General features: G+C 42.6%; 14 protein-coding genes, 17 long non-coding RNA genes and 3 pseudogenes across 49 annotated transcripts in view; 10 read left to right on the top strand and 24 right to left on the bottom strand.

Moving 5' to 3' along the window:
* Positions 1-1296: 1296 nt before the first annotated feature.
* Positions 1297-3665, bottom strand: LOC145425173 (uncharacterized). 2 transcript variants are annotated; one of them, XM_080298169.1, is made up of 4 exons: positions 3303-3665; positions 2426-2557; positions 2249-2341; positions 1297-1484 (listed from the first exon to the last, which is right to left on the bottom strand). In XM_080298169.1, exons 2-4 carry the CDS (start codon positions 2512-2514, stop codon positions 1334-1336), a joined length of 333 nt encoding a protein of 110 aa, XP_080154295.1. In that variant the 5' UTR covers positions 2515-2557; positions 3303-3665; the 3' UTR covers positions 1297-1333. The 2 variants fall into 2 exon arrangements, with proteins under 2 accessions (XP_080154295.1, XP_080154296.1); XM_080298170.1 differs by lacking the exon at positions 3303-3665 and having other exon boundaries at positions 2426-3094.
* Positions 3666-50190: 46525 nt separating this feature from the next.
* On the bottom strand, positions 50191-60644 carry LOC145425149 (uncharacterized). 4 transcript variants are annotated; one of them, XM_080298106.1, is made up of 4 exons: positions 60377-60644; positions 56978-57083; positions 51650-53338; positions 50191-51324 (listed from the first exon to the last, which is right to left on the bottom strand). In XM_080298106.1, the coding sequence occupies exons 2-4, from the start codon at positions 56993-56995 to the stop codon at positions 50632-50634; spliced, it is 2400 nt and encodes a 799-aa protein (XP_080154232.1). In that variant the 5' UTR covers positions 56996-57083; positions 60377-60644; the 3' UTR covers positions 50191-50631. The 4 variants fall into 4 exon arrangements, with proteins under 4 accessions (XP_080154232.1, XP_080154233.1, XP_080154231.1 ...); XM_080298107.1 differs by lacking the exon at positions 60377-60644 and adding an exon at positions 57236-57378; XM_080298105.1 differs by lacking the exons at positions 56978-57083; positions 60377-60644 and adding an exon at positions 56413-56926 and having other exon boundaries at positions 50191-51321.
* A 49712-nt stretch (positions 60645-110356) lies between these two features.
* LOC113033027 (protein NLRC3-like) lies at positions 110357-112405 on the bottom strand. Its single transcript, XM_080294889.1, has 2 exons — positions 112273-112405; positions 110357-112131 (listed from the first exon to the last, which is right to left on the bottom strand). Exons 1-2 carry the CDS (start codon positions 112403-112405, stop codon positions 110357-110359), a joined length of 1908 nt encoding a protein of 635 aa, XP_080151015.1.
* A 4696-nt stretch (positions 112406-117101) lies between these two features.
* LOC145425212 (uncharacterized) lies at positions 117102-118814 on the top strand. The gene is made up of 3 exons (XR_013905879.1): positions 117102-117195; positions 117435-117608; positions 118665-118814. It is a non-coding gene; the product is annotated as an uncharacterized LOC145425212 (long non-coding RNA).
* Positions 118815-166138: 47324 nt separating this feature from the next.
* Positions 166139-177757, bottom strand: LOC145422908 (protein NLRC3-like). Its single transcript, XM_080294887.1, has 6 exons — positions 177715-177757; positions 172346-174125; positions 170658-170834; positions 168741-168914; positions 167423-167596; positions 166139-166747 (listed from the first exon to the last, which is right to left on the bottom strand). The coding sequence occupies exons 1-6, from the start codon at positions 177755-177757 to the stop codon at positions 166735-166737; spliced, it is 2361 nt and encodes a 786-aa protein (XP_080151013.1). The 3' UTR covers positions 166139-166734.
* Positions 177758-217743: 39986 nt separating this feature from the next.
* LOC145425144 (NACHT, LRR and PYD domains-containing protein 12-like) lies at positions 217744-814330 on the bottom strand. Its single transcript, XM_080298036.1, has 18 exons — positions 814268-814330; positions 805117-805209; positions 804855-805004; positions 804635-804748; positions 804415-804528; positions 801243-801319; positions 799260-801126; positions 719476-719652; positions 687211-687387; positions 578114-578290; positions 546535-546711; positions 539209-539385; positions 493889-494083; positions 325278-325454; positions 259763-259939; positions 221571-221747; positions 219028-219201; positions 217744-218352 (listed from the first exon to the last, which is right to left on the bottom strand). Exons 1-18 carry the CDS (start codon positions 814303-814305, stop codon positions 218340-218342), a joined length of 4251 nt encoding a protein of 1416 aa, XP_080154162.1. The 5' UTR covers positions 814306-814330; the 3' UTR covers positions 217744-218339.
* LOC145426148 (protein NLRC3-like) lies at positions 260396-262793 on the bottom strand (annotated as a pseudogene). Its single transcript, XR_013906888.1, has 2 exons — positions 262661-262793; positions 260396-262519 (listed from the first exon to the last, which is right to left on the bottom strand). The product of XR_013906888.1 is annotated as a protein NLRC3-like (transcript).
* Positions 260567-319523, top strand: LOC145425215 (uncharacterized). The gene is made up of 2 exons (XR_013905883.1): positions 260567-260616; positions 317927-319523. It is a non-coding gene; the product is annotated as an uncharacterized LOC145425215 (long non-coding RNA).
* On the top strand, positions 270596-271943 carry LOC145425187 (uncharacterized). The gene is made up of 2 exons (XR_013905848.1): positions 270596-270784; positions 271167-271943. It is a non-coding gene; the product is annotated as an uncharacterized LOC145425187 (long non-coding RNA).
* LOC145425188 (uncharacterized) lies at positions 279655-281406 on the bottom strand. Its single transcript, XR_013905849.1, has 2 exons — positions 280811-281406; positions 279655-280428 (listed from the first exon to the last, which is right to left on the bottom strand). It is a non-coding gene; the product is annotated as an uncharacterized LOC145425188 (long non-coding RNA).
* On the bottom strand, positions 282646-284294 carry LOC145425205 (uncharacterized). The gene is made up of 4 exons (XR_013905870.1): positions 283914-284294; positions 283699-283820; positions 282823-282954; positions 282646-282738 (listed from the first exon to the last, which is right to left on the bottom strand). It is a non-coding gene; the product is annotated as an uncharacterized LOC145425205 (long non-coding RNA).
* On the bottom strand, positions 290441-294269 carry LOC145425172 (stonustoxin subunit alpha-like). The gene is made up of 4 exons (XM_080298168.1): positions 294064-294269; positions 293745-293900; positions 291435-291481; positions 290441-291280 (listed from the first exon to the last, which is right to left on the bottom strand). Exons 2-4 carry the CDS (start codon positions 293774-293776, stop codon positions 290739-290741), a joined length of 621 nt encoding a protein of 206 aa, XP_080154294.1. The 5' UTR covers positions 293777-293900; positions 294064-294269; the 3' UTR covers positions 290441-290738.
* Positions 332892-333350, bottom strand: LOC145425220 (uncharacterized). The gene is made up of 2 exons (XR_013905888.1): positions 333219-333350; positions 332892-333106 (listed from the first exon to the last, which is right to left on the bottom strand). It is a non-coding gene; the product is annotated as an uncharacterized LOC145425220 (long non-coding RNA).
* LOC145425218 (uncharacterized) lies at positions 363889-364819 on the bottom strand. The gene is made up of 3 exons (XR_013905886.1): positions 364658-364819; positions 364461-364572; positions 363889-364380 (listed from the first exon to the last, which is right to left on the bottom strand). It is a non-coding gene; the product is annotated as an uncharacterized LOC145425218 (long non-coding RNA).
* Positions 384239-385505, top strand: LOC145425184 (uncharacterized). The gene is made up of 2 exons (XR_013905844.1): positions 384239-384948; positions 385027-385505. It is a non-coding gene; the product is annotated as an uncharacterized LOC145425184 (long non-coding RNA).
* Positions 388462-409917, bottom strand: LOC145425176 (NACHT, LRR and PYD domains-containing protein 12-like). Its single transcript, XM_080298175.1, has 7 exons — positions 409232-409917; positions 407324-409115; positions 403663-403836; positions 400506-400682; positions 398537-398713; positions 389683-389856; positions 388462-389007 (listed from the first exon to the last, which is right to left on the bottom strand). The coding sequence occupies exons 1-7, from the start codon at positions 409491-409493 to the stop codon at positions 388995-388997; spliced, it is 2769 nt and encodes a 922-aa protein (XP_080154301.1). The 5' UTR covers positions 409494-409917; the 3' UTR covers positions 388462-388994.
* On the bottom strand, positions 431832-434004 carry LOC145425224 (uncharacterized). Its single transcript, XR_013905892.1, has 2 exons — positions 433273-434004; positions 431832-432589 (listed from the first exon to the last, which is right to left on the bottom strand). It is a non-coding gene; the product is annotated as an uncharacterized LOC145425224 (long non-coding RNA).
* LOC113017661 (uncharacterized) lies at positions 462760-463251 on the top strand. Its single transcript, XR_003271540.2, has 2 exons — positions 462760-462918; positions 463001-463251. It is a non-coding gene; the product is annotated as an uncharacterized LOC113017661 (long non-coding RNA).
* LOC145425179 (uncharacterized) lies at positions 527334-530410 on the bottom strand. Of its 4 annotated transcripts, none has more exons than XR_013905837.1 (5): positions 530364-530410; positions 529643-530242; positions 529132-529284; positions 528675-528765; positions 527334-528080 (listed from the first exon to the last, which is right to left on the bottom strand). It is a non-coding gene; the product is annotated as an uncharacterized LOC145425179 (long non-coding RNA). The 4 variants fall into 4 exon arrangements; XR_013905838.1 differs by having other exon boundaries at positions 529643-529706; positions 530111-530406; XR_013905839.1 differs by having other exon boundaries at positions 529643-529678; positions 530111-530406.
* LOC145425170 (ribonuclease inhibitor-like) lies at positions 547948-839156 on the bottom strand. The gene is made up of 3 exons (XM_080298163.1): positions 839091-839156; positions 574145-574321; positions 547948-549045 (listed from the first exon to the last, which is right to left on the bottom strand). The coding sequence occupies exons 2-3, from the start codon at positions 574315-574317 to the stop codon at positions 548850-548852; spliced, it is 369 nt and encodes a 122-aa protein (XP_080154289.1). The 5' UTR covers positions 574318-574321; positions 839091-839156; the 3' UTR covers positions 547948-548849.
* Positions 551438-554321, bottom strand: LOC145426147 (protein NLRC3-like; annotated as a pseudogene). Its single transcript, XR_013906887.1, has 4 exons — positions 554294-554321; positions 553856-553935; positions 553375-553603; positions 551438-553233 (listed from the first exon to the last, which is right to left on the bottom strand). The product of XR_013906887.1 is annotated as a protein NLRC3-like (transcript).
* On the bottom strand, positions 592350-593969 carry LOC145425186 (uncharacterized). Its single transcript, XR_013905847.1, has 2 exons — positions 593122-593969; positions 592350-593036 (listed from the first exon to the last, which is right to left on the bottom strand). It is a non-coding gene; the product is annotated as an uncharacterized LOC145425186 (long non-coding RNA).
* LOC145425194 (uncharacterized) lies at positions 595384-596969 on the bottom strand. The gene is made up of 2 exons (XR_013905856.1): positions 596098-596969; positions 595384-596012 (listed from the first exon to the last, which is right to left on the bottom strand). It is a non-coding gene; the product is annotated as an uncharacterized LOC145425194 (long non-coding RNA).
* On the top strand, positions 603730-604206 carry LOC145425210 (uncharacterized). Its single transcript, XR_013905877.1, has 2 exons — positions 603730-603896; positions 603980-604206. It is a non-coding gene; the product is annotated as an uncharacterized LOC145425210 (long non-coding RNA).
* On the bottom strand, positions 642399-643951 carry LOC145425211 (uncharacterized). The gene is made up of 2 exons (XR_013905878.1): positions 643113-643951; positions 642399-643027 (listed from the first exon to the last, which is right to left on the bottom strand). It is a non-coding gene; the product is annotated as an uncharacterized LOC145425211 (long non-coding RNA).
* Positions 689817-691961, bottom strand: LOC113011578 (protein NLRC3-like; annotated as a pseudogene). The gene is made up of 2 exons (XR_013906886.1): positions 691754-691961; positions 689817-691612 (listed from the first exon to the last, which is right to left on the bottom strand). The product of XR_013906886.1 is annotated as a protein NLRC3-like (transcript).
* Positions 720449-723309, bottom strand: LOC145426146 (protein NLRC3-like). Its single transcript, XM_080299679.1, has 3 exons — positions 723124-723309; positions 721698-723007; positions 720449-720466 (listed from the first exon to the last, which is right to left on the bottom strand). The coding sequence occupies exons 2-3, from the start codon at positions 722805-722807 to the stop codon at positions 720449-720451; spliced, it is 1128 nt and encodes a 375-aa protein (XP_080155805.1). The 5' UTR covers positions 722808-723007; positions 723124-723309.
* Positions 755277-756233, top strand: LOC113027504 (uncharacterized). The gene is made up of 2 exons (XR_013905860.1): positions 755277-755817; positions 756198-756233. It is a non-coding gene; the product is annotated as an uncharacterized LOC113027504 (long non-coding RNA).
* LOC145425164 (uncharacterized) lies at positions 761344-763891 on the top strand. Its single transcript, XM_080298146.1, has 2 exons — positions 761344-763475; positions 763856-763891. Exon 1 carries the CDS (start codon positions 761404-761406, stop codon positions 762577-762579), a length of 1176 nt encoding a protein of 391 aa, XP_080154272.1. The 5' UTR covers positions 761344-761403; the 3' UTR covers positions 762580-763475; positions 763856-763891.
* Positions 773434-773902, top strand: LOC145426051 (uncharacterized). The gene is made up of 2 exons (XR_013906825.1): positions 773434-773569; positions 773652-773902. It is a non-coding gene; the product is annotated as an uncharacterized LOC145426051 (long non-coding RNA).
* Positions 839157-854500: 15344 nt separating the features above from the next.
* On the bottom strand, positions 854501-863383 carry LOC145425148 (uncharacterized). 2 transcript variants are annotated; one of them, XM_080298103.1, is made up of 4 exons: positions 863228-863383; positions 860726-860831; positions 855960-857732; positions 854501-855634 (listed from the first exon to the last, which is right to left on the bottom strand). In XM_080298103.1, exons 2-4 carry the CDS (start codon positions 860741-860743, stop codon positions 854942-854944), a joined length of 2484 nt encoding a protein of 827 aa, XP_080154229.1. In that variant the 5' UTR covers positions 860744-860831; positions 863228-863383; the 3' UTR covers positions 854501-854941. The 2 variants fall into 2 exon arrangements, with proteins under 2 accessions (XP_080154229.1, XP_080154228.1); XM_080298102.1 differs by lacking the exons at positions 860726-860831; positions 863228-863383 and adding an exon at positions 860161-860719.
* A 20013-nt stretch (positions 863384-883396) lies between these two features.
* LOC113017664 (E3 ubiquitin-protein ligase TRIM11-like) lies at positions 883397-886681 on the bottom strand. The gene is made up of 4 exons (XM_080294878.1): positions 886663-886681; positions 885387-885582; positions 884061-884107; positions 883397-883906 (listed from the first exon to the last, which is right to left on the bottom strand). Exons 1-4 carry the CDS (start codon positions 886679-886681, stop codon positions 883704-883706), a joined length of 465 nt encoding a protein of 154 aa, XP_080151004.1. The 3' UTR covers positions 883397-883703.
* Positions 886682-901182: 14501 nt separating this feature from the next.
* LOC145419296 (protein NLRC3-like) overlaps positions 901183-925000 on the bottom strand; it is a 79764-nt gene continuing 55946 nt past the window's right edge. For all 4 annotated transcript variants that reach the window (XM_080298063.1, XM_080298064.1, XM_080298061.1 and 1 more), the window contains one exon: positions 901183-902107. In XM_080298063.1, coding sequence (XP_080154189.1) covers positions 901912-902107 — 196 coding nt within the window. In that variant the 3' untranslated portion in view covers positions 901183-901911. The remainder of the gene's footprint in view (positions 902108-925000) is intronic.
* Positions 906374-925000, top strand: part of LOC145419250 (uncharacterized) — an 18884-nt gene continuing 257 nt past the window's right edge. The window contains exons 1-21 of one of the 5 annotated variants that reach the window (XM_080298045.1): positions 906386-907124; positions 908090-908198; positions 908488-908650; positions 910386-910578; positions 911324-911420; positions 912484-912545; positions 912811-912925; positions 913162-913223; positions 913900-913996; positions 915078-915139; positions 915405-915519; positions 915754-915815; positions 916523-916586; positions 916675-916736; positions 916870-916972; positions 918588-918652; positions 919715-921704; positions 921786-921845; positions 923718-923798; positions 924386-924451; positions 924767-925000. The exon at positions 924767-925000 is cut by the window's right edge and continues 257 nt beyond it. In XM_080298045.1, the coding sequence (XP_080154171.1) occupies positions 908096-908198; positions 908488-908650; positions 910386-910578; positions 911324-911420; positions 912484-912545; positions 912811-912925; positions 913162-913223; positions 913900-913996; positions 915078-915139; positions 915405-915519; positions 915754-915815; positions 916523-916586; positions 916675-916736; positions 916870-916972; positions 918588-918652; positions 919715-921704; positions 921786-921845; positions 923718-923798; positions 924386-924451; positions 924767-924993 (3849 nt within the window). In that variant the 5' untranslated portion in view covers positions 906386-907124; positions 908090-908095 and the 3' untranslated portion in view covers positions 924994-925000. Of the gene's footprint in view, positions 907125-908089; positions 908199-908487; positions 908651-910055; positions 910150-910385; positions 910579-911323; positions 911421-912483; positions 912546-912810; positions 912926-913161; positions 913224-913899; positions 913997-915077; positions 915140-915404; positions 915520-915753; positions 915816-916489; positions 916587-916674; positions 916737-916869; positions 916973-918587; positions 918653-919714; positions 921705-921785; positions 921846-923717; positions 923799-924385; positions 924452-924766 lie in introns of those variants that run through there. The other 4 variants (XM_080298044.1, XM_080298046.1, XM_080298047.1 and 1 more) reach the window with 4 other exon arrangements.

Genomic DNA, 925000 nt, shown 5'->3' with positions numbered 1-925000 from the left:
GGCTTTCTAACAATTACCTTGTTAGAACAAGACAGAGACCATGATCATAGCTCCTCCTGATCTATATTCTAAAATCAGTCAAGTTGTTGCCCCTTTCTGTTCTTCTGCTGAGCCAAATATTCGAAATCTTGGAATAATATTTGACTCTTCTTTGGGCCTTGACTCACATGTAAAGTCTCTGTCTCGTTCCTGTTTCTTTCATTTAAGGAATATTTCTAAACTGCGACATATGGTCTCCTTAGCTGAACTGGAAAAAATTGTCCATGCATTTGTGTCATCGCGTTTAGATTATTGTAATTCCCTGTTTACCAGCTTGGATAAATCATCTCTTTCTCGCCTCCAAGCTGTACAAAACACAGCAGCCAGACTACTAACTCGCTCTACCCAGCGAGCTCACATCACTCCTATTTTATGTTCTTTACATTGGCTCCCAATAGATTTTAGAATTCGTTTTAAATGATTGTTTTAACGTACAGAGCACTAAATGGCCCCAGATTATTTATCCAAGCTTCTCACTAAATACACTGCTGCTCGCTGTCTCCGCTCACAGACTCAGGGTTTGTTGGTTGCTCCCAGAACACGTCTGAAGACGAAAGGGGGCGGAGCCTTTCAGTCTGTGGCACCAAGGCTGTGGAACAGTCTACCTCTACAACTACGTTTGGTTGACTCTGTGGGATCCTTTAAAAAACAGTTAAAAACTTTACTGTTTAAACAAGCTTTCTGTTGACCAATGCTGTTTACATTTTTATATTTTTCATTTACATTTAAACTCTATATTGTGTATATTGTGCATTTTGCTATTTATCGTACTGTTTATTTTAATCTGTGTGTGCAGCACTTTGTGACTACCTGTCTATGAAAAGCGCTTAATAAATAAACTTTACTTACTTACTTACTAAAATAACAAACAGGGCTGTGAGAGCAACTGAAGTGATACAAATACTGTTTAAAGATAAAAAACACTTTGATGTTCTCTCGTCACCTAACAGAGTCCAAACCCTGTGAACTATTTTAGCTTTAATAACTGTGGATTCAGGTATCCTGAACCCATCTTTGGATATTTGTAATTAAATATTTTAAAACTCCATCAAAGACTCCTGATGTGGCTGTTTGGAGAAGGAAAAGAGGGACAAAGTGGAGCGTCGAGCTGAGGCTTCATTCACTGCAAACCTACAGTTATGTTTCCTTATTTCTGCTGTTTGCATGTTCACAGCTGAAATAAAGCTGCCTCTTTGACTTCATCCTGTTGTGTTTGGGTCCAATCCTGCCTGCCACACAGCGCTACAGGACAAAGTCTAAGATTTTTATCTTTTTAATGAATCTTTGGTCATATTTATCCAGGAAAACACAAACATGTAAAGGAGTCATCACAGGTCTCTGACCTCGTTGGTTCAGGTTCACCACAGAAGTGTGGAGGGTAATGTTTGGACCGGTCACTCCTCACAGACGGACAGCTGGATCCTGCAGACTGTGACCTCTGACCTCTGCAGACACAAACATGTTTTATTCAATGATCAATTCTCTGATAAAGTGATTGAAGCAGCTGTGGTCACACAGACTGCAGATAATGCAGCTGTTTGCTGTCAGTAACAGTCCTCTTAGATTAGAGTTCAGCTTTTTACAGGAAAACAAATGTCCCTGAATGCAACAGTGAGACACAGTCTGCCTGTGTGGCTGTGATAGCTGCCGTTAGGAGCGCTCATGTGTTTGCAGTTAGACGAGGAGATGTTACCATCATGGACACGTTAACAAATCCTGCAGCATCACGTGGCACAAACACTTTGTGTTCCTGTCATCTGTAAGCAACAGGAAGTTCATTAATAAAGGCGGGATGGAGACGTGACTGTGATGGTTCTCCTTCATCCAGCTGTTACACACATCTGGGCTCACACGACAAGCCTTTGTCTAATACAGCAGCTGCTCTCTGAACACTTTTCTGAAGAGGAGCTGCACAAACCTTTGTTTGCTTTCTAGAGCAGCGTATCAAAGTCAAACTACCCACTGCTAGCAGCTGTTTCTATCATAGTTTAGGATCCAGATGTGTGAGGTCTAGATTTACACCTCTGATTAAAATACATAGTTAAAAACAGCCAATTGTGTCCAAATGTGTCTTAAAACCAGATAAACTGACAGTTACAGCTGAGCCTGTGTGTCCTTGGAGACACTGCTCTGCTACAGAGATGCATTTTAGAAACCAGGAAACATCAAAATCATTTAAATCAGAGAGTTCTTGTTACTAACAGCTCACCTCTCTGCAGCAGAGACTTTAAACTCAATGATGACATCTTTAGATGTGTCACTCTGTAAGGACACAGAGCTGGGTGGAGGTCCAGGTTGGTTCCTGTGAATAATGATGGAGCAGTGATGTGAGTGCTGAGCTGTGACATGGAGAAGAGTCATGGACAGTTAGAGATGGTCATCTCACCTCTGAGCTTTGGTCTGGCTCTCATGTTCCCCACACAGAGTGCTTTTAGAGGGAGGGACTCCCTCCTCTCTGTCCTCACACTGATCCATGCTGCTCAATTCACATCAGCTCACACACACTTTCTACCTTCACCTGCAGAGGAAACACAAATCATTCATGTGCACATAAACCAAAATCCTCCTTTCCATCATGTGTGCTGTCCAAATATCAGCTGAATGCAGTCAGACAGCAGTGTGAGGCACAGGAAGCTGCCATCAGCTGCTCTACTTCTACTATCAGTCCACTAGATGGAGCCATGAAGCACACATGATGCATTCACTGACACACACTGATTCACTGTGACTGGAAGTTTAAGTACATTAAGCCTCCACTCATCTACATTGTGCTTACAACCCACTGCCCCCCATCTCCCACCCCCATCAACCTCCTGGGGCCAGGAATGACTGGAACTGAATTGGAAACGGGCGTAATCAAACATAAATCTGTTATTCTTATCCAACCTGTCTGCCTGGACACAGTCTGCTGACCAATCATGGAGCCTATGATTCGCTTGGACAACAACTTCATGAATGTGGAAATGAAACTGAGTGTCAGCTGAGTGTCGAGCAGAAGAGGAGTCAGAGAAAAGTGACAGAGCTGCTGACTTTACAAAGAAAACTAAAACCATGTTGAAGAGATTAAACAGATAATACAAGCTAACAACAACAACACAGCTGCTGCAGACAAAACACATGTATGAGTGTGTGACAGGAAAAGCACTGAACAGAAGTTTACTATTAAAAATGCAGCATGTTGTAAAAAGTTTGGTCAGTGAGAATGAAAAATGGCTGCATAAGTTACTATTGTGAACAAACCCCTATAAGAACCCTGATATTACCTGAATAAGATCACATCCTGATACGTAGTGCAGACCTTGGTAAGAGATACAGTCCAACTGGAATATAAACCTTTGGTGTGTTTAATCCAGTCAGTCTCTGAGTAACTCCACTCCTCTGCTTTCTGTTGGAAGAGAAACGAAAGTTTGTAGCACGATCCTTTTCCTCAGAGGCCTGTGTTGGATTTATATTACATCTAAGATAAAAAATAATTCACAAAGTCTGCTCTGTCCTCCTGTCCTCCCTGCAGTCTCTGTGAGCTCCGCAGAGTGATTATAAAGACGCGGAGCTCAGAGTTTCTCCAACACCGTGGTCAAGTGTGAGCCACGCCTGCCACCCGTTATCTGCCAAACTTGAGCTTCAACGCTAAGTTTTACGGTAGTGCTGCTTCTTATCCCTTTTTGCTGATCACACACATAACAACACAGATGATTTTCAGGAAGTTAACAGAAATAAAGCCACAGTGTCATTTGTTTTTCACTCAAGTTGTCTTTTCTTCTTAATTTTTCTGGTAATGCTTCTTCATTCATGATTCATTCAAATCTAAAATAACTTCAAAAAATGTAAAATATTTCTGAAAATCATCTTTTGTAGTTGAAATTCAGTTCTCATTTGGCTCAGCTGCTCTTTCATGCATCCATAGTTTCACCTCAAACTGCTGCTTGAGACACGAGAAATTAAAGAACAACTCTGTTCAAACGGAGAAACTTTGAAGGAACTCAATGTCATTTAAATGGTTTCAGGTAGGTGTATGAAGGTTCTGTATTAAATCATATATGATAGTTGACATGAAATTCTGAATTCATCTTCTTGGACACCCACACTGCATAATTCTGTAGAAATGAAATTAGTCATTTCTAATCAATTTCAACATCAAATATCATAACATTGCATCAAAATGGGTAAAAATGATTCTTGATAGCTGACCTTAAAGTCTCTGTGCATTCTTCCTCTGGGTTACCTTCTCTATATATTTGCAGTTTAACCACCAAAAGCTGCAAGGTTTCAGAGAAATAACAGGAACGTTCTACTCAAATTTAATAAGATTAATTTAATAAACAATAGAAAAAAACTTTGACAGTTAAATTCTTAACAAACTCCTCTTCTGTCTGTAGCTCAGGAGTTAGAGCAGGTCACGAAGTAACTGGAAGGTTGGTTGTTTGATACGAGATACTAACCCCAAGATAGAAAACTCTTCTGCACAGGAAAAGTCCTTGAATGAGTCATTTGTATGAAGCACTTTGAATGCTCAGAGTAGAAAAGCACCATATCAGAACCAGCCTCACCCACTTGTGATGGGTGGGTGGCTGTGGCTCAGGTGGTAGAGCAGATCAGCTGCTGATTGGAAGGTTGGTGGCTCGAACCTTGGCTTCCCCAGCCTGCATGCCAAATATCCTTGGGCAAGATACTAACCCCAAGTTGCCCTCTGATGATTAGTTTGCACTTGTGTTTAGAAGTGCTTGTGTGAATGAGGCCTGTTGTATAGAGCACTTTGAAAACTCCAGGAGAGTAGAAAAGCACTATATAGGAATCAGTCCATTTACTACATGTCCGCAAAGTTTCATCTCCAACCACTGCAATATTATTTGTTAGGATCGCTGTTCTCTCCGGGTACTCCGGCTTCCTCCCACCGTCCAAAGACATGCAGCTTGTGGGGATATTTAGTTGGATAATCCAAATTGCCACTAGGTGTGAATGTGCGAGTGAATGTGAGTGCGAATCATTGTGTATCCCTGTGTGTTGGCCCTGCGACAGACTGGCGACCTGTCCAGGTTGTACCCCGCCTCTCGCCCTATGACAGCTGGGATAGGCTCCAGCGCCCCCGCGACCCTGAAAAGGATAAGCGGAAGCTGATGGAGGATCGCTGTTTTTTTCCTCAGGGTTTTGTGATGCCTTTTTGTTTTTGAGAGTCTTTTGTGTTTTAGTTTGGCTCTTTGTATATAAGGATGGTTAATAGTTTGCTTTAGGATTTACTATATCCCATGTACCCTGTTTTCATATTGTAGTTTGTCTTCTTGGTTTTGTAACACTAAAGATCTGCTTTTGTGATCCCTTTCTGTACTTCAGTTATGTCCCTTTGTCTGTCTTGTCTCTCTGTTTGTCTGTCATTGTCTGATTTCCCCATCTGTCATGTTTCCCATTCACTTATATTTTCCTTTCTGTTTTCTACATGTCTGCGTATGTCTCTGTGTATCATTTCCTCTTTTTTTTATCTTCTCATGTCTTGTGAACTTAGCTTTGAGTTTTACTTCCCCCATTTGGTTAATGATTTGTTCCCATCAGTGTCTCAGTCTCGTCTGCATTTATCCATCTCATGTTGAGTAGAACTGTTTTTTAATTTGGCAGAAACACGGCAGCAGTTTGAAATGAAACTATCCAGGCTGTAGAGCAGACGAGCAAAATCAAGAATCCACTGAGATTTTCATGACAACAACTAAGAAGGATTTCTTAAATGAATTGTTGATACGCTGTTATAATAATCCTCTGAGCTTATTGAATTTGGGGAGAAATGTCCTTTAATGTGCAATCACACAGTGGGCTGAGATGAAACTGCACACAGTGTGGGTGTCCCAGAAGAGAAATCAGTTAGAAATTTAGTGTCAGCTAGTAAGCAAGAATTTAAAAAATATTTTTACAGATATCAAATTTGTTCTGTTATATAAAACTGTAATTTATACAAGTCAGGTGGATCATCAACGATCATCAATCAGTGCAGTACCAGCAAAATTCAGACAGACACACAAACACACACATGCAGAATTTTAATGTCTTAACACAGTATCATAAATCTAATTAGAATATGCTATAGTCCTTTAAATACCAATTTAATATATTTCATAAATATATAACAGCTTTTTTCAGTCTATTGAACAAAAATCCCCAAAGAAGAAGAAGCACTACCATAAAACTTTGTGTAAAAGTGCAAGAAAGTTTAAGAGGCTTACAAATGACGGCTCACATAACTGCGGTGTTACAAGTCAACCTCGTTCATATCTGTCATCATGAACAATGCTATGGTTTGTGCTGGAGCGAAGCTGCACACAGCTGATATTATCAGAAACAATACATACTGATTCGATTACCTTCACACGCAGATTCACACAAAGACGACCAGCTGCATCAGCGTTTAGAAGACAGACAGTGAAACTTAAAAAAGGAAACAGACAGATTTGTGGGAATGCTGGGGCTGGGGAACATTAGTAATTAGAAACACAAAATGTTTCTAAGCATTTGTAAATGTTTGTTGGAGGGTTTAGAGGAGCTGAATCATTTTGAGTGAAAGTTAAAGTCAAACACACTCTTAGTAGAGAGAGACTGTGTCTGCAGATCAAACAGGTCTCACTGTGATGTCCCTTTAGTCAGACTCTGTCTCTGCTACATTAATGACTGAAAGTTGTCACGTTCTTATTTAGTTAATACTCTTTAAACCAGGTGTACACTTTTAGTTTAATACATTATAGATTCTCTGATGAAGAAATACGGTATATATATGTAATCCGATGAAGCGGTATCTAAAATGTTTTTATGTTTGACATACCAAGACTGTTTCACACTGCAGGAGTTGCAGATGATAAAACAAAGACTGTAAAGCTAAGCAGTTTGTTTGCTGTTTATCACTGCCTGTCCATTAGTCAAATTAATATTACTTTTATCAAAAATAATTTCCCGTCTGTATTTGGTCTTCCTCCATAGTCGCCATAGTCACATCATTGTGTTTTGTTGATGTTTCCCCTCCTTGTGATTCATTCAGTGTTCCCATGTCTGTTTCACCCCCGGTCCCTGTGTGTCGAGCCGTGTCTCTTAGTTTGTATCCTGTTTTATTTGGACAGTCTCGCGTCCTGTGTTCAATCTGTTCAGTTTTGCTTTCTCCTGTCTCATCACATCTAATTTGTCCCTGCTGTGTCCTCATGTGTTTCCATTTCCCTTATCATCCCTCTGTGTATATATTGTGTGACTTTCCTTTTGTTCATTGTCAGGTTGTCTGTTTATTATGTGTCGGGGGCTGGATCTGTGACCCAGTATTTTGAGTTCACTGTGTGTGTTTTTGGAGGTCTTATATTATATTGAATATATGCTTAGTTCTTGTGTTGCCATTATTAGTTAGGACTTAGTTGGGTGTTATTCTAGCTTAGCTTTCCATCTATGTCCAAACACAGCACACAGGTGGGATGTGCAGCACGAGTGCTCTCTGCTCCTCACAGAGAGGTGATGGAGACGATTCCTGAGGTCCAAAAAACATCTGTTGGTGGTGAGAAACTCTTTCTGTATACCACAGACTAGACTAGAGACGGATGATACTTGGGTAAATTTGACTGGGATCTAATAACAATGACTTCAGTACTTCATGAGTGATGTATTATTGTTGGTCAGCGTCACGTTTTTCTGTTTTTTTCACAGATTTTCCCTCAATCACTGTAATAGCTGCAGCAGTGCTGGTGTTGGGGTTTGTCTTTTTCTGTTGCTCCACTATGCTGCTTGAAGAAAAGTTACCTTTTCACTTTCTAGTATGTCGTTTTGTAATGTGTCTTATCTTATTAACATGATAGTGATTTATTGATTCTAACCCTAAATCTATCCAGTAATGTCTGCACATATTTTCAGTACTGATTTTAAAGTGTTTTAATCCTTCTGTCACTCAGGGAACCCAATAAGGATTCAAATACTTCAAAAGTCAACCAATGACATTGATGTGTAAGACTATTTAATAATTATTTATTGTTTATATTTCATTTATTTATTCATTCTTTGCACTGTGATTTAACCCATCTTTGTGTAAAGCAGGGGTGTCAAACTCCAGGCCTTGAGAGCCGGCGTCCTGAAGCTTTTAAATGTATCTCTGCTGCAACACACCTGAATAAAATTATTAGGTCATTAGCATGACTCTACCCTACTCAAGTAAATTTAAATAAATGTAAGTACATACCACCAGGTAGCTCCACTCGTACCCAGTGTAACAGGAAGTGAGAGGGTTAGGTTTTGGCGCTTTGAATGTTCAGTTGTGTGATGCAGCGATTAACGTTTGAGTAAAATATTGGGCTCCCTCGTGTCTTCCCTACATTCCTCCACAATGTACGTTTTTGCAAAAATGTACTTCTAGAAGTACTTTTATTGCACGATGTTCATTCACTCATGAGCTGCTGCAACATGAATCAAATGGCTGAGCTGCCACCTTGGCGTGCAGTCAAGTTCTACAGTCTGCTAATGATCTAATAATAAGTATTAATATTCCTCACTCACCTTACTAAATGTTTGTGAACACAGCCAGAAACATTTGCATCACAAACACAGACTAGTGTTTATTAGCAGAAGCTTTTGGGTGGTTGCTCTCAAACCTGTGTAGTTTAAGCATTAATGGTCCCTTCACTGATTTCCAGGTATCCAATGTCAGGGCTAACAGATGGATTCAGACGCAGGCAGCGTTCTGGCAAGCAAAGGGTTGACAATTTATTAACACAGAAGGGAAACCACAGTGATGTGTATATACAGTGCATGGGGCAGGGCTTCAGGGCTCCAGGGGAAGGAATCCACACTCGCTCTCCACTCGGCCCAAATTCCGCCACTCCTCTTCTTACGCACACTCGCTTCTCCACAGCCACTCTCTCTCCAATTTCCACTTATGTTGACACACACAGGGATCACAGGTCAGGGTCCGCCACCAGTTCCGGGGAGATCTAAACACAAAGAGTCCAATTAGATCAATACGCCACACAACACTGAGAGAGTTTGTCTTAGGAGAGCTGAGAGCACGAACATGGGAGGTTCAACATTCCAGTGCCGAATACTCCGTGCCGCAGCGTTAAATAGGCAAGGGGGACGCCGCCTGATCAGCAACAGGTGTAGAAATCACAATGAGCTCCACCCAGGGAAGCAGGAGAGAAAACAAAACAAACCTGTGGCCAACATGAGCGAGCCGGAGAGGCACAGGGACCATGATAGCCAATACCAAGTGCACAAGTTCACCCCAGATGGTTCCTCTTCTCTGTAACTTGGAGGATGTGGAGTAGGCTGTATTTTAATCAAAGACATATCAATCAATCAATCAATCAATCAATCAATCAATCAATCAATCAATCAATCAATCAATCAATCAATCAATCAATCAATCAATCAATCAATCAACCAATCAATCAATCAATAACCATGTCTAAAAACAACACAGGGTGACCAAAGTGCTGTACACAGTAAAAGAAAAAGTAAAAAGTAGAAACAAATACACACAATGAACAAAACAAAAAATAATCCCAAATTTCGTTTTTTTCCTGAAGGGGTCAAACACTTTTATGCAAGAATGACAGCGAGGTGAAAAACCTTCACCCGCAAGAAAACTCGAGCTGTGACTCATAGTACGAACACACACCTCACAGTAACACACTTTAATTATTTAATGTGAACTTTTTGCCAAGCCAGCTAATCCTGACCAACACACCAGACACAGAAGATAAAGGAACGATGTTCTACTGTTAGAGACAGAAAGGTTAAAACATTTTGGCAGAGGGCTAAAAGGGGCTAAAATTGCCCAAAAAGAAATTCCATTTGACCAAAAACACTTAATTTTTAAAAAATTAAGTATATAGTTATGAATAATGAACAAATAATTAACAAACTGGGGTTTATAAATCGTGTAACACATCCTTATGGTAAGAAATTTTACCTTAATGCATTACATGTGTTAGAAGTCAATGTATCTTTAACAATATACTCCTTATTTTATATCTCCTGACCCTTCACAGAGCTGCATGAACCTGTTGTTGATGTCAGAGAGTCAAACTCTGCTGAAGAGTGGGTTGTTTCCTGTTCAGCCACTGGTCGACCTGCTCCCACTGTAACACTCTCACAACAACACCTCAGCTTCTCACAGTGCAACATTGTCAGTGTGTCCAACACCAACGCTACATTCACTGTCACCACTACAGCTGTGCTCTCAGGTTCACGTAAACACAGCACACAGGTGGGATGTGCAGCACGAGTGCTCTCTGCTCCTCACAGAGAGGTGATGGAGACGATTCCTGAGGTCCAGCAGACGTCAGATTATCAGTGATGGTGAGAAACTGAGATGCAATAACAATGCATTGTGGTAGTGTGCATTTTCTCTTTGATCAATAATTGATGTATTCATTTTGATCAGTGTCACATTTTTCCTGCTTTTTCAAGTTTCCTCCTGGATCATTGTATCAGCTGCAGTATTGGTGATGATGGTCTTTGTCAGTGTTGCTGCTCTGCAGCTACTCTTTAAAGAAAAAGACCAGATAACTTTCATTTTTCATTTCTTGTCATTTTTTTCTACACCAAAATCTATCCAATAATATCTGCATAACATTTTCTACTTGTGATTTAGTTATTAATTCTTTGCTTCATGATTCAATCGGTCTTTGTCTAGTATTAAATTTTATGTTTCCCATTTAATCCCACTGGCTTTAAAGTGTTTCACCAGATTTTTACGAAGTATTTCCAGTCTTTTGTTGTCTCTGTCCCAAATGTTCTGAAATGTGTTGCATGTATTAAAAGAAGTTGGACTTTACCAAAAAATGTACTATGTACTTATAAACTTACATTTATGAAAGCTGAACAAACATTGATATACTTGACTTTTGTAACAGTGAAAAGGCGATCTGTTTTTATTGATAAATATATATGTTTGCATTACTGTTATTTAGATTGCCATGTTAGAACGTAGCAAACAACATTGTTTGTTCCTCTATGGTTTCTTTATTTTTACAAATCTAAATGTTTTTTGTCAAAAGATTAATAATTTCATATTGAGGTCAGATGGTCAGCAGTTTTGATGTTTTTGCAGAGATTTTATTTTTTGCAAAATAGCACAAGTAAACATTAAAAGTAGTTCCTAAATCAAGGCATTTATTATTAAGGCGGCCATTATTATGGCCCTGTGTGGAAACAGTGATTGCCCCCTAAACCTAATAACTGGTTGGGCCACCCTGAGTAGAAACATCTGCAATAAAGCGTTTGGGATAACTGGCAATGAGTCCTTTACGAGGTGCTGGAAGAATTTCTGCCCACTCATCTTTGCAAAATTGTTGTAATTCAGCCACACTGGAGGGTTTTTGAGTATGAACCACCTTTCCAAGGTCACACCTCAATCAGATTCACGTATGAACTTTGGCTAAGCCATTCCAAAGTCTTTATTTTGTTTTACTTAAGCTGCTTAGAGGTGGACTTGTTGGTGTGCTTTGGATCAAGTGCACTTCAGCTTGTGGTCGTGAACAGATGGCCAGACATTCTCCTTCAGGATCCCAGAAACTGGATTCTGTTCATCTTGACGTTGCATCTCCAGACTGAGAGATCTCAATTACTTTGTTTCTTATTTGCTTCTGAATTTCCTTGGATTGCGCCATGATGTGTAGTTTTTGAGGATCTTTTGGTCTACTCTACTTTGTCAGACAGGTCCTGTTTAAGTGATTGATTCAGCACAGGTTTGGCAGTAATCGGGCCTGGCTATGACTATGGAAAAATTGTATATTCTCTATTGATAAATGCAAATATTTTATGTCTGTTATGTGCATTGCCTTGTGGAGAATATAAGGAAAACAATTGTGTGGTTTACATTGTTTCTTCCTCTTAGATTTCTTGATTTTTTTTTAAATTGCAATAACTTTATTTTAATTTCAGTGCACTTTCACATTTCTTTAAATTCAAACTACAGTCCTGTGAATAACTAGAAACACTTCTAGCAGCACAAATGTGAGGTAATTGTTTTCTGCTTGACTTTATCAGTCTCTCATATTGTTGTGGAGGAATGTTGGCCCACTCTTCATTACAACGTTGCTTCAGTTCTTTGGGCTTTGTTGGCATTTATTTAAGCACAGCTCTCTGAATGTCCCAGGTTGAGGTCTGGACTTTGCTTTTCAGCTATTCTGCTGTAGATTTGCTGCTGTGTTTGGGATCATTGTTCGACTGCAAGACCTAAACTTTACCTATTAAACAGTTAACTCTGTATTTTACACTTTATGTGAATATTGTTGCAGATTTCAATTATTAATGTTTTTATAACTTTGTTCTTTCTTATATTTAATATTATACAATATTTATACTTCATGTCTCTGTCTTCTTTTGAACACTCCAGCACAGCATCACTATAACTTTGTCCTCACTGACAATAAAGCTGTTTTATATATTTCATTGTGTAGAATAAAAAGGGGATGTTTTTTCCTCTTCTAGTTTCATTATTTTAATATGGCACTATTAGTTCATTAGAATCATATAACCAGCTTTGCATTAAATATATACTGAAGTTTTTGATCTTACATTAGCCTTTGTATTACAGTGATTGTTATAACTCTAGTTTGATTTTTTACTTACAGGTACCAGTATAATAATATGATCTTTCATTGCAGATGTGACCATGATCAACTTATACACATTGCAGTTTGTTGCTTATTATAGAGTTGTGCTCAAGTTAATTAAGGGTTAAAAGCTACAGTCAGCGTGAATGTCTGACTGATCTATTGAGGGGAAAGGCTTCGAGCATAGAGGGCCTCACGCGCTTACATACCACTGATATCATATTATTCTTTGTGGTCTTCTATTCAATTATGTTTTGCTAAGTTTAAAGTGGTAGCAATTAAATGACATTGATTAAAATATTAAATGCCTGAGTCAGTTTCTGGGCTTTTTTAGAGAATCAGTGAAAAGCATAAATCATCACTTTCATGTTTAATAATTAATGATTGAAATGAACCGAATAACGTTTAGAAGATTTGTTAATTTGTTTGTCTTTTGTTAAAAAGAGTGGTTTCAATAATTTCAGACACACCTTGCAATTGTGCTTATGATGAGTTGGCACTTGGTCTTTTGAAGGTCATAAGCTTCGTTCGGCGTGATGGTCCGGACTGATATATGGCAGGTTTTGACTTTGAGTGCAGAGGGCTAAATGCAAACATGCTTACACAGCACTTATACGATGTTATTCTTGGTGATCTTGTGCTCAGTTATGTTTTTGTTATGTTTTAAGTAGTGGTAGCTGACCAAGCATTATTCATTTAGTATTATACACTTATTTTCGAGCAATACACACTGATTGTCTTAATCAATGTGGAGGTCCTTGTAGTTGCAATGTTGTGTCTCTGCGCAGGGGACGGATGGCTCCAGGAGACGGGGGGGGGGGGGGGGGGGGGCAGTTAGCGTCTGCCCTCGGGAAGGAGACAATGTTATTTTTCTGTGTTAAATAAAACTGTCAACATTGATTGTATAACACCTGTCATTACGCATGAAGGGGTGTTCTAATACCCTGATTTTTACAAAACTATGGAGATGTGTTTTTTGTGATGAGATCTGAGGCTGTCTGCATACAGTTTCCATCTCCCACGTGTGTGACCATTAAAATCATCGTTTGACTTGACCCGGCCGGACCAGTGTTGTTATTGTGGTGTTTCTCTTGTCTCCATTCCCAATATTTTGAACCATAGCAATTGCAAATGTTTCAAGCAATTTGTAGCTGTATCTTAAGATATTTTGTTAATTATATAGTATTTTATATTGTTTTTTTCCCCATATTTGAGAAATATTTAACATGTAAAAGTCTGTTTATGTACAATTTGGTGATATTAGCCCTGATTATTGGAGGAACTTGTACATGAAGCAGATTTCTGAGACTTCAGATTTGAAGGTTGTTGTCATATAATCTAAATGATGGCAGATTAACGTTCCCTACCTCTGTCCTACAACCACAGGACTCCTTTGCATTCGACTGATAGAAATTTCAAGCTCAGTGTTAATGAAGATTTCAAAGGCCTTAGTGCAGGGGTAGGGAACGTCTAAAACCTGCAGGTGTGTGAAAGGAATGAAGCTGTAGCGCCTCCCAGTGGTTGAAAAGAGGTACACAAGAGGTTTTTGCAACCTGCTGTTTAATGAAGGTAATCAGCTGGGACAAAGGTACATTATGAGAATAATATCTCTGACAAACCTCTACCTCAATTAAAAGATGCATTTTGATTTACATGAATGCATGGCACTGATGGCATGAAAACAATCTGTGAGGTAACATTTTTACTGTCATTCATTCCTGTTGAAAACTTGTCACGTGTTTGCTTAGGTTCTTCTCAATAATCCTCCCGTATCCTGTGTAAAAACTACCCGAGCTTAAAGTATACAGACTGCCGGGAGGGGCGAGACGGGAATTTTCATTGCATATATATATATATATATATATATATATATATATATATATATATATATATATATATATATATATATATATATATATATATATTAAAATACAGATAGCAGCAGTCACGAAAACATAGGCAAGTGAGAGCATAGCAGTGTCGTAGATGTAGCCAAATAAGACAGATAAATTAAGATGGAAAATCCCCGAAACAAAACCTAATCTTTAGTGTGGGAGCATTTCCATGTCATTCCCAAAGGTGCAATTATTTTCAGCGACTGCAAACTGAACACAAACTTTTCATAACTGAGTTTGTTTCTTCAGTTGTATTTTGGTAATGCTGTTGTACAGCAGGGAAGCAAACACAAGTGCTAACGCTAACAACATCCAATCAGGATTTATTGGTTAGATCAAAGCTAACATCTGCATTACATGTGAGCACTACACATGTTATTTAACATATATAACGTATAAGATTTTTACATCTTTCTCTTTCCCTCGAGAAGAACTGCTAAAACTGTAGAAATAACATTACAGAAAAGCAGGACATGCTCAAGCAAAACATTATAGAAAATCTGTCACGGTTCTGGGTCAGTTTGACCCAGTATTTTGAGTTGTCATGTGTTGCCGGTTTAGTTTAGTTCCATGTGTCATTTTCTGTCTCTCTCTCTATGTCGAGTCTGCGTCTTAGTGTGATGGTTTCTTGTTCCTGTTTTATTGTGAAGGTCTGCGTCTCATGTGAGTGTGTTCAGTTTTACCTCTGTCTCGTCTTGGTGATTATTCCCAGCTGTGTCCACCACCTGTGTGTAATTCCCCTGTGTTTCTCTGTGTATTTAAGTCGTGTCCTCTGTCATTGTAGTTGCTGGTCCGTCTGTGTATCCACCATGTCTCACCAACACGTTCTCACTCCCAACTCGTCAAACGTGTGACGCATGGTCAGGCTCCCTCTGCTTCACTTATGGACACGCAGGGTACCCCCCTCGCGTCGGGAATTGACGTGAAGGGTCCTCCGATTGAAGAGATTGCCGCGGAAGTGCCTGTTGTCGGTATATTTAGACATTTTCCAAATCACATTGTAGTGATGTATACAGAACACAATAAATTATATAATGTAAACAACTACCTGAAAAACAGGTAGAACCATACTTTTGTAACGTTTATTGCATTTATGGAGGGAGTGATGTATGCTGGGTAATGGCACAGCTAGCTACTGGGTGACTTTATTCACCTGCTTCGGCTGTTATCAGTCCATACAATGGGCGTTATTAGCACAAATCAGTCCCATAGATATGGGCCATCTCCTGCTAGATTGTTCAGAAGGTTGTTCTCATCCATCCAGATGGAGGATCACTAACAGGAGCGTGGAAGACTCCAGAATCCACTCTGGCTGGAATCCGGTGGATATGCAGTGTGTACAGGTAAGACCATTTAAACGGACAGCATTTATAGAATGACTATTAAAAGTCAGCGAGTGTCAGTAATGTTAATGTGGTTATGTTAGTAATACACAGAGTGCTAATATAACAGCTTTAAGATGCATTTGTAGATGTTATTACGTGTTTTACCGTCTTTATGGTGCTAGCTTAAAGTTCCGGTGTAAACGTTAGCTTATATTGGAGTAAAGCTGTTACTGGTTAAACGATGTTAGCACAGAAATATTAGCTTCTGTCATGACTGATGAAGTTACTAGTTAATAAAGTTTCCAGTAAAATGTTTAATCGCAGCCGCAGACTGACAGCAAATATCTCGATTAGCTTCAGTGCATCTGTAATAAATATGTGCAAGTTTCAGTTTTCGTTTAAACTGTATGATACTTATACTGACCCAGGGTCAGTTTAAAATGCAATCCTAGCTGTGTGAACGAAGCCTGGCTCCTTTAATCCTGCATGACAAACCTCAGGATGCAGGTTATTATTACTCTTTCCTGCTGGCACACCTGTCACACCTGAGAGTCAGCTAGAAACTTACAGTGACGTGGACATCATGCAAAGACTGCCAGACTCTGTAATACTGCAAATGATCAGTGACTCAGGTTATCACTAAACTTTAAACAGCACCTCTGTGTCTCTGTGTGCTGAACATTTAGGATTGAGTCAGGCTGCATCAGCTGAAGCTGTTATTTGTATATATCAGTATTTTTTATTCAGGTGTGGGGAAAATACGTAAGACTGCAGTGAAGCGATGCACCAGATTAATCCCTGGCCAAAGGTATCGTACTTAAATCAGACTACTGATCCAGCCACATCAGCCTTTTGTGAGGTCTGTTTAAAGTTGACTAAAAGTGAACTGCAGGTTCCTGAGAGGTGGACTGTGAGCACAGAAACACATGTTCATACATACAGCTGCAGCAAACTTACATTAATTTTAAATAGATTTGTTACTCTTATGTCTGTCTCTGTGTTAGTCCTCTGACAGACTGGTGACCTGTCCTGGTGTGCTCTACCTATGACTACTGGGACAGGCTCTAGCCTCTGTAATAGAAATGTTCTGTTATTCTCATTTAAAGTATTTAAGTGCTTATGCATATGCTTAGTTGTGACACTGTTACTGTTCAGTGAAAGTTTCTAAAACTAGATGAACTTACTTCAGCGTCAGCAGTTTGAGAAAACAACTCCCTTTACAGGTGCTGATAAGGCCACAAAACAGCATAACCATTGATGCGTTAGGTTTCATAGCGAGACACGTGAAGTGTGGTAGGATCAGTTTGTAACTTCCTGCCTCTTCCTTGGAATGCATAAAGGAGGAGGAGCACCACTTCTGTGGCAGCGCTGACATGACTGAACTGTGATGTTTGATGTGTGTTGGCGCAGTAATAAAAAGCTTGATCACAGCTCTTTCTGTGTTGCAGACTTTATTTAAAAAATTCCACGACACCCCCCACCCTCCCACTGTGAACCTGAATTGAATATTCAGAAGGCATTTGTTTAAATAGTTCTACAAATCTGAGCTGTGGGTGTGTCCTTGGATTGTGTGGTAATAATGTTAGAGCCTGCAATCTTTCTTACTGAATCTCTACTATGAGTCATGTTACCTGAGATTAATTCTATGTTTACCTGTCAGCCTGGACGAATGTGCTGTGTGAAGGAAATTGAATTAAATCAGATTTGAACTCCGTACATTTAAGGAACCTGTTCATATTTAATATGAACCAGTAATTTTATATTTAATATGAACCAGTAACCAGTAATTGTCAGCGCAGAGCAGGCAAAGTGTGCCTGCTCTGCGCTGACACAGGAGCGGTGAGTCCAGCGACCGGGTTGTTTCATTTTTGCCGAAAGCACAGCATAGCAAACAAGCAGAACTCAAAGTAAAGAATCGATTTCACCAGGCTAGTATCGATCCGTTAGTATCGATCCCAAGTCGGCATCGGTACTATCGATATTTGGATCGATCCGCCCACCACTAATGCATACCTGCACTGTGTTATTGAGAGACAAAAGGTAAATAAGAAATGTCATTGGCCTACTAATTTTGAAATTTAAAAAAAAAGGTATTTAGGGTTCTCTAACATTTTTGTATACTTATACAGAATGCTGCACACCTGCTCTGTTCAGTAGTTGCAAGCTCGTTGTTTTCTGGGCAGTTCAGATGCCTCAACAAGGTATGTTGAAAGTTCAGAAGTGGTCCAAACAGTTGACTCCTTTCTGTTGCTGAGGAAAGAGTTCGGTTCCTTTAAAGAAGACTATATTTGAAAACACCCTAAGTGTCACGGTCTGGCTGGCAGACCGTGGTGATGAGGAAAGTAGGACCCAAAAAGCAGGACTCTGCGATGCCACAGTGCACTTTATTTACAGTGAATAGACAGGTAAGTCCAACAATTAACTCAGAGATGTAATTTGCCAATGGTGCTCATCCCTTGCTCCCAGTGCGTCCCGTGCTGTAGCTCCCTTAGTTTGTGTGCTCCCCAACTCGCTTCTTCGCTCGACTTTCCTGGAGGAAGAAGGAAAAACCACAATTAGCCACACACGCTAGCCGACTACCAAGACCACACGCCTAGCACAGACTATACCGGTCAGGAGTAATAATCCTACGTCGACTGTCGCCGCGACTCCAGGTTAAATACCTCTTCCTAGCCGGGAGGGATGATTACCACCAGCTGGTCAGGTAATCAGCTGCAGGTGGGCCGGCAACAGCGAAGAGGGACTCCCGATGACGACAGTCGCCCGGACACACCTGTCCCACGACGCACGCTTCCGTCAACAGCCCCGAGGACCGGGGGGAGAGAGAGAGAAGCAGAGACTCGCACAAACCCTCTACATACAAACGTAGGAGGCAGGTAAGTGACGGAAGTGACGGACAAGGTAAGCGACCCATGTTGTAGGTGACGTCAGACGCCGGAGATTTTGGCGGAGAAAAAAAAAAAAGCAAATGGTAGCAGAGAGTTTAACAAAGGTTTTTCAAGCTTCAGTATTACCAAATATACTAATCAATTGTCATATAACTAACATCATCTGTCCTATCACCTTTAACACCCTGGATGACAACGGGGAGAGTTTAGACGCTCTCCAAGATTACATCGACCGCTGTTTTCAAGATTTAGTAATGAAGAAAGCTCAGGGTGCATCTTCCCCGGCCAAAACTGAGACGCCGTCGTCGAAGAGATGTCGCCCGGCAGACTCCCCCGGTACAACATCGCCTGCCGGCAAAGACATCGCAGACATCCTGGAGTCAATCGACAAGTGATTGTCCAGTTTCGATGCGAGGCTGGCCCTGGTGGAGATTTTACACCGGGAATTTAAATCTCTGAGAGAATCCCTGGAATTCAGCCAGCAGCAGGTTGAAACGCTTGCCGCTGAAAATGCCACGCTACGGGAGTCTGTTAAATCTCTCACCGATAACGTGACCCAGCTAAACATTGAAAATAAAAGAATCCGTTATCGATCTACAAGCCCGTAGCATGAGAGATAATGTTGTGTTTTGTGGTATTCCAGAATCTGCCGGAGAGGACGCAGAGGCAACGGTGAAAAGCTTCATTAAAATCCACCTGAAGCTGCCGGAGGACACCGTAAAGAACATCGACTTCGATAGAGTACATCGCTTGGGGGGCGTGCGGTCGCGGACCGGGAGACCATGGCCTATTGTGGCCAAATTCGGTCAATTCAAACAGAAGGAACAGGTGAAGAGTCGCGGCAGAGAGCTGAAAGGAACGGACTTCAGCGTGAACGACCAGTTCCCCAAAGAGATCCTGGAACGACGCAAGGTCCTGTTCCCAGTTCGACGTAGCTTTATCCAGAAAGGCTCCCGTGCTGTTATCGCCGTGGACCGGCTCTATGTGGACGGACAGCTTTACCGCGACCTCGGCACCACACCGTGGTTATATTAACTGCACTCCAGATAAGAACCCGCTACACTCTTTTCTTATTCATTCACACTCTCTCCTTTAACATGAGTTTAAGCTAGTAATATCAATATGATGTCATAGCAGATATAACACCGTCACCCTCCGTCATTGCTTTAATTGGAATGTTTCCGTTTCGTTTCTTTTTTTTTTGGTGTTGCTCACAGTTCATGTGGTTTCTTTCTTTCTCTTGTCTTTCACTGCTGTGATCACCTACTTCCCCACTCACCTACAAACAACACCCTCTATTTCTCCATATTTTCACACCACGATCACGCAAACACATCAGCTCAACGGCAGCACATTCACAACAGCCTCACAGCACGCACAGACGTGCAGGACACATAAGCAAACCACGCTTGTTCATATTAGTGAATATTCACACACATAGTCAGACTTATGGAGCCTCTCACCTCACTTCTTTTTCTCTTTCTATTTACAAACAAGTGATGTTCCCACATCCTCTCCACCTGTCTAAACGAAACACCCAGCGTACATCATTAGACATACACACACAATTATGGGCATGCTGAGGTTTGTCACATGGAATGTAAATGGAGCTGGCTCCAGAGGAAAGAGGTTAAAGATATTTAACCAGCTTAAAAAACTACAGGCAGATGTTGTTTTATTACAAGAAACTCACAACCTGTCACAGGTTTAAACGAACTTAAAACACCTGAGTTTCCTAACGTGTTTGCAGCCTGTTATAATTCTAGACAACGGGGAGTAGCAATTTTAATACGTAAAAATGTTAATTTTACAGTACTCGATACAGTTATAGATCCAGAGGGTAGATTTCTAATTATTAAACTATCAATATTGAACAAAAAACTATGTATTGTAAGTATATATGGTCCAAATGTTGATGAACCCTCATTCTTCCACGGATTGTTTTAGTGCACTCTCTGAACACCTTGATTGCACACTCATTCTTGGCGGTGACCTCAACCTTGGACTAAATGAAGAAATGGATAGGCTCAACACAACAGGAACTCAGCGCAATTGGCAGTCCACAAATATAATCAATCAGTATATAAGCGACTTTGGTCTTTGCGATGCATGGCGCTCTCTTCACCCCACCAGTAAGGAATATACTTTTTTCTCGCATGTTCATCACTCTTACTCTCGTCTGGATTATTTTTTGGTCAGCAGCTCACTGCTGTGTGACATTTCAGACACTGAGATTCATCCTATAGCGGTCAGCGATCATGCTCCTGTATCTTTAACACTAATGCACAAGAATAACACTACGCCAAGAAAAAACTGGAGATTTAATATATCACTACTTAAAGATGAAGACTTTATTAAATATTTTAAAAAGGAATGGACTTCATATTTAGACTTTAATGACACTCCCGGAATATCTGCTTCTGTTCTATGGGAAGCAGGGAAAGCTGTGATGAGAGGTAAAATAATTTCTTTCTCATCACACAAAAAGAAAGAAGAAAACAAAAATATTCAGGAATTAGAAAAAACCATCAAATCACTAGAAGAAGCCTACGCGTGCGACCAAGATCAGGAAACATTGAACAAAATATGCAAAACAAAACTAGAATTAAATGAAATTATTAATAAAAAAACACAATTCCTTATACAAAGACTACGCTTGCAGAATTTTGAACACAGTAACAAATCAGGTCGATTTCTAGCTAACCAGCTAAAAATAAATAAAGAAAAAACAACTATATGTGCTGCTAAAGATTTATCGGGGAACACAATATATGATCCTGGAAGAATAAACAACATTTTTAGGGATTTCTATGAAACTTTATACTCACCACAAATAAACCCATCTAAAAATGAAATTGATCTGTTTCTTGACAACGTAACTCTTCCAAAATGACTAGATAGTCAAGCAATGGAACTGGATTCGCCACTGACGCCAAGTGAACTCCAGGAAGCCCTGATAAGTATGCCCAATAATCAGGCTCCAGGTCCAGATGGCTTCCCTGCAGAATTCTACAAAGAATTCTGGACAATTTTGGCACCAGTATCCCACGGAATGTTGCAGGAAATCAAGGAAAATGGCAGACTACCACCAAATATGAATTCTGCCAACATTAGTCTCCTGCTAAAACCAGGCAAAGACCCTTTATTTCCCTCAAGCTATTGTCCAATTTCTCTTTTAAATGTAGACCTTAAAATAATCTGCAAAGCTCTCTCAAAGAGATTAGAGAAAATGACCCCCCTCTTAATTCATCCTGACCAAACTGGTTTCATAAAAGGTTGGCACTCCTCAACAAACACTCGTAGATTACTTAATTTAATAGACTATTCATACGATAAAAACATCGAAACCATAATATTATCTCTAGATGCAGAAAAAGCATTTGACAGAGTTAACTGGAAATCTTTATTTGCAACTTTACACAAATTTGGTTTTGGAAACTCTTTCATAAACTGGATAAGAATATTATACAATTCCCCAACAGCTCGTATCAGAACAAATGACCAGACATCCTCCAGCTTCTGTCTCCTGAGGGGCACCAGACAGGGATGCCCACTCTCCCCTTCACTTTTTGCAATTTTTATCGAACCTCTAGCAGCAGCATTTAGACAGGCTACAACAATTAAGGGCATAAAATGTAAGAACATAGAACATAAAATCAGTCTCTATGCGGATGATGTGTTGCTTTTTCTGCAAAACACACAAACCAACCTCTCTGAGGTAATTACTTTAATAAACTGGTTTTCAAGAGTTTCAGATTATTCAATTAACTGGCCAAAATCTACAGTTCTCCCCATTAACTGCTCCTTCCATAATTCTTCCTCTGCCCCACTGCAATCCGGAAATATTAAATATTTAGGTATTAATGTCTCTCCTAAGCTTTCAGACTTAACTAAATTAAACCACATCCCACTTCTAAAGAAAGTAGAAGGCGATCTGACTAGATGGAAATCTTTACCCATATCACTCATGATGATCATGATAAAAATGATGATCTTGCCAAAAATAAATTACTTATTTTTGATGCTCCCTAACAAACCATCACAAGATTGGTTCAGATCTCTGGATTCATATATTTCCAAATTCCTTTGGAAAGATAAACCCCCGCGTATCAGCTTAAAAACGCTACAAAGAACCATGGATAGAGGAGGAGGAGGATTAGATCTGCCTAATTTTTACCAATACTTCTTAGCCAACAGGCTTCAGTTCATCTCAGAATGGTTAAAACATACCTTCTTAGTTGAGCCCTGGCTAGATGTTGAACAGGCACTATGCAAGGATCTAGAGATTTCAGACCATTTACCATTTATTAGCTCAAACATCAAAAGACATGAATGCTTTAAAAGTATCAACATCAGCTTTTCTCTGACAGCATGGTGGGAGTTTCTAAAAATAACAGTCTTCATTAATCCCATGCAAACGTACACCTATCTGGAATAACCCTGACATATTAAAAAACAATAATATGATTAATTTCCCAGAATGGAGTTGTAAAGGAATTAAATACTTAGAACATATATTAGAGGGAACAGAATTTATTCCATTTGACAGACTAGTTGCACAATATGGGATCATCAAGACAAGATTTGTAGAATATCAACAAATTAAATCCATAGTAAAAAAGAAATTTAACCTCAGTCAAGTTGAATTACAAACACCACTATGTGCGGCACATTTTCTTACTCTTAAATCCCCCAAATTATTATCTAAAATATACAGAACACTTTCTAAATTAGAAGAATCAATATCCCTTCCTATTGCAAAGTGGGAAGCAGATTTATCAGTCAGCTTAGACCAAAACTTCTGGTCTCAGATTTGCTTAAAAACCTTTAAATTAATTAAAAATCCCAGTCTGCAATTAATACAATACAAAATACTACATAGAGTGCACTATACAGGTCATCGGATGTTCAAGATGGGCTTTGCATCTTCCAACAACTGCTCACACTGTCAAGGCAATACACCAGACAATTACACTCAACAAAAATATAAACGCAACACCTTTGTTACTGCTCCCATTCCCCATGGGATGGACGTAGAGACCTAAAATTCATTCCAGATACACAATATAACCATCCCTCCCAAACAGTGGTCACAAATCAGTCCAAATGTGTGGTAGTGGGCACATCTGCTATATTGAGATAATCCATCCCACCTCACAGGTGTGCCACATCAGGATGCTGATCTGACATCATGAATAGTGCACAGATGTACCTCAGACTGCCCACAACAAAAGGCCACCCTGGAATGTGCAGTTTTTTGCGCTATTGGGGGTCTGGGGACCCAGAACCGGTCAGTATCTGGTGTGACCACCATTTGCCTCATGCAGTGCAACACATCGTCGCATGGAGTCTATCAGATTGTCAATTGTGGCCTGTGGAATGTTGGTCCACTCCACTTCAATGGCTGTGCGAGGTTGTTGGATATTCGTGGGAACTGGTACACGCTGTCGTATACGCCGGTCAAGCACATCCTGAACATGCTCAATGGGTGACATGTCCGGTGAGTATGCTGGCCATGCAAGAACTGGGACATTCTCAGCTGCCATCTGCCCTGAACAATGTGAACCATGATTCATCCGTGAAGCGCACACCTCTCCAACGTGCCAGACGCCATCGGATGTGATCATTTGCCCACACAATTCTGTTAAGGCAACGAGCTGGAGTCAGGTCAAGACCCCGATGAGGACGACGGGCATGCAGTTGAGCGTCCCTGAGACGGTTTCTGACAGTTTGTGCAGAAATTGTTTGGTTGTGCAAACCAATTGTTCCAGCAGCGGTCTGGGTGGCTGGTCTCAGACTATCTTGGAGGTGAACCTGCTGGATGTGGAGGTCCTGGGCTGGTGTGGTTACACGAGGTCTGCGATTGTGTGGCCGGTTGGATGTGCTGCCATATTCTCTGAAACGCCTGTGGAGACGGCTTATGGTTGAGAAATGAACATTCAATGCACGGGCGACAGATCTGGTTGACATTCCTGCTGTCAGCATGCCAATTGCACACTCCCTCATTGCTTGTGGCATCTGTGGCATTTTGCTGTGAAACAAAACTGCACATTCCAGGGTGGCCTTTTGTTGTGGGCAGTCTGAGGTACACCTGTGCACTACTCATGATGTCAGATCAGCATCCTGATGTGGCACACCTGTGAGGTGGGATGGATTATCTCAATATAGCAGATGTGCCCACTACCACACATTTGGACTGATTTGTGACCACTGTTTGGGAGGGATGGTTATATTGTGTATCTGGAATGAATTTTAGGTCTCTACATCCATCCCATGGGGAATGGGAGCAGTAACAAAGGTGTTGCGTTTATATTTTTGTTGACTGTACATCCACGCTCTTTGGTTCTGTCCACCAGTGCAAAAGTTTTGGCGCGAGATATGTGAAGACTTATCAAAGTGTCTGAAATGTAACATTCCAACTTCCCCCTTAGTGTGTTTACTGGGCAGCTTAGATAATGTCACTTCAGAAAAGAATATAGCCCATATGATTTTCACTGCCCTATGCATAGCCAAGAAAACTGTCCTCATGAACTGGAAAAATAAAAATAATCTTAATTCTAACCAATATAGAAATTATCTATTAGATTACATTAGTCTTGATACAGCCTCTGCCACCACATCAGATCAATTGCTCTGGGCTCCTTTTATCAGCTCCATCACCTAGTGGGGGTGGAGGATCATAGTTTGGTTCCACCTTCACTGTTGTGATTGGTGTGGGGGTAGGGACAGGCTTAGGGCGTCGGGGGGTTCCCCGGAGGCATCTTCCTTGGGGGGCTCAACCCTGGGTAGCGGTCATGTCCGGTTGGGGGCTCTGTTGGCTCTCAGGTGACTGTTTCCTCGTGGCCGCGTGCAGCGGGGCTAGGGGAGGGTCTGTGCTGATGGACGTGGGTTACTGACCTGGTAGCCTGGCTGCCCCTGGGTGGGTCCGGGATGGGCGTGAGGTTCTGGGGGCGCTCCGTCTCTGGGCTGGGGCCCGAGCCGGGCCTCGGGGGCTTGGGTCCTGATTGGTGTGTTGCCGGGGTTGTGGGCGGGTGGGTGCATGGGGGCCCAGCCCTGGAGCAGGGTGCCGCCGGTGCGTTGAGCCACCTGGGGGGCTCTTCAACTGGTGGGGGAGATGGTCACATCTTGCAGGAGCTTTCCTCTCTTTAGGGACTCTCTCTGCAGGAGGGGGAGATACAGGAGAGGTGGAGGAAGATCTCAGCCTGGGCGTTTACTGTCTTATGTAGTCTGGAAGATGAGTGGATGGTGGGGTGGGTGCAGTTTTCTCTGTGGTGGTGTTGGGTGAACTGTCCTGGGCTCTGTGGGGCCGGGAGACGCTGCTGCACTGGGCCCCCTTTCCCTGGCGGGTCGCGGAGTGTGGGAGTGCCTACTGGGGTCAGCGGGGGAGCTGGCCCCAGGGAGGGGTTACCTGCCCCTCCCTTCCTTCCCTCCCCATCTCCAGCTGCCTCCCTCTTCCCACTCCACCACAACCACCCACACATGCATGGCCTTGGAGTAGGGGTATGTCACCAGGGTGCAGAGGAGGCTACCCCCCCCCCCCCCTCTGTCCCCTTCCGGCTGCCTCTGCCTCAATTTTATCCCACAACTTAGACATTCACATTATTCACACTCTCATTACACATACATATAGGATCTTGGGGGTGGGCACAATCACGGAGTCCAAATTACCATCAGGGTGTACACCTCACCCCTGGCGTCGTTGCCCACCTCTCAATTTTAAATACACTTAGACATTGAGGGCTAGTAGGAGGGCCTATGCGCTTACCTGCTGCTCTCTGGCAGGTAGCTCCATGCCCTCCTAGGTTTTAATTGCACCTTAGAACACACATGCATCAACACTACAATGAGCGGGTGGAGGGCGGTTTGGAGTCTTCTCCCACCCCCATTCTCTGCGGCCTGCTGGAGCGGGAGGGCTAGGAGGAGTTGGCCGTCCGACTGCGGTCTGGAGTGTGGTGCCTCCCTGCTGCTACGGAGTAGGGGTGGTCTGCCTCTCCCCACCGCAGGGAAAAGGGTAACACCACCTGGGTCTGGGTGCAGCTCCCCCCTCCAGGGGCAAGGGTACCTAGACCCGGTTTGTAGTGTACGCTTGGGGAGTGTGATCGTGTGTACAGCGTCTCTTTATGTCTGTCTCCACGTTGGTTGAGTGTGGAGTGAGTGCATATGAGAGCATGAGGGTGGGAATGGATGTTTGTGTCTGTGTGTGCCTGTATGTCTGTGTCTATATGTCAGGTTGGGTATCAGACACCACCTCTCTGGGGACACCTCAGGCCCTCCAAGGTTTGGAGGCCTATCTCCACCCACCACTTCCCCTGCCAGTGGCGGACTCCCTCAGGCGTCGGTGCGTTGGTGGTTCTTTGTATCTGGGGGTGGGCGTCCGGGTACACACCGGCTCACTCCTTGGCGGCCGCTTATTGGGGCTCGCTCGGGCCACTTCGGGGGTGAGGTACCCCCGGCCTCTCGGCCTGGGGCTCGGTCACTCAGGCACAGCTGGCTGCCGGCGGAGCTCAGGGGCGCGTCACTGCAACTCCCCCTGGCTTCTGCTCCGCGGCTGCTGAGTGAACCCTCATCTGGGACTCTCCTCAGCTCTTACTGGAACAGTGGCGCGGCTGCCCCTCTGTGGGTCTTCCATGGTCTCTTGTGTTCTGGGGGCCTCTGGATGTCTGGAGTTTTGATCTCCTCCATACCTGCTTCATACCCTGGAGGACGGGGCTGTGGCCCCCCCACACTCCCTAGCAGATCGTTACATGGAGAAACCTTTGGAATACAAGCGCGCTGATCCACACAGGTATGCACATGGGTGTTCACTGCTCGTAGACTTAAATTACACCTTTCTTGGCTGCTACTTCGAAGCACATCTGTCTTGCGTGCTGCACAACAACATTGAATATTTAGTATTTACTGCTGTTTACACTTAGCTAGATTAATGCGATGGTGTTGTGTTTATTATGTTGCTTTGTTTTTTTTTTGTTTTTTTGCTTGTTTTCTATTCTTCTCTCAACAGGTGATCCAGGGGATTTTTATTTTTTTTCTCCCCCCCTTTCTCACTGTCCCTCTCCCCTTCTGTTTTTCCTTTCCTTCCTTTTTCTTTCTCCCTTTCCTATCCCTCACTCATGTACAGTGGGGCAAAAAAGTATTTAGTCACCCACCGATTGTGCAAGTTCCCCCACTTAAAATGATGACAGAGGTCAGTAATTTGCACCAGAGGTACACTTCAACTGTGAGAGACAGAATGTGAAAAAAAAAATCCATGAATCCACATGGTAGGATTTGTAAAGAATTTATTCGTAAATCAGGGTGGAAAATAAGTATTTGGTCACCTCAAACAAGGAAAATCTCTGGCTCTTGTTAAGGTTCAAAATATTGGGGATGGAGACAAGAGAAAAATCACAATAACAACACTGGTCCGGTCGGGTTGAGTCAAACGAAGATTTAATGATCACACACGTGGGAGATGGACACTGTATGCAGACAGTCTCAGATCTCAAAATGGTGGAGCATTGCTCAAACTCTTATAGCCTCTGGTTCTCCCATCTTATCATAAAAGCCAAAACATTCACATTCTTTCTCTCACACGGCGCCTAAGCTACGACCTTGGCTCCCCATTTATCTGCTCGTGCTGTGATGCGGCAGAAAACTCCAGCATGTTCTATTCTCTTCTAATCAGACAAATAAGGCGATGACTTTCTGCGAACAGTATTCCTTATAACTCAACAGTATAATGCATCATAAACAATATCATTCATTCACAATAAATCAGCAGTCCAATGCAATGCAAATCAGTTTAAATACTGCAATAATTATCACCTTCTTCTAATTCAGGAGAATAATGCCAACTTAAACTACATAATAATTCACAATCTTTATTTCGGGGTCTAACATGGCATAAAATAATATCATAATTTTACGATTCCCCCTGATGAGCTCATTATTCTAATGAGCTCACAAACACCCTGTAGCCCAGTGTGGCCGGGTTCATCTCTTCTCACTCCTGAGGTCCTTTGTCCCCCTGACGGGCAAACCATATGTAAGATGACCTCTGTGTTTGCGCAAGTCAGGTGCAAGACAAACTATTACTACAAGGATATCAGGTACAGATGACACTCCCCTGTTCTCCCACAGCTTTATTTCGTGTTCCCTTATACCATTCAGACGTAGACTAGAACCTCTGTCCGAAGAGCTCTTAACCTTAATTTTATTGCTACCAGTGTCGTCCAGTTGCGTGATCCTCTGTTCTTCTTACTTCAACCTCAGTGGTTAGACAACCCTTCAGTCGTGACACAGATCAGGGGATTATTCTGCCCCGATTTCAAACAACGATCTGTGTATCCTCGGGTCCTGTGTCTCCCGTGTATCCTCCAGAAAAGAACAGGAAGGCTTTTGCCCAAGAGCCTCTCGAACCTCGTTGGTCTGGTTTTTCCGGATTTCCGCCAACCCCTTCATGGTTATTGCTGTATTTATGGGATCCATCCTTTTGAAGTGACTAGCTGGAGCCCAAACGCCATGACCCTTGGACCCAGTTGGTGTCTTGGCAGTCACTGTATCTGTCTCTGCTGCGAAGGACCCTCGTATCTCTGTGGCCTCGTCTGGTGTCTGTTCCTTTCTCTGTAAGAGACAGAAAACCAAAACACCCCTCTTCCTAGCCCTAATAATCTAATGTTATTATCTACTGACCTTCTAGTGGATGGAAATAATGATAAATAAATAATGATTTATGCTTCTCACTGATTCTCTACAAAAGACCGGAAACTTCTCGGGCCACCATTAGCTTAAGCTTTACCATTCCTAAGTTATTAAAGACACAAATCAAGTTATAAAAATGTTCAAACAATCCTTGTTTGATGTTGAAACCCAACTTCCCCCCCTTTTTTGACACATTCCAATGTGTCAAATCAACAGAACTAGAACATTAAAAGAAAAGGTGAGGCAGGCACCACGTTACCCAGAATATTAAGTTGATCTGCGTGCAATGTTCTGACTCAAGTATTTTTAATATTTTAATGAATATCGTCTAATTAACTGCCACTACTTATATCTAGCAAAAGACATAATTGAATAAAAATCACAAAGAATAACATGATCTTAGTGTTATGTAAGCGCGTGCGGCCCTCTATGCTCGAAGTCACTCCACACCATAGATCAGTCAGACCTCGCGCTGACTGTAGCTTTTGACCCTTATTAACTTGAGCGCAACTCTATAATGAGCAACAAACTGCAATATGTATAAAAATTATCATGATTACCCCTGCAAAGAAAAATTAAATCAATATCCTAACACCTGTAAATAAAAGACTAATCAGAGGTTATAACAATCACAGGGACACAAATGTTAGAATACGGTCAAAAGCTTCTATAAATGCTCGTTGCATAAGTCTCATACAACAATAAAATGCTGATATTAAAACAACAGTAAAACACCCCCTTTTGTCCCATTCAACCTGACACATAAATGTTTATAGATGGCTCTCTTAAATTTGACATTCTCCTGATTTTTCTTCACTGACCACAGCAGGGGAAACTCTGCCATGATACAGCCATAAATGCAGCTCACCTGATTCATCACTGAGCTCCATCGTCACTGGGGTCTGACAGGGTGGCGCTGCATACTCTTCTCATCTAATGTGTCTATTTTCAACCTGTTTAGTCAGAGTGCTCAAACATGAGGTAGACTACGTCCACAACAAGTCAACACAGCTGTAAATGTGGCCAATTATCAATCTATTACCAATCAATAACAACAGATAGCTTTTATTTTATGAATGTTTTCAATCAACCACTCACCCAGAGGATCTTCAATCCCAGGAAATTCCTTCTTCTCATTTAATGAGTCTGTCCTCCTTCCATGACCTGGTAACTGGTCTATCCAGAGCCACCTGATCTCAAAATATACTTACAACAAGCCAAACCACCCGTTGGTCACGCCAACCCTTTTCCGCCCTAAAGATGTTCAACGGCTAAAGATGTTCAATGCCATCGTAGACTGGACTGCCGAAAGAGACTTTAACGCCAACTGTTCCAACAATCCATTTTATATTGCTTCCTGGTTAGAGTTGCAAAACTCCACACCAGGGTTCAAATCGCTTTACTATTTTCATTAGTTCTTATTTTTTATTTTAGTTTCGACTCCAGATTTACAATAGTCATCAGTCCTGATGTTTGTACCAGGTGTAATCAGTGTTTACCAAGTCTTTGCTAGTTTAGTCTAATTTATATTGTCCGAAAATCCTCAGTTTCAGGTTAATGTTGATTAGTGCCAGTTATAATTTTAGTTGTATTTTGCCAAAACTAAGTGTCACAAAATTCCAGTTTCAACACATCAGCCATGCTCCCCTGCTTATCCCTGGGTATTAAGACTATTAACTCCTGCTGCACTGCGTGTTCATAATTTTAGTCAATCGACAAACCTTTTGAAGGTGCTTGCACAATTATTTAGATGTTCCAATCCTGTTGTCTCGGGCTGCACCACGCTGCCTTATCTGGTGTTAGCTGTTTTCCGGTGATGTGGGTTGAATGGGGGAGCTCTTCAAGGAGGGGGAGTATGCTCCCCCTGATCAGCTCTTCAAGGTCAGCTAAGCTAACCTTCGTATGTGAGCTTTTCAAGTGCATTTCAAGATTTGTGGGATTTTTGCTTTATAAAGCTTTATAAAGCTTTATAAAGCTCTCATACTCTACTTACCACTCTTCTAAGTCCTGATGTTTCTTAAAGAGGACAACCGTACCTTTAAATAATATCACATGTGTGGGGTGGTGGTCTTACCAATTGTTTTTTCCCACCCTTTTTACATTTTATGAAAGAAAGGGAGATAGACCTGATATTTTCATTTGAAACATTTTGTTAAACTCAGAGTTTTATTTTATTATTTTTATTTATTTATTTTAAGCTTATTTAATTTCATGGAGAACATGCCTAACCTATTAATTTAGTGGGAAGTGCCAAATGTTCCTTTGTGTCTCCAAATTAAATCACAATACTTCCTCAGATATCATAAATGAGTTGACTTTTGTGTAATAGAAAGCCCAGTGCAATCACTTATTCCTAAACCAATGGTTTACAGCTAGTCAAGTGTCAGTGACTTCTAAGTTGGTCCCTGATCTACATTTTTGATATTGTTATATAAATAAGTTTTAATATCCTGCTTATAAAAATTTCAGTGGAACCTGTAAGTTTCTTACATAGCTCCTAAATCGTATTAGTTTCACAGTAGTGATCAATGAACTCCCCTTGTGCACTATGTAAAGTTTAAATGACTTGACTATCGTAGGGCATACACACAACAATGGTACTACACACATTTTGCTATAAATCCAATTAATTTTAATTAGTTTTGTAAACACTCATTAGAATTTTAGTCAATTTTCCTTTTTTCTTATTTTGATTTTATTTCGGTTAGCACAAATGTTTTTCCACTTCTAGTTTTTGCTATTTCATTTGTATTCTTTAGTAATAATAATCCTGCTCTGCTTACTAGAATAAACATAATCAACGTGATCGACAGCTTACTGCGTATCGATTCACCATCTTATCAATTCATTTGCTTCATCCTTTTGTGGTTTATAACCTTATATTTTATTTCAACCTACTTTGTCTCTAAATATTTGAAGAATTTTTCAAGTTCGGGGTCAAATTTTAAGAATTTGACCATAAGTGAAAGTTATGGTGTTATCACCCCCTTTGGGGCTTACCTTTCCCAGTTTTGGTGATTTTCCTCCCCATTCTCTATTCTCTACAAGTACTCCTTTTCGGTGGCGAAAAACTGTTGGTGTGGTCAAGCGGGTGCTGTAAAAACAAAAGCTCAGGACAGAACAGTCACCAGTCATGTACTTCACTCAAAATTAGCATATATTGAACTTCATATTGATCCTCTGAGTGTAATGGTACATTTTAATTTAAACTTCTCAAAGCTAAACACAATATTTTACTTTATCTTACTCTCATTCTTGTGCAGCACCACCCCTGTCGGTTCTATCTTACTTTTAAATTGCTGACTATTTCAAGAAGGCACCCAAAAGGCAGGGACCAGTATTTATCATTACATTATCTCTATTTTGCGTGTGGCAAGTCTATCATTCCCTGTTATTTATAGGCCTCGGTAGAGGGTTTCTTTCTTTTCTTTTTTTTTCCTCTATAAAAGTTACTTGACTCTTTACAGTGACCCACTATGATTAATACTAATAACATGTTCAGTCATAAGTGAATTTCAAACCTTTTCTTCATTTTAGCATTTAACATTCCCAACCATTTTATAATGGTACCTTAATCGAAACACAGCTACTAAAACACAATTTTTTTATGTAAGCATCAGTAGCTCCAACTTGGCAACCCAAGGGTTAAATCCGCAGTTCACACTTCTGTGAAGCTACAGCCTCCCCCCTCAGTCTCTGTCAACCTTCTGCTCTTGCAAAAACAAAACAAAGCAAGACAAAACACCCACCCTTCTTTTACAGGCTGGGTGAACTTTCTGTGGACATTTACTAATCCTAAAGTCGGTACCGTCTTTGTCTCAGTACCAAGTCAGTTAAAGCTTTTAGTCGTCAGTCCATCACAGTCCAGTCACATGCACACATCCACACACATTCATACCAGATATTGCTGATAATGGAGTCTCACGCGCAACCTATTCGAGGCTCCTTCACCAGCAAGATGACGTCATCATTTTAAAGGAAACAGTTCCTTGTTTGTTTTTCCTTCTTTGGACTGGATTGACTCGCTGCAATCCTTTTAGGATCAGGACTTTTCATTCGACCAGTGTCCCATACAAGTGAATTTCTCCTCAGCCCATTATAATCATGGAGAAAAATACTTCGCGACTGTTTTCAGTAAGAATATTTTATAGCGCTTTAAAATTCACTCTCTCAGGCCTGGATTAAGGAGCCCATTTGTTAAATCAGGAGCTCACAAAATACCAAAATATCACCACCGGTGGATCACACCTCTCAGATGTTCTTATCTCAGTGCACTGTAACGAAAGCAAACACAGACGTAACCAATTAAACACTCATATAATAACAGATACTGGGGCCCATTACAAACATGCCTAAGCATAAAACCATCCTTTTCTCTCTCAGAGAAAGAAAACAATCCAAACCTCACTGATAGAATCAACCTATAGGTTGATTCTATCAGTGAGTATCAAACAAAACCCAAAGATCAACCAAAACTCCTTTTTGCACCAACAAAAACATGTTGGATTTACTTGACTCAATAGTGGACACTAGTTACACACCAACTCTTTACTTTGGCAAAAACGTAAACAACTAAGTTGAATCAACCCAACCTTTTCATAATCTCTTCGAAATAAAACTCACACCATTCATTCATCATTTTCGCTCTGTACCACTGCTCCTTGTTAGACTGTGTGAAGCACAGTAAACAATTCAGTGGAGGCCTTGAGCCATAAACAGACATCACGCACAGACATTGTTTTCATTATCAAAGTGCTTCAGACCATGTCCTCTAAATCTACACAAATGCCCTCTGCGTGGCATGAAATACATTTAAGCAATAAATAATCAATCAGTTCTTGCTGTTGTAACCAACTCCGTATTTGGATGTTTGTGTGCAGCATTTGTTAGTAAAGCATTCTTCATTGCATCAGCGTGTGTGTGTATCACTTCTCAGTGCATTGAATCAACATTTTAATTTGTGTGTGTGTGTGTGTCATTTCTCCCTCAATCAACGAGTGCATATGTTCATATGTATGTTTCTTTTCACTCTGAGTCGGTGCATGTAGATGTGTGTGTTTGTGTGGGTGTTTGTGTTCATCACTTTCCTGTTGTAGTGTTCTGGGTAAACCACGGCCTGAAGCGTGCCCTGGGTCCTGCCCTCCTCCTTTTCAGTCTGTTTGCATCCATTGGTGCTGCTGCTCAGAGTTCTGTCCATACTGGTTCTGGCCCCAATTGAGGCAGTGCTTTTCTCCAGTGCCCAGCATCTTCTCCTTATTTCGCTCCTCCTTAACTTGACCCTTTTGCTTCGGTCTTCCTTCAGGGTTTTGATACGCAGCTCAATTGTCTGGATGTCCGTTTGTTGCTTGCAGAAGTGCGACTGCTGTCCGTTTGTTTGCAGGTGGAACGGCTGACATCCAGAAGGTGTATAGGAGAGTCTGCAGCTTCCACCTCCCCAGTGGAAGACCTCAGTGTTTGTTCTGTTAGTTTAACACAGGCCTCAGGGCTCTCTGGGATCCCTACATCTTACAAGCCTGAGGCAGGGCACTGAAGGAAGTCTCCCTCCTCACTCTGGTGGTCTCTGGGATCCCCGCTTGCACTTTCAAGCCCACGGCTCAGGTCGTAGTCGTGGTCCCATTCCAGGGGAATGGAGTCCATGGTTTTTTGGGTGTCTCGGCCCGAGCGTTCAGTCCGGAGCTGGGCAGCCCAGGACGCTGAGCGACCGGAGGACGGCAGAGGCGACAGGAAGCCATCCCCCTAACGTTCGCTCCATAGCAGACCGGACAAATCACACTGCTCATCTAGCTCCAGGATGCTCCGGCCTGATTTCAAGTCCGGTGTCTTGGACTCCAAGCCTGATGGGTTCGATTTTCAGCTAGCTCCTCCTGGGCCATGCTCAGTTTCTGCTCTGATGCCTTGAGGTCTTATTGAGGGCAGAAACCTCAGAGTCTTTTCCGTAGAAATCAGATTAAAGTCCATTGATGTTTCCCTTGGACCTTCTGTGGTTCTGCTGTTCGGCTCTTCCCAGAGGTCAGCTCCTGTCTGAGCCCCGACCCCTGTGCCTTCAGCTTATTTTCTCCTGGTATTTTTCTCCATTCTGAGGTGCCTCCTGTCCTCAGTTTTCCTTTGTCTGTGGCACGCCCTGTTTTGCTGCCCGATCATCAGTGTTGGTCCGTCACTGTCCTGCACAGTTTTAATGCAGAGTTGTTAAGGTCAGCATTGTTTTGCTCGGCCTCACTTTTCCTCCGGGCTTAATGGGCGTGTCGTCACAGCTCTCTCCGCTGAAGCTGTCTTTTTCCATATGGCAAGAATGTGAAGAGTGTGTGAGAGGGGTGTGTCCGATCAGGCACTGCCTGCTGTGGATTGAGTGCAGGTCAAGGTGGTCGGAGCGGATGGTGTGCTCAGCTGCTCGCATAACCCTCTGTAGAGCTCGTCTGTCCGGCATGTTGCTGTTCCCGAACCAGACAGTGATACAGATGCTCAGTATGCTCTCGATAGTTCCTCTATAGCAGGTGGTCAAAGTCATTGGTGGGAGCCGGACCTTTCTCAATCTTCTCAGAAAGAAGAGACACTAACGGAAATCTCCCCGTGTAGTGAAACGGGCCTTGGATTTAACACTCTCCGTCTCCGCAGCATGATATCGTTTTCCTGCAGCACTGTTGACATTTTCAAGCTGTTGTTATAGGTCCTGCAGCTGCAGCATTTGGTCAGGGTCACTTCAAAGATTGTGGAGGAGTGAGCAACGATGGTGGAGGGGAGAGCAGGCGTCCAGGTCAGCCTCGGCTTCCCTAGCTGTAATCAAACATAAAGAGAAAAAAACAAAACAAAAACAAAACAAAACTAATGATGTTGTATTGGCTATATCAGTCAGAGAGGGGAGAAACACCGGGGCCAGGCCCTGTGTCAGCCTTCACTCCCCCTTTTTTTTCTTTCTCTCCATATAATCCTCTCATAACCCACCAAGCTGACAGGACGACACAGGTACATTTTAAAATTCTTAAGATTGTATTTAAAGTTCAAAATGGAATTTTCTTTCATTCAGCAATCACCTATATTTATCAATCGGCAGAAAACTTGTCACAATTTGACTTTTCTAACCACAAAATTTGTCATATCTTCACTGGTTTGTCAGACCAGTGTTTTTTTTTTTTTTTTTTTGAAGTTAAGATGTTGTCCTGCAACCCAGAGAGTTTATTCGTTAGTAGTGGATAAACTTTATTGTGTAACGGCGGGTGTATGTTAAGCTTCACTGCTTTAAACTTGCTGGAAAATCTTCACATGTTCATGGGTGTAAGCTGTTTCTTCATTGCGTGTATGTGCGTTTGTAGGTGGGTTAACTTAACTTTTTGTTTGCTCATGGGGCCGGGTGGTCCAGGCCCGTAGCCACCTGTATCAACACACTAAGAGATTTATTTAATATCATTTTCATCACAATCACACTCTGCCAACTGAAGTGCCGGTCTTACTCAAACAGAATTTATCTCTTCTATATTAAAATCCAGCCGAACATCAAACATTCAGCGTAGTCATTCAAATCCTTATTTATAGTATTATAATCAACAAAATCAGCGTTTTTATTACAAGCTTGTATCATTATTTGCAAATCCCACAAAACACACTAAACAGGAAGCAAAAGTCCTCTGTGTAGTTCACAGCTCATTTGCATGTTCACACACAGTCTAAAAATAGCCCTCAGCACCGCAGCTGCACGTCACACACAGTCTCACACAAAGCTCAGGCAAAACTCTATTATTTTATATTACAAAAGACGTCTTATATTTACAATCACTGACAGGCCTGACAGATTGAGCACCTAACAAATTTCGACAAATTTAAAATAACGAGTAATCAATTAACCAGTATCTGTTTCCTCCAGAACAGCCTATGGCCTGATTTCTAAAGAACCTAAACAATTTCGACAAATTTAACCATAACGGGTCCAACCGAAGATAGTTAACTTTTTTGTAATCAATTAAACAGTATCTGTTACTTCTGGAACAGTTTCTGACCTAATTTCTAAAATCCCTAACTCAATTTAACAGTATCCAAACAAGCACATGACACCGTTTAAAACGGTGAGGAGACTCGGTAACTCCTAGCTTATTTCAGGATGCCCTGTACCCCACAGTTAAGCCAAACTGAACTAACCCTGTTCGCCGACAGGTCAAAGCCGCGCGTCCACGACCAGGAGGGGGCGTAACCCCCGGGCTATGTGCTTCTTAGCAACTTCTGGTGCCGTCCTATACTAATTTTCACCTAGCCGATTTTGAAAAATTTTACCATAACGGGTCCAACCGAAGAAAGATAACTTTTTTACGACCAATTAAACAGTCTCTGTTACTTCTGGAACAGTTTCTGTCCTAATTTCCCTACTAAACTACCTGAGCCTTCAGCTCACTATCCAGGGACTCAAACCCAACATTCTCTGTTACTTCTGGAACAGTTTCATATTTCTTCAACTTCATTAAACATTCTTAAGCAACTTTAACTGCATAACACACGGTGATTCTCATCAAAATCAAAACAGACACTCTACCAGTAATTTCAGTGAGTACACTTTAATTTAGTCGTATCCAATTTGGCACATTTTGGAAATAATTCAACAGGTAGTGCCTTACCTTTAGATAAGCCGGCTTATGACCACTCACATCAGACCACTGGCTTGTGCCTGTCCGTTCAACGACCTCGGACCGTCCAAGCCTTTAAATTCCACCCCAATACCACCGGACGAGCCCCCAAAACGTTAAGGTTCAAAATATTGGGGATAGAGACAAGAGAAAAACCCACAATAACAACACTGGTCCGGTCGGGTTGAGTCAAACGATGATTTAATGATCACACACGTGGGAGATGGACACTGTATGCAGACAGTCTCAGATCTCAAAATGGTGGAGCATTGCTCAAACTCTTATAGCCTCTGGTTCTCCCACCTTATCATAAAAGCCAAAAGATTCACATTCTTTCTCTCACACGGCGCCTAAGCAACGACCTTGGCTCCCCGTTTATCTGCTCCTGCTGTGATGCGGCAGAAAACTCCAGCATGTTCTATTCTCTTCTAATCAGACAAATAAGGCGATGACTTTCTGCGAACAGTATTCCTTATAACTCAACAGTATAATGCATCATAAACAATATCATTCATTCACAATAAATCAGCAGTCTAATGCAATGCAAATCAGTTTAAATACTGCAATAATTATCACCTTCTTCTAATTCAGGAGAATAATGCCAACTTAAACTACATAATAATTCACAATCTTTATTTCGGGGTCTAACATGGCTTTGGTGGCGCTGTCACTTGGTGTTTGCTCGCTCTGCGGTAGAGTATCACTTCCTGTTCCTGCTCAAACACAGTGGTGTTTCTGAGTAGCTTATTTGCTTAGCAATTTAATTAACAACTTTTAAATACATTCTTCTTTCATAGTATAATTTTCACGTGCTTCATCCGAAGCACACTTTCTGTGTACTCACTACCTAATTTATAGCCAAAGTATTCACTCACAGTCTCTGTACTGTTTCGCTAGCTTAGCTTAGCTCGTAGCCGACTCGTTAGCACCATGGCTACTTCACCTGTCCCTCCTGCACTTTCTTGCTCATTGTGTCAGATGTTTAGTTACTCCTCGGCCTCCTTTAGCAGTAATGATATCTGTAACAAATGTAGCATATTTGCAGCTCTGGAGGCCAGGATTACTGAATTGGAGACTCGGCGTCGCACCCTTCATTCACCTGTAGCTAGCCAGGCCCCTGTAGCTGGTGCAGCCGAAGATAGCATAGGCCCCGCTAGCTGTTCCCCGGCAGACCCCAAGCAGCTGGGGAAAGAGGGCGGCTGGGTCACGGTGAGGAGGAAGCATAGTCCTAAACAGAAGCCCCAGGTACACCACCAACCCGTTCATGTGTCTAACCGTTTTTCCCCACTCGGTGACACACCCGCCGGGGGTCAAACTCTGGTAATTGGTGATTCTGTTCTCAGACATGTGAAGCTAGAGACACCGGCAACCATAGTCAATTGTCTTCCAGGGGCCAGAGCAGGCGACATTGAAGGAAATTTAAAACTGCTGGCTAAGGGTAAACATAAATTCAGTAAAATCATAATTCACGTCGGCAGTAATGACACCCGGTTACGCCACTCGGAGGTCACTAAAATCAATATTGAATCGGTGTGCAAATTTGCTAAAACAATGTCCGACTCTGTAGTTTTCTCTGGTCCCCTCCCCAACCAGACCAGGAGTGACATGTTTAGCTGCATGTTCTCCTTAAATTGCTGGCTGTCTGAGTGGTGTCCCAGAAACGATGTGGGCTTCATAGATAATTGGCAAACCTTCTGGAGGAAACCTGGTCTTGTTAGGAGAGACGGCATCCATCCCACTTTGGATGGAGCAGCTCTCATTTCTAGAAATATGGACAAATTTATTAAACCCCCCAAAATATGACTATCCAGAGTTGGGACCAGGAAGCAGAGTTGCAGTCTTACACGCCTCTCTGCAGCTTCTCTCCTCCTGCTACCCCCCCAAAAACCCATCTCCATAGAGACTGTGTCAGCTCCCAAACAGACAAAAAACAAACTAAAAACCAGCAACAAACAACTTAAACATAAACAATTACAAAGAAAGAACAATAAAGTATCCACATCTGAACCAAAGAGTAAAACAGTGAAATGTGGATTATTAAATATTAGGTCTCTCTCCTCCAAGTCTCTGTTAGTACATGCCTTAATAATTGATCAACAAATTGATTTACTCTGCCTTACAGAAACCTGGTTGCAGCAGGATGATTATGTTAGTTTAAATGAATCAACACCCCGAGTCATTCTAACTACCAGAAACCTCGAAGCACAGGCCGAGGGGGCGGTGTGGCAGCAATTTTTCACACCAGCCTGTTAATTAATGAAAGACCAAGACAGACTTTTAATTCATTTGAAAGCCTGATGCTTAACATTCTCCACCCCAGCTGTGAAACTCAGAAACCAGTCTTACTTATTATCATCTATCGTCCACCTGGGCCTTACACAGAGTTTCTGTCTGATTTCTCAGACTTTATATCTAATTTAGTTCTGAGCTCAGATAAAATAATTATTGTGGGTGATTTTAACATCCATGTAGATGCTAAAAATGACAGCCTCAACATGGCATTTAATCTGTTATTAGACTCAATTGGCTTCTCTCAAAATATAAAAGAACCCACCCACCACTTTAATCACACTCTAGATCTTGTTTTAACATATGGCATAGAAACTGAACATTTAACAGTGTTTCCTAAAAACCCTCTCCTGTCTGATCATTTCCTGATAACATTTACATTTACAATAATTGATTACACAGCGGTGGAGAGTAGACTTTATCAAAGTAGATGTCTTTCTGAAAGCGCTGTAACTAAGTTTAAGAATATAATCCACCCACTGTTATCATCTTCAATGCCCTGTACCAACACAGAGCAGGGCAGCTATCTGAACGCTACCCCAACAGAGGTCGATTATCTTGTTAATAATTTCACCTCCTCACTACGTACGACTCTGGATACTGTAGCTCCTGTGAAAACTAAGGTCTCTAATCAGAAGTACCTGACTCCGTGGTATAATTCTCAAACACGTAGCCTAAAGCAGATGACTCGTAATCTGGAGAGGAAATGGCGTGTCACAAATTTAGAGGATCATCATTTAGCCTGGAGAAAAGGTTTGCTGCTTTATAAGAAAGCCCTCCGCAAAGCCAGAACATCTTACTATTCATCACTGATTGAAGAAAATAAGAACAACCCCAGGTTTCTCTTCAGCACTGTAGCCAGGCTGACAAAAAGTCAGAGCTCTTTTGAGCCAACCATCCCTTTAACGTTAACTAGTAATGACTTCATGAACTTCTTCACAAATAAAATTTTTATCATTAGAGAAAAAATTACCAGTAATCATCCCACAGATGTAATATTATCTACAGCTACTCTTAGTACCATTGATGTTAAGTTAGACTCTTTTTCTCCAATTGATCTTTCTGAGTTAACTTCAATAATTACTTCCTCCAAACCTTCAACGTGTCTTTTAGACCCCATTCCTACAAAACTGCTCAAAGAAGTCCTGCCATTAATTAATTCTTCGATCTTAAATATGATCAACCTATCTCTAATAATCGGCTATGTACCACAGGCCTTCAAGCTGGCTGTAGTTAAACCTTTACTCAAAAAGCCATCTCTAGACCCAGCAGTCTTAGCTAATTATAGGCCAATCTCCAACCTTCCTTTCATATCAAAAATCCTTGAAAGAGTAGTTGTCAAACAGCTAACAGATCATCTGCAGAGGAATGGTTTATTTGAAGAGTTTCAGTCAGGTTTCAGAGCTCAGCACAGCACAGAAACAGCTTTAGTGAAGGTTACAAATGATCTTCTTATGGCCTCTGACAGTGGACTCATCTCTGTGCTTGTCCTGCTAGACCTCAGTGCAGCGTTCGATACTGTCGACCATAATATCCTATTAGAGCGATTAGAACACGCTGTAGGTATTACAGGTACTGCACTGCAGTGGTTTGTATCATATCTATCTAATAGACTCCAATTTGTGCATGTAAATGGAGAGTCCTCTTCACACACTGAGGTTAATTATGGAGTTCCACAGGGTTCAGTGCTAGGACCAATTCTGTTTACATTATACATGCTTCCCTTAGGCAGTATCATTAGAAGACATAGCATACATTTACACTGTTATGCCGATGACACCCAGCTCTATCTGTCCATGAAGCCTGATAACACACACCAATTAGTTAGACTGCAGGAATGTGTTAAAGACATAAAGACCTGGATGGCCGCTAACTTTCTGCTTCTTAATTCAGATAAAACTGAGGTTATTGTACTCGGCCCTGAAAATCTTAGAAATATGGTATCTAACCAGATTCTTACTCTGGATGGCATTACCTTGGCCTCCAGTAACACTGTGAGGAACCTTGGAGTCATTTTTGACCAGGACATGTCCTTCAACGCACATATTAAACAAATATGTAAGACTGCTTTCTTCCATTTGCGCAACATCTCTAAAATTAGAAATATCCTGTCTCAGAGTGACGCTGAAAAACTAGTTCATGCATTTATTACTTCCAGGCTGGACTACTGTAATTCATTATTATCAGGATGTCCAAAAAACTCACTGAAAAGCCTTCAACTAATCCAAAATGCTGCAGCAAGAGTCCTGACAGGGACTAGAAAGAGAGAGCATATTTCTCCTGTTTTGGCTTCCCTTCATTGGCTTCCTGTTAAATCCAGAATTGAATTCAAAATCCTGCTCCTCACATACAAGGTCTTAAATAATCAGGCCCCATCTTATCTTAATGACCTTGTAGTACCATATCACCCTATTAGAGCACTTCGCTCTCGCTCTGCAGGCCTACTTGTTGTTCCTAGAGTATTTAAAAGTAGAATGGGAGGGAGAGCCTTCAGTTTTCAGGCCCCTCTTCTGTGGAACCAGCTTCCAGTTTGGATTCGGGAGACAGACACTATCTCTACTTTCAAGATTAGGCTTAAAACTTTCCTTTTTGCTAAAGCATATAGTTAGGGCTGGACCAGGTGATCCTGAATCCTCCCTTAGTTATGCTGCAATAGACTTAGGCTGCCGGGGGATTCCCATGATGCATTGAGTTTTTCCTTTCCAGTCACCTTTCTCACTCACTATGTGTTAATAGACCTCTCTGCATTGAATCATATCTGTTATTAACCTCTGTCTCTCTTCCACAGCATGTCTTTTATCCTGTCTTCCTTCTCTCACCCCAACCGGTCGCAGCAGATGGCCGCCCCTCCCTGAGCCTGGTTCTGCCGGAGGTTTCTTCCTGTTAAAAGGGAGTTTTTCCTTCCCACTGTCGCCAAAGTGCTTGCTCATAGGGGGTCATATGATTGTTGGGTTTTCCTCTGTATCTATGAAGGGCCTTGAGGTGACTTTTGTTGTGATTTGGCGCTATATAAATAAAATTGAATTGAATTGAATAAAATAATATCATAATTTTACACTCTCACAGACCTGTAATGTCTTCTGTAAGAAGCTTTTCTGTCCCCCACTCGTTACCTGTATGAATGGCACCTGTTTGAACTCATCATCTGTATAAAAGACACCTGTCCACAGCCTCAAACAGTCAGACTCCAAACTCCGCCATGGCCAAGACCAAAGAGCTTTCGAAGGACACCAGGAAAAGTATTGTAGACCTGCACCAGACTGGGAAGAGTGAATCTACAATAGGCAAGCAGCTTGGTGTGAAAAAATCAACTGTGGGAGCAATCATCAGAAAATGGAAGACATACAAGACCACTGATAATCTCCCTCGATCTGGGGCTCCACGCAAGATCTCATCCCGTGGGGTCAAAATGATCATGAGAACGGTGAGCAAAGATCCCAGAACCACACGGGGGGACCTGGTGAATGACCTGCAGAGAGCTGGGACCAAAGTAACAAAGGTCACCATCAGTAACACACTACAACGGCAGGGAATCAAATCCCGCAGTGCCAGACGTGTTCCGCTGCTGAAGCCAGTGCATGTCCAGGCCCGTCTGAAGTTTGCCAGAGAGCACATGGATGATACAGCAGAGGATTGGGAGAATGTCATGTGGTCAGATGAAACCAAAGTAGAACTTTTTGGTATAAACTCAACTCGTCGTGTTTGGAGGAAGAAGCATACTGAGTTGCATCCCAAGTACACCATACCTACTGTGAAGCATGGAGGTGGAAACATCATGCTATGGGGCTGTTTTTCTGCCAAGGAGACAGGACGACTGATCCGTGTTAAGGACAGAATGAATGGGGCCATGTATCGTGAGATTTTGAGCCAAAACCTCCTTCCATCAGTGAGAACTTTGAAGATGAAACGAGGCTGGGTCTGCCAACATGACAATGATCCAAAACACACCGCCCGGGCAACAAAGGAGTGGCTCCGTAAGAAGCATTTGAAAGTCCTGGAGTGGCCTAGCCAGTCTCCAGACCTCAACCCCATAGAAAATCTGTGGCGGGAGTTGAAAGTCCGTGTTGCTCGGCGACAGCCCCAAAACATCACTGCTCTCGAGAAGATCTGCATGGAGGAATGGGCCAAAATACCAGCTACTGTGCAAACCTGGTAAAGACCTATAGTAAACGTTTGACCTCTGTTATTGCCAACAAAGGTTATGTTACAAAGTATTGAGTTGTATTTTTGTTATTGACCAAATACTTATTTTCCACCCTGATTTACGAATAAATTCTTTACAAATCCTACCATGTGGATTCATGGATTTTTTTTTTTCACATTCTGTCTCTCACAGTTGAAGTGTACCTCCTCCCCCTCTATCTGAACCGGCAGTGGACCTGCTCTAGACCTCCCGAAGTCCACAACCAGTTCCTTAGTCTTTGAGGTGTTGAGTTGCAGGTGGTTTGTGTGACTCCATGTGACAAAGTTCCTCACCAGACTTCTGTACTCCTCTTCCTGATCATCCCAGATACACCCCATGATGGCTGTGTCGTCTGCAAACTTCTGAATGTGGCATAATTCAGAGTTGTAGCAGAAGTCAGAGGTGTACAGGGTGAAGAGAAGAGCGGACAGCACAGTTCCCTGTGGTGCTCCTGTGCTGCTGACCACAGTGTCAGACGTGATGTCCTTCAGCCTGACGTACTGTGGTCTGTCGGTGAGGTAGTCGGAGATCCAAGCGACCAGGCAGGGGTCCACCTCCATCCTGTTCAGTTTTTCCTGAAGCATACAGGGCCGGATGGTATTAAAGGCACTGGAAAAGTCAAGAAACAGGATCCTGACCGTGCCTTTTCCCCCATCCAGGTGTGAGTGGGCTCTGTGTAGGAGGTACAGGATGGCATCCTCCACTCCGACACCCACCTTGTATGCAAACTGTAGTGGGTCGTGAGCATGTTGTACCTGTGGTCGGAGGAGGTTGAGGAAGAGCCGCTCTAGAGTCTTCATAAGATGTGATGTCAGTGCCACCGGTCGGAATTACTGACCTCTGTCATCATTTTAGGTGGGGGAACTTGCACAATCGGTGGCTGACTAAATACTTTTTTGCCCCACTGTATGTCCCATCTGTAACATCTGAAAATAAAATATAATAAATAATAAAAACAAAGATCGACCAAATGGACCAATACGGCAATGCCACGATGATCCATTTGGCAAAGTAAATCCATTGGGTATCCTTGTTGGTCTTCAGACAACAATTCTGATGGCTAAAGAACCAAATGGGACAGGCAAAAAAACAAAAAAACAAAAAAAAAACAAACGTGGACAGGACAATAGACGACAGACCCCAAATAATAGTCGTAACAATAATAACAACAACCACTGCTCACGGACCACTGAGTCCTCCGGAGCCGGGTCCGTGACAGTAAGACCCATGGTAAATCCAAATTACTCTACACTTCCAGTCCCACAGATGACGTTCCCAGTTAAAGACATGTGGCTGTGCCCTGTGAACTTTGGTACACACTGGATTCTTGTGGTATGCGTTCATTTTGTTATTAATTTGCGTAATTTGTTGTGAAGCAGTTTCTTGCACAAAGTGTTATGGCACAAACTATTGTAATTTTTAATTTATTAACTTTTTCTTTAGATTGTCAACATTTCTGCACAGAAAATACTGCTCATCGACCCCATGGGGAATGAAGGTGTTTATGACAGGGAAATTCTGCTCAACTGGAGGTATGCATTATTACTGAGGTATTATTCTTAGATAAAAAAAATTTCTTGTTTCATTACGAAGCTTTTTGTTCAACTAGGAATTTTCTGAGGATGAGAAGGCATGAAGGCACCATGGAGTGGCAGTTACAGACTATGCAACACAAACAACAGGATTCCAGCAGTTGCGGAGTTTTACTGTTAAAGGTAACCCTTATTCAAATGATCCCATTTCTTGTTAGCTAGAATTAAGACTTTAAGTGAAGTGAAATTTATTTTGGACAACAACACAGATTATCATTTTACATAGAAGTACTCAATCATTTGAGAAAAGAAAAAAAAAAAAAAGAAGTACTCAATCATACAGTAACTGAAAAAGGAATAGGCTGAAGCCTTGTGGCTTATAATTATCCTATCCTTTACCTAATTAAGACTTTACATTCTAATTATGATCAATCTCAGTTTGCAGAATACTACCTTGATTTTGGAGAGGTCAGTGAGGTGTAAACCACTACAGAGGCAGTTTTGCTGGAGCGAATGCAGATAGCTTGCACCCTACTTGAAAATCGAGGTAAGTCCAGTAAAGTCCTTATCACGTTAGAGTGCGTACGTCCAATTTAAATAGTGCTTTTCAAACAGCACAGTACAAATAGTGCTCTTCAAACACTTTCAGATAAGACCCTTCTCCAAGTCTAATTTAAAAAATTCAGGAGACTAATTTTCCATGAAGTATATTTGGGAAACATGTACAATTACTTTTTAATTATTCAATAAATAATGTTTGATTAAAACCTAACTATGAATGTGTTTCAGGGAACGCTGAGGATAACTGCATTGTTTGCTCCATGTTAGACGCTAATGCTGACCGCAGCATGATTGAAATGGTAAAACAAAACAAAAGAAAAGAAACACAAGTCTTAGTATCATTACTTGCCAATCATGATAAAAATGTTGACTAATAGTATTCACCAAACAGAATATGAGTGTTTTATTTTTCCTTTCCAGGTGCAGTGTGAATCTTGCCAAAGATGGGCACATTTTTAATGTGAAAATTATATAGAGAGCAACGAAGAATATAAATGCAAAAAATGTAAGGAAAACACAGAACAACTTCAAATAAAAACAGCTGTCTTTTCCCCTCCATGTGTGTTTGTATTCTTTGTCAACATTAGATGATTGTGTGCAGGAAGCATGTTTTAATAGTGTGATTTGGCCATCTGAACATGTTACCTAAATAAATCCAAGCAGGAAGCATGTTATTAACGTCCTAGCGAAATAACTCAAAGTTTTGAAGTGATTTGGCTATCTGAACGTCCTACCTATACGACGGAGCCATTAACCACGTAAGGTAGCATATTCTGATAAGGTAGCACGGATTGATAGACAAGACCATAAATTTACGCTACGGTAGGATGTTTTGACAGAACACCGGGACAAACTGTGTTCCTTCTCAGCTCAACACGAAATGCGTAATATTTTCTCTGAATACAGAACAATTCAGTTTTTTACGGGACGGTTGGAAACTCTACTAAAATAAAGTTCACTATCAGTAACATCACAGCACCACCCAGCTGTATAAAAACTCCGTCATGCTAGCTAGTAGCAGTACGAGTTATTGTAACCGACTGTAAAAAGTCAGCACAAGGAAAATAAACTCCACCTAAACTTGGTTTATATCTGACCCAGATAGACTGCAGGGCCCTATTTCAAGAAGCCGGTTTAGTGCAAACTCTGAGTAAGTATACCCTGAGTTAACGAAAACTCTGGGTATACCCAAATTCTCCGCAGAGCTCTCCGCCGGGAGAGAGTGATTAGAGCGCGTTTGGACATTTTACCATTTCCTGATGATTTTCTGTGTGAACGTTACCGTTTTTCAGCACAATCTATAATTTATTTGAATAACATCCTCAGGCCTAATATTGCTCATGTGACACATCGTGGACATTCTCTCAGTTCTGTATATATTATTTGTATTGCATTTTTTGCAAACGGGAGCTTTCTGTATAATATTGATGACGCTGAGCACGTTTCCAAGGCTACCGTCTGTCGGGCAGTCAGGAATGTTACAGTTGCACTGAAACGTCTCCTGTACTCGTTTGTGGTGTTCCCCGGTCACAGACCCACAAGATTTATCAAAGAGAGATTCCACAAAATTGCAGGTATTAGGATGAACAAAACTCAATTCATGATGTGGTGATACTTGAACTACTACTTAAATTTTACATTTATTCTCACGGTTCCCAGGCGTGATTGGCTGTATAGATGGCACTCACATTCCAATCATTGCTCCTTCAGTAAATGAAGGAGACTATGTGAACAGGAAGTCTTTCCACAGCATTAATGTGCAGGTACATGGTTCCCTGTAGCATTTCAAACTAACAAATTATTTCATTATAGTAATGGATGCTAATTTGTGTTCTCTGCACTGTGAAGATCATATGTGACGCTGCCAACATTATCACAAATGTGGAAGCCAACTGCTCAGCCTCTGTGAGTGGTGGTGGTGGAGGACCCCCACCTGTTTTTCGGGCCTATGCTTTTTTTCTGTTGGCTATAATGGGCCACATTTGAGCATACAGAGTAAGCAAATATGTACTTGTAATGTGCTCAGATAATTTCAATAAGTGCTCACAGAAAGAAAATCAATGTAGCCTCTAACTGCAATTGGGACTCTCTAACATGGGACAAACAGACCAAGCACTATGGCTCATGATACAATTACACCTTACCTGTTTGGACTATATTTTTATATTTCATTTTTACTTGCTGCCAGGAACGTTTGGGGCCTGTTGGGTTGCACCTGCGCTCACATCACATCACAAAATAAAATGTATAAAATAAAAAATAAAATAAAATATAATAAAATAAAATAACGTGTTAAATGGGTGGAAATCCCTGGATCAATGTTTAAATTAACACTCACGCATTGACTCTGTCGGCTATGTTTTGCAATGCATGCTCTCTTTCTTTTGCAGCTGAGGCTGTGTTACTTTTTTCTGCAAAATTTGCATGTTATCGGCAAATGCTGCCATCAGAATTTCGGCCGTCAAGCGCTGTAAAATACATTGACCGCGCCTTTTTTCCCTCCGTCTCCATGGTGACTCGCTTAATCTGTGCTCCACTAATCAGGGCTTTAGAAAGACGAAAGTGTACTTTATTGGTCCCCGTGGGGAAAATCGCTCTCTGCATTTAACCCATTCACTCAGTGAAGCAGTGGGCAGCCATTGGGCGCCCGGGGAGCAGTGTGTAGGGACGGTACCTTGCTCAGGGGTACCTCAGGGTAGCTGTTCAGGGGAATCGAACCCCCGACCTTCCTATCATGGGGCCACCACTCTACCTACTGAGCTATCCCTGCCCCTATGTATCCCCTATGTATCCTTTATGTATCCTCGTGCGCGCGCTTAACTTGGGGTTAAAGCAACTCCGCGTTGACTGAACTAATTGTTATCAGCCTTTCTGAAACCGAATATTCCGAGTTGGACAGTTCGGGGTTACTCAACCCTGAGTATCGTTTTTCACTCTGGGTTTTCTAAACCGGCTTCTTGAAATAGGGCCCAGCAGTAGAAATCAGTCCAATAACAAGGTGTGTAACATCTAGCAGGGTGACAGAAAAACCCAGGGTAACTTCTAAGGACCTCAACGTCTCTCTCACATTGTGTTTTTTAAACATGCTTCCATTTGTCACTTCAGTCTTTACTCTGAAATACAGGAAGAGAAATCATGGCTGAAACAATTTCTCATGAAACCAGGGGTGTCGTCCAACAGTCAGTTTGGTGAGGAAGGTTCCTAACTGAGAGAAGTGACCCAGAAGTATCTGTGTAGCAGCCACAATGAATCCAGATCATGAGCTTTATTAACTGATCAAAGTCTCTTCTTTCATCTTCTGTATCATTCAGTTTGCATTGGTAATGCCCATTATTGTAATGCTTTTTTAAGACCAGCAAAACTTTATTTCACTTTGGGTTAGCTGGGATAAGTGATGGATGGAGGGAATTTTACTTCAGCCACAGAAATCCTAAACAGGAAGGAGGAGCAGAGTTACAGTGGATCACTATCCAGCAGGGAAACAAGGTTTATTTCAATTTCTTGGCCATGAGTGAGATTTACTGAGTGGGCAAATTAAGGAGACGACACCATCAGATCCCGAGCCCTCCATGTGTTAATCAAGAGACGGCTGCTGTGCTACATCCATAAATAATGAATAAATTAGGAGCTAAAGCTGAAAGGACAGTTTATTTGTACCATCTTCACGTGAACACATTCAAGAACATCACAGATGAAGAAACATTAAAAACTTCCACACTACATAAAGCAAGAAAAATAGTTTTTCTTTCAGGTGGTTTCAGAAAAACAGAAACATCAAACATCTCCAAGACTCTCTTTGAAAGAACTAAAAACCTTTGTTGTCATGGTCCAATCATGAGTGAACTCCCCGATGAAGCCTTGTGTGCTAAAACATGTCAGAGTTTTAAAGGTTAAACATGAGTTTCCAAAACGTTTTGCTGGAGAACAATGAACTATTTGACTGAGTTTCAATCATTTACAGACGAGCAAAACCAGGACAGAGAAAAAAGGACAAAACTGACTCAGTAAAAAACAGAAAAGAAGATCCCATGTAGATCTGTATTATGTAGAAGTTCAGCCCAGCAACCAGTTCAGTTCAACACAAGTTTAAATGATTCTATCTGAACTCTGTGGAGTCTGATCTCAAGCTTTTTGAGTCTGACACAGAAACCAGAGGATCTTTCTGTGTCTTCAGATTCACTGTGATCCAGTGATGGGAGTGATTTCAGCCCTGAGTGATCGCGCTGATGTTTGCACAGAGCAGACAATGAGGTGAATGTTTGGGCACATTGGTAACAGTGAAACAGTTTATTAGTAACGTGGGATCGTTTGTGTGCAGAGTATGATCTGAGATTCCTGAAGCTCTTGTCACACTGGTCACAGCTGTAGTTTCCTTCCATGTGTGCACGTTCATGCCTGTTACGATGACCTGAATGTGAGAAGCTTCTCTCACAGTGTCTGCACTTGTGTGGTTTCTCTCCTGTGTGGACTCGTTTGTGTGATTTAAGCTGACCTGCAGTGGCGAAGGATGACCCACACTGATCACAGAGGTGCTTTTTAACCCCACTGTGAATCAGTTCATGTCGTTTTAAGTGATGTGATGTGGTGAAGCTCCTCCCACATTCTTTGCAGTATTTCAGTTTGTCTCCAGTGTGTCTACGTTGATGTCTTTTAAGGGTCTTTTGCTGACTGAAAGTTTTTCCACAGAGGTCACAATGAAAGTCTTTCCCACCACCACAGTGATGACAGGGTTGAGAACTGGATCCATCTGTGTCGCTCTGCTTCTAAACAAAGACACAAAGACAGTGTAAGTCAGTCCTTCAACATTTGCATCCTGAACGTCGCCTGAAATAAAGAGCATCTCTGCAGACGTCCAACTACATTTGACTGTTTCAGTTAACACACTCAGTTTACTGGGCTGCAATAACTACAATACTACCACCATAATACTACAGTAATACTAAAATCATAACTGAAAGGAAAATCTGAATAATCACTCAGAGCTGCTTTTCCATGCAGTAGAATTGCTAACATGCTAACACAGTTTAATGAGCAGAGTTGTTCCAAACAGTCAGGCTAAAATGACAAGATAACAATATAAATACATACCTCACAGTAGCTGCACTTGTAGAGTCTCTTTCTGGTGTGGATCTGTTGGTGTCGTCTCAGGTGACGTGGAGATTTAAAAGTCTTCTCACACAGGTCACATTGATAAGGTCTCTCCTCAGTGTGGGTAAACATGTGTCGTTGTAAGTCTGTGTGAGTTATAAACTGTTTGCCACACTGTTCACAGGAGTACACATCATGTCTGGTGTGAATGCGTAGGTGTGTATTTCGGCTCCCTCTCTGGCTGAAAGTTTTTCCACAGATGTCACAGCTGTATGGCTTAATTCCAGAGTGGGTAACTAGATGACTCTGTAAGTGGCTACTGCGAGTAAAAGCTCTGCCACACTGATCACAGCTGTACGCTTTAACTCCACTGTGGATGAGTTGGTGTCTTTGTAGGGAACCCTTCAAGGAAAAAGACTTTCCACACATGTCACAGCTGAACGGTCTCTCTCCAGTGTGGATGACCTGATGCTGTTTTAGTGAAGCTTTCAGAGTAAACCCCATCCCACACTCGTCACAGCTGTATGGCTTAATTCCAGAGTGGGTAACTAGATGCTTCTGTAAGCTGCTACTGCGAGTAAAAGCTCTGCCACACTGATCACAGCTGTACGCTTTAACTCCACTGTGGATGAGTTGGTGTCTTTGTAGGGAACCCTTCAAGGAAAAAGACTTTCCACACATGTCACAGCTGTACGCTTTAACTCCACTGTGGATGAGTTGGTGTTTTTTTAGGGAACGCATCCAGGAAAAAGACTTTCCACACAAGTCACAGCTGAACGGTCTCTCTCCAGTGTGGATGACCTGATGCTGTTTTAGTTTAGCCTTTTCAGTAAACTCCTTCCCACACTGATCACAGCTGTATGGCTTAATTCCAGAGTGGGTAACTAGATGACTCTGTAAGTGGCTCATGCAAGTAAAAGCTCTGCCACACTGATCACAGCTGTATGGCTTAATTCCAGAGTGGGTAACTAGATGACTCTGTAAGTGGCTCATGCGAGTAAAAGCTCTGCCACACTGATCACAGCTGTATGGCTTAATTCCAGAGTGGGTAACTAGATGACTCTGTAAGTTGCTACTGCGAGTAAAAGCTCTGCCACACTGATCACAGCTGTACGCTTTAACTCCACTGTGGATGAGTTGGTGTGTTTTTAGGGAACCCTTCCAGGAAAAAGACTTTCCACACAAGTCACAGCTGAACGGTCTCTCTCCAGTGTGGATGACCTGATGCTGTTTTAGTGAAGCCTTCAGAGTAAACTCCATCCCACACTCGTCACAGCTGTATGGCTTAATTCTAGAGTGGGTAACTAGATGACTCTGTAAGTGGCTACTGTGAGTAAAAGCTCTGCCACACTGATCACAGCTGTATGCCTTAATTCCAGAGTGGGTAACTAGATGCTTCTGTAAGCTGCTACTGTGAGTAAAAGCTCTGCCACACTGATTACAGCTGTACGCTTTAACTCCACTGTGGATGAGTTGGTGTGTTTTTAGGGAACCCTTCCAGGAAAAAGACTTTCCACACAAGTCACAGCTGAACGGTCTCTCTCCAGTGTGGATGACCTGATGCCGTTTTAGTTTAGCCCTCACAGTAAAGCCCTTCCCACACTCGTCACAGGTGTGTTTTTTCTCTCCCTTTCTTCTGTGAGGTTTGTCGGCCTCCTGAGAGCGCTGACTTCTGGCTCCATGTTGGTCCTGCAGTGACAGAGATACAAACAGAGGCAGTGAGTGAAATGCAGTCGTGGAACAAACACAACCTTCAAACTCCATTAACACTAGTTGTTGGGTGCGGCTGTGTGCAGACAGGAAAAGGACCCAAGGTGCAGACTCCGGAGACAGACGTGAACTCAAAAAGGCTTTAATGCTGAACACGACATGACATAACTAGAAAAATGTCAAAAATAAACACCGGTGGACAGGCAAAACACACAGCAAAATAAACGGTAGATCGCGACACAGACACAGAGAAACACAGGGCTTAAATACACAGAGGGAGCAATCAGGGAATGGGTAACAGGAGGGAAACACAGCTGGGGCAAATCAGCCCTAACGAGACAAGAGGAAGCAAAACCAGACACATTAACATCAGACATGGACTTTCAAAGTAAAACAGGAAACACATAACACAGACTGAACAAAGACACAGACTCATATGCAGGCACTACAAAGGGAACAGAGACGTGGGAACAGGGCAGACACAAACACTGACTGAACACGGGGATATAGGAACTTAGGATACACATAGACGCGAACTAGACAAGGGGATACAGCTGATAGGGGAGACAGAGCAACTAAAGAAGACAGAGACCTAAGCCACAAGACAGAACTCAAAGAAACCAAAAACTAGACAGTATAAATAATATAAACTCAAAAACCCTGGGTCGACGACCCAGGCATCCTAACACTAGTTTTAAACCTGAAGGTGGAGCGTGGCACCAAACACCTTAAAGGTCTCTTATCCCCACCTGCTGGTAGTTCTAACACATTACATCCAACCTGCTGTTAAAGATAATTCATGACTGTTCAAACACTAAAATCATGCCCATCCCTCCTGATTGTACACACACACACACACACACACACACACGCACACGCACACACACACTATTTTATAATTTAGATCATTTTGTTGTTTCCTATTACATATTTCTATAATTTGTATAGATTTATACAGAATTATTCAGTGATAATAAATCCTATGTTTGTTTATTCTAAAGGAACCCCGTTAGCTTCCACAACAGATGTTGCTTGTCTTCCGTCAAATACTCACATAAAATATTACACAATAAAGTGGATTCAAGATATCCACATAATTTCACTCTTACATCCACAGTGAGGTTTCACAATTGTTCAAATATAAGCAATCAATAATAATAATAATAATATCAATAACATTGAGGCACATTACACAAATTTCAAAAATCATGTCTTACAATATTTACAACAACTAAAAGCTCTGTAAATCGGCTTTTAAGTCTTCATTGAAGTTTTTAATAATTCTCTAATTTTTTAAGGCAACTTATTCCACTTAAAAGTTGCTCTAAATGTAACAGTTTTACAAAACGTTACTTTTAACTCGAGCATTTACTAAATTGCAGCTTGTTGAAAACTGTGTAATATGATGATGTATTTCATCTGGATACTGCAGCTGAGCAGAATAAATGTGGTGTGTTTAACAGAATTGCTTTCTTTAGAACTACAAGTAAGCCATAGAATATTTTAGCCTGTACAGGAAGCCAAGAAAGGTTATTATGCATTTTATCAATATTAGTATAGTATGAACATCTTCACACTAATCTGGACGCCTTATTCTGGACTAACTGAAGTCTGTTAAGATCTGTCTTATTAGCTGCTGACCAAATGATTGAACAATACTCCAGATGAGACATTACTAGTGCATTAATGACATCTTTCATAATGAAGAAGTGATACACAAAGAGCATTTCATAGCCATAGCTATGCCTTGTCGGCAGAGTTATGTGACATTAGTGATGTTTGTACTTTCAGCGTTTACTTGGTTTTAAAGCCTTTAAAATATACGCCGTTCAATAGTCGACCTTAATCTTACAGAGAATGTGATGATTTTGTGGATAATTAAAGTCAGTCGTATATCCACAAACACAACAAGCTGAAAGTCAGTGATGCTGCTCGGTTTGCAGTCCTGAACATCACGGCACAAGCAGGATCCACTGCACTGTTAATGTTAGCTGTGTTATATTGCTGCTTCTGTTCGGTGGTGTCGAGCCAAACGGACTTTAACGTGTGTTTGAACGAGCTGACGGTTCACTCGTTAAGCTGAAAGAAAGATGCTTTAATCACAGCAGTCACACATGTGTCCACTGCACCATCTGGAACTCTTCTTGTTTACACTCGTAATAACACAAACACTAAATCCTGCTTCTCTGGTGCTGTTGTGTAGCAGTGTGTACACCTGAGACTGTCACCTGTCTGTCTGTCCTGCACTCTCTCTCTGTTTCTTTCTCTCTGATTGTGGAATAAAAGTATGAACATGTGTTTATAAGTTACACTTGTGTTTGAATCCTGCAGCTTATCACACATTTGATTTCCATGTGTGACGACTGCAAGTGTCCAGAGTGAGGACAGACTGAGGGACCCACTGCTGCACATCATCTGTGAGGCTTTGCAGCCCTGATGATCCACCAGGACAAACTCAGCAGTGTGTGAGGAAGAGGAGGAGGAAGAGCCAGCAGCAGCTGACAGATGGAGAGAATAGACAGACTGTTCCCTGTTTGTGAAGGACTGCTAGGAAAGTTTAACATAACTGTCTGTCCTGAATCAGTCTTATTAGGTAATGTTCAAATAATGTGATCATCCCAGTGTTTCCAGTGTGGGAGAAAGTACTCAGGGCCTTCAAGTTACACACTATGAAAGGCAGCAACAAGTTTAATGTTCAGAAACCTAAAGTCTGTATCAGCAGCAGAATGGAGCTAAAAATAAATGTTGGTTTCAGTTCTATGAAGCTTTGAGTATTTTGGATCAGTAGCTGCTGTGTTTGTTGCATCATATTGCTGTAATTGTTTATATGCTTTATATATTCTGAGCTAAGTTGATCTATAGTGTTACATCATATTCTATAAGGATGTTATGCGTTTGTAGACTTTCTGCCCAGTTTGACCCATTTAGCAGAAGTCAGCACTTCGGCCTTAGCGGTCTTTGAGTACGCGGCCCTTGAGGACTTTAAAGCTGCAGAATCTGAATCGGGATACAGCCATGATGATCTCCAGCCTCGTGCTCGCCAACATTCTCACCTGAGTTAAGAAGACGATCACTGAAATGGTCTCAGCAGGTCCTTTGATGACAGCAATGAAATGCAGTGGTAAGGCTTTTTGGGGATTAAGTTCGTTTTCATGGCAAAGAAGGACGATGCAGTTCATCTGATCACTCCTCATAACATTCTGGAGTGCAGGCAAAATGCTATTATAAAAACTTAAGCAGCAACTTCTCCAGGTTCCAATATTTATGCAATTCTCAAACCTTTTGGCCACGACTGTATAACCTCTTCTGAAGTTTAGTGGATATTATACATGGTTATGCTCAGGATGTGTCGGCCAGTTTCCACTGGAAACGCCTTTTGGTTAAACTGTCAGTGAGGAATTTGCATTTGCACTGTTACATTTTTATATAACTTTAATGCACATAAACAACAGCTGCTTGTTTCAGTGAAAATACATTGATGGGTTTTTAATAAAGTTGTGCAGCTGTAAAGTATTTTGTCTGGTGTCAATTCTATCATCAGCTACATCGTTATGGCAAATGTTCAGATGTATATGGTGATAAATATCTTTGGTCATATGGTCCTGCTCTGTCTGTCACCTTCTGTGTTGAGCTCATTGTTTCCTCTGTAGTGGCTGAGCTGAATCCAAGTAGCTGAAAATGTTCCTCTGCTGCTCCGTCAGACTCTCCTCCTCCTGCTGATCAGCTGGGACACAAAACAGATCTTTGTTAGGCTCCACACTGCACTGAAGAGTCAAAGTGGCTCATATGTTCATCTGACAAGTAAAAGAACACATTTTTGTTTCCCGAGGTGGGCAACTTGTTGTAAACAAACACAAAAGGTTTGAGCACCGATACCTGCCATTGCTGCCATTGAAAGATGCAACGCCAGCAATGTGGATTGTCAAGACTCAAACCAATCATCAAGCAAAGACAACAGGGATCATTTGTTTCTGTTTATTTAGCATTCACAGCATTTGCCTTCTGTGCAGGGAAAGTCCACGCACACTGTGTGGTACCGCCATCCGCAGAAGGTGCATTCAACCTCTGTAAGAGAAACGAGATTGTCTGAGACTGAAATGATATTCACTAAAGAAGTGGTGATTTGTAAAACTTCAAGTGTATGATAAGGTGAAAACAAATACACAACTGCATGTCATGTAGTTGAAGCGTTTTCTTCTTTTGGAAGACCGGAAAACACTGAAAGTTACGAATTAGTCCTTTATTTATCCAGGTAAAAAAAAAAAATCTCATTGAGATTAAAAATCTCATTTCCAAGAGAGACCTGGCGTCATGGCAACACAAGTCACATACCACATAGGGATATAACATTTAAAACAAATACAATATCCCAACATGTGTAACAAATGTATTGTGCTTGAAACAAATTCAGAATAGTGGCCCTCTGACCACCACCACTGGTGGTGGTGGTCAGAGGGCCCGGTGGCGCCAGTGTCCGGCAGCCTCGCCTCTGTCAGTGCGCCCCAGGGTGGCTGTGGCTACAATGTAGCTTGCCATCACCAGTGTGTGAATGGGTGTGTGAATGGGTGGATGACTGGATATGTAAAGCGCTTTGGGGTCCTTAGGGACTAGTAAAAGCGCTATATAAATACAGGCCATTTACCATTTACCATAAAGCAGCTGCACATGTGTGTCACGAGTAAATCTGGCTGTATAACAAACAGAAACAAGTGATCCCTGCTGTCTTTGCTCAATGGTTGGTTTGAGTCTTGACAATCCACATCGCTGGCATCTTTCAATATGTTTGAATGCACCAGTGTAAGTGCAGCCACTCAGACTCTGCTCAATGTGTTCATAGAAACAGGTGCGGATGTGTCACGAGTTCATCCAGCACTAGCTATGGCACTTGGCCACAGGTGGCAGCAGTGGACTGACCTGCATTTGAGACTGCTCCAGCTGCTCTGTGACAGTCAGCAGATCTGCTACAAATTGCAGATCATATGCAAGTTTTGGAAATGACATTATAAATATTCCTAACTTAGCCACGGCAGCCATGTTGATGTATTACCTATATTGGCTGAAAATGTTCATTTTCAGAGAAAAGACACAGGCAGACTGTGCTTACAGGATGTTACATGTTATTATGTGATGTTATTGAAATCATCATGAATAACAGGAGTGGTGATTTGTAAAACTTCACATTTTGATCCGGGACGTACTCTGCATAAAAACAAGCGCTCACTCTTCCTGCTCAACAAATGACAAGGGCGGAGCCTTATACCACGTGATACCGAAGCTGTGCCGTGTGATGCTAAAATTAGCAGGGAAACAACAACGGAGAGCACGTCAGGGATGACGAGAAAGTGACAGGAGAAAATCCGTCCCGGTCAACCACCCAAACATCAATAACGGGAACCTTATACAGCGCTTCCCTATACACGTCGAACTCCCGCAGGCACAAAGACATCACGGAGGCTATCACTTATCACCTGACCAAAGATATGGCTCCATCAACACTGTGCAAAACGAGGGATTTAGGAAAACGATCAACACCCTAGACAAACGCTACACAGTGCCGTCCCGCAACTATTTTTCTATTGTTGCACTACCTGCTCTGTACACGCAGCGTCGAGCAACGGTGGAGACGGAATTTCAAGCAGGACAACATTTTGCTGCAACAACAAAATGTGAGACGTTTGTTGTTTTTATGTTTATTTATTGTTATGAGAGAATCATGATCTCAATTCTAAGCCAAAAAATCGTGATTCTCATTTTATGCAAAATCGTGCAGCCCTAACATTAACACAAAACTATTGTTTCACCAGAGAAACACACATGAAGAGAGAGACAATAACAGCTACCAAACAGTCGTCATAATTCGTCACACAATGAGAAAAGGACAAATCAACAAGTAACAATGACTAATTAATATTAAAATCTGTAACATAATGTATTGTTTGGAGTTTAGTCTGATTGGTTCAGGATGAGCTGCCATTATCCAATCACACGTCTGCTTACCTGCATCTTTTCTCTTTTTTCTAACCTGAGCACCTGATGGCTTTGAACTTTTGTTGTCCATTGGTTTGAATTTTGCGCTCCAGTACAAACACAAATCCCCCAACCCGAGGATCAGCACAATTAACCTAACAGACCTTAGTTCACAGATTCACTTTGTCTAAGGTTGATTTCTGGGATTTCACACAACCCAGGATTCAGATCGTGAATCCATGATGGGCTTGGATTTACATCATTATAAATGAAATGTGCTCTACTTGGAAGCAGCCGGCCCCGCCCCTTTTGACGGGTTGTGTGAGACTTTAAATCATCAAACTGTAAATTATAAATTTAAATTGTTATTGATCCTTTACCCCGAGTCCTAAAGTGTAGATTTATTTTCTTACTCTTCTTATATTTATTGTTTGTTTACTTGCACCGCTGTAACTGTAGCCTCGTCGTCTCGTCTCTCTATATGCTGGACTGTCTGTAGCGGAGATGACAATAAAGTTTATTTTGACTTCAGCAGCGCGCAGGCGCACCGAGGGCTCTCGCGCTCACTTTATAGAATTTAGAAAAAACATCGGTGCAGATTATAAGTCTGTATCATAATAGCTGTTTGTTGTGTTGTTTTTATTTTGTTTTGCGAGTTGGTTATTAGATGCCGCTCCAGCCAGCCAGAGACTCCCCGCCGCCCCGCCCTCTCCTCCCTGTGCCGCCAGCAGCAGGCGCACCTCGCAAACGGAGGGCGCCCTTACTCCCAGCAAATGGCTGATAGAAAACCGATCGGTGCCTACGAATTTCCCAATATGCGCTGGCATGACGTCGGGGAAGCATGGGTACGACCGATTATTTTATTTTTTTCTTGCCCGTGATGCCCCCCCACCACGATGCATTCTATTGGTTTGCACACTTACACACACCCAGCTGTGGTTTCCGGTTTTGCTGGACTCTGGAGAGCCCCGCCTTTAACGCTCTTCTCTCACAGAGAGCAACAGAAAACTTGGAAAAACTCCAGATTGACTGAACTCAGTTCAAAGTTACCTTGACACCTTTAGATGTGAGACGTAGTGATGGTCCGCTTGAAGCTGACGCTCCGGTGCGTGTGTCAGAAAGATCAACGCGCTGCTTCAGAAGCACCGTGTCGAGGCTTGATTCGTTTGGCCAGAGTCACGTGATCAGTGACGTCTGAAGCTTCGTTTAGAACGTACCTTTTTTTAAATCGAACTTTATTGAAACACAATGAGTATACAACATACAAACAGATGAAGTTTACAAAAGAACAGAACATGAACATACAGAACCAGGAGTAAAAAAATTATGATATGAGTAGGCGAAAAAAATCAACATATAAATATTGTTCTGAGAGGCTTTTTGTTGGTTGAGTCTGAAATTGATTGTATGTACAATTCATATCCTTATAAAAAGGCAGAAATATGGTGTTTTATTAATAAACTTACATTCATGGATATAAAATAGCTAAAAGTATTAACAATTTTTTTTATAAAAAACATTTATCATTCTTCCTGGGGAACTTAAAGAAAAAGAATAAAACATTTTCCCATCGTAAAGAAAACTCCCTTAAACTATAGACAATAACAAAACTGCTAAATTCTTCCAGAATCTCTGTGTAGAGGAACCAAAAGAGATGTGCCACAGTTTCTGGATGATCCCCACAGAAAGTTCAATTAGTATTTATGTCTCTTTTAAATGTTACCATATAGTGACTGGCTGGGTCACATTTATGAAGAATTTTATATGAGATTTCCTTCACCTTGTTCACAATTAGATATTTATGGGATCATCCAGACTGTCTTCCAGGTGATATCTGGAACATGTCGGTTCCAGTAAGATATTCTATATATGGGAGAGACATGATATCTTCTTGGAATAAACTACGTATATAGATATAAGATGGCGCCGGTGAGGTCGGCTGCCGTCACGACTGCTCCGACCACTTTTTCTTTGTCTTTGTTTTTTAAGTTAGTTTTCAGCGTTTCTAAATCGGCAAAACCATCACCATTGGGTACATTAGGTATGACAGTGACACTCTTGTTTCTATTGGTATACAATGTACTCACAATTCGAAGTTTTTAACTCCGGACCCGAGCTGGCCGAGTGAGATCTCGAGGGAGAACAAAGAGAAGCGGCGGCGGCCTAGAGGGAAGCGAGCCGGCGTCAGGAACAGGCTGAGAGCTCGTGCACACCGCACACCTCTGCCTAGCATCCTGCTCGCCAACGTCCAGTCACTGGAGAACAAGCTTGACGACCTCAGGGCCAGGATAAAGTTCCAGAGAGACATTCGGGACTGCAATCTCCTCTGCTTCACCGAGACATGGCTGAACCCAGCGGTGCCGGACCACGCCATCCAGCCGGCCGAGTTCTTCTCGGTTCACCGCATGGACAGGACACGGGACTCGGGGAAGTCAAGGGGAGGCGGCGTGTGTTTAATGGTGAACAACAACTGGTGCAACAGTGCGAACGTTGTTCCTCTCACACGCTCCTGCACACCAAATCTGGAACTACTGTCCATCATGTGTCGTCCTTTTTATCTACCTCGGGAATTTACATCGGTCATTATAAGTGCCGTTTATATTCCACCACAAGCGGACACAGTCACCGCCTTATGCGAGCTGCATGAGGCACTCACACAGCACCAGACACAACACCGGGACGCTGCGCTTATTGTGACGGGGGACTTTAATAGCGCCAACCTCAAACGCGCAGCGCCGAACTTTTATCAACACATCACCTGCCCCACCAGAGGTGAAAGGACACTGGACCACTGCTACACTACGGTCAAGGACGGCTACAAGGCACAATCCCGCCCCCCGTTTGGCAAATCTGATCACGCCGCCATTTTCCTCATGCCAAAATACAAACAAAGGCTGAAACAGGAAGTTCCGGTTCAGAGGAAGGTCGCGCGCTGGACGGACCAATCGGTGGCCGCGTTACAGGACGCACTCGATGACGCAGACTGGGGCATGTTCAGGAACAGCTCCGACGATGATGTCAACGTGTTTACGGAAGCGGTTGTGGGATTCATCGGGAAACTAGCGGATGATACCGTGGAGACAAAGACTATCACAACGTTTCCCAACCAGAAGCCGTGGGTGGATAAAACCATCCGCGACGCTCTGAGATCCCGCACCGCTGCCTACAACACGGGACTCATGACGGGGGACATGGACCCGTACAAAGCCGCGTCATATAACGTGCGGAGGGCGGTGAAAGAGGCGAAGCAGCGCTACGGGAGGAAACTAGAGTCACAACTCCAACAGAGTGACTCTAGGAGCCTGTGGCGGGGACTAAGGACAATAACGGACTATAAAGCACCAACAACCGGTATGACGAACGCGGCCGTGACTCTGGCAGACGAGCTGAACTCTTTCTATGCTCGCTTCGAGGCTGCAGCTAAGGTCTCCAACAATGCTAGTGTTAGCGGCGCTAACGGCTGCAGACAGGAAGATGCTGCCAGCACCGGAAACGTGCTCGTCATCTCCGAGCATGAAGTAAGGAGAGCCTTCAAGAGAGTGAACACCAGGAAAGCAGCAGGACCAGACGGCATCCCAGGTCGTATCCTAAGAGACTGCGCATACCAGCTAGCTCCTGTGTTCACTGAGATATTCAACATCTCTCTATCTCAGTCGGTGATCCCCACATGCTTCAAAGAGTCCATCATTGTTCCTGTCCCGAAGAAACCCCACCCTGCTTCTCTCAATGACTATCGCCCTGTAGCCCTCACCTCAGTAGTGATGAAGTGCTTTGAACGCCTGGTCAGAGACTTCATCATTTCTTCACTACCAGACACACTGGACCCACTACAGTTCGCTTACCGTCCAAATCGTTCCACAGACGATGCCATCTCTCATCTCCTCCACACATCACTCACTCACTTGGACACTAGAAGGGGGAATTATGTTAAAATGCTCTTCATAGACTACAGCTCTGCATTTAACACCATAATTCCCTCCACACTCACCACCAAGCTGGAGCATCTGGGACTCAGCTCATCTATGTGTCAGTGGATCTCCAACTTCCTAACTGGCAGACCACAGGCAGTAAGGATGGGCGGACATGTCTCAGCCTCCACCACTCTCAGCACTGGAGCCCCCCAGGGGTGTGTTCTGAGCCCCCTGCTGTACTCTTTGTACACATATGACTGTGTGGCCACTACCAGCTCCACCACCATCATCAAGTTTGCTGACGACACCGTCGTGGTGGGCCTGATCTCTGATAACAACGAGACGGCCTACCTGAAGGAGATTAGGAATCTGGAGAACTGGTGCCAGAGGAACAACCTCCTTCTAAACGTCAGTAAGACAAAGGAGCTGATAGTGGACTTCAGCACAAAGCAGGAGAGGAACTACCAGACCCCCGTCATCAACGAGTGCCCAGTGGAGAGAGTGGGCAGCTTCAAATACCTCGGAGTTCACATCACGCAGGACCTGTCATGGTCCTGTCACATCAACACCGTGGTGAAAAAGGCCCGACAGCGTCTCTACCACCTCAGACGCTTGAGAGACTTCCAACTGCCCTCCAAGGTGCTCAGGAACTTTTACTCGTGCACCATAGAGAGCATCCTGGCAGGAAACATCTTAACCTGGTTCGGGAACAGCACCATGCAGGACAGACGAGCTCTACAGAGGGTTGTGCGGTCAGCTGAGCGCACCATCCGCTCCGAGCTCCCTGACCTGCACTCAATCTACAGCAGGCGGTGCTGGACCAAGGCCAGGAAGATCGTGAAGGACCTCAGCCATCCCAACAACGGACTGTTCTCTCTGTTGAGGTCAGGAAAGCGATTCCGCTCCCTGAAGACCAACACAGAGAGACTGAGGAGGAGCTTCTTCCCGCAGGCGATACGGTCTCTCAATCACACCACCACACAGTACTGACCCACACATACAGTTCTTACACACACACTGGACTTTCTGGACTTTGTTTTTGCACAACACTGGTCACTATATTCTTCATTTCCGGTTAATACTTGTACAGCTGCTGTTATTGTGTATATATAATTTATATTTAGATTTCTTCATACATTCTTATATAGTTCTATATTGTGTATTTTGTTGTACAGTTATTTTATTTTCAACTTTAATTTATATATTTTATCTTATTCTTCCCAGTTAAATTTACCCTTCATTCTAATTTGTGTTGTACAGTTATTTCTTTTTTAACCTTAATTTATATTTTATTCCTTCCTAGTTAAATTTACCCTTTTTAATTTTTCATATTTATTTCCTATCTTATTCATAGCCTTTCCTTTTTTTTTGTTTTCTTTAGGTCACGAGCAGTTGTCCAAGCATTTCACTACATATCGTACTGTGTATGACTGTGTACGTGACAAATAAAATTTGAATTTGAATTTGAATTTGAATTTGTATTCTCTTATTGCTGTTACCAAGTTCCTGTGAAAAGCAGATTTTTCCCACTGCTGACTCAGCTGGATCAGGGAGAGTGACTGAGGCAGATATTGAGCTGTCAGTGTTTTTATATAACATTAAAGTCCCTGAGGGTATGGCACCAAGCACCGTTGAGAATTCCCCAACACTGACGGGAAAATTATATAGTGTAAGGAATTCATTGTAAGTAAGTAGTACTCCCTCGTTAAATTTTAAAACTTAGTAGCAGCCGCCATTGTTGGCAGCTGAAATTTGGCTGGGCCGCGCTATGAATTCTGGGATATGGTGGGCCACGAAGGACACACTCGACCCATCCTTCAAATTCGGGGGAATGAAGGACGCATTTGAAGGAGTCGAGGAATCAGGACAGCCTTCGTCGCCTGGCTGTGACGTCATCGGCCTTCAAATGCGGCCTCCGGAGGATGCAGCCGACGTTTTGGGACACAGCTTGTGTGTCTTTGTTGGTCATGTGACCTCCCAGGGACTACACATGGAAACGAGCAGTTTAGCTCAAATCTGGCAGGTTTCCATCGTCTGTTTTTGTCCTGATGTCCATGAACATGAACACTGTCCCTGTCAAACACATCCAGATAATCTGATCCAGTGTTGTTCTTCTTCTGTGGTGTTTGTGATGGAGCAGCAGCTGCTGATCCTGATGTCCTCCACCAAGGGGGCAGCAAATTCAGCTGACTGTCATCATTTATTAAAAAGATGTAACAATGTGACATAATGCAATATAATAGTGTCAGTTACACATTGTGGGTTGCACTGTGGCCAGAATGGACATTACCTCCTGCCTAATGGAAGCTGTCAGCCATCCTGCAACCATGAATTAGATAAGCAGAAGTGAAGGGATTGTTAACAACAATTTAATAATAAAATGTAATGTGATAGTTGCACTTTATTAGCTACCCACAATCGTATGAATAATAACCATGGATGCACTGCATGCTCATAGCAAGTTCTTTAGGTTTAAAGTGAGATCCTGCTTTAAAGGGCGCTTCATCTGCTGGGAATGACATGTTTCTTCTAGTATGTAAGGCTCAGCCCATCTTACTGGGACTTACTTTTGTAGATCCACATGCTCTAAACCTGCTGCTCCATGATTGGTGCAGAAGCTTTAAGCTACTATTAACAAATAATGACCATGGACTTAGTTGTTACTACAATAACTTATCATTGAGCAACTTGTATATTTAATTTTACTTGTAAAACTATGCAAGTAGAATTGAATGGGGCACAGTGAGCTGAGCACAGGCCCACTCTGTGACACTCAGAGGTTTGTGGATATCATACTGAGAGTATTGGACACAGTGCAGCCAGCTTGCAGCCACTTTCCCACCACTTTAGCACAATGTTTACATGAGACTCAGCCACACTAATGTTCCTGGGCAGACATGTGGTGCAGCATGGCTGATGGCACTGTACCTGCAGCTGTCATGGACAAGAACCACTCAATACCTCACCCAAGCCAAGCCTGTGCTGATGTTGTGATCTGAGACCGAGACACTAACCCAGGATCAGGATATGATGTTGTGAGAGTTTCACTAAGAATTAGCTCTGATTACAAGATTTCAATCTATCGTAACTCGAATTTGTATTTACTTCAGTTTGTTCATCTTGGAGCTGTGTGCAGCTGAGGACAGTCTTATTATTACCAGGTGAGGATATGTAACAGCCACAGTCTGTAGAGATGATGTCACCATGGAGTGGTGATGTCACTGGAGCTGCCAATATGTGCTCCAGCCAAAGCTACACCAGAGGGTTGTGCTGTGTAACAGGTTGGTGCAGGTGGTGTTATCTACATTTGAACATTAGGCAACAGTCTCATGAAGACACTTTATATTGTTCACTAAAGACCAACAATAACAGAGACAAAGGGAGAGCAGCAGAACTAGTGCTAACAATTAGCACTGCTAGCCTGCCCACCAACACCAGCTAATGTTGTAAAAATGATGATCATTGATTTTGCTGTAACGGCTCCAGCTGTCTGTGTCAGGGACACGTTGGAGATGAAGTGAGTGATCCAGTGACAAAGGTTTGGAAACCTGCAGTCAGCTGAGACTAAAGGAGTCACCTGACCGAGAGACGAAATGTTTCACTGAGAACGTCCAGATGAACAGAATCAACCTTTGGGATAATCTGTTCCACACATCCATGTTTCACTTACTGCATTATATTTCCTCATTGCTGTGCACACAGGCCTGTGGCTTATAACCAACTCCAAGTTCAGACTCAGAGGCTGCTGAAGCTGTTTTCTGGAACAGAGACGTGTTGGATATAAAACAAACTCTTCTTTATGTGTCAGCACTGAGGAAAGGAGCAGCTTCGTTTCTAAGTGTATGAAGGACTGTAGCAGTGTGTGTGTGAGCTTTATTTCACAGACAGAACCATGTCAAAAACACAACTTCAGGTAAAAACAATACAAAATCAAAGAGTCTGATCAGAAGGATTAAATAGAGGAGTGTGGGACTGTTTTTAACAGACAGCAGGTTAAGCCAGGCTGGAGGAGTAAACTGAGCCTCGGTGTGAGCAGCAGTGTGTTTGACAGGAAGCTGAGATAAACAGTCTGGAGCCCATTTAGTGCTTCATATGAAAGTGTGAGGATTTGAAAGCAAATCTAAAATCAAGCAGGAGTCAGTGTGAGAATGATTTGTGCTTTTCCTCAGTCAGATGCTGGGAGTTTCAGTTCATCCATGTTCAGCGTGCTGTGCTTTGTGTAACAGGAGAATATGACAGTATAAATCAAGTCTTCATGTCACTGAAAGCCTCCACAGTCTGCTATGGAGGTGCATCAGTTTGGATTTACAAGAATAACATTTCTTAAACCTGCCACAAGATGGCGCTCCAACAGAAGGGATGTCCACAGTGTAACACAGACACACACATACTGTGTGAATGTGTGAGTGAATGGGCTTTCAACACAAGGCTTCTGCTGCTACCTTTAATTACATAATTAGCTAACAAGAACAAACTGTTAATTACCACCAAAGAACGGCTCCAGATTTTAGCTGCTGACCATTTTGTGAAACGTTGATTACATCAGCTTATTGTTGATTCTTCAACCTTAATATCAGCTGCTTTAAAGGAGCCTCGTTCTCTCGCAGTAACAGTTTTCTTCACTAGATGCAGTGCAGGCACAGTCTGTGTTTCTAAACTACACACTAATGTTCATTGTTGTGCAGCTAAATCCTCCCTCTGGATGGGAAGAATCCCTGTCAGGCTTCAAACACCTGGCTTGGTGTTCTGGAGCTAATGTGTCACCTGTGAGGACTCTGAGATGAACACACAGCAGACACTTCAGTTCTCCGTCTGTGTGTCCTCAGTTTCCCAGCATGCCTTGGCTGTGCTGGTGGAGGTGAATGAGGGGGAACATCTGTCCTGCTGCTCTGTCAGCACTCAGGTTTCATACCTGGTGATCTCAGAGGACAAAGCGGCGTTACAGCAGCGCGCGTTGATGAGACCTGATGCTCTGAACAGTTCAGACTTCAGCCTCACTCTGAGAAAACAAACGACTGACTGTCAGCAGCAACTACACCTGCTCCATCAGTGACGGAGAGAAGAACTGAGACTGAGAGACATACAGCTGCAGGACAAAGGTCAGAAACGCCCGCTCTTTGTACGGGTCAGGAGTTAGTACTGCAGAGGTCAGAGGTCAGCTTGCTGACAAACCATTTGAAACAGTTTGGAGCTAAAAGCACAACAGCAGAGGAAAGAAGAGACACTGCAGAGATGATGCAAAATATTGTGTTTTGTTCTCAGCTGTCAAAAAGTGTAACACATGTTACGACTGGTTCGGTTTGGTTAAGAAGGAAAAACAAGCCGAGTCCGTGTAAGGTGTCAAAAATAGTGATTTTATTACACACTTTTGCGCAGAAGTGCGGGGAAAACAGTCTTGCATCAACAATCTCCGCCGGGCGGAGGCTTTTCATCCTTATATTACCGTGATGACGTCACACAGTTAGACCTTACTGGAAATGATAACAGTTTGGGCCTGTTCAGAGAGTTTACCTAATATGGACATCAACTGCTAGTTTTTAGAGAAAAACAAGTGTGTATTACATTTGTGCCTTTTGTGAAAGTATATCTATCAGAAAACTGTCCTCAGACGACCCTCCTATTCTTACTAAGTGTGTGTGTAAACGTGCATGTGTTATATAAGAGCGTGCATGTTCTTTAAGGGCCTGTGTACGTGCAGAACTGAACATAGAACTAAGGCAGGGTCCAGCAGGACCCACAGGCTTCTGAGTGGTCACAGAACTGTGAAACAGCTTTAAGCAAATAACAAGATGTTAGGGAAAATATTCTAAAACACTTCTTCAGTAAAGACTCAGAGAAGAGAAACACACAGAGTTCTTGCTAGCAAGGGCAGTCTCAGAGACTCGCACTAAGAAACTGCCCTGGTCTTTATTTATACTTCAGTGTGTGTGTGTGTGTGTGTGTGTGTGTGTGTGTGTGTGTGTGTGTTGATCAAAGGGTCATATAACATGAAAGCACAAAAGGTACATCCTTGGTCATAAAGAGGGTAGTCTCCCCCACCCTAGATGGCACGGTGAGGAAGTCCAGCAGTTAAAGCACTTAGACTAAAACAGACATAGCTACGTTAATCCTGCCGTAAAACAATAAGAGAAGGTATGACCTCTCTCGTGCTCCCAGGATGTGGGTGTGCATTCTAGTGTGGAATACACACCAAGCCTTTGCAGCCAGTTAGAGATCACACACAATTAATTATATGCCTCTAAGTATACATGGTTGAATATTTCCTAATACAAATGACTACAAACAGCATCCTACCATAAGCAAACTTATATCACTAAAAGATTATACTGACTACTAAATACAATTTCCTCTTGACATTCCCTCCTGTTGTCAGAAAAACTTTAAGTGAGATACCAGTTTGTAACATCTTGTTGTACATTTTCAGTCACATCGTCATTAATCACACAAAGTCTTCATGTTCCAACAGGTCGGGGTCATTATCATCATCACCTGTCATGGCTATTTATGCAGCAACAGTAGAAAATATTATGCGGTTAATCATGAGTCTTAGGCATGGCAATATACACGTTACAAAAACACAAAATAAAAGTAAAAATATCCCAACTCCGATGAGTAGTCTTTTTAGCACCTGTAACCAGGAGCCAGTGTAAAGCCAAGAAAACCAGTCACTTGTATCACTTACATAGTCCTGATTTTTGGCCTGCTGGATCTGTCTCCAAACATTCAGGGCGTCAGTCATGTTTGATGAATGTGCGTCTTCTTTATGTAAATGCAGAATGTGTTGTTGAAGAGGACACAAAGTCCCCTTTCTCTGCTAGTATCATAGAGTAATTCTTCCCTGAGAGTTAGTCCAGGAACATATATAGTGTGGGGTATGTTGCCGTGCTGGGTAGATGGGAACAGACATAATAGTCTGTATTTGCCGATTCTGCTTTTGTTCTGTCGTGGATATAACGGTACCAGGCATTATTCATCCACGGAGGGATGTGGTCTTGCGTCATATCCCTTAGGTGAGAGTTGTCGTGTGTCCATCTTCTCTGCCTTCCTCCTGGTTCAGCTGTTTCCGGCACCAGCTGGGGTCCTGTAAAAGTGAGCGTCGTAGTCAAGGTAACCAAGAGGGTCTACCTTCCCATGGTTGCACACAGGTCCGTCACGCCTCGCACTTGGTTGCCCTAGAGTTGATCAGAGGCTGGAGGTTGAAGTGCGAGCTTACCCTACGGGGGCTCAATCAGCACTCCCCCCTCACCACTGAAACAACCAAGTGTGAGATTTCTCTATTGTGCTGTCTTGAGGGTGCCGGGGTTTCCTGGGACCTCGACCTCTTTCCAGTGGTTCTGATAAATCCAGGAGGGTCTCTCCGGTATTTTGCAGGCAGTTGAAATGGTCAGAAACACTTGAATTGGCCTCTATCAACCCCCATCACCTCACTTCAGGCCTTCATCCTGCGGTAGGAATACTTATGACTCTTCTACTGTCCATCCTCTGCAGAAAAACCTCTTTGTAGAAAGGGTGCTGGGTCCAGTTATCTTACTGGCGTTATGATCCCAGCAGTCTTCAATGTGCCAGCGTATGCACAGTATAGTGACACAGCATTAGGTGATGTTCATAGGAAGCTGCTGTCATCACCACCATAGCTTCTGGTTCCTGTGCTTTCACAGAATCATGATGTCATCCTTAGATTCCTTCTGCGCTGTCGATGGAGCTTGGCACGCTCCCCTCATCCTTCAGGTGCCCATCTGTTGTCCACAATCTCCTCTGTTGGCCTCTGGAAATCTCCCTTGGCACAGCTCTCATTCCAACGCAGTTTCATGGTCCTTGCTGTGGCTCCAAAGTCTGATCTCATGATGGGCCCCAACCAGCTTGACCTTTGACCTCAACCACTGCCTGGGCTGTCAGTTATGCCTGGAATGGTTCTCGCTTCTCACTGGGCCTCTGAAGATTTCTCAGGAGATTACTGCTGCACCTGTATTTCCTTGCTAGGAAGACAAACTATTTGGAGAGTATGTCAACAATCATCAAACCACATTCTTTAGTGCAGTGAACTTCACTTATAGGCCATCAAAGCCTCATCTGAACATGGATGCATCACTTGCATAGGTTTAATACCTGTAAATAAACGGTTAATCACACAAATCGCTGCAAAAATTATATAAAACAAAATTTAATGTTAATTCATTGTTTCATATTAATCCTGGATCCCTTCTCTTGACACATGGACACTCCCATGAGTCAACTCATCAAAATCAGATTCCTGTCTCAAAGAAAAAGATTAGCTAGATCATAACCCAGGTAACATCAGGGCATCTCCTCCTCTGGAGCAGCACCACCCTGGACCTATAATCCTGCAATAAAAATGTTAGTGTGTTTTGCATAACACCTGGCTCTGCCAGGAGCCTGCATACACACCATCATGGCCTGGAAAGCAAAATCTGGAAGTGAAATCAAACTTCACACTTACAAACAATTATATCACAAAAGTAATAAGCATTCAGCACTAGCAAGACAAGTGTCATGTGCAGGTTTTCTCAGATCAGTAAACTACAATTATTACCATAATTTGCCTCAGACATGGATCATCCCATGTGCTCAGTCAACAGTAATGTAATCAGTGACTTCTCGTAAGCAAAGTCACTCCACTCATATATTATTTATGGGCTCAAGAGTGGCCAGCAAATGAGCCCATATTAACTATTCCATAACACCGCATCTCTTATTTGTTTGTCTCATGTCACTTGTCCGCTTCTGCTGAATCTTGTACATGCAGTCTCAAAAAACAAACATTAGCAACACACATTGATTATCCTGGTGGGCAGGTGTAGGCCATCCACATTCCAGAGGTGCCATAAAAACACCATAAAGTTAGCCATCCCTAGCTGTAGAAAGAATGTCATTCACATATAAACCCAGAAATCCTATAGTAAAAAAACATTAACTAATCCTCTTATAAATCACATGATCAAACACATGAAAAACTGCAATGCTGTAGAAAAGAAAATGCAAATGTTAGCGCTTGCGCAGGCGTATTGCATACTTTGTCACCGTTACCTCTGTAAGCAACACAAGGTAGTGAATAACACCCCTGGTAGATGCACAGACACAGAAAATGGCATTTCAAAGGTTAAACCATTATGCAACCTCGAATGTTGCTGTCATCTTTCTGCTCCTGTAACAAAAAAAACCACATAAATTCATCCACCCTTTTGTCCTGTCTAGGTGGAGGTTAACCTTGAGTCGTGGTCAAGTCCTGTCAGCTTTTACCAGTCAGTCAGTTTTTTTTTTTTAATTTCCATTCATTCATTCATTCATTCTTTGCTGATAGTGGAACCTGTCGTCGCATTTAGTTTCCACTTTCAGCAAAATGGTGTCATTTCAAAAGAAAAAGAAGAACTTTAGTTTGGATTACATCGCTGAATCCTTTTTGACCCAAATAAGTGGCTTTCTCCTGAGCCCATTTTAATTTCGGAGAAGCTCACCTTTCAACAGTTTCCTCGACGACGAGTCGTATAGCGCTTTTAATTCCCCACGTGCAGATCTGCTTAAAGAAAAGAAATTGACAAACAAAATCAGTGCCTGTTCAAAAATTAAAAATGAAAAATAACAGAGATTATCAAACCAAACTTTCAGTGCACTGTGAAAGTATCAAAATAAAAAGGCCTTGTTAAGTCATGACACAAACTCCTCATCAACTTCACAACAGGAGAAGAATCATCAGCTAGATTCACTCCAAACCAACCATCAGCTGCACAACACACAACATAAGCCTAATGTCTTCTTTAACTTATGAGTTTAATCACCAGGTCTTTGCTCTTCACTCATTTAAGCCACAGATCTATTTTATTAAATTTTCCTTTTTCCCTTCATCATAAAACATGTGACATGCTGTCATGCACTTCACAAAAGAAGTTTGTTCTGACGCACTCAGAGTTGTGTATCTAAATACAGGATTCACTCACACATCAAAGCAGGAAATTCAGTGTTTTAGAGTCTCCACTCAACACACAACTCCAACACATCCCAATTCACTCGTGCTAGAATTCAGTCACCTTTCATTAATCTAAAACCGATCAACTAATTTGCATATCAGCTAAGTTGACAGGACGACAGAAATGGATGTTCAAAATAGTATCACAAAAGACAATTTCCCTCATACAGTAAATTACTTGCTGCATCAATCAAGCAGGAAGCTTCTCCCAATTTACCATATCAACAACTAAATTTATTGTCTGATCACTGGTTGGTCAAACCAGAATCTTTTTTCCCACAAAAGGTTAAACTGTTGTCCTGCAACCTAGAGAGTCAATTTTTTGCATTGGATAAATTCAGTATTTGATAACAAGTGTCTGCTAAATTGACACTATTTTAACACTGATGAAAGATAACAAGCTGATCTTCATTGTATGTGTGTTTATGTTATTAGGCAGGTTTAATCAATGTCTGTGGAGCTGCATCTCCAGCAGAGCATGTTCTTAAAAGCTGCCTTTCCTATACACTTCTCTGCTATTATTTGATCATTTCTTAACTAATGTGCTATGAGTCCACTGGTCTTTGCATCACACTAAGTGACTTGGACAAGATGATAAACAGACTCACATACTGAAGATGTTGTCTAATCTTCATGAGCTCTCTTGTGTTTGTGTTAGTAGGGTTAATGCATGTTCTGCTTGTGTGTGTGATTTTGTATATGTTTCTATTTTTGCAGTGTTTCAGACCCCTTCACAATTTTCCAACTTAAGCAGTCAGTTTTCTTTTCCCCAAGTTTGCTAACCCAAATTTTGATTTCCCACATTTAAATAACAGCATTCTTCTGTGTTCTCACCTAGTCTTCTCACTCTGTGTTCCTCTCCCACTTTCAACAGTCCAACAGCCGGCAGTTCTTCAGCTTTGTCCTGTGTCCCACTGTCTCTTCTTGCCATTTTACTCCACAGGTGGCAAATGTCAAACTCCAACAGTCTCCTCAGTTCTCCTCAAAAGTTTTCTTCACATGCATAGTGAAGTTGCAGCTTGTTGGAAACACAGTGCCATTCATCCGATCAGTCAGGATGATGGGTTTGCTCTTCTCTGATGCTGTTTGTCCACATTGCTGCTGCTTTGCTGGGACTTTTTGTGCTCAGGACTTGCTGCTGTCTCTTTATCATGTTATTGCTTTGGAGCTGCATTCCTTATCTTCAGGGAGGAGTGAGCTTGCTTGTGAGGTTGAGAAACACATGGCACTGTAAATAAGTCAGCCAGAAACTTGGCCTGAATGTTTACAATGATGTTAAACTATGACTTTCTTCCGACCGCTGCATGTGGAAAATTGATTCAGGTCTGCTTTTCACCTGAAAGTGACAAACTAAGACATGTTCATTATTATCACCACTGCTTAATCAACACACATCTCTCTCTCTCTCTCTCTCTCTGTTTTTGTGAACAGTCCTTTCTTAAAAGCAGAAAATGAAATTGTAGTTGTTTTTGGCTGATCAACAAAACCTTTTTCCTATGATTTTTTTCATCTACAATGTAAATTTTGTCTCTTTTTCACTCTTTTTTTCCCCTTCTTTACAATAGCTGGTGACCTGCAGAATCACCGCTCTCACAATTGGAGGCAATTACTTTTACACAGTGCACACAAACACTGTGACGTCAAACACATTCACACTCACTTTGTCATCTGCAAAAATAAATCACATGGCTGATGATATGTGTCATGGTGATCCGTAAATATGATCACCAGTTTATTTAACTATTTTTCAACCCAACAAAACAAATAAACAAAAACATAATGCTGATGCTATGAACACTCTACACACACGTCAAAATGCAGGAAAACTGCTCACGGAAACGCTGCACACTCCAGTTATCACAGTTCTGTTTGTGTGAATTATCTGCTTTCATTATTAATACCAGTTTATAGGTTGTTATCCTTTTTATTATTAGTTTGAATGCGTTAAAATTAAGTTGTAATTTAGCTTTTTGTTTATTTTACTTTACTCCTTTTGCATTTATATCTATTCAGTCGGGTCTGTTTCCAACCCTTTTTTAAACTACTTCAAACTACTGTGATCTCTAATTTTCACTGGGTGAGGGATTATTATGTTCTTCCTAGTCTGAACTGCTCTCTTCACGTGAGCTGCTATCCTATTCTGAGTTACTGTCTACTTTGTTTCTTCTACCTCTTGCTCTTCCACGATGCATCCCTCTCTCTTTCTTTTGGATTAGTCCTGCTCCGGCTTGCTGTTTTTCTAGACATTTCTTATCAGGTGTTAATTTTACTTGTTTATCACCCATTTTCAAAGATTTTGCTGGGCCGTCGCTGGCACGCTTGACTTCAGAGTGGTTTACTGATACGGCCTTCGACTTCACCCTAACAGTAAAGCGGTATCAGTTTTATGAGATGAAACTCAACCGTTCTCCTGTCACCAGCACATGAGCCTCAGCAAAGAAAACAAAAATGGAAGTAGTTCAGCAGCGTATTGTGCTGTAAAATCAACTTACTTCCAGACACATACACACACATAGACATTTGCGCGCTAATTTGTCACGAGATAATTTCAGCTACCTCTAAAACTCAAGTCTAATTCAGCTCTTTCCGGTGAACCCAACCTATTTTAATTCCTCTGTCTCAACGTGTTTTCATTTGAATTTGTCACGAAGTAATTTCGGCTACCTCTAAAACCTAAGTCTAATTCAGCTCCTTTCGGCGAACCCAACCTAATTTATCACGTTTCTTTAAACCTTTGCAGCCGTCTTATATACCAAAATAGTGTTTCTCACCCCTGACGTCCCACTGGTGGTTCAGATCATTGGACTGAATCCCACCGCCGTGGACCAGATTATAACACCGGCCCAGACCCGAATTTAACGTCCTGGGGCTCTCTCCTCATCCAAGAGGGCTGTGCACAGGCTTCGGTGCTGGCTCCCCACGGCGTCAGGAATCAGTGCTGGATCTTGGAACAGAGTCACAGATAACAATTCTGATATTTTCTGATCCGGCTACGAAGGACCAAATAATGTTAGGGAAAATATTCTAAAACACTTCTTCAGTAAAGACTCAGAGAAGAGAAACACACAGAGTTCTTGCTAGCAAGGGCAGTCTCAGAGACTCGCACTAAGAAACTGCCCTGGTCTTTATTTATACTTCAGTGTGTGTGTGTGTGTGTGTGTGTGTGTTGATCAAAGGGTCATATAACATGAAAGCACAAAAGGTACATCCTTGGTCATAAAGAGGGTAGTCTCCCCCACCCTAGATGGCACGGTGAGGAAGTCCAGCAGTTAAAGCACTTAGACTAAAACAGACATAGCTACGTTAATCCTGCCGTAAAACAATAAGAGAAGGTATGACCTCTCTCGTGCTCCCAGGATGTGGGTGTGCATTCTAGTGTGGAATACACACCAAGCCTTTGCAGCCAGTTAGAGATCACACACAATTAATTATATGCCTCTAAGTATACATGGTTGAATATTTCCTAATACAAATGACTACAAACAGCATCCTACCATAAGCAAACTTATATCACTAAAAGATTATACTGACTACTAAATACAATTTTCCATTGACAGAAGAATAATGCAGAACAACACTAGACTGATTAAAGTACTGATAATCTGTGTAGATTAATATTAACATAGATGTGGTTCAAAGATTATTCTGTCAACTGGTTCAACAATGGTAAATGATTAATGATTGATACTTCTGATTATAACTGTGATCATAAGAATACAAAATAAAATATCTCCTGGTCACACACACGTGTTCCAGCACAGCCTTTGTGTACTTTCACTTCTCCATACTGTCCATTGTAAATCCTGTTTGTTAGTTTTTTATTTCAGTCCATGTGTCCAAAGCAAACTTCTGTCCCACACTTTCTCTGCTGACTCTTCACCGATGCTCAGATGATCTCAGATGATTTCACCAGAACTCATCAAAATTCGGGCTCCACAGAAACCCAGACGTCACTAAACAAGCGTAACAAGCAAAGTGAAAACTGGTCGTTCAGCTTTATTGACCAAAGATAAGCTCACATGTCACCTCATGACACAGACACTTATTTCCACAGCATGCACGAGGACTGACAATAAGTGTCTATATTTTTATTTTTATTTTTTTGTGTCCCGTTTGGATCTTTAGCCATCAGAATTGTTGTCTTAAGGCTGTTAAGGTTCAAAATATTGGGGATGGACACCAGAGGAAAAAACCCACAATAACAACACTGGTCTGGTCGGGTTGAGTCAAACGATGATTTAATGATCACACACGTGGGAGATGGACACTGTATGCAGACAGTCTCAGATCTCATCTCAAAAAACACATCATCATAGTTTTATGAAATCAGGGTATTAGAACGCCCCTTCATGCGTAGTGACAGGTGTAATACAATCAATGTTGACAATTTTATTTAACACAAAGAATAACATTGTCTCCTTCCCAAGGGCAGATGCTGACTGCCCCCGTCTCCTGGAACCGTCTGTACCCTGCTAAGACACAACATGGCAGCTACAAGGACTCTTTCATTCGTTAAGACCATCAGTGTGTATTGCTCTAAATCAAGTATATAATATTAAATGAATATTGCTGGATCAGCTACTTCTACTTAAAACATATTAGAACATGACTAAGCACAAAATCACCAAGAATAACATCTTATAAGTGCTGTGTAAGCGTGTGCGGCCTTCCAAGCTCAAAGCCTTTGCCCTCCATAGATCAGCCAGACATCACGCTGGCTGTAGCTTTTAACCTTTAATTACCTTGAGCACAACTCTAGAATAAGCAACAAACTGCAATGTGTATGGAATGATCATGGTTACATCTGCAATGGAAAATCATGTTATTATTCTGGTACCTGTAAGAGAAGCTCAAACTAAAGTTATAACAATCACTGTAATGCAAAGAATAATGTAAGGTCAAAAACTTCAATTTATGTTTAATGCAAAGCTGGTTATATACTTCTAATGAACTAATAATGCCATATTAAAATATTAAATGAAAATGAGAAAAACATCCCCTCCTTATTCTACAATTCCCTCTGTTGACCTCTGGAGAATCCAGAGGTCACAAACAGTTGTTTCCCTCCTTGGCCTACACATTCAGTTCCACATGCATCATTGGCATCATGGACATTGGAGTAATGACTCCAGGGTCCACTGCCCTCACAGACATACTTTTGAACATTCTTCTGGCACAAGGGATGAGACAACAACAAATAACCATAATACCCACCACAATAGATAAAGAAAACATGACCGAAGCGATAACCCCCTTCCACCGTCCGAACACTGAGGTCAACCAGCCTTCTAACGGATTATCAACACCGGAGTGATCATGCATACTTTCAGACAGATCCCTTAGGCCCTCCAGAGCCTTGGTCACTGAGCCATCTGGAGCAGTATTGTTTGGAATAAAGGTGCAACACTGATCGGCAAACATAGAACAAACGCCCCCTTTTTCCGCTAACAACATATCAAGGGCCATTCTATTCTGCACTCCCATTAACGAGGTCGGACCCACCTGCTCCGCCAACCCCTCCATGCCGTCTCTGGTGAGGTTAGAGAGTCTCAGTACATTATAGTGAACATAATTGATCCTATCTACGTTCTTGTTTGGGGTCACTGGAAAGAAAGCAGAAATTATTGGAATATTTTCAAACCCGGCTGCTATTTGATCAACAAGTTTAAATTCATTGGGAACCCCCCTGGGCAGTCCAATGGAGTCGATCCAGGTGGGGGAATTCATCCTAGGGTCATAGGCGTGTGTGTCATGAATTCCTCTCTTCCTCAAAATGTGTCTTTTGCGCCTGGCTGCCAATGTGCGCGTATTGTGTGGGGGAATTGATTTTACCTTATTTCCGATTAGCATAAGTGGCGCTCCTAGTCTCACCATCGCGCATGTCCCCACACTCCCAAGAGGAACACGATTTACCATCTCCTCTCTACCGGACAGTATGCGATTAGTTTTCTCTAGGAAATTAACCTTAATTAACCCTTTTGGATCAACCCCCGCTGTTTCCACCCCCAGGACCAAATACATAGATTGTTTGCGATGCCAATTCCCCAATGATAAGGTTAACGCGTTTCCAGAGGGGCTAAAATCCCTCTGTAGTTTAAGCTCGTTTTCTGATCCTAGTTCTAACGGTTCCCAATTTTGCCCAGTGTAACCCCTTACCTGGTCCCAATTACGGCACCAGCTGTCATAAGGACGATTTCCCCTCTCGCAGTGCGTACTCACTGAATAATCCCAACAGACCCACACATTATATCCCCTCCAAGCACTGCCGACGTCCCTGCAATTAACAACATCACACAGATCAAACATAAAAGAAGTTGTGGAGCCAATGACATAATCTAATTCTAAACCACCATATGTGCTGAGACACTCATCCTTTTTACCAGAGACCTCGCGCTTCACTCTTGCCCGCAGCTTTAAATCACTATGGATCACGCGTGATGTAATTGGTGTATCAAACAACGCCGGACTGGCATGGCCTCCGTGCTCAGACTGGTTTCCCGGGTCGGTCTGCAACAAACAAATCAAAAAACAAATAGCCATGATTAGCAACATAATTCACATCAAACTCATAATAATTTTTAACATTGTGATGGCTTTTGAAACTCTTCTTTCATCACCAGTGTCTGATTGTTGTGATGGCATGGTGGTATGTGAATATTATGATGTAGTAAAAAGTTCAAAGCCCTTTATCAGAGCCTTTCTCTTGTTCTAAGTGTTCAGTGTGGTACCGCTCCTTTTCGTTGGCGCGGCGATCTCCTCCTAGGCTGCTCTTCGTTCTTCGACCTCCCGGGTAGACCACCGGTCGGCCCGTTGCACAGGTGTGAGGGTTTATTCTGCCTCTGAATTTCACCTGTGTTGGGTGGAGATTGATCCTTCCCCACCTTTCCCCTTCAGTTGGACCGCTGTCGCCGTCCGAGCCGACACCTCATATGGACCAGTCCAGCGGGGCTCCTTCCACTTGCGTTTGATGACTCTCAGCCACACTGTTTTCGCGTCCGGGACCTCTCCTTCTCCTGTGGGCCCTTCACCAGCCGCCTGTTTTGTGAAACTGGACACAAGCGCCTTTAACTCGTTCCAGTAGTCTGCGTGGGACCGGTTCCCCTTTTTGTCCCGTTCAACCGAGCCCACCGTCCAAGGTGCTGGAAACTGTCTCCCGGTTTGCAGCTCGTATGGTGTAAAACCTGTGGATTGATTAACAGAACATCTTATGGTCATCAACGCAACCGGCAGGGCTGCGACCCAATTTAGCCCTGTTTGCGCGCAGATTTTTGCCAATTTGTTTTTCAAATTTAGGTTCATTCTTTCTACTTTCCCCTGAGACTGAGGATGATAGACTGTTCCAAATTTATGCTGGACGCCCAACATTTTTTCTACTTTTGCCAAATCTTGATTTTTAAAATGGGTTCCATTATCTGATCTAATTCTTTTCGGGAACCCATGACGGGGAATGTAATGATTGATTAAACACTTAATGACAGTCTTAGCATCCTCCTTTTTTGTAGCCCAGGCCTCTGGCCAACCGGTCAGAGCATCAACACACACTAACAAATATCTTACACCGCCAGGCCCGGAATCAATCATATCAGTGAAATCAATCACAATCTCCTCTCCCGGCCTCTCAGGGGGCCGAAACTTACCCACTTCCGGTTTTACTGCTGGCTTAGGATTGTGTGCCCCACAGATTAAGCACATCCTGGCCTTCTCCCTTATCATTCCTCGCAGCTCAGGATGCCACCAATGACACAAGTTTCTTTCCATCTGGGCTATCCCCACGTGGGCGAGTCCGTGGGCTTCATCCACCTTCTGTTCTGCCATTTTGGCTGTCAGCACGGGGCGCCCGTCTGGCCCCCTCCACAAATGTCCATCCTGCCAGGCTCCTTTGTTTTTCCACACCCCCTTTTCCTCTGGAGATGCCTCCTCCTGAGCCTGTTTGACTTCCTCAATCAGGTCAACAGATATCTCCTCTTCTGGAGTTACCTGTATCATTTGTCTCCGTCCTTTGTAGCCTGCGGCCTCCTTCGCGGCTTCGTCTGCTCTCTGGTTTCCTTTTTCCACCATGCTGGTTCCTTGGGAGTGAGCTTTGCATTTTATAATACTCACCTCCTCTGGGTCAGCCAAGGCCTTTTCCAGTTCCTCCATTTCATGTTTGTGGGAAATAGGTGCATTGGTTGCTGTTCTGAATCCTGCTCTTTTCCACTGAGGCAGCTCCACATGCGCTGCTCCAAATGCATATGCCGAATCGGTGTAGATGTTCACTCTCCTGTTCTTGGCTAGTCTCAAAGCTCGAGCTAAGGCTATCACTTCAGCTCTCTGGGCCGACTGCTTTCCCTCAATCCTTCCTGACTCTCTGACCTGATAATCTCCTTCTACTCTGCAAACCACCGCATACCCTGCTTTCAGTCCTCCTTCGTCTCGGTGGCAACATCCATCGGTGAACCAGTCCTCAGCTCCCGGTATGGGTTCGGCCTTCAGGTCCTCTCTAATCTTTTCCTCAATCTGTGCTCTTTTGGCGCAGTCATGTGGTTCCCCTACACCCATTAAATCTGCCATGTTAATTCCTTCATGTGTAAATGTCAAATTTGGGGCCTCTAAGACTTTGCTCAGTCTCTGTTGTGCCCGTGGTGACATACAAAATGCTTGTGAATTGACGTATGCCACTATACTATGTGTAGTGAGTATTTTTAGTGGGTGTTCTCTCACTACATGTGCTGTTTTTTGGATAATTCTAGCGACCCCTGCTGCATGTTGTGTGCATGTAGGATGCTTTGCTTCTGTTGGATGTAGTTTTACACTAACATACATGAGCACATCTCTACCCCCCCCCTTTTTTCTGAAACAACACTCCATTTACAACTGAGTTTGTTTCAGAAACATCCAAATAGAATGGCTCATCATAATTGGGTGTGGCTAAATCTGAGGCCCTTGACAAATCCTGTTTCACCTTAATAAATGCGGCTTCGGCTTCAGGCGTCCAAGGCAACTCAGCCTTAAGGTTTCGAACGCCAACCTGCTTCATTAGGCCCCTTAAAGGGGCAGTTTTGCCTGCATAATCCAGAATGAACTGCCTGCTGTAACCTGTCAAACCAAGAAAAGAAAGCATTTCTCTCACAGTCCGCGGTTTTGGGTGTGTCAGAATTTGGTCTCAATGTGTGTTCATCAAACCCACTGATTTGTGTGCGATTACCTGGCCCAAAAAGGTCACTTCAGGGCGAACTAACTGCAGCTTTTCCTTACTTACTTTAAAGCCGCATTCCGCCAACCTATTCAACACAACGAGCGACGCCGCTGTACAATCCGCTGCTGACGGGGCTGTAATGAAAAGATCATCAACATATTATATTAATGTACAATCATTAGGCAAATTACATGACGACAGGGCTTCTTTAAGCACCTGATTGAAAATACCTGGAGAAAGTGCAAAGCCTTGTGGCAAACGTGTGTATCTGAGTTGTTGGCCTCTGTATGTGAATGAAAAAATGTCTCTGAGTGACTCATGCAGAGGAAGACAAAAGAATGCATTTGCCAAGTCAATGCACGTGAACCACTTTTGGTCGCACGTGATAGCTGATAAAGCTGTGTACGGATTTGGTACTGGTGCTGTGGTAGAGAGCAATATTTCATTAATGGCTCTCAAGTCATGTGCCATGCGGTACTTCCCTGTTCCATGTTTCTCCACTGGTAGAATTGGTGTGTTCCACAGTGAGTGAGAGGGCTCTAACACCCCGGCCCTTAACAGGCCTTCTATTGTTTCTGTAATTCCTTCCTCTGCTTCAGGTTTGTGTTTATACTGTGGTCTATTGATTGGTATGTTTGACTTCAGCTGGAACACGACAGGAGGACACTTAGCTAGGCCAACATCCGTGGGCCCTTTTGACCATAGACTGTCGGGCAGATTTGACAATCTAGCAACTGCATCAGAATGGTCTACTCTCTCCTCACCATGTGTTTTTGAAATTTCTTTATGTTCCAAGATCACTGTATCCTCACAGGCACAAGTTATGCGATAGGTTTTACAATTTGGAGCATAAGATAAGTTAGGAATTTGGGTTCTTTGCCACCCTGTGTCGTCCAGTGCTCGCCTGACCATTGGACCTAGATCACCTGCACCATGACCTTGGTGGACCGCCAATGTAATGTGAGGGGTTGAATTTTCTTCCACATTGTACCAAAGCAGTTGTTCATCAGTTAATTTCACAGCCGCGGCTACACCTTCTGGTCCGATGTAGATGTCATGTGTTTGCACATTCCACGTCTGACCCTCGAGATCAGACTGAAATAATTCACGATAGGTGTCGTCACTATCTTTATCATAAAACAAAGCCACGTGGTAAGGTTCGTGCGGAGGGAAGTAAACTGCCAAGCTCATTATCCAGGGTCTCCACAGCTGAAATTGCCTCAGAACATCCTCTTTCACTAGTCTCCCCCAGTAGATGTCGGCTTTTGCTCTTTCACAATCTTGAAGCAGATATTGAGTCTTTGAATTTGTTCCCAAGCACGGGAAATGCTGTCCCCCTGGCAGAGTCACAGATAATCCATCTGCTGAACATGTGATTGTGGCGCCCAACTTCACGAGCAGGTCCCTGCCCATGAGATTTACTGGCGCTTGCGATGACACCACATAGTTATGTTTCAAAGTCTGCTTGCCCAGCTTTGTCAAAGCTGGGTCAGTCACTGGCAGAGTGATTGGGATCCCGGAAAAACCCACCACATTCCCTGTGTGGCAGGACAACTTTGCACTGTCTGGTGCTGCTTTCAAGGTTGAATAGGTTGCTCCAGTGTCCACTAAGAAGGGCAATTCTGTCCCTTCTACAGTCATTGACAGCATGGGATCTGCCATACCCATGCTGTTTGGTCCCTCCGGGTCCCTTCAGTACTGGTCCTCCCTCCAGTCAGCCACTGGATACTGCGCGGCTGGTGCTGCACTCGGGTTTGGGGCCTGATATGCTCCCCTAGAGCCATCTCTTGCTCTCAGAGCTCCGCGTGCCTGGGATTGGTAGGCTCTTCTTTGATAGTTCTGACGACGTTCTGGGCAATTTCTGCTCCAATGACCCTCTGCTCCACACCTCCAACAGACATTCCAAGGCACACTGCTGAGATTCCCCGTGTTACGAGCTCTTTGTACTCCCCCCGCTGAACCACCACGCCCTCTGTACGATCCACCGGTTCCCCAATTCCCTGTGGGTTGGTTCTGCCTTGGTGCATTGGCGGGCCATCCGTCATTAGTGCAGGGACCCGGGCCACTATCTGGCCATTCAGGCCCAGGACCAGGCTGGGTCGCAACTATCATCATTTTTTCTGTTTTTTCTTTTTCCTCTTTTTTCTTTTCGCAGGCTTTGTTTCTGGCCTCCGCCAACTGTAGTTTGAGTAGAGACGCTTGTGCCTCCTCCAACTCTTTTTTCTGCTTGTTCGCCCTGTCCTGCTCCAGCTGCAAACGATGTGAGACGTGTCTTTCCCACTGCACCGAATCTGCTACGGCAAAATCTGGGTTTTTCTCTAGATCTTCTATGACCTGATTTGGCAGCCCTGCCAGCACCGCTGAGCAAAACCACGCTCGATGTTCACCTTCTCTACCCGGATGAATACCTGTTTCTAACAACCACTGATCTCTGGCTTTTTCTAAAAACTCTCTAGGTGTGTTTTGGGGGTCCCAAGTTATTTTAGGTATGGCACCTGTGTTAGGGGTTGGGTACTTCTCACGGACTGCGTCAGACAAAGCACATTGCACCTCATGATAAGGCAAATCATTTGCATAGCGAGTTGTGCGAGCTATGGCCTCTACATCTGCTAGCCCACCACCGAGCATACACCGCGCAGAAATGGCGCAAAAATCACCAATAGCAAGCTCTTCTCCTTCTGTTAGCCTACCTAATTCTCGCAACCACCTTGCTCCTCCTCCAGTTATAGGTGGAAGCTGTTTAACCAATGCCTCCAAATCTCTTACTTTGTACGCACGGTACACTGGTTCGTTTTTTGCACCAGCCACTAAAGGCAAATTATAATGAGGGCCCGCAGCTTTTTCTGTTTTGGTCACAGTTTTACACTGTCCCAATTTTCCCTTGCCTTTTGAACTCTTAAAAATAGGCCTCCTCTGTCCCTGTTCTTTTTTAGATTGTGTCGACCTAAGATTCCTGACAGTACTTGGCTCTGACGTGACTCCTCCTCTGTCTTTGTCTTCGTCATCATCTTCCTCCTCTGTGGTAGATGAATCATTGTCGCTCTCCTCTTCTGCCGTACCTTTGGTCATTTTGTCCTTTACGGTCTTCAGCGTATTTAATACTTTCAATAGGCCTTGCGGGGCTTCAAGCATTCGTCCGAATACTTCTCCTGCCCATGTGTCTGACTTGGCCATTGCTTTGGAGTGTTTTGACCTGCTGGTCTGGGCCTGCTCTTCTCTTGCTGGTGTTGGCAGCTCAATAAAAGCCGGTTGTGCCATCCTTTCCACCGGTGAAATCATTTCTTCGTTTTTTGGGGTCCGATCCGCTTCTCCAGTCTGGTCTGGCAGGCTTTCTTTTGATGTTTCGGGTTCTGGCCTGTCTCCTCTCTCATGTGAACTAGAAGATGAAGTCAAGCCTTCATCTGCGGCTGCTGCTATCTCTTTCCCTCCCCCACTTAGGGACTGACATTTAACTGTCATAGGCCCTTCATTACGAAACACCAGTGGTACCCTGGTGTATTCAACATCAGCTACTCCTCCTACAACCACTGCAGACTGTCCATCTGGGCCATGAACTTGTCCTCCTCTAAGGGTCATTACAGGCATGACATGTTGTCGTCCTACAGCATTAGATGTTAATGTGGCCCAAGGAAGTATCTCTGCTGTGTGATACTTGTTAGCATCTCCTGGTTTTGGAATCCAGTTCTTCATTTGATCTTCCAGCTTCTTATTTTGCTTTTTCAGTTGTTTCAAAGCCTCCACTATGCTTTCCATATCTTCTGTTTAAGCTGTGTCATCCTCCTCCATCCAGGAAGATGCTCCGTTCCACAAGAACATCCACTTGCAACACTTTGCATGAGTTTGCTGTAGTTTCTTGATTTGTTGGTTAATTCTCCAGTTAATTGAACGTTTCTCTGCCTCGGTTTGCAGTTGTTCCAGTTGCTGTTCACATCTCTCTCCTTCTATTTTGAGCACAAGACTTAGGGCTATTTTGTCATCCAGCCCTCTCTGTTGGGAAGCAATAAGCTTGCTTAGCTCAGCCTCCATTGCTTTGCATTCCTTCTCAGCTAATTTTGATGATCCAGAAGAAGCCAGGCGAATGGCTCTTTTTAGCTGTTCCTGCTGCTCCTTCAGAGGCTTATAGCCTCTGTGCCCAGTAGGTGTCATGCTCGGGCCGTCAGCCATTATCCTAGAACACAGGCTTACCTCCCTTTTTGTGACGTTCTACGGCTCCTCCTCTTGAGTCGCCCCACAGCGTCTGCCTGTTAACTTTCAGAATTACTTTCACTCCTCCAAGGGTCACTGTCTCCTTGTAATCTGCTTGGTAAGACACACAGCCAACGCAGTGTGTCAAAACTTAACCAAGCCTCTTTCATTATTCACTTATAATGACCACTTTTCACTCTGTAATATAAATGTTATAAACTCATACACACTGCATGTTAACTTTGGGGCACAAAACAATAACACAGCTCAAATTCATTCATACAGCCTTAAATTTTTACAGAAAATTGCCCCAAAGCAATATCATGTTTGCTCACAAACTGACAAATACACCCTGTTATTTACCGAGCGAGGGAGCAATGGACCAATTAAATCCAAACTCCTCAATAATTAGCTGTATAGCTCGCTCTGCTTCAATGTCAAACCATAATACTGTGATTAGCTTTCTTCAAATCAAACCAATGTTTCAAAACCTTCCAAACACACACCCAAACACACAATTTCAACCACACACTTTCGAGCCCACATTTGTCTCCTTTAAGTCTACCAATCACTTGGGGACATCTCCACAAATGATTACATTATTTCCCAAGCAAGCATATCAAAATCAAAACCGTCTACTACAGACTCTACCATAGCCTGAGCAAAGTGGGCCGCCTCTGTGGGCTCCCAATTTGGATCATTTTCATTCTCAGTTATCTCCTTTAAGCCTCGAAATAGAAATAGGCAACGTTGTATATAGGCATTTAGCTCATACAGCTCAATCTCAGACCACACTGTCATCTCATAAGGTGAAACACCTTCCTCAGTCACTATGTGACATTTACAGGTCACCTCCAGCCGACCCTCTTCCTCTGCAATTTGTATGTTACAGGTTGCAAAATACAGCACAGGCATGTTTGCTTGTATTCTATTTAAACAACGATTTAACAGTATTAAATGGGACTGTTTAGTGCATGGGACACCATATAATCATTTATTGTTGAAGGGACAAATGTCAAAGGGGGTTCTAACAGGTACACTTTATTGCGTGCTCATAAATTATTATCTGGGTCACTCACCCAATGTGCTTTATTTTGATATTATTAATTTTTTATTTATTTACGGCCTATGTTTGAACTTGACAACAAAGGCAGAGCATCATTTCATCCTTTCAGGGTGAAACACTCCACTTTCTCTGTATCATGGCAGCTCAGAAAACTTCATGAACTTTACTTACTCAAGGTATGGCTTAAAATCAGTTGTGTTATCAGTATAAAATATTTAAGATTTAATTAAATTGTTTTCAATTGACTTACAGCAGCTTACTCTGATCTAGGAACGCTCTCTTATCCTCCTCAAAAACTGAAGTTACTCAGTCTTAAATGCTTTTTACATTACTTAAATCAACTGTGATTAACTAATAACCTTCTAGTGATTCAGACTTAGTTTAAAACATTCAAAAGCCTTCTATGGACCTATTCTAATCATAACCTATGTGTGTGTAAGCTTGTTTGCATTAGCCCTCTGCACTCAAGGCATTTACTACACTTTATCAATCCGGACAGTCACGCCGAATGAAGCTTCTGACCTTCAAAGGCCGAGCGCCAACTCATTATAAGCACAGTTGCAAGGTATGTCTGAAAATTATTGAAACCACTCTTTTTCAATTAGAAGCCATTTATATTGTTATAACATCAAAACCAGCAGCTTATTTACAGGGTTTCAGCAATAAAAAGCCTTCTGCTTATAAGGCTCACACACTCTGGGCAGGAAGTGAAAAGCTCCGTTCTCCTCCCAGCCACGGGCTCATTTGCATGTTCACACACCGTCTAAAAATAGCTCGCAGCGCTGCAGCTGCGCTCTCGTCACACACAGGGTCACACACAAAGCTCAGTCGAAACTTTATTATTTTATATTACAAAGACGTCTTATATTTACAATCACTGACAGGCCTGACAGATTGAGCACCTAACAAATTTCGACAAATTTAATATAACGGGTCTCACCGAAGAAAGTCTCACTTTTTTGTAATCAATCAAACAGTATCTGTTACTTCTGGAACAGTTTCTGACCTAATTTCTAAAGAGCACCTACACAATTTCCACAAATTTAACCATAACGGGTCCAACCGAAGAAAGGTAACTTTTTTGTAATCAATTAAACAGTATCTGTTACTTCTGGAACAGTTTCTGACCTAATTTCTAAAGTCCCTAACTCAATTTAACTTTGCCCAAAAAAGCACATGACACCGTTTAAACGGTGAGGAGACTCTAACTCCTAGCTTGATTCCGGGATGCCCTGTACCCCACAGTTAAGCCAAACTGAACTAACCCTGTTCGCCGACAGGTCAAGACCGCGCGTCCACGGCCAGGAGGGAGCGTAACCTCCGGGCTATGCGCTTCTTAGCAACTTCTGGTGCCGTCCTATAATAATTTGTAACAATTTGAAACAACAGTCAACACCCTAAAACAAGAGTCTGACTAAGGCAAGTGCCACCTAGAGGTCAATGGAGCCAACCCTCACTTATAATCACACAGGACCACACTTATAACCAATTTGGACTTTAACCAACAACATGACCAATTCCCTACCAAACTACCTGAGCCTTTAACTCAATATCCAGGGACTCAAACCCAACATTATTACTTTCATATTTCTTCAACTTCATTAAATACTCTTAAACAACTTTAACTGCATAACACACGGTGATTCTCATCAAAATCAAAACAGACACCCACCAGCAACGTCAGTGAGTGGACTTTTAATTTAATGCAGCCCAATTTGGCACAATTTGGGAATCAACTCAACAGGCAGTGCCTTACCTTTAGATGCACCCGCGGAGCCCACTCACATCAGATCCCTGGTCCGTGCCTGTCCGCTCGACCACCTCGGACCGGCCACACCTCACACTTCCACCCCAATACCACAGGACGAGCCCCCAAGCTGTTACGAGTTCAAAATATTGGGGATGGACACCATAGGAAAAACCCACAATAACAACACTGGTCCGGTCGGGTTGAGTCAAACGATGATTTAATGGTCACATGTGGGAGATGGACACTGTATGCAGACAGTCTCAGATCTCATCTCAAAAAACACATCACCATAGTTTTATGAAATCAGGGTATTAGAACGCCCCTTCATGCATAGTGACAGGTGTAATACAATCAATGTTGACAATTTTATTTAACACAAAGAATAACATTGTCTCCTTCCCGAGGGCAGACGCTGACTGCCCCCCGTCTCCTGGAACCTGTCATGGTTCGAATTTGAGGAAAAGACAAACGACTGCATGGTCTAAGTGGGTGTCAGAATAGGTGATTTTTATTATACATATGTACATATGGGGAAGATGAGCATCACAAGCCTTTTTGAGCCAATCTCCCCCGAACAGTTTCTTCACAAGGGTTTTATTACAATGATGACGTCAAGTCACATGATCAGTATCAGTCAGTTCTCAGCACTCAGGAAGTTCCCCCTATATGGCCTCCAGATGTTTCCACTCAATCCAGCACTTAGAGAAACCCAGTGTGTGTGGTGTGTATCTCTATTCGTGTCTATTGTGTGTGTATATCGAACAGAGAGCATGTCCTGAGCCGACCTCACAGTTAGATATTACTGGAACTGATAACAGTTTGGGCCTGTTCAGAGAGTTTACCTAATATGGACATCAACTCCTAGTTTTTAGAGAAAAACAAGTGTGTACTACATTTGTGCCTTTTGTAAAAGTATATCTATCAGAAAATAGTTCCTTATGTTTTTGACTGGATTGAATCGCGACAATCCTTTAGACAGGGACTTGCGACCTAATCAGATCCCCACCGGTAGCTGAATAATTTGTGCTGTTATTCACTGTTGCAGGCCTGCTTAGAACAAAAATGAGAAAAAGAGAGCTGATTATTAGCTCCTGAAAACACAAAAACAAAACAAAATCACCTGACAGGTTTTCTTTGAGTGCACTGTTACAAAAATAATGGGCCCCTTTCGGACATGTCCGTGTTTCCTAAAACTCCCTCTATTTAAAACAAAAACAACAGCCACCCAAACCTAACTGACAGAATCAGTCAGTCATCACCACATAATTCCACCTCCTCAATACACCGAAAATCTAAATAAAACCACCCAATTTGCACTTTATGCACTTTAACATGCCTAGATTCAACATACTCAAATGTTTTTTATTAACCATTCACACCATTCTATCACTCATACAAACAGCAAGCTGTTTTTCTTTTTTTCTTTGTGTTCTAAGCCCGGTTTAATCAATGTCTATGCATTAATCATCGTGGGCTTGTCTTGTCTTTGTAGGGTTAATGCGTTTTCTGCTTGTGTATGTGAATTTGCATATGTTGCTTTTGCAGCGTGTCAGACTCCTTCATAATTCTCCACTTAAGCCGTCAGTTTTCTTCCCCCAATTTACTAACCCAAATTTATAAACTCCCACCTTATTAACAGCATTCCTGGTCCTCTGCCAGAAGTTAGGGCCCCACTTTGTCAGGTTTGTGGAGACATGGCGCTGTGAACAATTCAACCAGAAACTTGCCTTATCAGATCCAGTCAAATTAACCCATAGGTTTTTCCTTCCGACTGCTGTACGTGGAGAATTGATCCAGTTCTGTTTATTTTCCTCCTGTAGAAACACAACTGAGACATTTTATTACTGTCATGAGCACTCAAACTACCAGGTTCCCTTCTCTGGTCAACAATACCAGCTGATGTCATGTATATACGTGTAAGCAGGTCTTCATTGCTGTTCCTATGTATTTTTGTTAATGTTCAGTGCGTGTAAGCTGCTTTCTTCATTGCCTCCATATGTTACAGTCAGAATTAATTCATGCATCGTGTCACTGATTTCTTAATTTAAAACTGTCTCACTTCTGATTCTCTATAAGAACATAATTGCACATGTAACACTTTGTATATGTGTGTTTTCCATTCACTCATGTAATTGCCAGTTATTGTCTTTCTTTATTTTATCTTCTTTTATTTACCTCTTTTAGTTTTCTGGTGGACATCTCTAAACACCATCATGAGTTCAGACTTTCGTTTCAATCTAATTATACCCTGTATTCTTACAGTCAAGCTTCACCTCTCACTGGCTCCGTCCTCTTCTCTCAGTGTCCATCTGTGGTCCTGAATTCACCAACAAACACAGTTCGTTTCCTCTCTGTTTCTCTTCAGTATCTTCCTTCTGGCTTAAGTCCCAGCCTGGCAAAATATCACAATCAGTGTCATGTCACACTGTCCTTACCAGCCTGCAGTCCACCGTGCATTTTCCATCACGTGGTTTCTTCTTTTCTGTCTCTTCAAGATTACTCCAAGTATGGCAAATCTGACAATCAGTGTCCAGTGCTTCCCACCGTTCGACTGTCCAGCCTGTAACTCAGAGTGCATGTCAATTTTTGGTTTCAGGGTCAACAGTTCAGTTGCACTGTCTTTTGACTGCTTGTAAATTCTTCTCAAGTGGCCACGATGTTCTATTGGTCTTCATCAGAAGATTAACTGTCCTTTGAGCTTCTTCTCAGGATGGGGACAAGTGCCAGGTCAAGCTGTAAAATTTTAAACCAAACTTTGGCTTGTTTCTTTCCAATACTGCTACTCTACTGGTTTTGGTGCCGTACTCAAAATTCCAGGTTGAGAGAAGTCCACCTTTATTCATCTGTAGCCTGTATTGGCACACTAAAGCATAGCATTAATATGATTTCCATTTCTCTTCTTAAAAGCTGCATTCACTTCATGCTCACTCATCACCAAAGAAACAGAGGAAAAAATTTGCACCTTTCCTCTAATATCAAATGGACACACACGCTGCCCCCCTCACTGTCCCTCTCTGCTCATACACACACTGCGGGGTTAGACACCCCCCCTCCTTGCTGCTGCCTGAGACAGAGAAAGAGAGAGAGACACTTTTCCTTTTTTCCTACGCTCTGTCTGGCCAGAGTTTACCTCATCTCTCTTATATGGGCATGCACACTTCCTGTCTCACACACACACACACAGCCCCTCTCTCAGAGAGAGCAGAAAAGAGTTTTTCCTTTTTTCAAAACACTCAAAAACCTGCAACCACAGGACAACTTAACAGACAGTTTTATACAAGTAATTTACACTTTATATAGACTCACACCTAATTTATATTGTATTTACACACGGGCCCGCATAGACGTCTTATGCCAGAAGAAGTTACACCTAAGTTTTTGACTAATTAAAAAGCCTCTAAGCCCAGGCCTCGCCTTGCTGATCAATTACACGCTTCGGGAACGCCCTCCCGAGAGCGCTCGAATTCCTAAGAAAACACCTTATGCCAGAACAATCTCTCTGTTTCTCTGCTGGTGTTGCTAAAATTTTCGAACAATTTAAAAGCGTCTTTCAGCCCAGAGCCCCGCTCTTGCTCACCAATTACCGTTTCAAGGACGCCGCCTTGAAAACGGCCTCATTACTAAGTTCTAGTTAATTTATAGCCGCGTCCCGCAGCTGGCAGGAAGTTCCACGTCCGACGCTGGCATCAATCACCTACGCCTTCAGCTATACTTAAAACTCACAAGGCAGCCACGTTAAAGGACAACGGTCGGTCCCCGACCTGTCGATCAAAAATGCAGTAAAAGACAGTCAACCATTGATTGTCTAGCCTGTTAACCTAGGGTCCCAAGTCCTTGGCGGAAGGCCAACTCCGGGCTAAAAACTACTCACGCGTCCGCGGGTAGGGGTCAGTGCCACCTGCTGAACAAACTGCATCCTAGAAGACCCCGTCTTCCGTTCTAAAAGTAAATTTAATTAATTTATAAGCCTCACGGGAGCCCTCGGCCCCGTCTAATTATCTGAAGCCCGAGACCCCGTCTCTCAACTCAATTAAACCGAAAACCCTACACTAACGAGGTGGCCGCTGGCATCCGACCACCTACAACAGTTTATACCTTTTAAAACGTGTTTAACCTTACACCGTATTCTTTTCACCTTAACCGTATTATTTTAACCTCAGATAACCTCTTAAACCTCTTAAAATTTGCTGCCACCATAAACAGCTATACCCTTTATCAATAAAATATTCCCCAAACATCTAACACTAATTACCCCAAAATCACCACGGACAGAACAGAAGCTCCACTGAGTGAACCTTTAATTTAGCACCTAATTTTCCAATTCGGCACCTTTGGAGATCCATCAACAGGCGGTGCTTACCTCTCTTATTTCGGGGCCCATCACTCAGTGTAACTCCTTTGTGTCCGTCCGACACCACTAGGCCGTCAGCCAGGCTCCATTAGTCTCCCCCAAAACCGGGTTTCGGCACCAAGATTGTCATGGTTCGAATTTGAGGAAAAGACAAACGACTGCATGGTCTAAGTGGATGTCAGAATAGGTGATTTTATTATACATATGTACATATGGGGAAGATGAGCATCACAAGCCTTTTTGAGCCGATCTCCCCCGAACAGTTTCTTCACAAGGGTTTTATTACAATGATGACGTCAAGTCACATGATCAGTATCAGTCAGTTCTCAGCACTCAGGAAGTTCCCCCTATATGGCCTCCAGATGTTTCCACTCAATCCAGCACTTAGAGAAACCCAGTGTGTGTGGTGTGTATCTCTATTCGTGTCTATTGTGTGTGTATATCGAACAGAGAGCATGTCCTGAGCCGACCTCACAGTTAGATATTACTGGAACTGATAACAGTTTGGGCCTGTTCAGAGAGTTTACCTAATATGGACATCAACTCCTAGTTTTTAGAGAAAAACAAGTGTGTACTACATTTGTGCCTTTTGTAAAAGTATATCTATCAGAAAACTGTCCTCAGACGACCCTCCTATGATTACTAAATGTGTATGTGAACGTGCGTGTGTTATATAAGTGCGTGCATGTGGTTACAGGCCGGCGTACGTGCAGAACTGAGGCAGGGTCCAGCAGGACCACAGGCTTCTGAGTAGTTCCAGAACTGTAAAACAGCTTTAAGCAAATAACAAGAATAGTACAGAACAACCATAGACTGATTAAAGTACTGATAATCTGTGTAGATTAATATTAACATAGATGTAGTTCAAAGATTATTCTGTCAACTGGTTCAACAATGGTAAATGATTAATGATTGATACTTCTGCTTATAACTGTGATCATAAGAATACAAAATAAAATATCTCCTGGTCACAAACCGTCTGTACCCTGCTAAGACACAACATGGCAGCTACAAGGACTCTTTCATTTATTAAGACCATCAGTGTGTATTGCTCTAAATCAAGTATATAATATTAAATGAATATTGCTGGATCAGCTACTTCTACTTAAAACATATTAAAACATGACTAAGCACAAAATCACCAAGAATAACATCTTATAAGTGCTGTGTAAGCGCGTGCGGCCTTCCAAGCTCAAAGCCTTTGCCCTCCATAGATCAGCCAGACTCGCGCTGGCTGTAGCTTTTAACCTTTAATTACCTTGAGCACAACTCTAGAATAAGCAACAAACTGCAATGTGTATGGAATGATCATGGTTACATCTGCAATGGAAAATCATGTTATTATTCTGGTACCTGTAAGGAAAAGATCAAACTAAAGTTATCACCATCACTGTAATGCAAAGAATAATGTAAGGTCAAAAACTTCAATTTATGTTTAATGCAAAGCTGGTTATATACTTCTGATGAACTAATAATGCCATATTAAAATATTAAATGATAATGAGAAAAACATCCCCTCCTTATTCTACAACATTCAGCCAGAGGCCCAGGGTTAGGTTGGATACCAGACAATAATAAAAGCATCGTTATTAGACTCTAGAGCTCGTTTATAGCTGACACCACATGTAGAGTTTAAGTTCACACAGAGACGATGACATTTTTCTAAAACCAGCAAACAATAAACAAGAAATGTAACAAGAGTTTCAGAAGAAGCTGTTTTACAGAGAAATGATTCCCTGAAGACAAAATTATTATTATCATCCTTTATTTCTCCAGGTGAAAATTTAATTGAGATTAAAAATGTTGTTTTCAAGAGAGACCTGGCATCATGGCAGAAAGAGTCAGAAATACATCATAATTCAAACAAATACAAAATAGGAAAAACATCCTACATAAACTTCATAAAGTTTCATTAACAGACTTTGAACAATGGACTTCAAACTTCCCCCCAAAACAACAGAAACACATTTGAAGATAATGAATGACATTTATCCCTCTAAAGAAGGACTTAGACTACGATTTAATATGAATGAGAACATGTTCATAAATGGATGCAACCAAAGATTTCATCAATCCCTGATTTAGAGACAACAGAACATTTGGTTTGATTTCACAAGATAAGAATGACGACTGAGTTGGAAGATTGTTTTATGTTTAGTCAAATCTTTCCTACATAAAGTCGGATTACAAAATCATCCCCTAAGTTTGTTGTTTTATTCAAGGAATTGAAATTATAGAGAAAATCTGTGAAATGACTTAAAGAAAACAAACCACAAAAACTCTATGATGCTCTAAACCCCCTGGTTTAGGTCGGCAAAACTTTGCTAGACCCGCCCCTGCACAGATACCAGCTGTCAGCTACTTAGAAAAGGATCCTGGTGTTATTTGTCTCTCAGAAACAGCTCATAACTTCCCATCAACTCATTCATGTCACCTGAAAGGTAAACCTGTTTCTCCATCACCTGTTCAGCTCTGATGATTCAGTAAGGACATCTCCTGGTTTCATCTTCATGTTTCCCTCTCACCACATATCCAAACCAACATCATGACCAGCAGCTTTACAGCTGTGGCTCCAGCAAACATCAGCTGATACTAGAAATTAATGTTAAATAAATTCTAACAACAGCTGATCAAGCTTAAACGTGCTGCTGTTGTTTAGCGCGACATTCCTCTTTCTGGCGCAAAGTGGATGATAAAAAAACAAGAGAGAAAAGCCGATCAGCTGATCATTGATCAGTTTCATGATTGAAGTAGCAACAGGAGAGGGAGGGGAGATAATGACAGTGTAAAGACACAGAATAAATCCAGCTTTGTGTCTTTTCCATTGTAGCTGAAGTCCGGGACAAACTGTGTTCCTTCTCAGCTCAACACGAAACGCGTAATATTTTCTGTGAATACAAGACGATTCTGTTTTTTACAGGATGGTTGGAAACTCTACTAAAATAAAGTTCACTATCAGTAACATCATAGCACCACCCAGCTGTATAGAAACTCCGTCATGCTAGCTAGTACGCAGTACGAGTTATTGTAACTGACTGTAAAAAGTCAGCACAAGGAAAATAAACTCCACCTAAACTTGGTTTATATCTGACCCAGACAGACTGCAGGTCATAACTTCTTACCTGAAGTTATGACCTGCAGTCTATCCTCCTCTGTTATCTAAATGAAGACGTGCAGCACAGCAACCACAGCAGCGCTCAGATCACACGTGTCCTGTTATTATGTATAAAAGCATGAAACAGGTGAGACAGGTGGGATCAATATTAATGTTGTGGAAATATATGAAAAAGCAACAGAAGAGTGAAAACATTTCGTGTTTCTAGAAAGATCTTTCAGCTCACAGCTGCTCACAGACTGTATTTACAAGTGACAAACTGCAACTCTACAGTACATCTACAGTATATATCAAATATATTCTGTATTCAAATCTATTGAGTGATGTTTGAAAGTCTTTCCAGGTGAGTTTGATCCAGGAGGGTCTGAAGCCAGAGTCAGACAGAGACTGTGCAGAGACTGTAGAAGGACAGAGCAGCAGCAGAGCAGTCCAGATACACTGATGATCCTCTGTCAGATCCAGAGGGACACACAGGGATGATGCTGGACTCTACATTGTGTCTGACAGTGGAGCTGTTCTCAGAGCAGTTCACTCTGCAGCACTGACAGTCATCTGCACTTCTTCTCATTCCTCTGTCAGTCACTGCTGGATGAAGCTCTCCTCTCCACCTCCCAGTAACATGGCCCAGTCAGAGCGTCTCTACACACAAGCTGCTGCTGCTTCAACCTCTCTGAATCATCAGGACACAGCTCCTCCTCTCTCAGCAGACACACCGTCCTGTTTACCATCACCACCTCCACCTGCAGAGAGAAGAAGGAAGAGCAGAGGAGATAAATGACTGTTTCCAGAGACTCTTCATCAGCTGTTAGTCAGTGATGCAACACATCCAGTATAAAGAGCAGCAGGGACTTCAGTGCTGGGACTGTACTAGGACTCATTGCTGCTTCACTTTTTCTAATCTTTGGATTTTTATTGAAGTTGATGAAAATGTTTTTCCCTCCTAGTTTGAGTTTGGACTTTCATTCATTAGAAGAACCTTGGTGTGTCCACTCTGAGCTCTGTAGGAACCCCAACAACAAGCCCAACAATCCAGATGGACGGTTCCAGCTGTTAACTGGAGGAATTCCATCCAAACATCTGCTCTCACTAAATTCTTCCTCACCTACAGACTGTGTTCTTCACTGCTTTAAACTTGGAAATGAATGCAGTCATTGGTCTGCGTGCTGCTTTGTTCAGAGAGCTGATTGGCTGTTGACAGTGTTTGATCAGAGCGTGTCAGCTGTTACCATGGTGACCATAAAGGTCAGAAACAGGAAGTGTTTGTGTCCAATCCTGAAGCCTGTCACCATTCTCCTCTCACAGCTTCACTGAGAAGCTGCAGCTTTACAGGAAACACTGGATCTTTGTTTCATACTGACTGTGTTTAGTACAATACTGCTGACAGCACCACCCACTCACTCCATCACTCTACTTACTCCAGAGTCTCCAGTCTGTAGTCTGGACTCTGCTGAAGATCAGACAGCTGCTTCACATCTGGATCCATCAGGTTGTTTCCTCTCAGGTCCAGCTCTCTCAGATGGGAGGGGTTGGACTTCAGTGCTGCTGCCAGATAATCACAGCTGATCTCTGACAAACCACAGTCCCTCAATCTGTATAAAGAATGAAAGATGTAAGTTTATTAGACAAAGTGTGAGCTTGAAATCATTCAGTGTTTCATCATCTGTTCAGAGCTGAAGAAGGTTCAGAATGTAGAAGTTTAGAAAATGGAAACTCCAAACAGCTGAAGCCAACAGGAAGCAGCTTCAAACAGGAAACTGTGCAGAGTTTCAGACTATATGTCCTGATGCAGCCAGTTGGATTTTGAAGATTTGAATCTCTGTTCTGTGACTAAGTCCTTGAATCATTTCTTCCAGTTGGTCCAACAAGACAGACTAAGTGTTGGACATGTGTTGTGGCTCCATTAGGGGAGCTTCTAAATGTGATGTGATGGCCCCTCTGGGTCTGTCAGGTCACAGCACTGAAGAGAGCTCAAACTGGGCACACAGTTGTTCCAGTCTGGACCAAAGACTCTATACTGGGACTGAGGGACTGCTTTGACTGCACCCACTGGGACTTTTTAAAGGCTCATGTTCTCACTTAGATCATCGATTTCTACTTACATTTCTTTCTGGGAAAAATGGGGATTACTTTGGAAACAGGAAGTATTTTCCCCAATAAGCAGCCCTGGATTAGTAAATCACTCCAACATTTTCTCAGGCAGAAGAAGCTGTCTTGTTATGAGGGAGAGAAGAAAAAGATTGAGACACAGAAACTTGTTGAAAGAGAGATAAAGCAGCTAAAATCAGGTGTAAAAGTAAAGCAGAGGATGAGCTGAATAAAGGACACTCAAGGCTGGCTTGGAAAGGAATGAAGTCCATGGTGGGGATGCAGAACAAGGAGCAAAGATGAATGTGATGCTGAATCAGCAGAAGACTTGGACTCATTTGATTCCAGCTTTGATATCATTGATTTCAATGAAGAGCTTTGTGATTGTAGCAAAGGGCTGGTAGCTCTGAGAGTCCCACTGATGAGGTGTTTGCGTGGAAATCTCTTAGTGGGAGCAAAGAGAGAAAAAGCCCTGGTCCTGATGCTGTGGGAGGGAAATGATTGAAGTGTGCTGTGAGGAACTGACTGGGAGAATTTCACACATTTTCCAGTCCTCCTTGGAACAACAGGAAGTTCCCAGCATATGGAAACAAAGGTTAAGTGTCCTATGGCACTCAGTGATGATGGTGCTGTGGCCCCACCACCTCCACCTCTTTGTAAAGGAACTAACTGTAATCTGAAGCTTCAAATGGAACTAAGACTTCCTCCACTAGGTGGCAGTGTCTGATGAGAAAGTGTTAGTGGAGCTGGCCTGGAGTCAGAAACAGGAAGATGCAGGATTTGGGCTGAAATGGGGAAAAGTGGTTCGCACTAGTGCCTTAAAGCAAGAAGGTTGTAGGTTGAAGCTTGTTGGCCTTTCTGTGGAGGTTCGATGTTCTCCCACAGTCCAGTGAAATGCTGCTTAGGTTCATTGGTGCATCTAAATTGGCTGTAGGTGTGGATGTGAGAGAGTGCTTCTCTGTCTCTCTCTGTTGGCCCTGTGATGGACTGCTCACCTGTGCAGGTGGACCACGCCTCTTGCCCTATGACAGCTAGGGCACAGGCTGCAGCCCTGTGAGCCTAAGCTGAATAAACAGTTAGCAAAAATGATCCATAGATGGCCTGAAATCCCCCAGTTAGCAGTTTTTTAGATAGCTATGACATGCAAATCCCAACCAGCAGCTGTATTCTACCTGTAAGCTGATCCCTGCTGAGCCAAAGCACTTTTTCATATACAAATTACAACCTTTAATAGAAACCTATTGGTCAGCATCTTATTAGCCTGCTGTTAGCTTCATTCCACAGAAAACTGAGAGAAACTAACAGAGTTGATAAAGAATAAAGAGAAATGTGCTGATTTAAAGCCTTTGAAGTTCTTCAGATGATCTCTGTCCACTTCTGTCCACTCATTCATTCATGTAAGCTTTCTAATGCAGCTTTGATCTTCACAGTCTGCTTCATGAAACTCATTCTAACCCTGAATGTCAGAGTGTTCCTCCTTCTCTTTCCCATCATTCATGCTGGCAGTGGAGGAGATTTGGATGTTGGACTGTGTTTTGGATGATGTGTGTATGTTTGTGTTGGACTGCTGTCTGTAAAGCAAACGCACATTTTGCTTTGGATTTCAGTGTCAGACAGACTTTAAGGTGGAATGAAGAGTTTGAGAGTTTCACAGTGAATTATCCAGTGGAGGATTTTTCTTATTCTTTGAAGGTTTGAAATGTGAACATTGTTCTGCTGCAGTCAATGGACTAAACCAGAGAAGAAGAAAACAGACTTTACCATGAAGATCCTCAGTGTGGATCAGTATAATATCAGCCTGATGTCTGCAGTTTAGTGTCAGCACAACTTTCACATCATATTCATCTCAGCACAACTAAAACATGCTGACTGACCTCAGAGTTTCAAGTCCACATCCTGGACTCTCCAGGAAACCACACAGATGCTTCACTCCTGAATCCTGCAGCTTGTAGTTGAAGTTCAGGTCCAGCTCTCTCAGATGGGAGGGGTTGGACTTCAGTGCTGCTGCCAGATAATCACAGCTGATCTTTGACAAACCACAGCCCTTCAATCTGTATAAAGAATGAAAGATGTAAGTTTATTAGACAAAGTGTGAGCTTGAAATCATTCAGTGTTTCATCATCTGTTCAGAGCTGAAGAAGGTTCAGATTGTAGAAGTTTAGAAAATGGAAACTCCAAACAGCTGAAGCCAACAGGAAGCCGCTTCAAACAAACACAACAAGAGAAAAAACTCTGAATGTTTCACATTAAAGTCGTACATTTATCATAAAAACAGGACAAAGACTTGAAAAAGTCGTGTTTTTCCTTCCAGGAACCACAAAGCTTCACTTTTAAAGGTGAAGTGTGAAAGAAATGGACATATTTGAAGTCCAACACCTTTTTCCAGTCACATTATTAAAGCAGACAAACTACAAGCTCATTTTCATTCCAACAAGTCATCTTCTGACCTGGACTAACAACACTGGTCTCTATGTGCAGCTGGCTGTGAGACCAGTGCTCAGGGAGCGTCTACAAAGTGCAACACTGAAAGAACATCACACACCCATTTGCTTCCAGCACTTTCACACAAACATCTACTGTCATTATTGTCACCAAACTCTGTGGATCCTTTATTGCAAATTCAAATGGGATCAAATGGTCAGACAAAAGAGGGTTATGAGGAAATATGATGAAATGTTGTGTATTAGCAGCAAGTTATTGAATCATTTTCCTCAGAAACCAAACAAAATGATTGACAAACATGTTTTTACAAACTCAGTGTTGGACTTGGATCAGCAGGATAAGCTGATGTTTAAAGGCATTTGAGTCTCGCTGTATGAGAGTCCAGTTATTCCTCAATATTTATGGATGATGTTCTTTCAGTGTTGCACTTTGTAGACGCTCCCTGAGCCTCACAGCCAGCTGCACATGGACCAGCTGACATTACCCAGCATTAGAGGCGGGTGTAAAAAAATGGATTTTCCTATTTAAATGGTTTTAATTTGAATAAAGCGATGTTGATTCATTCAATCCTGAATCGATTTTTAATATAAATGTATTTTGCCAGAATCTCAGGTTAAAGCTCCCAAAAGTATTTCAACAACAAGCAAACAGATAAAACAGTAAATGAGAGCAGCTAAACACACAAAGATGGAAACACAGAGCGTGGATCGTTCACTCGACGGCACGTACACGGACACGCCGTCGGGGCTGAAAGTGGACAGCTCACAGATCCTGAAGCTGCAGGTTTCATCTGTCTCCAACCAAAACTGAGTGAACCAGCAGCAGAAGAAGATCCAAAGTACGCTTTACGTTTGATGAACATCGTCATCAATTCTCTCTGACTTTGACCTTTACTTCCTGCACAGCTCTCTCTCTCAGTGTACTTCAAGAACAGTTTACCTTCAAAAATCTGTTTCCTGCATTATTCACTGCTTATTACGCACCAGTCTGCTGTTGTGTTCACTGCTGTCGGCCTCCGAAAACAAAGCCTCATTTCTGCTGTTCAATACTGAAGAAATGTAAACCTTTTAAAATGATGACAGATTACAAACTCTCAGCTGTGTCTGTAATCAAACCTCTGTAACTTTGCTTCACTTCAGCAGCATCAGCTCATGTTCACATGTTGATTCATGGTTTGCTTCAGTTTTTGATGGACTGCAGAATATTTTGAAGGTTATCTGCTATAAAAAGCTTTCAAGATGGCGCCAGTGTGTGTGGCTCACCGTCTGGCTCTTCCTCTGTTGTGTTTGCTTATGTTGTTTTTTATTGCTAGAGTCAACTCTCTTTTAATGTACAATCGCCAAAAACTGTTGGACCTCCGACTAGTTGCCCGTGATCTTACCAATGCAACTTATAATGGACATAAGGCGTTACCTCCATTCCTGTCTGGGATACCAGCTAACCTTTGTCGGACCCTGGCCCCAGCCTCACGGCGAAAGCGTTTCAGACGCCGGGGCAAACGTAGCGCTCTACTCGTGAAACTTAAGGCGTACTTGGCGCGCTCTTCCCCGGCTCCTTGGAACGAACGTGGATCTGTACCTTGTCATGCCTTTTCTCCGTGCTCTCTGGAGCCCATCGATGCCTGGCTGGTGCCCGTTGTTGGCTCGGATCAGATGTCCCAGCCACGAAAGATTTCCCCTCATCTTCGTCGGCGCGGTGCGAACCTACAGAACTTGCTGCCGCTGCGTCGGGTCTCGCTGTCAGCCACAAACACGCTGACCTCCACCAGGTTTGGATTGGTGAACACTAGATCGCTGAGTAATAAAACTTTTATTTTAAGGGATTTATTTATGACCCAAGGACTGGATTTCCTCTGTATAACTGAGACATGGTTGAGGGCCGGTGAGTCCGGCGCTTTCACAGATCTCTTACCTGATGACTGCTGCTTCTTAAACTCTCCTCGAATATCAGGCAGAGGAGGAGGACTAGTGGTTGTTTTTAAGAAGCAGTATAAATGTAAACCACTGCCATTATCAACCTCACCCAGTAGCTTTGAACTGAGCATGTTTGAGCTAGGTCGCTCTCACACAGTGCTCTGTGCTGTGGTTTACAGACCCCCCAAATACAATAAGAACTTCTTAAATGACTTTTCTGATCTGTTGGCTGAAATTATGCCAAAATATGATCATGTCCTTATTATTGGGGACTTCAATATTCATGTGTGCTGCCCTGACAAGCCAATGGCAAAGGACTTTTTAAATCTTATTGACTCTTTTGATCTTGTGCAACCTGTGTCTGTGCCTACACAAAAATATGGGCACACGTTGGATCTTGTTTTAACTCAAAATTTACCTGTCTCTAACTTAGAGGTTTGTGATGTTGTATGGTCAGACCATAGGCCTGTCCTGTTTGAGGTTTTCCTTCCTTGTACTAAAGTTAATCTTCCTCCTGTTGCTGCTAGGAGCTGTCGTATTTTTAACCCTTCCTCTGCTGGACAGTTCTCTATTGTTTTTAATCAGAACGGCGGCCTTCCTGATTTCATATGCAATGATACAGAAGAGCTGAGTACGTGGTTTTACTCTGTCTGCCAAACTGCTTTAGAATCAGTGGCCCCCTTTAAGCTTAGGCAAGTAAAAGCCAAATCTGAACCCTGGCTGAATGAAGACACCCGGGCTGCCAGAAGAAAGTGTAGGAGAGCTGAACGTAAATGGAAGAAGGATCAACTTCAGGTGTCATATCAAATGTTACAAGATTACTGGAATTCTTACCAGAAAACTGTAAAAGATGCTAAGAGGAAACATTTTGCTGCTATTATTCAGGCAAATTGTCGTAAGCCTCATGTCTTATTCAAGACTATTGACATGGTCCTTCACGCTCCACAGACTGCTGGTGTCGAGTCTTCTCAGGAAATTTGTGAAAACTTCCTACACTTTTTTATTGATAAAGTGCTATCTGTCAAAGCGCAGACTTCCCAGTCCGTTCTCAACCCTTCTACCCCTGTCCCTGTTCTGCTGTCTTTGACAGGTTCGAGCCAGTTTCCTTGCTCTGCCTGCAGGAGTTGGTTGCTCACATGAAGCCCTCAGGTTCCCCTTATGATGCTCTCCCTCCTCGATTTTTCAAAGAGGTTTTTCTCACTATAGCATCAGCTGTACAATCCATTGTAAATAGTAGTCTGTACTCTGGTGTTGTACCTGTTAATCTCAAACATGCAGTGATTCAGCCTCTACTCAAAAAACCTGCTCTTGATCCTGATATTATTGCGAATTACAGACCTATTTCCAAACTACCTTTTATCTCAAAGAGTCTTGAAAAGGTAGTTTACAAGCAATTAATGTCCTTCCTAGAAGAACACGGTATTTTAGAAGTTTTCCAATCTGGTTTTAAAGATTTACATAGTACCGAATCTGCCCTTTTAAGAGTTTTTAATGATGTGTTTTTGGCAAATGACTCAGGTGACTGTGTTATTATCGTGCTGTTAGATTTAACTGCTGCTTTTGATACAGTGGATCATAATATTTTAATTTCCCGTTTAGAGCAGTTGGTGGGTATGCGGAGTACCGCACTGCAGTGGCTCAGATCCTATTTGGCAGAGCGAACTTTCTCTGTGAAACTAGGGGAGTTTGTATCCTCTGCTGCTTCTCTTCAATGTGGGGTCCCACAGGGTTCAGTTTTAGGCCCGCTTCTTTTCTCTCTATATCTCCTACCCCTTGGGTTTATTTTCAGGAAACATGGGATTTCTTTCCACTGCTACGCCGATGACTCCCAGATTTATTTCCCACTTAAAAAGATAAATGGCTTCTCAATAGACCCGGTGCTCAGATGCCTTGATGAAATAAGGGCCTGGATGGCTTTGAACTTTTTACATTTTCAACATTATGCACTCCATACTGTATATAAATGCCACTTGTTTTGCACATATTCAACTCTGTATATTTTATATATTTTATTATTATTATTATTATTATTATTATTATTATTATTTACTATTTAATTTGTAAAAATGTGTATACACACACACACACACACACACACACACACACACGTAGGAAAATATTTAGTATACACATCCAGAAATGCATATACTATTATATATTGTACATATATTTATTAGTTTCAGATGTAGCCATTCTTGTATTTTGCTCGTTTGTGTTGTTGTGTTTGCACATCTCTGTTGCTTGTGGGGCTCGCACACAAGAATTTCACTCGCATGTGCTGTGCCAGTGTGCCTGCACATGTGATGTGACAATAAAAGTGATTTGATTTGATTTGATTTGATTTGATTTGATTTTAATGAACAGAAAACAGAAGTGATGGTTTTTGGTGACGCTTCTGAGGCCACTATTATAGATCTTGGTTCACTGGCACAGTATGTTAAACCAGTCATCACTAATCTGGGAGTTAAAATAGAGGCAAATCTTAAACTTGAAAGCCAGGTCAGAGCTGTTGTAAGATCTAGCTTTTTTCATTTGAGGGAATTAGCCAAAATAAAGCCTTTCTTATCTAAACAGCATTTTGAGACAGTAATCCATGCCTTTGTTACTTCTAGGCTGGATTATTGTAACGCACTTTATTGTGGGGTTAGTGATGCGTCCATTAGGCGCCTGCAGGTTGTGCAAAATGCTGCAGCACGTCTTTTAACTGCAACAAAAATGTTTGAGCACATTACCCCAAATTTAATTTCACTCCACTGGCTACCTGTACATTTTAGGATTGTTTTTAAAATTCTCCCCCCCCACCTCTCGGAGCTACTACGACCATACACACCTGCCCGTTCCCTTAGGCCCGCCAATCAGCAGCTCCTTAAGGTACCGAAAACTAAGTATAAATTAAAAAGGTGATCGTGCTTTTGCTATAGTTGCTCCAAAGTTGTGGAATGATCTACCCTTGCATGTTAGGCAGGCCTCTTCTCTCTCTGAATTTAAAAGTCTTCTTAAAACATATTTATTCGCTGAAGCCTTTGGCATTAATTAGAGGGGTTGACTCAATTTGTTTTAACATCTTTCAATTTATTTTAGTTTTTTAGTTATTTATTTTATCTTATCTCATTTTAATTTTCTTTACTTATGCTATTAGCATGTACAGCACTTTGTGAACTCTGGTTTTATGTTAAAGTGCTTTATAAATAAAGGTGGTATGGTATGGTATAAAAAGCCAGAACAGGAAAATCTGCTTCATGTGTTTCTGTTTGATCCTCAGTGACTTTGACACAAAGGCCTCTGCTGTGATGATCACACCTCTGATCAAGTCTCACAGTGTCAGCTTTGTTTTTATACATATGGATATGTGCTGATAAATGATCAGAATTATAATATTTCCCACTGTCTGCTGTGTGCCGTGACCTTTGACCTGCTAAAGACAGTCAGCTGTGGATTATTCATTGTTGTGTCTGATACTTAGAACTGTGAGGAAGAACACTACACAGTTAATCAGGGTCCCCTCTCTCTGAATCAGGAAAGGTGGGCAGGCCGCGTGTGGGCTGCGGGCCATACGTTGAGTCTCACTGTTTGAAATGTGAACATTGTTCTGCTGCAGTCAATGGACTAAACCAGAGAAGAAGAAAACAGACTTTACCATGAAGATCCTCAGTGTGGATCAGTATAATATCAGCCTGATGTCTGCAGTTTAGTGTCAGCACTACTTTCACATCATATTCATCTCAGCACAACTAAAACATGCTGACTGACCTCAGAGTTTCAAGTCCACATCCTGGACTCTCCAGGAAACCACACAGATGCTTCACTCCTGAATCCTGCAGCTTGTTGTTGGAGCTCAGGTCCAGCTCTCTCAGATGGGAGGGGTTGGACTTCAGCGCTGCTGCCAGATAATCACAGCTGATCTCTGACAAATCACAGTTCATCAATCTGTATAAAGAATGAAAGATATAAGTTTATTAGACAAAGTGTGAGCTTGAAATCATTCAGTGTTTCATCATCTGTTCAGAGCTGAAGAAGGTTCAGATTGTAGAAGTTTAGAAAATGGAAACTCCAAACAGCTGAAGCCAACAGGAAGCAGCTTCAAACAAACACAACAAGAGAAAAAACTCTGAATGTTTCACATTAAAGTCGTACATTTATCATAAAAACAGGACAAAGACTTGAAAAAGTCGTGTTTTTCCTTCCAGGAACCACAAGGCTTCACTTTTAAAGGTGAAGTGTGAAAGAAATGGACATATTTGAAGTCCAACACCTTTTTCCAGTCACATTATTAAAGCAGACAAACTACAAGCTCATTTTCATTCCAACAAGTCATCTTCTGACCTGGACTAACAACACTGGTCTCTATGTGCAGCTGGCTGTGAGACCAGTGCTCAGGGAGCGTCTACAAAGTGCAACACTGAAAGAACATCACACACTCATTTGCTTCCAGCACTTTCACACAAACATCTACTGTCATTATTGTCACCAAACTCTGTGGATCCTTTATTGCAAATTCAAATGGGATCAAATGGTCAGACAAAAGAGGGTTATGAGGAAATATGATGAAATGTTGTGTATTAGCAGCAAGTTATTGAATCATTTTCCTCAGAAACCAAACAAAATGATTGACAAACATGTTTTTACAAACTCAGTGTTGGACTTGGATCAGCAGGATAAGCTGATGTTTAAAGGCATTTGAGTCTCGCTGTATGAGAGTCCAGTTATTACTCAATATTTATGGATGATGTTCTTTCAGTGTTGCACTTTGTAGACGCTCCCTGAGCCTCACAGCCAGCTGCACATGGACCAGCTGACATTACCCAGCATTAGAGGCGGGTGTAAAAAAATGGATTTTCCTATTTAAATGGTTTTAATTTGAATAAAGCGATGTTGATTCATTCAATCCTGAATCGATTTTTAATATAAATGTATTTTGCCAGAATCTCAGGTTAAAGCTCCCAAATGTATTTCAACAACAAGCAAACAGATAAAACAGTAAATGAGAGCAGCTAAACACACAAAGATGGAAACACAGAGCGTGGATCGTTCACTCGACTAACAACACTGGTCTCTATGTGCAGCTGGCTGTGAGACCAGGGCTCAGGGAGCGTTTACAAAGTGCAACACTGAAAGAACATCACACACTCATTTGCTTCCATCATCCAACCTGAAGAGGAAACAGAGACGCCTCCCCTTCAAAGTAAAAGCTGCTCCTTTTGGACACAGTATCAAAGAAAGTCTACAGTATAACATAGAAAAGACAGAACGAAGTTTTGGTTGTTTTTAAATTGTGCAGAAATGAAACTACACTAAGCTCAATTATGTGACAGACATTTCATCCCATGTCAGTTTGGCCTCATCCTGGGCCGGATTATCCAGCACACACTCTGACCACAGGCCCAGGGGCCACGCACAGCTGGGCTCCATCCAAGAGACAGGAAACAAACCAACACAATAATAAAAGCACCATGTGATCTTCTTACATCTTCAAGACAAACATAGTAAAAACAAGAGCATATTTGTTTCCTGATAAAATGATGTGACAGGTAGAACAGAGTAAAGTGGTGGTGTTACAGCCTTTCTCCCCTCTGCTGCCGAGGCTGTTAGTCTCTCCCAAACTCAGCTACAGGACTTCCAAATGAATGAAAGCAGCAGAAGTGGCTTTACAAATAAAAGAGGAGAAGAAGAGGAGAGGGAGGCCACCCTGACCATCACTCCAGCTGAAAACATCACACTTCCATTAAAGTTGGTGAGGAAATGTTGAGCAGGATGAGCTGCTGGCTAATCTGGAGGCTGTAGCAGCAGCTCACAGTCACAGTGGATTTCCACTCATGAAAAAGCTCTGGCTGCTTCATTTCTCATCTCATATCAGAGACTTTAATGCTTCACTGAAGCTGTACTGTGATGCTTCCATATCCCAGTGAGGCCTCCATAATGATTTCAGCTGTTCTGTACACACACTGTGTGCCCTGTATGGCTCAAAGTCTCTGTAGCCTGTTTTTATCTGCTATCATCAGATCTTCATCATCCTCATTCACATCCCTCACACACTCTACAGCCTCATCAGCACTGACTTCATCTTCACTGACTGATGGAGCACAACATGAACCTGTGGAGGCTGAAACACTGTCCTGTCAAACATCTCCCCGTCACCACTCCACTTCTGTCAGCCTTTAAATGAACCCTGCTCAAGTCAGTCACTTCTGTTTGGAGCCAAAAGAGGTTAAAGATTATGCCACTACATTCTTGTCTAGAAAATATTAAAAGTGTATTTGGTGACACACAAAAAAGGGTAAAAGTATAGTTTGGGTCCACACATGTCCAAACCCTGGTGTGTAGGCCGACTTAGTATTGAGAAAAGCCCACTAAAAGAACGCCCACCAGACCAAATCAATGGTTTTGACTTGATCAGCATTAACCCTGCCCCCTGACTTTGATGGGTGAAGCTGACAAATAAAATGTATTTATGAACAGCGATGCAGGGCCAGGAGTAGCAACGTGAATTAAATAAATACATCATTAAATAATTCATTAAATGTGTCAGTAAAATAATTAAAATAGAAAACAAACCAATAATTGATTAAATTTGTAATTAACTAATTAGAATTGTACATAAATAAATAATGAATTATTTTAAATGAAATTAACCGATAATTCATTATCAATATATTTTTTTAATTAATTACTGAAATAAATGATTCATTAATGATGTATTTATTTAATACAACCATAAAATTATTGCTAGTTTACTCAAAATAAATTTAAGACATCAATATTAAAGGTTAAATTATGATAATGAACACATGCAACTATAACTGATGACATAAGAATTTCGATTTTTTAAGCTAAAGCGAAGCTGCTGACTCACTTGGCATGTTACTCTCAAATCCTCCCTAATAACAAGAACATAATTACACTTTAGCCACAAGAGGGCAGCAGCATTAATACAAGTCACGTGTATATAAAGGTACAGTGATTATATTACAGTGATTTTGACAAAAACAAAACAGAAGTTGATGGCAGTGTGTTTTTCATAACATACCAACCAAATTAAATAATAAAAACTTCATAACTTACAGAACTTTTTTAGAGGCTTTGACCACTGGCAGCAGCCTCAGAAGAGCCTCCTCTGAAGCAAAGTAATTCTTCAGGTCAAACTCATCCAGATCTTTTTCTGATGACAGTAAGATGAAGACCAGAGCTGACCACTGAGCAGGAGACAGTTTATCTGTGGAGAGACGTCCTGATCTCAGGGACTGTTGGATCTCCTCCAGTAGAGAACGATCATTCAGTTCATTCAGACAGTGAAACAGATTGATGCTTTTCTCTGCAGACAGATTCTCACTGAGCTTCTCTTTGATGTACTGAACTGCTTCTTGATTGGTCTGTGAGCTACTTCCTGTCTGTGTCATCAGGCCTTGCAAACGAGTTTGATTAGTCTTCAGACCCAAGAGAAAACGAAGGAACAAGTCCAGGTGTCCATTGGGGCTCTGTAAGGCCTTGTCCACAGCACACTGGTAGAAGTATTTCTCTGTCTGAGAGCTTGTTTGTTGTTCTTCCAGCAGATTGAGTCCAGAGTTGATGAAGGTCAGGTGGACATGAAGAGCAGCCAGAAACTCCTGAACACTGAGATGAACAAAGCAGAACACCTTGTTCTGGTACAGTTGTTTCTCCTCTTTAAAGATCTGTGTGAACACTCCTGAGTACACTGAGGCTGCTCTGATATCGATGCCACACTCTGTCAGGTCTGGTTCATAGAAGATCAGGTTTCCTTTCTGCAGCTGATCAAAAGCCAGTTTTCCCAGTGACTCAATCATCTTCCTGCTCTCTGGACTCCAGTGTGGATCTGTCTCAGCTCCTCCATCATATTTGATCCTCTTGACTTTGGCCTGAACCACCAGGAAGTGGATGTACATCTCAGTCAGGGTCTTGGGCAGCTCTCCTCCCTCTCTGGTTTCCAGCACATCCTCCAGAACTGTAGCAGTGATCCAGCAGAAGACTGGGATGTGACACATGATGTGGAGGCTTCGAGCTTTCTTGATGTGGGAGATGATCCTGCTGGCCTGCTTCTTATCTCTGAATCTCTTCCTGAAGTACTCCTCCTTCTGTGGGTCAGTGAACCCTCTGACCTCTGTCACCATGTCGACACACTGAGGAGGGATCTGATTGGCTGCTGCAGGTCGTGTTGTTATCCAAAGGCGAGCAGAAGGGAGCAGGTTCCCTCTGATGAGGTTTGTCAGCAGCTCATCCAATGAGGTGGACTTTCTTGTTTCAGTCAGGATTTTAGTTTTGTTGAAGTCCAAATTAAGTCGACACTCATCCAGACCATCAAGTATGAACACAACCTGGAAGTCTTCAAGCCTGCAGATTCCTGATTCATTAGTTTGATTAAAGAAGTGATGAACAAGTTCCACCAAGCTGAACTTTTCCTCTTTCAGCACATTCAGCTCTCTGAAAGTGAATGGAAATATGAACTGGATGTCCTGGTTGGCTTTGTCTTCAGCCCAGTCCAGGCTGTATTTCTGTGTTAAGACTGTTTTCCCAATGCCAGCCACTCCCTTTGTCAGCACTGTTCTGATTGGTTCGTCTCTTCCAGGTGAGGCTTTAAAGATGTCTTCTTGTCTGATTGTTGTTTCTGGTCTGTCTGGTTTCCTGGATGCTGTTTCAATCTGTCTGACCTCATGTTCCTCATTGACCTCTGCAGTCCCTCCCTCTGTGATGTAGAGCTCTGTGTAGATCTGATTCAGGAGGGTTGGGCTTCCTGCTTTAGCGATGCCCTCAAACACACACTGGAACTTCTTCTTCAGTTGGGCTTTAAGTTCACGTTTACAGAGTGGAGCAAATATTTCTGAAAATAAGAAATTCAGAAACAAATATTATATAATAAATATCATAGCCTTTCAGTACCCTGAAAGGGTGAATGTCTATTGGTCCATTTCTTGAGCTATTAGGAAAGATCAATATTCAGTCTTTAGAGAAATTCTCTTACTGCTCTGCAGATGGTCAGCCATCTCATGCTGCTTAAGTCTCCTCAAGAAGTGGAGTGTGATCTTCAGAAATGCTTCTCTGCAGCTCTTTCTTTCATCTTCATCCTCACCTTCAAACATCTCCTCATCCTCCATCTGGCTCTTTAAAGTTTCTGGGTGATCTGGACTCAGAAGCTTCTGGATCTTCTTCAGCTCGTTCTTCACAAACATGGTGATGTTGTCCTCCAGCCGCTGGAAAAGAAGACTATATGAATTACCCAGTGGTAAATGGACTGGTTCTTATATAGCTCTCTTTGATACTCTGTGCACACAAAGCATTTTATACAACATGCCTCATTCAACCAAGCACATTGTTCTATGCTTAAATACTTTCTTTCACACTCTGATGGATGCATCAGAGGGCAGCTTGGGTTTAGTACGTTACCCAGTACATTTGCCAGCCAGGGTTTGATTCACAAACCTTCTGACTAGTAGCTGATCTGCTCACCTCCTGAGCTACAGTCACCCCAATCTGACTGAAATCATGGAGCCCAAACTCTGATTTATGTTGGACACACTGACAATCCTCTGGTCCACAAAGTGCAGCATAGAGGTGACTGAAAAGAACAAATGTAAACGTAGTACTACAAACCATAACCACAGAGTCCAGGTGTGTTTGATGTTGCTGTGCAGACTGACCAGTGGAAACCTCTGCTCTCTGCTGGTCCACTCTGTGGAGGAGTAATGTATAATTAGCTCATGTTATGTCTGTCCACACACAGACACAAGCTAAAGGTCCATGAAGTGATGTTTGGATGGGTTCAGTCAATCAGATGACTGTCATGGTGAAGCTTTGCTAGTCCTGCTGATCCCACTGAGAATTAACAACTCAATTTCCAGATGTCTGTAGTTTTCTGCTCAGTTTCTTTAGTCCCAACAGCTCTTACCATCTCCTGCATAAAGCTTTCCCTCCATGCTCAGATGCCCTGGAATAAGGTGCTCTCTTTATATCAGTGACTGGTTTAAAGTGACAACTTGCAGTGCTCGCCAAACTTTGTGTCAGCAAAAGTAGTTCTAATGTTTCTTACATTTATTATATTTTTTACATTTTTACACACACAAACCAATGGACGCAAAAACATAAACTTTTCAGATATTTTGTTTTACAATGTTACAAAACTCAGTTCACAACTACACAGTCTGATTTACAAGTACAAACTATTTATGACCACAGTTTGAGCCGATGTATGTCCCGAGTCTGTGGACTCAGTGGTTTTGTTTTAATTGTTATTGTCTTTTGTTACAATTTCTTTCTGATTAAGATTTTCTAGTTCTGAGGTTTTGGTTTCTGTGTTCCCTCTGTACTGTGTTAGTATTGTGTCTCTGTGTTCACTTCCTGTTTTATTTTGACAGTGCCATGTCCTATGTTAGTGTGTCTACTTTTTCTTCCCCTTGTCTGGTTATGTCCAATGAATCCTGCTGTGTCTCCCTTTTCTCATTCCCTGATGGCTCTTTTGTGTATATGAGCCCTTTGTTTTCTCCTGCTTGTTGCTGGTTCGTCTGTGTTGTCTCCCCGTGTCTCCGTTTAAGGTTTCAGGTTAGTTTTTTAGTTTTTCAGTAGAGGTTATCTTAGCTTCTGCACAGGCCATCTCCACTGCACTTCATTATTTCAATAAAGCTCACTCACTTCACAGCAGTGTCGGCATCTTGGGTCCTTTATTAAATTCAACATGGCTCGCCCCGCTAGCCGTGACATAAGATGTGAAAACAATATCCAAAAAACATGAGGGACAAACAGGGAATAGTTTTAAGGTGCAGGGCCAACAAACTGAGTCTAGCCATGAACTCAGAGTTGATTGAATTAGCATTTTGAATTGGCTGATCTGAGTTACTTCAATCAAGTCTATGTTCACTTTGAGTTAAGATTATACGTGATTAATGTAAAAGTAAAAAGCCATCATCAGCAACTGATTGTGATTTAGCAGGTTTTCAAATCTAAACAGTACCCATCCCTAGCTGGCTGTAGTTAAACCTTTACTTAAAAAGCATCCCTAGACCCAGCTGTCTTAGCTAATTATAGGCCGATCTCCAACCTGACAATCCTTGAAAGAGTAGTTGGGGAGACAGTCAGAGGGGCAGTGTGATGATCTTAGGTTACAAACTACCGCAGTCAAGTCATTAAGGGAAACAGGATCAAACTGCTCTAAGACAGCTGAGCACACAGGAGAAAGACTCGGATCTGAGGCAGCAGTCGGCGAGACAAGAGCCCTAATAGATAGAAGCTTGTTGTTAAAAATGCTAAAAAATCATCACAAATACTTGGTGAAGAAATGACTCCGACATTATCACGTGAACGAAGAAAGCGATTGAGGACATTAAAAAGTACCTGAGGCCTGTGACTGTTTACTGACACTAAGTTTAAGACAAACTGTGTCTGCAGGTTTTACAGCTTCTTGGTGAGCAGAAAGACAGAAAGTCCTTAAAATCTGTAGAGAAACATACAATCTGTCCTTTTTCCATCTCCTTTCAGCGCGTCTACAGTCACGTCTAAGGGAGCGCATATGTTCATTCAACCACAGCTATGATAAATGCTGAGCGCACAGAGTCCAAAATATCAGTGCAGGTAGAATGAAGAATGTCCGAAAGGTCCTCAACACTTTAACAGCTGGAGTTCATTATTCCAGAGTCCATAAAGGCAGCAGAAAAAGCGGCGCTGTTAGAGCATTAAGCGCTCGCTTTTTACGCGCTGAGGCGCATGGCTTATCTACCGAGCAGCGCAGCGTTAGAGTGAAAAACACAGGAAGATGATGGGAGATGCCCAACTCAGATATTTCTGTAATGCATACATCCAGCCCGTGGGAAAGCTCCAAGTCTAGTGTGTGACCTTTTTCATGAGTGGGACCAGTAACCCACTGGGTCAAATTAAAAGAGTCAATAATATTTAAAAAGTCCTTGACCAGAAGTTTAGAGTCACAGCAGACATGGATGTTAAAATCACCAAGGCAGCATCATCAGAAGACATAGCACACCCAGCTCTATCTGTCCATGAAGCCAGATAACACACACCTATGAGTTAAACTGCAGGAATGTCTTAAAGACATAAACACCTGGATGGCCGCTAACTTTCTGCTTCTTAATTCGGATCAAACTGAGGTTATTGTACTCAGCCCTGAAAATCTTAGAAATATGGTATCTAAGCAGATTCTTACTCTGGATGGCATTACCTTGGCCTCCAGTAACGCTGTGAGGAACCTTGGAGTCATTTTTGACCAGGACATGTCCTCCAATGCACATATTAAACAAATATGTAAGACTGCGTTCTTCCATTTGTGCAACATCTCTAAAGTTAGAAATATCCTGTCTCAGAGTGACGCTGAAAAACTAGTTCATGCATTTATTACTTCCAGGCTGGACGACTGTAATTGATGTCCAAAAAACTCACTGAAAAGCCTTCAGCTGATCCAAAATGCTGCAGCAAGAGTCCTGACAGGGACTAGAAAGAGAGAGCAGATTTCTCCTTTATTCCCTTCATTGGCTTCCTGTTAAATCCAGAATTCAAAATCCTGCTCCTCACATTTAAGGTCTTAAATAATCAGGCCCCATCTTATCTTAATGACCTTGTAGTACCATATCTCCCTATTAGAGCACTTTGCTCTCGCTCTGCAGGCCTACTTGTTGTTCCTAGAGTATTTAAAAGTAGAATGGGAGGGAGAGCCTTCGGTTTTCTGGCCCCTCTTCTGTGGAACCAGCTTCCACTTTGGATTCAGGAGACAGACACTATCTCTATTTTCAAGATTAGGCTTCAAACTTTCTTCTTACTTAACGATTAAGTCCCTGTATTCCACCGTTATATGGAAATCAGCCATTATAACTTGTGTCAAATCTACTTGTTGCTCACAGTTTTCTAAGCACACAGAGAGCAGTAAACCTCAGAGCAGCAGCACATCAGACTGTGCAAAAAATCTAGAAGAGAAAATATTTCGACCCATTTCTAAATGATTCTTGTGACCATGCTGCACCACAACACCTGATCTCTGGTTTCCTCACCTCTTCAATCCCACTTTAATACTTGACTAAACTCATTTTCCTGTTTAGGTGTTGAGTCAAAGCCGCCCATCTACAATGCAGGCAACAGCAAATTGAGCTATTTTTTATTCCCTTTGAGTTTTTTCTACTTTTATGCTACAAAATGTTCAAGCTGATTAAATTTATTAGAATAAAAGTTCAGATAATTTTCTCATATTAATGTTGGAGGTAGAAATTCAGGTAACTTCGCACAAAAACTGGCAGAAATTTCCTTCAAAGATGGAGTTTTTACTTTAATACTGTGAGTACATTTCAGAGCCTGTACTCTTTTACCTTTACTTGAGTAAAGAAGTTGAATCAGTATTTCAGCTTTAAGAGGGTATTTTAACACAAACATCAGTCCTTCTACTTAAGTATGTTTGACACTTTGTTTACGCCTAAATTAACTTTACTGTTAACGAGTTTTCATGTTTCTGTAATCCACCAGTGTGCTCATGCTTTTTTAAGTGAAAACATATTTTTAAAGATCAAATATAATTATTTTTGTTATTTGTGGATTTTAAATGTCCTTGACAGAGACAGATGATGATCATTATCCTGCACTGTGGTCTCAGGTTTGGTCAAGCTAGCACAATGTGATGCCTCAAAGGCATTTATTTCATTTATCTTTAATGTTTGCTTAAAGTAATTCTTTTGTATGTACTTAAGTTAAAAAGAACAGTAAAACGAGTTAAAAATGTTAAGAAGCTTTAATTTTGAAGGTGAACTTGCTAATAACCTCACTTCCTGGTGGGCTACCTGTATTGCTTCATTTCCTGTTTAATTCCTCTTCCTGGTTCTCTAAGAGGGAGAGTGACATGCGGTCTTGCTCTGAGACTTATCCGGAGCCATCCACTTGGGAACATTGTTCAGGCAACGCCGTAAGTGTATATATTTCATGATGGTGTTAAAAAGGCATAAATAGCGGTATTTGTTAAAAATTATATTTTATTTGTGATTCATGGAGGTTGATTTGTACATTTTAAAAAATGCAGTTTTGATGATCATTACTGTTGTTAAAGCTAACACGATGGTGTAAGGTCACATTTTGAGTTATTTCGTGATGCAATATTTATGTAAACGATCATTTTTTCTATTCTGTATTTCTTTTCAACTACAGTTTTCACCGCTTGTCAAATGAAGATTCTGAGTAAAAAGTCAACTCTACTCGGACTCGTGTATTCATTGACAGAGGTTTAGCTTGGTGTTTGATCAGAGTTGCTACACTCTGCAACAGAACACTACACACAAAGAATGGCTATGTTGAACTTCCTCCTGGGATCTACACTAAGAAGTGAGTCCAACATTAGCAGGGTCTCTTTCCTTTATCTGGATTCACTTTAGCATTCACAGTCACGTGAAGCTTGTTATTAACTCGATAAGTCAACCCAGGGTTTCAGCTGAGCGCTCACATGAAACACATGGTGTTGGCAGCATCTGATCAATCATATTCATGGAGACGTGTATCAGCAACAGAGCAGCTGAGTTTGCAGAAGGAAGTCAAACTAAACCACAGGAACAATATGAGGAGATTACACACATAATAAAATACTAGCAGTAACACAGCTGCTGCAGACAAATCAGTCGTGTGATCGCGTGTGAGAGGAGAAGGACTGTAAAGGAGTTTGGTGTTAAAAGCTCTGTATGAATGTGGGAGACTTTGAAGGGCTTTAAAAAGGCCAATATAAAATAAAAGGCAGCAAAATTGCTGACTGTGAAAGTCACCAGACTTATCAGACCTCTGTGATTAAGACCTGTAAGAACACCTATTTGTACTTGTTGGCATTATATCAAATACACACATATATTAAGCCTTGTGGACAGTCATAGCCTGCTGCTAGCATGAATGCTAAATGTACTGCTGTGGATGATCAGCAGAACAAGATGTTGTCAGTTTGACTGTTTGCTGTGTTTAAAGTGTTTTTCTCAGTTCATCTGTATTCAAAGTGCATTCGGGGCTTTAACTGACAGCTCTTTGTGCTAACAAACTAAACTCTCTTAGTTTAAGCCAGCAGACTTTACCAAACACAAAGCCTGCTGCTGCCTCCATGGGTTAGCTTGTGTGACTGGTGTTTACACCAATGAAATCTAAATCACACTAATGTGTCCTCCAAGGTGTTTGGTGGGAGCACTGAGTGAAACATAAGAGCTCTGGTAAAATAAAAAACAGGGCTGTGAGAGCAACTGAAGTGATAAAAATACTGTTTAAAGCTAAAAAACACTTTGATGTTCTCTCGTCACCTAACAAAGTCCAAACCCTGTGAACTATTTTAGCTTTAATAACTGTGGATTCAGGTATCCTGAACCCATCTTTGGACATTTGTAATTAAATATTTTAAAACTCCATCAGAGACTCCTGATGTGGCTGTTTGGAGAAGGAAAAGAGGGACAAAGTGGAGCGTCGAGCTGAGGCTTCATTCACTGCAAACCTACAGTTATGTTTCCTTATTTCTGCTGTTTGCATGTTCACAGCTGAAATAAAGCGGCCTCTTTGACTTCATCCTGTTGTGTTTGGGTCCAATCCTGTCTGCCACACAGCGCTACAGGACAAAGTCTAATATTTTTATATTTTTAATGAATCTTTGGTCATATTTATCCAGGAAAACACAAACATGTAAAGGAGTCATCACAGTTCTCTGACCTCGTTGGTCCAGGTTCACCACTGAAGACTGGAGGTTTATCTTTGGACCAGTCACTCCTCACAGATGGACAGCTGGATCCTGCAGACTGTGACCTCTGACCTCTGCAGACACAAACATGTTTTATTCAATGATCAATTCTCTGATAAGGGTGGCTGTAGCTCAGGTGGCAGAGCAGGTCAGCCACTAATCAGAAGGTCGGTGGTTCGATCCCAGGCTGCACCCTGGCTGCATGCCAAATATCCTTGGGCAAGATACTAACCCCGTGTTTGCCTACTGGTGGTGGTCAGAGGGCCCGGTGGCGCCTGTGTCCGGCAGCCTCGCCTCTGTCAGTGCGCCCCAGGGCAGCTGTGGCTACAATGTAGCTTGCTATCGCCAGTGTGTGAATGGGTGAATGACTGAATGTAGTGTAAAGCGCTTTGGGGTCCTATGGACTAGAAAAGCGCTATACAAATGAAGGCCATTTACCATAAAGTGATTGAAGCAGCTGTGATCACACAGACTGCAGATAATGCAGCTGTTTCCTGTCAGTAACAGTCCTCTTAGATTAGAGTTCAGCTTTTTACAGGAAAACAAATGTCCCTGAATGCAACAGTGAGACACAGTCTGCCTGTGTGGCTGTGATAGCTGCCGTTAGGAGCGCTCATGTGTTTGCAGTTAGACGAGGAGATGTTACCATCATGGACACGTTAACAAATCCTGCAGCATCACGTGGCACAAACACTTTGTGTTCCTGTCATCTGCAAGCAACAGGAAGTTCATTAATAAAGGCGGGATGGAGACGCGACTGTGATGGTTCTCCTTCATCCAGCTGTTACACACATCTGGGCTCACACGACGAGCCTTTGTCTAATACAGCAGCTGCTCTCTGAACACTTTTCTGAAGAGGAGCTGCACAAACCTTTGTTCGCTTTCTAGAGCAGCGTATCAAAGTCAAACTACCCACTGCTAGCAGCTGTTTCTATCATAGTTTAGGATCCAGATGTGTGAGGTCTAAATTTACACCTCTGATTAAAATACATAGTTAAAAACAGCCAATTGAGTCCAAATGTGTCTTAAAACCAGATAAACTGACAGTTACAGCTGAGCCTGTGTGTCCTTGGAGACACTGCTCTGCTACAGAGATGCATTTTAGAAACCAGGAAACACCAAAATCATTTAAATCAGAGAGTTCTTGTTACTAACAGCTCACCTCTCTGCAGCAGAGACTTTGAAATGAATGATGACATTTTTAGACGCGTCACTCTGTAAGGACACAGAGCTGGGTGGAGGTCCAGGCTGGTTCCTGTGAATAATGATGGAGCAGTGATGTGAGTGCTGAGCTGTGACATGGAGAAGAGTCATGGACAGTTAGAGATGGTCATCTCACCTCTGAGCTTTGGTCTGGCTCTCATGTTCCCCACACAGAGTGCTTTTAGAGGGAGGGACTCCCTCCTCTCTGTCCTCACACTGATCCATGCTGCTCAATTCACATCAGCTCACACACACTTTCTACCTTCACCTGCAGAGGAAACACAAATCATTCATGTGCACATCAACTGAGAGCTGCAGAGGTCGTGTCTGATGTGTTGGACTAACATCCATCTGAGACGCAGCTTTCATCAGTTCACTACAAAAAGTGTCACAGAGCCCAGTTCAGCCTCCAAATCCTCCATTACTGTAGTCCTACAAAGCAGCAGGTCAAACATGGCTGCAGAGAGCAGCTTTATGTCAGTAACCATGTCCAGGACCGAGCTGACTGCTTACAGAGTTCATACTCTAACTGCTAGCTGCTCTGCTAGCTAAGCTAACTCAGTAACAGTGACTCTGACAGCAGTTACTGTGGAACAGCGGCCGAGCTCAGGACACATTCAGTGTGTTTAGTCTGAGTCCTGGACTCTGATTCAATGGATTCAATCCAGCTCAGAGTTTCATGTGTTCATCAGAATAAAATACATGTACTAATATAACAGAAGTAATGCTCTGAATGCAGGACTGTAATGGAGGATAAATAAGGTTTTTACAGCCTGAAAGAAACATTCAGTTCATATATTTGTAGACAGTGAAGCAGTTTTTAATACTGCAGCTGTTTCCTTCACCTGTGTGTGTGTGAGCCACACCTTCATGTGCTGCTTTAGAAATATGTGATCTGACTGCTCAGACTGAGTCTAGGAGGAGCTAGGAGGAAGGTTCACACGCTGGAGAAAGTTTTGTTCCTAACTTTGTCAGAGTTCGGCTCCAAAGACAAAGAAGACGGAGCTCACAGTCTGTAGATGGTCCTCAGTGTGTGTGTGAAGCCAAGAAAGCACACAGGAGTGTGTTTATGTCAGCAAATCAGTGTGTGTGAAGAGTCTGAGGGAGTGTGTGAATGAGACTCAACACTGAAACCAACATTCCAAGAAAAGCGTCTGGATTTCTTTAAGTTTAACTTAAAGAAATCCAGACGCTTTTCTTTTTGTCTCCATAATGTCTCCATAATGCTGCAATGTTATCTGCCCCAGAAACACTGTGCAGAAGCTCTGATGGTGACACAGAAAAGTCAAAGTGGAGATACTTCTGTCCACCTTTGATTAGGCTCATTATAAAAAGGAAAAAACGTTTGAACACAGTCATGTTTCCAGTTCACTGACTTACATTTATTCCATGGACACTCACTCTAACCTGAACCACAGCTACAACCCAACATTGTTGAGGCCTCATCTCCTCCTTTCCTGACTGTAGAGGTTAAATATGCAACAACCAACAAATAAAAGAATTTGGTTCATTTCAAAGAAACTCACACGGTGACCAAGTAAAGTAACCGTAGTAAAGGAGACAACATCCCGTTGATGGTGGGATTATTTGAAAGATTTGCTTTAGTCACGTCACCAAATGCAGTTGAACCACCCGTGGATCCATGTTTGACCATTCTACCACTCTGAGCTCTGCTTTTTAATCATTTTATTATTATCATCATTCATTTATTCATTCTTTGGAGGGGGGCTATTTCCTAATGCCGCCCTAATAAGCTGATGTTCAAGGGGAAATATAACAGAAACTCTTTCAGTGTTATTCATTAATAAATTAACAGATAAACTGTGAAGAAGAAAAAACTGAGATTTAAAGGAGAGAGTGAGAAACTTGATCATCCATCCTCATAATACATGTTTATCAGTATCTGCTGCGACCATATTTGTAATAACTACAAGTCTACAACCCAAACATCAGATGTTAATTGAAATTTTTTGCTCTCTCTCCTCCTTAAATGTGTTTTTAATGTTACTTATAATTCAGAATTGGCGACTGGAACACGTATGACACATACGAACATCAGGAAATAAAAACTCGATAAATATAACCTCAGTAAATGAAGTCAGTGTACAGCGGGGGTTATTACAGCTGTGTACTGGGGCCTGCGCTTTGTCGGTAATAACAGCTCGATTGCCTGCGAGGCGAGCGGGTCTGTCCCACACTTTGCCGTGAGACTGGGCTGGGCAGACATCTCCAAAGTCATCGAAGCACTTTTGCAAAGAAGCTGTATCTTGACAATGCAACCAGACATTTGAAGATTAAACCGCTACATTTTCGGCTAAAAAAATATTAAAACGGTATTTGGTGAGACACAAACAGGGTTTTTCAAAGTTCAGTTCTGTTAGCTTCCACATGGCAGTTGTTGGTGTGCAGTAACGCCTTCTAAAAACAATGGCCACCAGGCCAAAGCAATGGTTCTGACTCGATCAGCGTTAACCCCGCCCCCTGAGTTTGATGGGTGAGGTTGACAGATAAAATAAATTTATGGTGAAACCTGAAGGAGTCAACAGTGCCAAAATGAATTAATTAAATACACCATTAAATAATTATTTAAATGTGGCAATAATTAATTAAAACATGAAATAATCCCATTTTAATTAATTATTTCTAATTTATTAGAAGACATAGCATAAATTTTCACTGCTATGCTGATGACACCCAGCTCTATCTGTCCATGAAGCCAGATAACACACACCAATGAGTTAAACTGCAGGAATGTCTTAAAGACATAAAGACCTGGATGGCCGCTAACTTTCTGCTTCTTAATTCAGATCAAACTGAGGTTATTGTACTCGGCCCTGAAAAGCTTAGAAATATGGTATCTAACCAGATTCTTACTCTGGATGGCATTACCTTGGCCTCCAGTAACACTGTGAGGAACCTTGGAGTCATTTTTGACCAGGACATGTCCTTCAATGCACATATTAAACAAATATGTAAGACTGCTTTCTTCCATTTGCGCAACTTCTCTAAAATTAGAAGTATCCTGTCTCAGAGTGACGCTGAAAAACTAGTTCATGCATTTATTACTTCCAGGCTGGACGACTGTAATTCATTATTATCAGGATGTCCAAAAAACTCACTGAAAAGCCTTCAGTTAATCCAAAATGCTGCAGCAAGAGTCCTGACAGGGACTAGAAAGAGAGAGCAGATTTCTCCTGTTTTGGCTTCCCTTCATTGGCTTCCTGTTAAATCCAGAATTCAAAACCCTGCTCCTCACATACAAGGTCTTAAATAATCAGGCCCCATCTTATCTTAATGACCTTGTAGTACCATATCACCCTATTAGAGCAGTTCGCTCTCCCTCTGCAGGCCTACTTGTTGTTCCTAGAGTATTTAAAAGTAGAATGGGAGGCAGAACCTTCAGTTTTCAGGCCCCTCTTCTGTGGAACCAGCTTCCAGTTTGGATTCAGGAGACAGACACTATCTCTACTTTCAAGATTAGGCTTCAAACTTTCCTTTTTGATAAAGCATATAGTTAGGGCTGGACCAGGTGACCCTGAATCCTCCCTTAGTTATGCTGCAATAGACATAGGCTGCCGGGGGATTCCCATGATGCATTGAGTTTTTCCTTTTCAGTCACCTTTCTTACTCACTATGTGTTAACAGACCTCTCTGCATCGAATCATATCTGTTATTAATCTCTGTCTCTCTTCCACAGCATGTCTTTATCCTGTCTTCCTTTTCTCACCCCAACTGGTCGCAGCAGATGGCCCCGCGCCTCCCTGAGCCTGGTTTTTCCTTCCCACTGTCGCCAAAGTGCTTGCTCATAGGGGGTCATATGATTGTTGGGTTTTTCACAAATGCTCTAAAACTGTAGAAGAAGGTTGCGTGTGATGAAAAAATATTTTACTATGACTTCACCAGTCTCTATCCCACAGTGCAATCTAAAAAAGATTATCCTGTAGGACACCCTCAAATTATTTACAGAAACTTTGACAGCCTAGAAAACTATTTCGGCTTTGTTAAATGCTCAGAACTGCCGCCAAGAGGTCTTTTTCACCCCGTCCTTCCCTACAGGTGCCACGGCAAACTGATGTTTCCGCTCTGCAGCTTGTGCGCTGAAGACCAGAAGCAGCACACAGCATGTGGGCACAGTGACAGTGAGCGGGTGTTGAATGGCACATGGGTCTCATTTGAGCTTGAAAAAGCTGTTGAGAAAGGATACAGGATTGTTTCTATTGATGAGGTGTGGCACTTCCCCAACAAGACTGACACATTTTTTAAAGACTATGTGAAAGCCTTTCTAAAACTTAAACAGGAGGCCTCGGCGTATCCAGAACATGTGAAAACACCTGACGAGCAGCAGAAGTACATACCTGTATGATTTGTTAGACAACTTGCAGCAGTGCGTGCTGTATTGTGATACAGACAGCATCATTTTCACGGCACGCCCTGGCGACTGGATGCCTCCTCTAGGCCCATTTCTGGGGGAGCTCACCAGCGAATTAGATTCTGGAGAGGGAGGTGTGGAGGATCACATAGTAGAATTTGTTTCCGGTGGGCCAAAATGCTACACATATCACACATCGCTGGGCAAGACCCAGGTCAAATGTAAAGGCGTAACACTGAACGCACTAAACTCAAAAGTTGTCACCCACGAATCCTTGAAAGGCTTAGTCCACAAGTTTGTAGCCAATCAGACATCAGACGCACACCTAGTCGCCATCTCTCATAATATCAGACGTGATAAAAAGAAGCTTCATTTGAAGAATGAAACCATTGTGAAGAAGCTTAAGGTTGTCTACAATAAGCGCCGTGTGCTCCAGACTATACAACCCTACCTTATGGATTTTAAATTAGATCAAGGGTTTGACGCCAGGTTACAGCACCCGTTCAGCATGGTGGCCAGCGGTTCCAGTAACTGTGGCAAGACGTTTTTTGTTAAAAGCGTCATTGAAAATTCTTCCAGAATTATATCACACAGCACTGATAACATTGTGTATATATACGCATGCTGGCAGCCACTATATGACCAGCTTGAGAGACATAAACTTTGTTAACGGTATACCCGAATCTCTTGCTGATGACACCCTTCTTCCTGCAGACAAGAACAATTTGTTAACCCTTTAAGACCGACCATAGAACCAAGTCCGCCAGAGCTTATATTATATTTTTTCATGTTTTAGTGACATTTTTGGGAGCATTTCAAGTTGATATGCATCAATTCAACCATTATAGCCCAAGTTTTATTAATATGTATGCATTAAGTGCATAGTAATTACATAAATTGCAAAAAAGTGCAATAAACTACCAAAAAACTGAAAATCTTTTTTGTTTTTTTAATATATATTTCTAGTTAGAGAAATTTAAGAGGCTTATCCCTCAAAACTGTAAATACAAAAAAGTTGCACAAAATAGTTTCCCACCACAGGAAATTTATTTTGAGTGTCTTCATATTTTTATTTTTGAAATGCACCAACTAATATTGTTTAAAAATCCAAGAGATAAATATCAAGTCATGCTTTTAGGTAGGCAAATCTTTCCTGGTAATACTAAATATATTATAGAAGCGTTTAATGATGCCACATCCACAACACACGGGTATGTTTTAATAGACTATAAAGCTAAGACCCCGGACTATTTAAGACCCCGAAGAAATTTACTGTCAGACCGGTTGTTTATATCCCAAAACAAAAAACAGTGAAGAGGTGAAAGGATGTCATCACGCATGCGGAGGAATCTGTCTCTGTTAGAGTTGATATACAAGTCTCCCCCGGCTCTACGCAGAGTTATTATTAGCAATGCAAACTTCATCAATGCATTGTGTGAGATAGCCTTTAACGTATTGCAAGGTAACATTCCACTGACAAATCAGAAGTACAAACAGCTAAAAAAAGAAAAAATCTCTAATCAGACTGATTGCCGAAGAAAAGATCAAAACTTTGAAAAAGAGAAAGACAATCAACCAATCTGGTGGGTTTTTACTACCCTTATTAGGGGCTCCCTTTCATAACCAGTCTGATAGCAAACAGGTGAAAATGGAACATGTGCAAAAGATGTTTTTGGTGCCCCAACATCAGCTGGACTTATTGAAGCAACCGCAGCAGTACACAGGCAACATCAGACAACAGGCTCAGAAAGACTTGGACAAGGAGATGCTTCAAGTGTTACAAGAATCAGACATAGATGTGTCTGAGAAAGCTAAAAAAATATGGTGATATTCTCCAAAGATACCTCACACTTGTGAGACAAGGTGCCCGTGAAAAGAATATATTGTCTTCATCCCTACCGGAACAACTTAACATGGATGTGCAAACCCAGCCTGCGGACACCCAACCTGTTTATGGTGATGCTGGGGTGAAGGATTTTATTGCAGAGAATGTTTTGACACACATACCTAAAAGGAGAAGGAGGAATGCAGAACTCATTCTCTCGTTGGCCAGACTTGATTTCTTACAATGACAAAGGTGAAATTGTTGTTGATAAACACACCATCCCGGGTTCACACATTTACGACCTGATTAAAGCCGTCACAACCACACACACACACCGTCAGACCTATTGGCTGGACAGAGTTTTTAAAGGCTGTTTCAGATTTTAACATACCGTTATCAGCCATATCCAACACCGGCATACGTAAGACCATTGCCATGTATAAAACTGATCACACACTGACTGAAGACCCTGAAGCATTTGAGTATAACTTTCATTCAAATTAAACTTTATACACAATTACAAAATGGAAAAATTACCAAATATCAAAACACTACAACCACTGAAGAAACAAATAAAACCAATCACAATCAACATCAAAATGATAATAGAAACATAGAAGAGACATATCATTCAATTCATATACGTTCATGTGATCTCTACGTTCAAAAACCCAATAACCTTGAATCCTTCATTTATATTACATTTAAATTCCAGCTGGCAGCTGTTGGAGTCAAATTGTTAAATGTTGTCATTGTGTTACTTAAATGTGTAAGTCTTAGTTCAAGCAGCAGGATCAAAGACATTCCTTTGTCTCTGACCACCTCTCCAACCAGTCTGTTGGTGGGGGAGGCTGTAGTGTTTTATTACAGGGACATCCTATCTGAAGGTTCTGTTTTCTTGGTTAATAAGCTTCCTACTTTTATGACCCTTTTGGTGAGCAGGAGGTCACACAAACGGACCCCCAAACACACACACACACACACACACACACACACACACACACACACACACACACACACACACACACACACACACACACACACACACACACACACACACACACACATTCAAGCACATGCATATACACACACATATACATAAGGAGGTCTGGTTTTCCCGCCAGTTTCAAGGAGGGTTAAGGATGGTTTCTCCACTGAAAGGAGGTTTTTCCTCTGCCGCTGAGGGCGTTGAGTGTTTGGTTTCTCCACCAATATGTAAGGAGGATAGAGCTCTCATTGGTGCCTATTTTGTGTGTGAAAGTGTGTGTGAGTGAGTGCAGGCCAGACATGGTCTGTGCGAGTGTGACTGATTGTTGTCTTGTAATGGGGAATAAACTCAGTAATTCTGCCTTGAAAGGGGATGAAATTCATTGCAAACTATTCACTGGGCAGCACGTAGTATGTAGATCATTGAAGGAAGAAAGTAATGAATTTGTGCACAAAACAGATGGAACAGTGAGTGTGAATATGTCTGACGTCACTGTGTGTGTGAGCCACAGAGAGGTGTGAAAGACAAACATCCAAACTCAGCCTGGAGTTCTGTTCTGTGATTCTACATTTGACTATCCGTTGAGTTTGGTGTGCACTTCTGCTTTGTTCAGATGCATTTAGATACATCACCTCCATTCTCCTGTCTTTCCTTCTCTACCATTGCCTCCTAACTAGGGATAGGTACCGGTATCCGGAGCCATAATGGCACCGGTTCTGACATAAACGTAAGTAACCAGACTGAAAAGCAGCGCACATTTTGGTGCTTTTTTCCCTGAGATGTCATACACTTTGGATTCTAGCCAATCATTTTACCTTTCCAAGGATAGAAGGCGGGCCCAGGTATGTATGTTCTTTTAGAGCAGAGCTACAGATTAAAAATGCCCAAGGCGAAGCGGTCAAAAGTCTGGCTGTACTTCACAGCAAAAGATGCAAACTCAGCAGCCTGCAACAAGTGCTTTAAGGTGATACTGTCAAAGGAGGTAACTGATGAAACAGGGAGGCTGTAGCTCAGGGGGTAGAGCTGGTCACCAACTGATCAAAAGGTTGATGGTTCAATCACAGGCTCCTCCAGTCTGTGTGTCACATATCTTTGGGCAAACTAACCCTAACTTGTTCTCCGATGCATCCATCGGAGTGTGAATAAGATAAGATAACCTTTATTAGTCCCACACGTGGGAAATTTGTTAATGTGAATGTACTTAGAAAACACTGAGTACAGATAAAGTTCTTGTGAGAATGGGTGTGATTGGGTGAATGTGACATGTTTTATAGAACGCTTTGAGTACTCCGGGAGAGTAGAAAAGCGCTATATAAGAATCAGTCCATTTACCATGAAACACCCGGCGACACATAGCGTTTTTTTAAAAGCCGAGAAATGCACCGTATCTGATAGCTTGCTGCGAGACCTCACACCGAGCACATCTATTGCTGGTGTGGTGCCTGTTATCAGACCCGGAGTTAGCAACATCCCCCAAGAACCCGAAGAGGAGAGTCCTGGCCCCTAGCCCTGCCAGTGTAGCAGAAATGATGACGGATGATGATGCAGCAGCAGCCGTTCTTCTCTGGGTGTGTAGCTTAATGTTGTTCGTGTGTAATTTACGCTGAGTAGGCTAACCATGTTATTACATTAATGCATGTAAGGTGAACTAGCAAACACTGTCGTAGTTACATGATTCTGTCTTCTTGTTTGATAGAGTGATACCATATATGCCCTATAGCTGCAGAAAAGGCTAACATTGTTATCTTTTTCCAAAAAAATCAACTAAACATGAGAGGTTTTAGGACAAAGTTTGTGTTCTCCATTCTTTAAGCACTGATTCGAGCACCGATTAAGCACAGGCACCGTTTCAAAAGTACCGGTTGGGCACCGGTATCGGATAAAACCTAAACGATACCCATCCCTACTCCTAACATGCCTCCTTCCTCCTCTTCCTTTTCTTTCAGCCATCAATAGCATGACAGTCTTATTCATTAGGATCCACGCATTTTATTTGGTAAAGCTTTAGTTCAGAAGGCCCTTACTAATGCAACACTCCCCATTTACCCAGGCTGGCACTTGGAGTACACTGGCTTGTGGCCCCTTGTGCCAGCATTAGTGCTTTCATCCTTTCTGCTGCTCACAATTCACCGATCACACTTTGACTATTACCATTAAAACAAGAGTCAGATAATTTAGCAACAGAGCTACGATCCTTTAAATGTTAAAGTTTCATGATTCACGTGTGGATGTTGCATAAGAAAAGCATGATGTATAAAGTATAAGTGTTTCTGACCAGTTGTTCATGTTCCTTCATTTTTCCCTGAAATCTATCAAATACTGTCCAACAGACTGATGGCACAGCAGTGCAGAGGCTGCAGAGGCTGCAGAACCTGCGTCTGCATCGGAGAGCAACATGGGGTTAGTATCTTACCCAAGGACATCATGCAGACTGGCATTAAACCACCAACCTTCTGGTTAGCAGGTGACCTGCTTGATCACCTGAGTTCCAGCCACGTTATCAAAGTGACCAATCACATTAGAATCCTGTCCTGCTTTGGGCTCCGCCTCCAAACCATCCAAAGCGGGTTTATTTGCACCATGTATGCAGGTAAACTCAAACATCCATTCAGCTGCTTCAGAAGGAAAATGTCAGCTTGTGGTTCCAGTCACAGGAAACTCACAGGTTAGAGTCCAGCCAGAGGGCTGCTGTTGTTTATCTGTAAAGTCTTTACATTTACAGAAATAAATAATTATGTGGACACATCTGGATCATCAGCAAACCTGAAACCAGGTGACCACCAGGACCAAGCTGACTGCTGACACAGAGTTCATACTCTAACTGCTAGCTGCTCTGCTAGCTAAGTGAACTGATGTTAAAGGTCAGAGTAAAGAAATGATGTGATGCTGCTGGACTAGCAGCATTTAGTTACTCAGCATATAATGCAGTTAATCTGAAATCTCTTTTTCTCTCTGAAACAAAGTGACAGCAGGCTGAGTCAAAGACAGAAACCTTATTTAAACACCAAATATTCACCGGCTTCACTTCCTGATCCAGGATTCAAAGAGGACGTTGCACTTACTCAGCTTCTTCACATGAACGTCTTCCCTCTGCAGCTCTGCTGTCTGGACCAGGTCTGTGTAGAAACAGAGACAATCTTCTGCTTCATCAGTCCTCTGTGTCTGCAGGCTGAAGTCACATTAAACACTTCACACCAGCAAAGAGTCTGAAGCTCAAAGGTCAAAGGTCAGCTGCTGCACCTTGTGTGATATTGTTTGATCAATAATTAACCTGCAGCAGGTTTCTGCTCCAACTCCAACACACTGAACAACCCTGAGAACAAATCAGAGGATGTGGGTGTGTCTGCAAGCTTCAATAGTATTAAACACCTCACACCAGCAATGAGTCTGAAGCTCGCAGGTCAAAGGTCAAAGGTCAGCTGCCACACTGTATATAATATTTCAATATGTATACAACCTGACTGCGGGCGTGTGTGCAGCCATAAACAGTTTAAACATTAAACACTGAACCATAAAAGAAGCTTAAGCTGCAGCTCACAGGTCAAAGCTCAGCTGCTGCAGCCAGTTATGACTTTACATAAATCATCATGTTTTCCCTCTCAGCACTTGGGCTGTTTTGACTCAGCTACACTATGGCAAATGGCCAATGGTTCCACAGCTGTTCTTGTTCACAGCATCATCCAGTTAGAGAGGAAACTGTATAATGCAATGATGATGTTCCAGCGTCATGCTGCAGTTGTTGCTCCTCCTCCACATGCTTACCTGCCACAGTTTAACTCCGCCTCTCAGACAGTCATGTCACCTGATCTGCATGTTTTGTTGTACGATGACGTCATCTTGACGTTGACGAGGAGGGCGAGAAAAACTAGTTTTGTCCTGCAGATGGCGATCTTGCACCGTGTTCAGAGAGCCGACACTTTGATGATGCTGATCTACTCAACTTACTTTTATCCTGGGTTGGACTCTATATGAGCAGCTTCCACTCTGGTTTCACTCTTAAATACACTTGTTTGATTTCACGTGTAAAAGTTGGAAAATAAAGATTAAATTATTTGTTGGTACATTTTTTGCTTCATTTGAGGAATGAACTGTTAAGGTGGAGAAATGAATCAGGTTAAAATAGTGGTGCTTTAAACCACTGCAGATGTATAATGTAATTTAACATGTTGATAATGGTTGTAGTGGGCTTGTAATGTAAATGTGGTCTGATTAAATGTGACATTAATGGTGATGCTGCATAAACCTGATAAAACAGTTCTATTAGTGGGTCTGTGTGATCAGCATCAGTGGGTGAAGGTGAGGCCTTGACTAGTAGAACGTCATGTTGGTGTATGACAACACATGAGCCAACATCAGACTCCGAGCGCTACGATGCTCAAGATCAGAAGATCCAGTGTGACATCATCGTTACCTGGCAACAGCAGCCCTCAGCCCATCTGACTTTATTGGAGGATATTTACACCAGCAACACTGTTTAGTTTGATATGACGGATTAACAACATGCTGTGATGTCCAGTTCATCTGTAATAGATACTGGATCTAATCAGTCAGCAGATATTTGATCACCTTATTTATAACTACACTAGAAACAAACACAACTGTGTTGGTGATTCATGCAAACTTGCATATCAGCCTTTTAAGGTTTTGTAGTATTGAGAACAAAGAGGTTGTGTTAGGGCTGAAGAGCCCGACTTGTTCTCCTCTGCAGGTCATCAAATGCACCACAGAAGTTTGTATTTGCAGAAGCCTGTATATGTTTGATGGCTTTATTATTCTCTGTTCAAAGACAATAAATGTGGAAAATGTCTCATGTAGTATCAGCGTCATTTAAAAATGACTGCAAACATTTAGAGAACATGTGCTGCTGTTTGTCCTACATTTCCAACACTGAACTAACCCTGAAAACGTGATGGCAGGTGGCAGATTGGAGTTCACATGAAATATCGGCTGCATGAAGACTGGAAAATATAGATGATAAAAATATGCAGCCAAACATTTGTGGACATGGATAAACTATCTGATCCAAAAAGCAGGAAGTGACACAGCTAGAAAATGAAAGTGTGTAACAGCTGAAGTCAAATGTAATGCAGAGTTGAATCTGCACTTGGATCCATCTGTGAAAGGTCCACATGTAGGGATCACATGAGTCATGATGTTTGTCAGTGCAGCTTGAAAACTCCATCTACTGTGGGCTACATATACTGGGCTGGTAGCTCCATAGTGCTGGAAAGAAACTATTCAATGTGCATATTTTAAAATCAGAGGCTCTTCTAACACAGGAGCCATGTTGAGTTTAGATCACAGCCGACCACCGGCAGTCTGAAATGGAATGAAGCCCATTGACAGCGAGCAGGTCTAAACAGGAATGGAACGCATCCATGGATAATACACCACTTTATTTGAAGACATCTGTAGCACTGCCTCAGTTCTGGATGTTTCCACAGACTCCTCTGGCCTCTGTGCACCTAAAGAAAAGGTCAAAGGTCAGCAGCACATGTAGTTGGGATAAGTTTTCATTTACAAACAACAGTCGCACTGTGACAAAGTGGAGGAGCAGTTGCAATGCTCTCCATTTGTCCCATATGTGTTTACCTTTTCTTGCACATTGTACACATTATTCTGTTTCTATGTATTTGCTATGATTTGGTATTTGTCAAGTAACATTGCTTCACTCACTATCCCGGGTTTGTTTGTGTAAGCGTTCTGTTGCCGGCAAATCAAACATTCTGCAAATTAAGACAAATACTAAGTTATGTTTCTTTATATTTTATTATGTTACAGATTAAGTTGTTCATACTTAGTTTGTTTGTCTTTTCAGTCGTCCTAAGGGTCAGGTGTGGGGAAACGCCCGCCTGGGATTTCCTCATTTTAAAGTCCTGATGATGTCACATATGACATCAGCAGGTCAAACAAAGTGGAGGGGTTTCTTTTTCCATAGAGATGCTTCCTTTTGTTTGTGTTAAGGTTTAAAGGGATTTGTTGAATGTTTTTCCTTTCGTTAATACTGCCATTTAGTTGTGTAAATGTGCATGTTAGAAGTGTGTAGAGGTTTTGTGTTTTTTGGATAATCTGTGTAGCGTTTTAGATCCCTCAGTTGAGTGAGTGGTACTGGCTGGGCAATTGGAGGGAAATTGGTGGCCCTATTTAAAGCCAGTCTCTATCAGATGCAGGAGAGAGGAGAGGTGAGCTGTGTCACCAGATCCATGTTTTGTTGAGTTTTGTTAATAGAGTTTATTTGGGGAGGAAGTTTTGTTAAGTTACATTAAATTAACTTCACTGTAAATAAGTTGCTCACCTTGGAAATCTGAAATGTCTGCTTCCCTACCACCTTCCTTGACGTTCGAGTCTGACTACTTCACACGCACAAACTATACAATTATTTTCCTCCAATTTTCACTTGCAGAAATGGTCCTGTGTGATTTCTAGGCTGTGATATGAAAAACTAGTTCCTAATGGCAGCGATTCACTCAGTAAACATGTGTTTCCTTCACCAACCTCACACACAGATCCAATAAGATCAGGAAGTGGGCAGTATAGTACAATATGTGTTATTTTGTGCTGTACTGCCCAAACTAAAGATCTGCTGAAGTGTTGGAAATGATTCAGATGTTTATTTTGGACGATACAGCAGAAGATCAGACATGAAAGTGGAGATAACACAGAAGACATGCAGCAAAGGGTCAGAGGTCAGACTGGGCCACTGGATTCAACAATGAGCCAATGATCATCAAGTAGTGACTAAAGCAGAGCCCTGACGTTCTGACATTCATCACACAGTTAGAACAAATGTCTGCTGATGACTTCATCTCATGAAACGACTGATAGATGTCAGTTCATTGATCAGCTGAGCTGCTGCTGCTGATCTTCTTCATCGTGCACAGAAACATTCAGCTTGTTTCAATCAGTAAATAACTTTGAACTGTTCCCACTCAAAATGCTGTCAGAACAATGATCATTGTTACTCCCCTCGAGTCTTAATAAAGCTCAACTTGTTCTTTGTGTTTAAACTGACATTTATTTCGGACAGGAGGATTCTTCCACATCTTAACATGTAATGATGTCCAACCACAGCCGATACAATGCCGTCAGAACTAAAAGGAAATACAAACTTAAATGAATATTCTTACTAAAGTCCTTAAGCATTATATACAACGAAACATTCCAACAAAATGATCAATAAAGTACACATTACACCTCACACTGCGGCTATTGCGCTTGAATACCACGCAACAGTCGCGCATTTACATACAACGATAATATATAAAACATTTACCTCATTGGCCTCACTCAAAGGGAATAAACTTTTATTTTTATGTGGTGGGGAGGTCCAAAAAAAGGCACTCTTTATTTATCTTTCTGCACACGTGCAAACCTCGTGGCTCGTCTCTTAATTAGCTTGCTGAGTGTGACAGCCAAAAAATGCCCTGTTAGCCACAACACAACTTTAGAAAAGGTTCCTATCTAATTGCACAATTAGCACAAATAACACATTTAAACATATAAATCTAATCAACAAACATGAATTACTATTTATTTCTTAATATTTCAACTCAGGGGCGATTTTAGCCCATTTTTGGGGGTGCTTCAGCACAACACAAAATGAATCAAAGCACCCCCAAAGATTTCTTACTTTTTTGACAATATTTGCTGTTTGTGTGACACACTACTAAAAATATAAAAAGCATACAGCGGCGGAGCGGAGGTGTAAGTGCCTGGCCTAAAACAGGACATATTAGCTACATTTAACTTTCAGTTACTCTTTATATAGTTAGGTAGGAGTCAGACCATGTTTCTTTTTAGCTGAAAAACATTACACCAGGTAACCTGCAGTGTTGAAAATGTGTTTTCCGATGATGTTTGCTACCCTACAATCCGTCCTGCTCTGTAGTAAAATCAGCGAGATTTGACCGTCCTGTTGCTCCCATTGAAATGCATACAGCCTATTTAAAATCTAAAACTTGAAATTGTCCGTAGCCTGCTGTTGTTACCACTGTCCTGTTTGAAATGGATACTTACTAGCTAACTGACTGGATCAGAATCAGAAAGGGTTTTATTGCCAAATGTTGAGCAGGTTTACAACATTAGGAAATTGCTGCGGTGCTTCAGTGCAAACATACTGTCATAAATTACGCTTAAATAGACATGAAAAAATAAAAATAAGAATAAGAATTAAAAGTGCTACGTAGAAAGATATATACATGAGTGCAGGTGGTGATCAGTGCCAAACATGGAATGATGCAGTGAACACAGCGTAGGGTCATGTGTTAGTGGCGGGGACAGTCATGTGGTTATTGTTCATGTGTCCAACAGCAGAGGGGAAGAAACTGTTCTTATGGCGAGAGGTTCTGGTGCGAATGGACCGGAGCCTCCTGCCTGAGGGGAGCAGGTCAAACAGACCGTGTCCAGGGTGAGAAGGGTCAGCTGTGACTGAGCTGCACGCCCCAGTGTCCTGGAGGTGTACAGGTCCTGCAGAGATGGGAGTCTGCAACCAATCACCTTCTCAGCAGAGCGCACAACACGCTGCAGTCTCTGTTTGTCCCTGACAGTGGCTCCAGCGTACCACACGGTGATGGAGGAGGTGAGGATGGACTCGATGATTGCAGTGTAGAATTGCATCATCGTCCGTGTTGGCAGGTTGAATTTCTTCAGCTGCCTCAGGAAGTACATCCTCTGCTGGGCTTTCTTAATGACGGAGGTGATGGTGGGCTCCCACTTCAGGTCCTGGGTGATGGTGGTACCCAGGAAGCGGAATGAGTCCACAGAGGTGATGGGGGTTTCAGTCAGGATGATGGGGGGGAGTGGGGCTGTGTGCTTCCTGAAGTCCACAATAATCTCCACTGTCTTCTAGGCATTCAGCACCAGGTTGTTGTGGCTGCACCAGGACACCAGACGTTCAACCTCCCTCCTGTAGGCAGACTCATCCCCGTCAGAAATGAGTCCAATAACGGTGGTGTCATCTGCAAACTTGATTAGCTTGACAGACTGGTGGGTGGAGGTGCAGCAGTTGGTGTACAGGGAGAAGAGCAGAGGAGAAAGAACACAGCCCTGAGGGGAGCCGGTGCTGATGGTCCGGGAGTCCGAGACATTCTTTCCCAGCTCACATGCTGCTTCCTGTCCGACAGGAAGTCAGTGATCCACCGGCAGATGGGATCAGGCACATTCATCTGGGAAAGCTTGCCTCGGAGATGGTCTGGAAGGATGGTGTTGAAGGCAGAGCTGAAGTCCACAAACAGGATCCTGGCGTAGGTTCCTGGGGAGTCCAGATGCTGCAGGATGAAGTGTAGGGCCATGTTGATGGCGTCATCTACAGACCTGTTGGCTCTGTATGCAAACTGCAGGGGTCCAGGAGGGGGGCCGTGAGGGTCTTGAGATAGGAGAGCACCAGGCGCTCAAATGACTTCATGACCACAGATGTCAGAGCCACGGGTCTGTAGTCATTTAGTCCAGTGATCCTAGGTTTCTTGGGGACAGGGATTATGGCAGAGGACTTGAAGCAGGCAGGCACATGACATGCCTGCAGTGAGGAGTTAAAAATGCCAGAAAACACTGGGGCCAGCTCGTTTGCACAGTGTCTGAGGGTGGCAGGAGACACACCGTCTGGGCCGGGAGCTTTTCGAGCATTCAGACTCTTAAACTGCTTCCTCACACCTGCTTCATGAATATGAAGAGTTGTGGTGGGAGGAGGTGTGAAATCCTCTTTTGTGTGGGGTGAGGAGGGGGGTGTTGTAGGTGAAGTCTTTGAAGGGGGTGATGGCTCTATGGAGGGGGGAGAGGTGGGGGAATGAGTGTCCAAAGTGCCTCTATTGTTGGGGCCGTTGGAGGTGTGAAGGCTGCCTGATGGCTCGTCAAAACGGCAGTAAAAGTCGTTGAGGGTGTTGGCCAAGAGCAAGTCATCAGTGGAGTGGGGGGTTTTAGGCTTGTAGTTGGTGATATTCCTAAAACCTTTCCACACAGAGGCCGAGTCATTCTCTGAGATCTGCTGCTGCATCTTCTCAGAGTGCTGATGTTTAGCAATGTCCACTTCTTTAGTGAACCTGTACTTGGCCTCTCTGTAGCAGTCCCCGCCTTTCTCTTTTCCAGCCACAGCTTTTTGAGTTTAGGAGTAAACCAGGGTTTGTCATTGTTATAATTCACCTTGGTGCGTGATGGCACAATGCTGTCCTCACAGAAGTGGATATAGGAGGTGACAGTGTCCGTAAACTCGTCCAAGCTGTTAGAAGCAGCCTTCATTGTGTCCCAGTCTGTAGACTCCAAACACGTGTGAAGCTCCTCCACAGCCTCGTTGCTCCACAGTTTTTTGGTCCTCACGACAGGTTTGGAGAGCTTCAGCCTCTGTCTGTACGCGGGGATCATGTGGATCATGACGTGATCAGAAAGTCCGAGTGAAGCGCGGGGCACCGCACGATAGGCCCCGCTGATCGTGCTGTAACAGTGGTCTAATGTCCTCTCCTCTCTGGTCGGGCATTTAATATACTGCTTGTATTTGGGAAGCTCATGGCTCAGATTGGCTTTGTTAAAGTCCCCAAGAGCAATAATGAGAGAGTCCGGGAATGTCCGCTCCATGTGCAGTATCTGCTCCGCGAGTGCGCACTGAGCTGCCTGCGCATCCGCATCTGGCGGGATGTAAACAGCGGCCAAGATGAATGAAGCAAACTCTCGCGGAGAATAAAACGGTATTCCAGAGAGGAAGAGCAGTGCTCAGCAATCACTGTTACATCTGTGCACCAGCCACTATTAATGTAGAAGCAGACACCTCCACCTTTGGTCTTACCAGAGAGAGAGGCCTGCCGGTCCGCGCGCAGCAGATGAAAGCCCTCCAGCTTGAGCGCGCAGTCCGGGATGTCCTCACAGAGCCACGACTCCGTAAAACATAAGACACAGGAGGAGGCAAAGTCTCTGTTCATGCTTCTCATCAGGGCCAGCTCGTCTATCTTATTCCTGAGTGAGCGTACATTGGAAAGGAAGATCCCAGGAAGAGCAGTTCGCAGTCCGTGTCTCCTCAGACGCACGAGTGCGCTGGCTCGCTTTCCTCTCTTTCGGCGTCTCACTTTCCTGATCAGAGTCTGCAGTAAATCTGCCGCAGATGCGACAAATATTGGAAGTAAATCCACAGGTGTTGTAGTCCTGTAGTTAAGAAGCTCTTCTCTGGTGTAAGAATATCCAGAGGAGTGCCCAGACACAGAAGTTATGCACAAAAACAAAACAGAAGTAACGCACTGAAGCACCAGGGCATCCATACGCGGCGCCATCTTGGATTTGGATGCCCATTAACCTTATAACTCCTGGTGTGTGTGTGTGTGTCTGTGTGTGTTTGTGTAGAGAGAGACAGCCAGGTTCATAATGGATATAAGGAAGTTTTTTCCAAAAAAAGGAGCCACATTCAGGTAAAAGTGTAAAATCAAATGATCCGTCAATCAAGAATAATGTTGGATCAGTGTTTCAGTATTTATATCTTTTATGTGGTTGGGTTATTTGCCTTTTGGTTGAAAGTACACTGAGAGAGGACTTTTTGTTAGTGATCTTAATAGGGTTTTGGAGTTGACGTCACGCCGCAATGCATTGTGGGAGCGCAGCGCCATTTTCGGGGTCTACGAATCAAAACAAACACACTGTGTTGGAACGACGACTACAAGAAAGATGCTTAAGAGCCTCTCAAAAGAGAATGAACTGTATAGAGACCGATTGCGTCCAGAGGCGAAGCAGCGGTACTTGCAGAAAATAGCGTGCACTGGAAATGTGGACCCGTATGAAACACGGCCGTGGAGTAGAAACCCTGAAGACCAAGCGCTACTGACGTAGCCTGACATATTTTCGTACCTTGTCTGTGGAGTCAGCGCGTACAAGTCGTCATTCAAACAAAGGTAAGTCAGCTCGAGTACTGCGTGTGAAATGCGTTTGATTTCCCTGCAAACATTCACATTAGTGCAGCATAAATTCATCCATGAGGGGAAATTACAGTGAGAACATGTGGAGGCTGTTAGAGGGATAACATAGTGAGTTCAGTGCATTGATGTGACATTGTCCTGAAGGATTTAGTTATTCTTTATGGTTAAAGAAATTGCACTAATTAATTCACATTTATTATAAATAATTCTAATTATACATCTTGCTTCCATGTTTGTATCCTGTGTCACTAAAAATACATTTTATTTTAATTTTATACATTGATTAATGACCTGCAGAATCTCCTTATCATATTAAGTGATTCATAATTGTCACTTTATGCTTTCTCCATCTTGAAAGTGATGACATCCTTGCATTACATGCTTTAGGTTCATTTTCTGCAGGCAGGTTTCTGACAGAGAACAGGCAGATTTACACTATAACATGCAGCGTTCTATAGATGGACACATAAAGAAATGCATAATCACATGTATGTGCTAACTTTCTAAACACTTTGTTACATTTATGATAAAGTAGATAAAACATATTTACGTCGGCCTTGGCTCATAGTTCTTGTCTTTAAATGAACTTTGTCTGTGTGTGTTTCAGGTGCTGCACTCTAAGACTGAATGAACAAGCATTGCAGCCATGGGTCACTGTGAGCATCACAGGGAAGGTTGAAGCCGCCCACTGCAGCTGTATGGCCGGAGTCGCAGAGACCTGCAGCCATGTCGCTGCTCTTCTGTTTAATGTAGAAGCAACAGTGTTGATCTGTGGCACAAGGACTGTTACAGATGAACCTGCATACTGGGTTTTGCTGGGTAATATGACCAAGATACAGCCAGAGGTTGGCCATAAGATAGACGACTTCTCTTCAGCTGCCCAAAAAAAGGCTCTGGATCAAAACATAAACAGACCATCTGTAGTGACAGGTAAAAGGAGCCGTCCTCAAAACAGAAAAATCCCACCTGCTACTGTGGAGGAGTTGTCACTGCTATTGGATACTTTGCTGGAACACAGTAAAGCTGTGGGTTGTGGGAATGACCCATAATGTTTTATCTAGGGGTCTAGATTTATGCCTGTAGTGCACTGCCGTGTAAATAATTTGCATTTACTGAATATCTACTGACTGAGTCCCACTGTTCAAAAGTTGAATAAAGAAACAAACTAATTTTTTCCTCTTTTTTTTAAAATTAAAACCACCTTATAGAACATCACATCAGTTCCAATGTAGAATCCATGTCATTTATAGTTTACAAATGACAAAATGTTTACACAAAATCACGAGTGTTTACATGATATCACCCACTACTAACATTACTTTATTTACTGTATCTTTTGAAAAATTACAGCAATTTTAACAGCACAAGACTTAAGAATATTTAACAGGAGCAGGTTTCATTCTTCCTGGTTTTATTATCACACTGTTCACCAAAACGCAGCAAACCTTCACCATCTTATCCAGAAGGGTCACCTCTTCACCCTCACATGGAAGTAGTAATCTGATTGGCATGGTGGTATGTTTGAAGCAGGTCCCTTGTGTAGCGCTGGAACTCAGTCACGATGTGTTTCATCCATTTCATCGGCTGGTTTGCTGCAATAATGCCAAATAATTAGCAACTCTATAAATAGAAGGTAGTTCTGCAAAATCACTCAGTAGGATGTTTGTTCTAATTTGCTATGAGCTCAGAGCGCATAGAAAATAAAACTAATAGGCTATAAAGAGTGATATGAACATATTTAGAACTTACCGGAATGAAAATGTCTGGAGCACCAACAGATATTTGGAGATGGAAGAGAACTGCACGTCAGCTCATCTCACAGCTGCTATCCAGGCTGGACGCCTTCGTTTGGTAACATCGATACACGAGCTGCCTCATGTTGCTTCCAGGTTGGGAAAGAATGAAAAGATAAACCCTTTTCAAGCTTATTCTCTTGCCGGTCCTGTGATCGAACATTGCAGCTGACCACACAGCAAATACGAACCATGGCTGTTGTGTGTGCCTTCGCTCCCTTTTCACTTGCGCTAGACCCCCAAAATGGCAGATCGGGCCAAAATCCTTTCCACGCCCACCCCCGTGACATCACGCTCCAAAGCCCTATAGTATTTTTTTCATATTAATGTAATTTTTCATCTAATTGAATACAATCTATTTGTGTATGATTGTCAGTCCAAAGAGGGAGAGAGGAAAGAGAGGAACGTGAGGAGAAGCACAAGGTCAGGAAGAAGCAGGTAAGCAAACAGACAGGGAGCAGTGACAGGCACAACAGAAACTGTTAAACTGACAAAGAAGAAAAAACCTGATTTTACTCACAATCTGGAAGTTGTGTCCTCCCTATATTAAAGCTGCTGTACAGAATCTGCAAAAAAACTGGGTTGAAACATTTTTGACCCTCTTTAACAACATTCCAACATAACATGATCATTGATTGGGGAGATTAAAATTAATTATATATTTTTATGTGGTTCAGCCACAACTCTACTAAAACCTCAGCCAGTAATAGGTAGGCTAACTTTTGGACCGTCCAGTTGTCTGTATGACTGCCGCAGTACGTGCACCACATTTGCACACTATCAGAAAGCACCAAACAGCCCTGGTGGAGTGAGGAGCTGTAAAGAGAAGCAGAAGCTCTGTTTCTAAAAATGTTTTAAGCTTGTTTCAAAGATTCTGTACTGCAGCTTTAAATGTTTTCCAAAAGCACACAGACACTTATCAGTGTTTCTCACACTTTTTACAGTGTGGACCACCTGATAAAAAATGTCAAGCTCTCCTAAGGACCACTATGAAAGCATGAAACTCATAAATCTTACAACACAAAATTAGTATTATTAAATTAGTAAAATTAGCATCTGCAGTAAAGATTTTTTCATACATTGTATACATTCTACCACAGGCAAAGTTGCCTCCATTTTTATATATATTTTTTAAATATTTTGTAATAATTTATTTGTAATAATTTATTCTGTTTCGGGAGTGTTTTTTATGCATCTGTATTATATTATACACACACATTAAAAGTGAATCTCTGTCCAAAAAATGCACTCAGTTTACTTTTTACTCACTGTGAGCATCATTCATTATTCTCCCGCAGTAATTAAGGTTAGGATATGTATTTCTTTTATTCTAATCCATTCTTCTTTTGCAGCATTTAAATAACCTTTATCAGATTTGATGGTTTTGTTACAGACTTTTCAAAAATAGTGTTTTGCTTTTCTTTCACAAATGTTGGGATTAAATTGTGTTAAAATGTACAAAACAGTGATGTCATGTTTTGTGACGAGGACCCAGGCACAGAGAGACTTGATGAATTTAAGAATCTTATGATTTAATAAAGAAATTTGCAGACTTGCACAGAGATGGTAAAATTATGATGACTGATAACGGAGACGAAGACAACAGACGATGAGGACAGGGAGGAACAGGAGTTTAAATGCACCAAGGAGACAGTCAGAGAGAACTCGGGACAACTGGAGGCATTTAGGGATGCAGGGACTGACAGAGATGGGGAAGAAGTCTCATTGTGACAAGTAAAGTTTATCTTGCCTGGCTGGGCAGCTCTCCTGGTGCTCAGCACCCCCAAAGCTCTGATCCCAGAATCGCCCCTGTTTCAACTACTTATTGTTTCAAACTTAACTATCTAATAAAATGAACTTAAATGCGAGAGTTGCCTATGACGGCAGATGCAATCATTGTAGAACTCCACAAACATCACGTGTTGTTTTCCACATGTAAGATCAGCAAACACACAGAAACTTCCTGTTGCCACACACGGCCTCTAAAATCTCTTCCACGCTTTCTGTCTGAAGTCCACTCTCTGTGTCGGATCCACAGGAAACAACAAGATCTTATTAACATGGTTTGCAATGTGTCTCCTTACAAAAAGTCCAACCAATGAACAAATGTGTGTATTTGTGAAGGCCGAACAAAAGCATGACACATTTCTCTGTTTCTATAAACTGGAGTCAAACACAAACATGAAGAGTTTCACTGACAGACTCCAAAATGCCCCCACAGTGGATCAAAGGGAAATCCTACAGTGTGGCCAGAGACTCTTAATGGCTCCAACATCAACACATCCACAATGTTGGATCCAGTTCTGCCTCACAGAGTTACTAAGACACACCCTCTGCCAGCATCACAACAGCTCCACCTGCTTCACCTGCCTCCTCAGCATCTGTACACCTGAAGAGGAAAGAAAGGCTCCAACAGCTCAAATCTACAAAGGATTCATGAAGTTTCATCCAACAATAACATGTTTGCCTTCCACAGTGTGCTGTTAGACACCACTGTACCTCTGCCATTTCAAAAAGAGCAGCTTGGGAACATTTTGGCTCCAAACACTTTGTGTTTAAGTTCTTTGATTTCTTTGTGAAGCCGACAACATCTGGAGCTTTTTGACTCATAGAAACATCATTTTGTTCTTTAGATGACAGCAGATTGGGACTGAATAATCAATCACTACCAAACCAATAAAGACAAACATGCTGATTTTACAGGAACTTTGTTGGAGAAGCTGTAAAGACATGAAACTGGTGGAGATCCCAAACCAGTTGATAGTGCTGGTTATTCCAAATAAAGCTGTTTCCATTTGAGATGAAATGACTTAATGACTTTCTGTCCTGATATATAATGAAGATGTTGTTGTTTTTGAGCCCCTGTATTAAAAGTAGTTTAAAGTCAGCTTGAGTTTGATGTCTTTATGTCAAAGCTGCTCATGATGTTGAGCTGCTGATGGAATAAAAACAGTGAAAAATCTCCTCAATATAAAAGCATGTAGTCCAGACTTAAATGTAGCCTGTTGTTAGCTGAGGTCCACACACAGTGTTTGACAGTGTAAAGTGTGTGAAAGGGCTGCTGGTGGAGCTCATCCATCACAGCAGATGCCTTTGTGTCTACATAGCTGAGGCCAAAACAGAAAAACGATTTTATAAAAATATTCAGCAGTAGATCAAAACCGAAAGAAAACCATTAATCAACAAATGAACATTACCTGATGCTGCTGAATTGAAGCAGAGCAAATAGAGGTTTTATTAGAGACACACCTTAGCGTTTTGCAATTTTGCATAATGTTAAAAAGTTTAAATTATTTTAGTAGCCTATTGAACGGCAGAAATTAGGTTTTCTTTTCGGAAGTATTTAAATGGGAAAAAAACAGCGGCTGACAAACAACGGAGGTCTTATGCGTAACAAACAAGCGAATAATGCAGAAAACAGATTTTTAGACGGGAAACTGTTCTTGAAGTATAGTGTGTGTGTGTGTGTGTGTGTGTGTGTGTGTGTGTGTGTGTGTGTGTGTGTGTGTGTGTGTGAGAGAGAGAGAGAGAGAGAGAGAGAGAGAGCGAGAGAGAGAGTGTGTGTGAGAGAGAGAGAGCTGTGCATGAAGTGTGATTTTATCCTGGTGAAAGCAAAACAGCAAAAGTCAGAGGAAATCCATGACGATGTTTATGTGAAGCGTAGTTTGGATCTCCTTTTTCTGCTGGTTCGGTCAATATTGTTTGAAGAGAAATAAAACCTGCAGCTTCAGAATCAGCGCAAAAAAGGCGTAAACACGAAGCACGGACCCGCCGACGGATCAGAATCAGTGAACTGTCGGCTTTCAGCCCCGACCGTGTCCGTGCTGTCTGGTGAGAAAGGTGACATCTCACTGATTCTGATCCGTCAGCGGTCCGTGCCTTGTGTTTACGTTTTTGTGCAGAATCTGTGTACCTGCTCTCATTTACTGTTTTAGCTGTTTGGTGGTGGTTGAAATGTAGTAATATTTCTATTAAAAATCGATTCAGGATTTTAATGAACCAAGTGGAGGAGTTCAAGTATCTCGGGGTCTTGTTCGCGAGTGATGGGAGAAGGGAGCCGGAGATCGACAGACGGATTGGGGCTGCAGCTGCAGTAATGCGGACGCTGCACCGGTCTGTCGTGGTGAAGAGGGAGCTGAGTGTAAAAGCGAAGCTCTCAATTTACCGGTCGATCTACGTCCCTACCCTCACCTATGGCCACGAGTTGTGGGTAGTGACCGAAAGAACGAGATCGCGGATACAAGCGGCAGAAATGAGCTTCCTCCGAAGGGTGGCTGGCCTCTCCCTTAGAGATAGGGTGAGAAGTTCGGCCATCCGGGAGGGGCTCAGAGTAGAGCAGCTGCTGCTCCACATCGAAAGGAGCCAGCTGAGGTGGTTCGGGCATCTGACAAGGATGCCCCCTGGGCGCCTCCTGGGTGAGGTGTTCCAGGCATGTCCCACCGGGAGGAGGCCCCGGGGCAGACCCAGGACACGCTGGAGAGATTATATCTCTCAGCTGGCCTGGGAACGCCTTGGTGTTCCCCTGGACAAGCTGGAGGAGGTGGCTGGGGAGAGGGAGGTCTGGGCCTCTTTGCTTAGGCTGCTGCCCCCGCGACCCGGCCTCGGATAAAGCGGATGAAGATGGATGGATGGATGGATATCACGTTATCCAAGCTAGAATCGATTTTAATCGATAATCAAAACCCGCTCCTAGTACCTGTGTAATCATGCTTATGTACATCTGGATAATGACACAAACTAGTGTTTGGTGCTTCACTTTTTAATAAACTAAAAGACAGAAATCAGATTATAGGATGTGTAGTGTTGTTTATTTATATTATGGTGTTTATCATTTGTGATACTTTATTAGGAGAGACAAAATTAAAAAAAAAACAAAGTCCTTGCTGGTTCCATCGAAGAAGAAATGCACAAGTAACTATGTAGCACGTACGTAATCCAATTCCACAACACAGTGTGATGGGGAATCAGCTGTTTTTCTGCCCATTTTATTTCGAATCTGGCGCGAAACAGTGAACCAGTCCCTGAATCAGTCACGTGGTACGGACTGCCCGCGAGGCCACGAACGTCACAGCATACGTAATCAAAGCGAGCCTCGATACACCCCCGAGATTACCCGACACACGATTCGACGCTTCGACACACAGGACACATCACTAGTCTGCTGCATTGTGGTGTTGCTCACGGCTGCCTCTTTGTTATTCCCCAGGAGGAGTGTGGAGACGAGAGGGCAGCGAACACGGGGTGCTCAGACACTGAGGAGCGGAGACAAAGAACACTAACACTGGCAAGAGGACATGTCAGAGTCGGGAACGCACTGGGGATTTATTGTTGTTTGGATTATTTTGCATCACTGTAAATAAACGCACTGACCTCATCAAAGAGTCCAGCATTTGGGTCCTCCTTCCCCTCATCATAGTCTGCCACGCAGGCCGTGACAGAAAAGCCCACTAAAAGAATGCCCACCAGACCAAAGCAATGGTTTTGACTTGATCTGCATTAACCCCGCCCCCCTGAAGCTGACAAATAAAATGTATTTATGAACAGCGATGCAGGGCCAGGAGTAGCAACATGAATTAAATAAATACATCATTAAATAATTCATTAAATGTGTCAGTAAAATAATTAAAATAGAAAACAAACCAATAATTGATTAAATATGTAATTAACTAATTAGAATTGTACATAAATAAATAATGAATTATTTTAAATGAAATTAATGGATAATTCATTATTAATATATTTCTTTAATTAATTATGTACATTTTTAAATGAATTACTGAAATAATTACTTCATTAGTGATGTCATTATTTAATACAACCATAAAATTGCTAATTTACTCAAAATAAATGTAAGACATCAATATTAAAGGTTAAATTATAATAATGAATACATGCAACTATAACTAATGACATAAAAATGAGGATTTCTTAAGCTAAAACCAAAGTGCTGACTCATTTGACATGTTACTCTCAAATGTTTTCCCTAATAACAATAACATAATTACACTTTAGCCACAAGAGGGCAGCAGCATTAATACAAGTCACGTGTATATAAAGGTACAGTGATTATATTACAGTGATTTTGACAAAAACAAAACAGAAGTTGATGGCAGTGTGTTTTTCCATGACAGAATAATTACGCTCACCCCACTTTGCAGTTATTTATATAACTTTATATAACTTCATCAAAGACTCATGCATCCTTCTTATCACTGAATCCTGGCTACATCAATCCATTCCAGACTCTGCTATTGAGCTATACCACACAGCGACATGACCGAACAGTGGACTCCGGTACCATCACAAAGAATATTACCATATGGCCAGAGGGTGCCTCTCAGCAGCTGCAGGACTGTTTTGACAGGACTAACTGGGATATCTTTGAACATCAGGACTTGGAAATGTTCACTGACAGTGTTCTCTGCTATATAAAACACTGCATAGACACTGTTACAGCAGTCAAATGGATCCGGGCTTATCCCAACCAAAAGCCCTGGATGACCCGGGAGGTCAGGCAGCTGCTGAAGGAGAGGAACATTGCGTTCAGGTCTGGCAACAGGGATTACTACACCACAGCCCGATCCAACCTGAAGAGAGGCATCAGAGAGGCAAAGGGGGACTATAGGAGGAGGATTGAGGACCATCTGAAGAGTAATACCAGCTGGCAGGTGTGGCAAGGCATCCAGCACCTAACCAACTATAAGATGAATCTCGGAGCTGCGGATGGTGACCTGGAGCTGGCAGAGGAGATGAATATCTTCTTCGCCCGCTTTGAGACCAGGGTACCGGAGGTATTGGAGCCACAGCAGCAACACGCCACCCATAGCAGCACCACCCTCACCCTGGAAGAGCACGAGGTGAGGCGCATGCTGCAGGCTGTTAACCCGAGGAAGGCGGCGGGTCCTGATGGTGTGCCAGGTCGAATATTGAGGGATTGTGCAGAACAGCTGGCTGGGATCTTCACCAGGATCTTCAACAAATCCCTCGCACAGGCGACTGTCCCACTCTGCCTGAAGTCCTCCACCATAGTCCCCTTGCCTAAGAAGCCCCACATCACCGGCCTGAATGACTACAGACCGGTGGCACTCACCCCAGTGGTAATGAAATGCTTTGAGAAGCTGGTCCGCAGACACATCACAGCAGCCCTGCCCCGCAGCCTGGATCCACACCAGTTTGCCTACAGAGCAAACCGGTCCACGGAAGACGCTGTAGCCACAGCACTCCATGCTGCATTAACACACCTGGAGAAGCATGGTAGCTATCTGCGGATGCTCTTCGTGGATTACTGCTCAGCTTTTAACACCATCCTTCCACACAAACTGGTGGCCAAGCTACAAGACCTGGGGCTTCCATACAGCACCTGCATGTGCATCAATAGCTTCCTCTCGGGCCGTAGACAGAGAGTCAGAGTTGGCCATCACACATCCTCAGCCCTGAGTCTCAGCACTGGCTCACCCCAGGGCTGTGTGCTCAGTCCACTGCTCTACTCTCTCTACACACACGACTGCACTCCTCGCCACCAGAGCAACATCTTTGTGAAATTTGCAGACGACACCACAGTGGTGGGGCTCATTTCCAAGGGAGACGAGTCTACGTAAAGAGACGAGGTGGAGCAGCTGACGTCATGGTGTAAGGCCAATAACCTCCTCCTCAACACTTCAAAAACCAAAGAACTCATAATAGACTTCAGAAGGAAAAAGGCAGAGATCCAACCACTATTCATAAATGGGGACTGTGTAGAAAGGGTGGCAAGCTTCCGCTTCCTGGGAGTCAATATAGAGGAGAACCTTTCCTGGAGTGTGAACACCTCCGAGCTGCTGAAAAAGGGAGACTGTACTTCCTGAGAATTCTCAGGAGGAATAACATCACACAGAGACTGCTGGTGTCCTTCTACAGAGCCACCATTGAGAGTGTTCTAACTTACTGCATATGTATGTGGTGCACTAGCTGCACAGGGGCTCAGAGGAAAGCACTCCAAGGGATCATTAACACCGCCCAAAAGATCACTGGCTGCCCTGTCCCCACACTGGAAGTTCTATACAACGCCCACTATTTTAAAAAGGCCCAAAACATCATAAAAGACACCTCACATCCTGGCCACTCCCTGTTCGAACTGTTGCCCTCAGGCAGACGGTACAGGGCAATCAGAGCAAGGACTAATAGACTCAAACACAGTTGTTATCCAACTGCAATAACACATCTGAATACTACAAAAAAATGTCCATCTTGCCACTCTTGTGTTAATCTATGCACGGTCTGAAGCATGTGTGTGGGAATGTATGTGAATGTTTTACTGTTACATCTTATTAGTATTCTATCTATTTATTTATTGAATTTTATTGTTTATTTATATTTTGATATTGCTAGGGATGATGCAATGATCGGGGACCATTCTTCATTTCGTTGTTGTCGTGACAATGACAATAAAGTTTCTGATTCTGATTTATTTGTAAAAAATGTTTGGAATCATGTCTGATCTTCGTTCCACTTCTCACGTGTTCACCACTTTGTGTTGGTCTTTCCAATAAAATTGATTCATGTTTGTGGCTGTAATGTGACAAAATGTGGGAAAGTTCAAGGGGCCGAATACTTTTGCAAGCCACTGTAAAGTTCACTATCAGTAACATCATAGCACCCACCCAGCTGTATAGAAACTCCGTCATGCTAGCTAGTAGCAGTACGAGTTATTGTAACTGTTGTGATATTTTGATACCATGGTAGCATTTACAGGATATTGTTTTATAGTGATATTATACAGGAAAACTATTACTCAATAAGGCCCATTTACTAGTTGTTTTTCTCTTTCTCTCTGACCCATGTATTGATGTGTAAGAATCACAGGCTGGTACCCCAAGGTCGAAAATACCACAGAGACGAGACCACTTCCTTACTCCCATCCTCCCTTCCTTATCTTTTAGGAAAGAGCTTGTTAAAAGCCAGGTGGTTTGTTTCAGAATTCACTAATGAAAGAACTCTGTATTCTATGTCTAGGAGTGTATTTTGCTGGGATGATCATAAATTGTAGCTGAACTGATAAACTACACAAAGGATACTTCTTTGCTCACAAGGCAGGAAGACGTTTCCTTATTTGGTCTGTACCGGTTTGAACTGAGAACCTGCTGACACACGAACCTTTTCCTCTATATAAGCTGTTGTATACTTAATAAACCTTTGAGTTGATTGTGGGAGATCAATCTGAACAGTCTCTGTATCACTTTGTTCTCCTAACTGCTCCCGACGTCGTAACTAACCCAGCTGAACGGCATACCTGAGTGTTACTTTGAATAATTAGGAGTCTTATAAGGAAAGGACAAAACTCTGCTTATCGCTCACGCCACGGAGGAAACCCGGGACGGAAATTTCCTTCAATTTGGTGTCAGAAGTGGGATCGCTGACGAAGGTAAATATGCGTCTTTCATATTTATATAAGACCATATTATACCTCTCTCAGTGATCGACCTATAAAAACGGGATATGCTGACGAAGTTTCACTTAGTGATCCAGAGAGATACACTGACGACTTCCTTAGTCCCAGAATAAAGTAAATTAAAAGCAGAAAGACACAGGAAGTTGCCTGTTGTATTGCGAGAAGTTGCTCGTTAAGTGAGAAGTTGCTCACCCAAACAAAAATTGCTAGCAATAAATTTAAAGTAACCTCAGCTGTGCCACAGCAAAATACTAACATAAATTCTTCAAAGCGTGTAAACCCCTCTGGAAATCACTGAACATGGGTCAGAATAATTCAAAAAACTCAGACAGGTCCGAGAAAAAAAAAATCGAAATTAACTGTAAAACCAAAAAAAATAAAATATAAAGTCTCAAATAACGGCTCAGTGCGCCTCCCACTTCCAGTCACGTGCAACCCACGTCCGCGAGTCGGTGAAGACTTCCATGATTACGTATCCAGAACGTGTGGAAGTGCTTATGTGACTGATTTTGTCTACAACTTAAGAACTGTAAGTACAATGCATTCTAATTTCTTTTCGGAGCCCTATCCCGAACGATTATCGCCAGAAACCAGGTCAGTAGAAATGTTGAATACCATTTGCAATAAGAAAAGTAGTCTGCTTAAAAAGTCCTGTAGAAAATACATGATAGAATGCCGCGACGTGATACATCAAATGTTACCACTATGGAAAAAGGGACCGGAACCAGGTGTAGATGCTTTAACATCAAATAAAACTAGTGCAGGCTCTAGCATAGAAAATAAATCTACCGCAGGAAAAGCTAGTCTTGCATGTTCAGCCGTTCAGCCTACAGCCCCACCCCCTTACGATGAGACCGAATTAATAGTCGCTGTAGCAGCTGCATGTAAACAATGTCAGCATTCTGATCCAACCAGCTCAAAAGAAAGCGACGAAAAACCTGAATCATATGCAACGGATCTTAGCCATCTCTTTAAACAGGATCAGGAAAAACAATATATACCCCGCGAGGAAGAATTAGCAGAACATAGAAAAAGAGAAAAACTTTTGAAAGAAGAATGTGAGGAACTTATGAAAAAAAATTTAGACGACTATGAAGAAAAACTTTTGCATCAGGCAGTGTCCACGATAGACACCCACATGAAACGCCACGATATCGTAGCTAGAGGTTTAGAGGTAGCTAAAGAAATACCTGTTACCCGAACTTTAATAAAGACTTATCTAAAAGAAAAAAAGGAAAAACAAAGCCAGGATGACAAAGGTCCTTACGCCAACACTCGCGGTTGTAAACAAACAGGACCAAAATCTAGTGACGTCAATGACGCTTACCCCTTTATTGTCACGGTCCGGGGCAGCGGCCGTGTGGAGAGTGGAAGGAGGACTCAAAGTGCAGCACTTATTCAGGTGTGAGGGTGATTTATTGATAATAACAAACATAAAGAGGAGATGGCAAAACAGAACTACGGATGAACTAAACTGGGTGAAACTACACAAAGGAGTGGCAAACCTGAACACGAAGGGAGAACAGCAGGGAGAGCACGCAGAGGATTTCACAGGGTAGATGCAGAGTACGCAGGATAACACAGGGTATGTACACAGACGACGCGACCAGGAGCAGAGGAAATCACACACAGGTGGGAGACACAGCTGGACCTGTTAACCTGACGAGACAGGGGAACACTGACACCAGGGACCAATAGAGGGAGCACAAACCCAAAACCCAGTATCTAAAATCCCAAAACACAAACCATCCCAAAACAGCCATGAATAATAATGAAAGTAATAACAATAAAGAACACAAACACAAAGTCACTCAGTCATGGCCGCAGGACCATGACAGTACCCCCCCCTCAAGGGCTGGCCCCTGACAGCCACAGAAGCACACCACCAGACCCGGGCGGGCGGCAGGGGGCCCAGGACGGAGGGACCGGGCCACGACCAAAACGAAGGCCCCAGAGTCCCAAACAAATGTTCACAAAAAAAACTCACAGGGGAGCAGAGTCCGAAGCACAGTTCAGGAGGCCGTCCACGAAGAAGGTCGTGGCGGCGCGTAAAGAGTTCAGGAGGCCGGCCGTGCGGAAGGCAGCGGCGGCGCGTAAAGAGTTCAGGAGGCCGGCCGTGCGGAAGGCAGCGGCGGCGCGTAAAGAGTTCAGGAGGCCGGCCGTGCGGAAGGCAACGGCGGCCACTCAGGCGATGGCGGTCCGGGGGTCGGCCGTGCGGAAGGCAACGGCGGCCACACAGGCGATGGCGGTCCGGGGGTCGGCCGTGCGGAAGGCAACGGCGGCCACACAGGCGATGGCGGTCCGGGGCCCCAGAAAACGGCCGTTTAGCTCCAGGCCCGGAAACCAGGGCTCCAGCAGGCGAAGATGACGAAGCCGCAGCAGACACGGAGGCTGGGCCAGACGAGGATGCAGACACGGAGGCTGGGCCAGACGAAGCAGCTGATGATGCTGGGCCAGACGAAGCAGCTGATGATGCTGGGCCAGACGAAGCAGCTGATGATGCTGGGCCAGACGAAGCAGCTGATGATGCTGGGCCAGACGAAGCAGCTGATGATGCTGGGCCAGACGAAGCAGCTGATGATGCTGGGCCAGACGAAGCAGCTGATGATGCTGGGCCAGACGAAGCAGCTGGTGATGCTGGACCAGACGAAGCAGCTGGTGATGCTGGACCAGACGAAGCAGCTGGTGATGCTGGACCAGACGAAGCAGCTGGTGATGCTGGACCAGACGAAGCAGCTGGTGATGCTGGACCAGACGAAGCAGCTGGTGATGCTGGACCAGACGAAGCAGCTGGTGATGCTGGACCAGACGAAGCAGCTGGTGATGCTGGACCAGACGAAGCAGCTGGTGATGCTGGACCAGACGAAGCAGCTGGTGATGCTGGACCAGACGAAGCAGCTGGTGATGCTGGACCAGACGAAGCAGCTGATAATGCTGATGCTGGACCAGACGAAGCAGCTGATAATGCTGATGCTGGACCAGACGAAGCAGCTGATGATGCTGGACCAGACGAAGCAGCTGATGATGCTGGACCAGACGAAGCAGCTGATGATGCTGGACCAGACGAAGCTGCTGATGATGCTGGACCAGACGATGCTGATGATGCTGGACCAGACGATGCTGATGATGCTGGACCAGACGATGCTGATGATGCTGATGCTGGACCCGAAGATGAAGATGAAACCGGGCCAGGCGAAGATGAAGATGAAACCGGGCCAGGCGAAGATGAAACCGGGCCAGGCGATGAAGAAGCTGCAGCTGAAGCTGGGCTAGGTGAGGATGAAGCCGGACCAGAGTCAGGCGAGGATGAAGCTTCAGGCTGAGGCGTGGCAGTAGCAGGTGGTAGCGCTGCAGGTGATGATACTGCAGGAGGCGGCGCTGCAGCCACAGGTGGAGAAGCAGCCACAGGTGGCCGGACGGGCTCCTCGGGCCCCCCAGCCGACGTGGCAGCCGGTGTGGCATGAGGCCGGACGGGCTCCTCGGGCCCCCCAGCAGGCGAAACAGGAGGCCGGACGGGCTCCTTGGGCCCCCCAGCAGGCGAAACAGGAGGCCGGACGGGCTCCTCGGGCCCCCCAGCAAAAACAGCCGCAGAACCAGCGGGCACCGGGGCCCCCGGCACACGCAAAACAAAACTAGGAGGCATGTGGGCCTCTGGCACACACGAAACAAAACCAGTAGGCACGTGGGCCTCTGGCACATTTGAAACAAAACCAGTAGGCATGTGGGCCTCTGGCACATTTGAAACAAAACCAGTAGGCATGTGGGCCTCTGGCACACATAAGGAGGACTGCAGCTGCGCAGAGCACTGACCCTGCTCCGGCAGTGACAGCCCGGTGCCGTTCACAGCTGGCATCATGGCCACCAGGGGTCCAGAGTAAGCTGAGGGTAGTAACCCCGCCTCTGGGGAAGCCCCGGAGTGAGTAACAGTCACTAGTGTTGCCAGCTTTTGAGGAACAGGTCCGTAATGAAACAGTTTGTCTCCCTGCTCAGAAACAGCGGTGGAAAAACAGTGTGAAAATTGTGGCTTAAGGGAGGCTAACGGTTGAGCTGCAGACTGGGAAGCTTGTGGCTGGACACCGAACTGAGCCGGAGAATGGCAATAAAGTTCTGGCTCAGAAGGAGCGGCAGAGAAACAGTCTCTCGGTGTTACAGAGGGTTTGTACAGGCCCACTTGCGAAGGATCTGTTACCACGAAGGTGGGTAAGCGACCCGTACAGTCTCCCATCCCGCTCTGAATAGCCCCAGAAAATAAAGTCCCGGAAACTGGGGAAGCCAATGCATCCCGCTCACTCACCGCCTCGGGCTGCTCGAACGTGAATGCAGACGGGGGGTGTAGTCCGAGGTCCAAAAGAAGAAGCTCCTGCTCCCACGAACAAAGCGAGCCCAGAAGCCATGGAAGACCGGTCACCAGACGCTGTAGCCGCCTCTCTATAGCGCGCTGGGACGTGCCACCCGGGCTTTCCAGCCACAGGTCGATCAGCTCCTGTGTGGCGTCGATGAGCGTCTCCCGTAGCTCCATGGATGGATTAAGCGCTGCTGGGTCCATCTTGTGGTCGCGTCGTACTGTCACGGTCCGGGGCAGCGGCCGTGTGGAGAGTGGAAGGAGGACTCAAAGTGCAGCACTTATTCAGGTGTGAGGGTGATTTATTGATAATAACAAACATAAAGAGGAGATGGCAAAACAGAACTACGGATGAACTAAACTGGGTGAAACTACACAAAGGAGTGGCAAACCTGAACACGAAGGGAGAACAGCAGGGAGAGCACGCAGGGGATTTCACAGGGTAGATGCAGAGTACGCAGGATAACACAGGGTATGTACACAGACGACGCGACCAGGAGCAGAGGAAATCACACACTATAAATACACAAAGAGACACTGGGAAATCACACACAGGTGGGAGACACAGCTGGACCTGGTTAACCTGACGAGACAGGGGAACACTGACACCAGGGACCAATAGAGGGAGCACAAACCCAAAACCCAGTATCTAAAATCCCAAAACACAAACCATCCCAAAACAGCCATGAATAATAATGAAAGTAATAACAATAAAGAACACAAACACAAAGTCACTCAGTCATGGCCGCAGGACCATGACATTTATGATAATAGGAGATCAGTGTTGTATTCAGCCCCCTAAAATCTCAGAATTAGTGACAACTATTAAAGAGCTTCCCGATCCTCTTAAAAATCCTACAGCCTTTGTCTCTGCACTACAGAGAAGTACCAGATATCACCATTTGGGTGGTCCGGATTACAGGTACATATTGTGTCAATGCATTCCTGGAGTAACCGAGTCACAACTCATAAGAGAGATAGGTGAATTAGATCCAAAGCATGATAAAGCATCCACAACTGCAGAGTTTTTGTGGGTAAATAATGACAAAATCACCGATTTCTTTAAGAATCTAAAGAAATTCCTGCTAACAATGTCCAGAGACAAAATTGAGTTAAATGCAGTAACTATGTGTAAACAGAAGCCTGATGAATCTATCCTGGCATTCATAAAACGCTTTATGCACTGTTGGACTAACGAGGCATGCATGCCAGAGGATGGTAATGATCAGATTTTCATTACTACCTTTTTGAACAACATCCACCCTGAATGCTCTCAGTTGCTAAAAGTGACAGCTACTGATAATCTCTACGAACTGAGTAAAGATGCTTTCTTAAAGCTTGTACAACTGAAGGCCAGTGCAGATCTCTTCCCTACTACCACAAAAGCTAAAACTGTTAAGATGATGTTGAATTTTGATGTTGAAGGCTCAGAGGAAAGTGAGAAATTAATGTATGCAGGATCATCTGCACCAGCACAGCAAGGAAGTTTCAGAGGACGGAAAGATAAGAATAGAGATGTGTGTTTTCGCTGTGGAAAGGTAGGACATTGGTCTCGTGAGTGTCAATTTGCAGTCTCCAACAGAGCACACGCGCCTCGACCACAGAACGCAGTACAAGTTCCTGCCACTAGGCGTCAGCAGAGCTCTTCCAGTCAAGGTAACTGGCAACCACAAGAAACATGCAATAATGGCCCCACATCTAGGCAGCAGCCTTACAACCCACAAGCTAGACAAGCTAGAGGTGCAAATTTAGCTCAGTTTTCCAGTAGCCGCAGAAACCCAGAGCATGACTCAGAATGGGAAAGGGTGCGTTACAATTCTCACCATGATCTTTTCCCATCATCTGATAATACCCGGCTGGACCGCCAATAGAGAGGCCCAGGTGATGATGAGGGACAGCAGTGTGAAGCACTACACACGATGTTGCATTTGCAACTGTCCTCTAACACAGAACATTTGCCCATGCTAGAAGTCGAAATAGATGGTAAGAAATACCCATTTTTAGTGGATAGTGGAGCCACTAAAAGTTCACTGTCTGGAAAATTCTATAATGGGCCTGTCTCCTCTGTGTGCATCAACACTATGGGAATTAATGGAACTGTAGTGCAATGCCCTAAAACTCATTCTCTAAAGACACGTTGGGGCCCAAAACCAGATGAAATCACATATCATCCATTTGTAATTATTCCAAATTCGCCTGTGAATTTATTAGGCAGGGATTTAATGGCAAAAATGAATCTGTGTATTTCATTTAACACAAAGGGTGAAATGTTTGCTGATACTGATAACAGCTATGTTTTCTCTGCCTTATGCACCATGGAGAAGGAACAGCCTCTGTGTCAGCTGGACGCCTCAGCAGAGGACGAACTCAACACCTTTTTGTCTGGTATTCCACGACACACAATGTGCCAAAGACGTGTTCAAAAACCACTGCCAGGTAATCCCATATCTGGGAGCCACACTTTTGTTTCTCTCACACTGTTCAACAACATGATAACTGCTCACACCAGTGAAGGTCAAACAGTGGTTTTGTCACATAACTCAGACATAGGTTATGACATAACTACACCATGTCGACACATAGATCTAACCTACCCTATCCACTGTACTATTTCTGCAGTTACGTTGCCAGCTGAATACCAGAATATGACATTATGGTCTAAAGGTGAGAATGATGTAGGATTTATTGACTGTACACCTTATCACGCACAGCTGAAAAACAACAAGCCAGTATATGTCAAGCAATATCCCATTTCTGCCGAAAAAGCCTCAGCCCTAGATGTCATCATAGGAGATTTATTGACTACAGGAGTAATAAAGCCCACAGTATCTCCATATAATACTCCTGTCAATCCTGTGCCAAAGCCTAACAAACCTGGCGTATGGCGTTTTACACAAGACTTAAGGCAAATTAATGCAGTCATTATACCTCTGCCTCCTATCGTTCCAGATGTCCCCAGTATATTGACATCTATTCCATCAATAGCCACACATTTTACTGTGGTGGATTTATGCTCCGCCTTTTTCTCAGTACCTGTGCATGAAGACACACAGCCGTTATTTGCATTCACACATAGAAATAAGCAGTACACTTGGACCCGTTTGCCCCAAGGCATGGTAGACAGTCCTGCTGCTTCCTCAATGGTGGTCCGTGCTACCCTGGACAGCTTCACTCCTCCTGAGGGCTGCACCCTGATCCAGTATGTGGATGACCTCCTCCTCTGTGCTCCGAGTGAGGAACTATGTCAAACTGCTACACACATGCTTCTCCAGCACCTCCAACAGACTGGCCACAAAGCATCTGCAAAGAAAATGCAGTACTGTCAGACTTCTGTTCAATATTTGGGATTCACACTGTCTCACGGAAAATGTTCCATGACTGCAGACAGGGTCAAAGCTGTGACCTCCGTCCCTCGGCCCACTACACAGAAGGAAATGCTGTCCTTCTTAGGCATGGTGAACTATTGCAGACAGTGGATACCAGACTGTTCTTTTCATGACCACATTCTGCGTGAATGCTGCAAAAAAGACAAGCCTCCTCGAATACTGTGGTCCACAGAAATGACTGCCTCTTTCAATGCATTAAAGGGAGCGCTGACCTCCGCCCCTTGTTTGGGTCTGCCTGACTACCACTTACCGTTCCACCTGTACGTCACAGAGAACGGCACAACCTGCACAGGTGTACTGGCCCAAGAGCATGGCTGTGGCTACCGTCCAGTAGCCTTCTATTCGAAGGTACTGCCTGTGGTTGTTCAGGGAATGCCGGCCTGCCTGAGGGCGGTAGCAGCTTGCTCTATCATGATAAGGGACTGCGAGAAGCTCACACTCTCACATGACACTATTCTACACACCAATCACCAGGTCACAACCATTCTAGCAAACACAACTACACAACATATGACTGCACAACGTCGCTCAGGTTATGAAGCTACACTGACCTCCACAGCAAACCTCACCATAAAAGCGAGCAGCACACCTGATTCGCCAGCATATTTATTGATTCGTATGCTGTGTTCTTCTGACCGACAGGTTGGCTCAGACAGGCTTGACGATCATGACTGCATGACGCGTATACAGGAATCCACAGCACCACGTCCAGATTTAGAGCAAAGACCTATCCCAGACTCAGCCACGGTTTATGTGGACGGGTCCTGTTCAAGGCCGAATGACAACTCATTTCTTTGTGGCTATTCGGTGGTGACATTGCCTGACATCATACTAGAGGCTCACTCATTACCATTTCACTCAGCACAAAAAGCAGAGCTCATGGCTTTAATACGCGCCTGTGAGCTCCATGTGGATAGGCGTGTGACAATTTACACAGACAGCCGCTATGCGTTTGGCGTTGTGCATGACTTTGGCACATTGTGGAGACAAAGAGGATTTAGATCTGCTGATGGAAAACCGATTGCTAATTCTGATCTTGTGTAAAGACTTTTGCAGGCTATACAGCTGCCATCGGCCGTTGCAGTTGTAAAAACGAAAGGACACAGTACAGCTGACACAGACGAAGCAACAGGTAATGCCCTAGCAGACGTGACAGCCAAGGCTGCAGCTGCATCGCAGCTCCCACCTCCACAGGAAGTATTATCTGTGCCCCTACAGCTGCCACTTGTTACACTCCCAGACTATTTAGACACAAATGTTGATTTAAAATTCATACAAGAGCAAGCCTCTGCATGTGATTACGCCTATTGGGAGAATAATGACTGTACCTTAGATGACAGAGATGGCTTATACAAAAATCTTGAGGGTTTGATTACCCTCCCATCTTGCCCGCTGCCAGTCCTTGTCCGACATTTTCACGGCGTGAGTCATGTCGGACAAAGAGGGGTTATTGCAGCAATAAAATCAAGATTTGTAATTGAAAAAACATTGCATGCAGTAAAAAGCATATTAGCAACCTGTCTAACATGTGCACGAACTAATATAGGGAGACCAAAAGCAAAACATCAGCATTTACCACAACCAGATTTTCCATTTCATACATTACAAATTGATTTTACACATATGCCAGCACAAGGAAGCATCAAGTACTTACTGGTAATAGTGGATCAATTTAGTAAATGGGTAGAAGCTTATCCAACCTCAAAAGAAACTGCAGAAGTAGTCTGTCAAAAGTTGTGCAATGAAATAATACCCAGATTTGGAATACCTCACCAGATTAACAGTGATAGAGGACCTTCATTCACATCAGAAGTAATTCAAAAGTGTGCTAAAACTTTAGGAATAGACTGGAAATATCATGTGCCATACCACCCTCAGAGTTCAGGAGTTGTAGAAAGAATGAATAGGACCATAAAAAATCGCCTGACTAAAGCAATGATAGAAACAGGAATGACCTGGATCAAATTACTTCCTCAAGTCCTCTGCGAGATTAGAATGACTCCATCCGCAGCAACCAAATTATCTCCATTTGAAATAATCATGGGAAGACCATTTCCAACACCATGGTCAGCTTCCAGAGGGGCACCGCTATTAGAAGGTGATGTAGATACTGCATTGTCCGACTATGTTCACAATCTGGTAGAAACACTGAATAATAACTATCAGAAAGTTTGTCTCTCCCAGCCTCTCCCCCCCACAGCTCCAACGCACCAGTGGAGACCAGGAGATGCGGTGTTGGTGAAGTTGCTAAAACCAAGGACACTCGGGGAGGCCGCGTTTTCCAGCCCCCAGACTGTACTGGCAGTGACGAGAACCAGCATCCTTACGGACGGACAACCTCAGTGGATACACGCCAGCAGGGTTAAGACCAGCCCAATCAGACCACCTCAGGCGTCGGATCAAGCAGACGACATCTCAGGCGGGCCAGCGCCGGGAACCAGAACAAATAAATACACACGGGTAGATGACATCTCAGGCGAGCCAGCCCCCGGATCCAATCCACCTACACACACGCAATCACTGATTAACACACAAAGCCTGAGAGAGCCAAGACTCAGAGAGCTCTTTGATGCTTCACCTGAACAAAAACAAGGTACTCGAGCATCCAGCAGGAATAGAAAGCCAAGAGTACCACATGATGTCTAATCTGATAAAGCCAGACTCATTTCATCCTGGTAATGGAGAAAATGAAATGCCCATTGTCATGACACGGCGCTTATTCAATGTCTCTCGAACCTGGGACCAGGCCAGGAGACGACTGAAGAACTGTGTTTTTTCTTATATATTTTCTTATATATTTATCATATCTATCGCATTAACCTTAGGATTTTTCTTTGCTATTTTGTATTGTAAACTGCAACCATGTTCACATTTCTGCAGGTCATATTTTGCTGACGATACCTCATGCTCTATTTTGCAAGACACCTACTTAATACACTCCTCACGCTCCCTAAAATCAGTAAATGACAACATAGACGCCACTAATAAACCATTTTTTGCACCCCCTAGAGCAGGAGCTAATGCCTGGTATGAACATGCCAGAATAGCCGCTCGTGACTTAAGAAACAGTAACTGTTATGTCTGTTCAAAGGGTAACCCAGAACAGGTTGTAGTGGGATACCCAATTTCAGGTTTTCCCTTAACAAAGATGCTATTCAAAAATGATAAAAAGGGGCCCTTAACAGCAACTCTGATTGGAGCGGTGCGAGTAGAACTAAGTCCTTTAGATTGTTTATTCATATACACAGGACAAGTCTCTAGTGAGGATGTTAGCATGATTGACAACATTACCCACCCCTGCAACCCAAAGCAGCGCCCCGAAGACCGCACTGAACCTCTTTCACCCCCAAAACAGATGCGCCATCACCCAAATATCTCGATGACATGCATATACCGACCAAAGCTTAAAAACATAAATTATGACGCGCAAAACTATACATTTTTTTCTGACTCTCCAGGAGCACGCTGTAACGAAACATGGCTAGCAGCGAGTGTTGACAGGACACAATATAGACATATGCCTTTTTATATATATGCATATATAAATACGCATTCAGATAACTCAACAATCCTGCATTCGCCCAACACACTGAACGACTCGTACTGGGGAGGCATATTAAAAGGCTTTACAGCTTTGCGCCTGACCAGACCAATCCCACATGCTTATTGGATGTGCAATAATACCCTTAGATTAGCTTTACCTGTTAATTGGACCGGTACCTGCGGTCTAGTAACTTTAGCTCAAGAACTACTAATACAACAAACCTCGGATCTGCCTGTATCCAGCAGACGCACAAAACGCTCCGCTTACTCACATAACGTTTACATAGATGCTATAGGAGTCCCACGCGGGATACCAAGGGAATTAAAGGCACGAGGAGAAATATCCGCAGGGTTTGTCTCAATACTACCGTATATACAGATAAACAAAAATGTCGCCTGGATCAATTATGTTTATTACCATCAGCAAAGACATACTAATTTGACCAATACGGCCCTTAAGGCCCTAGGAGAACAGATGTCTGCTACCTCTTTAATGACCATGCAAAATAGGATGGCCTTAGACATGTTGTTAGCTGAGAAGGGAGGTGTTTGTGCGATGTTTGGAGATGTTTGTTGTACTTTCATTCCCAATAACACCGCCCCTAACGGTTCATTCACACAAGCTATGAATAGACTTGAAGCATTGCAGATAGAACTAAGAGCCAATGCAGGTCACGGTCAGTGGCTAGACAAGTGGCTGCAGGACACGTTTGGAAAATGGAAGGAACTAATTGTAGCTTTTGTAACCATTGTAGCATGCATTATTTTGTTTTTGATGATTATTGTCTGTTGTGTGATACCCTGTGTACGTTCAATGATAACCCGTATAGCTACTAGTACAACTGCCTCAATGTATTTGCAATTGGCACAAATTGACCCAGATTATGTGTCAGATGTCATCAATGATGATCCTGATGTATGTATTGAGCATTAGATTGAGAATTACTCGATTATCCAAGAAGAGACCAGTCACATGTATGATTTACTTCACATTTATGATTTGTCTTTAGATTATGTTATTACATTCTGCCTTTATACTATGTTATCATTTTATGATAAAAGGAGAGAACTGTTGTGATATTTTGATACCATGGTAGCATTTACAGGATATTGTTTTATAGTGATATTATACAGGAAAACTATTACTCAATAAGGCCCATTTACTAGTTGTTTTTCTCTTTCTCTCTGACCCATGTATTGATGTGTAAGAATCACAGGCTGGTACCCCAAGGTCGAAAATACCACAGAGACGAGACCACTTCCTTACTCCCATCCTCCCTTCCTTATCTTTTAGGAAAGAGCTTGTTAAAAGCCAGGTGGTTTGTTTCAGAATTCACTAATGAAAGAACTCTGTATTCTATGTCTAGGAGTGTATTTTGCTGGGATGATCATAAATTGTAGCTGAACTGATAAACTACACAAAGGATACTTCTTTGCTCACAAGGCAGGAAGACGTTTCCTTATTTGGTCTGTACCGGTTTGAACTGAGAACCTGCTGACACACGAACCTTTTTCCTCTATATAAGCTGTTGCAGTTCTACACTGCAATCATTGAGTCCATCCTCACCTCCTCCATCACCGTGTGGTACGCTGGAGCCACTATCAGGGACAAACAGAGACTGCAGCGTGTTGTGCGCTCTGCTGAGAAGGTGATTGGCTGCAGACTCCCATCTTTGCAGGACCTGTACACCTCCAGGACACTGCGGCGTGCAGCTCAGATCTCAGCTGACCCTTCTCACCCTGGACACAGTCTGTTTGACCTGCTCCCCTCAGGCAGGAGGCTCCGGTCCATCCGCACCAGAACCTCTCGCCATAAGAACAGTTTCTTCCCCTCTGCTGTTGGACACATGAACAATAACCATATGACTGTCCCCGCCACTAACACATGACCCTACGCTGTGTTCACTGTATCATTCCATGTTTGGCACTGATCACCACCTGCACTCATGTATATATCTTTCAACGTAGCACTCTTAATTCTTACTCTCATGTATATATCTCATGTATATCTCATGCACATATCTTTCCACGTAGCACTTTTAATTCTTATCCCTACTTTTATTTTTTCCATGTCTATTTAAGTGTTATTTATGACACCATGTTTGCACTGAAGCACCGCAGCAATTTCCTAATGTTGTAAACCTGCTCAACATTTGGCAATAAACCCCTTTCTGATTCTGATTCTGATTCTGTTGTATACTTAATAAACCTTTGAGTTGATTGTGGGAGATCAATCTGAACAGTCTCTGTATCACTTTGTTCTCCTAAATGCTCCCGACGTCGTAACTAGCCCAGCTGAACGGCATACCTGAGTGTTACTTTGAATAATTAGGAGTCTTATAAGGAAAGGACAAAACTCTGCTTATCGCTCACGCCACGGAGGAAACCCGGGACGGAAATTTCCTTCAGTAACTGACTGTAAAAACTCAGCACAATGAAAATAAACTCCACCTAAACTTGGTTTATATCTGACCCAGATAGACTGCAGGTCATAACTTCTTACCTGAAGATCAGTTCACCTGACACTCGGACCGGCGGCTGCCTCGGGTCTCTGCTCCTCCTGCCTCCCCTTTCCCTCATCCACCTGCTGCCTCTGTGGAAGCTCCGCCATAGCCACCACCAAACAACTGACTAATTTTTAAACATCGACCAGCATCCGGCCAATCCACCACCTTTCATTGTTTATACCGGTACAAAAAAATAAAAAAACATCATTGGCCCATAAAAATGAAAAGTCACCATCAGTATGCCCGATGGCCAGTCCAGCTATGGTCGTGCCATCAGTTAACCCTTCACGTGGCAGCTGTGACACGCGTGCCCAGGGTTGGCGACCCCTGCTCTAAAGCATCTGATTTGGATTCCTGAGATCAAATATATTTTCCTTTGGCTTTGTTTTCTTCCCATTTGTGGGTTTAATGTAACCAAAATTGGATTTTATCATCTAAAGAATATAGCCAGAGTCCGCCCTATTCTCTCTCGGGCCAACACGGAGATGCTGATGCATGCTTTTATTACCAGTCGCATTGATTACTGTAATGCCCTGCTCTCTGGTCTTCCTAAGAAGAATATTTCAACTTTACAACTCTTGCAAAACTCGGCAGCTCGTGTGCTGACGAAGACCAGAGGGCGGGCCCACATTACACCGGTTTTAGAATCGCTGCACTGGCTCCCCGTGTGTTTCAGGATCGATTTTAAAGTTCTTTTATTGGTTTTTAAATGTCTTAATGGTCTTGGGCCTTCTTATCTCTCAGATCTGCTTTTAACATACGAACCCTCGCGGACCCTGAGGTCCTCTGGTGCTGGCCTTTTGATTGTCCCTAAAGTCAGGACACATACTCACGGAGAGGCAGCTTTTCAGTGGTATGGTCCTAATCTGTGGAACAGCCTGCCGGAGGAGCTCAGGGCCGCAGAGAACGTACATGTTTTTAAGAACAGGCTCAAGACCCACCTTTTTAATTTAGCTTTTACTTAGCGTTTATTTATTTTATGCTTATTTATTCTATCCTGTTATTGTATTATTAATTTAGGTTTTACCTAATATTTTTTGATTTTATTCTTATTCATTTTTTAATCTTCTTACTCTATTTATATTTATATTGTATCCTGTTCTTATTTATTTTATCATTTTACCCTGTATATATCGTATTGTGTCATATCTCCAGTGTTTCCTCGGAGGGCGCTCTCTGCACCGGGGCTGTGATTGACCGTGGCTGCTGGGTCTCTGGGGTCCTCTCAGCCTGGCTGGGGGGCTCCTTGGCCTCCCTCCTGCTGTGTGCCCAGCCTGGAGGCTGCGGTCTGTGACCGGCTCCCGGTGCAGACGGCTCCCTGTTATAGTGTTTCCTCACTTGGCTCATGCGAGCCCAGCCCAATTTTTACTCTTTCAGTGTGCGCGTGTGTGTATGTGTGTGTGTGTGTGTGTGGGGGGGGGGATATATGTGTATTGAGAGTGTGGGGAGTGAGTTGGAGGGTGGGGTGGGCTGCTTTTAACTATGTAAAGCACTTTGTGCTACATTTCTTTTGTATGAAAAGTGCTTTATAAATAAAGATTGATTGATTGATTGATTAATGTAGTGTTACATCCTGTTTGTTTGCTTCCATCTGTATACATGTCCAGAGTCACTGTTATGTTTCTATTCTTACATTGCTGTGTGATCACTGTTCCCTCTGCTGACTGATGTGACCTTTTGTATCTCACACTGATACTTGTCATATTTGTATCTGCGTCTAAAAGATAAAAAGTTTTCCATGCTAAAACACAGCTCCACCTCCTGCAGTTCTCCCTCTGAACCACTAGATGTCTCTGTTATCTAAATGAAGACGTGCAGCACAGCAACCACAGCAGGGCTCAGATCACACGTGTCCTGTTATTATGTATAAAAGCATGAAACAGGTGAGACAGGTGGGATCAATATTAATGTTGTGGAAATATATGAAAAAGCAACAGAAGAGTGAAAACATTTCGTGTTTCTAGAAAGATCTTTCAGCTCACAGCTGCTCACAGACTGTATTTACAAGTGACAAACTGCAACTCTACAGTACATCTACAGTATATATCAAATATATTCTGTATTCAAATCTATTGAGTGATGTTTGAAAGTCTTTCCAGGTGAGTTTGATCCAGGAGGGTCTGAAGCCAGAGTCAGACAGAGACTGTGCAGAGACTGTAGAAGGACAGAGCAGCAGCAGAGCAGTCCAGATACACTGATGATCCTCTGTCAGATCCAGAGGGACACACAGGGATGATGCTGGACTCTACATTGTGTCTGACAGTGGAGCTGTTCTCAGAGCAGTTCACTCTGCAGCACTGACAGTCATCTGCACTTCTTCTCATTCCTCTGTCAGTCACTGCTGGATGAAGCTCTCCTCTCCACCTCCCAGTAACATGGCCCAGTCAGAGCGTCTCTACACACAAGCTGCTGCTGCTTCAACCTCTCTGGATCATCAGGACACAGCTCCTCCTCTCTCAGCACACACACCGTCCTGTTTACCATCACCAGCTCCACCTGCAGAGAGAAGAAGGAAGAGAAGAGGAGATAAACGAGTGTTTCCAGAGACTCTTCATCAGCTGTCAGTCAGTGATGCAGCACATCCAGTATAAAGAGCAGCAGGGACTTCAGTGCTGGGACTGTACTAGGACTCATTGTTGCTTCACTTTTACTAATCATTGGATTTTTATTGAAGTTGATGAAGATGTTTTTCCCTCCTAGTTTGAGTTTGGACTTTCATTCATTAGTAGAACCTTGGTGTGTCCACTCTGAGCTCTGTAGGAACCCCAACAACAAGCCCAACAATCCAGATGGACGGTTCCAGCTGTTAACTGGAGGAATTCCATCCAAACATCTGCTCTCACTAAATTCTTCCTCACCTACAGACTGTGTTCTTCACTGCTTTAAACTTGGAAATGAATGCAGTCGTTGGTCTGCGTGCTGCTTTGTTCAGAGAGCTGATTGGCTGTTGACAGTGTTTGATCAGAGCGTGTCAGCCGTTACTATGGTGACCATAAAGGTCAGAAACAGGAAGTGTTTGTGTCCAATCCTGAAGCCTGTCACCATTCTCCTCTCACAGCTTCACTGAGAAGATGCAGCTTTACAGGAAACACTGGATCTTTGTTTCATACTGACTGTGTTTAGTACAATACTGCTGACAGCACCACCCACTCACTCCATCACTCTACTAACCACAGAGTCTCCAGTCTGTAGTCTGGACTCTGCTGAAGATCAGACAGCTGCTTCACATCTGGATCCTTCAGGTTGTTTCTCCACAGGATCAGCTCTCTCAGATGGGAGGGGTTGGACTTCAGTGCTGCTGCCAGATAATCACAGCTGATCTTTGACAAACCACAGTATCTCAATCTGTGTAAAGAATGAAAGATGTAAGTTTATTAGACAAAGTGTGAGCTTGAAATCATTCAGTGTTTCATCATCTGTTCAGAGCTGAAGAAGGTTCAGAATGTAGAAGTTTAGAAAATGGAAACTCCAAACAGCTGAAGCCAACAGGAAGCAGCTTCAAACAGGAAACTGTGCAGAGTTTCAGACTATATGTCCTGATGCAGCCAGTTGGATTTTGGAGATTTGAATCTCTGTTCTGTGACTAAGTCCTTGAATCATTTCTTCCAGTTGGTCCAACAAGACAGACTAAGTATTGGACATGTGTTGTGGCTCCATTAGGGGAGCTTCTAAATGTGATGTGATGGCCCCTCTGGGTCTGTCAGGTCACAGGACTGAAGAGAGCTCAAACTGGGCACACAGTTGTTCCAGTCTGGACCAAAGACTCTATACTGGGACTGAGGGACTGCTTTGACTGCACCAACTGGGACTTTTTAAAGGCTCATGTTCTCACTTAGATCATTGATTTCTACTGAGATTTCTTTCTGGGAAAAATGGGGATTACTTTGAAAACAGGAAGTATTTTCCCCAATAAGCAGCCCTGGATTAGTAAATCACTCCAACATGTTCTCAGGCAGAAGAAGCTGTCTTGTTATGAGGGAGAGAAGAAAAAGATTGAGGCACAGAAACTTGTTGAAAGAGAGCTAAAGCAGCTAAAATAAGGTGTAAAAGTGAATCAGAGGATGAGCTGAATGAAGGACACTCAAGGCTGGCTTGGAAAGGAATGAAGTCCATGTTGGGGATGATGGAGATTTGGATGTTGGACTGTGTTTTGGATGATGTGTGTATGTTTGTGTTGGACTGCTGTCTGTAAAGCAAACGCACATTTTGCTTTGGATTTCCGTCTCAGACAGACTTTAAGGTGGAATGAAGAGTTGGAGAGTTTCACAGTGAATTATCCAGTGGAGGATTTTTATTCTTCTTTGAAGGTTTGAAATGTGAACATTGTTCTGCTGCAGTCAATGGACTAAACCAGAGAAGAAGAAAACAGACTTTACCATGAAGATCCTCAGTGTGGATCAGTATAATATCAGCCTGATGTCTGCAGTTTAGTATCAGCACAACTTTCACATCATATTCATCTCAGCACAACTAAAACATGCTGACTGACCTCAGAGTTTCAAGTCCACATCCCGGACTCTCCAGGAAACCACACAGATGCTTCACTCCTGAATCCTGCAGCTTGTTGTAGCTCAGGTCCAGCTCTCTCAGATGGGAGGGGTTGGACTTCAGTGCTGCTGCCAGATAATCACAGCTGATCTCTGACAAACCACAGTCGATCAATCTGTATAAAGAATGAAAGATGTAAGTTTATTAGACAAAGTGTGAGCTTGAAATCATTCAGTGTTTCATCATCTGTTCAGAGCTGAAGAAGGTTCAGAATGTAGAAGTTTAGAAAATGGAAACTCCAAACAGCTGAAGCCAACAGGAAGCAGCTTCAAACAAACACAACAAGAGAAAAAACTCTGAATGTTTCACATTAAAGTCGTACATTTATCATAAAAACAGGACAAAGACTTGAAAAAGTCGTGTTTTTCCTTCCAGGAACCACAAGGCTTCACTTTTAAAGGTGAAGTGTGAAAGAAATGGACATATTTGAAGTCCAACACCTTTTTCCAGTCACATTATTAAAGCAGACAAACTACAAGCTCATTTTCATTCCAACAAGTCATCTTCTGACCTGGACTAACAACACTGGTCTCTATGTGCAGCTGGCTGTGAGACCAGTGCTCAGGGAGCGTCTACAAAGTGCAACACTGAAAGAACATCACACACTCATTTGCTTCCATCATCCAACCTGAAGAGGAAACAGAGACGCCTCCCCTTCAAAGTAAAAGCTGCTCCTTTTGGACACAGTATCAAAGAAAGTCTACAGTACAACATAGAAAAGACAGAACAAAGTTTTGCTTGTTTTTAAATTGTGCAGAAATGAAACTACACTAAGCTCAATTATGTGACAGACATTTCATCCCATGTCAGTTTGGCCTCATCCTGGGCCGGATTATCCAGCACACACTCTGACCACAGGCCCAGGGGCCACGCACAGCTGGCTCCATCCAAGAGACAGGAAACAAACCAACACAATAATAAAAAGCACCATGTGATCTTCTTACATCTTCAAGACAAACATAGTAAAAACATGAGCATATTTGTTTCCTGATAAAATGATGTGACAGGTAGAACAGAGTAAAGTGGTGGTGTTACAGCCTTTCTCCCCTCTGCTGCCGAGGCTGTTAGTCTCTCCCACACTCAGCTACAGGACTTCCAAATGAATGAAAGCAGCAGAAGTGGCTTTACAAATGAAAGAGGAAGAGGAGAAGAAGAGGAGAGGGAGGCCACCCTGACCATCACTCCAGCTGAAAACATCACACTTCCATTAAAGTTGGTGAGAAAATGTTGAGCAGGATGAGCTGCTGGCTAATCTGGAGGCTGTAGCAGCAGCTCACAGTCACAGTGGATTTCCACTCATGAAAAAGCTCTGGCTGCTTCATTTCTCATCTCATATCAGAGACTTTAATGCTTCACTGAAGCTGTACTGTGATGCTTCCATATCCCAGTGAGGCCTCCATAATGATTTCAGCTGTTCTGTACACACACTGTGTGCCCTGTATGGCTCAAAGTCTCTGCAGCCTGTTTTTATCTGCTATCATCAGATCTTCATCATCCTCATTCACATCCCTCACACACTCTACAGCCTCATCAGCACTGATTTCATCTTCACTGACTGATGGAGCACAACATGAACCTGTGGAGGCTGAAACACTGTCCTGTCAAACATCTCCCCGTCACCACTCCACTTCTGTCAGCCTTTAAATGAACCCTGCTCAAGTCTGTCACTTCTGTTTGGAGCCAAAAGGAAAAACTGTTGTTCAGTCATTTGGAAAGACAACATTTCTGAAAGCACTCAAACTTCTTCACATTTGTCTTCAGACACATCCTGAACATTTAGGAACTAAAGGAAGTTTCAAACATCAATCAAAGACCTGAAATATAGAAAAACTACAACAGCCGCAGTCAGTGAACTCACCTCAGAGTCTCCAGTCGACAGTTTGGACTCTCCAGTCCAGCACACAGAAGCTTCACACCTGAATCCTGCAGGTTGAGATTGTAACTCATGTCCAGCTCTGTCAGATGGGAGGGGTTGGACTTCAGAGCTGAGGCCACAACTTCACAGTGAGACTCTGAGAGTCCACACCGAGTCAGACTGTGATGATAGAAAATATAAAATGTGTTATTATAAAAGGAGAAAATCTGCATTATAAACACAGACTGAATGTATATGAAGACAAAACAGAGTGAGGTCATAATCTGATGAATCTGCTCTTCACATCTGTGCTTCAGCTCCTCTTACTGTATTTGACATGACACAACGATTGAGTCTCTCTCAGACCTGCAGAATTTTAATGAGAATCTTTGTTTGGCTTTAATCTGCAGATGAAGGAGGAAGATGGTGTCACATTTAGGCTTCCATAATGTCCACAGTCTGTCACTGAGATCTGATCCAGAGTCAGAGTGAAGACACACATTTGGACTGTTTCCTGTTTTGACTCCAGAACATTTTGAATGAGTTCAGCTCAGTGAAGAGTTCCAGCTGGAAAGATGATCTCTGTTTGCTACCTGCTGTCAGGTACGACTGTTCACGTCCACACGCAGGAAAAACCTGCTGACTGTTACCAAACGGAGCAGAAATCTCATCACTGGACAATAATGATGAATGAACTCAGAGCTGCTGATATCAGATCTGATTTCAGGGGAACTAAACACAGAAATGATTGGCTCATTTGAGCTTTCTGAGCCATTATCTCCTGGTGTGTCGCTAGTTGGCAGAAAATGATTTGTATTCCTGTTCAGGGCTTCAGTGTTTATGAGTCCAGATCCAGGTGACAGCAAGTCAAAATGATGTTACCTGTCTGTGTCCAGCAGCAGCCTGTATTCACTTTGAATATTGTTATAACCTGACATGGATCAGTTTGTCTTTGATTGGTTTGTAAATGTCACTGTTTCCATTGGACCTGAGTGACGGTACAAAGACAGAGAGGGAGAGAAAGGAGAGAGAGGATGGAGACAGCAAAGAGAGAGCAAACACAAACAGGTGAGAGTGGACAGGTGACCAAGGTCAGCAACCAATCAGAGAGCTTCTGTTTGACCCACAGTCACTGATGATGACTGCACATAACCAAGCAATGTGTTACTCTGATATCAAATATGGATCCTGCTCTTATAATAATGATCATCAGATGATGTCATTGTGTTATTTTGTAGCTGAATACGATGTTTGTGTGATTATCAGTGAAAGAAGCAGTGAGGAGGATGGAGAGAGAGAGAGGACAGAGGGTGAAGTTAGAAACACTAAAAGGATTTTTCATGGATTTCATGGATGATTTGAGTGATTTCCAGCAGGACACTTAAACATGTCAGTGGACGTCCTAAAGAACATATTCACTGATATGAAACGTGTCATTGAACAGGATTAATATCAGTGGAAACATGGTGGAAACAGCTGTGACTGCATGGATGTGACACACTTCAAATCTGTTCTCCCATCTTGGATTTGGGATCCATGGAGCTGCTGCTGAGTCTGTACAATAAAGGAATGGTGTGGAAGGTTGCAGCGTATGGACACAAACACTTTGTGGTTACAATCTGATTTTATTTTCAACATTAAACTACTAACCTACACTGATCAATGATGTTAATGATCACATCTGGACTCACCCAGCCGTTCTGCAGGTCCTCACAGCTGGAATCAGTCTCTGTCGTCCCCGCTCTGATGTGTTGTACTTCTGCAGTTCCAACTCATCCAGAACCTCCTCTGACATCTGCAGCATGAAGGCCAGAGCTGAGCACTGGATCTCAGAGAGTTTCTTCTCTGACTTCAGGAACTCTTGGATCTCCTGAAATAATGAGAGGTGGTTCATCTCCATCAGACAGTGGAAGATGTTGATGCTTCTGTCAGGAGAGATTTCATCACTGTTGATCTTCTTCAGGTTGTTGATGACTCTCTGGATGGTTCCTGGACTGATCTCTGTCTGACCCAGCAGACCTACTAAGAGTCTCTGGTTGGACTCCAGACAGAGGCCATGAAGGAAGCGAACAAACAGGTCCAGGTGGCCATTTTTACTCTGGAGAGATTTCTCCATGGCTCGTTTAAGGAAATCATCCAGAGAGGACTCGTTGTATTTTTGTCCCAAGAAGTTCTTCAGCACCTTTGTCTTCCTGTTGGTGTGACAGTGGAACATGTAGACAGCAGCCAGAAACTCCTGAATGCTCAGATGAACAAAGCAGTAGACTGGTTTCTGGAAGATCACACACTCTCTTTTGAAGATCTCTGTACAAACTCCTGAGTACACCGAGGCCTCTGTCACATCCAGACCACACTGCTGCAGGTCTTCTTGGTAGAACATGATGTTTCCTTTCTCCAGATGTTCAAACGCCAGCCTCCCCAGCTTCAGAAGAACTTTCCTGTCAGCCTCCGTCAGCTCCTGTGAACTCGTCTCGTGTCCCTCATGGTACTTGTTCTTCTTCCTCTTTGTCTGAACCAGCAGGAAGTGTGAGTACATGTCAGTCAGGGTCTTGGGCAGCTCTCCTCTCTGCTCTGTAGTCAACATGTGCTCCAGAACTGTAGCAGTGATCCAGCAGAAGACTGGGATACTACACATGATGTGGAGGCTCCTGGATGTCTTCATGTGGGAGATGATTCTGCTGAACAGCTCTTCATCACTGAATCTCCTCCTGAAGTACTCCTCCTTCTGGGTGTCAGTGAAGCCTCGTACTTCTGTTAGCCTGTCAACACATGTAGGAGGGATCTGATTGGCTGCTGTGGGTCGGGAAGTTATCCAGACGAGAGCCGAGGGAAGCAGATTCCCCTGGATGAGGTTTGTCAGCAGCTGGCTGACTGATGACTTCTGTGTGACATCAGACAGCAGCTTCCTGTTGGTGAAATCCAATGAAAGTCTGCTTTCATCCAGGCCGTCAAAGATGAACAAAAGCTGAGAGACAGCCAGTTTCTCTGCTGTGACCTTCTGTAATGTTGGATGGAAAACATGGAGCAGCTGCAGAAGACTGTACTGCTCATCTCTGATCAGGTTCAGCTCCCTGAATGAAAGCAGAACCACCACACTGACATGTTGGTTCTCCAAGCCCTCTGCCCAGTCCAGAGTGAACTTCTGCACTGAGAAGGTTTTTCCAACACCAGCCACGCCGTTGGTCAGAACCACTCTGATGGGTCTCTGTTGGTCAGGTAAGGCTTTAAAGATGTCCTGGCACCTGATTGGAGCGTCATGGAGGGCGTCCATCTTGGAAGCTGTCTCCAGCTGCCTCACCTCATGTTGGGTATGAACCTCTTCACTCTGTCCCTCTGTGATGTAGAGCTCAGTGTAGATCCTGTTGAGGAGGGTTCTACTTCCTGTTTCATCACTTCCTTCAGTCACACGTTCACATCTCCTCCTCAGACTGATCTTATGTTCATCTAAAACCTCCTGCAGATCAACATCTGCTGAAAGAAAGAAAAACAATGAGACTAAAGAGAAAGAAAACTCTTCAATGTCTGAACAACACAAGAAGTCCAGTTTTCAGAAATGAGTCCATCAGCAGACAGATGTTCAGTCTTACTTTGTACACAGCTGCTCTGACTGGCTGTCTGCAGTCCAGCTCTGCTTCTGGATCTTTCTCCACACTGTGCAGAAGCTCTGATGGTGACACAGAAAAGTCAAAGTGGAGATACTTCTGTCCACCTTTGATTAGACTCATTATACAAAGGAAAACAAAGTTTGAACACAGTCATGTTTCCAGTTCACTGACTTGCATTTATTCCATGGACACTCACTCTAACCTGAAGCACAGCTGATGTTCAAGGGGAAATATAACAGAAACTCTTTCAGTGTTATTCATTAATAAATTAACAGATAAACTGTGAAGAAGAAAACAACTGAGATTTAAAGGAGAGAGTGAGAAACTTGATCATCCATCCTCATAATACATGTTTATCAGTATCTGCTGTGACCATACTGCAGTAATAACTACAAGTCTACATTTCTGTGACTGTTGATCAATCACAGCAGGAATCTGAGCTCATCTCTGCACACAGAGCAGCTTCAGCTCTGGGATAAACTGCTCGCTTCACGTCCTTCTCAGCTCACAGACACTCATCCTGATATTTTCCTTTAACATTTGATGGTATAATTCATCTGAGTTTACACTTTATCTGCATGAATACAGAAAAACAGACCCAAACACCAGAAACCATCAGTTTCACCATGTAGAATATATTGTTGTTTCCTTGCTTTTAATTCAGAGAAAAACTCTGATTTGGATTTTCTCTGTTCTCTTTGCCACAGCCCATCCCAGCAGCAGCTGAAGCAGCTGACTGTCACAACACTGAATAACACTTTAAGAGGAATTTCAGAGGTCAGTAAAGCTCCAGTTTCAACATCAGTTAATTAATCATAGTTCATCATAAATGTGAACCTGGCTGTCACACATGTTAATGTTAGCCATTTAAATATTAGCAGTTAGCTGAGGCCACAAGAAGAAGAGGCCCTAGAAGAACAATGGATGATAAGATTAGATTTTCAAGACTAGGCAGAGACGTGTTTTCCTTTACTCTCTCTTACAGAGGAGGGAGCAGATACCAGACGAGGTCACGGAGGTACGGGGAGGATTCGCAGCAGACAGCAAGACTGCCACGTCCATGCGAGAGAGCGATGGCTACGATAATCTCTGTTTTTGTCTCCCTATATAATGTTGTACAGCCCATGTGAGGGTTAACACAAACATCAGTCCTTCTACTTCAGTATGTTTGACACTTTGTTTATGTCTAAATTAACTTTACTGTTAACGAGTTTTCATGTTTCTGTAATCCACCAGTGTGCTCATGCTTTTTTAAGTGAAAACATATTTTTAATGATCAAATATAATTATGTTTGTTATTTGTGGATTTTAAATGTCCTTGACAGAGACAGATGATGATCATTATCCTGCACTGTGCTCTCAGGTTTGGTCGAGCTAGCACAAAGAATGGCTATGTTGAACTTCCTCCTGGGATCTACACTAAGAAGTGAGTCCAACATTAGCAGGGTCTCTTTCCTTTATCTGGATTCACTTTAGCATTCACAGTCACGTGAAGCTTGTTATTAACTCGATAAGTCAACCCAGGGTTTCAGCTGAGCGCTCACATGAAACACATGGTGTTGGCAGCATCTGATCAATCATATTCATGGAGACGTGTATCAGCAACAGAGCAGCTGAGTTTGCAGAAGGAAGTCAAACTAAACCACTGGAACAATATGAGGAGATTACACACATAATAAAATACTAGCAGTAACACAGCTGCTGCAGACAAATCAGTCGTGTGATCGTGTGTGAGAGGAGAAGGACTGTGTTGGGGGAAACCTCTGTAAAAAACCCAGGAGAAATAAAGACACAATGAGACAAAGTTACTTTCTTTATCAAACGTGTACACGGGTGAGCTGCTGAGAACAACTCACGTCGTGAACAGAGGCTTGGCACTTTTTATAGGAAAGACAGTGAGAACAGGATAAGAAAATAATAAACAGATAAAATAAACAACTCCATATGTGGCGCTAGTCTCGTCAGCAGAGAGCTGGGAGAAAGCTGTGAGAGATAAAACAATCTAAAACAATATGTCCTTGCTGGGAAAATCTGAAAGACACTTCTAAACTACTTATCTTGAACACAGCTTGTACATTTAAAAGAAGGTAAAGTTACATAGAATCATTTTTCCTTTTAACACCAAAGGAGTTTGGTGTTAAAAGCTCTGTATGAATGTGGGAGACTTTGAAGGGCTTTAAAAAGGCCAATATAAAATAAAAGGCAGCAAAATTGCTGACTGTGAAAGTCACCAGACTTATCAGACCTCTGTGATTAAGACCTGTAAGAACACCTATTTGTACTTGTTGGCATTATATCAAACACACACGTATATTAAGCCTTTGTTTGAACTCTGGTTGAATTTGTTACTTTCAGACTGTGAAACATCACAGAGGCTGCAGCTGCAGATCTTTTATTCACCTGGAAATTTACTTTAAATGTTAGATGGAAAATGTATTGCTCAGTTTAACCAAAGTAAGAACAAGAATCCATAAACCTTCATAAAGACAAACATCTCCCAGAACATTGAGCTGCTGAAGTGTCACTGAAGGGAAAAACTATTTGTCCTCCTCCATCCAGCAACACCTGAAACACCTGAGTGGAAGCTCCTCCCTACACTGTGTTTGAAGCAAAGCACAAAGGAGACACCTGCTGGAGCAGCTGGAGTCCTACAGACACTCAGCCTCTTCACTACACAAACACCTCCTACAACATCCACTCTTTCCACTCTGACTGCTGTGTTTGTGGAAACACTCCAACACACACCGCTTCACATACCAACATAGAAATGTGTGAAAAAGAGCTGAGCTGATATTAAACATGATGATTTATTCAGAAATACAGAGTCAGGAACAACATCTAGACACACATTACCTCTCAGCAGCAGAAGAACAGCCTTTAAAGTAAACACCAGCATCCTTCGACACGTTGCTCTTTAAGGAAACACAGCTGGGTTCAGGTCCAGGAGATTCTGGCCTCTTATTGATCCTAAAAGAAAAACAATAAATGTAACAGCTTCATGAGACAGGAAGGAAAAACTGGAAATATTAAATTAAAGACATGATGAACAATCTCATAAAAATAATGTACTTACTCTTTGTCACATAACAGTCTTTTGTTAAAGTTTACAATAACACCCTTGCTTAGTCTTTGCTCTGTACTGCAGTACTTGCATTGGTTTCACTGGACAAGTCTGCATGTGAATCTACAACTGATCTGACATTGTGGCACAAACACAGTAAACAAACTCTACGAGCACCTTGTTTCATGTGCAGTGGCTTTCTTCTCATTCTGTTACTGAACACTGTATGAAAAGCCTCTCACTGCCAGCATCCTTCCAGCCCCACGACAACAAGACCAACTCACATCTTCACAACACCAAGAATTTTTCCCCTTTTCTTTGGAGAAACTGAGAAGCCAATAGGATTGTAGCTCAAACTTGCCCACAGTCCTGCTTCATCACTGCTCACTCCTACCTGTGTTGGCGCTCAGTGGACAGTCATAGCCTGCTGCTAGCATGAATGCTAAACGTACTGCTGTGGATGATCAGCAGAAAAAGATGTTGTCAGTTTGACTGTTTGCTGTATTTAAAGTGTTTTTCTCAGTTCGTCTGTATTCAAAGTGCATTCGGGGCTTTAGCTGACAGCTCTTTGTGCTAACAAACTAAACTCTCTTAGTTTAAGCCAGCAGACTTTACCAAACACAAAGCCTGCTGCTGCCTCCATGGGTTAGCTTGTGTGACTGGTGTTTACACCAATGAAATCTAAATCACACTAATGTGTCCTCCAAGGTGTTTGGTGGGAGCACTGAGTGAAACATAAGAGCTCTGGTAAAATAACAAACAGGGCTGTGAGAGCAACTGAAGTGATAAAAATACTGTTTAAAGATAAAAAACACTTTGATGTTCTCTCCTCACCTAACAAAGTCCAAACCCTGTGAACTATTTTAGCTTTAATAACTGTGGATTCAGGTATCCTGAACCCATCTTTGGACATTTGTAATTAAATATTTTAAAACTCCATCAAAGACTCCTGATGTGGCTGTTTGGAGAAGGAAAAGAGGGACAAAGTGGAGCGTCGAGCTGAGGCTTCATTCACTGCAAACCTACAGTTATGTTTTCTTATTTCTGCTGTTTGCATGTTCACAGCTGAAATAAAGCTGCCTCTTTGACTTCATCCTGTTGTGTTTGGGTCCAATCCTGCCTGCCACACAGCGCTACAGGACAAAGTCTAAGATTTTTATCTTTTTATTGAATCTTTGGTCATATTTATCCAGGAAAACACAAACATGTAAAGGAGTCATCACAGTTCTCTGACCTCGTTGGTTCAGCACTGAAATCTGGAGTGTAAGGTTTGGACCGGTCACTCCTCATAGACGGACAGCTGGATCCTGCAGACTGTGACCTCTGACCTCTGCAGACACAAAAATGTTTTATTCAATGATCAATTCTCTGATAAAGTGATTGAAGCAGCTGTGATCACACAGACTGCAGATAATGCAGCTGTTTCCTGTCAGTAACAGTCCTCTTAGATTAGAGTTCAGCTTTTTACAGGAAAACAAATGTCCCTGAATGCAACAGTGAGACACAGTCTGCCTGTGTGGCTGTGATAGCTGCCGTTAGGAGCGCTCATGTGTTTGCAGTTAGACGAGGAGATGTTACCATCATGGACATGTTAACAAATCCTGCAGAATCACGTGGCACAAACACTTTGTGTTCCTGTCATCTGCAAGCAACAGGAAGTTCATTAATAAAGGCGGGATGGAGACGTGACTGTGATGGTTCTCCTTCATCCAGCTGTTACACACATCTGGGCTCACACGACGAGCCTTTGTCTAATACAGCAGCTGCTCTCTGAACACTTTTCTGAAGAGGAGCTGCACAAACCTTTGTTTGCTTTCTAGAGCAGCGTATCAAAGTCAAACTACCCACTGCTAGCAGCTGTTTCTATCATAGTTTAGGATCCAGATGTGTGAGGTCTAAATTTACACCTCTGATTAAAATACATAGTTAAAAACTGCCAATTGAGTCCAAATGTGTCTTAAACCAGATAAACTGACAGTTACAGCTGAGCCTGTGTGTCCTTGGAGACACTGCTCTGCTACAGAGATGCATTTTAGAAACCAGGAAACATCAAAATCATTGAAATCTGTCACGGTTGGACCCAGTATTTTGAGTTTATGTTTTGGTTTAATTTTACATCATGGATTGTTTTCTGTTTATGTACAATTTGGTGATATTAGCCCTGATTATTGGAGGAACTTGTACATGAAGCAGATTTCTGAGACTTCAGATTTGAAGGTTGTTGTCATATAATCTAAATGATGGCAGATTAACGTTCCCTACCTCTGTCCTACAACCACAGGACTCCTTTGCATTCGACTGATAGAAATTTCAAGCTCAGTGTTAATGAAGATTTCAAAGGCCTTAGTGCAGGGGTAGGGAACATCTAAAACCTGCAGGGACACCGGCCCTCGAGGCCTGGAGTTCTGTTTTCTTGTTCTCTTGTGGTTGTGATGATTATTATTAGAGTTCCATGTTTCTGTTATCCATGTTTTAGAAGTTGTGGTTTCATGTATAGTTTAGTTCCATGTGTCGTGTTCTGTTAGTGTGTCTCTTGTTCTGTCACCGTTTCCCCTAGTTTAGTTAACCTCTGTTCAGTTTCCTGTTTTACTTTGAAAGTCTGTGTACTATGTTAATGTGTTGAGTTTTGTCTCGTCATGTCTGATGAGTCCCTGCTGTGCTCTCCTCCTGTTTCACATTCCCCAATCACCTAAGTATGTATTTAAGCCTGTGTTTTGCCCTGCCAGTTGTCGTGTCGTACCCTCAGATTATGCCTGTGTGTTCTTGGTCTCAGTGTTCCGTCCTCACTTCATGTTTGTTTTCCTGCCAGCAATAAAGCTGAGGTCTTTTGAGTTTCAAGTTAGTGTCCGAGTCCTGCATTTGGATCATCATCTCTGCCTGCCCGCACACAGAGCCCTGACAAAATCAGAGAGTCCTTGTTACTAACAGCTCACCTCTCTGCAGTGGACCCAGGCTGGGATTTAAAATCAATGCCTCGATGATTGGACCAGTCACTCTTTAGGACACAGAGCTGGATGGTTTCTGATTGACGCTAAAAGTGTCATGGTCCTGGGCCATGTTGGCCCAGTATTATTAGTTTTATGTATCTTTGTATTTCAGTTCCCTGTTTAGGCTCTGTTTCCTGAGTTGCCCTGTTGTGGTGTTCCCTGAGTGCGTTCCCTTTGTGACTCTCACCCCCTGTGTGCCCCTCTGTGTATCTGTGAGCCTTCGTCTCTCCTTATGTTTTATTCCATGTTTCCCCTGCCCGTTATGTCTGTGTTTTTCCCCGTGCTCTCTCTCCTCCTGTCTGAACCTCTGTACTTCCTGTTTGACTCTGCCCGTCTCCCGTCAGTGTCTCGTTATGGTTATCTGTGTCAGCTGTGTTCCCCGTGTGTTCCCACTTTCCTCGTTAACCCTCTGTGTATTTCTGTCTGCGTCTCCCTCTGTTCGGCGTCGCGTTCTCCCTCATGCTGTGTGTGATTCCCCTGTGTTCCCTGGTGAGCTTTATGTTAGTTTTTCCCAGTTTAGTTTTGTATTTCCTGTCATCCTTTGTCAGCAATAAAGCTGCTTTTTGAGTTCATCCCCTGAGTCTGTGAGTTTTGCGATTGGGTCCTCATCCTGCCTGCCACACAGCGATCCATGACAAAAAGTAAGTGAACATGAAACATGTGTCACATCTAATGTGTCCAATACATTAGATAAAAAGCATAAACAAAGTATGTAAATAGTATATTATTTAAATATTAAAAAGCTGATTAAAATTTCAAACATTTTAATACTGACATGAACTTACTTTTCGTCAGATGACTTTTGTCGCCCTAAATTACGAAAGAAATCCTTCACCCGTTTGCTCTTACAGGACACACTTCTGGGTGGAGGTCCAGGCTGGTTCCTGTGAATAATGATGGAGCAGTGATGTGAGTGCTGAGCTGTGACATGGAGAAGAGTCATGGACAGTTAGAGATGGTCATCTCACCTCTGAGCTTTGGTCTGGCTCTCATGTTCCCCACACAGAGTGCTTTTAGAGGGAGGGACTCCCTCCTCTCTGTCCTCACACTGATCCATGCTGCTCAATTCACATCAGCTCACACACACTTTCTACCTTCACCTGCAGAGGAAACACAAATCATTCATGTGCACATCAACTGAGAGCTGCAGAGGTCGTGTCTGATGTGTTGGACTAACATCCATCTGAGACGCAGCTTTCATCAGTTCACTACAAAAAGTGTCACAGAGCCCAGTTCAGCCTCCAAATCCTCCATTACTGTAGTCCTACAAAGCAGCAGGTCAAACATGGCTGCAGAGAGCAGCTTTATGTCAGTAACCATGTCCAGGACCGAGCTGACTGCTTACAGAGTTCATACTCTAACTGCTAGCTGCTCTGCTAGCTAAGCTAACTCAGTAACAGTGACTCTGACAGCAGTTACTGTGGAACAGCGGCCGAGCTCAGAACACATTCAGTGTGTTTAGTCTGAGTCCTGGACTCTGATCCAATGGATTCAATCCAGCTCAGAGTTTCATGTGTTCATCAGAATAAAATACATGTACTAATATAACAGAAGTAATGCTCTGAATGCAGGACTGTAATGGAGGATAAATAAGGTTTTTACAGCTTGAAAGAAACATTCAGTTCATATATTTGTAGACAGTGAAGCAGTTTTTAATACTGCAGCTGTTTCCTTCACCCGTGTGTGTGTGAGCCACACCTTCATGTGCTGCATTAGAAATATGTGGTCTGACTGCTCAGACTGAGTCTAGGAGGAAAGTTCACACGCTGGAGAAAGTTTTGTTCCTAACTTTGTCAGAGTTCGGCTCCAAAGACGAAGAAGACGGAGCTCACAGTCTGTAGATGGTCCTCAGTGTGTGTGTGAAGCCAAGAAAGCACACAGGAGTGTGTTTATGTCAGCAAATCAGTGTGTGTGAAGAGTCTGAGGGAGTGTGTGAATGAGACTCAACACTGAAACCAACAGTCCAAGAAAAGCGTCTGGATTTCTTTAAGTTTAACTTAAAGAAATCCAGACTCTTTTCTTTTTGTCTCCATAATGTCTCCATAATGCTGCAATGTTATCTGCCCCAGAAACACTGTGCAGAAGCTCTGATGGTGACACAGAAAAGTCACAGTGGAGATACTTCTGTCCACCTTTGATTAGACTCATTATAAAAAGGAAAACAAAGTTTGAACACAGTCATGTTTCCAGTTCACTGACTTACATTTATTCCATGGACACTCACTCTAACCTCAAGCACAGCTACAACCCAACATTGTTGAGGCCTCATCTCCTCCTTTCCTGACTGTAGAGGTTAAATATGCAACAATCAACAAATAAAAGAATTTGGTTCATTTCAAAGAAATCCACACGGTGACCAAGTAAAGTAACCGTAGTAAAGGAGACAACATCCCGTTGATGGTGGGATTATTTGAAAGATTTGCTTTAGTCACGTCACCAAATGCAGTTGAACCAGCCGTGGATCCATGTTTGACCATTCTACCACTCTGAGCTCTGCTTTTTAATCATTTTATTATTATCATCATTCATTTATTCATTCTTTGGAGGGGGGCTATTTCCTAATGCCGCCCTAATAAGCTGATGTTCAAGGGGAAATATAACAGAAACTCTTTCAGTGTTATTCATTAATAAATTAACAGATAAACTGTGAAGAAGAAAAAACTGAGATTTAAAGGAGAGAGTGAGAAACTTGATCATCCATCCTCATAATACATGTTTATCAGTATCTGCTGTGACCATACTGCAGTAATAACTACAAGTCTACATTTCTGTGACTGTTGATCAATCACAGCAGGAATCTGAGCTCATCTCTGCACACAGAGCAGCTTCAGCTCTGGGATAAACTGCTCGCTTCACGTCCTTCTCAGCTCACAGACATCTGAAGATTAAACCGCTACATTCTCGGCTAAAAAATATTAAAACGGTATTTGGTGAGACACAAACAGGGTTTTTCAAAGTTCAGTTCTGTTAGCTTCCACATGGCAGTTTTTGGTGTGCAGTAACGCCTTCTAAAAACAATGGCCACCAGGCCAAAGCAATGGTGCTGCCTCGATCAGCGTTAACCCCGCCCCCTGGGTTTGATGGGTGAGGTTGACAGATAAAATAAATTTATGGTGAGACCTGAAGGAGTCAACTGTGCCAAAATGAATTAATTAAATACACCATTAAATAATTATTTAAATGTGGCAATAATTAATTAAAACGTGAAATAAATAAATAATTAATTAAATGTGTCAAAAATTATTTATTTAATTAATTATTTCAAATTTAAATTTATTATTGTCACATTTAATTTATTATTTAATAGTGTATTTAATTAATTCATTATGGCAGTCCTGGCATTCCATACTGTGGTTGGGTCGACTTTACTATATAGATGTTTCACGTGTTTCCATCTCAGCAGCCCTGTTGACAGATCACAGTATTATTACTTTTAAACTTAACCCTGAAAATAAAACGCAATTTAAAAAAGATTACTGGAAATTTAATGCAGATCTATTAATTGATGACGGGTATGTTAAGATAGTTAAAGAGCTCCTCCATAACATTTACAACAATGTAACAATTGGCAATTACATACATAGATGGGACTTTTTTTAAATTTAAAGTTAGAGAATTTTCAATTATGTTTAGTAAAATGAAAAGTAGACAACAGAAGGAATTTGAAAGTAAATTACTTTACAATATAAATAACTATTGTAATAGACATTTTATGTCAGAGGCCGATAAGAAATCCCTGTTGTCTTTACAGGCTCAATTAGATGATCTATACAAGAAAAAGGCTCATGGAGCTTACATTAGAGCTCGTGCAAAATGGATAGAAGAAGCTGAAAAAGTGCTTCATATTTCTACAATTTGGAGAAACGGAGGCAAGAAAAGAAATCTATTAATTCATTAATCATAAATGGGGAGGAATGCACAAATCATCAGACTATAGCGGAAGAAAAACATAAATTTTACTCAAATTTATACTCCTCGACATATTTAATTACTGATTCATTAACTTTTTTGATCAGATTGAACCTTATACTCCAAAAATCGATTCTGTATTCAGAGAAATTTGTGATTCTGATATATCACTGGATGACTGAGATCAAGCCTTAAACAAACTGAAAATGGACAAAGCTCCTGGTCAGGATGGCTTTACTGCAATCTTTTATAAATTCTTCTGGAAAGAAATAAAATAATTTTTCTTCAAAACTATTAGCGAAATCATTAGTAATGAAATGTTGGCAACGACAATGAAACAATAATTCAAACGGTATTTTGGTTTTATTTTCCCAAAATAATTTTCAAGAAGCTCTGAATATCTTTTAAAGTGAACAACAGATGTATACGATAAAAGAAAATCCATCTTTTATAAGGATTGGATGGATCATGGCATTTGGACGGTTTTACACCTTTTAGACAATGACGGAAATGTGTTAACATATAACAAATTCATAGATAATTATGGCATATCATGTACTCAGAGTAAATTCATTACAGTTGTGAAAGCCATTCCCCCTGCAATGATTCAGATGTCTTCCCCAGATTGAACAACAACCCGTCAACAACATGCTGAGCTGTGACTCTTCTTCCCTCTAAAGTCCTGGGCCCTGTTCCAGGAAGCCGGTTTAGAAAACTCAGAGTGAAAAACGACACTCACGGTTGAGTGACCCCGAACTGTCCAACTCGGAATATTCGGTTTCAGAAAGGCTGATAACAATTAGTTCAGTCAACGCGGAGTTGCTTTAACCCCAAGTGAAGCGCGCGGACGAGGATACATAAAGCCCTGATAAGCGGAGCACAGATTAAGCGAGTCACCATGGAGACGGAGGGAAAGAAGGCGCGGTCAATGTATTTTACAGCGCTTGACGCCGAAATTCTGATGGCAGCATATGCCGATAACATGCAAATTCCGCGGAAAAAAGTAACACAGCCTCAGCTGCGAAAGAAAGGAAGCATGCATGGCAAAACATAGCCGACAGAGTCAATGCGTGAGTGTTAATATAAACATTGATCTAGGGATTTCCACCCATTTAACACGTTATTTTATCATGTTATTTTATTTGTTATTTTATACATGTTATTTTGTGATGTGATGTGAGCGCAGGTGCAACCCAACAGGCCCCAAACGTGCCTGGCAGCAAGTAAAAATGAAATATAAAAATATAGTCCAAACAGGTGAGGTGTAATTGTATTATGAGCCATAGTGCTTGGTATGTTTGTCCCATGTAAATCAATTGCAGTTAGAGGCTACATTAATTTCCTTTCTGTAAGCACTTATTGAAATTATCTGAGCACATTACAAGTACATATTTGCTTACTCTGTATGCTCAAATGTGACCCGTTATAGCCAACAGAAAAAAAGCGGAGGCCCGAAAAACAGGTGGGGGTCCTCCACCACCACCACTCAGAGGCTGAGCAGTTGGCCCTCAGCCAAAACAGTGGGCGCCCTGTGGCATCTCTGCGGGGACATCCTCTGAGTCAATAACCCTGCAAGACACAAGTGCCTACATAGGGGGTAAATTCAAAATAATACATGATGTGCATACATCCTTTCTTCCCAGTCACCTTTGCAGTGCTGCTCATTCATTTGATAAACTCTTTACCATAATGAATTTGTTTGTAGTGAAGTTATTTTCCTACTGAGTTTGCCTTCCCTCAGTCTTGGTTGTCTTTGAGAGCATAATGACAATGAAGTGTAAGGTGATTGGTATGTTTGGTAATTGCCATTTGGTCCCTTGTAAGTTATAAGTGACCTGTATAAACCTCATATTCTATCAGTTGATGGTGGTGGTGTACTGCATCTGGTGCAGCCTCCTGTTGAGCCAGACCAACATGCAGTTGTGAGTAATACTCCACAAATTACATGAGTTTACAGTAGAACAGCAATGTTGTTAATTTCTTTACTGCAGGAAAATAATGAAGAAACATTGACAGCTGTTACAGAGGAGGAAGCAACAGAGACACTTTATGAGGTTTACATCTTTTAATACTTTGTGTACAGGAAACACAGGCGACCAATAAAGCCAGTTGAACAGAAAATCTGTTTATTCGTCTTTCAACATGTTGAGGTGATGGGTCAAAAGAAATGATTGTGACATATGGTGTCTCTGACTGCTCTTCCATCTTGTATGTCCGTGGGAGGGTCAGGATGTTCATGGTTTGGATCACTGCTGATGTTTGGTTCAGAAGGACAGTGTTCTCCTCTAATTGTGGCAATGTTGTGAAGAATCACACATGCCACAATAATGTCACATGCCCTTTCTGGGGTGACCCTGAGTCTTTGCAGGCACTGGAACCGGGCCTTAAGCATTCCGATAGTCATTTCAACTCTGGCTCTTGTCCTGCAATTAGCCAGATTATATCGCTGCTGTGGGCCCGGTTCAGGGTCAGGGTAAGGGGTAAGCAAATAGGGTAAACATGGATACCCCCTATCACCAAGCAAGTAGCCAGTGAACTCTCCTAAGACAGAAGGATACACTTCAGTTCAAATGTCCCTGAAGCAACTGGTCTTTATATATTTTAAAGTATTCTCAACTCACCATGTCCAAATTTTGTGTACATTCACGGAATATTTGTGAGTCATGGACAGAGCCTGGCCGCTTGGCTTCCACATTTGTGATAATGTTGGCAGCATCACATATGATCTTCACAGTGCAGAGAACAAAAATTAGCATCCATTACTATAATGAAATAATCTGTTAGTTTGAAATGCTACAGGGAACTATGTACCTGCACATTAATGCTGTGGAAGGATTTCCTGTTCACATAGTCTCCTTCATTTACTGAAGGAGCAATGATTGGAATGTGAGTGCCATCTATACAGCCAATCACGCCTGGGAACCGTGAAAATAAATGTAGAATTTAAGTAGTAGTTCAAGTATCACCACATCATACATTACGTTTTGGTCACCTTGATACCTGCAATTTTGTGGCATCCCTCTTTGATAAATCTTGTGGGTCTATGACCGGGGAACACCACAAACGAGTGCAGGAGACGTTTCAGTGCAACTGTAACATTCATGACTGCCTGACAGACGGTAGCCTTGGAAACGTGCTCAGCGTCATCAATATTATACAGAAAGCTCCCGTTTGCAAAAAACCGAAGTGCGATACAAATAATATGTACAGAACTGAGAGGATGTCCGCGATGTGTCACATGAGCAATATTAGGCCTGAGGATGTTATTCAAATAAATTATAGATTGTGCTGAGAAACGGTAACGTTCGCACAGAAACTCATCAGGTAATGATAAAATGTCCAGACGCGCTCGAATCACTCTCTCCCGGCGGAGAGCTCTGCGGAGAATTTGGGCTTCGATATCTACCGGCTCTTCAAGGAAGGGGCACGCCATGTCCGACACTTCCTACTGTCAGGTTTCCGACAAAGGGGCGGAGACAGTCAGGGTTAGTTGTAGTAAACCTGCTAGGGGGCAGGTTAGCTTCACGGCGTGTGTCGTCATAGTGACTCACTCAGGCTGCAGCTGAACTCGCTTTGTGAAACCGAAGACCCAGAGTTTTCATTAACTCAGGGTATACTTAGTCAGTTTTTCCACTAAACCGGCTTCCTGGAACAGGGCCCTGGTGTTAACACTCACCCTGCATCAGCTTCACCTTTTTTTAAATTGTTTTTACTTTTTAAACCGACGGATCATTTGAAGCCAACCATCCAAAAACTGCTTCAGCTGTGTTTGATGTTTATGCTACAGCCTGTTTACAATGTGTTACATACTTAAAAGGATAAATCAATATGAAGAACATGAAAGTAATTTGGGCTAAATGTGGAAGGAAAAATCTTCATTGACATTTAGTAGTGCTGTATATTGCTGATTATCCTGATTTGTTGTTTAGTTTTGCATTGTTACATAAAGATACATGTTAGAGGGATTTTTGGGTTGTTGGCGCCCTCTTGTAAGAATAATTAGATTGCAGATAAGGGGGCAGGTGCTGAGAAGAATTTTTTCTTCTTCCTGTTCCTTTTCACCCATGGGTGCAGTGTTATATTAATGGGAAGGAGGATCTGTATGTAGGAAACAAAACACTGTTGAACCACGTGTAAAATAAATAAAGAAATGAAATATAATCAATATCAGATATCAGAGCAACAGAAACCTCGGTGATCAGGACGCTGGGACTGAGAACAGGAAGTGGCTCAAACGTCACAGTTTCATAACGTCACCCTGAACTCCACTCACGGAGTTTCTGTCGCCATTGTAGTTTTTAAAGTCCCGTGATAAAGGCGGGTCTTTCTGTGAATCCGCACGCTCATTGGCTAATAGCTCGAGATTGACACCTCGTTATCCAATGAGCGTGCGGGAACTTCCGACATAAAGTTGTTTCCTTTGAAAAACCAAAGTCTGATTATTTTTGCCTCCACTGACGGAGCCTGTTGTTCCCGCCACAGAGACACAGTAATGTCAGAGCGGTGTTAACACTCACCCTGCCTCAGCACAGCTCTCACTCTCCTCCTGCTCTCTCACACTAAACGGAGGCTCAGCTAAACTCACTTCCTCTCTACTTACAGGAAACCAGCGCTCAGAGGAGCCGACCGGCCTCACATTTCACCCACAGACACGAACAGCGTGGAATTATTTTATGTCATAAGAAGAAACATATTCATGTTAACACTCACCTGCCTCAGCTCCACCTTCCTCCTCCTGCTGCTCTGAACGGAGGCTCAATGCTTTCACTTTCACTACTGCTCCTTAAACACAGAGGATGCTGGGACTTGTAGTTGTTTCCTTCCGGTGCGGTCTTCGTCTTTGTTTGTTTGTGTTTGTGTTCAAGTTATTTCGATCATGTAAACATCAACAGAACACGTGAAGCCACACATAGAGTTCCCTACCGCTGCCTTAGTGTGAAAGGAATGAAGCTGTAGCGCCTCCCAGTGGTTGAAAAGAGGTACACAAGAGGTTTTTGCAACCTGCTGTTTAATGAAGGTAATCAGCTGGGACAAAGGTACATTATGAGAATAATATCTCTGACAAACCTCTACCTCAATTAAAAGATGCATTTTGATTTACATGAATGCATTTCATCTTCTCTGCAAAGGCTACACAACCTTCTTTGCCATTTGAGTGTGTCCAGTCCAGCTGAAACCAGCTCATTACTGATGGCATGAAAACGATCTGTGAGGTAACATTTTTACTGTCATTCATTCCTGTTGAAAACTTGTCACGTGTTTGCTTAGGTTCTTCTCAATAATCCTCCCGTATCCTGTGTAAAAACTACCCGAGCTTAAAGTATACAGACTGCCGGGAGGGGCGAGACGGGAATTTTCATTGCATATATATACATTAAAATACAGATAGCAGCAGCCACGAAAACATAGGCAAGAGAGAGCATAGCAGTGTCGTAGATGTAGCCAAATAAGACAGATAAATTAAGATGGAAAATCCCCAAAACAAAACCCAATCTTTAGTGTGGGAGCATTTCCATGTCATTCCCAAAGGTGTAATTATTTTCAGCGACTGCAAACTGAACACAAACTTTTCATAACTGAGTTTGTTTCTTCAGTTGTATTTTGGTAATGCTGTTGTACAGCAGGGAAGCAAACACAAGTGCTAACGCTAACAACATCCAATCAGGATTTATTGGTTAGATCAAAGCTAACATCTGCATTACATGTGAGCACTACACATGTTATTTAACATATATAACGTATAAGATCTTTACATCTTTCTCTTTCCCTCGAGAAGAACTGCTAAAACTGTAGAAATAACATTACAGAAAAGCAGGACATGCTCAAGCAAAACATTATAGAAAGTCTGTCACGGTTCTGGCTCAGTTTGACCCAGTATTTTGAGTTGTCATGTTTTTGCAGGTTTAGTTTAGTTCCATGTGTCATTTTCTGTCTCTCTATGTCGAGTCTGCGTCTTAGTGTGATGGTTTCTTGTTCCTGTTTTATTGTGAAGGTCTGCGTCTCATGTGAGTGTGTTCAGTTTGACCTCTGTCTCGTCTTGGTGATTATTCCCAGCTGTGTCCACCACCTGTGTGTAATTCCCCTGTGTTTCTCTGTGTATTTAAGTCGTGTCCTCTGTCATTGTAGTTGCTGGTGCGTCTGTGTATCCACCATGTCTCACCCGTGTGTTCTCCCTGCTGTCCATCTCCTCTGCTCGTTCTTGTCCAGGTTTGTCTCTGTAGTTTAGTTGTTTCTAGTCTAGTTTAGTTCGTGCTCCATTTGCTGTTTGTCCATATTTATTTTTGTGTTCAATAAACCACCTTCACTTCTCCACTACTGCCTGCGATTGGATCCTCATTTATTATTTTCACACGGCTCTCCTCACCCGCCGTGACAGTACGGACCAGCCAGATATGGATCCAGCGGCAGTCACCCCACCTAGGGAGCTTCAGGAGGCCGTTATCGACTCTGCTTCTAAATTGATTTACCAGCTGTTAGAGCATGAGGGAGAAGCGTCTCTTTACACTGTGGAAGCCAACCTACAACACCTTATTTCCAGTTACCTCTGGTTATTGGACTCACTGCATCCGCTCGTACAGGATTTTGTTCTTCACGAGCTTCACCTACACCCCCCCGCCGCTACCGCTCGCCTGCTCATGCAGTGATATCATCAGTGACAAGTCAGGTGATAGAGGCTAATGCAAGATGGTGTTTCAGTGAGGCAGAATTTATTATGACAATACATTTTTTTTAAATACTCAGTATGAATTAAACAGGTTAAAGGTCAATGCTCTGTTGTAATATAAAGACAAAATGATTGACAGCAGCCCAGCAATATCAGTAAAACGCAAATTAGCCACATGGTGCAATGTAAGGAGCTCTGTGATTGGTTAGGAAAGGACAGACTGGCCACCTCGATTTTTCTTCACTGCACATTGATCCATAGCTTTGCTCTGTAAAGGCTAACAAAGTGCTTTTGCTTTACAAAGACATTCAGCGTCGGTATTCACTCTTTTAAAATGCCACTGAACACTGGAGTGAAATGGAGCCCTGATCCTCAGAGTTTTATTGTTGCTAACATTTCTTATAGATTGCACAGATAGTGCCCCACTGCAGTAATCACTCATGTCTAGATATTCCTGTTAAAAGGGAGTTTTTCCTCCCCACTGTAACATGGCAAACATAGCAAACGGATAATCCAGCTGAAGCTCCAGACAGCCGTCAGACAGTGAAACACTGCCATCTGCTGGACTCGAATAACAAAGACGCTGCTTTGACGGGTGAGGGAGTTTCAACAAGTCTGCAACGACTCAAGCATCAAACTACAGAACTATTCTAGCGGACATGGTGCTCTAATGACTGCTTCATTAACGCAGCTCAGAAAGGATCATAGAAACTCAATAAATTATGAAATACAAAACTTACTGGTTCACTGCACACACAAAACGTCTCTTATTAGCACAAAACGTCTCTTATTAGCACAACACTGCTCAGGGCTCAGAGTATATTCCTTATAACCTATTAAACCTCAGCATGTTATTTTGAAGTGTTACAGGTGAAACAGCCAACCAGTGAAGTTACCTGTAATTTCAACATTGAGCTACAAAAATGCTTTTTTTTTTTAATTTCTTTTTACAGTTTTGCAATTTTACACAAGTTTTATCATCAGTGTCACAATGACTGCTGCTAAAATTGAGTATGAGCTTGTTGTTGGTCTGATTAAAAGGTTAAATGTAAAAGCATAATTTAAACATGTGATGTGAGGTCATTAATTACAGTGCAGGTGTCCTGCTTTAGGATCATATATTAATACTTCCAAAACAGTAAAGTTGTAGAGAATCTATGTTCATTATCGTTGCTAATCATGGAAAGACAAAGACGTCAGACTCTGCTGAAAAATATTACACCCTTCTACTCTCTGCACACAGCGGTCTGAGGGACCTTCCAGGATCGGGGATTTTATTTATTTTGTTCTTTTTTGGTCTTACTGGTTAGTAGGTGGTGATTTTGTACCTGGTGATCTCACATTTGGAACATAAATTGCTTTGGAGCAGATTAGGTTCAAAGGATAACTTGGCTCTTGAAGTTAGCCGGATAAGACAGCGTTCTGCTTCACAGTTGAGGCCTCAGAGAGTTGTTGCTAACCAAAGTCTATCTTGTACGGCCATGCAGCATCTTATGACATTTTGTAACCTGAGCAGTGAAATGATTGCTGTTTTAGTGCACATACACAGTGTGGGGATCAGTATCAGGACAATAAAGTTATGGTGCAAAAAGCTGCATCTGGTCAGAAGGAAAAGCACGCACACTTGGAAGACTTGACCATTTGCACAAAATGAATGGCTGACACTGGACAGATGAGAGAATGTGGATGGTCACACCCTCGTGCATTAAAGAGGGCTTTCAGTTCATTGAAAACACAAAACCAAACACACAAAAGACACAATGAGACAGCTGATCAGTTTGCTTCACTAAATCATCGACACAAGCCGTGTTGTAGAGGGTACTGCAGCCGTGGCAGGTTATCATCTTAATGTGGCCCTGACACTCCATCGTACGCCACAAAGCTGTGAATAAATGAAAAGCAAAGAGGCATCATCACTAACATAATAACTGTAGAAGTTATCCCGCTGCATTACATTTATCAGGATATCGTAATAAATGTTCATGTTGCTTTGACCCATCATTGTTGTCATTAATATCGGTACGTGACACTGGACACTTCCTGTCATTCATATGTCATGACTTTGTGATCAGTGTAGCAGCTTGAAAATAACTGCTTGGTTAACAGCAGGTGTACAGGCAGGTGCTCTGATCAAATAACATGTTTGGCTAAAGAAACAGAAAATAAAAACATGTAAATAGGAACACCCACATCTCTACTTCTTCTTCTATTTTCCATTTCACACTTACAAAAAAGTTCTCCTGCGTAGGTGTGGAGACAAATATATGTCAATTTAATACTTCAGACAGGCCCCAGAGCAGCTCTGAACAATTAGTCCACTTAAAATCAAAACTGCAATTTGAAACCATGCAATTAGCAATTTTGCAAAGAAAACTTGGCTAGGCTAAGCTAAGCTAACTGTTAGACAAAGTAGAGGAGTTGGAAGAGTAAAGGATTCTGGTTAACTCCAGTTCAACTTAACATTAAATTAAACTGACAAATATCATGTTTATATCCATATCTTAGTCTTTTGATGAGCTCTATCTTATAAATCTATTAGACTCAGACGAGGTCGGCACAGGGACAGGCCTCGGGGGTCCAGGCCCACCCGGTGAAGTCCTTCTTCCCCAACATCTTCTGATGTACTTCATTTATACATTTTGGTAATGAAGTACTTAAACTACCACCTCACTGATTAGTTATTGCAGTGTGAGCTCAGTTCAACTAATCAGGTCACAGTAGTTTAGCACTTCTACAGCAATCATGCAACCAGCATGACTGAGGAGGACACTGGGTGGACGGGCTTTGCAGGTCAGACTTTGAAACTATCTTTTATTGTCATTACGCCAAAAGCAGTGAAATATGCTGTCCCATTCAGTGCAAATAAAGAATCTGTGTTTACTGACAGGACAAAGCACTGAACATGATTTCATCTGTTAACCTGGACAAATTCCAAAACAATTCCTTATTATTTCTTTTTCTTAAGTAAAACCAGTAAAAGCTTCTACTTCAAAAATATGGACTTAACACTGAGATCCTGATATTTTAGACCAGTTGAATTTAGATGATCTTTTTTAGTTCGTTCAGTTTGCTGGTTCTAACGACGACGGTCTTCATCAGTTTTAATGTCACTGTGACTCATATCTCTGCATGGCTGTTTTGTTCTGAGTGCACTGTGACAATGAAGTTAAGATCCGGTGATCAGCACAGCAGCCTGGGAGTGACTGCTTGGTTAACGACAAGGTTTACAAGACCTGATCAAATGTCACACTGGAAATATTTTGCAAGTGAAACAGCAAAAGCAAATGAAAAAATGTAAATATGTTAACTGGACCACCTACATTGTTTCGAGAGCAGGGCTGAACTAAAGAGTGCGACCCATCACTTCAGTTTCAGCATATAATTTCTATTTAACACTCAAAAAAATCTGTTGTACAAGTATTAAAAATATATTCACAAATGAAATTGACATGCCTGAGATGAAAACATTACTCATACAAGTTGTCAGGTAAAGTCTATAGCACTGTTACATCTAAATATGGACACTGAGCTGGGACGATGTCACAGATCTGAGCCTCTGCACCTTCACTATACGTTTGTGTATGTCAGGCCTGTCCTGTATCTCTCCACCACCTGATCCAACACACCACCAAATCCTGATCAGCTGATCATCTCTGCTCCTCTAATCACCTGAATATCCAAGTATCCGAAAGTGTCCATCGATCTGACAATACAATTGTAAAACCGATCATTGACCTGTGCCCTAATGTGTTCTGTGCACTTGTGAACACACTTCCTTATGGAGTACGTTTATTAAGGACACTCTTTCATTAGCACACAGCTTCAATAACACAACAAATAACCTCCAATAAACCTTTTAATAAACTGTCATTGGAGGCTGATGTGTTCTCTCTTGGCTTGTTTTCTTGTTGTGTGCCACACAGAAAATAAATGCATGGTGTCTTAACTCACTGATACGGGGATATCAATGAGCACAGAGTCCAGCCAACGATGGCACAAAGTCAAACCTCCTTCAAGGAAACTGGAGAGTCCAACACTGGCATTGAGGCTACCCCAACAATATCAATATGGTGTAACTTCCTGCTCTAACTCAGGCTCCTTCCCCACAAGAAAGATGATATGTTATGTACTCGAAGTCAGACCTGGAATCTGCGGGTCAGACTTCCTGGGCCCCCGACCCCTGACCTCTGAGATTTTCATGTCTTGTATTTTATAATATTTATCTTTTGTTCTCCTGCCAAAATTGTAAACACTGTCATCATGCCATATTGCACTGTTGTTCGATCAGCTTCATTAAATATACTTTTATATATACTTTTATCCTTTGTTTTGTTATACATCCATTTAAATCCTCATATGAAATTATTACAACCAACTGGTAGTAAAACAAAAATAAAAAGATTGTTCAACATTTTAACTGCAAATGGTCAAAACACTCACTTTATTTGCCAAAAATTATACTTAAAAAGGGGAAAAAGAAGTGTTAATAGTTTATTTGAAAGGTCAAAATATACCAACACATCTTTTTATTTTAAATCTATTTGTTTGTGCATTAATCTTTTTTCTAAAGCCAGATGTGGAAAAACAGGCTGCATCTACATGCAGGTTCTTGTGGTCAGTGGTCATCATATTTGCATTATCTTTCTGAGTCACAAGCAGGGAAGTGTTAAAGTTTCCTAGAAGTGGTGGGCCAGTGATGTAGGTGTGGATGCAAAGGATTATTTGAGGTGGTGCTGATCAGAAGTATAAAAATCAAAGTGTCCAGATCCAAACACACTTTGTTCCTCTGTGACAGAAGTGAACTAGAACTCACAGCAGCATCTGAACTGCAGAAGAGATCTCTGCTCATCTCCGCCTGCATTCCTCTTTTGGTAAGAACTTATTATGTATCATTTAAAATGATTTTCCTTTTAAAGCTGGGCAGCAGGCTCACGTTGAACATCTCCATAAACTGTCATAATTCTGCTGCTACACTAAACACTGCATTCGGTGAGCACACTAAACTTACGTAAGCTGTATATTTGCACGGTGAGAGACCTGTTTTTGCTGATTTGTGTTCAAATACAACAAGATCTTATTTAAACTGACTGTCAGATGTTGCCTATCCAGTTATGTAATGAACCCACTATATACATGAACCACAGACCCTTCACCACATCTTCATCACCTGCTGTTCCAGACAACCAACTTGTACCTGAACCACTGCAGGTTAATCATCATCATTAGTAAAGGAAAAAAAAGGTGAGTGTCTTCATTTGGAAAAGCTTGAAATAAAAAATCCTATAAATTACACAAACAGACACGAATTGGAGGAAAATCCATAGTGTCTTGAGTTCTGTTTTCTTTTTATTTTGCAGTGTGTCATTGTTACTACAGAGCACACTGAAACATATGACAGGAAAGAATAACTGAGTGCAGAAAGGCATTTATATTAAATAGGATTTAAACTTTGTTCTTAATGAACCGGATCTATTATGACCTGGACTTTTATCTATAAAATGGGCTTGTGAAACCCAGAGAAAAACTCTCTCAATATATCTGTAGATATAAATATATATTTATCCAAATCACATCAAGTAAAAAAGGCAAAATGACAAAATAAAAAAAATAATAACAAAAAGTATAAATTACAACACAAAATTTTAAGGCAAAAACAAATATCTTGATGTCTTAATACGATGAATATAAAATATAAAGTAATACAACAAGGTTAAATATCTAAACATTTAAACTACTTCAGCTTTTCAAAGCTTCTTTTTCCAGTTGAAAATGACATCATCACGCCTGAATCTGCTTCCAGGAGCCGTCCAGATCAGGCTTGTTCAGGATATTTAGAAATCGTCCTAACAGTTGAAAAATAAAAAATAAACAGAGAACAAAGTTATATATATGATTATAAATAAATAACAAAGAAAACTATAAATAAAACTACTTCTTTCATTTAAAGAAAAAGGTCTATCAGTCCTCTTGTCGTGTGTGTTTGCAGCTCACAAAGACGACTTACTGAGCTTCAGGATCCAAAAGGATGTATCTGCCAAATTCTTCATGTGGAAAAACGTCCATGTGTTTTCTTCTCCAGGAGACGATGAAGACACTGTTTGTCTGCATGATGCTCGTGCTGCTCTTTGCTTCCGGATTTTCCAAAGTGAACAATTTTCAACCAAGCGAGCACCGACCTGAAGAAACACCTTATGAAAAGTTTAGAAGACAGCATGTAGATGCTAAGATGACTGAAAAGCTGTGTAACACAGAAAGATCAAATAGGAATATCTACAAACTTGACAACAGTTGTAAGGAAACCAACACATTCATCCTCAGCATTCCAGCAAAGGTCAAATCCATTTGTAGAGGTGATGGGAGGTACGATGAAAATAGCGGCATGACGTATAGTACCGCAACGTTTCGCATAATTAAATGTAAGCTAAAGCATCAGGGAGCCAGGAAACCCAGCTGCCAGTATAAAGGCAGGCTTCTCACTAACAGGATCATTGTCGTGGAATGTGAAGGGAAGTTACCTGTGCACTTCGATCGGGACCTTCTGCCCTCTGAGCGCAACGATGGCGAGCAACTATGAGGAAAGAGTGGTGTGGAGGGGGGGCGTGGTCTGCGATGCTGCTGCAGGTGAGATGGATGTACCTGCGCTGCATTTGCTATCACGCCTCGCCAACTTAAAAGGCTTTGTGCTGTCTGAGTTGTTGGTGTTGTGGATGTGTTGGCTGGCAGTCCACAGACAGACTGATTTACACAACTGTGGAAAAAATAAAATTAATAAATAAAATAAATTGGAAAACATAGATGTGTCATTATTTCATATAGATTTCAAATAACATACCATTTGATGTCAACATGTTTTAGTTGCATTTGCAGTGCTCGTGCTGTTATATTCTTATGATTCTGTTCATTTTATGAGTGTATCCTTCAGCCTTGCTTCACATATTTACTGCTGCTTGATCAGCTTTAGTCCTGCTAGCATCAGCACAGGTAGAAACAGATCACACATCAGAGAATCGGCCGTGCATCTAAATGCAAATGGAAACTAAAAATGAAAACATAGATAACTGAGCTGAACTTCATAGATCTGAAAGTTGACCAATGCATACATAGTGCTAAAAGTCAGGTATCGGGAAAACACATTATTTTATATTATGCTGATGTCAGGGCTCTGAGTGCGGGCAGGTGGAAATGTGGATCCAAATGCAGGACTCCGAGACGAAATGTAACTAAAACCACAGCTTTTACTGCTGGCATGAAACACAAACAGAAACCAAACCATGAAACCAAGCAGGAACACACAGGCAGGGTCTGAGGGTACGACGCGACACCAAGCATGGGAAAACACAGGGCTTAAATACACAGGGTAGTAATGAGGGAATGGGCCACAGAAGGGAGACACAGCTGGGGGAGCTGAACTTCATAGATCTGAAAGTTGACCAATGCATACATAGTGACAACACATTATTTTATATTATGCTGAAGTCAATTTTTATCCAATTTTATAATTATATCATATAATAAAGTCTGTTTTGAAGTTTACTATGGTGACAATTCATCTTTTTAGGCTTTTCAGAAACACTGTAACTTCATAGGTATGAACCAACAAACCATTTTTCATCATGAAAATAAAAAATAAATCTAAAGGAGATAAACATCACAACTGTTCAACCAAGCATTAAGTGCATTTTGAAACAAAGAACGATGTACACTCAGCCAATCACATGGCAGCAACTCAATGCAGTGTAAAAGGTGAGATGTAAAATAAAACAATTAAAAATATTAATTACTCTTAATCAATCTTAAAATATGAAGCAATCTTCTAACTCCCCTTTACATACAAAGCTGTGGCCAACCTTACAAACCATTTTGAATTTTTTCCAGCCGAGGCGTTCAAAATAACCAAACTACTAATAGTCACGGTTTAATTTGGGCAGCTGCCTGCCTAATATAATGTAAAATCATCACAATATTTTACACAAAGAGAGTAAATGTATCCTTGTACTCAGCTAAGACAGCTGGGCTGCTGTGGCTTGTGTTTATGTTCAGAGTGACATCTGATTTAAAAGCAGACTGTCATGGTTGCGGCTGTGTGCAGGCAGGTGTTAACTTAACACCTGCCTGCACACAGCCACACTTAACACTGTTAAGTGTGGCTGTGTGCAGGCAGGAATTGGACCCAAAGTGCAGACTCCAGAGACAGAACTTAAACAAAAAACAGCTTTAATGCTGAACACAACATGAAAAAACTAGAAAAACTCAAAATAAACTTACACCGGTGAACAGGCAAAACACACAGCAAGGTAAACGGTAGATCGCGACGCAGACACTAAGAAACACAGGGCTTAAATACACAGAGGGAGCAATCAGGGAATGGGTAACAGGAGGGAAACACAGCTGGGACAAATCAGAACTGACGAGACCAAAAGAAGCGTAAACTGAACACACTGAGATAAGACACAGACCTTCAAAGTAAAACAGGAAATGCAAAACACAGACTGAACAAAGACACTGGCTCATAAACAGGCACTGCAAAGGGAACAGAGACGTGGGAACAGGGCAGACACAAACACTGACTGAACACGGGATATAAGAACTTAAGATACGCAAACTAGACAAGGGGATGCAGGTGATAGGGGAGACAGAGCAACTAAAGAAGACAGAGACATAAGCCATAATACAGAACTCAAAGAAACCAAAAGCTAGAAAGTATAAATAATATAATAAACTCAAAACCCCTGGGTCAACGACCCAGGCATCCTAACAGCAGGATGAGGACCCAAACGCAAGCTCACGGAGGCAGGAATGAAGTCAAAACACAGCTTTATTGCTGGAGAGAAAAACCATACAACCTAAACGAGGAAACTATAACGTAATACACAGAGAAACACACGGCCATGAATGAGGGAGAACGCGACACAGAACTGAGGGAGACGCAGACATAAATACACAGAGGGTTAACGAGGGAAGTGGGAGCACACGGGGAACACAGGTGACACTGATAATCATAACAAGACACGGCAGGAGTGAACGCAACACTGACGGGAGACTGTCAAAGTAAAACAGGAAGTACACGGAGGTTCAGAGAGGAGGAGAGACAGCACGGGGAGAGCACGGACATAACGGGCTGGGAAAACATGGAATAAAACACAAGGAGGGGAAACGAGGGCTCACAGATAAACAGAGGGGCACACAGGAGGTAATCAAATAAGGAACATCTTAACAGAAACCATGGCATAAATAAAGAACAACACACAAAACATACGAAAACTAAGAATGCTGGGCCAACATGGCCCAGGATCATGACAGACAGCAAAAGACACTGAGCAGCATATCAGTCAGCATGGGGAAAATGCCATAGATTTAAGGAACCAGGCTAAAATAATTGGTTTCTAGTGGGTTCTATTGTGGGTGCTCTATATTTCAGCATGACATACTGTATGCATCCTACACTGAGAACCCTTGAAGCTGATCATCAGGGTATGCTGTGTACTTCTTACACAGAAGATAAAATAACATGCAAAGATTTTAGATGGTTGTGGTTGGTCCTTACACACAGATGTAAGGTCAAAAAAAAAAAAATCACCCACAATGGATCGTTCACAGACGCTGGTCCAGTGGAACCCACTTCCACAAAGGCTGCACCTGCTCTGGCAGAACAGGAAGCATCAACTACATAGTAGCTATTTTCATAATTAAGACATCAACTATAGGTGTTCCCAAAATGTGCCATGTTGTCTGCACACCTGACAGTTCAATAAGTCCTGTGTTGATTACAGATGGTGGTTGTTTCCAGAAACAGCACTTGCATAAAACAAGTACAGAGCACTTTATGAGCCAACCTGCTTCTTTAATGAGCATTTAGGTTGTTTGTATTCAGTGTTCACAGATAATATGCTCATTAAAAGGGGGGATCCACTATGTCCTTCTTCACAATCCTGTCTGCCAACTTTAAGAAGAAATCAGAGTGACGCAGAAGCTTTAAAACAGTGTTCAGAATAATCAGTGATGCTTTTATCTGAACTGATGACAGATAAAGATGAACGTGAGTGTGGCAGAAGAGTAAGTTCTCCCTCTTTCTTGGAAGTATACAAAAGTCTGTTGTTTCTAAAAAGTTCATAAACAAACAACAAGTTCTTACAGAATGAGACGTGAAGCCTGGAGATGAGCAGTTCAGACACGCTGTTATTAAATTCTACCTGAGCAGGTTATAGTTCACCTCAGTTACGGAAGAACAAATAACACTTGGCTCTGGGAGCTTCAGTTTTTATACACTGTCGCAGCTCCACCCTAAGCCATCATTTGCATCAATACCTCCATCACTAGCCCAGCAGTTCTAAGAAACTTCTCTGTTTGTGGTTCAGAACCTAATGTGACACCAATGAGCACAACAGCATGCAGCTGCAGGTTGTTGTTCATACCTGGCTTTACAATAAAGAGCCATGTTTGCAGGCAGCTGTTTGAAGTTTTGTGTAAAATATCATTTTTATAGAAATAAACCAAATGTGTCTAAATATATTAAGTAAACAATCAGAATAAGAACATTTGAAATAAAATCCAAAAACTGCATCTGGCTTAGTTTTTGTTGAATAAATAATGACTCTGTGTAATATGTCATGTGTTGTATATGTAAGTTGTATTTGTACAATGAAGCCAGGCTTTCTTTGTGTTAGCTGCCTGACAAAACCTAAAACTCTAGTCAGAGATTGCAGGTGTCACAACAGACATGATCAGCTTTCTCTGTCGATCCTATCTTTCTGTTTCACACTCTGTGCACTCATATAAACAAATCTTTAAAAAAAACAATCACATGACTCTTCTTCCACACAACATGATCCCTGAGTGCCGCCTGCTCCAAGCAGACATGTTATCACAGCGACGATGGTGATAATTAAAATCTACAAAGAACGTGATGAACATTATTAAAATGCAGCACTGTTAAAGCAACGTGATTAATGCTGCATTAAAATGAGCCTTTAGCACATAGAGATGATTCAACAGTTTCATTTGAGTTCATTGTTTCTAAGGCAGATGCTACACCAGTGAAGGTGCACTTAGTTTTCACACACTGCTTCTGCATCGTGTCTTAGTTTTAGTGGATTAAATAATGACACAGTGTTTGTTTGTTTTTCTTTAGTAACAAATGACCTCAGACCAGCTTCTAATATTTTATAAACAAATAAGCATAAATGCATAAACTCAGCCTGGAATCACATGGGATAAACATGGGATGTGCATTTTTTTATTTGTTTTGTGTTACTGAGTCTTGCAAGAATGCCAACCTTACCAGCAGCAGCTTGGTTTTTTGTTTGTTGTTTTTTTAATTGAATGAGTGCTGAAAGTTGAGCAACAGCTGTGACAACGAGAGAAGATGGAGCCAATTAGAAACAACTGTGAAAATGTACAATATGCAAGCTAAGAAAGCAAAGTGTAGCAATGTTGCCATCATTTTTGTTATTGTGGGATTTTTTCAACATTCACTGAAAATCACTTCTCTCATATTTCCTCTTTATTATTTTCATCACTGTTTAAGAAACGTAACAAAGTCTTATAAAGCATCTAAACCAGCATCATGAAGTGATGTTTAAAGATGGCAGCAAGCTCACAGCATCTCTCAACTCAAGAGCAACATTCAAAGTGCACAGGCTGAAGGAAATGATTGATTTTATCACATGCAATTACAATACGCCTTTTCATCTGTATCTGTGTGTACAATGGGTATCGGTTGTTTGTCCCAGCAGTTTACAATACAGAATGTGCACGTCTGTGGGGCTTTTATAAAGATTTCTATTTGCATTGATACAATTGCTTGGATCACAAATTGTTCTAACTTGATTAAAGTCACCAATGATAAAGGTATTCTTGCGCTTACAGTTACCATTATTATCTTTGTTTGCTATCAGATCATCACATCCCCCTTGTGGGATCATGTTGATGATGTGCTGGTTTTCTGAACACGTCCGTTAGTCATGCAGAGCACAGTGCCAGAGAGCGCCACCAGCAGGAAAATGGAAGTCTTCATTGTATTTCTATATCGAAAAAGTAAACAGAGTGAATATATAAATCAGTATTATTTCATTTCATTTATTAACTTGTTTATTTTTGTTTCCTAAATGTTAATCGTGCTTAACTATTAAAGTAAAAATACAGATAGATAGGAAACTCTCTGAAAAGTCAAACTGTTTTCAGTGAGTTTATATATTTGCCAGAGGAAAGGTCAGAATCTGCATATCTGACCACTTTGAATCAATTTATATCTAAACAGAAATCAGTAAAAGTTCAAATCACTTTTATCAATATCCTCACTTATGTAGTAGTAGTAGTATTTATTTATTGTCATTGTCAAGAACAATGAAATTGCGTTTGGGGCTTCCATACAACCCAAAAAAAGAAGAAAATAATAAATACCCCTTAAAACCCAAGTGTACATATTTAACCCAGTGTGACTCCAATGCAATAGACAATCCTTAGCAATAACATGAGAACATGACAAGTAATGTTGGTAGAAATTCAGACAAAGACCTGAGAAACATGACAAAGTACAACAATGCAACCCATTCAATATTATTGTACTGTGAGATATGATATCAGATATGATAGTTATCTATTAAGAAAGAGGGGGGGGGCAGGAGGGGGAAGAGAATAAAGATATGATGCACCAATGCAGACCAGTTCATTGCTATTAAGAAGTTGGATATGGTTATTGTCCGTGAGAGGGGGGCAGAGAGTTCAGGAGCCTCACAGCCTGTGGATACAGGCTGTTGGCCAGTCTGGATGTTCTGGCCTGTATAGACCTGTACCTTCTCCCTGAGGGCAGCAGATGGAAAAGGTGGCGCGCAGGGTGATGTTGGTCCCGCAGGATACTGTGCACCCTCCTCAGACAGCGAGTGGGGAAGATATTACTGATCTCTGGCAGACTTGTTCCAATAATTCTGCCAGCTTCTTTCACCACCCGCTGGAGAGCTTGCTGATCGGCCTTGGTGCAGCTGGGGAACCACACTAGAAATCCATACGTCAGAACGCTGCTGATGGCACAGTTGTAGAAGTTCAACATCAGAGATCTGGGAATGTGTGCGCTCCGCAGTCTCCTCAGGTAGTAGAGGCGCTGTTGGGCCTTCCGTGCAACTGAGGTGATATGGTTGCCCCAGGACAGGTCCTCGGTCACAGTTACCTCCAAGAATTTAAAACTGCTCACCCTCTCCACCGCCTCACTGCCAATGAAGAGAGGCAGATGGTTGTTATGACCCTTCTTCCGGAAATCTACAATGATCTCCTTGGTCTTTTTGGTGTTTAAGACCAAGTTATTGTCGTGGCACCATGACTCTAGTTGTTGCTGTTGCTGTTGTTGTTATGAGGATATTGATATCCGTATAACTGGAGTTATTATAGATTTTCATACATGACATTTCTGAAAAAGGCGAGGGTGTCAGGGTCCCTGTGTCTACCCGCTCGCCTCAGTGTGGCTACATGTGTTTTTTTGTTTTGATTTTGTCCCCGCTCTCTCCCTCCCTCCTTCTCTCACTGCCTGGGCGGAGCTCATCTGTGGGCTCCTGCCCTTGGCCCACGCACCTGGTGACACCTGTGGCTCATCACCCAACAGTGTTCCAGTCCCCTTATAAGATGGCAGCCCTGTATTTCTCGTCGCTGGACCGTTGCCGACTCTCGTCAGTGTTAACCCCAGCTCAGTTCATTCTCGTGTTTCCCTAGCGATCTTCTTACAGTAACCTTTTGCATCTCTGTGAATAGATTTCCCTGGACCTGCCCCTGTGTTACCTGAGCGATCAAGTGTGTGAGGATTGGAGCGAGCTTTTGTGTTTCTTGTGGAGTGTGAAGAGGAGCGTGGAGCGTGGATGGAGTGAGGACTTTGGAGCGTGTGTGGACTGCAAGTGTCTTTCCCCCTCCTGTTCGTGTGTGGATTCCCGGAACCCGTCTTTTCCCCACTGTGTGAATAGATCACCTGGTGCTTCTGTAAATAAAAACCTTTATTGTTCCCTACTCAGAGCCTAAGCGTGAGTCCGTTCAGTCCCGTTGTGACAGAGGGTAAGGACGTAAATCGACTGGTAAAGAGGGACTGGTAAAGAGTCTGCAGCCGCAGCACCAATCCATCTGTCGATCTCCTGTTCCCTTCTCTGATCACTCGTGAACAAGACTGCGAGTTTTGTAACTTAATAAAAGCAGTAATTTGTTTGCCAGAGTGCCGCTTCCACGTCACACCCTGTTCTTTCCTTCTTGTCTTATATGAAAATTCACTTTGTGGAGCTTTTTGGGAAATTGTTAAACTTCAGGAAGATTCTGAACATGCCCCATCGTTTAGCCAGCTCTTTGGAGCTGAGCAGGTTCAGGCCTGTTGTTGTAAGTTTTATAAAACGATCTCATTTAAACGGATAATCCAGCTGAAGCTTCAGACAGCCGTCAGACAGTGAAACACTGCCATCTGCTGGACGCGAATAACAAAGACGCTGCTTTGACGGGTGAGGGAGTTTCAACAAGTCTGCAACGACTCAAGCATCAAACTACAGAACTATTCTAGCGGACATGGTGCTCTAATGACTGCTTCATTAACGCAGGTCAGAAAGGATCAAACATATCAATACATTTTGAAATAAAAAAATTACTGTTTCACTGCACACACAAACCTTCTCTTATTAGCACAACACTGCCCAGGCCTCAGAGTGTATTCCTTATAGACTATTAAACCTTAGCATGTTATTTTAAAGTCTTACAGGTGAAACAGCCAAGCAGTGATCCTAACTGTAATTTAAAATATTCAGCTGCAAAAATGCTTTTAGCAAATAGTTTTTTATGACTGTGCTAAGATTCAATACTAGATTTTTGCTGGTCTGATTAAAAGGTTAAATGTAGAAGTTTTGGGATCATATATTAATACTTCCAAAACAATAAAGTTGTTATAGAGAATCTATGTTCATTATTGTTGCTCATCATGGAAAGACAAAGACGTCAGACTCTGCTGAAAATTTTACACTCCTACTCTCTGCACACAGCGGTCTGAGGGACCTTCCAGGATCGGGGATTTTATTTATTTTGTTCTTTTTCGGTCTTACTGGTTAGTAGGTTGTGATTTTCTACCTGTTGATCTCTCATTTGGAACATGATTTGCTCTGGAGCAGATTAGGTTCAAAGCATGAGTTGACCTGGCATTATGTCTTGGATTACAAAAAAATCCCACATTAAACCTTGAAGTTAGCCGGATAAGACAGCGTTCTGTTTCACAGTAAAGGCCTCAGAGTTGTTACTAACCAAAGTCTATCTTGTACAGCCATGCAGCATCTAATGACGTTTTGTAACCTGTCACTACAAAGGAGCAGTGAAATGATTGCTGTTTTAGTGCACATACACAGTGTGGTGATCAGTATAAGGACATTAAAGTGATGTTGCAGAAAGCTGCATCTGGTCAGAAGGAAAAAAAACACGCACACTTGGAAGACTTGGCCAGATTTGCACAAAATGAATGGCTGACAGTGGACAGATACAAGGATGTGGATGGTCACACCCTCGTGCATTAAAGAGGCCGTTCACAAAACCAAACACTCAACAGACACAATAAGACAGCTGATCAGTTTGCCTCACTAACTCATCTACACAAGGCGTGTTGTAGAAGTAGAGCAGGGCGATATGGCCAAAAATATTCATCACGATATACATTTGAAAATGTGCGATAACGATATAACTGACACGAGACAAAATACTTTACAACTCCACTTCATTTGTGCAAAAAAAAAAAAACCCAATCAATGTATTTTCACTTAAATAAGCAGCTGCTTTTCATGTGCATTAAACTTATATAAAAATGTAACAGTGCAAATGCAAATTCCTCGCTGACAGTTTAACCAAAAGGCATTTCCAGTGGAAACTGGCCGACATATCCTCAGCACAACCATGTATAATATCCACAAAACTTAAAAAGAGGTTAAACAAACACACAATGCAGTAATATTATGTTGAAGCACAGTACGTATCACTCCGCGAGGCTCCTGCCTACGACAGCCGTAATGCTCCAACAATCCATCAAGCGGTGCGGCTTCGTAGCTTAGCAAAGTCGTACTAAAACATTTGACAGACTTTCGAGCGCCGTGCACATAAAATCGTTTCCAGTTTAGTAAACACAACCAGGATTCAAACAGTGACTTGCAAAAGTATTCGGCCCCCTTGAACTTTTCCCCATTTTGTCACATTACAGCCACAAACATGAATCAATTTTATTGGAATTCCACGTGAAAGACCAACACAAAGTGGTGCACACGTGAGAAGTGGAACGAAAATCAGACATGATTCCAAACATTTTTTACAAATAAATAACTGCAAAGTGGGGTGTGTGTTCAGCCCCCTTTGGTCTGAGTGCAGTCAGTTGCCCATAGACGTTGCCTGATGAGTGCTAATGATTAAACAGAGTGCACCTGTGTGTAATCTAATGTCAGTACAAGTACAGCTGCTCTGTGACGGCCTCAGAGGTTGTCTAAGAGAATATTGGGAGCAACAACACCATGAAGTCCAAAGAACACAGCAGACAGGTCAGGGATAAAGTTACTGAGAAATTTAAAGCAGGCTTAGGTTACAAAAAGAAACAACGTCCCACGGAGCACTGTTCAAGCGATCATTCAGAAATGGAAGGAGTATGGCACAACTGTAAACCTACCAAGACAAGGCCGTCCACCTAAACTCACAGGCCGAACAAGGAGAGCGCTGATCAGAAATGCAGCCAAGAGGCCCATGGTGACTCTGGACGAGCTGCAGAGATCCACAGCTCAGGTGGGGGAATCTGTCCATAGGACAACTATTAGTCGTGCACTGCACAAAGTTGTGCTTTATGGAAGAGTGGCAAGAAGAAAGCCATTGTTAACAGAAAACCATAAGAAGTCCCGTTTGCAGTTTGCCACAAGCCATGTGGGGGACCCAGCAAACATGTGGAAGAAGGTGCTCTGGTCAGATGAGACCAAAATGCAAAATGCTCTGTGTGGAAAACTAACACTGCACATGACTCTGAACACACCATCCCCACTGTCAAATATGGTGGTGGCAGCATCATGCTCTGGGGGTGCTTCTCTTCAGCAGGGACAGGGAAGCTGGTCAGAGTTGATGGGAAGATGGATGGAGCCAAATACAGGGCAGTCTTGGAAGAAAACCTCTTGGAGTCTGCAAAAGACTTGAAACTGGGGCAGAGGTTCACCTTCCAGCAGGACAACCACCCTGAACATAAAGCCAGGGCAACAATGGAGTGGTTTAAAACAAAACATGTCCATGTGTTAGAATGGCCCGGTCAAAGTCCAGATCTAAATCCAATCAAGAATCTGTGGCAAAATCTGAAAACTGCTGTTCACAAACGCTGCCCATCTAATCTGACTGAGCTGGAGCTGTTTTGCAAAGAAGAATGGGCAAAGATTTCAGTCTCTAGATGTGCAAAGCTGGTAGAGACATAAGGCAAACCGGATTATAAGGAGCACTGTCGATTTCCAGAAAAAATCAAAGGACTGATTTTTAGAGTGCCTTATTTTCCGAAAAGCACATAATAACATAATAACAACAGCCCGCTAGCATGCTCTTGGTTGCTGAGGGCTATGCTGTGGCTGAGCTGCAAGATTAACTCTGCAAAACCAACTTTCATCAAGTAACAGGGCTCTAGAGTGCAACCAATTTGGTCGCAAATGCGGATCCGTGTAAATGAGAGCAGGTACACTGATTCCACACAAAGACGTAAACACAGAACGGACCCGACGCATCAGAATCAACTTTGTCCTTCTCGGCTTTCTCACCCGACGGCTCGTAGACGGACACGCTGTCGGAGCTTAGCGATCCTGATGCGTCCGGTCCGCGCTGCGTTTACGTCTTCTTGCGCTGATTCTGAGCTGCAGGTTTTGTCTCTCCAACCAAAATTCACAGAGCCAGCAGCAAAAGAAGCAGCAAACTGCGCTTCACATTTGATCAATGTCGTCATGAATTTTGCTGTTTTGCTTCCACGACTATTAAAATCACACTCCATGCACAGCTATCTCTCTCTCTCTATCTCTCTCTGTACTTCAAGAACAGTTTCCCGTCTCCAATCTCTGTTTTCTGTATTATTCATTTGCTTATTACCCACCAGTCTACCGTTGTTTACAGCGCTGTCGGCTGCTGTCTTTTTCTTTTTTTCACTTAAATGACCTCGGACAAGAAAGCCTATTTTTTCTGTTGTTCAATACTGAAGAAATTTAAACTTCATATGCAGAACATTGTAGAATATTTTTAAGGATATCTGCTATAAAAAGCCAGACCAGGAAAATCTCCTTCATGTTTTTCTGTGTTTTATTCTCAGTTACTTTCACACAAAGGCATCTGCTGTGATGTTCACAATTATGATGAAGTCAGTACTGATAAATGATCAGAGTTATAATATTTCTGACTGTCTGAGGCTAAGTTGAATCGAATCGGGACTTTGAAAATAGGAATCAAATGGATTATAGAAATCAGTGATGATACCCAGCCCTAGTGAGCAGCCTAGGCACGACAGAAGTGGATGTAGCTGTAATAGGAAAAGAACTATTGCTAACTTTTCTGTTAAGGCCTGATCCTTCTGAAATTCATAGCCAGTGCTCTGACACGGTGTCATCAATCTTTGAATGCTGAAAAAGCACAGTGTATCCAGAAAAACACATTATATTATATAAATTATTATAAAATTTGTGTGCGCCTAACTTTTTAAAGTTAGGCGTACCGGTAAGCCCATGGCTAAAAGTTAGTCTAGAGCCCTGCAGTAAAGACGAGAGTTGGTTTTGAAAGGTGCAAAGAAGGGAGGGATGAGAAGTAAAAAGCAGCTACTGTCAGTCTTTACAGACAGAAGGACTGATTGGCTGTCTGGGAGCCCAATGGATGTTAAAAAAAAAAGAAAAAAAAAGTTTAAAACGTTGAAGGTTTGATCATCTACTCCCTCATCTCCATCTCGTTTTTACTCCCACTCATTTCCAGCAGCCGTCTCTGTTAGTCTGCCTTCCCATTTCCATCCTAATGAGGATTTATTCCCACTGAAGCAGCTGCACGGCGCAGGGAAAGAAGACGCAGGAACCGCACGCTGAGTTCATCCACAACTTCTGACCTTCCCTGTCTCTCTCCATCCACCTCTCTTCTATCCGTTTAGATGTTTTCCTGTCCATGTGACTGTTGACATTAGGAAGCTGTCACTAAACTGCTGTCGCTGCCAATGACTGTCATGTCCCCCTCGAGTGTTAGCCCCCCTCCAGAGCTCTAAAGCACAGGCTTTAATAAGCCCGGCAAGAGAAATGCCAGCTTCCTATGCAGCCTGAGCTGAGAACATTGGAGTGACAAAGAAGAGGGGGGCGAAAGTCTGATGCACACTAGGGCTGCCACGATTAGTCGACTAGTCACGATTACATCGACTATCAAAATCGTCGTTTGAAGCTTTGTAAGATCGCAAAAGACGCAGGAATAAGTAGTAGGATTTAAGAGTGTAATAACGGACTGAAACAGAAGATGGCAGCACTGCATGTACAAGGATGCCAGCTGCCGTTAAACCCCGAAGAAGAAGAAGTTGTGTCCCAGAATTCATAGCGCAGCCCAGCTCAGTTTCCAACAATGGCGGCAGCTAGTTAGTTTTAATATTACTCTTATTATTCTTTCTGGGTCACAAAATAAACGTTTAACATGTTTTCAGGCGAGAGTGTAGCTGTGTAAACCTCAAATATCTGCTCAGTTTATCAAGACACCACATATTTCAAAAGCGCTCCGACGTTTTCAGAGACGTCTGTTACCCACTAGCTCGATAGCTAGCCGGGAGCAAGGCTCATTAGAGCCGGTGAGAACACCGGACTCCCGGCAAATCGTTTTCAAACCCACCGCCGTCTTTCGCTACTCAGGTTAAACATGATATAAGTCACTTAGATAACTTAAAAATGTTATTGTTTGGCTTTTTTTAGTATTTTATTTGTTCCTGAGCAAATCGGTTTGGCTAAGATTAAAGTTATAGTTTTTACACAGCTGAGTAAACGTCACGCAGACAACTGATTATCAGAAGTGTGAGATGCTGGAGAATATACTCCAGTGTCCTGTTATATTTTAGATAGCAAGGAGCAGACGGCTGAGTTTATTAAACTTCACCGAAACAATCTGCAAATTTCATTAAAATTTAATATACTATCATCTTGTCTTTATTTTTAGTTAGCACATACCTGAAACACTTAAATATGTAAGTTAATGATAGTTATATAAGAGCAGATGCTGCTGGTGCAATAAGCTGTACGTTTTACATACAATGGATGATGATCTGATTTAGGGCTGCACGATTTTGCATAAAATGAGAATCACGATTTTTTGGCTTAGAATTGAGATCACGATTCTCTCACGATTTTCTTCCATCCATCCATCCATCCATCCATCTTCATCCGCTTTATCCGAGGCCGGGTCGCGGGGGCGGGGAATACCAAGGCGTTCCCAGGCCAGCCGAGAAATATAATCTCTCCAGCGTGTCCTGGGTCTGCCCCGGGGCCTCCTCCCGGTGGGACATGCCTGGAACACCCCACCCAGGAGGCGCCCAGGGGGCATCGTTGTCAGATGCCCGAACCACCTCAGCTGGCTCCTTTCGATGTGGAGCAGCAGCTGCTCTACTCTGAGCCCCTCCCGGATGGCCGAACTTCTCACCCTATCTCTAAGGGAGAGGCCAGCCACCCTTCGGAGGAAGCTCATTTCTGCCGCTTGTATCCGCGATCTCGTTCTTTCGGTCACAACCCACAGCTCGTGGCCATAGGTGAGGGTAGGGACGTAGATCGACCGGTAAATTGAAAGCTTCGCTTTTACACTCAGCTCCCTCTTCACCACGACGGACCGGTGCAGCGTCCGCATTACTGCAGCTGCAGCCCCAATCCGTCTGTCGATCTCCGGCTCCCTTCTCCCATCACTCGCGAACAAGACCCCAAGATACTCGAACTCCTCCACTTGGGGCAGGAACTCATCCCCGACCCGGAGTGGGCACTCCACCCTTTTCCGGCTGAGAACCATGGCCTCAGATTTGGAGGTGCTGATCCTCATTCCCGCTGCTTCACACTCGGCTGCGAACCGTTCCAGTGTGAGCTGGAGGCCCTCACCCGATGAAGCCAACAGAACCACATCATCCGCAAAAATCAGAGATGAGATTCTGAGGCCACCAAAGCGAAAGCCCTCCGCCACTTGGCTGCGCCTAGAAATCCTGTCCATAAAAATTATGAACAGAACCGGAGACAAAGGGCAGCCCTGGCGGAGCCCATCACCCACCGGGAATGAGTCCGACTTATTGCCGGCAATGCGAACCCCTGGAAATTGGCGGGTCATTCCCCTCATCCCCAGACTCTGCTTCCTCCTCGGAAGACGTGTCAGTGGGATTAAGGAGGTCCTCGAAGTATTCCTTCCACCGCCTGACAATTTTCTCAGTCGACGTCAGCAGCGCTCCGCCAGCACTATACACAGTGCAGGTAGAGCACCGCTTTCCCCTCCTGAGACGCCTGACGGTTTGCCAGAATCTCTTTGAGGCAGTCCGAAAGTCTTTTTACATGGCCTCTCCGAACTCCTCCCACACCCGAGTTTTTGCTTCAGCCACTGCCCGAGCCGCATTCCGCTTGGCCTGTCGATACCTGTTGGCTGCCTCCGGAGTCCCACAGGCTAACCAAGCCCGATAGGACTCCTTCTTCAGCCTGGTGGCTCCCTTCACCTCTGGTGTCCACCATTTGGTTCGGGGATTACCACCACGGCAGGCACCAACCACCTTGCGGCCGCAGCTCAATGCAGCAGCTTTGGCAATGGAGACGCTGAACATGGTCCATTCGGACTCAATGTCCCCAGTCTCCCTCGGAATGCTGTTGAAGCTCTGCCGGAGGTGTGCGTTGAAGATCTCGCGGACTGGGGCCTCTGCTAGACGTTCCCAGCACACCCTCACTACGCGTTTAGGTGCACCAGGTCTGTCCAGCGTCCTCCCCCGCCACCTGATCCAACTCACCACCAGGTGGTGATCAGTTGATAGCTCAGCCCCTCTCTTTACCCGAGTGTCCAGAACATGTGGTCGCAGGTCTGGTGATACGATTACAAAATCGATCATCGACCTACGGCGTCCTTGTGCCACGTGCACTTATGGACACTCTTATGTTCGAACAGGGTGTTCGTTATGGCCAAACTGTGATTAGCACAGAAGTCCATTAACAAAGCACCGCTCGGGTTCAGATCAGGGAGGCCGTTCCTCCCAATCACGCCCCTCCAGGTCTTGCTGTCGTTACCCACGTGAGCATTGAAGTCTCCCAGCAGTACAACAGAGTCTCCAGGTGTAGCACCTTCCAGCACCCCCCCCCCAGGGACTCTAAGAAGGCTGGGTACTCTGAACTGCCACTCGGCGCATAAGCGCAGATGACAGTCAGGACCCGTTCCCCGACCCTAAGGCTCAGGGAACAAACCCTCTCGTCCACCGGGAAAAACCCCAACGTACCGGCAGCACGCCGAGGGGATATTAGAATACCCACCCCAGCCCGCCGCCTCTCACCAGGGGCAACGATTTTCTTTTCCAGTATAAATATTTATTGCGCTTATTAACTGCACATCAACTTCGTAACAGTTGAGACTGAACATAAAAACAATAAATAAACATAAAAACAACAAATGTCTCATGTTTTGTTGTTGCCGCAAAATGTTGTACTGCTTGAAATTCCGTCTCCACCGTTGCTCGACACTGCGTGTATAGAGCAGGTAGTGCAACAATAGGAAAATAGTTGCGGGACGGCACTGTGTAGCGTTTGTCTAGGGCAGGGGTGCCCAATCCCGGTCCTCGAGAGCTACCGTCCTGCAGCTTTTAGATGCATCCTTGTTCCCACACACCTGAATCAAATGGTTTGATCTCTTCAGCATGCCATCATGTTTGGCAAAGGCCTGATAACAAGCCATTCATTTGATTCAGGTGTGTGGGAACAAGGATGCATCTAAAAGCTGCAGGACGGTAGCTGTCGAGGACCGGGATTGGGCACCCCTGGTCTAGGGTGTTGATCATTTTCCTAAATCGCTCGTTTTGCACAGTGTTGATGGGAGCCATATCTTTGGTCAGGTGATAAGTGATAGCCTCCGTAATTTCTTTGTGCCTGCGGGAGTTCGACGGGTATAGGGAAGCACTGTATAAGGTTCCCGTTATTGATGTTTGGGTGGTTGACCGGGACGGATTTTCTCCTATCACTTTCTCCTCATCCCTGACGTGCTCTCCGTTGTTTTTTCCCTGCTAATATTAGCATCACACGGCACAGCTTCTGTATCACGTGGTATAAGGCTCCGCCCTTGTCATTTGTTGAGCAGGAAGAGTGAGCGCTTGGTTTCATGCAGAGTACGTCCCGGATCAAAATGCGGTACAATCGTCGTCGTCTTTTTTTTTCTTTTTTTTTTTTAAATCATCATTTGGAAATGAGATCGCACATAAGTATGAATCGAGATCGCGATTTTCTAACGATTAATCGTGCAGCCCTAATCTGATTAGTCGACTAATCGCAAAAATAATCGGTGACTAGTCGACTATCAAAATAATCGTTTGTGGCAGCCCTAATGCACACAGGGAAAAGTTAGAGAGGAAAAGAGAGAGCAGGAAATTACTCTTACTCTTAGGATGTATATGGCCCAACAGGCCTCGTGATACAGATGAGCTACATCCTCCTGGAAAGCAGCTGCCAATACAGTCTCCCCCATCTGCTGGAAGGCAGATGCTTCAAAACAGAGTGAGAAGTAAAGAGAGAGGGAAGGAACTCAAACAAATTAACACTATATTTTATCTTTAATAATCATATATATTGCTTTACCAAAACAGCTTGTTTTTGTGTTTTTTAAACTACCATCTCTCTTAAACCAACTTGAATTGAACAGTGAGCACAGCCACTAAGTTCTATGTAACAAAAATACAGGGATGGGAGGGAGGGAGACGGTACCTGCACTGACGTTTAAAAAGAAGGAATAGGAGGAGAAGGGGTGGAGGTGGTGGAGCTCTCCGACAGGGGGAAAACTGAGATTTCAGTAAAGCTCAGTCCAAAGCACTTTCCTAATGATTTCCCTGTAACATTAGTCCTCGAGGTCCCCGTCACAGCAGACTACTGTGAGCGCCACCAGACAGTTAATGAGACAAAAACGAGACGCTCTTACAGCCAGGAGGATGCTTCCAGATGACGCTTGATTAATTTGATTGATTATCTGTGAATAAATCTTGAGCCTCTCCTCAGTTCTTTATATTTTGCCTGTACTGAGCCAGATGTTCTTCTTCTTCCTTTCTTTAGACTTTCTGAAGGTCATTTAAAGTTTTTCTTTGGACATTAACTGCTTTTTCACCCATTTTCAGTCCAGTCCTTGTACCTGATCGCTTTCAGAGCGATATTTTTGTTTTTTGGGGGGTTAAACCACTTAACCTAACTCAAGGGGACAAACCCGAGTTGTCAAATACAATACAAAACACACAACTTAGCAAAGAACCAATTTTAAATTTTATCTTTAGGGACTTTGTTACTAGCAACCTGTCACAGAAACACAGTATTTAATTTCTTTGGATTGGGAAAGTAGAAGACAGAAAAAAAGGGGACAAGCTGAAAAATCTATCTACAGTGGAGGAACAGTACCTGAAAGTCATGTCAAAAAAAATTCAGCAAACACCTGACACAGGACCTGAAAGATGCACTTGGTCCTTCAGTTGATCCATCTAGTGTTCACCAAAGCCTCATCTCATGGTGTCAGTGAAGGGTGGCTGTCAAGAAGCCATTATTAAGGAAGGGAACAGGGAGAAAAGGCTGAGGGATGCCAAATTCCACAAGAACTGGACTGAAAATCAGTGGCAGCAGGTCTGATGGAGTGATGAACCAAAATTTGACAGTTCTGGTTCAAATTGTGGTAATATGTCTACAACCACCTGTAAACTACTGTACAGCTCTGCCATAGTTTGGGTCTGCATTTCAGCCAGGGTGTTGGGGATTTCGTCAAAATTGATGGAATTATGAAAAGTACCACCAGACTTTGATGCACCATGCAATACCATCTGGAAAGCGTCTGATCGGCAGCAGCTTACTAAACACATCGAAACACCATCATTCATGGACTGACCTGAGCCGTGTGGGATCATCGCGGCAGAGAATGGAACAAAACGGCAGCTGATATCGAAAGAAGAGCTCTGAATGTCCTTAAAGAAGCTCGGAGAACTATTCCTGAAGACTACTTAAAGGAATTCCAAAGAAATGTGCCTAAGAGAGTTCAGGGCGTGCTGAAGATAAAGATGCTCAAGCTCATTACCTCATTATATCAACTCTGTTTTTGCCTTTTATATTGTATTTTCATGTAAACTTTTCAAATTTAAACTGTTGCACCCGTTTCCCATTACCCAGCAAGTTATATGTTAGAATTAAGGTGTGGCTCAAACTTTTGCACAGTCCTACATTCCCCATCTATAAAATGATTTGACACCTGATAAACCTTTAAAAGCACTGACCTGCCTCTCCAACTATCTGTTTTAAACAACACGCACTTACCAGCAGTTGTGTTGCGTTTTCGTCAGGTTAGTGGCTCAGACCTAAAACAGCCCAACATTATCTCTAATTCAGGTCTGGACCCAAGCTGACCCATTAAAGTACGTGGTACTCCTTTTATTTGTACTTGTGTACTCAGGCATGAATTAGACTTTTCAGGTACAAACTAAATAACACAAAGAGGAGCTTATGAATAAGAATGAAACTGAGAGGCCCACTGCAAGAAGATACACACCCACGTGCTGAGATTGTAAAGATGAAAAGTGAGCAGAGGAAAATGAGCGTTTCAGGACAACCAGGCGGTTTCCTCTTCTTCCCATCTGGCAGCCTCACAGCGGGGAGTTATGAGGTAGCCCCAACCTACCTCACATCTTCCCGCTGTGCAAGAACAAGCTCAGCAACACAAGCATCCTCTCTCTTTCGCGAGTGCATACATGCACATCTACAGTGCTGCATGCCAATGAACCCATTTTCTTGGAGCACCTACACAAGCTGCAATCTACAGATGGTGTTTCACAGCGCTACAGCGAGAGGCAAACACCTCCCTTTGTTTGTGCTTCATTCTAGCTTCGCCCTCTTCTTCGCAACCACACACACCAACACCTTCCTCTTGTGAATTTTATTTTAATCCTTAACATAAAGACAGCTATAAATTAGGATAATCAAACTTGATTTATTACCTCCTGCACCCCCCCCCCCCCCCCCCCCCCGTGCTCCTCCTGCCTCCCCTTTCCCTCATCCACCTGCTGCCTCTGTGGAAGCTCCGCCATAGCCACCACCAAACAACTGACTTATTTTTACACATCGACCAGCATCCGGCCAATCCGCCATCTTTCATTGTTTATACCGTTACAAGAAAATAAAAAAACATCATCAGTATGCCCGATGGCCAGTCCAGCTATGGTCGTGCCATCAGTTAACCCTTCACGTGCCAGCTGTGACACGCGTGCCCAGGGTTGCCGACCCCTGCTCTAAAGCATCTGATTTGGATTCCTGAGATCAAATATATTTTCCTTTGGCTTTGTTTTCTTCCCATTTGTGGCTTTAATGTAGTGTTACATCCTGTTTGTTTGCTTCCATCTGTATACATGTCCAGATTCACTGTTATATTTCTATTCTTACATTGCTGTGTGATCACTGTTCCCTCTGCTGACTGATGTGACCTTTTGTATCTCACACTGATACTTGTCATATTTGTATCTGCGCCTAAAAGATAAAAAGTTTTCCATGCTAAAACACAGCTCCACCTCCTGCAGTTCTCCCTCTGAACCACTAGATGTCTCTATTATCTAAATGAAGACGTGCAGCACAGCAACCACAGCAGCGCTCAGATCACACGTGTCCTGTTATTATGTATAAAAGCATGAAACAGGTGAGACAGGTGGGATCAATATTAATGTTGTGGAAATATATGAAAAAGCAACAGAAGAGTGAAAACATTTCGTGTTTCTAGAAAGATCTTTCAGCTCACAGCTGCTCACAGACTGTATTTACAAGTGACAAACTGCAACTCTACAGTACATCTACAGTATATATCAAATATATTCTGTATTCAAATCTATTGAGTAATGTTTGAAAGTCTTTCCAGGTGAGTTTGATCCAGGAGGGTCTGAAGCCAGAGTCAGACAGAGACTGTGCAGAGACTGTAGAAGGACAGAGCAGCAGCAGAGCAGTCCAGATACACTGATGATCCTCTGTCAGATCCAGAGGGACACACAGGGATGATGCTGGACTCTACATTGTGTCTGACAGTGGAGCTGTTCTCAGAGCAGTTCACTCTGCAGCACTGACAGTCATCTGCACTTCTTCTCATTCCTCTGTCAGTCACTGCTGGATGAAGCTCTCCACTCCACCTCCCAGTAACATGGCCCAGTCAGAGCGTCTCTACACACAAGCTGCTGCTGCTTCAACCTCTCTGGATCATCAGGACACAGCTCCTCCTCTCTCAGCACACACACCGTCCTGTTTACCATCACCACCTCCACCTGCAGAGAGAAGAAGGAAGAGCAGAGGAGATAAACGAGTGTTTCCAGAGACTCTTCATCAGCTGTCAGTCAGTGATGCAGCACATCCAGTATAAAGAGCAGCAGGGACTTCAGTGCTGGGACTGTACTAGGACTCATTGTTGCTTCACTTTTTGTAATCTTTTCATTTTTATTGAAGTTGATGAAAATGTTTTTCCCTCCTAGTTTGAGTTTGGACTTTCATTCATTAGAAGAACCTTGGTGTGTCCACTCTGAGCTCTGTAGGAACCCCAACAACAAGCCCAACAATCCAGATGGACGGTTCCAGCTGTTAACTGGAGGAATTCCATCCAAACATCTGCTCTCACTAAATTCTTCCTCACCTACAGACTGTGTTCTTCACTGCTTTAAACTTGGAAATGAATGCAGTCATTGGTCTGTGTGCTGCTTTGTTCAGAGAGCTGATTGGCTGTTGACAGCGTTTGATCAGAGCGTGTCAGCCATTACTATGGTGACCATAAAGGTCAGAAACAGGAAGTGTTTGTGTCCAATCCTGAAGCCTGTCACCATTCTCCTCTCACAGCTTCACTGAGAAGCTGCAGCTTTACAGGAAACACTGGATCTTTGTTTCATACTGACTGTGTTTAGTACAATACTGCTGACAGCACCACCCACTCACTCCATCACTCTACTTACACCAGAGTCTCCAGTCTGTAGTCTGGAATCTGCTGAAGATCAGACAGCTGCTTCACATCTGGATCCTTCAGGTTGTTTCCCCACAGGTCCAGCTCTCTCAGATGGGAGGGGTTGGACTTCAGTGCTGCTGCCAGATAATCACAGCTGATCTCTGACAAACCACAGCGCATCAATCTGTATAAAGAATGAAAGATGTAAGTTTATTAGACAAAGTGTGAGCTTGAAATCATTCAGTGTTTCATCATCTGTTCAGAGCTGAAGAAGGTTCAGAATGTAGAAGTTTAGAAAATGGAAACTCCAAACAGCTGAAGCCAACAGGAAGCAGCTTCAAACAGGAAACTGTGCAGAGTTTCAGACTATATGTCCTGATGCAGCCAGTTGGATTTTGGAGATTTGAATCTCTGTTCTGTGACCAAGTCCTTGAATCATTTCTTCCAGTTGGTCCAACAAGACAGACTAAGTGTTGGACATGTGTTGTGGCTCCATTAGGGGAGCTTCTAAATGTGATGTGATGGCCCCTCTGGGTCTGTCAGGTCACAGGACTGAAGAGAGCTCAAACTGGGCACACAGTTGTTCCAGTCTGGACCAAAGACTCTATACTGGGACTGAGGGACTGCTTTGACTGCACCCACTGGGACTTTTTAAAGGCTCATGTTCTCACTTAGATCATCGATTTCTACTTACATTTCTTTCTGGGAAAAATGGGGATTACTTTGGAAACAGGAAGTATTTTCCCCAATAAGCAGCCCCGGATTAGTAAATCACTCCAACATGTTCTCAGGCGGAAGAAGCTGTCTTGTTATGAGGGAGAGAAGAAAAAGATTGAGGCACAGAAACTTGTTGAAAGAGAGATAAAGCAGCTAAAATCAGGTGTAAAAGTAAAGCAGAGGATGAGCTGAATAAAGGACACTCAAGGCTGGCTTGGAAAGGAATGAAGTCCATGGTGGGGATGCAGAACAAGGAGCAGAGATGAATGTGATCCTGAATCAGCAGAAGACTTGGACTCATTTGATTCCAGCTTTGATATCATTGATTTCAATGAAGAGCTTTGTGATTGTAGCAAAGGGCTGGTAGCTCTGAGAGTCCCACTGATGAGGTGTTTGTGTGGAAATCTCTTAGTGGGACCAAAGAGAGAAAAAGCCCTGGTCCTGATGCTGTGGGAGGGAAATGATTGAAGTGTGCTGTGAGGAACTGACTGGGAGGTTTTCACACATTTTCCAGTCCTCCTTGGAACAACAGGAAGTTCCCAGCATATGGAAACAAAGGTTAAGTGTCCTATGGCACTTAGTGATGATGGTGCTGTGGCCCCACCACCTCCACCTCTTTGTAAAGGAACTAACTGTAATCTGAAGCTTCAAATGGAACTAAGACTTCCTCCACTAGGTGGCAGTGTCTGATGAGAAAGTGTTAGTGGAGCTGGCCTGGAGTCAGAAACAGGAAGATGTAGGATTTGGGCTGAAATGGGGAAAAGTGGTTCGCACTAGTGCCTTAAAGCAAGAAGGTTGTAGGTTGAAGCTTGTTGGCCTTTCTGTGGAGGTTGGATGTTCTCCCACAGTCCAATGAAATGCTGCTTAGGTTCATTGGTGCTTCTAAATTGGCTGTAGGTGTGGATGTGAGAGAGTGCTTCTCTGTCTCTCTCTGTTGGCCCTGTGATGGACTGCTCACCTGTGCAGGTGGACCACGCCTCTTGCCCTATGACAGCTAGGGCACAGGCTGCAGCCCTGTGAGCCTAAGCTGAATAAACAGTTAGCAAAAGTGATCCATAGATGGCCTGAAATCCCCCAGTTAGCAGTTTGGTAGATAGCTATGACATGCTAATCCCATCCAGCAGCTGTATTCTACCTGTAAGCTGATCCCTGCTGAGCCAAAGCACTTTTTCATATACAAATTACAACCTTTAATAGAAACCTATTGGTCAGCATCTTATTAGCCTGCTGTTAGCTTCATTCCACAGAAAACTGAGAGAAACTAACAGAGTTGATAAAGAATAAAGAGAAATGTGCTGATTTAAAGCCTTTGAAGTGCTTCAGATGATCTCTGTCCACTTCTGTCCACTCATTCATTCATGTAAGCTTTCTAATGCAGCTTTGATCTTCACAGTCTGCTTCATGAAACTCATTCTAACCCTGAATGTCAGAGTGTTCCTCCTTCTCTTTCCCATCATTCATGCTGGCAGTGAAGGAGATTTGGATGTTGGACTGTGTTTTGATCATGTGTGTATGTTTGTGTTGGACTGCTGTCTGTAAAGCAAACGCACATTTTGCTTTGGATTTCAGTGTCAGACAGTCTTTAAGGTGGAATGAAGAGTTTGAGAGTTTCACAGTGAATTATCCAGTGGAGGATTTTTCTTCTTCTTTGAAGGTTTGAAATGTGAACATTGTTCTGCTGCAGTCAATGGACTAAACCAGAGAAGAAGAAAACAGACTTTACCATGAAGATCCTCAGTGTGGATCAGTATAATATCAGCCTGATGTCTGCAGTTTAGTGTCAGCACAACTTTCACATCATATTCATCTCAGCACAACTAAAACATGCTGACTGACCTCAGAGTTTCAAGTCCACATCCTGGACTCTCCAGGAAACCACACAGATGCTTCACTCCTGAATCCTGCAGGTCATAGTTGAAGCTCAGTTCCAGCTCTCTCAGATGGGAGGGGTTGGACTTCAGTGCTGCTGCCAGATAATCACAGCTGATCTTTGACAAACCACAGCCCCTCAATCTGTATAAAGAATGAAAGATGTAAGTTTATTAGACAAAGTGTGAGCTTGAAATCATTCAGTGTTTCATCATCTGTTCAGAGCTGAAGAAGGTTCAGAATGTAGCAGTTTAGAAAATGGAAACTCCAAACAGCTGAAGCCAACAGGAAGCAGCTTCAAACAGGAAACTGTGCAGAGTTTCAGACTATATGATTTTGGAGATTTGAATCTCTGTTCTGTGACTAAGTCCTTGAATCATTTCTTCCAGTTGGTCCAACAAGACAGACTAATTATTGGACATGTGTTGTGGCTCCATTAGGGGAGCTTCTAAATGTGATGTGATGGCCCCTCCAAACCTCCCCCTTTAATTGCACCTTAGAACACACATGCATCAACACTACTATGAGCCGGTGGAGGGAGGTTTGGAATCTTCTCTCACCCCCGTTCTCTGCGGCCTGCTGGAGCAGGGGGGGCTAGGAGGAGTTGGCCGTCCGGCTGCCGTCTGGGGTGTGGGGCCTCCCTGCTGCTGCGGAATCGGGGCGGTCTGCCTCTCCCCACCGCAGGGAAAAGGGTAACACCACCTGGGTGTGGGTGCGGTTCCCCCCTCCAGGGGCAAGGGTACCTAGACCTGGTTTGTAGAGTACGCTTGGGGAGTGTGATTGCGTATACAGCGTCTCTTTATATTTGTCTCCACGTTGGTTGAGTGTGGAGTGCACATGAGAGCATGAGGGTGGGAATGGATGTTTGTGTCTGTGTGTGCCTGTATGTTTGTGTCTATATGTCAGGTTGGGTATCAGACGCCACCTCTCTGGGGACATCTCGGGCCTTCCAAGGTTTGGAGGCCTTTCTCCACCCACCACCACTTCCCCTGCCGGTGGCGAACTCCCTCAGGTGTCGGTGCGTTGGTGGTTCTTTGTATCTGGGGGTGGGCGTCCGGGTACACACCGGCTCACTCCTTGGCGGCCGCTTATTGGGGCTCGCTCGGGCCATTTCGGAGGTGGGGTGCCCCCGGCCTCTCGGCCTGGGGCTCGGTCACTCAGGCACAGCTGGCTACCGGCGGAGCTCACGGGCGCGTCACTGCAACTCCCCCTGGCTTCTGCTCCGCGGCTGCTGAGTGAGCCCTCATCTGGGACTCTCCTTAGCTCTAACTGGGACAGTGGCGCAGCTGCCCCTCTGTGGATCTTCCTTGGTCTCTTGTGTTCTGGGGGCCTCTGGATGTCTGGAGTTTTGATCTCCTCCATACCTGCTTGATACCATAGAGGACAGGGCTGTGGCTCCCCACACTCCCTAGCAGATCATTACATGGAGAAACCTTTGGAATGCAAGCATGCTGATCCACACAGGTATGCACACAGGTGTACACATGGGTATTCACAGGCGCGGACTACAGCTTTCTTGGCTGCTGCCTGAAAGCACACTGTGCGTTGTCTATCCTGCGTGCTGCACAATATCGTTTATTATTTAGTAACTATTGATATCTACTGCTAGTTAGTTTATTGTGACGGTGCTTTTTTTAAAGGAAAAAGAGAAAAAAGACAGAAAGAAAAAGAAAAAAGGAAAAGAAAAAGTAAATGAAGAAGAGAAGAAAAAAAAAGAAAAAAAAAGACAAAGTGTGAGCTTAAAATCATTCAGTGTTTCATCATCTGTTCAGAGCTGAAGAAGGTTCAGAATGTAGAAGTTTAGAAAATGGAAACTCCCAACAGCTGAAGCCAACAGGAAGCAGCTTCAAACAAACACAACAAGAGAAAAAACTCTGAATGTTTCACATTAAAGTCGTACATTTATCATAAAAACAGGACAAAGACTTGAAAAAGTCGTGTTTTTCCTTCCAGGAACCACAAGGCTTCACTTTTAAAGGTGAAGTGTGAAAGAAATGGACATATTTGGAGTCCAACACCTTTTTCCAGTCACATTATTAAAGCAGACAAACTACAAGCTCATTTTCATTCCAACAAGTCATCTTCTGACCTGGACTAACAACACTGGTCTCTATGTGCAGCTGGCTGTGAGACCAGTGCTCAGGGAGCGTCTACAAAGTGCAACACTGAAAGAACATCACACACTCATTTGCTTCCATCATCCAACCTGAAGAGGAAACAGAGACGCCTCCCCTTCAAAGTAAAAGCTGCTCCTTTTGGACACAGTATCAAAGAAAGTTTACAGTATAACATAGAAAAGACAGAACAAAGTTTTGCTTGTTTTTAAATTGTGCAGAAATGAATCTACACTAAGCTCAATTATGTGACAGACATTTCATCCCATGTCAGTTTGGCTTCATCCTGGGCCGGATTATCCAGCACACACTCTGACCACAGGCCCAGGGGCCACGCACAGCTGGGCTCCATCCAAGAGACAGGAAACAAACCAACACAATAATAAAAAGCACCATGTGATCTTCTTACATCTTCAAGACAAACATAGTAAAAACATGAGCATATTTGTTTCCTGATAAAATGATGTGACAGGTAGAACAGAGTAAAGTGGTGGTGTTACAGCCTTTCTCCCCTCTGCTGCCGAGGCTGTTAGTCTCTCCCAAACTCAGCTACAGGACTTCCAAATGAATGAAAGCAGCAGAAGTGGCTTTACAAATGAAAGAGGAAGAGGAGAAGAAGAGGAGAGGGAGGCCACCCTGACCATCACTCCAGCTGAAAACATCACACTTCCATTAAAGTTGGTGAGAAAATGTTGAGCAGGATGAGCTGCTGGCTAATCTGGAGGCTGTAGCAGCAGCTCACAGTCACAGTGGATTTCCACTCATGAAAAAGCTCTGGCTGCTTCATTTCTCATCTCATATCAGAGACTTTAAAGCGTCACTGAAGCTGTACTGTGATGCTTCCATATTCCAGTGAGGCCTCCATAATGATTTCTGCTGTTCTGTACACACACTGTGTGCCCTGTATGGCTCAAAGTCTCTGCAGCCTGTTTTTATCTGCTATCATCAGATCTTCATCATCCTCATTCACATCCCTCACACACTCTACAGCCTCATCAGCACTGACTTCATCTTCACTGACTGATGGAGCACAACATGAACCTGTGGAGGCTGAAACACTGTCCTGTCAAACATCTCCCCGTCACCACTCCACTTCTGTCAGCCTTTAAATGAACCCTGCTCAAGTCTGTCACTTCTGTTTGGAGCCAAAAGGAAAAACTGTTGTTCAGTCGTTTGGAAAGACAACATTTCTGAAAGCACTCAAACTTCTTCACATTTGTCTTCAGACACATCCTGAACATTTAGGAACTAAAGAAAGTTTCAAACATCAATCAAAGACCTGAAATATAGAAAAACAACAACAGCCGCAGTCAGTGAACTCACCTCAGAGTCTCCAGTCGACAGTTTGGACTCTCCAGTCCAGCACACAGAAGCTTCACACCTGAATCCTGCAGGTTGAGGTTGTAACTCATGTCCAGCTCTGTCAGATGGGAGGGGTTGGACTTCAGAGCTGAGGCCACAACTTCACAGTGAGACTCTGAGAGTCGACACTGAGTCAGTCTGTGATGATAGAAAATATAAAATGTGTTATTATAAAAGCAGGAAATCTGCATTATAAACACAGACTGAATGTATATGAAGACAAAACAGAGTGAGGTCATAATGTGATGAATCTGCTCTTCACATCTGTGCTTCAGCTCCTCTTACTGTGTTTGACATGACACAACGATTGAGTCTCTCTCAGACCTGAAGACTTTTAATGAGAATCTTTGTTTGGCTATAATCTGCAGATGAAGGAGGAAGATGGTGTCACATTTAGGCTTCCATAATGTCCACAGTCTATCACTGAGATCTGATCCAGAGTCAGAGTGAAGACACACATTTGGACTGTTTCCTGTTTTGACTCCAGAACATTTTGAATGAGTTCAGCTCAGTGAAGAGTTCCAGCTGGAAAGATGATCTCTGTTTGCTACCTGCTGTCAGGTACGACTGTTCACGTCCACACGCAGGAAAAACCTGCTGACTGTTACCAAACGGAGCAGAAATCTCATCACTGGACAATAATGATGAATGAACTCAGAGCTGCTGATATCAGATCTGATTTCAGGGGAACTAAACACAGAAATGATTGGCTCATTTTAGCTTTCTGAGCCATTATCTGCTGCTGTGTCGCTAGTTGGCAGAAAATGATTTGTATTCCTGTTCAGGGCTTCAGTGTTTATGAGTCCAGATCCAGGTGACAGCAAGTCAAAATGATGTTACCTGTCTGTGTCCAGCAGCAGCCTGTATTCACTTTGAATATTGTTATAACCTGACATGGATCAGTTTGTCTTTGATTGGTTTGTAAATGTCACTGTTTCCATTGGAGCTGAGTGACGTACAAAGACAGAGAGGGAGAGAAAGGAGAGAGAGGATGGAGACAGCAAAGAGAGAGCAAACACAAACAGGTGAGAGTGGACAGGTGACCAAGGTCAGCAACCAATCAGAGAGCTTCTGTTTGACCCACAGTCACTGATGATGACTGCACATAACCAAGCAGTGTGTTACTCTGATATCAAATATGGATCCTGCTCTTATAATAATGATCATCAGATGATATTATTGTGTTATTTTGTAGCTGAATACGATGTTTGTGTGATTATCAGTGAAAGAAGCAGTGAGGAGGATGGAGAGAGAGAGAGGACAGAGGGTGAAGTTAGAAACACTAAAAGGATTTTTCATGGATTTCATGGATGATTTGAGTGATTTCCAGCAGGACACTTAAACATGTCAGTGGACGTCCTAAAGAACATATTCACTGATATGAAACGTGTCATTGAACAGGATTAATATCAGTGGAAACATGGTGGAAACAGCTGTGACTGCATGGATGTGACACACTTCAAATCTGTTCTCCACTCTTGGATTTGGGATCCATGGAGCTGCTGCTGAGTCTGTACAATAAAGGAATGGTGTGGAAGGTTGCAGCGTACGGACACAAACACTTTGTGCTTACAATCTGATTTTATTTTCAACATTAAACTACTAACCTACACTGATCAATGATGTTAATGATCACATCTGGACTCACCCAGCCTTTCTGCAGTTCCTCACAGCTGGAATCAGTCTCTGTCGTCCCTGCTCTGATGTGTTGTACTTCTGCAGGTCCAACTCATCCAGAACCTCCTCTGACATCTGCAGCATGAAGGCCAGAGCTGAGCACTGGATCTCAGAGAGTTCCTTCTCTGATCTGTTCTCTGACTTCAGGAACTCTTGGATCTCCTGATGTACTGAGAGGTCGTTCATCTCCATCAGACAGTGGAAGATGTTGATGCTTCTGTCAGGAGAGATTCCATCACTGTTCATCTTCTTCAGGTTGTTGATGACTCTCTGGATGGTTCCTGGACTGATCTCTGTCTGACCCAGCAGACCTACTAAGAGTCTCTGGTTGGACTCCAGACAGAGGCCATGAAGGAAGCGAACAAACAGGTCCAGGTGGCCATTTTTACTCAGGAGGGATTTCTCCATGGCTCGTTTAAGGAAATCATCCAGAGAGGACTCGTTGTATTTTTTTCCCAAAAAATTCTTCAGCACCTCTGTCTTCCTGTTGGTGTGACAGTAGAACATGTAGACGGCAGCCAGAAACTCCTGAATGCTCAGATGAACAAAGCAGTAGACTGGTTTCTGGAAGATCACACACTCTCTTTTGAAGATCTCTGTACAAACTCCTGAGTACACCGAGGCCTCTGTCACATCCAGACCACACTGCACCAGGTCTTCTTGGTAGAACATGATGTTTCCTTTCTCCAGATGTTCAAACGCCAGCCTCCCCAGCTTCAGAAGAACTTTCCTGTCAGCCTCCATCAGCTCATGTGGACTCGTCTCACGTCCCTCATGGTACTTGTTCTTCTTCCTCTTTGTCTGAACCAGCAGGAAGTGTGAGTACATGTCAGTCATGGTCTTGGGCAGCTCTCCTCTCTGCTCTGTAGTCAACATGTGCTCCAGAACTGTAGCAGTGATCCAGCAGAAGACTGGGATACTACACATGATGTGGAGGCTCCTGGATGTCTTCATGTGGGAGATGATTCTGCTGGACAGCTCTTCATCACTGAATCTCCTCCTGAAGTACTCCTCCTTCTGGGCGTCAGTGAAGCCTCGTACTTCTGTTAGCCTGTCAACACATGTAGGAGGGATCTGATTGGCTGCTGCGGGTCGGGAAGTTATCCAGACGAGAGCCGAGGGAAGCAGATTCCCCTGGATGAGGTTTGTCAGCAGCTGGCTGACTGATGACTTCTGTGTGACATCAGACAGCAGCTTCCTGTTGGTGAAATCCAATGAAAGTCTGCTTTCATCCAGGCCGTCAAAGATGAACAAAAGCTGAGAGACAGCCAGCTTCTCTGCTGTGACCTTCTGTAATGTTGGATGGAAAACATGGAGGAGCTCCAGAAGACTGTACTGCTCATCTCTGATCAGGTTCAGCTCCCTGAATGAAAGCAGAACCACCACACTGACATGTTGGTTCTCCAAGCCCTCTGCCCAGTCCAGAGTGAACTTCTGCACTGAGAAGGTTTTTCCAACACCAGCCACGCCGTTGGTCAGAACCACTCTGATGGGTCTCTGTTGGTCAGGTAAGGCTTTAAAGATGTCCTGGCACCTGATTGGAGCGTCATGGAGGGCGTCCATCTTGGAAGCTGTCTCCAGCTGCCTCACCTCATGTTGGGTATGAACCTCTTCACTCTGTCCCTCTGTGATGTAGAGCTCAGTGTAGATCCTGTTGAGGAGGGTTCTACTTCCTGTTTCATCACTTCCTTCAGTCACACGTTCACATCTCCTCCTCAGACTGATCTTATGTTCATCTAAAACCTCCTGCAGACCAACATCTGCTGAAAGAAAGAAAAACAATGAGACTAAAGAGAAAGAAAACTCTTCAATGTCTGAACAACACAAGAAGTCCAGTTTTCAGAAATGAGTCCATCAGCAGACAGATGTTCAGTCTTACTTTGTACACAGCTGCTCTGACTGGCTGTCTGCAGTCCAGCTCTGCTTCTGGATCTTTCTCCACACTGTGCAGAAGCTCTGATGGTGACACAGAAAAGTCACAGTGGAGATACTTCTGTCCACCTTTGATTAGACTCATTATAAAAAGGAAAACAAAGTTTGAACACAGTCATGTTTCCAGTTCACTGACTTACATTTATTCCATGGACACTCACTCTAACCTCAAGCACAGCTACAACCCAACATTGTTGAGGCCTCATCTCCTCCTTTCCTGACTGTAGAGGTTAAATATGCAACAACCAACAAATAAAAGAATTTGGTTCATTTCAAAGAAATTCACACGGTGACCAAGTAAAGTAACCGTAGTAAAAGAGACAACATCCCGTTGATGGTGGGATTATTTGAAAGATTTGCTTTAGTCACGTCACCAAATGCAGTTGAACCACCCGTGGATCCATGTTTGACCATTCTACCACTCTGAGCTCTGCTTTTGAATCATTTTATTATTATCATCATTCATTTATTCATTCTTTGGAGGGGGGCTATTTCCTAATGCCGCCCTAATGAGCTGATGTTCAAGGGGAAATATAACAGAAACTCTTTCAGTGTTATTCATTAATAAATTAACAGATAAACTGTGAAGAAGAAAAAACTGAGATTTAAAGGAGAGAGTGAGAAACTTGATCATCCATCCTCATAATACATGTTTATCAGTATCTGCTGTGACCATACTGCAGTAATAACTACAAGTCTACATTTCTGTGACTGTTGATCAATCACAGCAGGAATCTGAGCTCATCTCTGCACACAGAGCAGCTTCAGCTCTGGGATAAACTGCTCGCTTCACGTCCTTCTCAGCTCACAGACACTCATCTTGATATTTTCCTTTAACATTTGATGGTATAATTCATCTGAGTTTACATTTTATCTGCATAAATACAGAAAAACAGACCCAAACACCAGAAACCATCAGTTTCACCATGTAGAATATATTGTTGTTTCCTTGCTTTTAATTCAGAGAAAAACTCTGATTTGGATTTTCTCTGTTCTCTTTGCCACAGCCCATCCCAGCAGCAGCTGAAGCAGCTGACTGTCGCAACACTGAATAACACTTTAGGAGGAATTTGAGAGGTCAGTAAAGCTCCAGGTTCAACATCAGTTAATTAATCATAGTTCATCATAAATGTGAACCTGGCTGGCACACATGTTAATGTTAGCCATTTAAATATTAGCAGTTAGCTGAGGCCACAAGAAGAAGAGGCCCTAGAAGAACAATGGATGATAAGATTAGATTTTCAAGACTAGGCAGAGACGTGTTTTCCTTTACTGTCTCTTACAGAGGAGGGAGCAGATACCAGACGAGGTCACGGAGGTACGGGGAGGATTCGCAGCAGACAGCAAGACTGCCACGTCCATGCGAGAGAGGGATGGCTACGATCATCTCTGTTTTTGTCTCCCTATATAATGTTGTACAGCCCATGTGAGGGTTATCCTCTCTGTGAACCAGATGCTTGATTTCACACAGAGGTCCACCAACTGAATTTGATCAGTTATGGAACGATTTACCTCGACAGGCTCCTTCACTCGCTGCTTTTAAACCTCCTTTAAAACACACTTTTACTCCCTGACCTTTGACCCAGTGTGACATGTTGACTCACTACCTCAGACAGCTTAAAAATAGTCTTTTTGTTTTTTGGTGCTGCCTAAAAGAACTGTAAAATATCTGTCCTTATGTTCATATATTTTTGTACTACATCAGGAAACTCAAAAACATAGTTTGTAATATTTTAATTTTTAAAACTGTTTTTGTCATTTTTCTTCTCCCATTGCATCAAAAATCATTATTTACACTGAATTAATGGGTCAGCAGCTCTCTTACATTGTTGCTGCAGGTTCATTACTGAACCCTGGAGGTTGTCCTTTGGACCAGTCACTCCTCACAGACACACAGCTGGATGCTGCAGATCCTGCTCCATCCTCTTCCTCCATCTTCTTGATGTCAGGGTGGAGTTAGTCTGAGAGGCAAACACACACACTCAGGGGTGCTGTTGTACTGGAAGCATCACACTGACGGGTTTCTAAAGTTCTCATTGATCATTTCAATCAGCCCCACTCCTTACTCCTCATATTTCAGCCTGAAGCACAATAACAGCCTAAACCTAACCAGGAGGCTGTAACCTCAAAGGGACTTCATGGTTAGAAATAAAGGTTCAATGAAATGAAGCAGATCATAAAAACATGAGTTCCAACTTTAAAAGAAGCATCCACACGATGACGGCACAGCAGAGGAGCACTTTCTCTAACACACTGATTCAGTTCCACTGACACAAGGACACACACAGGAAGGCACACACACACAAGCCTTTATAAGAAACAACACAATCATCTGCGCTTGACTTGTCAATCCAAGTACTTAGCCCGTATTTCACAACCATAAGGCGCACTTAAAAGTCTTAGATTTTCTTCAAAAAGTACGGCGCGCCCTATAGCGCTGTGCGCCCTTTGTGTTGTAAGGAGGACGTAGTAGAGAACACCATGAGAACGCTAAAGGGTGAAGTGTGTGCGTTGACTTTATTGCACATACCTGTATAAAAGAACAGGTATGTGCGTTATGCAGGACATCGTTGTTTTAACAACCCTGAAAATGGCAAAGAGACACGCTTACGAAGCACAGTTTAAACTGAAGGCCATCAGCTTCGCGGAGGAACATGGAAATCGAGCAGCGGCGAGAGAATTTAAGATTAATGAATCGATGGTTCGCAAATGGAGGAAGCTGGAAAACAAGCTCCGGCAGGTCAAGAAGACGCAGCTGAGTTTCTGCGGACATAAGGCAATCATCGAGCAAAGAACGAGCGGGAGAAGCGTTTCGACGGTCACCATTCGGCTAAAAGCAGTTTCACTTTCACTTTTTATGAAACGGTGCCATTTTTCCATCCGGACCAGGACTACGGTAGCGCAGCAACTTCCAGCGGATTATAAGGAAAAGCTGGCCATCTTCCGCTCCTACTGCAGCAAACACATCGGCGACAAACACATCCAGCGATGGATGACCGATGGAGACCACAGTTTCACCAAGAGTGGAAGGCAGCGCCGGGCGAGTTACGCCACAATTTGCCAATGGATTGTAGATGCTTGGGCTAAGATGTCTGCTGGCACTGTTGTTTGAGCTTTCGCAAAAGCCGGCATCATTTCCGAGGAGCCGCACGGCACGGAAAGTGACTCTGACAGTGAAGAAAGTGAACCTGGCATGTTTGATGGAGATTTAGCGCAGCTGTTCAATTCAGACACAGAGGATGAGGACTTCCATGGGTTTGATTGATGATAAAAATGTGAGTACCGAACTTTGTTTTGCTCCTGTTTTATTTTTAAATACGCACACTTGTATGCTTGTGTGTTGTTGATGATGACGATTACTGGTAATAAAAATGTGAGTAAGGTACCGAATTCAGGTTTGCTCCCGCTTTATTTTTAAATACGCATACGGTACTTGTATGTGCCCTATGATCCAGTGCGCCTTATGTGTGTGTTAAATACAGTAATGGCACACATAACTGAGACTGCGCCTTTTAGTACAGTGCGTCTTATGCTCGTGAAAATACGGTAGTAGTTCAAGTATCACCGCATCATGAATTGAGTTTTATTCATCCTGCTACCTGCAATTTTGTGGCATCCCTCTTTGATAAATCTTGTGGGTCTGTGACCGGGGAACACCACAAAAGAGTGCAGGAGACGTTTCAGTGCAACTGTAACATTCCTGACTGCCCGACAGACGGTAGCCTTGGAAACGTGCTCAGCGTCACCAATATGATACAGAAAGCTCCAGTTTGCAAAAAACCAAAGTGCAATACAAATAATATGTACAGAACTGAGAGGATGTCCGCGATGTGTCACATGAGCAATATTAGGCCTGAGGATGTTCTTCAAATAACTTATAGATTGTGCTGAAAAACGGTAACGTTAACACAGGAAATCATCAGGAAATGATAAAATGTCCAAACGCGCTCTAATCACTCTCTCCCGGCGGAGAGCTCTGCGGAGAATTTGGGCTTCAACATCTACTGGCTCTTCAAGGAAGGAGCACGCCATGTCTGACACTTCCTACTGTCAGGTTTCCGACACAGAGGCGGAGAACGTCGGGGTTAGTTGAAGTAAACCTGCTAGGGGGCAGGTTAGCTTCGGAGTGTTGTCATAGTAACCCACTCAAAATGAATCTAAACTTGCTTTGTGAAGCCGAAAACCCAGAGTTTTCGTTAACTCAGGGTATACTTAGTCAGAGTTTGCACTAAACCGGCTTCCTGAAATAGGGCCCCGGACGCTGGGACTGAAAACAGGAAGTGGCTCAAACATCACAGTTTCATAACGTCACCCTGAACTCCACTCACGGAATTTCTGTCGCCATTGTAGTTTTTAAAGTCCCGTGATAAAGGCGGGTCTTTCTGTGAATCCGCATGCTCATTGGCTAATAAGTTGAGATTGACACATCGTTATCCAATGAGCGTGCGGGAACTTCCGACACAGTAATGTCAGAGCGGTGTTAACACTCACCCTGCCTCAGCACAGCTCTCACTCTCCTCCTGCTCTCTCACACTAAACGGAGGCTCAGCTAAACTCACTTCCTCTCTACTTACAGGAAACCAGCGCTCAGAGGAGCCGACCGGCCTCACATTTCACCCACAGACACGAACAGCGTGGAATTATTTTATGTCATAAGAAGAAACATATTCATTTAAACACTCACCTGCCTCAGCTCCACCTTCCTCCTCCTCCTGCTCTGAACGGAGGCTCAATACTTTCACTTTCACTGCTGCTCCCTAAACACAGAGGATGCTGGGACTTGTAGTTGTTTCCTTCCGGTGTGGTCTTCCTCTTTGTTTGTTTGTGTTTGTGTTCAAGTTATTTCGATCATGTAAACATCAACAGAACACGTGAAGCCACACAGAGTTTGTATGTCGAGGTGGGTAGGAGGGTTTGAGGGTTTGGGGAGGGGTCAGAGGGAAGAGGTCTCGCCAGTTGCAGGATCTCTAACATTAGAATCTAAAAATGTGTCTCATATAGGTGTTATTTTGGTACTTTACACGTCACACAGTTTCAACAACTCCTTATATGGTACAAGTTCCTCTTTTCTTTCTGGCTTCCTGTATTTATTAATATGCTTGTATATTTCTACACTAACTTCCTGTTTTTCAGTCTGGCTGAGCACTTAGTTTGTGAGTCAAAAGTGGCCTTGCTTTACAAACCTTCATTATTAAAGTACATAAAACAATATAATCTGAAAATAAGCACTAAGAATATATTAATTACATGGCAGTTCTTCCCCTTTTCGTGTTTCCTAAGAAACACGACATAATTCCTGATTTATCCCATTAAGTTTACTTGCATGTTAAAAGGCTAAAATATAACAAAAGAGATTATGCTAAACAAAATGAAACCTTTCAATTGCCCAACCCTGTCTGTCCCCTCAACGGGTTGTATGTTTTCAATGTTTCCTTATAATTCCGTCATAATTACTTCTATCCACAACAAATAAATCAAGCTCTAAGACAGCACCTGTGAAATGTCCTAAATCTACTTCCTACACCCCCTTTTTTACCCAGAATCCCAGTTTAAACCCACTTCTGACTTCCCTCAGTGCTCACTGTAAACTCCAAACAGATACAATCAGGTTTTCTGGTAAAAGGCCCTAGATTATTTTGTCAATCTTTGGAAACATCCTCTATAGAGTTTCATCTTTAAAACTTAGTCCTGGTTTCTTTGCCCCCTTTAACGGGTAGAGCATATCCAGCCCGAATACTGTGTTTGGGCAATTTACATAACATAGAAATCCTGCAAATATTCCTAAAGTCCCTCTCATTACTCTTCATTACTTTTATGCTCACATTTAACCTGTGTCTAACGAGCTTTTAATTTCCTAAACAACACATTTTCTGGAACTATGGTTCTCTGTGCTCTGTGCTTCTTTTCGGGTTCCCCTTTCTCTGGTTGGTTCCGTTCAGTCTGGGGCTTCCAGGATTCTCGCCACCCCTGTAGTCGCTGTGGTCCTGAAATCTTCTCCTGTAAAGGATAGAAAACAAAACGCCTCTCTCTGCTACACCTCAATAATCTACTGTGTGCATCTATTGTTCCCTTAATTATTCAAAGTTGGTTCACAATATCATGTTCTGGGCTCTATCCTTTATATTAACTTTACTTAATCTTTACTTAATCTTAATTTACTTAATCTCAATGTTCTTTATGTGTGTGAGCAACACTTTTAATTTGATTAAACACACCCAGGGTCAGATATACACCATCACCCTATCAGCATAAAAGCAGACAGAGACGTTCCTCTTTCTGTCACATTCTTCCATACATGGCAATTTGTTTCACCTTCCAGATGATTCCTGGGGACTTACAATTTCTTGACTCTTCTTCTGTCACTTGTTACTAGGCAGCTCAAATGCAGTTAGAAGCTAAATGAATTCCAGGCCTCGGCCTGGCCTATGTTTAAATCATTTGTGTTTGTAAGCGTGTATGCGGTTTAACCTTCTGCTGCTCCAAGTCACTCACACAATAGATCATCGGGACATCGCGCCAAACGAAGCTTAAGACCTTGAATAGACTGAGCATCAACTCTTTCATGAGCACAATATGCAATGTGTGTATACAATGATTATAGCTGCACCTTTAATAAAAGTTTTAGTCTAATGCCAGTAGCTTAAATAAACATTTTAATGCAGTGTTAATGATGAAGGCTATATTGTAGCAGTAAAGTATTTTCTTTATTCCCACATTCCCTCTCTTGACCTTTCAAAAAGAAAGGTCACCACACTTCGTGTTGTGTCACTCCTCGGCCCATTCGGCCGCTTCTAAGTCCATCAATGACATCATGGCCACTGGAACCACCGTTCCAGGGTCCATTGCCCTCGTTATTACCTTTTCCAGCAGTCCTGTGGCACAAGGAATGAGACAACAACCGCAGGTGACCAGTATCGCTAAAAAGTGGCAGTAGAAAACATTGCAGATATGAAAAACCCCTTCCACTTCCCAAACACTGAGGTCATCCAGCTGTCCAGCGGATTGTCAATTCCAGAGTGCTCATGCATGGTTTTTGACAGAGTTTTCAGCCCCTCCAGAGCTCGGGTTACTGAGCCATCTGGAGCAGTGTTGTTGGGGATAAAGGTACGTGTGTTGCGTTGTGGTATGGCTTTTACTTTGTTCCTGATTAGCATGAGTGGAGCTCCGAGTCGCACCATTGCGCACGTCCCTTCACTTCCCATATGGGCACGAACCGAAAGGGTTTTACGTCCACAATAATGATAGAGCCCACTTCTTGCCCATGTTCCAATTAAAGTGTTCGTTTGGCTTACATTGTTTGTGGTTCTCCCTGTGACTGTGACAGAGCACCAACTTGGGTCAATCTCTCCCAGCTTGTACTTTACCGTATCCGTTGAGAATTTAAAGCATGTGTAGTTGTTTCGTTTGGGCATGAATGGTCCTACTTGTGTTTGCTTGTGAATTAGGGGAAATGAGCTGGACAAGATAGTCCAGTTGCCAGTGCTCACCGCTTCTCTAGTCATCCGCAACATGCAGTCATAGCCCCACTTGTCCTCTGGATACAGTGGTGCGGGCTCCGTGAACAAACGTGGTCTAGCTGAAGCACAGGCAACACAATCAGATACATGTTGTTCTTTAGCATTTTGAGCCACCCAGTCCAGCCAGAGGTTACTGTCACTGAAGCCGGTGACACGCTCAATCAGGTCCTCAGTCCTAGTGTAATCCACCGTCAGGACTGGTCTCCCGTTTGTTTCCTGCTACTCTTAATGTAATGGTACATTTTATGTTACTTTATCAGACTTACCCAAAATATATATGCTTTCGTTACTTTGCTCCTGTCTCCCTCCAGTAGCAGCTCTTTTAAAAATTTACTGTTTAAAAGGGAAAAAAACCTTGGTCACTTGGACAAGTCTTTGTTATTCTATAACTGCATTTTTATATGAAAAGTCTAGCGATCCCCTATGTGACTCATAAATATTACTTTGGTTGTAATTATTTTCCTCTATCAAATTTAATTGACTTCTACAGTGGCCTGCTTTTGTTAATAGTAACATGAGTAACATCCAACATTTTCTCCCCTTTAGCATCTGGTATTTCCCCCACTATATAATGTACTACCATAATCTACATCCAGTCAATAAAACAGAATTTTCTCAAAGCAAACATCAGCAACCCAAAATCAGCAGCACCAGAATTAAGACTTGCGCTCCTCCTGCTCATGGCAAAAGCAAAGCAAAGCAAAGCAAAGCAAAGCATCCCCTTTCTCTTGCCAGCTTGGTGAATTGTTTGTCAGCATTTATTCATCCTACTCTTGGTCCAGTCTTTATCTCAGTGTCCAGTCAGTCCAACCTTTAGTCCACATCGTCAGTCCAGTCACAGTCCAGTCACACACATTCACACCAGATATTGCTGATAGTGGAGACTCCTGCGCAAATAATCAGATTCTCCACCCTCAGCAATGTGAGCTCATTCATTTGTTTTATTTTGTTTTGTTTTTTGTTTTTTAGGAAGAGTTCTTTATGCTCTTGGACTGGATTGACTCGCTGCAATCATTTTAGACAGGGACTTACAACCTGATCAGGTCCCCACAGGTCAGCTTTTCCTCAGCCAGTTGTAATCTGGAAAAGCTCACCTTATATTTGTTCTCCCGAAAATTTTTACAGCACTGTTAATTCAATCTTTCAGGCCTGCTTAGAACAAAAATGAGAAAAAGAGAGCTGATTATTAGCTCATCAGAGCACAAAACATCATCACCTGACAGGTTTTCTCTAAGTGCACTGTTACAACTTTAAAGGGCTCAGTTCTAACCATGTCCATGTTTAATAAAACTCCCTCTATTAAAATAAGAAAACAACCCAAACCTAACCGACAGAATCAACCCATCACTAAAACAACAACCCCAAAAATCTTAATCACAGAAAAGTTTTGCCTCAAGTTCTTCAGCGTCCTGACAGTCTGAGGTCAACTGACATAGTCTCACCTGCTCAATACACAGAAAATCTTGTTAAAAGCTGCACACTTTTGCAGACCATTGATATTCTCATTAAGCCCTTTCTAAAGACGTTATAACCATCTATCATCACTAAATTCTAAATTTCTTTTCCAAATCTGGACGACTGCACTTAGTCACAGACCTGACCACTTTATTTAATTATCCTCTCTGTTACCAAGCTTTTCTTCTCACACAGTCACAGTGTGTCGTTCAGTGCAAGCTTCACTCATCCAGTCAGACAGGAAACACAAGTTCTTCTTTTTCTTTTCCTGTCCCCAGTCATTCAACTCATTTGCATACTGAGTCATATCTCAAGAAGTTGCCGTGACAAGACAAATGCATATTTAAACATCACCACATTATTGAATTATTTTTCTTTTCTTTCTACAGTAATCACTTGTTTTGATCAATCTGTACAGGAGCACTTCTAATTCACTATTCTAAAAACTACTTTAAGCTTTAATCACTTTTTCCTTTTCACAAGAATCACTCTATTGTCATGGAACGTCCCTGAGTTATTCCTCTGCTTCAGGGTTTAAGTGTGTTACATTCACACTATTTTAACACTGATGAAAGATAACAAGCTGATTTTCATTGCATGTGTGTTATTAGTCAGGTTTAATCGATGTCTGTGCAGTGGAACTGCAGATCCACCAGGGCATGTTCTCAAAGCTGCCTTTCCTACACATTTCTCTGCTATAACTGGATCATTTTTAACTACTTTGCTATGAGTCCAATGATCTTTGTATCACTTTTTCATCACACTAAGCGACTTGGACAAGATGATAAACAGACTCACATGCTGAAGATGCTGTCTAATCTTCATGAGCTCTCTTGTGTTTGTAAGTGTTAGTAAGGTTAATACATTTTCTGCTTGTGTGTGTGATTTTGTGTATGTTTCTTTTTGCAGTGTTTCAGACTCCTTCACAATTTTCCCACTTAAGCAGTCAGTTTTCTTTTCCCCAGGTTTGCTAACCCAAATTTAGATTTCCCACATTAAATAACAGCGTCCCTCTGTGTTCTCACCTACTGCTCTCACTCCTTTGTCCTCTCCCACTTCAACAGTCCAATAACAGGAAGTTCTCTTTCAGCTTTGTCCTGCATTCTCCACTGTCTCTCTTTAACTGCCGTGTTATTGCTCTTTGGAGCTGCATTCCTCGTCTTCAGTTAGGAGTGAGAGCTCGCTTGTCAGGTTTAGTGACACATGACGCTGTAAACAATTCAGCCAGAAACTTGGCCTGAACGTTTCCAGTGATGTTAAACTATAACTTTCTTCCAACTGCTGCATGTAGGAAATTGATCCAGGTCTGCTTTTCACCTAAAAGTGACAAAACTAAGACATTTTCATTATTATCACCACTGCTTAAACAACACACTGCTCTCTCTCCGGCCAGAAACACCAATTTATGTCATGTATTCACATTCATGAGTGTAAGCGTGTCTTTGTTGCGTGTATGTTGTGTATTCATATTAATATTGAGTGTAAGCTGGTCTTCGTTGCCTTGATGTGTTTTTATAATCAGATTTAATTCCTGCATCTTTGGACTGAGCTGTGGATTCAAACGGTCTCACTTCTGATTCTCTCCAAAAATAATTTCACATGTAACAATTTGTGTATGTGTGCTTTCTATTCATTCATGTAATTATTAGTTTATGCATTTCTTTCTCTCTCTCCCCTTTTTTTAAAGAAAGAAAAAAAAAAGAATTACCTTTCTGTTATGATGCTCTGGACATTTCTAAACCTCCACCAGTTCAGCCTCCATTTTCAATCCAATTCCCCACACGCTCTCACTTGAACTCGTCCGGCTTGACCTCTCACTGGTGCTTGTCCCTTTTCTCACAGTTTCCTGTGTGGCCTTCAAATCTCCAGCAAACACAGGCCCAACTCAGCTGTTTCCTCTTCTCTGTTTCTTCTCTCTTCATCGTTTCAGTCTTTTCTTGTCGGTTAACTCCCAGTATGGCAAATATCACATCCAGTGCCTTCACACAGTCATGTCACTGGTTAAGTTCCCAGCTTGTAATTCAAAGCTCATGTTCCATCAGTGGTGTTCATACATGCTGCTGCCTGACCCTTCAGTGTTTTAGGTCAGTTGCACTGTCTTTTGCCTGCCATTAACTCTTCAAGTCCACGGTGTTCTGTCTGTCTTCTCTCTTCATCAGGAGATTGACTGTCCTTTAAGCTTCTTCTCAGGATAAGGACAGAATGAGAGGTCAAGCTGTCAAATTTTTAAGCCAAAGCCTGTTTGTCACTCAGTTGCAGTACCCACAACGTGCACACACTTAGAATCACACACTTGTGATAAACTATTTTCATCAAACATGCTGTTTAGAATCAGAAAGAGGAAGTAGACCGCACCTTGTTAAGTGCGTATACGACCTCAAACTGAAAGAAAAACAATTAAAACCTCTAATCAATTCTCACATTACACACCAAAATCAAAAATAAATCACACCAGCATTTATTACCGAAATTCTTGCCTAGTTAAACTTGCTATTTAAACAGAGATATTTGTCTTTAATGCCTCAGGGTTTAGGCCCGACACAATATCTGCAGTATGCACAATTCATCCACTATAGACCAAAAAATAAATCAGTTCATCAAAATTCACTAAAAGAAACCCAAACTTTATTTATTATGTTCTAATATACATAAGCCAGCGTGTAAAAACCCACAAATTCAGCGATGTTCACAACAATATATTTATAGAATCACCAATGATTAAAAGGATTTCACAACATGCATATTTTCATTTCAACACACACTCCCAGCATCCTTCCAGCCTTAAAAGCGTCAACCAACCCAAACTTTACCCATAGGTATAAGTCAAGGTTCCACGCCCGAAACCCGGTTTCTCTCAGTCAAACAAGTGCATAAAATCGTCCCAGATGACAAGAAATGGTCCTTTGACCACTAGCTATTAACGAATGCCCCCAGTTTTCGCGGTGGCTAACCGAACTAACCCTCCCCCGGAGGACTCTGACCCGCGTCCGGGCACAGAGTTGAAGCGTAACCTTCTGAGCAAATGCACTTCTTAGGGATCCCCGCCCCCGTTCTAAACAATTTAATCTCTTTGAAAACACCACACAAAACCACACAAGCAATTTTATTGATGTCCAAGCCCGGCTATATACTCAATAGGGACAAACCAATGACCAATGCCCTATTGTCCTATATTCTCTTAAACACACATTGTTTCTTTTTCTCTTTTACCATGAAATACCATATTACCTTTAACTCAGTACTGTCATTCTCAAAGTTTCATTATCATTACTTCAAAGCTTTACTTTATTCTAAAGAATTTAGTTCTACCACCACTGAGCCAATTTAATAGTTAAGATCGTCAACTCAGCGAACAGATAATCTAGAATTCATCCAATATGCACAAATTTGCTTTTTCTTTGAACAGGTTTGTGCCTACTTTTAAATCTTTTTAGACCGGTCTCCTGTTCGCCTCATATCAGATCCAACCTTCGGCCACATTTGTTCTCTCTGTTGCAAAGGGAACCGGGCGGGAAACACCAAATATTAAAACCCGATTATTTGATCCCCATGATAGAACAGAGAAAACCTGACTCATAGTGGTCAAAACATTTATAATTCTTTATTCAATCATCTTCTGGAAGAGAGAGCCCTGCACAGCCCAACAGCAGTTGCAGGATCTCTAACATTAGAATCTAAAAATGTGTCTCATATAGGTGTTATTTTGGTACTTTACACATCACACAGTTTCGACAACTCCTTATATGGTACAAGTTCCTCTTTTCTTTCTGGCTTCCTGTATTTATTAGTGTAGAGCTGCTTGTATAGCTCTACACTAACTTCCTGTTTTTCAGTCTGGGTGAGCACTTAGTTTATGAGTCAAAAGTGGCCTTGCTTTGCAAACCTTCATTATTAAAGTACATAAAAAATATGATTAGAAAATAAACACTAAGAATATATTGATTACATGACAGAAGCAATGACCTGTTTGTATTTTCCTGCTGCCTATTTAACCCACTACTCCTCTTAACTTCTATTGTGTTTTGTACCCCATGTCTCCCTTTTGTTCCATTATCCCATGCCATTCTCCAGAAGTTCTTACTTTGTGTCCAAACTATTCTTTTCCCTCAGATTTCAACAATGGTATCTGCACATCTATGTCTACCTTTTTAACAGCTGCTTTAGCCAACCTATCTGCTCTTTCATTACCCACAACACCTAGGTTGAGGGGGTCAGACCAGCACAGTCTCTTTCAGCACACATGGATATTTCATCAGTCTCATAGACACTGAGAACAATTTGTGTATGAGACTAAAGAAACAGTCCACACATAATTGAACAAAAGGCCTCTAAAGTTCTGTGGTTGCCACATTTCCGCATGACTGTTTAATTACAGCAAAAACCATAATTATAATTATCTTGATTGATATTGTAATCTCAGTTTTCAACACAATTGTTCATTAACTTAAACAATGTTACAAGATAAATATATATTCTTAGTGCTTATTTTCTGGTTAGATTGTTTTATGTATTTTAATAAGAGAGGCCTTTATAAACCAAGCCCAGATGTGAGAAAAAACTAGGTCAGAGGGTGACAGGTCGCCTAGCAACAGAGGCTTTAGTAAGGGGAGGTTAAGAAACAGGAAGTTTAGTGCAGAGCTGCAGAGGCATATTAATAAAATACAGGAAACCAGACAGAAAAAGCAGAACTAAGTAACACACACACACATTAGTCAGAGCAGAAGGAGTTGTGTTGATGGAAACTGTGTGTGTCTGTGTGTGACCTATAGCAGAACTATGTATGCGTATTTTGCCTGGCAATGCTTATAGTACTGGGGTACGTGCTCGTGGCTGCAGTTCTCCATTTCCGGAAATGTAAAAATAAAATCATTTTTTGAGCTTTGACCACTCTGAGTCAGAAGTCTTTCTCTGTCGCCAAAAGAATTCAAAAGAACAGAATTCAATAATTGGTGCCGTGACCTGGATTCTTTTGTGGCTGAGAGGACAAATTCGGCTTAAGGTGGGATCTGATATGAGGTGAACAGGAGACTGGTCTAAAAAGATTTAAAGGTAGGGACAGCCTGTTCAAAGAAAAAAGCCAATTGTGCACATTGGATGAATTCTAAATTATCTGTTCGCCGAGCTGATGATGTTGACCATTAAATTGGCTCAGTAGTGGTGAAATTAAAGTAAATTATAAAATCTGTTAAGTAGATTTCGGGTGACATGTCCATGGTGATTTTGGGTAATTTGTGATAAATAAAAAGTAAAGTCTGGGGAATATTTGATGAAAGCTTATTGTTGTTAATGCTGGGGTGAATTTTAAAGTTGATGTGTTATGTGTGTCAATTGTGTTACATCAGCCAAGAAAAGAGATTAGATTAGGACATTTGGTTAAGGGATTTAATTCCCAAATTGATTATAGGGTTGTACCCGAGCATCAGATAAATAAACTGGCGGTTACAGTCCACAGTGGTGCTTCTAAATGTATTTAAATTGATCTAGGACTGGGGTTGGACTCCTAGGAGCGCAGTGTTCAGCGTGTGGCAACGACTCCTGATCGTGGACGCGCAGTCAGGCCTGGCGACGTCCAGTTAGCCCGGGTGGTTCCCGCGGGGATTTGAACTCCCGTTAATAACCAAGTGGTCAAGGATCACTTCTTTTCTGCGCTGTTTGAGCGAAGAGCTTGGCTCAGGCGTGAGCATTTCAATGCGGGTGACAGGTAAAGCTTTAAGTAAAGCTTCAGGCACCAGTTAAATACTGAGACGCTGGTTAAGTGGAGTTTCCGGTCAAGCTGCGGGGAGCACTTTTAAATTAATATAGGGCCTAGAAATTTGACCATTATCGGTGACGGCGTTCCCGAAGCGGGTTGATTGACCAGCAAGGTTGGACCTGGGCTTAGAGGCTTTTAAATTTGTCGAAATTATGTAAGAAAGGTCTGGTATCAGTAGAAGGGGGCATAAGGGTTGGACCCGGGCGTTGGGCGCCAGAAAACCCCCGTAGGGATCATGGTGTTTGTGTCTGTATGTACTTGGGTTGTCTGATTATTGTGTATTGTACAAGTGTGCAAGAATTCTGCTAACCACGCTGAGGATTTTGATGGATGTCGTTTGTGTAGCACTTACGTGGAGTTACATAAAGTACCAATGGATAATTACCAAGGTAATAAGTAATTTGGGCAAGTATCAGAAGACTGAGAACGACTCTTAGAGCTCTGGTACACAAATGACAGAGAAACCAGAAAAACACAGTTGTGTGGCTTTAAAAGTACTTTAGTGATGTTAAGCCTTGTAAAAGAAATTTGTAAACAACACAGTATCACAACAGGTTTTAACAGAATGTCAAGTATAAAAATTTCCCCCAAAGTAGCAAAAAAATAGAATTAAATAAAATTGTGCACAAATAAAAGAATTAGTCTTTTTTAAGTCCAAATGGTACCGGTGGGGCCCATGACAAACAGGTGTATCCCAATAGAATTCGTCCGACAAGGAGTGTGTGTGTGATTGTCTGTCCTACCGTACTACTTGTACAGTAGAGGATTGTAGTCCATCAATGTGCAAATGAGTGTGCGTGTATATGTATATTGTCTCCTAGGATCTTGGGTTGGCTCGCCATCCAGTGAACACTGGAACACTCTGGGTCCTGGAATCGCTGACCTGGTCTTTGGATTCGTCCCATATAAAAACCTGACCGCCGTCGAGTGGATGCTCAGCATTTACGTGGAGCCACAGCTCAGTAAACCCTCCGGTTTCGCTCTGCCCGATAACAAAGTTTTAGTCTGTCTGCTCTGTTCGGCTGTAGAAGCAAGAGACTGAAAACTTGGGAGCTGGTACTAAGGAGGGACAAGAGCTGCCTAGAGCTTCACCGATTGGCTGACATGTGAGGAGTGGAATAAAACAATAGGCTCTCATCAGAGCTCATCAACCCTTCTGAGAAAACTTAACCCTTGTTTGACCAGAGCATATCATAAATAATCTGCGTCCCTTCTATGTTTAAATAAATATTTTGATCTCATTTCACTTTCATTAACCGGGACAGTAAGAACAGAACAATGAACATTAAATGTTTTAATTTTTCTTCTCTTTTTGTTTGAGATGATTTTAGGAACTGGGTTACATTTGGTTAATGTTTGCAAATGCAAAGAGCTTAGTGTGTGTGTGTGTGTGTGTGTGTGTGTGTGTGTGTGTGTGTGTGTGTGTGTGTGTGTGTGTGTGTGTGTGTGTGTGCTGAGGGTGCATTCTTTTTATATTAAAATTAGTAGAGTTACAGAGGGTATATAGAGTGTGAACATAACATAAGAGCTCGATTAGGCTGTAGAAACGGATGAAAATCCAGTAAAGTGAAGAGTGTGTGTGTGTGTGTCTGGCAGGAAGTGAAGCAGGAAGTCTGAATATAGCTTGTGAGCTTGTGAGAGACGTTTCAAATTGAAAACAGAGGAATTAGACAATGAAAGTGCTAAGTAATAGTAATGAAAATGATATTAAATAAATGTCTTAGTGTGTTAATACAGGTGCCCATGGACTTGCTCAACCTCCTGGAAAAATACAGCAGAAAAATGATAGATTAACAGAATTGGGACGAAAACAGGCTTTGGTTTAAAATTTCACAGCTTCACCTCTCATCCTGTCCTTATCCTGAGAAGAAGCTTAAAGGACAGTCAATCTCCTGATGAAGAGAGAAGACAGACAGAGCAACACCGTGGACTTGAAGAGTTAACAGCAGGCAAAAAGACAGTGAAGGGTCCAGCAGCATGTATGTTGATGGAAACATGCGCTCTGAATTACAAGCTGGAAAGTGTACCAGTGACATGACTGTGTGAAACCACTGGATGGGACTGTCTGAGTCTCATATTTGCCATGCTGGGAGTTAAGCGCCAAGAAAAGACTGAAAAGAGGAAGAGAGAAGAAGAAACAGCTGATTTGGGCCTGCGTTTGATTTGGGAGGCCACACAGGAAGTTGAGAGAAGAGGGGACGAGGACCGGTGAGAGGTGAAGGCTGGACGTGTTAAAGTGACAGCATAGGAAAACTGGGTTGAACATTGAGGCTGAATTTGTGGGGTTTAGAAACATCCAGAGCATCGCAACAGAAAGGTAAAGAAAAAAAAGAGAGAGAGATAAAGAAATAAATAAACTAATAATACATAAATGAATAGAAAAATAGAAAACACACATGTAGAAATTGTCACATGTGAAATTATTTTTGGAGAGAATCAGAAGTGAGACAGTTTGAATCCACAGTTCAGCGCAAAGATGCAGGAATTAAATCTGATTATAAAAACACATCGAGGCAACGAAGACCAGCTTACACTCAATATTAATATGAACACACAACATACACGCAATGAAGACATGCTTACATTCATGAATGTGAATACATGACATAAATGCTAAATGGTGTAGATTTAACACACTTAAAGGCTGAAGCTGAGGAATAACTCAGGAAGCTGCAGGACAATAGAGTGACTGTTGTGAAGAGGAAAAAGAGACTGGGAGGACCAACCAGTGATTAGAAGCTTAAAGCAGGTTTAAAATAGTGAATTAGAAGTGGTTTCCAGCTGATTGAGCAAAAGAAGTGACGACTGTAGAAATAAAAATAAAATAATAATAATTGAATTATGCAGCAATGTTTTGAATATGCATTTCTGTTGTCAGGGCAACTTCTCGAGATATGACTCAATATGCAAATCAGTTGAATGAGTGGGGACAGAAAAAAAAGAAAAACTCAAGTTTCCTGTCTGAGACATGAGTGAAGTTTGCATTGAGAGAAATATATCTGTGACTGTGTGAGAAGAATTGTTTGGTAAAATATATGATAGCAGCCGCAGGACAATTAAATAAAGTCTGTCGTGCAGATTTGGAGAAGAAGTTTATAATTTAGTGATGACACATTGTTATAAAGTGTTTAGAAAGGGCTTAATGGGAATATTACTGATGGGCAAACTGCGGCTTTTAACAAGATTTTCTGTGTATTTAGCAGGTGAAACTCTGTCAGGTGTGTTACGCCCCAGTCTAGGGGTACAGGAACGCAACATAAGTTTGAAAAGACTGCCCCGCCCTGGTCCCCAAAACCATACACAGAGGGAAACCAATTCCTTAGTGAATCGTGTTTTATTATCTACACTGCAAAAATGAAGCTCCAGGGTGAACAAAGGCCAAAATAACAAACAAAACAAGCTAAGTCAGGAGGAGGTGCTATCTAAAACCCTATGTGAAATCAAACATCAAACAAAAGACAAGCGCTACACCTAACTCCCTAACTGAAATAAACAGGAGAAAACAGTGCAAGGAAAAACAATACGGCAGCTCACCCCTTCTGTTGCAGTGCTATTTACAATGTGCTATGTACAATGAAAGCTAATATACACACTATATACAAAACTCAGAAAAGCCGCACAAATCACAAGCACAAAAGTCTCAAGTTTTGAAGGCCAGGGTCAGGTCTGCTGCTGCTGTCAGTGGCTGCCCCGGGACAACTGCTGGTGAGGGATTTGAAGAAGATCACATGGCCAGGGGACCAATCAGCAGCCGTCAGCTCATCCACTCCGGGACCTGCAAAGACTTAAAGGCACAGACAACAACAGCCACCAAAACAGATTATGGACAGGGCCATAACACCCCCCTTCCCAAGACCAAACATCTCCCCTAAAGATGTTTGGCGCTTAGGGGTCCCAAAAACCACGTGACAGCGCATCTGCCAGTACATTCTCTGTCCCTTTCTTGTGATGGATCTCCAGATTGAAATCCTGTACTAAGAGGGACCATCTCATGAGCCTTTGGTTAGAATTTTGCATTCGGGTCAAAAACACGAGGGGGTTGTGGTCTGTGTAAACAATGACAGGTGCTGAACTGGAACCGACATAGACCTCGACATGCTGTAGAGCAAGCAATAGAGAGAGAGCTTCTTTTTCAATGGTGCTGTATTTCTGTTGGTGGGAGTTGAATTTTTTCGAAAAGTAACCAATTGGGTGATCAACACCCTGCCTATCCTCCTGCAACAGTACCGCACCTGCACCGTTGGCGCTGGCATCCACCTCAAGTTTAAACGGAAGTGTGAAAACAGGAGCGGCAAGTACTGGTGTGCTGCAGAGGAGAGCTTTGGCAGACTCAAAAGCATTCTGGCAGGTGGGGGACCATACGAATGGTTTTGATACACTTGTGAGACTGGTGAGAGGTGCAACTACATCTGCAAAATTCTTACAGAAGCCACGATAATAGCCGGCCATACAGAGGAACCGGCGAAGCTCACGTCTAGTGCGAGGCACAGGGAAATCTAGGATAGCCTGGATTTTAGCCAGCAGGGGGCGCACCTGTCCCTGACCCACCTGCTTCCCTAGATAAGTCACAGTGGCCTTACCAAAGTCACATTTGGCAAGATTTAGGGTAAGGGATGCCTCTTTTAATCTTTCAAAAATCTCCGTGAGTGTTCCAAGGTGATCTGACCAATTCTCTGAATAGGCTACAATGTCGTCTAAGTACACTTCACAGTTTGTGACACCACCTAAGACAATGTGCATAAGGCGTTGGAATGTGGCAGGGGCATTTTGAAGGCCAAAAGGCATGACGATGTATTGGAGGAAGTGATCAGGAGTGACAATAGCAGAAATTTCAGATGCACGCGGAGTGAGGGGAACTTGCCAATAACCCTTTAATAAATCCAGTTTGGTGACAAACTTTGCGGAGCCAACCCTATCACAATCTTCCATGCGGGGAAGAGGGTAGGAGTCTGGTTTGGTCACACTGTTCACCTTGCGAAAATCACTACAAAAACGTGGAGTTTTGTCTTCCTTCGGCACAAGAAGGCATGGAGAACTCCAGGCACTCGAACTAGGGACAGCAAGACCATTTTCCAGCAGGTAGGAAACTTCTTGCTGAAAAAGTGCACGTTTGGTAGGGTTCACACGATAAGCGTGTTGTTTGATCGGAGGGTGGTCACCTACATCTATGTCATGTTCGAGGACAGTAGTGTGAGACGGAGTGTCAGCGAACAGAGATGGGTAATTATTGATCAGAGAACACACATCGGTCTGGGCAGCCTCATCTAAATGTTTTAGGTGAGATTTCAAATTATCCATTATTTCAGAGTTTCTGAGTCGGGAGCAACCCTCAGCACAAACGAAAGCTAAGCCATCACTTTCCGGGCTATACTGAGACGGGGATGCTGGCACAACTACCGGCACGACAGACAGCGCAGCGGGGGATGAGGAGGAGTTTACACCTGCATCACGAACAAAATAAGGCTTCATCAGATTAACATGACACACACGACGCTTTCTCCTACGGTCTGGGGTACCTATAACATAATCTGTGTCACTCAGTTTCTCTTGGACAGTATAGGGCCCACAGAACTTTGCCTGGAGAGAGGATCCAGGAACGGATAGGAGAGTCAACACTTTGTCACCCACTTCAAATTTTCTCTGCACGGACTTTTTATCAAATTTCCTTTTCATTTTTTCCTGAGACGCGGAAAGAGCCTCGCGTGCAATTTCGCATGCTTTATGCAGACGCTCCCTAAAACAACTTACGTAGTCTAATACGTTCTGCTCGGGGGTAGCTGTGTCGGACAGATATTTCTCTTTAAGCAGCCGCAGGGGACCACGCACTGTGTGTCCAAACACCAGCTCTGCGGGACTGAAACCCGTGGACTCCTGCACACTCTCTCTCACCGCTAGAAGGAGAAGTGGCAGACCTTCGTCCCACTCTCTTCCTGACTCGAGGCAGAACTTCCTCATCATGGCTTTTAAAGTCTGGTGGAAACGCTCAAGCGCACCCTGTGATTCGGGGTGGTATGCACTGGACTTTTGATGCTTGATGGATAGCGATTTTAAGACCTGAGCGAATATCTTGGACATGAAGTTAGACCCTTCGTCCGTTTGAACTGATTTCGGCAAACCGAAAGTGGAGAAAAAGTTTACTAGTGCTCTGACAATGGCTTTGACTTTGATAGTGCGTAACGGAATAGCCTTGGGGAAGCGTGTGGCGGCGCACATTAAAGTCAAGAGGTACTGATGTCCTGACTTTGTTTTTGGAAGCGGACCTACACAATCGATGATTATGTGCTCAAATGGTTCCCCTAAAGCCGGGATTGGATGCAATGGAGCGGGAGGAATAACCTGGTTGGGTTTTCCACTGACCTGGCAAATGTGGCAAAAACGGCAATACTTGGTCACATCAGACTTCAAACCTGGCCAGAAAAAGTGACGCAGAATACGATGGTAAGTTTTCCTAATTCCTAAATGTCCAGAGAAACTGTCATGTGCGAGGCTGAGCACTTGGGGTCGGAATTTTTGCGGTACAACCACTTGTTGAAATACATTCCAGCCAAGATCACTAGATGAGGGAGGATGCCATTTGCGCATTAACACATCATTTTTAATGCTGTAGACGCGGGGATTCTGATCGCTTGAATTCGCGGCGAGTAAACATTTGGCCAAAGTCGGGTCATTCTGTTGCGCATGAATGAAATCTGTTTTGTTTACCTCAAAAGACAGGTCAGGTGTAGCGGGTAGCATTTTATCAGACACACATTTTTCGGCTTTTTCCACAGGCAGTTCAGCTTTCTCAGGAACAGCTTCAGAACATAGAAAAGAATCAGACAAGTCAACATCACCATATTTACGCTTGTGGGCGCGTGTGACAACACAGGCAGGAAACACAGAGGGCAGACTGTCAGCAGCAGGCTCAGAAACAAAATCAAAATCATCGACGGGGTTTTCAATTACTTCAGGGATCGGGAAAACTTTCCCATTGGCTAGATCATTCCCCAGAATCATAGTAACCCCCTGCACGGGCAAGCGAGCGCGCACCCCAACTGTTACCGGGCCTGAAACGAGAGGCGACTGTAGGAAGACTCTGTGCAGCGGAGCTCGTAACACACTCATTTTCACTCCCCACACGAGAGCATCAGCACCACAAAACGAGTTACTTGAAAAAGGCAACGCGCTTTCCAAAATGAGAGACTGGGCAGCCCCAGTGTCGCGCAAGATAACAATTGGCACGCGATCCTCCTCTATTCCAGTCAGTGAGGCGAACCCTTGTGAAATGAAAGGTCGGTAACTGCTATCAAGACTGTCATTTCCTGGTTCATCACTGACGGGATTAGGAGTAGAAACCGACTGAACAAAACCAATGCTTTTTGGCTTTTTCCATGTGTGAGATTGCTCTTTGCGACGGAGCGACGGACAATTGGCAATGAGATGGCCAGTATCATGGCAATAAAAGCATTCTCGGACAGTCATGGGGACCTGATCAGGGCACGTTTGACGCTTGGGAGAAACCCTCAAACTCCTCGCAGGTTTAGACAACGGGGCACATTCATGGCGCACAGCTGAAAACGTAACGCGATGGGTCAACACAAACTCATCTGCGAGAACAGCAGCTTTAGACAACGAATCCACCTTTTGCTCATTGATATATACAACAACATTTTCTGGAAGACACGTTTTGAATTCCTCCAGCAGGACCAATTCTCTTAGCTGAGCAAAGTCCTTCACTTTACTTGCAGCTAACCACTTATCAAACAAGACAGTCTTCTCCCTGGCAAACTCTACATGTGTTTGGTTGGCAGATTTTTCACACGACCGAAACCTCTGGCGATATGCCTCTGGAACTAGCTCATAAGCCCTTAAAATAGTGGATTTCACAATTTCATAATCCAGGCTGTCATCAATAGACAAGCTCGCACACACTTCCTGTGCTTTCCCCACCAATTTACACTGCAGCAACAAACTCCACACATCCTTGGGCCATTTCAAAGTGGTTGCGATGCGTTCAAAGGCATTAAAGTAAGAGTCAACTTCACTTTCTCTGAAAGGTGGCACCAAAGCAATTTGCCTGCTTGCATCAAATTGGTCAGAGGAGAACGAATCAGAAGATTTATTCACAATTTTACTCACTGGGGTAGAGGTAACCTTGCGCTGTCGGGAAGGATCCAGCTCCATAGCCCTTATGCGGAGATGCATAAGCTCAACTTCTTTGGACTTAGTCGCAAGCTCCACCTCTTTCAGGCGAAGGGCGAGCCCAAGATCCTCCGTAACCAATCCTGTTGATTGTCCGGCTGGGCTAACGTTTGGGATCTGAATGGCAGCAGGAGCCTCCGCCCCTGGCGACACCCGTCCACTGGCAGCTTGTGGGATGGTTGCAGCAGCTTCTGCTCCCGCATCCACCACCAAACCTCCAGTCGCCTCAACCGGCCGAGGTTTCGACTTCGCAAATACCCCCATATCCACCAGCTGAGCTGTCAGGCACTGCTTAATTTCTGCCTTTTTAGCATGTAAAGGCACACTAACATTAAACAAATCTGCCACCAACAACAAATCCGCCTTTGTGCATCGATCCAACTTATCCACGGTGGGTTGTAGTGCAAAATCATCCACGTCAAAAGTCATTGGAACTAGACCACCCCCAACACTACAAGAAAACTGCCAACCAAAAACTGCAGACAACCCACAAAATACAATGAGCAAAAAGAAAGGCAAAAGAAAAAAAAAAGGACGAGCCCCCACTTTATGTTACGCCCCAGTCTAGGGGTACAGGAACGCAACATAAGTTTGAAAAGACTGCCCCGCCCTGGTCCCCAAAACCATACACAGAGGGAAACCAATTCCTTAGTGAATCGTGTTTTATTATCTACACTGCAAAAATGAAGCTCCAGGGTGAACAAAGGCCAAAATAACAAACAAAACAAGCTAAGTCAGGAGGAGGTGCTATCTAAAACCCTATGTGAAATCAAACATCAAACAAAAGACAAGCGCTACACCTAACTCCCTAACTGAAATAAACAGGAGAAAACAGTGCAAGGAAAAACAATACGGCAGCTCACCCCTTCTGTTGCAGTGCTATTTACAATGTGCTATGTACAATGAAAGCTAATATACACACTATATACAAAACTCAGAAAAGCCGCACAAATCACAAGCACAAAAGTCTCAAGTTTTGAAGGCCAGGGTCAGGTCTGCTGCTGCTGTCAGTGGCTGCCCCGGGACAACTGCTGGTGAGGGAATTGAAGAAGAGCACATGGCCAGGGGACCAATCAGCAGCCGTCAGCTCATCCACTCCGGGACCTGCAAAGACTTAAAGGCACAGACAACAACAGCCACCAAAACAGATTATGGACAGGGCCATAACAAGGTGACTTCAGACTGTCAGGAAGCTGAAGAACCTGAGGCCAACCACTGAAACATGTTGTGGGCAAAATGAACAGAGGGAGTGATTTTAAGTCTGATTTCAGACTGTGTAAGTATTAGTTAAGCCAAGAGTCGGCAAAAGCTTTATGGCCCGGAAAGTTCTAATTCCCACAACATATTGTTAGATTAGTAAGCAAAACTTTTCTGTGATGAAGATTTTTGGGGTTGTTGTTTTAGTGATGGGTTCATTCTGTCAGTTAGGTCTGGCTTGTTTTCTTATTTCAATAGAGGGAGTTTTACTAAACATGGACATGTCGAGGAGCGGCTCATTATTTCTGTAACAGTGCACTTAGAGAAAACTGTCAGGTGTCGCCCCCTTTGGTGATGATGTTTTGTGCTCCGATGAGCTAATAATCAGCTCTCTTTTTCTCATTTTTGTTCTAAGCAGGCCTGCAAGATTGAATTAACAGCGCTGTAAAACATTTTGTGAGAGCAAATATAAGGTGAGCTTTTCCAGATTACAATGGGCTGAGGAAAAGCTCACCTGTGGGAACCTGTGAGTTCCTGTCTAAAAGGATTGCAGCGAGTCAATCCAGTCCAAGATCATAAAGAACTCTTTTTCTACAAACAAAAGAAACAACAAATAAATGAGCTCATATTGATGAGGGTGGAGAATCTGATGCTTTGTGCGTGAGGCTCCACTATCAGCAAGATCTAGTGTGAATGCGTGTGCATGATGTGTGTGACTGGACTGTGACTGGACTGACCATGTGGACTAAAGTGTTGACTGACTTGACACTGAGACAAAGACTGGACCAACGTTAGGATGAGTAGATGCTGACAAACAATTCATGACGCCGGTAAGAAAAGGGTGGATGCTTTGCTTTGCTTTTGGCCGGAGCAGGAGCACAAGAGAGAGAAGGAGACCGAAAGGTTCACATGAGGGTGTGGAGCTGCAGACTCCACCCTTGGGCGGCTAATTTTGGGTTGCTGATGTTTGCTTTAAGAAAATGTTGTTTTATTGACTGGGTTTAGATGATGGTGTCACATTATATTGTTGGGAAAATGCCAAATGCTAAAGGGGAGAAAATGTTTGATGTTACTGATGTTACCATTAACCAAAGCAGGCCACTGTAGAAGTCAATGACATTTTATAGAAGGAAAATAGAACCAAGGCCAAATGTAGGAGTTATATAGGGGATTGGTGGACTTGTCACATTCCAAATCCAGTTATGGAATAACAAACACTGGTCCAAGGGAAAGGGCAGGTGATACGAGGTGGTGCTGGAGGAAAACGAGCAAAGTAAAGACAGCAAACCTATTTTGGTTCGATTTGATAAAGTCAAATTAAAAGAAGTACCATGACACTCAGAGGATCAACGTGAAACTAAAACATACGCACATTTTGTATGAAGCACATGACTGATAACTGTTGTGTTTTAAGTTTAGTTTCTTATAGCACAGCGTGGATCACAGTGAGGGAAGGACAGGGGCGGGGGGGGGGGGGGGGGGGACTGAGTTTTAAATGTGAAGTTGATGCTAATATACAGGTTTTGTTTCTAGGTCGTTCTGGGGATGCAGGCTCTGGGTTGAGCCAGGAGCTGAAAAGATCGAACATGATTAAACTGATTTTATTATTTAAACACAGGTTTGCAGGCCCGGAGCAAATATACTCGAGAGGAGAATCGCTGAGGTTTCCTGAGAAATTATATGATGAACCTTTTTGTTTTAGTTTTCTAGTTGTGCTTTTGTTTGACACCTGAAGATGTGTCAAAAGGGGGAGTTTTAGGTCTGATTTGAAACAATGGATTATATGATCAGTGTGTGACTTTGTGTGTGTTTGATCATTTAGCTACGGTAAAACTTAGGCATAAGTAATTGCTTTTATGCTTAAGCTTAACTGATTGAAAATGTTTGTTTTCTTTATGATTTCTTTTGCTAGAATAAGCGCTTATAATCATTTTTCATACACACATTGCAATTGCACTGATACGAGTTTCCACTCAGTCTTGTGAAGGTCATAAGCTTCGCTCAGCGTGACTGTCTGGATTGAAATATGGTAGGAAAAGGACTCAGAGTGCTTAGGGGTGAATGCAAACACGCTTACACACAGAAATAATAATTAGGCTAATCCTTTTGATTAGAGAGTCCCGAATGTGATACTTTGAACCAACTTTGAATAATCAAGAGAAGAACTGATGAACATATTAGATTATTGAGGCGCAGCAGAGAGAGGTGTTTTCCTTTCTTGTTATAATGTGAGCACAAAGTAATGAAGGGTAATGGGAGGATTAGCTTTAGTAATAGTTTGTGTGATTTTTATGTCAATCGCCCAAACAGTGTTCAGACCGGATATGCTCCACCCGTTAAAGGGGGCGAAGGGACAAATGAAGTGAACTGTAAGTGTGTGCTTAGAAACCAGGAGGAAATGTTTAAAAGAGGAAACGTTTCACTGTATAGAGATCGTTTCCATAGGCTGACAAAAGTAATGTTGGACCTTTTTACCAGGACAAAGTTAATTATATCTGTTTTTAGTTCACAGTAGTTATTGAGGGAGTCAGTTCATTAGGTTAACTTATAAAATGAGTTCAAAAGGGGGAGACTGTTACGAAATAAATATATATTCTTAGTGCTTATTTTCTGATTGGATTGTTTTTTGTGCTTTGTAATAAAGTCTGTGAGAGAGGTCAGAGGGTGACAGGTTACCTAGCAACAGAGGCTTTAGTAAGGGGAGGTTAAGAAACAGGAAGTTTAGTGCAGAGCTGCAGAGGCATATTAATAAAATACAGGAAACCAGACAGAAAAAGCAGAACTAAGTAACACACACACACATTAGTCAGAGCAGAAGGAGTTGTTTTGATGGAAACTGTGTGTGTCTGTGTGCAACCTATAGCAGAACTATGTATACCCATTCTGGCTTCTAATGCTTTCAGACCTGAGCGTGTGTTAGTGGGTACAGGTCTCCGTACAATGTACAATAAAGATCATTTTTTGAACTTGACCACTCTGAGTCGGAAGTCTTTCTCTGTCGCCAAAAGATTCAAAAGAACGGAATTTAATAGTCACATGGCATCGATTTGTCACATGGCATCGATTTGTCACATAGCATCGATTTGTCACATGGCATCGATTTTTCACATGGCATCGATTTGTCACATAGCATTGATTTGTCACATAGCATCAATTTGTCACATGGCATCGGTTTGTCACATGGCATCGGTTTGTCACATGGCATCGATTTGTCACATGGCATCGGTTTGTCACATGGCATCAGTTTGTCACATGGCATCGGTTTGTCACATGGCATCGGTCTGTTAGGTTTTGGGATGAGAACGTGTTGGATGGTTGCCTGTCTTGGTCTGGTGGAGGTCTCTTCCCATTAGAAGACTGATGACTTTTTCATTAACACTGAAGTGTTTCTTTCTTCTCTCCCCTCAGATGACTTCACACTATAACCAAGGACACCTCATAGGGGATCATCTGATTGTGGCTTCTCTAATAATCTTTCTAATAGTAATATTGTTCACTGTTATGTTACAGAGTGAAGTGAGATTAGTGCTGTAAAACTTCCATAACACTGAACAGATGCCACCACAGATATGTTGAAATCTCAGTCAAAACTAGCAAAAACAAATGAAATCCATGAATCAGAAATGCTGATTGTTGAACAGATAATTCAGTCTGTACATGAGGAGGATCCACTTTAGACTAAACTACATACAGGAACACAGGAACCAGGGCACAGTGTAAATCCAGGACCTCTGTGTGCAACAGCTGACCTGTATGAACACAAAACACTGATTGAAGTCCACGTTGATGCTTTCTGTCTGTTTAACTTTTACATTTGAAGCAACACATTTTACTTCAAACACACAGATCAGGTAGAAAACTGTGGATTAGAAAACAAATTCATCAAGAAGGTCCTGAAGCAAGAAGTTCATCATTGCATAGAGTAAGAAAAAGGACATGAATCATCCCACAGTCTGTGCAGTCGTTATGTTATCATCAGCTAAATCATGTCTGCATACAGTGTGTGAGTGTGTGTGTGAGTGTGTGTGTGTGTGTGTGTGTGTCTATGTGTGTGTGTGTGTGTGTGTGAGTGTGTGTGTCTATGTGTGTGTGTGTGTGTCTATGTGTGTGTGTGTGTGTGTGTGTGTGTGTGTGTGTGTGTGTGTGTGTGTGTGAGTGTGTGTGTGTGTGTGTGTGTGTGTGTGAGTGTGTGTGTGTGTGAGTGTGTGTGTGTGTGTGTGTGTTGCTTTTTTAAATCTTCTACTTAGAGCTCAAACTTGGATAGTGATAAAAACATTGCACTGCTTCATTTAATATTTAATTGAACACATCTGTGGTTGAATTTGAATCTTAAATGTTTTGATTTCAAAGATGTGGTTCTGATACGAAGGAACAGGAAGTAAATTGTTGCCATGGATACAGTGAGACAGACGCCTTATTTTTTATTTCTTTGACTTTTTATTTTATTGATTCATTTCTTTATTTTTACATTTTAAAAAGTGTATTTGTCTGAATGAACTAATCCCCATTTCCCATGCTTTGTATCACTGGTCATACTGGGAACAGCCATAGAAAATGTTTGTAAAGAAGAAATCTTAAACATGAGCAGATTCTCAGGCGGTTTCTGTTTCCTAACCATTGTTTCAGTGCACACGTCCCATCACTACATGTGTGTTAAAGATTTCTTTGGGATCAAAATCATCCACTGACAGTTATCATCACAAACAGGATGCAAAAATCAAAAGTTCAGACTTCAGAGTTACTAAAACAGAGATCTGAGGAAAACTGGTTCTTCACACGACGTTTCATGTGTGAACAGTAGAGGTGGTTTCATTTTCACATGTAGGTGTTGCAGTGAGGATTGCAGGGAGACATTTGCTGAATAGCTGCAGCTCTGCTCCTGTAGACTGCCTCTGAATGTGTGTGTGGTAATAAAGTCACTTTAATTAAATGTCACCTGTAAGGGAAAACTTTGTGTTAACTGAAGAAAGTTCACTTCTCTTTCATTGCAGCTCCACTCTTATTTTTGATGCACTCATTTGTTTAATAAATGATTTCAATGATTTTGCCACAGCTCTGCATTGTCAGGTCGGAGCATGTGTGCTTTTGATGAAATGCTGATATGATGACGCTTGATTGGAGAAAGATTTCCACAGGTGGTGTTGTTGGTCTCCTTCTTCCAGTTTTCTTGTTGCTGCCTCTCTCCTCGCCTCACTTGCTGCAGCTGTATCATGTATGTTGTTATGTTACATACAAAGAGGAATTTGTGACATTAAAGAGTAAAGATTCTTATTCTTAAATGAAGATGAATAAAAGTTTTGTGAAATAACTACTGAGTTCTGGTGCCGTCTCTGGATGCCTCGACGAATAAAAGGACCGGGGTAAAACTGATTTCGTAACAATTTATACCTATATTTCTGTATTTCTCTATTTATCTGAATATTTATTTATCATAACTGTTTCTACACTCACTTTATTGTCAAAGGAGCTTGCAAAGAAAAGCGTCTGGACTTCTTTAAGTTGCTTGAAGACGTTTCACCTCTCATCCGAGAAGCTTCTTCAGTTCTAAGGTCAAATGGTGGAGAGTCCCAGATATAAACCTAGTGGGAGTGACCCCCACAGAGGGACAAAAGGACCCCCTGATGATCCTCTAATCACCTGAGCCAAGGTGTGAAATTGGGTGCGGGCCCCGATCAGCCAGAGTTTCAGGTGGGTTCATTGTGAAACCTGGCCTCCTGAAACCCTATTTCCTATTTAAATGGTTTTAATTTGAATAAAGCGATGTTGATTCATTCAATCCTGAATCGATTTTTAATATAAATGTATTTTGCCAGAATCTCAGGTTAAAGCTCCCAAAAGTATTTCAACAACAAGCAAACAGATAAAACAGTAAATGAGAGCAGCTAAACACACAAAGATGGAAACACAGAGCGTGGATCGTTCACTCGACGTCACGTACACGGACACGCCGTCGGGGCTGAAAGTGGACAGCTCACAGATCCTGAAGCTGCAGGTTTCATCTGTCTCCAACCAAAACTGAGTGAAGCAGCAGCAGAAGAAGATCCAAACTACGCTTTACGTTTGATGAACATCGTCATGAATTCTCTCTGACTTTGACCTTTACTTCCTGCACAGCTCTCTCTCTCAGTGTACTTCAAGAACAGTTTCCCTTCAAAAATCTGTTTCCTGCATCATTCACTGCTTATTACGCACCAGTCTGCTGTTGTGTTCACTGCTGTCGGCCTCCGAAAACAAAGCCTCATTTCTGCTGTTCAATACTGAAGAAATGTAAACCTTTTAAAATGATGACAGATTACAAACTCTCAGCTGTGTCTGTAATCAAACCTCTGTAACTTTGCTTCCCTTCAGCAGCATCAGCTCATGTTCACATGTTGATTCATGGTTTGCTTCAGTTTTTGATGGACTGCAGAATATTTTGAAGGTTATCTGCTATAAAAAGCCAGAACAGGAAAATCTGCTTCATGTGTTTCTGTTTGATCCTCAGTGACTTTGACACAAAGGCCTCTGCTGTGATGATCACACCTGTGATCAAGTCTCACAGTGTCAGCTTTGTTTTTATACATATGGATATGTGCTGATAAATGATCAGAATTATACTATTTCCCACTGTCTGCTGTGTGCCGTGACCTTTGACCTGCTAAAGACAGTCAGCTGTGGATTATTCATTGTTGTGTCTGATACTTAGAACTGTGAGGAAGAACACTACACAGTTCATCAGGGTCCCCTCTCTCTGAATCAGGAAAGGTGGGCAGGCCGCGTGTGGGCCGCGGGCCATACGTTGAGTCTCACTGTTTGAAATGTGAACATTGTTCTGCTGCAGTCAATGGACTAAACCAGAGAAGAAGAAAACAGACTTTACCATGAAGATCCTCAGTGTGGATCAGTATAATATCAGCCTGATGTCTGCAGTTTAGTGTCAGCACAACTTTCACATCATATTCATCTCAGCACAACTAAAACATACTGACAGACCTCAGAGTTTCAAGTCCACATCCTGGACTCTCCAGGAAACCACACAGATGCTTCACTCCTGAATCCTGCAGGTTGTAGTTGCAGCTCAGGTCCAGCTGTCTCAGATGGGAGGGGTTGGACTTCAGTGCTGCTGCCAGATAATCACAGCTGATCTCTGACAAACCACAGCTCTCCAATCTGTATAAAGAATGAAAGATGTAAGTTTATTAGAAAAAGTGTGAGCTTGAAATCATTCAGTGTTTCATCATCTGTTCAGAGATGAAGAAGGTTCAGAATGTAGAAGTTTAGAAAATGGAAACTCCAACAGCTGAAGCCAACAGGAAGCAGCTTCAAACAAAAACAACAAGAGAAAAAACTCTGAATGTTTCACATTAAAGTCGTACATTTATCATAAAAACAGGACAAAGACTTGAAAAAGTCGTGTTTTTCAGTAAAATAATTAAAATAGAAAACAAACCAATAATTGATTAAATATGTAATTAACTAATTAGAATTGTACATAAATAAATAATGAATTATTTTAAATGAAATTAACTGATAATTAATTATCAATATATTTTTATAATTAATTACTAAAATAAATAATTCATTAGTGATTTATTTATTTAATACAACCATAAAATTATTGCTAGTTCAATCAAAATAAATTTAAGACATCAATATTAAAGGTTAAATTATGATAATGAATACATGCAACTATAACTGATGACGTAAGAATTTGGATTTTTTAAGCTAAAGCAAAGGTGCTGACTCACTTGGCATGTTACTCTCAAATCCTCCCTAATAACAAGAACATAATTACACTTTAGCCACAAGAGGGCAGCAGCATTAATACAAGTCACGTGTATATAAAGGTACAGTGATTATATTACAGTGATTTTGACAAAAACAAAACAGAAGTTGATGGCAGTGTGTTTTTCCATAACATACCAACCAAATTAAATAATAAAAACTTTATAACTTACAGAACTTTTTTAGAGGCTTTGACCACTGGCAGCAGCCTCAGAAGAGCCTCCTCTGAAGCAAAGTATTTCTGCAGGTCAAACACATCCAGATCTTTTTCTGATGACAGTAAGATGAAGACCAGAGCTGACCACTGAGCAGGAGACAGCTTATCTGTGGAGAGACGTCCTGAACTCAGGGACTGTTGGATCTCCTCCACTAGAGAACGATCATTCAGTTCATTCAGACAGTGAAACAGATTGATGCTTTTCTCTGCAGATAGATTCTCACTGAGCTTCTCCTTGATGTACTGAACTGCTTCTTGATTGGTCTGTGAGCTACTTCCTGTTTGTGTCATCAGGCCTTGCAAACAAGTTTGATTAGTCTTCAGACCCAAGAGAAAACGAAGGAACAAGTCCAGGTGTCCATTGGGGCTCTGTAAGGCCTTGTCCACAGCACACTGGTAGAAGTATTTCTTTGAAGATTTTCTTGTTTGAAACACCTTCCAAGTTGTTTGTTGTTCTTCCAGCAGATTGAGTCCAGAGTTGATGAAGGTCAGGTGGACATGAAGAGCAGCCAGAAACTCCTGAACACTGAGATGAACAAAGCAGAACACCTTGTTCTGGTACAGTTGTTTCTCCTCTTTAAAGATCTGTGTGAACACTCCTGAGTACACTGAGGCTGCTCTGATATCGATGCCACACTCTATCAGGTCTGGTTCATAGAAGATCAGGTTTCCTTTCTGCAGCTGATCAAAAGCCAGTTTTCCCAGAGACTCAATCATCTTCCTGCTCTCTGGACTCCAGTGTGGATCTGTCTCAGCTCCTCCATCATATTTGATCCTCTTGACTTTGGCCTGAACCACCAGGAAGTGGATGTACATCTCAGTCAGGGTCTTGGGCAGCTGTCCTCCCTCTCTGGTTTCCAGCACATCCTCCAGAACTGTAGCAGTGATCCAGCAGAAGACTGGGATGTGACACATGATGTGGAGGCTTCGAGCTTTCTTGATGTGGGAGATGATCCTGCTGGCCTGCTCCTCATCTCTGAATCTCTTCCTGAAGTACTCCTCCTTCTGTGGGTCAGTGAACCCTCTCACCTCTGTCACCATGTCGACACACTGAGGAGGGATCTGATTGGCTGCTGCAGGTCATGTTGTTATCCAGAGGCGAGCAGATGGGAGCAGGTTCCCTCTGATGAGGTTTGTCAGCAGCTCATCCAATGAGGTGGACTTTCTGGTTTCTGTCAGGATTTTAGTTTTGTTGAAGTCCAAATTAAGTCGACACTCATCCAGACCATCAAGTATGAACACAACCTGGAAGTCTTCAAGCCTGCAGATTCCTGATTCGTTAGTTTGATTAAAGAAGTGATGAACAAGTTCCACCAAGCTGAACTTTTCCTCTTTCAGCACATTCAGCTCTCTGAAAGTGAATGGAAATATGAACTGGATGTCCTGGTTGGCTTTGTCTTCAGCCCAGTCCAGGCTGTATTTCTGTGTTAAGACTGTTTTCCCAATGCCAGCCACTCCCTTTGTCAGCACTGTTCTGATTGGTTCGTCTCTTCCAGGTGAGGCTTTAAAGATGTCTTCTTGTCTGATTGTTGTTTCTGGTCTGTCTGGTTTCCTGGATGCTGTTTCAATCTGTCTGACCTCATGTTCATCATTGACCTCTGCAGTCCCTCCCTCTGTGATGTAGAGCTCTGTGTAGATCTGATTCAGGAGGGTTGGGCTTCCTGCTTTAGAGATCCCCTCAAACACACACTGGAACTTCTTCTTCAGTTGGGCTTTAAGTTCACGTTTATGGAGTGGAGCAAATATTTCTGAAGGTAAGACATTGGGAAACAAATATTATATAATAAATATCACAGCCTTTCAGTACCCTGAAAGGATGAATGTCTATTGGTCCATTTCTTGAGCTATTAGGAAAGATCAATATTCAGTCTTTAGAGAAATTCTCTTACTGCTGTGCAGATGGTCAGCCATCTCATGCTGCTTAAGTCTCCTCAAGAAGTGGAGTGTGATCTTCAGAAATGCTTCTCTGCAGCTCTTTCTTTCATCTTCATCCTCACCTTCAAACATCTCCTCATCCTCCATCTGGCTCTTTAAAGTTTCTGGGTGATCTGGACTCAGAAGCTTCTGGATCTTCTTCAGCTCGTTCTTCACAAACATGGTGATGTTGTCCTCCAGCCGCTGGAAAAGAAGACTATATGAATTACCCAGTGGTAAATGGACTGGTTCTTATATAGCTCTCTTTGATACTCTGTGCACACAAAGCATTTTATACAACATGCCTCATTCAACCAAGCACATTGTTCTATGCTTAAATACTTCCTTTCACACTCTGATGGATGCATCAGAGGGCAGCTTGGGTTTAGTACGTTACCCAGTACATTTGCCAGCCAGGGTTTGATTCACAAACCTTCTGACTAGTAGCTGACCTGCTCACCTCCTGAGCTACAGTCACCCCAATCTGACTGAAATCATGGAGCCCAAACTCTGATTTATGTTGGACACACTGACAATCCTCTGGTCCACAAAGTGCAGCATAGAGGTGACTGAAAAGAACAAATGTAAACGTAGTACTACAAACCATAACCACAGAGTCCAGGTGTGTTTGATGCTGCTGTGCAGACTGACCAGTGGAAACCTCTGCTCTCTGCTGGTCCACTCTGTGGAGGAGTAATGAATAATTAGCTCATGTTATGTCTGTCCACACACAGACACAAGCTAAAGGTCCATGAAGTGATGTTTGGATGGGTTCAGTCAATCAGATGACTGTCATGGTGAAGCTTTGCTAGTCCTGGTGATCCCACTGAGAATTAACAACTCAGTTTCCAGATGTCTGTAGTTTTCTGCTCAGTTTCTTTAGTCCCAACAGCTCTTACCATCTCCTGCATAAAGCTTTCCCTCCATGCTCAGATGCCCTGGAACAAGGTGCTCTCTTTATATCAGTGACTGGTTTAAAGGGACAACTTGCAGTGCTCGCCAAACTTTGTGTCAGCAAAAGTAGTTCTAATGTTTCTTACATTTATTACATTTTTACACACAAATCAATGAACGCAAAAACATAAACTTTTCAGATATTTTGTTTTACAATGTTACAAAACTCAGTTCACAACTACACAGTCTGATTTACAAGTACAAAATATTTATGACCACAGTTTGAGCCGATGTATGTCCCGAGTCTGTGGACTCAGTACTTTTGTTTTGATTGTTATTGTCTTTTGTTACAATTTCATTCTGATTAAGATTTTCTAGTTCTGAGGTTTTGGTTTCTGTGTTCCCTCTGTACTGTGTTAGTATTGTGTCTCTGTGTTCACTTCCTGTTTTATTTTGACAGTGCCATGTCCTATGTTAGTGTGTCTACTTTTGCTTCCCCTTGTCTGGTTACGTCCAATGAATCCTGCTGTGTCTCCCTTTTCTCATTCCCTGATGGCTCTTTTGTGTATATGAGCCCTTTGTTTTCTCCTGCTTGTTGCTGGTTCGTCTGTGTTGTCTCCCTGTGTCTCCGTTTAAGGTTTCAGGTTAGTTTTTTAGTTTTTTCAGTAGAGGTTATCTTAGCTTCTGCACAGCCCATCTCCACTGCACTTCACCTTTTCAATAAAGCTCACTCACTTCACAGCAGTGTCAGCATCTTGGGTCCTTGATTAAATTCAACATGGCTCTCCCTGCTAGCCGTGACATGAGATGTGAAAACAATATCCAAAAAACATGAGGGACAAACAGGGAATAGTTTTAAGGTGCAGGGCCAACAAACTGAGTCTAGCCATAAACTCAGAGTTGATTGAATTAGCATTTTGAATTGGCTGATCTGAGTTACTTCAATAAAGTCTATGTTCACTTTGAGTTAAGATTATACGTGATTAATGTAAAAGAAAAAAGCCATCATCAGCAACTGATTCTGATTTAGCAGGTTTTCAAATCTAAACGGTACCCATCCCTAGCTGGCTGTAGTTAAACCTTTACTTAAAAAGCATCCCTAGACCCAGCTGTCTTAGCTAATTATAGGCCAATCTCCAACCTGACAATCCTTGAAAGAGTAGTTGGGGGGAGACAATCAGAGGGGCAGTGTGATGATCTTAGGTTACAAACTACTGCAGTCAAGTCATTAAGGGAGACGGGATCAAACTGCTCTAAGACAGCTGAGCACACAGGAGAAAGACTCGGATCTGAGGCAGCAGTCGGCGAGACAAGAGCCCTAATAGATAGAAGCTTGTTGTTAAAAATGCTAAAAAATCATCACAAATACTTGGTGAAGAAATGACTCCGACATTATCACGTGAACGAAGAAAGCGATTGAGGACATTAAAAAGTACCTGAGGCCTGTGACTGTTTACTGACACTAAGTTTAAGACAAACTGTGTCTGCAGGTTTTACAGCTTCTTGGTGAGCAGAAAGACAGAAAGTCCTTAAAATCTGTAGAGAAACATACATTCTGTCCTTTTTCCATCTCCTTTCAGCGCGTCTACAGTCACGTCTAAGGGAGCGCGTATGTTCATTCAACCACAGCTCTGATAAATGCTGAGCGCGCAGAGTCCTGAACGGAGTCCAAAATATCAGTGCAGGTAGAAAGAAGAAAGTCCGAAAGGTCGTCAGCACTTTAACAGCTGGAGTTCATTATTCCAGAGTCCATAAAGACAACAGAAAAAGCGGCGCTGTTAGAGCATTAAGCGCTCGCTTTTTACGCGCTGAGGCACACGGCTTATCTACCGAGCGGCGCATAGTTAGAGTGAACAACCAGTGTTGGTCAAGTTACTTGAAAAAAGTAATCAATAACTAATTACTGATTACTTCCCCCAAAAAGTAATCCTGTTACTTTACTGATTACTTATTTTCAAAAGTAATTAATTACATAGTTACTTAGTTACTTAGTGACATTTTAAAAACACGATTTACAACCTGAAGAGGTGATAAAGCGATAGATCTTTCAGCCCAATTCTACTTTTTCTGCATAATCCATCATACAAAATGTAATCAAATGGGAAAAGTCTCTTTTTTTAACTTGTTTTATTAGTTTTAATCTTTTAACTTTATGCATCAAGCAAAATTTAATTATATGCAACATTCTCTGACTTGAATAAATTAGTTTAACATTTAAACCTATTTTCTACACATTCCAGCACATAAAATAAAATATTTGTTGTGTTTACACTCAGTCTTTCAAATAGATGCAAGTAAAACACAGCAGAAAATAAGTAAAGTCAAAGACTCAGCGGTCCTGTTGCTCTATTTTCACCTGTAAAGCAGGAGTGGGGTAGGCGGAGGTTTACCCTGGTGCAGCTGTGCAGCGGTCAGTGGAAGAATCCGTGAGTTTCTCTGTGAGTTTCCCATTACGTCATAGCGCACTCGGTGCTTGCTCGGGGTTTTTTTCGCTGTAAAAAGAAGTTTTCTTCCCACGCACAACGGACACTAATGGTTTTGTCACTTTTTATGGAATCAAACTCAAAGTAAGGTCAGTACTTCCACGCTTTAAACGCTGCACGCTCATACTCTCTCCTGCACTCGATATATGATCCACTGTTAATCTGCACACAGCTGTTGTCACTAACGGCGCACTCGCTTACGTCACTGTCGTGAGACATTCTCGCAAAAAATCATGGTTTTAGTAACGCAGTAATGCAGCGTTCCTACGGGAAAGTAACGGTAATCTAATTACCGTTTTTGCAATAGTAATCCCTTACTTTACTCGTTACTTGAAAAAAGTAATGAGATTACAGTAACGCATTACTTGTAACGCGTTACTGTCCATCTCTGTGAACAACACAGGAAGATGATTGGAGATGCCCAACTCAGATATTTCTGTAATGCATACATCCAGCCCGTGGGAAAGCTCCAAGTCTAGTGTGTGACCTTTTTCATGAGTGGGACCAGTAACCCACTGGGTCAAATTAAAAGAGTCAATAATATTTAAAAAGTCCTTGACCAGAAGTTTAGAGTCACAGCAGACATGGATGTTAAAATCACCAAGGCAGCATCATCAGAAGACATAGCACACCCAGCTCTATCTGTCCATGAAGCCAGATAACACACACCTATGAGTTAAACTGCAGGAATGTCTTAAAGACATAAACACCTGGATGGCCGCTAACTTTCTGCTTCTTAATTCGGATCAAACTGAGGTTATTGTACTCAGCCCTGAAAATCTTAGAAATATGGTATCTAAGCAGATTCTTACTCTGGATGGCATTACCTTGGCCTCCAGTAACGCTGTGAGGAACCTTGGAGTCATTTTTGACCAGGACATGTCCTCCAATGCACATATTAAACAAATATGTAAGACTGCGTTCTTCCATTTGTGCAACATCTCTAAAGTTAGAAATATCCTGTCTCAGAGTGACGCTGAAAAACTAGTTCATGCATTTATTACTTCCAGGCTGGACGACTGTAATTGATGTCCAAAAAACTCACTGAAAAGCCTTCAGCTGATCCAAAATGCTGCAGCAAGAGTCCTGACAGGGACTAGAAAGAGAGAGCAGATTTCTCCTTTATTCCCTTCATTGGCTTCCTGTTAAATCCAGAATTCAAAATCCTGCTCCTCACATTTAAGGTCTTAAATAATCAGGCCCCATCTTATCTTAATGACCTTGTAGTACCATATCACCCTATTAGAGCAGTTCGCTCTCGCTCTGCAGGCCTACTTGTTGTTCCTCGAGTATTTAAAAGTAGAATGGGAGGCAGAGCCTTCAGTTTTCAGGCCCCTCTTCTGTGGAACCAGCTTCCAGTTTGGATTCAGGAGACAGACACTATCTCTACTTTTAATTAATAATTAATTAATTTATCTATCTCTATCTATCTCTAAATTTAATTAATAATAATTAACACTATCTCTACTTTTATGTCCTTGACAGAGACAGATGATGATCATTCTCCTGCACTGTGGTCTCAGGTTTGGTCGAGCTAGCACAAAGAATGGCTATGTTGAACTTCCTCCTGGGATCTACACTAAGAAGTGAGTCCAACATTAGCAGGGTCTTTTTCCTTTATCTGGATTCACTTTAGCATTCACAGTCACGTGAAGCTTGTTATTAACTTGATAAGTCAACCCAGGGTTTCAGCTGAGCGCTCACATGAAACACATGGTGTTGGCAGCATCTGATCAATCATATTCATGGAGACGTGTATCAGCAACAGAGCAGCTGAGTTTGCAGAAGGAAGTCAAACTAAACCACTGGAACAATATGAGGAGATTACACACATAATAAAATACTAGCAGTAACACAGCTGCTGCAGACAAATCAGTCGTGTGATCGTGTGTGAGAGGAGAAGGACTGTAAAGGAGTTTGGTGTTAAAAGCTCTGTATGAATGTGGGAGACTTTGAAGGGCTTTAAAAAGGCCAATATACAATAAAAGGCAGCAAAACTGCTGAGTGTGAAAGTCACCAGACTTATCAGACCTCTGTGATTAAGACCTGTAAGAACACCTATTTGTACTTGTTGGCATTATATCAAACACACACGTATATTAAGCTTTGTGGACAGTCATAGCCTGCTGCTAGCATGAATGCTAAACGTACTGCTGTGGATGATCAGCAGAACAAGATGTTGTCAGTTTGACTGTTTGCTGTATTTAAAGTGTTTTTCTCAGTTCATCTGTATTCAAAGTGCATTCGAGGCTTTAGCTGACAGCTCTTTGTGCTAACAAACTAAACTCTCTTAGTTTAAGCCAGCAGACTTTACCAAACACAAAGCCTGCTGCTGCCTCCATGGGTTAGCTTGTGTGACTGGTGTTTGCACCAATGAAATCTAAATCACACTAATGTGTCCTCCAAGGTGTTTGGTGGGAGCACTGAGTGAAACATAAGAGCTCTGGTAAAATAACAAACAGGGCTGTGAGAGCAACTGAAGTGACAAAAATACTGTTTAAAGATAAAAAAACACTTTGATGTTCTCTCGTCACCTAACAAAGTCCAAACCCTGTGAACTATTTTAGCTTTAATAACTGTGGATTCAGGTATCCTGAACCCATCTTTGGACATTTGTAATTAAATATTTTAAAACTCCATCAGAGACTCCTGATGTGGCTGTTTGGAGAAGGAAAAGAGGGACAAAGTGGAGCGTCGAGCTGAGGCGTCATTCACTGCAAACCTACAGTTATGTTTCCTTATTTCTGCTGTTTGCATGTTCACAGCTGAAATAAAGCTGCCTCTTTGACTTCATCCTGTTGTGTTTGGGTCCAATCCTGCCTGCCACACAGCGCTACAGGACAAAGTCTAAGATTTTTATCTTTTTAATGAATCTTTGGTCATATTTATCCAGGAAACACAAACATGTAAAGGAGTCATCACAGTTCTCTGACCTCGTTGGTCCAGGTTCACCACTGAAGTGTAGAGGGTGATCTTTGGACCAGTCACTCCTCACATACGGACAGCTGGATCCTGCAGACTGTGACCTCTGACCTCTGCAGACACAAACATGTTTTATTCAATGATCAATTCTCTGATAAAGTGATTGAAGCAGCTGTGATCACACAGACTGCAGATAATGCAGCTGTTTCCTGTCAGTAACAGTCCTCTTAGATTAGAGTTCAGCTTTTTACAGGAAAACAAATGTCCCTGAATGCAACAGTGAGACACAGTCTGCCTGTGTGGCTGTGATAGCTGCCGTTAGGAGCTCATGTGTTTGCAGTTAGACCAGGAGATGTTACCATCATGGACACGTTAACAAATCCTGCAGCATCACGTGGCACAAACACTTTGTGTTCCTGAGAGAGTGATATTATACCCCTTTCGTCAAACTGACAGGTCATTAATTATTCATGAGCTCCGGAAGTCCGGAAGTAATTACTTCCGGAGCTCCGGAAGTAATTAAATTATTCATGAGCTCCGGAAGTAGGAAGTAATTAAGTAATAAAAATATGATATTCATAAAATTATGATATTCATAAAAATATGATATTCATAAAAATATGATATTAATAAAATTATGATATTCATAAAAATATAATATTCATAAAATATAATTGATTATTTAGAAAGTTTCTTGTATATCAAAATAGCATTATTTTATTTCTTTAAGCAATTAAATTTTTTTTTAATTTTTTATATGCTCAAAAAACGCCATCTGGTGGCGGGTCAGTGTGTGTGTGTGTGCGCGCCCGCGCGCGCCCGAGGCTGTGTGTCTCCGGACCGTGCTCTCTCGGGCTCCGTGCTCATGTGTTTAAAAATGTATTAAACCATATTAAAATTGTTTAGTTAAACTTGTGCTTTTGTAACGTTCAGTATGGCCACAAACACATGCTGCATGCATTGGGGGAAAACTTTATTTCGATTTATATGCATTTGTAGATTTAGAATAAAACTCATACTCAGAAAAAACTCGCGATCCCCTAACCCTCCTTAGAAACATAAGCAGGTAAAACTCCTTAAAAAACCCTCCGCGTTTTCTCCAAAATCCCTACAATAACTTGTTAGGGTACCCCCTCTATTCCCAAAACCTTATATTCGATAACAGGGGAAATCCTGAAAAAATCCTTAGTCTTTTTTCTCAAATTCAGCGCCCCGCGGCTCCCTTCATGCTCAGCCAAACAAAGCCAAAACTCCTTTTAAAAAAAAATTCTCCGCGATTTCTCCAAATCCCTAGAATAACTTGTTAGCTACCCCTCTATTCCCAAAAACCTTATATTCGATAACAGGGAAAATCCTTAGTCTTTTTTCTTCAAAAACTTTCCTCTTACTAGCAAGCTCTAAAATTCAACCCACACTCTAAGTTCTACCTCGTTCTTAATCTCCGATCCACAACTTCTTGCAGAGCACAATTTTTTCCTGCTTGTTCGCTCCCCGCTCTGCTCCTGAATGCGCTGCTTACCTCGTTCGAAATTTGCACCGGAGACCAACTCCGCCTCACTTCGCCCCGCTACCAATCACATAACTATTGCACCGCTCCCTTCGCACCCCGGTTAGCCAATCCGCTCCAGGTCCGATTTTTACGATCTCCCGCTGAGGTTAAGACTACCCTCGAGGTCCCAGAAGACCCCTGCCTTCAGCCATATCAACAACTGGAACCGCTCAGACTGCTTGCGAGTTCGCATAGGGAGCGGCCGATTTCAACAGCAACTTGCGTCTCTTTCCTTATCCGCATATCATTCGGTAAGTGTTAATCTTCCTCTCTAACTACATTTTTGCATTTTCCTTTTTACCATTCTGTCAATCCTTTCATTTAAAAAAATAAATAAATATCACAATGGTTTGTAACACATACAATACACCATCCGTCCATCCATTCGCCTCCACTTATCCTTTTTTCAGGCTCGCGCGGTGCGCTGGAGCCTATCCCACGTACAATACACTTTAAAATATATATAAGCTCCACTTTTAACTCCCGTAAAAGTTTATACATTACATGTCTACATCACCTATCATGGCCTCATCAGGTATCTCATGTCATCTTGTTATTGTTATGTTATGCTCCTTTGATATTTTGCTAGTTTGCGTGGTTTAAAAGTCTTGTTGTTTTTCTTTATATTTTTAGACCCAGATATGTTAACCTGATCCCTGCGAAACACCAGCTCTGCGTGGATTTTGACCGCGAGTGACCGGATGTTGTTTCCGGCCTGAGGTTGCCTGAAATGCCGTGAGGCTCGTTTGAAAGATTGCGCCCGAGACCAACTCCGCCTCCAAGGCATGCCTACCTTTAGCTGCCACCAGTGAGATATCAGAGCCGGGCTCCACTTATCCAATCAGGAGCACGAGCAAGACAGCTTTTGCAGACTCTCCAGAAATATACAAGTCCTTACCAGTTGCTCTGCAACCCAGTGTTTCTGGTCCCCTCACTAACATCGCTTTTTGAGATATTTTTTATGAACCACCAAAAAAGCAATTTTACCCCACAGTACAGAAGACTGGGTCTGAGGGCAGCAGCGGGGACAAATGATTGTAATGAAGCGACGGACATTTCATGGCTGGTCTTGCATAATCGTGAGTTATTATGTCATATGGTGATAAGTACATAGTTTTGCAAGAGGCATACAAGCACTGTGGAAAAAGTAATCATAAAACTGTTTTTGTGAACACCCTACGTCATGCTTTAAAAAATGTGATACATGTAATGTGATCATCAAAGAACATGATTTTAAAAAAAAAACTTTTATTCTTATGCTTTTAAAGTATGTCAGATTATCTTAAAACACTTATTTGTATGTTATAATGTTTTTCTTACACCATGTGTAATTTTTTATAGACACCTTATTCATTGTATCAATGTGTAATTATGTATCTTTGATAAATAAATAAAATATTTAATCTTGTATTTGTGTACTTTCTGGTGATTCAATAAAAAATTAGTCACATATCGCTCTGATAAACACAGATGGCTGAAAGAAATGTTTGATGGAACAAAGGAAACAAGTGTCTTGCTGCTAAACTTTTAAGTCACCATGGTTTAAATGAGAAAGTCTGTATGTAAAACATGAAAAACTCCATATCAGTGATATCTACAAAGGTGTACTCATTTCTTTGTTATGGTACTTTACTGTTCCAATGAAACAAAAAGAAAATCTCATTTTTAAAGTACATTTTTCGGCCATCCTGACCTATTTTCAGGGGCAAGAATGTTGATGTTAGACTGTGTTTTAAATCAGGTTGTGATCTTAAACTAACTATCACAGCACTGATTTCAGTTGTAATCTCAATTAGAATCCCAATTGGGCTTTTCTCCAGTCAGTGTTATGGTGAAATTTAACTTGTTCTTTTGTGTAATTGCACATGGCCCAGCAAAGGACCCCTTAGTAAACTGTACAGCATAAGTTTTCAATTCACTTTTGTCAGAAAACTTCACAGTATGAGAAGTTACAGCACAGTTTCTCCAAACGTGTGGTTCTTTTTCAGCCAGCGTGCTTTTAGAGCATCTGCATTAGCTCATGTAGTAAAAGTACAATCAGTAAGTGTACTTTAACATTTGAGATTCCGAGTCACTCTTGCTTAGATCATGTGAACTATATCATGAACCTTTTTTTGTATAATGCATCAAACGTGTTCAAATCAGTTTATTTTCAATTTATTTTAACTAATCTAGAGACAAGGAACTCCTTTTTAGCTTCTGTTATGCTTTTACCTCTCACACCTTAATCTAGATGTTAGTGTTCTCAGAGTTAACATGTCTCATGTTGCCATGTTGTATTTCTAATACCCAGCCTCAGTGTTCGCCCTGTTCACCCTCAAATCCAAACACCAATGATCTAGATATTCACAAAATTCATAAGGAGATTCTTAAGGTCTTAAGTTTTGTTGTTTTTATGTTTTACAAAAAAAAACTTCACATTTTTTATATTTTTAAACAAAAGTGACATGCAAGGATATTTTTCTTTAGTGATGTTGCTTCAGCAATCTCAAATACTAATTATTCTGGGAATTTTTATGGTCAAATTATGTGATTTTCCAAATGTGTGTGTGTGTGTGTGTGTGGAGTAAAATGACCTTGTTCTTATGATGTTGTCACCGTGAATCATTCAGGATTAACAACACAAATTGTATCGATAGCAGAAACAGTCTTATAACTTATAAATCTCAGACGTTACCGCTAGTTTTACAAACGCAGTCTTCTTCAGCTCTGTTTATGTAGCTTTTATGAAACTGATTTTCCATAGTACAAGTAGAATTTCATTTTTCTTTGCTCTCCAGTATAAATGCAATAATTTGCAGGCTTTTTACTGAAACTCTCACAATGCAACACTCAATGCTCAGAGCTTCATATATCAACAGCTCTGAAAATATCTTTTTTTTTTTAAGTAATGTAGGACAGGATCTCTCACTCTCTGTGTCTCAAAAAAACCCAACCAAGCTGGCAATCACCACTAAACAAATGAAAGTAGTTTATGGCTTTTTTTTATCAGCTGCATTTCTTTCATTTATGTATTGATCCCATTGTTTATTGGTAATGCTTTTAGGTCACTGTTTTAGCATGTCTGCCTCACACTCCATTTAAACAGTTTAACAGATAGTGGGGTCTGGTAAGGAAGTTGGGGGGGAAGCAGACAACTCCACAGGAAGAGTCTTTTTGTCTTTTCTCCACTGTAAAAGATAGCAAGGCAGTGTGAAACTTTCTTTGCGGGAAAGACAAAACTGAGAGCCATGCTAGGCTCAGTGAGAGACTCTGCTCACCCTCTGCCCCAGCGATGGCAGTCCCTCACCAAGCTCGATTTCTGTTCTTTGTCTTGATTAAAGAATGTTAGCTGCCGCTCATCGCTTGTCTGCAGGCTTTATTAAACGGAAAACTTCCACAACAACCTCTAAACAGTGGTTTATGGCTTTTTGTCACCTGCAACACCATGTAACACTTGGATGTTAGATTCTTTTACCAGTCAGTGTTGTTAGCCCCAACCCCCAGGCTCCAGGTGTCTGAGCTCTAACCCTGGCTGCCAAATGTCCCCCTGAGGCCTTTGTGCCTTTTACCACCAGACTAAGTTTGTAGTCCTATCTACTAATATTATTTTATGTTTTATTATAGCACAAGTTTCAGTTAGGTTACTACTTTGACTTCCTCAATTTGAGCACATTTCTGACCTGATACTTTATCAAGCTTTTACTCGAGTGTTTTTGACACTAGCAGCTGTACTTCTACTTAAGTGAAAATTGCCTGCAATTTTGCCACCTCAGTTGCCACTTTTCTGGAGTTTGTACACTTTTTATATTGAAACGTTCAACGTTTTACGTGTTATCCTTGATCACAGTTCTAAACAAGTTAACTTTCTTCACTTCAAAGTAACCCAAAAAAGAAACTATATGTCCAGTTCTCTTTACTCCAAACCTGGTTTAAGGCTATGCTGTTGTTGTGATATGGCCATACAAATAATATTAAGTTTAATTAATCTTAAAAAAAATGGCTGCTTCATGGCTACCTGTTCAGAGAATTTGCAGACTTTTATGGAAACTGTCACAATGTAACACTCTCACTGTCAAAACAGGGTTGATCCATGTTTCTATGAACACTGATTAATATATCAACAGCTCTGAAAATCCTCTTTTTTTTAAGTAAAGCAGAACAGGATCTCTGTATCTCTAAAAATCCCAACAAAACTGGCAATCACCTCTAAACAAATGGAAGTAGTTTATGGATCTTTATCACCTGCAACACCATGTAACACCTAGATGTTAGACTCTTTTACCATCACATTTGCAAGGGTTTATGTGTTATCCTTGATCACAGTTCTAAATAAGTTAACTTTCTTGACATAAAAGTAGCCCAAAGAAGACAAATATATGTCCAGTTCTTTTTTACTCCAAACCTATTGATCGGAAAACATTATGTGATGCTGGAAGTTTTCATCCTATCCATCTGCAAAACAAGTTTACCTGTAAGCCAACACATTAGACGTAAGCAAATTTGTGAAATTCCTGAACAATGTGCTTTGTGGAGTAGCAGTAGTACTAGAACTAGAACTAGTAGTCCTAGTATTCTGCAGCAACCAGGCTTCAAGAGTGATCACTCTTCTGGCTTTCAAATGGTGAAAACATGTCACAGTCTTAACCGCAAATCAGAAATGTTGGTAAATTTAAAAAGGAATTTAAATGTCAGCTTTGACATAGACACAGACTTTATTAATGCCACACTCAGGAAATTCACATGTTACACATGATTTAGCTCACCTGCTAAATCCCCAGAGCAATAACCCCATCAGCATCATTAGCCTGAGTGTTGATCCTCCAGGTGAGCGTTGTTGTCAGTCAAAACCTTTTTGGAAACTCTTTACAAGAATCAATGTAATTATTTGTTTTACTTGAATCAAATGTATTGGTTTATATACCTGAAATAAAACTTTTTTTTGGAAACCCGTTACATCAAATAAAACTTTCTTGGAAAAGCATTGCAAGAATCAATCGAGTTATTTGTTTTTCCCCGTTTCAAATCTATTGGTTTCATTACATCAAATTAAATAATTTTGGAAACCCGTTACATCAAATAAAACTTTCTTGGAAACTCTTTACAAGAATCAATGTAATTATTTGTTTTACTTGAATCAAATGTATTGGTTTATATACCTGAAATAAAACCCTGTACATGAAGTAAAAAGTTTTTGATCTTGTAAGTTCTGGCTTTAATATTTTCAAACTGTGTCTCATGTGTGTGTATTGTGGCTGCTCCATCACAATGTATAATTTGACTTGTGAGGTACACACAACTTTGTAGAAAGCAGCCACAATACACACACATGAGACACAGTTTGAAAATATTAAAGCCAGAACTTACAAGATCAAAAACTTTTTACTTCATGTACAGGGTTTTATTTCAGGTATATAAACCAATACATTTGATTCAAGTAAAACAAATAATTACATTGATTCTTGTAAAGAGTTTCCAAGAAAGTTTTATTTGATGTAACGGGTTTCCAAAATTATTTAATTTGATGTAATGAAACCAATAGATTTGAAACGGGGAAAAACAAATAACTCGATTGATTCTTGCAATGCTTTTCCAAGAAAGTTTTATTTGATGTAACGGGTTTCCAAAAAAAAGTTTTATTTCAGGTATATAAACCAATACATTTGATTCAAGTAAAACAAATAATTACATTGATTCTTGTAAAGAGTTTCCAAAAAGGTTTTGACTGACAACAACGCTCACCTGGAGGATCAACACTCAGGCTAATGATGCTGATGGGGTTATTGCTCTGGGGATTTAGCAGGTGAGCTAAATCATGTGTAACATGTGAATTTCCTGAGTGTGGCATTAATAAAGTCTGTGTCTATGTCAAAGCTGACATTTAAATTCCTTTTTAAATTTACCAACATTTCTGATTTGCGGTTAAGACTGTGACATGTTTTCACCATTTGAAAGCCAGAAGAGTGATCACTCTTGAAGCCTGGTTGCTGCAGAATACTAGGACTACTAGTTCTAGTTCTAGTACTACTGCTACTCCACAAAGCACATTGTTCAGGAATTTCACAAATTTGCTTACGTCTAATGTGTTGGCTTACAGGTAAACTTGTTTTGCAGATGGATAGGATGAAAACTTCCAGCATCACATAATGTTTTCCGATCAATAGGTTTGGAGTAAAAAAGAACTGGACATATATTTGTCTTCTTTGGGCTACTTTTATGTCAAGAAAGTTAACTTATTTAGAACTGTGATCAAGGATAACACATAAACCCTTGCAAATGTGATGGTAAAAGAGTCTAACATCTAGGTGTTACATGGTGTTGCAGGTGATAAAGATCCATAAACTACTTCCATTTGTTTAGAGGTGATTGCCAGTTTTGTTGGGATTTTTAGAGATACAGAGATCCTGTTCTGCTTTACTTAAAAAAAAGAGGATTTTCAGAGCTGTTGATATATTAATCAGTGTTCATAGAAACATGGATCAACCCTGTTTTGACAGTGAGAGTGTTACATTGTGACAGTTTCCATAAAAGTCTGCAAATTCTCTGAACAGGTAGCCATGAAGCAGCCATTTTTTTTAAGATTAATTAAACTTAATATTATTTGTATGGCCATATCACAACAACAGCATAGCCTTAAACCAGGTTTGGAGTAAAGAGAACTGGACATATAGTTTCTTTTTTGGGTTACTTTGAAGTGAAGAAAGTTAACTTGTTTAGAACTGTGATCAAGGATAACACGTAAAACGTTGAACGTTTCAATATAAAAAGTGTACAAACTCCAGAAAAGTGGCAACTGAGGTGGCAAAATTGCAGGCAATTTTCACTTAAGTAGAAGTACAGCTGCTAGTGTCAAAAACACTCGAGTAAAAGCTTGATAAAGTATCAGGTCAGAAATGTGCTCAAATTGAGGAAGTCAAAGTAGTAACCTAACTGAAACTTGTGCTATAATAAAACATAAAATAATATTAGTAGATAGGACTACAAACTTAGTCTGGTGGTAAAAGGCACAAAGGCCTCAGGGGGACATTTGGCAGCCAGGGTTAGAGCTCAGACACCTGGAGCCTGGGGGTTGGGGCTAACAACACTGACTGGTAAAAGAATCTAACATCCAAGTGTTACATGGTGTTGCAGGTGACAAAAAGCCATAAACCACTGTTTAGAGGTTGTTGTGGAAGTTTTCCGTTTAATAAAGCCTGCAGACAAGCGATGAGCGGCAGCTAACATTCTTTAATCAAGACAAAGAACAGAAATCGAGCTTGGTGAGGGACTGCCATCGCTGGGGCAGAGGGTGAGCAGAGTCTCTCACTGAGCCTAGCATGGCTCTCAGTTTTGTCTTTCCCGCAAAGAAAGTTTCACACTGCCTTGCTATCTTTTACAGTGGAGAAAAGACAAAAAGACTCTTCCTGTGGAGTTGTCTGCTTCCCCCCCAACTTCCTTACCAGACCCCACTATCTGTTAAACTGTTTAAATGGAGTGTGAGGCAGACATGCTAAAACAGTGACCTAAAAGCATTACCAATAAACAATGGGATCAATACATAAATGAAAGAAATGCAGCTGATAAAAAAAAGCCATAAACTACTTTCATTTGTTTAGTGGTGATTGCCAGCTTGGTTGGGTTTTTTTGAGACACAGAGAGTGAGAGATCCTGTCCTACATTACTTAAAAAAAAAAAGATATTTTCAGAGCTGTTGATATATGAAGCTCTGAGCATTGAGTGTTGCATTGTGAGAGTTTCAGTAAAAAGCCTGCAAATTATTGCATTTATACTGGAGAGCAAAGAAAAATGAAATTCTACTTGTACTATGGAAAATCAGTTTCATAAAAGCTACATAAACAGAGCTGAAGAAGACTGCGTTTGTAAAACTAGCGGTAACGTCTGAGATTTATAAGTTATAAGACTGTTTCTGCTATCGATACAATTTGTGTTGTTAATCCTGAATGATTCACGGTGACAACATCATAAGAACAAGGTCATTTTACTCCACACACACACACACACACACACATTTGGAAAATCACATAATTTGACCATAAAAATTCCCAGAATAATTAGTATTTGAGATTGCTGAAGCAACATCACTAAAGAAAAATATCCTTGCATGTCACTTTTGTTTAAAAATATAAAAAATGTGAAGTTTTTTTTTGTAAAACATAAAAACAACAAAACTTAAGACCTTAAGAATCTCCTTATGAATTTTGTGAATATCTAGATCATTGGTGTTTGGATTTGAGGGTCAACAGGGCGAACACTGAGGCTGGGTATTAGAAATACAACATGGCAACATGAGACATGTTAACTCTGAGAACACTAACATCTAGATTAAGGTGTGAGAGGTAAAAGCATAACAGAAGCTAAAAAGGAGTTCCTTGTCTCTAGATTAGTTAAAATAAATTGAAAATAAACTGATTTGAACACGTTTGATGCATTATACAAAAAAAGGTTCATGATATAGTTCACATGATCTAAGCAAGAGTGACTCGGAATCTCAAATGTTAAAGTACACTTACTGATTGTACTTTTACTACATGAGCTAATGCAGATGCTCTAAAAGCACGCTGGCTGAAAAAGAACCACACGTTTGGAGAAACTGTGCTGTAACTTCTCATACTGTGAAGTTTTCTGACAAAAGTGAATTGAAAACTTATGCTGTACAGTTTACTAAGGGGTCCTTTGCTGGGCCATGTGCAATTACACAAAAGAACAAGTTAAATTTCACCATAACACTGACTGGAGAAAAGCCCAATTGGGATTCTAATTGAGATTACAACTGAAATCAGTGCTGTGATAGTTAGTTTAAGATCACAACCTGATTTAAAACACAGTCTAACATCAACATTCTTGCCCCTGAAAATAGGTCAGGATGGCCGAAAAATGTACTTTAAAAATGAGATTTTCTTTTTGTTTCATTGGAACAGTAAAGTACCATAACAAAGAAATGAGTACACCTTTGTAGATATCACTGATATGGAGTTTTTCATGTTTTACATACAGACTTTCTCATTTAAACCATGGTGACTTAAAAGTTTAGCAGCAAGACACTTGTTTCCTTTGTTCCATCAAACATTTCTTTCAGCCATCTGTGTTTATCAGAGCGATATGTGACTAATTTTTTATTGAATCACCAGAAAGTACACAAATACAAGATTAAATATTTTATTTATTTATCAAAGATACATAATTACACATTGATACAATGAATAAGGTGTCTATAAAAATTACACATGGTGTAAGAAAAACATTATAACATACAAATAAGTGTTTTAAGATAATCTGACATACTTTAAAAGCATAAGAATAAAAGTTTTTTTTTTTAAATCATGTTCTTTGATGATCACATTACATGTATCACATTTTTTAAAGCATGACGTAGGGTGTTCACAAAAACAGTTTTATGATTACTTTTTCCACAGTGCTTGTATGCCTCTTGCAAAACTATGTACTTATCACCATATGACATAATAACTCACGATTATGCAAGACCAGCCATGAAATGTCCGTCGCTTCATTACAATCATTTGTCCCCGCTGCTGCCCTCAGACCCAGTCTTCTGTACTGTGGGGTAAAATTGCTTTTTTGGTGGTTCATAAAAAATATCTCAAAAAGCGATGTTAGTGAGGGGACCAGAAACACTGGGTTGCAGAGCAACTGGTAAGGACTTGTATATTTCTGGAGAGTCTGCAAAAGCTGTCTTGCTCGTGCTCCTGATTGGATAAGTGGAGCCCGGATCTGATATCTCACTGGTGGCAGCTAAAGGTAGGCATGCCTTGGAGGCGGAGTTGGTCTCGGGCGCAATCTTTCAAACGAGCCTCACGGCATTTCAGGCAACCTCAGGCCGGAAACAACATCCGGTCACTCGCGGTCAAAATCCACGCAGAGCTGGTGTTTCGCAGGGATCAGGTTAACATATCTGGGTCTAAAAATATAAAGAAAAACAACAAGACTTTTAAACCACGCAAACTAGCAAAATATCAAAGGAGCATAACATAACAATAACAAGATGACATGAGATACCTGATGAGGCCATGATAGGTTATGTAGACATGTAATGTGTAAACTTTTACGGGAGTTAAAAGTGGAGCTTATATATATTTTAAAGTGTATTGTACGTGGGATAGGCTCCAGCGCACCGCGCGAGCCTGAAAAAAGGATAAGTGGAGGCGAATGGATGGACGGATGGTGTATTGTATGTGTTACAAACCATTGTGATATTTATTTATTTTTTTAAATGAAAGGATTGACAGAATGGTAAAAAGGAAAATGCAAAAATGTAGTTAGAGAGGAAGATTAACACTTACCGAATGATATGCGGATAAGGAAAGAGACGCAAGTTGCTGTTGAAATCGGCCGCTCCCTATGCGAACTCGCAAGCAGTCTGAGCGGTTCCAGTTGTTGATATGGCTGAAGGCAGGGGTCTTCTGGGACCTCGAGGGTAGTCTTAACCTCAGCGGGAGATCGTAAAAATCGGACCTGGAGCGGATTGGCTAACCGGGGTGCGAAGGGAGCGGTGCAATAGTTATGTGATTGGCAGCGGGGCGAAGTGAGGCGGAGTTGGTCTCCGGCGCAAATTTCGAACGAGGTAAGCAGCGCATTCAGGAGCAGAGCGGGGAGCGAACAAGCAGGAAAAAATTGTGCTCTGCAAGAAGTTGTGGATCGGAGATTAAGAGCGAGGTAGAACTTAGAGTGTGGGTTGAATTTTAGAGCTTGCTAGTAAGAGGAAAGTTTTTGAAGAAAAAAGACTAAGGATTTTCCCTGTTATCGAATATAAGGTTTTTGGGAATAGAGGGGTAGCTAACAAGTTATTCTAGGGATTTGGAGAAATCGCGGAGAATTTTTTTTTAAAAGGAGTTTTGGCTTTGTTTGGCTGAGCATGAAGGGAGCCGCGGGGCGCTGAATTTGAGAAAAAAGACTAAGGATTTTTTCAGGATTTCCCCTGTTATCGAATATAAGGTTTTGGGAATAGAGGGGGTACCCTAACAAGTTATTGTAGGGTTTTTGGAGAAAACGCGGAGGGTTTTTTAAGGAGTTTTACCTGCTTATGTTTCTAAGGAGGGTTAGGGGATCGCGAGTTTTTTCTGAGTATGAGTTTTATTCTAAATCTACAAATGCATATAAATCGAAATAAAGTTTTCCCCCAATGCATGCAGCATGTGTTTGTGGCCACACTGAACGTTACAAAAGCACAAGTTTAACTAAACAATTTTAATATGGTTTAATACATTTTTAAACACATGAGCACGGAGCCCGAGAGAGCACGGTCAGGAGACACGGGCGCGCCCCCGCACGCCCAGAAACACAGCCTCGGGCACGCGCGGGCGCGCGCACACACACACACACTGACCCGCCACCAGATGGCGTTTTTTGAGCATATAATATTAAAAAATAAATTTAATTGCTTAAAGAAATAAAAGAATGCTATTTTGATATATAAGAAACTTTCTAAATAATCAATTATATTTTATGAATATTATATTTTTATGAATATCATATTTTTATGAATATCATAATTTTATGAATATCATATTTTTATTACTTAATTACTTCCTACTTCCGGAGCTCATGAATAATTTAATTACTTCCGGAGCTCCGGAAGTAATTACTTCTGGACTTCCGGAGCTCATGAATAATTAATGACCTGTCAGTTTGACGAAAGGGGTATAATATCACTCTCTTTCCTGTCATCTGCAAGCAACAGGAAGTTCATTAATAAAGGCGGGATGGAGACATGACTGTGATGGTTCTCCTTCATCCAGCTGTTACACACATCTGGGCTCACACGATGAGCCTTTGTCTAATACAGCAGCTGCTCTCTGAACACTTTTCTGAAGAGGAGCTGCACAAACCTTTGTTTGCTTTCTAGAGCAGCGTATCAAAGTCAAACTACCCACTGCTAGCAGCTGTTTCTATCATAGTTTAGGATCCAGATGTGTGAGCTCTAGATTTACACCTCTGATTAAAATACATAGTTAAAAACAGCCAATTGAGTCCAAATGTGTCTTAAACCAGATAAACTGACAGTTACAGCTGAGCCTGTGTGTCCTTGGAGACACTGCTCTGCTACAGAGATGCATTTTAGAAACTAGGAAACATCAAAATCATTTAAATCAGAGAGTTCTTGTTACTAACAGCTCACCTCTCTGCAGCAGAGACTTTGATCTCAATGATGACATCTTTAGACCGGTCACTCTTACAGGACATAGAGCTGGGTGGAGGTCCAGGCGGGTTCCTGTGAATAATGATGGAGCAGTGATGTGAGTGCTGAGCTGTGACATGGAGAAGAGTCATGGACAGTTAGAGATGGTCATCTCACCTCTGAGCTTTGGTCTGGCTCACATGTTCCCCACACAGAGTGCTTTTAGAGGGAGGGACTCCCTCCTCTCTGTCCTCACACTGATCCATGCTGCTCAATTCACATCAGCTCACACACACTTTCTACCTTCACCTGCAGAGGAAACACAAATCATTCATGTGCACATAAACCAAAATCCTCCTTTCATCATGTGTGCTGTCCAAATATCAGCTGAATGCAGTCAGACAGCAGTGTGAGGCACAGGAAGCTGCCATCAGCTGCTCTACTTCTACTATCAGTCCACTAGATGGAGCCATGAAGCACACATGATGCATTCACTGACACACACTGATTCACTGTGACTGGAAGTTTAAGTACATTAAGCCTCCACTCATCTACATTGTACTTACAACCCACTGCCCCCCATCTCCCACCCCCATCAACCTCCTGGGGCCAGGAATGACTGGAACTGAATTGGAAACGGGCGTAATCAAACATAAAGCTGTTATTCTTATCCAACCTGTCTGCCTGGACACAGTTTGCTGACCAATCATGGAGCCTATGATTCGCTTGGACAACAACTTCATGAATGTGGAAATGAAACTGAGTGTCAGCTGAGTGTCGAGCAGAAGAGGAGTCAGAGAAAAGTGACAGAGCTGCTGACTTTACAAAGAAAACTAAAACCATGTTGAAGAGATTAAACAGATAATACAATCTAACAACAACAACACAGCTGCTGCAGACAAAACACATGTATGAGTGTGTGACAGGAAAAGCACTGAACAGAAGTTTACTATTAAAAATGCAGCATGTTGTAAAAAGTTTGGTCAGTGAGACTGAAAAATGGCTGCATGAGTTACTATTGTGAACAAACCCCTATAAGAACCCTGATATTACCTGAATAAGACCAAATCCTGATACGTAGTGCAGACCTTGGTAAGAGATACGGTCCAACTGGAATATAAACCTTTGGTGTGTTTAATCCAGTCAGTCTCTGAGTAACTCCACTCCTCTGCTTTCTGTTGGAAGAGAAACGAAAGTTTGTAGCACGATCCTTTTCCTCAGAGGCCTGTGTTGGATTTATATTACATCTAAGATAAAACATAATTCACAAAGTCTGCTCTGTCCTCCTGTCCTCCCTGCAGTCTCTGTGAGCTCCGCAGAGTGATTATAAAGACCCGGAGCTCAGAGTTTCTCCAACACCGTGGTCAAGTGTGAGCCACGCCTGCCACCCGTTATCTGCCAAACTTGAGCTTCAACGCTAAGTTTTACGGTAGTGCTGCTTCTTATCCCTTTTTGCTGATCACACACATAACAACACACATGATTTTCAGGAAGTTAACAGAAATAAAGCCACAGTGTCATTTGTTTTTCACTCAAGTTGTCTTTTCTTCTTAATTTTTCTGGTAATGCTTCTTCATTCATGATTCATTCAAATCTAAAATAACTTCAAAAAATGTAAAATATTTCTGAAAATCATCTTTTGTAGTTGAAATTCAGTTCTCATTTGGCTCAGCTGCTCTTTCATGCATCCATAGTTTCACCTCAAACTGCTGCTTGAGACACGAGAAATTAAAGAACAACTCTGTTCAAACAGAGAAACATTGAAGGAACTCAATAATGTCATTTAAATGGTTTCAGGTAGGTGTATGAAGGTTCTGTATTAAATCATATATGATAGTTGACATGAAATTCTGAATTCATCTTCTTGGACACCCACACTGCATAATTCTGTAGAAATGAAATTAGTCATTTCTAATCAATTTCAACATCAAATATCATAACATTGCATCAAAATGCATAAAAATGATTCTTGATAGCTGACCTTAAAGTCTCTGTGCATTCTTCCTCTGGGTTACCTTCTCTATATATTTGCAGTTTAACCACCAAAAGCTGCAAGGTTTCAGAGAAATAACAGGAACGTTCTACTCAAATTTAATAGGATTAATTTAATAAACAATAGAAAAAAAACTTTGACAGTTGTCATAAAATTCTTAACAAACTCCTCTTCTGTCTGTAGCTCAGGAGTTAGAGCAGGTCACGAAGTAACTGGAAGGTTGGTTGTTTGATACGAGATACTAACCCCAAGATAGAAAACTCTTCTGCACAGGAAAAGTCCTTGAATAAGTCATTTGTATGAAGCACTTTGAATGCTCAGAGTAGAAAAGCACCATATCAGAACCAGCCTCACCCACTTGTGATGGGTGGGTGGCTGTGGCTCAGGTGGTAGAGCAGATCAGCTGCTGATTGGAAGGTTGGTGGCTCGAACCTTGGCTTCCCCAGCCTGCATGCCAAATATCCTTGGGCAAGATACTAACCCCAAGTTGCCCTCTGATGATTAGTTTGCACTTGTGTTTAGAAGTGCTTGTGTGAATGAGGCCTGTTGTATAGAGCACTTTGAAAACTCCAGGAGAGTAGAAAAGCACTATATAAGAATCAGTCCATTTACTACATGTCCGCAAAGTTTCATCTCCAACCACTGCAATATTATTTGTTAGGATCGCTGTTCTCTCCGGGTACTCCGGCTTCCTCCCACCGTCCAAAGACATGCAGCTTGTGGGGATATTTAGTTGGATAATCCAAATTGCCACTAGGTGTGAATGTGCGAGTGAATGTGAGTGCGAATCGTTGTCTATCCCTGTGTGTTGGCCCTGCGACAGACTGGCGACCTGTCCAGGGTGTACCCCGCCTCTCGCCCTATGACAGCTGGGATAGGCTCCAGCGCCCCCGCGACCCTGAAAAGGATAAGCTGAAGCTGATGGAGGATCGCTGTTTTTTTCCTCAGGGTTTTGTGATGCCTTTTTGTTTTTGAGAGTCTTTTGTGTTTTAGTTTGGCTCTTTGTATATAAGGATGGTTAATAGTTTGCTTTAGGATTTACTATATCCCATGTACCCTGTTTTCATATTGTAGTTTGTCTTCTTGGTTTTGTAACACTAAATATCTGCTTTTGTGATCCCTTTCTGTACTTCAGTTATGTCCCTTTGTCTGTCTTGTCTCTCTGTTTGTCTGTCATTGTCTGATTTCCCCATCTGTCATGTTTCCCATTCACTTATATTTTCCTTTCTGTTTTCTACATGTCTGCGTATGTCTCTGTGTATCATTTCCTCTTTTTTATCGTCTCATGTCTTGTGAACTTAGCTTTGAGTTTTACTTCCCCCATTTGGTTAAAGATTTGTTCCCATCAGTGTCTCAGTCTCGTCTGCATTTATCTATCTCATGTTCCCCTGTCCAGTCTGTTCTCCTCTATGTAATTTAAGCCTTGTTCTCCATGTTTTCCTGTTTTATTGTTTTAACTGTTGCTTCCTGTGACTATTGTAGTTTTCTCCTGCATCATGTCTCTCACCCGTTGCCTCTCGTCTCATTATCCAGTGTGTATTTATTGTCCCCGTCTTCTTGTGTACTTTGTGCTTTCCTTGCTCTGTGTTCCCATGGTTTTGGGGGTGGTGGTGTGGGATTGATTAAGGAAATGGCTGAGTTAATAGGAATGACCAAAATGAGAAAAATAAATCGATCTTCAATAAGAGAAAGGATTATTCTAAGAAGGAATATTTTTGATGGATCAGAATTATATAATGAAATATGAACAAAATCTTTTGTTAATCATTGTTTATTAACTGAACCTTGTTGAATTTGAGTAGAACTGTTTTTTAATTTGGCAGAAACACGGCAGCAGTTTGAAATGAAACTATCCAGGCTGTAGAGCAGACGAGCAAAGTCAAGAATCCACTGAGATTTTCATGACAATAACTAAGAAGGATTTCTTAAATGAATTGTTGATACGCTGTTATAATAATCCACTGAGCTTATTGAATTTGGGGAGAAATGTCCTTTAATGTGCAATCACACAGTGGGCTGAGATGAAACTGCACACAGTGTGGGTGTCCCAGAAGAGAAATCAGTTAAAAATTTAGTGTCAGCAAGAATTTAAAAAATATTTTTACAGATATCAAATTGGTTCTGTTATATAAAACTGTAATTTATACTAGTCAGGTGGATCATCAACGATCATCAATCAGTGCAGTACCAGCAAAATTCAGACAGACACACAAACACACACATGCACAATTTTACTGTCTTAACACAGTATCATAAATCTAATTAGAATATGCTATAGTCCTTTAAATACCAATTTAATATATTTCATAAATATATAACAGCTTTTTTCAGTCTATTGAACAAAAATCCCCAAAGAAGAAGAAGCACTACCATAAAACTTTGTGTAAAAGTGCAAGAAAGTTTAAGAGGCTTACAAATGACGGCTCACATAACTGCGGTGTTACAAGTCAACCTCGTTCATATCTGTCATCATGAACAATGCTATGGTTTGTGGTGGAGCGAAGCTGCACACAGCTGATATTATCAGAAAAAAATACATACTGATTCGATTACCTTCACACGCAGATTCACACAAAGACGACCAGCTGCATCAGCGAAGTTTAGAAGACAGACAGTGAAACTTAAAAAAAGGAAACAGACAGATTTGTGGGAATGCTGGGGCTGGGGAACATCAGTAATTAGAAACACAAAATGTTTCTAAGCATTTGTAAATGTTTGTTGGAGGGTTTAGAGGAGCTGAATCATTTTGTGTGAAAGTTAAAGTCAAACACACTCTTAGTAGAGAGAGACTGTGTCTGCAGATCAAACAGGTCTCACTGTGATGTCCCTTTAGTCAGACTCTGTCTCTGCTACATTAATGGCTGAAAGTTGTCACGTTCTTATTTAGTTAATACTCTTTAAACCAGGTGTACACTTTTAGTTGAATAATTATAGATTCTCTGATGAAGAAATACGGTATATATAAGTAACCTGATGAAGCGGTATCTAAAATGTTTTTATGTTTGACATACCAAGACTGTTTCACACTGCAGGAGTTGCAGATGATAAAACAAAGACTGTAAAGCTAAGCAGTTTGTTTGCTGTTTATCACTGCCTGTCCATTAGTCAAATTAATATTACTTTTATCAAAAATAATTTCCCGTCTGTATTTGGTCTTCCTCCATAGTCGCCATAGTCACATCATTGTGTTTTGTTGATGTTTCCCCTCCTTGTGATTCATTCAGTGTTCCCATGTCTGTTTCGCCCCCGGTCCCTGTGTGTCGAGCCGTGTCTCTTAGTTTGTATCCTGTTTTATTTGGACAGTCTCGTGTCCTGTGTTCAGTGTGTTCAGTTTTGCTTTCTCCTGTCTCATCACATCTAATTTGTCCCTGCTGTGTCCTCATGTGTTTCCACTTCCCTTATCATCCCTCTGTGTATATATTGTGTGACTTTCCTTTTGTTCATTGTCCCTACATTGTTTAGTTTCACTTTAGCCATGGCATCATTATGTTCATTTCAGTCAGCTGTTCCCCTGTGTGTTTCCACTTCCCCTGATCACCTCCTGTCTGTATTTAAGTCCTCTGTCTTTCTTTATTCATTGTCAGGTCGTCTGCGTTGCCTCCCTTCAGGTCTTATCACAGTTGATTCAAAGTTATCACAGTTTTGTCACAGTCAGTTAGTTTTCCTAGTTTGGTTTCAGTTTAGTTTTTGCCACTGCTCATGATGCTTTCATTTTGTATTCACGTTTATAGCCTAAATAAACAGCTTGCCTTTTTTTTCAAAACTTAGTTCTGCCTCCTTCCCTGTCTGCACTTGGGTCCACTTCATCATAACACCGGTGTACCCCACCATGACAGTTATGTCCAAGTTTTCCATGTTCCCAGTGTTTAGTTTCCCCACTTTAGTCTTGGTTAGTTTTCCTTTAGTTTGCTCCTGCCTTTTGTTTTGTTTTGCTCACCAGCCTTGAATAAACGGTTTGCTTTTAGTTAAACTTTTGTTTCCATGCGTCTGCTTCTGGGTCCACACTTCAACCTCCACATAGTCCACAGCCCACACTGTGGCTGGGGTCAGGTCACAGAGTTTTGGACTTTAACTGGCATTTTATGCAAGGTTTCATTTTTTTCCTGGAATTTACTTCCCATGTTTTGCTGGCTGTGTGTTATGACTCTGGAAATTATTCTAAAAAATATTAATTTGTGATTGTTTCATGACCAGATCCTACAGACTCTTTACAGTCATTATGGGATGGTTTTACAGGTGGAGGACACTGATATTTTTCCTCCTCATACCAGTGTCACTACTGGTATGAGAAGAGACCAGTAACCTGTACTTGTATCTGACAAAACAATCAGAAACAGATTTTATAAGGGTGGCCTGAGGGCCTGATGTCCTCTAGCAGGCCCTGTACTCACTGACTGGAACCATGCATGATTGACATTTGCCATAGAATACCAGAACTATCAGGCCACCACTGGCAGACTGTGTTTTTCACCCTGAACACATATGACAGATATGAAAGGGTCCAGAGAAGTTGTAACATCGTTCTGCGTGGCCAGTTTGATAGTGGGCCAGTAATCACCGAAGAGGCATATCAGTGGAGGGAGGCACAGACATCTATGGGCTGGCAGCATCACCCTGACTGCAATTAGGCATCAGGATGAAATTTCTGGACCTCTGGACTGATTACCAAACTCTACGCTGGTGCAGTGGTTGCTCCTCCTGCTGCAGGACAATGACACCAAACACACTTCCAGGCTGTGTGAGGGCTGTTTGACCAAGAAGGAGCGTGATGGAGTGCTGACCAGATGGTCTGGCCTCCACAGTCACCTGACCAAAACCCAGTGGAGATGGTTTGGGATGAGATGGAGCGCAGAGTGAAGGCAAAGGACCAACAAGTGCTCAGCATCTCTGGGAACTCCTTCAAGACTGTTGGAAACCATTTCAGGTGATGACCTCATGAAGCTCATGGAGAGAACGCCAAGAGTGAGCAAAGCAGGAATCAAAGCAAACATTAAATTTTAGTAAGCTCTTTGGGATCCACTAAGGTTTTTGAAATTCCGTCATATTTTGTTTGAGATATCTTTTTTCTCTGCTGATCAAACTGGAGAGTCTCACTGTAATGTGCCGGCGAGTCACACTCAATTTTATTTTTAGTTTGGAAACTGAACAGACTTTCAGTAAAAATAATGATTCAGCAATGTACAATGTTGGGAACTAATACATTTATAACTATTTTCTAAAGGATCATTTAATGCCACTACAGGCAAGCTAAAGTTTAGCTATCATTTCATAATTCCCACAGCAAAAGTAAGGTGACAGGTGACCACAATGTGGCAACAAGACTGAATTAAGACTGGAAACCTGCACCATCATCTCATCCATCCTCTCAGTTTGCAAAGTAGACCTACACCATTGTCTCAAAGGTATACTCTTCTGTTGGATAATTTGTTAGTTTGTTAAAAAACCGACAGAGGAAGCTGTACAAACACATCACATGTCAGTTGTCAGCAGAAGTGTAGAGAGGACAAAATGTAAGCGCTGAGAACTTCAGAATCTGAGATTTGTCCAGATTTATAGAGGAACAGATCAGATTTATTTTGTTTGTGTCATGCTCAGTCTTTCAAAATTAGAAAAGGCAGAATTTGTGTTGTTCAAGCACACTGATTCCACAAAAAGACACAAATGTGAAATTGCCTAGCTAACAGTTACAGAGCTACATGATGATAATTATATGTGAAGACATCTGCTTTTTTAAAATATAGCTCCATGCTTGCATTTACATCTGTGACCATCGGAGGGCAGTAAGCACTCATTAGTCTGTTCCTCTTTACTGATGTCAGTGTTTCTGTCAGTTTAATAATATCTGTGTTCAAATATGTTTCAAATAAGTTCAGTATTCCAACATTGAAATGAACTTCATCAACTCAGCTGAACTGATTTTCAGAGAAACACTGCATACTGATGTCTGTGAAGCTTTGACAGAAAAACAGTTTAAAACATCAAGTGATTGAATCCATGAATCTAAAAATGTGTTTCTGAGTGAAAGAGACAGACATGTACAGACTGAACTATCTGTTCAACAATCAGAGTGTTAAAGGACACTAACATGACACTCTTTAAACTAAACTACACACAGACACACTGAGGAACCACATGAGACTGTAAATCCAGGATAAAGAGGTTCAGTGAATGTGGTGTGGAAGGTGTGGAGGTGGATCAGAGAGTCAGAGGAGACTCTGTAGAAGGATACAGTGCCAGCAGGACAGTCCACACACACTGCTACTCTGTTAGAGACAGAGGAAGAGGAGGAGGAGGAGGAGGAGATGGGTGTTTCTCTGTTATTGTGCCACACAGAGGAATAATGATCACAGCATAAAAGACTCCAGGACTGATCATTTCCACCAAACACACACTCATCACTCCTTCCTTTCCTTTTGATTCCTCTGTAACTCACTGATATCCAAGCCTCTCTCGTCCACTCGACCTCCCAGTAACAGCGACCAGTCAGACCATCTCTACACAGCAGCTGTTCACAAACATCGAATCTGTCTGGATGATCAGGATATGACTGAACCTCCTCCACACGTGTCACCTTCCTGTTGTTGTCAGACAGTTGGAGGTTTGTGTTCACTGTGTTTGTGTTGATTGTGAGTTGACAGGAATCTGATGGAGAGAACAAACACAATCCAGCTGCAGTTATTGATCCATCATCTGTTCATTGATTGACCCTTTGATGATGACTCCTGACATCAGAATGATGAAGATGGTTGAATGTGTGCTGCTTTGTTTTCATGAATCCCATTAAAAACACACTTACACTTCCTCAGACCTGGTCTCAACCATCGGACTCCAGCAGGCTCCACCCTGAAAGGAGGAGGGGGGTCAGAGCAGCACAGTCAGCATGCACACATGGACATTACATGGCTCTCACACACACACTGTTACACACTGATAAAGGAACAGTCCAACATTTTGACACAGAAATGTTTAAACTTCAAAAGAGCAAAACTCATAATCACATCACATTTAATCTCCTTTATTAATCACGATGTCCAGGGAGCATTGACATGTGCCACAGTCAAGGTTCAACCAGTGTTGGGAAGGTTACTTTTAAAATGTATTCTATTACAGAATACAGAATACATGCCCCAAAAAGTATTCTGTAACGTATTCCGTTACGTTACTCAATGACAGTAACGTATTCTGAATACTTTGGATTACTAATATATTATCATTCTTTTTACAACAACATGAATGTACTGTTGCTGTGTGATTTATTACTATTACTGAAGGTCCGCGACTCCGAACTGTAGTAAAGGGACCTCTGACTAATACAGCGGGGTCCCTGTCGGCTCGTAGCCGAAAAATAGCTTTACTTTGTTGTGTGGGTCAACTTTTCTTGCGAGAGACAGAGAGAGGCGTTGAAAGACTGCTCCAACGGAACTTATTGTTTTCGGAGGAAAACACTAACACGGTGTACAGTCGAGTCTTAATAGTTTACTTACAACTGGGCTCATCAGGCACTCTTCTTGGCTGAAGTGGTTATTATTATATTTACATGCTTCCAGCTCCCGTTTTTGCTCGATGACAGCTCGTACCTTTCCACTCCCCTTTTTCTCCCTCCTCGCGCTCACAGACCCATAACGTGTATGGCAGTCCATTCTCCCAGCAGCACGGACTACACTGAACATGATGATACATTCTTTAGAGCTATGCTTGTAGCATTCTGCCTGTTAGCTTAGCACAACAACAACAACAACAACGAAAAGGCGCTTTCTCACCCAGGAAACACACAGTCGCAGAGAGAGAGAGAGAGTGTCGCCCTGTAACCATGGCAACGGTAACGCTGCTGCCTGGAACAACAGAACGTAGCTGTCAAACAAAACCCAAACAGTCCTGACCCGCGACAAAATGAAACAGGGAAGTACCGCAGTGTAATCCATTTATTTCAACAAAGTAACTGTATTCTGAATACCACCTTTTTAAACGGTAACTGTAACGGAATACAGTTACTCATATTTTGTATTTTAAATACGTAACGGCGGTACATGTATTCCGTTACTCCCCAACACTGGGTTCAACACACTGTGACATTCATGCTGTCAGGGAGTGGCTGCATATTAAATGTAAAGACTGGGACTGGGTACAAAAACTGATTCAGTACAGGTAGAGTGCAGCAGCCAGTGCATCACATATTTTGAGCTAATGCAGCAGTCATCACACCACATACTGCTTTCTATGTAAAGGAGCCTTCATTCTCACATTAGGGCTGTTTGTGACCATAAAGTCTGTCTCACAAGGGCAGCCACTGGTCCAGGCGAGGATGACTCCACAGTGGGATGTCTGAGGGTGCAGACATGGGTGAAGTTAGGACCAGGTGCCAGTGGACCTGTGGACCTCTGGAGATAGGAGTTATTGTTTCACTCCACCAAAAGCAGGAGAGAAAGATGTTTATTAATAATCCTTCTAATTAATAAATGTAGAGCAAATTTGTTGAAGGTAAACAAACATAAATGATGGAAACAGCATCAACCAATCACAATGCTGCACTGCAGGAGGAGGTTGTGATTTGATGCATGTGATGAATATATTTATTTCTTGTTCTCCAAACAGGAAAATTATCTTTTATTTTTGCATATTTATACTAACATAAGTGCATTTAAAGGCTCGTCATCTTTATTTATTCAGAAATGATATCAAACAATAAAACAGGGAAACCTTGAATTAAATGACACAATTCTTGGTCATTGATGGTTACAGCTAACAGTGTCTCTGGGACCACTTTTGACAGCATTTGACTGAAGTGCTGGTTGGCTGCAGGACCACCATGAAGGCTCTTTCTGGAGCTCAGTGCTGCAACACATATCCTGCAGTGCAGGCTGCAGGGTACCAGGACCAGTGGTTGTTAATGCTACATCCACTTTACAGTCAAAAACACCCACTAGTCTGATTTTGTCCTTTGAGACCCCATACAGACATCTACTGTTTAAGTTAGACCAGAATGGTAAAAATGTTCCTATATGTGTGATTGTTCAAATAACACTGGTTTCCAGCATTAAGTAATCAGACAGAGCCAGTTTCCTCATCTATCACACACTGTTTGTGGCTGTAACGGCCATCTACATACCTCAGAGTGTCCAGTCTTAGCTGCTCAAGCATCTTCACTCCTGCCTCTCCTGGGTTATTGTAGCTCAGGTCCAGCTCTTTCAGATGGGAAGAACTGGAGCTAAAAGCTGAGACCAGAGACTTGCAACCTTCCTCTGTGATCAGGCAGCCTGACAGCCTGCAGACATGACAAATACTCTTAGAGAAGAGAGAAATAGCTAAATGCAAACAGGAAATTGCAGCCAAAAATGAAACAGGAGTTAAAAATGGCCATTGGTCAATCTAAACCTTAGACTGTAAACCTCTAAACCTCATCTACTGAACATTTTAAGAACGCTGACCTGAGTGTTTCCAGTTCACAATATGGACTTTTCAGTCCAGAAGACAAAACTTTCACTCCAGAGTCCTTCAGGTCATTGTTACTCAGGTCAAGCTGTCTCAAACTAGAGGGCTGGGAGCTGAGTAGTGAAGACAGAGTTTCACAGCTTCCCTCTGAGAGATTACAGACACTCAATCTGAAGAGACAACAATGAGAAAAATAACAATGTTAAACTTTCTGGTCTGAATCTTTGAAAAATACATGATCTAAATAAAATATCATCTCTATAGAGGTTAAATCATGTGGAGGGTTAATTAATCATCAATAATAAATCAATTAGTCATCATCAAATAATTAATTAAACGTCATTAATGAATTAAGTTCAAAATACTTAATAAATTAAATATATACATTACTGATTTAATGCCATGTAATTTCCAATAAATTAATTAGAAGTTTAGTGTTTTTTTAACTATATTTAATTAATCACTTACTGACACATTTAATTATATATTTAAGAATCTATTTATTTAATTCATTTGGGCCCTTCTAGCCCTGCAGCTGTGCATGTGCTTACATATCCGCTGGTATGTATCCTACAGGTATTCTCACAGCAGTGCTCTGAACATTAAATGACCAGCAGATGTCAGTTCTTCATATAAGCAGTTAAACGAGGCTTTGTGTGATCTGCCTTTGGGTGAAGCAACAAAGCAGGAAAAATTGGACACATTCACAGAGCTTTACCACACCATCACTAGACAACAATGGAATTATTTTAACTAAAAACAAATAATCAGAAAGTCTTCTGCCTGGTCTCGTACCTCTGTGTTTCTGTAACATGAATAATGAGCTGAAATCTCCTCACGACACCACCGATCAGCTCGAAGGGCCCTCGAGTTTACCTGCATGCATCCTGTTCACCTGTCAGCTGTTTACCACCTGCTGCTTATTCAGCAAACACGCCCACATTACCTGGTGACAGTCACAGTTTAATGCGGGCCGCTGTTTGTCAATATAAAATAATTTAGTTCCAATATTGTGCACACAATTTGCAAATGCACCGTATTTTACAGACCATGAGGCTCACTGGATTATAAGGCGCATTAAGCGAAACAAAAATGTCGCATAAGCCAAACTTTACTCAGCTCATTCTTCTTGCTTCCTCCACTTCCGTACCATTGATTCATTCATGTTTAATTCTCTCACAGCTGCTTTATTCCCATGTTGGGAAGGGCGATGGACACTAAGATAACTACAGAATACTTTATAAGTGAACCTGATGCTTTAATAAGGATTTGGGCTATTTGCATTTAAATCAAATAGATTTATTGACAGACATCAATTAAATAAGTAAACTTGTACCTCAGTAATATAGTTCTGCCACTTAACTGCTCTAATGACTGGAAATCTTACAGTCACTTACTTCACTGATTTGCTGATTTGCTGATTTGCTCCTGAGCAAATCAGTTTGTTTTAGATTAAAGTTGTTTCATAACTGCATCATTTTACTGAAGTTTAATGTGTCAGCGGAGCACATGTGGAACTGAACCATTCGCTTGTCTTAATTATCTGATGTTTATATGTGTTACACTTTTTTAATCTTTAATTTTAAATTGAAACTAACATTTAAAAACATTTGGTATAATGTGGAAAGAGGAAGAGTATTTCCAGCAGGAGCAGAAACGTCTGACTCAGCATGACGATGCTGTTGTTGGATACTGAAGAGCTCAGCCTGTCAAGACAGGATTAGATTATCGTTTTTAAAAATCTTTATTCAATTATATTTTGAGGCCAGTTATCTGGTATCATTTTTGGAAGTCTATTAACCCTTTACAGCCGATCGGAGCGGGAACGCTCTGTTTTGCGTAACTATTTTTAAATCCCAGTAGCTCTGGAACCACGTAAGGTAGCGCAATAATTTTTTTTGCATATGAAACCGGAGGAGTTGTACTCACATCTGATGCCATCAGCTTGTCCTAGGTCGCGGTTTCCTTCCACATAAAGCTTTGCAAAAACTGCATAAAAAGTGCTTGCAGGAACAAAAACATAATATTCCAGAAACAGGCTGTGCCGATCCAATCAGCTGTTCATAACACTTCCTATGTTGGAATAGACGTCAGCGCGAACTTTTGCATTTCCGCCATTACCTGCTCGAAACCGGAAGTGACGTCATTTTCGCGGAAATGTAGTCTTTTTTTATGATCAGGGCCTCAGTGCATATACTGGTCTTTTTAAAAGTTATCTTTGACTTTATGACTTTCTGTGTCGTTTCTGGGATGCTTAGACTCATATGGCACTGCTGGAAATAGTTTATTTTGATGGATATGCTGCTTTTTTGCAAATTTGCAGTATTATATTTATTTTCGTTTTTCCTGCAGTGTATAAAAATTGGTGTATTTCAAAAAGAAAACTATGAAGACACTCAAAATAAATTTCCTGTGGTGGGAAACTATTTTGTGCAACTTTTTTGTATTTACAGTTTTGAGGGATAAGCCTCTTAAATTTCTCTAACTACAAATATATGTTAAAAAAGCAAAAACGATTTTCAATTTTTTTTTAGTTTATTGACCTTTTTTGCAATTTATGTAATTACTATGCACTTAATGAATACATATTATTAAAATCTGGGCTATAATGGTTGTATTGATGTATAGCAACTTGAAATGCTCCCAAAAGTGGCTCCACGGCAGGTAAAAATATCAGAATCAGAATCAGAATGGGGTTTATTGCCAGATGTTGAGGTTTACAACATTAGGAAATTGCTGCGGTGCTTCAGTGCAAACAATAAGAATTAAAGTGCTATGTAGAAAGAAAGAAAGATATGTGCATGAGATATACATGAGATATATACATGAGAATAAGAATTATGAGTGCTACATAGAAAGATATATACATGAGTGCAGGTGGTGATCGGTGCCAAACATGAAATGATGCAGTGACACAGCGTAGGGTCATGTGTTAGTGGCGGGGACAGTCATGTGGTTATTGTTCATGTGTCCAACAGCAGAGGGGAAGAAACTGTTCTTATGGCGAGAGGTTCTGGTGCGAATGGACCGGAGCCTCCTGCCTGAGGGGAGCAGGTCAAACAGACTGTGTCCAGGGTGAGAAGGGTCAGCTGAGATCCGAGCTGCACGCCGCAGTGTCCTGGAGGTGTACAGGTCCTGGAGAGATGGGAGTCTGCAGCCAATCACCTTCTCAGCAGAGCGCACAACACGCTGCAGTCTCTGTTTGTCCCTGATAGTGGCTCCAGCGTACCACACAGTGATGGAGGAGGTGAGGATGGACTCGATGATTGCAGTGTAGAATTGCATCATCGTCCGTGTTGGCAGGTTGAATTTCTTCAGCTGCCTCAGGAAGTACATCCTCTGCTGGGCTTTCTTGATGACGGAGGTGATGGTGGGCTCCCACTTCAGGTCCTGGGTGATGGTGGTACCCAGAACGCGGAATGAGTCCACAGAGGTGATGGGGGTGTCAGTCAGGATGATGGGGGGGGAGTGGGGCTGTGTGCTTCCTGAAGTCCACAATAATCTCCACTGTCTTCTGGGCATTCAGCACCAGGTTGTTGTGGCTGCACCAGGACACCAGACGTTCAACCTCCCTCCTGTAGGCAGACTCATCCCCATCCGAGATGAGCCCAATAACAGTGGTGTCATCTGCGAACTTGATTAGCTTGACAGACTGGTGGGTGGAGGTGCAGCAGTTGGTGTACAGGGAGAAGAGCAGAGGAGAAAGAACACAGCCCTGAGGGGAGCCGGTGCTGATGGTCCGGGAGTCCGAGACATTCTTTCCCAGCCTCACGTGCTGCTTCCTGTCCGACAGGAAGTCAGTGATCCACCGGCAGATGGGATCAGGCACCTCCATCTGGGAAAGCTTGCCTCGGAGATGGTCTGGAAGGATGGTGTTGAAGGCAGAGCTGAAGTCCACAAACAGGATCCTGGCGTAGGTTCCTGGGGAGTCCAGATGCTGCAGGATGAAGTGTAGGGCCATGTTGATGGCGTCGTCTACAGACCTGTTGGCTCTATATGCAAACTGCAGGGGGTCCAGGAGGGGGGCCGTGAGGGTCTTGAGATGGGAGAGAACTAGGCGCTCAAATGACTTCATGACCACAGATGTCAGAGCCACGGGTCTGTAGTCATTTAGTCCAGTGATCCTAGGTTTCTTGGGGATAGGGATTATGGTAGAGGACTTGAAGCAGGCAGGCACATGACATGCCTGCAGTGAGGAGTTGAAGATGCCAGAAAACACTGGGGCCAGCTCGTTTGCACAGTGTCTGAGGGTGGCAGGAGACACACCGTCTGGGCCGGCAGCTTTCCGAGCATTCAGACTCCTAAACTGCTTCCTCACATCTGCTTCATGAATATGAAGAGTTGTGGTCGGAGGAGGTGGTGTGAAATCCTCTTTTGTGTGGGGTGAGGAGGTGGGTGTTGCAGGTGAACAGTTTGAAGGTGGTGATGGTTCTATGGAGGGGGGAGAGGTGGGGGAATGAGTGTCCAAAGTGCCTCTATTGTTGGGGTCGTTGGAGGTGTGAAGGCTGCCTGATGGCTCGTCAAAACGGCAGTAGAAGTCGTTAAGGGTGTTGGCTAAGAGCAAGTCGTCAGTGGAGTGGGGGGTTTTAGGCTTGTAGTTGGTGATATTCCTAAAACCTTTCCACACAGAGGCCGAGTCATTCTCTGAGATCTGCTGCTGCATCTTCTCAGAGTGCTGATGTTTAGCAATGTCCACTTCTTTAGTGAACCTGTACTTGGCCTCTCTGTAGCAGTCCTTGTCTCCGCTTCTGAACGCCTTTCTCTTTTCCAGCCACAGCTTTTTGAGTTTAGGAGTAAACCAGGGTTTGTCATTGTTATAACTCACCCTGGTGCGTGATGGCACAATGCTGTCCTCACAGAAGTGGATATAGGAGGTGACAGTGTCCGTAAACCGTATAATATAAGCTCTGGCGGACTTGGCTCTATGGTTTGTCTTAAAGGGTTAAAATAAAAATAAAATCAGATGTGTGGACTTTTGGTTGGTTTTTTTTTGTTTTTGTTCAATAAGCAGATGTTGATGTTTCAGCAATGCAGTAACTTAAGTTTAAAAGGCTTGTTAGTAACTATGAAACATCATACAGACTTGTGGACATTAGAAGACATTATGTCTAACAGGCCTTGTACAGTTAATTGAAACAGCAACATTATCTCTTTTATTAAAACATGCATATACACAGGTCACACTGCTTATTGAAAACCCCCCAACAAAGATCAGATCTTAATCAAACTTTATTTTAGAATACAGTTTAATAATATTTTTTTAAGGCAGTTTAATAATTTCTGGAGCAGGCTGATCAGCAGTCTTCACTATCTACAAACAGCATGAACATGCTGTGGTGAAAATTCTCTCTTTCCTCCTTAAACATCTTTTTAATGTTAGTTTTAATTTAATGCTTGTTTCAGGAGCATAGTCTTAACTTAAAGTAACCATGGTCGGACTTGAAGTAACTCAGGTCAGCCTTTCATGAACCGAAAACTCAGAGCTGCCAACTCTAGTTTATGGCAAAAACATAGCTGTACAGCTTGTGTCATCAATTTGATGGCCCCAGCCTTGATCTTTTGACCCTACCGGAAGTACTCCGGAAGTGTCTAATCGATTCCAGATGTGTGACATCCGGTGGGAAAAAAACTTTATGTTTTCTCCCTTAGAGGGAGGGGGTCTGTGGAGGGAGGAGAATAAAAACAGAGGGGCCGGCGCACACTTTTCTATGCACAGACAAGCTGGAGCCTTTCACTCTGCAGCCCTGCCAGGGAAGAGATCTGCTCTCCCGACACCGGAAGCATGGGAGGCAGTGGCGACTGGTCCTCATCGGTGATCAGCGACACCCCCGTCACTGTCTACAGAAACAGATGCGATGCAGCTGATGCTCCGCGGAGAGAGGAGAAGAGAAAAATAAGAGTGTCTTCATGTTCCGCAGCCAGATACCGGTACCGAGGAGCTTGCAGGGAGAATGGCCTCTACATTTTGAGGGGTGTGGAAAGTGGGGCTATGTCTACAAATACGAGCTAATAAAGTACAATTGGATAAAGGATTTTGAAATGCACTTTAATAAATTGTTTTTTGAAATGCAGAATTTATTCTACAATTCATTATTTAAGCACAGAATTCTTTATTTCGATCCACGTGGCTCTTGTGGTCCTCCATACAGGAGTAGCAACGTGAATTAAATAAATACATCATTAAATAATTCATTAAATGTGTCAGTAAAATAATTAAAATAGAAAACAAACCAATAATTGATCAAATATGTAATTAACAGACTTGAATTGTATATAAACAAATATTGAAACATCCTCCATCCATTCGCTTCTGCTTATCCTTTTCAGGGTCGTGGGGGGCGCTGGAGCCAATCCCAGCTGTCATAGGGCGAGAGGCGGGGTACACCCTGGACAGGTCGCCAGTCTGTCGCAGGGCTAACACATAGGGACAGACAACCATTCACACTCACATTCACTCGCACATTCACACCTAGTGGCAATTTGGATTATCCAACTAAATATCCCCACAAGCTGCATGTCTTTGGATGGTGGGAGGAATCCGGAGTACCCGGAAGGAACCCACGCAAACACGGGGAGAACATGCAAACTCCACACAGAAAGACCCTGGCCTGATGTTGAAATTGAACTCAGGACCTTCTTGCTGTGCGTCAACAGTGCTAACCACCGTGCTACCCCGTATTGAAACATTTTAAATGAAATTAATGGATAATTCATTATTAATATATTTATGTAATTGATTATGTACTGTTGCGGCTCAACCAACCAATGGCCGCGGCAGGCTAAACATGAGGACAGACATGACGCGCAACAATAAACGCATAAAATACACTTCTGTACCATTTGCTCCTTTTATTCCACATGCAACTGTCCAATATATAAATCAGCACATGGGATTAACTATTAAACAAATGCACAGACTGCACAAACAAATAACTGCAACTCTCCAATAACTGCACTAACTACTACAGGGAGTGCAGAATTATTAGGCAAATGAGTATTTTGTCCACATCATCCTCTTCATGCATGTTGAAGACTGCGTTCTTCCATTTGCGCAACATCTCTAAAATTAGAAATATCCTGTCTCAGAGTGACGCTGAAAAACTAGTTCATGCATTTATTACTTCCAGGCTGGACTACTGTAATTCATTATTATCAGGATGTCCAAAAAACTCACTGAAAAGCCTTCAGCTAATCCAAAACGCTGCAGCAAGAGTCCTGACAGGGACTAGAAAGAGAGAGCATATTTCTCCTGTTTTGGCTTCCCTTCATTGGCTTCCTGTTAAATCCAGAATTGAATTCAAAATCCTGCTCCTCACATACAAGGTCTTAAATAATCAGGCCCCATCTTATCTCAATGACCTTGTAGTACCATATCACCCTATTAGAGCACTTCGCTCTTGCTCTGCAGGCCTACTTGTTGTTCCTAGAGTATTTAAAAGTAGAATGGGAGGGAGAGCCTTCAGTTTTCAGGCCCCTCTTCTATGGAACCAGCTTCCAGTTTGGATTCGGGAGACAGACACTATCTCTACTTTTAAGATTAGGCTTAAAACTTTCCTTTTTGCTAAAGCATATAGTTAGGCCTGGACCAGGTGACCCTGAATCCTCCCTTAGTTATGCTGCAATAGACATAGGCTGCCGGGGGATTCCCATGATGCATTGAGTTTTTCCTTTCCAGTCACCTTTCTCACTCACTATGTATTAACAGACCTCTCTGCATTAAATCATATCTGTTATTAACCTCTGTCTCTCTTCCACAGCATGTCTTTTATCCTGTCTTCCTTCTCTCACCCCAACCGGTCGCAGCAGATGGCCGCCCCTCCCTGAGCCTGGTTCTGCCGGAGGTTTATTCCTGTTAAAAGGGAGTTTTTCCTTCCCACTGTTGACAAAGTGCTTGCTCATAGGGGGTCATATGATTGTTGGTTTTTTTTTCTCTGTATCTATGAAGCGCCTTGAGGCGACTTATGTTGTGATTTGGCGCTATATAAATAAAATTGAATTGAATTGAATTGAATGTTGTCTTACTCCAAGCTGTATAGGCTCGAAAGCCTACTACCAATTAAGCATATTAGGTGATGTGCATCTCTGTAATGAGAAGGGGTGTGGTCTAATGACATCAACACCCTATATCAGGTGTGCATAATTATTAGGCAACGTCCTTTGCTTTGGCAAAATGGGTCAAAATAAGGACTTGACAGGCTCAGAAAAGTCAAAAATAGTGAGATATCTTGCAGAGGGATGCAGCAGTCTCAAAATTGCAAAGCTTCTGAAGCGTGATCATCGAACAATCAAGCGTTTCATTCAAAATAGTCAACAGGGTCGCAAGAAGCGTTTTGAAAAACCAAGGTGCAAAATAACTGCCCATGAACTGAGAAAAGTCAAGCGTGCAGCTGCCAAGATGCCACTTGCCACCAGTTTGGCCATATTTCAGAGCTGCAACATCACTGGAGTGCCCAAAAGCACAAGGTGTGCAATACTCAGAGACATGGCCAAGGTAAGAAAGGCTGAAAGACGACCACCACTGAACAAGACAAACAAGCTGAAACGTCAAGACTGGGCCAAGAAATATCTCAAGACTGGTTTTTCTAAGGTTTTATGGACTGATGAAATGAGAGTGAGTCTTGATGGGCCAGATGGATGGGCCCGTGGCTGGATTGGTAAAGGGCAGAGAGCTCCAGTCCGACTCAGACGCCAGCAAGGTGGAGGTGGAGTACTGGTTTGGGCTGGTATCATCAAAGATGAGCTTGTGGGGCCTTTTCGGGTTGAGGATGGAGTCAAGCTCAACTCCCAGTCCTACTGCCAGTTTCTGGAAGACACCTTCTTCAAGCAGTGTGTTACGCCTGGTTCGGTTTGGGTAAAAAGGAAAAACAAGCCGAGTCCGTGGAAGGTGTCAAAAATAGTGATTTTATTACACACTTTGCGCAATCAGTGTGGGAAAGACAATTTGCAATACAATCCTTCGTCGACTGGACCGTCCCGTCTCCTTATATTACCATTATGACATCACAGTTGGATCTTTACTGGAAATGATAACAATTGCCCTCCTCTTCAAAACCTTGTCCTAATATAGACATCAACTGCTACTCTTAAAGAAAAACAAGTGTGTATTACATTGTGCATTTTGTGAAAGTGTATCTATCAGAAAAACTGTCCTCAGACGACCCTCCTATTATTACTAAGTGTGTGTGTAAACGTGCGTGAGTTATACAAGTGCGTGTATGTAGTTACAGGCCGGCGTATGTGCAGAACTGAACGCAGACAGGCCCGAATCCAACAGGACTGGTGTGATTTCAATATAATGCAACAACTTTAATCATCTGTGTGCATTAATATTTGCTCAGAGTAACATAGATGTGATTCAAAGATTATTCTGTCAACTGGTTCAACAATGGTAAATGATTAATAATTGATACTTCTGATTATAACTGTGATCATAAGAATACAAAATAAAATATCTCCTGGTCACACTCCTCCTCTTTGGCCTTTAGCAAAAAGGCCAAACTTTACCCAGATATTGTGTCACTCCTCCGTCCAGGCGGCTTCTCGCAAAGGCATCATATGTTCCGGACCAGCTGACCCAGCTGAACCAGAAGCTCTGGCCCTGCTCACCAGATTACCCAACACCTGCCTTACCAGAGGAATGAGACAACACCCGATCAGCAACAAACCTAGAAAAACCAAAAGAGAAAACATGGCAGACATAAACACACCCTTCCATTGCCCAAAAACAGATGTGAACCAGTCTCCCAGCCTCGAGTTCACGCCTGATTGCTCATGCATGGTTCTAGATAACGCTTTCAAATTCTCCAGTGCCCGCGTGACCGTGCCGTCCGGAGCAGTATTGTTGGGAATAAAGGTGCAACATAAATCCCCAAACATCGCGCAAACCCCTCCCTTTTCAGCCAATAACATGTCCAGCGCCATTCGATTTTGGATCCCCATTAACGACGTTGGACCTAATTGTTCAGCCAGGCCTTCCACCGCGTCCCTAGTAAGATTAGAGAGTCTCAACACATTATAATGAACATAATTAATACGATCAACATTTTTATTTGGAGTTACCCACAAAAACACACTTTCAAACCCGGCCGCTATCTGATAAACCAACTTATACTCATCTGGAACTCCCCTGGGAACTCCTATTGAGTCAATCCAGGTTGGCGAGTCCCGTCTTGGATCATACCTGTGGATAGCCCCTGTGTCTCTCCTTCGTCTGGCTGTAGACACGTCCGCGCCTCGCTGTGGAACTGTCTCTAGCCTGCTTCCTATGAGCATCAAAGGTGCAGCTAGGCGCACCAGAGCACATGTTCCCACACTCCCCAAGGGAACCTGCACCAAAAGGGTGTAATCACCACAATAATAATATAACCCACCTCTCGCCCAGGTGCCTATAACTGTGCTTGGGTCACTTACATCATTGGTAGTCCTACCTGTGATTGTCCTCTGACACCAGCTTGGATCAATCCTCCCCACCCTAAATCTCACTCTGTCTGTAGAGAACTCAAAGCATGTATAATTATCTCGTTTTGGTGTGAATGAACCTGGTTGTGTACGTTTATCAATTGGCGGATGTAAACCTGACAAAGTGGTGCAGTTACCAGTGTCCACCGCCTCTCTAGTTAATCTCAGCATGCAATTATAACCCCACTCATCCTCTGGATACAGAGGAGCGGGTTCAGTAAACAAATGAGGTCGAGCGGTAGCACAAGCAACACAATCAACCACTTTCTGCTCTTTAGCATTTTGAGCCACCCAATCTAACCAAAGATTCCTATCTCCGAAACCTGTGGCACGCTCTATCAACTCCTGAGGTTTTAACCTAGTGTAATCAGTGGCAACAAACCATTTCTCTTCTGGGTCCTTGTATGTAACTGTCTCTAAGGGATCCGTTTGCTCCGTGAGATTCAGTGCAGAATCATTCCCCAGCGGTTTAGACCTGGGATTAAATAAATTCACCCGAATTAACCCGAATGGATCTGTCCCTACCTTATCTACCCCTACTACTAGATAAAACGCACCTCCATCAAACCCAGGTTCAGGGAGTTCACTCCATGGTCCTAGGGAAAGAGTAATAGGGTTATTTGTAACAGAATAATCCCTCTGAATAGCTATTCCTTCAAGGGCCGGTGGCACTGTTGGCTGCCATCCTACTCCTGTCCACGCGACCACATCCTGCCAAGAACACCACTGATCCGTTACATAAGTGTAGATGTCACTATCCCATGATGGGCCCCACACCGACTTAGGGTAACACATCATTGGATGATAACAAACCCACACATTATATGTTCTCCAGCTATTACTGTCACCCGAGCATTTAATTACCTCACACAAATCGAATGTGAACGCCGTCGTGGATCCATTAACATACCCAAACTCGACTCCGCCACTAGCTTTGAGACACCCATCATCCCCACCTGAACCAACCGCACGCTTGACTTTTTTCGACGATTTGATCGGTTCGGGCTCTGGAGTGGATAGACCTCTGCGTCTGGGCAATTCACCTGTCTGCCAAAAAACAAAAAGACACGTTATGACACTTATTAACCCCAACACCCCCGTTATTTTCCAATTTTCCCACAATTTCATGATGGTCCCAGGCTCGTTTTACTTTTAGTATAAACTACGTATCAAGAATATAAAGTTATAAGTATGAACGTATGTGATTAACGTACAAAACTATTAAGATTCCTTTAAACTATCAAATGCTTAGACTAGAGCCCTAGCCTATTTAGGAGCCTGAAATAAATAAATTGATACTTGACGTATGACGCTCCTCTTCTTTCTTCACCTCAACTCAGGTTAGACTACTGAGGAGGACCGTTGTACAGGGGGAGAGGATTATTCTGCCTCTATGTTCCCCCCTGTATTGGTTGGGGTGGAGCTTAGCTCCAGCAAGCTCTCGTCCGCGGCTGCACACTGAGACCAATGGAACCAGTTTTCACCTTTCCCCTTCAGACGGACAGCACTGGTGGTTCGGGCAGTTACTTCGAAGGGTCCGGTCCACCTCGGGTCTCTCCACTTTTGCTTAATGACCTTCAGCCACACCGCCTTGGCATCGGGGATGGACCTGTCCTCCACTTTCACCCCTTCTCCAACCTGTTGTGTGAAACTAGACACAAGAGCTTTTAATTCTTTCCAACATTCAATATGTTTTCTGTTACTTTTTACACTTTCTTCCGCTGGAACTGTTGTCCAAGGACCTGGAAACTGTCGTCCTGTCAACAGCTCATATGGTGTGAAACCTGTGGATTGATTAACACAACATCTTATTATCATCAATGCAATTGGCAGGGCTGCTACCCAATTTAGCCCCGTGTGAGCAGAAATTTTAGCAATTTTATTCTTCAGATTTAAATTCATTCTCTCTACCTTTCCCTGCGACTGAGGGTGATATACAGTGCCAAAACTATGTTGCAACCCCAGCTTCTGTTCTACCTCTGCCAAATCTTTATTTTTAAAATGAGTCCCATTGTCGGACCTAATCCGCTTGGGGAAACCATGGCGGGGGATGTAATGATTGATTAAACACTTAATCACACTTTTTGCATCCTCCCTCTTGGTTGGCCATGCCTCAGGCCAGCCCGTCAAAGCATCGACACTTACCAGTAGATATCGAACTCCTCCTGGGCCTGGGTCAATCATGTCAGTGTAGTCAATGACAATCTCTTCACCTGGTCTTTCTGGAATGGGGAACTTACCTGCCTCTGGTTTAATCACTGGCTTCGGATTGTGCCTCCCACAGATCAGACACGACCTGGCCTTCTCCTTGATCATATCCTTCAAGAAGGGATGCCACCAATGGCACAGATGTCTCCCCATCTGGGCGACACCTACATGTCCAAGGCTGTGCGCTTCAGCAATCTTCTGTTTTGCCAAGTTTGCTGTCAACACTGGTCGACCGTCAGGTCCTCGCCAGAGACCTCCTTCTTCCCAGGCTCCTCGACTCTTCCAAATGCCCTTTTCCTCTGGGGCCGCCTCCTCTTGAGCCTTCCTGGCTTCCTGTAGCATGTTGACGCCTCGTTCTTCCTCCACAGTTATTTGTACCATCTGTCGTGATGCTTTATAACCCGCTGCCTCTTTTGCAGCTCGATCAGCTTCCTGATTTCCTCTGGCCACCATGCCAGTCCCTGAGGAGTGGCCTTTGCATTTTATGATGCTCACCTCCTCTGGATCTGCCAAGGCCTGCTCAAGTTCCTCCATTTCCATTTTGTGGCAGATTGGTGCGTTATCTGCTGTCCTGAATCCTGCTCTTCTCCATTGGGCCAGCTCCACATGAGCTGCTCCAAAGGCATAAGCTGAGTCCGTGTAAATGTTGACTCTTTTTCCTTTTGCAAGTCTCAAAGCTCGACTTAGAGCAATTACTTCTGCTCTTTGGGCTGACTGCTGCCCTTCAAGTCTTCCAGCCTCTTTCATTTCAAATGCAGCCCCTTTCCTGCAAACTACCGCGTAGCCTGCTTTTAATCCTTTGGTTCACGGATGGATGCTGCTACAGGGATGACAATCTTCAGCTCCTGTCAGAGGTTCTGCTTTCAAGTCTTCTCTTATCTTCTCGTCCACTTCAGCTCTCTTTGCACAGTCATGAGGTTCTCCTCCTGACTCCATTAAATCTGCCATGTTAATTCCTTCGTGTGTGAAGGTCAAATTAGGAGCGTCTTACACTTTACACACTCTCTGTTGTGTCAGAGGTGTCATGGTGAAGGCTTGTGAGTTAACATATGCCACCACACTGTGGGTGGTCAGCACCTTCAACGGATGGTCCCTCACTATATGTGCTGTCTTTTGTATAATTTTTGACACCCCCATGGCATGCTGAGTGCATCTCGGGTGCCTTGTCTCTAATGGATTCAGCCTAATGCTGACGTACATAAGTACATCTCTTCCTCCCCCTTTTTTTCTGAAACAACACCCCATTAGCTATCCTGTGTGTTTCTAAAACATCAAGATAGAAGGGTTGTTCATAATTGGGGATGGCAAGATCAGCCGACCTTGACATGTCCTGTTTCAATGCGATAAACGCCGACTCAGTGGCTGATGTCCATGGCAGTTCAGCCTTAAGATTTCTAACACCTGCCGTTTTTACCAAATCCCTCAACAGGGCTGTTTTGCCTGCATAATTTGGAATGAAGTGCCGGCTGTATCCCGTCAACCCCAAGAATGAGAGCAACTCCTTAACCGTACGCGGTTTTGGATGTGTCAAAATCTGATCACGGTGGGTGTTTAGCAGACCCACTGATTTGTGAGCAATGACACGGCCCAGAAATGTTACTTCTGGTCGAACCAACTGCAACTTTTCTTTACTGACCTTGAACCCGCACTCAGCGAGTCTCTTCAGTATGGTAAGTGAAGCTGCCGTGCATGCCGAAGCAGACGGAGCTGCAATGAGCAAATCATCAACATATTGCACCAGTGAACACCCCTCTGGGAGATGGCATGGCGATAAAACTTCTTTCAACACTTGGTTGAAAATGCCAGGGGAAAGTGCAAACCCTTGTGGCAACCTTGTGTATCTGTACTGTTGTCCCCCATATGTGAATGAAAAAATGTCCCTCAGAGACTCATGCAATGGGAGACAGAAAAATGCATTCGCTAGATCAATACATGTAAACCACTTCTGGTCTGGTGTTAATGCCGTCAATGCTGTGTATGGATTTGGGACTGGCACCGTGTCAGTACGTAAAATGGCATTGATGGCTCTTAAGTCATGTGCCATTCTGTACTTTCCGGTCCCATGCTTCTCTACTGGCAAAATAGGAGTATTCCAGTAGGATTGAGAGGGCTCAAGCACCCCTACTTTCAATAGCCCCTCAATGGTTTCTGCAATTCCCTCCTCAGCTTCTCTCTTTTGCCTATACTGTGGTTTCCAAATTGGCGTTTCAGACTTCAGCTGGAACAAAACAGGCGAACACGTTGCCTGGCCCACATCTGTAGGCCCTGCTGACCACAAGGTGTCAGGAAGAGTCGCAAGTGCGGCAACTGCATCCGCATGGTCTATTCTTTCTCTCCCATGGATTCTTGAGATTTGTTCATGCTCCAACATCACTGTGTTCTCTGACTGACAAGTGATACGATAAATTTTGCATTTTGGCGAGTACCAAACGTCTGGAATCTGAGTAGCTTGCCAACCAGGTTCCTCGAGGGCTCTCCTGACCATTGTTCCCAGCTCCTTCGCCTGATGACTTTCATGGACCGCCAATGTAATGTGAGGGACTGAATCAGGCCCCATTTTGAACCAAGGCCGTTGTTTGTCGGTTAAATTTACTGCTGCAGCGACGCCTTCAGGACCGACATAGATGTTTTGAGAACAGACATTCCAGGTCTGACCTTCAAGCTCAGACTGGAACAGGTCCTTATAAATTTCGTCGTCGTTCCTATCATAATAGAGGGTGACATGGAATTGATCTCGGGGGGGAGAATAGACTGCCAAGGCCATAATCCAAGGTTTCCACAGCTGATACTGTCTCAAGATGGCTTCATCCACCAACCGACCCCAGTAGATATCAGCGGTCGTTTGTTCACAGTCTTTCAGCAAGTACTGGTTCTTTGAAAATGTCCCCAGGCACGGAAACTCTTTTCCTCCTGGAAGTGTAACTGTTAGTCCATCAGCTGAACACATTATAGTGGCCCCCAGTTTGATGAGCAGATCCCTGCCCATCAAGTTCACAGGTACATCGGGAGACACCACATAGCTGTGCTTCAAATTCTGTTTTCCCAGCACCGTCAGGGCTGGATTGGTTGTCGGCAGAGTTTTCGGAACCCCAGTAAACCCCACAACGCTGACCACATGGTTGGAAATTGTGGCACTGCTTGGTCTTTGTTTCAGCGTCGAGTAGGTAGCTCCAGTGTCCACAAGAAAGTTCATTTCAGTTCCTTCGACACTCATTGACAACATTGGGTCCGCCGTTCCCATGTTGTCTTGTCTCTGTGGATCCCGTCAGTACAGCTCCTCCTCTCTGCCCCAGTCGGCCAGAGGATACTGAGCCGCTGGTGCCATGCCTGGGTTTGGAGCTTGATATCCCCTTGTGGTGGTTGTTGATAACTCCTTTCTGCTTGCCATGGTGTAGGACAATAACGAGCCCAATGTCCTCGTCCTCCACACCTTCTGCATACATTCGGGTCCAGCATAGGTCCCCCCAGACCACGGCCCCTTGGTCCACCTCCCCTTTGAGATCCACCACGTCCCCTCAACGACCTAGTAGCCCCCCAATTCCCCGCGGGTCTTCCTTGCCTTGGTCCATTGGCGGGCCATCGGTCATCAGGATACAGAACCGGATCCAAATCTGGCCAATCAGGCCCCGGATCACCCTGTGGCTGTGCCACCAGCATCTTCTTAGGTCCATCTTTATTTTCCTTTTTCTTTTCGTTTAGTTTTTCTCTCGCCTCAGCCAATTTCAATTTCACTAACTGCCCTTGCGCCTCCTCCAACTCCTGTTTTTTCTTGCTCACCTCGTCTTTCTCCAGCTCAAGTCGATGTATAATGTGCCTCTCCCATTTTGCTGAATCTGCCACCGCAAAGTCTGGATTCTTTTGTAGATCTTTTGTTACTCGTTCTGGGAGACCCGCTAACACTGCAGATCGGAACCACGCCCTCGGTTCACCATTCTGCCCAGGATGCTCTCCTGTTTGGAGGATCCATTGTTCTTTTGCATGCTCCATAAACTCCCTAGGGGAGTGTTCTGGGCTCCAAACAATCCTGGGTGTAGTGCCAATGTTATGGGTCGGATACTTCTCACGCACTGCGTCAGAGAGAGCATTTCGCACCCTTGCATAGGGGACATCGTTTGGTTGACATGCAGTTCTTGCTATCTCTTCCACATCTGCTAGGCCTCCACCTCTCAAGGTCCTCCCTCCGATAGCTCTGAAATCTCCCAAGGCTAGCTCTTCTCCTTCTGTTAGATTTCCTAGTCTTCTCAACCAAGCTGCTCCTCCCTCTGTGATGGGAGGCAGCTGCTTCACCAGAGCCTCAAGATCTCTGATATTATAGGGGTGGTAAACTGGTTCACCCCGTGCACCCGTCAATAAAGGCATTGTCAGGGGTAATTCCTCCTCTGCGTCACGCTGCCCTTCTTCCGTTGGCAATACACCAGTCTTCTTCCGATTCTTTTCAAAGATGGACAGTCTTTTATCTCTTGGTTCCTCCAGGACCCTCCCTGAGCGAAGGGTTGTCATTCCTGTGGGAGCCTGAAAATTTGGGGCGAATCCTCCCCTCTCCAGGTTTGACACTTCTCTGGATTTCCATGTGTTGCTTTTTACTGAGGCCGCCAAGTCCTTTTCCAATGCATAAAGCGTTTGTGCTACACTACGTGGTGTTGCTACGCCTTCCTCCTCCAGTTTCTTCAAGAGGCGTTCCAGCTGTACCACGGCCTCCCGATTTTCAGTTCCTTTCCCAAAAACATGGCCTCGCCACCGTTCTTCCTCAGGATTGTCGACCGTTGACCTCTGATTGGTTTTATGGGTCGCCTTTGATGGCGCCCTCTGATATTGCAGTGAAGGTGAATCTTCCTCTGATGTCCAGACCTCCTGGGATGGATTTTCCTGGCTGGGCTGTAGCGATGTCACCTGACCGGTACTTGTAGATGCCACAGGTTGAGCTTCTTCTGTAGCTCTATCTGGGCTAAAAAGAGAGGGAGGGATCAAGATCAACCCCCGTGTAGTGATTCCTTGTGATGTCCCAGCAACTGGGTGGGGCTGACTTACCTCTGATGCAGCTGCTGCTGATTGAGGCTGCATCGCTTTCTGTGCAGGTGCCCCTGATTGAGACTGCACTGCTCCTGTGTCTGCCTCCACTATGGCCGGAGCAGATGTCGATGGTGTAGGATTCTCCTGTAAATTGACAATTCCACCTGTCACTATTCCTGTTTTTCCGTCCGGCCCCCACATGTTGCCACCCTCCAAAGTCACCACTGGGCAAATATAAGGAGGGGGTGGGGCACTCAGGAAGTCCTTCAGGCTGGGATATAACTTTCCCTCAGCCTCAGTTTCCTTTTTTAAGGCTGGCTTGATGTCGTTCACTTCCTCTTGCATCCAGTGAGAAACACCTTGGGAGACAATCATAAGCTTGCAATACTTACTTTGTTTTTCCATCATACGTTTCTTTTCAGCCTTTATTTTTCTCCCCTGAAAACGTCCTAGGGATTCCTCTTCAAGCTCCTTGATCCTCTTTTCACATTTCTCACCTTCCCGTTGAAAGATGGAATGCAGAGGGATTCTGTCCTCCAGTGTCTTCTGTTGATTTTCACATAATTCCTTCACTTCTTTATCTAAATCTTGACACTGACGAGCAATCTCTTTTGAAGAAGTCCCTTCAGTCATTTTAATTGCTTTCTTCAATTGCTGTAATTGCTCCTTCAGTGGCTTGTATCTCTTTCCCCCACCAGGGGTCGCCTTTTCCTCTTCGGCCATTTTGCTTTTTTTTTTTTTTTTTTGACCTCACTTACCTTACCAAAATGGCCGGTCTTAGGCTCCTCCCTTAGGGGTACGCTGCTTTCCCTTTCGGCAGTCAGAGTCTCACAAGCTAGTCAAGCTCAACTTCCGTTAGGCTCGAGCCTGAGAGAGAGAGACCGCCCACAGGCACACACACTCTCTAATCCTCCTTTACGAGAGAAACTTCACAAACGTCTACTGCAACAAATTTAAGCACGCAAAGCCAGCGAAAATTCACTCTCACATTCACTTCCCTCACAACTACAAAGTTTTTACATGAGAAAATAATTCAGACAATCTACCATGCAGCGTTTTCCCTCCTTATAACGAGAGACTTAACCAACCTTTAAAAAACTTTATATACACAACATCAAATAAAGCACAGATCTCTGCCTTTTCCAGGTAGAGACAGAAATACGACCCTACTAGAAAATCTCCCAGCAATCACACCTAGTTCTCAAATTTTATCAATATGTTTATCACCACACTCCTACTTTACGGGAGTGTTACACAAGAGATCATTACTCATGAAATTCCATTAAACCATACTCACATTAGGAAATCACAAACACACGACTACAAGGTTTAGTTTATTTAATATACTGAAATCTTTTAACCACACTTCTGAAATCCACTTACACCTAAGCAAACGAAACTCAAAAGCACAGAAATAGAGAAATAGGGAGATGAAACCAAGGCCACAGCTATACACACACACACCCCGCTCGTACTCGCGCGCGTGTGCCCGCTACCGCACAGCACGGCACAACACAGCCCCTCCTTTCTCCTAAGGAGAAATACACACACACTTCTCTGTCAGCGAGAGAAGAGAAAGGCGTTTTCGTTTTTTCACACTCTGGATCCCCACAGAAGAAATTCAACAACAAAAGACAGTTTATACAGTTTACACTTTTAAATTCACACACACGGGTAATTTATATTCTATATACACACGGGCCCGTATAAACATAAAGCCACCGCATGCTAGAACCACTTCTCTCGTTTATTTCTCTAGTGGTGTTCCTAAATTTTTGACTAATTTAAAAGCACCTATAGCCCAGGCCTCGCCTTGCTGGTCAATACACGCTGCGGGAACGCCCTCCCGAGAGCGCTCGAATTCCTAAGAAAACACCATATGCCAGAACAACTTCTCTTCTCTATTTCTCTGCTGGTGTTCCTAAATTTTTCGAATAATTTAAAAGCATCTTTCAGCCCAGAGCCGCGCTCTTGCTGACCAATTACCGTTTCAAGGACGCCGCCTTGAAAACGGTCAGATTACTAAATTCTAATTTAATTTATAACTGCTTCCCGTCAGGTAAAAAACAAGGACCTCCACCAGCCGTGTGAAATATCCCAGATCACACTTTTGGCTTTACTTAAAGTTCACAAGTCCCCGACGTTAAGGTTACAGCCGGGTCCGCGACCCTGTCGACCAACCTGTCGCAGTAAAGGAAGCGGTCTCCCGTCGACCGCTCCGGTTTGTTTGGGATGCCCGAAGTTCCCCGGCAACCAACCGAGCAAAAAACCTAACCCCGCGTCCGTGGTCAGGGGTCACCGCCACAGTGCTGAGCCGCTACGCCCTTAAGGGACCGCGTCCCCCGTCCTAAGAAAATTTACTTGTTTTAAAAGCCTCACTGTGGGCACTCTGCCCCCCCCAGTTTAATTATCTGAAGCCCAAAACCGCGTTTTTGCTACCCAATTAAACCAAAAACCCTACACTAACCAGGTGACTGCTGGCATCCAGCCACCCACATCGGTTTTCCACACCTTAAAACCGTATTGTTTTAACCTCATATAACCTCTTAACTCAAAATTCGCTCCCCCAATAAACAGCAATAAATTTTATCAGTCGAATGTTCCCCAAACTTTAAACACAAATTACCCCAAAAAAATCACTATGGACAAACACCAGAAACCCATACTGAGTGAATATTATTTTAATTAAATTTAGTTTTAACTTCCAATATAGCGCCTTTGGATAAAAATCAACAGGTGGCACTCACCTTTCTTATGTCGCCTGGCGTCACTCAGATAGGCTGCTGGCGTTCGCCCCCTTTGGTCACCCCCACGACGAGCTGCAAGCTCCCTTCTCTCCCAACCGGATTTTCGGCACCAAGTTGTTACGCCTGGTTCGGTTTGGGTAAAAAGGAAAAACAAGCCGAGTCCGTGGAAGGTGTCAAAAATAGTGATTTTATTACACACTTTGCGCAATCAGTGTGGGAAGACAATTTGCAATACAATCCTTCGTCGACTGGACCGTCCCGTCTCCTTATATTACCATTATGACATCACAGTTGGATCTTTACTGGAAATGATAACAATTGCCTTCCTCTTCAAAACCTTGTCCTAATATAGACATCAACTGCTACTCTTAAAGAAAAACAAGTGTGTATTACATTGTGCATTTTGTGAAAGTGTATCTATCAGAAAAACTGTCCTCAGACGACCCTCCTATTATTACTAAGTGTGTGTGTAAACGTGCGTGAGTTATACAAGTGCGTGCATGTAGTTACAGGCCGGAGTACGTGCAGAACTGAACGCAGACAGGCCCGAATCCAACAGGACTGGTGTGATTTCAATATAATGCAACAACTTTAATCATCTGTGTGCATTAAAATTTGCTCAGAGTAACATAGATGTGATTCAAAGATTATTCTGTCAACTGGTTCAACAATGGTAAATGATTAATAATTGATACTTCTGATTATAACTGTGATCATAAGAATACAAAATAAAATATCTCCTGGTCACAAGTGGTACAGGAAGAAGTCTGCATCCTTCAAGAAAAACATGATTTTCATGCAGGACAATGCTCCATCACACACGTCCAAGTACTCCACAGCGTGGCTGGCAAGAAAGGGTATAAAAGAAGAAAAACTAATGACATGGCCTCCTTGTTCACCTGATCTGAACCCCATTGAGAACCTGTGGTCCATCATCAAATGTGAGATTTACAAGGAGGGAAAACAGTACACCTCTCTGAACAGTGTCTGGGAGGCTGTGGTTGCTGCTGCACGCAATGTTGATGGTGAACAGATCAAAACACTGACAGAATCCATGGATGGCAGGCTTTTGAGTGTCCTTGCAAAGAAAGGTGGCTATATTGGTCGCTGATTTGTTTTTGTTTTGTTTTTGAATGTCAGAAATGTATATTTGTGAATGTGGAGATGTTATATTGGTTGCACTGGTAAAAATAAATAATTGAAATGGGTATATATTTGTTTTTTGTTAAGTTGCCTAATAATTATGCACAGTAATAGTCACCTGCACACACAGATATCCCCCTAAAATAGCTAAAACTAAAAACAAACTAAAAACTACTTCCAAAAACATTCAGCTTCGATATTAATGAGTTTTTTTGGTTCATTGAGAACATGGTTGTTGTTCAATAATAAAATTATTCCTCAAAAATACAACTTGCCTAATAATTCTGCACTCCCTGTATGTCAAATTACAACCTGGTCTATGGCATCAATTAGTGCACAAATATACAAAAACCATTAAGTTCCAGTTAAAATACATCAAATCAAATCAAATCACTTTTATTGTCACATCACATGTGCAGGCACACTGGCACAGCACATGCGAGTGAAATTCTTGTGTGCGAGCCCCACAAGCAACAGAGATATGCAAAACACAACAACACAAACGAGCAAAATACAAGAATGGCTAATCTGAAACTAATAAATATATGTACAATATATAATAGTGTATGCATTCCTGCATGTGTATACTAAATATTGTCCTACGTGTGTGTGTGTGTGTGTGTGTGTGTGTGTGTGTGTATACACATTTTTACAAATTAAATAGTAAAAAAAAATAATAAATAAAATATATAAAAATATACAGAGTTGAGACATGTGCAAAACAAGTGGCATTTATATACAGTGTGGAGTGCATAGTGTTGAAGTTCCAGTAGTGAAGCTGAGGTGTCTATGAAATGTTCAGCAGTCTTATGGCCTGGTGGAAGAAGCTGTCTCTCAGTCTGCTGGTACGGCACCGGATGCTGCAGAACCTCCTTCCTGATGGAAGTAGTCTGAACAGTTTATGGCTGGGGTGACTGGAGTCCTTGATGATCCTCCCCGCTTTCCTCAGGCAGCGCTTCCTGTAGATGTCTTGGAGGGAGGGAAGCTCACCTCCAATTATCCGTTCAGAGCACCGCACTACTCGCTGGAGAGCTTTGCAGTTGTAGGCGGTGCTGTTGCCATACCAGGTGGTGATGCATCCAGTGAGGATGCTCTCAATGGCACAGTGATAGAAGGTCCTGAGGATGCGGGGGCTCATGCCGAATCTTTTCAGTCTCCTGAGAAAGAAGAGGCGCTGCTGCGCCTTCTTCACTGTTTTGTTTGTGTGTACTGACCACGTAAGATCCTCAGCCAGATGTACTCCAAGGAACCGGAAGCTGCTCACTCTCTCCACAGCAGCGCCGTTGATGGTGATGAGGGTGTGTACTTCTCTGCACCTCCGGAAGTCCACTATCAACTCCTTCGTCTTTGCGACGTTGAGGGTGAGATGGTTGTCTTGACACCAGTGGGTCAGGGCGCTGACCTCCTCCCTGTAAGCCGTCTCATCACCGTTGGTGATAAGACCCACCACTGTAGTGTCGTCCGCAAACTTCACAATGATGTTGGAGTTGTTAGTGGCTGTGCAGTCGTAGGTGTAGAGTGAGTACAGGAGAGGGCTCAGTACACACCCCTGTGGAGCACCAGTGTTCAGTGTGATGGGGGATGAGGTGATGCTGCCCAGTCTGACCACTTGGCGTCTGTCAGACAGGAAGCTAAGGATCCAGCTGCAGAGGGAGCTGCTCAGTCCTAGATCCTGCAGTTTCCTGTCCAGCTTCGAGGGAACGATGGTATTGAATGCTGAGCTGTAATCTACAAACAGCATTCTCACATACGTGTCTCTCTTCTCCAGGTGTGACAAAATCGCTCAAGCTGCGGTCAACAGAAAGTTTTGCCTCATGCTCACCCTACCTTTCTGCTCATCAACATCAGGTGTTGTGAACAGGTGAGTGCAACCACATTTATCATCTACCACACCCATGAGACGCGCCCCACACCCGTGCATCAATACAGTGAGTCCATTTAAACCAACCCACTTAGTCAGAAGGAACAACTCATATGGCTCCTACATGTACATTTTTAAATTAATTAATGAAATAATTCATTCATTAGTGATGTCTTTATTTAATACAACCATAAAATTATTGATAGTTTATGTAAAATAAATTTAAGACATCAATTTTAAATGGTTAAATTATGATAATGAATACATGCAACTATAACTGATGACATAAAAATGTGGATTTCTTAAGCTAAAGCCAAAGTGCTGACTCATTTGACATGTTACTGTCAAATTTTTTCCCTAATTACAATAACATAATTACACTTTAGCCACAAGAGGGCAGCAGCATTAATATAAGTCACATGTATATAAAAGGTACAGTGATTATATTACAGTGATTTTGACAAAAACCAAACAGAAGTTGACGGCAGTGTGTTTTTCCATGACGGAATAATTACGCACACCCCACTTTGCAGTTATTTATTTGTAAAAAATGTTTGGAATCATGTATGATTTTCGTTCCACTTCTCACGTGTTCACCACTTTGTGTTGGTCTTTCATGTGGAATTCCAATAAAATTGATTCATGTTTGTGGCTGTAATGTGACAAAATGTGGGAAAGTTCAAGGGGCTGAATACTTTTGCAAGCCACTGTAAAGTTCATTATCAGTAACATCATAGCACCACCCAGCTGTATAGAAGCTCCATCATGCTAGCTAGTATGCAGTACGAGTTATTGTAACTGACTGTAAAAAGTCAGCACAAGGAAAATAAACTCCACCTAAACTTGGTTTATATCTGACCCAGACAGACTGCAGGTCATAACTTCTTACCTGAAGTTCAGTTCACCTGACACTCGAACCGACGGCCGCCTCGGGTCTCTGCTCCTCCTCCTCCCTCATCCACCTGCTGCCTCTGTGGAAGCTCCGCCATAGCCACCACCAAACAACTGACTTATTTTTACACATCGACCAGCATCCAGCCAATCCACCACCTTCCATTGTTTATACCGTTACAAAAAAATAAAAAAACATCATCGGCCCATAAAAATGAAAAATCACCATCAGTATGCCCGATGGCCAGTCCAGCTGTGGTCGTGCCATCAGTTGACCCTTCACATGCCAGCTGTGACACGCGTGCCCAGGGTTGCCGACCCCTGCTCTAAAGCATCTGATTTGGATTCCTGAGATCAAATATATTTTCCTTTGGCTTTGTTTTCTTCCCATTTGTGGCTTTAATGTAGTGTTACATCCTGTTTGTTTGCTTCCATCTGTATACATGTCCAGATTCACTGTTATGTTTCTATTTTTACATTGCTGTGTGATCACTGTTCCCTCTGCTGACTGATGTGACCTTTTGTATCTCACACTGATACTTGTCATATTTGTATCTGCGCCTAAAAGATAAAAAGTTTTCCATGCTAAAACACAGCTCCACCTCCTGCAGTTCTCCCTCTGAACCACTAGATGTCTCTGTTATCTAAATGAAGACGTGCAGCACAGCAACCACAGCAGCGTTCAGATCACACGTGTCCTGTTATTATGTATAAAAGCATGAAACAGGTGAGACAGGTGGGATCAATATTAATGTTGTGGAAATATATGAAAAAGCAACAGAAGAGTGAAAACATTTCGTGTTTCTAGAAAGATCTTTCAGCTCACAGCTGCTCACAGACTGTATTTACAAGTGACAAACTGCAACTCTACAGTACATCTACAGTATATATCAAATATATTCTGTATTCAAATCTATTGAGTGATGTTTGAAAGTCTTTCCAGGTGAGTTTGATCCAGGAGGGTCTGAAGCCAGAGTCAGACAGAGACTGTGCAGAGACTGTAGAAGGACAGAGCAGCAGCAGAGCAGTCCAGATACACTGATGATCCTCTGTCAGATCCAGAGGGACACACAGGGATGATGCTGGACTCTACATTGTGTCTGACAGTGGAGCTGTTCTCAGAGCAGTTCACTCTGCAGCACTGACAGTCATCTGCACTTCTTCTCATTCCTCTGTCAGTCACTGCTGGATGAAGCTCTCCTCTCCACCTCCCAGTAACATGGCCCAGTCAGAGCATCTCTACACACAAGCTGCTGCTGCTTCAACCTCTCTGGATCATCAGGACACAGCTCCTCCTCTCTCAGCACACACACCGTCCTGTTTACCATCATCACCTCCACCTGCAGAGAGAAGAAGGAAGAGCAGAGGAGATAAACGAGTGTTTCCAGAGACTCTTCATCAGCTATCAGTCAGTGATGCAGCACATCCAGTATAAAGAGCAGCAGGGACTTCAGTGCTGGGACTGTACTAGGACTCATTGTTGCTTCACTTTTTCTAATCTTTGGATTTTTATTGAAGTTGATGAAAATGTTTTTCCCTCCTAGTTTGAGTTTGGACTTTCATTCATTAGAAGAACCTTGGTGTGTCCACTCTGAGCTCTGTAGGAACCCCAACAACAAGCCCAACAATCCAGATGGACGGTTCCAGCTGTGAACTGGAGGAATTCCATCCAAACATCTGCTCTCACTAAATTCTTCCTCACCTACAGACTGTGTTCTTCACTGCTTTAAACTTGGAAATGAATGCAGTCATTGGTCTGCGTGCTGCTTTGTTCAGAGAGCTGATTGGCTGTTGACAGCGTTTGATCAGAGCGTTTCAGTTGTTCCTATGGTGACCATAAAGGTCAGAAACAGGAAGTGTTTGTGTCCAATCCTGAAGCCTGTCACCATTCTCCTCTTACAGCTTCACTGAGAAGCTGCAGCTTTACAGGAAACACTGGATCTTTGTTTCATACTGACTGTGTTTAGTACAATACTGCTGACAGCACCACCCACTCACTCAATCACTCTACTTACTCCAGAGTCTCCAGTCTGTAGTCTGGACTCTGCTGAAGATCAGACAGCAGCTTCACATCTGGATCCTTCAGGTTGTTGTCCCACAGGTCCTGCTCTCTCAGATGGGAGGGGTTGGACTTCAGTGCTGCTGCCAGATAATCACAGCTGATCTCTGACAAACCACAGCCCCTCAATCTGTATAAAGAATGAAAGATGTAAGTTTATTAGACAAAGTGTGAGCTTGAAATCATTCAGTGTTTCATCATCTGTTCAGAGCTGAAGAAGGTTCAGAATGTACAAGTTTAGAAAATGGAAACTCCAAACAGCTGAAGCCAACTGGAAGCAGCTTCAAACAGGAAACTGTGCAGAGTTTCAGACTATATGTCCTGATGCAGCCAGATGGATTTTGGAGATTTGAATCTCTGTTCTGTGACTAAGTCCTTGAATCATTTCTTCCAGTTGGTCCAACAAGACAGACTAAGTGTTGGACATGTGTTGTGGCTCCATTAGGGGAGCTTCTAAATGTGATGTGATGGCCCCTCTGGGTCTGTCAGGTCACAGGACTGAAGAGAGCTCAAACTGGGCACACAGTTGTTCCAGTCTGGACCAAAGACTCTATACTGGGACTGAGGGACTGTTTTGACTGCACCCACTGGGACTTTTTAAAGGTTCATGTTCTCACTTAGATCATCGATGTCTACTTACATTTCTTTCTGGGAAAAATGGGGATTACTTTGGAAACAGGAAGTGTTTTCCCCAATAAGCAGCCCTGGATTAGTAAATCACTCCAACATGTTCTCAGGCAGAAGAAGCTGTCTTGTTATGAGGGAGAGAAGAAAAAGATTGAGGCACAGAAACTTGTTGAAAGAGAGATAAAGCAGCTAAAATCTGGTGTAAAAGTAAAGCAGAGGATGAGCTGAATAAAGGACACTCAAGGCTGGCTTGGACAGGAATGAAGTCCATGGTGGGGATGCAGAACAAGGAGCAAAGATGAATGTGATGCTGAATCAGCAGAAGACTTGGACTCATTTGATTCCAGCTTTGATATCATTGATTTCAATGAAGAGCTTTGTGATTGTAGCAAAGGGCTGGTAGCTCTGAGAGTCCCACTGATGAGGTGTTTGTGTGGAAATCTCTTAGTGGGATCAAAGAGAGAAAAAGCCCTGGTCCTGATGCTGTGGGAGGGAAATGATTGAAGTGTTCTGTGAGGAACTGACTGTGAGATTTTCACAAATTTTCCAGTCCTCCTTGGAACAACAGGAAGTTCCCAGCATATGGAAACAAAGGTTAAGTGTCCTATGGCACTCAGTGATGATGGTGCTGTGGCCCCACCACCTCCACCTCTTTGTAAAGGAACTAACTGTAATCTGAAGCTTCAAATGGAACTAAGACTTCCTCCACTAGGTGGCAGTGTCTGATGAGAAAGTGTTAGTGGAGCTGGCCTGGAGTCAGAAACAGGAAGATGCAGGATTTGGGCTGAAATGGGGAAAAGTGGTTCGCACTAGTGCCTTAAAGCAAGAAGGTTGTAGGTTGAAGCTTGTTGACCTTTCTGTGGAGGTTGGATGTTCTCCCACAGTCCAATGAAATGCTGCTTAGGTTCATTGGTGCTTCTAAATTGGCTGTAGGTGTGGATGTGAGAGAGTGCTTCTCTGTCTCTCTCTGTTGGTTCTGTGATGGACTGCTCACCTGTGCAGGTGGACCACGCCTCTTGCCCTATGACAGCTAGGGCACAGGCTGCAGCCCTGTGAGCCTAAGCTGAATAAACAGTTAGCAAAAATGATCCATAGATGGCCTGAAATCCCCCAGTTAGCAGTTTGGTAGATAGCTATGACATGCTAATCCCATCCAGCAGCTGTATTCTACCTGTAAGCTGATCCCTGCTGAGCCAAAGCACTTTTTCATATACAAATTACAACCTTTAATAGAAACCTATTGGTCAGCATCTTATTAGCCTGCTGTTAGCTTCATTCCACAGAAAACTGAGAGAAACTAACAGAGTTGATAAAGAATAAAGAGAAATGTGCTGATTTAAAGCCTTTGAAGTGCTTCAGATGATCTCTGTCCACTTCTGTCCACTCATTCATTCATGTAAGCTTTCTAATGCAGCTTTGATCTTCACAGTCTGCTTCATGAAACTCATTCTAACCCTGAATGTCAGAGTGTTCCTCCTTCTCTTTCCCATCATTCATGCTGGCAGTGGAGGAGATTTGGATGTTGGACTGTGTTTTGGATGATGTGTGTATGTTTGTGTTGGACTGCTGTCTGTAAAGCAAACGCACATTTTTCTTTGGATTTCAGTGTCAGACAGACTTTAAGGTGGAATGAAGAGTTTGAGAGTTTCACAGTGAATTATCCAGTGGAGGATTTTTCTTCTTCTTTGAAGGTTTGAAATGTGAACATTGTTCTGCTGCAGTCATTGGACTAAACCAGAGAAGAAGAAAACAGACTTTACCATGAAGATCCTCAGTGTGGATCAGTATAATATCAGCCTGATGTCTGCAGTTTAGTGTCAGCACAACTTTCACATCATATTCATCTCAGCACAACTAAAACATGCTGACTGACCTCAGAGTTTCAAGTCCACATCCTGGACTCTCCAGGAAACCACACAGATGCTTCACTCCTGAATCCTGCAAGTTGTTGTTCCAGCTCAGGTCCAGCTCTCTCAGATGGGAGGGGTTGGACTTCAGTGCTGCTGCCAGATAATCACAGCTGATCTCTTACAAACCACAGCTCCTCAATCTGTATAAAGAATGAAGGATGTAAGTTTATTAGACAAAGTGTGAGCTTGAAATCATTCAGTGTTTCATCATCTGTTCAGAGCTGAAGAAGGTTCAGAATGTACAAGTTTAGAAAATGGAAATTCCAAACAGCTGAAGCCAACAGGAAGCAGCTTCAAACAAACACAACAAGAGAAAAAACTCTGAATGTTTCACATTAAAGTCGTACATTTATCATAAAAACAGGACAAAGACTTGAAAAAGTCGTGTTTTTCCTTCCAGGAACCACAAGGCTTCACTTTTAAAGGTGAAGTGTGAAAGAAATGGACATATTTGAAGTCCAACACCTTTTTCCAGTCACATTATTAAAGCAGACAAACTACAAGCTCATTTTCATTCCAACAAGTCATCTTCTGACCTGGACTAACAACACTGGTCTCTATGTGCAGCTGGCTGTGAGACCAGTGCTCAGGGAGCGTCTACAAAGTGCAACACTAAAAGAACATCACACACTCATTTGCTTCCAGCACTTTCACACAAACATCTACTGTGATTATTGTCACCAAACTCTGTGGATCCTTTATTGCAAATTCAAATGGGATCAAATGGTCAGACAAAAGAGGGTTATGAGGAAATATGATGAAATGTTGTGTATTAGCAGCAAGTTATTGAATCATTTTCCTCAGAAACCAAACAAAATGATTGACAAACATGTATTTACAAACTCAGTGTTGGACTTGGATCAGCAGGATAAGCTGATGTTTAAAGGCATTTGAGTCTCTCTGTATGAGAGTCCAGTCATTAATCAATATTTATGGATGATGTTCTTTCAGTGTTGCACTTTGTAGACGCTCCCTGAGCCTCACAGCCAGCTGCACATGGACCAGCTGACATTACCCAGCATTAGAGGCGGGTGTAAAAAAATGGATTTTCCTATTTAAATGGTTTTAATTTGAATAAAGCGATGTTGATTCATTCAATCCTGAATCGATTTTTAATATAAATGTATTTTGCCAGAATCTCAGGTTAAAGCTCCCAAAAGTATTTCAACAACAAGCAAACAGATAAAACAGTAAATGAGAGCAGCTAAACACACAAAGATGGAAACACAGAGCGTGGATCGTTCACTCGACGGCACGTACACGGACACGCCGTCGGGGCTGAAAGTGGACAGCTCACAGATCCTGAAGCTGCAGGTTTCATCTGTCTCCAACCAAAACTGAGTGAACCAGCAGCAGAAGAAGATCCAAAGTACGCTTTACGTTTGATGAACATCGTCATGAATTCTCTCTGACTTTGACGTTTACTTCCTGCACAGCTCTCTCTCTCTCAGTGTACTTCAAGAACAGTTTACCTACAAAAATCTGTTTCCTGCATTATTCACTGCTTATTACGCACCAGTCTGCTGTTGTGTTCACTGCTGTCGGCCTCCCAAAACAAAGCCTCATTTCTGCTGTTCAATACTGAAGAAATGTAAACCTTTTAAAATGATGACAGATTACAAACTCTCAGCTGTGTCTGTAATCAAACCTCTGTAACTTTGCTTCACTTCAGCAGCATCAGCTCATGTTCACATGTTTATTCATGGTTTGCTTCAGTTTTTGATGGACTGCAGAATATTTTGAAGGTTGTCTGCTATAAAAAGTCAGAACAGGAAAATCTGCTTCACGTGTTTCTGTTTGATCCTCAGTGACTTTGACACAAAGGCCTCTGCTGTGATGATCACACCTCTGATCAAGTCTCACAGTGTCAGCTTTGTTTTTATACATATGGATATGTGCTGATAAATGATCAGAATTATAATATTTCCCACTGTCTGCTGTGTGCCGTGACCTTTGACCTGCTAAAGACAGTCAGCTGTGGATTATTCATTGTTGTGTCTGATACTTAGAACTGTGAGGAAGAACACTACACAGTTAATCAGGGTCCCCTCTCTCTGAATCAGGAAATGTGGGCAGGCCGCGTGTGGGCTGCGGGCCATACGTTGAGTCTCACTGTTTGAAATGTGAACATTGTTCTGCTGCAGTCAATGGACAAAACCAGAGAAGAAGAAAACAGACTTTACCATGAAGATCCTCAGTGTGGATCAGTATAATATCAGCCTGATGTCTGCAGTTTAGTGTCAGCACAACTTTCACATCATATTCATCTTAGCACAACTAAAACATGCTGACTGACCTCAGAGTTTCAAGTCCACATCCTGGACTCTCCAGGAAACCACACAGATGCTTCACTCCTGAATCCTGCAGGTTGTTGTTCCAGCTCAGGTCCAGCTGTCTCAGATGGGAGGGGTTGGACTTCAGTGCTGCTGCCAGATAATCACAGCTGATCTCTGACAAACCACAGCTCCTCAATCTGTATAAAGAATGAAAGACTTAAGTTTATTAGACAAAGTGTGAGCTTGAAATCATTCAGTGTTTCATCATCTGTTCAGAGCTGAAGAAGGTTCAGAATGTAGAAGTTTAGAAAATGGAAACTCCAAACAGCTGAAGCCAACAGGAAGCAGCTTCAAACAAACACAACAAGAGAAAAAACTCTGAATGTTTCACATTAAAGTCGTACATTTTTCATAAAAACAGGACAAAGACTTGAAAAAGTCGTGTTTTTCCTTCCAGGAACCACAAGGCTTCACTTTTAAAGGTGAAGTGTGAAAGAAATGGACATATTTGAAGTCCAACACCTTTTTCCAGTCACATTATTAAAGCAGACAAACTACAAGCTCATTTTCATTCCAACAAGTCATCTTCTGACCTGGACTAACAACACTGGTCTCTATGTGCAGCTGGCTGTGAGACCAGTGCTCAGGGAGCGTCTACAAAGTGCAACACTGAAAGAACATCACACACTCATTTGCTTCCATCATCCAACCTGAAGAGGAAACAGAGACGCCTCCCCTTCAAAGTAAAAGCTGCTCCTTTTGGACACAGTATCAAAGAAAGTCTACAGTATAACATAGAAAAGACAGAACAAAGTTTTGGTTGTTTTTCAAATTGTGCAGAAATGAAACTACACTAAGCTCAATTATGTGACAGACATTTCATCCCATGTCAGTTTAGCCTCATTCTGGGCCGGATTATCCAGCACACACTCTGACCACAGGCCCAGGGGCCACGCACAGCTGGGCTCCATCCAAGAGACAGGAAACAAACCAACACAATAATAAAAAGCACCATGTGATCTTCTTACATCTTCAAGACAAACATAGTAAAAACATGAGCATATTTGTTTCCTGATAAAATGATGTGACAGGTAGAACAGAGTAAAGTGGTGGTGTTACAGCCTTTCTCCCCTCTGCTGCCGAGGCTGTTAGTCTCTCCCAAACTCAGCTACAGGACTTCCAAATGAATGAAAGCAGCAGAAGTGGCTTTACAAATGAAAGAGGAAGAGGAGAAGAAGAGGAGAGGGAGGCCACCCTGACCATCACTCCAGCTGAAAACATCACACTTCCATTAAAGTTGGTGAGAAAATGTTGAGCAGGATGAGCTGCTGGCTAATCTGGAGGCTGTAGCAGCAGCTCACAGTCACACTGGATTTCCACTCATGAAAAAGCTCTGGCTGCTTCATTTCTCATCTCATATCAGAGACTTTAAAGCTTCACTGAAGTTGTACTGTGATGCTTCCATATCCCAGTGAGGCCTCCATAATGATTTCAGCTGTTCTGTACACACACTGTGTGCCCTGTATGGCTCAAAGTCTCTGCAGCCTGTTTTTATCTGCTATCATCAGATCTTCATCATCCTCATTCACATCCCTCACACACTCTGCAGCCTCATCAGCACTGACTTCATCTTCACTGACTGATGGAGCACAACATGAACCTGTGGAGGCTGAAACACTGTCCTGTCAAACATCTCCCCGTCACCACTCCACTTCTGTCAGCCTTTAAATGAACCCTGCTCAAGTCTGTCACTTCTGTTTGGAGCCAAAAGAGCTTAAAGATTATGCCACTACATTCTTGTCTAGAAAATATTAAAGTGTATTTGGTGACACACAAAAAAGGGTAAAGTTTAAGTATAGTTTGGGTCCACACATGTCCAAACCCTGGTGTGTAGGCCTACTTAGTATTGAGAAAAGCCCACTGAAAGAACGCCCACCAGACCAAAGCAATGGTTTTGATTTGATAAGCATTAACCCCGCCCCCTGACTTTGATGGGTGAAGCTGATAAATAAAATGTATTCATGAACAGCAATGCAGGGCCAGGAGTAGCAACATGAATTAAATAAATGCATCATTAAATAATTCATTAAATGTGTCAGTAAAATAATTAAAATAGAAAACAAACCAATAATTGATTAAATATGTAATTAACTAATTTGAATTGTACATAAATAAATAATGAATTATTTTAAATGAAATTAACCGATAATTAATTATCAATATATTTTTTTAATTAATTACTGAAATAAATAATTCATTAATGATGTATTTATTTAATACAACCATAAAATTATTGCTAGTTTAATCAAAAGAAATTTAAGACATCAATATTAAAGGTTAAATTATGATAATGAATACATGCAACTATAACTGATGACGTAAGAATTTGGATTTTTAAGCTAAAGCGAAGGTGCTGACTCACTTGGCATGTTACTCTCAAATCCTCCCTAATAACAATAACATAATTACACTTTAGCCACAAGAGGGCAGCAGCATTAATACAAGTCACATGTATATAAAGGAACAGTGATTATATTACAGTGATTTTGACAAAAACAAAACAGAAGTTGATGGCAGTGTGTTTTTCCATAACATACCAACCAAATTAAATAATAAAAACTTTATAACTTACAGAACTTTTTTAGAGGCTTTGACCACTGGCAGCAGCCTCAGAAGAGCCTCCTCTGAAGCAAAGTATTTCTTCAGGTCAAACACATCCAGATCTTTTTCTGATGACAGTAAGATGAAGACCAGAGCTGACCACTGAGCAGGAGACAGTTTATCTGTGGAGAGACTTCCTGAACTCAGGGACTGTTGGATCTCCTCCACTAGAGAACGATCATTCAGTTCATTCAGACAGTGAAACAGATTGATGCTTTTCTCTGCAGACAGATTCTCACTGAGCTTCTTCTTGATGTACTGAACTGCTTCTTGATTGGTCTTTGAGCTACTTCCTGTCTGTGTCATCAGGCCTTGCAAACTAGTTTGATTAGTCTTCAGACCCAAGAGAAAACGAAGGAACAAGTCCAGGTGTCCATTGGGGCTCTGTAAGGCCTTGTCCACAGCACACTGGTAGAAGTATTTCTCTGTCTGAGAGCTTGTTTGTTGCTCTTCCAGCAGATTGAGTCCAGAGTTGATGAAGGTCAGGTGGACATGAAGAGCAGCCAGAAACTCCTGAACACTGAGATGAACAAAGCAGAACACCTTGTCCTGGTACAGTTGTTTCTCCTCTTTAAAGATCTGTGTGAACACTCCTGAGTACACTGAGGCTGCTCTGATATCGATGCCACACTCTGTCAGGTCTGGTTCATAGAAGATCAGGTTTCCTTTCTGCAGCTGATCAAAAGCCAGTTTTCCCAGTGACTCAATCACCTTCCTGCTCTCTGGACTCCAGTGTGGATCTGTCTCAGATCCTCCATCATATTTGATACTCTTGACTTTGGCCTGAACCACCAGGAAGTGGATGTACATCTCAGTCAGGGTCTTGGGCAGCTCTCCTCCCTCTCTGGTTTCCAGCACATCCTCCAGAACTGTAGCAGTGATCCAGCAGAAGACTGGGATGTGACACATGATGTGGAGGCTTCGAGCTTTCTTGATGTGTGAGATGATCCTGCTGGCCTGCTCCTCATCTCTGAATCTCTTCCTGAAGTACTCCTCCTTCTGTGGGTCAGTGAACCCTCTGACCTCTGTCACCATGTCGACACACTGAGGAGGGATCTGATTGGCTGCTGCAGGTCGTGTTGTTATCCAAAGGCGAGCAGAAGGGAGCAGGTTCCCTCTGATGAGGTTTGTCAGCAGCTCATCCAATGAGGTGGACTTTCTTGTTTCAGTCAGGATTTTAGTTTTGTTGAAGTCCAAATTAAGTCGACACTCATCCAGACCATCAAGTATGAACACAACCTGGAAGTCTTCAAGCCTGCAGATTCCTGATTCGTTAGTTGGATTAAAGAAGTGATGAACAAGTTCCACCAAGCTGAACTTTTCCTCTTTCAGCACATTCAGCTCTCTGAAAGTGAATGGAAATATGAACTGGATGTCCTGGTTGGCTTTGTCTTCAGCCCAGTCCAGGCTGTATTTCTGTGTTAAGACTGTCTTCCCAATGCCAGCCACTCCCTTTGTCAGCACTGTTCTGATTGGTTCGTCTCTTCCAGGTGAGGCTTTAAAGATGTCTTCTTGTCTGATTGTTGTTTCTGGTCTGTCTGGTTTCCTGGATGCTGTTTCAATCTGTCTGACCTCATGTTCATCATTGACCTCTGCAGTCCCTCCCTCTGTGATGTAGAGCTCTGTGTAGATCTGATTCAGGAGGGTTGGGCTTCCTGCTTTAGCGATGCCCTCAAACACACACTGGAACTTCTTCTTCAGTTGGGCTTTAAGTTCACGTTTACGGAGTGGAGCAAATATTTCTGAAGGTAAGAAATTCAGAAACAAATATTATACAATAAATATCATAGCCTTTCAGTACCCTGAAAGGATGAATGTCTATTGGTCCATTTCTTGAGCTATTAGGAAAGATCAATATTCAGTCTTTAGAGAAATTCTCTTACTGCTCTGCAGATGGTCAGCCATCTCATGCTGCTTAAGTCTCCTCAAGAAGTGGAGTGTGATCTTCAGAAATGCTTCTCTGCAGCTCTTTCTTTCATCTTCATCCTCACCTTCAAACATCTCCTCATCCTCCATCTGGCTCTTTAAAGTTTCTGGGTGATCTGGACTCAGAAGCTTCTGGATCTTCTTCAGCTCGTTCTTCACAAACATGGTGATGTTATCCTCCAGCCGCTGGAAAAGAAGACTATATGAATTACCCAGTGGTAAATGGACTGGTTCTTATATAGCTCTCTTTGATACTCTTTGCACACAAAACATTTTATACAACATGCCTCATTCAACCAAGCACATTGTTCTATGCTTAAATACTTTCTTTCACACTCTGATGGATGCATCAGAGGGCAGCTTGGGTTTAGTACGTTACCCAGTACATTTGCCAGCCAGGGTTTGATTCACAAACCTGACTAGTAGCTGACCTGCTCACCTCCTGAGCTACAGTCACCCCAATCTGACTGAAATCATGGAGCCCAAACTCTGATTTATGTTGGACACACTGACAATCCTCTGGTCCACAAAGTGCAGCATAGAGGTGACTGAAAAGAACAAATGTAAACGTAGTACTACAAACCATAACCACAGAGTCCAGGTGTGTTTGATGTTGCTGTGCAGACTGACCAGTGGAAACCTCTGCTCTCTCCTCGTCCACTCTGTGGAGGAGTAATGTATAATTAACTTCATTCTAAAGTTAGAAATATCCTGTCTCAGAGTGATGCTGAAAAACTAGTTCATGCATTTATTACTTCCAGGCTGGACGACTGTAATTCATTATTATCAGGATGTCCTAAAAACTCCCTGAAAAGCCTTCAGCTAATCCAAAATGCTGCAGCAAGAGTCCTGACAGGGACTAGAGAGAGAGAGATTTCTCCTGTTTTGGCTTCCTGTTAAATCCAGAATTCAAAATCCTGCTCCTCACATACAAGGTCTTAAATAATCAGGCCCCATCTTATCTTAATGACCTTGTAGTACCATATCACCCTATTAGAGCACTTCGCTCTCGCTCTGCAGGCCTACTTGTTGTTCCTCGAGTATTTAAAAGTAGAATGGGAGGGAGAGCCTTCAGTTTTCACGCCCCTCTTCTGTGGAACCGGCTTCCAGTTTGGATTCAGGAGACAGACACTATCTCTACTTTCAAGATTAGGCTTCAAACTTTCTTCTTACTTAACGATTAAGTCCCTGTATTCCACCGTTATATGGAAATCAGCCATTATAACTTGTGTCAAATCTACTTGTACCTCACAGTTTTCTAAGTACACAGAGAGCAGTAAACCTCAGAGCAGCAGCACATCACACTGTGCAAAAAATCTAGAAGAGAAAATATTTCGACCCATTTCTAAATGATTCTTGTGACCATGCTGCACCACAACACCTGATCTCTGGTTTCCTCACCTCTTCAATCCCACTTTAATACTTGACTAAACTCATTTTCCTGTTTAGGTGTTGAGGCAAAGCCGCCCATCTACAATGCAGGCAACAGCAAATGGAGCTATTTTTTATTCCCTTTGAGTTTTTTCTACTTTTGTGCTACAAAATGTTCAAGCTGATTAAATTTATTAGAATAAAAGTTCAGATAATTTTCTCATATTAATGTTGGAGGTAGAAATTCAGGTAACTTTGCACAAAAACTGGCAGAAATTTCCTTCAAAGATGGAGTTTTTACTTTAATACTGTGAGTACATTTCAGAGCCTGTACTCTTTTACCTTTACTTGAGTAAAGAAGCTGAATCAGTATTTCAGCTTTAAGAGGGTATTTTAACACAAACATCAGTCCTTCTACTTAAGTATGTTTGACACTTTGTTTACGCCTAAATTAACTTTACTGTTAACGAGTTTTCATGTTTCTGTAATCCACCAGTGTGCTCATGCTTTTTTAGGTGAAAACATATTTTTAAAGATCAAATATAATTGTGTTTGTTATTTGTGGATTTTAAATTTCCTTGACAGAGACAGATGATAATCATTATCCTGCACTGTGGTCTCAGGTTTGGTCGAGCTAGCACAAAGAATGGCTATATTGAACTTCCTCCTGGGATCTACACTAAGAAGTGAGTCCAACATTAGCAGGGTCTCTTTCCTTTATCTGGATTCACTTTAGCATTCACAGTCACGTGAAGCTTGTTATTAACTCGATAAGTCAACCCAGGGTTTCAGCTGAGCGCTCACATGAAACACATGGTGTTGGCAGCATCTGATCAATCATATTCATGGAGACGTGTATCAGCAACAGAGCAGCTGAGTTTGCAGAAGGAAGTCAAACTAAACCACAGGAACAATATGAGGAGATTACACACATAATAAAATACTAGCAGTAACACAGCTGCTGCAGACAAATCAGTCGTGTGATCGTGTGTGAGAGGAGAAGGACTGTAAAGGAGTTTGGTGTTAAAAGCTCTGTATGAATGTGGGAGACTTTGAAGGGCTTTAAAAAGGCCAATATAAAATAAAAGGCAGCAAAATTGCTGAGTGTGAAAGTCACCAGACTTATCAGACCTCTGTGATTAAGACCTGTAAGAACACCTATTTGTACTTGTTGGCATTATATCAAACACACACGTATATTAAGCCTTTGTTTGAACTCTGGTTGAATTTGTTACTTTCAGACTGTGAAACATCACAGAGGCTGCAGCTGCAGATCTTTTATTCACCTGGAAATTTACTTTAAATGTTAGATGGAAAATGTATTGCTCAGTTTAACCAAAGTAAGAACAAGAATCCATAAACCTTCATAAAGACAAACATCTCCCAGAACATTGAGCTGCTGAAGTGTCACTGAAGGGAAAAACTATTTGTCCTCCTCCATCCAGCAACACCTGAAACACCTGAGTGGAAGCTCCTCCCTACACTGTGTTTGAAGCAAAGCACAAAGGAGACACCTGCTGGAGCAGCTGGAGTCCTACAGACACTCAGCCTCTTCACTACACAAACACCTCCTACAACATCCACTCTTTCCACTCTGACTGCTGTGTTTGTGGAAACAGTCCAACACACACCGCTTCACATACCAACATAGAAATGTGTGTGAAAAAGAGCTGAGCTGATATTAAACATGAGGATTTATTCAAAAATACAGAGTCAGGAACAACATCTAGACACACATTACCTCTCAGCAGCAGAAGAACAGCCTTTAAAGTTTACAACAATTTCCTTCGACACGTTGCTCTTTAAGGAAACACAGCTGGGTTCAGGTCCAGGCTCTGGATTAGTTTCAGGGTTATGTCCAGCTGAGCCTGGTACGCCCCACAGCTCTGGGCTTTAAAACAACACACACAGAGGTATGAGTGTGAATAATGATGGAGCAGTGATGTGAGTGCTGAGCTGTGACATGGAGAAGAGTCATGGACAGTTAGAGATGGTCTTCTCACCTCTGAGCTTTGGTCTGGCTCTCATGTTCCCCACACAGAGTGCTTTTAGGGGGAGGGACTCCCTCCTCTCTGTCCTCACACTGATCCATGCTGCTCAATTCACATCAGCTCACACACACTTTCTACCTTCACCTGCAGAGGAAACACAAATCATTCATGTGCACATCAACTGAGAGCTGCAGAGGTCGTATCTGATGTGTTGGACTAACATCCATCTGAGACGCAGCTTTCATCAGTTCACTACAAAAAGTGTCACAGAGCCGAGTTCAGCCTCCAAATCCTCCATTACTGTAGTCCTACAAAGCAGCAGGTCAAACATGGCTGCAGAGAGAAGCTTTATGTCAGTAACCATGTCCAGGACCGAGCTGACTGCTTACAGAGTTCATACTCTAACTGCTAGCTGCTCTGCTAGCTAAGCTAACTCAGTAACAGTGACTCTGACAGCAGTTACTGTGGAACAGCGGCCGAGCTCAGGACACATTCAGTGTGTTTAGTCTGAGTCCTGGACTCTGATTCAATGGATTCAATCCAGCTCAGAGTTTCATGTGTTCATCAGAATAAAATACATGTACTAATATAACAGAAGTAATGCTCTGAATGCAGGACTGTAATGGAGGATAAATAAGGTTTTTACAGCCTGAAAGAAACATTCAGTTCATGTATTTGTAGACAGTGAAGCAGTTTTCAATACTGCAGCTGTTTCCTTCACCTGTGTGTGTGTTAGCCACACCTTCATGTGCTGCTTTAGAAATATGTGGTCTGACTGCTCAGACTGAGTCTAGGAGGAAAGTTCACACGCTGGAGAAAGTTTTGTTCCTAACTTTGTCAGAGTTCGGCTCCAAAGACGAAGAAGACGGAGCTCACAGTCTGTAGATGGTCCTCAGTGTGTGTGTGAAGCCAAGAAAGCACACAGGAGTGTGTTTATGTCAGCAAATCAGTGTGTGTGAAGAGTCTGAGGGAGTGTGTGAATGAGACTCAACACTGAAACCAACAGTCCAAGAAAAGCGTCTGGATTTCTTTAAGTTTAACTTTAAGAAGTCCAGACGCTTTTCTTTTTGTCTCCATAATGTCTCCATAATGCTGCAATGTTATCTGCCCCAGAAACACTGTGCAGAAGCTCTGATGGTGACACAGAAAAGTCACAGTGGAGATACTTCTGTCCACCTTTGATTAGACTCATTATAAAAAGGAAAACAAAGTTTGAACACAGTCATGTTTCCAGTTCACTGACTTACATTTATTCCATGGACACTCACTCTAACCTGAACCACAGCTACAACCCAACATTGTTGAGGCCTCATCTCCTCCTTTCCTGACTGTAGAGGTTAAATATGCAACAACCAACAAATAAAAGAATTTGGTTCATTTCAAAGAAATTCACACGGTGACCAAGTAAAGTAACCGTAGTAAAGGAGACAACATCCCGTTGATGGTGGGATTATTTGAAAGATTTGCTTTAGTCACGTCACCAAATGCAGTTGAACCACCCGTGGATCCATGTTTGACCATTCTACCACTCTGAGCTCTGCTTTTTAATCATTTTATTATTATCATCATTCATTTATTCATTCTTTGGAGGGGAGCTATTTCCTAATGCCGCCCTAATAAGCTGATGTTCAAGGGGAAATATAACAGAAACTCTTTCAGTGTTATTCATTAATAAATTAACAGATAAACTGTGAAGAAGAAAAAACTGAGATTTAAAGGAGAGAGTGAGAAACTTGATCATCCATCCTCATAATACATGTTTATCAGTATCTGCTGTGACCATACTGCAGTAATAACTACAAGTCTACATTTCTGTGACTGTTGATCAATCACAGCAAGAATCTGAGCTCATCTCTGCACACAGAGCAGCTTCAGCTCTGGGATAAACTGCTCGCTTCACGTCCTTCTCAGCTCACAGACATCTGAAGATTAAACCGCTACATTCTCGGCTAAAAAATATTAGAACGGTATTTGGTGAGACACAAACAGGGTTTTTCAAAGTTCAGTTCTGTTAGTTTCAACATGGCAGTTGTTGGTGTGCAGTAACGCCTTCTAAAAACAATGGCCACCAGGCCAAAGCAATGGTTCTGACTATATCAGCGTTAACCCCGCCCCCTGGGTTTGATGGGTGAGGTTGACAGATAAAATAAATTTATGGTGAGACCTGAAGGAGTCAACTGTGCCAAAATGAATTAATTAAATACACCATTAAATAATTATTTAAATGTGGCAATAATGAATTAAAACGTGAAATAAATAAATAATGAATTAATTAAATGTGTCAAAAATTATTTATTTAATTAATTATTTCAAATTTAAAATTATTATTGTCACATTTAATTTATTATTTAATGGTGTATTTAATTAATTCATTATGGCAGTCCTGGCATTCCATACTGTGGTTGGGTCGACTTTATTGTATAGATGTTTCATATGTTTCCATCTCAGCAGCCCCGTTGACAGATCACAGTATTATTACTTTTAAACTTAACCCTGAAAATAAAACGCAATTTAAGAAAGATTGCTGGAAATTTAATGCAGATCTATTAATTGATGATGGGTATGTTAAGATAGTTAAAGAGCTCCTCCATAACATTTACAACAATGTAACAATTGGCAATTACATACATAGATGGGACTTTTTTTAAATTTAAAGTTAGAGAATTTTCAATTATGTTTAGTAAAATGAAAAGTAGACAACAGAAGGAATTTGAAAGTAAATTACTTTACAATATAAATAACTATTGTAATAGACATTTTATGTCAGAGGCCGATAAGAAATCCCTGTTGTCTTTACAGGCTCAATTAGATGATCTATACAAGAAAAAGGCTCATGGAGCTTACATTAGAGCTCGTGCAAAATGGATAGAAGAAGGTGAAAAAGTGCTTCATATTTCTACAATTTGGAGAAACGGAGGCAAGAAAAGGAATCTATTAATACATTAATCGTAAATGGGGAGGAATGCACAAATCATCAGACTATAGCGGAAGAAAAACATAAATTTTACTCAAATTTATACTCCTCAAAATATTTAATTACTGATTCATTAACTTTTTTGATCAGATTGAACCTTATATTCCAAAAATCGATTCTGTATTCAGAGAAATGTGTGATTCTGATATATCACTGGATGACTGAGATCAAGCCTTAAACAAACTGAAAATGGACAAAGCTCCTGGTCAGGATGGCTTGACTGAAATCTTTTATGAATTCTTCTGGAAAGAAATAAAAGAGTTTTTCTTCAAAACTATTAGCGAAATCATTAGTAATGAAATGTTGGCAATGACAATGAAACAATAATTCAAACGGTATTTTGGTTTTATTTCCCCAAAATAATTTTCGAGAAGCTCTGAATTTCTTTTAAAGTGCAACTTTGAAATTTCCTAATTAAATTATCCAATTTTCACAAACAGGTTCTCCAGTACTGGAAAAAGATATTAGCATATTTTTTCTCCACATACAAATTTGATTTGGAACAACAGATGTATACGATGAAAGAAAATCCATATTTTATAAGGATTGGATGGATCATGGAATTTGGACGGTTTTACACCTTTTAGACAATGACGGAAATGTGTTAACATATAACAAACTCATAGATAATTATGGCATATCATGTACTCAGAGTAAATTCATTAAAGTTGTGAAAGCCATTCCCCCTGCAATGATTCAGATGTCTTCCCCCGATTGAACAACAACCCGTCAACAACATGCTGAGCTGTGACTCTTCTTCCCTCTAAAGTCCTGGTGTTAACACTCACCCTGCATCAGCTTCACCTTTTTTAAATTGTTTTTACTTTTCAAACCGACGGATCATTTGAAGCCAACCATCCAAAAACTGCTTCAGCTGTGTTTGATGTTTATGCTACAGCCTGTTTACCAATATAATCAATATCAGATATCAGAGCAACAGAAACCTCGGTGATCAGGATGCTGGGACTGAGAACAGGAAGTGGCTCAAACGTCACAGTTTCATAACGTCACCCTGAACTCCACTCACGGAGTTTCTGTCGCCATTGTAGTTTTTAAAGTCCCGTGATAAAGGCGGGTCTTTCTGTGAATCCGCACGCTCATTGGCTAATAACTTGAGATTGACACATCGTTATCCAATGAGCGTGCGGGAACTTCCGACATAAAGTTGTTTCCTTTGAAAAACCAAAGTCTGATTATTTTTGCCTCCACTGACGGAGCCTGTTGTTCCCGCCACAGAGACACAGTAATGTCAGAGCGGTGTTAACACTCACCCTGCCTCAGCACAGCTCTCACTCTCCTCCTGCTCTCTCACACTAAACGGAGGCTCAGCTAAACTCACTTCCTCTCTACTTACAGGAAACCAGCGCTCAGAGGAGCCGACCGGCCTCACATTTCACCCACAGACACGAACAGCGTGGAATTATTTTATGTCATAAGAAGAAACATATTCATGTGAACACTCACCTGCCTCAGCTCCACCTTCCTCCTCCTGCTGTTCTGAATGGAGGCTCAATGCTTTCACTTTTACTACTGCTCCCTAAACACAGAGGATGCTGGGACTTGTAGTTTTTTCCTTCCGGTGCGGTCTTCTTCTTTGTTTGTTTGTGTTTGTGGTCAAGTTATTTCGATCATGTAAACATCAAAAGAACACGTGAAGCCACACAGAGTTTGTATGTCGAGGTGGGTAGGAGGGTTTGAGGGTTTGGGGAGGGGTCAGAGGGAAGAGGTCTCTCAGTCTTGACAATCCACATTGATGGCATTGCATCTTTCAACGTGTTTGTGGGTCGATTTGGATGCTCCAGGTGTGAGAGCAGCCACTCAGCCTCTGCTGCAGATGTGTGTCACAAGTTCATCTAGTAGTAGGCTATGGCACTTGGCCACAGGTGGCAGCAGTGGACTGGTATTAAAACCCGATTCTTTGATCCCCATGATAGAACAGAGAAAACCCGACTCATAGTGGTCAAAACATTTATAATTCTTTTTATTCAATCATCTTCCGGAAGAGAGAGCCCTGCACAGCCCAACGGCAGTTGCAGGATCTCTAACATTAGAATCTAAAAATGTGTCTCATATAGGTGTTATTTTGGTACTTTACACATCACACAGTTTCAACAACTCCTTATATGGTACAAGTTCCTCTTTTCTTTCTGGCTTCCTGTATTTATTAATATGCTTGTATAGCTCTACACTAACTTCCTGTTTTTCAGTCTGGCTGAGCACTTAGTTTGTGAGTCAAAAGTGGCCTTGCTTTACAAACCTTCATTATTAAAGTACATAAAACAATATAATCAGAAAATAAGCACTAAGAATATATTAATTACATGACAGTTCTCCCCCTTTTCCTGTTTCCTAAGAAACACGACATAATTCCTAATTTATCCCATTAAGTTTACCTGCATGTTAAAAGGCTAAAATATAACAAACGAGATTATGCTAAACAAAATGAAACCTTTCAATTGCCCAACCCTATCTGTCCCCTCAACGGGTTGTATGTTTTCAATGTGTCGCGGGGTCCTCTTTTAACCCTCTCCCGGACAACAAACACAGGCGTAGTCGGTAAGGTCTTTTAGCGTGGATAATTTATTTAGCCGGCCTCCCCAGTGCACAGAAAATTATTTACAGCAAATAGACTTGACTTAGGTCAGTGTCAACAAAACGTCTGTATACCCGACCCAGCCTGCATGTTACCCTCCTTGTAACAGCTCACTGGACTCTCTCTCCCACCCCGTATGACCTGTCTCTTATATCCCGTAGCCCCTCCCCCTAGACGTAACAATCATTTCTTTATTATTACTTTAATCCTCACTGTCCCCCCTCAGCTTCTTTCCCACTGTAGTCTCACAACACACATGTATATACAGACTCTTAGGCCACTTCCAATCAGCCTACAATGTTTCACAAAACATTAAAACAATCCAAACAAAGGATGCAGTTCACGTGACCGTCCAAGCCCACGTGAACCCATTATTTAAACCCCGGAACACCATACCATCGGCTTGCATCATCCCGCATCATTGGAGATCACAGCGCGTCTCCTCGACCGACTTTATTAACAAGGTAAGGGGAAATAAGTTGGCCACCCTCTATGCTGCTCCAAATCCCCCCCCCCCCCCCTTCACCCCTTTTTGTTTATTGGTGTCTGTTAGAACTAATGGTGGCGGTGCGTATATGCGCCCCGATCAGCTGTCTGCGGCTGGGCGATGTAACTCCGTCACACAATGTTTCATTATTATTCCGTCATAATTACTTCTATCCACAACAAATAAATCAAGCTCTAAGACAGCACCTGTGAAATGTGAAATGTCCTAAATCTACTTCCTACACCCCCTTTTTTACCCAGAATCCCAGTTTAAACCCACTTCTGACTTCCCTCAGTGCTCACTGTAAACTCCAAACAGATACAATCAGCTTTTCTGGTAAAAGGTCCTAGATTATTTTGTCAATCTTTGGAAAACATCCTCTACAGAGTTTCATTTTTAAAACCCCTTTAACGCATAACTGGCCTGAACACTGCGTTTGGGTTATTTACATAACATAGAAATCCTGCAACTATTCCTAAAGTCCCTCTCATTACTCTTCATTACTTTTATGCTCACATTTAACCTGTGTCTAACGAGCTTTTAATTTCCTAAACAACACATTTTCTGGAACAATGGTTCTCTGTGCTCTGTGCTTCTTTTGGTTCCCCTTTCTCTGGTTGGTTCCGTTCGGTCTCGGGCTTCCAGGATTCTCGCCACCAATGTGGTTGCTGTGGTCCTGAAATCTTCTCCTGTAAAGGATAGAAAACAAAACGCCTCTCTCTGCTACACCTCAATAATCTACTGTGTTCATCTTTTGTTCCCTTAATTATTCAAAGTTGGTTCAAAATATCATGTTCTGGGCTCTGTCCTTTATATTAACTTTACTTAATCTTTACTTAATCTTAATTTACTTGATCTCAATGTTCTTTATGTGTGTGAGCAACACTTTTAATTTTATTAAACACACCCAGGGTCAGATATACACCATCACCATATCAGCATAAAAACAGACAGAGACGATCCTCTTTCTGTCACATTCTTCCATACATGGCAATTTGTTTCACCTTCCAGATGATTCCTGGGGACTTAAAATTTCTTGACTCTTCTTCTGTCACTTGTTACTAGGCAGCTCAAATGCAGTTAGAAGCTAAATGAATTCCAGGCCCTCGGCCTGGCCTATGTTTAAATCATTTGTGTTTGTAAGCGTGTATGCGGTTTAACCTTCTGCTGCTCCAAGTCACTTACACAATAGATCATCGGGACTGAGCATCAACTCTTTCATGATCACACTATGCAATGTGTGTATACAATGATTATAGCTGCACCTTTAATAAAAGTTTTAGTCTAATGCCAGTAGCTTTAATAAACATTTTAATGCAGTGTTAATGATGAAGGCTATATTGTAGCAGTAAAGTATTTTCTTTATTCCAACATTCCCTCTCTTGACCTTTCAAAAAGAAAGGTCACCACACTTCGTGTTGTGTTTCTCGTTGGCCCATTTGGCCGCTTCTAAGTCCATCAATGGCATCATGGCCACCGGAACCACCGTTCCGGGGTCCACTGCCCTCGTTATTACCTTTTCCAGCAGTCCTGTGGCACAAGGAATGAGACAACAACCGCACGTGACCAGTATCCATAAAAAGCGGCAGTAGAAAACATTGCAGACATGAAAAACCCCTTCCATTTCCCAGACACTGAGGTCATCCAGCTGTCCAGCGGATTGTCAATTCCCGAGTGCTCATGCATGGTTTTAGACAGAGTTTTCAGCCCCTCCAGAGCTCGGGTTACTGAGCCATCTGGAGCAGTGTTGTTGGGGATAAAGGTACAACACACTGCTCCAAACATGGCACCACACGCCCCCTTTCTCCACCAACAACATGTCTAGGGCCATTCGATTTTGCAATCCCATCAGTGAGGTCGGACCCAACTGTTCTGTGAACCCCTCCATGGCATCTCTGGTCAGGTTAGAGAGACTCAGCACATTATAATGGACGTAGTTTATGCGATCAACATTCTTTTTTGGAGTTATCCATATGAACATACGTTCAAATCCTGAAGCTAGTTGGTCCACTAGTTTATACTCATCTGGAACTCCCCTGGGCACTCCTATTGAGTCAATCCAGGTAGGCGAGTTCATTCTAGGGTCATAAGCATGTATCCCCTGTGTCCCTCTCTTTGCCAAAATGTGTCTCTTACGTCTGGCTGCCAATGTGCGTGTGTTGCGTTGTCGTATGGCTTTTACTTTGTTCCCAATTAGTATGAGTGGAGCGCCGAGTCGCACCATTGCGCACGTCCCTTCACTTCCCATATGGGCACGAACCAAAAGGGTGTTACGTCCACAATAATAATAGAGCCCACTTCTTGCCCATGTTCCAATTAAAGTGTTCGTTTGGCTTACTTTGTTTGTGGTTCTCCCTGTGACTGTGACAGAGCACCAACTTGGGTCAATCTCTCCCAACTTGTACTTTACCGTATCCGTTGAGAATTTAAAGCATGTGTAGTTGTTTTGTTTGGGCATGAATGGTCCTACTTGTGTTTGCTTGTGAATTAGGGGAAATGAGCTGGACAAGATAGTCCAGTTGCCAGTGCTCACCGCTTCTCTAGTCAACCGCAACATGCAGTCATAGCCCCACTTGTCCTCTGGATACAGTGGTGCGGGCTCCGTGAACAAACGTGGTCTAGCTGAAGCACAGGCAACACAATCAGATACATGTTGTTCTTTAGCATTTTGAGCCACCCAGTCCAGCCAGAGGTTACTGTCACTGAAGCCGGTGGCACGCTCAATCAGGTCCTCAGTCCTAGTGTAATCCACCGTCAGGACTGATCTCCCGTTTGTTTCCTGCTCCTCTTAATGTAATGGTACATTTTATTTTACTTTATCAGACTTACCCAAAATATATATGCTTTCGTTACTTTGCTCCTGTCTCCCTCCAGTACCAGCTCTTTTAAAAATTTACTGTTTAAAAGGGAAAAAACCTTGGTCACTTGGACAAGTCTTTGTAATTATTTTCGTCTATCAAATTTAATTGACTTCTACAGTGGCCTGCTTTTGTTAATAGTAACATGAGTAACATCCAACATTTTCTCCCCTTTAGCATTTGGTATTTCTCCCACTATATAATGTACTACCATAATCTACATCCAGTCAATAAAACAGAATTTTCTCAAAGCAAACATCAGCAACCCAAAATCAGCAGCCCCAAAATTAAGACTTGCACTCCTCCTGCTCATGGCAAAAGCAAAGCAAAGCAAAGCAAAGCATCCCCTCTCTCTTGCCAGCATGGTGAATTATTTATCAGCATTTATTCATTCTACTCTTGGTCCAGTCTTTATTTCAGTGTCCAGTCAGTCCAACCTTTAGTCCACATCGTCAGTCCAGTCACAGTCCAGTCACACACATTCACACCAGATATTGCTGATAGTGGAGACTCCTGCGCAAATAATCAGATTCTCCACCCTCAGCAACGTGAGCTCATTCATTTGCTTTATTTTGTTTTGTTTTTTGTTTTTTAGGGAAAGAGTTCTTTATGCTCTTGGACTGGATTGACTCGCTGCAATCATTTTTGACAGGGACTTACAACCTGATCAGGTCCCCACAGGTCAGCTTTTCCTCAGCCAGTTGTAATCTGGAAAAGCTCACCTTATATTTGTTCTCCCGAAAATTTTTACAGCGCTGTTAATTCAATCTTGCAGGCCTGCTTAGAACAAAACCGAGAAAAAGAGAGCTGATTATTAGCTCATCAGAGCACAAAACATCATCACCTGACAGGTTTTCTCTAAGTGCACTGTTACAACTTTAAAGGGCCCAGTTCTAACCATGTCCATGTTTAATAAAACTCCCTCTATTAAAATAAGAAAACAACCCAAACCTAACCGACAGAATCAACCCATCACTAAAACAAAACCCCCAAAAATTTCAATCACAGAAAAGTTTTGCCTCAAGTTCTTCAGCATCCTGACAGTCTGAGGTCAACTGACATAGTCTCACCTGCTCAATACACAGAAAATCTTGTTAAAAGCTGCACAGTTTTGCAGACCATTGATATTCTCATTAAGCCCTTTCTAAAGACGTTATAACCATCTATCATCACTAAATTCTAAATTTCTTTTCCAAATCTGGACGACTGCACTTAGTCACAGACCTGAACACTTTATTTAATTATCCTGTCTGTTACCAAGCCTTTCTTCTCACACAGTCACAGTGTGTGTTTCAGTGCAAGCTTCACTCATCCAGTCAGACAGGAAACACAAGTTCTTCTTTTTCTTTTCCTGTCCCCAGTCATTCAACTCATTTGCATACTGAGTCATATCTCAAGAAGTTGCCGTGACAAGACAAATGCATATTTAAGCATCACCACATTATTGAATTATTTTTATTTTCTTTCTACAGTAATCACTTGTTTTGATCAATCTGTACAGGAGCACTTCTATTTCATTATTCTAAAAACTACTTTAAGCTTTAATCACTTTTTCCTTTTCACAAGAATCACTCTATTGTCATGGAACTTCCCTGAGTTATTCCTCAACTTCAGGGTTTAAGTGTGTTACATTCACACTATTTTAACACTGATGAAAGATAACAAGCTGATTTTCATTGCATGTGTGTTATTAGTCAGGTTTAATCGATGTCTGTGCAGTGGAGCTGCAGATCCACCAGGGCATGTTCTCAAAGCTGCCTTTCCTACACATTTCTCTGCTATAACTGGATCATTTTTAACTACTTTGCTATGAGTCCAATGGTCTTTGTATCACTTTTTCATCACACTAAGCGACTTGGACAAGATGATAAACAGACTCACATGCTGAAGATGCTGTCTAATCTTCATGAGCTCTCTTGTATTTGTAAGTGTCAGTAAGGTTAATACATTTTCTGTTTGTGTGTGTGATTTTGTGTATGTTTCTTTTTGCAGTGTTTCAGACTCCTTCACAATTTTCCCACTTAAGCAGTCAGTTTTCTTTTCCCCAGGTTTGCTAACCCAAATTTAGATTTCCCACATTAAATAACAGCGTCCCTCTGTGTTCTCACCTACTGCTCTCACTCCTTTGTCCTCTCCCACTTCAACAGTCCAATAACAGGAAGTTCTCTTTCCGCTTTGTCCTGCATTCTCCACTGTCTCTCTTTAACTGCCGTGTTATTGCTCTTTGGAGCTGCATTCCTCGTCTTCAGTTAGGAGTGAGAGCTCACTTGTCAGGTTTAGTGACACATGACACTGTAAACAATTCAGCCAGAAACTTGGCCTGAACGTTTCCAGTGATGTTAACCTATAACTTGCTTCCGACTGCTGCATGTAGGAAATAGATCCAGGTCTGCTTTTCACCTAAAAGTGACAAAACTAAGACATTTTCATTATTATCATCACTGCTTAAACAACACACTTCTCTCTCTCCGGCCAGAAACTCCAATTTATGTCATGTATTCACATTCATGAGTGTAAGCGTGTCTTTGTTGCATGTATGTTGTGTATTCATATTAATATAGAGTGTAAGCTGGTCTTTGTTGCCTCGATGTGTTTTTATAATCAGGTTTAATTCATGTATCCACTACAGAAGGCCTAAATACCGTGGCTATACATTTATAGCCCATAATTCTTCGGGTTTCGACAGCTATATTCTCCTGGAATACCTCGTTAAACAGGGTATTGCTCCGGGTGTAACAATGAGAGGGAGTCGTGTCGTTCTAATGTATGACCAATCCTATGATCAGAGATGGATGGACTCATTTAGCTCTCTGCCCATGCGTTTGGCCAAAACACCTTCTGCCTTGGGATTCGAGGACCTTGAAAAAGGCTTCTTTCCACACACATTTAACACAAGGGCTGACGAATTCTATGTAGGTCCTTATCCTGCCCCGTCGTTTTACAGGTATGAAAAAATGTCTGAATTTGAAAAGGAGAAATTGATGGTGTGGTACAAGCCTGCCTGCGAGAAACCATTTGATTTACAGGCTGAAATGCGTAAGTACTGCATTAATGATGTCGAAGTGTTGAGAATGGCTTGTAAAATATACCGCGAGACCTTGATGGAGTGCACGCAGATTGATCCATTTTCACACGCCACCCTGGCATCATACTGCATGGGGATTTTCAAAACCTTGGTTCTTCCAAAAGACACCCTGGCATTGACTCATCACGGTGCGTATGTTGATCAGAATAAGACATTTTCAGATGTGTCTCTTGAATGGCTTCAATACGAAACAAAACATTGTTATCAAGGATGCTCTCAGAGGCGGCGAACAAAAAGTAGGACCTTATTTTGTGGATGGATTTGATGCTTCCAGCAGAAGTGCATGTGAATTCGTTGGGTGTTTCTATCACGGCTGTCTCCGCTGCTACCCGGAGACTGATGTTAACCCTGCCGCCAAGCTGTCATGTGGCGAGTTGTATGATGCAGGTTGTGAGAAGGTGAATGCTCTAAGAATGCATTATGGTCTTAATGTCGTGGTCATGTGGGGGTGTGATTGGTCATCATTAAAGTCGACTGATCAGTCAGTCAAGGACTTTATGCACAAATACAAAAAGCCTGAGCCTCTGGACCCTAGAGACGCGTTGTTTGGGGGGAGGACTAATGCGATGAAACTGTACCACAAGGTTGATGATGGTGGAGATGAAAAGATCAGATACTATGATTTTACAAGTCTTTACCCCACTGTTCAGTGCACGAAACATTATCCAATAGGTCACCCTCAGATCATATACAATAATTTTGACAGAGTTGAAAATTATTTCGGGTTTGTTAAGTGCACTGTGCTTCCTCCAAGGGGTCTATTTCATCCTGTTCTGCCCTACAAGTGCCACAATAAGCTGATGTTTCCTCTCTGCAGAACGTCTGCTGAAGAGCAGCGCCAGCACAGTGATTGTGTGCATGCTGAGAGTGAGAGGCAACTGTCAGGTACTTGGGTTTCCTTTGAGCTTGAAAAGGCTATTGAAAAAGGGCATCAGATTGTCTGCATCGCTGAAGTTTGGCACCTCCCTAATAAGACTGACACACTGTTTAAGCCGTATGTCAAAACATTTTTGAAATTCAAGCAGCAGGCATCTGGATACCCGAAAAATGTCAAAACAGCTGAGGAGCAGCAGAAGTTTGTTCAAGACTATTATGAGAGAGAAGGCATCAGACTTGACCCTGCTAAGATTTGTGTAAACAAAGCAATCAGAAGTTGTAATAAACTGCTTCTGAACTCTCTCTGGGGGTGATTCTGCATGCGAACAAATATGCCATCTTGCGACCTAATTACAGACCCCTCCAGATTCACACAGCTGATGTTCAGTGACCATTATGACGTTCGCCAGTTTTGTTTATCTCTGATGATGTTGCAATGGTTCAGTGGTGTCACGCTGATGGTAGAGGGTCGCGGGTGAAGGATGTGAATGTCTTTGTCGGTGCTATGACTACGGCCTATGCGAGGCTCACTCTGTATGACTTGTTAGACAAGCTGCAGGAACGCATTCTTTACTGCGTCACAGATTCAGTTATCTTCACCTCTCATCCCGGGGAGTGGGTGCCCCCTTTAGGACCATACCTCAGTGAGCTGACTGATGAGCTCAATGATGGCGGGTCTGGAGAGGATGATCACATTACTGAGTTTGTCTCTGGAGGTCCAAAATGCTAATGTTATTACACAAAACAGGGCAAGACTCAGGTTAAGTGTAAAGGTGTAACACTCAATGATGTTAATACTAAAGTTGTTACCCACGAATCGTTGAAAGGCTTAGTCAAGGCATTTGTGGCCAACAGGGATGCGCGTTTAGTTGCAGAGTCTGACACCATCAAACACAATAAGAAGAGGTTTCATCTCAGGAATGAAACAGTTGTAAAAGAAGTTCAGGTGGTCTATAACAAGAGAAGGGTGCTGCCTGACTATACAACACTCCCTTATGGATACTGATCAGGATCAAGCCTTTGATGGGAGGCTCCAGCACCCTTTAGTTTAGTTATTAGCGGGCCGAGTAATTGTGGAAAGACTTTCTTTGTCAAAAGCATCATTGAAAAAGCATCCACTATTATTTCAGCCAAAATTGACAATATTGTTTACATCTACTCCTGCCGGCAACCTTTATACAATCAACTTCTTCAGATAAGAAAAATCAGCTTTGTGAATGGTATACCGGAGTCTCTGAGTGACGATGTCCTTTTACCTCCGGATAAGAACAACTTGCTCATTATCGACGATGTGACGAATACTGCGTCTGACAGCATAGAAGTTCAAAATGTGTTCACACAATACGTTCATCATAGGAACTTGAGCTGCATGTGTTTAGTTCAGAATTTTGTTGAACACTAATTATTTAACTCTGTTTAACAACCCGAGAGATAAATATCAGATTTCAGTTTTAGGTAGACAGATGTTTCCAGGTAATACAAAATACTTCTTAGAACCTTTCAATGATGCCACATCCCCCCCATACGGGTATCTTCTAATCGATTATAAATCTAAGATGCCTGAGTATTTAAGACTCAGAATCAATTTGTTGTCAGATCCTCAAGTTGTTTATATCCCCAAAAAACGGCTAAAGCGGTAAAAAGGATGTCGTATTCACGGATGCAGAGAAACATTGCACTGTTGGAGTTGTTGTATAAATCCCCACCCAGCGTACGGAGGAATATTATTTGTAATGCAAGCATGGATTTTATTAATGCTCTGTGTGAGATATCGCTCAATGTTTTGAAAGGTGTTATCCCGCTGACTGATCATCAATACAGACAACTAAAAAAGAAAAAAAGTAATCAGGCTGGTTGCAGACAAAAAGGTCAAAAGTTTGAAAAAGAGAAGCTCCATCAACCAATCTGGAGGATTTTTGCTACCGTTATTAGGGGCTGCCTTACCCTTCATCACCAGTCTTATAGCAAACAGGTGAAAATGGAGCACACACAGAAAATGTTTTTGGTCCCGCAGCATCAGTTGGACATGTTAAACCATCAGCAGCAACAACATACAGGCTCCGTCAGACATGTAGAGCAAAACGAGCGAGACAAAGCTATGGTTGAAGTGCTGCAGCTGCAGATTTGGATGTGTATGAGAGGCTAAAAAGTGTTCTGCCATTCTTCAGAGATACCGTTCACTTGTGAAACAAGGCATGAGTGAAAAAAATGTGCTAACACTATCTTTGCCTTCTGAAACCGGTCAGGATGCATCTGACCGCCAAAGCAATGTTGGTGGCGACAGACAAAAAGACATGTTTGGGATGAGACTTTGTCCTGCAGAAAAAATGCAGAGCTTATTTTTTTTTATTTATTTATTTTTTTTTATGGTTTATCTTTTTTTTTTTTTTTTTTTTTTTTTAATAGGACAGGGGGAAAGAATGAAAGAAAGAGGGGGAGAGAAATAAAGAAAACCAAAGAGGAGAAGAGACGGTGAGAAGGGGGGGAAGAGAGAAAAAAAACAACAAACAACAAAAAAAACAAACTCCTGGGTCACCTGTATGGAGAAAAAAAAATCAAACAAACAGAGGAGACAGCAAACAACAAAAAGCAACATAATAAATAAAAAAAAAGCACCATCACAATAAACTACCTAGTCATAAATATCAATAGTTACTAAATAATAGACGATATTGTGCAGCACGCAAGATAGACAGCGCACAGTGTGCTTTGAGGCAGCAGCCAAGAAATGGTGAATACCCATGTGTACACCTGTGTGCATACCTGTGTGGATCAGCATGCTTGCATTCCAAAGGTTTCTCCATGTAATGATCTGTTAGGGAGTGTGGGGAGCCACATCCCTGTCCTTTATGGTATCAAGCGGGTATGGAGGAGATCAAAACTCCAGAAATCCAGAGGCCCCCAGAACACAAGAGACCAAGGAAGACCCACAGAGGGGCAGCTGCGCCACTGTCCCAGTAAGAGCTAAGGAGAGTCCCAGATGAGGGCTCATTCAGCAGCCGCAGAGCAGAAGCCAGGGGGAGTTGCAGTGACGCGCCCGTGAGCTCCGCCGGTAGCCAGCTGTGCCTGAGTGACCGAGCCCCAGGCCGAGAGGCCGGGGGCACCCCACCTCCGAAATGGCCCGAGCGAGCCCCAATAAGCGGCCGCCAAGGAGTGAGCCGGTGTGTACCCGGATGCCCACCCCCAGATACAAAGAACCACCAACGCACCGACACCTGAGGGAGTCCGCCACCGGCAGGGGAAGTGGTGGTGGGTGGAGATAGGCCTCCAAACCTTGGAAGGCCCGAGATGTCCCCAGAGAGGTGGCGTCTGATACCCAACCTGACATATAGACACAAACATACAGGCACACACAAACACAAACATCCATTCCCACCCTCATGCTCTCATGTGCACTTTACACTCAACCGACGTGGAGACAAATATAAAGAGACGCTGTATACGCAATCACACTCCCTAAGCGTACTCTACATACCGGGTCTAGGTACCCCTGCCCCTGGAGGGGGGAACTGCACCCAGACCCAGGTGGTGTTACCCTTTTCCCTGCGGTGCTCCCCACCGCAGACCGCCCCGACTCCGCAGCAGCAGGGAGGCCCCACACACCAGACCGCAGCCGGAGGGCCAACTCCTCCCAGCCCCCCCTGCTCCAGCAGGCCGCAGAGAACGGGGGTGAGAAAAGACTCCAAGAGCTTATTTTAACAGTGCTCACTCGTGCGTCGGGAGTTTCTTGGAATGATAGGGGTGAGATTATTATTGACAACCAGAGAATCAGAGGTTCGCATCTCTATGATTTGATCAAAAGTGCAACAGCAACAGTAGAGCAACAGATGTTTCATGGCCTGCAGGGTGGGCGACATTTTTAAAAACACTCGCTCGCTTAAATGTTCCTTTGTCTGCTTTTCCTAATGCTGAGGTGAGTTCTATTGTATTCATTTTGAATCTTTAGTAGTGGTCCAGCAGCACTTGTCTCATATTAGATATTTTGATGACTGAATCAAATACAGAGTAACACACCAGGTTCGTTGTTCGGGGTAGCGGATTTCTGAAACGGGTTTCCAGCCTCACGTTCCCTGTTTGAACTAACGATACATTCCCTGAATGTCCTTCATCAGCTTCCAGATTGAAACAGAATAATGTGTAGCCGTTACCAAAGTCCTCACGTGTTATGGCCAATGGTCTATCCTTTAAATGTCTTCCAGTGGTTTGTATCAGCTGATAAAATTCTCTGGTGTAGTGTTTTCTCTGAAAATTTGGCTGGAATTGTTTGGCCAGATACGACTGTCCATCAGCGTATAAACACATGAATTCTATATCACAGTTTTAAAATTAAATGGATTACGTGTAAAAGAACCAGGATAAGCTTCGTTATCCACGAAATTTAGGCAACCTGCCCATAAATAAATTGTCATTAGTTGATATTCTTGCCCCAGCAGGTGTGGAGAAGGTCTTGAAAGAAACTCTGTCTACAGCATATTTTGCATTTGCATGATGCAGCGCCTTGCCGTGTGCCAGCCTGACACTTGGTGAGACACTGATTCTTTTCACAAATAAGCTGGCAGAGACAATTTTAACTTTATACGCGGTGTTAGCTCCAGTCATGAGAGCAAATTCGTCTTTAGAGCGCACAAATTTCAGCGACAGATCGATTCCATTAAGTAATAATTTTTCTTGAAAAAACAGGTCTGCGTGCACTGGAGCAATCAATTCAACAATACTGCTATTCGCTGTATAAGTACCTCTGGTCACCAGACCCTGGCTCTCCCCTTCTATACATGTATCATTCATGTGCGAGGCTCTGTCTGTACAGAATAAAGCGCTGCTGAACTGTGTGTCTAAAGTCTCCTTATTATAATTGATAAGACATTCTATTATGCCTCTGTATGGATACGTGTTGGATGATTGGCTAATCAAGCGATCCCCCAAATTTACATCTACCTGACTAAATAAGGTGCAACCTGGATAATTAACAAGTCCCACGTTTGCATCCCTGCCTAAGTTTGTGCGGTCAGCATCTGTGATTCTTACTCGTGTGTAGATATAGGAATCGTTTAGATCCAGGTAATCCTCTCCGGACGATGAGATTTAAACTCGATTGGACCTCCGTCTGTGATTGCAGAAACTGGTGGAATTTCAATAAAGGTCGTTTTCTCTATGGACGTTTGTGTGTATGGGACAGTAAAAAGATCGAGCTCTGTTTTTAGACATTCTCTGATTGGTTGTGTAACAGAGCCATTTAGAAGATGTCACATGCTGTAGTTTTTGAACGACTGGTTCTGGGTCTTTTCACTCCGCGTGGTTGTCTCCGTTTGGTGGCTTTCCTGGCAGGTTTTGTCATTTTACGCTTTGTAGGCGGCGGTGTATCACGCATGCATGCAGTGGGAGGGGTCTTAGAAGGTTTGGGTGTATACACATACAAGCTGTTGACATCCTGCTTAGTAGATGTTGGCTTGGTTATGTTGGATATCCCATCAGACACTATGCCTGATGCTGCTGTTTTTAGGTGGGGTTTGACTATGCTGACTCCTTTTTTAAACAACGGTACAGCAATTCTAAACAGGCTGCTGAACAAACCTCCCAGACCTGCGCCACATTGCGTGCTAGTCCCAATATAACCATTCAATTCGCCACCAGCCTGATTTAAATAACATCTTACATATTTTGCTTCATCTGTGTTGTAGACAGACATCCTTATTTTTTAAAAATGGTGTCTTATGGGTCAGAAGTGGAGCTTGACAAACACCTTCCCGTATAAAAAGGGTATGTGTTGATTTTGGTCGTCTATCAAATCAATTTCTATGTCATGGATTAAGGATTTCGAGACTGGTGTGTAGTGTGGGCTGTCAAATTGAAGAATGGCTCCCCGACGGTCATCGTCTGTTATATTTATTGCTCTTAATAGCTGCGCATGGGCGTCACCCACAAGCTGGTAATCAATGATATCTGCATGAATAAAAATGTTCTATTTTCCGCCGTATACATCTGCAGGATGTGGTGCGTATGTGTTTTTATAATGAAGTACAAACGGGTCTTCTGATTTGAATCCTAAGATTCCTGCCAGTCTCCCTCTAAATGTGAGAACTGTGCCCCTAGGGCCCATAACACTAACATAGTTACTAACTTCACTGTATTGTGTTTTAATGTCGGTGTTATGTTTTATTATCTGTGCCACAGATGCATAATGCCCCACAGACAGCTCAATCACGGTTATGGACAATGCTCCATCTTTGACTGGATCATAAATTTCCACTCGCGAATCTGATTGTGGAAAAGACAACCATAGTCTTGGGTATTGAAATTCTATAACACCGACCTCATACGGTTCATTTAAAACAATAGGTTTTGCTAGCTTTGTTCTAAAATTAGATTTCTTATTGCCTGGATAAACATGTGCTGAAGCATTCGAGAAGAGGCTCACATAAAAGCCTGCGTTGTTGTTGTTCGTTTTATCCATTCCTTCCTTCCTATCCTTCCTTCCTTCCTCAGTCTTTGTCTAGTGCAGAATGAAAGTATGCAGAGCTGCGGCGTCTCTGTTAATCACACTTCAACGATGTCTTTTTCAGGGATCCATGAATTCAAATGAGAAGGCCAACCGAGCCATTTGACCAGCGCTAACTTTTTTCGGTCCTCTTTTTTTCTGCCAAGTATTTTCTCTATTTTAAACCTTTTGTTTTTGTCAATAGTCACCTGCTGTATCTCAGGTTCATAAAATACACCTTTCACTGCAGCTCCTGTGAGATCCTCTAGTTTGTATACGGGAGGGTCTCTTCCTAAACGCTCCTTTATGGTAAAGTACTCGTCTGTGTAGGTCTGATGGTAAACCTTTCAGAATATGCCTCGTAGTTTAGATATTCTCTCTGTATCGCCCACATTAAATTTAAAAGTCACCGGTTTTTGGGGTTTCATTTTGTACAGGGTGTTAAAGACTGCTTTCTCATTATCTTTGCACACCTCGGTGGGGGTCATTTTGATAGAGCTGTGATAAGAAAGGTTATAGGACTGTACAAGATCTTGGATCACATTAACATATCTTGGCGAGTTAACTGATGTTAAGTATTTCCACATTTTCCCCTTTAAGGTGCGGTTAAAACGCTCTACCACACATGATTTCATTTCACTAAAGGTTTAAAAATGTGTGATGTTATGCTGCTCCGTTAGTTTTTTAAATGTTTATTATTAAATTCCTTCCCTAAATCTGTTTGGAGTTTTTCAGGCACACGGCCCTCTCTCAGAATATCACCAAAAGCCTCAGCAACAGCCTGTCCTGTCTTGGTTTCAAGGCACCTAACCCATGCATACTTAGAAAACACATCTATGCATGTCAATAAGTACCTAACATTATCGTTATCCGCAGAATATTCACGCATGTCAACCAAATCAGCTTGAAACTGTTTGTCAGTCCCGTTAACCAAAACTCTATTTCTGTATCCTTGCATTTCTGTATCCTCTATCCTTGCAGGTTTATGAAGAGTTTATGTGTCATCTCCTTTTAAAAACGCTCCACGTCAGGTAATGACGGCTTTAAGCCTGTTGCCTCACTGACAGCGATACGGAGCTTCTTTACACTTCCTAAACCCCCTGGGTGTGCAGGGTTGTGATATATTTTTCTCAGCGTGTTTTCCATAATCACTTTGACCAAACACAAACACAAATGACCAGAAAAAAGTGTTAGCATACGTTTTTATTTCATTTTCTGTGTAGTGCACAGTAAGGTTTTTATAACAGATGTACATTAAATCTTGTGTCTCCCAGACCAGTAGTTTCCAATCATGTGGAGCAGCGCTGATTTAACTCCGCGGGTGTGATGATTGGTATTGATTGGAGATCTTTGTTATCAAAAAGACTGAAAATCATCTTGGTGAAAGATTCTGATTTTAGAAACATCTTCAACACCTCTGTCTTCCTGCTGGTGTGACAGTGGAACATGTAGACTGCAGCCAGAAACTCCTGAATGCTCAGATGAACAAAGCAGTAGACTGGTTTCTGGAAGATCACACACTCTCTTTTGAAGATCTCTGTACAAACTCCTGAGTACACCGAGGCCTCTGTCACATCCAGACCACACTGCTCCAGGTCTTCTTGGTAGAACATGAGGTTTCCTTTCTCCAGATGTTCAAACGCCAGCCTCCCCAGCTTCAGAAGAACTTCCCTGTCAGCCTCCGTCAGCTCCTGTGGACTCGTCTCACGTCCCTCATGGTACTTGTTCTTCTTCCTCTTTGTCTGAACCAGCAGGAAGTGTGAGTACATGTCAGTCAGGGTCTTGGGCAGCTCTCCTCTCTGCTCTGTAGTCAACATGTGCTCCAGAACTGTAGCAGTGATCCAGCAGAAGACTGGGATACTACACATGATGTGGAGGCTCCTGGATGTCTTCATGTGGGAGATGATTCTGCTGGACAGCTCTTCATCACTGAATCTCCTCCTGAAGTACTCCTCCTTCTGGGCGTCAGTGAAGCCTCGTACTTCTGTTAGCCTGTCAACACATGTAGGAGGGATCTGATTGGCTGCGGCGGGTCGGGAAGTTATCCAGACGAGAGCCAAGGGAAGCAGATTCTCCTGGATGAGGTTTGTCAGCAGCTGGCTGACTGATGACTTCTGTGTGACATCAGATAGCAGCTTCCTGTTGGTGAAATCCAATGAAAGTCTGCTTTCATCCAGGCCGTCAAAGATGAACAAAAGCTGAGAGACAGCCAGCTTCTCTGCTGTGACCTTCTGTAGTGTTGGATGGAAAACATGGAGCAGCTCCAGAAGACTGTACTGCTCATCTCTGATCAGGTTCAGCTCCCTGAATGAAAGCAGAACCACCACACTGACATGTTGGTTCTCCAAGCCCTCTGCCCAGTCCAGAGTGAACTTCTGCACTGAGAAGGTTTTTCCAACACCAGCCACGCCGTTGGTCAGAACCACTCTGATGGGTCTCTGTTGGTCAGGTAAGGCTTTAAAGATGTCCTGGCACCTGATTGGAGTGTCCTGGAGGGCGTCCATCTTGGAAGCTGTCTCCAGCTGCCTCACCTCATGTTGGGTATGAACCTCTTCACTCTGTCCCTCTGTGATGTAGAGCTCAGTGTAGATGGTGTTGAGGAGGGTTCTACTTCCTGTTTCATCACTTCCTTCAGTCACACGTTCACATCTCCTCCTCAGACTGATCTTATGTTCATCTAAAACCTCCTGCAGACCAACATCTGCTGAAAGAAAGAAAAACAATGAGACTAAAGAGAAAGAAAACTCTTCAATGTCTGAACAACACAAGAAGTCCAGTTTTCAGAAATGAGTCCATCAGCAGACAGATGTTCAGTCTTACTTTGTACACAGCTGCTCTGACTGACTGTCTGCAGTCCAGCTCTGCTTCTGGATCTTTCTCCACACTGTGCAGAAGCTCTGATGGTGACACAGAAAAGTCAAAGTGGAGATACTTCTGTCCACCTTTGATTAGACTCATTATAAAAAGGAAAACAAAGTTTGAACACAGTCATGTTTCCAGTTCACTGACTTACATTTATTCCATGGACACTCACTCTAACCTGAAGCACAGCTACAACCCAACATTGTTGAGGCCTCATCTCCTCCTTTCCTGACTGTAGAGGTTAAATATGCAACAACCAACAAATAAAAGAATTTGGTTCATTTCAAAGAAATTCACACGGTGACCAAGTAAAGTAACCGTAGTAAAGGAGACAACATCCCGTTGATGGTGGAATTATTTGAAAGATTTGCTTTAGTCACGTCACCAAATGCAGTTGAACCACCCGTGGATCCATGTTTGACCATTCTACCACTCTGAGCTCTGCTTTTTAATCATTTTATTATTATCATCATTCATTTATTCATTCTTTGGAGGGGGGCTATTTCAGGGGCGGAGCGTGGGGGTGGCTTACTGGGCTTAAGCCCGGGTTGTTTTGTCAGAAGCCCGGGGTCTTTTGGAGTGTAATTTTTTCATAGTTAGATGCCTGGCTGACAACTGTATAAAACAAAAAGTACACACAATATTCGAAGCACATAGTGCACACTGTGGGAATTTACGACTGTGCGTGAATCCCCCCTGATATTGGTATGATCCGAGCTCAGGCACTAAGCGACTGAGCGAGGGGGCGGGGCAGCTGCTGCCAGCAGTGAGTGCGCTGTTGGAGAGACGGAGCCAGCCATACTAAGGAGAGCTTAAGTTTGACCAGGTACCAAAGAAAACCATTCGTACCGTACAAATAATGTAAATATGACGGTGCATCACGAAAGATTGATATCAAACTGATCACTTGACCAATATTACGTTACTTGCTCTTCAAGTGAATCAACAAATGGCGAAATGAAAAGCCGAACAAATGCTATTTTTTTTACAGTCTTAGCTTACGTGTGTTTATTTCATATTTTCAGTTCTTACCCTCCCCGACTAAATCGGTTTCAGTTATGTACTGAAATATAAGAATGGACATTAGAGGCTTCTTTCAAAGAAAAACTCAGGTAAATGTTATTTTATATATTATGCTTTGTATGTTGTTCAGTATATTTGTATGCAAAACAAGAGGGATTTCAGTACACAGCAGGATATTCACATCTGTAACCAGATATTTACACTTTAGGGAGAAAACATAAAACATTTTTACTGTACAACATCAATTTAGAGTAAACTTTTGTTTTAGATAAATATTGAAATATATTTTGAATTAGTTAAATGTCAGAATAAAGAGAGACAGAGCTGTATTTTTTTATCACTTTGATCAAATTTAGAAGTACATATACACTAAGTTTATTATTAATTAATAAGAAACTCCAGACGATTCCATTCTGAGCTGAAGAAGCTTCTGATTGGTTAGTAGAGTCCATGTGAGTAAATTGGTGGCACAGCTGTGGATGCATATAAGGCAAAACACAGAGGCTGTTTCTGTGACATGGGAACATCAAGAGATGTCAACCAAAACACCAGGAAGAGAACTGTGAAGCTCCATAAGTGTGGCTCAGTTTGAATACAATTTGGTGCCATTTGCAATTAAGAAATACAGATAGTTTCTCTCTTTACTCTCAAAGTTAACAATTATGTTTTTTATATTTATCAATCTAAAAAAAATAAACATTTAGTCTGATTTGATGTTACAATTAAAAAAGTGTTTGTGTTTTTATCTGAAGAGTTTGTAAATGTCTGTATATTTGATGATTGTCAGCACAAAGAGGGCGAGAGAGGAACAGAGAGGGAGAGAGAGGAGAATGAGGACAGAACAGAGATGAACAAGAGCAGGTGAGACACACATGTTAGTCAAATGGTCGTTTGCCAAAAGTATCACCGTATCATAGGTCCTCATGTATCTCGTACCTAGTGTTTCTTTTTAGGTTTGTTATTTTTCAAATTCTATATTTATTAAGTTCTGCAGGTTTGTTTGCACAACAAGGCTGAATAATTATATAAACTTTTCTCAATCTAAATAGTGGACTTTGGTAGATTTAAAAAAATAAGTGTAGTGCAGGTATATGATGATTTTTAGTGCTACTATCATCTAGTTCTGATTCTGGTTCTGTCTTGATTAAATCCTAAGTAGTGCTGATTTTGAACTGTTGTGTCCTGTTTTAGTTCTGGATCAGTCCTGGGTCTGGTTGAATTGGGGTTTAGTCCTCGTGTCTTGATACAGCCCTGATTTTGTTCTGCCTTGTTGCTTAATTAAAAAACTAGTTTAAGGTGTCCTGCACATGTGATATATATTTTTCCCTATATGAAGTCATTCTTTTTTGAACAAAACTCAAAACAGAGCCTATTAATCTTTCAGTCATTTCTACGCCCCCCCCCCCCCCCCCCCCCCCGGGGAAAAAAAATATAATCCCACATGCATACTACCCTTTTGGGCTAAGCCCCGGGTGTTTCAAATGTCTGGCTCCGCCTCTGGGCTATTTCCTAATGCCGCCCTAATAAGCTGATGTTCAAGGGGAAATATAACAGAAACTCTTTCAGTGTTATTCATTAATAAATTAACAGATAAACTGTGAAGAAGAAAACAACTGAGTTTTAAAGGAGAGAGTGAGAAACTTGATCATCCATCCTCATAATACATGTTTATCAGTATCTGCTGTGACCATACTGCAGTAATAACTACAAGTCTACATTTCTGTGACTGTTGATCAATCACAGCAGGAATCTGAGCTCATCTCTGCACACAGAGCAGCTTCAGCTCTGGGATAAACTGCTCGCTTCACGTCCTTCTCAGCTCACAGACACTCATCCTGATATTTTCCTTTAACATTTGATGGTATAATTCATCTGAGTTTACACTTTATCTGCATAAATACAGAAAAACAGACCCAAACACCAGAAACCATCAGTTTCACTATGTAGAATATATTGTTGTTTCCTTGCTTTTAATTCAGAGAAAAACTCTGATTTGGATTTTCTCTGTTCTCTTTACCACAGCCCATCCCAGCAGCAGCTGAAGCAGCTGACTGTCACAACACTGAATAACACTTTAGGAGGAATTTCAGAGGTCAGTAAAGCTCCAGTTTCAACATCAGTTAATTAATCATAGTTCATCATAAATGTGAACCTGGCTGTCACACATGTTAATGTTAGCCATTTAAATATTAGCAGTTAGCTGAGGCCACAAGAAGAAGAGGCCCTAGAAGAACAATGGATGATAAGATTAGATTTTCAAGACTAGGCAGAGACGTGTTTTCCTTTACTGTCTCTTACAGAGGAGGGAGCAGATACCAGACGAGGTCACGGAGGTACGGGGAGGATTCGCAGCAGACAGCAAGACTGCCACGTCCATGCGAGAAAGCGATGGCTACGATAATCTCTGTTTTTGTCTCCCTATATAATGTTGTACAGCCCATGTGAGGGTTAACACAAACATCAGTCCTTCTACTTAAGTATGTTTGACACTTTGTTTACGCCTAAATTAACTTTACTGTTAACGAGTTTTCATGTTTCTGTAATCCACCAGTGTGCTCATGCTTTTTTAAGTGAAAACATATTTTAATGATCAAATATAATTATTATTGTTATTTGTGGATTTTAAATGTCCTTGACAGAGACAGATGATGATCATTATCCTGCACTGTGCTCTCAGGTTTGGTCGAGCTAGCACAAAGAATGGCTATGTTGAACTTCCTCCTGGGATCTACACTAAGAAGTGAGTCCAACATTAGCAGGGTCTCTTTCCTTTATCTGGATTCACTTTAGCATTCACAGTCACGTGAAGCTTGTTATTAACTCGATAAGTCAACCCAGGGTTTCAGCTGAGCGCTCACATGAAACACATGGTGTTGGCAGCATCTGATCAATCATATTCATGGAGACGTGTATCAGCAACAGAGCAGCTGAGTTTGCAGAAGGAAGTCAAACTAAACCACAGGAACAATATGAGGAGATTACACACATAATAAAATACTAGCAGTAACACAGCTGCTGCAGACAAATCAGTCGTGTGATCGTGTGTGAGAGGAGAAGGACTGTAAAGGAGTTTGGTGTTAAAAGCTCTGTATGAATGTGGGAGACTTTGAAGGGCTTTAAAAAGGCCAATATAAAATAAAAGGCAGCAAAATTGCTGAGTGTGAAAGTCACCAGACTTATCAGACCTCTGTGATTAAGACCTGTAAGAACACCTATTTGTACTTGTTGGCATTATATCAAACACACACGTATATTAAGCCTTTGTTTGAACTCTGGTTGAATTTGTTACTTTCAGACTGTGAAACATCACAGAGGCTGCAGCTGCAGATCTTTTATTCACCTGGAAATTTACTTTAAATGTTAGATGGAAAATGTATTGCTCAGTTTAACCAAAGTAAGAACAAGAATCCATAAACCTTCATAAAGACAAACATCTCCCAGAACATTGAGCTGCTGAAGTGTCACTGAAGGGAAAAACTATTTGTCCTCCTCCATCCAGCAACACCTGAAACACCTGAGTGGAAGCTCCTCCCTACACTGTGTTTGAAGCAAAGCACAAAGGAGACACCTGCTGGAGCAGCTGGAGTCCTACAGACACTCAGCCTCTTCACTACACAAACACCTCCTACAACATCCACTCTTTCCACTCTGACTGCTGTGTTTGTGGAAACACTCCAACACACACCGCTTCACATACCAACATAGAAATGTGTGAAAAAGAGCTGAGCTGATATTAAACATGAGGATTTATTCAAAAATTCAGGAACAACATCTAGACACACATTACCTCTCAGCAGCAGAAGAACAGCCTTTAAAGTTTATAACAAAATCCTTCGACTTGTTGCTCTTTAAGGAAACACAGCTGGGTTCAGGTCCAGGAGATTCTGGCCTCTTATTGATCCTAAAAGAAAAACAATTGTCGCGTATTATTGAGGATGAGAACAAAACAACGAAGGTCCAGAAGAATTAGGTCAAACGATGATTTTAATGAACACCTGCGTAGGGAGATGAACACCGTTACACAATCAGCGTCGATCAAAAGTACACAAGCAGTTGCTTTTATAACATCAGGGTATTATTACGCCCCCTCTTGCGTCAGATACTTGCATAAGTTAAAAACACAAATGTTCTGTTGACAACTTTTGATACAGTTTGAAAAGAACATCGTCTCCGTCTCCACGCCAGATGCTTCCTGTAGCTCGTCTTGCTTTCACTTACCCCTGGAACATCAGACGCACGTCCTGCAACAAACTATCACTTATGCAGGCACAAAATGCAGTTACAAGCAAAATATGTCTGAACTCTTACCTAGAATATAAGTCTACTTACGGTGTGTGTGTGTGTGTGTGTGTGTGTGTGTGTGTGTGTGTGTGTGTGTGTGTGTGTGTGTCTCGACCTCAATTGCACTCTGTCTCACCTCTCGCCTACTAAAGCTCACACCCAGACTCTCATATGTGTAACAATTTAACTGAAACTATATGTGTAATATATTGAATAAATGCTTTAATCAAATGCCACTACTCAAAGCTCAATAAAAAGGATATAAACAAATAAAAGATAATAATGAATACTTGTATCATATGTGTTTTGTAAGCGTGTAGGCAATCCTTCCATACCTCTAAGTCACTTTGCACAATAGATCGGCATCGCGACATCGCGCCAGACGAAGCTTCTGACCATCAATTATCAGACTGAGCTTAAACTCTTTAAAAGCACAAACTGCAAGGTGTGTATAAAAATAGTTATAACTGCACCTGGAATAAAGGTTAATATAGGATTATGATAACACCTGTAAAACAAGTTTTAATGTAATACCAACAGCATCAATAAATGCTTTGATGAAATGATGATTAATGCAATGGTAATGATAATGGTTATGACAGTAACAGTAACATATTTCCCTGATCTCCACACAATAAATGTAACAGCTTCATGAGATAGGAAGGAAAAAATGGAAATGTTAAATTAAAGACATGATGAACAATCTCATAAAAATAATGTACTTACTCTTTGTCACATAACAGTCTTTTGTTAAAGTTTTCAATAATACCTTTTGACATGTTGCTCTTTAAAACACACTTTTACTCCCTGACCTTTGACCCAGTGTGACATGTTGACTCACTACCTCAGACAGCTTAAAATAGTCTTTTTGTTTTTTGGTGCTGCCTAAAAGAACCGTGAAATATCTGTCCTATATACAGTTATGTTCATATATTTTTGTACTACATCAGGAAACTCAAAAATATAGTTTTTAATATTTTAATCCTTATTTTTAAAACTGTTTTTGTCATTTTTCTTCTCCCATTGCATCAAAAATCATTATTTACACTGAATAAATGAGTCAGCAGCTCTCTTACATTGTTGCTGCAGGTTCATTACTGAAGTCTAGAGGTATTTCTTTGGACCGGTCACTCCTCACAGACACACAGCTGGATGCTGCAGATCCTGCTCCATCCTCTTCCTCCATCTTCTTGATGTCAGGGTGGAGTTAGTCTGAGAGGCAAACACACACACTCAGAGGTGCTGTTGTACTGGAAGCATCACACTGACGGGTTTCTAAAGTTCTCATTGATCATTTCATGGAGTTTCTGTGGTAAACACTGTCCTGTGACGTATGTGTTATGGTGAGGGTCATGAGGGCTAACAACACAATCATCTGCGCTTGACTTGTCAATCCAAGTCCTTAGCCCATGAGCCCGCGGTATCACACCACAGATTTTCCCTTACTTTGAAAAAATAAAGCCAGTTTTCAGAACAGACCTGATGTTTATGCTACAGCCTGTTTACCAATATAATCAATATCAGGGCCCTGTTTCAGGAAGCCGGTTTGGAAAACTCAGAGTGAAAAACGATACTCAGGGTTGAGTAACCCCGAACTGTCCAACTCGGAATATTCGGTTTCAGAAAGGCTGATAACAATTAGTTCAGTCAACGCGGAGTTGCTTTAACCCCAAGTGAAGCGCGCGGACGAGGATACATAAAGCCCTGATAAGCGGAGCACAGAATAAGCGAGTCACCATGGAGACGGAGGGAAAGAAGGCGCGGTCAATGTATTTTACAGCGCTTGAGGCCAAAATTCTGATGGCAGCATATGCCGATAACATGCAAATTACGCGGAAAAAAGTAACACAGCCACAGCTGCAAAAGACAGGGAGCATGCATGGCAAAACATAGCCGACAGAGTCAATGCGTGAGTGTTAATATAAACATTGATCTAGGGATTTCCACCCATTTAACACGTTATTTTATCATATGTTATTTTATTTGTTATTTCATACATTTTATTTTGTGATGTGATGTGAGCGCAGGTGCAACCCAACAGGCCCCAAACGTTCCTGGCAGCAAGTAAAAATGAAATATAAAAATATAGTCCAAACAGGTAAGGTGTAATTGTATTATGAGCCATAGTGCTTGGTCTGTTTGTCCCATGTAAATCAATTGCAGTTAGAGGCTACATTAATTTTCTTTCTGTAAGCACTTATTGAAATTATCTGAGCACATTACAAGTACATATTTGCGTACTCCATCCATCCATCCATCCATTCACTTCCGCTTATCCTTTTCAGGGTCGCGGGGGGCGCTGGAGCCTATCCCAGCTGTCATAGGGCGAGAGGTGGGGTACACCCTGGACAGGTCGCCAGTCTGTCGCAAGGCTAACACACAGGGACAAACAACCATTCGCACTCACATTCATTTGCACATTCACACCTAGTGACAATTTGGGTTATCCAATTAACCTATCCCCACAAGCTGCATGTCTTTGGACGGTGGGAGTATTTGCGTACTCTGTATGCTCAAATGTGGCCCGTTATAGCCAACAGAAAAAAAGCGGAGGCCCGAAAAAAAGGTGGGGGTCCTCCACCACCACCGATCACAGAGGCTGAGCAGTTGGCCCTCAGCCAAAACAGTGGGCGCCCTGTGGCTGAAGGCATCTCTGCGGGGACATCCTCTGAGTCAATAACCCCGCAAGACACAAGTGCCTACATAGGGGGTAAATTCAAAACAATACATGATGTGCATACATCCTTTCTTCACAGTCACCTTTGCAGTGCTACTCATTCATTTGATAAACTCTTTACCATAATGGATTATTTTGTAGTGAAGTCATTTTCCTACTGATTTTGCCTTCCCTCAGTCTTGGTTGTCTCTGAGAGCATAATGACAATGAAGTGTAAGGTGATTGGTATGTTTGTTAATTGCCATTTGGTCCCTTGTAAGTTATAAGTGACCTGTATAAACCTCATATTCTATCAGTTGATGGTGGTGGTGTACTGCATCTGGTGCAGCCTCCTGTTGAGCCAGACCAACATGCAGTTGTGAGTACTCTTAATACTCCACAGATTATATGAGTTTACAGTAGAACAGCAATGTTGTTTATTTCTTTACTACAGGAAAATAATGAAGAAACATTGACAGCTGTTACAGAGGAGGAAGCAACAGAGACACTTTATGAGGTTTACATCTTTTAATACTTTGTCTACAGGAAACACAGGCGACCAATAAAGCCAGTTGAACCAAAAATCTGTTTATTCTTCTTTCAACATGTTGAGGTGATGGGTCAAAAGAAATGATTGTGACATATGATGTCTCTGACTGCGCTTCCATCTTGTATGTCCGTGGGAGGGTCAGGATGTTCATGGTTTGGATCACTGCTGATGTTTGGTTCAGAAGGACAGTGTTCTCCTCTAATTGTGGCAATGTTGTGAAGAATCACACATGCCATAATAATGTCACATGCCCTTTCTGGGGTGACCCTGAGTCTTTGCAGGCACTGGAACCGGGCCTTAAGCATTCCGATAGTCATTTCAATTCTGGCTCTTGTCCTGCAATTAGCCAGATTATATCGCTGCTGTGGGCCCGGTTCAGGGTCAGGGTAAGGGGTAAGCAAATAGGGTAAACATGGATACCCCCTATCACCAAGCAAGTAGCCAGTGAACTCTCCTAAGACAGAAGGATACACTTCAGTTCAAATGTCCCTGAAGCAATTGGTCTTTATATATTTTAAAGTATTCTCAACTCACCATGTCCAAATTTTGTGCTCAGTGTACATTCATGGAATATTTGTGAGTCATGAACAGAGTCTGGCCACTTGGCTTCCACATTTGTGATAATGTTGGCAGCATCACATATGATCTTCACAGTGCAGAGAACACAAATTAGCATCCATTACTATAATGAAATAATTTGTTAGTTTGAAATGCTACAGGGAACTATGTACCTGTACATTAATGCTGTGGAAAGACTTCCTGTTCACATAGTCTCCTTCATTTACTGAAGGAGCAATGATTGGAATGTGAGTGCCATCTATACACGCCTGGGAACCCTGAAAATAAATGTAAAATTTAAGTAGTAGTTCAAGTATCACCACATCATACATTACGTTTTGGTCATCCTGATACCTGCAATTTTGTGGCTAAATCTTGTGGGTCTATGACCGGGGAACACCACAGACGAGTGCAGGAGACGTTTCAGTGCAACTGTAACATTCCTGACTGCCCAACAGACGGTAGCCTTGGAAACGTGCTCAGCGTCACAAATATTATACAGAAAGCTCCCGTTTGCAAAAAACCCAAGTGCAATACAAATAATATGTAATGAACTGAGAGCATGTCCGCGATGTCACATGCGTAATATATGGCCTGAGGATGTTATCCAAATAACTTATAGATTGTGCTGAGAAACGGTAACGTTCGCACAGAAAATCATCAGGAAATGATAAAATGTCCAAACGCGATCTGATCACTCTCTCCCGGCGGAGACCTCTGCGGAGAATTTGGGCTTCACGATCTACTGGCTCTTCAAGGAAGGGACACGCCATGTCCGACACTTCCTACTGTCAGGTTTCCGACAAAGGGGCGGAGACAGTCAGGGTTAGTTGTAGTAAACCTGCTAGGGGGCAGGTTAGCTTCACGGAGTGTGTCGTCATAGTGACTCACTGAGGCTTCATCTGAACTCGCTTTGTGAAACCGAAAAACCAGAGTTTTCGTTAACTCAGGGTATACTTACTCAGTTTTTCCACTAAACAGGCTTCCTGAAACAGGGCCCTGATGATTTGTGCTTTAGCCTCACTGACACTGTATGAGCAAACAAACAGACGGATGGCCGGGATGAATCGGGGCGTCCGGAGCTTTTCCATCACCTCATCATAGTAGGTCTCGAAGAAAAACACAGGCAGCTCAAACAGGCAACTGTGTTGTAACTGGCTGGGGTGACCGGACTGGCATCCATAACATATCTCCTGCACGTACTCATTCAGTGCCATCGACAGCAGGTGGAAGGTTGCGAGTTCAATGTTGAGTTCCGTTTCCTCAAACGGGTGTGATCCTGCAGAGTCCTGTGAGCATCCTGGAGAGGGGGGCGGAGTCGGTGGGGTCTGGTGTTAGAGTGAATTGTTAAATGTTTGTCATTTTTATGTTTACCATTTGTACATTGTTTTAACTCTGATGAAAGAAATTCCACTGCCCTTCCCCCCAGATTCTCGAGGATCAAGGTGGGGGGCTGTAGTCTTTTATCACAGACACATCAGCAGGAGGTCTGACACACACACACACACACACACACACACACACACACACACACACACACACACACACACACACACACACACACACACACACACATTCTTACAGAAGTTCACACATATACATACAATGCCTTGTCTGGGCGTGGCTTTGTTCTGACGTGTTTTGTATGAACGGTCTCTCAATAAAAGGCAGCAGGAGGAGGAGGATCTGGAGGTCATTTTCGTGGTGGCCTCCCTTGCGCAAATAATCGATCGATCGACTGTCTTGTTTTCTTCATGATGAATATTCTCATAAGTCATGGACAGACTTGGCTTCTCCAAGATGGCGCCGCGTATGGATGCCCTGGTGCTTCAGTGCGTCACTTTTGTTTTATTTTTGTGCATTTCTTCTGTGTCTGGGCACTCCTCTGGATACTCTTACACCAGAGAAGAGCTCCTTAACTGCAGGACTACAATGCCTGTGGATTTATTTCCAATATTTGTCGCATCTGCGGCAGATTTACTGCAGACTCTGATCAGGAAAGTGAGACGTCGAAAGAGAGGGAAGCGAGCCGGCGTACTCGTGCGTTTGAGGAGACGCGGACTGAGAACGGCTCTTCCTGGGATCTTACTTTCCAATGTACGCTCACTCGGGAATAAGATAGACGAACTGGCCCTGATGAGAAGCATGAACAGAGACTTTGCCTCCTCCTGTGTCTTATGTTTTACGGAGTCGTGGCTCAGTGAGGACATCCCGGACTGCGCGCTCAAGCTGGAGGGCTTTCATCTGCTGCGCGTGGACCGGCAGGCCGCTCTCTCCGGTAAAACCAAAGGTGGAGGTGTCTGCTTCTACATCAATAGTGGCTGGTGCACAGATGTAAGAGTGATTGCTCAGCACTGCTCTCCCTCTCTGGAATATCTTTTTATTCACTGCAAACCGTTTTATTCTCCGCGGGAGTTTGCTTCATTCATCCTGGCCGCTGTTTACATCCCGCCAGACGCGGATGCGCAAGCAGCTCAGTGCGCACTCGCAGAGCAGATTCTCCACATGGAGCGGACATACCCGGACTCTCTCATCATTGCTCTTGGGGACTTTAACAAAGCCAATCTGAGCCATGAGCTTCCGAAATACAAGCAGTATATTAAATGCCCGACCAGAGAGGAGAGGACATTGGACCACTGCTACAGTACGATCAGCGGGGCCTATCGCGCGGTGCCGCGCGCTTCACTCGGACTTTCTGACCACGTCTTGATCCACCTGATCCCCGCGTACAGACAGAGGCTGAAGCTCTCCAAACCTGTCGTGAGGACTAAAAAACTGTGGAGCAACGAGGCTGTGGAGGAGCTTCGCACGTGTTTGGAGACCACAGACTGGGACACAATGAAGGCTGCTTCTAACAGCTTGGACGAGTTTACGGACACTGTCACCTCCTATATCCACTTCTGTGAGGACAGCATTGTGCCATCACGCACCAGGGTGAGTTATAACAATGACAAACCCTGGTTTACTCCTAAACTCAAAAAGCTGTGGCTGGAAAAGAGAAAGGCGTTCAGAAGCGGAGACAGGGACTGCTACAGAGAGGCCAAGTACAGGTTCACTAAAGAAGTGGACATTGCCAAACATCAGCACTCTGAGAAGATGCAACAGCAGATCTCAGAGAATGACTCGGCCTCTGTGTGGAAAGGTTTTAGGAATATCACCAACTACAAGCCTAAAACCCCCCACTCCACTGATGACTTGCTCTTAGCCAACTCCCTTAACGACTTCTACTGCCGTTTTGACGAGCCATCAGGCAGCCTTCACACCTCCAACGACCCCAACAATAGAGGCACTTTGGACACTCATTCCCCCACCTCTCCCCCCTCCATAGAACCATCACCACCTTCAAACTGTTCACCTGCAACACCCGCCTCCTCACCCCACACAAAAGAGGATTTCACACCACCTCCTCCAACCACAACTCTTCATATTCATGAAGCAGATGTGAGGAAGCAGTTTAGGAGTCTGATTGCTCGGAAAGCTCCCGGCCCAGACGGTGTGTCTCCTGCCACCCTCAGACACTGTGCAAACGAGCTGGCCCCAGTGTTTTCTGGCATCTTCAACTCCTCACTGCAGGCATGTCATGTGCCTGCCTGCTTCAAGTCCTCTACCATAATCCCTATCCCCAAGAAACCTAGGATCACTGGACTAAATGACTACAGACCCGTGGCTCTGACATCTGTGGTCATGAAGTCATTTGAGCGCCTAGTTCTCTCCCATCTCAAGACCCTCACGGCCCCCCTCCTGGACCCCCTGCAGTTTGCATATAGAGCCAACAGGGTTGTAGACGACGCCATCAACATGGCCCTACACTTCATCCTGCAGCATCTGGACTCCCCAGGAACCTATGCCAGGATCCTGTTTGTGGACTTCAGCTCTGCCTTCAACACCATCCTTCCAGACCATCTCCAAGGCAAGCTTTCCCAGATGAATGTGCCTGATCCCATCTGCCGGTGGATCACCGACTTCCTGACGGACAGGAAGCAGCATGTGAGGCTGGGAAAGAATGTCTCGGACTCCCGGACCATCAGCACCGGCTCCCCTCAGGGCTGTGTTCTTTCTCCTCTGCTCTTCTCCCTGTACACCAACTGCTGCACCTCCACCCACCAGTCTGTCAAGCTAATCAAGTTCGCAGATGACACCACTGTTATTGGGCTCATCTCGGATGGGGATGAGTCTGCCTACAGGAGGGAGGTTGAACGTCTGGTGACCTGGTGCAGCCACAACAACCTGGTGCTGAATGCCCAGAAGACAGTGGAGATTATTGTGGACTTCAGGAAGCACACAGCCCCACTCCCCCCCCATCATCCTGACTGACACACCCCCATCACCTCTGTGGACTCATTCCGCGTTCTGGGTACCACCATCACCCAGGACCTGAAGTGGGAGCCCACCATCACCTCCGTCATCAAGAAAGCCCAGCAGAGGATGTACTTCCTGAGGCAGCTGAAGAAATTCAACCTGCCAACACGGACGATGATGCAATTCTACACTGCAATCATCGAGTCCATCCTCACCTCCTCCATCACTGTGTGGTACGCTGGAGCCACTATCAGGGACAAACAGAGACTGCAGCGTGTTGTGCGCTCTGCTGAGAAGGTGATTGGCTGCATGACCCTATGCTGTGTCACTGCATCATTCCATGTTTGGCACCGATCACCACCTGCACTCATGTATATATCTTTCTATGTAGCACTCATAATTCTTATTCTCATGTATATATCTCATGTATATCTCATGCACATATCTTTCTTTCTTTCTACATAGCACTTTAATTCTTATTGTTTGCACTGAAGCACCGCAGCAATTTCCTAATGTTGTAAACCTCAACATCTGGCAATAAACCCCATTCTGATTCTGATAAGAAGAGTTGACCTTGTATCTCTTGATAGTCTTATCGACCTCATTAAACACCCGCTGCAGTGCTCTCCAGTCTGACCACTGAATAAAAAACAAATCCTTAAACCATGATAAACGTTCTTCAAGGGTGAGGGGGTATGGGTTCAACCTCCAGTTTTCAAGGCCCCAGAGTGAAACCTCTGTAACGTTGAGGTTTCACCCGGTGCAATTGTGGCTCTTGTAACCATAAATGGTAAGCTGCTCTTTTGTCACACACTACATACACAATAGATGTGTTTGCAGGTTTTAGTGCAAATTGTACATTGCTACATTGTTTTGAATTACCCTCGGCCCGCAGTATATGTGGGCACCTGTCAAAGGTCATTTGCATTTACCAGACCGCAACATGAAATCTTCACAACATGAAACAAATGAATGTCTTTGTTGAACCATGACTGGATTTCTCCTTATCCTTCCTAAAGGCCGTTATAACCTTGCACTGCCAGTAGTGAGCTGCACCAGCTGTGACCTAATGTGGTCCCCCTCAGTTAAGGACTTCCAGGGTGGTGGATATTGGCCTGGCACCTTAAATTTCTGCACCCTGTTTTCAATGGATGTCTTTCAGTCTTTCTATGACATTAACCCTTTACAGCCGATCGGAGCGGGCACGCTCCATTTTGCGTAACTATTTTTAAATCCCGGTAGCTCTGCAACCACGTAAGCTAGCGCAATAATTTTTTTTGCATATGAAACGGAGGAGTTGTACTTACATCTGATGCCATCAGCTTGTCCTAGGTCACAGTTTCCTTCCACATATAGCTTTGCAAAAACTGCATAAAAATCACTTGCAGCAACAAAAACATGATATTCCAGAAACACGCTTCGCCGATCCGATCAGCTGTTTGTAACACTTCCTACGTCCATCAGCACGAACTATCACATGACCGCATGACCTGCCCGAAACCGGAAGTGACGTCATTTTGCGGAAATGTAGTTTTTTTACGATCGGGGCCTTATGAGCCTATACTTGTGTTTTAAAAAGTTATGTTTGAGTTTATGACTTTCTGTGTCATTTCTGGGATGCTTAGGACTCATATTGCACTGCTGGAAATAGTTTATTTTGATGCATATGCTGTTAGTTTGCAAATTTGCACTATAATATTTATTTTCGTTTTTCCTGCAGTATATAAAAATTGGTGTATTTCAAAAATAAAACTATGAAGACACTCAAAATAAATTTCCTGTGGTGGGAAACTAGTTTGTGCAACTTTTTTGTATTTACAGTTTTGAGGGATGAGCCTCTTAAATTTCTCTAACTAGAAATATATGTTAAAAAAACAAAAACGATTTTCAATTTTTTTGTAGTTTATTGCACTTTTTTGCAATTTATGTAATTACTATGCACCTAATGCAGACATATTATTAAAATTTAGGCTGTAATGGTTGTATTGATGTATAGCAACTTGAAATGCTCCCAAAAATGGCTCCACAGCATGTAAAAATATAATACAAGCTCTGGCGGACTTGGTTCTATGGTAGGTCTTAAAGGGTTAAGAAGCTGCAGCAGGGATGTCACTTAAGGCGTTTGTCAAAGTGCTGGATGAAAGAACAGCCCATTTTGGAAGGGTGAGTTTCTAAATTTGTCAAGTTTAAGGAAATTGTGCAAATCAATGTTTATGATGACTGTCCTTGAATATTCTGTTGTTTGTCCTCTACTTAAAAGACTGGCCGAATATCAGCTGATGCCTTCAGTAAAAGTTTCTTGGAGTGGAGTGCTGTAAAGTGTGAGGTGGACAGGATGTGCAAGGAGCCATGCTTTAGCTGCCCTGCCTGCACTCCAGACATGCTCGCCGTGTCAGTTGATGGAAACCACAAGCTTTATCGCTTTCAATCAAATGCAATGTACGTTATGCATTGTGGACATAAATCAAATATGGATTTGTACAAAAATTGCATTTTGATGTTCTTTTTCAAACAACTGTCACTGTGTTCGTTCAGCACTTCAGAGCAGGGGAACTTTGAAGGTGTCTTCATTGAAGAAGATGAGGAAGTTGCTGAGTTTGACGTTAACGCCATAACCATATACACATACGTGTGTGTGTGTGTGGATACATATTTGGATGGGTGGATATTTATTTTGTTTTTCTCTTGGTGTTGTCGTAATACTATTTACTTGACTTTATCTTAATGCATACTTCATTTTGTCACCATGTGTATTTAAAAAAATAAAAACATGGTTTTTATGAGGTGTTGTGTGAACGTGACTTGAGGCTAATTCAGCTAATTCTTTTGCATTAGTGTTAAAAAGTTTGTCCCTGATAGGGCGTAATCACGTCGTGTCTTTGAGTGTGTAGGTCCCAGGGAAAGGGTTGTGTGGATCTTCATCTTGGACTGCAGCAAAGGAGTCGAGCAAAAAGTCCACTGGGAAGTTGGATGAAGAGGGCATGGAAAGAGCTGTTTGTTTGCTGTTAGTCCTCCCAGCTGCATTGAACATGTTTCGAGGGGAGATCTTTGCTTACCCCCTTTTTCTCCAGAGGAAGTTGGCAGCTAGCGTCCCAGGACATATTATGTTCCTTTGCTCCGATGTGGCCTGTAAATATTTCCCATATTTAACCAGCGTGGCTCAGCAGTGCCCTGAGGTGAGGAACCTCTTGTCAATGCGTCCTTTTCTCTCCGTCATGCATGCTAAAGCTCACACTTGGAAATGCGAAGTATACTGCAGCTTGTAGTCTTGGATACGTTTAAGACATTTTGTTATAAGGTTGAATGAATTCAGCAGTCATGTATTGTGACCTCCTTTCTATAGATCAAATGGGGAGGTGCGTTTCAGGATGGGGCTGGTTCTACAGTTGGAGAAGAGGTGGAGCAAGTAAACAGTTTCCTGTCTAGGGCGGCCATCACAACGAAGTACATGTCTAAAGCAGGTGTGTGTCTGTGTGTGAGATTCCACTCAGTCTCCTGCTCATTCATTCTTATTTGTATACTAACTGAAATGCAGGGCGGACAGACATGCTGAGCCTCCTGGCTTTGGGCTGGAACAAAAGGAAAGTGGAACAACTGGGCCGCACTTTGAGCCAGAGATATCTAAAGGTCATTTTTTCAACACCCATTTTAATGTGTGTGGTAATGGGGGAAAACACCAGTACTCTAAAAATGTCCATATGAATGAATTTATTAATGTTTTCTTAGATCATAAGGATCCTTAGAGAACAAGTGGAGAGCCTGAATGCGAGCAGAAATGAGCTGGGTGTGGATGACGACACGCTGCAGCAATGGGTGGCCGATGTGCAGCAATGGGCTGAAGGTGAGTCTCAATATAACGCACTCGTGTATAACAACAGGACCCACCATGGCCTCATTAAAGAACTTAGAGTTAAGATCTTTCTGACAGTGTCAACAAACAATGAAAAATAAGCCTTGTAAAAGCAGAATTGATGGCAGAGTTGTTGCGTTTGATCAAATTGGATTGGACCTGGGTTGAAGTGATGTCGTACTAGTTGGTTTTATAAAGCTGAACACCAACATACTTGTTATCTCATGATAATGCAGCACATGAAGGCTCCAGATGTCTTATAATGAATATCATCAAGTCAATGATTACAGAGTCCACTGTAGTTTGGTGACTGTTACTCATCCTGTGTTCTGATTAATATTCCTCTCACTTAGAAACGGATCAAACTGATGGCAGCCTTGGAGCGTTGCAGGCACGAGTAGAGGAGCTTGTCGTCATCATCAGAGTGCGAACACAAAGTCTTTACAGACAAAATGGTGTCACAGTTTCTTTGAAACGGACCGTTTGATGCTCAGTTTGTACAGCTTGTGCAGCTACTTTGTAAACAGAATAAAATCAGATCCAGGTTTGTTTAAGCTGGATGTGATTTGTTCTAGCAAACAAATTGATGAGTGTAGATTAAAATGTAAATATATGCATTATGTGAAGGTGTTCCTTTTTATGATTATTTACAGATAGCAACAAGAGGCGACACAGAATTCACAAGGTCATCTTAGATGAGAAGAAACGCTTGGCGGCTGCTGTTGACGACTACAACAAGCTCGCTGAACCAACAAAGCAAATCGTATCCAGTGATGCCCTCATGCAGACTGATGTTTGGCCCTGGCAGAGCACAAGTGAACGTAAGCTCTTGATTTCTAAATATCCTTTTTAAACAAACTCCCAGTATCTGAGCAGTAGTTGGATGTTTTGTTCTTGAATCATAATATGCTACTATGTTTTCCCATCTGATGTTGTTAAACTGTAGCTGCTGCTGACCTCCGGACAAAGAGAAAGGTCTTTGAGAAGGTGATGGCTGTGAGGCGCCTGAGAGAGGAGGAGATGATCCTTTGCAGAGAGATGCAGCATCACTGGACAGTGTTGCGAATGCGATCTGTGGTGTTGGGGACAATCTCCTCAGACTGTAAGCACATCTTTTATTTATTTATACATTTGGTGATGAATTGATTGAAAATAATAGCAGATGCTAAAGTCTTACTGGATCTTTTACCTATATTTGGGTTGCTAGCTAACACTGCCTTCTCCCTTAAAAAAAGTTTAATTACATGATCCTAATTCCTTGTGTTTATGAGGTTTGTTTGTTTGTTTGTTTTACTTATATTTAATTGTTTTGTTGTTTTTACAGCCTCCCTTGTTGGCATGTCGGAGGATGCACAGAAAGGACTCCATAGCCTGGTTTAAAACAACAAAGTGAACTGAAAGCTGAAACGCTCAAAGTAAAGGACGTGTACAAGAGAATCCTCAGCCACCAACCACTCCTGGAAATGGACTCGGAGGAGGACGTTCCAGACGATGCCGCTGAGAGTGATTTGAGCACTTCTGATGAAGACTGATTGTGTCATCATTGATGTTATGTTTGCTAGAATAAAAAGTTAATCACATCTGTTTAATGTGATTTTTATAATGTCTGTTTCAGAAATTGCTTATCAACAGACATTTTACATGTTGGGAAGAAAAATGTAATTCCCTTGGTGCAGTTGTTTACCCTGAATCATTCTTTCCCATCTAATTTAATGACTCGTGCACATGTTCAGATACAATAACATAATTTAATTCATGGGATGCTTTCTGGGCTGCTCAAATTACCACAAAATGTAAAAGCACCAGGCAGCACACTCACAAGGACATTTTTTGTTCAGTGTTTTGTTGAAGAAATCAACAAGTACAACTGAGATGTTTGCTGTAGTGGTGTGTTTGTTAAGAAGCATGCCAGCACACTGGTGAACTGACAGTCCCAGAATGCACCCGAGCCAGTGACTCGCCCCAGAACAAATGACATTAATTATCTAGAAAGACAACCGTGATCAAAGACTAAGCAAAAGAGTAGGAAACAAAAGATAAGGAAAGGTACTGTGGGGTAGGAAAGAAAGGCCAGAGCCGTGCAAAATGACCTCCAGCAGGCCAGAAATATGCACGTCTGTTCAAACGGTCAGATACTGACTCCATGAGGGTGGTATGAGGGCCTGACGTCCACAGGTGGGGGTTGTGCTTACAGCCCAACACCGTGCAGGATGTTTGGCATTTGCCAGAGAACACCAAGATTGGCAACTTTTCCACTGGCGTCCTGTGCTCTTCACAGATGAAAGCAGGTTCACACTGAGCACTTGTGAAAGAGTCTGGAGACATATTGGAAAACCTTCTGCTGCCTGAAACATCCTCCAGCATGATGGTTGGGCAGTGGGTCACTAATGGTGTGGGGTGGCATTTCTTTGGGGGACCGCACAGCCCTCCATGTGCTCGGCAGAGGTAGCCTGACTGCCATTAGGTGCTGAAATTAGATCCTCAGACCCCTTGTGAGACTATATGCTGGTGCGGGTGGCCCCGGGTTCCTCCTAATGCAAGACAGCGCTAGACCTCATGTGGCTGGAGTGTGTCAGCAGTTCCTGCAAGACGAAGGCATTGATGCTGTGGACTGGCCCACCCATTCCCCAGACCTGAATCCATTTGAGGACATCTGGGACATCATGTCTCACTCCATCCACCAACTGCACCACAGACTGTCCAGGAGTTGGCAGATGCTCTAGTCCTGGAGCCTGGGAGGTGATCCATCAGGAGACCATCTGCCACTTCATCAGGAGCATGCCCAGGTGTTGTAGTGAGGTCATACAGGCATGTGGAGGCCACACAGACTACAGAGCCTCAATTTGACGTGTTTGAAGGACATTACATCAAACCAGATGAATGATTCTGTATTGCACTGATCAAGGAACCAACCCAATAGCAGCTAAAGGCATCTTCTTCACATTACTTCACTCAGTAAGTTTATACTATGTTTAATGTGCATTTTCTTCATCAGTTTAGAACATAACATGTTAGCGCTCCCTGGTTCTTTTTGGAGACAGATCCTGAGACAGCAGGCAGCTTTGGAGAACTCATGCCAGCTGTGGTCATTAAGGAATCCTTTGATTTAATATTGTTTTCATGACAACTATCCTCAGGCACATATTCCTGGATATACACAATGACACGAGTAAACTCCCATTTTAGAATCATGGCCTTCTTTGATCTGACTTACTGCCTCAGACTTTGGCCCTGTGTCCCCAAAACTACAGAGAATCCATGACACTGGGTAAGAGGCCTTGATCATGTTATAAGTGAGAGAGTTTGGTGTAACAGTGGTTGAACATGCCAAATCAATCCACAACATACTGCCATTCCCCAGCTGTAACCTGCATATGCATCAAACCAAAACCCAGTACCACAGCCACATGATAGACATACAGATGAGGTTAAAGGGCTGTGTCATGTTGCCAGATAGCTTCATCCCAAAAAAGATCAGCATTCTTCAAAAACAAAAGTTTGTGAATATTTGCTGTATTGCCAGGCCTGAACCAACCTGTTAAACTTATCAAATTATTGTCATAGATATGAACCTATTGACTGAAACAGAATAATCCATTCAAGCCTCCATCATCATCCAAGATCACTGTTAGTATTCAGATTATTTTATCTCTATTTTCCTCTAGAGTGTTTTGAAAATCAGTATTTGATCAACAGACTTTTTAAAAGTGTATTTTGATCCTATTGTTTACGCGTCTAATTGCATTTTTATTGACATTTTGACAGAAAAACCCTTAATCAAATTGTATCTGTGGTATCTAATAATAATATTAACAATAAAAGTAATGTTACATATGCAATATGCACACAATAATGATGTGCAAACAAACAAGAATAATAGAAAAAAATGACAATTAAAAGAAAAAATAATACCCTGTATATAAAAACCACATATGACCACGACTCCAAATGTGCAATTGTCACTGCATCTAAACATGACAGATGACATATTACAAACAGGTAGAAACGTATAATATACAACATGTTGTGAAGCTGGTACTGGTGCAGTTAGCTTTGCTTTAGGCTCCCATACACAGCACTGCTGACCCTAATCACCCCATACAAGATGTTACTTACTTTACGTGCAGTGCAGTATTGCTTTAACTTGCAATATGTTACAATAGCCAAGTCACTTCTATATTTATGAGCATGTAGACAATAATGTTGGCTGATATGTAAAACTATGAGATATCGAGTGCAGGGAAGATATTATTGATGGATCAGATTCATGAGTGTTTTATGTACTTAAGCCACAGTTAGAGAGTGAAACAGAGACTGACACTGGTTAGAATTGTACAGTAAATATTTTATTTTGAACTTTTATGCTGAACTACAAACTGTGAACTGTGCGATCTCTGCCACCTGTGGTGCCTGGTTTACTGTGTGTAAAACTGCGCAGGTTCCCATGTGTCATCCCACACTTTGCCACTGTCAGGAGAAAAACACAACAAACAACAACCTCACACACAAAATAGGATCATTTAGGTTGTGACATATGACAATTTTTGAGGATGAAATATCTTCTGTATTCATGTCATGCTTTATACACCTTCATTGTAATATGAATGAATCAAATCAAGTCAGAGAGTAATAATATATGAAGCAGACTTCAAGCAGGACCACAGCAGCAGCCACGATCCTTCAGAACCTGCTGGATGAGAGAGCACAGAAACTCCAGGGAAGAAGTTTAGTTAGTAACATGCATGAACTGCATTACTGAGACATGTGTGTTTACAGATGGTGGTGAGGGAGAGGGGGAGAGTTTTTAGTAAAAGGAGACGTGACTGCATCTTCAACCAATACTGAGCCTGCATAACCTGAAAGAGACAGACAGAGAGAGAGGGGGGGCACTAACCCCCAGCAGGCTGGTCCTATGACAGCATAACTAAGGGCTGAGCTGAACCAGCCCCAACTATAAGCTCTACAAAGAAGTGAAGTCTTACGCCAACTCTTAAAAGTGTTGACCATGTCCACCTCCAAAACTCATAATGGACTTTGGAGGTGGACAGCTATCAAGCTCCTCACAGAAGAGCAGCTTGACAGCTAAAAGCTCCCAATTTACTTTAGTCCAAATACATGAGTTCAAATTGAGGTGATAACTATTTATCAACAATATGAATGTCTGTTCCCGTCCAACAAAGTTGTTTCTACATACCATGTTGAGCAGGGCTTCCACTTGACTTTAACTTCTTCTTTTTCCTGAAAAACATGATATAAACAAACATTTAGTTAAGGAAGACATGCAAGTTGCATACAAAAAGGAGCCTACAAACATTTGTGTACTATTGATTGGCTCAATATATTATACAATTAGTTTACAAAAACATAAGAACCACTACAATGCTTGTACTGCCAGCATCGAGTGCATGTCAGCAAAGCAACACTGCTTACATTGTGGCTCACAAGCAAAACTAACTGAAGCAGATGTTACTGAATGGGAAGGAGCACCTCCACATCAATCACTCCTTCTGAGCATGATGTCAGGAGGACTTTAAAGAACGTAAACATCAGGAAGGCAGCACGACCAGGTCGTATCAGGTGGTATGTTCCTATTTAATGTCCTATTTGGAGCGAAATCCAGACTCAGTGGCTGAATTAGTGAAGGTTCATCAAATACAAAAGCTTATGGATAGTGTGATATTATTCTGTTATTATATGTTACCTTATATATGTAATCAAAATAGTTGAATTGTGTTAACTGCTGTAGATCATATTATACCCTTTAATATAGAGTGTGTGATCAGTATGTATCAGAATCAGAATCAGAATCAGAAAGGGTTTATTGCCAGATGTTGAGCAGGTTTACAACATTAGGAAATTGCTGCGGTGCTTCAGTGCAACATACTGTCATAAAAATATAAAATAAGAATAAGAATTAAAGTGCTAAGTGGATAGATATATACATGATATATACATGAGTGCAGGTGGTGATCAGTGCCAAGCATGTAATGATGCAGTGACACAGCGTAGGGTCATGTGTTTGTGGCGGGGACAGTCATATGGTTATTGTTCATGTGTCCGACAGCAGAGGGGAAGAAACTGTTCTTATGGCGAGAGGTTCTGGTGCGAATGGACCGGAGCCTCCTGCCTGAGGGGAGCAGGTCAAACAGACTGTGTCCAGGGTGAGAAGGGTCAGCTGAGATCCGAGCTGCACGCCGCAATGTCCTGGAGGTGTACAGGTCCTGCAGAGATGGGAGTCTGCAGCCGATCACCTTCTCAGCAGAGCGCACAACACGCTGCAGTCTCTGTTTGTCCCTGATAGTGGCTCCAGCGTACCACACGGTGATGGAGGAGGTGAGGATGGACTCGATGATTGCAGTGTAGAACTGCATCATCGTCCGTGTTGGCAGGTTGAATTTCTTCAGCTGCCTCAGGAAGTACATCCTCTGCTGGGCTTTTTTAATGACGGAGGTGATGGTGGGCTCCCACTTCAGGTCCTGGGTGATGGTGGTACCCAGGAAGCGGAACGAGTCCACAGAGGTGATGGGGGTGTCAGTCAGGATGATGGGGGGGAGTGGAGCTGTGTGCTTCCTGAAGTCCACAATAATCTCCACTGTCTTCTGGGCATTCAGCACCAGGTTGTTGTGGCTGCACCAGGACACCAGACGTTCAACCTCCCTCCTGTAGGCAGACTCATCCCCATCCGAGATGAGTCCGATAACGGTGGTGTCATCTGCAAACTTAATTAGCTTGACAGACTGGTGGGTGGAGGTGCAGCAGTTGGTGTACAGGGAGAAGAGCAGAGGAGAAAGAACACAGCCCTGAGGGGAGCCGGTGCTGATGGTCCGGGAGTCCGAGACATTCTTTCCCAGCCTCACATGCTGCTTCCTGTCCGTCAGGAAGTCAGTGATCCACCGGCAGATGGGATCAGGCACATTCATCTGGGAAAGCTTGCCTTGGAGATGGTCTGGAAGGATGGTGTTGAAGGCAGAGCTGAAGTCCACAAACAGGATCCTGGCGTAGGTTCCTGGGGAGTCCAGATGCTGCAGGATGAAGTGTAGGGCCATGTTGATGGCGTCGTCTACAGACCTGTTGGCTCTATATGCAAACTGCAGGGGGTCCAGGAGGGGGGCCGTGAGGGTCTTGAGATGGGAGAGAACTAGGCGCTCAAATGACTTCATGACCACAGATGTCAGAGCCACGGGTCTGTAGTCATTTAGTCCAGTGATCCTAGGTTTCTTGGGGACAGGGATTATGGTGGAGGACTTGAAGCAGGCAGGCACATGACATGCCTGCAGTGAGGTGTTGAAAATGCCAGAAAACACTGGGGCCAGCTCGTTTGCACAGTGTCTGAGGGTGGCAGGAGACACACCGTCTGGGCCGGGAGCTTTCCGAGCATTCAGACTCTTAAACTGCTTCCTCACATCTGCTTCATGAATATGAAGAGTTGTGGTGGGAGGAGGTGGTGTGAAATCCTCTTTTGTGTGGGGTGAGGAGGGGGGTGTTGCAGGTGAAGTGATTGAAGGTGGTGATGGCTCTATGGAGGGGGGAGAGGTGGGGGAATGAGTGTCCAAAGTGTCTCTATTGTTGGGGCCGTTGGAGGTGTGAAGGCTGCCTGATGGCTCGTCAAAACGACAGTAGAAGTCGTTGAGGGTGTTGGCCAAGAGCAAGTCGTCAGTGGAGTGGGGGGTTTTAGGCTTGTAGTTGGTGATATTCCTAAAACCTTTCCACACAGAGGCCGAGTCATTCTCTGAGATCTGCTGCTGCATCTTCTCAGAGTGCTGATGTTTAGCAATGTCCACTTCTTTAGTGAACCTGTACTTGGCCTCTCTGTAGCAGTCCCTGTCTCCGCTTCTGAATGCCTTACTCTTTTCCAGCCACAGCTTTTTGAGTTTAGGAGTAAACCAGGGTTTGTCATTGTTATAACTCACCCTGGTGCGTGATGGCACAATGCTGTCCTCACAGAAGTGGATATAGGAGGTGACAGTGTCCGTAAACTCGTCCAAGCTGTTAGAAGCAGCCTTCATTGTGTCCCAGTCTATGGTCTCCAAACACGTGCGAAGCTCCTCCACAGCCTCGTTGCTCCACAGTTTTTTAGTCCTCACGACAGGTTTGGAGAGCTTCAGCCTCTGTCTGTACGCGGGGATTAGGTGGATCATGACGTGATCAGAAAGTCCGAGTGAAGCGCGGGGCACCGCACGATAGGCCCCGCTGATCGTACTGTAACAGTGGTCTAATGTCCTCTCCTCTCTGGTCGGGCATTTAATATACTGCTTGTATTTTGGAAGCTCATGGCTCAGATTGGCTTTGTTAAAGTCCCCAAGAGCAATGATGAGAGAGTCCGGGAATGTCCGCTCCATGTGCAGTATCTGCTCCGCGAGTGCGCACTGAGCTGCCTGCGCATCTGCGTCTGGCGGGATGTAAACAGCGGCCAGGATGAATGAAGCAAACTCCCGCGGAGAGTAAAACGGTTTGCAGTGAATGAAAAGATATTCCAGAGAGGAAGAGCAGTGCTGAGCAATCACTGTTACATCTGTGCACCAGCCACTATTAATGTAGAAGCAGACACCTCCACCTTTGGTCTCACCAGAGAGAGAGGCCTGCCGGTCAGCGCGCAGCAGATGAAAGCCCTCCAGCTTGAGCGCGCTTTCCGGGATGTCCTCACAGAGCCACGTCTCCGTAAAACATAACACACAGGAGGAGGCAAAGTCTCTGTTCATACTTCTCATCAGGGCCAGTTCGTCTGTCTTATTCCTGAGTGATCGTACATTAGAAAGGAAGATCCCAGGAAGAGCGGTTCGCAGTCCGCGTCTCCTCAAACCCACGAGTGCGCCGGCTCGCTTCCCTCTCTTTCGGCGTCTCGCTTTCCTGGTCAGGGTCAGCAGTAAATCTGCCGCAGATGCGACAAATATTGGAAATAAATCCACAGGCGTTGTAGTCCTGCAGTTAAGGAGCTCTTCTCTGGTGTAAGAGTATCCAGAGGAGTGCCCAGACACAGAAGAAATGCACAAAAACAAAACAAAAGTAACGCACTGAAGCACCAGTAGTTTTAGTTTGCATTATACTTCTGACTTAAAAGAGTGTGAAAATCATTAGATCTATTGGATTGACCTGTATTACTCAACACTGTTGAATGTGTTACACTGTCTCTTGACATTTCATACTGCTGAATCATGAAGAGAATGTTGTGTGCAGAGGACCTTGTGCCGATAATAGAAGAAGCAGAACACATTCCTTTTCAGAAGAGCAGAAAGACAGAGAGCCGAGGTCATAACTTAGGCGCCGTAAGAGAGAAAGAATGTGAATGTTTAGGCTTTTACGACTAGGTGGGGGCCACTAGAGACTATAAAAAGCTGTGTAACCCGTCACCATTTTGAAACATGCTGCTGACCCTCTGCAGGCATCTCTCCCATCATGATGGCTCTAATGCTCTTAAGTGTTGAATTGTATGGAAATAAATGATTGTTGATTGAGCATTTATACACCGAGTATTGTCCTTCCTTCAGCCCAAAGATTCAAAGAATTGGGAGATTTCAACAATAGTCAGTCAGGGACAGTTCAAATCCGGGAAGCAGCAGGCTAAATTACTTACATTTACAACTCTCCTGTCTACTATCTCTTCATATTTGAAAATCTTCTGTGTACGGTGTTTTCAGCATTCTGAAAAACAACAAAGGAAATATTTACATGAGGTCTGTAAAACTGGAGAAAATGAAAGAATGAAACAAAATGAAAAAAGAAATCTGTTAATGGAAAATTGTATTTAGTAGTCAGTATAATCTTTTAGTGATATAAATTTGCTTATGGTAGGATGCTGTTTGTAGTTATTTGTATTAGGAAATGTTTAACCAATCAATTGTGTAGTGACAGGATGTGTGATTTTTAGCAGGCTTGGTTCACCCCCACATCCTGGGAGCATGAGAGGTCGTACCTTGTTTTACTGTTTTAACGTAGCTATGTCTGTTTTAGTCTAAGTGCTTTAACTGCTGGACTTCCTCACCGTGCCATCTAGGGTGGGGGAGACTACCCTCTTTATGACCAAGGATGTACCTTTTGTGCCTTCATGTTATATGACCCTTTGATCAGCAGAACACACACACACACACACACACACACACACACACACACACACACACACACACACACACACACTGAAGTATAAATAAAGACCGGGGCAGTTTCTTAGTGCGAGTCTCTGAGGCTGCCCTTGCTAGCAAGAACTCTGTGTGTTTCTCTTCTCTGAGTCTTTACTGAAGAAGTGTTTTAGAATATTTTCCCTAACAAAATCTTATCAAACTTAACGAACCTGTCATGTGTTTCGTACATTTACAATAACACAACGTCTAACCTTTCCTTTTCCTTTTTTTGGTTGGGACATCTGAGGTGTACGCCGTAGAAATCGAGGGAGATGCAGGAAGTGGAGACGAAGAGGAAGATGCAGGAGGAAGCAGAGATGAAGAGGAGGATGCAGGAGGAAGCAGAGATGAAGAGGAGGATGCAGAAGGAAGCAGAGATGAAGAGGAGGATGCAGGAGGCTGACAGAGGAAGATGTTGGTTCAGGCTCTAAATGAAGAATAAATTCCTAGTTTCGAGCCTCTGGGTCTGGGACTCGTCCAGCATCCACACTGTCAGCAGAGGATGGTCCAGCTGCTGGTGGAGAACTTTTAGCAGGAGGTGAAACTTGTAATTCTGCAAAATTTTAAATACTAAATATTCATTAAAACTGATGCAGGCTCGGAGCGTGAGAGTTTAGTGTTTCTCACAGCACCAACTATGCAGTGATCACTCAGGTCGTTGGCAAAAACTGCAGATGTGGAAAACTTACGCAGCATATTAGTTAAAAAAGGTCAATAAGAGCAGATTTATCTGGGTGTTTAGGATCAAGGCGTGTGAGGCTTTAAATAATTTGAGTCAGTTTTAAAAACAAGCAGCGTGCCTTAAAATCATCAGACACAGAAGAAAGCCAGTCCCAATGAAAATCATCCATCTGAAAGACGTCATTAAAATGCAGCTCAGATAAAAGTTGAAACAGAGACGGTGATGTGCTGGGGGAAGCAGGTGGAGGCTGATAGCAGCCAACAACAGTCTGATTTCCAAACAGATCAATAGTTAAGGCCAAGATTTCAAATGGCTGAGGTGCAGATGGAGAGAACAAGACTTGAGCAGCAAGACAGACCTTCACATAAACTTCCAGACCTCCGCCTTTTCTGGGACAGTCTGAGTGCTAAATGTTAAATCCATCAGTTGCTACGTTTTTATCCAGTAAAGATTTGGAAAGTCTCAGAAACAACAATGATACCAGCACCGCTTGAACAGCCCAGATTCCAATCATATCCATGTTAGGAAGCACACGACGTGATGCACGTGTAACCCAGACAGTTTTTAACATCTGCTGGTGTTTCACATTCAGCCAGAGGCCCAGGGTTAGGTTGGATACCAGACAATAATAAAAGCATCGTTATTAGACTCTAGAGCTCGTTTATAGCTGACACCACATGTAGAGTTTAAGTTCACACAGAGACGATGACATTTTTCTACAACCAGCAAACAATAAACAAGAAATGTATCAAGAGTTTCAGAAGAAGCTGTTTTACAGAGAAATGATTCCCTGAAGACAAAATTATTATTATCATCTTTATTTCTCCAGGTGAAAATTTAATTGAGATTAAAAATGTTGTTTTCAAGAGAGACCTGGCATCATGGCAGAAAGAGTCAGAAATACATCATAATTCAAACAAATACAAAATAGGAGAAACATCCTACATAAACTTCATAAAGTTTCATTAACAGACTTTGAACAATGGACTTCAAACTTCCCCCCAAAACAACAGAAACACATTTGAAGATAATGAATGACATTTATCCCTCTAAAGAAGGACTTAGACTACGATTTAATATGAATGAGAACATGTTCATAAATGGATGCAACCAAAGATTTCCCTAGGGATGGGTATCGAAAACCGGTTCTTGTTGAGAACCGGTTCCCACTGTTTCAATTCCTTGGAATCGTTTGCCATTTTTGCAAACGATTCCCTTATCGATTCCAGTCGCCCCGAATGACGTCACCACGTTGCGGAGCGTCATTTACCTGGCAGGAAACATGGCGCCTAAGCGGCTCAAACGCTCAAAAGTTTGATTATACTTTATGAGAACCGATGACAACAGGGCAACTTGCAAAGTAGATATTTCATTTAAGGGAGGAAACACTACGAATATGCAAAAGCATTTGCTCACAAAACACGCGATGACACGCGTTTTTAATTCCGCTCCGGACTCGTGACTCTCAACCCAGCAGCAGCGCTAACGTTTGCACGTCCTCTCCCGTTAATGCGGCAGGTAAATAATCAACTAACAGTGCATATTATGTTAGCGCGGTCTGCCTTATTACAAGACCTGCCATTACTGTACATGTAGGTGACCATGATGAGAGAGACAGACAGAGTCTGGCTGGCGCTCGCTGGCAGTTCTCGCTGCAGTCTACCGGTAGCGTCTCCTTTCAGGCCAGGATAGACGAATGTCACCGAGCAGTGACTCAGTTTGTGGTCAAAGGCTTGAACCCATTTGCCTCAGCAGAAGCCCCCGATTTTTGGTAAGTGAATGTGTTTAATTGTAGGCAGGGACATTACTGGATATTCTTGTGTAATTGCCACAGAACAATTTATGTTATACTTTGTTAGAAGAATATTTATTTTATTATTTTACATTTACAATTTTTTTTCCTGGGGACCCTGTGACACCCCATTGAAGAGCCGTAGGCTGGATCTCTTAAGATCTCACTGTTGGGTTTGTAAGGCCATGTTACTCCTAAATTTCTATCTTGTTCAAAGAGAAGATATAAAACACAGTTCTAAGCTAATCGACCTTAGTGTTCTCCTTTTTAAAAAAAAAAAGAATCGATAAGAGAATCGATAAAGAATTGAATCGTTAAACAGAATCGAAAATGGAATCGGAATCGTTAAAATCTTATCAATACCCATCCCTATCAATCCCTGATTTAGAGACAACAGAACATTTGGTTTGATTTCACAAGATAAGAATGACGACTGAGTTGAAAGATTATTTTATGTTTAGTCAAATCTTTCCTACATAAAGTCGGATTACAAAATCATCCCCTAAGTTTGTTGTTTTATTCAAGAAATTGAAATTATAGAGAAAATCTGTGAAATGACTTAAAGAAAACAAACCACAAAAACTCTATGATACTCTAAACTAGAGATGGACCGATCCGATATTAAGTATCGGTATCGGTCCGATACTGACCTAAATTACTGGATCGGATATCGGAGAAAAATAAAAAATGTAATCCGATCCATTAAATATCACGAAAGCACCTCGCAAAACTTGCAACACGCCGTAACTCACCTCAGAACGTTAGCAGTCGGAGCAGTATGCATCACGTGATAGAGCGGCTGTGGCTTGCGGGACCTGTCGGTGGTCTGGATAGCATGTGGAGCTTCGCTAGCAACCTGGCATTTCATCTCCGATAAAGTTATCCCCGAGAGAAGTGAAGCAAGTGTGTAAGTCCATCTCTGAATGTTTGTAAAGCATTCCCACATTAAGCTTAATGAGCGACTGCCTCTTGCTCTCCGGCTGCTACTTCAATCGTGAAACTTACTTAATTACTTGCTCAATGATCAGCTGATCGGCTTTACTGTCGCGAGTCCGTCTCTCTTGTTTGTTTTTGGCCCACTTTGCGCCAGAAAGAGGAAACCAGCGGCTGAACAGCAGCAGCACGTTTAAGCTTGATAAGCTGTTGTTAGAATTTATTTAATATTACTTTCTACACCCGGATCTTTTTCTATGTAGCTGACGGCTGGTAACTGTGCAGGGGCGGATCTAGCAAAGTTTAGCCAGGGGGGCCGATAGGGGATGAACAGGGAAAAGGGGCACAAAGACATACTTTTCTTTCTTATTCTCATTTAAAATGTCTAGCTTTTAATAAATAATTATCCAAATCTTGGATAAGGAATAAAAGTAAAAGGAATAGAAGTCAATTACTGTATATAGTGACTATTAAGTCTACTATATATACCCTAGTAAGCTATAGTACTTTTTACTTTGGGAAGGTACCATCTGTGCAGTCTGCAATTTTGTTGAAGAAAGATGTTGAATCTATTTAATATTTCTTGAAAAATAATTGATTTCTGTGCATTTTTTTCACACTGCATCAAATTAAGGTTGATTACATCGATTAAGCATCATGAGGTGGCGCGTGAGGGGTGGTTCCCTATTTTTTTATTTTTTTATTTTTGTTGTTGCTGGGAGTTGGAACCCTATTAGTTAGGTTGCTTAATATTTACGCTAAGTACTCTTTAAAATACCAGAATAGGGAGGATGGTGTAGGTTTAAGTTTATTAGATTGATCAGTATTGCTGAACTATGAAATATTTTTTTTGTATACAGGTATAACAGAATAGCTTTAGTGTAGTTGTTGTTGTTTTAAACTTGAGTATGAACTTGCAGACTTGCAAAATGCAGCAAGGTATTTTAAAAAACAGTTTTGTTGATTAAAAAACACTATATCGGATTCATATCGGTATCAGCAGATATCCAAATTTATGATATCGGTATCGGTATCGGACATAAAAAAGTGGTATCGTGCCATCTCTACTCTAAACCCCCTGGTTTAGGTCGGCAACCTTTCTGATGATGAGTGCATCTAAAATTTCCTCAAAGTCAATGTGCCGTATGATTGCATTAGCAATAAATGACACACTATATAGAACTACTTTATAGGATTATATTTGTGCGCAGATGTTTGCAGCTATCAGCGAATAGTTATCAGCTATTTTGAAACAAAAAAATACTTTTTATCCATAACAGCAAATGAACTGTACAACAGAAAATACAAATGCTGTTTATGGTGTCCTCACAACAATGATAAGAAAAATAAACTGGGCCAATATGTCATGTTTGTTAATACAGGGACACACATGTTAATGTGATCTCTGGTCTCCTCTGAGTGGGAGTTATTATAACTGACTGTAAAAAGTCAGCACAAGGAAAATAAACTCCACCTAAACTTGGTTTATATCTGACCCAGATAGACTGCAGGTCATAACTTCTTACCTGAAGTTCAGTTCACCTGACACTCGGACCGGCGGCCGCCTCGGGTCTCTGCTCCTCCTGCCTCCCCTTTCCCTCATCCACCTGCTGCCTCTGTGGAAGCTCCGCCATAGCCACCACCAAACAACTGACTTATTTTTACACATCGACCAGCATCCAGCCAATCCGCCATCTTTCATTGTTTATACCGTTACAAAAATAAAAATAAAAAATCACCATCAGTATGCCCGATAGCCAGTCCAGCTATGGTCGTGCCATCAGTTAACCCTTCACATGCCAGCTGTGACAGGCGTGCCCAGGGTTGCCGACCCCTGCTCTAAAGCATCTGATTTGGATTCCTGAGATCAAATATATTTTCCTTTGGCTTTGTTTTCTTCCCATTTGTGGCTTTAATGTAGTGTTACATCCTGTTTGTTTGCTTCCGTCTGTATACATGTCCAGATTCACTGTTATGTTTCTATTCTTACATTGCTGTGTGATCACTGTTCCCTCTGCTGACTGATGTGACCTTTTGTATCTCACACTGATACTTGTCATATTTGTATCTGCGCCTAAATATAAAAAGTTTTCCATGCTAAAACACAGCTCCACCTCCTGCAGTTCTCCCTCTGAACCACTAGATGTCTCTGTTATCTAAATGAAGACGTGCAGCACAGCAACCACAGCAGCGCTCAGATCACACGTGTCCTGTTATTATGTATAAAAGCATGAAACAGGTGAGACAGGTGAGATCAATATTAATGTTGTGGAAATATATGAAAAAGCAACAGAAACGTGAAAAGATTTCGTGTTTCTAGAAAGATCTTTCAGCTCACAGCTGCTCACAGACTGTATTTACAAGTGACAAACTGCAACTCTACAGTACATCTACAGTATATATCAAATATATTCTGTATTCAAATCTATTGAGTGATGTTTGAAAGTCTTTCCAGGTGAGTTTGATCCAGGAGGGTCTGAAGCCAGAGTCAGACAGAGACTGTGCAGAGACTGTAGAAGGACAGAGCAGCAGCAGAGCAGTCCAGATACACTGATGATCCTCTGTCAGATCCAGAGGGACACACAGGGATGATGCTGGACTCTACATTGTGTCTGACAGTGGAGCTGTTCTCAGCGCAGTTCACTCTGCAGCACTGACAGTCATCTGCACTTCTTCTCATTCCTCTGTCAGTCACTGCTGGATGAAGCTCTCCTCTCCACCTCCCAGTAACATGGCCCAGTCAGAGCGTCTCTACACACAAGCTGCTGCTGCTTCAACCTCTCTGGATCATCAGGACACAGCTCCTCCTCTCTCAGCACACACACCGTCCTGTTTACCATCACCAGCTCCACCTGCAGAGAGAAAAAGGAAGAGCAGAGGAGATAAACGAGTGTTTCCAGAGACTCTTCATCAGCTGTCAGTCAGTGATGCAGCACATCCAGTATAAAGAGCAGCAGGGACTTCAGTGCTGGGACTGTACTAGGACTCATTGTTGCTTCACTTTTTCTAATCTTTGGATTTTTATTGAAGTTGATGAAAATGTTTTTCCCTCCTAGTTTGAGTTTGGACTTTCATTCATTAGAAGAACCTTGGTGTGTCCACTCTGAGCTCTGTAGGAACCCCAACAACAAGCCCAACAATCCAGATGGACGGTTCCAGCTGTTAACTGGAGGAATTCCATCCAAACATCTGCTCTCACTAAATTCTTCCTCACCTACAGACTGTGTTCTTCACTGCTTTAAACTTGGAAATGAATGCAGTCATTGGTCTGCGTGCTGCTTTGTTCAGAGAGCTGATTGGCTGTTGACAGTGTTTGATCAGAGCGTGTCAGCTGTTACTATGGTGACCATAAAGGTCAGAAACAGGAAGTGTTTGTGTCCAATCCTGAAGCCTGTCACCATTCTCCTCTCACAGCTTCACTGAGAAGCTGCAGCTTTACAGGAAACACTGGATCTTTGTTTCATACTGACTGTGTTTAGTACAATACTGCTGACAGCACCACCCACTCACTCCATCACTCTACTTACAGCAGAGTCTCCAGTCTGTAGTCTGGACTCTGCTGAAGATCAGACAGCTGCTTCACATCTGGATCCTTCAGGTTGTTTCCTCTCAGGTCCAGCTCTCTCAGATGGGAGGGGTTGGACTTCAGTGCTGCTGCCAGATAATCACAGCTGATCTCTGACAAACCACAGACACTCAATCTGTATAAAGAATGAAAGATGTAAGTTTATTAGACAAAGTGTGAGCTTGAAATCATTCAGTGTTTCATCATCTGTTCAGAGCTGAAGAAGGTTCAGAATGTAGAAGTTTAGAAAATGGAAACTCTAAACAGCTGAAGCCAACAGGAAGTGTAGCCCAGTGGCAAACAGATGGAATTAGAGACTGTTTATTGTAATTATTATTAAAGGTTTTTACTCTGTTCAGTTAAAAACACTCATGATTGGAGAGAGACTCTAAAGAAAAAATCCAAATTATTTTGTATGGAATTGCATTATTTGTGTTATTCATTTATTTTTGTTTCTCAAAGGTTATTTTTTTGACCTGGATGCAAATGCAGTCCAACCAATGGGATTGTTTCTCCCGCCTTGTGTTTTCATGTTTGGTTGCGCTGCTAAGGCTGCTTAGACACTTGTCGTGTCCAAATTCATGAGCTGCATCCTCCTGAGGCCGCATTTGTAGACCGATTACGTCACAGCGACGCGCCGAAGGCTGTCCAAATTCATATACTGCTCCGAATGCAGCCGACAATCGAGTCCTCCTTTTCCCCGAATTTGAAGGATGGGTCGGGTGTATCCTTCGTGGCCTACCATATCCCAGAATTCATAGCGCGGCCCAGCCAAACTCCAGTTTCCAACAATGGCGGCCGCTACTAAGTTTTAAAATTACTCCTACTAATCTTTCTGGGTCAGAAAATAAACTTTTAACATATTTTCAGGCAAGAAAGTAGCTGTGTAGACATCAAATATCAGCTCGGTTTATCAAGATATCGCATATTTGCAAAAGTGCTTCGACGTTTTCGGAGACGTCTGCTACCCACCAGCTCGACAGCCAGCCGGGAGCTCGAGGTTACTGATGCGGCCGAGAACGGCACAACTCCCGGCACATCATTTTCAGATCACCGCGGACTTTCGCTACTCGGGTTAAACGTAAGATATAAGTCACTTAGACAACCTAAAAATTTTATTGTTTGGCTTTTTTCAGTGTTTTGTTTGTTCGTGAGTAAATCCGTTTGGCTGAGATTAAAGTTATTAGATTAGATTAGATAAAATAAAACTTTATTAATCCCCCGGTGGGTTCCTCCTTGGTTTTTACACAGCTGACTAAACGTCAAACAGAAAACTGATTAAACAGAAGTGTGAGACAGTCGAGAATTTATGCCAGTGTCCTGTTATATTTTAGATAGCAAGGAGCAGACGGCTGAGTTTATTAAACTCCACCGAGACAGCGGTGACGCTAATCAGAAAGCTAGACTGTCCAATTTCACGGCCGTTTACTTCCGGCCTACCCGAACTTCTGAGGACCCGGCCCACGTAGACCGCGAAGGCCAGGTCCTCAGGAGGATGCAGCCCATGAATTTGGACACGACCACTGTCACTACCCGATCCGTACCGGAAACCCGATCGGTACCCCGCATGCGCGAAAGGTGTCTACTTCCGGTCGAAGCATTTTACGATAGTTACAGGTCAGAGTATCTGTTAAGATGTTAAGAATAACAAGTATCTCTTAACATGTTTCCAATAATGAAACATTTAATATAATGTAGACAAAAATAAAAAAAATAAAAGATAGTGACAGATCGGGACTCCCGATCCTTACTGTGCATGTGCAAAGTCAGACCGTACAAATCGGGTCTACCCGATCCGTACCGCGCATGTGCAGGGGTTTTCTTCTTCTTCTGTTCGTTTAATGGCAGTGTACTCCCCAGTGTACGAGGATACCGCCACCTGCTGACTGAGCGAATGAACCCTATTGTAAACTGAATTAGCGTCATTACAAACGTGTGTTAAATTTGATTTAGTGATAATCGAGTGTGTTTATGCTTGTCTGTGTGGAGAGGATTGTTGGAAAAGTGATGATAATGTCTGCTATCACTGTCAATTGCCAGTAAACACTTCATCTGGCTGCTGAATCTTCACGTGAAGTCTGTATTATTAACTCAGTCATTAGGCACCATTCTTCTTATTTTATGACACTGTTGTTCAATCGGGGAACGCTTTCTGTTGAGGAGAAAAGCAAAAAGTTGTTGCGGATATGGATTATTCATTGTTTAAATGTCCTGGTAGTCGAAAAGGAGGCAGAGCTGCTGAGAAATGCTAGGAGCTAACTGGGCGCTAACCGTATCATTCAAATATATTGAATGTCGCAATGTTGGCAAAGAGAGGAAGTGACGTAAGATTTGCGCATGCGGGGTACCGATTGGGTTTCCGGTACGGATCGGGTAGTGACAGACACACGCGCCATAGCTGTACCTGTGGGGAAAACGTGGTAGCTGTTGAAACAGCGAAGCTGTTGGTGTCTGCTTGATTAGCCGCCAGATTTGGATAGCCGAAGCTAGTTTTATGAATACGAAGTGCTTTGCACTGGTGAGTAACAAAACTGTTAAAGCCACTGATCGGCATCCTGAAATGTTAATGTTGTTTGTTTCAAAAAAAACAAACGCTAATGGTGACGGTACTATGCAAGTAGCTAGCGAGTGTGCTAGTAGCTAGCGAGTGTGCTAAACGCTCACTCCCGTTGTTAAGCGTTAGTTGAGAACTTATTTGCTGTTGTTAGGTTAAGGAAAAAACAGTATGTCTATCTGATGTATTGAAATGTTTTATTGTGTTACTTTCATTCATCACTGTTGTTACTTGACATTGAGCAGAGTATATTAAGGTTGCTGCTTTTAATGAGCAGTGTGAATTGCTTTAATGATTGGTGATAGCTACATTGCCATGTAATGAAAATGTTTAGAATTTGATTAGTTGTACAACATTAGAAATTGAAACGCATTTTGTTCATGATTTATACTTTAAACAGAAGTGTTAGTTAAGTGTGAACCATGTTCATTTGAAGTAATTCTGACCTCACTCTTAGGTCAGGTTTTTTTGAGTTGGAGAAAGGAGCCGAGATTCCTCGGAGAACACTGGATTACAGACTTTGTGGAAATCTGCAGAAGAGGAATAATTTTCCATTGCAATGGATGGCGAGCCACAGCCCATTTGGAATTGAATCTGGAAGTCTGGTTGCCTGAACTGTGGTAGGACAAAACAGTGCAAACCATACATCGATCGTGGACTGAACTCACACCAATAACTCACCAGATCACCAAACAGGCATGATCTGGATCCTATTGACACTTTAAAAGACCCGGGTCTAACATTCTTTTCTTTTTATTTTGGGTATCTGTGCGCGCACACACAATTTTGGTTGTTATTGTAAATGCAATACAGTGCACACATTTCAAATATACAGTGGGGCAAAAAAGTATTTAGTCAGCCACCGATTGTGCAAGTTCCCCCACTTAAAATGATGACAGAGGTCAGTAATTTGCACCAGAGGTACACTTCAACTGTGAGAGACAGAATGTGAAAAAAAAAAAAAATCCATGAATCCACATGGTAGGATTTGTAAAGAATTTATTCGTAAATCAGGGTGGAAAATAAGTATTTGGTCAATAACAAAAATACAACTCAATACTTTGTAACATAACCTTTGTTGGCAATAACAGAGGTCAAACGTTTACTATAGGTCTTTACCAGGTTTGCACACACAGTAGCTGGTATTTTGGCCCATTCCTCCATGCAGATCTTCTCGAGAGCAGTGATGTTTTGGGGCTGTCGCCGAGCAACACGGACTTTCAACTCCCGCCACAGATTTTCTATGGGGTTGAGGTCTGGAGACTGGCTAGGCCACTCCAGGACTTTCAAATGCTTCTTACGGAGCCACTCCTTTGTTGCCCGGGCGGTGTGTTTTGGATCATTGTCATGTTGGAAGACCCAGCCTCGTTTCATCTTCAAAGTTCTCACTGATGGAAGGAGGTTTTGGCTCAAAATCTCACGATACATGGCCCCATTCATTCTGTCCTTAACACGGATCAGTCGTCCTGTCCCCTTGGCAGAAAAACAGCCCCATAGCATGATGTTTCCACCCCCATGCTTCACAGTAGGTATGGTGTTCTTGGGATGCTACTCAGTATTCTTCTTCCTCCAAACACGACGAGTTGAGTTTATACCAAAAAGTTCTACTTTGGTTTCATCTGACCACATGACATTCTCCCAATCCTCTGCTGTATCATCCATGTGCTCTCTGGCAAACTTCAGACGGGCCTGGACATGCACTGGCTTCAGCAGCGGAACACGTCTGGCACTGCGGGATTTGATTCCCTGCCGTTGTAGTGTGTTACTGATGGTGACCTTTGTTACTTTGGTCCCAGCTCTCTGCAGGTCATTCACCAGGTCCCCCCGTGTGGTTCTGGGATCTTTGCTCACCGTTCTCATGATCATTTTGACCCCACGGGATGAGATCTTGCGTGGAGCCCCAGATCGAGGGAGATTATCAGTGGTCTTGTATGTCTTCCATTTTCTGATGATTGCTCCCACAGTTGATTTTTTCACACCAAGCTGCTTGCCTATTGTAGATTCACTCTTCCCAGTCTGGTGCAGGTCTACAATACTTTTCCTGGTGTCCTTCGAAAGCTCTTTGGTCTCGGCCATGGCGGAGTTTGGAGTCTGACTGTTTGAGGCTGTGGACAGGTGTCTTTTATACAGATGATGAGTTCAAACAGGTGCCATTCATACAGGTAACGAGTGGGGGACAGAAAAGCTTCTTACAGAAGACGTTACAGGTCTGTGAGAGCCAGAGATTTTCCTTGTTTGAGGTGACCAAATACTTATTTTCCACTCTAATTTACGAATAAATTCTTTACAAATCCTACCATGTGGATTCATGGATTTTTTTTTCCACATTCTGTCTCTCACAGTTGAAGTGTACCTCTGGTGCAAATTACTGACCTCTGTCATCATTTTAAGTGGGGGAACTTGCACAATCGGTGGCTGACTAAATACTTTTTTGCCCCACTGTAGTTGAACCATTGCTTCATCATTTGCAGTTGTGGTTTCATTGTGGTTACCCATCCTCTGGGCTCCTGTCGTTCCTGAAATCTTCTGATTTGCCCATTGTTTATATATTTTGTTACATACTGGTTACAGAAGCAGCTTCAAACAGGAAACTGTGCACAGTTTCAGACTATATGTCCTGATGCAGCCAGTTGGATTTTGGAGATTTGAATCTCTGTTCTGTGACTAAGTCCTTGAGTCATTTCTTCCAGTTGGTCCAACAAGACAGACTAAGTATTGGACATGTGTTGTGGCTCCATTAGGGGAGCTTCTAAATGTGATGTGATGGCCCCTCTGGGTCTGTCAGGTCACAGGACTGAAGAGAGCTCAAACTGGGCACACAGTTGTTCCAGTCTGGACCAAAGACTCTATACTAGGACTGAGGGACTGCTTTGACTGCACCCACTGGGACTTTTTAAAGGCTCATGTTCTCACTTAGATCATCGATGTCTACTTACATTTCTTTCTGGGAAAAATGGGGATTACTTTGGAAACAGGAAGTATTTTCCCCAATAAGCAGCCCTGGATTAGTAAATCACTCCAACATGTTCTCAGGCAGAAGAAGCTGTCTTGTTATGAGGGAGAGAAGAAAAAGATTGAGACACAGAAACTTGTTGAAAGAGAGATAAAGCAGCTAAAATCAGGTGTAAAAGTAAAGCAGAGGATAAAGGACACTCAAGGCTGGCTTGGACAGGAATGAAGTCCATGGTGGGGATGCAGAACAAGGAGCAAAGATGAATGTGATGCTGAATCAGCAGAAGACTTGGACTCATTTGATTCCAGCTTTGATATCATTGATTTCAATGAAGAGCTTTGTGATTGTAGCAAAGGGCTGGTAGCTCTGAGAGTCCCACTGATGAGGTGTTTGTGTGGAAATCTCTTAGTGGGAGCAAAGAGAGAAAAAGCCCTGGTCCTGATGCTGTGGGAGGGAAATGATTGAAGTGTGTTGTGAGGAACTGACTGGGAGATTTTCACACATTTTCCAGTCCTCCTTGGAACAACAGGAAGTTCCCAGCATATGGAAACAAAGGTTAAGTGTCCTATGGCACTCAGTGATGATGATGCTGGTCTAATTGGTCGGCGAAAATGTCGAAGGAGCTCGCTCAGTATTTTTCGGCAGCAGAGCAAGAACTCTTGATTGAGGGATTTCAGGAGTTTCAGAGTTTAATTAAAACGCAAGGGAACAGTGCAAAGGCTGCAAAAGCAAGGAGAGAGGTCTGGCAGAAAGTTGCTGACAAATTAAACTCGTAAGTAATTTAATAATGATAATAATAATGGATTGGATTTATATAGTGCTTTTCAAGGCACCCAAAGCGCTTTACAATGCCACTATTCCCCGTCCCTCTTCTCAGCTGTTTCTCTTTCCCTCTTTCTTTCTCCCCTTCTTTCCCCCAGTCAAGTCTGTCCCGTATTCAGCAAGTGAAAATAAAATAAACAATAAAAGGTGAATCAAATGGACCATTACGGCAAGGCTGGGATGGTCAATTTGGTAAAGTAAATCCATTGGGCATCTTTCTTTTAGACAATAATTCTGATGGCAAAAGAGCCAAACGGGACAGGCAAAAAAAATAAAAATACAATACTACTATTCATTCACTCCCACATTCACACACTGGTGGAAGCAGCTACAGCTGTAGCCACAGCTGCTCTGGGGCAGACTGACAGAAGCGAGGCTGCCATATCGCGCCATCGGCCCCTCTGGCCAACACCAGTAGGAGGTAGGGTAAATTTATTATATAACACTATATTATATTATAGTATATTACATTATATCCTCTTTCACATTAGAGCCACAACAGGACCCACTAGAACATGGGAACAAGTAAAAGTGAAATATAAGAATATTCTACAGAATGGTAATATTTATCACTTATATTGCTTTTCGTCTCTTGGAAAGAGACCCTGAAATAATCTCTTTGTTTGTTTATAACAGCAACCAAGAAAAGGGCAGAGCAAAAAAAGACAGGTGGTGGTCCTGCACCCCCTCGTCAACAAGTTGGTTAAGTAAATAATATCCTCACGTGAAAATCGATATCTCTCTATGAGCACACTGTCGCACTGAGCTAAAGGATCCTGTCTATCCCGCAATATACGCTGAATTCTGAAAACTCTCCTTATCAATCTCGCACCTTCCGCAATGCGTTGCTCGCGTTTACGGACAGGACATGGCTGCGACACACTTCCCAAATCCACCTTCACTTTTATAGCCGTGGTCTCTCATCTTGATTACATGAAGTAATTTACAATTAGGCTACTACTCTAAAATATGAATTACATCTGAAATAATCAAATACATGAAATAGAATGATTAATAGTACATTTCCCTTTGTTTAGGAAATGACCTGTATGTATCTGTGTGAAATCAATAAAATAATCAAATACTGCATTAACTTTAGTTACATTTATAATATTTATTTATGGAAAAACAGTGGAAAAATATCGCTGTTGCTTTCGTATAAATGAAGCGGACATACCTGAGTGGCGGCGATATAGTCCTGTTTACATAAAGTAAGCCTGCTCCCAAGCATGTTTACGCTTACAGATCTGTTGCTATGACAGCAAGTCCCAGATGAGCTTTGGAGAACCGAACGATCCAAGATCACGCAAAATCGTCAACAATCAAATCCAGCTAACTTACTTAGCGAGGTACGAAGAACGGACCCCTGGAGTCAGAAACAGGAAGATGCAGGATTTGGGCTGAAATGGGGAAAAGTGGTTAGCACTAGTGCCTTAAAGCAAGAAGGTTGTAGGTTGAAGCTTGTTGACCTTTCTGTGGAGGTTGGATGTTCTCCCACAGTCCAATGAAATGCTGCTTAGGTTCATTGGTGCTTCTAAATTGGCTGTAGGTGTGGATGTGAGAGAGTGCTTCTCTGTCTCTCTCTGTTGGCCCTGTGATGGACTGCTCACCTGTGCAGGTGGACCACGCCTCTTGCCCTATGACAGCTAGGGCACAGGCTGCAGCCCTGTGAGCCTAAGCTGAATAAACAGTTAGCAAAAATGATCCATAGATGGCCTGAAATCCCCCAGTTAGCAGTTTGGTAGATAGCTATGACATGCTAATCCCATCCAGCAGCTGTATTCTACCTGTAAGCTGATCCCTGCTGAGCCAAAGCACTTTTTCATATACAAATTACAACCGTTAATAGAAACCTATTGGTCAGCATCTTATTAGCCTGCTGTTAGCTTCATTCCACAGAAAACTGAGAGAAACTAACAGAGTTGATAAAGAATAAAGAGAAATGTGCTGATTTAAAGCCTTTGAAGTGCTTCAGATGATCTGTCCACTTCTGTCCACTCATTCATTCATGTAAGCTTTCTAATGCAGCTTTGATCTTCACAGTCTGCTTCATGAAACTCATTCTAACCCTGAATGTCAGAGTGTTCCTCCTTCTCTTTCCCATCATTCATGCTGGCAGTGGAGGAGATTTGGATGTTGGACTGTGTTTTGGATGATGTGTGTATGTTTGTGTTGGACTGCTGTCTGTAAAGCAAACGCACATTTTGCTTTGGATTTCAGTGTCAGACAGACTTTAAGGTGGAATGAAGAGTTGGAGAGTTTCACAGTGAATTATCCAGTGGAGGATTTTTCTTCTTCTTTGAAGGTTTGAAATGTGAACATTGTTCTGCTGCAGTCAATGGACTAAACCAGAGAAGAAGAAAACAGACTTTACCATGAAGATCCTCAGTGTGGATCAGTATAATATCAACCTGATGTCTGCAGTTTAGTGTCAGCACAACTTTCACATCATATTCATCTCAGCACAACTAAAACATGCTGACTGACCTCAGAGTTTCAAGTCCACATCCTGGACTCTCCAGGAAACCACACAGATGCTTCACTCCTGAATCCTGCAGCTTGTTGTTGTAGCTCAGGTCCAGCTGTCTCAGATGGGAGGGGTTGGACTTCAGTGCTGCTGCCAGATAATCACAGCTGATCTCTGACAAACCACAGTCCCTCAGTCTGTATAAAGAATGAAAGATGTAAGTTTATTAGACAAAGTGTGAGCTTGAAATCATTCAGTGTTTCATCATCTGTTCAGAGCTGAAGAAGGTTCAGAATGTAGAAGGTTAGAAAATGGAAACTCCAAACAGCTGAAGCCAACAGGAAGCAGCTTCAAACAAACACAACAAGAGAAAAAACTCTGAATGTTTCACATTAAAGTCGTACATTTATCATAAAAACAGGACAAAGACTTGAAAAAGTCGTGTTTTTCCTTCCAGGAACCACAAGGCTTCACTTTTAAAGGTGAAGTGTGAAAGAAATGGACATATTTGAAGTCCAACACCTTTTTCCAGTCACATTATTAAAGCAGACAAACTACAAGCTCATTTTCATTCCAACAAGTCATCTTCTGACCTGGACTAACAACACTGGTCTCTATGTGCAGCTGGCTGTGAGACCAGTGCTCAGGGAGCGTCTACAAAGTGCAACACTGAAAGAACATCACACACTCATTTGCTTCCAGCACTTTCACACAAACATCTACTGTCATTATTGTCACCAAACTCTGTGGATCCTTTATTGCAAATTCAAATGGGATCAAATGGTCAGACAAAAGAGGGTTATGAGGAAATATGATGAAATGTTGTGTATTAGCAGCAAGTTATTGAATCCTTTTCCTCAGAAACCAAACAAAATGATTGACAAACATGTTTTTACAAACTCAGTGATGGACTTGGATCAGCAGGATAAGCTGATGTTTAAAGGCATTTGAGTCTCGCTGTATGAGAGTCCAGTTATTACTCAATATTTATGGATGATGTTCTTTCAGTGTTGCACTTTGTAGACGCTCCATGAGCCTCACAGCCAGCTGCACATGGACCAGCTGACATTACCCAGCATTAGAGGCGGCTGTAAAAAAATGGATTTTCCTATTTAAATGGTTTTAATTTGAATAAAGCGATGTTGATTCATTCAATCCTGAATCGATTTTTAATATAAATGTATTTTGCCAGAATCTCAGGTTGAAGCTCCCAAAAGTATTTCAACAACAAGCAAACAGATAAAACAGTAAATGAGAGCAGCTAAACACACAAAGATGGAAACACAGAGCGTGGATCGTTCACTCGACGGCACGTACACGGACACGCCGTCGGGGCTGAAAGTGGACAGCTCACAGATCCTGAAGCTGCAGGTTTCATCTGTCTCCAACCAAAACTGAGTGAAGCAGCAGCAGAAGAAGATCCAAACTACGCTTTACGTTTGATGAACATCGTCATGAATTCTCTCTGACTTTGACGTTTACTTCCTGCACAGCTCTCTCTCTCTCAGTGTACTTCAAGAACAGTTTACCTTCAAAAATCTGTTTCCTGCATTATTCACTGCTTATTACGCACCAGTCTGCTGTTGTGTTCACTGCTGTCGGCCTCCGAAAACAAAGCCTCATTTCTGCTGTTCAATACTGAAGAAATTTAAACCTTTTAAAATGATGACAGATTACAAACTCTCAGCTGTGTCTGTAATCAAACCTCTGTAACTTTGCTTCCCTTCAGCAGCATCAGCTCATGTTCACATGTTGATTCATGGTTTGCTTCAGTTTTTGATGGACTGCAGAATATTTTGAAGGTTATCTGCTATAAAAAGCCCGAACAGGAAAATCTGCTTCATGTGTTTCTGTTTGATCCTCAGTGACTTTGAACCAAAGGCCTCTGCTGTGATGATCACACCTCTGATCAAGTCTCACAGTGTCAGCTTTGTTTTTATACATATTCATCATCATTCATCTCAGCACAACTAAAACATGCTGACTGACCCCAGAGTTTCAAGTCCACCTCCTGGACTCTCCAGGAAACCACACAGATGCTTCACTCCTGAATCCTGCAGCTTGTTGTTGTAGCTCAGGTCCAGCTGTCTCAGATGGGAGGGGTTGGACTTCAGCACTGCTGCCAGATAATCACAGCTGATCTCTGACAAACCACAGTCCCTCAGTCTGTATAAAGAATGAAAGATGTAAGTTTATTAGACAAAGTGTGAGCTTGAAATCATTCAGTGTTTCATCATCTGTTCAGAGCTGAAGAAGGTTCAGAATGTAGAAGGTTAGAAAATGGAAACTCCAAACAGCTGAAGCCAACAGGAAGCAGCTTCAAACAAACACAACAAGAGAAAAAACTCTGAATGTTTCACATTAAAGTCGTACATTTATCATAAAAACAGGACAAAGACTTGAAAAAGTCGTGTTTTTCCTTCTGAAGGAAATTGCCATCCCGGTTTTCCTCCGTGGCGTGAGCGATGAGCAGAGTTTTTCCCTTTCCTTATAAGATTCCTAATTATTCAAAGTAACACTCAGGTATGCCGTTCAGCGGGTTAGTTACAGCGCCGGGAGTAGCTTGGGAGAACAAGGAAACTCAGACTGCTTCAGGTTGCTTTCCCATAATCAACTCAAAGGTTTATTCAGTACATAACAGCTTATATAGAGGAAAAAAGGTTCGTGTGTCAGCAGGTTCTCAGTTCAAACCGGTACAGACCAAATAAGGAAACGTCTTCCTGCCTTCTGAGCAAAGAAGTATCCTTTGTGTAGTTTATCAGCTCAGCTACAATTTATGATTATCCCAGCAAAATACACTCCTAGACCTAGAATACAGAGTTCTTTCATTAGCGAATTCTGAAACAAACAACCTGGCCTTTAACAAGCTCTTTTCTAAAAGATAAGGAAGGGAGGATGGGAGTAAGGAAGTGGTCTTGTCTCTGTGGTATTTTCGACCTTGGAGTACCAGCCTGTGAGTCTTACACATCAATACATGGGTCAGAGAGAAAGAGAAAAACAACTAGTAAATGGGCCTTATTGAGTAACAGTTTTCCTATATAATATTACTACAAAACAATATCCTGTAAATGCTACCATGGTATCATAATATCACAACACCTTCCAGGAACCACAAGGCTTCACTTTTAAAGGTGAAGTGTGAAAGAAATGGACATATTTGAAGTCCAACACCTTTTTCCAGTCACATTATTAAAGCAGACAAACTACAAGCTCATTTTCATTCCAACAAGTCATCTTCTGACCTGGACTAACAACACTGGTCTCTATGTGCAGCTGGCTGTGAGACCAGTGCTCAGGGAGCGTCTACAAAGTGCAACACTGAAAGAACATCACACACTCATTTGCTTCCATCATCCAACCTGAAGAGGAAACAGAGACGCCTCCCCTTCAAAGTAAAAGCTGCTCCTTTTGGACACAGTATCAAAGAAAGTCTACAGTATAACATAGAAAAGACAGAACAAAGTTTTGGTTGTTTTTAAATTGTGCAGAAATGAAACTACACTAAGCTCAATTATGTGACTGTCACGGTCCGGGGCAGCGGCCGTGTGAAGAGTGGAAAGGAGGACTCAGATGCAGCACTTACTCAGATGTGAAGGTGATTTATTGACAATACTAAACATAAAGTGGAGATGGCAAAACAGAAATAAGGACGAACTAAACTGGGAGAAACTACACAAAGGGAGTGGCAAACCTGAACATGAAGGGAGAACAGCAGGGAGAGCACGCAGAGGATTTCACAGGGTAGATGCAGAGTACGCAGGGTAACACAGAGGATGAACACAGGGTATGTACACAGACGACGCGACAAGGAGCAGAGGAAATCACACACTATAAATACACAAAGAGACACTGGGAAATCACACACAGGTAGGAGACACAGCTGGACCTGATTAACCTGACGAGACAGGGGAACACTAACACCAGGGACCAACAGAGGGAGCACAAACCCAGAACCCAGTGTCTAAAATCCCAAACACAAACCATCCCAAAACAGCCATGAATAATAATGAAAGTAATAACAATAAGTACATAAACATAAAGTCACTGAGTCATGGTCGCAGGACCATGACAGTGACAGACATTTCATCCCATGTCAGTTTGGCCTCATCCTGGGCCGGATTATCCAGCACACACTCTGACCACAGGCCCAGGGGCCACGCACAGCTGGGCTCCATCCAAGAGACAGGAAACAAACCAACACAATAATAAAAAGCACCATGTGATCTTCTTACATCTTCAAGACAAACATAGTAAAAACATGAGCATATTTGTTTCCTGATAAAATGATGTGACAGGTAGAACAGAGTAAAGTGGTGGTGTTACAGCCTTTCTCCCCTCTGCTGCCGAGGCTGTTAGTCTCTCCCAAACTCAGCTACAGGACTTCCAAATGAATGAAAGCAGCAGAAGTGGCTTTACAAATGAAAGAGGAAGAGGAGAAGAAGAGGAGAGGGAGGCCACCCTGACCATCACTCCAGCTGAAAACATCACACTTCCAATAAAGTTGGTGAGAAAATGTTGAGCAGGATGAGCTGCTGGCTAATCTGGAGGCTGTAGCAGCAGCTCACAGTCACAGTGGATTTCCACTCATGAAAAAGCTCTGGCTGCTTCATTTCTCATCTCATATCAGAGACTTTAATGCTTCACTGAAGCTGTACTGTGATGCTTCCATATCCCAGTGAGGTCTCCATAATGATTTCAGCTGTTCTGTACACACACTGTGTGCCCTGTATGGCTCAAAGTCTCTGCAGCCTGTTTTTATCTGCTATCATCAGATCTTCATCATCCTCATTCACATCCCTCACACACTCTACAGCCTCATCAGCACTGACTTCATCTTCACTGACTGATGGAGCACAACATGAACCTGTGGAGGCTGAAACACTGTCCTGTCAAACATCTCCCCGTCACCACTCCACTTCTGTCAGCCTTTAAATGAACCCTGCTCAAGTCTGTCACTTCTGTTTGGAGCCAAAAGGAAAAACTGTTGTTCAGTCGTTTGGAAAGACAACATTTCTGAAAGCACTCAAACTTCTTCACATTTGTCTTCAGACACATCCTGAACATTTCGGAACTAAAGAAAGTTTCAAACATCAATCAAAGACATGAAATATAGAAAAACTACAACAGCCTCAGTCAGTGAACTCACCTCAGAGTCTCCAGTCGACAGTTTGGACTCTCCAGTCCAGCACACAGAAGCTTCACTGCTGAATCCTGCAGCTTGTTCCAACTCATGTCCAGCTCTGTCAGATGGGAGGGGTTGGACTTCAGAGCTGAGGCCACAACTTCACAGTGAGACTCTGAGAGTCCACACTGAGTCAGTCTGTGATGATAGAACATATAAAATGTGTTATTATAAAAGCAGAAAATCTGCATTATAAACACAGACTGAATGTATATGAAGACAAAACAGAGTGAGGTCATAATCTGATGAATCTGCTCTTCACATCTGTGCTTCAGCTCCTCTTACTGTGTTTGACATGACACAACGATTGAGTCTCTCTCAGACCTGCAGACTTTTAATGAGAATCTTTGTTTGGCTTTAATATGCAGATGAAGGAGGAAGATGGTGTCACCTTTAGGCTTCCATAATGTCCACAGTCTGTCACTGAGATCTGATCCAGAGTCAGAGTGAAGACACACATTTGGACTGTTTCCTGTTTTGACTCCAGAACATTTTGAATGAGTTCAGCTCAGTGAAGAGTTCCAGCTGGAAAGATGATCTCTGTTTGCTACCTGCTGTCAGGTGCGACTGTTCACGTCCACACGCAGGAAAAACCTGCTGACTGTTACCAAACGGAGCAGAAATCTCATCACTGGACAATAATGATGAATGAATTCAGAGCTGCTGATATCAGATCTGATTTCAGGGGAACTAAACACAGAAATGATTGGCTCATTTGAGCTTTCTGAGCCATTATCTGCTGGTGTGTCGCTAGTTGGCAGAAAATGATTTGTATTCCTGTTCAGGGCTTCAGTGTTTATGAGTCCAGATCCAGGTGACAGCAAGTCAAAATGATGTTTTTTGTTTTTTTTTCTTTTCTTTTTTTTTTTTTTTCAAATGACATCAGAAACAGCAGTATGCGACATTACGTGATGGCAGAGCTTCAGTTCATCCTTTGTCATTTTTATTTATTTTTTTTTTTTTTAAATAAATAGGACAGGGGAAATGAATGAGAGAAAGAGGGGGAGAGAGAGAAAGAAAACCAAAGGGGAGAAGAGACGGTGAGAAGGGGGGGGAAAAATAAACAACTCCTGGGTCACCTGTATGGAGAGAAAAAAAAAAAAACCAAACAGAGGAGACAGCAAACAACAAAGAGCAACATAATAATAGAGACAGCAAAGCACCATCACAATAAACTAGTTAGTCATAGATATCAATAGTTACTTAATAATAAACGATATTGTGCAGCACGCAAGATAGACAGCGCACAGTGTGCTTTGAGGCAGCAGCCAAGAAAGCTTTAGTCCGCGTCTGTGAATACCCATGTGTACACCTGTGTGCATACCTGTGTGGATCAGCATGCTTGCATTCCAAAGGTTTCTCCATGTAATGATCTGCTAGGGAGTGTGGGGGGGCCACAGCCCCGTCCTCCAGGGTGTGAAGCGGGTATGGAGGAGATCAAAACTCCAGACATCCAGAGGCCCCCAGAACACAAGAGACCATGGAAGACCAACAGAGGGGCAGCCGTGCCACTGTTCCAGTAAGAGCTGAGGAGAGTCCCAGATGAGGGCTCGCCAAGCAGCTGCGGAGCAGAAGCCAGGGGGAGTTGCAGTGACGCGCCCGTGAGCTCCGCCGGCCCCCAGCTGTGCCTGAGTGACCGAGCCCCAGGCCGAGAGGCCGGGGGCACCCCACCTCCAAAGGGGGCCCGAGCGAGCCCCAGGCCCCAGGCCCCGACAAGCGGCCGCCAAGGAGTGAGCCGGTGTGTACCCGGACACCCACCCCCAGACACAAAGAACCACCAGCGCACCGACATCTGAGGGAGTCTGCCACCGGCAGGGGAAGTGGTGGTGGGTGGAGATAGGCCTCCAAACCTTGGAGGGCCTGAGGTGTCCCCAGAGAGGTGGCGTCTGATACCCAACCTGACATATAGACACAGACATACAGGCACACACAGACACAAACATCCATTCCCACCCTCATGCTCTCATGTGCACTCACTCCACACTCAACCAACGTGGAGATAGACATAAAGAGACGCTGTACACACAATCACACTCCCCAAGCGTACTCTACAAACCGGGTCTAGGTACCCTTGCCCCTGGAGGGGGGAATTGCACCCAGACCCAGGTGGTGTTACCCTTTTCTCTGCGGTGGGGAGAGGCAGACCACCCCGACTCCGCAGCAGCAGGGAGGCCCCACAACCCAGACCGCAGCCGGACGGCCAACTCCTCCTACTAGCCCTCCCGCTCCAGCAGGCCGCAGAGAATGGGGGTGGGAGAAGACTCCAAACCTCCCTCCACCCGCTCATTGTAGTGTTGATGCATATGTGATCTAAGGTGCAATTAAAACCCAGGAGGGCATGGAGCTACCTGCCAAGGAGCAGCAGGTAAGCGCATAGTCCCTCCTGCTAGCCCTCAATGACTAAGTGTATTTAAAATTGAGAGGTGGGCAACGACGTCAGGGGTGAGGTATACACCCTGATGGTCATTTGGACTCCGTGATTGTGCCCACCCCCAAGATCCTATATGTATGTGTAATGAGAGTGTGAATAATGTGAATGTCTAAGTTGTGGGATAAAATTGAGGCAGAGGCAGCCAGAAGGGGACAGAGGGGGGGGTAGCCTCCTCTGCATCCTGGTGACATACCCCTACTCCAAGGCCCTGTATGTGTGGGTGGTTGTGAAGGAGCGGGAAGAGGGAGGCAGCTGGAGATGGGGAGGGAAGGAAGGGAGGGGCAGGTAACCCCTCCCTGGGGCCAGCTCCCCCGCTGACCCCAGTAGGCACTCCCACCCTTCGCGACCCGCCAGGGAAAGGGGGCCCAGGCCCATCAGACCGGGGCCCAGTGCAGTAGCGCCCCCCGGCTCCACAGAGCCCTGGACATGGATAACCTGACATGGATCCGTTTGTCTTTGATTGGTTTGTAAATGTCACTGTTTCCATTGGACCTGAGTGACGTACAAAGACAGAGAGGGAGAGAAAGGAGAGAGAGGATGGAGACAGCAAAGAGAGAGCAAACACAAACAGGTGAGAGTGGACAGGTGACCAAGGTCAGCAACCAATCAGAGAGCTTCTGTTTGACCCACAGTCACTGATGATGACTGCACATAACCAAGCAGTGTGTTACTCTGATATCAAATATGGATCCTGCTCTTATAATAATGATCATCAGATGATATTATTGTGTTATTTTGTAGCTGAATACGATGTTTGTGTGATTATCAGTGAAAGAAGCAGTGAGGAGGATGGAGAGAGAGAGAGGACAGAGGGTGAAGTTAGAAACACTAAAAGGATTTTTCATGGATTTCATGGATGATTTGAGTGATTTCCAGCAGGACACTTAAACATGTCAGTGGACGTCCTAAAGAACATATTCACTGAAATGAAACGTGTCATTGAACAGGATTAATATCAGTGGAAACATGGTGGAAACAGCTGTGACTGCATGGATGTGACACACTTCAAATCTGTTCTCCACTCTTGGATTTGGGATCCATGGAGCTGCTGCTGAGTCTGTACAATAAAGGAATGGTGTGGAAGGTTGCAGCGTACGGACACAAACACTTTGTGGTTACAATCTGATTTTATTTTCAACATTAAACTACTAACCTACACTGATCAATGATGTTAAAGATCACATCTGGACTCACCCAGCCTTTCTGCAGTTCCTCACAGCTGGAATCAGTCTCTGTCGTCCCCAGTCTGATGTGTTGTACTTCAGCAGGTCCAACTCATCCAGAACCTCCTCTGACATCTGCAGCATGAAGGCCAGAGCTGAGCACTGGATGTCAGAGAGTTCCTTCTCTGATCTGTTCTCTGACTTCAGGAACTCTTGGATCTCCTGAAATAATGAGAGGTGGTTCATCTCCATCAGACAGTGGAAGATGTTGATGCTTCTGTCAGGAGAGATTTCATCACTGTTCATCTCCTTCAGGTTGTTGATGACTCTCTGGATGGTTCCTGGACTGATCTCTGTCTGACCCAGCAGACCTACTAAGAGTCTCTGGTTGGACTCCAGACAGAGGCCATGAAGGAAGCGAACAAACAGGTCCAGGTGGCCATTTTTACTCTGGAGGGATTTCTTAATGGCTCGTTTAAGGAAATCATCCAGAGAGGACTCGTTGTATTTTTGTCCCAAGAAGTTCTTCAGCACCTCTGTCTTCCTGTTGGTGTGACAGTGGAACATGTAGACAGCAGCCAGAAACTCCTGAATGCTCAGATGAACAAAGCAGTAGACTGGTTTCTGGAAGATCACACACTCTCTTTTGAAGATCTCTGTACAAACTCCTGAGTACACCGAGGCCTCTGTCACATCCAGACCACACTGCTCCAGGTCTTCTTGGTAGAACATGATGTTTCCTTTCTCCAGATGTTCAAACGCCAGCCTCCCCAGCTTCAGAAGAACTTCCCTGTTATCCTTCGTCAGCTCCTGTGGACTCGTCTCATGTCCCTCATGGTACTTGTTCTTCTTCCTCTTTGTCTGAACCAGCAGGAAGTGTGAGTACATGTCAGTCAGGGTCTTGGGCAGCTCTCCTCTCTGCTCTGTAGTCAACATGTGCTCCAGAACTGTAGCAGTGATCCAGCAGAAGACTGGGATTCTACACATGATGTGGAGGCTCCTGGATGTCTTCATGTGGGAGATGATTCTGCTGGACAGCTCTTCATCACTGAATCTCCTCCTGAAGTACTCCTCCTTCTGGGCGTCAGTGAAGCCTCGTACTTCTGTTAGCCTGTCAACACATGTAGGAGGGATCTGATTGGCTGCTGCAGGTCGGGAAGTTATCCAGACGAGAGCCGAGGGAAGCAGATTCTCCTGGATGAGGTTTGTCAGCAGCTGGCTGACTGATGACTTCTGTGTGACATCAGACAGCAGCTTCCTGTTGGTGAAATCCAATGAAAGTCTGCTTTCATCCAGGCCGTCAAAGATGAACAAAAGCTGAGAGACAGCCAGCTTCTCTGCTGTGACCTTCTGTAATGTTGGATGGAAAACATGGAGCAGCTCCAGAAGACTGTACTGCTCATCTCTTATCAGGTTCAGCTCCCTGAATGAAAGCAGAACCACCACACTGACATGTTGGTTCTCCAAGCCCTCTGCCCAGTCCAGAGTGAACTTCTGCACTGAGAAGGTTTTTCCAACACCAGCCACGCCGTTGGTCAGAACCACTCTGATGGGTCTCTGTTGGTCAGGTAAGGCTTTAAAGATGTCCTGGCACCTGATTGGAGCGTCATGGAGGGCGTCCATCTTGGAAGCTGTCTCCAGCTGCCTCACCTCATGTTGGTTATGAACCTCTTCACTCTGTCCCTCTGTGATGTAGAGCTCAGTGTAGATGGTGTTGAGGAGGGTTCTACTTCCTGTTTCATCACTTCCTTCAGTCACACGTTCACATCTCCTCCTCAGACTGATCTTATGTTCATCTAAAACCTCCTGCAGACCAACATCTGCTGAAAGAAAGAAAAACAATGAGACTAAAGAGAAAGAAAAGTCTTCAATGTCTGAACAACACAAGAAGTCCAGTTTTCAGAAATGAGTCCATCAGCAGACAGATGTTCAGTCTTACTTTGTACACAGCTGCTCTGACTGGCTGTCTGCAGTCCAGCTCTGCTTCTGGATCTTTCTCCACACTCGGGACAGGAGGAGTCTCCTGATGAAGCAGACTGGTCCCAGTATGAGGAGATGCACTGTCTGCAGAACCAGTGTCCACAGCTGGTGGAGACTTGATCCTTCAGGACGTCCTGACACAAAGCACAGCAGGACAGCTGCTCCTCCTCACAAACACCACTCCTCTTCCTCCTCCTCTCTCTGTGAACACATTTCTTCATCACTAAAACATTTACTGTCAGTGAAAAACATCCAGATGTGACCAAACTGCAGTTCCTCACAGTTCCTTTGATTTCATCAACACTAATGAGCTGCTCTTCCTGTCTGCCTGTCTCATTAAACACTGAGTGATGAATACAAACTCTACACTTCCTGCAGACTTCCTGACTTCACAATAAAAGCTTTCCATCAGAGAGACAGTTATGACTTTCACTGTTTTACAGCCGCTGTGTGCAGATTATCTGGGTCAGTTCACTCTGAAGCAGCTTAGAAGTGTCCGTGTAGAGCCGTGGTCTGACACACAGAGACTTCTGATTTTCTCTATTTAAACAAACATGATGAAGATGAGCAGGTTTCTCTTCTAGTATAAACTCTGTGTCTCTCTGGCTGGCTCATGATGGCTTTTCAGGTTTTATGTTTTGCTCTCTCCTGCTATTGTTTTGCCTGCCTGGTTGGAGCTTGTAATGGCCTCTCGCTCTTGGTCCACACAGCTATGAGGATTACACCACCTGTTGCTGACTCACCTGGGCTTACCGGTAACCATTTAACGCTGCGGCATGGAGCAGTTTGTCGCTGGGACATTGACCCTCCTGTGTTCATGATCTCAGCTCCTTGCTAAGAAATCTCTCTCTAAATTCACCAGTTGGGTTAACTTTGTGTATACTTGAGTAAATATTTCCCCGGACCTGGTTACAGACGCTTACCTGTGACTCCCGTGTGTGACTGTGTGAGTGGAGAGCAGGACAAGAGTGACTGAAGAGGAGTGAGTGTGGACTCCCTTCCCTCTTTTCCCTGGAGCCCTGGACCCCCTCCACAACTCACTGTACATATATAGAGCACTGTGGTTCACCCCTTTGGTAAATAAACTGTCACCTCCAGGACACTGGGGCGTGCAGCTCGGATCTCAGCTGACCCTTCTCACCCTGGACACAGTCTGTTTGACCTGCTCCCCTCAGGCAGGAGGCTCCGGTCCATTCGCACCAGAACCTCTCGCCATAAGAACAGTTTCTTCCCCTCTGCTGTTGGACACATGAACAATAACCATATGACTGTTCCCAACCCTAACACATGACCCTACGCTGTGTTCAATGCATCATTCCATGTTTGGCACTGATCACCACCTGCACTCATGTATTTACCTATCTACTTAGCACTTTTAATTCTTATTCTTATTTTTATTTTCATGTCTATTTAAGCGTAATTTATGACAGTATGTTTGCACTGAAGCACCGCAGCAATCTCCTAATGTTGTAAACCTGCTCAACATTTGGCAATAAAACCCTTTCTGATTCTGATTCTGATTTGTTTGTCAGAACTCAGTCTGTGCTTGAGTTCCTCTGTTAGCCATGACATTTTGTTGGTTCTCTCTCTTCAGGTCCCTGTAAGTGTTTGATCGGCCTTTCTAAAACATATTTATTCTGCTTTGACTGTTTTGTGTGCTGAGGGACATTGTTGCATGATCCACTTTTTCTTATCACTCAAATATCCTGATACTTTCAGAAAGTTGGAGACCTCTCCTGGCTTGCCTAGTCTTTGCTCTGTACTGCAGTACTTGCACTGGTTTCACTGGACAAGTCTGCATGTGAATCTACAACTGATCTGACATTGTGGCACAAACACAGTAAACAAACACTACGAGCACCTTGTTTCATGTGCAGTGGCTTTCTTCTCATTCTGTTACTGAACACTGTATGAAAAGCCTCTCACTGCCAGCATCCTTCCAGCCCCATGACAACAAGACCAACTCACATCTTCACAACACCAAGAATTTTTCCCCTTTTCTTTGGAGAAACTGAGAAGCCAATAGGATTGTAGCTCAAACTTGCCCACAGTCCTGCTTCATCACTGCTCACTCCTACCTGTGTTGGTGCTCAGTGGACAGTCATAGCCTGCTGCTAGCATGAATGCTAAATGTACTGCTGTGGATGATCAGCAGAACAAGATGTTGTCAGTTTGACTGTTTGCTGTATTTAAAGTGTTTTTCTCAGTTCGTCTGTATTCAAAGTGCATTCGGGGCTTTAGCTGACAGTTCTTTGTGCTAACAAACTAAACTCTCTTAGTTTAAGCCAACAGACTTTACCAAACACAAAGCCTGCTGCTGCCTCCATGGGTTAGCTTGTGTGACTGGTGTTTTCACCAATGAAATCTAAATCACACTAATGTGTCCTCCAAGGTGTTTGGTGGGAGCACTGAGTGAAACATAAGAGCTCTGGTAAAATAACAAACAGGGCTGTGAGAGCAACTAAAGTGATAAAAATACTGTTTAAAGATAAAAAACACTTTGATGTTCTCTCGTCACCTAACAAAGTCCAAACCCTGTGAACTATTTTAGCTTTAATAATTGTGGATTCAGGTATCCTGAACCCATCTTTGGACATTTGTAATTAAATATTATAAAACTCCATCAAAGACTCCTGATGTGGCTGTTTGGAGAAGGAAAAGAGGGACAAAGTGGAGCGTCGAGCTGAGGCTTCATTCACTGCAAACCTACAGTTATGTTTCCTTATTTCTGCTGTTTGCATGTTCACAGCTGAAATAAAGCTGTTAGGTGTGGCTGTGTGCAGGTAGGAATAGGACCCAAGGTGCAGACTCCAGAGACAAACGTGAACTCAAAAAGGCTTTAATTAGGTACTCAAATATATAACATAACTGAAAAAACTCAAAACAAACTTAAACTGGAGGAATGACAGAACACACAGCTAGGAAAACAGTAGATCACGACACGGACACAGAGAAACACTGGGCTTAAATACACAGAGGGAGCAATCAGGGAATGGGTAACAGGAGGGAAACACAGCTGGGGCAAATCAGGCCTAACGAGACAAGAGGAAGCAAAACCAGACACATTAACATCAGACATGGACTTTCAAAGTAAAATACGAAACATAACACAGACTCACAGGCAGGCACTATAACAAAGGGAACAGAGACGTGGGAACAGGGCAGACACAAACACTGACTGAACACGGGGATATAGGAACTTAAGATACACATAGACGCGAACTAGACAAGGGGATGCAGGTGATAGGGGAGACAGAGCAACTAAAGAAGACAGAGACATAAGCCATAAGACAGAACTCAAAGAAAAAAACTAGAAAGTATAAATAATATAATAAACTCAAAAACCCTGGGTCAACGACCCAGGCATCCTAACAAAAGCTGCCTCTTTGAATTCATCCTGTTGTGTTTGGGTCCAATCCTGCTTGCCACACTGCGCTACAGGACAAAGTCTAATATTTTTATCTTTTTAATGAATCTTTGGTCATATTTATCCAGGAAAACACAAACATGTAAAGGAGACATCACAGTTCTCTGACCTCGTTGGTCCAGGTTCAGCACTGAAGTTTGGAGGTTGATGTTTGGACCAGTCACTCCTCACCGACGGACAGCTGGATCCTGCAAACTGTGACCTCTGACCTCTGCAGACACAAACATGTAAAGGAGTCATCACAGGTCTCTGACCTTGTTGGTACAGGTTCACCACTGAACTCTGGAGGTTGACCTTTGGACCCATCACTCCTTATAGACAGACAGCTGGATCCTGCAGACTGTGACCTCTGACCTCTGCAGACACAAACATGTTTCATTCAATGATCAATTCTCTGATAAAGTGATTGAAGCAGCTGTGATCACACAGACTGCAGATAATGCAGCTGTTTCCTGTCAGTAACAGTCCTCTTAGATTAGAGTTCAGCTTTTTACAGGAAAACAAATGTCCCTGAATGCAACAGTGAGACACAGTCTGCCTGTGTGGCTGTGATAGCTGCCGTTAGGAGCGCTCATGTGTTTGCAGTTAGACGAGGAGATGTTACCATCATGGACACGTTAACAAATCCTGCAGCATCACGTGGCACAAACACTTTGTGTTCCTGTCATCTGCAAGCAACAGGAAGTTCATTAGTAAAGGCGGGATGGAGACGTGACTGTGATGGTTCTCCTTCATCCAGCTGTTACACACATCTGGGCTCACACAACGAGCCTTTGTCTAATACAGCAGCTGCTCTCTGAACACTTTTCTGAAGAGGAGCTGCACAAACCTTTGTTTGCTTTCTAGAGCAGCGTATCAAAGTCAAACTACCCACTGCCAGCAGCTGTTTCTATCATAGTTTAGGATCCAGATGTGTGAGGTCTGAATTTACACCTCTGATTAAAATACATAGTTAAAAACAGCCAATTGAGTCCAAATGTGTCTTAAACCAGATAAACTGACAGTTACAGCTGAGCCTGTGTGTCCTTGGAGACACTGCTCTGCTACAGAGATGCATTTTAGAAACCAGGAAACATCAAAATCATTTAAATCAGAGAGTTCTTGTTCCTAACAGCTCACCTCTCTGCAGCAGACACTGGCTGGGATTTAAAACCAATGCCTCGATGATTTGACCGGTCACTCTGTAAAGACACAGAGCTGGATGGTTTCTGATTGACGCTAAACATAAGTGAACATGAAACGTGTCACATCCAATGTGTCCAATACATTAGATAAAAAGTATAAACTATGTAAATAGTTTATTATTTAAATCGTTAAATAGTAAAAAGCTGATTAAAATTTCAAACATTTTAATACTGACATGAACTTACTTTTCGTCAGATGACTTTTTTCGCCCTAAATTATGAAAGAAATGCTTCACCCGTTTGCTCTTAGACCACACAGAGCTGGGTGGAGGTCCAGGTTGGTCCCTGTGAATAATGATGGAGCAGTGATGTGAGTGCTGAGCTGTGACATGGAGAAGAGTCATGGACAGTTAGAGATGGTCATCTCACCTCTGAGCTTTGGTCTGGCTCTCATGTTCCCCACACAGAGTGCTTTTAGAGGGAGGGGCTCCCTCCTCTCTGTCCTCACACTGATCCATGCGGCTCAATTCACATCAGCTCACACACACTTTCTACCTTCACCTGCAGAGGAAACACAAATCATTCATGTGCACATCAACTGAGAGCTGCAGAGGTCGTGTCTGATGTGTTGGACTAACATCCATCTGAGACGCAGCTTTCATCAGTTCACTACAAAAAGTGTCACATTGCCGAGTTCAGCCTCCAAATCCTCCATTACTGTAGTCCTACAAAGCAGCAGGTCAAACATGGCTGCAGAGAGCAGCTTTATGTCAGTAACCATGTCCAGGACCGAGCTGACTGCTTACAGAGTTCATACTCTAACTGCTAGCTGCTCTGCTAGCTAAGCTAACTCAGTAACAGTGACTCTGACAGCAGTTACTGTGGAACAGCGGCCGAGCTCAGGACACATTCAGTGTGTTTAGTCTGAGTCCTGGACTCTGATTCAATGGATTCAATCCAGCTCAGAGTTTCATGTGTTCATCAGAATAAAATACATAAAATACAAAATACTAATATAACAGAAGTAATGCTCTGAATGCAGGACTGTAATGGAGGATAAATAAGGTTTTTACAGCCTGAAAGAAACATTCAGTTCATGTATTTGTAGACAGTGAAGCAGTTTTTAATACTGCAGCTGTTTCCTTCACCTGTGTGTGTGTGAGCCACACCTTCATGTGCTGCTTTAGAAATATGTGGTCTGACTGCTCAGACTGAGTCTAGGAGGAAAGTTCACACGCTGGAGAAAGTTTTGTTCCTGACTTTGTCAGAGTTCGGGTCCAAAGACGAAGAAGACGGAGCTCACAGTCTGTAGATGGTCCTCAGTGTGTGTGCGAAGCCAAGAAAGCACACAGGAGTGTGTTTATGTCAGCAAATCAGTGTGTGTGAAGAGTCTGAGGGAGTGTGTGAATGAGACTCAACACTGAAACCAACAGTCCAAGAAAAGCGTCTGGATTTCTTTAAGTTTAACTTAAAGAAATCCAGATGCTTTTCTTTTTGTCTCCATAATGTCTCCATAATGCTGCAATGTTATCTGCCCCAGAAACACTGTGCAGAAGCTCTGATGGTGACACAGAAAAGTCACAGTGGAGATACTTCTGTCCACTTTTGATTAGACTCATTATAAAAAGGAAAACAAAGTTTGAACACAGTCATGTTTCCAGTTCACTGACTTACATTTATTCCATGGACATTCACTCTAACCTGAAGCGCAGCTACAACCCAACATTGTTGAGGCCTCATCTCCTCCTTTCCTGACTGTAGAGGTTAAATATGCAACAACCAACAAATAAAAGAATTTGGTTCATTTCAAAGAAACTCACACGGTGACCAAGTAAAGTAACCGTAGTAAAGGAGACAACATCCCGTTGATGGTGGGATTATTTGAAAGATTTGCTTTAGTCACGTCACCAAATGCAGTTGAACCACCCGTGGATCCATGTTTGACCATTCTACCACTCTGAGCTCTGCTTTTTAATCACTTTATTATTATCATCATTCATTTATTCATTCTTTGGAGGGGCTATTTCCTAATGCCGCCCTAATAAGCTGATGTTCAAGGGGAAATATAACAGAAACTCTTTCAGTGTTATTCATTAATAAATTAACAGATAAACTGTGAAGAAGAAAAAACTGAGATTTAAAGGAGAGAGTGAGAAACTTGATCATCCATCCTCATAATACATGTTTATCAGTATCTGCTGTGACCATACTGCAGTAATAACTACAAGTCTACATTTCTGTGACTGTTGATCAATCACAGCAGGAATCTGAGCTCATCTCTGCACACAGACCAGCTTCAGCTCTGGGATAAACTGCTCGCTTCACGTCCTTCTCAGCTCACAGACACTCATCCTGATATTTTCCTTTAACATTTGATGGTATAATTCATCTGAGTTTACACTTTATCTGCATAAATACAGAAAAACAGACCCAAACACCATAAACCATCAGTTTCACCATGTAGAATATATTGTTGTTTCCTTGCTTTTAATTCAGAGAAAAACTCTGATTTGGATTTTCTCTGTTCTCTTTGCTGCTGATTCTCTATCTCATCTTCGCTCTCAAACATTTAAAAAGCAGCGAGTCTGCAGCTGAGGGAACACAAACTCAAACTGTCGGAACAGGTTTGATTGTATCTTGCGTTTATTAATTTGGTGATTCATCAAATGTATAACTGTCATAATCTGCTGCTGAGTCTCTTACGCTGATGAAAATGCAGAAAACACAGATCACGAACACCAGTTCAACCAATCACATTCATTCCACTTTGATCTGTGACAAACTGATGCATTCATCTCTGTTAAAGTGTTGCGTTAGACTGCTATATATCTTTGTGTTCTTTATGCTGTAGATTTTCATGTCTCTGGAATAGTTGCAGCAATAAGGATGATTTTCTGTAAAATCATATTGATATGAGCCGTGAATTATTCGTAGATGAGCGTTAGATTAGTTTGATGGGTTAACTCAGAGAGCTGAAGATATGGTGGACATGCTGACCTCGCTCCGTGGTGTACAGGGCCGTTTACCCTCATGATTAATATTCACAATAAAAAAATGAGGCGAACATCATGAAGTCTGTGTGTGTTTCATAGTGTCGAACCACCTTTGTACAGTTAAACCTAACAGTTACTACATGACGGAAACACCAACGTTATTTCTTTTATGCGTTTATCAGGTCACGCTGATTATTGAACAAAAACCCAAACATCAGCTGTTAATCGAATTTTTTTGCTCTCTCTCCTCCTTAAACATGTTTTTAATGTTAGTTATAATTCAGAATTGGCGACTGGAACACGTATGACACATACGAACATCAGGAGATAAAACCTCAGTAAATGAAGTCAGTGTACAGCGGGGGTTATGGCAGCTGTGTACCGGGACATGCGCTTTGTCGGTGGTAATAACAGCTCAATTGCTTGCGAGGCGAGCGGGTCTGTCCCACGCTTTGCCGTGAGCAGGGTTCATACGCCTTTTTCAGAGTCAAATTCAAGCACTTTTTAAGCACTTTCAAGGTCCCTTTTCAAGCTTTCCCAGCACATCAGCCCCACCGCCAAAAAAAAAAGAAGAATGCATGTTTCAATTCGCATTACCTCAGTAAGACCATGTGAAAATGAAAACAAATTATCCTACGTGAACTTAAACAGCTTTGTTCAACTTTTGCTAAGAAATAGAAAAACGCAGCACACAAAAATACAGTGGAACCCCGACTTACGAATGCCCCATTTCACGAAAAATTCAAGTTACGAAGGCACTGAATGGCAATATTTCTGCCCGTGTTATGGCAAAATGCCCGAGTAACGAAATCTGCTGGCTCCGATTGGCTGAGCCTACAACGCCCACAATGCCTTCCGAATCATGTGACAACCCCTTGGTTTCCGCACTTGCGCTTCGCTGTTCCACTTGAACGACGAATTGTTGTTCTAGTTAGCAATTAGCCTATAGCCTATCGTTCAGCATCGCCTCACTCAATACGCGCAACTCAATTACGAAAGACCCTCGGGAATGAATTCATTTTGTAAGTTGGGGTTCCACTGTACTGTACTACCTTATATACATAGTGTATAAACTCTAAATGCCCATTTCACTTAAAAATTAAGATGTGAAACTGTGAACAAAAAAAGAAAGAAATAAGTCTGCTCATCAGATATTGATGCTTCTTTCCTGTGTGACAAGAATTAGGAGACATATTTGTTTGTTTTTTAAGTTAATTCCCAATAAAACTGTTTTATTGCTAACTACATTGCTGTCTGTATTATTGCTGAAGTCCTAAAGGATCACCTTTAAAGTGTTTGTGCTAATAACATGTACAGTCAGACAGGCATGGAGAACAGCACTGACTGGGAGGCCTTGAACAGATCAAATAGTTCAATTCAACATATAAGACTTTAAGAATGCACAAGCATCTACTTAAAATCTATTGAATTTGTCATCTGTGATATTATTTTGTACAATTCCAATGTATTTTGTTCATCTCCCTTAACCCTTGTATGGTGTTCGGGTCTGTGAGACTTTGCCAGTGTGGTTCTTTATCACAACTGATCAAGATGGCAAAAGATTATCTGCTGCGAGGGCCTTCCAATTGATTTTGGAAGAGAGGGGGGCTTCGGATGATGATGTTGACAAAGAGGTTTCAGAATATTTCACATTTCTGAAAATTCAGAGTCTGACAGTGACTTTGAAGAAGAGGATGAGGTTGAGCACCATTTAGTAACAAAACGAAGACGAGTACCCCATCTGCAGCCAGCTCCAGGACCAGAACAAGCCCACCAGACAGCAAGTGAAGAAATATGGATGTCAATAACTGGTGAAATTGGATGGTCTTCTTGCCCAAGAAATGAGTCACCCTGCAGAGCTGTTACTGTGATAAGCCAGGGCCAACACGGCTGACAGTTACTCATGTGCAGGACATCAAGTCTTCATTTGAGATTTTCATCCCAGATTCCATCCAGAAAATTATTCTGGATTGCAGTAATCTAGAAGGAAGGTGTGTTTTTGGAGAGAGGTGGAAGGAGATGGACCAAATTCATCTAAGAACCCCAAAGGCCTACTTTGGGGTTCTTATCCTTGCAGGAGTTTTCAGGTCCAAAGGGGAATCCACAGAATCCCTGTGGGATGCAGAAACTGGCAAGAACCTTTCCATGCATCAATGTCTCTGGAAAACTTCCACAAAATTTCCAGGATTATCTGTTTTGATAACCGAGACGACAGACTAGCTTGACGACAGAGAGACAAACTAGCTGCCATCAGGACAGTGTGGGATAAGTGTGTGCACCCCCTCCCCCTGTTTTACAACCCTGGGCCTAATGTCACCATTGATGAGCAGCTGATGCCATTTAGTTGTGAAACATATTGCTTCACGTGTAAATGTGTTGTGTCTTTCCACTCACTCCACTTGATTATAACTGATTTATTTTTGTATAACATTTTATAAAAAAATCCCCCAAAAAAACGAGAAGCACATTATTCATAAATGTGATCTAACAAAGGTAAAGGGAAAAAATTAACCATGTTTACTATTCATATGGCTTGTAATTGGGATGAAGTAAACATCTGTTGAGTAATTTAACATAAAATTGTTTGATAGTGTTAATTTGGAAAGCCAAAACTCTAGCGGGTCCACCAGACCCATGAACACTGGCTGAGTAACAAAAATATGAACACCACACAAGGGTTAAATAAACAGGCAGCCTTAAAGTATGAAATATTCATATACAAACACATATAAATGTGTGAACTCTCTCAGTGGCTGATTGTGCCCCACAGGCCTCAGTGTGAGCTTGAAAAGACATTTATAATGTTTAAGTAGTTTAATGTGCAGGTGCTGACGATAAACACATTTTGAATGAAAGCCGGGGAACTTTGGTAGCACAGAAACAAGTGGGTATTCTTTGTGACCATATGGATCACTCATATTACCGTTATTTCAAATACTCCAGAAAGCTGGTGTCCAGGGTGTAATTGGCCGTTTTTGACTACTTTTGATTTGGCCTCTGTATTTCACATTTAAAAAACTGTTTCTCTTGCCAATCTGTTATTTTCTCATTTTGACAAACTGTATCAGCACAATTTATCTAAATTCAGACAAAATTTAAAATACGAGTAGAAAGTGATATTTTTGACTGTAAAAACCACAAGCATGTTTAACAAATCATTTTCATAACTTGAAATGCAAACAGAAATTGTACATTTTTAAAATACACAAAAGTTTTGCAGACAACAAAGTTATATTTACCTAAAAATGCAGCCAAGGCTCAGACGCTTTTTATGTAACCATTTCAAACTATTTACAGAACAATCAGGCGCAAGGCAGCCCAGGCGGGGAAATTTTGCTTTTACATTTTGCGACGCATTTTATTTCTCTATCTGATAAGAAAACTATTCAATCAGATAGTTGTTTGTGGTGAGCAATAATAAACAATGGATAATCCGTATACAAACAAATTCAAGCTTTTCTCCTCAACGGAGAGCCTCCCCCGATTGAACAACAACGCGTCAACAACATGCTGTGACTCTTCTTCCCTCTAAAGTCCTGGTGTTAACACTCACCCTGCATCAGCTTCACCTATTTTTAAATTGTTTTTACTTTTCAAACCGACGGATCATTTGAAGCCAACCATCCAAAAACTGCTTCAGCTGTGTTTGATGTTTATGCTACAGCCTGTTTACCAATACAATCAATTACAGATATCAGAGCAACAGAAACCTCGGTGATCAGGACGCTGGGACTGAGAACAGGAAGTGGCTCAAACGTCACAGTTTCATAACGTCACCCTGAACTCCACCCACGGAGTTTCTGTCGCCATTGTAGTTTTTAAAGTCCCGTGATAAAGGCGGGTCTTTCTGTGAATCCGCACGCTCATTGTCTAATAGCTCGAGATTGACACATCGTTATCCAATGAGCGTGCGGGAACTTCCGACATAAAGTTGTTTCCTTTGAAAAACCAAAGTCTGATTATTTTTGCCTCCACTGACGGAGCCTGTTGTTCCCGCCACAGAGACACAGTAATGTCAGAGCGGTGTTAACACTCACCCTGCCTCAGCACAGCTCTCACTCTCCTCCTGCTCTCTCACACTAAACGGAGGCTCAGCTAAACTCACTTCCTCTCTACTTACAGGAAACCAGCGCTCAGAGGAGCCGACCGGCCTCACATTTCACCCACAGACATGAACAGCGTGGAATTATTTTATGTCATAAGAAGAAACAAATTCATGTTAACACTCACCTGCAAAGGCGTAGATTTGGTTTTGGCATTGGTGGGGACGGATGATTCAACCACCGAACCCTGCCCTGTTTCTTTTGTTCCCCTTTTTGTCTTTGCTTCTTGATAAAAAAGGAGAAGTATACCTGCCTACATGTGCTATTCTACCTGCTTTTAAACCATTTAAAATTACAATTCATAGTTTTATATGTGAAATTTGCAAAGAAGAGTGAGCAAATATTTCCACATCAAGATGTGCCATGCTAATAGGTTCCTACCCAAAAAGACTGATTAGACTGATAAAAGGCAAAGGTGCTGCAACAAAGTATTAGTTTAAGGGTGTGCATATTTGTGCAACCGGGTTATTTTAAGTTTTTTATTTTCACCTGTGATCTTGTGTCACCATTACTCTCTGAGCTTTGTGTTGGTTCTTCTGTCACCTGACAAATAGGACATAAGTGACAATAAGAATAAAATGTGGAGCTGCTTCAGTGTTTCTGTCACTTTGTGCAGATCTTGACTCGTCAGTAATGTTCGTAGGGTGAGTGCATTTTTAAAACAATTTGTGCAAACTGCACTGCAAGGTTTTTATTTTTATTTATTTGCAAAATCATGACTACCTCGTTATATTTTGTCTCAAAAATAAACCCTATGAATATGTCAGTGCCATTAGGATGAAATTATTGTGTCACCAACATTTTAACGTCAGACATATAATTCTAACAGCCTCTGTAAACTAATATCCTGGCTCGCTCGACGCTGCCGTTTTCTCTGACAGCTTCAATCAAAATTAGAAATGCTGCTCAGAGACTGAGAGAACTAATAGTGCTGCCTGTTGTGCAGTTAGTTTCCAAAACACGTTATTCATGGTTACATACAATTTTAGACTGATGTGGGCCAAAGCCTAGCATAGCCTGTAATGTTATTGTGACAGACACATTTTATGAGTGAGCTTGACTTTAAGTAACTTACAGGTTTCTTTGAAAAACACTTTCTCATATCCAGGTACTTCCTTTTTGCTGCCACCCACCTCTCCTCCTTGCAGGCCCTAGCAGCGCAGGCTTGCCGCTGCTAAAACTAAACAGTAGTGGTGTGCGGATCGATACTGAAATATCGATGCTTCTGATACCAGCAATTTATGTTCTAGAATCGATTCTCATATTATAATATCGATATTTTAGTACTCTGGGGTAAATTTGTAGTTTTTCCATTAAAATGAACGCAGTGGAAAGAAACTATATCATTCGGATCGTCTAATTTGGAAGGAACTACCTCCTCTTACGCCTTTCATAGTCATATGCGAAATACGGCTGTATAAATGTGTCGCAGCCCATGGCGTGCACAGTCACAACAATGGCTGAGCGCAAACAGAGTCCTGTGTGGACGCGTTTTACCTCCACAAACAGCCCAGACGCGGTTTGTGATATATGTGGCAAGACAGTGAGGTGTTGTGGCAACAGCACTGACCTCGTCAAACACCTCGGAGTAAATCACATCACAGAATATGATGAGCTTATGTTGAGGTGAACTGAAGAGGAGGAGAGGGACAGGTGCTGCTAGAGCGAGACAGACGTCTCTCGCAGAGTCCTTTAGTGCTGCAGGCAGGCAACATGCTCAAATAGCACAACGTCAGTTTTTTTTATTTCTATATGATTATTCTGCATTATTAAGCAATAAAAACAAGTTGTCTGATGTCCTCTAATCATTATGAAGCAATATGGTTATGTTATTATTACAATTACATAATACAATTATATATTGTATTATGTAATGCAATGAAACATTAAGTTTTTGAACAGAGTATCCGTATCGGATCAGTATCACCGATACCACCCTGAATTTTACTTGGTATCAGATCGGAAAGGAAATCAGTGGTATCGCACATCACTACTAAACAGAGCTCCCTGAAAGGCACAGCCAATCACATTGGCCATATTTGTCACATGACGTAGGAGAGAACGTAATTTAACTCTTTCTGCACCGCTGGGTGAATGAGACGTTGACAGATTGTTTTTTTCTTTCTTTCTATCGGGTTTGTTTTTCTTTTCTCGAAGAGATCAAATTATTGGTGGGGACACGTCCCTCCCGTCCATGCAAAATCTACGCCTTTGCTCACCTGCCTCAGCTCCACCTTCCTCCTCCTTCTCCTCTCAACGAGGCTCAATACTTTCACTTTCACTACTCCTCCCTAAACACAGAGGATGCTGGGACTTGTAGTTTTTTCCTTCCGGTGCGGTCTTCCTCTTTGTTTTTTTGTGTTTGTGTTCAAGTTATTTCGATCATGTAAACATGGGGTTGCCAACTCCCTGAGAAATAAATAATGGACACCTCGTGGCCAGGGCCGGGCAACCCAGTTGTCTTCACCCTTCCCAGTGTGGTGAATTTAAAAGTAAATCTTTCTTTAAAAGAACTCTGTCCTGCTTAATTTAAAATTATATAAATTATTAGAAAACAATAGAAAGAAAAATATTCTTGTAACAGTGCACATTTAGCGCATTTAGTACAATTGGCTTCAGCTGAGGTATTATTTCAGCTTTTGCTCCTGTTTGTAAACCCGCTTGTTCCCATGATTACGCATCATAACTCATCATCATTATTCATCTATGTATTACTTTTATGTATTAGTGATCTATTTGTTGTAATCATCTATCCTTGCAGTTGTTTATTACACAAAATAAATTATATTATCACACTTCTGGCCACATAGCGCTGATATTCACTGCACATGCCCATATTAACCTTAACCAGAGGGTTTAAAAAACAAACCAGTGTTTACATACCATATCTGCTTCTGCCGTGGCCTGGTGGACAAGAAATTGGTTAAGGGTTCCCCGAGCTTTCACGCCCCTCATGTTCTTCATGTGCCCACCATTAGAAGCATGCCTATGGAAAAAGTGCGCCGGCACACAGTGCAGTGCGCTTTAAAGGTGTTATGGTGACCTTTTCCAGCCAGGTGTTTCCCTTTTCCCATTCCTCCCTGTACTTTTGCAGCGTTTTTTTTATTTCTCTGAGGGAAACAAACATTTTAAACAAGATATTAAAGCCATAAAGCCTTTGAATGAAAACAAACGCTGTTGTGACAGTGATGTACTGTCTTGTTGGTATATGTATGATTTCTATACATTTTACATCAGATAAAAACTTTGGTTGTAAGATTCAGATAATTATTTGTTAAAAGAGAGACATTTTAAATGAGAATAAGAAAGAAAAGTATTTCTTTGTGCCCCCCTCTACCTGCTAATGCCCTACCTGCTCCCCTGGCAACACTTTGTTAGACCCGCCCCTGCACAGTTACCAGCTGTGAGCTACTTAGAAAAGGATCCTGGCGTAATTTGTCTCTCAGAAACAGTTCATAACTTCCCTTCAACTCATTCATGTCACCTGAAAGGTAAACCTGTTTCTCCATCACCTGTTCAGCTCTGATGATTCAGTAAGGACATCTCCTGGTTTCATCTTCATGTTTCCCTCTCACCACATATCCAAACTGATATTATGACCAGCAGCTTTTACAGCTGTGGCTCAGCATGAACGTTTTGTTTTGGGTTTTTTCTGCCCATGCCTGTGATGCCGCCCCCACCACGCTTTAATCATGGACTGTATTTTAGGTGTTGCATTTCTTCTTGTTAATTGCGTAGAATGATGCACAGAGTGAACCTCAGCCAAGACCAGTGCGCTGGAAAAAACGTGACAGACAGGGAGATTTTATTCCTCAAAGACCATCATCCAGTCGAAGTACTAGTTGCCATGTGGTCAGTGTTCACACAACCATTGATTTTATCTCACAACTTGTTTTCACCAAAGAACTCTTCGATCTCTTTTCCCCCCCAGTGTCCGCAGATCAGCATCAGTGTCCACGTGAAGAACCTAGTTATGTTGCCATTGTCAACCCAACAAAAGGTATTTTACCTTCCTTTATATGTTGTGATTCCTTTTTTAAAGTTTGCTTTCATATTTGTTTTTATAGTTGAGTTATGCAGGGCTTTTGTGCAGTCCTAAGAAACATACTGCCCAGAGTGTTTTTCACTTTGTGGAAGAGTTTCTTTATTTTTTTTCTGTTAGTGTGTGGAACTGAGGTGCTTCGTCAGGAGCTCCTTCAGTTGTTGGAGGATGGAGAAGAGGACGCAGCCATGACTTGTGAGACGTCGTCTGAGGCAGCTGCTACTCACTGGGAGATCAGAAACATGGTGTCCTTGCAAAAGTGGAAAGAGGCCAGGCCTCGTCTTATAGACAATATGTTAGCTACTCTGGATCCACAGTCACACCGTGTGTGTCAGTGTGGCAAACAAGTAGTTGTGAGGTGTCTGGACTGCCTGTCTCTTCCATTCCTTTGTGCTGAATTGTGATATTGCAGTTCACACACGCTTTGTCCTGCACAGCAGAGAGGCAGTAACAGGAGGGTTTTTGCAGCCTTCATCAGAGTTTCACAGGCCAATAGGTACGGTTTTTAAGTCCTATGCATTTCTTGCTATGTACTATGAGTGTGTGCTGTTATTGTATATTTATTGTGTATCATTTAATTTCCAATTCTTTTTGTATATATTGTGTGTTTTAATGTTAGTTCGGCTGTTGCCTGTGCAAAGGCCAGACTGTGTGTGACTGCCCAGCAGGTAACGTTGAGGTTTCACCCGGTGCAATTGTGGCTCTTGTAACCATAAATGGTAAGTTGCTCGTTTGTCACACACTACATACACAATAGATGCGTTTGCAGGTTTTAGTGCAAATTGTACATTGCTACATTGTTTTGAATTACCCTCGGCCCGCAGTATATGTGGGCACCTGTCAAAGGTCATTTGGATTTACCAGACCGCTTTGAAAACAACATGAAATCTTCACAACATGAAATAAATGAATGTCTTTGTTGAGCCATGACTGGATTTCTCCTTATCCTTCCTAAAGGCCGTTATAACCTTGCACTGCCAGTGGTGAGCTGCACCAGCTGTGACCTAATGTGGTCCCCCTCAGTTAAGGACTTCCAGGGTGGTGGATATTGGCCTGGCACCTTAAATTTCTGCACCCTGTTTTCAATGGATGTCTTTCAGTCTTTCTATGACATTAAGAAGCTGCAGCAGGGATGTCACTGAAGGCGTTTGTCAAAGTGCTGGATGAAAGAACAGCCCATTTTTTAGAAGGGTGAGTTTCTAAATTTGTCAAGTTTAAGGAAATTGTGCAAATCAATGTTTATGATGACTGTCCGTGAATATTCTGTTGTTTGTCCTCTACTTAAAAGACTGGCCGAATATCAGCTGATGCCTTCAGTAAAAGTTTCTTGGAGTGGAGTGCTGTAAAGTGTGAGGTGGACAGGATGTGCAAGGAGCCATGCTTTAGCTGCCCTGCCTGCACTCCAGACATGCTCGCCGTGTCAGTTGATGGAAACCACAAGCTTTATCGCTTTCAGTCTAATGCAAGGTACGTTATGCATTGTGTACATAAGTCAAATATGGATTTGTACAAAAATTGTATTTTGATGTTTCTTTTCAAACAACTGTCACTGTGTTCGTTCAGCACTTCAGAGCAGGGGAACTTTGAAGGTGTCTTCATTGAGAAAGATGAGGAAGTTGCTGAGTTTGTGAAATACATCCAGAGACACACAAATGATGTAAGATACACATATATATCAGTGCTGTCAGCGTTAATCTTGTTAAAATGACGTTAACGCCATAACCATATACACATACGTGTGTGTGGATACATATTTGGATGGGTGGATATTTATTTTGTTTTTCTCTTGGTGTTGTCGTAATACTATTTACTTGACTTTATCTTAATGCATACTTCATTTTGTCACCATGTGTATTTAAAAAATAAAAACATGGTTTTTATGAGGTGTTGTGTGAACGTGACTTAAGGCTAATTCAGCTGATTCTTTTGCATTAGTGTTAAAAAGTTTGTCCCTGATAGGGCGTAATCACGTCGGGTCTTTGAGTGTGTAGGTCCCAGGGAAAGGGTTGTGCGGATCTTCATCTTGGACTGCAGCAAAGGAGTCGAGCAAAAAGTCCACTGGGAAGTTGGATGAAGAGGGCATGGAAAGAGCTGTTTGTTTGCTGTTAGTCCTCCTAGCTGCATTGCACATGTTTTTTCTCCAGAGGAAGTCTGCAGCTAGCGTCCCAGGACATATTATGTTCCTTTGCTCCGATGTGGCCTGTAAATATTTCCCATATTTAACCAGCGTGGCTCAGCAGTGCCCTGAGGTGAGGAACCTCTTGTCAATGCGTCCTTTTCTCTCCGTCATGCATGCAAAAGCTCACACTTGGATATGTGAGGTATACTGCAGCTTGTAGTCTTGGATACGTTTAAGACATTTAGTTATAAGGTTGAATGAATTCAGCAGTCATGTATTGTGACCTCCTTTCTATAGATCAAATGGGGAGGTGCGTTTCAGGATGGGGCCGGTTCTACAGTTGGAGAAGAGGTGGAAGAAGTAAACAGTTTCCTGTCCAGGGCGGCCATCACAACGAAGTACATGTCTAAAGCAGGTGTGTGTCTGTGTGTGAGATTCCACTCAGTCTCCTGCTCATTCATTCTTATTTGTATACTAACTGAAATGCAGGGCGGACAGACATGCTGACCCTCCTGGCTTTGGGCTGGAACAAAAGGAAAGTGGAACAACTGGGCCGCACTTTGAGCCAGAGATATCTAAAGGTCATTTTTTCAACTCCCATTTTAATGTGTGTGGTAATGGGGGAAACACCAGTACTCTAAAAATGTCCATATGAATGACATTTATTAATGTATTCTTAGATCATAAGGATCCTTAGAGAACAAGTGGAGAGCCTGAATGCGAGCAGAAATGAGCTGGGTGTGGATGACGACACAGCAGCAATGGGCTGAAGGTGAGTCTCAATATAATGCACTCGTGTATAACAACAGGACCCACCATGGCCTCATTAAAGAACTTAGAGTTAAGATCTTTCTGACAGTGTCAACAAACAATGAAAAATAAGCCTTGTAAAAGCAGAATTGATGGCAGAGTTGTTGCGTTTGATCAAATTGGATTGGACCTGGGTTGAAGTGATGTCGTACTAGTTGGTTTTATAAAGCTGAACACCAACATACTTGTTATCTCATGATAATGCAGCACATGAAGGCTCCAGATGTCTTATAATGAATATCATCAAGTCAGTGATTACAGAGTCCACTGTAGTTTGGTGACTGTTACTCATCCTGTGTTCTGATTAATATTCCTCTCACTTAGAAACGGATCAAACTGATGGCAGCCTTGGAGCGTTGCAGGCACGAGTAGAGGAGCTTGTCGTCATCATCAGAGTGCGAACACAAAGTCTTTACAGACAAAATGGTGTCACAGTTTCTTTGAAATGGACCGTTTGATGCTCAGTTTGTACAGCTTGTGCAGCTACTTTGTAAACAGAATAAAATCAGATCCAGGTTTGTTTAAGCTGGATGTGATTTGTTCTAGCAAACAAATTGATGAGTGTAGATTAAAATGTAAATGTATGCATTATGTGAAGGTGTTCCTTTTTATGATTATTTACAGATGGCAACAAGAGGCGACACAGAATTCACAAGGTCATCTTAGATGAGAAGAAACGCTTGGCGGCTGCTGTTGACGACTACAACAAGCTCGCTGAACCAACAAAGCAAATCGTATCCAGTGATGCCCTCATGCAGAGCGACGTTTGGCCCTGGCAGAGCACAAGTGAACGTAAGCTCTGGATTTCTAAATATCCTTTTAAACAAACTCCCAGTATCTGAGCAGTAGTACAATGTTTTGTTCTTGAACCATAATATGCTACTATGTTTTCCCATCTGATGTTGTTAAACTGTAGCTGCTGCTGACCTCCGGACAAAGAGAAAGGTCTTTGAGAAGGTGATGGCTGTGAGGCGCCTGAGAGAGGAGGAGATGATCCTTTGCAGGGAGATGCAGCATCACTGCACAGTGTTGCGAATGCGATCTGTGGTGTTGGGGACAATCTCCTCAGACTGTAAGCACATCTTTTATTTATTTATACATTTGGTGATGAATTGATTGAAAATAAGAGCAGATGCTAAAGTCTTACTGGATCTTTTACCTATATTTGGGTTGCTAGCTAACACTGCCTTCTCCCTTAAAAAAAAGTGGAATCACATGATCCTAACTCCTTGTGTTTATGAGGTGAGGTTTGTTTGTTTGTTTTACTTATATTTAATAGTTTAAATAGTTAATAGCCACACTGGAGGGTTTTTGAGTATGAACCACCTTTCCAAGGTCACAGCACCTCAATCAGATTCACGTATGAACTTTGGCTAAGCCATTCCAAAGTCTTTATTTTGTTTTACTTAAGCTGCTTAGAGGTGGACTTGTTGGTGTGCTTTGGATCAAGTGCACTTCAGCTTGTGGTCGTGAACAGATGGCCAGACATTCTCCTTCAGGATCCCAGAAACTGGATTCTGTTCATCTTGACGTTGCATCTCCAGACTGAGAGATCTCAATTACTTTGTTTATTTGCTTCTGAATTTCCTTGGATTGCGCCATGATGTGTAGTTTTTGAGGATCTTTTGGTCTACTCTACTTTGTCAGACAGGTCCTGTTTAAGTGATTGATTCAGCACAGGTTTGGCAGTAATCGGGCCTGGCTATGACTATGGAAAATTTGTATATTTTCTATTGATAAATGCAAATATTTTATGTCTGTTATGTGCATTGCCGTGTGGAGAATATAAGGAAAAAAATTGTGTGGTTTACATTGTTTCTTCCTCTTAGATTTCTTGATTTATTTTTAAAATTGCAATAACTTTATGTTAATTTCAGTGCACTTTCACATTTCTTTAAATTCAAACTACAGTCCTGTGAATAACTAGAAACACTTCTAGCAGCACAAATGTGAGCTAATTGTTTTCTGCTTGACTTTATCAGTCTCTCATATTGTTGTGGAGGAATGTTGGCCCACTCTTCATTACAACGTTGCTTGTTCAATAAACCACCTTCACTTCTCCACTACTGCCTGCGATTGGATCCTCATTTATTATTTTCACACGGCTCTCCTCACCCGCCGTGACAGTACGGACCAGCCAGATATGGATCCAGCGGCAGTCACCCCACCTAGGGAGCTTCAGGAGGCCGTTATCGACTCTGCTTCTAAATTGATTTACCAGCTGTTAGAGCATGAGGGAGAAGCGTCAATTTACACTGTGGAAGCCAACCTACAACACCTTATTTCCAGTTACCCCTGGTTATTGGACTCACTGCATCCGCTCGTACAGAATTTTGTTCTTCACGAGCTTCACCTACACCCCCCCGCCGCTACCGCTCGCCTGCTCATGCAGTGATATCATCAGTGACAAGTCAGGTGATAGAGGCTAATGCAAAATGGTGTTTCAGTGAGGCACAATTTATTATGACAATACATTTTTTTTTTAAATACTCAGTATGAATTAAACAGGTTAAAGGTCAATGCTCTGTTGTAATATAAAGACAAAATGATTGACAGCAGCCCAGCAATATCAGTAAATTGCAAATTAGCCACATGGTGCAATGTAAGGAGCTCTGTGATTGGTTAGGAAAGGACAGACTGGCCACCTCGATTTTTCTTCACTGCACATTGATCCATAGCTTTGCTCTGTAAAGGCTAACAAAGTGCTTTTGCTTTACAAAGACATTCAGCGTCGGTATTCACTCTTTTAAAATGCCACTGAACACTGGAGTGAAATGGAGCCCTGATCCTCAGAGTTTTATTGTTGCTAACATTTCTTATAGATAGCACAGATAGTGCCCCACTGCAGTAATCACTCATGTCTAGATATTCCTGTTAAAAAGGAGTTTTTCCTCCCCACTGTAACATGGCAAACATAGCAAACGGATAATCCAGCTGAAGCTTCAGACAGCCGTCAGACAGTGAAACACTGCCATCTGCTGGACGCGAATAACAAAGACGCTGCTTTGACGGGTGAGGGAGTTTCAACAAGTCTGCAACGACTCAAGCATCAAACTACAGAAGTATTATAGCGGACATGGTGCTCTAATGACTGCTTCATTAACGCAGGTCAGAAAGGATAATAGAAACTCAATAAATTATGAAATACAAAACTTACTGGTTCACTGCGCACACAAAACGTCTCTTATTAGCACAACACTGCTCAGGGCTCAGAGTATATTCCTTATAACCTATTAAACCTTAGCATGTTATTTTGAAGTGTTACAGGTGAAACAGCCAACCAGTGAAGTTACCTGTAATTTCAACATTGAGCTACAAAAATGCTTTTTTTTTTAAAAATTTCTTTTTACAGTTTTGCAATTTTACACAAGTTTTATCATCAGCGTCACAATGACTGCTGCTAAAATTGAGTATGTTAGCAGAGCTGCTCTGTGCAGCGTTATGGCATAATAATTTTAAGGGAGAATAAAAAGTCGACACACATATCTCATTTCTGACGGAGGACTCTACCACTACACTTCTCCAGTCCATTCACAGAGTCGTTGCATGGTAAGACATGGAGAGGAAGTGGGCGGAGCCTTTTACCGTCATTTTATTACGACGCAAAGTACAAACACCTGTGGACACACAATCCAACACCCCCACTTGTACACAGGTTGGGGAAAAACAATCCTCCGGAAAAAAACATCTTACATTCCAAACACAAATACAGAGAATTTGTCTAACTAACCGTGTGTTCACACCGAACGCGATGGGCGCGTGAAAAAATCCCAAAACGCCCCTAACTTGACGCCTGCACATTCGCAACCTCTACGCGTGTCCAAGAAAAATCCCCCGCGCCCCAAAATATCATATTTTAACGCGCGTGAACTGGAAATGTGTCAGCTGCCGTTAAACCCCGAAGAAGAAGAAGAAGAAGCAGCAGCTGTGTCCCAGAATTCATAGCGCGGCCCAGCGCAGTTTCCAACAATGGCGGAGCTAGTTAGTTTTAATGTTACTCTTATTATTCTTTCTGGGTCACAAAATAAACGTTTAACATATTTTCAGGCGAGAATGTAGCTGTGTAAACCTCAAATATCTGCTCAGTTTATCAGGACACCACATATTTTCAAAAGCGCTCCGACGTTTTCGGAGATGTCTGTTACCCACTAGCTCGATAGCTAGCCGGGGGCTAGGTCACTAGCGCAGTGAGAACACCGGACTCCCCGCAAATCGTTTTCAAACCCACCGCCGTCTTTCGCTACTCAGGTTAAATATATATGAGTCACTTAGATAACTTAAAATGTTATTGGTTGGCTTTTTTTTTAGTATTTTATTTCCTGAGTAAATCAGTTTGTCTGAGATTAAAGTTATAGTTTTTACACAGCTGAATAAACGTCAAGCAGACAGCTGATTATCAGAAGTGTGAGATGCTCCAGAATTTACTCCGGTGTCCTGTTATATTTTAGATAGCAAGGAGTTTATTAAACTTCACCGAAACAATCTGCAAATTTCATTAAAATTTAATAAACGATCATCTTGTCTTTATTTTTAGTTAGCACAGACCTGAAACACTTAAAGCTGTAAGCTAATGATAGTTATATAAGAGCAGATGCTGCTGGTGCAATAAGCTGTAGTTTTACGTCCAATGGATGATGATCTGATTAGTCGACTAATCACAAAAATAATCGGTGCCTCGGAGCCGTCCTCCCCTGTGGGCCTGTAAAACAGCACAAAACACAAAGAAATGAGAAGGCTGCTACTAGATTTTAATTTCAACATTGAAAAAAAACAAAGACAGGATATAATCAGGGGTTCTCAGAATAACTAGCCCCTGGCCACGCACTTTATACACTTTTTTTCCACACACACACATGAACATTGGTCACAGTTCTCACAATTGATTCTCAAAGTGCAAACCTTTGTAGATTGCAAAACGTAAAAGTATTATTATGCCGCCGTTTGTCTTCATCTGCCTGCCACTTTCGTGCGCCTTTTTCCCTCGCGGTGCAGGTGTCTATTTCCGAATGAGGCTCATAGTTATGGGTGTTTTTGTGCTGTTTTCTCTATTGGACGTGATGGTTATCAAAACCAAACATGATAAATTTGGCAAGCGCAGGAGACACGACACGGAGCAGATTTGTCAATCAGGCTGCAGAATGCAATGCTGTACTGTGCAAAAAAAAATCAGCGAAAAAGCGAAGCAGTGACGGGTGAACAGCGGGACCACTTTGTGCTGTTTATTAATAAACAATAAAATATATTCTTAAATGACAACATGCCTAAAAGCAGAACGGTATTTGTACGTCAGTGGGAAAATAGCGGTGGCTTGCTAGCTTTTGTGCGGCTTCCCCGGGTCAGTGAAAACTTTAGAGAAAACTTAAGAGAAATGAATGAACTTACCAGGTTGCCCGATCTCTTCACATATCTTCCTCCAAGCTCGGTCCTTTATAGTCCTGTCTCGGTCCAGAAAGCAGCTGGTGTCGTACGGCTCCGGGTTGTTTGCTACGGCATTGATTAGCTTTGGCTGGATCTGCCCCTTTGAACTAGGTAACAGCCACGTCACCAGGCTCCTGATTGGTTGTCGCGGCGCGATTTTACGCTGGAGTTGAGATTTTTCCAACTCGAGCGGGGGACGCGAAACGCGTGTATGCACAAAATGCAACACATAAACTCACGCGCGTGGTTTTTTTCGCGAGTCAAACGCCTGAAACGCCCTACACTCACGCGCGTTTCTGGCGTTTTCGCGTTTTCGCGACGCAAATCTGCTTCCGAATTTTCGCGGGAGCCGCAATCGCGGGTCAGCGCGCCTTTCCATTGACTTTACATGTAAGCCTGACGCTCCGCCTGCCTCTATCGCGTTCGGTGTGAACACACCGTTACCGTGTGTTCACACCGAACGCGATGGGCGCGTGAAAAAACGCCAAAACGCCCCTAACTTGACGCCTGCACATTCGCGACCTCTACGCGTGTCCAAGAAAAATCGCCCGCGCCCCAAAATATCATATTTTCACGCGCGTGAACCGGAAATGTGGGAGGGATGTGGGAGGAAGTTGTGCTAGACCGGTATCTTTGAAAGATGGCAGCTGTCGAGCTAGCGCTTGAAGAGAGAGTCTCCCTTCTTTATTTACTGTGGAGAGCAGAGCAGCGGCGAAAATCGCGGGACAGTAGGCGGGCTTGCTAGCTTGCTAGCTTTTGCGCGGCTTCATCGGGTCAGTCTGAAAATTAAAAAGTAGGAATGAACTTACCAGGTTGCCCGATCTCCTCACTGATTTGTCTCCAAGCTAGGTCCTTTTTATTCCTGTCTCGGTAGAAATAATAGGTAGCATCATATGATTCTGGGTGATTTGCCACAGCACTGATTAGTTTCTCCTCCATTTTGAATGCAGAATGAATGGCTTTGGCTGGATCTGCCCCTTTGAACTAGGTAACAGCCACGTCACCAGGCTCCTGATTGGTTGTCGCGGCGCGATTTTACGCTGGAGTTCAGATTTTTCCAACTCGAGCGGGGGAGGCGAAACGCGCGTATGCACAAAATGCAACACATTAACTCACGCGCGTGGATTTTTTCGCGAGTCAAACGCCTGAAACGCGCTACACTCACGCGCGTTTCTGGCGTTTTTGCGTTTTCGCGACGCCAAACCGCTTCCGAATTTTCGCGGGGGCCGCAATCGCAGGTCAGCGCGCCTTTCCATTGACTTTACATGTAAACCTGACGCTCCGCCTGCCTCTATCGCGTTCGGTGTGAACACACCGTTAGACTTTGAAACTGGTTTCGTCATCATATCTGCTACCATTGACTCAGTTGGACAGTAATCAATGAGCACTTTCCTTTCTTGTACAGCTGACCTTATAAAATGATATTTCACATCAATGTCAGTGAACAGACAAAGATGTAAACACACATCTTTGTCTGTTCACTGGATTTTTTGACAAAGCGATTGTTCCCTGATTGTCCTCCAATATCATAGGTATTTCATACTCAAACTCATCAAGATCTTGAATCAAATAAGTCAAATACATACATTCCTGAATTGTTGCTGCTAATGCCATGTATTCGGCTTCACAAGTTGATAGTGCTGTAGTTGTCTGCTTTTTGGTTTTCCATGATATCAAAGGACCATTTTCATTTAGGCTTACACAATAACCTGTCACACTGCGTCTATCAGAAACATCGGATGCCCAATCTGCATCACTGTATGCTTGTAGACCTAGTTTTCCACTTGAACATTTCCTAAAACACAGTTCTTTATCTCGACTACCTTTTAGATACCTCAGAACATGTTTCACTGCTGTCCAATCATCAACAGTTGGCGCATTGAAATGTTGTGACAGTTTGCTGACAACATAGCTTAAATCAGGTCGCGTACAATAGCTCAGATAAATAAGACATCCTACCGCTTCACGATATCTCCTCACATCTGGTAATGTCTCGAATTTATCAGAATGAGTCCATTTCTGTTCACAGGGTGTTAACCTTGGCTTACAGTTTTGCATGTTAAATCTCTTTAAAATGTTCTCAATATATATTTTCTGTGACATTTTGACACATTCTTTTTCTTGAACAAAATCTATTCCTAGAAAATGGTTAAGTTTCCCCAGAAACTTTGGAATTTAGAAGAGAGCATTTCTTTCACGCCTAAAAGCACATTTTCATTGTTAGCTGCAATGAGTAAATCATCCACCCACACTATGATGATTACTTTTTCACTTTCAGTTTCTTTTGAATACACACAATGATCAGCAATATTTTGTCTAAATCCACAACTGCTTAAATAGTCATGTAAGGTTTGGTTCCAGTTACGACCAGATTGCTTCAGCCCATAAAGTGATTTCTTTAGTCTGTACACCAGTTTATTAGTCTCACTTGATTCTGTCTCAAAACCTTCTGGTTGTTGTATATATATTTCTTCATTTATTGGTGCGTGTAGATAGGCGGTTTTTACATCCATCTGGTGAACCAACATATCATCCTGAACCACTTTCTGCATCAAAACTCTCACACTCGATAAGTTAGCAGTCGGTGAAAAAGTCTCCTCGTAATCAACTCCTTTTGTTTGACTAAAACCTTTAGCTACAAATCGAGCTTTATATCTGTCTGATCCGTCTGAGTTCTTTTTAACGGCATAAACCCATTTACCCCCCACTGCTTTCTTACCCTCTGGTAAAGTGGTTAAAGTAAAGGTATCATTCTCCTTAAGGGATTGAATTTCTTCATTCATCGCTTTTTCCCATTCTTTTGACTCACTTGACACAATAGCTTTGCTAAATGATGTGGGTATTTCACACAACAATCTGTAGCAATAATCAACACTGGTTTGCATCTGTTCATTTTCACACTCTTTCACATCCGTGATATAATCACTCAAATAATCAGGTCTCTTTCTGATTCTGGATGGATAACGTGTAGCTCCAGCATCTACTTTATCATCAGTTTTAACCTCGGACTCAGTTTGACTTTCACTACCATCTGGAATATCCTCATCCTTCGTCTGTTTGGGTTCACCATCTTTTCTGGATTCATAAACCTCATCTTCATACATCTGATCACTCTGTGTTTGTTGATCCATTGTCGCGGGATTTAGTATTTTTATCAATCTGTGCTTTTCAACTTTCCCGGTTTTTGGGAAATAGATCAAATATGCTGGACTATTTTTGTCATATCCCAAGAAAACACCTTTGTCGCATCTTGGATCCAGCTTTCCCCTATTTTGTTTATAAGCATAGCACAATGATCTGAATTTTTTCATTCTAGAAAGATCAGGTCTTTTTCCAGTTAACATCTTATACGCTGTCTGACCTGTGCGTTTGTTAAAACATCGGTTCCGAATCACTCCCGCGTTTTGTACTGCATATGGGCATAAAGACTTTGGCAATTCGCTCTCAACTAACATGCATCTCGCCATGTCAAAAAGTGTACGCCAGTTCCTCTCTGCTGTTCCGTTTTGATGAGGCGAATATGGCGCCGAAGTTTCCTGCCTAATGCCGTGTCTACTTAATAAATCTCTGAACTGTCTGCTTGTAAATTCAGTTCCATTATCAGAACGAATGCACTTGATTTTCCCATATGACGCCACCTCTGCAATAAATCTTTCAGTTGCTTGAGTTGTATCACTTTTGTGTTTCAGATTATATACAAATGTTGCACCTGAATAATCATCAACAAACGACAAAACATACTTAAACCCTTCTTTAGAGTTTGGCGTAATCGGACCAGCTAAGTCCGTATGTACCAACTCTAATGCTGCCCTGGCCTTTTCATCTGGTTCTCGGTTCCTAGTTTGAGTAAACTTCCCTTGTATACAGGCTTCACATTGCATATTTTTGTTGATTTTACCCTTAATTTCCATTCCATCAACGACATTTTGCAGATTTGAACATCCTCATAATTACAGTGTCCTAGAATTTCATGCCACGTTTGCATATCAAAACATCCATTACATTTCTCTTCAAACTCTTGCACAGTGTTTATAAAGAACAGTCTCTCGTGTTCATATATAGGGAATTTTGTTCCATCAACATGTTTAAGAAAACTGTCCCCGTGTTTGAAAACCACAGTGGCTCCGTTACTAGTAGCTGCTTTTACTGACAAAATGTCCTGTGGAAACGATGGAATGTAGAGTGCTTGTTTCAATGTTACCTTGTGACTGCGTCCTTTACTGTCAATCATACTTATCTCAGCATCTCCTCGCCGCTTTGCAGCTCCTCTGCTCCGCCTTCCGTCAGCCAACTCTACACAATGAGCCTCGGGTCGAAATGTGTCATCAAAAGTCTTAAAACTCTCGATCTTCGTAAAGATATGTGACGTCGCTCCCGTATCCACCAGTAGCTGGTTATTCAGCATCTCTTGGCCGCCGTCCGGGACCCTCTGGGTTTCGGAGCCCGTCTTGAACGCGTAGTCCTTCTCCACAACCCCTCTCGCTTCATCCCGTCTTAGCTTCCTTCTACAGGTCGCATCTTTGTGTGTACTACTCCGGCAAAAACTGCACCATACTCTGGATCGGCACGTTCTTGCAGTGTGTCCCTTTAGTCCACATTTAAAACACACAATCTCATTATTCTTTGATCTTCGGTCATCTGCTCGCCATGAAGTAGAATCCTGGTCTAATTGCACTTTTGTCCTCATTACGTTGTCATCAGTTACAGCCGCACGCATTCTCTCGGTTTCTTCATAACTTCTGAGTTTTACTTTAAACTCTGAGAATGTGATCTTTGCTTCGCTCTGTGTAACGTGCACAATCAGGGGTTTAAACGTCTCTGGTAGACCTTTCATTATCATTGCGATCAGAAGTCCATCAGTTAATGTCTCACCCGCATTTTTTAACGCTGTGATAATTGCTTCTGCTCGAATAATATAGTCCGTCACACTTTCATTCTTTTCATTTGTGAGAGAAGTAAGTTCGGTGTACAGACTTATGATCCTTGGCTTGCCCACTCCTGCATAATGACCTCTCAAAATTTTTAGGGCTTTCCGTCCGTCATCAACTGCATCTCTCATAACTAACGCTAAACTTTTGTCATCCAGAAATTGTATCAACTCTGCATATGCTTCTGCATTTTTGCCATCATCTTCACCATCGGCTTCTTCATCACCCTCAGCCTTTAAGATGACATCTTTCAAACCTTGTAGTCTGGGATGACCAAGGAACTTCGTTTCCCATATCTCATATTTCCTTTCATCTCCATCAAACTGCAAACGGGAATATCGACTGCCCAACTCTGCCGTGCGTCTGCTCATGATGCACAAAAACGCTTACTCACTCAATCGTGCCAAACTTTTAACACCTGCCGGTAACTTGCGGTTTCAGGAAATGCTGCCCTTCCTTTGGCAGTTACAGGATCTCTTTACTGCTGCTCTGGGCCCATAACCTGTTAGCAGAGCTGCTCTGTGCAGCGTTATGGCATAATAATTTTAAGGGAGAATAAAAAGTCGACACACATATCTCATTCCTGACGGAGGACTCTACCACTACACTTCTCCAGTCCATTCACAGAGTCGTTGCATGGTAAGACATGGAGAGGAAGTGGTCGGAGCCTTTTACCGTCATTTTATTACGACGCAAAGTACAAACACCTGTGGACACACAATCCAACAGAGTATGAGCTTGTTGTTGGTCTGATTAAAAGGTTAAATGTAAAAGCATAATTTAAACATGTGATGTGAGGTCATTAATTACAGTGCAGGTGTCCTGCTTTAGGATCATATATTAATACTTCCAAAACAGTAAAGTTGTAGAGAACCTATGTTCATTATCGTTGCTAATCATGGAAAGACAAAGACATCAGACTCTGCTGAAAAATATTACACCCTCCTACTCTCTGCACACAGCGGTCTGAGGGACCTTCCAGGATCGGGGATTTTATTTATTTTGTTCTTTTTTGGTCTTACTGGTTAGTAGGTGGTGATTTTGTACCTGGTGATCTCACATTTGGAACATAAATTGCTTTGGAGCAGATTATCACTAACCCTAATAAATATATATTTATCCAAATCACATCAAGTAAAAAAGGCAAAATGACAAAATTAAAAAAAATAATAACAAAAAGTATAAATTAAAACACAAAATTTTAAGGCAAAAACAAATATCTTGATGTCTTAATACGATGAATATAAAATATAAAGTAATACAACAAGGTTAAATATCTAAACATTTAAAGACAACTACTTCAGCTTTTCAAAGCTTCTTTTTCCAGTTGAAAATGACATCATCACGCCTGAATCTGCTTCCAGGAGCTGTCCAGATCAGGCTTGTTCAGGATATTTAGAAATCGTCCTAACAGTTGAAAAATAAAAAATAAACAGAGAACAAAGTCATATATATGATTATAAATAAATAAAAAAGAAAACTATAAATAAAACGACTTCTTTCATTTAAAGAAAAAGGTCTATCAGTCCTCTTGTCGTGTGTGTTTGCAGCTCACAAAGACGACTTACTGAGCTTCAGGATCCAAAAGGATGTATCTGCCAAATTCTTAATGTGGAAAAACGTCCATGTGTTTTCTTCTCCAGGAGACGATGAAGACACTGTTTGTCTGCATGATGCTCGTGCTGCTCTTTGCTTCCGGATTTTCCAAAGTGAACAATTTTCAACCAAGCGAGCACCGACCTGAAGAAACACCTTATGAAAAGTTTAGAAGACAGCATGTAGATGCTAAGATGACTGAAAAGCTGTGTAACACAGAAAGATCAAATAGGAAAGAGAGATACTCCCTACAGCTTATGACAAAATTTAATCCAAAGTGATTGATGGCCCTAATCATGACCTTTTGACCTCGCCCCTCCCCCCCGGAAGCGAGTAATGACCGTGACGAATTGCATCCGGAGAAGGGGGGGCGGGAAACCCCCCGACATCCGGAGAAGGGGGGGCGAACCCCGGAAGCGCGCCATCTGTCGCTAAGCGTGTCGAATTGCATCCTGAGAAGGGAGGGGGGAAACCTCCGGAAGCGCGCCACCTGTTGTTGGGAAAAAAAAAGAAAAAAGTTTTTAGAGGGAGGAGAATAAAAGCAGAGAGGAGGAGTTCACAATTTCTAAGCCTCAGACACAAGATGGATTTCATTCTGCAGCCCAGCAGCTCTCCTGTGTCCGATGAGATCTGCTCTCCCAAAGAAGAAGGCTTTGAATATGCCATATTCAAATACAGCATATTTACTAAGGAAGGCCTCGATCCGGACCTTATGACACTTCCGGAAATACTCCGGAATTGTCTAGTCATTTTCAGACCTGATGCGTCATGTTCCATAAACATGAGGGGAGGGGTTTGGTTCCTGAAGCACAGCGGTGATGCAGCAGCTGATTTTGTGCTGTATAGAGAGACAGAGCGGCAGCTAGTTTTCCGCAAACTCATAGTCTGAATTCTGTTTCAATATTATGACGATTTTCTCTGTATTTCTTAATGGGAATAAAGAGTGACTTCCTGTAGAGATTTCAATAGTATTTTATTTTCCTATAATACAGATGCAGTAAAAATCCTTTAAGATGATCTGCCTAGCAACAAATTGCATTTTTAGGCTACACCATAGCTTGTGATGAAAAGAAGAACTTTCTATCCGCTTGTAACCTACAGGCTGCCTATGTGTAAAAAACGAATAAATATCCCTTAGTGAATACTACTTTTCCTTTTTTACAAGAGACTGAAAAACAAACCATAATTGCCGTGACAGGCGATCTTGTTTCACACACACACACACACACACACACACACACACACACACACACACACACACCGCGGGTCAAGGAGGAGTGAGATATCAGTTTTTTCTCAATGCTTATAACCTATAACGCGCCCCCCAAAACAATATTATTATTATTAAAACATCTATATGAGGTAGGTTTTGCGCAGCCTGCTCCTTGTCAGACCAAAGTTTTTTTCTTCATTACTTTTAGCTACTTTTACAAAGGGTTTTCTCAATAGACAGAAAATGAAAATGAGGAGTCAACAGCCGATATTATCACTGCTTGTAACCCGGTAAATAATTTCGTACATCTCCCCATAAAATAAGCCTTAGTGGAAAAAAGCTCATATTCGAATAAGTTTATTCCCCTCTGTGGGAAAGAGTTTTTTTCTCACAGTCAACCATGAGGCGAGTTTTGCCAACAGCAATTGTCCATTTGGTAAAACAAATAGCCGTCTCAAAGTCGTATTTTACCGTTGCAGAATGTGGAAAACAGACGGCGTTCACAAGAAGGTAATCGGGAAAAAAAAAAAAAAAAAGGACATTTGGTACCTCCAACTCTCCCGACTGCGCGCGCGCACACACACACACACACACACACCGCGGTTCAAGGAGGAGTGAATGCTTATAACCTATAACCCCCCCCCCCCAAAAAAAAATATTATTATTATTAAAACATCTATATGAGGTAGGTTTTGCGCAGCCTGCTCCTTGTCAGACCAAAGTTTTTTTCTTCATTACTTTTAGCTACTTTTACACTGGGTTTTCTCAATAGACAGAAAATGAAAATGAGGAGTCAACAGCCGATATTATCATTGCTTGTAACCCGGTAAATAATTTCGTACATCTCCCCATAAAATAAGCCTTAGTGGAAAAAAGCTCATATTCGAATAAGTTTATTCCCCTCTGTGGGAAAGAGTTTTTTTCTCAGAGTCAACCATGAGGCGAGTTTTGTCAACAGCAAGAACAAGGGCAGACAACTGTTGTCCATAAAGTAAAATAAATATCCGCCTCTAAGTCGTATTTTACCGTTGCAGAATGTGGAAAACAGACAGCCCTCACAGGAGGCACCCAGGGGCCCACCTCACACACCATAGTTAAAATATTTAAATTTCAACTAAATTTGTAGTAATGATCGGATTTCCTCACTTATCTACACCACACTCCTTGTCCTTGATTTCTTATCGTTTCTTATCGTTCCTCTGTCCCTTAATAGAAACCACATATATAGAAACTATCCTCCCTTTCAGTTGTCTTTTGCACTTCCATATCGCAAAGCAGTTACTGTAGGTTATTTTCTGCTTATGCATTAATGTAATTAATTAACTTATTTATCCTTAAGTACGGTAATGACTTGAGTTCTAATGCTTTTTGTCTCTTGAGTTAGCCGTCAATGTGGGATTTTTTTTCCCCCTTTTGTTCAGTTAAAGCTGCCTTTCATTCTTCAACACAGCTTAAACTCTAATAGGTAAGCTTTCTTGTAATTTCTTAGTTCTGCAGGCTTCTTGAAAGACATCCGAGACTCTTCTTTGGATGCTGGCTGCCTTTTGTTTTGTTTTCTGTCAAGATGATCCCACACCGCTTCGATTATCTTGAGGTTCGAACCCTGGAGAGATCAATCCATGACTGATGCGTTGTTTCATCCAGGCATACTTTGACTACATTGGCAGTATGTTTGCGATCATTGTCGTACTGAAAGTTGCTGCCAATCAGACACTACGTGGTATTACATGGTCGATCAAAATCTGGTGGAACTTTTCTACATTCATAATTTGATTAATTTGGATAAGAGCTCCAACAACACTGGCTGAAATCCAGCCTCAAAGCACGGTAGAGTATCCACGCTGTGTTAAAGACGGCTATAGACATTCACTGTTGTATCTCTCTTCGGACCTCTTCCATGCATATTTCAAATTTGGATTCAATACTCCATAAGACATATTACAGCTGATTTCTTTTTCCAGTCAATTTCTTGTGTAATTTGGCACACCTCAGCCTTATTTTTCTCTGTTCTCCTTCCTTAAGAATGGCTTATTAACAGCCACCCTTCCAACTCAGATAACTTTTGATGAAATGTTTACAGCACTTGAGTTACTCGCCACGGCCATCCTAAATGCTAAGAACACTAAACTTTAATTCTAAATTACGTTAACCAGAAAAAACAAGCCAAAGTCGAGATGTTGCTGAGCTGACCTGTGCTATGCTATGCCTTCTAAAGCACGTATAATGTAAACAGAACTGGTCTTTGCACAGAAGCCTGTGGAGCTTCATAATTAACCTCAGTGTGTGAAGAGCACTCTCCATTTAATAATAGCTGTAATAAAATGTTCTGGCCAACGGTGTTAAACGCTGCACTTGGGTCTAGCAGGGAAGATTTCAACTTTTCAATGTGAATGAAGGCTGAAAACTGATTAGATTAATGTCTGATGATCTTTTCTATGCTTCTTCAAGTTTGTAACACCAAACATATTAAAGGATGATGTAAGGCTCACAGGAAGAGTTTAATTAGACACACATTTACTATTTTTCTTTACACTCTTTCTTTCTTGACATGTTTAATATGGTTACTATCAGAGGAGAAAATGACCCTTGTGTAGTTTAAAAACTTTTTATTTAATCAAACTGTAATGTTGTTGAACTCTGACGGACGTGTCTTTTAATCTTGTCAACAAATCCTTAATCATCTAAATCTGCCATTTATCATCTAGTAAAATGTTCCCTCTGCTTCTGCTGCACATCTCCCCGGACACTCTCCGCTTCACCAGCCCTGTGCAGCTGGTTCAACCCCTGCCTGCCTCCTTAAACTGGGGGTGTTTAAATCTCTTTACCTCTGTTGTGAACTTCACACAAAGTTTGTGGTAACAAAATCAAACTGACGAGGATCTCGTTTGAAAAACACACACTCACGAGACAAAATAAAAACAGACTGCTCAAAGCAAAAGCAGAGCCCTCACAGCTGGTAGTACAAAAACACAGCGACAACATGCGTATTAGATACCCTCAGTGCCAAAAGCCTAAATATGGAAAAATGTGATCACCAAGAATATCCTAACAACGGCATTGAGGTGGGTGTTACAGTAAAAAAAAAAAAAAAGTAGCCAAATTTTCATCTGAAAATGTTGAATTTTAGTAAAAACAATTCTCTGTAGTTTGATACTGTCGTTACAGACTAAGCAGATGTTTAAAGCCTTTGGACGCACATTTGAAACGCACTCATTCTCCTTATCAGCTGGAAACATTAAAGCCGTAAAATGACTTTTTCAAACGGATAAAAACTATTGAACGGCAGCAATGATGAGCCTGTTCCAAAATTTGGATGTACATGTGTTGAAGGTGCGGGTCTTGTTGAATTATTAAACATACATTCTTTAATTTTTCGAGCCACAAAAACAACGACTTTTAATTTTCTTCTGCTTGAGTATCGGCCTCGGGTAGCTCTACTTATCATTGCTCAGTCAGTTGTCTTTTTTTCAAGGAGCAGCGGATTATTGGTAAGGGTGACTTTATGTGTTTAGTTACTTAAGTGGAAGTACTGTGGATAGTTTCACCTTACATACATAGATCTACCAATACAGCTTCTGAGGTAACTGTTTACAAAATGTTATAATCTATTCAAAGGTTCTTTGCAATTTTACATTGATAAACATTATCCTTAACACATTTGGCCCACATAAAGTACTATGGCCATCACACTGTCATTTAGAATTGTTTAAATAACTCGTGTCTTAAGTCCTTCCATCAAACAGGAAAAAAAAAAAAAAACATGGTTCACTTTTACATCACAAAATGTTAGAAATATAAGTCGTTCATAACAAACTGAAAGGCTGGGAGTTTAAAAATGCAAACCGATGGAAGAATCAGAATCAGAATACTTTATTGATCCCTAGGGGAAATTATTTTTTGTTACAGTGCTCCATTTTAAACCAACATTAAGACAAGACAGACAATACACTAACTAAGAATAGTACAAAATATACATATACACATACATACATACATACATAAGTCACTCATAAATAAATAGCTGGAAAAGAAACATGTGTAGTTGTAGCAGCAAACAGTGTGTTAAGTGGATGCGTTGTACAGGGAGCCACAGGCAGGAAAGATTTCCTGTGTCATTCAGTGGTGCATCATGGTCTCTCACTGAACGTGCTCCTGTGACTGACCAGCATGTCATGGAGTGGGTGGGAGGTGTTATCCAACATTGTCTTTATCTTGGACAGCATCCGCCTCTCCGACACCACCTTGAGGGAGTCCGGCTCCGTCCCCACAACATTGCTGGCCTTACGGATTAGTTTATTAAGTCTGTTGACATCTGCGACCCTCAGCCTGCTCCCACAGCATGCAACAGCATAGAGGATCGCACTGGCCACAACAGACTCATAGAAAACTCATAGAAAATAGGAAGCAGAAGTAGAAGACTATAACGTCTCAGAGCACACGGTGTCTATTATTGTGTAGACATTTATAAATAAGAGCTTAATAAAGATGCTTAATTTCTTAAGAAATAAACAGGTGGAGTGATCTTTATCAAAAGTGGATGTTGCATCTGTGGCTAAACCACTGTACCCAAAAAAAACTTTAAAAATCTACTGTGTGTGAGGCTGTGTAAGTAAAGCTTGCCCTTCACACCCACGTGTAATAAACCATTTGTTGGGGGGTTGTGGATTTGACACCTCAGCATTGTGAAAGTGGGGAAACATGTTTCTGACTGTGCATAAGATTTCTGCTTACAACTTAGAATCTCAGTTCTAAATGAAATTTTGATGTTTTTTTAAGTATGGCTAATGTATTATTTGACTTCTAAGGCGCACACACACACACACACACACACACACACACACACACACACACACACACACAAGAACAACACAGAGAAGAAGAAGAGGGGGTCGTTTTACTACGCATCATAAAAACTCAATCATTCATCTTCCAACTGTATCTTTCTGTTCTGGCTTTAGAATCATAGGATGTTTACTGAGCCGTACTTTGGGAGTCATAATGTTGTGATACTGGGGAGAAAAGGGTGAGGTTTGATAGACTAAACCATTACACACACAACTTGAATAACCTAAAGAGTGTGTGAGACTGCTAGCTGTGTCGTTCAGCAATAAACTCATCTATAAATGTGTTAGTAAAGAGTGACTTGTACTTCTGTCCCATTAAGCAACGGTTTAACAATTTTCACTGCAAACTATAAAAGGAATCTGGATTTAAATAGAACATAGCAGTGATGGATTAAGTGCAGGAAACACTAGTATAAGGTGTCTATGGAACAAATCTCCTTCAGCGTTCAAATGACCAAAGTGAGGCCTACAGGCGTTTCTCTCGGTTGGTTGTGTTCAGGGAAAAAGCAGCTAAATACACTGAGACTGCTCCACATTGTTAGCGAGTTAACTCTGGATATCTGTAGGTTTTGTCAAACTTGGAGTGAACAAAAGCAGAAAAACAGTAAAAGATGCAGACGGTGAAAGTCTGGTTTATTTCATGAACACAATGAAACATTTTACAGTCCACAGAGCAAAGTAGCATACATGATAAATAGATACACATAACATGAGAAGTAAAACTCGTCGTCTTACCACATGTTATATTCTGTAAACTTAAAATAACCACAGAAATTAGAGTTTAGTGTTTTAAGTCATCTATTAAAAAACATGAGTCAACATTACTGAAGTGACGCTTTAACGATGCGTCTTATCACCGTGTTTATGATGATAAAACATGTTCTCTCGTTAGTAGATGTCTGCGCTGTCACTTGTCACGAAAATGTTCAGAGCCAGGGTTCCTCTTTAATTACCATTGATCGTTAATAGGGTCACAAAAGATTTGTCGCATTATCCCCATAAACAAAATGCTTTTATAGAAATCATTGTGATACAAATATTTAGATTCTTGATTCACAATGTGCACGAACTCAAAATCTTTAGAGGTTCATATTTATAAAGTATCGCAAATAATACATTTATACCATTGTATGAGCTGCACTTCTTGTAAAAACTGATTGAAAAAAGCTCCTGTCGTGACCTTCCTTCTGTGAGCACACACACACACACACACACACACACACACACACACACACACACACACAGAGAGAGAGGGGGGGGGGGGGGAGATCATTAGGATTGGAGGCGTTTTTTGGATTTTCACTTATTGTTGGCTTTACAGTCACATAAAATTCATTCCAATTTTTTTTGCCTTTGCTTCAATTAAGGTGTTTCTTTAAATCTACAGCAGCTTCCTTTTCAAAAGGTTTACTGACATAGTAAGGAAGTAGCTAGGGAACTCAGTAAGTATGAGCAACAACAGCTTAGGGACTGTTTCTACAATAAAGATGAATTCATCATCATCTGCAGTTCATCAAAAAAAAAAAAGTGCCATTAAAAACAATTCAGCAGATCCTCAAAGTACGGATACAATCTGTTTTCAGCTGTAGAGGTACGCTTCACGTACTTATCAACATGCAGTTTAGAGGCTTGCATTAGAGTGCTTTGGTACCTCTTTTATTTAGCACGGTTATACCGTTGTGTATTTAGCTATATAAATATGCTCAAGAGTCTATCGTATGTTTGTCATGCAATTAAAAATTCAAAAATATAATTTTTAAATCAGTAACTTTGCAAATTTAGAGGAAATGTTTTTGAATAACAAATGTGTCACATTTTCAACAGGGTTTGAATAATCAGCGTTAACACAGAGACATTTATGCGCTGGGTATAACAGACGTCCTTATCTTGGAGCAGAGAAACACGGTGTATTGTTGCTTTTCTCTATTGTATAGCAGCGCCCGACTGTCAGAAACACTCTGTGCGGGTAGCAAAGTCGGATCCAACGCACATCCGTGTGAAAGAAAGGTCTCGCTGCAGCTCTCAGGATAGTCAGGCTTTTATTTATATTTGCATTCTGGTGCGTTAAAGCAACCTCTGCGTCCCGCTTGGCTCCTCATCACCATTTTATTTAAATATCTGAATTTTCGGAATGAGGAGCCAAGCGGGACGCAGAGGTTGCTTTAACGCACCAGAATGCAAATATAAATAAAAGCCTGACTATCCTGAGAGCTGCAGCGAGACCTTTCTTTCACACGGATGTGCGTTGGATCCGACTTTGCTACCCGCACAGAGTGTTTCTGACAGTCGGGCGCTGCTATACAATAGAGAAAAGCAACAATACACCGTGTTTCTCTGCTCCAAGATAAGGACGTCTGTTATACCCAGCGCATAAATGTCTCTGTGTTAACGCTGATTATTCAAACCCTGTTGAAAATGTGACACATTTGTTATTCAAAAACATTTCCTCTAAATTTGCAAAGTTACTGATTTAAAAATTATATTTTTGAATTTTTAATTGCATGACAAACATACGATAGACTCTTGAGCATATTTATATAGCTAAATACACAACGGTATAACCGTGCTAAATAAAAGAGGTACCAAAGCACTCTAATGCAAGCCTCTAAACTGCATGTTGATAAGTACGTGAAGCGTACCTCTACAGCTGAAAACAGATTGTATCCGTACTTTGAGGATCTGCTGAATTGTTTTTAATGGCACTTTTTTTTTTTTGATGAACTGCAGATGATGATGAATTCCTCTTTATTGTAGAAACAGTCCCTAAGCTGTTGTTGCTCATACTTACTGAGTTCCCTAGCTACTTCCTTACTATGTCAGTAAACCTTTTGAAAAGGAAGCTGCTGTAGATTTAAAGAAACACCTTAATTGAAGCAAAGGCAAAAAAAATTGGAATGAATTTTATGTGACTGTAAAGCCAACAATAAGTGAAAATCCAAAAAACGCCTCCAATCCTAATGATCTCCCCCCCCCCCCCCTCTCTCTCTGTGTGTGTGTGTGTGTGTGTGTGTGTGTGTGTGTGTGTGTGTGTGTGTGTGTGTGTGTGCTCACAGAAGGAAGGTCACGACAGGAGCTTTTTTCAATCAGTTTTTACAAGAAGTGCAGCTCATACAATGGTATAAATGTATTATTTGCGATACTTTATAAATATGAACCTCTAAAGATTTTGAGTTCGTGCACATTGTGAATCAAGAATCTAAATATTTGTATCACAATGATTTCTATAAAAGCATTTTGTTTATGGGGATAATGCGACAAATCTTTTGTGACCCTATTAACGATCAATGGTAATTAAAGAGGAACCCTGGCTCTGAACATTTTCGTGACAAGTGACAGCGCAGACATCTACTAACGAGAGAACATGTTTTATCATCATAAACACGGTGATAAGACGCATCGTTAAAGCGTCACTTCAGTAATGTTGACTCATGTTTTTTAATAGATGACTTAAAACACTAAACTCTAATTTCTGTGGTTATTTTAAGTTTACAGAATATAACATGTGGTAAGACGACGAGTTTTACTTCTCATGTTATGTGTATCTATTTATCATGTATGCTACTTTGCTCTGTGGACTGTAAAATGTTTCATTGTGTTCATGAAATAAACCAGACTTTCACCGTCTGCATCTTTTACTGTTTTTCTGCTTTTGTTCACTCCAAGTTTGACAAAACCTACAGATATCCAGAGTTAACTCGCTAACAATGTGGAGCAGTCTCAGTGTATTTAGCTGCTTTTTCCCTGAACACAACCAACCGAGAGAAACGCCTGTAGGCCTCACTTTGGTCATTTGAACGCTGAAGGAGATTTGTTCCATAGACACCTTATACTAGTGTTTCCTGCACTTAATCCATCACTGCTATGTTCTATTTAAATCCAGATTCCTTTTATAGTTTGCAGTGAAAATTGTTAAACCGTTGCTTAATGGGACAGAAGTACAAGTCACTCTTTACTAACACATTTATAGATGAGTTTATTGCTGAACGACACAGCTAGCAGTCTCACACACTCTTTAGGTTATTCAAGTTGTGTGTGTAATGGTTTAGTCTATCAAACCTCACCCTTTTCTCCCCAGTATCACAACATTATGACTCCCAAAGTACGGCTCAGTAAACATCCTATGATTCTAAAGCCAGAACAGAAAGATACAGTTGGAAGATGAATGATTGAGTTTTTATGATGCGTAGTAAAACGACCCCCTCTTCTTCTTCTCTGTGTTGTTCTTGTGTGTGTGTGTGTGTGTGTGTGTGTGTGTGTGTGTGTGTGTGTGTGTGTGTGTGTGTGTGTGTGTGTGTGTGTGTGTGTGTGTGTGTGTGTGCGCCTTAGAAGTCAAATAATACATTAGCCATACTTAAAAAAACATCAGAATTTCATTTAGAACTGAGATTCTAAGTTGTAAGCAGAAATCTTATGCACAGTCAGAAACATGTTTCCCCACTTTCACAATGCTGAGGTGTCAAATCCACAACCCCCCAACAAATGGTTTATTACACGTGGGTGTGAAGGGCAAGCTTTACTTACACAGCCTCACACACAGTAGATTTTTAAAGTTTTTTTTGGGTACAGTGGTTTAGCCACAGATGCAACATCCACTTTTGATAAAGATCACTCCACCTGTTTATTTCTTAAGAAATTAAGCATCTTTATTAAGCTCTTATTTATACCTGTCTACACAATAATAGACACCGTGTGCTCTGAGACGTTATAGTCTTCTACTTCTGCTTCCTATTTTCTATGAGTTTTCTATGAGTCTGTTGTGGCCAGTGCGATCCTCTATGCTGTTGCATGCTGGGGGAGCAGGCTGAGGGTCGCAGATGTCAACAGACTTAATAAACTAATCCGTAAGGCCAGCAATGTTGTGGGGACGGAGCCGGACTCCCTCAAGGTGGTGTCGGAGAGGCGGATGCTGTCCAAGATAAAGACAATGTTGGATAACACCTCCCACCCACTCCATGACATGCTGGTCAGTCACAGGAGCACGTTCAGTGAGAGACTGAGATTACCCATGATGCACCACTGAATGACACAGGAAATCTTTCCTGCCTGTGGCTCCCTGTACAACGCATCCACTTAACACACTGTTTGCTGCTACAACTACACATGTTTCTTTTCCAGCTATTTATTTATGAGTGACTTATGTATGTATGTATGTATGCGTATATGTATATTTTGTACTATTCTTAGTTAGTGTATTGTCTGTCTTGTCTTAATGTTGGTTTAAAATGGAGCACTGTAACAAAAAATAATTTCCCCTAGGGATCAATAAAGTATTCTGATTCTGATTCTTCCATCGGTTTGCATTTTTAAACTCCCAGCCTTTCAGTTTGTTATGAACGACTTATATTTCTAACATTTTGTGATGTAAAAGTGAACCATGTTTTTTTTTTTTTTTTCCTGTTTGATGGAAGGACTTAAGACACGAGTTATTTAAACAATTCTAAATGACAGTGTGATGGCCATAGTACTTTATGTGGGCCAAATGTGTTAAGGATAATGTTTATCAATGTAAAATTGCAAAGAACCTTTGAATAGATTATAACATTTTGTAAACAGTTACCTCAGAAGCTGTATTGGTAGATCTATGTATGTAAGGTGAAACTATCCACAGTACTTCCACTTAAGTAACTAAACACATAAAGTCACCCTTACCAATAATCCGCTGCTCCTTGAAAAAAAGACAACTGACTGAGCAATGATAAGTAGAGCTACCCGAGGCCGATACTCAAGCAGAAGAAAATTAAAAGTCGTTGTTTTTGTGGCTCGAAAAATTAAAGAATGTATGTTTAATAATTCAACAAGACCCGCACCTTCAACACATGTACATCCAAATTTTGGAACAGGCTCATCATTGCTGCCGTTCAATAGTTTTTATCCGTTTGAAAAAGTCATTTTACGGCTTTAATGTTTCCAGCTGATAAGGAGAATGAGTGCGTTTCAAATGTGCGTCCAAAGGCTTTAAACATCTGCTTAGTCTGTAACGACAGTATCAAACTACAGAGAATTGTTTTTACTAAAATTCAACATTTTCAGATGAAAATTTGGCTACTTTTTTTTTTTTTTTACTGTAACACCCACCTCAATGCCGTTGTTAGGATATTCTTGGTGATCACATTTTTCCATATTTATGCTTTTGGCACTGAGGGTATCTAATACGCATGTTGTCGCTGTGTTTTTGTACTACCAGCTGTGAGGGCTCTGCTTTTGCTTTGAGCAGTCTGTTTTTATTTTGTCTCGTGAGTGTGTGTTTTTCAAACGAGATCCTCGTCAGTTTGATTTTGTTACCACAAACTTTGTGTGAAGTTCACAACAGAGGTAAAGAGATTTAAACACCCCCAGTTTAAGGAGGCAGGCAGGGGTTGAACCAGCTGCACAGGGCTGGTGAAGCGGAGAGTGTCCGGGGAGATGTGCAGCAGAAGCAGAGGGAACATTTTACTAGATGATAAATGGCAGATTTAGATGATTAAGGATTTGTTGACAAGATTAAAAGACACGTCCGTCAGAGTTCAACAACATTACAGTTTGATTAAATAAAAAGTTTTTAAACTACACAAGGGTCATTTTCTCCTCTGATAGTAACCATATTAAACATGTCAAGAAAGAAAGAGTGTAAAGAAAAATAGTAAATGTGTGTCTAATTAAACTCTTCCTGTGAGCCTTACATCATCCTTTAATATGTTTGGTGTTACAAACTTGAAGAAGCATAGAAAAGATCATCAGACATTAATCTAATCAGTTTTCAGCCTTCATTCACATTGAAAAGTTGAAATCTTCCCTGCTAGACCCAAGTGCAGCGTTTAACACCGTTGGCCAGAACATTTTATTACAGCTATTATTAAATGGAGAGTGCTCTTCACACACTGAGGTTAATTATGAAGCTCCACAGGCTTCTGTGCAAAGACCAGTTCTGTTTACATTATACGTGCTTTAGAAGGCATAGCATAGCACAGGTCAGCTCAGCAACATCTCGACTTTGGCTTGTTTTTTCTGGTTAACGTAATTTAGAATTAAAGTTTAGTGTTCTTAGCATTTAGGATGGCCGTGGCGAGTAACTCAAGTGCTGTAAACATTTCATCAAAAGTTATCTGAGTTGGAAGGGTGGCTGTTAATAAGCCATTCTTAAGGAAGGAGAACAGAGAAAAATAAGGCTGAGGTGTGCCAAATTACACAAGAAATTGACTGGAAAAAGAAATCAGCTGTAATATGTCTTATGGAGTATTGAATCCAAATTTGAAATATGCATGGAAGAGGTCCGAAGAGAGATACAACAGTGAATGTCTATAGCCGTCTTTAACACAGCGTGGATACTCTACCGTGCTTTGAGGCTGGATTTCAGCCAGTGTTGTTGGAGCTCTTATCCAAATTAATCAAATTATGAATGTAGAAAAGTTCCACCAGATTTTGATCGACCATGTAATACCACGTAGTGTCTGATTGGCAGCAACTTTCAGTACGACAATGATCGCAAACATACTGCCAATGTAGTCAAAGTATGCCTGGATGAAACAACGCATCAGTCATGGATTGATCTCTCCAGGGTTCGAACCTCAAGATAATCGAAGCGGTGTGGGATCATCTTGACAGAAAACAAAACAAAAGGCAGCCAGCATCCAAAGAAGAGTCTCGGATGTCTTTCAAGAAGCCTGCAGAACTAAGAAATTACAAGAAAGCTTACCTATTAGAGTTTAAGCTGTGTTGAAGAATGAAAGGCAGCTTTAACTGAACAAAAGGGGGAAAAAAAATCCCACATTGACGGCTAACTCAAGAGACAAAAAGCATTAGAACTCAAGTCATTACCGTACTTAAGGATAAATAAGTTAATTAATTACATTAATGCATAAGCAGAAAATAACCTACAGTAACTGCTTTGCGATATGGAAGTGCAAAAGACAACTGAAAGGGAGGATAGTTTCTATATATGTGGTTTCTATTAAGGGACAGAGGAACGATAAGAAACGATAAGAAATCAAGGACAAGGAGTGTGGTGTAGATAAGTGAGGAAATCCGATCATTACTACAAATTTAGTTGAAATTTAAATATTTTAACTATGGTGTGTGAGGTGGGCCCCTGGGTGCCTCCTGTGAGGGCTGTCTGTTTTCCACATTCTGCAACGGTAAAATACGACTTAGAGGCGGATATTTATTTTACTTTATGGACAACAGTTGTCTGCCCTTGTTCTTGCTGTTGACAAAACTCGCCTCATGGTTGACTCTGAGAAAAAAACTCTTTCCCACAGAGGGGAATAAACTTATTCGAATATGAGCTTTTTTCCACTAAGGCTTATTTTATGGGGAGATGTACGAAATTATTTACCGGGTTACAAGCAATGATAATATCGGCTGTTGACTCCTCATTTTCATTTTCTGTCTATTGAGAAAACCCAGTGTAAAAGTAGCTAAAAGTAATGAAGAAAAAAACTTTGGTCTGACAAGGAGCAGGCTGCGCAAAACCTACCTCATATAGATGTTTTAATAATAATAATATTTTTTTTTGGGGGGGGGGGGTTATAGGTTATAAGCATTCACTCCTCCTTGAACCGCGGTGTGTGTGTGTGTGTGTGTGTGCGCGCGCGCAGTCGGGAGAGTTGGAGGTACCAAATGTCCTTTTTTTTTTTTTTTTTCCCGATTACCTTCTTGTGAACGCCGTCTGTTTTCCACATTCTGCAACGGTAAAATACGACTTTGAGACGGCTATTTGTTTTACCAAATGGACAATTGCTGTTGGCAAAACTCGCCTCATGGTTGACTGTGAGAAAAAAACTCTTTCCCACAGAGGGGAATAAACTTATTCGAATATGAGCTTTTTTCCACTAAGGCTTATTTTATGGGGAGATGTACGAAATTATTTACCGGGTTACAAGCAGTGATAATATCGGCTGTTGACTCCTCATTTTCATTTTCTGTCTATTGAGAAAACCCTTTGTAAAAGTAGCTAAAAGTAATGAAGAAAAAAACTTTGGTCTGACAAGGAGCAGGCTGCGCAAAACCTACCTCATATAGATGTTTTAATAATAATAATATTGTTTTGGGGGGCGCGTTATAGGTTATAAGCATTGAGAAAAAACTGATATCTCACTCCTCCTTGACCCGCGGTGTGTGTGTGTGTGTGTGTGTGTGTGTGTGTGTGTGTGTGTGTGTGTGTGAAACAAGATCGCCTGTCACGGCAATTATGGTTTGTTTTTCAGTCTCTTGTAAAAAAGGAAAAGTAGTATTCACTAAGGGATATTTATTCGTTTTTTACACATAGGCAGCCTGTAGGTTACAAGCGGATAGAAAGTTCTTCTTTTCATCACAAGCTATGGTGTAGCCTAAAAATGCAATTTGTTGCTAGGCAGATCATCTTAAAGGATTTTTACTGCATCTGTATTATAGGAAAATAAAATACTATTGAAATCTCTACAGGAAGTCACTCTTTATTCCCATTAAGAAATACAGAGAAAATCGTCATAATATTGAAACAGAATTCAGACTATGAGTTTGCGGAAAACTAGCTGCCGCTCTGTCTCTCTATACAGCACAAAATCAGCTGCTGCATCACCGCTGTGCTTCAGGAACCAAACCCCTCCCCTCATGTTTATGGAACATGACGCATCAGGTCTGAAAATGACTAGACAATTCCGGAGTATTTCCGGAAGTGTCATAAGGTCCGGATCGAGGCCTTCCTTAGTAAATATGCTGTATTTGAATATGGCATATTCAAAGCCTTCTTCTTTGGGAGAGCAGATCTCATCGGACACAGGAGAGCTGCTGGGCTGCAGAATGAAATCCATCTTGTGTCTGAGGCTTAGAAATTGTGAACTCCTCCTCTCTGCTTTTATTCTCCTCCCTCTAAAAACTTTTTTCTTTTTTTTTCCCAACAACAGGTGGCGCGCTTCCGGAGGTTTCCCCCCTCCCTTCTCAGGATGCAATTCGACACGCTTAGCGACAGATGGCGCGCTTCCGGGGTTCGCCCCCCCTTCTCCGGATGTCGGGGGGTTTCCCGCCCCCCCTTCTCCGGATGCAATTCGTCACGGTCATTACTCGCTTCCGGGGGGGAGGGGCGAGGTCAAAAGGTCATGATTAGGGCCATCAATCACTTTGGATTAAATTTTGTCATAAGCTGTAGGGAGTATCTCTCTTAGGAATATCTACAAACTTGACAACAGTTGTAAGGAAACCAACACATTCATCCTCAGCATTCCAGCAAAGGTCAAATCCATTTGTAGAGGTGATGGGAGGTACGATGAAAATAGCGGCATGACGTATAGTACCGCAACGTTTCGCATAATTAAATGTAAGCTAAAGCATCAGGGAGCCAGGAAACCCAGCTGCCAGTATGAAGGCAGGCTTCTCACTAACAGGATCATTGTCGTGAAATGTGAAGGGAAGTTACCTGTGCACTTCGAGCGGGACCTTCTGCCCTCTGAGCGCAACGATGGCGAGCAACTATGAGGAAAGAGTGGTGTGGAGGGGGGGCGTGGTCTGCGATGCTGCTGCAGGTGAGATGGATGTACCTGCGCTGCATTTGCTATCACGCCTCGCCAACTTAAAAGGCTTTGTGCTGTCTGAGTTGTTGGTGTTGTGGATGTGTTGGCTGGCAGTCCACAGACAGACTGATTTACACAACTGTGGAAAAAATAAAATTAATAAATAAAATAAATTGGAAATATAGTATGTTATAGATTTCAAATAACATACCATTTGATGTCAACATGTTTTAGTTGCATTTGCAGTGCTCGTGCTGTTATATTCTTATGATTCTGTTCATTTTATGAGTCTATCCTTCAGCCTTGCTTCACATATTTATTGCTGCTTGATCAGCTTTAGTCCTGCTAGCATCAGCACAGGTAGAAACAGATCACACATCAGAGAATCGGCCGTGCATCTAAATGCAAATGGAAACTGAAAATGAAAACATAGATAACTGAGCTGAACTTCGTAGATCTGAAAGTTGACCAATGCATACATAGTGCTAAAAATCAGGTATCGGGAAAACACATTATTTTATATTATGCTGAAGTCAGTTTTTATCCAATTTTATAACTATATCATATAATAAAGTCTGTTTTGAAGTTTACTATGGTAACAATGCATCTTTTTAGGCTTTTCAGAAACACTAACTTCATAGGTATGAACCAACAAACCATTTTTCATCATGAAAATAAAAAATAAATCTAAAGGAGATAAACATCACAACTGTTCAACCAAGCATTAAGTCCATTTTGAAACAAAGAACAATGTACACTCAGCCAATCACATGGCAGCAACTCAATGCAGTGTAAAAGGTGAGATGTAAAATAAAACAATTAAAAATATTAATTAATCTTAATCAATCTTAAAATATGAAGCAATCTTCTAACTCCCCTTTACATAGAAAGCTGTGGCCAACCTTACAAACCATTTTGAATTTTTTCCAGCCGAGGCGTTCAAAATAACCAAACTGCTAATAGTCACGGTTTAATATGGGCAGCTGCCTGCCTAATATAATGTAAAATCATCACAATATTTTACACAAAGAGAGTAAATGTATCCTTGTACTCAGCTAAGACAGCTGGGCTGCTGTGGCTTGTGTTTATGTTCAGAGTGACATCGGGGGCCCGTTCTTCGTACCTCGCTAAGTAAGTTAGCTGGATTTGATTGTTGACGATTTCGCGTGATCGTGGATCGTTCGGTTCCCCGAAGCTCATCTGGGACTTGCTGTCGTAGCAACAGAGCCGTAAGCGTAAACCTGCTCGGGAGCAGGTTTACTTTATGTAAACAGGATTAGATCGCGGCCACTCAGGTATGTCCGCTTCATTTATACGAAAGCAACAGCGATATTCCACCACTGTTTCACCATAAATAAATAACATCAATGTAACTAAAGATAATGCAGCACCTGATCCATTTATTGATTTCACACAGATAGATACAGGTCATTTCCTAAAAAAGGGAAATGTACTATTAACATTCTATCACATGTATGTGATTATTACAGATGTAATTCATATTTCAGAGTAGTAATTGCAAATTACTTCGTGTAATCAAGATGGGAGACCACGACTATAAAAGCGAAGGTGGATTTGGGAAGCCTGTCGCAGCCATGTCCTGTCCGTATACGCGAGCCACCCATTGAGGAAGGTGCAAGATTGATAAGGAGAGTCCTCAGAATTCAGCGTATATTGCGGGATAGACAGGATCCTTTAGCTCAGCGCGACAGTGTGCTCATTGAGAGATATCGATTTTCCCGTGAGGGTATTATTTACTTAACCAACTTGTTGACGAGGGGGTGCAGGACCACCACCTGTCTTTTTTTTCTCTGCCCTTTTCTTGGTTGCTGTTATGAACAAACAAACAGATTATTTCAGGGTCTCTTTCCAAGAGACGAAAAGCAATATAAGTGATAAATATTACCATTCTGTGGAATATTCTTATATTTCACTTTTACTTGTTCCCATGTTCTAGTGGGTCCTGTTGTGGCTCTAATGTGAAAGGGGATATAATATAACATATTATAATATAATATAATGTAATATAATATTGGATAATATAGTGTAATATAATAAATTTACCCTACCGCCTACTGGTGTTGGCCAGAGGGGCCGATGGCGCGATATGGCAGCCTGGCTTCTGTCAGTCTGCCGCAGGGCAGCTGTGGCTACAACCGTAGCTGCCTCCACCAGTGTATGAATGTGAGAGTGACTGAATAGTGGTATTGTAAAGCGCTTTGGGTGCCTTGAAAAGCGCTATATAAATCCACTCCATTATTATTGTTATTATTAAATTACTTACGAGTTTGATTTGTCAGCAACTTTCTGCCAGCCCTCTCTCCTTGCTTTTGCAGCCTTTGCAGTGTTCCCTTGCGTTTTAATTAAACTCTGAAACTCCTGAAATCCCTCAATCAAGAGTTCTTGCTCTGCTGCCGGAAAATACCGAGCGCTCTCCTTCGACATTTTCGCCGACCAATCAGAGGGTTGCCGATCAATGTTTCTACTATCGATGCGTAGCCCCTTTTACGACACCCAGTGATCTCACATTACTTCATCCAGCTGTACTAATCGTCAACAGCAGGTGTGTTCGGAGAACCGGATTAGCGAGCTCACGGTTAGCGCAATGATTTGGTCTTGGATGTGTCATTTGATCTTGGATGTAGTAAGCGATGTACGAAGAACGGGCCCCTGATTTAAAAGCAGACTGTCACGGTTGCGGCTGTGTGCAGGCAGGATGAGGACCCAAACGCAAGCTCACGGAGGCAGGAATGAACTCAAAACACAGCTTTATTGCTGGAGAGAAAAACCATACAACCTAAACGAGGAAACTATAACGTAATACACAGAGAAACACACGGCCATGAATGAGGGAGAACGCGACACAGAACTGAGGGAGACGCAGACATAAATACACAGAGGGTTAACGAGGGAAGTGGGAACACACGGGGAACACAGGTGACACTGATAATCATAACAAGACACGGCAGGAGTGAACGCAACACTGACGGGAGACTGTCAAAGTAAAACAGGAAGTACACGGAGGTTCAGAGAGGAGGAGAGACAGCACGGGGAGAGCACGGACATAACGGGCTGGGAAAACATGGAATAAAACTCAAGGAGGGGAAACGAGGGCTCACAGATAAACAGAGGGGCACACAGGAGGTAATCAAATAAGGAACATCTTAACAGAAACCATGGCATAAATAAAGAACAACACACAAAACATACGAAAACTAAGAATGCTGGGCCAACATGGCCCAGGATCATGACAGACAGCAAAAGACATTGAGCAGCATATCAGTCAGCATGGGAAAAATGCCATAGATTTAAGGAACCAGGCTAAAATAATTGGTTTCTAGTGGGTTCTATTGTAAGTGCTCTATATTTCAGCATGACATACTGTATGCATCCTACACTGAGAACCCTTGAAGCTGATCATCAGGGTATGCTGTGTATATTCTTACACAGAAGATAAAATAACATGCAAAGATTTTAGATGGTTGTGGTTGGTCCTTACACACAGATGTAAGGTCAAAAAAAAAATCACCCACAGTGGATCGTTCACAGACGCTGGTCCAGTGGAACCCACTTCCACAAAGGCTGCACCTGCTCTGGCAGAACAGGAAGCATCAACTACATAGTAGCTATTTTCATAATTAAGACATCAACTATAGGTGTTCCCAAAATGTGCCATGTTGTCTGCACACCTGACAGCTCAATAAGTCCTGTGTTGATTACAGATGGTGGTTGTTTCCAGAAACAGCACTTGCATAAAACAAGTACAGAGCACTTTATGAGCCAACCTGCTTCTTTAATGAGCATTTAGGTTGTTTGTATTCAGTGTTCACAGATAATATGCTCATTAAAAGGGGGGATCCACTATGTCCTTCTTCACAGTCCTGTCTGCCAACTTTAAGAAGAAATCAGAGTGACGCAGAAGCTTTAAAACAGTGTTCAGAATAATCAGTGATGCTTTTATCTGAACTGATGACAGATAAAGATGAACGTGAGTGTGGCAGAAGAGTAAGTTCTCCCTCTTTCTTGGAAGTATACAAAAGTCTGTTGTTTATAAAAAGTTCATAAATAAACAACAAGTTCTTACAGAATGAGACGTGAAGCCTGGAGATGAGCAGTTCAGACACGCTGTTATTAAATTCTACCTGAGCAGGTTATAGTTCACCTCAGTTACGGAAGAACAAATAACACTTGGCTCTGGGAGCTTCAGTTTTTATACACTGTCGTAGCTCCACCCTAAGCCATCATTTGCATCAATACCTCCATCACTAGCCCAGCAGTTCTAAGAAACTTCTCTGTTTGTGGTTCAGAACCTAATGTGACACCAATGAGCACAACAGCATGCAGCTGCAGGTTGTTGTTCATACCTGGCTTTACAATAAAGAGCCATGTTTGCAGGCAGCTGTTTGAAGTTTTGTGTAAAAGATCATTTTTATAGAAATAAACCAAATGTGTCTAAATATATTAAGTAAACAATCAGAATAAGAACATTTTGAAATAAAATCCAAAAACTGCATCTGGCTTAGTTTTTGTTGAATAAATAATGACTCTGTGTAATATGTCATGTGTTGTATATGTAAGTTGTATTTGTACAATGAAGCCAGGCTTTCTTTGTGTTAGCTGCCTGACAGAACCTAAAACTCTAGTCAGAGATTGCAGGTGTCACAACAGACATGATCAGCTTTCTCTGTCGATCCTATCTTTCTGTTTCACACTCTGTGCACTCATATAAACAAATCTTTAAAAAAAAATCACATGACTCTTCTTCCACACAACATGATCCCTGAGTGCCGCCTGCTCCAAGCAGACATGTTATCACAGCGACGATGGTGATAATTAAAATCTACAAAGAACGTGATGAACATTATTAAAATGCAGCACTGTTAAAGCAACGTGATTAATGCTGCATTAAAATGAGCCTTTAGCACATAGAGATGATTAAACAGTTTCATTTGAGTTCATTGTTTCTAAGGCAGATGCTACACCAGTGAAGGTGCACTTAGTTTTCACACACTGCTTCTGCATCGTGTCTTAGTTTTAGTGGATTAAATAATGACACAGTGTTTGTTTGTTTTTCTTTAGTAACAAATGACCTCAGACCAGCTTATAATATTTTATAAACAAATAAGCATAAATGCATAAACTCAGCCTGGAATCACATGGGATAAACATGGGATGTGCATTTTTTTATTTGTTTTGTGTTACTGAGTCTTGCAAGAATGCCAACCTTACCAGCAGCAGCTTGGTTTTTTTGTTTGTGGTTTTTTTAATTTAACGAGTGCTGAAAGTTAAGCAACAGCTGTGACAACGAGAGAAGATGGAGCCAATTAGAAACAACTGTGAAAATGTACAATATGCAAGCTAAGAAAGCAAAGTGTAGCAATGTTGCCATCATTTTTGTTATTGTGGGATTTTTTTCAACATTCACTGAAAATCACTTCTCTCATATTTCCTCTTTATTATTTTCATCACTGTTTAAGAAACGTAACAAAGTCTTATAAAGCATCTAAACCAGCATCATGAAGTGATGTTTAAAGATCGCAGCAAGCTCACAGCATCTCTCAACTCAAGAGCAACATTCAAAGTGCACAGGCTGAAGGAAATGATTGATTTTATCACATGCAATTACAATACGCCTTTTCATCTGTATCTGTGTGTACAATGGGTATCGGTTGTTTGTCCCAGCAGTTTACAATACAGAATGTGCACGTCTGTGGGGCTTTTATAAAGATTTCTATTTGCATTGATACAATTGCTTGGATCACAAATTGTTCTAACTTGATTAAAGTCACCAATGATAAAGGTATTCTTGCGCTTACAGTTACCATTATTATCTCTGTTTGCTATCAGATCATCACATCCCTCTTGTGGGATCATGTTGATGATGTGCTGGTTTTCTGAACACGTCCGTTAGTCATGCAGAGCACAGTGCCAGAGAGCGCCACCAGCAGGAACATGGAAGTCTTCATTGTATTTCTATATCGAAAAAGTAAACAGAGTGAATATATAAATCAGTATTATTTCATTTCATTTATTAACTTGTTTATTTTTGTTTCCTAAATGTTAATCGTGCTTAACTATTAAAGTAAAAACACAGATAGATAGGAAACTCTCTGAAAAGTCAAACTGTTTTCAGTGAGTTTATATATTTGCCAGAGGAAAGGTCAGAATCTGCATATCTGACCACTTTGAATCAATTTATATCTAAACAGAAATCAGTAAAAGTTCAAATCAGTTTCATCAATATCCTCACTTATGAGGATATTGATATCCGTATAACTGGAGTTATTATAGATTTTCATACATGACATTTCTGAAAAAGGCGAGGGTGTCAGGGTCCCTGTGTCTACCCGCTCGCCTCAGTGTGGCTACATGTGTTTTTTTGTTTTGAGTTTGTCCCCGCTCTCTCCCTCCCTCCTTCTCTCACTGCCTGGGCGGAGCTCATCTGTGGGCTCCTGCCCTTGGCCCACGCACCTGGTGACACCTGTGGCTCATCACCCAACAGTGTTCCAGTCCCCTTATAAGATGGCAGCCCTGTATTTCTCGTCGCTGGACCGTTGCCGACTCTCGTCAGTGTTAACCCCAGCTCAGTTCATTCTCGTGTTTCCCTAGCGATCTTCTTACAGTAACCTTTTGCATCTCTGTGAATAGATTTCCCTGGACCTGCCCCTGTGTTACCTGAGCGATCAAGTGTGTGAGGATTGGAGCGAGCTTTTGTGTTTCTTGTGGAGTGTGAAGAGGAGCGTGGAGCGTGGATGGAGTGAGGACTTTGGAGCGTGTGTGGACTGCAAGTGTCTTTCCCCCCTCCTGTTCGTGTGTGGATTCCCGGAACCCGTCTTTTCCCCACTGTGTAAATAGATCACCTGGTGCTTCTGTAAATAAAAAACCTTTATTGTTCCCTACTCAGAGCCTACGCGTGAGTCCGTTCAGTCCCGTTGTGACAGAGGGTAAGGACGTAAATCGACTGGTAAAGAGGGACTGGTGAAGAGTCTGCAGCCGCAGCACCAATCCATCTGTCGATCTCCTGTTCCCTTCTCTGATCACTCGTGAACAAGACTGCGAGTTTTGTAACTTAATAAAAGCAGTAATTTGTTTGCCAGAGTGCCCCTTCCACGTCACACCCTGTTCTTTCCTTCTTGTCTTATATGAAAATTCACTTTGTGGAGCTTTTTGGGAAATTGTTAAACTTCAGGAAGATTCTGAACATGCCCCATCGTTTAGCCAGCTCTTTGGAGCTGAGCAGGTTCAGGCCTGTTGTTGTAAGTTTTATAAAACGATCTCATTTAAACGGATAATCCAGCTGAAGCTTCAGACAGCCGTCAGACAGTGAAACACTGCCATCTGCTGGACGCGAATAACAAAGACGCTGCTTTGACGGGTGAGGGAGTTTCAACAAGTCTGCAACGACTCAAGCATCAAACTACAGAACTATTCTAGCGGACATGGTGCTCTAATGACTGCTTCATTAACGCAGCTCAGAAAGGATCAAACATATCAATAAATTTTGAAATACAAAAATTACTGTTTCACTGCACACACAAACCTTCTCTCATTAGCACAACACTGCCCAGGCCTCAGAGTGTATTCCTTATAGACTATTAAACCTTAGCATGTTATTTTAATGTCTTACAGGTGAAACAGCCAACCAGTAATCCTAACTGTAATTTAAAATATTCAGCTGCAAAAATGCTTTTAGCAAATAGTTCTTTATGACTGTGCTAAGATTCAATACTAGATTTTTGCTGGTCTGATTAAAAGGTTAAATGTAGAAGTTTTGGGATCATATATTAATACTTCCAAAACAATAAAGTTGTTGTAGAGAATCTATGTTCATTATTGTTGCTCATCATGGAAAGACAAAGACATCAGACTCTGCTGAAAGATTTTACACTCCTACTCTCTGCACACAGCGGTCTGAGGGACCTTCCAGGATCGGGGATTTTATTTATTTTGTTCTTTTTCAGTCTTACTGGTTAGTAGGTTGTGATTTTCTACCTGTTGATCTCTCATTTGGAACATGATTTGCTCTGGAGCAGATTAGGTTCAAAGCATGAGTTGACCTGGCATTATGTCTTGGATTACAAAAAAATCCCACTTTAAACCTTGAAGTTAGCCGGATAAGACAGCGTTCTGTTTCACAGTAAAGCCCTCAGAGAGTTGTTGCTAACCAAAGTCTATCTTGTACAGCCATGCAGCATCTAATGACGTTTTGTAACCTGTCACTACAAAGGAGCAGTGAAATGATTGCTGTTTTAGTGCACATACACAGTGTGGTGATCAGTATAAGGACATTAAAGTGATGTTGCAGAAAGCTGCATCTGGTCAGAAGGAAAAGAAACACGCACACTTGGAAGATTTGGCCAGATTTGCACAAAATGAATGGCTGACAGTGGACAGATACAAGGATGTGGATGGTCACACCCTCGTGCATTAAAGAGGCCGTTCACAAAACCAAACACTCAACAGACACAATAAGACAGCTGATCAGTTTGCCTCACTAACTCATCTACACAAGGCATGTTGTAGAAGTAGAGCAGGGCGATATGGCCAAAAATATTCATCACGATATAAATTTGAAAATGTGCGATAACGATATAACTGACAGGAGACAAAATACTTTACAACTCCACTTCATTTGTGCAAAAAACCAAAAAAACAATCAATGTATTTTCACTTAAATAAGCAGCTGCTTTTCATGTGCATTAAACTTATATAAAAATGTAACAGTGCAAATGCAAATTCCTCACTGACAGTTTAACCAAAAGGCATTTCCAGTGGAAACTGGCCGACATATCCTCAGCACAACCATGTATAATATCCACAAAACTTAAAAAGAGGTTAAACAAACACACAATACAGTAACATTATGTTGAAGCACAGTACGTATCACTCCGCGAGGCTCCTGCCTACGATAGCCGTAATGCTCCAACAATCCATCAAGCGGTGCGGCTTCGTAGCTTAGCAAAGTCGTACTAAAACATTTGACAGATTTTCGAGTGCCGTGCACATAAAATCATTTCCAGGTCAGTAAACACAACCAGGATTCATACAGTGGCTTGCAAAAGTATTCGGCCCCCTTGAACTTTTCCCCATTTTGTCACATTACAGCCACAAACATGAATCAATTTTATTGGAATTCCACGTGAAAGACCAACACAAAGTGGTGCCCACGTGAGAAGTGGAACGAAAATCAGACATGATTCCAAACATTTTTTACAAATAAATAACTGCAAAGTGGGGTGTGTGTTCAGCCCCCTTTGGTCTGAGTGCAGTCAGTTGCCCATAGACGTTGCCTGATGAGTGCTAATGATTAAACAGAGTGCAATCTAATCTAATGTCAGTACAAATACAGCTGCTCTGTGACGGCCTCAGAGGTTGTCTAAGAGAATATTGGGAGCAACAACACCATGAAGTCCAAAGAACACACCAGACAGGTCAGGGATAAAGTTACTGAGAAATTTAAAGCAGGCTTAGGCTACAAAAAGAAACAACGTCCCACGGAGCACTGTTCAAGCGATCATACAGAAATGGAAGGAGTATGGCACAACTGTAAACCTGCCAAGACAAGGTCGTCCACCTAAACTCACAGGCCGAACAAGGAGAGCGCTGATCAGAAATGCAACCAAGAGGCCCATGGTGACTCTGGACGAGCTGCAGAGATCTGCAGCTCAGGTGGGGGAATCTGTCCATAGGACAACTATTAGTCGTGCACTGCACAAAGTTGGCCTTTATGGAAGAGTGGCAAGAAGAAAGCCATTGTTAACAGAAAACCATAAGAAGTCCCGTTTGCAGTTTGCCACAAGCCATGTGGGGGACACAGCAAACATGTGGAAGAAGGTGCTCTGGTCAGATGAGACCAAAATGCTCTGTGTGGAAAACTAACACTGTACATGACTCTGAACACACCATCCCCACTGTCAAATATGGTGGTGGCAGCATCATGCTCTGGGGGTGCTTCTCTTCAGCAGGGACAGGGAAGCTGGTCAGAGTTGATGGGAAGATGGATGGAGCCAAATACAGGGCAATCTTGGAAGAAAACCTCTTGGAGTCTGCAAAAGACTTGAGACTGGGGCAGAGGTTCACCTTCCAGCAGGACAACGACCCTAAACATAAAGCCAGGGCAACAATGGAGTGGTTTAAAACAAAACATGTCCATGTGTTAGAATGGCCCAGTCAAAGTCCAGATCTAAATCCAATCAAGAATCTGTGGCAAAATCTGAAAACTGCTGTTCACAAACGCTGCCCATCTAATCTGACTGAGCTGGAGCTGTTTTGCAAAGAAGAATGGGCAAAGATTTCAGTCTGTAGATGTGCAAAGCTGGTAGAGACATAAGGCAAACCGGATTATAAGGAGCACTGTCGATTTCCAGAAAAATCAAAGGACTGATTTTTAGAGTGCCTTATTTTAAAAGCACAGTAATAACATAATAACAACGGCCCGCTAGCATGCTCTTGGTTGCTGAGGGCTATGCTGTGGCTGAGCTGCAAGATTAACTCTGCAAAACCAACTTTCATCAAGTAACAGGGCTCTAGAGTGCAACCAATTTGGTCGCAAATGCGAATCAGTGTAAATGAGAGCAGGTACACTGATTCCACACAAAGACGTAAACACAGAACGGACCCGACGCATCAGAATCAGCTTTGTCTTTCTCGGCTTTCTCACCCGACGGCTCGTAGACGGACACGCTGTCGGAGCTCAGCGATCCTGATGCGTCCGGTCCGCGCTGCGATTACGTCTTCTTGCGCTGATTCTGAGCTGCAGGTTTTGTCTCTCCAACCAAAATTCACAGAACCAGCAGCAAAAGAAGCAGCAAACTGCGCTTCACATTTGATCAATGTCATTAATTTTGCTGTTTTGCTTCCACGACTATTAAAATCACACTCCATGCACAGCTATCTCTCTCTCTCTCTCTCTCTATACTTCAAGAACAGTTTCCCGTCTCCAATCTCTGTTTTCTGTATTATTCATTCGCTTATTACCCACCAGTCTACCGTTGTTTACAGTGCTGTCGGCTGCTGTCTTTTTCTTTTTTTCACTTAAATGACCTCGGACAAGAAAGCCTATTTTTTCTGTTGTTCAATACTGAAGAAATTTAAACTTCATATGCAGAAGATTATAGAATATTTTTAAGGTTATCTGCTATAAAAAGCCAGAATAGGAAAATCTCCTTCATGTTTTTCTGTGTTTTATTCTCAGTTACTTTCACACAAAGGCATCTGCTGTGATGTTCACAATTCTGATGAAGTCAGTACTGATAAATGATCAGAGTTATAATATTTCTGACTGTCTGAGGCTAAGTTGAATCGAATCGGGACTTTGAAAACCGGAATCGAATGGATTATAGAAATCAGTGATGATACCCAGCCCTATGAGCAGCCTAGGCACGACAGAAGTGGATGTAGCTGTAATAGGAAAAGAACTATTGCTAACTTTTCTGTTAAGGCCTGATCCTTCTGAAATTCATAGCCAGTGCTCTGACACGGTGTCATCAATCTTTAAATGCTGAAAAAGCACAGTGTATCCAGAAAAACACATTATATTATATAAATTATTATAAAATTTGTGTGCGCCTAACTTTTTAAAGTTAGGCGTACCGGTACGCCCATGGTAAAAAGTTAGTCTAGAGCCCTGCAGTAAAGACGAGAGTCGGTTTTGAAAGGTGCAAAGAAGGGAGGGATGAGAAGTAAAAAGCAACTACTGTCAGTCTTTACAGACAGAAGGACTGATTGGCCGTCTGGGAGCCCAACGGATGTTAAAAAAAAGAAAAAAAAAGTTGAAAACGTTGAAGGTTTGATCATCTACTCCCTCATCTCCATCTCGTTTTTACTCCCACTCATTTCCAGCAGCCGTCTCTGTTAGTCTGCCTTCCCATTTCCATCCTAATGAGGATTTATTCCCACTGAAGCAGCTGCACGGCGCAGGGAAAGAAGACGCAGGAACCGCACGTTGAGTTCATCCACAACTTCTGACCTTCCCTGTCTCTCTCCATCCACCTCTCTTCTATCTGTTTAGATGTTTACCTGTCCATGTGACTGTTGACATTAGGAAGCTGTCACTAAACTGCTGTCGCTGCCATTGACTGTCATGTCCCCCTCGAGTGTTAGCCCCCCTCCAGAGCTCTAAAGCACAGGCTTTAATAAGCCCGGCAAGAGAAATGCCAGCTTCCTATGCAGCCTGAGCTGAGAACATTGGAGTGACAAAGAAGAGGGGGGTGAAAGTCTGATACACACTAGGGCTGCCACGATTAGTCGACTAGTCACGATTACGTCGACTATCAAAATCGTCGTTTGAAGCTTTGTAAGATCACAAAAGACGCAGGAATAAGTAGCAGGATTTAAGAGTGTAATAACGGACTGAAACAGAAGATGGCAGCACTGCATGTACAAGGATGTCAGCTGCCGTTAAACCCCGAAGAAGAAGAAGCTGTGTCCCAGAATTCACAGCGCAGCCCAGCTCAGTTTCCAACAATGGCGGCACCTAGTTAGTTTTAATATTACTCTTATTATTCTTTCTGGGTCACAAAATAAACGTTTTTTTTTTTTTTTTTTTTCTTCTTCTTTTTAAGTGACATCAGAAACAGGAGCATGTGACATCACGTGATGGCGGAGCTTCAGTTCATCCTTTGTCATCTTTTTTTTTTTTTTTTTTAAATAGGACAGGGGGAAAAGAATGAGAGAAAGAGGGGGAGAGAAAGAAAGAAAACCTAAGGGGAGAAGAGATGGTGAGAAGGGGGGGAAGAGAGAAAAAAAAAAACAAACAACAAAAAAAACAAACTCCTGGGTCACCTGTATGGAGAAAAAACAAACAAACAGAGGAGACAGCAAACAACAAAGAGCAACACAATAATAGAAAAAAAAAGCACCATCACAATAAACTACCTAGTCATAAATATCAATAGTTACTAAATAATAGACGATATTGTTCAGCACGCAAGATAGACAGCGCACAGTGTGCTTTGAGGCAGCAGCCAAGAAATGGTGAATACCCATGTGTACACCTGTGTGCATACCTGTGTGGATCAGCATGCTTGCATTCCAAAGGTTTCTCCATGTAATGATCTGTTAGGGAGTGTGGGGAGCCACAGCCCTGTCCTTTATGGTATCAAGCGGGTATGGAGGAGATCAAAACTCCAGACATCCAGAGGCCCCCAGAACACAAGAGACCAAGGAAGACCCACAGAGGGGCAGCTGCGCCACTGTCCCAGTTAGAGCTAAGGAGAGTCCCAGATGAGGGCTCATTCGGCAGCCGCGGAGCAGAAGCCAGGGGGAGTTGCAGTGACGCGCCCGTGGGCTCCGCCGGCAGCCAGCTGTGCCTGAGTGACCGAGCCCCAGGCCGAGAGGCCGGGGGCACCCCACCTCCGAAATGGCCCGAGCGAGCCCCAATAAGCGGCCGCTAAGGAGTGAGCCGGTGTGTACCCGGACGCCCACCCCCAGATACAAAGAACCACCAACGCACCGACACCTGAGGGAGTCCGCCACCGGCAGGGGAAGTGGTGGTGGGTGGAGATAGGCCTCCAAACCTTGGAAGGCCCGAGATGTCCCCAGAGAGGTGGCGTCTGATACCCAACCTGACATATAGATACAAACATACAGGCAAACACAAACACAAACATCCATTCCCACCCTCATGCGCACTTCACACTCAACCGACGTGGAGACAAATATAAAGAGACGCTGTATACGCAATCACACTCCCCAAGCGTACTCTACATACCGGGTCTAGGTACCCCTGCCCCTGGAGGGGGGAACTGCACCCAGACCCAGGTGGTGTTACCCTTTTCCCTGCGGTGGGGAGAGGCAGACCGCCCCGACTCCGCAGCAGCAGGGAGGCCCCACACCCCAGACCGCAGCCGGACGGCCAACTCCTCCCAGCCCCCCCCTGCCCCAGCAGGCCGCAGAGAACGGGGGTGAGAAAAGACTCCAAACCCCCCTCCACCCGCTCATAGTAGTGTTGATGCATGTGTGTTCTAAGGTGCAATTAAAACCCAGGAGGGCATGGAGCTACCTGCCAGAGAGCAGCAGGTAAGCGCATTGTCCCTCCTGTTAGCCCTCAATGTCTACATGTATTTAAAATTGAGAGGTGGGCAACGAAGCCAGGGGTGAGGTGTACACCCTGATGGTAACTTGGACTCCGTGTATTGTGCCCACCCCCAAGATCCTATATGTATGTGTAATGAGGGTGTGAGTAATGTGAATGTCTAAGTTGTGGGATAAAATTGAGGCAGAGGCAGCCAGAAGGGGACAGGGGGGGGGGGGGTAGCCTCCTCTGCATCCTGGTGACATACCCCTACTCCAAGGCCCTGCATGTGTGGGTGGTTGTGGTGGAGCGGGAGGAGGGAGGCAGCTGGAGATGGGGAGGAAAGGAAGGGAGGGGCACTGACCCCTCCCTGGGGCCAGCTCCCCCGCTGACCCCAGTAGGCACTCCCACACTCCGCGACCCGCCAGGGAAAAGGGGGCCCAGGCCCATCCAGACCGGGGCCCAGCGCGGCAGTGCCCCCCGGCCCCACAGAGCCCGGGACAGTCCACCCAACCCCACCACAGAGAAAACTGCACCCACCCCACCATCCACTCGTCTTCCAGACTACATGAGACAATAGACACCCAGGCTGAGATCTTCCTCCACCTCTCCTGTATCTCCCCCTCCTGCAGAGAGTTCCTGAGGGGAGGAAAGCTCTTGCAAGGTGTAACAATCTCCCCCACCGGTTGAAGAGCCCCACAGGCGATTCGACACACCCTGGCACCCTGCGCCAGGGATGGGCTCCCATGCACCAACCCGCCCACAACCCCGGCAACACACAAACCAGGACCCAAGGCCCCGAGGCCCAGCCAGGGCCCCGGCCCAGAGATGGAGCGCCCCCAGACCCTCACGCCCATCCCGGACCCACCCAGGGGCAGACAGGCTACCAGGTCAGTAACCCACGTCCATCACCACAGACCCTCCCCTAGCCCCGCTGCACGCAGCCACGAGGAAATGGTCAGAAAAGAGCCCCCAACCGGACATGACCGCTACCCCGGGTTGAGCCCCCCAAGAAAGATGCCTCCGGGGAATCCCCCGACGCCCTAAGCCTGTCCCTACCCCCACACCAATCCCAACATTGAAGGCGGGACCAAACTATGACCCCCCACCCCCACTAGGTGATGGAGCCGATCAAAGGAGCCCAGAGCGATTGATCTGATGTGGTGGCGGAGGCTGTATCAAAACTAATGTAATCTAATAGATAATTTCTATAATGGTTAGAATTAAGATTGTTTTTATTTTTCCAGTTCATGAGGACAGTTTTCTTGGCTATGCATAGGGCAGTGAAAACCATATGGGCTATATTGCTTTCTGAAGTGACATTATCTAAGCTGCCCAACAAACACACTAAGGGGGAAGTTGGAATGTTACATTTCAGACACTTTGATAAGTCTTCACATATCTCGCGCCAAAACTTCTGAACTGGTGGACAGAACCAAAGAGCGTGAATGTAATTGTCCGGTGTATTGTTTTGACAGTGTAAGCAGTTGTTGGAAGATGTAAAGCCCATCTTGAACATCCGATGACCTGTATAGTGCACTCTATGTAGTATTTTGTATTGTATTAATTGCAGACTGGGATTTTTAATCAATTTAAAAGTTTTTAAGCATATCTGAGACCAGAAGTTTTGGTCTAAACTGACTGATAAATCTGCTTCCCACTTTGCAATAGGAAGGGATATTGATTCATCTAATTTAGAAAGTGTTCTATATATTTTAGATAATAATTTGGGGGATTTAAGAGTAAGGAAATGTGCCGCACTTGGTGGTGTTTGTAATTCAACTTGACTGAGGTTAAATTTCTTTTTTATAATGGATTTAATTTGTTGATATTCTAAAAAAATTTTCTTGTTGATCCCATATTGTGCAACTAGTCTGTCAAATGGGATCAATTCTGTTCCCTCCAATATATGTTCTAAGTATTTAATTCCTTTACAACTCCATTCTGGGAAGTTAATCATATTATTGTTTTGTAATATGTCAGGGTTATTCCAGATAGGAGTACGTTTGCATGGGATTAGTGAAGACTCCGTTATTTTTAGAAACTCCCACCATGCTGTCAGAGAGGAGCTGATGTTGATACTTTTAAAACATTCATGTCTTTTGATGTTTGAGCTAATAAATGGTAGGTCTGAAATCTCTAGATCCTTGCATAGTGCCTGTTCAACATCTAGCCAGGGCTCATCTAGGAAGGTATGTTTTGACCATTCTGAGATGAACTGAAGCCTGTTGGCTAAGAAGTATTGGTGAAAATTAGGCAGATCTAATCCTCCTCTATCCTTGGTTCTTTGTAGCGTTTTTAAGCTGATACGCGGGGGTTTATCTTTCCAAAGGAATTTGGAAATATATGAATCCAGAGATCTGAACCAATCTTGTGATGGTTTGTTAGGGATCATCAAAAATAAGTAATTTATTTTTGGCAAGATCATCATTCTGATCTGATCATCATCAGAGTAAGTGACGGAAGGAGGTAAGTGACGGAAGTGACGAGTAAGGTAAGCGACCCATGTTGTAGGTGACGTCAGACGCCGGAGAGTTGGCGGAATTTAAAAAAAGCAAAAGCAAATGGTAGCTTAGAGTTTAACAAAGGTTTTTCATGCTTCAATATTACCAAATATACTAATCGATTGTCATATAACTAACAACATCTGTTTTATCATCTCTAACACCCTGGAGGACAACGGGGAGAGTTTAGACGCTCTCCAAGATTACATCGACCGCTGTTTTCACGATTTAGTAATGAAGAAGACCCAGAGTACATCCTCCCCGACCAAAATTGAGACGCCGTCATCGAAGAGATGTTGCCCGGCAGACTCCCCCGGTCCAACATCGCCTGCCGGCAAAGACATCGCAGACATCCTGGAGTCAATCGACAAGCGATTGTCCAGTTTCGATGCGAGGCTGGCCCTGGTGGAGATTTTACACCGGGAATTTAAATCTCTGAGAGAATCCCTGGAATTCAGCCAGCAGCAGGTGGAAACGCTTGCTGCTGAAAATGCCACGCTACGGGAGTTGGTCAAATCTCTCACCGATAACGTGACCCAGCTAAACATTGAAAATAAAAAAATAAAAGAGTCCGTTATCGATCTACAAGCCCGTAGCATGAGAGATAATCTTGTGTTCTCTGGTATTCCAGAATCTACCGGAGAGGATGCGGAGGCAACGGTGAAAAGCTTCATCAAAATCCACCTGAAGCTGCCGGAGGACACCGTAAAGAACATCAACTTCGATAGAGTACATCGCTTGGGGGGCGTTCGATCGCGGACTGGGAGACCACGGCCTATCGTGGCCAAATTCGGGCAATTCAAGCAGAAGGAACAGGTGAAGAGTCGCGGCAGAGAGCTGAAAGGAACGGACTTCAGCGTGAACGACCAGTTCCCCAAAGAGATCCTGGAACGACGCAAGGTCCTGTTCCCAGTCCGGCGTAGCTTTATCCAGAAAGGCTCCCGTGCTGTCATCGCTGTGGACCGGCTCTAGGTGGACGGACAGCTGTACCGCGACCCCGGCATCACACCGTGGTTATACTGACTGCACTCCAGATAAGAACCCGCTACACTCTTTTCTTATTCATTCACACTTTTTCCTTTAACATTTGTTTAACCTAGTAATATCAGTATGATGTCATAGCAGATATAACACCGTCACCCTCCGTCATTACTTTAATTGGAATGTTTCCGTTTCGTTTCGTTTCTTTTTTTTTTTTTTTTTGCTCACAGTTCATGTGGTTTCTTTCTCTCTCTTGTCTTTCACTGCTGTGATCACCTACTTCCCCACTCACCCACAAACAAACACCCTCTATTTCTCCATATTTTCACACCACGATCACGCAAACACATCCGCTCAACGGCAGCGCATTCACAACAGCCTCACAGCACGCACAGACTTGCAGGACACATAAGCAAGCCACGCTTGTTCATATTAGTGAATATTCACACACAGTCAGACTGATGGAGCCTCTCACCACACTTTTTTTCCCCTCTCCCTCTCTTTCTATTTACAAACAAGGGATGTTTCCACACTCTCTCCACCTGTCTAAACGAAACACCCAGCGTACATCATTAGACATACACACACAATTATGGGCATTCTGAGGCTTGTCACATGGAATGTAAATGGAGCTGGCACCAGAGGAAAGAGGTTAAAGATATTTAACCAGCTTAAAAAACTACAGGCAGATGTTGTTTTATTACAAGAAACTCACAGACCTGTCACAGGTTTAAACGAACTTAAAACACCTGAGTTTCCTAACGTGTTTGCAGCCTGTTATAATTCTAGACAACGGGGAGTAGCAATTTTAATACATAAAAATGTTAATTTTACAGTACTCGATACAGTTATAGATCCAGAGGGTAGATTTCTAATTATTAAACTATCAATATTGAACAAAAAACTATGTATTGTAAGTATATATGGTCCAAATGTTGATGAACCCTCATTCTTCCACGGATTTTTTAGTGCACTCTCTGAACACCTCGATTGCGCACTCATTCTTGGCGGTGACCTCAACCTTGGACTAAATGAAGAAATGGATAGGCTCAACACAACAGGAACTCAGCGCAATTGGCAATCCACAAATATAATCAAACAGTATATGAGCGACTTTGGCCTTCGCGATGCATGGCGCTCCCTTCACCCCAACAGTAAGGAATATACTTTTTTCTCGCATGTTCATCACTCTTACTCTCGTCTGGATTATTTTTTGGTCAGCAGCTCACTGCTGAGTGACATTTCAGACACTGAGATTCATCCTATAGCTGTCAGTGATCATGCTCCTGTATCTTTAAAACTAATGCACAGGAATAATACTACGCCAAGTAAAAACTGGAGATTTAATACATCACTGCTTAAAGATGAAGACTTTATTAAATATTTTAAAAAGGAATGGACTTCATACTTAGACTTTAATGACACTCCCGGAATATCTGCATCTGTTCTATGGGAAGCAGGAAAAGCTGTGATGAGAGGTAAAATAATTTCTTTCTCATCACACAAAAAGAAAGAAGAAAACAAAAACATTCAGGAATTAGAAAAAAACATCAAATCACTAGAAGAAGCCTACGCGTGCAACCAAGATCAGGAAACATTGAACAAAATATGCAAGACAAAACTAGAATTAAATGAAACTATTAATAAAAAAACACAATTCCTTATACAAAGACTTCGCTTGCAGAATTTTGAACACAGTAACAAATCAGGTCGATATCTAGCTAACCAGTTAAAAGTAAATAAAGAAAAAACAACTATATGTGCTGCTAAAGATTTATCGGGGAACACAATATATGACCCTGGAAGAATAAACAACATTTTTAGGGATTTCTATGAAACTTTATACTTACCACAAATAAACCCATCTAAAAATGAAATTGATCGGTTTCTTGACAACGTAAATCTCCCAAAATTACTAGACAGTCAAGCAATGGAACTGGATTCGCCACTGACACCAAGTGAATTCCAGGAAGCCCTGATAAGTATGCCCAATAATAAGGCTCCAGGTCCAGACGGCTTCCCTGCAGAATTCTACAAAGAATTCTGGACAATTCTGGCACCAGTATTCCACGGAATGTTGCAGGAAATCGAGGAAAATGGCAGACTACCACCAAATATGAACTCTGCCAACATTAGTCTCCTGCTAAAACCAGGCAAAGACCCTTTATTTCCCTCAAGCTATCGTCCAATCTCTCTTTTAAATGTAGACCTTAAAATAATCTGCAAAGCTCTCTCAAAGAGATTAGAGAAAATGACCCCCTCTTAATTCACCCTGACCAAACTGGTTTCATAAAAGGTCGGCACTCCTCAACAAACACTCGTAGATTACTTAATTTAATAGACTACTCATACGATAAAAACAATGAAACCATAATATTATCTCTAGATGCAGAAAAAGCATTTGACAGAGTTAACTGGAAATTTTTATTCGCAACTTTACACAAATTTGGTTTCGGAAACTCTTTCATAAACTGGATAAGAATATTATACAATTCCCCAACAGCTCGTATCAGAACAAATGACCAGACATCCTCCAGCTTCTGTCTCCTGAGGGGCACCAGGCAGGGATGCCCACTTTCCCCTTCACTTTTTGCAATTTTTATCGAACCTCTAGCAGCAGCATTTAGACAGGCTACAACAATTAAGGGCATAAAATGTAAGAACATAGAACATAAAATCAGTCTCTATGCGGATGATGTGTTGCTTTTTCTGCAAAACACACAAACCAACCTCTCTGAGGTAATGTTAAAAGAATTTTTATTTTAGTTAAATCATTAAAGTATAATCAAGTAGAAACAAGTATGCCTTATAATCAAGTGTTTATATATTTTCACACGGTAAAGCTTACTGTTGAAAAGAACACAATGTATTCCTTGCTTAAGTGTGTGAGATGTTTGACAAAGACAGGATATACATGCATTCTTTACTTCAGTGTCTGAGATGTCAGATAAGCATGAATACTGCTGTGTCGTTGTTTTCCAGTTTGTGTGCAGAAGTTAGATAGCTAAGACAATGCCTGAGCTCTCCCCTCTTCAGTTGAAAGAGGAAGTACTATGTAACCCATTTTGCCTTATAAATAAAGCGAGTAAACGGTGCTCAGTGTGTTAGTCTACTCAGAGACTCTCACCCGTGCGCACGTCTTTGAAACTCTGAGTCGGTCTGCCAGTGTCTCATTTCTCTCTTACTGTGTTTGAACAATTGTCAAACCCCTGACAGGTAATTACTCTAATAAACTGGTTTTCAAGAGTTTCAGATTATTCAATTAACTGGCCAAAATCTACAGTTCTCCCCATTAACTGCTTCTTCCATAATTCTTCCTCTGCCCCACTGCAATCAGGAAATATTAAATATTTAGGTATTAATGTTTCTCCTAAGCTTTCAGACTTAACTAAATTAAATCATATCCCACTTCTAAAGAAAGTAGAAGGCGATCTGACTAGATAGAAATCTTTACCCATATCACTCATGAGAAGGGTCGCCACTATAAAAATGATGATCTTGACAAAATAAACGTTTAACATGTTTTCAGGCGAGAGTGTAAAAGTGTAAACCTCAAATATCTGCTCAGTTTATCAGGACACCACATATTTTCAAAAGCGCTCCGACGTTTTCAGAGACGTCTGTTAGTCACTAGCTCGATAGCTAGCCGGGAGCAAGGCTCATTAGAGCCGGTGAGAACACCGGACTCCTGGCAAATCGTTTTCAAACCCACCGCCGTCTTTCGCTACTCAGGTTAGACATGATATAAGTCACTTAGATAACTTAAAAATGTTATTGTTTGGCTTTTTTTAGTATTTTATTTGTTCCTGAGCAAATCGGTTTGGCTGAGAATAAAGTTAAAGTTTTTACACAGCTGAATAAACGTCAAGCAGACAGCTGATTATCAGAAGTGTGAGATGCTGGAGAATATACTCCGGTGTCCTGTTATATTTTAGATAGCAAGGAGCAGACGGCTGAGTTTATTAAACTTCACCGAAACAATCTGCAAATTTCATTAAAATTTAATAAACTATCATCTTGTCTTTATTTTTAGATAGCACAGACCTGAAACACTTAAAGCTGTAAGCTAATGATAGTTATATAAGAGCAGATGCTGCTGGTGCAATAAGCTGTACGTTTTACGTACAATGGATGATGATCTGATTTAGGGCTGCACGATTTTGCATAAAATGACAATCACGATTTTTTGGCTTAGAATTGAGATCACGATTCTCTCACGATTTTCTTCCATCCATCCATCCATCTTCATCGGCTTTATCCGAGGCCGGGTCGCAGGGTAGCAGCCTAAGCAAAGAGGCCCAGACCTCCCTCTCCCCAGCCACCTCCTCCAGCTTATCCGGGGGAACACCAAGGCGTTCCCAGGCCAGCCGAGAGATATAATCTCTCCAGCGTGTCCTGGGTCTGCCCCGGGGCCTCCTCCCGGTGGGACATGCCTGGAACACCTCACCCAGGAGGCGCCCAGGGGGCATCCTTGTCAGATGCCCGAACCACCTCAGCTGGCTCCTTTCGATGTGGAGCAGCAGCGGCTCTACTCTGAGCCCCTCCCGGATGGCCGAATTTCTCACCCTATCTCTAAGGGAGAGGCCAGCCACCCTTCGAAGGAAGCTCATTTCTGCCGCTTGTATCCGCGATCTCGTTCTTTCGGTCACTACCCACAGCTCGTGGCCATAGGTGAGGGTAGGGACGTAGATCGACCGGTAAATTGAGAGCTTCGCTTTTACACTCAGCTCCCTCTTCACCACGACTGACCGGTGCAGCGTCCGCATTACTGCAGCTGCAGCCCCAATCCGTCTGTCGATCTCCGGCTCCCTTGTAATCTCTTAATTTATTTTTTTTCTAAATATGGTGTAATACGGCTACCCTGAGGTACCCCTGAGCAAGGTACCGTCCCTACACACTGCTCCCCGGGCGCCTGCTTAGTGGGCTGCCCACTGCTTCACTGAGTGAATGGGTCAAATGCAGAGAAAAACAAGTAATTTCCCCATGGGGATCAATAAAGTATCCATTATTATTATTATTATTATTATTATTATTATACTGCTTATTATTATATTATTTATTTCTTTGGTCACAAATTATTTTTGTAATCATTTCACCAAAACAGACCTGAAATAATCCCTACATGTTCCATTTTCATTTGCAGAAATGACAAAGCCAAAAACCAAACCATGCCCTTCCTGTCAGGCTGCAAACACCTGCAACAGGAAGACATGCAGTGGATGCCTGGGCAGCCTGAACGTAAAGGAGGGATTGGAAAAAACCCAGAACAGTTTAAAAACAGCAACTGGGCTGCCTCTGTTAAAAACAACAGAAATGCGAGCAGGGTGGTTAATTCAGCCCAGTTGTCAGTAAGTTTTAAAGTTCTGATTAATAAGTGGTTGGTCTGCTAGACAATTCTTTATTAACCACAGTTGTCAATGTTTTCTTGTATATCATGAAGTAAGAAACTAACAAGACATGTATATACACATAAAATATTAATTTATAAAAGAGCATAAATAAAAAAGTTATTCACATCAGAATAACATCATCACACTAAAGACATCAAACTAGAAAAAACTTCAACTATTTTAATTTAAGCTACTTCTGACTTTTAATTTAATCAGCTATTAACTGAGAGACAAAACATTTCAAGATGGATTTGATCATACATTTACAGGTTTGGTCGCCATAAATATTTTTTTAACTATCTACAACAATAAAACAACAAAGATGTGAAACTTAAAGGTTTGTCATACATCCGTTTGCTTACATGAAAGACTGGCTGCATGTTTTTCTTTGTTGTTCTTGCAGGTTTCAAAACTACACGCCCTGGGCTACCAGCCAATTCTGTTTCTTGGACAGTTTGACCGTAAGGGCTGTATATAGGGATGGGTATCGAAAACCGGTTCTTGTTGAGAACCGGTTCCCACTGTTTCAATCCCTTGGAATTGTTTGCCATTTTTGCAAACGATTCCCTTATCGATTCCAGTCGCCCCGAATGACGTCACCACGTTGCGGCGCGTCATTTACAGTTGTGGTCAAAAGTTTACATACACTTGTAAACAATATAACATAATGGCTCTACCGAGTGTCCCATTATTTCTAAAACTCTGATTTTCCTCTGATAGAGTGATTGGAACAGATACTTCTTTGTCACAAAAAACATTCATGAAGTTTGGTTCTTTAATGACTCTATTATGGGTTAACAGAAAAAAGTGGTACTCTATTCTGTTCTATTCTATTCAACTCTACTCTATTCTGTTTTATTCTATTCAACTCTACTCTATTCTGTTCTATTCTATTCTATTATTCAGACCAGTAACCTTCTTGCTGTGAGGTGACAGCTGCCCTACATGTCCTGTGGCTAACATGAAAATAGTGTTATATCTGCCTTATTACCTCCCCATGTGGCGTTCACATCACCAAAGCTAGCCATCGTGAACCTCTGGTGTTACCTGACTTAACAATTTTGTATATATGTGTGTGTGTGTATTATGGTCTTTCACACTCATGTTTATACAAATGTAATTGTACAAATCTTCTCGAACACCACACCTGATAATTCTCTTTGAGACTTTCTAGTATAACAAATATATATGTAAACATGTTACCAATATGAACACAAAGATATTTGTGAAATTTTTATATTTATATTATATTTAGAAAAAAATCAATTAAGAGATTACAGTCGTAAATATTGAGTAAATTGTGAGAATAGGGTTAAAAATACTGAATTAATTACAGAAAAGATGCACTGCTAAAATAGAGCAGTACTAACGGTAGCTGGGTGGCCAAGCAAGTGACTTACACAGGAGAATACATTACAAAAGGAAACATTAAATAAACTTTTGCAGAAGTAGTTCTCTTGGTACACAGACTGCTCTGTGAAAACATTTCAAGTTTGATATCAGCTGATTAATATTTTCAGTGAACATGCAAATTACCAACAGTTTATCTCAACTTACTTAGCTAGGATCTGCCTCGTGTCGAGAAACCACTTGGCAGCAGGCCCGTGAGTTGAAACATACATTTACTACGACTCCCAAGATGCATTGCAGTAAAAGCCATCCAATCGCCTTGCTTAAAATCTGTTGACAAAGGCACGCTGCAGATAAATATTGCAATTTGTAAAAAAAAAATAGAAAATAAATAAATGATAATTAAAAAAAAATAAAATGACCAATTTGTAATGACACCATTAAACACTGGGCCAGTTTATTTTCGTATTATGATGATAATTATCGCTGGTTATTATTTTAGAACAAATACAGGAATAACGGGTAGCGTCAAGCTGCTGATTGTCTTCATTTCCATAGCAACGGCGGTTGAGGATTATGGGTATGCAGTTATGGGATTAGTGCGCCGTTAGCCTAAATTGGTCTTGTCGAGATGAGAATATTATTTTACTGTTACTATTCATAACCATTATTATTACTGTTGCATCACTTATCATTTATCATTATCATTTCGTCAGAGCATTTATTGAAACTGTTGATGTTACATTAAAGTCTGTATTTCAGGTGTGAGCATAATTACAGAACAATCTTTCATTGCAGGTGCAACTGTAATCATGTTATACACATATTGCATTTTTGTGCTAATTAAAGAGTTGAAGCTCGGTCAAGTTAATTAATGGTCTGAAGCTTCGGTCAGCGCGACGTCTGGCCGATCAACAGGAAGTTAAGGTGACCTGGAGCCACGACAGGATTGCATACATGCTTACAATTCACCACATATTATATAGGAATAGAATAAAGGCCTGTGTGTGTTCAGCAGCCTGCTGCATTGGAGTTTGCCTGGTAACAGATGACTCAAACAGAGTCAGGAAGTATACTTCTAAAATGTCTTTGTTTGTCGAGTGAGGTCATGCACTGAGGTCAAGACACATAGTCTGCCTGCACACATGCACAGTATAAAGACTTGTTTTGCTTGTAAACGGCATGCTCATGTTCTGTTCTGAAGTGCAGTAAGTGAAATAACAGGAAGCATCTGGCGGTGGCGGAGGAACAGAGGAAGGAACTGTTCTTTTTTAGAATATGGAATATGGAATTACTGGAATTGATGCATGTTATTTATCTGCTTTGACGCATAATGTTTGTCATCAACTATGTTATATATATGACACCCCATTTATTGTTCTGGGAAGATCGGTGCTGTTTGAGTGATCGTGCTCGGCTTCCCACATATATGTGCTTTAATAAAATCATTGTTTTGACGCACAATGGACCTCCAGTCGTTTGTCTCTCACCTCAAATACGAATTCAGGACAGTCTGATTGGTTGGAACCGAACGCCCCCCTACACCTTTTACGTAGCCCGGCTGCTCGACTTCTTTTGCTGGTTTTTCCCGCGACTGACATGAAGTGTGCCCCCCCACCTGCTTCAAATCCAACAAAAGTGGTATAAAACGTTTATGCTACGTTTGTGCTGTAAAATTTTTGTTTGTGCTGCTATCATTTTAAAAATATTCAAGAAAATTTCTAGAGGTCCCCAGACGTCAACCAGCCCCCCCACATTAATTAAATCAAACAAAACTGGTGTCAATCAACTGTGCTACGTTTGTGCTGGTTTGTGCTGCTAAAATTGTAGTTTGTGCTGCTTCTGTTTTAAAGATATTAACGAAAATGTAAAGGTCAAAAGGTCTCTTCAGTATCCTTCCTGATGGCAGCAAACTGAAGACGCTGTTGAAGAGATGAGTGGAGTCACCTGTAATGAAGAGGACCTTTCGAATGAGGCAGGCGCAGTAGATCTCCTGGGGAGGGAGGCAAGAGAGGACCCTGCAATCCTCTCCACTGCTCTCACTACCCGTTGTCATATTTTTCCTGCAGGACCCAGTGCAGGAGTCATACCACACAGTGATGCAGTTGGTGAGGATACTCTCAATGGTGCTCTTTAGAAGGTGCTCATAGTGGGGGTTGAATCTCTTGTCAGCAGAGTGAAGAGAATTGTTATGTGCAGTATTATTCAGCCCCCTTTGGTCTGAGTGCAGTCAGTTGCCCATAGACATTGCCTGATGAGTGCTAATGACTAAATAGAGTGCACCTGTGTGTAATGTAATGTCAGTACAAATACAGCTGCTCTGTGACGGCCTCAAAGGTTGTCTCAGAGAATACTGGGAGCAGCAACACCATGAAGTCCAAAGAAACACTCTGATGGACGTGTGGACAGCAATGCTGCTTTGAGCAGTACCGATGTTTCAGGGCTGGATGACGTTTTTGGGTGGGGCATCTACATCCTGACATATCAAGGTTACTTTACTTTTAGGTAAATTTTCTTTACAGAAAAATAATAGCATTTGTCATCAAGATATTTATATGACTGCACTTGCTCAGGTTTGTCCGGATTTCAAACTGTTCTAAAAGTCTTTTGATTCAAATCTGGGGCTGTGTTATTGAAAGCAGCAGAGAAATCGATGAACTGAAGTCCTTTACTCTCTACGTGTTTGACAATCAGGTGAAGTAGAATCAAAAGCGCGTCCTCCACTCCTCTATTGGGCTTATGTGCAATCTGCATTGAATCAAGCTGAAGTTCAGTGTTCAGTGGGGACATCTCAGGCCCTCCAAGGTTTGGAGGCCTATTTCCCCCCACCACCACTTCCCCTGCCAGTGGCGGACTCCCTCAGACATCGGTGTGTTGGTGGTTCTTTGTGTCTGGGGATGGGCGTCCAGGTACACGCCGGCTCACTCCTTGGCGGCCGCTTATCGGGGCCTGGAGCCTGGGGCTTGCTCGGGCCACTTCGGAGGTGGGGTGTCCCCGGCCTCTCGGCCTGGGGCTCGGTCACTCAGGCACAGCTGGCTGCCAGCGGAGCACACGGGCGCGTCACTACAACTCCCCCTGGCTTCTGCTCCGGGGCTGCTGAATGAGCCCTCATCTGGGACTCTCCTTAGCTCTAACTGGGACAGTGGTGCGGCTGCCCCTCTGTTGGTCTTCCTTGGTCTCTTGTGTTCTGAGGGCCTCTGGATGTCTGGAGTTTTGATCTCCTCCATACCTGCTTCATGCCCTGGAGGACGGGGCTGTGCCCCCCCCCCCCCCCCCCCCCCCCCACACCCTCTAGCAGATTACATGAAGGAACCTTTTAAAAAAACAAGCGCGTCCATGCTCACAGGTGTACATACGGGTGCTCACACACACAAACTACACCCTTTTTGGCTCCTACCTCAAAGCACACTGTGCACTGTCGATATTACGTGCTGCACAATAATGTTTAATATTTAGTATTTACTGTCATATTCCCATATATCATTGTGATGTTGTTTATTCTATTACTCTTGTTCTCTCCTGCTTGTTTTATTTTTTTCTTTCTCAACAGGTGATCCAGGTGATCGATAGATGCATTTTTTTTCCTGCCCATTCTGTTGGTTTTTGTTTTTTGCCTATCTCCCCCGTCCCTCTTCTCAGCTGTTTCTCTTTCCCTCTTTCTTTCTCCCCTTCTTTCCCCCAGTCAAGTCCGTCCCGTATACAGCAAGTGAAAATAAAATAAACAATAAAAGGTGAATCAAATGGACCATTATGGCAAGGCTGGGATGGTCAATTTGGTAAAGTAAATCCGTTGGGCATCTTTCTTTGCCTTTAGACAATAATTCTGATGCAAAAGAGCCAAACGGGACAGGCAAAAGAAAAAAAAAAAAGAAAAAAATGAAGTTCAGTGTCTTCCATAATCACATTTCTGATGATTTTTTCAAAGACTGAGGTGAGGGCAGCAGGCCTGAAGTCGTTTAGAACTTTTGGACGACTAGATTTAGGACCAGGAACCACAACAGCTTCTTTCCAAAGAGAGGGCATGAACGATTTATTCAGAATAACCTAAAATATGGGACTGAGTTGTCTGTGACGGTTCTCAGTCATCCAGGTCATTGTAGACTAAGGAGCTTGCAAAGAAAAGTGTCTGGACTTCTTTGAGTTGCTTGAAGACGTTTCACCTCTCATCTGAGAAGCTTCTTCAGTTCTAAGGGTCAGTTGGTGGGGAGTCCCAGATTTAAACCCAGTGGGAGTTTCCCCCCAAAGAGGGACAAAGGACCCCCTGATGATCCTCTACGTAATCACATGAGCCAAGGTGTGAAAGTGGGTGGGGGTCCTAATCAGCCAGGGTTTCGGGTGAGCTCATTGTGAAACCTGGCCCCACCCTATCATGTGATTTCCTGAGGTCAGATGGCCCAGGATGTGAGTGGGCGTTAAGGCGTCTGGGGAGGGGACTCAAAACTGGATTATAGATTATTTATATTATATATTGATATTATTTATCTGAATATTTATTTATCATAACTGTTTCTACACTCACTTTATATGAGTGCTTGTTGTTTCTTGTATATTTGCTGCTATGACAACTCAGTTTCCCTCCTGGATTAATAAAGTTTGCTGATTCTGAAATACAGTGAGCCATTATATTTGTAGTTTCTAACTAACAATATAAAGGCTCAGCAACCGATAGTGCCACAGCATGTCCCACTGGCAGCTGAAGGAACTTTTAAACAAAGGACTTTGTAATTGAAGCTTTATTTATACAGGTCGGCTCATTGAGACTCAATGTCTCATTTACAAGAGAGACCTGTTCCAGACAAACATATTAAAATTACAACAATAAAAGAAAAGTTTGTGTAATGTACTCAGTCACATTAAAAACGAGAACAAGTTCCCAGAGATGGTTTCACAAAAACATGTGTACGTCTTTTGAAGTCTGCAAGTGAAATCAACGGAGAGCCTTAAATCCTTCGGTTATGTTTTCCATGAAGACGGAGCAGAAAAGGAGAACGCCTTCTTCCCAAGCTCTGCATGAACTGATGGAACAGTGGATGTAATGATGTCCTGAGACTGCAGGCTGTGACTAAACTGTTTGCCTAACATGTACTCTGATAAATAGGAGGCAGTAACCCAGAAACAGATTGATAGATAAAATGATACTAATGGACCATCCTGTGTAAGACCAATGAGGACCAGTTAACCAGAGAACACAGAGTACAGTGGTGTGTTAAAGGTTTACAGACAGTTATAAATCTTAATGCCCCATGATGGACAAAATCCAACAGATGAAGAGAGCGAGCAGAGTCATTCATATAAATCATGTCACTGTAATCCAGGGCAGGTAAAAAAAGGTGGCAGCAACAAGCTTTTTCCTGTGAAACATGATCTGTTCCTGGAAGAGAAGCCCAACTTCAGCCTCAGTGTCTTTATTAGATGTTCAATGTGTGGCTTATAGGAACGACTGTCATCAACCACAATACCGAGGTATGTGTACGAGGCCACAGTTTCAATAGAAATACTTTGAGCAGATACAGGAGAAGGAAATAAAGCCGGACCCTCTTTCTGTTTGTGAACAACATGACTTTGGTTTTTTCTACATTTAAAGCCAGTCTGAGCCAGCTGAGACTGAATACTATCAACAGCTGCTGTAATGGTTTGAAAACTATGTTGATGGTATAAAATGAACAGATGCATCTAGATTTTGTGCCACACCGTTGACATAAGTAGCCCAGGACAGAACCCTGTGCACTCGTTTAGTGACATTTAAAAAGCTGGAAGAGAGACCATTGAGCTGAACGCACTGCTGATGTCCAAAAGAACATTAGAGAAGCAGCCAGCTGCTCGGTTTGAAAGGCCTATTTCCAGTAATCTCTGACATAAAATGCTGTGGTCAGCAGCTCAGCTCATAAACCAAGGGACTGGGAGCAGCTGCTGCTGAGTGTTGCTGGAGTTCCTGTGCTGTTAGATCCTCATCCTCTCCACGCAGCTTGGAAGTAGGTGAAGTTGTGCCAGAAGAGTTTTTGTTGTGGTCGACAGTGTCAAAGGCTTTGATAGATCAATAAAAAGAGCTGCACAGTAGTTCTTTGCATCCAGCGCTTCATAGACGTCTTTGAGAACTTTTATCGAAGCAGTTCCAGTACTGTGCAGTTTCCTAAAACCAGACTGGAAGGGAGATAAAATCCTATTTTCATCCAGATAACTTTGAAGTTGATTATTTACCAGCCTTTGAAGAACCTTAGATAAGACACAGAGTTTGGAAATTGGCCTGTAATTACTAACTGTTGAAGAATCACCAGCTTTCAGTGGGGGAGTACAGAGGCACACTTCCACATCTGTGGTAAAGCCTTCTGTTGTAGAGAAAGATTAAAAATATAAGACACTGGCTCAGCTATGATATTTGCAGCTAAGTGCAAGAAGGAAGGAGAACGATTGTGAGGACGAGTTTCTGGTGTTGGGGCTATTCAAAGCCTTACAAACCTCTTCTACTGTGACAGGTGTGAAGGAAAAGGTATCAGTAAGCAGGAACTACGAGCAGAGTTGTGTGCAAGAGGTTTACCATCAGATACTGTGCTGAACAAAGAACAAGAAGCAACAAAGTGTTTGTTAAAGCAACATTTCAGTTTTGTGTGACACAGGAGTGGAGTCGATATTTAAGTGAGGAGGAAGCTCTGAGGAGTCACAGCTGGCAGAGACACTTTATAGTTTGCCAAAACCTCCTACGGTCGTTTGGACTGTCAGTCCTTAAAGTAAAAAATAGTTACATTGGATCTTGATGATGGAGGCAGTAATCCGATTACACAGCTAATGAAAACGTAGCCAATCAGCATCAGAGCCAGACTTCCTGCCCAGGCCTGGTTTCTCTCATGTAGGAGATCGGCCGGTACTGAACCAAACCAGGCCTGTCCCGACCTTTCACCCTGACCTGGCAAAAAGGGGCGTGTCTGTCCACAAAGTAGACACAACTCTCCTGTAAATGTTCCCAAACTGACATTGTCAGCCTGTTTAATACGACCCCAGTTCAAACTGATGCGGGCTCGGAGCGTGAGATTTTAGTGTTTCTCACAGCACCAACTATGCAGTGATCACTCAGGTCGTTGGCAAAAACTGCAGATGTGGAAAACTTAGTTAAAAAAGGTCAATAAGAGCAGATTTATCTGGGTGTTTAGGATCAAGGCGTGTGAGGCTTTAAATAATTTGAGTCAGTTTTAAAAACAAGCAGCGTGCCTTAAAATCATCAGACACAGAAGAAAGCCAGTCCCAATGAAAACCATCCATCTGAAAGACGTCATTAAAATGCAGCTCAGATAAAAGTTGAACCAGAGACGGTGATGTGCTGGGGGAAGCAGGTGGAGGCTGATAGCAGCCAACAACAGTCTGATTTCCAAACAGATCAATAGTTAAGGCCAAGATTTCAAATGGCTGAGGTGCAGATGGAGAGAACAAGACTTGAGCAGCAAGACAGACCTTCACATAAACTTCCAGACCTCCGCCTTTTCTGGGACAGTCTGAGTGCTAAATGTTAAATCCATCAGTTGCTACGTTTTTATCCAGTAAAGATTTGGAAAGTCTCAGAAACAACAATGATACCAGCACCGCTTGAACAGGCCCAGATTCCAATCATATCCATGTTAGGAAGCACACGACGTGATGCACGTGTAACCCAGACAGTTTTTAACATCTGCTGGTGTTTCACATTCAGCCAGAGGCCCAGGGTTAGGTTGGATACCAGACAATAATAAAAGCATCGTTATTAGACTCTAGAGCTCGTTTATAGCTGACACCACATGTAGAGTTTAAGTTCACACAGAGACGATGACATTTTTCTACAACCAGCAAACAATAAACAAGAAATGTAACAAGAGTTTCAGAAGAAGCTGTTTTACAGAGAAATGATTCCCTGAAGACAAAATTATTATTATCATCTTTATTTCTCCAGGTGAAAATTTAATTGAGATTAAAAATGTTGTTTTCAAGAGAGACCTGGCATCATGGCAGAAAGAGTCAGAAATACATCATAATTCAAACAAATACAAAATAGGAGAAACATCCTACATAAACTTCATAAAGTTTCATTAACAGACTTTGAACAATGGACTTCAAACTTCCCACCAAAACAACAGAAACACATTTGAAGATAATGAATGACATTTATCCCTCTAAAGAAGGATTTAGACTACGATTTAATATGAATGAGAACATGTTCATAAATGGATGCAACCAAAGATTTCATCAATCCCTGATTTAGAGACAACAGAACATTTGGTTTGATTTCACAAGATAAGAATGACGACTGAGTTGGAAGATTGTTTTATGTTTCGTCAAATCTTTCCTACATAAAGTCGGATTACAAAATCATCCCCTAAGTTTGTTGTTTTATTCAAGGAATTGAAATTATAGAGAAAATCTGTGAAATGACTTAAAGAAAACAAACCACAAAAACTCTATGATGCTCTAAACCCCCTGGTTTAGGTCGGCAACCTTTCTGATGACGAGTGCATCTAAAATTTCCTCAAAGTCAATGTGCCGTATGATTGCATTAGCAATAAATTACACACTATATAGAACCACTTTATAGGATTATATTTGTTTGCAGATGTTTGCAGCTATCAGCGAATATTTATCAGCTATTTTGAAACAAAAAAATACTTTTTATCCATAACAGCAAATGAACTGTACAACAGAAAATACAAATGCTATTTATGGTCTCCTCACAACAATGATAAGAAAAATAAACTGGGCCAATATGTCATGTTTGTTAATACAGGGACACACATGTTAATGTGATCTCTGGTCTCCTCTGAGTGAGAGTTATTATAACTGACTGTAAAACGTCAGCACAAGGAAAATAAACTCCACCTAAACTTGGTTTATATCTGACCCAGACAGACTGCAGGTCATAACTTCTTACCTGAAGTTCAGTTCACCTGACACTCGGACCGGCGGCCGCCTCGGGTCTCTGCTCCTCCTGCCTCCCCTTTCCCTCATCCACCTGCTGCCTCTGTGGAAGCTCCGCCATAGCCACCACCAAACAACTGACTTATTTTTACACATCGACCAGCATCCAGCCAATCCGCCATCTTTCATTGTTTATACCGTTACAAAAATAAAAGATCACCATCAGTATGCCCGATTACCAGTCCAGCTATGGTCGTGCCATCAGTTAACCCTTCACGTGCCAGCTGTGACACGCGTGCCCAGGGTTGCCGACCCCTGCTCTAAAGCATCTGATCTGGAATCCTGAGATCAAATATATTTTCCTTTGGCTTTGTTTTCTTCCCATTTGTGGCTTTAATGTAGTGTTACATCCTGTTTGTTTGCTTCCATCTGTATACATGTCCAGATTCACTGTTATGTTTCTATTCTTACATTGCTGTGTGATCACTGTTCCCTCTGCTGACTGATGTGACCTTTTGTATCTCACACTGATACTTGTCATATTTGTATCTGCGCCTGAAAGATAAAAAGTTTTCCACGCTAAAACACAGCTCCACCTCCTGCAGTTCTCCCTCTGAACCACTAGATGTCTCTGTTATCTAAATGAAGACGTGCAGCACAGCAACCACAGCAGTGCTCAGATCACACGTGTCCTGTTATTATGTATAAAAGCATGAAACAGGTGAGACAGGTGGGATCAATATTAATGTTGTGGAAATATATGAAAAAGCAACAGAAGAGTGAAAACATTTCGTGTTTCTAGAAAGATCTTTCAGCTCACAGCTGCTCACAGACTGTATTTACAAGTGACAAACTGCAACTCTACAGTACATCTACAGTATATATCAAATATATTCTGTATTCAAATCTATTGAGTGATGTTTGAAAGTCTTTCCAGGTGAGTTTGATCCAGGAGGGTCTGAAGCCAGAGTCAGACAGAGACTGTGCAGAGACTGTAGAAGGACAGAGCAGCAGCAGAGCAGTCCAGATACACTGATGATCCTCTGTCAGATCCAGAGGGACACTCAGGGATGATGCTGGACTCTACATTGTGTCTGACAGTGGAGCTGTTCTCAGAGCAGTTCACTCTGCAGCACTGACAGTCATCTGCACTTCTTCTCATTCCTCTGTCAGTCACTGCTGGATGAAGCTCTCCTCTCCACCTCCCAGTAACATGGCCCAGTCAGAGCGTCTCTACACACAAGCTGCTGCTGCTTCAACCTCTCTGGATCATCAGGACACAGCTCCTCCTCTCTCAGCACACACACCGTCCTGTTTACCATCGGCTCCACCTGCAGAGAAGAAGGAAGAGCAGAGGAGATAAACGAGTGTTTCCAGAGACTCTTCATCAGCTGTCAGTCAGTGATGCAGCACATCCAGTATAAAGAGCAGCAGGGACTTCAGTGCTGGGACTGTACTAGGACTCATTGTTGCTCCACTTTTTCTAATCTTTGGATTTTTATTGAAGTTGATGAAAATGTTTTTCCCTCCTAGTTTGAGTTTGGACTTTCATTCATTAGAAGAACCTTGGTGTGTCCACTCTGAGCACTGTAGGAACCCCAACAACAAGCAGTCATTGGTCTGCGTGCTGCTTTGTTCAAAGAGCTGATTGGCTGTTGACAGTGTTTGATCAGAGCGTGTCAGCCGTTACCATGGTGACCATAAAGGTGAGAAACAGGAAGTGTTTGTGTCCAATCCTGAAGCCTGTCACCATTCTCCTCTCACAGCTTCACTGAGAAGCTGCAACTTTACAGGAAACACTGGATCTTTGTTTCATACTGACTGTGTTTAGTACAATACTGCTGACAGCACCACCCACTCACTCCATCACTCTACTGACCTCAGAGTCTCCAGTCTGTAGTCTGGACTCTGCTGAAGATCAGACAGCTGCTTCACATCTGGATACTTCAGGTTGTTTCCCAACAGGATCAGCTCTCTCAGATGGGAGGGGTTGGACTTCAGTGCTGCTGCCAGATAATCACAGCTGATCTCTGACAAACAACAGTCCATCAATCTGTATAAAGAATGAAAGATGTAAGTTTATTAGCCAAAGTGTGAGCTTGAAATCATTCAGTGTTTCATCATCTGTTCAGAGCTGAAGAAGGTTCAGAATGTAGAAGTTTAGAAAATGGAAACTCCAAACAGCTGAAGCCAACAGGAAGCAGCTTCAAACAGGAAACTGTGCAGAGTTTCAGACTATATGTCCTGATGCAGCCAGTTGGATTTTGGAGATTTGAATCTCTGTTCTGTGACTAAGTCCTTGAATCATTTCTTCCAGTTGGTCCAACAAGACAGACTAAGTATTGGACATGTGTTGTGGCTCCATTAGGGGAGCTTCTAAATGTGATGTGATGGCCCCTCTGGGTCTGTCAGGTCACAGGACTGAAGAGAGCTCAAACTGGGCACACAGTTGTTCCAGTCTGGACCAAAGACTCTATACTGGGACTGAGGGACTGCTTTGACTGCACCCACTGGGACTTTTTAAAGGCTCATGTTCTCACTTAGATCATCGATTTCTACTTACATTTCTTTCTGGGAAAAATGGGGATTACTTTGAAAACAGGAAGTATTTTCCCCAATAAGCAGCCCTGGATTAGTAAATCACTCCAACATGTTCTCAGGCAGAAGAAGCTGTCTTGTTGTGAGGGAGAGAAGAAAAAGATTGAGGCACAGAAACTTGTTGAAAGAGAGATAAAGCAGCTAAAATCAGGTGTAAAAGTAAGGCAGAGGATGAGCTGAATAAAGGACACTCAAGGCTGGCTTGGAAAGGAATGAAGTCCATGGTGGGGATGCAGGACAAGGAGCAAAGATGAATGTGATGCTGAATCAGCAGAAGACTTGGACTCATTTGATTCCAGCTTTGATATCATTGATTTCAATGAAGAGCTTTGTGATTGTAGCAAAGGGCTGGTAGCTCTGAGAGTCTCACTGATGAGGTGTTTGTGTGGAAATCTCTGAGTGGGACCAAAGAGAGAAAAAGCCCTGGTCCTGATGCTGTGGGAGGGAAATGATTGAAGTGTGTTGTGAGGAACTGACTGGGAGATTTTCACACATTTTCCAGTCCTCCTTGGAACAACAGGAAGTTCCCAGCATATGGAAACAAAGGTTAAGTGTCCTATGGCACTCAGTGATGATGGTGCTGTGGCTCCATGACCTCCACTTCTTTGTAAAGGAACTAACTGTAATCTGAAGCTTCAAATGGAACTAAGACTTCCTCCACTAGGTGGCAGTGTCTGATGAGAAAGTGTTAGTGGAGCTGGCCTGGAGTCAGAAACAGGAAGATGCAGGATTTGGGCTGAAATGGGGAAAAGTGGTTCGCACTAGTGCCTTAAAGCAAGAAGGTTGTAGGTTGAAACTTGTTGGCCTTTCTGTGGAGGTTGGATGTTCTCCCACAGTCCAATGAAATGCTGCTTAGGTTCATTGGTGCTTCTAAATTGGCTGTAGGTGTGGATGTGAGAGAGTGCTTCTCTGTCTCTCTCTGTTGGCCCTGTGATGGACTGCTCACCTGTGCAGGTGGACCACGCCTCTTGCCCTATGACAGCTAGGGCACAGGCTGCAGCCCTGTGAGCCTAAGCTGAATAAACAGTTAGCAAAAATGATCCATAGATGGCCTGAAATCCCCCAGTTAGCAGTTTGGTAGATAGCTATGACATGCTAATCCCATCCAGCAGCTGTATTCTACCTGTAAGCTGATCCCTGCTGAGCCAAAGCACTTTTTCATATACAAATTACAACCTTTAATAGAAACCTATTGGTCAGCATCTTCTTAGCCTGCTGTTAGCTTCATTCCACAGAAAACTGAGAGAAACTAACAGAGTTGATAAAGAATAAAGAGAAATGTGCTGATTTAAAGCCTTTGAAGTGCTTCAGATGATCTCTGTCCACTTCTGTCCACTCATTCATTCATGTAAGCTTTCTAATGCAGCTTTGATCTTCACAGTCTGCTTCATGAAACTCATTCTAACCCTGAATGTCAGAGTGTTCCTCCTTCTCTTTCCCATCATTCATGCTGGCAGTGGAGGAGATTTGGATGTTGGACTGTGTTTTGGATGATGTGTGTATGTTTGTGTTGGACTGCTGTCTGTAAAGCAAACGCACATTTTGCTTTGGATTTCAGTGTCAGACAGACTTTAAGGTGGAATGAAGAGTTGGAGAGTTTCACAGTGAATTATCCAGTGGAGGATTTTTCTTCTTCTTTGAAGGTTTGAAATGTGAACATTGTTCTGCTGCAGTCAATGGACTAAACCAGAGAAGAAGAAAACAGACTTTACCATGAAGATCCTCAGTGTGGATCAGTATAATATCAGCCTGATGTCTGCAGTTTAGTGTCAGCACAACTTTCACATCATATTCATCTCAGCACAACTAAAACATGCTGACTGACCTCAGAGATTCAAGTCCACATCCTGGACTCTCCAGGAAACCACACAGATGCTTCACTCCTGAATCCTGCAGGTTGTTGTTGGTCGAAGACCAGGAGTCATTACTCAGGTCCAGCTCTCTCAGATGGGAGGGGTTGGACTTCAGTGCTGCTGCCAGATAATCACAGCTGATCTTTGACAAACCACAGTCCTTCAATCTGTATAAAGAATGAAAGATGTAAGTTTATGAGACAAAGTGTGAGCTTGAAATCATTCAGTGTTTCATCATCTGTTCAGAGCTGAAGAAGGTTCAGAATGTAGAAGTTTAGAAAATGGAAACTCCAAACAGCTGAAGCCAACAGGAAGCAGCTTCAAACAAACACAACAAGAGAAAAAACTCTGAATGTTTCACATTAAAGTCGTACATTTATCATAAAAACAGGACAAAGACTTGAAAAAGTCGTGTTTTTCCTTCCAGGAACCACAAGGCTTCACTTTTAAAGGTGAAATGTGAAAGAAATGGACATATTTGAAGTCCAACACCTTTTTCCAGTCACATTATTAAAGCAGACAAACTACAAGCTCATTTTCATTCCAACAAGTCATCTTCTGACCTGGACTAACAACACTGGTCTCTATGTGCAGCTGGCTGTGAGACCAGTGCTCAGGGAGCGTCTACATAGTGCAAAGGAAAAACTGTTGTTCAGTCGTTTGGAAAGACAACATTTCTGAAAGCACTCAAACTTCTTCACATTTGTCTTCAGACACATCCTTAACATTTAGGAACTAAATAAAGTTTCAAACATCCATCAAAGACCTGAAATATAGAAAAACAACAACAGCTGCAGTCAGTGAACTCACCTCAGAGTCTCCAGTCGACAGTTTGGACTCTCCAGTCCAGCACACAGAAGCTTCACACCTGAATCCTTGAGGTCATCATTTCTACTCATGTCCAGCTGTCTCAGATGGGAGGGGTTGGACTTCAGAGCTGAGGCCACAACTTCACAGTGAGACTCTGAGAGTCGACACTGAGTCAGTCTGTGATGATAGAAAATATAAAATGTGTTATTATAAAAGCAGAAAATCTGCATTATAAACACAGACTGAATGTATATGAAGACAAAACAGAATGAGGTCATAATCTGATGAATCTGCTCTTCACATCTGTGCTTCAGCTCCTCTTACTGTGTTTGACATGACACAACGATTGAGTCTCTCTCAGACCTGCAGACTTTTAATGAGAATCTTTGTTTGGCTTTAATCTGCAGATGAAGGAGGAAGATGGTGTCACATTTAGGCTTCCATAATGTCCACAGTCTGTCACTGAGATCTGATCCAGAGTCAGAGTGAAGACACACATTTGGACTGTTTCCTGTTTTGACTCCAGAACATTTTGAATGAGTTCAGCTCAGTGAAGAGTTCCAGCTGGAAAGATGATCTCTGTTTGCTACCTGCTGTCAGGTACGACTGTTCACGTCCACACGCAGGAAAAACCTGCTGACTGTTACCAAACGGAGCAGAAATCTCATCACTGGACAATAATGATGAATGAACTCAGAGCTGCTGATATCAGATCTGATTTCAGGGGAACTAAACACAGAAATGATTGGCTCATTTTAGCTTTCTGAGCCATTATCTGCTGGTGTGTCGCTAGTTGGCAGAAAATGATTTGTATTCCTGTTCAGGGCTTCAGTGTTTATGAGTCCAGATCCAGGTGACAGCAAGTCAAAATGATGTTACCTGTCTGTGTCCAGCAGCAGCCTGTATTCACTTTGAATATTGTTATAACCTGACATGGATCAGTTTGTCTTTGATTGGTTTGTAAATGTCACTGTTTCCATTGGACCTGAGTGACGTACAAAGACAGAGAGGGAGAGAAAGGAGAGAGAGGACGGAGACAGCAAAGAGAGAGCAAACACAAACAGGTGAGAGTGGACAGGTGACCAAGGTCAGCAACCAATCAGAGAGCTTCTGTTTGACCCACAGTCACTGATGATGACTGTACATAACCAAGCAGTGTGTTACTCTGATATCAAATATGGATCCTGCTCTTATAATAATGATCATCAGATGATATTATTGTGTTATTTTGTAGCTGAATACGATGTTTGTGTGATTATCAGTGAAAGAAGCAGTGAGGAGGATGGAGAGAGAGAGAGGACAGAGGCTGAAGTTAGAAACACTAAAAGGATTTTTCATGGATTTCATGGATGATTTGAGTGATTTCCAGCAGGACACTTAAACATGTTAGTGGACGTCCTAAAGAACATATTCACTGATATGAAACCCCAACCGGTCGCAGCAGATGGCCGCCCCTCCCTGAGCCTGGTTCTGCCAGAGGTTTCTTCCTGTTAAAAGGGAGTTTTTCCTTCCCACTGTTGCCAAAGTGCTTGCTCATAGGGGGTCATATGATTGTTGGGTTTTTTTCTCTGTATCTATGAAGCGCCTTGAGGCGACTTATGTTGTGATTTGGCGCTATATAAATAAAATTGAAATTGAAAATTGAAACGTGTCATTGAACAGGATTAATATCAGTGGAAACATGGTGGAAACAGCTGTGACTGCATGGATGTGACACACTTCAAATCTGTTCTCCACTCTTGGATTTGGGATCCATGGAGCTGCTGCTGAGTCTGCACAATAAAGGAATGGTGTGGAAGGTTGCAGCGTACGGACACAAACACTTTGTGCTTACAATCTGATTTTATTTTCAACATTAAACTACACTGATCAATGATGTTAATGATCACATCTGGACTCACCCAGCCTTTCTGCAGTTCCTCACAGCTGGAATCAGTCTCTGTCGTCCCCGCTCTGATGTTTTGTACTTCTGCAGGTCCAACTCATCCAGAACCTCCTCTGACATCTGCAGCATGAAGGCCAGAGCTGAGCACTGGATCTCAGAGAGTTTCTTCTCTGATCTGTTCTCTGACTTCAGGAACTCTTGGATCTCCTGATGTACTGAGAGGTCGTTCATCTCCATCAGACAGTGGAAGATGTTGATGCTTCTGTCAGGAGAGATTTTATCACTGTTCATCTCTTTCAGGTTGTTGATGACTCTCTGGATGGTTCCTGGACTGATCTCTGTCTGACCCAGCAGACCTACTAAGAGTCTCTGGTTGGACTCCAGACAGAGGCCATGAAGGAAGCGAACAAACAGGTCCAGGTGGCCATTTTTACTCTGGAGGGATTTAGACATGGCTCGTTTAAGGAAATCATCCAGAGAGGACTCGTTGTATTTTTTTCCCAAAAAGTTCTTCAGCACCTTTGTCTTCCTATTGGTGTGACAGTGGAACTTGTAGACTGCAGCCAGAAACTCCTGAATGCTCAGATGAACAAAGCAGTAGACTGGTTTCTGGAAGATCACACACTCTCTTTTGAAGATCTCTGTACAAACTCCTGAGTACACTGAGGCCTCTGTCACATCCAGACCACACTGCTCCAGGTCTTGTTGGTAGATCATGATGTTTCCTTTCTCCAGATGTTCAAACGCCAGCCTCCCCAGCTTCAGAAGAACTTCCCTGTCAGCCTCCGTCAGCTCTTGTGGACTCGTCTCGTGTCCCTCATGGTACTTGTTCTTCTTCCTCTTTGTCTGAACCAGCAGGAAGTGTGAGTACATGTCAGTCAGGGTCTTGGGCAGCTCTCCTCTCTGCTCTGTAGTCAACATGTGCTCCAGAACTGTAGCAGTAATCCAGCAGAAGACTGGGATACTACACATGATGTGGAGGCTCCTGGATGTCTTCATGTGGGAGATGATTCTGCTGGACAGCTCTTCATCACTGAATCTCCTCCTGAAGTACTCCTCCTTCTGGGCGTCAGTGAAGCCTCGTACTTCTGTTAGCCTGTCAACACATGTAGGAGGGATCTGATTGGCTGCTGCGGGTCGGGAAGTTATCCAGACGAGAGCCGAGGGAAGCAGATTCCCCTGGATGAGGTTTGTCAGCAGCTGGCTGACTGATGACTTATGTGTGACATCAGACAGCAGCTTCCTGTTGGTGAAATCCAATGAAAGTCTGCTTTCATCCAGGCCGTCAAAGATCAACAAAAGCTGAGAGACAGCCAGCTTATCTGCTGTGACCTTCTGTAATGTTGGATGGAAAACATGGAGCAGCTCCAGAAGACTGTACTGTTCATCTCTGATCAGGTTCAGCTCCCTGAATGAAAGCAGAACCACCACACTGACATTTTGGTTCTCCAAGCCCTTTGCCCAGTCCAGAGTGAACTTCTGCACTGAGAAGGTTTTTCCAACACCAGCCACGCCGTTGGTCAGAACCACTCTGATGGGTCTCTGTTGGTCAGGTAAGGCTTTAAAGATGTCCTGGCACCTGATTGGAGCGTCATGGAGGGCGTCCATCTTGGAAGCTGTCTCCAGCTGCCTCACCTCATGTTGGGTATGAACCTCTTCACTCTGTCCCTCTGTGATGTAGAGCTCAGTGTAGATCCTGTTGAGGAGGGTTCTACTTCCTGTTTCATCACTTCCTTCAGTCACACGTTCACATCTCCTCCTCAGACTGATCTTATGTTCATCTAAAACCTCCTGCAGACCAACATCTGCTGAAAGAAAGAAAAACAATGAGACTAAAGAGAAAGAAAACTCTTCAATGTCTGAACAACACAAGAAGTCCAGTTTTCAGAAATGAGTCCATCAGCAGACAGATGTTCAGTCTTACTTTGTACACAGCTGCTCTGACTGGCTGTCTGCAGTCCAGCTGTGGTCCTGGATCTTTCTCCACACTGTGCAGAAGCTCTGATGGTGACACAGAAAAGTCAAAGTGGAGATACTTCTGTCCACCTTTGATTAGACTCATTATAAAAAGGAAAACTACGTTTGAACACAGTCATGTTTCCAGTTCACTGACTTACAGTGGGGCAAAAAAGTATTTAGTCAGCCACCGATTGTGCAAGTTCCCCCACTTAAAATGATGACAGAGGTCAGTAATTTGCACCAGAGGTACACGTCAACTGTGAGAGACAGAATGTGAAAAAAAAATCCATGAATTCACATGGTAGGATTTGTAAAGAATTTATTTGTAAATTAGGGTGGAAAATAAGTATTTGGTCACCTCAAACAAGGAAAATCTCTGGCTCTCACAGACCTGTAACGTCTTCTGTAAGAAGCTTTTCTGTCCCCCACTCGTTACCTGTATGAATGGCACCTGTTTGAACTCATCATCTGTATAAAAGACACCTGTCCACAGCCTCAAACAGTCAGACTCCAAACTCCGCCATGGCCAAGACCAAAGAGCTTTCGAAGGACACCAGGAAAAGTATTGTAGACCTGCACCAGACTGGGAAGAGTGAATCTACAATAGGCAAGCAGCTTGGTGTGAAAAAATCAACTGTGGGAGCAATCATCAGAAAATGGAAGACATACAAGACCACTGATAATCTCCCTCGATCTGGGGCTCCACGCAAGATCTCATCCCGTGGGGTCAAAATGATCATGAGAACGGTGAGCAAAGATCCCAGAACCACACGGGGGGACCTGGTGAATGACGTGCAGAGAGCTGGGACCAAAGTAACAAAGGTCACCATCAGTAACACACTACAACGGCAGGGAATCAAATCCCGCAGTGCCAGACGTGTTCCGCTGCTGAAGCCAGTGCATGTCCAGGCCCGTCTGAAGTTTGCCAGAGAGCACATGGATGATACAGCAGAGGATTGGGAGAATGTCATGTGGTCAGATGAAACCAAAGTAGAACTTTTTGGTATACACTCAACTCGTCGTGTTTGGAGGAAGAAGAATACTGAGTTGCATCCCAAGAACACCATACCTACTGTGAAGCATGGGGGTGGAAACATCATGCTATGGGGCTGTTTTTCTGCCAAGGGGACAGGACGACTGATCCGTGTCAAGGACAGAATGAATGGGGCTATGTATCGTGAGATTTTGAGCCAAAACCTCCTTCCATCAGTGAGAACTTTGAAGTTGAAACGAGGCTGGGTCTTCCAACATGACAATGATCCAAAACACACCGCCCGGGCAACAAAGGAGTGGCTCCGTAAGAAGCATTTGAAAGTCCTGGAGTGGCCTAGCCAGTCTCCAGACCTCAACCCCATAGAAAATCTGTGGCGGGAGTTGAAAGTCCGTGTTGCTCGGCGACAGCCCCAAAACATCACTGCTCTCGAGAAGATCTGCATGGAGGAATGGGCCAAAATACCAGCTACTGTGTGTGCAAACCTGGTAAAGACCTATAGTAAACGTTTGACCTCTGTTATTGCCAACAAAGGTTATGTTACAAAGTATTGAGTTGTATTTTTGTTATTGACCAAATACTTATTTTCCACCCTGATTTACGAATAAATTCTTTACAAATCCTACCATGTGGATTCATGGATTTTTTTTTCACATTCTGTCTCTCACAGTTGAAGTGTACCTCTGGTGCAAATTACTGACCTCTGTCATCATTTTAGGTGGGGGAACTTGCACAATCGGTGGCTGACTAAATACTTTTTTGCCCCACTGTAAGGAGGTCTGGTTTCCCGGCCAGTTTCAAGGAGGGTTAAGGATGGTTTCTCCACCGAAAGGAGGTTTTTCCTCCGCCGCTGAGGGCGTTGAGTGTTTGGTTTCTCCACCAATATGTAAGGAGGATAGAGGTCTTATTGGTGCCTATTTTGTGTGTGAACGAGTGCGGGCCAGACGTGGTCTGTGTGAGTGTGACTGATTGTTGTCTCGTAATGGGGAATAAACTGGGTAAGTCTGCCTTGAAAGGGGATGAAATACATTGCAAAGTATTCACTGGGCAGCACGTAGTATGTAGATCATTGAAGGAAGAAAGTAATGAATTTGTGCACAAAGCAGATGAAACTGTGTGTGTGACTGTGTCTGACGTCACTGTGTGTGTGAGCCACAGAGAGGTGTGAAGGACAAACATCCAAACTCAGCCTGCAGTTCTGTTCTGTGATTCTACATTTGACTATCCATTGAGTTTGGTGTGCACTTCTGCTTTGTTCAGATGCAGGAGGTAGAGCTGGTCACCTACTGATCGGAAGGTTGATGGTTCGATCCCAGGCTCCTCCAACCTGTGTGTCAAGTATCTTAGGCAAGATACTAACCCCAACTTGCTCTCTGATGGATCCATCGGAGTGTGAATGCACTTAGAAAACACTGAGTACAGATACAGTTGTTGCTCCTCCTCCACATGCTTACCTGCCACAGTTTAACTCCGCCTCTCAAACAGTCATGTCACCTGATCTGCATGTTTTGTTGTACGATGACGTCATCTTGCCGTTGACAAGGAGGATGAGAAAAACTAGTTTTGTCCTGCAGATGGCGATCTTGCACCGTGTTCAGAGAGCCGACACTTTGATGATGCTGGTCTACTCAGCTTACTTTTAGCCTGGGTTGGACTCTATATGAGCAGCTTCCACTCTGGTTTCACTGTTAAATACACTTGTTTGATTTCACTTGTAAAAGTTGGAAAATAAATATTAAATTATTTGTTGGTACATTTTTTGCTTCATTTGAGGACTGAACTGTTAAGGTGGAGAAATGAAGGTTAAAATAGTGGTCCTTTAAGTCAGTGCAGATGTATAATGTAATTTAACATGTTGATAATGGTTGTAGTGGGCTTGTAATGTAAATGTGGTCTGATTAAATGTGACATTAATGGTGATGCTGCATAAACCTGATAAAACAGTTCTATTAGTGGGTCTGTGTGATCAGCATCAGTGGGTGAAGGTGAGGCCTTGACTAGTAGAACGTCATGTTGGTGTATGACAACACATGAGCCAACATCAGACTCCGAGCGCTACGATGCTCAAGATCAGAAGATCCAGTGTGACATCAGCGTTACCTGGCAACAGCAGCCCTCAGCCCATCTGACTTTATTGGAAGATATTTACACCAGCAACACTGTTTAGTTTGATATGACGGATTAACAACATGCTGTGATATCCAGTTCATCTGTAATAGATACTGGATCTAATCAGTCAGCAGATATTTGATCACCTTATTTATAACTACACTAGAAACAAACACAACTGTGTTGGTGATTCATGCAAACTTGCATATCAGCCTTTTAAGGTTTTGTAGTATTGAGAACAAAGAGGTTGTGTTAGGGCTGAAAAGCCCGACTTGTTCTCCTCTGCAGGTCATCAAATGCACCACAGAAGTTTGTATTTGCAGAAGCCTGTATATGTTTGATGGCTTTATTATTCCCTGTTCAAAGACAATAAATGTGGAAAATGTCTCATGTAGTATCAGCGTCATTTAAAAATGACTGCAAACATTTAGAGAACATGTGCTGCTGTTTGTCCTACATGTCCAACACTGAACTAACCCTGAAAACGTGATGGCAGGTGGCAGATTGGAGTTCACATGAAATATCGGCTGCATGAAGACTGGAAAATATAGATGATAAAAATATGCAGCCAAACATTTGTGGACATGGATAAACTATCTGATCCAAAAAGCAGGAAGTGACACAGCTAGAAAATGAAAGTGTGTAACAGCTGAAGTCAAATGTAATGCAGAGTTGAATCTGCACTTGGATCCATCTGTGAAAGGTCCACATGTAGGGATCATGTGACATTTTTTCACTTGCAGAAATGGTCCTGTGTGATTTCTAGGCTGTGATATGAAAAACTAGTTCCTAATGGTAGCGATTCACTCAGTAAACATGTGTTTCCTTCACCAACCTCACACACAGATCCAATAAGATCAGGAAGTGGGCAGTATAGTACAATATGTGTTATTTTGTGCTGTACTGCCCAAACTAAAGATCTGCTGAAGTGTTGGAAATGATTCAGATGTTTATTTTGGACGATACAGCAGAAGATCAGACATGAAAGTGGAGATAACACAGAAGACCTGCAGCAAAGGGTCAGAGGTCATACTGGGCCACTGGATTCAACAATGAGCCAATGATCATCAAGTAGTGACTAAAGCAGAGCCCTGACGTTCTGACATTCATCACACAGTTAGAACAAATGTCTGCTGATGACTTCATCTCATGAAACGACTGATAGATGTCAGTTCATTGATCAGCTGAGCTGCTGCTGCTGATCTTCTTCATCGTGCACAGAAACATTCAGCTTGTTTCAATCAGTAAATAACTTTGAACTGTTCCCACTCAAAATGCTGTCAGAACAATGATCATTGTTACTCCCCTCGAGTCTTAATAAAGCTCAACTTGTTCTTTGTGTTTAAACTGACATTTATTTCGGACAGGAGGATTCTTCCACATCTTAACATGTAATGATGTCCAACCACAGCCGATACAATGCCGTCAGAACTAAAAGGAAATACAAACTTAAATGAATATTCTTACTAAAGTCCTTAAGCATTATATACAACGAAACATTCCAACAAAATGATCAATAAAGTACACATTACACCTCACCTCACGATGTGTTTCATCCATTTCATAGGCTGGTTTGCTGCAATAATGCCAAATAATTAGCAACTCTATAAATAGAAGGTAGTTCTGCAAAATCACTCAGTAGGATGTTTGTTCTAATTTGCTATGAGCTCAGAGCGCATAGAAAATAAAACTAATAGGCTATAAAGAGAGATATGAACATATTTAGAACTTACCGGAATGAAATTGTCTGGAGCACCAACAGATATTTGGAGATGGAAGAGAGCTGCACGTCAGCTCGTCTCACAGCTGCTCTCCAGGCTGGACGCCTTCGTTTGGTAACATCGATACACGAGCTGCCTCATGTTGCTTCCAGGTTGGGAAAGAATGAAAAGATAAACCCTTTTCAAGCTTATTCTCTTGCTGGTCGTGCGATCGAACATTGCAGCTGACCACACAGCAAATACGAACCATGGCTGTTGTGTGTGCCTTCGCTCCCTTTTCACTTGCGCTAGACCCCCAAAATGGCAGATCGGGCCAAAATCCTTTCCACGCCCACCCCCGTGACATCACGCTCCAAAGCCCTATAGTATTTTTTTCATATTAATGTAATTTTTCATCTAATTGAATACAATCTATTTGTGTATGATTGTCAGTCCAAAGAGGGAGAGAGGAAAGAGAGGAACGTGAGGAGAAGCACAAGGTCAGGAAGAAGCAGGTAAGCAAACAGACAGGGAGCAGTGACAGGCACAACACAAACTGTTAAACTGACAAAGAAAGAAAAACTGATTTTACTCACAATCTGGAAGTTGTGTCCTCCCTATATTAAAGCTGCTGTACAGAATCTGCAAAACAAACTGGGTTGAAACATTTTTGACCCTCTTTAACAACATTCCAACATAACATGATCATTGATCGGGGAGATTAAAATTAATTATATATTTTTATGTGGTTCAGCCACAACTCTACTAAAACCTCAGCCAGTAATAGGTCGGCTAACTTTTGGACCGTCCAGTTGTCTGTATGACTGCCGCAGTACGTGCACCACATTTGCACACTATCAGAAAGCACCAAACAGCCCTGGTGGAGTGAGGAGCTGTAAAGAGAAGCAGAAGCTCTGTTTCTAAAAATGTTTTAAGCTTGTTTCAAAGATTCTGTACTGCAGCTTTAAATGTTTTCCAAAAGCACACAGACACTTATCAGTGTTTCTCACACTTTTTACAGTGTGGACCACCTGATAAAAATGTCAAGCTCTCCTAAGGACCACTATGAAAGCATGAAACTCATAAATCTTACAACACAAAATTAGTATTATTAAATTAGTAAAATTAGCATCTGCAGTAAAGATTTTTTCATACATTGTATACATTCTACCACAGGCAAAGTTGCCTCCATTTTTATATATATTTTTTACATATTTTGTAATAATTTATTTGTAATAATTTATTCTGTTTCGGGAGTGTTTTTTATGCATCTGTATTATATTATACAAACACATTAAAAGTGAATCTCTGTCCAAAAAATGCACTCAGTTTACTTTTTACTCACTGTGAGCATCATTCATTATTCTCCCCCAGTAATTAAGGTTAGGATATGTATTTATTTTATTCTAATCCATTCTTCTTTTGCAGCATTTAAATAACCTTTATCAGATTTGATGGTTTTGTTACAGACTTTTAAAAAATAGTGTTTTGCTTTTCTTTCACAAATGTTGGGATTAAATTGTGTTAAAATGTACAAAACAGTGATGTCATGTTTTGTGACGAGGACCCAGGCACAGAGAGACTTGATGAATTTAAGAATCTTATGATTTAATAAAGAAATTTGCAGACTTGCACAGAGATGGTAAAATTATGATGACTGATAACGGAGACGAAGACAACAGACGATGAGGACAGGGAGGAACAGGGGTTTAAATTGTTAAGGTTCAAAATATTGGGGATGGACACCAGAGGAAAAACCCACAATAACAACACTGGTCCGGTCGGGTTGAGTCAAACGATGATTTAATGATCATACACGTGGGAGATGGACACTGTATGCAGACAGTCTCAGATCTCAAAATGGTGGAGCATTGCTCAAACTCTTATAGCCTCTGGTTCTCCCATCTTATCATAAAAGCCTAAACATTCACATGTTTTCTCTCACACGACGCCTAAGCTACAACCTTGGCTCCCTGTTTATCTGCTCGTGCTGAGATGGGGCAGAAAACTCCAGCATGTTCTCTTCTAATCAGACAAATAAGGCGATGACTTTCTGCGAACAGTATTCCTTATAACTCAACAGTATAATGCATCATAAACAATATCATTCATTCACAATAAATCAGCAGTCTAATGCAATGCAAATCAGTTTAAATACTGCAATAACTATCACCTTCTTCTAATTCAGGAGAATAATGCCAACTTAAACTACATAATAATTCACAATCTTTATTTCGGGGTCTAACATGGCATAAAATAATATCATAATTTTACAATTCCCCCTGATGAGCTCATTATTCTAATGAGCTCACAAACACCCTGTAGCCCAGTGTGGCCGGGTTCATCTCTTCTCACTCCTGAGGTCCTTTGTCCCCCTGACGGGCAAACCATATGTAAGATGACCTCTGTGTTTGCACAAGTCAGGTGCAAGACAAACTATTACTACAAGGATAGCAGGTACAGATGACACTCCCCTGTTCTCCCACAGCTTTATTTGGTGTTCCCTTATACCATTCAGACGTAGACTAGAACCTCTGTCCGAAGAGCTCCTAACCTCTATTTTATTGCTGCAGCTACCAGTGTCGTCCAGTTGCGTGATCCTCTGTTCTTCTTACTTCAACCTCAGGGGTTAGACAACCCTTCAGTCGTGACACAGATCAGGGGATTATTCTGCCCCGATTTCAAACAACGATCTGTGCATCCTCGGGTCCTGTGTCTCCCGTGTATCCTCCAGAAAAGAACAGGAAGGCGTCCCCCTTTTGCCCAAGAGCCTCTCGAACCTCGTTGGTCTGGTGTTTCCGGATTTCCGCCAACCCCTTCATGGTTATTGCTGTATTTATGGGATTCATCCTTTTGAAGTGACTAGCTGGAGCCCAAACGCCATGACCCTTGGACCCAGTTGGTGTCTCGGCAGTCACTGTATCTGTCTCTGCTGCCAAGGATCCTCGCATATCTGTAACCTCGTCTGGTGTCTGTTCCTTTCTCTGTAAGAGACAGAAAACCAAAACACCCCTCTTCCTAGCCCTAATAATCTAATGTTATTATCTACTGACCTTCTAGTGGATGGAAATAATGATAAATAAATAATGAATTATGCTTCTCACTGATTCTCTACAAAAGACCGTAAACTTCTCGGGCCACCATTAGCTTAAGCTTTACCATTCCTAAGTTATTAAAGACACAAATCAAGTTATAAAAATGTTCAAACAATCCTTGTTTGATGTTGAAACCCAACTTCCCCCCCTTTTTTGACACATTCCAATGTGTCAAATCAACAGAACTAGAACATTAAAAGAAAAGGTGAGGCAGGCACCACGTTACCCAGAATATTAAGTTGATCTGCGTGCAATGTCCTGACTCAAGTATTTTTAATATTTTAATGAATATCGTCTAATTAACTGCCACTACTTATACCTAGCAAAAGACATAATTGAATAAAAATCACAAAGAATAACATGATCTTAGTGTTATGTAAGCGCATGCAGCCCTCCATGCTCGAAGTCACTCCACACCATAGATCAGTCAGACCTCGCGCTGACTGTAGCTTTTGACCCTTATTAACTTGAGCGCAACTCTATAATGAGCAACAAACTGCAATATGTATATAAATTATCATGATTACCCCTGCAAAGAAAAATTAAATCAATATCCTAACACCTGTAAATAAAGGACTAATCAGAGGTTATAACAATCACAGGGACACAAATGTTAGAATACGGTCAAAAGCTTCTATAAATGCTCGTTGCATAAGTCTCATACAACAATAAAATGCTGATATTAAAACAACAGTAAAACACCCCCTTTTGTCCCATTCAACCTGACACATAAACGTTTATAGATGGCTCTCTTAAATTTGACATTCTCCTGATTTTTCTTCACTGACCACAGCAGGGGAAACTCTGCCATGATACAGCCATAAATGCAGCTCACCTGATTCATCACTGGGCTCCATCGTCACTGGGGTCTGACAGGGTGGCGCTGCATACTCTTCTCATCTAATGTGTCTATTTTCAACCTATTTAGTCAGAGTGCTCAAACATGAGGCAGACTACGTCCACAACAAGTCAACACAGCCGTAAATGTGGCCAATTATCAATCTATTACCAATCAATAACAACAGATAGCTTTTATTTTATGAATGTTTTCAATCAACCACTCACCCAGAGGATCTTCAATCCCAGGAACTTCCTTCTTCTCATTTAATGAGTCTGTCCTCTTTCCATGACCCGGTAGCTGGTCTATCCAGAGCCACCTGATCTCAAACTATACTTACAACAAGCCAAACCACCCGTTGGTCACACCAACCCCTTTCCGCCCTAAAGATGTTCAACGGCTAAAGATGTTCAATGCCATCGTAGACTGGAGTGCCGAAAGAGACTTTAATGCCAACTGTTCCAACAATCCATTTTATATTGCTTCCTGGTCAGAGTTGCAAAACTCCACAGCAGGGTTCAAATCGTTTTACTATTTTCATTAGTTCTTATTTTTTATTTTAGTTTCGACTCCAGATTTACAATAGTCATCAGTCCTGATGTTTGTACCAGGTGTAATCAATGTTTACCAAGTCTTTGCTAGTTTAGTCTAATTTATATTGTCCGAAAATCCTCAGTTTCAGGTTAATGTTGATTAGTGCCAGTTATAATTTTAGCTGTATTTTGCCACAACTAAGTGTCACAAAATTCCAGTTTCAACACATCAGCCATGCTCCCCTGCTTATCCCTGGGTATTAAGACTATTAACTCCTGCTGCACTGCGTGTTCATAATTTTGGTCAATCGACAAACCTTTTGAAGGTGCTCGCACAATTATTTAGATGTTCCAATCCTGTTGTCTCGGGCCGCACCACGCTGCCTTATCTGGTGTTAGCTGTTTTCCGGTGATGTGGGTTGAATGGGGGAGCTCTTCAAGGAGGGGGAGTATGCTCCCCCTGATGAGCTCTTCAAGGTCAGCTAAGCTAACCTTCGTGTGTGAGCTTTTCAAGTGCATTTCAAGATTTGTGGGATTTTTGCTTTATAAATGTCCCTCATACCCCCTGACGGCCCTCTAATTTATTTTAACACACCATAGTGTACATTTAGTGTTCGCTTGTAGCTCTCATACTCTACTTACCACTCTTCTAAGTCCTGATGTTTCTTAAAGAGGACAACCGTACCTTTAAATAATATCACCAGAGAGATAGACCTGATATTTTCATTTGAAACATTTTGTTAAACTCAGAGTTTTATTTTATTATTTTTATTTATTTATTTTAAGCTTATTTAATTTCACGGAGAACATGCCTAACCTATTAATTTATACTGTAGTGCACGTCGGGACTTTATACTTATATTCATTTCACTTTTTCCTAGTAGACAACTCTTTAACAAGGGCATAGAGAATTCTTGACCGAATAGCGAGATTCAAACATAATTTTTTCAAAAGGTAAGAGTCATGTGAGCCAGATAGGGGAGAGTGACACCACAGGAGGAACAACACAAAGATTATCGAGATGCAGTGGCAGGTGTAATGGAGGAACACACAGGGCCACAATCTGTCGTCCTATCTGGTTCAAAACTGATATGCAGGAGAATGTGGAATTTTGATTTTTGTTAAAAACAAATATGGATAAAATGCAAAAATATTTTCCAATAAAGTAAAACTGAGAGTCGCACTTATAACTGACTCCATGTCACCTGATTGTTTCTACAAGATCACATTTTTGCTAAGAGTTATTAGTGATCTCAATGTGCGAAAAGACTTCACCATATTTGGAGTTCAAACTCCTCTTGACTGAGAGACCTGGAACAAACATGTGAACAAAACCTGACTAGTACTAGTAATGAAGAGCTCTCTCCAAAGGTCAAGAATAAAAGCCCCAATCAGATGGGATTATAACAGAATATGGTTCGCTCCGTTTGCCTGAAATAATTAGGAGTCACAGGCATTTCAGTTGTGGAATGGTTGGGTGCAACAATAAACCTATGTGAGATGTGGGAAGTGCCAAATGTTCCTTTGTGTCTCCAAATTAAATCACAATACTTCCTCAGATATCATAAATGAGTTGACTTTTGTGTAATAGAAAGCCCAGTGCAATCACTTATTCCTAAACCAATGGTTTACAGCTAGTCAAGTGTCAGTGACTTCTAAGTTGGTCCCTGATCTACATTTTTGATATTGTTATATAAATAAGTTTTAATATCCTGCTTATAAAAATTTCAGTGGAACCTGTAAGTTTCTTACATAGCTCCTAAATCTTATTAGTTTCACAGTAGTGATCAATGAACTCCCCTTGTGCACTATGTAAAGTTTAAATGACTTGACTATCGTAGGGCATACACACAACAATGGTGCTACACACATTTTGCTATAAATCCAATTGATTTTAATTAGTTTTGTAAACACTCATTACAATTTTAGTCAATTTTCCTTTTTTCTTATTTTGATTTTATTTCTGTTAGCACAAATGTTTTTCCACTTCTAGTTTTTGCTATTTCATTTGTATTCTTTAGTAATAATAATCCTGCTCTGCTCACTAGAATAAACATAATCAACGTGATCGACAGCTTACTGCGTATCGATTCACCATCTTATCAATTCATTTGCTTCATCCTTTTGTGGTTTATAACCTTATATTTTATTTCAACCTACTTTGTCTCCAAATATTTGAAGAATTTTTCAAGTTCGGGGTCAAATTTTAAGAATTTGACCATAAGTGAAAGTTCTGGTGTTATCACCCCCTTTGGGGCTTACCTTTCCCAGTTTTGGTGATTTTCCTCCCCATTCTCTATTCTCTACAAGTACTCCTTTTCGGTGGCGAAAAACTGTTGGTGTGGTCAAGCGGGTGCTGTAAAAACAAAAGCTCAGGACAGAACAGTCACCAGTCATGTACTTCACTCAAAATTAGCATATATCAAACTTCATATTGATCCTCTGAGTGTAATGGTACATTTTAATTTAAACTTCTCAAAGCTAAACACAATATTTTACTTTATCTTACTCTTGTTCTTGTGCAGCACCACCCCTGTCGGTTCTATCTTACTTTTAAATTGCTGACTATTTCAAGATGTCACCCAAAAGGCGGGGACCAGTATTTATCATTACATTATCTCTATTTTGCGTGTGGCAAGTCTATCATTCCCTGTTATTTATAGGCCTCGGTAGAGGGTTACTCTTTTTTTTTTCTTTCCTCTATAAAAGTTACTTGACTCTTTACAGTGACCCACTATGATTAATACTAATAACATGTTCAGTCATAAGTGAATTCAAACCTTTTCTTCATTTTAGCATTTAACATTCCCAACCATTTTATAATGGTACCCTAATCGAAACACAGCTACTAAAACATAATTTTTTATGTAAGCATCAGTAACTCCAACTTGGCAACCCAAGGGTTAAATCCGCAGTTCACACTCCTGTGAAGCTACAGCCTCCCCCCTCAGTCTCTGTCAACCTTCTGCTCTTGCAAAAACAAAACAAAGCAAGACAAAACATCCACCCTTCTTTTACAGGCTGGGTGAACTGTCTGTGGACATTTACTAATCCTAAAGTCGGTACCGTCTTTGTCTCAGTACCAAGTCAGTTAAAGCTTTTAGTCGTCAGTCCATAACAGTCCAGTCACATGCATACATCCACACACATTCATACCAGATATTGCTGATAATGGAGTCTCACGCGCAACCTATTTGAGGCTCCTTCACCAGCAAGATGACGTCATCATTTTAAAGGAAACAATTCCTTATTTATTGCTTTTTCTTGGACTGGATTGACTCGCTCTAATCCTTTTAGGATCAGGACTTTTCATTCGACCAGTGTCCCATACAAGTGAATTTCTCCTCAGCCCATTATAATCATGGAGAAAAATACTTCGCGACTGTTTTCAGTAAGAATATTTTATAGCGCTTTAAAGTTCAATCTCTCAGGCCTGGATTAAGAAGCCGATTTGTTAAATCAGGAGCTCACAAAATACCAAAATATCACCACCGGTGGATCACACCTCTCAGATGTTCTTATCTCAGTGCACTGTAACGAAAGCAAACACAGACGTAACCAATTAAACACTCATATAATAACAGATACTGGGGCCCATTACAAACATGCCCAAGCATAAAACCATCCTTTTCTCTCTCAGAGAAAGAAAACAATCCAAACCTCACTGATAGAATCAACCTAGTATCAAACAAAACCCAAAGATCAACCAAAACTCCTTTTTGCACCAACAATGTTGGATTTACTTGACTCAATAGTGGACACTAGTTACACACCAACTCTTTACTTTGGCAAAAACGTAAACAACTAAGTTGAATCAACACAACCTTTTCATAATCTCTTCGAAATAAAACTCACACCATTCATTCATCATTTTCGCTCTGTACCACTGCTCCTTGTTAGACTGTGTGAAGCACAGTAAACAATTCAGTGGAGGCTTTGAGCCATAAACAGACATCACACACAGACATTGTTTTCATTCTCAAAGTGCTTCAGACCATGTCCTCTAAATCTACACAAATGCCCTCTGCGTGGCATGAAATACATTTAAGCAATAAATAATCAATCAGTTCTTGCTGTTGTAACCAACTCCGTATTTGGATGTTTGTGTGCAGCATTTGTTAGTAAAGCATTCTTCATTGCATCAGCGTGTGTGTGTGTGGATCACTTCTCAGTTCATTGAATCAACATTTTAATTTGTGTGTGTGTGTGTGTGTCATTTCTCCCTCAATCAACGAGTGCATATGTTCATATGTATGTTTCTTTTCACTCTGAGTCGGTGCATGTAGATGTGTGTGTTTGTGTGGGTGTTTGTGTTCATCACTTTCCTGTTGTAGTGTTCTGGGTAAACCACGGCCTGAAGCGTGCCCTGGGTCCTGCCCTCCTCCTTTTCAGTCTGTTTGCATCCATTGGTGCTGCTGCTCAGAGTTCTGTCCATACTGGTTCTGGCCCCAATTGAGGCAGTCCTTTTCTCCAGTGTCCAGCATCTTCTCCTTATTTCGCTCCTCCTTAACTTGACCCTTTTGCTTCGGTCTTCCTTCAGGGTTTTGATACGCAGCTCAATTGTCTGGATGTCCGTTTGTTGCTTGCAGAAGTGCGACTGCTGTCCGTTTGTTTGCAGGTGGAACGGCTGACATCCAGAAGGTGTATAGGAGAGTCTGCAGCTTCCACCTCCCCAGTGGAAGACCTCAATCTTTGTTCTGTTAGTTTAACACAGGCCTCAAGGCTCTCTGGGATCCCTGCTTGCACTTTCAAGCCCACGGCTCAGGTCGTAGTCGTGGTCCAATTCCAGGGGAATGGAGTCCATGGTTGTTTGGGTGTCTCGGCCCAAGCGTTCAGTCCGGAGCTGGGCAGCCCAGGACGCTGAGCGATCGGAGGACGGCAGAGGCGACAGGAAGCCATCCCCCTAACGTTTGCTCCATAGCAGACCGGACAAATCACACTGCTCATCTAGCTCCAGGATGCTCCGGCCTGATTTCAAGTCCGGTGTCTTGGACTCCAAGCCTGATGGGTTCGATTTTCAGCTAGCTCCTCCTGGGCCATGCTCAGTTTCTGCTCTGATGCCTCGAGGTCTTATTGAGGGCAGAAACCTCAGAGTCTTTTCCGTAGAAATCAGATTAAAGTCCATTGATGTTTCCCTTGGACCTTCTGTGGTTCTGCTGTTCGGCTCTTCCCAGAGGTCAGCTCCTGTCTGAGCCCCGACCCCTGTGCCTTCAGCTTATTTTCTCCTGGTGTTTTTCTCCATTCTGAGGTGCCTCCTGTCCTCAGTTTTCCTTTGTCTGTGGCATGCCCTGTTTTGCTGCCCGATCATCAGTGTTGGTCCGTCACTGTCCTGCACAGTTTTAATGCAGAGTTGTTAAGGTCAGCATTGTTTTGCTCGGCCTCACTTTTCCTCCGGGCTTAATGGGCGTGTCGTCACAGCTCTGTCCGCTGAAGCTGTCTTTTTCCATATGGCAAGAATGTGAAGAGTGTGTGAGAGGGGTGTGTCCGATCAGGCACTGCCTGCTGTGGATTGAGTGCAGGTCAAGGTGTTCGGAGCGGATGGTGCGCTCAGCTGCTCGCATAACCCTCTGTAGAGCTCGTCTGTCCGGCATGTTGCTGTTCCCGAACCAGACAGTGATACAGCTGCTCAGTATGCTCTCAATAGTTCCTCTATAGCAGGTGGTCAAAGTCATTGGTGGGAGCCGGACCTTTCTCAATCTTCTCATTTAAGAAGAGAGACTGACGGAAATCTCCCCGTGTAGTGAAACGGGCCTTGGATTTAACACTCTCCATCTCCGCAGCCTGATATCGTTTTCCTGCAGCACTGTTGACCTTTTCAAGCTGTTGTTATAGGTCCAGCTGCTGTAGCATTTGGTCAGGGTCACTTCAAAGATGGTGGAGGAGTGAGCAACGATGATGGAGGGGAGAGCAGGCGTCCAGGTCAGCCTCGGCTTCCCTACCTGTAATCAAACATAAAGAGAAAAAAACAAAACATAACAAAACAAAACTAATGATGTTGTATTGGCTATATCAGTCAGAGAGGGGAGAAACACCGGGGCCAGGCCCTGTGTCGGCCTTCACTCCCCCTTTTTTGTTTTTGTTTTTGTTTTTCTCTCCATATAATCCTCTCATAACCCACCAAGCTGACAGGACGACACAGGTACATTTTAAAATTCTTAAGATTGTATTTAAAGTTCAAAATGGAATTTTCTTTCATTCAGTTGTCATGGTCCCTGTGCCTGCCCAGCCGGCCTCACAGGGCTACACTTGTGTTTTTGCTTTTTCTCTCTCTCCCCTACCTCTCTCCCCTACCTCTCTGCCTGGGCGGAGCTCTCAGCTGGCTCCCACCCTTGGCTCACACAGCTGTTGGCGATCAGCTGATGGCGATCAGCTGATTACGATCTACTATTTGAGGCTGGGTCACAGATCCTCTCATCGCTGGATGATTGAGCTACTGACGTTAGTCTTTCTTTTGGTCTTATACCTTTACGCCCTACCTTCGTGATTTGTGAGTGATTTCTCCCTTCCCTATTCCAGTTTATCTTCCCGGACCTGTGACCTCCCCGCGGTACGGACGTGTGTGAGCCGGATGTAAGGACGTGAGCGAGCGTGAGAGAGAGAGAGAGAGCCTTCCCCTAATCCCTTGGAATCCTGGACTTTCCCCCGTCACTGTATATAGCATTGCACTGGTGTGTAAATAAATCGTGTTCTGATACGTCAACCTGCTCTGCGCTTGAGTCCCTGCTTTCAGTTTGTGACAGAATCATCCAGCCAGGAAATGGACTCAGCAGACTCGGCGGCCTCCACTCCCACTCTCGCCACCCTGGCAGCTATGCTGGAGCGACACGAGCAGATGTTTGTTCATCTCCGTGGCGAGATCGCTGCTCTCACGCAGGCTGTGGCCCAACGAACACCCCTGCCGGCAACTCCACCTGCCGTCGCTCCTCTCCAGGAAGCCTCGGCCTCCGCAGTAAGTGCCACACCTCCTGCTTCTTCACTTATCCAATCTAACAGATTTCTACCCACACCGAAAGCCTTCTCCGGAGAAATTGATAAGTGTGCTGGCTTCCTCACTCAATGCGCCCTTCAGTTTCGTCAGCAACCGCAAGCTTTCGCTAACGATGGTGATAAGATTGCATATATAGTTCAGCTACTCCAGGATCGCGCTCTGATTTGGGCTCAAGCTGTGCTTCACGCCAACCCTGAAATAACATATTCTGACTTTCTGGATAAGTTCAAAGGCGTATTCGACAGAAAATCCACCACGCTCACAGCCGGCCAGCGCCTGCTCGCGCTCAAACAAGGCAAGCGGAGTGTGGCTGATTTCTCTATTGACTTCTTCACCTTGGCTGAACAGACAATGTGGGGGGAGGAGGCTCTTAAGAGCACTTTGCTTTCTAATGTTAACGAAGAAATAAAGAAAGAACTGATGCTTCGTGAACTGCCTTCTTCCCTAGACTCGCTTATGACTCTGTGCGTCCGGTTGGATGACCGCGTGCGCGCACACCAGAGCGCACACTCACGGACGGGACAGGACTCACTGGAGTATCACGGGGCCTCTCCTGCCGGCCGCGGGCCGCGCGACTCCGACACCTGTGATGAGGAGGAGCCCATGCAGCTTGGACACTCGCGGCTGACGCCTGCAGAGCGCCAGCGCCGTCTGGCCGCCGGTGAGTGCGTCTATTGCAGCCGTAAGGGTCACTCTGTCTCCTCGTGCCCGACCCTGGCAAAAGGGCGCGCTCACCAGTGATTGTGAGGGTGCTGGTGGGCGATCTGTCTATTGAAAACCCTCTCCCCAGACTTCTCTTACCTGCCAAACTTCGAGTACAGTCTGTTTTTCACTCGCTTTCAGTACTCATTGACTCCGGGGCTGAGCAGAACTTTATTGACACCTCGCTCGCTGCCAAACTGAACATCGCCTTGGAGCCCTTGTCGCGCCCTCTCCGCGTGCACGCGCTCTCTGGTCACCGCCTGCCTGATATCACTCATGTCTCGGAATTCCTTTCGCTGTCTCTCTCGGGCAATCACACGGAGAGGATTTGTTTTTTTGCATTCACGGCTCCGCTCACCCCGCTGGTTCTCGGTCACCCCTGGCTGGTGCTCCATAACCCGCACATTGACTGGGAGAAGGGTGACATCCTAGGTTGGAGTGTGAATTGTCACATGTCTTGCCTTCGGGCGGCCACGTCGCCCGTTCCGCTTCTGCCCTCTGGTTCGCCGTCCGACCCCCCGGATCTTTCTGCGGTCCCGCGGGTCTATCATGACTTGCAAGGCGTGTTTTGCAAGGATCGGGCGCGGTCCCTTCCCCCCCACCGCCCGTATGACTGCGCTATCGATCTCCTTCCGGGGGCTCCGTTGCCGTCTAGCCGCCTGTACAGCCTCTCCCAGCCGGAGCGGGTCGCTATGGAACGTTACATCTCTGAGTCGCTTGCTGCGGGCTTGATCCGTCCCTCCTCCTCCCCGGTTGCGGCTGGGTTCTTCTTCGTGGACAAGAAGGATGGTTCGTTGCACCCGTGTATCGATTATCGGGGCCTTAATCTGATCACTGTCAAGAACAGGTATCCTTTGCCGCTGCTTTCCTCTGCTTTTGAGCTGCTCCAGGGCATGACTGTTTTTACTAAGCTGGACCTGCGCAACGCTTACCACCTGGTTCGCATCAGGGAGGGGGATGAGTGGAAGACGGCCTTCAACACTCACCAGGGGCACTTTGAGTACCTTGTTATGCCCTTCGGCCTCACCAACGCTCCCGCGATTTTTCAGACCATGGTGAACGAGGTGCTTCGTGACTTTGTTGATCGCTGTGTCTTTGTGTACTTGGATGATATTCTCATCTTTTCTAAGACGCTCGTGGAACATCAGGTGCATGTGAGACAGGTCCTGCAACGCCTCTTGGAGAACCGGCTGTTTGTGAAGGGGGAGAAGTGTGAGTTCCACGTGCCTGCAGTAGCTTTCCTGGGCTATATAGTTGAGAGGGGAAATCTACGGACTGACCCTGGAAAGGTGCGTGCGGTGGTTGAATGGCCTGTTCCTCCTAATCGCCGCCAACTGCAACGTTTTCTGGGATTCGCTAATTTCTACAGGAGATTCATTCGCGATTTTAGTAGGCTCTCCCTCCCTCTCACTAAACTCACCTCTCCAAAGGTTCCTTTTCAGTGGGATCCTGCCGCTCAGCGAGCCTTCGCCCAGCTTAAGGAGAGGTTTTCCTTGGCGCCCATCCTCCGGCAACCGGACCCCACACGGCGGTTCGTGGTGGAAGTCGACGCTTCTGACTCCGGGGTGGGGGCGGTTCTCTCCCAACAAGAGGACGGTAAGCTTCACCCGTGTGCTTTCTTCTCTCGCCGTCTCTCGCCCGCAGAAAGCAATTACAACGTCGGGGATCGGGAACTCTTGGCCATAAAACTCGCCCTGGAGGAATGGAGACATTGGCTGGAGGGAGCTGCTCACCCGTTCATTGTTTGGACGGATCACAAGAACCTGGAGTACATCCGTTCGGCCAGACGTCTCAGTTCTCGGCAAGCCAGGTGGGCATTGTTCTTTGCTCGCTTTGATTTCACCATCACCTACAGGCCAGGATCTCGCAACGTGAAGCCAGACGCCCTGTCCCGGCAGTTTTCCACCACGGAGGAGTCGGACCCCGAACCCATTCTGCCGGCGGCCTGGGTGGTTGGAGCAGTTTCCTGGGAGATTGAATCCCTCATTCAGGAGGCACAAGAGACTGAACCAGATCCTGGTACCGGCCCGACTGGTCGCCTCTTCGTCCCCTCGGCCGTCCGCTCCCAGGTACTCCAGTGGGCTCACACTGCCCGTTTCTCATGTCACCCCGGGGTCCTCCGCACCCTGTCCTTCCTTCGACGCTACTTCTGGTGGCCCACCATGGCGAGGGACGTCAGAGAGTTTGTGTCCGCCTGCCCGACCTGCGCCCAGAACAAGCGGTCAAACCAACCGCCGTCAGGCCGTCTTCTGCCTCTCCCTACGCCGGCCCGACCATGGTCACACATCGCTCTAGACTTCATCACTGGACTGCCTCCCTCTGCAGGTTACACCGTGATACTAACTATCATCGACCGTTTCTCTAAGGCCGCACACTTTGTCGCCCTTCCTAAACTCCCTACTGCTCTGGAGACGGCTCGGCTCCTCACCTCACATGTATTCAGGCTCCACGGGATCCCCGAGGACATCGTCTCAGACAGAGGACCACAATTCACTTCCCGAGTATGGAAGGAAGCAAAGGTCAGCCTCTCTTCCGGTTTCCACCCGCAGAGCAACGGACAGTCCGAACGGGCTAACCAGGAGTTGGAAGCTGCCCTCCGGTGTGTTGCCTCCCACAATCAATCAACCTGGAGTGAACAGCTGCCATGGATTGAATACGCCCACAACAGCCACACCTCCGCTGCCATGGGCAGGTCACCCTTTGAGGCATCCCTGGGCTACCAACCACCCCTGCTCCCAGCTGTCGAAGGTGTGCACTCTGTCCCCTCTGTTCAGGCTCACCTCCGCAGGTGCCGCCGGGCCTGGCGTGCTACTCGGGCCGCTCTACTCCACACTAAGGAGCGCAACAAAGCCCTCGCTGACCGCCACCGGACGCCAGCCCCGGAATACTCCGTCGGTCAACAGGTATGGCTGTCTACCCGTTTTGTGCCGTTACGGACGGAGTCTAAGAAGCTGTCACCTCAGTTCATTGGCCCATTTCCCGTAGACTCCATTGTCAACCCTGTGTCCATTCGCCTCAAGCTGCCACGTACCATGCGGATTCACAATGTTTTCCATGTGTCCCAGGTCAAGCCTGTACTCTCCAGCCCGCTGTGTCCTCCCGCCAGGGCCCCGCCGCCCCCTCGCCTTGTGGGTGGTCAGCTGGTCTACGACATCTCCCGCATCATGGACTCCCGGCGCCGGGGCAGGGGTGTTCAGTACCTGGTGGATTGGGAGGGCTACGGGCTAGAGGAACGTTCCTGGGTGCCTCGGGCGGCTATTCTGGCCAGGAATATGCTTCGGGACTTCAATTACAGGCATCCAGGTAAGCCTGGTGGGTCGCCGGGAGGCTCCCGTTGAGGGGGGGGGTACTGTCATGGTCCCTGTGCCTGCCCAGCCGGCCTCACAGGGCTACACTTGTGTTTTTGCTTTTTCTCTCTCTCCCCTACCTCTCTCCCCTACCTCTCTGCCTGGGCGGAGCTCTCAGCTGGCTCCCACCCTTGGCTCACACAGCTGTTGGCGATCAGCTGATGGTGATCAGCTGATTACGATCTACTATTTGAGGCTGGGTCACAGATCCTCTCATCGCTGGATGATTGAGCTACTGACGTTAGTCTTTCTTTTGGTCTTATACCTTTACGCCCTACCTTCGTGATTTGTGAGTGATTTCTCCCTTCCCTATTCCAGTTTATCTTCCCGGACCTGTGACCTCCCCGCGGTACGGACGTGTGTGAGCCGGATGTAAGGACGTGAGCGAGCGTGAGAGAGAGAGAGAGAGCCTTCCCCTAATCCCTTGGAATCCTGGACTTTCCCCCGTCACTGTATATAGCATTGCACTGGTGTGTAAATAAATCGTGTTCTGATACGTCAACCTGCTCTGCGCTTGAGTCCCTGCTTTCAGTTTGTGACATCAGTAGTCACCTATATTTATCAATCGGCAGAAAACTTGTCACAATTTGACTTTTCTAACCACTAAATTTGTCATATCTTCACTGGTTTGTCAGACCAGTGTTTTTTTGTTTTTTTTTTTGAAGTTAAGATGTTGTCCTGCAACCCAGAGAGTTTATTCGTTAGTAGTGGATAAACTTTATTGTGTAACGGCGGGTGTATGTTAAGCTTCACTGCTTTAAACTTGCTGGAAAATCTTCACATGTTCATGGGTGTAAGCTGTTTCTTCATTGCGTGTATGTGCGTTTGTAGGTGGGTTAACTTAACTTTTTGTTTGCTCATGGGGCCGGGTGGTCCAGGCCCGTAGCCACCTGTATCAACACACTAAGAGATTTATTTAATATCATTTTCATCACAATCACACTCTGCCGACTGAAGTGCCGGTCTTACTCAAACACAATCTATCTCTTCTATATTAAAATCCAGCCGAACATCAAACATTCAGCGTAGTCATTCAAATCCTTATTTATAATATTATAATCAACAAAATCAGCGTTTTTATTACAAGCTTGTATCATTATTTGCAAATCCCACAAAACACACTAAACAGGAAGCAAAAGTCCTCTGTGTAGTTCACAGCTCATTTGCATGTTCACACGCAGTCTAAAAATAGCCCTCAGCGCCGCAGCTGCACGTCACACACAGGGTCACACAAAGCTCAGACAAAACTCTATTATTTTATATTACAAAAGACGTCTTGTATTTACAATCACTGACAGGCCTGACAGATTCAGCACCTAACAAATTTCGACAAATTTAATATAACGGGTCTCACCGAAGAAAGTCTCACTTTTTTGTAATCAATCAAACAGTATCTGTTACTTCTGGGAACAGTTTCTGGTCTAATTTCTAAAGTCCCTAACTCAATTTAACGTTGCCCAAAAAAGCACATGACACCATTTAAAACGGTGAGGAGACTCGGTAACTCCTAGCTTGATTCCGGGATGCCCTGTACCCCACAGTTAAGCCAAACTGAACTATCCCTGTTCGCCGACAGGTCAAAGCCGCGCGTCCACGACCAGGAGGGAGCGTAAACTCCGGGCTATGCGCTTCTTAGCAGACTTCTGGGCTGCCGTCCTATAATAATTTTCACCTAACCGATTTTGACAAATTTTACCATAACGGGTCTCACCGAAGAAAGTTAACTTTTTTACGACCAATTAAACAGTCTCTGTTACTTCTGGGAACAGTTTCTGTCCTAATTTGTAAAACTATTAACCAGTCTCTGTTACTTCTGGGAACAGTTTCTGTCCTAATTTCCCTACCAAACTACCTGAGCCTTTAACTCAATATCCAGGGACTCAAACCCAACATTCTCTGTTACTTCTGGGAACAGTTTCATATTTCTTCAACTTCATTAAATACTCTTAAGCAACTTTAACTGCATAACACACGGTGATTCTCATCAAAATCAAAACAGACACCCACCAGCAACGTCAGTGAGTAAACTTTTAATTTAATGCAGCCCAATTTGGCACAATTTGGGAATCAACTCAACAGGCAGTGCCTTACCTTTAGAAGCACCCGCGGAGCTCACTCACATCAGACCACTGGCTCGTGCCTGTCCGCTCGACCACCTCAGACCGTCCACACTTCACACTTCCACCCCAATACCACAGGACGAGCCCCCAAAATGTTACGAGTTCAAAATTGGGGATGGAAACAAGAGAAACACCACAATAACAACACTGGTCCGGTCGGGTTGAGTCAAACGATGATTTTAATGAACACACACGTGGGAGATGGACACTGATGCAGACAGTCTCAGATCTCAAAATGGTGGAGCATTGCTCAAACTCTTATAGCCTCTGGTTCTCCCATCTTATCATAAAAGCCTAAACATTCACATGTTTTCTCTCACACGACGCCTAAGCTACAACCTTGGCTCCCTGTTTATCTGCTCGTGCTGAGATGGGGCAGAAAACTCCAGCATGTTCTATTCTCTTCTAATCAGACAAATAAGGCGATGACTTTCTGCGAACAGTATTCCTTATAACTCAACAGTATAATGCATCATAAACAATATCATTCATTCACAATAAATCAGCAGTCTAATGCAATGCAAATCAGTTTAAATACTGCAATAATTATCACCTTCTTCTAATTCAGGAGAATAATGCCAACTTAAACTACATAATAATTCACAATCTTTATTTCGGGGTCTAACATGGCATAAAATAATATCATAATTTTACAAAATGCACCAAGGAGACAGTCAGAGAGAACTCGGGACAACTGGAGGCATTTAGGGATGCAGGGACTGACAGAGATGGGGAAGAAGTCTCATTGTGACGAGTAAAGTTTATCTTGCCTGGCTGGGCAGCTCTCCTGGTGCTCAGCACCCCCAAAGCTCTGATCCTAGAATCGCCCCTGTTTCAACTACTTATTGTTTCAAACTTAACTATCTAATAAAATGAACTTAAATGCGAGAGTTGCCTATGACGGCAGCTGCAATCATTGTAGAACTCCACAAACATCACGTGTTGTTTTCCACATGTAAGATCAGCAAACATACAGAAACTTCCTGTTGCCACACACGGCCTCTAAAATCTCTTCCACGCTTTCTGTCTGAAGTCCACTCTCTGTGTCGGATCCACAGGAAACAACAAGATCTTATTAACATGGTTTTCAATGTGTCTCCTTACAAAAAGTCCAACCAATGAACAAATGTGTGTATTTGTGGAGGCCGAACAAAAGCATGACACATTTCTCTGTTTCTATAAACTGGAGTCAAACACAAACATGAAGAGTTTCACTGACAGACTCCAAAATGCCCCCACAGTGGATCAAAGGGAAATCCTACAGTGTGGCCAGAGACTCTTAATGGCTCCAACATCAACACATCCACAATGTTGGATCCAGTTCTGCCTCACAGAGTTACTAAGACACACCCTCTGCCAGCATCACAACAGCTCCACCTGCTTCACCTGCCTCCTCAGCATCTGTACACCTGAAGAGAAAAGAAAGGCTCCAACAGCTCAAATCTACAAAGGATTCATGAAGTTTCATCCAACAATAACATGTTTGCCTTCCACAGTGTGCTGTTAGACACCACTGTACCTCTGCCATTTCAAAAAGAGCAGCTTGGGAACATTTTGGCTCCAAACACTTTGTGTTTAAGTTCTTTGTTTTCTTTGTGAAGCCGACAACATCTGGAGCTTTGTGACTCATAGAAACATCATTTTGTTCTTTAGATGACAGCAGATTGGGACTGAATAATCAATCACTATCAAACCAATAAAGACAAACATGCTGATTTTACAGGAACTTTGTTGGAGAAGCAGTAAAGACATGAAACTGGTGGAGATCCCAAACCAGTTGATAGTGCTGGTTATTCCAAATAAAGCTGTTTTCCCTTTGAGAGGAAATGACTTTCTGTCCTGATATATAATAAAGATGTTGTTGTTTTTGAGCCCCTGTATTAAAAGTAGCTTAAAGTCAGCTTGAGTTTGATGTCTTTATGTCAAAGCTGCTCATGATGTTGAGCTGCTGATGGAATAAAAACAGTGAAAAATCTCCTCAATATAAAAGCATGTAGTCCAGACTTAAATGTAGCCTGTTGTTAGCTGAGGTCCACACACAGTGTTTGACAGTGTAAAGTGTGTGAAAGGGCTGCTGGTGGAGCTCACTAGGATGAGCAGGTGACCATGTGCCACGAGGTGGAGAGCAGCTGGCCTGGTTTGATTCTGACCCGGGCCACGCCCCCTTTCTCTCTCCCTCTGCTTTGCTGTCACTTATCTTCACTGCTCTGTCCAATAAAGCTGAAAAAGGCCCCAAATCAAAGAAATCTGCTGCAGCCTCTGAAATGTCTTCTGTTTCCTTCCAGAGGCCGACGGCTTTTTCACCGTCATACATACATGAAACTATCAAAGCTGACAATCATTTCATTCCAATAACATCTAATGGTACATATATATAGACACAGGACTACAAGTAAATGGCTCTCAGCATCTGGCTGTGGTAACAAATGTCCCTGTTTGTGTTCAAATTGTGTGCATGTTTTAGACGTGTGTCACATGTAGAAACACAAAAATCCCACAATGACACAAAGATTGGTTTGACACAACTGTGCAGCTGTAAGTTGTTTCTAATGATTCATTGAAGCTCTTCTAACATTCTGGAGACGATCAGTACATGAATCTGTTCAACACGACAACAATTTGACTCATGAAGCATGAGATTCTGTTTGTCATCTTGTCCAAGTCACTAGTAAGATGAAAGTGACACATAGACTAGTGGACGAATATTATTTTGGAGGACAGATGGTTGCATCATAGAGGAGAAAACAGGATGCTGATGAGGGGTCTTGAATGAGTGAGCTGATTGTTGAGTTTCTGATGTGTGAAGAAGTTTTAACATGGCACACATTTGGTTACATGAGAAGAAAGTCGTTATGTGATGAGACAACAGGGTTATGTTGTGTGGTGTGAGGTGTGTGGCTGAGTGGATGAATGTTTGAGATTAATCTGGCTGATGATTTGTCTTTTGTTGCAAAGTTGAACCTGCCAGTTAGGTTTGGTATGATTTCCCCTCCTGGGATGAAGAACACGTGTCATGACTTAACAAGGCCTTTCTTTCTTTTTTCCTTTTTATTGTGTTACTTTCACAGTGCACTGAAAGTTTGTTGCTAAATCTCTGTCATTTAAAGCACATCTGAACATTTGAACAGGAAGAACTACACAACATGTTGTTGGGAACGGTTGCAAAGTGAGTTTCTCCAAAATTAAAATGGGCTCAGGAGAAAGCCACTTATTGGGACAATTAGGAAGCGAGTCCCTGTCTGAAAGGATTCAGCGGTGATCCAGTCTAAATTCTTTTTCTTTTTTTGAAATGGCGTCATATTGCTGAGGGTGGAAACGAAATGCGACGATAGATTCCACTATCAGCACTGAATGAATAAATGAATAAAAAATGAGTGAAAAAAAATGGGGAACTGACTGGACTGCTGAAAGCTGACAAGAGTTGACTGACTTAACACCACTATGCAAAGGTTAACCCCCACCCAGATGTGACAAAGGGGTGGATGTATCTCTGTGTGTGTCTTTTGTTGCAGGAGCAGGAGGAGACCAGAGGAGGAAACTTTGGGTCACATGACTGTGTGAACTCTGCAAATTTAAGCTTTTAGCTGTAATTTTTCTGTGTGTCTGTGAATTTAACAGCAGTGTGTTATTCATGATCCTGTATTACTCACAATGCAGACGTCACTGTGAGAAAGTGTGTACACACCTGCGCAGCGCTAACATTTACATTACTTTTCTACAGCAGAGGGTTAATCATGTGATTTGATCATGTGATTTACAGCAGGACACAACTTAATAATGTTTTTCTACCACAGGATTACTGAGTTTTTGTGTGAAGGAAACTGTGTTGACAGGCTGTATGTTGGTGATGAAATTACACTGTGTTGTTGAGGAATGTGAATATTACAGTGGAGATGTGAATACAGTGTGAGAGACATACTGTGTTGAAGCCAGTGTTACTTCTTTTACAGCAGAGTGTTAACTTTATGACCTTTTACAGCACCTCTGGAGTCTGGTGACCCAGGCCTGACCTAGGATGCTACTGCTAATGTTTCTCTAATGTGCTTGTAAAGGATTCAGCACAGACACAGCAGATGTGCAGGGTTATAGAATAGTTAAAATGGGCTCATTATCTGACCACTATTGAGCTCATAGTGATGAAATAAGTGAGTGACGAACTTAAGGAAAGTCACTGATTACAATGTGGGATGAAGTTGAGATGATCGATGATTTGGAGCAAATTATGGCACAAAAGCAGGAGTTTAATGATTTAGAATAAACCTGCAATGATACTTGTCTCTGTGATGCTGAATACTTTATTACTCTTATGAGCTGCAGTTGTTTGCAAATGTGAAGTTTGTTTTAACTTACAGGGTTTTGTCTACAGGCAAGGATACAGGCTCCGGGTGGAGCTGGGAGTTGAACAATCTTAACATTTAACCACTGACTAATGTTTCTTTGACACAGGGTTACAGGTTTGGAGTGGAGCTGCTCCAAGAGAAACCCTGGAGAATCTTTCAGAGAGAATGTGCAACATTCTTGTGCATGCCTCATTGTGTGGAGTTGACACATGGCGAGAGCCGTGTGGCAAAAGAGGAGTGTCAATATTTTAACTTGCAGATGTTGTGACGTGCCCTGAGAAGGAGTGACTGAAGGAGATCATCCACAAGATGGAAGCTGAGGCCTGGAGAGAGGCTTCAGGAGGATCATAGAGGAGCAGAGATCACCTTCAGCACAGCAGACATCCCACAGTGAGCTGTGCTACTGAGCTTCCAGAAGATCGTCGAGAGGAGACTTTGAACAGCAAACAACCAGAAGGAGTGAAAGAGATTCAACGTTGACGTTGAGGAAGACAACTAGGGTGTACGATGTGCTCTGCCCTAATTCTTCAGCGGCGTTGGAACAGAAGCAGAAGGATGAAGGGAGTGTGCCAAGCTCTAATCGACGGTGCAGAGAGGAAGTTCAGCGATGGAATTGTGATTCTGTGAACAGCACAGACGCCAGGGGACTGGGAAATAGCTGACAGCACTTTTCCCAAGGATGGAGATCACCTAAAGTGTGTCACTGTGCCATGCAGACTTGATACTGCAGAGGGGCTTTTGTTTACATTTGCATCATGTGTTACACTTTTTTAATCTTTAATTTTAAATTGAAACTAACATTTAAAAACATTTGGTACAATGTGGAAAGAGGAAGAGTATTTCCACCAGGAGCAGAAACGTCTGACTCAGCATGACGATGCTGTTGGTGGATACTGAAGAGCTCAGCCTGTCAAGACAGGATTAGGTTATCGTTTTCAAAAATGTTTATTCAATTATATTCTGAGGCCAGTTATCTGGTATAATCTTTGGAAGTCTATTAAAATAAAAATAAAATCAGATGTGTGGTCTTTTGGTTGTTTTTGTTTTGTTCAATAAGCAGATGTTGGTGTTTCAGCAATGCAGTAACTTAAGTTTAAAAGGCTTGTTAGAAACTATGAAACACATCATACAGACTTGTGGACATTAGAAGACGACTAATAATCATCATGAATAAGACTAAAGGCAGGAAGGTGTCCTTTATAACTAATAATATTAATAACTAATAATATTAATATCATACACTGAAAAAAATATGTTGTTGGATTTACTTAATTCAATGGTGGACATTTGTTGCACACAGATGTTTTGCTTTGGCAGCAACTTAAACAATTGAATTAAATTAACACAATTTATTCATGTTCAATAAACTTGTGCAATTTGTGTTGATAAAATGTGACTTAAACATGTTTTGATGAAGTAATTTGAGCTCTTGGAATATTTTAATCCTTCACAATTTTCTCACGTTATCCCAACACGATTCAATAACTTTTACCCAATACTACTTGGTCACTTAAATACTACATGTTATCTTCAAATTACATTTTGCTATTATATTCTAGTATCAAATACACAATTTTCAAATGGAGGCCTTATAACAGATTGTATTGTTCTCTTCCAAGATGGTTGCTGGCATCCACCAGTAACCTTTCAAAACAACATGTCTAATTTCACTGCAGTAGGTAAAGAATTAAACTGACATTACTCCTCTACTGAATCTATATAAATCAACAGTTAAATAATGTCAGTTCTTCCGTGTTCTCTGGAATCAATCACAGCAAAGAAATTGGACTGTTTCTTTTGAAAAATGTTGGGAAAGAACAATACAAAACATTCTATTTAAGGCCTCTGACGTCAAGATTCAGTTAAACAACAATTATAACTAAACAATTTGAGGTAATGTTAGTTTCCATTAACATTAAATTAGGTTACTGAATTGGCAAACACCTTCCTATTAACACTACCCATTTTACCCCAATAACTAAAGAAATTAGCACTTGCAGGTCAAAACCTTTATTCAAGAGACGCAAAAATAACATTGATACAGTGACTGTCAAAAATTACAGCACTGATCATACTGTGACATCTTGGTTCAAAACAGCACACTCAGAAATATTCAACGTTCTTTACTTCAACTGAATGAAACTGAAAATACCATTTCACACGACCCATATGGGATATTTAGACTGTATAACTGTTCACGCTACATCTCTTCACTAGTAAAAGAAAGAAAAAATACAAAGAGAAATTTAAAAATGCTGCCAAACAGACAAACAGAACTTGTACAGAGCAAAAGGAAAAACAAACAACAACAAAAAAACGGCTCGTCCTCATGGCAGTTGCAGAGTATATAAAAATGAACCCTGCGATCCATTCCTGGAATTGAGCTTCAAAAATGCAGCAGAACAAGTGTGAGATTTAAATGTCCTCTCACCTAGAGCTGATCACCTTGCATGCATAACAGTGAGCTTCGTTGCAGGAGCAGTTTTGTCTTAGTTGTGAGCTTTTCTTGAGAGCTGAGTTGCATCCAACTCCATTACCACCCATTGAATCACCTCAAAAGTGTAGCAGAGTTGTGATGGGTAACTCATGTTGAAGGAATAAAAAAGGTCCAAACAGCATGGCTACTGCAAAGGTCACGTTATCCAGATCTTGAAGAACAACATCAGAAAAGTCATTGCCTGCCGCATCCTCTGGAGACAGATGTTCATTGTGGTTTTCTCAATCTGTGCAGTGGCCTCAGTCAAGTCCTGGTTAAACACAAAACATTTCTTTAAGATTCCTTTTTAAACTCATCTCTTTTGAATCTACCAGTTCTAATGTTAGAGTAATTTAAACCAATGCAAGCAACATAGTAAATAGCTATAGCCAAAGAGTGGCCTGCCATGCTGCCATTCATGGTCTAACAGAGTTTCTAAGAGAGGGTGAAAAACATAATAATTTCAAATGCTTTACATTAGTTTTTGTTAGAAAGACACCGGCCCATCAGAAATCCAGGCTATGTCACTCAGAAGATGTTAGAATTTAGACTTTCAGCCCCACAATTTGGTTAGCTGTTGGTCAGTTGGTCATTTTTTCAAACAAAAGCTAATATAAATATTGGTGGGATTTTCCTTTGTTCATTAGAATGACAAATTTAAAGTTTTTTCACACTGATGTGACCCCTAATACAGGGGTGAGGATGGGGCCTCAAGGGCCGGCGGCCGAGTTCACTACCAGGCCTCATGTGAACTTCAAATTATTAAAGAGGACTACTGGTCCTAACCAGTCCAATGAGGATCAAGTGGATAACTAAATGCATTTTTAAATGTTGCAAAGCCACAATCTACTCATAAAACACTCACCATGAACTCCTGCACCAAGATGTTGCAATTGTCTTTCACACAGATGCGGAGCACTTTGATGAGGGACTCCGAGCATTAATGTCATCCTTGACTATTATAACAAAGAAAACAGAGATTTGTGAACTTTTCAGTAGCACAGAAGAAAATGATCCCAGACAAAAACTCTTGACTTTTTAAACCAGTCAACATGCAACACCAGCATCTACAAAGCAATATCAAAAGTTCCTGTTTGACATCAACTTTATGGATATATAGTTTCCAGAACATTTATTTTTAAAAAAAGATAATTTTTTCTCAGTGGGCCAGTAAATGCATGACGAAAATTATGGCATCCTTTTAGTGGAATCATTACTCACAGGTAATAGTTGACTGTTTCAATGGATGTAGCATAAAAATCTTTTACTGACCTAATGCAATACATATACACTTTGTAGTTAAAGAATTTTAAAGTTCTTACTGTCATTATGGCAGCTACATCCTTTAGCTTTGTGCCCTGTTCCCCTGATCACTTTGCAAACACTTTCAGCAGACTGTCAGAGAAAAACTCAGCTCCGTCAGAAACCTTGACTGTAAAGGCATGGTTGGGATGCACTGGAATGCTGCATTTTATCTGAAATGACATAAAATTATTTTGAAATAACAGCAGGCACTGTGCTTGGTTAATCAGTAATGTTTTGTTGAATAAAAACTGTGTTTCCAGATCTTATGGGATTAAAAAAAATCCAAAGATGTTTGTTTCTGATTTGCAACCCAACAACCCACAAGTTACAACCTCATTTCAGTTCAAGTGTGCATTAATGCGAGTCCAGTAATCACCTTTCTGGCAATACATACAGGTATAAGTTAAACCTATGGCAGATTTTGGATCTCTCAGTTGTATTAATAGGGTGAGTATGCATGCACCTAATAATTATAAAAAACCTATTATAATTAAGTTACAGAAACGAAAATAGAATATACTTTCTTACCATAACACCTTGAACCCACAATCCATCAGCTGACTCCTGGTGAAATGCAGAATAGAGGTCATCTCTCAATGTGCAGCAAAAAAAACAAAAACAAAAACAAAAGGAGGGCAGGAGGGGTAGGGATGTAAGCTAGCATAATGCCGCTGATGATATAAGCTGTTCAATGTCCAAAATCTCACTAACACCACGGTGCAGTAAATACACAATGTAACTGAAGAGTCAGTTGACAAATCTATTCACACAGAAAACCAAATTATGTTATGAGTGCCTCGTAATTAGGTTTAATGTGATATTACGGCTCTTGTGCCAAAGACAAATTCAAATGAAAAAGCGCCAATTCTTTGACAACAGATAAAACAGCAAATAAGCTAACGGCTCTTTTTTAGCATGTTACATGGCGACACTCTAGACGTTTAACTACATTTGGCTGAAATATGGTAAAAATGAATTCAAAAAATCAAGACATACCAAAAACGTAGAGTTGGCTGCTCGACTTGACTGAGATGGATGCCTTTTTTAAACCACGATCCAAAGCCCGCGAGATGAAATCACGCGTGGTTTCACGAGATTTAACGTTGCTATCTTATTGACTTACTTCACCTGAACATGATATGAACAATTTAATACACCCTTTCTGCATATCATGTAGTTTTTACACTATATAGTTACATTTAACTTTAAAACATGAGGCAATTGTGTTAAATGCATGCAAGATGCTTACATAAATCCAAGAGATGGCCAGTCCCTTTTTTTCAGTGTAGTCTGTCTGCAGCTGAGACAATACAAACTCAAACTGTGGGGAGAAGATTATATCACTTCAGTTTAAATTGACCTGGAAGCGCCACATTTTCACAGACTTCTTTATTTACAGCATTTTTTACGTGCTGTATAGATTATACAGTTAGGTCCATAAATATCTGGACAGAGAGAACTTAATTTCTGATTTTGGTTCTGTACATACACTAAAATCAATTTTAAATGAAACAACTCAGATGTGTTTGAAGTGCAGACTTTCAGCTTTAATTCAGGCGGTTGAACAAAGAGATGCAGAAAAATGTGAGGAACTAAAGCATGTTCAACACAATCCCTTCATTTCAGGGGAAATGTGGAGGGAAAAGTAGAAAAATTAAATAACTTAATTAAATTAATTAAATAATAAGATTGTCAGCTGGTAACCAGCTCCATGCGACCGCTTATCCTGGTCCCAGTGTTAGGGTCAGTGAATCCAGTTAACAGAAAGATATCCTGGATATACTTGACTGACTTTTTAGACTCAAGATTAATAATCATAATAAAAATTATAGTCTAACATCCAGAAATCTGTACGATGTGTTTCATTATGTCTAACAAGCCTTGTACAGTTAAAGCTAACAGTTACTACATGACTGAAACACCAACATTATCTCTTTTATTAAAGCATGCATATTAGGGCTGGCATCGTCACTCATGTCTAGAATCGATTCGATTCAATTGGATTCAATTTGAATCGGGGAAATTTTGCCTCAGATAGTCAGAAATATTATAATTCAGGTCATGCATCAGTACATTTCTATATTTTTATATCTATAAAAAGAAATCTGACACTTGCCAGACTTTATCAAAGGTGTGAGCGTCACAGCAGATGCATTTGTGTCAAAGTAGCTGAGGATTAAACAGAAAAACATGAAGGTTTTCCTGGCCTGGGATTTTATACAAATATTCTGCAGTACATCAAAAACAAAAGAAAACCATTAATGAACATATGAACATTACCTGATGCTGCTGACGTGAAGCAGAGCAAAGTTACAGAGGTTTGATTACAGACACAGCTGAGCGTTTTGCAATTTTGCATCATTTTAAAAAGTTTAAATTTGTTCAGTATTGAACGGCAGAAACGAGGCTTTGTTTTCAGAAGTAAGTAAAAGAAAAAATAGCTGCCGACAGGCTGTAAGAACGGTAGACTTGTGCGTAACAAGCAAGCGAATAATGCAGAAAACAGGAAACTGTTCTTGAAGTACAGAGAGAGAGAGAGAGAGAGAGCTGTGCATGAAGTGTGATTTTATCCTGGTGGCAGCAAAACAATCAGAGGGAATTCATGACGATGTTTATGTGAAGCGTAGTTTGGAGCTTCCTTTGCTGCTGGTTTACTCAATATTGTTTGGAGAGAGATCAAACCTGCAGCTTCAGAATCAGCGCAAAAAGGGCGTAAACACAAAGCACGGAGCCACCGAAACATCAGAATCAGCGAGCTGTCGGCTTTCAGCTCGTGTCCGTGCAGTCAGGTGAGAAAGTCACATCTCACTGATTCTGATGCGTCGGCGGCTCCGCGCTTTGTGTTTACGTCTTTGTGCAGAATCCGTGTTCCTGCTCTCATTTACTGTTTTAGCTGTTTGGTGGTTGTTGAAATTTTGGGAGGTTTAACCTGAGATTCTGGCGTTTTGGCCAAAATAAATTTATATTAAAAATCGATTCAGGATTTTAATGAATCGATATCACGTTATCCAAGCGAGAATCAATTTTAATCGATAAATCGATAATCAAAACCCACCCCTGATGCATATACACGGGTCACACTGCTTATTGAAACCCCCCCAAACATCAGATCTTAATCAGACAGGTTTCTGTTTTTTGTTTTCAAAGTTTAGACTTTGCTTCTATTGGACTTTTTATCAGTAACACGTGCTTACTTTTTGCAGGAACAGTTGAAACTAACATAAATAAATAACTCCAGAGGTGATAGTCAGCAGGGGGTTTACAAGTTGTGGCCGCGTTGTCGGCGGTATAAGTTCGACCACTTGCAAGGTGAGCTGGCAGACATCACTGAACTCATCAGAGATGATTAGGTTCATTTTGACAAAGTGAGCAGATATTTAACCTCCTAGGACCTGGCGTCCACATATGTGGACATCACATTTTGGGTTGTTTAGACCAAAATACTACATTTTGCTCTACAAGGGCCTGATATCCACTCACAAGGATGTTATACTGCCACTGTGCTATCGAAATTTTAGACAAATATCCTCATTTTTCTCAGAAACTAAAATTTGGTAAAAAAAAAAAAAATCTGGTAATTCTTTGTTTTTACATTCATCATGTCCCAATCAGCCCAAATATCAAAGAGAAACTAAAAATGAATGCCACAGAGGAGTTTGGGTCTTAGGAGGTTAAAGATTATGCCACTACATTCTTGTCTAGAAGATATTAAAGTGTATTTGGTGACACAAAAAAGGGTAAAGTTTAAGTATAGTTTGGGTCCACACATGTCCAAACCCTGGTGTGTAGGCCTACTTAGTTTTGAGAAATTGTCATGGGACCGGGGTCTTCGTGACCCAGGGCCTGTAAGAAGTTATGGACATGTGTGTTTTTGGTGCTGCTGTCTCCTGTTTCCATGTTTGTGTATCTAGGTGTGTGTGTGTGTGTGTGTCAGCCAGGAGCCTGGCCACACCTGCGGAGGAGAATTACTCACACCTGCAGCTGATCAAGCCTCGTCAGAGGAGCTACTTAGGAGTGTGGTGGAGCTGTCTCCGGTGCTGGATCATTGCGTAACTTCACGTTAGTCTCTTGGCGAGTTAGTTAAGGTTAGTCTGCTGCATTGTGGCGTTGCTGACGGCTGCCTCTTTGTTGTTCCCCAGGAGGAGTGTGGAGACGAGAGGGCAGCGAGCACGGGGTGCTCAGACACTGAGGAGCGGAGACAAAGAACACTAACACTGGCAAGAGGACATGTCAGAGTCGGGAACGCACTGGGGATTTATTGTTGTTTGGATTATTTTGCATCACTGTAAATAAACGCACTGACCTCATCAAAGAGTCCAGCATTGGGGTCCTCCTTCCCCTCATCATAGTCTGCCACGCAGGCCATGACAGAAAAGCCCACTAAAAGAACGCCCACCAGACCAAAGCAATGGTTTTGACTTGATCAGCATTAACCCCGCCCCCTGACTTTGATGGGTGAAGCTGACAAATAAAATGTATTTATGAACAGCGATGCAGGGCCAGGAGTAGCAACGTGAATTAAATAAATACATCATTAAATAATTCATTAAATGTGTCAGTAAAATAATTAAAATAGAAAACAAACCAATAATTGATTAAATATGTAATTAACTAATCTGAAGTGTATATAAACAAATAATGAAACATTTTAAATGAAATTAATGGATAATTCATCATTAATATATTTCTTTAATTGATTATGTACATTTTTAAATTAATTACTGAAATAATTAATTCATTAGTGATGTCTTTATTTAATACAACCATATAAATACCATAAAATTGCTAATTTACTCAAAATAAATGTAAGACATCAATATTAAAGGTTAAATTATGACAATGAATACATGCAACTATAACTGATGACATAAAAATGAGGATTTCTTAAGCTAAAACCAAAGTGCTGACTCATTTGACATGTTACTCTCAAACGTTTTCCCTAATAACAATAACATAATTACACTTTAGCCATAAGAGGGCAGCAGCATTAATACAAGTCTCATGTATATAAAGGTACAGTGATTATATTACAGTGATTTTGACAAAAACAAAACAGAAGTTGATGGCAGTGTGTTTTTCCATGACAGAATAATTACACACACCCCACTTTGCAGTTATTTATTTGTAAAAAATGTTTGGAATCATGTATGATTTTCGTTCCACTTCTCACGTGTTCACCACTTTGTGTTGGTCTTTCACGTGGAATTCCAATAACATTGAATCATGTTTGTGGCTGTAATGTGACAAAATGTGGGAAAGTTCAAGAGGGCCGAATACTTTTGCAAGCCACTGTAAAGTTCACTATCAGTAACATCATAGCACCACCCAGCTGTATAGAAACTCCGTCATGCTAGCTAGTAGCAGTACGAGTTATTGTAACTGACTGTAAAAAGTCAGCACAAGGAAAATAAACTCCACCTAAACTTGGTTTATATCTGACCCAGACAGACTGCAGGTCATAACTTCTTACCTGAAGTTCAGTTCACCTGACACTCGGACCGACGGCCGCCTCGGGTCTCTGCTCCTCCTGCCTCCCCTTTCCCTCATCCACCTGCTGCCTCTGTGGAAGCTCCGCCATAGCCACCACCAAACAACTGACTTATTTCTACACATCGACCAGCATCCGGCAAATCCGCCATCTTTCATTGTGTATACTGTTACAAAAACATTTAAAAAACATCATCGGCCCATAAAAATGAAAAAACATCATCGGTATGCCCGATGGCCAGTCCAGCTATGGTCGTGCCATCAGTTAACCCTTCACGTGGCAGCTGTGACACGCGTGCCCAGGGTTGCCGACCCCTGCTCTAAAGCATCTGATTTGGATTCCTGAGATCAAATATATTTTCCTTTGGCTTTGTTTTCTTCCCATTTGTGGCTTTAATGTAGTGTTACATCCTGTTTGTTTGCTTCCATCTGTATACATGTCCAGATTCACTGTTATGTTTCTATTCTTACATTGCTGTGTGATCACTGTTCCCTCTGCTGACTGATGTGACCTTTTGTATCTTACACTGATACTTGTCATATTTGTATCTGCGCCTAAAAGATAAAAAGTTTTCCATGCTGAAACACAGCTCCACCTCCTGCAGTTCTCCCTCTGAACCACTAGATGTCTCTGTTATCTAAATGAAGACGTGCAGCACAGCAACCACAGCAGCGCTCAGATCACACGTGTCCTGTTATTATGTATAAAAGCATGAAACAGGTGAGACAGGTGGGATCAATATTAATGTTGTGGAAATATATGAAAAAGCAACAGAAGAGTGAAAACATTTCGTGTTTCTAGAAAGATCTTTCAGCTCATAGCTGCTCACAGACTGTATTTACAAGTGACAAACTGCAACTCTACAGTACATCTACAGTATATATCAAATATATTCTGTATTCAAATCTATTGAGTGATGTTTGAAAGTCTTTCCAGGTGAGTTTGATCCAGGAGGGTCTGAAGCCAGAGTCAGACAGAGACTGTGCAGAGACTGTAGAAGGACAGAGCAGCAGCAGAGCAGTCCGGATACACTGATGATCCTCTGTCAGATCCAGAGGGACACACAGGGATGATGCTGGACTCTACATTGTGTCTGACAGTGGAGCTGTTCTCAGAGCAGTTCACTCTGCAGCACTGACAGTCATCTGCACTTCTTCTCATTCCTCTGTCAGTCACTGCTGGATGAAGCTCTCCTCTCCACCTCCCAGTAACATGGCCCAGTCAGAGCGTCTCTACACACAAGCTGATGCTGCTTCAACCTCTCTGGATCATCAGGACACAGCTGCTCCTCTCTCAGCACACACACCGTCCTGTTTACCATCATCAGCTCCACCTGCAGAGAGAAGAAGGAAGAGCAGAGGAGATAAACGAGTGTTTCCAGAGGCTCTTCATCAGCTGTCAGTCAGTGATGCAGCACATCCAGTATAAAGAGCAGCAGGGACTTCAGTGCTGGGACTGTACTAGGACTCATTGTTGCTTCACTTTTTCTAATCTTTGGATTTTTATTGAAGTTGATGAAAATGTTTTTCCCTCCTAGTTTGAGTTTGGACTTTCATTCATTAGAAGAGCCTTGGTGTGTCCACTCTGAGCTCTGTAGGAACCCCAACAACAAGCCCAACAATCCAGATGGACGGTTCCAGCTGTTAACTGGAGGAATTCCATCCAAACATCTGCTCTCACTAAATTCTTCCTCACCTACAGACTGTGTTCTTCACTGCTTTAAACTTGGAAATGAATGCAGTCATTGGTCTGCGTGCTGCTTTGTTCAGAGAGCTGATTGGCTGTTGACAGCGTTCGATCAGAGCGTGTCAGCCGTTACTATGGTGACTATAAAGGTCAGAAACAGGAAGTGTTTGTGTCCAATCCTGAAGCCTGTCACCATTCTCCTCTCACAGCTTCACTGAGAAGCTGCAGCTTTACAGGAAACACTGGATCTTTGTTTCATACTGACTGTGTTTAGTACAATACTGCTGACAGCACCACCCACTCACTCCATCACTCTACTTACAGCAGAGTCTCCAGTCTGTAGTCTGGACTCTGCTGAAGATCAGACAGCTGCTTCACATCTGGATCCTTCAGGTAGTTTCCTCTCAGCTCCAGCTGTCTCAGATGGGAGGGGTTGGACTTCAGTGCTGCTGCCAGATAATCACAGCTGATCTCTGACAAACCACAGCCCCACAATCTGTATAAAGAATGAAAGATGTAAGTTTATTAGACAAAGTGTGAGCTTGAAATCATTCAGTGTTTCATCATCTGTTCAGAGCTGAAGAAGGTTCAGAATGTAGAAGTTCAGAAAATGGAAACTCCAAACAGCTGAAGCCAACAGGAAGCAGCTTCAAACAGGAAACTGTGCAGAGTTTCAGACTATATGTCCTGATGCAGCCAGTTGGATTTTGGAGATTTGAATCTCTGTTCTGTGACTAAGTCCTTGAATCATTTCTTCCAGTTGGTCCAACAAGACACACTAAGTATTGGACATGTGTTGTGGCTCCATTAGGGGAGCTTCTAAATGTGATGTGATGGCCCCTCTGGGTCTGTCAGGTCACAGGACTGAAGAGAGCTCAAACTGGGCACACAGTTGTTCCAGTCTGGACCAAAGACTCTATACTGGGACTGAGGGACTGCTTTCACTGCACCCACTGGGACTTTTTAAAGGCTCATGTTCTCACTTAGATCATCGATTTCTACTTACATTTCTTTCTGGGAAAAATGGGGATCACTTTGGAAACATGAAGTATTTTCCCCAATAAGCAGCCCTGGATTAGTAAATCACTCCAACATGTTCTCAGGCAGAAGAAGCTGTCTTGTTATGAGTGAGAGAAGAAAAAGATTGAGGCACAGAAACTTGCTGAAAGAGAGATAAAGCAGCTAAAATCAGGTGTAAAAGTAAAGCAGAGGATGAGCTGAATAAAGGACACTCAAGGCTGGCTTGGAAAGAAATGAAGTCCATGGTGGGGATGCAGAACAAGGAGCAAAGATGAATGTGATGCTGAATCAGCAGAAGACTTGGACTCATTTGATTCCAGCTTTGATATCATTGATTTCAATGAAGAGCTTTGTGATTGTAGCAAAGGGCTGGGAGCTCTGAGAGTCCCACTGATGAGGTGTTTGTGTGGAAATCTCTTAGTGGGACCACAGAGAGAAAAGCCCTGGTCCTGATGCTGTGGGAGGGAAATGATTGAAGTGTGCTGTGAGGAACTGACTTGGAGATTTTCACACATTTTCCAGTCCTCCTTGGAACAACAGGAAGTTCCCAGCATATGGAAACAAAGGTTAAGTGTCCTATGGCACTCAGTGATGATGGTGCTGTGGCCCCACCACCTCCACCTCTTTGCAAAGGAACTAACTGTAATCTGAAGCTTCAAATGGAACTAAGACTTCTTCCACTAGGTGGCAGTGTCTGATGAGAAAGTGTTAGTGGAGCTGGCCTGGAGTCAGAAACAGGAAGATGCAGGATTTGGGCTGAAATGGGGAAAAGTGGTTCTGCACTAGTGCCTTAAAGCAAGAAGGTTGTAGGTTGAAGCTTGTTGGCCTTTCTGTGGAGGTTGGATGTTCTCCCACAGTCCAATGAAATGCTGCTTAGGTTCATTGGTGCTTCTAAATTGGCTGTAGGTGTGGATGTGAGAGAGTGCTTCTCTGTCTCTCTCTGTTGGCCCTGTGATGGACTGCTCACCTGTGCAGGTGGACCACGCCTCTTGCCCTATGACAGCTAGGGCACAGGCTGCAGCCCTGTGAGCCTAAGCCGAATAAACAGTTAGCAAAAATGATCCATAGATGGCCTGAAATCCCCCAGTTAGCAGTTTGGTAGATAGCTATGACATGCTAATCCCATCCAGCAGCTGTATTCTACCTGTAAGCTGATCCCTGCTGAGCCAAAGCACTTTTTCATATACAAATTACAACCTTTAATAGAAACCTATTGGTCAGCATCTTATTAGCCTGCTGTTAGCTTCATTCCACAGAAAACTGAGAGAAACTAACAGAGTTGATAAAGAATAAAGAGAAATGTGCTGATTTAAAGCCTTTGAAGTGCTTCAGATGATCTCTGTCCACTTCTGTCCACTCATTCATTCATGTAAGCTTTCTAATGCAGCTTTGATCTTCACAGTCTGCTTCATGAAACTCATTCTAACCCTGAATGTCAGAGTGTTCCTCCTTCTCTTTCCCATCATTCATGCTGGCAGTGGAGGAGATTTGGATGTTGGACTGTGTTTTGGATGATGTGTGTATGTTTGTGTTGGACTGCTGTCTGTAAAGCAAAAGGACATTTTGCTTTGGATTTCAGTGTCAGACAGACTTTAAGATGGAATGAAGAGTTTGAGAGTTTTACAGTGAATTATCCAGTGGAGGATTTTTCTTCTTCTTTGAAGGTTTGAAATGTGAACATTGTTCTGCTGCAGTCAATGGACTAAACCAGAGAAGAAGAAAACAGACTTTACCATGAAGATCCTCAGTGTGGATCAGTATAATATCAGCCTGATGTCTGCAGTTTAGTCTCAGCACAACTTTCACATCATATTTGTTAGGTTTTGTATTGTTGATTGTAATTTATGCTTAGAAATATCTACTTATCTCATCTCAGCACAACTAAAACATGCTGACTGACCTCAGAGTTTCAAGTCCACATCCTGGACTCTCCAGGAAACCACACAGATGCTTCACTCCTGAATCCTGCAGCTTGTTGTCGATGCTCAGGTCCAGCTCTCTCAGATGGGAGGGGTTGGACTTCAGTGCTGCTGCCAGATAATCACAGCTGATCTCTGACAAACCACAGTCCCTCAATCTGTATAAAGAATGAAAGATGTAAGTTTATTAGACAAAGTGTGAGCTTGAAATCATTCAGTGTGTCAAGAAAAACATCTTATTTTAAATCTCACTGTGTATCATTTACATGCCCTGTTATTATTTCATCATTACTTCATTAGTCTGTATTACTTATCATCAACATTATCATGTATCATTTATCATCTAGTAAATCTGCTTAAATCTTGTATTCTGGAGCACGCAGAATAAAACACATTCCTCTGTAATATTGTTGGATTGTGTGTCCACAGGTGTTTGTACTTTGCATCGTAATAAAATGACGGTAAAAGGCCCCGCCCTTAACCTATCCATGTCTTACCATGCAACGACTCTGTGAGTGGACTGGAGAAGGGTTGTGGTAGAGTCCTCCGTCAGGAATGAGATATGTGTGCCAACCTTTTATTCTTCCTTACAATTATTATGCCATAATGTTGTAAGGAGCCGCTCTGCTAACAGGTTATGGGCCCAGAGCAGCAGGAAAGAGATCCTGGAACTGCCAAAGGAAGGGCAGCGTTTCCTGAAACCGCAAGTTACCGGCAGGTGTTAACAGTTTGGCACGATCGAGTGAGTAAGCGTTTTTGTGCATCATGAGCAGACGCACGGCAGAGTCGGGCAGTCGATATTCCCGTTTGCAGTTTGATGGAGATGAACGGAAATATGAGATATGGGAAACGAAGTTCCTTGGTCATCTCAGGCTACAAGGTTTGAAAGATGTCATCTTGAAGGCTGAGGGTGATGAAGAAGCCGATGGTGAAGATGATGACAAAAATGCAGAAGCATATGCAGAGTTGATACAATTTCTAGATGACAAAAGTTTATCGTTAGTTATGAGAGATGCAGTGGATGACGGACGGAAAGCTCTAAAAATTTTGAGAGGTCATTATGCAGGAGTGGGCAAGCCGAGGATCATAAGTCTGTACACCGAACTTACTTCTCTCATAAATGAAAAGGATGAAAGTGTGACGGACTATATTATCCGAGCAGAAGCAATTATCACAGCGTTAAAAAATGCGGGCGAGTCATTAACTGATGGACTTCTGATCGCAATGGTAATGAAAGGTCTACCAGAGACGTTTAAACCTCTGATTGTGCACGTTACACAGAGCGAAGCAAAAACCACATTTTCAGAGTTTAAAGTAAAACTCAGAAGTTATGAAGAAACCGAGAGAATGCGTGCGGCTGTGACGGATGACAACGTAATGAGGACAAAAGTGCAATTAGACCAGGATCCTACTTCATGGCGAGCAGATGACCGAAGATCAAAGAATAATGAGATTGTGTGTTTTAAATGTCGACTAAAGGGACACACTGCAAGAACGTGCCGATCCAGAGTATGGTGCAGTTTTTGCCGGAGTAGTACACACAAAGATGCGACCTGTAGAAGGAAGCAAATACGGGATGAAGCGAGAGGGGTTGTGGAGAAGGACTACGCGTTCAAGACGGGATCCGAACCTCTGAGGGTCCCGGACGGCGGCCAAGAGATGCTGGATAACCAGCTACTGGTGGATACGGGAGCGACGTCACATATCTTTACGAAGATCGAGAGTTTTAAGACTTTTGATGACACATTTCGACCCGAGGCTCATTGTGTAGAGTTGGCTGACGGGAGGCGGAGCAGAGGAGCTGCAAAGCGGCATGTAGATGCTGAGATAAGTATGATTGACAGTAAAGGACGCAGTCACAAGGTAACATTGAAACAAGCACTCTACATTCCATCGTTTCCACAGGACATTTTTTCAGTAAAAGCAGCTACTAGTAACGGTGCCACTGTGGTTTTCAAACACGGGGACAGTTTTCTTAAACATGTTGATGGAACAAAATTCCCTATATATGAACATGAGAGACTGTTCTTTATAAACACTGTGCAAGAGTTTGAAGAGAAATGTAATGGATGTTTTGATATGCAAACGTGGCATGAAATTCTAGGACACTGTAATTATGAGGATGTTCAAAATCTGCAAAATGTCGTTGATGGAATGGAAATTAAGGGTAAAATCAACAAAAATATGCAATGTGAAACCTGTATACAAGGGAAGTTCATTCAAACTAGGAATCGAGAACCAGATGAAAAGGCCAGGGCAGCATTAGAGTTGGTACATACGGACTTAGCTGGTCCAATTACGCCAAACTCTAAAGAAGGGTTTAAGTATGTTCTGTCGTTTGTTGATGATTATTCAGGTGCAACATTTGTATATAATCTGAAACACAAAAGTGATACAACTCAAGCAACTGAAAGATTTATTGCAGAGATGGCGACATATGGGAAAATCAAGTGCATTCGTTCTGATAATGGAACTGAATTTACAAGCAGACAGTTCAGAGATTTATTAAGTAGACATGGCATTAGGCAGGAAACTTCGGCGCCATATTCGCCTCATCAAAACGGAACAGCAGAGAGGAACTGGCGTACACTTTTCGACATGGCGAGATGCATGTTAGTTGAGAGCGAATTGCCAAAGTCTTTATGGCCATATGCAGTACAAACCGCGGGAGTGATTCGGAACCGATGTTTTAACAAACGTACAGGTCAGACAGCGTATAAGATGTTAACTGGAAAAAGACCTGATCTTTCTAGAATGAAAAAATTTGGATCATTGTGCTATGCTTATAAACAAAATAGGGGAAAGCTGGATCCAAGATGTGATAAAGGTGTTTTCTTGGGATATGACAAAAATAGTCCAGCATATTTGATCTATTTCCCAAAGACCGGGAAGGTTGAGAAGCACAGATTGATAAAAATAGTAAATCCCGCGACAATGGATCAACAAACACAGAGTGATCAGATGTATGAAGATGAGGTTTATGAATCCAGAAAAGATGGTGAACCCAAACAGACGAAGGATGAGGATATTCCAGATGGTAGTGAAAGCAGTCAAACTGAGTCCGAGGTTAAAACTGATGATAAAGTAGATACTGGAGCTACACGTTATCCATCCAGAATCAGAAAGAGACCTGATTATTTGAGTGATTATATCACGGATGTGAAAGAGTGTGAAAATGAACAGATGCTGATTATTCAACAGTGTTGATTATTGCGACAGATTGTTGTGTGAAATACCCACATCATTTAGTGAAGCTATTGTGTCAAGTGAGTCAAAAGAATGGGAAAGGGCGATGAATGAAGAAATTCAATCCCTTAAGGAGAATGACACATTTACTTTAACCACTTTACCAGAGGGTAAGAAAGCAGTGGGGGGTAAATGGGTTTATGCCGTTAAAAAGAACTCAGACGGATCAGACAGATATAAAGCTCGATTTGTGGCTAAAGGGTTTAGTCAAACAAAAGGAGTTGATTATGAGGAGACTTTTTCACCGACTGCTAACTTATCGAGTGTGAGAGTTTTGATGCAGAAAGTGATTCAAGATGATATGTTGGTTCACCAGATGGATGTCAAAACCGCCTATCTACATGCACCAATAAATGAAGAGATATATATACAACAACCAGAAGGTTTTGAGACAGAATCAAGTGAGACTAATAAACTGGTGTACAGACTAAAGAAATCACTTTATGGGCTGAAGCAATCAGGTCGTAACTGGAATCAAACCTTACATGACTATTTAAGCAGTTGTGGATTTAGACAAAATATTGCTGATCATTGCGTGTATTCAAAAGAGACTGAAAGTGAAAAGGTAATCATCATAGTGTGGGTGGATGATTTACTCATTGCAGCTAACAATGAAAATGTGCTTTCAGGCGTGAAAGAAATGCTCTCTTCTAAATTCCAAATGAAAGATCTGGGGAAACTTAACCATTTCCTAGGAATAGATTTTCTTCAAGAAAAAGAATGTGTCCAAATGTCACAGAAAATATATATTGAGAACATTTTAGAGAGATTTAACATGCAAAACTGTAAGCCAAGGTTAACACCTTGTGAACAGAAATGGGCTCATTCTGATAAATCCGAGACATTACCAGATGTGAGGAGATATCGTGAAGCGGTAGGTTGTCTTATTTATCTGAGCTATTGTACGCGACCTGATTTATGCTATGTTGTCAGCAAACTGTCACAACATTTCAATGCGCCAACTGCTGATGATTGGACAGCAGTGAAACATGTTTTGAGGTATTTAAAAGGTAGTCGAGGAAAAGAACTGTGTTTTAGGAAATGTTCAAGTGGAAAACTAGGTCTACAAGCATACAGTGATGCAGATTGGGCATCCGATGTTTCTGATAGACGCAGTATGACAGGTTATTGTGTAAGCCTAAATGAAAATGGTCCTTTGATATCATGGAAAACTAAAAAGCAGACAACTACAGCATTATCAACTTGTGAAGCCGAATACATGGCATTACCAGCAACAATTCAGGAATGTATGTATTTGACTTATTTGATTCAAGATCTTGATGAGTTTAAGTATGAAACACCTATGATATTGGAGGACAATCAGGGGAACAATCGCTTTGTCAAAAAATCCAGTGAACAGACAAAGATGTAAACACATTGATGTGAAATATCATTTTATAAGGTCAGCTGTACATGAAAGGAAAGTGCTCATTGATTACTGTCCAACTGAGTCAATGGTAGCAGATATGATGACGAAACCAGTTTCAAAGTCTAAGCTAGAAAAATTCTCTGTATTGGTGTTTGGAATGTAAGATGTTTTTTTCGGAGGAATGTTCTTCCCAACCTGTGTACAAGTGGGGGTGTTGGATTGTGTGTCCACAGGTGTTTGTACTTTGCATCGTAATAAAATGACGGTAAAAGGCCCCGCCCATAACCTATCCATGTCTTTCCATGCAACGACTCTGTGAGTGGACTGGAGAAGGGTTGTGGTAGAGTCCTCCGTCAGGAATGAGATATGTGTGCCAACCTTTTATTCTTCCTTACAATTATTATGCCATAATGTTGTAAGGAGCCGCTCTGCTAACAAATATTCTACTATGCAAAAAGCACCAGCAGAAGCTGTAGGTCCAGACGGCCCAAAGCAGAGTCAGATAAGGACACTGACCGTTTGTTGGCCTGAAACTGACACTCTCACAAAACTACACACTCTACACACAATTGGTTAGATTCCCAGATACTGATAAGTGGAAACATCTGGTTGTAATTCTGGGAAAATGTTGTTGTTCTGGAGATAGAGGAGATAGGGGATTCTTCTGACGTCATATTAGGCTATAAAGCTTTCTGTAACGGGCAGAGAGGATCGGAAGACCGGCCTCCCACACTCTGTCTGCGCTCCCTGCGGAGGGAGATGGAGTCTGATGTTTTGCAGTGCCTATCTTCCCCACATATATGTGTTTTTAAATAAAATATTTTGTGATTGACCCACTATGGACTTTCAGTCATATGTCTCTTCCTCAAAATTCGAACCGCGACAAGTGTTTCATCATCTTTTCAGAGCTGAAGAAGGTTCAGAATGTAGAAGTTTAGAAAATGGAAACTCCAAACAGCTGAAGCCAACAGGAAGCAGCTTCAAACAGGAAACTGTGCAGAGTTTCAGACTATATGTCCTGATGCAGCCAGTTGGATTTTGGAGATTTGAATCTCTGTTCTGTGACTAAGTCCTTGAATCATTTCTTCCAGTTGGTCCAACAAGACACACTAAGTATTGGACATGTGTTGTGGCTCCATTAGGGGAGCTTCTAAATGTGATGTGATGGCCCCTCTGGGTCTGTCAGGTCACAGGACTGAAGAGAGCTCAAACTGGGCACACAGTTGTTCCAGTCTGGACCAAAGACCCTATACTGGGACTTAGGGACTGCTTTGACTGCAGCCACTGGGACGTTTTAAAGGCTCATGTTCTCACTTAGATCATCAATTTCTACTTACATTTCTTTCTGGGAAAAATGGGGATCACTTTGGAAACAGGAATTATTTTCCCCAATAAGCAGCCCTGGATTAGTAAATCACTCCAACATGTTCTCAGGCAGAAGAAGCTGTCTTGTTATGAGTGAGAGAAGAAAAAGATTGAGGCACAGAAACTTGTTGAAAGAGAGATAAAGCAGCTAAAATCAGGTGTAAAAGTAAAGCAGAGGATGAGCTGAATAAAGGACACTCAAGGCTGGCTTGGAAAGGAATGAAGTCCATGGTGGGGATGCAGGACAAGGAGCAAAGATGAATGTGATGCTGAATCAGCAGAAGACTTGGACTCATTGGATTCCAGCTTTGATATCATTGATTTCAATGAAGAGCTTTGTGATTGTAGCAAAGGGCTGGTAGCTCTGAGAGTCCCACTGATGAGGTGTTTGTGTGGAAATCTCTTAGTGGGACCAAAGAGAGAAAAAGCCCTGGTCCTGATGCTGTGGGAGGGAAATGATTGAAGTGTGCTGTGAGGAACTGACTGGGAGATGGAAAAGGAAAAACAGAAAAGGAAAAGGAAAACAGATTTTACCATGAAGATCCTCAGTGTGGATCAGTATAATATCAGCCTGATGTCTGCAGTTTAGTGTCAGCACAACTTTCACATCATATTTGTTAGGTTTTGTATTGTTGATTGTAATTTATGCTTAGAAATATCTACTTATATATGCTTAGAGCTTTATAATTAGTTTTAGAGTGGTAGAGGTTTGATCCTTGATAGTCTGCAAACTTTGTGTGCATTCTGAGAGCACTGTGGGAGCATGGGAGAGGTCGTACCTTCTGTTATTGTTTTATGGTAGGATAAACGTGGCTATATTTGTTTTAGGCTAAGTGCCTTTTGCTTAGATGAACTGCTGGACTACGAGACCAGCAGGTTTAGGGAAGTCATCTATGGGGTCACACTCTGACCCCCCCCCGCCCCCCCCGCCCCCCCCGCCCCCCCCCCCCCCCACACTGACCCCCCCCCGCCCCCCCACACACACACACTCACACACACACACACACACATACTTATACAACGCACAGGCAAGGTACTCTTTGTTTGTATATAGACGTCATATGTTAATGAACCTATGCATATTCATGTAACCTCAATAAAAGAGCAGTGTTACGGGGGAGCGGACGAGAGCAACTGGGGTCAAGCGAAGGAACAGCGTTTGTCCGGTTCTCTCCCGTGCACGAGAAACATAAAGAACTTTGCCTACTCGTGTCTTGTTTGCTGTGTAATTATATTGTCTTCAACTCCAGCTCAAGCTCCAGCGAATAGGTTTACGTTACAAACCTATCATTAATCATCTCAGCACAACTAAAACATGCTGACTGACCTCAGAGTTTCAAGTCCACATCCTGGACTCTCCAGGAAACCACACAGATGCTTCACTCCTGAATCCTGCAGCTTGTTGTTCAGGCTCAGGTCCAGCTCTCTCAGATGGGAGGGGTTGGACTTTAGTGCTGCTGCCAGATAATCACAGCTGATCTCTGACAAACCACAGACACTCAATCTGTATAAAGAATGAAAGATGTAAGTTTATTAGACAAAGTGTGAGCTTGAAATCATTCAGTGTTTCATCATCTGTTCAGAGCTGAAGAAGGTTCAGAATGTAGAAGTTTAGAAAATGGAAACTCCAAACAGCTGAAGCCAACAGGAAGCAGCTTCAAACAAACACAACAAGAGAAAAAACTCTGAATGTTTCACATTAAAGTCGTACATTTATCATAAAAACAGGACAAAGACTTGAAAAAGTCGTGTTTTTCCTTCCAGGAACCACAAGGCTTCACTTTTAAAAGTGAAGTGTGAAAGAAATGGACATATTTGAAGTCCAACACCTTTTTCCAGTCACATTATTAAAGCAGACAAACTACAAGCTCATTTTCATTCCAACAAGTCATCTTCTGACCTGGACTAACAACACTGGTCTCTATGTGCAGCTGGCTGTGAGACCAGTGCTCAGGGAGCGTCTACAAAGTGCAACACTGAAAGAACATCACACACTCATTTTCTTCCAGCACTTTCACACAAACATCTACTGTCATTATTGTCACCAAACTCTGTGGATCCTTTATTGCAAATTCAAATGGGATCAAATGGTCAGACAAAAGAGGGTTATGAGGAAATATGATGAAATGTTCTGTATTAGCAGTAAGTTATTGAATCACTTTCCTCAGAAACCAAACAAAATGATTGACAAACATGTTTTTACAAACTCAGTGTTGGACTTGGATCAGCAGGATAAGCTGATGTTTAAAGGCATTTGAGTCTCGCTGTATGAGAGTCCAGTTATTACTCAATATTTGTGGATGATGTTCTTTCAGTGTTGCACTTTGTAGACGCTCCCTGAGCCTCACAGCCAGCTGCACATGGACCACCTGATATTACCCAGCATTAGAGGCGGGTGTAAAAAAAATGGATTTTCCTATTTAAATGGTTTTAATTTGAATAAAGCGATGTTGATTCATTCAATCCTGAATCGATTTTTAATATAAATGTATTTTGCCAGAATCTCAGGTTAAAGCTCCCAAAAGTATTTCAACAATAACCAAACAGATAAAACAGTAAATGAGAGCAGCTAAACACACAAAGATGGAAACACAGAGCGTGGATCGTTCACTCGACGGCACGTACATGGACACACCGTCGGGGCTGAAAGTGGACAGCTCACAGATCCTGGAGCTGCAGGTTTCATCTCTCTCCAACCAAAACTGACTGAACCAGCAGCAGAAGAAGATCCAAACTACGCTTTACGTTTGATGAACATCGTCATGAATTCTCTCTGACTTTGACGTTTACTTCCTGCACAGCTCTCTCTCTCTCAGTGTACTTCAAGAACAGTTTACCTTCAAAAATCTGTTTCCTGCATTATTCACTGCTTATTACGCACCAGTCTGCTGTTGTGTTCACTGCTGTCGGCCTCCGAAAACAAAGCCTCATTTCTGCTGTTCAATACTGAAGAAATTTAAACCTTTTAAAATGATGACAGATTACAAACTCTCAGCTGTGTCTGTAATCAAACCTCTGTAACTTTGCTTCACTTCAGCAGCATCAGCTCATGTTCACATGTTGATTCATGGTTTGCTTCAGTTTTTGATGGACTGCAGAATATTTTGAAGGTTATCTGCTATAAAAAGCCAGAACAGGAAAATCTGCTTCATGTGTTTCTGTTTGATCCTCAGTGACTTTGACACAAAGGCCTCTGCTGTGATGATCACACCTCTGATCAAGTCTCACAGTGTCAGCTTTGTTTTTATACATATGGATATGTGCTGATAAATGATCAGAGTTATAATATTTCCCACTGTCTGCTGTGTGCCGTGACCTTTGACCTGCTAAAGACAGTCAGCTGTGGATTATTCATTGTTGTGTCTGATACTTAGAACTGTGAGGAAGAACACTACACAGTTAATCAGGGTCCCCTCTCTCTGAATCAGGAAAGGTGGGCAGGCCGCGTGTGGGCCGCGGGCCATACGTTGAGTCTCACTGTTTGAAATGTGAACATTGTTCTGCTGCAGTCAATGGACTAAACCAGAGAAGAAGAAAACAGACTTTACCATGAAGATACTCAGTGTGGATCAGTATAATATCAGCCTGATGTCTGCAGTTTAGTGTCAGCACAACTTTCACATCATATTCATCTCAGCACAACTAAAACATGCTGACTGACCTCAGAGTTTCAAGTCCACATCCTGGACTCTCCAGGAAACCACACAGATGCTTCACTCCTGAATCCTGCAGCTTGTTGTTGATGTTCAGGTCCAGCTGTCTCAGATGGGAGGGGTTGGACTTCAGTGCTGCTGCCAGATAATCACAGCTGATCTCTGACAAACCACAGCTCCTCAATCTATATAAAGAATGAAAGATGTAAGTTTATTAGACAAAGTGTGAGCTTGAAATCATTCAGTGTTTCATCATCTGTTCAGAGCTGAAGAAGGTTCAGAATGTAGAAGTTTAGAAAATGGAAACTCCAAACAGCTGAAGCCAACAGGAAGCAGCTTCAAACAAACACAACAAGAGAAAAAACTCTGAATGTTTCACATTAAAGTCGTAGATTTATCATCGTACATTTATCATAAAAACAGGACAAAGACTTGAAAAAGTCGTGTGAAAGAAATGGACATATTTGAAGTCCAACACCTTTTTCCAGTCACATTATTAAAGCAGACAAACTACAAGCTCATTTTCATTCCAACAAGTCATCTTCTGACCTGGACTAACAACACTGGTCTCTATGTGCAGCTGGCTGTGAGACCAGTGCTCAGGGAGCGTCTACAAAGTGCAACACTGAAAGAACATCACACACTCATTTGCTTCCATCATCCAACCTGAAGAGGAAACAGAGACGCCTCCCCTTCAAAGTAAAAGCTGCTCCTTTTGGACACAGTATCAAAGAAAGTCTACAGTATAACATAGAAAAGACAGAACAAAGTTTTGGTTGTTTTTAAATTGTGCAGAAATGAAACTACACTAAGCTCAATTATGTGACAGACATTTCATCCCATGTCAGTTTGGCCTCATCCTGGGCCGGATTATCCAGCACACACTCTGACCACAGGCCCAGGGGCCACGCACAGCTGGGCTCCATCCAAGAGACAGGAAACAAACCAACACAATAATAAAAAGCACCATGTGATCTTCTTACATCTTCAAGACAAACATAGTAAAAACATGAGCATATTTGTTTCCTGATAAAATGATGTGACAGGTAGAACAGAGTAAAGTGGTGGTGTTACAGCCTTTCTCCCCTCTGCTGCCGAGGCTGTTAGTCTCTCCCAAACTCAGCTACAGGACTTCCAAATGAATGAAAGCAGCAGAAGTGGCTTTACAAATGAAAGAGGAAGAGGAGAAGAAGAGGAGAGGGAGGCCACCCTGACCATCACTCCAGCTGAAAACATCACACTTCCATTAAAGTTGGTGAGAAAATGTTGAGCAGGATGAGCTGCTGGCTAATCTGGAGGCTGTAGCAGCAGCTCACAGTCACAGTGGATTTCCACTCATGAAAAAGCTCTGGCTGCTTCATTTCTCATCTCATATCAGAGACTTTAATGCTTCACTGAAGCTGTACTGTGATGCTTCCATATTCCAGTGAGGCCTCCATAATGATTTCAGCTGTTCTGTACACACACTGTGTGCCCTGTATGGCTCAAAGTCTCTGCAGCCTGTTTTTATCTGCTATCATCAGATCTTCATCATCCTCATTCACATCCCTCACACACTCTACAGCCTCATCAGCACTGACTTCATCTTCACTGACTGATGGAGCACAACATGAACCTGTGGAGGCTGAAACACTGTCCTGTCAAACATCTCCCCGTCACCACTCCACTTCTGTCAGCCTTTAAATGAACCCTGCTCAAGTCTGTCACTTCTGTTTGGAGCCAAAAGAGGTTAAAGATTGTGTCACTACATTCTTATCTAGAAAATATTAAAAGTGTATTTGGTGACACACAAAAAAGGGTAAAAGTATAGTTTGGGTCCACACATGTCCAAACCCTGGTGTGTAGGCCTACTTAGTATTGAGAAAAGCCCACTAAAAGAACGCCCACCAGACCAAAGCAATGGTTTTGACTTGATCAGCATTAACCCCGCCCCCTGACTTTGATGGGTGAAGCTGACAAATAAAATGTATTTATGAACAGCGATGCAGGGCCAGGAGTAGCAACGTTAATTAAATAAATACATCATTAAATAATTCATTAAATGTGTCAGTAAAATAATTAAAATAGAAAACAAACCAATAATTGATTAAATATGTAATTAACTAATTAGAATTGTAGATGAATAAATAATGAATTGTTTTAAATGAAATTAACTGATAATTAATTATCAATATATTTTTTAATTAATTACTGAACTAAATGATTCATTAATGATGTATTTATTTAATAAACTATAAAATTATTGCTAGTTTAATCAAAATAAATTTAAGACATCAATATTAAAGGTTAAATTATGATAATGAATACATGCAACTATAACTGATGACGTAAGAATTTGGATTTTTTAAGCTAAAGCGAAGGTGCTGACTCACTTGGCATGTTACTCTCAAATCCTCCCTAATAACAATAACATAATTACACTTTAGCCACAAGAGGGCAGCAGCATTAATACAAGTCACGTGTATATAAAGGTACAGTGATTATATTACAGTGATTTGGACAAAAACAAAACAGAAGTTGATGGCAGTGTGTTTTTCATAACATACCAACCAAATTAAATAATAAAAACTTCATAACTTACAGAACTTTTTTACAGGCTTTGACCACTGGCAGCAGCCTCAGAAGAGCCTCCTCTGAAGCAAAGTATTTCTGCAGGTCAAACACATCCAGATCTTTTTCTGATGACAGTAAGATGAAGACCAGAGCTGACCACTGAGCAGGAGACAGTTTATCTGTGGAGAGACGTCCTGATCTCAGGGACTGTTGGATCTCCTCCACTAGAGAACGATCATTCAGTTCATTCAGACAGTGAAACAGATTGATGCTTTTCTCTGCATACAGATTCTCACTGAGCTTCTTCTTGATGTACTGAACTGCTTCTTGATTGGTCTGTGAGCTACTTCCTGTTTGTGTCATCAGGCCTTGCAAATGAGTTTGATTAGTCTTCAGACCCAAGAGAAAACGAAGGAACAAGTCCAGGTGTCCATTGGGGCTCTGTAAGGCCTTGTCCACAGCACACTGGTAGAAGTATTTCTCTGAAGATTTTCTTGTTTGAAACACCTTCCAAGTTGTTTGTTGTTCTTCCAGCAGATTGAGTCCAGAGTTGATGAAGGTCAGGTGGACATGAAGAGCAGCCAGAAACTCCTGAACACTGAGATGAACAAAGCAGAACACCTTGTCCTGGTACAGTTGTTTCTCCTCTTTAAAGATCTGTGTGAACACTCCTGAGTACACTGAGGCTGCTCTGATATCGATGCCACACTCTGTCAGGTCTGGTTCATAGAAGATCAGGTTTCCTTTCTGCAGCTGATCAAAAGCCAGTTTCCCCAGAGACTCAATCATCTTCCTGCTCTCTGGACTCCAGTGTGGATCTGTCTCAGCTCCTCCATCATATTTGATCCTCTTGACTTTGGCCTGAACCACCAGGAAGTGGATGTACATGTCAGTCAGGGTGTTGGGCAGCTCTCCTCCCTCTCTGGTTTCCAGCACATCCTCCAGAACTGTAGCAGTGATCCAGCAGAAGACTGGGATGTGACACATGATGTGGAGGCTTCGAGCTTTCTTGATGTGGGAGATGATCCTGCTGGCCTGCTCCTCATCTCCTCATCTCTTCCTGAAGTACTCCTCCTTCTGTGGGTCAGTGAACCCTCTCACCTCTGTCACCATGTCGACACACTGAGGAGGGATCTGATTGGCTGCTGCAGGTCATGTTGTTATCCAAAGGCGAGCAGAAGGGAGCAGGTTCCCTCTGATGAGGTTTGTCAGCAGCTCATCCAATGAGGTGGACTTTCTGGTTTCAGTCAGGATTTTAGTTTTTTTGAAGTCCAAATTAAGTCGACACTCATCCAGACCATCAAGTATGAACACAACCTGGAAGTCTTCAAGCCTGCAGATTCCTGATTCGTTAGTTTGATTAAAGAAGTGATGAACAAGTCCCACCAAGCTGAACTTTTCCTCTTTCAGCACATTAAGCTCTCTGAAAGTGAATGGAAATATGAACTGGATGTCCTGGTTGGCTTTGTCTTCAGCCCAGTCCAGGCTGTATTTCTGTGTTAAGACTGTTTTCCCAATGCCAGCCACTCCCTTTGTCAGCACTGTTCTGATTGGTTCGTCTCTTCCAGGTGAGGCTTTAAAGATGTCTTCTTGTCTGATTGTTGTTTCTGGTCTGTCTGGTTTCCTGGATGCTGTTTCAATCTGTCTGACCTCATGTTCATCATTGACCTCTGCAGTCCCTCCCTCTGTGATGTAGAGCTCTGTGTAGATCTGATTCAGGAGGGTTGGGCTTCCTGCTTTAGCGATGCCCTCAAACACACACTCGAACTTCTTCTTCAGTTGGGCTTGAAGTTCTCGTTTACAGAGTGGAGCAAGTATTTCTGAAGGTAAGAAATTCAGAAACAAATATTATACAATAAATATCATAGCCTTTCAGTACCCTGAAAGGATGAATGTCTATTGGTCCATTTCTTGAGCTATTAGGAAAGATCAATATTCAGTCTTTAGAGAAATTCTCTTACTGCTCTGCAGATGGTCAGCCATCTCATGCTGCTTAAGTCTCCTCAAGAAGTGGAGTGTGATCTTCAGAAATGCTTCTCTGCAGCTCTTTCTTTCATCTTCATCCTCTCCTTCAAACATCTCCTCATCCTCCATCTGGCTCTTTAAAGTTTCTGGGTGATCTGGACTCAGAAGCTTCTGGATCTTCTTCAGCTCATTCTTCACAAACATGGTGATGTTGTCCTCCAGCCGCTGGAAAAGAAGACTATATGAATTACCCAGTGGTAAATGGACTGGTTCTTATATAGCTCTCTTTGATACTCTGTGCACACAAAGCATTTATACAACATGCCTCATTCAACCAAGCACATTGTTCTATGCTTAAATACTTTCTTTCACACTCTGATGGATGCATCAGAGGGCAGCTTGGGTTTAGTACGTTACCCAGTACATTTGCCAGCCAGGGTTTGATTCACAAACCTAACTAGTAGCTGACCTGCTCACCTCCTGAGCTACAGTCACCCCAATCTGACTGAAATCATGGAGCCCAAACTCTGATTTATGTTGGACACACTGACAATCCTCTGGTCCACAAAGTGCAGCATAGAGGTGACTGAAAAGAACAAATGTAAACGTAGTACTACAAACCATAACCACAGAGTCCAGGTGTGTTTGATGCTGCTGTGCAGACTGACCAGTGGAAACCTCTGCTCTCTGCTGGTCCACTCTGTGGAGGAGTAATGTATAATTAGCTCATGTTATGTCTGTCCACACACAGACACAAGCTAAAGGTCCATGAAGTGATGTTTGGATGGGTTCAGTCAATCAGATGACTGTCATGGTGAAGCTTTGCTAGTCCTGCTGATCCCACTGAGAATTAAAAGCTCAGTTCCAGATGTCTGTAGTTTTCTGCTCAGTTTCTTTAGTCCCAACAGCTCTTACCATCTCCTGCATAAAGCTTTCCCGCCATGCTCAGATGCCCTGGAACAAGGTGCTCTCTTTATATCAGTGACTGGTTTAAAGTGCCAACTTGCAGTGCTCGCCAAACTTTGTGTCAGCAAAAGTAGTTCTAATGTTTCTTACATTTATTATATTTTTTACATTTTTACACACACAAACCAATGAACGCAAAAACATAAACTTTTCAGATATTTTGTTTTACAATGTTACAAATCTCAGTTCACAACTACACAGTCTGATTTACAAGTACAAAATATTGATGACCACAGTTTGAGCCGATGTATGTCCCGAGTCTGTGGACTCAGTAGTTTTGTTTTGATTGTTATTGTCTTTTGTTACAATTTCTTTCTGATTAAGATTTTCTAGTTCTGAGGTTTTGGTTTCTGTGTTCCCTCTGTACTGTGTTAGTATTGTGTCTCTGTGTTCACTTCCTGTTTTATTTTGACAGTGCCATGTCCTACGTTAGTGTGTCTACTTTTGCTTCCCCTTGTCTGGTTATGTCCAATGAATCCTGCTGTGTCTCCCTTTTCTCATTCCCTGATGGCTCTTTTGTGTATATGAGCCCTTTGTTTTCTCCTGCTTGTTGCTGGTTCGTCTGTGTTATCTCCCCGTGTCTCCGTTTAAGGTTTCAGGTTAGTTTTGTAGTTTTTTCAGTAGAGGTTATCTTAGCTTCTGCACAGGCCATATCCACTGCACTTCACCGTTTGAATAAAGCTCACTCACTTCACAGCAGTGTCGGCATCTTGGGTCCTTTATTAAATTCAACATGGCTCGCCCCGCTAGCCGTGACATAAGATGTGAAAAAACAATATCCAAAAAACACGAGGGACAAACAGGGAATAGTTTTAAGGTGCAGGGCCAACAAACTGAGTCTAGCCATAAACTCAGAGTTGATTGAATTAGCATTTTGAATTGGCTGATCTGAGTTACTTCAATCAAGTCTATGTTCACTTTGAGTTAAGACTATACGTGATTAATGTAAAAGAAAAAAGCCATCATCAGCAACTGATTCTGATTTAGCAGGTTTTCAAATCTAAACGGTACCCATCCCTAGCTGGCTGTAGTTAAACCTTTACTTAAAAAGCATCCCTAGACTCAGCTGTCTTAGCTAATTATAGGCCGATCTCCAACCTGACAATCCTTGAAAGAGTAGTTGGGCGGAGACAATCAGAGGGGCAGTGTGATGATCTTAGGTTACAAACTACTGCAGTCAAGTCATTAAGGGAGACGGGATCAAACTGCTCTAAGACAGCTGAGCACACAGGAGAAAGACTCGGATCTGAGGCAGCAGTCGGCGAGACAAGAGCCCTAATAGATAGACGCTTGTTGTTAAAAATGCTAAAAAATCATCACAAATACTTGGTGAAGAAATGACTCCGACATTATCACGTGAACGAAGAAAATGATTGAGGACATAAAAAAGTACTTGAGGCCTGTGACTGTTTACTGACACTAAGTTTAAGACAAACTGTGTCTGCAGGTTTTACAGCTTCTTGGTGAGCAGAAAGACAGAAAGTCCTTAAAATCTGTAGAGAAACATACAATCTGTCCTTTTTCCATCTCCTTTCAGCGCGTCTACACTCACGTCTAAGGGAGCGCGCATGTTCATTCAACCACAGCTCTGATAAATGCTGAGCGTGCAGAGTCCTGAACGGAGCAATAGAGTCCAAAATATCAGTGCAGGTAGAATGAAGAAAGTCCGAAAGGTCCTCAACACTTTAACAGCTGGAGTTCATTATTCCAGAGTCCATAAAGGCAGCAGAAAAAGCGGCGCTGTTAGAGCATTAAGCGCTCGCTTTTTACACGCTGAGGCGCACGGCTTATCTACCGAGCAGCGCAGCGTTACAGTGAACAACACAGGAAAATGATCAGAGATGCCCAACTCAGATATTTCAGTGACGCACACATCCAGCCCGTGGGAAAGCTCCAAGTCTAGTGTGTGACCTTTTTCATGCGTGGGACCAGTAACCCACTGGGTCAAGTTAAAAGAGTCAATAATATTTAAAAAGTCCTTGACCAGAAGTTTAGAGTCACAGCAGACTTGGATGTTAAAATCACCAAGGCAGCATCATCAGAAGACATAGCACACCCAGCTCTATCTGTCCATGAAGCCAGATAACACACACCAATGAGTTAAACTGCAGGAATGTCTTAAAGACATAAAGACCTGGATGTCCGCTAGCTTTCTGCTTCTTAATTCAGATCAAACTGAGGTTATTGTACTCGGCCCTGAAAACCTTAGAAATATGGTGTCTAAGCAGATTCTTACTCTGGATGGCATTACCTTGGCCTCCAGTAACACTGTGAGGAACCTTGGAGTCATTTTTGACCAGGACATGTCCTTCAACGCACATATTAAACAAATATGTAAGACTGCTTTCTTCCATTTGTGCAACATCTCTAAAATTAGAAATATCCTGTCTCAGAGTGACGCTGAAAAACTAGTTCATGCATTTATTACTTCCAGGCTGGACGACTGTAATTCATTATTATCAGCATGTCCTAAAAACTCGCTGAAAAGCCTTCAGCTAATCCAAAATGCTGCAGCAAGAGTGCTGACAGGGACTAGAAAGAGAGAGCAGATTTCTCCTGTTTTGGCTTCCCTTCATTGGCTTCCTGTTAAATCCAGAATTCAAAATCCTGCTCCTCACATACAAGGTCTTAAATACCGTAATTGTCGGGCTATAAGCCGCTACTAGTGATGGCCCGCTTGAAGCTGACGCTCCGGAGCGTGTGTCGAAAAAAACAACACACTGGTTCAGAAGCACTGTGTCGAGGCTTGCTTCGTTTGGCAAAAGTCACGTGACCAGTGACGTCCGAAGCTTCATTGCGCACGTAACTGCTTCGGTACCTGATTCAAATGGATATAAGGAAGTGAATCATCCACGGGATTCGTGGAGTGTGTTGATGGTGACAGAGAGCAAAGAGGTGATCATTCCACTGACAGATATGGAGCCAGCGAGGAAGAGAGGACGATCTGGCGTGTGGAGATATTTTGAGTTGATTTTGCTCAATTCATTTTATCTGCCGAAGTGAAAAACCTGAAATGTCCAAAATCATGTTTTCATAATGTAAATATCATTACAGCATATGACTTTAGGAACACTTCCATGTGAGTTAAAGCTAATGAAGACTACAAAAATGTATTTGACACTATACGTACATTACATTGCTACAGTTTAGAAAATCATTTTGTTTATTGTTTTTAGGTGATAGTCTGCAGGACCCAGGAATACCTGCATATCTACCAGCTTGCAGTGTGGTTCCTGCACTCCACAGCCTCTTCTGTTCCATGCAAGCGGATTTTCTCCAGGGCAGGAGAAAGTATTTCTAAGAAAAGAAACAGACTCAGCCAGCGCACAGTAACACTAATCCTCTTTTTAAATGTAAATAAAAAAAGGGCTACCTGACATAGATCATGTTTTTACTTTGCAAGTTCTTGATTAGGGGTGGGTTTTGATTATCGCCTTTCTGATTACAATCCATGCTAAATTGAATAAAGTGATATTGATTCATTAAAATCCCGTGTCGATTTGTAAATTAACGTTATTATGCCTGAAACGCCAGCATCTCAGGTTAAACCTCACAACATGTCGTCAAACACCATGCAGCTAAAACAGTAACTGGGAGCAGGTTTACGGATTCTGCATACAAACGTGAACACAGAGCGCGCACCCGACGCGTCAGAATCAGATTTTGGTGTGTCGTCGGGTCCGCGCTGTGTTTGCCTCTTTTTTCTTCGCTGGCTTCTGCAGCTGCAGGTTCATAACTCTCTGTTTACATCTCTAATTAAGTCTCACATGTGTCAGCTTTCTTTTAATAGATACGAAATTATGGATATATACTGATACATGACCAGAATTGTAATATTTCTGACTGAGGCAAAACTTTCCAGATTCCAATCAAATTGAATCGGATCCTGTATCGAATCAAAATGATTCTACAAATCAGTAACGATGCAGCCGTACTCAGCTTCCTAAGCATTTTCCCTTTCCAGTTCACAATCAATCCCACCCCTAGGTCAAAAATATGTATAGGACAATTGGCCTCATCTAATATTTTGTATGAACCTGTCCAGCTGTCCAGTGATTAAATGACAAGTAGATGGAGGCAGGACTTCACAGCAGGGGCATACTCCATAATGTGCTGTGCATTCTCATATGTATATTATATATATTGCTCACTTATTGTATTTACCAACATCAAGGAGTTATGAGCAAAGAAAGGCCACACCATAGTGCATGTTTAAATAGGGAAAGTTTATTGATCAAAATGTATTACGCAAATACGCATTACATTTTTTTCAGCCCCCCCAATCGAGAAAACTAAACCAATTACATGTTCAAAACAACGGAACGGTGGCCCAATATCAGAGAGAACTCCACTCTTGAGTGAGCAGTGATGATTGAGCAGTCCGTTTTATTTTGCAGATTCAAGCTGCTCTTCTAAATTTTCACCACCAGATGTCACCGGAGAGGACTGTGTTGAAAAGCTTCGAGTAATGAACCGTTTTTCAATACAAGCTTCAGTGCTTCGGAAAGCTGCATTTGGCCATCACTAGCCGCTACTTTTTCCACAAGCTTTGAACCCTGCGGATTTTAGTCAGGTGCGGCTTTTCTATGGATTGTCCCTGATTTTTGTCATATCGTAAGACGATTTGTTTTGTTTGTTCCGCTGTTGTACGGCACTACGTTGCCTGGCGGAAGGGCATGTGATCAGACACAGTATCGGTGTTCAAGAGTGGTATGTTGGTCACATGTCCATCCGCCAGGCAACATAGTGCCGTACACGTAGCATGAAAAACAAACTTCAAAGTAGCGCTATGTGTTCAGCGGGAGTCGTGGATGGTGTGCGGCAATAAACTTGCGAAAAGCAAGTTATGCTCAACTCCACCGGTGGAATCTGACAGCGTGGAAAAGTGTGAAAACATCCATCCATCCACCTGAGCCTAAAAGGTAGTCTGAATCTATTTTTCTGGTGTGCTGTAGGTTATTGTTATGTACTACATTTGTTACTCGTTTATGAAGCACAGCACATGTTTCGTACTTGTAATTACCGCTACTTGTACATATACCTAAAAAGTTGTGCAAATATGTACCCATAACTTATTTTTCAAAATATTAATAAAAGAGGTGTGTCTCCAAACAGCCATCTCTTTCCTGACAATTCGCTTTGTGCATATTCTCTTACATATGATAAGTCAACATTGAAACACCTGCGGCTTTTAGTCAGGTGCGGCTAATGTATGTACAAAACAGGATTTTCCCCTGATTTTAGCTTGTGCGGCTAATATTCAGGTGCGCTTTGTAGTCCGGGAAATACGGTAATCAGGCCCCATCTTATCTTAATGACCTTGTAGTACCATATCACCCTATTAGAGCACTTCGCTCTCGCTCTGCAGGCCTACTTGTTGTTCCTAGAGTATTTAAAAGTAGAATGGGAGGCAGAGCCTTCAGTTTTCAGGCCCCTCTTCTGTGGAACCAGCTTCCAGTTTGGATTCAGGAGACAGACACTATCTCTACTTTTAAGATTAGGCTTCAAACTTTCTTCTTACTTAACGATTAAGTCCCTGTATTCCACGGTTATATGGAAATCAGCCATTATAACTTGTGTAAAATCTACTTGTACCTCACAGTTTTCTAAGCACACAGAGAGCAGTAAACCTCAGAGCAGCAGCACATCAGACTGTGCAAAAAATCTAGAAGAGAAAATATTTCGACCCATTTCTAAATGATTCTTGTGACCATGCTGCACCACAACACCTGATCTCTGGTTTCCTGACCTCTTCAATCCCACTTTAATACTTGACTAAACTCATTTTCCTGTTTAGGTGTTGAGGCAAAGCCGCCCATCTACAATGCAGGCAACAGCAAACGGAGTTATTTTTTATTCCCTTTGGGTTTTTTCTACTTTTGTGCTACAAAATGTTCAAGCTGATTAAATTTATTAGAATAAAAGTTCAGATAATTTTCTCATATTAATGTTGGAGGTAGAAATTCAGGCAACTTTGCACAAAAACTGGCAGAAATTTCCTTCAAAGATGGAGTTTTTACTTTAATACTGTGAGTACATTTCAGAGCCTGGACTCTTTTACCTTTACTTGAGTAAAGAAGCTGAATCAGTATTTCAGCTTTAAGAGGGTATTTTAACACAAACATCAGTCCTTCTACTTCAGTATGTTTGACACTTTGTTTACGCCTAAATTAACTTTACTGTTAACGAGTTTTCATGTTTCTGTAATCCACCAGTGTGCTCATGCTTTTTTAAGTGAAAACATATTTTTAATGATCAAATATAATTATGTTTGTTATTTGTGGATTTTAAATGTCCTTGACAGAGACAGATGATGATCATTATCCTGCACTGTGGTCTCAGGTTTGGTCGAGCTAGCACAAAGAATGGCTATGTTGAACTTCCTCCTGGGATCTACACTAAGAAGTGAGTCCAACATTAGCAGGGTCTCTTTCCTTTATCTGGATTCACTTTAGCATTCACAGTCACGTGGAGCTTGTTATTAACTCGATAAGTCAACCCAGGGTTTCAGCTGAGATGTGTGAGATTATTCTGTTATCATATGTTACCTTATATATATAATCAAAGTAGTTGAATTATGATAACAGCTGTAGGACATATATTATCCTTTAGTTTAGATGGTGTGCTGTGTATGTAGTTTAGTCCTCATTATACTCTTGGGTTAAAAGAACATAATCATTTATGTAGTTCATTAGATAAGTGTGCATCACTCTGAATCCTTGATCTGCTGTGAATATCTTACGCTGTTTTCTTGACATGCTTTACTGTTGAATCATAAAAAGAAAGGTTGTAGGCAGGAGAGTTTGTGTCTAGGGCAGGGGAGATAGACCACATTCCAGACCCCCACCTTACAGAGAGCAGAGGAGCAAGGAGCCGAGGTCATAACTTAGGCGCCGTAAGAGAGAAAGAATGTGAATGTTTAGGCTTTTACGACTAGGTGGGGGCCACTAGGAGCTATAAGAGGCTGTGAAACCCGTCACCATTTTGAGACATGTGTTGACCCTCTGACAGGCATCTCTCCCGTCTGGACGTTCTAATGCTCTTAAGTGTTGAATTGTATGAAAATAAATGATTGTTGATTGAGCATTTATACACTGAGTACTGTCCTTCCTTCAGCCCAAAGATTCAAAGAATTGGGAGATTTCAACAACTTGGTGCCGTGTGACCCGGATCTTTGGTGTGCTGAGGAGGGGCAGATTTGGCCTGTGGTGAGATCGTGGGGCAAGGCGAACAGAGGACCGGTCCAAATATAAAAAGGTAAGCACAGCCTGTTGTATTATAAATACCAAATGTGCATATTGGGCTTTCCAAATTAATCTGTTCGCTGAGTTACACGTATTTTCACATTAAATTTGTCGGTGTCTGGTTTTTGGCACAAGATACTAACAACATAAGTTGAGGCTGAATTCCAGTGTGTTAGATAAACTGCTTCTACCGAGAAACTAATAAGACACTACGTTGAGCTAGTTGCAGCCCACTTTACCTTCCACATTTAACTTTGTCTAAGACTGGCTTCTGTAGCAATAATACATTAGAATCTCTTTTGGAGATGCGGCCATAAGTCCGGTACATTGAATAGAGGTTTTGAAGTGGTTTATGGTGTCGGTTAAGTCCACGTTGATGCGGCTATAAAATTGAATATAGAATTAAGGAAAAGCAGATGCTGGCTTATGGTGCAGTTGAACACTGGCAATGCCGAAAGCGCAACACGTCCGTAGGTTTTGGTTTATGATACGGCCGTGTTCCGGTGATGCGGCCGGGAAGTGCAGTAGTGAGGGGTGCTGGTTTCAGCACATTGAATAGAGGTTTGACGGTGGTTTATGGTATCAGTTGAGCCTCGAGGGCTGCGGTCATAAAATAATAAGTAAAATTTTACTTGCCATGAAATAAAGGTAAAGCAGAACCTGGTTTATGGTATCAGTAATAACTTCAGGGGACGTATGCATCACTTTTACGATGCGATTTTGCCCCGTTGTGGCGGCCATAAGCGCAGAGAAAGGGATATTTTTGGTCTATGGTGCGGTTGTGCTTCAGAATAGTTCTAACAGTTGAGCTCAGAGGTTCCTGTGTAAATTTCTGCTGATGAAAAGCGCTCTCTGTGGGTCTCAGTGTCTGTGTGTGTGAGGTGCGCTCTGAGTGTGTTTCTGTGTGTGAAGTGTGAGCACAGTCACAGTGACGGTTGATGTGTTTGAATAGGAGGACATTAGTGCGAAGAGAATGCTTTAAGATCAAAGGTTGACGCCTAGTGTACCTGTGGAAACTAATTTTGTTCATGGTGTGGCGACCCTCCTGTCTGTGGACGCACAGGCCGGTCCAGCGGCGTCTGGGTGCCGAGGTGGTGACTTGGGAACTGAGGACTCCCGCATAGCTACAGAATAACACTGGAACGGCCATGTAAACACGGGTTCACATTTATTCTGGAATAGAACAAGAGAATATTTTTACATCTAAGGTTGAGTTCTATCATAGGTGAAATATAAAAAGGTTGAATTCCTCGTTTCAGTGGTTGAAATTGTTGTGTGCCTGTCCCCTGACGAGTGTGAAATTAAATAAAGAGGGAATTTGGAGCCACATAGAAATAGACGGGCATAATTGGGTGTATTACTCTGTGGTGTAATAAAAATAAAAAAGAGAGATAGTAAGAGGTGTGTAGTGGAGAATTATGGAGGAGTACAGAGAGGAATGTGTTGGGAGACTGGCGTACAGTCTACGCTGTCAAGGTAGGCGTGTTGCCTGCTTATCTGTTTAACAGTGATGAAAATGAAATTAAATAAATCTCTTAGTGTGTTAATACAGGAAGGAGCATCACAACAAAAGGTGAAACAAAAACACACACAAGCAGAGAAATATGAGAGAAAGGCTCCTTTTAAGGTGACGCCTAGTTTGAGAAAAAGTTAAAATTAACCTGCCTGCCTACAAATGCACACACACGCAATGAAAAAACAGCTTACACTCATGAACATGTGAAGATTTTCCAGCAAGGTTAAAGCAAAAAAAACATTTTAACATACTTCTGTTGTTAAATGATGAAGTTTATCCATTACTGACAAAGAAACTCTCTGGGTTGCAGGACAATAATTTAACTTCAAAAAAAAAAAAAAAAGACACTGGTCTGACCAACGAGTGAAGACACAACAAATTTAGTGGTTAAAAGATTCAAATTGTGACATGTTTTCTGTTGATTGATTAATAAAAGAATGAAAGAAAATTCCTTTTTTGGGCTTTTAAACATCATCTTAAGAATTTTAACATGTACCTCTGTTGTCCTGTCAGCTTGGTGGGTCATGAGTGGATTATATGGTGAGAAAAAACAAAAAAAGGGGGAGAGAAGGCTGACACAGGGCCTGGCCCCGTTGTTTCTCCCCTCTCTGAATAACACAGCCAACACAACATCATTTTCCTGTTCGTCTGTTTTTGTTTTGTTTTTTCTCTTTATGCTTAATTACAGGCTGCTTTGCCGCCCTGAAAGCCGAGGCTGACCTGGACTCCTGCTCTCCCCTCTACGTGACCCTGACCAAATGCTGCAACAGCTGGACCCACAACAACGACCTGAAAATGTCAACAGTGCTGCAGGAATGTGATCTCATGCAGCAGAGACGGAGAGCGTTAAATCCAAGGCCCATTTCACTACACGGGGGAAAATTCTCAGGCAGCTTCAGCTGACAGAGCTGTGACGAGACGCCCGCCAAGCCCGAATGAAAAGTAAGGCCGAGCAAAAGAATGCTGACCTTGATAACTCTGCATTAACACTGTGCAGGACAGTGATGGACCAACACGGATGATCGGGCAGCAAAAAGGGCGTGACCGAGACAGGAGGAGTAACTGAGGTCAGAAGGCACCTCGGAATGGACAAAAAAACACAGAAGAAGATGCAGGTTTCACCTGCGGTGAGCATGGACACTGGAGAAAGGACTGCCCCAATTGGGGTCAGAACCAGGACGGACAGAACTTTGAGCAGCAGCAGCAGAAATGGTCGCAAACAGACTGAAAAGGAGGAGGGCAGGACCCCAGGGCATGCTTCAGGCCGTGGTTTACCCAGAACACCAGAACAGGAAAGTGATGAACACAAACACACACACACACACACACACACACACACACACATGCTTGTGCAATGAAGAGTGATCCACACGCACACACACATACACGCTGATGCAATGAAGAATGCTTTGCTTATGCTGATATGCAAAATGCTGCACAAAAACATCCCAATGCATAATTTTTATGAGGAGCCATTGATTACTTAGAATGTGTTATATGTCACCTAGAGGGCATTTATGTAGAGTTAAGGAATAAGGTCTAAAACGGTTTGGTTATGAAAACAATGTCTGTGCGTGATGTCTGTTTATGGCTCAAGGCCTTGACTGAATTCTTTGCTGTGCTTCACACAGCCCTGATGAGGAACAGTGGCACAGAGTGAAGATGATGAATTAATAGTGTAAGTTTAGGTTGGAGTACGGCATTTTCTGTGATTGAGATTTAATTCAAGGAGGAACAAAAGGTGTTATGGCACCTGAGGTTCTCATTCCCACACAATATTGTCCCGGCAGGAAGCAAAATGTTCCTGTGAATTTCTGGTTGATTTTTTTGTTTGGCTTAGCGCTAGCTTGATTTTATCAGTGAGCTTTGGCTTGTGTTCTTTCTCGTAAGCGAGAGAGGGATAGTTTTATGCTTGGACATGTCTGCAACGGGCCCTAGTTTGTGTTGTTGTTATTAGTGTTTTGTTGGTTACGTCTTTTTTCGTTTTTGTTACAGTGCACTGAAGAAAAAACATCTGAGAGGTGTGATCCACCGGTGGTGATATTTTGTGAGTTCATGATTTAACAATCAGCTCTTTAAACCAGGCCTGAAAGATTGAGATTTAAAGCGCTATAAAATATTATTACTGTAAACAGTTGCAAAGTGTTTTTCTCCATGATTGTAATTGGCTTGAGAGAAATTCACTTATAGGGGACACTGATCACATGAGAAGTCCTGAGCCTAAAAGGATTGCAGCGAGTCAATCCGGTCCAAAAAAAAAAACAACAAGGAATTGTTTTCCTTTTAAAATGATGACGTCATCTTGCTGGTGATGGATGTTCGAATAGGTCGCGCGGGAGACTCCATTATCAGCAACATCTGGTATGAATGTGTGTGAATGAATGCATGTGACTGGACTGTGATGGACAGACTAAATGTTTTTACTGACTTGATACTGAGACAATGACTGTACCAACTTTAGGATTAGTAAATGCCAATAAACAATTCATAAACAATTCACCCACCCGGCAAGAGAAGGGTGGATGCTTTGTTTTGTTTTGTTTTGTTTTGTTTTTGCAGGAGCAGGACGATAAGAGAGACTGAAGAGGAGAATTTCTGATGCTTTTTGAGATATGATGTCACTAACCTTTTCTTTTAAGTTTCTAGCTCCGGTGAAGTGACACATGGGAGTGTGTCAAAAAGTGGGGAAGTGGAAGTTGAGTTTGAACATCAAACAATCGTGATATGAAAATTTCCATGAGTTTATTTTTGTGTTTAATAATTTAGCTATGGTAAAACTTAAGCTTAGAATGTGGTAGACTTAGAAATGGTTCATTAATTTTTGATTTCTTTTACACACACATAGATTATGATTAGAATAAGTCCTGAACATAATATTTTGAACCAAATTTGAATCATTAGAAGAACAATGGATAATAATATTAGATTATCAAGGCTAGGGAGAGAGGTGTTTTGGTTTTCTGTCTCTTGCAGAGAAAGGAGCAGACACCAGACGGGGACACGGAGATATGAGGACCCTTCACAGCAGAGACAGATGTAGGGACTGCCGAGACAGCAACTGAGGTCAAGTGTCATGGCGTTTGGGCTCCTTGAGAAGATGGATCCCATGAACACAGCAATAACCATGAAGGGGTTGGCGAAAACCTGGAACACCAGACCAACGAGGTTCGAGAGGCTCTTGGCAAAAAGGGGGACACGGCGGTGACCCCAAAACACACAGATCTTTGTTTGAAATCGGGGCAGAATAATCCCCAGAACTGTGCAACGACGAAAGGGTGGTCTAATCTATCTAAATGATACTGCTGTAGATCATATTATACCCTTTAACATAGAGTGTGTGATCAGTATGTAGTTTTAGTTTGCATTATACTTCTGACTTAGAAGAGTGTGAAAATCATTAGATCTTTCGGATTGACCTGTGTTACTCGACACTGTTGAATGTGTTACACTGTTTTCTTGACATGCTTTACTGTTGAATCATAATAAGAAGATTGTTCAGGAGACTTTGTGTCTAGGGCAGAAGAGATAAACCACATTCCATACTCCCACCTTACAGAGAGCAGAGAAACAAGGAGCCGAGGTCATAACTTAGGCGCCGTAAGAGAGAAAGAATGTGAATGTTTAGGCTTTTACGACTAGGTGGGGGCCACTAGGAGCTATAAGAGACTGTGAAATCCGTCACCATTTTGAGATTTGCTGTGACCCTCTTCATGCATGTCTCCCCATCATGATGGTTCTAATGCTCATAAATGTTGAATTGTATGGAAATAAATGATTGTTGATTGAGCATTTATACACTGAGTACTGTCCTTCCTTCAGCCCAAAGATTAAAAGAATTGGGAGATTTTCAACAGTAGGCCTACTTAGTTCTGAGGAATTGTCATGGGACCGGGGTCTTCGTGACCCAGGGCCTGTAAGAAGTTATGGACATGTGTGTTTTTGGTGCTGCTGTCTCCTGTTTCCATGTTTGTGTATCTAGGTGTGTGTGTGTGTTGTTGTGTCAGCCAGGAGCCTGGCCACACCTGCGGAGGAGAATTACTCACACCTGCAGCTGATCAAGCCTCGTCAGAGGAGCTACTTAGGAGTGTGGTGGAGCTCTCTCTGATGCTGGATCATTGCGTAACTTCACGTTAGTCTCTTGGCGAGTTAGTTAAGGTTAGTCTGCTGCATTGTGGCGTTGCTGACGGCTGCCTCTTTGTTATTCCCCAGGAGGAGTGTGGAGACGAGAGGGCAGCGAGCACGGGGTGCTCAGACACTGAGGAGCGGAGACAAAGAACACTAACACTGGCAAGAGGACATGTCAGAGTCGGGAACGCACTGGGGATTTATTGTTGTTTGGATTATTTTGCATCACTGTAAATAAACGCACTGACCTCATCAAAGAGTCCAGCATTTGGGTCGTCCTTCCCCTCATCATAGTCTGCCACGCAGGCCGTGACAGAAAAGCCCACTAAAAGAACGCCCACCAGACCAAAGCAATGGTTTTGACTTGATCAGCATTAACCCCGCCCCCTGACTTTGATGGGTGAAGCTGACAAATAAAATGTATTTATGAACAGCGGGGCAGGGCCAGGAGTAGCAACGTGAATTAAATAAATACATCATTAAATAATTAAATGTGTCAGTAAAATAATTAAAATAGAAAAAAACCAATAATTGATTAAATTGTATAGAATTGTATAGAATTGTATATAAACAAATAATGAAACATTTTAAATGAAATTAATGGATAATTCATTATTACTATATTGCTTTAATTCATTATGTACATTTTCAATGAATTATTGAAATAGTTAATTCATTAGTGATGTATTTATTTAATAATAAAATTATTGCTAATTTACTCAAAATAAATTTAAGACATCAATATTAAAGGTTAAATTATGATAATGATTACATGCAACTATAACTAATGACATAAAAATGAGGATTTCTTAAGCTAAAGCCAAAGTGCTGACTCATTTTTCATGTTACTCTCAAATGTTTTCCCTAATAACAATAACATAATTACACTTTAGCCACAAGAGGGCAGCAGCATTAATATAAGTCACGTATATAAAGGTACAGTGATTATATTACAGTGATTTTAACAAATACAAAACAGAAGTTGATGGCAGTGTGTTTTTCCATGACAGAATAATTACGCACACCCCACTTTGCAGTTATTTATTTGTAAAAAATGTTTGGAATCATGTATGATTTTCATTCCACTTCTCACGTGTTCACCACTTTGTGTTGGTCTTTCACGTGGAATTCCAATAAAAGTGATTCATGTTTGTGGCTGTAATGTGACAAAATGTGTGAAAGTTCAAGGGGGCCGAATACTTTTGCAAGCCACTGTGAAGTTCACTATCAGTAACATCATAGCACCACCCAGCTGTATAGAAACTCCATCATGCTAGCTAGTAGCAGTACGAGTTATTGTAACTGACAGTAAAAAGTCAGCACAAGGAAAATAAACTCCACCTAAACTTGGTTTATATCTGACCCAGATAGACTGCAGGTCATAACTTCTTACCTGAAGTTCAGTTCACCTGACACCCGGACAGGCGGCCGCCTCGGGTCTCTGCTCCTCCTGCCTCCCCTTTCCCTCATCCACCTGCTGCCTCAGTGGAAGCTCCGCCATAGCCACCACCAAACAACTGACTTATTTTTACACATCGACCAGCATCCAGCCAATCCGCCACCTTTCATTGTTTATACTGTTACAAAAAAATAATCATAAAAAAACATCATCAGCCCATAAAAACGAAAAATCACCATCAGTATGCCCGGTGGCCAGTCCAGCTATGGTCGTGCCATCAGTTAACCCTTCACGTGCCAGCTGTGACACGCGTGCCCAGGGTTGCCGACCCCTGCTCTAAAGCATCTGATTTGGATTCCTGAGATCAAATATATTTTCCTTTGGCTTTGTTTTCTTCCCATTTGTGGCTTTAATGTAGTGTTACATCCTGTTCTTTTGCTTCCATCTGTATACATGTCCAGATTCACTGTTATGTTTCTATTCTTACATTGCTGTGTGATCACTGTTCCCTCTGCTGACTGATGTGACCTTTTGTATCTCACACTGATACTTGTCATATTTGTATCTGTGCCTAAAAGATAAAAAGTTTTCCATGCTAAAACACAGCTCCACCTCCTGCAGTTCTCCCTCTGAACCACTAGATGAAGAAATATATGAAAAAGCAACAGAAGAGTGAAAACATTTCCTGTTTCTAGAAAGATCTTTCAGCTCACAGCTGCTCACAGACTGTATTTACAAGTGACAAACTGCAACTCTACAGTACATCTACAGTATATATCAAATATATTCTGTATTCAAATCTATTGAGTGATGTTTGAAAGTCTTTCCAGGTGAGTTTGATCCAGGAGGGTCTGAAGCCAGAGTCAGACAGAGACTGTGCAGAGACTGTAGAAGGACAGAGCAGCAGCAGAGCAGTCCAGATACACTGATGATCCTCTGTCAGATCCAGAGGGACACACAGGGATGATGCTGGACTCTACATTGTGTCTGACAGTGGAGCTGTTCTCAGAGCAGTTCACTCTGCAGCACTGACAGTCATCTGCACTTCTTCTCATTCCTCTGTCAGTCACTGCTGGATGAAGCTCTCCTCTCCACCTCCCAGTAACATGGCCCAGTCAGAGCGTCTCTACACACAAGCTGCTGCTGCTTCAACCTCTCTGGATCATCAGGACACAGCTCCTCCTCTCTCAGCACACACACCGTCCTGTTTACCATCATCAGTCCTTCCACCTGCAGAGAGAAGAAGGAAGAGCAGAGGAGATAAACGAGTGTTTCCAGAGACTCTTCATCAGCTGTCAGTCAGTGATGCAGCACATCCAGTATAAAGAGCAGCAGGGACTTCAGTGCTGGGACTGTACTAGGACTCATTGTTGCTTCACTTTTTCTAATCTTTGGATTTTTATTGAAGTTGATGAAAATGTTTTTCCCTCCTAGTTTGAGTTTGGACTTTCATTCATTAGAAGAACCTTGGTGTGTCCACTCTGAGCTCTGTAGGAACTAGAGATGGCACGATACCGATACCGATATCATAAATTTGGATATCTGCCGATACCGATATGAATCCGATATAGTGTGTTTTTTAATCAATAAAACGTTTTTTTAATATCTTGCTGCATTTTGTATAAGTTCATAAGCAAGTTTAAAAAACAAACAAACACTAAAGCTATTCTGTTATACCTGTATGTAAAAAAATATACTGCGCCCAAAATATTTCATAGTTCAGCAACACTGATCAATCTAATAAACTTAAACCTGCAACATCCTCCCTATTCTGGTATTTTAAAGAGTACTTAGCAGAAATATTAAGCAACCTAACTAATAGGGTTGCAAACTCCCAGCAAAAAAAAAAAAAAAGGGAACCACCCTCTACCTCATGATGCTTAATCGATGTAATCAAATTTAATTTGATGCTGGGGAAAAAATGCACAGAAATAAAAAAAATTTCAAGAATAATTAAATAGATTCAACATCTTTCTTCAACAGAATTACAGAACTCACAGATGGTACCTTCCCAAAGGAAAAAGTACTAGCTTACTAGGGTATATTAGACTTAACAGTTACTATATACAGTAATGGACTTCTATATATTTTACATCAGATTAAAACTTTGGGTGTAAGATTCAGATAATTATTTATTAAAAGCCAGACATTTTAAATGAGAATAAGAAAGAAAAGTATGTCTTTGTGCCCCCTTTTCACTGTTCATGCCCTATCGGCCCCCCTGGCTAAACTTTGCGGGATCCGCCCCTGCACAGTTACCAGCTGTCAGCTGTAGAAAAAGATCCTGGTGTAGAAAGTAATATTAAATAAATTCTAACAACAGCTTATCAAGCTTAAACGTTCTGCTGTTGTTCAGCCGCTGGTTTCCTCTTTCTGGTGCAAAGTGAGACAAAAACAAACAAGAGAGACAGACTCGCGACAGAAAAGCCGATCAGCTGATCATTAAGCAGTTTCACGATTGAAGTAGCAGCCGGAGAGCGAGAGGCAGTCGCTCCATTAATTGGTTGTTAAGCTTAACGTGGGAATGCTTTACAAACATTCAGAGATGAACTTAAACACTTGTTTTAATTCTCTATGGGATGACTTCCTCGGAGATGAAATGCTGGTGAGGCTACAAATACACACAACCGCTCTATCACGTCATGCATACTGCTGCGACGTGCTACGGTTATGAGCCGAGTTACGCCGTGTAGCAAGTTTTGTGATGTGCTTTATTGATATTTAATGGATCGGATTACATTTTTTATTACTCACCGATATCCAATCCAGTAATTTGGGTCAGTATCAGACCGATACCGATACGTAATATCGGATCGGTCCATCTCTAGTAGGAACCCCAACAACAAGCCCAACAATCCAGATGGACGGTTCCAGCTGTTAACTGGAGGAATTCCATCCAAACATCTGCTCTCACTAAATTCTTCCTCACCTACAGACTGTGTTCTTCACTGCTTTAAACTTGGAAACGAATGCAGTCATTGGTCTGCGTGCTGCTTTGTTCAGAGAGCTGATTGGCTGTTGACACTGTTTGATCAGAGCGTGTCAGTTGTTACTATGGTGACCATAAAGGTCAGAAACAGGAAGTGTTTGTGTCCAATCCTGAAGCCTGTCACCATTCTCCTCTCACAGCTTCACTGAGAAGCTGCAGCTTTACAGGAAACACTGGATCTTTGTTTCATACTGACTGTGTTTAGTACAATACTGCTGACAGACTCACTCCATCACTCTACTTACACCAGAGTTTTCAGTCTGTAGTCTGGACTCTGCTGAAGATCAGACAGCTGCTTCACATCTGGATCCTTCAGGTTGTTTCCGTACAGGTCCAGCTCTCTCAGATGGGAGGGGTTGGACTTCAGTGCTGCTGCCAGATAATCACAGCTGATCTCTGACAAACCACAGCTCATCAATCTGTATAAAGAATGAAAGATGTAAGTTTATTAGACAAAGTGTGAGCTTGAAATCATTCAGTGTTTCATCATCTGTTCAGAGCTGAAGAAGGTTCAGAATGTAGAAGTTTAGAAAATGGAAACTCCAAACAGCTGAAGCCAACAGGAAGCAGCTTCAAACAAACACAACAAGAGAAAAAACTCTGAACCCACTGGGACTTTTTAAAGGCTCATGTTCTCACTTAGATCATCGATTTCTACTTACATTTCTTTCTGGGAAAAATGGGGATTACTTTGAAAACAGGAAGTATTTTCCCCAATAAGCAGCCCTGGATTAGTAAATCACTCCAACATGTTCTCAGGCAGAAGAAGCTGTCTTGTTATGAGGGAGAGAAGAAAAAGATTGAGGCACAGAAACTTGCTGAAAGAGAGATAAAGCAGCTAAAATCAGGTGTAAAAGTAAAGCAGAGGATGAGCTGAATAAAGGACACTCAAGGCTGGCTTGGAAAGGAATGAAGTCCATGGTGGGGATGCAGGACAAGGAGCAAAGATGAATGTGATGCTGAATCAGCAGAAGACTTGGACTCATTTGATTCCAGCTTTGATATCATTGATTTCAATGAAGAGCTTTGTGATTGTAGCAAAGGGCTGGTAGCTCTGAGAGTCCCACTGATGAGGTGTTTGTGTGGAAATCTCTTAGTGGGACCAAAGAGAGAAAAAGCCCTGGTCCTGATGTTGTGGGAGGGAAATGATTGAAGTGTGCTGTGAGGAACTGACTGGGAGATTTTCACACATTTTCCAGTCCTCCTTGGAACAACAGGAAGTTCCCAGCATATGGAAACAAAGGTTAAGTGTCCTATGGCACTCAGCGATGATGGTGCTGTGGCCCCACCACCTCCACCTCTTTGTAAAGGAACTAACTGTAATCTGAAGCTTCAAATGGAACTAAGACTTCCTCCACTAGGTGGCAGTGTCTGATGAGAAAGTGTTAGTGGAGCTGGCCTGGAGTCAGAAAAAGGAAGATGCATGATTTGGGGTGAAATGGGGAAAAGTGGTTAGCACTAGTGCCTTAAAGCAAGAAGGTTGTAGGTTGAAGCTTGATGGCCTTTCTGTGAAGGTTGGATGTTCTCCCACAGTCCAATGAAATGCTGCTTAGGTTCATTGGTGCTTCTAAATTGGCTGTAGGTGTGGCTGTGAGAGAGTGCTTCTCTGTCTCTCTCTGTTGGCCCTGTGATGGACTGCTCACCTGTGCAGGTGGACCACGCCTCTTGCCCTATGACAGCTAGGGCACAGGCTGCAGCCCTGTGAGCCCAAGCTGAATAAACAGTTAGCAAAAATGATCCATAGATGGCGTGAAATCCCCCAGTTAGCAGTTTGGTAGATAGCTATGACATGCTAATCCCATCCAGCAGCTGTATTCTACCTGTAAGCTGATCCCTGCTGAGCCAAAGCACTTTTTCATATACAAATTACAACCTTTAATAGAAACCTATTGGTCAGCATCTTATTAGCCTGCTGTTAGCTTCATTCCACAGAAAACTGAGAGAAACTAACAGAGTTGATAAAGAATAAAGAGAAATGTGCTGATTTAAAGCCTTTGAAGTGCTTCAGATGATCTCTGTCCACTTCTGTCCACTCATTCATTCATGTAAGCTTTCTAATGCAGCTTTGATCTTCACAGTCTGCTTCATGAAACTCATTCTAACCCTGAATGTCAGAGTGTTCCGCCTTCTCTTTCCCATCATTCATGCTGGCAGTGGAGGAGATTTGGATGTTGGACTGTGTTTTGGATGATGTGTGTATGTTTGTGGTGGACTGCTGTCTGTAAAGCAAACGCACATTTTGCTTTGGATTTCAGTGTCAGACAGACTTTAAGTGGAATGAAGAGTTGGAGAGTTTCACAGTGAATTATCCAGTGGAGGATTTTTCTTGTGAGCCTAAACTGAAGGTTTGAAATGTGAACATTGTTCTGCTGCAGTCAATGGACTAAACCAGAGAAGAAGAAAACAGACTTTACCATGAAGATCCTCAGTGTGGATCAGTAGAATATCAGCCTGATGTCTGCAGTTTAGTGTCAGCACAACTTTCACATCATATTCATCTCAGCACAACTAAAACATGCTGACTGACCTCAGAGTTTCAAGTCCACATCCTGGACTCTCCAGGAAACCACACAGATGCTTCACTCCTGAATCCTGCAGCTTGTTGTTGTAGCTCAGGTCCAGCTGTCTCAGATGGGAGGGGTTGGACTTCAGTGCTGCTGCCAGATAATCACAGCTGATCTCTGACAAACCACAGTCCATCAATCTGTATAATGAATGAAAGATGTAAGTTTATTAGACAAAGTGTGAGCTTGAAATCATTCAGTGTTTCATCATCTGTTCAGAGCTGAAGAAGGTTCAGAATGTAGAAGTTTAGAAAATGGAAACTCCAAACAGCTGAAGCCAACAGGAAGCAGCTTCAAACAAACACAACAAGAGAAAAAACTCTGAATGTTTCACATTAAAGTCGTACATTTCTGATAAAAACAGGACAAAGACTTGAAAAAGTCATGTTTTTCCTTCCAGGAACCACAAGGCTTCACTTTTAAAAGTGAAGTGTGAAAGAAATGGACATATTTGAAGTCCAACATCTTTTTCCAGTCACATTATTAACCCTTTACAGCCGATCGGAGCGGGCACGCTCTGTTTTGCGTAACTATTTTTAAATCCCGGTAGCTCTGCAACCACGTAAGCTAGCGCAATAATTTTTTTTACATATGAAACTGGAGGAGTTGTACTTACATCTTATGCCATCAGCTTGTCCTAGGTCACAGTTTCCTTCCACATATAGCTTTGCAAAAACTGCATAAAAATCACTTGCAGCAACAAAAACATGATATTCCAGAAACACGCTTCGCCGATCCGATTAGCTGTTTGTAACACTTCCTACGTCCATCAGCGCGAACTATCACATGACCGCATGACCTGCCCGAAACCGGAATTGACGTCATTTTGCGGAAATGTAGTTTTTTTTACCATCGTGGCCTCATGAGCTTATACTTGTGTTTTTAAAAGTTATGTTTGACTTCATGACTTTCTGTGTTGTTTCTGGGATGCTTAGGACTCATATTGCACTGCTGGAAATAGTTTATTTTGATGCATATGCTGTTATTTTGCAAATTTGCACTATAATATTTATTTTCGTTTTTCCTGCAGTATATAAAAATTGGTGTATTTCAAAAATAAAACTATGAAGACACTTAAAATAAATTTCCTGTGGTGGGAAACTAGTTTGTGCAACTTTTTTGTATTTACAGTTTTGAGGGATAAGCCTCTTAAATTTCTCTAACTACAAATATATGTTAAAAAAACAAAAACGATTTTCAATTTTTTTGTAGTTTATTGCACTTTTTTGCAATTTATGTAATTACTATGCACCTAATGCAGACATATTATTAAAGTTTGGGCTATAATGGTTGTATTGATGTATAGTATCGAGGAAAACATCTTATTTTACTGTCACTGTATATCATTCATAAAGCACTGTCATTATTTCATCGTTACTTCATTAGTCTGTATTACTTATCTTCAGTTTATCATGTATCATTTATCGTTTATTTCAGAGCACGTAGGATAAAAACCCATTCTAGATGTAATACTCTATCATGTGGTGAAAAAAGCACCAGCAGAAGCTGTACCTCCAGGCAGCCCAGGTCATATAAGGACATTCAACTTTCTTTGGCTTAAACCCACAATTACACAGAGTACACACATTTAAGTCTACACTACACGCACCTACATAGTCATGTAGGACACGCACACACTTATGGAGAACTGTGAGGGCGTCTCAGGACATGCTCTCTGTTTGACATACACACACAATAGACACGAATAGATATACACACCACACACTGGTTTTCTCTGAGTGCTGGACTGAGTGGAAACATCTGGAGGCCTTATAAGGAGAACTTGTGGAGTGAAGGGAACTTCCTGAGTTCTGAGAACTAACTGATACTTATCATGTGTCTTGACGTCATCATTGCAATAAAAGCCTTGTGATAGGGTTGTTCGGGGGAGATCAGCTCTTAAAGGCTTGTGATGCTCATCTTCCCCATATGTACATATGTATAATAAAAATCACTATTTTGACATCTACTGAAGACCATGCAGTCGTTTGTCTCCTCCTCAAAAACTCGAACCTTGACAATAGCAACTTGAAATGCTCCCAAAAATGGCTCCACAGCATGTAAAAATATAATATAAGCTCAGGCGGACTTAGTTCTATGGTAGGTCTTAAAGGGTTAAAGCAGACAAACTACAAGCTCATTTTCATTCCAACAAGTCATCTTCTGACCTGGACTAACAACACTGGTCTCTATGTGCAGCTGGCTGTGAGACCAGTGCTCAGGGAGCGTCTACAAAGTGCAACACTGAAAGAACATCACACACTCATTTGCTTCCAGCACTTTCACACAAACATCTACTGTCATTATTGTCACCAAACTCTGTGGGTGGATCCTTTATTGCAAATTCAAATGGGATAAAATGGTCAGACAAAAGAGGGTTATGAGGAAATATGATGAAATGTTGTGTATTAGCAGCAAGTTATTGAATCATTTTCCTCAGAAACCAAACAAAATGATTGACAAAGATGTTTTTACAAACTCAGTGTTGGACTTGGATCAGCAGGATAAGCTGATGTTTAAAGGCATTTGAGTCTCGCTGTATGAGAGTCCAGTTATTACTCAATATTTATGGATGATGTTCTTTCAGTGTTGCACTTTGTAGACGCTCCCTGAGCCTCACAGCCAGCTGCACATGGACCAGCTGACATTACCCAGCATTAGAGGCGGCTGTAAAAAAAAGGATTTTCCTATTTAAATGGTTTTAATTTGAATAAAATGATGTTGATTCATTCAATCCTGAATCGATTTTTAATATAAATGTATTTTGCCAGAATCTCAGGTTAAAGCTCCCAAAAGTATTTCAACAACAAGCAAACAGATAAAACAGTAAATGAGAGCAGCTAAACACACAAAGATGGAAACACAGAGCGTGGATCGTTCACTCGACGGCACGTACACGGACACGCCGTCGGGGCTGAAAGTGGACAGCTCACAGATCCTGAAGCTGCAGGTTTCATCTGTCTCCAACCAAAACTGAGTGAACCAGCAGCAGAAGAAGATCCAAACTACACTTTACGTTTGATGAACATTGTCATGAATTCTCTCTGACTTTGACGTTTACTTCCTGCACAGCTCTCTCTCTCTCAGTGTACTTCAAGAACAGTTTACCTTCAAAAATCTGTTTCCTGCATTATTCACTGCTTATTACGCACCAGTCTGCTGTTGTGTTCACTGCTGTCGGCCTCCGAAAACAAAGCCTCATTTCTGCTGTTCAATACTGAAGAAATTTAAACCTTTTAAAATGATGACAGATTACAAACTCTCAGCTGTGTCTGTAATCAAACCTCTGTAACTTTGCTTCACTTCAGCAGCATCAGCTCATGTTCACATGTTGATTCATGGTTTGCTTCAGTTTTTGATGGACTGCAGAATATTTTGAAGGTTATCTGCTATAAAAAGCCAGAACAGGAAAATCTGCTTCATGTGTTTCTGTTTGATCCTCAGTGACTTTGACACAAAGGCCTCTGCTGTGATGATCACACCTCTGATCAAGTCTCACAGTGTCAGCTTTGTTTTTATACATATGGATATGTGCTGATAAATGATCAGAATTATAATATTTCCCACTGTCTGCTGTGTGCCGTGACCTTTGACCTGCTAAAGACAGTCAGCTGTGGATTATTCATTGTTGTGTCTGATACTTAGAACTGTGAGGAAGAACACTACACAGTTAATCAGGGTCCCCTCTCTCTGAATCAGGGAAGGTGGGCAGGCCGCGTGTGGGCCGCGGGCCATACGTTGAGTCTCACTGTTTGAAATGTGAACATTGTTCTGCTGCAGTCAATGGACTAAACCAGAGAAGAAGAAAACAGACTTTACCATGAAGATCCTCAGTGTGGATCAGTATAATATCAGCCTGATGTCTGCAGTTTAGTGTCAGCACAACTTTCACATCATATTCATCTCAGCACAACTAAAACATGCTGACTGACCCCAGAGTTTCAAGTCCACATCCTGGACTCTCCAGGAAACCACACAGATGCTTCACTCCTGAATCCTGCAGCTTGTCGTTGTTACTCAGGGCCAGCTGTCTCAGATGGGAGGGGTTGGACTTCAGTGCTGCTGCCAGATAATCACAGCTGATCTCTGACAAACCACAGAGACTCAATCTGTATAAAGAATGAAAGATGTAAGTCTATTAGACAAAGTGTGAGCTTGAAATCATTCAGTGTTTCATCATCTGTTCAGAGCTGAAGAAGGTTCAGAATGTAGAAGTTTAGAAAATGGAAACTCCAAACAGCTGAAGCCAACAGGAAGCAGCTTCAAACAAACACAACAAGAGAAAAAACTCTGAATGTTTCACATTAAAGTCGTACATTTCTGATAAAAACAGGACAAAGACTTGAAAAAGTCGTGTTTTTCCTTCCAGGAACCACAAGGCTTCACTTTTAAAAGTGAAGTGTGAAAGAAATGGACATATTTGAAGTCCAACACCTTTTTCCAGTCACATTATTAAAGCAGACAAACTACAAGCTCATTTTCATTCCAACAAGTCATCTTCTGACCTGGACTAACAACACTGGTCTCTATGTGCAGCTGGCTGTGAGACCAGTGCTCAGGGACCGTCTACAAAGTGCAACACTGAAAGAACATCACACACTCATTTGCTTCCATCATCCAACCTGAAGAGGAAACAGAGACGGCTCCCCTTCAAAGTAAAGGCTGCTCCTTTTGGACACAGTATCAAAGAAAGTCTACAGTATAACATAGAAAAGACAGAACAAAGTTTTGGTTGTTTTAAATTGTGCAGAAATGAAACTACACTAAGCTCAATTATGTGACAGACATTTCATCCCATGTCAGTTTGGCCTCATCCTGGGCCGGATTATCCAGCACACACTCTGACCACAGGCCCAGGGGCCACGCACAGCTGGGCTCCATCCAAGAGACAGGAAACAAACCAACACAATAATAAAAAGCACCATGTGATCTTCTTACATCTTCAAGACAAACATAGTAAAAACATGAGCATATTTGTTTCCTGATAAAATGATGTGACAGGTAGAACAGAGTAAAGTGGTGGTGTTACAGCCTTTCTCCCCTCTGCTGCCGAGGCTGTTAGTCTCTCCCAAACTCAGCTACAGGACTTCCAAATGAATGAAAGCAGCAGAAGTGGCTTTACAAATGAAAGAGGAAGAGGAGAAGAAGAGGAGAGGGAGGCCACCCTGACCATCACTCCAGCTGAAAACATCACACTTCCATTAAAGTTGGTGAGAAAATGTTGAGCAGGATGAGCTGCTGGCTAATCTGGAGGCTGTAGCAGCAGCTCACAGTCACAGTGGATTTCCACTCATGAAAAAGCTCTGGCTGCTTCATTTCTCATCTCATATCAGAGACTTTAAAGCTTCACTGAAGCTGTACTGTGATGCTTCCATATTCCAGTGAGGCCTCCATAATGATTTCAGCTGTTCTGTACACACACTGTGTGCCCTGTATGGCTCAAAGTCTCTGCAGCCTGTTTTTATCTGCTATCATCAGATCTTCATCATCCTCATTCACATCCCTCACACACTCTACAGCCTCATCAGCACTGACTTCATCTTCACTGACTGATGGAGCACAACATGAACCTGTGGAGGCTGAAACACTGTCCTGTCAAACATCTCCCCGTCACCACTCCACTTCTGTCAGCCTTTAAATGAACCCTGCTCAAGTCTGTCACTTCTGTTTGGAGCCAAAAGGAAAAACTGTTGTTCAGTCGTTTGGAAAGACAACATTTCTGAAAGCACTCAAACTTCTTCACATTTGTCTTCAGACACATCCTGAACATTTAGGAACTAAAGAAAGTTTCAAACATCAATGACCTGAAATATAGAAAAACAACAACAGCTGCAGTCAGTGAACTCACCTCAGAGTCTCCAGTCGACAGTTTGGACTCTCCAGTCCAGCACACAGAAGCTTCACACCTGAATCCTGGAGGCCATCATTTCCACTCATGTCCAGCTCTGTCAGATGGGAGGGGTTGGACTTCAGAGCTGAGGCCACAACTTCACAGTGAGACTCTGAGAGTCGACACAGAGTCAGTCTGTGATGATAGAAAATTTAAAATGTGTTATTATAAAAGCAGAAAATCTGCATTATAAACACAGACTGAATGTATATGAAGACAAAACAGAGTGAGGTCATAATGTGATGAATCTGCTCTTCACATCTGTGCTTCAGCTCCTCTTACTGTGTTTGACATGACACAACGATTGAGTCTCTCTCAGACCTGCAGACTTTTAATGAGAATCTTTGTTTGGCTTTAATCTGCAGATGAAGGAGGAAGATGGTGTCACATTTAGGCTTCCATAATGTCCACAGTCTGTCACTGAGATCTGATCCAGAGTCAGAGTGAAGACACACATTTGGACTGTTTCCTGTTTTGACTCCAGATCATTTTGAATGAGTTCAGCTCAGTGAAGAGTTCCAGCTGGAAAGATGATCTCTGTTTGCTACCTGCTGTCAGGTACGACTGTTCACGTCCACACGCAGGAAAAACCTGCTGACTGTTACCAAACGGAGCAGAAATCTCATCACTGGACAATAACGATGAATGAACTCAGAGCTGCTGATATCAGATCTGATTTCAGGGGAACTAAACACAGAAATGATTGGCTCATTTGAGCTTTCTGAGCCATTATCTGCTGGTGTGTCGGTAGTTGGCAGAAAATGATTTGTATTCCTGTTCAGGGCTTCAGTGTTTATGAGTCCAGATCCAGGTGACAGCAAGTCAAAATGATGTTACCTGTCTGTGTCCAGCAGCAGCCTGTATTCACTTTGAATATTGTTATAACCTGACATGGATCAGTTTGTCTTTGATTGGTTTGTAAAGGTCACTGTTTCCATTGGACCTGAGTGACGTACAAAGACAGAGAGGGAGAGAAAGGAGAGAGAGGATGGAGACAGCAAAGAGAGAGCAAACACAAACAGGTGAGAGTGGACAGGTGACCAAGGTCAGCAACCAATCAGAGAGCTTCTGTTTGACCCACAGTCACTGATGATGACTGCACATAACCAAGCAGTGTGTTACTCTGATATCAAATATGGATCCTGCTCTTATAATAATGATCATCAGATGATATTATTGTGTTGTTTTGTAGCTGAATACGATGTTTGTGTGATTATCAGTGAAAGAAGCAGTGAGGAGGATGGAGAGAGAGAGAGGACAGAGGGTGAAGTTAGAAACACTAAAAGGATTTTTCATGGATTTCATGGATGATTTGAGTGATTTCCAGCAGGACACTTAAACATGTCAGTGGACGTCCTAAAGAACATATTCACTGATATGAAACGTGTCATTGAACAGGATTAATATCAGTGGAAACATGGTGGAAACAGCTGTGACTGCATGGATGTGACACACTTCAAATTTGTTCTCCACTCTTGGATTTGGGATCCATGGACCTGCTGCTGAGTCTGTACAATAAAGGAATGGTGTGGAAGGTTGCAGCGTACGGACACAAACACTTTGTGGTTACAATCTGATTTTATTTTCAACATTAAACTACTAACCTACACTGATCAATGATGTTAGTGATCACATCTGGACTCACCGAGCCTTTCTGCAGTTCCTCACAGCTGGAATCAGTCTCAGTCGTCCCCGCTCTGATGTGTTGTACTTCAGCAGGTCCAACTCATCCAGAACCTCCTCTGACATCTGCAGCATGAAGGCCAGAGCTGAGCACTGTATGTCAGAGAGTTCCTTCTCTGATCTGTTCTCTGACTTCAGGAACTCTTGGATCTCCTGATGTACTGAGAGGTCGTTCATCTCCATCAGACAGTGGAAGATGTTGATGCTTCTGTCAGGAGAGATTTCATCACTGTTCATCTCCTTCAGGTTGTTGATGACTCTCTGGATGGTTCCTGGACTGATCTCTGTCTGACCCAGCAGACCTACTAAGAGTCTCTGGTTGGACTCCAGGCAGAGGCCATGAAGGAAGCGAACAAACAGGTCCAGGTGGCCATTTTTACTCTGGAGGGATTTCTCCATGGCTCTCCTCAGAAATACATCAAGTGATTGGAGATCTTTGTTATCAAAAAGACTGGAAATCATCTTGATTAAAGTTTCTGATTTTAAAAACATCTTCAGCACCTCTGTCTTCCTGTTGGTGTGACAGTGGAACATGTAGACTGCAGCCAGAAACTCCTGAATGCTCAGATGAACAAAGCAGTAGACTGGTTTCTGGAAGATCACACACTCTCTTTTGAAGATCTCTGTACAAACTCCTGAGTACACCGAGGCCTCTGTCACATCCAGACCACACTGCTCCAGGTCTTCTTGGTAGAACATGATGCTTCCTTTCTCCAGATGTTCAAACGCCAGCCTCCCCAGCTTCAGAAGAACTTTCCTATCAGCCTCCGTCAGCTCCTGTGGACTCGTCTCACGTCCCTCATGGTACTTGTTCTTCTTCCTCTTTGTCTGAAACAGCAGGAAGTGTGAGTACATGTCAGTCAGGGTCTTGGGCAGCTCTCCTCTCTGCTCTGTAGTCAACATGTGCTCCAGAACTGTAGCAGTGATCCAGCAGAAGACTGGGATACTACACATGATGTGGAGGCTCCTGGATGTCTTCATGTGGGAGATGATTCTGCTGGACAGCTCTTCATCACTGAATCTCCTCCTGAAGTACTCCTCCTTCTGGGCGTCAGTGAAGCCTCGTACTTCTGTTAGCCTGTCAACACATGTAGAAGGGATCTGATTGGCTGCTGCGGGTCGGGAAGTTATCCAGACGAGAGCCGAGGGAAGCAGATTCCCCTGGATGAGGTTTGTCAGCAGCTGGCTGACTGATGACTTCTGTGTGACATCAGACAGCAGCTTCCTGTTGGTGAAATCCAATAAAAGTCTGCTTTCATCCAGGCCGTCAAAGATGAACAAAAGCTGAGAGACAGCCAGCTTCTCTGCTGTGACCTTCTGTAATGTTGGATGGAAAACATGGAGCAGCTCCAGAAGACTGTACTGCTCATCTCTGATCAGGTTCAGCTCCCTGAATGAAAGCAGAACCACCACACTGACATGTTGGTTCTCCAAGCCCTCTGCCCAGTCCAGAGTGAACTTCTGCACTGAGAAGGTTTTTCCAACACCAGCCACGCCGTTGGTCAGAACCACTCTGATGGGTCTCTGTTGGTCAGGTAAGGCTTTAAAGATGTCCTGGCACCTGATTGGAGCGTCATGGAGGGCGTCCATCTTGGAAGCTGTCTCCAGCTGCCTCACCTCATGTTGGGTATGAACCTCTTCACTCTGTCCCTCTGTGATGTAGAGCTCAGTGTAGATCCTGTTGAGGAGGGTTCCACTTCCTGTTTCATCACTTCCTTCAGTCACACGTTCACATCTCCTCCTCAGACTGATCTTATGTTCATCTAAAACCTCCTGCAGACCAACATCTGCTGAAAGAAAGAAAAACAATGAGACTAAAGAGAAAGAAAACTCTTCAATGTCTGAACAACACAAGAAGTCCAGTTTTCAGAAATGAGTCCATCAGCAGACAGATGTTCAGTCTTACTTTGTACACAGCTGCTCTGACTGGCTGTCTGCAGTCCAGCTCTGCTTCTGGATCTTTCTCCACACTGGGGACAGGAGGAGTCTCCTGATGAAGCAGACTGGTCCCAGTATGAGGAGATGCAGTGTCTGCAGAACCAGTGTCCACAGCTGGTAGAGACTGGATCCTTCAGGACGTCCTGGCACAAAGCACAGCAGGACAGCTGCTCCTCCTCACAAACACCACTCCTCTTCCTCTTCCTCCCTCTGTGAACACATTTCTTTATCACTAAAATCAGTGACTGTTAGTGACAGATTTGATGACACTGTGCAGAAGCTCTGACGGTGACACAGAAAAGTCAAAGTGGAGATACTTCTGTCCACCTTTGATTAGACTCATTATAAAAAGGAAAACAAAGGTTGAACACAGTCATGTTTCCAGTTCACTGACTTACCTTTATTCCATGGACACTCACTCTAACCTCAAGCACAGCTACAACCCAACATTGTTGAGGCCTCATCTCCTCCTTTCCTGACTGTAGAGGTTAAATATGCAACAACCAACAAATAAAAGAATTTGGTTCATTTCAAAGAAATTCACACGGTGACCAAGTAAAGTAACCGTAGTAAAGGAGACAACATCCCGTTGATGGTGGGATTTTTTGAAAGATTTGCTTTAGTCACGTCACCAAATGCAGTTGAACCACCCGTGGATCCATGTTTGACCATTCTACCACTCTGAGCTCTGCTTTTGAATCATTTTATTATTATCATCATTCATTTATTCATTCTTTGGAGGGGGGCTATTTCCTAATGCCGCCCTAATAAGCTGATGTTCAAGGGGAAATATAACAGAAACTCTTTCAGTGTTATTCATTAATAAATTAACAGATAAACTGTGAAGAAGAAAAAAACTGAGATTTAAAGGAGAGAGTGAGAAACTTGATCATCCATCCTCATAATACATGTTTATCAGTATCTGCTGTGACCATACTGCATTAATAACTACAAGTCTACATTTCTGTGACTGTTGATCAATCACAGCAGGAATCTGAGTTCATCTCTGCACACAGAGCAGCTTCAGCTCTGGGATAAACTGCTCGCTTCACGTCCTTCTCAGCTCACAGACACTCATCCTGATATTTTCCTTTAACATTTGATGGTATAATTCATCTGAGTTTACACTTTATCTGCATGGATACAGAAAAACAGACCCAAACACCAGAAACCATCAGTTTCACCATGTAGAATATATTGTTGTTTCCTTGCTTTTAATTCAGAAAAAAACTCTGATTTTGATTTTCTCTGTTCTCTTTGCCACAGCCCATCCCAGCAGCAGCTGAAGCAGCTGACTGTCACAACACTGAATAACACTTTAGGAGGAACGTCTTGATAAATTTTCAATCATCCAGGAAAGTAAATCTCCAAAAGTTGATTCTCTTCATCTGGACGTACATAAATGTGTCCCAGCTGGACTTTTGTCAAAGCTGGAAAGGTACCTAAAGAAAGCTCCAGCCGATCCAGGAGAGAAGGACAACCGCTGCCTAAGAGAAAACCTGTAGCTATCCTATATGTGTCACGAGTATCGGAGCAGTTGAGATGCATTTTTTCTAAACACTTGGTCTCTGTGGCTTTTAAACCCCAAAACACGCTGCGCCAAAAACTGGTCCACCCCAAGGATCGGGTCCCCCGACACAAACAGAGTAACATAGTGTACGCTGTTAAGTGCAGGAGGAATGGCAGGATTTATACATCGGGGAAACCAAACAACCTCTGGCTACAACACAGAAGAGTTGGACTCTGGAGTCTATTTACACCTACAGGCCAGTGGACACTCTTTCAAGGATGAGGATGTAACATCCTGGACAGGGAGGAATGCTGGTTTGAAGGCGGAGTCAAGGAGGCCTTTTACGTGAAAAGGGAAAGACCATCTCTGAATTGAGGAGGGGGCCTAAGGGTACAACTGTCACCATCTTACATGCTGTGATTGCAGCCATTCCCCAACTCTCTGTGAATGGGACTCATGACCATTGATCAGTGGTTGTTGATCAATGGTCATGAGAATTTTCATAATAAAGATTAAGGAACTGACCTCCCAGCCCATTGTTCCTTCAGTGGGCTGGTTTCAGTCATTACAAAAATGTCCTGTTTATAAGATTGGAAACCTGCAGTCGGCTGAGAAAGAAGAAGCCACCTGGATGATGACGAAACGTTTCTCCCACAAAACGCTAAGAACAGATGAACAGAAACAACTTTTGGAGAAAGTTGAATCAGTATTTCAGCTTTAAGAGGGTATTTTAACACAAACATCAGTCCTTCTACTTAAGTATGTTTGACACTTTGTTTGCGTCTAAATTAACTTTACTGTTAACGAGTTTTCATGTTTCTGTAATCCACCAGTGTGCTCATGCTTTTTTAATTGAAAACATATTTTTAATGATCAAATATAATCATGTTTGTTATTTGTGGATTTTAAATGTCCTTGACACAGACAGATGATAATCATTATCCTGCACTGTGGTCTCAGGTTTGGTCGAGCTAGCACAAAGAATGGCTATGTTGAACTTCCTCCTGGGATCTACACTAAGAAGTGAGTCCAACATTAGCAGGGTCTCGTTCCTTTATCTGGATTCACTTTAGCATTCACAGTCACGTGAAGCTTGTTATTAACTCGATAAGTCAACCCAGGGTTTCAGCTGAGCGCTCACATGAAACACATGGTGTTGGCAGCATCTGATCAATCATATTCATGGAGACGTGTATCAGCAACAGAGCAGCTGAGTTTGCAGAAGGAAGTCAAACTAAACCACAGGAACAATATGAGGAGATTACACACATAATAAAATACTAGCAGTAACACAGCTGCTGCAGACAAATCAGTCGTGTGATCGTGTGTGAGAGGAGAAGGACTGTAAAGGAGTTTGGTGTTAAAAGCTCTGTATGAATGTGGGAGACTTTGAAGGGCTTTAAAAAGGCCAATATCAAATAAAAGGCAGCAAAATTGCTGAGTGTGAAAGTCACCAGACTTATCAGACCTCTGTGATTAAGACCTGTAAGAACACCTATTTGTACTTGTTGGCATTATATCAAACACACACGTATATTAAGCCTTTGTTTGAACTCTGGTTGAATTTGTTACTTTCAGACTGTGAAACATCACAGAGGCTGCAGCTGCAGATCTTTTATTCACCTGGAAATTTACTTTAAATGTTAGATGGAAAATGTATTGCTCAGTTTCACCAGAGTAAGAACAAGAATCCATAAACCTTCATAAAGACAAACATCTCCCAGAACATTGAGCTGCTGAAGTGTCACTGAAGGGAAAAACTATTTGTCCTCCTCCATCCAGCAACACCTGAAACACCTGAGTGGAAGCTCCTCCCTACACTGTGTTTGAAGCAAAGCACAAAGGAGACACCTGCTGGAGCAGCTGGAGTCCTACAGACACTCAGCCTCTTCACTACACAAACACCTCCTACAACATCCACTCTTTCCACTCTGACTGCTGTGTTTGTGGAAACACTCCAACACACACCGCTTCACATACCAACATAGAAATGTGTGAAAAAGAGCTGAGCTGATATTAAACATGAGGATTTATTCAGAAATACAGAGTCAGGAACAACATCTAGACACACATTACCTCTCAGCAGCAGAAGAACATCCTTTAAAGTCTATATCAATACCCTTCGATTCGTTGCTCTTTAAGGAAACACAGCTGGGTTCAGGTCCAGGAGATTCTGGCCTCTTATTGATCCTAAAAGAAAAACAATAAATGTAACAGCTTCATGAGACAGGAAGGAAAAACTGGAAATATTAAATTAAAGACATGATGAACAATCTCATAAAAATAATGTACTTACTCTTTGTCACATAACAGTCTTTTGTTAAAGTTTAAAACAAAATCCTTCGACATGTTGCTCTTTAAGGAAACACAGCTGGGTTCAGGTCCAGGCTCTGGATTAGTTTCAGGGTTATGTCCAGCTGAGCCTGGTACGCCCCACAGCTCTGGGCTTTAAAACAACACACACAGAGGTATGAGTGTGAATAATGATGGAGCAGTGATGTGAGTGCTGAGCTGTGACATGGAGAAGAGTCATGGACAGTTAGAGATGGTCATCTCACCTCTGAGCTTTGGTCTGGCTCTCATGTTCCCCACACAGAGTGCTTTTAGAGGGAGGGACTCCCTCCTCTCTGTCCTCACACTGATCCATGCTGCTGAAAACATCCAGATGAACAGAATCAACTCTTTGGGGATTTACTGGATGATTGAGCATCAAGACACTTTTTAATATTTTACTAATTTCTGAAGCTTTTTACCAACTTTGTTCAAATTGGTCTGCTGTCATTTTATTGTTGACAAAAAGAGATTTTGAGTTTGAGTGTTGACGTTTCCATGTGGGACTGTTGCTGCAACACCTGGGCCCTATTTCAGGAAGCCGGTTTAGAAAACTCAGAGTGAAAAACGATACTCAGGGTTGAGTAACCCCGAACTGTCCAACTCGGAATATTCGGTTTCAGAAAGGCTGATAACAATTAGTTCAGTCAACGCGGAGTTGCTTTAACCCCAAGTTAAGCGCGCGCACGAGGATACATAAAGCCCTGATTAGTGGAGCACAGATTAAGCGAGTCACCATGGAGACGGAGGGAAAGAAGGCGCGGTCAATGTATTTTACAGCGCTTGAGGCCGAAATTCTGATGGCAGCATATGCCCATAACATGCAAACTTTGCAGAAAAAAAGTAACACAGCCTCAGCTGCCAAAGAAAGGGAGCATGCATGGCAAAAAATAGCCGACAGAGTCAATGCGTGAGTGTTCATTTAAACATTGATCTAGGGATTTCCACCCATTTAACACGTTATTTATTATATTTTATTTTGTATTTTACACATTTTATTTTGTGACGTGATGTGAGCGCAGGTGCAACCCAACAGGCCCCAAACGTTCCTGGCAGCAAGTAAAAATGAAATATAAAAATATAGTCCAAACAGGTAAGGTGTAATTGTATTATGAGCCATAGTGCTTGGTCTGTTTGTCCGATGTAAATCAATTGCAGTTAGAGGCTACATTAATTTTCTTTCTGTAAGCACTTATTGAAATTATCTGATCACATTACAAGTACATATTTGCTTACTCTGTATGCTCAAATGTGACCCGTTATGGCCACTAGAAAAAAAAGCGGAGGCCCAAAAAACAGGTGGGGGTCCTCCACCACCACCACTCACAGAGCCTGGCCACTTGGCTTCCACATTTGTGATAAAGTTGGCAGCATCACATATGATCTTCACAGTGCAGAGAACACAAATTAGCATCCATTACTATGATGAAATAATTTGTTAGTTTGAAATGCTACAGGGAACTATGTACCTGTGCATTAATGCTGTGGAAAGACTTCCTGTTCACATAGTCTCCTTCATTTACTGAAGGAGCAATGATTGGAATGTGAGTGCCATCTGTACAGCCAATCACGCCTGGGAACCGTGAAAATAAATGTAAAATTTAAGTAGTAGTTCAAGTATCACCACATCATGAATTAAGTTTTGTTCATCCTGCTACCTGCAATTTTGTGGAATCCCTCTTTGATAAATCTTGTGGGTCTGTGACCGGGGAACATCACAGACGAGTACAGGAGACGTTTCAGTGCAACTGTAATATTCCTGACTGCCCGACAGACGGTAGCCTTGGAAACGTGCTCAGCGTCACCAATATTATACAGAAAGCTCACGTTTGCAAAAAACCGAAGTGCGATACAAATAATATGTACAGAACTGAGAGAATGTCCGCGATGTGTCACATGAGCAATATTAGGCCTGAGGATGTTATTCAAATAAATTATAGATTGTGCTGAAAAACGGTAACGTTCACACAGAAAATCATCAGGAAATGATAAAATGTCCAAACGCGCTCTAATCACTCTCTCCCGGCGGAGAGCTCTGCGGAGAATTTGGGCTTCAACATCTACTGGCTCTTCAAGGAAGGAGCACGCCATGTCTGACACTTCCTACAGTCAGGTTTCTGACAAAGAGGCGGAGAAGGTCAGGGTTAGTTGAAGTAAACCTGCTAGGGGGCAGGTTAGCTTCACGGAGTGTGTCGTCATAGTGACTCACTCAGGATTAATCTAAACTCGCTTTGTGAAACTGAAAACCCAGAGTTTGTTAACTCAGGGTATACTTACTCAGAGTTTGCACTAAACCGGCTTCCTGAAATAGGGCCCAGGCAGAGCTCTTTGAGTTTCTTGTGCATGAGGGAGAGAACTGGACAAAACTCATACTGGAGACATACAAACACAGATGTGTTTGTATGTGTGGGGGTCAAGATGTGACCCCATAAACAACTTCCCTAAACCTGCAGTCCAGCTATTGTTGGGATTTAAATATATATTCTTAATTCTTATTTTCTCATATTTTTTTAATTTATTTTAATATGAGATGCCTTCAGAAACTGAGCTCAGAGGAGACAAGACTAGGTTAAGGCATAAAACAATAAAAGAAGGTATGACCTCTCTCATGATCCCAAGTTGTGTGTGCATGCCAGAGCACTCTGGAAGGCACACAGAGTCTTTACAGACTACTAAGGATCAAACCTCTATCATCATGCAATCGATTATAAAACTCTAAGCATATATGAGTAAATATTTCTAAGCATAAATGACAATCAACAATATTAACCTTACAATTGGCATCAGGGATTTACTTTTAGGCAATAGGGCAGTTTTACTTGCTGCTCAGCAAAAACATATTTATGTTACAGTTTTTTCAGCTAAGAAGAGCTTAAAGACTCTCAGCTTTTATACTCAAGCCCCTGTAAATAGTTGGACAAAAAAATCATTTTCTCAGAAGTGTTCATGTTCATGTTCCTTTATTCACAGATTATTTCACAGATAGAGACTGAATAACATTTGTAACCCGGCACTTTGCAAAAACCAATGACTTTAAATAAGTATTGTATTACTTTAAAAGTCGGAATATAGTATAAATACTATGCCTAACCAGAAACGTGTGACTTTTATTAAAAAAATATTTTTAAAAAATTGATCGTTTAAATGCATTTATCTTTAAATAGTTTTTGTCATTAACCAAAATGCAGTGAGTTTATTTTCGAAATGTAAAACCTGTCAAACCCGTTTATGGTGTGAACGAAGTGGACATTTTATGACGCAGTATTTTAAAGCAGAGTCAGACATGAGAATCTAGAAACTATCAACTACATGTAGGTAAAAGACTAATTTATGACTTTTTTTTAGCTTGTGCTGTTTCCATGAATACAAAGACAAATCGTTAAAGGAGGAAACAAAGCAAACTTACAGTTTCTTCACACACCAACAAGCTCCGCTCCACACCTGGGCCCTGTTTCAGGAAGCCGGTTTGGAAAACTCAGAGTGAAAAACGACACTCACGGTTGAGTAACCCCGAACTGTCCAACTCGGAATATTCCGTTTCAGAAAGGCTGATAACAATTAGTTCAATCAAGGCGGAGTTGCTTTAACCCCAAGTGAAGCGCGCGGACGAGGATACATAAAGCCCTGATAAGCGGAGCACAGATTAAGCGAGTCACCATGGAGACGGAGGGAAAGAAGGCGCGGTCAATGTATTTCACAGCGCTTGAGGCCGAAATGCTGATGGCAGCATATGCCGATAACATGCAAATTCCGCGGAAAAAAGTAACACAGCGACAGCTGCAAAAGAAAGTGAGCATGCATGGCAAAACATAGCCGACAGAGTCAATGCGTGAGTGTTAATTTAAACATTGATCTAGGGATTTCCACCCATTTAACACGTTATTTTATCATATGTTATTTTATTTGTTATTTTATACATTTTATTTTGTGACGTGATGTGAGCGCAGGTGCAACCCAACAGGCCCCAAACGTGCCTGGCAGCAAGTAAAAATGAAATATAAAAATATAGTCCAAACAGGTAAGGTGTAATTGTATTATGAGCCATAGTGCTTGGTCTGTTTGTCCGATGTAAATCAATTGCAGTTAGAGGTTACATTAATTTTCTGTCTGTAAGCACTTATTGAAATTATCTGAGCACATTACAAGTACATATTTGCTTACTCTGTATGCTCAAATGTGACCCGTTATAGCCAACAGAAAAAAAGCGGAGGCCCGAAAAACAGGTGGGGGTCCTCCTCCACCACCACTCACAGAGGCTGAGCAGTTGGCCCTCAGCCAAAACAGTGGGCGCCCTGTGGCCGAAGGCATCTCTGCGGGGACATCCTCTGAGTCAATAACCCCGCAAGACACGAGTGCCTACATAGGGGGTAAATTCAAAATAATACATGATGTGCATACATCCTTTCTTCACAGTCACCTTCGCAGTGCTACTCATTCATTTGATAAACTCTTTACCATAATGGATTATTTTGTAGTGAAGTTATTTTCCTACTGATTTTGCCTTCCCTCAGTCTTGGTTGTCTTTGAGAGTATAATGACAATGAAGTGTAAGGTGCTTGGTATGTTTGTTAATTGCCATTTGGTCCCTTGTAAGTTATAAGTGACCTGTATAAACCTCATATTCTATCAGTTGATGGTGATGGTGTACTGCATCTGGTGCAGCCTCCTGTTGAGCCAGACCAACATGCAGTTGTGAGTAATACTCCACAGATTATATGAGTTTACAGTAGAACAGCAATGTTGTCTATTTCTTTACTACAGGAAAATAATGAAGAAACATTGACAGCTGTTACAGAGGAGGAAGCAACAGAGACACTTTATGAGGTTTACATCTTTTAATACTTTGTGTACAGGAAATACAGGCGACCAATAAAGCCAGTTGAACAAAAAATCTGTTTATTCTTCTTTCAACATGTTGAGGTGATGGGTCAAAAGGAATGATTGTGACATATGGTGTCTCTGACTGCTCTTCCATCTTGTATGTCCGTGGGAGGGTCAGGATGTTCATGGTTTGGATCACTGCTGATGTTTGGTTCAGAAGGACAGTGTTCTCCTCTAATTGTGGCAATGTTGTGAAGAATCACACATGCCACAATAATGTCACATGCCCTTTCTGGGGTGACCCTGAGTCTTTGCAGGCACTGGAACCGGGCCTTAAGCATTCCGATAGTCATTTCAACTCTGGCTCTTGTCCTGCAATTAGCCAGATTATATCGCTGCTGTGGGCCCGGTTCAGGGTCAGGGTAAGGGGTAAGCAAATAGGGTAAACATGGATACCCCCTATCACCAAGCAAGTAGCCAGTGAACTCTCCTAAGACAGAAGGATACACTTCAGTTCAAATGTCCCTGAAGCAATTGGTCTTTATATATTTTAAAGTATTTTCAACTCACCATGTCCAAATTTTGTGCTCAGTGTACATTCACGGAATATTTGTGAGTCATGGACAGAGCCTGGCCACTTGGCTTCCACATTTGTGATAATGTTGGCAGCATCACATATGATCTTCACAGTGCAGAGAACACAAATTAGCATCCATTACTATGATGAAATAATTTGTTAGTTTGACATGCTACAGGGAACTATGTACCTGTACATTAATGCTGTGGAAAGACTTCCTGTTCACATAGTCTCCTTCATTTACTGAAGGAGCAATAATTGGAATGTGAGTACCATCTATACAGCCAATCACGCCTGGGAACCGTGAAAATAAATGTAAAATTTAAGTAGTAGTTCAAGTATCACCACATCATAAATTAAGTTTTGTTCATCCTGATACCTGCAATTTTGTGGCATCCCTCTTTGATGAATCTTGTGGGTCTGTGACCGGGGAACACCACAGACGAGTACAGGAGACGTTTCAGTGCAACTGTAACATTCCTGACTGCCCGACAGACGGTAGCCTTGGAAACGTGCTCAGCGTCACCAATATTATACAGAAAGCTCCCGTTTGCAAAAAACCGAAGTGCAATACAAATAATATGTACAGAACTGAGAGCATGTCCGCGATGTGTCACATGCGTAATATATGGCCTGAGGATGTTATCCAAATAAATTATAGATTGTGCTGAGAAACGGTAACGTTCGCACAGGAAATCATCAGGTAATGATAAGATGTCCAGACGCGCTCGAATCACTCTCTCCCGGCGGAGAGCTCTGCGGAGAATTTGGGCTTCGATATCTACCGGCTCTTCAAGGAAGGGACACGCCATGTCTGAGACTTCCTACTGTCAGGTTTCCGACAAAGGGGCGGAGACAGTCAGGGTTAGTTGTGGTAAACCTGCTAGGGGGCAGGTTAGCTTCACGGCGTGTGTCGTCATAGTGACTCACTCAGGCTGCAGCTGAACTCGCTTTGTGAAACCGAAAACCCAGAGTTTTCGTTAACTCAGGGTATACTTACTCAGTTTTTCCACTAAACCGGCTTCCTGAAACAGGGCCCAGGGCCCTGTTTCAGGAAGCCGGTTTGGAAAACTCAGAGTGAAAAACGATACTCAGGGTTGAGTAACCCCGAACTGTCCAACTCGGAATATTCGGTTTCAGAAAGGCTGATAACAAGTAGTTCAGTCAACGCGGAGTTGCTTTAACCCCAAGTGAAGCGCGCGGACGAGGATACATAAAGCCCTGATAAGCGGAGCACAGATTAAGCGAGTCACCATGGAGACGGAGGGAAAGAAGGCGCGGTCAATGTATTTTACAGCGCTTGAGGCCGAAATTCTGATGGCAGCATATGCCGATAACATGCAAATTCCGCGGAAAAAAGTAACACAGCGACAGCTGCAAAAGAAAGGGAGCATGCACGGCAAAACATAGCCGACAGAGTCAATGCGTGAGTGTTAATATAAACATTGATCGAGGGATTTCCACCCATTTAACACGTTATTTTATTATATGTTATTTTATTTGTTATTTTATACATTTTATTTTGTGATGTGATGTGAGCGCAGGTGCAACCCAACAGGCCCCAAACGTTCCTGGCAGCAAGTAAAAATGAAATATAAAAATATAGTCCAAACAGGTAAGGTGTAATTGTATTATGAGCCATAGTGCTTGGTCTGTTTGTCCCATGTAAATCAATTGCAGTTAGAGGCTACATTAATTTTCTTTCTGTAAGCACTTATTGAAATTATCTGAGCACATTACAAGTACATATTTGCTTACTCTGTATGCTCAAATGTGGCCCGTTATAGCCAACAGAAAAAAGCAGAGGCCCGAAAAACAGGTGGGGGTCCTCCACCACTCACAGAGGCTGAGCAGTTGGCCCTCAGCCAAAACAGTGGGCGCCCTGTGGCTGAAGGCATCTCTGCGGGGACATCCTCTGAGTCAATAACCTATGTCTACATAGGGGGTAAATCCAAAATAATACATGATGTGCATACATCCTTTCTTCACAGTCACCTTTGCAGTGCTACTCATTCATTTGATAAACTCTTTACCATAATGGATTATTTTGTAGTGAAGTTATTTTCCTACTGATTTTGCCTTGCCTCAGTCTTGGTTGTCTTTGAGAGCATAATGACAATGAAGTGTAAGGTGATTAGTATGTTTGTTAATTGCCATTTGGTCCCTTGTAAGTTATAAGTGACCTGTATGAACCTCATATTCTATCAGTTGATGGTGGTGGTGTACTGCATCTGGTGCAGCCTCCTGTTGAGCCAGACCAACATGCAGTTGTGAGTAATACTCCACAGATTATATGAGTTTACAGTAGAACAGCAATGTTGTTTATTTCTTTACTACAGGAAAATAATGAAGAAACATTGACAGCTGTTACAGAGGAGGAAGCAACAGAGACACTTTATGAGGTTTACATCTTTTAATACTTTGTGTACAGGAAACACAGGCGACCAATAAAGCCAGTTGAACAAAAAATCTGTTTATTCTTCTTTCAACATGTTGAGGTGATGGGTCAAAGGAAATGATTGTGACATATGGTGTCTCTGACTGCGCTTCCATCTTGTATGTCCGTGGGAGGGTCAGGATGTTCATGGTTTGGATCACTGCTGATGTTTGGTTCAGAAGGACAGTGTTCTCCTCTAATTGTGGCAATGTTGTGAAGAATCACACATGCCACAATAATGTCACATGCCCTTTCTGGGGTGACCCTGAGTCTTTGCAGGCACTGGAACCGGGCCTTAAGCATTCCGATAGTCATTTCAACTCTGGCTCTTGTCCTGCAATTAGCCAGATTATGTCGCTGCTGTGGGCCCAGTTCAGGGTCAGGGTAAGGGGTAAGCAAATAGGGTAAACATGGATACCCCCTATCACCAAGCAAGTAGCCAGTGAACTCTCCTAAGACAGAAGGGTACACTTCAGTTCAAATGTCCCTGAAGCAATTGGTCTTTATATATTTTAAAGTATTCTCAACTCACCATGTCCAAATTTTGTGCTCAGTGTACATTCACGGAATATTTGTGAGTCATGGACAGAGCCTGGCCACTTGGCTTCCACATTTGTGATAATGTTGGCAGCATCACATATGATCTTCACAGTGCAGAGAACACAAATTAGCATCCATTACTATAATGAAATAATTTGTTAGTTTGACATGCTACAGGGAACTATGTACCTGTACATTAATGCTGTGGAAAGACTTCCTGTTCACATAGTCTCCTTCATTTACTGAAGGAGCAATAATTGGAATGTGAGTACCATCCATACAGCCAATCACACCTGGGAACCCTGAAAATAAATGTAAAATTTAAGTAGTAGTTCAAGTATCACCACATCATAAATTAAGTTTTGTTCATCCTGATACCTGCAATTTTGTGGCATCCCTCTTTGATAAATCTTGTGGGTCTATGACCGGGGAACACCACAAACGAGTACAGGAGACGTTTCAGTGCAACTGTAACAGTCCTGACTGCCCGACAGACGGTAGCCTTGGAAACGTGCTCAGCGTCACCAATATTATACAGAAAGCTCCCGTTTGCAAAAAACCGAAGTGCAATACAAATAATATGTACAGAACTGAGAGCATGTCCGCGATGTGTCACATGAGCAATATATGGCCTGAGGATGTTATCCAAATAAATTATAGATTGTGCTGAGAAACGGTAACGTTCGCACAGGAAATCATCAGGTAATGATAAGATGTCCAGACGCGCTCGAATCACTCTCTCCCGGCGGAGAGCTCTGCGGAGAATTTGGGCTTCACGATCTACTGGCTCTTCAAGGAAGGGACACGCCATGTCTGACACTTCCTACTGTCAGGTTTCCGACAAAGGGGCGGAGACAGTCAGGGTTAGTTGTAGTAAACCTGCTAGGGGGCAGGTTAGCTTCACGGAGTGTGTCGTCATAGTGACTCACTCAGGCTGCAGCTGAACTCGCTTTGTGAAACCGAAAACCCAGAGTTTTCGTTAACTCAGGGTATACTTACTCAGTTTTTCCACTAAACCGGCTTCCTGAAACAGGGCCCTGGACACTAAACACAGACACACAGGTGAGTTTCTTCCGGGAAGGAGGCGGGACTCCACCTGAAGCTCACAGGTGGGAGGGGCTCAGCTCTGTGTGTGCTGATGTGTTAACTTTAAAAATATGCCGTCTGACTGCTCAGACTGAGTCAGAGTAAAGTTCACATGTTGACGTGTGGAGACATGAAACCTTGTTGTAGCTGCAGGTGTGAACACACTGATCCCAGATCAGCTCTGCTGTATTTGTAACATGAACATTTCTGCTGCAAAGCTTCAAATGTTCAGCATGTTTCTTTGTTTCCAGTCTATAGATCCAGTCACACTTTCTACCTTCACCTGTGCAGCAGAGGCGGAGGCAGACATTTGAAACCAACCGTCCAATCAGTGAGCAGCATCAACACCTGAGCTTCCTTCAGACTCTGTTATTGAAGATGTTGTTGGTACAAAGTTCATCTGCTGCTCACATGAATCGTGTGATGAAAGCTTTGTTTCACTGAATGTTTCTTCAAAGCTCATTTCAACCTGTTGAAGTCATGAATGAAAGTGCAGACTGAGAGTGGATCACATGATGTTTAAGGTGTGTCATGTGACATGTTCAGTATTGTCACACATGTCTAGTTTGTCCCTGATATCATAACTGCTCAAACACTGATGATTATATTTGAAGAATTATTACTGATGGCAGCAAAGTTTGAATTGAGCTCTCTGTCTGTGCGGATTTGTCGCCCTCTGGAGGTCAAAACACAAACTGCATGATGTAGTGACATCATGCAGATATATACACACACATATACATATATCACTGACTTTCAGCTTGTTGTGTTTGTGGATATAGGACTGACTTTAATTATTAAACATTCGCACATAAATAAGTGACGTCATATTCAGTACTTTTGACAGTTCACTCTTCGGCTGCTCCATCTTATTAGGGAAATTCCATGTACATAAATTTCAAAACTCAATCCCATCATTTAATTTGTTTTTGATTGAAATTGAATATTACTTAAACTCTCTTAAATTAAGTTCCAATAAAAAAGGTTTATCATTGATTTAAATTCATTCAGAAATGTTTAACGAATGAGCTGTCACAACTTTCAAGTACAAAGTTGTTATGAAGTCTGTCACATTCCCCCTTTTTTTTTTCTTTTTTTCTCCTTTATTTATTTATCCTTCTTATTTCATTGTACTGTATATTGTTACTCTTATTTGCCTTGTATGTCTACTGAAAAAACTGAATTGGAATGACTGACTGTTCACTTTATAATTTCAATAAAGTTTGGGGGGAAAAAAAGAAAATCTCTTCGGCCGCTCCCTTCTGCCGTATTTTGCGGCAAAATTATCAACACCCACCGCTGCGCTATGAATTGTGGGATATATGGGACCACGAAGCGTGCGCCGGACCACGCTTGATATTTGGGGAAATTGACGGCGCATTTGGAGTATGCATTTGAAGTACACTTCGAATTGGGACAGCCGTTGTCGCGTGGCGGTGACGTAACCGCACTTAAAATGCGTACTTCAAGCATGCAGACCCTGAATTGGGACAGAGCCATCAAGCCATCCTGTCACACTGAGCATGTGCAAACACAGCAGCCAACATCCTGTTGCACTGAGCATGTGCAAACACAGCAGCCAACATCCTGTTACACTGAGCATGTGCAAACACAGCAGCCAACATCCTGTTACACTGAGCATGTGCAAACACAGCAACCAACATCCTGTCATACTGAGCATGTGCAAACACAGCAGCCAACATCCTGTCACACTGAGCATGTGCAAACACAGCAGCCAACATCCTGTCACACTGAGCATGTGCAAACACCGCTCTCAGCTTCAATCACTCACAAGCTCCACCCTCCACTTAAAAGCCCAGAACAAAGCTTGTGACCAACACAGCACAGACAGAGGTGATGTTCACGCTCTGTTTCTGGGTGGGAAACTCACCTGTGGATGTGGCTGTTCCTCCCCTACAATCTCTGATGTCACAGCTGCTAAATTAGACTGAACTGAAGCCAGACTCAAACAGAAAACATCCTCAAAGACTTAGAGAGAGCGCTGCTCTATCTCTGGACCCAAAATATATGTTCCACCACCACGCTGCAATGCATCTTGGGATAGGGTGTTCGGTGGCCCTGAGAGGCCAAACGGACTGCAACTTCAGAAAACACTTGCAAAAAGAAAAAATACTGCAAAAAGGAAAACGCTGCAAAAAGAAAGACGCTGCACTGCAACTTCAAGAAAGACGCTGCACTGCAAAAAAAAAAAACCGCTACAAAAAGAAAAACGCTACGAAAAGAAAAACGCTACAAAAAGAAAAACGCTGCAAAAAGAAAAGCGCTGCAAAAGCACACAAAGCACAACGGAAATAGGAAAAAAGACAACGGAAAGCTTCATTTCTAAGGCTACATTAAACATTATCTTTGTTAGAATTAACTTTGAATGTATATTCCAGGTATCTGTAGTATTATTAGAATCATGAGATTACAACACATTTACCTCTCCTCCACTTCTTTGAAGCGTGTCCCAGTCCTAGCGCACTGGTTAGCATGTTTTGGTTCGTGCAGCTGGTCCGTCAGGTTATTGTCTCCCCAGGAACATTTCCGTTGTCTTTTTTCCTATTTCCGTTGTGCTTTGTGTGCTTTTGCAGCGTTTTTCTTTTTGCAGTGCAGCGTTTTTCTTGAAGTTGCAGTGCAGCGTCTTTCTTTTTGTAGCATTTTTCTTTTTGCAGTGCAGTGTTTTTCTTGAAGTTGCAGTGCAGCGTCTTTCTTTTTGCAGCATTTTCCTTTTTGCAGCATTTTTCTTTTTGCAAGTGTTTTCTGAAGTTGCAGTCCGTTTGGCCTCTCAGGGCCACCGTAAGGGTGGGCCCACCTGTGCTTCAAATCCAGGGAGAAGGTGGACACGTTTGTGGGAGGCTAGGATTCTGGACGCCCTTTGTGGCCACACTGTGATGTCATGGACCTTCAGAGGAAGCAGAGGCTGAATTTAAATACACCTGCTGACTTCATGTGTTCTGCTCTGACAGCTGGCATGTGTCACAGCGTGGATAATAAATCCATCAAACTTCACTCAGCTCCAATAACACCATCAGTGTTTGATGTCCAGAGGATTCATCAGCTTTAACCATGATAGAAGCAGGAAGTTAAGATGAAGATGATAAACCACACTGAGCGCCACACTGCGAGCAGGTTCGCAGAGATCTGAGCAAGAGCGAATGAAAAAACTGAGCGAGAGGGGCTGTTATTAAATGAATGAAGTCCTCACCTCCCAGCTTCAGTCAGACTGGTTCACCTGTCCCCACACCAGTCACACCACTGGCTGAGAACATGGATCAGCACTTGCACTTGAGCACATGGATAATGTGACTTGGAGCTCTTTTGGTTCAGAGACAGCAAGCAGTTAGGCAAAGAGAGAAGAACTCAGCCTGTGGGATTCACTGAAAGATGTCATATAAATCCTCAGCACCATCCACAAGCATTTGCATTATTTGCAAAGAACATGGAGAACATCGGTGTATGAACGCAGCAGTACTCGTCTATATTGGAAAACAACATTTACAGCTACATTTACCAGAGGATCACAGACCCGCGCAGTAAACACAAGAGAGATAAACATGTTTGTGAACACAGGTTTGTTCTTAAAGATTTATGACTTAATGCCAAACTATTCTGATCTCATTTTAAAATGAAACATGTCCATGTAATGACTGCATTAACCTGATGGGCCTGAGGTCAAGTTTAGGATATATTGTTCATTTCGCCAAAAGATATTTCAGATTGGTCATACCTGATAAGTAGAAAAAGTAAAAATTATCTTTGAATGGTGTTTTTGTGTTTATTTATTTCTAAATGCTTGGACTGGCCAAAATGAAAAGGATTAGCAATGATTATGTAACACTGGTGGTGCAATACTAGTAATGGGCATGTAAGACCTGTTAATGCTACTTCTTGCCTTCGTTGCCTGTAGTACGGCAGTATAGTTACCTTTAACCACAGTACGAGGACAGAAGGGAAATATGGACCAGATCAGACAGGTTCTAGATTTGTAGGAGCTAAGGGTGTATGACAACAGAGGACTTGTACACAGTAGGTGTAGAAAACACAATTGCATTTATTAGCAATTATTAAAGTTGTGCACATTTAACAAAAGTAGAGTGCGCTTCTTGAAAACAAAATAAAATAAAATAAACCCCACAAATGGTCGACCCAAGGATATATTGTCTTTTGTGTCTTTTTTAAAGTCAATTTCAGTCTTTCAATGTTCAATAGTCACTCAGTGTGTTTGTAACCAGTCGGGTTACAATCTACCAGTTCATCCGGCTATTTGGGCTGGGCTCGCCATCCAGTACTGGAAAAGGGATCCTCGATTCTTCTCAGGTCCTCAAAACCAATCCAATCCAAATAAGCAAAGGGAAAAAACCTGACCTGGGGACCAGGCCAGAACACAGTAGTTCAACATTTAAGCTATCATGCCTGTAACTTATTATTACTACTGGTTGCTTGTAGTGCTTCTAAATTTCTTTCAAAATATTCTATGTTGTACAACAAATTATTCTCATTTCAAAGGGAAAAAGTGCATAGGAAGCACACATTTAAAACAATACTAAATAGCTCAGCAGTGCATTAAAAATACACATTGGCTTGAGACTTATCAAGTTTCTGTCACGGTCTGGCTGGCAGACCGTGGGGAGATGGGGGAAATAGGACCCAAACGCCGGACTCTTCAGTGCAACAGTGTTTATTTACAAGGTGGTGAAGTAAACAACAATGAATCCCCAGTTTCCCAGACTCCCGTGTAGTGTCTTCTTCCCTAAAGTCCCCGTGTAGTGCTCTCTGCTCCAGTGTCCCTGCACTCCCCGTGCTCACTGCTCCTTCTTGTCCCACACTCCTCCTGAGGGGAAAACAATAGAGGCAGCCGTTACACACTTGTCCCAGCAGGCATACACTCACACTTGACTATGTTAGAAGACTGACGTGTAGTCCAACGCAATAATCCAGCATCGGTGGAAGCTCCATCACTCATCTAAATAGCTCCCCCGACGAGCCCAGATGAGGAGCAGGTGTGCGGCCAGGACTTCGGGTGTGGCCAGCCCTCAAGTTATGCCCGCCCCCAGGGCTGAAGGTGCCTGTAACTTGACCACAGCAGAAAGGCAATACACACACATACCTGCCTACATACAGATGTGCACAGGGGCAGTGCAGACAACACACCAAATAATGATAATAATAATAATAATAATAATAGTCACAGTCCCCACTGCCCACGGACCCCGAGTCCCCAGAGCCGGGTCCGTGACAGTTTCAGCTAAGTACAGTGCAGGTGAAGGCACTTAATTTCACGTTGCTAATACTTAATTGTGCAGAACTATAATTAGCACCATGAGAAAAGTGAACATGTGCTAACATAACAACTTCGCACAAAACCATACATCAATACCACAGTAATGTGACATAAACCTTTAAAGAACATCTCGTATAAAGTGCAGCAGACTCAGTGCTAATTGCTTTAGCCTCGGAAAAGGCACTTTCATTGCAAAATGGCTAACGGAAGTTAGCATCGGAGCTAGCGGCAAGTAGCATGCTATGCTAGCGCACGTGTTTGGTTTTTTTTTTTATTAACAATTGAAGCAATACAGTCACAAACAACATAACACATTATAGAGCAAATGAAATCTCGTGGAGGATAAAAAAAAAAACACAGTCAATACAACAAAACTAACAGCAAGGATATGGGGGGACGGGGGCTAGACAAAAAATCCACAGTATTAACGGGGAAGAATTAAAAAAAGAGCACAGGTTGATACACAATAAAGGTAATAATCAAAACAGTAGCAAATGGGAAATGTCATCATAGATTGTGGCAAATCTGCTTGACTTCAGTTTTTTAAGTGACATGAAATAATGTTTAAAGTCATTGATGAACCATGTAAAGGATGGTTTTCTATTCCTCCATTTACAACAATGTATATGGTATTTACCTAACAGGATGACAATGTTAATCACAGTAGAGACAGATGGATGTTGTTTAGCCATATAGAAAATAATATCAGAAATATTAAACTGGGGAATATCGTTGATCTTGAGGGATAACCAACTGTGTAGTTCTAACCAAAAGGCAGCTGATACAGGACATGAGAAAAACAAATGGTGTAATGTTTCACAGGCTGAATCACAAAATGCACACTGATCAACCTCAAATTTAAACCTCCTCTTCAAAAATTCAGACACAGGATATATATTATTAATTATCTTGAAATGAGTTTCTTTTACTTTTGGGGAGACAGGCCACTGAGTGAATTTTGAGAACGCCTTTTCCATGAGTGACTGGTCCCCATGAAGGGCCTGCAAATATCTACCTGAGTTAAACCCCTGGAAAAGAATAGATTTAAAATTCACACTGATAAATTTATTGTTACATTTACTATCATTTAGGATGGAAAACAACACTAAGCTTTCTGTCTTTATATGCTGGCGATAATCAAGCATATCAAAAATCAATCTAATGTGATTGTGTATATGTCTTCCTTTTATAAACGCCGACTGACATTCATCCACTAAATGTGATAAACAATCATTTAAGCGGTTCGCATATACATGAGCCAGTAATTTATAATCATTACACAGAAGGGTTATGGGTCTCCAATTATCCAGAAGTAGTTTGTCTTTGTTGGGTTTTGGAATTAAAGTAATTAGATGTCATGGTCTCCGCCCCTCGTCAGCTGACAGCCGTCAGGTGTTTTGTTTTTGTTTACCTTTCTCTCTCACCTCTGCTCTCCCTTTTTCTCTCGCCCTCTTCCATTCTCTCTTTCTCCTGCCGGGGCGGAGCTCAGTATGGGCTCCTGCCCCTGGCCTACGCACCTGGAGGTGATCAGCACATCTGTCGCTGATCATGAAAGATTGGAACCCTTCTTAAGAGGGCGAGTCTGCTCTACTCGTCGCTGGATCGTTGAGTCATCAGCGTCAGTCGTCCTGTATTTTGTAAAGTCAGTTTATGAGCATGTCTGAACCAGGAGACTAATGGTTTTTTTCTGCCTGTGCATAGATTGCCTCTGGACTTGTTCTTCCCCTGTGCCTGGCGACTGAACGGGAGCAAGAGAGATAAAGGAGAGGAGATGTGCTAGGACTGAATGGAAACTTTCCCTTCCTGGACTCCTGCCTCTTTCACTCCTGGACCCTGGAACCCCGGCCCCTTTTTCCTTTGACACTATTATGTGTATATATGAATTCCACTGTAGGAAACACTGTAAATAAATGCACCTTTTGAAGACACTAGTGGTCTGCGCGTGAGTCCGATCTACGAAACGTGACAGAACGATCCAGCCACAACATGGACTCAGCAGATCAGAATACCATCGGTCAGGCACTGGCTGCCCAAGAAGCGGCGCTGACTCGCCACGAACAAATGTTATATCAGCTGCGAGGTGAGATCGCTGCACTAACTCAAGCTGTTTCCGGTTTGACTACGCCAGGGGGAGTACAGCCAGGGACCTCCCAGCCGGCTCGCCCTGCCCAGCAGGAGACACTCGCGGCGGCTACGGCCGGTCCCTCATCGGCAGCCACCCCATCCTCTGACGGTCCTCTGCCTTCGCCTGAGCCCTTTTCAGGGGAGAAAGAGAAGTGCTCTGGCTTTCTGGCCCAGTGTTCATTGATTTTCCGCGAACAGCGGCGTTTTCATAACAATGACGGGGCAAAGATTGCGTTCTTGGTACAGATGCTTCGTGACCGGGCTTTGAAATGGGCCCAGGTCGTGTTAAACTCCAACCCGGAGATCTCTTTTGAGAGGTTTGTGATTAACTTTAAGACTGTGTTTAATCAGGGCTCTGGAGTCGAGGCTGCGGCGCTCCGCCTCCTTAACTTTAAGCAAGGTAAGCGGAGTATGGCAGATTATTCAATCGACTTTGGATTTTGGCAGAAGAAACCGGCTGGGGACCGGATGCGCTCAGGAGCACATTGTTAAATAACATCCGGGAAGATCTGAAAGATGAATTGATTATGCGGGACCTACCCACTGCTTTTGACGAATTGATGTCGTTATGTATTAAGGTGGATGAGCGGCTACGAGCTCGTAGGCAAGCACGGAACTCCAGTTCCCAGGAGGCCGCAGGGCCGCGATGGGCGGAGGCTTCGGCCGATTACCGGTCCTCCCGGACATCAGGGGGCGCCGACGGAGAGGTACAGCCCATGCAAATCGGCAGCTCTCACCTAACTGCTGCAGAACGTCAGCGACGCATCACGGCCGGTGAGTGTCTGTATTGTGGTAATAAGGGACACATGATTGCCTCCTGTCCGTCGCGAGCAAAAGGCCGCGCCCGCCAGTGATGGTTGGAGTACTGGTGGGCGGTTTGAATCAGGATAAATCTCCTCCACGTTTAGCCCTGCCGGCTAAGCTTCTGGTCCATTCCGAGTGTCATTCACTTTCTGTGCTTATTGATTCTGGAGCAGAACAAAATTTCATTGACTCTGAACTAGCTAAACGACTCTGTGTGACTGTGGAGTCACTACCCCACGCCTTACGCGTCACGGCTTTATCAGGGCAGCGCCTCCCCGACATCACACACATCACTGAACCGCTCACCCTCACACTGTCTGGCAATCATTCGGAGGAGATTAGTTTTTTTGTTTTTCACTCCACTCAGACGCCGTTAGTTCTCGGTCATCCCTGGCTCCAGCAACACAACCCCACGATTAATTGGCAGAAAGGAGGCATTACGGGCTGGGGAGAGGAGTGTCATATGACTTGCCTTAAGGCTGCCGTACCTCCTAACAAATCTGTCACCGGCCCAGAGCCATCGCGGTCTTCCGACTTAGCAGATGTGCCGTCTGCTTACCACGATCTCGCTGAGGTGTTTCGGAAGGACCGAGCCCAGTCGCTGCCACCCCATCGGCCCTATGACTGCGCCATAGACCTGCTGCCGGGAGCTCCCTTACCAACCAGCCGCCTCTATAGCCTCTCGCTGCCGGAACGGGAGGCTATGGAGAAATATATAACTGAATCTCTCGCTGCCGGCATTATCCGGGCCTCTTCCTCACCCGTCGCAGCAGGTTTCTTCTTTGTGGAAAAGAAGGATAAGACCCTCCGACCCTGTATTGACTTTCGGGGACTCAATAACATTACGGTCAAGAATAAATATCCACTGCCCCTGCTCACCTCCGCTTTCGAACTTCTCCAGGGCGCCGTCATTTTCAGCAAGCTGGACTTGAGAAACGCTTACCACCTGGTCCGGATTCGGGATGGCGATGAATGGAAGACGGCGTTTAATACCCACCTTGGACATTTTGAGTATCTGGTCATGCCGTTCGGCCTCACTAACGCACCTGCAGTATTCCAGGCTCTGGTCAATGATGTTCTAAGGGACTTTATTAACCGATTTGTGTTTGTCTATCTAGACGACATTCTGATCTTCTCTTCCTCCCAGGCGGAACACGAGACCCAGGTCCGGCTGGTGCTGCAACGCCTTCTGGAGAACCGGCTGTTCGTCAAAAGCGAGAAATGTGAGTTTCATGTGCCCTCGGTTGCCTTCCTAGGGTACATAATCGAGCGGGGAGATCTTCGACCCGACCCTGTGAAAGTCAAGGCTGTTGTGAACTGGCCAGAACCAAACAACCGTCGCCAGTTGCAACGCTTCCTTGGCTTCGCTAACTTCTACAGGAGATTCATACGGGACTTTAGCAGGATTGCCTTACCATTAACTCAGTTAACCTCTCCCAAGCTTGCTTTTCAGTGGAGTGACGCTGTCCAATCAGCCTTTCAGGAGCTCAAGAAACGGTTTGCTTCAGCGCCCATCCTGGTCCAACCTGATACCACTCTTCAGTTCGTGGTAGAGGTCGACGCATCCGACTCAGGGGTGGGGGCCGTCCTTTCCCAACAGAGGGAAGGTAAGATGCACCCTTGTGCCTATTTTTCCCGTCGTCTCACCCCTGCAGAACGTAACTACGACGTGGGCGATCGGGAGCTCTTGGCGATTAAGCTCGCCCTGGAAGAATGGCGGCATTGGCTGGAGGGCACCACTCAACCCTTCGTGGTCTGGACCGATCACAAAAACCTGGCCTACCTTCAAACGGCGAAACGTCTGAACGCTCGACAGGCCAGATGGGCCCTGTTTTTCACCCGTTTTCACTTCTCAATCTGTCACGGTTTGCGGGGCAAGCCGTGTGGATTTGTAGTGAGGATCCAAAAGGCGGCAGCTCTGGTGCAGGTGAGTGTTTATTTACAGCAGTGGGTACAAACAGCAACAGGGTGTGAACATGAAACCGAAACCTAAACTGGGTAAACTAACACACAAACCAGGAATGACGGTGCAGGGAGGTCCGGGGAAATACATGCAGGGAGACCGAGGGGAAACAACACAGACGAACCAGCAACTACTATGACAGAAGACACAACTTAAATACACTCAGAGAACACAGGGGGATTACATACAGGTGGGGACACAGCTGGGAGTAATTAACATGACGAGACTAGGGAGGCAAACTGAAAACACTCACATAAGACACAGACCTTCACAATAAAACAGGAACTTACACATGAAAGGACACAAACTAAGAAACGCGGACTAGATACAGGAACACACGGGCAGAACAGAGTAAACACTAACCAGAGGAAGAACAGAACCAAAATCGCGAAGAGAAAACACAAAACGCTGGGTCAAAAGGACCCAGGATCATGACAGTACCCCCCCCCCCCCCCCCCCCCCTCAAAGGCTGGCTCCAGACAGCCCAACAAGAAACAAAACAGCCAGAAAAAACAGAAAACAACCCGACCAGGGCGGGTGGCGGGGGACCCAGGAAGGAGGGCTCGAAGCAAAACAAAACCGGAGCACCAGAAGGCCAAAAGACAAAAACAAAAAACGAGCCCAAAACCAAAAGAAACGAAGCACACCAAAACACAGGAAAAAAAACAGAGTCCAAAACAGAAGAGTTCAGGGGGCCGACAGCACAGGAGTCCAAAACAGTTCAGGGGGCCGGCCAGGGGGCCAACAGCACAGGAGTCCAAAACAGTTCGGGGGGCCGGCCAGGGGGCCGACAGCACAGGAGTCCAAAACAGTTCGGGGGGCCGACCGTGCGGACGGCAACGGCGGCGACGTGGATACAGTTCGGGAGGCCGGCCGTGCGGACGGCAACGGCGGCCACTCAGGCGATGGCGGTCCGGGGGCCGGCCGTGCGGAAGGCAACGGCGGCCACTCAGGCGATGGCGGTCCGGGGGCCGGCCGTGCGGAAGGCGACGGCGGCGACTCAGGCGATGGCGATCAGGGGGCTGGCCGCGCGGAAGGCAGCGGCGGCGCCCAAGTGTCAGGCGCACCGGCCGAGGCTTGGAGGGCACAGGACCAGGCGACGCTGAAGCAGAGGCAGGACCAGGCGATGCTGAAGCAGAGGCAGAGGCTGGCCCAGGCGTAGCAGAAGCACAGGCTGGACCAGGCGTAACAGAAGCACAGGCAGAGGCTGGACCAGGCGTAACAGAAGCACAGGCAGAGGCTGGACCAGGTGTAACAGAAGCACAGGCAGAGGCTGGACCAGGCGTAACAGAAGCACAGGCAGAGGCAGCTGGACCAGGCGTAGCAGAAGCACAGGCAGAGGCAGCTGGACCAGGCGTAGCAGAAGCACAGGCGGATGCAGCTGGACCAGGCGTAGCGGAAGCACAGGCGGATGCAGCTGGACCAGGCGTAGCAGAAGCACAGGCGGATGCAGCTGGACCAGGCGTAGCAGAAGCAGAGGCCGCAGGACCAGGCGTAGCAGAAGCAGAGGCCGCAGGACAAGGCGTAGCAGAAGACTCTGATGAGGCCGGACCAGACGAGGATGAAGACTCTGATGAGGCCGGACCAGACGAGGATGAAGACTCTGATGAGGCCGGACCAGGCGAGGACGAAGACTCGGATGAAGCCGGACCAGGCGAGGACGAAGACGAAGACTCGGATGAAGCTGAACCAGACGAGGACGAAGACTCGGATGAAGCTGAACCAGACGAGGACGAAGACTCGGATGAAGCTGGACCAGACGAGGACGAAGACTCGGATGAAGCTGGACCAGGCGACGCCGAAGCGGCCGCAGGTGGCGGCTGGACAGGCTCCTCGGGCCCTCCAGCGGAGACAGGAGGCTGAACGGGCCCCTCGGACCCTCCAGCCGACGAGGCATGAGGCTGGTGTGGTTCTTCGGAACCACCAGCTGACGAGGAAGGCTGCTGGACGGGCTCCTCGGGCCCCCCAGCAGAAACAGGAGACAAAGGCCGGAGCGGTCCGTCGGACCCTCCAGCGGAGACACGAGACGAAGGCCGGAGCAGTCCCTCGGACCCTCCAGCGGAAGCCATCACAAAGCCAGCAGGCATGGAGTCCACTGGCAGACATGAAGGAAATGGGTGCTGTGCTGAGCACTGGCCCTGCTCAGACAGCACTGACACGGGGCACTTCCCAGGTGGCTGCTTAAACTCCAGGGGTCCAGAATCAGCTGAGGACTGGGACCTAGCCTCTGGGGAAGCCCTGGAGCGGCAAACAGTGCCAATGGCGGCTGAATCATGAAAAGCACCTTGAGTAGGACTTAGGCTTTCTCCCTGCACGGAGTGAACGGGTGGAACCGGTAATGCTGGAGCCAGAGCTACTGGGGCCTGCGCTACAGGCGGCACTGGAGCTACTGGGGCCTGCGCTACAGGCGGCACTGGAGCTACTGGGGCCTGCGCTACAGGCGGCACTGGAGCTACTGGGGCCTGCGCTACAGGCGGCACTGGAGCTACTGGGGCCTGCGCTACAGGCGGCACTGGAGACCGAGCTGAGAGTGGCACTGGAGACTGAGCTGAGGGTGGCACTGGAGACGGAGCTGAGGGTGGCACTGGAGACGGGGGAGCTAACTGGGCTGAGAGTGGCTGCGCGGGAGCTAACTGGGCTGAGAGTGGCTGCGGGGGAGGTGATATGCTGTTCACAAAGTCATCTGCCGCACAGAACACCGCCCCTGAATGAACAGTCATACAGTCCGCAAATGGAAAACAGTCCTCACTCACCACAGCCGGCAAATTAGAAGTCCGAACGTCCAGCTGTGGGGTGGCGCACTTGCGGCGCGATCGGCGTCTCCTCCCCGCAGACGGCTCCGACGGGCCGGGCAAGATCGCATCCGGCGAGTCAGGCAGCGAGGCAGGAGTGGCTGAGAGAAGGTGGGGTGTGTGCCGGAGAAAAGCCTGTATGGTCGGAGGAAGTGAATTTAGTAGCCATGGCAGGCCGGAAAAGAGCCGTTGTAGCCGACCTTCCACGGCGCGGCGAAGCTCGTGCGGAGGATTCTCCAGCCACAGCCCGAGGAGGATCTCCACATTGTAGCCGATGTCATCCTGGAGCTCCTCGGACGGATTGACTGCCGCTGGGTCCATGGTGGCTGGTTCGTTCTGTCACGGTTTGCGGGGCAAGCCGTGTGGATTTGTAGTGAGGATCCAAAAGGCGGCAGCTCTGGTGCAGGTGAGTGTTTATTTACAGCAGTGGGTACAAACAGCAACAGGGTGTGAACATGAAACCGAAACCTAAACTGGGTAAACTAACACACAAACCAGGAATGACGGTGCAGGGAGGTCCGGGGAAATACATGCAGGGAGACCGAGGGGAAACAACACAGACGAACCAGCAACTACTATGACAGAAGACACAACTTAAATACACTCAGAGAACACAGGGGGATTACATACAGGTGGGGACACAGCTGGGAGTAATTAACATGACGAGACTAGGGAGGCAAACTGAAAACACTCACATAAGACACAGACCTTCACAATAAAACAGGAACTTACACATGAAAGGACACAAACTAAGAAACGCGGACTAGATACAGGAACACACGGGCAGAACAGAGTAAACACTAACCAGAGGAAGAACAGAACCAAAATCGCGAAGAGAAAACACAAAACGCTGGGTCAAAAGGACCCAGGATCATGACACAATCACCTACAGACCCGGTTCCCGAAATGTCAAGCCGGACGCTCTCTCCCGTCAGTTTTCCGCTGCTGACGAAAAGGCGGATCCGGATTCCATTCTGCCGGCAACCTGTACTATTGGGGTCATCACCTGGGAGATCGAGGCGGCCATCCGGGCGGCTCAGATAGCCGAACCGGATCCGGGAGGGGGGCCCGTCCACCGACTCTATGTTCCGCGCTCTGTCAGATCCCAGGTTCTGCAATGGGCTCACACGGCCCGGTTCTCATGCCACGCAGGGATACATCGCACCGTCAAGTTTCTCCAGCGGTACTTCTGGTGCCCACGCCTGCTCGCCACTCACGTCTTCCGCCTGCATGGGATCCCGGAAGACATAGTGTCCGACAGAGGGCCTCAATTTACTTCTCGGGTCTGGAAAGAGTTCTGCAACTCCCTGGGCGCAAAGGTCAGTCTATCCTCGGGTTATCATCCTCAGAGCAACGGCCAATCCGAGCGGGCCAACCAAGAACTGGAGACCGCCCTGCGCTGCGTCGCCTCCACCAATCAAACCATCTGGAGTGAGGAGTTGCCGTGGATCGAGTACGCCCATAACAGCTTGACTGCCTCTGCCACCGGCCGGTCTCCATTCGAAGCTTCCTTGGGATATCAGCCTCCTCTTTTTCCTGCTGTGGAAGGTGAGCACTCTGTACCCTCCGTCCAGGCTCATCTGCGCAGGTGTCGCAGAGTTTGGCGGGCAACTCAAGCGGCCCTACTGCGCACGAAGGAGAACAACAAACGCATCGCAGACCGGCACCGGACTCCAGCACCCGAATACTCTGTCGGCCAGAAGGTATGGCTTTCTACCCGCTTTGTTCCGGTCAGGACTGAATCTAAGAAACTTACACCCACCTTCATTGGCCCTTTTGAAATCTCCGCCTTGGTCAATCCTGTCTCTGTGAAGTTAAAACTCCCTCGCAATATGAGAATCCATGATGTTTTCCATGTTTCACAACTCAAACCTGTCCGCTCTAGTCCTCTGTGCCCTCCTTCCAGGCCCCCTCCTCCCGCCCGGCTCGTGGATGGCTTGCCGGCCTACTCCATCACTCGCATCATGGACTCTCGGCGCCGTGGGCGTGGCTGTCAGTATCTGGTTGACTGGGAGGGTTATGGCGTGGAGGAGCGCTCCTGGGTCCCTCGGGCGGCCGTTCTGGATGTGCCCATGCTCCGGGAGTTTCACTGCCTGCATCCGGACAAGCCTGGTGGGTCGCCGGGGGGCTCCCGTTGAGGGGGGGGGTACTGTCATGGTCTCCGCCCCTCGTCAGCTGACAGCCGTCAGGTGTTTTGTTTTTGTTTACCTTTCTCTCTCACCTCTGCTCTCCCTTTCTCTCTCGCCCTCTTCCATTCTCTCTTTCTCCTGCCGGGGCGGAGCTCAGTATGGGCTCCTGCCCCTGGCCTACGCACCTGGAGGTGATCAGCACATCTGCCGCTGATCATGAAAGATTGGAACCCTTCTTAAGAGGGCGAGTCTGCTCTACTCGTCGCTGGATCGTTGAGTCATCAGCGTCAGTCGTCCTGTATTTTGTAAAGTCAGTTTATGAGCATGTCTGAACCAGGAGACTAATGGTTTTTTTCTGCCTGTGCATAGATTGCCTCTGGACTTGTTCTTCCCCTGTGCCTGGCGACTGAACGGGAGCAAGAGAGATAAAGGAGAGGAGATGTGCTAGGACTGAATGGAAACTTTCCCTTCCTGGACTCCTGCCTCTTTCACTCCTGGACCCTGGAACCCCGGCCCCTTTTTCCTTTGACACTATTATGTGTATATATGAATTCCACTGTAGGAAACACTGTAAATAAATGCACCTTTTGAAGACACTAGTGGTCTGCGCGTGAGTCCGATCTACGAAACGTGACATTAGACCTTGTTTCATTGTAGGTGAAAGATTAGTTGATGAGATACATTCTAAGTAAGCACTGTAAAGAGTTAATCTAATGTCATGCCAGAAAAAGGAGTAAAATTCCACTGTTAGCCCATCAATACCTGGTGATTTGCCCCTGGGCATTTGTCCGATTGCCTTGTCCAGCTCTTCGATTGCAAGTTTACTCTCCATACGAACCTTTACATCCACATCCAATGTCCCATTAAGGCCTCTTAGACTTTCCAGAAACACAGTGCCATTCTCCATTGAATAGGTTGACTTGTAAAGGTTACTGTAAAAATGAAGTATTTCCACGTTTATTTTGTCATGGTCCTCAGTCAAAACCCCCTTGATATTCAGTGATTGGATCTTCTTATTTGATTGTCTGTATTTCTCTAAATTAAAAAAGTAGGAAGAGTTTTTCTCACCCTCCTCAATCCACCGGGCTCTTGAACGAACATAGGCACCATTGGCTTTCTCTAAGAACATTTTGTCTAGTTGAGATTGAAAAGTGTTTAGTTGTATATGTTCGTCCAGAGATAAATCCTGTTTGCAGCATAGCCTGTTAATTCTTTCTATAATGCTTTGTTGCTCCTGTCTTTTCTGTTTAGCAATGGATTTGCTAATTTGAATTGCTACCTGTTTAACTTGGAATTTAAACCATTCCCATTTGCTCACATGTGACATATCTAGTTTAACAATTTCTACAATTAAATTTCTCACTTCAAGGCAGAAGTTGTCATTATGCAGGAGGTTGTTGTTGAATTTCCAAATAAGGGATTGATATTTCACCTTGGTTAATGAAATGAATAAGGAAATCAAACAGTGATCAGTTAGAGGGGAAGCTGAGATTTCACACTTAGAAATGTTGTTGATCAAATTGTTAGAGACTAACCAGTAATCAATCCTGGAACACTGACCATTATTAGATGAATTAAACCAAGTAAATTGAGATACAGATGGATTTTTCAGCCTCCAAGCGTCACAGAGACTAACCTTGTTGACCAAATTAAGGATACTTTCATCGTAACTGTGGCATGAGGTCCTGGATGGAAGACGATCAACAGAGGGATCAGGAGCTAAGTTAAAGTCTCCCCCCACAACAACTTTGTCAACAAGATAGCTCAATTTCCATTGCTCTAACTGTTCGCAAAGGAAGGTTAGAAGTTTCTTATTCTGAGCTCTATTAGTATAACCATATACACACAGCAGAATGTATTTTGAACCATTAATCTCTGACACTATCATCAGCCAATGACCATCAGAATCACTTTTACAGTCTATGACATTTCCCGGAAACCTATTAAATAAAATCATCACTCCAGCTGAGTGAGACGTACCATGACTAAAGAAAACAGATTCACCCCACTGTGTTTTCCAGAACTTTGTGTCTGCCTCTGCCGAATGGGTCTCTTGTAGAAAGACACAATTAGCCTGTTGCTCCTTGCAAAAAAGAAAGATAGCCTTACGCTTCACAATGTTTCTTAGCCCCCTGACGTTCAAAGAAATAACAGATAACATATAACACTATTACAAAAGTATTGGGGAAAAAAAAGAAACTTAAGAAGACACGCAGGAACGAGCAGCTGTGTCCTGTATAAAAGAACTATTCAGTGCAATAACCCATAACAACCGGGAAATTTTTAATTAAATGACATGCTAAGCAATAGGCTTAATCAACAGCAGCATACCTGAGAGGTGAAAAAGGTCACACAAAAGAAAATCAGTTCGGGTCCACTCTTTGGTTATCAATCAGAGCGTAGCCGTCCTTCAAAAACGCTCTCTTTCCCTTACTCCTGGCGTCCTGGACCAGCGGCCACAGCTTCACTCGAGCCTCCCGATCTTCCTTGGAGAAGTCTTCCTTGAAGCGGATGTTCATCTCCATGCCTCGATTTCTTCCAGACGTCGTCCCGGACCGTTCTCATGCCAAACTGGATAATTATGGCTCTCGGGGACCCGGAAGATGCAGCGTTCCCCTTCTTTCCCAGCCGATGAACAGTATCAACAGTCTCTCTCAGTTTATCCACAGACAAGGGCACAACTCTGGTGAGAATCCCGATAACTGACTCTCTCGTGTTTTCATCATCTTTCTCAGGAAGACCAGTCAGCCTTAGGTTCCATCTCCTCTTATATCGAGCATGTTCCTCACAGGAGCTGCGCAGGGATTTGTTTTCTTTCTGCAGCTCACCAACTTTCTCCTGGAGTTCTACTATACTCTCTTTATTTTTTCTTATTTCCGCCGTGTTCATATCAATGCGCTTTTCAAACTCACGCAGCAACGCCGTCTGTTCATCCATCTTATGCTTTAACACATTGACTGCTTGCAAGATAGCTGCGGCGGTGTCCTCTTCCTCCAGCTGCTGCGCTCGCACCCCTCTTGCTTTCTTCGGGTTAGGGCTTTTCGTCGGAGTGTGAGCCCAGTTGATTCTGGAGTCATTGGAAGTTATGTCAGTGATCTCCAAATCTTGAATATCCTCCTCGTCACACGCCTCTCTCAACACCGAAGCGTTGTAGTCATGATCCATCGTGGTCATAGGACAAGTATCAAAATTAACCCCGGAAAAATTACAACTTAAAGCTGGTTTATAGTTAATTCTTCAGTGGCTGGTTGAAGTGCACAAAAAGCGCAAAAGACGGGTTATTGCTTTTAATAAATTCACAGTTTCAGGACAAAAGAAAGCCAAAAAAGTTCGGACGCCTGCAGTAAAGTTGCTGCACACTCCGCCATCTTGTTTCCTCCCCTGAGGGAAGAGGTCTCTCAGTCCTGACAATCCACATTTTTTTTAATTAATTTTTTTAAGGAACTTTATTTACAAACAACAGTATAACATACAAGGCACCATCATTAATCCGAATATGTAACATCCTCGGTTGAGCATTATTGCAAGAAAGAAAAGGAAGAAAAAAACAAACAAAAAAAAAATAAAAAAAAATAAACACAAAGCCAAAAGAGCTAGCACAAAAAGAAAGAACAGTCGTTGAAGGATTTGAACCAAAGGCAAAAAATAACATGAACAAAAAAGGGCAGTCAAGATTATAAATTAGGGAGGTTTCTTTTTTAACATAGATTAAACTCTTTAAATAAAACAACAAGTTTATGAGCTTTCTTGTTATTCACAAGTTTCAGCGATTTAGCCCAGAGTTTAAAGTCATTCAGCTATCTGTTTATACATGGTTTAGCTTTAAAGTATCTGCATTTCTGAATAAAAAAGATTTCCCATTAACAAAAACGTCCTAATCAACAGGTCGAAATCTGCATTCTCAGCAAGAATTCCAAACTTTATTACTGTCACCGTCAAATGTGGTAACTGAATTCTCCTGGACTGTAGTCAGCTCCACATGTCAGTCCAGAAGGAGTGCACTGATTCACAGTAGAAAAACAAGTGATCCAGACTTTCAATATCATTTTCACAAAATGTGCAGGCGTTCACATCTAAGTTTAATTTCCGTCTTAAGAATTCATTGGTTGGATAAACCTCATTAATGATTTTAAAGTGAACCTCTTTTACTTTAGGGGAAAGAGGAAGTGAAATATACTTTTTTCTTATCGCCTTAACCTCCATGGTCTCAAATTCTTTAAGGATAAAATTTCTTTTAACCGGATTAGGGCAAATTTCATTTATCAAAATATAACTGATCACTTTGTTTGTAAACCTGCTATCACCAAATTCAACTCCAGCTATGCAGAGCTGTTTGACAATCCACATTGATGGTACATGAGCATCTGGCTGCAGCCACAGGGGGGCGCCATATTGCGACCGGAAACACGTCACTTCAGTTAAATCGACTTTGACAGTGAAAACTAAATTGTATTTTTGTTACTATTGATGCTGCTGATAAATAAATTTGAGTCTAAGTGTTTTTTTAACAATCTGGGTTCATTGAAAAAAATCACCATCCCTTCAGCTTGTTCGTGGCCAAAAGTGTCCATGTGTTATGTTTTTGTTTCTTTGCTACTTTTTCTGCATAAAGTTTTTTCATAAATATAAAATAGTCATTACTTTTTACATTTTTAATCCTTCAAACACCCTTTTCTAGTACAATGCACTTGTTTGAAGACAACCTCAAAACTCACCATTTCATATACCAGCAGTGCTACTGGACATTATTGTACAGTGGTCCCTCACTGTAATGCGGTTCACCTTTCGCAGACTTGCTGTTTCGCTGATTTTTTTTTTCTTTAACGGCACATTGTGTTGTGCGTTCTGATTGCTGTAGACCATTGTCAATCAATCTAGTGCCGCGTATTTTTGTTTTAATTATTTAAAATTTTAACTGAAAATTTAAGCGAAGTAACGGTGCTGTTGATTCTCATGTTGGCAATGCTGATAATGTGGGTGATGACTGCGGTGAATGCAATCACGCACCATCCTCTACAGAATGGTTTGATGAAATTGGTGATATTGATGCCACACCTTCTGAAGGGCATTTTGACATTGATGAGCTTCTTTCACAATCTGTACTTTGGTATCAAGCAATCAACAGTGTTAATGACGACCTCCTGTTGTCACCTACTGTGCATTCTGATGCAACTGGTAGTCTTGATGTTGTGTCCTCTGCTGACCATTTTGACTCTCATGAGCATCCGCCTTCTCCTAGCAATGATTTTGATGCAGGTGTTGATGTATTAGATAATACGAATGAAAGTGACACTGTGCAGATTGGCGGCAGCAGTGGTGATGGCAGCGGTGGGGTTAGGAGTAGGGACATGCCTCATTTTAATTCCAGAGAACTGCGTCAGTGTCTTGATTTTAGAGAGACTGGTCTAGATAATCTGCAACAGGTTCCCTGCAGGGTGCGAGAGAGTTTAGCTAATTTAGGTAATTAAATGTAATTTAATTCAATTGACCAAGCCTTAGAAGATGCATGACATCTGTATAATCTGTATAATGACATCTGTATAATCCTCAAAATAGTAATAACAACCTGTGTTTTTGTCTGTGCTTGGCGCATGCTCTCAATGCTGAGGTGTCTGAGGATGAGAAACTACTCTGTGCAAAGCAGCTACACATTGATGCAGGGCTCGACCCCAGGCAGCAGGTTTCTTTCACCAATGTCAGCAGTTTTGAAAAACAGCTAAATGTTAAAATCGTTATTTTCCATCATACTGCAGGACGAAAACAGCTACAGTGTTTCAAAACACACGACACACCGCAGCCTCAAACCATATATATGTATTTACACGATGGTCATTATTATGTCATTGAAAGCACAACAGGGCTTTTTGGAGTTTACTATTTTTGTAATTATTGTTATAGTACATATCAGACTCCACTGTGCCACACATGTAGATTCAGATGCAATGTATGCTTTACACTGTGTCAAAACTACCCGTCACAGACTGTGAAATGTGCAGACTGTAAACGTGTCTGTAAGTCGCAGCATTGCTACCATCAGCACAAACTAGTAGAACCGGTACATAATCTAATACCGTGTGATCGTATGAAATACTGTGAAACATGTGGTACGGTATACAGGAAGTCAGACAAATCAGAACACAAATGTGCCCCAAGTGCATGTACACTCTGTGGAGAACGCCTGGTAGACACTGGCATGAATCACGAGTGTTTTCTTCAGCCTGCTGAAATGAAACAACCTCATGAAAAATACATAATATATGATTTTGAGACCCGGTATCATGACGGAAAGCATGAGGCCGTTTTTGTGTGCACAATGGATATGCATGGGAAAAAATTCTGTTTCAACACATTGAATTGTGTGTCTGCATTCGTTGGACACTACAGAAGGCCTAAATACCGTGGCTATACATTTATAGCCCATAATTCTTCGGGTTTTGACAGCTATATTCTCCTGGAATACCTCGTTAAACAGGGTATTGCTCCGGGTGTAACAATGAGAGGGAGTCGTGTCGTTCTAATGTATGACAAATCCTATGATCAGAGATGGATGGACTCATTTAGCTCTCTGCCCATGCGTTTGGCCAAAACACCTTCTGCCTTGGGATTCGAGGACCTTGAAAAAGGCTTCTTTCCACACACATTTAACACAAGGGCTGACGAATTCTATGTAGGTCCTTATCCTGCCCCGTCTTTTTACGGGTATGAAAAAATGTCAGAATTTGAAAAGGAGAAATTTATGGCGTGGTACAAGCCTGCCTGCGAGAAACCATTTGATTTACAGGCTGAAATGCGTAAGTACTGCATTAATGATGTCGAAGTGTTGAGAATGGCTTGTAAAATATACCGCGAGACCTTGATGGAGTGCACGCAGATTGATCCATTTTCACACGCCACCCTGGCATCATACTGCATGGGGATTTTCAAAACCTTGTTTCTTCCAAAAGACACCCTGGCATTGACTCATCATGGTGCGCATGTTGATCAGAATAAGACATTTTCAGACGTGTCTCTTGAATGGCTTCAATACGAAACAAAACATTGTTATCAAGCATGCTCTCAGAGGCGGCGAACAAAAAGTAGGACCTTATTTTGTGGATGGATTTGATGCTTCCAGCAGAACTGCATATGAATTCTTTGGGTGTTTCTATCACGGTTGTCTCCGCTGCTACCCGGAGAGTGATGTTAACCCTGCCGCCAAGCGGTCATATGGCGAGTTGTATCATGCAAGTTGTGAGAAGGTGAATGCTCTAAGAATGCATTATGGTCTTAATGTCGTGGTCATGTGGGGGTGTGATTGGTCATCATTAAAGTCGACTGATCAGTCAGTCAAGGACTTTATGCACAAATACAAAAAGCCTGAGCCTCTGGACCCTAGAGACGCGTTGTTTGGGGGGAGGACTAATGCGATGAAACTGTACCACAAGGTTGATGATGGTGGAGATGAAAAGATCAGATACTATGATTTTACAAGTCTTTACCCCACTGTTCAGTGCATGAAACATTATCCAATAGGTCACCCTCAGATCATATCCAATAATTTTGACAGAGTTGAAAATTATTTCTGGTTTGTTAAGTGCACTGTGCTTCCTCAAAGGGGTCTATTTCATCCTGTTCTGCCCTACAAGTGCCACAATAAGCTGATGTTTCCTCTCTGCAGAACGTGTGCTGAAGAGCAGCGCCAGCACAGTGATTGTGTGCATGCTGAGAGTGAGAGGCAACTGTCAGGTACTTGGGTTTCCTTTGAGCTTGAAAAGGCTATTGACAAAGGGTATTAGATTGTCTGCATCGCTGAAGTTTGGCACCTCCCTAATAAGACTGACACACTGTTTAAGCCGTATGTCAAAACAAAGAAAGAACAGTCGTTGAAGGATTTGAACCAAAGGCAAAAAATAACATGAACAAAAAAGGGCAGTCAAGATTATAAATTAGGGAGGTTTCTTTTTTAACATAGATTAAACTCTTTAAATAAAACAACAAGTTTATGAGCTTTCTTGTTATTCACAAGTTTCAGCGATTTAGCCCAGAGTTTAAAGTCATTCAGCCATCTGTTTATACATGGTTTAGCTTTAAAGTATCTGCATTTCTGAATAAAAAAGATTTCCCATTAACAAAAACGTCCTAATCAACAGGTCGAAATCTGCATTCTCAGCAAGAATTCCAAACTTTATTACTGTCACCGTCAAATGTGGTAACTGAATTCTCCTGGACTGTAGTCAGCTCCACATGTCAGTCCAGAAGGAGTGCACTGATTCACAGTAGAAAAACAAGTGATCCAGACTTTCAATATCATTTTCACAAAATGTGCAGGCGTTCACATCTAAGTTTAATTTCCGTCTTAAGAATTCATTGGTTGGATAAACCTCATTAATGATTTTAAAGTGAACCTCTTTTACTTTAGGGGAAAGAGGAAGTGAAAATATACTTTTTTCTTATCGCCTTAACCTCCATGGTCTCAAATTCTTTAAGGGCAGAACAGGATGAAATAGACCCCTTTGAGGAAGCACAGTGCACTTAACAAACCAGAAATAATTTTCAACTCTGTCAAAATTATTGGATATGATCTGAGGGTGACCTATTGGATAATGTTTCATGCACTGAACAGTGGGGTAAAGACTTGTAAAAGTATCGTATTCACGGATGCAGAGAAACATTGCACTGTTGGAGTTGTTGTATAAATCCCCACCCAGCGTACGGAGGAATATTATTTGTAATGCGAGCATGGATTTTATTAATGCTCTGTGTGAGATATCGCTCAATGTTTTGAAAGGTGTTATCCCGCTGACTGATCAACAGTACAGACAACTAAAAAAGAAAAAAAGTAATCAGACTGGTTCCAGACAAAAAGGTCAAAAGTTTGAAAAAGAGAAGATCCATCAACCAATCTGGAGGATTTTTGCTACCGTTATTAGGGGCTGCCATACCCTTCATCACCAGTCTTATAGCAAATAGGTGAAAATGGAGCACACACAGAAAATGTTTTTGGTCCCGCAGCATCAATTGGACATGTTAAACCATCAGCAGCAACAACATACAGGCTCCGTCAGACATGTAGCGCAAAACGAGCGAGACAAAGCTATGGTTGAAGTGCTGCAGCTGCAGATTTGGATGTGTATGAGAGGCTAAAAAGTATTCTGCCATTCTTCAGAGATACCGTTCACTTGTGAAACAAGGCATGAGTGACGCTCCCTGTTTTAACTAACGATACATTCCCTGAATGTCCTTCATCAGCTTCCAGATTGTAACAGAATAATGTGTAGCCAAAGTCCTCACGTGTTATGGCCAATGGTCTATCCTTTAAATGTCTTCCAGTGGTTTGTATCAGCTGACAAAATTCTCTGGTGTAGTGTTTTCTCTGAAAATTTGGCTGGAATTGTTTGGCCGGATACGACTGTCCATCAGCGTATAAACACATGAATTCTATATCACAGTTTTAAAATTAAATGGATTACGTGTAAAAGAACCAGGATAAGCTTCGTTATCCACGAAGGTGATGATGACAAATTTAGGCAACCTGCCCATAAATAAGTTGTCATTAGTTGATATTCTTGCCCCAGCAGGTGTGGAGAAGGTCTTTAAAGAAATCTGTCTACAGCATATTTTGTATTTGCATGATGCAGCGCCTTGCCGTGTGCCAGCCTGACACTTGGTGAGACACTGATTCTTTTCACAAATAAGCTGGCAGAGACAATTTTAACTTTATACGCGGTGTTGTGAATTTTAGCACTACGGTTAGCATTTACAGGATATTGTTTTTGATGATATTATACAAAGGATCCTGTTTTTGCAATGGCCTTTGATTAAACTTCATCTCCTCTTGACCCCACGGGCAACTTCCTTTGGCCTGCTGGCCTGGAAAATCCAACAGTTCATCTATATGTAAAGAAGGCACTTAAACTGGAACAGGCATAGCTGCATTAATCCTGCCATGGGACAGAGTGCATTCCTTCAGTGCATTCCTCAGTGCAGCCTGCTAAAGATCACACACCATTGATTATGTGCCTTTAGGTATATATGGTTAAACATTTCCTAATGCAAATAACTACATGTAGTATTCTACCATGTGCAAACTTATATCACTAAAGGATTCTAAATGTCTAGTGTTTAATGGACCTGTCAAAGGTATGATGATATTAGACTGAAGATTCTGTGACTTAACAAGGCTCTTTATGTTAACCGTTATTTTCTCTTGCCTTGTCAACTCAAGATTTATGGTGTGAAAGTGGATACTAAGGTTGGAGCGAAAACACCAACAAATCACTCTTTTACCTTGCAGAAAATGTTTATGTGAAGACCATCTGGTTTTTGTGTCAGAACTCAGGATGTAGGCGATCTCTGTATAAGATTTATTGGTCTTGTGAGTGCTTTTTTTATTGCCCTTGCTGAACAAAGGATTTCAACTGTCAGGACGCCACCCCACCCAGTGGGCAGGGTCTGAAGGGTCTGAAACTGAAACTTGTTGTCTGCCTATAAAAACTGTTGCACAGAGAATAAACTTTGAGTTGATTTTGGGAAAGCAACCTGAAGCAGTCTCTGTATCATTTTGTTCTCCCAGGCTACTCTCGGCGCTGTAACTAACCCGCTGAACGGCATACCTGAGCTTACTTTGAATAATTAATTTTATACAAAACTCTGCTTATCGCTGCCCACGTCTCGAAGGAAACCCAATCCACGGACGGAGATTTCCTTCACGCGGTGTTAGCTCCAGTCATGAGAGCAAATTCGTCTTTAGAGCGCACAAATTTCAGCGACAGATCGATTCCATTAAGTAATAATTTTTCTTGAAAAACCAGGTCTGCGTGTACTGGAGCAATCAATTCAACAATACTGCTATTCGCTGTATAAGTACCTCTGGTCACCAGACCCTGGCTCTCCCCTTCTATACATGTATCATTCATGTGCGAGGCTGTGTCTGTACAGAATAAAGCGCTGCTGAACTGTGTGTCTAAAGTCTCCTTATTATAATTGATAAGACATTCTATTATGCCTCTGTATGGATACGTGTTGGATGATTGGCTCATCAAGCGATCCCCCAAATTTACATCTACCTGACTAAATAAGGTGCAACCTGGATAATTAACAAGTCCCACGTTTGCATCCCTGCCTAAGTTTGTGCCATCAGCATCTGTGATTCTTACTCGTGTGTAGATATAGGAATCGTTTAGATCCAGGTAATCCTCTCCGGACGATGAGATGTAAAACTCAATTGGACCTCCGTCTGTGATTGCAGAAACTGGCGGAATTTCAATAAAGGTCGTTTTCTCTATGGACGTTTGTGTGTATGGGACAGTAAAAAGATCGAGCTCTGTTTTTAGACATTCTCTGATTGGTTGTGTAACAGAGCCATTTAGAAGATGTCACATGCTGTAGTTTTTGAACGACTGGTTCTTGGTCTTTTCACTCCGCGTGGTTGTCTCCGTTTGGTGGCTTTCCTGGCAGGTTTTGTCGTTTTACGCTTTTTATGTGGCGGCGTATCACGCATGCATGCAGTGGGAGGGGTCTTAGAAGGTTTGGGTGTATACAAATACAAGCCGTTGCCATCCTGCTCAGTAGATGTTGGCTTGGTTATGTTGGATATCACATCAGACACTATGCCTGATGCTGCTGTTTTAGGTGGGTTTTTAGGTGGGGTTTGACTATGCTGACTCCTTTTTTAAACAACGGTACAGCAATTCTAAACAGGCTGCGGAACAAACCTCCCAGACCTGCGCCATATTGCGTGCTAGTCCCAATATAACCATTCAATTCGCCACCAGCCTGATTTAAATAATATCTTACATATTTTGCTTCATCTGTGTTGTAGACAGACATCCTTATTTTTTAAAAATGGTGTCTTATGGGTCGGAAGTGGAGCTTGACAAACACCTTCCCGTATAAAAAGGGTATGTGTTGATTTTGGTCGTCTTTCAAATCAATTTCTATGTCATCGATTAAGGATTTCGAGACTGTTGTGTAGTGTGGGCTGTCAAATTGAAGAATGGCTACCCGACGGTCATCGTCTGTTATATTTATTGCTCTTAATAGCCGCGCATGGGCGTCACCCACAAGCTGGTAATCAACGATATCTGCATGAATAAAAATGTTCTATTTTCCGCCGTATACGTCTGCAGGATGTGGTGCGTATGTGTTTTTATAATGAAGTACAAATGGGTCTTCTGATTTGAATCCTAAGATTCCTGCCAGTCTCCCTCTAAATGTGAGAACTGTGCCCCTAGGGCCCATAACACTAACATAGTTACTAACTTCACTGTATTGTGTTTTAATGTCGGTGTTATGTTTTAATGTTTTATTATCTGCGCCACAGATGCATAATGCCCCACAGACAGCTCAATCACGGTTATGGACAATGCTCCATCTTTGACTGGATCATAAATTTCCACTCGCGAATCTGATTGTGGAAAAGACAACCATAGTCTTGGGTATTGAAATTCTATAACACCGACCTCATACGGTTCATTTAAAACAATAGGTTTTGCTCGCTTTGATCTAAAATTAGATTTCTTATTGCCTGGATAAACATGTGCTGAAGCATTCGAGAAGAGGCTCACATAAAAGCCTGCGTTGTTGTTGTTCGTTTTATCCATTCCTTCCTTCCTTCCTTCCTTCCTTCCTTCCTTCCTTCCTTCCTTCCTTCCTCAGTCTTTGTCTAGTGCAGAATGAAAGTATGCAGAGCTGCGGCGTCTCTGTTAATCACAATTCAACGATGTCTTTTTCAGGGATCCATGAATTCAAATGAGAAGGCCAACCGAGCCATTTGACCAGCGCTAACTTTTTTCGGTCCTCTTTTTTTCTGCCAAGTATTTTCTCTATTTTAAACCTTTTGTTTTTGTCAATAGTCACCTGCTGTATCTCAGGTTCATAAAATACACCTTTCACTGCAGCTCCTGTGAGATCCTCTAGTTTGTATATGGGAGGGTCTCTTCCTAAACGCTCCTTTATGGTAAAGTACTCGTCTGTGTAGGTCTGATGGTAACCCTTTCAGAATATGCCTCGTAGTTTAGATATTCTCACTGTATCGCCCACATTAAATTTAAAAGTCACCGGTTTTTGGGGTTTCATTTTGTACAGGGTGTTAAAGACTGCTTTCTCATTATCTTTGCACACCTCGGTGGGGGTCATTTTGATAGAGCTGTGATAAGACAGGTTATAGGACTGTACAAGATCTTGGATCACATTAACATATCTTGGCGAGTTAACTGATGTTAAGTATTTCCACATTTTCCCCTTTAAGGTGCGGTTAAAACGCTCTACCACACATGATTTCATTTCACTAAAAGTTGAAAAATGTGTGATGTTATGCTGCTCCGTTAGTTTTTTAAAATGTTTATTATAAAATTCCTTCCCTAAATCTGTTTGGAGTTTTTCAGGCACACGGCCCTCTCTCAGAATATCACCAAAAGCCTCAGCAACAGCCTGTCCTGTCTTGGTTTCAAGGCACCTAACCCATGCATACTTAGAAAACACATCTATGCATGTCAATAAGTACCTAACATTATCATTATCCGCAGAATATTCACGCATGTCAACCAAATCAGCTTGAAACTGTTTGTCAATCCCGTTAACCAAAACTCTATTTCTGTATCCTTGCATTTCTGTGTCCTCTATCCTTGCAGGTTTATGAAGAGTATATGTGTCATCTCCTTTTAAAAACGCTCCACGTCAGGTAATGACGGCTTTAAGCCTGTTGCCTCACTGACAGCGATACGGAGCTTCTTTACACTTCCTAAACCCCCTGGGTGTGCAGGGTTGTGATATATTTTTCTCAGCGTGTTTTCCATAATCACTTTGACAAAACACAAACACAACTGACCAGAAAAAAGTGTTAGCATACGTTTTTATTTAATTTTCTGTGTAGTGCACAGTAAGGTTTTTATAACAGATGTACATTAAATCTTGTGTCTCCCAGACCAGTAGTTTCCAATCATGTGGAGCAGCGCTGATTTAACTCCGCGGGTGTGATGATTGGTATTTAGCAGGTATCCGACATTCTCATCAGTGGTGCAAACAATGTGCGGCACTGATCTCAGTTCACACAGAAGACCCTCTGCAGTGCTGATGATTTGTGCTTTAGCCTCACTGACACTGAGCATACAAACAGACGGATGGCCGGGATGAATCGGGGTGTCCGGAGCTTTTCCATCACCTCATCATAGTAGGTCTCGAAGAAAAACACAAACAGGTCAAAGAGGCAGCTGTGTTGTAACTGGCTGGGGTGACCGGATTGGCATCCATAACATATCTCCTGCACATACTCATTCAGTGCCATCGACAGCAGGTGGAAGGTTGCGAGTTTAATGTTGAGTTCCGTTTCCTCAGACGGGTGTGATCCTGCAGAGTCCTGTGAGCATCCTGGAGAGGGGGGCGGAGTCGGTGGGGTCTGGTGTTAGAGTGAATTGTTAAATGTTTGTCATTTTAATGTTTACCATTTGTACATTGTTTTAACTCTGATGAAAGAAATTCCACCGTCCTTCCCCCCAGATTCTCGAGGATCAAGGTGGGGGGCTGTAGTCTTTTATCACAGACACATCCTTGTGCTTCTTTTGATGTAACCTTCCTGCGTTTACGACCCTTTGGTCAGCAGGAGGTCTGACACACACACACACACACACACACACACACACACACACACACACACACACACATTCTTACAGAAGTTCACACATATACATACAATGCCTTGTCTGGGCGTGGCTTTGTTCTGACGTGTTTTGTGTGAACGGTCTCTCAATAAAGGCAGCAGGAGGAGGAGGATCTGGAGGTCATTTTCATGGTGGCCTCCCTTGCGCAAATAATCGATCGATCGACTGTCTTGTTTTCTTCATGATGAATAAGTCTCTAGAATTCGCGGGACTTGTGGAAACACAGATCCAACATCTGGATTAGCAGTGCTGGAGGGGGAGACTCTGAGCGGTCCACAACATGGCAGATGTTGTCTGTAAAAGAAATCCACACATTGCATTTTTTAAAAATATCGGGTATAATGCCAACGTCTCTCACACAGAGACAACCTACCATTTGTTTTTTTTTGTTTTTCTGTCCTCAGGGTTTTTGATGATTTTTGGCCTGAACATGGCAGAAGGTAAACCAATCTTCGGGCCATGTGCGAGCCGATCATATACAAGACGCTTCCTAATATTCTCATAAGAAGAGTTGTTTGTATGTGCTAATAAAACAAGCCTCAGAATGAAAACAAAATGAGGCTAATGAGGCTAATTAGTTCTTTGCCTTATATAGTGTACAAAGGTTGCAGCCTTGTTCTATCATGGAAATGTTAGTAGACTCCTAACAATATGACTCACAGAACATTTGAGAAAAAAATGAGTAAAGTAGTTAATTAGTTAAATATATACACAGTTAATCAAATATCAATTTATTTCATTTTAACATTTAATAAACTATTTATCTGTTCATTTCAATTTTTAATTCATTAATGACACATTAATCAACTCTAACTCCACCCATACTTACACATACCCACATGCATGCTACATGGGATTAAGAAAGCTTGACTAACAACAACATGGCTTAAAAAAATGAAGACACCAGACACTAGAGGGTGGTGTTACACAACTTCTCAATTTATGTGAGAATCCTTTTTACACTTTGCTATATTGTTGGTGCATACACTTTTATGGACGTGGCATTATCGCTCTCACCTGGAATTCTGATCGTGGATGGAAAAATAAAGCCATGTCACTCCTTCACTATGTAGCAGATCGTGAAACATGAAGATTCTTTTTAAGATACAAAGCTAAAATCATTTGTTTACCAACCTCTGATTGCACAAACACATCTGCATCACTTTGATAGCCCACTTTGGCAGGACCCCCATCAAGATGCTCACATTATAGCAAACATATACAGTGCATTGTGAAGCCCACTCCTTACAGGGATAGCGTCATGTCCTTGTGATGGTGCTGGAATAAAACACTGCTTTGTGATGCCTGGATGTAGCTGTGCCCTCATCGCCTTCAAAGCACTTCCTTCAATGTGACATCACTTGGGGTACTGCTCCAAAAAGGTCCCCCTTTAGCAGGCAAGTACGTACCTAGTTTCTTGTCCTCTTCCACTTGGACTTCCAAAAGCACATTTAACTACTTCGCCAGGCCAAGTCCAAAAATATCTATCTTTGTGTGCCTTTTTTTTTGCGTGCTGCATTTATCAGCATATTTTCCATCCTCCCACTTTTTCCACACACTTAAGGTATGATAAAACAGACAAAAGCACATGGGTGCGGATCCCTTTTATGGTATCCGTGACACTTCTTGAAAACAGCCAAGACAGGACGAGTGTTTTCTACATGCTCAGGTAGATTTCAGAAACAAAGCAGCAGACGATGATGCTACAAACAGGATGCGCGTGATGGAATCAGAATCAGAATACTTTATTGATCCCTGGGGGAAATTATTTTTTGTTACAGTGCTCCATTATAAACCAACATTAAGACAAGACAGACAATACACTAACTAAGAATAGTACAATATATACATACAGTGGGGCAAAAAAGTATTTAGTCAGCCACCGATTGTGCAAGTTCCCCCACTTAAAATGATGACAGAGGTCAGTAATTTGCACCAGAGGTACACTTCAACTGTGAGAGACAGAATGTGAAAAAAAAAAAATCTATGAATCCACATGGTAGGATTTGTAAAGAATTTATTCGTAAATTAGGGTGGAAAATAAGTATTTGGTCAATAACAAAAATACAACTCAATACTTTGTAACATAACCTTTGTTGGCAATAACAGAGGTCAAACGTTTACTATAGGTCTTTACCAGGTTTGCACACACAGTAGCTGGTATTTTGGCCCATTCCTCCATGCAGATCTTCTCGAGAGCAGTGATGTTTTGGGGCTGTCGCAGAGCAACACGGACTTTCAACTCCCGCCACAGATTTTCTATGGGGTTGAGGTCTGGAGACTGGCTAGGCCACTCCAGGACTTTCAAATGGATCTTACGGAGCCACTCCTTTGTTGCCCGGGCGGTGTGTTTTGGATCATTGTCATGTTGGAAGACCCAGCCTCGTTTCATCTTCAAAGTTCTCACTGATGGAAGGAGGTTTTGGCTCAAAATCTCACGATACATGGCCCCATTCATTCTGTCCTTAACACGGATCAGTCGTCCTGTCCCCTTGGCAGAAAAACAGCCCCATAGCATGATGTTTCCACCCACATACTTCACAGTAGGTATGGTGTTCTTGGGATGCAACTCAGTATTCTTCTTCCTCCAAACACGACGAGTTGAGTTTATACCAAAAAGTTCTGCTTTGGTTTCATCTGACCACATGACATTCTCCCAATCCTCTGCTGTATCATCCATGTGCTCTCTGGCAAACTTCAGACGGGCCTGGACATGCACTGGCTTCAGCAGCGGAACACGTCTGGCACTGCGGGATTTGATTCCCTGCCGTTGTAGTGTGTTACTGATGGTGACCTTTGTTACTTTGGTCCCGGCTCTCTGCAGGTCATTCACCAGGTCCCCCCGTGTGGTTCTGGGATCTTTGCTCACCGTTCTCATGATCATTTTGACCCCACGGGATGAGATCTTGCGTGGAGCCCCAGATCGAGGGAGATTATCAGTGGTCTTGTATGTCTTCCATTTTCTGATGATTGCTCCCACAGTTGATTTTTTCACACCAAGCTGCTTGCCTATTGTAGATTCACTCTTCCCAGTCTGGTGCAGGTCTACAATACTTTTCCTGGTGTCCTTCGAAAGCTCTTTGGTCTTGGCCATGGCGGAGTTTGGAGTCTGACTGTTTGAGGCTGTGGACAGGTGTCTTTTATACAGATGATGAGTTCAAACAGGTGCCATTCATACAGGTAACGAGTGGGGGACAGAAAAGCTTCTTACAGAAGACGTTACAGGTCTGTGAGAGCCAGAGATTTTCCTTGTTTGAGGTGACCAAATACTTATTTTCCACCCTAATTTACGAATAAATTCTTTACAAATCCTACCATGTGAATTCATGGATTTTTTTTTCACATTCTGTCTCTCACAGTTGAAGTGTACCTCTGGTGCAAATTACTGACCTCTGTCATCATTTTAAGTGGGGGAACTTGCACAATCGGTGGCTGACTAAATACTTTTTTGCCCCACTGTATATATATATATATATATACATAAGTCACTCATAAATAAATAGCTGGAAAAGAAACATGTGTAGCTGTTGCAGTAAACAGTGTGTTAAGTGGATGCGTTGTACAGGGAGATGGCCACAGGCAGGAAAGATTTCCTGTGTCGTTCAGTGGTGCTTTTCGGTAATCTCAGTCTCTCACTGAACGTGCTCCTGTGACTGACCAGCATGTCATGGAGTGGGTGGGAGGTGTTATCCAACATTGTCTTTATCTTGGACAGCATCCGCCTCTCCGACACCACCTTGAGGGAGTCCAGCTCCATCCCCACAACATTGCTGGCCTTACGGATCAGTTTATTAAGTCTGTTGGCATCTGCGACCCTCAGCCTGCTCCCCCAGCATGCAACAGCATAGAGGATCGCACTGGCCACAACAGACTCATAGAAAATCCTCAGCATTTTCTGGCAGATGTTGAAGGACCTCAGTCGCCTCAAAAAATAGAGACGACTCTGGCCCTTCCTGTAAAGTGCTGTGGTGTTTTTAGCCCAGTCCAGTTTATTGTCAATGTGAACTCCAAGGTATTTATAGTCCTCCACAATGTCAACACTGACCCCCTGGATTGAAACAGGGGTCAAGTGTTTCCTGGTCTTCCTGAAGTCCACGATCAGTTCCTTGGTCTTTGCCACGTTGAACTGCAGATGATTCTGCTCACACCACGTGACAAAGGAGTCGACCACAGCCCGGTACTCTGTCTCATCATCCCTGCTGATGCATCCAACCACCGCAGAGTCATCAGAAAACTTCTGAAGATGGCAGGTCTCTGTGCAGTGGCTGAAGTCTGTGGTGTAGAGGGTGAAGAGGAAGGGGGAGAGGACAGTCCCCTGTGGTCCCCCTGTGTTGCTGATCACCTTGTCAGACACACACTGTGGGAGACGTACATATTGTGGTCTTCCTGTCAGGTAATCAACAATTCAGGACACCAGAGAAGCATCCACCTGCATCGCTGCTAACTTATCACCCAGGAGGGTCGGCCTGATGGTGTTGAAAGCACTGGAAAAGTCAAAAAACATGACCCTCACAGTGCTCGCCGGCTGGTCCAGATGGGTGTAGACACGATTGAGCAGGTAGATGATGGCGTCCTCTGTTCCAAGACGAGGCTGATAAGCGAACTGAAGGGGATCCAGATGTGGTCTTACTATGGGTCGCAGCTGGTCCAGGATGAGCCTTTCCAGGGTCTTCATGATGTGGGAGGTCAGTGCCACGGGCCTGTAATCCTGGGGGCCACTGGGACGTGGCGTCTTTGGTACAGGGACGAGGCATGATGTCTTCCACATCACTGGGACCCTCTGCAGACTCAGACTCAGCATAAACAGTTTATGAAAGACTCCACACAGCTGGGGGGCACAGGTCTTGAGGACGAGGGGACTCACTCCGTCTGGTCCAGCAGACTTGCCTAAGTGAAGTCTCCTCATTTGCATCTCAACCTGGTATTGAGTGAAGGTGATGGGTGGGGGAGGGGTGTCAGGAATCTCACAGGAGGCAACAGCGCCATGTGAAGAGAGAGGCTGACTACAGGTGAGGTTGTGGGGGTGGGAGCAGACACTGTGGTGTCGAATCTATTGAAAAACAGATTCAACTCGTTGGCTCTATTCTCACCTCCCTCAGCTCCACTGCTGTTGGTTGGCCTGAATCCAGTGATGGTCTTCATGCCCCTCCACACCTCTCTCATGCTGTTCTGCTGGAGTTTCCACTCCAGCTTCCTCCTGTAATTGTCCTTAGCCTCTCTAATCTTGTCCTTTAGTAACACCTGGATCTTCCTCACCTCCTCTTTGTTGCCCCCTCTGAAAGCCCTCTTCTTGTTGTTGAGGAGGGCTTTGATGTCCTTAGTCACCCACGGCTTGTTATTTGGGTAACAATGAACAGTCTGAGCTGGAACAATGGAGTCGGTGCAGAAAGTTATGTAGCCTGTGATACACTCAGTAAGCCCATTGATGTCCTCGGCGTGAGGCTCACAGAGTGTTTCCCAGTCGGTCACCTTGAAACAGCCCTGTAGTTCCGCTATTGCCTCCTCTGACCACCTCCTAACAGTCCTGGTGGTCACAGGTTCCCTCCTCACAATTGGCACATAGCGGGGGGTGAGGTGAATCAGGTTATGATCTGACCTACCAAGTGGGGGGAGGGAGGAGGAGCTGTATTCATCCTTGACATTAGCATACAGTAAGTCTAAAATTTTCTCTCCCCTGGTGGGACAGTCCACATATTGTTTGAATGTTGGTAGTGTATTGTCCAGTGATACATGGTTGAAGTCACCCGAGATCACAATAAAGGCACTCGGGTGCTGAGTCTGTAGCCGAGCTATGGCAGAGTGGATAGTGTCACATGCAGCTGTGGGGTTAGCAGAGGGAGGAACATAAACAGCCACCAAGATGACGTGAGGGAATTCCCTGGGTAAATAATACGGCCTGAGTCCAACAGCACACAGTTCAGTGTCCGGGCAACAAATCCTTTCTTTGATTGTTATGTTGGCAGGGTTACACCACCGGTTGTTAACTAAAACAGCAAGCCCACCTCCTTTCCGCTTACCGCTAGCGATGCTGTCCCTGTCCGCCCGAACAGTGTGGAAGCCTTCCACGGAAGCATTCTCATCGGGAATGTCCTGGTGCAGCCATGATTCGGTGAAACACATCAGGCTACACTCTCGGTATTCCCTCTGACTCCGTACCAGTGCTGAGAGCTCGTCGATTTTAATTGCCAACGATCGCACATTTCCCATCACGATAGACGGCAGACACGGTTTAAACCTCCTCCTCGCTTCGAGCCTCCGCTGTCTCACCGTCACCTTTTTTCTTCTCTTCTGTCCTTGACCTCTGCATCCCCGATGTGTTTTCCTCCAAATTTCAGCTGGTACTTCTGCGGGCCTGGCCAGCGAGCCGGCCGGCATCAGGGCGATCAGCTGATCTCTGGAGTAAACAGTCCGTGAGTGTAGGAGATGTGCCGCGGTCCCGTTCCTTGATAAAAGTAACAGTTCCACGGCCACCAGAAGAACAAAAACTCTCTCAATCCACATGATTGAGTAAGAGATAGAAAACGGAGGAAAATACAAGTCAGAAAAAAAAAAGAATACGTAAGAAAAAAGAGCTAAACTAAGAGAAAAGCAGGAGCGACTGTAACAGGCTGCACGCTGGTTGGCGCATGCGCACTGAAGGGGTAAACATTAGGTGCTGTCATATGTGGGAGGTTGAGAGGAGGAGGACAGGAGTGGATTCATTGTGAGTAGGGTTGCCAACTCCCTGAAAAATAAATAAGGGACACCTCGTGGCCAGGGCCGGGCAACCTAGTTGTCTTCACCCTTCCCAGTGTGGTAGCTCTTTTTTGTGTGTGTGAAATTATTTTTTAACCATTTGACTTGAATTTGATTTAAGCAGATGCATATTCTTTGTGATATGACCATATGGGAAACAAATGATCCTTTAGCCATTTATTTTTAGCTCAAAATGACAACATTAACACAGTAAAACAGGTCTCTTTCTTAAACAGAAGCCTGTCATGCTTAACTTTTGAGAATATAAGTAAATCTTTCTTTAAAAGAACTCTGTCCTGCTTAACTTAAAATTATATAAATTAATAGAAAGCAATAGAAAAAAAATATTCTTGTAACTGTGCACATTTAGTGCATTTAGTACAATTGGCTTCAGCTGAGGTATTATTTCAGCTTTTCTAATGCTGATCAGCTGCTCCTGTTTGTAAACCCACTTGTTCCCATGATTACGCATCTTAACTCATCATCATTATTCATCTATGTATTACTTTTATGTATTAGTCATCTATTTGTTGTAATCATCTATCCTTGCAGTTGTTTATTACACAAAATACATTATATTATCACACTTCTGGCCACATAGCGCTGATATTCACTGCACATGCCCATATTAACCTTAACCAGAGGGTTTAAAAAACAAACCAGTGTTTACATACCATATCTGCTTCTGCCGTGGCCTGGTGGACAAGAAATTGGTTAAGGGTTCCCCGAGCTTTCACGCCCCTCATGTTCTTCATGTGCCCACCATTAGAAGCATGTCTATGGAAAAAGTGCGCCGGCACACAGTGCAGTGCGCTTTATATGTGTTATCGTGCACTTTTCCAGCCAGGTGTTTTCCTTTTCCCATTCCTCCCTGTGCTTTTGCAGACTTTTTTTATTTCTCTGAGGGAAACAAACATTGCTGCTCTAATGCTGGGCTCACACTGTGCGATTTTTGGCCCATTTTGAGACGATTTTTGAGTCGTGCGACCGATTTGGTGATCGGCCCGATTTTGGCCTTCATCGTGCATCGTGTAGTATACGTGGGGTAACGAGAAGCGATTAACACCTCGAGCAGCTCCCGATCATCAATCGCTCGTGAGCCGCTCACACTGCTCACGCGCAAACACGTAAACGTCGGTGAAAAAGACGGAGCAGCACGGCTGTGCAGCGTGTGATCTGGACACAAGCGATGGAGGCACAACTTGTAGAACTTTGGAAAGCTCATCCGAGCCTTTTCGATGTGGCATCACAAAATTATCACGACCACAACAACCGTGAACATAGTTGGATTTACACTGCTGCTCAATCACAGCTGCCTGATCAATGTTTTTCATTAGCAATTTAGCAAAGTTGATGGTGGTGGTTTGTGTGTCTGTGTGAGTGAAAGACAGAGAGAGCGACAGATTTTCTGTTATAACCTTCATGTTATGGAGGCACAGTGTGAGCACTCGGGTCGCATCAGAGCATCGGGCGGTATAGTGTGAGACCTGCATCGTGACCTACCAACTTCTAACCCCTGCGAGTCAATCGTGCAGTTTGAGCAGGAGCTGAATAACGTGACTGAAAAAATCGCACAGTGTCTGCCCAGCTTTAGGTGTACTGTCGTCCGAGACTTGCACCGCAGTGTCGGCGTTTGTTTCCCTGTTGGCCATGCTTCTTGTTGTGGTCATCTGTTGTCTTCCGGTATTTTCTCCGCAAGCGACCTTTCCTCGACCAATGAGATGAGCGGTAATCTGAATTGTCATAAGTGTGCTGTCAGCTCATTGGTCACAAAGCAGGAGAGGGGCTGGGAATTATGTTTTCAAACAAAGCGTTAATTCCATTAACATTTATAGACTACTTTTGATTCTCACTGTATTACAGGACAAAGTGCGTCCCTTATTAGCTCAATACGGGACGTGTGCTTTTGTTTCTAAATACGGGATAATTCCGTTTTTTAAGGGACGGTTGGCAACCCTAATTGTGAGCTCTGTGTACATGGAAAAAAAAAGCTTTTTACATGTAGGCATTTTGACCTTTTAACTTCAAAAGATGAAAATCTGATATCATAGACAAGACACAGGCTTAAAAAAGAAGCAGAATTCCTCTGAAGGGAGTTGCTGATTTTAAGTTATTTCCCTAGCCTTGTTGTATTGTCACATCTTTCTGTGTACTGTTGATCTTGTCAGGGGATTCCCATGCAGGCTCACTAATTGAAAATCCAGGTAACAAAGCCAAAGATGGGGACTTTCAGAGATCAAAGTGACCCCTTGTATCTGACAACAGAGCCTCCCTTGCTTTGCCACCTCTGGCCACCACAACACGAGTATCACTCGCTGCACTGAATGAATGAGTCTTGTAGAACCTCACATGGCGAAAACTGCTTTTTTGATGTTAACACGCGGCTGCTCACCAGTCTCCTTCCTTCACTAGAGTTACTTAGAGAGATTATGGCATTAGATTTTATGTCCAAAGTGAGTTTTACTGGGAAAGTTAATGCATCTGTCCTTCATCTGCAGCTTCTTGCACATATATGTGCTCTTAAAATAAAGGCTGGCGGTAGAATCGCTCTCTGCTGCGGTTTTGTATGTTATGAAACTGTTGGCTTACTTTTAATGCCTCAAGTGATTTTTAATCTAAAGAGATCAAACTCGATCTCGCCCATGAGACATGTCAGGAATTCCAGCGGGCTGCCTGGGAATTCATTGCTCTCAAAGTTCCAAAACAGAAAGCAGAACTGACATTTGTTGATCCAATTTATGTTACTGACCACACTCAGAACAGTTCCCAGGAATTTTGGTTTTTTACAAGGTATTTGAGATATGTTCTGCTTGTGTCTACAGTTACTGACTTAAGAGCAAAGATCAGACAGTCACTACGCAATCCACCATGTAAGTTTCCAATTCATTGCCAGCGGAGCAGATCCAAGATTTGGTCTCTTGATGAAATCCCAGATTAGAGGTTTGTGTGTGTGTGTGTGGGTTTTTAGCCACGAGTTGTCCATGATAAAGCATATTGAATGGCCTGTCTAATATTGTTAGAATTCTCCTTTGGGTTAGTTTCATTACTCAATCGGGACATTTATTTGGAAAAAGAAAAAAAGAGGAAAAAAAAAAGAAAAAGAAAAGAATTAAAATAAATAAATAAATCCTCATAGTTTACATTTACAAATATCAATACTGAATGTTACGTCCCTCTGCAGCTTCTAATCGTCTCAGTGTTTTCAGCTGGTGCTAATTGGCCACACCTAGTCAGGTGTGGATAAAAGCATACCTGAGGCAAGCTTCCCGGCAGTGCACTAGTCTTTGCCTTGGTGGCACCAGCCATTTTAGCATGAAACCTCTTTTCACCCACACGCTGTTATTCATCTCTGTTTTTATGTTGCGGCTTTTGAGCCGGGTCGTAACACTGAAGATTACAAAGATCAACGTGAAGACCAGTCTGTGCATTCAAAGCAGTGACAGAAAAGAGTGTGGGGCATTAACCCCCACTCACTGAAATGGCATCCAAGATGCCTTCATAACTTTAAGAAAAGGAAAGAAAAAAGGCAATAAAATGCAACAGCTTTTAAATTTAGTTTTATTTGTAGAGTAAATGTAATAGCGTACATGTTAAATAAACATTTAATTCCCACGAAACATACTAATGATATGGCAGACAACGAAACAGGTAAAAGAAACAATCATATTTATTCATTTTCATTAATTTAAAATACCCTTTTCAGAAACATAATCCAACATTGGTGGAAAAAAGTTACTTAATTTCTACTTTGTTGTTGTCCGAATGACGCAGTCGTTCACCTGTGGGGGAGAAAACAAAACAAAATTGTCAAAAATGTTAAAGTTACAGTGAAACTTCAAATCCTTGTACAATTCAGTGGTATTTATACTGTAAACTTAATCCCTATGCTGTAAACTGACATGTAACTCTAGGAATCACTCATTTCATCCACCTTTGCCACCATTTTCCATATTAATTAGAAGAAGAAATGAAATAAATGAATCGATTAGCTCAAAGAAATTCCACTGCAGACGAGTGTTTTGGTGGTTAAACTGCAAAGCAAGCCACGCACATGGTGCAGGCCACTTCTGTGGGCTCTATCAGGGATTTATGTGACTAGTCGACTAATTGTCACTAGTCTGTATCAGACTTACCAGTCGTTCAATCTAATTGTTAAAATTTTAATTGATGCCCAATGCTGGTACATTGTGTTCTAAATGTTAGGCAGCGATCTACCACCAGATGGTGCACTGTTGTTGAGAAACGCCATAAATCTATTAATCTACCCTGATCTTCTTGTTAACACTGAGATCGCAGATACACGCAGAGGAAATTAGTTTCCTGAAAGGTGGAAAACCTCTCCTTTAGGAGAGCAGTTAAGTCAATGGGGGAGGGGCTCAGAGTAGAGTCACTACTCCTTCACATCAAAAGGTGACAGCCACCTTCGCCAGGAGGCTGTTCCAGCTGGGCACGTCCTACCAGTAGGAGGCCCCAGCATCCTTGGTCATGCTAGCCAGTTTACATCTATTAGCTGTGGTCAGGAGTGGTCCTTCCTGCTGCCCCCACAACCTGACTAGAAAACAGCTGTATAATGTATTACCTGAATCATTCTCGCCACACTTAGACGTACTTTTAGATTCTCAAATGATTGTCATATTTTAATAGAACATCTTTTGTAGTAACGCATTTTCATTTGTATTTAACAGAATGTGATGAATGGTTTAAGATACCTCTGCGTCTAGTTTGACAGTTTCTATTAATCAGTTCTGATAATTAACTCAATATCTGAATGTTCCTTAGTTTTACATTAGTTGGTTAGTCTAATTATTTCCCCCTCGATTAGTCGACTAGTAAATAAGATGCCAGGAACATCCCTACTCTTCAGACAAAATGTGAGTATGAATTACATACCAAGGTATTAAAATTGATATAGAGTATGGCTTTGGTTTACCATAAACAGCTGATGTAAGGACATCATTAATGTACTCTGTCCAATGAACACTGGAAACAAGACTGCACTGACCTTGCTGGCAAACCTCAATGAGTTCAGAGTTTCCCCAAAGCTGTCGGGCTCCGGAGCAATGTTAACAAACATCAAGCTGCAAATAAAGACATCCAAAATTCAGAGTCTGCAGCTCTGTCTCTTGGCTGTCTCGGCAGGTCTCCATCACTTTGTATTTCCCCTCCAAGTTGGTGAGCTCCTTCTGAAGAAAGTTCTTATCGCTCAAGACTTTCTCCAGCTCATCCTGGACTCCTGCCAACACCTGCAGCTTCCTCTCATACTCTCTAAAAATCCCAGAAGATAAAAGCAAAGTCAAGTTGTCAATAGTTAACACGACAATTTCAGGAGTAAAATTCCTAACTGAACGTTTATTTTCCAAATGAAATAGTCCTCATACCCGATCTGGCTCCTCTGTATCTGAAGCTCCTTCTCCACTTGCACAATTTTTCTTTGGCTCTGGGACACTGAATCAGGAAAATGAGGTTCTCCAAGACTCTGAGTTTTAACTTTTATTTGGTAGTTACGGACCATGTCGCTGACCTTGCCCTTCAGATCGCAAGGTTTTAGCTTTTGTGTTCCACCTGTACACAAACGCAACATTTTCAATTTGTTTTTTTTTGGTATGTTAAGTGTTGTGATATTTTGATACCATGGTAGCATTTACAGGATATTGTTTTATTGTGATATTATACAGAAAAGAGTTACTCAATAAGGCCCATTTAATAGTTGTTTTTCTCTTTCTCTCTGACCCAAGAATTGATGTGTAAGACTCACAGGCTGGCACCCCAAGGTCGAAAACACCACAGAGACGAGACCACTTCCTTACTCCCATCCTCCCTTTTTCTTTATCTCTTAGAAAATGGCTCGTTAAAGGCCAGGTGGTTTGTTTCAGAATTCACTAATGAAAGAACTCTGTATTCTATGTCTAGGAGTGTATTTTGCTGGGATGATCATAAATTGTAGCTGAACTGATAAACTACACACAGGATACTTCTTTGCTCACAAGGCAGGAAGACGTTTCCTTATTTGGTCTGTACCGGTTTGAACTGAGAACTTGCTGACACACGAACCTTTTTTTCCTCTATATAAGCTGTTATGTACTAAATAAACCTTTGAGTCGATTGGGAAGGCAACCTAAAGCAGTCTCTGTTTTCTTGTTCTCCCAAGCTGCTCCCGAGCTCGTACTAACACGCTGAATGACATACCTGAGTGTTACTTTAAATAATTAGGAATCTTAGAAGGAAAGGACAGAACTCTGCTTATCGCTCGTGCCTTGGAGGGAAAACCGGGATGGACATTTTTTTCCTTCATTAAGAAAAACTATTCTACAGAAGCAACCTTTAAACTTCAAATGCATAAAGATGAAACAGTGACAGCTAGGGATGGGTACCGGTGTCCGGTGCCATGATGGCACCGGTTCTGACATAAACGGTAGTAACCACACCGAAAAGCAGCGCACATTTCGGTGCCTTTTTTTTCCTGAGCTTTGATACACTTTAGATTCTAGCCAATCATTTTAAGTTTCCGAGGATAGTAGGCGGGTCCAGGTACATAGGTTCTTTTAGAGCTGAGCTACAGATTAAAAATGCCCAAGCGAAGCAGTCAAAAGTATGGCTGTACTTCACAGCAAAATATGCAAACTCAGCAGCCTGCAACAAGTGCTTTAAGCTGATACTGTCAAAGGAGGTAACACCTCAAATCCGATGAAACACCTGGCGACGCATAGCGTTTTCTTTCAAAGCCGAGAAATGCGCCGTCTTTGATAGCTTGCTGCGAGACCTCACACCGTGCACATCTACTGCGGGTGGGTTGCCTGTTATCGGACCCGGAGCAACATCCCCCAAAAACCCGAAGAATTGAGTCCTGGCCCCTAGCCCTGCCAGCGTAGCAGAAATAATGACTGATGATGATGCAGCAGCCGTTCGTCTCTGCGCGAGTAGCTTAATGTTGTTCGTGTGTAATTTACGTTTAGTAGGCTAACCACGTTATATGCCGAATAGTGTGGATGCCGAAAGGGCATCCTGTTTCTCTTTCTTCTTTATTTTTGTGTGGATGCCTGAATAGGCATCCACACTATTGAGTTCCTGTTTCTCTTTATTCTTTATTCCACTATATTATTCCAGTTGCTTCCGTACACTTTTTGACACTCAACTACTCCCTCAGTTTTCAGCCAATTTTCTCCGTTTAAACTCTAAACTGTTCTGCTCTTTCTGCTAATGCCAGCTATGAATCCACAGCAATGATAGTGACATTTCCTGAAAGTTGAGTGAAATTTGAGCAAGTAGCAAGAAGTTGTTCGGACATGAAGAGAAGACTGCGAAACCTTCAGTGGCACACTGGAAGCCAAGTGCATAGCAACCATAACAACGCATGTATTTTGTGAAAAATCACAATTTTGCAACTCAAAACTTTAAGAGGCATAAAAGTAAAACGGTAAAAGATTTGAAAAAGCTGATTTATACCTGAATAGCCCAAGTAAATTACTCAAGTACTCAAGTAAATTTAAATAAATGTAAGTACATACCACCCGGGCCCTGTTTCAGGAAGCCGGTTTAGAAAACTCAGAGTGAAAAACGATACGCAGGGTTGAGTAACCCCGAACTGTCCAACTCGGAATATTCGGTTTCAGAAAGGCTGATAACAAGTAGTTCAGTCAACGCGGAGTTGCTTTAACCCCAAGTGAAGCGCGCGGACGAGGATACATAAAGCCCTGATCAGTGGAGCACAGATTAAGCGAGTCACCATGGAGACGGAGGGAAAGAAGGCGCGGTCAATGTATTTCACAGCGCTTGAGGCCGAAATTCTGATGGCAGCATATGCCGATAACATGCAAATTCCGCGGAAAAAAGTAACACAGCCACAGCTGCAAAAGAAAGTGAGCATGCATGGCAAAACATAGCCGACAGAGTCAATGCGTGAGTGTTAATTTAAACATTGATCTAGGGATTTCCACCCATTTAACACGTTATTTTATCATATGTTATTTTATTTGTTATTGTATACATTTTATTTTGTGACGTGATGTGAGCGCAGGTGCAACCCAACAGGCCCCAAACGTTCCTGGCAGCAAGTAAAAATGAAATATAAAAATATAGTCCAAACAGGTAAGGTGTAATTGTATTATGAGCCATAGTGCTTGGTCTGTTTGTAAATCAATTGCAGTTAGAGGCTACATTAATTTTCTGTCTGTAAGCACTTATTGAAATTATCTGAGCACATTACAAGTACATATTTGCTTACTCTGTATGCTCAAATGTGACCCGTTATAGCCAACAGAAAAAAAGCGGAGGCCCGAAAAACAGGTGGGGGTCCTCCACCACCACCACCACTCACAGAGGCTGAGCAGTTGGCCCTCAGCCAAAACAGTGGGCGCCCTGTGGCCGAAGGCATCTCTGAGGGGACATCCTCTGAGTCAATAACCCCGCAAGACACAAGTGCCTACATAGGGGGTAAATTCAAAATAATACATGATGTGCATACATCCTTTCTTCACAGTCACCTTTGCAGTGCTACTCATTCATTTGATAAACTCTTTACCATAATGGATTATTTTGTAGTGAAGTTATTTTCCTACTGATTTTGCCTTGCCTCAGTCTTGGTTGTCTTTGAGAGCATAATGACAATGAAGTGTAAGGTGATTGGTATGTTTGTTAATTGCCATTTGGTCCCTTGTAAGTTATAAGTGACCTGTATAAACCTCATATTCTATCAGTTGATGGTGATGGTGTACTGCATCTGGTGCAGCCTCCTGTTGAGCCAGACCAACATGCAGTTGTGAGTAATACTCCACAGATTATATGAGTTTACAGTAGAACAGCAATGTTGTTTATTTCTTTACTACAGGAAAATAATGAAGAAACATTGACAGCTGTTACAGAGGAGGAAGCAACAGAGACACTTTATGAGGTTTACATCTTTTAATACTTTGTGTACAGGAAATACAGGCGACCAATAAAGCCAGTTGAACAAAAAATCTGTTTATTCTTCTTTCAACATGTTGAGGTGATGGGTCAAAAGAAATGATTGTGACATATGGTGTCTCTGACTGCTCTTCCATCTTGTATGTCCGTGGGAGGGTCAGGATGTTCATGGTTTGGATCACTGCTGATGTTTGGTTCAGAAGGACAGTGTTCTCCTCTAATTGTGGCAATGTTGTGAAGAATCACACATGCCACAATAATGTCACATGCCCTTTCTGGGGTGACCCTGAGTCTTTGCAGGCACTGGAACCGGGCCTTAAGCATTCCGATAGTCATTTCAACTCTGGCTCTTGTCCTGCAATTAGCCAGATTATATCGCTGCTGTGGGCCCGGTTCAGGGTCAGAGTAAGGGGTAAGCAAATAGGGTAAACATGGATACCCCCTATAACCAAGCAAGTAGCCAGTGAACTCTCCTAAGACAGAAGGATACACTTCAGTTCAAATGTCCCTGAAGCAATTGGTCTTTATATATTTTAAAGTATTTTCAACTCACCATGTCCAAATTTTGTGCTCAGTGTACATTCACGGAATATTTGTGAGTCATGGACAGAGCCTGGCCACTTGGCTTCCACATTTGTGATAATGTTGGCAGCATCACATATGATCTTCACAGTGCAGAGAACACAAATTAGCATCCATTACTATGATGAAATAATTTGTTAGTTTGAAATGCTACAGGGAACTATGTACCTGTACATTAATGCTGTGGAAAGACTTCCTGTTCACATAGTCTCCTTCATTTACTGAAGGAGCAATGATTGGAATGTGAGTACCATCTATACAGCCAATCACGCCTGGGAACCCTGAAAATAAATGTAAAATTTAAGTAGTAGTTCAAGTATCACCACATCATAAATTAAGTTTTGTTCATCCTGATACCTGCAATTTTGTGGCATCCCTCTTTGATGAATCTTGTGGGTCTATGACCGGGGAACACAAACGAGTACAGGAGACGTTTCAGTGCAACTGTAACATTCCTGACTGCCCGACAGACGGTAGCCTTGGAAACGTGCTCAGCGTAACCAATATTATACAGAAAGCTCCCGTTTGCAAAAAACCGAAGTGCAATACAAATAATATGTACAGAACTGAGAGCATGTCCGCGATGTGTCACATGCGTAATATATGGCCTGAGGATGTTATCCAAATAAATTATAGATTGTGCTGAGAAACGGTAACGTTCGCACAGACAATCATCAGGAAATGATAAAATGTCCAAACGCGCTCTGATCACTCTCTCCCGGCGGAGAGCTCTGCGGAGAATTTGGGCTTCACGATCTACTGGCTCTTCAAGGAAGGGACACGCCATGTCTGACACTTCCTACTGTCAGGTTTCCGACAAAGGGGCGGAGACAGTCAGGGTTAGTTGTAGTAAACCTGCTAGGGGCAGGTTAGCTTCACGGAGTGTGTCGTCATAGTGACTCACTCAGGCTTCAGCTGAACTCGCTTTGTGAAACCGAAAACCCAGAGTTTTCGTTAACTCAGGGTATACTTACTCAGTTTTTCCACTAAACCGGCTTCCTGAAACAGGGCCCCGGTAGCTCCACTCGTACCCAGTGTAACGGGAAGTGAGAGGGTTAGGTTTTGGCGCTTTGAATGTTCAGTTGTGTGATGCAGCGATTAACGTTTGAGTAAAATATTGGGCTCCCTCATGTCTTCCCTACATTCCTCCACAATGTCCGTTTTTGCAAAAATGTACTTCTAGAAGAACTTTTATTGCACGATGTTCATTCACTCATGAGCTGCTGCAACATGAATCAAATGGCTGAACTGCCACCTTGGCGTGCAGTCAAGTTCTACAGTCTGCTAATGATCTAATAATAAGTATTAATATTCCTCACTCACCTTACTAAATGTTTGTGAACACAGCCAGAAACATTTGCATCACAAACACAGACTAGTGTTTATTAGCAGAAGCTTTTGGGTGGTTGTTCTCAAACCTGTGTACAAGTTTAAGCATTAATGGTCCCTTCACTGATTTCCAGGTATCCAATGTCAGGGCTAACAGATGGATTCAGACGCAGGCAGCGTTCTGGCAAGCAAAGGGTTGACAATTTATTAACACAGAAGGGAAACCACAGTGATGTGTATATACAGTGAATGGGGCAGGGCTTCAGGGCTCCAGGGGAAGGAATCCACACTCGCTCCCCACTCGGCCCAAACTCCGCCACTCCTCTTCTTACGCACACTCGCTTCTCCACAGCCACTCTCGCTCCAATTTCCACTTATGTTGACACACACAGGGATCACAGGTCAGGGTCCGCCACCAGTCCCGGGGAGATCTAAACACAAAGAGTCCAATTAGATCAATACGCCACACAACACTGAGAGAGTTTGTCTTAGGAGAGCTGAGAGCACAAACATGGGAGGTTCAACATTCCAGTGCCGAATACTCCGTGCCGCAGCGTTAAATAGGCAAGGGGGACGCCGCCTGATCAGCAACAGGTGTAGAAATCACCGCAGATACGTGGGCCAAGGGTGAGAGCCCACAATGAGCTCCACCCAGGGAAGCAGGAGAGAAAACAAAACAAACCTGTGGCCAACATGAGCGAGCCGGAGAGGCACAGGGACCATGACAGCCAATACCAAGTACACAAGTTCACCCCAGATGGTTCCTCTTCTCTGTAACTTGGAGGATGTGGAGTAGGCTGTATTTTAATCAAAGACATATCAATCAATCAATCAATAACCATGTCTAAAAACAACACAGGTTGACCAAAGTGCTGTACACAGTAAAAGAAAAAGTAAAAAGTAGAAACAAATACACACAATGAACAAAACAAAAAATAATCCCAAATTTCGTTTTTTTTCTGAAGGGGTCAAACACTTTTATGCAAGAATGACAGCGAGGTGAAAAACCTTCACCCGCAAGAAAACTCGAGCTGTGACTCATAGTACGAACACACACCTCACAGTAACACACTTTAACTGTTTAATGTGAACTTTTTGCCAAGCTAGCTAATCCTGACCAACACACCAGACACAGAAGATAAAGGAACGATGTTTTACTGTTAGAGACAGAAAGGTTAAAACATTTTGGCAGAGGGCTAAAAGGGGCTAAAATTACCCAAAAAGAAATTCCATTTGACCAAAAACACTTAATTTTTAAAAAATTAAGTATATAGTTATGAATAATGAACAAATAATTAACAAACTGGGGTTTATAAATCGTGTAACACATCCTTATGGTAAGAAATTTTATCTTAATGCGTTACATGTGTTAGAAGTCAATGTATCTTTAACAATATACTCCTTATTTTATATCTCCTGATCCTTCACAGAGCTGCATGAACCTGTTGTTGATGTCAGAGAGTCAAACTCTGCTGAAGAGTGGGTTGTTTCCTGTTCAGCCACTGGTCGACCTGCTCCCACTGTAACACTCAGTGTCTCACAACAACACCTCAGCTTCTCACAGTACAACACTGTCAGTGTGTCCAACACCAACGCTACATTCACTGTCACCACTACAGCTGTGCTCTCAGGTTCACGTAAACACAGCACACAGGTGGGATGTGCAGCACGAGTGCTCTCTGCTCCTCACAGAGAGGTGATGGAGACGATTCCTGAGGTCCAGCAGACGTCAGATTATCAGTGATGGTGAGAAACTGAGATGCAATAACAATGCATTGTGCTAGTATGCATTTTCTCTTTGATCAATAATTGATGTATTCATTTTGATCAGTGTCACATTTTTCCTGCTTTTTCAAGTTTCCTCCTGGATCATTGTATTAGCTGCAGTATTGGTGATGATGGTCTTTGTCAGTGTTGCTGCTCTGCAGTAGGCTACTCTTTAAAGAAAAAGACGAGATAACTTTCATTTTTGATTTCTTGTCATTTTTTTCTACACCAAAATCTATCCAATAATATCTGCATAACATTTTCTACTTGTGATTTAGTTATTAATTCTTTGCTTCATGATTCAATCGGTCTTTGTCTAGTATTAAATTTTATGTTTCCCATTTAATCCCACTGGCTTTAAAGTGTTTCACCAGATTTTTACGAAGTATTTCCAGTCTTGTGTTGTCTCTGTCCCAAATGTTCTGAAATGTGTTGCATGTATTAAAAGAAGTTGGACTTTACCAAAAAATGTACTATGTACTTATAAACTTACATTTATGAAAGCTGAACAAACATTGATATACTTGACTTTTGTAACAGTGAAAAGGCGATCTGTTTTTATTGATAAATATATATGTTTGCATTACTGTTATTTAGATTGCCATGTTAGAACGTAGCAAACAACATTGTTTGTTCCTCTATGGTTTCTTTATTTTTACAAATCTAAATGTTTTTTGTCAAAAGATTAATAATTTCATATTGAGGTCAGATGGTCAGCAGTTTTGATGTTTTTGCAGAGATTTTATTTTTTGCAAAATAGCACAAGTAAACATTAAAAGTAGTTCCTAAATCAAGGCATTTATTATTAAGGCGGCCATTATTATGGCCCTGTGTGGAAAAAGTGATTGCCCCCTAAACCTAATAACTGGTTGGGCCACCCTGAGTAGAAACATCTGCAATAAAGCGTTTGGGATAAATGGTAAATGGCCTGTATTTATATAGCACTTTACTAGTCCCTAAGGACCCCAAAGCGCTTTACATATCCAGTCATCCACCCATTCACACACTGGTGATGGCAGCTACATTGTAGCCACAGCCACCCTGGGGCGCACTGACAGAGGCGAGGCTGCCAGACACTGGCGCCACCGGGCCCTCTGACCACCACCAGTAGGCAACAGGTGAAGTGTCTTGCCCAAGGACACAACGATCGAGACTGTCCAAGCCGGAGCTCGAACCGGCAACCTTCCAATTACAAGGCGAACTCCCAACTCTTGAGCCACGATCGCCCCGATAACTGGCAATGAGTCCTTTACGAGGTGGTGGAAGAATTTCTGCCCACTCATCTTTGCAAAATTGTTGTAATTCAGCCACACTGGAGGGTTTTGAGTATGAACCACCTTTCCAAGGTCACAGCACCTCAATCAGATTCACGTATGAACTTTGGCTAAGCCATTCCAAAGTCTTTATTTTGTTTTACTTAAGCTGCTTAGAGGTGGACTTGTTGGTGTGCTTTGGATCAAGTGCACTTCAGCTTGTGGTCGTGAACAGATGGCCAGACATTCTCCTTCAGGATCCCAGAAACTGGATTCTGTTCATCTTGACGTTGCATCTCCAGACTGAGAGATCTCAATTACTTTGTTTCTTATTTGCTTCTGAATTTCCTTGGATTGCGCCATGATGTGTAGTTTTTGAGGATCTTTTGGTCTACTCTACTTTGTCAGACAGGTCCTGTTTAAGTGATTGATTCAGCACAGGTTTGGCAGTAATCGGGCCTGGCTATGACTATGGAAAAATTGTATATTTTCTATTGATAAATGCAAATATTTTATGTCTGTTATGTGCATTGCCGTGTGGAGAATATAAGGAAAACAATTGTGTGGTTTACCTTGTTTCTTCCTCTTAGGTTTCTTGATTTTTTTTTAAAAAATTGCAATAACTTTATGTTAATTTCAGTGCACTTTCACATTTCTTTAAATTCAAACTACAGTCCTGTGAATAACTAGAAACACTTCTAGCAGCACAAATGTGAGGTAATTGTTTTCTGCTTGACTTTATCAGTCTCTCATATTGTTGTGGAGGAATGTTGGCCCACTCTTCATTACAACGTTGCTTCAGTTCTTTGAGGTTTGTGGGCATTTATTTAAGCACAGCTCTCTGAATGTCCCAGGTTGAGGTCTGGACTTTGACTGGACTTTGCTTTTCAGCTATTCTGCTGTAGATTTGCTGCTGTGTTTGGGATCATTGTTCGACTGCAAGACCTAAACTTTACCTATTAAACAGTTAACTCTGTATTTTACACTTTATGTGAATATTGTTGCAGATTTCAATTATTAATGTTTTTATAACTTTGTTCTTTCTTATATTTAATATTATACAATATTTATACTTCATGTCTCTGTCTTCTTTTGAACACTCCAGCACAGCATCACTATAACTTTGTCCTCACTGACAATAAAGCTGTTTTATATATTTCATTGCAAATGTTTCAAGCAATTTGTAGCTGTATCTTAAGATATTTTGTTAATAATATAGTATTTTATATTGTTTTTTTCCCCATATTTGAGAAATATTTAACATGTAAAAGTCTGTTTATGTACAATTTGGTGATATTAGCCCTGATTATTGGAGGAACTTGTACATGAAGCAGATTTCTGAGACTTCAGATTTGAAGGTTGTTGTCATATAATCTAAATGATGGCAGATTAACGTTCCCTACCTCTGTCCTACAACCACAGGACTCCTTTGCATTCGACTGATAGAAATTTCAAGCTCAGTGTTAATGAAGATTTCAAAGGCCTTAGTGCAGGGGTAGGGAACGTCTAAAACCTGCAGGGACACCGGCCCTCGAGGCCTGGAGTTCCCTACCGCTGCCTTAGTGTGAAAGGAATGAAGCTGTAGCGCCTCCCAGTGGTTGAAAAGAGGTACACAAGAGGTTTTTGCAACCTGCTGTTTAATGAAGGTAATCAGCTGGGACAAAGGTACATTATGAGAATAATATCTCTGACAAACCTCTACCTCAATTAAAAGATGCTTTTTTTTTTTTTTTTTTTTTGCCTGTCCCGTTTGGCTCTTTTGCCATCAGAATTATTGTCTAAAGGCAAAGAAAGATGCCCAACGGATTTACTTTACCAAATTGACCATCCCAGCCTTGCCATAATGGTCCATTTGATTCAACCTTTATTGTTTATTTTATTTTCACTTGCTGTATACGGGACAGACTTGACTGGAGAAAGAAGGAGAGAAAGAAAGAGGGAAAGAGAAACAGCTGAGAAGAGGGATGGGGGAGAAGGGCAAAAAACAAAAACCAACAGAATGGGCAGGGGAAAAAAAAAGAAAAAAAATGCATATATCGATCACCTGGATCACCTGTTGAGAAAGAAAAAAGAAAACAAGCAGAAGAGAACAGGAGTAATAGAATAAACAACATCACAATGATATATGTGAATATAACAGTAAATACTAAATATTAAACATTATTGTGCAGCACATAAGATCAACAGAACACAGTGTGCTTTGAGGTAGGAGCCAAAAGGGGTGTAGTTTGTGGGTGCGATCACCCGTGTGTACACCTGTAAGCATGGACGCGCTTGTTTTTTTTTAAAAAAAAGGTTCCTTCATGTAATGATCTGCTAGAGGGTGTGGGGGGGCCACAGCCCCGTCCTCCAGGGCATGAAGCAGGTATGGAGGAGATCAAAACTCCAGACATCCAGAGGCCCCCAGAACACAAGAGACCAAGGAAGACCAACAGAGGGGCAGCCGCACCACTGTCCCAGAAAGAGCTGAGGAGAGTCCCAGATGAGGGTTCACCCAGCAGCCGCGGAGCAGAAGCCAGGGGGAGTTGCAGTGACGCGCCCGTGAGCTCCTGTGCCTGAGTGACCGAGCCCCAGGCCGAGAGGCCGCGGGGCACCCCACCTCCGAAGTGGCCCGAGCGAGCCCCAGGCTCCAGGCCCCGATAAGCGGCCGCCAAGGAGTGAGCCGGCGTGTACCTGGACGCCCATCCCCAGACACAAAGAACCACCAACGCACCGATGCCTGAGGGAGTCCGCCACTGGCAGGGGACGTGGTGGTGGGTGGAGATAGGCCTCCAAACCTTGGAGGGCCTGAGATGTCCCCAGAGAGGTGGCGTCTGATACCCAACCTGACATATAGACACAGACATACAGGCACACACAGATACAAACATCCATTCCCACCCTCATGCTCTCATATGCACTTACTCCACACTCAACCAACGTGGAGACAGACATAAAGAGACGTTGTACACACGATCACACTCCCCAAGCGTACTCTACGAACCGGGTCTAGGTACCCTTGCCCCTGGAGGGGGGAACTGCACCCAGACCCAGGTGGTGTTACCCTTTTCCCTGCGGTGGAGAGAAGTAGACCGCCCCGACTCCGCAGCAGCAGGGAGGCCCCAAACTCCAGACCGCAGTCGGACGGCCAACTCCTCCTCCTAGCCCCCCCGCTCCAGCAGGTCGCAGAGAATGGGGGTGAGAGAAGACTCCAAACCTCCCTCCACCCGCTCATTGTACTGTTGATGCATGTGTGTTCTAAGGTGCATTTAAAACCCAGGAGGGCATGGAGCTACCTGCCAGAGAGCAGCAGGTAAGCGCATAGTCCCTCCTGCTAACCCTCAATGTCTACGTGTATTTAAAATTGAGAGGTGGGCAACGATGCCAGGGGTGAGGTGTACACCCTGATGGCAACTTGGATTCTGTGTATCGTGCCCACCCCCAAGATCCTATATGTATGTGTAATGAGGGTGTGAGTAATGTGAATGTCTAAGTTGTGGGATAAAATTGAGGCAGAGGCAGCCAGAAGGAGACAGAGGGGGGGGTAGCCTCCTCTGCACCCTGGTGACATACCCCTACTCCAAGGCCCTGCATGTGTGGGTGGTTGTGGTGGAGCGGGAAGAGGGAGGCAGCTGGAGATGGGGAGGGAAGGAAGGGAGGGGCAAGTGACCCCTCCCTGGGGCCAGCTCCCCCGCTGACCCCAGTAGGCACCCCCATACTCCGCGACCCGCCAGGGAAAGGGGGCCCAGGCCCATCCAGACCGGGGACCAGTGCAGCAGCGCCTCCCGGCCCCACAAAGCCCAGGACAGTCCACCCAACCCCACCACAGAGAAAACTGCACCCACCCCACCATCCACTCATCTTCCAGACTACATAAGACAATAGACGCCCAGGCTGAGATCTTCCTCCACCTCTCCTATATCTCCCCTTCCTGCAGAGAGAGTTCCTGAAGAGAGGAAAGCTCCTGCAAGATGTGACAATCTCCCCCACCAGTTGAAGAGCCCCCCAGGTGGCTCGATGCACCGGCGGCACCCCGTGCCAGGGCTGGGCCCCCATGCACCCGCCCGCCCACAACCCCGGCAACACACCAATCAGGACCCAAGCCCCCGAGGCCCGGCCAGGGCCCCAGCCCAGAGATGGAGCGCCCCCAGAACCTCACGCCCATCCCGGACCCACCCAGGGGCAGCCAGGTTGCCAGGTCAGTAACCCACGTCCGTCAGCACAGACCCTCCCCTAGCCCCGCTGCACGCAGCCACGAGGAAACAGTCACCGGAGAGCCAACAGAGCCCCTAACCGGACATGACCGCTACCCTGGGTTGAGCCCCCCAAGGAAGATGCCTCCGGGGAACCCCCCGACGCCCTAGGCCTGTCCCTACCCCCACACCAATCACAACAGTGAAGGCGGGACCAAACTATGACCCCCCCACCCCCACTAGGTGATGGAGCTGATCAAAGGAGCCCAGAGCAATTGATCTGATGTGGTAGCAGAGGCTGTATCAAGACTAATGTAATCTAATAGATAATTTCTATATTGGTTAGAATTAAGATTATTTTTATTTTTCCAGTTCATGAGGACTGTTTTCTTGGCTATGCATAGGGCAGTGAAAACCATATGGGCTATATTCTTTTCTGAAGTGACATTATCTAAGCTGCCCAACAAACACACTAAGGGGGAAGTTGGAATGTTACATTTCAGACACTTTGATAAGTCTTCACATATCTCGCGCCAAAACTTCTGAACTGGTGGACAGAACCAAAGAGCGTGGATATAATTGTCCGGTGAATTGGTTTGGCAGTGTGAGCAGTTGTTGGTAGACGTAAAGCCCATCTTGAACATCCGATGACCTGTATAGTGCACTCTATGTAATATTTTGTATTGAATTAATTGAAGACTGGGATTTCTAATTAGATGAAAGGTTTTTAAGCAAATCTGAGACCAGAAGTTTAGGTCTAAGTTAACTGATAAATCCGCTTCCCATTTTGCAATAGGAAGTGATATTGATTCATCTGTTTTAGAAAGCATTCTGTATATTTTGGATAGTAATTTGGGGGTTTTAAGAGTAAGAAATTTAACCACACTTGGTGGTGTTTGTAGTTCAACTTGACCCGGTTTAAATTTCTTTTTTACTATGGATTTAATTTGTTGATATTCTAAAAATCTTTTCTTGTTGATCCCATATTGTGTAACTAGTCCGTCAAATGAAATAAATTCTGTTCCTTCTAGTATATGTTCTAAATATTTGATTCCTTTACCACTCCAATCTGAAAAGTTTATCATATTATTGTTTTGTAATATGTCAGGGTATTTCCAGATAGGTGTACGTTTGCATGGGATTAATGAAGACGCCGTCAATTTTAGAAACTCCCATCATGCTGTCAGAGAAGAGCTGATGTTGATGCTTTTAAAGCATTCATGTCGTTGGATGTTTGAGCTGATAAATGGTAGGTCTGAGATCTCTAGATTATTGCAAAGTGCTTGTTCTACATCTAGCCAAGGTTCATCTAAGAGGGTATGTTTTAGCCATCCTGAGATAAACTGAAGCCTGTTGGCTAAGAAGTAGTGCTGAAAGTTAGGTAGTTCTAATCCTCCTCTATCCTTGGTCTTTTGTAGTGTTTTTAAGCTTATACGTGGGGGTTTATTTTTCCAAAGGAATTTCGACATACATGAATCTAGAGATCTGAACCAATCTTGTGGCGGTTTAGTTGGGATCATTGAGAATAAATAATTTATTTTTGGTAAGACCATCATTTTTATAGCGGCAACCCTTCCCATGAGTGATATGGGTAGACATTTCCACCTAGCCAGATCATCTTCTACCTTCTTTAAAAGTGGGATATGGTTTAATTTAGTTAGATCTGCAAGCTTGGGAGAAACATTAATACCTAAATATTTTATATTTCCCGATTGCAGTGGTGTAGAAGAGGAATTATGGAGGGAGCAATTAATCGGTAGGACTGTAGATTTTGACCAGTTAATTGAGTAATCTGATATTCTTGCAAAAGAGTTTATCAATTCAATCACCCCAGAGATATTGGTTTGTGAATTTTGGAGAAAGAGTAACACATCATCTGCATAAAGGCTGATTTTATGTTCCACGTTCTTGCATTTTATGCCCTTAATTACTGAATTCTGTCTAATTGCTGCTGCTAGTGGTTCAATAAAAATTGCAAACAGTGAAGGGGAGAGTGGGCATCCCTGCCTGGTGCCCCTCAAGAGACAGAAGCTGGAGGATGTCTGGTCATTTGTTCTGACACAAGCTGTTGGGGAATTATATAATATTTTTAACCAGTTGATGAAAGAGGATCCAAAACCAAATTTGTGTAAAGTTGCAAATAGAAATTCCCAGTTAACTCTGTCAAATGCTTTTTCTGCATCTAAAGAGAATATTGTAGTTTCTAGGTTTTTACTGTATGAGTAGTCTATCAAATTAAGTAATCTACGTGTATTTGTTGATGAGTGCCTACCTTTTATGAAACCAGTTTGGTCAGGATGAATTAAGAGGGGGGTTATTTTCTCCAGTCTCTTTGAGAGAGCTTTGCAGATTATTTTAAGGTCTACATTTATAAGGGATATTGGACGATAGCTTGAGGGATATACAGGGTCTTTGCCTGGTTTTAGCAGGAGATTAATGTTTGCAGAATTCATATTTGATGTAAGTCTGCCCTTTTCTTTGATTTCCAACAACGTTCTGTAGAAAACTGGTGCTAGAATCGACCAGAATTCTTTGTAGAATTCTGCAGGAAAGCCATCTGGACCTGGAGCCTTATTATTGGGCATACTTAACAGGGCTTCCTGGAGTTCACCTGGTGTCAGTGGTGAATCCAGTGCCATTGCTTGAGTGTCTAATAATTTTGGAAGAGTTATGTTGTCCAAAAACTGATCAATTTCTTTTTTAGATGGGTTTATTTGTGGTGAATACAACGTTTTATAGAAATCCCTGAAAATGTTGTTTATTTGTATCGGTTCATATATTGTGTTCCCAGATAAATCTTGAACAGCACATATAGTTGTTTTTTCTTTTATTTTTAGCTGGTTTGCTAGAAATTGACCGGATTTATTACCATGTTCATAATTTTGTAAGCGTAGTCTTTGTAATAAGAATTTTGTTTTTTTATTAATTATCTCATTTAATTCTAGTTTTGTTTTGCGTATTTTGTTCAATGTTTCCTGATCTTGGTGGGACGCGTAGACTTCTTCTAGTGATTTGATGTTTTTTTCTAATTCCTGAATACTTTTGTTTTCTTTTTTCTTTTTATGTGATGAGAAAGAAATTATTTTACCTCTAATCACAGCTTTCCCTGCTTCCCATAGAACAGAAGCTGATGTTTCGGGAGTGTCATTATAGTCCAAATATGAAGTCCACTCTTTTTTAAAATATTTAATAAAGTCTTCATCTTTAAGTAGTGATATATTAAATCTCCAGTTTTTTCTTGGCGTAGATGCATTTTGATTTACATGAATGCATTTCATCTTCTCTGCAAAGGCTACACAACCTTCTTTGCCATTTGAGTGTGTCCAGTCCAGCTGAAACCAGCTCATTACTGATGGCATGAAAACGATCTGTGAGGTAACATTTTTACTGTCATTCATTCCTGTTGAAAACTTGTCACGTGTTTGCTTAGGTTCTTCTCAATAATCCTCCCGTATCCTGTGTAAAAACTACCCGAGCAGACTGCCGGGAGGGGCGAGACGGGAATTTTCATTGCATATATATATATATTAAAATACAGATAGCAGCAGCCACGAAAACATAGGCAAGAGAGTGCATAGCAGTGTCGTAGATGTAGCCAAATAAGACAGATAAATTAAGATGGAAAATCCCCAAAACAAAACCCAATCTTTAGTGTGGGAGCATTTCCATGTCATTCCCAAAGGTGTAATTATTTTCAGCGACTGCAAACTGAACACAAACTTTTCATAACTGAGTTTGTTTCTTCAGTTGTATTTTGGTAATGCTGTTGTACAGCAGGGAAGCAAACACAAGTGCTAACGCTAACAACATCCAATCAGGATTTATTGGTTAGATCAAAGCTAACATCTGCATTACATGTGAGCACTACACATGTTATTTAACATATATAACGTATAAGATTTTTACATCTTTCTTTCCCTCGAGAAGAACTGCTAAAACTGTAGAAATAACATTACAGAAAAGCAGGACATGCTCAAGCAAAACATTATAGAAAATCTGTCACGGTTCTGGGTCAGTTTGACCCAGTATTTTGAGTTGTCATGTTTTTGCAGGTTTAGTTTAGTTCCATGTGTCATTTTCTCTCTCTCTCTATGTCGAGTCTGCGTCTTAGTGTGATGGTTTCTTGTTCCTGTTTTATTGTGAAGGTCTGCGTCTCATGTGAGTGTGTTCAGTTTTATCTCTGTCTCGTCTTGGTGATTATTCCCAGCCGTGTCCACCACCTGTGTGTAATTCCCCTGTGTTTCTCTGTGTATTTAAGTCGTGTCCTCTGTCATTGTAGTTGCTGGTCCGTCTGTGTATCCACCATGTCTCACCCGTGTGTTCGCCCTGCTGTCCATCTCCTCTGCTCGTTCTTGTCCAGGTTTGTGCTCTGTAGTTTAGTTGTTTCCAGTCTAGTTTAGTTCCTGCTCCATTTGCTGTTTGTCCATATTTATTTTTGTGTTCAATAAACCACCTTCACTTCTCCACTACTGCCTGCGATTGGATCCTCATTTATTATTTTCACACGGCTCTCCTCACCCGCCGTGACAGTACGGACCAGCCAGATATGGATCCAGCGGCAGTCACCCCACCTAGGGAGCTTCAGGAGGCCGTTATCGACTCTGCTTCTAAATTGATTTACCAGCTGTTAGAGCATGAGGGAGAAGCGTTTCTTTACACTGTGGAAGCCAACCTACAACACCTTATTTCCAGTTACCCCTGGTTATTGGACTCACTGCGTCCGCTCGTACAGAATTTTGTTCTTCACGAGCTTCACCTACACCCCCCCGCCGCTACCGCTCGCCTGCTCATGCAGTGATATCATCAGTGACAAGTCAGGTGATAGAGGCTAATGCAAAATGGTGTTTCAGTGAGGCAGAATTTATTATGACAATACTTTTTTTTTTTTTTTTAAATACTCAGTATGAATTAAACAGGTTAAAGGTCAATGCTCTGTTGTAATATAAAGACAATGATTGACAGCAGCCCAGCAATATCAGTAAAACGCAAATTAGCCACATGGTGCAATGTAAGGAGCTCTGTGATTGGTTAGGAAAGGACAGACTGGCCACCTCGATTTTTCTTCACTGCACATTGATCCATAGCTTTGCTCTGTAAAGGCTAACAAAGTGCTTTTGCTTTACAAAGACATTCAGCGTCGGTATTCACTCTTTTAAAATGCCACTGAACACTGGAGTGAAATGGAGCCCTGATCCTCAGAGTTTTATTGTTGCTAACATTTCTTATAGATAGCACAGATAGTGCCCCACTGCAGTAATCACTCATGTCTAGATATTCCTGTTAAAAGGGAGTTTTTCCTCCCCACTGTAACATGGCAAACATAGCAAACGGATAATCCAGCTGAAGCTTCAGACAGCCGTCAGACAGTGAAACACTGCCATCTGCTGGACTCGAATAACAAAGACGCTGCTTTGACGGGTGAGGGAGTTTCAACAAGTCTGCAACGACTCAAGCATCAAACTACAGAACTATTCTAGCGGACATGGTGCTCTAATGACTGCTTCATTAACGCAGGTCAGAAAGGATCAAACATATCAATAAATCATAAAACACAAAACGTCTCTTATTGCCCAGGGCTCAGGAAGTGAGTGTGTTCCTTATAGCCTATTAAACCTTAGCAGGTTATTTTGATGTGTTACAGATGAAACAGCTATCCAGTAACATTCAGCTACAAAAATGCTTTTTTATAATTACTTTTTTACAGCTTCGCACTTTTACACAAGTTTTATCATCAGTGTCACAATGGCTGCTGCTAAAATTGAGTACAAGATATTTGTTGGCCTGATTAAAAGGTCTTGATGCGTGCTCAATCATCAGGGAAGTAAATCTCCAAAAGTTGATTCTGTTCTTCTGGACGTAGCGTTTTCAGTCAGAGAAACCAGCTGACTGAAGGAACAATGGGCTGGGAGGTCAGTTCCTTAATCATGATTATGCAAATTCTCATGACCATTGATCAACAACCACTGATCAATGGTCTTGAGTACCATTCACAGAGAGTTGGAGAACGGCTGCAATCACAGCATTGTAAGATGGTGACAGATGTACCCTTAGGCCCCCTCCTTGATTCAGAGAGGGTCTTTCCCTTTTCACGTAAATGGCCTCCTTGACTCCGCCCTCAAACCAGCGTTCATTGCAGTTATTGTTGACAATCACATTGTGTCGTGTAACCATCTAGCTCACATATTCAATGTAAATGATTTGTTGAACTCAAGACATGATGAATGTTCCTGCATTAAACCACATCCAGCCTAGTGTTCTCACTCTCCCTAAATGGATCTGTTACATTAGTGATATATGGGAGTTGTGTTTCAGTCTTTTCCACATGAGGACATTTACATTTAGTTTTTGCTTTACTGATGAGTGGCTGGTTAACCTGCAGTGGTTGAAGCATGTGTCGGTCGTCTGGAAGAGTAGGTGTAGAAGACGTCTTTAATGAATGTAATGCTCTGAAGGTGTCAGTGATTACTGTGAATTCATTATAAAAGTGGATTTCAGTGAATAAAGTGAATAAAGACAGGCCCTCATGGTGACGCTCAGGTGTCCATAAAGTGTAACAGGAGAGCTTTGTCATACTTTCAGATATTTTACATGAGCCAGTCTTTCAAAAATTACATAAATAAATAATTCATTCATTAATCCACAGGAAACACAATGCTCATATCTGAAAGTAAACTCTGATATATATCCCCGACTAGAGTTACTACTAAATAAAGGATCGCCCCAAAATGACTAAATATATAAAGACACTCTCCAGAAGAAGTTAAAGGGATTTTATTTATTGTACAAGCAATATCTTCATAAGAATTACAAATTCTGCAGACATATTACCTTCTTACTGAACCTGAATAACTCACACACAGACGTGTCTGCTGCTTATCTTTGTTCAAACATGATGTTTTATCTTCTCTTCAAAACACATTACTCATCTTTCTGGCATCGTGTTATATGAAAACACCTGCATTCTACCTGTGTCATTGTACCACAAAGACAATGATTGCAACACTGTGCTTGCAAAATAGAAGAAATAAGATGACCAGCAAATACATAAAAGATGGTAAAAGTGATTCCATCTTTGTGTCTCCTCCCATTGTTTCCCCAGTCTGTCTAGTTCCCATATTCCCAGGACACCGCTGGACAACAAGTGGGTATTCCAAGACTGAGAGACAGCCAGAGTTGGCAAAAGATCAGACATTCTCCACTTAAGTAGAAGTAAAAATACTATTGTTCCAGTGAAAGTTAAAAGTACTGATTCAACTTCATTACTCAGCTAAAGCAAAAAAGTACAGGCTCGAAGCGCTTACAGAGAAAAGCAGACAACAGAATACAACAGAATGCTGATGGCGGCAGTAACACACACTTGGAGGAGAGGCTCCAGCCGTCCATTCCAGCCCTATCCCTAACATTAACTCTAACCATAACTTTAACCTTAACCCTATCAGGTCTTGTTTTACAAAGCGATTCATGATTAGAACAAAAAACACATTTACACATACCGATGATTTGTCACATAGCATCGTTACCTGTTGGGATGAGAACGTGTTGTTTCCAGAGCACCACAAATTGGGGTGTCTGTAGCTCAGGTAGAGCAGGAAACCTACTAATCAGAAAGTTGCTGGTTCAATCCCCGCCTGCTCCAGCCTGCATGCCAAATATCCTTGGGCAAGATGCTAACCCCAAGTTGCTCTCCGATGCATCCATCGGGAGGATGAATGCGTATTAATGTTAGATAGAAAGCACTTACAGAGAAAAAGCATAGAAAAAAGTGAGTGCATGAATGAGGCAAGTTGTAGAGAGTAGAAACGTTTTATACAAGAACCAGTTCATTTACCGTTATATTTTAGTTTCATTTTCAGTTCTGTACTTTTTACATGTAATATTGATTCATTAGATTGACTACATGTATTAGACCTAACTTGCGGACAGCAAATTTAAACAACCGTAATAATTTATTTTCAGCATCTGAAATATTTATTTAGTTTGTTTTTTGTTTTCTTTTTGGCTCCTGATATTAGTCAACTACTATTTGTCAATGTTGAACTAATAATGAATCTAAGAAAAGCTATTTGTCACGGTTGGCCAGCGTCAACCGTGGGGATGTGAGGAAGGAGCCAGGCACGGAGCTCTGAATGCAAGCAGTGCGTTTATTTACAGTGAATGGAAAATAACAATAAATCCGCAGTGCGTTCCCGACTCCCGTGAAATGTCCTCTTCCCAGTGCTAGTGTTCCTTGTCTCCGCTCCTCAGAGTCTGAGCACCCCGTGCTCGCTGCCCTCTCGTCTCCACGCTTCTCCTGGGGAGATAACAAACAGGCAGCCGTAAGACACATACAATGCGGCAGACTATCCGTACTGACTGGCCGAGAGACTAACGTGAAGTCACGCAATGATCCAGCGTCAGAGAGAGCGCCACCGCATTCTTAAGTAGCTCCTCCGACAAGGCTTGATCAGCTGTGTGATGGTCTTCAGGTGTGGCCAACCACCTGGCAGGGCCACACCCACCAGGCCTGAAGGTGCCTGTAAACAGGTGCTCTCAGAAACTCCGGCATCCACACACACACACAGATATACCTGCAAGCAGGGAGAACGAGGGACAGCACACCAAAAACACACATGTCCATAACTGCTGGGTCGTTTAGACTCCTGAGCTGTGCACGAGGGGTCGAACACCCACTGGAAGGCCGGGCACTCGTTTTCAACCGTAATATACCTGATGTGCTCAGGTAACCTGTAGCGCCATGAAACCACTGTCACACCAGGGCGCATAAAAAATGATGCTTTAAGAGACTGATGGGATCGGGCAGCAGGGAAAACATCCACAAAATGCTACTTTCAGTTTGACTCCCTAAGACTACCTAAACTAAGTAGAGTCATTACATGCTTGTTAAAAGCAAACTCTCATATAGTTTTTAATGTGCTTCTTTCATTACAATGACTAGATAAAGAATGTGGCCCTGTCTCTATTTAACACTGGCTACCCCAAAATGTTTCCAAACCTACAACCGTAACTTTCACTGAGAGGTTTTTAGATACGGTTATTGAAGCTGTGGGGTTAATTTTTTAAGTAACATGAGAGAGAGGCAGCAGCATACACACAGAGCATCAGTGATAGAAAGCTAGGCTAACATAGGGTAGCTACCTGTTCAAGGAGAAACATGTATAGGCCCATCTCAAGTGCCAGTGAACATCTAAATGATTCACGGAAGACTTTGGAGAAAGTGCTGTGGGGAGATGAAACGAAATTCCAATTATGTGGCTTTAACTGACCTTTTGAAATAGGAGTGTGATGCAAAAAATAGCATCCCCGCAGTCAAGCAGAGAGATGGAAACATTATGATGTGGGCTACAGGACGACTTAGTCGGGGTTCCAAGCAGTCAGGAAATGTGACATCGTCAGACTGCAGGCCACGGATTGGCTTGTCAGTCGCGGCACTCAATGAGTCATGAGACGGTGTCTTTCACTAAAATCAAGACTGCAGTTTTTTTAAAACCCTGCAACAAGGCAAATAGCTGCACAACACCGTGGTTTCCAAGTGTGACAAAAAGCCACAGATACATCATCGCTGCGACGTCTTCCTTTGTTGTGGCATTCGTGTTGCTCATAAATGACAACATGGACATCGGGCCGCTTTGCTGTAATGACCCCACGCACATTAGGTGGTACTTGATTGTAATGGAAAATGAGTTGAGTCACAGCAAGCTGATCTGAGTATGTACTAATGGAGAAGTGCTATAAGATCACGGAGTGATCTAGTCAGTCTCCAGACATCAGTACTGTAGAAAATATGTGGAGGGAGCTGAAGTTTCAACTTTCCAAGTGGCAGTGAAGAAACTTACAAGATTTAGAGAGTTTCTGTAAGGAGCAGAGGGTTAATGTTTGCGTGTCCTCACTGTAAAGACTGCAGGTTACTGGAGCGTGTCGTGTCATGTTTCCTGTTGCTCTGAGGTGCATCCAAAAATACACAAATCATTTACCACTAATAATAACACCTCCCCCACTTAAGTGTGTTCAACAGGAAGCTAAAAGTTGTTAGCTGTTAAAGTGTTCAAAAAACAGCAGGAGCTCGGTGTGAGGCTACAGTGGGCCAAAAGACACAAGATGACCTCCAGCAAGGACAAAATGTATCTGGACATCTCTGTGAGCATCTGTCTCACTGTGTAAGTGTAGCACAGTGTCTGTGTGTGCATGGCTGGGCAAGAGAGACAGCACAACTGAAAGCCAGCACTCAGACGAGGACCCGGTGCATCGTCTGTCTCATCTCAGCCAGTTTACTTACAAACTCTTTAAGTTTGAATTTTAAAGCCGACAATGTGCACAGGGCAGTGATATTTAAAATGAAGGTAAACTATTCCAATCTCTGCAGCCCCAATTGTGTATCTCACACACACACACACAGTCCTGAATTCATTACTGAAGTCTCATCCAGACGTTCAATGTGTTCTGTAATTAAATTGAGACGTGGGGTCAAAATTCCCACCTAGATTGAGTGAGATGAAATAGAAATCGGCTCTCCTCTAACTGACTTTATAGAAATAATTACATAAGCTGCATTTATAACTGTTATTAAATAACAGCAGCACACGAGAACTAAAGTGTAATCCCAGCACATTTCGCTTCGCTTGCACTGATTCTTTAGAGATGACGACTGTGGTGGGTAATTAAGGGCAAACAATATACAAGTGGCGTGAAAAATGGAGGCTGCATTACCTTTCCAAAGCTTCCTTTCCCGATGGCCCGCAGTATCTGGAAGTGGTCAAAGTTTACTGTGGAGAAAATGAGAAGCAGTTAGTGAGAACGTGTCAGTTTGAGCTGAGCTATAAAACAGGGAACATGACATGTACAGCACTGTGCAAAAGTCTTGAGCCATCCCTCATTTGCTTCCAGGGATCCGGACTTCCCTGTAATCTTTAAAGTGGTATTAAGGAACAGCTCTCCAGGCTTTTTAAAGTGTTTCTGATTTTTAATCCAGGGCTTGTATTTGACCCCTTTTTGTCTGTTAAGACCCTTCACACTAATCTCTGAAACATTCAAACATAAACAGACACCTAAGTCACGGAAAGGACCAGAAAACTTAACAAAGAACCAATTTTAAATTGTATCTGTACACATTTACTTGCAGCCTATTGCAAAAAAACAAAACCCCACATCATTTGTTCTCACTTCTTTAGTTGAAGAATGCAGTTAATAACACCGTTAACACAGACTGACCTGGCAAAACACGAAAAATAAGGGGGTGGTTCAAGACTTTTGCTCGGTACTGTATGAGAAATGGAAATGTGCACTTCACAATGTATCGCTGCACTTCAGCAGTACTGTGAAGATTAAATGTTTTTCCTTCCCGATGCATGTGAAAGGTTAAGACTTACATCTCCAAATGTACTGGAACTGATTTGAACCAGAGGACTCAGCCACACTGTTACTATGTACTGCTGTAGAATAAGGAGGGGATGTTTTTCTCATTATTATCCATTATTTTAATATGGCATTATTAGTTCATCAGAAGTATATAACCAGCTTTGCATTTTACATAAATTGAAGTTTTTGACCTTATATTATCCTTTGCATTACAGTGATGGTTTTAACTTTAGTTTGATCTTTCCCTTACAGGTACCAGAATAATAACATGATTTTTCATTGCAGATGTAACCATGGTCATTCCATACACATTGCAGTTTGTTGCTTATTCTAGAGTTGTGCTCAAGTTAATTAAAGGTTAAAAGCTACAGCCAGCGTGATGTCTGGCTGATCTATGGAGGGCAAAGGCTTTGAGCTTGGAAGGCCACACGCGCTTACACAGCACTTATACGATGTTATCCTTGGTGATTTTGTGCTTAGTCATGTTTTAATATGTTTTAAGTAGAAGTAGCTGATCCAGCAATATTCATTTAATATTATATACTTGATTCAGAGCAATACACACTGATGGTCTTAATAAATGAAAGAGTCCTTGTAGCTGCCATGTTGTGTCTTAGCAGGGGTACAGACGGTTCCAGGAGACGGGGGCAGTCAGCGTCTGCCCTCGGGAAGGAGACAATGTTATTTTTTGTGTTAAATAAAATTGTCAACATTGATTGTATTACACCTGTCACTACGCATGAGGGGGCGTTCTAATACCCTGATTTCATAAAACTATGGTGATGTGTTTTTTGAGATGAGATCTGAGACTGTCTGCATACAGTGTCCATCTCCCACGTGTGACCATTAAAATCATCGTTTTGACTTAACCCGGCCGGACCAGTGTTGTTATTTGTGGGTTTTTCCTCTGGTGTCCATCCCCAATATTTTGAACCTTAACAGCTTGGGGGCTCGTCCTGTGGTATTGGGGTGGAAGTGTGAGGTGTGGACGGTCTGAGGTTGTCGAGCGGACAGGCACGGACCAGGGATCTGATGTGAGTGGGCTCCCCGGGTGCACCTGAAAGGTAAGGCACTGCCTGTTGAGTTGATTCCGAATTGTGCCAAATTGGGCTGCATTAAATTAAAAGTCTATTCACTGACGTTGCTGGTGGGTGTCTGTTTTGATTTTGATGAGAATCACCGTGTGTTATGCAGTGTAAAGTTGCTTAAGAGTATTTAATGAAGTTGAAGAAATATGAACGTAATAATGTTGGGTTTGAGTCCCTGGATATTGAGTTAAAGGCTCAGGTAGTTTGGTAGGGAATTGGCTATGTGTTGTTATAGAAATTAGGTCAGAAACTGTTCCAGAGGTAACAGAGACTGTTTAATTGATTATAAAAAAGTTAACTTTCTTCGGTTGGACCCGTTATGATAAATTTGTCAAAATCGGTTAGGTGAAAATTATTATAGGACGGCACCAGAAGTTGCTAAGAAGCGCATAGCCCGGGGGTTACGCCCCCTCCTGGTCGTGGACGCGCGGCTTTGACCTGTCGTCGAACAGGGATAGTTCAGTTTGGCTTAGCTGTGGGGTACAGGGCATCTCGACAATAAGCTAGGAGTTACCGAGTCTCCTCATCGTTGAAAACGGTGTCATGTGCTTGTTTGGACAAAGTTAAATTGAGTTAGGGATTTTAGAAGTTAGGTCAGAAACTGTTCCAGAAGTAACAGATACTGTTTAATTGGTCGTAAAAAAGTTAACTTTCTTCGGTTGGACCCGTTATGATAAATTTGTCGAAATTGTTTAGGTTCTTTAGAGATTAGGCCATAGGCTGTTCCAGAAGAAACAGATATTGGTTGATTGATTACAAAAAAGTTAACTTTCTTCGGTTGGACCCGTTATGATAAATTGGTCGAAATTTGTTAGGTGCTGAATCTGTCAGGCCTGTCAGTGATTGTAAATATAAGACGTCTTTGTAATATAAATAATAGAGTTTTGTCTGAGCTCTGTGTGAGACTCTGTGTGACGTGCAGCTGCAGCGCTGCAAGCTATTTTTAGACGGTGTGTGAACATGCAAATGAGCTGGTGGCTGGGTGAGTGTGTGTGAGCCTTATAAGCAGAAGGCTTTTTATTGCTGAAAGCTTGTAAATAAGCTGCTGGTTTTGATGTTATAATAATATAAATAGCTTCTGATTTAAAAAGAGTGGTTTCAATAATTTTCAGACACACCTTGCAAATGTGCTTATAATGAGTTGGCACTCGGCCGTTTGAAGGTCAGAAGCTTCGTTCGGCGCGATTGTCCGGACTGATAAAGTGTAGAAAAGCCTTGAGTGCAGAGGGCTAAATGCAAACACGCTTACATACACATATAGGTTTTGATTAGAATAGGTCTCTAGAACGCTCTGAATGTTTTAAACCAAGTCTGAGTCACTAGAAGGTCAGTAGTTAACTACAGTAGATTTATGTAATGTAAAAAGCATTTAAGACTGAGCAACTTCAGTTTTTGAAAAGGATAAGAGAGTGTTCCTAGATCAGAGCAAGCTGCTGTAAGTCAATTGAAAACAATTTAATTAAATGTTAAATATTTTATACTGATAGTGTAACTGATTTTAAGCCATACTTTGAGTAAGTAAAGTACATGAAGTTTTATGAGCTGCCATGACACAGAGAAAGTGGAGTGTTTCACCCTTAAAGGATGAAATGATGCTCTGCCTTTGTAGTCAAGTTCAAACATAGGCCGTAAATAAATATGAGCCACTAATAAGCGTGACATAATTAATAACCTCAAACAATAAAGCACATTGGGTGAGTGACCCAGATAACAAAATTTATGAACACGCAATAAAGTGGACCTGTTAGAACCCCATTGATATTTGTCCCTTCAACAATAAATGATTATATTATGTCCCATGCACTAAACAGTCCCGTTTAACACTGATAACTTGCTATTTATATAAAATACAACTAAACATGGCAGCGCTGTATTCTGCCACTTGTAATATAGAAATTACTGAAACGGAGGGTTTGCTGGCGGTCAACTGTAAGTGTCACGTTGTCGCACATGAAGGTGATGCACCTCCTGAGATGACAGTGTGGTCTGAGATTGAGGCGCATGAATTAAATGCCTATGTGCAACGTTGTTTTCTCCTATTTCGAGGCTTAAAGGAGATAATTGAGAATGAAGATGATCCAAATTGGGTGCCTACAGACGCGGCTCACTTTGCCTATGCTACGATACAACACGGCGAATTTGTCAGTTTGTGAGCAAACATGATATTGCTTCGGGGCAATCTTCTGTGAAAAACTTAAGGCTGTGTGAATGAATTTGAGCTGTGTGATTGTTTTGTGCCCCAAAGTTAACATGCAGTGTGTATGAGTTTATAATATTTATATTACAGAGTGAAAAGTGGTCATTATAAGTGAATATTGGAAGAGGCTTGGTTAAGTTTTGACACACTGCGTTGGCTGTGTGTCTTACCAAGCAGATCACAAGGAGACAGTGACCCTTGGAGGAGTGAAAGTAAGTCTGAAAGTTAACAGGCAGAACCTGTGGGGTGACCCAAGAGGAGGAGCCGTATAACGTCAAAAAAAAAAAGGGAGGTAAGCCTGTGTTCTAGGATAATGGCTGACGGCCCAAGCATGACACCTACTGGGCACAGAGGCTATAAGCCTCTGAAGGAGCAGCAGGAACAGCTAAAAAGAGCCATTCGCCTGGCTTCTCCTCGATCATCAAAATTAGCTGAGAAGGAATGCAAAGCAATGGAAGCTGAGCTAAGCAAACTTATTGCTTCCCAACAGAGAGGGCTGGATGACAAAATAGCCCTAAGTCTTGTGCTCAAAACAGAAGGAGAGAGATGTGAGCAGCAACTGGAACAACTGCAAACCGAGGCAGAGAAACGTTCAATTAACTGGAGAATTAACCAACAAATCAAGAAACTACAGCAAACTCATGCAAAGTGTTGCAAGTGGATGTTCTTGTGGAACGGAGCATCTTCCTGGATGGAGGAGGATGACACAGCTGAAATAGAAGATATGGAGAGCATAGTGGAGGCTTTGAAACAACTGAAAAAGCAAAATAAGAAGCTGGAAGATCAAATGAAGAACTGGATTCCAAAACCAGGAGATGCTAACAAGTATCACACAGCAGAGATACTTCCTTGGGCCACATTAACATCTAATGCTGTAGGACGACAACATGTCATGCCTGTGATGACCCTTAGGGGAGGACAAGTTCATGGCCCAGATGGACAGACTGCAGTGGTTGTAGGAGGAGTAGCTGATGTTGAATACACCAGGGCACCACTGGTGTTTCATAATGAAGGGCCTGTGACAGTTAAATGTCAGTCCCTGAGTGGGGGAGGGAAAGAGATAGCAGCAGCCGCAGATGAAGGCTTGACTTTGCCTTCTCATTCACAAGAGAGAGGAGACAGGCCAGAAGCCGAAGCATCAAAAGAGAGCCTGCCAGACCAGACTGGAGAAGCGGATCGGACCCCAACAAATGAAGAAATGATTTCACCAGTGGAAAGGATGGCACAACCGGCTTTCATCGGGCTGCCAACACCAGCAAGAGAAGAACAGGCCCAGACCAGTAGGTCAAAATATTCCAAAGCAACGGCCAAGTCAGACACATGGGCAGGAGAAGTATTCGGACGAATGCTTGAAGCCCCGCAAGGGTTATTGGAAGTATTAAATACGCTGAAGGCCGTAAAGGACAAAATGACCAAAGGCACGGAAGAAGAGGAGAGCGACAATGATTCATCTACCTCGGAGGAGGAAGATGATGACGAAGACAAAGACAGAGGAGGAGTCACATCAGAGCCAAGTACTGTCAGGAATCTTAGGTCAACACAATCGAAAAAAGAACAGAAACAGAGGAGGCCTATTTTTAAGAGTTCAAAAGCCAAGGGAAAATTGGGACAGTGTAAAACTGTGACCAAAACAGAAACAGCTGCGGGCCCTCATTATAATTTGCCTTTAGTGGCTGGTGCAAAAAACGAACCAGTGTACCGCGCGTACAAAGTAAGAGATTTGGAGGCATTGGTTAAACAGCTTCCACCTATAACTGGAGGAGGAGCAAGGTGGTTGCGTGAATTACGCAGGCTAACAGAAGGAGAAGAGCTTGCGATTGGTGATTTTCGCGCCATTTCTGCGCGGTGTATGCTCGGTGGTGGGCTAGCAGATGTAGAGGCTATAGCTCGCACAACTCGCTATGCAAATGATTTGCCTTATCCTGAAGTGCAATGTGCCTTGTCTGACGCAGTCCGTGACAAGTACCCAACCCCCAATACAGGTGCCATACCTAAAATAATTTGGGACCCCCAAAACACACCTAGAGAATTTTTAGAAAAAGCCAGAGATCAGTGGTTGTTAGAAACAGGTACTCATCCGGGTAGAGAAGGTGAACATCGAGCGTGGTTTCGTGCAGCGGTGCTGGCAGGGCTGCCAAACCAGGTCATAGAAGATCTACAGAAAAATCCAGATTTTACCGTAGCAGATTCGGTGCAGTGGGAAAGACACGTCTCACATCGTTTACAGCTGGAGCAGGACAGGGCGAACAAGCAGAAAAAAGAGTTGGAGGAGGCACAAGCGTCTCTGCTCAAACTACAGTTGGCGGAGGCCAGAAACAAAGCCGGCGAGAAGAAGAAAGAGGAAAAAGAAAAAAGAAAAAATTATGATAGTTGCGACCCAGCCTGGTCCTGGGCCCGAATGGCCAGATAGTGGCCCGGGTCCCTGCACTAATGACGGATGGCCCGCCAATGCACCAAGGCAGAACAAACCCACAGGGAATTGGGGAACCGGTGGATCGTACAGAGGGCGTGGTGGCTCAGCGGGGGGAGTACAAAGAGCTCGTAACACGGGGAATCTCAGCGGTGCGCCTTGGAATGTCTGTTGGAACTGTGGAGCAGAGGGTCATTGGAGCAGAATTTGCCCAGAACCTCGTCAGAACTATCAAAGACGAAACTACCAATCCCAGGCACGCGGAGCTCCGAGAGCAAGAGATGGCTATAGGGGAGCATATCAGGCCCCAAACCCGAGTGCAGCACCAGCCGCGCAGTATCCAGTGGCTGACTGGAGGGAGGACCAGTACTGAAGGGACCTGGAGGGACCAAACAGCATGGGAATGGCAGATCCCATGCTGTCAATGACTGTAGAAGGGACAGAATTGCCCTTCTTAGTAGACACTGGAGCAACATATTCAACCTTGAGAGCAGCACCAGACAGTGCAACGTTGTCCTGCCACACAGTGAACGTGGTGGGTTTTTTCTGGGATCCCGATCACTCTGCCAGTGACTGACCCAGCTTTGACAAAGCTGGGCAAGCAGACTTTGAAACACAACTATGTGGTGTCATCGCAAGCGCCAGTAAATCTCATGGGCAGGGACCTGCTCGTGAAGTTGGGCGCCACAATCACATGTTCAGCAGATGGATTATCTGTGACTTTGCCAGGAGGACAGCATTTCCCGTGCCTGGGAACAAATACAAAGACTCAATATCTGCTTCAAGACTGTGAAAGAGAAAAAGTCGACATCTACTGGGGGAGACTAGTGAAAGAGGATGTTCTGAGGCAATTTCAGCTGTGGAGACCCTGGATAATGAGCTTGGCAGTTTACTCCCCCCCGCGCGACCCTTTCCACGTCACCCTGTTTTATGATAAAGATAATGACGACACCTATCGTGAATTATTTCAGTCTGATCTTGAGGGTCAGACGTGGAATGTGCAGACACATGACATCTACATCGGACCAGAATGTGTAGCCGCGGCTGTGAAATTAACTGATGAACAATTGCTTTGGTATAATGTGGGAGAAAATTCTGCACCCCACATTGCATTGGCGGTCCACCAAGGTCATGGTGCAGGTGATCTAGGTCCAATGGTCAGGCGAGCACTGGACGACACAGGGTGGCAAAGAACCCCAATTCCTAACTTATGTTATGCTCCAAATTGTAAAACCTATCGCATAACTTGTGCCTGTGATGATACAGTGATCTTGGAACATAAAGAAATTTCAAAAACACATGGTGAGGAGTGTGTAGATCATCCTCATGCAGTTGCTGGACTGTCAAATCTGCCCGACAGTCTATGGTCAAAAGGGCCCACGGATGTTGGCCTAGCTGAGTGTCCTCCTGTCTTGTTCCAGCTCAAGTCAAACACACCAATCTATAGATCACAGTATAAACACAAACCTGAAGCAGAGGAAGGAATTACAGAAACAATAGAAGGCCTGTTATGGGCCGGGGTGTTAGAGCCCTCTCACTCACTGTGGAACACACCAATTCTACCAGTGGAGAAACATGGAACAGGAAAATATCGCATGGCACATGACTTAAGAGCCATTAATGAAATATTACTCTCTATCACTGCACCTGTACCAAATCCGTACACAGCTTTATCAGCTATCACATGTGACCAAAAGTGGTTCACGTGCATTGATCTGGCAAATGCATTCTTTTGTCTTCCTCTGCATGAGTCATTCAGAGACATTTTTTCATTCACATACAGAGGCCAACAACTCAGATACACACGTTTGCCATAAGGCTTTGCACTTTCTCCAGGCATTTTTAATCAGGTGCTTAAAGAAGCCCTGTCGTCATGTAATTTGCCTGATGATTGTACATTAATACAATATGTTGATGATCTTCTCATTGCAGCCCCGTCAGCAGCGGATTGTACAGCGGCGTCGCTCGTTGTGTTGAATAGGTTGGCGGAATGCGGTTTTAAAGTAAGTAAAGAAAAGCTGCAGTTAGTTCGCCCTGAAGTGACCTTTTTGGGCCGGGTAATTGCACACAAATCAGTGGGCTGGATGAACACACACAGAGACCAAATTCTGACACACCCAAAACCGCGAACTGTGAGAGAAATGCTTTCTTTTCTTGGTTTAACAGGTTACAGCAGGCAGTTCATTCCGGATTACGCAGGCAAAACTGCCCCTTTAAGGGGCCTAATGAAGCAAGTTGGCGTTCGAAACCTTAAGGCTGAGTTGCCTTGGACGCCTGAAGCTGAAGCCGCATTTATTAGGGTAAAACAGGATTTGTCAAGGGCCTCAGATTTAGCTACACCCAATTATGATGAGCCGTTCTATTTGGATGTTTCTGAAACAAACTCAATTGTAAATGGAGTGTTGTTTCAGAAAAAAGGGGGGGGGGTAGAGATGTGCTCATGTATGTAAGTGTAAAACTACATCCAACAGAAGCAAAGCATCCTACATGCACACAACATGCAGCAGGGGTCGCTAGAATTATCCAAAAAACAGCACATGTAGTGAGAGAACACCCACTAAAAGTACTTACTACACATAGTATAGTGGCATACGTGAATTCACAAGCATTTTGTATGTCACCACGGGCACAACAGAGACTGAGCAAAGTCTTAGAGGCCCCAAATTTGACATTCACACATGAAGGAATTAACATGGCAGATTTAATGGGAGTAGGGGAACCACATGACAGCGTTAAAAGAGCACAGATTGAGGAAAAGATTAGAGAGGACCTGAAGGCCGAACCCATACCGGGAGCTGAGGACTGGTTTACTGATGGATGTTGCCACCGAGATGAAGGAGGACTGAAAGCAGGGTATGCGGTGGTTTGCAGAGTAGAAGGAGATTATCAGGTCAGAGAGTCAGGAAGAATTGAGGGAAAGCAGTCGGCCCAGAGAGCTGAAGTGATAGCCCTAGCTCGAGCCTTGAGACTAGCCAAGAACAGGAGAGTGAACATCTACACCGATTCGGCATATGCATTTGGAGCAGCGCATGTGGAGCTGCCTCAGTGGAAAAGAGCAGGATTCAGAACAGCAACCAATGCACCTATTTCCCACAAACATGAAATGGAGGAACTGGCAAAGGCCTTGGCTGACCCAGATGAGGTGAGCATCATAAAATGCAAAGCTCACTCCCAAGGAACCAGCATGGTGGAAAAAGGAAACCAGAGAGCAGACGAAGCCGCGAAGGAGGCCGCAGGCTACAAAGGATGGAGACAAATTATACAGGTAACTCCAGAAGAGGAGATATCTGTTGACCTGATTGAGGAAGTTAAACAGGCCCAGGAGGAGGCATCCCCAGAGGAAAAGGGGGTGTGGAAAAACAAAGGAGCCTGGCAGGATGGACATTTATGGAGGGGCCCAGACGGGCGCCCCGTGCTGACAGCCAAAATGGCAGGACAGAAGGTGGATGAGGCCCACGGACTTGCCCACGTGGGGATAGCCCAGATGGAAAGAAACTTGTGTCATTGGTGGCATCCTGAGCTGCGAGCAATGAGAAGAGAAAAGGCCAGGATGTGCTTAATCTGTGGGGCACACAATCCTAAGCCAACAGTAAAACCGGAAGTGGGTAAGTTTCGGCCCCCTGAGAGGCCGGGAGAGGAGATTGTTATTGATTTCACTGATATGATTGATTCCGGGCCTGGCGGTGTAAGATATTTGTTGGTGTGTGTAGATGCTCTGACCGGCTGGCCAGAGGCGTGGGCTACAAAAAAGGAGGATGCTAAGACTGTCATTAAGTGTTTAATCAATCATTACATTCCCCGTCATGTGTTCCCCAAAAGAATTAGATCAGATAATGGAACCCATTTTAAAAATCAAGATTTGGCAAAAGTAGAAAAAATGTTGGGCGTCCAGCATAAATTTGGAATGGTCTATCATCCTCAGTCCCAGGGAAAAGTAGAAAGAATGAACCTAAATTTGAAAAACAAATTGGCAAAAATTTGTGCGCAAACAGGGTTAAATTGGGTCGCAGCCCTGCCGGTTGCGTTGATGACCATAAGATGTTCTGTTAATCAATCCACAGGTTTTACACCATACGAGCTGCAAACCGGGAGACAGTTTCCGGCACCTTGGACGGTGGGCTCAGTTGAACGGGATAAAAAGGGGAACCGGTCCCACGCAGAATACTGGAACGAGTTAAAGGCGCTCGTGTCCAGTTTCACAAAACAGGCGGCTTGTAAAGGGCCCACAGGAGAAGGAGAGGTCCCGGACGCGAAGGCAGTGTGGCTGAGAGTCATCAAACGCAAGTGGAAGGAACCCCGCTGGATTGGTCCATATGAGGTGTCGGCTCGGACGGCGACAGCAGTCCAACTGAAGGGGAAAGGCGACACCTGGTATCACTGGACGCAGTGCACGGCCGCGCACGAGGGCTTGGTGGGGAAGGATCAATCTCCACCCAACACAGGTGAAATTGAGAGGCAGAATAAACCCTCACACCTGTGCAACGGGCCGACCGGTGGTCTACCCGGAAGGTCGAAGAAAGAAGAGCAGCCTAGGAGGAGATCGCCGCGCCAACGAAAAGGAGCGGTACCACACTGAACACCTAGAACAAGAGAGAGGCTCTGATAAAGGGCTTTGAACTTTTTACTACACCATAATATTCACATACCACCATGCCATCACAACAATCAGACACTGGTGATGAAAGAAGAGTTTTAAAAGCCATCACAATGTTCAAAATTATTATGAGTTTGATGTCAATTATGTTGCTAATCATGGCTATTTGTTTTTTGATTTGTTTGTTGCAGACCGACCCGGGAAACCAGTCTGAGCACGGAGGCCATGCCAGTCCGGCGTTGTTTGATACACCAATTACATCACGCGTGATCCATAGTGATTTTAAACTGCGGGCAAGAGTGAAGCGTGAGGTCTCTGGTAAAAAGGATGAGTGTCTCAGCACATATGGTGGTTTAGAATTAGATTATGTTATTGGCTCCACAACTTCTTTCACGTTTGATCTGTGTGATGCTGTTAATTGCAGGGACGTCGGCAGTTCCTGGAGGGGATATAAAAGTGGGTCTGTTGGGATTATTCAGTGAGTACGCACTGCGAGAGGGGAAATCGTCCATATGACAGCTGGTGCCGTAATTGGGTTACACTGGGCAAAATTGGGAACCGTTAGAATTAGGATCCGAAAATGAGCTTAAACTACAGAGGGATTTCAGCCCCTCTGGAAATGTGTTAACCTTATCATTGGGGAATTGGCATCGTAAACAATCTATGTATTTAATTTTGGGGGTGGAAACAGCGGGGGTTGATCCAAAAGGGTTAATTAAGGTTAATTTCCTAGAAAAACTAATCGCGTACCGTCAGGTAGAGAAGAAATGACAACTCGTGTGATTTCCAGTCCCACCAGCTCTGTTGCATCTTTTACAGGGCGAGAGGGGAGCGGGTCGTCGGAAGCTACACCAGAGGAGCACGAACCAAGGGAGAGGCGAGTAGTGTCGGTGGACTACACCACCTTGAAACCTCAGGATTTGATTGAACGCGCTACCGGGTTCAGTGACAGTAACATCTGGCTGGACTGGATAGCCCAAAATGCTAGAGAACAAAAAGTGGCTAATTGTGTAGCTTGCGCTTCTGCAAGGCCGCGTTTATTTATAGAGCCTGCACCTCTGCACCCAGAGGATTCGTGGGGCTATAATTGTATGTTGCAAATAACTAGAGGAGCTGTGAATACGGGGAACTGCACTGTATTGTCCAGTCTATTTCCCCCTATTGGCAAGCTCACGCAAGTAGGGCCGTTTATGCCCCGGAAAGATAATTATACGTGCTTTAAGTTTTCCACAGATAAAGTTAAATATCGGTTGGGGGAAATTGACCCCAGTTGGTGTTCGGTCACCCAGACGGGGAGGACCACCAACAATGTGAGTGATGCAGCCACTCTAATTGGGACTTGGGCTAGGAGCGGGCTGTATTACTATTGCGGTCAGAGGACTCTACTGGTTCGTGTTCCTCTTGGGAGCGTGGGGACGTGCGCGATGGTGAGATTAGGAGCGCCACTTATGCTAATCGGAAATAAGGTAAAATCAATTCCCCCACACAATACGCGCACATTGGCAGCCAGGCGCAAAAGACACATTTTGAGGAAGAGAGGAATTCTTGTCTGAAAATATGCATGATCACTCCGGTGTTGATAGTCCGTTGGAAGGCTGGCTGACCTCAGTGTTCGGACGGTGGAAGGGGGTTATCGCTTCGGTCATGTTTTCTTTGTCTGTTGTGGTGGGTATTATGGTTATTTGTTGTTGTTGTCTCATCCCTTGTGCCAGAAGAATGTTTAAAAGTATGTCTGTGAGGGCAGTGGACTCTGGAGTTATTACTCCAATGTCCATGATGCCAATGATGCATGTAGAACTGAATGTGTAGGCCAAGGAGGGACACAACTGTTTTGTGACCTCTGGATTCTCCAGAGGTCAACAGAGGGAATTGTAGAATAAGGAGGGGATGTTTTTCTCATTATTATCCATTATTTTAATATGGCATTATTAGTTCATCAGACGTATATAACCAGCTTTGCATTTTACATAAATTGAAGTTTTTGACCTTATATTATCCTTTGCATTACAGTGATGGTTTTAACTTTAGTTTGATCTTTCCCTTACAGGTACCAGAATAATAACATGATTTTTCATTGCAGATGTAACCCTGATCATTCCATACACATTGCAGTTTGTTGCTTATTCTAGAGTTGTGCTCAAGTTAATTAAAGGTTAAAAGCTACAGCCAGCGTGATGTCTGGCTGATCTATGGAGGGCAAAGGCTTTGAGCTTGGAAGGCCACACGCGCTTACACAGCACTTATACGATGTTATCCTTGGTGATTTTGTGCTTAGTCATGTTTTAATATGTTTTAAGTAGAAGTAGCTGATCCAGCAATATTCATTTAATATTATATACTTGATTTAGAGCAATACACACTGATGGTCTTAATAAATGAAAGAGTCCTTGTAGCTGCCATGTTGTGTCTTAGCAGGGGTACAGACGGTTCCAGGAGACGGGGGCAGTCAGCGTCTGCCCTCGGGAAGGAGACAATGTTATTTTTTGTGTTAAATAAAATTGTCAACATTGATTGTATTACACCTGTCACTACGCATGAGGGGGCGTTCTAATACCCTGATTTCATAAAACTATGGTGATGTGTTTTTTGAGATGAGATCTGAGACTGTCTGCATACAGTGTCCATCTCCCACGTGTGACCATTAAAATCATCGTTTTGACTTAACCCGGCCGGACCAGTGTTGTTATTTGTGGGTTTTTCCTCTGGTGTCCATCCCCAATATTTTGAACCTTAACACTGCATAAACACGTTTCAGATCATCGGACTGAATCCCACCGCCGTGGACCAGATTATAACACCGGCCCAGACCAGAATTTAACGTCCTGAGGCTCTCTCCTCGTCCAAGAGGGCTGTGCACAGGCTTCGGTGCTGGCTCCCCACGGCGTCAGGAATCAGTGCTGGATCTTGGAACAGAGTCACAGATAACAGTTCTGATATTTTCTGCTCCGGCTACGAAGGACCAAATAAATGTTAAGGAATATACTCTAAACACTTCTTCAGTAAAGACTCAGAGAAGAGAAACACACAGAACTTCTTGCTAGCAAGGGCAGCCTCTGAGACTCGCGCCTGAGAAACTGCCCCGGTCTTTATTTTATACTTCATTGGGTGTGGGTGTGTGTGTGTGTGTGTGTGTGTGTGTGTGTGTGTGTGTGTGTGTGTGTGTGTGGGGTCAGAGTGTGGCCCCATAAAATCTTCCCTAAACCTGCTGGTCTCAAAGTCCAGCAGTTCATCAAACCAAAAGGCACTTAGACTAAAACAAACATAGCTACGTTTAAACCATAAAACAATAAGACAAGGTACGAAATCTCATGCTCCCAGGATGTGGGGGTGCATTCCTGGGGTGCACACCAAGCCTGCAGCCTGCTAGAGATCACACATCCTGTCACTACACAATTGATTATATGCCTCTAAGTATACATGGTTAAACATTTCCTAATACAAATAACTACATGCAGTATTCTACCATATGCAAACTTATATCACTAAAAAGTTATACTGACTACTAAATACAATTTTCCATTGACACTCTCAATGGTGCTCTTTAGAAGGTGCTCATAGTGGGGGTTGAATCTCTTGTCACCAGAGTGAAGAGAATTGTTATGTGCGTTATTATTCAGCCCCCTTTGGTCTGAGTGCAGTCAGTTTCCCATAGACATTGCCTGATGAGTGCTAATGACTAAATAGAGTGCACCTGTGTGTAATGTAATGTCAGTACAAATACAGCTGCTCTGTGACGGCCTCAGAGGTTGTCTCAGAGAATACTGGGAGCAGCAACACCATGAAGTCCAAAGAAACACTCTGATGGACGTGTGGACAGCAATGCTGCTTTGAGCAGTACCGATGTTTCAGGGCTGGATGACGTTTTTGGGTGGGGCATCTACATCCTGACATATCAAGGTTACTTTACTTTTAGGTCAATTTGCTTTACAGAAAAATAATAGCATTTGTCTTCAAGATATTTATATGACTGCACTTGCTCAGGTTTGTCCGGATTTCAAACTGATCTAAAAGTCTTTTGATTCAAATCTGGGGCTGTGTTATTGAAAGCAGCAGAGAAATCGATGAACTGAAGTCCTTTACTCTCTACGTGTTTGACAATCAGGTGAAGTAGAATCAAAAGCGCGTCCTCCACTCCTCTATTGGGCTTATGTGCAATCTGCATTGAATCAAGCTGAAGTTCAGTGTCTTCCATAATCACATTCCTGATGATTTTTTCAAAGACTGAGGTGAGGGCAGCAGGCCTGAAGTCATTTAGAACTTTTGGACGACTAGATTTAGGACCAGGAACCACAACAGCTTCTTTCCAAAGAGAGGGCATGAACGATTTATTCAGAATAACCTAAAATATGGGACTGAGTTGTCTGTGAAGGTTCTCAGTCATCCAGGTCATTGTAGACTAAGGAGCTTGCAAAGAAAAGCGTCTGGACTTCTTTGAGTTGCTTGAAGACGTTTCACCTCTCATCTGAGAAGTTTCTTCAGTTCTAAGGGTCAGTTGGTGGGGAGTCCCAGATTTAAACCCAGTGGGAGTTTCCCCCCAAAGAGGGACAAAGGACCCCCTGATGATCCTCTACGTAATCACATGAGCCAAGGTGTGAAAGCAGGTGGGGGTCCTAATCAGCCAGGGTTTCGGGTGAGCTCATTGTGAAACCTGGCCCCACCCTATCATGTGATTTCCTGAGGTCAGATGGCCCAGGATGTGAGTGGGCGTTAAGGCGTCTGGGGAGGGAACTCAAAACTGGATTATAGATTATTTATATTATATATTGATATTATTTATCTGAATATTTATTTATCATAACTGTTTCTACACTCACTTTATATGAGTGCTTGTTGTTTCTTGTATATTTGCTGCTATGACAACTCAGTTTCCCTCCTGGATTAATAAAGTTTCTCTGATTCTGAAATACAGTGAGCCATTATATTTGTAGTTTCTAACTAACAATATAAAGGCTCTGCAACCGATAGTGCCACAGCACGTGCCACTGGCAGCTGAAGGAACTTTTAAACAAAGGACTTAATTGAAGCTTTATTTATACAGGTTGGCTCATTGAGACTCAATGTCTCATTTACAAGAGAGACCTGTTCCAGACAAACATATTAAAATTACAACAATAAAAGAAAAGTTTGTGTAATGTACTCAGTCACATTAAAAACGAGAACAAGTTCCCAGAGATGGTTTCACAAAAACATGTGTACGTCTTTTGAAGTCTGCAAGTGAAATCAACTGAGAGCCTTAAATCCTTCGGTTCTGTTTTCCATGAAGACGGAGCAGAAAAGGAGAACGCCTTCTTCCCAAGCTCTGCATGAACTGATGGAACAGTGGATGTAATGATGTCCTGAGACTGCAGGCTGTGACTAAACTGTTTGCCTAACATGTACTCTGATAAATAGGAGGCAGTAACCCAGAAACAGATTGATAGATAAAATGATACTAATGGACCATCCTGTGTAAGACCAATGAGGACCAGTTAACCAGAGAACACAGAGTACAGTGGTGTGTTAAAGGTTTACAGACAGTTATAAATCTTAATGCCCCATGATGGACAAAATCCAACAGATGAAGAGAGCGAGCAGAGTCATTCATATAAATCATGTCACTGTAATCCAGGGCAGGTAAAAAAAAAGGTGGCAGCAACAAGCTTTTTCCTGTGAAACATGATCTGTTCCTGGAAGAGAAGCCCAACTTCAGCCTCAGTGTCTTTATTAGATGTTCAATGTGTGGCTTATAGGAACGACTGTCATCAACCACAATACCGAGGTATGTGTACGAGGCCACAGTTTCAATAGAAATACTTTGAGCAGATACAGGAGAAGGAAATAAAGCCGGACCCTCTTTCTGTTTGTGAACAACATGACTTTGGTTTTTTCTACATTTAAAGCCAGTCTGAGCCAGCTGAGACTGAATACTATCAACAGCTGCTGTAATGGTTTGAAAACTATGTTGATGGTATAAAATGAACAGATGCATCTAGATTTTGTGCCACACCGTTGACATAAGTAGCCCAGGACAGAACCCTGTGCACTCGTTTAGTCACATTTAAAAAGCTGGAAGAGAGACCATTGAGCTGAACGCACTGCTGATGTCCAAAAGAACATTAGAGAAGCAGCCAGCTGCTCGGTCTGAAAGGCCTATTTCCAGTAATCTATGACATAAAATGCTGTGGTCAGCAGCTCAGCTCATAAACCAAGGGACTGGGAGCAGCTGCTGCTGAGTGTTGCTGGAGTTCCTGTGCTGTTAGATCCTCATCCTCTCCACGCAGCTTGGAAGTAGGTGAAGTTGTGCCAGAAGATTTTTTGTTGTGGTCGACAGTGTCAAAGGCTTTGATAGATCAATAAAAAGAGCTGCACAGTAGTTCTTTGCATCCAGCGCTTCATAGACGTCTTTGAGAACTTTTATCGAAGCAGTTCCAGTACTGTGCAGTTTCCTAAAACCAGACTGGAAGGGAGATAAAATCCTATTTTCATCCAGATAACTTTGAAGTTGATTATTTACCAGCCTTTGAAGAACCTTAGATAAGACACAGAGTTTGGAAATTGGCCTGTAATTACTAACTGTTGAAGAATCACCAGCTTTCAGTGGGGGAGTACAGAGGCACACTTCCACATCTGTGGTAAAGCCTTCTGTTGTAGAGAAAGATTAAAAATATAAGACACTGGCTCAGCTATGATATTTGCAGCCAAGTGCAAGAAGGAAGGAGAACGATTGTGAGGACGAGTTTCTGGTGTTGGGGCTATTCAAAGCCTTACAAACCTCTTCTACTGTGACAGGTGTGAAGAAAAAGGTATCAGTAAGCAGGAACTACGAGCAGAGTTGTGTGCAAGAGGTTTACCATCAGATACTGTGCTGAAAAAAGAACAAGAAGCAACAAAGTGTTTGTTAAAGCAACATTTCAGTTTTGTCTGACACAGGAGTGGAGTCGATATTTAAGTGAGGAGGAAGCTCTGAGGAGTCACAGCTGGCAGAGACACTTTATAGTTTGCCAAAACCTCCTACGGTCGTTTGGACTGTCAGTCGTTAAAGTAAAAAATAGTTACATCTTGATGATGGAGGCAGTAATCCGATTACACAGCTAATGAAAACGTAGCCAATCAGCATCAGAGCCAGACTTCCTGCCCAGGCCTGGTTTCTCTCATGTAGGAGATCGGCCGGTACTGAACCAAACCAGGCCTGTCCCGACCTTTCACCCTGACCTGGCAAAAAGGGGCGTGTCTTTCCATAAAGTAGACACAACTCTCCTGTAAATGTTCCCAAACTGACATTGTCAGCCTGTTTAATACGGCCCCAGTTCAAACTGATGCGGGCTCGGAGCGTGAGATTTTAGTGTTTCTCACAGCACCAACTATGCAGTGATCACTCAGGTCGTTGGCAAAAACTGCAGATGTGGAAAACTTACGCAGCATATTAGTTAAAAAAGGTCAATAAAAGCAGATTTATCTGGGTGTTTAGGATCAAGGCGTGTGAGGCTTTAAATAATTTGAGTCAGTTTTAAAAACAAGCAGCGTGCCTTAAAATCATCAGACACAGAAGAAAGCCAGTCCCAATGAAAATCATCCATCTGTCTATCTTGCGTGCTGCACAATATCGTTTATTATTTAGTAACTATTGATATCTACGGCTAGCTAGTTTATTGTGATGGTGCTTTTTTTTTTATTATGTTGCTCTTTGTTGTTTGCTGTCTCCTCTGTTTTTTTTTTCTCCATACAGGTGACCCAGGAGTTTTGGGTTTTTTTTTGTTTGTTTTTTTTTCCTCTCTTCCCCCCCTTCTCACCGTCTCTTCTCCCCTTTGGTTTTCTTTCTTTCTTTCCCTCTCTTTCTTTCATTCTTTCCCCCTGTCATGTCTGTCCCGTTTGCAACTGAAAATAAAATAAATTCATAATTATAATAAAGGTCAATCAAATGGACCAATATGGCAAGGCCATGATGATCCACTTGGTAAAATAAATCCGCTTGGCATCTTTCTTGGCCTCAAGACAACAATTCTGATGGCTATAGATCCAAACGGGACACAAAAAAAAAGAAAATCATCCATCTGAAAGACGTCATTAAAATGCAGCTCAGATAAAAGTTGAACCAGAGACGGTGATGTGCTGGGGGAAGCAGGTGGAGGCTGATAGCAGCCAACAACAGTCTGATTTCCAAACAAATCAATAGTTAAGGCCAAGATTTCAAATGGCTGAGGTGCAGATGGAGAGAGCAAGACTTGAGCAGCAAGACAGACCTTCACATAAACTTCCAGACCTCCACCTTTTCTGGGACAGTCTGAGTGCTAAATGTTAAATCCATCAGTTGCTACGTTTTTATCCAGTAAAGATTTGGAAAGTCTCAGAAACAACAATGATACCAGCACCGCTTGAACAGGCCCAGATTCCAATCATATCCATGTTAGTGTTAGGTGACGGCTGTGTGCGGACAGGGATAGGACCCAAGATGCAGACTCCAGAGAGAAACTTAAACCAAAACAGCTTTAATGCTGAACTCAAACATAACATAACTGGAAAAAGGTCAAAAAAAATAAACTAACACCGGCGCATTGAGAAAACACACAGCAAAATAAACGGTAGATCGTGACACGGACACAGAGAAACACAGGGCTTAAATACACAGAGGGAGCAATCAGGGAATGAGTAACAGGAGGGAAACACAGCTGGGACAAATCAGAACTGACGAGACCAAAGAAGCGTAAATTGAACACACTGAGATAAGACAGAGACCTTCAAAGTAAAACAGGAAACACATAACACAGACTGAACAAAGACACAGACTCGCATGCAGGCACTACAAAGGGAACAGAGACGTGGGACCAGGGCAGACACAGACACTGACTGGATGTGGGGATACAGTAGACAGGGAAGACAGCAACTATGGAACACAGACAGAAAACCAGAACACTAAAACTCTAACCAACCCCACCCAGAGAACCTAAACTAAGAATAATCCTAAAACCCATAAAGCAAAGCTAGAATATAATGAAATAACAAAATCAAAGAACCAAAAACACAAAACACTGGGTCAACGACCCAGGGACCCTAACAGTTAGGAAGCACACGACGTGATGCACGTGTAACCCAGACAGTTTTTAACATCTGCTGGTGTTTCACATTCAGCCAGAGGCCCAGGGTTAGGTTGGATACCAGACAATAATAAAAGCATCGTTATTAGACTCTAGAGCTCGTTTATAGCTGACACCACATGTAGAGTTTAAGTTCACACAGAGACGATGACATTTTTCTAAAACCAGCAAACAATAAACAAGAAATGTAACAAGAGTTTCAGAAGAAGCTGTTTTACAGAGAAATGATTCCCTGAAGACAAAATTATTATTATCATCCTTTATTTCTCCAGGTGAAAATTTAATTGAGATTAAAAATGTTGTTTTCAAGAGAGACCTGGCATCATGGCAGAAAGAGTCAGAAATACATCATAATTCAAACAAATACAAAATAGGAAAAACATCCTACATAAACTTTATAAAGTTTCATTAACAGACTTTGAACAATGGACTTCAAACTTCCCCCCAAAACAACAGAAACACATTTGAAGATAATGAATGACATTTATCCCTCTAAAGACGGACTTAGACTACGATTTAATATGAATGAGAACATGTTCATAAATGGATGCAACCAAAGATTTCATCAATCCCTGATTTAGAGACAACAGAACATTTGGTTTGATTTCACAAGATAAGAATGACGACTGAGTTGGAAGATTGTTTTATGTTTAGTCAAATCTTTCATACATAAAGTCGGATTACAAAATCATCCCCTAAGTTTGTTGTTTTATTCAAGGAATTGAAATTATAGAGAAAATCTGTGAAATGACTTAAAGAAAACAAACCACAAAAACTCTATGATACTCTAAACCCCCTGGTTTAGGTCGGCAAAACTTTACTAGATCCGCCGCTGCACAGTTACCAGCTGTCAGCTACTTAGAAAAGCATCCTGGTGTTATTTGTCTCTCAGAAACAGTTCATAACTTCCCTTCAACTCATTCATGTCACCTGAAAGGTAAACCTGTTTCTCCATCACCTGCTCAGCTCTGATGATTCATTAAGGACATCTCCTGGTTTCATCTTCATGTTTCCCTCTCACCACATATCCAACCGACATCCTGACCAGCAGCTTTTACAGCTGTGGGTCCAGCAAACATCAGCTGATACTAGAAATTAATATTAAATAAATTCTAACAACAGCTGATCAAGCTTAAACGTGCTGCTGTTGTTTAGAGCGACATCCGCTGGTTTCCTCTTTCTGGCGCAAAGTGGGCGATAAATAAACAAGAGAGAAAAGCCAATCAGCTGATCATTGATCAGTTTCATGATTGAAGTAGCAACAGGACAGGGAGGGGAGAGAATGACAGTGTAAAGACGAATAAATCCAGCTTTGTGTGTTTTCCATTCTAGCTGAAGTACGGGACAAACTGTGTTCCTTCTCAGCTCAACACGAAACACGTAATATTTTCTCTGAATACGAGACGATTCTGTTTTTTACAGGACGGTTGGAAACTCTACTAAAATAAAGTTCACTATCAGTAACATCAGAGCACCACCCAGCTATATAGAAACTCCGTCATGCTAGCTAGTACGCAGTACGAGTTATTGTAACTGACTGTAAAAAGTCAGCACAAGGAAAATAAACTCCACCTAAACTTGGTTTATATCTGACCCAGATAGACTGCAGGTCATAACTTCTTACCTGAAGTTCAGTTCACCTGACACTCGGACCGGCGGCCGCCTCGGGTCTCTGCTCCTCCTGCCTCCCCTTTCCCTCATCAACCTGCTGCCTCTGTGGAAGCTCCGCCATAGCCACCACCAAACGACTGACTTATTTTTACACATCGACCAGCATCCGGCCAATCCACCACCTTTCATTGTTTATACCGTTACAAAAAAATAAAAAAACATCATCGGTATGCCCGATGGCCAGTCCAGCTATGGTCGTGCCATCAGTTAACCCTTCGCTTGCCAGCTGTGACACGCGTGCCCAGGGTTGCCGACCCCTGCTCTAAAGCATCTGATTTGGATTCCTGAGATCAAATATATTTTCCTTTGGCTTTGTTTTCTTCCCATTTGTGGCTTTAATGTAGTGTTACATCCTGTTTGTTTTCTTCCATCTGTATACATGTCCAGATTCACTGTTATGTTTCTATTCTTACATTGCTGTGTGATCACTGTTCCCTCTGCTGACTGATGTGACCTTTTGTATCTTACACTGATACTTGTCATATTTGTATCTGCGCCTAAAAGATAAAAAGTTTTCCATGCTAAAACACAGCTCCACCTCCTGCAGTTCTCCCTCTGAACCACTAGATGTCTCTGTTATCTAAATGAAGACGTGCAGCACAGCAACCACAGCAGCGCTCAGATCACACGTGTCCTGTTATTATGTATAAAAGCATGAAACAGGTGAGACAGGTGGGATCAATATTAATGTTGTGGAAATATATGAAAAAGCAACAGAAGACTGAAAACATTTCGTGTTTCTAGAAAGATCTTTCAGCTCACAGCTGCTCACAGACTGTATTTACAAGTGACAAACTGCAACTCTACAGTACATCTACAGTATATATCAAATATATTCTGTATTCAAATCTATTGAGTGATGTTTGAAAGTCTTTCCAGGTGAGTTTGATCCAGGAGGGTCTGAAGCCAGAGTCAGACAGAGACTGTGCAGAGACTGTAGAAGGACAGAGCAGCAGCAGAGCAGTCCAGATACACTGATGATCCTCTGTCAGATCCAGAGGGACACACAGGGATGATGCTGGACTCTACATTGTGTCTGACAGTGGAGCTGTTCTCAGAGCAGTTCACTCTGCAGCACTGACAGTCATCTGCACTTCTTCTCATTCCTCTGTCAGTCACTGCTGGATGAAGCTCTCCTCTCCACCTCCCAGTAACATGGCCCAGTCAGAGCGTCTCTACACACAAGCTGCTGCTGCTTCAACCTCTCTGGATCACCGGGACACAGCTCCTCCTCTCTCAGCACACACACCGTCCTGTTTACCATCATCACCTCCACCTGCAGAGAGAAGAAGGAAGAGCAGAGGAGATAAACGAGTGTTTCCAGAGACTCTTCATCAGCTGTCAGTCAGTGATGCAGCACATCCAGTATAAAGAGCAGCAGGGACTTCAGTGCTGGGACTGTACTAGGACTCATTGTTGCTTCACTTTTTCTAATCTTTGGATTTTTATTGAAGTTGATGAAAATGTTTTTCCCTCCTAGTTTGAGTTTGGACTTTCATTCATTAGAAGAACCTTGGTGTGTCCACTCTGAGCTCTGTAGGAACCCCAACAACAAGCCCAACAATCCAGATGGACGGTTCCAGCTGTTAACTGGAGGAATTCCATCCAAACATCTGCTCTCACTAAATTCTTCCTCACATACAGACTGTGTTCTTCACTGCTTTAAACTTGGAAATGAATGCAGTCATTGGTCTGCGTGCTGCTTTGTTCAGAGAGCTGATTGGCTGTTGACAGTGTTTGATCAGAGCGTGTCAGCTGTTACTATGGTGACCATAAAGGCAGAAACAGGAAGTGTTTGTGTCCAATCCTGAAGCCTGTCACCATTCTCCTCTCACAGCTTCACTGAGAAGCTGCAGCTTTACAGGAAACACTGGATCTTTGTTTCATACTCTGTTTAGTACAATACTGCTGACAGCACCACCCACTCACTCCATCACTGTACTGATCTCAGAGTCTCCAGTCTGTAGTCTGGACTCTGCTGAAGATCAGACAGCTGCTTCACATCTGGAGCCTTCAGGTTGTTTCCTCTCAGCTCCAGCTGTCTCAGATGGGAGGGGTTGGACTTCAGCGCTGCTGCCAGATAATCACAGCTGATCTTTGACAAACCACAGCGTCCCAATCTGTATAAAGAATGAAAGATGTAAGTTTATTAGACAAAGTGCTTGAAATCATTCAGTGTTTCATCATCTGTTCAGAGCTGAAGAAGGTCCAGAATGTAGAAGTTTAGAAAATGGAAACTCCAAACAGCTGAAGCCAACAGGAAGCAGCTTCAAACAGGAAACTGTGCAGAGTTTCAGACTATATGTTCTGATGCAGCCAGTTGGATGTTGGAGATTTGAATCTCTGTTCTGTGACTAAGTCCTTGAATCATTTCTTCCAGCTGGTCCAACAAGACAGACTAAGTATTGGACATGTGTTGTGGCTCCATTAGGGGAGCTTCTAAATGTGATGTGATGGCCCCTCTGGGTCTGTCAGGTCACAGGACTGAAGAGAGCTCAAACTGGGCACACAGTTGTTCCAGTCTGGACCAAAGACTCTATACTGGGACTGAGGGACTGCTTTGACTGCACCCACTGGGACTTTTTAAAGGCTCATGTTCTCACTTAGATCATCGATTTCTACTTACATTTCTTTCTGGGAAAAATGGGGATTTTGATGGGATTTGGAAACAGGAAGTATTTTCCCCAATAAGCAGCCCTGGATTAGTAAATCACTCCAACATGTTCTCAGGCAGAAGAAGCTGTCTTGTTATGAGGGAGAGAAGAAAAAGATTGAGACTAACTAAACTAACAGAGTTGATAAAGAATAAAGAGAAATGTGCTGATTTAAAGCCTTTGAAGTGCTTCAGATGATCTCTGTCCACTTCTGTCCACTCATTCATTCATGTAAGCTTTCTAATGCAGCGTTGATCTTCACAGTCTGCTTTATGAAACTCATTCTAACCCTGAATGTCAGAGTGTTCCTCCTTCTCTTTCCCATCATTCATGCTGGCAGTGGAGGAGATTTGGATGTTGGACTGTGTTTTGGATGATGTGTGTATGTTTGTGTTGGACTGCTGTCTGTAAAGCAAACGCACATTTTGCTTTGGATTTCAGTGTCAGACAGACTTTAAGGTGGAATGAAGAGTTTGAGAGTTTCACAGTGAATTATCCAGTGGAGGATTTTTCTTCTTCTTTGAAGGTTTGAAATGTGAACATTGTTCTGCTGCAGTCAATGGACTAAACCAGAGAAGAAGAAAACAGACTTTACCATGAAGATACTCAGTGTGGATCAGTATAATATCAGCCTGATGTCTGCAGTTTAGTGTCAGCACAACTTTCACATCATATTCATCTCAGCGCAACTAAAACATGCTGACTGACCTCAGAGTTTCAAGTCCACATCCTGGACTCTCCAGGAAACCACACAGATGCTTCACTCCTGAATCCTGCAGCTTGTTGTTGGTACTCAGGTCCAGCTGTCTCAGATGGGAGGGGTTGGACTTCAGTGCTGCTGCCAGATAATCACAGCTGATCTCTGACAAACCACAGTCCCACAATCTGTATAAAGCATGAAAGATGTAAGTTTATTCGACAAAGTGTGAGCTTGAAATCATTCAGTGTTTCACATCTGTTCAGAGCTGAAGAAGGTTCAGAATGTAGAAGTTTAGAAAATGGAAACTCCAAACAGCTGAAGCCAACAGGAAGCAGCTTCAAACAAACACAACAAGAGAAAAAACTGAATGTTTCACATTAAAGTCGTACATTTATCATAAAAACAGGACAAAGACTTGAAAAAGTCGTGTTTTTCCTTCCAGGAACCACAAGGCTTCACTTTTAAAGGTGAAGTGTGAAAGAAATGGACATATTTGAAGTCCAACACCTTTTTCCAGTCACATTATTAAAGCAGACAAACTACAAGCTCATTTTCATTCCAACAAGTCATCTTCTGACCTGGACTAACAACACTGGTCTCTATGTGCAGCTGGCTGTGAGACCAGTGCTCAGGGAGCGTCTACAAAGTGCAACACTGAAAGAACATCACACACTCATTTGCTTCCATCATCCAACCTGAAGAGGAAGCAGAGACGCCTCCCCTTCAAAGTAAAAGCTGCTCCTTTTGGACACAGTATCAAAGAAAGTCTACAGTATAACATAGAAAAGACAGAACAAAGTTTTGGTTGTTTTTAAATTGTGCAGAAATGAAACTACACTAAGCTCAATTATGTGACAGACATTTCATCCCATGTCAGTTTGGCCTCATCCTGGGCCGGATTTTCCAGCACACACTCTGACCACAGGCCCAGGGGCCACGCACAGCTGGGCTCCATCCAAGAGACAGGAAACAAACCAACACAATAATAAAAAGCACCATGGGATCTTCTTACATCTTCAAGACAAACATAGTAAAAACATGAGCATATTTGTTTCCTGATAAAATGATGTGACAGGTAGAACAGAGTAAAGTGGTGGTGTTACAGCCTTTCTCCCCTCTGCTGCCGAGGCTGTTAGTCTCTCCCAAACTCAGCTACAGGACTTCCAAATGAATGAAAGCAGCAGAAGTGGCTTTACAAATGAAAGAGGAAGAGGAGAAGAAGAGGAGAGGGAGGCCACCCTGACCATCACTCCAGCTGAAAACATCACACTTCCATTAAAGTTGGTGAGAAAATGTTGAGCAGGATGAGCTGCTGGCTAATCTGGAGGCTGTAGCAGCAGCTCACAGTCACAGTGGATTTCCACTCATGAAAAAGCTCTGGCTGCTTCATTTCTCATCTCATATCAGAGACTTTAATGCTTCACTGAAGCTGTACTGTGATGCTTCCATATTCCAGTGAGGCCTCCATAATGATTTCAGCTGTTCTGTACACACACTGTGTGCCCTGTATGGCTCAAAGTCTCTGCAGCCTGTTTTTATCTGCTATCATCAGATCTTCATCATCCTCATTCACATCCCTCACACACTCTACAGCCTCATCAGCACTGACTTCATCTTCACTGACTGATGGAGCACAACATGAACCTGTGGAGGCTGAAACACTGTCCTGTCAAACATCTCCCCGTCACCACTCCACTTCTGTCAGCCTTTAAATGAACCCTGCTCAAGTCTGTCACTTCTGTTTGGAGCCAAAAGAGGTTAAAGATTATGCCACTACATTCTTGTCTAGAAAATATTAAAAGTGTATTTGGTGACACACAAAAAAGGGTAAAGTTTAAGTATAGTTTGGGTCCACACATGTCCAAACCCTGGTGTGTAGGCCTACTTAGTATTGAGAAAAGCCCACTAAAAGAACGCCCACCAGACCAAAGCAATGGTTTTGACTTGATCAGCATTAACCCCGCCCCCTGACTTTGATGGGTGAAGCTGACAAATAAAATGTATTTATGAACAGCGATGCAGGGCCAGGAGTAGCAACGTGAATTAAATAAATACATCATTAAATAATTCATTAAATGTGTCAGTAAAATAATTAAAATAGAAAACAAACTAATAATTGATTAAATATGTAATTAACTAATTTGAATAGTACATAAATAAATAATGAATTATTTTAAATGAAATTAACCGATAATTAATTATCAATATATTTTTTTAATTAATTACTAAAATAAATAATTCATTAATGATATATTTATTTAATACAACCATAAAATTATTGCTAGTTTACTCAAAATAAATTTAAGACATCAATATTAAAGGTTAAATTATGATAATGAATACATGCAACTATAACTGATGACGTAAGAATTTGGATTTTTTAAGCTAAAGCGAAGGTGCTGACTCATTTGGCATGTTACTCTCAAAACCTCCCTAATAACAATAACATAATTACACTTTAGCCACAAGAGGGCAGCAGCATTAATACAAGTTACATGTATATAAAGGTACAGTGATTATATTACAGTGATTTTGACAAAAACAAAACAGAAGTTGATGGCAGTGTGTTTTTCCATAACATATGAACCAAATTAAATAATAAAAACTTTATAACTTACAGAACTTTTTTAGAGGCTTTGACCACTGGCAGCAGCCTCAGAAGAGCCTCCTCTGAAGCAAAGTATTTATTCAGGTCAAACTCATCCAGATCTTTTTCTGATGACAGTAAGATGAAGACCAGAGCTGACCACTGAGCAGGAGACAGTTTATCTGTGGAGAGACGTCCTGAACTCAGGGACTGTTGGATCTCCTCCACTAGAGAACGATCATTCAGTTCATTCAGACAGTGAAACAGATTGATGCTTTTCTCTGCAGACAGATTCTCACTGAGCTTCTTCTTGATGTACTGAACTGCTTCTTGATTGGTCTGTGAGCTACTTCCTGTTTGTGTCATCAGGCCTTGCAAACGAGTTTGATTAGTCTTCACACCCAAGAGAAAACGAAGGAACAAGTCCAGGTGTCCATTGGGGCTCTGTAAGGCCTTGTCCACAGCACACTGGTAGAAGTATTTCTTTGAAGATTTTCTTGTTTGAAACACCTTCCAAGTTGTTTGTTGTTCTTCCAGCAGATTGAGTCCAGAGTTGATGAAGGTCAGGTGGACATGAAGAGCAGCCAGAAACTCCTGAACACTGAGATGAACAAAGCAGAACACCTTGTTCTGGTACAGTTGTTTCTCCTCTTTAAAGATCTGTGTGAACACTCCTGAGTACACTGAGGCTGCTCTGATATCGATGCCACACTCTGTCAGGTCTGGTTCATAGAAGATCAGGTTTCCTTTCTGCAGCTGATCAAAAGCCAGTTTTCCCAGAGACTCAATCATCTTCCTGCTCTCTGGACTCCAGTGTGGATCTGTCTCAGCTCCTCCATCATATTTGATCCTCTTGACTTTGGCCTGAACCACCAGGAAGTGGATGTACATCTCAGTCAGGGTGTTGGGCAGCTCTGCTCCCTCTCTGGTTTCCAGCACATCCTCCAGAACTGTAGCAGTGATCCAGCAGAAGACTGGGATGTGACACATGATGTGGAGGCTTCGAGCTTTCTTGATGTGGGAGATGATCCTGCTGGCCTGCTCCTCATCTCTGAATCTCTTCCTGAAGTACTCCTCCTTCTGTGGGTCAGTGAACCCTCTGACCTCTGTCACCATGTCGACACACTGAGGAGGGATCTGATTGGCTGCTGCAGGTCGTGTTGTTATCCAAAGGCGAGCAGAAGGGAGCAGGTTCCCTCTGATGAGGTTTGTCAGCAGCTCATCCAATGAGGTGGACTTTCTGGTTTCAGTCAGGATTTTAGTTTTGTTGAAGTCCAAATTAAGTCGACACTCATCCAGACCATCAAGTATGAACACAACCTGGAAGTCTTCAAGCCTGCAGATTCCTGATTGGTTAGTTTGATTAAAGAAGTGATGAACAAGTTCCACCAAGCTGAACTTTTCCTCTTTCAGCACATTCAGCTCTCTGAAAGTGAATGGAAATATGAACTGGATGTCCTGGTTGGCTTTGTCTTCAGCCCAGTCCAGGCTGTATTTCTGTGTTAAGACTGTTTTCCCAATGCCAGCCACTCCCTTTGTCAGCACTGTTCTGATTGGTTCGTCTCTTCCAGGTGAGGCTTTAAAGATGTCTTCTTGTCTGATTGTTGTTTCTGGTCTGTCTGGTTTCCTGGATGCTGTTTCAATCTGTCTGACCTAATGTTCCTCATTGACCTCTGCAGTCCCTCCCTCTGTGATGTAGAGCTCTGTGTAGATCTGATTCAGGAGGGTTGGGCTTCCTGCTTTAGCGATCCCCTCAAACACACACTGGAACTTCTTCTTCAGTTGGGCTTTAAGTTCACGTTTACAGAGTGGAGCAAATATTTCTGAAGGTAAGAAATTCAGAAAAAAATATTATATAATAAATATCATAGCCTTTCAGTACCCTGAAAGGATAAATGTCTATTGGTTCATTTCTTGAGCTATTAGGAAAGATCAATATTCAGTCTTTAGAGAAATTCTCTTACTGCTCTGCAGATGGTCAGCCATCTCATGCTGCTTAAGTCTCCTCAAGAAGTGGAGTGTGATCTTCAGAAATGCTTCTCTGCAGCTCTTTCTTTCATCTTCATCCTCACCTTCAAACATCTCCTCATCCTCCATCTGGCTCTTTAAAGTTTCTGGGTGATCTGGACTCAGAAGCTTCTGGATATTCTTCAGCTCGTTCTTCACAAACATGGTGATGTTGTCCTCCAGCCGCTGGAAAAGAAGACTATATGAATTACCCAGTGGTAAATGGACTGGTTCTTATATAGCTCTCTTTGATACTCTGTGCACACAAAGCAGTTTATACAACATGCCTCATTCAACCAAGCACATTGTTCTATGCTTAAATACTTTCTTTCACACTCTGATGGATGCATCAGAGGGCAGCTCGGGTTTAGTACGTTACCCAGTACATTTGCCAGCCAGGGTTTGATTCACAAACCTTCTGACTAGTAGCTGACCTGCTCACCTCCTGAGCTACAGTCACCCCAATCTGACTGAAATCATGGAGCCCAAACTCTGATTTATGTTGGACACACTGACAATCCTCTGGTCGACAAAGTGCAGCATAGAGGTGACTGAAAAGAACAAATGTAAACGTAGTACTACAAACCATAACCACAGAGTCCAGGTGTGTTTGATGTTGCTGTGCAGACTGACCAGTGGAAACCTCTGCTCTCTCCTGGTCCACTCTGTGGAGGAGTAATGTATAATTAGCTCATGTTATGTCTGTCCACACACAGACACAAGCTAAAGGTCCATGAAGTGATGTTTGGATGGGTTCAGTCAATCAGATGACTGTCATGGTGAAGCTTTGCTAGTCCTGCTGATCCCACTGAGAATTAACAACTCAGTTTCCAGATGTCTGTAGTTTTCTGCTCAGTTTCTTTAGTCCCAACAGCTCTTACCATCTCCTGCATAAAGCTTTCCCTCCATGCTCAGATGCCCTGGAACAAGGTGCTCTCTTTATATGCTCACAACCACTAGCACTTTATATAGCCTCTGTAGAAATTATCCACACCCTCACTTATCTTAACTGCACTACTGTATAGCTCTGTGTAAATAATCATTCTGTACTGTTAGATTATAATATTATTTTATGCCATGTTATACCCCTAATTGAAGATTGTAATTATTATGTAGTTTTAGTTTGCATTATTCTCCTGAATTAGAAGAAGCTGATAACAGTTGCATTAGTTAAACTGATTTGCATTACATTAGACTGCTGATTTATTGTGGATGAATGATATTGTTTTATGATGCATTATACTGCTGAGTTATAAGAAATACTGTTTGCAGAAAGTCATTGCCTTATTTGTCTGATTAGAAGAGAACGTAGCTTAGGCGCCGTGTGAGAGAAAGCATGTGAATGTTTAGGCTTTTATGATAAGGTGGGGCCACTAGAGGCTATAAGAATTTGATCAATGCTCCATCATTTTGAGATCTGAGGCTGTCTGCATACGGTGTCCATCTCCCACGTGTGTGACTATTAAAATCATCGTTTGACTTAACCCGGCCGGACCAGTGTTGTTATTGTGGTTTTTCCTCTTGTATCCATCCCCAATTTTGAACTCGTAACAGTACATATGATAATTTTTAACCCTACAACTGTTTACAACTTGCATAGTTCCCATTTCTGTATAGCTGTATATCTCAGATTTCTGTAAAGTTATTTCATATTCTGTATAGTTTTTCATACTTGTATCCTGTTCATATCCTGTACATAGCTTGTACTCACTACAGCCTGTACATAACTATAGTTATAGAATATTCACAACATACCATGTACATTATATCATAATAGACCCATTTTTGTAATATACTTACATATCTACATTATTGCTAATATATACTGTAATATATCTATATCACTAAGCACTTCTGGATGGATGCAAACTGCATTTCGTTGCCCTGTACCTGTGCATGTGCAATGACAATAAAGTTGAATTCTAATTCTATTCTTATATCAGTGACTGGTTTAAAGTGCCAACTTGCAGTATCTGTCTGGTTATGTCCAATGAATCCTGCTGTGTCTCCCTTTTCTCATTCCCTGATGGCTCTTTTGTGTATATGAGCCCTTTGTTTTCTCCTGCTTGTTGCTGGTTCGTCTGTGTTGTCTCCCCGTGTCTCCGTTTAAGGTTTCAGGTTAGTTTTGTAGTTTTTTCAGTAGAGGTTATCTTAGCTTCTGCACAGGCCATCTCCACTGCACTTCACCGTTTCAATAAAGCTCACTCACTTCACAGCAGTGTCGGCATCTTGGGTCCTCTATTAAATTCAACATGGCTCGCCCCGCTAGCCGTGACATAAGATGTGAAAAAAATATCCAAAAAACATGAGGGACAAACAGGGAATAATTTTAAGGTGCAGGGCCAACAAACTGAGTCTAGCTATAAACTCAGAGTTGATTGAATTAGCATTTTGAATTGGCTGATCTGAGTTACTTCAATCAAGTCTATGTTCACTTTGAGTTAAGATTATACATGATTAATGTCAAAGAAAAAAGCCATCATCAGCAACTGATTCTGATATAGCAGGTTTTCAAATCTAAGCGGTACCCATCCCTAGCTGGCTGTAGTTAAACCTTTACTTAAAAAGCATCCCTAGACCCAGCTGTCTTAGCTAATTATAGGCCGATCTCCAACCTGACAATCCTTGAAAGAGTAGTTGGGGGGAGACAATCAGAGGGGCAGTGTGATGATCTTATGTTACAAACTACTGCAGTCAAGTCCAGAGGTGGGTAGTAACGAGTTACATTTACTCCGTTACGTTTACTTGAGTAAGTTTTTGAAAAAAAATGTACTTTTAAAGTACCTTTTGGTACTTTAATGGCACACATGTTAATGTTAGCCATTTAAATATTAGCAGTTAGCTGAGGCCACAAGAAGAAGAGGCCCTAGAAGAACAATGGATGATAAGATTAGATTTTCAAGACTAGGCAGAGACGTGTTTTCCTTTACTGTCTCTTACAGAGGAGGGAGCAGATACCAGACGAGGTCACGGAGGTACGGGGAGGATTCGCAGCAGACAGCAAGACTGCCACGTCCATGCGAGAGAGCGATGGCTACGATAATCTCTGTTGTTGTCTCCCTATATAATGTTGTACAGCCCATGTGAGGGTTATCCTCTCTGTGAACCAGATGCTTGATTTCACACAGAGGTCCACCAACTGAATTTGATCAGTTATGGAACGATTTACCTCGACAGGCTCCTTCACTTGCTGCTTTTAAACCTCCTTTAAAACACACTTTTACTCCCTGACCTTTGACCCAGTGTGACATGTTGACTCACTACCTCAGACAGCTTAAAAATAGTCTTTTTGTTTTTTGGTGCTGCCTAAAATAACCGTAAATATCTGTCCTATATACAGTTATGTTCATATATTTTTGTGCTACATCAGGAAACTCAAAAACATAGTTTGTAATATTTTAATCCTTATTTTTAAAACTGTTTTTGTCATTTTTCTTCTCCCATTGCATCAAAAATCATTATTTACACTGAATAAATGAGTCAGCAGCTCTCTTACATTGTTGCTGCAGGTTCATTACTGAAGTTTAGAGGTTCTCCTTTGGACCGGTCACTCCTCACAGACACACAGCTGGATGCTGCAGATCCTGCTCCATCCTCTTCCTCCATCCTCTTGATGTCAGGGTGGAGTTAGTCTGAGAGGCAAACACACACACTCAGATGTCCTGTTGTACTGGAAGCATCACACTGACGGGTTTCTAAAGTTCTCATTGATCATTTCATGGAGTTTCTGTGGTAAACACTGTCCTGTGACGTATGTGTTATGGTGAGGGTCATGAGGGCTAACCAGCCCCACTCCTTACTCCTCATATTTCAGCCTGAAGCACAATAACAGCCTAAACCTAACCAGGAGGCTGTAACCTCAAAGGGACTTCATGGTTAGAAATAAAGGTTCAATGAAATGAAGCAGATCATAAAAACATGAGTTCCAACTTTAAAAGAAGCATCCACACGATGACGGCACAGCAGAGGAGCACTTTCTCTAACACACTGATTCAGTTCCACTGACACAAGGACACACACAGGAAGGCACACACACACAAGCCTTTATAAGAAACAACACAATCATCTGCGCTTGACTTGTCAATCCAAGTCCTTAGCCCATGAGCCCGCGATATCAGACCACAGATATTCGCTTACTTTGAAAAAATAAAGCCAGTTTTCAGAACAGACCTGATGTTTATGCTACAGCCTGTTTACCAATATAATCAATATCTGCCCACTGAATACATTGCAAAGTATTTACTGGGCAGCACTTAGTATGTAGATCATTGAAGGAAGAAAGTAATGAATTTGTGCACACAGCAGATGGAACAGTGAGTGTGACTGTGTCTGACGTCACTGTGTGTGTGAGCCACAGAGAGGTGTGAAAGACAAACATCCAAACTCAGCCTGCAGTTCTGTTCTGTGATTCTACATTTGACTATCCATTGAGTTTGGTGTGTACTTCTGCTTTGTTCAGATGCAGGAGGTAGAGCTGGTCACCTACTGATTGGAAGGTTGATGGTTCGATCCCAGGCTCCTCCAACCTGTGTGTCAAGTATCTTAGGCAAGATACTAACCCCAACTTGCTCTCTGATGGATCCATCGGTGTGTGAATGCACTTGGAAAACACTGAGTACAGATAAAGTTCTTGTGAGAATGGGTGCGATTGGGTGAATGTGACATGTTTCATAGAGCGCTTTGAGTACTCCGGGAGAGTAGAAAAGCGCTATATAAGAATCAGTCCATTTACCATGAAACACCCGGCGACGTATAGCATTTTGTAAAAGCTGAGAAATGCACCGTATCTGATAGCTTGCTGCGAGACCTCACACCGAGCACATCTACTGCTGGTATGGTGCCTGTTATCAGACCAGGAGTTAGCAACATCCCCCAAGACCCCGAAGAGGAGAGTCCTGGCCCCTAGCCCTGCCAGTGTAGCAGAAATGTTGACGGATGATGATGGCAGCAGCAGCCGTTCTTCTCTGCGTGAGTAGCTTAATGTTGTTCGTGTGTAATTTACATTGAGTAGGCTAACCACGTTATTACATTAATGTAAGGTGAACAAGCAAACACCGTCGTAGTTACATGCGGCTGTCTTCTTGTTTGATAGAGTGATACCATATATGTCCTATAGCTGCAGAAAAGGCTAACATTGTTATCTTTTTCCAAAAAAAACAACTAAACATGAGAGGTTTTAGGACAAAGTTTGTGTTCTCCATTCTTTAAGCACTGATTCGAGCACCGATTAAGCACAGGCACCGTTTCAAAAGTACCGGTTGGGCACCGGTATCGGATAAAACCTAAACGATACCCATCCCTACTCCTAACATGCCTCCTTCCTCCTCTTCCTTTTCTTTCAGCCATCAATAGCATGACAGTCTTATTCATTATGATCCACGGATTTTATTTGGTAAAGCTTTAGTTCAGAAGGCCCTTACTAATGCAACACTCCCCATTTACCCAGGCTGGCACTTGGAGTACACTGGCTTGTGGCCCTTGTGCCAGCATTAGTGCTTTCATCCTTTCTGCTGCTCACAATTCATCGATCACACTTTGACTATTACCATTAAAACAAGAGTCAGATAATTTAGCAACAGAGCTACGATCCTTTAAATGTTAAAGTTTCATGATTCACGTGTGGATGTTGCATAAGAAAAGCATGATGTATAAAGTATAAGTGTTTCTGACCAGTTGTTCATGTTCCTTCATTTTTCCCTGAAATCTATCAAATACTGTCCAACAGACTGATGGCACAGCAGTGCAGAGGCTGCAGAGGCTGCAGAACCTGCGTCTGCATCGGAGAGCAACATGGGGTTAGTATCTTGCCCAAGGACATCATGCAGACTGGCATTAAACCACCAACCTTCTGGTTAGCAGGTGACCTGCTCGACCACCTGAGTTCCAGCCACCTCATCAAAGTGACCAATCACATTAGAATCCTGTCCTGCTTTGGGCTCCGCCTCCAAACCATCCAAAGCGGGTTTATTTGCACCATGTATGCAGGTAAACTCAAACATCCATTCAGCTGCTTCAGAAGGAAAATGTCAGCTTGTGGTTTCAGTCACAGGAAACTCACAGGTTAGAGTCCAGCCAGAGGGCTGCTGTTGTTTATCTGTAAAGTCTTTACATTTACAGAAATAAATAATTATGTGGACACATCTGGATCATCAGCAAACATGAAACCAGGTGACCACCAGCACCAAGCTGACTGCTGACACAGAGTTCATACTCTAACTGCTAGCTGCTCTGCTAGCTAAGTGATCTGATGTTAAAGGTCAGAGTAAAGAAATGACGTGATGCTGCTGGGAGTGACACCACAGACTAGCAGCATTTAGTTACTCAGCATATAATGCAGTTAATCTGAAATCTCTTTTTCTCTCTGAAACAAAGTGACAGCAGACTGAGTCAAAGACAGAAACCTTATTTAAACACCAAATATTCACCGGCTTCACTTCCTGATCCAGGATTCAAAGAGGACGTTGCACTTACTCGGCTTCTTCCCATGAACGTCTTCCCTCTGCAGCTCTGCTGTCTGGACCAGGTCTGTGTAGAAACAGAGACAATCTTCTGCTTCATCAGTCCTCTGTGTCTGCAGGCTGAAGTCACATTAAACTCTTCACACCAGCAAAGAGTCTGAAGCTCAAAGGTCAAAGGTCAGCTGCTGCTCATTGTGTGATATTATTTGATCAATAATTAACCTGCAGCAGGTTTCTGCTCCAACTCCAACACACTGAACAACCCTGAGAACAAATCAGAGGATGTGGGTGTGTCTGCAAGCTTCAATAGTATTAAACACCTCACACCAGCAAAGAGTCTGAAGCTCAAAGGTCAAAGGTCAGCTGCTGCACCTTGTGTGATATTGTTTGATCAATAATTAACCTGCAGCAGGTTTCTGCTCCAACTCCAACACACTGAACAACCCTGAGAACAAATCAGAGGATGTGGATGTGTCTGCAAGCTTCAATAGTATTAAACACCTCACACCAGCAATGAGTCTGAAGCTCGCAGGTCAAAGGTCAGCTGCCACACTGTATATAACATTTCAATATGTATACAACCTGACTGCGGGCGTGTGTGCAGCCATAAACAGTTTAAACATTAAACACTGAACCATAAAAGAAGCTTAAGCTGCAGCTCACAGGTCAAAGCTCAGCTGCTGCAGCCAGTTATGACTTTACATAAATCATCATGTTTTCCCTCTCAGCACTTGGGCTGTTTTGACTCAGCTACACTATGGCAAATGGCCAATGGTTCCACAGCTGTTCTTGTTCACAGCATCATCCAGTTAGAGAGGAAACTGTATAATGCAATGATGATGTTCCAGCGTCATGCTGCAGTTGTTGCTCCTCCTCCACATGCTTACCTGCCACAGTTTAACTCCGCCTCTCAGACAGTCATGTCACCTGATCTGCATGTTTTGTTGTACGATGATGTCATCTTGACGTTGACGAGGAGGATGAGAAAAACTAGTTTTGTCCTGCAGATGGCGATCTTGCACCGTGTTCAGAGAGCCGACACTTTGATGGTGCTGGTCTACTCAACTTACTTTTATCCTGGGTTGGACTCTATATGAGCAGCTTCCACTCTGGTTTCACTGTTAAATACACTTGTTTGATTTCACTTGTAAAAGTTGGAAAATAAATATTAAATTATTTGTTGGTACATTGTTTTGAGGGTCAAATATTTTGCTTAATTTGAGGAATGAACTGTTAAGGTGGAGAAATGAATCAGGTTAAAATAGTGGTGCTTTAAACCACTGCAGATGTATAATGTAATTTAACATGTTGATAATGGTTGTAGTGGGCTTGTAATGTAAATGTGGTCTGATTAAATGTGACATTAATGGTGACGCTGCATAAACCTGATAAAACAGTTCTATTAGTGGGTCTGTGTGATCAGCATCAGTGGGTGAAGGTGAGGCCTTGACTAGTAGAACGTCATGTTGGTGTGTGACAACACATGAGCCAACATCAGACTCCGAGCGCTACGATGCTCAAGATCAGAAGATCCAGTGTGACATCATGCGTTACCTGGCAACAGCAGCCCTCAGCCCATCTGACTTTATTGGAGGATATTTACACCAGCAACACTGTTTAGTTTGATATGACGGATTAACAACATGCTGTGATATCCAGTTCATCTGTAATAGATACTGGATCTAATCAGTCAGCAGATATTTGATCACCTTATTTATAACTATACTAGAAACAAACACAACTGTGTTGGTGATTCATGCAAACTTGCATATCAGCCTTTTAAGGTTTTGTAGTATTGAGAACAAAGAGGTTGTGTTAGGGCTGAAAAGCCCGACTTGTTCTCCTCTGCAGGTCATCAAATGCACCACAGAAGTTTGTATTTGCAGAAGCCTGTATATGTTTGATGGCTTTATTATTCTCTGTTCAAAGACAGTAAATGTGGAAAATGTCTCATGTAGTATCAGCGTCATTTAAAAATGACTGCAAACATTTAGAGAACATGTGCTGCTGTTTGTCCTACATGTCCAACACTGAACTAACCCTGAAAACGTGATGGCAGGTGACAGGTTGGAGTTCACATGAAATATCGGCTGCATGAAGACTGGAAAATATAGATGATAAAAATATGCAGCCAAACATTTGTGGACATGGATAAACTATCTGATCCAAAAAGCAGGAAGTGACACAGCTAGAAAATGAAAGTGTGTAACAGCTGAAGTCAAATGTAATGCAGAGTTGAATCTGCACTTGGATCCATCTGTGAAAGGTCCACATGTAGGGATCACATGAGTCCTGATGTTTGTCAGTGCAGCTTGAAAACGCCATCTACTGTGGGCTACATATACTGGGCTGGTAGCTCCATAGTGCTGGAAAGAAACTATTCAATGTGCATATTTAAAAATCAGAGGCTCTTCTAACACAGGAGCCATGTTGAGTTTAGATTCCAGCCGACCACCGGCAGTCTGAAATGGAATGAAGCCCATTGACAGCCAGCAGGTCTAAACAGGAATGGAACGCATCCATGGATAATACACCACTTTATTTGAAGACATCTGTAGCACTGCCTCAGTTCTGGATGTTTCCACAGACTCCTCTGGCCTCTGTGCACCTAAAGAAAAGGTCAAAGGTCAGCAGCACATGTAGTTGGGACAATTCTTCATTTACAAACAACAGTCGCACAAACTATACAATTATTTTCCTCCAACCTCCGATGAGCAGGTGACCATGTGCCACGAGGTGGAGAGCAGCTGGCCTGGTTTGATTCTGACCCGGGCCACGCCCCCTTTCTCTCTCCCTCTGCTTTGCTGTCACTTATCTTCACTGCTCTGTCCAATAAAGCTGAAAAAGGCCCCAAATCAAAGAAATCTGCTGCAGCCTCTGAAATGTCTTCTGCTTCCTTCCAGAGGCCGACGGCTTTTTCACCGTCATACATACATGAAACTATCAAAGCTGACAATCATTTCATTCCAATAACATCTAATGGTACATATATATAGACACAGGACTACAAGTAAATGGCTCTCAGCATCTGGCTGTGGTAACAAATGTCCCTGTTTTGTGTTCAAATTGTGTGCATGTTTTAGACGTGTGTCACATGTAGAAACACAAAAATCCCACAATGACACAAAGATTGGTTTGACACAACTGTGCAGCTGTAAGTTGTTTCTAATGATTCATTGAAGCTCTTCTAACATTCTGGAGACGATCAGTACATGAATCTGTTCAACACGACAACAATTTGACTCATGAAGCATGAGATTCTGTTTGTCATCTTGTCCAAGTCACTAGTAAGATGAAAGTGATACATAGACTAGTGGACGAATATCATTTTGGAGGACAGATGGTTGCATCATAGAGGAGAAAACAGGATGCTGATGAGGGGTCTTGAATGAGTGAGCTGATTGTTGAGTTTCTGATGTGTGAAGAAGTTTTAACATGGCACACATTTGGTTACATGAGAAGAAACTCGTTATGTGATGAGACAACAGGGTTGTGTTGTGTGGTGTGTGGTGTGTGGCTGAGTGGATGAATGTTTGAGATTAATCTGGCTGATGATTTGTCTTTTGTTGCAAAGTTGAACCTGCCAGTTAGGTTTGGTATGATTTCCCCTCCTGGGATGAAGAACACGTGTCATGACTTAACAAGGCCTTTCTTTCTTTTTTCCTTTTTATTCTGTTACTTTCACAGCACATCTGAACATTTGAACAGGAAGAACTACACAACATGTTGTCGGGAACGGTTGCAAAGTGAGTTTCTCCAAAATTAAAATGGGCTCAGGAGAAAGCCACTTATTGGGACAATTAGGAAGCGAGTCCCTGTCTGAAAGGATTCAGCGGTGATCCAGTCGAAATTCTTTTTCTTTTTTTGAAATGGCGTCATATTGCTGAGGGTGGAAACGAAATGCGACGATAGATTCCACTATCAGCACTGAATGAATAAATGAATAAAAAATGAGTGAAAAAAATGGGGAACTGACTGGACTGCTGAAAGCTGACAAGAGTTGACTGACTTAACACCACTATGCAAAGGTTAACCCCCACCCAGATGTGACAAAGGGGTGGATGTATCTCTGTGTGTCTTTTGTTGCAGGAGCAGGAGGAGACCAGAGGAGGAAACTTTGGGTCACATGACTGTGTGAACTCTGCAAATTTAAGCTTTTAGCTGTAATTTTTCTGTGTGTCTGTGAATTTACCAGCAGTGTGTTATTCATGATCCTGTATTACTCACAATGCAGACGTCACTGTGAGAAAGTGTGTACACACCTGCGCAGCGCTAACATTTACATTACTTTTCTACAGCAGAGGGTTAATCATGTGATTTGATCATGTGATTTACAGCAGGACACAACTTAATAATGTTTTTCTACCACAGGATTACTGAGTTTTTGTGTGAAGGAAACTGTGTTGACAGGCTGTATGTTGGTGATGAAATTACACTGTGTTGTTGAGGAATGTGAATATTACAGTGGAGATGTGAATACAGTGTGAGAGACATCCTGTGCTGAAGCCAGTGTTACTTCTTTTACAGCAGAGTGTTAACTTTATGACCTTTTACAGCACCTCTGGAGTCTGGTGACCCAGGCCTGACCTAGGATGCTACTGCTAATGTTTCTCTAATGTGCTTGTAAAGGATTCAGCACAGACAGACAAGTGACAACTGAGCAGATGTGCAGGGTTATAGAATAGTTAAAATGGGGCTCATTATCTGACCACTATTGAGCTCATAGTGATGAAATAAGTGAGTGACGAACTTAAGGAGAGTCACTGATTACAATGTGGGATGAAGTTGAGATGATTGATGATTTGGAGCAAATTATGGCACAAAAGCAGGAGTTTAATGATTTAGAATAAACCTGCAATGATACTTGTCTCTGTGATGCTGAATACTTTATTACTCTTATGAGCTACAGTTGTTTGCAAATGTGAAGTTTGTTTTAACTTACAGGGTTTTGTCTACAGGCAAGGATACAGGCTCCGGGTGGAGCTGGGAGTTGAACAATCTTAACATTTAACCACTGACTAATGTTTCTTTGACACAGGGTTACAGGTTTGGAGTGGAGCTGCTCCAAGAGAAACCCTGGAGAATCTTTCAGAGAGAATGTGCAACATTCTTGTGCGTGTCTCATTGTGTGGAGTTGACACATGGCGAGAGCCGTGTGGCAAAAGAGGAGTGTCAATATTTTAACTTGCAGATGTTGTGACGTGCCCTGAGAAGGAGTGACTGAAGGAGATCATCCACAAGATGGAAGCTGAGGCCTGGAGAGAGGCTTCAGGAGGATCATAGAGGAGCAGAGATCACCTTCAGCACAGCACACATCCCACAGTGAGCTGTGCTACTGAGCTTCCAGAAGATCGTCGAGAGGAGACTTTGAACAGCAAACAACCAGAAGGAGTGAAAGAGATTCAACGTTGACGCTGAGGAAGACAACTAGGGTGTACGATGTGCTCTGCCCTAATTCTTCAGCGGCGTTGGAACAGAAGCAGAAGGATGAAGGGAGCGTGCCAAGCTCTAATCGACGGTGCAGAAGTTCAGCGATGGAATTGTGATTCTGTGAACAGCACAGACGCCAGGGGACTGGGAAACAGCTGACAGCACTTTTCCCAAGGATGGAGATCACCTAAAGTGTGTCACTGTGCCATGCAGACTTGATACTGCAGAGGGGCTTTTGTTTACATTTGCATCATGTGTTACACTTTTTTAATCTTTCATTTTAAATTGAAACTAACATTTAAAAACATTTGGTACAATGTGGAAAGAGGAAGAGTATTTCCACCAGGAGCAGAAACGTCTGACTCAGCATGACGATGCTGTTGGTGGATACTGAAGAGCTCAGCCTGTCAAGACAGGATTAGGTTATCGTTTTTAAACATGTTTATTCAATTATATTCTGAGGCCAGTTATCTGGTATAATCTTTGGAAGTCTATTAAAATAAAAATAAAATCAGATGTGTGGACTTTTGGTTGTTTTTGTTTTGTTCAATAAGCAGATGTTGGTGTTTCAGCAATGCAGTAACTTAAGTTTAAAAGGCTTGTTAGAAACTATGAAACACATCATACAGACTTGTGGACATTAGAAGACGACTAATAATCATCATGAATAAGACTATAGGCAGGAAGGTGTCCTTTATAACTAATAATATTAATAACTAATAATATTAATGTCATAGTCTGTCTGCAGCTGAGACAATACAAACTCAAACTGTGGGGAGAAGATTATATCACTTCAGTTTAAATTGACCTGGAAGCGCCACATTTTCACAGACTTCTTTATTTACAGCATTTTTTACGTGCTGTATAGATTATACAGTTAGGTCCATAAATATCTGGACAGAGAGAACTTCATTTCTGATTTTGGTTCTGTACATACACTAAAATCTATTTTAAATGAAACAACTCAGATGTGTTTGAAGTGCAGACTTTCAGCTTTAATTCAGGAGGTTGAACAAAGAGATGCAGAAAAATGTGAGGAACTAAAGCATGTTTAACACAATCCCTTCATTTCAGGGGAAATGTAGAGGAAAAATTAGAAAAATTAAATAACTTAATTAAATTAATTAAATAATAAGATTGTCAGCTGGTAACCAGCTGAAAACCAGCTCCATGCGACCACTTATCCTGGTCCCAGTGTTAGGGTCAGTGAATCCAGTTAACAGAAAGATATCCTGGATATACTCGACTGACTTTTTAGACTCAAGATTAATAATCATAATAAAAATTATAGTCTAACATCCAGAAATCTGTACGATGTGTTTCATTATGTCTAACAAGCCTTGTACAGTTAAAGCTAACAGTTGCTACATGACTGAAACACCAACATTATCTCTTTTATTAAAACATGCATATTAGGGCTGGCATCGTCACTCATGTCTAGAATCGATTCGATTCAATTGGATTCAATTTGAATCGGGGAAATTTGGCCTCAGACAGTCAGAAATATTATAATTCAGGTCATGCATCAGTACATTTCTATATTTTTATATCTATAAAAAGAAATCTGACACTTGGGAGACTTTATCAAAGGTGTGAGCGTCACAGCAGAGGCCTTTGTGTCAAAGTAGCTGAGGATCAAACAGAAAAACATGAAGGTTTTCCTGGCCTGGGATTTTATACAAATATTCTGCAGTACATCAAAAACAAAATAAAACCATTAATGAACATATGAACATTACCTGATGCTGCTGACGTGAAGCAGAGCAAAGTTACAGAGGTTTGATTACAGACACAGCTGAGCATTTTGCAATTTTGCATCATTTTAAAAAGTTTAAATTTGTTCAGTATTGAACGGCAGAAACGAGGCTTTGTTTTCAGAAGTAAGTAAAAAAAAAAAAAGCTGCCGACAGGCTGTAAGAACAGTAGACTTGTGCGTAACAAGCAAGCGAATAATGCAGAAAACAGATTTTTAGATGGGAAACTATTCTTGAAGTACAGAGAGAGAGAGAGAGAGCTGTGCATGAAGTGTGATTTTATCCTGGTGGCAGCAAAACAATCAGAGGGAATTCATGACGATGTTTATGTGAAGCGTAGTTTGGAGCTTCTTTTGCTGCTGGTTTACTCAATATTGTTTGGAGAGAGATCAAACCTGCAGCTTCAGAATCAGCGCAAAAAGGGCGTAAACACAAAGCGCGGAGCCGCCGAAACATCAGAATCAGCGAGCTGTCGGCTTTCAGCTCGTGTCCGTGCAGTCAGGTGAGAAAGTCACATCTCACTGATTCTGATGCGTCGGCGGCTCCGCGCTTTCTGTTTACATCTTTGTGCAGAATCCGTGTTCCTGCTCTCATTTACTGTTTTAGCTGTTTGGTGGTTGTTGAAATTTTGGGAGGTTTAACCTGAGATTCTGGCGTTTTGGCCAAAATAAATTTATATTAAAAATCGATTCAGGATTTTAATGAATCGATATCACGTTATCCAAGCGAGAATCGATTTTAATCGATAAATCGATAAGCGGAAGCGAATGGATGGATGGAAACTAAAATTTGGTAAAAATAAATAAATAAACCTGGTAATTCTTTGTTTTTACATTCATCAGGTCCCAATCAGCCCAAATATCAAAGAGAAATTAAAAATGAATGCCACGGAGGAGTTTGGGTCTTAGGAGGTTAAAGAATGTGCCACTACATTCTTGTCTAGAAGATATTAAAGTGTATTTGGTGACACACAAAAAAGGGTGAAGTTTAAGTATAGTTTGGGTCCACACATGTCCAAACCCTGGTGTGTAGGCCTACTTAGTTTTGAGGAATTGTCATGGGACCGGGGTCTGGGTGACCCAGGGCCTGTAAGAAGTTATGGACATGTGTGTTTTTGGTGCTGCTGTCTCCTGTTTCCATGTTTGTGTATCTAGGTGTGTGTGTGTGTCAGCCAGGAGCCTGGCCACACCTGCGGAGGAGAATTACTCACACCTGCAGCTGATCAAGCCTCGTCAGAGGAGCTACTTAGGAGTGTGGTGGAGCTGTCTCTGATGCTGGATCATTGCGTAACTTCACGTTAGTCTCTTGGCGAGTTAGTTAAGGTTAGTCTGCCTCATTGTGGCGTTGCTGACGGCTGCCTCTTTGTTATTCCCCAGGAGGAGTGTGGAGACGAGAGGGCAGCGAGCACGGGGTGCTCAGACACTGAGGAGCGGAGACAAAGAACACTAACACTGGCAAGAGGACATGTCAGAGTCGGGAACGCACTGGGGATTTATTGTTGTTTGGATTATTTTGCATCACTGTAAATAAACGCACTGACCTCATCAAAGAGTCCAGCATTTGGGTCGTCCTTCCCCTCATCATAGTCTGCCACACAGGCCGTGACAGAAAAGGCCACTAAAATAACGCCCACCAGACAAAAGCAATGGTTTTGACTTGATCAGCATTAACCCCGCCCCCTGACTTTGATGGGTGAAGCTGACAAATAAAATGTATTTATGAACAGCGATGCAGGGCCAGGGCCCTGTTTCAGGAAGCCGGTTTGGAAAACTCAGAGTGAAAAACGACACTCACGGTTGAGTAACCCCGAACTGTCCAACTCGGAATATTCGGTTTCAGAAAGGCTGATAACAAGTAGTTCAGTCAACGCGGAGTTGCTTTAACCCCAAGTGAAGCGCGCGGACGAGGATACATAAAGCCCTGATAAGCGGAGCACAGATTAAGCGAGTCACCATGGAGACGGAGGGAAAGAAGGCGCGGTCAATGTATTTCACAGCGCTTGAGGCCGAAATTCTGATGGCAGCATATGCCGATAACATGCAAATTCCGCGGAAAAAAGTAACACAGCCACAGCTGCAAAAGAAAGGGAGCATGCATGGCAAAACATAGCCGACAGAGTCAATGCGTGAGTGTTAATTTAAACATTGATCGAGGGATTTCCACCCATTTAACACGTTATTTTATCATATGTTATTTTATTTGTTATTTTATACATTTTATTTTGTGATGTGATGTGAGCGCAGGTGCAACCCAACAGGCCCCAAACGTGCCTGGCAGCAAGTAAAAATGAAATATAAAAATATAGTCCAAACAGGTAAGGTGTAATTGTATTATGAGCCATAGTGCTTGGTCTGTTTGTCCCATGTAAATCAATTGCAGTTAGAGGCTACATTAATTTTCTTTCTGTAAGCACTTATTGAAATTATCTGAGCACATTACAAGTACATATTTGCTTACTCTGTATGCTCAAATGTGGCCCGTTATAGCCAACAGAAAAAAAGCGGAGGCCCGAAAAACAGGTGGGGGTCCTCCACCACCACCACTCACAGAGGCTGAGCAGTTGGCCCTCAGCCAAAACAGTGGGCGCCCTGTGGCCGAAGGCATCTCTGCGGGGACATCCTCTGAGTCAATAACCCCGCAAGACACAAGTGCCTACATAAGGGGTAAATTCAAAATAATACATGATGTGCATACATCCTTTCTTCACAGTCACCTTTGCAGTGCGACACATTCATTTGATAAACTCTTTACCATAATGAATTATTTTGTAGTGAAGTTATTTTCCTACTGATTTTGCCTTCCCTCAGCCTTGGTTGTCTTTGAGAGCATAATGACAATGAAGTGTAAGGTGCTTGGTATGTTTGTTAATTGCCATTTGGTCCCTTGTAAGTTATAAGTGACCTGTATAAACCTCATATTCTATCAGTTGATGGTGATGGTGTACTGCATCTGGTGCAGCCTCCTGTTGAGCCAGACCAACATGCAGTTGTGAGTACTCTTAATACTCCACAGATTATATGAGTTTACAGTAGAACAGCAATGTTGTCTATTTCTTTACTACAGGAAAATAATGAAGAAACATTGACAGCTGTTACAGAGGAGGAAGCAACAGAGACACTTTATGAGGTTTACATCTTTTAATACTTTGTGTACAGGAAATACAGGCGACCAATAAAGCCAGTTGAACAAAAAATCTGTTTATTCTTCTTTCAACATGTTGAGGTGACGGGTCAAAAGAAATGATTGTGACATATGGTGTCTCTGACTGCTCTTCCATCTTGTATGTCCGTGGGAGGGTCAGGATGTTCATGGTTTGGATCACTGCTGATGTTTGGTTCAGAAGGACAGTGTTCTCCTCTAATTGTGGCAATGTTGTGAAGAATCACACATGCCACAATAATGTCACATGCCCTTTCTGGGGTGACCCTGAGTCTTTGCAGGCACTGGAACCGGGCCTTAAGCATTCCGATAGTCATTTCAATTCTGGCTCTTGTCCTGCTATTAGCCAGATTATATCACTGCTGTGGGCCCGGTTCAGGGTCAGAGTAAGGGGTAAGCAAATAGGGTAAACATGGATACCCCCTATCACCAAGCAAGTAGCCAGTGAACTCTCCTAAGACAGAAGGGTACACTTCAGTTCAAATGTCCCTGAAGCAATTGGTCTTTATATATTTTAAAGTATTCTCAACTCACCATGTCCAAATTTTGTGCTCAGTGTACATTCACGGAATATTTGTGAGTCATGGACAGAGCCTGGCCACTTGGCTTCCACATTTGTGATAATGTTGGCAGCATCACATATGATCTTCACAGTGCAGAGAACACAAATTAGCATCCATTACTATAATGAAATAATTTGTTAGTTTGACATGCTACAGGGAACTATGTACCTGTACATTAATGCTGTGGAAAGACTTCCTGTTCACATAGTCTCCTTCATTTACTGAAGGAGCAATGATTGGAATGTGAGTACCATCTGTACAGCCAATCACGCCTGGGAACCCTGAAAATAAATGTAAAATTTAAGTAGTAGTCCAAGTATCACCACATCATACATTAAGTTTTGGTCATCCTGATACCTGCAATTTTGTGGCATCCCTCTTTGATAAATCTTGTGGGTCTGTGACCGGGGAACACAAACGAGTACAGGAGACGTTTCAGTGCAACTGTAACATTCCTGACTGCCCGACAGACGGTAGCCTTGGAAACGTGCTCAGCGTCACCAATATTATACAGAAAGCTCCCGTTTGCAAGAAACCGAAGTGCAATACAAATAATATGTACAGAACTGAGAGCATGTCCGCGATGTGTCACATGCGTAATATATGGCCTGAGGATGTTATCCAAATAAATTATAGATTGTGCTGAGAAACGGTAACGTTCGCACAGAAAATCATCAGGAAATGATAAAATGTCCAAACGCGCTCTGATCACTCTCTCCCGGCGGAGAGCTCTGCGGAGAATTTGGGCTTCACGATCTACTGGCTCTTCAAGGAAGTGGCACGCCATGTCCGACACTTCCTACTGTCAGGTTTCCGACAAAGGGGCGGAGACAGTCAGGGTTAGTTGTAGTAAACCTGCTAGGGGGCAGGTTAGCTTCACGGAGTGTGTCGTCATAGTGACTCACTCAGGCTGCAGCTGAACTCGCTTTGTGAAACCGAAAACCCAGAGTTTTCGTTAACTCAGGGTATACTTACTCAGATTTTCCACTAAACCGGCTTCCTGAAACAGGGCCCAGGAGTAGCAATGGGAATTAAATAAATACATCATTAAATAATTCATTAAATGTGTCAGTAAAATAATTAAAATAGAAAACAAACCAATAATTGATTAAATATGTAATTAACTAATTTGAAGTGTATATCAACAAATAATGAAACATTTTAAATGAAATTAATGGATAATTCATTATTAATATATTTCTTTAATTGATTATGTACATTTTTAATGAATTACTGAAATAAATAATTCATTAGTGATGTCTTTATTTAATACAAACATATAAATACCATAAAATTGCTAATTTACTCAAAATAAATTTAAGACATCAATATTAAAGGTTAAATTATGATAATGAATACATGCTACTATAACTGATGCATCTGATTTGGATTCCTGAGATCAAATATATTTTCCTTTGTGTTTGTTTTCTTCCCATTTGTGGCTTTAATGTAGTGTTACATCCTGTTTGTTTGCTTCCATCTGTATACATGTCCAGATTCACTGTTATGTTTCTATTCTTACATTGCTGTGTGATCACTGTTCCCTCTGCTGACTGATGTGACCTTTTGTATCTTACACTGATACTTGTCATATTTGTATCTGCGCCTAAAAGATAAAAAGTTTTCCATGCTAAAACACAGCTCCACCTCCTGCAGTTCTCCCTCTGAACCACTAGATGTCTCTGTTATCTAAATGAAGACGTGCAGCACAGCAACCACAGCAGCGCTCAGATCACACGTGTCCTGTTATTATGTATAAAAGCATGAAACAGGTGAGACAGGTGGGATCGATATTAATGTTGTGGAAATATATGAAAAAGCAACAGAAGAGTGAAAACATTTCGTGTTTCTAGAAAGATCTTTCAGCTCATAGCTGCTCACAGACTGTATTTACAAGTGACAAACTGCAACTCTAAAGTACATCTACAGTATATATCAAATATATTCTGTATTCAAATCTATTGAGTGATGTTTGAAAGTCTTTCCAGGTGAGTTTGATCCAGGAGGGTCTGAAGCCAGAGTCAGACAGAGACTGTGCAGAGACTGTAGAAGGACAGAGCAGCAGCAGAGCAGTCCAGATACACTGATGATCCTCTGTCAGATCCAGAGGGACACACAGGGATGATGCTGGACTCTACATTGTGTCTGACAGTGGAGCTGTTCTCAGAGCAGTTCACTCTGCAGCACTGACAGTCATCTGCACTTCTTCTCATTCCTCTGTCAGTCACTGCTGGATGAAGCTCTCCTCTCCACCTCCAGTCAGAGCGTCTCTACACACAAGCTGCTGCTGCTTCAACCTCTCTGGATCATCAGGACACAGCTCCTCCTCTCTCAGCACACACACCGTCATGTTTACCATCATCAGCTCCACCTGCAGAGAGAAGAAGGAAGAGCAGAGCAGATAAACGAGTGTTTCCAGAGACTCTTCATCAGCTGTCAGTCAGTGATGCAGCACATCCAGTATAAAGAGCAGCAGGGACTTCAGTGCTGGGACTGTACTAGGACTCATTGTTGCTTCACTTTTTCTAATCTTTGGATTTTTATTGAAGTTGATGAAAATGTTTTTCCCTCCTAGTTTGAGTTTGGACTTTCATTCATTAGAAGAACCTTGGTGTGTCCACTCTGAGGTCTTTAGGAACCCCAACAACAAGCCCAACAATCCAGATGGACGGTTCCAGCTGTTAACTGGAGGAATTCCATCCAAACATCTGCTCTCACTAAATTCTTCCTCACCTACAGACTGTGTTCTTCACTGCTTTAAACTTGGAAATGAATGCAGTCATTGGTCTGCGTGCTGTTTTGTTCAGAGAGCTGATTGGCTGTTGACAGTGTTTGATCAGAGCGTGTCAGCTGTTACTATGGTGACCATAAAGGTCAGAAACAGGAAGCGTTTGTGTCCAATCCTGAAGCCTGTCACCGTTCTCCTCTCACAGCTTCACTGAGAAGCTGTAGCTTTACAGGAAACACTGGATCTTTGTTTCATACTGACTGTGTTTAGTACAATACTGCTGACAGCACCACCCACTCACTCCATCACTCTACTTACAGCAGAGTCTCCAGTCTGTAGTCTGGACTCTGCTGAAGATCAGACAGCTGCTTCACATCTGGATCCTTCAGGTTGTTTCCGTACAGGTCCAGCTCTCTCAGATGGGAGGGGTTGGACTTCAGTGCTGCTGCCAGATAATCACAGCTGATCTCTGACAAACCACAGCCCATCAATCTGTATAAAGAATGAAAGATGTAAGTTTATTAGACAAAGTGTGAGCTTGAAATCATTCAGTGTTTCATCATCTGTTCAGAGCTGAAGAAGGTTCAGAATGTAGAAGTTTAGAAAATGGAAACTCCAAACAGCTGAAGCCAACAGGAAGCAGCTTCAAACAAACACAACAAGAGAAAAAACTCTGAATGTTTCACATTAAAGTCGTACATTTCTCATAAAAACAGGACAAAGACTTGAAAAAGTCGTGTTTTTCCTTCCAGGAACCACAAGGCTTCACTTTTAAAGGTGAAGTGTGAAAGAAATGGACGTATTTGAAGTCCAACACCTTTTTCCAGTCACATTATTAAAGCAGACAAACTACAAGCTCATTTTCATTCCAACAAGTCATCTTCTGACCTGGACTAACAACACTGGTCTCTATGTGCAGCTGGCTGTGAGACCAGCCCACAAAACTCAATGCTGACGAGCAGTGGCTAGAAAAGAAATGTCCAGGCACCGGACAAATCAGTGCTTGTAGATGGAGAAATCCTAAGAAAACAAAATGTCGCACTTGGGAAGGAAAATGCAGCCCCTCAGCGTTAACACAACTGAAAGAAGCTCTTTTGAAAGAAATAGGATCAACAAAAAACTTAAAAAAGAAAGGAAAACGTACGTAAGAATTAGAATATTTCCAGGCCTGGAAAGAAGAAGCAGTTAGGCGAGAAAAAACAAGAGAAAAAAGATAAACAGTCAGAAAAACAGTACTTAACTGCTAGTTTAGTAAAACCAGAAGACGAGACACTGTGCAGTCCTCGCCATCCTTTTATTAATCCACCACCCGTTCCTTAAAGTAGTTTAAAGTAGTTTAAAAAGGTTGGAAACAGACGCCACCGAATAGATATAAATACAAGAAGTACAACAATAAAATAAACAAAGGCTAAATTACATTATAGTTTATTTTTAACATATTCAAAATAATAATAGCAAGGATAACAACCTGTAAACTGATATTAACAATGAAACATAGTTGGTATGACGACCATGTACAGAATGTATGGAATGAATGAAAGAAAATAATTCACACGAAAACCTTTTAAATAAAACAGAGAGATGCATCAGGTACATTAAGGCTGTGTCATTGTTCAGCCAAGAAAAGTGTGTGAAAAGGTAAATGTCTCCAGCTTGGGAAAGGGTGAAGCTGCAGATCACCCGAAGCCCTTGATGGACACAAAATAAAATATAAATAAAATATTATAATAAACTGCCTGGTTCGCCATGCAACAGAGAACGAATGTGACCGAAGGTTGGATCTGATATGAGGCAAACAGAAGACCGGTCTAAAAGGGTAGGCACAAACCTGTTCAGAGAAAAAGCAAATCTGTGCCGATTGGATGAATTCTAAATTATCTGTTTGCTGAGTAAGATGATCCTAACTATTGAATAGTACTTCCCAAATCCCTAAACAGAACAACAGCATTAGTGACACCTGGGATTAGTCCTGTGTCATCAGCAGGGATAATATAGATTAATACACACTTTTACACTCTAAACTTTGAAACTTCAGCAAAAGAATTTGTGAGAACTAACGGCACCATAAAACAGAGACTCAGAAAATGCAAATTAGTAAGCGGTGAACTGCTTAAACCACAGTTGGTTTTATAAATATTGCTGCAAACATTGTTGAATGTGTGTGCTGTGAGAATTAATAGAGGTTTCAGTTGTTTTTCTTTGACTTGCTCGTTCTGATTATGAAAGGCACGTCTAAAATACTCTTAGGAAAGCGTATTTTGAGGTATATTTTTAACTCCTGTAACAGTGTAAGTGTGTGAATGCTGTGAGTAGAAGGTTTTGAATGATAAATAAAGGGGTGAGAGGTATTTCTTTGGTGATGCAAAGTAGGATGTTTGAAAGTTTGAAAGTGCTTCTAAGTTAAGAAATGCATGAGTGATGTTATAAGAGTTTGATTAGCCTGTAGAAACACAAAAGAGAGAAACAGGAAATATGGCTCTGAGTGCTGTGTGTGTGTGACAGGAACTTTGCATGCCCATAAAAGGAGACTCACTGTGACAAGTGAGCACCCAGAGAGAGAGATGAGTTAAACTCTAGGCAGATAAAGCGAATGGAGGTTTTAAGAAAAGAAATGAAAAGGATATTAATTGTATGCTTTAGTGTGTCGATACAGGTTACAGATAAATAAAGGTGGACTTTCCTCAACCTGGATTTTGAGTACAGCGGCAAAACCATAGATTAACATAATTGGGAGAAAAATAGGCCAGATTTTGGCTTAAAATTTTACAGCTTGACCTCCCACTTGTCCCGATCCTGAGAAGAAGCTCAAAGGACAGTCAATCTCCTGATGAAGACCAACAGAACATCGTGGACTTGAAGAATTAACAGCAGGCAAAAAGACAGTGCAACTGAAACCACACTGACGACACCAGCAGCAGGATGGAAGAAACCACGTGATGGAAAATGCACGGTGAACTGGAGGCTGGTGAGAACAGTGTGACATAACTGTTTAAAGGCACTGAATGTGGTATGTTTGGCCAGGCTGGGACTTAATCTAAAAGGCAAATACTGAAAAGAAACAGAAGGAACAGACTGTGTTGTTGGAGATTTGAAGGCCACACAGGACACTGTGAAGAGAGGGACAGGGACCAGTGAGAGGTGAAGCCCAGACGAGTTCGACTGCGAGAATAGAGGGTAACATTGGGTTGAAATTGAAGCCAGAACTCAGGATGGTTTAGGGATGTCCACGTCACAAACAAAGAGGTAAACAAAAGGAAGGTAAAATAAAGAGAGAAAATAAGTGAAAATTACATTAATGAATAGAAAACACACATACACAAATTGTTACAAGTGAAATTATTTTTGGAAAGAATCAGAAGTGAGATAGTTTGAATCAGAACTCATTGAAAAGATGCATGAATCGATGCAAGTGAACCACTAGAAAAATCTGCCAGAGAAACAACTCTGGCAGAATGGATGGCAAAACTACTAGAAAATAGGGACATTGTTTTGAACTGCCCTGCGACGCTTCTCTAGTCTCTTGCAGGTTGAAACCAGGCGATTGGGTTCTAATACGGGTGCTCCAGAGGAGGAATTGGGGCTTGTCTCACTGGGAGGGTCCCTATCGAGTGTTATTGACTACACCCACAGCCTGTAAAATTGCAGAGAGACCATCTTGGATTCATCAGAGCCACTGCGAGAAAGCTCTACTTTCTCGCAGTGGAGTGTAAGGGGTGTTTCACCAGGTATCAGTAGGTCCAGTGACGAGGGAGGAGTGCTGATTGAGCTCAGCTTGCACTCTCATTCTCTCCAGCCACTGACAAACTTTAGGCTTACTGATACATTTGGGTGAAACCAACCTCAAGCATGAGGTGTTCTCAGGTGAAGATTGGCTTCTTACTACTGGCAACGGCTCTATTCATCAGACTATCCGACCTGGAAGACGGCAGAAACCCATACACAAGCCGAGATAAGTGCAACACTGAAAGAACATCACACACTCATTTGCTTCCAGCACTTTCACACAAACATCTACTGTCATTATTGTCACCAAACTCTGTGGATCCTTTAATGCAAATTCAAATGGGATCAAATGGTCAGACAAAAGAGGGTTATGAGGAAATATGATGAAATGTTGTGTATTAGCAGCAAGTTATTGAATCATTTTCCTCAGAAACCAAACAAAATGATTGACAAACATGTTTTTACAAACTCAGTGTTGGACTTGGATCAGCAGGATAAGCTGATGTTTAAAGGCATTTGAGTCTCGCTGTATGAGAGTCCAGTTATTACTCAATATTTATGGATGATGTTCTTTCAGTGTTGCACTTTGTAGACGCTCCCTGAGCCTCACAGCCAGCTGCACATGGACCAGCTGACATTACCCAGCATTAGAGGCGGCTGTGAAAAAATGGATTTTCCTATTTAAATGGTTTTAATTTGAATAAAGCGATGTTGATTCATTCAATCCTGAATCGATTTTTAATATAAATGTATTTTGCCAGAATCTCAGGTTAAAGCTCCCAAAAGTATTTCAACAACAAGCAAACAGATAAAACAGTAAATGAGAGCAGCTAAACACACAAAGATGGAAACACAGAGCGTGGATCGTTCACTCGACGGCACGTACACGGACACGCCGTCGGGGCTGAAAGTGGACAGCTCACAGATCCTGAAGCTGCAGGTTTCATCTGTCTCCAACCAAAACTGAGTGAACCAGCAGCAGAAGAAGATCCAAACTACGCTTTACGTTTGATGAACATCGTCATGAATTCTCTCTGACTTTGACGTTTACTTCCTGCACAGCTCTCTCTCTCTCAGTGTACTTCAAGAACAGTTTACCTTCAAAAATCTGTTTCCTGCATTATTCACTGCTTATTACGCACCAGTCTGCTGTTGTGTTCACTGCTGTCGGCCTCCGAAAACAAAGCCTCATTTCTGCTGTTCAATACTGAAGAAATGTAAACCTTTTAAAATGATGACAGATTACAAACTCTCAGCTGTGTCTGTAATCAAACCTCTGTAACTTTGCTTCCCTTCAGCAGCATCAGCTCATGTTCACATGTTGATTCATGGTTTGCTTCAGTTTTTGATGGACTGCAGAATATTTTGAAGGTTATCTGCTATAAAAAGCCAGAACAGGAAAATCTGCTTCATGTGTTTCTATTTGATCCTGAGTGACTTTGACACAAAGGCCTCTGCTGTGATGATCACACCTCTGATCAAGTCTCACAGTGTCAGCTTTGTTTTTATACATATGGATATGTGCTGATAAATGATCAGAATTATAATATTTCCCACTGTCTGCTGTGTGCCGTGACCTTTGACCTGCTAAAGACAGTCAGCTGTGGATTATTCATTGTTGTGTCTGATACTTAGAACTGTGAGGAAGAACACTACACAGTTAATCAGGGTCCCCTCTCTCTGAATCAGGAAAGGTGGGCAGGCCGCGTGTGGGCCGCGGGCCATACGTTGAGTCTCACTGTTTGAAATGTGAACATTGTTCTGCTGCAGTCAATGGACTAAACCAGAGAAGAAGAAAACAGACTTTACCATGAAGATCCTCAGTGTGGATCAGTATAATATCAGCCTGATGTCTGCAGTTTAGTGTCAGCACAACTTTCACATCATATTCATCTCAGCACAACTAAAACATGCTGACTGACCTCAGAGTTTCAAGTCCACATCCTGGACTCTCCAGGAAACCACACAGATGCTTCACTCCTGAATCCTGCAGCTTGTTGTTGGTCGAAGACCTGGAGTACTCATTACTCAGGTTCAGCTCTCTCAGATGGGAGGGGTTGGACTTCAGTGCTGCTGCCAGATAATCACAGCTGATCTCTGACAAACCACAGCCCCACAATCTGTATAAAGAATGAAAGATGTAAGTTTATTAGAAAAAGTGTGAGCTTGAAAACATTCAATGTTTCATCATCTGTTCAGAGCTGAAGAAGGTTCAGAATGTAGAAGTTTAGAAAATGGAAACTCCAAACAGCTGAAGCCAACAGGAAGCAGCTTCAAACAAACACAACAAGAGAAAAAACTCTGAATGTTTCACATTAAAGTCGTACATTTCTCATAAAAACAGGACAAAGACTTGAAAAAGTCGTGTTTTTCCTTCCAGGAACCACAAGGCTTCACTTTTAAAGGTGAAGTGTGAAAGAAATGGACATATTTGAAGTCCAACACCTTTATCCAGTCACATTATTAAAGCAGACAAACTACAAGCTCATTTTCATTCCAACAAGTCATCTTCTGACCTGGACTAACAACACTGGTCTCTATGTGCAGCTGGCTGTGAGACCAGTGCTCAGAGAGCGTCTACAAAGTGCAACACTGAAAGAACATCACACACTCATTTGCTTCCATCATCCAAACTGAAGAGGAAACAGAGACGCCTCCCCTTCAAAGTAAAAGCTGCTCCTTTTGGACACAGTATCAAAGAAAGTCTACAGTATAACATAGAAAAGACAGAACAAAGTTTTGGTTGTTTTTAAACTGTGCAGAAATGAAACTACACTAAGCTCAATTATGTGACAGACATTTCATCCCACGTCAGTTTGGCCTCATCCTGGGCCGGATTATCCAGCACACACTCTGACCACAGGCCCAGGGGCCACGCACAGCTGGGCTCCATCCAAGAGACAGCAAACAAACCAACACAATAATAAAAAAGCACCATGCGATCTTCTTACATCTTCAAGACAAACATAGTAAAAACATGAGCATATTTGTTTCCTGATAAAATGATGTGACAGGTAGAACAGAGTAAAGTGGTGGTGTTACAGCCTTTCTCCCCTCTGCTGCCGAGGCTGTTAGTCTCTCCCAAACTCAGCTACAGGACTTCCAAATGAATGAAAGCAGCAGAAGTGGCTTTACAAATGAAAGAGGAAGAGGAGAAGAAGAGGAGAGGGAGGCCACCCTGACCATCACTCCAGCTGAAACATCACACTTCCATTAAAGTTGGTGAGAAAATGTTGAGCAGGATGAGCTGCTGGCTAATCTGGAGGCTGTAGCAGCAGCTCACAGTCACAGTGGATTTCCACTCATGAAAAAGCTCTGGCTGCTTCATTTCTCATCTCATATCAGAGACTTTAATGCTTCACTGAAGCTGTACTGTGATGCTTCCATATTCCAGTGAGTCCTCCATAATGATTTCAGCTGTTCTGTACACACACTGTGTGCCCTGTATGGCTCAAAGTCTCTGCAGCCTGTTTTTATCTGCTATCATCAGATCTTCATCATCCTCGTTCACATCCCTCACACACTCTACAGCCTCATCAGCACTGACTTCATCTTCACTGAGTGATGGAGCACAACATGAACCTGTGGAGGCTGAAACACTGTCCTGTCAAACATCTCCCCGTCACCACTCCACTTCTGTCAGCCTTTAAATGAACCCTGCTCAAGTCTGTCACTTCTGTTTGGAGCCAAAAGGAAAAACTGTTGTTCAGTCGTTTGGAAAGACAACATTTCTGAAAGCACTCACACTTCTTCACATTTGTCTTCAGACACATCCTGAACATTTAGGAACTAAAGAAAGTTTCAAACATCAACCAAAGACCTGAAATATAGAAAAACAACAACAGCCGCAGTCAGTGAACTCACCTCAGAGTCTCCAGTCGACAGTTTGGACTCTCCAGTCCAGCACACAGAAGCTTCACACCTGAATCCTGGAGGCCATCATTCCAACTCATGTCCAGCTCTGTCAGATGGGAGGGGTTGGACTTCAGAGCTGAGGCCACAACTTCACAGTGAGACTCTGAGAGTCGACACTCAGTCAGTCTGTGATGATAGAAAATATAAAATGTGTTATTATAAAAGCAGAAAATCTGCATTATAAACACAGACTGAATGTATATGAAGACAAAACAGAGTGAGGTCATAATCTGATGACTCTGCTCTTCACATCTGTGCTTCAGCTCCTCTTACTGTGTTTGACATGACACAACGATTGAGTCTCTCTCAGAGCTGCAGACTTTTAATGCGAATCTTTGTTTGGCTTTAATCTGCAGATGAAGGAGGAAGATGGTGTCACATTTAGGCTTCCATAATGTCCACAGCCTGTCACTGAGATCTGATCCAGAGTCAGAGTGAAGGCACACATTTGGACTGTTTCCTGTTTTGAATCTGAGTCCAGAACATTTTGAATGAGTTCAGCTCAGTGAAGAGTTCCAGCTGGAAAGATGATCTCTGTTTGCTACCTGCTGTCAGGTACGACTGTTCACGTCCACATGCAGGAAAAACCTGCTGACTGTTACCAAACGGAGCAGAAATCTCATCACTGGACAATAATGAGGAATGAACTCAGAGCTGCTGATATCAGATCTGATTTCAGGGGAACTAAACACAGAGATGATTGGCTCATTTTAGCTTTCTGAGCCATTATCTGCTGGTGTGTCGCTAGTTGGCAGAAAATGATTTGTATTCCTGTTCAGGGCTTCAGTGTTTATGAGTCCAGATCCAGGTAACAGCAAGTCAAAATGATGTTACCTGTCTGTGTCCAGCAGCAGCCTGTATTCACTTTGAATATTGTTATAACCTGACATGGATCAGTTTGTCTTTGAATGGTTTGTAAAGGTCACTGTTTCCATTGGACCTGAGTGACGTACAAAGACAGAGAGGGAGAGAAAGGAGAGAGAGGATGGAGACAGCAAAGAGAGAGCAAACACAAACAGGTGAGAGTGGACAGGTGACCAAGGTCAGCAACCAATCAGAGAGCTTCTGTTTGACCCACAGTCACTGATGATGACTGCACATAACCAAGCAGTGTGTTACTCTGATATCAAATATGGATCCTGCTCTTATAATAATGATCATCAGATGATATTATTGTGTTATTTTGTAGCTGAATACGATGTTTGTGTGATTATCAGTGAAAGAAGCAGTGAGGAGGATGGAGAGAGAGAGAGAGGACAGAGGGTGAAGTTAGAAACACTAAAAGGATTTTTCATGGATTTCATGGATGATTTGAGTGATTTCCAGCAGGACACTTAAACATGTCAGTGGACGTCCTAAAGAACATATTCACTGATATGAAACGTGTCATTGAACAGGATTAATATCAGTGGAAACATGGTGGAAACAGCTGTGACTGCATGGATGTGACACACTTCAAATCTGTTCTCCACTCTTGGATTTGGGATCCATGGAGCTGCTGCTGAGTCTGTACAATAAAGGAATGGTGTGGAAGGTTGCAGCGTACGGACACAAACACTTTGTGGTTACAATCTGATTTTATTTTCAACATTAAACTACTAACCTACACTGATCAATGATGTTAATGATCACATCTGGACTCACCGAGCCTTTCTGCAGTTCCTCACAGCTGGAATCAGTCTCTGTCGTCCCTGCCATGATGTTTTGTACTTCTGCAGGTCCAACTCATCCAGAACCTCCTCTGACATCTGCAGCATGAAGGCCAGAGCTGAGCACTGGATCTCAGAGAGTTCCTTCTCTGATCTGTTCTCTGACTTCAGGAACTCTTGGATCTCCTGATGTACTGAGAGGTGGTTCATCTCCATCAGACAGTGGAAGATGTTGATGCTTCTGTCAGGAGAGATTTCATCACTGTTCATCTTCTTCAGGTTGTTGATGACTCTCTGGATGGTTCCTGGACTGATCTCTGTCTGACCCAGCAGACCTACTAAGAGTCTCTGGTTGGACTCCAGACAGAGGCCATGAAGGAAGCGAACAAACAGGTCCAGGTGGCCATTTTTACTCTGGAGGGATTTCTCCATGACTTTAGTTAAAAAGACATCCAGTGATGTGAAGCTATAAGACTTGAACATGTTCTTAAACAAAGATCTGATTTTGTATTCTTCTCTGACATTCCCTAGAAAATCTTCTACCACCTCTTTCTTCCTGTTGGTGAGACTGTGGAACATGTAGACTGCAGCCAGAAACTCCTGAATGCTCAGATGAACAAAGCAGTAGACTGGTTTCTGAAAGATCACACACTCTCTTTTGAAGATCTCTGTACAAACTCCTGAGTACACCGAGGCCTCTGTCACATCCAGACCACACTGCTCCAGGTCTTCTTGGTAGAACATGATGTTTCCTTTCTCCAGATGTTCAAACGCCAGCCTCCCCAGCTTCAGAAGATCTTCCCTGTCAGCCTCCATCAGCTCCTGTGGACTCGTCTCACGTCCTTCATGGTACTTGTTCTTCTTCCTCTTTGTCTGAACCAGCAGGAAGTGTGAGTACATGTCAGTCAGGGTCTTGGGCAGCTCTCCTCTCTGCTCTGTAGTCAACATGTGCTCCAGAACTGTAGCAGTGATCCAGCAGAAGACTGGGATACTACACATGATGTGGAGGCTCCTGGATGCCTTCATGTGGGAGATTATTCTGCTGGACTCTTCATCACTGAATCTCCTCCTGAAGTACTCCTCCTTCTGGGCGTCAGTGAAGCCTCGTACTTCTGTTAGCCTGTCAACACATGTAGGAGGGATCTGATTGGCTGCTGCGGGTCGGGAAGTTATCCAGACGAGAGCTGAGGGAAGCAGATTCCCCTGGAGGAGGTTTGTCAGCAGCTGGCTGACTGATGACTTCTGTGTGACATCAGACAGCAGCTTCCTGTTGGTGAAATCCAATGAAAGTCTGCTTTCATCCAGGCCGTCAAAGATGAACAAAAGCTGAGAGACAGCCAGCTTCTCTGCTGTGACCTTCTGTAATGTTGGATGGAAAACATGGAGCAGCTCCAGAAGACTGTACTGCTCATCTCTGATCAGGTTCAGCTCCCTGAATGAAAGCAGAACCACCACACTGACATGTTGGTTCTCCAAGCCCTCTGCCCAGTCCAGAGTGAACTTCTGCACTGAGAAGGTTTTTCCAACACCAGCCACGCCGTTGGTCAGAACCACTCTGATGGGTCTCTGTTGGTCAGGTAAGGCTTTAAAGATGTCCTGGCACCTGATTGGAGCGTCACGGAGGGCGTCCATCTTGGAAGCTGTCTCCAGCTGCCTCACCTCATGTTGGGTATGAACCTCTTCACTCTGTCCCTCTGTGATGTAGAGCTCAGTGTAGATCCTGTTGAGGAGGGTTCTACTTCCTGTTTCATCACTTCCTTCAGTCACACGTTCACATCTCCTCCTCAGACTGATCTTATGTTCATCTAAAACCTCCTGCAGACCAACATCTGCTGAAAGAAAGAAAAACAATGAGACTAAAGAGAAAGAAAACTCTTCAATGTCTGAACAACACAAGAAGTCCAGTTTTCAGAAATGAGTCCATCAGCAGACAGATGTTCAGTCTTACTTTGTACACAGCTGCTCTGACTGGCTGTCTGCAGTCCAGCTCTGCTTCTGGATCTTTCTCCACACTGTGCAGAAGCTCTGATGGTGACACAGAAAAGTCACAGTGGAGATACTTCTGTCCACCTTTGATTAGACTCAATATAAAAAGGAAAACAAAGTTTGAACACAGTCATGTTTCCAGTTCACTGACTTACATTTATTCCATGGACACGCACTCTAACCTGAATCACAGCTACAACCCAACATTGTTGAGGCCTCATCTCCTCCTTTCCTGACTGTAGAGGTTAAATATGCAACAACCAACAAATAAAAGAATTTGGTTCATTTCAAAGAAATTCACACGGTGACCAAGTAAAGTAACCGTAGTAAAGGAGACAACATCCCGTTGATGGTGGGATTATTTGAAAGATTTGCTTTAGTCACGTCACCAAATGCAGTTGAACCACCCGTGGATCCATGTTTGACCATTCTACCACTCTGAGCTCTGCTTTTTAATTATTTTATTATTATCATCATTCATTTATTCATTCTTTGGAGGGGGGCTATTTCCTAATGCCGCCCTAATAAGCTGATGTTCAAGGGGAAATATAACAGAAACTCTTTCAGTGTTATTCATTAATAAATTAACAGATAAACTGTGAAGAAGAAAAAACTGAGATTTAAAGGAGAGAGTGAGAAACTTGATCATCCATCCTCATAATACATTTTTTTCAGTATCTGCTGTGACCATACTGCAGTAATAACTACAAGTCTACATTTCTGTGACTGTTGATCAATCACAGCAGGAATCTGAGCTCATCTCTGCACACAGAGCAGCTTCAGCTCTGGGATAAACTGCTCGCTTCACGTCCTTCTCAGCTCACAGACACTCATCCTGATATTTTCCTTTAACATTTGATGGTATAATTCATCTGAGTTTACACTTTATCTGCATGAATACAGAAAAACAGACCCAAACACCATAAACCATCAGTTTCACCATGTAGAATATATTGTTGTTTCCTTGCTTTTAATTCAGAGAAAAACTCTGATTTGGATTTTCTCTGTTCTCTTTGCCACAGCCCATCCCAGCAGCAGCTGAAGCAGCTGACTGTCACAACACTGAATAACACTTTAGGAGGAATTTCAGAGGTCAGTAAAGCTCCAGTTTCAACATCAGTTAATTAATCATAGTTCATCATAAATGTGAACCTGGCTGGCACACATGTTAATGTTAGCCATTTAAATATTAGCAGTTAGCTGAGGCCACAAGAAGAAGAGGCCCTAGAAGAACAATGGATGATAAGATTAGATTTTCAAGACTAGGCAGAGACGTGTTTTCCTTTACTGTCTCTTACAGAGGAGGGAGCAGATACCAGACGAGGTCATGGAGGTACGGGGAGGATTCGCAGCAGACAGCAAGACTGCCACGTCCATGCGAGAGAGCAATGGCTACGATAATCTCTGTTTTTGTCTCCCTATATAATGTTGTACAGCCCATGTGAGGGTTATCCTCTCTGTGAACCAGATGCTTGATTTCACACAGAGGTCCACCAACTGAATTTGATCAGTTATGGAACGATTTACCTCGACAGGCTCCTTCACTCGCTGCTTTTAAACCTCCTTTAAAACACACTTTTACTCCCTGACCTTTGACCCAGTGTGACATGTTGACTCACTACCTCAGACAGCTTAAAAATAGTCTTTTTGTTTTTTGGTGCTGCCTAAAAGAACCGTAAAATATCTGTCCTATATACAGTTATGTTCATATATTTTTGTACTACATCAGGAAACTCAAAAACATAGTTTGTAACATTTTAATCCTTATTTTTTAAACTGTTTTTGTCATTTTTCTTCTCCCATTGCATCAAAAATCATTATTTACACTGAATAAATGAGTCAGCAGCTCTCTTACATTGTTGCTGCAGGTTCATTACTGAAGTCTAGAGGTATTTCTTTGGACCAGTCACTCCTCACAGACACACAGCTGGATGCTGCAGATCCTGCTCCATCCTCTTCCTCCATCTTCTTGATGTCAGGGTGGAGTTAGTCTGAGAGGCAAACACACACACTCAGAGGTGCTGTTGTACTGGAAGCATCACACTGACGGGTTTCTAAAGTTCTCATTGGTCATTTCATGGAGTTTCTGTGGTAAACACTGTCCTGTGACGTATGTGTTATGGTGAGGGTCATGAGGGCTAACCAGCCCCACTCCTTACTCCTCATATTTCAGCCTGAAGCACAATAACAGCCTAAACCTAACCAGGAGGCTGTAACCTCAAAGGGACTTCATGGTTAGAAATAAAGGTTCAATGAAATGAAGCAGATCATAAAAACATGAGTTCCAACTTTAAAAGAAGCGTCCACACGATGACGGCACAGCAGAGGAGCATTTTCCAAGATGGCGAAATCCAAGATGGCGCCGCGTATGGATGCCCTGGTGCTTCAGTGCGTTACTTCTGTTTTGTTTTTGTGCATAACTTCTGTGTCTGGGCACTCCTCTGGATATTCTTACACCAGAGAAGAGCTTCTTAACCACAGGACTACAACACCTGTGGATTTACTTCCAATATTTGTCGCATCTGCGGCAGATTTACTGCTGACTCTGATCAGGAAAGTGCGACGCCGAAAGAGAGGAAAGCGAGCCGGCGCACTCGTGCGTCTGAGGAGACGCGGACTGCGAACTGCTCTTCCTGGGATCTTCCTTTCCAATGTACGCTCACTCAGGAATATGATAGATGAACTGGCCCTGATGAGAAGCATGAAAGGAGACTTTGCCTCCTCCTGTGTCTTATGTTTTACGGAGACGTGGCTCTGTGAGGACATCCCGGACTGCGCGCTGAAGCTGGAGGGCTTTCATCTGCTGCGCGCGGACCGGCAGGCCTCTCTCTCTGGTAAGACCAAAGGTGGAGGTCTCTGCTTCTACATTAACAGTGGCTGGTGCACAGATGTAACAGTGATTGCTCAGCACTGCTCTTCCTCTCTGGAATACCTTTTTATTCACTGTAAACCGTTTTATTCTCCGCAGGAGTTTGCTTCATTCATCCTGGCCGCTGTTTACATCCCGCCAGATGCGGATGCGCAGGCAGCTCAGTGCGCACTCGCGGAGCAGACACTGCACATGGAGCGGACATTCCCGGACTCTCTCATCATTGCTCTTGGGGACTTTAACAAAGCAAATCTGAGCCATGAGATTCCCAAATACAAGCAGTATATTAAATGCCCGACCAGAGAGGAGAGGACATTAGACCACTGTTACAGCACGATCAGCGGGGCCTATCGTGCGGTGCCCCGCGCTTCACTCGGACTTTCTGACCACGTCATGATCCACCTAATCCCCGCGTACAGACAGAGGCTGAAGCTCTCCAAACCTGTCGTGAGGACCAAAAAACTGTGGAGCAACGAGGCTGTGGAGGAGCTTAGCACGTGCTTGGAGTCTACAGACTGGGACACAATGAAGGCTGCTTCTAACAGCTTGGACGGGTTTACGGACACTGTCACCTCCTATATCCACTTCTGTGAGGACAGCATTGTGCCATCACACACCAGGGTGAGTTATAACAACGACAAACCCTGGTTTACTCCTAAACTCAAAAAGCTGTGGCTGGAAAAGAGAAAGGCGTTCAGAAGCGGAGACAGGGACTGCTACAGAGAGGCCAGGTACAGGTTCACTAAGGAAGTGGACATTGCAAAACATCAGCACTCTGAGAAGATGCAGCAGCAGATCTCAGAGAATGACTCGGCCTCTGTGTGGAAAGGTTTTAGGAATATCACCAACTACAAGCCTAAAACCCCCCACTCCACTGATGACTTGCTCTTAGCCAACACCCTTAACGACTTCTACTGCCGTTTTGACGAGCCATCAGGCAGCCTTCACACCTCCAACGGCCCCAACAATAGAGGCACTTTGGACACTCATTCCTCCACCTCTCCCCCCTCCATAGAGCCATCACCACCTTCAAACACTTCACCTACAACACCCCCCTCTTCACCCCACACAAAAGAGGATTTCACACCACCTCCTCCCACCACAACTCTTCATATTCATGAAGCAGGTGTGAGGAAGCAGTTTAAGAGTCTGAATGCTCGAAAAGCTCCCGGCCCAGACGGTGTGTCTCCTGCCACCCTCAGACACTGTGCAAACGAGCTGGCCCAGTGTTTTCTGGCATCTTCAACTCCTCACTGCAGGCATGTCATGTGCCTGCCTGCTTCAAGTCCTCTACCATAATCCCTGTCCCCAAGAAACCAAGGATCACTGGACTAAATGACTACAGACCTCTGACATCTGTGGTCATGAAGTCATTTGAGCGCCTGGTTCTCTCCTATCTCAAGACCCTCACGGCCCCCCTCCTGGACCCCCTGCAGTTTGCATATAGAGCCAACAGGTCTGTAGACGACGCCATCAACATGGCCCTACACTTCATCCTGCAGCATCTGGACTCCCCAGGAACCTACGCCAGGATCCTGTTTGTGGACTTCAGCTCTGCCTTCAACACCATCCTTCCAGACCATCTCCGAGACAAGCTTTCCCAGATGAATGTGCCTGATCCCATCTGCCGGTGGATCACTGACTTCCTGTCGGACAGGAAGCAGCATGTGAGGCTGGGAAAGAATGTCTCGGACTCCCGGACCATCAGCACCGGCTCCCCTCAGGGCTGTGTTCTTTCTCCTCTGCTCTTCTCCCTATACACCAACTGCTGCACCTCCACCCACCAGTCTGTCAAGCTAATCAAGTTTGCAGATGACACCACCGTTATTGGACTCATCTCGGACGGGGATGAGTCTGCCTACAGGAGGGAGGTTGAACGTCTGGTGTCCTGGTGCAGCCACAACAACCTGGTGCTGAATGCCCAGAAGACAGTGGAGATTATTGTGGACTTCAGGAAGCACACAGCTCCACTCCCCCCCATCATCCTGTCTGACACCCCCATCACCTCTGTGGACTCATTCCGCTTCCTGGGTACCACCATCACCCAGGACCTGAAGTGGGAGCCCACCATCACCTCCATCATTAAGAAAGCCCAGCAGAGGATGTACTTCCTGAGGCAATGAAGAAATTCAACCTGCCAACACAGACCATTACACAATTCTACACTGCAATCATCGAATTCATCCTCACCTCCTCCATCACTGTGTGGTACGCTGGAGCCACTGTCAGGGACAAACAGAGACTGCAGCGTGTTGTGCGCTCTGCTGAGAAGGTGATTGGCTGCAGACTCCCACCTCTGCAGGACCTGTACACCTCCAGGACACTGGGGCGTGCAGCTCGGATCACAGCTGACCCTTCTCACCCTGGACACAGTCTGTTTGACCTGCTCCCCTCAGGCAGGAGGCTCCGGTCCATTCGCACCAAAACCTCTCGCCATAAGAACAGTTTCTTCCCCTCTGCTGTCGGACACATGAACAATATCCGTATGACTGTTCCCACCACTAACACATGACCCTACGCTGTGTTCACTGCATCATTCCATGTTTGGCACTGATCACCACCTGCACTCATGTATATATCATGTATATATCTATCTACTTAGCACTTTTAATTCTTACTCTTATTTTTATTTTCATGTCTATTTAAACGTAATTTATAACAGTATGTTTGCACTGAAGCACCGCAGCAATTTCCTAATGTTGTAAACCTGCTCAACATTTGGCAATAAAACCCTTTCTGATTCTGATTCTGATTCTCTAACACACTGATTCAGTTCCACTGACACAAGGACACACACAGGAAGGCGAACACACACACAAGCCTTTATAAGAAACAACACAATCATCTGCGCTTGACTTGTCAATCCAAGTCCTTAGCCCATGAGCCCGCGGTATCAGACCACAGATATTCCCTTACTTTGAAAAAATAAAGCCAGTTTTCAGAACAGAACTCATGTTTATGCTACAGCCTGTTTACCAATATAATCAATATCAGATATCAGAGCAACAGAAACCTCGGTGATCAGGACGCTGGGACTGAGAACAGGAAGTGGCTCCAACGTCACAGTTTCATAACGTCACCCTGAACTCCACTCACAGTCGCCATTGTAGTTTTAAAGTCCTGTGATAAAGGCGGGGCTTTCTGTGAATCCGCACGCTCATTGGCTAATAGCTCGAGATTGACACATCGTTATCCAATGAGCGTGCGGGAACTTCCGACATAAAGTTGTTTCCTTTGAAAAACCAAAGTCTGATTATTTTTGCCTCCACTGACGGAGCCTGTTGTTCCCGCCACAGAGACACAGTAATGTCAGAGCGGTGTTAACACTCACCCTGCCTCAGCACAGCTCTCACTCTCCTCCTGCTCTCTCACACTAAACGGAGGCTCAGCTAAACTCACTTCCTCTCTACTTACAGGAAACCAGCGCTCAGAGGAGCCGACCGGCCTCACATTTCACCCACAGACACGAACAGCGTGGAATTATTTTATGTCATAAGAAGAAACATATTCATGTAAACACTCACCTGCCTCAGCTCCACCTTCCTCTTCCTGCTGCTCTGAACGGAGGCTCAATACTTTCACTTTCACTGCTGCTCCCTAAACACAGAGGATGCTGGGACTTGTAGTTTTTTCCTTCCGGTGCGGTCTTCCTCTTTGTTTGTTTGTGTTTGTGTTCAAGTTATTTCGATCAGGTAAACATCAACAGAACACGTGAAGCCACACAGAGTTTGTATGTCGAGGTGGGTAGGAGGGTTTGAGGGTTTGGGGAGGGGTCAGAGGGAAGAGGTCTCGCCAGTTGCAGGATCTCTAACATTAGAATCTAAAAATGTGTCTCATATAGGTGTTATTTTGGTACTTTACACGTCACACAGTTTCAACAACTCCTTATATGGTACAAGTTCCTCTTTTCTTTCTGGCTTCCTGTATTTATTAATATGCTTGTATATTTCTACACTAACTTCCTGTTTTTCAGTCTGGCTGAGCACTTAGTTTGTGAGTCAAAAGTGGCCTTGCTTTACAAACCTTCATTATTAAAGTACATAAAACTATATGATCAGAAAATAAGCACTAAGAATATATTAATTACATGACAGTTCTCCCGCTTTTCGTGTTTCCTAAGAAACACGACATAATTCCTGATTTATCCCATTAAGTTTACCTGCATATAAAAAGGCTAAAATATAACAAACGAGATTATGCTAAACAAAATGAAACCTTTCAATTGCCCAACCCTATCTGTCCCCTCAACGGGTTGTATGTTTTCAATTTTTCCTTATTATTCCATCATAATTACTTCTATCCACAACAAATAAATGAAGCTCTAAGACAGCACCTGTGAAATGTGAAATGTCCTAAATCTACTTCCTACACCCCCTTTTTTACCCAGAATCACAGTTTAAACCCACTTCTGACTTCCCTCAGTGCTCACTGTAAACTCCAAACACGTACAATTAGCTTTTCTGGTAAAAGGTCCTAGATTATTTTGTCAATCTTTGGAAAACATCCTCTATAGAGTTTCATCTTTAAAACTTAGTCCTGGTTTCTTCACCCGCTTTAACAGGTTGAGCATATCCGTCCTGAATACTGTGTTTGGGCAATTTACATAACATAGAAATCCTACAACTATTCCTAAAGTCCCTCTCATTACTCTTCATTACTTTTATGCTCACATTTAACCTGTGTCTAACGAGCTTTTAATCTCCTAAACAACACATTTTCTGGAACTATGGTTCTCTGTGCTCTGTGCTTCTTTTCGGGTTCCCCTTTCTCTGGTTGGTTCCGTTCGGTCTGGGGCTTCCAGGATTCTCGCCACCAATGTGGTCGCTGTGGTCCTGAAATCTTCTCCTGTAAAGGATCCTATTCTAAAAATCCTTCTATCCTTTATATTAACTTTACTTAATCTTTACTTAATCTTAATTTACTTGACCTCAATGTTCTTTATGTGTGTGAGCAACACTTTTAATTTTATTAAACACACCCAGGGTCAGATATACACCATCACCATATCAGCATAAAAACAGACAGAGACGTTCCTCTTTCTGTCACATTCTTCCATACATGGCAATTTGTTTCACCTTCCAGATGATTCCTGGGGACTTACAATTTCTTGACTCTTCTTCTGTCACTTGTTACTAGGCACCTCAAATGCAGTTAGAAGCTAAATGAATTCCAGGCCCTCGGCCTGGCCTATGTTTAAATCATTTGTGTTTGTAAGCGTGTATGCGGTTTAACCTTCTGCTGCTCCAAGTCACTTACACAATAGATCATCGGGACATCGCGCCAAACGAAGCTTAAGACCTTGAATAGACTGAGCATCAACTCTTTCATGAGCACAATATGCAATGTGTGTATACAATGATTATAGCTGCACCTTTAATAAAAGTTTTAGTCTAATGCCAGTAGCTTTAATAAACATTTTAATGCAATGTTAATGATGAAGGCTATATTGTAGCAGTAAAGTATTTTCTTTATTCCCACATTCCCTCTCTTGACCTTTCAAAAAGAAAGGTCACCACACTTCATGTTGTGTCACTCCTCGGCCCATTCGGCCGCTTCTAAGTCCATCAATGGCATCATGGCCACCAGAACCACCGTTCCAGGGTCCACTGCCCTCGTTATTACCTTTTCCAGCAGTCCTCTGGGACAAGGAATGAGACAACAACCGCAGGTGACCAGTATCGCTAAAAAGTGGCAGTAGAAAACATTGCAGACATGAAAAACCCCTTCCATTTCCCAAACACTGAGGTCCTCCAGCTGTCCAGCGGATTGTCAATTCCCGAGTGCTCATGCATGGTTTTAGACAGAGTTTTCAGCCCCTCCAGAGCTCGGGTTACTGAGCCATCTGGAGCAGTGTTGTTGGGGATAAAGGTACAACACACTGCTCCAAACATGGCACCACACGCCCCCTTTCTTTCACGCCAACAACATGTCTAGGGCCATTCGATTTTGCACTCCCATCAGTGAGGTCGAAGCCAACTGTTCTGTGAACCCCTCCATGGCATCTCTGGTCAGGTTAGAGAGTCTCGGCACATTATAATGGACGTAGTTTATGCGATCAACATTCTTATTTGGAGTTATCCATATGAACATATGTTCAAATCCTGAAGGTAGTTGGTCCACTAGTTTATACTCATCTGGAACTCCCCTGGGCACTCCTATTGAGTCAGTCCAGGTAGGCGAGTTCATTCTAGGGTCATAAGCATGTATCCCCTGTGTCCCTCTCTTTGCCAAAATGTGTCTCTTACGTCTAGCCACCAATGTGCGTGTGTTGCGTTGTGGTATGGCTTTTACTTTGTTCCCGATTAGCATGAGTGGAGCGCCGAGTCGCACCACTGTGCACGTCTCTTCACTTCCCATATGGGCACGAACCAAAAGGGTGTTACGTCCACAATAATAATAGAGCCCACTTCTTGCCCATGTTCCAATTAAAGTGTTCGTTTGGCTTACATTGTTTGTGGTTCTCCCTGTGACTGTGACAGAGCACCAACTTGGGTCAATCTCTCCCAACTTGTACTTTACCGTATCCGTTGAGAATTTAAAGCATGTGTAGTTGTTTTGTTTGGGCATGAATGGTCCTACTTGTGTTTGCTTGTGAATTAGAGGAAATGAGCTGGACAAGATAGTCCAGTTGCCAGTGCTCACCGCTTCGCTAGTCATCCGCAACATGCAGTCATAGCCCCACTTGTCCTCTGGATACAGTGGTGCGGGCTCCGTGAACAAACGTGGTCTAGCTGAAGCACAGGCAACACAATCAGATACATGTTGTTCTTTAGCATTTTGAGCCACCCAGTCCAGCCAGAGGTTACTGTCACTGAAGCCGGTGACACGCTCAATCAGGTCCTCAGTCCTAGTGTAATCCACCATCAGGACTGGTCTCCCGTTTGCTTCCTGCTCCTCTTAATGTAATGGTACATTTTATTTATATATATGCTTTCGTTACTTTGCTGCTCTTTTAATAATTTACTGTTTTAAAGGGAAAAAACCTTGGTCACTTGGACAAGTCTTTGTAATTATTTTCGTCTATCAAATTTAATTGACTTCTACAGTGGCCTGCTTTTGTTAATAGTAACATGAGTAACATCCAACATTTTTTCCCCTTTAGCATCTGGTATTTCCCCCTACTATATAATGTACTACCATAATCTACATCCAGTCAATAAAACAGAATTTTTCAAAGCAAACATCAGCAACCCAAAATCAGCAGCCCCAGAATTAAGTCTTGCGCTCCTCCTGCTCATGGCAAAAGCAAAGCAAAGCAAAGCAAAGCATCCCCTTTCTCTTGCCAGCGTGGTGAATTGTTTGTCAGCATTTATTCATCCTACTCTTGGTCCAGTCTTTATCTCAGTGTCCAGTCAGTCCAACCTTTAGTCCACATTGTCAGTCCAGTCACAGTCCAGTCACACGCATTCACACCAGATATTGCTGATAGTGGAGACTCCTGCGCAAATAATCAGATTCTCCACCCTCAGCAACGTGAGCTCATTCATTTGTTTTATTTTGTTTTGTTTTTTTGTTTTTTAGGGAAAGAGTTCTTTATGCTCTTGGACTGGATTGACTCGCTGCAATCATTTTAGACAGGGACTTACAACCTGATCAGGTCCCCACAGGTCAGCTTTTCCTCAGCCAGTTGTAATCTGGAAAAGCTCACCTTATATTTGTTCTCCCGAAAATTTTTACAGCGCTGTTAATTCAATCTTTCAGGCCTGCTTAGAACAAAACTGAGAAAAAGAGAGCTGATTATTAGCTCATCAGAGCACAAAACATCATCACCTGACAGGTTTTCTCTAAGTGCACTGTTACCATTTTAAAGGGCCTAGTTCTAACCATGTCCATGTTTAATAAAACTCCCTCTATTAAGATAAGAAAACAACCCAAACCTGACTGTCAGAATCAACCCATCACTAAAACAATAACCCCAAAAATCTCAATCACAGAAACGTTTTGCCTCAAGTTCTTCAGCGTCCTGACAGTCTGAGGTCAACTGACATAGTCTCACCTGCTCAATACACAGAAAATCTTGTTAAAAGCTGCACAGTTTTGCAGACCATTGATATTCTCATTAAGCCCTTTCTAAAGACGTTATAACCATCTATCATCACTAAATTCTAAATTTCTTTTCCAAATCTGGACGACTGCACTTAGTCACAGACCTGACCACTTTATTTAATTATCCTGTCTGTTACCAAGCCTTTCTTCTCACACAGTCACAGTGTGTGTTTCAGTGCAAGCTTCACTCATCCAGTCAGACAGGAAACACAAGTTCTTCTTTTTCTTTTCCTGTCCTCAGTCATTCAACTCATTTGCATACTGAGTCATATCTCAAGAAGTTGCCGTGACAAGACAAATGCATATTTAAACATCACCACATTATTGAATTATTTTTATTTCTTTCTACAGTAATCACTTGTTTTGATCAATCTGTACAGGAGCACTTCAAATTCACTATTCTAAAAACTACTTTAAGCTTTAATCACTTTTTCCTTTTCACAAAAATCACTCTATTGTCATTGAACGTCCCTGAGTTATTCCTCTGCTTCAGGGTTTAAGTGTGTTACATTCACACTATTTTAACACTGATGAAAGATAACAAGCTGATTTTCATTGCATGTGTGTTATTAGTCAGGTTTAATCGATGTCTGTGCAGTGGAGCTGCAGATCCACCAGGGCAGGTTCTCAAAGCTGCCTTTCCTACACATTTCTCTGCTATAACTGGATCATTTTTAACTACTTTGCTATGAGTCCAATGATCTTTGTATCACTTTTTCATCACACTAAGTGACTTGGACAAGATGATAAACAGACTCAAATGCTGAAGATGTTGTCTAATCTTCATGAGCTCTCTTGTATTTGTAAGTGTTTGTAAGGTTAATACATTTTCTGCTTGTGTGTTATTTTGTGTATGTTTATTTTTGCTGTGTTTCAGACTCCTTCACAATTTTCCCACTTAAGCAGTCAGTTTTCTTTTCCCCAGGTTTGCTAACCCAAATTTAGATTTCCCACATTAAATAACAGCGTTCCTCTGTGTTCTCACCTACTGCTCTCACTCCTTTGTCCTCTCCCACTTCAACAGTCCAATAACAGGAAGTTCTCTTTCAGCTTTGTCCTGCATTCTCCACTGTCTCTCTTTAACTGCCGTGTTATTGCTCTTTGGAACTGCATTCCTCGTCTTCAGTTAGGAGTGAGAGCTCGCTTGTCAGGTTTAGTGACACATGACGCTGTAAACAATTCAGCCAGAAACTTGGCCTGAACGTTTCCAGTGATGTTAAACTATAACTTTCTTCCGACTGCTGCATGTGGAAAATTGATCCAGGTCTGCTTTTCACCTAAAAGTGACAAAACTAAGACATTTTCATTATTATCATCACTGCTTAAACAACACACTTCTCTCTCTCTGGCCAGAAACTCCAATTTATGTCATGTATTCACATTCATGAGTGTGAGCGTGTCTTTGTTGCGTGTATGTTGTGTATTCATATTAATATTGAGTGTAAGCTGGTCTTCGTTGCCTCGATGTGTTTTTATAATCAGGTTTAATTCATGTATCCACTACAGAAGGCCTAAATACCGTGGCTATACATTTATAGCCCATAATTCTTCGGGTTTCGGCAGCTATATTCTCCTGGAATACCTCGTGACACAGGGTATTGCTGTAACAATGAGAGGGAGTCGTGTCGTTCTAATGTATGACAAATCCTATGATCAGAGATGGATGGACTCATTTAGCTCTCTGCCCATGCGTTTGGCCAAAACACCTTCTGCCTTGGGATTCGAGGACCTTGAAAAAGGCTTCTTTCCACACACATTTAACACAAGGGCTGACGAATTCTATGTAGGTCCTTATCCTGCCCCGTCTTTTTACGGGTATGAAAAAACGTCTGAATTTGAAAAGGAGAAATTGATGGCGTGGTACAAGCCTGCCTGCGAGAAACCATTTGATTTACAGGCTGAAATGCGTAAGAACTGCATTAATGATGTCGAAGTGTTGAGAATGGCTTGTAAAATATACCGCGAGACCTTGATGGAGTGCACGCAGATTGATCCATTTTCACACGCCACCCTGGCATCATACTGCATGGGGATTTTCAAAACCTTGTTTCTTCCAAAAGACACCCTGGCACTGACTCATCACGGTGCGTATGTTGATCAGAATAAGACATTTTCAGACGTGTGAATGCTCTAAGAATTCATTATGGTCTTAATGTCGTGGTCATGTGGGGGTGTGATTGGTCATCATTAAAGTCGACTGATCAGTCAGTCAAGGACTTTATGCACAAATACAAAAAGCCTGAGCCTCTGGACCATAGAGACGCGTTGTTTGGGGGGAGGACTAATGCGATGAAACTGTACCACAAGGTTGATGATGGTGGAGATGAAAAGATCAGATACTATGATTTTACAAGTCTTTACCCCACTGTTCAGTGCACGAAACATTATCCAATAGGTCACCCTCAGATCATATCCAATAATTTTGACAGAGTTGAAAATTATTTCGGGTTTGTTAAGTGCACTGTGCTTCCTCCAAGGGGTCTATTTCATCCTGTTCTGCCCTACAAGTGCCACAATAAGCTGATGTTTCCTCTCTGCAGAACGTGTGCTGAAGAGCAGCGCCAGCACAGTGATTGTGTGCATGCTGAGAGTGAGAGGCAACTGTCAGGTACTTGGGTTTCCTTTGAGCTTGAAAAGGCTATTGAAAAAGGGTATCAGATTGTCTGCATCGCTGAAGTTTGTCACTTCCCTAATAAGACTGACACACTGTTTAAGCCGTATGTCAAAACATTCTTGAAATTCAAGCAGCAGGCATCTGGATACCCGAAAAATGTCAAAACAGCTGAGGAGCAGCAGAAGTTTGTTCAAGACTATTATGAGAGAGAAGGCATCAGACTTGACCCTGCTAAGATTTGTGTAAACAAAGCAATCAGAAGTTGTAATAAACTGCTTCTGAACTCTCTCTGGGGGTGATTCTGCATGCGAACAAATATGCCATCTTGCGAGCTGATTACAGACCCTGCCAGATTCACACAGCTGATGTTCAGTGACCATTATGACTGACGCCAGTTTTGTTTCATCTCTGATGATGTTGCAATGGTTCAGTGGTGTCACGCTGATGGTAGAGGGTCGCGGGTGAAGGATGTGAATGTCTTTGTCGGTGCTATGACTACGGCCTATGCGAGGCTCACTCTGTATGACTTGTTAGACAAGCTGCAGGAACGCATTCTTTACTGCGACACAGATTCAGTTATCTTCACCTCTCATCCCGGGCAGTGGGTACCCCCTTTAGGACCATACCTCGGTGAGCTGACTGATGAGCTCAATGATGGCGGGTCTGGAGAGGATGATCACATTACTGAGTTTGTCTCTGGAGGTCCAAAATGCTATGCTTATTACACAAAACAGGGCAAGACTCAGGTTAAGTGTAAAGGTTCAATGATGTTAATTCTAAAGTTGTTACCCACGAATCGTTGAAAGGCTTAGTCAAGGCATTTGTGGCCAACAGGGATGCGCGTTTAGTTGCAGAGTCTGACACCATCAAACGCAATAAGAAGAGGTTTCATCTCAGGAATGAAACAGTTGTAAAAAAAGTTCAGGTGGTCTATAACAAGAGAAGGGTGCTGCCTGACTATACAACACTCCCTTATGGATACTGATCAGGATCAAGCCTTTGATGGGAGGCTCCAGCACCCTTTAGTTTAGTTATTAGCAGGCCGAGTAATTGTGGAAAGACTTTCTTTGTCAAAAGCATCATTGAAAAAGCATCTACTATTATTTCAACCAAAATTGACAATATTGTTTACATCTACTCCTGCTGGCAGCCTTTATACAATCAACTTCTTCAGATAAGAAAAATCACCTTTGTGAATGGTATACCGGAGTCTCTGAGTGACGATGTCCTTTTACCTCCGGATAAGAACAACTTGCTCATTATCGACGATGTGATGAATACTGCGTCTGACAGCATAGAAGTTCAAAATGTGTTCACACAATACGTTCATCATAGGAACTTGAGCTGCATGTGTTTAGTTCAGAATTTGTTTATGCAACAATTTTGTTGAACACTAATTATTTAATTCTGTTTAACAACCCGAGAGATAAATATCAAATTTCAGCTTTAGGTGGACAGATGTTTCCAGGTAATACAAAATACTTCTTAGAAGCTTTTAATGATGCCACATCCACCCCATACGGGTATCTTCTAATCGATTATAAATCTAAGACGCCTGACTATTTAAGACTCAGAACCAATTTGTTGTCAGATCGTCAAGTTGTTTATATCCCCAAAAAACAGCTAAAGCGGTAAAAAGGATGTCGTATTCACGGATGCAGAGAAACATTGCACTGTTGGAGTTGTTGTATAAATCCCCACCCAGCGTACGGAGGAATATTATTTGTAATGCGAGCAGGGATTTTATTAATGCTCTGTGTGAGATATCGCTCAATGTTTTGAAAGGTGTTATCCCGCTGACTGATAAACAGTACAGACAGCTAAAAAAGAAAAAAAGTAATCAGACTGGTTGCAGACAAAAAGGTCAAAATTTTGAAAAGAGAAGATCCATCAACCAATCTGGAGGATTTTTGCTACCGTTATTAGGGGCTGCCATACCCTTCATCACCAGTCTTATAGCAAATAGGTGAAATGGAGCACACACAGAAAATGTTTTTGGTCCCGCAGCATCAGTTGGACATGTTAAACCATCAGCAGCAACAACATACAGGCTCCGTCAGACATGTAGAGCAAAACGAGCGAGACAAAGCTATGGTTGAAGTGCTGCAGCTGCAGATTTGGATGTGTATGAGAGGCTAAAAAGTATTCTGCCATTCTTCAGAGATACCGTTCACTTGTGAAACAAGGCATGAGTGAAAAAAATGTGCTAACACTATCTTTGCCTTCTGAAACCGGTCAGGATGCATCTGACCGCCAAAGCAATGTTGGTGGCGACAGACAAAAAGACATGTTTGGGATGAGATTTTGTCCTATATGGCAAAAAGGAGCAGAAAAAATGCAGAGCTTATTTTAACAGCGCTCACTCGTGCGTCTGGAGTTTCTTGGAATGATAGGGGTGAGATTATTATTGACAACCAGAGAATCAGAGGTTCGCATCTCTATGATTTGATCCAAAGTGCAACAGCAACACGTAGAGCAACAGATGTTTCATGGCCTGCAGGGTGGTCGACATTTTTAAAAACACTCGCCCGCTTAAATGTTCCTCTGTCTGCTTTTCCTAATGCTGAGGTGAGGAGGACTATTAGCCAATATAAAGGCGACACTGGCGACCCGAGTGTTGAAACAAATGGTTTGCACAAGAAGCGGTCACTGAGCGATCAAAGCTTATTTACCACACATAAAAAATCAAGGCAGAGTAGAAGCGGGTGGGTCGATTTTTAATGAATTTTAAAATTATGTTTGTTTTTCTTATTCTTGAAAAAAAGATCATTTAGCCTCGCATTTGTTTCCCTTTTTATACACTACTACTTATGTGTTTTTTTTCTTATTTATGTCTATATTGTTTTGTTAAACAGATGACAGTTTTCCCCTTTTTACTACTTTTTGAACTCTACGCTGATGTTTAAAGATTGTATTATTACTAAATAATGTTTTTAACAATGAGGTGAAAATAAATATCAGATGAAACGATATTCTCTTCTGTTATCTTTTATTATTTGTTACTTGAATCAGTATCCGCACTGCACACAATCAAAGTTATTTTCAAAACATGCAGAAACAGGTCTTATTTTGTTAACAAAATGACAAACCATTGCATCGTTACAAACAAGGTTATCACTGTACATATTAATTAGTCTTGAATAAGACGCTCCTTTTTGGACATGATATAGAAAAAACACACAGTGTTGTCCGCAGGTTACCGAAAAGTCATTCTGAACCTGTCTCCCAGAATACAATATCCGAGCGGTGTTTTATAAAAGAAAAAGTTTTATCTCGGGTGAAAACCTATCAGGTGAGTTACCGAAGCTGTCAAAAAAGTGCCCTTGCTTGTCTTTTGTGATATTGAACGCCAACCAGTGCTTCCCAGGTAAGTCTGATGGATCTGTATTCACAATGCCCATGCATGGATATCTGATGGGCTTTGTTGGCAGCTGGTCACATGCTAAGATGCCTAGAAGATGAGCCCTGTTACTAATCCTTTTAACAATGCTGGTTAGTTCTATTGTATTCATTTTGAATCTTTAGTAGTCGTCCAGCAGCACTTGTCTCATATTAGATATTTGGATGACTGAATCAAATACAGAGTAACACACCAGGTTCATTGTTCGGGGTAGCGGATTTCTGAAACGGGTTTCCAGCCTCACGCTCCCTGTTTTAACTAACGATACATTCCCTGAATGTCCTTCATCAGCTTCCAGATAGAAACAGAATAATGTGCAGCCAAAGTCCTCACGTGTTATGGCCAATGGTCTATCCTTTAAATGTCTTCCAGTGGTTTGTATCAGCTGATAAAATTCTCTGGTGTAGTGTTTTCTCTGAAAATCTGGCTGGAATTGTTTGGCCGGACACGACTGTCCATCAGCGTATAAACACATGAATTCTATATCACAGTTTTAAAATTAAATGGATTACGTGTAAAAGAACCAGGATAAGCTTCGTTATCCACGAAGGCGATGATGACAAATTTAGGCAACCTGCCCATAAATAAATTAGTTGATATTCTTGCCCCAGCAGGTGTGGAGAAGGTCTTTAAAGAAACTCTGTCTACAGCATATTTTGCATTTGCATGATGCAGCGCCTTGCCGTGTGCCAGCCTGACACTTGGTGAGACACTGATTCTTTTCACAAATAAGCTGGCAGAGACGATTTTAACTTGATACACGGTGTTAGCTCCAGTCCATCCATTCGCTTCCGCTTATCCTTTTCAGGGTCGTGGGGAGCGCTGGAGCCTATCCCAGCTGTCATAGGGCAAAAGGCGGGGTATGCCCCGGACAGGTCGCAAGGCCAACACACAGGGACAGACAACCATTCACTCGCACATTCACACCTAGTGGCAATTTGGATTATCCAATTAACCTATCCCCACAAGCTGCATGTCTTTTGATGGTGGGAGGAAGCCGGAGTACCCGTAGAGAGAACCCACGCAAACACAGGGAGAACATGCAAACTCCACACAGAAAGACCCCGGCCTGATGGTGGAATTGAACTCAGGACCTTCTTGCTGTGCAGCAACAGTGCTAACCACCGTGCCATTAGCTCCAGTCATGAGAGCAAATTCGTCTTTAGAGCGCACAAATTTCAGCGACAGATCGATTCCATTAAGTAATAATTTTTCTTGAAAAAACAGGTCTGCGTGTACTGGAGCAATCAATTCAACAATACTGCTATTCGCTGTATAAGTACCTCTGGTCACCAGACCCTGGCTCTCCCCTTCTATACATGTATCATTCATGTGCGAGGCTGTGTCTGTACAGAATAAAGCGCTGCTGAACTGTGTGTCTAAAGTCTCCTTATTATAATTGATAAGACATTCTATTATGCCTCTGTATGGATACGTGTTGGATGATTGGATCATCAAGCGATCCCCCAAATTTACATCTACCTGACTAAATAAGGTGCAACCTGGATAATTAACAAGTCCCACGTTTGCATCCCTGCCTAAGTTTGTGCCGTCAGCATCTGTGATTCTTACTCGTGTGTAGATATAGGAATCGTTTAGATCCAGGTAATCCTCTCCGGACGATGAGATTTAAACTCGATTGGACCTCCGTCTGTGATTGCAGAAACTGGCGGAATTTCAATAAAGGTCGTTTTCTCTATGGACGTTTGTCTGTATGGGACAGTAAAAAGATCGAGCTCTGTTTTTAGACATTCTCTGATTGGTTGTGTAACAGAGCCATTTAGAAGATGTCACATGCTGTAGTTTTTGAACGACTGGTTCTGGGTCTTTTCACTCCGCGTGGTTGTCTCCGTTTGGTGGCTTTCCTGGCAGGTTTTGTCGTTTTACGCTTTGTAGGCGGCGGTGTATCACGCATGCGTGCAGTGGGAGGGGTCTTAGAAGGTTTGGGTGTATACACATACAAGCCGTTGCCATCCTGCTTAGTAGATGTTGGCTTGGTTATGTTGGATATCACATCAGACACTATGCCTGATGCTGCTGTTTTTAGGTGGGGTTTGACTATGCTGACTCCTTTTTTAAACAACGGTACAGCAATTCTAAACAGGCTGCTGAACAAACCTCCCAGACCTGCGCCACATTGCGTGCTGGTCCCAATATAACCATTCAATTCGCCACCAGCCTGATTTAAATAATATCTTACAGATTTTGCTTCATCTGTGTTGTAGACAGACATCCTTATTTTTTAAAAATGGTGTCTTATGGGTCGGAAGTGGAGCTTGACAAACACCTTCCCGTATAAAAAGGGTATGTGTTGATTTTGGTCGTCTTTCAAATCAATTTCTATGTCATGGATTAAGGATTTCGAAACCGGTGTGTAGTGTGGGCTGTCAAATTGAAGAATGGCTCCCCGACGGTCATCGTCTGTTATATTTATTGCTCTTAATAGCCGCATGGGCGTCACCCACAAGCTGGTAATCAACGATATCTACATAAATAAAAATGTTCTATTTTCCGCCGTATACGTCTGCAGGATGTGGTGCGTATGTGTTTTTATAATGAAGTACAAACGGGTCTTCTGATTTGAATCCTAAGATTCCTGCCAGTCTCCCTCTAAATGTGAGAACTGTGCCCCTAGGGCCCATAACACTAACATAGTTACTAACTTCACTGTATTGTGTTTTAATGTCGGTGTTATGTTTTAATGTTTTATTATCTGCGCCACAGATGCATAATGCCCCACAGACAGCTCAATCACGGTTATGGACAATGCTCCATCTTTGACTGGATCATAAATTTCCACTCACGAATCTGATTGTGGAAAAGACAACCATAGTCTTGGGTATTGAAATTCTATAACACCGACCTCATACGGTTCATTTAAAACAATAGGTTTTGCTAGCTTTGTTCTAAAATTAGATTTCTTATTGCCTGGATAAACATGTGCTGAAGCATTCGAGAAGAGGCTCACATAAAAGCCTGCGTTGTTGTTGTTCGTTTTATCCATTCCTTCCTTCCTTCCTTCCTTCCTTCCTTCCTTCCTTCCTCAGTCTTTGTCTAGTGCAGAATGAAAGTATGCAGAGCTGCGGCGTCTCTGTTAATCACAATTCAACGATGTCTTTTTCAGGGATCCATGAATTCAAATGAGAAGGCCAACCGAGCCATTTGACCAGCGCTAACTTTTTTTGGTCCTCTTTTTTTCTGCCAAGTATTTTCTCTATTTTAAACCTTTTGTTTTTGTCAGTAGTCACCTGCTGTATCTCAGGTTCATAAAATACACCTTTCACTGCAGCTCCTGTGAGATCCTCTAGTTTGTATACGGGAGGGTCTCTTCCTAAACGCTCCTTTATGGTAAAGTACTCGTCTGTGTAGGTCTGATGGTAACCCTTTCAGAATATGCCTCGTAGTTTAGATATTCTCTCTGTATCGCCCACATTAAATTTAAAAGTCACCGGTTTTTGGGGTTTCATTTTGTACAGGGTGTTAAAGACTGCATTCTCATTATCTTTGCACACCTCGGTGGGGTCATTTTGATAGAGCTGTGATAAGACAGGTTATAGGACTGTACAAGATCTTGGATCACATTAACATATCTTGGCGAGTTAACTGATGTTAAGTATTTCCACATTTTCCCCTTTAAGGTGCGGTTAAAACGCTCTACCACAAATGATTTCATTTCACTAAAGGTTGAAAAATGTGTGATGGTATGCTGCTCCATTAGTTTTTTAAAATGTTTATTATAAAATTCCTTCCCTAAATCTGTTTGGAGTTTTTCAGGCACACGGCCCTCTCTCAGAATATCACCAAAAGCCTCAGCAACAGCCTGTCCTGTCTTGGTTTCAAGGCACCTAACCCATGCATACTTAGAAAACACATCTATGCATGTCAATAAGTACCTAACATTATCATTATCCGCAGAATATTCACGCATGTCAACCAAATCAGCTTGAAACTGTTTGTCAATCCCGTTAACCAAAACTCTATTTCTGTATCCTTGCATTTCTGTGTCCTCTATCCTTGCAGGTTTATGAAGAGTATATGTGTCATCTCCTTTTAAAAACGCTCCACGTCAGATAATGACGGCTTTAAGCCTGTTGCCTCACTGACAGCGATACGGAGCTTCTTTACACTTCCTAAACCCCCTGGGTGTGCAGGGTTGTGATATATTTTTCTCAGCGTGTTTTCCATAATCACTTTGACCAAACACAAACACAAATGACCAGAAAAAAGTGTTAGCATACGTTTTTATTTCATTTTCTGTGTAGTGCACAGTAAGGTTTTTATAACAGATGTGCATTAAATCTTGTGTCTCCCAGACCAGTAGTTTCCAATCAGTGCTGATTTAACTCCGCGGGTGTGATGATTGGTATTTAGCAGGTATCCGACATTCTCATCAGTGGTGCAAACAATGTGCGGCACTGATCTCAGTTCACACAGAAGACGCTCTGCAGTGCTGATGATTTGTGCTTTAGCCTCACTGACACTGTATGAGCAAACAAACAGACGGATGGCCGGGATGAATCGGGGCGTCCGGAGCTTTTCCATCACCTCATCATAGTAGGTCTCGAAGAAAAACACAGGCAGCTCAAACAGGCAACTGTGTTGTAACTGGCTGGGGTGACCGGATTGGCATCCATAACATATCTCCTGCACATACTCATTCAGTGCCGTCGACAGCAGGTGGAAGGTTGCGAGTTTAATGTTGAGTTCCGTTTCCTCAGACGGGTGTGATCCTGCAGAGTCCTGTGAGCATCCTGGAGAGGGGGGCGGAGTCGGTGGGGTCTGGATTAGCAGTGCTGGAGGGGGAGACTCTGAGCGGTCCACACATTGCATTTTTTAAAAATATCGAGTATAATGCCAACGTCTCTCACACAGAGACAACCTACCATTTGTTTTTTTCATTTTTCAGTCCTCAGGGTTTTTGATGAATTTTGGCCTGAACATGGCAGAAGGTAAACCAATCTTCGGGCCATATGCGAGCTGATCATATACAAGACACTTCCTAATATTCTCATAAGAAGAGTTGACCTTGTCTCTCTTGATAGTCTTATCGACCTCATTAAACACCCGCTGCAGTGCTCTCCAGTCTGACCACTGAATAAAAAACAAACCCTTAAACCATGATAAACGTTCTTCAAGGGTGAGGGGGTATGGGTTCAACCTCCAGCTTTCAAGGCCCCAGAGTGAAACCTCTGTAACGTTGAGGTTTCACCCGGTGCAATTGTGGCTCTTGTAACCATAAATGGTAAGCTGCTCTTTTGTCACACACTACATACACAATAGATGTGTTTTAGTGCAAATTGTACATTGCTACATTGTTTTGAATTACCCTCGGCCCGCAGTATATGTGGGCACCTGTCAAAGGTCATTTGGATTTACCAGACCGCTTTGAAAACAACATGAAACAAATGAATGTCTTTGTTGAGCCATGACTGGATTTATCCTAATCCTTCCTAAAGGCCGTTATAACCTTGCACTGCCAGTGGTGAGCTGCACCAGCTGTGGCCTAATGTGGTCCCCCTCAGTTAAGGACTTCCAGGGTGGTGGATATTGGCCTGGCACCTTAAATTTCTGCACCCTGTTTTCAATGGATGTCTTTCAGTCTTTCCATGACATTAAGGTCATAAGTAGTTTACTGACAATTATTTAACATTTGAAATGAAAAGATCCGTCAGTCCATTCACATATATACTGTTCAGAGAAGGAATGTAGTTTAGAGCAAAGTGTAGTAGTGTGAAGTGGCTAAACACACTCACCAATTGTTCTAAAATAAACAATTTATCAAAACATTAACAGTCTTTCACACATACATACGGTTTATACACTATTTTAAAAAGAAGGGGTTGAAGACCTGATTGATTACAAAAAGTCTATTAAAATGTTCTGGGTAACCACAGAAATCTTAGTCAGTTATGTCTGAGAGAGAATGTTTATGACAGAAGTAATGCCAAAATCTCAACAAGCCAAAGTTACATACATGCTAAAGAGAAAGATCAAACAGTGCTGAAATTAGGAAGTGGGCAATATAGGGCTTCCCCAGTGAAATAACTGATCTGAAATAACTGAGGCACAAATTAATAAATAACATACTAGTAATCCACAGAAGGGGAGGCCTCTGGGAAAATGTAGAAAATCAATGGGAATTTCTACAGTAGCACGAGTTACCAGTCAATACCAGTCCTGGTATTGGTTATGTTGAAGTGATGGGTTTTATAATTCATTTTTGGTCCACTGAAGGGATTGTTTTGTAACCCCAATATTGATATTTTGTAAATAAAAAATATGACCTCAATTAAACCTTTAAATTCCCTGCACTTGTCATAGATATCTACATGATGTCCAAAAAATATACATCAAGTCCAAGGTTCTAATGTTGAACACCATATTGATGTCCAGCTTAAATCATGGTTGGACCTCCAAATTGTTGGAAAAGTTCAATTGCAGTACAGACCTCCAGAATTGGTCATGGACCAACAGAACCAATATAGACACGATCTGTACATCTATCTGACTTTCTTTGTTTAGTTGGTAGCTAACTGAATTGTCTTACTTATTTTTTATAGATGAAAGAAAATGTCCCTGAAACATACAGTATGAAACAATGAGTGTCAGGTTTATATTTATAGTCTACATCACATTTAAGTGGTACCCATATGTCAATTTGTTTGAGCCTAAAACACAGACTACTCCATGACCCGAATGATTGTTTAATCCTTCCCATCAATACCTCTCAGTTCCACATCTCTAACTCATGTTATTCTCCATGCAGCTCTAACAGCAGTGGTCCAAACACAGCAGACTGTGCTGGCAGCAGTGGGAGAAGATGCTGAATTCAGCTGTCAGCTCTTGGACACTGAAGACGTCCTTCAGGTCACATGGCAGAAAATCTCACGTGATGTGGAGACAAATGTTGCCACCTACAGCAAGTACTGTGGTCAGAGAGTGAATGATGGCTTTAACGATAAAGTCAAGTTTAAATACACTGGACTACAGAACTGCTCCATAGTCATCAGGAATGTGACGGAGCAGGATGAAGGATGCTATCACTGTCTGTTTAACACTTATCCTGAAGGCTCCTTCACTGGTAGAACCTGCTTCCAAGTCTATGGTAAGAACTTTTGCATTAATGTGTTTAAATGTGCTAGAAACTGATTTCCTTTCAACAACATATTCCTTGCAATATCTCCTGATCCTTCACAGAGCTGCATGAACCTGTTGTTGATGTCAGAGAGTCAAACTCTGCTGAAGAGTGGGTTGTTTCCTGTTCAGCCACTGGTCGACCTGCTCCCACTGTAACACTCTCACAACAACACCTCAACTTCTCACAGTACAACACTGTCAGTGTGTCCAACACCAACGCTACATTCACTGTCACCACTACAGCTGTGCTCTCAGGTTCACGTAAACACAGCACACAGGTGGGATGTGCAGCACGAGTGCTCTCTGCTCCTCACAGAGAGGTGATGGAGACGATTCCTGAGGTCCAAAAAACATCTGTTGGTGGTGAGAAACTCTTTCTGTATACCACAGACTAGACTAGAGACGGATGATACTTGGGTAAATTTGACTGGGATCTAATAACAATGACTTCAGTACTTCATGAGTGATGTATTATTGTTGGTCAGCGTCACGTTTTTCTGTTTTTTTCACAGATTTTCCCTCAATCACTGTAATAGCTGCAGCAGTGCTGGTGTTGGGGTTTGTCTTTTTCTGTTGCTCCACTATGCTGCTTGAAGAAAATTTACCTTTTCACTTTCTAGTATGTCGTTTTGTAATGTGTCTTATCTTATTAACATGATAGTGATTTATTGATTCTAACCCTAAATCTATCTAGTAATGTCTGCACATATTTTCAGTAGTAATTTTAAAGTGTTTTAATCCTTCTGTCACTCAGGGAACCCAATAAGGATTCAAATACTTCAAAAGTCAACCAATGACATTGATGTGTAAGACTATTTAATAATTATTTATTTTTTATATTTCATTTATTCATTCATTCTTTGCACTGTGATTTAACCCATCTTTGTGTAAAGCAGGGGTGTCAAACTCCAGGCCTTGAGAGCCAGCGTCCTGAAGCTTTTAAATGTATCTCTGCTGCAACACACCTGAATAAAATTATTAGGTCATTAGCATGACTCTACCCTACTCAAGTAAATTTAAATAAATGTAAGTACATACCACCAGGTAGCTCCACTCGTACCCAGTGTAACGGGAAGTGAGAGGGTTAGGTTTTGGCGCTTTGAATGTTCAGTTGTGTGATGCAGCGATTAACGTTTGAGTAAAATATTGGGCTCCCTCGTGTCTTCCCTACATTCCTCCACAATGTACGTTTTTGCAAAAATGTACTTCTAGAAGTACTTTTATTGCACGATGTTCATTCACTCATGAGCTGCTGCAACATGAATCAAATGGCTGAACTGCCACCTTGGCGTGCAGTCAAGTTCTACAGTCTGCTAATGATCTAATAATAAGTATTAATATTCCTCACTCACCTTACTAAATGTTTGTGAACACAGCCAGAAACATTTGCATCACAAACACAGACTAGTGTTTATTAGCAGAAGCTTTTGGGTGGTTGCTCTCAAACCTGTGTACAAGTTTAAGCATTAATGGTCCCTTCACTGATTTCCAGGTATCCAATGTCAGGGCTAACAGATGGATTCAGACGCAGGCAGCGTTCTGGCAAGCAAAGGGTTGACAATTTATTAACATAGAAGGGAATCCACAGTGATGTGTATATACAGTGAATGGGGCAGGGCTTCAGGGCTCCAGGGGAAGGAATCCACACTCGCTCCCCACTCAGCCCAAACTCCGCCACTCCTCTTCTTACGCACACTCGCTTCTCCACAGCCACTCTCGCTCCAATTTCCACTTATGTTGACACACACAGGGATCACAGGTCAGGGTCCGCCACCAGTTCCGGGGAGATCTAAACACAAAGAGTCCAATTAGATCAATACGCCACACAACACTGAGAGAGTTTGTCTTAGGAGAGCTGAGAGCACGAACATGGGAGGTTCAACATTCCAGTGCCGAATACTCCGTGCCGCAGCGTTAAATAGGCAAGGGGGACACCGCCTGATCAGCAACAGGCGTAGAAATCACCGCAGATACGTGGGCCAAGGGTGAGAGACCACAATGAGCTCCACCCAGGGAAGCAGGAGAGAAAACAAAACAAACCTGTGGCCAACATGAGCGAGCCGGAGAGGCACAGGGACCATGACAGCCAATACCAAGTGCACAAGTTCACCCCAGATGGTTCCTCTTCTCTGTAACTTGGAGGATGTGGAGTAGGCTGTATTTTAATCAAAGACATATCAATCAATCAATAACCATGTCTAAAAACAACACAGGTTGACCAAAGTGCTGTACACAGTAAAAGAAAAAGTAAAAAGTAGAAACAAATACACACAATGAACAAAACAAAAAATAATCCCAAATTTCGTTTTTTTTTCTGAAGGGGTCAAACACTTTTATGCAAGAATGACAGCGAGGTGAAAAACCTTCACCCGCAAGAAAACTCGAGCTGTGACTCATAGTACGAACACACACCTCACAGTAACACACTTTAATTGTTTAATGTGAACTTTTTGCCAAGCTAGCTAATCCTGACCAACACACCAGACACAGAAGATAAAGGAACGATGTTTTACTGTTAGAGACAGAAAGGTTAAAACATTTTGGCAGAGGGCTAAAAGGGGCTAAAATTACCCAAAAAGAAATTCCATTTGACCAAAAACACTTAATTTTTAAAAAATTAAGTATATAGTTATGAATAATGAACAAATAATTAACAATTATCTTTAACAATATACTCCTTATTTTATATCTCCTGATCCTTCACAGAGCTGCATGAACCTGCTGTTGATGTCAGAGAGTCAAACTCTACTGAAGAGTGGGTTGTTTCCTGTTCAGCCACTGGTCGACCTGCTCCCACTGTAACACTCAGTGTCTCACAACAACACCTCAACTTCTCACAGTACAACACTGTCAGTGTGTCCAACACCAACGCTACATTCACTGTCACCACTACAGCTGTGCTCTCAGGTTCACGTAAACACAGCACACAGGTGGGATGTGCAGCACGAGTGCTCTCTGCTCCTCACAGAGAGGTGATGGAGACGATTCCTGAGGTCCAGCAGACGTCAGATTATCAGTGATGGTGAGAAACTGAGATGCAATAACAATGCATTGTGGTAGTATGCATTTTCTCTTTAATCAATAATTGATGTATTCATTTTGATCAGTGTCACATTATTCCTGCTTTTTCAAGTTTCCTCCTGGATCATTGTATTAGCTGCAGTATTGGTGATGATGGTCTTTGTCAGTGTTGCTGCTCTGCAGTAGGCTACTCTTTAAAGAAAAAGACCAGATAACTTTCATTTTTGATTTCTTGTCATTTTTTTCTACACCAAAATCTATCCAATAATATCTGCATAACATTTTCTACTTGTGATTTAGTTATTAATTCTTTGCTTCAGGATTCAATCGGTCTTTGTCTAGTATTAAATTTTATGTTTCCCATTTAATCCCACTGGCTTTAAAGTGTTTCACCAGATTTTTACGAAGTATTTCCAGTCTTTTGTTGTCTCTGTCCCAAATGTTCTGAAATGTGTTGCATGTATTAAAAGAAGTTGGACTTTACCAAAAAATGTACTATGTACTTATAAACTTACATTTATGAAAGCTGAACAAACATTGATGTACTTGACTTTTGTAACAGTGAAAAGGCGATCTGTTTTTATTGATAAATATATATGTTTGCATTACTGTTATTTAGATTGCCATGTTAGAACGTAGCAAACAACATTGTTTGTTCCTCTATGGTTTCTTTATTTTTACAAATCTAAATGTTTTTTGTCAAAAGATTAATAATTTCATATTGAGGTCAGATGGTCAGCAGTTTTGATGTTTTTGCAGAGATTTTATTTTTTGCAAAATAGCACAAGTAAACATTAAAAGTAGTTCCTAAATCAAGGCATTTATTATTAAGGCGGCCATTATTATGGCCCTGTGTGGAAAAAGTGATTGCCCCCTAAACCTAATAACTGGTTGGGCCACCCTGAGTAGAAACATCTGCAATAAAGCGTTTGGGATAACTGGCAATGAGTCCTTTACGAGGTGGTGGAAGAATTTCTGCCCACTCATCTTTGCAAAATTGTTGTAATTCAGCCACACTGGAGGGTTTTTGAGTATGAACCACCTTTCCAAGGTCACAGCACCTCAATCAGATTCACGTATGAACTTTGGCTAAGCCATTCCAAAGTCTTTATTTTGTTTTACTTAAGCTGCTTAGAGGTGGACTTGTTGGTGTGCTTTGGATCAAGTGCACTTCAGCTTCTGGTCGTGAACAGATGGCCAGACATTCTCCTTCAGGATCCCAGATACTGGATTCTGTTCATCTTGACGTTGCATCTCCAGACTGAGAGATCTCAATTACTTTGTTTCTCATTTGCTTCTGAATTTCCTTGGATTGCGCCATGATGTGTAGTTTTTGAGGATCTTTTGGTCTACTCTACTTTGTCAGACAGGTCCTGTTTAAGTGATTGATTCAGCACAGGTTTGGCAGTAATCGGGCCTGGCTATGACTATGGAAAAATTGTATATTTTCTATTGATAAATGCAAATATTTTATGTCTGTTATGTGCATTGCCGTGTGGAGAATATAAGGAAAAAAATTGTGTGGTTTACATTGTTTCTTCCTCTTAGATTTTTTGATTTTTTTTTTTAAATTGCAATAACTTTATGTTAATTTCAGTGCACTTTCACATTTCTTTAAATTCAAACTACAGTCCTGTGAATAACTAGAAACACTTCTAGCAGCACAAATGTGAGCTAATTGTTTTCTGCTTGACTTTATCAGTCTCTCATATTGTTGTGGAGGAATGTTGGCCCACTCTTCATTACAACGTTGCTTCAGTTCTTTGAGGTTTGTGGGCATTTATTTAAGCACAGCTCTCTGAATGTCCCAGGTTGAGGTCTGGACTTTGACTGGACCTTGCTTTTCAGCTATTCTGCTGTAGATTTGCTGCTGTGTTTGGGATCATTGTTCGACTGCAAGACCTAAACTTCACCTATTAAACAGTTAACTCTGTATTTTACACTTTATGTGAATATTGTTGCAGATTTCAATTATTAATGTTTTTATAACTTTGTTCTTTCTTATATTTAATATTATACAATATTTATACTTCATGTCTCTGTCTTCTTTTGAACACTCCAGCACAGCATCACTATAACTTTGTCCTCACTGACAATAAAGCTGTTTTATATATTTCATTGCAAATGTTTCAAGCAATTTGTAGCTGTATCTTAAGATATTTTGTTAATAATATAGTATTTTATATTGTTTTTTCCCCCATATTTGAGAAATATTTAACATGTAAAAGTCTGTTTATGTACAATTTGGTGATATTAGCCCTGATTATTGGAGGAACTTGTACATGAAGCAGATTTCTGAGACTTGAGATTTGAAGGTTGTTGTCATATAATCTAAATGATGGCAGATTAACGTTCCCTACCTCTGTCCTACAACCACAGGACTCCTTTGCATTCGACTGATAGAAATTTCAAGCTCAGTGTTAATGAAGATTTCAAAGGCCTTAGTGCAGGGGTAGGGAACGTCTAAAACCTGCAGGGACACCGGCCCTCGAGGCCTGGAGTTCCCTACCGCTGCCTTAGTGTGAAAGGAATGAAGCTGTAGCGCCTCCCAGTGGTTGAAAAGAGGTACACAAGAGGTTTTTGCAACCTGCTGTTTAATGAAGGTAATCAGCTGGGACAAAGGTACATTATGAGAATAATGTCTCTGACAAACCTCTACCTCAATTAAAAGATGCATTTTGATTTACATGAATGCATTTCATCTTCTCTGCAAAGGCTACACAACCTTCTTTGCCATTTGAGTGTGTCCAGTCCAGCTGAAACCAGCTCATTACTGATGGCATGAAAATGATCTGTGAGGTAACATTTTTACTGTCATTCATTCCTGTTGAAAACTTGTCACGTGTTTGCTTAGGTTCTTCTCAATAATCCTCCCGTATCCTGTGTAAAAACTACCCGAGCTTAAAGTATACAGACTGCCGGGAGGGGCGAGACGGGAATTTTCATTGCATATATATATATATTAAAATACAGATAGCAGCAGCCACGAAAACATAGGCAAGAGAGAGCATAGCAGTGTCGTAGATGTAGCCAAATAAGACAGATAAATTAAGATGGAAAATCTCCAAAACAAAACCCAATCTTTAGTGTGGGAGCATTTCCATGTCATTCCCAAAGGTGTAATTATTTTCAGCGACTGCAAACTGAACACAAACGTTTCATAACTGAGTTTGTTTCTTCAGTTGTATTTTGGTAATGCTGTTGTACAGCAGGGAAGCAAACACAAGTGCTAACGCTAACAACATCCAATCAGGATTTATTGGTTAGATCAAAGCTAACATCTGCATTACATGTGAGCACTACACATGTTATTTAACATATATAACGTATAAGATTTTTACATCTTTCTCTTTCCCTCGAGAAGAACTGCTAAAACTGTAGAAATAACATTACAGAAAAGCAGGACATGCTCAAGCAAAACATTATAGAAAGTCTGTCACGGTTCTGGGTCAGTTTGACCCAGTATTTTGAGTTGTCATGTTTTTGCAGGTTTAGTTTAGTTCCATGTGTCATTTTCTGTCTCTCTCTCTATGTCGAGTCTGCGTCTTAGTGTGATGGTTTCTTGTTCCTGTTTTATTGTGAAGGTCTGCGTCTCATGTGAGTGTGTTCAGTTTTACCTCTGTCTCGTCTTGTTGATTATTCCCAGCTGTGTCCACCACCTGTGTGTAAGTCCCCTGTGTTTCTCTGTGTATTTAAGTCGTGTCCTCTGTCATTGTAGTTGCTGGTCCGTCTGTGTATTCACCATGTCTCACCCGTGTGTTTGTGCTCTGTAGTTTAGTTGTTTCCAGTCTAGTTTAGTTCGTGCTCCATTTGCTGTTTGTCCATATTTATTTTTGTGTTCAATAAACCACCTTCACTTCTCCACTACTGCCTGCGATTGGATCCTCATTTATTATTTTCACACGGCTCTCCTCACCCGCCGTGACAGTACGGACCAGCCAGATATGGATCCAGCGGCAGTCACCCCACCTAGGGAGCTTCAGGAGGCCGTTATCGACTCTGCTTCTAAATTGATTTACCAGCTGTTAGAGCATGAGGGAGAAGCGTCTCTTTACACTGTGGAAGCCAACCTACAACACCTTATTTCCAGTTACCCCTGGTTATTGGACTCACTGCATCCGCTCGTACAGAATTTTGTTCTTCACGAGCTTCACCTACACCCCCCCGCCGCTACCGCTCGCCTGCTCATGCAGTGATATCATCAGTGACAAGTCAGGTGATAGAGGCTAATGCAAAATGGTGTTTCAGTGAGGCAGAATTTATTATGACAATACATTTTTTTTTAAATACTCAGTATGAATTAAACAGGTTAAAGGTCAATGCTCTGTTGTAATATAAAGACAATGATTGACAGCAGCCCAGCAATATCAGTAAAACGCAAATTAGCCACATGGTGCAATGTAAGGAGCTCTGTGATTGGTTAGGAAAGGACAGACTGGCCACCTCGATTTTTCTTCACTGCACATTGATCCATAGCTTTGCTCTGTAAAGGCTAAATGAGTGCTTTTGCTTTACAAAGATATTCAGCGTCGGTATTCACTCTTTTAAAATGCCACTAAACACTGGAGTGAAATGGAGCCCTGATCCTCAGTTTTATTGTTGCTAACATTTCTTATAGATAGCACAGATAGTGCCCCACTGCAGTAATCACTCATGTCTAGATATTCCTGTTAAAAGGGAGTTTTTCCTCCCCACTGTAACATGGCAAACTTAGCAAACGGATAATCCAACTGAAGCTTCAGACAGCCGTCAGACAGTGAAACACTGCCATCTGCTGGACTCGAATAACAAAGACGCTGCTTTGACGGGTGAGGGAGTTTCAACAAGTCTGCAACGACTCAAGCATCAAACTACAGAACTATTATAGCGGACATGGTGCTCTAATGACTGCTTCATTAACGCAGGTCAGAAAGGATAATAGAAACTCAATAAATTATGCAATACAAAACTTACTGGTTCACTGCACACACAAAACGTCTCTTATTAGCACAACACTGCTCAGGGCTCAGAGGATATTCCTTATGTAACGGGTGTATTAAAAAATAATTTATATTTCACCAAAGATCCATCCTGCAGTGTTATCTCGCTTTGTCAGTATTGGTTATGTATATGTGTTTATTTATATATGTTTATTTTCTGTATTTATATTTTGGGAGCTTTTATTTTGTTTGTGTGACCTTTGACTTCCCATGAAGTCACTTCCTGTAGCTGCGCGCTATTTTCCTCAGTCGCCTAGAGGCCCCGCTGAGGAGAGGTGAGCGTACGCTAGTGTTCTCAGTTACAGAGCAAATAAACACAGTTAAAGTAACTAAAAGTAATTCAAACACTGCTCGTTCCCTTTGTGCATTTTGTCTCATAGTTCTGTTAGATATTTTAGTGTGAATTATTGTTTCTCTGTCGAGTACAGCACTTTATTGTAACATGCTAGTTAGCATGTCTCAGATGAGAGCATAGGAGCATGCACGTGGCTTCTCATGTGGTCCGCTATCCTTCTCTCTCCCTTGAAGGTGTTCATGCAGAAGTCCAGTAAAGTGAAGTTGCTGTACTGTTTTGTTTTTATTTTAAACAGGTATGTGAGCTCCCTCTTTTATTTTTGTGTCATGTGAACTGGTTATATCTTCTGTTTGTTTGTGATTCATGTTCACTGTTTCAACTTACTGTAAATATGTAAAATTGCCACTGGTAAATGAAGTCTCCCTAAAGTATAATTTTGTTGATGAGGTAATTGTCACTATATGTTCACGATGCAGTGCATTTTTGTTTGTTATATATGAATATAAATACATTTTAGCAGTATTATTTGGTAATTGGATTTGTTGTAATGTTGCACCTCAGTCGCCTAGAGGCCCCGCTGAGGAGAGGTGTTCATGCAGAAGTCCAGTAAAGTGAAGTTGCTGTACTGTTTTGTTTTTATTTTAAACAGTCGCCTAGAGGCCCCGCTGAGGAGAGTTCTGGGAGAATAAATCCACCCAGCTGGCAAAGTGAGAGCTGACTCCTCTGGTCATTCGCACAACACAACGCAGAGAACTAACGGCAATAAGAGTTTAAGGCCAGACCGGCTACAGTGGTGCCGTGACCCGGATCCACACCACTTCAGACTTGCTCATCGTGGTTCGTGGAGACGCGATCAACATCAGTTTGGTCACCAGAGGTTGCTGTAATGGACAATTTAATGTAAGCTCTGAACACAAATCCCAAGCGTTCGAGGAAACACTTGCACCTTTTTTTTTGGACTGTTGTTTACAAGGTAAATTTAATTCTGCTGTTTGCATTGTACATATGTTATAACAATGGATGATGAAAAAGTTTCAAGTGACGGGTTCAGCTTTGCCATGGGAAGAGGGAGGGTAATTGAGGGGTTGCCTAGTACACCTGTTTGTAGTGCAGGCTCCCCAGCTTTCTGTTCCACTCGCATACTTCGTTGCACATCTTCCAGTAGTGGTAAAGGTAACTCATTCTCAGACCCTTCAGCTACAGCAGACCCAGCATTAAATGACCTGATAACACATATAGCTCAACAGGTGGGGCAGACCATTAGGGATCAGTTGAAAAAGGAATGTGGGGAAAGGGATGACGGGGCCGCACAAGCTCAGAGCAGTGTAAGCCAGCCACCCAGCGAGCCCACTTACCTTAACCTGACTGGGGCAAAGCTAGTCCTGCAGTCAGATGTGAGAGAGCCTCCAGTCTTCAGAGGAGATGGGTCGGATAAACATACAATCTGTGAGTGGGAGGAGCTGATGAGAATGTATGTCAAGAAGCGAGCAACACCCCTTCAGGAACAGTACCAAGAAATAATGTTCAAGTTGATGGACAAAGCTAAGGACATTGTAAGAATAACTCTGAGAAGCACCCCATCGTTAAAACCTTGTGAGAATCCAAATGTTATATATGACATACTGAGGCAACATTTCAGTGACATGACATATTCGTGTATGCCTATGGCCGATTTCTACAGCACAGTTCCAGTGCCAGGAGAAACTCCTGTAGAATATTGGGTCAGACTGAATAAGGCAGTTGATGCAGCAGAGGAAAGCCTGAAGAGACTCGGACGGCACATGGAGGATCCCTGCCAGGAGGCAGCCATGATGTTTGTGAAGTACTGCCCTGATCCCACCCTTGCTGCTGTTTTCAAGTTCAAGGCACCAGATAAGTGGACAGCCAGTGAGATTCAGGAGCAGGTGAATCGGTACCAGCTTGAGATGAAAGAGCGTATGCTCCCCAGGTCTAAGTGTCTCACACCAGTTAAAGCTAACATCCAGACCCCTGCAGCTGATGGTCTAGCGACATCAATGCACCCGGGAGAAACACAGGTGCAGGCGGGATCAAATGAGACAGTAAAGTCCCCTTGTAATGACAGTTGCCTGAAATTACTAATCAGCCTTTCTGACCATGCTTTATCGCAGAATAACCAGGTTGCAGACAAGCAGCTTCCTCCAGGTCAGGCCCGACCCAGATGTTGTAGAGTATGCCAGTCCCCTGAACATTCTACCCTTGTGCATTGTAGGCAGAAACACCTATGCCTTGCATGCTTTGAGCCAAACCATATTAAGAGAAACTGCCCTCGTCGCTCACCGATTCAAAGGCGCCCTGCCTCCCAACCTAATGACACCCAGCCTTTAAACTAGCTGGCCCGCATTTGGTGAGGGGATGTGTGGGCACAGATGTTGAAACCCTCGGCAGTGATGATGTTGAAAAGCATTACATTAAAGCATGTGCAGCCGCACCAGATGGTGTTAAGGTGGTAGTACAAAACACACAGAGAGTTGGCCCGTTTGACAAACTGTTTTACACTCCCGTCAGCATTAATAACAGACACCACATGCAGGGTATGCTTGACTCTGGTTCCATGGCGTGCACACTCAGTGAGCAAGCAGAACAGAGTATGCTGAGTGAGAATACACTGCCAGAACCCACTCCCCTGCCTCAAGAAATAATGCTAGTAGGCTGTGGTGGCACACTTACCAAGCCCAAGTGCATGTATGAAGTTGAAATGAAACTGTATGGAGAGACCTGTATTGTTCCCATCCTTGTAGTGCCAGGTCAACGTGATGATATAATCATTGGCACAAATGTCATCCGGTTTCTCATGCACCAGTTGAAAATAACCAATGACTATTGGCGCCTCGTGTCAGGTGGTGGTTGTCCCCCAGAGTGTGAGCAGTTTCTTGACCTCATGGCTAATTCATCCCGATGGAGAGGTGAAGAACTCCCAGACAAGATCGGCACAGTCAAGCTTCAGCAGTCAGTCACCTTGTTAGCAAGACAAGAGCATCTAGTCTGGGGCAAGCTGCCGAGTAATGTTTCTATGTCACCAGGGAGCACAGTGATTGTTGAAGCCACTTCATCAAAGTCCATGCCACGTAACATCATGGTTGGCCGCATCATAACGCCATTGTGGGGTGATAGGTGGGTTCCCATGAAGGTCACTAACCTGTTGGATAAACCAGTCACCCTGAAAAGAAACAGTAAGTTGGCTGACGTGTCCCCTTGTGTTGCTGTTGAGGATTTTGAAGTTTTCCAGGGCACCTGTCGACCCCAGAAATCTGTGCAGGAGGAAGAGAAGGATGATGCCCACCTCACTGATCTTAAACAGAGACTAAAACAGGTTGGGCTCAGCGAAATTGATATTGACCTGTGCCATGTTGGTCAAGGGGGGAAGGAGAAACTGGTTAAAATGCTTGAGAAGTACAATGACATTTTCTCCAAGCATGCACATGACTGTGGCAAGGCCGAAGGCTTTGTACACCGCATCAGGCTCACTGATGAGAGGCCATTCCGCCTTCCTTACCGCCGAGTCCCTCCAGCACATTATCAAAAGCTGCGACAAGTTTTGTCTGAAATGGAAGAACAGGAAATCATCAGAAGGTCCGTGAGCGAGTATGCCTCTCCACTGGTGTTAGTGTGGAAAAAGGATGGTAGTTTGAGAATCTGCACTGATTTCAGATGGCTGAATGCAAGGACCCTCAAAGATGCACACCCACTGCCACACCAGTCTGACTGCCTTGCTGCATTGGGTGGAAATACCTACTTCAGCACCATGGATCTGACCTCGGGATTTTATAACATCCCTATGGCAGAGGAAGACAAGAAATACACAGCATTTACAACCCCAATGGGATTGTTCGAGTACAACAGAATGCCCCAAGGACTCTGTAACAGCCCCGCCTCATTCATGCGAATGATGCTCAGTATTTTTGGGGATCTGAACTTCAGTAGTCTGCTGTGCTATCTCGACGATCTGCTTGTATTTGCTCGGACAGAAGAGGAGGCCTTGGAGCGGCTAGAGACTGTGTTTCAGCGCTTGCGCATCCATAACCTCAAACTAAGTCCTAAGAAATGCCACTTAATGAGGTCATCAGTCAAGTTTTTAGGCCACATTATAGATGGCAATGGAGTGGCTGTGGACCCAGCAAAGGTTGAGGTCATAGCAAAGATGACAAAGGCTGAATTGATGGAGGATGATGGCTGCACCCCGTCAGTTAAGAGGATTAAGTCATTCCTGGGGATGATATTCTACTATCAGCATTTCATCCCTAGCTGCTCCACTATGGCCAAGCCTTTGTTTGCCCTCACTGCTGGACAGAAGAGGAGAGGGAGAGTTAAAACAGGCACCAATGCTGGTGTATACAGAAAACTGAAGCCCTCTGACTGGACAGATGAATGTGACGCAGCTCTGTCTAATCTGAAAGAGAAGCTGTTGAATTGTGTAGTCCTTACACATCCAGACTTTTCTTTGCCTTTGATATTGTCCATTGATGCTTCATTAGATGGGCTCGGTGCTGTATTGTCACAAATACCAGCTGGACAGCAGAAAGCTCGTCCAATTGCTTTTGCAAGTAAGACCCTGAGCAATTCACAGAAAAAGTACCCAGCCCACAGGCTAGAGTTTTTGGCATTGAAATGGAGTGTGTGTGAGAAGTTCAGTCACTGGCTAAGAGGTCATCCGTTTACAGTGTGGACAGATAACAACCCTCTCACCTACATCATGACAAAACCAAGGCTTGATGCTTGTGAGCAGCGTTGGGTGTCCAAGCTTGCTCCTTACACATTTGATCTGAAGCACATACCTGGTACCAAGAATGTCGTAGCTGATGCTCTCAGCAGAGACCCCTTTGCAACAACAGTCAGCCATAGGCTGATCACAGAGCAGTACAGTCACCTCCTTGCTGAATCTGAGAGTGTCAGTTCTGAGGGAATACAAAATGCATTCCGGCTGAAGGTCCAAGGTCAACACGTGGACACACCACCTTTCCACACCACAGGACTGCAGACGCCCTCGTCTCAGCCTGGGTGTGATGCTATGGATGTTAAGGCAATCCTGGATTTTCACAGTGAGTGGGATCCGGCTGCTGAAACAAGGGCTGTGGAACTGTTCCAGTCTGTTCAGGACCTAGTGTGGCCAGGACAGGAGTCATTTCCTGTGTCCACACTAGAGGAACTCCAGCATAGCCAGGAACTTGATCCCAGTATTTCAAAGATCTTACCATTTGTCACAAGGAGAAGGCGACCTTCCAGGCGTGAAAGGGCAGGATTTGATGTGAAAGCCATGGTGTTATTTAAACAGTGGGAAAGGCTTAGGGTCCAAAATGGAGTCCTCTATCGGATCACAAAGGACCCCCTGAGTAAACAAAGGAGACATCAGTTTGTTTTGCCTGACAGTCTCAGAGCAAAGGCACTGAATGGTGTCCATGATATTGCAGGACATCAGGGGCAAGCGAAGACTTTATATCTGGCAAGACAACGGTTCTTTTGGCCGAAGATGGAGTCTGATATAAAAGAGTATGTCAAATGCTGTCAAAGATGCATCCTGGCCAAAACACCAGAACCCTCTGCTCGAGCCCCACTTGAGAGCATCAGAACCTCCGCCCCTATGGAGCTGGTGTGTTTGGATTTTTGGAGTGCGGAGGATAGTAAGCAACGCTCAGTAGATGTTCTTGTCCTTACAGATCATTTCACTAAGCTAGCCCATGCCTTCCCTTGCACAAACCAGACTGCAAAGCAGGTGGCTAAGAAACTATGGGACCATGTTTTCTGTGTGTATGGGTTTCCTGAGCGGATTCACTCCGATCAGGGGGCAAATTTTGAACGTGAGCTCTTGGCAGAACTGCTCAAGTTTTCAGGGGTCTCCAAATCCCATACTACGGCATACCATCCCATGGGCAATGGAGGGACTGAGAGGTTCAATAGGACACTTGGCAACATGCTTAGGTCCTTGCCCCTCAGAGAAAAGAACAAGTGGCCTCAACAAATACAGAGTCTGACATTTGCATATAATGCAACTGTACATGAGACCATAGGTTTTGCCCCATTTCAGCTCATGTTTGGCCGCATCCCGAGGCTCCCCGTTGATGTGATGTTTAAACAGGTGCTCTGTGATCCTGTAGTTGTGGATCAAAAAAATTATGTGAAAACACTCATGTCACATCTTCATGAGGCAGCTAAGATTGCCCAGACTCATGCCATCAAGGAACAAGACAAACAGGCAAAAGGATATAACAGAAAAGTAAAGGGCACGTATCTGAACATAGGAGACAGAGTACTCATTGCCAATAAGGGTGAAAGAGGAAAGAAGAAACTTGCTGACAAGTGGGATGCAACAGTGTACACAGTCAGAGACAGAAATCTGCAGACTCACACATACAAGTTGGAAGATGACAGAGGCAACATAAAGGTGGTACATCGCAACCTGGTTTTAAATATCAGCTTCCTGCCAGTAGTGACCGCTGAACTGTGTGACACTGGATCAGAGGGAGGGTCATGTGCGTCAGACCAGTTAGATTCCTTGGATGAGGAGACTGCAGAGGACAGGACCAGTGCTTGGATCAACTCAGATGATGATGAGAGTCAGGAGATCCTGAGTGAGGGACTCTCGGGATTGGGCAAGACAAGTCAACAAGCTCCAGAGGTGGTTGCAGGGGATTCAACCCAGTGTTCCCTGGTAGGAGAGGACTACCCAGACAGAGACACAGACTTGGACAGTTTGGTAGCAGAACCTGACTTGGACCTCCCGTCTGTGTTAGACACACTTTCAGAAACTGCACTCACTCACTCACATCCATCAGACACAGATCGTGATGCACACACCAAGCCCCTATCAGTAGTCCCTGTGCATGTCGCCGACACGCAGATGCCTCCAACGGATGTATGTCATGATGTGGGTCCACAAGGACAGCCACGGGCAGGCCCGGACAATGTTGTCATGACGCGAGCCGGCCGAGTTAGTAAAAGAGTTAATCGACTCATTGAGTCCATGGTTCAAAAGCCTTTTGGCTTTAAGCGTTTGGCAAATTCAGTTAGCAGAAGGTCTCAGTCTCTTCTTACGCTGTTTTAAGTAAACCCAGGTGTCTAGAGATCTTTCTGTATTTTGATTCTAGGGGACAGTATCATTATGGCACAATTAAATACATAGTGTGTTTTTAAGGTATTGATGTGTGTGGATGGCTGGGAATGTGTGTGGTGTAAATGGCATCACACTGATCTAAGAAAGGCTGAGGCCTGATCACCCTCATGCTCTTTCTGAACCTATCTGGTAGGTGGCTTATACAGCTGATACTAGAGCTTATAGCTCGGAGGTTTAAACCCGTGCCCAGGAGCCATAAATTCTGTAGATTTGTCCCTGTGTTCCAATTAGATTGTTCACCTGACTGTTCTGGATTTTGGTGAAATCTAGGAGGGGAGGATGTAACGGGTGTATTAAAAAATAATTTATATTTCACCAAAGATCCATCCTGCAGTGTTATCTCGCTTTGTCAGTATTGGTTATGTATATGTGTTTATTTATATATGTTTATTTTCTGTATTTATATTTTGGGAGCTTTTATTTTGTTTGTGTGACCTTTGACTTCCCATGAAGTCACTTCCTGTAGCTGCGCGCTATTTTCCTCAGTCGCCTAGAGGCCCCGCTGAGGAGAGGTGAGCGTACGCTAGTGTTCTCAGTTACAGAGCAAATAAACACAGTTAAAGTAACTAAAAGTAATTCAAACACTGCTCGTTCCCTTTGTGCATTTTGTCTCATAGTTCTGTTAGATATTTTAGTGTGAATTATTGTTTCTCTGTCGAGTACAGCACTTTATTGTAACATGCTAGTTAGCATGTCTCAGATGAGAGCATAGGAGCATGCACGTGGCTTCTCATGTGGTCCGCTATCCTTCTCTCTCCCTTGAAGGTGTTCATGCAGAAGTCCAGTAAAGTGAAGTTGCTGTACTGTTTTGTTTTTATTTTAAACAGGTATGTGAGCTCCCTCTTTTATTTTTGTGTCATGTGAACTGGTTATATCTTCTGTTTGTTTGTGATTCATGTTCACTGTTTCAACTTACTGTAAATATGTAAAATTGCCACTGGTAAATGAAGTCTCCCTAAAGTATAATTTTGTTGATGAGGTAATTGTCACTATATGTTCACGATGCAGTGCATTTTTGTTTGTTATATATGAATATAAATACATTTTAGCAGTATTATTTGGTAATTGGATTTGTTGTAATGTTGCACCTCAGTCGCCTAGAGGCCCCGCTGAGGAGAGGTGTTCATGCAGAAGTCCAGTAAAGTGAAGTTGCTGTACTGTTTTGTTTTTATTTTAAACAGTCGCCTAGAGGCCCCGCTGAGGAGAGTTCTGGGAGAATAAATCCACCCAGCTGGCAAAGTGAGAGCTGACTCCTCTGGTCATTCGCACAACACAACGCAGAGAACTAACGGCAATAAGAGTTTAAGGCCAGACCGGCTACACTTATAACCTATTAAACCTTAGCATGTTATTTTGAAGTGTTACAGGTGAAACAGCCAACCAGTGAAGTTAACTGTAATTTCAACATTGAGCTACAAAAATGGTTTTTTTCTTTTTAATTTTCTTTTTACAGTTTTGCAATTTTACACAAGTTTTATCATCAGTGTCACAATGACTGCTGCTAAAATTGAGTATGAGCTTTTTGTTGGTCTGATTAAAAGGTTAAATGTAAAAGCATAATTTAAACATGTGATGTGAGGTCATTAATTACAGTGCAGGTGTCCTGCTTTAGGATCATAAATTAATACTTCCAAAACAATAAAGTTGTAGAGAACCTTTGTTCATTATCGTTGCTAATCATGGAAAGACAAAGACGTCAGACTCTGCTGAAAAATATTACACCCTCCTACTCTCTGCACACAGCGGTCTGAGGGACCTTCCAGGATCGGGGATTTTATTTATTTTGTTCTTTTTTGGTCTTACTGGTTAGTAGGTGGTGATTTTGTACCTGGTGATCTCACATTTGGAACATAAATTGCTTTGGAGCAGATTAGGTTCAAAGGATAACTTGGCTCTTGAAGTTAGCCGGATAAGACAGCGTTCTGCTTCACAGCTGAGGCCTCAGAGAGTTGTTGCTAACCAAAGTCTATCTTGTACGGCCATGCAGCATCTTATGACATTTTGTAACCTGAGCAGTGAAATGATTGCTGTTTTAGTGCACATACACAGTGTGGGGATCAGTATCAGGACAATAAAGTTATGGTGCAAAAAGCTGCATCTGGTCAGAAGGAAAAGCACGCACACTTGGAAGACTTGACCATTTGCACAAAATGAATGGCTGACACTGGACAGATGCGAGAATGTGGATGGTCACACCCTCGTGCATTAAAGAGGGCTTTCAGTTCATTGAAAACACAAAACCAAACACACAAAAGACACAATGAGACAGCTGATCAGTTTGCTTCACTAAATCATCGACACAAGCCGTGTTGTAGAGGGTACTGCAGCCGTGGCAGGTTATCATCTTAATGTGGCCCTGACACTCCATCGTACGCCACAAAGCTGTGAATAAATGAAAAGCAAAGAGGCATCATCACTAACATAATAACTGTAGAAGTTATCCCGCTGCATTTCATTTATCAGGATATCGTAATAAATGTTCATCATATGTTGCTTTGACCCATCATTGTTGTCATTAATATCGCTACGTGACACTGGACACTTCCTGTCATTCATATGTCATGACTTTGTGATCAGTGTAGCAGCTTGAAAATAACTGCTTGGTTAACAGCAGGTGTACAGGCAGGTGCTCTGATCAAATAACATGTTTGGCTAAAGTAACAGAAAATAAAAATATGTAAATAGGAACACCCACATCTCTACTTCTTCTTCTATTTTCCATTTCACACTTACAAAAACGTTCTCCTGCGTAGGTGTTGAGACAAATATATGTCAATTTAATACTTCAGACGGGCCCCAGAGCAGGTCTGAACAATTAGTCGACTTAAAATCAAAACTGCAATTTGAAACCATGCAATTAGCAATTTTGCAAAGAAAACTTGGCTAGGCTAAGCTAAGCTAACTGTTAGACAAAGTAGAGGAGTTGGAAGAGTAAAGGATTGTGGTTAACTCCAGTTCAACTTAACATTAAATTAAACTGAATCTATTAAACTATTAGACTCAGACGAGGTCGGCACAGGGACAGGCCTCGGGGGTCCAGGCCCACCCGGTGAAGTGCTTCTTCCCCAACATCTTCTGATGTACTTCATTTATACATTTTGGTAATGAAGTACTTAAACTACCACCTCACTGATTAGTTATTGCAGTGTGAGCTCAGTTCAATTAATCAGGTCACAGTAGTTTAGCACTTCTACAGCAATCATGCAACCAGCATGACTGAGGAGGACACTGGGTGGACGGGCTTTGCAGGTCAGACTTTGAAACTATCTTTTATTGTCATTACGCCAAAAGCAGTGAAATTATATGCTGTCCCATTCAGTGCAAATAAAGAATCTGTGTTTACTGACAGGACAAAGCACTGAACATGATTTCATCTGTTAACCTGGACAAATTCCAAAACAATTCCTTATTATTTCTTTTTCTTAAGTAAAACCAGTAAAAGCTTCTACTTCAAAAATATGGACTTAACACTGAGATCCTGATATTTTAGACCAGTTGAATTTAGATGATCTTTTTTAGTTCATTCAGTTTGCTGGTTCTAACGACGACGGTCTTCATCAGTTTTAATGTCACTGTGACTCATATCTCTGCATGGCTGTTTTGTTCTGAGTGCACTGTGACAATTAAGTTAAGATCCGGTGATCAGCACAGCAGCCTGGGAGTGACTGCTTGGTTAACGACAAGGTTTACAAGACCTGATCAAATGTCACACTGGAAATATTTTGCAAGTGAAACAGCAAAAGCAAATGAAAAAATGTAAATATGTTAACTGGACCACCTACATTGTTTCGAGAGCAGGGGTGAACTAAAGAGTGCGACCCATCACTTCAGTTTCAGCATATAATTTCTATTTAACACTCAAAAAAATCTGTTGTACAAGTATTAAAAATATATTCACAAATGAAATTTACATGCCTGAGATGAAAACATTACTCATACAAGTTGTCAGGTAAAGTCTATAGCACTGTTACATCTAAATATGGACACTGAGCTGGGACGATGTCACAGATCTGAGCCTCTGCACCTTCACTATACGTTTGTGTATGTCAGGCCTGTCCTGTATCTCTCCACCACCTGATCCAACACACCACCAAATCCTGATCAGCTGATCATCTCTGCTCCTCTAATCACCTGAATATCCAAGTATCCGAAAGTGTCCATCGATCTGACAATACAATTGTAAAACCGATCACTGACCTGTGCCCTAATGTGTTCTGTGCACTTGTGAACACACTTCCTTATGGAGTACGTTTATTAAGGACACTCTTTCATTAGCACACAGGTTCAATAACACAACAAATAACCTCCAATAAACCTTTTAATAAACTGTCATTGGAGGCTGATGTGTTCTCTCTTGGCTTGTTTTCTTGTTGTGTGCCACACAGAAAATAAATGCATGGTGTCTTAACTCACTGATACGGGGATATCAATGAGCACAGAGTCCAGCCAACGATGGCACAAAGTCAAACCTCCTTCAAGGAAACTGGAGAGTCCAACACTGGCATTGAGGCTACCCCAACAATGTCAATATGGTGTAACTTCCTGCTCTAACTCAGGCTCCTTCCCCACAAGAAAGATATTTTATGTACTCGAAGTCAGACCTGGAATCTGTGGGTCAGACTTCCTGGGCCCCCGACCCCTGACCTCTGAGATTTTCATGTCTTGTATTTTATAATATTTATCTTTTGTTCTCCTGCCAAAATTGTAAACACTGTCATCATGCCATATTGCACTGTTGTTCGATCAGCTTCATTAAATATACTTTTATATATACTTTTATCCTTTGTTTTGTTATACATCCATTTAAATCCTCATATGAAATTATTACAACCAACTGGTAGTAAAACAAAAATAAAAAGATTGTTCAACATTTTAACTGCAAATGGTCAATACACTCACTTTATTTGCCAAAAATTATACTTAAAAAGGGGAAAAAAGAAGTGTTAAAGTTTCCTGGTGCTGATCAGAAGTATAAAAATCAAAGTGTCCAGATCCAAACACACTTTGTTCCTCTGTGACAGAAGTGAACTAGAACTCACAGCAGCATCTGAACTGCAGAAGAGATCTCTGCTCATCTCCGTCTGCATTCCTCTTTTGGTAAGAACTTATGTATCATTTAAAATGATTTTCCTTTTAAAGCTGGGCAGCAGGCTCACGTTGAACATCTCCATAAACTGTCATAATTCTGCTGCTACACTAAACACTGCATTCGGTGAGCATACTAAACCTACGTAAGCTGTATATTTGCACGGTGAGAGACCTGTTTTTGCTGATTTGTGTTCAAATACAACAAGATCTTATTTAAACTGACTGTCAGATGTTGCCTATCCAGTTATGTAATGAACCCACTATATACATTAACCACAGACCCTTCACGACATCTTCATCACCTGCTGTTCCAGACAACCAACTTATACCTGAACCACTGCAGGTTAATCATCATCATTAGTAAAGGAAAAAAAAGGTGAGTGTCTTAATTTGGAAAAGCTTGAAATAAAAAATCCTATAAATTACACAAACAGATACGAATTGGAGGAAAATCCATAGTGTCTTGAGTTCTGTTTGATTTTTATTTTGCAGTGTGTCATTGTTACTACAGAGCACACTGAAACATATGACAGGAAAGAATAACTGAGTGCAGAAAGGCATTTATATTAAATCTGATTTAAACTTTGTTCTCAATGAACCGGATCTATTATGACCTGGACTTTTATCTATAAAATGGGCTTGTGAAACCCAGAGAAAAACTCTCTCAATATATCTGTAGATATAAATATATATTTATCCAAATCACATCAAGTAAAAAAGGCAAAATGACAAAATTAAAAAAGATAACAAAAAGTATAAATTAAAACACAAAAGGCAAAAACAAATATCTTGATGTCTTAATACGATGAATATAAAATATAAAGTAATACAACAAGGTTAAATATCTAAACATTTAAACTACTTCAGCTTTTCAAAGCTTCTTTTTCCAGTTGAAAATGACATCATCACGCCTGAATCTGCTTCCAGGAGCCGTCCAGATCAGGCTTGTTCAGGATATTTAGAAATCGTCCTAACAGTTGAAAAATAAAAAATAAACAGAGAACAAAGTAATATATATGATTAGAAATAAATAAAAAAGAAAACTATAAATAAAACGACTTCTTTCATTTAAAGAAAAAGGTCTATCAGTCCTCTTGTCGTGTGTGTTTGCAGCTCACAAAGACGACTTACTGAGCTTCAGGATCCAAAAGGATGTATCTGCCAAATTCTTAATGTGGAAAAATGTCCATGTGTTTTCTTCTCCAGGAGACGATGAAGACACTGTTTGTCTGCATGATGCTCGTGCTGCTCTTTGTTTCCGGATTTTCCAAAGTGAACAATTTTCAACCAAGCGAGCACCGACCTGAAGAAACACCTTATGAAAAGTTTAGAAGACAGCATGTAGATGCTAAGATGACTGAAAAGCTGTGTAACACAGAAATATCAAATAGGAATATCTACAAACTTGACAACAGTTGTAAGGAAACCAACACATTCATCCTCAGCATTCCAGCAAAGGTCAAATCCATTTGTAGAGGTGATGGGAGGTACGATGAAAATAGCGGCATGACGTATAGTACCGCAACGTTTCGCATAATTAAATGTAAGCTAAAGCATCAGGGAGCCAGGAAACCCAGCTGCCAGTATGAAGGCAGGCTTCTCACTAACAGGATCATTGTCGTGAAATGTGAAGAGAAGTTACCTGTGCACTTCGATCGGGACCTTCTACCCTCTGAGCGCAACGATGGCGAGCAACTATGAGGAAAGAGTGGTGTGGAGGGGGGGCGTGGTCTGCGATGCTGCTGCAGGTGAGATGGATGTACCTGCACTGCATTTGCTATCACGCCTCGCCAACTTAAAAGGCTTTGTGCTGTCTGAGTTGTTGGTGTTGTGGATGTGTTGGCTGGCAGTCCACAGACAGACTGATTTACACAACTGTGGAAAAAATAAAATTAATAAATAAAAAAAATTGGAAAACATAGATGTGTCATTATTTCATATAGATTTCAAATAACATACCATTTGATGTCAACATGTTTTAGTTGTTTTAGCACCCAAACGCAAGCTCACGGAGGCAGGAATGAACTCAAAACACAGCTTTATTGCTGGAGAGAAAAACCATACAACCTAAACGAGGAAACTATAACGTAATACACAGAGAAACACACGGCCATGAATGAGGGAGAACGCGACACAGAACTGAGGGAGACGCAGACATAAATACACAGAGGGTTAACAAGGGAAGTGGGAGCACACGGGGAACACAGGTGACACTGATAATCATAACAAGACACGGCAGGAGTGAACGCAACACTGACGGGAGACTGTCAAAGTAAAACAGGAAGTACACGGAGGTTCAGAGAGGAGGAGAGACAGCACGGGGAGAGCACGGACATAACGGGCTGGGAAAACATGGAATAAAACTCAAGGAGGGGAAACGAGGGCTCACAGATAAACAGAGGGACACACAGGAGGTAATCAAATAAGGAACATCTTAACAGAAACCATGGCATAAATAAAGAACAACACACAAAACATATGAAAACTAAGAATGCTGGGCCAACATGGCCCAGGATCATGACAGACAGCAAAAGACACTGAGCAGCATATCAGTCAGCATGGGAAAAATGCCATAGATTTAAGGAACCAGGCTAAAATAATTGGTTTCTAGTGGGTTCTATTGTAAGTGCTCTATATTTCAGCATGACATACTGTATGCATCCTACACTGAGAACCCTTGAAGCTGATCATCAGGGTATGCTGTGTACTTCTTACACAGAAGATACAATAACATGCAAAGATTTTAGATGGTTGTGGTTGGTCCTTACACACAGATGTAAGGTCAAAAAAAAAATCACCCACAATGGATCGTTCACAGACGCTGGTCCAGTGGAACCCACTTCCACAAAGGCTGCACCTGCTCTGGCAGAACAGGAAGCATCAACTACATAGTAGCTATTTTCATAATTAAGACATCAACTATAGGTGTTCCCAAAATGTGCCATGTTGTCTGCACACCTGACAGTTCAATAAGTCCTGTGTTGATTACAGATGGTGGTTGTTTCCAGAAACAGCACTTGCATAAAACAAGTACAGAGCACTTTATGAGCCAACCTGCTTCTTTAATGAGCATTTAGGTTGTTTGTATTCAGTGTTCACAGATAATATGCTCATTAAAAGGGGGGATCCACTATGTCCTTCTTCACAATCCTGTCTGCCAACTTTAAGAAGAAATCAGAGTGACGCAGAAGCTTTAAAACAGTGTTCAGAATAATCAGTGATGCTTTTATCTGAACTGATGACAGATAAAGATGAACGTGAGTGTGGCAGAAGAGTAAGTTCTCCCTCTTTCTTGGAAGTATACAAAAGTCTGTTGTTTCTAAAAAGTTAATAAACAAACAACAAGTTCTTACAGAATGAGACGTGAAGCCTGGAGATGAGCAGTTCAGACACGCTGTTATTAAATTCTACCTGAGCAGGTTATAGTTCACCTCAGTTACGGAAGAACTAATAACACTTGGCTCTGGGAGCTTCAGTTTTTATACACTGTCGTAGCACCACCCTAAGCCATCATTTGCATCAACACCTACATCACTAGCCCAGCAGTTCTAAGAAACTTCTCTGTTTGTGGTTCAGAACCTAATGTGACACCAATGAGCACAACAGCATGCAGCTGCAGGTTGTTGTTCATACCTGGCTTTACAATAAAGAGCCATGTTTGCAGGCAGCTATTTGAAGTTTTGTGTAAAATATCATTTTTATAGAAATAAACCAAATGTGTCTAAATATATTAAGTAAACAATCAGAATAAGAACATTTTGAAATAAAATCCAAAAACTGCATCTGGCTCAGTTTTTGTTGAATAAATAATGACTCTGTGTAATATGTCATGTGTTGTATATGTAAGTTGTATTTGTACAATGAAGCGAGGCTTTCTTTGTGTTAGCTGCCTGACAAAACCTAAAACTCTAGTCAGAGATTGCAGGTGTCACAACAGACATGATCAGCTTTCTCTGTCGATCCTATCTTTCTGTTTCACACTCTGTGCACTCATAGAAAAAATCTTTAAAAAAACAATCACATGACTCTTCTTCCACACAACATGATCCCTGAGTGCCGCCTGCTCCAACCAGACATGTTATCACAGCGACGATGGTGATAATTAAAATCTACAAAGAACGTGATAAACATTATTAAAATGCAGCACTGTTAAAGCAACGTGATTAATGCTGCATTAAAATGAGCCTTTAGCACATAGAGATGATTAAACTGTTTCATTTGAGTTCATTGTTTCTAAGGCAGATGCTACACCAGTGAAGGTGCACTTAGTTTTCACACACTGCTTCTGCATTGTGTCTTAGTTTTAGTGGATTAAATAATGACAGTGTTTGTTTGTTTTTCTTTAGTAACAAATGACCTCAGACCAGCTTATAATATTTTATAAACAAATAAGCATAAATGCATAAACTCAGCCTGGAATCACATGGGATAAACATGGGATGTGCATTTTTTTATTTGTTTTGTGTTACTGAGTCTTGCAAGAATGCCAACCTTACCAGCAGCAGCTTGGTTTTTTTGTTTGTTGTTTTTTTAATTTAATGAGTGCTGAAAGTTGAGCAACAGCTGTGACAACGAGAGAAGATGGAGCCAATCAGAAACAACTGTGAAAATGTACAATATGCAAGCTAAGAAAGCAAAGTGTAGCAATGTTGCCATCATTTTTGTTATTGTGGGATTTTTTTCAACATTCACTGAAAATCACTTCTCTCATATTTCCTCTTTATTATTTTCATCACTGTTTAAGAAACGTAACAAAGTCTTATAAAGCATCTAAACCAGCATCATGAAGTGATGTTTAAAGATGGCAGCAAGCTGACAGCATCTCTCAACTCAAGAGCAACATTCAAAGTGCACAGGCTGAAGGAAATGATTGATTTTATCACATGCAATTACAATACGCCTTTTCATCTGTATCTGTGTGTACAATGGGTATCGGTTGTTTGTCCCAGCAGTTTACAATACAGAATGTGCACGTCTGTGGGGCTTTTATAAAGATTTCTATTTGCATTGATACGATTGCTTGGATCACAAATTGTTCTAACTTGATTAAAGTCACCAATGATAAAGGTATTCTTGCGCTTACAGTTACCATTATTATCTCTGTTTGCTATCAGATCATCACATCCCCCTTGTGGGATCATGTTGATGATATGCTGGTTTTCTGAACACGTCCGTTAGTCATGCAGAGCACAGTGCCAGAGAGCGCCACCAGCAGGAACATGGAAGTCTTCATTGTATTTCTATATCGAAAAAGTAAACAGAGTGAATATATAAATCAGTATTATTTCATTTCATTTATTAACTTGTTTATTTTTGTTTCCTAAATGTTAATCGTGCTTAACTATTAAAGTAAAAATACAGATAGATAGGAAACTCTCTGAAAAGTCAAACTGTTTTCAGTGAGTTTATATATTTGCCAGAGGAAAGGTCAGGATCTGCATATCTGACCACTTTGAATCAATTTATATCTAAACAGAAATCAGTAAAAGTTAAAATCAGTTTTATCAATATCCTCACTTATGAGGATATTGATATCCGTATAACTGGAGTTATTATAGATTTTCATACATGACATTTCTGAAAAAGGCGAGGGTGTCAGGGTCCCTGTGTCTACCCGGTCGCCTCAGTGTGGCTACATGTGTTTTTTTGTTTTGACTTTGTCCCCGCTCTCTCCCTCCCTCCTTCTCTCACTGCCTGGGCGGAGCTCATCTGTGGGCTCCTGCCCTTGGCCCACGCACCTGGTGACACCTGTGGCTCATCACCCAACAGTGTTCCAGTCCCCTTATAAGATGGCAGCCCTGTATTTCTCGTCGCTGGACCGTTGCCGACTCTCGTCAGTGTTAACCCCAGCTCAGTTCGTTCTCGTGTTTCCCTAGCGATCTTCTTACAGTAACCTTTTGCATCTCTGTGAATAGATTTCCCTGGACCTGCCCCTGTGTTACCTGAGCGATCAAGTGTGTGAGGATTGGAGCGAGCTTTTGTGTTTCTTGTGGAGTGTGAAGAGGAGCGTGGAGCGTGGATGGAGTGAGGACTTTGGAGCGTGTGTGGACTGCAAGTGTCTTTCCCCCCTCCTGTTCGTGTGTGGATTCCCGGAACCCGTCTTTTCCCCACTGTGTAAATAGATCACCTGGTGCTTCTGTAAATAAAAAACCTTTATTGTTCCCTACTCAGAGCCTACGCGTGAGTCCGTTCAGTCCCGTTGTGACAGAGGGTAAGGACGTAAATCGACTGGTAAAGAGGGACTGGTGAAGAGTCTGCAGCCGCAGCACCAATCCATCTGTCGATCTCCTGTTCCCTTCTCTGATCACTCGTGAACAAGACTGCAAGTTTTGTAACTTAATAAAAGCAGTAATTTGTTTGCCAGAGTGCCCCTTCCACGTCACACCCTGTTCTTTCCTTCTTGTCTTATATGAAAATTCACTTTGTGTAGCTTTTTGGGAAATTGTTAAACTTCAGGAAGATTCTGAACATGCCCCATCGTTTAGCCAGCTCTTTGGAGCTGAGCAGGTTCAGGCCTGTTGTTGTAAGTTTTATAAAACGATCTAATCTAAACGAATAATCCAGCTGAAGCTTCAGACAGCCATCAGACAGTGAAACACTGCCATCTGCTGGACTCGAATAACAAAGACGCTGCTTTGACGGGTGAGGGAGTTTCAACAAGTCTGCAACGACTCAAGCATCAAACTACAGAACTATTATAGCGGACATGGTGCTCTAATGACTGCTTCATTAACGCAGCTCAGAAAGGATCAAACATATCAATAAATTATAAAACACAAAACGTCTCTTATTGCCCAGGGCTCAGGAAGTGAGTGACCACTTAAGTGTGTTCAACAGGAAGCTAAAGACTGGTGCTGTTAAAGTGTTCAAAAAACAGCAGGAGCTCGGTGTGAGGCCACAGTGGGCCAAAAAACACAAGATGACCTCCAGCGAGGACAAAATGTATCTGGACGTCTCTGTGAGCATCTGTCTCACTGTGTAAGTGTAGCACAGTGTCTGTGTGCATGGCTGGGTAAGAGAGACAGCACAACTGAAAGCACTCAGACGAGGACCCGGTGCATCGTCTGTCTCATCTCAGCCAGTTTACTTACAAACTCTTTAAGTTTGAATTTTAAAGCCGACAATGTGCACAGGGCAGTGATATTTAAAATGAAGGTAAACTATTCCAATCTCTGCAGCCCCAATTGTGTATCTCACACACACAGTCCTGAATTCATTACTGAAGTCTCATCCAGACGTTCAATGTGCTCTGTAATTAAATTGAGACGTGGGGTCAAAATTCCCACCTAGATTGCGTGAGATGAAATAGAAATCGGCTCTCCTCTAACTGACTTTATAGAAATAATTACATAAGCTGCATTTATAACTGTTATTAAATAACAGCAGCACACGAGAACTAAAGTGTAATCCCAGCACATTTCGCTTCGCTTGCACTGATTCTTTAGAGATGACGACCGTGGTGGGTAATTAAGGGCAAACAATATACAAGTGGCGTGAAAAATGGAGGCTGCATTACCTTTCCAAAGCTTCCTTTCCCGATGGCCCGCAGTATCTGGAAGTGGTCAAAGTTTACTGTGGAGAAAATGAGAAGCAGTTAGTGAGAACGTGTCAGTTTGAGCTGAGCTATAAAACAGGGAACATGACATGTACAGCACCGTGCAAAAGTCTTGAGCCATCCCTCATTTGCTTCCAGGGATCCGGACTTCCCTGTAATCTTTAAAGTGGTATTAAGGAATAGCTCTCCAGGCTTTTTAAAGTGTTTCTGATTTTTAATCCAGGGCTTGTATTTGACCACTTTTTGTCTGTTAAGACCCTTCACACTAATCTCTGAAACATTCAAACATAAACAGACACCTAAGTCACGGAAAGGACCAGAAAACTTAACAAAGAACCAATTTTAAATTGTATCTGTACACATTTACTTGCAGCCTATTGCAAAAAAACAAAAGCCCACATCATTTGTTCTCACTTCTTTAGTTGAAGAATGCAGTTAATAACACCGTTAACACAGACTGACCTGGCAAAACACGAAAAAATAAGGGGGTGGTTCAAGACTTTTGCTCGGTACTGTATGAGAAATGGAAATGTGCACTTCACAATGTATCGCTGCACTTCGGCAGTACTGTGCAGATTAAATGTTTTTTCCTTCCCGATGCATGTGAAAGGTTAAGACTTACATCTCCAAATGTACTGGAACTGATTTGAACCAGAGGACTCAGCCACACTGTTACTATGTACTGCATAAACACGTTTACCGATGAAGGTAAATCAGACGCTGTCCTGACTGTGTGGCTAAATTTTGTGCTGAAAGCATCAAATCAATTGAATATCATTAACTTGCTATGAGAGGTTTTTACTCCAAGTGTGACTTTTTCTGGCTTCATACACCTTTCAGGGTCAAATTCAAGCACTTTGTGAGCACGTTTAATGTCCATTTTCAACATTTTCCAGCACATTACCATAAAAAGGATGCATATTTCACTTCGCATCACCTGAATAAGACCACGTGAAAGGCCAAATTAATAATAAGTCTTCTCATCAGATATTGATGCTTCTTTCTTATGTGACACAAAAAACAGGAGGAGACAGATCTTTGCTTGTGTTGTTTTTTAAGTTCATTCATTCAAAACTAACTGTAAGACGCTTAACTACATTGCAGTCTGTGTTATTGTTGTAGACCTAATTATCACCTTTAAAGTGTTTGTGCTAATAACATCATGTAGAGTAAGACAGGCATAGAGAACAGCACTGACTGGGAGAGGCTTTGAACAGATGACATACTCAGATCAATTCAACACTTTAGACTTTAAAAATGCACAAGCGTCTTTCAAAAACCCATTTATTTAATCTATCATCATTGATATTATTATGTACAGTTATAATGTACTGTTCATCTCCCTTAAATAAACAGGCAGTGTGAAATAGTCACTTGTCTACTGTCTCAGTGGCTGATAGTGCCCCACAGGCCTCAATGTGAGCTCGAAGCCATCATGTTTCAATTGTTTAATGATAAACAGATTTTGAATGAAAGCGAGGAAACTTCGGTAGCACAAAAAAGTGCCTATTCTTTGTTCCCATATGGTTCAGTCATATTACCGTCATTTCCCCCTAAGCTGTTCCCAAAGACACCAGGTTAATACTCGAAAAGGCTGCAGCGATACACAAAAATATCATCAATATTCTGTTTACTTGGTGACAACGTCGCTTTTAGCCTTCAATCAGAAAGCCTGACGTTGGCTAGTTAAGCATCGGGCTAACGTTTAACGCTTTCACTTGCAAGAGCACCTGGCTGCAGCCACTGTGGACCTCCACAGTAACCGGAAACACGTAACTTCAGTTAAATCGACTTTGACAGCGAAAACTAAATTGCGTTTTTGTTACTATTGATGCTGCTGAGAAATAAAAATGGTTTTAAGTGTGGTTTTTTTTTTAACACTCTGGGTTTGTTCATAAAAATTCCCCTAAATTGTTCGTGGCACAAAAGTGACACTTGCTGTTTCGCTGATTTATTTATTTTTTTACAGCACATCGCGTTGTGCGTTCTGATTGCTGTAGACCATTGTCAATCAATCTAGTCCAGTGTCTCCTGTACAGGAGCGGTCCCTAATAGGCCCACGGACCGGTCCCGGTTCGTGAGTCTTTTGGTACCGTTCCGCGAGAGTTGATCCTCCGGTGTGAAATGTATGGTTGTAGTTGTGTGTCTTATTTTGAAAGAACTATTTACGCGTTACCATAGCGACCAGAGAGCGTTAAGAAGCAGAGAGGAGGATGTCACTGTCATTGTTGTTGGCGCACAGCTCAAGTCACGTTTATTATTATATTTACAAAATACCACAGTTTCTTTTTTTTATTCTTTTGTTGTATTTATCCGCGACACCTTAAAGGTCGTTCCCTGAAAATATTGTCTGACATTAAAGTGGTCTGTGGTGCAAAAAGGTTGGGGACTCCTGCTGTACAGTACAGAATGCGTTTAGCTTGTCGAATTTACATAAATCTTCGATCGCTAGCAGTGTAACTCTGAAGTGCTGCACTGTATGTTTGTACGTTTTCTCCCAAACAAACACAACAATGCCGACGAAACGTTTTGCACCCTCAAATGCACCTTCAGGTTTCATTCCATGATACTGGACTTATGTTTCTACGAAGGTTTGAACTCTAAGACTGTTTAAACAAAAGAGAAAAGTGTGAAAATGTTCATGCCTGTCTGAGAAAAGTGTATAAAGCATGTAGTGAGGGGTTTTACAGTCTTAACATCTATAATAATTGTAAAAAATTAAGTTGGCTACTTCGTGGATTTCACCTACCGCGGGTTATTTTTTGAACGTAACACCAGCGATAAACGAGGGGCTGCTGTATTAGTAATAGTAGTGTCTGGGACATCTAATTGATTAACATCAACATTGATTATTATGCACTATTATTTTTGTTCAAGGAGAGCCAAAAATATAAAACTCTCTCTCAGCTTGTTTGTTGCCAAAAATGGCCACTTTTTGTGTATGTTCACAAAATGCTATAAAATGTATATTTCTTAAAACATTTATCTACTTTTGCCGACGTGACTCTTTAAAATAGCACCAGTCCTTTTCATCAAAATCAAAATTGTATCTGAGCATCGGGGAAAAGGCTGTCTTGCAATTGTTGAGGTCACTAGTGTGTGCCCCATTTCTTCCGGGATCACTCTCTTTATAGGTTTTAGTGGACTCCTAGTACTGTGAAGTGGTTTCATGGTACAAAGGGATTGTATTCCAAGATCTGGGAGACTGTAGAAATGAGCAGTGATGCCCTTCCTACCATCTTTCCAGAAAAATAAGTGATCTGGAAGCTGTTAGGCTTACTTACAGCAGCAGCACTTTCTGCACCTGCATAAACTCCAGGACACATTTACTAACGGTGTTTGTTGCTGTATGTGCTGCAGCTTTGAATTTTTTAATAATATATATTTTGTTAATATTTTGGCTATGGTGTCTTGTTTTGAAATGTACAAGAGTAAAAGTGTTTTTAGCAGGTGCTTCAAAGCTAAGTTTGACTGGGAAACTCAAAGCTCAATAGGCTGTATCAACAGAAATTCACTGCAGCCTATGTAATATTTCATGCGTCATAATTTATTCTACTCTATCTTGCAAATACATATTTGTGTGGCAATGTCATGCACAACACACACAACTATTAGATCCTTAAGATCAAACCCGTGTCATTCTTTTGGTCCACTGCAGTGCAGTAGTCAAAAAAAAGAATAAGTGACGTGTCCACAGATGGCCAGGATAGAGCCCAGAGTGTTAATGTTTAAAATGTATAAAAATATTATTGATTGCAATTCTTTACTGTTAATATCAACAATAAGCTTTTTATTTTGAAATTACAAGTTTAAAAAAAATGCTGTTACATTTACATTTAATGCTGTTACACTGTAATCCTTTATTATAAGTATGGACACAGAATAAAGTGAATAACATTTTGAAATAAGTTTAATTGGAATTTTGTACTACGCAAAAAACAAAACAAAAAAACAACAACAACATATTAAACAAACAAACACAGCCAGTGCCTTCATTTGTCCATTACATGTCAAACATAGCACTGACCCTTAGCCCCTGCTCATCAGCACATGCTTTCAAAAAGAGCTCCATGTCCTCTGCAAACTGAAAAACAAAGAGGAACAAGTCCCTTTCTCCAGTGTCTTCTTCCTCTGACATGTCTCTTAAGACCCTCTGCTGGTCCCCTTGATTTAAGGACAGATATTTGGGCATTGTTACATGTCCACGGAAAAGTGCCTTATTTTGGACAACCCAGTGCACAGCAGGACGCAGATCTTCAACAACTGCTGGCTCCTGTGTCAGGCAAATGGGGATGAAAACATAGTTATTTCTCTGTTGCAGAACAGTTTTTTAACAGTTATTCAAATTTCACTAACCATGTAATTACACTACTGTTTAAATTGAATACTGACCTGACTGCCTTCCTGGAACTTGCGCTTTTTCAGTCTGAAAATGGGCACGTGTTGTCCTTCAAGCACAGCTTTGGCTTCCTCTCTCCAGTGTGCAAATAGCTTGCCAGAGCTACGAAGAGTAAGGCCACAGTGAGGCATGTCATTTTCATGGACTTTCCATCAGCTGCAGTTTTATTGAACACAGAGGGTAGAGCCAATGAATGTTCTAACAAAGACTCAGAAAATGGTTCAGATACCGAAGACAAAACCTTGGGGGGGAAACGGGGCTCCTCGAAGAGTACTGCCGGAGGAATACGGGTCTCCTCGGAGAGTTCAGCGGGGAGCAGTCCTGATAATGGTGGCTGACTTGGCATTGAAGAATGCTGACAAGACAATAAATGCCTTGCCATATCCCCACGCCATATGATTGTAATCTTACAGACAGGGCGGTGAAAGTGTCCTGCAATTCTGGCTTTAAGCCCGAATTCCAGATTGATGTGTGCATCTAAAACAGAGAGAGAAACAGATAAACACCATATATACATTTAAGTTAAGGATTTAGCAGAAATAACAATTTACAGTTGGCATGTAATAGATTTGGGAAGAAAATCCTTGAAAAAACCCCCACAAATATTTTAAAAGACACTTTAATCTGTGAGACATGTTTCTATTGACATATAACAGTCAATTGAACAGGGGCTAACTAAAATCTGGGCAATAAAAAGGCTGTACAGAAAAGAATGACGAATAGAAGTATTGATAAATATCTAAATCTGTTTGTGACGAAATTTACAGTGTTGACGCTAACCAAAGGTGTCACAAGTACACACGTTCCTTACTACAGTTTAGATACCTCTGTTTAAAAAGCACCGACTCGACTTTTTAGTCAAGTCGAAGTAAGAAGTACAGGGTCTAAAATATAATTTATGTACAAAATTTTGAAGTAATCTTGCGTCCAAAGCACGCGTGTGGGGGGCTGATTTACAAATGTACGGATTACAAAGTACAGATACGCGTGCTAAAATGTGAGAAGTAGAAGTATAAAGAAGTATACAGTAGGCACAAAAAAGTACAGCAGTAAAGATACCAGAAAATTCTACTTAAGTACAGTATTGAAGTATTCGTTATTTTGCATCTCTGACGCCAACAATAAATCATACTCTAATGCAAAATGTGGTTTTTGCTTCTTCTCGCCCACAGAAGCCGTTAATCCAGCTCTCTTACTTAAACCAGGCCCAGGAAAAAGCATATTTGTGTGTTTCTCTGCCATGGAGCACGATGAAAAAACATTAAAATAAATTGTAACGCTAAATAAGTGGCAACATGATCATTGTAAGAAAACTAGACGATTCCTAGAATTATAAAATCACTAACGGCAAATTTATTTAAGAAAGACTTAACCAACCTTTGTGATCAACTTGCAAGACTTCCACGGTATCCATGCGTGTTTACGGCTAGTGTGGAGGTCACGTGCTTCCGGCTACTGTGGAGGTCACGTGTTTCCGGTTAGTGTGGAGGTCACGTGTATCCGGTTACTGTGGAGCTCCACAGTGGCTGCAGCCAGACCCTTCTCTTCACTTGAGGGAAGTAACTCGTATTACTGCTACTGCTGTGTAATCTTGGTTCAATTCACAGCATATTCTACAAGTTACCCTGCAATAACTAACTGTTAGAATAGCGGCACCGTATTGTATCGCACTGAGTGCACTTCAATCCTTTATTCCGCGAGTTTGCTAGCTAGCAAAATAATAATACCAATTTTAAACAAATAACATGTGTAACGTACACACTCGAGAAAATTATCTACTAGTACTTACGCAAACTCCCCCGTTGTGAAAACGTACAAATCCTTCTTGTATTTTTCGTTTTCCAGCAAACACTCATTAAAACGGCCTCCAGGCACATTAGCGCATTCACCCCCGACTGATCAGGGAGGGGGTGAGGGGTCACACATTGAAACAGACTAACGTGCAGAGGTACAGCCCAGGCAGAGAAATGTTGCTTTTAGACTTTGCGACTCGTTTTATTTCTCTATCTGATAAGAAAACTATTCAATCAGATAGTTATTTGTGGTGAATGAAATACGGTTACAGTTTCAAGACGTTTTAAGCACCAAATCCGAAATCCAAGCACTGCAATATTAAAATCCAATTCAATTTCTTGTTTGCTCCGAAATCTACGACATGACTATATACAGAAAAGCTTGACATGGTATGCAAAAAACCCCCCGAAGACAATACAAATACAAATACATGAACAAAAAATGTTTTAACTGTCAGTTATGTCATTTTAAAATTTTCCAAAACTAACATTTTCTTTGATTGACTGATATTAAATTGATTAGGGTCAAGTTTAGTGTGAACAATATTACACAAACAAGCACGTGTGCGCATGCGCACATATTAGAATCGCTTCGATCGCTTGTGACGCGGTAACTTTGCTTTGAACCTTTCTGACGTCATAACTTTGCTTTGATCCCAAAACCCATAAATAGGAGCGCTCACCTGTTACTTTATGCTTAACGGACGTTGACCTGCAGCAACTAAAACCCTTTCGAGAAGTTTTGAGAGCAATTTACGAGAGAAACCAAAACAAGTTCAGTTTTGTTTCTCACCAATCCACAGCGCAAACAGACACATTACACCATGTCAGCCAACCCATCCTTCGGCTCAGATGAGCTTGGAATATCTAAAGGGACCATTTTGGGAGATCACCACATGGTGGAGGCTTTCCTTGGAGAAGGAAGCTTTGGTGTTGTAACGAAATGTCGCGATACAAAAAAGAACCAAACTGTTGCTATTAAAGTCAACAAGAGCGACCCTGAAATTCTGCTCCAGGCAAAACTGGATCCAGACAGAGATGCTTGGATCCAGACAGGTGCAACACTGTCGAATGGAACGGCTATTTCCTCGATGGAGAGCGCATTTGCTTGAATTTCGAACTCCTCGACCAAAGCCTGTCAGACTACATAGGGGACCGGAATAACCAAGGTCTCCCAATGAGAGAAATCAGGCCAATTTTGCATCAGCTCGCAAATGCTCTGTTCCACCTGGGTTCTGTGGGAATAGTGCATGCTGACCTCAAACCTGTCAACATCATGGTTGTGAACCGCAGTGAGTCTCAAGTCAGAGTCAAACTTATAGACTTTGGCATCGCATGTAACACCTCTGCAGTGATTCCTGGTGACCGTGTGGGGACAATTGGTTATTGTGCACCTGAGGTTATGCTTGGCATTCCATACAACAAAGCAATCGACATGTGGTCTCTGGGGCTGGTAGCTGTGGAGCTTGCTACGGGGGTGCCTCTCTATCCTGGGGAAGACGATTATGATGTTTTGAAATTCATAATTGAAACCCAGGGTCAGCTACCAGATCATCTTCTAGAGTCTGGCTTGTACACTGACTGCTATTTCATCGAGGATAACTACAACGAACAGCGCTGGACATTTAAGACCCAAGAACAATTTCAATACGAGACACATTATCGATCCAAGGAAACTCGATATATAAAACTTAAGCGTCTCGATGACCTCGAACAACTGCTGAACGTTAGGCGAGGACCGGAAAATGGCCAAACATTATTTGTAAGGCTAATCAAAGAAATGTTGGCCTTGGATGCAAATCAGCGCATAACACCCTCGGAGGTTCTGAAGCATCCCTTTTTCGACCCTGGCCTCTCAAGGAGAACTCCCTGCACGGACATGAATAGTACAGGGGGACAAAACCTTGTGCTCTCTCAGCAGCAATCATCGTTTGGGTGGCCAGAATTTTAGGGGAGCTAGAAATTCTTGTGGAAAAAAAGCCCAAAACAATAACATCAACAAAAACAACCAATGAATGTGGTCTTAAACTTGGGCACAATTTGGCTTGAAATCCATCAACTAATCTCTCAATATTCAAAGCGGAGCAGCAGACAACTTACCATCACATCAGTCCTTCAATCAGACCTACAACAAACGTCTTCCGTCTCTCTTTTTTTTTTTTTTTTTTTTTCTTTTTAAATGACATCAGAAACAGCAGTATGCGACATTACGTGATGGCAGAGCTTCAGTTCATCCTTTCCTTCCCAGGAGTTTTTTTTTTTTTTTTTTTTTTTAATAAATAGGACAGGGGGAATGAATGAGAGAAAGAGGAGGAGAGAAAGAAAGAAAACCAAAGGGGAGAAGAGACGGTGAGAAGGGGGGGGGAAGAGAGAGAAAAAAAAAAAAAAAAACTCCTGGGTCACCTGTATGGAGAAAAAAACAAACAAACAAAAAAAACAAACAGAGGAGACCGCAAACAACAAAGAGCAACATAATAATAGAGAAAACAAAGCACCATCACAATAAACTAGCTAGTCATAGATATCAATAGTTACTAAATAATAAACGATATTGTGCAGCACGCAAGATAGACAGCGCACAGTGTGCTTTGAGGCAGCAGCCAAGAAAGCTTTAGTCCGCGTCTGTGAATACCCATGTGTGCATACCTGTGTGGATCAGCATGCTTGCATTCCAAAGGTTTCTCCATGTAATGATCTGCTAGGGAGTGTGGGGGGGCCACAGCCCCGTCCTCCAGGGTGTGAAGCGGGTATGGAGGAGATCAAAACTCCAGACATCCAGAGGCCCCCAGAACACAAGAGACCATGGAAGACCAACAGAGGGGCAGCCGCGCCACTGTTCCAGTAAGAGCTGAGGAGAGTCCCAGATGAGGGCTCGCCCAGCAGCCGCGGAGCAGAAGTCAGGGGGAGTTGCAGTGACGCGCCCGTGAGCTCCGCCGGCCCCCAGCTGTGCCTGAGTGACCGAGCCCCAGGCCGAGAGGCCGGGGGCACCCCACCTCCAAAGGGGCCCGAGCGAGCCCCAGGCCCCAGGCCCCGACAAGCGGCCGCCAAGGAGTGAGCCGGTGTGTACCCGGACGCCCACCCCCAGACACAAAGAACCACCAACACACCGACACCTGAGGGAGTCCGCCACCGGCAGGGGAAGTGGTGGTGGGTGGAGATAGGCCTCCAAACCTTGGAGGGCCTGAGGTGTCCCCAGAGAGGTGGCGTCTGATACCCAACCTGACATATAGACACAGACATACAGGCACACACAGACACAAACATCCATTCCCACCCTCATGCTCTCATATGCACTTACTCCACACTCAACCAACGTGGAGACAGACATAAAGAGACGCTGTACACACAATCACACTCCCCAAGCGTACTCTACAAACCGGGTCTAGGTACCCTTGCCCCTGGAGGGGGGAATTGCACCCAGACCCAGGTGGTGTTACCCTTTTCCCTGCGGTGGGGAGAGGCAGACCACCCCGACTCCGCAGCAGCAGGGAGGCCCCACACCCCAGACCGCAGTCGGACGGCCAACTCCTCCTAGCCCCCCCGCTCCAGCAGGCCGCAGAGAATGGGGGTGGGAGAAGACTCCAAACCTCCCTCCACCCGCTCATTGTAGTGTTGATGCATGTGTGTTCTAAGGTGCAAAAAACCCAGGAGGGCATGGAGCTACCTGCCAAGGAGCAGCAGGTAAGCGCATAGTCCCTCCTGCTAGCCCTCAATGACTAAGTGTATTTAAAATTGAGAGGTGGGCAACGACGTCAGGGGTGAGGTATACACCCTGATGGTAATTTGGACTCCGTGATTGTGCCCACCCCCAAGATCCTATATGTATGTGTAATGAGAGTGTGAATAATGTGAATGTCTAAGTTGTGGGATAAAATTGAGGCAGAGGCAGCCAGAAGGGGACAGAGGGGGGGGGGGGGGGGGGGGTCTTCCTTCTCTCACCCCAACCGGTCACAGCAGATGGCCGCCCCGACCTGAGCCTGGTTCTGCCGGAGGTTTCTTCCTGTAAAAAGGGAGTTTTTCCTTCCCACTGTCGCCAAAGTGCTTGCTCATAGGGGGTCATATGATTGTTGGGTTCTCTGTATGTATTATTGTAGGGTCTACCTTACAATAATACATACAGCCTTGAAGTGACTGGTGATGTGATTTGCTGCTGAATGAATTGGGAACTAATTGGAAATCTGGATATTAATTAAATAAACCTGCTTTGAGCATCAATTAATTGTTGTTTGAAATTCTTTATAAATATATAAATATAGTGCCACTCTTCTACTGTTTAAATTGCAACTGTTTAAAACTGACTAATTTATTCATACACTTGAGCATAAACACACGCACAGTAAATGGCCTGTATTTGTACAGCGCTTTACTTAGTCCCCAAGGACCCCAAAGAGCTTTACACTACATTCAGTCATTCGCACATTCACACACACATTCACACACTGGTAATGGCAGCTACATTGTAGCCACAGCTGCCCTGGGGCGCACTGACAGAACATTGCAGAACCTTCAGCACCTCGTATGAAAAATATTTGACTGTGTGCATGCTTTTAGCACTGTTTGGATTTGAGAAAATCTAAAATAAATCGAAATTTGCTTTTAGAAGTTGTTTTATAAAGTTCAGTGGTATATTATGCATACAATAGGACATCTATTTAGATTTACATCTTCCACAGAAAAAACTGCACATTACTGAAACTTAGTATACTGGACTTTGTTGTTGTCCCACACAGGTTCAATTTCGAGTGGTAGATGGCTCAGTGCTCAGTCAACCAAGATTTTATGATAGTGGGCACAATGAGATAGATAAGCTGCTTGTAAACAGTACTTTTATGCTCTCTTTTTCCATTTGGATAAGAAAGAAAGAACCAGGAAACAAAGGCAAACAAATAATCTGTGCCTTTATCCCAGATTCACATTATAGGAACAGCTGCTCAATGACCACTGTAGTCTTTGCTTACTGCACTTTTATCTAGATCTATGCAAAGTGATCCACTACACCTACTTTTACAGTTAAATCATTTTATGAGCACTGATGCCATTTTAATCTGAGTTTCTACTCAAATACAATCAGTAAAGAAAAACACAGTCTGTGACGTTTGTTTTGAAGGAAAAGGTATTCCCTGCAAATGTTTATCTGTGTGAGACTATTCAGAAAACAGTCATTTTGTTTTATAGGTGAGACACTTGGCCTCTTTTTTCCTTGTTCTACGTTTGTCTTTTGTCCGATTACTCTGGAACACAAGATGGAAAACTGATATTCTCATGTTAAAAATATAGAAAAAGGATTTTATCACCCATAAATGTTAACTTCTCATGCCTCTAAGCACAAGCAGGAGCAGAAGTGCCCTCTGCAGTTTGTGTGTGGAAGTGCAAAAGCTTACAGCACCTGGTATTCCCAGGCAGTGTCCCATCCAGGGCCGTGCAGAGAGCTTTAAAGGGGCGGGTGCTCAAAGTTAAAAAGGGGCACATTGAACCAGGTTGAATAACAACAACACACATTCATCAAGAATCTAATATGGGAAGGGCAGGGCTGTGTTGATCTGAGACTGTAGACATTAAAAAGTCCATAGGAGAGATGGTAGCTGATTAAACAAGTGTCATGAGATAATAACAAAATGCAAAGATTGGTGACAGCGCTTGGAACCATAAGGCAACAAAAACTATGAGAAATAAACTAGACTCTGCCTGTGAATCACTCTTTGCTTCTCTTCTTCCTTCCATCCCATCATTTCATATATCACTCTCTACTTGCTGTCTATCTGAGAACAAGGCACAACTTGTTATTGCAATAAACTATAATCTAATCATCCACACCTAACAACTCCAGCACTTAATCTATAATACACTCAACAAAAATATAAACGCAACACCTTTGTTACTGCTCCCATTCCCAATGGGATGGACGTAGAGACCTAAAATTCATTCCAGATACACAATATAACCATCCCTCCCAAACAGTGGTCACAAATCAGTCCAAATGTGTGGTAGTGGGCACATCTGCTATATTGAGATAATCCATCCCACCTCACAGGTGTGCCACATCAGGATGCTGATCTGACATCATGAGTAGTGCACAGGTGTACCTCAGACTGCCCACAACAAAAGGCCACAGTTCTCCCTCTGAACCACTAGATGTCTCTGTTATCTAAATGAAGACGTGCAGCACAGCAACCACAGCAGCGCTCAGATCACACGTGTCCTGTTATTATGTATAAAAGCATGAAACAGGTGAGACAGGTGGGATCAATATTAATGTTGTGGAAATATATGAAAAAGAAACAAAAGAGTGAAAACATTTCGTGTTTCTAGAAAGATCTTTCAGCTCATAGCTGCTCACAGACTGTATTTACAAGTGACAAACTGCAACTCTACAGTACATCTACAGTATATATCAAATATATTCTGTATTCAAATCTATTGAGTGATGTTTGAAAGTCTTTCCAGGTGAGTTTGATCCAGGAGGGTCTGAAGCCAGAGTCAGACAGAGACTGTGCAGAGACTGTAGAAGGACAGAGCAGCAGCAGAGCAGTCCAGATACACTGATGATCCTCTGTCAGATCCAGAGGGACACACAGGGATGATGCTGGACTCTACATTGTGTCTGACAGTGGAGCTGTTCTCAGAGCAGTTCACTCTGCAGCACTGACAGTCATCTGCACTTCTTCTCATTCCTCTGTCAGTCACTGCTGGATGAAGCTCTCCTCTCCACCTCCCAGTAACATGGCCCAGTCAGAGCGTCTCTACACACAAGCTGCTGCTGCTTCAACCTCTCTGGATCATCAGGACACAGCTCCTCCTCTCTCAGCACACACACCGTCCTGTTTACCATCATCACCACCACCACCTGCAGAGAGAAGAAGGAAGAGCAGAGGAGATAAACGAGTGTTTCCAGAGACTCTTCATCAGCTATCAGTCAGTGATGCAACACATCCAGTATAAAGAGCAGCAGGGACTTCAGTGCTGGGACTGTACTAGGACTCATTGTTGCTTCACTTTTTCTAATCTTTGGATTTTCATTGAAGTTGCTGACAATGTTTTTCCCTCCTAGTTTGAGTTTGGACTTTCATTCATTAGAAGAACCTTGGTGTGTCCACTCTGAGCTCTGTAGGAACCCCAACAACAAGCCCAACAATCCAGATGGACGGTTCCAGCTGTTAACTGGAGGAATTCCATCCAAACATCTGCTCTCACTAAATTCTTCCTCACCTACAGACTGTGTTCTTCACTGCTTTAAACTTGGAAATGAATGCAGTCATTGGTCTGCGTGCTGCTTTGTTCAGAGAGCTGATTGGCTGTTGACAGTGTTTGATCAGAGCGTGACAGCTGTTACTATGGTGACCATAAAGGTCAGAAACAGGAAGTGTTTGTGTCCAATCCTGAAGCCTGTCACCGTTCTCCTCTCACAGCTTCACTGAGAAGCTGCAGCTTTACAGGAAACACTGGATCTTTGTTTCATACTGACTGTGTTTAGTACAATACTGCTGACAGCACCACCCACTCACTCCATCACTCTACTTACACCAGAGTCTCCAGTCTGTAGTCTGGACTCTGCTGAAGATCAGACAGCTGCTTCACATCTGGATCCTTCAGGTTGTTTCCTCTCAGGTCCAGCTGTCTCAGATGGGAGGGGTTGGACTTCAGTGCTGCTGCTAGATAATCACAGCTGATCTCTGACAAACCACAGACACTCAATCTGTATAAAGAATGAAAGATGTAAGTTTATTAGACAAAGTGTGAGCTTGAAATCATTCAGTGTTTCATCATCTGTTCAGAGCTGAAGAAGGTTCAGAATGTAGAAGTTTAGAAAATGGAAACTCCAAACAGCTGAAGCCAACAGGAAGCAGCTTCAAACAGGAAACTGTGCAGAGTTTCAGACTATATTTCCTGATGCAGCCAGTTGGATTTTGGAGATTTGAATCTCTGTTCTGTGACTAAGTCCTTGAATCATTTCTTCCAGCTGGTCCAACAAGACAGACTAAGTATTGGACATGTGTTGTGGCTCCATTAGGGGAGCTTCTAAATGTGATGTGATGGCCCCTCTGGGTCTGTCAGGTCACAGGACTGAAGAGAGCTCAAACTGGGCACACAGTTGTTCCAGTCTGGACCAAAGACTCTATACTGGGACTGAGGGACTGCTTTGACTGCACCCACTAGGACTTTTTAAAGGCTTATGTTTGCACTTTTTCACATACAAATTACAACCTTTAATAGAAACCTATTGGTCAGCATCTTATTAGCCTGCTGTTAGCTTCATTCCACAGAAAACTGAGAGAAACTAACAGAGTTGATAAAGAATAAAGAGAAATGTGCTGATTTAAAGCCTTTGAAGTGCTTCAGATGATCTCTGTCCACTTCTGTCCACTCATTCATTCATGTAAGCTTTCTAATGCAGCTTTGATCTTCACAGTCTGCTTCATGAAACTCATTCTAACCCTGAATGTCAGAGTGTTCCTCCTTCTCTTTCCCATCATTCATGCTGGCAGTGGAGGAGATTTGGATGTTGGACTGTGTTTTGGATGATGTGTGTATGTTTGTGTTGGACTGCTGTCTGTAAAGCAAACACACATTTTGATTTGGATTTCAGTGTCAGAAAGACTTTAAGGTGGAATGAAGGGTTGGAGAGTTTCACAGTGAATTATCCAGTGGAGGATTTTTCTTCTTCTTTGAAGGTTTGAAATGTGAACATTGTTCTGCTGCAGTCAATGGACTAAACCAGAGAAGAAAACAGACTTCACCATGAAGATCCTCAGTGTGGATCAGTATAATATCAGCCTGATGTCTGCAGTTTAGTGTCAGCACAACTTTCACATCATATTCATATCAGCACAACTAAAACATGCTGACTGACCTCAGAGTTTCAAGTCCACACCCTGGACTCTCCAGGAAACCACACAGATGCTTCACTCCTGAATCCTGCAGCTTGTTGTTGCAGCTCAGCTCCAGCTCTCTCAGATGGGAGGGGTTGGACTTCAGCGCTGCTGCCAGATAATCACAGCTGATCTCTGACAAACCACAGTGCCAAAATCTGTATAAAGAATGAAAGATGTAAGTTTATTAGACAAAGTGTGAGCTTGAAATCATTCAGTGTTTCATCATCTGTTCAGAGCTGAAGAAGGTTCAGCATGTAGAAGTTTAGAAAATGGAAACTCCAAACAGCTGAAGCCAACAGGAAGCAGCTTCAAACAAACACAACAAGAGAAAAAACTCTGAATGTTTCACATTAAAGTCGTACATTTATCATAAAAACAGGACAAAGACTTGAAAAAGTCGTGTTTTTCCTTCCAGGAACCACAAGGCTTCACTTTTAAAGGTGAAGTGTGAAAGAAATGGACATATTTGAAGTCCAACACCTTTTTCCAGTCACATTATTAAAGCAGACAAACTACAAGCTCATTTTCATTCCATCAAGTCATCTTCTGACCTGGACTAACAACACTGGTCTCTATGGCTGTATCCCAATTCAGGGTCTGCAGCCTTAAAGTACGCATTTCAAGGCCGATTACGTCACAGCGGCGTGCTGAAGGCTGTCCCAATTCAAAGGCTGCTCGAAATGCGGCCCTGAAATGCGTCCTTCATTTCCCTGAATTTCAAGGCTGTGTCAGTGTAGACTTCGTGGCCCAACATATCCCAGAATGCATAGCGCGGTGGTGGGTGTGGATAATTTTGCCGAAAAAAAAACGGCGGATGAGGGGCACCCGAAGAGTAAACTTTAAGTAAGTACTGAATATTATGTCACTTATTTATGTGTAAATGTTTAATAACGAAGAACATTAAAACATTACTGTTGGCCACATGTTGGCAAAGTTATGTGACATTTGTACTAACTTGGTTTTAAAGCCTTTACTTTAAAATATACGCCGTTCAATAGCTGAGCTTAATCTTACAGAGAATGATCAAACCTCAGGTAGAAGCAAACAAAAAAATGAACAAAAGATTTTCTCCTTCATTTCTGTCAAACAAAGCTGTATGACACGTTTCCAGCTGTTAGTATCATGGTTGCTAGGCAACATGGGCAGCGCAACGGAGGCTAGACCGTCCCATTTCACAAGCCTCGCACTTCCGGCCTTAGCGGTCTTTGAGTACGCGGCCCTTGAGGATCGGTGAGGCTGCGTACTTTAAGGCTGCAGATCCTGAATTGGGATACAGCCCATGTGCAGCTGGCTGTGAGACCAGTGCTCAGGGAGCGTCTACAAAGTGCAACACTGAAAGAACATCACACACTCATTTGCTTCCAGCACTTTCACACAAACATCTACTGTCATTATTGTCACCAAACTCTGTGGATCCTTTATTGCAAATTAAAATGGGATCAAATGGTCAGAAAAAAGAGGGTTATGAGGAAATATGATGAAATGTTTTTTATCAGTTTCTATCAGTTTTATTTGTCATATGCAAGTTAGCACAGGGTCAACATTGCAATGGAATGTGTTTGACGAGCTGCAGTCACTCAGCAGCATGATACAGTAGGAGAAAATATAATAAAATAAAATAAAATAATACAGAAAATAGAAAAATAGTGAGGAGCAAATATTAGAGAGACATGATAAAAGAAAAAAGATGACTAAATATATATATGTATCTATAAATATAAATATATGTACACTAGTGATTAAATAAGAAAATCTTGAAAAGAAATATGACAGGAGGGCAGATGGGATATTGCACAGGAATGAGCAGCAGAAAATCACAGTATTGCACTTTTAAATATAAATATCAATAACAATAAAGTGGAGTGACCAGTGCAGATTAAACAGAGTACTTGTGAAGCTGCAGGGTAGCTTCTGAGTGCTGTGTTGTGTGTGTTTAAGTGTTGTGGTTGAGGTGTCGAATGGCTTGGTGGTAAAAACTGTTTTTGAGTCTTGTAGTCCAAGCAGACAGGCTCCTGTAACATCTGCCAGATGGTAACAAGGAGAACAGCTGATATGCTGGGTGGCTGTGGTCCTTGATGATGCTGTGTGCTTTACGGAGGCATCGCTGGAGATAAATGTCCTGAATGGCAGGAAGCCTCGTGCCAGTGATGTGCTCTGCTGCCTTCACCACCCTCTGTAGCGATTTACGGCTGCTGGCAGAGCAGCTTCCGTACCAAACTGTGATGCAGCTCGTCAGCAAGCTCTCAATTACACACCTGTAAAAATTTGAGGTGATGTTGGCATTCATGCTAAACTTCCTCAGCCTCCTCAGGAAGTAAAGCCACTGGCGAGCTTTCCTGATAGCAGTGTCTGTGTGAAGGGTCCAGGAGAAGTCCTCAGTGATGTTGACTCCAAGGAATTTGAAACTGCTGACCCTTTCGACCTTGACACCGTTGATGTGGATGGGCTGGTGCTCTCTGACTGGTCGTTTCCGGTAGTCCACTATCATCTCTCTAGTTTTGCTGATGTTGAGAGTCAGGTTATTTTCCAGGCACCACTCGTACAGTGCCATCACCTCATCTCTATAGGCCGTCTCATCGTTGTCTGTGATGAGGCCTATGATGGTTGTGTCATCCGCAAACTTGATGATGATGTTGGACTCTTGTTTAGCAACACAGTCGTGTGTGAACAGGGGATATAGGAGGGGGCTAAGCACACAACCCTGTGGCGTACCTGTGTTTAGGATGAGTGGTGAGGAGGTGTGCTTACCAACTCTCACCACCTGGGGCCTGTTTGTGAGGAAGTTTAGAATCCATCTGCACATCGGTGTTCCCAGCCCAAGGTCGACGAGCTTCGTGGCAAGTTTTGAGGGGATGATGGTGTTAAATGCTGAGCTGTAGTCGATGAAGAGCATCCTTGCATATGTATTCCCTTTCTCCAGGTGAGTGAGGGTGGTGTGCGTTGCCAGGGCGATGGCATCCTCTATGGCTCTGTTTGTCCGATAGGCAAACTGAAGAGGGTCCAGTGTGTCAGGGAGGGATGAGCAGATGTGACCTTTGACCAGCCGCTCCAGGCACTTCATGATGACGGATGTCAGTGCAACAGGACGGTAGTCATTCAGACAGGAGATCACTGATTTTTTGGGAACGGGAATGATGGTGGATGCTTTGAGGGACGTGGGGACCACTGACTGCCTCAGGGAGAGGTTGAAGATGTTGGTGAACACCTCTGCCAGCTCGTCTGCACACACTCCGAGTAGCCGGACTGGGATGCCGTCTGGTCCTGGAGCTTTGTGAGGATTTACCTTTTTAAAGGTCCATCTCACAGCTTCTGTTTTCAGAGTTAGAGTTGCAGCCTCACTGTCCTCCTGAGGGTAGAGGATCTGCTCTCTGTTGTCTAAACGAGCATAGAAGTTGTTAAGCTCGTCTGCAAGAGATGCAGTGGGCTGAACACTGACTGTGTTGACCTTCTTGTAGTCAGTGATGCAGCACAGTCCATTTCACAGTCGCCTGGTGTCAAAGCTGTGGTAGCTGGACTCCATTTTGTCCTTGTAGTCCTTTCTGGCCTTTTTTATGGACTTTCGGAGGTCATACCCGGCTGCTTTATATGCATCAGCATCCCCGGAGTTAAAGGCAGAGGTCCGCACTTTTAGCTTGGAGCGAACGTCTTTATTTACCCAGGGTTTCTGATTTGGATATATGCGAACAGTGGTTTTTGTGATGGTATCATCCATGCACTTTCCAATATATCCAATGACAGAGTCTGTGAGTTCAAATGTTGTGTGTTAGCAGCAAGTTATTGAATCATTTTCCTCAGAAACCAAAAAAAAAATGATTGACAAACATGTTTTTACAAACTCAGTGTTGGACTTGGATCAGCAGGATAAGCTGATGCTTAAAGGCATTTGAGTCTCGCTGTATGAGAGTCCAGTTATTACTCAATATTTATGGATGATGTTCTTTCAGTGTTGCACTTTGTAGACGCTCCCTGAGCCTCACAGCCAGCTGCACATGGATCAGCTGACATTACCCAGCATTAGAGGCGGGTGTAAAAAAATGGATTTTCCTATTTAAATGGTTTTAATTTGAATAAAGCGATGTTGATTCATTCAATCCTGAATCGATTTTTAATATAAATGTATTTTGCCAGAATCTCAGGTTAAAGCTCCCAAAAGTATTTCAACAACAAGCAAACAGATAAAACAGTAAATGAGAGCAGCTAAACACACAAAGATGGAAACACAGAGCGTGGATCGTTCACTCGACGGCACGTACACGGACACGCCGTCGGGGCTGAAAGTGGACGGCTCACAGATCCTGAAGCTGCAGGTTTCATCTGTCTCCAACCAAAACTGAGTGAACCAGCAGCAGAAGAAGATCCAAACTACGCTTTACGTTTGATGAACATCGTCATGAATTCTCTCTGACTTTGACCTTTACTTCCTGCACAGCTCTCTCTCTCTCAGTGTACTTCAAGAACAGTTTACCTTCAAAAATCTGTTTCCTGCATTATTCACTGCTTATTACGCACCAGTCTGCTGTTGTGTTCACTGCTGTCGGCCTCCGAAAACAAAGCCTCATTTCTGCTGTTCAATACTGAAGAAATTTAAACCTTTTAAAATGATGACAGATTACAAACTCTCAGCTGTGTCTGTAATCAAACCTCTGTAACTTTGCTTCCCTGCAGCAGCATCAGCTCATGTTCACACACATGTTGATTCATGGTTTGCTTCAGTTTTTGATGGACTGCAGAATATTTTGAAGGTTATCTGCTATAAAAAGCCAGAACAGGAAAATCTGCTTCATGTGTTTCTGTTTGATCCTCAGTGGCTTTGACACAAAGGCCTCTGCTGTGATGATCACACCTCTGATCAAGTCTCACAGTGTCAGCTTTGTTTTTATACATATGGATATGTGCTGATAAATGATCAGAATTATAATATTTCCCATTGTCTGCTGTGTGCCGTGACCTTTGACCTGCTAAAGACAGTCAGCTATGGATTATTCATTGTTGTGTCTGATACTTAGGACTGTGAGGAAGAACACTACACAGTTAATCAGGGTCCCCTCTCTCTGAATCAGGAAAGGTGGGCAGGCCGTGTGTGGGCCGCGGGCCATACGTTGAGTCTCACTGTTTGAAATGTGAACATTGTTCTGCTGCAGTCAATGGACTAAACCAGAGAAGAAGAAAACAGACTTTACCATGAAGATCCTCAGTGTGGATCAGTATAATATCAGCCTGATGTCTGCAGTTTAGTGTCAGCACAACTTTCACATCATATTCATCTCAGCACAACTAAAACATGCTGACTGACCTCAGAGTTTCAAGTCCACATCCTGGACTCTCCAGGAAACCACACAGATGCTTCACTCCTGAATCCTGCAGCTTGTTGTTGTTACTCAGGTCCAGCTCTCTCAGATGGGAGGGGTTGGACTTCAGTGCTGCTGCCAGATAATCACAGCTGATCTCTGACAAACCACAGCCGCTCAATCTGTATAAAGAATGAAAGATGAAAGTTTATTATACAACGTGTGAGCTTGAAATCATTCAGTGTTTCATCATCTGTTCAGAGCTGAAGAAGGTTCAGAATGTAGAAGTTTAGAAAATGGAAACTCCAAACAGCTGAAGCCAACAGGAAGCAGCTTCAAACAAACACAACAAGAGAAAAAACTCTGAATGTTTCACATTAAAGTCGTACATTTATCATAAAAACAGGACAAAGACTTGAAAAAGTCTTGTTTTTTCCTTCCAGGAACCACAAGGCTTCACTTTTAAAGGTGAAGTGTGAAAGAAATGGACATATTTGAAGTCCAACACCTTTTTCCAGTCACATTATTAAAGCAGACAAACTACAAGCTCATTTTCATTCCAACAAGTCATCTTCTGACCTGGACTAACAACACTGGTCTCTATGTGCAGCTGGCTGTGAGACCAGTGCTCAGGGAGCGTCTACAAAGTGCAACACTGAAAGAACATCACACACTCATTTGCTTCCATCATCCAACCTGAAGAGGAAACAGAGACCCCATCTCCTTCAAAGTAAAAGCTGCTCCTTTTGGACTCAGTATCAAAGAAAGTCTACAGTATAACATAGAAAAGACAGAACAAAGTTTTGGTTGTTTTTAAATTGTGCAGAAATGAAACTACACTAAGCTCAATTATGTGACAGACATTTCATCCCATGTCAGTTTGGCCTCATCCTGGGCCGGATTATCCAGCACACACTCTGACCACAGGCCCAGGGGCCACGCACAGCTGGGCTCCATCCAAGAGACATGAAACAAACCAACACAATAATAAAAAGCACCATGTGATCTTCTTACATCTTCAAGACAAACATAGTAAAAACATGAGCATATTTGTTTCCTGATAAAATGATGTGACAGGTAGAACAGAGTAAAGTGGTGGTGTTACAGCCTTTCTCCCCTCTGCTGCCGAGGCTGTTAGTCTCTCCCAAACTCAGCTACAGGACTTCCAAATGAATGAAAGCAGCAGAAGTGGCTTTACAAATGAAAGAGGAAGAGGAGAAGAAGAGGAGAGGGAGGCCACCCTGACCATCACTCCAGCTGAAAACATCACACTTCCATTAAAGTTGGTGAGAAAATGTTGAGCAGGATGAGCTGCTGGCTAATCTGGAGGCTGTAGCAGCAGCTCACAGTCACAGTGGATTTCCACTCATGAAAAAGCTCTGGCTGCTTCATTTCTCATCTCATATCAGAGACTTTAATGCTTCACTGAAGCTGTACTGTGATGCTTCCATATTGCAGTGAGGCCTCCATAATGATTTCAGCTGTTCTGTACACACACTGTGTGCCCTGTATGGCTCAAAGTCTCTGCAGCCTGTTTTTATCTGCTATCATCAGATCTTCATCATCCTCATTCACATCCCTTACACACTCTACAGCCTCATCAGCACTGACTTCATTTTCACTGACTGATGGAGCACAACATGAACCTGTGGAGGCTGAAACACTGTCCTGTCAAACATCTCCCCGTCACCACTCCACTTCTGTCAGCCTTTAAATGAACCCTGCTCAAGTCTGTCACTTCTGTTTGGAGCCAAAAGGAAAAACTGCTGTTCAGTCGTTTGGAAAGACAACATTTCTGAAAGCACTCAAACTTCTTCACATTTGTCTTCAGACACATCCTGAACATGTAGGAACTAAAGAAAGTTTCAAACATCAATCAAAGACCTGAAATATAGAAAAACTAAAACAGCCGCAGTCAGTGAACTCACCTCAGAGTCTCCAGTCGACAGTTTGGACTCTCCAGTCCAGCACACAGAAGCTTCATCCCTGAATCCTGCAGCTTGCTCCAACTCATATCCAGCTCGTTCAGATGGGAGGGGTTGGACTTCAGAGCTGAGGCCACAACTTCACAGTGAGACTCTGAGAGTCGGCACTCAGTCAGTCTGTGATGATAGAAAATATAAAATGTGTTATTATAAAAGCAGAAAATCTGCATTATAAACACAGACTGAATGTATATGAAGACAAAACAGAGTGAGGTCATAATCTGATGAATCTGCTCTTCACATCTGTGCTTCAGCTCCTCTTACTGTGTTTGACATGACACAACGATTGAGTCTCTCTCAGACCTGCAGACTTTTAATGAGAATCTTTGTTTGGCTTTAATCTGCAGATGAAGGAGGAAGATGGTGTCACATTTAGGCTTCCATAATGTCCACAGTCTGTCACTGAGATCTGATCCAGAGTCAGAGTGAAGACACACATTTGGACTGTTTCTTGTTTTGAATCTGACTCCAGAACATTTTGAATGAATTCAGCTCAGTGAAGAGTTCCAGCTGGAAAGATGATCTCTGTTTGCTACCTGCTGTCAGGTACGACTGTTCACGTCCACACGCAGGAAAAACCTGCTGACTGTTACCAAACGGAGCAGAAACCGCATCACTGGACAATAATGATGAATGAACTCAGAGCTGCTGATATCAGATCTGATTTCAGGGGAGCTAAACACAGAAATGATTGGCTCATTTTAGCTTTCTGAGCCATTATCTGCTGGTGTGTCGCTAGTTGGCAGAAAATGATTTGTATTCCTGTTCAGGGCTTCAGTGTTTATGAGTCCAGATCCAGGTGACAGCAAGTCAAAATGATGTTACCTGTCTTTGTCCAGCAGCAGCCTGTATTCACTTTGAATATTGTTATAACCTGACATGGATCAGTTTGTCTTTGATTGGTTTGTAAATGTCACTGTTTCCATTGGACCTGAGTGACGTACAAAGACAGAGAGGGAGAGAAAGGAGAGAGAGGATGGAGACAGCAAAGAGAGAGCAAACACAAACAGGTGAGAGTGGACAGGTGACCAAGGTCAGCAACCAATCAGAGAGCTTCTGTTTGACCCACAGTCACTGATGATGACTGCACATAACCAAGCAGTGTGTTACTCTGATATCAAATATGGATCCTGCTCTTATAATAATGATCATCAGATGGTATTATTGTGTTATTTTGTAGCTGAATACGATGTTTGTGTGATTATCAGTGAAAGAAGCAGTGAGGAGGATGGAGAGAGAGAGAGGACAGAGGGTGAAGTTAGAAACACTAAAAGGATTTTTCATGGATTTCATGGATGATTTGAGTGATTTCCAGCAGGACACTTAAACATGTCAGTGGACGTCCTAAAGAACATATTCACTGATATGAAACGTGTCATTGAACAGGATTAATATCAGTGGAAACATGGTGGAAACAGCTGTGACTGCATGGATGTGACACACTTCAAATCTGTTCTCCACTCTTGGATTTGGGATCCATGGAGCTGCTGCTGAGTCTGTACAATAAAGGAATGGTGTGGAAGGTTGCAGCGTACGGACACAAACACTTTGTGCTTACAATCTGATTTTATTTTCAACATTAAACTACTAACCTACACTGATCAATGATGCTAATGATCACATCTGGACTCACCCAGCCTTTCTGCAGGTCCTCACAGCTGGAATCAGTCTCTGTCGTCCCCGCTCTGATGTGTTGTACTTCTGCAGGTCCAACTCATCCAGAACCTCCTCTGACATCTGCAGCATGAAGGCCAGAGCTGAGCACTGGATCTCAGAGAGTTCCTTCTCTGATCTGTTCTCTGACTTCAGGAACTCTTGGATCTCCTGATGTACTGAGAGGTCGTTCATCTCCATCAGACAGTGGAAGATGTTGATGCTTCTGTCAGGAGAGATTTCATCACTGTTCATCTCCTTCAGGTTGTTGATGACTCTCTGGATGGTTCCTGGACTGATCTCTGTCTGACCCAGCAGACCTACTAAGAGTCTCTGGTTGGACTCCAGACAGAGGCCATGAAGGAAGCGAACAAACAGGTCCAGGTGGCCATTTTTACTCTGGAGGGATTTCTCCATGGCTCTCCTCGGGAAATCATCCAGAGATGATTCATCCAGAGATGGTTTAATGTGGGGAAACCGAAGCAAATTAGTATAATCATGATAGTCAAAATCAAAGTCAGAATCATAACAAAAATCTCCCAGGAAGTCTTCCACTACCTCTATCTTCCTGTTGGTGTGACAGTGGAACATGTAGACGGCAGCCAGAAACTCCTGAATGCTCAGATGAACAAAGCTGTAGACTGGTTTCTGGAAGATCACACACTCTCTTTTGAAGATCTCTGTACAAACTCCTGAGTACACCGAGGCCTCTGTCACATCCAGACCACACTGCTCCAGGTCTTCTTGGTAGAACATGATGTTTCCTTTCTCCAGATGTTCAAACGCCAGCCTCCCCAGCTTCAGAAGAACTTCCCTGTCAGCCTCCGTCAGCTCCTGTGGACTCGTCTCGTGTCCCTCATGGTACTTGTTCTTCTTCCTCTTTGTCTGAACCAGCAGGAAGTGTGAGTACATGTCAGTCAGGGTCTTGGGCAGCTCTCCTCTCTGCTCTGTAGTCAACATGTGCTCCAGAACTGTAGCAGTGATCCAGCAGAAGACTGGGATACTACACATGATGTGGAGGCTCCTGGATGTCTTCATGTGGGAGATGATTCTGCTGGACAGCTCTTCATCACTGAATCTCCTCCTGAAGTACTCCTCCTTCTGGGCGTCAGTGAAACCTCGTACTTCTGTTAGCCTGTCAACACATGTAGGAGGGATCTGATTGGCTGCTGCGGGTCGGGAAGTTATCCAGACGAGAGCTGAGGGAAGCAGATTCCCCTGGAGGAGGTTTGTCAGCAGCTGGCTGACTGATGACTTCTGTGTGACATCAGACAGCAGCTTCCTGTTGGTGAAATCCAATGAAAGTCTGCTTTCATCCAGGCCGTCAAAGATGAACAAAAGCTGAGAGACAGCCAGCTTCTCTGCTGTGACCTTCTGTAATGTTGGATGGAAAACATGGAGCAGCTCCAGAAGACTGTACTGCTCATCTCTGATCAGGTTCAGCTCCCTGAATGAAAGCAGAACCACCACACTGACATGTTGGTTCTCCAAGCCCTCTGCCCAGTCCAGAGTGAACTTCTGCACTGAGAAGGTTTTTCCAACACCAGCCACGCCGTTGGTCAGAACCACTCTGATGGGTCTCTGTTGGTCAGGTAAGGCTTTAAAGATGTCCTGGCACCTGATTGGAGCGTCATGGAGGGCGTCCATCTTGGAAGCTGTCTCCAGCTGCCTCACCTCATGTTGGGTATGAACCTCTTCACTCTGTCCCTCTGTGATGTAGAGCTCCGTGTAGATCCTGTTGAGGAGGGTTCTACTTCCTGTTTCATCACTTCCTTCAGTCACACGTTCACATCTCCTCCTCAGACTGATCTTATGTTCATCTAAAACCTCCTGCAGACCAACATCTGCTGAAAGAAAGAAAAACAATGAGACTAAAGAGAAAGAAAAGTCTTCAATGTCTGAACAACACAAGAAGTCCAGTTTTCAGAAATGAGTCCATCAGCAGACAGATGTTCAGTCTTACTTTGTACACAGCTGCTCTGACTGGCTGTCTGCAGTCCAGCTCTGCTTCTGGATCTTTCTCCACACTGTGCAGAAGCTCTGATGGTGACACAGAAAAGTCAAAGTGGAGATACTTCTGTCCACCTTTGATTAGACTCATTATAAAAAGGAAAACAAAGTTTGAACACAGTCATGTTTCCAGTTCACTGACTTACATTTATTCCATGGACACTCACTCTAACCTGAACCACAGCTACAACCCAACATTGTTGAGGCCTCATCTCCTCCTTTCCTGACTGTAGAGGTTAAATATGCAACAACCAACAAATAAAAGAATTTGGTTCATTTCAAAGAAATTCACACGGTGACCAAGTAAAGTAACCGTAGTAAAGGAGACAACATCCCGTTGATGGTGGGATTATTTGAAAGATTTGCTTTAGTCACGTCACCAAATGCAGTTGAACCACCCGTGGATCCATGTTTGACCATTCTACCACTCTGAGCTCTGCTTTTTAATCATTTTATTATTATCATCATTCATTTATTCATTCTTTGGAGGGGGGCTATTTCCTAATGCCGCCCTAATAAGCTGATGTTCAAGGGGAAATATAACAGAAACTCTTTCAGTGTTATTCATTAATAAATTAACAGATAAACTGTGAAGAAGAAAAAAACTGCGATTTAAAGGAGAGAGTGAGAAACTTGATCATCCATCCTCATAATACATGTTTATCAGTATCTGCTGTGACCATACTGCAGTAATAACTACAAGTCTACATTTCTGTGACTGTTGATCAATCACAGCAGGAATCTGAGCTCATCTCTGCACACAGAGCAGCTTCAGCTCTGGGATAAACTGCTCGCTTCACGTCCTTCTCAGCTCACAGACACTCATCCTGATAGTTTCCTTTAACATTTGATGGTATAATTCATCTGAGTTTACACTTTATCTACATGAATACAGAAAAACAGACCCAAAACACCAGAAACCATCAGTTTCACTATGTAGAATATATTGTTGTTTCCTTGCTTTTAATTCAGAGAAAAACTCTGATTTGGATTTTCTCTGTTCTCTTTGCCACAGCCCATCCCAGCAGCAGCTGAAGCAGCTGACTGTCACAACACTGAATAACGCTTTAAGAGGAACGTCTTGATGCATTCTCAATCATCCAGGAAAGTAAATCTCCAAAAGTTGATTCTGTTCATCTGGCCGAAGTGTAAATGTGGTTATCCCAGCTGGACTTTTGTCAAAGCTGGAACGGCTCCTAAAGAAAGCTCCAGCCGATCCAGGAGAGAAGGACAACCGCTGACTAAGAGAAAACCTGTAGTGATGTGTCAGGAGTATCGGAGCAGTTGAGATGCATTTTTTCTAAACACCGGGTCTCTGTGGCTTTTAAACCCCAAAACACGCTGCGCCAAAAATTGGTCCACCCCAAGGATCGGGTCCCCCGACAGAAACAGAGTAACATAGTGTACGCTGTTAAGTGCAGGAGGATTGCCAGGATTTATACATCGGGGAAACCAAACAACCTCTGGCTACAACACAGAAGAGCTACTTCGTCAGGCCAGGACTCTGCAGTCTATTTACACCTACAGGCCAGTGGACACTCTTTCAATGATGAGGATGTAACATCCTGGACAGGGAGGAACGCTGGTTGGAGGGCGGAGTCAAGGAGGCCATTTACGTGAAAAGGGAAAGACCATCTCTGAATCGAGGAGGGGGCCTAAGGGTACATTTGTCACAATCTTACAGCGCTGTGATTGCAGCCATTCCCCAACTCTCTGTGAATGGGACTCATGGACATTGATCAATGGTCATGAGAATTTGCATAATTAAGATGACCTCCCAGCCCATTTGTCAGCTGGTGATCAGCTGATCACGGGGCCGGGTTTAAAGGAGAGACGCCACCCACCTGTTCGCCGCTCAGACATCGTTCTCTTCATGTCAGGAGCTCCGAAACTTTGCCGACGTCAGTTGCCGCCTGATTCAGCAACCGTGAGTGTTTTTCCCTTCGATCCTTTTTCTCATCCTGGCTCCGCTCGCTCTCCGTCTGTGACGACAGTTCCGAAGCCACGCTTCGTGCACTGATCGTTACTAGAATAACTGCGTGTCTCTTCCAACCCACCGCTAGCCTTCGCCGCGTTGGAGTCTAGCCAGCACGCCACACGGGCACGCCGAACTACTGTGTGTAATTCGCCTGATCGTGACACCATTGTTCCTTCAGTGGGCTGGTTTCAGTCATTATGCAAATGTACTGTTTATACGATTGAAACCTGCAGTCAGCTGAGACTGAAGGAGTAACCTGGATGAGAGACGAAATGTTTCTCCCACAAAACGCTACGTCCAGATGAACAGAATCAACCTTTGGAGAAAGTTGAATCAGTATTTCAGCTTTAAGAAGGTATTTTAACACAAACATCAGTCCTTCTACTTCAGTATGTTTGACACTGTTAACGAGTTTTCATGTTTCTGTAATCCACCAGTGTGCTCATGCTTTTTTAAGTGAAAACATATTTTTAATGATCAAATATAATTATGTTTGTTATTTGTGGATTTTAAATGTCCTTGACAGAGACAGATGATGATCATTATCCTGCACTGTGGTCTCAGGTTTGGTCGAGCTAGCACAAAGAATGGCTATGTTGAACTTCCTCCTGGGATCTACACTAAGAAGTGAGTCCAACATTAGCAGGGTCTCGTTCCTTTATCTGGATTCACTTTAGCATTCACAGTCACGTGAAGCTTGTTATTAACTCGATAAGTCAACCCAGGGTTTCAGCTGAGCGCTCACATGAAACACATGGTGTTGGCAGCATCTGATCAATCATATTCATGGAGACGTGTATCAGCAACAGAGCAGCTGAGTTTGCAGAAGGAAGTCAAACTAAACCATAGGCTATACCACCTGAAACACCTGAGTGGAAGCTCCTCCCTACACTGTGTTTGAAGCAAAGCACAAAGGAGACACCTGCTGGAGCAGCTGGAGTCCTACAGACACTCAGCCTCTTCACTACACAAACACCTCCTACAACATCCACTCTTTCCACTCTGACTGCTGTGTTTGTGGAAACACTCCAACACACACCGCTTCACATACCAACATAGAAATGTGTGAAAAAGAGCTGAGCTGATATTAAACATGAGGATTTATTTAGAAATACAGAGTCAGGAACAACATCTAGACACACATTACCTCTCAGCAACAGAAGAACATCCTTTAAAGTTTAAATCAATATCCTTCGACACGTTGCTCTTTAAGGAAACACAGCTGGGTTCAGGTCCAGGAGATTCTGGCCTCTTATTGATCCTAAAAGAAAACCAATAAATGTAACAGCTTCATGAGACAGGAAGGAAAAACTGGAAATATTAAATTAAAGACATGATGAACAAACTCATAAAAATAATGTACTTACTCTTTGTCACATAACAGACTTTTGTTAAAGTTTACACCAATATCCTTTGACCTGTTGCTCTTTAAGGAAACACAGCTGGGTTCAGGTCCAGGAGATTCTGGCCTCTTATTGATCCTAAAAGAAAACCAATAAATGTAACAGCTTCATGAGACAGGAAGGAAAAACTGGAAATATTAAATTAAAGACATGATGAACAAACTCATAAAAATAATGTACTTACTCTTTGTCACATAACAGACTTTTGTTAAAGTTTACACCAATATCCTTTGACCTGTTGCTCTTTAAGGAAACACAGCTGAGTTCAGATCCAGGCTCTGGATTAGTTTCAGGGTTATGTCCAGCTGAGCCTGGTATGCCCCACAGCTCTGGGCTTTAAAACAACACACACAGAGGTATGAGTGTGAATAATGATGGAGCAGTGATGTGAGTGCTGAGCTGTGACATGGAGAAGAGTCATGGACAGTTAGAGATGGTCATCTCACCTCTGAGCTTTGGTCTGGCTCTCATGTTCCCCACACAGAGTGCTTTTAGAGGGAGGGACTCCCTCCTCTCTGTCCTCACACTGATCCATGCTGCTGAAAACGTCCAGATGAACAGAATCAACTCTTTGGGGATTTACTGGATGATTGAGCATCAAGACACTTTTTTAATATTTTACTCATTTCTGAAGCTTTTTACCAACTTTGTTCAAATTGGTCTGCTGTCATTTTATTGTTGACAAAAAGAGACTTTGAGTTTGAGTGTTGACGTTTCCATGTGGGACTGTTGCTGCAACACCAGGATGTTACTACAGAATACACTTTATATTGTGAGCACTTGGATGTTAGTCCAGTGGTCCTAAACTGACACACCTGCACCTGGATTCATTCTGACCAGATTTTAACCCAACAGTGTTTCATACTTAATACATCAGACACAAACTCTGCAGCTGTCATTGTGTGCAGTGTGTGTGCAGTGTGTGTGCAGTGTGTGTGCAGTGTGTGTGCAGTGTGTGTGCAGCGGGTCACTGTGTCCTATGAGTGTTATACTACAATAAACAGAGCCTGACCGTGGGCATAAAGAGGGCAACAACCCACTTATGCTCTAAAGATGAAGTTCTGTTTCTCTTCAAATGAGCCTCAGAGCATGTGGAGGGTCATTGAACGCATCACAGATGACCTCAAGAACAACAGGCTGAAGAACATAAAAACAAACGCAGAGTTTCTGTCTGACGGTTTGAACATGAAACAGGAATTATTGAACAAAAACGGCCAGTTTACTAATTTATGATCAATCATCAACGCATTCACCTACAATACACGAATGAACATCACCAGTTAAACTGAAAATAACCTGCATACAGATACGACAGCAGACTATAGCAAACGAGCAGAGAAATGCATTTTATAGATGAAGTGTTGGCAGCGACTTCCGAAAAGCAACTCTTAGGACAGCCCTGTCTCACTGTCAGCAGTTAATCAACATCCACTGTTGAAAACACGCTGTTCTTTGAATCTTTGGGCTGAAGGAAGGACAATACTCGGTGTATAAATGCTCAATCAACAATCATTTATTCCCATACAATTCAACAATAAGAGCATTACAACGTCCGGACGGGAGAGATGCTACCAGAGGGTCAGGCACATGTCTCAAAATGGTGACGGGTTGCTCAGCTTTTTATAGTCTCTAGTGGCCCCCAGCTAGTCGTAAAAGCCAAAACATCACATTTTTTCTCTGTTACAGCGCCTAAGTTATGACCTCGGCAGTTGTTTCTCTGCTTTCTGTAAGGTGGGGGTGTGGAATGTGGTCTATCTATCTCCCCTGTCTTTAGACACAGAGTCTCCTGCTTACAACCTTCTCTTCATGATTCAACAATTAAGCATGTCAAGAAAACAGTGTAACACATTCCCAGCAGATCAAGGATACAGAGTGATGCACATTTATCTAATGAACTAATATGTGACTATGTTCTGTTAACTCAAAAGTATAATGAGAACTAAACTTCATACAGCTCACACACTCTATATTAAAGGGTATAATGTGATTTACAGCAGTATTCTAATTCAACTACTTTGATTACATATATAAGGTAACATAAAATAACAGAATAATTTAATAATTCCCCCTTTTGATCTCTGAAAGAGATCACTTACAACATGCACTCCAGGGTCGCAAGGTCCAGGTTTTCTTGATCCTGAGGCCCTCTGTCCCCCTTTAACGGGTGGACCATATGGGGGATGACCTCTGTGTTCACGCAGTTCAGATGCAAGCAAAGTTAGCTTTACAACCATAACAGCAGTTACAGATGACACTCCCATCACTCCCAATTTTCCCACAGCTTTATTTTGGTGCTCCAGTTTTCCTCTCCCATTTTAATGCCCCCTTATACCTTTCAAATGTACTTAGACTAGAACCTCTGTCTAAGGAGCTTTTAACCTTTATTTTTATTGCTGCAGCTACCAGTGTCTTCCAGTTGGGTGATTCTCAGCTTCTTTCTTCGACCTCCGGGGTTAGACCACCCTTTAGTCATTGCACAGTTCTGGGGATTATTCTGCCCCGATTTCAAACAAGGATCTGTGTGTTTTGGGTTCACCGGCGTGTCCCCCTTTTTGCCAAGAGCCTCTCGAACCTCGTTGGTCTGGTGTTCCTGGTTTTCGCCAACCCCTTCATGGTTATTGCTGTGTTTGTGGGATCCATCTTCTCCAGGAGCCCAAACGTGTGAAACTCTGCACTCAAGTTTCAAGTTACAAGTACAAATTTTGACCCTATTTTCTTCCTTTCATTTGATTGGTCAATGCCATGTCAATCCCTAACTTTCAGTAGCTGTTGAAAGGATAAAGTTGTGGTATGTCAGTGGTTAGAATTACCATTATTACTCTCCCTAGCCTTGATAATCTAATATTGTTATCCATTGTTGTTCTAATGATTCAAATTTGGTTTAAAATATTATGTTCAGGACCTATTCTAATCATAGTCTATGTGTGTGTAAAAGAAATCAAAAATTAGTGAACCCTTTCTAAGTCTAACACATTATAAGCTTAAGTTTTACCATAGCTAAATTATTAAACACAGAAATAACGTCATAAGATGTTCATAAAACCATTGTTTGATGTTCGGACTCAACTCCCCCTTTTTGACACACTCCCATGTGTCAATTCATTGGAGCTAGGCAATTAAAAGAGAAGGTTAGTGACATCATATCTCAGAAAGTATCAGAAATTCTTCTCTCGAGTACCGTTGCTCCAGCCTTGTCATCCCTGAGGATCTTCGATCCCGAAAATGTCCCTTCTCCTCATGTAATAAAGTCTGTCATCCTTCCATGCCCTGGTAACTGGTCCATCCAGAGCTGTAACATTTTGAAATGTACATACAACAAGCCAAACCACACCTTGGTCACACCAACCCTTTTCCGCCCCGAAGATGTCCAACACCATCTTAGTCTGGACCAGGGTTGTAATAGTTTTGCAATTTTCATCAGTTTTAATCAGTTTTTTACCAATTGTTTGCTAGTTTAGTTTAGTTTTTATTTTCTGAAAATCCTTAGTTTCAATTTAGTTTTGTTTGTGTTTTGCAAAAATTAAGTGTAACAAAATCCCAGTTCCATCATATCAGTCATGCTCTTCTGGTTATCCTTGGGTGTTGAGACTAATAACTATTAACTCTTGCCGCACCGTGTGGTCCTAATTTTGGTTCAAGTGAATTGATAACCTTTTGAAGGCGATTGTTTCACACCTTTATTTAGATGTCCCAGTCCTGTTATCTCGGGATACATCACGCTGCCTTATCTGGGGTTAGCTGTTTTCTGGGGATGCGGGTTGAGTGGGTGAGCTCTTCAAGGAGGGGGAGTGTGCTCCCCCTGATGAGGTCTTCTAGGTAAGCTAGGTTAACCTTCTTGTGTGGGCTTTTCAAGTGCACTTTAAGGTTAGTGGGACTTTTAGTTTTATAAATGTCCCTCATGACCCCCTGATGACCCAGTATTTCATTTTTGCACACTGTAGTACACATTTTAGTTTTTGCTTGTAGCTCGCATACTCTACTTGCCACTCCTCTAATTCCTGATGTTTCTTAGAGAGGGCAACAGTACCTTTAAAATTATATCACATGTGTGGGGGTGTGGCCTTGCCAATTGTTTTGCCCACCTTTTCAAAATGGCTGGCGTGCCCACAAGCACATTTCATGGAAAAAGAAAGGTAAGCTTGATATTTACATTTAAAATGTTTTGTTAAACTCAGATTTTTATTTTATTCTTTTTGCAAGTACCCCTCCTCGGTGGCGAGAAACTGTTGGTGTGGTCAAGTGGGTGCTCTAGAAACAAACGCTCAGGACAGAACAGTTATCAGTCATGTACTTCCTACAAATTTTGCATATGTTTTATTTCATATTGATCCTCTGAGTGTAATGGTACATTTTAATTGGAATTTATCCAAACTAAACACAATATTTTCTTTATTTACTTTGCTCTTGTTCTTTTGCAGTACCACATCCTATCAAATGTCCCTGTCGATTATATTCTACATTTAATACTTACTATTTCAAGTGAGAACCTAAATCATGTGGACCAATGTTTATTATTGCATATCTCTATTCTGAATGTGGCCAGTCATTCATAGGTATTGTTCAATTTTGGCGATTTTCCTCTATAAAATTTAATTGACTTTTTACAGTGACCTGCTGTGGTTAATAGTAACATATTCCAGTCATGAGTGATATCAATAGTTATCTCCACTGTAGCATTTGGCATTCCCAATAATATAACATGATACCTTAATCAAAACACAGTTAATATAGCACAGTTTTCTTGATGCAAACATCAGTAACTCAAAATCAGCAACCACAGTGTTAAGTCTGCAGTTCATACTTATGTGAAGCTAGAGTCTCCTCCTCCAGTCTCTCTTATCCTCCTGCTCCTGAAAAAACAAAAACAAAACAAAAACAAACAAAAAACAAAAACAAACGAACAGGAAAATGTTGTTGTGTTGGCTGTGTTATTCAGAGGGGAGGCAATGGGGCCAGGCCCTGTGTCAGCCTTCTCTCCCCCTTTTTTTGTTTTTTGTCTCCCGATATAATCAACTCCTAACCCACCAAGTTGACAGGACAACACCGGTATATGTTAAAATTCTTAAGATCATGTTTAAAAGCCCAAAAAAGGAATTTTCTTTCATTCAGTAATCACTTTTATTAATCAATCAACAGAAAACATGTCACAATTTGAATCTTTTAACCACTAAATTTGTTGTGTCTTGCCTGGTTGGTTAGACCAGTGTTCCTTTTTTTTTTTTTTTTTTAGTTAAATTGTTGTCCTGCAACCCAGAGGGTTTCTTTGTCAGTAATGTATAGACTTCATCATTTAAGTATGTTAATTTTTCTTTAACCTTGCTGGAAAATCTTCACGTGTTCATGAGTGTAAGCTGTTTCTTCATTGCGTGTATGTGCATTTGTATAAAAGCAGGTTAATTTTATCTTTTCTCAAACTAGGCGTTACCTTAAAAGGAGCCTTTCTCTCAGATTTCTCTGCTTGTGTGTTTTTGTTTCACCTTTTTGTTGTGATGCTCCGGACGCCTTCCCAACCTCCACAAGTCCGTTGGCCCCAATTTTATGTGTTAAAACTTCTCTTAATTTCTCCTCTAATTCTCTCCTCGCTGCTGTCTTTTTCACAGCTGCTGATTCGTGCTGGGTGTGGTTCCCATTACCTATAATTTTGCTTCGGCCGCTGTGCTTGTGGGGGCAGTTGGTCCAGGTCCGCAGCTTCCTGTATTAACACACTAAGAGATTTATTTAATTTCATTTTCATCACATGTTAAACAGATAAGCAGGCCACACGCCTACCTTGACAGCGTAAACTGTACGCCAGTCTCCCAACACATTCCTCTCTGTACTCCTCCATAATTCTCCACTGCACACCTCTTACTATCTCTCCTTTTTATTTTTATTACACCACAGAGTAATACACCCAATTATGCCCGTCTATCTCTATGTGGCTCCAAATTCCCTCTTTATTCTAATTTCACACTCGTCAGGGGACAGGCACACAACAATTTCAACCACTGAAACGAGGAATTCAACCTTTTTATTTTTCTTTACTAATCTAGACTCAACGTTTGTTCGCAAAATGTGTCTTGTTCTAGTCCGGAATAAATGTGAACCCGTGATTACACGGCCGTTCCAGTGTTATTTCCGTAGCTATGCGGGGGCCCTCACCTCCCCAAGTCACCACCTCGGCACCCGGACGCCGCCGGTCCTGGCCACGCGTCCACGGACAGGAGGGTCGCCACTCCTAGGGCAAATGTTCCACAGGTACACTAGGCATCAACCTTTGATCCTAAAATGTGTATTTGCTCTAATGTCCTCCTAATCAAACACATCAACCATCACTGTCACTGTGTTCACGCTTCACACTCCACACAGAAAACACACTCAGAGCGCGCCTCACTCACACTCTCACTCAGTGCGCGCTTCACCCACAAGACAGCACCCAGAGCGCGCCTCGCAGCTTCACACACACTCTCTCACCCAGAGCGCGCTTTCAGACTCACACACAACACTTTTCCTCAGCGGGAATTTTACACAGAAACCTCTGAGCTCAACTATTAGATCTTCTTAAAGCACACTGCACCATAGATCAAAATACCCCTTTCTCTGCGCTTATGACCGCCACAACGGGGCAAAGTCGCATCATAAAAGTGATGCTTGCATCCCCGAAGTTATACCAGACATCATAAACCAGGTTTTGCTCTATGTACTTCTTGGCAAGTAAAATTTTACTTTGTTTTATGACCGCAGCCCTTAAAAAAAAACTCGACTGACGCCACAAACCACCGTCAAACCTCTGTTCAATGTACTAAAATTAGCACCAACCACTACTGCACTTCACGGCCGCACCACCGGAACACGGCCGTATCATAAACCAAACCTACGGACGTGTTTCGCTCTCGCGTTACCAGTGTTCAACCGCACCGTGAAGCCAGCATCTGCTTTTCCTTAAATCAACTTCTATTTCATAGCCGGCAAGAGCCAGGACGTAACCGACACCATAAACAAACTTCAAACCTCGACTTCAATGTACTGAACTAATGGCCGCGTCTTCAGAAGAAATTCTAACGTATTATTGCTACAGAAGCCAGTATTAGACAAAATTAAATGTGGAAGGTAAAGTGGCTGCAACTAGCTCAACGTAGTATCTTATTAGTTTCTCGGTAGAAGCAGTTTACTGCAACTAGCTCAACGTAGTGTCTTATTAGTTTCTCGGTAGAAGCAGTTTATTTAACACACTGGAATTCAGCCTCAACTTATGTTGTTAGTATCTTGCGCCAAAAACCAGACACCGACAAATTTACTGTGAAAATACATGTGACTCAGCGAACAGATTAATTTGGAAAGCCCAATATGCACATTTGGTATTTATAATACAACAGGCTGTGCTTACCTTTTTGTTTTTTGGACCGGTCCTCTGTTCACCTCGCCTCACGATCTCACCAAAGGTCAAATCTGCACCTCCTCAGCACACCAAAGATCCGGGTCACACGGCACCAAGTTGTTGAAAACACGCTGTTCTTTGAATCTTTGGGCTGAAGGAAGGACAATACTCGGTGTATCAATGCTCAATCAACAATCATTTATTCCCATACAATTCAACAATAAGAGCATTACAACGTCCGGACGGGAGAGATGCTACCAGAGGGTCAGGCACATGTCTCAAAATGGTGACGGGTTGATCAGCTTTTTATAGTCTCTAGTGGCCCCCTTCTAGTCGTAAAAGCCAAAACATCACATTTTTTCTCTGTTACAGCGCCTAAGTTATGACCTCGGCAGTTGTTTCTCTGCTTTCTGTAAGGTGGGGGTGTGGAATGTGGTCTATCTATCTCCCCTGTCTTTAGACACAGAGTCTCCTGCTTACAACCTTCTCTTCATGATTCAACAATTAAGCATGTCAAGAAAACAGTGTAACACATTCCCAGCAGATCAAGGATACAGAGTGATGCACATTTATCTAATGAACTAATATGTGACTATGTTCTGTTAACTCAAAAGTATAATGAGAACTAAACTCCATACAGCTCACACACTCTATATTAAAGGGTATAATGTGATCTACAGCAGTATTCTAATTCAACTACTTTGATTACATATATAAGGTAACATAAAATAACAGAATAATTTAATACCACCTATGGGCTCAAATTGTGGTCATAAATATTTTGTACTTGTAAATCAGTTTTGTATGTGTAAAAAGAATTTGTGTGTGTGTAAAATAAGGTTTGTGTGTGGACTTAGCCAAAAAAATACGTGTGAAACTCTGCACTCAAGTTTCAAGTTACAAGTACAAATTTTGACCCTATTTTCTTCCTTTCATTTGATTGGTCAATGCCATGTCAATCCCTAACTTTCAGTAGCTGTTGAAAGGATAAAGTTGTGGTATGTCAGTGGTTAGAATTACCATTATTACTTTAGGATTAGTTTAACACAAAGTCAGGGCTGACCCGGGACCATTGCTGTGAGTCACATTTCGCAGCATAAAGGTCCTTTCACATCAGACGCAGCATGTGCTGCTAATGCTAACTGCTAACTAAGCACGTAAACCTGTGACACAAAAAATCACAAAACTCGGACCACCACAGACTGTTTTCCTTCTGTTAAATTATAATATTATTTTATGCCATGTTAGACCCCTAATTAAAGATTGTGAATTATTATGTAGTTTTAGTTTGCATTATTCTCCTGAATTAGAAGAAGCTGATAACTATTGCATTTGTTAAACTGATTTGCATTACATTAGACTGCTGGCTTGTTGTGAATGAAGGATATTGTTTTATGATGCATTATACTGCTGAGTTATAAGAAATACTGTTTGCAGAAAGTCATCGCCTTATTTGTCTGATTAGAAGAGAACAGAACATGCTGGAGTTTTCTGCCCCATCTCAGCAGGAGCAGATAAACGGGGAGCCAAGGTCGTAGCTTAGGCGCTGTGTGAGAGAAAGCATGTGAATGTTTAGGCTTTTATGATAAGGTGGAGGCACCAGAGGCTATAAGAGTTTGAGCAATGCTCCACCATTTTGAGATCTGATGCTGTCTGCATACAGTGTCCATCTCCCACGCGTGTGATCATTAAAATCATCGTTTTTCCTCTTGTCTCGATCCCCAATTTTGAACTCGTAACACTTCCTAGTGATGAAGGAATGAAAAGGGGCATTTATTCCCTTCAAGGATCTGAAGCTTCATAAAGCACCACTCAAATAGCCAAACCCACCTGTTCTCTGATTGGATTGTTAAATTTGTGATTGACATGACATTGGCTAATCAGATGAAAGGCAGAAAAATAGGGTCGTACTTGAAACTTGAGTGCAGAGTTTCACACGTATTGCTTGGCTAAGTCCACACACAAATCTTTTTTACACCTACAAATCCTGATTTATAAGTACAAAATATTTATGACCACAATTTGAGCCCATACAGCCACAGACTGATGGAGGCAGGAGAAGCTGCCTACAGACATCAGTCAGTGGATCCACAGTAACATCGAGTTCAGCTGCTGATCATCAACTGTTTCTGTCTCGTTCCCAGACTCTGATCTCACATAAAACGAAGTAGATTTATGCTGAAACTAAGCTGCACACAGCTGATGTCAGCCAGGAAAACAGTACAGACTGCTAACGTTACCTTAACTTCGAGACGATCAACTGCGCCACAACATTCATGAAAGCGAAAGTAAAAGCGACGGAAGGAAACGCCCAGAGAGGCGTTTGAGGGACGGTCAGAGTCAGGAACCTCAGAAACGCATCAGGCTGGAGTTTAATTCTGCTTTCATCTTTAGAAACATCTGGAAATAGTTATAAAAACGCTGCGTAATAAAGAAAAATAGTGTAGATTAGTTTGAGTTGTGTTTAGCTGAGCTGTGTCTTTAATCTGAAGTTCATTTTGTGGAGGAGCAGCAAGACTTTCAGTGTTACTCTCAGAGAAAGCCTCCCAATGTCTGTTGTCTTAATAGTGGAATTATCTGGAAAATGAACCAGTTCTTATGAGCTGCTTTTCAATATGAGCAGTCACAGCATTTTATACAGCGTGCTTCATTCACACAAGCACTTCTTTTTCTAACAATGACACTATGATGGATGCAGCGGAGAGGAAGTCGGGGTTCCACATCTTGCCCAAGGATACTGTGGCGTGCAGACTGGAGCAGCCAGGGATCAAACCTCCAACCTTCCAGTTAGTAATTCTACCTGCTGAGCTACAGTCTGTACTTCCTGAACACCACACCCTCCTTTTGTTTCTTTCTTTATTTTTTGTTTTGGTTCACATACATTGATATTCTGCTGTAAACAACTAATGAGAACATTTTATAAAAGCTTTGAGTGTCCATCAGGATCCTGTAGAAACACCTTCCATCTCAAACATCAATATTCTGAATTCTGTTTAGAAAGAAATAGATTTCTAGAAAATTATCTAAAGAATTCAACATCTGTTTTGTTTTCTACTATTTATTTAAAAAGTCCCTCTAGCACAGATTTCTTTAGTCACATGTCTTTATGTGTCTTCCATACAAATGTTAACAAACACTCAACACAGCAACACTGAAAGCATTTGAATGTAAATTTCATTCAAATTAAACTTTATACACAATTACAATAATGGAAAAATGACTAAATATTAAAACACTACAACCACTGAAGAAATAAAACCAATCACAATCAACATCAACATCAATTCATATACGTTCATGTGATATCTTTGGGTTCAAAAAACCCAATACCCTTGAATCCATCTTTTAAATTACATTTAAATTTCAGCTGGCAGCAAAGAAATTAATCAGAAATTAACCACAATTAATCTGCAGCTTCATCAGTGTGATGCTGAGTTTCTGACTGAAATTCAGTCTGAACATGTCTGACTCTGTTAAACAGTCAGAGTGTTTCTCTAACAGCAGGAGCCTCTTTACACTCAGCTTCACACAGATGAGCTGAGGAATGATCAAGCAAACTTCTTCTTCTGTCATTTTTAACAGCAGCTTGCATCCAAAGATGTTGCACTACTGCCATCTCCTGGCTTTTACTCTTACTTCTCTTCTAGATCCTCTTGATGACATCAGTATTTCTCAAAAATGAAAAACCACTCTGTTGTGTTTACAAGGTTCTATAATAAGGGAAGAAAATTAGTACATGCTGTTACCCTGTCAGACCAGGGGTGTCGCTAATGAGGCTGGGTAAGAGAAAGAGGAGAAGAAGAAAGTAGAGAGCGAGAACAAGATGGAGCTCCGCTGTAAAGCCTAAAATAAAGTGTTGAACCCAGACGTCGCCTCCGCTGCCTGATTACACACCCAACAAATTGGCGACGAAGATGAGCGCTTCAGTGCTGAGCCCACCGCCCTTTTTGCAACATGCGGGTGAGCCGCCAATACCGTTTATGACGTGGCGCAAATTCTTTGAGAACTACATGCTAGTGATAAATGCTACGGGAGATGCATGGCCGGAGGCGAGACGACGAGCCGTCTTATTACATTGCTTGGGACCAGAGGGACAACGACTGTTCTACACACTGCCAAATCAAGGTACGACGTTTGCTGAAGCCATGACTGCGCTTGAAAACCACTTTGTCCCTAAAGTGAATGTAGTGGCATGCAGGCACACATTCAGACAGCGAGTTCAGCGGGCTGATGAAACGGTGACTCAGTATGTTGCCGCCCTCAGAGCGTTAGCTGTGCCATGTGGTTTTGGAATAATGGAGGGTGAAATGATTCGGGATCAACTTGTTGCTAATGCTAATCTCAGTGTTGTTAAAGAAAAATTGCTGCTGGAGGAGGACCTTACATTGGACAAGGCAGTTACTATTGCATGTCAGGTGGAGGCTGCGGTCAAGAATGCTACACTCCTCTCTGCTGCACCCACGGCCCAGACTGCTGCAGTACAAGCTGTGGGGGTGAAGGACGCACGTCTTCGGGGAAAAAGAGGAGCGCGACCGGCTCAAGCTCGGGGACCTACATCTAAAGAATGGCACAAAAAGGCAAGTGATAAAGAGCAACAGCGTCATTGTTTCAGATGTGGATCCGAGAAACACCTGGCTAATGATAAAAACTGTCCAGCAGCAACAGTAAAATGTGATAAATGCAACAAAAAAGGGCACTTCGCCAGAGTTTGTAAATCAGCTGTAGCAGTGGTCAGGGAAGTAGTTGTTCCTGAGTTCACAGTTTTATGTGTCGATGATCACAAACTGATGACTGCAGCATGTGATAAGATTACATGCAAAATGAACATTGAAACACCACAGGGAAACTCTCAGGTTCTGGAGTTAATTGTGGATACAGGAGCTTCAGTATCTATCCTCCCAGAAGCCATCTACAAAGAACATTTTGCACCCTGCGCTTTGACTGAACCGAAAGTTAAGCTTGTCACTTATGCAAAAGGTGACTTGCCTGTCATTGGCTGCCTACAGGCTTCAGTGAGGGTTGCAAGCAATGACAGAAAAGTGCCAGGATCATTCTTCATAGTTAAAGATGGATCACCGTTGCTGGGGTTGGACTTAATTAAAGCACTTAACATTGATATCATTGCTGGAAAAGTCATCAACAAAGGAGAGGATCCTGCAAGAGGAGCACCAGCCAGTAAACAAACATGCATGGTGAATAACATTGATTCCTCTTCTTCCCATCATCTTGGAGCTGTTAAAGGGTTTATCCACAAAGTTCAAGTGAACAAGACAGTACAGCCAGTTCGTCAAAAACTGCGGCGTCTACCACTCAGCATACGTGAGGAGGTGTCAGCTGAATTGAAACGTCTACTCCAAGCAGGCATCATCGAACCAGTGGATGCAGCTGAATGGGTGAGTCCTCTGGTGGTTGGAAGAAAAAGTAAGGGAGACTTAAGACTTTGTGTGGATCTGCGTGAACCTAACAAGAGTGTGATCATGGACTGTTACCCTCTTCCTCACATGGAGGATTTGTTCGCACAGCTGGCTGGGGCTACACATTTTAGCCAGATTGATTTAAGTTCAGCTTATCACCAACTGCCTCTTCACCCTGATAGCCGAAGCCTCACAGCATTCATAACCCATGAGGGACTCTTCCAGTTTACCCGAGTTCCATTTGGACTTGCTTCAGCCCCTTCTGCCTTCCAAAAGATGATGCAAACAGTCCTAAAAGACCAGACAGGAGTACAGAACTACTTGGATGACATAATAGTGTATGGACATTCCAGAGAAGAGCATGATGAACGGTTACAGGCTGTCCTCCAACGCCTGAAGGATGTCGGTCTGCAGATCAACTTCAACAAAAGTTCATTTGGACAGACATCTATTCTGTTCTTGGGACACGTCATTTCCAAGGATGGCCTGAGCCCCAGCCCAGACCACCTGACTGCCATTGCCAAAGCCCCTGCACCACAGGACATGGCTGCTCTTCGTTCCTTCTTAGGCTTGACTTCGTGGTTCAGCAAATTCCTAGCAAACTATGCAACTGTGGTTGAACCACTCCGTGAGTTACTTCGGACAAGTCAGACAGCTGAACTTCAATGGACTGATACAGCAAATGAAAGCTTCAACAAACTGAAGGAAATGCTACTAAAAAGCCCAGCACTGGCAATCTTCAACCCAAATCTGCCAACGTTCATCACCACTGATGCGTCAGATTATGGTCTTGGAGCTGTTCTGACCCAGATCAACTCAAACAATGAGGAACGTGCTGTTGCTTTTGGCTCCCGCACCCTGTCCCCTGCCGAGAGGAAATATTCAACAATTGAAAAAGAAGCCCTCGCCTGCGTATGGGCCGTTGAAAGATGGAGGACGTACATATGGGGACGGAGATTTACTCTGAGAACTGATCACCAGGCCCTCACCACCCTGTTAAGTACTAAGGGGATGAACAGAGCTGGCATGAGGATAGCACGTTGGTCAGCCAGACTGATGTGTTTCCAGTATGACTTAGAGTACCGTCCAGGAAGCCAAAATGTTATAGCTGACTGTATGTCCCGTGTTCCCCTGCATACCACAAACACAAGTGAAGACTCTGAACAGGACTTAATCACAGAGATTGCTGAAATTTCTCCTCAGCTAACAGCGCTTCCACTGGCTGACTTCAGAGCAGAATGTGAAGACTGTCCTGAATTAACAAAACTAAGACAGATCGTTCTTTCGGGCTGGCCGAAATTAAGCAAATCCTTACCAGATGATGTCAAACCCTACTTCCTGGTCCGACATGAACTGGCAGCAGAGTCACCGCTGATATTTAGAGGAACACGGCTGATTGTTCCCAAATCTCTGCGAGGAAAAGTAGTGCACCTAGCCCATGAAGGACATCAAGGCATGGTCCGAACCAAACAACGCCTGAGAGATCTATATTGGTGGCCAAACATGGATGAACTGGTCCACGAAATATTGTCCACATGCACAACCTGCCAATTGTGTGACAAGACTGCAGCTGTTTCACCTGCACCGTTACAACCCATCAAATTCCCAGAGGGTCCGTTTCAACATGTTGCTGTCGACATTGTTGGTCCGTTGGAACAAGGAACCTATGACTGCAGGTTTGCCATCACACTAGTTGACTATTTCAGTAAGTGGCCTGAAGTCGCATTCACACCAAACGCCTCAACTGCGACAGTGATTGCATTTCTGACTTCCATTTTCGCCCGTGAAGGAAACCCTTATGAAATTACAACTGATAATGGTCCGCAGTTCACCTCAGCTGCCTTTGCTGAGTTTCTCGCTGAAAGGGGCATAAAACACATCAGGACAAGCGTTTATCATCCTCAAGCAAATGGATGTGTGGAGCACTTTAATAGAGTACTGAAGGACTCCATACAGACAGCACAAGCTACTCAGCGACCATGGAAAACTGTGGTTACAGAACTGCTTCAAAGTTATCGAGCGACTCCCCACGCTACAACCGGTGAGTCCCCTTTCCAGCTCCTCAGAGGAAGAGCCATGCGGACTAAACTCAACATTCTGCCACCACCAAAGGATGCTGGACAATATGACCACATCAGATCCAAAGTGACATTGACACAGAAAAGAAGTGCACTTTATACAGACAGAAAGAGAGGTGCTAAACCTACTAAAGTGACTGTGGGTGCGTCAGTGAGAGTACGAAAGCCATTCCATGTGGGAAAAGGAGAGCCACAATACACCAAGCCGCTGGAGGTACAGCAGCAGACGGGTGAGAGTTCTTTCATCCTCAGCGATGGGAGAAGATGGAATGCAGCACGTCTCTCACTTGTCCCAGAGAACTCAAAACACACACAAAGAGCTGATACAGAGACAGAAAACATCAGCTCAGCACAGACTGCTACACGTCCCACACTGCAGAGGGACAGACAACCACCAAGATGGACAAAAGACTTTGTTATGAAATAGTTCAGAGGTAAAAAGAAAGGAGAAATATGCAAATGTGAGAAATTACTGTGAAGGGAAAGTGCATTTGAGTTTCATTAGTTATCTTTAATTCCAGCTGTGACTTCTGATAAGCTGAGAAGAGGGCACATGGTTGTTACTGTTGATTCAGGGTTGATCCGGGGCACGTTTACTTTGCCATTACAGTTCTTTTATCAGGATATATATATAATACTGTTCTGAAGTTACTAATTGCCTCAAAAGTAAAAGGCTGTCGAATGGTTCATGTTGTGCTACAAGGGAAAGAGTATTATTTGAGAAAAGGGGGAGATGTTGTGTTTACAAGGTTCTATAATAAGGGAAGAAAATTAGTACATGCTGTTACCCTGTCAGACCAGGGGTGTCGCTAATGAGGCTGGGTAAGAGAAAGAGGAGAAGAAGAAAGTAGAGAGCGAGAACAAGATGGAGCTCTGCTGTAAAGCCTAAAATAAAGTGTTGAACCCAGACGTCGCCTCCGCTGCCTGATTACACACCCAACACACTCCTTTCACCTCATCATGACCAGTGTTGGGAAGGTTACTTTTAAAATGTATTCCATTACAGAATACATGCCCCAAAATGTATTCTGTAACGTATTCCGTTACGTTACTCAATGAGAGTAACGTATTCTGAATACTTTGGATTACTTAATATATTATCGTGCTTTTTACAACAACGTGAATGTACTATTGCTGTGTGATTTATTACTATTACTGAAGGTCCGCGACTCCGAACTGTAGTAAAGGGACCTCTGACTAATACGGCGGGGTCCCTGTCGGCTCGTAGCCGAAATATAGCTTTACTTTGTTGTGTGGGTCAACTTTTCTTGCGAGAGACAGACAGAAGCGTTGAAAGGCTGCTCCAACGGAACTTATTGTTTCGGAGGAAAACACGAACACGGTGTACAGTCGAGTCTTAATAGCTTACTTACAACTGGGCTCGTCAGGCACTCTTCTTGGCTGAAGTGGTTATTATTATATTTACATGTACTCGTACCTTTCCACTCCCCTTTTTCTCCCTCCTGCTCACAGACCCATAACAGTCCATTCTCCCTGCAGCACGGACTACACTGCCCATGATGCTACATTCTTTAGAGCTATGCTTGTAGCATTCTGCCTGTTAGCTTAGCACAACAACAACGAAAAGGCGCTCTCTCACCCAGGAAACACACAGTCGCAGAGAGAGAGAGAGCGTCGCCCTGTAACCATGGCAACCGTAACGCTGCCGCCTGGAACAACAGAACGTAGCTGTCAAACAAAACCCAAACAGTCCTGACCCGCGACAAAATGAAACAGGAAAGTACCGCAGTGTAATCCATTTATTTCAACAAAGTAACTGTATTCTGAATACCACCTTTTTAAACGGTAACTGTAACGGAATACAGTTACTCATATTTTGTATTCTAAATACGTAACGGCGGTACATGTATTCCGTTACTCCCCAACACTGATCATGACTTAACTGATTAACCACTTTTTCAAACGTAAGTTTACTTACTTAACTTATAGGTTTCCAGTTCAACCTACCTCTATGTTGTAAACCACTGAGTAGGTGTCATATTTCAGTTTAAGTACAATTATTGGGTTACGGCATTTACTTGAAAATATCTCGGTTGTTTGATACTTATTGTGTTCATCAAAGCTGGATGGGAGGAGCTGTTATGTAAAATCAGATTATATTTTTGTGGTACTACTTTCTGTGTAAAGTAGAGAACACCAAATGTGGTATATGTGCACATTGATATGCCTCTGCCTTTCCACAACAAGGTTAATAAAGTAAGTTACTAACAACCAAACAGGTGTTGTTACTTTAACAGTTAAGTTATAAGAGAGAACATAACAAACTGGTTGAGATCCTGGATTCTTTAATCCAGGAATGGGAAGGGAAGAGGAATACAGAGGGCTGATTGGTCGGTTCGTGAGGTGGTGTGAGGAGAATCACCTGAAACTGAATGTGGCCAAAACAAAGGTGCTGGTGGTGGACTTTGGCAGAAACAGATCCCTCCTCTGTCTGCACTGGTGGGAATGATGTTGAAATAGTCACATCCTTTAAGTATCTGGGAGTTCATCTGGATCACAAGTTGGAGTGGTCTGCCAACATGGACGCTGCCTACAAAAAGGGTCTGAGCCAGCTTTACTTTCTACGAAGGCTCAGATGGTAAATGGACCACCTGGAGGAGGTGATCTGTGACACACTGCTGTCAATCATGGACAATGACTCTCACCCCTCCATGATACACTGGACAATCTGCACAGCAGTTTCAGCAACAGGTTCCTTCAACCCTGCTGTCTGAGGGAACGTTACAGGAGATCGTTCCTTCTGCTGCCTTCAGACTCTTCAATTCATCCACTTGGGTCATGAAGACGGAGCAGAAAAGGAGAACGCCTTCTTCCCAAGCTCTGCATGAACTGATGGAACAGTGGATGTAATGATGTCCTGAGACTGCAGGCTGTGACTAAACTGTTTGCCTAACATGTACTCTGATAAATAGGAGGCAGTAACCCAGAAACAGATTGATAGATAAAATGATACTAATGGACCATCCTGTGTAAGACCAATGAGGACCAGTTAACCAGAGAACACAGAGTACAGTGGTGTGTTAAAGGTTTACAGACAGTTATAAATCTTAATGCCCCATGATGGACAAAATCCAACAGATGAAGAGAGCGAGCAGAGTCATTCATATAAATCATGTCATTGTAATCCAGGGCAGGGAAAAAAAAGGTGGCAGCAACAAGCTTTTTCCTGTGAAACATGATCTGTTCCTGGAAGAGAAGCCCAACTTCAGCCTCAGTGTCTTTATTAGATGTTCAATGTGTGGCTTATAGGAAAGACTGTCATCAACCACAATACCGAGGTCTGTGTACGAGGCCACAGTTTCAATAGAAATACTTTGAGCAGATACAGGAGAAGGAAATAAAGCCGGACCCTCTTTATGTTTGTGAACAACATGACTTTGGTTTTTTCTACATTTAAAGCCAGTCTGAGCCAGCTGAGACTGAATACTATCAACAGCTGCTGTAATGGTTTGAAAACTCTGTTGATGGTATAAAATGAACAGATGCATCTAGATTTTGTGCCACACCGTTGACATAAGTAGCCCAGGACAGAACCCTGTGCACTCGTTTAGTGACATTTAAAAAGCTGCAAGAGAGACCATTGAGCTGAACGCACTGCTGATGTCCAAAAGAACATTAGAGAAGCAGCCAGCTGCTCGGTCTGAAAGGCCTATTTCCAGTAATCTATGACATAAAATGCTGTGGTCAGCAGCTCAGCTCATAAACCAAGGGACTGGGAGCAGCTGCTGCTGAGTGTTGCTGGAGTTCCTGTGCTGTTAGATCCTCATCCTCTCCACGCAGCTTGGAAGTAGGTGAAGTTGTGCCAGAAGAGTTTTTGTTGTGGTCGACAGTGTCAAAGACTTTGATAGATCAATAAAAAGAGCTGCACAGTAGTTCTTTGCATCCAGCGCTTCATAGATGTCTTTGAGAACTTTTATCGAAGCAGTTCCAGTACTGTGCAGTTTCCTAAAACCAGACTGGAAGGGAGATAAAATCATATTTTCATCCAGATAACTTTGAAGTTGATTATTTACCAGCCTTTGAAGAACCTTAGATAAGCAGTGTTGGGGAGTAACGGAATACATGTACCGCCGTTACGTGTTACCGTAACGGCGGTACCGATGCTACTAAAGAATGTAGCATCATGGGCAGTTTAGTCCGTGTTGCAGGGTCTGCTGCCCTCAGGTAAATGTATGGCTATTCACCCTATGCAGCGAGCTTGACATAAGAGGAGATGGTTCCAGGAACGACAGGACACATCGCTTTGTCTTTGTGTCTTTAACTGAAGACCGTTTTTTCCTCTTTTAATTTGTAAGACTGTGAACATACAGTAAAATAATACGTAGCATCAGTATCAACATATTTTGTAAACAAAACAGAAGTTAGCAACATAGCTTTCCTTATGCTTTACATTCACCATTAACATCTTTCCTTATACGTTCAAATAACCTTTTAAGTAACATGAAAGTAACAATCTTACAGAAAATGAAGTTAGACATTGCTTACTTACAGATTATGGCTCAACAAACTCCCCAACGATGTAAACTGGGCTTAAAGTTGTGCAGCTTGTTTTCTGCTCCATGCATTTTCTCACACTGCCCGCGTGAACTTTGCCTGCTGCTTACAACACATCACCAAAGGGGGCAGTGTAGCGCACACCAAACAACCAAAGAAGAAGCCACAAACTGAAGGGGTAATACTGCCCACTATTGGGAAACCTGAGAAATGCGCCAGCCAAAGAAACCCAACAAAGTAACAACCGAGGGGCAGAATACTCCCCGCCTGACATCCATGGAATGTCACCCTCAACTAACATGTAAAAGGCAAGTGACATACAATGAAACAAAGTTTCTGCTTCTAAGTACAATCCTTAGACACCAATAGCACAACCTCACTTATAGGCCTTATGTAGCACTTGTTTTCACCCTTGCGGAAAATCCTCACCTCTATCTTCCTTACAAGCCCATCCTCACTGGGAAAGGTTTTGGTGATAAGTCCAAGTGGCCAGTTGTTCCTATGTTCGAGTGTCTCTCTTAAAAGAACAACATCTCCTGTTTGTAGGTTAGGCTTTACTGTTTTCCATTTGCGGCGGTCCTGAAGTCCTGAGATGTATTCTTTTTTCCATCGTCTCCAGAAGACATCAGCGAGGTATTGTACGCGCCTCCATTGAGCTTTGAACAGATCACTGTTTCCAAACTGACCTGGTGGGATTGGTGGGGTCGTAACCTTTTGCGTGAGCAGCATGGCTGGGGTAAGGATGACTGGGTTATCTGGATCTGCAGAAACTGCTGTTAACGGACGAGCATTCACTATTGCAGTGACTTCAGCCATTAAGGTCACTAGTATTTCATGGGTAAGCTTTGCATTCCTGTGTTCTAGGAGCATTGCATCAAGGATTTTGCGTGTGACCCCAATCATTCGTTCCCAGGAGCCAGCCATATGCGACGCATGTGGGGGGTTGAATAGCCATTTGCAGCCAGAGTCTTCAAGAAAGCTGTTTAGTTTGCTGTTGTAGCAGCCCTGTTTGTCTATTTGCAGCTCTTTGCAGGCACCCACAAAATTTGTCCCACAATCGGACCTAAGAAGTTTGACTGCACCTCTGATGGCAAAAAAACGACGCAGGGCATTGATGAATGATGACGTGTCCATTGATTCTATAACTTCAATGTGAATGGCCCGTGTACTCATGCACGTAAATATGACTGCCCATCGCTTTGCATCCACTTGCCCACCACGCGTTTTTCTGACAGTGACAGACCAGGGACCGAATACATCAAGCCCTACATGTGTGAACGGAGGGTCAGTGGACAGCCTATCCTCTGGTAGCTCAGCCATAATCTGTTCCTGCTGTCTGCCTCTTAGTTTTCGACATGTCACGCAGCTGAATATCATTTTGCTTATTGCTCTTTTTCCTCCCACAATCCAAAAGCCTGCAGCTCTGACTGCTCCTTCAGTAAAATGTCTGCCCTGATGGCATACTTTCACATGGAAGTGTCTTATAATGAGCTGGGCAAGGTGGTGTTTGGCAGGGATGAGGATCGGATTTGTTTCATCTGAAGTCAACTGTGCTCGTCTTAGTCTCCCACCCACTCTGAGGATTCCATTTGTGTCAAGAAATGGGTTCAGTTTGCTAAGTGGGCTTGAACTTTTGAGGGGCATACTCTTTTCAAGCTGTCTTATGTCTTCTGCATAGATTTCTCTTTGGACAGTGCGAATGATAATGATCTTAGCTTGATCGAGCTGCTTTTCGGTTAAATGCTCACTACAGCTGTGCCAGCCCTGACAGGTGCCTTCTATGTTCTGCTTAAAGGACTGAACAATGTGTCGGAGTCTAGATATAGCCTTCAGTAGTACATTCCAACTAGAAAACCTTTCGAATCTGGCACTACTGAGAACATTCTTTGCAAGAGTGGTAACACAAGTAGTTACCTCCTGACGCAGTTCGTGGTCAGTCTCTGGGTCTACAAGATCAAATGACTCTGCCTGAGACTGACCTGTTTCTGACTTGGTAAGAAAAGCGGGTCCACTGAGCCATGTGGAGGTAGAAAGGTGCTCAGCAGGTAATGCGCGCGTGGCATGATCAGCAGGATTTAAGTGAGTGGGCACATAATGCCACTGGTGAGCTTGTGTGGATCGCCTGATGCGTTCCACTCTGTTGTGCACATAGATGTAAAAACGCCTCTTTGTGTTGAAGATGAAACCAAGGACTACTTTGGAGTCTGAATAGAAGCTCACCTGATCAACTGCGATGTCCAGCTCATCCACGACCAACTCTGCCACCTCGACAGCCAGGACCGCTGCACAGAGCTCAAGTCTGGGTATGGTGATGTCTGGTCTTGGGGCAAGCCGTGCCTTGCCGAGAAGGAAGCCCACTTCATTATGACCATCTCTGTCTGTGAGTTTAAGGTAGGCAACAGCGGCCACTGCCTTGGTAGAGGCATCGCAGAAAACATGGATTTCCTTAGTTACTGCTGCAGAGAGTGGTATTGAGGTGAACATTCTGGGAATCTCAAGTTGTTGTAGATGTTTGAGAGAGTGTTTCCACTGTTGCCACTGTTGTAATTTGTCTTTAGGGAGTTCAGTGTCCCATTCACGAATGTCAGTGGAAATGTCTCTGAGTATGACCCTGCCCTCTACAATGACAGGGACAGCAAAGCCGAGTGGGTCGTACACACTATTAACGACTGACAATACTCCACGCTTGGTAAAGGGCTTCTCATTGACGGTTATTTGGAACCTGAACAAGTCTGTAGACAGGTCCCAGCCCAAGCCCAAGCTTCTCTGCATGGGTGTCTGCCCAAGGTCAAGGCCCTGCATGTCAGCTGCAAGGTCCTCACTTGGAAAAGCGTTTGTGATGGTAGGACAGTTGGATGAGATTTTATGCAGGCGTATGTTACACTGAGCCAGCATCTTCTGAGCCCCACAGAGAATGTTGATGGCCTCATCAGTGGAAGGAAATGATTTTAGTCCATCATCCACATAAAAGTGGCGCTCAATGAACTCTCTTACATCATTGCCGTGTTCTTTTTCTCCCTCCATCGCTGTTCGTTTCAGTCCGTAAATGGCCACTGATGGGGAGGGGCAGTTCCCAAACACGTGGACTCTCATCCTGAATTCCTGTACTTCTCCATCCAGATCATGGTTTTTGAACCACAAGAAGCGAAGGTAGTTGCGGTGGTCTTCTCTGACAACAAAATTGTAAAACATTTGCTCCACGTCGGCCATGACTGCATATGGGTCGGACCTGAAACGCATCAGAACTCCCACAAGAGTATTATTGAGATCTGGCCCTTTTAGTAGCACATCATTGAGAGAAACATTGTTGTATTGCGCACTTGAATCAAAAACCACCCTAATTTTTCCTGGCTTCTGAGGGTGATAAATGCCAAAACTAGGAAGATACCAGCATTCTTGTTCTGGAGCTAAAGCTGGAGCTGGTTCAGCGTGGTCCTTACTGAAAGTTTTGTCTAAAAACTCAAAGTAATGTTCTTTCATTTCAGGTTTCTTTTTCAGTGTTTTGCGGAGCGTCATTAAGCGACTGAGGGCTTGGTCCCTATTGTTGGGTAAACGCTGTCTGGGGGAGCGGAATGGGAGTGGAGCTACCCAATTGTTCGCCTCATCTTTAGTAAAGTCTCTGTGCATAATTTCCAGGAATAATGCATCTTCTACTGACAGAGCCGTTTTGTCATCATCTGCTGTTTGCTGGAAAATGTGTCTGCCTACTTCTGCTTGTGTCTTCTCGAATTTAGGACAGCTTTCTGTGTATTTGTCTTTTATATAGATTTTGCTTGCACAGGGGCTAAGGGAGGTAGGGCGCCCGTTATTCAGAATGTCTGTCTTGAAAGAGTTTACTGTGGGTTTGTGGGCACCTGAGAGGCAGACATCGCCTACAACCACCCATCCCAGATCGAGGCGTTGGGCATAAGGTGCACTGTTTGGACCATTTACCTGACTGCGAACCTTGTGAGCTTGGATGATGTCCCGGCCCAAGAGGAGGAGAATGTCCGCGGCTGGGTCCAGAGGAGGGATCTGTGAAGCGAGTGCGTGTAGATGAGGATGAGCTGACACAGCCTCCTTGGTGGGTATCTCATCTCTATTATCTGGAATGTGATCACATTCTGTTAGTGTGGGCAGCACCATGGACACTTCCCCATTTACATCCTGAATAATGAAATTAGTTGCTCTGCGTCCTCCAGCCTCTGACAAACCTGCACATGTTTTCATGGTGTATGGGAGCATAGCGCCTTTTACATTAAACATGTCGAAGAAAGCAGACCTGGCTAAGGATGAGTTGCTTTGATCATCCAACATGGCGTACATCCTCCTTTTCTCTTCAGGATTTGTGCGGGGATACACGTCGACTAAACAAATCTTAGAGCACGATTTGCCTTTCAGAGCTGGGCCACATACCTCTGTGCAAGCAGTTGTGGTTACAGGGCTTGAAGGATCAGACTCCCCGCCGTGGCTTTGAGGCAGGAGGTTAGAGTCCTTGGTTGCCCACAGAGGTGGACCAGCATGCATAGCAGACACATGAGCGTCACTATTACATTCCGAGCATTGGATAATGGCTTTGCAATCGTTAGCTCGGTGACCTGTGGAAGAACAACACTTATAACAAATAGCATGTTCTTTGAGGATGCTTTTCCTTTCATCTAGTGTTTTTGACCTAAAACCCCTGCATTTGGCAAGTGAATGGGGCTTGTGGTGAATAGGACATTGTCTGTCTGGGTTGAGAACTGACGTTCGAGCTGTGACATTTGTTTGACTAATATCTGTTCTATTCACTGCAACCGCACCTCTGTATTTAGTTGGTTTCAACAATGGCTTATCAGGTTTTGGAGCTACTATGTTTGGACTTTGTAACATAAAGCTAGGATCTGTTTTCATTTCTGCATAATCATTTATAAACTAAACAAAATATGAGAAAGGTGGGTAAACTGCACCGTTGTCCCTTTTGTATTTTGTCCCCTGTTTCACCCAGGACTCCTGGAGTCCGTAGGGGAGCTTTTCCACTATCGGGTTTATCCCCCTTGGGGTGTCCAGAAAGCTAAGGCCGGGTAGATAATTTTCACTTTGTGCATACTCTAACTCCAACAGGAGATCTGCAAGCTCCTGCAATAAGTGAGTGTCCTTATTAGATATTTTTGGAAAAGACTGTAAGCGTTGGAAAAGTGACGCTTCGACTACCTCTGGAGAACCAAAACTTTTGTCCAGGCGTTGCCACAAACGTTGAAGACCTGCGTGTGGGTTGTTCACATGGACCGCCCTGATCCTCAGCGCATGTTGTAGTGACTCCCCGCTGAGCCACTTCGTGAGAAGGTCAAGCTCTTCGCTGAACTTGAGGTTGAGGCTGTCACGGCTCAACGGCACGAGGGAACAGGGATGGACACAGGCGCAGAAACCAACCCGGAAGCGAGGTGACAGAAAACAAATGATTTATTTCCGCCCACAGGGAAAACAAAGGTGAAACACAAAGCGACGCCACCACACTAGTGGCGCGTAGGATTCGTCTGTGAAAATGAGGGCGACCTAGACACCTCTAGGAGACGGCTGAACAGCGGGGACAGCGGGGAGGTAGAAACAGGACTAGGTAGGGGCCGGGGCACTGGAACAAGAGGAGATCACGATCAGAGGGATCCAGCAGACAACCAATAATCCTCCGCAGTTGAATTGAATTGCCTTACTTGTTTTCAGATGGAGGGGACAGGTGGAGCGGAAAACCCGGAAGCGGTCGAGGCGTGGGGAGGCAGGCAGGTGAGCAGTGGGTCGGCAGGCCACGTTGTGTGAGCAGCTGGCGGCCCAGGTCCAGGAGGACGGGAGCGAGGGGAACAAGATCTCCACTCCGGGTGCTATCGCTGAGGACAAGAAAAGACAGGTCAGTCATCACACGGCGTTAAGACAAGGTTTTAGGATGCTCCACTGAACTAACATGGGAATAGCAGATACTCAGGCGATGAGTGGTTGAGAGCGCAGGTCTGATATACCGCTGGCACGATTGCTCACAGGTGGTCAGCCAGGGAGGGGCAACCGGACTCCGCCTAAAGGAGGAGGAGCCGCTGTCTGAGACCTGCAGGTGCCCAACCAGACCATGACACCGGCCTTCTATGGCGTTGCGGAAAATGGACTTCCAGGACAAGTAAGACTCAGGACGGTTGTCAAAAACCTTGAATCCCGCTGTCAGCAGATCACGGCGTGCTAGATAGGCTGTGAAATCTGAGAGTTCAGTCTTTGGAGGCAATGAAGATTTAGGCTCGGTTGAAATGTCAGTTTTTCTGTTTATAGGAGGGGACTTTGGTTGCTTCTGATTTACAAAGTCAGTGAGATGTTCACCTGGAGAGGAGGCAACTGGTGGTTGACTCTGTCGTAGATGCTGAGCGTCGTTATTACCAACCAGTTGTCCTGTATCAGGCTTTCCGTCTTCATTAACTACCAAGCTGCGGTTAGCGAAGTGAGCGTTCACATAATCTTGAGCGCGTCTGATGGAAGGAGGTGTTTTAGAGGAGACTCCTTGTTCTGTGAGGTCAACGGCGTCATGCTCCTCATCGGCTGCCGCTTCCAGGACATGAGCTGCGGCGAGCGCTGCTTCAGCCTCACCCTCCTTCTTTAGAGCGTTTAGTGTTGCCTCGATGCGTGCCTTCTCAACCTCCATGTCGATCTGGCGTTTGGCGTACTGTGCTCTAGTGCGGGCGGCTTCTGCTTCTGCTCTGGCTCGGGCTGCAGCTTGACTGGCCGATGAACGACGTGAAGAGCGTGAAGAGCGTGAGTGGCACTCTGACCGGACCACCATCTGGGAGAGAGGCGGTGACGCTTCAGGCTGAGACATCTTGGGTGCTTGATAGGTAGATAATCTTCTTACTCTGCTGCCCTCAGGTGAATGTATGGCTATTCACCCTATGCAGCAAGCTTGACATAAGAGGAGATGGTTCCAGGAACGACAGGACACATCGCTTTGTCTTTGTGTCTTTAACTGAAGACCGTTTTTTCCTCTTTTAATTTGTAAGACTGTGAACATACAGTAAAATAATACGTAGCATCAGTATCAACATATTTTGTAAACAAAACAGAAGTTAGCAACATAGCTTTCCTTATGCTTTACATTCACCATTAACATCTTTCCTTATACGTTCAAATAACCTTTTAAGTAACATGAAAGTAACAATCTTACAGAAAATGAAGTTAGACATTGCTTACTTACAGATTATGGCTCAACAAACTCCCCAACGATGTAAACTGGGCTTAAAGTTGTGCAGCTTGTTTTCTGCTCCATGCATTTTCTCACACTGCCCGCGTGAACTTTGCCTGCTGCTTACAACACATCACCAAAGGGGGCAGTGTAGCGCACACCAAACAACCAAAGAAGAAGCCACAAACTGAAGGGGTAATACTGCCCACTATTGGGAAACCTGAGAAATGCGCCAGCCAAAGAAACCCAACAAAGTAACAACCGAGGGGCAGAATACAGGGAGAATGGACTGCCATACACGTTATGGGTCTGTGAGCGCGAGGAGGGAGAAAAAGGGGAGTGGAAAGGTACGAGTTATCGTCGAGGAAAAACGGGAGCTGGAAGCATGTAAATATAATAATAACCACTGCAGCCAAGAAGAGTCCCTGACGAGCCCAGTTGTAGGTAAGCTATTAAGACTCGACTGTAGACCGTGTTCGTGTTTTCCTCCGAAAACAATAAGTTCCATTGGAGCAGTCTTTCAACGCCTCTCTCCGTCTCTCAAGAAAAGTTGACCCACACAACAAAGTAAAGCTATTTTTTGGCTATGAGCCGACAGGGATCCCGCTGTATTAGTCAGAGGTCCCTTTACTACAGTTCGGAGTCGCGGACCTTCAGTAATAGTAATAAATCACACAGCAATAGTACATTCACGTTGTTGTAAAAAGCATGATAATATATTAAGTAATCCAAAGTATTCAGAATACGTTACTCTCATTGAGTAACGTAACGGAATACGTTACAGAATACATTTTGGGGCATGTATTCTGTATTCTGTAACGGAATACATTTTAAAAGTAACCTTCCCAACACTGTAGATAAGACAGAGTTTGGAAATTGGCCTATAATTACTAACTGTTGAAGAATCACCAGCTTTCAGTGGGGGAGTACAGAGGCACACTTCCACATCTGTGGTAAAGCCTTCTGTTGTAGAGAAAGATTAAAAATATAAGACACTGGCTCAACTATGATATTTGCAGCCAAGTGCAAGAAGGAAGGAGAACGATTGTGAGGACGAGTTTCTGGTGTTGGGGCTATTCAAAGCCTTACAAACCTCTTCTACTGTGACAGGTGTGAAGGAAAAGGTATCAGTAAGCAGGAACTACGAGCAGAGTTGTGTGCAAGAGGTTAACCATCAGATACTGTGCTGAACAAAGAACAAGAAGCAACAAAGTGTTTGTTAAAGCAACATTTCAGTTTTGTCTGACACAGGAGTGGAGTCGATATTTAAGTGAGGAGGAAGCTCTGAGGAGTCACAGCTGGCAGAGACACTTTATAGTTTGCCAAAACCTCCTACGGTCGTTTGGACTGTCAGTCGTTACAGTAAAAAAATAGTTATATTGGATCTTGATGATGGAGGCAGTAATCCGATTACACAGCTAATGAAAACGTAGCCAATTAGCATCAGAGCCAGACTTCCTGCCCAGGCCTGGTTTCTCTCATGTAGGAGATCGGCCTCTACTGAACCAAACCAGGCCTGTCCCGACCTTTCACCCTGACCTGGCAAAAAGGGGCGTGTCTGTCCACAAAGTAGACACAACTCTCTTGTAAATGTTCCCAAACTGACATTGTCAGCCTGTTTAATACGACCCCAGTTCAAACTGATGCGGGCTCGGAGCATGAGATTTTAGTGTTTCTCACAGCACCAACTACGCAGTGATCACTCAGGTCGTTGGCAAAAACTGCAGATGTGGAAAACTTACGCAGCATATTAGTTAAAAAAGGTCAATAAGAGCAGATTTATCTGGGTGTTTAGGATCAAGGCGTGTGAGGCTTTAAATAATTTGAGTCAGTTTTAAAACAAGCAGCGTGCCTTAAAATCATCAGACACAGAAGAAAGCCAGTCCCAATGAAAATCATCCATCTGAAAGACGTCATTAAAATGCAGCTCAGATAAAAGTTGAACCAGAGACGGTGACCACCCACTCACTCCATCACTCTACTGACCACAGAGTCTCCAGTCTGTAGTTTGGACTCTGCTGAAGATCAGACAGCTGCTTCACATCTGGATCCTTCAGGTTGTTCAGGATCAGGTCCAGCTCTCTCAGATGGGAGGGGTTGGACTTCAGCGCTGCTGCCAGATAATCACAGCTGATCTTTGACAAACCACAGACACTCAATCTGTATAAAGAAAGAAAGATGTAAGTTTATTAGACAAAGTGTGAGCTTGAAATCATTCAGTGTTTCATCATCTGTTCAGAGCTGAAGAAGGTTCAGAATGTAGAAGTTTAGAAAATGGAAACTCCAAACAGCTGAAGCCAACAGGAAGCAGCTTCAAACAGGAAACTGTGCAGAGTTTCAGACTATATGTCCTGATGCAGCCAGTTGGATTTTGGAGATTTGAATCTCTGTTCTGTGACTAAGTCCTTGAATCATTTCTTCCAGTTGGTCCAACAAGACAGACTAAGTATTGGACATATGTTGTGGCTTTATTAGGGGAGCTTCTAAATGTGATGTGATGGCCCCTCTGGGTCTGTCAGGTCACAGGACTGAAGAGAGCTCAAACTGGGCACACAGTTGTTCCAGTCAGGACCAAAGTCTATACTGGGAATGAGGGACGGCTTTGACTGTACCCACTGGGACTTTTTAAAGGCTCATGTTCTCACTTAGATCATCGATTTCTACTAACATTTCTTTCTGGGAAAAATTCGGATTACTTTGAAAACAGGAAGTATTTTCCCCAATAAGCAGCCCTGGATTAGTAAATCACTCCAACATGTTCTCAGGCAGAAGAAGCTGTCTTCTTATGAGGGAGAGAAGAAAAAGACTGAGGCACAGAAACTTGTTGAAAGAGAGATAAAGCAGCTAAAATCAGGTGTAAAAGTAAAGCAGAGGATGAGCTGAATAAAGGACACTCAAGGCTGGCTTGGAAAGGAATGAAGTCCATGGTGGGGATGCAAAGATGAATGTGATGCTGAATCAGCAGAAGACTTGGACTCATTTGATTCCAGCTTTGATATCATTGATTTCAATGAAGAGCTTTGTGATTGTAGCAAAGGGCTGGTAGCTCTGAGAGTCCCACTGATGAGGTGTTTGTGTGGAAATCTCTTAGTTTGATCAAAGAGAGAAAAAGCTGATGCTGTGGGAGGGAAATGATTGAAGTGTGCTGTGAGGAACTGACTGGGAAATTTCTACACATTTTCCAGTCCTCCTTGGAACAACAGGAAGTTCCCAGCATATGGAAACAAAGGATAAGTGTCCTATGGCACTCAGTAGGTATGGGTACCGGTATCCGGTGCCATTATGGCACCAGTTCTGACATAAACGGTAGTAACCAAACCGAAAAGCAGTGCACATTTCGGTGCTTTTTTCCCCCCTGAGATACACTTTGGATTCTAGCCAATCATTTTACCTTTCCAAGGATAGTAGGTGGGCTCAGGTATGTACGTTCTTTTAGAGCAGAGCTACAGATTAAAAATGCCCAAGGCTTAGCGGTCCAAAGTCTGGCTGTACTTCACAGCAAAAGATGCAAACTCAGCAGCCTGCAACAAGTGCTTTAAGGTGATACTGTGCAGGGAGGTAACACCTCGAATCTGATGAAACACCTGGCGAGGCATAGCGTTTTTTTAAAGCCGAGAAATGCACCGTATTTGATAGGGCGGCCACAAACGATTATTTTGATAGTCGACTAGTCACCGATTATTTTTGCGATTAGTCGACTAATCAGATCATGTATCCGTTGGACGTAAAACGTACAGCTTATTGCACCAGCAGCATCTGCTCTTATATAACTATCATTAGCTTACAGCTTTAAGTGTTTCAGGTATGTGCTAATTAAAAATAAAGACAAGATGATAGCTTATTAAATTTTAATGTAATTTGCAGATTGTTTCGGTGAAGTTTAATAAACTCCTTGCTATCTAAACTATAACGGGACACCGTAGTATATTCTCGAGCATCTCACACTTCTGATAATCAGCTGTCTGCTTGACGTTTATTCAGCTGTGTAAAAACTATAACTTTAATCTCAGCCAAACCGATTTACTCAGGAACAAATAAAATACTAAAAAAAAGCCAAACAATAACATTTTTAAGTTATCTAAGTGACTTATATATCATGTTTAACCAGAGTGGAGAAAGATGGCGGTGGGTTTGAAAACGATTTGCCGGGAGTCCGGTGCTCTCACGGGCTCTAGTGACCTATCGAGCTACAGTGGGGCAAAAAAGTATTTAGTCAGCCACCGATTGTGCAAGTTGCCCCACCTAAAATGATGACAGAGGTCAGTAATTTGCACCAGAGGTACACTTCAACTGTGAGAGACAGAATGTGAAAAAAAAATCCATGAATCCACATGGTAGGATTTGTAAAGAATTTATTCGTAAATCAGGGTGGAAAATAAGTATTTGGTCAATAACAAAAATACAACTCAATACTTTGTAACATAACCTTTGTTGGCAATAACAGAGGTCAAACGTTTACTATAGGTCTTTACCAGGTTTGCACACACAGTAGCTGGTATTTTGGCCCATTCCTCCATGCAGATCTTCTCGAGAGCAGTGATTTTTTGGGGCTGTCGCCGAGCAACACGGACTTTCAACTCCCGCCACAGATTTTCTATGGGGTTGAGGTCTGGAGACTGGCTAGGCCACTCCAGGACTTTCAAATGCTTCTTACGGAGCCACTCCTTTGTTGCCCGGGCGGTGTGTTTTGGATCATTGTCATGTTGGAAGACCCAGCCTCGTTTCATCTTCAAAGTTCTCACTGATGGAAGGAGGTTTTGGCTCAAAATCTCACGATACATGGCCCCATTCATTCTGTCCTTAACACGGATCAGTCGTCCTGTCCCCTTGGCAGAAAAACAGCCCCATAGCATGATGTTTCCACCCCCATGCTTCACAGTAGGTATGGTGTTCTTGGGATGCAACTCAGTATTCTTCTTCCTCCAAACACGACGAGTTGAGTTTATACCGAAAAGTTCTACTTTGGTTTCATCTGACCACATGACATTCTCCCAATCCTCTGCTGTATCATCCATGTGCTCTCTGGCAAACTTCAGACGGGCCTGGACATGCACTGGCTTCAGCAGCGGAACACGTCTGGCACTGCGGGATTTGATTCCCTGCCGTTGTAGTGTGTTACTGATGGTGACCTTTGTTACTTTGGTCCCAGCTCTCTGCAGGTCATTCACCAGGTCCCCCCGTGTGGTTCTGGGATCTTTGCTCACCGTTCTCATGATCATTTTGACCCCAGGGGATGAGATCTTGTGTGGAGCCCCAGATCAAGGGAGATTATCAGTGGTCTTGTATGTCTTCCATTTTCTGATGATTGCTCCCACAGTTGATTTTTTCACACCAAGCTGCTTGCCTATTGTAGATTCACTCTTCCCAGTCTGGTGCAGGTCTACAATACTTTTCCTGGTGTCCTTCGAAAGCTCTTTGGTCTTGGCCATGGCGGAGTTTGGAGTCTGACTGTTTGAGGCTGTGGACAGGTGTCTTTTATAAAGATGATGAGTTCAAACAGGTGCCATTCATACAGGTAACGAGTGGGGGACAGAAAAGCTTCTTACAGAAGACGTTACAGGTCTGTGAGAGCCAGAGATTTTCCTTGTTTGAGGTGACCAAATACTTATTTTCCACCCTAATTTACGAATAAATTCTTTACAAATCCTACCATGTGGATTCATGGATTTTTTTTCACATTCTGTCTCTCACAGTTGAAGTGTACCTCTGGTGCAAATTACTGACCTCTGTCATCATTTTAAGTGGGGGAACTTGCACAATCGGTGGCTGACTAAATACTTTTTTGCCCCACTCTAGTGGGTAACAGACGTCTCCGAAAACGTCGGAGCGCTTTTGAAAATATGTGGTGTCTTGATAAACGGAGCAGATATTTGAGGTTTACACAGCTACATTCTCGCCTGAAAATATGTTGAACGTTTATTTTGTGACCCAGAAAGAATAATAAGAGTAATATTAAAACTAACTAGCTGCCGCCATTGTTGGAAACTGAGCTGGGCTGCGCTATGAATTCTGGGACAGAGCTACTTCTTCTTCTTCGGGGTTTAACGGCAGCTGGCATCCTTGTACATGCAGTGCCGCCATCTTCTGTTTCAGTCCGTTATTACACTCTTAAATCATACTACTTATTCCTGCGTCTTTTGTGATTTTACAAAGCTTCAAACGACGCGTTGACTATTAAATCAGTCGTTGATGAATTTGATAGTCGACGTAATCGTGACCGACGTAATCGTGACTAGTCGACTAATTGTGGCAGCCCTAGTATCTGATAGCTTGCTGCAAGACCTCACACCGAGCACATCTACTGCGGGTGTGGTGCCTGTTATCAGACCCGGAGTTAGCAACATACCCAAAGAAACCGAAGAGGAGAGTCCTGACCCCTAGCCCTGCCAGTGTAGCAGAAATGATGATGGATGATGATGGCAGCAGCAGCCGTTCTTCTCTGCGTGTGTAGCTTTATGTTGTTCGTGTGTAATTTACGTTGAGTAGGTTAACCACGTTATTGCATTAATACATGTAAGGTGAACTAGCAAACACCGTCGTAGTTACATGTGGCTGTCTTCTTGTTTGATGGCAGATACTCCCTTCACCCTGGCCAAAAAGGCTAAAATGACCAAAGAAAAAGTGGAAAACAGCTAAACATGAGAGGTGGCCCCACCATCTCCACCTCTTTTTAAAGGAACTAACTGTAATCTGAAGCTTCAAATGGAACTAAGACTTCCTCCACTAGGTGGCAGTGTCTGATGAGAAAGTGTTAGTTGAGCTGGCCTGGAGTCAGAAACAGGAAGATGCAGGATTTGGGCTGAAATGGGGAAAAGTGGTTCGCACTAGTGCCTTAAAGCAAGAAGGTTGTAGGCTGAAGCTTGTTGGCCTTTCTGTGGAGGTTGGATGTTCTCCCACAGTCCAATGAAATGCTGCTTAGGTTTATTGGTGCTTCTAAATTGGCTGTAGGTGTGGATGTGAGAGAGTGCTTCTCTGTCTCTCTCTGTTGGCCCTGTGATGGACTGCTCACCTGTGCAGGTGGACCACGCCTCTTGCCCTATGACAGCTAGGGCAAAGGCTGCAGCCCTGTGAGCCTAAGCTGAATAAACAGTTAGCAAAAATGATCCATAGATGGCCTGAAATCCCCCAGTTAGCAGTTTGGTAGATAGCTATGACATGCTAATCCCATCCAGCAGCTGTATTCTACCTGTAAGCTGATCCCTGCTGAGCAAAAGCACTTTTTCATATACAAATTACAACCTTTAATAGAAACCTATTGGTCAGCATCTTATTAGCCTGCTGTTAGCTTCATTCCACAGAAAACTGAGAGAAACTAACAGAGTTGATAAAGAATAAAGAGAAATGTGCTGATTTAAAGCCTTTGAAGTGCTTCAGATGATCTCTGTCCACTTCTGTCCACTCATTCATTCATGTAAGCTTTCTAATGCAGCTTTGATCTTCACAGTCTGCTTCATGAAACTCATTCTAACCCTGAATGTCAGAGTGTTCCTCCTTCTCTTTCCCATCATTCATGCTGGCAGTGGAGGAGATTTGGATGTTGGACTGTGTTTTGGATGATGTGTGTATGTTTGTGTTGGACTGCTGTCTGTAAAGCAAACGCACATTTTGCTTTGGATTTCAGTGTCAGACAGACTTTAAGGTGGAATGAAGAGTTTGAGAGTTTCACAGTGAATTATCCAGTGGAGGATTTTTCTTCTTCTTTGAAGGTTTGAAATGTGAACATTGTTCTGTTGCAGTCAATGGACTAAACCAGAGAAGAAGAAAACAGACTTTACCATGAAGATCCTCAGTGTGGATCAGTATAATATCAACCTGATGTCTGCAGTTTAGTGTCAGCACAACTTTCACATCATATTCATCTCAGCACAACTAAAACATGCTGACTGACTTCAGAGTTTCAAGTTTACATCCTGGACTCTCCAGGAAACCACACAGATGCTTCACTCCTGCATCCTGCAGCTGGTTGTTGTTAGTCAACAAATAGGCAGGGCCATTACTCAGGTCTAGCTGTCTCAGATGGGAGGGGTTGGACTTCAGCGCTGTTGCCAGATAATCACAGCTGATGTCTGACAAACCACAGCCCCTTAATCTGTATAAAGAATGAAAGATGTAAGTTTATTAGACAAAGTGTGAAATTAGGGCTGCACGATTTTGCATAAAATGAGAATCACGATTTTTTTGTTTAGAATTGAGATCATGATTCTCTCACGATTTTCTTTTCCAATATAAATATTTATTGCGCTTATTAACAGCACAAGAACTTCTATAACAGTTGAGACTGAACATAAAAACCATAAATAAACATAAAAACAACAAATGTCTCACGTTTTGTCATTGCCGTAAAATGTTGTACTGCTTGAAATTCCACCTCCGCCGTTGCTCGACACTGCGTGTATAGAGCAGGTAGTGCAACAATAGAAAAATACGGGGCGGGACGGCACTGTGTAGCGTTTGTCTAGGGTGTTGATCGTTTTCCTAAATCCCTCGTTTTGCACAGTGTTGATGGGAGCCATATCTTTGGTCAGGTGATAAGTGATAGCCTCCGTAATTTCTTTGTGCCTGCGGGAGTTCGACGGGTATAGGGAAGCGCTGTATAAGGTTCCCGTTATTGATGTTTGGGTGGTTGACCGGGACGGATTTTCTCCTGTCACTTTCTCGTCATCCCTGACGTGCTCTCCATTGTTTTTTCCCTGCTAATATTAGCATCACACGGCACAGCTTCTGTATCACGTGGTATAAGGCTCCGCCCTTGTCATTTCTTGAGCAGGAAGAGTGAGCGCTTGGTTTCATGCAGAGTACGTCCCAGATCAAAATGCGGTACAATCGTCGTCTTTTTTTTTTTTTTTAATTGTTGACATTTGGAAATGAGATCGCACATAAGTATGAATTGAGATCGCGATTTTCTAACAATTAATCGTGCAGCCCTACTTGAAATCATTCAGTGTTTCATCATCTGTTCAGAGCTGAAGAAGGTTCAGAATGTAGAAGTTTAGAAAATGGAAACTCCAAACAGCTGAAGCCAACAGGAAGCAGCTTCAAACAAACACAACAAGAGAAAAAACTCTGAATGTTTCACATTAAAGTCGTACATTTATCATAAAAACAGGACAAAGACTTGAAAAAGTCGTGTTTTTACTTCCAGGAACCACAAGGCTTCACTTTTAAAGGTGAAGTGTGAAAGAAATGGACATATTTGAAGTCCAACACCTTTTTCCAGTCACATTATTAACCCTTTAAGACCTACCATAGAACCAAGTCCGCTAGAGGTTATATTATATGTTTACATGCTGTGGTGCCATTTTTGGGAGCATTTCAAGTTGATATACATCAATACAACCATTATATCCCAAATTTTAATAATATGTCTGAATTAAGTGCAATTACATTTACATATTACATACAATTACATATTAGTAATTACATCCATTGCAAAAAAGTGCAATAAACTACAAAATAATTTAAAATCGTTTTACTTTTTTTTAACATATATTTCTAGTTAGAGAAATTTAAGAGGCTTATCCCTCAAAACTGTAAATACAAAAAAGTTGCACAAAATTGTTTCCCACCACAGGAAATTTATTTTAAGTGTCTTAATAGTTTTATTTTTTAAATACACCAATTTTCATATACTGCAGGAAAAATGAAAATAAATATTATAATGTAAATTTGCAAAAAAAACAGCATTTGCATTAAAATAAACTATTTCCAGCAGTGCAATATGAGTCCTAAGCATCCCAGAAACGACACAGAAAGCCATGAAGTCAAAGATAACTTTTAAAAACACCAGTATAAGCTCATAAGGCCCTGATGGTAAAAAACTACATTTCCACAAAATGACATCACTCCCGCTTTTGGGCAGGACATGGAGGACATATGATAGTTCGCGCTGATGGACGTAGGAAATGTTACAAATAGCTGATCGGATCGGCGAAGCGTGTTTCTGGAATATTATGTTTTTGTTGCTGCAAGTGATTTTTATGCAGTTTTTGCAAAGCTTTATGTGGAAGGAAACTGTGACCGAGGACAAGCTGATGGCATAAGATGTAAGTACAACTCCTCCGGTTTCATATGCAAAAAAATTATTGCGCTAGCTTACGTGGTTGCAGTGTTACCGGGATTTAAAAAGAGTTACTCAAAACAGAGCGTGCCCGCTCCGACCGGCTTTAAAGGGTTAAAGCAGACAAACTACAAGCTCATTTTCATTCCAACAAGTCATCTTCTGACCTGGACTAACAACACTGGTCTCTATGTGCAGCTGGCTGTGAGACCAGTGCTCAGGGAGCGTCTACAAAGTGCAACACTGAAAGAACATCACACACTCATTTGCTTCCATCATCCAACCTGAAGAGGAAACAGACGGCTCCCCTTCAAAGTAAAAGCTGCTCCTTTTGGACACAGTATCAAAGAAAGTCTACAGTATAACATAGAAAAGACAGAACAAAGTTTTGGTTGTTTTTAAATTGTGCAGAAATGAAACTACACTAAGCTCAATTATGTGACAGACATTTCATCCCATGTCAGTTTGGCCTCATCCTGGGCCGGATTATCCAGCACACACTCTGACCACAGGCCCAGGGGCCACGCATGGCTCCATCCAAGAGACAGGAAACAAACCAACACAATAATAAAAAGCACTATGTGATCTTCTTACATCTTCAAGACAAACATAGTAAAAACATGAGCATATTTGTTTCCTGATAAAATGATGTGACAGGTAGAACAGAGTAAAGTGGTGGTGTTACAGCCTTTCTCCCCTCTGCTGCCGAGGCTGTTAGTCTCTCCCAAACTCAGCTACAGGACTTCCAAATGAATGAAAGCAGCAGAAGTGGCTTTACAAATGAAAGAGGAAGAGGAGAAGAAGAGGAGAGGGAGGCCACCCTGACCATCACTCCAGCTGAAAACATCACACTTCCATTAAAGTTGGTGAGGAAATGTTGAGCAGGATGAGCTGCTGGCTAATCTGGAGGCTGTAGCAGCAGCTCACAGTCACAGTGGATTTCCACTCATGAAAAAGCTCTGGCTGCTTCATTTCTCATCTCATATCAGAGACTTTAAAGCTTCACTGAAGCTGTACTGTGATGCTTCCATATTCCAGTGAGGCCTCCATAATGATTTCAGCTGTTCTGTACACACACTGTGTGCCCTGTATGGCTCAAAGTCTCTGCAGCCTGTTTTTATCTGCTATCATCAGATCTTCATCATCCTCATTCACATCCCTCACACACTCTACAGCCTCATCAGCACTGACTTCATCTTCACTGACTGATGGAGCACAACATGAACCTGTGGAGGCTGAAACACTGTCCTGTCAAACATCTCCCCGTCACCACTCCACTTCTGTCAGCCTTTAAATGAACCCTGCTCAAGTCTGTCACTTCTGTTTGGAGCCAAAAGGAAAAACTGTTGTTCAGTCGTTTGGAAAGACAACATTTCTGAAAGCACTCAAACTTCTTCACATTTGTCTTCAGACACATCCTGAACATGTAGGAACTAAAGAAAGTTTCAAACATCAATCAAAGACCTGAAATATAGAAAAACAACAACAGCCGCAGTCAGTGAACTCACCTCAGAGTCTCCAGTCGACAGTTTGGACTCTCCAGTCCAGCACACAGAAGCTTCACACCTGAATCCTGCAGCTTGTTGTTACTAATGTCCAGCTCTGTCAGATGGGAGGGGTTGGACTTCAGAGCTGAGGCCACAACTTCACAGTGAGACTCTGAGAGTCCACACTGAGTCAGTCTGTGATGATAGAAAAAATAAAATGTGTTATTATAAAAGCAGAAAATCTGCATTATAAACACAGACTGAATATATATGAAGACAAAACAGAGTGAGGTCATAATCTGATGAATCTGCTCTTCACATCTGTGCTTCAGCTCCTCTTACTGTGTTTGACATGACACAACGATTGAGTCTCTCTCAGACCTGCAGACTTTTAATGAGAATCTTTGTTTGGCTTTAATCTGCAGATGAAGGAGGAAGATGGTGTCACATTTAGGCTTCCATAATGTCCACAGTCTGTCACTGAGATCTGATCCAGAGTCAGAGTGAAGACACACATTTGGACTGTTTCCTGTTTTGACTCCAGAACATTTTGAATGAGTTCAGCTCAGTGAAGAGTTCCAGCTGGAAAGATGATCTCTGTTTGCTACCTGCTGTCAGGTACGACTGTTCACGTCCACACGCAGGAAAAACCTGCTGACTGTTACCAAACGGAGCAGAAATCTCATCACTGGACAATAATGATGAATGAACTCAGAGCTGCTGATATCAGATCTGATTTCAGGGGAACTAAACACAGAAATGATTGGCTCATTTGAGCTTTCTGAGCCATTATCTGCTGCTGTGTCGCTAGTTGGCAGAAAATGATTTTTATTCCTGTTCAGGGCTTCAGTGTTTATGAGTCCAGATCCAGGTGACAGCAGGTCAAAATGATGTTACCTGACTGTGTCCAGCAGCAGACTGTATTCACTTTGAATGTTGTTATAACCTGACATGGATCAGTTTGTCTTTGATTGGTTTGTAAATGTCACTGTTTCCATTGGACCTGAGTGACGTACAAAGACAGAGAGGGAGAGAAAGGAGAGAGAGGATGGAGACAGCAAAGAGAGAGCAAACACAAACAGGTGAGAGTGGACAGGTGACCAAGGTCAGCAACCAATCAGAGAGCTTCTGTTTGACCCACAGTCACTGATGATGACTGCACATAACCAAGCAGTGTGTTACTCTGATATCAAATATGGATCCTGCTCTTATAATAATGATGATCAGATGATATTATTGTGTTATTTTGTAGCTGAATACGATGTTTGTGTGATTATCAGTGAAAGAAGCAGTGAGGAGGATGGAGAGAGAGAGAGGACAGAGGGAGAAGTTAGAAACACTAAAAGGATTTTTCATGGATTTCATGGATGATTTGAGTGATTTCCAGCAGGACACTTAAACATGTCAGTGGACGTCCTAAAGAACATATTCACTGATATGAAATGTGTCATTGAACAGGATCAATATCAGTGGAAACATGGTGGAAACAGCTGTGACTGCATGGATGTGACACACTTCAAATCTGTTCTCCACTCTTGGATTTGGGATCCATGGAGCTGCTGCTGAGTCTGTACAATAAAGGAATGGTGTGGAAGGTTGCAGCGTACGGACACAAACACTTTGTGGTTACAATCTGATTTTATTTTCAACATTAAACTACTAACCTACACTGATCAATGATGTTAGTGATCACATCTGGACTCACCCAGCCTTTCTGCAGTTCCTCACAGCTGGAATCAGTCTCTGTCGTCCCCGCTCTGATGTTTTGTACTTCAGCAGGTCCAACTCATCCAGAACCTCCTCTGACATCTGCAGCATGAAGGCCAGAGCTGAGCACTGGATCTCAGAGAGTTCCTTCTCTGATCTGTTCTCTGACTTCAGGAACTCTTGGATCTCCTGAAATAATGAGAGGTGGTTCATCTCCATCAGACAGTGGAAGATGTTGATGCTTCTGTCAGGAGAGATTTTATCACTGTTCATCTCCTTCAGGTTGTTGATGACTCTCTGGATGGTTCCTGGACTGATCTCTGTCTGACCCAGCAGACCTACTAAGAGTCTCTGGTTGGACTCCAGACAGAGGCCATGAAGGAAGCGAACAAACAGGTCCAGGTGGCCATTTTTACTCTGGAGGGATTTCTCCATGACTTTCCTCAGAAATACATCAAGTGATTGGAGATCTTTGTTATCAAAAAGACTGAAAATCATCTTGATTAAAGATTCTGATTTTAGAAACATCTTCAGCACCTCTGTCTTCCTGCTGGTGTGACAGTGGAACATGTAGACAGCAGCCAGAAACTCCTGAATGCTCAGATGAACAAAGCAGTAGACTGGTTTCTGGAAGATCACACACTGTCTTTTGAAGATCTCTGTACAAACTCCTGAGTACACCGAGGCCTCTGTCACATCCAGACCACACTGCTCCAGGTCTTCTTGGTAGAACATGATGTTTCCTTTCTCCAGATGTTCAAACGCCAGCCTCCCCAGCTTCAGAAGAACTTCCCTGTCAGCCTCCGTCAGCTCCTGTGGACTCGTCTCACGTCCCTCATGGTACTTGTTCTTCTTCCTCTTTGTCTGAAGCAGCAGGAAGTGTGAGTACATGTCAGTCAGGGTCTTGGGCAGCTCTCCTCTCTGCTCTGTAGTCAACATGTGCTCCAGAACTGTAGCAGTGATCCAGCAGAAGACTGGGATACTACACATGATGTGGAGGCTCCTGGATGTCTTCATGTGGGAGATGATTCTGCTGGACAGCTCTTCATCACTGAATCTCCTCCTGAAGTACTCCTCCTTCTGGGCGTCAGTGAAGCCTCGTACTTCTGTTAGCCTGTCAACACATGTAGGAGGGATCTGATTGGCTGCTGCGGGTCGGGAAGTTATCCAGACAAGAGCCGAGAGAAGCAGATTTCCCTGGATGAGGTTTGTCAGCAGCTGGCTGACTGATGACTTCTGTGTGACATCAGACAGCAGCTTCCTGTTGGTGAAATCCAATGAAAGTCTGCTTTCATCCAGGCCGTCAAAGATGAACAAAAGCTGAGAGACAGCCAGCTTCTCTGCTGTGACCTTCTGTAATGTTGGATGGAAAACATGGAGCAGCTCCAGAAGACTGTACTGCTCATCTCTGATCAGGTTCAGCTCCCTGAATGAAAGCAGAACCACCACACTGACATGTTGGTTCTCCAAGCCCTCTGCCCAGTCCAGAGTGAACTTCTGCACTGAGAAGGTTTTTCCAACACCAGCCACGCCGTTGGTCAGAACCACTCTGATGGGTCTCTGTTGGTCAGGTAAGGCTTTAAAGATGTCCTGGCACCTGATTGGAGCGTCATGGAGGGCGTCCATCTTGGAAGCTGTCTCCAGCTGCCTCACCTCATGTTGGGTATGAACCTCTTCACTCTGTCCCTCTGTGATGTAGAGCTCAGTGTAGATGGTGTTGAGGAGGGTTCTACTTCCTGTTTCCTCACTTCCTTCAGTCACACGTTCACATCTCCTCCTCAGGCTGATCTTATGTTCATCTAAAACCTCCTGCAGACCAACATCTGCTGAAAGAAAGAAAAACAATGAGACTAAAGAGAAAGAAAACTCTTCAATGTCTGAACAACACAAGAAGTCCAGTTTTCAGAAATGAGTCCATCAGCAGACAGATGTTCAGTCTTACTTTGTACACAGCTGCTCTGACTGACTGTCTGCAGTCCAGCTCTGCTTCTGGATCTTTCTCCACACTGTGCAGAAGCTCTGATGGTGACACAGAAAAGTCAAAGTGGAGATACTTCTGTCCACCTTTGATTAGACTCATTATAAAAAGGAAAACAAAGTTTGAACACAGTCATGTTTCCAGTTCACTGACTTACATTTATTCCATGGACACTCACTCTAACCTGAACCACAGCTACAACCCAACATTGTTGAGGCCTCATCTCCTCCTTTCCTGACTGTAGAGGTTAAATAGGCAACAATCAACAAATAAAAGAATTTGGTTCATTTCAAAGAAATTCACACGGTGACCAAGTAAAGTAACCGTAGTAAAGGAGACAACATCCCGTTGATGGTGGGATTATTTGAAAGATTTGCTTTAGTCACGTCACCAAATGCAGTTGAACCACCCGTGGATCCATGTTTGACCATTCTACCACTCTGAGCTCTGCTTTTGAATCATTTCATTATTATCATCATTCATTTATTCATTCTTTGGAGGGGGGCTATTTCCTAATGCCGCCCTAATAAGCTGATGTTCAAGGGGAAATATAACAGAAACTCTTTCAGTGTTATTCATTAATAAATTAACAGATAAACTGTGAAGAAGAAAAAAACTGAGATTTAAAGGAGAGAGTGAGAAACATGATCATCCATCCTCATAATACATGTTTATCAGTATCTGCTGTGACCATACTGCAGTAATAACTACAAGTCTACATTTCTGTGACTGTTGATCAATCACAGCAGGAATCTGAGCTCATCTCTGCACACAGAGCAGCTTCAACTCTGGGATAAACTGCTCGCTTCACGTCCTTCTCAGCTCACAGACACTCATCCTGATATTTTCCTTTAACATTTGATGGTATAATTCATCTGAGTTTACACTTTATCTGCATGAATACAGAAAAACAGAGCCAAACACCATAAACCATCAGTTTCACCATGTAGAATATATTGTTGTTTCCTTGCTTTTAATTCAGAGAAAAACTCTGATTTGGATTTTCTCTGTTCTCTTTGCCACAGCCCATCCCAGCAGCAGCTGAAGCAGCTGACTGTCACAACACTGAATAACACTTTAGGAGGAACGTCTTGATGCATTCTCAATCATCCAGGAAAGTAAATCTCCAAAAGTGGATTCTGTTCATCTGGACGTAGCATAAGTGTGTCCCAGCTGGACTTTTGTCAAAGCTGGAAAGGCGCCTAAAGAAAGCTCCAGCCGATCCAGGTGAGAAGGACAACCGCTGCCTAAGAGAAAACCTGTAGTGATCCCGTACGTGTCAGGAGTATCGGAGCAGTTGAGATGCATTTTTTCTAAACACCGGGTCTCTGTGGCTTTTAAACCCAAAAACACGCTGCACCAAAAACTGGTCTACCCCAAGGATCGGGTCCCCCGACACAAACAGAGTAACATAGTGTACGCTGTTAAGTGCAGGACGATTGGCAGGATTTATACATCGGGGAAACCAAACAACCTCTGGCTACAACACAGCAGAGCCACCTCGTCAGGCCAGGACTCTGCAGTCTATTTACACCTACAGGCCAGTGGACACTTTTTCAATGATGAGGATGTAACATCCTGGAGGAACGCTGGTTTGAGGGTGGAGTCAAGTAGGCCATTTAGTGAAAAGGGAAAGACCATCTCTGAAACGAGGAGGGGGCCTAAGGGTACATCTGTCACCATCTTACAATGCTGTGATTGCAGCCATTCCCCAGCTCGCTGTGAATGGTACTCATGACCATTGATCAGTGGTTGTTGATCAATGGTCATGGGAATTTGCATAATTAAGATTAAGGAACTGACCTCCCAGCCCATTGTTCCTTCAGTGGGCTGGTTTCAGTCATTATGTAAATGTCCTGTTTATAAGATTGAAACCTGCAGTCAGGTGAGACTGAAGGAGTCACCTGGATGAGAGACGAAACGTTTCTCCCACAAAACGCTACGAACAGATGAACAGAATCAACTTTTGGAGAACGTTGAATCAGTATTTCAGCTTTATGTCTGTCTCCACGTCGGTTGAGTGTGAAGTGCATATGAGAGCATGAGGGTGGGAATGGATGTTTGTGTCTGTGTGTGCCTGTATGTCTGTGTCTATATGTCAGGTTGGGTATCAGACGCCACCTCTCTGGGGACATCTCAGGCCCTCCAAGGTATGGAGGCCTATCTCCCTATATAAAAAATTCAGGAGACTAATTTTCCATGAAGTATATTTGGGAAACATGTACAATTACTTTTTAATTATTCAATAAATAATGTTTGATTAAAACCTAACTATGAATGTGTTTCAGGGAACGCTGAGGATAACTGCATTGCACCTTGTCCCTGTGTATGAGCCCTTAGTGCGCAGGGAGCCACCAGCCACCCGCACAGTGCAGAGATGGTCAGAGGAGAGCGAGGAGGCTCTTAAGGACTGTTTTGAGTCGACTGTGTGGGAGGTGATCTGTGACGACCACGGAGAGGACATCGACGGCCTTACTACATGCATTACTGACTATATTAATTTCTGTGTGGATAACACCGTACCTACCAGGACTGTACGGTGTTTCTCCAACAACAAACCTTGGATTACCCCAGAAATTAAAGCTGTCCTCAAGCAGAAGAGGAGGGCCTTCAAATCCAAAGACAAAGAGGAGTTGAAAAGGGTGCAGAGAGAGTTGAGGGGACTGATAAGGAATGGGAAGGACAGCTACAGGCAGAAGATGGAGAAACAGCTTCAGCAAAACAACGTTGGTGAAGTCTGGAGAGGCCTCAGAACCATCTCGGGCCACAAACAGCAGAACTCTCTGCCTGGGAGGGATGTGAGATGGGCAAATGAACTGAATCATTTCTTCAACAGATTTGATTCAGCCATGAGGCAGTCTGCAACATCGGCTGCAGACTCACCCACCCCCACTGCTGCTGTTCCACCTCTGACACCTCAGACACTTCACACCTCTTCTATTCACCCTGCTCACTCCCCCCCACCCCCAACTGCAGCATCTAATACACACTCAACACAAGGCTCCAGCCTGTCTCTCTCAACCACCCAGGTTAGGAGGGAACTGAGGAGGATTAATGGCAAGAAGGCAGCGGGTCCAGATGGCATCAGCTCGAGGGTCGTCAGGTCCTGCGCGGACCAACTGTGTGGGGTGATGGAGCACCTCTTCAACCTGAGCCTGAGGTTGGGAAGAGTCCCACAGCTCTGGAAAACCTCCTGTGTTGTTCCAGTGCCAAAGACTTCACGCCCCAAGGACCTCAACAGCTATAGGCCGGTGGCTCTGACATCCCACCTGATGAAGACCCTGGAGCGGTTGGTCCTGGCTCAGCTTCGGCGCCTAACAAGCTCATCACTGGACCCACTTCAGTTTGCCTACCAGCCTGGCATTGGAGCGGATGATGCCGTTATTCACCTCCTACATCGTTCCCTCGCTCACCTGGAGACCGCTGGAAGCACTGTGAGAATCATGTTCTTTGATTTCTCCAGTGCCTTCAACACCATTCTTCCCTCGGTTCTGAAGGACAAGCTGGAGAACTCTGGAGTGGACCATCACCTCACTACCTGGATTTTGGACTACCTCACCGACCGACCACAGTATGTGAGGACTCAGGGCTGTGTGTCGGACAGGGTCGTCTGCAGTACGGGGGCCCCACAGGGAATGGTTCTGGCTCCGTTCCTCTTCACCATCTACACTGCAGACTTCTCCCACAATTCCACCCAGTGCTTCCTGCAGAAGTTCTCTGATGACTCTGCAATAGTCGGCCTCATCACTGATGGGGAAGACAAGGAGTACAGAGGTCTGACCCAAGACTTTGTGGACTGGTGCCAGCTGAACTACCTCCAGATCAACGCCAGTAAAACCAAGGAACTGGTGGTAGACTTCCGCAGGCACAAGCATTCTTCACTGCAACCACTGAACATCCAGGGTATGGACATTGAGGCTGTGGACAGCTACAGGTACCTTGGTGTTCATCTGAACAATAGACTTAACTGGAATCATAACTCAGACGCCCTCTACAGGAAAGGGCAGAGCAGGCTGTACTTGCTGCGGAGACTCAGGTCGTTTGGAGTGGAGGGCCCACTCCTGAAGACCTTCTATGACTCTGTGGTGGCTTCTGCTATCTTTTATGGTGTGGTCTGCTGGGGCGGCAGCATCTCTGCTGGGGACAGGAAGAGACTGAACAGGGTGATCCGAAGGGCCAGCTCTGTTCTAGGATGCCCTCTGGACCCAGTGGAGGTGGTGAGTGACAGGAGAATGGTGGCTAAGCTGTCATCCCTGTTGGACAACATCTCCCACCCCATGCAGCAGACTGTGACAGCACTGAGCAGCTCCTTCAGTGGGAGACTGCGGCACCCACGGTGTGGGACGGAGAGATTTCGCAGGTCTTTCCTCCCCACTGCTGTCAGCCTCCACAACAAAGACTTTACCTGAACAAACACACAATCCACACATGTGCAATAACACTAAGTGCAATAATCTTTTCTGGCATCGTTGTATTTTTACTCAGTTGTATATAGCATTTGTATTCTATTTTTATCTTATTGTATATTTTTATTCTATTTTATTCTACTGTATATAGTATATTATTTTTATTCTATTCTGTACAGCTGTGTACTGTATTTATTCTTATCGTATTCAAATTTTTGCTTCATAACTTTTGCACTGTCCACTTCCTGCTGTGACAAAACAAATTTCCCACGTGTGGGACTAATAAAGGTTATCTTATCTTATCTTATTGTTTGCTCCATGTTAGATGCTAATGCTGACCGCAGCATGATTGAAATGGTAAAGCAAAACAAAAGAAAAGAAACACATAAGTCTTAGTATCATTACTTGCCAATCATGATAAAAATGTTGACTAATAGTATTCACCAAACAGAATATGAGTGTTTTATTTTTCCTTTCCAGGTGCAGTGTGAATCTTGCCAAAGATGGGCACATTTTGAATGTGAAAAATATAAAGAGAGCAACGAAGAATATAAATGCAAAAAATGTAAGGAAAACACAGAACAACTTCAAATAAAAACAGCTGTCTTTTCCCCTCCATGTGTGTTTGTATTCTTTGTCAACATTAGATGATTGTGTGCAGGAAGCATGTTTTAATAGTGTGATTTGGCCATCTGAACATGTTACCTAAATAAATCCAAGCAGGAAGCATGTTATTAACGTCCTAGCGAAATAACTCAAAGTTTTGAAGTGATTGGGCCATCTGAACATGCTACCTATATAAATCCAAGCAGGAAGCATGTTTTAATAGTGTCATTGGACCATTAACCACGTAAGGTAGCATATTCTGATAAGGTAGCACGGATTGATAGACAAGACCATAAATTTACGCTACGGTAGGATGTTTTGACAGAACACCGGGACAAACTGTGTTCCTTCTCAGCTCAACACGAAATGCGTAATATTTTCTCTGAATACAGAACAATTCAGTTTTTTACGGGACGGTTGGAAACTCTACTAAAATAAAGTTCACTATCAGTAACATCACAGCACCACCCAGCTGTATAGAAACTCCGTCATGCTAGCTAGTACGCAGTACGAGTTATTGTAACTGACTGTAAAAAGTCAGCACAAGGAAAATAAACTCCACCTAAACTTGGTTTATATCTGACCCAGATAGACTGCAGGGCCCTATTTCAAGAAGCCGGTTTAGTGCAAACTCTGAGTAAGTATACCCTGAGTTAACGAAAACTCTGGGTTTTCGGTTTCACAAAGCGAGTTTAGATTAATTCTGACTGAGTTACTATGACACTCCGTGAAGCTAACCTGCTCCCCAGCAGGTTTACTCCAACTAACCCTGACTTTCTCCGCCTCTTTGTCGGAAACCTGACTGTAGGAAGTGTCAGACATGGCGTGCCCCTTCCTTGAAGAGCCAGTAGATGTTGAAGCCCAAATTCTCCGCAGAGCTCTCCGCCGGGAGAGAGTGATTAGAGCGCGTTTGGACATTTTACCATTTCCTGATGATTTTCTGTGTGAACGTTACCGTTTTTCAGCACAATCTATAATTTATTTGAATAACATCCTCAGGCCTAATATTGCTCATGTGACACATCGCGGACATGCTCTCAGTTCATTGCATATTATTTGTATTGCACTTCGGTTTCTTGCAAACGGGAGCTTTCTGTATAATATTGGTGACGCTGAGCACGTTTCCAAGGCTACCGTCTGTCGGGCAGTCAGGAATGTTACAGTTGCACTGAAACGTCTCCTGCACTCGTTTGTGGTGTTCCCCGGTCATAGACCCACAAGATTTATCAAAGAGAGATTCCACAAAATTGCAGGTATCAGGATGAACAAAACTTAATACATGATGTGGTGATACTTGAACTACTACTTAAATTTTACATTCATTTCCAGGGTTCCCAGGCGTGATTGGCTGTATAGATGGCACTCACATTCCAATCATTGCTCCTTCAGTAAATGAAGGAGACTATGTGAACAGGAAGTCTTTCCACAGCATTAATGTACAGGTACATAGTTCCCTGTAGCATTTCAAACTAACAAATTATTTCATTATAGTAATGGATGCTAATTTGTGTTCTCTGCACTGTGAAGATCATATGTGATGCCAACATTATCACAAATGTGGAAGCCAACTACTCAGCCTCTGTGAGTGGTGGTGGTGGAGGACCCCCACCTGTTTTTCGGGCCTCTGCTTTTTTTCTAGTGGCTATAACGGGTCACATTTGAGCATACAGATTAAGCAAATATGTACTTGTAATGTGCTCAGATAATTGCAATAAGTGCTCACAGAAAGAAAATTAATGTAGCCTCTAACTGCAATTGATTTACATCGGACAAACAGACCAAGCACTATGACTCATAATACAATTACACCTTACCTGTTTGGACTATATTTTTATATTTCATTTTTACTTGCTGCTAGGAACGTTTGGGGCCTGTTGGGTTGCACCTGCTCTCACATCACATCACAAAATAAAATGTATAAAATAAAAAATAAAATAAAATATAATAAAATAACGTGTTAAATGGGTGGAAATCCCTAGATCAATGTTTAAATTAACACTCACGCATTGACTCTGTCGGCTATGTTTTGCCATGCATGCTCCCTTTCTTTTGCAGCTGTGGCTGTGTTACTTTTTTTCCGCAAAATTCCGCATGTTATCGGCATATGCTGCCATCAGAATTTCGGCCTCAAGCGCTGTAAAATACATTGACCGCGCCTTCTTTCCCTCCGTCTCCATGGTGACTTGCTTAATCTGTGCTCCACTACTCCACTAATCAGGGCTTTATGTATCCTCGTGCGCGCGCTTAACTTGGGGTTAAAGCAACTCCGCGTTGATTGAACTAATTGTTATCACCCTTTCTGAAACCGAATATTCCGAGTTGGACAGTTCGGGGTTACTCAACCCTGAGTATCGTTTTTCACTCTGGGTTTTCTAAACCGGCTTCTTGAAATAGGGCCCAGCAGTAGAAATCAGTCCAATAACAAGGTGTGTAACATCTAGCAGGGTGACAGAAAAACCCAGGGTAACTTCTAAGGACCTCAACGTCTCTCTCACATTGTGTTTTTTAAACATGCTTCCATTTGTCACTTCAGTCTTTACTCTGAAATACAGGAAGAGAAATCATGGCTGAAACAATTTCTCATGAAACCAGGGGTGTGGTCCAACAGTCAGTTTGGTGAGGAAGGTTCCTAACTGAGAAAAGTGACCCAGAAGTATCTGTGTAGCAGCCACAATGAATCAAGATCATGAGCTTTATTAACTGATCAAAGTCTCTTCTTTCATCTTCTGTATCATTCAGTTTGCATTGGTAATGCCCATTATTGTAATGCTTTTTTAAGACGAGCAAAACTTTATTTCACTTTGGGTTAGCTAGGATAAGTGATGGATGGAGGGAATTTTACTTCAGCCACAGAAATCCTAAACAGGAAGGAGGAGCAGAGTTACAGTGGATCACTATCCAGCAGGGAAACAAGGTTTATTTCAATTTCTTGGCCATGAGTGAGATTTACTGAGTGGGCAAATTAGGGAGACGACACCATCAGATCCCGAGCCCTCCATGTGTTAATCAAGAGACGGCTGCTGTGCTACATCCATAAATAATGAATAAATTAGGAGCTAAAGCTGAAAGGACAGTTTATTTGTACCATCTTCACGTGAACACATTCAAGAACATCACAGATGAAGAAACATTGAAAACTTCCACACTACATAAAGCAAGAAAAATAGTTTTTCTTTCAGGTGGTTTCAGAAAAACAGAAACATCAAACATCTCCAAGACTCTCTTTGAAAGAACTAAAAACCTTTGTTCTCATGGTCCAATCATGAGTGAACTCCCCGATTAAGCCTTGTGTGCTAAAACATGTCAGAGTTTTAAAGGTTAAACATGAGTTTCCAAAACGTTTTGCTGGAGAACAATGAACTATTTGACTGAGTTTCAATCATTTACAGACGAGCAAAACCAGGACAGAGAAAAAAGGACAAAACTGACTCAGTAAAAAACAGAAAAGAAGATCCCATGTAGATCTGTATTATGTAGAAGTTCAGCCCAGCAACCAGTTCAGTTCAACACAAGTTTAAATGATTCTATCTGAACTCTGTGGAGCCTGATCTCAAGCTTTTTGAGTCTGACACAGAAATCAGAGGATCTTTCTGTGTCTTCAGATTCACTGTGATCCAGTGATGGGAGTGATTTCAGCCCTGAGTGATCGCGCTGATGTTTGCACAGAGCAGACAATGAGGTGAATGTTTGGGCACATTGGTAACAGTGAAACAGTTTATTAGTAACGTGGGATCGTTTGTGTGCAGAGTATGAACTGAGATTCCTGAAGCTCTTGTCACACTGGTCACAGCTGTAGTTTCCTTCCATGTGTGTACGTTCATGAATGTTACGATGATCTGACCGTGAGAAGCTTCTCTCACAGTGTCTGCACTTGTGTGGTTTCTCTCCTGTGTGGACTCGTTTGTGTGATTTAAGCTGACCTGCAGTGGTGAAGGATGACCCACACTGATCACAGAGGTGCTTTTTAACCCCACTGTGAATCAGTTCATGTTGTTTTAAATCACTTGGTGTGGTGAAGCTTCTCCCACATTCTTTGCAGTATTTCCGTTTGTCTCCAGTGTGTCTACGTTGATGTCTTTTTAGGGTCTTTTGCCAACTGAAAGTTTTTCCACAGAGGTCACAATGAAAGTCTTTCCCACCACCACAGTGATGACAGGGTTGAGAACTGGATCCATCTGTGTCGCTCTGCTTCTAAACAAAGACACAAAGACAGTGTAAGTCAGTCCTTCAACATTTGTATCCTGAACGTCGCCTGAAATAAAGAGCATCTCTGCAGACGTCCAACTACATTTGACTGTTTCAGTTAACACACTCAGTTTACTGGGCTGCAATAACTACAATACTACCACCATAATACTACAGTAATACTAAAATCATAACTGAAAGGAAAATCTGAACAATCACTCAGAGCTGCTTTTCCATGCAGTAGAATTGCTAACATGCTAACACAGTTTAATGAGCAGAGTTGTTCCAAACAGTCAGGCTAAAATGACAAGATAACAATATAAATACATACCTCACAGTAGCTGCACTTGTAGAGTCTCTTTCTGGTGTGGATCTCTTGGTGTAGGCTCAGGTAACGTGGAGATTTAAAAGTCTTCTCACACAGGTCACATTGATAAGGTCTCTCCTCAGTGTGGGTAAACATGTGTTGTTGTAAGTGTGCGTCTGTTGTAAAGTATTTGCCACACTGTTCACAGCAGTACACATCATGTCTGGTGTGAATGCGTAGGTGTGTATTTCGGCTCCCTCTCTGGCTGAAAGTTTTTCCACAGATGTCACAGCTGTATGCCTTAATTCCAGAGTGGGTAACTAGATGACTCTGTAAGCTGTTACTGTGAGTAAAAGCTCTGCCACACTGATCACAGCTGTATGGCTTAATTCCAGAGTGGGTAACTAGATGCCTCTGTAAGCTGCTACTGTGAGTAAAAGCTCTGCCACACTGATCACAGCTGTACGCTTTAACTCCAGTGTGGATGAGTTGGTGTTGTTTTAGGGAAGGCTTGAAGGAAAAAGACTTTCCACACAAGTCACAGCTGAACGGTCTCTCTCCAGTGTGGCTGACCTGATGCTGTTTTAGTGAAGCTTTCAGAGTAAAACCCTTCCCACACAAGTCACAGCTGAACGGTCTCTCTCCAGTGTGGATGACCTGATGCTGTTTTAGTGAAGCTTTCAGAGTAAAACCCTTGCCACACAAGTCACAGCTGAACGGTCTCTCTCCAGTGTGGATGACCTGATGCTGTTTTAGTTTAGCCCTCACAGTAAAACCCTTCCCACACTCGTCACAGCTGTATGGCTTAATTCCAGAGTGGGTAACTAGATGCTTCTGTAAGTGGCTACTGTGACTAAAAGCTCTGCCACACTGATCACAGCTGTACGCTTTAACTCCACTGTGGATGAGTTGGTGTCTTTTTAGGGAACCCTTGAAGGAAAAAGACTTTCCACACAAGTCACAGCTGAACAGTCTCTCTCCAGAGTGGATGACTTGATGCTGTTTTAGTTTAGCCCTCACAGTAAAACCCTTCCCACACTCGTCACAGCTGTATGGCTTAATTCCAGAGTGGGTAACTAGATGCCTCTGTAAGTGGCTACTGTGACTAAAAGCTCTGCCACACTGATCACAGCTGTACGCTTTAACTCCACTGTGGATGAGTTGGTGTTGTTTTAGGGAATCCTTCAAGGAAAAAGACTTTCCACACAAATCACAGCTGAACGGTCTCTCTCCAGTGTGGATGACCTGATGCCGTTTTAGTTTAGCCCTCACAGTAAAACCCTTCCCACACTGATCACAGCTGTATGGCTTAATTCCAGAGTGGGTAACTAGATGACTCTGTAAGCTGCTACTGTGAGTAAAAGCTCTGCCACACTGATCACAGCTGTATGGCTTAATTCCAGAGTGGGTAACTAGATGACTCTGTAAGTGGCTACTTTGAGTAAAAGCTCTGCCACACTGATCACAGCTGTATGGCTTAATTCCAGAGTGGGTAACTAGATGCTTCTGTAAGTTGCTACTTTGAGTAAAAGCTCTGCCACACTGATCACAGCTGTACGCTTTAACTCCACTGTGGATGAGTTGGTGTCTTTTTAGGTAACCCTTCCAGGAAAAAGACTTTCCACACAAGTCACAGCTGAACGGTCTCTCTCCAGTGTGGATGACCTGATGCTGTTTTAGTTTAGCCCTCACAGTAAAACCCTTCCCACACTCGTCACAGGTGTGTTTTTTCTCTCCCTTTCTTCTGTGAGGTTTGTCGGCCTCCTGAGAGCGCTGACTTCTGGCTCCATGTTGGTCCTGCAGTGACAGAGATACAAACAGAGGCAGTGAGTGAAATGCAGTCGTGGAACAAACTCAACCTTCAAACTCCATTAACACTAGTTTTAAACCTGAAGGTGGAGCGTGGCACCAAACACCTTAAAGGTCTCTTATCCCCACCTGCTGGTAGTTCTAACACATTACATCCAACCTGCTGTTAAAGATAATTCATGACTGTTCAAACACTAAACTCATGCCCATCCCTCCTGTTTGTACACACACACACACACACACACACACACACTATTTTATAATTTAGATCATTTTGTTGTTTCCTATTACATATTTCTATAATTTGTATAGATTTATACATAATTATTCAGTGATAATAAATCCTGTGTTTGTTTATTCTAAAGGAACCCCGTTAGCTTCCACAACAGATGTTGCTCGTCGTCCGTCAAATACTCACATAAAATATTACACAATAAAGTGAATTCAAGATATCCACATAATTTCACTCTTACATCCACAGTGAGGTTTCACAATTGTTAAAATATAAGCAATCAATAATAATAATATCAATAACATTGAGGCACATTACACAAATTTCAAAAACAAATCATGTCTTACAATATTTACAACAACTAAAAGCTCTGTAAATCGGCTTTTAAGTGTTCATTGAAGCTTTGAATAATTCTCTAATTTTTTAAGGCAACTTATTCCACTTAAAAGTTGCTCTAAATGTAACAGTTTTACAAAACGTTACTTTTAACTCGAGCATTTACTAAATTGCAGCTTGTTGAAAACTGTGTAATATGATGATGTATTTCATCTGGATACTGCAGCTGAGCAGAATAAATGTGGTGTGTTTAACAGAATTGCTTTCTTTAGAACTACAAGTAAGCCATAGAATATTTTAGCCTGTACAGGAAGCCAAGAAAGTTTATTATGCATTTTATCAATATTAGTATAGTATGAACATCTTCACACTAATCTGGACGCCTTATTCTGGACTAACTGAAGTCTGTTAAGATCTGTCTTATTAGCTGCTGACCAAATGATTGAACAATACTCCAGATGAGACATTACTAGTGCATTAATGACATCTTTCATAATGAAGAAGTGATACACAAAGAGCATTTCATAGCCATAGCTATGCCTTGTCGGCAGAGTTATGTGACATTAGTGATGTTTGTACTTTCAGCGTTAACTTGGTTTTAAAGCCTTTAAAATATACGCCGTTCAATAGTCGACCTTAATCTGACAGAGAATGTGATGATTTTGTGGATAATTAAAGTCAGTCATATATCCACAAACACAACAAGCTGAAAGTCAGTGATGCTGCTCGGTTTGCAGTCCTGAATATCACGGCACAAGCAGGATTCACTGCACTGTTAATGTTAGCTGTGTTATATTGCTGCCTCTGTTCGGTGGTGTCGAGCCAAACAGACTTTAACGTGTGTTTGAACGAGCTGACGGTTCACTCGTTAAGCTGAAAGAAAGATGCTTTAATCACAGCAGTCACACATGTGTCCACTGCACCATCTGGGAACTCTTCTTGTTCACACTCGTAATAACACAAACACTAAATCCTGCTTCTCTGGTGCTGTTGTGTAGCAGTGTGTACACCTGAGACTGTCACCTGTCTGTCTGTCCTGCACTCTCTCTCTGTTTCTTTCTCTCTGATTGTGGAATAAAAGTATGAACATGTGTTTATAAGTTACACTTGTGTTTGAATCCTGCAGCTTATCACACATTTGATTTCCATGTGTGACAATTGCAAGTGTCCAGAGTGAGGACAGACTGAGGGACCCACTGCTGCACATCATCTGTGAGGCTTTGCAGCCCTGATGATCCACCAGGACAAACTCAGCAGTGTGTGAGGAAGAGGAGGAGGAAGAGCCAGCAGCAGCTGACAGATGGAGAGAATAGACAGACTGTTCCCTGTTTGTGAAGGACTGCTAGGAAAGTTTAACATAACTGTCTGTCCTGAATCAGTCTTATTAGGTAATGTTCAAATAATGTGATCATCCCAGTGTTTCCAGTGTGGGAGAAAGTACTCAGGGCCTTCAAGTTACACACTATGAAAGGCAGCAACAAGTTTAATGTTCAGAAACCTAAAGTATGTATCAGCAGCAGAATGGAGCTAAAAATAAATGTTGGTTTCAGTTCTATGAAGCTTTGAGTATTTTGGATCAGTAGCTGCTGTGTTTGTTGCATCACATTGCTGTAACTGTTTATATGCTTTATATATTCTGAGCTAAGTTGATCTATAGTGTTACATCATATTCTATAAGGATGTTATGTGTTTGTAGACTTTCTGCCCAGTTTGACCCATTTAGCAGAAGTCAGCACTTCGGCCTTAGCGGTCTTTGAGTACGCGGCCCTTGAGGACTTTAAAGCTGCAGAACCTGAATCGGGATACAGCCATGATGATCTCCAGCCTCGTGCTCGCCAACATTCTCACCTGAGTTAAGAAGACGATCACTGAAATGGTCTCAGCAGGTCCTTTGATGACAGCAATGAAATGCAGTGGTAAGGCTTTTTGGGGATTAAGTTCGTTTTCATGGCAAAGAAGGACGATGCAGTTCATCTGATCACTCCTCATAACATTCTGGAGTGCAGGCAAAATGCTATTATAAAAACTTAAGCAGCAACTTCTCCAGGTTCCAATATTTATGCAATTCTCAAACCTTTTGGCCACGACTGTATAACCTCTTCTGAAGTTTAGTGGATATTATACATGGTTATGCTCAGGATGTGTCGGCCAGTTTCCACTGGAAACGCCTTTTGGTTAAACTGTCAGTGAGGAATTTGCATTTGCACTGTTACATTTTTATATAACTTTAATGCACATAAGCAACAGCTGCTTGTTTCAGTGAAAATACATTGATGGGTTTTTAATAAAGTTGTGCGGCTGTAAAGTATTTTGTCTGGTGTCAATTCTATCGTCAGCTACATCGTTATGGCAAATGTTCAGATGTATATGGTGATAAATATCTTTGCTCATATGGTCCTGCTCTGTCTGTCACCTTCTGTGTTGAGCTCATTGTTTCCTCTGTAGTGGCTGAGCTGAGTCCAAGTAGCTGAAAATGTTCCTCTGCTGCTCCGTCAGACTCTCCTCCTCCTGCTGATCAGCTGGGACACAAAACAGATCTTTGTTAGGCTCCACACTGCACTGAAGAGTCAAAGTGTCTCATATGTTCATCTGACAAGTAAAAGAACACATTTTTGTTTCCCGAGGTGGGCAACTTGTTGGAAACAAACACAAAAGGTTTGAGCACTGATACCTGCCATTGCTGCCATTGAAAGATGCAACGCCAGCAATGTGGATTGTCAAGACTCAATGCAGATGTGTCACGAGTTCATCCAGCAGTAGCTATGGCACTTGGCCACAGGTGGCAGCAGTGGACTGACCTGCATTTGAGACTGCTCCAGCTGCTCTGTGACAGTCAGCAGATCTGCTACAAATTGCAGATCATATGCAAGTTTTGGAAATGACATTATAAATATTCCTAACTTAGCCACGGCAGCCATGTTGATGTATTACCTATATTGGCTGAAAATGTTCATTTGCAGAGAAAAGACACAGGCAGACACTGCTTACAGGATGTTACATGTTATTATGTGATGTTATTGAAATCATCATGAATAACAGGAGTGGTGATTTGTAAAACTTCACATTTTGATCCGGGACGTACTCTGCATAAAAACAAGCGCTCACTCTTCCTGCTCAACAAATGACAAGGGCGGAGCCTTATACCACGTGATACAGAAGCTGTGCCGTGTGATGCTAAAATTAGCAGGGAAACAACAACGGAGAGCACGTCAGGGATGACGAGAAAGTGACAGGAGAAAATCCGTCCCGGTCAACCACCCAAACATCAATAACGGGAACCTTATACAGCGCTTCCCTATACACGTCGAACTCCCACAGGCACAAAGACATTACGGAGGCTATCACTTATCACCTGACCAAAGATATGGCTCCATCAACACTGTGCAAAACGAGGGATTTAGGAAAACGATCAACACCCTAGACAAACGCTACACAGTGCCGTCCCGCAACTATTTTTCTATTGTTGCACTACCTGCTCTGTACACGCAGCGTCGAGCAACGGTGGAGACGGAATTTCAAGCACTACAACATTTTGCTGCAACAACAAAACGTGAGACGTTTGTTGTTTTTATGTTTATTTATTGTTATGAGAGAATCATGATCTCAATTCTAAGCCAAAAAATCGTGATTCTCATTTTATGCAAAATCGTGCAGCCCTAACATTAACACAAAACTATTGTTTCACCAGAGAAACACACATGAAGAGAGAGAGAGAGACAATAACAGCTACCAAACAGTTGTCATAATTCGTCACACAATGAGAAAAGGACAAATCAACAAGTAACAATGACTAATTAATATTAAAATCTGTAACATAATGTATTGTTTGGAGTTTAGTCTGATTGGTTCAGGATGAGCTGCCATTATCCAATCACACGTCTGCTTACCTGCATCTTTTCTCTTTTTTCTAACCTGAGCACCTGATGGCTTTGAACTTTTGTTGTCCATCTTCCATTGGTTTGAATTTTGCGCTCCAGTACAAACACAAATCCCCCAACCCGAGGATCAGCACAATTAACCTAACAGACCTACACCTTAGTTCACAGATTCACTTTGTCTAAGGTTGATTTCTGGGATTTCACACAACCCAGGATTCAGATCGTGAATCCATGATGGGCTTGGATTTACATCATTATAAATGAAATGTGCTCTACTTGGAAGCAGCCGGCCCCGCCCCTTTTGACGGCTTGTGTGAGACTTTAAATCATCAAACTGTAAATTATAAATTTAAATTGTTATTGATCCTTTACCCCGAGTCCTAAAGTGTAGATTTATTTTCTTACTCTTCTTATATTTATTGTTTGTTTACTTGCACCGCTGTAACTGCAGCCTCGTCGTCTCGTCTCTCTATATGCTGGACTGTCTGTAGCGGAGATGACAATAAAGTTTATTTTGACTTCAGCAGCGCGCAGGCGCACCGAGGGCTCTCGCGCTCACTTTATAGAATTTAGAAAAAACATGGGTGCAGATTATAAGTCTGTATCATAATATCTGTTTGTTGTTTTTATTTTGTTTTGCGAGTTGGTTATTAGATGCCGCTCCAGCCAGCCAGAGACTCCCCGCCGCCCCGCCCTCTCCTCCCTGTGCCGCCAGCAGCAGGCGCACCTCGCAAACGGAGGGCGCCCTTACTCCCAGCAAATGGCTGATAGAAAACCGATCGGTGCCTACGAATTTCCCAATATGCGCTGGCATGACGTCGGGGAAGCATGGGTACGACCGATTATTTTATTTTTTTCTTGCCCGTGATGCCCCCCCACCACGATGCATTCTATTGGTTTGCACACTTACACACACCCAGCTGTGGTTTCCGGTTTTGCTGGACTCTGGAGAGCCCCGCCTTTAACGCTCTTCTCTCACAGAGAGCAACAGAAAACTTGGAAAAACTCCAGATTGACTGAACTCAGTTCAAAGTTACCTTGACACCTTTAGATGTGAGACGTAGTGATGGTCCGCTTGAAGCTGACGCTCCGGTGCGTGTGTCAGAAAGATCAACGCGCTGCTTCAGAAGCACCGTGTCGAGGCTTGATTCGTTTGGCCAGAGTCACGTGATCAGTGACGTCTGAAGCTTCGTTTAGAACGTACCTTTTTTTAAATCGAACTTTATTGAAACACGATGAGTATACAACATACAAACAGATGAAGTTTACAAAAGAACAGAACATGAACATACAGAACCAGGATTAAAAAAATTATGATATGAGTAGGCGAAAAAAATCAACATATAAATATTGTTCTGAGAGGCTTTTTGTTGGTTGAGTCTGAAATTGATTGTATGTACAATTCATATCCTTATAAAAAGGCAGAAATATGGTGTTTTATTAATAAACTTACATTCATGGATATAAAATAGCTAAAAGTATTAACAAATTTTTTATAAAAAAACATTTATCATTCTTCCTGGGGAACTTAAAGAAACAGAATAAAACATTTTTCATCGTAAAGAAAACTCCCTTAAACTATAGACAATAACAAAACTGCTAAATTCTTCCAGAATCTCTGTGTAGAGGAACCAAAAGAGATGTGCCACAGTTTCTGGATGATCCCCACAGAAAGTTCAATTAGTATTTATGTCTCTTTTAAATGTTACCCTATAGTGACTGGCTGGGTCACATTTATGAAGAATTTTATATGAGATTTCCTTCACCTTGTTCACAATTAGATATTTATGGGATCATCCAGACTGTCTTCCAGGTGATATCTGGAACATGTCGGTTCCAGTAAGATATTCTATATATGGGAGAGACATGATATCTTCTTGGAATAAACTACGTATTCTCTTATTGCTGTTACCAAGTTCCTGTGAAAAGCAGATTTTTCCCACTGCTGACTCAGCTGGATCAGGGAGAGTGACTGAGGCAGATATTGAGCTGTCAGTGTTTTTATATAACATTAAAGTCCCTGAGGGTATGGCACCAAGCACCATTGAGAATTCCCCAACACTGACGGGAAAATTATATAGTGTAAGGAATTCATTGTAAGTAAGTAGTACTCCCTCGTTAAATTTTAAAACTTAGTAGCAGCCGCCATTGTTGGCAGCTGAAATTTGGCTGGGCCGCGCTATGAATTCTGGGATATGGTGGGACACGAAGGACACACCCGACCCATCCTTCAAATTCGGGGGAATGAAGGACGCATTTGAAGGAGTCGAGGAATCGGGACAGCCTTCGTCGCCTGGCTGTGACGTCATCGGCCTTCAAATGCGGCCTCCGGAGGATGCAGCCGACGTTTTGGGACACAGCTTGTGTGTCTTTGTTGGACAGAGTCATGTGACCTCCCAGGGACTACACATGGAAATGAGCAGTTTAGCTCAAATCTGGCAGGTTTCCATCGTCTGTTTTTGTCCTGATGTCCATGAACATGAACACTGTCCCTGTCAAACACGTCCAGATAATCTGATCCAGTGTTGTTCTTCTTCTGTGGTGTTTGTGATGGAGCAGCAGCTGCTGATCCTGATGTCCTCCACCAAGGGGGCAGCAAATTCAGCTGACTGTCATCATTTATTAAAAAGATGTAACAATGTGACATAATGCAATATAATAGTGTCAGTTACACATTGTGGGTTGCACTGTGGCCAGAATGGACATTACCTCCTGCCTAATGGAAGCTGTCAGCCATCCTGCAACCATGAATTAGATAAGCAGAAGTGAAGGGATTGTTAACAACAATTTAATAATAAAATGTAATGTGATAGTTGCACTTTATTAGCTACCCACAATCGTATGAATAATAACCATGAATGCACTGCATGCTCATAGCAAGTTCTTTAGGTTTAAAGTGAGATCCTGCTTTAAAGGTCGCTTCATCTGCTGGGAATGACATGTTTCTTCTAGTATGTAAGGCTCAGCCGATCTTACTGGGACTTACTTTTGTAGATCCACATGCTCTAAACCTGCTGCTCCATGATTGGTGCAGAAGCTTTAAGCTACTATTAACAAATAATGACCATGGACTTAGTTGTTACTACAATAACTTATCATTGAGCAACTTGTATATTTAATTTTACTTGTAAAACTATGCAAGTAGAATTCAATGGGGCACAGTGAGCTGAGCACAGGCCCACTCTGTGACACTCAGAGGTTTGTGGATATCATACTGAGAGTATTGGACACAGTGCAGCCAGCTTGCAGCCACTTTCCCACCACTTTAGCACAATGTTTACATGAGACTCAGCCACACTAATGTTCCTGGGCAGACATGTGGTGCAGCATGGCTGATGGCACTGTACCTGCAGCTGTCATGGACAAGAACCACTCAATACCTCACCCAAGCCAAGCCTGTGCTGATGTTGTGATCTGAGACCAAGACACTAACCCAGGATCATGATATGATGTTGTGAGAGTTTCACTAAGAATTAGCTCTGATTACAAGATTTCAATCTATCGTAACTCTAATTTGTATTTACTTCAGTTTGTTCATCTTGGAGCTGTGTGCAGCTGAGGACAGTCTTATTATTACCAGGTGAGGATATGTAACAGCCACAGTCTGTAGAGATGATGTCACCATGGAGTGGTGATGTCACTGGAGCTGCCAATATGTGCTCCAGCCAAAGCTACACCAGAGGGTTGTGCTGTGTAACAGGTTGGTGCAGGTGGTGTTATCTACATTTGAACATTAGGCAACAGTCTCATGAAGACACTTTATATTGTTCACTAAAGACCAACAATAACAGAGACAAAGGGAGAGCAGCAGAACTAGTGCTAACAATTAGCACTGCTAGCCTGCCCACCAACACCAGCTAATGTTCTAAAAACGATGATCAATGATTTTGCTGTAACGGCTCCAGCTGTCTGTGTCAGGGACACGTTGGAGATGAAGTTAGTGATCCAGTGACAAAGGTTTGGAAACCTGCAGTCAGCTGAGACTAAAGGAGTCACCTGACCGAGAGACCAAATGTTTCACTGAGAACGTCCAGATGAACAGAATCAACCTTTGGGATAATCTGTTCCACACATCCATGTTTCACTTACTGCATTATATTTCCTCATTGCTGTGCACACAGGCCTGTGGCTTATAACCAACTCCAAGTTCAGACTCAGAGGCTGCTGAAGCTGTTTTCTGGAACAGAGACGTGTTGGATATAAAACCAACTCTTCTTTATGTGTCAGCACTGAGGAAAGGAGCAGCTTCGTTTCTAAGTGTATGAAGGACTGTAGCAGTGTGTGTGTGAGGTTTATTTCACAGACAGAACCATGTCAAAAACACAACTTCAGGTAAAAACAATACAAAATCAAAGAGTCTGATCAGAAGGATTAAACAGAGGAGTGTGGGACTGTTTTTAACAGACAGCAGGTTAAGCCAGGCTGGAGGAGTAAACTGAGCCTCGGTGTGAGCAGCAGTGTGTTTGACAGGAAGCTGAGATAAACAGTCTGGAGCCCATTTAGTGCTTCATATGAAAGTGTGAGATTTGAAAGCAAATCTAAAATCAAGCAGGAGTCAGTGTGAGAATGATTTGTGCTTTTCCTCAGTCAGATGCTGGGAGTTTCAGTTCATCCATGTTCAGCATGCTGTGCTTTGTGTAACAGGAGAATATGACAGTATAAATCAAGTCTTCATGTCACTGAAAGCCTCCACAGTCTGCTATGGAGGTGCATCAGTTTGGATTTACAAGAAGAACATTTCTTAAACCTGCCACAAGATGGCGCTCCAACAGAAGGGATGTCCACAGTGTAACACAGACACACACATACTGTGTGAATGTGTGAGTGAATGGGCTTTCAACACAAGGCTTCTGCTGCTACCTTTAATTACATAATTAGCTAACAAGAACAAACTGTTAATTACCACCAAAGAACGGCTCCAGATTTTAGCTGCTGACCATTTTGTGAAACGTTGATTACATCAGCTTATTGTTGATTTTTCAACCTTAATATCAGCTGCTTTAAAGGAGCCTCGTTCTCTGGCAGTAACACTTTTCTTCACTAGATGCAGTGCAGGCACAGTCTGTGTTTCTAAACTACACACTAATGTTCATTGTTGTGCAGCTAAATCCTCCCTCTGGATGGGAAGAATCCCTGTCAGGCTTCAAACACCTGGCTTGGTGTTCTGGAGCTAATGTGTCACCTGTGAGGACTCTGAGATGAACACACAGCAGACACTTCAGTTCTCCGTCTGTGTGTCCTCAGTTTCCCAGCATGCCTTGGCTGTGGTGGTGGAGGTGAATGAGGGGGAACATCTGTCCTGCTGCTCTGTCAGCACTCAGGTTTCATACCTGGTGATCTCAGAGGACAAAGCGGCGTTACAGCAGCGCACGTTGATGAGACCTGATGCTCTGAACAGTTCAGACTTCAGCCTCACTCTGAGAAAACAAACGACTGACTGTCAGCAGCAACTACACCTGCTCCATCAGTGACGGAGAGAAGAACTGAGACTGAGAGACATACAGCTGCAGGTCAAAGGTCAGAAACGCCCGCTCTTTGTACGGGTCAGGAGTTAGTACTGCAGAGGTCAGAGGTCAGCTTGCTGACAAACCATTTGAAACAGTTTGGAGCTAAAAGCACAACAGCAGAGGAAAGAAGAGACACTGCAGAGATGATGCAAAATATTGTGTTTTGTTCTCAGCTGTCAAAAAGTGTAACACACGTGTTCCAGCACAGCCTTTGTGTACTTTCACTTCTCCATACTGTCCATTGGAAATCCTGTTTGTTAGTTTTTTATTTCAGTCCATGTGTCCTAAGCAAACTTCTGTCCCACCCTTTCTCTGCTGACTCTTCACCGATGCTCAGATGATCTCAGATGATTTCACCAGAACTCATCAAAATTCGGGCTCCACAGAAACCCAGATGTCACTAAACAAGCGTAACAAGCAAAGTGAAAACTCGTCGTTCAGCTTTATTGACCAAAGATAAGCTCACATGTCACCTCATGACACAGACACTTATTTCCACAGCATGCACGAGGACTGACAATAAGTTTCTATATATTTTTTTCTTCTTTTTTTTTGTCCCGTTTGGATCTTTAGCCATCAGAATTGTTGTCTTAAGGCCAAGAGAGATGCCAAGCGGATTTATTTTACCAAGTGGATCATCATGGCCTTGCCATATTGGTCCATTTGATTGACCTTTATTATAATTATGAATTTATTTTATTTTCGGTTGTTACAAACGGGACAGACATGACTGGGGGATAGGACAGGGAGAAAGAATGAAAGAAAGAGAGGGAGAGAAAGAAAACCAAAGGGGAGAAGAGACGGTGAGAAGGGGGGGAAGAGAGGAAAAAAAACCAAAACTCCTGGGTCACCTGTATGGAGAAAAAAAACAGAAGAGAAAGCAAACAACAAAGAGCAACATAATAAAAAAACAGCACCATCACAATAAACTAGCTAGCAGTAGATAACAGTAGATACTAAATAATAAACGATATTGTGCAGCACGCAAGATAGACAGCGCACAATGTGCTTTGAGGCAGCAGCCAGGAAAGCTGTAGTCTGCCTCTGTGAATACCCATGTGTACACCTGTGTGCATACCTGTGTGGATCAGCATGCTTGTATTCCAAAGGTTTCTCCATGTAATGATCTGCTAGGGAGTGTGGGGAGCCACAGCCCCGTCCACCAGGGCATGAAGCAGGTATGGAGGAGATCCAGGCCCCAGATATCCAGAGACCCCAGAGTACAAGGACCCGAGGAGGACCACCAAAGGGGGGGGGGGGGGGGGGGGAACCGTGCCACCCTCCTGGGAAGAGCTGAGTAAAGCCCCAAAGGAGAGGTCACCCCGCAGCTACGGAGCAGAGGCCAGAGGGGGTTGCAGTGGCGTGCCCGCGGGCTCTGCCGGCAGCCAGCTGTGCCAGAGAGGACCGAGCTTCAGGCCCAGAGGCCTGAAGCTCGGTCCTCTCTGGCACAAAGAGAGGTTTCCACCAAGGAAACTAGCTAACAGGTGGAGCGACACCACTGCGTACCAAAGGTTATAAAGTTAACCACACAGCAGACACTCTCGGTGCGTCAGCTGTGTGGAATCGAGTTGTTCTTGCATTAATACACATACTGAAGGAACTGCCATGAGAAAGGTGAACTGAAGCTTTGATGCTAAAGTTAAGAACCTTTTGTTCACACTGGCAAGTGTTCAATGTTACCATTTGTGCCAGTTTATTAATAAAGTACTTTTAAAAACAGCAGCAGGGCTGACAAAAGTGCAATAAAACCAAAAATCTATGAAACAGCAAATAATGAAATATTTTCATTTCAAGACCTTTTTATTAACTCTTCTCCGGCCTTTATAGCACATTTACTTGTCTTACACTCTTTCAGTTGATAATTCATTAGCTGACTGAGATCAGGTGACATTAAAAAAATCGCTAGTGAATGAAATGTGAAAACAAAAATCATTGTGATCAAAGCTCTCTTGTTTGCTCTGAGGCACTAAAGCCTGCACAGGTAATAAGCTTCTTGGCTTTAAGTGAGGATTTCCATTCGTTTGCAAGCAAATGAAGAAACAAAAGTTTGTACGGACTTTAGCGCCCTGTTGTCCTCATGTGTGGACGTCACATTTTATTTTACCGCCCATCTAGTTTCATAACCACATGTCCAACTTAGGGTTGCAGGAAGGGGAGCTTCAGTACATGTTCACGTACTGTGTTGTGTGATATACTATAAGTGTTTGTCCCATAAGTATTTGGACAATGAACTCTGCTGTAGCGGTGTCTCTGTCCAAAGTAAAACAATCAGGATGTGTTGAAGTGCAGAATCAGAGTTTTAGTTCGAGGGATTTAACAAAAGAACTGCTTTAACTGCTTACTGGCTGCGTTCAGCTGTTACTCACAGGGCACCACAGTGGGTGACTGTTCATGTGTGATTGGACACATTTTTTTTTTTTTTTGCCTGTCCCATTTGGTTCTTTAGCCGTCAGAATTGTTGTCTGAAGACCAACAAGGATACCCAATGGATTTACTTTGCCAAATGGATCATCGTGGCATTGCCGTATTGGTCCATTTGGTCGATCTTTGTGATGAGAAAAATGTGTCCAATCAATAAATTACTTATTTTTGATTGGACACATTTTTAGGCCTGATGCCATTTCTGACACAACCCAAAAGAGATGTTTTGTCTCCTCCTGAGATTCAGCCGCTGAGCTTCCACTTGGTAGGCAAATGTGTAAAGAACTATATTCAGGGGCGTTTTTAGCCCGTTTTGGGGGGTGCTTCCCAAAATGGATCAAAGCACCCCCAAAGATTTCTTACTTTTTGACAATATTTGGTGTTTGTGTGATACACTACAAAAAATATAGAAAGTATACAGTACTTGGTTGAGATGTAATCTTTTAACAACAGAAGTATAGATAACCCCCCTCCCAGAATGGTTTGTTCCAGCTCGCCTCTTCCCTGCTCTGGCTCTGGTGCCCTTTGTGCCAGAGAGATGGTGGCTGAGACGCAGCAGAGCGGAGGTGGAAGTGCCTGGCTTAAAACAGGACATGTTAGCTGCATTTAACCTTCAGTTACTCTTTATATAGTTGGTAGGAGTCAGACCATGTTTCTGTTTACCTGAAAAACATTACACCAGGTAACCTGCTGGGTTAAAAACGTGTTTTCTGACGATGTTTGTCCGTAGCTGCTGTTGTTACCACTGTCCTGTTAGAAAAGGAAGGAATGAGAGAAGCTGCTCATTTTGTCATATGTGCCGATATTAAACCCAAGGTACTTACCAGCTAACTGACTGGATTCCCATTAACCTTATAACTCCTGTGTGTGTGTGTGTGTGTGCGCGTGCGTGTGTGTGTGTCAGTCAGGTTCATAAAGGATATAGGGACGTTTTTTCAAAAAAAGCAGCAACATTCAGGTAAAAATGAAAGAACAAATGATCCCTCAATAAAGGATAATGTTGGATCAGTGTTTCAGTATTTATGTCTTTTATTTGATGTTCATGTGTTTGGTTATTTGCCTTTTGGTTGAAAGTACACTGAGGGAGGACTTTTTTATTAGTGATTTCAATAGTCCTTATATGAAAGAGACAGGAGAGGAACTTCTCTTCCAGTATGGTAAGACTCGTCAGCAGCAGACCAGGGAGGAGGCTCCTATCGCAGACCTGTCTCCTCCTGATAGCGCGTCACCGCACAGTCCCGCCCCACTCCACACCTGAACACGGACTCCCTCGTCTCACCGTCAGATGCAGGCAGAAGGGTATCCCTGCCCTGTTGTGCATTGCAGCCATTGCCACCCACTGTTGCTGTTCCTGCGTTGGGACTGGATCGCCGAACGACTCGCGGCACAGTCAGGCAGCAGTTCCTTCCACACACGTGTGGGCTTGCACGCGTTCCTTTTTCTCCTGCTCACCTTTCGTGCGTCACTCCTCTTTTTGTCTCTGCGCTCACTATCCCCTTTAACAGGTCAACCTGGCGGCTGATAGGCCACCTTGGGGAACGCCCCCACCTCACAGGTGCCTACAATTGTCTGTTTAGTCCACAGTGGATTAAAGGGACATGGTACAACATTAACACACATAATATAAATATAAGGATAAAACCATGCCACCATATCAATAAACAAACATGCAATATAAATATCACAATAAAATCATGCAAATAAAATCAACACTATGTACCAATACACAGATTGATAAAACATAAAAACACAAATTTCCACTGTGTGACATCTGCGTGTGATTATCAGTTCAAAGAGGGAGAGAGGAAAGATGGGAAAGAACAAGGTCAGGAAGAATCAGGGGCCCGTTCTTCGTACCTCGCTAAGTAGGTTAGCCGGATTAGATTGTTGACGATTTCGCGTGATCCTGGATCAGTCGGTTCCCCGAAGCTCATCCGGGACTTGCTGTCATAGCAACAGAGCCGTAAGCGTAAACCTGCTCGGGAGCAGGTTTACTTTATGTAAACAGGATTAGATCGCGGCCACGCAGGTATGTCCGCTTCATTTATACGAAAGCAACAGCGATATTTTTCCACTGTTTCACCATAAATAAATATTATCAATGTAACTAAAGATAATGCAGCACTTGATCCTTTTATTGATGTCACACAGATACATACAGGTCATTTCCTAAAAAAGGGAAATGTACTATTAACATTCTATTACATGTATGTGATTATTACAGATGTAATTCATATTTCAGAGTAGTAATTGTAAATTACTTCGTGTAATCAAGATGAGAGACCACGGCTATAAAAGCGAAGGTGGATTTGGGAAGCCTGTCGCAGCCATGTCCTGTCCGTATACGCGACCAACCCATTGCGGAAGGTGCAAGATTGATAAGGAGAGTCCTCAGAATTCAGCGTATATTGCGGGACAGACAGGATCCTTTAGCTCAGCGCGACAGTGTGCTCATAGAGAGATATCGATATTCCCGTGAGGGTATTATTTACTTAACCAACTTGTTGACGAGGGGGTGCAGGACCACCACCTGTCTTTTTTTCCTCTGCCCTTTTCTTGGTTGCTGTTATGAACAAACTAACAGAGTATTACAGGCCAGTATTACCTTGCCAAGAGACGCAAAGCAATCTAAGAGATAAATATTACCATTCTGTAGAATACTCCTGTATTCCACTTTTACTTGTTCCCATGTTCTTGTGGGTCCTGTTGTGGCTCTAATGTGAAAGGGGATATAATATAACATATTATAATATAATATAATGCCATATGATATTGGACAATATAGTGTCATATGATAGATCTACCCTACCGCCTACTGGTGTTGGCCAGAGGGGCCGATGGCGCGATATGGCAGCCTGGCTACAACCGTAGCTGCCTCCACCAGTGTGTGAATGTGGGAGTGAATGAATAGTGGTATCGTAAAGCGCTTTGGGTGCCTTGGAAAGCGCTATATAAACCCAATCCATTATTATTATTATTATTAAATTACCTACGAGTTTGATTTGTCAGCAACTTTCTGCCAGCCCTCTCTCCTTGCTTTTGCAGCCTTTGCAGTGTTCTCTTGCGTTTTAATTAAACTCTGAAACTCCTGAAATCCCTCACTCATGAGTTCTTGCTCTGCTGCCGGAAAATACCGAGCACGCCCCTTGGACATTTTCGCCGACCAATCAGCGGGTTGCCGATCAATGTTTCTACTATCGATGCGTAGCCCCTTTTACGACACCCAGTGATGTCACATTCCTGCGTCCAGCTGTAGTAATCGTCAACAGCAGGTGTGTTCGGGGAACCGGATTAGCGAGCTCACGGTTAGCGCGATGATTTGATCTTGGATGTGTCATTTGATCTTGGATGTAGTAAGCGACGTACGAAGAACGGGCCCCAGGTAAGGAAACAGACAGGGAGCAGTGACAGTACAACAGAAACTGTTAAACTGCTTGAGAGAGTTGATCACCAAACACTGATAGATTTGCCAACCTGAAGGTGAGGTGACGTTAAAATAAAAGAAACAATCTGCAGAGCCAAGACAAGGCTAATCAAAAGGTACTGGCTGAAGCATGTTTATTAAATTGTGTTAAAATGTACAAAACAGTGATGTCATGTTTTGAGACTTGATGAATTTAAGAATCTTATGATTTAATACAGAAATTTGCAGACTTGCACATAGAGGGTAAAATTAGGATGACGGATAACGGAGACAAAGACAACGAGGACAGGAAGGAACAGGGGTTTAAATGCACCAAGGAGACAGTCAGAGAGAACTTGGGACAACTGGAGGCATGTAGGGATGCAGGGACTGACAGAGACAGGGATGAAGTCTCATCGTGATGAGTAAAGTTTATCTTGCCTGGCTGGGCAGCACTCTGGGTGCTCAGCACCCCCAAAGCTCTGATCTTAGAATCGCCCCTGGTTGAGACACATTTTCTCTAAACACCGGGTCTCTGTGGCTTTTAACCCTTTAAGACCTACCATAGAACCAAGTTCGCCAGAGCTTATATTATATTTTTACATGCTGTGGAGCCATTTTTGGGAGCATTTCAAGTTGCTATACATCAATACAACCATTATAGCCCAAATTTTAATAATATGTCTGCATTAGGTGCATAGTAATTACATAAATTGCAAAAAAGTGCAATAAACTACAAAAAAATTGAAAATCGTTTTTGTTTTTTTAACATATATTTCTAGTTAGAGAAATTTAAGAGGCTTATCCCTCAAAACTGTAAATACAAAAAAGTTACACAAACTAGTTTCCCACCACAGGAAATTTATTTTGAGTGTCTTCATAGTTTTATTTTTGAAATACACCAATTTTTATATACTGCAGGAAAAACGAAAATAAATATTATAATGCAAATTTGCAAAAAAACAGCATATGCATCAAAATAAACTATTTCCAGCAGTGCAATATGAGTCTTAAGCATCCCAGAAACGACACAGAAAGTCATAAAGTCAAACATAACTTTTTAAAACACATAACAAGTAAAACACAAGCTCATAAGGCCCCGATCGTAAAAAACTACATTTCCGCAAAATGACGTCACTTCCGGTTTCGGGCAGGTCATGCGGTCATGTGATAGTTCGCGCTGATGGACGTAGGAAGTGTTACAAACAGCTGATGGATCGGCGAAGCGTGTTTCTGGAATATCATGTTTTTGTTGCTGCAAGTGATTTTTATGCAGTTTTTGCAAAGCTATATGTGGAAGGAAACTGTGACCTAGGACAAGATGATGGCATAAGATGTAAGTACAACTCCTCCATTTTCATATGCAAAAAAAATTATTGCGCTAGCTTACTTGGTTGCAGAGCTACCGGGATTTAAAAATAGTTACTCAAAACAGAGTGTGCCCGCTCCGATCGGCTGTAAAGGGTTAAACACCTAAACACGCTGCACCAAAAACTGGTCCACCCCAAGGATCGGGTCCCCCGACACAAACAGAGTAACATAGTGTACGCTGTTAAGTGCAGGAGGATTGCCAGGATTTATACATCTGGGAAACCAAACAACCTCTGGCTAAGAGGATGGCACAACACAGAAGAGCCACCTCGTCAGGCCAGGACTCTGCAGTCTGTTTACACCTACAGGCCAGTGGACACTCTTTCAAGGATGAAGCACTCGCGGAGCAGATTCTCCACACGGAGCGGACATTCCCGGACTCTCTCATCATTGCTCTTGGGGACTTTAACAAAGCCAATCTGAGCCATGAGCTTCCGAAATACAAGCAGTATATTAAATGCCCGACCAGAGAGGAGAGGACATTGGACCACTGTTACAGCACGATCAGCGGGGCCTATCGCGCGGTGCCCTGCGCTTCACTCGGACTTTCTGACCACGTCATGATCCACCTAATCCCCGCGTACAGACAGAGGCTGAAGCTCTCCAAACCTGTCGTGAGGACTAAAAAACTGTGGAGCAACGAGGCTGTGGAGGAGCTTCGCACGTGTTTGGAGACCACAGACTGGGACACAATGAAGGCTGCTTCTAACAGCTTGGACGAGTTTACGGACACTGTCACCTCCTATATCCACTTCTGTGAGGACAGCATTGTGCCATCACGCACCAGGGTGAGTTATAACAATGACAAACCCTGGTTTACTCCTAAACTCAAAATGCTGTGGCTGGAAAAGAGAAAGGCGTTCAGAAGCGGAGACAGGGACTGCTACAGAGAGGCCAAGTACAGGTTCACTAAAGAAGTGGACATTGCTAAACATCAGCACTCTGAGAAGATGCAGCAGCAGATCTCAGAGAATGACTCGGCCTCTGTGTGGAAAGGTTTTAGGAATATCACAAACTACAAGCCTAAAACCCCCCACTCCACTGATGACTTGCTCTTAGCCAACACCCTTAACGACTTCTACTGCCGTTTTTGACGAGCCATCAGGCAGCCTTCACACCTCCAACGGCCCCAACAATAGAGGCACTTTGGACACTAATTCCCCCACCTCTCCCCCCTCCATAGAGCCATCACCACCTTCAAACTGTTCACCTGCAACACCCCCCTCCTCACCCCACACAAAAGAGGATTTCACACCACCTCCTCCCACCACAACTCTTCATATTCATGAAGCAGATGTGAGGAAGCAGTTTAAGAACCTGAATGCTCGGAAAGCTCCCGGCCCAGACGGCGTGTCTCCTGCCACCCTCAGACACTGTGCAAACGAGCTGGCCCCAGTGTTTTCTGGCATTTTCAACTCCTCACTGCAGGCATGTCATGTGCCTGCCTGCTTCAAGTCCTCCAATATAATCCCTGTACCCAAGAAACCTAGGATCACTGGACTAAATGACTACAGACCCGTACCTCTGACATCTGTGGTCATGAAGTCTTTTGAGCGCCTAGTTCTCTCCCATCTCAGGACCCTCACGGCCCCCCTCCTGGACCCCCTGCAGTTTGCATATAGAGCCAACAGGTCTGTAGACGACGCCATCAACATGGCCCTACACTTCATCCTGCAGCATCTGGACTCCCCAGGAACCTACGCCAGGATCCTGTTTGTGGACTTCAGCTCTGCCTTCAACACCATCCTTCCAGACCATCTCCGAGACAAGCTTTCCCAGATGAATGTGCCTGACCCCATCTGCCGGTGGATCACTGACTTCCTGACGGACAGGAAGCAGCATGTGAGGCTGGGAAAGAATGTCTCGGACTCCCGGACCATCAGCACCGGCTCCCCTCAGGGCTGTGTTCTTTCTCCTCTGCTCTTCTCCCTGTACACCAACTGCTGCACCTCCACCCACCAGTCTGTCAAGCTAATCAAGTTTGCAGATGACACCACCATTATTGGACTCATCTCGGACGGGGATGAGTCTGCCTACAGGAGAGCGATCTGATACGTGTCCAACGCCTAGTCGAGTGGATAACCCACACTTCAAATACACGGGCAAAGATTGTGGGAATAAATGCTATCGAAGCAATCCTCGGAGGAAATTCCCATCTCCACCAGGTCAGAGGATGTGTGGACTTATTGGCCAATTTGAGGCGGCGCGAGCTCGGAAAAAATCAGACTTGGCCCAGCAGCAACAGACAACAGCCACCCTGGAGCAGCCACGTCAGCCACACCGGCCGGATGTGGTTTTGCCCGGCCCTTCGGAGCCGTCTGCGAGGAAGAAACGACGATCACGTCGCCAGCGCGCCACCCCACAGCCGGACGTTCGGACTTGTACATCGCCGGCTGTGGTGAGTAAGGACTCTTTTTCTGTGTCGAACCGTGGGACTAATCGTTCAGGGGTTGTGTTTTGTGCTACGGATGGTAATGTGAACAGTTTATCAGCTGCCCAGCCTCCTGAAGCTCTCTTAGCTGCCCAGCTACAAGCTGCGTCTCCTGTGTCCCCGCTAGCACAGCCATTAACTCCACCACAAGCTCCATTTTCACCTCTACCATCGCTTCAGTCATCAGTTCGGTCTGCCGCTCAGTCACCCTTAGCTCCATCTTCCACACTACCATCTGTTTCTCTTCCGCCACAACCATCACTACACTCAGCCATTCAGGCTGCTACTCAGTCAGTCATTCAACCTATAGCCCTGCCATTAAGACACTCTGTAGCTGAGCCATTAGCCATCCAACCCGCAGCCAATTCAGCTGCTCCTCCACCCGTTACACCTCCACCACAACCGTCACTGCAGTCTCCAGTTCAGTCCCCTGCAGCTCAGCTTTCCCCAGTGCAGTCTCCAGTGTCCCCAGTGCAGCCTCCCTTAGCACAGTCATCCACTCAACCACCAGCACCACAACCGTCACTACCTCTAGTTCATTCCCCTGTGAAGTCATTAACTCCACCACCTACTCCACTCTCACCACCACCGTTACTACAGACATCAGTTCAGTCCCCTGTGCAGTCATTTACTTCTCCACCATTAGCAGCTCAGGTCCCCGTGTGTCCAGCAGCTCAGGTCCCCGTGTGTCCAGCAGCTCAGGTCCCCGTGTGTCCAGCAGCTCAGCTCGCACCTGAACCTTTGGCCCAGTTCCCCGTAGCAGTGCAGTTTTCTGGCCAGCTTAACGTTGAGCCCGGGGTCCCAATTCTCTCTGGCTCTACATCAGCTCCTGCTGGAAGCTCGGATGAGCTCATCCAGCACTCCGCGGCTCCCGTGCCGCCATCTACCTCGTCCGCTGGGGGTTCCAGTGAGCCCAGCCAGCACCTCCTCGTCTCCGCTGGAGGGTCCGAGGGGCCCGTTGCTCCACCAGCGTCATCAGCTTCAGCGTCGCCTGGTCCAGCTCCAGCGTCATCAGCTTCAGCGTCGCCTGGTCCAGCTCCAGCGTCATCAGCTTCAGCGTCACCTGGTCCAGCTTCTGCTTCGGCTTCGTCAGCCTTGTCTGGTCCAGCCTCCTCCGAGCCTTCATCCCCGTCTGGTCCTGCCTCGCCTGGTCCTGTGCCCACCGAGCCTCGGCCAGTACGCCTGACACTTAAGAACCGCCGCTGCCTTCCGCGCGGCCGGCCCCCTGAACTGCTCCGTCGTCTCCTTTGCCGCCGCCTCTGCCTTCCGCGCGGCCGGCCCCCTGAACTGCTCCGTCGTCTCCTTCGCCGCCGCCGTTGCCGTCCCCTGAACTGCCCTGTGTTTGGGCTGTTTTCTTGGGCTCCAGTGTATGCTGTGCTCCGCTTTTGTTATCTAAAGTAACACGGCTGCTATGAGGCCAGCTAGGATCCCTGTGGCCCTACAAATGATCCAGGACGGATGGGATGAAGAGCCCATTGAAGGCATTGACTCAGAACTGAAAATTAATGAAAAAATAAATAAAAATGCAAAGGGCCTCATGTCACAATCATGTTTTATGAGAAATACCTCAAATATGAAAATATTACAACTCTTCGTTTTAAAGATTTTGAAGAATAACAACAGAGGTTATAGCAAAATGGATTGTTTCTATTTGGGGTCATTTTTGACCCCACTCATGGAAGAGTGTAGGTATTGGTAGGTTGTGCATCCAAGGGTTAAATACTCTAGGAACAACAAGTAGGCCTGCAGTGTGAGAGCAAAGTGCTCTAATAGGGTGATATGGTACTATAACAGGGGTCCCCAACTCCTGGACTCCAGTCTAAATCCAGACCCCAAGAGGATTTTGTCCGGATCACAAAGCAGTTTCTCATTTACCGCGTAGTTGGATAGTTTCTTCCTGCCGGCTGCCGTGGCTGACTTTTGAACTGGCGCGACACGCAGCTATGCAGGTTAGCATCATGCTGGTCCACTCTCCCAGCCAGCTGTTGGCGGTAATGCACCACCAACTGCCAATAAAACGACAAAGAAGAACAAGCTATGTGGGTATGTGAGTTGATAGGTTACTATGTTGGGAGCTTGCTGAGTGGATGAGTAAAAGAAGATGGCTTTGTCAAAAATACTTATAAAGTTATAAAGAGTGGAAATCTGAAGAGCTGTTATGAAATCAAACATAAGAACTTTAACCAAAGCTGTGCGCCTGGGTCTGACGGTAGAACAAGAAGAATAAATGAGGTATGAGCGGCTACACGGCTGATAACAGTCTGTGACAGCACAACAGCATACGAGTGTTCACTGTGAGCACGGTGGATTTTAGGAGGACACAAAAAGACTTTCACTGACTGGAAAATGATAAAGAGTGAAAGGAAGCTGCAGCAGAAACACTTTTTAGTTTGGAAGAGAAACAATGTAACACTTTTAGATGGAAACAAAGTAAAGTGCAACAATTTACCTTCAATAAAAAATAAATTACATCCTTACTAAAACTATAAACATTTGAACCGTTTGATACTGAAAAATAAAATGAAATAAACTCCATAAACAATCAAAATGAATTCAAACTGATCAGCAACATTAACTCAGGAGCACAATATATGAAACACTTTAACCTACAAAACAAAAACGAATCAAACAGTTTGTGCTGATTTCTTTCTTTGATCAAAATAACAAAGTCAGCATTAATGGCTCCGACGAGCACGTTTTGCAGTGCACAGCTTTTCAAAGCAGCTTTGAAGCAGGATCCTGCAGCTCTCAGCTCCTGCTCAGTGTTTAGCTAGGACCTGGACTTGTTACTTGTAACGCGTTACTGTAATCTGATTACTTTTTTCAAGTAACGAGTAAAGTAAGGGATTACTATTGCAAAATCTGTAATTAGATTACCGTTACTTTCCCGTAGGAACGCTGCGTTACTGCGTTACTAAAACCGTGATTTTTTTTTTTTTGCGAGAATGTCTCACGACAGTGACGTAAGCGAGTGCGCCGTTAGTGACAACAGCTGTGTGCAGATCTACAGTGGATCATATATCGAGTGCGGGAGAGAGTATGAGCGTGCAGCGTTTAAAGCGTGGAAGTACTGACCTTACTTTAAGTTTGATTCCATAAAAAGTGACAAAAACATTAGTGTCCGTTGTGCGTGGGAAGAAAACTTCTTTTTACAGCGAAAAAACCCCCTAAACTTCCAAGCAAGCACCGAGTGCGCAACGACGTAATGGGAAATTCACAGAGAAACTCACGCGGATTCTTCAACTGACCGCAGCACACCTGCACCAGGGTAAACCTCCGCCTACCCTGCTCCTGCTTTACAGGTGAAAATAGAGCAAAAGGACCGCTGAGTCTTTGACTTTATTTATTTTCTGCTGTGTTTTACTTGCATCTGTTTGAAAGAGTGAGTGTAAACACAAAAAATATTTTATTTTATGTGCTGGAATGTGTAGGAAATAGGTTTAAATGTTAAACTAATTTATTCAAGTCAGAGAATGTTGCATATAATTAAATGTTTTGCTTGATGCATAAAGTTAAAAGATTAAAACTGATAAAACAAGTTAAAAAAAGAGACATTTCCATTTGATTACATTTTGTATGATGGATTATGTAGAAAAAGTAGAACTGGGCTGAAAGATCTATCGCTTTATCACCTCTTCAGGTTGTAAATCGTGTTTTTAAAAAGTAACCAAGTAACTAAGTAATTAATTACTTTTGAAAATAAGTAATCAGTAAAGTAACGGGATTACTTTTTTGGGGGAGTAATCAGTAATTAGTTACTGATTACTTTTTTCAAGTAACTTGACCAACACTGCTCGGGAGGGGCCATGCTAACACCTGCTGCTCTCTGGCAGCACCATGCTCTCCTTTGTTTTAAATGCACTTTAGACAAACACGCAGCAACACTACACATGAGCAGGAGGAGGGAGGTATGGGGTCTTCACACACCCCCGTTCTCTGCTTTCCATCGGGGCGGGGGGGCTGGGAGGAGATGTTGGCTTTCCGATGGGCCTCCCTGCTGCTGCGGAGCCTGGGACGGTCTGCTTGCCTCCACCCCGGGGGGAAGGGTAACATCTCTTGGGTCTGGGTTCTGTTTCCCCCTCTGGGGGCGAGGGTACCTGGACCCGGGGTATAGAGTATGTTTGGGGAGTGTGATTGTGTGTACATGTCCATTTATGTCAGTCCTTACGTTCGGTGAGTGCTGAGTGTTTGTATATGTGTGCATGAGGGTGGGATGCATGTTTGTGTCTGTGTGTGCCTGTTTGTCTGTGTCTATATGTCAGGTCGGGTCTTAGACTCCACCTCTCTGGGAACTCCCAGGCCCTCCAAGGCCTATCTCCCCTCACCACACTACCTGCTGGTGACTGATGCCCTCAGGGGTCGGTGCATTGGTGGTTCTTGGTGTCCGGGGCTGGGCGCTCAGGTATGTACCGGCTCACTCCCGGTGGCTACCTGGCGGGGCCTGGCACCTGTTGCTCGGTCAGGCCTCCTCCGGGGTGCGGGGGGCCCTCGGGCCTCCGGCCTCTGGGCCTGCGGCTCGGTTCACTCTGGCACAGCTGTCTGCCGGCGGAGCCGTTGGGCACGCCGGTGCAGCCCCCTCTAGCTTCTGCTCGGTGGCTACTGGGTGACGCCTCGTCTGGGGATCCTCAGCCCTTCCCATGAGGGTGGCACAGATGCCCCTCCGGTGGTCCTCCTTGGGCTCTCGCACTCTGGGGCCTGGATCTCCTCCATGCCTGTTTCATGCCCTGGGGGACGGGGCTATGGCTCGCTACATCCTCTTGCAGACCATTACATGTGGAAACCATTTGAATACAAGCGCGCTGATCCACACAGGTGTGCACACGGGTGTTCACTGTTCGTAGACTTAAATTACACCTTTCTTGGCTGCTACTTCAAAGCACATTGTGCGCTGTCTGTCCTGCGTGCTGCACAACACATTATTTGACCACAAGTGTCTGTGAAGGTTCTCAGTCATCCAGGTCATCGTAGTCAAAGGAGCCTCTGTCAGCAAAGAGGCACAGAAAAGAAGATCAGACACCAGCGAGGGAGGATAAGAAGGACAGACGCAACAACATTGTCATCCCCTATGTAGCCGGTGTATCAGAAAAACTCAGGAGAGTTTTCTCCAAGCATGACATCCCGGTGTATTTCAGACCCAGCAACACGCTCAGACAAAAACTGGTTCACCCGAAAGACAAAACGCCAAAACACAGACTTAACAATGTGGTGTATGCTGTACAGTGCAGCGAGGAATGCCCAGACCTCTACATTGGAGAGACCAAACAGCCACTTCACAAGCGCATGGCACAACATAGAAGAGCCACCTCCACAGGACAAGACTCAGCAGTCCATCTGCATCTTAAGGATAAAGGACACTCTTTCGAGGATGCCAATGTTCACATTTTGGACAGAGAGGACAGATGGTTTGTGTACAAACACATCACATGTCAGTTGTCAGCAGAAGTGTAGAGAGAACAAAATGTAAGCGCTGAGAACTTCAGAATCTGAGATTTGTAGAGGAACAGATCAGATTTATTTTGTTTATATCATGTTCAGTCTTTCAAAATTAGAAAAGGCAGAATTTGTGTTGTTCAAACACACTGATTCCACAAAAAGACACAAATGTGAAATTACCTAGCTAACAGTTACAGAGCTACATGATGATAATTATATGTGAAGACATCTGCTTTTTTAAAATATAGCTCCATGCTTGCATTTACATCTGTGACCATCGGAGAGCAGTAAGCACTCATTAGTCTGTTCCTCTTTACTGATGTCAGTGTTTCTGTCAGTTTAATAATATCTGTGTTCAAATATGTTTCAATTAAGTTCAGTATTCCAACATTGAAATGAACTTTATCATCTCAGCTGAACTGATTTTCAGAGAAACACTGCATACTGATGTCTGTGAAGCTTTGACAGAAAAACAGTTTAAAACAGCAAGTGATTGAATCCATGAATCTAAAAATGTGTTTGAGTGAAAGAGACAGACGTGTACAGACTGAACTATCTGTTCAACAATCAGAGTGTTAAAGGACACTAACATGACACTCTTTAAACTAAACTACACACAGACACACTGAGGCACCACATGAGACTGTAAATCCAGGATAAAGAGGTTCAGTGAATGTGGTGTGGAAGGTGTGGAGGTGGATCAGAGAGTCAGAGGAGACTCTGTAGAAGGACAGAGTGCCAGCAGGACAGTCCACACACACTGCTACTCTGTTAGAGACAGAGGAGGAGGAGGAGGAGGAGGAGGAGGAGATGGGTGTTTCTCTGTTATTGTGCCACACAGAGGAATAATGATCAGAGCAGAAAAGACTCCAGGACTGATCATTTCCACCAAACACACACTCATCACTCCTTCCTTTCCTTTAGATTCCTCTGTAACTCACTGATATCTAAGCCCTCCTCGTCCACTCGACCTCCCAGTAACAGCGACCAGTCAGACCATCTCTACACAACAGCTGTTCACAAACATCAAATCTGTCTGGATGATCAGGATATGACTGAACCTCCTCCACACGTGTCACCTTCCTGTTGTTGTCAGACAGTTGGAGCTTTGTGTTCACTGTGTTTGTGTCGATTGTGAGTTGACAGGAATCTGATGGAGAGAACAAACACAATCCAGCTGCAGTTATTGATCCATCATCTGTTCATTGATTGACACTTTGATGATGACTCCTCACATCAGAATGATGAAGATGGTTGAATGTGTGCTGCTTTGTTTTCATGAATCCCATTAAAAACACACTTACACTTCCTCAGACCTGGTCTCAACCATCGGACTCCAGCAGGCTCCACCCTGAAAGGAGGAGGGGGGTCAGAGCAGCACAGTCAGCATGCACACATGGACATTACATGGCTCTCACACACACACTGTTACACACTGATAAAGGAACAGTCCAACATTTTGACACATAAATGTTTAAACTTCAAAAGAGCAAAACTCATAATCACATCACATTTAATCTCCTTTATTAAGCACGATGTCCAGGGAGCATTGACATGTGCCACAGTCAAGGTCCAACACACTGTGACATTCATGCTGTCAGGGAGTGGGTGCATATTAAATGTAAAGACTGGGACTGGCCACAAAAACTGATTCAGTACAGGTAGAGGGCTGCAGCCAGTGCATCACATATTTTAAGCTAATGCAGCGGTCATCACACCACATACTGCTTTCTATGTAAAGGAGCCTTCATTCTCAGATTAGGGCTGTTTGTGACCATAAAGTCTGTCTCACAAGGGCAGCCACTGGTCCAGGCGAGGATGCCTCCACAGTGGGATGTCTGAGGGTGCAGACATGGGTGAAGTTAGGCCCAGGTGCCAGTGGACCTGTGTACCTCTGGAGATAGGAGTTATTGTTTCACTCCACCAAAAGCAGGAGAGAAAGATGTTTGTTAATAATCCTTCTAATTAATAAATGTAGAGCAAATTTGTTGAAGGTAAACAAACATAAATGATGGAAACAGCATCAACCAAACACAATGCTGCACTCTTGCAGGAGGAGGTTGTGATTTGATGCATGTGATGAATATATTTATTTCTTGTTCTCGTAACAGGAAAATTATCTTTTATTTTTGTATATTTATACTAACATAAGTGCATTTAAAGGCTCGTCATCGTGATTTATTTATTCAGAAATGATATCAAACAATAATACAGGGAAACCTTGAATTAAATGACACAATTCTTGGTCATTGATGGTTACAGCTAACAGTGTCTCTGGGACCACTTTGGACAGCATTTGACTGAAGTGCTGGTTGGCTGCAGGGCCAACATGAAGGCTCTTTCTGGAGCTCTCAGTGCTGCAACACATATCCTGCAGTGCAGGCTGCAGGGTACCAGGACCAGTGGTTGTTAATGCTACATCCACTTTACAGTCAAAAACACCCACTAGTATGATTTTATCCTTTGAGACCCCATTCAGACATCTACTGTTTAAGTTAGACCAGAATGGGAAAATGTTCCTATATGTGTGATTGTTCAAATAACACTGGTTTCCAGCATTAAGTAATCAGAGAGAGCCAGTTTCCTCATCTATCAGACACTGTTTGTGGCTGTAACGGCCATCTACATACCTCAGAGTGTCCAGTCTTAGCTGCTCAAGCATCTTCACTGCTGCCTCTCCTGGGTTATTGTAGCTCAGGTCCAGCTCTTTCAGATGGGAAGAACTGGAGCTAAAAGCTGAGACCAGAGACTTGCAACCTTCCTCTGTGACCAGGCAGCCTGACAGCCTGCAGACATGACAAATACTCTTAGAGAAGAGAAAAATAGCTAAATGCAAACAGGAAATTGCAGCCAAAAATGAAACAGGAGTTAAAAATAGCCATTAGTCAATCCAAACCTTAGATTGTAAACCTCTAAACCTCATCTACTGAACATTTCAAGAACGCTGACCTGAGTGTTTCTGTCACAGTTCTGGGTCGGTTCGACCCAGCATTCGAAGTTTATTATGTTTTGGTTTATTTTTGAATGATCGTTTTGTTACTCTTGTGCTTTGTTGATTATTATTATTATTATTATTATTATTATTGGAAATCTATGTGTCTGTTTATTCATGTTTTAGGAATTGTCCTTCGGTTGTGTCTGTATAGTATAGTTCTAGTTCCATGTGTCATTTTCTCTCTCAGTGTCGAGTCTGCAGCTTTGTGTAGTGTTTTCTTGTTTCCTGTTTTATTGTGAAGGTCTGCATCTCATGTGAGCGTGTTCAGTTTTACCTCCCTTGTCTCGTCTCGTTACTGCCAGCTGTGTCCACCACCTGTGTGTAATCTCCCTGTGTTTCTCTGTGTGTATTTAAGTCGCGTCTTCTTCATTGTAGTTGCTGGTCCGTCTGTGTATCCACCGTGTCTCACTGTGAGAGTGTGATCTAGATAAAATATCATCTCTATAGACGTTAAATCATGTGGAGGGTTAATTAATCATCAATAATCAATTAGTCATCATTAAATAATTAAATGTCATTAATGAATTAAGTTCAAAATACTTAATAAATTAAATACATACATCATTGATTTAACGCCAAGTAATTTCCAATAAATTCATTTCAAATTTATTGATTTTAAATGTATTTAATTAATCACTTATTGACACAGTTAATTATTTATTTAAGAATCTATTTATTTAATTCATTTGGGCCCTTCTAGCCCTGCAGCTGTGCATGTGCTTACATATCCACTGGTATGTGTCCTACAGGTATTCTCACAGCAGTGCTCTGAACATTAAATGACCAGCAGATGTCATTTCTTCATAATAAGCAGTTAAACTTTGTGTGCTTTACCACACCATCACTAGACAACAATGAAATTATTTTAACTAAAAACAAATAATCAGAAAGTCTTCTGCCTGGTCTCGTACCTCTGTGTTTCTGTAACATGAATAATGAGCTGAAATCTCCTCACGACACCACCGATCAGCTCGAAGGGCCCTCGAGTTTATCTGCATGCATCCTGTTCACCTGTCAGCTGTTTAACACCTGCTGCTTATTCAGCAAACACGCCCACATTACCTGGTGACAGTCACAGTTTAATGCGGGCCGCTGTTTGTCAATATAAAAGAATTTAGTTCTAATATTGTGCACACAATTTGCAAATGTACCATAGTTTTAGGCCAATAAAGCACACTGTCGATTTTTGAGAAAATTAGAGGATTTTAAGTTTGTCTAAGAGTGCAAAAAATATGACAGCTTGTTTCCTCAGAGCACAGCTGCTGGAGCTTGTGTTTACCCTCAAAGTGTCACGATGTACAAAGGGGACTCACGCGCTGGACTCCAGGGATGATGCACACTAGAAAATTTATTAAAGAACAATGTCCAATGAGTGTATATACCTTTTGCTATGTACAAAAGGTGAGGGGGGCAGGGCTCCGGGGAGAATCCAGGGGAACACCCTCGTCTCTCCACACAATCCAAACACGAACCTACTCGCACACTCGTCGCTCAGGGAACACCAGGGAAACAGTCCAGGGAGTCTGTACACAAAGAAACGCTTGTTAGATTCCAAACACACACTGCAGGGGAAAACACTTGCTTAGACGCTCGACTTTCACTGACACGATCCTCACAACGATCCAGCGAAGAACAGCCGTTGCTTCCTGGCTTAAATATCGTCCACACTGATGAGGCACAGGTGTTTCTTCCTCCGAGGGCGTGGGCCAAGGGCGTGAACCCATAATGAGTTCCGCCCTGGCGAGAGAGAGACCTAGAGAGAGAGAGAGAGAGAGAGAAATGGGAAATGTCAGTCTGGCACGATTCATTCACGGACTGGACCGCTGATATACACCATGAATGTTGGAGCCAAATTAGTCTGGCGTAGACATGTTGATCAGATTCTAGATGCAGAATGTCACGTGGTTCCAGAGCAACCTGAGAGCACACATCTACACCTCAAGATTCAGAAGAGTTTGCCCTCGCTTCACCACCTGAGGTTCAGGGTTTACGTGAAACCACCAATTCAATTCAATTCAATTCAATTCAATTCAATTGTATTTATATAGCGCCAAATCACAACAAAAGTCGCCTCAAGGCGCTTCATAGATACAGAGAAAAACCCAACAATCATATGACCCCCTATGAGCAAGCACTTTGGCGACACCAATGTTCAAACACCTGAACTTTCCACACAGAGCACTATGGACTCTGACCAAACAGGCAGACGTTACCCTGAGAGAAATCGCAGAGCACCTCAGAGACTGAACTTATAGGTTTCCATTTCATTTTGTAAGGAAAGCAGTTAAAATGTTTAAGAGGAAACAACCTAACTCTGTGTTGTAAATCACTGAGTAGGTGTCATATTTCAGTTTAAGTACAATTATTGGGTTACGGCATTTACCTGAAAATACCTTAATTGTTTGATACTTAATGTGTTCATCAAAGCTGGATGGGAGGAGCTGTTATGTATTTAGTAAAATCAGTTTATATTTTGTGATAAAGTAGAGAACACCAAGTGTGGTGCATGTGCGCATTGATATGCCTGTGCCTTTCCACAACATGGTTAATAAAGTAAGTTACTAACAACCAAACAGGTGTTGTTACTTTACCAGTTAAGTTATAAGAGAGAACATAACAAACTGGTTGAGATCCTGGATTAAAGAGGGAATGGGAAGGGAAGAGGAATACAGAGGGCTGATTGGTCGGTTCATGAGGTGGTGTGAGGAGAATCACCTGAAACTGAATGTGGCCAAAACAAAGGTGCTGGTGGTGGACTTTGGCAGAAACAGATCCCTCCTCTGTCTGCACTGGTGGGAATGATGTTGAAATAGTCACATCCTTTAAGTATCTGGGAGTTCATCTGGATCACAAGTTGGAGTGGTCTGCCAACATGGACGCTGCCTACAAAAAGGGTCTGAGCCAGCTTTACTTTCTACGAAGGCTCAGATGGTAAATGGACCACCTGGAGGAGGTGATCTGTGACACACTGCTGTCAATCATGGACAATGACTCTCACCCCCTCCATGATACACTGGACAATCTGCACAGCAGTTTCAGCAACAGGTTCCTTCAACCCCGCTGTCTGAGGGAACGTTACGTCAATGCAGCTTGTCACTTTGTACACCACAATATATTTGCACACATACTTATCCTTTTATACTGGTATGTATATTTATACCTATATTTCTGTATTTCTCCATTTATCTGAATATTTATCTATCATAACTGTTTCTACACTCACTTTATATGAGTGCTTGTTGTTTCCTGTATATTTGCTGCTATGACAACTCAGTTTCCCTCCTGGATTAATAAAGTTTCTCTGATTCTGAAATACAGTGAGCCATTATATTTGTAGTTTCTAACTAACAATATAAAGGCTCAGCAACCGATAGTGCCACAGCACGTCCCACTGGCAGCTGAAGGAGCTTTTATACAAAGGACTTTGTAATTGAGGCTTTATTTATACAGGTCGGCTCATTGAGACTCAATGTCTCATTTACAAGAGAGACCTGTTCCAGACAAACATATTAAAATTACAACAATAAAAGAAAAGTTTGTGTAATGTACTCAGTCACATTAAAAACGAGAACAAGTTCCCAGAGATGGTTTCACAAAAACATGTGTACGTCTTTTGAAGTCTGCAAGTGAAATCAACGGAGAGCCTTAAATCCTTCGGTTATGTTTTCCATGAAGACGGAGCAGAAAAGGAGAACGCCTTCTTCCCAAGCTCTGCATGAACTGATGGAACAGTGGATGTAATGATGTCCTGAGACTGCAGGCTGTGACTAAACTATTTGCCTAACATGTACTCTGATAAATAGGAGGCAGTAACCCAGAAACAGATTGATAGATAAAATGATACTAATGGACCATCCTGTGTAAGACCAATGAGGACCAGTTAACCAGAGAACACAGAGTACAGTGGTGTGTTAAAGGTTTACAGACAGTTATAAATCTTAATGCCCCATGATGGACAAAATCCAACAGATGAAGAGAGCGAGCAGAGTCATTCATATAAATCATGTCACTGTAATCCAGGGCAGGTGAAAAAAAGGTGGCAGCAACAAGCTTTTTCCTGTGAAACATGATCTGTTCCTGGAAGAGAAGCCCAACTTCAGCCTCAGTGTCTTTATTAGATGTTCAATGTGTGGCTTATAGGAACGACTGTCATCAACCACAATACCGAGGTATGTGTACGAGGCCACAGTTTCAATAGAAATACTTTGAGCAGATACAGGAGAAGGACATAAAGCCGGACCCTCTTTCTGTTTGTGAACAACATGACTTTGGTTTTTTCTACATTTAAAGCCAGTCTGAGCCAGCTGAGACTGAATACTATCAACAGCTGCTGTAATGGTTTGAAAACTATGTTGATGGTATAAAATGAACAGATGCATCTAGATTTTGTGCCACACCGTTGACATAAGTAGCCCAGGACAGAACCCTGTGCACTCGTTTAGTGACATTTAAAAAGCTGGAAGAGAGACCATTGAGCTGAACGCACTGCTGATGTCCAAAAGAACATTAGAGAAGCAGCCAGCTGCTCGGTCTGAAAGGCCTATTTCCAGTAATCTATGACATAAAATGCTGTGGTCAGCAGCTCAGCTCATAAACCAAGGGACTGGGAGCAGCTGCTGCTGAGTGTTGCTGGAGTTCCTGTGCTGTTAGATCCTCATCCTCTCCACGCAGCTTGGAAGTAGGTGAAGTTGTGCCAGAAGATTTTTTTTTGTGGTCAACAGTGTCAAAGACTTTGATAGATCAATAAAAAGAGCTGCACAGTAGTTCTTTGCATCCAGCGCTTCATAGACGTCTTTGAGAACTTTTATCGAAGCAGCTCCAGTACTGTGCAGTTTCCTAAAACCAGACTGGAAGGGAGATAAAATCCTATTTTCATCCAGATAACTTTGAAGTTGATTATTTACCAGCCTTTGAAGAACATTAGATAAGACACAGAGTTTGGAAATTGGCCTGTAATTACTAACTGTTGAAGAATCACCAGCTTTCAGTGGGGGAGTACAGAGGCACACTTCCACATCTGTGCTAAAGCCTTCTGTTGTAGAGAAAGATTAAAAATATAAGACACTGGCTCAGCTATGATATTTGCAGCCAAGTGCAAGAAGGAAGGAGAACGATTGTGAGGACGAGTTTCTGGTGTTGGGGCTATTCAAAGCCTTACAAACCTCTTCTACTGTGACAGGTGTGAAGGAAAAGGTATCAGTAAGCAGGAACTACGAGCAGAGTTGTGTGCAAGAGGTTTACCATCAGATACTGTGCTAAACAAAGAGCAAGAAGCAACAAAGTGTTTGTTAAAGCAACATTTCAGTTTTGTCTGACACAGGAGTGGAGTCGATATTTAAGTGAGGAGGAAGCTCTGAGGAGTCACAGCTGGCAGAGACACTTTATAGTTTGCCAAAACCTCCTACGGTCGTTTGGACTGTCAGTCGTTAAAGTAAAAAATAGTTACATTGGATCTTGATGATGGAGGCAGTAATCCGATTACACAGCTAATGAAAACGTAGCCAATCAGCATCAGAGCCAGACTTCCTGCCCAGGCCTGGTTTCTGCCATGTAGGAGATCAGCCGGTACTGAACCAAACCAGGCCTGTCCCGACCTTTCACCCTGACCTGGCAAAAAGGGGCGTGTCTGTCCACAAAGTAGACACAACTCTCCTGTAAATGTTCCCAAACTGACATTGTCAGCCTGTTTAATACGACCCCAGTTCAAACTGATGCGGGCTCGGAGCATGAGAGTGTTTCTCACAGCACCAACTATGCAGTGATCACTCAGGTCGTTGGCAAAAACTGCAGACGTGGAAAACTTACGCAGCATATTAGTTAAAAAAGGTCAATAAGAGCAGATTTATCTGGGTGTTTAGGATCAAGGCGTGTGAGGCTTTAAATAATTTGAGTCAGTTTTAAAAACAAGCAGCGTGCCTTAAAATCATCAGACACAGAAGAATGCCAGTCCCAATGAAAACCATCCATCTGAAAGACGTCATTAAAATGCAGCTCAGATAAAAGTTGAACCAGAGACGGTGATGTGCTGGGGGAAGCAGGTGGAGGCTGATAGCAGCCAACAACAGTCTGATTTCCAAACAGATCAATAGTTAAGGCCAAGATTTCAAATGGCTGAGGTGCAGATGGAGAGAACAAGACTTGAGCAGCAAGACAGACCTTCACATAAACTTCCAGACCTCCGCCTTTTCTGGGACAGTCTGAGTGCTAAATGTTAAATCCATCAGTTGCTACGTTTTTATCCAGTAAAGATTTGGAAAGTCTCAGAAACAACAATGATACCAGCACCGCTTGAACAGGCCCAGATTCCAATCATATCCATGTTAGGAAGCACACGACGTGATGCACGTGTAACCCAGACAGTTTTTAACATCTGCTGGTGTTTCACATTCAGCCAGAGGCCCAGGGTTAGGTTGGATACCAGACAATAATAAAAGCATCATTATTAGACTCTAGAGCTCGTTTATAGCTGACACCACATGTAGAGTTTAAGTTCACACAGAGACGATGACATTTTTCTAAAACCAGCAAACAATAAACAAGAAATGTAACAAGAGTTTCAGAAGAAGCTGTTTTACAGAGAAATGATTCCCTGAAGACAAAATTATTATTATCATCTTTATTTCTCCAGGTGAAAATTTAATTGAGATTAAAAATGTTGTTTTCAAGAGAGACCTGGCATCATGGCAGCAAGAGTCAGAAATACATCATAATTCAAACAAATACAAAATAGGAAAAACATCCTACATAAACTTCATAAAGTTTCATTAACAGACTTTGAACAATGGACTTCAAACTTCCCCCCAAAACAACAGAAACACATTTGAAGATAATGAATGACATTTATCCCTCTAAAGAAGGACTTAGACTACGATTTAATATGAATGAGAACATGTTCATAAATGGATGCAACCAAAGATTTCATCAATCCCTGATTTAGAGACAACAGAACATTTGGTTTGATTTCACAAGATAAGAATGATGACTGAGTTGGAAGATTGTTTTATGTTTAGTCAAATCTTTCATACATAAAGTCGGATTACAAAATCATCCCCTAAGTTTGTTGTTTTATTCAAGGAATTGAAATTATAGAGAAAATCTGTGAAATGACTTAAAGAAAACATCAGCTGTGGATTCCAGCTGTATCTTACACTGATACTTGTCATATTTGTATCTGCGCCTAAAAGATAAAAAGTTTTCCACGCTAAAACACAGCTCCACCTCCTGTAGTTCTCCCTCTGAACCACTAGATGTCTCTGTTATCTAAATGAAGACGTGCAGCACAGCAACCACAGCAGCGCTCAGATCACACGTGTCCTGTTATTATGTATAAAAGCATGAAACAGGTGAGACAGGTGGGATCAATATTAATGTTGTGGAAATATATGAAAAAGCAACAGAAGAGTGAAAACATTTCGTGTTTCTAGAAAGATCTTTCAGCTCACAGCTGCTCACAGACTGTATTTACAAGTGACAAACTGCAACTCTACAGTACATCTACAGTATATATCAAATATATTCTGTATTCAAATCTATTGAGTGATGTTTGAAAGTCTTTCCAGGTGAGTTTGATCCAGGAGGGTCTGAAGCCAGAGTCAGACAGAGACTGTGCAGAGACTGTAGAAGGACAGAGCAGCAGCAGAGCAGTCCAGATACACTGATGATCCTCTGTCAGATCCAGAGGGACACACAGGGATGATGCTGGACTCTACATTGTGTCTGACAGTGGAGCTGTTCTCAGAGCAGTTCACTCTGCAGCACTGACAGTCATCTGCACTTCTTCTCATTCCTCTGTCAGTCACTGCTGGATGAAGCTCTCCTCTCCACCTCCCAGTAACATGGCCCAGTCAGAGCGTCTCTACACACAAGCTGCTGCTGCTTCAACCTCTCTGGATCATCAGGACACAGCTCCTCCTCTCTCAGCACACACACCGTCCTGTTTACCATCATCAGCTGCACCTGCAGAGAGAAGAAGGAAGAGCAGAGGAGATAAACGAGTGTTTCCAGAGACTCTTCATCAGCTGTCAGTCAGTGATGCAGCACATCCAGTATAAAGAGCAGCAGGGACTTCAGTGCTGGGACTGTACTAGGACTCATTGTTGCTTCACTTTTTCTAATCTTTGGATTTTTATTGAAGTTGATGAAGATGTTTTTCCCTCCTAGTTTGAGTTTGGACTTTCATTCATTAGAAGAACCTTGGTGTGTCCACTCTGAGCTCTGTAGGAACCCCAACAACAAGCCCAACAATCCAGATGGACGGTTCCAGCTGTTAACTGGAGGAATTCCATCCAAACATCTGCTCTCACTAAATTCTTCCTCACATACAGACTGTGTTCTTCACTGCTTTAAACTTGGAAATGAATGCAGTCATTGGTCTGCGTGCTGCTTTGTTCAGAGAGCTGATTGGCTGTTGACAGCGTTTGATCAGAGCGTGTCAGCTGTTACTATGGTGACCATAAAGGTCAGAAACAGGAAGTGTTTGTGTCCAATCCTGAAGCCTGTCACCATTCTCCTCTCACAGCTTCACTGAGAAGCTGCAGCTTTACAGGAAACACTGGATCTTTGTTTCATACTGACTGTGTTTAGTACAATACTGCTGACAGCACCACCCACTCACTCCATCACTCTACTTACAGCAGAGTCTCCAGTCTGTAGTCTGGACTCTGCTGAAGATCAGACAGCTGCTTCACTCCTAGATCCTTCAGGTTGTTGTAGTACAGCTCCAGCTCTCTCAGATGGGAGGAGTTGGACTTCAGTGCTGCTGCCAGATAATCACAGCTGATTTCTGACAAACCACAGCTGTACAATCTGTATAAAGAATGAAAGATGTAAGTTTATTAGACAAAGTGTGAGCTTGAAATCATTCAGTGTTTCATCATCTGTTCAGAGCTGAAGAAGGTTCAGAATGTAGAAGTTTAGAAAATGGAAACTCCAAACAGCTGAAGCCAACAGGAAGCAGCTTCAAACAGGAAACTGTGCAGAGTTTCAGACTAAATCAAATTCAAATTCAAATTCAAATTTTATTTGTCACGTACACAGTCATACACAGTACGATATGTAGTGAAATGCTTGGACAACTGCTCGTGACCTAAAGAGAACAAAAAAGGAAAAGGCTATGAATAAGATAGGAAATAAATATGAAAAATTAAAAAGGGTAAATTTAACTAGGAAGGAATAAAATATAAATTAAGGTTAAAAATGAAATAACTGTACAACACAAATTAGAATGAAGGGTAAATTTAACTGGGAAGAATAAGATAAATATATAAATTAAAGTTGAAAATAAAATAACTGTACAACAAAATACACAATACACAATATAGAACTATATAAGAATGTATGAAGAAATCTAAATATAAATAAATATATACACAATAACAGCAGCTGTACAAGTATTAACCGGAAATGAAGAATATAGTGACCAGTGTTGTGCAAAACCAAAGTCCAGAAAGTCCAGTGTGTGTAAGAACCATATGTGTGGGTCAGTACTGTGTGGTGGTGTGATTGAGAGACCGTATCGCCTGCGGGAAGAAGCTCCTCCTCAGTCTCTCTGTGTTGGTCTTCAGGGAGCGGAATCGCTCCCTGAAAACTAACTTAAAAAACAAAGACAAAGAAAAAGTGGTCGGAGCAGTCGTGACGGCAGCCGACCTCACCGGCGCCATCTTTTACTATATACTATATGTCCTGATGCAGCCAGTTGGATTTTGGAGATTTGAATCTCTGTTCTGTGACTAAGTCCTTGAATCATTTCTTCCAGTTGGTCCAACAAGACAGACTAAGTGTTGGACATGTGTTGTGGCTCCATTAGGGGAGCTTCTAAATGTGATGTGATGGCCCCTCTGGGTCTGTCAGGTCACAGGACTGAAGAGAGCTCAAACTGGGCACACAGTTGTTCCAGTCTGGACCAAAGACTCTATACTGGGACTGAGGGACTGCTTTGACTGCACCCACTGGGACTTTTTAAAGGCTCATGTTCTCACTTAGATATTCGTTTTCTACTTACATCTCTTTCTGGAAAAAATGGGGATTACTTTGGAAACAGGAAGTATTTTCCCCAATAAGCAGCCCTGGATTAGTAAATCACTCCAACATGTTCTCAGGCAGAAGAAGCTGTCTTCTTATGAGGGAGAGACGAAAAAGATTGAGGCACAGTAACTTGTTGAAAGCGAGATAAAGCAGCTAAAATCAGGTGTAAAAGTAAAGCAGAGGATGAGCTGAATAAAGGACACTCAAGGCTGGCTTGGAAAGGAATGAAGTCCATGGTGGGGATGCAGAACAAGGAGCAAAGATGAATGTGATGCTGAATCAGCAGAAGACTTGGACTCATTTGATTCCAGCTTTGATATCATTGATTTCAATGAAGAGCTTTGTGATTGTAGCAAAGGGCTGGTAGCTCTGAGAGTCCCACTGATGAGGTGTTTGTGTGGAAATCTCTTAGTGGGACCAAAGAGAGAAAAAGCCCTGGTCCTGATGCTGTGGGAGGGAAATGATTGAAGTGTGCTGTGAGGAACTGACTGGGAGATTTTCACACATTTTCCAGTCCTCCTTGGAACAACAGGAAGTTCCCAGCATATGGAAACAAAGGTTAAGTGTGCTATGGCACTCAGTGATGATGGTGCTGTGGCCCCACCACCTCCACCTCTTTGTAAAGGAACTAACTGTAATCTGAAGCTTCAAATGGAACTAAGACTTCCTCCACTAGGTGGCAGTGTCTGATGAGAAAGTGTTAGTGGAGCTGGCCTGGAGTCAGAAACAGGAAGATGCAGGATTTGGGCTGAAATGGGGAAAGTGGTTCGCACTAGTGCCTTAAAGCAAGAAGGTTGTAGGTTGAAGCTTGTTGGCCTTTCTGTGGAGGTTGGATGTTCTCCCACAGTCCAATGAAATGCTGCTTAGGTTCATTGGTGCTTCTAAATTGGCTGTAGGTGTGGATGTGAGAGAGTGCTTCTCTGTCTCTCTCTGTTGGCCCTGTGATGGACTGCTCACCTGTGCAGGTGGACCACGCCTCTTGCCCTATGACAGCTAGGGCACAGGCTGCAGCCCTGTGAGCCTAAGCTGAATAAACAGTTAGCAAAAATGATCCATAGATGGCCTGAAATCCCCCAGTTAGCAGTTTGGTAGATAGCTATGACATGCTAATCCCATCCAGCAGCTGTATTCTACCTGTAAGCTGATCCCTGCTGAGCCAAAGCACTTTTTCATATACAAATTACAACCTTTAATAGAAACCTATTGGTCAGCATCTTATTAGCCTGCTGTTAGCTTCATTCCACAGAAAACTGAGAGAAATTAACAGAGTTGATGAAGAATAAAGAGAAATGTGCTGATTTAAAGCCTTTGAAGTGCTTCAGATGATCTCTGTCCATTTCTGTCCACTCATTCATTCATGTAAGCTTTCTAATGCAGCTTTGATCTTCACAGTCTGCTTCATGAAACTCATTCTAACCCTGAATGTCAGAGTGTTCCTCCTTCTCTTTCCCATCATTCATGCTGGCAGTGGAGGAGATTTGGATGTTGGACTGTGTTTTGGATGATGTGTGTATGTTTGTGTTGGACTGCTGTCTGTAAAGCAAACACACATTTTGCTTTGGATTTCAGTGTCAGACAGACTTTAAGGTGGAATGAAGAGTTGGAGAGTTTCACAGTGAATTATCCAGTGGAGGATTTTTCTTCTTCTTTGAAGGTTTGAAATGTGAACATTGTTCTGCTGCAGTCAATGGACTAAACCAGAGAAGAAGAAAACAGACTTTACCATGAAGATCCTCAGTGTGGATCAGTATAATATCAGCCTGATGTCTGCAGTTTAGTGTCAGCACAACTTTCACATCATATTCATCTCTGCACAACGAAAATATGCTGACTGACCTCAGAGTTTCAAGTCCACATCCTGGACTCTCCAGGAAACCACACAGATGCTTCACTCCTGAATCCTGCAGCTTGTTGTTGGAGCTCAGCTCCAGCTCTCTCAGATGGGAGGGGTTGGACTTCAGCGCTGCTGCCAGATAATCACAGCTGATCTCTGACAAACCACAGCACCTCAATCTGTATAAAGAATGAAAGACGTAAGTTTATTAGACAAAGTGTGAGCTTGAAATCATTCAGTGTTTCATCATCTGTTCAGAGCTGAAGAAGGTTCAGAATGTAGAAGTTTAGAAAATGGAAACTCCAAACAGCTGAAGCCAACAGGAAGCAGCTTCAAACAAACACAACAAGAGAAAAAACTCTGAATGTTTCACATTAAAGTCGTACATTTATCATAAAAACAGGACAAAGACTTGAAAAAGTCGTGTTTTTCCTTCCAGGAACCACAAGGCTTTACTTTTAAAGGTGAAGTGTGAAAGAAATGGACATATTTGAAGTCCAACACCTTTTTCCAGTCACATTATTAAAGCAGACAAACTACAAGCTCATTTTCATTCCAACAAGTCATCTTCTGACTAGGGCTAGACAAAACGATTATTTTCCTAATCGATGAATCTAGCGATTAATTTTTCGATGCATCGATTAATCTAACGATTCATTTTTCAATCCGATTCGATTTCGATTCGATTCGATTAACGATTTCTTTCCCCATTATTTGACTTGTATAGCAATTTCACATTTATTAATTTATGTATATAAATGAAAAACACAAATTTATTCATTTGAAGACCTTTTAATAAAAAAAAAAATTGCAAAATAAAGTTGTAGAGGTCGTACAATCAATACAATAGAGATAGCATTTAACAAGAAATGAATTGTGCAAACATATATAAAATTAAGGAAAAGTTAACAAAACATTTCAAATAAATAGCAACAATCGTGTCTTTAAATAAACAAAATGTAACATTCACTTTGCTTTCTGCCAAAAAGTGCTCTTCATTCACAAAACAAAATCCACAATAACATTGTACTACAATCTTCTGTTTTTAACAAAAAATTAAATGTTTTGAAAAACAAATATAACAAAGGAAATCATAGCAAAAAATTAATAATATACAAACAGCAGCAATGGCGTCTTTGAACAAATAATGAAATGACAAGTTACCCCTAAGTAGGACTCTGTGACCAGACTTGTCCAAGCATCAGTGGTAAGGGAGATTTTGGATGTGGCTTTTTTTTAGTTCATTCCTTAGTTTCTCCACTGAAGTTTCATACTTTCTCTCCATCATGCTTGTAAAATGACGCCTAGACGGCAGAGTGTAACCTGGTTGGAAAGTGGTCAGCATTTCTTTGAATCCCTCACCCACAGCAAGTGGTCTCTTGTCTTTTAAAATCATAGCTAAGACGCTCTCAGTAAGTACAGCCACCTCCTGGGGGGTGCATGGTGTACTTCTTCTCTGACAGTAGTCCTCCAGACTTTTCTGTTTATTTCTGAAATCATAAATCCCACACAGCACACAGATGAATTCGAATAATTACAAAATAATTATATGGAAAGCATAATATCAAAATAATTTGATAAGGATCTGGTTGAGATAGATAGATACACACACACTGTTATGCCATGTGCTTTCATAGCATAACAGTAAGAGGTTAATAATAATCCCCAATGTTGAACATATGATATGCAGTAATCATGATGGCTGGAAAAGATAATGTTTAAACAGCCATAGCTGATGGCACCTTTACTGGTGCACTGCTTTCTAGTCATTAGATGGCATAACTTTGACCTATAAGATCAAGCTGGAGAAGCATAATGTATAAAAACAGCATTCAAATAGGATGAAACACATTAAATTTGACAAATCAAGAGTTCATTGTCATTTTGCTTTTGCAAGCACTTTAACAATGTTGTAACAGTGTCCACGACGGCTACGTTTAGCAGGTGGTGCATTATCCTTGTTAACATTTCTCCTGCGGCCAATTCGCTGTCTCACATTTTTGTCTTTCGCCGATTCTGATAATCAGCCTGCGTGCATTCCGACTCATTTTGCCAGCATGGGCCACAAACAAAAAAACAATAACAACAGCAGTTGCTATATGTTACTGCTCAGCAGCTTAAATGAGTTTTGCATTTACGGAGGTTGGGTGTTTATCTGTGTCTATGAGTGAGTGTACGTCTACGTGGGGGGGGGGGGGGGGGCGGTCTGGATGAATTAACGGGTAAAAACTAGCGTTAGCAAAAAGTTGAAAACTTACGGTGGTTTGTCCTTTGCAGAAGCTGCTCCTGGCTGCCGTCGTTTGAGGTGCTGGTGCATAGCCGTCGTGCTTTTATGATAGGCCATTTCCACCTCACAAAGCCGGCAAACGACTGAATCACTTCCTTTTCTGTTAAAATATCCCATACTGTAGAACTGCGTGTTCGGGTGGAGTGATTTAAGTTGACTGCAACTGCCTCACTCATGATTCCGCTACTCGCTGCCGCCATGTCTTTTTTTGAAAGTGACGACGCATCGACGCAGATTTTTTTACGTCGACGCGTTGTCCCAGCCCTACTTCTGACCTGGACTAACAACACTGGTCTCTATGTGCAGCTGGCTGTGAGACCAGTGCTCAGGGAGCATCTACAAAGTGCAACACTGAAAGAACATCACACACTCATTTGCTTCCAGCACTTTCACACAAACATCTACTGTCATTATTGTCACCAAACTCTGTGGATCCTTTATTGCAAATTCAAATGGGATCAAATGGTCAGACAAAAGAGGGTTATGAGGAAATATGATGAAATGTTGTGTATTAGCAGCAAGTTATTGAATCATTTTCCTCAGAAACCAAACAAAATGATTGACAAACATGTTTTTACAAACTCAGTGTTGGACTTGGATCAGCAGGATAAGCTGATGTTTAAAGGCATTTGAGTCTCGCTGTATGAGAGTCCAGTTATTACTCAATATTTATGGATGATGTTCTTTCAGTGTTGCACTTTGTAGACGCTCCCTGAGCCTCACAGCCAGCTGCACATGGACCAGCTGACATTACCCAGCATTAGAGGCGGGTGTAAAAAAATGGATTTTCCTATTTAAATGGTTTTAATTTGAATAAAGCGATGTTGATTCATTCAATCCTGAATCGATTTTTAATATAAATGTATTTTGCCAGAATCTCAGGTTAAAGCTCCCAAAAGTATTTCAACAACAAGCAAACAGATAAAACAGTAAATGAGAGCAGCTAAACACACAAAGATGGAAACACAGAGCGTGGATCGTTCACTCGACGGCACGTACACGGACACGCCGTCGGGGCTGAAAGTGGACGGCTCACAGATCCTGAAGCTGCAGGTTTCATCTGTCTCCAACCAAAACTGAGTGAACCAGCAGCAGAAGAAGATCCAAACTACGCTTTACGTTTGATGAACATCGTCATGAATTCTCTCTGACTTTGACGTTTACTTCCTGCACAGCTCTCTCTCTCTCAGTGTACTTCAAGAACAGTTTACCTTCAAAAATCTGTTTCCTGCATTATTCACTGCTTATTACGCACCAGTCTGCTGTTGTGTTCACTGCTGTCGGCCTCCCAAAACAAAGCCTCATTTCTGCTGTTCAATACTGAAGAAATTTAAACCTTTTAAAATGATGACAGATTACAAACTCTCAGCTGTGTCTGTAATCAAACCTCCGTAACTTTGCTTCCCTTCAGCAGCATCAGCTCATGTTCACATGTTGATTCATGGTTTGCTTCAGTTTTTGATGGACTGCAGAATATTTTGAAGGTTATCTGCTATAAAAAGCCAGAAGAGGAAAATCTGCTTCATGTGTTTCTGTTTGATCCTCAGTGACTTTGACACAAAGGCCTCTGCTGTGATGATCACACCTCTGATCAAGTCTCACAGTGTCAGCTTTGTTTTTATACATATGGATATGTGCTGATAAATGATCAGAATTATAATATTTCCCACTGTCTGCTGTGTGCCGTGACCTTTGACCTGCTAAAGACAGTCAGCTGTGGATTATTCATTGTTGTGTCTGATACTTAGAACTGTGAGGAAGAACACTACACAGTTAATCAGGGTCCCCTCTCTCTGAATCAGGAAAGGTGGGCAGGCCGCGTGTGGGCCGCGGGCCATACGTTGAGTCTCACTGTTTGAAATGTGAACATTGTTCTGCTGCAGTCAATGGACTAAACCAGAGAAGAAGAAAACAGACTTTACCATGAAGATCCTCAGTGTGGATCAGTATAATATCAGCCTGATGTCTGCAGTTTAGTGTCAGCACAACTTTCACATCATATTCATCTCAGCACAACTAAAACATGCTGACTGACCTCAGAGTTTCAAGTCCACATCCTGGACTCTCCAGGAAACCACACAGATGCTTCACTCCTGAATCCTGCAGCTTGTTGTTGTCACTCAGGTCCAGCTGTCTCAGATGGGAGGGGTTGGACTTCAGCGCTGCTGCCAGATAATCACAGCTGATCTTTGACAAACCACAGCTCTCCAATCTGTATAAAGAATGAAAGATGTAAGTTTATTAGACAAAGTGTGAGCTTGAAATCATTCAGTGTTTCATCATCTGTTCAGAGCTGAAGAAGGTTCAGAATGTAGAAGTTTAGAAAATGGAAACTCCAAACAGCTGAAGCCAACAGGAAGCAGCTTCAAACAAACACAAGAGAAAAAACTCTGAATGTTTCACATTAAAGTCGTACATTTATCATAAAAACAGGACAAAGACTTGAAAAAGTCGTGTTTTTCCTTCCAGGAACCACAAGGCTTTACTTTTAAAGGTGAAGTGTGAAAGAAATGGACATATTTGAAGTCCAACACCTTTTTCCAGTCACATTATTAAAGCAGACAAACTAAAAGCTCATTTTCATTCCAACAAGTCATCTTCTGACCTGGACTAACAACACTGGTCTCTATGTGCAGCTGGCTGTGAGACCAGTGTTCAGGGAGCGTCTACAAAGTGCAACACTGAAAGAACATCACACACTCATTTGCTTCCAGCACTTTCACACAAACATCTACTGTCATTATTGTCACCAAACTCTGTGGATCCTTTATTGCAAATTCAAATGGGATCAAATGTTCAGACAAAAGAGGGTTAAGAGGAAATATGATGAAATGTTGTGTATTAGCAGCAAGTTATTGAATCATTTTCCTCAGAAACCAAACAAAATGATTGACAAACATGTTTTTACAAACTCAGTGTTGGACTTGGATCAGCAGGATAAGCTGATGTTTAAAGGCATTTGAGTCTCGCTGTATGAGAGTCCAGTTATTACTCAACATTTATGGATGATGTTCTTTCAGTGTTGTGTAACGCAAAGTTATTTTAAGGACTAGTTTATGTCAATGGATGAATTTACTGACTGACGCGCAGAAGAAATAGTTCTTTATGGAGCCTAGATGGTGTGAATGATGAGACCCTAAGGAGGAATACCTTAAAAGTGAACTTTAAAAAGAAAAGGACCAAAAAAGGACTCTTAGCAAAAGGACTCTTGCACAGAAAAATCACAGCATTGATTTATTATTTAATTGTGGACATTTACGTTGTGTGTTGTATTAATTATTTTGTTCCATTTCCCCTTTCCCCTATTTATTCAATATATTTTTGGTACAAGACATTGCAGTCTTTGGTCTCATCATTCACACCATCTAGGCTCCATAAAGAACTATTTCTTCTGCGCGTCAGTCAGTAAATTCATCCATTGACATAAACTAGTCCTTAAAATAACTTTGCGTTACACGTGGCGAGCCAGCCAGGAGCCTGATGGGTGAATGAGTGGGGTTTTTTTGTGTGTTATTTGATGTAATTTGGTATTTGGTATTTTCTGTGGGTTTGATAAGGTCCGCGACAAGAAAAAATGAAGTTTATTCAGGAAAGTGGGGTCAATGTTAGTAGTAATATAGCTGTACCTCTCTTTGCCCCCCCACACCCCGAGGGCATTTTCCCCCCTCCCTATCCCCCGCCGCGTCCATGTGCGCGTGCATGCGCGAGAACGGACTTTTTGCACGTGCGTGTGTGTCCAGGGGTCATATGAGTTCACATGTGTTTAATAGAGTATTATTTAATGAAACCATTATGTGTTTTAATTAAACTCTTTTTAAAGGATTGTATAGGTCTCAGAGTTCTGTTATTTAGACATAGGTGATTTAATTTAACTACTTTAGGGGTATTTTAACTAGTTAGGAGCCTTTTGCATTTTCTTCAGTGCTATTTAGGAGCAAATAACAGGTATCCCTTTAGAAATAAACAGTGATACTTCTAAAAACCGTGTATTCCCACACAGCATTTAATTTAGCTAGTTTAGGAAGATTTCACTTTTCTAATAGTTTCACAGGCTAGTAGTTTTTTTAATAGAGCACCACAAACAACATGTATCCCTTTAGAAATAAACTGTGATACTTCTAAAAGTACATATTCACACTAGCGCTGTATCAACCTCAATGTGGCTTTAATGCAACTAGTCTTATAATTATCTACTAGTCTGCAACAGTTAGCCTCGCTGATTACACATAGATGATTTAACTACTTTAGGGGCATTTCACGTTTCTAAAAGTTTCACAGGCCAATAGTTTTAAATAGAGCACCGCAAACAACATGTATTTCTTTTAGAAATAAGCTGTGATACTTCTAAAAAACACATATTCCCACACTCTGTAACAGTTAGGCTCCCAACAGTCTGCAAAAGAAGTCATGAAGCAAACAAAAGAGGCTCCTTATCAAGAGCATCCCAGCCCAAAGGTGTTTTCTCACAAACAGTTAATGGCTTTAATGCAACTAGTCTTATCATGTCAGAGGCCAGCAGAAACCATGACCAACAGAGTCTCCAAAGGCTTTCCACCTTTCTTCCTTACATCACACTCTTTTATCTCTATATCTCAGAGGTCAACTGAAAGTAGCCCCACCTATATAAAAACACCCCATCAGACACACAGTATTTTCCTCAGCACTTCACAACTGCCGCAAGGTATATCGTTTTAACTTTTTATTTTTTCACTTGAATGTGCGTTGGAGCCGACTTTGCTACCCGCACAGAGCGTTTCTGACAGTCGGACGCTGCTTATACAATAGAGAAAATCAGAATCAGAATCAGAATCAGAATACTTTATTGATCCCTGGGGAAAATTTTTTTTTGTTACAGTGCTCCATTTTAAACCAACATTAAGACAAGACAGACAATACGCTAACTAAGAATAGTACAATATATACATATATATACATACATACATACATAAGTCACTTATAAATAAATATTTGGAAAAGAAACATGTGTAGTTGTAGCAGCAAACAGTGTGTTAAGTGGATGCGTTGTACAGGGAGATGGCCACAGGCAGGAATGATTTCTTGTGTCGTTCAGTGGTGCTTTTCGGTAATCTCAGTCTCTCACTGAACGAGCTCCTGTGACTGACCAACATGTCATGGAGTGGGTGGGAGGTGTTATCCAACATTGTCTTTATCTAGGACAGCATCCGCCTCTCCGACACCACCTTGAGGGAGTCCAGCTCCATCCCCACAACATTGCTGGCCTTACGGATCAGTTTATTAAGTCTGTTGGCATCTGCGACCCTCAACAATACAATACCCTCAAAAAGCAACAATACAGAGTGTTTCTCTGCTCCAAGAAATCCGAGGGCCTTTCACAAGGTAAGCATGTCTGTTATACCCAGTGCATAAATGTCTGTATGTCAGTGCTAATTATTCAAAACCTGTTTAAAACGTGACACATATGTTGTCCGAAAACATTTCCTCTAAATTTGCAAAGTTACTGATTTAAAAAATATATATTTTCGAATTTTTAGTTGCATGTCAAACATATGATAGACTCTTGAGCATATTTATATAGCTAAATTCACAATGGTATAACCGTGCTAAATAAAAGAGGCCCAAGCACCAATGCACTCTAATCCACTCTGCTAAACTGTATGTTGATAAGTACATGAAGCGTACCTCTACCTCTACAGCTGAAAACAGTTTGTATCCGCACTCTGAGGGTCTGCTGAATTGTTTTTAATACGGCACTTTTTGACGAACAGCAGATGATGAAATCCTCTTTATTGTAGAAACTGTCCCTAAGCTATTGTTGCTCATACTTACTGAGGTCCCTAGCTACTTCCTTACTATGTCAGTAAACTTTTTTGAAAAGGAAGCTGTTGTAGATTTAAAGAAACATCTTAATTGAAGCAAAGGCAAGAAAAAAAACTGGAATGAATTTTATGTGACTGTTCATATTAAAGCCAACAAGTGAAAATCCAAAAACGGCTTCAATCCTTTGTATTAATGATCTCTCCCCCCCCTCTCTCTCTCTCTGTGTGTGTGTGTGTGTGTGTGAGTGTGAGTGTGAGTGTGTGTGTGTGTGTGTGAGTGTGAGTGTGAGTGCGTGTGTGTGTGTGTGAGTGTGAGTGTGAGTGCGTGTGTGTGTGTATGTGTGTGTGTGTGTGTGTGAGTGTGAGTGTGAGTGCGTGTGTGTGTGTGTGAGTGTGAGTGTGAGTGCGTGTGTGTGTGTGTGTGTGTGAGTGTGTGTGTGTGTGTGTGTGTGTGAGTGTGTGTGTGTGTGTGTGTGTGTGTGAGTGTGAGTGCGTGTGTGTGTGAGTGTGTGTGTGTGTGTGTGTGTGTGTGAGTGTGAGTGCGTGTGTGTGTGAGTGTGTGTGTGTGTGTGTGTGTGTGTGAGTGTGAGTGCGTGTGTGTGTGAGTGTGAGTGCGTGTGTTTGTTTTTTGTTTTAGGAGGACAATTTTCAAGACAAATCAAAGAGCTATGAGGACCCTCTGTTACATGAGGACATTTTGCTGTCCTCATAAAATTGACCTTTTAAAATGGTTTCTGGGCATGTTTTAATACCCAAAAAGTGTTTTTCTCAAAAGTCTTTGTAAACCAAAAACTTGACATATGTTGTATATTTGTGTGTCCGCCACTGACCCCTGTCGGTTGGAGTTGTCCCTGCATGCCGCACACACAAGCGCGGGAAATTATACACGAGCGCGGGAAATTATACACATGGCGCGAAATTGGAAGCTGCGCATGCGCATTTTAACATTACCCATTTACACCATTGATATTTACATCAATGATTTAGACCGACTGATTGATGGATGAATAGGAAGCGCCCAATTTTGGCAGAGTTTTGACACGCTTTGGAGAAAAGGTAAGAAGGTAATTATAAAACTTTTAAAAGACGGACGTTCTGACAGACACAGTGCTTCAAAGTAGGCACAGCCGTGGTGAGGCGGCAGGTGAGGGAACAACGAGGTACGGTGGAAAGCATACGGCGGAGAGCGCACCGCGGGGACCGGACCACGACGAGCGGAGAGCGCACCGCGGGGACCGGACCACGACGAGCGGACGGCGGAGAGCGCACCGCGGGGACCGGACCACGACGAGGTGAGGACGGCAGAGCGGGCCGGAGCACGCGGAACGGTTCACGGAGGTCACAGCAACACGCTGGTCGGGGATTCCCGGACTGTCCCAAGCACCGGGATGGTTTTTTTTACCCTGGCCTAATCTCATCACTTGTTTCAAGGTAAGAAATTACACAAGTGTGTGATGTTTCACTGAGTTTGAAAGAAGGCCTTTTTCACTACAAGATCACTACACTTGTTTAATGTAAAATGGCTGCTACTACTACAACTACTATAAGTACTACTTCTGTAACTAGTAACTACTACCTATTGTACTAATGGTAGGAGTAGTTGTAGTAGATGCAGTTGTACTAGCAGTAGTACTCACACCTGTCTTTTTTGTGGTAGTTGGAGCTGTTTTCCTCCTGTTCTGTTCTGAGATGATTATTTAAGATATTAAAAGATGATCTTTGCCCAAATACCAAGGAAACATTGGAAGGCAAATACAAATAAACTTTTTTAGATTCATGAAATTTAATTGAGACAGTATTGATGTCACTCTGCACACATTTGTTTATAAAATATTGTAAAAAAAACCAAACACCACATTTGTTTTGCTCTCTTATAGTTGTGTTGATGAAGCACATTATTCCTGAGAGATCTAAAGCTTAGTTTGACAGACAGGTTTAGGCTAAGTCAGAGTTAGGCTTTAGTTAAATTAGGATATTTAAGTATCTTTAATATCTGCAAGTGCATGCTTTCTGTTAAAACAACTCAGACATCAGCCTTGTCTGTGTCTGTTATGTGAATGTAATGAAAGCATAGAACTCAATTGAAACAGTTTCAGTATCCATGCTATTAGTGAAATAAGAAAAATTGGGTGGAGCATGTCAGAAACTTGACTTAATCAACACAGGTGGAACACAGTCAAGTTAATCTGCACAAATACAGCCTCGCCCCCATCCATTTATCTGTTAACCAGAATCCCTCCAGCACTCATCACCAAACTAAAATAACCTTAAACTAATAATACGCTAACATGGGGGGGGGGGGGGGGGGTGCTTCTCATTCAGGCTTTACTAATGCCCTTGTAAGCATAAAGGCTTGAAGTTTTGATGTGGTTTACATTTTTATCTTATTTCCTTAGAAAATCATGTCACGGAGAACTACTCCCCTTCAGGATGCCATTAATCACATCCTTGCAAGAAGAGACAAGAATTCAATGTTAGAAATCAAATTTATTAATTCAGTTAAAGGTGAGTGACTTTGACACACTGCAGGCTAGACTGAGGGGTTACACATCACCAGTGGTGACCTGTACAAACATCAATATAAATTAAAATGAAAGGTATTTTAATAATAATTTAGTTATTAGCGAGCCTGGCTATTTATGTTTTCTGCACTTGGACATGTTTTCTTTATTATATATGTAGAATTGAAAAAAGCACAACATTGCATACTTGTTATTTACAGATATACATATTTAATGAATTGATTATTTGCAGTGCTGCCACACCTGTGTCTCTAATATGGTTGTTTCTTCAGGTCGTGGCATCTTCACATTAGCCAATTTCAAACAAGGAGACTTCGTGGTCGAGTATAGAGGGGAGCTTATTGATGCAACTGAAGCTGAACACAGACGTAACCTGTACCCCAGCGCATGTTCAGTCTTCATGTTTGACTTCATATGGAAGCAGAAGACATTGTGGTAAATTCAAAATGACTGAATGTTTACATTTCTATTGCAAGGTCAGGATTTCTGAAGCAAACATCTCATATTGCTCTTTAACGAGTCCTTACCTCTGGTACCCGGCCCCGTCAGTCCCCAGAATCTATAGAAGGGGGAGTGACGGACCCGTGGAATAGCGGGATCTCATTCTTACTAAGGCTCCGTCATTTCCCGGTGACCCTGTGGTCCCCGGGAACTCTCGGTACTGGGGACTGACGGGACTCCCACATATGCTGAGGGCCCGTTAGTCCCCATATTCAGCCTGTGTGTGCCTTCTCTAATACACACTCACGGGCGTAATGTACGGGGTTAGAGGGGTAATAATATAAGCCTACATCTTACAGCTAAGACAGTGTGCTCACGCTGCTGTGAAGATTTAAAATATAATATAGAGATAGAGAAAATAATAAGAGAAAATTCAAATGGCCAGGGCTGAATGAGCGCCCATGTGTCTGTGCGCATTTGGCACATGTGGACACGGAGACCCGTGCACTGTTATACTGTGTCCAAAACTACTGTATAATATGTACAATGCCAAAATAGTACATGTCAAGTGTTCTCTGCCTGTGAGGTAGGTAGATGGCTTGATGGATCGGTGAAAAACCTTTCAACACAAAAAATAAAGAACATTTCATTAATCATTCAGATAAATTAAATGCATTATACAGAAATGAAATAAAAATATACACTTCAGTAAAGCCACTTTTGTCTAAACTATCATTTATCCTAGTTTTAGTTTTACATTCATTAGTTTTTGAATCAGAGGTGAGTAATTTCAAACAACAAAGATGAAATAAACTGTGGTCTACCTTGCATTTTTTACACTTTCTGTAACAATTAAATTTTTAAAGTATACATTTTAGAGTTTACAAATATTTTAATAAAGACTTTAACCAAGGATTTTCTTTTACAAAGAATTATTTTCCTTAAATTAAACCAAACATATTTACACTAGTTTTAAGATTTAACCAAGGATTTGGGGTAATTACTTTTAGTATTAATTAACATAAGTGTGGGAAACACTATCTACATAAACAATCTTTTCAAACTTAAACATTTTAATATCAATATAATTTTTTAAACTTAAATGCAGTAACTATTTCCCAAAGCATAAATACATTTCCACAATTGAGCTTCCATATTTCCCAAACATAAGCAGCAAATATGAGTCCGAGCTTACCGATAGCCCGTCTAACTCAAAGTCTTCCTCACAGTGGAAAGTGGATTGTGCTTGGTTTGCTGTCCTCTCAGTATGTCACACTCGGGTCAAATGACTGCTGCATGCATTTTAAGGTCTACTAGGCACGCCCGCCCTTGATTGCTCTAATTCAACTCACCTGGCAGAGCAGTGCACACCAGGCTGCGCTTAGCTGTAGATTGCACAAGGTCTAATCAGTGGCCACGCGCAAGCAGCAGCACAGAGCAGGTAGTGGGCAAGAGGAGGAAGAGAAGAGAAGAGTAACAGCCACACCTACTAGGTCAGCGCAACAGTACAACAAAACCACGTTTAAGCTCTAAGCACAAGTAGAAGCGCAAACACTTATCTCAGTCAGAAAGCAACGCGTCCTTGACTGATGGACGCAGTTATAAACTATGCATTTAACAACTAAACTTGTATTGGATGTTGTGTTTGTGTTGGTGCTTAAAAATTATAGTATAGTTCATAGGCGTGTCACTATAAATGTTTGTTTGATGTATGTTTCCAAATTTGCAGTATTGATGGAGCACTTGAAGATGGGTCATTTGGGCGACTAGTAAACGATGAACACAGGACACCAAATTGCAGAATGAAGTTGATTGAAGCAGAAGGGAAGCCACATCTCTGCCTTTTTGCACTGAAGGAAATTGCGGCAGGAAGTGAAATTACTTATGACTATGGTGGGAAAGAATGGCCCTGGCGGAAAAAGGTGGGTCATTTAAAAAAAAATTTCCCCTATGAATTGTTGTTTAAAACCTACATATCTAGATGTCACAATTAGGGATGCAACTAACGATTATTTCAATAATCGATTAGTTGTTTCAGCCCTAGTCACGATATTTAAATGTCCTCTTGGTGGTATTCAATCTGGTTTAACTAAATCTTGAATTTGTATGACTTTCCCAAGTGATGATTGCAAGCTTATCTGTTTTGTGTCCCCTTAACAAGTGTGTTTTTCTGAGTGGCCACACACTGGAGGTGAAACAGTGAAAGCATCAGTTTGAGCTCAGATGTCATTATGAGGCTGATGGACAGTGTCCTTGTAAACCTTGGGTTTTTCTGTGTCAGACATATACATGCACCTTTTACTCACAGTCACTTTAGCTTCTTAGTATTGTCTTACTTTGGCTTCACTTAACTAGGTAAGGGTTAATCACTCTGTTTCCTTGCAGTTAGGGTGAGAGTTAGAACTGTATTTAACTGAAGGTGAAACAGAAAATGCTTAACTATGTGTGTGTGTCTGACACAGACAAACTCAAGGTATGTGAGAACACTGCCCTGACATCTGAGCTCAAACTGAGTCTTTCATTGTTTCATCTCCAGTGTTTGGCATACTCAGAAAAACACATGGGTTGAGGGGACACTGGTTAGAAAAGACCACTCGTAGTGGATTAAATACATTTCCACTGTAGCTGCCAGATGTTTACAATATTTGTTCTACTTTTCATACCCAGCTAAAGATCGCAAGCATCCCTTCTGGTCAACAGTGTGTTGCAGAGCCTATTGCCCATGACGTGGAGCACCATGTGATCTCTACAGACTCATTCACAGGTGAGTCCCTGCTTGAGTAAGCACCAGTGTTGAGAAGGTTACTTTTAAAATGTATTCCATTACAGATTACATGCCCCAAAATGTATTCTGTAACGTATTCCGTTGCGTTACTCAATGACGGTAACGTATTCTGAATACTTTGGATTACTTAATATATTATCATGCCTTTTACAACAACGTGAATTTGTTGCTGTGTGATTTATTACTATTACTGAAGGTCCGCGACTCCGAACTGTAGTAAAGGGACCTCTGACTAATACGGCGGGGTCCCTGTCGGCTCGTAGCTGAAAAATAGCTTTACTTTGTTGTGTGGGTCAACTTTTCTTGCGAGAGACAGAGAGAGGCGTTGAAAGGCTGCTCCAACGGAACTTATTGTTTTCGGAGGAAAACAGGAACACGGTGTACAGTCGAGTCTAAATAGCTTACTTACAACTGGGCTGTCAGGCTCTCTTCTTGGCTGCAGTGGTTATTATTATATTTACATGCTTCCAGCTCCCGTTTTTCCTCGACGACAACTCGTACCTTTCTACTCCCCTTTTTCTCCCTCCTAGCGCTCACAGACCCATAACGTGTATGGCAGTCCATTCTCCCTGCAGCACGGACTACACTGCCCATGATGCTACATTCTTTAGAGCTATGCTTGTAGCATTCTGCCTGTTAGCTTAGCACAACAACAACGAAAAGGCGCTCTCTCTCACCCAGGAAACACACAGTCGCAGAGAGAGAGAGAGAGCATCGCCCTGTAACCATGGCAACCGTAACGCTGCCGCCTGGAACAACAGAACGTAGCTGTCAAACAAAACCCAAACAGTCCTAACCCGCGACAAAATGAAACAGGAAAGTACCCCAGTGTAATCCATTTATTTCAACAAAGTAACTGTATTCTGAATACCACCTTTTTAAACGGTAACTGTAACGGAATACAGTTACTCATATTTTGTATTCTAAATACGTAACGGCGGTACATGTATTCCGTTACTCCCCAACACTGGTAAGCACTACCTGTTAAACCCTGGGGTCTTGCAAAGCACTATGCCTCCATGTCTTGTGTTCTCTTCTACAGACAGAGAATTAAGAGCAGAGTGTCAGTCATCTAGACCTACAGCAGACAACTCTGAGCATGAGGTTAGCATGGATTCATCTGTTTACTAAAGATTGTATCAATGTGTAGTTTGGTAAATAGTGTGGTTTGTAAAGATCATGTTTATCAATTGATTACAATTATACTGCATGTACAGTCTTTAAACCATTGTAAGTACAGGTAGTCATCATTTAACATTGCATTTCCCTCTCAACATCATTTGGGTGTTTTAAGGTTTGACTGAGAGTGTCCCTCTTGATCAGATGGACACTGTACCATTGATGCTTGTTCATCTTTGCATCTTTTTAGGTGCATTCTGTTGGAGGTCAGCGTGGCACTTCTTCTCTGAAAGAGTTAATTGGTGAAGTTGGTGTCCAGTATCAGGAGTTGTCACCCCAAGCGTTCTCAGAAGAACTTACCAGTGGTCAGTTTTGAGTAAATGTTGTTAACTTCTGGCAATGCATGACATGCCTGAAGGTTTGCTGCATGAAAAATGTGCCAGTATTGGGACATTTCTGATGATTCTATAGTGTCTTGATGGATATTTTGAGAGTAGAATTGTAACAGTCAGGGATGTGAATTGATTGCGTTATGCGTAGATGTGTTTTTTTTGACTTAACGAAAGTCAAGCACTGAATCTCCTTATGTTCCCTTGTACAGAGAGCAAATCGAAAGAGGTGCCACAATCATCCAGAGCTGTGCCTAACGACTCTGCTTGTGAGGTGAGTTGAAATTGACCTTTGTTTTAAAATTGACCAATGGTTAGAAGTGTTATGGTGTTTACATGAAACCCCATTTTGAGTATTTTAGCAAACATCTGGCAGCGGTGGTGGAAATGTCCTCTATTTAGAACAGGAGGTCTTTTCTAACCACAGTGTCCCCTTAACAAGTGTGTTTTTCTGAGTGGCCACACACTGGAGGTGAAACAGTGAAAGCATCAGTTTGAGCTCAGATGTCATTATGAGGCTGATGGACAGTGTCCTTGTAAACCTTGGGTTTTTCTGTGTCAGACATATACATGCACCTTTTACTCACAGTCACTTTAGCTTCTTAGTATTGTCTTACTTTGGCTTCACTTAACTAGGTAAGGGTTAATCACTCTGTTTCCTTGCAGTTAGGGTGAGAGTTAGAACTGTATTTAACTGAAGGTGAAACAGAAAATGCTTAACTATGTGTGTGTGTGTCTGACACAGACAAACTCAAGGTATGTGAGAACACTGTCCTGACATCTGAGCTCAAACTGAGTCTTTCATTGTTTCATCTCCAGTGTTTGGCATACTCAGAAAAACACATGGGTTGAGGGGACACTGGTTAGAAAAGACCACTCGTAGTGGATTAAATACATTTCCACTGTAGCTGCCAGATGTTTACAATATTTGTTCTACTTTTCATACCCAGCTAAAGATCGCAAGCATCCCTTCTGGTCAACAGTGTGTTGCAGAGCCTATTGCCCATGACGTGGAGCACCATGTGATCTCTACAGACTCATTCACAGGTGAGTCCCTGCTTGAGTAAGCACTACCTGTTACAGTTTTTGCCCGTTGCTTGAACACTATAAACCCATGCTTAGACTAAAGTAACACAACGTGAAGCTGTTGTTACCATACCTCAAACACATGTACCCCTACCTTAAACAAAAGCGCTGCTTTGCACCCCAGTTCCAATCATGCAACACACCTACTCCTTTAGGCAACACACATGGTCCTGCATGCTACACTCTATTTCATACATAAGACACTTCGCTCACAAAATGAAATCTCAGGGTGCCATTCGGAAAACACATGTATCCAAAATACAAAACACATCGGGTAATTGCAACCACTCAAATACACACCTGAAGGCACCTACTTGCAAAACCGAACACCAATTAGCCAACTACAAAAAGCCCTCAGCGTAGCCATTCCAAGAACTTTGCAAGCATGGATGGAGGGAGAGCAAGAGGATATTTACCCCGGTGCCTGGCGGGAGAGGACATTGCTTGCGATGTTGATGAGGTCCTGTGGCCAGACCCCAACAGACGGCGGGATCCATGAGCCCACGTATGCACAATTGTCATGGTTTTTTGTGTTTACAGTATAGTGTGTTGTCTATTGCAGTACTATTGTGTTGTTGTTGTTTTATTCGCTTTACCTGTATTCATGGTACTTCAATGTGCAGTATTGAGTAGGTCTATTTGCGTTTATGGTCGTTTGGAAATGTGTCCCCTGTAAATGTGCCTTCTGTATAAACAATGGAAATCAAGGACTGCAGTGTTTTATGTACAGCAGACTAGTGTGTTCCCCCTGATCTGTGAGTGTTTGCATATGGTGCAGGTATGTGTCATTTTGTCAACAGAGTTACATTTTGACAAAGGAATGTTAGGTTTTGACAGCAGAGTTTAGGCTTTGGGAGTAGAGTTCCAATTTGGCACAGATGTGAATGGTATATTTCCCAGTGTTGTGTCATGTGTACTTGTGTGTACAGTTTTGGCACAGCGAGCGGGGTTTTGCAAAATGTGTTCAAGCAGTGGGCAAAAACTGTAAACCCTGGGGTCTTGCAAAGCACTATGCCTCCATGTCTTGTGTTCTCTTCTACAGACAGAGAATTAAAAGCAGAGTGTCAGTCATCTAGACCTACAGCAGACAACTCTGAGCATGAGGTTAGCATGGATTCATCTGTTTACTAAAGATTGTATCAATGTGTAGTTTGGTAAATAGTGTGGTTTGTAAAGATCATGTTTATCAATTGATTACAATTATACTGCATGTACAGTCTTTAAACCATTGTAAGTACAGGTAGTCATCATTTAACATTGCATTTCCCTCTCAACATCATTTGGGTGTTTTAAGGTTTGACTGAGAGTGTCCCTCTTGATCAGATGGACACTGTACCATTGATGCTTGTTCATCTTTGCATCTTTTTAGGTGCATTCTGTTGGAGGTCAGCGTGGCACTTCTTCTCTGAAAGAGTTAATTGGTGAAGTTGGTGTCCAGTATCAGGAGTTGTCACCCCAAGCGTTCTCAGAAGAACTTACCAGTGGTCAGTTTTGAGTAAATGTTGTTAACTTCTGGCAATGCATGACATGCCTGAAGGTTTGCTGCATGAAAAATGTGCCAGTATTGGGACATTTCTGATGATTCTATAGTGTCTTGATGGATATTTTGAGTAGAATTGTAACAGTCAGGGATGTGAATTGATTGCGTTATGTGTAGATGTGTTTTTTTTGACTTAACGAAAGTCAAGCACTGAATCTCCTTATGTTCCCTTGTACAGAGAGCAAATCGAAAGAGGTGCCACAATCATCCAGAGCTGTGCCTAACGACTCTGCTTGTGAGGTGAGTTGAAATTGACCTTTGTTTTAAAATTGACCAATGGTTAGAAGTGTTATGGTGTTTACATGAAACTCCATTTTGAGTATTTTAGCAAACATCTGGCAGCGGTGGTGGAAATGTCCTCTATTTAGAACAGGAGGTCTTTTCTAACCACAGTGTCCCCTTAACAAGTGTGTTTTTCTGAGTGGCCACACACTGGAGGTGAAACAGTGAAAGCATCAGTTTGAGCTCAGATGTCATTATGAGGCTGATGGACAGTGTCCTTGTAAACCTTGGGTTTTTCTGTGTCAGACATATACATGCACCTTTTACTCACAGTCACTTTAGCTTCTTAGTATTGTCTTACTTTGGCTTCACTTAACTAGGTAAGGGTTAATCACTCTGTTTCCTTGCAGTTAGGGTGAGAGTTAGAACTGTATTTAACTGAAGGTGAAACAGAAAATGCTTAACTATGTGTGTGTGTCTGACACAGACAAACTCAAGGTATGTGAGAACACTGTCCTGACATCTGAGCTCAAACTGAGTCTTTCATTGTTTCATCTCCAGTGTTTGGCATACTCAGAAAAACACATGGGTTGAGGGGACACTGGTTAGAAAAGACCACTCGTAGTGGATTAAATACATTTCCACTGTAGCTGCCAGATGTTTACAATATTTGTTCTACTTTTCATACCCAGCTAAAGATCGCAAGCATCCCTTCTGGTCAACAGTGTGTTGCAGAGCCTATTGCCCATGACGTGGAGCACCATGTGATCTCTACAGACTCATTCACAGGTGAGTCCCTGCTTGAGTAAGCACTACCTGTTAAACCCTGGGGTCTTGCAAAGCACTATGCCTCCATGTCTTGTGTTCTCTTCTACAGACAGAGAATTAAGAGCAGAGTGTCAGTCATCTAGACCTACAGCAGACAGCTCTGAGCATGAGGTTAGCATGGATTCATCTGTTTACTAAAGATTGTATCAATGTGTAGTTTGGTAAATAGTGTGGTTTGTAAAGATCATAAAATATTTGGGTAACAATGTTTTATGTTTCATTTCATGTTTTTAATTTTTTCCAGTGTACAATTCATAGGCTGGTATTTGAATCGGTGAAACTTGACAAATGCGGGATATGCCATTCACCTTTGACAGCTATCAGATGGCACGGTCTAAGATGCAAGCGTAAGTGTATTATTTATCTTGTGTTAATTAATGCATTTTTTCACTATACCCTAAGTTACCATGAGTCAGGTCTACATTTTCATATGTAAAGAATAAAAAAAATCACTTCAAAGTTTTATCAATTCAAACCATTGCAATGATACACAGTGTAATGGCAGATACTATCACATATCATGCATTTGAGTTTGTCTGCTTAGTGTGGCAGAGAACAGAGAACATACTGTAATAATGTATATTGCCCTCTTACTCTTTGTTGATTAGACTGTTGAACTTTACAACTTTAAATCTTTGTTTCACTCTTTCAACATCAAGCTCATATAAGCTAAATGAGCATCTCACCGCGCGCAAGGCATGCCGGTCCGGGTCAAGGGTCACGACTACCCAGCATGCATTGTAAACAGTAAACACGGCCGCGTGTGATAGCGATATTGAATATTTTGAGCGTCCTAACGTCAATGTTTTAAAAGAATTTGGTACGAAACGGGGATACAGTGCTGCTGGGAAGAGAAAGAAAGAACTCGTGGCCCTCGCTTGGGCGTTTTCACTACAAAAAGCCCCTATAGTTTTAACAAAACAGCAGGAGCGGGAGGCTATGCTACCTTGGATATAAGTCTCTGCTCGAGATCGAGACTGACAGTTGTCAGATGACAATTCCAGATCCCTTAGAGCTGAGAGAAGGTTGGTACAATGAATCGACAGCTGCAAATAAACTTTCACTTTCAAAGCCTCATATCCGGAGCCATCAGCCTCTGTGGTGCCCGGAGACGCTATATCCATGGATGTATTAAAAGAACCAAGCCTATATCTGACAGAGAAATATAATTCAGCCTTTACATCGTGGGTAGTGGTGTACTCTGACCCGGCCGCGCCGTGCATGCGTACTGACAATGCTGATTTAGCTTATTTGTGATGTTACAATGCAAAAACCACAGTTCCTGATTTGATCTGTTATATAAAGATAAAGCAAAATGCACAAATGTTTAATTATATTTAAGAGAGTATCAACATGTATGAAGTAAACTGCCCTCAAGTCTGTTTGTCATTCTGTAATTACACATATACACACAAACTTGGAAGATGATGTTTTAATGATAATAAACCCGTTGAGTAAACATTGCATCAAACTTGCAAACTTCTTACAATGTCAATATAGGAAGCCCAGTAAGGTACTGGGTCTGATTAATCCAGACCTATTCCAATAGATCAATCAGGCAATTTGCAATACAAATGCTTGATGGTGTCTCTACACATTTTCAATGACTTTTTAGTAGAAGTCCTTTTCATCTCAATCCTTATTAATTAATGTAGGATAAACATTTTAGCTTTTCTGTTTCTCACTAGATCATTCTGCCAGAAGTCTTTGAGCCAAGAATGCATTCTGAAACATGGCCTATGTGGCCCATAATGAGTAGTTTGGTCAGGTCAATTTAAGATAATATATATATATCTGCTTTTTATTCTGAATTATGCGTTGGTTTTAAATTTACTTTATGCTTGTTTATATTTAGTGGTCTTAGTGAATATAATTTGTGACGTGTGGGATCGCTACTTTTTAAATTATAACTTAATGAATCATCGGTTGTTGTCTAATGCTGTGGTTTCTTTGTATTTGTAGAATGCCGTTGTGTGTGGCATAAGATCTGCCTCCAGACATCTTCAGAAGACTGGGATATGTCCGACGTAAGTGTACAGTGAAATTCAACCTGGAAAGACTCAGATATGGAGAAAGAATTAGACATGCTTTATTGAACATTAAATATTTGGCGGTCAGACCCCGGCGGGAAAACTGTTGATAAAAGCATTGCTGATTGAAGTAGGAGGTCTTCCCCCGGGGTCTGGACACTGGTGGTGGTATGGAGGCAGGGGGCAAGCATGGGGGTGCAGGGGTGGTGGAGGGATGCGAGGCCGAGCTATGGGTGAAAGAGCTTAAATGCCCGGATGCTGAATGGAGGCGTAGGTGCGAGGGAGCTCCGGATTGGCTGTGACGTAGTGAGCAGCTGAAGGGAGTTGAGATGATGATGATGATGGAGACGATGTGCAGGTGTGTCTCCCAGGTTGAATTTAAGCAGGCTTCATTATAATATAGTTAATATTGACGTAGATGCAGTTCGTGAAGATTGCCACATGTTGCTTGCTCTTCCTTTTTCTTTCATCACAAAATTATAAGGATAATCAGTTTTGTAAGTGTTGTCTCAGATAGAGAATTGAAAGCAGATAGATTTTGGACTGGATAGAGTGTAGAAGTTATGTGAGAGAGGCCAGAAATAAATAAACACATTGTAAAAATATTACTTAGATTTTATTATAATCCTTTGTATGAAATTGTTTTGTTTTTTTTACAATCTAGTCTCAAAGGTTTTACAAATTTTGATCTGTGGGGGTCATTGTGGGAGGGGCTCTGGGACCAGGTTAGGGCTAGTGTCTTAGTTTTTTTGTTTTGTGTTTGTTTTTTTGTTAATGTCATTGTTCAAAAAATATAAATTGAATATTAGAAATGGGACAAATATCAAAAAAAGTACTGAATCGATCACAGATTGCAAATTGATCAAGCAGAATCAAAATACTTGCACAAAATACATATCTGCTGCACATTTTCTTCTTTAAATCAGGAGGTATTTCTTAGTACTTTTAAGACCTCTAGAGACTTTGGTTTACGTCCCGAGCTCTGTGACGTGAACAATTTAGCATTTATCCTTCCCATGTTTATTTCTATTATTTAATCTATGCTGTATTTACGAACAGGGTGATGTCTCATCTGATGAAGAATACATCCCAAATTCTGCATCAGATTCAGAAAGCTCAGGAACAGAGTTGTCTATTGAGTTACCTGGACCATCAAAAAACTCCCATGCTGCTAGCATGCCTGATTTATGCGTTACTTTTGCTGAAAAAGAACAGACCATGGATGTTAAGAACAACTTTGAGCACATTTTGAATGATCTTGAAACTACTGATGATCTTCATCCCGACCAAGAACCAGACAGCTCAGAGTCATGCCAGCAGAAAACAAAAGATGCATGTAGCGAAAAGAGTACTGTGGATATGCTGTGCCAAAATGAATCCCCAACCAAGTCAACAAAATTAATCAAAAGCACAGTCAATTTTTGTTTTGTATGTGGAAAACCTCAAACAAAATTTGCACGTCATCTGGAGACGCATGAAAATGAAAATGCTGAAGTCGCCCAGGTGCTTCAGTTACCCAAATCATCAAAGGACAGAAAAGTTCATCTTGAAAGGTTACGAAACCTTGGTAACTTCAAGCACAACTCTGCTGTTAAAACCACAGGATCAGGTTGTCTTAAAGTGAAAAGGATCTCAAAAAAGAGCAGCAGCAGCGCTGAGACATACGAGTACTGCTTATACTGTAAGGGTATGATATCCAGAAAAGAAGTTTCTCGGCATATGAAAAGATGTGCTTTAAGACCAGAGAATAATGCTGAAGAGAAGCTGAAAGATAGAGTCTTTGGTATAGCATCTACTCAATCCACAATGTCTCAGCCAATTTCAAGTGAACTCTACTCAGTACTGGGCAAGATGCACAAGGATGATGTGTCTAGTGCAATAAGGAATGATCATTATATTATGCAGTTGGCTCAGTCTCTTTTTAATAAGCATGGAAGTGACAGATCAAAGCATGAGTATATAAGACAGAAAGTAAGGGAACTTGGGAGATTACTTGTGACTTTGCGTCACACAACAAGAATCCATAATATGGAAGAGGCAATAAAACCAGCCAACTTCTTTATTCTTACTAATGCTGTCAAGAGAGTTTCAGGTTTTGATACTGAAACCAGCACATTCAAAGCCCCAAGTTTGGCCCTGAAGCTTGGACATTCTCTCAGAAAAATAAGTGATATTATCATGTGTCGTGCTCTCATGGAAGAGGATCAAGAGGCGATCGATTCAATCAGGAGGTTTCACACACTTCATGAAACAAAGTGGTCTGAATTAGTTTCCCATTCAGCCTTATCAAACCTGAGTGAGGCAAAATACAACAAGGTCGACAGCCTTCCACTGACCAGAGATGTTCAGAAGCTGCAGTTATATCTTGGTCAGCAAGTGGAATCGGCTAGGGAGAAACTAGGTGATAACCCAACAGTAGGAACTTATGCAGCACTAGCAAAGGTGATCCTTTGTCAAGTGATTTTGTTCAATAGGAGGAGGGAAGGTGAAGTAGCACGTATGACTGTCAAAAATTTTGAAGATCGTGACATGTCCAAACTAAACGATGACATCAGCTCTGGGCTTACAGAAGTTGAGAAAAGGCTTTGCCAACAGTTTGCCAGAGTGGAACTGAAGGGGAAAAAAGGACGAAAGGTGGCTGTGATCCTGACTTCTGATATGACCGATAACCTGTCACTCCTCGTTAGTAAGAGGAAAGAGTGCGGGGTATCTGAAAACAATATGTACCTTTTCGCCATTCCTTGTAGTGATGGTCACTACAGAGGGCAGTTTGGTCAGTTTGCAGATGCTTGCGGAGCTGAACATCCTCAGAACCTCAGATCAACTAACCTTCGCAAACAGATTGCCACGATAAGCCAAGTCATGAACTTGAAAGATAATGAACTAGACCAGCTGGCCGATTTCCTCGGCCATGACATTAGGGTCCATAGAGAATACTATCGACTGCCCCAATCAACAATTCAGCTGGCTAAGATCTCCAAGTTGCTCATGGCCATGGAGAAGGGAAGTGTGAAGGATATTCAAGGAAAAACTCTGGATGAAATTGGTGGTATGCATGGTTTATATGTTGTTAAATCGGCTTGGTGTTTGTGAATATGGTTGGTCTAATAACATTTTTTCAATTTTATAGATGACATAGATGGGATGGCTACTGGATCACAGCAACTCCCTGATGCTTCCACATTGCGAGGTACTGAAATTATTGTATTCTGTGTTATAGACTTTGCAGTTGTATTGATAAAATATTTAAAATTTACATTTTATATATATATTTTAGATAATGTTATTGCAGTTCTGTTTGTACTTTGCTGTGTAGTTAATACCATTTACAGTGAGGAAAGTAAGTATTTGCTATTTTGCAAGTTCTCCCACTTAGAAATCATGGAGGGATCTGAAATTTTCAGCGTTGGTACATGTCCACTGTGAGAGACAGAATCTAAAAGAAAATTCCGGAAATCACAATGTATGATTTTATTAAAATATTTTTGTATATTACTGCTTAAAATAAGTATTTGAACACTTGCTTATCATGCAGATTTCTGACCCTCAAAGACCTGTTATTCTGCTTTTAAACAGTCCAACTACACTCTGCTCATGATTCTAATTTAGCAGCACCTGTTTGATGCCGTTAGCTTTCATAAAGACACATGTGCACCCCACAATCTGTCAAAAGTGTTGCAGCAACATGAGTAAAACCAAAGAGCTGTCCAACGACACAAGAGACAAAACTTTAGACCTTCACAAAGCTGGAAAGGGCTCCAGAGACACTGCCAAGCAGCTCGGTGCGCGACAGTGCGTGTGCACGCATGTGCGTGTGCGCGATGGAGTGCGTGCGCGATGGAGCGCGTGCAGGTGACTGTGCGTACCCTCTGCAAGACTCCTGCAGGCGCCCCTGAATGGAAGAGGCTAATGTCTTCCTCGGACTGGAGCCCCACGTAAGATCTCAGCTCGTGGGGTGTCAGTGATGCTAAGAAAGGTGAAGAATCAGCCCAGAACTACACGGGACGAGCTGGTCAATGACCTGAAGAGAGCTGGGACCACCGTTGGCAAGGCTACTATTAGTAATACACTGAGACGTCATGGTTTAAAATCATTCATTACACTGAAGGTTCCCCTTCTTAAGCCAACCCATGTCCAGGCCCGTCTGAAGTTTGCCAGGGACCATCTGGATGATCCAGAGTCATGGGAGAAAGTCCTGTGGTCAGATGAGACCAAAATAAAACTTTTTGGCCTAAACTCCATTGTTGGGGTTTGGAGGAAGAAGAAGGATGAGTCTCATCCCAATAATACCATCCTACAGTGAAGCATGAGGGTGGAAACATCATGCGCTGGGCTGTTTTTCTGCACAGGGGACAGGACCACTGCACTGTATTAAGGAGAAGATAAACGGGGACATGGATTGTGAGATTTTGGGCCAAAACGTCCTTCCCTCAGTCAGAGCATTGAAGATGGGTTCTGGCTGGGTCTTTCAACAAGACAAAGACCTGAAGCACTCAGCCAGGAAAACCAAGGAGTGGCTCCGTAAGAGGCATTTCAAGGTTCTGGAGTGGCCTCACTAGTCTCCAGACCTCAGTCCAATAGAAAATCTGTGGATGGAGTTAAAAGTCTGTGTTGGCCCAAAACATGACAGATCTACAGAAGATCTGTGTGGAGGAGTGGGTCAAAAGACCTTCTGCAATGTGTGCAAACCTGGTGAAGAACTGCAGGAACTGTTGGGCCGCTGTAATTGTTAACAAAGGCAATATTAATATAGTTTGACTCAAGTGTTCAAATACTTATTTTACAAAGAAATATACAAAAAACTTGTTATAAAATCATACAATGTGATTTCCGGAATTTTCTTTTAGATTATGTCTCTCACAGTGGACATGTAGCTATGATGAAAATTTCAGAGCCCTCCATGATTTCTGAGTGGGAGAACTCGCAAAATAGCAGGGTGTTCAAATACTTACTTTCCTCACTGTATGTATTATATATATATATATATATATATATATATATATATATATATATATATATATATATATATATATAATTTATTTATTTTTTTTTTTTTTGCTAGAAAAATCTATCAATGACAATGAAGAAATATTAACTTCTGTGACTTCTGATTTGCCTCACTTCTCCGAGACTGCAGCTCAAGGTACATTTTCAATGCTGTACTCAAAGTTTGCCCAACATATCTTATGTAATGAGCTGGGATCTGTGAGTTAGTCTTGTTCAGAGACAAATCCAGTGAAATGTGCAGTAACGTATTTTAACAGCGCACATCACGTATGATAAAGATGCTCTCTTGTTTCATTAATGCCACTTGCATCTCTGTTTTTCATTGCATTAAAAATGAAATCAGACTTTACTATTAACACTACTATGCTGATTACGATAACCTGGGATTGTGTATAGAACAATATTACTAACCATCAGTACATTTTTACATGGTCAATTGTTAGTAGTTCCATTCCTAATTGTGACACTAATGCTTTATGAGTAGTATTTTGATGCTTCATCAGTTTTGGCCAAGCAAGATTTGGCCTGTGCAAAATCTACATCATTTCCCAGTAAACTTATTACCCAAGGTATTGTTGACTTCATCCAGTTCAGCACCATTGCCATGTGTATAGTTAGTATAATAGAACTGGCTGTCACTGTCCCCTCTGTGCCCATGGTGTTTGATTGGTAGGCAGAAAGCCTCTTTAAGCCCATACATTTATACTGTGCAATATTTTTTAGATGACCAGGGGAATGATGCCTGTGTGACTTCTGGTTCACCTCCTGTCCCTGACTCAGTTACTAAAGGTATGATCTAAATCAGATGCCATGTCCATCACTAGGCACTATGTGCAGTCAACACCAACATCATGTGGTTAGACATTATATAACATATAAAGAAGCTGAATGTATTTTGTGCTTACCAAGCAGTGTGATGAACTATCATGTTAATGAAAACAATCAAACTTTAAATTTTATCAGGTCTACAGTCTATTTATTATCACACACAATTTGTTTAGACAAGTACCAGCTTGTTTTCACAGTTTTGAACACCATCTCTACCTACAAGTGCATCTCACATGATCTTTTTAAACTTCAAATTTGTTTTGTTTTATTGAACAGGTTTATGTGTTTCATCAAGGCGGTGTGTGAAGAGACCATGGTCTGAGGAGGAGATAGGAGCGGTGATGAAACATATGAAGCCTTTTATTGAAAACGGTATCACTGTCACCAACCAGCAGTGTCTGAAGTGCAAAGAAAAGGAACAACCTATCTTGGAGACGAGATCTATTCAAAACATTCGAGATTTTGTGCGCAACAGAGGACTGGCCTTTAAAAAAAAAAAATAAATGTTAA

This window comes from Astatotilapia calliptera, chromosome 3, assembly GCF_964374335.1.
Source record: "Astatotilapia calliptera chromosome 3, fAstCal68.1, whole genome shotgun sequence".
In the NCBI taxonomy this organism is placed as follows: domain Eukaryota; kingdom Metazoa; phylum Chordata; class Actinopteri; order Cichliformes; family Cichlidae; genus Astatotilapia; species Astatotilapia calliptera.
The sequence above is the reverse complement of the archived record's forward strand: the minus strand, read 5'-3'. Positions and strand labels throughout refer to the sequence as shown.

Excerpts from the sequence above, each read along its gene's own strand:
- LOC145425172 (XM_080298168.1), bottom strand. The coding sequence starts at position 293,776 with ATGCTTGAGCAGCTAAGACTGGACACTCTGAG. Across the intron at positions 291,482-293,744 it reads CTAAGACTGGACACTCTGAG|GGTGGAGCCTGCTGGAGTCC; the intron begins GTATGTAGATGG and ends TCCTCCTTTCAG. Across the intron at positions 291,281-291,434 it reads GAGACCAGGTCTGAGGAAGT|ATTCCTGTCAACTCACAATC; the intron begins GTAAGTGTGTTT and ends TCTCTCCATCAG.
- LOC113033027 (XM_080294889.1), bottom strand. The coding sequence starts at position 112,405 with ATGGAGGATGAGGAGATGTTTGAAGGTGAGGATGAAGATGAAAGAAAG. Across the intron at positions 112,132-112,272 it reads GGCTGACCATCTGCAGAGCA|AAATATTTGCTCCACTCTGT; the intron begins GTAAGAGAATTT and ends TCTTATTTTCAG.
- LOC113017664 (XM_080294878.1), bottom strand. Across the intron at positions 884,108-885,386 it reads CTAAGACTGGACACTCTGAG|GGTGGAGCCTGCTGGAGTCC; the intron begins GTATGTAGATGG and ends TCCTCCTTTCAG. Across the intron at positions 883,907-884,060 it reads GAGACCAGGTCTGAGGAAGT|ATTCCTGTCAACTCACAATC; the intron begins GTAAGTGTGTTT and ends TCTCTCCATCAG.
- LOC145422908 (XM_080294887.1), bottom strand. The coding sequence starts at position 177,757 with ATGCTAGCAGCAGGCTATGACTGTCCACTGAGCGCCAACACAG. Across the intron at positions 170,835-172,345 it reads AGGACCTGCAGAACGGCTGG|TCTGACTCGGTGTGGACTCT; the intron begins GTGAGTCCAGAT and ends CTATCATCACAG. Across the intron at positions 168,915-170,657 it reads TGTCGACTGGAGACTCTGAG|ATTGATCGACTGTGGTTTGT; the intron begins GTGAGTTCACTG and ends TTCTTTATACAG.
- LOC145425148 (XM_080298102.1), bottom strand. The coding sequence starts at position 860,301 with ATGAGGAGTGATCAGATGAACTGCATCGTCCTTCTTTGCCATGAAAAC. Across the intron at positions 857,733-860,160 it reads TGATCGTCTTCTTAACTCAG|GACCAACATGGAGCCAGAAG; the intron begins GTGAGAATGTTG and ends CTGTCACTGCAG. Across the intron at positions 855,635-855,959 it reads ACAAGTGCAGCTACTGTGAG|AAGCAGAGCGACACAGATGG; the intron begins GTATGTATTTAT and ends GTCTTTGTTTAG.
- LOC145425164 (XM_080298146.1), top strand. The coding sequence starts at position 761,404 with ATGGGCAATGGAGGGACTGAGAGGTTCAATAGGACACTTGGCAACATG.
- LOC145425149 (XM_080298104.1), bottom strand. The coding sequence starts at position 56,553 with ATGAGGAGTGATCAGATGAACTGCATCGTCCTTCTTTGCCATGAAAAC. Across the intron at positions 53,339-56,412 it reads TGATCGTCTTCTTAACTCAG|GACCAACATGGAGCCAGAAG; the intron begins GTGAGAATGTTG and ends CTGTCACTGCAG. Across the intron at positions 51,325-51,649 it reads ACAAGTGCAGCTACTGTGAG|AAGCAGAGCGACACAGATGG; the intron begins GTATGTATTTAT and ends GTCTTTGTTTAG.
- LOC145425170 (XM_080298163.1), bottom strand. The coding sequence starts at position 574,317 with ATGGACTGTGGTTTGTCAGAGATCAGCTGTGATTATCTGGCAGCAGCA. Across the intron at positions 549,046-574,144 it reads TGTGGACTTGAAACTCTGAG|ATTGAGGAGCTGTGGTTTGT; the intron begins GTCAGTCAGCAT and ends TTCTTTATATAG.
- LOC145426146 (XM_080299679.1), bottom strand. The coding sequence starts at position 722,807 with ATGGACGCCCTCCGTGACGCTCCAATCAGGTGCCAGGACATCTTTAAA.
- LOC145425173 (XM_080298169.1), bottom strand. The coding sequence starts at position 2,514 with ATGGATCAGTGTGAGGACAGAGAGGAGGGAGTCCCTCCCTCTAAAAGC. Across the intron at positions 2,342-2,425 it reads AGCCAGACCAAAGCTCAGAG|GAACCAACCTGGACCTCCAC; the intron begins GTGAGATGACCA and ends CATTATTCACAG. Across the intron at positions 1,485-2,248 it reads AAAGTCTCTGCTGCAGAGAG|AGGTCAGAGGTCACAGTCTG; the intron begins GTGAGCTGTTAG and ends TTGTGTCTGCAG.
- LOC145425176 (XM_080298175.1), bottom strand. The coding sequence starts at position 409,493 with ATGAAGAAATGTGTTCACAGAGAGAGGAGGAGGAAGAGGAGTGGTGTT. Across the intron at positions 400,683-403,662 it reads TGTCGACTGGAGACTCTGAG|ACTGAGGGACTGTGGTTTGT; the intron begins GTGAGTTCACTG and ends TTCTTTATACAG. Across the intron at positions 389,857-398,536 it reads TGTGGACTTGAAACTCTGAG|ATTGAGTGTCTGTGGTTTGT; the intron begins GTCAGTCAGCAT and ends TTCTTTATACAG.
- LOC145425144 (XM_080298036.1), bottom strand. The coding sequence starts at position 814,305 with ATGAATGTTGTGGCGCAGTTGATCGTCTCGAAGTTAAG. Across the intron at positions 805,005-805,116 it reads AGCCAGACCAAAGCTCAGAG|CCCAGAGCTGTGGGGCATAC; the intron begins GTGAGATGACCA and ends GTTGTTTTAAAG. Across the intron at positions 801,127-801,242 it reads TCAGAGCAGCTGTGTACAAA|CAGATGTTGGTCTGCAGGAG; the intron begins GTAAGACTGAAC and ends TCTTTCTTTCAG.